This window comes from Lacerta agilis, chromosome 3 (assembly GCF_009819535.1).
Source record: "Lacerta agilis isolate rLacAgi1 chromosome 3, rLacAgi1.pri, whole genome shotgun sequence".
In the NCBI taxonomy this organism is placed as follows: Eukaryota; Metazoa; Chordata; class Lepidosauria; order Squamata; family Lacertidae; genus Lacerta; species Lacerta agilis.
Genome location: NC_046314.1, coordinates 53,412,230 through 54,565,662, shown reverse-complemented (window position 1 = coordinate 54,565,662; position 1,153,433 = coordinate 53,412,230). Strand labels below are relative to the sequence as shown.

The 1,153,433-nt window shown below is 41.3% G+C and overlaps 11 protein-coding genes, 1 long non-coding RNA gene, 2 other non-coding genes and 1 pseudogene across 22 annotated transcripts in view; 6 read left to right on the top strand and 9 right to left on the bottom strand.

Moving 5' to 3' along the window:
- Nucleotides 1-120,578: 120,578 nt before the first annotated feature.
- CENPW (centromere protein W) lies at nucleotides 120,579-125,602 on the bottom strand. Its single transcript, XM_033143739.1, has 3 exons — nucleotides 125,390-125,602; nucleotides 124,368-124,481; nucleotides 120,579-121,215 (listed from the first exon to the last, which is right to left on the bottom strand). The coding sequence occupies exons 1-3, from the start codon at nucleotides 125,477-125,479 to the stop codon at nucleotides 121,189-121,191; spliced, it is 231 nt and encodes a 76-aa protein (XP_032999630.1). The 5' UTR covers nucleotides 125,480-125,602; the 3' UTR covers nucleotides 120,579-121,188.
- An 81,350-nt stretch (nucleotides 125,603-206,952) lies between these two features.
- Nucleotides 206,953-229,991, bottom strand: TRMT11 (tRNA methyltransferase 11 homolog). Its single transcript, XM_033143738.1, is given in 16 exon segments — nucleotides 206,953-207,029; nucleotides 207,076-207,217; nucleotides 212,538-212,658; nucleotides 214,377-214,508; nucleotides 216,341-216,413; nucleotides 218,296-218,386; nucleotides 218,388-218,428; nucleotides 218,431-218,460; nucleotides 219,172-219,252; nucleotides 220,572-220,728; nucleotides 221,735-221,868; nucleotides 223,136-223,232; nucleotides 223,351-223,432; nucleotides 224,290-224,363; nucleotides 226,944-227,009; nucleotides 229,867-229,991. Coding segments are annotated over 15 exon segments (1,419 nt in total). The 5' UTR covers nucleotides 229,975-229,991; the 3' UTR covers nucleotides 206,953-207,029; nucleotides 207,076-207,085.
- Nucleotides 229,992-235,155: 5,164 nt separating this feature from the next.
- HINT3 (histidine triad nucleotide binding protein 3) lies at nucleotides 235,156-239,877 on the bottom strand. Its single transcript, XM_033143737.1, has 5 exons — nucleotides 239,575-239,877; nucleotides 237,890-238,007; nucleotides 236,447-236,510; nucleotides 236,080-236,206; nucleotides 235,156-235,501 (listed from the first exon to the last, which is right to left on the bottom strand). The coding sequence occupies exons 1-5, from the start codon at nucleotides 239,764-239,766 to the stop codon at nucleotides 235,478-235,480; spliced, it is 525 nt and encodes a 174-aa protein (XP_032999628.1). The 5' UTR covers nucleotides 239,767-239,877; the 3' UTR covers nucleotides 235,156-235,477.
- A 1,411-nt stretch (nucleotides 239,878-241,288) lies between these two features.
- Nucleotides 241,289-299,648, bottom strand: NCOA7 (nuclear receptor coactivator 7). 3 transcript variants are annotated; one of them, XM_033143734.1, is made up of 16 exons: nucleotides 299,543-299,648; nucleotides 286,881-287,024; nucleotides 279,197-279,441; nucleotides 271,609-271,688; nucleotides 267,771-267,878; nucleotides 266,675-266,788; nucleotides 266,021-266,146; nucleotides 264,850-265,034; nucleotides 262,068-263,080; nucleotides 261,215-261,383; nucleotides 254,721-254,868; nucleotides 246,904-247,047; nucleotides 246,493-246,645; nucleotides 245,441-245,536; nucleotides 244,361-244,434; nucleotides 242,320-243,577 (listed from the first exon to the last, which is right to left on the bottom strand). In XM_033143734.1, the coding sequence occupies exons 2-16, from the start codon at nucleotides 286,928-286,930 to the stop codon at nucleotides 243,442-243,444; spliced, it is 2,841 nt and encodes a 946-aa protein (XP_032999625.1). In that variant the 5' UTR covers nucleotides 286,931-287,024; nucleotides 299,543-299,648; the 3' UTR covers nucleotides 242,320-243,441. The 3 variants fall into 3 exon arrangements, with proteins under 3 accessions (XP_032999627.1, XP_032999625.1, XP_032999626.1); XM_033143735.1 differs by having other exon boundaries at nucleotides 243,442-243,577; nucleotides 262,068-263,047; XM_033143736.1 differs by lacking the exons at nucleotides 254,721-254,868; nucleotides 261,215-261,383; nucleotides 262,068-263,080; ... (6 more) ...; nucleotides 286,881-287,024; nucleotides 299,543-299,648 and adding an exon at nucleotides 249,297-249,517 and having other exon boundaries at nucleotides 241,289-243,577.
- Nucleotides 299,649-303,357: 3,709 nt separating this feature from the next.
- On the top strand, nucleotides 303,358-303,429 carry TRNAE-CUC. The gene has a single exon. It is a non-coding gene; the product is annotated as a tRNA-Glu (tRNA).
- A 2,109-nt stretch (nucleotides 303,430-305,538) lies between these two features.
- TRNAE-CUC lies at nucleotides 305,539-305,610 on the top strand. The gene has a single exon. It is a non-coding gene; the product is annotated as a tRNA-Glu (tRNA).
- Nucleotides 305,611-310,727: 5,117 nt separating this feature from the next.
- HEY2 (hes related family bHLH transcription factor with YRPW motif 2) lies at nucleotides 310,728-330,208 on the bottom strand. Its single transcript, XM_033143732.1, has 5 exons — nucleotides 329,927-330,208; nucleotides 325,393-325,471; nucleotides 325,195-325,278; nucleotides 316,679-316,760; nucleotides 310,728-312,801 (listed from the first exon to the last, which is right to left on the bottom strand). The coding sequence occupies exons 1-5, from the start codon at nucleotides 330,007-330,009 to the stop codon at nucleotides 312,128-312,130; spliced, it is 1,002 nt and encodes a 333-aa protein (XP_032999623.1). The 5' UTR covers nucleotides 330,010-330,208; the 3' UTR covers nucleotides 310,728-312,127.
- A 105,261-nt stretch (nucleotides 330,209-435,469) lies between these two features.
- HDDC2 (HD domain containing 2) lies at nucleotides 435,470-444,326 on the top strand. 2 transcript variants are annotated; one of them, XM_033143730.1, is made up of 6 exons: nucleotides 435,470-435,572; nucleotides 436,792-436,913; nucleotides 438,327-438,429; nucleotides 441,044-441,112; nucleotides 441,971-442,109; nucleotides 444,176-444,326. In XM_033143730.1, exons 1-6 carry the CDS (start codon nucleotides 435,528-435,530, stop codon nucleotides 444,271-444,273), a joined length of 576 nt encoding a protein of 191 aa, XP_032999621.1. In that variant the 5' UTR covers nucleotides 435,470-435,527; the 3' UTR covers nucleotides 444,274-444,326. The 2 variants fall into 2 exon arrangements, with proteins under 2 accessions (XP_032999621.1, XP_032999622.1); XM_033143731.1 differs by lacking the exon at nucleotides 444,176-444,326 and adding an exon at nucleotides 443,788-443,833.
- A 1,402-nt stretch (nucleotides 444,327-445,728) lies between these two features.
- Nucleotides 445,729-472,952, bottom strand: TPD52L1 (TPD52 like 1). Of its 3 annotated transcripts, XM_033143727.1 has the most exons (8): nucleotides 472,828-472,952; nucleotides 459,712-459,827; nucleotides 456,493-456,641; nucleotides 454,018-454,119; nucleotides 450,214-450,228; nucleotides 448,975-449,013; nucleotides 447,954-448,014; nucleotides 445,729-446,335 (listed from the first exon to the last, which is right to left on the bottom strand). In XM_033143727.1, the coding sequence occupies exons 1-8, from the start codon at nucleotides 472,847-472,849 to the stop codon at nucleotides 446,204-446,206; spliced, it is 636 nt and encodes a 211-aa protein (XP_032999618.1). In that variant the 5' UTR covers nucleotides 472,850-472,952; the 3' UTR covers nucleotides 445,729-446,203. The 3 variants fall into 3 exon arrangements, with proteins under 3 accessions (XP_032999618.1, XP_032999619.1, XP_032999620.1); XM_033143728.1 differs by lacking the exon at nucleotides 450,214-450,228; XM_033143729.1 differs by lacking the exons at nucleotides 445,729-446,335; nucleotides 447,954-448,014; nucleotides 450,214-450,228 and having other exon boundaries at nucleotides 448,971-449,013.
- A 2,971-nt stretch (nucleotides 472,953-475,923) lies between these two features.
- On the bottom strand, nucleotides 475,924-489,648 carry LOC117043737 (thyroid receptor-interacting protein 11-like). Its single transcript, XM_033143726.1, has 11 exons — nucleotides 489,586-489,648; nucleotides 488,235-488,368; nucleotides 486,354-486,444; nucleotides 485,349-485,427; nucleotides 485,105-485,219; nucleotides 481,398-481,582; nucleotides 480,619-480,773; nucleotides 479,876-480,038; nucleotides 478,746-478,904; nucleotides 477,829-477,996; nucleotides 475,924-476,198 (listed from the first exon to the last, which is right to left on the bottom strand). Exons 3-11 carry the CDS (start codon nucleotides 486,440-486,442, stop codon nucleotides 476,001-476,003), a joined length of 1,311 nt encoding a protein of 436 aa, XP_032999617.1. The 5' UTR covers nucleotides 486,443-486,444; nucleotides 488,235-488,368; nucleotides 489,586-489,648; the 3' UTR covers nucleotides 475,924-476,000.
- A 9,395-nt stretch (nucleotides 489,649-499,043) lies between these two features.
- On the bottom strand, nucleotides 499,044-539,007 carry RNF217 (ring finger protein 217). Its single transcript, XM_033143725.1, has 6 exons — nucleotides 538,397-539,007; nucleotides 522,182-522,415; nucleotides 515,521-515,685; nucleotides 507,678-507,879; nucleotides 501,983-502,054; nucleotides 499,044-499,614 (listed from the first exon to the last, which is right to left on the bottom strand). The coding sequence occupies exons 1-6, from the start codon at nucleotides 538,994-538,996 to the stop codon at nucleotides 499,535-499,537; spliced, it is 1,353 nt and encodes a 450-aa protein (XP_032999616.1). The 5' UTR covers nucleotides 538,997-539,007; the 3' UTR covers nucleotides 499,044-499,534.
- LOC117043736 lies at nucleotides 538,451-573,084 on the top strand. Its single transcript, XR_004426228.1, has 4 exons — nucleotides 538,451-538,555; nucleotides 547,395-547,563; nucleotides 568,966-569,070; nucleotides 572,935-573,084. It is a non-coding gene; the product is annotated as an uncharacterized LOC117043736 (long non-coding RNA).
- Nucleotides 573,085-578,694: 5,610 nt separating this feature from the next.
- On the bottom strand, nucleotides 578,695-1,037,602 carry NKAIN2 (sodium/potassium transporting ATPase interacting 2). Of its 4 annotated transcripts, XM_033143720.1 has the most exons (8): nucleotides 1,037,117-1,037,600; nucleotides 826,871-827,008; nucleotides 795,329-795,409; nucleotides 681,815-682,015; nucleotides 616,415-616,475; nucleotides 597,591-597,647; nucleotides 584,516-584,597; nucleotides 578,695-579,948 (listed from the first exon to the last, which is right to left on the bottom strand). In XM_033143720.1, the coding sequence occupies exons 1-8, from the start codon at nucleotides 1,037,168-1,037,170 to the stop codon at nucleotides 579,939-579,941; spliced, it is 684 nt and encodes a 227-aa protein (XP_032999611.1). In that variant the 5' UTR covers nucleotides 1,037,171-1,037,600; the 3' UTR covers nucleotides 578,695-579,938. The 4 variants fall into 4 exon arrangements, with proteins under 4 accessions (XP_032999611.1, XP_032999614.1, XP_032999615.1 ...); XM_033143723.1 differs by lacking the exon at nucleotides 795,329-795,409 and having other exon boundaries at nucleotides 1,037,117-1,037,602; XM_033143724.1 differs by lacking the exon at nucleotides 826,871-827,008 and having other exon boundaries at nucleotides 1,037,117-1,037,602.
- On the top strand, nucleotides 653,969-656,425 carry LOC117043733 (annotated as a pseudogene).
- A 58,413-nt stretch (nucleotides 1,037,603-1,096,015) lies between the features above and the next one.
- TRDN (triadin) overlaps nucleotides 1,096,016-1,153,433 on the top strand; it is a 151,671-nt gene continuing 94,253 nt past the window's right edge. Inside the window, exons 1-10 of the mRNA XM_033145391.1 lie at nucleotides 1,096,016-1,096,475; nucleotides 1,118,086-1,118,289; nucleotides 1,123,376-1,123,429; nucleotides 1,128,171-1,128,308; nucleotides 1,130,383-1,130,412; nucleotides 1,133,187-1,133,216; nucleotides 1,144,266-1,144,325; nucleotides 1,144,998-1,145,057; nucleotides 1,148,081-1,148,203; nucleotides 1,150,501-1,150,605. Coding sequence (XP_033001282.1) covers nucleotides 1,096,454-1,096,475; nucleotides 1,118,086-1,118,289; nucleotides 1,123,376-1,123,429; nucleotides 1,128,171-1,128,308; nucleotides 1,130,383-1,130,412; nucleotides 1,133,187-1,133,216; nucleotides 1,144,266-1,144,325; nucleotides 1,144,998-1,145,057; nucleotides 1,148,081-1,148,203; nucleotides 1,150,501-1,150,605 — 826 coding nt within the window. The 5' untranslated portion in view covers nucleotides 1,096,016-1,096,453. The remainder of the gene's footprint in view (nucleotides 1,096,476-1,118,085; nucleotides 1,118,290-1,123,375; nucleotides 1,123,430-1,128,170; nucleotides 1,128,309-1,130,382; nucleotides 1,130,413-1,133,186; nucleotides 1,133,217-1,144,265; nucleotides 1,144,326-1,144,997; nucleotides 1,145,058-1,148,080; nucleotides 1,148,204-1,150,500; nucleotides 1,150,606-1,153,433) is intronic.

Here is a 1,153,433-nt window from a genome sequence, read left to right as displayed (position 1 = left end):
AGCACAAGATCTGATTTATCTAGTGTACATGGGTATCTATGTGAAAGAGGAGTGCAGCCTATTATCAACCGCAGTATCCCCATTACAGCACCATGGCTGAAAGTGATCGTGGTCTCTGTCAACAGCAAAGTGATCTAGAGAATATGAATGGCTGCAAAGTATGGCCGTGCTATTGCATCAGTTAAAAAAATGCACAATCCTCCTTTGTGCTTCTCCAAGTATGAAACAGAAATGTTGAAACTGGACCAAATGCTTATGTTGACATTGGTGGCGTAACTGGTAACTGGGGGATATGGATTGCAGGAATTCCTGATCCTAAAGCATTAGAGGAATTTGGAGGTTACTTGTGCGGTCTTTCTTCAAAAGTGAGGCATGCCTGTGCAATGCTTGTTGAGCTCCCCAGAGCTTATGCAATTTTATTTAACTTAAACAAGAGAATTCTCTCAGCTACATAGTCCTAAATGGAGCAGGGCGGGGGCAGCACATAACCCAACCGCTGACTTTAATACGCTTTGGATGAGATTGTACATGTTTTCGTTTCTGGACCGCAGATGTCAGGACAGCAGATTTGCATAGTCAGTGGAAATTCTCACACTATCTGTGCTCACGTTCGGTTAAGATTGGAAAGACAAAGTAAGATATTATGGTCTTAGGAAATTTAGAAATTGGTGGGGTGTGTGTGATGTACTTACTGGCATAAGAAAATAAGTTAGTCCACCAAACAGGAAAAATGTTCACCAATCACAGCCCTCTTAAAATAACATTTGAAGTTTATATATAAGAATATATTCCAGTTTGGACTTCATGATGTATCTTAAAGAAATGCAGCCTGAATAAGATTTGAATGAGAACAGGTGGGCTAAATGAATGAGCATGGGTTGATCAGCATCTGGAGGACAACAGGTTCCCTTGCCATGCCATAAAGCAAGTCACCAGCTATTCATTTCTAATAGGCAAAATATGCCTATGTAATTAACAGGCCAATCCCAAGCATGTTTACTCAGAAGAGCACCCATTTGATTCAATGGAACTTACTCTTTAGTAAACATGTTTAGGATTGTAGACCAACAGTGTAATCTCATGCATGTTTTCTCAGCAATAAGTCCTGTTGATTTGCAGTGGAGGTCATTTCCAGGGAAACGGGCACAGGATTTCTGCTTTAGCCAATTTATTAAACCTGTCAACTGTATCTATCCTAATTCTGTCCAGCCCTTGATGAATAAAGATAAGCTTGTCTAATTTTATCACATTTCCACATTGGATTAGAAATCTGGGGCAAGCATTTAAGAAAGATAGGATACGAAGGTTTGGGGAACAAATATCACAACTGGAGAGAGATCTGTTGGAATGTAATTTAAAAGTGTTGTCTAAAATGTATATTATTGGAATGGGAGACAAAGGATGAGCAAGTAAAATCTTCAGTGATACAATGGCCAATAGATATTGGTCATAATATAGATATGGAAGCATGGGAACAATTGTGGAATATGGATATAAAATTTATAGCATGTTATGGTCTAAGAGAAAAGTATATGAAAATGATATATCGATGGTACCTAACATCGAGTAAATTGGCAATAATGTATAAATCTGAATCAAATAAGTGTTGGAAATGTAAAGAGAAAGAAGGTTCTTTTTATCTTATATGGAGGTCTTTTAGTAAGGTTAAAGCTTACTGGGAAAGATATATAATGATTGAAAAAGATGTTTAAAATAATGTTGGGGGGGGGGGACCCCAGAAGCCTTCCTTTTGGGAATTATAGGGACAGAACTACCCAAACTGTATAGAAATTAATTCATGTATGTGACTACAGCGGCAAGAATGTTTCCCAAAAATGGAAAGAAGAAGAAGTCCCAGCGAAAGAAGAATGGATACAAAAATTTATGAGGCTGCAAAAGAAATGTTGGAGAAATGTGTAGCAAAATTCAGAGAAGTGCAAATTTTAAATGATGGCTGTGTTTGGTCCACATATGGATTTGGAAAGTGCAGATTAGGTAGTTTTGCCTTTAAATAAGAACTGAATTGAATTTCCCCCCATCCTTAGTGGAGGTCCAATGCAACACAGTTCTTTCCCCCAAATTTAAGTATGTGTTTGTGGAGAAACATGAATCAAGCCTGGGCCTGCACAAAGAAGACTAAATGTCTTATATGTGTGCATTCTCCCTTCACCACAGAACACCAGTCCTCAGCTGAGTGAGTGCATGAACCAGCCCATATATCAACCTGCGGATGATAAGGCAAACCAATCTGAGAACATGGTACCATAAATAATACGTTTGTATGGCCAAGCTTGAATAAGACTGTGGTCATCAAGCAGTCATTCTGGGCATAATTATTTTTATGCATGGGGCAACAAAAAATTTTTACTCTCTCTTTGCTCTTGATAATGGACAATGTCTTATTTATGCAGGTGCAAAGGGGTATGAACGTGTATGCTGACTTACATAAACGCAAGTCTCTTACTTGGAAATCATACGAGAAACTCCTCTGTTTTTTCTAACTAGCCTGCAAGGCCCGGTCATAGGGTCAACATATGGAATTGATTTGAAACATTATTCAAATGAGAGTGCAGTGCCACTGGTTTCTTACTTTCTCCCAGCTAAGTAGTAAAACATTACTGGCACAATCCTCCAGGAACTTCTCCATTTCAGGTCCCATTGAAGCAAACGGAGCTACAATAACATAAGTCAGCAAATTATGCCTTCCTTGTTATATCTGGATAATCAGGGTTGCTTTTCTCTTAAAATCACCTTAGTTACACACACACACATACACACACACACACACATGTTACAATATGCATTTCTGAAATCTCTCTTCAGTTATATTCAGTTTTACGGTTTCAGCTGTTATTTGCAATTGCAAAGTGATAAAAATAGGCTCATGGTCTGACAAAGTTCCATGGGGAGCAGAAAATGGCCTGGAGGATACAGAAATTGCATTATTAACTCATTTAAAACCCAGAATTCTAATATGAAATCCAACTATTTGCAAGCCTTGCAGAGCCGTCTCACCCATAGGGGCTAGTGGCGCGGCGCGCCAGGGCGCCGGGCCCCCCAGGGGCGCCCCCGTGAGCCCGCTGGCATACCGGGCGCCCCCCTCCCCAACCCGCCCCCGCCCCCACGGGCGGGCTGGCGGCCGGGCGCTCGCGCGCCGGCAGCACAGCCTCTGCCGCCCATGGCACTACCGGGCGGGCTGCGAGCTGGCCGCCCTCACATCCTGTCCCGGGAGCACTGGAAGGGCGCGCAGAGCCCCGCAGCTCTCTGCCCCTGCCGCTCTGGAAAGCCAGGGGTGGAGGCAGGGGGAGGGAGCAGATGAGCAGCCAAGGGGTCTTTTGGGAAGGACGGATATTGTTTTTGGCCCCTCTCCAAAAGCGGCCCCAGCGCTGGGTGAGCGCACCCGACCGTGCGCCGTGCGCGCAACCTCCCCAGCAGCACCTCGGCAACCCAGCGGCCTCGATCCGCTCCTCAACCCCTCTCTCGCCCCCGCGTCGTCCGCTCCTGCAGCGGATCCTCCCACTCGGGCGCTGGGCTCCAGCCCCTTCCTGCCGTGCTGTCCATTCCCGATTGCAACCTGGCCAGCTCCTCGGCTTCCCGAGACGGGAGAAAGAGGAGGAGGGCACCTTGGCTCGCGCGCCCCAAAGACGGCGCACCAACTTTGGGCACACGTTCGCCTTTAAGAAAACACCCCCCCCCAGCCTGCATTAATGCACAAAGCCAGGCTCTCCCCCCCCCCCACCAGCAAATGACGCAGGGAGCCGTGTAGGAAAAGCTTTCCACGTTAGGATAATTCTCTCTCTCTCTCTCTCTCTCTCTCTCTCTCTCTCTCTCTCTCTCAGACTGAGGTGAGTGAGATGCTCCTAATCTGAGAGCCTCTGAAAAGAGGTGGTGTTTTCTAACTTTGCCTATTGTTGCTGATACTCTGTTTCTGGTTAATTGTTCCTTCTGCACGTTTCCCTAAGGAACCAAAAGACAAACTGGGAGTTTCTCGGCTTGCTTTAAACCGTTTTGAGTATTGCGTTTCAATTGTTGTGATAATAATAGTAGCTTATATTAATGCATTCTCCTCTGTGTTCTAGTTACAGTAGGTAGCCATGTTGGTCTGCTGTAGTCAAAACAAAATTTTAAAAAATTCCTTCCAGTAGCACCTTAGAGACCAACTAAGTTTGTTCTTGGTATGAGCTATTGTGTGCATGCACATAAAATAACACACACTACTTCAGATACACTGAAATTGGTCCTGTAAGACCAATTGCTGTCCTTAAGTTGTCAACAGGTTTACCACACCTATCAGCCAATCACCCATTCCCACCACCCTTCTGAGTAATACCCCTCCCCACCCTCTCACTATACCTAAGGGTCTGGTGATTTCTATTTCAGTGTATCTGAAGAAGTGTGCATGCACACAAAAGCGGCCTCGATCCGCTCCTCAATTGGTCATCCAAGGTTTGTCTTAAAGGGCTAGTGGCCTCCTACATGACAAAATGACTGCTCTCTGCTCCTCACTTGCCCCTGCTCATGCAGAGAATATTTCCCATTCTGGTTCAAAGGGGTTCCTGTGCTTTAAGCAGCTTGGCCTCAATAGCAGAAATGCTTCCTGCAATCCACAGAAGGGGAGGGTGATGTTATGCTTTGATCCTGCTTGCAGATTTCCCTTAGGCATCTGGTTGGGTTAGGGGGCGCAAATTACTTGCCTTGCCCCGGGTGCTGACAACCCACGCTACGCCACTTGCCGCCGCTCCTTTGAGCGCTTCTCCAGCCTGCCGCTGCGCAGGACTGGAGTAGGGCGCGGGGCGGGGGAAGGAACACGAGGGGTCCCGAGCGGGCGCTGTTTGCCAAAGGATGGGGGGCGTGGGGGCGCCGGAGAGATCCCTGCACCACGGCGCAGGATAGGCTTAAGACGGCCCTGAAGCCTTGACAATCAGCTGATCATTGGTGGTTGCAAAGTGCTTAGAAACCCCAACAATCAGCTGATTGTCACATTGTCCCTCCGGCTAAATCCAGTTCCCTATACCTGGCTCAACTGGTCAGTCTATTTTTAGTGTTTATTTATTATTGCATTTATGACCTATATTTCATACACGGGGCTGAAATGGCATGCAGAAGTTTCCAAACCATCTTCAGAGGCTGCCCCATGTACAACATATTGCTATAGCTGTCAACCTTCCCATTTTTGTGGGAAATTCCCCTATCAGTACTATAGTCTATAGTATAGTACTGATAGGGGAATTTCCCGCAAAAAAGGGAAGGTTGACAGCTATGCATATTGCTGTAATCTAACCTAGAGGTTACCAGAGCACAGATGATAGAAGTTAGGCTATCCCAGATAGAGATGCAGCTGGGCTGCCAGCCAAAGCTGATGGAAGGCACTCCGCACCACTGAGGCCACCTCAAGCAACAACAAAGATTTCAGAAGTACGCCCCAAGCTACATATCAGCTCTTTCAGTGGGAGTGTAACTGTAACCTGATCAAGAGCAGGCCACCCCCCCATCCATCAGTTTAGGGAACTACCCGCTCAGTGCCTCAGTCTTATCAGGAGAGAGCTTTGGTTAATTGGCTCTCATCCAGTCCATTACCAAGGCAAGACAACGGTCCAGATTTCTAAAGGAAAAGTAGTGTCACCGGCATATTGCTGACAATGTACTCCAAAATTGAAGGTGGCAGTGGCCATGGCACTGAAGTCTGTTGGAGGTCCCAAGCCCAGAGAAGCATTGGCTGGGCTAGATGAAATACCAGTTTTGATAAAATAGCTTAAAAATGGAATATGAACAGAAGCCACAGTGATTTCATAAGAGCCACACACTTATGTCCTGGCTGGTGGAATGTTTACATCACCCCAGGGAATGCTGGGATCTTAAGATTCTTTGACGAATGCTGGGAATGTTTGACTCATAAAATATCCATAGTGTTCTTAGCACATAATAGGCACCACTGCTTTTACAGAATTGTTTTTTTCTTTTGAAAAATGCCATTTCCTGCATTTTATACACAAATGAGCTGAAAGAGGGAAAGCCATCCAGAAAATGCATGGCGGAACAAAATATTTTCTCCTCCAGACCTCTCTCCCACCTCATCCCAAGCACTGCAGTTTGCCAACAGGATTTTAAACTGGAAAGGAGAGATAATCAGATCAAGCTTTCAGAAAAATCAGGATCCAGAGATGTCATATAGCTTAGTGGACATTGTCTTACATACCAGAGATATGAGTTGTGTACATCACAATAAGTTGTTTGGCACCTACTGGTTATGCTATGGCTGAATAGCGAAAGTCCCTTTCTCCTTTCTTTGGCCAGCATTTCTGTGGTTTTGCTGAATTAAGCTGAAGATGTAGCCTTCATTATAACATTATTTTACTATGCATGATTAAATAAAATAAAAAATTCCTCGGTTCCCAGTGTAATTATGCTATGAACTATGGAGTGCTTGAGTTGTTCTCCTGAAGATAAACAGACCAAGGAAGTGGTTGCAATGATATCCTTCCACAGTTGCTGCAACCATGTGAAAGGTTTCCAAATAAATCCTCTCCATATACTCAATTATCCCATTCACTGATTTCTGAAGTCATGAAGTTCCCACTGCACTGGGCTCATTTATCAGGTGAAATGAGGCAAAGAAATCAGGTCACTGAATGTCCACACTGCCTTGAGAGCTACTCAACCATTTAACCCACAGCCCCAGATTACTTTAGACTTTCTCTGCACACAAATCACCTTTCATCAGTTGTCACTCATTGACAATGAGCAATACTATGCATACTTGTGTTTAGCATCAGTTTGGCATCATCATCAGAACAAGGACAGTATAAGTTTAGCCTTGGTTATAAAAAAACAAGTAACGAAGCCCCACCACCTCACTGGAACATATTGGGACTAAGGACTTATACACACTTCCATTTGTCCTGTGGTGATTTCTAAGCACGGTACTGTGAGGTTTTTTCTTTTGTCCAGTCACTTTCCCAGGGAAAACCCACTGTTTACTGCTGAATCAGAACAAATGTCAGTCTCCTGGAAACTTTATTGACGTTTGTTCTGATTAAGCAGTAAACAGTAGGTTTTCTCGGGGGAAATGGTGGGACAAAGGAAAAATCTCTCAGACCTGTGCCTAGAAATCATGGGCCAAGCAGAAATGTGGTTGAGCCGTAAGTCCTGGGAGTGCCTCTGGGCACATGCAAAGTGCACTTCCCACATCAATGAGAAGGTAAGCATAGTCAGTTTCTACACATCTGAGACTGAGGAACGGGTGCTTATAGGTGAAAGGTTGTTGATGATGATGATGCAGTACAGTGCAGTACCTATCATTTGCTTTGTGGCAATAATAATAATAATGATAATAATAATAATGATAATAATAATAATAATAAATACCCTGCCCATCTGGTTGGGTTTCCCCAGCAACTCTGGACAGCTTCCAACAAAATATTAAAAATACAATCAAACATCAAACATTAAAAACTTCCCTAAACAGGGCTGCCTTCAGATGTCTTCTAAAAGTTGTGTAGTTCTTTATCTCCTTGACATCTGATGGAAGAGCGTTCTACAGGGTGGATGCCGCTACCAAGAAGGCCCTCTGCCTGGTTCCCTGTAACTTCGCTTCTCTCAGTGAGGGAACCGCCAGAAGGCCCTCGGAGCTGGACCTCAGTGTCTGGGCTGAACGATGGGGGTGGAGACACTCCTTCAGGTATACTTGGGGGGGGGGAACCTAGCCTTTTGTTTCTCAGTAACTACTGAATACCTGCAGCATCTCTCATTCCAGATCTGGATATTATCATTTTACTTTTCTATTTTTTAAAAAAGGAAATGTGCTTTCAAAGTTTACTTTGATTGTATAATTTGAATACTACTTTTTCTGTCACAAAAATTCCAACTGCCCATTCTACTTTTGCCGTCCATTGATGTTCTTAGAAACACCTGCCTACTACCAGCAGTTCAGAGAAAAGATTAAAATATTTTTAATAAAATAAGTGTGCACGGGACTCTTAATCTCAGAGTCATGGGTTCAAGCCCCACGTTGAGCAAAGATTCATGCATTGCAGGAGGTTGGACTAGATGATCCTCATGGTCCCTTCCAACTCTACAATTCTATGATTCTAAAACAAATCTACCCATAATATTATTGAGCACCATCACTAGTATGCCACTTTAATGGGTGATCGGCATGTTGGGAGAGAAGAGATGATGATCATGTTAGCAGCTGTGATATTTTTGCACGCTAACCAAAAATGCCAAAAACAGTCACAAATTACATGGTAGATGATTTGAAAATTGCCATCCAACTGCCAAGTATTAATGATATGTCAAACAAACATCAGATCATCTTTCATGAGAGACTTCTTGCCTGGATGAAGACATATGCATGCTTTTCATTAAAAAGGATTTCCTTATATAAAAAAAAAGTTCTGTCCCACCCACTGCTTTGCAATTATGCAAAGCGTAGCTGATGGATTAGACTATGATCCTGAAGGTATTTAATCCCACTGGTTTTTATGGTGAATGCTTTATTTACATTAGTAGTGTTACGATTACTACTCTTACAGCATCTATCCTTAACAACAATCCTGTAAGGTAGAGGAGATCGTTGTTACTATTTCTACATGTATAGAACTAATGCCTGAAGCACAAGAGCAAACTGTGGCATGTCATGCAGTTAAAATGTCATGGAGTGCAAATGGCAATCCTAAAATTAAACCTGCTGGCTTAAAGAATAAATACCGGTATATACTGTAGCTACATGCCTGAGGCCCAACCTTAAATGACCAGTTTGCAAGCTCAGAGAACAGGACTCGGTCCTAATTACCAACTATCACAACTCAGCTAAGCTATCGGGATCTTTACACATTTGGACCTCTTGTAAATCACTGGAAGTTGCCTTCTACAGAGTCAGCCAATGGGCCCATCTAGCTCAGTTGTGTATGCACTGGATGGCAGAGGGTCTCCAGGGTTACAGCTAGAGTTCTCTCCCAGTCCTACCTGGAGATGCCATAGGTTGAATCTGGCTTTCTGGATACAAAGAAGATACTCTGATCACAATAAATGAGGCATCTATAAAGAAAAAAGATATGCAAAACACTAGATGGGAACATCAATGAGGTAAGATCCCTAAGATTGCAACCCCTGGGGTAGGGTGTCCGTCCTGGGGAAGAGCCATAGCTCAGTGGTCCCAGGGATGGAGACCAGCTGATAATGTAGTGTAGGCCAAGGGGGGGGGAGGCTGGACCCAGAAGTGACCACATTGGGTGGGACTGCCCATTTGTCAATCACCTGCTGTCATACAGCGACAGGTGACTGAAAATTCAAGTCATGACTGCCCCCCCCCCCAGCTTCCTTTGCAGCTGTGGCTTAAACTGAATACATTTTTAATTCAGTGCCTTTTTCTGTTGCCGTTCAGGACAACACACAAAAAGGCACCAAATTCAAAAAATGCTGAAATCAAGACATGTCTGCACAGGAAAAAATTAGGACTGCACTTAGATTCTTCCTCTGCAGACAGGTCTTGAATTCCTTTTTGAATCATAAAGTTGGAAGTACTACGAGTGCCATCTAGTCCAACCCCCTGCAATGCAGGAATCTTTTGCCTTGAACCCACGACCCTGAGATTAAGCGTCTCATGCTCTACCGACTGAGCTATCCCATGACCCACAGGTTGGGAAATGTTGCTCTGCATTGACTAGCCATGGCTCTCTAGGAATTTAGTCAGGAGTCTTTTCTAGCCCTACCTGGAGTGGCTGGGAATTGAACCTGACAGACACCTTTTCCATGCACAGCCTGTGCTCTACCACTGAGCTCGATAACGGGCCTTTCCCAGCTAAAGGCAAGTGCCACTGATGCATATGTAAAGCCTTCTGTGTGGTCACAGCACGACTGAGTGATTTTATTCCAGTGAGTGGAGAGTATTTGTAGTGTCTTTGGCTTCTCAGCGAATTCAAATATCTTGCTTGAGCAGCTATCTGTTTATTTAATCGTTTGCCACACAGCATGCTCTGACATCACACGTGACAATTCATCCATCTCAACCCCCAAAGTTGCAAATAGCCGTTCCTTTTCAGACATCATCTCTGTGGAATTAACTACCCTTGACATAAAATCCATTTTTTTTCCTGCCGTCAGCTTTAAAGAGTAAACATGCTGCATTTTCAAAGCCATGTTTGTTTTTATCCCCCCACATTAAAATAAAGATCAGCTTCTGTCCTTAGTTACACTCACCAAACCGCGTATGCCTCAGTGGTGTTAGGTGGCTGCAACCAAGAACGGAATTTTAGCCACTATGTTTGCTTTTTATTGGAATATACATGAGATAACACTGCCTTCTCGTTTCTTATAATCCCACAGGGAACTCTGCAAAAATCAGATGCTGAATATTAAGAGGCTCTTCCCTTGTGAAATATTCTAAAAATGTAAGATTATAATATTTTGTTTTTCAGACCCAGTTAGCTGATGAACTTCACTTAGCTGCCTTAGATGGGCTGATGCTTTGTGAATGCTACTATTGCCACTGACTCTCATTCCAGGAAAGATTGGTGCTTCGCTCCTGTGACACATGCACTGGTAACCTTGTGTCTAAACTACTGTCATGTGCTGTCTGTGGGGCTTCCCTTATGGTCAGTGTAGAGACTGCAGTGGATGCTGAATCAGTGTGGTGTAGTGGTTAAGAGTGGTAGACTCGTTATCTGGGGAACCGGGTTCGTGTCTCCACTCCTCCACATGCAGCTGCTGGGTGACCTTGGGCTAGTCACACTTCTCTGAAGTCTCTCAGCCCCACTCACCTCACGGAGTGTTTGTTGTGGGGGAGGAAGGGAAAGGAGAATGTTAGCCGCTTTGAGACTCCTTCGGGTAGTGAAAAGCGGGATATCAAATCCAAACTCTTCTTCTTCTTCTTCTTCTTCTTCTTCTTCTTCTTCTTCTTCTTCTTCTTCTTCTGAGTCCCACGGCAGTGGTTTTGAATGGTGCCTTTTACGGGGTGCATATCACGGCCATGCTAAGGGATTTGCACTGGCAGCCTATTAGCCTCTGATTCAGTTTTAATGTATTGTTACTTACTAAGCTCTTAGCAACTCTGAAGCAGGTTGCGTGAAATACCAGCTACCCCTGCATTGCCTGGTAAGAACAATAAGATCAATAAATAGAACCTAGCTAGTTTGGAAATGTGGACAACTGAATTTAAGAGTGCAAAAAGGAGAAACCACGGGAGCCTGAAATGAACAGATTCATTTGTTCCTAGTGGTAGAGCATCTGTGTGTGTTTTTTTTATGCAGAAGGTCTCAGGTTCAATCTCTAGTGTGTCTACATAGGGCTGAGTAAAAAGCTAGAGAGCTGTTGATTCAAGGCAATACTGAGCTTCATGGGCCCATGATGTGACTTGGTATAAGACAGTTCCCATGTTCCTTGGGTAGCTAGAGAGAGAGTTGTTACTGTTGCATGTTACTGAGTACTATATGCTCAGCCCTTCAGTTCAGTTCTGTTCCAGCCTGAGAATAAAGAGAGCTGCTTGGAGAATCACTGTGTCGTCTGCTATGTCCACCCACTATTTAATAAATATCATGGGATCTTTCCATGTGGGAGGTGGCATGGGGGTGCCTCAGAGGCATTGGTGAAAATGGCCTCCTCCCTTCCACCAGTGGTAGCACCCGCTGGATCAGAGCCTTTGAATTTGCAGGAGGGCAATTCAGAATCCAAGCCATTGCTATCAACAATATGGAGATAGAAATGTTTCTCCTCCTCTTCTGCTTTTGGATCCTGTGCCAGATTTACGTATAAGCTAAACAAGCTATAGCTTAGGGCCCCACTCTCTTGGGGGGCCCCAAAGAATTAAAGGAAAAACCCTGGATGTACATTTCCAAAATATAAGATAAAAAACAAATTACTTTGATAAAATACATATTTTGTTACAGTGGTGCCTTGCAAGACGAAATTAATTCGTTCTGCGAGTGCTGTCGTCTTGCGAAAATTTCGTCTTGCGAAGCACCAACGGGGGAAGAGCGGTTTGACAAGAAAAAAAAATTGCAAAAAAAAATTCGTCTTGCGAGGCAAGCCCATAGGGAAATTCGTCTTGCGAGTCAGCCTTTCGTTAGCGAATGCCTTTCGTCCAGCGAGTTTTTCGTCTAGCGAGGCATTCATCTAGCGAGGTACCACTGTATTTGCAAATGCCTTTAGATACCTATTAGGTCCATAAATTACCATATAGCATATATTCAACACAAAAACAGTGACAATTTGTTGTTGACAAAGGACAGCTGGACATATAAAGGGACCCTTTATCTTCAGTAACTTAGGGCCTCATCAAACCTAAATCCGGCCCTGACTGGATCTGTGGGTCACCAATGATGCTGACAGGCGGTAGATGCAAGTCAGACAAAACTGAGTGCAGCGTCACCAAGGGCATAAAGCCTAAGACATGGTGATGGCCCTTGGCTTTAAAAAATGGACAGCGGAGATATGTCCATCAGAAGTTGCAGCACATGGGGTCAGATCGGAGAATAAGCAAATGAGGAGAGTTTACTGACTTCACACTTAGTCTTGTAGATCAGGCTTCCCAAATTCATATAAGAAATGTGTGTAGTTCAGAGTGTACACAGAGCTCAAGCTCTGGATTTGAGAAGATGACTTGCCCAGGGCCACCCAATATGCCCCATTGCTGGGTTATTATTTGAATCCATGTCTCCCATGGGTAAATCCAGCCTTCAGCCCAGTAGACCACACTGGCTATCAAAACATCCTCCATCTTATGAAAAAGCCCATTTGCTTCCTGCCTCAAACACTTCTAAAACATTAACTTGAAGTGTAAACTTCCCTGCCTTTCATTTCCTTGGGGGTGACAGGAGAGAGGCAGACTAATTGCAAAATCTGTAGAGCTTGTCTGAAGTTTTTAGCCTAACTCTGGTCAGGCCCCAGCTGTGAAGCTAATGAAAATAATTCAAATTGTACCCAAACAAGAGCAATTTATAACATGGAAATTCTAGACAGACAGCTTTATAAAGCCTTGGGAATTAGTTTGGTGATAAATCTCCATGAGAGGGAACAAAAAACTCCCAATGGCTTCCGAGAAGGTAAATTCTAACTCTTAAGCAACATTGTGAGCTTTGCTGCCTTTCTGTGTGTTTATATACATGTGTACATATAAAGCAATTACACACACACACACACACACACACACACAGCACAAAATGAAGGTAAAATATTGATTTAAAGAAATCCATATTTTTCTGTGTATTCCCCTAATGCCAAGTTAGGCTTGGCCTTTTTTGTTAGGCTAAAAATATTTGACAAAGTGCTCTCTTTCCACATGCATGCACAAAGAGAGCGAGAGAGAGCCAGCTGCAGCATTAACAGTGGGCTCCTTGTTTTTCATAGCTGTTCTGAGCATATGGAGATCTCATTTGGTCCTTATCTGTTCCTACGAAAGAAACAAAATGCCAACCAAATGTGTTGCAAGACCCTATAGCAGAGAGATTAACACCCCAGGCCTAGCCATTTTTACCTGGACACTGGAATGGGATGCTGATTGGATTGATCGGTCAATTCAAATCCACTGATCGCCAGGGTTTGCAAAGTGTTGTGCCCCCAGACTTCACAAGCACAGTTGATCATCCGGGCTTGCAAAAGGCAGGTCTGTGCATACGCCCACACGGTTTGATTTCAAACCGCACCAGCCAATGCAGGTCACCTAATGTCATTGTGTTGTCAGGTGACTGGCAGGTGGGCAGCCCCACACACCTGTCAGTCATGGCCTACAGGTGATGAGAGGTAAGCTTCCATTACCCCACCCCCTGCTCTAAACATTCAAGGCTCACATTAGCATGGTGCATGTTTGAAATTTGAATTTGAAATTTGATATAATTTATTGTCACTTGTACAGCTTGTATACAGTGCGATTACATGAGCATCCCCACTCAGCTCTCTTAGTCTTAATTCCCCTCATTTACTGACACACACACACCTAACCCGAAAGTCAGTTGCCTTGTTGTTATCTTTTCATTCAGTAGCCTAACAGCCCATGGATAGAAGCTGTTCTTTACCCTGTTGGTGCGACTAATCGTGCTTCTATATCTTCTCCCGAGGGCAGGAGATCAAGAAAGTGCCGTCCATGGTGTGAATCATCCCTGAAGATTTTCCTCACTCTCCTGCGATGTCATTCAGCGGATTCACGGGACAGCCCATAATATCTTGTGCCATGTTTATCACCTTTTGTAGGCACTTCCTACCTGCGGCTGTCAAACCGGCAAACCACACCGTGATGAAGTATGAAAGGACACTTTCTATTGTGGACCAGTAGAAGGAGATCATCAAATGCTGGTTGTGTGCAACTTAATGTACAGAGGATCCTGAATCCCCTTCACCCCAAAAAGGGAAGTTCCAGATTGCACATACAGGAGCCAATTTGCATGCGCGCGCACGCGCACGCGCACGCACACACACACGTCTGAGATGGGCAACCTGTGGCCCTTCGGATGTTGCCAAACTGCAGCTCCCACCACCCCTAACCATTGGCTATTCTGGATGAGGCTGATAGGAGTCAAATCTAATTACGTTTGGAGGACCAGAGGCAGAGATAGATGAATCTGCCCATTTTGGTTTTTCACTTTTCCAATCTAAATTTAGCTTGCCACATTTCTGCATCGGTTCACGTTGTTTGTGTGTGTGTGTGTTTAATGTACTTGGGGAAATGTGTCAGCAAGTGTTAGTGTGCTTTTCTCCTAACATGCTAGTTTGTGTTTGCAACTTTGCCTAATATACATGTTTTTGCAAACTGGTTTCTATCCAACAGAATGCATTTTTTGGTGGTTCTCCACACACGTTAATCTACAGCTTTTTAGATGCATACTTCACCCTAATACACATGCTTTTGAACACACTTTTGAGTTGGAGTACAGCACTGGGAAATTCAGAAAAGTGCAAATTTCAAAGGATAGTTGTGGTAAAGTCTGTGTGCGAATTACTTAGGTGCGTATTAAAATGGAAACTGAATTTCTCTCACATCCCTGGCCACAGGTTCCCACCCCTGATATATCAGTTTTTTGCAGACATGACTCTTTAATACAGTGGTACCTCGGGTTACATACGCTTCAGGTTACATACGCTTCAGGTTACATACGCTTCAGGTTACAGACTCCACTAACCTATTAATAATGCTTCAGGTTAAGAACTTTGCTTCAGGATAAGAACAGAAATCGTGCTCTGGCGGCGCAGCGGCAGCGGGAGGTCCCATTAGCTAATGTGGTGCTTCAGGTTAAGAACAGTTTCAGGTTAAGAACGGACCTCCTGAACGAATTAAGTATGTTACCAGAGGTACCACTGTATATTGAGGTCAGAGGTGGGGCTAAGCATGAATGGATAAATGGGCTTTACTCTCAACAGAACAACCCTACAGTACCCTTTTATTTCGTTTCATTACTATTTTTTTTTAAAAAAGGTTGATTTGGCAGGCCTGCCCTTCCTGCAATATTTCAGCCACATACACACAGAACACTGCCACAAAATTCATCTTGGAATTGTTTCTAGTAGAAAAAACAACCCACAAAATGCCTTTTCTGTGTGGTATTTAGACTATGAAATTCTGACAAATTACATGTATCAACAACATACCTCAATCTGGCACTGCATTTTTTCAAATAATAATAATAAAAAAATCCCTCACATTACTCGTGGTTTGTGGTATGTGTTGTTTCTCAGCTATGAGAAGACATCATCAGAGAGGATTTGATTCTGGGAAATAGTATTACATTGGAAACTGCCGTTAAACAAACTTCACTTTTAAAATAAATAAATAAAACCTCACGGAAACAAGTAATATTGAACCCACTTGGTGCTAAATTTAAAAGATTAAACTTCCTCACCTCTTTTGATTCTTCTCTCTCTTTCTCTCCCCCTTAGAATCTGTCATCCAGTATAAAATCATTGTTATATAGAAACAGAAATGATCACACTTTAACAACAACAGTAACAAAAACAACTCTCCAGACTTACTGAAGGGGGGGCGGGGGAAAAGAGAGAGAGAGAGAGAAAGAGAGAGAGAGAGAGAGAGAGAGAGAGAGAGAGAGAGAGAGAGAGAGAGACTACGTGCCTTGCTTTACACAAGGCAGTCTTCTGTTTGAAGGGCTGCATAGTCCAAGTCTGCTTTAAAGATAAAGAGACATAAGAAGTGGGAGCAGGAAGGGTCTTCAAGATCCCCATCGACAAGGTGCCATTGGGCAGCTGACTGGACAGGCCCCCAGGGCACCTGGTCTGTCTGTTCCTCACAGGGTGAGAAGGATGGCACTTCTTTCTTTCTTTCTTTCTTTCTTTCTTTCTTTCTAAGAATTATGCTTTTCAGATATATAAATTTCACTGATTTTACAATCATTTTGACATTTTAAAACTTGACTTCCTTCCCCCTCTTTCTGCGGTTCCTTAAATTTATTTTTAATATCTTTTGCATATCCAAATTAACTTAACTTACTCATTTATTTATCTTCTTTTTATATATACTCTTATGTAGCTGCAGGTTATTAAAATAATCCTGCTAGTGTTTTTATCTTTTTACAACTTATCTGTAGATATTCAATAAACCATTTCCATTCTTTTATTTAAAAAAAGGTTGTTATCTTGATTTCTTATTCTTCCAGTAAGTTTCGCCATTTCTGCATATTCCATAAGTTTTTGTATCCATTCTTCCTTTGCTGGGACTTATTCTTCTTTCTATTTTTTGGCCAAGTAACATTCTTGCCGCTGTAGTCGCATACATGAATAAATTTCTATACAATTTAGGTAGTTAAAACCAGAAGCCCTTTTCTTGGGAATTATAGGGATAGAATTCCCAAGAAAAAGGCTTCTGGTTTTAAGGAGGATGGCACTTCTATTCAAATTACACTAATCACTGCTATACTTGCACCCGCCCTGTGGAACGCCCTCCCACCAGATGTCAAAGAGGAAAAACAACTACCAGAACTGAAGGCAGCCCTGTTTAGGGAAGCTTTTAATGTTTAATAGATTATTGCATTTTAATGTTCTGTTGGAAGCTGCCCAGAGTGGCTGGGGAAACCCAGCCAGATGGGCGGGGTATTAATAATAATAATAATAATAATAATAATAATAATAACAACAACAACAATAACAATTATACATATCAGCAAATTAGAGAAATTTTACGCAGTTCTATGGGCAGGATTCAACTTAGTCATTGCATGCATGGAACAAGGTCTGCTGATGCAATGGGACTTCTCCCCTCCCCCCTGTGTCCCCCCCCCATGAACCCCAAATCATGGTTAGGAGATGCACAGGGGCAAGGGGGGATTCCCATTACATGAGCAGACCTCATTCCCTGAGAGCCTGCACCCCACATAGCACTATATTGAGTTTCACCCTCTTGTTTGTTGATGTACCAGTGACTTCCTTAGTGGTAGCACCTCAGTTGTGGAAGCATCTTAAAACCCCTTTTGAGAGCTAAGTGTACAGTTTTTGTTTAAAAAATAAATATATTTATGAAAATATGGACATACACACATTACACAGATGGCCAATGCCGACGTCTTTATTGTGAAACTGTTTTAAATTAAAACGTGTGTATGTGTTGGGGCGGAAATTAAATGTGCAATACCACCAAACCTGAGTACTTCTAACACCCACTGACTGAAGATGTAGCCCATAGTTGCTTCTAAAGCAAAGAAAGAAAAATAAGAACAAGACTGTCTGTTGTAAAGGAGATTCAGGCGGAGCAATGTTAACTGAGAAAATGCTGACACGCCACTCCATATACCATTGGGAAAACCATCAGAACAGAAAATCTTCAAAAAACACAATTTGGTCCAAAGGGCTTGCTGTGTCCTGTTAACAGCTGTTCCTCCAACACACCTGCAGCTTGTAGGAGGTCAGATGGGATTGCTGTGTCCAACACAAAGGCAAGGAACAGCTACAGTCAAATTATAGTAATTACAGGAGATGCTCAAAGGGTTCAGCAATAATTTTGGATAAAGGCAACATTTGAGAGATTAAAAGCCTCTTTCCAAAGCAAACTTCCTTTTCATCAAGTGAGCGAGATCGTTCACACTAGGTGAATTCAGAACTGTGAAAACAGGACTGTGTGCGTGAATGAAACAGGAATTCTGGTGCAGATCCGGGATAATTTTCCTGGCAAAACCAAGGAAACTACTGCTCTAGCTGAGTAATGGCCAGTATATTGGCTCCTTGGGAATGTTCTCTTCTGCCAAACCACTTCACTTAAATATCGCAGTCAAGAGGCCAGTGGTTTTCATGCTCATAGGAGTGCAGGATCCGTTTAGGATCAAAGGAGTGAACAGGGATGGGGAACCTGTGGCCTTCCAGATGCTGGAGTCCAGCTTCCATAAAACAGAGTCTCCTGACTACCAGTACTCAGAAACAAAAGGAAAGTCAGGATCCTGACTTTCCTTTTGCTTCAAACTACAGCTCCCACCACCCCTGACCACTGGCCATGCTGGTTGGGGAAGATGGAAGTTGGAATCCAACAACAACTTGAGGGCCACAGGTTCCCAACCCCTGCTCTGAATAGTCTGCAAGCATCCACTCCTCCTGTATTATTTCATGCAAGTTGCATACTGTGGCCCAGAGTATATTTATCTAGCCATAACAAGTCCTTGGGAAACTCTCTCCTGCAGGAAGAATTGTGAGTCGTGCTGTTATTTCTAAAGGTCTCTCGCCTAACATTTGGCTAAGATGGCACCCGTTCGACAAATGGGTGCTCATTCACGACTGAAAGAAATGGTTTTCTTTGGCACAAGGGTTTTCCAAAGTACGTAAGAGAAATATGTAAGCCACTTGCTGTGTTGGCTCAGCATCCTCCTCTGTGCCCAATCCACAAAGCATGCCTGATTTGATTAATAGCTATACAGGCAGAGTCACAGCTTGAGCAGCAGGCTCAGATGTTTCAGTCTAGAAGCTCTGCTCCGATCTCTGATGTGTGTCTTCCAGTGTGGTGGCCATTACAGATGCAGATCCCCAGCAGAGCAGGAATAATCCGTGCCAGACTTTGTGGTTACTTCTCCCCGCCAGCCATTATCACCACTGTCTTTTGTGGATAAAATGCTAATCTGTTTAGCTGGAAGACACAGGAGCGCAAAGCTGGTTGCTGCTGGATGTTATGTACTGCCTTAGTTACGGTGCGCAAAACGTTCTCAGAAAAAATATAACCTATTTATTCAGCTGGTGTTAGGCAGTAGGAACTAAGCTGAGTGTGGGCCTTCTGGATCCAAGAGAGCTGTGACTATCTTATGATTTCCTTGCTTTGCTTGCTGTTACACCTAGCATCAGAAAAAGGGCAAAAGAAGCATTGCCAAACTGAAAGGAAGCTATGAAGATGTCTTAGTGGTTGCCACACCCCTTCTGCCCAGCTTTTTTTTTTTTTAAAAGACATAGTGGTTTGAGGTCACTCGCTAGACTCTCTCACCTGACAAAGCTTCCCTGAATGCAAACACACACTCCATCTGGGCTGGTGCATCTGATCCCATCTACAGATGTGGTGCCTGGCTCTCTATGGCAACACTGGGTCCTGCCAATCAGACTCCAGCCCTGCCACCGCATCCTCCTGCTCACCTGCCTCTCACTGGCTGGTTGAAGTATAGCACTGAGGGTGGCAGAGGGAGCACCTTCGTCCTTGATCCCTGGGTGCCAGACTTCAAGCCCCGCTTTCCGTTATTATCCCTCTTGGGCTGCCAAGCCATGAGAGATCCTGACGGAACAGAAGGACTTGGCAGGGTTGGTGTTGCAGGGAGGAAGGCTTTTCAGATCAGTACTATAGAACGGGGGTGGCCAACTCCCAAGAGACTGCGATCAGGACAAAGTTGTTGAGATTTTCTTAGGAAGGAAAGCCCTGTTTTGGGGGGGGGTTGAGTCAAAGTTGTTGAGCTTTTTTAGGGAGGAGAAAAGCCCAATTTTGGGGGGGTGCAGGGCTTTTTGGGGGGGAGCCAAAGTTGTTTAACTTCTTTGGGGGGAGCCAGTGATCTACCAGTAATCTACCACAACATTCTTCACATTCATTAGCCTTGTTCAGGTATTCCCTCTTGCATGTACAGGTACACCATGATGTGAGAGGGAAGAGCAAGGATAGATTTCTTGGCTCCTCTCCATCTGCCATATTCCTGGTGGCCTGGCCCTTCTGCCTTCAATGCCTTTGGGCTGAAATTTTGCAGGGGGGAAACAGGCTCCATGTATGCAGTCCCACCACACACCCGCTTCCCTACATTTGCCCTCCAGCATGTAGAGCAGGCATTGCCATTGTGGTACCCTCCAGGTGTTGTTCTGGACTGCAAATCCCATCAGCCCCAGTCAGCAAGGCCAGTTGTCAGGGATGATGAGAGCTGTAGTCCACCAACGTCTGAAGGGCACCATGTGGGCTATCCCTGATGAAGAGGGTGGTAGGGCTGTGGCCATAATGGAGGCAGAGGCAGCAGCATATCTCTGCCCCCACCCTCGCCATGCTGCTTCATGTGATTGGTTTCCTCAGGGGAAACAACAAAATAAGGCCATCAGGGCACACGGTAACAGCATTTGACCAGGAAACACCAGAAATTACCTGAATACCGAGTCAGACTATTTATCCTGGTAGCCCCCGTTGTCTGGGTTGACTGGCCATAGCAATCCAGGCTCTGGGGCAAAAGTGTTTCTTCCCACACCATTTTAACTAGAGATGCCAAGAACTGAATCTGGGACCTGTTGCATGCTCTCTGCCTCTGAGCTAAGACTCCTCCCTTAACTGGTGTGTCCCTGCTACAGACAGCAGCCTTCCCATGTTTCTCGGCAAACTCCATCCCACTTTTAAGCAGAAGTCTTAGAATACAAAACTCAAAGGAGGCCACATTGCAGCTGAGCACTTGCTGGACAAATCTTCTACAACGTACAGAGAGGGTAAAGAGCAAAATTCTAAGCAGACAGTGTGTTTTCACTATACTGTTGGAGAGTATGGGAGCATCTCGGGTGAGGGTGTGCTTTCCCCCTTCTTTTCTTTCTTTCTTTCTTTTTTTTTTTTTAAAAAAAAAACCTCCCAACATTTATTTTAGAGCTTTTAACAAAAACACAGTTGTTGTTAGATAACTTAGCACGTACAAATGTCAAAGAAGAACTTATAATACACCACTGGAAAGATAAACTGAGGCTCTGATTCTACATGCTGGAACACCACTTTTCCGGTTTTGCCAGATAACGTCGGGGAGATATGTGTCGTCGTAACACCATGCCAAACTGTTACATGATCTGCAGAAACGGCGCCCTCTTAAGAAGTGAAGTTTAATTAGCGAAAAAGGAAGTGTACAAAGGAGTGATAACTGAGAGTTGGTCACTGTGTCTCTCTGATGAGATTATCCTCTGTACTTCTGAACTTTATTATCCAAACAACAAACCCATAGCGTGACTTGGAGTCTCCAACTATCATGGGTTCATTTTTATTTTACTCACAAAAGCTGTCAGGAGGAGGCCCTCAGCTATTAATTGAAGCAGCTCCAGACAATTGAATATGCTGCATGTGCAAAAATATTAGCAGATATATGTGTAAAGATTCTAGACGCTCAGGGAACAGATCCAGAGGCCTCTGAAGTCAATGGCAGTTTTTCCATTGACTTTCTGACGACGCCCTGGTTACTTGTACTAAATGCTGTCAAGAGTTGCATTTGCCTTTTGAACTTAAATGACTCATTCTTCTGATTGTTTGGCTCTTCTTAAGATGACAGATGACATGAAGCCCAGGTGACATGTTCATGGAAGCAAATGAGGATGTCCTAACACAGATTTCTCAAATTTTACATTGGGCGATGCAGCACAGCAGGATTTACTGGGCATTTCTTAAAAGCTAAGGTTTATTAAATTAAAAATGGGGGATGATTGGAAGGAGATGTTATATCTGTCCACAGACAGGAAAAAGATCCAGGAAAACTGACATCCAAGGTCACAAACTGCATTCAGGGAGAATGCAAAATGCTGGTCCTAGTCACATATGTAGATTATTAGTATATCCCATAGAATGTGAATATTCTCTTCCATCTGTGTATGCAACAACTGCTTCCACTTAGACAATTTCCTTTTATCTCACACATTAGTACATGTGACTGAAGAATGGAAGATTGGCCCCATGGACACAGATCAGATCGCTGACCAATACAACTAGCTCTGGCTTTGCCATGGGAATCACCTCTGAAGCAAATTTGGAAGTTGAACATCCCTCTTGTGAAAGATGAGGCCTTTGAAGCACAAATGGCAAATAAAACTGGGGAGTTTTTTTGATATTAACTCATGCATGGCCCTTTCCAATCCAAGGTCACCTTATGGGACTCTTAAAGCAAATGCAGGAGGGAGAACAATTGCATAAAAAGGAAAGCAGAACCTAAATTTTCATTACATTCAAACACATTAAGAGGAGCTGCAGAAAGGCCAAAGCTTTTCCACACACAGACATGAAGATCATGGGGTGACTTTGGGTCAGTCGTTGTGTCTCAGTCTAGCCTACCTCACAGGGTTTTTGTGAGGATACAATAGGGTAGGGAAGAGAACCACTTATGTGACCTTGAGCAAACAACTCTAACTCAAAGTTGTATAATTTCTAATGATTAATTCCAGGTTCTAGATGACCAAGAACTTGGGAAGGTAGTTTTTTGAGGGGTGGGTCCAAGGAGGCACCAGCAGGAATTGTCAGGAGGCAGTGACATCAATCCCTTCCTTTTCCCACTCCAGCAGAGGACAATATGTGGGCAGCAGAGGAATATTTCTTATTTGTCTGCAACTGACATGAAAGAGAAGGAGCGGGCAAGAGAAAGGAATCTGTAATTGGAAGTAGCTAAGGGGAGGAATTGTTGCTTCATTCCACACCATCATGCAAAAGGCCCCTTGGCTATTTGACATAGAGTTGAGATATATTGCATTCAGATATCGGGGAATCTATTCTATACATCTAATGTCTTCATAGCAAAGGGAAAAACTGTACATTTACCAAGAATATTTTGCTGAAATGGGTCACAGGGACAATGACTGTGGTACAATCAGTGACAGATGTTGACAGATGTAGGCAGTGATCCTTTTCCCCCCAGGAAAACAGGCTGTATAAGTGTTTTTGACTGTTATTTTGTTTCCCTTTCACTTGATTCTTGAAGCAAACAGGGCTGATACTGTATTACAGAATACACCCTTTTAAAACACACATGCAGAAACCAGTCCCCCCCCCATGCGAAAACAAGGTATGTTGCTAACCCTTACGATGGTTCAGAATGTGAAGTAAAATTGCAGCCACATGGGTTAGAATGTAAAGAGGAACTGGTTGGGACTTCCATAAATCAGGGTTTGGAATACTGTATCTTCTTTGAGCTTAAGTATCACTCCCTCTATCTAGTGCATATCCTGACCCTCCAAGGAAGCCTCTGGATTTCATTGGCTGTCAGAGGCACCATCTCCTCAAGAAGATTGAGGGGACCTAACACAATGTCCTGACGTTGCACATGTGACATCACGAGGAGCCATGGGCGGAGACAAATGCCCTCTAAGCATTGAGGGGCCCTGGGTTCCTCAAAAAAAAAAAGGGAGGGGAGCAAAAGTGCTTTGGCCCCCAGGAGCTGATGCCTATGGTGGCTGGGGAAGTACAATGGGAGAGAGATATTGCACTCATGTCCTGCTTTGGTAGCAGAGGGCAAACTTCAAGGTTGTTGAATTTACTTTGTTTTTTACTGGAACCCCATAATCTAGCAAGCCAGGTGCAAAAGACATAGAACTGAAATAAGCTTGCAGTCCTTTCACATAATATTCATTTCTTGGTTAGCTTTCTTCATTTCAGCAGCTTAATTTAGGTTGCAAGAGTCATTTTGTTGCCCTTGTTCATACATTTGGGAGTCAGAAATCCTCCCTGATCTTCTGCAAACCACCTGAGACCTACCATTGGAAACAGGGGCTCTTATTGTATTCTACTGCTTTCCAGAAAATTAATTGTTTAAAATTGGGGGAACAATATTAAAAGACTTCAAAATAAAAACACCCCCCCATAAAACCTTATCCACTCCAAAACCAAATTGAAGGATGGAATTAATCATTTTCTCCAATTTGTAGAGTTTTGTATCACCTGGGGGGAAATCAAGCACAAGACTTCCCTGATTTCCCTCCTGTCTAGTAAAAGGTAGCATCAGACTTGAGAAACACAGCTGTAGAGAAATCATGTCTTTCTGCCAGCATGTAAAACAGCAGAGGCTCACGAATGAGCTTAATTGATCATGGCAGCCAGTCTAACTCAATCATATGTGAAATTCTCTCTCCTCTCAGATGTCGCTGGATGAGTGTTGGCATGGATTTCCTCTCTCGCAAACACTTCAGATACTGTTTCTTGCTTTTGGGCAGGACCGCTCACTAGTACTTGGATAGAGTCCAATATACATCATGGGTTTGCCTTGTTTTAAACACACACACCCAGCAAAACAAAACTCTGTCTTCTTTCAAACTGCACGCTGCTTGATTCATGTGAAAATCCCTGTTGTCACAGCCAGTTCCCATTGTGGCTTAAGAGTTATTGTCAAAAACACTAGTAAGTGGCACCCATAGAAGTGACACATTGCAGAAGGATCACTTTCACTAATGGACTTTTTACTGATTCTCTGTACAATATATACATCCTCCATAATTCTCAACCCTCTGCAGGATTCCTGCACAATTCTCCTTGATGTACTAGGTCATGTGATTCTTTTTTTAAAAAGTGGCACTGGTTTGTGAATGATATAAATGCTGAGATAAAATAAGAGCAATGGAAACAGCGTATATCCCTCTGCATATGAAATATACAAAAAGTGGGTCTGAATGTGATTAATAAGCAGAGCTGAGGAAACTTTGAAGTCTTCACTTACGAAGTGGAATGAGGAAAATAGTGAGTGAGTACATATTCTGGCAAATATTAGCTGAAGTTGTATTTTTTGGTTATGTAAAAGCAGGAATTCCCACAGGAAATCATTACTTATCCTTTAATGTCTGCTACAATGTCCATGGGGTGTAACTGGAAAAAGGATATAGCAACATACTTTCAGTGGCTACTGAGAATTTGGGATAGTTTGTGCATGATTTTGTTAAGCGTCAGGGAAGGAAGATTTGGGTTATTTACTGAAGAAATGGGCTTTAAAATTATATATTAGAAGTTAAAGGCAGAGGACCAAATCTCCAGTCCAGAGGGGTGTGTGTGTGTGTGTGTGTGTGTGTGAGAGAGAGAGAGAGAGAGAGAGAGAGAGAGAGAGAGATTAGTGGGTAACAATCTTGGGATGCAGTTTCTTTCATGTGTCCCAGATGTTGCACTAGATTAGGAATAGGCAACCTGTTTCCCACTCCACACACATTGCTAGACACTAAATTCCATCTGCCCCAGTCAACATGGCTAACAGTAAGGGATGATGGGTGCTGTAATACAGAAACATCTGAAGGGCCAAAGGTTCCCATCCCCTGCAGTAGATGGAATGAGGGTTCTTATATTATTCTTAAATTTTATATAAAAATTGTACTCTTAGTAGAACAGCAATGAAAGTAATATTCCCCCGAACACACACCAAAGTAGCCTTCACTTTGGCAATCATAAACTGCAACATAATCTACAACAGGAATGTGGAACCCATAGCTGAACTACAAGTCCGATCAGCCCCAGACAATCCCCCCAATAGTCAGAGATGAGAGGAGGCACGGGCACCAGATCCTGCCCCACTTTGTGGGTGCCCAGCACAGGCTTGTGATGCAGGAGGTCCACTGTGGCCGCAAGAAGGCCTAGCGGGGCCTGCGGAAGTCCTGACATGGCCCGTTGTGGCTTCCAGTGTGGTGTAGTGGTTAAGAGCGGTAGACTCGTTATCTGGGGAACCGGGTTCGCGTCTCCACTCCTCCACATGCAGCTGCTGGGTGACCTTGGGCTAGTCACACTTCTCTGAAGTCTCTCAGCCCCACTCACCTCACAGAGTGTTTGTTGAGGGGAGGAAGGGAAAGGAGAATGTTAGCCGCTTTGAGACTCCTTCGGGTAGTGAAAAGCGGGATATCAAATCCAAACTCTTCTTCTTCTTCTTCTTCTTCTTCTTCTTCTTCTTCTTCTTCTTCTTCTTCTTCTTCCAGAAGGCCCAATAAGGCCTGTCACGGCCTGCAGAAGGCCCGACGAGGGCCTTCCCATGGCCACAATGGGCCCCTTTGGACCTTCCAGAGGCCACTCTCCTCAGCTGGTCTGCACACCTGGCTGGTCTGTGTGCAGTGGGCTTCCTAGGGGGCACTCGGGGGGAGCATACACTCCACCGCTGGACGTGCTGACGTGTGTGGCTCGGCCCAAAAAATTGTAGATGCCCTGCCCCCTCACGAGGAATGTTGTGAGAGCTGGAGCACCCACAGCCCCACACACTTCGTGCCTATGATGAGAGGTGTAGTTCAGCTACATATGGAGCACCACCGCTTCACCATTGATCCACCATATTATTTCTTAGCTCATCATATTTTGCTGTCCTTCTGATCCATTTGAAAACCCACTCTCTATCTTGGAAAGCAATTGTTGAGTCACAATATTATTAAGCTCTTAAATCATTTTGAAGCTTGTAATGAAGCACAGGAGAGAGCACTGTGTGAAGAAGACTCCATAATTATTTGAATAGAAATCATTCCCTCACTTAGGACAGCCATTTTCTTAATGGTTTTGTGGAAAAGAGCCAACTATCTGTTTCCTCCTGCTGAAAGATCGGGTTAATCAAAATTATGGAAGAGAGGCAGTAAGAAAGCAGGGTCCCTCTCTACATCCTTGCCTTAACTCCACATGGAATTTAAAAGTTAGAGCGAGAGCACTGAGACTCATATGATCAGCCCTCGTGTGACAGGCAGTTTCCAAAAAATGTTACTGTTAATTTATCGTGCCTATCAATCAATTGCATACCTTAATTATGAAACATGGGTTTGCTCAGGATCCTCTTCATCCCCATTTCCCATGCCTCAAACACCAGAGAATTGTGGAATGTGGTCTTGATTAATAAAGGCTACAGCACAGCTGACTCAATGACACATTATATCATGTAATGAGTTATGTCAAGGCTAAAGGAAACAATTCCGAATCCTTCTTATGCTATAGAAACTGGGTGAATGTCCATCATTAACTTTCAGTTCTGAGCACTTTGAAACAGATCTCTCACAACGGTGTTTTTGGACCACAGAACGTTCCATAAGGGTTGTGATCTTCTGGTCATACAAAATAAAGTAAGATTTGGGAAATGCTGACTGTTGTCAAAACATTCTCAGAGGGAGACATTGAATGCCTTGTCACTTGATAGAAGTTTAAAATTAAGCAGAAGATCAAAAAGAACAATAGATGCAGTATACAGTAGATATCACCCCTGGCCTGAGGAGGATTTTGGTGACACTTTGTGACAAACTGGTGTTTTATATAAGCTCTCTAGAGGGGGAAAAACTATACTCCTAAACTTCCTTTAGTCTTCAAAACAAACATAGGATCTTCCTCGGAAATCTTCCCCATGTTTCCCTTGAAGAGGAGTCCTAAAATTTTGTTTTGGATTTTACTGCAGGTGAATTTCACTAGAAAATCTATTTATATAGCTGCCCTTACAGCAAGGAGCTGATGATAAAACATAGAGAAACAATATAATTTGTTGGCGGGGGCAGGAGGGGGAAACAAGATGTTTCTGGAAACCCCCAGTTGCTTCTATGTTGAGGAATGGTGTCCTTGTATAAGAATTGGGTCAATGGCCGCCTGGGTCTATTTCATGGTTAACTAAAGAAATATTTCTCGGGGAGGCCAGGGCTGCCTTGCACTCATAACTGCAGTTTATTGGTCCATTGGCTCAAGCAAGCCTAAACACAAGGGAAAGTCGATACTGTATCACAGCACTCCGTAGCTAACACCTGGAATATATTCTCTAGAGTGAAAACAGCAGGGAAGTGACCAGAAATAACCTCGCTCGTATTATTGCTTCAATTAGACCAAAACAACTTTCCCTTTGAAAACTTAATAATAAACACTGCAGGTCATTCACTTGTTTGGAGTCCCATTGGGAGAGCACAGCAGATGGAGGCCCTTAGCCGGACCTTTTGCTGTCATACAGACAAGAGGCACAAATCAGGAGAGAGATTGATTTTAATTGGAACCAACAGCACCTACATGCTGCTTTAATATCCATGTCATCTTATAAAAGTAAAATAAAAATCCTCCCCACCCCCACGCCGTCTGCCAGGGTGAATGAAAGACGGTTCCTTTGCCAATAATAAGTGTGTCTTTTTCAGGTTCATTGCCTGCTCTGGCAATTCCAACCAGGTGTGGGCAAATTTCACAGGTTCCATATGTAGCAAATGAAGTAAAGCAAACACTGTCTAAATGCTGTTTGCAATGTTTTCTTAGTGGCCAGCGGACATGCACAGCGAGGGTTCATCTAATGGTGTCCAGATAAGCATTTGGAGTTCACAATTTCCATTCTCTCAATAGGAAGAGGAATGGTAGCAAAAATGGAATCAACTTAAATCAAATTACCTGGCACATTCTTTTTCCACCCTTTGGTTGAACTCTGCTGCTCAGAAATACATTAGAATCCCTTTTTCTTAGCTAAGCAAAAGGGCAGTGCCATTTCCTTTTTGTTGTTGCCGTTTAGTCGTGTCCGACTCTTCATGACCCCATGGACCAGAGCACGCCAGGCACTCCTGTCTTCCACTGCCTCCCACAGTTTGGTCAGACTCATTTTGGTAGCTTCGAGAACACTGTCCAACCATCTCGTCCTCTGTCGTCCCCTTTTCCACCTGTCCTGTCCCCACACCTTCACACTGCCTATTATTTGCTATTGAAAATAAATAAACGAGTTCTTGAATTTACTGATGTGAGAAGAAAGTACCAAAAACTGAGCTTTATGCTAAAAGTAACTAAAATAAGAAAATTCCGTAGGCTTATTTATAGGCCTCTGGAAATTAGCTTGAGCTATTTCTTTCTTCGCAAACACGGAAGTGCTTTTGAACAACAAATCAACATGCTGTGCAACAAATGCCAAAATGTAGCTGTTTGATTTGCTTTGGACAATGCCTGCAGAAAACATCATAAAGGGTGGCATTCGAGTCACTTTTTATAGTGGTGCAAGGGGATTTCCCCTCCCCCTCCTCTACCTGTGCACACCCCATGCCATTCCCAAATCTGATCTGGCAGGTTGAAGACAATTCCAGAACAGATTTAGGGCATGGAGGTGGGTGGGGGGGAAAGGGCAGAGTGTTCCATAATGCAATGAGAAATCCTTCCACTAATGGAACGTTCACCTTAATGCTATGCTGAATAAAAACCAAAGTGATTAGCTAGGGCCTAATAAGTACTGGTTATAATAAGTAACAAAGTAAGCTCTTTTGGGTGTAATGAGATCTGATCAGGACAGTTCCAAATTGGAGATGTCTGAGTGCAGCTTCTCATGATAAATTTTCCACTCTAAGATTCAAAACATGAGTGCAATAAGAGAGAGGGAGGGGGAGGGAGGAGTGCAAAAGCCCCATTATTTCTTAGCTACTCTGTCCTCTTTCTCAGACCCTTAAAAGAAGCCACTTCTGCCTTACAGGTATTGCTACAGGGGAACCACTGTGGAACAATGAAGGGCCAGCTTTCCCACCTGCTTTGTCCCTAGCTACACACCTGGGAGCCTTATGAGGAGGAACTGTTGCTTAAGCATTTTCTATTGCTCTTTCTCCACATTTTTGTGAGGCATGCTCTTTGTCTTTTTGGCAGGAACACGAATGTATTTGGTTTTAATACTTTTGAGATGTTAACATAACATATATTTTAATGTAGAATCCAAATGTGAACTATACTTATGTCACAGAATTATAACCACAGTATTTTATATGCACATTGTACTCGTGTATCTGCGATACCTGTACTTGGTAAAGGTTTATGTTCAGAGAGCAAGAGAGAGGGGGGGAGAAAGAAAGAAAGAAAGAAAGAAAGAAAGAAAGAAAGAAAGAAAGAAAGAAAGAAAGAAACTGTACTAATCGAGTTAGGGTTACTAACTGCCCATAATTCTATAAGTATGCTAGTTGGGAATCATTTCAGTTCCCAATCATGGAAGAGGGAAGTTGGGGTTTTGGTCAGCCATATGTAAAGATTCTTGGGTGGGTGATTAGATGTCTAGAAAACATCCTCCAAACTAGTTAGTAGGTAAGCCTTGCAGTATGAGCTAGTCTGCTGAATTTTTATGAACTTTAACCTTTCCAGCCCCTGCTGTATTCTTTTCCCTATTAACTTTTTAAAGCAACAACAACATGGGCTTACTCAAAAAGACCAGTACTGTATTCACCCAAGCACTTTTGTCTCTAGCTTCTCCAGATACAAGAAGCCATGGAAATAAAAGAATATTGCCTGTATGGGTCCCTTCCAACTCTATGATTCTATGTATGCATTGCTGCAACAATTTATGACTGTGTCTTTCATCAGTCCACTCAGCTGCGCCCTGCTCCTGTCTCCAGAAGTGTTAGATGTAATTACATAAGCAATTAACACAACAGATTGCACATGACAAAAACTGAGTTGTAAAGGGTTCTGATGATCAATTAAGAACGAGTCAGCTTTATCACTTTCCAACCAATGCAAATGAGGCTAAGTACTGCCAGTTATGCCACTAAATATCATGTTACAATGGCATTAAAATATTTCTCTAATCAAAACAGCTGCTAGGATTTTAACAATTATTGGAAAGTGCTATGTGGGAGGTTGATAAGTTTATATTTCTCTTATATTCCCTGCTTCTAAGGCAGGGCACCAGAAATCCATTTCTGAGCAGAATAGGGGCCTCCTAACAGCTTTCAGCACCCTTAAGAAACTACAGTTCCCAGGCTTCTTTCAGGGAAGCTAAGCCTTGTAACCTAAGATCAGGTGACAAAGGTATTGAATTGCAAATCGCCAGTTTGAAGGGAGTTGCCTGTTAGTGTTTCTCTGGCATGTAAATGGCTCCCTAAGAGATGCATGGCCTTAGGCACTTTAAGCAAGCTGGAATGGGGGAGAGAAACAGTTTTGATTTCTGGAAGAACTAAAGTTATGCTTATAAGTTGCTGAGTTTCTTTCTCTCCAGCTGTCTGAGAGTGAGCATATAAACGAAACCCTCCAAGAAGCTGCATAGCCTTAGGCAGGCTGCAATGGGAGAGAGACATAGTCTGGATTTTTGGAATTATCTTTCATGCTCAGCCTATACTAGACATTGCACAAGATCTTAGGGATATATTTGATGTATTATTTTGCTATGTTTTTGCAGAAAGTTCTGCAAGTAAACTTCTGAACTAAGCTTAAGGATCTTGTCAGTGATTTCTTCCAAAATAGTTCTTATGCTTCCAGTTGCTTCAAACTGCACAATATTAATCTCTGCAATAATCAGATGGTGTTCATGCCTTGTATATGTGTTTCTCCCATGAAAATGCTATCCCGTAGGAAACTGGTGAGATCTGAAGTGGGTTACTGTCACAACCACTCCATTTGAGCAATTATTTCATAGTTGTGCTGTTAATTTCGACAGCAATTAAATCCTCTTGCATCTGTAATTTATTTATTTTTAACATGGGGATATTTAATAAAGATACAATTGAGGAGGATGGCAATAGTAAGCAATATGTAATTGTTTCCTGACCCTTTCCAGTCTCCCATTCAATAAGCTGAAACTAATGGTAAGCTTTGCTTTGCTTGATACCAAGCTGCCTTGTCTTAAAACATTAACTCAGGATTTAGTATGGTTGATATCCCCAAGTAATGTACATAAAACGGGTTGAGTGCATCAGAGAAAGTTAGTTTTTATTACCAATTCTTCAGTCACAGAGCAATTTTTTAACAAAGCATGAACAGGATTCCTGAACAAGATGAGCACATAACCAGCTCTGAAACCATTACAGCAAACAGGATATTTTTAAACACTTGCTAGATAAATTCAGAGCTGATTGGCCAATTTAGATGACTCGTTTTTAAAACTCTTAAACGGATCTACATAAAATTATTATGTGGATCAAAATTATAAGTGTCTGAAATACAAATGAAAAAGATAACCATTCAAGGAAGAAATTATCTTTGGAATTAGTTGTGTTCTGAATTTGGAGTTATGCCTGGAAAAAGAAAATAGATTTGTCTGTGGCTATGTCTCGAAGCTGGACCATCAAGAAGGCTCATCGCCGAAGAATTGATGTGTGGGAATACACTCTGTGGGTGCCCTTGCACCTGCAATTATTTGTACCTGGTTAAATGTCAATTATGTGCACTATTTAATGTATACTTCCGAGTTAAAGCGAAAGTGAAAGCAGGATTCAGTAGGCGTCTTGCCACTGAGATCCCTCCGCTTAGACTTCTTGGCTCCAAAGGTTTAAACTTGTTAATGGTCAGTTAATCTGCTTCCCGCCCTTTTCAAGGGCGGCAACAGTGTTCTGATTGGTAGAAGTATTGATCATGACGTTGTCTTTTCATTGTCAATAAAAGGCTGCGGCTCCCTGTGTTGGGCGGTTAGTCGGAAGATTGTTGGGTGTTTAGATGGAGTAAGGGACGGGTAGGTTAGAACGAGGGTTGGTTGGGTTGGTTGGGTTGGAAGAACGTGCAGTAGGTAGAAAGGTTAGATTGCGGAAGAATTGGCAGTAAAGGTTTAGCTAGCTTAAGAGAGGGATAGATTGCGGAAGAATTGGCGGTAAAGGGTCAGCTAGCTTAGATAGTCTTAGAACGGACAAGGTACAGAGAGAAGTAAAAGCCCATGCGGGTCAGCCAAAGCCATAAAAAGAAACCATGGTTGTCTGTCTTCATTTCATCTTAGTTTAATTTTTTGCAGTTTATTAGCGCTTTTGTTTGGCCGCAGTTTTGGCCACCTTTTATTTGGGTACTTTGCTTTAGGGAACAACTTAGGAGGTCGCAAGTGCTTGCAGGTACATCTACGAGGCACTCATTTATCCGAACTACTCACGCACCCTTCAGATTCAGCCTGGCGGACAACCTTCTTCACGGCGCGGTGTGAGTTAAGCTCCAGAATTACCAGCCGTCCTGTCCGCAGGCTTGGCCGGTGCCCGTGCAAGGACGCACGTGAGACGCTGGCCACAGATCCCCCAGCAACTGGTATCCCGTGTGCAGTTGACCTTGTCCTGCACGCGGGAGGCTCCAGCGAAGAATCCCCGCATTGATGCTTTTGAATTATGGTGCTGGAGGAGACTCTTGAGAGTCCCATGGACTGCAAGAAGATCAAACCTATCCATTCTCAAAGAAATCAGCCCTGAGTGTTCACTAGAAGGACAGATCCTGAAGTTGAGGCTCCAGTACTTTGGCCACCTCATGAGAAGAGAAGACTCCCTAGAAAAGACCCTGATGTTGGGAAAGATGGAGGGCACAAGGAGAAGGGGACGACAGAGGATGAGATGGTTGGACAGTGTTCTCGAAGCTACTAACATGAGTTTGGCCAAACTACGAGAGGCAGTGAAGGATAGGCGTGCCTGGCGTGCTCTGGTCCATGGGGTCACGAAGAGTTGGACACGACTGAACGACTGAACAACAACAACTACAATGTCTCGAAGCTCCTGCCCACCTAGCAGTTCGAAAGCACGTCAAAGTGCAAGTAGATAAATAGGTACCACTCCGGTGGGAAGGTAAACGGCGTTTCCGTGAACTGCTCTGGTTCACCACAAGTGGCTTAGTCATGCTGGCCACATGACCCGGAAGCTGTATGCCGGCTCCCTCGGCCAGTAGCGTGAGATGAGCACTGCAACCCCAGAGTCGGACACGACTGGACCTAATGGTCAGGGGTCCCTTTACCTTTACCTATGTCTAGAAATAAAGCTAGCAAAGGCCTATTTAATAACCTACAATATATGGTAGATTGTTTGTGTGTATATGTACACACACACACACACGTATATGTAATATACACCTCCTACTCATATGCAAAAAAAATCACAGGGGCCTACAATAAAAATCAATCGAAGAACCTGGAATTGTACAATCATAAAAGTAGCATAAAATCAGTATTGTGTTTTTTATTCCATTTACTAATTCATGTAGTTAGCAGATAGACAAAACCAGAGATGACTGTTAGAATCTGAACAATGTGAACTGTGTTTAAGGAGGAAGAGAGCAGTTGAGGGAGAAGGCTAGCTGGGAAGTAGGAAGCAGGCAATTGTATTTAGGGGCTGGTGGGGAGGCCTTGCAGAAGTGGCTTTTAACAAGGAATTTAAAAGGCAGACGTGGTGAACCAACGGGAGTTGTTGTCTTATTTGACCAACAAAGCTGTTTGGAGTCCTGGTATATCAAGGAGCTTTTTATTTAAAGGTTAGGGCTAGGATTTCAGCTCTCCATGAATACTAATTTGGTCTCTTGCATGATGAATGACTGCCGAGCTGGGCAATTCATCATCAGATGTGACTGGCTCACCACGATCATCGAACTGGACATGTCCCTCGACCATTTTAGGGTTCAGTGGGATTGTGAGTCATGCATTTGGCATGCCACAGGAGGTGGCTGGCTAATTTGAGGTTCGTTGGGTTTAAACAAATGGCTTGCAAACTCTCTACATCGAAGATAAAACCCTCCTGGGAAGACCTTCTGAGCAAAGCCAATACAGAAACAGAAATTGTGCCATGGCTAGGAAATTGTGCTCTTATTATACAATTCTCATGCATTTCAACAGGATTTGTGGAAAGGGCATAATTTCCCTGTGGATTGTGCCCGGAATCTTCTGGAGGAAAATATTTGCCATAATTTTAAATTGTAACAGTCTGAATTTTAAATCGTTAACAGTCTGAAAATGAATTATGGTGTCGATTTCCTAGTATTAAACAATGGGTAATAAAATAGTATTAGAGTTCCCATCACTATTCAGATTTACTTTTCGGGAAGAACTGCATGCTCTGAGAGCTGTGCGGCCTCTGTAGCTCCATGTCCTCCTCTTCCCTCAAATCTAGTAATTTTTAAAGGGTGCTATGATTGCCACTATCATTGTGACCATCTCTGTGGTTAGGGTTTACTTGTGCCCACAAATGGCTTGCCAATGAAGTGGACTAGGGAAGAAGAATGAGCAGGGTTAGGGGGTTGAATGTGGTGGAGGTCTCCTTGTGGTCATCTCTGACAGCTGATCCAGCCTCCCACCAGCTGCTGAACCAGCTGCTAGGAGGCTCACTGGCACTTTCACTGCTGAATGGGGCCAGGAGAAATATCAGAAACAAGAGTGTTTGAATGGCAAGGAAAGAACAGGGATGAGCTGTCCTGGAATCCACTGGATCCTGAGCTGTCATGCAACAGCATTGGGGCCCATCTGGACCCAATTGCAGCACCAGCCTGGAGGTGGCACAGGAATGAAGCCTGTGTCATCCATCTCCACCACCCTGCCTTCCACTGTGGCCACCATAAACGGTAGGGTTGCGGGTGCAACAGTGGCAGAAGTTTCGAATGCTGTCGTGTCATGTCATACATTTTACTTACTAGACATTACTTTTATCACCAAGAGGCACAGAGTGCTCTTTTAAATAGGCACCCATCCATCTCTTGCAAATATTTAGTACTAGTCTTCATCAGCCAATAAACGATATCTAGGTGTTTGTGTTTTTTTTTACAAGGCTCTACTGCTACACCTCTTTGGATGTTATACTGGAATAAAGCATAAACAGAGAAGTGTGGAAGGCTCAAGCTTGCCTGTAGCCATTCTCTCCCTTTCTCCAATTCCAGATATGTGAAAATAGATTGTGCACTCTGCACATGTTGTTGGCACCCTTGTCTTTATTGTGATGCCCTCACTTCCAGGGCTGAGCCCTGACGTTACAAAAAAGAGACACCTAGTAGAGTTGAGGATAACATTTTCTGGCCCTAACTTAAATATTCTTGCAGACATGTGGGCATATAATATCTGAGTTCCGATACAGTACTGTGCTGTTATTTCCCCCAGCATGTCTTAAGTATTCCAGGAGAAAGGAAAAAATGTAAACACATTCTGCGGGGATTCTTCGCTGGAGCTTCCCGTGTGCAGGACAAGGTCAACTGCACACGGGATACCAGTTGCAGGGGGATCTGTGGCCAGCGCCTCATGTGCGTCCTTGCATGGGCACCGGCCAAACCTGCGGACGGGACGGCCGGTAATTCCGGAGCCTAGCTCACACCGCGCCGTGAAGAAAGTTGTCCGCCAGGCTGAATCTGAAGGATGCGTGAGTCGTTCGGATGAATAAGTGCCTCGAAGATGTACCTGCAAGCACTTGCGACCTCCTAAGTTGTTCCCAAAAGTAAAGTACTTAAATAAAGGGCGGCCAAAACTGCGGCCAAATAAAAAGCTAATAAACGGTAAAAAATTAAACCTAAATGAAATGAAGACAGACAACCATGGTTTCTTTGGATGGCTTTGGCTAACCCGCATGGGCTATTTCTTCTCTCTGTACCTTGCCACGCAACTTTCTCTCTGGGCTTCTCCGCTCTAAAACCATCTAAGCTAGCTAACCCTTTACCGAAATATCTTCCGTGATCTATCCCTCTCTACCTCCTGTGCGCGCTTCTAACCTGCCTAACCTGCGTTCTAACCTACACGTTCTTTTACCCCGACTATCTTTCCAACACGGGGAGCCGCAGCCTTTTATTGACAACGAACAGACAACGTCATGATCAATACTTTTACCAATCAGAAGACTGTTGCTGCCCTTGAAAAGGGTGGGAAGCAGATTAACTGACCATTAACAAGTTTAAACCTTTGGAGCCAAAAAGTCTTAGCGGAGGGATCTCAGTGGCAAGACGCCTACTGGATCCTGCTTTCACTTTCGCTTTAACTCGGAAGTATACATTAAATAGTGCACATAATTGACATTTAAACAGATACAAAAGATTGCAGGTACAAGCGCACCCACGGAGTGTATTCCCACAACATTCAGCAGTTTTTTGCTAACTAATCTCGCTAACGGAAGCCTGTGGATAAACTTTTGTTAGCACAATGGGGCTTACTCCCTCTCCCCCCCCCATTCTCCCAAATTGGCTGGTGGGGTTGGGGGACCCCCAAAACAGCACACTGCAGGGAGGAGAGGGGGGAATTGTTCTGTCTGGCAAGTTGAAAAGGTTGCACTGAAGAAGCCACTGACATAGTGCTACACTGAATTTCTCCCATTAAATATGGCAAGCTGTTGCCAGAATCTGACAATCTAGATTCCTCTCACTTTCTCATTTTTCCAGTATCAAATTCAGTTTTCCACATTTCTGCATGAGTATGGAATTATTTAAAAAGGCATTGTAAGTCCTAATAAACACATTTTTCCCTGATATTTTTGCCAATTATATACATTTTGCAAGCTATTGTCCCGAACATGTTAGAGCTTTCTTTTCCTCATTGTTATGCATTTTCCTAAAATCTATGCATTTTGTACCTTTTTAGTTGTAAAATTATGAGAATTTCAAAGGATAGGTCTGTTTCAGTTTATATACTGCTTTAGGAAGTGCAAATGAGTTAGCTTTGCATAAAACATGAACTGAACCAAATTTCTCCCTGAAACTTAATTTTATTGGTTTAAATTTTTACTAACGGGATGTAGTTGTTGTTGTTTTTTAAACTATTCCCAAGCTTACACTTCAAAAGCAGCATTTGAACATTCTGAACATCAAATTCCATTAAACCTCCCAATTGTTTCACTTCATGTGACTTTGCAGTTGCCTGCCAGCCTCTGGCTCCAAGCCTCAGCAAAGCTCATGTTCTTTTTGAAATGACGAGCAAAACCTATTTGCATCTGATTTTGATTTTGTGGAATATCAATAAACCAGCTGGCACAAGTAAACCAACACACTACCTGCCATTGCTACCAGAATCCTACTTCTAAAGAAAATTGGCTTTAAAATGAAAATGTCACATTTTGGGAATGGTACTTGCTCTGGATGCAGACATGTTCGCATGGCCACATCTAAATCTATTTTGCTCTTCCCTTCTGCTGAACATGAATAGATCAGCTTCCTAGATGCCAATATAAATGTGCACGTCTGATGAGAGGAAGTTTAGGGTCAAACAAAAACAAAAAGGACACATTGTATGTGACAGAAAAATTTAGGAGTCTAATTGTCCCTGGTAAGAAGGCTACACCACTCTATTATTAAATATAAAAATTCAAGTTCTAAAGGTCCTGGTTTTGGGGGCGGGGGAATCCTGCGTACTTAAAGAACGGCACCAAGTATATATGGGCTTTCATTAAAAACATGTCCTTCATTCTTCTGTTCCTGGAAATGTGAAAGGTTAGCCTTTTCAGAAATGCCACCTGTGAGACACTAGGGTGACTAGCCCACCTTCTTTCTCCTGGGAACCCGAAACGTTCATTCTTGCTGTAATGAACCAGTTGATTGATGGATGTCACCCGTCATCCTCCAACATCTTTATCTCACTCTGCATCTCACTAAGAGGCCTGACCTCCCCTTTCCAGTGGCTTCGTGAGTGATCTATCCATCATTCCATTCCACAACCCTTCGACGCCCTTACCTTCAGTACATAAGGCCCACTGGCAGCAGCCAATATGTCTGTCTGTCACTAACTCTGTAATGAAGCCAGTTTACCAAATTACACGATTCTGTCTCTTTGGGAAGAAGGGGCAGGGAGGGAAACTGTGCTAGGCACTCAGGGAAGTCAGCTGGGCCTGCGAATGACTGTGGGAGGTCAGGTATTACTGAAGAACCATGCTAGCTTAAGATCTTACAACATTTTATTTTTATTTGTTTAAGACATTGCTATACCACTTAATTATTTCCACGTGCTGTGCATGAAAACAATCCAAAACTGAACAATATAACGAATTAAAAATCATCGTAAAACCAAATGCTGCCTTTAAATGCCTGCTGGAACAACAACAACAACAAAAATGTCATGTGGCTGCAGTTCAGCAAGGAGGATGCCTATCTAATCTCAATTGGGAAGGAGTTCCACAGGCTTCGACCCATTGTTGTTGTTATTATTGTTATTTATTAATTTTGTATATCACCCTTCATCTGCAGATCTCACAACATAAAAATACAACATAAGAGCACAAAATACATAATAAAAATAAGAACAGAAAACCCCCCACAAACCCCCCCTTCCCACTGAATGCATGGCTTCTAGCAGTTATGAGCCGTGCAAAAATCTCCAAAGGAAGCTTGCTGCAGTGAAAAGACTTTAAGGTTAAATTAAAACCCCACTTACCTTTGGTTAAAAGAGAGCGGGGAACATACTGGTATATTACAATCCCATACTAGTAGGTCATAAAGGTTATGCTGTACTTATAGCTGTGATCTGTGTGATTAAAAAAGGTATTAAACTGGTCCTGTACCCAGTTTAGCAATATTCCAGGATTCATCTTTGTCACTAGAGGTCCAAGTGACAAAACAGCTTGAAGCACATTTTGCCAGCTTCAGCTTCTGCAACAGCTACTTCCATCTCTGGATTAGGTTTAGTTTAGCCATGGTAGTCCAGGCATTGGTCCAGGCAGGTCTCATAATAACACTCAGGACCCTTAACAAACTACAGCTCCCAGAATTCTTGGTGGGGAAGCCATGACTGTTTAAAGTGCTATCATGTTGCTTTAAATGTATGGTGCGAATGTGTATTTTCATTTGTATTTTTTACCATGTTGTAAGATGCTTGGAGCCTTTCAGGTAACAAGTGAGTGAAGCAACTAACAAATCTAATAAATAAATGATACAGACACTTGCTCCCATGTAAACATTCCTAGAGAGAAGTCACAAAGGAGTTTAGATACAGCCAGGTGGTGGAGGATGCAAGCTGGTTGTTCAAAGAGTAGTTCGCTGTTCTGTGATAAGTACATGTTATTTGCTTAACAGACATTCTTGCATTAGTTTGGTAGGAACAAGATATGGGAGTGTGGAAGGACAGAGAATCCAGCTTTCTTGCAAGCAATGATGCTGTGCCTCAAGGCTCATACCCAGCAACTGTCCCACTTTAAGCAGGACATCCCAGAATTACAGAAGCAGCCCTGGCTTCTGATTGCATCCCAGGATGTCCCATTTTGACTTCCGTGAGACTAGGCTCCCCAAAGATGTCCATCTGGGGCGGCCATGCTCTCGTGCAAGTCATGAGTTTTGCATGGCCCTGAAATATGTGTGCCCCGATTTTCCTCTGTAGGATGTTGGAGGGTCTATAATGCTAGTGCTTTTGTCCTGTTTTCTAACATTCCTTTCATTCTGCAGTACCTGTTGGATTATAAACTGTGGCTTTATGGCCACTATACTGGCATGTAACACTCAAGTTCATTTACACCAGTGGGTATGGTGCAGCACAGTGACAACCATTGCTGGACAACATTGGTACTCTCCCATGCTTTCTGCATAGGCATGCCTTCTGTATTGTGTTATACCTCCCCAAATATCATCACTTTACTCCCACAATTTTCTGGGTTAATGGGGTTGCTTGTACATTATTTCTGAAACCAAGTGAGATGGAAATGAGTGCTAAACATCCCATATATTCTGCTAGATTTCCAAAATTGACTTTTACATCCTATGAAAGCTCAAATATAATATGGGAAACAGGAGGAATGTCAGAGAAATGGAATAAGCTGTCATGACTGCAGCCTAACTCCCTGTATTAAGGCATCTTTTAAAAAGAAAAGAAAAGGAAGGTGACATTTGTCACAAAACAAGGATGGAATAGCATTGCTGGAAGAGACCTGGAGGAAGAATTTGCAGGAGACGGCTTCCAGTTTATCAGATTAGAAAACTGAGACACAACATAGCCACCAAAAAATAGAAAACAAGGCAAAATGTAGCTAATACACACTGATTGTATTGTTATAATGTAAATTACATACAGATGCAAACTTCTAAGTGCCAAAAATCAGTAAGGGCTGAACACAAAGAGGAGGGGGGAGACATCTGGTACTGGATGCCCCACCAGACATGACTAATACTATTGGTATTGTGCAGCCTAATGTAATATTGAAATGCAAAGATTAGGGCTCCAGACTGGTTTAGGATATCATGAGATACAGACTAAACCATGTAAAAGCTTCTATAATCTGTAAAATGGGTTGGTGCTGGATTCGCAGCAGCCTTAATGTGTGCATGATATATGAAGAAGCAAGCTTTGTTAACTTCACCCATACCTTTCTAAACCGCCTTTCCGAGCACCATCAAATCTGTGGTGCATGCAACCACTGTTTTTATTAACTCTATCTAGACCCTTATGATAACTGCTTTCTCATCCAGGCTTCTTATGCCGCTGGCCGCAATCCAACTAAAGTTAAGCACCCATTTTATTTTAATAGGAAATGTCAGCATAATTTAACCGAAGCCCTGCTTGTATGTTCAAGTGAACATGTGTATCTTTAAAGTGGAGATGGGCACATACACACATGCCCTGTCCCCAACATCCTTCCGTGTGTCAGCTCCACTTCTAACCTTTGCATGTTGAGCACAAAGGTCTGAAAGGAGATTGTAACCACAATCAGCTGAATGGTCTTATAACTCTCTCCACAAGTGACTATCCTGCATTATCATAGGGTTCCCAGTTGCAGAAAGACTTCTAAGCAAATATGCTAACAACCTCCACCCTCTTCAGATCTTCACGCAGAAAATGGGAATGGTGGCAGGGTTTGTGCCTATACCCTGGTGCATGCAGCCTTCCCATTTTAAGTCCCAAACCATGAATATGGCTTTATTCCACTTGAAATCCATGGGAGATACAACCCAAACCTGTCCTTGAGTTAAACCTGCTGTTGTTGACTCGCTGCTACATCCGTTTACATTGGTAATGCCCAAAAATATGCCAGTGTAGTGGATCTGTGCTGGCAATGCACACCACAGTTGTCTTGGTATATTGTTGCACTGGCAGAACAGCAATGTCACGATACCCACCAAGACTGCCACCGGGGGGGGGGGATGGAATAGCTGGGTGTGCTGGAGAAAGAGCAAGGCTTAGTCAAAATCCTATGCTTACTCGCAAATTGGTCCCACCCCTAGCAATGTTGTAACATTGCAATGCAAAAGAGGTGGCGTTAGTCAAAAACACCTACTGAAGCCAATGGAGAACCCCCAGTTCACTGTCACTATACCTCCTGCCTCTCTGCCTGCACAGCATCAGCTGGGGATAGGATTCCCACTAACTCTGCCGTCAATCAAGAAATACCACCAGTAGTATAAAAGGGCCAACCACATGACAACAGAAATGGCACAGGGCTATATGACCTTGTATGAGAGTACAGTACACAAGAGGAAACTTTAGTGGTTTTGATGAAAGGGTATTTGCACGTTTGGCAAAAATAGCAGAGACAGAACTTACAGGCTTGGAAGTGAATCTTATAGGTCTCTCTTTATATGGCAGAAGTTTCACAACTTTAAAAGAGAAATGATCATTTACAGTGTTTTCCATGTTTACTTGGGGTTTATGAGGAGAACTGAATCATGGTCATTGGTTGATGGGTAAATTAGCATACATGACCATAAAGGTTTAAATTGGGTGGTTGGCCTTCTGAAATCCACATATATGTATGTGTTTTGTTGTGTGGAAAACTACAGGATGGGAGAGTGCTCTTGCGCTTGAATCCTGCCTGAGAGCTTCCCACAAGCATCTGGGTGGTCACTAGATGGGCCAATAGCCTGATCCTGAAGAATCTTTCTATGTTCTTATGTTGAACCAAATACTTCTCTGTTATTTTCTGCCAAGGATTAACTGAAAATTGACAATTGTACTGCCACAATCCTCACCCCCACCCCCAGCAAGAAAATATTTGTACATTTCCCAAGACTTTAAATCCCCCTTAGATTTGTTTGATTGACTATAAAAACAGACTATTCATTAATAAGAGCATCAGAAACCATGGCTACAAAAATATTTAGGATGACATTCTATGCACACTTAAATGGGAGTAAATCCCATTTAACTCACCTATTGAATATCTTATTGAATAAACCTATTGAATATCTTTCTGTCTGAGAAAAGATAGGATTAATCTTCTGGATTAAGAATAGCATATAATATCAGCGTATACATTTGAATATTGATGCTGATAAATAGTTTTCAAATCAGTTTTGTAATTCATTCTGAAGAATAATAGGTTGGATCCAAACTTTGTCATGCTTAGAGTAGACTCATTGAAATCAACTGGACCTAAGTGGGTAATGATAAATTGAAGTCCTGTTGATTTCTAAGGGTCTGTTCTGAGCATGAATAACTGTGGTCCCACAGAAGTTAAGTCCATATTTTGTTTTACATAGATTAAATTCAATTCTTCCAGTTAGGTGAACACTTGTTCGCTTGTGGGATCAGGTCATTGGCCCATCTACTCCGGCCTCCTGGTCTCACTGAAGTTGTTTTCCTTCTGTTTTGTGCTGTTTTCTACTAGCTCTATCACAATGGAGAATAATGGGCACATTTGAATTTTCACAAAGAAGCATAGATATAGGCAAAAGAATCTTGGTTGGGTTTCTCTCTCTCTCTCTCTTTCTCTCATGAAAAAGTGACAACCACATTCTGTACATTTCTACTGATTTTCTGCTGTATTATCCTGTTTCACCCTTTGAGCTCAGGTTGTCATGAAAACCATGAACACCATCATCAGGTCCATGCCCCCAAGGTCTGCACATCAAGCTGCTGTAAATGGTGCAGCAGTCAGAGGAAGGGCCCTATACATGCATGCGTGATGTATGCAAAAATTCCCCATTTCTTTCTCCAGCATCTCCATGTATGACTGGGAACGTTCTTGCAGAGCCACTGCCACTCACTGCAAACAGTCCTGTGTTAATTGGTTCAGTATTCTGTCTCAGTACCAGGTAGCTTCCTATGAGGCAACCCAAAAGCTGACAAGCCTTTGTACAGTTACCTTTATGTAAGCATCATCGAGCAAGTGGAAGTATTTTCAAGAGGCTCATGTAACCTGTCTTTGCAATGGTGATAACTCTCTGCTTTTCGGCTTAAACAGTTTTGAAACAGTTGTCGCAACACAAAATACTAGCTGCGCCAAAAACTTGTTGAGGGAGATCATGTGAATAGCTGCCTTGCAAAGCCAGTCCAGTTCAACCTTATTATTGATATTTGAGGCTAAGAAAAGAGGGACAAGACTCTTTGGAGTCAGAGTTTCGGTCTGGTTTGGCGAAACACCCAGTATCTGAATGTTTGTTCTAAGCTCACTCGAATAGCTTAAGCATTTTTGATGTGCAACATTGGGCTGCAGATCTTACAGTGTGAAATTTCTGGTTCTTGATTTTCTCATTGGATTTAGAATAACATCAAGGATAGCATTTCTCCTGTTATTTCTATGCCAAGCACATTCCCAGTTCTGACAGTAGCTGCCAGATCTTGGAGTCAAGAGACCCTATTCCTTCTGGAGCACTTAGCCAAGGGCCTTTGCTCTGTTACAAATGATGAGAGAAACTGCAACCAGCACACACATACTCACACACCATTAAAGTTACAGGGGCTCTTCCTGAATTTGGGATCAGGCAACCTATCACAGAGCATGCTGGACTACAATTCCCATCATCCATTACCATTGGCATGCTGGCCAGATTTGAATAGAGTTGGGAGTCCAACAGCATCTGAAGGGCACATGCTGGCTATTCTTGAAATAAATAAGGCATCAATACTTTCTTATTTATTCTCTTCTGTTGGCAACAGCTGGATAACGGAAAAGCAACACAAATTTTAGGCCTGTGTTCAGAAGCTAACATTTTTAGAGCAAAAGGAGACTTCAGGAGGGCAATCTTTCTCACCTGAACATGCCTGTTTGGGGTGTTAGCTGCTACTTCAGACCCTCCCACCCAACACTGATCTTATTTCTAGGGACAGTGATAACTTTAGTGGATTTGAACTATTAGCCAGTGGGAGATACTAGCAGCATCACTTTGGAACGCCACAGTTTTTTGCTTATTGAATGCCTGGGACTAGGAAGGGAAGTGCTACCTAAATGTGTGTCAGGAAAACATGGCCACCAACATTTGTCACTCCTTTTCAAGCCTCCCTGATAAGTGAAAACATGGAAGCACTTTTTCACAGAAGCATGAAAGGATTCGTGAAAAGTTCAAACTGCTTCAACTCAATCCTGGTTAATTAAAATAAACCCAATCTCCACACACACACACACACACACACACACACTCACTTCAAATTATCAGATAGGTCCATTAGCTTTGGTGATAATTTATGGATATTGGTACAGTAGTGGAATTTATTTTTTCCTTTATCTGGTCAAACAGGTTTTTGTACAACATAGCATATGTGTAGATGAATCCCAGAAATCCAAAGTCCTACACTGCTGATGTATGGTATCCAGGCAGAAGATGTGTGGTTTTTAGCTTGCTCATTTCTTGCCATAAAGGAACATGCTTTGAGAAAGAGGAAGGACACACTCAATCGCCACAAAGACCTTCTCCCAAATCCATTATGTGTAGAAGCTGACTGGTCCTTTATTTACGAGGGGGGGAAATTTCTGCACCTGCTTAGGCGTATTCTTGATTATTACTAACAGGACTCGTGATTAACACTGCACTCCTATGCCTGCCTATCGAGAAGTAAGCATCACTGAATTGAATAAGGCTTATTTCCCAAGTTATAGGTTTGCAACCTATGTGTTGGTGATGACAACAGTCTTGAGACTGAGATCTGGCACATTTTTAGGCCTTCACTATTCAAATTGCAGCTTTCCCTATTCTTAAATTGATAGTAATATAAGCATTCTGCAATCATTTGCTTTGTATTTGCTTCTGAAATGTAAAGCAAAAGTCAGGTGGAAAGAAATTGTGTATTTTGCTCATACCATGTAGGAATAGCTGGTCTCAGAAATCCTGCCTGCTTTTCTTCTCTGGGACAGCGAGCGCAGCAAAGCATACTTGGGAGAGATGTGGCAAGCTTATGTGTCCTTCTGACCCTGCTTCTACTGCTCCAAGAATACAGACGGCACCTGCTCTTCAGATATGTGAAAGCAGAAATTCCGAGAATGAGGGGGCGAGCTCCTTGTTTTTGAAGGCAAATTCCTTAATCTTGCATTGTTTCTAGCAGGAAAGCCAATTCTTGAGGAGATCTTCACAATTGTGGCTCAGTATCCATCAGTATGATTGTTTGAGGCACTTGACATACTTCATTGGTTTATATTTGTGATTAGCATTTAGACCTGTTTTTCCCTAATGAAAAGTATAGTTTCTCAGTCATGTTGAGCAGTGTTTACTGTGATAGGACAGTGCAGGTAAGAAAAGGAGGGTGGGGGAATACCATGGCACTTTGGGTGCATGCTTACATGCATAATGCATTGGTATCAAAGTGCACTGGAACATAGGAACATACTTACACTTAAGTCAGAACATTGTTCCATGTAGCTCACTGCCGACTACACCGACTAGTTGTAATCCTCCAGGGTTCCAGGAAGGTCTCTCCTAAGCCTATCTGGAGATGCAAGGAACTCAGCCAGGATCCTTTGCATGCAAAGAAGAACCTCTACCACTAAGTCATGGATTTCAGTCAGGCTGTTAACTGAGAGATACAGAGACAGAGAGAGATAGAACCTGAAAAATTCAGGAGGCATTTAAAAAAAAAATCCCAAATTAATCCCAAACAGGGGTGTTAATTTTCCAGTTGCAGGCACAAGAAATTTTGGATTGTCCCTAGAAAATAGGGAAAGATGGAAAAGGCGACATTTTTCTTATTCCTTATTCTTTTTTTCTTTTTGGTCAGCACAAGCTGGCTGGTGATGGGTGTGGGCTTGTTCTTTTTAGCACTAGTTGATTATATAATAAGGAACATATGAGGCAATTTTAGTTTATTAGTCCTCCAATTGCCAATCTTGCTTTCTTGCAGCTAATAAAATAAAAAAGTAATACTCATATGCCCTTTATTATAGAATAAAATTTAAAAGTACCCTTGGTGTGTAAAAAGTAAAATCAAACGAACTATTTACTAGCCAAAATGGCACACATCAAGTTTATCTTCCTGCTTCTGAACTTAATAGAAAGAGCAAGAAGCACATTTGCTTTCATAATGGTTTGATTGCCATACAGGCTGACACGGATTGTGCAGTGACTAACATTAAACTTTTGTCATGCTTATTTAGGGGGAACCAATTACCTTGCAAGACTCATCCTATGGCAATATCAAATCTAGTGATAACCGGAAATGTGTTGCAGATGAATGGGTGTGACTAAGGCAGCTTCAGTGTAGCAAGTGAAGTACTCTGGTCCAGGACCTGCAGGCAACCATGACTGAGGTTTTCCTTTCCGAGGAGAGAGATTTGTTTCAGTGCAAAAGAACGTGACCAACAATGCTCCCTCTGTTTTTTGTTTTTTAAAATATTTTTATTAAAGATTTTCTTGATTTACAGAGGTAATGCAATGTCTCTCTCGTATTTTTCCATATAACATTTTGACAAATTGGTTGTTGTTGTTGAGACATTAGGGAGAGAAGGGGGAGAGAGGTGGGTGGGATGGGGAGATGGGTGGGGTAGGGTGACGATGTTTCTGTTTCACTTAATATGTGTAGGGTTTGGTGTCAGCGTTGTCTGTGCAGGTTCTCTGTTGTTCGCTTGTGCTCCTTTGGTGGTGAGAGAGACTGGGGTTGGCATGGGGCGTGATTGTTCTATTGTGGTTGGCTGTGGTGATCTTTGGTTTCCTGTGTGAGAGGGGTGGGTGGGTGTTTTTGGTCAGGTTAGCCATATTGATTTGTATGCTGTTGGTAGATTTTTGTCATTATCTTGTTGGGCTGTGTGTGTGATGAAGGGGGACCATACCGGGGTGAAGATGTCTTCTTCCATTTGTCCCCGTGTCAGTGCTCCCTCTATTGAAAAGAAAGGGGAAGACCGTATAGCTGAAGCATGTCTCCTCCGTGAGGGTCGGCTCTGAAAGAGGGATAGCCCATATGGCAGCATCCAGATACTGTTGAGCTCCAGCTCCCATCATCTCCAGCCAGCATGACCGATGGCAATCTAGCAACATCTGGAGGGCATCTCATTGGCTACCTCATTCCAAGATCTTTGTGTGTATGTTCCTTTTTTTGCTGCAATGTGCATTAGCACTGCAAAATGCTACCACCACTACAAGCCAAGTATGGAGAATGTGGGGGGGGGGGGAAGGAAAGACCTATAAGAGCTGTCTTTTCACAGACTCCAAAATGGCAATAGCAACTAGTGGGCTTTGGTAGGATGGCAGGAAGTGTCCCAGAAAAGCCTTGAATGCACCTGTGTATTTTCTTCAAGTTTGGCCACCCTGATTGGAGCGTTTTCTCTTTACAATGTTGAAAGTCTTAGCGAAGGTGCCCTGTTTTCCATCTAACACAAAACATACACATTGCTGCTTTTCATGGCACTTCCAGTATTGTTCGTGCCCCAGATGACTATGGGGTCTGCTTGTTCATTAACAACAAGCTACTTGTTTCTGTCAGTTGGGATTTCTTGGCACCAAATATTCCATGTGGAAGTGCCAGTGTTGAACGCTGTCTTTAGAAGATTAATATTGCCCAGTCAGCCTTGGAAGTTTCATTTTAGTGTAGTCCTATAATTACTAAATTTTCCATTCCCTATAAAAATTTCCACCATCACAGGTGTCCGCCACAGAGGCTCCTGCCCATCAGGAGAAGGATAATTTTTGCCTTCTCTCGGTTGGTTTTGCGGCAATATTTGAACATAAAATTGCAGCACATCTGGTGACATTCCTAAAAGGGAAGGAAACTCCGTAGACAAAAACAATGACTTTTCTACTGTTAGTATGGGCGGAAATACTTAAATAACCTAAATCAACTGATTTCAATGAGTTTACTCTGAGCATGACTAATATGACTATCACACATTGAACAGCAGTGGGGCCAAATATATAATTCTCCCTTAAAACATCACATATGAAGAGATAAAATACACTCATGGATTAAGGCTGGGATAGCTCAGCCAGAGCATGAGGATTTTAATCTCAGAGTTGTGGGTTCAAGCCCCACATTGGGCAAAAGATACCTGCATTGCAGTTGGTTGGACTAGATGATCCTCATGGTCCTTTCCAACTCTACAATTCTATGATTCTATTATCTCAAGTGCTGATCATTTTAGTCTATGTAATTAACCAGAATTTTGCAGCAATTCTGCCAATATTTAAAAGCTTATTTAATTTTATTTTCTTTCTTTCCTCGAAAAAAGAGATATTTTATTGACTATTGAACTCTTTCATTTGCCAGAAAATAATGTCAGAGTACTATACCATAGCACTCAGGCTGAAATGCAAAACAACCATTCCTTTCAACAACTATCCAATGTTATTTTTTAATGTGGTTGATTTTAAATGGGTTTTGTGAAGCAACGACTAACTTGACAATAATGTAAGCAAGTAATCTGGAAGAATAAAAGGTGAATACTGTATATTCAATCTGTAGCTGCACTGGGTAACATCCAGTGCTGCCAATATGATTTTTATTAGAGCGTATAACTCAGGTTTCATTTGTCCACAGAGGCATTTGAGGGCTTGTCAGCTAGCAGCATACTAGAAATTGCCGAGCAAAGGAGAAATTTCACCCTATTAAGGTTGCTGCCTGTATCTTTACGACAGATGAAGCAAAATTAAATGAAACACAGACACTATGCTCTAATTTAAATTCACAATGTGCCTCGGGGTTTTTGTTTTTATCTTGCGTGGCAGGCAGCTCTGTTACATTTTTAAAGAAAGCAGTTATGCATTTTCTGCCTCAGACTACAGAATTATACTGGTGCATCTCTGTACTTTTGCAGCTCTGCTGTTTCATTTTTTGAGCTGTATCCCGTATTCTAAATGAGGCTATGTCATAACTATTTGTATTGCCATTACGATGCCCTTTTATTTTCAGCATCTTTACTAATAACCCCTAGCATGGAATCTGCCTTCTTCACTGCAACTACACTGCGGCCTTGTTCCAGTAGTAGCCACATGTGGACCTAACATGTCCACATGTTAGGGAAGACAGGACTGTGTCACACATTCACCACTGCATGCAGCTCCCTGTCTTTGTCTCTTGGGTGCCCGTGTCTTCCGCAAAGGTCTCAAGAGGAGCTGGCTGCACACATGTAGCTCTTCTAGATGACTCCAAATGCTCCCTGGAGTCTCCTTGAAGCCTCCCTAGATAGCACTAAGATGTTAAAATAAACCGAGACCACAAAGTGTTTATGAAAGAAGAAATGAATGTACTAAGTGGGTTTTTTAAGGGTGTATACGACATGCAAATGTTATAGAGAAAGATATGTGATGCCCCAATATTACAGAAACCCAAAATATTCCCTTTGGAGCAAAAACAAACCAAAATTGGATCAAAGCGATCAACTATCCATGATCTACATAGACCCCAAAATTCAGCAGGAGATTAATTGAATCCCTACTCATGAGTAGCTCTTTGTTCCTTGAACTAGGCTTCGAAACTTCTGCTATCACACTGAGATCCCCTTGATCTAAAAAGCTTCCGGGACAGTCACCTGCTGAGATAGACTCTACTTGTCAATCATATGCTCCTGCTCGAGGAAGTTTAGAGCTTTTAGATTTCCTACCCTTGGCGATAGATGTGCCATCCTATGCAGATGCAATGGTGGATGCCTTAGGGCATAGCTAGTTAACCCTATTTTCCTCAAAATTTGCAACTTCATACATGTAAGACATACATTCCCATAATATATACAACCCATCCAGGACAGTAAAGTCATATTCCTTCATGAGAACTGATAAAAAATATCAATGAGAATTCTGGGTCTACATCCCCGGTGATGAGAAGCAGGCACATAACCTCTAGTCCAATGAAATCTGAGTGCCAAGGCTAACACCATTGTCTTGGGTGCCAATGATCACTGTTTTGAGCTGTTTTTATCAGTGTTGCAGCAATTTCCTAAAGTGTTGGTGGTAGTTGAAGCAATCTTCCACTGCCTGAAACCAAATCTGCCTGGAGATCTGGGTCACTGAAATGTCTTTCTTTCAGCACAGGATTCACCTTTGAAGCTCGGGAACTTTCACTGACCATGACGCCGAAGTGTGCTCTGGCTGAAATAAGTTCAGACTCATCTGCCAGTAGTTTTGTATGGGAAGGTCTCTAGTTTCTCTTTGTTTACAGTACGGGTTGAAGGGCCTTTCCAGTTCACGGAGCATATGTCCAATGGATATATGAATATAGGCCACTTTCACAATTTCCCTTTGTTATTTTGAAAAACTCTTATCTCCGCCATTTACTAAACATGCCCACTGACTTCAGCATGCTAAAGGCACTCATCATCTCAGACAATAGCATGCCTATCTTTAAAAAACAACAGTACCTTCCCCCATCCTTTAGAATGCCATTTTCCTAAGACTAGACCTAGTATTCAAACATATGCACCATTTCTAACACCTACCCATCACAGTGCTATCTTCTTGTATGTGTTCATTTTTCAGCACACACAGTAGAAAACTGGGCCTTGTGTTGCTTCTTTTGGTGGACTATAAATATGATTCTTTCTGACAAGGATTTTCTGACAATTCAATTATGGAGACAGGCTAGATTGCTTGGGGAAGACCTCAAATCAAATTTTGTAGAGGAGGGGAAAGCATGACAATTTGACTTTGCTGCACCCCACTGTAATCAATGGGACTTTGCCGTTATTATATCATGGAAATGGCCCCATCCAAGATTAGCATCAACACATCAGCGTTCTAACTATTAGTTCAAACACTTTCCATAAACTAATATTAATGAAGAATGACTAGCTCTCTCAGAACAATTACAAGAAAAATGTTCTAGAGTGGAAGTAATTCCAAGTGAGTGGAACATAGATTTGGATAATATGATCATTATCTTCCTGACCTCAAATGCCAGGAATGGAGTCTGCTAAAGGGCATACAGTATTCAAAACACATAATGGAGGTTGAATTTTTCTATCACACCTAACAATTATGTTTAAAGTATATTGCTATATGTGTGGGGTGGAGGGTGTTTGACAATGAAACTAAATATGATGCAAAAGCCATTTCAGTTAAAAATAGGGCATGGCAGCAAGCTGATCCTAAACCAACTAAATACAACTGATCTCAGTGGAATTTGCTTCCATTTGTTTAGGATTGTAGCCTAGAATTCTGGACTCAAATGTATTTAACTTAGAATTTACAGTATGAGGGGTTCCCCCCCCATCTGCGACTTCTTTCCTCAAATCTTGCTATAACTCTAGAGATGTGTATGCACGCCAACTCAGATCCTTAGTGTTTTTTTAAAAACAAAAACAAAAATTCTCTAATGCAGCATTGGGTACATATTTATCACTGTAAGCCATAACACAGGTGGTTTAATACTGGCAGTGAGGGGAAAAGATCAAAGCAGGTAGAAGATAGGTAGAACACCCTTCACCAACGCTATGCTTTCCAGATGTTTTGGACTGTTAATGCTGCAGCGGATGGAAGTTGTGGTCCAAAACATCTGGAGGGCACCAGGTGGGCAGAAGCTGGGCTAGAACATGTGGCGCTCTCCTGCTCTCAAGGATCCCCTCGTTTCTTTCAATGGAAAAAGTCAACACAACATGTGTTTCAATTTAATTTTCAGTAAGAACGTGCAACGTTGGGAATTGGGAATAGCAATATCAATAGTGAAGACAGTGAAGGTTTTTAATTTGACTGAGGGCATTTAACTTCATATTAATAATGCACACATCTAAAGTATATTTCAGTGCTTAATTATTGCAGAACCCCAGCATATTGCAGAAAATTATGGAGCAAATTATAAGGTAGACCTTGAGATCTGCTCCATTAGGGCTCACCACTGCCTTGGGTAAGTCGAGTGTGACCTGGGAATGCAAGATGCTGTTATTTACCACGTCATACTATTTTTCTAGCCTAGGATTTTTGGCACTGAATGGAAGCAGCTTTCCAGGATCTCCTACCTGATTTATTTTTTTTAAGTGAAGATGCCAGATTTTGTACCTCAGAACTTCTGCATGCAAAGTGTCCACACACACACACACACACACACACACACACACCAATAAACCTAGAGGACACTCTCATGTGTTGGTGGGCAAGCTGTCCTTCAAGGAAGCTTTCTTTCCCTACTAATCTTCTAACTGAGGAATCTCTGATAAGCTTCCAAGACAACCCATGGCTCCTTAAGGCACAGCTGATTTATTGATTTATTTTCTTCAAAAGCTGAATTTGTGCTGACACGTGCCTTCACTGGAGGAGCTTTGAAACTCTGATCCCGAATAGGCTTGCTACTTTTTGTAGAATCCAAGCCAAGGTGATTGGAGGCCCAGGGTTTTCAGGAGGGAGGCCTGCCACTCTACATAACTGACAATATAAGGGCTGGTTAAGGATCACATCAAACATCAGATAGAACTAGCCAGGGAAACCATGTTTGACCATAAGGAAATATAGGGCAATACTTGCCCATAGGGAAAGCACTGTCACGGGCTTCTTTACAAGCAAGCATGGACAAGAAGTGTGTGGTGGAGTCTCCTTCTTTGGAGGTCTTTAAGCAGAGGCTTGACAGCCATCTGTCAGGAATGCTTTGATGGTATTTCCTGCTTGGCAGGGGGTTGGACTGCATGGCCCTTGTGGTCTCTTCCAACTCTATTATTCTATGATTCTACGTTTTGGTTTTTGCCATATATGGTTTGTCTTTTTAAAAGCTTTTAAAAAAATATAATCTCCCCAACCCTCAGTTAACCAGCCACCAATAACTGACATAGGAAGTGCAGGTCACGATCCTGGTTTAACAGTGTTGAGGAAGGTTTGTTATCTAAGATCTGCTACCAACACAGTCCCTCACACAGTGTGAAAACAGGATTGATGTTGTTTGCCAAGAGGGAAAGATGGTATATTTCCCGATGAAGCATGTGCCCAGTGGCAAGCAATTTCTAAAGTGTCTCTCAGTTCCCACATGGGAGTGATTTAAGATGTTCAGTGGCTGCACATCTTTGCCAGCTGTTGCCCATGTTTTTGGCATGGTACAAAGACATTTGGAAGCAATCACAACTCTCTCATTCACCACACTCTGGTGAAATGCAGACCTCTGGTTACCTTACCACTTCAACAGCCATAGAAAAACCTGGGAATTCCCAGCACCCACTGAAACGTTTGGGTCCCTCTTCATAATCTTATACAGTGGTACCTCGGGTTACATACGCTTCAGGTTACATACTCCGCTAACCCAGAAATAATGCTTCAGGTTAAGAGCTTTGCTTCAGGATAAGAAGAGAAATCGTGCTCTGGCGGTGCAGCAGGAGGAGGAGGCCCCATTAGCTAAATTGATGCTTCAGGTTAAGAACAGTTTCAGGTTAAGAACGGACCTCCAGAACAAATTAAGTATGTAACCAGAGGTACCACTGTAATCTTAAACTTCCTCCATCCTTTCTTTCTTCTGTTGATAGGTCACTCTCCCATTACTCAAGAGCACCCACTGTGGTTTTCATCTTTGAGGCCTAATTATTTCTCCACCCACTGCTAAAATCCAGAGCTTTCTTACTAGATCACAGTTTAAGCATTATTTGTGTATCTATCAATGAAAGTTTCATCTCACAGGGATTCCTTGTTCCCATCTTGATTCAGTTATCTCTGTCCATACCTTGCCGTCAGAATTATCCATCTTGCAAGCAATTTTGATCTGTCCTACCACTCCTTACTTCCCTTTCCTGGCTGCTTGCACAGTTTTCCATCCAGCATAAATTTATTATCCTTAGTTCTAAAGCATGTCAAAGTCTCTCATTCATGCTTTGCCTTGCTCTTGGTGGGGTAAGGGAAGTGAAATCCTGGGCAAAAAGAAATAAAAGTGAAGAAGGGAGTTTCAGCAGATGTCAATAAAAGTGTTTTGAGGTCAAGTGAGAATCGATAGGACTAGTTGAAAAATAGGAAATCAGAAAGTTAAGCAAAAGATACTACAGCAGGCATCTTCTTAAAGGTTGAGGTAATGTTAGTCATACTTGGAGCAGACCTATTGAAATTAGTGGACATGACTGACTTTCCATTAATTTCAATGGATTTACTCTGAGTAAAACTTAGGGAAGATTCACGTCATACTTTTAAAGCACATCCGATGTATATTTAAAGCACATGACATCTCCCAAAGAATCCTGGGAATTGCCATTTGTTAAGGAGGCTGGGAATAGTAACTCCATGAGGATGAAACTACCATTCCCAAGCTTCTTTAGGGGAGATCATGTGCTTGAAAGTGTAGTGAGGAATTGCCTTTTGTTGACTATAACCCAAGAGGTCTACTTTTATAAAAGCAGGTGTGGAGGAAACTGGTAGAAAGAGCAAGCTTGTTGATTGATAAAGTGACAAGGAAGATGGGCGAAGTCAAAACAAGAGGAGAACAAAACTGAAGATGGAAATGGGCAAGGTAAGGCAATGAGTGTATGAAACAGGAACAAAGAAATAGGAGAGGTCAATGGGTTAGGTTGCAGAAGCTGGAAGAAGTCAGATGAGGTCAATGAAACATGCAATTGTTCATCTAATTCAAGTGTCTCCAGGCTGATAGAAACTCTCCAGGGTTTCAAGCAGGATTCGTCCTCAGCCCACGCTAGATGTACCAGGCAACAAACCTAGAACCTTTGGCATGCAAACTATGCATTCTGCCACTGAACAAAGGCCTTTCCCCATCCAATGACGAGTGAGGCGATGGTCGAGAAAAAGACACTAAGCTTCAGTGCAATGCCTCATAACATCAAGCCGTTAGATGATGATAAACTGTGGCAAGGAATGAAAAGAAACCCCAAAGAGTTATTTAGTTATCTGTGAATTCTTAAAACAAATACTTCGTTGGAAAAACCTAGATGCTAAAGCGTTGACAGCTATGCTTGCATGCTTTTTAAATATTTATCCTTCCCTTTTCATATACAGCTAATTTCCTATCCCTCTTTTTCTCACACACAGCCAGCCGGAGCTGTGCCTCTTTCAACTCATGCATGTTTTGTATAGAGGGAGAGAGTGTAAACTGCACCACAGCCTTCTATCTTGCTCACCCAATGCAGCTTGCCTTAATGTGGACAGTAATACCAAGTATTGGCCCAGGGAGCTAGGCTTTGTGTCTCCTGCTGATATTATTCATCGTGGACTCTTGTGCCAGTTGTAGACTCCACAGCCTTTTCAGTTTACATTCCTTGTCCAAGGAGATGCCAAGAACCAGAAGAAAGCATTTATTAAACCGGACAAGGAGACATTACAAAAGGAGAAGGGGAGCTGAAGGAATGAGTATCTATCTTCCACCCCTACCCCAAAGAATAGTCTGAAGCCTGCTGAATTGTGTTAGATTTTGTTGTATATTCAGGGGTCTTGCTTCATTTCTCTTGCTGGAAGAAGAAGAAGAAGAAGAAGAAGAAGAAGAAGAAGAAGAAGAAGAAGAAGAAGAAGAAGAAGAAGAAGAAGAAGAAGAAGAAGAAATGTGGCCAAATGTGTAGTTAGGAGCACATATGGTTGTATGATATGTAAGCAGTGCTTTTTTCGGGGAGGACGCAGGGGTACGCATACCCCTAAACATTTTGTGAATCTAAGTTTGGCCTCATTGAGGGGCAGTATTTCAATATGAGTAGGAAAATGAAAGTACCCCTAAACATTTTTAAAGAAAAAAAAACACCGTATGTAAGGGAGGGCAGGGCTTGACTTCTCCACAGCTCCACCAGCAAATCACCAGGCAAACCAAATGATTAACCTCGCATTTCCACTTAAATCACTGTTCATACCAATTAACGAAAACTTGATTAAAAAGTGAATGAAGCATGCTGTACATTCTGTACTTGAGTCGAATTAGATGCTTGCTGCACGTGGGATCTCTAATGAAACACTGCCTTTCCTTCAACTATTTTGTGGGTTGGTAAATGTTCCGCTGTGGGCTTCTGTGTTTTAACTACCACTGAGCCAAAGTGTTAACCTAGAGCCAACCATTTACACACCACACCCTTGAGGATCAGGCTCAATAGCCAAGTATATCTACTTAAAGTTGCAGTAAACTCATGATTCCACACAAACAAAAATCTATATTGAAATAAAAAGTCAGAGTGAAGATATAGTGGCAAATTACATTACACCCAATCCAAGAATGTGAAAATATTCAAAACAACCTTGGGAAGTTGAACTGAGTATAACTAATCTATTAAGGTGTATAAGAGGACGTTTGAGGCAGTCGGGAACATTTAACCTTTTCCTGTGACTCTGCAATTCTATAATAATTGGAATTCATGTACTTACGGTTTAGGTCAAGGTTGCAATAATATGGAATTTGATTTGGATATTTTCCCAGGAGAAATAAGAGGGAGGTATATGTTACAGTATTCTCCTCAGCATTCTAAATGCATTATGATAATGCTGAAACAATTCTACAGAATTGGTACAAATCTGTTGAACATATGAAGCGGCCATAAATAGAATTAGACTTTTGATCCATCCAGTTTAGTGTTGTCAATACACTCACTGGCAGCAGCATCCAGGATTTCAGATTGTATGGCACCATGCATACAATCTGAAATGGGTACCTGAAATTATTACATTCAATTAATTCCAGTAACATCTTTGGCTTAGGCTACAAAGTGGGAGGAAACCTCATTTAATGTATATTAATTAAACAGATATACATTAAAATGTACAGTATGCTAATGTTTGATGTTTGTATTTTCTTGGAAGCCACCCAGAGTGGCTCAGGCAACCCAGTCAGATGGACAGAGTAAAAAAAGGTAAAAGTAAAGGACCCCTGGATGGTTAGGTCCAGTCAAAGGTGATTGTGGGGTGCGGTGCTCATCTCACTTCAGGCCAAGGGAGCCGGCATTTGTTCACAGGCAGCTTTCTGGGTCATGTGGTCAGCATGACTAAACTGCTTCTGGTGTAACGGGACACTGTGATGGAAGTTAGAGCGCGCGGAAACACTGTTTACCTTTCCGCCACAGCGGTACCTATTTATCTACTTGCACTGGTGTGCTTTCAAACTGCTAGGTTGACAGAGCTCACCCTGTCATGCGGATTCAAACCATCAACCTTCCAACTGGCAAGCCCAAGAGGCTCAGTGATTTAGACCACCACCACTTCTTCTACTACTACTACTACTAATACTACTACTACTACTACTACTACTAATAATAATAATAATAATAGCATTGAATTGTTAATGTAACACTAAATGATCAGCCCACCAAGCATCATGAATGTGCTTTCCTCTAGCTTTAAAAGGAGTTTAAAATCGGCCATTATTTTTGTCTCAGTATGATGTACTTTGAAAACCCAGTCAGGCACCTGAATTGTTTGTAGAAACAGAGCAATTTTGATGTGCTCATGTGTGCCGTTCACTGACACAGAACAGACAACATCCACCTGATTCTGCACCTATTCATTTTGAAAGGGTGGCCAAATATTTACCTGCTATGAAGTAAGTGTAACTATCCTTTGAAAAACAAACTACTTTGAGAACTTTCCCATCCCAGATTTCATCCCTACCCTTTTTCGTTTGCTTTGTATGTCTCATAAAAAAGTCATTACTTCTCATAGCATGAAAATATTTCCCATTAAAACAGTGGCCTGTTTTTAATAAATCCCAAAGTTATTGTTGGCACCAAATTGCCTATGTCTAACCAAATGGATTTTTTTAAAAAAATAAATAAATTATTTTTTGCGCATGCATTTAACTCATGTAACTTAATACACTCTGCAAAACTGTTCAAAGCCTTCAGCAACACTTTTAGTCCAGGCAGATGTCAGGAGAGCAGCTGTATTTGAAACCACGGTGTTGTCATTATTGACCTTTCTTCTGTTGCTGTTATCTCAATAACAGAGGTTGCTGTGGGAAAGGAAAATTTGCCTTCTGTTCGGCAGAAAGGAGATCCTGCTTCGAAGCTTTGCTGCTAGGTGCAAATGCAGCACCTTTGATAATTCATGCTATTAAAGAGCTTGCAGATAAATTTTGCCTCAGGAAATACTCCCTATTACAGGTAGGTAGCCGTCTTGGTCTGCCATAGTCAAAACAAAATAAAATAAAAAATTCCTTGCAGTGTGCATGCACAACTCATACCAAGAACAAACTTAGTTGGTCTCTAAGGTGCTACTGCAAGAAATACTTCCCAGTTAGGCAAATTTCAGGGCACCTATGGAAAGGCTAGTGCCTATGTGCATGATTTAATTTCACTGGTCTTTACTTCTGATGCTAATGAGAAGCATCAAATTTGAGCTGAACAGGCAAACAGGCGTGCTCTGGTCCATGGGGTCACGAAGAGTCGGACACGACTGAACGACTGAACAACAAGGCAAATATCACAGATCTACCGGTATTTCCTATGGTAGGGATGGGCAAATATGCCAGTTTTGGTTTCTTTGAGTTTCTAATTTTTCCAGTCCTAAATTCATTTCTTCTTATTTCCACATCAGTTAGCTATTTTTAAAAAGTCGCTAATAAAAATTCATCAGTAAGGTATTTTAGTACTAATTTCTCATAAGATGCACATTTTGGTTTGCCTAATATACACATTTTTACAATGCAGCTTTCCCTAACGTAATGTTGCTTTCACTAATATATGTCATTATACAAACATTTTACACAAGCATTTTTGTTCACATTACCTGGCTGGAGAACTGCATTACCAAATTTAGAGAAATGCAAATTTCAAAGGGCGGCTGGGTTTCAGTTCATGTGTTGTTGCAGAAAGTGAGGATTAGATAATTTTGCCTTTCAGTGCAAACTCAATCAAGTTATAATGGTGAGGAACATTTCACACCCCAAGTTCGGCATTCCATTCTGGGCAATCTTCTGGGGGCCGCATGCCAGTTGTGGGCAGGACCACCAACAAAAGTGGGTGGCACAACAAATGTGAATTCTGTTTTTGCACAGTAGGCTGGTTTTTTTACAAATACTCAAACAGCGCTCTCTGTCCTCCATGCAGTCAAGCAAGAAATCTGACCCAAGTTCAAAGACATATTCCAGCAAGGCAAAACTCACTCAAAAGGAGGGTGCAAAGCAGGGGGGGGGGGTCAGGAGAAGTATAGTCTGGGGTAAGTTCTGAGGACCAGCTAGAGAGGCCTTGGGGGTCATATCTGGCTCCCAGACCTGAGGCTCCCCATCCATGATGTAGATCATGGGTAGGCAAAGTAAGGCTCGGCCCAATCGCCTTCTTAATCTGGCCCGTGGATGGTCCGGGAATCAGCGTGTTTTTACATGAGTAGAAGGTGTCCTTTTATTTAAAATAAATCTCTGGGTTATTTGTGGGGCATAGGAATTTGTTCATCCCCCCCCAAAAAAATATAGTCCGCACCCCCCCAAAGTCTGAGGGACAGTGGACCGGCCCCCTGCTGAAAAAGTTTGCTGACCCCTGATGTAGACAATGCTGAGTTTGATGGACCAATGGTCTGACTTGGTATTCAGTAGCTTCCTCTGCTCTTAAATGAGGGCATCTATCACAGTCAAAAGCATGTGCACCAACATTCTAGGTTGCACTTAGCCTGCTAGTAGGCTTCCTATAGACATCTGGTCAGTCACTAATAATAATAATAATCCTAACCCTAACCCAGCCACTCTGAGAACAAGGTGCTAGACTAGATGGGTTTTTAGTCTGACCCAGTAGGGTTCTTCTTGTCTCCTTATACTTTAATATAAAGCTACTAGCAGGCCAACTGAAAACACTTTCAGATGTTATTTTGTATAGTCCAAGCACTTCTACTTTGGAACTGCTTGTGCACCAAATGCATTATGTTTCTCGTTGATTTCAATTCCCTAAATTCTTTAGACTCCTTTTCTAAAGTAGCAGATAGCCTCGCCAGATTCAACAGGTTTCCTGTGACTTTAACAGTTTCATAATATGTAGAATTTGACAGGTGTAGCCTTTGTTCTCAGACCTTTGTTGTAGTCAGGGGCGTGTAGCACTCCAGTTGACATTCTCCTTCTGGCACAAACTCTTCACCATGCATAAAATAAACTGACCAATAAGATGAGTCCCTCATCTGCATCTAGTCTGGCAATCCTGCTCCACTTTGCCAGTTTGTTACATGGCCAGCCTCACACATTGGTATCGTCCAAGTTTCATGCTGGGGAAGGCTGGGCTAGCCAAAGGGAGTGATAATAGAATACAGATTTCCTGATCTCACATCTGAAGAAATGCATTTCAGAAATAGTCTTTTAGTAATATAATTAGGCAAAGCACCACAGCATTTGTTTTTAATCATTGCTTGCATTGCAGTAGCATCCACTCTGGATCTAGAGCTTTTGAAAAGGCCAATATTTTCCAAGCTGATGCTTAAAGCTGCACCACTAGATCTACTTTTTTAAAAATAGGGAATAACAGTATATACTGGGGACGTGTTTTGTCCCAATTAATGACACACTCACAGGCCCATAAGCAGTGAAGCTCTCATAAGAATCCTGTCTTGGCTTAGCAAAGATTCCACAAATGTGTGGGTTCCTGGAGAAGACTTAGACTAGACAGCCCTTATAATAACCATCTTCAATCAGAGGCCGTCTTCTTAGAGGATAACACACACACACCCATCTAATAGTGTGATTGAGTCTTTCTTGCCTCTGGGGCCAGATCACCCCTTCCAGACTCCTCCCCTTCCTTGCAGAGTTAAAGGCAGGCATGGGCAAACTTGGCCCTCCAGATGTTTTGGGACTACAACTCCCATCATCCCTAGCTAACAGGACCAGTGGTCAGGGATGATGGGAATTGTAGTCTCAAAACATCTGGAGGGCTGAGTTTGCCCGTGCCTGGTTAAAGGACTTGAGGGCTCTGGTTTGTAGCCTAGCACTTTTCATCCTTTCCTCCAAGTACGTTGTATGTGCTGAGAGGGTTATGCAGAAATGTGGATCTCTCGACTAGGAGGCAGCAGTTTCTTGGTGTGCAGGATGTGAGGTAGAGACTATGCATGTTCCAATTCAGGGCTCCCTGGCTCAAGAGCCCAAGATCCAATGGGCTAATGTTCTGAGACAATCCTTTTCACGCTACTGTGGCTTGGATTAAAACGACTCCTTTCTCCACAAAAAGGTGTTCTGTTTGTCTCTTGTAAGAGACTTACTAGTCTTCCACAGTTGTTTTAACACGAGTCCAGCAGCAACTCAGATTAGTCTAATCAAGTCTTTAAATAGGGATCTTTGTAATAGTTTTGAGGATGGAACTGAAACAACTGGAAGAGTGTATACATACAATAATGTTTGACGTTGGCAAGATATGTGAGAATGGATTCTTTTTCTGTGAAGTTGACAAAATCATTTTCTTTGCATGCATAACCGAGTTGTGAATGAAAAAACCCCAAACCCTCACAATTTCTCAAATGTTTTAAATACACACTCATTTTGCATCTGAGACATTGAAGATGGATTTCTCCTCTCATCTCAAACAGTGTTTTGTACCAGTTTCAGTTCTATGATTTAACAAATATTCTGGGAGCACTCTTTTTATGAGGTAGAACAAAGGAACATTTTACAGGCTTCAGTCTTAAGTTTGTAATAACTCTGATATGGCAGTAAATTAAGTGATTGTCTCTAATGAAAGCAGCATAAAAATGGCAGCCAAGTGGCTACTCTGAATAAAGAGTAGAAAGTGTGTGAGAGACTTTATTGATGGATTGCCAAAATAACTGGGTGGTTAAAAAAAACTTCTGCTGCAATAACCAGGTCAGATCTATTATTAAACTAATTCTTTCCATTTCCATTCTGCGCAGAGTAATAAATATACAGGAGTGCCAAACAGTGGCGTAGGAAGGGGCGCCCTGCATTCCAGGGGAGGGGGGTGACACTCGGCGGCCCCTCCCCAAACCGGGCCCCGCTGCCCTGCACCCGTCCGTACTGCTTTATGGACAGCCAGGGCAGCCCCACGACCCGCCGCTTGCTCGGCAGCTCACCCAGTCACCACGGGAGCAGCAGCGCCGACCCGGATGGACTGGGTATGTGCGGCATTTTCGTGCATGTGCAGTCCGTCCGCCGTCGTGACGTCATGATGCCCCTGCCCCCAGGGGGTGCCTCTGCGCTGCCGCCCCGGGCAGCCAAAAGGCTTCCTCCGCCGCTGGTGCCAAAGACATATTAGATATTTCTAGTCTCCATGTTGTATCACACAGTCCTTGATAGACAGTAGATTGCTTTGTGGGGGTTCGATCCCACCGACTATCCACACGATCTGAGAAAGTGAAGAACTACAATTAGAGAGAGACCAAGAGCATGACATTGCACAAGAAATGAAATGTGAAATGCTTATATATTGCTCCCCCTGCTAAGGTTCAATACCAGTAAAATTTGAACAAGGTGATACATGAAACAAAACAGGCTTCTTGGATTACAAAGAAATACCCAACTTTGCTTAGGATAACATCTTTCCCACGTGTAAGATCTGCATCTAATACGCATAAACTGAAACTCCTGTTATGCCTTTGAGCATCAAATGTTATACAATAAGCTGAACTTAACTTCAACTGCACTAGAATAAGAGGACAAACACCCAGGTCTACTTGATCAATATTCTTCACATATGTCTGCTCATGGTTTATTTATCAATAGATTGCTATGTAATATTATGTTATGTTATTATACCTGCATTTTCCAGTCCAATAGGACCCTCAGATCAGTTAACAAAACTTGCATAAAAATCAATATAAGGAAATAAAATGATCAAACAATAAAAAAAAATTGAATGGCAATAGTTTCATCTTAAAAGAGCATAAGGTTCCATAAGCCAAGAAATAATAAGAGGTCAGAAACAAGTCCAGAAAAGACACACCTGGAGAAGATGTTTTCATCTACTGTCGAGGTACTGTGAGGTAGATTGCCTGATCTTCCCAGTGCGATGTGTTTCACAGTCTAGGTGCCGCAGTGCAAAATGCTGGATCCAGTGTCCCTGCTCTCTGCACCTCACAAGACCGTAGGACGCATAATAATTAAGATATCCCAGATGCCACAAGTGCATGTTTGGTTCATGTGGCAGAATGTCATCTTTCAGATATCCTGATCCCTAACCATTTATTGTTTTTAAAGTGGGTGATCAGCACCTTGAACTGGGAACAGAAAGAGAACTAAGTCAAAAGGGGTGGACTTTTTTTCTTTTTACTAGCCAATCAGATCTGCCACACCTCATCTGGTTTGGCCCAGAATCAACTCTGTTTTCTGACTTTCACTATAGTTTATTTGATGGTGGTTAGTCATTTCCTTTGCAGTGATTAAAACACACTCTTGATAGGCAAGAAAAACTCAGCAATGAGATTATTTCCCCCTAAAATCAGCCATGTTTGAGTTCTGAAGTAATGTACTTTGCAATCCTATATATGTCTACACAGAAGTGGGCTTCGATTTCATCCTTTGACCTGATTAATCATCTAAAGCTTCAGAGATAGCCCACATCACCTTGCGTCCTAGAGATTTTTTTTTAAGGAAGCACTCTATGATTTACTTACTTACTTACTTACAATAACTGGATACTATTTATAAGTATTTGGTAGCCCTTTTTGAGGTGATGAATACTATCCAATTTCAAAAGGACATGTGGGTTTTTTCTGCGAGTGCAGCCTTTACAGTTTTCGAGAGGTTAAAAAGGGTTTTCCCTTGGCTCACTACTGAGTCAGTATATATGGGCCATGCTTTGAAAATACTGAAGTGACAGAAAAGAGAATCATAGATTAATTGATAAGGCATTGGGATTATTTCCATTCATAGACGGAAGAACAAAGAAAAGAGGTTGTCCTTCAAGCTTGTTAAGAAGTACCTGGAGTATAAGACAAGGCAACTGAAGCCTTATAATTTTATTAATTGATTTGTGTGATTGATTGAATTTATAACCTGCCTTCCGTCCCCAAAGAACGCGGGGTGGCAAAGAGATATACCAATTTAAAAACCAAAAGAAAGCAAAACCAAAAACAATTACAATTAAAGAACACCCGTCCACTGGATCTCAAGGCTTCCAGGAATAGTATTCTCCAGCCACCAGTTAGTTCTTCAGAAATAACAAAATATTGCTCCATCAACAATTCCCTCCGCCTAGGATGGAGGCCAGGAGGTCATTTCCACTGGGATAATATCCATTCTTGTTTTCCTTACAGTTGTCATTTTATGTTGCATTCTTCTAAGCGCCACCTCCACGCTTCATATGCAAGTATGTCTATAAGGACATCTGTTTGTAGTTCCTAGTAGCTCTGATAGAGTTTCCTAGTAATCAAAGAGGAGAACCACAATCACGATTGTGCGGCTGCAACAATTCCTTCTGCTGGCCATCTTTTTGGCAGCCTTTTTAGCCAGTTTGCCACAATTTTACCTCAAGTAGTTAGTCTGTGGAAAACTCTAGAACCTGTATATATTTCCATTGGCGTGCTAAAGTGAACTGTTTAGTTAATAGATTGAGCACAGGGCTCAAACAATGGATTTCATCCAAAACCATCTGTTTAACATTCAGAGGGTGCTTTTAATGTAAAAGCTCTTACAACAAATCATCTCTCAAGTCTTTTCAAATTTATCCCCTGCTATATTCAAGACCTAAAACATGATTGATGTTTGATTTCCAGATACTGATATGGACCACTTTCCCCAAGAACAAGCAGCACATGTACGTAAATTGGCCAATAATCAAGTACATGTTGTTCTGTTAATATTATTTAAGTTGCCACCCCATGCATGTTTACCTGTGAGTAAGGCTGCAATCTTATACCAGTTTACCTGGGGAGTAAGCCCTCTTTAACTTCATGTGATTATATGATTAAGTGTATTCCTAAACCACTTAAACCAGGCATGTCCAAAGTCTATTTCGGGGGCCTAATCTGGCCCACCAGTCGCTTTAATCCAGCCCCAGTGTCAGTATATGTCCTGGGGTAAAATCCTAAAAAAAGCCCAGCAACCTCGGGGTAAAATTGTAAAAAAAGAAAAAGAAAAAGCTCAATAACATGGGTCAGCCCTCATGCATGTTCACTTCATCCAATGTGGCCCTCTTTGAAAAAAGTTTAGGAACCCCTGTTTATACATTAAAATGCTACAGAAAGCCCCATAAAAATGTACTGAAGCAGCTTTTTTAACATCTCTGACTGATAGTTGTACATGTGCCCATATGCATATATGTGAGAAACAGAGTATGTGCGTTATCGTGTGTGTGTGTGTGTGTGTGTGTGTGTGTGAGAGAGAGAGAGAGAGAGAGAGAGAGAGAGAGAGAGAGAGAATTTACATATGCCTATATGGGAGGGTGCTTATGAGTGGTTTAAAAACAATACATTGGTATACGATTAGTTTAAAAACTTACCCGAGTGGCCTGATAAGCCTAAAATGATTTTTTGCTGGATAATGAAAAAAAAAGTCATGATCCCAGAGAAGACCCGTGGATGGCAGGCAGGGAGTGGGGGGAACCCCACTTGAAAACACTTGTGCACAAAATATTACATATCACAGTCAAGCAAGAGAGCACGCTTGGCATATGGAAAATCTTATCCCGGTTATAGTGAAAGGTTAAGTCTTTTCCTCCTCATTTTTCCATCCCTTTATATAATTATCTTCAGTAAACCATATTTTCTAAAAGACCTGCCCCTTTGAAAAGTTATATACCGTCAAAGAAGCCATTTCACAATCATTAATCTACAGTATAGTTAACTGAGCTTGCAAAATGAGGCAGTGCTGCATGGAACAGCTGGGGCCTAAAACTACCCAAAAACACTTTTATGGTTTCTCTTAAAAGCCATTAAATCAACCTGATGAGAGCACAGCTGGACCGGGTCCATTAATAATCTATCAGATCCCACTGAATACATAAAGAGGGCCTTTGGCACTTTTCTTGTTCCCTCCAGCATAAGGCTGCAGGTGGAATCTAAGTTCTAACAACAACAACAACAAAAGCAAAGTCAGGATCGGATTTGGGGTCAGTGTGCTCATGTGTATATGGACATCGCTAATTCATAGGACTGCTAAGAGTCTTGTTTGAAACAAGTGGATGGACTGCTGGGCTGCAGAGACAGTTTGTTGGCAATCATCACACGGCCACGTAAGATTTTCAACATGGAACTGATTAATAGGTTGCGCATGACAAATGGACAAAGAGTCTCCAGATACCCTGGGAACAAATATTGTAACATTGATACTGGCCAGAAATTTTTTACCTACTTCATGCTGCAAACAAAACCCAACCCAGCTCTGTTAGACAGCCAGGGTTTGAAAGGGAATACTTCAAACATCTGCTAGTTAAGACAGAGGTGAAGGTGAGCATCTGTGGAGCAGGGGGAAAGGATCTTTGGAAGAGGAGGGGGGAACATTGTGTGCAACCCAAGTGTATTAAAAGCAAGAGGAGCTTTGTGTTGACTACGTTCTCCATGCTTCTTTTACTTATTGTTTGTTATTAATGTCTATGGCGCTTCCCCAATTCTCATCCCAATAATCCTCTTAACGATGCTGAGAGCCACACCAATTTTAGAGCGGGAAATGGAGAAATGGTGACTCATCTGAGATCACTTCTTTATGGACTTCCCATACCATCATCTCAAATGCACATTTGTTACTCATTTGGTGCATACAAGCTATATGTATTTCCCCTCGTGGTTGTATTCTCTCACCAGCAGCTTAGTGGAACTGCCAGTCGCCATATGTGGGTTGATGAAGAAGGGGAGTGAAACTACTGACCTTACCAGTAGACATCGGGTATAGCAGCAGTGTGCTACAGCAAGAAGCACCACGTAAGGTCATGGCTAGCTGTAGACTACATGAGGAGTTCCTAGCTGCCAACAACTATACTCTTGCATGGTGCTAACTGAAATGCCCCAGGTTCCTACACTTAAGAGAAAGGCTGAAAATAAAACTACCGATATCAGAATGCTGTTGTGCAAATCTGTTGTGTGACTGTACTCAGAACACTGTGTACAGTAAGGGTCACTTTACCTCAAAAAGATATTGTGGAGCTGGAAAAAGGGCAACTTCAATGATGCATATATACAGTTCCATGTATTGAACCTCCGTTGACGTTAAGGCTTCAAGTGCAGTTCCCGACATAAATTGGAAAAGTGAGCTCAGAGCACTGAGCAACAGCCAAGCTGTCATTGGTATTTGGAAGTGGGAAAGTGACCAGAGCAGCTGTTTTCTGTGGAAATAGAGGCTTGGATTTTGGGTTGATTACTTCTGCCCAACAGATAGCGACCATAGGTACATGTATCAGTGTGTGGGCAACCCACTTCTGCGAGCACACAGGTTTGGACTGGAGCTATTGGGAGCAAGAGCATAGAGGGAGAGAGAGCGCGAGAGAGCGAGACAGCGAGCGAGAGAGAGAGCGACAGAGAGCGAGAGGGGCTGGGATTCACCTACCCAACCCTGTCAGCAGAGCTTTGTGAAAGGACTTCTGTTTGGGCAGCATTATTCCCACCCCCTCTCCCTATGTGCCCCACACTTTCCCCCTCCTAAAATTGACTGGCGGGGGTCGGGAGAACCCCCAGAACAGCACATGACAGAGGGGGGGGGGGAGTTTCTTCCATCTGGCAAGCAGCAATGCTTGCCCAGACAGAATGATTGGAAGAGTGTGACGTTGAATTCCACCCATAGACATTAAGCACAAACTAGAAAGTGGCCAGAATCTTGCAAGTCTGACAAACGTGTGTATTTTAGAGATGTCCTGCTTCCTAACAGACCAATGACTTTTTCCTAACAGACCAATGACTTGGGCTGGATAATAATAGCATATTGGGGCTTCCTCATAAAAGAGTAATAAGTTAAAGCTGCTTAGCACAAAGATAGACTGTCTGAAGGTAACAAATTTTGCTGCCAAGCAGCAGACATTTTTTAACTACACGAGGCTCAGATAACACTTCACTGTTTATTTCTTTAAGGGAGAATGGGCCCTAAACTCCATGTGCCAGCAGAGACTAACAATACGACATTATGTTTAAGAAAGGAGTATTTTCATAAGATCAGAACAAGGTAGCAAATTTATCCCTAAGTGAAAAAGTGTTTATTTATTGTTAGTGATTTGTATTGCGTGATATACGAGGCCTTCAGCAGAAGAGGTATGAGTTGCAACTCATTAGAGGCTTAATTCTTTGAAAGACTTTTACTTCAGCTGCAAAGAGACATGGAACACATGCAAAGCATATGAAAGGCCGAGCAACTCCAGCCAAGCAAACAGTATAGCCTCTTGTGTCATTCGTTATGCAGTGAATGCTGCAGTTTCTGCTCAATCACTCTGTGTCTTTCTGGGTTAGCCTTCTACGAAGTTTAAATAAAAATCTAAAATTTGCACTTTAAATGACGCAATGTATGCCACCATTTCAAAAGGCTTTCCATGCAAATTGTCAGCTAGGAGGTCCACTTGGTATATGCATGGGACATTTCTGAGCCTTATGAATGGGGCGGGCTCCGTCAGCAAAGAATGTCATGGTATGTGATGTTCTAGGTCACATCCACAGAAGAATTTGTGGATGCACAGCAGACTGAGTCAGCACAATTGCCACATGCCGGTCGCATAGGAACTGGGCCAATTGCCATACTGATCTCTGCCAGTTGAAATAGATTAAAGGGGTCCATTTCCTAGGAGGCACAGAGGATACGGTCCAATTCTGGCAGGAATACTTAAACCCATCGGATTCATTTATCATAAACGTGCATAGCTTTGTTTTGGGTTCTGGCCAGCATCTGTGACACAATTGCAGTGATAGTAGCATGCCCACCCACACAGACACACCCACACACCAAGACCAGTGAATACTCCATTGTCCACTTCCTGTTTGGGTGTTGATGTCACTGCACTAGATAGAACAACACTCTTCCCACACAGATCAGCTTCCCAGTATGAGCCCAGTAGATTGTATGTACCCTACTGTTTTCTTTTCTTTTAGGTCAACTTAAACTTTCACGTATTGTTTTTGAAAATGTTAGTTAGGATGGGTTGTACAGTGGAACTTCGGGTTATGTACCATCTTACGAACGCTTTGGGTAATGAGCTCCACTAACCTGGAAGTAGATGCTCCTGGTTGCGAACTTCGTCCCAGGATGTGAGCGGAAGTTGTGCAGCGGCAGCGGGAGGCCCCATTAGCGAAAGCACGCCTCATGTTAAAAACGGTTTCGGGTTAAGAACAGATCTCCGGAGCAAATTGAGTTCGTAACCCGAGGTACCACTGTATCTAACTTCATCATGCATGCAAAACAGCTTCCGCAAGTGCTGTGGGACTTCCAATCCCTTGTTTCTTCCTGCACCACCAACAAATTTTCTCCAGAGGTTTGGGTAAACTCCAAGTGCAGATTTGGAGCATGTGTCCAGGGAGTAAGAAGTATGGGCCATTCTGTTGCACTCATGGAAATTGTTCCATGTCTGCAATGATTTAGCTAGATGCAACCCAAAATGCTTTTATTCTATACATTAAACTCTCAATTTCACTTATGCTGAACTCCATAGAAATGCTATTTAATTAAGCCAAATTTAGTTTACTGTACAGCTTCTACTGGAAAGTAGACATGTTGGCCTTGTGTAAGAGACCTGCAGTCCTAAAACTGTTGCTTCACTTTTTCTTGTGGTGGTGAAGCACTCTGATGAGCTAACATATGGGAAGGCTGCTATATACCAAAACTGTCTATAACCACATGTATACATTAGTCATGTCAACAAGACCAGAACAGAACCCTGGAGAGCTACTGCTACTGAGGTAGATTGACCAATAGTCTGGCAGCCTACTGTATTAGAGAAATCTGAAGATGAAGAATAAGGTTGATAAGACAAATCTAGATGATTTGCGAACCATATCACCCATTCCAAGGGAAACCACACAAATCCCTGGACAAGCCTTTAATCCAACTGGAGTAAAAACTCCAAAACCCATAGTTGAGCAATTCCTTTATCAAAACCAACCAAAATGTCATGAAATAGTGTGTAAGCTTTTGAGTTCTCTGAACTCTTCATTAGGCTAAATGTTGGGGAATCAGAAAACACTTTTTTAAAAGCAGAACAATTTGGCTGAGCATTTAAGCTTTGTGGTCTGTTAAACTCAATGCAGACCGATTTAGTCTTTGCCATAGGAGACAACACCTGGGGTGCCGAGGGGTCCCTAAAATATTTGAGGGGGCCTCCCCCCATGTTGATAGGCATTGCCATTCAAATGGTGTGTGTGCACTGCATCATGTGATAAATTATGTGGGGCGGGGCTTACCTCCCCCCAATATTTTATTCAAGTTGGTACCCCCAGTCTTGACTATGTTCTTGCAGGTATCAGGTTTTGTCTAGTATTCTGGGATGAAGAAGTAGTGACTGGTCCTCATTTCTGAAAACATCACATCTGGATGATACCCAGACAATTGATCTCTTTACCTACTTCACCACCCAAAATTAATCTACAATTCTGCTACTATCAAGATAGCTTTCTCTCTTTACATCTGCTTTCTGCCTAACCAGGAACTTTTTAGTTTCACTTAAGGTGTGAGACAGATCAGAGTAACATCCAAGGCCGACATCCATCACCAGTCGTATCAGGAGACTCTTGAAAGACTGTAGGACAGTGGTGAGGAACTTCAGACATGGGGGCCAAATTCAGTCCACTAGGCCTCTCTGTCTAATCAGTGGTCCTCTCCTCAGGCCGCCACCCCCCTTACTGGCCCTGTTCTGCATCCTTCCTGAATGCTTCTAACGGCCTAGAATGTGTTCTTGAACTGCTTGCCTGCATAAAGAGATATGGGTGCCAGTGGGTATGTAGAAACCTTTGGCTTTTGCATGTCAGCAATGTAGCCTACTGTACAAAGGAAATAATAGCACGCATAACTCTGTGTGAATTTGCCTCTAGATTGCAGTGTACAGAATTGTCTGATCTATTTCACTACCGGGGGGAGGGGAAGGAGCAGTCTTCCTAGGAGTGCACCCCCACTCAAGAATTCAGGTGGAAGTCACATGTTTGAATGCCATCTCATATTTAAACATAAATTTAAAAAAAATCCCCACACAAAGGAAAATGACATCTAGGAGAGAAGCTAGGCCTCTCCTTCATTGGCTGCAAGGTTTTGATGTGAGCAAGCATTCAATGAAGCCATTTGAAAGCTGAGATGGTACAGTCCTTCTAGGACTCCTAGTTCAGATATGGTTGTCGCTGTTTCTTTCAGTCAGCAGATTGGTCACAGAATATAGCAAAATGCGTCTCTTCTAAAGCAGAGACCCCTCTGGCTGCCTACTTGCCACACTTAACTTTCCCAAGCAATTGCTGGTGGAACAGCTGCAGTCGGTCTTGTGCATTTATTTGGAAGGAAAGAATCCTTGTTTGCCAGTAAAGTCCTTGGTAAATAATTTGTTTAGACAGGGTTAAGAGGTGTTAAACAGGCAAACCAGGCAATTGTCTAATATGCTGGTGTCAGTTACATCGAGCTGTATATTCACTGTGAACGAGCGTGAAAAATCTAGGCTGTCAGAATGACTCACAGAGCATTATCTGCACATACCAGCAGTGCTCCTAATTCTCTTGACCTGCAGGAACCAGTGAGTGTTTTTTTCGATGTGGAGGCAAACAAGACAAACCAGGCATTTCCAATAATTAGTGTTAAGAGAACAACTGTCTGGGGGAAATACGCAAACAGTAACTGGTAGCAATTTCAGGCCATGGCTGTACTAAAGTCTAAACTGCTGGTTTCAAGAGATTTACATGTAATGTGACTAATGGGGGAAGCCTGGAGCTCAGTGGTAAAGGATCTGCTTCAACATGTAGAAGATCCCAAGTTCAGTCCCCAGGATCTCCAGGTGGGGCTGGAAGGAACCCCTTTATGAAATCCTGCTGAGCCACTACCAGTCAGTGCAGACAGTACTGAGTGAGGTGGACAAATGATCAGAGTTCATATAAGGCAGCTTCCTGTGTTCCTAATTGTTTCTTAAGTTCAACTATCCCCAGGTACCTAGATCCTGCTGCATGCATCACACACAAATAAAAGAGGAAATTAGACCAGCTAAATTATGCATTAACAAATTCTTCCCACAGGCTCCCTCAGTTATGTCCAGTCAAAGGTGACTATGGGGTTGCGGCGCTCATCTCACTTTCAGGCTGAGGGAGCCGGTGTTTGTCCACAGACAGCTTTCCAGGTCATGTGGCCAGCATGACTAAACCGCTTCTGGCGCAACAGAACACTGTGACGGAAACCAGAGAGCACAGAAATGCCGTTTACCTTCCCACCACAGCAGTACCTATTTATCTACTTGCACTGGCATGCTTTCAAACTGCGAGGTTGGCAGGAGCTGGGACAGAGCAACGGGAGCTCACCCCGTCACAGGGATTTGATCCGCTGACCTTCTGATGGTTTAGACCACAGTGCCACCTGCATCCCTTCCCACAGTAATCTGTATAGAGAGGACTGGGGATTAAGAAGTCACGCCTGGACAGAGTAACAACAATATATAGCTACATACAGAAAGTCAGCATATAAATTAAATTAATTTCTACCATTTATGCAATGCTTTAGAGGGGCCACAGTGTTTTACTTTGTTCCCTCATATATCCTTGCAACAGCTTGCAAGGTAGGTCAACATCATTATTAGTGATGCTTCCAAAAGTTGGCCTATCTCAAGTTTATCCCTGGATTTTGATTAAAAACAAATAAACCTTTCCTGTCTTTCTTTCTGGATTTGGCATTGTGTGTTCAAAATCTGCAATTCTTCTGGATTTGATTTCCAAATTTTGCATAGAATACGTGGAGCAAAGTGTTATGAGCAGCACTTATGCCAAATCTGAAATTATATGAGGAATTCTGGAGAGTGTAAAAAATGCAAAGGGCAACACAGACTGGAACCAAAGAGCAACAGAAGATCAGAGGAGATTTCATCTTCAGTTACGAGCTTAACCTCTGTAACTTATGAGACCTCCTGAGTCAGGCCAATGGCTCCTCTAGTCCAGCAACTCACAGCAGACAACCAGACATCCGTGGGAATCCTGCAAGCTGGACATGAGCATAGCAGCATTCTGCCTACCTGCAATTCCCAGCAACTGCCTCTGCCGATGGATGTAGAACACAACCACCGTGGCTAGTAGCCATTGATAGCCTTGTCCTCCAGGAATCTGTCTAATCACCTTCTAAAGCCATCCAAATCGGTGACCATCACAGTCTCCTGTGGGAATGAGTTCCATAGCTTAACTATGTGCTGCACCAGGTACCTTCTTTTATCTGTCCTGAATCTTCCAGCATTCAATTGGATATCCTCAAGGTCTATCCAATATCTCTATGCCATGAATAATTTTATAAATTTCTATCATGTCATTTCTTACTTGCCATTTCTCCAAACTAAAAAAGTCCCAAATGCTGGAACTTTTGCCTCATATGTGAATTGCTCCATCCCCTTTATCATTCTGGTAGCCTTTTTCTCTACAGAACCCAACTCTTGGCATGAATGTACCACAATAAGCCGTAAGTAGGCTGAGCTATGAAGCATGAACTCCCCAGTTCTAAGATACAGAGCCACTAAAACTTAAATACTTAGGTGAAATAGCTATGCAAGCACTACTTTACAAAACATGATGTTGCACTGCCTTTGTAACATAGGCACAATTGTTTATAATAAGGCTGACGGCAAGCCAGACAAAGATTTTGTTTAAAATAAGTTGGCCAGGTTCCATACATCAGCTAAACTGAAGGACTTGGATGGAAGCCAGGCTAGCCCCATTGAAGAGCCATTAACAGGAATGTTGCATTAAACATGTTCAATTGAGATTGAAAGAAAAAGCTGACAAAACAGACTACATCTTGGGAAAGGTAATTTCCTGAAATTGTACCAACCCCAGACATGATACAAATAACTATCTTCTCATCTTTCGGATCAAGATCTACCAGTGCTTCTTTTTAAAAGCTGTATTTAGTCTCGGTTACAGAGATATAGCACCTATAAGGCACTTATTTCCAACCGGAAAAGAGAAATGCATAAGAACAAAGCCAGAGGCCGGTTATTTCATATTTCTTTCTGCCTCCAAATTGTTTTAGAAACACCAAGCCATAACTATAACGGTGTAGTTGAAAATAATGTTTAATATTTATACTTTTATTCCAAGAATTTTGGATGAAAAAATAAATAAATTTTAAACCACAAGTGTTGCGGAAATCACATTGTTTAGAAAGGGAGGTGTTTTTTTTAAAAAAAAAGGCTGTAAAATAAACAAAAGGTTTAAATAAGTAAAAACAATGATGAGAAAACTGATAATTCAGTGGTATTGCAGCGGAAACTTCTCCCAGATGCTCAGCAGGAGCTGCCCTTGAAGAGAATACAAAGGCTGCAGCTAGTGTAGAATGCGGCTTCTAGCCTGGCTAAGTGCGGAGTCATATGGGAACATGCACCACCAGTCCTGAAAGTCCTGCATTGAATGGCAGAGAGCTACTGTGCCCAGTTCAAGGTCCTAGTACGAGTATACAAAGCCCAAAGTGACTTGGGACCCAAGTATTTAAAACCATTGTGGACCCTACAGTCAGAAGGAGAGGTCTGGTTGGTGGTGGCACTTTTGGCTGCTGCCCAATTGGTGCTGACCTGTGATTGGATCTTTTATCTTATCTTTTCTTTTCTTTTCTTTGACAAATAGAAAGCACTAGCAGTCTGTCTTTGGGTGGCTGTTAGGTTTCCATTCTTGTGCTGGATAGGTGGTGGAGGACTTAAAAAAAAAAAGATTTTGGAATATTTTGGGATAAATAACGGATAATATTTGTTCTGGGTCATAGTGCTGTATTCACAGTCTAGTTAGATTGTATTTTCTGTAATTTAATCCTTTTGTGGCAAGGGGTTAACAAATTTAGTAAACTAAACTTACCAGGGGGAGGTCTACAGCATGCAACATGTGTAGGCAAACTAAGGCCCGGGGGCTGGATCTAGCCCAATCGCCTTCTAAACCCGGCCCGCGGACAGTCCAGGAATCAGCGTGTTTTTACATGAGTAGAAGGTGCCCTTTTATTTAAAATGCATCTCCAGGTTATTTGTGGGGCCTGCCTTGTGTTTTTTTTACATGAGTAGAATGTGTGCTTTTATTTAAAATGCATCTGTGGGTTATTTGTGGGGCATAGGAATTCGTTCATTTTCTCCCCAAAATATATTCCAGCCCCCCACAAAGTCTGAGGGACAGTGGACCGGCCCCCTGCTGAAAAAGTTTGCTGACTCCTGCCATATAATTAAAGTTTTCAACAATTTTTAAGCATTTTTAAGCATATTAAGGCAAGGCAAGGAACCTTGCTAAGAGGTCAAGTAGCCCCACCATCATTGCATCATTGATTTTGTTGACAGTATAGAACTGGTAGAGTTTTGTTACATATTTGTTATATGGCTATGTGTAAAGACCTTAACGTTCTTGTACAAAATAAGAACAAATGATTTGACACTCCAGAGTAAGAAAATGCTTAGATCACCCCTAATGAATTAAATAGTAGATGAAGTCAAGAACATTTGTCTTCTTGGCTCCTGGTACAGCAAGACCGAGACTGCTGCTTCCTACAGAGTTCACCAATTTAACAGAAGTAATAACTAAGGAAATCCTAGAGAATCACCTAAAGGCAAATGATTCCATTCTACTGCTGTAGTTAAGTAAGCTTTGCCTATAAACTGCCAATATACAGGCCACCTGGGAACTATGTTATTGTAGGATGCTCTGGTATTCTTAGAGGACGAGCCAAAGTATACATGGAATGATGGCTCAAATGTTAAACAACATCTCCCTACACCTTTGCTGTTGTTCAGTCGTTCAGTCATGTCCAACTCTTCATGACCCCATGGACCAGAGCTCGCCAGGCATGCCTGTCTTTCACTGCCTCCTGCAGTTTGGCCAAACTCATGCCAGTCGCTTCGAGAACACCGTCCAACCATCTCATCCTCTGTCGTCCCCTTCTCCTTGTGCCCTCCATCTTTCCCAGCATCAGGGTCTTTTCCAGGGAGTCTTCTCTTCTCATGAGGTGGCCAAAGTATTGGAGCCTCAGCTTCAGGATTTGTCCTTCCAGTGAGCATGAAATCTCACCCAACCCTCCCAAAAATGCTTTTTGGGAGCAGCAATCTAGTGTGACTGCCCAAAATGCAAATTTTTGGGTGCTGGAAGAGCATAGGCCCCAAGAAAGCATTCTTTGGGGCTCCATGATTTTGTGCAAGTCACGTGACTCTTGCGGGACCATGGATGGAAAGACGCGAGCCCCAGTTTGGTCACTCAATATGTTGGAGCGTATGAGAGCATACGCTCACTGCTTCTCGCGGTTCCCTCACTGCGAGAAGCAAAACTACAGGGAACCAGGCAGAGGGCCTTCTCGGTAGTGGCGCCCACCCTGTGGAACACCCTCCCATCAGAGGTCAAAGAGATAAGCAACTACTTGACATTCAGAAAATACCTGAAGGCAGCCCTGTTTAGGGAAGTTTTTAATCTGTGGTATTTTAGTGTATTTTAATATTTGTTGGAAGCCGCCCAGAGTGGCTGGGGGGACCTGGCCAGATGGGCGAGGTACAATTATTATTATTATTATTATTATTATTATTATTATTATTATACATTTCTTACAAAATGAACTAATCAAGTATATTTAGCAGTCCTTTAGAAACAGTGAAACTGCACTGCAGCAACCGCAAGGGGAAATATTTAAAATAATTATATCCTACCTTTTCAACCTGCTTCCTCTGATAGTTAAGTGTATTTCAATGTCCACTCCTATGACAATGCAGCACAATCAGTAGCTATGTAAGGGTGCTGTCAGACAGGTCCAATCACTGCTACACCTATCCATCATCTCTCTTCCCGAAATGTTGCAGGGCTCAAATATTATTCAGTGCACAGCTTAAGGAAAATCCCTTTTCCTTAAGTTACACTGCTGGGGTCATCCAGATGTGTTCCCCATACATCATGACTGCTGTATTATAGGCAGAGAGATAGCCTCTTATGACTCATTAGATATTTTCTAAATTCTACTAAGAGCTGGATATTCAGAAGGGGAAAATGTTCTGGCTATAAATTATTATCACCAGTGTCCTTATTTATTAATTTATGAATCGTCTTTTATATGCAGCTCAGGGTGATTTAAAAGCATACCATGAAAACAGTTAAAAGCAGCTTTAAAAACAAAACAAAACAAAACCAAGAACTGAAGAAAGGCTAAAAAAAAGAAAAGAAATTTAATCTAAGGCTGGAATCCGGCAGGAAAAGCTTCTTGAAATAAAGAAATCTTCAGCTGTTTCTGTTGTGAACCACCCTGGTATCTTCGGACGAAGGGTGATATACAAATGTAAGAAATAATAATAATAGTAACTGTTTCTGGAAAGTACAGGTGGTGGACACCAGCCATATCTCAACAGGGATGCTGTTTCGCAAAACAGGGGTGCCCACACTGAAAGCCCAGTGCAAAATTACTGTGGATTGCAGCTCTAAAGTGTTATCAAGACTTTTGTTTGTTTCCAAAACTAATGGTATTTTTATTCAAAGTGCAGCTATAGTTATTTCTGACCATAGCACTGGTGCGACCTTAGCTACAATTGCTTTAATTGGCCTGGCCTACATATGGTGGTGCAATCCTAAGGTGCTATAGTAGACTGCCATTTTGAACATATAATATAATGGCTGGCATTCTAAATCTTAGACGCAACCCAGTCACTGTTAAACACGGTTCAGTCCAATTGTTTTCAACATGAATTTTAAGTATAGGTTTAAACCTGGCTGCCTCATGTTCCTGCCACAAGAAAAAGCTAGGTCATTTCAAAAAGGAAAGTATGGATGGAGATTCAGGAAGAACTTGGTGGTGTTCAGCAGGAACAAGTCAATCCATCAGTTTTGGGTTCTCTCAGTTCCTCACTTCCCCAGTCTTCAGCTCTTCCACAATTCCACAACAGTTTGTGAATTTTCTATAAAAAAGTGCTCATGAACATTCATCCAATTTTTAGTGTGAATTTCTCCAACTATGCATATATTTGTAGGCAATTTTGTCCAATATGGACATTTTTTGCAGAGCAATTTCCCCTGATATAATGCATTTAGTGTTATTTTCATTGGCATGTGCATTTTAATGCACACTTTACCCTAGTTTTTTTGCATTTTTCTACACATTGTTTGGTTAGAGAACTGCACTGCAAAATTAAGAGAAATGTGAATTTTGAAGGGTGGCTGTTTCTTGGTCCTCATATTGTTTAAGGAAGTGCAATTTAGATAAGTTCACCTTTAAAACCTTACCAGATCCAATTTCTAGTGCTAAGAGGTCAAATATGCATGGAATACTTTATTCGGTACCAAGAATAAGGTTGTAGACACAGAGTAACCAAAAGTCTACAGTGAGCATTATATGCAAGTATCTTTTTGGATCTCGTTTCGCAAAGTAGCTACAAAGCCACAGGTTAGGAATTTTGCCATGAATTAAAGAGGAATTGGACGTAGTTTGTTTAGTACAGCAATTCAAGTTGCATTCCAAATGCTAAAAAAAAAAAAAAACCACCCTTGAAAGTAATGGGCAGTCAGCAAATCAAAGTATTCCACTCTTGAATCTATAACTTATGAGACTTTCTTAATTGGCCTTCTTAAACTTATGAATATTTATACATTATACATTTATACATTATTTATACATTAAAAATAGAATATAACAACACCCTAATTATGCCTTGTGACACTTCATTAGTTAACAATGGCATGTCAACAATATGAAGCTGGGTTTGAGAAAAAGTGTGTAAAAAGTTAAATGGATGAACTTTATATATGCCATCAACATTAACTTCTCTCCTCCCTTTACTTAATATTCAATCTAACTGCATAAATTTGAGATCGTTTTGGCTTATCTTTCACATTAAAGGGAAAGGGACCCCTGACTGTTAAGTCAAGTCACGAACGACTCTGCGGTTGCGGTGCTCATCTCGCTTTACTGGCCGAGGGAGCCAGTGTTTGTCCACCGGGTCATGTGGCCAGCATGGCTAAGCCGCTTCTGGTGAACCACAGCAGTGCACGGAAACGCCGTTTACCTTCCCGTTGGAGCGGTACCTATTTATCTACTTGCACTTTGACGTGCTTTCGAACTGCTAGGTTGGCAGGGGCTGGGACCGAGCAACGGGAGCTCACCCCGTTGCGGGTATTCGAACCACCCACTTTCTGATCAGCAAGCCCAAGAGGCTCAGTGGTTCAGACCACAGCACCACCTGCGTCCCGTATCTTTCACATTAGCAATACCTTATTTGCAATGCTATTTTTCTAGAAAAAGAGGTACTGGAACTCACCTCCCTCATTCTCTTAGAATGGCAATGTCGTCCACTGGAGATGTGCTGGAACTGAGTTCCATTGTGTTCTGGCTGGAAAAAATACCCTTCTTATTTGGAGCAATAGTAAGGCACAAATGATTTAGAAGAGAACTCTAGGGATAATAGAGGTTTTAAAAAAATCAACAAAATGAAGGATGACTGAGAAATTCCATACACTCTGCCTAGAGTAAAAAAGTGTTTTTATATATGTAAAATGATGTCAGAAGGAAAATGAAAAGCAATTATTCATTCTGTTTACTGAGGGCAGGCTGGGGTGGTTTAAAATTATAGGACTATAGACAGAAAAAAATCTTATTTCCAATTATAATTATACAAATGGGTGCCTATAAAAACCACAATCAGGTTTATTTATCTTAATTCTGACCCCTTCACCTCTCTGCATCCTTTCCTACTAATAGCACACAGCTGCTTCTCATCTTAAGTCCTTTATGCTGACAGATTACTTATGAACAATTAAAATGTTCATGAACACAGTGGTGGAGCTTCATGCTCCAGCACCGGGGGGCAGAGAGCAGGCAGGGGCAGGGCTGGCGCGCGTCCTGGAGCATGGCGCCCAGTGCAGGCGGGAAGCAGCCACAATGGCACCCCACCAGGATTGCGCCGCCGGGGTGGTGCGCTCCCCCCACACTCCTCTTCCTCCGCCAGTGCATGAACATTCCATGTATCAAAGAGGCTCATCCATGGATATGCGTTTATTTCATAAAGCCAAGCCAGAACTTTCATTTACACCTCCAGTCTTCTATGGAAGCATAGCAGTTCAGCTATTATCTGGAGGAGAAAGTGTAATTTCAATATATTGCGTTTTGACGTCCTTTTCATACGAATGTCAATGGCATCAGAGGAATTTAGACAATGCTCCGAGTGCCAATTACAATAAACTTCCAACAAGCAACTTGTATGTGCTTAGGGTCTGTGCAGATGAGATGGCAAATGCATGAAAATTTGAGGTGGAGGCTGCTGTGATTATGCTGCTTCCCCTCTCCATTGGTTACATGAAACTGTCCCAAAGTTGTATGCTATTTTCCAAAGCCAGAACTAGATTGGTTATATATATTGTCCAGTGATTGTTTAACCCTAGGTGGAGGGAAGCCCTAGAAAGAATTATGCTTGTTTAAAAAAGACAAGGGCAAACAAACACTGGAAGGGATGGGAAGTCACTGGATAAGGATTTCAACAAACATGTAAAAAAAAAAATCTGAGAAATACCCACTTCTAGTAGCCTGAGGCTGCCTCAAGATAAGGCAACTCAGTGTTAATCTCTTGGCGACATAGGATAATTTCAGCTATGTACATACAATAGAAATTGTCATTGTTGGGTAGCATGGATAAGATTGTTCTTTGTGACCGACTGACTGACTGAGTGAGTGACTAAGATAGATTGTTCTGAGGTATGTTTAAATTTGGTTTCCTAAGGTGTATCTGGAAAAAACTGTGATCTGCTCGCCTCTGAGGAAGATAGATATATAAGCTGTTATTTGATTTCATAAGTCATTCAAAAACACACTCCTACTGTTAACCTGTGACAGAGTAGTTTCATAGGATATCATGGATAATGTCACAATAGGAAGACAGGTTGCATCCAGTACAATTTAATACTTCTCAACTTCTATTTAACATCTGGCCTGTCATTTATCTTTCTGGTTATGTGGTTAAGCTCTTCAACTTTCATGAGCAACAAAACGGTTTGAGGGTTTAGTTCTTTCAGATGAGAAAGAACTGGAGAGTTACGTTGTCTTTGAAATATTTGCTTTATTTTCAAACCTATGAAAGAGTACACAATAGAAATAAACACATTCCAAGAAGCAGATAGCATGTTCTCTCATCCTAAATCAAGGACCCCAGTGCATGCACCCACACTCCAATTTCCTTTGACTCAACTAATTCTCATTCCTTTCCAAACCATAACAGCTAATCCTACCTTTCCAATGAAATATTCAAAGTGCTCACAAAATACAACAAAAGAGATCAAATAAGTAACAGTAGTTGTTACAACAAAACATTTTGCTCCACTGGCACATAGCTCCACTGTGCTCTCTAAAAAGAGAGTTTCTTCACAAAGTGGTGGAACAGCATCAAAGAGAATGTAAGGCAGATCAGCCTAGATAGGGAGCTCCAGAACCAAGGTGTTACCACAGAAAAGACCCTGTCTGATATTCCAACCCACTATACACCAAATATTGGTGGAATGCAAAGGAGGAGCTCTGTATTAGAAGATCTTAATAGATGGGTAGCTTTGTATGAAAGAAATCAGCCATATAAGTATCCTAGTCTCCGGTCATGTAGAGTTTTAAAAGTCACACTCGACACTTTGAGTTGGGGCTGGAAACAAATTGAAAGCCATTGTAGGTATAGTAACAACAGGGTCACATGTTCTTCATAGCCAGCTCCAGTCAACAATCTGAGTACTGCCTTGTGGACCAATGGAAATTTCCAGATCTTGTTCAAAATTGTTTTGTTTTTTTTTAGCTTGGGTTGGGAGGTTCTCACTTTCTACAAGTTCTGTTGGATATTAAGTTTCAACATTAGATTCCAGTGATGAAACTTCAACCAATTATGTAAGGTGGACACTTACACATCGCCAAAAAGGAAGACAAAGGCTTGTGTACATTTGCATATAATTTGTATATACGGTATGCACATTTAGAAATAATGACTATACTTTAAATTGGTGAAATGTTGGTGTCAGTGATTTGTACTTAGCTCTTTATATATGTTTCATTCTTTTTTCCTAAGGAGCACAGTTAAGAATATGCCAGTGAGAAAATAGCTGGTCTACATTTGATATCTCTCCCACATTGTTCCTGATTCAATAATGTTCATTTATACAATAACAGATTGTTGCTGTAATCACAGGTATTCCTGTAAAGGTGGACTTGCTGTTTATTGTACATTTGTTTTAACCACTGACTTACTGGCTAGTAACTAACATTCATGTGAGGGAATGTGAGTGGTCATTAGAGGGAAAAACTAATGTGTGTCAAGTATAAATTGAATACCTACAAAAGTTCACATAGAGGATGGACTTTATGTAGAGTAATAAACTGCAGTTTTTTGTCCTGTCCCAATAATGAACTATTTATTTATCCAAATGGAGCCATGTTAGAAGGGCGGGAAGGAATCCAGTATCTGTTTATACCATGAACGTTTCCATATAAAATTTTAGAAGGGTTTCAGAAACCTGAAAAATGCTCACTGTTCCCCCCCCCATTAACCCAATAGCAGTCCTTTGCTTTTAAATCTATCATCAAGTACAATATATGAAATTTGAAGCAATTGCAACATATGAGCAATAGTGTAAGTAGTACAGAAGAACAGATTGAAGCAGTTAGGCTCTAATGGAAGACCTGATACAATCTTTATAAGAAACAGATCCAAATTCTATAGTTACTTAGTTGCCACTCGTGATAACCTAAATTGCTGAGATTACCTGTAATCTAGATCAAACAGGGAGTTCTCAGCTAGGATTGGACTGTGTACACTTCTTTGAATTCTGAATTCTGAATTGGTAACACATATCATATTTCATACAATGATACAACCTTGATGGCAGAAAGTGAGGAGGAATTAAAGAACCTTTTAATGAGGGTGAAAGAGGAGAGCGCAAAATATGGTCTGAAGCTCAACATCAAAAAAACTAAGATCATGGCCATTGGTCCCATCACCTCCTGGCAAATAGAAGGGGAAGAAATGGAGGCAGTGAGAGATTTGACTTTCTTGGGTTCCATGATCACTGCAGATGGTGACAGCAGTCACGAAATTAGAAGACGCCTGCTTCTTGGGAGAAAAGCAATGACAAACCTAGACAGCATCTTAAAAAGCAAAGACATCACCTTGCCGACAAAGGTCCGTATAGTTAAAGCTATGGTTTTCCCAGTAGTAATGTACGGAAGTGAGAGCTGGACCATCAAGAGGGCTGATCGCCGAAGAATTGATGCTTTTGAATTATGGTGCTGGAGGAGACTCTTGAGAGTCCCATAGACTGCAAGAAGATCAAACCTATCCATTCTTAAAGAAATCAGCCCTGAGTGCTCACTAGAAGGACAGATCCTGAAGTTGAGGCTCCAGTACTTTGGCCACCTCATGAGAAGAGAAGACTCCCTAGAAAAGACCCTGATGTTGGGAAAGATGGAGGGCACAAGGAGAAGGGGACGACAGAGGATGAGATGGTTGGACAGTGTTCTTGAAGCTACTAACATGAGTTTGGCCAAACTGCGAGAGGCAGTGAAGGATAGGGGTGCCTGGCGTGCTCTGGTCCATGGGGTCACGAAGAGTCGGACACGACTGAACGACTGAACAACAACAACATCATATTTCAGGCTGAAATATGCCTGAGACTCATGTGAGCACTTACCAGTAGATACATACTGGAATATCTTGGTCATGGCTGCTGCCCACATTCTCCTGTTGTGAATGGGAAAGCTGTTGATGCCAGAAGTAGCTCCAGGAGCCTAGAAGAGATCGTTAGAATGAACCAAACCCAATTTTGACACACACACACACACACACAGCAGCAGCAGCAGCATCTGTACACCTGTTATCAACCAGTGCTGTGCCAAAACTTGCCCTCCAATTTATTAAAAGTTTTCTTCCCCTGCAAAAGGGGTTTGTGCTTTTTCTGCCTCAGGAGGTGCTTTAGAATTTCTTTAGAATTTCGGTGAGTGCAATGTTGAGCTTATCTTATGGTTGTGATGTGGCTGGGGGCTGTATGGGTGTTCTTTTTTTAAAAAAAAATGTTTAAACAGAGTCTCTAGCACTCCGTGGCTTCCCTGGCTCTTTGCACATCCTGATCTGAAAAAGGCCCTCAGGTAGAGTTACTTCATGATATCTTTCCCTGCCCTGAGATTTTATTTGATTGGGGAATTTGAGTACCAAACCCCTGATATCAATGTGCTCACTGATTCTGTTAAGGGAAGTCCTTCCTTTTGGCTTAAAAAACAACAACACACCTTTTCCACACTGATTTCTTTGAAAGTAAAAATATTTCACTTACAAAAAGTAACAGTGACTACCTAACAGGAGCATGGTAGGCAGCCTCCCTGGGTTCTCATGCTTGCTGAAAAGCCCAGCCCAGTGTTTTGGGGTTTTCAGGAAGTGCAAGCACCCAGGAAGGCTGCAGAATGAAGAAGGTTACAATAGTAGTGGTGTGTTTCAGGGAAGCTTGTCTGCCAGTATTGATTATCTCACTGAGGAGCCCCTTAGTAAAATTCTCTCAAACCTCTGGATTTCTCAGAAGATCGGAATATAATTTATTCTTTTTTAAAGCTGCAAGAGCACAAATACATTCATCCCCAAAATTACAGAGGAAAAGCAAGGGTTCTCAACAGGCACACTACTAATAAAATAATCAGGTCATTCACAAGTTTGCAAAGCATGGTCCCAAGTCTGCAGATTGGCATTTAGGCAGGCCTGCCTAAGAAGGGGGAACCATAATGTGGAAGCCATGATGCATTAGGATCTCATATTGATTTTGAATTTTGAATCCAGTGCTCTTGGGAGTTCCATCCCCCACTCCCACTTTTAAAACATACAAGAGCTTACACAGCCAGAGAAATTCCCGGAGGTATTCTGTATCTAGATAGGATGTGAAAGCTTGCCGGTAATAGGGACATGTCCATATCTACACGTAGTTCACAGGTCTTCCCCAAGGCATATTTGCATAAGGAATTTCCAGTCACAGCTGGCTACATAGACAGACTGGCAGACCTTGGTTTTTCCAGACAACAAAGGTTCATTAATTTAGATAGGAGTTTAAAACCTAGGATATCACTGAACTTCACAGTTGCTGGACCATATGCCTGGATTACTGTGAAATGCTGATTATGCAGCTGCTTGATTAGCCTGGATTTCTCCAGTGCCAGGAGAAAAGCTGGCTAGAGGCAGTCTCCCAATTGCCACACACACATTGTGTACTCAGCTTTATCTGTGCCTCTGAGCAACTGTAAACTGGAGCCTTGCAAGATAAGCATTGACTGATCACCTCCACAAATGTGTAGCATCTTTTGTTACCACTTCAGTTCCTTCAGAAGGGCTTAACCAGCTCCTACCACTGCCACCAAATTTACCGTTATGTGTTGATCACATCATAATCCCTTCCACAACATCTGCCACTGTGTACAAAGACTTACACATGAACTGTCATCTCTCAAGTAGTGATTTCAGTGAACAATTAAGAGGAAAGATAGGGAACTCTTATTATTTATTTATTTATTTAGCATTTACACGCCCAAAGGTAGAAATTTACCTATGATGATGATGATGATGATGTAGCCTCACATAGAGTCCAGAAGGATTTGATCCTACTTCTCTTGGTGTGCCAATGTGTTCCTAAAGTTATCTAAGGTACAGACTCATGTAAAAATTGTCATTGTCGATTTATTTATTTCCCACATTTCCCACAAATACATCTGTGCTCAATGTGGTTCACAGGCAAGATAAGCAGCCTAAATGCTGTAGGACAACAACAATATATAATAAAAAGTATTATATCACTATTGTATCACACACACAAAAAAAAAACACAAGTAGAAGGAACATTTTATCGTATGTGGTGGTCATTAAGGATTATTGGGAAATGATTTATAATGAAATGAAAAACATGTTTAAAAGAACATTCCCCCCAAACCAGAGGCATTTCTTTTGCGAATGGTACAGACAGAGGTGGAAACAGCCATTCCTTGATGGCAAACACAGTCTTTCTCTCCCCACCCCCACCCCCCATTACTAAACAATCCACTAATATGATCATTCTGTCAACACCAACATTTCTGCTTTAGAGATGGAATGATGTTCCCTCTCTTCCCTCTGTGTGTTGTTCTTGTGAGGATTCTCCCAACCCTCCAAAGTGGATTTGAGGAAAGTGCATGGGAAGAAGAAGGGGGAAAGCCCATTTGCATTAGTGAGAGTCCTTACACCGGCTTCCAGTTTAGTTAAATTCAGCCCACAGCCACACTGCCACCCCATGCTTTGCAACTGCTTCTACTTTCCCAACATGTAAGAACAACAAACAAATGAAATAGGAAATAGGAAATACTAAGCCAATTTCCACCTCATAAAGTGGACAGTTAGGTCCTCCCTTGGACACAACCACTGCACTTTCCACATCCTATCTCTAGGCTGGCAACTGGGGGACAACTGGTAATTCTCAAAGGACAGGATTTTAGTTGCTATTCTACTTTATGGCAATTAAAACATTTCCCAAGGTTTTCTTTCAAATATGAGTCACACATTTGGCAATCTGTTTCCACTTCACCAAAAAATCTATCCAAATTCATGAAGCAGGTAAAACGATCTATTCTATGGGGCCAGTTTACGCTGGTGTAGCTTTTGAGTCCATCTCAATCCTGATGTAAATCCATTGACCCCAACAATCCTGCAGTTGCAGCAGATTTTCACTTATATATATTTTTAGAGCACAAAGCAATTCTAGGAACCACACAGGGAGTAAGCATTGTAAATATTGTTAGCTGAATCTCCAGTGGAGATCATATTTCATTAATTCTCAAAATGGCAACGGTCATGCACATCTGCGTGCCAATTTTATTTTTTAGTCTGTAATATAAAAACAAAACATGCAGCAATATTTAATCACATACAAACTAAGAATGAATTTTTTTAATGACTTGGGCTGTACTCCTAACCCCGTTTACCTGGCAGAAAGCCCCCACTGAATTAAATCAGGCTAACATAATAATAACAACAATAAACGGTCCAGCATCTCTGAGATCCACTTCTCCCTTTCCCATCTACATCATTGGAGTCTTCCTGTTTTTTACGTGCTTCCTTTTAGAAATGGTTAGGATTGCACTGTTAATCTCTCCAAATGAAAACTTGAACATGGCCATTCTGATTTAAATAAACATCCCTATGGTTTAAAATAAAATAAGGGGAAATTCTGTAAACTGAAAGCAAAACAAAGCATCTAATTCAAAACAGCTTTCTAATATGTTGTAGTAGTGTCTCAAACCTTACCCCCCTGAGCAAATTTTATTTTGTTTGGAAATATTTTAGTGCCCCTTTTGACCAGGCACTGGCTGCAATCCAGAGTCATTTGTGGAAACAGCTGCATGTACAGTATAGTGAGGACTGGAAACTTGCAAAATAAAAAGCAGCTATCTTACTTTCACTGACAGCTGCTCCAGGGTTGCCACAGAACTTTGTCGAAAGAAAGAAAGAAAATCACTTGTCACTTTTTGAAATATGGTAACCCTCGTTATTCCATTTCTTTTTGTTGCCACATAAGCACCTGCTTTGGAAGTTAATATTCCATTACACACATAGTTGGCCTTGTAAGATCAGGGTCATTGTGTATTTTGAAGTATATCTATACATAAGCATCTGTCCAGGGCCAGTACAACCAGACTCAAATTCATGGGATTCTAAACCAAAAGGAAATTCAGGTCAAACCTCTTTCCAGTTACAGGGTCTCATGCCATAGATTCAGTAGTTCTCTGGCTGCACCTTGTTCCTGGCTACCTTGATTCTAATTAGTGGAAGATAGGCATAGGTAACAAGTTTGAACTCCTGGCCAAATGTATAAGTTGATTACATGCATGGTGCAATCTTATGCAGGACTACTAAAAAATAAGCTCCACCAACATTTTCCTTTCTGCCACTGAAAATATTTCATGACGTTAAGGACTGAAAATCTGATACCACCCCTAGCTGGTAAAGTCTCTAAATAATGGTGGTTTGCCAAGAAGAGTTATCCTAAGAAAGAACATGGATTCTTGTTAATGCCTGCGTGCCAATGATGAGGGCTTTTCCAATTGTAATCTGAGTATACAGCAAAAGCCAATTAGTATTTTATATATCTGTTTTGGTTTACTCAATTTACTTTCTACTGGAAAGATGTGACAGCATAGGGGTTTTTTTTCCCTCCTGCAGCTTATGCAACAGAACAGTTGCCTGCTACACTTTCAGCACAGCCTTCTATATATATACATTTACTCAGAAGCAACTCCCATTATACTTGGTAGGACTTACTCCAAGATAAGTGTGCATAAGATTAAGGCCAAGATTAAGGAGCTTACTTAATATTACTTAATAAGCATGCAAAAGAGTTTTGCCTCTGCAGTGGTTGCCTCAACTATTTGTCATGTTTCTCACAAAATTTGACTTAGCAATGGGGGAACTTGCCACAGAAATATTGAATATGTTTGAATGGTGTCTTTAAAATGCATTTTTCAAATGTATGTTGAAATATATAGATGCACTTCCTCTAAGCAGAGTTATAAGGAATGCAATAGAAATCACAACCATCAGTCTTTACTAGAATACCCAGACCAACCTGCATAAATGAATCAATGGATTGTGGGGGGAGGTGGATAACTAAGGCAAAAGATTGCTATAATGCCAGTAGGAATGATATATAATGACACAGATGCAGAGCTATAGATTTAATATAACACAGCTCTTGAGTTTTGTTTCCTTTTCACAGTTTCATCTCCTTAAAACAGCTTCTAAACATCTCCAAGCATGTTGTGCATATTTGTGTGTATGCTACTCATGCAAATCCAATAGGCATCCCCTGAGTTATGTTTATGCAAATTAGCTTCCACCTTTGCAAGATACAGTTTGAAATACAAAAATGGTTTGGCATTTGTTTTCCTTTTGGGGTGGGGACAGCTGAGAGCAGTGGCAGGCCAATTCCTCCCCACAACCCTGGTCTGCGGCTACACAGCTAAAGGGAAGGTTGGCTCTAGCAAACAGAAAAAATGGAAGTTCAACATCTCACAGGAATGAAAGCTTCAGCCTCTCAGTGGGCCTTTAAGTAAAATTTAAAAATATGGCCTGAATGAATGGGAGTGGGCAGAAGAAAGCATAGCTCAGGGATGAGGAATTTCCAAATGCTGCTGAACAACAACTCCTATCAGCCCTGCCCATTGAGCAAATTGGTTGAGGCTGATGGCATCCAACAACATCTGGAGGGCATAAGGTTACCCATCCTTGCCATAGTAGTAGAATGTATGCTTACATATACTGTAGAAGGCCCCAGCTCTGACTCTTGGCATCAGGTAACAAATGATGAGAAAGGCCTTTCTGCCTGAGACCCTGCTGCCCATTAGAATTAATGACACAGGTCTAGATGGACATGTTATAGAGCAGCTTCCAGTGTGGCCTGAGCATGAAAGTACTCAATCATCATTCACACCCATGATCTCAAATGGGCATAGGCTGAGCCTCTCTATAGTGCTCCTATTATACCATCCCATGCACAACTTTTTGTGATAGATTTGCCCGCTGCTTGTCTGTGAACACCATCCTCCATTTGCTTATTTTATACGAACCCTTGCTTTATACTTGTTGTGTTTACATACTTTGGAGGGCTTTTATGCTGCAGGCCACAAAGCTGCTTATCCCCAAGAGTGGTTTTTCCTCAGTTTGTTTAAAAATTGTTGAGTGCCTTCTTGCGTTTATGGGGAAACCTATCCACAGTTCAACCAGAACACTAAAGTTTATTGCATGTTCTGTTTATTGCTCATACTCTGGAGAATTTTATGGAGCAGGTTGACGACTCTTCCTATGCCTCTTTCTCTGCACACCACCCCTTCACCCAGCACCCCAGCACCAAGAGTTACAAGGCAGAAAAGTCCTGCACAAAAGCTGAGCCTTCAAAGACAGAGACGTATCTGTTTCTCTGGGGCTACCTCACAGACTGGAAGACACTCAGCTGCAAAACTTATCAGCCATGAGGTCATGACTAAAGCTGGTCAGTCTCAGTAGTCACTTTACATGATAGGGCTTTCTGATAAAGCCAACTAATAGGAGATAGTTTTGTTTCTTATGAGTGAAAGACTTATGCTGTTTGAGCTGAAATGATTTGCCAGTGCTTCCTTTGAAATCTCTACCCTCTTTGCAACTCAAGGACCAGGTCATATATTCTGTTTTTCCATAAAGGAATGGAAAGGAATATGGTTCAAAAACACTCTTAAAATAATTCACAAGTCTAGGCTGCCACTGCTGCCCAATTAATCCATATTTAGGGCAGCTGATGGCTGGTTAGTGGTCAGCAAGGAAAGGTAGGCAAGGATTCAATAGGCTTGGCCAAAATGGCCAAGGATCGCATATGGTCTATGGGCCACAGGTTGCCTGCTTGTGATTTTGAGAATTTTAAGCGGGGAAGATAATCAAGAGTTTGGAAAATGATACATACCTTTACTTCACATCCAATTAAGTGTAGGGGGCTGGTGTATGTGGATGTAAAAACAAAAGGGGCAGTTTGGGAAATGCAGGGTAAAATAAGGAGAGAAAGAGGCAGAGACTTATCTGAAGGCTTGAAAGCAACTTGGAGGGTCTTCTCCCCAACTAGATCTCCAGTCTGAAGTGGGGTGGTGGATCCACTGCCTGATCAGAGTGCTCCGCTGTTTGTCTCCACCTGTGCTCTACTTGTACATTTGTAGATACACCAAATAATACAAAAACCTCATAGGCCTCCAGTATCCTTTGTCTGAAACAAAATGAAACCAAATCCAGAAAGCCCCGCCATCCACTATAAGATTTCAGCACTGCGTAATTGAGAAAGGTGATACCGTGGTCTGAGACAGCTTGGGAATAAACAATAACTAATTATTCCACACACCCCACTTTTCATTGTCCATTTCACACGAGTGAGCAGCCAAAGTGATTATAGGACCATGGCATCAGATTACAGTCCAAAGACTGCAATCCTGCACATGGTCAGACAGTTTCAGTCCTATTGATCTGAACGGCATATAAGCAGCCTAATTGTTTGCTGGACTGCAGCCAAAATAATTTGACTCCCATGTCCTCTTTCACACCTCCAGTGTTTCAGTGTGTGCTACAACCCTTTAAGCAGGTAATAAATTGTAAGCACTCCCCAAGCCGCTGCACTCGTATTGGCTCTGCCTTCAAAAGTAAGCCATGTGTGGAAGGGAAAGGTTGATTTAAAATCTTTCATGTCTTCAGAAAATCCATGGACAACTTGAAGGGCTTGTGTGACTTTTTCCCAAATCTTTTGACATGCCTGTGATTCACGAGTTGTTGTTTTTTATTGATATATTTTCATAAAATTGAAAGATCACACTTATGGTCTCCATTTTGACCAAGGTCTTAAATTAAGACAGATAATGTTCAGGGAGGGAGAGAACAAGCACTGGACATTTGGTGATTCCTGGGAAAGAATGTCAATAAATCTGTGAAAAAGAGGGAAGGAGGGAGGCAGAGAGAGAGGAGAAGGAAAAAAGTATATCCTAAAGACTCAGAGGTCCACCAGGTGTCTAGCCAGCTTCCATACCCTTTGTATCCACATTGTCCCTCTATTAAAGGAGCTAAAAGACAGAAGAATGACAGTCTGGAGGAGAAAGAAAGAAAGACAGTAATTAGACATATGTGATTAGCACGGTAGCCAGAGAAATTAAGCCACTAGTCCCAGGAATCCTCCCCATTTGAAGGTACCTGCAGAGGAAGAGAAAAGCCATTCTCCACGGCGTTCTCTTGGAATCCACTCCCTGCTAGTTTAGCTTGATTGCTTTTTTGGAGACCTACTGTGGGAGGATCAGCTCCTTGACCTTCCTTTCTATAGAATTATATTGTCTTACCATGAAGAAAGGGAGATTAAGAATTTACAGGGGCTCCTTCCATCACTGGACTCTGACAGAATTACTCGGGGAGTTAATTTTTCATGGCTTAAATTGCCTCTGGCCAAGATTTCCAAATGGTTTGGTTTAATGTAAGTAACAAGCTTTAAAAAAAAAAAAGTTCCTATAAAGCCTCTGCAAATGTTCTCCTTGAGCAATAAATTCTTGAGCCCCTTCCCCTTTTGAGCAGTGTATACATCCAGGTTCTGGTTCATGCATCTGAGCAGATCACTTCAGTTAATAAGTATATAATTATTTAGTGGAGGAGGTAACATGTTGTATTACAGCTGAAGCAGTCTAAACAAACTCCCATCAGTAATTCATTGATTTGTACATTCACTGTTTAACGAGTATTCAGGCTAGACCATTCTAAGCTTCTCATTCTGTGCTCCTCATGGTCCTGTAAGATCTTGACAAAAGAGTAAACAATAAAGGGAAATCATCTTTTGCAGGCTTCAACCTATGGTGTGTTCTCATCATAATATCACTTTCCCTTAGTTAAACTATTTGTTCATACTTAAATAACCTAGATACTATTCATTGGCTAAATCAGTTATTTATAAGCCCCATATTGTTGCCTGAGGTGGTGCAGCAAATGTCCTACAAGTCAAGAGGCATAGTGTCCAAGATTGGTACACAAGGCACAAAATCCCTCAAATGCCCCTCTCCCTTCCAAAACACAACAATATTAATCGACAGGTTACATTTTCAACCATTTTGTTTGGTTGCTAAATACATTTTTTTCCTTTGAACCTTAAAGCTTCAAAATCTGACAGTGAAATCACATAAAAGGTCAGAACTTGGTAGGAAGCATATTGTGTTGAGAATTGAAGCTGCTACAGTTTCCAGTGTGGTGCAGTTCTGGCCGACCCATAGCCTGTCCCTTTGAGATTAGACTGTTTCTTTTATCCTCCCTCATTTATATGTGGAGAGGTTATGTCTCCCCATCAATACCCAAGGTTGTCATTTGGCATGGAAGTTGGGCAACTCTAGCAGTAATTAACACTTTGATTGAGAACATTTCACAAATGTAATGTGCCCTGCAATGTCCAGTGGGTCTTCCCACTGTAGCCAGTGGTACCCTTCCATGAAAGTTATGCCACTGCATGATCCCATGGTTGTCTCTGTTAACTGTAGTGAGGAAGCTATTTTTATTTTTCCCCAAGCAACCTGGGGCCTCCTTAAAATCTCTTTGGATGGTTTGGGGAACCCTCAAACTAATCCAGAATGCGGCAGCTAGACTTTGGCCCAGTTTATCTGAAGGAGAGTCTCCACCCCCAGTGTTCAACCTGAACACCAAGGGCCTTCTGGCAGTTCTCTCACTGCCAGAAGTGAAGTTACAGGGAACCAGGCAGAGGGCCTTCTCAGTAGTGGCCCCCACCCAGTGGAATGCCTCCCAACAGATATCAAGGAGATAAAGAACTTTCTGACTTTTAGAAAATATCTGAAGGCAACCCTGTATTGGGAATTTTTAAATCTGTAATGTTTTACCATTTTTTTACATGTTGTAAGCCACCCAGAGTGGCTGGGGAAACCTAGCCAGATGGGCAAGGTATAAATAATAAAATTAGTAGTAGTAGTAGTAGTAGTAGTAGTAGTAAAAACATTAGAAGCTGGGTTGGGACCTCAGTCAGTAGTAAAAATTATTCACCCCCTTCCATTGGCGGAGGCCTCCAATGGATTAAGAGGTCTTTCATGAGAAGTTCATTGGATGCCACCAATTATTTACAGTTGTCGTCCCTGTGACATTTCTTATTTTATAATTCAACTCATGCTTTGTTTTCTAGAAAACAAATTACATTTTTTGTGTTTGTGTTTTGTTTGCCAATAAGTTCCATAGATATGGGTAGTGTAGGAAACAATTAGGTCATTCACATTTCTACCACTTTCATGGCTGAAAGCCTCCAGAAATCAGATGTGTGATTTGCCAGCTCAGTGTTGTATATTAATAGTTAACATGCTAGTGTTCTCTCATTTGGGAATGAAAATCACTTGAGGCTTCAGGCTTGATGGATTTGCGTAGGGATTTTGCTTGCATATGGAAATCATTTTGTTTCCACACTAAAAACAAGCTTGATAATTTGACATCAACCATGACTAGCAAAAGTAGCTAAAATGCTCCTTGTTTTGTAGCATAGAGACTAAACCAAACACAGTCCAAAAGCAGCTGTGCCATGTGCCAGATCAATTCGCAGCACACAAATGGCTAACAGGCTGATAGGGAAAAGAGTGCCAGAGAAAATTACAGCTGTCCAGTTAGGCTTGTATGCCAACAGTCATAGTGCTGGCTTAAGACATTTTAAAAGCGTTGCTGCACAGTTCTTCGTCCTACAAATTCCAGTCCCCTGGTGCTGTCTGAAGCTGAGCAGCCACCTTTACATCAGGGTATCTTGGAGGTACTTCTAGGTTCTTAGTAGACTTGGGGTGCAGGCCCATGAGACAAATTTGCATAAAATATGCATACACAGTGGTACCTCTGGTTACAAACTTAATTCGTTCCGGAGGTCCGTTCTTAAACTGAAACCGTTCTTAACCTGAGGTACCACTTTAGCAAATGAGGTCTCCTGCTGCCACCGCACCGCCAGTGCACGATTTCTATTCTCATCCTGAGGTAAAGTTCTTAACCCAAGGTACTACTTCCGGGTTAGCAGAGTCTGTAACCTGAAGTGTTTGTAACCCGAGGTACCACTGTACTAATTTAGATGTAAAGTTGCCAATTAAGGAGAATTTAGTTTTTCAGAAAGAAAAATAAATTCTAACTCTTTCTGCCAGGGCATAATTTGCCTCTGTCTGGGTGGCTGGGGTTTCACTGGTACTGTGCTTTGGTGCATGCCCAGTTGCTCTGTAAGCAAGATTTAAAAAATAAATTAATTAAAACAGCATTGTTCTTTTAAAAGGGGGAGGGGGTCCAAGCCCTAGCACAAATAACCCTTGGCCAACCCCTAACAACTCCCTCTGTAGTATGTCATTGGCTCCTAGGCACGCCCACTAAAAAACAACCCTGGAAATAAGAATTCTGATAGGCAGTCTTCTCAGTATCCATGGCAACACCAATCATGGACCATCATGCCAAAGATGCCCCACCCCATCAGTCAGGCATAGTGGTAGAAAACATACCTATGACATCATCCCACCACACCCAACATACAAGGAAACCACAGTACCCTCAGGAGCGTCAGTGATGAGCAAGTGTTCCCAGGCATATCAGATCAGATCAGATCAGGAATAAGCTACTGGAGTGGGGATGAAATAGAAGACTATATCCTGGAGTCTTGGCTGGCTGGCTGGCTGATGGACTGACTGGAATGCTAAACAGCAGCACTCCACACTACAATATTTTCTTGCAGGGCTCAATTGTGTGCTTATAATGCTGATCTTCTAAATGACTACATTATTTAAATGCCTTGGCTTATCTTGACATTAGATAAGCCTTAATTGTATTTAGCTTGGTGCTGCATTTAATTATGTTTATGTCCTTATTTTAAAATCATCTTAAAATCATAAAGATGTGAAATGCTGCAAAATGATTTCTGAGCTTTGTGAATAAATAATTAAATTAGACACATCTATAATTGGATTTTCTTTGACACATTGGAGGTGCATCTTTGGCTCTGATGTTTTTCCGTCTAAGAGTCTGCTGTAATAAAAGCTGGCTTATTGTCAGAAACATTTCAAACTACCTTTTCAGAGAACATTGTAAAATAAAAATAAAAAAACCTCAATGTTTCCCCTCATCCTTGTTAATGAAAAAGGGGGTAATGGTGGATTGGAAAGCAAATGATGGGGTCTGGGATGCCATCCAAATTCTGGGCCTCAGGTGTTACATGTTGGAGATTATATGTCATACGAGGAACTGTTATGAAAGATTAACTGGACAAATAAAACTCCTTCCCTGTAAACATATGCCAGGAAATTAAGTTTAGAGGTAGTTTGAAAAATAATATTTTTTCAAACGTTTTTAGAAAGGGGGTGGGTGGGCAAGTGGAATTCATGTGATGTGCTTTTCCTTTGTGAGAAAGTAAATTCCACCTCTCTGCCTACTCCACAAGGACTCTGTGAACCTAAAGTGACAGCAATTCTACAGACAGACATTTTTCATATACCTTATAGTGCAGGTAAGAAATTTGACCCATCTATGCAACTTACCTTGGAATACAGCAATTATCCAAGAACAGAATAAGTTGCTCTATCCACCTGATCATTTTGGCTTTTCTTTTCTGAACCTTTTCCAGCTGTTTGATATCCTTTTAGAGGTGTGGTGATCAGAATTGTGCACCATGTTCCAAATGTGGCTGCACTATTTGTGTTATGATATGAATTTTATTTTCCATAATGGTGTTATGATATGAATTTTATTTTCCATTTGCTTTCCTAATGATCCCTAGAATGGTCTTCACCTTTTCCCAGCTACCAGTCTCTCTGTGGAATCACCAGTGAAATTGGCTACCTCACTGCTCACCCCTAACTCTAAATCATTTATGAACAAGTTAAAAAGCAGAAGTCACAATACTGATCCTGGGGTGAACTCCACTTTTACATCAATGCTGTTTCTTAACCAGTTACTGATCCACAAGAGGAACTCTTTTCTTATTCCATGACTTCTAAGTTTACTCAGGAGTCATTTGTCAAAAGCTTTTTGAAAGTCCAAGTACAGTGGAACCTTGGGTTACGTACTGTCCTCCTCCTCCTTACGAATGCTTCGGGTAACGAGCTCCGCTAACCTGGAAGTAGATGCTCCTGGTAGCAAACTTTTCCCCGGGATGCGAGTGGAAGTTGTTTAGCATTCGCGCTTCATCAGCGGGAGGCCCCATTAGCTAAAGTGGTACCTCAGGTTAAGAATGGTTTCAGGTTAAGAACGGACCTCCGGAACAAATTAAGTTTGCAACCGGAGGTACCACTGTACACTATCTCCATCAGATCACCTATAGCTACATGCTTGCAGACACTTGAGGAACTCTGATAGGATCGTGAGATAGGACTTATCCTTGCAGAAGTCATGCTGGTTCTGCTTCAGCAAGACTTCTTCTTCTATAGGATTGGTAATTTTATCTTTGGATATGATTTCCACCAGTTTTCCTGGAAGAGACATTAAGTTAACCAGCCTGTAGTTTCCAGGATATCCACCGGATCATCTTTTTTAAAAATAGTATTACATTGGCCACTTTCCAGTTGTCAGGTGTAGAGGCTGATTTTGCAGACAAGTGACTTATTTTTGTTAGCAGGTCAGCAATTTCATATGTGAGTTCATTAAGAACTTTTGGGTGGGTGCCATTGAGACCCAGGGATTTGGCATTTTTTTGGGGGGTCTATAAGACCTAGAACCTCTTCTTTTGCCGCCACTATTTTTCTCAGTTCCTTAGACACCCTTCCTCTGAAAGTTCAAACACAGGGATATGCCCTATATCTTCCACTGTGAAGACAGATGCAAAGAATTCATTCAGCTTCTCTGCAACCCCCTTATCCTCCTTTAATGTTGGGAGGGCAAGCAGCAGGTAGCTCCCACCCAAAAGAACTGATAATTGCTATTCGAATTTTCTTTACTTAGAAGATTAAAAGATTAAAACAAATCATGCAGCGCCAACTCTTGAGCTCACACATTACTGTATTGGAAGCAAAGATCATTGCTCTTAAATAAACACAATTCCAAGCAGCTCAGTTAAAAAGGGGTTGGGTAGTTCAGAACTGCACTCCTTAGTAAAGGGACATTGTGTTGGGTATCTGCAGCCTTGCACCTATGCCTTCACAGTTAGGAACACCGACCCACTTGCTAGAAGCTCCACCCCATCAGGTGACCCACTTCTGCATATCAATAGAATGTAAGGCAGCACCATCCAAGTAATTCAAAGGAAATATGGCAATGTACAATCTGAACACTGGCCCTCCACGTCTGTTTTATGTCCAAGGGCTTCCTCATCCTTGTCTTTCAAATTGCTTCATTATTTATATTAATATAAACTAAGCTTTAAAGGCGATTAATCTTTATAGCATGCAAACAAACAAATATGTAAGAAGCCCATGGGCAACTGAAGTACCAAATAATAGTAGGTAAATTTATTGCAATAATAAAGATGAAAGTAAATAAAATTAATCACCTTGTAAATATTTATAGTGGAAATTTGTTGCATGTTTGCAAAAGGGGCGCCTTAAATCTTACCAAGTTCAGCTACTTGAATTGCACCTTTTTACATTACAGTTTGATTTGCATTATAAATATTTAATTTTAGTGCTCTGGATGCAAATGACTTTTTTATATAACCAGTACAAATCCCCTGCAAATGTTTAAAAGGTCATTCTCTCGCTTTCGCTTTCTCTCTCTCTCCAGCACACATTGTACTTAGTACAATAACCCACTTCTAATATCCTTTATAAGACAAGACTCCCAACTGATTTATAAGGAGTTTTGCATGTAAAAACTGTTCAGGGCTGGGCCTGTAAGTGTATGGCAACTGGGTAATATGTATCTTCACAATTATAGGTGCTGCTTAAGCATACCATAAAGTTAAAACAACTACATGTGTTTCACTAAGAGTCACTGAGTGTATTAAAACAAAACAGCTGCCATTGTTTTCATTGTAGATCCAAAGTTCTATATTTTAGATTGCAGAAGGGCACATTTCTGCCTTGAATTGAGCAGTCTGACAATGACTTTAATTGGATTGTTTTTATTATTAGAAGGATATAGCTGAGTTTGGCATCTTTTGATTTTATTCATCAAGCAAAATCATTTCTTTCTTTCTTTTCTTTAGAAAAATCGCTGTGTGGAGTCCATTGGGTATCAATCTGCTGACAGAAGACTTAAATGAAACAAGGAAAGAGGCAATCTTCAGCTATTCCTCCTATCCCTTGCAGCTGCCTCAATTTGCTCCAGAAGGTGTGCTTACCTTTAAGAGTAAATTTGTGGGAGAGGGTTGCATGGGAGGAGAAATGGCCAGAAGTAGTCTTTCTCAGTTTCATCCATGAGTTTCTAAGAGGACTTCTGTACCCAAGAAGGAGCTTTATCTGTCTATCCCTCAGTTGTAAGACCTCCATAAGACCTTCTTGCCAACACTGATCAGGGATTATTTTATGTTCATTAGTCAGGCTGAATGTCCTTATGCTTCAGAAGAAAAGAAGGAAATTAGCAGCCCATAGACGTATGGTGCACTGCAATACAGCCAAGGAACTTTGCCCTTTGTCCTCTATGTGGGCTAACTTATCCAATATCTGTAATAGTCTTAGTCTTGTATATTTATACTAGCCACCAGTGAAATGATATCTCACATTGACCTGGACTGTGGAACTGCATGCTATATACAACATTGGGTTGCTGCCAAAAACGTTTTCACGTTGAGCTCGCCCACTCTTTTCTAGCACATGAAGGATCACATACCTTCTGTTGTGAACATGTCATCATGTTATGTCCTCCACCAGCTGGAGCCAGTTCTGCAGAGATGATGATGTGGAAAGGTTGGGTAACTGATCCTATCTGAGAAGGCATTCCAGTGCCAGTTTCAAGAACATTATGTGGAAAGTGTCCTTCCCCACTTAGCGCTGAGCCAGGATTATACACGGAATATATAAAGCCAAGTATGAGGACAGGTGTGTTTTGGGTTTGCTGTTCTTGGATTTTAATTTCCCACTTCCTGATACTCATAGTTGTTTTTATTAAGTCCAGACTTTGTGTTTGAAAACCTCTCTATTTAAAACGAAATCCCATCAAAACTGTTTAGGGGAAAATATAATCATAAGTTATTTAAATTTAAATAAAGGGGGGGAGTACTAGGAGAGTACTGAAACAAGGAAGACTATGATGCAATATTCTATAGCCTTTGAGATAGTTCTGAGCAGCTCATACCGACTCGTAGGCTCAATTAAGTTAAAAGCGTTTCTGGTTTCTTTCAACTTGAAAGTGATTTGATATGAGGCCCACAGAGAAAATCTGTTTCAGTTATCAAATTATAACAAGCAAGGATTAAAAGTATTAAAACATTTAATCAGCCTTTTAATTGCCCTGTGTTCCTGAGGTCATTTGATGTTGCCAGTGGGGTTAGCTGTAGTAAAATAACAAGGCAGGAAAAGTCAAAAGTGTTGCAGGAGAAAATTAAAGAATAATCTCTATGATTAAGCTATTATGTAAGCAAAATCCCATGGAACGTAGAACATTTCCCAAAATTCGTAAGGGGGTACTCCTATCCTCCCTTGAAGAACAGCTGAGATGCTGTAGGTTGTTGTGGATCCCCCTCTCTGTAGTTGGAGGTCCATGGTAGGAGGCCACCACTTTGTGATGGTGTAAATCTTTTCCACCATTGCTGACCCATCCTTTATGTTCCAAGAGAAGCAGTAGTCAAAGGGAGGCATTCTGGGTAAATGCCAGGGACAGACTGCCTGAGGCTTCTGACCCAGTGGGAAACGATCCAACCTCTGGACAATAGGAAGGAGAATCAGAAAGAAACAAAAAGCAATGAGAAGAAAAGAAGAAGAAAGAAGTAAAAGGGAAAAGCAACACACACTGAGGTTCTGCTCTGGCCAGTATGAACATGTCACATGGAAGATGGACGAGAAGCTTGCAAGGAGAGTAAAAGGAAGATTGTTCTGTCAGGCAAGCAGAACTTGCTTGCACTGATGGAGCAATCATGTTAGTGCAACTTTGAATTCCACCCATAGTTTTAAAAGAATGTTGTGGGTCATCTTGCAAGGCGGTACTGCTAGAAAGATATATACAATGTGCTTAGCCACCCAGAGTGGTTGGGTCAAACCAGTCAGATGGATGGAGTACAAATTATTATTATTATTATTATTATTATTATTATTATTATTATTATTACAATGTACATGCTTGTACATTGCAACCTACATTACAACCTACACATAGGAATCACACACACGTTCATCTAATCCATCATTGTGTGTGAAGTGGCCTTTAACATAAATATCCACGCATATCTGTAGTTTCTTCTGCCTCGTGGATTACTGTGATAGGATGATTGGGTGTGTGCAGAAGGCTTCTTGAAGCACAAATTAGTGGTAAAAAGAGTATATTGTACTGACAGTGTCAGCCTTTTGGTAAAATCAAGGCAGGCAAGTCAGAATGTTTCTGTTAAACTTGTGATGATAAATATGCAACTTAAGGAAAACTGGAAAGTAATGAAAGCCTTCTCATGCCACAAGTATGTATCTCATATCTTGTTACTGAGCAACTGAAAACTGATGAAAGAAATGTCAGATGCTTTATTTGGCGCCACTGTTAAGAGCTAAACTACATGTTACATGGGATATCTATGATTGGATCTCTTCTTTTTCTTATGAAGCATAGCCATGGGAAGCACATTGCCAATTTGATCAGAACAATAGTGCTGCAGGCAAGGGCTTTAACCCCCTCACCATGTCAGTTTCCTAATCAAAGCAATCTCCTCGCCAGCTAGAGGAGACACTTAAGATCTGCATAGGCCTCTTTCGCTCCCAGTATAGATCAGTTGTGTGCAGAAGGGAACAGGATCCGGCAGGATCAGATCAGCTGCCCACTGATGCCACCACTGGCCATGTTCTGTCAGCAATCTTGTGCTCACTTTCTGTGAGAGTCTCAAAAGGAATACTTGTTCTCATTCGACGAAGAGATAAAACATTGAATCTGGGCATACACATCTAGGAATAACCAAAGGCAGTTGCCCTTTCGAACACCCCTTGAAGATTTGGTGGTAATAAAACTAATTTTGGTCATGGAAAGGTGAGGAAGGAGAATGGAGAAATGCCCAGGAAATCCTTTGGAACATGGGATGCAATAGTGTTACTTTTAATTTCAGTTGGGAGTCCCCAAGTGATGTACTAGCATTTGTCTGCAGTCTTTGAGTGACTAACTAACTTTAGACTCAGCTTGGGAGCCCTAATCATGGTTACGAAAGGCCATTTAGTTTGCAATGCGAGATATTTTTAAAGTGTTACACAGTTACATAATACAAATCGTATTTGCCTTTTCTCCTCATCTTTATTTTTAGTTATTGTGATGTTATGTTCCCAGATGGGAAACGAAGCTCACCACAGGCTCCTACTAATTATTATTAAGTAAATACGAACATGAATTCCAGATGTGAAAGTGTGATTACGTTCTCTGTTAGCAATACATATGTTTCCACGTTGCCTAGGTTTTGCCTATATACGACTATGTAAGGCTTCTTATGTGTCACTTGGTTTTCTCAGAATAAGACTTGCCTTCTTCCTGTTGTCAAGTACCCTGCTAGGATTCAGGGAAGGTGGCATCTCTGTCTCGAGAGACAATGGAGTAACAAACCCTCCAAGTGTCCCTATTTTCCAGGGACATCCCTGATTTAGAGAAGTCATCCTGGTTTCTGATTTAATCCCAGAATGTCCCACTTTTCCTTAGGATGTCCCTATTTTCACTGCAGAAATGTTGAAAGATATGGAGTATGCATCTGGGGGTGAAGTCAAACTGCTGTATTAGCAGCACTGATGTGACCTCCCTGGACAGTGCATATGGAGGTCCTGGACTGCCCAGATGACAAAACCCTACTCTAGGCCTTTCTGATATGGTCCAAAGGAAAGCAGAGCAATACATTTGGCACCAGCTGGGCTGACACAAGTTTCTTGGGAGGTTTTGGTCCAGATTGCCCCCCTCCCTACAGCTGATATTTGCATTGAGAGGAAAGCTCAATTATTGTCACATCCAGTGTCACATCCCTTAATATGGATACAGAATTTCAGTTTCCAGTTTCTGTCTATGTATCTATCACCTATCTGGATTTTTAGATCTCAGACAAATTTGCTCTGGATCCTGGTAGACTGCAGTTAATTACAGTGACTTACAAAACTAAGATAACTGAATTCTTACAGCAAAAGGTCTGCCTTCTTCAGCTTCTCTGAGGTGAATCAAAGGATGCTGTGGGCATGGAACACTTAGGATGGAATATTCAGAAGTGCCGCATTTGCTCAGCTACAGAAAATGCAACACTTCTGAATATTACAGCCTCAGTGCTTTGTAACCGACACTTTGCATGAAGCATCCTTTGATTCACATCAAAGCAACTGAAGAAGGCAGAAGCCCAAACATTAGCATGTAAACATTTAACATCTCTGTTTTGTAAGTCACTGTTATAGATAAACACGAGACCACATATTATCACCAATGCATTTATTGTATTCCATTTTTTTTTTAAAAAAAGCTTTACATATAATTAAACAAAACTCATGGGACTTATTAAAGGTAGGAGACCATGTTACATTGCAGTCCTGACCAGGTCTACCCAGAAGTAAGTCCTATTGGATCTTATTCCCAGGTAAATAGGATTAGGATTGTAACCCTAGTCTAAAGAGTCATGCGCCCCCTTAAAAACTAATACCTTTACTGTGGCATTAAACTTTCATCGGCCAGAGTCTACTTCATTAGATGAAGTGTTATCCTATTCTGCCAACAGAGAATAAGCATCTGACAATGGTCTGGATCATGAAAGCTTATGCTACAGTAAACACATTCACGGAACTAACAGGTTTCTGTTTACTAGGATGGCCTTATTCCAAAGTAACAAGGCTGGTGTCTTTCTAAGAACTTGGAGGAAGAAAGACATTGAAAAAGTGGTTTGTTCTATTGATGGGGAAAATGGAACTGCTGAATGTTGCCGTGTGTCAGAAGCTGCTGGTTCAAACTGGGACTATTCAGATCTTTGTGACAACTATCCTGCACAGTTAGCCATAGAGTGGCAAGTTGAAACATTGGCCTAGGCAATAACATACCCTCAAGTCCTGGGCCTGCCCTGCTCACCCAACCTGGCCATTTGACCCTCCTCTCAAATGATGTATCTACTCATGGTTTGGTTAAGTTGCTTAATGTTACAGCTTGACCTGACCCCCAAAGGCACACTCCTCCATTGACTCCCGAGACAGACCAATGCCAACCAACTTGTTGTTTTAATATGTTTCTTACAGATGGTCAGATGCCAGGGAAAAATAGGGAATAAGTAAAATTGTAATAAGTGAGGGGGGCAGTCTTGGCATCTGTTGGCATCTGCTAATGGGAGCCTCTCCTCAGGTTCTTGAAGCGGTTGCAGTAATCTATTCTGCAAATATAGTTATACCGTCTGCAAAGACACTGCTCCAGAAGCAAGCACACAATCAGGCAATTTACCCCCAAACCTTAAACCAGATTCACAATCAGATATGAATTGCTGCTTATTCTTTGTGTCACCACAGGCTATTTTACCTGACTGACTATCCCACAAGTGGATGAGAACCAAAGAGCAGTCCATTAGCCAGAATTGTCCATCACACCTGAGCAATGACTATGCCATATGAAAGCCTAAAGGAAGTTGCACTTTTTTGCTTAGCAGACTGGTATTGTTCACCCTCACATGATGCCCGATGTTCTCTATGTCAGAAAGAATGGGAACATGCTCCCTTCTCTTGAGATTTTTTAGCAGCCCATAAAACGGCCAACTTTTAGTTCCCATTTCAAGAAGAACAAAGGGGCCAGAACAGGGGAGAATATCTGACCCAATTAACTTTTGGCATATTACTCACTTTTTTAACTCATTAGTTGAGGAAAGGCTTGAATAGATCCTATGCTACTGTTCTGTAATAATCCCTCCAAGTTATGTTCTGCTATGTGCTGCGTGATATAACCGAATGTCACTGACACATCCCAAAGAGAAAGGTCACATCAAGAAAAGCATCAGCCAAGAAATCTGACAAGAAACAGCTTTCTCAGTGGTAATGGAGCCAAGTTTGACAAAAAAGCACTGCTTTGGAACATAAAGGCTACAAATGACCAACAAACATTGCACAATGACTGTGGCATAGTCACAGAAAACCCTGCATAGAAAGAACTGCTGTACATGGCAACGTAACATGTTCGAAGGACCTCTCCTCCCCAGTTCCATTCCAGATTCAATAACTTTCAGCAAGCTTTGGGGAAATCTGTATTTGTCTTCTGAATGAATTGTCCTGTTGAAATTGGTTTCATGGGAGGTGAAAACAGGAAGGAAGTACTGCCAAAGCCACCACAAGCCTCTTTATTTGCACAGAGCTGTGGCTGTCATTTTCATCTTTAACTCTTTCCAGGGGTGTTTCCGATTCTGTTATTGAAGGTACGTTATTGGTATGTGAATGGGCTTAGAATAACCTGAGCTATTTCCCCATTTCCTTTAGAAGAATTGGCGCAGCAGGCCAACTTATTACGAATCAAATGAGATGGTGGTGAGTTTGCCAGTCACCCGATTAAAAATGTGCTATAAGCAGCCAAAAGCATGAGTGTGTGCCAGCCAGAAGTGAGTTAGTTTGCTTTGCAGACAGGTCACGATCCATGAGATGCACATGTTCTGCATCTCATGGACCAAAGCGGACTTTGGTCTTCACATGCTGAAATCCTACACCCACTTGAGGTCATCATAGTTTTATTAAATGGGACTTGCCTCTGAGTAGACATAAATAGGATTACACTGTCAGGCAGCAGCAGCAGCAGCAGCAGCAGCAGCAGCAGCAGCACACCTAAATCAATTACTGTTATGCCTGGTGCTGATTTTGGAGTGGAAGAAAATCCCGGGGATTACTTCTGTCCAGAAGCACTGTGATCTGGATGCTCTTTCCTATTATCCCAGATATGCTGGCATCCTCTGCTCTTACTGAGCGCTCTGCATTTCATCAGTCTCACTTTCTTCTATCCATATTTCATGGTTAAGCCAGTGAAAATAGATGGACTGGTGGGGTTGAGCTCTAACATAAATTAAGCCTTGTGTGTTTCTTAGGTTTACTGATTCCCTCCCCAAAATCACAACTAACACGCCTCAAAGTATATCACAGTACTCTGGAGTCTTTTTCTGTATTCAGAATGAATTATTTTCCACAACCTCTTGCATAGTTAAATGGGAATGTGCCCAAATCAAATTATTTGACAGACTCTACTAAAGTTCGCTTGAGCAAGTGCAAGAATTATGTAACCTCTCAGCACAGATATTTAGACAGCTTTGTGATTGCACTGTACACATATGTTGGGACTGTACCCAACACTTATCCTGCTGGTTTTCCCATAATTTTTGTTGGGGGGGGACTGCAGTGATGACTATAGATGCATAAGATTTGGGTGGAAAACTTGAGCAAGAAGAAATAACCACCATCTGGAAGAACTCCCAAAATGGGTTGTTTCCCCCCCAGTAACATCACTTCTCTTAAAATACAGTGTAGCAAAGTTAATGATTCTATTAAATATTTGGCTCCATCTTGACTAAGTATCTCTCCAAGATTATAAAACTGCAGGGTAAATTCATTTATCAGAATGGACACTGGAGTTTGGAGTTTCATTGGAAAATTAAACAGTCTCTCAATGAGAAATTTAGATAAGCAAATATGTTTGTACCCATATGATGCTATCCCAGTTGTGACAGTCTGCTTGTGCAACTGCCATGGCACTAGCAGGAGACTTGTTCTTAAGGTAGTGCAACAGTCAGATCCAAGTGGGGGTCTTGAGCTTGCTAAAGATGTTGCTAAAGCTCTCACACTACTGCTGCTATTGTTGTTGTTATATCAGTGACATTTAAGCTTGCACAACAGCAACCCTCAAATGTTGAATTCAACTCATTGGATTCAGATGATAATATTTACTGTGGCCTTGAAGACTGAAGAGTTCGGGTGCAATCCAAAGGCCTGTGACTTGCGTAATAGTGAAAAATTGAATACTATTTGTAATTTGTATGAAAACTTTAGCATTACATTCTAGCTATATATTTTGAAACTTCATAGGGTTGGAAAGAACCCAGAAAACTAGCCCCGTCCGTATAGCTGCCAAATTCACACATATCCCCCATGTGGGGTAGCATCAGGGGGGGGGGAGGCAACACTTCAAAGTAGATCATATTCGCAAGTAAATGTGAACAAGGTTAGGACACCAATCTCAGCTCTGAAGAAGAAAAGGGCTTCCTATGAAAACTCAAATATATTTTTTTCCCTTCCAAAACAGCATTTGTAGTGGAAATAAGTTTGTTGTATATTGGCTTAGGATGTTTTAATTTCCTTATTTCTTAGAAACTGAAAATGTCTAATTCTTATTTTTGTTTGCTTAATAAAAGATTTTTTTAAAGCTTAAACCAAGTCTTTTAACCTTTCTGCAGGGGAAAAAGATGAAGTGTAAAATAAACATGGCCATGGCCAAAACCAAAACTTGAATAATATTTTTGTTGTTCTTGGAAATGTGTTGTATAGATTCTAACAGTGTCCCCTTTTCCAGGTTCTGGATTTAAGAATGCCATAAAACCAGACCAGTTTGAAAATTTAACGAAATGTTACTGAATATTCAAAGCATAACAACCAACAGTCTCAAATTGGAATAAAAGTGTAAAGCTGTCCCACTCTGTGGCACCAGCCAGGTGGCCCTACTTCTGTATTTGAAAGCATCTCCAAATGGCCCACCTGGTTCTGCTTTCTGGGTACAGTATTTGGTATTATTATGACTGGGGTGAACTATTTTTTCCTCCAAGTTGATCATGAAGCTGTCAGTCCCAAAGGAAAACGTCAGTACCCCTGACTCGTCTTCCATCCCCATTCCCAGAGAATGACCTAGAGGAGAAAACTGAGAAACTAGAGCGGTGCTGTGCATTAGTTGAAAGTGAGCGTAGAACCTGCAATTGCTCTCGGAGAGACGAGAGCAGCCCTGTTTGCAAGTCCAGCCAACCTGCCAATTCACAGGTTGACCCTGTCTTCTGAACAGACATTGTTCCATGTTAAGGCTGCCCTTTGCACTACTCCTGGGAAAGGAAAGAAAGTTTCCCTGTTGTCAGAAAATTGACTACATATCTTAATGTTACAGCTCTTCAGTTTTGTATGTATCTACGTGGCATATGCACTTAATTTATTTCAAAGTTCTTGCTGCTAGGTGGTGCCTTGTTATTCTGCCCAACTTCCTGCAAGGTGGTCAGTTTGTGGGACACAATATATTTCCACTCTCTGGTTCAGCATTTATTTATTTTTTATTTTACGTATTCAACTTCTACACAGCCTTTCATCCAAGGATCAGAGGGCGGGTTACGATATAAAATCACAAAAATACATACCACAGTAACAAACAAAAACAATACCCCACCGCACCCTCACCATTTAAATGTCGTAGACTGTTTAATTAGCCAAAGGCCTGGGAGAAGAGGAATGTTTTTGCCTGGCTTCTAAAGTTATTTAACGAAGGTGCCAGGGGAGGCTCCCTGAGGAAAGCAATCCACAAGCAAGGAGCCACCACAGAATAGGCCTGTTCTCTTCTAGTTATCTCATGGAGGAGGTACACTTAGAATGATCACCAAGCCTGTGAAAGTTTTGCCACCTCAGCTTTTCCACAATACAATCTATAAATATTATGTTTACTTAGAAATTGTATGCATTTTTTCTTCTTCCTAAGAACTTAGTGATCAGAAAGTTGCCCAATAATCCAGCTGTTATACAGATTATATATATATACGTGTGTGTGTGTGTGTGTGTGTGTGTGTGCAGGGCAGTCGGTGGAAAACAGCTGCAAACTTTCCAGACATAAGTAATATTTATTTTCAAAATGAAGTTTCTCCTTTGAGATCACAAAACCCTTGACAGGCAGAATTTCTCAGCCCGCTTTGGTCCAAATAGAATCAGCCTATTCAAATTTTATTGCACAGTAAACTGAATCTCAAGTTTGTTTGCTCAGTGGGGAGAAGCTATTATTTTACCTTCCTGGACTAGAAGGTGGGTGGGTGGAGAAAATGCAGTTAAATACCAACTTGTCGATGAAAATGATATCATAGGGATTAAGTTATTATACGGTCTTTCACTGAATAGGTGTGCGCCCAGCCACTAGGATTCCTGCCATTTCCTTAAATTGACCCAACAGACTCTCGCTATTACGTCTGTGCTAATTGGCATCATCCTCTTATTTGCTGACTATGCACTCAGGGCCATATTCCTGCAATCAGCTGAAATGTGTCTTTTGAAAATGTGGTTATTCAATACAGGGTTTTAAATGAAGTATTACATTTTAGGTCTGGGCTATGTGTACTTTCCCTAAAGACGAGGGATAGAGGGATAAATGTACTCCAGATGAAAAGGATCATCTAGTTCAAGATGGCTGGAGGGGAATTTTATTCCTTACTCAGCCTGAACTAAGTCTAACATGATATGTTGTAGTTTTGCTACATGCCATAGTGTCACATCACACAGCTTATACTCAGCTTCTGATTAAATAGCTTAAACGCCGGGCAAAGGAGCTTTGCACACCAATTTAAGATTTAAATCAGAAAATTGTGAAAATGAGTAATAGATAGGGCTGGTGGGTCTTTCCACATGAGCTCCTCACATACTGTGCAATGGAACAGTTAGCGCAACAAAAGTATCACAAGTAAAGAAATTAGTTCATTACTGGCACAGTATTTCTAGATATACCTTGCTTTCATGCACAAAAGAAAGCAGCATGCCTTAATAAAGTAATAAGGCAACATGGATCATTTTCTGAGCATATTAAGTACAAGTGGCTGGTTTTGTTGTTGTTTAGTCGTGTCCTACTCCTCGTGACCCCATGGACCAGAGTACAGCCTGGGTTTTTTTTTAAAAAAACCACAAAATAAATATGTTTTTTAAAAAATGATTAGTGTAGTTTGTGAAATTTAGGGCTGTGTACACACACACACACACACACACACACACACCCCAAAGGCACCAACCTGATCCAGGGAGCACTTGAGCGACAGTCAAATGAATTTTAGGGAAAGCTAATGTTTAATTGGGACGCAGGTGGCGCTGTGGGTTACACCACAGAGCCTAGGGCTTGCCGATCAGAACGTCGGTGGTTCGAATCCCCATGACGGGGTGAGCTCCCATTGTTCGGTCCCAGCTCCTGCCCACCTAGCAGTTCAAAAGCACGTCAAAGTGTAAGTAGATAAATAGGTACCGCTCCGGCAGGAAGGTAAATGGCGTTTCTGTGCTCTGCTCTGGTTTGCCAGAAGCAGCTTAGTCATGGCCACCCGGAAGCTGTACGCCGGCTCCCTCGGCCAGTAAAGCGAGATGAGCGCCGCAACCCCAGAGTCATCCACGACTGTACCTAATGGTCAGGGGTCCCTTTACCTTTAATGTTTAATTAGGGTTAATTTGGCCCATCATCTTGATCCAAAATGGCCCCTGGTGTCCAAATGTAGATGAAGCTTGCCACCTTTGCCTCCATAATTTAGCAACAATATCTCGAGATTGGAACCATCGTGGAAAACTGCGCAAAAGTCCTGCTTCATGGGGGTGATATCTTCAGAGGTAGCCATATGGCAGGTGAGGTCCAGCCAAAGTTATGTTTCAGTCTGCCATCTGGATTCAAAGTGACACCCAGGCTCCAAACATTAACAAAGACTGCCTCCCCCACCTCAGGAGCCCTTGTGCCAAGTTTGGCAATGATACCTATCACAAGAGGCCTAAAACTGGGCAGTAATTCAAAATGCCTGTGGCCAAATGTCAACAAAGACTCCTGCCCCCACCTTGGGAAGCTTTGTTCTGAGTTTGAGGACGATATCTCAATGGGTGGCCAAGTCTATATAGAATAGATAGACAAACCAATGCTGTTTCTCTAATATCATAAAGCACTTGCTCTTTGGTAACCAAGGACCACTTCATTGAACCTTAGCAGACATTTCATATTTTTTGCATACAAGATTCCATGTTTAGTTTTACATTTAACAACTAACACGCTTCACAGTATCACAAACCAGGCTAATAAAATTGTGTTTACTAACAGAGCAGTTTTCTCCATCTTTCGAAGGGAAATGGCCTATTTTACACAAATATGCGTTCATTTATCCTTGAATGTTACTTTCCAGTTTTCTGCTTATTCTCATTGCTCACTACTTTTGCATTGCTGACTTCTTCTTTTTTAAGAGAGACCATCATTTTCTCTTCTAGATGTTTGTCTGCTTTTGTCCAATTTTTCCATATCTGTGACCACACCACAGAATTTGCCTTAAGTTGAACTTTCATTATTATAAATGGTTCTCCACTGTTGGCAACCATCGGTTCTTTTCCTTTCAAATTCTGTGTTGTGTTCCACTGACCAATATAGACATCAGAGGTTGAAAGGATCAGCACAGGGTGACTTAGACCCCTTTCTACCTAATGCTGCTGCCGCCACTGCTGTAAAACCCAAGATCAGCCACTTCTTCAGTGTGTTTTCTTCATCCTTGTCCCTCTCTTGGCACTGTTGCTGCTGTGCAACCAAAGGCTGGCCACTGCTTCAAAGTGCCTTTCTCCTTTGCTTAGTATCAAAATTTCCAGGATTGCTACTAATAGATTTAGCACACTGGATGCTGCATCATAATTGTTGAATGCTTTATATATTTAACATTAAAGATGCAGTGTTTTGGAAATATGCAGGCCTGATTTGTATTCTTAGTAATGATATGTTTCATTCCTATGCTGTTTTTTTTTTTGTTTGTTTAAAGAGCCACTCTCTGTGACCAGCACTATTGCATCACAATTTAGAACAATTCCAAAAATCATGGCAACCTAGAAATTAAACATGGAATATAAATCTGCAAAAGGTGGCAAACTAATCCCAACACATGTTACAGCATGTGGCATTTAGATACGCTCCAGACAGTTAAGAGACACAATCTGGTTAAGGAAGGACCCTGCAACTATTGAATTCGCTTCCAGCAACTATATGAATGCAGCTGTGCTGGCTAAATCTAATATGTTTTGCTACAGTAGCTATGAAAATCTCAGGAAGGGTGTGATGTTGCACAGCTTCAGCAGATTATAGCTTTAGCAGTTGTAAGGAATGATGAGAGATAGCTAAAACCAGCCACTTAATGTTTATACTGTTGTATAAAGCTGTTAGCGCTTAACAGTGGAAAATTCATACGCTGCAACAGATCCTTATAGTTTATTGGAATTTTTCAATCTAGAAAAAGTGAGGAGAAGCAGTTGTAGCATGTTGTCTCTATGCTTTTGGGTTGAAAGCAAGTTGTGTTATCTGCACATTTAAGTACAGCTTCTATGAGAAAGGTTTGACATGTGTGTCATCAAACTGATCACTACTACAAAGCAGAAGGGTACCATCCTATTATACTAATTGTCAGCGCAGGGTGGAGAGACAGGTTAGTCTTAAGGCCATGGTGAATTAGCCTCAAATTCCTGTTCCTCTAATCCATTCACTCTCTCAGCTTAACCTATCTCACAGTTCTTACGAGAATAAAATGTGATTAAATCTTTATATGCAACTGAGATCCATTGGACAAAGCCCATGATACAAATGTAAAATTTACCATACTTTAAGGCCATTTTACTTTAAGGCATGGTGATTTTAAAGTGTTACAGGATGAAATGGCCACAACCAATTAGTTTTGATGATGAAAGAGAGTTTGGACCTTGAATCCTGTAAATGTCAGTTTTCAGTTTACTCTACTGTGACCTCTAAGGTGTAAGACTACAATTGTCTGTTAGTTAGTGATGCTTGACTTTGGAAAAAAATAGGTCTAGCCCACTCAGCACTTCTTATAGAACACAAATTTGCCTGACATCATGAGAGCATTGTTAGGATGTCAGAACTGAAGTATCCTCCAGGAGAAGATACTACTGTGGTCACATTGGCTCTGAAATATTTTGCCTCCATTAGGAATGCATTTTTGGAATGCATGTTCCATTTCCTCCACTTACAATATTGATTTTACTTTGTTCATATTTTAAATACTGCAATTTTTATTGTTTTACGAGTCAGCTTGAGAGCCCTTTGGGACAAGGTGAGACAGAAATGGGAAACAAGCGATATATATAAAAATGTAAAAGGTGGATGTTTGTGACCGATAGATCTTCTCCGTAACCACTTGACCAATTCCATTGAAATTTGGACACAACGTTCCATGGCCATATGGGAGTGTTTGTACGTGCTTACATTGTACAGATGGCACACCTTTCACAAGTAAAAACGTGGTTTTGTGCAAATAAAATATAGCGCCCTCCAGTGGACGTCAAAGACCACACATCTCATTTTACCTCCGCAACCCGAGTCGTCTGCGACTGGACTTTACTTTTATACAGGCACCAGACTTGGAGTGGAGAACAAACAAGCATCTACCAAGTCCTATAGAGATTCATTTGCTTGTGGGCGCTGTGGCCTTGCAGAGTGCAACACTGCGAGTTACATTTAACAAGCTTTCTAAAAAGTTAACTGCAAAGCAGGATTCTTTAAGGATAAGACAACTATTAAAAATTCAAATATTATTCATACTGACAAGCAGCAAGGTAATATTTCCCCCTTTATTAAATGTCCTTCAAATAAAGCTGAGGAGAAAAGCCAGAGTTCACAGGATTTTTAAAAGGAGCTGAATTTCATTTCACTCTTCATCAGTAAAGAGGTCATTTACAGGGCCTCAATCTAAATAGGAAGCTGGCAGACACTAATGTACATAATATGGAATTTAAATAACTGAGAAAGTGTTTTGGCTATTATTATCTTTTAGTTATTTTTGGTAGTTACTACCCTTTGGGGGAGACTCTTGAAATATTTATTTTGTCATAGTTTGTAAATTATGTAGAATAATTTTGACATAAGGTGAACTCTTAACTATGCTGCGGTCAATGTAGGGCCTGCAGCTCTATTCCACAATATTTTTACTCTGAAGACACTCCAAAGTTCTGATTGCCTTGAATTTGGAATAAAGATTTGCCATTATCTGCTTTGAGACGAGGAAGACTGGTAAATGTCTGAACTTTGGAACTGCCTTTGTGATGTTTGGATAGCACTTACACATTGTGTGATGAATTATCATGTGGTGCTCTTAAGCAAACAATAGAAAACCCCCAAAATACATCGAAAGTGCCTTTAAGAAAAGAGCATTGGCATATGAATAAACTAATCCTATCATAGCAATCAGTTTGTGGTCTGGGTATGCAAATGCCAAGTATATCTGCCAAGGTATAGAAAACCTGCAGCTAAAAGACTCATTTATATTCTACTGCAGACCCCCCCCCCCAAACAACCACAAGTTCACCATCTATTATTTGATCACGGTGAAAAGATTACAAGTATTGCAGATCAAATATAGCCTATACTTATACTGCAACATTTTTAATCCGAAGACGATATCAGTACTTTATTTGTGAAAGAGACACTTCTGTTTGCCACCTCGTTTGCAAAAGTGAGATCTACCAAATTTTTCCGTCTATAAGACACCCCCATGTATAAGACGCGCCTTAATTTATGACATTAATTTTTAGGGGGGGGGGAACCTAGTCTTATACACGGAAAAATACGGTATTTCCAATGCCAATACAAATTCCCAAAGGGAATTAAATGAAGATGTGAAGTCTGCTGAAGATATTGAATAAAGGTGGCAAGAGCCATCTTTTTGGCTTTGCGTATCAACCAGGCACAAACACCTGAAGCAAGGAGAACCTCAACAGACCCAGTCACCACAAGAACTGTAGTGGGGTAGTGGAACTAACTACTCAGCCAAACAAGTTAAATTTTCAACCACCTTCCCAAATTCAGTCCAAATAAAAAGCAGTGCCTTCAAGCACCTGCTATGACTGACTTCTGCAGAGATGGGGAACCATTTTCAGCCCAAGAGTTGCATTCCCTTCTGGGTAACTTTCTAAGGGCTGCATACCAGTGGTGAGCAGTACCAGAGGTAAAAGTGGGCTATGATGAATATTTTACCTTTGTGCAGTAGACTTGTTATGTCATGGACTGAATGGGAACTGGTGGGAGGCACCAGCTGTGCAACCCGCAAGCGAAGAAAGTTCAGAGCCCAGGGATTGGTGGTGGGATGGAGATGATGTCAGAAGCTGAAGAGATAGCAGGGTTTATTGAGCTGGGAGGGGCGGTGGCAGAGGGCCTTCCAGACTCAAGAGGCAGAAGTGGAGGCTGGGGTGGAGGCCAAGAGGCAGAGATGAATCAGGAAGGTGAAGTAGCAGGGGTGTTCCCCCCCTTCTGCTGTGACAAGCTCCCTTACTGCCTGGTTTCCCAGAACCAGGAGATGTATGAAGCGGGAGGAGCAAAGGCAGCCACCCCATTGTAGTCTCAGATTGCTTGGGAAAGACCTGGGAGATCTTAGGCAGCTGTGGGAAGGTGGGGACCTTCAGTCTCCACAACTGCCTCACAGGGACAAGAAGCAGAGTTGCTGTGCTCATTAGGCCTGGCATTCCTCAGCAAATCCTGTTTCTTCTAATAAAGTTAAATTCACTTACTCACTGTGATTTATTGCTGGCTCACTCCTGACAAGTTACGACACATACCTCTCTGTATCCTCCATTCAGGGAAGCAAGCAGCACTACCAAAGTTCAATGATATATTCCATTCAGCCAAAATATTCAAGGAGGGTACAAAGCAGGGCCTATGGGAGATGTGGTCTGTGGAGAAGGGCTGCAGCTGGTGAGTGGGTGAGGATGAGGAAAGTCCCATGGGCAAGATGGGAATGTCAGAACTGCTGCATTTGGCCTCTAGGCCTATCTCTGGGGGGTTGAAGCTGCAAGATTCTCAGTGTCAGCCTAATTTGTGACATAAACATAGAACTAAGATGGAAAATCGGAAGTATGGCTCAGCAAAAGATTCTGGCCTCTTGATTTATATGGCTGCTTCCTAATTTGAGAAATTTTATTGCTTGAGTTGTAGATGTTAAGAATAAAAGACTAAAAAGGCCTCTTACCGGTAATTTCAGTGTTGAGAGTGCTTATTATTCTGCTGTCTCATAACAGAAGTCACTATTAAGTACAGACTTTTCATTCTCTTCCAACATTATTAATAACTAATTAAAATAGAGAAGGAAACAAAAGGGGCCATACCCAAAGGCATACTGTCTTCAAAATAAAAAAGAAGGGAGGGGAATGGGAGGGATACATTCGGGGTAATTTTATTACCTTAAAAACTAGGTTTGTTTTTCAAACTTTTAATTTCTTTTGGAACTAATAAATGAACTACAATTTAAGGAAAATAACTTATCGAAAGCACTCAGAGAAGGGTTTGCTAATAAAAGGGGCATTTAGAAAAAAAAACCCCAAAAGCTATGATGCATTGCTTTATGTCCTGTGTAGACTGCAGGGTTCCAATAGCTCACTCTTCTCTGGTGTTCATTAGCTATTGACCTTTCAAGCTGGTGAGGTAATTCCCTTAACACTATAAACCATAGGATATCCTCCCCTCTGTTTCATGTTTTGACACTGCAAAAGGTCATAAAAGTGTTCTGAGCAGTTCTAGTCACTGCTTAAAACAGAGATAAGAAAAAAAATAACCTCTTGCCTTGGCTTTCCAGGTCCAGTATTTGAAGTCCATACAACGCCCTTATCTGTCTTGCCAAAAGCAAAATAACAAATGTATCCCAAGATTAGAATTTTGTTCAAAGCAATTGACACTAACTACTAACATGTCAAGAAAGGTCAAATATCCAACACAACGCCAGCAATATACTTCCTGACACAGGATCATGCAAAATAGTCTATAAAATTGTGCCTCAAATACAATATTCAAGAGGATTTTAGTAAAGTGTTAGTGTCTACATACGCTAATCACAATCTCAATTGCTGCAATATTCTTGAGCTCCCAGGGAATTAAAGATTTCTTGTTATTAGATATACTTTTGTTTACATTAAAAGCTAACAGAAATGGTAGTTTTAAGGTGGGAAATATATGTCACATTAGACCCATGACACAATCCTTAAGAGCTGGGACTCTAACAAAAAGCCAGCACGGCAATGTGGGGCTTTAACTCTGGCTGCTGCTGTGGGCCCAGCTCCGAACAGGTTGTGGGCAACTGTTACCTGTGTTTTTGCAAAAAGAGGTCCAATTGAGGGGGGAAATTATCTCTTTATTTTGCAATGCAGATCAGGCCCACAGCGGGTGGGGTAAAGGATTGAAGCCTAGTAACAGCATGCAAGAGTTCCAACCTGGTCTGTGGGCCTAGTACTGGCTATTTGTAATCACACACAAACATACACACTGCTATGCGACTAACATCACATGTAATTTGGCAGCACATGTGCCGCTTGATCTCTCATTTCTACAAGAAAATAGTGGGAAGAATTTGGAAATTCCTTTTGTAACTGTTAACAGCTCTTCCAAAAGAACAGATACTTAGGAATTTGGCTAACCATAGACAGACCATTGTTGTGGCATGCCAGTTTATACTTTTATATACTGTCCTGACCAACTGGCAGAAAAGTTACATACCAGCTTCCTGCTAATTTATTCAACCACTTTATCTGGAACCCATTTGTAAATGTAAATTTCTATGAGGAGCTGAAGTTCTAGAAATCGAAACACTAGTAAAATCCTCATGCAGGGCCATTTTTAAGAGCGGTTCCTTTTAGAAGTAGTGTCAATGAGTCTTACCACCTAGTGACCGTCCTTAACATTGCATGCTGAACATGGAAAAATGCCTGTGTTTTGACAGCATCCACAGCGTTGTTGTGCAGTCAAGTATCACTTAGATAAAGGTAAAGGGAACCCTGACCATTTGGTTCAGTTGCAGACTACTCTAGGGTTGTGGCACTCATCTCGCTTTATTGGCTGATGGAGCTGGCATACAGCTTCCGGGTCATGTGGCCAGCCTGACTAAGCTGTTTCTGGCGAACCAGAGCAGCCCATGGAAACACCATTTACCTTCCCACTGGAGCGGTACCTATTTATCTACTTGCACTTTGACGTGCTTTCAAACTGCTAGGTTGGCAGGAGCTGGGACTGAGCAATGGGAGCTCACCCCATTGCGGGGATTCAAACTGCCGACCTTCGGATCAGCAAGCCCTAGGCTCTGTGGTTTAACCCACAGCACCACCTGCGTCCCTTTTATCACTTAGATAGTTCTCATTATTTAAACCCTTCCTACTGTACTGGTGTGAATCCTTCACATACTGCTTTTGCAATAATAAAACTGAAAAAACCCACAGGCTGGACTCCTCCAACATGGTCAAGGTTTTCTTACATTAACCTCAAGACACAACAAAGAGCCAAGCATCTCTCACACTGCCAAAGTAACGTTAAAGGGGTGTAATTTGCCTGAGAAATGGCCAACAAATTTGAGGATTATTTTGGCACAGGAAGCACTCAGCAGAGGATCCTTTTTCTGACATGAAAATTGAAAAAAAAAAAAAACCTTTGGAAACAATATATAAAAGTTATTTGTACGTAAACCAAAGTGTTACATACATACCACCAAGATACCAAGGCACATGAAATTTTCGCATGGTGCAAATCTAGCAAATGAAGATACAGGCTATCTTCAGAAACTGAGATATAAAAGACTCAGAGTAAAGGCAGCTCAGATAAATGAAGGAGTAAGACAGGCACAATTCACATGAGAGCTCCATACAAGCAACTAAGTTTCTTCTAAAAAGATATAAGGCAGTACTTCTTGATGCATCATGGTTAAACTATGGAATTCGCTCTAAGATATGCTGAGGGCTATGCACTTGGCTTTAAAACAGGTTTTGACAAGTTCATGGAGGACAACTACTACTTGTGATGGCTGTATACTACTTCCCAAAACAGAGGCAGCATAACTCTGAATAACAGTCTCTGGGAAACAACACTGAGAGAGGGCTATTGCCTTTATGTCCTGATCTTTAGCTTCCGAAAGGTATTTAGTTGGCCACTGAGAAATAAGATGCTGGACTAGATAGGCCTTTGGTTGGATTAACCAGGGCTCTTTTTAATGTTATGTTAAGAATGTTACCCCAGCAGTTCTCCAATAATGTATTTGCCTGGATTTGGCTTTCCCAAGGGATATTTATTACATCCCAATGGCTGAGTAGCTATTTAAAACATTTGCCTTCTACCTTCATTGCAAAATTACTACACAGAAAAGTGTGTAGTAATAGCACATTTCCACTAGAACACCAGGAATTTACAGGGCCAGGCAACTTAACAATTTAGTAACAGTTTCTCCCCTCCAATATTGAGGGGGAGGTAAATTTTCATTCAACACCACATGCAATGTTATAGATGCAATACTAAAATTATTCTCAAACAGATACAAAAACACATCAGCATTAATTAAAATATAAATTCAGTTTTTAAGTCAACCATAACCTCTGAAGTGTTAATCACCCATTGTTGATTAATTACTCTGGATGATTGGATGACACTTGTTAGTGTAGAAAATGAAATGTCTTCAGGATGCTGTCAAAACACAGAACGTTTAGCTTCTCTCTACTCAGACTTCATTAACAAGATACATGAAAGCTCAAAAGTAGTTTCCTTCCTTTACATGAACAACTTTAAAATGAAACCCTTAATTGCCCCACATCTGTCAGCAATAAAAACTTGGGACGCATCATGACTGCCAGTAGCATAATGCAAAATGCTAATTCTAGAAAAAGAACAGATTTAATAAAATAGAAGCCTGCACAAGAAGAAAAATAAATGGGACACTTAACTCTATCCCCATCTTATGGTTACAAAAGGAACATTCACTGAGGCAAGAAATTTCCATAAGATGCAATGTCTATGTCACAGTTTATTTCACTCAAACATAAACACTAAGCACTAATATGCAAAAAGAATAATTTTAAAACTTTGCTTTCACCAAGACAATGCAAAAAAATGCTTTTGTGTATTCCCTATTCAATTAAAAGGGACTTAACCATGTACTTAATCATATTTCTAAGTAGCATGCATGAAACAATCCACAAGTTTTGCAACTGAATGGCTTTCATTTTGCAAAGCACTGGTAATAAGTGGGAGTTTTAAATGTTTGCAATTTTTCTATCCCTTTGAAGGATTTATACTTAGTAGTTTAGACCCGCATTCCAAATATGAATGACGAGACCGAAGGTAGAAGTCTGTGGTTAGTATTCTTGGGTACAGTTAGCTGTGGAAAGGAAAGATACAGGCATAGGGTCCAAGGATTCCAGTTACACTTTTTCTATCTTTCCTGTATAAAAAAGAAAGATGACAGACTTGCTACTTCTTCCAAAAATGAATACAGGAGGGTGAGGGGAACACTTCAGGGTTTTCCATTCCTTTAGCCATCTCCAACACCAGGACCCATTTCAGTAAAGGAAGAGAAAGAATGTATCAGTGTCTGTCCTTTCCTAGGAACTGCTGCTGCAACCGGCCCCAACAGGATTTACCATGTCTAAAACACCTCTCCTTTTACTGTTATACAGTGAAAAGCATGTGAAATGAACAAGTGAGGGAAGATGTGCAGAGCTTTATTGCTATAAACCGTTCTGAAACATTTGTTTTCATATTCTGTTTACAAACTGTTTTGTAATTGTTCTGCTTCCCAATTCGAATCCCCTACATCGAACATTTGCTTAACTGTAATATTTTATTTGCGATGTTACTTAAAATTATCTCAAAAACCAAAAAGTTTTATAAACAAGTGAAAAGATGCATATTTACAGCAACCCTGTTGATAAATATTCATTGAGAGAAAGAAAGAGAAATATTTTGTTTTTCTAGAAGTAACTTTATAGAGAATTAAAAGTGGCTTCTAACATTTGCAATAGTTCTCATAGAAGGCATCTTGCTTTATCATTATAAAAAGCGAACACTTTACAAGGTTAAAACTTGCATTTGTCTATTGTATTAACTATACACATCAGTTCTATTACATTGCCCTAATTAAAAAGTAAGTAGTAAGCTCCTGCAAGTAACAATGGCATTGACTTTGGCTGAAAATATGAAAAAATATGAATATGAAAAATAGAAATACAAAATTCAGATATTTTAACTTCAGCACATGTACGTTAGTAATTACACAGAATCAACCAGGGGATGAAGGAATACTTCTTGACTTTAGCCTCGGCTCTTCTTTAAAACAATCTGAGGGGAAAACAAAATACTTTCAGATATATAAAGCTGTTATTTCAAATAAAGATAGACCAATACTTAACATGAGATGCATTAGCTCAAAGGGCTTTTTTTATAAAACAGGAATATCACATTTTTCTAAACTGCTACAAAGTCAACTTAACTGATTTGCATCAATAAACTAAATGGTTGATAGGGCTTCCCTGTGATGACACCCTGTCTAAAACTCCCTTTTGGGGAAGAGCACTTAATGAGCCTCCTTGTGAGTTTTCATCTGCCATCACAAAGTTGATCCCCTCTCCACTGCCTGCAAATATTCCCTGCCCCGAAACAAAAAAGAAGGGGTGGGTACACAACTAGAAAAATTAAATGATTTTACTACAGCTGCTGCAAGCCAGAGTTTTGTCTGTCAGATTCAGAGGCAGCCAGTGTTCTCTGCTTTGTTCCTTTTCTTAACATGGTGCTTATTTCAGATAGGACGGCTATAACTTTGCATATGGATACATAGATATGGGTTTTCCAAGACTTTTTCACAGTATTATTCAATGACTTGGGAGCAATTCAATCAAAATTATATGTTGCACAACTGCCCAATAGATTTTGAAAACTTCAGCTTTCTAAAACAAGCTCTCTGAACAAGACACAAACAGCAATAATAATATATATAAGCCTCCCAAGACATGATCAGGCTAACCCTTCTCAGATGACAAGAGAAAAGTAACTTATTCAGAAGGTCAGTGGACAGTGCTTTTGCTCTCCTGCTCAGGCAGTTACTGGAAATCTTTCAGCAGGTAAAATAGCATTGTGTCACACCCTTTCAGGAGGTTTTTCTTGAAATAAAAATAGCAGCTTCAGAGATCATGCAAGTAGCAGCTTTTTGTCAGGAATCCCTCCCACAGTCCTGAGGCTGTAGACATTTTTACCTTTCTGGAGATGTGCAGCCGGTAGTCCTCACTAGAAGCTATCTGGTACTGCTAACAATTAAAAAAAATAACCTGGAGGGTGAAACTTAGAAGTCTGAAGCAGAGAAAGCCTTCAGTCTGTGCTGCTAGCTGCCTCATGCCTATGTCCTTGCAGAGTAACTCAATTTGCAGGAACCTGCACCCTTCTAATGCTCCAGGCACGGCCACTGCAAAGGACAGAGCCTGGCTGCTGCCGACTCTTGCTTCTTTAGCATCTCCTTCCTTTCCAGCCTAGCCATATCCCATTAGCAGTATCATTATCTCCAATTTATCAGAGCTAGAGTTGTCACTTAAACTTCACTCAGCACCAACTTGTGCTATGCAATAGAGAAAGCTACATCAGGACAACATCCAAGGTAACTTGACACTGGAGCACCACTATAGCAGGTTATCAGGTTGGTCTATGTGCATTCCAACTTATGCCCGCAGAGTCCTTTCCTCCAACTAGTGAGTAATTACAACCAGCCAACCACAGATCTTAAAAGACTGCAGGCAAGGGCTTCCAAACCAGAAGGTATTTCAAGGCTGTCTGGGTAGAAACTAAGCAAAAAGTATTGGGAATGGAGAGAAAAACTGTTGAAAAATAGGTATACCGATAAAGATCCCCTCTTTTACTAGTATGCTTACTCCCTCTTAGCAGACTCCTAGAAAATCTTTTATGTAAAACTTTGAGAAAAGATTATGTGTTAATTTAAGAAACAGTCAGTGCAGTCCGATCTGTAATGACAGCCTCTGCTCCTCTAGTGAAACTCATAACTATCTCCCCTCTCTAATAATAAAAGTTTATGGTGTGAATATTTGAAGTTATGAGTAATAATAATAATAATAATAATAATGTGTATGCTCCTTCTGGGGTACTTTGTCCACCTTTGGACCCCACCCTGCACTCAGCTTCACCTGTGACTCCTAGAAGCTGTCAGCATGCGACAGCAGCCACACAGCTTCAAATGGCCGGCTGAACCAGATGAGGGTAGCCAATGGGTCTCAAACCCTCAGTAAGTGAGGGAATTCCCCTGCATGCGAAGACAGACTCTGACAGATTGAGCAGACAAGACTACTCATGTGTCAAATGGTCAGGAAGGCAGTTTCTGCATGTGTTGTAGAGGGTAGCAAGGGACAGATGGGGCTTGTCAACCTGGGAAGGTAGCCCATCTATGAGAAGGAAAACTCTGAACCTAACCCTCCCCTGCCTTGTGGAATATCTTAAGGAGAAGAAAAGGCTAAGGAGTAAAACCTACACAAATTCAGTGGAGTCCCTAAGACAGTTGGATGGCGCGTTGTAAGCCTCCTTCTGGCAGCTCATGCAGCCAAGCTGGTACCAAACGTATTGCTCTGCTTTCCATTTGATTACACCAGTGAGGCTCAGAGTGGAGTCTTCTAGGCCCTCCATACACACCCAGGCTTGTGCCCCAGAGAAGTCACTTTGATGCTGCTAACATAGCAGTTTGACTTCACTCCTGGAGGCACACTCCATTGTCTCTCAAGATAATATGGTAGGTTTTTTTTCTGAGTTTGTACTTGAAGGGAATTGTGGAACCAAATGTGGTTGGTTGTAATTAACCGAGTTGTCACAATGTCTTTTGTTTAAGTACCCCAGTAATGAGCACTGATTTTATTCTATCAATTTTATTATGATTTGTCATGTAGTATTATATAACAGCTTGTTCAGAAAGTGCAAGCCTAACTATGAGGGTTCAGAAATAAGTCGTGTTGAATTCAACAGCGCTTACTACCAGAAAAGTGGGGTTAGGATTGCAGCCATAAAAAATATTCTTTTTTATCCAAGTTGCTGTTTTATGGTTATTGTGCTATTGCTGCCTTTAATGCTGTTTTGTGTGTGTGTGTGTTTTGGTGTTCTATGGTTGTTCTATTTTTTATTAAAGTTTGGGATCCTATATTTATATGATGGGATTTGCCCGATTAGAGCCTCGCTCTAGAAGGCAGCCAAAAATATTTTAGATAGATATCCAAATATGATTTGGCACCACATATTTTAAACACATTGGAAACATCATTATATAAGCTTGATCCTCCACCAACCCATTTAATAAACACAGTACAACAAATGCTATATTGGTAACATAAAGTGTAATCTAATGAACAGACCTTAACATTCCCCCTGATATTTAGTATTAATGTGTGAGGTGTTTACAGTGTTTAAATACTTTCAATAAAGAATTTCAGCTGTTAAATTTCAATTACCTTTGCTGAAGAGCGAACGTGTTGAGGTTTAATTGTTTTGCTCTTTTCCGCAATAGCATTGGTCCTGGTTTCTACAGCTAGTCGATGGATAAACAGTAAGAAATTCAAATGTACCTTTAAAAGAAGAATGCAGAGTTATTTCCGAAAGAAATGCTTAAAAGCCACTACCTGTTGATTAATGAAGCACTCCACACAAACTAATGTTCCTTAAATCTTACACTAAGGATGCAAATATATTACTTGACTTCTCTACTGTCAACATCCACATATCTCACACTGAAACCGTGATGGCTATTTCACACAACTTTTGAGAAACTGGTGTAGGCTGGTTGCTGCAAACAGGGGAGTGGAGGAAACAACGAAGACTTTATGGGCGTGAGTTCTGACAGCTTGGGTGGCACCCTAAACACCCCTTCCTGCGCCATGGGGGGTTGGACTAGATGACCCTTGGCGTCCCTTCCAACTCTTACTATTTTATGACTCTAGTTACAGGTAGGTAGCCGTGTTGGCCTGCCATAGTCAAAACAAAAACAAATTAAAAAAAATCCTTCCAGTAGCACCTTAGAGACCAACTAAGTTAGTTCTTGGTATGAGCTTTCGTGTGCATGCACACTTCTTCAGATACACTGAAGAAGACATTTTATGACTCTGTACAGCAGTAGCAAAAGCGCCATAACATACGGCGATGGGTGGGGGAACCCGACACGAAATCCGCAACACTAGCGGCGGATAACCGGAGTCCCTAGACACAGCCGCTTCCTTTCACGGGGCGCCGGGATTTCCCAAGGCCTGTCCCTGATCCTGGAGAGCGACCGGCGAGGCACTTAAAGACCCTTCAGGTATAAGCAAGCTAGTGGGCGGCGTGGGGGTGGGGGAAGGAGGGCAAGCGGTTTGGGCAAGCGCCTGTAGAGGCTTCCCCGGAAGTATCCGACCGACCTCCGTTGGAGACAGGCCACTGGGCCTCTTCCGGCCTCCCCTTCCCCACACACCGCCTTCGCTCCCTGCCGCCCACCCCCCCTCACCAGCAGGTCGGTGTTGGCACGCATGCGCAAGTGCGGCTTGTGCTTGCTCAGCAGCCTCTTCAAGGTGCTCCGCGGAACGGTGCGCTTCATCCCGGCGGCGGCGGCGGCTCCCTCTCTTTTTCCCTCAAGCAGAGCGGCCTTCCTGCTCCATTCGCGCCTGCGCCCGAGGAGTTTCGAATCTGCCGCCGCGCGCAGGGTGACGTCACGGCCGCCGCCGCTTATTCCGCCCCCTTCTTCTCGCTCCCCTAACGAGAGGAAGCGCCTCCCTCGCGCGCGCGGCGGATGCAGCCCGAGCAGAGTCCCCTCCCGGTTAGAGGGTCGGCGTCCCGAGACCACGCCCCCTGCCCCCTAGCGCTCTTGCTGCCTCGCAGTTGGAAGGGCTTGGTGGCTTGGCCTGCCCTTTGGAGACGGCATACAGGTATATTTGTCTATGCACAGATATATGCCGCAATAGGCTTCAGGGAGCCCCTCGTGCGAGGCACTTTTTCTCCGCTTGCTTGTGGACTTGACTCGCCTACCTCACAGGGTGGCTGTTGTGGGGATTATATGAGCAAGGGGTGCGCGGAGGGAAGAACTGAGCTCTTTATGCTCCTTTGTGCTCCTTGGAGAAAAAGCTGAGATATAAATGCAAACAAAAGTGCTCTTGATTCAGCTGCCCTGTCATCAGGTTTATACTTGCTGCTTTCCAGTTCTTAATGTAGGTGCTTCCACTAGGCGAGAATCCTGGCAGTGCCAGATTTACATAAGCTAAACAAGCTATAGCTCCCCACCCCCTATTTCACTATTAATATACTTCTTAATAATTGTATTTCAGTTCAACAATTACTTTGATAAAATACATATTTTGTTATGTGCAAATGGCTTTAGATGCCTATTAGGTCCATAAATTACCATATAACATATATTCAGCAAAAAACAGCAACAATTTGTTGTTGACAACAGACAGCTGGACATATAAAGGGCCCCATTACCTTCAGTAGCTTAGGGCCTCATCAAACCTAAATCCAACCCTGATCCTTTGCCTCAGGGATGATGGTAAGCCTGCAAACCTTCCAGATGTTGGTGGATGTGGCCAGTTGAGGCTGGTCCGAGTTGGGAGTCCAGTAACAGAGAGCTGCCTCATTATACAGAGTCCGATTATTAGTCCACCTAGCACAATACTATCTTCACTGACTTGACAGCAGCTGTCTCAGGTTTTAAATGAAAAGTGCCACCAGAACCACAGGGGTGCCACAAAATGATGGTCAGGTGTGTCGCGGGCAACACTGGCCTCTGTCCCTCTTTCCTTCCCTCCCTCCTCTGATGCCATCTCCTGTCTCCGCCTCCCAAAGGCTTGCCCAGCTGTTGCAGCAGCCCTGGCTACAAGCTACCCAGGCGAATGGTACCTTTGGGGCTGGCCAGGGGGTGCTGGTTGCCAGGAACTGAGGTGGCCTTGGAGTAAGCAAGCAAGCAAGCAGGTGAGGGAGCCCAGCCCTTGCTGTTGGGAATGGACAGACAAGTCCCAGGCCCCTGTGGACAGTGTGAAGAGGCACCTCTCTCTGGGGCAGGAGGAACAGTGGCTGCCTACAGGACTCCCAAGGAGAGGGGAGAGGCGCCTGAGGGAACGCTCCACAAGGGAGTTGGGAAAAGGGTGAGAGGCTGCCAGCTCTGCAGTGTTATAAGAAAAAATCTGCCCTTATTCCCTTATGGGGTACACAAGAGCCCTTGTAAAGTCCTTTGCAGGTTCTCCATCGGTAGGAGTAAAAAGCAGAGGCCAACCAGAGAATAATTAGAAGTAAAGCAGCTAGTAAGCTTGATCTTTATTGTTCTGTTGCAACAGGGTACCTTCCTCACACACAGGTGAGCAGGGAAGAACCCCAAACAAAGGGCTGCCTGTCCTTAACTAGACATTTCAAAAAAAAAAAAAAATCCCCCCTTGGAGTCCACCCCACCCCCAGAAACCTCACACATACATCAGAGCTGCAGCCCAAAGCCCATCCCCCAGATACATCACACCTACATCACACAAAAAGGCGTTATCTGGTTGCCTTTTCTCAGTAGCCTGGCCATTCCTTTGAGATGGTAATCTTTAATTCCTGGGACAATGGAAAAATTCCCTCACCCCTCCTTCCTTGCAGAAACCCATTTGGTAAACATTTGGTCAGTTTTGAGAGTCAAAATGGTGTCAAACCTGTCTTCCTGTGCTGCTTCAAAAATGTGGCCTAACAGCAGGCAAGGGGTGACATAACTGGGCTCCTGAGCCCCACAGGGGAGCCACAGAAAGCATGTAGTTGGTCAAGGGAGCCATGGAGACAAAAACCTCTGGCTCAAGCGGAATTTAGGATACAAGTACTGTATAGAAGCTACTGGTGAACTGAAGATTGCTGGGTTTATCTCTTTTGCAAGGGCTGTTCTGTGCAAATTACCGTAGCTAGCAGTTTCTTGGTTTTTTGTTGCTAGCAGCTCTGCTGGCAGCTTCCCCAGTGCCTGGGAGCTTGGCCAGGGGCTCTTGCTTGCTGGCTTACAGCAGGCCTGTGGAAGAACCACAGACAAATCCCAGCAGCAGATTTTTGTCTGGGAGTTTCAGAGCAGTAGGGCCTGATTGTTATTGCACTGATTTTGCTGGGATCTTTTTCAAAAGTCTAGGGGGAATAGTGCTGCATCTCTCTGCATATTTCTTCATCCATTGGAGGAAGCAATTTTGCTAATGGATGCCTATTGGCACACCAGGGCTTGGTGCTGCTGTGAAAAAGTATATTATTACATAGTCCTGTGGGCTGTTGTCGGTGGAGGTTCTTGTGGTCTTGTACCTTCCCCATATATTGTTTGTATTGTTGCCTTATCAATGCAGGAATGTTCTCTGGAACCATGGAAGTCATTAGACCAAATCTTGGCCACATTGTTTTAAAATCTATACTATGTGGGTTCTTAAGTGGGTGTCAGGTTTGGTAGCCAATCAATGAAAGTGTTTTTTAAAAAATAAAAAACCGAAAGATGTCTCAGCTGTCTATTAAAATATACTTTCACTCAGGCTGCATAAAGCAGCTGCTGGCTTTAAATTTGCTCCTGAAGCAGTGCAGTAAAACACACACGTTTGCCACACAGTTATGTTGCTAGATTCTTGCAAAGCTGAAGTTGTTCATGTTAATTAACATGCAAACAAGCTCTTGCCAGAAGCTTTGCTTTGATCTAACAGCTTGGTACTTGAAAGGTTTATATTCCCCTTCTTAAAGATTATCTTCTTGTTGTTTTACAAAACCACAAAGAAATAAACATTTGATAGCACTTAAGATTAAATGAACCTGCCGAAAGCAAATAAACAGGAGACCAAGTAATTTTCTAAGGGGAGAGCAATGAGGCGCCCTCTGTAACTTTTCACTCTGACTTGAGAAAATAGAAGTTCCAAGATCATACTTTCCAAACTTAGGTTCATTCTGTTTGATTTTTTTGTACAGTACTATCTAAAAAAAACCCTCCAGAGTTGCATTGTTCATGCCCAAAGAGCCATTTTGGAGAAGCAGCATTAGTGGGTTCAACCACTCTGATGGGGGAGCCAAAAATTGTTGGATTGGGCTGAAGATGTCAAGTTGTCTCAGATGAGCTTCATGAGGAGGCTAGGGAGCTTCCGCATGCAGCTTTACCTATCCATCGTAGTTTGCCATTGGTCTGCCATGGAGCTGCATGAGCATCCTGTGCAGTCCTAGCCGCCTCCCTCACATGAGTATCAGAATAGAGAGATTGTGTCACGCACTTATCCAACAAGTTGCCTGCATGAAAAGTGTGCGTAGGCTTGCCATATGCTCTACTTACTTTTTCTAAATTGCTTGCCATAAAAGGCATTTAATGTATCTCTCTTTTGGGGGGGGGGGGGTTTATGGCCTATGGACACCACATTGCCTATATTTTAGATCTTAACATGTGTTAAGCCCAGCCCATTTGGATCTTTACAGGGAACATTACTGCTGACAATCTGGAAGACATTGTTACATGTTTAGTAATCTGAAATGCATATCCACATTTCATGCTCAGTGAATACATGTTTGGTGCTTCTATTGGCCATAAAGTAAGTGTAAAATGAGTTGTTGGTGCTAATCCAGTTTTAATAGTTGATGAAAGATCTTGGAAGTCTGTCCTGAACAATAACCCCAAAGCCTTAAGGCCCTTTGATCTTTTCCAGTGATGAAAAGATGTCTCTCAAACAGTACAGAACAATCCAGCAAAATTCAGTTCTAGGAAGATACAGATGATAGGTTTGATTATACCAGTTTCATAATTAAGTGGTGCGTAGCCCAGTTTTCTTTTTCTTTTTTTCTTTTTTTGCATGAAGAACAATTTCTGTGTAGCTGTGGACCTTGTGTAGAACAGGATGAAAAAATAATAATCTGAAGGCTGACATGTGACACACTCCTGATTATATGGCTAGATTAGTAGGGGAGTCACTTTGATTTTGCTAAAAAGCAAAATAATTGTTGATAAAATAAATTATATTAAGGAAACACTGTTCTCTTAAATAAATATTATTACTAATTATTTGTTCCTAATGATGCTGTTGTAGTAGCTATCACGTAAGTGTCCCTCACAGTGTGCCTCTGGCTGTGCTAACTTAGTACAGAACAATCATCTGAAAAGTTGTGTTAGCACTAAGCTGAAGCAGACCAGCTCAGATCTTTAAAAATCCACATTCCAGACAGCTGATGCAATTTATTAATCTAAGCAGTGATTATTTTTGTAGACCCCGCAAGAAGCGAAAACCATTTAACAACTGTTGGATGAAAGCCACTCACTGAGAGATCGGCTATACAGTATACATTGCAGCTTTTTCAGAACATGTCCCTGTGATGATGAGTGCTATGTGCCATATTCAAGTGCTGCAATACTCATCTAAATTATAACTAACTTGGAGAGTGTAGCAATAGCAACCTTTTGTGACTGAGGGGGGGAAAGCTGTAGAGCAGAAGTGAAGAAGATGTTACCTTCCAAATATTGCTGGACTACAACTCCCATCATCCCTGACCAATGACCAAGCAGACAGGCTAATGGGAGTGGGAGTCCCAACAAAACTGGAGGAACACAGACAGGTTCCCCGTTAATGCTGTAAGTACCAGCAGAAGATTACAGTGGGTCTGTAGCAAAATGGTAGAGCACATGCTTTGCATTCAGAATGTCCCAGATTCAAAATGAGCAGCTTACATAAAACAATATAAAATATTCATTATAAATACTAATAAAATCAAACTTTAAAGGAAAATTTTACATGACAATTATCAAAATATAAATAAAGTCAAGAGTTTTGTTTTGTTTTTTAAACAGCTTTACAAATACATGTTAAAGTTACATGTCTGGGTAGACATTTTGTTGATGCAGGCATTGAAAACAATACGCTAAGGTGCCTGCTTAATATCAATGAGCAGGGAGTTCCAAGAAGTAGGTGAATAGTAGATATCTCGCAAATGCAGAACAGACATTATATCCTCAGATCAAAGTGGGTGAATGAAGACATCTGGGGTAAGTTCCTTAAAGTACGAGAAACAAATACTGTACAAATAAGCCTAACCCTAAGCCATAATTCATACCAAAGTACAGTTTGTTACCATTGTTAAACCAGTAACTTTCACAGTTCCTCAGTCTGTTTTTGCTGGCCACTGTTGTTGAGTTTCTTTTTTCTCGCTGACTGAAGGTTGCTTTGTCTGCCTCAGCTTTTCCCTCTGCTTCGCATTTGACTTCTCCACTCTGCTGATCTTCCTTGTCTTTCTCTTCAGCTGTTCTTCTTTTATGCTGTAGTGATGGCCCCAGAAACACAAATGTCATGGCATGCCACCAGTCTTCCCACCAGTCTTCCCAATGAACTTATCCCAAGAGTTGCTTTGTAACTTCACATAACCTTTTTGTCAACTCTTACAGTGACTTTTTGCACTCAACAGTGGATGTAAAACATGACCATTTTGTGAATAGTTCAACACATGTTCAGACTGCGGGCCAGCACAAGTTTGGCAGGCGTGATTTTCAGTTTTCCAGACTTATAAGACATTTTCTACATGCGTCAAATCACAAAATTAGGATACACATGAATGAAAACTGAAATGCTTATCTAGCACCTATAACCAGTAGACATTGATTTGCCACTTCCTGCTTTCTTGCTATTCCGTTGTGGTAGTTCCTTTTTACCAAAGCAGGTTAACCTACATTCTAGAATCCAGATGATGCTCCCTGCTGCTGAGGATTCTGCTCAATTGCTGATACACTACTCTGGGCAGCTTCAAATGAATTATAAAGCCACAGTAAAACACCAAACATTAAAAACTTCCTTAAACAGGGCTGCCTTCAGATGTCTTCTAAAAGTCAGGTAGTTGTTTATTTCCTTGACATCTGACAGGAGGGAGTTCCACAGGGCAGGCACCACTACAGAGAAGGCCCTCTGCCTGGTTCCCTGTAACCTCACTTCTCACAGTGATGGAACTGCCTTGGAGCTGGACCTCAGTGCCCAGGCTTAATGATGGGGGTGGCGCTGCTTAGTGAAATGAGAAGATTATCCAGAGGAATGTGATACATCCCCTCAGAAGCTGGGCCTAGCCAGCACTGCTCGATGGCTGGATCTACACTGAGCTTTTTAACGTTATTAGAACTATAATAGATATCACAGGACATACTGGTAAATTTAAAAATGTTCCTTACCATGTTTTGTCGGTAACAACGCAGTTTCCCTATTGCCGGTTCCTGGTTGCTCTGCAGTGCCCTCTGGTGTCACATTTTAATACCGCATTATTAACATTATATGCAAAACATAATGTGTCCATATATGTCATGAAAATCATTCCTTAACCCTTCGTAAACATCAACTCTGTGTCGTAAGTTGCTCAGAGAGTCATGCTTATCAGACCAGCTGCTTCTAAATGAGAGAGAGAGGCTGAAAAACCATAGGGAAAGGCCCCCTTTAGTCACATCAGGGTCCTGAAATACAATTCAGCTATGCTTCCTGTTCTTCATGTTAATGCCATTTAGAAAAGAATGCTTCAAAAGATAACATGTAAGAACCCTAATATTTACTCATGGTGTCTTAAGCTTCTTGCTAAACAAGCACTAGCCAACATGGTGCCCTCTAGATGTTCTTGGACTACAACTACCATCAACCCCAGTTAGCATAGCCAGCAGTAATGGAAGTTGTAGTCCAGCAAAAATCTAGAAGGTGCCACATTGTCTACCTTTCTGCTAGACTAAATCCAGATGTCTTAAGGAAAAAATGTTTTATGTGTTGTAGAGGAAAGGTTAAAAAGAATTGGATCATCACTCAGTCTAATCTTAGAATTGTATGACGATGTGTTATTTTAAATAATGTTCATTTGGATTTAACACATTTGAAATACAAATGCATTCATGGCTACAGTATAATACTTTTCAGTTAATATATTCAAGCCACACATTTATCTGTATGGGAAGATTGCCTGCAAAGTGACTAGCTATTATCCTTTCATATGCTTCTCATGATAGATTATGGCTCCCTCAATGTAAAGTCCAACAAAATGACATACTTGGTTAGGCTTCAGATAAAATTTTGGAAGAAAAGAAATTGTTGATTACTTAAATCCCACGCTTCATGAAAGACACTGAACCACAATGTTTTATTTATATATGAACATGATGAAAGCAAGCAAGAAGCCAGCAATGGTGTAGCAAAATTTTAAATAATTGATATGGCAGTCAAGTGTAGACTACACTAACACTAAGGAATAAGCAAACCATAAATTGTGGTTCTCTCAGTAAGGAAGAAAGGAGCTTATGGGTGCAATCTCAGAGTCTCTGTCTATAATGAATTATTGGAGAACAAGTGAGCTCCCTACAGAATGGAGGCAGGCAAATGTCCCTGTCTTCAAAAAGCGAGGGAGAAAGTGAGTGTGATATCAATACCAGGAAAGGTCCTAGAACAGATAATTAAACAGTTGGTCTGTGAGCACTGTGAGAAGGATGTTGTGATAACTAAGACCCAGCATAGGTTTCTCAAAAACAAGTCATACCAGATAAATCTCATTTCTTTTCGGTAGAGCTTGGTGGATCAGGGGAATGTTGTGGACAGTGTATCTTGATGTCATTAAAGCTTTTGACAAAGTCCCCCATGATATTCTTGCTGGTAAAATGTGGGCTGGACAAGGTAACTGTTAGGTGGATTTGTAGTAGGTTGACTGACTGAACCCAAAAGTTCCTCATCATCCTAGAAAAAAGTGACAAGTAGAGTGCCACAGGGTTCCCTCAGAAGGAAGCAGACTTTCCTTCACTGGAGATTTTTTTAGCAGAGGTTGTATGGTCATCTGCCATGGATGCTTTAGTTGAGATTCATGCATTGCCAGGGGTTGGACTAAATGACCCTCAGGGTTCCTTCCAACTCTACAGTTCTGTGATCAGAGCAGATGTTAGCACTGGATACTCTGCATCTCATAGGACTCTTATTTACTTCTTACAATTTCTGAGAAACTGATGATGATCAGAAAATTGACCCAAAGCTTGAGCTGGTGATAACAGTAGCCTGTCTGTATTAACAAATGTGCAAGCACTGCAGAACTTCACTTATATTGCATATTTGAATTATTTGAATTTATATGCTACACAAGGTTGATCTACAAAGTAGCTAAAGGATCTGAATTACTACAATCAATTTTTAGTTTTTAATGAAGCCAAAATTGTCCAGATGGAGGAATTTTGCTATGTGTAGTACTATGAAAGTTGCCATACATGGACCTGTTTGCATGATCATTTGCCCAAGGGATAACACTTAGTTTGCTTACTTCAGCCTTTGAATTTGTGTATGCATTCAAGGGGCTAATCAGAAGCTGAGTAGTTATTACAAAAAGAACTGAATCTGGCTAGCATTCATCACAAACCTGTTGGTTAATCAACAGCAGAATTAAAATGTTGTGGGTGGGTGTTGAAAGCCCAACTAATTATATGCAAAACTATGCACAAAATTATATGCAAACATTTTGTATAAAGGAGTCCAGCTCCCCACTGTACTACCGGTATATTTCTGACACACATCATTATGAGTATATTAATATATATTTTACACCATTATATGCATTGGTTTATGTATCTATTTATGCATCTGATTACTTTATGAAAGTTGGAGCATATGCCTATAATGTATGTGTTATAATGTACATAATAGTATAATTTTATATGCGTTGAATAATACATGAAAATGGTATCCGTAATCGGGAGTAAGGGAACTTGCTTACCATCAGCATTAAGATGCAGGACAGGAAATGAAAATAGTCTTTGTAGATAAGCTTGGCATCACAATTTTCAGGCAATTCTATCCACCATCCCTCCCTCCCTCCATTTTAAGTTCAGAAGGTTTTGGACAGTTGACCTGATGCCTATTATGTGGGCCATAATGTATGTTATCATTGTACTGGTACCATCTCCACTAAATTTCCATGGGGCTTCAAACACTCACTCTGCCATAAATTGTATGAATAATATCATTGAATAATATTCTGACTTATTTCATTTCTTTAAAAAGGTGATTCCAAGGTCATCAGCCTACCCAAAACATTTTATCAGTAAGAAGTTACTTTTCCCAGTGGTTAGACTAAGAGAAGGAAAAATGTACTCTGAGAAGCAGGACAATAAAAAATGGCCACTTTCATTCTGCATTGAGATAACGTCTACATTTTACTGGTATTCTGTTTCTCACTTCAGCTAAAACGCTTTTCATTTGCTTGTGGTGGGCCTAGTGGTAGAAGAAAACATATACATTTGCGTAGCTATCTACTGAAGGCTCATATTATTCCCTGTCACCATAATATAAGTCTTTCGGAGACCAAACAAGATATGCTTACTGCTAATAAATCAGAACGTTCTGCTTTAGGTTCTACTAAATGCAGATGCATAAATCAAGACCAGACGTAGAAAACCTATGTCTGATTGATTAATTGCCTTTTTCTATACTAGGCCAAGAAAAAGTGATAAAGTCGTGAATTGTGCATTGAGAAGCTAATGCACTCAGTATGACTGTTGTTTCCATTTTGAAGCACAAATGTTACATAGATAGAGGCCTTTTACAGTAACTAAAATGACAATTCCAAACATTTGCCTAGGTGAAAAATCTAAATCCCTTTGAATGCCCAAATGCTTGTTTTTGTTTCAGAAGGCAAAAAAATTAAATTATTGCTACCAACAATAATTTGTGTGCAACTGATCTGTTGTAACATTACCCGCATTTCTTTACCATAAGCAGGAAGTTTGGAGATCAGCATGATCCTCAACATGTATAATATAGTAGCTGCCATGGAGTTCTAAACATCTGAGTTCACATTTTATTTTGCAAAATAACAAATTTCTTAATTGTCCCAGTTGCTAAATTCTAGAGAGATGTACACAAGGTATTTGTAATCCCAAATGGGAAAAGGCTATTAAATCCTTGGGAATAAAATGCTTCAAATTTTGTAGAAGGCAACCTAGCTCAGTTTTTACATCAGACTGTCATGACTCCAGCCTCAGGAAGCACCCAAAATTTGAAGTGGGAAGTGATGTTCAGAACCAGCTCTCTGGCATCATCTGCAGAGGTGTGGGACCCAGCAGAGAGCCTGAAGCTGGCAACCAGGAAGAAGCTTAAGACCGTAAGCTCAAGACCCTCAGAAATCATTTCTCTTGACTGATCTTCTTCCAATAGGCTTCATGTCATTGCACCAGGCACCTCTCATCCCCAGTGCCTACTCATCAGTGCAGGGAGTTTACCAAGCAGGAAGTAACGGAGATTGTATGGTTGCAGGCCTGAGGATCCCCTTTAAGGGCCTTTGCTTTCAGCAAGGGGCTGGAACCTGAGAGGGGTAATGTGGGCCAATATATTTCAGAGGGATTGACTGGTGCTGGCACTACATTGGAGTAAGTTGCTTTCTCTCAGTGAACTGTCCATGGTCCTGCAAGACTTGTGTCCTACCATCCTTCTCCTCCAGAGATTTGTCAATATCCTGTCTTCCTTCCATGTGTGTGTCTGAAACCTCCATAGGAATATAGGAAGCCACCTCATACTGGGTCAGACCATTAGTCCATCTAGCTCAGTAGTGTTCCCAGTGAGTGATAATGGCTCTCTAGGGTTTCAGACAAGGAGATGCCAGGGATGGAACCTGGGACTATGTGCGTTGTTTTTGGGAGGGTCATGCTAACCCTGGTCTACTCTGATGGGGGGACAATTATGAAACCCTTTAGGGAGGATGTATCCATAGAAGTTGCTGGTTGACAAGGAAGCATGCCCAAGGGTGGATGAACTTACTTTGTACCATGCTTTCTTGTTGGCCACAAGGTTGGACTGGGAAGATTCATTTATTGAATTTATTGAATTTGTGTACTGCTTCCTACAACAAAAAGAAAATACAGTAATAAAATAATGAACATATTTAAAAATATAACCAAAAGTAAAAGCAGCTAATCATTGGTGCTGCCCAAGTGCCCGGGAAAACAGAAATATTATTGCCTGGCATGAAAAGGATGGCAAAGTTGGTGCCAGGTGGGCTCCCTAAGGAGAGTATTCCATAGATGGGGAATTGCTACAGAAAAGGCTTGTTTTCATTGCCACCCTCTATATCTTCCTTGGAGATGACATGCGGAGAAAGGCCTCTGGTGTAAACCTCAAGGTCCAGGCAGCTTCTTCTGATATTTTCCTTTCATAAAATGTTTTGAGAATTTCTGAAAAATGTAGAGTTTCCAGATACTTTCCCCCTCGGTTTTTAAAACTAATGATATTCCCCCCAAAAAATTCTGTATGTCGGCATTTTTAAAACCAGGTGTTAATTTTTAGAGGGACTGGAAATTTCCACTTAACTGCCAGGACTAATCTAGCAGCCGGCAGTAAGTGCTGAATGAGCTTAGGTACAAAATTCATACCATCTGTTTCAAGAAGTTCAAAGTCCAAAATGCTGTAGCTACTTTCTCTCAGTTCCCAAAAAATAGATTCTTACTATTAAAAAATAAACTGAACTTTAGTCTACCTTGTTAATCACATTCAAAGACCTATGAACTTGTGGAATAAGCTTTCCAGAAAAGGAGCACAAAATGGTTTCATTGTATCTAAAATGCTCTTTGGATGGTTTTGAACAAAAACAGCCTAAAAGTATAATCCACCAGAAACAGCTGATGTACAACTTCCATTTATTTCAGTGCAGCATTTTTCAAATCCCCCTCAAGTTCCCTTTAAATCATTGTAGCTCAGCGACAATGATGACTGGTGAATTGCATCATAAAATGTTGAGATCAAGATCCTTCCTCAGCCCTTTCATGGCCAAATTTTCGGAAGTACAAAGCATTCTCACACATAGCATTGAAAATGAATGGAAATCACAGGTATTTGGCATTTCTGAGCAGACTATCCTTCTGTGAAATATTTATTAAGGGTGTGCATTGGACTTGGAGGAATCCCAAGGTGAAACAGAATATCTCAGGAGTATTTTTGACTTGTCACAGGTGATGCAATATCTCCACAAGCTGCCACAAGTGGATTCAAGGTCCCCTGAAGTGCTTTGCCTCAGTGATCCAAACATCAAAATAATTCTTTAGACAAGCATCTGCTGCAATGGAAACAATGCCTCTAATATTTCACACACACCCAAAAACTCTTTGAGAAATGTTCAAATGCCATTTCTTTTAACTGATGGAGAAAATTCATAAGAAATATTTGCCACAACACTAGTCTAGCCCTGTTTACGGAAGTGTTTAATGTTTGATGGACTATTGTATTTTAATATTTTGTTGGAAGCCGCCCAGAGTGGCTGAGGAAACCCAGCCAGATGGGTGGGGTATAAATAAATAGTTGTTGTTGTGGTTGTTGTTACTATCTTTTTAAAAAATATATGTTAATTAAATTTTCTTTTTTCCTTTATAACAACCAAATAAAATTTCTTCATCACATATATCTTTGCTCAAATTGAGCTTTGACTTCCTTCCGTCCCCCTCCCTGACTTCCGTATGTAATCACTTTTCTCTTCACATTTCTAAATCGCCGTATTTACCTTACTTCTAATATTTATAAACAGGTATCAAATCATAACCTAACAAAATATTTTAAATCAATCCTGCAAATGTTTTCAAATGTTTACAACGTTCCTTCATATATTGTACAAATTTACTCCAGTCCTTTTCAAACAGTTCGTCGCACTGGTTTTGGATTTTCCCCATCAGTCTCGCCAGTTCGGCATATGCAATCATCTTTGTCTGCCATTCTTCCAACGCTGGAAGTTCCTACTGCTTCCATTTCTGGGCTAAAAGTATCCTTGCTGCCGTGGTAGCATACATAAATATATTTATGTCTTTTTTGTGAATTTATTCACCTATTATCCCTAATAAAAAAAGCCTCTGGTTTTTTTTTTTTTTACTAAAGGTATTTTTGAAAATCTTTTTCAGTTCATTACATGTCATATCCCAGTATGCTTTAATCTTAGACTAGTGTTGTGTGGATGTGTCCTATCTTGACTGGCATCAGCCCTCCAGGGTTCCCCCCAGTGCTATCTAAAGATGCTGGGGACTGACGATGGGACTCTTTGTAGGCAAGGCATGTGCTCTACCACTAATCTATAGCCTTTCACCCCTTTCCAATTTCCTCTCTCCAATAATTTTTTTGTTTTGTTTACTTATTTTAAAATCTATTTTTATCAGGAAATTTGGGGCTAGGGGGCTGGAGGTATTATTTCAGGGCCATGGCATTCCTACCTCCTCACCCATCTACTACACTTTGAACTATGGCCCTATAGCTCCCTCCACAACAAAATGTATTCCAAGAAATAAACAGAGGGACTTGCTTGTTTTTCTCCTCATTTTGTTATTCTGCTAGGCTGCCTAGCTGGACAAAGTTCAAATGACTTGTATAATACTCATGTGTTGTTGTTCTAGCCTTCTCTAATTTTCTCCCACACTTGTTGTTTTAGTACAGCTGAAAGTTCATCTTTCTGGCTAAACTTCAGTGCCTCTTAATGAAGGGCCTGTAACAAAAACTTGTCTCGCCATACAGCAATCAGAGTTTCACTGTTCTGAACAGCTTGATTTATGTCAGCATGGTTAAAAATCACCTAACTATTCAACCTCCCCTCTCTACTCCTATGTCGAACAGTGATTATGTGACCTTGCTCTGGTTTTTCTTCCTTGAAATTATATGTGTGTGATAAAATGACTTAACCACATCAGTTGGAAGATTTTAGGGACCTGAACATTGTGTTGTATTGCATTGCGTTGCGTTGCATTGCATTGCATTGTATTGTATTGTATTGTATTATGGCATTTTTTCAGCCAGAGAACAAGGGAGGCATTCATTGTGAGTTCTGGCACCTCTTTTCCTAAAAAAAATAACACTGTAATACAGGCACATGCAAACTTGGCCCTCCAGATGTTTTGGGACTACAGCTCCCATCATCCCTAGCTAACAGGACCAGTGGTCAGGGATGATTGGAATTGTAGTATCAAAACATCTGGAAGGCCAAGTTTGCTTATGCCTGCTGTAATACGCACACACACCATAAGTTTGTAAAGAAGCATACATTTAGGAATCTGAGTTGGAAAAAGGAATATAGCCTACACATGAAAAACATGATTTGATGGTATAAGGACAGAGAAAACTGCATCAAAATCAGATACTATCAATGGCAAATAAGCTTTGCAATAGCAGCATACAAGAGGAAGAAAGAAAACTGAAGTAAAGATGTGGATTGGGTATAATCTAACACCAGTCTCAATGCACTCTCAGGCTGCTGGCAAGAGAAGACATGTAATGACATTTGAATGTGAATTGAGAGAGTGTTCAGTTTCCACTATGTACGCAAGTATTTCATAGGTCTGGGAGGTTTTTGAAATAAGATAAACCCTAAAAGTCCCATTTACCAGAGGCAAAAATAAGATGTGTACCACCAGCAGCTTTTCTTCCCTGTCAAAAATGGTACCTCCAGAAAAAGCGATGAGTAGGAAACTTCTATACACACACAAACCATGCTCAATGCTCATGATATTAGAATCTTAACACCAGCTTGTTTTTGTCTGTGTCGTCCCTATCAACAGACATGAAGGATTCACCCACTTCAATACACAGGAACATAGGGAAGCTGCCTTATACCGAGTCAGACCATTGGTCCATGACAGCTTAGTATTGCCTACACTGATTGGTAGTGACTCTCCAAGGTTTCAGGCAAGAGATCCTCCTAACTCTCCCTGGCAATGCCAGGGGTCGAACCTGGGACCTTCCACTGAGATGCAGTCCTTACCCAATGCAGACCCATTTTACAGCCCTTTAACTGTAAGGTGAAGGGCAGTATATAAATACAAACCTTGACTCATCTGAGCATCAGAGAGGAGGCCAATGCAGCCAGCCAAGTGGAAGTGGGGCAGAACAGAATATTCTGCCATGCCTATGAGAGCACATGCCTATGAGATCACCCAATGACGACTCAGTTTTGCTGTGTACTGAATAGTTGAAATAAGGGGGAAGCTGTCCTGCCCAGATGCTCACAATCTCTGCATTAGACAAGATCCATTCAAATCATGCGCAAACATCTGAGTGCTAAAATTGCAGCCAGCAGCAATAAAAGATCTGGCTCTAAATCGTTTTTAAAGGTCAAAATCCTAATTCTTCTGTCCCTTGTCTGAGATGAGGATCTTCAGTCCAGCGCGTTATCAGAACTATTGCCAAAGAGTGAAGAGAACTCTGAGAGGGTACAATGATCTTCCAAAAGCAAGAGAACTTTATGGATGGGAGTACATCACTGCTCAGTGAAAACACTGTAATTTACAGGTATTCCATCAACAAACACAAGGACTTTGTGACATGTTCAGATTCTTGAGACAGTATATAGTATGTGATAATGATCATTGCAAGTTAGGTTTCTTCATACCTTTTGAAAGTATTTTCCATTTGCTCTTCACGGTTAAGGATGAAGAAGACTGATTTTATGTAAAGAATAAGGCAAATAAACATAAAGTGGTTCTAATAAAACTTTGGGGGTTCAATAAGCACTCCTAGTTGTTAGACCCTGCAGTCTTACTGTGCCACTTAGAGTTGTACATTGGATTGTTAGATGGGCTACAGTTCCCAGGTCTACTTGCTACTCTGACTGACGTACTTCTTTGTCAAGGGCTCCTTGTTTATTACATCGGCACTTGAAACAACTGCTTACTTTTTTTTTTTTTACCTAGTAGGGAATCTACATCATAGACTAACGAATCATGAATACCAGCTCATGAACAGCTTCCAGTCAGTTCAACACTACTGTAAGGCTGTCCAGAAGTATTCAGGAACTGAGAATCATTTTGGTCCAGCCTTATGGAAATCCGATTCTGGTTTTGCAATTTGCATAACGGGAATAGCTGCAAATCTAGCTCATTATAGCTAGTTTTATGAGCATGTTCGCTTGGAAGGAAGCCTGACTAAAACCAGTGAAATTGAGGCTGCAATGATATGGGATACAGTGATTTCTGTGTATAAACATATATAGGATTTTGCTGTATATAGGCATACTTCTGTATGAAAGGTGGCTTGGGTTTTCCTTCCTACAGGACAAGCTCTACAATCCTCCCCCCACACCTCTTTGGAATATCTGCCTGGATCCAAATTGATCTTTGGGAAGGCTTTGGGCATTAAAAGAAAGAAAGAAACCAAGCACCCATCCCTGTCTATCTTGTTAAATATTTATTTGGCAGCTGCTTCTTAGTTTAAGCCAATGCATTAAAGAAAGCCTGAATCACTCCAGGGGAGGCAAGGGAATTGGCTTCATGATTGGCCAACAACACAAGAACCATCAATTAGCACTCTGCACAGCCAGCTAGGGGAGGAGATAGTTTTAGGCCAACTAATCCGCACTCTACACAGAGTGCATCCAAGCTTGATTCTCTTGGGATGGTTATATATCTGTCCCAAACAAGGATGAGTTACATATTTGATCCACAGTGGGCTCAGTGTCAAAGATGTGTTTCTTCACAGCCTTACTTATAAATAAGGAGACAACGGAGTGCACATTCGGGGATGAAGTCAAACTGCTGGAGAATCACGGTGCCTGCTGTGGCTGCAGAGCCCAGTAACTTTAGCTTAATCACAAGGAGCCCTTGACAAAGGAGTTTGTCAATCAGAGTAGCAAGTAGACCTGTGGCCTTCCAGCTCCCATCAGCCCCAGCTAGCATGGCCAGTGGTCAGAGATGATGGGAAGTGCAGTTGGTCCAACATAGGATGGACATAGGATGATTAGGACTGGACTATAAGGTGTGTATATAACAACAACAAAAAATCTTCAAGCCATAACAGTAAACTTGTGAAGTCTACGTATTTGTGGTAAAGTCACATATGTGTGTACACACACACACCCTTTTTCCTCACTCCACAAAGGATTTGCTCAAAGCAACTTACAAATATAAAAACAAACTTTTAAAAATGGGATCCATCCATTAAAACAAATTCTAAAACTAACAATTTCAGCAAAAAAAACCAGAACACAGCAGTATTCATAATCAATACATTAAACAGCAGATTAGTCACATTGACCTCAATGAATAATGGCTGGACTCCTATGGAGCCAAGAAAGCTTTGCCAGAGATTCATTTGGTTGTAGATTATTATTTTATGCAATTCTGAAGCATGTTAAAATGTTTGCCTTCACTCTGTTTGTCTTCCTTAGGGCATCGGCAGCCTATGTATCTTACATAACATGTCTCAAGTAAAGAAATGAGAAGAGCATAGCTCTTGGCACTGCAGCATTTTGATTTTTGCAAGAGAGGCCTTACTTGAACAACAAGGACGTCTTAAATTGGACTTGTGCTTAAGAAATGTTGTTACTCCTGTCGCTGAGCCAGGTTGCCCTGATAAGATCTTTGATGAGAAGAAGCAGTTAGAGCTCTCCACAGCTCCCCTGCCCCCCCCAAAAAAACCTCAGCCAATTTGTTCACATAAATTGTTTACTTATGTACGTTTAAACAACTACTGACACAGCTTTCTTTGGGAAAATCTTCTCTAAGCCTGTCTCCAAATGAAAATGGGCTTCAGCTGAGTCTAACAAGGGTCTTTATGCTGTCTTGCTCCGTTGCTGCCCTGCAGGGACCTGATTGATAGTGGCACCACAGAGACATGCATGAGCATCACGTAAAAAATGCAACAGTTAAGGCTTAAGTTTCTCTTTTGTTTATCTGTAGGATTACACACTCTGAATAAAAATAATGGCTCTGCTCCTTAAACCAAATATTTTCAGGCCACCCAATCTGGCCACTTAAGGACGTTTTCAGTTTATTCTCACTTGGGGGGGGGGTCAGTCATCCTCAGCTGCCGTAAAAACTGCAATGAGAGCTGGTGTAGCAACAGTGGCTTAAAGACGGGGCGGAAAGGCGCGTAATTCCAGGCTGAGCCCCTAAGGCCTGGTTCACACAAACCGCAGACCATCTGCTAAAGCTGTTCATAACTGTACGATTGGACTGCAGGGGAAGATAACTGCACATGCAAATTAGCAGGTCAGGGCAAGGCTAGACATTTCCCCATTGATGTTTATCTTCTCTCCCACCCTACCCCCTCCGCCTCCTTAGGGGAAGGATCATAGCTTCTGGGTAGAGTATTGGCTTTGCATGCAGAAGGTCACAGGTAAAATCTTGGCATCTCCAGGGAGGACTGGAAGGGAAAGGCTGCCTAAACCCCTGGACAGCTACTGCCAGTCTATGTAGACAATACTAGGCTAGATGGACCAATGGCCTGACTCTGTATAAGGCAGGTTCCAGGTCAGTTCATTTGAGGAGAGGGAGTCCTTGAGACATTGCGGTCCTTTAAGTTAACAAATAAAAGCTGAAGAAATCTGGGCAATCCTACCTCCAGAAAAGCTCAACAACTCTGGGTCAACAACTCTGGGCAATCCACCCTCCCCATGCATGCTCCTCCTCTCTCCAATGACAATGGGTAGATCACTGCCAGTTTTTTTAGGGGAGTAGATTCCAGTCTCTTGGGAGTTGGACGTGCCTGGTATAAGGCATTGTAGTAATCTAACTTAGAGGTTACCAGAGTATAGACAACAGAAGTTAGGCTACCCCTGTCCAGATAGTGGCACAGCTGGGCCACCATCCTAAGCTGATGGAAAGCACTCTAAGAGGCCACCACAGCCACCTGAGCCTCAAGTGACAACAAAGAATCCAGAAGTACCCACAAGCAATGTACCAGCTCCATCAGAGGGAGTGTGATCCCATCAAAAGCTGGCTCCCATCCATTCACTCAAGGGAACCACCCACTAACAGTGCACCAGTCTTATCTAGATTGAGCCATACCATATCAATAGCCACAATAAAAACAGCTCAGCACCAGCCCTTTCATTAAAAACAGTCAGTTCCCCAAAGCCTGCTGGAAGAAGAATGTCTTCACCTGCCGGCAGAAGGACAAAGAGCCTAACTTCTCTAGGGAAGAAGTTGAGGCAAGGGAATTGGCTTCATGATTGGCCAACAACACAAGAACCAGCTAATTAGCTCTCTGCACAGCCAGCTAGGGGAGGAGATAGTTCTTGGGCCAACTAATCCACACTCTACACAGAGTGCATCCAAGCTTGATTCTCTTGGGATGGTTATATATCTGTCCCAAACAAGGATGAGTTACACATTTGATCCACAGTGAGCTCAGTGTCAAAGATATGTTTCTTTACAGCCTTACTTATAAATAAGGAGACAATGGAGTGCACATTCGGGGGTGAAGTCAAACCGGTGGAGAATCACGGTGCCTGCTGTGGCTGCAGAGCCCAGTAACTTTAGCTTAATCACAAGGAGCCCTTGACAGAAGTTCCAAAGTCTGGGAGCGGTAGATCCTGCAAACTTGAAATCTGCTATGCCCTTTCTCTAAAACACTACAGAAGCATTTTTACTTCTAACATTTTTGCACATGTGCTAATTGAGACTGCAATCCTCTGCATGCTTACCTCTGAGTAGAGAGGCAAAGGATTGCACTGTGAAAGAAGCTAAGAATACAGACTCTTCAGGGCAGCCGACAGCAACTTCCAAGACATGGCACTGTTCTAGAAATTGTTTTGCTTCATTTCTTTTTTCCAAACAAACTCTTGATATAATCCCTGTTTTCAATAAGCAGTTTAGATGTGTGAGGCAAGGCAGTAAAATGAGGCAGGCATTGCAGCCAGCATAAATCTAGTGTTATCATAGGGATATAAAGATACAAATAATGAAAATCTCATTGCTGCAGGGTAAATGTATACCACTGTAACAAAGGCTGACAGATCTTTTTGGTCAGCCCATAAAAATCCTAAAAATAGAGACTTCGCAGCTTGATTTTCTCCAGCAGAAACTATTTGGGTGGACACTATTCTTGGGCTTTAATTCTGCAGTCTCGTTTTTGTGCCATTGAGGCTCTTGTGACTGTACTGGGATTGCACTGGCTGCAGTAACGAGGATTTGTGCAATTTCCACTGCCGGGATGATAGCTGAGGTCAGTCATCCTTAGTCTGAGAGCAGCCTCACAGAAATCAATGCACTTACGTAGCAAGTCAGTTTATTTTAATGGATCTACTCAGTTTGCTAGATATAAAAAAAAATGATTTTAAAAACAAGATCAAAACAAGCCTATTTTGTTCAAGATACTATAATTCAATTTTTGAAGAATTTGGAGAAGAGACTGAGAGATTGAAAGGAAAGTGCAGAGTATGTCCCCAAGAGTACTGCCAGCCGGCAAGTGGCACGGATGGCTGCATAAGTGTGAGGTTCTGAATGCAGGGCTTAGGCTTGCTGCCATTGCAAAGATCCATTTTTTTCTGCTGCAGTTTTCTGTGTGATCTGGTTTTCGCATCGGAACCACCCATTAAAAAAAAGAGGCTATGCAATACCTCAAAAAGTCCAGAAGGGCAATAACACAGACTGTGACAAAATATTGCTCCCCTGTCTCTCACAGTGACCTATTACCTCAAGCTGTGGTCATTAAAGCAGCCTTATTAGGCTATGTATAGGTGATCCTTTCTGAAGAGCAAGAGAAACTACCTATTTTTTTTTAAAGTAGCTGAGAAGGACAGCGCACAACCCACAAGGTCGATGGCTCACTTGCGTAAGTCACAGCGACCGCCAATTATTGGCAAGAGATTTGCAAGCCTGATCCCCGGCCTATGAAGGAGAAGATTTGCACTTGAGAAACAGATTGCCTTATAACACTGTAATCTTTCCCACATGTAGACCTGAAGAGTATCACAAGTGACAGCTGTTTAAATTTCTGGGGGAATTAATGATGCCTAAAGAGGCAAGGCTTAGCTGGGTGGGGAAGGAGAGCTTTGTCCAGTACTGATAGCGTATCACCACCCAGGGGAGAGCTGTTTATAATAGCTTGTGAGTGTTTCATTATATGGGTTCACCCCAAAGAATTTTATTATCCCTGCTCTACTTTTTTATCTAGCAAATGTTTGAATAGGAAACTCCTCTTCCATTAGCTTGCCAGGGTTACCAAGGTGGGTCACTAATAAAGTACCTCGTGTCCTTTAGGTTCACACTGACGGGGTTGCAGGCAGGTTGCTGCCTCTTTGAGCAACTCGTGTTTTATTTATTTTTTGTTCTGTGTAAAGTTTCTAAGACTTGTTGGCACTTAAGGGTTAGCTTATGGAGGATATTCCAGCCTTATCCTGGAAGGAGAGTTGGGGGAAGGGGCGAGCAGTAATCAAGAGCAGATTTGCCATACAACTCTACCCTTAATAGAGTGCATATGGCGAAAACTGCCATACTCCCATTTCCCTCCACCCTGCGCAGTTCCCCTTTTATTGAATGACTATACCTTTACGACAGGACAAAGAAACTTGGTGTCAGCTGTACAGGCATTCCACATCCCCCGTGAACCACTGGGCAGGAAATGTTCTCATTTCCAAAGGGGCTTTTCAGAGTCTGGTTCTATTTCAAAAACAGCACTGTGAGGAGAATTCCCGCTGGCTTGGTGAATGCGATGAAGTGGGGAGATCACAAAGCCAGGCTGTGGGTAAGGGAATCATGGCTCATGATTTGCTGCTCTTCGGCTGAAGACATCTTTGCCATCTTAACCGGTGTCAGGGTTGGGGTTCCAATTCTGAACCACTAAACCCGCCTGGAAAATTGTTTAGCCAAGGACTGGGTTCAAAGAAATGAGTTTGCTTGTGGGCAACCTTCCACAGAACTGTGGTGAGAGTTCTAGCACAGGGTAGCCAACCCAGAGGTTAGTGGACTACAGCTTCTATAACCTCTGACCGCTGGGCCTGATGATAGGGGGTGACAAGAACTGAAATCCATGACACCTGGAGCCTTCTATGCTGGCTGCTGCAGTGTAACAGAGATCTGTGCTCCCATGTGCCAAACACGATCCATGCTGTAGGTGTGATACATTTAGACATGGCTGAGTTATACAGAGATGGAGCCCATGTCGGTTTAGAAATGCTTGCCATCGCAGTGCAAACCCTCTCATGGCTGAGACATAAGCAGCTTAACACAGCAAAGAAATGGAAAACTATTTGTGTACAACTCCTTAGGACTTGCTTTGTCAATATTCAGGGGTGCAAGCTTGGTTCACTTTCCACATGCAATGTTCTTTGCTGTCAGAAGCAGCCCGCCTGGAAATATTGCTGCAATATACATATTTATTACGGTATGTTATTATTTTTTAAAAAATAATAATGGATTGCTGCTCTTCGGCAGAGAAGCTCCTAGAACAGCACACAATACTGCAGTAAAATACAAATATTAAAATTAGGCAGAGAGCAACCAAACAACAGAAACATTAAAAAACTTGGTAAATGAATGGAAAGGCAAAAAAGGCAACAGTTAAAACCAGCTAATTGACATGCCTAAAGGTCTGAGCAAATAAAATATCAGATCAATAGTAGTCTGTGCTTTTGTTTTAAAACAAGTTACAGTAATCTTCCCTAACAGATATTCTAAGATAGTAGTTGGGGATTAAAGAATCAAAGAAAGGGGGTCCATCTATAGAGAAAAGAAATGAAAGGTGACATTTCTTATAAGTTCCTTATTACTAGTTAGCTTTATTGTCTGCTGTGGGATAAAGGGGGGCCCTTCTCCCTCTCCATAGCATTTAAACAAGGATGGGGAATCTCTGGGAAATTTAAGGCAGGGCACATGATGGCTGGTTGCTTGGCAGTGCTCTCTTCTTCCAAGCCTGCCATGGTTCCACATGGTTTCAGGATTTCAGATTGGTTCTATGGATGGTCTTTGCTGTGTAACATATTCCGCTAGTGTCAACGATTATAGCCACAACAGACCACCTATGCTCTGTTATTCTTGATAATCAAAAGCTATTTCTGGGTTTTCCTCCCTTCCACATCCATCTTTTAAAAAATGGAACTGTCAGAACTTGGAAGTGTATCTGCATAGCTTTTGTTTTTGTTTTGAGTGGATACAAAGAAGAATAAATCTCTCTTCTTGTGAATACTCATAGCAGATGCTTCAGAATGCAACATTTGTACAGAATGATATATATGCCAATAGGGCAAACACATTAATGCACTTTTTCAGCTTCTGCTTCAGTCTTTTCTTTTTTTTCTTTCTTTTTTTCTTTTTTTTTTTTTTTTTGGTCTCAAATACTAGAAGTTGGGTAAATGTTCTGCCAATACAAATCAAGCTACTATATAAGGCAATGTATTTGCGTGTTTAGACCTTTTAACCTGACCCTAGAAATAAATTCAGACATAACTTAAATTTTGGTTTGCTTTTTGGAAGAATTTAGGCAACAACATTATTGATTACAATCAAGTGAGTGGTTGCATAGGCTCTGGTTCGACTAGCTCCCTACACCCTTGCAGGCAGTGCTGACCCAGAGCTCTATCGTAGGTCAGCCATGGGTAAACACCAGGGACAACAGAAGGGGTGTGCCTCCTGCCTGCCACCCTGATGTCCCCCGGACTCGGGCATGGGCACAACCCCTCTCAGGGATGACCAAACCATTGAGTCCCTGGATTCCTTTACCGGAATACCCATCGCATAGGGGGTGGGAGACCGTTCTGCCACCCCTATCTGAACTATCTATCTGCAACCTTACAAGTTGTGACGATTTGCTATGCGGCAGGCGAAAACCAAGTGGCAACAGTCAATCAGCCAAGTGGGGAAAATTCCTGTCGTGCCCCTCCCAACGGCAGGTGACACACGACGGCATAGCAAGGTCAAGCGCAAGCCCTAAATATAGGGAGAGGTGGGCGGGTGTTCCATGCACTAGCCCCAAGAGGAAGCTCAGGTGTACATGCATGGCCATAAATAGGTCCCTCGATGTCCTTTCTCTTGCATCCCATTGGTCAGATTGCTCCCAACATCGAGGGACCCACCAATAGGGTGTTGTGGCTATCCAGACAATCCCCACCCACAACACTGGGTCTGGTTGCCAAGTGCACCGCAACACGTGCCCTCTTTGAGGGAGGACCCGATCCTTGCCCAATATTTGGGTTTTTTCACTATTTGTAATCCATCTTGCTTTATTCATTACATGGGCAAAATTTTGAAGAAAGTTTCGTCTAAACAAAGGAGATAACATTTGGCATTCAAGATGACCACTGTGGTTGCAGTAAGCATTAACCTGATTCTGCAGTGATGAATACAACAGTCTATGGGAAAACGCAGATGAAAGACAGCATTCCTATTGGGTAACATAACTTGTGATGTTATTTGCTCCAACCTACTAATCTAGATTCAATTACATGCTCTCAAATAATGAACACGCTCACTTAAGACTATATGAGAAGTTCTGCCAGCAGAGAGGGAGGCCTGAAGAATCTAGGAACCCTCAGCTATCCTCCCATGTAAAATAAGGTTGCCCTCTAGCTTGTACACACACACCCCATGCCAAAAAGCCAATCTTTAGTCACTCCTCTGGCTCTCTGATCTTTCGCCTCCATGACCATTTCTCCACAAAGGAACAAGAAATCAACATTGGAATTCTTAATAGCTGGAAAGATGTCGTCATCTGACATCTTTACTACAAAACTGTCTATTCTGTCTGCTGTTTAGCATATAGTTTTAAATGGGTACTCTTTAGCAATAATAAAATGACTTAATAAATATTAATGATGGATACTTTATCATGATTTTTATTTTGTGGCTAGCTGGAGATGTTAGAATTAAATGGCTCAATTTCCATGGTTATTTCTATTCTGAGGAGGCGGCTGTCAGATAACACAAAGTCAAATTATAACCTGACTTGCAACTGCAGAAATAATGGACTTGGAAGAACTTATGCCATAATAAATGTGTTAGTATTTAAGGTCTTACAATAATTTTTGGCTGCAACCGTTTGGAAACCGTATTGCATTTAATCTTGCTCACCACCACCACCATCTTGAAATCTGCTCATGTCACTGCTATCTGCATCCATTTCAAGAGAATCCCTTTGTTCTATTGACTTTTGCCATACATTTGGGATGGAGGAAGATCGATACATAAACGTTTGTGTGTGTGCGTGGTGTGTGTGCGTGCTGCAGTATATGTACATGTACACCTGTGGAAAAATAACAGCAGAACTTTACCCCCCCCCCCAATATACTTATCCCTAACCTGTTCTTGCCTTCATAGGCCGATCTAGAATATTTTCCCCATCAGAAGTTAAAAACCCTTGTCCCTTTTTGCAGCGGATGATTAGGTGTCCTCCATGCAATCAAGCCACTGTGCCTCATTTCCTAATGAGACTTATTGGGAGCAAGCTGAGGCCATGTTAGTCATGATAAGTACATAGCATGTTCCTAATCCCTTTTGGTTTGTGTTATTCACACTTTGCTCTTGGATTAACAGTGCTAGTCCATGCAAAGAGAGACAAAGATTCCCAATGGATAAAAGAACTTTCTGTCCCAGGGATCAAGTTTGGAGATGCTGTTGGAGAACCTTGAGAAAGACTGATCTAGCTTATGAATGAAACGTGTGTATACAAAAGGCAAAGGAACTGGATTAAGGCAAAGTGCTATTGTATCTAAAAGACAGAGGGTGGTGGCCCGAAACTGGAACTCTGAACTCCAATTGGGCAAAACTGTCTTGAAAGTGCTGGACAACTTCAGCAATATCAGATTCTCAGTAGACCTGACTTAACCCCAATGGCAGAACTTATACCACTTGTGAGCGGTCAAGATAAATGAAGCCCCGCGCCCCTCCCACCTTATGTTTGAAAATCACCCTGGTTTTGCTTTCTCAATATAGGCAACCAATACATGTGATCCATCAAGGCCTGGAATGGCCTGCATTGGACAAGATTAGGCTACATATCGAAAGGTTATCTGAGCACTTTCCCAGCCTGCTCCTATTTCTCCAACGCTGCTCCGCTGCCACTTTCAGCCTCCGTCCACTTGCCTTCGACAGCGTATGAAACCTGGTAATGCTACTCACTATCCCATCAAGCCTCATGTTGAAAAGCTAGCAGCAAATGACAGAAGGGCAAGGACTGAGAAGCAAGGTTAGGAAGAGAAGAGAATGCAAGCTATGCCTAAAATTTCCCACCAGGTCCCCCCTGTCCTTATTAAGTTGCTTCAAAGACTGCTTTTATTCTCCAGATCAATCTGACTGATAAAGGAGCTTTTATAAAAAAAATAAAAAAAAGAATTCTCACCTGATGAAGAAAGAGGATCTACTTACTTTGAGAGGCTCTTTGTTCAAGGAGGACAGGCCTTTTCTCTCTTCCCTCCCCATGTTTCCTCGTTTCTTTAACAGACTGTAACCTTGAAAGAACTGAAGGGTATAGTTTTAGCTTTGTCATGGATCCTCAAGACGGGGAATTGAGGGGGGATGACGGGAGGAAAGCAGAGGAGGCCATAAACAAGAGTGGATGTGTTGACATCCTTCCTCTGCTTCTCCGGGGAAGTGATCTTGCCAGTGATGGATCCAGTCTGACTTACTGCCACAGAAGGAGAAAGAGAAGTGCGAATGGAAGGAAAACATTAAAGGGAGGGGGTATAATGAAGCTCACATAGGAGTAGAAGTGTCATTAAATATTACACAGAGATGATTACAGTCACGATCTGTGTGTTAGTGTGCCTTCGGACAGGGTGCTTAATACTGCAAATGGATCATTCAGATATTGCAAACATGCTGTTGGCAACAGGTGTCGTTGGATTTTTTAAAAAAAACCAAAAAAAATGGGTAGGACTTTCCAGGGAAAGGGTAAATCCTGATTAAATGGGGAGGGGGGAAATGAGAGAGTCTGAATTAATTTTAAGATGTGTTTTAATTAATTGGTGTCTGTTTTTATGCATATTGTGTTGTTTTTATGATGTTAGCTGCTCTGAGCCCGGCCTTGGCCAGGGAGGGTGGGATACAAATAAAAATTTATTATTATTATTATTATTATTATTATTATTATTATTATTATTATGTCAATTATGTAGCATGGATATTTGGGGGGGACCATATATGAGCAGCACCGTCCCCATTGTAAACAGCATTCTGGAGACAGGCTTAGAGAAATAAACTGGGTATCTGTACTTTAATCAAAGCCAAGGAGAAGGCATCTTGGGGTTATTCTTTCCATGAGACTTTTTTTCAAATTAGGAAGCACAGGCTGTCAGGGAGGCTGCAAAATGCTAGAAGAACATTTTCTGGAAAGAAACAGAGGCACATCACCTTTGGCCACCTCACAAGGATATGCTAAGCTCCACACCAACTGACATTCTCGGGGGAAATTTCAAGAGGCCTCACAGAGCGAGGAAGTGTTCAAGAACAGAAAGACAGATTTCTGCACAGCACTAATACTTGTGAATACAATTCATTGCAACCAGTTCCAAACAAACGAATGGTCCTGCTCAAGTTTAGCATCGGCTTCCATAGAAAATTAAGGGTGTGTTTAACTGTCGGCAACTGAAATGAATAGGGCTTTAAAGCCCTTACCTCTGACTCCATCACACCCCAGTGTGGTGTGTGTGTGTGTGTGTGAGGAGAGGGATAGTTGCCTTCCAAATGTTGTGTTTTGGCTTTCCACAAGGAACAAGTGTACGGCACTGCAAAGTCATCAATGCTGAATCACGAAAACGTCCTTTGGCTCAGCAGCTGCCTGTTTACAGGAGGAGAGTTTACTTTCAGCACTTTCAACTTGGGAGTGCTATTTGGAAACATTAGCTCATAAAAAGGCTTACAGTTCATGCATTGACCTTGTCGTGACCTGAACATTTTGTTAACAAAGTGCTCTGCTAATGTTTTGACCAAAAGAATGAATGTGCTTCAGGTTGGTTGCTTTGCCAAAGTGGTGCTTGCTCCTTAAAAGGGAAAGTTTTAAATGCCATTTTCAGAAAGGGAGTCTCACTCCTAACTATATATGAAATGTCACCAATCAGTGTTGGGGAAATTGTGTTTGTTTGTTTGCGTGTGTGTTTGTGTGTGTGTGTGTTGTGTGTTTGTGTTTGTGCATGCACATGCATGTGGAGGTTGCAGCAGAGAAGTATGTCTTTATTTCCCTTTTTGTTTCCCGTGTTCCTAACAATAGCTCACAATGGAAATCTTTGGCTGAATCTAATTTCTCATCATCAATCCTCAATAGATCTGAATGTAAAATGACATTTATTACCGGCAGTGTAAGATCCTTTTCTTTCACTGAGAAGATAATAAAGTGTGCAGCACCATGCCTCCCAGATGTGGAAAAAGTTATACGTGCCTGACCCCCGCAATAAAAACTCCTGCTAGTCCAAAAGTGAAAGTTAATTTGTAACACATACCTAAAATATGTTTCATATGGTAATAAAAAAATGTTCTAACCCAGATAGGTCATACACACCCACCACCCCAAGGGGAAATGGCAACGGAGCTGTATTTCTTATTCTTCTTTCAATTTTTAACATAGCCTTTTCAGTTCTTGCTGAAACCACATGATATACTTCAGTGCAAATACTCCACAAATACTTATAGTGTACTAAAGTTAATTCATGCTTAGTTCTCTGTGTGCCATCTGCTTTCACACAACTCCTAGTATACATGGCAAGGTGCAACTCAGTGCACATAGTAGCTTGGTTGGTTAAAACAGAGGCCAAAAGCAGCCAAATGCATGCAACACCTTTCCACTATTATAGAGGGTTAGACAAATGACATAAATGAAGTGAAATGATCTCTTCCAAGAATCTTTTTATCCACAGCAAACTTTAAACTATTATTTTCCATCTGGAAAAGGAATACTTAGCAAGAACTATTGTAGCTTTTATCGTCTAGACAAAACACACTATCTCCCTCAAGTGGTCAGTGACGTTAGTTTTTCTATTTCTAGATTGTACTGCTATATTAGAATAAGGGCAATATTGCACATTAAAAAAAACATTTTATACATAAAAAACGGGCTTCACATTCAAACAGCTCCCTAACGAAATGAATCATGAACTAGATGAAAAGAAATAACACTAAAGAAAATATACAAATGTGGTTGAAGGTCTGTGTTAGTGGAAGAAATGATAGCTTAAACAACCACGTACTTGTAAGTTGCTTCAGAAATGGTTCCATAGAAAATAATAGACCAGTGAATACTCTGAAACTCTCAAAGATCAATCAGTTCAGGGGTGAGGGAGCCTATGACCCTCTGGATGGTGTCAGACTACAACTCCCATCATTGCTGACCATTGAATATGCTGGCTGGGACTGAAGGGAGCTGGAGTCCAACAACACAGGCTAGCCACCTCTGCACTAAACTTTGCATTATAACACAGCAGCTGTCCTTACATGCCTCAGGTTTCCTCTGTAGATGATTTTGGATATTCAGAAATCACTGTTTCTATCTATTATTAAGATGAAGTACCGGTACTTTGAAATATATATTTAAGCCCTCTGAGCAAATCACCTCAGTGGTCTGTACAGAAGTACACAGTACATTAGTAGGATTATATAAATTATTAGTGGGCTAGACCAGCTGGACAGAAGTAAGGATGGAACAGTGCTTTTGTGTTCTTCCACCCTCTTCTAGGTTTATTTTTTTTAAAAATTCTTAAACTACCTTCCTCCCTGGGATACCCTCCCATGGACCATATCATTGCAGAATTAATACAACTGCCACCATGACATGTGATTTGACAAATACCAAGAGATCCCAAACTTGGCTAGTATTCTCTAACCTGTAGGTTTTCAATGGGGAGGACAGTTACCAATTTTTCGATGGAACCCACCATGAATGCCTCCCTTGTTCTCTTATAACAGCAATGGCGCCCACCTGAGAGGTGCCAGAACTGAGTTCCTGTTAGTTCCTACTGGAAAAGCCCACCCCCAGTTTGAGAAGTGAAGTTACAGGGAACCAGGCAGAGGGCTTTCTCAGTAGCGCTGCCTGCCCTGTGGAGTGCCCTCCCATCAAATGTTAAACAACTACCGGTACTGTATATGACTTTCAGAAGAGATCTGAAGGCAACCCTGTACAGGGAATTTTTTAAAGTTTGAGGTTTTAGTGTGCTTTTAATACTTTGTTGGGAGCTGCCCAGGGTGGCTGGGACAACCTAGTCAGATGGGTGGCAGATAAATAATAAAATTGTTGTTGTTGTTGTTGTTGATGACGATGAGGATGCCACTGTCCCTTTTTAGCACCTGCAATGACCTCACTGGACCAGGTCCCAATGCTGATGCAATATCGTTGCCACCATCATATCCTACAGAAGTTTTCCATGCCAGAGGCAGTAGCAGTAGTGGTGGTTGGTCCTTGTTAAATGAAAGCCGATCCTTTTCCATCCTAAAGGCAATTTTCTTTCAGACAATAACTTTAAAAGTAACCTTTTTATTTCTACTCAGAATAGGAAATGTGCTGATGGCTATGAGTCAATGTAACATTTTCTTTTTTTGTGACCTGGAATACAAATGAAAATCTAGATTCCTCTGCAAGAATGGCTATGCCAAGTTAAACCTGACATTTTAAAATGAAATTGCTGTGCATAAAGTGTTGGAACCTGAGGTTCCTCTTTTATACCATCATTTCATCTTTTTAAAATCTTGCTACTGCCTGGCAACTGAGAACAGTGTGAGCTCACATGTATTATTATTTTTCCCCTGCACACTGAAAACCAGCATGCAGTCCAGGAGAAGACTAGGCTAAAATTCTTCTGCCTGAAATTATGTTCCCAAGAGGATGGCACAATGTGCTTTTTTCCAAACTCGTAGTTTGGTGATAATGTGAAGCATCAATGGTTAACTTCATTTCCACTCTCTAAGGACAGTTTGCCAAAGCACTTTGTACTATGTCATTTGGAATATGTGCCTCTTCTCCTGGTGGATTATCACAACGGAAGATATTTATTTATTAAACACTGGACTGAGATCACCAAATTCTTTTCACATGATATGCCAAGGAATAGGCATCAGGTACTAATAACATTTGCTCACCACTAACCAGGATTACAGTATGACAAGGGATTTCAAAAATCCCTAAACTTTTTTCAACCACATATTTCCAGTTAGACATATCCTTCAGCCATTCCCTTGTAATTTTTTCCTAGTATGATTTGATCTTCTAATACCAGAAGAATTTTTACCAACATATCATTTAAAAGGACTGGCTACAATTATGATATGTGCCTTGCAAATCTGATAGGAAATGCGTGTTTTCTGCTTTCCATCTCTCTGACCTAGTGCTCCTGAGCGTTTTCAGAAATATATTTTGAAACTGTGTTGTCTGCATGTCAGTTTGCTTTACAGTACATCACACAAGTACCGGGTGCCCAAAGAGTCTGATCCTATTCACATTAAAATATTCAATGGTGGTTCTGCGAGACTTTATTAGTGAAGACTTCTTCAGGAAGTTGGAGATTAGTGAGAACTTTTTTGGCATTGTGGCAACAAGGAATAAAATACTGAAAGACAGACAGTTGGCACCCAAATAAGTCTTCCCTACCACGAACCATTATGTATGTGTAGGGAATACCCTGTTCTTATTCCACCAAATGCCTGATCTTCGACTCTTCCATAAGATGGCCACATAGAAACTGCTCCTTATTGCCAGTAGGAATGAAGGAAAAATTCAATGCACATTTAAAAGGCGAATCTGCCAAATTCATACTTTTCAATACAAGACAGCCATCCTTCAAAATTCACACTTCTCTGAATTTTGCAACGCAGTTCTCCAACCAAGAAAAGTGTACAAAAATACATATATTGGGGTAACATTTGCATTAAAATACATTTGTGAAAATAAGATGCAAAAAAATGCATTCTGTTAGGCAGAATTGCTTTGCAAAAATGTGTATATGGGGAGGGGGGTGCACTAAAATGCCAGTGAAATTTCACGAGGCCTTTTAAAAAACAAAAGCAAACTGCGGTGGAAATGTGGAGAACTGAATATAGGTCAGAAAAATGAGAACCTGAGAGATAACAAAAATGACAGAATTTCCCATCCCTAACTGCCAGTGAAACACATTATTGTAGTTTTAATATCAGGTCAGATAGGAGCTGCTTTCAGAAAAGCATGAGGACAGCTCTTTCTGGAAATGTTAACATGTAGTCGATTATATCAATCTGCACCAATGAAGATTTCTTTTTGTTCCATGATCTTTAAATTTCTTCCTACATTGTTTACTCTTTTCCTCAGTCTGGTGGTTCCTGTTCACGCATTAGTCACATGCAGGGAAACCATACATAGAAGGAGGAATGCAACTGCCTTCTTCCAATTAATTCCTGCTTCTGGTTTAATCCCTACATCTGGCTTACCCATCTGTATTCTTCTACTGCTGAGCATCTTAAAAGAAATCTTGATATTTGTACAATTGTTCTTTCTTATCCATTTTGCTGTTTCATTCTCCTAGAAACATAGGCCAAAATCATCCCTGTTGTTCCATCCTTGCTATGTTACTGATTCCTCCTTGTCATTTCTACCTATTAATTTCTACTAGTTTTAAAACAAATTATTCTTTTCGGTACCCTTTTACTATTACTTTGGAAATTAATATTATTAAAGGCTATAATCTTTTCCTACATAGACTTTCTTTATCACACTGTACTTCACTGATGCCACCACTGCCATGCCTCATTCCCACACTGTAATGGGTCATGGAAGCAATGCTGGTGCTGAGAGGCCATGTCTGTGTCACAACCAGCTCCCTGCCAGCCAGTCTTGTGTTGTACAAAATTCTTCTGTTAGTCCTATCTGCAGGGGCGTCGCTGGGGAGGGGCGGTGGGGGCGGGACGCCCCCAGTGACAGGGTGAGCAGCGGCGGGTGGGGGTGTCAAGCGGCGGCCCCTCCCGCCACTCCCACGCGCCGCCGCTCCCTCCGTCACCCCCGGAGCAGCAGCACATGGATGGGGTGCTTCTGCCGCTTTTTTTCGGCGGGGGGGGGGCGACCCGCGAGGGGGGTTGTCACCCCCTCCTCGCTGGTCACCCCCCCCCGCGCCGAAAAAAACCGCGGGAGGGCGGGCGGGGAAAGCCTGGAAAGGAAGCAGAGCAGGCGCGTTTAAGCGCCGCTCTGCTTCTTTTTCCGCTTTCCACCGCTTTTTTCGGCGGGGGGGCGACCAGCGAGGTGGGGGTCACCCTTGTCACCCCCTCCTCGCTGGTCACCACCACCCCCCCGCCGAAAAAACCGTGGGGGGGGCGGGGAAAGCCTGGAAAGGAAGCAGAGCAGGCGCATTTAAGCGCCGCTCTGCTTCTTTTTCCGCTTTCCGCCGCTTTTTTCGGCGGGGGGGGCCCCGACCAGCGAGGTGGGGGTCACCCGTCACTCCCTCCTCGCTGGTCACCACCCCCCCGCCGAAAAAAACCGCGGGGGGGGCGGGGAAAGCCTGGAAAGGAAGCAGAGCAGGCGCGTTTAAGCGCCGCTCTGCTTCTTTTTCCGCTTTCCGCCGCTTTTTTTCGGCGGGGGGGCGACCAGCGAGGTGGGGGTCACCCGTCACTCCCTCCTCGCTGGTCACCACCCCCCCGCCGAAAAAACCGCGGGGGGGGCGGGGAAAGCCTGGAAAGGAAGCAGAGCAGGCGCGTTTAAGCGCCGCTCTGCTTCTTTTTCCGCTTTCCGCCGCTTTTTTTCGGCGGGGGGGGCGACCAGCGAGGTGGGGGTCACCCGTCACCCCCTCCTCGCTGGTCACCACCACCCCCGCCGAAAAAGCCGCGGGGGGGGGGGCCGGGGAAAGCCTGGAAAGGAAGCAGAGCAGGCGCGTTTAAGCGCCGCTCTGCTTCTTTTTCCGCTTTCCACCGCTTTTTTTCGGCGGGGGGGGCGACCAGCGAGGTGGGGGTCACCCGTCACTCCCTCCTCGCTGGTCACCACCCCCCCCCCGCCGCCGAAAAAAAAGCCTCGGAAAGGGGGAAATCCCCCCTTTCTGTATACACGTGCGTCGTGACGTCATGATGACGTCACGGCGCGCGCGTCGTGCCCCTCCCCCAGGGGGTGCCTCTGCGCTGCCGCCGCCCCCAGCAGCGCAGAGGCTAGCGACGCCACTGCCTATCTGCCTTACCATTTTGTCTTGCAACAGGCTGATTATTTATCGTTGTATAAATATTAGGTGTAAATGCAAAAGCTTGACATAAATTATCAGTAAAAACAGTTTAACAATTTAAACTATTTGAAGACAATTAAAATCAACAAAAAGCCAAAAAAACACATTAAAACACATTGTAATTTAAAGTAAGGGACACGGGTGGTGCTGTGGGTTAAACCACAGAGCCTAGGGCTTGCCGATCAGAAGGTCGGCAGTTCGAATCCCCACGACGGGGTGAGCTCCTGTTGCTTGGTCCCTGCTCCTGCCAACCTAGCAGTTCAAAAGCACGCCAAAGTGCAAGTAGATAAATAGGTACCACTCCGGCGGGAAGGTAAACGGCGTTTCCGTGCGCTGCTCTGGTTCGCCAGAAGCGGCTTAGTCATGCTGGCCACATGACCTGGAAGTTGTCCCTCGGGCAATAAAGTGAGATGAGCGCCGCAACCCCAGAGTCGTCTGCGACTGGACCTAATGATCAGGGGTCCCTTTACCTTTTAATTTAAAGTAATATATATTCTATGTCTGTTCCTCCAAAAGCCATCTTCTGTCTAATATATTGGGTCATAGGGATCCATTTGTGTAAGTTTCCCCCCCCCCCTGAAATTTGGAGCACCTTTTAATATATCTGTCCATTCAATAATTTTAATCAGCTCCCATAATTTTTGCAACAATTCCTTCCTAGAGAGAGTCTGATTGCTTTCCCATGTTTTTCCATATAAACATTTTGCAAGAGTGAGGATCAATAGAACTGATATTTGCTTTTAAGCTGGAATGTCTCCTTTAATATGGTTTAATAAGCACATCACTGGATTTGACTATAGCTTTATTCCACGTTTCCCCAATTAATCACAACACCATCCTCCAATATTTAACTGCCTTTTTGCGCGCACACACCACAGAGGAAAGAAATTGGATTTTTGTTCCTGACATATCCAGCACTTTCTCTGCATGCCTTATATATTTTCCTTATTTTTCCCCATAAGGTTAGATACAGCTGTTTGCTCATTTTTATAACATTCCTTTTGTACTATGTGGCTGGCTATGAAAAATGATGGATACTTTTGTGTAACAAAAAATCCCACAATTCTTTTGAAACTACTTTTTAAAAAGAACTTTATTGCATTTATTCCATGTTCTTTCCCATCTGCCTTATGACTGTCCATCTTTTAGATGTCTTCCTCTCATTTACTTCTATCAGTTATTTGTTTTCTCTCTATTTAATACATATATCTGTTTCTCCTTCCTCAAGATAGATGTCTCCAAGGATATTTCTTCCCATTAGCTCAGTCACCTGCATGTAAGAGATTACAGAAGCATAGAATTGTGAAGTTGGAAGGGACCTTGAGGATCATCTAGTCCAACCCCCTGCAATGCAGGAATATGCAGCTGTCCCATACAGGGTTTGAACCTGCAACCTTGGCATTATCAGCACCGTGATCCAACCAGTACTGCTACATTGCATTATATTATTAATTACTACATTATATTAATATTATATATACTCAGATGCATTTATAATATATTTTCCAACAGATAGAGAAATTTAATTCTTGTTAACCCACCTGGAAATACCAATGAAACACCAAAGGGTGTGGTACAAATTTAAGAAAACAAACAATGCATTGAATCAGTCATGTCAAAAGTAGAGATGGGTGTAATTAGGCAAAAAATAAAAATAAAATAGGACTTTCCCCTAGAAATATGTTGCTATTGCACCTGCTTTTGATAAATCCTCTTGAGGTACATGATTAAATATTATATTGCATTGTGCTTTGCCTCACTTTAACCAACAAACTATGTAGTGAGGCAGAGGAGGTGATAATAATAAACTCCGTTCACAATTTACTTGTACAGTGATAAACACATTTTTTTTTTATAAATTGAGGTGGAGATTTGTGCAAAGGCTGCATCATGCTCAGTGCAAATGAGGTCCTTCCCTCTGCCCTGCCACCGTTGAGGAGGTTAACATAATAAGATGGGACAGTAAGTAAAGAACTGATTTCTACCCTGCATGGTATACAACCTTCACCTAAGCTGCCCAATCTTCCAGCCATGCACAGAGTCAATGGGCAGCATTGTAGGTGCTGCGGTTCCCATTGAACAGGACAATCTGAAGACACTGAGAAGAAAGCTTCGTTGAGCACACTGAGACTTACCGGTAATTCCTGGATAAATATTCTTAGAGTTGCACTGTAATTAGCATATATGAATCTGTAAACTCCATCATTGTTGATTTCAGTTGGCCTTCCCCTCCAAGCAAAACAGTTTAGGATCAGAAGGTTATAGGATGTGGAGGAGATCTAGTTGCTACTGTTAGTATTTTTCTGTGGAATTTTACAACAGGATACAGGTTCTTGCTTTTGATTCCATGACTCTTATGATACCCATGCAAGGATCCAGGAGACCACCCTTCCTTTATGTCTAGACAGGAAAAGGCCATGGAGTCTCTAAACTATAGAAGTGAATGCCAGAATCTTGTTACTGCTGTAACATGTGGTCATGGCGCAGCAAAGGTTGAGAGCCTCTGTAGCAGAGACGGTGTCTGCAGTACTAATCAATCCAACATGAGTGATAAAATCATTTTAAAGGTGATAAGCTAATAATACTGTCCATGGATCACTGATAATGCTGACAAGCTCATAGCTCAGCTAGGCTCCTGAAAAATATCCAGAAGAAATCAAAATAATTGACTCCAGCTGTAGACTATGAATCTCTACCCAAGCTGAAGCACAAATCTTTTGAATCGACTTTCAATCAACATTGTAAAGCTCTGCTATGCAGGCATGGTCTAAGTAGTGGCTTCTTTCTCCAAGAAATCTCCAAAGCTCTGGAAAACCCAGTCAGGAGAGGAGTGTGTGTCTCCTCCATCTTCAGGCCTTTAGGTCTTCTGTTCCCCATTTTCAAAACCTATCAAGATACTGGCAAGAGGGGAAGGAAGAAAGGCAAGACTAAAGCATTTCCTGAGTTTATAGTTCTCTGTGATGTAGGCCTCTCAAGCATACTCAGATATTCCAACTCTGGAAGCTTTAAGTGGCAGGAAGGAGAGCTATATAGCTGTTCAGTTTCTGAGGAACAATCAACCTGTTGCTGCCACACAGATATTAATGAGCAGTGACTCCATACCTGGTGAACTAGCCTAGTTCAGATAGCATAGCTCAGAGCTACCCAATGTGATATCCCTCAGATATTGTTGGACTCCAACTCCCATCAACCCCAGCCAATAGTCAGATATGGTGGGAGTTTGTCCAACAGCATCTAACTGTTTTAATTATGAGCATAGAATGAAAAGAGAACGAAATTGGCAGAGATGCAACAAATAGTCTGCAGACACATAGAATGGGTCTAGAGAGGAAGCTAAGTAGATCCAGCCCTGTTAGCTGCAAAGATGAAAAACTACTCTGCATTCTCTGTTCTGGGTTCTTTGAATGAACATTGGTGTATAATACAAGTGTAATAAATTTTAAGTGAGGTACAGTTTGAAGTCTAACCCATTCACAAATAAATTACATCATTAAAATATAGAATAATCCACCCAGCAGGCCTGGCTGGGAGAAAGCCAGCTTAGTTAACGAATCATGCCAAACTCAAGTAAAACTGAAGGCATACAGTCAACAGATCAGTTCATTCAGCCAAGAAATCAGGTATATTAATGGCGAAAGGGATATGACCACATTCTGTTAGTTTGGACATCCCTTTGGTGACACCATTGTGCTGTATTTGCAGTAGGAGGCTGTAAAACTGAGATGCTATAAGTAGCGAGATGTTGCAACTGGGATCTGAGACATTCAGAAAGTTCCTTGCAGTGGCAACAGAGCTGGCCTTCCTTATTGTAAACTGAAATTTGGAAGAAGAAGAAAAGGTCTTCTGGAAAAAGAAGGCATGCCAGCATAATCTGAGTTTAAGATAAGATTTATAGGCAACTCAGCCTTTCAGAGTGGCTGGGGCAACCCAGTCAGATGGATGGGGTGCAAATAAATAATAATAATAATAATAATAATAATAATAATTATTATTATTATTATTATCTTCAAGGGACACAGTTTCTGCTTTGAAGGCCTAACTACCAGGGGCATGACTTAGGGCCCAGATCCCTGAGCAGAATATAGTGCAGCACTAGTCTTAGGGAGTTGTTTGATCAGTTGAGATAAAGGGTTAAATTTTGGGTTAAAGGTTGTTGGAAAGGTTTGTTGGCAAATCAGGCTAGAGAAAAGCAAAACAATTCTGGGATATGGAGATGAGTTCCAGAGTTCATTGACAATATTACATTTGCCACCGTCTTGACAAAATAAAGCACAAGGAAGTTGTTTGTGTCTGTCTGTCTCTGAGCCAAGCTTAACTCCCTATTGAAGTCAATGACAGAATTCCCATCCACTTTCGACAGAAGCTACGGTTATATGTTCTGACTGTGTGCAACAGACATTTCAATTAAAGAGAATATGAATCACATCATTCTGTCCTTGGCAACTGAAAGCTCAAGACAGCAGGGTAGGAAAAGCATAACACAACTGCAAATGGAAATAATTTTCCTATTAACTTTTTTTTTTTTAAGAAACGTTCAAAGGAACATACAAACTAAGCCACCAGTGACTGTTATTTCTCTTCAGTCTATTTTTTAGTCCTTGATGTCTAGAAACTGGGTGCATATTGTGGAGAGTTGGGTTCAAATTCTATTTCAGCTGTGGGCCCCAATTTCCCATCAGCAAGTAAGAATAATAGTGTCCACTTGTTTTTTTATGAAGGCAGATAATATTTTAAAGCACACAGGAATGGTGCGTAAATTAAGAATTATATTACTACTACGAATAATAGCAGTAGTGACTCATTAAGATGGAAAAATATTTGTGTTTAATATTGAAGTGAAATTCAGTTCACATGTGATTTCTGTTTGCTTTATGACTATGCACTTAAGCCCTATTCTGAATATCTGTTTACTCACTCATAAACTAACATGCAGGAGACATGGGCCATCTCCTCTAGCACATACACCATTTATAGCATTTCCTTCTGTACACATGGAGGCTCCCTGTATGATTCAGAAGCTTGGCATTTCCCTGCCACTTCTTGCTACCTCCCTCACCCATTGTTGACCTTGCCAGTGTTGGAGCAATGACCTTGGGCCTGGGCACTGGAGGATTCAGTAGCAATGAGGGGGCAATGCAAAGGAGGAATCAGACATCAGACCTCCATCTCTGATACTGGAGCTCTGTCTTCAGCATTGGCAAGGGATATCTGATAGATCCTTTGGCCCTGGAACGCCCTCTCAGGGTCCAAACAATTACAGCCTAAGCTTTCAATTAAATTCCATGGAAATTACCACCCAATGCCATGGTGGCAGCGACAGCTGTGGTGCGCTCCTTGAAGGCCAGATCTGCCACCACTTTGGGAGCCCACCCCCCAGCGTCCTCTCAGCAAATATACTGTATAGTGAGGGAGAGTAAAAAAATGAGACGTATATATTATCATATAATGATAGACATGTTGTGGGTGCCACCACAAAAATGGCTACCACACGCAGGGAGATGCTAGTTCCAGTGAGTACTGCCCCGCCCAAAAAGCCTATATATTGCCTGTAAATACATTTCAGTGTACAGGCTCTTTTGCTCCACAGAATGACACACAAAATAGAAAAAAGAAAAACTTGAACTGGGGCTTGTTTTAGGTAAGATTATACATGCTTTCAAGTTAGAGAGAAGAGAGTACAGTGGTACCTTGGTTTTACAAACTTAATCTGTTCCGGAAGTCTGTTCTTAAACCAAAGCGTTCTTAAACCAAGGTGTGCTTTCCCATAGCAGCAGGGGGACTCAATTTACAAATGGAACATACTCAACAGGAAGTGGAACATGTTCTTATTCCAAGGCAAAGTTCACAAACCAAAACACCTGCTTCCGGGTTTGCAGCGTTCTTAATCCAAATTGCTCATAAACTAAGCTGTTCTTAAACCAAGATACCATTGTAATTAAACTGTGAGTCAGCCTCAAAATATTTATCAATATATTTATATTCTGCTGTCTCATAATAATATCAGGGCAGCGTACAACAATGTGTATACAATAAAACATAAAAACCATTAAAAACAGAAAAAGTAATCATTAACGATGAACAGCAAGTCAAAAGGCTTTAAACAGCTGCATAGTGCTGTCAGCATAGGTTAGGTTGTTTTCAGTCAAACAGTACTGAGAGATTGCTGTTGGTTTCTTTCCCCTCCCTGCTTCCTCAAAGATAAGACCCTCAAATAAACATTCAGCTTTCCTCACAGTGTCTGTGTCATGGTACACCAGTAACCTTGTCAAACGACAGCAAATTGATGAGGATATTGAGTGTAGCTCTCCCTCCTTGTCAGAATGAAAGCCACCTTCTATCCTCCATTCCAAGAGAAACTCACTGACCCAAAGCTGAACTAATAGAAGGTGAATGAAGGTGTTGCTACCTGAATACCTAGTTTTGTCAGGAACGACTTGTTTTTCGTTGCTTTGTGAAAACAGCCAGCCACGAAGAAAAAACTAAAATGGTACTTACTCATGGTAAAGCTTTTAATCTTTAAGGTCCTCCTAATGTCTGCGGCATGTGTCTCTAAGTAATCTTTACATTTAAACCCAATAATCCTTAATCTTTCCCTATGATGCCCATAATCCTTTGATACTACATGGAGCAGAGTTCAGGAACCAGCCCAAGAAGACTGTTCCTTTTAAATAAATAAAAAACACATGAAGTTGAACATATTTTCCTTTGCCCACCCACAAAAGTTTAATCTTTTCTGTGACTGAAGTTGGCTTTCAAAGTTTCCATTCCTGCAGGTTTCCTTATTAAAAGGAAGAAGACAATTGCCTAGTGTTCTGATTAAAGGAAAGGATGTCTCAGTAAAAAATCTTTAAGCGGCTCCTCAAACTGATGGAAGACATTTGAAAAGGAATCCATTCACATTTTGAACAGTCCTTTTTATTGTTTCTGTTATCATTAACTTTCCCTGACAATATTCAAACAGGAACATGGGAAGCTGCCTTATATTGAGTAAGACCATTCAGGGCCGACCCACCCATTAGGCAAGGTGAGGCAACTACCTCAAGTGGCAGAATTCACAAGACCCTCAGGGGCAGCAGTTCCACTTTCCATGGAAATCACCACCCAATGCCATGGTGGCAGCGACAGCTGTGGTGCGCTCCTTGAAGGCCAGATCTGCCACCACTTTGGGAGCCCACCCCCCAGCATCTTCTCAGCAAATAAGAGGCTATACTGGTCTCCCTGGACCCCCAGAGAGGAAATGACGAGGACTGTCCCCAGAGGTCTCCTGGGCTCTTCACCCACCCAGCATGATTTAGAACAGCCCCCTCCCTGATGGCAGCCTTTGATTTCCACTTCAACTGACAGGTAAGGTTGATTTGACACACACACATTTGTTTCCAGTGTAGAGCTTCACTCATCCCCTGTTCCCTGGTGCAGAGCTAACTTTCTGTGGCTTGCTTCAGGCACCAAAATGTCTTGAGCTGGTCCTGAGACCACTGGTCCATCTAACTCAGTAATGACTTGCTGCAGCTCCCCAGGGTTTCAGACAATGGTCCCTTTCCAGCTCCACCTGGAGATTGAATCTGAAACTTTCTGCATGCAAAACAGATGCTTTACCACTGACCTACAACTCTTCCCCTTAAATAATGTTATGCTATCATACATTTGCACTCCTCCATTATTCTAGGGATGATCACAGGGTTTATCTGCACACAGTTGATACTCTTGAAAACCCATGCTCACCCCTAAAATCCATGCTCACGATTCCTAACATACTACATACAGCTATTTTTGTAATTACTTAATGTGGAATACAGGCATTACCAGTGGACATTCACAGCTATCATTACATAATATCTATAGATGATACTTGATTATGTCGATAGTCTTCTTTAGGAACCAGGGAATCTCCACATCTTATTAATTAAGACTTCTAACAGTTGTGCATGGAAAGATATTAATACATAATATCTCTGCCTGGAAAATAATCTACCAAGAAATAAACTGAACATTTGTATAATAGGTTGAAGGTATAACTGTTCTTTTTATGTAAATTGTTAGCACTAGACCTCAAAGTGAGGAAACTGAGTTCAAATTCTCAGTTATGAAGCTTACGTGGGATTTAAGGCTTTCCTCACAGGGTAGCTGTGATAATAAAAAGGTTGAGGGGGATATATTATGTTACTTTGTGATCCTTGGAGAAAGGCTGGTTTTAAAATAGCATAAGTAAAATAGAATGGAGCAGGATGCTGTAAAGATTAATGCTTGGGATCTGTGTAAGCAAATATACTTTTAATGAATTTGAATGCATGGAAATCCAAAGAAGACAAAATTTGCCATTTTGTATTTGGTTTTTACTTATCTAAGAACAGGGTTGTGTGCTGTGTGATATTGATGCTGCTTTGAAGGTAAGAGTGCAAAGAGGTTGGAGAATGAGATGGAGAATTCCAAATTTTAAAATTTGGTTGCCTAGTTTCCAGAGTCTCTGCCACAAAAGATGCCACAATCATTTCTGTTTCATTTTCTGATGGCTTCCAGTTATTATGGGTGTCTTCATTTTAAGAGATTTTGCTTATCTGCTTTGCCTGCTGGAAGGGGTCCATGGAGGAAATAGGGCACATATCAGATCTTTTACTAGCTAGCAAACACACAGAAATCAGAAATTATTTGAAACTAATATCTGCAAAGATTCATGACACATGTTAATTATACAGTGCAGATTTGTCACAGACCATGAGTGGGATTCAATTTACTAGTCCAGGGGTCGGCAAACTTTTTCAGCAGGGGGCCGGTCCACCGTCCCTCAGACCTTGTGGGGGCCGGAGTATATTTTTTTGGGGGGGGAAATATATGAACAAATTCCTATGCCCCACAAATAACCCAGAGGTGCATTTTAAATAAAAGCACATATTCTACTCATGTAAAAACACCAGGCAGGTCCCACAAATAACCCAGAGATGCATTTTAAATAAAAGGACACATTCTACTCATGTAAAAACACGCTGATTCCCGGACCATCCGCGGGCCAGTTTTAGAAGGCAATTGGGCCGCATCCGGCCCCCGGGCCTTAGTTTGGGGACCCCTGTACTAGTCACTCCAGCAAAAGCCCATGCAGGGTCTTTCGCTAGTGCAATAGGGCTTCCCCACCCCTCCTTATGCATGTTGGGTGAAGACATCTCCACCCCTACTCTGATGTGAACAATGTTGTGCAAATGTAGCTTGAAACACAGCAGGGGAAAATGACATTACTGCATTTTAAGCCACTAATGTGAACATGCCACTAGAGAAACTGAAATTGACATGCTTGTCCACTCCTACATGAGAATATTGCCAATGAGTTTATAGAACCAAGTCTTGCGTATAACAAGCCTGTGGCAGATGATACAATTTTATTAGAAAGAGGAAAGCATCACTCGTTTGTTTTTAAAGCTACCTGATATTATCTACCATGTTTGTATGCAAAGCCTGAAGATAAAAAAAAATATTTTTGAAAAAAAATGAGCTTCTTCTTCTTCTTCTTTGGAAAAAAACCTTTAAAGGGGCTTTATGGAAAATTAGAATTGATTAGTACAATCCTGTTGTCTTAAACTCAATGGGAGCTTTGCCATTGATCTTAATAGGATGTGGTTTCCATCCCATGCCTTTCCTTTTATAATAATTAATGAGCAGAACTAGTTGTAACTGCAACCAGGCAGGAAAAATTATTACAGGGTAAATAAATGCTAGTTTAGATGAATATTGTGGCCTTCATCCACCTTGGAATGTTGTTGGGTTACTAAATGGAAGCAGTAAAAGATCAGAGAACTGCTAAGCAGTATGAGACCAGGAGGTGGAGGAAGGGGTGGGTGGGAGTCAGCCAAGAACAGCAAGATGTGGATATAGTTTTAATGGTGAATAATAGCTTTTCATCTTCTGGCCAAACTGGGTATCTGTTATGAATAGTCACCACACCATACAGACACTCTGTTTCCACAAGACCATGTACCATGGATTGCATACCCCTGTAAGACTCCTAGCCTGAGGGGTTGTGTGTGGTTGTATAATTTCCAAGTTCTTAGCCGCTTTGGATATGGAGTAAACATTTGAAAGCTTTTGCTTCAAGTTCCAACGGGTCATGATCAAACAGAACTTCTGAAGGTCAGAGCTAGAACAGCAGAGAAGTTGCAATGAGTCCAACTATGTCCATTTGCGGTCTTTCGTTATATTGACAAGTAGACAATTTGCAGGTTATAGCTATCCTTTCTGCTCTTAACAAGCAGGCTCCTGTTTTCATATTTCAGTTACTGCTATCTCATGAGCAGCCTGTATGCATCCAAATAATGAATACATTGGAATTGATTAATCTCCACCATAGCATCAAGTTTTGCCTGAGAGAAAGGAGGTTCACACACTAAATTCATTTCCCTTTCTAAAAATATCGTAGCTTCAACATTTTTAATGTTCTGCTTTTGAGATCAACTTTACTAAGGTTATCTAGATTTACAACAGGTGATGCCGTTTTAGATGTTTAAGACAATGCAATGAAAGAGATTTAAGAAGAAAGCTCATTTTTATTTTTATTTTATTTAGAAATGACTGGCAATAAATTCAGCTTGGATAAAGGAACAGGTTATACAATGATAGGGGAAATATGGGTTATTACTGACTAAGTACAAAATGACTTCATAAAAGTGCAAGTGGTCTTATACAGGACAAGCTACTATATCATCCAGTTAAGCTTTTTGAGGGGAGGAGGGCAATGGGAGGGGTCACCTTTTATCTCTCCAAGATGCTGAACATCTGGTAACCAGCTTTCATGTTGCTCATTTTGTTGGCCCCCTAAAAGTTTAGTTGTAAAGGAAAAGCCATTACACAAATTCAGCCTGGCCTCTTACAATAAATATCTTGAGAGAGCCATTGATATGTTTGATGATAATCTGCTTATTTATGGACATGTTAGTAACTTTATAGGTCATATGGGTTCCGCCTGAACCTTCTGCTTTAGACAAGATACTTGTTCTTCCAAGTTATGGAGCAGAGATGCAGCTATCTGTTCTCAAAACGGAATGCATTGTAGAAATAAATGGCATAATGCAATCCAACTGTACGATTTAGGCAGCACTGAAATTGACCTGAATTGGTACACCATGCTAAGTAACTTACCAGTAGTTGTTTGAACACCCGTCACCCTGATATACTGCCAGCTTTGGAGGAGGACTTCAAGGCTCAATAACAATATAAAACAACCTATTTGATATTCAGCCCATCATAGTTGCAGCTCACATGGTGAATTATAGACTAGAGACCCAAAATAATGTCAAGCATCCATCATTTTCAAAGAATGTTCCAATCTTGCCCTGACAAAAGTTACAGTACACACAAGGAAAGTTATGGATATAATGAAGGTGGAAGCAAGGAATTTGGTTCACAGGAGTTCAGAGAAATATTGGAAAACAATTTTTGGGCCCACAGTATACAGACCTATTCCAACTCTACTAGACTGGGCAAGAAAATGGGACAGTGATTGATACGTATTACAAACTTTCCATAGAATGGGAAATGTAATGCTTCTCTTGTCTGGGGATGAATGGCAATTGCTAATGTATGCGCTAGAACATCTGATGATTCCCATGCTAGGAATTATATTTTTGTCCTGTACAATCCTTATCTTGTTTATTTTATTTATTTAAAATCTCTTTAGGCCACATTTAAGGACAAGAGCTCTCTCAATGCGGTTTATATGGTAAAATAATATACAAAATAAAACTTTATATAACTGCCTTTCGCCTTTCCAGAAAACATTCAAGGTCCACAACCCATACAGAAATAGTATGCCTAACTCTGTTGGATTGTGACCACAGAAACTTACTATTTAGAAATTTAGACAACACCGTACTAATGTCAAAAATCACACTAAAAACAACAAAGCAATAAAAGCAACAATGAAATAATAATAAATTTCAATCTATTGTTTAAAAAGTTCTGACTGCAACAGATGCTTCCTTGTTAGCTGAAAAGTATGGTCAATTCTTGCCAACCATTGCTAAATTCAGAACTATAACAGGCAAACACAACAGTATTCTTTGTCATAGCCACAGTCTAACAATAATATCACATGGAAAGGTTGTTCTGCATCCAGGATGAATGCCTTATTAAGAAGTACCTGTCTTTCTTGAAACTGTACAGGTATGTATTAACTTTGGATTTGTGGGAACCTACCATAAAAATAGATTTTTGGTGAGAAAATACATGATATAAAGGGTTTGGGACAAAAGGAAAGCAGGAATGGAGAAAATTTATATTTAATGTCTGGAAAATTTCAAATGTATGCAAAACCACATTTTAGTTTAACTTGAAGGCAATTCTGTGTTTCTCTTTTTGTAAGACTAACAGGATCTCAGTAGAAGATGCATCTGTTCAAAAGTAAATATGCCCAGAGGCATTAAACTTTATCATAATCTGATGGCAGGTTTTGGATTGTTAGCCTGCAGCTCACTGCACACTGACCTGAGAAGAATCTTCTCAGAAGAGAATGGGACTTATTTCAGAGTAAACATGCATAGGATGGCACAGTAAGTGTTTCATCCCCAACATCCTGAACTTGCTGAGACAGAACCAGAAGAAAACATATTATAGTTTTGGTTTGGAGGCCTACAGCAGTCAGGTTGCGATTTGAAAAAAAAAAAAAAACCATTATCAGGCAAGGTTTCCCTCCAGTTTCCAACCACAAATGTCCAGCAGAGGATGGAGGCCTGAGATAAAAGGCTTGGGGCTCAGTTACATCATTTTAATAGACACAGTTAATGGAGCTGTTTGAGGTTTCAGATCTGCCAAACCTCATCATTCAGGTTTGGCTCTGGAAAAGCAAAAACATGTTCAGAACGGTTTGGATCTTGTTCCATTTTATTCAGATCAATAAACTGAGGAGGTGGGATTTGGGAAGGAAGAGAATGGTTGGATAAGACATCTAGTCAGGCCCCCATAGCATTACATTTCTTTACAATGAAAGAAACCAGATTTTAAAAGCACCAGAACTCACGATTTAATTTAGGGCTCTATCCAGCATGGCAGCAAAACCTTTATATGACCACAGCAACCAAGAACAACTATGGAGGCAGGACTGATCATTTAGGCAATTCTGGACAGGAAGAGATAAATCTCAGTCCAAGAGTAGATCTGCATGTAAGCCTTCTGTGTATAACAGCAGTGTAGGAATGTATCTGACATTATATAGTTTCCACATAGCAAGGTTCTACTCAATTAATAATAATGATGATAATATTTATTATTTGTACCCCGCCCATCTGGCTGGATTTCCCCAGCCACTCTGGGTGGCTTCCAACAGAAATCAAATACAAAAATATCACACATTAAAAACTTCCCTAAAAAGGGCTGCCTTCAGGTATTTTCTGAATGTCAGGTAGTTGTTTATTTCCTTGACCTGTGATGGGAGGGCGTTCCACAGGGCGGGCGCCACTATTAAAATTTCTGCAAATTCCATTTGAATAGACTTCCATTAATAGAAGCTAGGCAAAGTAGCATCTGGTCTATTTTGTATTTCTCAAGTGCTTGCACCAATATGCCAACGCGTTTTTCTGCTAAGGCATCCATGAACACATGCAGAAATGATTGTATAAACTGGGTGATATATGGACAGCAAGACGGTGGCTGCTGGTAGACAATATATCCAAAATCTTTTCTTCTAGTGGTTTTCAGTAAGACAGAGAAAGCATGCTACCAAATTAATATTGATGATTCTGAATGGTCTCATAAGTTTATACAAGTCATGTCTACAATAGTAATAAATTGTACCACATTGCATTTTTGGCTCACTCAAAGCTGGAGTCCTGAGCAAACTATCTTCAAAATCAATTATAACATTCTGAAGTTTTCTCTTGCTAGACTTTTAGCAAATTATTGAATTACAGAGTAAAGTATTTCCTCCTAAATACACAGAAATTAAGTTAATTTATTTTTGTGCTCTATATATTCCATGAACTATACTGTTATTCCTCAGAGATTCCACCCTATATCCCTACTCTGGTTTCCTTTCGCATTTCCATTCTGCAATATGGTTCTATTTAGACACAGCTTGATAACTTCATAACCCAATTTATATTTTCTTCCACTATAAAGAATGGCTTTAGTTTCCTTTTATACACCCAGCATGTAACAAATGGGGAAATGAACAAACACAATATACAGTGCCATTATGATTTTATGACTCTATATGAAATTAATTGTAAAAATCATTTTGCTTCAGTAACTGTGGGGATAACCAACGTCTGGGACGACCAGTAATTCCCGGAGTTCCTGCTCTCACTGGCCGTGAAAGGGTCCGCTGGTTATGATCTGAAGGTTGTGAGATTGTTGTTGGGAGTTCTGAAGGTTTCCGAAGGTTCCGGAGGTTTCCGGATAGGAAAGATAGGCAGAGCAAAAGGTGCGGCCAAAACTAAGAAGGCCAAATAAACTTTTAGAAATAAAAGAAATAAAGGCTAAGAGACTGCAGTCAATGGTGAAGTTGCGCTCTACTGCTCTGTGCGGCTTGGTTTCTCTTTCGCTTTCTCTCTTGCTTGTCTCGCACGGATGTTCTCTCTTGGCTTGTCTCGCGCATTCTCCACACCGCTACAGAGAGCAAGGGCCTTTTATTAGTAAACTGAACATCGTCACAACGTTAACAATAACCAATCACAACGCTGTATCTGGGTGAGTTTCTGGGCGGGAAACTCCTAACTGACCGTTACTGAGGCCGATTTTAGCGCGCTTTGCTACCAGCGCGGAGGGATCCAGGCAGCAAACCTCTGCCGGATCTCTTTGCCTTCCGTGCAATGCGCGGAAGGTTACCTTAAAGTGGACAGGTGCAGGAGCACCTTAAAACGTATTCCCACAAGTAACAAAAAGGAGGCTTATATTTCCAGCATTAATGCCTGGATTTGTTTTCTAGACTCAACTAGTTCAAATAGGAAGAAATCTGATTCAAATTATAATACTGGCTATATATTTTAATTGCACAATTGAATAGTACTTCATAGCTCATGAATAGTTCTTCCTGGCTCATCTCCTTGACACTGACTAAGCCTTCTAGTATATTTCTGAGCAACATGTTCCCTGGTATTCTCTTCTCAGGTACTTCTTTGTTATCTTCTCTGTGAAATGAGAGGTGAGGATTAACTTGGAAGATCACTCTAGCTGCAGGCAACAGCATTTCACTTATGATTATATGCCTGCCCCCAGCACAGTACCCAATTATTACTCAGCTAAAAGGAGATTAAGTTATCTAATTCTGCATAGCAGCTTCTTCTTTTTAAGAATAACAAGAGTGCAACAATACCCTTCACAACTACTTTATCCCCATCCCTAACCCCTGCCGTGACAGAAAATTAAAAACAAAGTAGTGGCCCAGTGATAACAATTTTTAAAAAAACAACTCACCAAAATTAAGGGGAGTAAGAATTAGAAAAACTCAGGAGATACCATAAGATATGCAACAGCAGAGAGAAACTTTTTGGAGTCATGTAGATTGAGCAACCTCATGATGAAAACAGTAATTTGCGCAAATAAGGTAGAGGCTGCATACACACTAACCCATTTGTAACACAAAAGTGTAGTTTTTGTCAATCCAGAATCTTAATGCTCACTCTCAACATGCTGACTTCAATCAAAATTGATTTGAGAATTAGCTTTTATGTTTTGAATAAATTCAGTTTCTCAAGAAGCACTTCTCAGGGGCAAAACATATGAAATGGAACTGGATTGTGCATGAACTACCGGTACATAGAAAGTACATAGAAAGAGCAAGTCCCCAGTCCCCATGGATTCTGGGATAAAATGCCATGTTACGCAACCTGTGCTTCTGAGGACCAGAGATCACACATTTGAGGGAAGGGGAAACTGTAGATTTTAGAGTTTCTTTCTGTTAAATGGTGGGTGGACACAGCAGACGACACAGTGATTTCCAAACAGCTCTTGTTTATTCTCAGGCTGGAACAGGACTGAGCTGAAGGGCTCAGCAACCTGCTTATATAGAACTCAGCTACAAAGCAACAGTAACAACTTTCTGTAGCTACCCAATCCCTGAGCGTCAGTTTACAATCCTTCATTACCATATGCTGACCTGAGTGAAAACTGCAGCAGAATGAACTATATACACACACCCCTAGTGGCCTAGGGTGAGAACTTCAATACATAACACTTTCCCTGCATATTACACTCCCAACACCAACATTTTTGTGGGAAATTTTGTCACAAGGCAGCCCACAAATATATAACAATATATAAAACACGTCATTTTAAACTAAAGGAAAAACACTAAAAGTAACAGGATTAATATACAGCCAGCACCTACAATAGAACAACAATCAACCTCAGCAGAACTTTAAAATTATGATACAACCACAATGAAACAGCACCACAGATGTCAGGTCCAGTTAAAATCAATACAGAAAAGGCCCATATTGAAATCAATGGGACATAATTTTGAATACACATAGTTTAGACTGGTCTACCTTCTATTGCAATGAGATAATCCTTCAGATAAGGAAGAGATAAGGAACCTATGACCCTCTGGATACTGTTGGACCACAGTTCCCATCATCCCTGTTCATTGTCCATACTGGCTGGAGCTGATAGGAACTGGAGTTCAACGACATCTGGAAGGTCACATAGCTTCAAGCTTATCACATCTGCAGTCTTGGGCAAAGCCATAATTTTACTCCCTGAAGATTCCATAAACTTTAGAAGGGAGTGAAGAGAGAAGGACAGAGTCTGCAATAGTAGGAACATAGGAAGCATCTTATAACGAGTCAGAACACTGGTGCATCTAGCTCAGTATTGTCTACACTGACTGGCAGCAGGGATTGAACCTGGGACCTTCTGCTAGCAAGGCCTCAAACAGGGAAAAGTATTCAGGCAAGCCTGAGCCAGTTTCAAGTTCAAAGAGCAAGCAATTGCCCTTAGGAGAAAATGCAAACTATTTATATTTGGCTAGAATTATGGCCAGCCATAATCAAATTTCTTTATACTACATAGCAAGTGGCAGAGCCAAAGTACAACAAGATGTAGCATATTCTACGGAATCTCCAGAAATGTCCACTATTGCCATGCTGAACTAAATAAATACTAGTGGGATTACAGAAATTACATTCAACCAGCAAATGAAATATAGTAAACATAAGACAAATTCCAAAGGGATTTAACATGCTTTCCCCCTCTCCATCTTTGTTCAAGCTGTAGTTCACTGAGGAACTGTTTACATTCTGGAGAACTGTGAATATTACCACCCTTGATATATGAAAATACACAACACTGTGAAAAACTTCATAGTTACAATTCTCAGTGAATTTCTTTTCGGGAAGAAAGACTACAAACCAGCCTCTTGGTGAACAGCTGGTAGATCACCATTGCTGGGAGTTCCTACCTGGTGGATCTCTTAAAGAGAAGTTCATTTTCAAAAATTTCTTTATTTCAAAATAGGTAGTTGGTTTAGTCTGTTGCAGGAAAAAACAGCAAAGAGTCTTGAGATACCTTAAAGACTAACACATTTCCCTGGGAACTTTTACCTGCTAGAGACTACTTCATCAGATGCAACAAATCCTTTACACCAGGACTGGGCAGATTTCAGGCTTATAGGACCTAATTTTTCTTTTACCTTGGGCAAAACAGTATCTAAACCAGGTGGGCATAAACTAAGGGTTAAGGACTTCTCTGAGCACATGAAGAGTCCAGGAATATGTAATCAACAAGTTTACAAGTGCTCTCACATAAAAAGATGCACTCATAGTTTCCCCCAAGCATTATTTTTGTAGCAGAAACACCGAATTTATGGTGTGTTAGGAAAAGCTTTCGTTAGACAGTTAGGAGTCAGAACTCCTTGCCAACCCACTGCAAGTAAGGTAGATCTCAATCCACCTTAAGAACATACGAAGAGATCAGTCCAAAGTCCCATCTAATCCAACATTCTGTTGTCACAGTGGCCAATCAGGGGAGAAGCCTGCAAGAACCTTAGCACAACAGCACTCTCCTAACTTGCAATTCCCAGCATTTAGTAGGCAACATAGGATGTACATGAACATGGATTTATTACGGTCAGAGACCAGCTTGTGAAACACAAATGGAACTACAATCCCAAAAGCAAAACAAACATTTAAAACATTATACAAGAATGGAATAGAGCCATCATGGCTAGCAGTAGCCTTCAATACCTTCTGCTAATCCCTGTTTTATTGTGAGCTCTCAAGACCAGACCTACGGAGGGAGTCTCTTCTTAGATGCTATAAAGCCTACTTCTTCCTTCTTTTCTCTCCACTTCTTTTCAGTCCCAAACCTATTCAAGAGATGATGTGTGCACACTCCTAGAGTCCATCTAATTACGATAATTTGGATAGCACAGATTATAAAGGGGCAGGGAGATGGAACTCTTGAAATAAGGGAGACGAAGTGGTCAGTTGAACTTGCACTGTGGAAAGGCTATAGAGAAGAAGAAGAAAAGCATACTTTTAATTATATGCTGTTCAGCAGTCCCTCTTTAATTGTGTTGTGATGGTAGGTGATGCCCTTCTGCTATGGACCTTTATTTTTCACAGTTCAGATGTTATTGCCATGAACGTTTTCCTCAGAGCTAAAATTTGGCACAAGATCTCAGAAAAGGGGTGTTGTTAAATTTGAATGTCAGCATATTTCATGCTTATGAAATGTTCTTTTATATTACCGTTTTTTTTCTACCCACTCTCAAAAACGATGGTGTCTCTTTACAAAATGGGTGCATTATTAGTCCTTAATGGAGCATGGTAGCTTTAGATCAAAATTGTTATGTGGTTTTCAAGGAGACGTTATTGTTCCCATGTGTGATGACTTTTTTATATGGCCAATGGATTTTGTTGTGATGTTTTCAGCATATGGCATGAGTATCACACTTGACAGTTGGCTTTAATTTTAGTCCAAACCAGTCAATCGGCATGACTTAAACAAAAGGACTTTAATCCGGGAATAAGAAACTCCTAAATTTAATGTGACTTGCTACAAAGCTTTAAGCAAGTCTTTTGACCGCTAACATGGCTCCACCAATTTGGATTGCTGGAATAATTGAATTGCCCAATTTATGATGCCTTAAGTTTTGTAAAATCTAATCAAACACAAGGCCAACTGATTCAGTAAAAATACTTCTCATTTCCACAAGATTATGGAGAGGTAGCGTATGAAGGACCATGTGAAAGTCCAACCCCTCTCTAGAAGCAGGGGATCTATCTACATATTCCATTTTCAAAAATCTGTAAATCCTTATTTCTATTATGACTGTTCACATGTAAGACTGGAATTAGACTTTAAGGCAGGTGTGGGGAATCACTTTCAAAAACCTAAGCTCTGATGAACACACAGAAATGCTCCCCTCCCTGGACAGCTTTCCCTGTAATTTCAGTGGTAAGCTACAAGCCACACATTCATTTATTTGAGGATGTCTAAATGCACAAGAGATATGCCTGCTTACAGTTGCATACACACATTTTTAAAACACTGTATGTTGTTTGAAAAGACTATTATGTCTCTTTAAAGTGGCCAACAATGGCAATACCCTCAAATAAGCAGCACATATTTGACAAATAATAAGCACATATTTGACAAATAATACTTCAAACTAACTGTTCAGCCCCAATTCTATGGCTACAGTTCTAGAAATATTATCTGTTAGTACTGAAAATGATAATTTGTCATTCATACTTTTAGAACTATAATTTAAAACATTTCTATACTGCCCTTTGTCAATATTACGAGGGTGGTTCATAGCAACACAATTAAAAGACAATAAAATGCATTGCAATCCACATTAGACCAGCCAGATGCCACCCAGACTCAGTATTAACAACACACAAATGCCTGGGTGAGCAGATGGGTCTTTTAGCAAGCATTGAAAGCACATCAAAGTCAGTGCTTGCTTTATTTCAGAGAGGAGGCGGTTCCATATGAGTTGAGATGTCCACATATTCCACTTGCAGAAATTATCAAAAGAACAAAGCAACAGTACAAAAACAACCCTGCTATTTGTGGGCCTGCTGGCAATGATTTAGTCCAAAAAGCTTTCACAATGGAACTAAGTATGCACAATTTAGAGACTTGTGTAATTAAACAAAATATTGTAGTCTGCTCTGCAAGCCAAACTAGATGCAGTATTTTTAATGTAGTTTGGCTTTGTATAGCTGATTTTTGTTTAGTAAATTATGCCAGGAGAGGGTGCAAGCCAGATTATGCCCATGGCTTGGAGGTGGGCTACAATAACCCTTTGACCTCTGCCATGGTCCCACTTGGAATTCCTCCTCCATGCTTCTTAATTGAAAGGGGATAAAAAATTCCATTGGTGCCAGTGGCAGCTTTCCTGCACTGGTACTGTAAGGGGAAATAGCTAAAATACAATGGTCTTGCTCATTGGGCGTAATGGGACAGAACGCCTGAGGCCAACAGTAGGTGATATCTCAGCCAATGATAGGCAGCACCAACTGACTGTAGTTTTGTCTCCATCCTCCTCTGTTGAGTTGTAAAATGGCAGCACAGAAACTAAGTTGAGGGAGAAAGCTGGCAGGCAGTGCCATCCCCTGGGCAGGTTGTTAGAAAAAAGGCAGGCAGGTGGAGACTGGCTAAGGGCAGACTGGGGTCAATGCAGCAGTGCTCCATTTATCCTTCTCTCCACAAATTGGTCCTGCTACGCCAACTATCTGTTGAATAAATATAAGCAACACAAAACAGAACAGTGTCAAGCCTACCGGTAGTTTGTCCCTGAAGCTACATTTAGCAGCAGCAGCAGCAGCAGCAGCAGCAACAACAACAACAACGGAAAGTCTCTCATTGGAGAGATTAAATACTGATGATTGACGCCAGACAAGAATTTGGAGATGACGTGGCTTCTAGAGAAAGCAGTATCCAATCTGTCATTGTCTTCTATTCCTTGGAATGATCAGTAGTGTGACAAGTGTGCCATGTCAACATGTGATGTGGAGTTCCTCCACCCTCCCATCGTTGCCAATCACTTGCAAGAATGAAGAGAACTCACAATGTGAATATGCTTCCAGCAGAAGTTCCATTTCAGATGCATTGTCTACTGCTGGTCTAACACTAATGGAACGAAAGCTAAGACAGAATGGGTCATCCCTTCCCAAAGCATTCATAACCATTTCTATATCTTAAGCATACCAATATGTCAGAGCTCAGATTCAAAGAAATGGGTTAGACTGTTGGGATAGCAATTAGACAGGAAATAAGGTGGCCAACAGTATTGCAAAGAGAAAAGTACCGGTACCTAGGAAAAATTATGAAATGGACCTAAGAAAGGCTGTCCCGAGGTTGGCAGCTTTTTAACCAGCTTTGAAGACTTGTTTGTTCCAAGCTGCTTTTGACTGATAATCTAATGTCCTCTAATTTAATTGCCAATATTGTTGATTTTATATTCCTGTCTGTCCTTGGGAGTGTAAGCCCTAAAAGGTGGCAGCCAAAAGCTGAGAACAAATAAAAGCAAACTGTAGCAGTGATGGATGCTAATGAATATAATAATTAAAAATAATTGTTTATAGCCCCTGGTTGTCTGATTCAGCTCTTATCTATAGCATGCTAATTTGAGTGAATGTCCATGTACAGAGCTTAAAGAAAGCATTAGAGCCTGCATGCACATGTGTCCTATATATCCCATTGTTGCGCTTTCTACTAAGTAGGAAAGGTGTTGACCTACCATATCAATGTTTTGGGGAAGAAGTGGGTGGGAATCGGGTAGCTATCATGTGGTCTGATTCTACGTTAAGGATTTATGCAAGAAAAAATAAGTAGAAATTGCAAGCATGAATTTAAAATAAATAAATAACGCCATCCAACCTTAAACAGTCTTAGAAAATAAAGTTTGATCAATTGACAAAGCATGCAAGAGACAACCTTTTAATTTCCTGTTCATGATGAAGACATAATTTGCATTATTTAAGCTGTATTTGGGACATATAATGAGAAGCTGAGCAGATATAAATGTTCTTTGACATATTATTTGTGGGTCCTTGGTACTTATCTGCCAGGGCCAAACACCAGTAAGGTTTATGAGAAGCCAGTGGTGTTCACATTCCTTACACTGACCCAACTTTTGCAGATAAATCTGATGAAGCTCTCCAACCTGGAGGGAGATTTGTTTTGTGTCAGTGGGATTCTGACTCCAAAGAAAAAGAGAGGATTTGCTGGGAAGGTGGGTGGAGGGGGAAGACCACCAAGAATAATATTCTGCATTTGAACCCTTGTTGGTGGTATTTAATATAATGCTCATGTGGTTATTTACATGACTACAGAAAGTTTTTATTTGTAGTCACCTCCATTTCAGCAGGAAAACAAAGAGCCAGGAAGGAAAATTCATTAAGAAAGTAATATTTCACAATTACAGGCTCACTGAGCACCACTCATATTGCAAATGGTCAATGGGGTGGATGGGGATCCATACAGAATAGCTTAATAACATACAACAGAATCAAAAAGCTGGCTGCAAGCCAATCAGAAAGATTAATATTAATGCTCCCAGTGCATCCTAAAACAATCTTTTCTACGGTTGTTGAAAGAAGCATATTGACCTTAAGTCTGAATTTCCTTTTGATACAGCCACTTAAAATAATAGGCCTTTAATATAAAAATTATCCTGGCAAAGTCTCAGTGTTTCTTCTTGGTGCCAGGGCTGGTTAGGTACAAGAGATACTTAGTAAGAACATAAATATTTGCTTGGTAGATCACACCAAAGATTCATTTACTCCAACATTCTGTTTCCAACAGCCATAAGCCAGATGTTTCTTAGATGCTCAGAAACACAACCAAAGCAGACATCTCTCACTGTTTGTCCCTAGTGTTTCAGTATTGTGTGTCCAATTGTCAATAGCTTGAGAGGTCCATCTTACACTCATGCTGTTACTGTTTTTCAACATATAGAGTATTTCACAGTGTTGTGCTTGTTCATCACCAGTTCATCAATTCAGTGAAAACAAAGCCACCAAGACTCCCAAGAAGACCTATTTTGGGAATGAATGATGGCTCAGACATCCAGGCCAAGACACTTTTCTTGTTCTCTGATTCATTAGAAAAGAGGCTATCACTGAGGATGGATGAATCAATCTATTTTGGTGCCATGACAGTTTCACATGTATTCATTCATCTATCTGTTCCAGCCTCCTTCCGTTATTTAAAAATACACCTAAAGGATAATATTCTAATCCATGAATTAATCCAGGGAGTGCAAATCAAGTTGTTTCGCTTAAAAATATGGAGCAAACGTTATCCTGAGCTTCCCAAAATACCATCTTGCATACTGTACTCTGAGAATTGGTCTTCGGGAGGCTGGTTACTATCCTAGCCAAGCTAAACTGTAGTTTTAGGTGATCTAATGATCCGACTCAGAATAACCTGTGTTTTCTGCTTTATATATGCCTGGCTTCAGTATGCTGATGACACCCAGCTCTATTTCTCTCTAACATAAGAATCAGGAGATTCTTGCTGTGCAATTTGTGAACCAGTGCCTGAACTCAGTAATAATCTGGATGAGAGTCAATAAACTGAGGTCCATCTTACACTCATGCTGAAGATGAATCTCAGCATGATGGTGGTCCTGTGGGTTAATGTTGTCTGTTCTTGATGATCTTGCACTCCCTCCAACAAAACAGGTGCAGAGTTTGGGTCATACTTTTTATCAAGCATTTTCACTGGAGACCCAAGTGTCTTCAGTGTCTAGGAGTGCCTTTTGTCAGCTTCAGCTGATATGCCAAATACAACCAACCCTAGACAAGGAAAGCTTGGCAAAAGTGGTCCATGCATTGGTAATCTCTAAACTTGATCCCTGTAATGCACTTTAACTGGGGCTGCCCTTGGCTTTCATCTGGAAGCTGTAGCCAGGGCAAAGCACTATTGTATGGTTGCTCCCTGGGACAGCTTAGCAACAAGATGGGTCGACCAAGAGCCAGCCTCAACTGTGACCCAAGCACATGCTTTTAGCTTTGTGGCACCAATTCTCTGAAATTCTCTTCACTGTAAAAGTGAAGCAAGCACCAACACTCATATGTTTTCTATGTTTGCTGGAAACTTCTCTTTTTCACCAAGCCTTCATGAATTAGGGCACAATTCAAACTCCCTTTGCATGGCTGTTGGTGGATTGGATGGAGATGTTCCTCCACCCAGCCCTGCTGGTCTCTTCCATCCTCCACTCATGGAGTGATGCTAGTACATATTTAAACTCGTTGTCGCCAACTTAAATGGATGCCCCAAGAGCCAGCCTAAACTGTAGTTACTGGCCCTTTGAAAAGAGGATAATCATAACCAAGCCTGCAGTTATTTTCCAGTATGGCACATATTTTTAATACTTTATACTTATATCATTTCTCCATTGGTGTTCTTGCTGAATGCAGATGGAATGTGTTTCCTCCTAGGAAATTAGACTCCAAATTTAGAATAAGCTCTTGTTTCCTCTACTTAACAAAAGAAAATTGAAACATAAAGCCTCATCAACTTTACTACTCATAATTGCACTGAAAATGAAATGTATTTGGCTCATATAAATTTGCTAGCAAATTGTACTTGCTAAAACCCTGGTGAGCAGTTTAGAGTCATAAATCCTCCCCATGCCGAAAATGTTCATAAATTATGCCATTTCATTGAAGAGCCAAGCTCTGTCCATGGAATGTTTCAATTGTATTGAATTTACAGCTTTCAAGGAGCCTTTTTATTATCCTTAATTCTGTGCAATAAAAAGATCAGCGGGGATTCTTCGAATGGAATATCATTTGAAAAAGGAAAGAAGTAAGAGATACAAGTGAGAGTCAATTCAGACAGAACCATAGTAACTCCAAAGCCTATCACTATGAATTCCTGTTCCAAAACTAATCATGGAAGATCTGAATACTAACCTTACACCTTGCTGAGAAAATGCCCATTACCGTTTTAAATTCATTCATCTTGCACTTAGAAAGTATGTTTTGCAGCTATCCTTACATATGTCTTTGAATCTTTTCTTTTATATAAAAATACCACAATCATAATAAATGTATTGACGAGAAACCTGAATTCATACCGAAGCACAAAATAAAAGGACTGCTCCATTTTTTCAGAAGACAGGCAGAAATAGCTTTTTGTGAACGGCAGGCACCTCTGCATTGGCAGAAGAGAAAATACTTCGTTAGCACACGATGCAGAAATTTTGCATTCTTACAGTGCTATCTTACGTATACATTTTGCACCTTCTTCCAGTTTTATGATAGCATTCTTGAGATGATGATGATGATGATGATGATGATGATTAAATTTATATACCACCCTATACCTGGAGGTTTCAGGCCACATAAAAAGATCACAGTATATGGAACCAGTACTGTACACCATATTCCAGCTGTGGTTGTAATAAAAGTGGTGGATAATTTTGATTCAGTTCACATTTAAAGGCGGACCTGCTTAAGCTGCGCTTTCTGAAACAATATGCAGTCATCTATTTTACACATAGTTCTTTGAAGGATGTGTACTGTCCATTTCTAACTGAAGGATCCCTCGTTTGTTGTCATGGTTTTTTTTTTAACAAATCAAATCAAATGATTCCCAACACAGCAAGTCTAACAACTCTGTAGGAGTTCTTTGTTGTTGTTCAGTCATGTCCGACTCTTCGTGACCCCATGGACCAGAACACGCCAGGCACTCCTGTCTTCCACTGCCTCCCGTGGTTTGGTCAGACTCATGTTGGTAGGAGCTCTACTACCATCCAAAAACCAGCAAAAAATTAGACATACTTAAGCACATTAGTTTTATTGGGCATGACCACGGATGTGTTGCCTTTGAAAGAAGACTTGTAGGACTATCCTTCACATATATTACACCATAGTTGATACAAGTTGATACTACTGATACAAGTTAAAGTTTTTGTTGTTAACATTTAAAAGCCCTAAACAGCTTGGGACCAGGATACCTAACAGATTGTCTCCCCCAGTACAGACTGAGTTGATCTCTAAGACCATCTGAGAAGACCTTTGGCTATTACATGGTCAGCAAATTTTCACCTGGTGACAACACAGAAGCAGGCCTTCCCAGTGATAGCACTCACTCTCATGAATTCCTTTCCTTGGGTAATTTGCAAGGCACAAACAAGAAAGACCTTTAAACATCTCTTTAAAATGTACTGTATATGGTTACCCAAGTTTGCCTAGATTCCGGTTCCTAATTTTTAATTCTTCGTACTTTGATTAGTTTTATTTGTGATATATAGTTCTGTTTTGCTTTTATTTTGTTTGTTTTATGTAGTTTTAATGAAATGTTTTAACTGAATGTCATTCTTGTATTCTTTATTGTTTCTACATAATCCACTTAGAGAATTTTATTATATTAAGTACAAATACTAAAATGCAATAGAAGGATGTGTTGGCTGATCATTTGTTCAAGCACTAATTGAACTTAGGACAAAGAGCAAGCATTATTAGAAGAATACTCTCAAACTCTTTAATTAATGAGCTTATTACAGGCAGACAAGATGTACAAGACCAAATGAGAACTGTGTGTGCTTTTTGGAATGTTTGTGGTTATTAAAGATAAATTCTGTACTTTATGAGTTCTGAGCCTTCAAACATTCTTCAGTGTTATCACTGCCACAGAAATTATAGCCTATAAAAGAGGAGTAGGATCATACATTAATTCTCTGCCTTGGACCACTCCTCTCTTTCCTACAAAGAAAATAGTCAGCCCCTCCAACTTACGCTGACTGCTATTCTCAGAGGCAGAGCCCTTTGCCACGAGATCTTGATGTGATGACAGCAGCAACTGAAAAGGAGTTAAGAGTTCAGCCCAACTCCTTCAGAATTTGTTTTTCGTGGTCTCTCCTGGCTCTCTGGTGTACCAGGAAGCCAGGCAAATTCAGGCATATTTCTGTAGTATATATAGCCAAAGTGCTGACATCTATATTCTCATTCATTGCTTACACCCCAATGGAGACCTATGCATAATCATGCCATGATATATTCAGTATTCAGTGCATGTTGTAATTCAGGCATAGGCAAACTCCGGCCCTCCAGATGTTTTGGAACTACAGTTCACATGATTCCTAACAGGACCAGTGGTCAGGGATGATGGTAACTGTAGTATCAAAACATCTGGAGGGCCGGAGTTTGCCTATGCCTGTTGTATTTGGTAGGTTAATCTCCACTTTTACTCAATAGGCCCACTTTGCTCAATGGTTTTATCCCTCATATAAGGGTGCATAGGATCATAAGCATGAAGCCCAATCCTACTGTTATGTACTAAGCTTGGATCCTAGAACAATAGGCAGGTAGGATCCTAGAATGCAACAACCTGCAGGAGCAGCCCAATCAGGCTCCAGGAGGGAAGCAGAATCAGCCAATCAGATGGGACTCATTGTGTAAATAATGTATATAAAGTCTGAGGTTTGGGGGGGGGGATTCATTCACTGTTTTATGAGCTGCAATAAAGAGCAAGAAATCACTACGCGACTCTGAGTATATTTCACTTATGAATGTTTACTTGAAAATCTTGGCACTGGGCAGAAATCACATCATATCAACATCCACTGCAGACCTTAGCGGTGCTTTGTTTTTAATGCATCAGTCAGATTCCCCTGATCTGCATCAGGTCTAAGCCAGCTGCCAGGTGTCGGCCGAGGAAGAATGCTGCCTCACCCATTCCCATGAGGGAGGAGTCCCACTGTGTTCAACCTCAGGCCACTGTAGCCAGGCAAATACTTAACTGGGAGTAAGTCCCATTGAACTCAGGATTGCACCTACATTATGCTGCTGAAATGAAGAAAACTAACCAGAAATGGAAGCTAACCAGATTAAGCTAACCAGAAGTGAACTTTTAGCAAAAGGACTGTAAACTTGTAATTGTTCAGTTCCCAGTACCTCCTGGTAAGGCTGGAAAGGACTCCTGCCTGAAACTCTGGGGAGAAACTGCATGTCTGGGGATGACTAACTTCATCTGCAGCTCTTCCATACTTATATACCATGGAATAGACTTCCACATCAGACATCTTCCTATATTCCTATCTTCCATTCCCTTCTGATGTAGCAGGCAACGGAAAAGATACTGAACCTAATCTCAGCTGCTCTTGCTGCTGATTACGAGTGCAGAACCTTACAATCCAATCCAAAACTGTGATCATAATGTCTTTCCAGAACACTAGAAGGCATAATTTGGAGATAAAGTGCTGTGCAAGCTGTCCTCAAGCTAAATGAGTCATAAGGGGAAATAATTTTTCAAATTGTAAGACGTTTTAAAATGACAAAGCCACCTGAAAAAAAAGACATTTGCTTAATTGTAACCAGATCAAAATGAATTTCAGTGTCATGGGTTTAATTTGAAGCAATCTTGATGTCAGCTATGCTCAAGGCAGGCCAATTCAACCCTGGAGTGGGGAAAAAGGCATTTTAACATATAGCTGTCACTGCTTTTCAAACATAGGGCCCACCAATTTAAATAAGTTTTTGGAACCTCTGCTTCTGTATAATTTTATGTGGTTTCCTGGTATTCTATAAACAATTCTTTTTATTCTCCCATGCAGTAACAGGAGCCCATGAAGCTGACTACCTTTGTTGTTGCTGCTGGCTTCCGTCTGTCTCGAAATACAAAGGAGTGAGCCTCTGGGGGTGAAGTTAAACCACTGAGTTAACAGCACTGAAGTGACCTCCTCAGGGTGCAAGCCTGGGCAGTGTGTATGGAGGTTCTGGGCTGCCCAGACAACAAGACCCTGTTCTCAGCCTCAGTGATGCAATACATTTGGTATCAGCTTGGCTGCAGGAGTTGCCATTTTCAAGGATCATTTCATTCAGGAGTTGCTAAAGACCAGTTACCATGGATCATGGGAGCTGTAGTTTAACAACATATGTTGGGCTGTAGGTTAATCAACCTTGATTTAGTTCAACACATGCTTTAACCTAATGGTTTTTGTTGTTTTTGCTGCATTTTTTACTTACCAAAAATGATTCGCCTCCCCCCCCCCCATCTTAGTAAAAGGACTTAGGACTATATAGTTGCATGTCAATATCCCGATCCCTTCCGTGGTAAAATAAAGACACAGGACACCAATATAAGGTTAATGGGCATGAAAAGGCCACAACTTTATTGGTTACGGATGTTGAGCGGTATTGGCTTAGGCATTGGAACTAACCGACTATATCCGACTCCAGCACGCCGTGCTGGCAGTCCGGGAAGGGTTAACCACTGATGGGAGAGCCCTGCTGCTGCACATCAGCTAGGGACTCACACTGTGATCACCGATATGGGACGTGCCTTTGTCTCTCACCTACCACGGCTTCGGACAGGGACACACACCCCAGACTCCTTTAATGAAGTACCCTTCAGCATTTTGGGGGAGGTGATGGCCCAACCTCCCCCCCACACACACCTTCAGCCTTTCTGAGATAATCCAATGCCTAACCGCCAAGACCAAAGTTGTGACGAATTGCTACGAGGTAGGTGAAAACCACCAGGCTAGAGCCAATTTGCCAAGTGGGAAAATTCCTACCAGGCCCCTCAACGGCGACCAACTGTGGTCCATAGCAAGGTCAGGAAGAGATGCTGCCTAAAGGGAGGGTGGGTGGGTGGGGAAAGCATGCAGGCTGGGAGCAGGAAGCAGGAGGCTGAGCCCTGGCCGTGCGCTGGTTTAAATGCAGCCAGCCACACCTGTCGGCTGCACCGATTGGTCGGCCAGCCAGACGCTGCGCCCAGGGCTCAGCCAATGGTGTCAGGGGATGGAGCCATACCCTGCACACGTGCAGGGCTCGTGATGCCTGCAACCCCCCCTCCTTTCTATGGACGGAAGGGGCTTTGTTAAAGGCAAGCTGATGCTTTGATTACTTTAAAGAATACCTCGCAAGCCCAGTCTAGGGAGCTGCTCACGATTAACTGCTTCTGCCAATCCATCAGTTTAATTGAGAACAGTTTATCTGTAACATTTACCTCAACTTGTGGGCTCCATTTATGTTTTTGCTGGCCTCCGCTCTCAAAAAACATTACTGAGGTTGTAATTACATCTGTTTGGATGGCATCCAGAGATATGAAACAGAAGGTTGTGGTCACACTCTGCTAAAAACGCTACTAATAAGACCTCAGAGCCAGTTGACATGGCGGTCTTGTGCAATCTATAACACTCTTCCTCTAAGTGGGCTTCCTGTAAAGGTCCCTTGCACCATTATAATTCAGTAAGTCAATGTGAGAGCCAGTGTGGTGCAGTGGTTAAGAGCGATAGACTCGTAATCTGGGGGACTGGGTTCGTGTCTCCGCTCCTCCACATGCAGCTGCTGGGTGACCTTGGGCTAGTCACACTTCTTTGAAGTCTCTCAGCGCCACTCACCTCACAGAGTGTTTGTTGTGGGGGGGGGGAAGGAGAATGGTAGCTGCTTTGAGACTCCTTCGGGGATATCAAATCCAAACTCTTCTTCTACTCTTCTTCTTCTATGTGGCTCAGATCCCAACTATAATATGATGGGACATTTGTGTACACATTTGCCTCTTTCACATATACAGTAGGGACATATAGAGTTTCACATATAGAGTTCTATTTTGTTATTTGGGTTATATGGTTAAAATATAATTAAAACATTTTTATTTTTAAAAAATCATGCAGAGTGGAGATGTGGTAGAGTGTCTTTTCTTTACATGACAGGGAGCATGTGGGGGAAGGTAATGTGTGTGTCCCCCCCCCACACCTCATAGTGGCCTACTAATTTAAATAGTGTTTTTTGTAGCTTATGTTGGATACCAAGTGTTAGCTGACAAGTGACAAATCTGCTTTAAAACAGGGCTGGGGAATATTCAGTGAAAATGAGTTTTCAAGTAACAAAGCAGTGAATACTTGAGGGGCTGGTGCCAGATCAAACTAGACTAGACCAAACTAAACTCCTATAATACTCAATGTATTGTATTAGGATATCTCTAACCCACTCTTAATCACAATGAATCTCAAGGCAGGGTACAACACATCATTATACAACACATTTTTTTTAAAAAAATGGACCTACCTCTTGTTAAGTCAACCTATCATCCTTGTACACTCCATTCATTCAAAAGGTAAAACTTGAAAATTGTGCTCAAGCATGGATTCTATCAAACGTATAGCAATGATGGGTTCCAGGTATTTTGAGAAGGGTGAACATGCTTTCAAAGTTGGCTCCAAGCACTTACCATACTTTTCCATGTAGAAGAGTGTTGTTGTTTTTTACTCTAAAATAATGTTCAAAATCTGGGCTCATATACAGATAGTATATCCCCCATTTTCTTAAATTGGAGTCCCCCAAAATAGGGTGTATCTTATACATGGATGGTCTTATAGATGGAAAAATACGGTATCTATTTCATAACTCATCATAAAAATTTAGTAGGAGAGGAGATTTTAGATACATGCACAGGCAGGGCCAGCCCAAAACATTTTGCTGCCTGAAAGATGGTGCTTCTACACACACCAGCCAGACTGGCAATTGAGTCTTGCTTCAACAGGACCTTCCACTGCACCTGAGGCAACCTGACTAGTTTAAGGGACCCTTTAGCCACAGACAGCTCTGTCCTCCAAAAGGAGAGAGAAATAACTGTGGGGCTCAGAAATAATTGTGGGATTTGGGGCTACAGCTACTGCCTCACTCTGGCTAACGGTAGGACCCACCCTGTATACTGGAAATTTCTGTTCCAGTACCACCCTTTTGTAACATGGTCTTAGCTGAGCACCCTTAACCAGGAATCATGGTGAAGTTTTACACAAGGCTCCCCCACCTTACCATAAAGATTTTCTGTCTCTCTCCTCAAAAAACAAATGAAAACACAAAAGAAAACAGGAAACCAGCTTTCTCTTTGCAATGCTTGGCTTCCTAAACCTTAGCAAAGCAGTCTGTAGGATTTTGACTGGGTGTGCCTACATGCTAATAATGATCTGACAGCAGAACACTTGCTTGATTTATTATGCTTTGTGTGAAAGAAAGCAATGCTCACCCTTTTCCACCATGGGAATAAACCAGCTCAGTAGAAAATGAAAACAAGAACAAATGAAACACCAGCCAGAAATATTCAAACATGCAAACTTTCTAATAAAAAATTTGAACCAGATGTTGCAAAAAAGAGTGATAATTAAAGAAGATAAATTAAAGACATGTTTTCCAGTGGATGACTCTGTTGTACTCCAAATTGCTTTTGCATGAGAAAGAAATTAACAAATTACTACTGCTGTCTGTTTCGAAGAATTTCCATTAATAAGAGGCAGAGCAGGTTCTCTCTCAAATCTACATCCCACTGGGCTTCAGCTAATTGAATCCCAGTGTGGTTTAGCAGAATGAATATCGCCATTGGGAGCCAGACTTTCTTGGGTTCCAACATTGACTCACTGTGTGGGCTAGAGAGCAAGGAAAGTGTATTTTTGAACCTTAGAAAATGACTGCATACTGTACCAAATAGAACTGTAGCACTCCATAAGTTACCCATGTCCCATTTGTTTCTTTATCAGGTATTTCTGGTTTAAGACTAACTGCATTGGCTTTGATCCAACTGTAGCTGCAGGCAGGTAATTGGAGGTAATAAACTGGTAGATTCAGATGTACAGCAAAATATGCCTCCAGTCGCTTCGATGGGGTTCAGATGAACATTATGATGTGGATGAGGACTGATAATTTTAAAATATTTATGTGTCATTCTTCTGTTTTGAAAATAAACGTACATAAACCTGACTAATAATAATAATAATAATAATAATAATAATAATAATAATAATAATAATAAACAACCTACATGGCCAGCAGGGATTTTTTTTGGGGGGGGGGGCGCAGATTAAAACCAATAGGTCAAACATGAAGATCAGTTAAAGGCAGAAAGGACAGATCACTCAGCAACAAATTGCACATTGCTTTAAAATGCTAGATCGCATTTAATGTGTTTTTAAACACATTTGCATCTGGAAGAATTAGAACTAGGGCCATTGTGCACAGGGACAGGTTTATTTATTTATTTTAAATTATTTTTTTATTAGTTTTAACCAAATATAACATATACATCAGCAAAAACATAAACAAACAAACAATAAAAACAATAATACAAAATAAACACTTAAATCTTAATACGACTATCTTGTTTTCTTATCATTGTGGGTTGACTTCCTCACGTCCTCTCTTCCTGTGTTCCTTGAATATCATCTTTAGTAATTTCTTTACATTATTAAAATCATCTTTTTGTTAATTAACCTTAACATCTCTTATCTAATATCCTTATCATTTATTCAAACAGTTATTAACCTTAAATCTATCTTCTAAATCTACAGCCTAACATATCTTTCAGTTTACATCCAATCTTTAATCTTACAATAATCTTTTAAATACATTTTGAATTTCTTCCAATCTTCTTCCACCGCGTTGTCCCTCTGGTCACGAAGTTTCGCAGTCAGTTCAGCAAGCTCCATATAGTCCATCATTTTAATCTGCCATTCTTCTATCGTTGGTAACTCCTCTGTCTTCCAATTCTTAGCTATCAAAATTCTAGCTGCTATCGTGGAATACATAAAGAAAGTCCTATCACACTTTGGGATTTCTTGATTTACGATACCAAGTAAAAAGGCTTCTGGTTTTTTATTAAATGTGTTTTTCAACACCTTCTTCATTATAAATCCTTTCCCAGAAGTCTTTTACCTTTGGACACGTCCACCACATATGGAAAAATGTTCCTTCTACTTGCTTACATTTCCAGCATTTATTACTCTGTCCATGATACATTTTTGCTAATTTAACCGGTGTTAAATACCACCTGTACATCATCTTCATAACATTTTCTCTAAGAATATTGCATGCTGAAAATTTTATACCTGTTCTCCACAGTTTTTCCCAATCCTCCATCATGATGTTGGTGCACGGGGACAGGTTTAAACTGTTCCTAGAGTCATGGTCCCAGTGAGAATCCCTCTCCTCACACTGCTATTATACTTTGGCCATAATTTAAAAGCATGCAAAAATGAAATGTGCTCACCTAATGGTTAAAAGTAGGGGTTTACATCAGACTCAGATGACTCCTAACCAAACTTGGCATTTTGGGGCAGATTTGTGGCTTTCTCAAACTGAAGTGGGGCATCTCCAAAGCATCCTGAAACAAATTTGAGGACTTCTGAAACTTTTCAGTTGCTCTGGAGATTCATACAATAAAAACCCCTGCAAGTAGTGTTTCTGCATAAACTTGCTATTCTTCCTCTGGCTGGTAGGGTATTCCAACAGGCCTTTAGAAACTGACAGCAGAAAGCTGGGAGCAGACTATCTCTGCCACCCAAATATCCCCCTGGACTCATGCACGGGCACAACCCCCTCTCATGGGTTGACCAAACCATCGAGTCCCTGGATTCCTTTAACGGAATACCCTTCACATAGGGATGGCGAGAGCGTTCTCCCATCCCTATCACCTGAACCAGAGCCTATCCACAACCTTACAAGTTGTGATGGTTTGCTGCACGGCAGGCGAAACCCAAATGGCAACAGCCAATTAGCCAAGTGGGGAAAATTCCTGCCGTGCCCCTGTCCCAACGACACACAACGGCATAGCAAGGTCAAGTGCTACAGCCCTAAAAGTAGGGAGAGGTGGGAGGGTGTTCCGATGCATGCACAGAAAGAGGAAGCTCTGGGACACGTGCATGGGCATATATAGGTCCCTCGATACACCTAGACTGTGCCCCATTGGCCCGATTGAACCCCGCATCAAGGGACCTTCCAATCGGGTGTTGTGGCTGACCAATCGAACCCACCCACAACACAGGGCGTCAATTTCCAGGTCTCACCGCAATACGTGCCCTCTTTAAGGGAGGACCTGATTTATCTGTAAGCTGCCTTGAGAAACATTTCTGGGGGGAAAGTGGGATATAAATATAACAATGACAAACTGTTCTTCTTTCTCACCAATTCCTTTCCTTTTAGTAACTACTTGCTGCTGGTAAAGCAGGTCACTTCCTTTCAGGCTTTTATTTCCTTCCTGCTTCTTCTGCAAGTGGGTTAGTTCAAGCCAGTTGTAGTATGAGCTAGTGTTAACTGCTTGGCTTCACTTGGCCATACATAAAACCTATCCTTGGAATGGCTGTGTTTGCCATAAGCTGTAAACCTTGTTTTCTTTATCCCTTCAACCAGCAGTCCCACCATACTTTTTCTTTCTGCTCACTGCTGCAATATATTCACTGAACTCCAACAGAAGTGGGGGGGGGGGAGGGTTTGTTGATAGCAACAAAAGAATATATAGTGATACAGAACATGCTGTGCATGTTGATGTCCTTAAAAATGATCCAGAAGCTCCATCATGGGCCAGCAAACTGTCAGCTCCACAAGACCAAGTTGTTCAAAAGGCTTATTTTATTACTAATGGCAGCATTCAAGAAACATGAACCTTGTGTGTTGTAAACAGCTTGATCCAAAGGAACATCAGGTCTTTTTATGCAGTGAATTCATCACAATTAGTTCCAAATCACATACATTACAGTAACTGAAATGGCTTTACTTTTTGTTGGCCGACTGTAATGCTGTTAGTCAAGCTTACTAAGCTACAGTGCAGAGTCTGGGGTCATCGATCAGTATGGATTTTCTTTAAACTAGGATAGAATCTTTGTGCTTTATAGAAGGTAAGGATTACAGTTTGGGGCTAGATTGAACAACGGTCAATTAACTTAGCATTTGGTCTTCAGTAATGACCAGAAAGAAGTTCAGAAGCAGGTTATGCCCTTTCCTATAATTCCTATTTTTATTATTATTATTATTATTATTATTATTATTATGTATTCAAAGCAGTTTGCATGCAGTATCTTGGCATAATAAGCTTGTATGGTAGGTTAGTTCATCATCTTCAACAACCATTCATCTCTAATCAGGACTTTATCTTCTTTCTATCTCTGGGCCAGTAGTATCCGCGCCGCTGCAGTCGTATTCATAAATAGTCGTTTCTGTTCCTTCATAATTTCTGCACCTAAAATACCTAGTAAAAAAGCCTCTGGTTTTTTCCACAAATGTTATTTTAATCATTTTTTTCAACTCATTATAAATCATTTCCCAGAATGCATTTGTTATCTTGCACGTCCACCGCGTATGGTAAAATGTGCCTTCTTTCTCCTTGCATTTCCAGCAAACATTGGAAGCAGTTCTATACATATTTGCTCATTTTACAGGTGCTAAATACCACCGATACATCATTTTTATACAGTTCTCCTTCAACACACAGCACGCTGTAAATTTTAAATCTTCCCTCCATAGTTTTCCCCAAGATGAAAATTGGATATTGTGACATGGCAGACCTTTCTAGCCACTTTCTTTGTTGGCATGCGTCTGTCTCATGGGACAATGGAGGAGTTTGCCTTTGTGGTGAAGTCAAACCATTGGGAAGTTACAGAGCCTGCTGTGCCTATGGAGACCGATACAACTGGTTGCAGTGATGCAGGCACACCATAGCGTTTCTACTCTCTGTGCTCCTCCCAACAGTCATTCTACTTTCCATCCCTCATAATTTGCTGTCTGAGGCCAGCCCTGCCCTCTGTTCCCTCATTATTATTTTATTATTTTTAGGATAGGAATTTCAAACACGAAAAAGAGAAACATAAAGGATTTTGCATCAGAAACTTTCATAGTACGAAAACAATAGAAGAGAAAGTAGTAAGCCCTTGCTGAAGCATTTTGGTTGCTTTAGTTCCAACGTTCTTTGAAAAATATGCTTTATTATAATTCCAGTGAAACTTTTACTACCACGATTAACAGCCTGATGATGCTTTTAAAGAAAGGTTGCTGATCTTTCTATGAGAGCTCACAACCACTTGTTTCAGTCCAGTCTCAGGAGAATAGCCGTGTTAAGCTGTTGCAGAAACAACCAACATGTATGTTGGCATTTATATGAGCCACACAGGTCATTTACTTTGGGGGGGGGGAGGGAAATGAAAAAAGGACACAGAACATTAAAAATAGTACATAGGCATAAATTACTTTATACTGCAGTAATGAAGTCCCATTACAATTTTCTTTACTTTTTCCAAAACCTAAAGCTGTGGGGCAGATTACATCTGAATAAAAGGACAATGGAAAGTGGTCCCTCTGGTCCTTCTTACCTCAATGGCCTTTTGACTTCTCCACATTGCTTTTTCTTTGTGAGGGAAGCAATAACAAAAAGGGGGCACTGGTTGTTTTTTCCTGGCCAAAAGTATACCATTGGAGGGCACAAAATCAATCCACAAGATTATTATATGCCATTAATGGTCCCAGTTCATAAATTTAGGAAACAGGAAGACATATAATCAGAAAACAGTTGGTCAATCAAATAATTAGTTCAGGATAGCACAAACCATGCCAAACTTGCAAAATTCTTAAGCATGACAAATAAAACTTTAAAAGAAACCCAGAACCATTTTTATGCATTATTAATCTAGGCTACTATTATTCTAAATACAGTATTGTCCCCCTACATACTTGTCTGTGTAGATGCAGTGAAAGAGCAGGTGTTTTCCCATCTTCTACTGTATCTCTCCAAAATGTGACTTCTGGGATTAGAATCGGAACAAGGGGGGTGCATCTTAAAGATATTTAGAAAAGTTAACCACAAAAGAGCTAAACCAAGATGGGGATTTGGCATTTCAAAATCTCTTCCTATTCCTATAAAGTCACAACGCATAAAAGTGTCTCTTCCTGCAGCTTTCAGAAATATGCTACGAATATAAATGATGTTTTTCTTATCAATATGGTACTTGCATTTCTGAAATTAGTGATGGACACATGATGGAAAATAAAGTTTCTGGATCTGAAACATACAGAAATTACCTGGCTAAGCAGCCAGCTAAAATTAAGTAGTTTTATGCCACAAGAGATCCAGCAACTGTGAAAACACATTAAAGTATAAATCAAGTCAGATGGACTCCCCTCTCATCTCCCCACATAGTCTTCATGCTGTTATAATCATGAATCTAGTTCTTCTGAAGAGGGGAAACACACATCCATGCAGATTCAGAACAACTGTGTAATTAAACACTTACCCAAATCCTGACAAGTCCAGAAATAGCGCTATAGGGCTTGGCCTGCAATCCAATACTGACTTATATGAGAGCAAGACCCATTAAACTTCCCAATGTGCAATTTGCGCTGTTTCCTTTGGACAAGAGAACAGCAATATCTGTTTTATTGACAACTTTACATAGTGGGAGGAGATAGACTCCAAGATCAGGCAGAACTACTGCTAATCCTACTTCAGATACCTCAGACTGGGAATCTGAATCTCCTATCTAAACTCACAAGTTCTCTCTGTCTCAGTCAGTGTCTAAATCAAAATTGCCAAATGTTTTCTTTTCTTTTTTCAATAAAAATATTTGAAATAAAATATACTAATATAATATAATAAAATATTTAATATAATATATTATCTATATATATAAAAATGTAAAAGGTGGATGTTTGTGACCAATCTTCTCTGTAACCGCTTGACTGATTCCATTGAAACTTGGACACAACATTCCATGGCCATATGGGAGTGTTTGTACGTGCTTACATTGTACAGACGGCACACCTTTCACAGGTAAAAACGTGATTTTGTGCAAAAAATATAGCGCCCTCCAGTGGACGTCAAAGACCACACATCTCATTTTACCGCCCTGCCAGGTAAGCACCACGGGACAGGCCCCAGCTAGCCCCTTACTCCACGCGGGACCATGCTTCGACGCCCGCCGACATACAGCCCTCAAGAAGGCCGAATGAGGCCCTACTCCGGGGCCTAGGCGGCCGCAGCTCACCTTCCATGAAGGGAAGGGAAGAGGTGGCAGGCCAGGCGTGCGGGGAGTAGGTCTAAGGTGCGGGGCTGAGGGGACAAGTGGGGCCGGGGCCGAGTCGGAGGGAGATGGTCTGCAAGGAGATAAGATGCCGGCAGCAAGGAAGCCTGAAGGAGAGTGCTGGGCGCCATCTTGAATTACTTACAATTGTACAGATACCACACTTTTAACAGGTAAAAATGTGATTTTATGCGCATATACACACACACACACACACACACACACACACATATATATATATATATATATATATATATATATATATATATCGCCCTCTTTGCCATTTTTCCATGTCTTTTCTCTTTTTTAAAACTTTCCTTCTCCTTTCTCAGCTTCATCAACCTCCTTTAATACCTGAAACATAGGTCGTCGTACTTGCGCAACAAAAGCAACACAACGTGTAATTACAAAATAAATTCAGGAACAACATTCATCACGAAATGAACAACAAAGACAAAGAATGACTCAAATGCGTACTGAGGAAACACCAGATCAACCTGAAACCACACGTCAGGATGCACGCTTACAAACACAAGAAACGCATTTCCAACTTCCACACAATAAGCCACAGCAATGCGTGGCCAGGTCAGCTAGTATTATATATTATATTATATTATATTATATTATATTATATTATATTATATTATATTATATTATATTATATTATATTATATTATATTATATTATATTATTTATAAAATATAAATATGCATTTTTAAATCAACGATTAAAAAACTAATCTAAATACAAACACAAACCAAAAGGAGGAAAAGAAAAAAGAAAAGAATAAAAAGTAAAGAGAAAAAATCCCAGTCTTCGTCTGCCAGCTATATATAGAATATTCAAAACATCTACTCCAAGATAACACCCAACATTTCCACTTTCTATAAACCCAGTGGAATTCAGTCCTCAAACCCAGATATCATAAATTCATTTTCTCTTTCACATAAATTCTATAAGGAGTTTCCATTCTTTAGTAAATATTGACAATGATTTTTCTTAAACATGTCAACTTTGCCATCTCAGCTAAGTCCAATAATTTTAACAACCATTCCTCCATCATAGCTAATGATGAATCTTTCTGTGCATATAAATGTCTCACAAATGTTTTCATTTTTCACACACAATCCAGCAGGACATTAGTCTTACTCTATCCAGAATATTGGTAATTCCTTCAGAGAAAAATTGCCATACCAGTAGCACTTAAGGAAATATTAGGCATTGATTCCTCTGAATTAACTATCAGCTTAACCAATGATCGACTCCCAGAAGCCCTAATAATACTTTGCTTTTATAGACTGTAGCATCATATTTGTTAACAAATGTGGATATCCAGCAACACATTGCAAAACTATTTTAGTGTAATGCATATTAGTGGGCTGCTGCAGGATTCTATCCTGGGCCCACTGTTGTTCAATGTCTTTATAAACAACTTGGATGAAGGAATTGAGGGGTGCTCATCAAATTTGCAGATGACACGAAACTGGGAATGGTGGCTAATGCTGCAGAAGACAGATTCAAAATTCAAAATGAGCTTAACAGATTGGAGAACTGGGCACAAGCTAACAAAATGAATTTCAATAGGGACAAATGTAAGGTTCTATACTTAGGCAGGAAGAACCAGCTGCACGCATATAAGATGGGGGACATCTGGCTTACTAGCAGTCCTACATGTGAAAATGATCTAGGGGTCTTGATGGACCACAAACTAACATGAGTCAACAGTGTGATGCAACAGCAAAAGAAGGAGAATGCTATTCTAGACTGCCTCAATAGAAGTATAGTGTTCAGATCAAGGTAAGTAATAGTACCACTCTATTCTGCCTTGGTCAGACTACACCTGGAATACTGTGTCCAGTTCTGGGCGCCACAATTTAAGAAGGATGTTGACAAGCTGGAAAGTGTGCAGAGGAGGGCAATCAAGATGATCAAGGGTCTGGAAACTAAGCCTTATAAGGAATGGTTGAAGGAGCTGCGTATGTTTAGCCTGGAAAAAAGGAGACTGAGAGGCGATATGATAGCCATCTTCAAATATCTAAAGGTCTGTCACATGGAAGATGAAGCAAGCTTGTTTTCTCCTGCCCTGGAAGGTCGGACTTGAACCAATGGCTTCAAGTTAAAAGAAAGGAGATTCCAACTAAACTGTAGAAAAACTTTCTGGCAGTAACAGCTGTTTGACAGTGGAACAGTCTCCCTCAGGAGGCTGTGGACTCTCCTTCCTTGGAGGTTTTTAAGTAGAGGTTGAATGGCCATCTGCCATGGATGCATTAGCTGAGATTCATGCATTGCAGGGGTTTGGACTAGATGGCCCCTTGGATCCCTTCCAACTCTATGATTCCTTCCATTCTACATATCAGCCTCCCTTTGTCCCCCCCCCCCAAAAAAAAAATCTGGTAAAAAGTGAAGCAACAAACTAGGAAGCCAAAATATCAATTGTCCTGTTCCCTATGCATCCTTTGTCATGGGGTGGGAGCAGGTTGTAATACGTTTGTAATAAATTACGTATTTAATTTTTACTTGGGTTATTTCAGTATAAATTAACAAGTGCAATAGAAATACATTTTCCATATCAATCTTTATTTCAAGTATTTGTTGTGGGTATAGGGGAACAGTAGTCTAGAAATTCTACTCCATCCTGAAAACAAAAATGCAGGCTGTCATGACAGCTAACAGGATAGGTCAGAGACATGGTGTTGTCTTACCTCTCACCTTTAACAAACAGAGTGTCACTCATCATAGAGGGAATTATTTTCTAGGAGAACAAATAAAGAGAGAAACTTTGAAAAATAATCTGCTCTGTGTATGCTGCAGTGACTCTATCCCCACCCCGCCACCCCCGCCCATCTCATGCTGATGTGCTGCACCCTCTGAAGAAGACTAACTCAGACCCACTGAGATGTTGTGGCACTTTTTTCCACACCTTGTCACCGTTTTGCTGAGTGACAGAACTGGTTCTGAAGGGCCCTCTCTTCCATAAAGGAAGTATCATCACTGCTCTAGATTTCAGATTTGGTCAAGTATAGCTGAAAGCAATGCGGAAGAGAATTAAAGTCCAATTCTTGGGTCACTCACCAAGTAAACCCTATCAAAAAAGCAAACAAGCAATGTAAAATCTCTCAGAATATCATTATGCTTAATAATTTGAACTGCTGCAAAGGCAGGTAAAAAGAACCTATGTTAAGAAGTTCACTATCATGGCGTAAACTATTTTATTTTTATTTATTGTGACACTTAAATCCCACCTTTCCTCCAAGGAGCTCAATGAGGCATTTATGGTTTATCCTCAAAACAACCCTGTCAGGTAGGCTAGACTGAGAGACAGCGACTGGCTTAAGATCTAAAAAGCTTGTTTCTCTCAAAATATACATTTTAAAGAGCTGAAACACTGGGGAAGTGTGGCATCTGGTGAAATGTGCAGATCAGGTTAGTTAGATTGATCAGAATTCACAAAGACTGAGTGTCGTAACGTTAACAAGTGTCGTAGGATGGTGCTGTACTTAAGCAAAGGTCACACTGAGACTACAACTGTATATCCATTTACCTGAGAGCAAGCCCCAATGGACTCAATGGGACTTCATTCTGAGCAGATTTCTCATGCTGGCCATATGACCCAGACGCTGTACGCCGGCTCCCTCGGCCAATAAAGCGAGATGAGCGCCGCAACCCCAGAGTCGTCCGCGACTGCACCTAATGGTCAGGGGTCCCTTTACCTTTATGTATGTAACATTTACGTATGTAACATTTACCTACCTACCTATATCCTCTTCAATTATTATGGTGTGCATGTTTTAATTTTTTTTAAAACAGAGCCTCCCGAAAACAGGATTTTTGAATATTAAAAATGGAGTATTCTTTCATACAGTTAGAATTCCAAAGCCCAAGGAAGAGATATAGCTAACAACTGAGATTACCAAATTATCCTGTGTTTATTTATATTGCCTCAGCAGATAAGAACTGTAAGAATACTAGATGCTGTGGGGCCTCAGCATTTCTTTTGCCAGGATTTTCAGTTTGAGGCTTCCAAACATATACTTTAATCCAAATTAGTAGGAGCTTCAGAAAAGCACTTTGGCAAGGTTGCAGCTGGAAGGATTTTTGTCATTGATTTTGCCAAATGTAAGAAAAACAGGCATTAAAAAGGAGGCAGAAAGGAAACTCTTGGCACTGGCATTCCTTTTAGTTTTTAATATAATTTAAAAATCAGGTTCAATTATGAAACATTCCATAATTTTGTTCACTCCATAATTTTCATGCATTGCTGAAGAGGCTATTAAGAATGCTTCTCTCTTTTTAGAATTAGGAATAGTTATCTTTGTATTATGTAATAGCAATTCATAAATCCAACCTCTTTCACACACCTTTTCATTTTTGAAAGGTCGTTCCCTGGACAAAACTTAGTTAACTTAATTTTCCACCCTCACTGTGTCAAACCTGGAATTCAATTTGATGGGCAGACATGTACTTTCATGTGAAACCATTGGTAAAACTGTAGGGCAATCCAAATGCATTACACAGCATTACCTGCAAATAATCTCAGTTAATAGCAGGTACTGATGAAAATTTGTGAGATCCAGCACAATTAACAAAGTAGGCCTTCGCTTCCTATACAGTACTGTTTAAGATTCCCTTCCTCCACCAGCGGTTAGTGTCAGATCCTCTTGAGGTGGTTTTGGGTCCATCACAAGCTACGTAATGCAGTTCCCTGACTTTACCTCAGTGGAATGAGCTCTTTCCCATTCTATTCCAGTCACATCAAAAGAGCAAAATCACACGAGGAAGCAAGCGAAGTTGCCACTACGCTTAGGACCACACTCCACAGTTATGAACCAAACTCTTTGTCATTATAGACCTGTCATAACTTGAATAGTTTCCCCAACTCTTCATTTTCATGGGCGGCCCCCTATGTCAAGCAATTGTCTCCCCACAGAGGTGTGTCTAACACCTTCCATGTGTACTTTCTGTGGTGTGCTGAAGAAGAACCTCTTTACCCTCACTTTTGGCATGTGTGGGTAGGTAAAAAAGGTAAAAGGTAAAGGACCCATGACAATTAGGTCCAGTCAAAGACGACTATGGGGTTGCGGCGCTCATCTCGCTTTCAGGCCGAGGGAGCCGGCGTTTGTCTAGATAGCTTTCTGGGTCATGTGACCAGCATGACTATACACCTTCTGGTGCAATAGAACAATGTGACGGAAACCAGAGCGCACAGAAACACCGTTTACCTTCCCGTCACAGCGATACCTATTTATCTACTTGCGCTGGTGTGCTTTCAAACTGCTAGGTTGGCAGTAGACCCAGGTGTGTCTCAGAAGAGATGGCGAGCAAGGCATTTGGACTTGCAGCATACCATGGCTCTCTGTGGCCATGTCAATAGCAACACACTGCAGCTTTGATTGGATTGGAAACCTGAAGAGGGGTTGGCATCCACAGTCTCAAATCTATTGCCGCTTTAGCAGTTAGGAAAGAACACTCCCTGTATTGTCTTACACTCCCTTGTCCATGTCAAAACAGGATTTTCAGTGGGAAACTTAAAAGTTCCATTTGCCCTGGTTAGCTATGGCAAAATAGAACCTCTTGAGCCAAGACACCATTAACAGGACACACAAAATGGTGGGACTGCAGCACCATGCTTTGTAGACTTTTCAGACACACACCCCCAAAGCTCAATCTTGGAAAAGTAAGAGTCCAGTGAACAGAACGTGGACTCTTGGAAGAGTGGCCTCGTCAACCTAAAAATGTTAGTTCTTCATCCCTAGTGGCTAGAGATGAGGAAGGGATTGAAGTCTCAAAGCAACTACAAACTAATGGTTTTACCAGATAAGATTTTTTAAAAAGCTTGACAGAAATTGGACATACCTTGCTCTTTTGATAAGAGGGCAAAAAAACCTTACTAATATTTGTCGTTCTCTGCAACAAGAGGGCCAAATTTCTTTCCTTTCCTTTCATACTGCAGCAATAAAAGAACAGTAAGAAAAGAAAAAAAAAAGTGGTCCAAAAACAATATTTTTAAAACACTGGAAAAATCTTCAAAGCACCCCAAAGAACTGTCAAAGACAATGATTTCAGAGCAGGCTTCTGAACAGAGCGTCTCCGCCAGGGGTAAGAGGCTGGAATTTAACACAGGCTGGAGTCAGTTTGGCTAGGAGGCTGCTGCAATTGACCAGTTTCTGGCAAGGGAAAGAATCTATCCATCTCTCGTGGAGGCAAGAGGTCACAGAGAACTTGCAAGGATATGAAGAAGAGAGGCCCTGATTCAGCCACTTTATTTTTGAGCAAAATAAATAAATAAATCTACCACTGCCCAAGGCAATGCTTTCTCTGCAGTGGCCCTGCTGTTTTGGAAAAGCCTCTCAAGGGAGTCCACCTTATTGCTTTGTTTTAAGAGTGCCACTAAAACCTTATTAATCTGTGATTCTAATATCTTCTCTCTCTCCATCACTGCTGATGGCTGCCTTCAGATATGTTTACTGTATGGGGGATCTTATTTTGGTTACACCAACACCATGCTTTGCACATGGCTTTCCCTGCCCCAAAGACTCCTGGGAAATGTAGTTGCTAAGGGTGAAGGGATTGTAGCTGTCATGGGGGAAGCTATGATTTTAGAAGTGGTATAAATGTGACATATCTATTATGTCCTGTTTAAGAGAAGCAAACGATAAACTAAAAGGAGGCAGAGCCAGCAACCCTACCTTCCATTCCTCTCATGCCAACTTATTCTTCCTTCCCTGAAAAGTCCGCCACATATTAGCACTAGGAGACAAACACATCGTTCATTCCATTGTCCACCTTACCTCAAAAAATCCCAAGTTAAAATATTAATTGTATTGCCAAAATACTTACTTATTATTTGATATCAGTGCTATGCCTTGGGGGTTACTCTGCAACAGTGGAAATGGATCTTCTGCCTAGTATCCTTAGTACTGATTATATTACGTTAATTTATCCTTTTCTCAAGTCAGAAATTAAGGTTATAACTCCCCACGGCCATGAAAACCACATTACAGCTGCCCCTAAACGAACATAGCCCAGGTGGTGGTAGCTTTTCCAGTTGCCAGACAGCATTTTCTACAAAAGGCGGTGATGATTAAGTTATGCATAAGCAAGTTACAATCGGAAATGGGATTTTCAAACTGTGATAACATAAAAGGTACAGCTAGCACCTAGTGAGACATGGAAAATGGTTAGAAACAAGAGTAAATATTTATAATGCAGGCTGGAGCCAATTCAGCTAGAAGACATAAACTCTTATACAAGTAACTAGTTTCTGGCAGGCAGAGGAGACTCTGTACATCTGTAATGAATGATACAGAGACCAAATATCTATGTTCTCTGTATTGTGCATAACTTCTTGTCTTACAGCCAAAACTGTAAAAAAAAAGAGAGAGAGTCCAGAGAGTCATAGGTACCCAGCATTGATATAATACTGTAAAAGCTCGGATGAAGTGGTATATAAATTTAAAGTGAAATAATAATGTGTGGCTTAAATTTTCATCAGTGCCAGAACTTATTCTTATCTGATCGCATCACCGCTGCCTGAGAATCTTATTCCATGTTTGGCAACTAAGGGCAACTGGCTTGCACTAAGGTTAGATTGAGTGTTGAATACATAAAAAGTCGCTAACACAATGTTTAATGCTTTCCAGACACCATAAATTGTGAGTATCAGATGATTTCCACTGAAAAGCAAAATCTTGCCGTTTTGTTGACCATCATGACGCTGAATGAAGCCAGCGAACTCACATGAATGTGCACTGACCTATATAGCAATAAACTTGCATGGGGCCCTGCAATACATAGAACAATACAGAATTGTTATGAGCCACTAAATTTAAATGACAGTGATGTAAAGGAAACTGGAAATATTGTATTTTTCCAATATCCCATGGGGAGATAGGCACAAAAAGCAGAACACAGGTTTCATGGTTTTCAAAAGTAAGATGTTGTTATGGATTCCTTATTCCAGATTTGAGGAGCCATTAGTAAGCATCCATTGGGCGCATATATACTTACTAATTTATCAGCTTCCGATTCCAAATGCAAAAGTAGACAGATGAGCTTCAGATGCATAATGGATTGAAAAGGTTTAATAGTCTCTGGATCCTAGATCTGGGTGCAGGGAGGGAGCAGGTTTATGGTCCCAGAAATGTTGATAAGAAATGATAAACTGCTGCTGTATGCAACACAATTTTTAAAATGCACAACAATTCTTACTGACTTTATTGCATATCAAATACAAAAAAGAATACAAATAAAAATCAATCTTCCTAATAATAATAAAAAATCTTAAACATTGTATTATGTCTATTTAAGACTTCCAGATTTTCACAGTTTAAGAAGCCAAACAAAACTAGTTTTTTTCTGGAGGTAATGGGTTAAAAAAATTGTGATAAAAAATGTAGTCAATTATCATTTGAACTTTAAGTACAAAAATAAATTAAATAAGGGTCAAAAAACCTTGTGCAATAATTTGGTATAAACAAAGTTAATGAAAAAGAACTGTTCTTAACTTATGTTGTGGTTTTTGCTTTGAGTTTTTTAAAAATTCAAAACAGTATTTGTTCTCTGAAGTATCCATATAATGTTGAGGTCCAGATGTGCGTTCTTTGCTTTAGTCTCATTCATATATATATATATATATATATATATATATATATATATATATATATATAATTATTTTTGGCTGTCTTTTTCTTCCTTGGCAATCCTCTTTGTCACTCCACTGAAATATTTCTCACGAAAGCTATTGTGGCTTTTGTATGGCAGGTACTGGCTGTCCAATATGTGAGAATCACGGTCTTCATCCTGGTGTTAAAATACATTGTTTAGACATACAGTATATATTGCATCAGTGTGACTCAACAATTTTCTTCAGAATTTATCTACAAGATCTCAAAGGAACTATTAAAAACAAGCTTGTAGCTTGGTCCTAGGAACTGCTGTAACGGCAAACAATAATTTTGAATGGAATGTGTGCCATTATATTATCAAGCACTGTCACAAGTTTTGCAAAAGTCTCCAGCCCATGCTGTAGTCAAACACACCTGTAATTGGATCAGGCACAAAATCTGTTGTTGTAAAGGCACAATGACAGCTTTGCCATGCATTTTCTGTGAATCCGTGGGATACTTTAGTCATCAGATATGGGAATCATCATCAACATCCTTTTGCTCTTTTGGGTGGTTCAAATGTTTCACATATATTATCTCAGCAATCCTTGCAAAAATCATGCAGGTAGCTCAGCATTATATACCATATATTGCATGTGATGTAGCCTGCTAATAATGCTCGCCTAAAGCCACCTAATGAGTTCACAACAGAGACTACCGTAGATTCAAACCCAGCCCAGTCGCTCAGACACTATGCTATCATCAGGTTATTTTAGACTGAGATTTTGAAGGTTTGAATCTTATTCCACTCCCATCCTCCTTGATTAGTCTAGCTATGTGACTTCTTCCTGCAACACGTCTGGGTCTTCAACTGTATTCTGTTCATCATGGCAAATTAAGCCTCGGGTCCTTTTAAGCCCACCAGTTTACCTCCCTGACCAAAAAACTAGGAATGTTATTTGTTTATGTGCAGTTTGGAAAGACTGCAGTGATCCACCACTCATCTTGTTCAGTGGCATTACCTTACCTTTAGAAAGCTCAAGTGCCAAGTTATGTTCCAGTCTTTCAACTTTATCAGTAGGCAAGGGCTTCCAACATACATACTCTTGAATAAATCAATTTACTCTTGAGCATGGTAGATTTACAATCCTTTCGACAACGTCTGGAGAACACCACACAGACTACCCTGGTTTACTGAAACAAGCCAACTTCAAACCATGGCTTATTAACCTGGTGTATTTCAATGAACTATAAAGATTAACGGCAATTCATTGCTGTGTCCAAATGTAGCCATTAATTTTAGTTCTGGTCGAAAAATGTTGCTGGATTTTGATGAAACACACTCCATAACTAGTTACAATCTGCATAAACAGAACTGCTTTGTTTATTTATTGCCTTTATATTCCAACTCTTCTCCAAGGAGCTCATTGTAATAGTGTATATGGTTCTTCCCCAACCTCATTTAATGCCCACAAGAACCTTGTGAGGTAGGTTAGGCTGAGAGGCAGTAGCAGGCTCAAGGTCTGCCACTCAGTGGACTGGGGATTTGAACCCTGGTCTCTGAGGTCCTAGTACAACAGTCTTACCAACACTGTAGTTTTATGTCTATGCACTAAAACTTAACATACGTGGGTTTTATACTCAAGGGCTACAGCGGACTGGGGAGTTAATGGGGAAAGCCCAGTAGTGTTTGCCTCTTTATCCTTTGTTTTTTGCTCTTCAGCAAACTCGAAGATTAAAACAAAATGCCTTGAAAAGAGCAGTTTAGAACCTAGCTTTGTTTTTGTTTTTTTTAAAAAAAAAAACCTGTTGCTTTTTTAAAAAAAATATGAAGAATTTGGCAATGATTTCTATTTATTTAATTTTACCAGAATTTTGGATACATATATGTACCTCTAAAAGATGTACTGTTGCAGTTACACAGGTTTATTTGCTCAAAGCAATGCAAAGTGGGTTTTTTTTAAAGACAGACTGAATAGTGAAACGCAAATCTATTAAAACAAAACAGAAGAAAAAAAAACATACAAAAAGCCAGTTTTTCACCATCTATCTCAGTTTTCATGTTTTTCCCAGTATGTATATTCAAATACAAGTGCTTAGAATAGGTTATTGATGTGAAAAATAAAGGTTCGTATTTACCGGTAAATAAATATTTACAGTGCGCTAGTCAGGTGTGTATGCACATTGCATTCATTTCATGAGTTATAGTAGTAATAAATCAGTTTTATTCCTTTAAATTTTTAAATGTTTCCTTCTTTAATTATTCCTGAGCTTAAACTGCAGACAAACACAAATTTCACTTAAGGGAATAAAATCTGCAAACGCTCACATCATTCCAGGCACTACATCCCACATGCTTCTGAGTCTGATTTCTGAAACAACTCATATGTTGAGAGAGGTTAGAGTCAGCAGAAAAAAGATTATGTGGGTAAATCCTTGAGAGAATGCAGAGTATAAAGGAAACTCAACCTGCCAGTCAAACATTCTCAAGGGAAATTATGTGTTTGCTGCCCTAATAGCAGGCTCTCTTGTGCTGAGCTGTGCTGAGATCTCAGAATTTGATCAATCATCACAGATACAATTTTCAAGTGAAATAAGGAACCAGTCTGCTTTTTAAAACAATCTCTTTCAAAATTGTATTCACAGCCCAAGATGAAACTAGCTGGTGCAGTGGTGTAATACCTCCTCAGTAACCTTAGCATTGCGTTCACCAAGTACTACACTAGGACAAAGTCACAGGGAGCCTGCTCAGTTCAGAAGTGCATAATCGGGATAGGTATGTGTGCATAAATATATGGAAACTGTTTCCGTGGTATCATAGTTTTCATATAAGCAGTAAGTTAAGACAGCAATACTCATTCCTTATGCTCAGTGTGCTAGGAGTTTGTCTGCTGAGTTCAGTGCAATTTCTGACCGTGGGAAAGCGAGGAATATTAATCTCTGCACTATGTTCAGCAAGGACTGGGAATGGCCCATAAAACGAAGCAAAGGCAGAAGTCATTCCACTAACAGTATAGGTAAATAGTTTACTGCTAAATATGCCATGCTTTGGCCATCGTCAAACAGACCCCTGTGCATTTGTTGCAATATTTTCCCTTCCAAATACAGCTTCTCGTGATCTGGCAGAGGACCATCTAAAAAGTCCTTTGGGGGTTTTTTTTTTTTGGTTTTTTTTTACTGCTACTGTGCTAGAATGAGAAAGTTTTGGAGTGTGAGTTTTAGGATTCTGTTCTTGTTGTCCCTACCATGGTATAGTGGCATTTCCACGTATAAAAACCAGATATTTCCATGTATAAAAGTTGGATAAAGAAGGCAAAAAAGATAATGCATGGTTTTATCTTTCCATTTTAAAAAAAAAATCATCACATCATCTGCAACTGAACATGCATACATCTCAGAGTGCACAAATCTCTTAATAAAAACTCTTAACTGCATTAGGAATTTATGTGCTGGCGAAGGTAAGAACTGATGGTCAACTACCAGGTAAAATCTCAGTCACAAACAGAACACAGCAAGGATGCATTTTTACTTGATATCTGAGCAGTGTGGTAGTTTATTTAGAGGGAGGCTACTTATTTCCAGAAAAAGTTGGAAACAGCTGATGCTCCATCATATAATTCGCGTTCTGTTAAATGTGCTTCTTTAAGGCAGACAACACTGGACATATAGGGAACTTTTCTTGAAGTATTACTATGGGTTTGTGTAATTTAATAGTGGTGTAGAAGCTGGCATATCTCTTCACAGGGTGTGAATCACATATGAGACTGCAAGGCAATTCTTTGTTAAAGTTTAGAAGGAATGCCAGCCGTGAGAAATTAATGCATTTACTGACTAAACGGGTAAGACATGTTCAGAACTGCAAAATCAATTGCAATAGCTCTAGAAAAAAGCATTCAAATCTTAACAGATCTAGAAAAGAATGTGCAAGTGAAATTTCCGATTAGGGTTTTCCGTTTGTACTTTATGAACACAGCCACAGAAAGTATCTATTTGTTCATTGTGTTCATTTGTATTTTATTTCTCTTTCAGTATGCATGATTTTAATTTTTTGGGTTAATGATCAATATGAAAGTAAATGGTTGTAAGATCTTTTTTTTCCCTCCCAGGGAAATTGAATAACGGCTTGTTGCTAAAAATGTAATAAAATACTGATCTAAATCTAAATAATATTTTCGTCAATGGGGCCCAATGTATCTGGGATGTGGACCAATCATTGGGTGTCTAGCAGCAGAGGGAGGAGATGTGGCGTTTTGGGAATGCAAATACATCTGGCATGGACCAGGTAGTGGATGCATCATCTTCTGGGAGCTGCTGTCAGAGGAAGAGTCTACCTCCGAGGATTCCTACTGATAAACTTATATTCTTCTCCATTTGTGTTTACTGAGGTCATTATTATTATTATTATTATTATTATTATTATTATCCTGATAAATTTTTGTCACTTTTTAAGAGGTCTATTATTATTATTTATTTGTTTTAAAAGGGAACTTCAAAGCTGATAATCAGACCCTTTACCATGTACAAAGCCCTATCTTAATGCTGCATTTAGACAACCCCAAAAGATAGTAAAAGTTGTTGAGGGGAGAACGGAGGCTCCAAGGAATGTAGGGCTAAAATCCAGACGAAATGCAGGAATATCCTCCTAACTGAACTTTAAAAATCCAGCTAGGAATGTACTGGAAGCTGTTGTTCACCTTTGACAAAAAAATGCTTGAAAACTGTGCTCCTTTTAGAAGAAGACAACATTTATATCCTTATGCTGCATTGCAAAGTAATGCTCAGATATATATATATATATATTTCTTTTAAACTGGGCTTGCTGCCTTCAAGGTGAGGGGAACAGAAAAATACATAGCCTTAGCAGTTATGCATATTGACTAAACAGCAGGTCCTTTTTGGGAACTTAGAGCCAAGTAACACACATGCAAATGGTTTTCTGCATATGATAATGATGATGATTGATTACCTGCTCTGACCCTAAGGTTCCAGGGCGGGTTACAACAATGAAAACACAATGTTAAAAACAACGTACACAGAATAAGGTGTGTCACTCTCTTCTACACCCCTAGCAGGTATTTATAAAAATATTTCTATACACAAGTTTTACCGATTCCAGTGGGGCTTGCAACTACATCCTGCAACATGATATTAATAGAAAGAGCAAAATTAACCGTTCTCGTTACTTCAGTCCTAACTGGGCAGCACCTCAAAACCAAAATAATAAAAATGGAACAAGAAATACCCCTGCCTCTGTATTAACAAGTTTACTTAACGTACACATACAAGTAAGAAAAGTGCCCTTCAGTCACTGCCGCCCATGTGCATCAACGCAACAAGTACTTTGGCTTCCTGTTTTGACATTTATGACTCTTTCACAAACCTTCTAAAACCAACTTATAAAAGCGCTTTACGGCACACTGAGTCTGGCACGGTGAATTCCCTCCGTTTCTACAGTAGAAAAACCTGTTCCGAATCTGACAACTGCTATTTTGCGAGAAAGCCATCAAAACAATTACCTCAAAATCTTTCACTTTTTCCATGGTTATCAGGTGTCTCGACGTGTGGCTGGAAAGCGTCTGTTCACAGTTGCTAATAAGTTTCAGGCATGGGTGTCGGGGTATAATCTCTTCTGTATATCTGGAAGAAATAAACAGACAAAGGGCTACAAGAGCTTAGGAGCTGTAATAAGTGAATCTGAAACAGAACAGCCAGAGGGCTGATTCAAACTGAGTTAGACTGTACACTTCCACATGGTTCACGGCCTTATTAAATTCCCCAGAAACAATGTTTGCTAATTGCTTTCAGAATCCACAACCACATGTGTAGCACAAAGAGAGAACAAAACAAAAGACAGGATGCAGGTGAAAGTTTGGCTGCAAACAGGAAAAGGACGTTTCATGTGGGTTTCTCTTGCGCTTCAGCACCCAAACCGTTTTTAAAGAGATTATGAAAAGATGTCTGCCAGCAAGCATTCCAATAAGAACTGTCCTTTATACAATGCTTAGCTGCTTTTCAGCTCTACATCCAGCAAATATACTACTGCCATCCTGAGCTCTTTGGAGGAAAGGCAGGATACAAATGAGATAAAAGGCAGACTGCTTGGTCAGTAAATTCCTTACCAAACTACCCCCACCCCCAAAAAATGATCACCAGAAATTATTTCATCTGCAATTAAATCTAGCCACACCTAAATTCCTTAGCAGTCACCAATATATCCTCAATTCAAGAGCAATCACTACAGTAATATGCAGTACAAATGTTTGTCACTCGTTCTGATGCTAGCTAGTATACAGTGCAGCAGTAAAGCTGCTAGCACCTTTGCAAAGCTAAGCAGGGTCCAGAATGGTTTATAATTGAATGGGGAACCATGTGTTGCGATTCCTGCATTTGCAGGGGTTGGACTAGATGACTCTTGGGATCCCATCCAATGCGATCATTCTATAATTCCATGTTGTCAACAGAGTTAATTTAGAATGACCCCATTCTTACTGCTTCCCAACCACTGTCTAGGACACCCTTTCCTAACCTGGGGCCCTCCAGATGTTGGATCGTAACTCCATGATAACTGGTCATGCTGGCTGGAGCTAATGGGAGATAAATGCTACATGCTAAACTAGCTTATGCATTTACCATGTATTATTTTTAGAAATGTTATGGTACCCTGCAGACACTATTTGTTTGTTTGTTTGTTTGTTTGTTTGTTTGATGTCTTTAAATCCCACCTTTCTCCCACATTGGGACTCAAGGAGGCTCACAACATGTTTAAAACATTCTTACAAAATTCAACGTAATGAAAACAAACTAGTTAAAAGCAAAGGTCAAAATAAAAACAAAATGTATCTAAAGCCAGCATTAAGATAGTAATTGCCCTGATAGCAGTTCAGTGGCCAATATCATCTACACCTGGTTTTCAGAGGGCTGTCAGAATAGGAAGGTCTTAGCCTGCTGGTGGAAAGATAACAAGGAGCGAGCCAAGCTCACCTCTCCTGGGAAGGAATTCCACAGTATGGCAGCAGCCACTGAAAAGGCCCTCGGCGCTCTCTCATGTCACCAACAGCCATGCCTCTGGTGCTGATGGGACCGAGGGAAGGTGCTCACTTAGGGCTAAGTCTGCCCCAGGGTTCCCCTAGACCAGGCATAGGGAACCTTCGGCTCTCCAGATGTTTCGGACTACAATTCCCATCATCCCTGACCACTGGTCCTGTTAGCTAGGGATCATGGGAGTTGTAGGCCAAAACATCTGGAGAGCCGAAGGTTCCCTATGCCTGCCCTAGACCATCCTCATCCTTAAAGTCTGCAGAAGTTACCATGTAACGTATTAAAGACATTCAGTGGATCTGAATATATATACATACTCTGGTTTATACACAGGAAGCCAGTAGACCAATCTTCCTCCAAGTACCAAGTATTCAGCTGCAAATTTTAACAGGTCGAAAAGGATGTCACTCAGATGATAATTGGAAGAAATTGAGATGTGATTTTCTGCGCTGGGTAAAATTTTGAAAAAAAAATAACTAATTGGTAGCACCTTCGTTGTTATTTTGTATTATTTAAACACAGCATGCCGATTTCACAATAAGAACAGAACCTAGCATATAGCATCCGTCACAAGTATGTCAGGTCTGTCTCCCACTTTTGTTAAGGTTAAAAAAACAGCAACATTGAAATATGACCTAGATTTACGGCTGGCCACAGAAAGAAACCAGGATTGCACCAGAACTTCATATAAAATTATTACTGTGGGTAAAACAGACAGCGGTTCTGGAGGGAAAAAACAAAATATAGTGAAAGCAGGGATGGGGAACATGTCCCAGAAATCAGGGATTATCAGAGCTGAAGCCTGACAAATTCCCACAGGTTCAAACTGAGTCAAAAGTAAGCTAAAGGCAACATAGCTGTATGTGTGGGTGGCTGCATGGTGGAAAGGGAAGAGGCAGTGCATATTAAAATTAAGGCTGTGTTGAGAAATGACAATACAGTACCACTTTGTTTCAATTTCAGGAAACTGCCTTTCTGTCCAAGTTTTAATGCAACGCACTATCATAGTAGGATGCAGATTATAATGTGAAATATAGAAATGGACCGTGGCAAACCCTGATTTGGCAGCAGGCACTGTCCTCATAACTTACTGAACGTTGTATTGGTTTAGTTAATTAATTATATTTATCGCTTCACACAGCCCGAAGGAGTCCTAAAGCAGGGGTCAGCAAACTTTTTCAGCAGGGGGCCCGTCCACTGTCCCTCAGACCTTGTGGGGGGCCGAACTCTATTTTTTTGGGAGGGAAATGAATGAATTCCTATGCCCCACAAATAAACCCTAGATGCATTTTAAATAAAAGCACACATTATACAGTCGTGCCTCGTGTTGCGTTCGCTGTGGGTTGCGAACGGCACGGGTTACGAACAGGCTGAACCCGGAAGTAACGGAACTGATTACTTCTGGGTTCGGCTGGTCGCGCATGCGCAGACGCATCAAATGACGTCATGCGCATGTGCAGATGCGCCGAATCGCAACCCACGCGTGCACAGAAGCAGCGCTGCAGGTTGTGGACTGCTCAGGATGCGAACAGGGCTCTGGAACAGATCCCATTCGCATCTAGAGGTACCACTGTAATCATGTAAAAAATACCATACAGGCCCCACAAATAACCTAGACATGCATTTTAAATAAAAGGACACATTCCACTCATGTAAAAACACGCTGATTCCCGGACCGTCCGCGGGCTGGATTGAGAAGGCGATTGGGCCGGATCCGGCCCCTGGGCCTTAGTTTGCCTACCCATGCCCTAAAGCAACGTACAAAAATAATGGAATATAATGAAGTACCCATCACAACAATAAAGACAGACTAAAATATTTGGGATTTCATGCACTAAAAAGGTTGCTACCTGCTATCCCAAGTCCTAAAAGCTACCACGTCATAGTGGCGAGGCATGGGGTTAAGATTCAGAAGGAAACCTCCGCTGACATTACTGAACAACTTTTCCCCACCAGTTTTCCTACCGGCTACTGTGTAACTGCATCAAGATGCACACTAGGTGCCAGACTCCGATGTCAAAATCAGGATGAAAGAGGCTCCCCATTTTCCATATGGAAACATGTAGTAGTCAGATTCCTAATCCCAGTGTTTTAAAAGCATGAGAGACACAGTGACAGAGTGGTTGCTACGTACATAGAAGCAACGTAATTAAAACAGCCCTGTCGGATTTGTCGCTGGTTTGGCAGAAGGCTGGAATGTTTAGCAAAATGCAAAAATGCTTCTGAAGCCACAGCTGTTTTTCTATTCGGACATCTGCATTCTCAACCCACCATCTACCTCCCTCTTTCTGCCATCTTTGCCATTTCCTTCTGCGAACCGGTTCTTCTGGTGGCTTCTCGTATGCCGTACGGAGCTGCACAGATCAAGAATGTACGACACGTATGCATCAATACAACCTGTTCAGAAACTCTAGCTGGGGCTGAAGGCAACAGTGAGCATTCAAGACAAAGCCTGATCCCTGGAGCCTGAAACTATGCTAACTATAGAGGTTTCAGATTCATTTCAGCCCAATTCAAGACACTTTTTAAAGCCCTCCATGCCTCCTCCACACACGAATAGGCGCATCCACTCAGGAATAGGCGAATCTCCACATCTTGCAGCCATCAGAGACACAGCTGATGGTGATAGGAGAGAGGCAGCTTTCTCTATACAGTCGTACCTCGTGTTGCGTTCGCTGCGCGTTATGAACGGCGCGGGTTGCGAACGCGGCAAACCCAGAAGTGTTTACTTCCGGGTTTCGTCGCGCATTCTGCGCAGGTTGCGCATGCACAGAAGCGCAGTATTGCACTTCCGCACATGTGCGATATTGCCGCTCGGGTTGTGGACTTTTCGGGGTGCAAATGGTACCCCGGAACGGATCGTGTCCGCAACCCGAGGTACCACTGTAGTAGCATGGAAGTCTGTCCCAGAAAATCTGCTTGGCTTCTAGATAGGCAATGCACCAACACCACCCAGTAGCCTTTTTATTTCTTTTCAATTTTTTCAGCAGACTATAGTCGTCTTTATCTCACTGTTGGTACTTGGTTTCTTTCTTTGTTTTTCAGACTGTTGTATGTGATATATTGCTTGCCATTCATATTTCATCATTGTGTTTGAGCTTCGGGCAGCTCAAATGATCTGGCAAACTAAGATACAAATAAAATAATTATCATAATTTATTCACCCTCATTAGATGTATAGCATAAATTTGATGCTTTTTCTTTCTTTTAGTAAATCTTAATAAGTTGTGCTTATTAAGAAATTATAAAATTGATTATTAGATTGATTTTACATCAAATTAATTATAACACTTCAGCAGCTGTAGCCAATGGCTCTTTAACTTACTCTTGATGCAATGATTAAAATGTGTATTTTTAACAGATCACTACAGTTGGAAAACCATCCATGCATTTTCTAAGCTATTAGTATGTTTTTCTCTATCCATAGCCAGTGCATTGTTTTATTAAGAAAATAAAGGCCTTTCGTACTTGAACGTGGAAACTGTAAAATTTAGAAACTTTGTACATATTTTCTTAGTAATAAGCTTCAGATATTATATATTCCATGTTCAGATATAACTGCATGGTGTCAAAGTGCTAGCTGAACATTAGTCACAGTCTTAAAAGCTGCTTAAGGCTTTCCAAAGAACACTTGGGGAATATTTTCGTAGTCACTAATTAGAGAGGGGTGTTTTAATTCACACTGACTTGCAATTAACATTATGGAGTTAATTTCAGTTCTGCATCTGAAGAACATTTCTCTGCTTCCCAAATATTTCCAACACCTACAAGCATTGCCTTGTAAAGGCTGTGTATTCAAAAGTAGGAGATCGAAGAGTGGAGTCTTGAAAGTTCCCTGCTTCAATATACAAGGACTAGATGCCAGCATGAGATTTGCATTTAAGGCTACACAGAAGCATGTTTATATCTATTATGAGGTTGAGATGCAATCAGGGGAAACTGCAATATGCTTACTCTCAGGAAAGAAAGCTATTTTAGCACTACTAGTCCCAAGTTACCGGGAACTGCTCCTGCAAGACTTCATTTTTCATAAAATAAAAGATGCATGAACTGAGGGGCAATTGGCTCACACTACCTCCCTTGCAAACAGTCAGCAAATTTCATTCAGTCTGGATGTTACTGCTCTAGCATTTCACTTTGGAAGAGCAAACTGTATGACAAGCTTGGAGATGTTTTCATTATCACTACAGACTGCATTTATGAATCATGCGTATTTTAGGCTATGCAATAACTTACGGTCTGTAATTACTGCATCAAACTTCACCCCCTTCCTCCATATGGCTTTTGATGCATCAGAAACTAATATGTCAAGGTAGTGTTTCTCCAAAGCCATACTGACGGAGGTTCGCTCTGATATTTTCGTCAGGTCTCTCCACTTCTGGTTCTTCCTGCTAGCTTTGCCTGGGAGCAGTGGGGAGTAAATAACGCCAGCTCAATTTCATGCCATATCGGATTCAAATGATTATCCTGTGGCCTTAGATTCCTGCCACAATTTATTTCACATCCGCACACATAAGGTATCTCTGGCAAACACTTCCAATTTTAAATCTATAACAAGCACAGCTACTGAACACATCCCGCATCATCCATAGTAAAGTCCAAGAAACTTAAAAAGTTATTCTAATAGTGTAAGAAAAGGAAGTAAATGTCATGGACATAGTTTGGATGCCATTAACCCCTTAGAGCCTGCAGCTGTATTTATCAAGTGGCTTTGGAACTTCAAACAAACATTGGCAAAGGTAGAAGTGATCTTCCTTCTTTGAATGCGGCAACATGAAAAACTGGAACTCATCCATCCATCCCTTTCTCTGCGGTACCTGACATAAACATGAATCAAAGCAATCCCTAAGAAACTTGCACTCTCATTTGCATCATCCATTGCAGTTCCATTAAAAAAATCCTTTCTGCAGTCAACTTGCCTATTGCCCTTGATCCACTATGCCCAGGAGCGCCATAGGTGGAGGTGCAGAGGGTAGGTTAAGTGAATGTGCCTCTCTCTGACCAAGATTGAACAGGAAGATCTCTGATTCTTTTCCAAGATCAAGCAGTTGCTAAACTTGTGTAATAAACCACATCATTATATTTTGCTGCTAAGAACTGAAAGCAACATACCCAGTCCATGTACGGTGTTATAATCTATATCTGTCCCACATACATATGCTCCAAAGTGTGCTGAAGCGATAAGAAGTCCACCTGCAAAACAAAGAAAATACCACTTGGTGCTGACAATGCAACTATTTGGGAATACAACAGCAAAAGGTATTTGATACATGTATATTATATTGCAGAAATACAGCAGAAAAGCAAATAGATGTGTGCCAAAACAAATATCGCCCCTCAATGCCATATGTTGCCTGGCATACACAACTGTTTCACACACATATTATTTAAGAAGGGTGTGAAGCATTGCCGGCAATAAGGACAAAGGCAAGAGCCTATTTCTGAACCTACCGGTAAATAAAATCTCATAATTGACATCAGCCCCAAACTTGATACAGCACCATTCGCCTTCAATTCCTTGAACTTCAGGTGTCTTCTGCCAGAAAGCGTTCTCTTCTCATATTAATGCAACTGCTTTTAAACTCCCTTTATGTGAAACTTAGCTCATTACTACTTGTGGTTGATCTTGTCTTGATGATTGATATATACACACACACACACACACACACATATATATATATAATATTTAATTCCACATTAAGACATTTCACAGAGCTGCTTCTAAACCAGGAGTCAGCAACCTTTTTCAGCCGTGGGCAGGTCCACCGTCCCTCAGACCATGCGGTGGACCATACTATATTTTTTTGGGGGGGGGGGGGATGAACGAATTCCTATGCCCCACAAATAACCCAGAGATGCATTTTAAATAAAAGCACACATTCTACTCATGTAAAAACACACGGATTCCCGGACCATCCGCGGGCCAGATTGAGAAGGCGATTGGTTGCCTACCCCTGTTCTAAACGAAGAATATAAATGGGATAAACTCGCCACCTACTGGTATATCAGAAAAAGGTAATCAAAAGAAGAAAACATGTTCTCTATCAAGCCTACAGAATGTAAAGGAGTATTTCCTACCTAAAACCTGGAAACATGATTGCAGTGTTTATTCCTATATGTGCTACCGAGTATTAGCCTGGACACTCCCAGTCTCCAGAGAAAGCTCTGTTGAACATTCACTCTCTGCTCCTTGACTTCCAACGCACCACTTCTTAGAACCGAAGTAGATGTATTAAGAGTACCACTCCCTAAGCAGGCAACTGAGGGTAACAAAGGGCTCTATTGTTCCTTCAACATCAGAGATTGCTCACATGAACTGTCACAGGATAAGGACAGACCACAAACAGTAATATGGAACCAGTGTTGTCATGGATGAGGTACACTTAAGAAAAACAAGAGAAAAGATATAACCCAGGGAGATAACTTAACAGATACAAATTTGACAAGCAACTTTACACATGGTGTGGGCTGCATACAAATTAATTTTTTCCCACTGGAGGAGGAAAAAATACCTGTTCCCACAAATGGATCAAAAACAACATCATTTGGTTTCACCCTCCCGTGGTTTGCCATAAGAAAAGCCAAGCAGGCATCCATGCTTGTGTTCCCAATAAAATGTCTCCTTTTAACACTGTATGATTCAATAAGGTCCCTTTGTCCATCGGCAATCTGTGGCAAGGTGGAGATAGAAGAGAAACTTTGGTTACAAATAACTACTCAAAATACTCAGACTGTACTGTTAATTGTGCTTTCTAAAGGACAAACACATCTGCTATGCCAGCTCATAAAACACTGACGTGACTAGCACTCTAATAGCCTTTCCTTGTCCAAACTAACTTTAAAAAAACAAAACAATAGCCTAGAATCCTAGAGTTCAGTCAATAGGTCTAAATTTCCAAAGCATGCCAGCATCTCTTAACCTGGGGCAGGTGGCTGTGACTCTCCAGATGCTCGCTGGATCCCACCTCCCACCAGCCCCAGCCCAGTATGGCCACCTATGTCTTAACTGATGAGCTAGAGCAACTGTTTAAAAACGTAAGAACTGACTATTGGATGAGGCAAAGTCACATAGTTCAACCTTTATTTGCAAGACAGCTGATTAAGTTGGACATCTGCCCATCACTGCTATTAGTTGCCGTAAATGAAAAATATGTGTCAGAAGTATTAATATGTCATCAAAGATGCTGATAACTGGGATGGCAGATTTCAGGTGGGATCTCTTTGGATTCCGCCACTCCCCCCCCCCCCGCCCGCCAAAGAACCCTAAGATCCACTGACAGGAACTAGGTACAAATAATTATGAAAGCCTAGGAATTTGTTTTGTGTTATCTGAACTGAGCTTGCAGTCCTTCCACACAAAAATACACTCCTATTTAAGCTTGCCCCACAATCAGCTTATATTTGGTAGTATAATTTGCAGGGGGGGGGGGAGACTCATTTGTTGCTGCCATGGTTAAAACAATTGGGAGTTAGAAATCCTTGCTGATCTACTTCATATCATTCAGATCTTTGAGTAAGTCCCAGTCTGACTTTGCCTACCACCTGCTTATGGTATTAAAAAGACCCATGATCAAAATATGAAGAAATCATGCCCCACTATCAACTTATTCTCAGTTATCATGTCTCTTTCATGCTGTAACAATTCTTTAATTATTAATAAAATGACTCTACTCACCCATCTCCCAAAATATAAATCAAGGGGCTGTTCTGGGATATTGTTTGGATCCATTCCGTAATCTTCCAGAAGCCAAAATATATGATTTGGTTTCTTTAAATTTACTTTTCCTTCAAATGGTAAAATTCTAAAGACTGTATTAAGGAGGGGGGAGAGGGAGGGAGAGAAGCACATAAATATACGGTAAGTAACTATTACTGAAACATAAAATGAGTACTGGCTTACTAAACCCGAATAATTACTAAAAGTATTCAGATTATAGTTTTAAATACATATATGGTGCTGTAAGGTGGTTCAGTGGTTGCCCATGAGAAATCAGCCAAACGCAGAACTTCTAAACACTAAGTTCTTTATTGTGCAGATATTTACAGTGGAGCTAAAATAAAGACGTCCAGCTCATCCCTCTGCAGAGTCCGGGAATGTCCGTTTCCGGTTCTTTGTCAGCATAAAAGGCGCGGGATCTGAAACCCCTCCTCCCCCCTCTACGTCCTTCCTCCCTGCAAAAACGGGGTGACAGAAAGGGTTCTTCTCTCCTCTATCCGCTTGGTGCAGAGGCTCTCCATCCCTGCCACAGCCCTGCTCCAACTTCCTGTCCCATCTCCCCTCCCCGCTGGAAGAGCGGTCGCTTCCCCCATTGGAGGAGGATGACGAACTGCTCAAAGGAGATGGGGGTTCCCTGTACTGCAACCACCCCGGGATCGTTTCCCCCTGCAGCGAGGGCGGTTTCCTGACAGGTGCCCTTCCAGCAAGTTACCAAAGAAGGTGTGAAAATCAAAAGCATGATATTTACAATTCTTAAAATCACATCATATATAACAGAAAAAAACTGCAGCCAAGAGGAAAGCCACCCACTTAATAAAAGCCAATGGTTGACTTTGCACTAGTGGAAGCACTAGTGGAACTGCACCTGATTTTCACCAATTCCAATGCATGTGTGCCTCCTGACCAAAACTTCTGAGGGCTGGAGTAGAAGCTGGTAACACCATGGGATCTGGCTTCAGTTAGTAGGGTGGGACTGACAAAAAGGAGGTGCCTTGCTTTGAGCTAATGGAAGCACTTCTGCTAGCACATATTTATCACTATTTGTTTAAGAACAGCAAGAAGTGAAGAATGATGGTGGTTGACTTTTCTGCAGAGGCTACTCCATAGACATCTCTACTGACCAAGCTCTATTCTCTGACCTAAGATAAACTTATTTCTGAAAAAGATGAGAGATGGGGCCAACCAGGCCTCCCTTGATGACTTGAAGAGCGGAAAAGGCTGTTCCTTGAACTGGAAGCCCATATGTAGTCAGCATTCCAGAATGGAATTAACATGACCTCTCTGTATTGCTCACTATCACTACTCATTATTAAGGAAGAGCACAAATATAAGAAATGATTTCAAGGAATTACAGTCTACTTACATCTATCTTCTGAATCTTCTCTTCTTGTGTTAGTGTTTTGTTAAAAGTGTGAACCTGTATTTTGTAAGTTAGATTGGACTGTAAAAATGGGGCCTAAAAGAAAGCAAAACAAGATTTGTTTAGAACAAGCAGCAATGCACTATTGGGTACAACTGTGTAAACAGGTGCCAAAAGACAGAACAAAATCCAAACCAGCTTCTCTTATACAAACCATTTTCTCTGCTGGATAGTTCTTCAGTGAAGAGTACAGTTCTTCTGCAGATTTCCCATGTCCCCACAGTTCAAATATAGATCTGAAAGTATTGTAATAGGTTACATTCAGCTAAGGGGGAAAATATCCATAAATACTTTTCCTAGTTCACTTATAAATCTTCTGATTCAACATGCTCATGAACTCCACAATTTTACTTTCATGATTTACTTTCGAGTTCTACTGAAAACATTTCAATGGGACATATGCATAGTACCGTATTTTTCGCTCCATAGGGCGCACCGAACCCAGGGCACACCTCGTTTTTAGAGGAGGAAAACAATTTTCCCCCTGGTTTTTCCGCCTCTAAAAGGCTGGAGGGGCGCTGGAGGTGGAGCGGAAGAGGCAGCGGCAGTGGAGGGACCAGTCCGGCGAAGGGGGGTGGTGGAGGCAGGGGGAGCCCGGTAGCACCACTACAGCATCGCTACCAGGCTGATCTTCCTCCTCCCCCTGCTCGCTACCAGCGCACGGGGTTGGCGGGGAAGAACCAGCAGCATCCCTCCGCCACCCCCCGCTTCTCACTGAACGCGGCGGAGGAAGAGGAGATGCTTCATGGAGCAGGGAAGGGGCGGCTTGCTTGACAGGGAGCCTTCGCACCATAAGACGCACAGAGATTTTCCCTTACTTTTTAGGAGGGAAAAAGTGCATCTTATGGTGCAAAAAATATGATAACTGAACAAAATGTTGCCACACACCAAAAAAAAACAAACCATAGTCCTTATATTTGGTCTCTTAGCTTGCACAGCAAATTGGCTTTTCAACAGTTAAAGCTCCAGAAACAATTTCTGCTTCAGCACAGAACCAGAGCTACATCCCAAATAACAGAAGAATGAGATGGCAAAACTTAGATGGAAACTTAGCACGCAGGCGGTTTCTTTTTTCTAAAAGCATAGCCCTTACTTTGCACACACTGTTCGCTTCATCAGTCCTCTTGCCATCTCTTCTGAAGGCATGCTAAGAATCCAAAATGGAGACTGCAAAGAAAGAAAGAGAAAATATCAATAGGGAGCAGACAAATGGACTACAAGAGGAAAGCTAAAAACGTGTGTTCTTCAGCTGTCACGGAATTGACAGACAAGCATGCCAACTAATCCAATGTTCTTTTGAACCTCTCTCCAGCTTCTGCCTCCCTTATTGTTGCCATCACTCCTACCACTTTCTCCTGCAGAAAGGTAACAAAGTGCAATAATCATTCCATCTCAGATATCTGTGTCCAGCCCAAGTAGAAAGTGGCCTTCGGGGAAAGGGGGAGCTAAGACTGACAGCTTTGAATACTTGGCTTTCATTTCAGTTTGTGAAAAGGGGTTCAGTATTGCGTGAACGCACTAAAAGTCTCTACATTTTATGTCTGGCTTCTTACACATAAGGTTCTATCACCACCTAGACCTTGTTTGTGGTTGTGCGCCTTCTGGTTGTTAATTTAACTCTGTCACTTCAGGCCTGAATCAGTGTTACAAAAAAGCAGGACCCTAGAATAGAATTCAAGTCATCCCTTATATAGAAGGTCCTTTGATGTATGTATCAATGCCCACAGTGCATTGGGTAATCTGTGATCCTTCACGAGATGATTCTGCTCTGACACCATTGCAAGGTATGCTGGCAGCACTCAGCAAAAGTTGAGTTTAGGAAATTTGGTTTCCCCTAACAAACCTTGACTATAGATCGTGGTTAAGGAGGGGAGAGTGATCCCACATCTAGACAACACATTAAGTCAAACTTTAGTTTGGCTCCTATGCAACACGGAGCTAAAAAGAGCAGGGAGGAGCATAGTGCAAGTTCAGGATATGGAGCCTGCAAGTTCACACTAAACCATGGTTTGGCTAAGTGTTATGTGGAAACGCAGCCAATGAAAAATGAATCATCTATACAGCACAACAATAGCAAGGTAACAAAATATTGTGCAAGGTACTAGATCCTTCAGCAGACTCACGGCGTGTGAACAAGCCCTTTGATGCACATCTGAAAATTATTATTCATATTTGTTAGTTGCCTTCCTCATGTAAGTACTGGTAACCCATAACAACTTGCAAACCCAATATAAACAGTAGAACCAATTACAACAAACGCAACCAATAAAAACCTAAAAACGTATCTTTACAAATAAAAACCCCACTAAAAGAGGCCACTAGCGCTTCTGAAACAAAAATCGGTGTAAATGGTGGGTCACTGTAGATTTACTGTTTGGCTTTGCAACCCATCCTTGCTTGGCTGCAAAATAAATAGTAAATCTATAGTGGCCTATTATTTACACAGATTGCCAAGTGCTAAAAGAGATAAAATAACACATTGATTCCTTCATTGGCTCTTATATAGCCTAACCATAAAGGGATTAAGAATTTTGCAGAGGTCCACGAATAGAGAGGCATAATCCTTGCATCCTAGGGAGCACAGTGGGAATGAACAGGCAGCAGCGATATTCTAACAAGAGTACCCTAGTAAAAACTACAGTTAGGGCACAGAATTGCACTTGGTGGAATGATACTCAAGCTCATTCTATGGGTTGCATGAACTTGGCTGCTGCATGTGCTTTGTTTGATTTCACTGTTGGGTCAGGAAGCGAGTTTTCCAGCAGATGGCACTATGAATTTTAAAACCTGAATACAACCCACTAAGCAAAGATCATATCGCACACCAGAGAAGGCACTGTCCACTGATCCATGCTTATTCCTGACAGGTCTCTCCAGTGTCTGACAGCCAATCACAAACAAACAACCACACCCTAGGCCAAACCCAACCTCTCTCACCACCAAATGAACACAAGCAAATAGTAAAGAGAACCCACACAAGCGACGCTGACACAACCCCCCCACACACACATTAAATAGAATAGACCAGTGTTTTTCAACCACTGTTCCGCGGCACACTAGTGTGCCACGAGATGTTGCCTGGTGTGCCGTGGGGAAAATTGAAAAATTCAAGAGAATTACTTTATATATAGTCAATATAGGCACAGAGTTAATTTTTTTAACATTTTCTAATGGTGGTGTGCCTCGTGATTTTTTTCATGAAACAAGTGTGCCTTTGCCCAAAAAAGGTTGAAAAAACACTGGAATAGACATATTGCCACCTGACCCCACCCCTACTCACCATGGCCCCCTCCACCTCTTTCCCCCTTTTCTTCCTAATGTAACACTAATGTCTCAACAAATGAAACTGATCTGCAGAAAATGTAACATTGCACATACTTTTGTAACCAAGAAATCCTTAATAAGAAATATTTTTTTAAAAAAAGAAAGCACTGTCCACAAAGCAGTGCAATTTTCAGCATTTCTAATAATAATAATAATAATTGGTTTCTGTATTCCACTTTTCAGATAATTTTATGCAAAAGACTACACCCTAATATTAATAATGAAGCCAATGTAGCCACATTCAGTTCTAGAACAATATCTCTTCCAGGTCTGTTTCTATCTAAAGAACTTAAATATTAATGCAACGAAGATTCAAGCTTAGCTCTAAAATACATATTTCACTAAAGTTTTTTTGGGAAATAATAAACCACACAGAAGCTGAAGATTCACAGACTTGTTCACAATCTAATACCGGGTACTTACATTTAATCTCAATTCCTGTTGATTGCTGAATCGTCCACCACAGAGGGAAACCAGAGACTTTATTTCCTGGGAGAAAAGATTACAAAACAAATATTTTTAAAGACCACAGGAAGGTCATCAGGCAGCCCTTTCTGAGGAGAGCATTCCACATAGACTCTGACCACTGAGAGCGCTCTCTCCCTAGCAGCCCACCTACGTAAACTCAGTGGGACTTAGTGGCACTTACTCCAAGGTTTGCAGGTACGAGAGTACAGCTCTGAGAAACAGAGAACTGCATACAACAGAAAGCATCCAAAAATCAAGTGTCCATATACACTTGGTATATATAAACACTCAGCACACAATCTAGATAAAGTGAGAGCATGCAATTTCAATGAGGTGGGCAATCCTATGCAATTTTTACTTGGAAGTAAGCTCATTCTGTTCAATAGGTTTTCTCTTAGGTGAATGTAAATAGGATTGCAGTAAGAAAGATGCTCAGCTTTGGCTGGAATAAAAGCCTCACATTTTCAGTATGTACATAAAAGGTACCTCCTAAAAATCAAACCTATGAAAAAACCAGAGACACCCTACTGATGAGGCTATCTTTACACAAAACAGTGAAAGGTAAAGCTGGGGGAGTTGATCTTTTTAGTCCGGTAAAGACCACTAGAAAACATTCCTCTGCGCTCTTTCTTACAGGCATCTAGGGAGTTTTCTTTGTTGAATTTATTCACTGCAGCACATCTTGTCAAGAGGATGCAGTTCCAAATCCTGTCATATCATGTTTCAATGTGCAGGTGTCAGTGGGATATGCCTTCTCCCTTTCTAAGCTATCAGGCATGAGTTCTTCTGTTTCCCTCAAGCTCAAATGGGCTATCAGATCTGCGGATTGTGAACCAATGGGCGCACATACCTCAAGTACCGCCTCTCCTCGTCTTAACTGACCCAGATCCTGCAGTCCTCATCCAAGGCCCTTCTTCGTGTGCCTCCTCCATGAAAGATCCAGAGGGTGGCAACATGAGAACGGGCCTTTTCTGTGGTGGCTCCCCATTTGTGGAATGTTCTCCCCAGAGAGGCTCGCCGGGAGCCTTACTTACATATTTTTAGGGGAAAACATTTCTCTTCTCTCAGGCCTTTGACTAATTAAACAATTTACGCTCCCACACAATCTACCGTATTGGCTCGAATATAAGCCGCACCCAAATATAAGCTGCACCTTTAAAATTGGATGGGGGGGGGAATACCCGAATATAAGCCGCTCCCTTCCTCGCTGCTCCTGGCTGCATACTGGGGCGGGAAGAGAGAACCTTGCTGCGTTGCTTGTGGCCTTTCCCCTACCTTGCTGTCTCCCTTCACAGCCTTGAGGAAGAGGACGGACGGCACCACTTTGCCATGCTCCTGGCGCTGTTTGCCCCACGCTCCTGGCTGCATACTGTAAGGTCGCGAATATAAGCCGCACTTAAACTTTTCACGGTCAGAATTGGGGGGGGGGGAGTGATGCTTATATTCAGGCCAATACAGTATGTGTGGTGGGTGTAATGTCTCTGAGAAAACCCTAGACCTCGGCAATGAGGAAACAATGCTGCCAAAGCAGTCCTTACTAAGCTGCAGCCATTGTTTATTAAGGAATCATACACAGCAACAACATCCCCCACGAGGAGGGAGTAAAACACTAAAATGAATGAATGGGAGGGGAACAGATTACAACTAAAATACCTGTATCCCAGCTAATAGGATTCAGGTGCACACAATGAGATTCCACACTTAAAGACACATACATCACAGTGGGGATATTGCTTTTGGTTGTTACTGTGGCACAGGGCCAGATTTAGGTTTGATGAGGCCCTAAGCTACTAAAGGTAATAGCAGTGGCGTAGGAAGGTGGGGACGTTGACAGCGGCACGCCCCCAGTTCCAGCCGGTTCCAGCCTGGAGGGGGGGGTGACACTCGGCGCCACCACCTGCGACTCCCAAGCCGGTGCCCGGCACCACTTCCGTGCGGCGGCTTTCTCGTGCAGCAACTCTCTGCTTGCACGCTGCAGCCTTACAAGTTGCCGCATGGAAGGGGTGCCGCTCACGCCCAGCATCCGGGACAGACTGTGCAAGTGCGGAATCCCGCACAGACTGCGCATGTGCGCAGTCCGTCCTGGATGCTGGGCGTGAGCAACCGCCGCTCGGACGGGCTGAGGCAGCCCATCCGTGTGGCTGCTTGCACCCATCAGCCCAGATGGACTGCGCTCCGTAGCGCGCATGCATCGTGACATCATGACGCACATGTGCTACAGAGCGGCACCCTGCCCCCGGGGGGTGCCCCCACATTTGCCGCTCTTGGCGGCAAAGTGGCTCTGTACACCACTGGGTAATGGGGCCATTTACTGTATATGTCCAGCTGTCCTTTGTCAACAACAAATTGTCACTGTTTTTTGTGTTGAATATATGCTATGGTAATTTATGGACCTAATGGGTATCTAAAGCCATTTGCACATAACAAAATATGATTTTTTTTTTCAAAGTACAGCCAGTTTTTTCCCCCTTTAAATTTTTTGGGAGCCGCCAAGAGAGTGGGGCCCTAAACTATAGCTTCTTCAGTTTATACAGTACGCAAATCCGGCACTGCTGTAGCACACGCATCTGTTTCTATACAGTACATAGAAATCCAATGTATGAATCAACATTTCATTGGCACACCGCTACCAGAATGAAACTAACGGGCTCTTCTGCCATGTCAAGGAAACGGGGGTTTGCAGCAGCCCTCGGGTGTGATTTGTACACGGAAGGAAAAGCCCGGGGCTCGTTCGTAAACAATGCATTTTGTCAACAGCTCCTTCCTTCCTTCCTTCTTTCGCTTGTCTAGTGCTCGGGTTGGGGAGAAAAAAAGGAGCGGCTCCGCGCGCGCGCTCTGCTTTCCTAGCGTCGCTGGGGCTCCCGCGCTCGGGACTCACCGGCAGCTGGAATTCCAGGTTCTCTTGCGCCAGCAGCAGCAGGTAGCGCGGAAGACCCGCGTTGGGCAGCGCCATCGCACCGCCGCCTCCTCCTCCCGAAGCCCGCATGCGCGTGGAGGAAGAAGAGCAGCATCACGGCGAGAAGGCGGTGCATGAGTGCGGGGGGAGGAGACGAGGAGAAGAAGGGAACCCCGGGAAGGAATGGCTGGCGGGAGGAGGGAGCCCGGGACTGGGGGCAGCAGCGCTTAGAGACCCCCCCCCCGGAAGTGTCTCCTTCCTTTCTTCTCCTTAAGGAGATCCCGTCAACTATATATATACAGTATATATGTACGTGCTAGGAAAGCGACCGCAGCCTGCGCCACGGGATTAAGGTGAGGATGTTTGCAATAAAAATCCTTTCTAAAATTGAGCGGGGGACTCAATTTACAAATAGAGTCAACAGGAAGCGGAATATGTTCTGCTCCCAAGGCAAAGTTCACAAACCAAAACACCTACTTCCGGGTTTGCAGCATTCTTAATCCAAGTTAATAATAATAATAATAATAATAATAATAATAATGTATTATTTATACCCCAGCCACTCTGGGCGGCTTCCAACAGAACATTAAAATACAACAATTTATTAAACATTAAAAGCCTCCCTAAACAGGGCTGCCTTCAGATGTCTTCTAAAAGTCTGGTAGCTGTTTTTCTGTGACAGCTGGTGGGAGAGCATTCCACTACTGAGAAGATCCTCTGCCTGGTTCCCTGTAACTTGGCTTCTGGTAGTGAGGGAACCACCAGAAGGCCCTCAGCACTGGACCTCAGTTTCTGGGCAGAACGATGGGCTTGGAGACGCTCCTTCAGGTATACTGGACCGAGGCCGTTTAGGGCTTTAAAGGTCAGCACCAACACTTTGAATTGTGCTCGGAAACGTACTGGGAGCCAATGTAGGTCTTTCAAGACTGGTGTTGTTCATAAACTAAGCTGTTCTTAAACCAAGGTATGACTGTATACGAATTGGCTAAAATAAATGTGTGTGTTTTTTGGTCTCCACAGCTGCAATTTCAGAGCTCTGCTTTTTGTTATGTCACAGCCTCAGTACATGGAAGCAAAATGCAGAGTACTAAAGCTGTAAGAACTGATCTTAGCTCTGTGGGAGAACTGACAAGAGGCTGGCAGAGCTGGTCAGAGGTTCATGCTGATTATCAGAGACGGAACCCCTTCAGCAGCAACAAGCCAGTAACTCGGCGTACTGAGAGAGGAGATCCCACCTATGGGAGGCCCCCCGAAGGCTCCAAAACAGAACAAAGAGGAAAGGATGCTCACACACACATAGGCAAGGAAGTGGAAGAATTATGCTTGGTCATAAGTAGTGTTGGAGAGAGAGGGCAAGATGGACAAGTTAGAATAACATTTAAACAGCTCTTTGACAGATATGTAACTATATCCAACAAAGTAGTAGGTGTCCTACTGAGGGCAAGGAAGCACGGCCTTGTTGATTTTGAAGGCGAAATGCTTTGGCAAGGAAGAAATGATGATGTAGTTATCACCTTACTTGAATGAGATGGTTGGATAAGCACGGTTGCATTGGGCAACTCCTTTAAAAACCTTAATCAACAATGTTGACTGGCCAGGATGTGATGAAGATGCTATCTGGTGGAAACAGGTTAAAAACAAAAATGAAGTAGAAGTTATGCATATTTAACTTGTGTCCATTCACTTTTACATGTGTGGGGGAAAAAATTTAAAGCAAGAAAATGGAAAGGAGGTGGGGTTATGGGAGAAATGTCTTCAGCAATTCCACCCACCATTGAATCCAGTGTTTTGAATATACACAATTTTGGCTTTAGGTGCGATGCCTGTGCAAGTTGTAGGCTTATGGGATGATACCCATCATGTTTTCCCCCTCCATGGTCATTGCCTATACATTGTAAGTGATAAGGGCTTATTATAAGAGTGTTACCGTGTTTCTCCTAAAATAAGACATGGCCATAAAATAAGCCATAGCAGGATTTCTATGCATTTGCGAAATATAAGCCTTTCCCCGAAAATAAGCCATACCCCGAAAATAAGCCATAGTGACGCGGCACCTCCCATTAAAACAGCCTGGAGAGGCGTGGCTATGCAGCGTACTGATGCAATGCGGTTAAAATAAGACATCCCTGAAAATAAGCCATACTGTGTTTGTTGAGGGGGAAAAAATATAAGACGGTGTCTTATTTTATGAGAAAACACGGTAACTCTTCTGAGTGTACATGAACTGGAATCTGTTGGCTGCAAGTGGCTGTATTTCACATGAGTCATGGCACTGGAAATGTAGATGCTAAAAAATGAAAGCGATGTGAACACATTAAAATATTTAGCATTTTCTTGGGGTTAAGTGTTGTTGTACCAGCATGATATTCTAAAAGTACCGTGTTTCTCATAATATAAGGACGTGCCTATAATATAAGCCCATGGCAGGATTTTGAAGCAATCCAAAATATAAGACATACCCGAAAATAAGCCGCCTGGAGCCCCGTGCCAGCGGGACGCAGCACGAGCCGCCTCCTCCTCCTGCTGGCTTCCGGAGGCTCGGGGCGCTCAGTGCAGCGCTGCTGGGCGCCGACCCGGCAAGCCGCCTCCTCCCCCTCCTGCCGCCGCGGCTCGGGGCGCTCCGTGGCGGCGCTGCTGGGCGCCGACCCGGCAAGCCGCCTCCTCCCCCTCCTGCTGGCGCGTCTCGGGGCGCTCCGTGCGGCGCTGCTGGGCGCCGACCCGGCAAGCCGCCTCCTCCCCCTCCTGCCGCCGCGTCTCGGGGCGCTCCGTGCGGCGCTGCTGGGCGCCGACCCGGCAAGCCGCCTCCTCCCCCTCCTGCCGCCGCGGCTCTGGGCGCTCCGTGCGGCGCTGCTGGGCGCAGACCCGGCAAGCCGCCTCCTCGCCTCCTGCCGCCGCGTCTTGGGGCGCTCCGTGCGGCGCTGCTGGGCGCCGACCCGGCAAGCCGCCTCCTCGCCCTCCTGCCGCCGCGTCTCGGGGCGCTCCGTGCGGCGCTGCTGGGCGCCGACCCGGCAAGCCGCTCCTCGCCCTCCTGCCGCCGCGTCTCGGGGCGCTCCGTGCGGCGCTGCTGGGCGCCGACCCGGCAAGCCGCCTCCTCGCCCTCCTGCCGCCGGTCTTGGGGCGCTCCGTGCGGCGCTGCTGGGCGCCAACCCGGCAAGCCGCTTCCTCCTCCTCCTGTCGCGGCTCAGGGTGCTCGCATGGCGCTGCTGGGCCTTTTGCCAGTACTTCAGCAGCAGCACCAACAGCCAGTTCCGGGCGCCAAGCGCAGCAGGAAGAGGAGGAGGCTTGCCAGGTCGGCGCCCACCGCCCCGAGCCTCCGGGAGTCAGCAGGAGGAGGAGGTGGCCTGCCGGGTCGGCCGCCAAGCAGGGCGTGTGCCCGCCCCAAGACAGCTGGACCAAGCAGCAGCAACACCGGCCGCGGCAAGAGGAGGCAGGTGCCCAGAACTATACAGTACTTAATTAAAAAAAATAAGACACCCCCGAAATAAGCCATAAGCTTATTTTCTTAAGTAAAATAAATATAAGACGGTGTCTTATTTTATGAGAAACACGGTATTTCTTACTTTGCAGTTAGCAACATTTTCCACTCCAAAATGGATGTTTTAACATTACCTGTACAATGTAATGTTCTGTTTACAATTGTAATGTTTTTAACATTACAACTTTGGGGAAATATTTTAAGAGTAGCTAGTTTCAAATTCATGCAGAAAAGCTATATTCTTAAAAGTTTGATTTTAGAATAGTCTATAAACATTCAAATGAGTTTGGCAAAATGTTTTCAGATTATAACTAACGTTTACGTTGTTTGACTAGATGGCAGGCTTATCATACATAGAGTTCCTGAGATGCTGAAATATAAAGGGACCAGTTCACAACAATATTCTCAAATTCAGATACAATAACATTCAGGGGGTTCATCTTCTACACGTTGGTTTTTATTAGCTTCTTTTCAAATAGTATTAAGGTTGCTTTTATGTTTCTAGTGGTACATAAACTCACAATCACAACTGCTTTTCATACATAACACATTTCAACATAGTATAAATACAACTATTACTCCCACTAAAGGAAGACGTTTGCTGATTATTTTAACCCACAGTAGTTAGAATCCAGGACTGAAGTATCAAAACGAATACATGCCATCGCCAATAAATACGAGGATTAAAATGCTAAGCCATAAAGGAAACACAAAGGATTGTTGTATTATGGCATACTTTGAACACTACCATGATGTAAAACTGCTAAATAACTGAAGGCTGCTTAGTAATGCAGTTGGTGATGGAATGCACAATCTCAGCAAGTGCTTGTTCAAGTAATTTTTCAGTAAGAAATCAGTAGATTTGAAATGTGCTCTAGAAGCCATTTTATGCCAAGTCTTAAAAGCATCTTCAGTCTTGACATTAGGCTGTGGAGGTAGACTTAAGAACAAGATAATTTTTGTTGGAAGAGAGGACTTAGCTAATTGTTGTGGCCATGTAAGGTGGACAAGCAGTATGCTATATAAACAACTCTAATGCCTCTGCTGATGAGCACTTGGATGAAGGCTTTAGGTAGTCGCCATGGGACATTTGTGCATAATGCATATCCCTCTAAATTTGATAAACAGATTTGATAATTTACCCTTAAGAATGGGTTTATAGTGTTTATGTTTGATTTTAAAGAAAACAGAGCCAGGTGACATTCATGAATTCACATACTAACAAACTCTTTGTTGTAAGATGTTCTGGGTACTTAACTATGTATAAATACTAAATAACCATTCCAAGGTTCTGTCTGCATAGTGGCAGTTTCCACAGTAGGCAATGCCTCCCAACATGCTTAAGATTTCCCAAATATCCAAGCTATAGTTACGGTTACAAGTTTAGTTCCAGCATAAGCCTCTTATACTTCGTACATACCTTTCACTAGTAACAAAGTAAAAAGAAAACCATTCCTTTATGTAAACTTGCACTGTAATTCACCTTCTAGCTATTCTTAATTACATGCATTTAACTGGTTACAATTGTTTACAGTAGTACCACATTCAAACAATCTTATCCTAGACCAACATATAATGGTGTGATGACTCACATATAAGTATAGATGGAAGACATACTCTGGTCACAATGGCTTGTTAAGAGCTCTTGCTGTGCATACAGTCATGTACATGTGTGCGATAAGTGATTTAGCACCAAGACATCATAGCTATCACTAGCATTGCAATGCCAAAAATGTCACTAATGTGTTGTGTAGGCACAAACCTCTTGCATTGTTTAGACAAAGAACAGTCAAACCCAGAGGCATATTAAACTTTAATTATATCCTTTTTTTTACAAGATCAGTATTTTCTTTCAGAGAAGGATAGGTATTTTTACTTTCCGATTGGTAGATATGGATGTTCTCGAAAGTGCTCAGTTTTTTCAGGTATTTGCCTGAGACATGTATTGTACAATGTTCTTAACGATGAGTTCAACCATTGTATAGCAGCAGATTCAAGTGCTATTTTTCAAACACCTGGCATATTAACAATTACATCCAACCCTATAATCAGTGGTCACAGTTCACAGAGATGTGTGATCTGGAACAAGTGCTTTTCAGATAGTAGCACTTTCAGCCTTCAGCGTTCCAAGAGTTGCTCAGCCTGTTAAGAGATGTTTTATGTTGCATGTTAATATTTCCCAGAGATACTTGCTGCCCCCCTTGAAACTGAGAGATAAGTAACAGAACCACTGAGCAATAGTACTATTCCCTCACTGCCATCCTAGATGCAAAAGCATCTGTGGCGACAACTTTCAGGAAGGCCATGCAAGACCATTTTCCTGTGGTGTCTTCTATTACAATGAAGAAATATGAGAGATGGCATCTAACACTTTAAATGCGTTAGATAAAATCTAGATATTGTTAACAGTTATTAATAAGTTGACAGGACTCTTCAACAGACCAATTCAATATCAGACAGTAAACAGTAAGGCTGAGAGTTACAAAAAGAGGAGAAGTGCAAGTTTTTCAAAAGGAGTAGTCAGGGGTCAGGCACAGTTGCCTTGGAAATGGAATAATGGCAGCACCTCAATGCCTTTTGACTGCAAAATGGTAACATCTCTAGAATTCACTGGCACAAGAAATAGAAAAGGGAGCCTCAAAGTTTTGTACTGGTGGTGTCCAGTTCTTTCTTTGCAGCGGAAGGGAAATGGGGATCACCAAACTAACTGAAATACTTACTGTTATAAACCAGTAGGAATTGATTCTGTAAACCATTCGGGACAAGAATCCCAACTGACTAGCTGGAGCTAGGACATGAAGATGTAAATGGGCTATTGAGCAGAACGGAGGCCAGTGAAAACCCATCCTTGAGAAATGGAGGAGAAAAAGAATCAGTTATCAACTACCTAGTATTCTTCTGAGCGAAGCGTGTGAAAGCTCTTAAGACTTTAAAACAGTAAGAGGTCTGTGCATCACACTAATGCAAATTCTAAGACCTCCAGCTATTATTTCATACAACATAACCAAATTACATGCACTTTCCTTGTGTATTTTGCAACTCTGTTATAATGAACATTACCATATACTTCCCTTTCTGGAAACATACCTTATATCATTCAAGTCATTAAATTTATTCCGCTGAAGGACAGTCTTTCCAGCTGCCATCATTCCTTTCCACTGTCAGATTGGGAAGAAAAGAATAAAATCAGATTTTAAAGCTCATTAGATTTTCGATGCATTTATAGTCTTACCAGCTTAGTCCTAAACTGAAACTAATGCAAACTCAGTTGATTTCAGTAGAATTTATTCCAAAGTAAGCCTGGCTAACTTAATAATGGGCCTCTCTTTTTAGCTGTAAAGAAGCATACATATTATTATGTACAAATGTTAACATTTATTTTTAGTGATAATGTAACCTACAAAAACATAGGCCAAAGCAGGCTGAACCACAAGGGATCTGTAAAGGGTAGATAATCACATGGTGAAAATATCCACAACAGGTTATGCAAGTTGAAGTAGCTCCTCTTTCCCTTCCCAACCTTCACCTTTGCTTGCTTTTCTACGCAGGTCTAACCTGACTGACAATGAAGACTGCTCCCCACAAATTTGCCCAATGCGGCTTTAAGGACTGGGTAATTTTCTGTGAACCACTTGGTTCACTACTGGTGCTATGCAACACACAGCAAGTGTGATGGACAGCCAGTCTTCAGACAACCTTTCTGACTAGTTCCAATATACTATGCCTAGGATTTGCTTATACCAAGAAAACAGTTTTGAAGAACATATTCATGGAAAAAACAGGAGGCTTCGGCTCCACATAGCCATATGCCACTGGCATGTAAGGAAGAGTAATGGCTCCTAGATTAAGTTCAATCCAAGTGGAGCTGCAAATATTCTGGATCCCCAGTACCAAACCATGCAAGTTGAGTAAGTATTCAGACAGAACTTAGCATCCAAAAAAGATCTCAGCTTCCATTAAAAACCACACGTGGTCATTTTATACCCTGCAAGGCTTAAATGGGGGTGGTCCGTGTCCTGTGAAATCTCCACAGCAATGGGTGTGGGTGAGTGGTACATGGTATCAGTCAGGAGTCATCAGGGAGTGGGACATCAAATATATAGAGTTGAAATGGCACATGGGCGGGTCACGGCTACCCAGAGAATCTAGGACAGAAACTGGTTAAGACCCATATCTGACAGGATCCAGTCCAGTGCTTTGTCAATGGCCATTCTACAACAAGAGACACTTTGAAATGGGATGAAAGATGGTGGACATGTCTCCTCGTTAATTCCCCAAAGTGATTGCTAGCAAGTTGCCACAGCTACTGCCTTCTGCCTCTTCGTAAGCAACAGGATGGGGCAGGTGTATGTGTGTGCCATCGGTACTTATGGCATCCAAGGGCTCCAGTTCTTGAGATCCACTATAACTGCTAATTATATAGACTCTGGTTTTGCTGCTAATTGCATCCAACAATAACGCACTGTTGTTGTCATGTTTTATTCATTTACTTTCAGTTCCAGTATTCTTGAGTGCTCGGTCCAGACTTACCTAATGGTATATGCTCACTCTTTAGAGTCTTGCAATTTCCTATATGGTTTTTTGGCACCACTAAATAATGATGTGGAGCTCCAGGCCTGATATCTCTAAAGCACACCAGGTCTTCATGCTAAAAAATAAAAAGAAGAAAAGCTTGATGATAGCAGGTCGTGTAAGAAACAATTTTGCAGGTACCCATCTGAGATAGCCATGCATGTCAGCAAGTAATGATAACAAGCTAGTACCAACCGACAATATTAATTGTGCAAGTGGCTTCAGCCTTTCAGATGATCAGTCTGAACTACGAGATAACAGAAGAATTCAGACATATCATCTCCTTAAGCATACAAAGGATGTTTGTCCCAATCCCCAATTTCCGACACCTATGTAATATTAATGAGTTCTCATACAGACTGGTGGATATAACTTAAGTAACACTGGAGCCCTCATTTGTTAGACCACTTTGTAGGCCAATATTTGTAAACCATGCAGCAACACCTAACATTTTGAAGGTTATGTTTTTAGTCCCATCAGAGCCATGTTCCAGCAGTATCAGCCAATCCCACTCATTTATTTTTCTTTCCATAAAATGCCACTATCCATTAACCCTGGTTAAGTAGGCAGGGAGAAAAGTGAGGAGGGGAGGGAGACCTGACTAGCATACAGCTGTAGCAAGAGATGTATGTATGAGGGAAACACAATTAGGATGATGTGTGAAAAGCAAAGGGTGAAAGGATGAGGTAATGGGAGAGAAGCAGAAGTGTGTTAGCACTTAAAGGACTGAGATAAATGAATCATGTTTTCACCCCCCAAATTTCTAGCACATCGGGGGTTAGAATGCTCTTTTTGCTTAAGAAGCAAAAATATATTCTATTGATGTCATTATATAAACAATAATTCATGTTATCTTAAGGTTACTGATCCTGGTATTTATGATGATTAGTGATGTGCAAACATTAAGAATAAATCCACAATTGAATGTGGGCTGGGGCTGAAAACCAGAGGCCAAGCTTCTTTTCACTATCACATTTTATTTATTTGTGTATTTAATAAGCTTTTGTAGAAAAAGCTTCCTGGGCAGTTTCCCAAGAGAAATCATGCAGCCATAAAACCTAGCACAATATAAAACGAGGAACAGCCTAAAACCCATAGAACAAACAGCACCAGAAATGGTGCAACCTTAAAAGCTTCAAATCCATAACTCTTTTATTTTATTTTTAATCAAAGAGTAAGCACACAACAAGACCTGGTGATGGGCACCGGCTTTAAAGGTTTCTCGCCTAAGTCTATCAATGACTATTAGCCATAAAACCTCAATGGAACCTCCAGCTCCAGTGGCAGTTGCCAAGAAAGAGGAGGGCAAGGAGCGAGTGGGGGGCTCCTGTTTTCCATGCCCTGCAGGGGAAAACAGGGCCAGGGGTTGGTTGCCCACCGTGGGAAAGGCTGAGCGGGGCTAGAATTTGAAGGGAGGGCGGGCGAGCAAGCGGCCTTGCAGCTGTTGCCGGACTACAACTCCCATCGTCCCTGGCTACTGGCCACGCTGGCAGGGGCTGATGGGAGTTGGAGTCCATTCGCCCATCCCTAGCACAGGATGAGCCTCCAGCCCGAGCTGAGCTCTACTTCGTGGCTGGACTGCAGCCTTTGGACGTGAGGATGTGAAGCGCCCGCCCGACTCCCTTTTGGTCGCTGCGCCTCACCTCGCAAGGCAGCAGCTCCGTGCCCGCCTCCTCTCCGTGCGTGATCCGGCAGAAAACGCACTTGCCGTCGTAGGCAGCGCCGCCGCCGCCCCCTCCAGCGCCCTCTCCGCCAGCCGCGCCAGCCTCTCCGCCGCCGGGACTGGGCTCCGCCGCCGGAGACGAGCCCGAGCTGCCTCCTTCCTCGCCGGCCATCGGGATCCTTCTCTCGGGCGGCCTTTGGCCGGGGAAACGGGGCGTAGCGGTCTCGGGTGAAGGGCCCGCCCAGCGGCACAGGCGCTCCGGCGACTCCGCCCTTTGCCGACCCCGGGTGCGCGCAGGCGGAGCGCAGGCTGCGGCGCGGAGGGCGGTCCGCTCGCCTTGGCTCCGCCCCAGGCTCCGGGTCCGGGACGCCGCCGCCGCCGCCGCCGCGGCGCAGAGATGATAACCGGGGAGGGCTTGGAAGGCGAGGAGGGCAAGGAGTTTGCGCCCGTTCGAGGAGCGCGCGAGAAACCAGGTGCAGCAGTGGAAGGAGTGGTGTCGCACGATCAGAGCAACAAGAGAGGTGGATGATTTGGGCATCAGCTGATTGGCTAGACGTGAAGCAACAGAAGACCAGAGAACGGAATATTTCAGTAGTCTAAGCAAGAGATAGGGGGTGTGGTGGACCAGAGTTTTTGCCTAGTGCACAGAGAGGAAGGGCCATAATCCTGCAGTACTGTAAAGGGGAAAGTATTATGTCTAGGGCCTGGGCGCGAGAGGCAAAAGGGCGAAACCCTGTGCCTGCCCAACAGAATGAGCAGGTAACATTGCCATGGATTGGGCAAATGAGCAAAAAGAGATCGAACAAAAGACAAGCTCTCTTTGTTTACTGTTGCATTTCTACCCCCCCCCCCCGCCGCCAAGGGTTCTCTTTCTTCTTCACCAAAATTAAACCAAAATTGCTATGAGTGGGAAAAGTGATTAAGACCCCAGTTCGCCTGCCTACTTGGAAATAAATCCCATTAAACTCAGTTGAATTCGTTTCTTAATGAATGGGTCATAGGACTGCACTGCACAATGTGCAAGGGCTGCTTACCTTGCAAGATGTTGAATACGAATCCTGTGTGTGGAGGGTATACAGGATTCCTTCGATTCCAATGGCTTTTGATTCATTAAGCACCCCCACTAGTGAGTAGGGCAGATACACAGGGGGGCAAACAATCATATATGCAGATGGGTTGTATGTGATATGGAGCACTGCCACTTGGACACACAGTTTCCAAGCTACAATATTTTTCCGAATAGAGTTTCAAAGTGGTTCAGAATTCAGCTACAGGTAGGTAGCCGTGTTGGTCTGCCATAGTCAAAACAAAAACAAAAAAAATCCTTCCAGTAGCACCTTAGAGACCAACTAAGTTTGTTCTTGGTATGAGCTTTCGTGTGCATGCACACTTCTTCAGAAGTCAGCGTGAGGCATGTGTAATCCCTTTGTTATTTGTACCAGCTACACTCTCGCCTACTATTGCACATTACAAAATTCCAGAACTAGTGCCTTCTTGTTCCAGATGTAGCAAATCCCCACTGTGTGTCACTAGCAGTTTGATAAAGACAATTTCTGGGAAAACCCAACATTTAGAAGTTTGAGTGGAAACGTCCAGAATTATCCCTCTGAAGTATTAAAGATCAAATATGGCAAGCTAGCCTTTAGTGCTCCTATTACGTCTGTGGTGGGGAGAGAAATTTCACATCAAACATATGAATGCATAAATTCCTTTATTGAAAATGTTGCGATAGCACTGCATTACATATATTAAATATCCATAGTTTTCTGAAGGGTCACAGAATCTTGAGAGGACAACACTGTTTTGAATATAGAACACAAACTTTAGATATGCTCTGACAAGTACAATATAATGAAATGAACTGTGTATAACAGTAGTGAAATACGTCCATTATTTTTTTTAAAAAACCCTTTTGCTTACAACCTGCAAGTGTCTCATCCTTGTTAAAACTGTCTTTTAAGGTTCCCTGGAGTGTCTCCAAAGTATTATGCTAATAGATAATGGTGAAAATCTGTCAGAGTACAACTGATGGTAAGAAGAGTGGAAAATGTAGGCTGCAGGTGTTAACAAAATGCCTTAAAGCGGCTTTGTACACGGAAGGCTATTACTTCTGTGTAGGGAATTATGTCACATGTGATGGATTCATATGTTTTCTATCTGCAGCAAACCCAAATTGTTAGTGTGCAGCACTACACACTCCAAAGCAGACGTGTGTCTGCCCCATGTCACTGTGTACAGAGTTTCCTAAACAGAAGCGATATATATGCGAAGGAAATTACTCTTTGTAATCTGGATCGGGGTGAACAGGTCATATAGCACAAGACTGCATGGTCCCAGTTATTTCCAAGTCATTTGGAAGCAATGTCATCATGAACAGGAGAAGACCTGGTTAATATGTAAGGATGCAGCCTAGGTTGACACAGGTGGCCTTGTAAAGGCATCCTAAAGGGTGATAAGCATAGTGTATTGACCAATACTTTTTCAGGAGCATAGGAAGTGTTGTTGTTGTTGTTGTTGTTGTTAAAAATACCCCTTCTCTCGTGTTGACTTTATTTGCTTTTTTTTTAAAGGCTTACCAAGGGCTCCCAAAAGTTAGGAGAATGTCAGCATTTCAGGAAGGGTAGCACTATCTTTTCCTATCTTCCTCTTCCTAACAAAATATTTTTTAGAAGTGGCAAATAACCAAAAATGGTTTCCAGTTTCAATTAACCTGCAGCACTTAGTCTTTCTTACTGAATTTGGACCCAGTGCTCTCAAGTACTGCTTCGTTATGTCATAAAAAAGCAGAAAGAAAAGTGACTGTTTAAAAAGCAGAATGCAACCACAGGGTTCAACTCTTATTCAAGAAAGAGAACGTTTTCCAAGAAAAAAAAGAAGGGCAAAGCTAGTCTGGTATGACACTAATAGTTTTCTCTGACAAAGAGTTTCAAATAATTTATAGGGCACAGTTTAAGAATCTGGTTTTTTTGCCCCATAACAATGCCACTGTTTCAAAAAGTATTTCTTTATTGTTAAGCCTGTTAAAAAGAGGATCTGTCTCCAGCACACAACCAGACAGCTGTGTTTGATAATGGAAACTGACAATTCACTGCTTTCCAACAATCCAAAGTAATGTGTTCTGCCCAAAAACAAGATTCCTAAAATAATAAGAACAAAGGAACAAAGAAGTCTTTTACAAAAATTAAAAAAACTAGCAAAGTATAAAAATACCTAAGAAATGAAATGATTCATCACCACCGCTTAAGACATTTACTTCAGTCAATAAATCTTCCTAGCAAATTTTGAAATAAAAATATTAAAAGAAAAAAACATGCCTACTACATTTCATAAAAATGTACTATACAAACAATAAATACGTTCCTTTAAAAATGCTCCCTTTAAGTGCTGTATACTCATTTGAAAGACTAAACCCCTTTCTCATGGAAACCATCGCTATACGCTGTAGAATTTGCTAACCCAACTTTTACTTCTTTTTGGTTTTCATGTAAGCAGAATAAAAATACACATGGAATGTACTATACAGGTCTATGTTTTTCCACCAGTATTCTTTCACAGTTACAAAAAATAACGAGACTGCTTTAAACAAACTTGTATATCGCAAATGCCTTCCATAAACATCTTGCATCCATGCTGTAAGATCACCGGCAGGGCGGAAATACGACATTAACAAGGTCGTTTTTAAAAATGCAATTAAGTCTTTCCACTTTTTGACCTAAAATCTTCTTGTGCAGCCAGGCTGTGATCAGATTTCATGGGCAGGAGAAGCATGTTCTATTGTGAGGCAGTCTACATTCCAATATTCAACATCCATTGAGTGCTCAGTAAACTTTTTAAGGCAGCGTGTACATCACTCAAATGTCCATACTTCCACATCTTGTATGACAAAGTCTTCTTTTTTGGATAAGATATCATTATTGAATGTGCTGCAACAATTGCTCCGACCATGATATAAATCAGCATCTAGCCATAAACCAAACCTGCCACTGCAAGGAGAAGAAAATTAGCTGAAAACTTAGATTTATTCAGTTCTTATTTATTCAAAATGACGACACAACAAGTTGCCCATTTTAACTTTCTGTTTCATTCAGCTGGAGGGTTAAACATTTGCTTAGCCTTCTTCCCATGAAGTCAACAGGACTTAAAAACCTTTGGTTGAATCCTGTCTGTTGGGTTTTGCCCCGAAGCAGACAGGAGAGGATTGTTGTTGCTTTTTTAAAAAAAAGGAACATGTCAACATGGTCTTTTCCCAGATATATGGAACCTGGATATAGGCTTCTGCACATGTTGTGTGCATGGTTCTTCTGACCTCAATGGACTGGGGCAAAAACTCATGTGGTTCTTTTATTTACTGTCCTAAATTATTTAACTGAAATAAATAATTAAAGGCTGCAATTCAGTGACAGAGCACTTGCTTTGGATGCAGAAAGTTCTGGGTTCAACCCCCAGCATCTCTAGGTGAAGCTGGAAGAGACCCATCTGAAACCCGAGAGAGCTGCTGGCAATCTGTGCAGACAATACTGAACCAGATGAACCAAGTGTCTTATCTATGCATAAGGCAGCTTCCTATATTCCTTTGCCCACAAGCCAGTGCAGCTATATGTGCAAGAGCCATGCACGCATTCAGAGATTTTGTTCACGTCAAGTTCTGATGGTTGAAGAGATTAACCCCATTCTTAAACGAAATAGGAGTTTTTGCCCTTTCAGCAAAGGAAGAGATTGCCCACAGAGAGTTTTCAATGATTAATAAAGAAACTTATTCAACTTACTCTCCACCACCAAGTTCTAAGGAAGTTACATCTCCGTTGATAAAGTAGGTGTTTTCTCCACTCCACTTAAAGACCTAAGGGAGAAGAGTATAATATCATAGTTATTCAACACAGTTGCTTGCAGCTGTGGCAGAATGACAGTAAGCACTTGTCAGGGGGAAGAAGTGCAAAAGAGAGTTACATGGTTTGTGTCAAAAATTCACCATCTTTGCCTTTGATGGAATAAGGGCCTGCTCCTGCTCAGAATAAGAGAACAAGGGAGGCGTTCATGGTGAGTTCTGGCACCTCTTTTTCTAGAAAAACAGCACTGCTCAAGACTTTTTAGGTAGAAACATTTTCATTCCTTGAGAAGCATTCAACTTTCCCTTACAATGGCCCCCCTGAGTGGTGCCAGAACTAAGTTCTGGTGAGCTCTGGCTGGGGGGGGGGGGGAGCCCTGGTCTTAAGTTAAAAAAAAAAGTTGTCCCAAGCAGGTTTTAACAAGAAGCATTAAACATTCCCTATGGTGATTCTGATATGGTCTTCTTTTTTCTTGGGTTGTTTTTGATCCTCTCTATTTGTGTGTCAATTCATGCTCCTAGATGTGATTCTTACTAAAAGCAGAATATTTTGCAATGTTACAATGTGGCTGCTTTTGCCTTCCTCATTTTTCTGTTTTCCTATTGCAAAAATTAAGTCAGCTATTCTCAGTATTGACAAGTCACTGTAGCTCCTACAGTCTTGTATGTCCTCTTTTACATTCTATACAACCCACAGAAGATTTGTACAATTTCCACCCAAACAGGCATGTTAAAAAAAGTGGTCTCTGTCAGAAAAAGCAACCTTTCCTATTTATTTTATGCAGTTCTTCCTTCAAGAAGCCCAGAGACTTACATAGGATCCGCTCACATCCAGACACCAACAAAGCTGAAGCTTGTTCAGCTGTGCCAACACAACAGCATCAGTATATTTAAGCCCTTTCATTGGTGTGCTTAATAATGTATTCAGAAATACACCTTTGAGCTTTTGTAGAAGTCTCATTTCACATAAACAAACATGTGGCGTAAGTAAAGAGTTAGGACTATCCTCAGTGCACCTTACCTTGAAAAGAGGATCAAATGTGTATAGGAAAGTTTCTCCAGTGCCATAATAGTGATCACTGAAGTGGAAGGGATGCGTTGCATAAGCCCCAAAAACCTGCCGAAACAAAACTACGATTATATTGGAAGATACTTCCACATTTAAAGGCATAAACATTCAAAAACATTTCAAACAAGGTTACTGTTGTTTTCACTTGCATAACTAACCTATGAAAAACAAACTGATGAAATTTTTCATATCTCTAAAGCGTTGGTCATTTATTCTGCATTTTTTTATTTTAAAATTTTTACAATATGTTTTAATGATTTCATTGCACGCACAATGGTTTGTAATGAGTTGGTAGTTTATAAATATTCGTAAATAAGTATGACTGCAGTTCAGAAATGGATAAGGAGACACAAGATGCCTTAATTCTGCTGAATTATCAGGAGCTGAAAGCCCAAACATCTGCAACATGCACACATGGAAATAGCTCCAATAAAAGGCACAGAGAGGTTCTATCAGTCCCTTGCACCTATCTTATAATCAGTTTTCAATACACAGATGGCATTTCTCCTCTTGTGCAAAAGTTACCAATATTCTAAGTTGCTCCTCCACCTAAACCCCTGGCAGAATCCAATGGAGCATGAACAGATGTCCACTAGGGCAACAGGGCTTCCATTCCAGCCCCTGCGTACCCCAAAATTGCTCTTGGGAGCTGGAAAACCTTCCAGAGCAGTTTTTGAGATGCAGGCTGGAGGATAAGAAACCAGAAGTCCCATTGAAAAGTGGGGCACAAGTAGGCAGACATAATCAGATCTCAACCATTTTAAGACAAAAGAACAATGGCATCAATAAACTTGTGCTTTTTATGCTAAGGCAATCTAAAAATGAACATGAAGCAGAAGTACTTTTCACACTATGAAGCACTCAAATAACTTCAAGCCACAAGACAGAGATCAATTGCGCTTTTTGTTAACACAAGATTTATTTTAAGCTACACTCCTAACTGAAATACTTGGAAACAAGAGGGAAAACAAAACAATTAAACAGGATTTGTTGTGGTGCCTAACCTGATTGTCCATGTCTTTGATGACAAGCAGGACAGGGCTATCAAGAGATGCCGATTTACGATACAGTGTTTTCAAGCTGGTTCCATGTTCTTGTGTGCTGTAGACTAGCCTCCAGGGATATCCCTGAACCCTTGCTGGCAGGCACTGGGCGAGCTAGAAGATAAAAGAAAGCATTGTAGTTAGTGCAAAATGCAACTAATATGGCACTAGAAATTTCATTCCATCCTGTATGAGAACTGAACAGTTCAACCTATAATCAGAGCTGTACAATGAGGTGCATGAACAAGCTCCATAGGATGGGGCTCCCTGATTGCGATTTATAAAGCACCAAAAATTACTATGCATTGCACACAAATTAAAACAAAAGACTCACTCTCTCTCTCACTCTCTCTTTCCCTTTATAAACTTTACCTGTTCTATATGCATATTTTCTAAGAGCACACTCTGGTTTTTTAAGACAGGCAAAGCATCTTCATCTTCTTCACTGCATCGATCATCTTCTTCACAATAGCTGCAAATGCTCTTTCGCCGTTTTGCCTCTTCTACAGTAATAATCTAAAAAGGGGTTTTAAAAAGAGAGACTTTAAAAAATTGTCTGACAATAGTTTTATTCCATAATGCTAGATCAGTGGTACTCAATGTTTTTATAAGAGAGAAAGTGACCCAGCACAGGGAAGGCTAGGAAAGCAGAAGAACCATCTAGTCATACCTTTGCAGGGGTATGTGCTAGTCATACATAGTCTAGTCATACCTTTGCGGGGGTACTATGTGCATCTTGAAATTTACTTATTTGACTGATGCAGTACACAGTGTGTGAAAAAAGTGTTCTATAAAAGAGCAAACTAATGCCCAGGTAACAATGGCATAGCTCTATCTCATCCAGAACAGGTTTACCTAGTCACAGGCAAAAATTAGTCAAACGAAATTGTGGGGGAAACACAGCAAAGGGCTGCTTTTAGCATCAGCTATTCCCCCCTCCCTTTCTTTGGAGCAACTGAGTTTGTAAACAGTACCACAAACTAAATCTCTCTCACTAAAATCTGCAAGAATTAAAATACTTAACTTTGGCTGGGATTGTGCTTTTAGTTTTTAAAATGGGAGGATAAAGGGGGAGGCCTAAAACAAGAATGTGTGGCTGTTATTCCACTAATAGTGCTAGGGGAAATGCGATTTTTCAAATCTGTTCCACAGCATTCAGGGAACCTGCAGAGGGGGAGAATATTCTGCTGCACGAGGAGAAATCCTTGTGCTGATGGAACAAGTGATTTATCCCTATATTGAATACAACCCTATGCCCCCACAATCCAGGCACCCTGAAGGGCTCACAAACCAAGGAACAATTCTCTTGCGTTTTTTCTGTGATCTGTACAAGGGGACTCCTTTCTTCCGGATTATCTAGCCAACAATGGTCAAATATTGTCAATTGGATGGCAACTGACTGGCCTTTTAACCAAGCCTAGAGGACTCTTTTGACCCTAACCTGTAAGATTCATTCAGCAATGGTAGAAGTTGCCTTATTTAACATGTATGCTAAAGAACTGTTCTGTAATGGGCAGACAGTTCTTAGAGAGGATGATACTGTATTATAATGTGGAGGAGTCTGCTCTCTGGATTTTATCCATGCCACCACATTATTCCAACCACATGGCCTCTCATAGAATCACATCAGATAATCTAATAGCTAAAGGGGTTGTTTTATGGTAATGGACATCCGTACATATTGATCATAATTTGTTCGCTACATTATATTTGACTGTCAAAGGAAGAGGACAGTGTAAAATAAACATGGACATTTATTGGCTTATGGTCAAATTAGGTCATCGTATTTGAAATGTTTTCCATTACAGCTATCCTATGCTGTGACCCTCCAACTTCTACTACCACTATAAAAATAAGGGAAATATTTTTTAAAGGATTTACTATTTAGATTGCTTTTTGATTGATGGAAACCTGTAATATACTTTTATTTATTTCATTTCATCAAATTTTTTGCCATGTTTCAGAATAAAAGCCTGCTCACGGTAGTTCAGTCATAAAAGCATTAAACTTTAACTTAAAACAACTCCAGAACACATACCCCAATCCAAATAAAACCTAATAAACAACTTAATGTGATTTAACAGCTCATATATGCTACTTGTCCTTCAGAGGAGCGTGTCTGCCTTTTTCAAGTCCAGGAAGGAAGTGCTCAGGGACAGCTTATGGAAATACTCGAACTGATTAATTAAAATCTCAAGGTACAATAATGAAAACAAGATAAAAACAATGAACAGAAAAACAGAAGATAGAAGAGCCAGTGTGTTTACCAAGCTGGGAACAAAATGTTGACTATGTGCACCTGCAATTGAGATGCAAAATACGTATTTTATTTGCATGTGAAGAGGCAGTTGCATGCACATTGAAGGACAGGATTAAAAACAAACAGCAACAGCAGGAACTCCTTTTACAACTCTTAATGCCGTAATCCTATACACAGAGAATAAGTGCAACTCAATAGTACGTACTTCAGAGTAGGCGTATGTACCAAGATTATCAAGAGCCAAGATGAGAAATCACAATTTCAACAGAAATGCATTCTACAACAAGGGCAACAACATGATCTCACACCACGTGCAGCACTGCATGTGCCATGCATATCAAAAATGATATGCAACGTATCTTAATTACAACTACATTTCAATATGACCTATGATGAACAGTTTTATTAACCAAGAAACAGCACTCCCATTCTGAATGTGCTATGTTCTGTGTTGACAATTGGCAAACAAAAGAACTAAAAGACGACAACTTTCATTTTAACCTACCTTCACGAAGGGCTCCTGATCGGGCTTGGCACAGAATATTATTTGAAAATTCACAGCCATTTCCTTTCGTCTGTCTCTTATGATTTTCATTTTTTCTTAACCTTGCTGTCAATTCTGATTTTCACCACAAGTGAAGCTCCTGTCTCTACAGCTAACTCTGAAACAGGCTGCTTTCTAAACTGCCTTATATACCAAACTTACTTTCGTTTTCTCTAGAACGAGCCCAAGGGCAGCCTGGCAACAGATTCAACACAGAAATACTTTATTGTAAATAGGGTAAGAGTCAGATGGCAGCAGCAGTCCATTTTCAGATTAGATTTTGCAACAAGCAAAAAACCCTTTACTTTTATTGCCATTTCCATGCACTACCTAAACATGAATTTACAGTGGCTCCAAGATTTCACAAGAGCAGGGTCTCTTACCTATTCCCAAAAAATTGCAGGAATCCCAGGATTCTCTTGTACACTCTTTATCACCTGTCAATGCACTTTTTCTCTAAACCAAAATGATCAAACATCCACTGATCAGCATTAGATAAGGGACATCACTTCCTAATAGCTGCAGTGTCCTTTCTTGATTTCACTTATCTCCAGCCATCTCAAGGAACTCTGCTCTCTTGAGTAAGGCTTTCATAATAACGTTAAAAAAGGTAAAGGACCCCTGACAGTAAAGTCCAGTTGCAGACGACTCTGGGGTTGCAGCGCTCATCTCGCTTTACAGGCCGAGCGAGCCAGCATTTGTCCGTAGACAGTTTTCCCGGGTCATGTGGCCAGCATGGCTAAGCCGCTTCTGGCGCAACAGAACACCCAAACTAGAGCAGTGCATGGAAACGCCATTTACCTTCCTGCCGGAGCGGTACCTATTTATCTACTTGCACTTTTTTGCCGTGCTTTCAAACTGCTAAGGTCAGCAGGAGCTGGGACCGAGAAACGGGAGCTCACCCTGTTGTGGAGATTCGAACCACCAACCTTCTGATTGGCAAGCCCAAGAGGCTCAGTGGTTTAGACCACAGCGCCACCCACGCTCAATACCAGCTCCTATTGGTCAACTGGGTTCAGGAAACTACTGGTATATGTCTAACAAGGGACCATGCTAATAATGGCCAGAATATGTAGAAAATAATAAGGGACTCTTCCCAAAATAAGCTTCAGACCACTCCAGATCATACACCCACATATCTAGGATCCTGTCTTCTGTGTGATGGCAAATAATTGCTTCAACTGATTTCTCTGTTTGGTCTCAATATACAGTCGAGCCTTCCTCTACCATGCCACCACAGGTCATATGCATCCACAACCTGAGAAAAGTAGGTGGCATTCAATTAAATAGTTCCACTAGTGCACTAGTGATTACCACTAGCGTGATGGAATTTCTTCCCTCTCTTCCTCCCACATGTTTTCTGCACTATCCCCAAATCTGCTCTGAAGGGATGGGGGAAATCCTCAGAATAGATTTCATGGGGGAGGGAAGGGGGCAAATGTTCTATTGTGCAAGGAAGAATCCTTGCCCTAACAGACTGTTCCACTTAGTGCTACGCTGAACACGTCCTTATGTCACTTGCAGTTTCTTTAACTAGTTTGTTCTCTTTTTTATCAGAGAGATTTTTTTAAAAAAATGCAAGTGAATAATTGTTATTTTTTTTAAAAAACACCCTGATTTTAAAGTTCTAAACTGATTTAAGATGAATGAAATCAAATCCAATTAAAACAAATTAAAACAGGTTAAACCCATCTTTCTTTAAACCTATCACTGTGCAACTGATATTAAATCAGTATATATAATGTAATCATTTAGGCTCTCTGTCCTGGGTCACAATTTGGAGTAGCCCAAATTTTCCATTACCTCATTTAGGAGTATTGCAGTGATTTAGAAAACTACTGTGCATCTCAAAAGAGACAGTCTTCTAGTCATAGAGGCGTGATACTTATAAGAATATAAACTGCCAACTCAAAAAAAAATCAAGGTGGTATACAGTAAAATCATTAAAACCTATTTTATGTGGTAGACCAAGCTTATTTTAGAGTTCAGGAGTATATAACTCTTGTTCCTTTTTATGCTTTCTGACTGAGTTGTGAACTTTCAACACAAGGAAGAACTTGAAATTGGTAAGCAACGTCAGCACTGAGCTCAGAAAGTGGAAGGGCACATGGTAAACATGTTTGTGAACATGTCACTGCTAGTCTCTATATTCTTTGCATACATCAACTTGAATGGCCCAACCAATACATCATGCATTGCTGCCTTTCACAGTTTCCAGTGCTTAATTTCCTGTAACAATTAACACTCTTCCAGGTATGCCCAGACAAAGCTAGCCTCTCCCATTTTTTTTTTAAACGTCAGAGGAGCACACACCCTGGATAAACGGATAGCTTACTGTAGATTTTACTTATTTTAAACTAATGTTTATGGGTGTTATCTTATAGTTTTGTAACATCCAAATCAGTTTAATTTTCTGCTCTAAGTCAGAGGAAAGGAAGGACGTGCCCCGCTGGCAGGAAATTAGCAGCAGGATGGATACCTGCCTACCTGTGGCAACTTGATTGGCTTTTATCCTGCCTTTTGCTTTCTAGCGCTTGATTCATATCCTGAAACAATTAACACTTTTCTAGGTATTCCTAGACAAAGCTTGTCCCTCCCATTATTTGGGAACAGCTAAGCCGCTTCCGACAGTTTAGGCTAAAACAGCAAGTCTGAACCTATTGACTGTTGTTTTTTTAATGTAAAAGTTTACAATTATCACACAGCTTTATATCATTAGCCACCCTCAGCTTCCAGTCAGAGGAATATAAAAACATTTACCGGTATATAAATGAAATTAAAGTAAATATTAAGGTTCTTTGAATTTTTTTTAAGCAGCCCTGTAAAGAGTGTGTGAGTGTGTGTGTGTGTCTATATATATATCTTACCAAATAAAATAACTGAATGATTGAGATAGCAATAGGGCCAACTTTAGGCTTTTGTGGGGAAAACAGGAACGACTCCTAATGGTACCTTCCTGCTCATCTCATATGTATACTCATATTCATTCTCTCTCTCTCTCTCTCTCTCTCTCTCTCTCACACACACACACACACAGGTCGTCTAGGGACAGGACACCTTCTCACTGCCACCACATGCAAACAATGTAGTAGAACCAGTAGTTCTCTTGCCTCAAAGAGCATTTCCCATTCCTTCCATCCATAGTGTAGTGAGTAGATGCATGATCAGTGAAGCTTAGACTACAAACAGGGCTAATTTGTCTCCCCAAAGACAATTTTATTTAAAAAATCATTTTTTAAAAAATTTACAAAACGCCCCAGTCTGGATCAGGATCCCCCTTCATGTCATTTTCCTGCCAAAAAAAATCCCCAACTTCACCACAAAAATCAGGGCACACAGCATTTTTGGGAAGTGATGTTTTAGGCAGGGCTGCTGTGAGATTGGCCACCTCAGGGATTCCTGCCTGAGCTGAGAGTTGAACAGGAATTTTCTGCCCATAGGTCATACTCCTAACTGGTACAATCCACTAGCTTTCTAACTCTGCTTTTTGGTACATTTAGTGTAAGAGCCACACATTTATTGAGAACATAGGAGCCACTGTCCAGAAGAGTTATTTGGGTTAGCAGGGATTATGTTCCTCAAGCTACATGTGATTTCTTTCTGAATGTTTTGATTTGCTTTAATGTAACAATGCTTTAATTGTTTTTATCAATCAAATATATAAGTACTACCAGGAAAAAATAAACGGGAAAAGGGTCGTTAGTTTTTATCAAGTGTCCAAACCAGTTGTTCCAAAATATTTTTCCACCATATCCCTCCAAAATCTTTGCATTAAAAATTGTTTTGGTAGAGCTACATCTCCCCCACACATTTTTTTTTTTATTCTTGCAATATCTGCCTGTAAGATAAATTGTAAGTTAACATCTGAGCCTCAACTACATAATTTGTATTTTATTTTTTTTATCCTGTTGATGACACAAATCTTTAACTCACCCTACAAATCCTTTGATTTGTGTGAATATAAAGTATCTGTCTACAAAAGTTAATGGCAGTAATAAAGCATGTATCTGATCTAGACAAATTTGTTTAACACAAGAAACTTTGCTTCAAGATTAAATAATAAATATTTAACCATATAATTATGTAAATGTTGCTCTGGGCTCCTTTGGGAGAAAGGGAAAGATATAAATTTAATAAACAAACAAAATGAAGAGTTTTGCACGGATGCCAACAAGAACAAGAAGAAATTACCGGTATACTAATCAAGTAATGCAGACAAACAGAAAACTTGTGCCTTTTTAACAACTCATAGAAAGATTGTGCTGTAGTGGACGAATTATTTGACCATGAATGAGCCTCACAAGGTTGCTGTAAAGATGAAACTGCATGCCCTGAGCTCCTAGGAATAGGGATAAGATAGACATGGGACTGATGAAATGTTTGGGATTTATTTTCCACAACTGAACCTGAATATATTTGACTGAAATATATAGAATTCATAGTCTTTGTGTTGTATCCAGTTGCATCTCTTTCCCTTGTAGCATATTTTATATAAGTATATAGTTTTAAATCTATCAATGTTTAATTGTATTTTTCAGTTTTTAGCCATTCTTTTTTTTTTTTTTTGTCTGTAAACTGCCTTCAGTCCCGTTAGGGGGAAATGCGGGGTATAAATTATTAATAATAGTAATAACAGGGAATTTATGTCTGGCTTCTGGAGCATTTACTTACCAGGAAATATGAGAGGAAACAGGCCTTAAAATGGCTACTGAAAAATCAGAGTGGAGTGTATATGTATATAATGAATTTATTAGTACTACAAAAGAAAAACATTTTATAGAAAAACGGAGTATTTTCATATTATACAGGAACCCAAACGTACAATATACAGTAATTCATTTTATTATGTTTGGAGTACTGGTAATTTAAAAAAAATTGTAATAATACATTTACGTATTCGTTGATATATTTATTTGTTGATTTTGGAATTATGAAGTTGAATAAATAATATTTATGTGACAATATTTCTTGTCACAAATGCATATAGTTCTTAATTTGAACTCTACACTTAACCTGCAATATTCAGTATAAAACTAACGTAAGACTGTATCATCCATTTACCGGTATTCATTGTAGCCAAGTCCATGAAAAGCAGAATGCTTTACGGAAGTGATTTAAAAGCCGGTGGTCAAACAGCAATGGAGTGGTGTGAAGGGTGAGGATGCAAAAGTGATTTTGAACTTTCAAAAAAAATATTATTGGTACTTTATAACACATGGTACATCCATGCATGCAACCATGACGACTATGAACTTACTTTAGAAGAGGCCAACGACAGGTTACAATCAGTAGGAATAAATCTCGTTGGCAGCCAGATGTGTAGTTATATATCAATCCTGCCATGGAGTTTCAAATACTTCTGATTTGAAAACAGATACCACTCACCTCCCAGCTTTTTGTTGAGGGTTCACTGAAGAAGTTGTCTATCATGTCAAGCTCCTCCTTTTCCACCACAACAAAGCCCTGTTCTTTAGCATCTTTGCCATACACATCTGGTGACCACTGTACAAAGAAGGTATACAGGTGATCTACCCTGTGAAGTGAAAGCAAAAAGATAGGGGCTGAGCATTCCAAAACCCTTCGTGGGAGGCAGATTCACTAACAGTAAAACTCTGTACACATCTTCTCAAAGGTAAGCCCAAATCAGTTATGTAGAAGTTACTCCTGGGCAAGTGCAAAATACTAACACCACTTGCCAACTACCTAAATGAAGCTTTTTTTGAACATGTTCAGTGAATGTGGCAGCAGCTTTTGTTTTTGACCAAATATTTGGTGAAGGCTGCACTGAACCTCAGGCTTACACTTTCTCCCTACTCCTACCTCACAGAACACCCAAACTGCAAAATACTGTAGTTATTCAACATTGAATCTCTCTTATCCCTCTATTTTGAAGCAGCTTTGCATTCAGTATACAGATTCAAGGGTATTCCTGCATTCAGAGAGAGCACACAGGAAACAAACCATCCTTTGATGCTGCAATTATCAAGTGATAAACTGATAAACTTATATACTAACATGAGTTTGGCCAAACTGCGGGAGGCAGTGAAGGATAGGCGTGCCTGGCGTGCTCTGGTCCATGGGGTCACGAAGAGTCGGACACGACTGAACGACTGAACAACAACAAACTTAAAATAAAAACTCATAAAGAGATAATGGGCCACTCTGGCTGAGACCAAAGGCCCAGCTCATCCAGTATTTTGTTCTTCCAATGGCCAACCAGATGCATAACAGCTTGTGATCCGCAGCCTGAGTTTTGGTTTTCCATGAGAAACAGAGGGAAGGCAGGTGCTATTTTATCTAATCTTTCTGCAACCACTTCCTACCAATCCACAGTGCACTACCCATGATTGAGTTATTCCACTTGGGTGGGGGGAATCCCCCTAGAAATGCAAGTGACTCACTTAATGTCTTTCCACATGAAGTTTCACTGTTTCATTTTGTGTCACTGCAGCCTTTCCCAGCCTGGTGAGCGCCAAACATTTTGGACTACAGTTTCCATCAGTCCCAGCCAACATTGCCAATGGTCAGTGATTCATGGAACCTGTAGCCCCAAACAACTGGAGGGCAGCAGACTGGGGAACTCTTCACAAAATGTATATATCACTTGATTTTTGGGGGGGCGGACACCCCCCAAAAATCTCAAAGCGGTTTACAAATAGGCTAAAACAAGAAAATCAAGCAAAAACTACAAAAGTACTTTAAAACATACAAAAGTTAAAATACTAAAACAGATTAGAATTACCTCAACTTCCTAAGTACCTGTTTCCATAACAGATCAACTTGCCTATTCCGAAAGTGATATATCAAGTAACTAATTTCTAGAACCAGACAGAAACATGAACCTGCTGAGGGAAAGGCAATCACTTAGTTAAAGACTATCAAATTGTAAACATTTTACTGTGTGTGAATTCTGGTAGCCCAACTATTAATCTCGTCACAGTTCTTAGATAAGATGATAAACCATACAAATCACTCTCATATACACATTTAAGGCAAGAGTCTCAAGCCCTTGGAAGCAAATCCTTTTGGCATATTTTCAAGCAATCATTTTGGGAATCAAGCATAAGACAATTTCAAGAAACACATATACAGCATTGATATATTTCTGCAAGATACCAGTTTGAAGCAAACAGTATATTACCATTATTCTATCCCACCCTTCTTCTCAAAGGAACCCAGGACAGCAAACAAAAACAAGAAAAATGATACAGTTATTATTGTTTCCTCAAATATCCTCACAACTAAATAATTTCCAGGTTCCAGGAACCAACATACAGTACTACTTCTGCCACCAAGTGGCTGAGTAAACAAAGATTTTTAAATTCCTCCTGAATGATAAGAATAAGACACACATATACTGTGTACCAGGGAAGGCATTCCATAAACAGGGAATTACTGCACAGAAGGCCCTATGATGGGTCTGAGGCAGCCAGGTAGCACTCGGTTGCAGCACACCACCAACAGGACCTCCCCTGCTGATAAGCCACTGAAAACATCACTGCTGTCTTAATTTCAGGGATTCTCAGCACACTTTCTTTGAGTCAAGCTTGTCAACTGATTAAAGCAACCATGAATAAGTTCCAGCCTAATAAGTGGGTCTAATTAGTCATTTGGTGCCAGGTGACTGACAGATAGGTGGACCCAGCCACCTGTCAATGTAGCCTGCAGTAGATTGGCTGGTTTTGGATCTGGCCCTGCCCTCACAAGTAGTTCCCCACCCACAGCTTAAAGCATTTTTATTTGTAGACAAATGCTAGCTGCCAAATTTGCAGACAGGGAATACAAAAATAAACTAATGGAGAACCTGACAATGCTGAGTCTCTGGAACAGGGTGGGAAGAAGGTAGGGACTGGTCGAGAATATGTTTTATACAGAAAATTCTCTACCTGTAGTGCTTCCACCTACAGCTGTGCTAAGTGGACACTTAAATGCACAGTTCTCCTCATTCCAAAGCATCTCACTGAATGGCATTGTTCTACAAGTCACACCAGCATGCGTGAGATGTAGCTCTTACTCTTTATTACCAAAGCTTAACTTAATCATGTTATCTTGATCAAAGGCTTTAAGGCCTGAAATGCTAAACACGTCAAAACAAGCGAGTGACCTTGTTTGCCAGCCTTTCAGTGTCACTCCAACTCTTCTAAAACAGAGCTTTATTTGTACACAAATAAGTTTGACCAGGTGTTCTTATGGGTAACTTACAAAGGACGCTGTCCCTGCTCAGAGAAACAAAAACTCTGTTTTGGCCACCACTGCACCTAGAAGGTGGTTGTTGGAAATGCAGCATAACAGTTGCAGGGAGCAATGTCAGGACTGGGGGACTGACCCACAATTAACTAGCAATAATTAGCATGATTTATAGTTACTGGCTGCAGAAGGGTAGGTGCAGGGCCAGATTTATGTTTGATGAGGCCCTAAACTACTGAAGGTTGTGGGGCCCTTTGTATGTCCAGCTGTCCTTTGTCAATAACAAATTGTCACTGTTTTTGTGTTGAAGATATGCTATATGATAATTTATGGACCTAATAGGTATCTAAAGTCATTTGCACATAACAAATAGGAGCCTACACAACACAAAACACTGTTGCTGTATGTAGGTTTTATTTTATTTGTTTTCTGTCTTATATTTTGGAAACGTACATCCAGGTTTTTTTCCTTTAATTTTTTTGGGGGTCCCCAAGAGAGTGGGGCCCTAAGCTATAGCATATACGTAAATCTGGCACTGGATAGGTGCGAGAAGAGCTAACAATTAACATACTGCTTTATCTTTCAAGGAAAAAGTTGTTTTGTTCTTCTCTGCATTATACTACCACTCCCGCACTGCCAAAATATCAGAAATAACTTTAAGGTCCCTCCTTTCTTCAAAACCAAAGCTGGTAATATTCAAATGTTGTTGGAGTTGAATTGCCATCATTCCCATCCAGCATTGCCAGTGATCAGGATGAAAGATGGCACATTTGTAATCGGAACCATGTACTCTTCCTGACTTTGTTTCATTCCAATATTGTGCTGGTTGGGGGGGGGGGGTTCTCTCTCCGGTGGGAGTGGGCAACTTTAATCAGGAAGTGGCTGGAGAGAGAAGAATTCAATCTCTCCTTCCTTCATGCTGCAGTCCTGATCCAGATCAGGGCCCATCCTTACTCCTGAGTAAATGAAACACATATGCAGACTTGCATAATTACTGCAATGTATTCTTCGACTCAAATCACTCACTACGTTATTGGCTCAGTGTTGTGGTGCACAAGCAGATGCAAGCAAAGGACTCTAGTGGAAGGTTGCTTTGTTTTCAGAGCATCTTTTCACAGATGTATTAAATGCATAGGACAGGATACAGACGGAGGGGATTAGATGTGCTTCACCACTGATATTTTAAAGGATGTAAAAGTGAGTAATTTAAATTGTAAAACAGAAAATTGTGTGTGTGTGTATAAAGATGCATTTCACCAAGTCAACTGATCTCTGAAGCAAGTGCTATGTCATTAAGACCATGTACTACCCCCTCTCTAATATTACCTGAACCATAAAATTCTGCAGCAGGGGCTGCTTTGCAATTTGCCAGTGCTTTTTAAGCGCGGATAACTCTCTCTAGTCATCACTGCTTATAAAGCACTGGCAAATGGAAAGCAGCCCCTGCTGCAGAGTTTTATAGATACAAACTACTAGCCTATTATTCTTCTTCAAGCATAACAAGCACATACAAAAGTAACACAGCTTATTTATACTTATATATCCTATGCCCTTTTAAAATGGGGGGGGGGGCTTATTGGGTTGTTTTTAATCTGATTATGTATTTTGTGGTTTTATATTTTGATTTTATTCTGTGAGCCGCCCTGAGACCTGAGGGAGGTATATAAATTCAATAAATAAATAAATAAATAAAATACTTACCCTCTAGAACTGTTGAAATTCCCCATTGCAAGATACACAATGAAGAACTTTCAGTAAGCTGACTAGATGCAGTGGTACAACTGGGTCAACATAAAGATTCAAGCAGAGCAAAGAAGGACCCTTATAAAGCATACCTCCCTAATGATTATTGCTCCTAGAGTTTCGTGCCAAAGATAAGGGCTCCTCCTATTTCACAATCACAAGGCAATAGTGGCCAGAGTCACTGATTAACCGGTTTCATTGTCTACGCTGAAAAAGTAAGATGTGCTTTGGGAGAGAGCGCTTGGTGCATGTCCAAAGTCACATAGAAGACAGACGTGTCCGGCAGAAGACGCCAAGAGCTGCAGCTGTGGCACATTGTACCTTATTGCAAAGTCAGTCGTGCAGGTGGGCTGCATGATCCATCAGCAAGCTTATCAGCTACATGACCTCATTTCCAGGATGGATGGCCTTGCTAGTCTGTTGCGGTAAAAACAGCCAAGAGCCTTGTAGTACAGTGGTACCTCGGTTTACGAACTTAATCTGTCCCGGAAGTCCGTTCTTAAACTGAAACCGTTCTTAAACCGAGGCGCGCTTTCCCTAATGAGGCATCCCGCCACCGGTGCCCTTCCACCGTTCGGATTCCGTTCTTAGAGCAAGGTAAAGTTCTCAAACCAATACATTATTTCCAGTTTTGCCGAGTTTGTAAACTGAATCGTTCTTAAACCGGACTGTTCTTAAACAGAGGAACCACTGTACTTTAAACACATCTGTATATAAACTGGTAAGGAACTGAATCCATCATTTCGTCAAATGGTTTCATTTTGTTCTTGGAACTTTTAAGAATGTTGTTATGGGCCATGTTTCAATATCAAGAGATGTGCTGCAATATAAATAAAATGCAACACAGCTCTTAATAATAAAACATCGCCTTGCAGCAATTCTAAGAACTCAAATGAAATATCTCACACACACACACACACACACACGAGCTGCAGCTGTGTTTCATTTTAAATACTCTTGCTACTGCTTTCTTCAGTCACTCCTTTAGTTCACTCTTCCGCTTAGCAAAGAATCTAGAGAGCTTCCTTCCTCAGACTCAATCTGCTTTCCGCCAAGTCTTTTCTGGACTATTATTCCCCTTACACTATTTTTGCCACCCATTTATTTTAAGCTTTCCCCCATTCACTCTTTGATGAAGCTGTTTGAAGGTCAAACTAGATGTGAGACGAAACATGCAAAGGCAGGGGAGAAAAGGGGAGTTTTATATTTTTGTAGTGGCTGTGAGGGAGGGGATTTTTTATCAGGACCACTGCACAAAGAGACAGGAAATACAATCATTTCCTCTACCATGACTGTTGTGATAAAAACCACCCTTCTCCCCCACTAGCCCACAAAGCTGTCCTGGAGAGAAACTTCCATTAGGTCTTCTCCATATGTACCTTGGGGCTTTCTTATTTTTTTTTAAAAAAAGTTCAGCTGATATCATCGCAAGTGCCACATATAGCTTCTAATCTAGTTTGGCCTCTGTTACTTGAAATTCTGTGAACATCAGTTGTTGTTTTTAACTCAATTTTTAAGCAAGAAATCCAAACCCCAGATCTGCCAGGATAGGCGGAATTATGCTGGCAAACCTCTTTTAAAGGTTTGTTTTCCCTCTGTCAGGCTTACACCGGGTCAGCCAGCAAGAGCTACGCTCCTGAACAGTTTGTAATGGGGGTTGTGATACTTATCACTAATCACATCACACAGTTACCAGCCAGGCTGTGTTGTCACATTCCACAAAGCAAATAAGAATAAGCTGAACGTGCCTTGGACAGAAGGAAACACCACGTATCTGCAGGGACAAGCCACCCTCTTCGGTTCCATTTACATGATGTTGACAACAAAACAATAACAAGAATATCTGGAAAATGAAAGGCTTCTCTAACAGAAGCACATATCACACAGCCGGTGGACAAGAAATGTAGTTCTTATAAACTCCAGAATGGTCCTAAAAAGTGACAGCTTACCTTTCTCGTGGAACAGCAAACCAGTACTCTGGTTGCTTTCTTCTTTTACTATATTGCTGAGCCATTGTGGAGCTTTGAGAAGTAAAGGACTTCCTCATAGGTTTGCCCACTTTGATGCACAGAAACATCGGAGGGGACTTGCTTTTCTCTTCCTTTGAAGGAAGCATATCTGAATCCAAAAGACCACAGAGTTATAACATAGCAAACGGAGCATAGTGGCCAGGCCTGCAGCACAATTTAGCGACTTAAGAAATGTAGAATATGGTTTTGAATTTAGTATATTTAAATGTATATTCTGTGAACATTCTGTACTAACAGCCCTTCAGTGTATTTTAACTGCTTTTAATACTATATTTTAAAATTATTGCAACCCACACTGCAACATCATGGTGAAAGTCTGGTAGGAAATTATTATGCTTATTATTCTCAGCTTCCTCCAAGACTAATTTAAGGTAATCAACAAAAATATTTTGCAGAAAGAAAAGGGGAAAAAAACAACTTATGAAATAACTTCAATACTTTGACCTGCAGAAAAAGAAGCTCAAGTGGGTTTTAATGTAGCCCCTACAATCAGGAAAATTCAATTGTTCGACATATTCCCATATCTCAACTATATTCAAGTCATAAGAAAGAAAGAAAAAACCCAAGAGTATTCCACGTCTCTAGAAGCTACTACAGAAAGCGATTAGAATCAAGGTCAGACTCGTTAAATTTTTGTAGGACATAACTGTACTGCCAAACAATCTGTAAAAAAACAACAACAAGGTTGAAAAGAACTATTGGAAACTGAAAGAGAATTTCTGTCCTTCATTAACATAGGGTGCTACAGTAACACTATGGCAAGCAGGCCTACCTTCAATGGGCACTTGGATTCTCTGCAGCAGCCAGAGTCTGATTTCAGACTTATTATCTAGCTGAGATGGCAATGAAGAGGCTATTGATCCTTCATGGTCATTTTTCTCTGCTGTTGCGCCAACTTCTGACGATGCCTCTTTCCTTCCATTAGAACACAAATCGGGCCCTGCTCTTTTGCCTTTCACAAATTTATTGGCTTGGGAATGTGAAGAGCTAAGGGTGAGGTCTATGCCTCCTGGTATACTGTTCCCCTCTTCCTTGATGTTGGCCTTACATAAGTCATCAGTAGTCTGTGGCTCATCCTTATCTTTACTGAGGTAAAATTCAATAAGTTTGTCTTTATTCAGCTCCTTATTTGCATCCAGAGTTGTTTCCACCTTATTTGTTGGCGAACTACCCCCCTTGTTTATTTCAGGCACCACATCTAGCTTCTCACAGGACTCTAAATCAAGGACATCTTTAAGAACTTCATGCTTTGTCCCTGATGAATCCAACACCGATTGGTCACAATTTTCTTTATTTGTTGCTTGCAACCAAACTTCCTTTCTCATTTTAGAGTCATTGGGAACACCAACTGTTCCGACATCTCTGCTCTTTACTTTGCTATCAGTCTGTGATGAAGTCTCTTCCAGTTCAATAAAACCATCTTCTTCCAGAAGGGAATTATCTTTGGATAGGTCCAGACTAACACTCTCTACAGAATGTTCCGTGGTACATTCCAAAGCCACCCTTTTTGAAGGCTCAGGAGTGTTGGAGTCCCTTTGTTTTTCCTCCGACTTGGAGGTCACCAAGGAAGAACTTTCAGGAGGTTTAAGTTCAAGATCTGTAGATTTCTCCTTCTCCATGGGCTTTATTGGTGTGGAATTCAGGGTGACAAAGTTGTCCGCTTTGGGCTTCTTCTTCTCCTTGTTTATGGATTTAAATTTGCTGAAAGGGTTGATATCCTTCTCAGAAGCAAGGTCTTCCCACTCACCAGGCCTGTACAAAGGACAAAGATCCTTTGGAATGTCGCTGTCAGGAAAGATGGTGGATGCATATGGAATGTTAAAAATGGAGAACAAAATGAAAACAAAATGAAAACTCAATAAATACTAAAATAAATAAACAAATCAAATGGCAAAAAGGAACTTTCAACTAAAATACACCAAAGCAACATTGAAATAATTTAAAATAAACCAATTCTGCTTCTCGCAAAATAAAATGCAAGCCAACTGAAATAAGTAATTATGGAGTTGAAAGAATTGGTATAACAAAATATTTGTATTTTGAAGTTCATGTTGTGAAAGTGGAGAAATGGATGTATTATTAGGTACTCTGCAGGTATTTTTAAGGCCAAGGGGACAAAAGACAAGACCCAGCCTGAGTCTTCAAGTTACTACAAAAGGAGCAACAGAATAACCATAAACTGTATAATTTCTTTTCTGTGATGAGGCCACTGATAGCAAACAAATCCCATCTTATCAGCTAAGACTGATACAAAAGACTAGAAGCAGACTAAAGAGATCCAAGCTCAAAAACATGAGGAGGCCTCAGAAATCATAAGTTCTACAATTCTATTATTTTCAAGGCTCCTGAAATTTTCCTTCTCTCGGCTGACAGCATAAGCCTTTGAATGAGCCAAGATTCATGCCCTCAAGCTTTTCTCAGCAATCACAAATACATTTTTTTAAAAGAGAAAATTTTATACAGTTCAGCAAGCTGCCCAACCTTGCTTCAAATAAATAAACTTAAGCCTGTACATACGTATAAGCTCACATTTTCTCATACAGTATACAGAGATTAATAACAAATAACTTCAGGCCACTGGAAGAATCCCTGTATTTGCAAAGTGATTTCACAACTCCAGCGCTTCTCACTACTGGAGTAAATGTTCAGTTAAGACATGAAGATCCCTCTCATTACCTATGCGGTCATTATATGTGATGATACAAATTATGCAATTGCAGCTGTACCTGTAAAGTAGCTGTACTGTACAGCATTATTACCATTCATACAATCATAGGAAGAGATTCAAGAACATTAGTACTAACAGTCTGTCTTCAGAGGAAGATCCTACATATATCTACTCCTATACAGATCAGTCTACATCATTTAATATGCCAATAATTTGGAGCTCACAGCAGTGAAATATCGAAGCATTATCCTTTGATTAATGTTGTGGGACATTCTGCTGAAAAACCCATTCAAATAAAGAAACTAGCCTTACTAGATCCGTGACACTTTATTTCATTTCCCAGCTCCTTTCCCTGCTGCTCTTTTCGCTGAATCTGTGCTTCTTAATTCAAAAATTAAGATTTAAGCCCAGTTTACGTGGCATTTTCGTGAGGTGATAAAAGTGCTCACACAAGAATTTTTGCCTACTCGTAGTCATGTGGTGAGATGAATTAAGCAGCAGTTTTATGCAGCTGGTGCCAAATCTATTGTTTTGCTCCCTTTGGACTACATCACTGAGGACAAGAAGGAGGACCTCAATACACACTACCCATGCTTGCTTGCATGTAGTATTTTATGGGCAGCAATATATAAACAAGTTGTGGAGGGCTTTCCATACAAAGAGGGTAACTGTATACAACCTCACCACTTGGAAAAAACAACAACGTGTGACCTGGGCCTAGCCTGTATCACCATTCCTAATGAATACAGAACTATTCTGCATCTCCCTTCCCTCCCACCCTCATTAGCTTTTTTGCTCCTCATGTTCTTCAAAGTTCTCCTTTCACTTCCCACTAGTTGTCCTCCACATCCCACTGGTTACATGGTTAACAAAGAATACTTCTTACGATGGCAGGGCATCTTTAATCTTCATGTGAGAGATATCGTTGTAGAGTGCAATCGAAACAACCTCATCCATGGGGCAAATGAGCCCGTACTCTTCGCAGCCATTCTCAATTACCAGAGGGTCTGATTTGTGAGGATCAAACATGATGGTGTTGGGAGTGACTATCATGACCCCTCCTACCACACCCTTAAAATAAAAATAAATGAATTAGCACATCAGATTTTCGAGACATGTTCGCAGTACTGTCTGTTGTCCCTTATGTTCCCTTTCCCAAATTCTTTATACACCCCTCATTGTCGTTCCCGCACCCCGCCCTTGCAATCATGTTTTCCACCAAAGTGCTCACTCTGAACAGACAACAGGTCAATACCCTACACTGATACCAAGCAGTGATAAGGATTCCAAGTGCTCAAAACACATCTATCTTCAGCAGACAAGGCCAGGGTTATAAAGGGGGATCAAGGTATTTAAATTTTATCCTTAGCTGCAATGAAATGGGAGTGACAGCTTGTTAATTAACTAGAGTCAAAATATTAGAATCCACCAGTCAAGCAAAAAACATTCTTCTCTGATCTTGACTGCTTCCATGACACCTATCAAAGCTAGCAGGCCTCCTTTCTCAGGTTAGCATGACTTCATTTCTTATGCTGATAATTCCCAGCAGGAGACTCGGATGGCTACAGCACACTGAAGTCAAAATGGCAAATGGCTCTGCTTTAGAGCTTAGGTACATGTAATATGCATACTCATGAAATAAAAGATTTGGAACACTGCAGGAGGAAGGGAGTGAATTTGGTAGGGAGACAGTTTAGTACTTCCCTTCCTATGAGGCTTCTCTGTTCCAAATTACCTCCTCTTGCAGCTGCTGTCACCTAGTAAAAGCTGCTGCTAGACCCTGGCTATGTTTCTATGTGCATAATGTGTGGTTCGCTATTGAATCTTATGCGCCCACAACCCCAAGCACACACACAGGAACCATCTACAAAACAGCCCATTTTAGACTATGGTCAGCCTACTTAGTAAAGCTAATTTTCAAAGGCAAATAGATTTGTAGACAATAAAGATTAACAGTTCCAACATCTGCACACCTTATGATACTCTAATTGTTATTTTCCTATCACACACACACACACACCTGTTGCAAAATAAATCATCATCAAAGCGTTCTCTACCTTGCCATCTGTGAAGTATCGACAGTTCATTTTCAAAAACTTGACAACAACTGGCTCATCTTCCTCTGAGGTGGAAGACAGGACTCTTTGGATTGGTCTGCAAACCCTTCTTGCTAAGTCAGCATCCTTGAATGATAAGTGTTTTTTAAAAAATAAAAAACCAGCAGACATTTGTGTGCCACAGTTCCTTGTGAAGGTGGGAGAGGCCTCCACAGATTTCCCATTTTTGCTCATTTGTAGTGGCATGAAGAAAACCAGCAGTTCAAGCAGAGAGCCACGGCAAGCAAACAATGGAATATGTGGCAAATAGCCGTGGAACTACTATCAAGTGACCCTTATGGCATGCAGAGCGTTCCCATGTCTATTGCAAATATGAAAAGCAATTTTACACTTTTCAAGAGCCGTAATATCAAAATATAGTTTATACGCTTATCTGATTTGGCAGTACTTTCTAAACAACAGAGTTTGTATAACATCTTACTGAAAAAATAACACAAAAACCCTTGTGCAACCTTAAACTCTAACCAGTTTATTGTGGCATAAGCTTTTGTGGACCAGAGCCCACTCCCTGAAAGGCTATGCCAGAAAAAAAAGTCTTAATATGCTTCTTTGCTTTTTGGCTAAAACTGACTCTGACTAACACGAAAGTCTTACCGGAAGTTTATCATACTCAGCATCTGATGAGGAAGGTGAAACAGTAGCGCCAGGGCTTGAAGAAGCTAGTTTCGCAGCAGCAGAAAGAGGCTCACTATCTGGCACATACAGAACCTAGGCCAACCCCCCCCCCCCAAAAAAGAAACAAGATTATTACAATAACACACACACACACACACACACACACACACACACATATATATATATATATACACACACACACACACACACACACACACACACACATACAACTATTAGCTTCTTGCATTTTGTCCCTCTCTCATTGCAGGATAGTGACAATCCTGGCTTTCATTCCTGACTTAACACAACCAACTAGCAATGTGACTATGCACCTATAAATGTGTTTAAAATCACCTTAAAAGCAACAATATTTACAGTGCCATCCGATACATATCCACTCAGAAGTAAACGCTATTAATTCAATGCAGTTTACTCCCAGGTAAAGAGGTATAGGATTGCAGCCTTAAGCACATATAATTGGTGCAGGATTTCAGCCCAGTGCAGAATTGATCACAGGGCTGCCTGCACCGATACATGCAAAGGGTTCCAGGTTCAGTTCCAGGCATCTCCAGATGTGTCTGGGAAACACTCTTATCTGAAACCATAGACAGCTGCTGCCAAGCAGTATAGGAAATACTCTGCTAGTTGGATGCATATAAAGTTGTGTTCTTATAAAACCAGTGTTATTTTTGCATGCAGACAACAGGGAGGGGCTGTGCCACTCACCTGCCTTCTCACTGGCTGCAAAACGGCTGCATACCAGGAGGCAGCAGCAAGGTTGCTGTGGTGCAAACTCGCCAGCAGGTGCAACAGATTGGCTCCACCAGCGTGTCTGCACTGTGCTAACTTTATTACTGCGTCACCCCTTCCTTTATTGCTGCATCACTTTATGTAGCAGCAGCACAGCTCCACCATGTACATGTGGATCTGAAGCCACTGCATGCCTACAATCACTTATTAGGGCATGGTGTCATTTCCATTGTTCTGGTTATTTCAAAATGATATTAGAAGAGCCCTCTTTAACTAGTACAGATCACATCTTTTCGAAAATTAGATTTAATCACAACCCGGTTACCTGGCCCGGAACAATTGTGTGTGTGAAGAGCCTGTTGAGTTCCACAAGTTTATTTGGAGTGATGTTAAACTTCAGAGCTATGCTGTTTAGAGTATCTTGGCTTCCAGCCTGAGGGAGGGAAGATAGAAAGATTAAAATGTTATTGCACTGTCCTCGATCATGCCTGTTTAAAAACAACAAATGTAAAACCTAAATTTAAGAAGACCATTTCCTCGATGCAGGGGGAAATAACCAAGGCATGTAGCACCTCAAAAACCACCACACATTTCTAAGTAGGCTCTAGTCACAAAACAAAGTAGATTCTGGGGCACCAAAGCTTCTGCCGTAATAAATTATTAGCCTTTAAAATGCAATGGGACATAGTTATTTTTTGCTGCAAGAATTACCAGCGGGAGAGGAATGGCAGGTAAAGATGATGAACTATGCAGAATTAGCAAAGCTGACGGGAAAAATCCGAAAGCAGAGTGAACAAGCATTCCAGAGAGTGTGGAGTAAATTTATTCAATATATAGGCAATCATTGTAAATACATAAAGACACTAGACGGACTGCGTTAAATCTTGCAACGTTTATTAAGAGGAACTTTTCTACAAATATGCTTAAAGACTAATATAATATTAAGAAAAATGTAGAACTGTGATGGTATAAATGTGTGGAAATAAGAGGTAGTTATATAAAAACCAGATGACGGGATGGAGGGAAGTCGATTAGCTCAGTGGAGCTTAAATTTTGTAAAAGGAAATAAGATGTTATATCAATGTTAAAAATGAAAAATCAATAAAAAATTTATTTAAAAAAAATAGTTATTTTTTGCTGCAACTGATTAACATGGCAACACCTCTGGAAATGTATTTTGGCAGAATGTGTGAAACACTACAGAATAAAGTGGATTTATTAGCTACAAATTACCCAGTCTCTCTTACATGAGAATGTTCATGGCTTAAAGTTGATTCAAAGTTGTTGTTTTTAATCTTAACTCTCATTCAAACCCAGAGCCCTAACTTTTCTTGTATGCATTCTCTGGTGCTTGCATTTGACCTCTGGGAGCAGCCAGGATCAATCAAGCCTGCCAACACATAAAAGTATCTTATCTTTGCAATACACGTGAGGGCTTGTGGAAAATATTCCCATCTTTTGATTCTGGACTGGAGGGAGGATTTAATTGAAGGAATCTGAGTGAAAACAAACAGTCATACACAACAGATCAATAGGATTGACCCACTTGGGTCTCTGTTTATAGCTAGTTAAGTCAATCCTTTATCAGCTTTACAAGATAAGAGGAAGTTGTATCCAGAGCAAACTTGTTTTCTAACCATTGTACATAATCCACTGAACCACTGCATGTGTACTAGAGCTTGAGCATATAACAGCGTCTTGTACTTTTCTCCCCATTCCTTCTTCTTGCTAATCTATTAATTTAGAAGCTTCTTGCCTTTAATGAACAGACCCTGGAGCTTTGTGGGCAATGAAAACATCAATTCTAGGTGCAGTGGTGATTTAAGACAAATCTGACTGCTAGAGATCAGAAAGGCTCCGACAGCCACCACCTACTTATACAATCAAGGCTAGACCTACCCCACAAGGAGGCCAGGAGGCACAATTCCAACCTTCCCTATGCTCCGTGAGTCTGTAGCCAAGATTGTATGTGTAGAAATCCTTGACATGAAGGGAGATCCTCAAAGGCCAAAGTACTCATGCGGAAGGATGGTACACACACAGAACTGCTTTGAGCATGTGATGAATGTGCAGGCAGATGGGTGTGAGACCATCAAGCACATGGGATGTCGGATTAGCCTGAATAGTTCCACAACGCCTTCACAGGCTCCTTTAACATGTTTGGGGTGAGGACTGTCAGAACTCTTCTATCATTAGGAAAGAGACTGAAAATAAAACCAGCCAGGATCCTAACAAATGTATATGTAAGCCATACAGTATTTGAAATACTGGCCATCACAGCTCGAAAAAGAAAAGAAAAAGAAAAAGCAAACATGGAAAATGGCAACCAAAAAAGATCAAGACTAAAATGAAGCACATGGAACTAGTTTAGCATGGTGCACAAACCAGGCCACTTTCTCCTCCACTAGCCCACTTCGTAGAAGGAATCTCTCTCTCCCTCCCCCCCTTTTTTTTACTGGACCGCAAAGGGAAAGGATTCCATACTGGGCACAGATAAGGGACTTCCCCTCTTCCACAGGCAACATGGAAACTACTTGAAGCAGGGTAGGAAAAAAAAATGTTTGCAGGCTAGTAACTTTTTGCAAGGCTATTAAACTGCCTTAAATTCAAGGCAGAAGAAAAATGTTCCTGCATAATTAAGTTATTAAGGCTGCAATCCCAGACACAATTATCTGGGAGTAACCCATATTGTACTTAATGCAGCTTACTTCTGAGTAGACACACATAGTATTGCACTGTGAATCTGCTGTTGTAAGATTTGTTGATAGCTATGGTCAAGGATAGCTAAAATAGTAGGCTATACCAATTACCAGGGAGGGGAGGGGAGGCTGCTGAGTTCAAGATATGCATTATTATTATTATTATTATTATTATTATTATTATTATTACTACTACTACTACTACTGTATTACAATTTTATTATTATTCTTGACTATGTATGCGAATCAGACACAGGATATATTAAAAGTTGTTTATACTATGCAGCATCTGTGCAGCAGTGTCTGGGGCGAAAACCGGTAAAATGTCCAAACTCTGCCAAAAAAAGCTCAACAACTTTTCTGTCTGGATTTTCACTGTTTGAAATATGGCAACCCTACTATAATTTTTCCCTTCTCCCACCGAAGAGAACTAACTTCACTCTGCTTAAGATGCAGCACACAACAGCAGCTTTCAAAGCTACAGACAAGGCCAAAGTACGGTATGTAAGGAACACTTTACTGAGGCATGGAAAACTAATGCAGCCCAGTCCAGGCTGCAACTGCATTATCATGAGTGGGGAAACTGAGGCTAGGCTACAGATTTTGGTTCAAGTATATTTATGAAACTTATTTCCCTGTATTTATATACCTATTGTACAGATCTAGTGAGATTTCCATGAGCCAATCAGGAACATTGGAGCAGAACAAGCAACTTTACAAAAATTGGGTTTCTGGTTCACATCTAGGAAAAGACATGTGCCATGTTGTAAGCAAAACTCAGTCCTCTATTTCAGGGGTCACCAAACTTTTTGGACCAGTGAGCACATCGGGAATTCTGAGAATGTGCAGCTTTGCTCTTCTTATTGCAAAAACTCCTATTGCATATCACTTTGAAATTAAATGGTGCCTGCTAACTGTTGCTTGCACACTCAGTGAGGTGGGTGGCTGCAGCAGCGAGGACAACCCTGTGTTGGGCAGGTGGCTTCAGGGATTGGCACTGGGCCCCCTAATTGGGTATGGGCCTTGGAAGATGCCCAGTGATTCTAACCCGTCCTGCTGGGCCTGGATCCATCCCCTGCCCTATTGCTTGATTGAGAGGCACTCCTCTCACATTTTGTTCTTGAGAACAGTTACAGTACTTGAAATGCGGTTATGTTTAAGAGGGGGAACTTAGTATAGGTAAGACTGAGCTAGTGCATGCAGGAACCAGGCAGGAAGATGAAACAACCTCTTGCATATTGTGGATATTTACTGAGACCTTTAGTAGATAGATACCATTGGTGGTACTAGTGGAGACACAGGTGGCTGCTGCCTGGTTATACTCAGGAAAAGGATCACTTCCCCTTGTGAATAGGATAAAAACAACAAACTAGGATGTAGAGGAATTGCATAGCATGGGGGAATAGAATGGGCATACCACTTCCAAAAATATTCATGCAATAGATTCTGTGCAGCTACTCTTACCGTGTATTCTATTGTACCATGTGGCTTCTGAGAGATCATTTTCTTTTCTTTCTTCTCATTGGTTTTGGTTCGATTGTCCTCTGAAAGAGAAACCCCAAGACCCATTACCTAAAATGTGAACAACTTTCAAATCACTAATCGGTAAACATAAGCAAAATTTACTGTAATAAAAGAATATTAAACCAGGTTGTCTCGGCCAAACATGAAAACTGGTGATTAATGAATCATAAATAATAATTTTATTATTTATACCACACCCATCTGTCTGGGTTTTCCCAGCCACTCTGGCTGGCTTACAACATATATAAAAACACTATAAAACCTCAAATATTAAAAACTTTTCGATACAGGGCTGCCTCTCACAGAAAAGCTATTCTTGCATATAATTGTTTGTTGACAATATATTTAACAGTAATGCTTGAGTGTTGCATTAAGGAAAGTGTCAATTATCATTTATTGGTAGACTGGTAGCCACAAGTGAGTTATGCCCTAAGCTAAGGTGGGTCACCAACGTTTTCTTATCTGTTTGTGTTTTTAGCAAGGAGAAAGAGGAAGAAAAACAGGCATGCTGTATATGGTAAAGAATTAAAAGTGGGTCAACGGTTGCAAGTTGAGGCTAAATGTGGGTGTTACGTCAGGAAAAGTTGAAATACACTGTGACAAATGTTAATGATAAAAAAACCCACCACTATCTACCTGAGGTGTACACAGCGTGCCTAAGCGCCTGGACAAAGCTGAGATCATGACAGGACAAATCACTCAGGCATTTGCAGTATCAACAAGAATTGTGCGTTCTGCTCTCTGCTGATGTCACAACTGCCTATGTGCGCTCTTTCCAGTCATCCAAGATTTTTATGGTCTTGGTTGGGGCTACTGGGTTCAGCAGGACTCCGCAGAAGACCTTGTATGGGCATTAGTCTTTTGCAAGATCAGAAACCAAAATTTATGTCGAAAGGATATCCTTTGTGTTCTGCTAGATGCTTTTGTTGAGGACACACATAAGCGGTTCATTCTACAATACTGCAGCTTCAAACTGTCAGGCCATATTCACACATAAGCAGTAAATTAGTTATGCTAACATAACTAAAACAATTCTAACAACATTGCCAGCATTAAGCAAAGTTGTACATCGGAATAGCCTTATTCTTATTTTTATTTCTAGAACCAGCCTTCAGCTGACGATTGCGGGGCAGCACGACAATACATAAAATCTTCCATTAAAAGAAACACAAATGAAATCAAATGCAGCCTTGAAACATCATAAAATATATTAATATCACCTCCAAAGTTCTAAGTATCAGATAGACCCTTGTTATCTCTGCTTCTTCCAAATGCTGAATGATTGAATCAGTGCATATTTAGATGGGAGGCAAAAAGAAAATACTGAGGGAGTCAGGAAAACAAAATGGGGAATAAAATAAAAAATTCCTTCCAGTAGCACCTTAGAGACCAACTAAGTTTGTTCTTGGTATGAGCTTTCGTGTGCATGAACACTTCTTCAGATAACCATGCACACGAAAGCTCATACCAAGAACAAACTTAGTTGGTCTCTAAGGTGCTACTGGAAAGAATTTCTTTTTATTATTTTGTTTTGACTATGGCAGACCAACACGGCTACCCACCTGTAACTGGAAAAATGGGGAATGATAGCAAGTCAGACCACTGGTCCATCTAGCCTACAACTCCTCTGAATGGCAGCAGCTTTCAAGAGTCTTCTTGGGCCTTTCCCGGACATCCAGCATCTCTTTTAACTGGAAATGCCAAGGATTGAACACACAAAACTATGGCTGCTTCTCCCACTTTGAATACCCCACACAGGATCTGGTATATCTGCTACGAGAACCTACCTAACAAATTAAAAATGTCTATCCCAGGATAAACATTATGAAGGGTGGTTATAAATGTCTTAAGCAAAGAAGCAAGCATTTCTCTTTCTTTCTTTCTTTCTTTCTTTCTTTCTTTCTTTCTTTCTTTCTAACCAACACCAGCCTCTGAGGGTAGACATTTCAGTTGAAGAGGAAGCAGATAAAAGGGGGCCAGGCAGGAAGAAAGCAGCTGTTTAACTCTTTCCCTTCCAATCATTTTGAAGCTCAGATTCTTCCTGCCCAACTTGCTTTTTACTTTGTAGAGGGGAAATACAGGGCTGTATATTTTCTTCCTTGGTGGAAACAAACAAACAAGCAAGCATGAGATGGGAGATTTGAAGTGAAAAACCTGCTAGAAGGGAAAGGTATGAGGCCAATTTATCTTTCTTTCACCACGGACATACACCTCAAACTAAAATGAACTTCAGAGACAATTTTTTTCTATTTTTTAAAAAAAGAAAACATCAGAGAAGATGCATGTGCCTGTGTTTAATGTGCAATCCATCGGAATTACCATATGAATTTTTAACAATAAAGCATTGAGGTCCCATTTTCTTCAATAAGATTTGCTTCAGCATCATATTTACCATGGGAGGCGAAACACAAGCTAGCTGCCCAATGATCGTTGCTTAATATCTTAAAACACTTTAAAAAAATAAACACACATTAAATGTACATTTCTAGGTGATTGTCATTATCACATGTGCACACACAGTAGTGGATGTGTCATGTTTTCAGTGGGAGAGCTGTAGATGTAAAAAGCTGTAATGAAAAATATGGTTAGGTATCCTCAGAGAGCTCTGAAAGTCCATTCACCTTGTCTAGTTTCCCAAGATCTATTCTCCCTGAGCCCCCCCTCCTCATCCATGTGTGATAACCATCAGCAGACAGGAATCAGAGGTTTGCATACCTAACAACAGGTAAGGCTGCCTGTAATCCACACACCAGGAAAAATGCTTTGGGGCTGAAAAACTGTGCATAACCTTTAGGAATTTCTTCTTTGCCATCTCGCTGTGATCAATGGCCACAGCTTCTGGCAGAGATTCACAGCTGTCCCCGGTTGCAGAACTGTAGCCTGAAGACGGCAAACCCTCCTCCCATTCCACGTTGATTACTCTCCCCGGGCGTTTACAGGCAGCAGCAGCGGCAGCAGCTTGGCAGACCTTTCTGGGCACATCCGGCAAACAGCTCTTGCAGAATCCTCCAGGATTGTGGGCACAGCAACACTCAACCGCAAACATCTTCAAGCGCAGGAATGCCAACCTAAATCATGTGTCCAAAAGTCCTGAGTTTCCCCTTTCACAACTTTCTTTAAAAAGGGGGGGGGGGAGAGAAGGGAAAGGCTCTTTGGCATGCCTCTGCTAAATCAGCCTCGCTGGACTTGAAAGCAAGCAAGGCTGACAGAGAACGGAAAATAAGCCACAGCAAAATCACTCAGGATACAAATTGGCTAATTTCCCCCCCCACTCGGAGAAAATTAGAATAGAATAGTGTCATTACTTGTGTGTGTCTGCGCGTGCGCGCACACACACAAACACACACAAAATCCCCATCTTTTTCAAAGCCTCTGCTACGGAAGTGACTGAGGAAGGGGCTTGTCCAAGTCTGTGGAATCCAGCTCTGAGGAAAGTGAAGGAGATTAGTGTAATTCTGCATACTCCACCCCTCAGCTGAAATATGAGCACAGTCCCCTTGTAGCAAAGGGAACAGGAGGATCCCAAGGCACAGAGATGGCACGTAGTGTGCTGAGTTTTCAAAAGCAAGGCTTACGCTAATTTTGGTATCACTCACAACTCAATTGTAATGAGATTTATATAGACATTTCCACAGCTGGCAACTTCACAAGCGCTTTTGCATTCCCACCGTATGAAATATGTGAATGTAAAACATGTGCAGAGAAGAAGAAGAAGAGTTTGGATTTGATATCCCGCTTTTCACTACCCGAAGGAGTCTCAAAGCGGTTAACATTCTCCTTTCCCTTCCTCCCCCACAACAAACACTCTGTGAGGTGAGTGGGGCTGAGAGACTTCAAAGTAGTGTGACTAGCCCAAGGTCACCCAGCAGCTGCATGTGGAGGAGTGGAGACACGACCCCGGTTCCCCAGATTACGAGTCTACCTCTCTTAACCACTACACCACACTGGCTCTCGAGGACTAGCTAGAGGACTAGCTTACACAATGGGAGGATGGGCATGGAATGTTGGGGAATTGTTTAACACAGGGGTGGCAAATCTCCAGTTTGAAGGCCTGATCCAGTGCCCTCCCCACCCAGCAAATTTTCCTGGCCTCTCGTTAAGATCCCATCAATTTTGACAGTGGTGGTGAAAATGAAGTGAAGTGAAGTGAAGTGAAGCAGGCACAGCACTGGGTGTTGCTGGGTAGTGTCCAATGCTCTGTTGATGATGCAAATCACCCCCTCCCCAGAAATCATATCCATCATCTGATGAGTGTAGAGGTAGAAATATCCTCTCCAACATGATCTGCAAGGATCAGCTGACTAAGGTGTATACATGTACAAGCCACATCCACCACTTTGGCCAAAAAAAGTCTAGCCCCCACCCCCAGTTTAGTGTTATGAAGATAAGCCACAGTGAGTCTCAAACTCACACACTTTTCCTTTCTCCTCCTCCAGGATGATCTTGAGATCATCTTTATATCCACACACAACATATAACAAGTTAGACCAATAGCCAATCAAATCCAGAACTCTCTTCATTGCCCTGGTGAGCACTAGCTCTTCAGGATTCTCAGGCAAAAATCATCACAAGATCTATTAATTGAAATGTTTTGGGACTGAATTATGACCTCATATCATCAAAACTTTGGGCTCCACCACAGAGCTACAGCTTCTCCTAAGCATCAGTTACCAGCTTTCTGATTTTTACAAAAAATCTAACATATTTGTTAACAAATATTGAATAGACAAGTGTTATTTAGTCTGATAGTCATGAAGCGTATTTACAACTTGGAAATAGGTTGAAAATTCTGATCTCATCCCAATCACCACAGGGATGACTAGAGGGGAAAAGATTTGAATGCCACTACAATGCTAGCTTTGGATTTATTTGTTTTTACTTGTTAAGAGCAGCAGGTTTCTGGTTACTGATTTACAAGGTTACGCCTTTAAACTTTGCCCCTTCAGTGGATAGATACCGTGTGAGGAAACAAGGCAAAACCTTGTAAAGATGACCATTGAAGGAATCTACAACATAATTGTTAACTAGAAAAGCTGAATCCAACTTAGGTTTTTGGTTTGCCAGCCCAGCCATTTAAGGTTCTAAAATGGACCATCATAAAAAATAATAGCAAAGGAATAAACCCACCAGTGCGCCCTCAGGAGATGGCCACACACCAGACATTTCAGCCAAGTTCAAATCGTGGTGCACTTGTTCTGTACCCAGTGTTTGAAGCGATTGGTTCCTAATGAGAAGCAATATAACCAGACCTTCTGTATCCAGCTAAGTCACTGGCAATTGGAACAACTTCCGTAAACACAACAGAACTGTGCCTCTGTCTCCTCCCACTGCACATGACCCAAATCTGCTTCAGGGAGCAAATTTCAGGTTGCAGGGCACAATAGGAATATTGTGTTTTAAAACCTGGCATCATACTACCATTTGATGGAAGCCTTAACTCTTACCAGGTATGTCTGTAAGTCTACATAGATGTGTAGGTAAAAGTAAACACACTATGTTTTTCACATACCTTCCCCCATCCCCAACACAAGCCTTCAGTCCTGTATTACCTATTGCCCCAGAGGGCTCCCCAACTCTGAGAAGCATCTTTGGGACAACCATGGAGTGCCACAGTGCATAATGGAGAATTGAGAAAAATGTGGTGTTGGCACCCCCTTGTGAAAAAAGAAACGGTTTCTGCTTGCATAAAGCCACTAGAGGATGCAACTCTGAGACTGGTTAAAACCCGTATCAACCAGCACCAAATCTGGAGCAGGGACAAATTACATTGCGCCCATCAAATGTTATGGACTAAAGCTCCATCAGCCCCACCCACAGGTTGGGGAGAATGGGAGTTGCAATTCAACATTTCTGGAGGGCACCGTATTAGCTACCCCTGCTCTGGGGTACACCATCAAACAGTATTTGTTTTTTTTCTATTTCAGCAGGTATTTTGTGTTGCTTAGTTGCAAAACGAAATAAGTGATTTTGTAAAAATGCACACCCAGAGATCTATTATTTCTCTGATGCTCCAATTCAAATTTAAATTGGCATCAGAACCTTCATTATCAGACTGCTGGAGAAAGGCACAACCATGGGATCTCTAGCAATGGAAGAAGCTAATGGTCCCTTTTCAAGGTTGCTAAGGCGGCTGAAATTGTACTGTTGCCATATAAATACTAAACAGATTCTTATGCTAGCAAAATGTTTTATGGCTCTCCTGGATAGCTGTCTTACACGCTCTACTCTAGTTATTTGGAATCTTTCCAAACTTCATAGGCAGCCATTATCCTTGTAGTGTCCTGCCAAATGATGGAGTCATTTTTGCAGATTCTGTTTACTCTTTAGGCGGTTAATGGGCCATCATAAAAGTTACTTGGGTTGGGCAACACGTGCCGTTCTTCATATTCTTCCCAACAAGGAAAAGCTAGAGCAGTGGGGCATTTTTACCTTAGGGGGAAAAGAGGAGTAATAAACTGTATAATGAAGATTGAGACAGATACTTGCTACTCAAGAGTCTACCACTAAAACTGATTAGCAGTAGATTGGGGATAGACAAAAGTGTTTTTCCCCAGAATGCATAGTTAAAACATGGAATTCACAGCCGCAGGATTTGGCAACTGCTATCAACTTTAAATGCTTCAGAGAGGAATTAGACAAGATTATGGTCCATCAATGGTTAATTAGTCATGGTGGCTATAGGATCTTATGTGTTCAGAGACAGTACAGTATAGAACTGAATACAACTGGTTAAAGAGGCAACAGCAGAAGAAAGACATTTCTCCATGACCTGCTTAGTTATCTTCCCAGGGTATCTGGTTGACCATTGTAGGAAGAAGGATAAGATGGACCCGTGATATGATCTTAGTGGGATTATTATTATGTTCTTAAGTCTTAAAAGACGTGTGTGTGTGTGTGTGTGTGTGTGTGTGTGTGTGTGTACATTCAAAAACCTACACACTGCTAACCATCTCTTTCAATAGTGTTATGTTTCACTGAGTATTTTATACTCAGAATGTTTTTAACAAAATGAAAAATTGCTAAGAAGCAGAGAGATTAGGTGAATATAAGAAATCTGGTCCCAGAGCCTTGTGGCTAGGAATCCTTTCAAACAGTTACACTCATTCCACTACGCTTTACCTTCCCCAGTGTAGCTGGATCCAACCTCCACTTACAAGGTGCCAGGTTGGAGACAGGTGCCCATTCTGAAGGTAAAAGCCAACCCATTCATCCACTACATTCAAATACATAAAAAGGTATTTTATTTGATGCTAAGAAACTTCTGTCATTTCTAATACATAGAATCTGTGCTTGCAAATGGACTTCACACACTTTAACCAGTCCTGGCAAGATTCAGCAATATTACAGAATCCAAATGGGAGCTTATAAAACTAAAACGTGTTTATATATTCCATACTGACTTACAGAAGGTTACTGAAAGTATAGCAGCAATATAATGAGAAGAAAAAACACAACACCACAGATTGTTACACTTTAAAAGTACTTAAAAGATTTCAAAGAGGTAATACTGTATTTGGTTTAAACTCACCAATACTATAGTATCGCTTAAGATCTGTGCGCCTAATATCCTTTGGCTGACTGCTTTTTTTCTTTTTTTTCTCCAAGTCCTCCTTTTCCCCAGACTTTTTGCTGTTTTCTTGGGAGCCATTGGTCTGCACCAGAACAGCTTTACTTCCATCATCTCTTCCAGTCTGAGTTCTACCTGTGGGGATCCCACAAGCATTTGAGGAGGCTGCCTCTGAATTTTGCTTAGCTAGCCTCTTTTTCTTCAAACTAGAAAAAAAGAAACACAAGAAAGCAATATAGACAATATGCTAATTTGCAGAAATCTCATTGGCTAACCATTGATCATTATAATTTTATGTACCTTGATCCTGCTAAATTGCAATGATCAGAATAACAATTTTTTAAATCTAACTTAGCATACCCTCCAACATTTCTCTGATGAAATTCCATAATGATAATTTTACTATTTATACCCCACACATCTTACTGGGTTGCCCCAGCCACTCTGGGCAGCTTCCACATATTTAAAAATATAATAAAACATTAAACATTAAAAAAAAAAACCTTCCCTATACAGGAGTGCCTTCAGACAGCTCAGGGATCAGATAACTCCATACCCTCCAACATTTCTCCAATGAAAATAGGGATATCCCAAGGAAAAGCGGAACATTCCGGGATCAAATAAAAAAACCGGGACGGCTTCTCTAAATCAGGGGTATCTTGGACACTTGGAGGGTCTGACTTTGTGGTGGGCTACTGAATCCAGCTACCGAGCCAGTTCTTTGCCTCCACCACCACACATAGATCAACTTTTGCAGGTGAGTGGAGCAGCCTACCTCATGATGTAGATGTCATGAAGTCAGGTGATGACTTCAAAAGCGATCCCTCTTAGGGCCTATCAGGTAACTGGAGCTGAGAGTAGTCCCACTGGCTACAGCAGTGCAGCCAATCCAAACCAAACCTTCATCTGCTCCACACCTGTTGTCACACTTGACAACTTATTTTTTATTAAAGACCTATAAGCATCCAAAATGACACAAAAAATGAGACAGATAGATTCTTAAGATGGCACAAATTTTATTTGTAAAAAAACCCAACACATTTTCGCCTGTGGTTATATTAGGCCTTCACCAGGAGCTGTAAAAGGAACAATACATATAACACTCTCAATTTTGTCTACTGCTTCTGCCCCTTGGTGCTGATGTAGTTGTGAGTGTTATTATTGTTATTTCTGTTGTCTGGTCTTTGACCATAACAGAGATTGATTGATTGATCGATAGAATACATCACATAAATATTCAGTGAAAGTGACAGTGATTTTATTAACCTAGATTTCTGCAAACTGCTTCTACATTTTACATTGAGTAAATATATATTAGCAAATAAATAACGTAGATATACTTTAACTGGTTTTAATTGAGAAAAATGCAAGTGGTGCCTTGTTCCTAAAATAACGAAGGCCTAAAATAATCATGGGCCAAAACATATTGGGCTTTTCCTTTTTACAAATAAAATACCAATTGTGGCTAAACTTGAGGTTTTATCTCTCTCATTTTTTGGAACTTACTTTACATGGCAAAGTAGTCTTTATTTCAGCAGGTTATGTGCTGCTGCAACATGTCATCTTATCATGCTGCTCATGTAACATCAGGAGTTTGCGTGCAAGTGTGAGGATCTGGCATGTCCTTCCCATCACTTGACCAAGAAACTGAGAAACTGCTGGGATAGAAGGAGCAGTGGCAGGTGACTCCTCCTACGTGAGCTTGGATGTCTGACGTTACTGGAGCAACACGGGACCAGTTTCTGATGGAAGCAAAGCCGGCTCCAGCCCATGAGCCTAAATAAGGTTCTATGTTAATCCCCATCTCAAACAATACTACACTGATTAATATATTTGGCCAGCATCTATTCATTATGTCATCGTCTAAACTTATAATTTCACAGTCAGCTGCCCAGGCTTTATGATTAGCTTTGTTTTCACATAAACATGTCATTCATTCAAGGTTATCTAAATCAGTGCCCTCTAATACATGTTTGTTCTGAGGCTCTTATAAACATCTACAAAAAGAGAGAGATCTTAACGACTCCATTGATATATGAAGAATAACCTTTTCTTTCAAAAGTGAGATTTAATATTTCCCCCTATTTCTGTACTACATCTTCATTAATTATGTTATTGTTTTTAATTATAGTGGTAAGTCACCTTGAGCCAAAGAGAAAGTAGGAAATGGAAGGGCTGTAGTGGAATGACACATTACATGCTTTGAATGCCCAAAGGACCCAACCCCAAGTATCTCTAGAAAGGGCTGGAAAAGGGTCTTGTTTTGAGTTTCTGGATAGCTACTCTGCTGGTCAGTGTAGTAGATAGACTATATTGGGTAGAGGAAGGGAAGAAGAAATTTGGAGACTAAAGTCAGGCCAGCAATGAGTAGAGCCAACTAATTCTACTTCGTAGAACTGTAGAGCTGGAAGGACCCAAAGGTATATATGCTTCTGTAATGGCCTATCACCAGGAAAAGAGGCTAAGGATGCAGAGTGAAATTTTTCTCTGGACCAGCCGCAGATGACACTACTATCAGCAAAAGAGGAACATGGTGTGCTGGGACCTCTACAATCCAAGAATGCTGCCTTGCCCCTCCATCCATGCACAATACAGAGGTTTCAGTAGGCTTGGTGGAACCCCAAGTTTAGAAGCACACAAAAAACTTTGAGGAAAGGTTGGGGCCCTCAGAGTAATTGAATAGAGCTGTCCATGGTCCTGCAACTTCTGAACAGACCACCCTTGCCGCTTTCTGTGTGGGATCCAGCATCAGACCCAGACACAACATGTGGTACAACTTTGGGAATACAGACACACCTTCAGGAACCCTGCCATTACTAGGCACTGTCAGGAGCTAGTAATCCTTAACAGGATGAAGAAATGAGGCAACCTACTCCAACTGCAGCTCAGCAGTACAGTATCTGCTATCCATACAGATGGTCTCAGGCTTAATCCCTGTCATCTCCAAATAGGGCTGGGTAAGAGCCCTGTCTGAAGAGTTGGAGAACCACTGCCAATAATTGCTGAGCTAGACAGATGTATGTCTCACTCAGTTTAAGGTAGGCTCCTATGCTCCAAATATGTATAACTCCTTCCTAGGTTATTCAACCTGGCGACAAAACATTGTAAAGTGGTTTTTACTTTGCAAAAAGTGCAAAAGCTGGCCCACAAATATGCCAGATGTTCTATAAAATTTATTAGGAAGTAAGCTTGAAGGGGAGAAAACAGTTTTATAGTACAAAACTAAGAGGAACTACCTTGCTATTCTCATCCATAATTGCCCACTGAAGTCCCTTGTCCCAAAATAGGGCACCTTGCAGAATGAGAACAGGTAAGTCAAACCCGTTTCATGCACACAAAAAAGGAACAAATGTTTTTTTGTTTTTGTTATTTGTTTTAAAGTCAGGCAGTGCCCGCAGGTGTCAAACAGCTGGAAGCAATTAGGGGATCTAAGCAATGCTTTGGTCAATGGAACCGCTGGGCTAAGCTGGTTCAGGAACAAATGTTTTTAAACCATATGCTTAGCATCCTACTTTTGAAAGCCAGAGCCAGTGGATCCTTGCTATGCATCATGTTTTCAAAGTGTTTTTTTCCCTTCCCCTTTCATTTTAACACAACATCTCTACCAAGAAACTGGCTTTCCCCTACAAGAGAAAATCCAACACTATCAGAGTCTAAAGCTACACAGAAAGAGAGCACAGCCAAAAACAGACAGGGTTTCCCTCCCATTTATGAAACTGTTTGTTTGAAATACCTATTAGAGATTATCCTATTATTTGTTGACTGAACTCAAAGGGAGCAACTGGAATAATCATTGTTGTGGTTTAGGTTTCGGGATCTGCCCCACTTTTCCTTACAAAACTCAGAGCAGATTTGGTGGGGGGGGGAGGCGCTGGGGGGGGAGGAGAAGTTCCTCTGTACAAGTGGAAGTGCTTGCACTAGTGGGACAACTTCATTGGATAGTCTGTAGTTTCCAAGTCAGGAGAAGTAATAGTTCTCCTTTATTCATTCGTAAAACAATGTCCAGTTCTAAATGCCACACATTAAGAAGGAAATACAAACTGGAACAAGTTCAAAGGAGGGCAATTAAGATGGTCAGGGGTCTGAAAACGAAGAAGGAAAAGTTGCAGGAACTGGGCATGCTTAGCCTGGATAAGAGAAGATTGAAGGGACTTGACAGCACTCTTCAAATACCTGAGGGACACAGAAGAGGGCAAATAATACGGTACTTGTTATCTACTGCCTCCGAACACAGCTAGATCTAAGTTGCAGAAGAGCAGAGATTTTGACTGAGCATTAGAAGAAACTTCTTGGTGCTAAAGAGTAACTTGACAATGGAACCAATAATTCAATAAGGGTGGGAGGCTCTCCCTTGCTGGAGATCTTCAAGCAGAAGCTGGACTGCTATATCTTGGTTGTGATCTTTATCTCTGAATATCCTGCAGTGAGCTAGGGCCTGGCTTAATGGCCTACAACATCCCCCCCCCATGACAACAGTTCTGAGTATACACATTGCCTGTGCTTGCTCACTAGACTAGGCCACAGCCTCAGAATCCTTGCCACAGGCTCTTTCGAAACAGATCAATTATCCCACAGTTTTAACCATGATCTGAAATTTCAACAGGAGGGGGAAAACAAGAGTGTCTGGCAGATAAAACTATTTACAGTATGCAGGCATTGTGCTTACAAAACCAATTATTATTTCAGTCTACAGCAAAGGCAAAAAAGAAAACAGGGGAAAGGGAGGGGACACCCAATTATGAGCAAAACTAAAGCACACAAATACCTTGCGGGGGCAACAAGAAAAACATTCCAGAGAGAGAAGGGTTCTGTTTGTCTAGAAAAGATACTCTATTTCTAAACAAAAAGTGACTCCATATTTTTAAATTAAAATTAGATACATATAATGTCAAAAGATATATTCTCAAACACAAGAAACACATAATAATACATTTTAGACCTAGAGCAGCTTTGTGTGTACATTTTTCACATCAAAATATGTGGTGCGCTTGTACCGACTGGTGACTTTTTCTGAACCATGCCTAAGGTTGTTACAGGAAATGGTAAGAATCAAAAATTTTGGGTGTGCTTTTGTGTAGGGAAGTGTGGTGTTATTGGGCAGCTTCCCATGCACACTTCATTTAAAAAAAAAAAAACTAGCTGTTTTGAAACCAAGGTTTCCTAAATAGGAAACAGCTTCCATGAGCAGGGAGCAAAAAATCTGTCACTGGGGCATAAAAATAAGTCTCAAACTAGCTTAGAGGGGAAAAACTAATACAACTCACCTACACCTAAACAAAACATGGGGGTGGGATGCAGTGAGCCACAGAGAGAAAGGAAAGCTGCTGCTGATTTGGCCAAGGGGATTGTTTACTCACAAAATGTACTGCACAGCAACTCTCAACTATAAGGGTCTATTTGGTGGCAGTTCCCAGTTTGTGGAATTTGAAATTATTAGCTGTGATTAATTTTAGATGTCTTTATTTTACTTTAATTACATTATTTCAACACTGTTGTGTTTGCCACCCTGGACTCCCCTGGGAGAAAGGGTAGGGTGTAAATTGAATAAATAAAACAAACAAAAACATGGCAAGCCACATTCGGTGCTGGGCGTTGCCACTTGTTCTGCCTTCCCAGGATTACAGGATCGTAACAAGATTAGGCTCACCATGCTGACTGAGCCAATAATAACCAAACCTGCTCAGAGTTGCCCCAGAGCAATATTAAGCACTCAAGGCACCCAAACTGGCAGCCTTTTTTCTAAATAAATAAATAAATTTTATTTATACCCTGCCCATCTGGCTGGGCTTCCCTAGCCACTCTTGGCAGCTCCCAACAGAATATTAATAATAACAACCAAAAAGTGATAAAACATCAAACATTAAAAACTTCCCTAAACAGGGCTGCCTTCAGATGCCTTCTAAAAGTTGTTTATTTCATTGACATCTGCTGGGGGGGGGGGTATTTCAAAGGGCAGGCACCACTACCAAGAAGACCCTCTGCCTGATTCCCTGTAGCTTCACTTCTCGCAGTGAGGGAACTGCCAGAAGGTCCTTGGAGCTGGACCTCAGTGTCCAGGTTGAACGATGGGAGTGGAGACGCTAGTTTCACCCTAGTGCCTTGCCTTACTGCACCGCAGGAATCAGTAGTATTATGGAGCAGGGTGTTGAGAGGGATGGCCTGGGAGAGGATTGGCCAGAGAGGCCTGTAGGAGGCCCCTAAGTCTGAGTTTGCTCACCTTTTATAGAGTGTCTATCACTGGCAGCTTGCTAAATATTTCTCTAGGAATATGGTTTCTTCAGAATGAGTTTTTCGCAGTTCACAGCATTTGATCACATCTGTGCATAATTTTAAAAAAATAATGGGCGGGAACAACCCAAAAATCTTAACAACTTTGCTGCCTTTCGATTCACAAATTATTTCATGACCTTGAGATGCACTTCTTTTTCTTCCAAAAAGGTGTCATAACAGCACGTTTGCAGTTAAATAATCCTTAAAAGATCTACCGCACTTTTAACTACAGTTTACATTCCACTGTGGCAATCTGGTTTTGTTACATCAAGGAGTGTGTTTATAATTCGCCTACAATAAACACAGAATGAAGAGCAGAGATGGCACAGAACCACCACGGCAGCTCTTTTTTGCTGATGCTACAGCAGATTTAAAACAAAAACAAAACAGTATGTTTAAAGGAATAAAAACAGATTTCCCCCCTTTCATTTTTCAAACCAGAAAGCTGTACAATTCGATCATAGCAAGTTAAATAAACTGATTATTTAAAATGAAGGTCAACTTCCTAACAAAAGACTTTAGGCTTTGATGGCAAGTAAAATTCAAAAGCCATGGCTCAAGTATAACAAACCTGTGTTCAAGTTAATAAAAATGTTTATTTTTATATACCATCATAAAAAAATGAAATGTTGCCATCCACACATGCAGCACAATCCTAAACATATTTACTAAGAAAACTACATTGACTGCAATGAAACTTATTCCCAAGTACTGGATAGTACCCAGTAGGCTGTAGGTAACTAAGTCTAATTACTAATTTTATTTCCTAGATATTTTATTTTAGTAGTCTGCAGAGGTACATGAAATATCAGAGTTATTAGTCATTTCTGTTTCAAATTAATATTCTTTCTTTTATTAACACTGATGTGTGCTGTACTCAGAAACCTTCCTTACAGCATTAGGGGTTAAGGACCCCCAGGCTTTCAGATGCTGTGGTACTACAAGTCCCATCAGCTCCAGCCAGGGATGATGGGAGTAGTAATCCAGCAACCTCTGGAGGGCCACAGATCCCCCACCCTTGCACTACATTCTTGGTGGAAGACTTGTGACTTGCAGCTTGGTTCCATCAGGGTTAAACAGGTTAGACAGGAAGCAGGTCCCTAACATCCAGATTCAACATACAGTAGCAATACTGTAAAATAAAAAGATTCCAAGCAGTTCGAAATTAGTTGCACTCTGGGGGCTCTAACCTGTACGTGTCACAGAAGGGTGGATACTCAGAGACAACAAAGAAAAAGAAAGCAAAGTGTAACTCACATAGCAAGCAGAGAAATGCAGTCAAGAGTATTTGCCCTAGATTAAAACGTTACCACCGAAAGAGGGGAAAGTCCACAGCTGCATTTTGAAACAACGGAAAGAGCAGTAAGTAGCTTACCGGGCAAAATAGCCTTGTCTTCGTTCTTTTTTCTCTTCCTTGATCTCCATTGTAAACAAATAGTAAAAAGTGTAAGGTGAAGTGGCTGAGCTTCTGAACTTCCAGTTAGAGTCTCATGTTCACACGCAATCCATGCAGTTATCACTGAGGAAGGGGGGAAAGAGGAAGCTCAGAAATTAACATGTCGACAACACCTGATTTGCTGCTGCTGCTTTTTTTTTTTTTTGGAGAGTTACAGTGCATAGTCACACAGCATGGTAAATTAAACCAGCGAAAGCACTGTCACATGACAAAGCTTATTGTGCCAAAAACAAAAGAAAAGAAAAGCAATAGTCATGGCTCAAGTCACTACGTGGGGAACACAAGGTTCCTTAAAATAGAAACACAAATATGGAAACACAAGTTGCACATGGGATTTTATGTGTGTGTGTATATATGTGTCAAATAAAAACAGAAGTCTGACATCAATGTTAATGAACTGCCTTTAAAACCACTTTACAAAGAATTCATTCACCATCTAACTGCAATTATTTTAATGCACTGTGCCGCAGTTCTATCAACAGGTTAAACATCTCTGTCCATATATCCACAAAAGACAAGAAACCTGGAAAGAATGAACAACCTTAGTGCTGTTTGTTTGCTTCTGTGTTTTTTTTTTAATGCTCAGAAAGAAAGAAACACACACATACACACAAAAGACAGAACATTCAAGGCATCTGAACTAAAACAAATCACAAATTTGAGGAGGGTAGAAAATAGATCTGGCATTTTGCATCTTCGTTTCACAGAACGTGCAGTTTTCCCACTAGGTCACATACAATGAAAATACAGATAGCATTGTTAGTGCAAATAATTTTAAATCACAGGGGTCCAACACACAACCCCAAGGCTACATTTGGCCCTTGATGCCATTTGCGTGGCCCTGGACCCAGCCAAACCACGGTTGTGCAATCCAATCACTACATTGCTTTTTTAAAAAAAAAAATCCAGAAAGCATTTTACAATTGAGCCTTCTATTTTTATCGTGGGCCACATAATATATATTTCTTAAATTTCACTAAGAATAGTAGCCAGTATGATTATAACTGTGGATATTCCAATACTCTCCTCAATATTCTTACACTGTGTATAAAAAGGTAGAAGGCAAAGGACCCCTGGACGGTTACCGGTAACTCCAGTCAAAGGCGATGGTAGGTAAGAAAGAGAGCTTTAAAAAGTGGAACTGAGTATTAAAGGTTTGAGAAACACTGTTTAATTCTGCACATATCTTCACTGATTGTCCTCGGACCTACTGTAATGTTGTTTTAAAAACACATTTGCGCATTATGTTTATTATACACATACAAGCCGGAAAAGAAGAGGTGCGCTATTCAAATAGAAACTCATAAGATACTAATATGAAACTCAGAAGATACAGGCAGCAAGTATTTCCAAGACTGGTTTTGTAGCCTTCTAATCAACTTAAGAGACTGAGCAGCACCCTCTTGTGGATCCACTGCAAGTCCACATGATGGTTTTAAAAAAGAAAGTAAAACATAAGGGATGTTGTAAATGTTTCTAAAAAGTTCACCCTGATTTTGGTGAAGTTGCTAGATCCAGTGGGTGTAGGAGTCCCTTTCAAGTCATGTTTCTGTCATGTTTCTCCCATACACAAAGGATAGCTAAGAATGTGGACATCCCAGATTACTGTCAAAAATAAGTACAAGATTCTACTGCAAGGAAAACCCAAATATATCTAATACTGTACCTCATTTTCTTAAAACAAGAAGATTTGATCCCCTGTACTCAGTGGAATTTTTGCACATGATGCTAGGATTTAAATGGTATTTCCTTGCAACAAACCCCTATTCAACTGAGCAAAACTTACTTCTGAGTAAGCACATATATGATGGATGGAGAAGAAAACGTTTTAAGAGGAGATGCATCACTGCATGACTTGTAAATGCCATTAATGTGGACAGAAAACAGAAGAGAGCTATTTTCCAGATCAAACACACATTTTAGCCATTGTAGTCTTCAAAATTACGGATGCCTGAAAAGTAATTTAAAAACATTTGAGAGAAAGCCGGGGAGGGGAGGGGGGAGTCAAAAAAGGTAGCCACCATATGTTGCAATGTATTATTACATGTGCCAAAAAGAGGGGGAAGAGAACCTGGAAACAACTACTATGGTAACTTAGCAATGCAGAGAATGCTATTTTTTGTACAGAGGCAGGCAGCTAAACCCTCCACAGATTATCCACATTATAAAGCCAAAGTTAAGGTTTCTATAGCAACTTTAATTCCAACACACTGCGCACAGTGTACTAATGCACAGCATGAAGGGTGATTATATATATATATATATGCAACTTGAGAAAATTCAAGATCTCTACATCAACATTCAGTTTTCATTTTCTAATGAGTTCATGCAGAATCACTGTACTAATTGGAGGCTTCTGACGATTATTTTCCTTCTGTTCCATGAGTGCACCCTCAATATTATTTAATATGCATTGGTTACTTCTGGTAATCCCTTAACCGTCATGATATATTTCACAATCAAAGTGATTCCACAATGATAAAAGGGTAGAATTTTTCACTCTTCTAATACATATTAGAGTATATGTAAATTTGAGATTCTAATCCCCTTAGAAGTTTTTGAGTACAGAAGTACTCATTTATTAGAGAAAGCACGGTTTTATGCATGCTGCATATACTCCCACATCTCGGAGTTTGTTCCTTATATTAGTTGCAAACACAGGAATTAACTTTTTTTCAGACCACAAGCAATTTGACCGGACATACGTATTTCCCCTTCCCTCTTTCTCTTTCATGCACAAGGAAGGTTACAAGTTTCTGTTTTCACATGAAATCGGGGTGGTGAGCCTGCTGCTGGATTGCAACTCCCTTCAGCCCCATCTAGCATGGCCAGTGGTCAGGGATGATGGGAATTGTCGTCCAGCAATATCTGGAAGGCCATAGGTTCCCTATCCCTGCCAATCTCACCAGGATATCAAACCATGGTTTGTTCCAGATTTTACCTAAGCAATTATAACACACTATGGTTCACCAAGTTTGCCTATAACATGGAACTTTACTTTGTTATAAAGTGAAAGGTGACATGTTCACTCTCCTCTTTATGTGCGTGATGGAAGAGAGAAGGGAGAAGCAGAGCCCCTTGATCAACGCAACTCGTTTCCAAACATCTAAGCCATGGTTAAGTTTACTGTCCAAATTAGGTCCCTGTGCACTCCTTTCAGTCCACTGATCCTATGGATCCCATAAATGATTCTGTTATCAGTCCAAAAGACACATTTTTCATGAGCAGAAGGAATACATAGGTAAACTTCCAAAGCAAAAGGAGGGGACATTTCAACTTGTGGAGGATTTGTATGCAATTCCATGATTCAAGTAAATATTATAAATCAAACTGGCAAAGGATCAGTTAATTAAGGAGATTCAACATAAACCAGAAGAGTAGCACTCATTTCTTATTAAATAATCCTAAGTGAGGAACACAAGTTTATAACGCACTAGCTGTACCCGGCCACGCGTTGCTGTGGCTTAGTGTGTGAAATTGAAAAGAAAGGAAAGAGAAGGTGACGTTTTGAAGTTGCAGAATATTATAATATTGAGGGTAGACTATATTTTTTGTTGTTCCATTGTTTGTGAAGATATATAGGTTTTCTGGTTTACCGACTCTAGAATATGCAACATACAACTGAGATTGATTAAGCTGAGAAAAAAAAAAGCAAAGACATCACCTTGCCGACAAAGGTCCGTATAGTTAAAGCTATGGTTTTCCCAGTAGTAATGTACGGAAGTGAGAGCTGGACCATCAAGAAGGCTGATCGCCGAAGAATTGATGCTTTTGAATTATGGTGCTGGAGGAGACTCTTGAGAGTCCCATGGACTGCAAGAAGATCAAACCTATCCATTCTCAAAGAAATCAGCCCTGAGTGCTCACTAGAAGGACAGATCCTGAAGTTGAGGCTCCAGTACTTTGGCCACCTCATGAGAAGAGAAGACTCCCTAGAAAAGACCCTGATGTTGGGAAAGATGGAGGGCACAAGGAGAAGGGAACGACAGAGGATGAGATGGTTGGACAGTGTTCTCGAAGCTACTAACATGAGTTTGGCCAAACTGCGAGAGGCAGTGAAGGATAGGCGTGCCTGGCGTGCTCTGGTCCATGGGGTCACAAAGAGTCGGACACAACTGAACGACTGAACAACAACAACAAGCTGAGAAAGAAGAAGGAAAGTAAATAAATAAATAAATTATAAAACATAGTAAAACAGGAAAAAAGTTTAGGTAGTTGCAGAATAAAAGTAGGGGTTCGTTAGGTATAGAGGGTATTGTGGCAAGGCGGGATGGTGCATGGTTTTGGAGAATGGGTGATGTTGGAGGGTGAGTGTAAGATGGAGGCGGTCAGCAGTACTGTAGACTTATGTATGGGGGGGTACTGGGGAAGTTTGTATGGTGTGAAGTTGTGGAGGACGCGTCTGACACCTTCCGTCTTACCTTGAAATTTCTGCGTGCAATAGAAGTGGTGGTGGGGATCGTGGTGTCTGGGTGGTGGGAGGTGAGGAGAGGTGAGGTCCAGCGGGGGATGTGGGGTTCGGCCCATCTGTTGTGGTGTTGTTGGGAGTTGTTGTGATCGGGTGCGGGGCCTGGCCTACCTCTCTTACTGTCTGAGGCAGTAGGTTCTGGACGTGGCCTGTCTCAGTGTTGGAGGTGGCTTTTTGGCCTGGCCTGGGTCCCGAGGCAGTGGCGGAGTCGGCTTTTACACCTGCCCTGGATCTGGAGGAGGTGGTGGGGGCGTTGACTACGGTGGTTTGTAGGAGGAGGAGGAGTAGGGGGAGGGTGGTGGTGACGTAGGAGGAGGAGGGGCAGGGGTGGGTGGGGTGGGGTGGGGAAATGAGATGATGTCTGCGGTTTTGACGTCCACTGGAGGATGCTATATTGTTTTGCATAATATCACGTTTTTACCGGTGAAAGGTGTGCTATCTGTACAACGTAAGTATGCACAAACACTCCCATATGGACATAGAATGTTGTGTCCAAATTTCAATGGAATCGGTCAAGCAGTTACAGAGAAAGGTGACCGATCACAAACATCCACCTTTTACATTTTTATATATATAAGTGTGGGAAGAAACTCCCCACGTACTGCCACATTTATTAAAATCTATCAGCTGTCTGGTAGTCACAAATGCCCTTGGCCTTCAGCACCTACTATCATTCTAGCACATGGGAATTCCATAAATCTGGAATTGTTCATATAGAATAAAGAGAAGGTCTTGAAAAAACTTGCTCCTTTGCCACCTGTTGTAACAAATGGATATCACAAAATTCTTTGAGTTCCTTGTTGTAGCAACAGCACCTTGCAGACCATGAGTCTATATCTTCAGCATGTAAACAAGGCCTTGGTTACCTTCCAGATTAATCAAAGTACAATTGAATTCCACAACAGATAGCATTGTAAACTAACCTTGTTTCCTACAGCGGGAACAACTTTATTGACCAGTTAAATGAACTCCATTTGACTCATCACCAGTCTTTCTTCATTGAACTCACCAGCAAGCATGTAGTCACTGAGCACCAAGCCTAGACACATCCCCAAAATCCCCCCCCCCAAAAAAACAGACAAAAACTCACATATCACACACACCAAGCTATTAAATAGTTGGAAAGGAAGAGGTGTTTTTCTTGTTATGCTTTTAAAACCTCAGCTTTTGAAAATAGTAAGAAAAAAATACTTCCAATGTGCTTTTTGCCCCTAGCCCATGGGATTTCAAAGAGAAGCCTGCAAGATGTGACTCTAGTAAGTTAGTGTTTTAGTTCTCAAGAAGCTGTAATGATCACACTCACTTTAATCATCTGCACTTCTGAAATCAACAGCCAAGGAGAGTAATGGAAAAGGGGGCCCAATTGACATTTGTACAGTAGCTAGTACTTTAGCTTCCAGGCACTCAAGCCATTAGTATGATTCATTTCAACTACAGAAAGCACTTTAAAAAACTGCCCACAGTAATGAAGCATCAAGCAAGCAGTTGCCAACAATAGATGCCAACATTTCCAACTTAAATCACATTGGCTTTAAGCCAGAGATAGCCGTACCCAATGAGATGTTATACGCGACTAGTAATATGTGAGTAACAGCAACGTGCAAGTGGTCTCAGTCCTATCAGAAGGCATGCCATCTATACACAGAATTGGTTCACACGTTACAACAGACAATGTCTTACTGTGGGAAGACCCATACCATACATTTAAAGCACATGAATCCCCCCTCACCCCCACCCCAAATCATGGTAACTGTAGCTTCCCCCTCACATTACAATTCTCAATACTCTTAACAAACTACAGTTCCTTGCATTCTTTATGAGAAGGCATGCACTTTATATGTGCAAGATGCTAATAATACACACTCCTGTCTGAAACCAGGAGCAACAAACCACAAGCCTGGGCTTAGTGCTATTGCACCCCTTCCTGGATGAGTTGGCCACATTCAATTACTAGAATTACAGTCTTCTTGAAGCTGCCTTTAAAAAAAAGGCATCATAAATGTCAGCTGGTGGCTTGACCTCTGGCGCCCCTAAGTTTCCAGGTGATCGTCAGTTGCAAATGCACATTCTGGTCTCTAAAGACCTAAGTGGTATACGGCCAGGATATCCAAAATATGGGTTTCTCCCATATGATTCTCCAGCAGATGCATTCGGCATCTGCAACCCACCTCCTTCAGAGATAAGGCTGGTTGGTACACAGTAGCATCCAATCACTTGTGTGTTTGTTAGGGCAACTTTACCAGCACATGCAGGGAATACACAAGGCCTATTTTGGCATTAATTGGGTCCCAAGAGGGAGAATGCTGTTTTGTTCCGCTTATTCCGTCCATGAAGGCAATTATTGTGAAGGACAGACACAACTTGATCTTGCTGTTCCTTGCACCACACATTGCTGTTGCAATGCAGCTTGTTTGGCAGAAATCCATCTTGGCCCAATTTTCCATCAGGACAAGCCAGAAACAAGTAAGTACAAACCAAGGACTTGGTGACAGTGTACGCCTCACGCTCACCACGTAAGGATCATTTGAAAGCACCACCGTACCACAATAGCTCCACACTGCAGCAGAAGGGTCTAGGCAGCTTATTCTCACGAATGCCGGCATTGCATAGCATCTCTACACTACTTCTGCATGTCATCAAAGGACATTGGACAAGCATGGAGGCAAGAGACTCGTATGATGACAGCATGGAGGCTCATGCAATGACCCTCTTATGATAGCCATGTGGGAAGCCAGTCCTTCATTACAATCTCAACAAGGACCCTGGGAATGGCAGTTTACTCCTCAAAGGGCTGCAATTCCCAGCACCCTTAACAAACTACACTTCCCAGGGTGAGGTGAGAGGGAATGCGCTTCAAATGTATGAGGTGAATTCTTTTCAAGAAAAACAAACCAGGATATTAGTTTGCCCACCATACTACCATTTTTGAAGATTGCAACACAAACATAAAATACAACAGATGATGTGTGGGACAGAAGCAGAATGTCGGTGACTACAAAAAATTAAATGGCACAGCTTTAAAAACATCAAAACATTGTTGTCTAATGAGTCAAGGACGGGCAGCACTGTATATGTGAAGTAAGGTTTATGCAGCACAAACATGCATTACATTATTCTTATTTACACTGTACTCTATACGCCCATTGAGCTAGTAAGCCAAGATCCTTCTGAAACTGCACAATCTGCTTGGTTTTCACTACCTACACTAATTTGGTGTCATGTACAAACCTGGCCACCACACTCCTCACCCTAACCATAAATGAACAAGGTTAAAATCACAGATCTTTTGAGATTAGATCTTTTTCCACCCTCCTTCTTACTCTTCTTCTTCCTACTGTGTCATTCCTAGTCCTTTTATTATTTTTATTTATTAAATTTGTTGGTCAGTTTATCTTGCCCTAGGCAACTCAATAAGACTTAAAAGCAAACAAACAAACCCCATATGGTGGTACCTTGGTTTACAAAATTAATCCGTTCCAGAAGTCCGTTCTTAAACCAAAGCGTTCTCAAACCAAGGTGTGCTTTCCCATAGCAGCAAAGGACTCAATTTACAAATGGAAGACACTCAACAGAAAGTGAAACATGTTCTGCTTCCAAGGCAAAGTTCACAAACCAAAACACATACTTCCGGGTTTGCAGCGTTCTTAATCCAAGTTGTTCATAAACTAAGCTGTTCTTAAACCAAGGTACCACAGTATAGACATTAAAATCAGTGGGGGAAATACATTTAAAACATAATATACTGTTATTTATTAACCCCTTAATCGTGGTTAAGTATTGACCAGACTGCAGACCAGGGTGTGAAATCAAAGTTTCAACTGAGTTTGCAAAACATGTTTAAGCAACCCATATGCACCAAGCAAACCACAGTGAGGGTTATTCTCTGGCCTCTTTAGCCTGTCTGGTGGAAGGTGCTAAATTTGTCTCTCTCCTGCCACTTTATAAAGCACCCTTTGGTGTTTATATGCCACCCAGCAAATTAAAATGTTGCTTCACTGTATTTTGGACCTTAACTGGGATTATCAAACTATGGTTAAAACTAACTGGGATTGCTTTTACTTACTTATTTATAAAAGTATTTCCATACTGCCATTATCATAAAATAGCAGAGCGGTGTACAACATCAAAACATAAAACACCCTGAAAAACAATACAGATAAGCATTAAAATGACATGCTAATTAAAAAAAAATTAATCTGCTACAGAGGCCTGTTGGCATAAAAAGGTCTTCAAGAGATGCTTCAAAGTCAAAAGTGAGGATGCAATCCTGTAAAAGCCTGTTTAGAAATAAGTGATGGCATTCAATGGGTCTTACTCCCAGGTAAGCGGGTATAGAATTTACCATGGCAAACACACTTAATTCTTTGCTACGTCTTTACGGAAATCTTCCACATTCAAAGCTTTGGGTAAAGTTTCCGTTTTGACTTCTATGCTCACATTTGTGTGCTTCCTTAAATGACTTTTGACAGTTCAGTTTGTAACCTGACCTGGTGTCATCCTTTCTACAAACATTGATTTAGAAAGCTGCAAATATTTACTCATGCATTACACCAGGAAGACCCTCTTCAAAAAACGGCTGCTAGAGTTTGTTCAAACATACACACATTCTATTTCAAGCACTATTTCACAATGAATTAGCTGTCAGATATTTACCATTTTAAATTAAAATTCCAGTTGTTCATTACAAAAACTAGTGTAACAAAGACACAGTAAATGCAGTACAAAAATAACACCCACAACATACATACATAATTGTGTATGTTTACTCAAAACGTAATGGTTGTCAAAATCAAATGAAGTTCAATTTAAATAACAAAATGCTATGCCAAAGGGTACCAGAGAATCTATTTTCTTTTTCAATTCTAGTAGGCCATCATGACAAACCCTGTAACTCTGGTGCTGGATATCAAACTTTACTGTCATAACATATTTTTACAACTAATGAAAGCAAATGTATGTTTTACTTTACTTTAAAAAACAAACAAGAACTTGAGCACTCTTTACTAGATCAGACCAACTAAACTGTATGTCAATTAACTTCCATTGAGTTCATTTTCTCTTGCTTATCTATTAACATATATCATGATAAAGGTTATGCAACAACTCATACCATCCTGTTTTCAAATTCAGGTAACAAGAAGGTATTATCCTAGCCTAAACATTACATGTGTTATCAACAAAGCAGTTCTTATGCACCTTTACCACAGAGTAAGTCCTGACTATCAAGCAAGCAAACATACACAGACAGCTGCATAGATCAACCTGCAAACAGGGTTTACCAGTTCTGAAATAGCTGGGATAAAGAAAGAAAGGATCAACAATTGTAATTAGTATTGGGCATTTCTTATTCTCCATTCCTCTATTTTCCTCTTCCACTTAAAGATAAAGGTATCTTAAACAACTCCTCACCCACAATAATACAACAACAGGGCTTAACATGGACACTGGTACCAAAGCCTGCAATAAACCCAGATGCCAACTTTGCTGCCACATAAACCCAGACAACAACATTACTGGCCCCAACAACATCAAACATACCATCTCAGGACTATTTAATTGCTCATCTTCTAACATTGTGTATGCCATCAAATGCCAACAGTGCCCTTCAGCTCTCTATATTTGACAAAGAGGCCAAACCAAAGGATAAATGGACATAAATCTGATATCAGGAATCACAAGACAGAGAAACCAGTAGGAGAACACTTCAGTCTCCCAGGACATACAAGATCTCAAAGTAGCTGTCTTACTACAAAGGAATTTCAAAAATAGACTGGAAAGAGAAGTTTCTGAATTGCAACTAATTACCAAACTTAAAACCATGGAGACCTGGTCTGAACAAAGACAATGGATTCTTATCTCATTATACATGACAAAGCTATCTGTAGCCATCTCACCCCTTGCTTTTTCCTGTAAGACCAATTGCAGTCGTTAACAGTCGTCAACATGTTTATCACACCTATCAGCCAATCACCCATTCTCACCACTCTTCTGAGTAATACCCCTCCCCACACTCTCACTATATATTAAAGGTCTGGTGACTTCTGTTTCAGTGTATCTGAAGAAGTGTGCGTGCACATGAAAGCTCATACCAAGAACAAACTTAGTTGGTCTCTAAGGTGCTACTGGAAGGAATTTTTTATTTTTTATTTTGTTTTGTACCCCTAACCGTTAGGTCCAGTCACAGATGACTCTGGGGTTGCGTGCTCATCTCGCTCTATAGGCTGAGGGAGCCGGCGTTTGTCCGCAAACAGCTTCCAGGTCATGTGGCCAGCATGACTAAGCCGCTTCTGGTGAACCAGAGCAGCGCACGGAAACGCCGTTTACCTTCCCACCGGAGCGGTACCTATTTATCTACTTGCACTTGACGTGCTGTTGAACTGCTAGGTGGGCAGGAGCTGGGACCAAAGAACGGGAGCTCACTCCATCGCGGGGATTTGTACTGCCGACCTTCCGACTGGCAAGCCCTAGGCTCTGTATGCTACCAACAAGGGCATAGCTAGCTGCTCCGGCACACAGAGTGGCGGGGGTGCGGCAAGCTGCCCACAGGGGTGCTAAGGCGATCCGCGCATGGGGGTGCTGCACAGGGGTGCCGCAGCGATCCGCCCAGGCGTGCGGGGCAGTGAGCTGCCCACAGAGTCCACCTGGCAGATGCAAGCCCCATGCTGCCTGCCATTTCAGGCAGTGCGGGGCCCCAAGCCACCACGTCACTCCCAGGAGAGACGTGTGGCTCAGGCGCGCTGCAGGTCCGGCCCCACGGTAAGTGCCGCCCCCCACTGTGTGCCGTTTTTTCAACCCCTCAGGGATGACACCCGGGATGAACCGCACCCCCCTTCCTACGCCCCTTGCTACCAATAAAGTTAGAAGAATATTTAAAAATTCCTTCCTTTCCTGTTCTGAAGTGTGTCTACTCATAGATTTTAAGTGTCTACCCCTGAGGTAGAGACCTGTCATATCTGTTTTGTGTAAAGCGCCATGGGCATAGTTGGTGCTATTTAAATGAACAAAGCGAAACACAAACTTTTTTCTATTTACATGCTTAATGTCTCTTTACACAACACTTAGCAAATCTCAAAGCTGCACCTTGTTTTTGTCCAGTCTGTGTCCAAGGCCTATGATGCACTGTATGCTAATATCCACTCCCATTTTTTAATATAGCTTTGGAAGTCAGGAAATCATAAACAACCTGATTATGAAAACTCCAAATATAGTCCATTTCCTTCTTTCAAAGTATGTTTTATCTGTAAGTGGCTAACTAAGAGAATAATTTGTTTCCCCTTGTAAATTATAGATGATTTGACGTTCTGCTGAACAGGCTTAAATATTAGCTATATAGCTCTCTCTGTACCTTCAGGCATGAACGCATCACTGCAGTAGATTCGTACCCACATTGCTGAGCATTTTTTTAAAGGCCATTTTCATAAACAATTCCTCCAAGTGTATGTGAAGGAACCAGGGTCACAAACATCACTCCTAGACCTCCACCTTTCCCTCGATTCACCAAGAAAGAGACATTCTGGATGCCTGTGTAGCTAAAGAAACATACTCTTCCATGTGATAAACCGTAATAAAGTCGGGAGGGGCGGCAACCGCGTGATATATTTAAGAGATCACCGACTTGCAGCAACAACAACAGCAGCAGCAACGTGGGTGGGCGCCTGCAACCAACCTTTTCGGCTGCGCGTTAACTTCGCACGTTGCTGTTTGAGGCAGGCACTACTGGGAAGCAAAGGGATCCATCATCCTAACCCTTTCAACGTCCCCGTGGAGGCAGGATTCGTCGCTTGACAGGCGATTTCGGGAGGGAAAAGGCGAGGAAGTGAGCTCGGGCCACACCCACCTCTGGACCTGCATCTCGGAGCTGGGCAGCCCCGAAGCTCCCTCTCCGGGCAAGGCGGAGAAAAACAAGCTTTTGCAGCGGGAGGCAGCCAAGCGCAGGCGTTTCCTTCCCCCATCGCCTCATCCGCCCGCCTCCTCAAATGCTGATCAGAAAGCTGGTGGGAGGTTCAAAAACACACACACACACACACAATTTCTTGCAAAGAGGGAGTCTGTTTCTCTCCTTCCTCCCCCCCCCCCCCCGCCCTTGAAACATCCCCATCCCCTTGATGCGCACCAGCATTTGATGTTTTCCAAAAGGCGCACAGCTGGGGGCGGCGGCGGCGGCTGTCGCTCCTCCGATGTCCACCCCCGGAAGGTGCGCGGCAGTCTCCTCGGGCTCCCTAGGCAGGTTCTCCCCCGAGGATGCCCAGCTGAAGCCCCCTCATTCTTCTCCCTAGGAAGGGGCGCGTAGTAAACGAAAGCATCAGGGGACTGGCTGGCTGGCGGAGGAAAGGAGCTGCAGCAGCTGCTGCTGCAGCGACAGCCGCCGAAAGAGAAAACCCGCGCTTGCCAAGATCCACCCCCGCGCGCCGCTGCGGCTCAGCCGGCCGTCCGGGGCGCGCAGCTGCCTGAGGCGGCCCGCCGGCCTTGCAAGGGCTGCAGCAGCAGTCGCCGCAACGGCGGTAGCGGCAACAGCAGCAGCATGGTTCCCCCGCCGGCAGAAACAGGCACAAGCCGCCGCCCCTCTGCGCCCTGCGCGCACCCGCACGGCGACGCACTCCCCCCCCCTCTCTCTCCCTCCCTTCCTTCCCCACCGCGAGCTGAGCCCGGCAAATCTCCTCAGAGGAGCCCGCCTCGCCAGAGCGGCTCCCTCGGCCTCTCCCGTCCTCCCTCGCAGCCGGGCCCCGGCTCCGCCCACGTCGGAGCGGGGCGACCCCGCGGGGAAATGCGTAGAAGAATCCCACAAGAAGCGGGGAAAGGGAAGGCAGAGGGTGCAGTCATTTCCTCGCCTCGACCCGTGACGTGCTCCACTCTTGCCTCTCGCCCAGAATCATTTCCTCCTCCCCAGTACTGTATCTGGCAAAAACACGTCCATTCCTAATGGTATTTACTGTATTAATCTGTCATTCTCTGGACGGTGGCGTGTACACACAATCGAAGTCTGTGAGCATGCGTGGTGCGTCCACATGTTATTAAATCAGGTTTGGGGTCGTTTACCCTCCAGCGCTGCTCCAAGCAAAAAGTTCTAGAATCACGACCTGTCCCCCAGTTGCCCGGCAACATAGCCTTGTTTGAAACGTGTGTGTGCTTTTTCAAGTCCAAGGCCTTTTGCTGCCTGAGGGCAGGCTGGGGGGAAATACCTTCTCCCAGAGGCAAGGTGTATAATACCCAAATTATGTTGGCATTTGAGATAGAATATGCCACAAATGCCTCTCCTTGCGAGTAAAAATACCACAATAATCAAGTAGTTTTAACACCTAAAAGCAGCCACTTTTTTAGACAGCTTCCTCAGTCTGTCAAATGGTAGAGCCAACTCATATGCTGCCATTTACCTGCCTTCAACAACTTTTGTTTCTGAGCACCAGGAGCAAGGAAGCAGTGCCCCTACCCTACCCACCCAGAAAATGCTCATGACTATTGTCCATGCTGGCTGGGCTTGATGGCTGTTGGACTTGGGCAACATCTGGAGGACCTTTGTTTCCCCACCCTTAGTTTAAACAAATAAGAGAGGAAGAGGGCTATCCTTCAGACTCTTTGCTTCAAGGGCTAGGCAAAAACCCACCAAAATGTAATATCCCAAAACTAAGAAGCCCTTTGCCCCTCCTTGCGAATATTCCATAATATGGTTGTGCTTGCTCAGTTGTGCATAAGAAGGGTGTTATCTGGGTTTCTTCTGACAAAGACTCCATACATTTCGTTCCAGTACAAGAGTTCAGTGTGTAGCTTTTTGCATAACTGCATCATTAGCTTTGCACTTCTACCTGTTCAGCTATTGAAAGCACAAGAGCTTCAGGCAGAAAAAATGTAAGGGAAATCACTTCTAATCATTTGGGGGGGGGACTGAGATTTGGCCCTGAAAAGTGGATTTAACCATAATGGGTTGTGACTTAGCATTTTCTTCCTGACAATGCAGTTTGGGTTCTGTTGCAACTGCAGCACACAACTCCCCCTGCTTCACAACTCAGCCCAGATGATGGTTAGTGTTTCAGTAGTCAGAAGGGGCATGGTGTTAGCCTGTTTAAGAGAGATTTTGAGAAGGCAGGCAGGGAAAACAGGAAGATTTCCCAGAACTTGCCTCCTATCTCCCCATATCATCTCAGCCATTTATTACGCACCTCATGTTAGATCATATCTCAAAAAAAGGACAAACTACAAAGCAGGCACTGGTAGAAGAACAAGGTGATCAGATGCAAACAGTGTTCCTGTACCTTTAACAGTAGAGAACATTTTAAATTTGAGCAGGTTCAGTTTGTCATTCAAGGGTGAAAAGGCTGCGCCTGCCAATATTGTGCTTTCTGCATACCTGTGATAAGTCCAGAAGTCTTGTGCACCTCAACCCTGGGCCTCCTTATGGAATCATTGTTGGTACCTTACAAGCCTTAAGTGTGTTGCATGTCAGAGATCCACATTTCTCAGTTGGATGTAAGCTTTTCCTATTCCTCCTGTGGTCACAGTGCCTTACCACTTATCTCCAGCAGCCAGAAGAAACTTTATCAATTCAATTTCTATTTTCCAGGCTCCCCTTAAAGGCACGAGAACAAGAGACATTAATGATATGGCAAACCAAACCCAGAGGAGCAAGGCCTCAAACTGTTATTAAGAAAACCCAAGGAGACATGCATATCTGCATTTGCTTTAGAATAAGCCCTTTTGAATTCAATGGGAGTAAACATGCATATGGGATTAGGCCATGATACTATTTTGCTACGTTTTTCTTCCAGTTTGGGGTACCTAAAAGAAGCATACCTTAACGTGGGTTGTCAAAGTGTATGCAACTGTTCAGTAGCAGTAACTCAAAGATTCACGTCAATAACCCAAAGAGGAGCTACAATTTGGCTTTGGATCATTTTTGCTTCTTTATGAACCCGTGAATACCTTGCTGACTTGTTACAGAGTTACTGCAATTCTAATCATGTCTACACTGATATATATTCAAGGGGACCTACTCCCAGGTAAGTGGATAATTCTTTGGACTAACAACCCATTCCTAACCATGTAAGTTCTACTGAGTCCAGTCAGGTTTCTAGTTAAGTAAGGTTAGGATTGCATTTTATATAGTTTTGAAAATTTGCACTGTAACTTTAATGAAGGAATTCTGTGGTTAGGGGTAAAGCAGTGAGCTGGGCACACTAGTACAAAGGATGTTCTTTCAGAACTAGAAATGCTAGTAGAGGTGATGCTTGCATGTTTACATTTAATTGATTCATAGTTTAGTTTTTGTTTGCTAAATGCCACAAATAAATTCTAATCTAAAATGCACTTTGCTATGTTATTGCTTTGATATTGTAAACCAACAACTGATATTAGTACTGTAAAAGCAATCATGTATTTACATTTAATTTCATTTCCTGAAGTGTTTATGTCACAGATTTTATAGTGATCCTTCTGTTATTAGGTATAATCATTTGTCTGATTCACAAGTAGGTCAGCATGGCTGTTATTAACAGTGCCATTACCTCCCCATTATATAGGATACTTACATCATCAGAATTCAGTAAATAAACTGGAAAACTGAATTTGTACAACTTCATAAATGAGATAAGAGTGGACATGTTACAGTAGCTGCAGATAGATAAACGTGAAATAAGTTCCAATAAGAGATTTCATTGGTATGAAAGAGCCACTCTTGTTTGGTATAAATTGCATTTACCATGCTCATTATTTCTATGGAATGTATAATTTAGCTATTGACTCTGGTCCAAGATCTAGTGGTTAGGATTTGGTGTTCTCACTGCTGCAGCCTGGGTTTGATTCCTAGTCAGGGAACAATTGACTTGGTCTAGAATAGATTTAAATTCCTTTTTTATAATAATAATTTAAAAAATGTCGTGCAGCACCAAAAATAATAAAGTGTCTTACATAAATCAGACGAAGAAGCAGTTTTTCAGTTCCCTGGTGGTCTAGTGGTTAGGATTCGGCGCTCTCACCGCCGCGGCCCGGGTTCGATTCCCGGTCAGGGAAGTTGTGTTTTTTCAAAAGTTGTCATTTCGCTACCCGTATTACTCGGAGGTTTGCCTCTTATTATTAGTTGTCGGAGTGGTTTCACTCACTTTGAGCAGAACTCACCCCTGGGTACTGTGATTTCAGTATTTTAGGGTTTTATGATTTGGTGCTTTACTGCTTTAATTTCAGGCTGCTATGCTATCCATGCTTTTTCATAAATGCTATTGATGTCATTCGAGCATATTCCCAGGTGAACGGGGTTAAGATTGCAGTCTCAATTGGTTCCGTTATGACCTATCATTGCAAACTGCTTTGAGAACACGGTTCTGCTAAAACTCAACGTGCAATTTTAACGACCACAACAAACCCTCAGAAAACTTTTATAGGTTATAATGTGCGCATGAATTCTCCTCCTTGGGACCTGTTAATAATTTTAAGAATAGTTAATTCTCGTCCCATCCCGAAATCTAGTTGTGTACTAACAAGAAAATAGAAGTGTGTGAAAGTGAACCTTCGTGCACAGGGCTTGGTAATCGCCTGCTTTATCAAATGAGTGATACATAGAGGTGTCGGTGAGAACAAAGCTGGGCTGTGACAAAACGTTGACCTGTCACTCAGGTAGTACAGGTTGATCTGTTGTGGATTTTCTGGGTTCAGATGCCATTGATCGGGTGCATGAGAAACTATCTTTAGTCGTAACTACCTTCCTGCGCGCATTAAACCTCTATAATCCTATAGTTGGGATCCTACATTCTCATATAGCTGCATGATAGGCAGATATCGAGCAGGTTAACTGCACTCCTGGCACGTGCCCACATCCTTCACACCCAAATAGGGGTGCTTAGATGAAGGCAAGCTACATCTGCTCGGTTCGTCTGTCAGAAGTACTGCTAGGACGGTGATAGTGACTTTCTTTTAAAGCAGCTGTAAAACTGCAGTGCAAAGGAAACTCAGAGACCCCTTGGACCCTGCTCTGTTACGCTACAGCAATAACGCATTCAGCTTCTCACCTTTATGATTTATAGTTCGAGATCCTTGTCTCGAAGGTTCAACGACACGGCGATACGAGCATTCAGACAGTGCTGGGCAATACGTGTCCCAGCCCCAGTCTGCAGCGCCGCAGCTCTTCATAAAAGCAAAAAAAAGAGGAGAGGACTTTGTGTAATTATTCTCTCCACCCCCAAATCAATTGCATGGAAATCAAGCAGATCGGCCTGAATAGAGGAATAGAACTGGTAAAGAAAGATGCCCTGATGATCTACTGTGATGCAAAGAAACAAGCAAAGGAAACGCGAAGGGGGGAAAAAATTCTCAAAATATATTTCGCATATATGTTTTGCTGATCGTGGTGGTAACGACAAAGATAGAGGAGGTATTTGTTTATTGCAGCCTTCTCTTCAATTCTGTCCTTTGATTCCTTTATTTCAGACAAAGATCGAGGTTCAGGAGCCGGTTGCTAAAGAACTTAACGCAACTGCAGCAACGCGCCTGATTCCTAAAATTGGACGTGCAAGTTTTTCAATAGATGCAAGGAAGAAACAGCAGTTTCAAACTCATGCTGGAGTTGTGTACGTTTGACACGTGTTGAGAATTTTAAAAAAGTAAACAAAAAAATTGGGGGGGCGAGGGGTGAACAGTCACTGATCTTTGAAATTCTCCTTATTCTATAAGCTGTCGCTCTGCCCCGTAGGATATTTTGAAAAATGTATTCCATGGTGAATCCGGAAGTATACCGCGCGGACAACGAATACGTTACTCTACACTTTTATCTCTCTGTTTGAGACTTCAACAAAACATGGGCTGGACAAAGAAAACGCATTTACGCCCATTCTCGCGATAGCCGAGAACTTGGCAGACTGTCTAGAAGAGCGACTTATTCTTTGTTAGATGCTGACAAAAGCAGCCTAGCCTGCTGCGATGAGGAGGCGGAGCCGGTGTCAACGTTCGGTTGCAAAGCAGGATACTAAATAGGAACGGTTTTAAGGTGCGGGAGCAGAAAGTCATGCTAATAGGTCATTTAACGTCAAGAGACGGGATAACATTTATGGGCGGGATTTATGCGGATTAAGGGAAGGTAAACCAATGGAATACTTTCTCATAAAGAAGCAGACAATCTCACAGCACAGCTCCCTGGTGGTCTAGTGGTTAGGATTCGGCGCTCTCACCGCCGCGGCCCGGGTTCGATTCCCGGTCAGGGAAGTTGCTTTTATTATAGTCACGGCAGTTTCGATGTCATTTTGTTCAACCAGGACCCGAGATGGAAACAAATGTTCTTTTTCACTCCGTATATTTGCAATCTTTTTGCATTCAATCTGTGGATGAACTTTCCACTTAATCAAAGTACTATTCAGCTTCGTAGTTTACATCCCTATTTCTGCGTGGTAACAGAAATGCAGTACTCAAAAGCCTCAACAACGTGTTTTTACTAGTAGTTGTAATTATTATGTTTTGATTTTTTAAAATAGTTTTTATTAAAGATTTTCATATTTTTACAAAAGTACAAGCATTATCTCTTTTTTCAGGTTATGCTTCTACAGATCGGTTGCCTTTGTTGTGACATTTGTTGTGAGACATTAGTGTTACATGCAGTAAAAAGTTGGGAAGAAAAAGTGGGGTGGTAAAGCTTATATTCTTTTATTTACTTAGTGTCAATGTGGGGTTTAGTATCAGCGTCACTTGGGTAGGTTCTCTTTCTATTCGCTTGTTATAGTTCCTGACCTGAGCTCTTTAAAGGAAGGGTAGGATGCAAATGTAGTAGTAGTATTAATTGTAGTAGTAGTAGTAATAGTAATAAATAATGATAATAATAATAATAATAATAATAATAATAATAATAATAATAATAATAATAATAATAATAATAATAATAATACTGTCTACTCTGACTGTTAGTGGTTCTCCAGGCCTTGGAAAAAGTAGCTTCTTTCCCATTCTTCAAAGTATTTTGCAGCATTCCAAAAGCAATTTGCTCTACCGTTGCTTAGAATAAATACAAAAGTATCCCACAAGGGGGCATGCTAGTCCCATGACCAAACTTTCATTTGGGCCTAAAAGAAATTTCTGTGTTTGTTTTAAATGTAGTGATGCGACTTACAGTAGTAACTAAAACCTGTGTGCACAAATGAAAAAGCAGCTTTCCAAGCTATTTCTTTGTAGGAAATGGTGAAACTCCTACACGTCGTGTGTGTGCACGCTTTTGGTTAATAATTCTTCCGTACCAAGAATGCTTTTCGTTGAATGAAGTGGCCCTGAGGTGCCTTCCTCCTAGCTGACAACAAGCCTCCTTTTTTGAAAGAGAAGCGAAACCACACTTTTAAAAAAATATAAATAATAGACAAGAGGACTCGTAGCTCCATTGTGTGGTCCGTGCGTTACATGAAGACCCCCAATTAAAATGATCTTGTGTAGAAGCCTTAGCAAGTGGCTCGGACTCACGCTTTCTGAGCACAGGACAAGCGGAAATTTCACACTTGCCCAAATGTTGAGATGCTGTTCTCTAACCAAAGAAATACATATATTAGGCAAAAGTATTCATGTTAATGAAAATAATGTGCAAAATTTCCAAAAATATTCAACAACTTTGTACAAAAATGCATGTATTGACCAGAAATTGCCTGAAAATTTGTACACGTGGGAAAATTGAACTTAAGACTGTAAAAAATGAGAAACTGAATGTTCATCTATCCCTTGCAGAAACTCAAGACTTTTGTGTTGTTGCTTTGTTAACAGAATTCTGAATCAAAGAATGTTTTCCTCCAGCTCCCACTGAAACAGTTTGGAGTTCTAATAGCTTGTAGCCACCTGCAGGAAAAATATTAGATAACTCTTTTACACATTTCATATATTGTAAATCACTTTGGGGTGCCCCAGGGAAAGCAATTCATCAATGCACGAAGAAAACAAAATGTTCTGTACAGCTAATATATTCACTTAGATCTGTATGAACACTCTCATGTGTTAATTCAGTGTCTTAGAGGGCCCTCGCCCACAAACAAGCACAACTGTGAAAAGGGGCTTGTGTGTGTATGTGTATATTTGCCCCATATAACCTGTCCCTCCTTGGTCTATGAAGGAGTGATGGCTACATGCATCGGCCTCTTTCTGCACTGGTACTGAATGCACATCTGCTGAGGGCAATTCCAATAGATGCATGACTTGCACATGTAACCTTGCTATTTCCCCATTGTGTGAGGGCACTGCAGTATATAAAACATGTGTCATACAGGAGAGTGCCTATGTGAAAGGCTAGCTGGCAAGACTTTGCCTCCTGAACTTCTACGGAGTCACTATCTCCCATGTTTCCAAAACATCTGGCAAGGAATATGAGATCTCAGCGTGATAGCTATACTACAGCCCTGTATAAGGGTTGCTTTGTGTGCTAGGCTTTTCCCTCTGGTTGTGTGTACACATGAAAGGTGGAGCTGAAAATCCATAATACTGTAGTCTGTCTATATTATGGGCAAACATTGGTCAAGTTCCAGCTGGCATTAAGTTTCGCAAGTCCCATTGTGTGTTTTTGTTTTTCCCCACTTAGGTTTAAATCTCTCCTCCTAGAATCAATGAGACATAACAACGCTTAACTTCTGGTTGGATCATACTCACTATTAGTAAATATTATGTGCACAAATACGGCAACATTTTCATTCTCTTTACATCTCTGAAGTCTTTGGCACAAAGCAGAATGCTCCACACAGTGAGAAAGACTTCCTGGGAAGCAGGCTTTACATATCTCTGCTAAATTATTTCTATTTGTGTGCGTGCATGTGGCTTTTGCTTATAATTCTGCTACTGCTTTTGGGCATCCTTGTCTTTTGACGGTCACATCAAAAGAGTTGTTGTGGCGTGAGAACTGGTCAGTATTGAGCCAGATAATGCCTGGATTTATTACTGAGGTCGGTTCCCATGATTGTCAGTGGGCAGCAGGCACTGACTGTCGTAATCCTCATTCTCTTAGAAAAGCACATTGTGGTTGAATAGTGATTTACTAACGTGACTCATTCTTGCAGGTTTACCAGGTCCTGAAGGAAGACAAAGTGGCACTTAAAGAAGTAGCCTAATATGTTTTTTCCTTCTTTATTACTGGCCACAATATTTTATCTGTGCAGATCAGTGTTTGTGGCTTAGTCCAATAAATATATTTGCATCTGATTTGCTCGAGAGCCTTGTAATTTCTTTGCCCCTCCTTCTTAAAAGCAGCTAGGTAAAGGGAGTATTGTGCAAGTATTTTTAAAAGCATAATGAAGCTGAATTGTTTCTCAGTTCTTAAGCTTAGTATTTTAAGTTAATTATTTGCAAAACATTACATGGTTAAAATGGGATTTTAAAGGTTTAGAACATTTCTAGATTTTTATCCCTCTTTCTCTTTTGTTATGATAGTGCTGTACAGAAAAAAATATATAGTTTTGACCACTTTTTTCTACACAGCACATCACTACAGCCAAACCAGTTCTGTAATGACAGAGCACTACACTGGAGTAACACTTATGTCCCTTTGAGCTACTAGATTGTCATTCCCATGCAAACCCCATTGCTTTGCTCCCTGGCAGCAACATGGGCACAAGCTCTAAAAAGCAGGTTTTATTTGAAAGGGCTCAACTCATTCCTGCTTTGTTAATTCAGCATCTTATTACAGTACAAGTCCTATCCATCCCTAGCATGCAAGCAAAGCTTTTCACTAGCATTTTCTGGCTGACATGCACACACTTCATTCTCTGCTGACATACACTCAAGCAATATCCTCTAGATATTGGACCACAACTCCCATAATTCTTGCCCATTGGCCATGCTGGCTGGGGCTGATGGGAACTGAAATCCAATGACATCAGCAGGGCCACAGGTTCCTTGTCTACAGGCTTCGACCGGAGCACCTTTGAATGGGGAAGAACCTGAGCCATAGTTCAGAAGTGTATATGTGAAGTTACAGCTTAAACTTTATTGCTGTATTCAAAGTAAAATGTAAGAGATGGAATCAATGAAATGCTGTGTGATATAAACACAAAATATAGTGCCTAGTTTTACTTTTTTTAAAAACCAAAAAACCCTGTTCTGTTATGTGAAGGCCATCTAGGAGAAATGCAGAGGTGATGTTCTTGGCCCCTCCCAGATAATTTATTAACTGAGCTAAGAAGCAGAGTGCCAATCCAAGACAGGAACTGTGTGCTCACTTCGTTGTGGATTGTTCATGTTGGGGCCAATGGTGTAACCATTTTTGTTTTCTGTGTCTTTGCAAACTGCCAATGAGATGGCAGGGACGCTCTAAGGAGTGTCCTTAGAACTGCAACACAGACAATACCTTTTAATCTGCCTGTTCCCGTGCTAATATAAAATATGAATATTTCAGGTAGGGATTGGGAGGTGGGAAGCAGAGAGAAAATGGATTTAAAGTTTTCATTTAAAGACAAGCAGTTCTCCAACCAAATATTGTGCACAAAAATGCATGCATTGATGAAAATAATGTATGAAAATGCATCATACTGGGGAAAACAGCTTTTCAGAAATCCATACAAAAATGTGTATAGTAGGACAAATTTGCACTGAGGCACTGATGAATTTTCATGAGGACTTAAAAAAAAAACCAAGCTGATGTGGAATTGTATGTAAAAAACTTAAGACAGGGAAAATGAGAAAGGCCATCCCTAACTGCTAGCCATTTTTTTTGTTTTATCCTACCCCTTTTGGAAACAGAAACCATGGTTTGGATGAGGACTGGGGAGAATGACTGCAGTTGTCTATCTATCTTATTTATCATGTATCACAAAACACTTTGAACAATATAAGGCCAGCCTAGATGTTATGTGTGGGTTGTACCTCATGTGCTTGGTTTATGTTAATTAAATAGCAGCCATGGGGGTAGAGCATGAAGGGGAGGAGATTTGTCCCTGGAGGAAAACTAACATTAGTACTATTGGTAGCTTTTGTCCTGGGGGCAAGTAGAAGTCATTGGGGAAGCATGGGACACAGTCAGCACTGTAGCAGGATTAACTGGCTTGATGCTCTCTCCATCCTGTAGCCCCCAATCTAGATCAGCTCCCCTGAAACTGCTATTTAACCAACAAAGGCTAAGCAGTCATGTGCAGAACACTGTGTCTAGCTTAGCCTTCCAAAGTCACTCTTAAGTTTGGACATTCAACTGTAGACCTTTTCAGTAGCATGATTTTCCCAAACATGGGGCACACTCAAGTTATGCAGAAACTGAGAGAACACACTGCACACTCAGACCAGCAAGTGCAGGAAGTTTCTCCATCTGGGCTGATCTGAACTTCTACCTCACATTCAGACCTTTCATTTCCAGCTGGCATACCAAAACAAACCAGAAGTCAGTCAAAAAAAGACTTCATTTAATTAGTGATACTTAAAGACTTTTGCATAGGGGAAAAAAAGGTTAACAAAATAATGCACAATTTTCCCACCCCACCCCTGACTAGGAACAGTATTTTTAAAACAAATATTTTAAAAGTATATTTTGCATAATGTTTAACATTCTCACTGCTTATTGCTTTCTCCACACAGCAGAGAAATGAAGTGCATAATAATACATGCTGTGCTTTTATTTAATTTGCTTCCCCGACCCACCCCCAACAACAAACTTTCTAGCTCTTGAGTCAATGAATTAAAATACTTGTTATTTCATGTTGCTGCAATAAAATAAAAAAGCAAAGCATTCTTGTAGCACTGCTTGTCTGGGTAGTAAGAACATAACTTAAACTCCCAACACTTTTGTTTGGGTTGAGAACTGAACCGATACAAAAACACTGGCAATGGAGAAAGACAACCCAAAGGATCCTGTTGCCTGCATTACAGCTACTCATTCATGCCAATTCCCAACAGCTGACTATGAAGAGGACTTGCATCACATCTGGAGGATGCGGTATTTTCGCTTGCAAAGGGAATCAAATAAGTCAGATTTATCCTGGTGTTCACAAATGTACATGTAAACACACTTGGCTATAATTTTATGCCACCTAGTGCCAGGATGCTTGAATTCTTGTAAGACTAAGCACCGGAAAGATCAGTGCTTCTGTCAATATCATGCATGTCACCATCTGACAAGTCTGCACAAAGAAAGTGAATTAGATTAGATTAAATTTAGCGTATACATCCTCAATTATCTGCTTGGCTATTCCATAGTTTGTAATCCTGCACAGTTAGGTTGCATATATCCCGCTCATGTCAAGGGAATACAGCCTTAGGGTATACATTTTCTTCAAGAATGGTATCTGTCAGGTTTTCTGGGCATCTGTGCTGGATCTCTGTACTCTTCTCTCCAGTATTATTTGCCTTGTAAAGGAAAACACATACACGTGCTCGCACACACGCACACACACCCCACACACATTTGAAAGAGGTCAGGCACTTGCGCATTTTAAACAGCGTTCATCTTTCAGGTAGGCTTCTTTAGCTATAAATCCAGCGCCCCTTTAACAAATAAAAATGCATGGCAAGAGGATTAATTCTACACTCTATACATTTCTCAGGAAATGCCTACAGGGGAGTCATCATTCTTGAAGATCACTGTGGTCCAGTCTGGTGAACAAGAAACACCTCCTGTTCATTTTGACCAATATTAAGGCAGAATACGTCTTACTATTTTCCCACCCGTCTTTTGAGAATCCAAAGGGCTACTTGACCTGTTAACAGTCTTTGTGTGAAAGACTTTCTATTGCAACTGCAAAATGCCCCAGGAAGGCTTGCGTAGATTTTTTAAAATTTTTATTTTTTAGAAAGCTCCAACTTCAGTCCCCCAAGGTCGGTAGGGTTTATTGCTTCCGTTCCCACTGGCTTGCTGCGGGCTGGCAGATGCTGATACGGACAACGGTGGGCTGATTGCTGTTGCAGCTGCCACTGCTGCCGCTGCACTAGGTGGCAGCATTGGGAATGCCCCAGCAAAAGAGAGCGGAAAGCTCTGAGCTGCCGCTGCCGCTGCGGCATGTACGGTGGCCGAGAGTGAGAGAAGAGAGGTAGAAAGTGGTGGGACGCAGGGGGCAACACTGCCGGCAGAGGGCACTCTAAGCGTAGAATCGGCATGCGCAAAAGTGGCCGTGAGAAGAGCAGATCCATGGGGAGGCACTTCTGATGCTGTCGAGAGTCTGCAAGGGGAGATGTCAGAAGTGTGGAGTCCATTCTGTTGCAGTAAAGCTGCAGGGAGATGGTGGAAAGCTGCTGCCCAGTGGTGAGGATGCAAAGGGTGGTGGTGATGTGCCATGGTTGAGGTCATTGCTGCAGCTTCCCTCTGAGAAGCACATGAACTGAGATGAGAGACTAGTCTAACTCTTAGAGGGTCAGATGTGTCCAGACCTTCCACTGAACTCAAGTATCTCGCAACTTCAGTTAAGCATTCTCGAAACCCAATGCTAATGAAATCCATGGCGAGAGCATGAGCGTCAAAGTAACCTGGAACACAGAAAGCAAGAAACGAATTTAGTGATCCAATGGGATTTCTTTGTTTGTTTGTTTTTCTTTTCTTTTGGTCTTTCTTGAAATTGTGGTTCTAATAATATTCTAGCTCTTTCCCTTTAAGGCTCCCAGGACATTTTTTTTCAAACGGCTTTTGTATTATGCATGTGCTCACTGATGGAACTGAAATGTGCTAAAGTCAACTTGCAACCAGACATTACAGTGAGAAAGAATTACCGGTACGACTATCAATGTCTGAGACTCTTCAAACACACACACACACACACACACACATTTTGAACAATAGGAAAAGGATTAAAAAGACTAAACTTCCAATGCAAGATTTTCCACTGTATTGCTGAACAATGCCTGTGTATGTCACATACATAGGCACATAATAATTAGCCTTTGAAATCCTGTTCCTTTTACAGTAACATTTAAATACAATATTTGCAATATTTCAATATTGTGGATTTGCTCCTCCATACAACTGGTGCTTGCTATTATTATTATTATTTTAACAAAAACAACTGGGTGGGTGAAACAAAGAGGATCTCATTCTACTAAAGCTGTCGAGCACTCAGAATGCAGCAGCTGTATAAAGGGGTGAATCCTGCATTAGGAATCATTAGGAAAGGGACAGATAAGAAAACTGCCCATATTATAATGCCTTTATACCAAATTATTTTGCAAGACCAAATTTGAAATAAAATGTACAACTCTGGTCAGAGAATCTCAAAAAGGATATTGTAAAGCTTTTGAGGCCCATGACACAATTGCTTTGTATTTTAGAGGAGTGCAGCTTGGAAATGTCAATCATGGTGAAGGACTACTAGTAATGTGAATATTTAAGACCATGTGTGTATTAGTAGGAACAGGAAGACACATTACCAGTAGTTAATCAAAGATAACCATTTATCTTTCCAAAGGAAAAAGTGGCTGTTGTCCACACTGATTAAATTCACAAATATTTCCCCCTTCAAACAAACATTCCCAGCATCATTTTTGAAAATACCAGTTCTTAAGGTTCAGTAACCTGCCAAATTCTTTTTAAAATCAAGTATAGCACAGAATGAGTTTGTTTTGCACACATATTAAGTTGTGCAAATTATTACAGAGATACTAAGAATGCATCTTTTATCTGATGTGCAGTACCTTGGTCTCCAGAGACAATCTGAAATAGCGTAGCAGGGGGAACAGGCAAGAAAGGAGGTGGATAGTTCTTAATGTTCCAACAACCTCCCTGTGAAATACAGTTGTACCTTGGTTCTCAAATTTAATCCATTCCAGAAGTCCGTTTGACTCCCGAAAAGGTTCTAGAACCAAAGCGTGGCTTCCTGCAGCCAATTGGAAGCCATGCTAGACGTTCAGCTTCCAAAAAACGCTCGAAAACCGGAACAATCGCTTCCAGTTTTCAATCGTTTGGGAGCCGAAACGTTCAAGTTTAAAGGTGTTTGACTTCTGAGGTATGACTGTAGGTTGGTGGGTGGGTGGGTGGGGCATGCAAATGGTGCCTCAATCGGGAGGGTGTGACTTCTGCCTGGCCCATTCCCCTAATAAAGAATTGTGTGGACAGGCAGAGACCCCCCCCCAACCCCAGACGACTCCCTAGTGGAATAATGACTCATGACAACGTGTTATGGGATTAAAACTGGCCACAACTTTATTAAAGATTCAGATTTAGGGAGACCTTGGCTTAGGCATTGGGCGTTTATCCCTCCCAGTCCCCAGCCAGGGATCTGGGGAAAATCAGGGTTATCCAAAATGTGTGGGGATTGGGCTGACTCTGGAAAACGTATGTTTAAGCAGAGAGCCTGCCCCACCCCCACCCACCCCCCATTTCGCCGCAACACAGGGGAGACCACTGAAAACTATTGGTGTATGGCCAATGATTCCCCTCAAAACAACCCCTTTAATGGGGAACCCTGGGATTGCTGCCGCAGGGAAGGCATAGGTAACCGCCTCCACACACACCCCTCCCCACTTAGGGAAGATAGACTAAAGGATTCCGCCCAGGCCTAAAACTGTCAAAGTTGTGACGTTTTGCTACGGGGAAGGCAAAACCTGCCAATGCAGGGAAATTCCTTCCCGGTCCTTTAACAGCAACCAATGACGTAGCAGCGCCCGCATACCTGTGGAGAAGAGGTTAACCTGCAAAAGAAAGCATAACTGAGGGAGGGCAGGGTGGGAGAAGCTCTGGAGCCAACTGAGGATTCCAAGGTAAGTTCCGCCCTCTATTGTGTGGGCAGGGCGGTCTCTCCCCTTGCCTGGCCAACTCCCCTGGGAATGCCCTCCCTCGCCGGGATTGGTTAACTGTCTGAGGTTAGGTGGGAACCTCCAGGTATCCAGCGTGGGGGGCAAATCCAGGTTGTATTTTAGGGAGCCACATAGGATGGGGGGGCTGTGCACGATCATGCAAAAAACTCCCACTGATGTGGGGAGCGGTCATTCCCATCTTAATACTAATACAGTACTAATGCTAATGTTAATGGGGAACTGGTGGCCCTCCAGATGTTGGACTCCCAACCCTTATCAGCACCAGCCAGTATGGCTAATTGTCAGGGATAATGGGGTTCCCTAACCTTGATTTATTACAGGAATGGGGAATAAATAAAACAACAACTGCTACTAAGAAGAAGAAGAAGAAGAAGAAGAAGAAGAAGAAGAAGAAGAAGAAGATGATGACGGTGGCCTTCCAGATGTGGATGTACTGCAACTCCTATCACCCCGGCCATGAACCACACTGAACTGAGCTGATATCCAACAATATCTAGAGGGCTGCCAAGTTATTCATCTCCAATTTATACAGAGCTTGAGGATGCTCAAAACCCTTCACATACATTTGCACAAGAATTCAGACAGTCATAATGTGATGTATACAGTACTTCCAACTGGAGAATGGGACTGAATATGAGATACAGTGGCTTGGGTAAGGCCACCGGTGAATGGGTAATACTGTGGAAAGATCTGAGCTACACAATTTCCAGCACTAAAGTCCTAATGATTACATATTTACCAGTGTTCAAAACTTCCTATTCACTTTATCAATTTCCATTTACAAAACAACAAAAATAAAGCAACCCACTAAAATATTTTAAATTAACTTCCCAGGCTTCCAGATGTTTGGCTTCCGAATTTCTAGTGTGCAGTGCAACTAGATTTTCAAAAATTCTCTAAACCAAAGCAGCTTGCTTTTCTTTTTTTTCAAAAAACGAGATAAGAAAAGAGACATTATTCTCTTCGAAAGCCACATTCCCAATTCCACATCGCAAACATGCAGGCACACAAAATAAGCACTGATTGTGGATAGCTCTTTTTCTAGTGGTATTGGGTTTCCTCTTAACAATCCAACAGAAGATCCAAGCTTAGATGCTGTCCTGGTGAATGAATGGCACAGCCTAATTTTGCATGGAAAACATTCTTTCTAGAACAAAGGGCAATACATAAACAATAAGGAAAGTTTCCTCTGGATCCACTTCCCGTGGTATAGCAGCTGCATAATGAATTTTAACTTTGGTTTTTCATGCAGCACAATTGTTGCCGCAGCGCTCCTTGTTTATGTTTGGATGTTTGGGGTATTTGTTTTGTCTCCCTTGTGCCGATTTCAGTGCTCTTTGGAAACCCCAAACAAATCTCTGACTGGGCTGCCTGTGAATGAAGCCTTTACTCTCCCACAGTGTTATGAAAGCAAACACAAGCCCAGGGTCAAGTGGTTCTTTTGTCCCCGTAGTTCTTTCCCACGAGTTCAACCCTGCCTTTAGCATTGATTTCCAGTCCTTTAATCTAGAACTGCCTATCCCAGCTTGTCAAAGGGAGCGTTTGCTGAGATTTCCCCCAGCTAATATTAGAAACAGTACAAAAATCAATTCCTTACCTTTCCCGCCTGTCGCCTGGAGCATCTTCAAATGATCCACTGTCATTTGCAGGATTTCTGCTTTTTCTAATTTGGCAGATCCCTTTGAGATAAGAGGCACAAACAATAAAGGCTTAAAAGTATTGCATGCTTTGATTTGGTATACCCGCTTTTGAGCTCCATCTTATGGTTTCAATTTTCCCAACCATTAGAGCATTCAGTTTAATTCTTCTACCCAGCATCTGTATCCCACACTTTATTTTTGCACACAAGTACTGTATCAACAGTTTCTAGCGTGGCATAAACTGAGCACACATTTTCTATGAAGCATAGAATAGTGCAAACAAGGAAAACATGTACAGTAGATATACACATTCACAACTTTCAAAGCAGCATTTTAAAAATCAATATTTATTTATTTTACGCATTGCCTTTCCCCACCAGAACCGGGATTCAAGTCAGCTTACACAAAGCCTGAATAAAACACAGAAAGATAAAAGCTAAAAAAAGTTTAAAAAATAATTGAATTTTAATAATCAAATTAAAACAATGTAAAAAAAAATACCTATTAAAATACAGATACTAAAAACAGTGCAGCACTATTAAAAACCCTTTCCTTAAAAGCAGTCAGTTCCCAAAGGGCTACTGGAATAAAATAGTCTTCACCTGCTGACAGGTCTAGTCCCAGCTTAAGCCAGTCCAGTCCCACTAGAGATGGAGTGTCAAAGTCTGGGAACCACCACCAAGAAGGCCCTCTCCTATGTCCCCATAGATGTGCCTGTGAGGGTGGTAGGACTGAGAGAAGGGCCTACTCTGAAGATCTTACAGCCGGGACAGGTTCGTATGGGAAAATATAGTCCTTCAGGTAGCCTGGGAATAAGACACATAGGGCTTATAACCAGCACTTTGAATTGTGTCTGGAACAGACCAGTGGAGCTGTTGGAACAAGGAAGTTGTATGCTTCCTATAAGCAGCTCTGGCCAACAGCCTGGCTGCAGTCAGGGCTGAATCCAGGAACACACCCAAACTGTGAAACGGCATCTTCACGGGGAGTGTTACTCATTTAGCACAGGCTGAAACCCAGTTCCCTGTTCTGCCTTCCAAATAGCCAAGAGCACCTCTGTGTTGTCTGGATTGCATTTAAATTTGTTCATCTCTATCCATCCAGTCCATTAGTGATGGCAGACACTGGTTTAGAGCTGATACAGCTTCCTTGGATTTAGATGGAAAGGAGGAACAGAACTAGGTTTCATCAGCACACTGGTGACACAACCCCCCAAAAAACTCTGGATGACCTGTCCCAGAGGTTTCATTGTAAATGTTGAATAGCATGGGGGACAGAACAGAACCCTGAGGCACCCCACAGGCCAACGGGCAAGGCATCAAACAAGAGCCCTCCAGCACCACCTTCTGGGGCTGGATCTAGACATGTGAAAGAAGCAATTCATTTAAACACGTTGTAAACTCATACAGGGAAATCTGGTAGGGAAAAACGGGTCTCCACAGCACCACCTGGTGTCACAATGTTATATTGCATATACAACACATATAAAACACTTTTTCTTTACCAAACTAGTTAAGTCCTGGGTTTGCCCCCCACCCCAATCAGGAAGGAATGGAGCCCCTGTAAAACAGTGCTTCCAAGTCCCATCCCAGCAAGGTGGCCCAGAAGGATACCATAGTTAAGCTGCTGAAAGGTCCAGCAAAACCAACAGGGACACACTCCCCCTGTCCAATTCCCAGCATAAGCCATCCGCCAAGATGACAAAGACGGTATCTGTCCTACAACCAGACCTGAAACCAGATTGAAATGGACCTGAATAATCTGTCTCAGCAAGAAAAGGTGCAAAGATCCACACCAAGTCTGAAAGGCAAAGAAAACCTCAAAGTTGCACAATCTTATTTGCAAGCCCCAATAAAATAAACAGGAGTTATAGGACAGCAAGGTATTTCTTTCTGCAATGAGTTTTGTGCAGGAAAATGTCCCAGTGAATTGTGCCTAATGAATGGTACAGTAGTAAGGCCCTAACAAGTTTGTGCTCTGTAGCTAAGGAAAAATATACTTTGTTTTATTACAAATTTTGTTTAGTTAATTATATATTTTTATTTATAAAAAGCATTTGTTTACAAATCAGGAATTCAGGAGAGAGATTGTGTCCTTATCCCTGTACTTACTAAAAGGCTACTCACATTGACTCATAACTTAGTGAAAGTTTGAAACTAGACATTCTTGTTCAAACTTACTCCTAGTCTTCACTTGCATAAAGAAGAGTATAGCTTCTCATTGAAAATTTAAACCCAATTCTGTGGAATGGATTTCCAAAAACAACCTATGAGACTTGGTTCATCTTTAAAATGGAAAAGTGAAACACACATGGTCCACAAGAACAGTTAGCTCCTATGCATCCCACAAAGTGTCCATCATTAAAGCTCATTGGAGCATGTTAGTCTTTAAATGTGCCACAAGACTCTTTGATAATATTTAAATCAAAGGGGAGGAAGAACATGTTTTAGCAATATATATACTTCAATATTCATCATGGGGGGGGGGAAATCAAAACTTTTTCTTTAATGCCAAGCTGCTCTAAGGGTTAAGTTGCAGCAGGCATGTTGATGACGTCATGTTATGAATGATGCCAGATAAGATGCCCATCTTCTGGGGTCATAAAATCATTTTTTTAATTTTACTCTCATGGAAGAAAAACCCTTTCTCCATTTCAACAGGAACCACACCAAAAACCTTCAGAACTGCCCTTATCTGCCCTTTTCCTTTCGGAAGCTTTGGGTGGGATTTAAGTAAGTTGTTGCATGTGTGAAACAAAATCCACTCCCATGGTGGAACTTCCTCCCATCTCCTCTTTCCTGTACCCCTCAAATCTTGGGAAAATTCCAGAATCGGTTTAGGGCCACATATGGGGGGGGGGGGAAGAGTCCCATTGCATGAGCTTGTTCTCATGCTCATTCCCCACATTGAATTCCACCTGTTATTTTCCAGTGCCACCAAAATGAAACACTTGAAACAAACCACCAAGATACATCCAATGCTGGCAGAGGTCAGCTTATTTAGACTCCAGTCTGCCTCAATCACATAGAAACCAAAGGAGCTGGGCAGCCAAATTTATATAGTAAAAGGGGTGAGTCAATCAGTGGAAGGGACTTGAACTATTCCAGGGCTTGCTGCTTATCTCCCCACAGCCTGACCCCCCCTTCAAGTCACTTTATCCATCTTGCACTCATTTCCTACATATGAAGCCAGCTGGCAGGAAAGTAACCCTGGAAAGGGGGGATAATTGTGGGAGGGATGGGGGTTCAGCACCCTCTACTCATATGTCCCTTTTTCTCTCCCATGTGATTAGGTGTAAAATCATCGGTCTACCCCTACAGTGCACAGTTATGTTCAGAGCTCCATCCAAGACTTGCTATGGCCATCCCATTTCTAACAAGGCAAAGACAACCTACGTTTCATCTTGCATTACCTCAAAGCACATTGCTTTTCAATAGCACCTATTCACACATTCAGCTGCGAGTCAAGCCATCATGTGCTGTGCTTGAACATGAGAAGTCCAAGTCTGTGCATCTTACTGAGCAACCAACTTCTAAAAGTCACTTTCTCTCTCAGCCTAACTAACTCCCAGGATAGTCCTCAAAATAAATGAACAAATAACTGTGAAACAATTTGTGCACTCAAAATTGCTCTAGACATATTCAGGCTCTGTAACACTGTGATCCCTAAACGTCCATTTTCTTTATTGCTGGAACTCCATACACAATTTAAATATTCTTTAATACATTTCTAAGACTGCTGTAAGTCTTCAAATGAAAAGCTTGTGATTTCTGCTTAGCGACTCAATGATTTATTTATTTTTGTTGGAAGCACCCTCTGGTTTCTGCCATCAGCCAAGGGACCAAGTGCCAATGGAAGACAGCACTCTTGGCCTCCCAGGAAGAGCATCATGGCAAAGGTAAGAGCAGCACAGTCCAATCCATTCTCCATTGAAGGAGAAATTGCAAAGAGCTTGCTTCCCTATGAGGAAGAACCCTCTGATCCAACAGGGGAACCAAAGAGAAACATGCGCTGGCCCAGGGTACAAGTTTGTGTGTGCGCAAGTGTTGTATTGTAAGACACTTTGAGAATCAGTCAATTGGGGTAAGTGACTGGGGTAAGTGTGCATGCACACGAAAGCTCATACCAAGAACAAACTTACTGGTAGTTGGTCTCTAAGGTGCTACTGGAAGGATTTTTTTAAAAAAAGTTTAAGCAGAAATGACCACCTTTCTCTTTGAACAGCCAACTGAATGTGTGTGTGTGTGTGTGTGTGTGTGTGTGTGTATCTCAGTCATAGAAGTCTGCTGAAGAATATTCAACGGTATCTTCAGTTGCACCAATAAAGAGAATGGATTTGTAGCTTTTCTCAGGATGACTTGGATTACAACAAACCTGAATACTAATACTATTTTCTTTTTAAAAAGCCATTTGATCAAGACCACACAGCAATGGTAACACGTGCCCTGGCGGACTGTATGGAAGTTTATTCCGATGGTCCTTTCCTCATATTATTTATTATTTTTATACACGTAATATGCACAGTAAGCCTTGGCATTTTTAGATTTTATATGACCCGGGTTATCTTAGATTGCTTGGCTTTGCTTTGCTTTTCCTTCCTCCGTCCTTATCTTTCCCCTGTATTACAACTTGTACTTTCCTCAGTGCTAATCTTTTCCATAGACCCAATACAAACATTTTTAGCAAGAGCTGAGTAATAGCTGCCCGATGTTGGGTAATTTCCAGGAGCTTTAGAAGCCTTTATAATGTTTGTGGTTTTCAAGAAGTAAACAATGCAATGAGACAAGCAACTGTTGTCCCCTGTCCCACTTTCTCTGACTAGGCTCAGGACACCTCCATGCTCCCATGCTGCCAAAGTCTGCTGAATACGTCGTTTTGCAAGATGCTGAAGGTATAGTGTGGGTAGCAGGAATGGTGTTTTGCCTGCTCGTAGTCATTTTTTTTTCATTTGCTTGTATCTGCATTAAAGGCATAGTCTGTGCATAGTACAGTATATATACCACCTACTCCACTATATATAAAAGACATCAACTTTCCCTACCCTGAGATATGAGGAGTTGCAAGAATAAGGAGATCTACATATGGCCTAAAATAAAAGTGCTTGTTTTCTTCCAATGTGGGATAGCTCCCTTAATAGAACATTTCATGACCGGGGGGGGGGGGGGGTAGTGTAAGGAATCAAAATTGGAGATGTAAAATTTCCAAAATTTCCAGAAAATTTGAAGCCACTGGGAAAAGGTTTCCCCCCCTGTTTGGGTAAATATATATACAGTACATGTGTGGGATATTTTAGGAATATATATAGATGTTTGTGTGTACTTTCAACCATTTACAGTTTGAAAGTCACTTTGTTACTTTAGGAACATAAAACGTATTATGGTTTGCCATAAAATTATCATGTCTGGTTTATTATAAAGTACAGTTTATTTAGACAAGAATTGATTTTTTTAAAAAAAATGTTTACAAACTGAGCTGCAAGCTGCTGAACTGTAAGGAACCTGACCTGCAAGAAACTTCTTTGGTTATGCCAGTTTATGAGGAGCAGGCAAAAAACAATAAAAACAAAAGAAATCAACAACATTAGTAAAACAAAGAAAAATATTACATCTCCTCCAGTCCTCCTGTGTCAAGCAGACATAAAGCACTAATTTCCATAAAAAGAATGAGGAAAAAAGCAGGGGGGAAACCAAGACTCAATGCACATGTACATGAATGTTCTGTACATGAAATTCAATCAGCTCTGTTTTCTCAGCTATTGCTGTCAGTTTCCACTTCTTCCACTTCTTCATATTTTTCATCACTATAGTTATCATGGCCCTAAGGGTTGCCCAGTTTGAAGTGACCTTCTCTATCCTTCCCCAAAGAAGGCTCTGGAACCTTCTTCCTTCCCTAGTGCCAATGGCAGCGCCCCCAAGAGGCAGAAATACACCTTCCTCTTTCATTTGAGAGCTGCACTAAGGACTCTCTTGTCCTCTTGTGTACAGGAATTGTAACGATCTGACACTGTTACATAGTCTCACATGAAAGACTTCCTGTTAACAATAGTATTTAGAAATCATTTTTGTTTAGTCCATTTTTTTGTTTTTGTTTATTCCAAAAATAAAACACAGTCAGATGGGTGGAGTGCAAATAACAAAATTATTTTAATATTATTGTCAGGTTACTCCAGACTAAGTGGTATGAACCTGAAACATGTAGTTTCAGTGTTTAATATTATGTATTTCCAGCCATTCTAGAAACTTGATGGACAGAGAATAATTCCTCAAATACATACCGTAAACAAACATTCTCTCAGAGTTTCAAAGTTAACTCATGTAAGTTGATTTCGTACAGGTTTCATTGTGTTATATAACATGATACTCATCTCATGCTTTCTTCCGTGCAAGCAACCTATTCCAGAGCCTACGTTCAAAATACTTACCCCATAGAAAATGCATTGCATTCCCTTAGATTTCAATGACTCTGCTCCACACTGAGGTCATAATTCTATGAGCACTCATCAGGGAATAAATCCCATTTAACTCAGTGGGACCTACTTCCAAGTAGATATTTATGTACAGGTAAAGGTAAAGGTAAAGGTAAAGGGAAAGGGAAAGGGAAAGGGAAAGGGAAAGGGAAAGGTACCCCTGACCATTAGGTCCAGTCGTGGACGACTCTGGGGTTGCAGCGCTCATCTCGCTTTACAGGCCGAGGGAGCTGGCGTTTGTCCGCAGACAGCTTCCGGGTCATGTGGCCAGCATGACTAAGCCGCTTCTGGCAAACCAGAACAGCGCACGGAAATGGTGTTTACCTTCCCGCCAGAGTGGTACCCATTTATCTACTTGCACTTGACGTGCTTTTGAACTGCTAGGTGGGCAGGAGCTGGGACCGAACAATGGGAACTCTCACCCCGTCACAGGGATTCGAACCGCCAACCTTCTGATTAGCAAGCCCCAGGCTCTGGGGTTTAGACCACAGCACCACCTGCACCCACATTTATGTACAGGACTCCACTGTAAATCATAATGATTGCAATTTTGAGGTTGCAATTACATTTCTCAATTTTGGACCTATTGCATCTACAGCGCCAAGAGAAGCACCTTTCTGCAGACTTCTCTCCCAAAGTCAAGGCATCACAACTGGTTACGAGTCAGTAAGGAGATACTAAAAACCCTCCAAACTTTTGTTATTGTTGAAGGGGCTTAATCGAGATGTTCTGTTTTCATATTTAGAAATGATCCAATTACAACACTTGTGTTCATCCAACTCTTATAAGCTGGTGACTGAAGTGATTTAATTTTTCTCCTGTACATGCAACACAACTTCACATCACCTTGAATAATTCCACAGAAGACTAAGGTTCCTTTCATTCCGTATAGTTATATGATTCTACAAAGTCAGTGGAAATCTTTTGAGGTACGTTACGCTTAGCAATATTAACAAAACCTATTTGTGCTGCTCTCATGAATCACAAATTTACATTTAAGAATGGGGTTCTGCACAACACGTTTCACTTTTTTTGCGAAAGCAGAATAAAAATATCCAAAATAAATAAAAAACTCTCTCTCTCTCTCTCTCTCTCTATATATATATATATATATGGTGTTTTATTTATTTTATATATATATAAAATATATATAAAGTTACGTAATTATAATTAGTGTGCTGACACATTACATCAGAACATGTCCAACACAAAGTTTTGGCTGGGACAATTCTGCAAGAAGAATGCTAATTTTATTTGTTAAAAGATTTATTGTATAAACCAACCTGGGATCTTCATAGATGTTGGGCAGCTTAAGAATGGAATAAATAATATATATGTGTGTGTGTGTGTGTGTGTGTGTGTGTGTGTGTATATAATAATTTTTATTCACCCCTCCTTATGTGATCACCAAGCAAAAACTTACATTTAAAAGATTGTATTACAACTTGGACCGCTTCAAAGAGCTGCAGCACTAGCAACAACTGTTACCGGTATATCTGAACAGCTTCTTTTTCGGAATTTAAATATATATTTGAAAGAGTTTATTAAATAGCCAGCAATTTAAGGATCTGAAACAATCAGATTGTTTTACTAATTAAATTTAGAATTAAATAAAAAAAGGATCAGAAAGGACAGGGATGAGAATACAATGCTGTTAAAAGATTTATGCAGGAGGGTATTTGACATGTGTGGTTTTTTTTAAAAAAAAACAAAACTGTAAGGAATAAAGCACTTTTAAAAACAGCAAAACAAAACCACTACTGGAATGCATAGAAAGAACAGAGACAACACGAACACTATTGCCCTTAAGGGAACAGCAAACCAGAGAATGGAAATGTTTTTCAGCCTTGTGGAGAATTTTGCTTTTAATAGTTTTGCCACAACAAAGCATTTTATTGAAGTGCCTGCTCTGTGCCAGATCAGAACACATCCAGCCTTATTTTTAATGAGCTTTATGAAAGACCCAACATGACCAGATGAGTTGAGATACAGAATATTTATGCTTACTTGTTTTTCAAATGCTGTTGGCACAAGCCGCCTCAGTTCGGATAAACTGTTATTTATACGATCACGGCGCCTTTTTTCTATGATCTATTGCCAAAACAAAGCAATAAATTGATATAAAAGTTAAGGTGCACAGAAGGTTAAAAACAGCAGAAACAAATGCAATTGTTACATTTTTTAAAAAATAAGGGAAACCCTTACCCCTCTTCGCTTTTTCCTGGCCATGATCTGAGATGTTGTCGTAGGCGAATTTGATCGGATCACTGAACTGGCACTGTGCCTGAGGAACAGTTGAAAAGGCATGTCAGGTACAGCATCCTATTGTGTTGTTTGTTGCAGAGGTCTAAACAGAGCCAGCTCAAGACATTTTTCCGCCCGAGGCGAAGGAAAAGGTGGTGTCCTCTGCCAACACACACACAGAAGCCAATTCGACTAGAAGTTGAATCTTACTCCAATTAAAAAATCTTACTTTACAAATGCTGAAAATGAAGGACGATTATTCCTAAGCAAGTATTATTTTACTCTGTCCTATTTTAAACAACTTTTTTGTTTTCAGCTGTACTGGCAAAAGGACAGTCTCTTCCACTACACTTGAGGGCAGCAGGCTAGCGTGGGGGTGTCAGGGCAAGCCACATGGAACTCACGGCTGTCTCCTCCCCATACCTCAGCACCTGTCACCTGAGGCAGCTGCTTCACTTTGCCTCACCACAGGGCCAGCCCTGGGTCTAATCCCTCCCTCCTCCCACCAACACGAGGGCTATGTAATTTATATCGTAAACCACCCTGTGATCCTCAGATGACGGACAGTATAGAAAATTTTAAAATAGTAATTACTATAACTTGATGTTCTCTATATACTGTTGGACACCCAACTCTCATTGGCCCCATCAGGATGGCCAATGGTTAAGGGATGGTGGGTCCAACAACATTTAAAAAGGCACAGGTTCCCCATTCCTGTTTCAAGTGCTCAGTAAAACACGGAAGTAGCCAGAATAAAACTTTCACTACCACTCTTCAGCCCCATCGCACCATCCCCTTTAGTTTTGCTCACCAAGAAGTTCATTTAAAAAAATAAAAGAGTCCTCCCAAAATATTCCACAGTCTTGAGTTCAACCAGACTGGGTGACCTCAGTACCGGCAAATATGTAAAATATTCATTATATATGAGTTAAAATGTATTAACCATGTACGCAAAAGAACTGCTGATTAATTGTCTCATATTGAGCACATTCAAGCCTACTGCTTCCAATACAGCAGAAATAGATACAGTACTTAATACAAAAAGGATGTGCCTCTGACTTGCCTATGTTTGGCAGAAATTACTTTATCAAGCAAAGGATATAGAAGAAGCAGTCTGAAAAGGGTTAGGGCTCATGTCCATGTGTTTTGCCGAGCACACACACAAGAAATATTCACAGCTGATGCAAGGCACATGTATTTTGACTAAACTCACATCTGTGTACAAAAAACAATATTAACCAAAAAAATTGTCATCACTTGGAAATACAAATATTCCACCAAGATCAATGAGATTTCCCAACTACACATGTTGGATTGTAAAATGCTTCATATTCTAACAAACTTGATTAGGATGCTTGGGTTTTTCTTTGTTTGAAAAGCAGAGTGCCCATCCTTCAACAAAACTATCAGGCACTTCTGTTGTACAATCTCCATTCATCTCAGAAGGATAACCTCAATTACAGCCCCTTTTAGTTGACAGTCGCTTGAACCACTAGACTGCTTTGAATCTAAATCCATCAATGATCCACATCTGTCAATCACATTGCTTTAGTGAACTCCAGATTAAATATTTTAAAATTCTTGAGACAATCCAATCAAGAGTTAAATAGTTGTATGTCCCACTGAATACTATGTAAGCAATTTTTTACTTCATTTTGAATAGATTATTTCCTTTTCTTTTATAACAACCAACTCTAATTGCATATGACAAATATATCATCTGGACCTCAACGAAAAGGAAACTTTTTTAAATTGACACCTCATATAGTTGCCGGTAAAGCTCATTTCTGACATACTACAGGCCCTAGAACCTAAATTTATCATGCAAACACCTGTTAGTATTTCCTCCTCTGCATTTATCCAGCTACATTTTTTGGCTTTACTCAGTTATTGATATTAATTGGAATTAAATTTTCTCTGTTTACTTTTACGATACTACTCTAGAGTAAGTGACTTGTGGCATAACACTAATTGGGTTTAAGGTTTAAAACTTACACAATATTTCCATGAAATTCAGATTTAATTGTTCTAGCTAATCTACACTAACCATCTTGATTGGGATTGGGACTGAACTACTACAGCCAGGGCGTTGTTGTTTTTTTCAGCTGAAGCTCACAGGAGCTCAGTTCTAGCATTTCTCAGGTGAACACGGTGGAAGTTCATGGTGAGCTGCAGCATCTCTTTTTCTAGAAAAAATAGCACCGTGTAGAGCCTATATAAATCTAACCGGCTAACATTAAATACTACTACTGTGTAGATACCCTGAAACAGGTTAATTTAAAGCAGATTATAAAAGGCAATTGGATTTATTGCATCATGTGGATAATGCCTCTTTAAACTCCCAAATCATGACATGTCTCAGCAAACCCAGGAGAACAGCATTTTAAAAGACAATGGGAATCACTGACTGAAACAGTAATTTTATTGCTATCTTTTTTACAGCATCTCTGTTAACGAAATTCTGTCAAAAATCAATCAATTCTTTTCCCTTTTTTTTAGTCCCACTGGGCAATATCCAAGGAAGTCATATTCAGAGGGAACCCATTAAAATAAATGGACATGTTACTGAGTAAGAATAGGACTGGATACTACCCAGGTTTCAACGAGAGATTTAAGCATGCACATAATCATGCCACTGATATAATTGGGAGTTAAATATGTCTAACTTTGGCTGAACTTTGTTTTAGCTTTGGCTCTGCATTGTTTCATGAAATTAAATATTAAGGGCAGCCTAAAAATTAGGTAGAATTTTTGTTTATTAACAGTGCAAGCCAAGCCATGTTTACTTAGAAGTAAGTCCCCTACTGAGTAGGTGCTACTTACTCCTAGGTAAGCAGAGCTAGAATTGCAGACAGTGTTACTTATTCAGTTGTTTTCTACTTTCTTCAGAATCACAAACAAACCCCATGACTCTATATTGAGACTTGGTAAAATTCAAATTTCTTTAGCTTATTAATCAACTAAAATAATTCAGTTGGTTGACAGCCCTCTTGTGAAAATATCTTGTTTTGTTTTGATAGCAAGCATCCTTTCTTCAAACACTCTCACCACAAACATCTCAAGGCCTTGAGGATTGTTACACAAGCAGACGAAATGAAGCATACCTTGCTCGCTCTACTTATCTCAACAATGCTCCAGCTCCACCTATTATTCTGAAGCAACTGTGCCCTCCATTTAATTTCTATAGAATTCTAATCAATCTCTCTTCTTTTCTAGGGTTCATCCATACTGTTGTTTAATGTGGATAGCCCTGTATCTCCCATTAATTATTCCTTGTCCATAACAAATTCTCTTCTAAATCAATGCCTCCCACACTTTCTCCTCTCTCAATCCAGATGTTTGGAGTATCCCTTGCTATGAGAAAATCCAGATTGATGGGGAAGAAAGTGTGGGAAGGCAGTGATCTGCAGAACTGAAGAATTTATGGAGGTATAGGAAACTTAGTGTCCATATTAACAACAGTAGCTGCGGCTGAGACCTTAACTCCTTCCCACCCCATCCTTCCTAGCAGGCAAACCCAGGTCATTTGCTGGCAGGTGAGTTATACTGCATTTGCCTTCTTGTCTGACAATGACCTACAACAGTACACACCTAGAAAGATTCTAGCAACACAGGATTAGTATTATAAGACTATTTCAAGGGATGCCTCCCACCCCAATTCTAGTTTTGCAAGCGGCTGCAGCTCCACTTTACATAGAATCTACTAGTTCAGTACTGCTACTACCCAACACACGTTGATTGTCAACAGCCTACAGGACACAAAATGTGATACTCCAACCCCCACTCCTCTTTTTGCTTAACATCTAGCACTAAAGAACAGTTCCAAAAGATGTATATTGACCAAGACTATATGGCTGACTGTGATAAAAGTACAGTACTGTACTCTGCTACTGTTACTATGGGGTTTTTTTCTGTCCAGACAAACTTATACTCTTACACATATCCCCAAGAGAATTTTTTACAACTGAGGATGCCAGTTAGTGAAGGGAAAAGTAGATAGCTGGGTGAAAGAAGTGTGACGTGGGAGTAGGGTAGAAAATAGACCCCCTACTTTCTATTAGAACCTAACAAAATGGGGTGCCATTCATCAGGGCAGGACTTCAGAAGCCCAAGGTCCCCGTCAGCAAAATGAGTAAGTAGCAGGGCCACAAAGCTTAATAGGGCTGCCTTGCCACGTTTTTGAAGCAAATTGTCTAATACTATTGTCTAATATTAACAGTGAAATAGCACCCCTACCCCGCTCCCTTCCACAAAACCATCAAGTCCAGATCTAAAATTGCTTAACTGCTCCTCTGATGCCAGAATATCCAACACTGCACAGAGGTCAAAAAGGGGGCGCCAAGAAACAATTGTCCAACACGGGTGGGGGTGCCTTTGATCTGGCTCCCCATCCTCCTCTTGCACCCCAACCCAAAGAAAAAGAGGAGGCACGGTCCAGATTTTTTGTTCTTGTTGCAAATAAAAAAACCCCGGAACAAACAAACTTCGTCCTTACCCAGAATAATTATTTTCACTCCCTACGTCTATAGTCTCGTCCATATCGCTGTCTGAGGTAGTTTCCTCACAAGGCCGCTTCATTGTGGCCCAAGGAAAGAGTCCAGCTTCCAAATCAGGAGATAAACAACAAGAACTCAGGTCTGCGGTTTCCCTTTTTGGACAGTGACTCCGGATTAAAGCCCGCCTATCCCTCCCCAGCCGGCGCCAGCGAACTGAATGGATTTCTGAAGCTCTTTCCCACGCTGCAGCTCAGCCTCGAGCACAAGAGCCCGCCCACAGGAGGGGCGAAGCCACGCCCCTCCTCCTCCCGGCTGAGCCCTCTGGATTGGGGCAGCGGAAGAGTGAGTGACAGGCCTCCTTCCCCGGCGCTTCTGCCCGCTTCTTCATTGGCTGAAGCGCGGCAGCGGTCCCGGCGCCAAACACTCCTGGGCGTCTTGGAAGCGTGGGAAAGCCCGGAGCACCTCGAGCGCGCAAGGGAGACGGGGAGGAAAGAGGGCGGGAGGGTGGCTGGAGCTGGCCGGCAGACACCTTCAGCTCTGCGGAGCTGGGCTGCACGGGGATAGCTCGAGTCGGGCAGGAACTGATGAGAGCGTGTGTTTCTGCTAGGTGGCCACAGACTGCAAAAGGGATTCATAAAACCCCACATAAACAAGTGCAGATGCATGCGTGAATAATGTCAGTCCGGGCACGCAGCGTTTACACTTCTCAAATCTGACCCAATACTGGAAAAAGTTCCAGAGGAGAAAAAAGTTTGACGCGTGGAAATAATTTGCTCCGACGACGTATATAGGCCTACTGGAGGGGAACACAAGAGAGCTTTAGGGAAAGATTCCGGGTAGAGGGGGCGAGCTTTGTCCTATTTATAAAAACAAAGGGAGAAACTATGAGGAAGGACTGCTTGCAGGAGAGACAACTCTTTGGTCGTCTTTGGGTACCGTCTACGGATGAGGAAGAAGGATTTTTGTCAACAGCCGTAGGATTTCCCCCTTAGGTATCACTCTCTTCCCGCGCGTCTTCCCACGTGCAATGAGAACCAAGCACACCGACGCCTCTTTCTCCTTTGCAGACAGAAAGCGGAGAGTGGGAAGAGAGGTCACTTTATTTAACAGCGACACTTATAGGGTTCTTTAAAAAATGTTTCAAATATGCTTTAGGATGTCTTTATAGTTTTATCACTTGTTTTCCATCCTGGGCTCTTTGAATGGTTCTAGAAGATACCGGTAGGAATCAAAAGTGGTTGAGCGGATTGAACGTCTGGAAATTTTCTTGCAGCTTGAGATATAACAGTAACACCATAAAGACACAGTAACAGTAACACCATAAAGACACAGTAACAGTAACACCATAAAGACACACTTTAGAAGAAAAGTCCTTGCACAGCATGAGAAGCCGTGTTCTGCTTACAAACATGCTTGTGACCTATTTAAAAGGAGGGAGCCACAACAGAGCGTTTGCTTTAGTTTGACAAGAGTATTTAAACCAGGGCTCCCCCTCCTATTTGTTGGCGTACGTCACATTGAGAGTGTCCTCTCGCCATGAAGGTCTGCAGCCTGAAGGTATTTTTCAGAGGAAAGGAAAAGTTGGTTTCTTACCTCCCTCCACAATAATAAATAAATAAATAAATAAATAAATAAATAAGTGACTGTACTCTTGGCTTCCTACCTCACGTTCTACGAATGCTCAAACCTTCCTTTTAAAAAGGAAAGAAAAAGCTGGGATCCTCGGGATTAAGGTTAATAGGAGTGGGGGTTTCCTTGCCTTTCACTGTATCTCTGTTGGCAGTGTTTCCTATGGGTGCCTGTTCTGCCTTCCAGTTCACAAGACAACCGAGTGAAATGTGGTTGGAGCAGGGCCAGCGCAAGACGTTTTGGCACCTGAGGCAACCACAAAATGGCACCACCCATCCCCGCCATGGAAGAAGTGGAGGACTGAAGATCGTTACCAGGAACAAAGGCACTGGCAGAATGAAGATCTACATTGGGATCCATTGGCCTTGCTGATTCTGCCGCCTGAGGCAGTCACCTCACCTTGTCTCATGATTGGGCCGCCAAGGATTGGAGGCAGGATTGGAATGGTAGAGGGTGGGAAATATTGGATTACTACTGTATTTACATCTTGTTGTGTTTACAGCTTCAAATAATAGCAACATCAATACAGGTCAACTAACACTGTAGTTCTATGCATGATGGAATTCAGTGGGCCTTATTTCAGACTCAAATAAATAAACCCAAAGGGATTTATTCCAGTACATTGAGGCTTCAGTGCACTCTCAACTCTTCACATAGACATTATAGGAGCATTTCGTGGATTAGAGATTTTTAGACTTCTGGCTCCTTTGTGCCTAACTCATTGACATGGCGTGATAGAATATACATTAATAAGATGACATAAGAGAGGGAAGCGGGGGAAGGCAAACGTTAAAGGAAAAGGTGAAGTGGGGAGTGTGAAAAAGAACCGAGGCAGAAAAGTGCAAGAAGAGGCGAGAACGACGGGAGAAGGGAGAAAGGGAAAAGGCCGGGCGATCGACACAGAGTGGAGGGGGGACGGCCGGGACTTTACAATGAATGTCAAACGCAGAGACTCGAGGAGAAAGGAGGAGGCAGGCGGGCACAGACGCGAAAGAAGAGCGGGTGGAGGGCAAGGGCTGCCTTTGGTCGCCCGCCCGTGCTGCTGGCGGCGGCGGGGCGGCCTCCCCGTGTGAACAGAAACCTGACCCGTTTCAGCTTTTGAAATGCAACCTGCCTCGCGCTGTCCCCCGGCCTGTCTGTCATCCGCCAAGCCTCTCCCCACAAGGGCGGTGCCCTTTCCCCCACGGTCTCCTGCGCGCCCGACAAGGCCCCGTCCACCCCCAGCAGAGGCCGCTTCGTTGCCTCCACCCGCCCCGGGAAAGAGACGCTGGATGCTCTTGGAGGCGCTGCGCGGCCACGCGGTGGGGGCATAATAAGAAGCCCGCAGACCTGAACAACAACAGGGTGTTGTTATACTTGGGAGCGTGAAAGCCGAGGAGGAACAGTAGCAACTGGATTTTGGCGACCATCCTAAATGGAAATGCGTCCCGCGACGACAAACGAGTGCTTGCAGGCGAGCATTTGTATTTAGGAGCGGACATAAAACCAACCCGCTGTTCGTGCCCTTCACTTTCGGAACACCTAGTCCTAGACAGTAGCCACTTGGGAGAGGGAAAGGGTCGGGCCTCCTTTTCTTTTATTTTCTTTTGCTCCTTCACTATTTTTCTCTCTTCCCTGCCCCTTCAGTGCCAAGATAATTCTTTGCCCCCCTTCATAAGTCCCCAGAATTAAATACGGATAAAACGTTTCTTACCGTTCCTTTTAGAAGGAAATTAGGAAACATCCCCGTTTTTTCGCAGGAATATGAAATACCTAGTCAAAACAATATATAAAAAAATAAAATAAATAAAAAAATCCTTCCAGTAGAACCTTAGAGACCAACTAAGTTTGTTCTTGGTATGCAAACGAAAGCTCATACCAAGAGCAAACTTAGTTGGTCGCCAAGGTACTACTGGAAGGATGAAACAGCTAGGTTAGTAGTGAACTCAAGTTTGTGTTTCTTCCCGACAAAAGTATAGCAATGACAACTTTTTGCGAAGGCACTTTCAGGCTCAAGGCTGAGGTTCATGTTTTCTAAGTAAGCATCTGGGGGCAGCTTGTTTATTTATTTCCCTGCATTTATCGTCTCTCCTCCCTTCCAACACGGGACCCAACCAAGGCAGCGTATTGGGGGCTCCCAATCTCAGACCCACTCATCTCCAGCAGGGCAGCCCCCTGAGCCTAGCGTGCCTTTAGGCCGCACCACGAGACGCCGTTCAAATCAGTCTCGCGAAGCTTTATTGGGCTCTGCTTTGGCCTTTCAGGGATGTGAAAGAATGCGAGTCAACCGCACACGCGCCTTCCCAGGCCCCTTGGAGGATGCGGGGGGGGGGGGGCGGATACAAAATTTTTGCAACCGATAATGGTACTATACCATATATGTTCGGCTTTAGAAAAAGGGACGCTAATTCCGCCTCTCCTCCATATTTGCGTGCTCTTAAAATGCTGGGACTTATAAAGACTCGTAATGGCGGGTTTTGGGCGTAGCGTAGTCGAAGTTGCAATACCTCCAAGCGATGAAAGAACGTAAGAAGAGCCTGCTGGATCAGGCCACTGACCCATCTCCAGCATCCTGTTGTCACAGTGGCCAACCTGATGCCAGTGGGAAGCCCGGGAAGCGGGATGTGAGGCGCGCAACAGCACTCTGGCTCCTGCGGGTCTACTTAGAAGTAAGCCCTACGTTCACTGGCCCTCTCAAGCAAGCGTGCAGAGAATTGCTGCAGGCTTGAGACGCTTCACCTTGGGGGCCCCGGGGTGTGTGTGTCGTGTCCTGTATGTTAGGTGCAGTGCAGACCTTTAAAACCACAGGGGCGACTTTTCGAAGGGCTTTTCGGATAGGTTAGCGGTGGCTATTTCCTGCCAATCAACAGAGAGCGCCGGGCAGGCGGAGCGAGCGCGCGCCGGGCGCCTGCTCTTTTGGCGCCCGCTGAGGCAAAACAAGCGCCTCGGTTGATTATACGTTCGGCCCCTTTGCAAGGCGGCGCGCGCCTTTGCAGAGCTTTTCTGTCGGGTTCTGGTTTCTCTTACTAGAGGTGCTGGCGTGGAGGCGCGAGAACTTAACATGTGCCATAGGTTTAAAAGGAAACAAATGCCCCCCCCCAGCTTTATGTGTGTTTCTGTGTGTGTACACGCGCGCGCCAAAAGGTAGGCCTACCAAGCAAGGAACCCCGCAGGGGAGAAAAGAGGGGGGATGTGTTGAACATGAAAAGCGAGGCATTGCGTTGTCAAAGGTATACTGTATAGCGAGTGTGGGAATTGGGGGGGGGGCGTTGCAAAGCTGTGTGAGAATGAGTTGGCGTGTGCTGGCAATGGATATATTCACACCATGCTCTATCGTGTGTACACATATGTGAAATTTGTAAAAGGAGAACCGCCCCACGGCAAATGTGTGTGTTAAACGCCAGGCACTGTGGTGTGTGATTAGGGAAAGTGGAGGAGGATTGGACGTGCAAATAAGAAACTGGTGTGTGGATGCGCGGTTGGTCGCGCGTGCAAGTTGTTGTTACTGGAAAAATACAGTGTGTGAAATGAATTAAAAGTTCCCAAAAATTGAGTGCAATAAATTAAAAGCGAGAGACGGGTGGGTATGTGCATCAAATAGGTTACAAAACACAGCCTTACCAGTCCCTTTTTTTCACCAACGCCCGGGGGCTGTGTAATTATATATAGTGACATGTTGCATGTTGCTCTTTCATGTGGCTGTTGTTACTGCGTAAAGGAACTGGGGGATTTCATGCCTCATTGCCTCTACAGGGACATCCTTCTCATGCCCATGTTTGCAGAGTTACTAAAAACTGCACGGCTGCTCAGACACAACAAAAGCAACAGCTCTCCTTCCCCCCTCAGGAAAAACAAGCAGGAGTTCTCAGGGATTTGTGTTTTTTGTTTTTAAAAAAACATTCCCCACAATGGACTGATTTAAGAACTAGACACACGCACACACACAACCCCCCCCCCTCTCTCCTGAAGGGAGTATGTGGTAGGAGCTGTACTTTAGTTAGAAAGCAGTCCAGAATTCTAGATTATTATTTTTTAAAAAACAAAAACAAAATATAAATAGTCACCATTTCACTTTTGTTTTTCAGTATATTTATTAAAATGGCTTGGTTTTTTTTAAAAAGAAAGTAACATTAGGCATGATTCTAATGGTTATTTAAATGAGTATTAAATCTTAACTATATAAGATTTTATTATTTCCATATTGCGTCATCTGTTGCTTTTAGATTAATAAATATGATACAATCGCATGTATCCTAACTCCAGCAGATGAAGTCTACTGTTAGTTGCCTCTTTTAAATCTAAAGACACCCATGGGGGAGGGGGAAATTGGAATTTGCATTACACTTTTTATGTAGCTCTAAGAAGACATGTATAGGATTGTGGTATGTAACAGTAATGTCCCTGAATATTTGATTGCATTTGTTGAGAAGCAAACTGTCTTAAATTTACAAACTCCACCAAACATTTCAGCACTAGATTTTATCAATTTGTTTATGATTCAAGGGTTCCTCACTTTTTTCTAGCGCAGTCTAATGAGTTCAGGAGTTATGCACAGTTAATCTAAGGCTGAAATCCTAAACATTCTTACTTTGAATAAAGTACTTGGAACTTGGAACTGAAATAAATGGGGGTTGCTTATGAACAAATATTGCTAGGACTGAGTTATGACCCATGTGAGATTGTTGTAGCCTAAACATATCTGCTTGGAAGCTGGGATAAACAGCAACTGCTTCCAAATAGCTATATTTGGCTTTAGATTCCAAGAACATTAATGGAAACTACGTGTGCATAGGATTACAATGGCCGCCAAATTTCATAACTTGTCCAGAAACCAAAATACGTGGATTTAAGCCACATTACATCCATATTTTAAACACTTACATGGGTAGAATTCAAGGTGGGAGGTGATGTGGGGTGGGGAGGGGTAATGGCAAGCTTTTGAAGGGGTAAGCCAGTTTGACATGTGTGAGCTTTCTTTAAACAGGGAGTCAAACCATTACATTTTCTTGTTTGACCACAGTTCATATTCAGTTATAAATGTGACTGAACTATTGTACTAAATTCCAGATAAAGCCAAAAAATGTTCATGGCAGGCCTAATTTCTGAAACTTACACAATTAATGGGAGATAGTACTGTTACCGTCATTAATTTGCATTAATTTCTCATGCAATATTTTATTAAATAATTGAAGGAGCTAACTTCTTTAAAATGTATATTTTTGGGTATATGTTATACCACTGAGTTATGCCATCTAAAGTTATACTTCAGCTGTTGTTGAAGTAGTAAACTTTGAGGGCAAGTCCAGAATCCTTAGGGATTATCTATTATTACGTAATTTATTTATTTCATCCATTTATATACTGCCTAATCTCCAGAGTTTCTGAGCAATGTGTAGTTAGTTGTGTAGAGAAATTATTATTATTATTTATGGAAAAGTCAGTCTGAAGTGATACCGTACATAGAGCCCAAATGCAAGTTTAGTACCTCAGTTGGAACAAAACCTGAGTTTTGTTTAATTGCTTGACTACGAAGCTACGCACAAAATTAGTAAATAAGAAAAAGGCAGTTCATAACCGTGTATTACACATATATGCATATCCTGAGTTGATAAAGGATCTAGCACTAGGGGTTCCAACAAGGGGTAGTGGAGTCTTCACTTGGGACAGGTGTCGTCTGAATAAGAAGTGTCAGGCTGTGCCTCAGGAGATAGGGAGACTCCAAGGATCCTACTTCTCCTTGAGGATTTAGTTGGGTCTGATTGAGAGATGAGTACTGGTAGAGCCTGACATTTTGTCTGTACAGTGAATATTGGCATGTGGTATCTACAGTTGATCTGCGGCTTAAAGGAGATAAGAACCAGCACAATACTGGGAATAACCGACATTCCATTTTGCAAACAGAATTTTAAAAACCTTCATTGTCTGCTTCCACAACCAAGTCAGTGGCCAGCATGATATCAAAAAGCCCATGGTTGTATCCAGTGTTAGTCCTACTCAAAAGCAGGCCCATGGAAATTGATAGGCATTAGGTCTGTCCATTTCAATGGGTCAATGAGTATAACTTAGTTTGATATAGCCCTCAGAAAGTAAAACAAACCTCCATGCATATATGGGTGATAGTATTACTATTATTATTAGAATTTGTATACTGCCCTATACCTGGGAGGTCTCAAATTTCAGCAACACATTTCACCATTCCAGTATGAACAATTTCCCTTTCAAATCTTTATACTGTATTACATTGCAGAAAAGCATTAAAAAGTATGAATGTATGAAAGCTGGAAGAAAACTGTTCTGTGAGTGGGTGCATAGATAAAAAGAAGCAGTGAATTCTGGGAAGCAGCAACAGAAAAACGAAACATAGGACAGCAGCCATTTTGAAATGAGGTGTAATGAAGAACCGCGTAGAATTTAAGTTTTTGTTTTTTAAAAATCATTCCACACTCAGATCTCTCTAGCATCATTTCTGCAGTTTTCGGGTGGGGGGTGACCTTAAATTCTTCTTTAGAACTCCAAAGTGAGGATTAGGTGACTGAACACAAACTTCTGAATTTGGAGAGCTGTAATTTACTATAGGCCACATAGTGTGTGGCATCAAGTGAAATAACCTCAAGTCCAAATTACTGAGAAAAAAATTATTGACCCTGGAAGCATGCAATGGATATGTGTAGATGGAGAGTTCTGAAAAGCAATTGTGATGACTTGGGAGCAACATTAAAGAAAAACATTAAAGCTTTACAGTGGGGAAAAAACATTCTAAAAATCTGTAATTGACGAGGAAGCCTTAGATTAACAAAAAACCCCAAGTGCCAGGGAGATGAGCTGAAGATGATAGGCCTAGTCATGTGAAGAACCCATAAAGTAGCAATTGGCATTATGCTTAACTGACCAATATCAAACACTATCAGATGAAGATATGACTACAATGGTGCTTAAAGAGTTTACCTGCTGTCTACTTAACACAACTGCCTTTAAAAATCGACTTTTTAAAAAGCTTTTTTCTTGTCCCGTGACAAATAGCAGCTTAGAGATTCTCATGGGGGGGGTGCAGTTTGGGTATGCAAAGTGTTGCAAAATCTCTTCTTGCACAGCATATTCCTATTTCTTATCACACATATGTGCCTGCTATTTAGTAAAGGAAAAATAAAGCATTCGATAACACATAATCGCAGTTACCAAGCCTAGTTTGTCCCCGAGTTGGCAGGTTTTTTAAAGTATGTCCCTTTCCATTTATGGCTCTGAAATCGACCACTAAAGGGAATGGGAAAATATTTAACAGATACTGGAGGATTGTGTGCATTGGAACTACAGGATAGACAGAAATATGGCGAGGATTCAGGTACCAGTTGGCTTTTTAAAAAATCCAGTATGATTATGTCTTAGCTCAGTTTTGAATTAGGCTTTAAATATGTACTGGGGGTAGTGTTTTGAATTGCAGCTGTTGCAATAGTTAATTGTATTTATTTAGTATACGAAGTCCCCCTGGTTAGGCAAAAATGGAAATCCCTTTCTTCTTTGATTACTTTGTATAGTCACATTGGATACTTCACTTAAGTATGTTGAATGAGGATGGAAAGCTAGTGGGGAGATGACAGCATTGATTTAGAATGTGTCCTTCATACTTAATTATTTCAAATACCAACACAGCAGTGGTTATATTAGTATCTGTACCACTGACTATTCCCAAACAAGCAAATAAACAAAACTCCGGTGAAATAATTAGGATGAAAAACAAACTTTTGTGGAGTTCTGCCAGAAAAATGAACCAATTCCCCCCCCCTCTCTAAGCCTTTCCTTCTTTAAATATAATAAAACAAAACAGCATGGAAATGAAGAGTGTCACAGTTCTGAATCAAAATCAGATCCCTAAACTGAAGTTTAAATACTGCTCTCCCAAGTCACTTTTAATACATTTTTCTGTCTATCTCTTCTCCCCACAGCCCAGACTCACTAAAACTATGTTTGTTTGATAGCTAAAAGTATTGCCTTTGCTTTTGGGGGTGGGCGGTGGGTGGGATGCATATGTCTTTTATATCAAAATTATATTGGCAATTCTTATTCTTAAGTAGGAATTCATCGCTATAAGCTCCATAATCTGTGTGTAGTTCATATCAATGAATTACATCACCTTTTCTGAAAATACTATTAGAACATTCACAATAGTTGTCGGTCAGGTCCTATAATGTAAATACAGACAAACTAAACAAAGTATCAAAGTGGTGATAATAATGTAACAGTAAACCAAAACAAACCACCACAAACTGGCTAATAAATGTAAAAAGGAATTTACTAGGATAATAAATGAATAAAGGTTAACTAATGACCATTCACACAACCAAAAACATGTTACAATGCCATGTGCAGATCAATACTGGTTCTGCCAAACACATGGAATAGATTATATGCTCGGTGAACATTCCAATGTCTGAATAACTGAGCCATTCAACAAGTGGCTGAAGGTCCAAGCATAGAACAGTATTCTGATGCCAACAGAAAAATGTAAAGAAGGTTCATTTGTACCAAAGGACTGACTATCTGAGGATTCAGTTGCATCATAAACAAATAGCCTTTAATGCCCTTTCATAATATCCAGTATTTTTTTTTAAAAAAAGTTGGGTATTTAAAAAATCTAAAATGGGGGATATATTCCAAATGACATAGCTTTTCCAACTTTGATGGAAACAGCATTTGAGTCCGTTGTGCTCCAGTCCTGGTGAAGCTAACTAAGGAATAGCTCCTCATCATTTCAACATGGCATTTTTCTTTTCATGAGACATTCTGTTGGCTTGATCTATTCTAAAATGATGTTATTCTTTTCCTCCTAAGCCTGATCTGAGCAACGTGTGACCTGCCAGTCCAAATGCAGTCCACCAACCCCACTGCGAGAAGTGAAGTTACAGGGAACCAGGCAGGGGGCTTTCTTGGTAGTCACACCCATCAGATTTCAAACAGATAAACAGCTACACAACTTTCTGAAGACATTTGAAGGCAGCCCTGTATTGGGAAGTTTTTAATGTTTGGTCTTGCTGCGTTTTTATTATGTTGGAAGCCATCGAGAGTGGCTGCGGCAGCCCAGTCAGATGGGCTGGGTATAGGTTGTTAATAATAATAATAATAATAATAATAATAATAATAATAATAATATGCCAAACACTTGACCGCTTCTGGTTTCTGCTGTCCCAGGCAGGCAGCAAAACCAAGGAGTTTATCAAGTCCCCAAAGTGTTGCTACAGATAGATATTTGGTAGTTTGCATTTCACTTGACAGGTCAATGGTTCCACAGTCCCTTTTAATTACTGACTTATCTCTGCTATGATGTTCCCAGGAAGTAACACAAACATTGACAGGCTGAGATAGTTGTAGTGTTTATGGCAGATCAATTTATTGATCCAGGCCATGATTCCAGAATGCTCTGGGCTAAGTGTCCCCTTCAGGAGATACAGTAGGGTGGCAGATAGGAAAACAGGGAATTATGAATGGAAGAACAAAAGTCTTTATGTAACTCAGCAAGGAAGGGGCTGTAAAATGAGCGTGTTCATCTTATAAGCAATGCCTAAGTCCAGATTCTAATTTCTAAGAGTTCCAGGCATCTGAACACAACAATAGGATTCATGAAGGAATGGAGCAGAACAACATTTGGCACATAGAAAGGCTATGTATAGAGTAATCTGCTGTTTCTATGTTTTGTTTTGTTTTAAATCCGCACCATTACATTGTATTCTGTGACTGGAAATGCATAATTCTGTTACATACAAATTTTGCAAACCGAGCACATGTCTATGCATTTCCTTAGACTGTATACTTTTTTCTACTTCTGCTCACTGTAGAAAGAAGGAAGGGGCTATGAAATCTTGTTCACCAAATGATTCACCAGTCATTTCCAACACACTTTTAAAGTGGTTCTGCTTCCTAGAGCTAGATACACTTTTTTTTTGGTTGTATACTGTTTTTAAACGAAGTTGCCAGGATGTTGACATTTGCAGCCAAAACTAAATTCTGTGGCATTTGCATGGATTTGCAGAAGTAGTGTCCAGCTTACAATTTAGGCTAGTTCACCCACTTAGTAGTCCAGTCCTCCTAAAGCAGAGCTTTCCAATATTTTCGTGTTGGTGGCACACTTTTTAGACATGCATCATTTCACGACACAGCAATTCTGTTTTACTAGCAAACTGGAGGTTAAACTGACCCCTTCTCATCCCTTGGAGGAGCCCAGGGAGAGTTTGTGCGACACACCTACACACTGCAGCCGACACAGTTTGGAAAGCTCTGTCCTAAAGCAAAATATCTAATTACAGAGTTTTGCATGCAGCGCAATCCAGAATGCTCCGAGCTTCATTAATAAACGAGCTCATGAGTGTTTCCTCACTGACCTTTCGCCTCAGAGTCACCTTTAAAAAAAAATCTCCACCAACCCCACACAGGCATGCAACATTTCAGTCTGCGAGTGTGCAACAGAGTTAATGCAGGGTGCCAGATTGGGGGTGTGACATTTTATTGAAGTGCTTCTTAGTCAATCGGCTTCTTGCCGGTGAGTTAAAAAAAAACCCAAACAACCACATACACACAATCAGTGGGGATTTTGTTTTCTTGATAGGTGGATTCCAAGCATTAGACAAAGCTCTTTTGATTTTGACACCCAAAGGGTGAGAGGAACAGTTTACAGTAGCTTGGCTGTTACTATCATTTAACAGTAGTCCTTCTGTTGCTGATAGGAGGAGAGGTTAGGCCAGTTCTAGTATTCTTGTTTCTGCTTTTTTAATTGGCACATAAAGATGGTTCATGGGCTGAAGGAGTGAAGCTTTGATGATAATACTGGAGGTTTTACAAAATGCTTTCTTGTCCTTCCAAGAACAAAACAAAAAAGCTTGTTTAATGAATGTATACAACAACAGCAAAGAACATTGGCAGGGAGGAATAACCAGCTGCACACATATAAGATGGGGAACACCTGGTTTGCCAGTAGTACATGTGAAAAGGATCTAGGGGTCTTGGCAGACCACAAGCTTAGTATGAATCAACAGTGTGGTGCAGCTACTCTAGGCTGCATCATCAGAAGTAGGACATCCAGATCAAGGGATGTCATAAAAAGGTAAAGGTACCCCTGACTGTTAGCTCTAGTCTCAGACAACTCTGGGGTTGCGGTGCTCATCTCGCTCTATAGGCTGAGGGAGCTGGCATTTGTCCGCAGACAGCTTACGGGTCATGTGGCCAGCATGACTAAGTCGCTTCTGGTGAACCAGGGCAGCACACGGAAATGCCGTTTACCTTCCCACCGGAGTGGTACCTATTTATCTACTTGCACTTTGATGTGCTTTCGAACTGCTAGGTGGGCATCAAGGGATGTCATAGTACCACTCTAATCTGCCTTGGTCAGACCACACCTGGAGTAGCTGGGAACCGCAATTTAAGAAGGATATTGACAAGCTGGAATGGTTGCAGAGGAAGGCAACCAAAATGATCAAGGGTCTGGAAACCAAGCCTTATGAGGAATGGTTGAAGGAGCTGGGTATGTTTAGATTTGATAGGAGGAGACTTAGAGGAAATATGATAACCATCTTCTAATATCTAAAGGGCTGTCACATGGAAGATAAAGCAAGCTTGTTTTCTCCTGCTTTGTAGGGTAGGACCCGAACCAATAGCTTAAAGTTACAAGAAAGGAGATTCTAACTAAACATAAGAAAGAACTCTTTGATGGTAAGAGCTGTTCAGCTGTGCAAAGGACTCCCTTGGAAGTTTTAGACAGACAGATGGCCATCTGTCAAGTATGACCTAGTTGAGATTCCTGCATTGTAGGAGGTTGGACTAGATGAGCCTCAGGTTCCTTCCAGCTCTATTGTTATAGGATTCTGTTATCAGATTTCAGCACACATTTTTAAATAAAGCTATGTGCTCAAACTTTTAAAGAGACAGCTGTATCTATCAATGCTGAAATCAGCTTTCTGTTCGGCTGTGATATATATTTCTCAATGAATGTGTTTTCTCAATTGTTTCATGTAGTGGTTGTTATTATCTTCTCAGCCGTTTGACTGCAGTAGCTTCCAATATATTTCAGACAATGTTTGTCATCAAAGATGCCTATACCTTATATAAAAGCTTTATACAGTGATAGTAACATACAGGTAAGATGCGGTCTGCTGGGGCAACTTTCTGACCAAATCACAATGTCAAGAGGGGTCAGACAGGGTTGTATTCTTGCCCCCCTATTGTTTAATCTTTTTAAAACTGAGGAAGTCCTAATGGGCCCAGATGGACACCACCCTACGCTGGGGGAAAGAAGCACCCTGCTTCTATTGTATGCAGATGACGCTGCTATCCTCTTACACTCCAAATTTGGGTATGCTTGTCATTGTTGCTGCCATTGAAATATTTTAAAAACCACTTCAGTACCATGGTGAAAACTCAATCTACAATGCAAACCACTATTTACAAACAATGTGATGGTGCCACATTATAAGAGTTAATCCTGGCTGCAACATTAACCTATTTTCTTTCCTTTTTTTAAGGCTCTGCATATCCATTGAATATGATTAATTTATACCTGGAGAGAAAAATGCAACCCAACACAGAGAGGTGAGAGTGTAAAATGAACAAATTAATTACTGAGCACAATTGGTGGGAAATGGGGAAAAAATAAGGTGGCTAGCAGAATATAAGGAGAACTTTTTGTGTTTGGAGTGACCATGCACTTTACACTTTACACATTCTGTTTCATTAGTGTGTATATTTCTGCTTGTTTTAGACTGGAGCGTTTATGCTACTTTCTATTAAGATGGAAATTTCATGACCTGAATTTTGACTGCCATATGTAATAAATAAATAAATAAATAAATAAATAAATAAATAAATAAATAAATATTTTAAAAAATCATTCTCAGAGTTTTCTAGCAATTAGGCTGTCTTAGGCTACCCAAATACAAAAAATACAACTTTCCAAGTTGTGTAGAAGTACCTTTCCCATACTGGAATACCCTTTGAAAAACCCACTTAAGAGACTGGCGTTAGGTAAAAATCTTACCATTTGTAGCTTTTCTTGTCATCAGTTTGCAAGTCACAATAAATATTTGCAACTGTTTTTTTTTTTTAAAAGGCTAACAACCTATACAATGTGTTCAGAGTCCTGGGGCTGTTCTTCAAGTGCCCTCACTGTATTCAGTCCAAATGTATCTGCCACCTCTTCAGGGTCAGATCCTGAAGAAAACAGTTTGTTGTGGGAGCCATCCCCACACCATCATGGCACAAAAAAAAACTGCTTTACCTTGATGCCAGAGTAGCTTTGCTCTTAAAAAGTTGTTGTCATTTAATTAATGAAGTAATGAATTAATGGATAGATACACAGAACTCTCATGCAGTGCTTACATAAATAAGAATAAAAAGGCAAACAGTCCACCAAAAACATTGAGGAGGATAGGATTGACAGTGTGTACCTACTTATCTGTCCATTAATATCTGTGCATGTATCTATGTACCTATCAGTGGTTGCTCATGACTTAGGGAGGGGTGAGTGGAGACTGGCATCCTCTTAGCATTGCTGAAACTCTGCTTGTTGGGATGTGGCAAGGGGGCAACAGCAAGGTTGGGGGGCACCAGGTTAGCTGGGGCAATCCCACAGGTGCCCACAGGTATCTGTGAGACTGCTAAGACCGTGTTCATGGAAGACAATCTTACTCGGCTATGAGTGATCGCCGAAAAAGAAAAAGACCGCTTGGAAATCCACCAAACTCGCCAACAACTCACCATGCTCCATGCTGACAAGCACAGTATTGCTGCTGCCAGGAGAACACCATAGCGCCCCCCCCCCCCATTTACAAGCTACCACTGGTGCACATTTGTCACCAGGGTTGCCAGCAGCTCAATTGCTGCTCCCCTTGCAAGTGACCACCCAGAGAGCAGCAGGTTATTGAGGCAGCAGCAAACAGGCCCAACATCAGCTCTTAGGCTGGAATGGGCATTCCAAGGCCCACCAAGCTTCGCTCTGGTCACCACATCACCACATCCTTTCTTCTTCTTCTTCTTCTTCTTCTTCTTCTTCTTCTTCTTCTTCTTCTTCTTCTTCTTCTTCTTCTTCTTCAATGTAGGGGGAGCCAGCCAGGCATGTAAATGGTTACAGATGGTCTTTTTGTTATTTTTACACACACACTCTCTATATATAATTCTATGACTAAATGTTGCTTATTTCCAAGTAAATGTGTTTAGCAGCAGGAGCAAACTCATTTTTATTCTCATAGTTATGATGGAGTTGTGGTGTCAGCGTGTTTAAAATGGGAAGCTGAACATGCCTAGAGCATTTCTTTCTTTGTTTTAATCGGGGTTTAACACCTTTTTGTGCATAACTTTTTTTTACTGGCGCTTTGTGTGTGTACTTTTGCTTGAACATATCCGAATTGTAGAAGCAGTTGCACAGCATGCAGTGGTGCTTAATTGTGGGTGCTCCACAGATGAAGCAATATACATGGCCTTCTAGACAGTGTGTGTGTGTGTGTGTGTGTGTGTGTGTGTGTGTGTAAGACTACTGTACTAACTCCAGAGTCTAAATCTACCCCAATGCTGATACACCACTGTTTGGCATTTTAGTTGCAAAGCTGGGAGAAAGCCAGGTTCACTCCATGGCTGAAGAATGTGCTTGGAATTCTTTCCTTTCAAATGCATTCATGTAGAAGTGCGTACCTCAGGAATGAGGGAAGCCTAAGTGCATTTCTATAATTATTTAAAAGAAATCTTGCTCCCAGGAGTGTACAATCACCCAATAAGATATATAGAGATGTGAAGTTGCAGATATAAGGGACTATCTACAAGGACATATCTGCAAAAGCCATTTCATATGAATTTTGTGGACTTGTGCCTATTATGTTCCATCAATACAGCTCAGATTGCAGTTGTGTGATTTATGTAGAAACCTATTGAATACTAATATGGCGATGTCAGCAATTGCAATAAATATCACCATGTTCACATCTGTTTGGCCTCTTTAAAAGGTGTAATTTGCATTCATTTATACATGTGTGAGTGTATTATATACAGCACACACACACACGCATAAAAAGCAGTGAAACCAAATAAGGCTGTCCCTTCTCTCCAGCAGCAATACCCTGTGATTTCAGAACATCAGATTTCAGAAGATGAGGCCAGCTGATCTTTCTTTGCTGATTGTCGTCCTTGGCTGCAGCTGCAGCTGCTGCAACTGACCCAGCAGGCCTTGTTCCTAAGGCAGTATCTTTTTAGTGCCACATTCAAATCGGCAGCAGGATGATGTCATCAGAATGGGACGTCTTTTTTTGTTTGTTTTTCTTTAAATTCATTGGTTGCAAAAGTCAGTCCTGTTTCAAGTCTGTTAATAATACAGTCTGTATATTACAAAGAATGCAGAAAAGAATGAAGGGTAATTTTTTTAAAAAAGAATATGGCTGCCTTTAAAAGTCCACTAAGGCTGCAGTCCTGACTACACTCATTAGGAAGTAAGTCCCATTGAACTGAATTGGGCTTAACGTCTTAGTATGTGAGTAAGCATGCTTAAGACTGTGTAATGCTGCAAAATAATAAAAATTATAAAGAGTCTGCTTGCTGCAGAGGGAAACACATATAGGCCCTTGGGTGCTTGCTTAAGTGTCCTGAAAGAGAGAGTTTGGCACTGCTTCTTTTGTGACCTCCTTCATTATTCAGTGTAATAAAGAATGAGTGATGCCTGTCTTCACCTCCTACAATGCAGTGATGTGTGTTAAACAGTCTGAGGGCCTGGGTCAAAGAGCGAGTGAAGGAGTGAGGGGAAGGGTCACTGGCATATATGGAGGTGCCTTTGTATGTAGGACCCAACCTGCTGTTTGATTGCCAAGACTCGGCTGGAGACGAAAAACAAAAGATGTTCTCACAGTGGTTGAAGTGTGGATACACCAACAATTAACTGAAACAAGAGGAGACCAGGAATCCACTATAAACTTCTTCATAGCACAATTTAAAAGAGCTACATGTCAATTAACTGCTAACAATGAGTGTGTTCAGATGTAATAGCAAACAACAGTTTAGTGCCACAAGAAGGAGCCTAGCCTCTCCACAGGCTTGTATGCTCTTTCCCTCCCCTGCGGCATGGCTGTAAGGAGATCATAAACTGTCATATGAGTTTTAGATGGACCATAGTCTACTGAGCTTAAAACAAGTAGATCTTAAACACCATTAGTGAAAACAAGCCAGCTTCATGAATTAAGGGTTGAGGATGGCTTGCTTTGGAGGGTGGCTGTGCTTAGATTCAGAAAGCTTCAATTAAGTAGGGTCACATTTAAATGCAAGCTGAATCAAATTTCTCCCTAATCCCTATTCTAAGCTGGAACTGTATGTAGTCACACAGTCTAGGAAAGGAAGTAGTGAAGTGCAAGTAAGACCTATGTTTGGTTGACCACATTTCGGCAAGAACAGGTCTTTGGTAAGAGGCAGAGCGCAAAAGAAACACAAGTTTCACACACAGTGCAGTTTCTCCATAGTGGGCTCTTCCACACTTCTGCTTGTGTCATGCCTAGAAGGTTTCCCCCTTGCCCCACCCTTTTCCACAGGAAAACCTGCTCCTTAGCGATAGATTGGAACAAACAGCAATCTGCAGAAAACCTGAATTGCTGTTTGCTCCGATTGAGTGCTAAAGAGCAGTTTCCCGGGGTGGGGAGCAGCTGGACAAGAGGAAGTATGGATAAGCCTAGTGTTACAGTGACAGGGAAAAGAATGCAAAGGCTATTGCTTGTCCTGCTTCCAACTTTCATTAGGACACAAAGAGCTTGCTCTTGAGCAGGGATGGGCAAATCTGATAGTTTCAGTTCTCCTAGTTTCTTGTTTTTTCCAGTCTTGAATAAAGTTCTCCACATTTCTGCAGCAATGTGCGAAGTTTGCTTTTAAAAATCTTCAGGGAAGTTCATCAACATTTCAGTGTGAATTTCACCCATAAAAGAGCATATATATGAAAATGATACAATTTCCCCCTCTTTATTTCTGGAAAACAGAATGTGGATTATTAATTATCGCACAGTGTTATTCTAAGGCAGGAATGCATTAAAAACAACAACAGTCAATGGCACCAACATGATGAATTCCACATCGAAAATCAATAAGGGTAATTAGTTAGTCAAAAAAGGCACTTGGGCCAGTCACTTTCTGTGGGTAGAATCTGTGATCTTTGTTCAACTGAATGATTGAGAAGTAGGGCTCAGGCCCAAGTAAAGTTATCATGAGCAGCAGAATCCAATAAGGAGTAATTTATGGACTGAACTGTGCTGCATAGATAATCCCCTGGAATTTTCCTTTGATTCGTGTAACTTCCATCAGAACAAATCTCTCAGCAACACAAACCACATGAACTGGATATCACTTAGAATTAAGGATGAAAAAAGAATCATGTTGGCTGAGAGACATCAGCTAATTCAACAAATTCTACACAAGGGCTGTTTTCCTACTTTAGAAAGGAAGATCTAGGCATCTTAGATCTTGGGGGGGGGGAACCCCTAACATAATTGCTGTGAGTCGTACTATGCCATTGGTGGCACACCTCTCCATTTGTAACAACTATGGCCAATTAAATAGCACTAATGGAGCATTTTGTTTGTGTGTCAGCAAGGCAGAGCTGAACAGCTCCAACCCACTTGCCTCTATAGCTCTCAGCAGTTACTAGGCTGCTCCTGTGCTAGAAGCCACAAGCTCTTCAGACACTTAAGATGAGGTCCAAGAGACTAGTAGTGGTTTTGCTTCCTCCCTGGTTCTTCAAACGTGTACCCCTGTGTTGCACAAGAGCTTCCTATCACTTCAGTAAGGGTACAGGGTCAGAGAACACTTTTTTCTTACATGGAAGTTCAGGCTCTTAGTAGATGGGACACTGCAAGATCACTTCCAGATGACCTGCTTATTGTGCATTCATCCTGATCTGTTGGCACAAAGTTTGTGGGGAGGTTAAGCAATGTGGGCTGTTGAGCATTATTTTGGGTATATTTGTCGTTGCATTAAGCAATCATTATCCAACACTTCCCAGTGTGTTTCCTTGCCACTTTCCTCATCTCAAAAGCCCAGTTTGGGGAGAAGAAGTAGATTTGTTGTACATGAATACCAAATAAACTCAAACTGTGCAACTTGAATTTGCTGGTAAGTAACTGGATTACATCTGAAAATGGTGACAGTCTGGAAGCACCCTAACAGGGCCTTTTCAGTGGCCAAACCTAGATTGCCTTGCCCTTTGAAGTTCAAGTGTCAGCTTCTGTTGCCATTTTCAATTAGTCATTGAAGAACTTTCTAAATTGGTGGACTTTTGCTGCATTGCCTTAAATAAGATTGTTGAAGATGGAGTGGGTTTTTTAAAAATAATAATAATAAAAAACTCTGCCACACCTGCCTTTATTGTTGTACCCTCTACCTAAGTAGGGTGTAACCTATTCAGTGCATTCAGCATTGAAAATAAATGCTTTGGATTTAAAATTTATTTTTGACAGAACTTCACATTAAATTCCCTTCTCTCCATTTGAGTAGTTGAGCTCAGACTTCTTCTGCAACTGCCAAAACTTTTACAGGAAAAATAAGCAACAAAATAATGTACTGAATTTCCACTATATGGGGAAACTGTTTCTTTTCTATTCTCATATTAAACGCCAGACGGCTAACAAAGAAGGAGACATGTCTAGTAAAAGAAAATGTGCAGAAATAAGTCAAGTTAATTAAGGAGCTCCCACTGCCTCTCTTTGTCTTCTTCATGAAAGTAGTAATGCTTTTGAAACATTGGAGATGGTTTCGCTGTGAATTTGTGAGGTTAGGAATACAGCTGGGATGCTGAGTCTGTGGCTTCAGTGGTATGAGCAGAATGTGTTTGATCAGTCTCCCCACTTGTATTAGACAGAAATGACATGAAAGGAATATGGTGGAAATAGGCAAGAAGGATGAGCAGGTTCTGTGGGACAATTCTGAAGGATCTGGTTTTCAGAGACCTTTCTCTCCCCCTCCCTCTTCATCCACAGGCTCTTCGCTTCAAGCATTTCAAATAAAAGGCTTCTGCTTTTATTTTTGCATTTGCCTACATATTTCTGTGTTTTCTCTAATCTAGTGACCAACTCGGACAATATTTCAGCACGTATTTTCAGCAGTTTATCCTTTGAGATCAGGAACATATACAGTATCTTTATCACATATAATAAGAATATAAGAGCGTTGGTGCTCCATTTTAATTGGCTGTTTTCAAAGGTTCTAAAAGCAGGGGTGGCATGAAGCTGCTCTAAAGAAACCATTTGATAATGGGGTTGCGGAGAGAAACAAGCGTGGGCAGGTTAATGTGACAGTTTTAGTCCTTCGGTGAGAAGGAAAGAGGGAAAGAGAATGAATTGGGGACGGGCAGGGTGGAACTGGCTTGGAGTAAAGGGGAGGAATTAGAGGGAGGGAAGCATGTGGGTGTGGCAGTTTTAGGCCTACAGTGATGGTGGGGGTCAGGAGAGGAGGTGGAAGGGGCTGAGGTTAAAGGGCATTTGCAGTACTGTGAAGAAGCGCAAAGGGCGTTAGGAAGAAGGAAGGGGAAACTGGGTCAGAGGGAGGGAGGTTCAGGTGGTGGGTCACATCTGGCTAATTGGCTGACAGAAGGTTAAAGAAAGGCAGACCCTCCAAGTGTCCCTATTTTCCAGGGACAGTTCCAGATTTACAGAAGCTATCCTAGTTTATGATTTGATCCTGGAATGTCCCACTTTTCCTTAGGATGTGCCTATTTTCATTGGAGAAATGTTGGAGGGTATTGAGTTAAATGCGACTCACCGAGCCAAGGAGATATGTAACTATAAAGCCTTTAGAAGACATCTGAATGCAGTCCTGTTAAGGGAAGTTTTTTTTAAAAAAAAAAGTTTGATGTTTTATTATGTTTTTATATATGTTGGAAGCTGCCCAGAGTGGCTCGGGAAACCCAGTCAGAAGGGTGGGGTATAAATAAAACTACTACTACTACTACTACTACTACTACTACTACTACTACTACTGAATAGGACATCCCTATTTTCATCGGAGACATTTTGGAGGGTAAGGGAAGGACTGTGGAAGAGGAGTGTGTTTGTGTGTGTGAAACTTTTATGCTCCTTCAGTGGAGATTTCTCACTTAGGCTGACTGTTGTACTGCCCTAGAATAACTCCTTTTGGATTCAATAGGGCTTATTCCCAGGTAAATTACAGTAGCATTGCAGCCTTTTGTGATGAGCTGTTGGATGGGAGTTGGGTCCAGAAACAATCAATATTGCCCAGGCATCCTTACTCTAGATTTGATTTTACTTCTGAATGCTTAGTTTTAAAGTCTTTAGTTACCATGTTTATATTCCTCCCACTCTTATATACTGTATTAATCATTATCATTGTACTGCTACCAGCAATATGAAAACTCCACATATCTGGAAAATACGTTTCTGACAGCACTTATGACTGTCAACTTTGGGAAATAACACTTTCATACTGGTTTCCAAATGTCTTCAACATGCTATAAACAACAACCCCGTTTTTATGTGTTATGGTACTTTTATGCAGAGATATGCATATAAACAGCAAACATCCACATTGGTTGCTTAAGAACCTGGGGTTTTACTTGGGTTTTGACTGCCAGAAATATGTTTGTTTTAACTACTTTTGTGTAAAATAACAACAATACCAAGAGCTTTGCTAAATCAACCACAGGACCAGTATGGATTTCCTATGGCTTTTTTTAGGGAAGTCCCAGCAGCCCTGTTCCTGCCAAAATTTAGCACTAAAATATTGCAGGCCTACAGTACCTGCAGTGTACAATCCATATGTTTTGAAACCACCAGCAGACTCCTAAAATCTGATGTGGATGACTGTAATGAAGGATTAATGTAACAATTCTGGAATGTATGTTGAGTGTAATACCAACCCTCTCCATTAGCCCTCAAGGGATGTTGCTGACATTTTAATATATTGACCAGAAGAATACCATTTTAATGTGGTTTGCTGCTGGGGTGATTCTGGAGGGCCGAGCAAATTTGATTTGTTTGAAAGGGTTTTTAGAGTTGTTAGATTTTTGTATCCATATATTTAATCTGGATGTTTTGGTTCAATACAGTATTTGTGTATGGAACATTTTTATTGGTCCATTTTATGTATTTCACACCTTTCTTTTCTTTCTTTTTTGGAATGGCTTATTTGCTTAGGACTTAGGTCAATAAAGACCAATAAGGATTTGACCCGAATACTTTCCTTGCATGACATTGTAATAATTTATGTTTTCTTAACAGTTTTAGTCATATGTTATGAAAAGCAGCCAGCATAGAAACACATATATTATTCTGCTTTAATTTGCTCCAGTGATGCTTGAGTGAGTTGTATTTGCACAACACACAACACAAATTGTAAACATGGTTAGAGTGAACCCAGGTTTTTTTTCCAGCTGGAACTCACCGGAACTCAGTTCCAGAACCTCTCAGGTGGGCACCATTGCCATTCTAAAAGAATGAGGGAGAATGAGTTGCGGCACCTCTTTTTCCAGAAAAATAGCACTGGGTGGACGTGTACTGAATTCAGTATGTGATAACACAGTCACATTATCGTTTCATTCTTGAAACAATTGTCCTGGAATCAAGCCACATGCAACTCTCTACGTGTCAGTCAGAACTTCTTCACACAAGGTGACTTGTGATCTAATGTGGTATGAATGCTTTCCTTAAATTTACCGGTATAAGCATTTGTAGTTTACCCCTTATCATGCAGTCCCAGGGTGGGTTATATACAGCTCAATACAATTGAGCTATGTAATGCATTAACATTAAATGGGAGAAATATGCTAATACAGTATCATCCTACAGCCCCCCAAGGCCTGAGTAAAAGGTGAATCTTGACCTGACATCAGGCTTGTACACATTTAGATGTCAGGTCAAGATGCACCTTTTACACAGGCCTTGGGGGTGTATAGGGTGATCTCAGAATATCCTTCCAATTTAATGCTTACATAATAGTTTAATTGTATTGAGCTGTATGTAACCAATTTTCTTTTAAATGAACACATTGCATTGGGCCCTGCCCTCTGGAGCAACATAAAATACTATGTGTCAAATGTACAACCCATATGTAGCATATTATACTTTTGATATATCATCCCTCACTGTGGAACGCCCTCCCATCACAGGTCAAGGAGATAAATAACTACCTGACATTCAGAAAATACCTGAAGGCAGCCCTTTTCAGGGAAGTTTTTAATGTGTAATATTTTTGTATCTGATTTTTGTTGGAAGCCGCCCAGAGTGGCTGGGGAAATCCAGCCAGATGGGCGGGGTACAAATAATAATAATAATAATGAATCTGAATCTAACAACATTTCCCCTTAAACCTATGAAGAAAAGAAACATTTAAAAAGTACATTTGACAGAATATAAGAATGATGATCCACAAGATCCACAACAGGACACTGGGTTTGTGCTCACATAGTTCCTCCTTCCATATTTGTCTCTTGCATCTGCTAAGGCAACTATCATTGGGGGTTTGTACATTTCAGGGAGTAAGATTTGGCCTGGGGACTCCAGTAGCAATTTTCTAATCTCAGGGAAGCCCTGATGTAGATTATCAATTGTGACTCTGGAGATGGTTTGTGCCTGTGAGGCTCAGTGGAATGAGAAGAGTAAAGCACTGTGAAGGGTAAAAAATGATAGGGAAACCTGAATTACTCAAAACAGCCTGTAGGCATCTTGCTTGAACATGCATGACCGGTGTGTACTCAGCAGATGACCCTAGGTCACTATGGCCTTGTCAACATCAGAAGCTGAAAATGAGCAATACTGTAGTGACATTGTTAAGAGGCACTTAGTTATGGCCCATAAGAACAATGGCTTTTTCATGCATTTTCAACAAAGTTAACATTTTCATGAACAGTTTCTTCTGTGTTTCTAAGGGGAGGCCTAACTTCTTCACTGTAAAGTGATAGGAATAATCACTGCATTGAAAGAAATGTTGCAGTCCAGTCTTCCAAAATGGCTATTCAGCCCCCAACCCCTTAATAACTTTAAAACCACTTCAAATTCCCCCTCTTTTGGGGTTTTCAGAGAAAGCCTGCAGTCCTTGCTTACTGTACTGCCGCTCCTAAGGGCACAATTTGAGAACTTTTTCCATTCCTTCTTACATGTCTCTTTCCCCTCAAACTCCTCACAGGTTAACCAGCTTCTAGCAGAAAGTTGAAACCTCCATTGATTTAACAGAAAGCTCTTTTAAGGGGCATTGGATGAGTTAGACAACCAGTCACAAAATTAGAAGACGCCTGCTTCTTGGGAGGAAAGCAATGACAAACCTAGACAGCATCTTAAAAAGCAAAGACATCACCTTGCCGACAAAGGTCCGTATAGTTAAAGCTATGGTTTTCCCAGTAGTAATGTACGGAAGTGAGAGCTGGACCATAAAGAAGGCTATCGCCAAAGAATTGATGCTTTTGAATTATGGTGCTGGAGGAGACTCTTGAGAGTCCCATGGACTGCAAGAAGATCAAACCTATCCATTCTTAAAGAAATCAGCCCTGAGTGCTCACTAGAAGGACAGATCCTGAAGTTGAGGCTCCAGTACTTTGGCCACCACATGAGAAGAGAAGACTCCCTAGAAAAGACCCTGATGTTGGGAAAGATGGAGGGCACAAGGAGAAGGGGACGACAGAGGATGAGATGGTTGGACAGTGTTCTCGAAGCTACTAACATGAGTTTGGCCAAACTGCGGGAGGCAGTGAAGGATAGGCGTGCCTGGCGTGCTCTGGTTCATGGGGTCACGAAGAGTCGGACATGACTGAATGACTGAACAACAACAACAACAACATCTTGTGTCTGTCTCTTTGGATTTGACTGTTTGTTTGTTTTTAAAATGCCACACTACCCTTAATACGTTGCCTGAAATTGTATGATGAAGTCCATAGACAAGAAGCATGTTTGATCTGGCCACCATATGTGGCCATCTTATCTTCAATTCCAGGGAAGAGAAGAGACAGGGGAAATATGAGAAGGGCACAGATGAGGAAAAATGGAATTTGAGTGGGATCATTATAGCTTTCAAAAATAAGTAAAAGGTTTGATGAGCTAAGAAAAGGGGCAAATCTGGAATAAAGACACTTCATATTACAGAGAAAGTACATTTTATATTCCAAAACATCATCTGTACTGCCTGAGAAAGGTAAACATCATTGAAACCTGTTTAATTGTCATGGCATCTCTTACAATCCTGGCAAACTGTACTGTACTTTTGTTTGTGAATGTAGTGAGAATTGTTAATAGGAGATCTGCAGCCTTTCACAGGAGCTGTGAAGTCAAACACATTTAGAACTGGTTTGAATCCATAATGTTTAAACAGTCTTAAAAGACTGGAGTGTTGGAAGGCAAAGTGCAAATAGAAGCAGAGTGAAACGAAGGTACAGTAGGACCACATATTTACTAGTGCTTTATATATGAAGCTGCTATAACTCTTATCAACCTTTAAGCTTTCATCGCTCTGGTTTTTTTTCCTTCCTTGGCCTGATCTATACATTACTAAAGGTGCATGTGGAGTGCTTTTCCTGTGTCATCCTCCCATGTTGTTTTTTCTGGTAATGTATAGATAAAGTAATGGGTGAGTTTAGGAGATTATCTGTGGAGGAATACTTATGAATAATGTTCTTTACAAGGAAAAAAAAACCAGCTCCTCGTCCAGCTTAAAGACGCTACCTATAAATGTCTGGTGAATTTTGTAGTCGGCAATGTTGCTGTGGTAGTTTCCTGTGAAAGACAAGTCTAGCGAGCTTTCCTTGTTATGCTGCATGTCACTTGCAACACAACTGTAAATATTGGAAACACATGTGGTATACATATGATTGCATCAGTGTACCTGTGAATGTTGTTCACTTTTAGGGCACGAATGAGTTGTTCCATTCCTGCTCCATCTCAGCAAAGCCTGCCCATGCCATTTAGATGTGATGCCTATCCAAATGTTAAGGAATGGTGGCTACATTTGGGGCTTTTCAGCTTAGGGGAAAAGGCAAGAAAGGGAAGGAACATACTACAGGGTTATAAAATTATACACAGCATGAAGAAAGTAGGCAGGAAGATATTTTTCTCCCTTTTCATGATCCTAGAACCTGGGGTCATTCAAGGAAGCTGAAAGGTGTGAGATTTGGCACAAACAAAGGGAAGCAGTTGTTCATATAGTGCATATTTAAACTATGGAATTTGCTTCCATAAGAGCAGAATACTAGGTTAGATAGAACTTTGATCTGCTGCAACATGTATCTTCCTATAAACTTATGTCATGATGGTAGAATCTATTCCCGGTGCTGTTGCCCAGCCCATGAAGAGTTCAGCAGAGCTGCCTCACAACATCTTGGATTAATTTCTGACAAAGGCACAATACAACAGGTTGTGATGTTGAGCTGGGGCACTGTCCATTGTGCTTCATCATTCAGTTGTTAGCTTTCTGCAGGTTGCAGGTCAGGCCTCAAATGATCTTATGAATGCCCCTTTTGTGTTTATTGCAGTAAAGCTTTAGTCTCCAAAAACCCAAGAGCCTGCTATATTTGAGGGACTGGTTTCTTTGTTAGCTTTGGTGTTCCTAATACCACTAATGTAAAATTCTTATTTTACGGACAGGAAGTTAACCTGTGTGTGTGTGTGTGTGTGTGTGTGTGTATTTTGAAATAAGCTCCCTTTAAACACTACGGATGAAATGCCACAAACCATGATATGACCAAAAATATTTATATTTGAAGCAGTGCATTCTTGAGGCAAAAAGAAGACACAATCTGTTCTTAATGTTTGCCTTTTCCTCCTTTCTTCTGTTGAATATGAGGCAGTTGGATAATTGTTTCCCTGTGCCTCTTACTGAAGTGGAGCATTTTCAAAAGTCTAGCTCCGATGAATATGACTCTGGTAAGGGTATGGTTTTCTTCAGTCTTCCTTTCTGTATTGTGAAACGTACTGGTTTAATCCTGCAGCCCACAAACACAGTCCACCAACCACCCCTTTAGCACAGTCCCCATTCTTGTCAAGGGAGCTTGCCTGGAAACGATGCATGCTCCATCAAAATTAACAAAGATTGCACAGAAGCAGTGGTTGAGGAATAGCAGCATGTACATACATACATGCATACATACATATACTAGAATCCAACTCTTAGAATATTTTCTAAACACATCTGTCAAAAAGTACTTTTAACAGTTAGTAGCCCTAAGAAAGTAAGCTTGAACTACAGTTGTCACTGAAAGGTCTCTATTCAAGCAAAGTCTGTCTGTCTATCTACTTGTCCACCTTCCCAATTCAGGCTTGATCACAATCATATGAGGAAAAGCAGGGATATGCTGGCAAGCCTTGCCCCTCTGGTGTGTCAGAGATTTAGTCAAAGGCAGTTCTGCTGAAGTGGGCAGCCTTGTCTACTCATAGAGATGCCCTCCCTGCACCTTGGGATTTAGAATGCTGCATAATCATGGTTCTAAATCATGAGTAGAGGTTCAGAACAACGCCCTTCAGTCTGTGGACAGCTGTGAAAATGGGACTGTGATGTGCTGGAGGAGGGCAGAGCTTGTCAGCAGCAGCCCCCCCTCACCCCAGTTCTTAAAATGCAAGGGAAACGAATGCCTGGATAGGGCTAGTATGCAGATATTTTACAATAGAAGTCCAAAACTACCTTTATTATGTTGACAATTTATCATACATCCAGTCAATTGAGTAGTGGTGGTGAACGTTGGTGGTGGCCAGCACTGGTGAGAAATGATTTCTTGTGGACAATCTCTGTATTGTTGCATATCTACCTCAACATTTGAAGATTTGCTGTAACAGAAGCTTCTGTTTGAAAAGATTTCCCCCCACCCACCCACAACTTGGTTTACACCTGCTAGCCACAGAATATATGATGACAAAACACAAGGCTGGTTTCTCGCCCCCCCCCTTGTGTGTGTTTGCAGTCATCCCAACTTGGTGACGGTGGTAAGTGACATGGGTGGTGGTGGTGGAGGAGGCTGCCGGGATCACTTTCTCATGTACTGGAGGCAACATGCTCTTGTTTTTGAAAATGAGCTTTGTGTTTGTTTTCCAAATGCTTTGTAAATGATTTGTTGCATTAAGCATCTTGTGCAGGCATCTGGTATTCAGCATTCCCCATAACGTCATGGTTTGCTCACACACAACTAACCACTCATCAACACATGACTATCCTAAAATGTTAGCAGTGAAAGTTAACAGGTCTGGAATAAATTCTCTGAGCATGGATATGACGAATACTGTTCCGTAATACAATTTTGATGTTTCTCTTGACAAAATGTTGTTGTTGTTGTTGCTGTCGTTGTGTGTTTACTTAGTTTCAAGCCTGCTACAGCCAAAACTTAAACTTTCAGAATGTCAAACTAGGCAATTTTGCCCTGTCCCTGTGTGTGTATCATATAGTTCTGGGCAATCTCTGACAAAAGTGTAGAGGGTTGGGGCAGTCAAAAGAACAAGTGTATGTAGAATGACCCTCCTCTTCCCTTGAACAATTTCCAACCAATGCCGATCTGTCATTCTTGGGCTAAACACCTTTAACGAAGTAGTACAGTACATTAATAATATTGAGAAATATTTATTGATTCTGGAAGGGGCTGTGTGCACCTCTGCCTTGTCATTGCAACTACATATGCTGCGGGAAAATTGCCATGCTTCTTCTGACAGCAGACTGCTTGGGAGCCTAATACCAGGCTCCATATAATAGAGGGTTTTCATATTTTGTAGTGGTGACCACCATAGGCATTTTCAAAGGCAAGACCCCCACCATGGACTAGATTCCTCTAGGAGGGGGCCAGCCTTGCCATGTAATTAGGCTTGAAAAGGGGAAGGGAGAACCCTCCCTCCCTGTCCTTCTCTCTCTCTCTCTCTCTCTCTCTCTCTCTGTCTCTCTTTCTCTTTCTCTCTTATAAGCCCTAGCTTATGAGCACCAAAGAGGCACCAGGGCCTCCCAGCACTGCTCTCATTAAAAGAAAATAGCAACGGTACAGAGCTTGTTTACTTATTTGTAGTATCTCAGTGACGATGGTTCTCTGGCATCTGTTTTTGCTTTTGTGCTTTTTATGAAGAATTGAAAATATGCTGTCATATTCATATATATATATATATATATATATATATATATATATATATATATATATATATATAAAACTGTAGAGCAAAGCGTACCCTTGCATGCCAAAGACTGATGTCAAAGTAGTGCCTCTTTCATTTCGCTTCTCTGTTTCCCTTTGAAACAGGATGGTACAGAAGGACCACGAAATGTTTGATCTTAATCCCGCTACGTTTTATTAAGTAAAGCTGGATGTTGTAGAACTGGTAAGACTGAGGTTGCAACCCTCTGCATGCTTACCTGGAAGTAAGCCCCATTTAATACAGTGGGGCTTACTTTTGAGTATGCATGTGATTGGGGTGCGAGGAGTTGAATGTGAGACACCAGAAAGTGACAGGCCAGGAGAGGAATATGTTCCCTGAAGATTAGACCAGGGTGGTTGGGAGAGACATAGGAGAGCTGCTATAGCAAGATGATGACTCCTGGCCACACGAAACTACCATCTATGAAACCACCATCTTCTGCTATTCTTCTGAGAGTAACCTGCAGGAATTACATCATTTCCAGTCACTTTCACATTGTGCAAAATAATGTTACTCTATAAGGTTTGATGTCACTGACCTTCTCTTCTTTGGATTCCTTTTTCTCAGTTCCCACTCTGTCTACTGCAACTACAATCTTTTTGAACTGGGATTGGGTGCCATCTTGTCCTTTGATTCAGGCAGTAAAATGTCTTGGACCAGCCTTGTACTAATTTTGTTTCTCTCCAAACAAAGCACGAATGGAAGGCAAGGCTTAATTTTGGTTTACCACTCATGGTTTTGCTAAACCATGGTATGTATGTATGTATGTATACACACACACACACACACACACACAGTGGTACCTCTGGTTACAAACACCTCGAGTTACAAACACTTCGGGTTACAGACTCCACTAACGCGGAAGTAGGACCTCGGGTTAAGAACTTTACCTCAGGATGAGAACAGAAATTGCACAGCGGCGGCAGGGCGGCAGCAGGAGGTCCTATTGGCTAAAGTGGTACCTCAGGTTAAGAACAGTTTCAGGTTAAGAACGGACCTCCGGGACGAATTAAGTTTGTAACCAGAGGTACCACTGTATGGTTTAACATAGTAACACCATAACTAAGCCGGTATTTGCATATACTGCTGCCATAAGTAGCAACCAGGCTAAAAGTCCTGATTTTGGTGTCAAAAGCCTTATACAGCTCGAGACCAGGGTACCTGAAAGATTGTCTCACCCCTTATATTCCTCACTGTGCTCTGCAGGTGCGGGCCTCCTACTAGGTTATCAGGAGATTTGTTCCATGCAATATAGGAATTAGGCTTTGGGTGTTGTAGCACCTACACTTTGGAATTTCCTCCCCTTGAATATTGGGCAGGCTCCATTGTCCTTTCATCACCTACTGAACACCTTTCACTTCCAACAAATCCTTTTAAGTTGAGATCTTTCCCAGTCTAATCTGCATTGGAATTGTGTTATTGTTCCGTCACTTGTTTGGTGCCTTGGTGGAGAAAAGAGAGGATGTATATTTAATAAATAAAATAATTAACAAATATTCCCAGAGACTCAAATGTTTTAATCTCCAGCATGGCATGTGTATTGGAACATTCAGGATCAGACCTTTGCACAACTCTTGTCTCCTGTTCCTTGCTGCCCCTCTCCATACTCCCTACCACCTCTGTTGCCGTAAATTGGTGTGCCACATATTTTTATCTCAAAGCAACTGCACTGGGAATTGTACTCAATATCTGTGGTCCTGAATCCCACTATCTGGAGTTCACAAAACTGCTTAATGAAGCACTAAAGCTGTACATACATTCTAGATGGCTGATTGGGTACACAGAACAGAAGTACATAATATCAACCTATCCTGTGAAAATTAGGGTGGACATTAGGGTTTCATCCAGCTATGTCGTTGAAAACAAATGTGTATAAAATACCCCCCCCCCCAAAGTGTGCAGGTGAAGCCACAGGGAAGACTTTCCCACTTGATTGGTGGCAAAATGGCTATGGATTCTACCACCTCAAGACTTTCTGCAAGCAGAAAACTAAATGTCAGAGATGAGGATTCTAGCCTAGCCTCATTTTGAAAAACTCTGTGCTCTTTTGCCTTCTTCTTTTTAGTCTTTGTTAAAAGAATTTCCTTTTGGGGTGGGGTGTGTTTGTAAGGGGCCACCTGTAGTTTGCCAACCTATGTGCTGGTTTTGTCCACCAGGCTTGTATATGTGAACTGAGCCCCTATCAAACTCTTGAAATATACTTCCTGTATCTCCAACCTGAGAAAAGTGAGTTTTCTGCTGATTGCATAAACTGGCAGTACATTCACAGCAAGAAGACAAAACGTGTCATGGCACCTTGGAGACCAACTGGTTTACTGGGGCATGAGCAATCTCCTACACAAAGGTTGGAGCACTTGACAGAGAATGCCGAACTGAAATCCAGTAAAGACAACCATTGTCAATTTACCAGGCCTTTTTTGTTTTTTTGTTTTGGTGAATTAATATTTTCCAGGACTTTATAGCTCAACAGGAATGGTTGTAATTATGTCTTACTGTGTTTGCTTGTGACTGAGGACATATGGAAAGATTAGCCTTAAGAATCTTACTCATGATTCTCCCTGGAGGATTACACCACAGTTGTTGCTGGTCTCCCCCCTCACCCAACCATCCACCCCCACTGTGGCCGCTGTCTTTCTTTTCATTACATCAAAGTTAAGCAGAAGAACATTTTCCTCTGAAAGTATGTGCACCAACAGCACTAATCAGATTCTCGCAAATGTGCTTTGTTTAAGAAAAACCAGGAAATGTGGAGGAGGTGTTTTATTCATTCATTCTTCTATTTGTTTTTAAAGGCTCGTTCCAAAAGGCAGCATCATGTGAAGGGATGTTGTAGGCCAAACATGCAACCCCTTGTCATTTACTTCTGCTACTGCAAGCTAACAGGCACATGGTCAATCTGGTATGAATTCTTGGTAGCAGTGAGAGAGTTCAGTTGAGAAAGAGTAAGCATGAAGAGGAGAGAGACACAAATACAATACATGGTAGGTGAAAAGTAGAAATGGTGAGAGGGAGCTTTTAGTTCACATTAAACTGAAACAAATGAGACCATAGGAAGTTGCTTTTTCAGTTGCTGGGGCTCAGGTGTTGGAACAAGAAGCAAATACGTTGTCTATATATGGATATACTTTTCTTTATTGAAGACCAAACTTTATTTTAAAAAAAGCAGTGCATTAGCTGTGGCTACCACGGCTGACCTGTTGCTGCATGGTTTTGAGTGCTCAAGTCAAGGTGAGTCATTTTGCAGTTTCCACTTTAATAACTGTACCTACTGCTTAGGGTTGCTACATTTGGTTCTAGGCTTCCCTGGATATCCACCCCAACCCAGATTTCTTGTGGGGAGTAATAAGATATGCATCTGGAAGAATCCAGAAGGGCATGTCATCTGTTCATACTGTATTGCTTTTAGTGGGATGTGCCTCTTTTAACCATCCACATTTTTGCACAACTTAATTTCACATATTTTCTAAGTGCAACTAGAACTTCATCAAGGCAATCAACCTTTTAAAAAGAAGTATGAGCACAGTTTAGCTTTCATGCATTTCCCCTTCACTGGGGAACGCTGTAGAATGAGTGCAGGAAGGAATTGGCTTCATTTGAAACTTTTTTCCTTCCTTCCTTCCTTCCCTCCTTTCCAGTTTTTTGCTCTCCTCAAATTTTTAACACAGGCAAAAGAAAAGAAAAGCCAAGAACAGAGAATAAAATTATCCACCCAATAATTTCTATGACATTGAGGGTCAAAAAACCATCTTTCAGCCCTTCCACTCACACATTACAACATGAATCCTTCAGAAGTTGTTATGGTCCTCCAGGCATAATTTTAGGTTCCTAGTTTTGTTTTGTAAGCCTACATGTCTTGGGTCCTCAGGGAATGCCTTGCCCATTCCACCCAAGTTTATGACCTCTTGGAGAAGGCCTCTTTTTAATCATCTTGTTTATCCTTCAGTAAAATCTACATAAACAAATAGATTCATTTGCATTCTCAGCACACCAAGGAGAAGTCAGATAACTGAGTTCACATACCCGCTTCTGCCCAGAAAGAAAGGATCTATATATCTCTTCCATCTGATCTTCAGCATGTCAAAGTAGTGTGCCCGTATGTCTTCAAACTGTGCATACTTAAACTATAGAATTTGTTACCACAAGAAGAAGTAGTTTTCCCCCCCTTTCTTTTTTCACAAGAAGTAGGCCTAGTCATGGCCACCAACTTGGACAGTGGACAGCTGGAAAAAGGGATTAGATAAATTCATGGAGGATAAATTGCTGTGAAGGATCATGAATTGTCTTGAATATAATTCAGCTGCCTGTGGGCTCAATTAAGCCAAGGTTTTCCTCTTTTAAATCCAACTGATTTCAAACGGAAATGAAGAAACCGTTAAATCAATGAGGTGTAATTGCTTTTAGATTCTCTTCCCTCTTTTAGCATTTCCATTGCCTTTTTATGGTGATTTTATAGTCAGTTTCTTACTGATTTTTTTAAAATATTTTGTACCTGTTCTCAGTTTATAGATTTAGAAATATAAGTATTTGACACTGAAGCTCCTGTAGAGGCTGCTGCTAAGATGGTTTCCTGTTTGGCAGATTCATTCCCACAGCCTCTTTCACTGAACTGTAACTCAATCACCGTGTGATAGCCTGAGATGAAGGGAGTGATAGAAACACACAGTTAGGCAAACCTCTTTTCTTTTTAACTGCAGCCTTTCAGCCAATCATTTCTGTACGTCAGCTATACTTACAAGCAACCTAACCAGAGACAAACACAAATCAATAAATTAGCAATGAAGGAATGATCCATAATCTGTTCATGCTATGCATGTTGCAAAAACAGCTATCAAATCTATACAGTACTAGCAACAGTAACAATGCAACCATCTCTCACAAGCAAACACACCAGACCAGAGTCATTTTTCATTTTTCATTCATTCTTCTTGTTGTTTACAAGAGGGTTAGCCCGCTGCAAAATGTTGAGAAATACCATTGGAAAAGAAAGCTTTAGTTTTTTACCCCCATCTAAAAATAGAAAAGTGATGTTGAATTTTTCTGAGCTTGAAAAGGAGCTACTCAAGTTTGGAGAGGGAACATAGCAGAAGATGGAAGTTTCAGAGAACACATGTGATGTGATGCTGAAACATTTCACTGCGTATAAAAGTGGGATTTGGCAAAGTGATCAGATCCAGTAGACGAGGAATTCCTAGGTCGCAGGTCCATATTTAGGCACAGGCCGGAGGATACAGTACTGAGTTTATGCCACTTGAAAGATTTTGTACTCCAGGTTTTTTAAAGAGCTAAACTGGACGAAATACTCAAACCTACCAGTTCCGGCTGGTAAGATAGCTGCAACCATTCCTGGACTGCAATCGCCTGGCCACCGTGGTCCATGCACTGGTACCCTCAAGGCTTGATTCCCACAATGCAGTGTATATGGGGCTTCCCTTTTATCTGGTTCAGAAACTGCAGCTAGTGCACAATTAAGTGGTCAGACTGGTTCATATCCACAATATGCTGCTCCTCTGCTGAGAGAATTGCACTGGGTGCCAGCTTCCTTTTACGTCAGGTTTAAAGACCTTGCATTAATTTACAGAGCCCTAAACAAGTTTGGCTCAATGTACCTTAAGGTCCATCATCTGATCCCTTTTCCCCCAACTTGATAACTGAGATCCTGTGATGGGGCACTTCCTGTGGTTTCCCATGCCCCTTTCAAAGGACTTAGCCTTTAGTATGGCCTGCCGCTGCCCATGGAGTTTTCTTGGCAGGGATACTGGAGTGGCTTGCCAGTTCCTACTCCAGGTGATGCTTTTGAATTATGGTGCTGGAGGAGACTCTTGAGAGTCCCATGGACTGCAAGAAGATCAAACCTATCCATTCTCAAAGAAATCTGCCCTGAGTGCTCACTAGAAGGACAGATCCTGAAGTTGAGGCTCCAGTACTTTGGCCACCTCATGAGAAGAGAAGACTCCCTGGAAAAGACCCTGATGTTGGGAAAGATGGAGGGCACAAGGAGAAGGGGACGGCAGACGATGAGATGGTTGGACAGTGTTCTCGAAGCTACTAACATGAGTTTGGCCAAACTACGAGAGGCAGTGAAGGATAGGCGTGCCTGGCGTGCTCTGGTCCATGGGGTCACGAAGAGTCGGACACGACTGAACGACTGAACAACAACAACAAGCCGCTGCCCAGGGAACTCCCTGCCAATAGAAGTTCAGCAAGAATAATCACTGCCTTCTATTAGATATTGCCTTAGAACTGTATTATTTAGACAGGTCTTTGAAATGAGAACTTTCTTTCACCAATCAGTATTTATGGATGTTTTTACTGAGGTTATGACTGAGGGTTTTGGTTTTTTTTTTTGGCCGATGTTTTATTGTTGTTGTGTTTTTTTATGGTGTACACCAGCTTGTAGTTTTGCGAAAGTGTGGTTTATAAATATTTTCATATAAATAAATACAGTATAGCATCACTGACCATTTTACTTGGTTACGAAAGAAGCAAATGTTACAAACTACAGCACTGCAAAAAGGGCTTAAGAGGGTCCTCGTAGTCATAATGGGGCTGGCTGGTGGACTCTGCCTCCCCACAGTACTGCCTTTAGCCCTTGCAGGACCAGGCATCGGGTTCCCATACCCCAACCCATGCAAGTAAGAGACCAATGAGGCTGGTTTTGGGGTCAAAACAGGTCACAACTTTATTGAATACAGATGAAAGAGGTTTGGCTTGGGCATGGGGCAATCAAAATACTTCTGGCCCGCCCTCCAGAAGTGACACGTGGTCAATCCAGATGGGGGTTCCTAAGACTTACATCACATAGGGTGACCCCTGCAGGGACTTTTGCCTGGGGGAGTGCCTTCAGCCCTGGCCCTGCCTGGGCACACGGACATGGCCACTTCCCCCGGATCCCTTTAACGGGATACCCCAGCGTATGGAGGGACAGGCGGAGACTACAACCTCCCCTCCATCCAAAACAAAGGATTTCCTCAATGCCCAACCAGTTGTGATGATTGCTATGAGGTAGGCAAAACCACCAGGTCACTGCCAATTAGTCTGGTGGGCAAATTCCTACCCGGCCCCTTAAAGAACGGCGACCACCATAGCCACAGCAAAGTCACTGACATCAGCTTAAACCGAGGCCCCCACCGCCTATCAGGAAGGGCACCGCTGTTCCAGTTCCCTTGTCGGGGGGCCTGTGAAGCCTCTGCCATCCTACAACCAAAAGGGGTGAGTGGACTTGTTTGACATTACCACCAGTGCCAGCTAGAACTCCGCCCTGCAGAAACGACAGTCTTGCTTTTCATCTCTGCAGATGTTCTCATCCAAAAGCACTAGCACATCTGCTAGGATAGAGTGAAGGGATGGCGGCTTCATGGTTGTAGCACCCCTGGAGGGTCCAAATGATGGCAGACACTGACAGCAATGCTGAGTGGGCACCTAATGGCAGTGGGACTGAAGGCTGCCACAAGTAGAACATCAGTCACCTCCATGATCAGAAATAATAATACTAATATAGTCTATAGAACAGGGCAGGTGCAGTCATTTCCCAGAAAGTATAGCTGTTGCACTCTCATGCTATGCTTATTTTCGTTTTCTTGATTATACTTTGCACAAATTTAGGTCTTGCCGAGCAGCGGGATACACTACAAAAATAAGCAAGTAAAATCAGGGCTTGGAATGCGTTGCTGCAAAATTCCCATGGGAGATTTAAAAAGTAAATTGGGGACCTAGGCAGATAATAAAAACCAGAAACTCTGGCTGTGCATCCCGCGGGACAGTTTAGTTGACCCAGAATAAACTAACTGTGTTTGGAAACAGGAAGAGATTAGGATATAGGAGCCTAGTTAAGGAACAGATGAGCAGATTAATGTGTTCAGCATGCTATCCTAAAGTGTGAATCAGCACCACACATCAAATAGCAATGTGGTAACTTGCAGTGCAGACATATTTTAAAAGGTGAAAGAACAGATCTTTGCATTTTCAGATAGGATAAGTCTCTAAAATTAATGGACAAGCCATAATGCAGGGAATAGTGTTATAAGATATGAATGCATGTCTATGCATTTTCTATTATCTTTTATAATAAATTTTATCAAGATGAATTTGGGGAAATGGTGGCATTTAGTCAACAAGTGTGTTCTGGATTGTAGCTTACAGTACCTATTTTAAATTATATACTGTAAGCCTGCAGTCCTAAACACACTTACTAGCGAGTAAATACAGTTGTACTTACTTCTGAGTAAACAGAAGTACCCACCTGCTTACTTCTGAGTAAACAGGCATAGGATCGCACTGCACACATTCATTTGCATCTTTCCCACAAACAGTGTAATAATTATAATAATTTATTATTATTTATACCCCGCCTATCTGGCTGGGTTTCCCCAGCCACTCTGGGAGGCTTTCAACCGAATATTAAAAACAATACAGCATCAAGCATTAAAAACTTCCCTAAACAGGGCCGCCTTCAGTTGTCTTTTAAAAGTAAAATAGCTGCTTATTGCTTTGACATCTGCTGGGAGGGCGTTCCACAGGACAGGCGCCACTACCGAGAAGGCCCTCTGCCTGGTTCCCTGTAACCTAACTTCTCTCAAGAAGGCCCTTGGCGCTGGGGGTGGAGACGCTCCTTCAGGTATACAGTGTGTGAGTATAGTGACCAGAGTTGGATTAGAATCCCAAATTTCAATCTGTTCTCAGGCATAAAGTTCACTTTGGGGCAATCACTATCGCTTAGAGCTAAGACTACTTCCCACCAGGGTGGTTGTGAGAATAAAATGGAGTAGCACAGTTTATGCTGCCCTGAGGAAGCAAGGAAGGAAGAACTCTCCACATTTCCACATCAGTTTGCAAAATTTATCAACATTTTATTGTGATTTTCTCCTACTATACACACTGTTGTATGCAATTTTGCTGAGTTTGCTCATTTTTGCAAAGCAATTCCCGCTAATGCAAAGCATTTTTGTATGCTATTTTCATTAATATGCATTTTTGAACACTTTCTTTGGCTGGCGATCTGCCTTGCAAAATTCAAAGGAGCAGGAATTTTCAGACGATGGCTGTGTTTCAGCCTGAGTATTGGTTTAGAATACATATTATGTAGTTTAGCCTTTAAATGCAAACTGATCTCTACCTGTACCTTACTCTCTATCTTCCTTCCAGATAAGCAACAGGCATTATCACGGACCACAAGGACACAATCCAGAGAGGAAAAGAGAACTCAAAGAGGGTGTGGAGCAGGGCTAGGCAAAGGTATGGCTCGGGAAGAGTCCTAAGGGCCACATAAAGGCTTCAAGGGCAACATGTGCCCCCCAAATCTGAGATCCTGCATACATAGCTCAGTTGGCCAGAGCATGGGGCTGATAATGCCAAGGTTGCAGGTTCGATTCCCATATGGGACAGCTGCATATTCCTGCATTGCAGCGGTTTGGACTAGATGATCCATAGAGTCCCTTCCAACTCTACAATTTTGTGATTCCCCACTCCTGCATTGCAGCTTCTGTCAGATTTCATCATAATCTTTTGTGACAGGTTTTCCTGTTTTATAAATCATGAAAACCTCCCCATCAGCTACCACTTCATGGGAGGACCCCACATCTTAGCTACCCGTAAGCCCTCTGTCCTTGAAAACAAAAGCTTTGAAAAATTAGGAACATGTTTCATCCCTGGCTATTTATACAATACGTTTCCCAGTGGAGAGTAATGCACTGGGGTGTGCATGTGCGTGTGTATGTTTAGCTGACTAACTCCTTTTTTGTGTTGTTGCTGTTTCCTCCCTCCCTTAGGAGAAAAATATGGCATCTTAAACTAAAGCACACTTCAGTCAGGCTCCCCCCACCCCACCCCGCACTGCTCTCTCTGCCAGCAACAGCCACAAGGGCCCTTTCATCTTGCCTTCAAAGTGTGGAGGGGGAGGGGACAGGGCATATAAGAAAGGGAAGCAAACAAACAAATGAAAAAGAGGGGGGGGGAGAGAAAAAGAGAGGGAGGGAAGTCCAGTAAATAAATATTTCCCACCCTGTCAGGAATTGTTGGCCGGTGGAAAATTACGCAGGCGAACACAAAACTCTGCTTGGTTCTAACTTGACTGTTGGGTTTATTTTTGCCTCCTTCTGTGTAGGAAAATGGTGTGTTGTGCACATAGTGTTTTTCTCCTCCTCGTTGGCAGTGGATTACACCTATGATATCACCCCCTGCCCATGCACAGGAGAGCTGGTGGGTCCCCCAGAACGTGCGCATGCAGCTGTAAACATGTGTGATGGTCACATGCTGCTGTGTGCTGCTTCTAAAGTTTAAGAACTCCATGTAGGGAAAAGGTCAGGTTTAAAGTGTCCTGCAGTTTCGCACTGTTCTCAGCTTTTTTTCTATCTCTCTCTCTCTTTTTAAAATCATTTTTCGACATCCTCGCCACTTCCCATGGTGGGAAGATTCTTGTCATCCCTCACATATTTTATCCACAGAAAAGGCTGCCCTGCCCTGTGCTTGGTGGTGAAGGCTGTGCCCCTGGTGTGCCACACTATCAGTGGTTCCCAAGGCTGTCTAGCCTGGGAAAAGCTGCATGGACCCGTTCCAAAATCAGCATTACATGCACTATTGTTCTTACTCTCCCTGATTAGAGTGCACACAATGAAAACAACAGCAACAGCCTCGTTTTCTAACCCTCCTCCCAATGCAAGGCTGTTCTTAGGCTGTCTGTTTTTCTTTCTATGAGTCTTCATAAAAACTAACCCTTTCCGTGCTATGCAAATCCCAGGCATTTCGACCGGTGTGATGATATTTTCAGTCTTGCTGCCAATTTTATTAGCAACTGGGGACTAGAACAGTGACAGAAATCCCAAATTAGGGCAGACTTACAAAGGCCCGCTGAAAATGGCAGAGACCAGATATACCTGCATTAAACAAAAACAAGGCTCTTATCCCAGCCACATCATTGCTAATTGCAACAGGGTCTTTTATGTACAAAGTACTCTGGGGTCTTTATCTCATTCACTCACAAGGCAACTCTTCATTTCCATTCATTTTCTGCATTTCTCCTTGTAAACATATTAACAGTTATTTGGATGAATAACCTTTGAAGCTTGTTTTATATCACTGGAGGAAAGCGGGGCGGTACAAGTGATTTGCCCAAAAATATGCACTTGGGCAACACTAGGAGAATTAAAATTCCATCTTTCCTGATCCGAGTCTTAACAACATTCATTGAGCCACATTGAAATGTTTACAAAAGACAAAGTCTGCCATGGAGCAAATCTCTAGGTCTGTTGGGCATCTGTTGGATACTGGTGTAGCTGTGTTCTTCTTTGCAGACAAAGCCCATGAATCAAATTGTAAACCAATCTCAGAGATTGGCTAAAATTTGCACATGGTATGGAGCTTTGCGGAGAATAGATTTCAAGTGGTGCTATTCTGCTAGTAAGGACCAGAGCATGTCCCTACATCAATCACATATAGCTTTGAGTTCACACAGGGATGGGTTAAGAAATACGGAGGCCTTAAGTGATGTCAAGTTCATAGTGTTAACAAACAGGAAAAGTGTACTATTCTGTAACTATGTAAAACGTGAAATGTAGTCGTTTTTCCTTTTGTAGTTAAAGAGACCCCCATAACTCGAGGCCCTAAACTATCTTACTCTGCTTGTATGTAAATCTAACACTGAGTTCAGGATTAATTGGTGTACTGTGTTCACAGTACCTAGTTCAGTTCTGAGCTGTCTGCACACTGCATTAACTTTTAGGGAAAAAATCATTCGAATTATCCTTCACTTTCGCCTAACAGAGCTACAGTTCTCAGAGTTTCTGGGGAAGGGGGATGTGCTGTGAAACCACCCTGAACACCGTAGCTCCGTGAGGGGAACAGGGGACTCCTGACAAGTTTGAGCACCCTTAACAAACCACAGCTCCCAGGATTCTTTGGAGGAAGCCATGACTGTTTACGGAGGGTGTAAATGTGGTCTTAATCTTCTCTTCTGCATGCTGGACATACCCAACAGCTCCTTCAGCCATTTCTCATAGGACTCAAGTGTCCAAAATCCCTCTGGCCACCCTCCTCTGGACATGCCTTCATTGATCACCTTCTTAAAATGCAGCACCCAGAACTGGACACACGACTGCAGCTTGACCAGCCCAGAACAGAGTAGAACTTCTTCTTTTTTTACAATAACTTTTTCTTTAATGTAGAGTCCTCATTTCTGATGTGCTTATTTTATATTGTAGTTGAGGAATATAGATGAATTAACAGGAAGGGATTTCCTAGCTGAAAAGTGCACAATGTCTTGTTATGAAAGGCATTTTTAAAAGCCATTCCTAATTCCCCTAGCATGCATAGGAGAAGAGACCAAGAACCAGTTTGCTTTGACCAAACACTTGCCACTATTTCTTTGCGTTTGCTTTGTTCAGTCCCCTAATGTTCTACGGTTAGCTATTGCTATCGGCAGAAGAGCTGTTCCAAATGTGTTTTGAAATCTCTTGCCCACAGTAATAAAAAGATCACAGTATCAAGGCTCCTGGACAAATTTAGGCAACTGAATACTTCCGCCAACCTCCCCTCCCCACCCCTTCAATGCCATCAATCACTCACATTACAATTGGCTTTCAAGGCCTGTCTAGGTCATATTATGACTCCTTTATTAGTGTTTAAGGTCACTGGGATACATGCAAGTGCATCCTATATCAGGAAGTGTAGCACGTCTCCAGAGTGAAATATCTGGCGTTGAGCAGGAGCTGTGGCTATGACTCGGAAATCCAGGGAAGCGAGTTAAAGGCAGACAGGCTCCAGGCGCCGCATGGCCTCACAGCAGATAGAATGAAGCAGAATAATAGAGGCTTTTCCTGCCATTCTCAGGACTATGTTTTATTTCTGTCAGACTTTCCCATTCAGCTCCCTACAAGCTATTCTCCATTATGTCCGACTGACCACAGGTTGTAATTCAAGAGAAAGTGCTCCCAGAAAGGCTGCTACGTAGCCTTGGAACGTGACACAGTATGATTTCATATTGGCACCAGGGGACTGTTCCTGCAGGAAGGCAGATTAGAAGTGTGCAGTGTACCCGTTCAGTAGGTGAGTGCTAGACTGTGTGTCTCTGGGTGGCCGTGGAGGAGATTTATTGGCTTTCTTGCTGCCGTTGGACTGTGGCTAGACTTGGCAAGCTCGTATGATTTTTATTCATATACTTAGGCATTCGGTCACAGAATAGCAGACCCCACCCCTGCAGTGCCACTAAATGACTTAATATTTTCTTTAAAAAAAAATTTTTTTTAAGAAAATAATGGAGAAGACATATCAAAGCCTATACATCCCAATACAAAAGAGTATCTTCGTTTGGATGGCTCATTGTTGTACATGGATAACCTTAATGATATGATTTCATCACATTCATTCATGAATCTGGATCACAACTCCACCCAATCTGAAGGACTAGTGCAACGGCACTTAAAAATAAAACCTAGTAAAATTACCGTTGAAATCTACATTGCTGTAGATACTAAAATTGCTGCAAGGCACCTTAATTTCACCAGTGGAAACTGGGCCAAAGAAGAAGTGCCTTGTTAAGTGTCCTGAAAATGTTCTAAGGGGATTGGAAAGTCTGCAGCAGAAAATAGTTGTTCATTTCTGCAGCAGTCACTGTGAGCTGTTGGCAACTGGGTCTTGCTCAAAATGGTGCTCTTGTGATTCTGGCTTTAACATACAGAATTTACACTACGTGTGTTGTGATTTTTCACACGCTCGCCAGAATTTGAGCTAAAATGCAAAGTGCCATTGTTCAGCTGACTGAGCAAACGACCTGAACAGATAGCCTGAAATGGGAGAAGGGAATAGTATGCGAAAACAGGAAGGAAGGAAATGGAAGGAAGGCAACCTGAGGCATTAGGAACTTGGCAACTGCACAGAGAGACCTGCAAATGGATCCCCAGCAAGGAACTTTCACCAAACCCAGCCTTTTCCAGGTTGTAGGGAGAGGAATCAGGATGATGTCCCTCCTGTCACTTCCGGGGATCCCAGATGCTGCTATGACAGCAAATGATCTGCCACACTGCAGCTGCCGCTTCTGCGTTCTAGTCCCCAGCATATTTCCATTTCGGGAGAAATCTAGAAAGCCAAAGCGTGAACCAGGTGTCCCTGGAATGTTATTTCTTTCCATTTATCTGTTGAAGGTGTTGTACACGATCCCTTCCCTCGCACATATTTTTTTCTTTACAACAATCCTGTGAGGTAGGTAAGGTTGAGAGGTTGTAATTGGCTCACGGGGACTGATGTAGATGTGTATATGACATCTATGTGTGCAGTGAGATTAAATGTGGGAGAAGCTTCTTGATATAGAATAATACATCCCTATTTTCACCTGGAAAATGTTGGAGCGTATGATATTGTAAGCCCCTGGATCAGAAGACATGGAATCGCTTTTACTACCACGGCCTATCAATCTCAAATTTGTCCACTAATGGCTGACGGCAGCCTGCCATTTCTGTCCGCCTCTGTGTCTACCCCCAAAGCCCAGGAAAGCTGTTCAAGCCCTATCTCTGTCGGTTGCTGACATTTGCACTTGCCCACAGGAACTGGGCAAAGGCTGTTTAGCTGAAAGATGTGAGCAAGATACTTTATCAAAGGAAACAAATGGCACGGCGCAGACTTTTAATGATTCACATTAACTTCATGGTTGTGTGGAAGTTGAATGTTAGCAAAAAAACAAAAACAAAACCCACCTCTTACAACAATGAGAATTTGATAAATAGCAAGGTTGGATGTAGGTTTGGGTGTTTTGACCTTTAAAGTTGGGTTCCTTTTTGCTTTGCAATAAAGCTTTCTGGTGATGCAACATACTTTCAGGAAAGCCAAATAACTTGGGGCGTACATACTATAAATTTCAGTAGCAAAATTCTGCTGTTTTGATTTTTCTCCCCTTACCTCTACACTTTGTTTCTTTTACTCTCCTCAAAGCATGCTGTCCAAGAACACAATAAAAATAATGCGGGTTCAGAACCGGTCCACATTTCAGCACATCACTTCATGTTCTCTCTCTTTCCTGGCAAAAACATCTAATGGTTGCTTGAATGTTACAACACTAGTGACATTTTACTTCTCTCCCGTTTGCCCTCTAAGGAAGTCCAGACAAGAAGCCTTTCTCTATACTTCAGTGATCAGTGGCCTTGGCTGCTTTGGAGTCACCTTATGTCAAGTTCTTTACATCTGTAAAGCGGGTGTCACTAAACCCAGCGGGTAAAAACTATTCTGTGCTTCAAGTTCACATACCACTGGGCTAAATTTAAACTTGGCTTCTTTTAAAGAGTTTGCTGGGGTAGATTCAATATTTCGTTCTGCGGTTCAGTGAATAATTATAAAAGTTATTTCATTATAACTTTAAAATGTCATACAATTTTCTTTGTGAACAAAATGTGACAAGCATTTCTCGTGTTACAAAGAACCCATCTCCGATTACCCTCCGCCTACATCTGTGTCCTTCTATAAGAGTGATAGGAAACCCAAGGTCCAACAGATGTTTCTGAACTCCCATTTGCCACCCGAGTGAATGGTCATGAATGATGGGAGTTGTAGTTCAGCAACATCCGGAAGGTCATAGGCTCCCCAAGCCTGTTCTATAACATCATTGAAAAATTGTACATAGGCCTTGCATTGTATAAGCTTTCGAAACACAAAGTGTTGTGGGTGGGGCAGATATTTTGGTGTCTTTTATTCATTTAGGAACCTGTTCCCCCTTTTAACTTATTTCATACAAAGGAGGCTCTGGCATCCTGCTTGTTCCTCTCACTTCTCAGCCCTTCCCTCCATGGTAGCCCCTTGGACCTTCCCGTTCCCACCCCATGCAGCTACTAAGCTCCATTTTGACTTGATGGTTTATAAAGCCCTACATGGTTCTGGACCACGGTATCTGAGAATCTTTCTCTTGCTCCTACATCCCATCCATCTACTCACTTAGATCAGTAGATGAAGACCTGTTGATGGTGCCACATACACCTATGGTAAAGTATGCTGTGACTCATGCATGTGTACTGGGTGTTGTTGCACCAGTTCTCTGGGAGTCTCTTCCCATAGGAATGAGGAAACATACCCTTGTCATCAGTATGTTTTCATTGTTTGTTGAAAACTTTTCTCACAAGCCATCCAAAATCAGCCTTTTTTATACCTGCTATTTTTAATTATTGTTGATTTTTATTTTTAATACTGTTTTATGATTGGTTTTGTTTATGTTTCATTTCTGTCCATAATTCAGGAATGTAGAGTCATTTTAAAATTCTGAAATATTGAAATAAATAAATAAATAAACTCTCCAGTCCCTTTCAATCAACCATCTGATGCCATTTCATGCATTGTGTGCTTGAAATGACTTAATTTAAAGAAAAATATGAAATACTTGGGAAACTGAGAGAACTGCAAGTTTCAAAGATATTCCAGCATCAGCCCGGTAGCGGTGGGTGGGTGTGGAATGAAACAGTAAGAACGGTTTTGACAGAACCTTTTATAATTTCACCCGCCATCTCTTTGTTTTCACCCGCAAACATTTTCTCTTTCTTCTATGGAAAATATGGGTCCTGTGTGGCTACAAGTGCCAAGCTGAGTCTAGATGCCAAGCTGATTTTCTATCTTTCTTTCTTTTTTTTTCATTTGCAATTTTAGAGATGTTAATCTAACAGTATTTTTAATATGTCCAGCACCTTTAACATGGTTTTGAGAAACCTTGAAGTAATTACTGAAAACAAGTAAACTTAAGCTATTTTAAATGCCAGTTGGCCCTAATATAATTTCTTTGGCATAGTTAAGTGGTGTTTGTGGTAGTTTTGCCGCCGTTCAGGCCAGAACACTAACTCGAGTCATCTGGGTATGGTGAGCTTTAGTCTCTCCAAAAAAATGTGGGTGGAGGGACAAGAAGATGGATCTGATTCTCCTCATAAATGCTTTGAGTAACACTCAAGGATGCTAAGGCTATAAGGATGTCAATGTAAAAAGAAGTGTCAAAAAAAACCCCCACATCTTATATCTGATTAACCTTTCCCACTTTTTCTTCTATTGGCCTCTAGGGAAACAACAGTGACTTTGCTGGCATCAACTCGCATGCATCATTACTGCTGAGGAAATTATTCATTGTGATGATGTTGTGAAGACCTTCATCAAACAATGTTTGGTGGGCGGGGGGTGGAATTAGGCTTCATTGACTAGACCTTGCTTTCCCCTTGATTAGGGGATATAGCTTTTGAGCATCAGGCTTGTGCCATAATTGTACCAGATTGGAAGATAAAAGACCCACTGCCCTATCCACAACCAGGGCTTACTTAACTTCCAGGTAATAAGTTGCTTTTGCTTCCAGCTTCTTCCTGGTCCAAATTATAGCTTGTTTTTGACCATGTGCCAGGCATACACAAAACAAGCAGATGGCTTTTATTTACAATGTAGGTCCAACCCACCTCCTTCCTAAAGCTGCATGCTGGAAGAATAAGAATAATAGACACATGTCTCCGACAGTAAGCCTGTCATTAGAGAACATGATATTAGCACATTGCTATACATTTCCTCCTGTAAGCTTAATTGAATGTTACAAAAGTAGTAAACCTAGTTAACTATTAACTTAATACCGTATATACTCGAGTATAAGTCGACCCAAATATAAGCCGAGGCACCTAATTTCCCTACAAAAATGTGGGAAAGCTTATTGACTCAAGTATAAGCCGGTTCACCTTTGCCACTGTGGTAGAGGAGGAATGAGCAGCCCAAAGCAGCCCTTTGGGCTGCTCCTTCCTCTTCCTCCTTTGCTGCTGTGGAGCTCACCCCGTCGCGGGGATTCGAACCGCCATTCTTCTGATCAGCAAGCCCTAGGGCTCTGTGGTTTAACCCACAGCGCAATGTTCCCTTGTGTTATACAGAGAAGGCTGGGATCCTGTCCTGTTTAAGCAGGAGCCAGGGAAAGTGAGCACCTGTGGGGTTTTAATACTTCCTTAACTGGGGTCTAAAGTTTGCATTTATGTGAGCAGTTCAGGAATGGAACAAGCTGCCTGGGGAGAGTAAAGAACCACTGTTCTTGTACACTTCTTAAGGAATGGTTGACTTGAGTATAAGCCGAGGGCAGCTTTTAAAGCACAAAAAGTGTGCTGAAAAACTAGGCTTATACTCAAGTATATACGGTAAATATGTGCCGGCATTGAAATTGCAAGCACGACTACATTTGAAAGCATATCTAGAACTACTTTTCTGCTTCATCTTAGCTTGCCTTCACTTAGGGTGCAGTTCTGTGGTCCCTGTTGGGAGTCCATAGGATATTGTGGACTCCCTCCTTTCATAGGCTGAGAGGAAGATCCACCTTAGAAATGGAGGTCTGCTGCTGGAAGTCTTCCCTGGATGCTGGTAGAATTGTCTACTTTCGGTGTCCCTTTGCCATCAATGGTAGGAGTGTCTTGGATCCACAGGAATCCTCCGATCTCTTCAGGCCCATGACAAGGGTGGCAAACTATACCAGCACTGGAAGTATTTCCCCTCTCATTTAAAAAAATGGGAGGTTTTTTAAAAAACAAAAACAAAACAAAACAACAAGTTTTATGGAAGGTATACAAGGGGGGAATCGACCCCCACCTTCCATCCTGGCTGGAACAAGTATAGCCGATTTTAGGGACTTAGGGGGAAGCTCATAGCTCAGTGGCAGAGCAACTGCATTGCATGCAGAAGTTCCCAGGTTCAATCCTCAGCATCTCCATGTAGGACTGTCCCCTGCCAGAAACCCTGCTGCCAGGCAGTATAGACAGCCCTGAGCTAAACGGACCAGGGATCTGACATGCTATAAGGCAACTTCCTGTGTTGCTCCTCAATGGACTCTTCTTCCAGCTTCCATAGGCATGCCAAAATCAGCACCTGCATCAGCTTAGGCAGGCCAGGACACAATGGGGCTCATGGTGATCACTGCAGCATCTTTCCTTCCTTATTCCTTTTTAAAGTATTATTGTTAGGAGATAGCCATCTACACAGGCAGTTTGTTTCAGGTGCTCATTTTTTATTCTTAATTAAAAATACATTATCATTACTCATTCTCAAGGTAAATGTGTTCAGAAATGGCAGCAGAAGCAAGCTTCAAAAACATGGGTTGTTTTTAGTAAATTTACATATGCACATGAGCTTGATTTGGGTATTGCTTTTCCTTCTATTCTGATTTAATTGCTATCATAATGTTACCACAATTGAAATGCTATGTACATTTTATTACCACCATTGTGCTATTTTACATAAAATATATCAGGTTGGTTCAGGGTGTGTGTGGGGGTGTGGGGGTTATGTTTTGTGTTGTGTTTGCTGGTGCCCTAAGACACCTAGTTCTGGCTCTGCATTGTATGGGGAAACCAATGGCTGCCAAGGAGTCCATACAGGCAGTCATTTCTTTTTCCATGCGACATCCCTGGAAAGGGAAATGATGGTAAACCCAATGCTGCAAATCCTCTTTTTTTAGTGATACATAAGTGGCCACCCAAGGTGGTTTGCAAATATGTGCTAATTTCAGATGATGCAGATGACCATTCACCGCAAGGATAATGAAATCCATGTAGGGAAGAAGTTGCCCACTACAAGAGTAATGTGCTGGGGCAGCTCAACCCCTAACTTTGAACCCCTTTCATTCTTCTTTACATTGAGCAGACCGTACTGAGACAGCTGCAGTCTTTGTTTGAGCTTTATTCTTGAGCCACAACAAGGCCCAGTGGTTGTGCAAACTTCTATTGCCAATTCAAACCAGATATTTTTGAGTGAAGAAAAAAAAAGTCATGCTGGAATCTATTCTGAATGGAGTGCAGGGATGAGGAAAAGTGGGAGCAGGGCACGTATCTGGCACGAGTTCTTCTCAAATGTTTGTGTTTTGAATTGAAAACAAACAATTCCAAATGGCTACTGGGGCTTGTTTTTCGAAGAATTCCAGAACATCAGTCTCTTGTGGCTTTTGCTACTGAGGATCTGAAAGAACTCAAGTCTCCCAAAGTACTATTAAAATTAATGGGTCTTCACACCACACCAGCATACATTCCGTTTCTGTGAGCCATCCCGAGCTGCCATTTTTAAAGCAAATCAGGTGGGCAAGGCAATCTTATGGTCCTGGTACTCTGAGTGGCTGCTATACATGGGTAAACATATCAGTGCAAGCATATTGGCTGGATTGCAGAAGAATGGTGGGAGGAACCAGCTGGGGAACCTGCAAGGGAAGAAGATTCAGAGCTAGGGGATAGGCGGTGGGATGACCATGAGTGGTCAGAAGGAGAAGAGGGAGAAAATAAGGAGAAGGTGTTGGAAGCTGAAGAAGTAACAGTGAGCAGAGAGAGTCTGCGCCAGAGTAGTCCAGACTCGGAGGCAGAAGCAGAAGCAGGAGAGGAGGGAAGCCAAAAGGCAGAGATGAGTCTAGCTGGTGAAGAGGCACATGTGTCTCCCCCTCCTGCTGCAACAAGCTCCCCCCTGGTCTCCCAGAACCAGGAGAGGCATGAAGAGGGCAAAGGAGAAGTTAGTTTCATGCAGGCACAGTCTCAGATTGCTTGGGGGGAAACCCTAGAGAGGAAGGCAGCTGTAGGGAGGTGGAGACCTTCAGTGTCAGCAGCTGCTTCATGTGGGGAAGACCTGCCAGATTTGAGGAGTTGTGCTCATTAGGCTAGACACTCTTGTGCAAATCCTGTTTTTGCTCAGTGTTATATATTGCTGGCTCTCTTCTGTCACATATTTACAATCCCGTGCTCATGCAGCCACAGAGTCAACAACACAAATATAGATGAGGAAACGAAAAAGCTAACATAGCAATGCTAATATGCAAAATCACAACATCCCTGAAAGATGAACTTCTGCCTCCAAAGCAGCATTGCACACTGATCATGCTCCCACATAGCTGTGCATGGAAGTAGCAGTCAATGCATGGCTGTGTCTGAATGACTCCATAACAGGCTTTTTCACTTTCCTCCATCTATTTATATTTGGATACTGCTTTTATAGAGTTTGTGGTTTTAGCTGAATTTAATGTGCTAATTATTTTATGGTGCTCTCAATATTTTTTGTATGATGCCGTGGTAATGTATTTGAAAGGTGGGGGTAGTAGTAAATCTAAAAAAATAAAAAAATGTTTTAGAGTGTGGGGTCATCAGTATGCGAACGCCACCTAGCTATCCTCAGCAAATTCTGTTTTGTCTGAATTGGCTTCAGTTCATTATCCCTCATCCAGACTCTGCTGACACTGAGCACATTGAACTTGAGTTTGATGGAGACAAAATGAGTTAGGTAACCCCCCCCCCCATGCTATCCATTTTGATACATGAGACCTGTGTTCTCTTGCTGAGTCTTCTGGTGGCATGCCATGAGTGGCTGCAGTATTCATTGGGATCCTGTTCTCCAGTGTACATGTGGTGGTAGAGAAGGAGGTGAAGGAAGTCATCTCCAGTGACTCTGCTGCAATTGTTTTAACTTGTAATACCTCATTTGCAGGCATCAAATTATGCTGCTGTCAGGGACTAAACCCCGAGTCAGCAAAGCATTCTAACTTCCAATCTTCACCTGCTGCATCCTCAGGTACTTTGGGATCTGCTGGCCCAAAGGTATTCCTTCCTCAGTGTAATGTCTTCCCACTGGCATACAGTTGCCTTGTTACCAGTGTGCAAGGAAGTTTTATAACGTTCCCGTCTCACTCAGAAAGCATAATTCAAGGACAGAAATCATTCTGCTAGGGCATTCAAGGATTTTGTTTAGTCTGCATGTCAAAGTGAACCAAATGACATACACACCCTAAACTAACGTGCAGAACCTAGCGCAAACATCAGCCACTGAATTTTGCAATGCAGTTTTTGCTGATGTACAAAAATATGTGGGAAATGCCTTAAAATGTGCATATTTCAAGAAATATGGTCAAGCACCTTAAAAAGGTCAGAAATATGAAAAATAAGGTAAAAGTCTAGATTTTATAGATATTTATAGGGCAAATGTCCAAGTTTGTTCATTTTTTTTAAAACCCCTTATGAATAAAAAAATTAAAAGTCAACAGAATGGAAGTAGATAAAATTGTATTTGAATGAATAAGTATAGATAATGGGTTGCATCCAGTGCTAGTCCCATTCAAATGAATAAACATGACCAATTTAGGACCAATTTCAATAGGTCTACTCTGAGTAGGGCTAGCACCAGATCCAGTGACAGGTTGTAGTTCAGTGGCAGAACACATGCTTCGCATGCAGTAGGTACAAAGTACAATCACTGGCTAGAAATCCAACCCTCCACCCACCAATCTGAAACCTGGGAGAGCTGTTGCTAGTGTATCCTAACCTGGGATTTTGGACCACAACATCCATTATCCCTAAGCATTGGCCGTGTTGGCTGGAGCTAATGGGTCCAAAACATCTAGAAGACACCAGGTTGGGGAAGTATTAATGCAGGCAATACCGAGCTCGATGAAACAATGGTCTGGTGGTATATGGCAGCTTCTTCTGTTTACCGTTAATATGTGTGAGTTCAGTTTTTCAGCATCCTGGTTTACATTATATTGTTGCTGCAGGAAAAATGGTAAGCATTAGGCTACCTCAAAAACAATGTTAGAATACTGATATTTCCAGACATAGGCAAGAACAAGAAAACAAGGCATTTCCATTGTCATTCCAGAATTAAGATACAAGTGTTGCATTTGCCATGAAGATCTTATAGCCAAAGACACTTCAACATAAATTATGTATGTTGATTACTTCTCAGCTGTGGATGAAGCCCATCAATGTGTTGTAAAGATCTTAGGACTTTGATCAGACTTCTGGCAGTGAGCTTTAGGCTGTAGAAAGTATGGAACAGTGAGCTAGAAAGGAAAATGTATAATATTTTATGGCTCAAGTGCAGCAACAATGAAGAGATAATATTTTTTTTAAAGATGGGGAAAGGTGTTTATTCGAGCCACTGGTAATTTCCAATAGCTTTTCCATAATGATATCGTGTTTTCCCTCTCATTACTTAGGGGTTGTTGGGTTTTTTTTTGCATGCACTTCACTACACTATTTGAAAGCAGCATATCAAATCAAATAAATTAAGTTCCTGTTCTTTCCTACCTAGCTGTGTCCTTCTTGGGAAACTGGAGAACATCCCTAAAATAAAAGTACAGGAAAAATACTCAATATACTAATAACTCTCCTCATCCCTGGTCCCCAAAGCATGGTAAAAGTTGAACTTGGCACAGAATAAAAATTCAATGTTTTCTATACTGTAACTATATATTGTGTTATTATGGGAGAAGTTGATTTTTCCAGTACTGCTTATCGTTATTGTTGTTGTTTTCCAGATTTAATAGACAATGTATTCATCCACTGACACCCATCCAAGAGTGAGAATGCTCTTTTGGATTTCATTTTGGCAAATAACAATAACTTTTTTAAAAAATTAGATGCATCATAAACAGTTATAGGCCACAATTCAGATTGCTCTGTACTGCCCTGGGAAACAAGGGTTGAAGGATGGAATACAAATTAAATTTATCATCAGCATCATCATATTGAATAAGACATAAAAACACAAAACAATGTGTTCCAGATATAGCTATATTAATTTTGTTCAGGACTCCCAGACACCCTATACAACCTTATTAAAGAGCAATGTAATGTTCTAATTGGCTACACTGGTGAATTCATGGTACAATGTGAAGGGGATTCCCCCCCCTCCCCGCTTTTTCTATTTTACAGACAAACAAACAAAAACCCATTATCTACAGCAGTACGTAAATGGAGATGTCTGTCAGGGTGGGTTTGTTGGCGAATGTGAGAGACAATGTTATCTGGAGTCCTTGGCTTGTGGGTTTTAACTACCGTTGGACTGAATGATCATCACAAAATGGAAAGGAAAAAAGAAGGCTATTTTCTGCTTTATTTTTTTTACTGGGGATTGGAACCGACTGTTGTATCCCTCATAAGTACAGAATTGATCCACTTGCACGAATTATCTATACAGAGCAACCTTCCCCAAACCGTTGCCCTCCAAATGGTTTGAACTACAACTCCCAACAGCTCCAGGCGGCAGATACAGATCTCCATAAAGCTACTTACTGTTTTCAGACTTTTTTTGCATTTGTGCTGACAGTGACCTATGGTCAATTTGGGCTTATGCACTGAATGCATTAACCTGTCAGTGGTTTGGGGTGTTTGATGAATCTTTGGGATCCCTTTGTGCCTCACAGTTCTGAGAATGCTGGGGTCTAGGAGATGAAAAATCTGCAAAACGTGGATACATTTTATGGCACTTGTAGATCTCAATAATACTATACGTTTTGTTTTTTAATTGAGCTAAGATTCCGGCAATGAAGATATGAAGGACTCAGAAAGGATGAGGGAAAACAATGAAGACATATGGTGATATTATTCAACATAGCACTAAGCAGAATGTTCCATAACACAAGGATTTCTCATTGCATAACAGAATTATCCCCCTCTCTCTTTCCTCTGCATGCCCAATGTCTACTAGGCCCAACGACTATGTTCCACCTCCATTGTCAGTGGGTGAACATTCTGGTCTCTCTGGTGGGAATTTTGTCTGTGCCTTTGGCATTTCTTTTTACAAAGTGTATATGGCAATACTTTACATAAACCATGGGCAATTGTGCATTGCATTAGTGGGGCTGCAGATGACACCGTCTTTGAGGCTGTTGCCAAATGACAATTACCTTTGTGTGCCCATGCTTGAAGGCTGTTTCCTAGCATTGAATTTCACTTTTTGTCAAGGGATAGTTTATTTTTTGCATTGCTAACAGCATGCCTCCTGTGAGCTGGCCAGAGGCAAAATGCCTGCTGAGGTCCTTACCTAGTTTGTTCTTCTTGACCTCCCACTTGACTCTGCTGCACCTCGCCTGAGATGGAGACACTGAACTCCTTTCAGGTTCTCCACTTGGGAGTGTTGAAGTGTTAGCCTTGCAGTCCGGTGTGCAAGTGGCTGGTAAAATGGGTGCATGTGAGGCAGAGGGCAAATTCCTACCATGACAGATAACTTTCCAGCAATCGCAGGCATGCCGATCCAAAGGTGAAGAACAGGGTCAAGATTTGAGATAAAGAGAGTGAGCGCTTCGGAGTGCCCGCTTATGAGTCTAATACAAAATGCTAGAGTTTAATCATCTCTGTTTCACCCTTGTGTCAGCAGCAAAAAGCTCCCTTTGGATTTCAACTTGAGCATTCGGAACATCAGATAGCAGGGATGAGCAAGTGCTGTATTTAGGCTTCAATTCTATGAAATAAATTCAGTGGAACTTAGAAATGCCTCCCTACTATGGCCCCAGACTAAGGTGGAATCCACACACATATAAAAATAATTTTAAAGTGTTTTTAAAAATACAATGAATTTTCTATAAGGTTCATCATTGCCAAATAGTGTCACATTGTTGTATATTGCACTTAAAACACACTTAAAACGTTTTATTTGCAGCTGTATAGCTGAGTCCTAAGTTTGTCCAACCAGTTGGACCTATCGAGCAAACAACCAGGGTTTAAGGGTGATCCTTGAGAGACATGGGCTTGGCCAGGATTTATTTTAGGGGGTGCAAGCTTTATGTTAGGGGGGGCAGAAGTGAGTTATCTGTGACACAATTGGTCAGTTAGTTAAGTATTTTTATTTATTTACTTGGTGTGTGGATGTGGGTGTGTGGGTGGGTGTGAAATGCTCCCCCTGAACCCCCTTGGCTATGCCCATGTTGAGAGATCATTTATAGTATCATTTATGAAACTGATTTTACCATCTTTATACTATCATATGAAACTGATTCGACCAGTTATCCATGCTTTCACAATATCAACATTAGACTGGGGGCACCATAGGAGATGCCGCAACTATGATTTGGAATAGAGTGCAAAAGGCAAGAGACACAGGGTGCTGCTGAAATGTAAGACCCGCAAGGTCCACCACTATCCAAAGAGCTGGAAGACAATGGATAATCTTTTCCATTCAGAGTCAAACTGTGGGATGGTCTGGCCATTTAATTTACTTACTTCATCTTTCTGTTTCCTTTTATACTGCAATTAAGTGGAATAAGCAAAGGGGTGAGTAGGACGGAAGTGTCCTGTCTTATCTCTTGTGCCTTTCAAACTTTTCAATTACTATTTTCTTGGGAACACAAGCTGATTTCCTTTATTAACAGCAAAAAAAAAAAAAAAGTTCTCCCTTCCCACCACAGGCCTCAACTCCCAACACCTGACGGCAAGCTTTATCCAGACAGCGTGCTGCTGAACAATGTGCTGTCCTGCACAGGACACAATATCAGACAGATTCTCCTTCCTACTCATTGTTGCATACCTTGTTGGTGGTTCCATTTTTTAGTTACAAGAATACAGGGTGGGAAGCGGGGAGCCACGAGCCCACAGATGTTGCACCGTATAGATTGGTGGTGAGAGAGGAAACAGGAGGAAATGGGAGAGACAGAGGAAATGGGAAAGGACAATTATATGCGTGCACAAACTGGAAGGTGGTCAAATAAGGCAAACAAATAAACTGACTGAACAAACAACAAACAAAGCTAGAAAAAATAGAGGGCCGAGTCTGGAATTTCCTATATGAAAGTATTTCAGGTTAGGAACCTAGAAAGCTGCTTTACTTACACCAGCTACCTTCTACTATGCATCCACCAAGCCATTATTGTCCATTGTGAGAGTCAGCAGCTCTCTTAGCTACCCTGTGGCTCTCCAAATAGTGTTGGACTACAACTCCCATCAATTGGCTGGGATATGTGTGGTGGGATTTGTAGTCTGGAGTGCCACATGTTAACCAGCCCTGACCTATGAGTCAGACTGTTAGTCCATCTCAGTCAGTACTGCCTACACAGACTGGCAATGCCTCTCCAAGGGTTCTCTCCCAGCCCTTCTTAGAGATGCTGGTGATTGAACCTTATATATGCAAAGCTATGGTCCTTCCTTAGGCTACAATTCCCTAGTACTTTAATATATAGTTGGATGGCCCTTCTGTAGGATGCCCACACAGATGCCCCCATGTGAATTCCCCATCAATGGACTACACAGCTGACCGTACCAACTATGCATACTCTGTGTGATGGATGTCCAACTTCATCAACTTCCAGGGGCACCTTGTATTTCTGTTTTGCATAACATATGAGGTCCTCGTGTCCAATAAAGGAGGAAATATATAGAAGGGAGAGGCATCAAGCAGGCCTGCACACTACTGGTGACCCTCCCAGCCAAATGCAGCCCAACAAGTAAGGCAGTCAACAAGAAGCTTAAAAAACCTCTCACTTTGCTGCCTGCATAGGAATGGAAAAATGGGGAAATGTTCAAACAGTATATGACTGGTGAGCTGCACTTACTTTGGATGGTGCTAAGACAGATGGTGGACTATCATTCGTCAGAGGTCTTTATGTGGAGGCTGGATAGCTACCTACCAGGGATGTCATTAGCAGGCAACTGGGCTAAGGTCCCTTCCAGTTCTATGATTCTGACCTATGCAGGAAATTCTACACCAAATTTTACTAAGATATCGGGAGTGACTTTTTACTGTGTCAGACTAATAGGCCATTTCAGTCAGTACTGTATCTAGCATGGCCTTCAAGAAGAGGTCTTTCCTAGATTGGCTCCATGAGATCTTTTAACCTGGGATGGAATCTGGGCCATTGCATGCAGCCATTCAGCTCTGTCCCCACACCCTCCTCTGATACAACGAGGCCACAAGAAAATCTCCATTTGCAGTAGATAATGATTGTGTGCCTCTGATGTGCTATGGATTCATAGCGATGTAGAAACTCTGCAGGTTAAATATGTACCAGAACATTCTGGTGGTTAACCAGCAGAAAACCACAGTCTTCCTTTAAGGGAGATCTTATGCTGGTAAAAATGGTGTATAATTTGTTTGTTTGTTCATTAATTTGTTTAATTTCTCTCTTGCCTTTCGTCAACAAACCACAGACAGTTTACAACTTTAAATCAACAGCAATAAAAAAATTAGGCTAGAGTTAAAACATAATATACAACAAACAACTCTTTAATTTTACAGCATTCTGATGTCCGGCATGGCTCTCAGAAGCCTGGATGTATAAAAATGACTTCAGCTGATAACGAAAGTGAGGGGTGGAGGATCAGACTTCCAAAGGGACCATCTTCCATAGTTGGTCCACTGCTGAGAAGGCTCCATCCCATGCCACCACCAAATGTATCTCCTTCCATAGGTGAGACCAGCACGAGGACCAGTGCTACTCTTCGGAAATGGAAACAGGAGCAGAACCAGAAGCTGCAGAGTCCCCACGAGCTGCCGAGCTGCCCCAGGATGCTACCACAGCCAATTGTAAAATATGCTTTGAAATCAACAGGGTTGGACTACCGTCACCTTTCTCCCAACGGAGATTATAAATCAAGTCATTTCCATGCCAAAGCTAGGACTGAACCAGTTTGAAATGGATTCAGATAATCAGTATACTCCATGCCTGCTGTAACTTGAGTAATAAGCAAAAACCCAGTCTTTGTAAAAATGGCATAGGATTTATAACAAACCTGTGATATTTGAAGTTTACTTTACAGCAGTGTAATTGAGATCGTAACCTTTTGCATTTTCAAGACCCAGAAAGGGAAAAAGCCTTTTTCTCTAAGTAAGCTTTTGATATGTTCAAATATCAGCCCTATTTTCAGAATATGCGTGTAACAAAATATACCCACTCCAGAGCCTTATCTTAACAAGCAGCAAAGAAGTGTCTAGCCTACTATCTGCACCTTGCGAAAAGAAACAATGAGCAGCCGGGGCAGACAGCAAGGCAAGCGCTAGTACAACTCCTTCCCCAGAGAATGGAGGGAATGGAGGAGTGCTAATCATCACTCTGCTGGGAACATAATAGGCCAGAGGTAAAGCCACTACAAGAAGCAGGAAGGGTGTGGACAGGATCTGAGTGCAGCTGCAGTTTGGCTAACAGGGACTGCTCCCACAGGCTTTGATCTGTATGAGATTATGGGACTCTGTGCCATTAGATTAACAGTGCACTGAACTGGGGGTTGTTTGTGTTCTATGGAAATCTTCAATGAATTGTATCCTCACTACAGATTCAGGCACCAAAATGGACCATGCCATTCCTTCTGCAATACACCAGATGCTTGAAGAGTCTGCATAAGTCGTGTCCTCCCCAAAAGAGGACACGTGTTGCGGTGAGACCAGGAGACCTCCTGGATGTGGGTGGGTCTATTGGATAGCCACAACACCCAATTGGTAGGTCCCTCATTGCTGGATTTAATCTGGCCAATGGGGTGCAGTGTAAACGGATCAAGGGACCTATATATGCCCATGCACGTGACCCAGAGCTTCCTCTTTCGACTCGTGCATCGGAACACCCACCCACCTCTCCCTCCTTTTAGGGCATTTTGCAATTAACCTTGCTATGCTGTCGTGTGTCGTCTGTTGTTGGGACAGGGGCACGGCAGGAATTATCCCCATTTGGCTGATTGGCTGTTGCCATTTGGGTTTCACCTGGCCCTGTAGCAAATCGTCACAACTTGTAAGGTTGCGGATAGGCACTGGTTCAGGTGATAGGGATGGGAGAACGGTCTTGCCATCCCTATGTGAAGGGTATTCCGTTAAAGGAATCCAGGGACTCAACTTGGTTTGGTCAAACCCCAAGAGGGGGTTGTGTCTGTGCCTGAGTCCAGGGGAGCATCTGGGGAGTGAACAGAGACTGTTCCCGGGCTTTTCACCTACCTCAGGTGTTCACCCTTGGCTGACCTATGATGGAACTCTGGGTCAGCGCTACCTGCAAGGGTGCAGGGAGCTAGTCGAACCAGAGCCTATGCAACCACTCACTTTTCTGTAATCAATAAAGTTGTGGCCTAAATTCTGCCAAAAACCAAAACTAAAATTTGAGTCAAATGTGTGTTTATTTAGGGAAGAGGTCTCTGGGTCTGAACACGCAATTATCCACAAATGGCATTGTCTGTCAACAGCCAAATTTGGAGATCTCCTAGCTCCAAAGGTTACGTTCAACACCTCCAACAGCTTCCCATAAGTCAGAGGTAATAATTTTCAGGAGAGCCATTGACTCCTCTTCCCAACCTGGCTTCTCTCATTTAGAATATTTATGATGTCAATGTATCAGGAAGGGGTGCAGTTCAGTGACAGAGGACATGTGCTGCATGCAAAATGATCAACCGTGGCATTCTCAGGTAAGGTTGGAAAAGACTGCAGGCTGCAATCCTGGAGAGTAGCTGCCAAACAGTGTTGACAACATAGAGCTAGATGGACCTTAGTTTATTGCTGCAAAGAGATAGCGCTAAACTTATAATTGGTTGGGAAGTATATGCTATTCATTGGTTTCTCTGGTTTACTCTATTTGCTCCTTGGCCTAGGAAATTTCCTGAAGCCTAACATGGAAGAAGTGCAGAGAAGGCTCATTATGAGGTCTATGTTGGACTTCTTTTTGGCACTAGAGTTGCTGCTGCTGCTGCCTAAGATGTAGACTCAACTCTGCTTTTTCTCAAAATATGGACTTCTTATCTCTTTGTCACCACAGTATGTGAATCCTTCAAAGCATAGCATTCAATCCAGTATAATCAACCCCAGCACACAAATAACTATAACGCTGCTAATTGGTTTGGTGACAGGCCCCTGCAATGCTGTTCTGAGCTTTGGGGGGGGGGGAATGAATGGGAAGAAGTTCAAGGCTGAAGCCAATGAAAGATTTAAGACAATATGAATCACCATGTCAGCTTCAATCCAACTTCTGAGAATGGGAAAATAAAAACAAACTCTTTCCTTTCCAAAAAATGAGCATCATTATTCTTTCCCTTAGATCTCCCTGGGAAAAAAAGATTCAGGTGGCAGTTTGGGAGTCTTCCTTTGTTTGAACGGAACAATAGTTTTGTGTATGCAAAATAAATCTATGTTTACTGTTTTCAAAATGTGAGCACAAGCTCAATTCATCACTGAATTCATTCTGATACAATACTTTATATATGTATCTGATGAAATACTTACTTGGCTCTCGTAAAAAAAAACTTCATTGTATACAGGAAGTGAAGGTAATTGTTAATAAAAATGGCTTTAATAAACACGATACTTGGAATCATTTCTGGTTTCCAGAAAATCCCATCACATGCTGATTCCTTCTGATGAGATATTAAAACCCAGCCCTCTTGGTGAGGATTGAAGGTTAGACCTTTAAAAACAATGATAAAGAATATTATATGGAAGACCCCATGTGTCTTCTCTGCGATTAAGCTGAGCTAGAAATTTCACTCTTCTATCAACATCACCAAAGATATAGATGTAAAATATTATGTAGCATTGTTCATACTTTAGAGAAATAACAACAGGAACATGGTGCACAGTGAAAATAAATTAAGTATGTGAGAGATACAGAATGCATTCGTACATCTCTTCCCAGCATATGCTTCAGCCTACATTAAGCTATGGCTTTGGTTGCCTGATTGATATAAACTTTATGTTCAATCTTTACACTGCACTTACTAACTCTGTGGGGTGTGGGGGTAGTACCTTTGGTGAGGAACACATTGTGCTCCTTCTAGGGTAGTTTATCCACCTTTGGTCCCCACCCTGAACTTAGGTCTCATCTGTGGCTGCTAGAAGCAGGGGTGAAACTAAGCTTTATTTCACCCGCGTCAAAGACCCAGTTTGGCATTTGAAGACAAACACACACAGGCTGGGAGCCTCAATGGCGCCCCTCTGGAGGCTTCACCTGGGGCAAAAACCCGGCTAGCCTCCCCACAGCTATGGCTCTGCTAGAAGCTGTCATCATGTGATAACGGCCACACCCCTGGAACGGCTTCAACTGGCTGGCTAAACCAGGCGAGGGTAGCCGATGGATCTCAAGCCCTCCATGTGTTAGAGACTTCCCCTACATGCGAAGACAGGCTCTGGCGGATTGAGTGGATGAGACCCATAGTGGGTCCAATGGTCAAGAACGCAGTTTCTGCACATACTGTAGAGGGAAGTGAGGGACAGATGGGACTTGCCAACCTGGGAAGATAGCCCATCTAGGAGAAGGAAAACTCTGATCCTAAACCTCCACTGCCTTGTGGGATATCTTCAGGGGAAGAAAGGGTTAAGGAGTAAACCTTACACAAATCCAGAGTGGCTTTCCTAAGATGGTTGGGTAGCACCTTGTATGCCTCCTTCTGGCAACTCCTGTAGACTGCTTTCTTTTGGCCCACATCAGCAAGGCCAAGAGGGGGGTTCTGTTATCTGGACAGCCCAGGACCTCCACACACACTGCCCAGGCTTGCAGCCCAGAGAGGTCACTTTGGTGCTGCTAACACAGTGGTTTTACCTTACCCCCAGAGGTGCACTCCATTATCTCTCAAGAAATTCAGATACCAACACCTGTTCATCTGCCTTCCTCTCTCCCCCTGTGGCCACAATGGTGTAAAGGAGAAAGTGGAGATAAAAATGTTGGTCACACTGCCTCCAGCATATACTTCCACCTCCCTCCACAAGTTGGGGGCTGAATTTCTACAAATATGGAAAAGGCATCCTTGTGTATTTTATAACCCTGAAATAACTCCCTTTCCTCCACCTGCATTCCAATCTGTTCTAGTCTGTCCTAGTGGTTCCCACAACCCTCGGGAGTAGATTTGGGAGGCATGCAGAGCACAGGTGCAGGAACAAGAGAAAAGAGAGTCTTGACGCATGCGCAGAAACCCTTACACTGAAGCTGAGACTGCCCTTAGTATTATTATTAAATTTGAGTAATAAAATGGGATAATACGTCACAATCTTAATATGGATTTCTAAAACATTAAAGGGTGATTCACTAAAAAGGGAAGAAACACCAATTCAGAGATTCAGTCCCTTCCCATATGATACATTTTAGGATATAAAGTACATTTTATAAATTAGAAAATGCAAAAATGCATTTAGGTGTGTTTAACACTAAAGAAAGACAGTGGCTGCACATACCCTTTGTGCGTCCGAAAGACAATGAATATAAATGATCCATAAACTTTTTGACTAATTATATTGAGATGGATAACATTTTATTATTTTTTTTGGCTAACCTAATATATTACCGCCTTCATTCTTATCTTTATCCGCTATATGTCTGAAAATGCATGTGTATGTTTAATTGCATGCACACACACACTCAATTAGCGCTTGGTTCAGCTCCCAGTGAAGCCAATGGAAAAGCACACAGTGATTTCAATAAACACTGACACAGGGCATTATGCTTTATAGGGGATAATGGAAATGTTATGGCAAGGAATCAAGCCCACTGCAAACGAACAGCTTTGGTGGGATTGTTTCTCACGCATCCCAATTGCTTTCAAAGGCATGTGACCAGTTTGCTCTCTTCCCAGACAGTCAGGCATGCTGTAAAAAGTAACACCAGCCATGAGAATTATAAAAGGGGGGAAAGGACACGTCCATAAACAGGGATAAACATCTTTCTCTGAGCAGAGCTGTCAGATCCATTTAAGCGGAGACCTGCATGCTCTTTTCCTCCGGGGCTGCTTTTTCCTGTCTGGGAGTCATTGTGGCATTGCATGTCTTCTCCCAAGTGGCCACCACTGAAAGGTTTAGATAAGGCAAAAGGTTGCACTCAATAGGCACAGAATCCCAGGCTCTAGATCAAAATGGAAAGCTATACTTTAACGACTCTTACAAAGAAGGTGGTACTGGTGGGGTAATGGAGAGGAACAGGAGTGGTAAGAAAGAAGGATATATATTTGCAGCCTCAGACTTGCATTGTCTTCTAAGAAACATCAATCCCTTCAGATAGTCCAATTATGTTCCTGTATGGAATTTGATTTTTTCACAACACTGAATAATAGGGCACCACCTAGCAACTAAAGAGTAAGACTCTCTAGAATCTAAACTGTGGACTTTAAAAATAAAAATACAAGATTAATATTTTTAGCTGTCTCTGATTTGACTATGATGTCCTGGAGGTGAATACCAGTGGCAGAATGCATAGATTGGAGAGCACACAGTCGCAGGAAGTTGCTTTATGCTGACTCAGATATTGGTCCATTTCTCAGCCATTTCACCCCATTTTAGGAGTGTTTTGTTTTCGGCTATACTTCAGAAGTAAGGTGAAATTGCTTTGGGGGACCTTTTTTCTGTCAAGGGTGGTCAGCGGTGGAGCTAAACATGGGTACAGCTAGAACCAATGGTGAGCAGGACCAACCACTGTCTATTTCTCGTTCTATCATTCCCCTTTCCTCTCTCTTTCTACTACCGTCTTTCATCCCATTCTCCCCACCTACATGAAATGAGGCTGAAGGCAGCTTGTGGCTCCAGGGCTCCGTGGCCCACCCCTGGACTGTGGGGTTAGTAATAGGGGGAAAGCCTACCGAATGGATTAGCATAGCCTAGACACTTCTTAAAGAAGATTTGGACCAAAGATGCAAATTTGGAGCTGTTCAAAAATACCCAGAGAAATGTCTTACTGAATTTCATTGGCATAGTAAATAATTTGCAAAGCACAGGATTAGGCTAACATTAAAGGATGAATAGGGGCTACATTGTCAAGTCATCGGATATGTAATATATAATTGGGAATGGAGAAATCAAGGAAACAATTCTACACGGTGTGTTTATAATTAGCAAAACATTCTTTCCTGTTGTCAAGATGGGCATTCTTCTATCAAACCTCCTTCTCCTAATTGATGGTTTGAAGCTTCACTGTACCAAACAGTGACAAATCTGTGGATTTCATGTTTACATACCTGAGACAAAAGACCTTGGGCTCTTTTTGAAGTTAATTAAAGATTCAGTAGCGTTCAAAAAATTTCCGGATAAGACCATCTAGATAGGGGGTGGAAGTAATCTCTAGTGTTTCTCTCTGTGATCTTTCTCAGACAAATCTGGAAGGTCCTTGTCCAAATAGGACTGATATCAGTAACGATGGTACTAAAGAAGACAGAAAGCTTATTGGACTTAGCATACCTTCTTGGGTAAATGCTGTCAACTGCACTTGTTTAAGGGAAAGGGATTTCCAGCTTCCTGCAGATCAAAGAGGAAGGCAGCCCCCTTGAACCTAAAAAGAGGCCTGACCATTTTAGATTCATTGCAAGAATATTTAATTATGAGCTCTTGACAACTATATATGAATATGGAGAATGCTATGGCTGTTACAAACAGAAAACCTAGGATGCAGTTTTCAGTTCCCCATACAGTATAAGTAGTTCAATGCTTAAAAGTGTTGGAAAAGGGGGGGGACACTTTCCCCAGACAAGTATCTCAGTCCCGCCACCACCAATTGATGGGTCCTTGTGTTTACTTGATTGAAAGGAATTGTTTTCTGAATACAAATGGTAATTGAATCATAAACTGGAAATGAAAAGTAAGGCTGCCACCTTAAACAAGCTTACTCAACACCATCAAAATGTTCAGACAAAATATGTTTCAGGTGGGAGCATTATTGCAAAATACACAAATATTTCTCTTTCAGAAGCAGATCATGTGGGACAAAGCTTCCCACTCCCAGGAAGTTCACTTTGGCCTTTCTGTGCCATCCCCAGTATTATTATTATTTTTTAAATGTTGGCCCTACTGAGTTCAGACACCTATTGGACTCCACTTCAGAAAGCAAAAGATGTTTGGCTGGAATCCCAACCAATTTCCCTTCTTCTTTCCCTACATTTGCTGGGAAGAATCAGCAGGCTAGAGGTTGGTGCTTAACCTTTCCCTTGCCCATTATGCACCCCAGGCATTTTTTATTCTCCCTCCACCAGTCAGGCTCTGGAACTGGAGATCCATCTGGGAATTAACCTTTAGGAGGAGAATTTGGAGAAGTAATTAAGCCCTCTTCAGATGTTTCCAAGAAGCAGATCTACTCATTCTAGCTCTATCCTGTTGAGAGCACCCCAATTCACAGTGGATGACCTTGTGAAGACAGAAGTTTTCTATACTTGTGGAAGTTCCCCATATATTTTCCTGGGGTCCACCCTCAAGCAATATATTTCAAGCCACTCTGGGTGCCTTACAGAACATATAAAACATAATAAATATGTCTACGGCTATTACAGTCTCTGCTGTGTCTCAATTTTCCAAAGGAGCACATACCCTGGGTGAGTGCCTGGAACACCCAGGAATCTTGCAACTGCTTGGCAGAGACAGGGGGTGGCACCATCTTTTGGCACAGTATGCAATATCATTACTGGTGAGAAGAATGGCAAATTCAGATTGCTTGCAAAACAGCTGACCTTTGTGTGTAGTTCCAGTTAATCCTTTGCAATTCTGGAAATGTTATTCTAACCAAAATTTGGAATTGTGATTTGTACAGATTCATGGGTTACAATGCTTTTTTCTTGTTTCTTAAGTACTCCTTCATGAAAGAAGCCCACAAGTCACTGTGACTGAACTTCATCAAAGTGTCCAGCAATTTAAAGAAAGAAATTCATTATTTAGTGTCTTTCAGGCTGTTCAAGGATAGGGCCATTATGCATGGTTCTTATTGGCAGCAGATGACTGGTATGTATTTATCGATGATAACAAACATGCACAAATGAAGGAAGAAAAAGGCATTGAAATTATCTGTACCAGGGATGGAGAATGTGTGGCTCTCTAGATTTTTTGGGCTTCAACTCTCATCAGCCTCAGAAAGCATGACTAGTGGTTAGAGAGGGCCTTCTCAGTAGTGGCGCCCACCCTGTGGAACACCCTCCCATCAGATGTCAAGGAAATAAACAACTACCTGACTTTTAGTAAACACCTGAAGGCAGCCCTTTTTAGGGAAGTTTATAATGTTTGATGTTTTATCGTGTTTTTAATATTCTACTGGGAGCTGCCCAGAGTGGCTGGGGAGACCCAGCCAGATGGGTGGGGTATAAGTAATAAATAATAATAATAATAATAATAATAATAATAATTAAGATTATGATGATGGGAGTTGCAGTTCAGCAACATCTGGACTCAAGGTCCACAGGCTCCCCCATCTCTAATCTACAGAATGAACAGCATTGAGAGAAAAGGGTGAAAAATGGTCATCAGCTGCCTGGTCCTAACATTCCTACACCAGGAAAGAAATATTGGAGCAATCCTTGCACTAGAAAATATTTTTTTTTAATGTGAGTTGGTCAGAACTCTGTCATCCCTAAATGTTTTCTTTGATGCTCTGCACAAGAATGGGTGTGCTAGTCCCTGCCATCCAGTGTGATGACAGGAACAAACCAGATGTGAGGCAGCGACATTTTTTTATGAATGCTGAAGGAGGAGCATGAGACCCATGTTCAAATCAAGAGGCTCAGCTTCTTGAGGGCAGCGTCATGTTGGATTGGCCCTTGATCCGCATGGCAAGTTGCCTAACCAATTCTGTAATGGCTGGATGGTCCATCTACTAGGCAAGTGCATTTTAGGCAACAGCCACATCACTAGTGCAATATAGGAAGTATGCACAGAAACACAAGATACCTTGGAGCAATGCTACTGTAATGCTATTGCAATCCTATTGCACACCAGCTCTGCATCTTGCAAACGGGTGTTTTTTGTTGCATACAGCAGTGAAAGGCAATGCAGTCCATTCCTTTAATAATTAAAAGGAAGCTTCCAGTACTGCCTTTTCCATATCCAAAACAGCACTAAGTAGATATCAGATAAGTCAAACTGGGAGGGAGGGGAGGGAATTTTTTTAAAGAAAAAGAAAAAAGCCCTGCATTGATTGCTATAATTGCCAACACATTCCTGTGGTAAACTTGATCATTAGGCCAGCTTGCTTGAAACAATGTTTATTTTGTGGAGAGGAAGTTAGCAATCGAGTTGTTACGCTTCTTTGACTTGCACCACCAGCCCTACAATTCTGTTGGCATACAGAGCATGGCTGCTGCTTTATCTTCCTATATAGATAAAAATCTAAGTCTGTCATTGTGCAGCCTCCACTGGAGGATTTGTAGTGGATTTGCATGAAGTCAGCTTGCGGCAGGGGAGCAGATGAGAAGGCAGGTGCCACAACCACAGTGGAAGATGGCATAGGAGCAAGAAACGAGAGACCCCGAGAGTGGCTTAAAACAACAACAGAAAGGGGGGAAGAACTGAGAGGGAAATGGCAGAAAGGTAAGGAGAGGGCTGGAGGGAAAAGGTAGCAGCGAAGGTGAAGTGGGTGTGCAAACGGGGTTGCAAAAATGGAGGGAGAAAAAGGCATGGGAATAGGGCTCAGGATGAAAGCAGAGGCATGAAGGGGTCTGTAGAATAGAAGGGGATGGTGGCTTCATAACCAGGCAGAAGGTGAAATGGGTGCCTAGTTGTTGCAGTATGTGGGAAGAAGGAAATGTAGAAGTTTACCATGGGGGTGGTGTGTACAGGAAAGGAAGGGGGAGGCATGGACATGGGGGTGAAGGTGAAAACAGGGGTGCAAAGAAAGGCTGTGGAATTGAAAGGGTTAATTCAGGCTTAGGCAAACTTGGCCTTCCAGATGTTTTGGGACTCCAACTCCCATCATCCCTGACCACTGGTCCTGTTAGCTAGGGATGATGGGAGTTCCAGTCCCAAAACATCTGGAAGGCCGAGTTTGCCTATGCCTGGGTTAATGAAAGGCTGCTCTAGGGGGTTAATGTGTGTGCTGGGGGGGGCGGGGATGCCAGGGAGGTTGGTGATTGGAGTGAGCAGCCCTTAGTCAAGAGGATATGCACTGGCATTACTATTACCCAGAAAGCAAGCCATTCAACTTGTGAATGACATCTGTTTTGAGTGCAAGAACCTATGTAGCTTTAACTCATGCCAAACAATTTAACCTGATGGAATATCTAAATGTTACGCTGTGCTGCCTATGTATTTTGAGCTCCAGACATAATTTTCCTCCAGGTTCATGCCAGTATGTTTCGAACTGTGTGAGCCAAGTGGATTTGGTTTATTAAAAGTATTTTTATGAGCTCTTCAGTCCTTGTCACTTTAGTATCTTCTGTTTGTGGCACACTATAATATGACATTCATAGGCAGCTGTCTTCTACAGCCTAATAACAAAGCTCTTGGGACTGCTGACCTCATGTTGACACATGGTCCCAATTCTAGCTTTACTTCCCCCATAACTCAGTTCCACATTCAACTCCACAGTAAGGTAAATGCAAAATTGAATTGTTGCTTTAAAAGAAAGTCCTCTCAACCAAATCTACTTAAATCAAGCAATGGCCAGTTCAAAACGATGTTATTTTACCTTTATGTGCACCAGTAATGGCAAGCAGCATCTAACTCCTCCTAACATGCAGATCTGATTGTTTTGCATTTGTATGTTAAATAAACTGCAGGACATTCTTTTTCAAACACTGAAGTATCTAAATTCCTTTCTAAAAATGATAATAATGGCAGTGCATTGCTGGCTTAAGCATTTGATTCTCTCTAGCTGCATTCAAAGGAAACTATTGATCTGATCCAAGCATGTTTTAATACCTACACAAGAAAGCTATCATAAGACAAAGAAAACACTTTAATTCTGTGGTCTGATCCTATATTGTCTAGGGATCTGAAAATATCTTTCTAACATTTCCCCTGAAAAGGATTCATTCATAGAGAAACCAAATGGAAAGGAAGTGGGAAGTTTGTTTGGCTCTGATTTTTTTTTTTTTTTTTAAAGCATACAAGCACAAGTTAATGGCTTATTGGGTTGGATGATTCTGCATCATATGAAAGAACATCTTTAAGAAATTATGAACATTTTGATGGCTTAGCATGAGCATTCCATTTCTATCTGAATGAATTAAAGGCTGCATTTTTGAGAGGCAAAAGGAAAGGGTTTGGGGGGTGCGGGGGTGGGCAGGCATTTATTTATTTATTTCAATCCCACCTTCTGATGTTTGCTTTCAAACTCAACCAGTCGCGTATTATCTACTTTACCGGGAGGGGGAAAGGACTAAAGTGCAATAATTTAGCACCTTCTGCCTTTTATGGCTCTTCGTTCAAAGTAGAAGACTGGCAGGATGGTGCAAAACTATGAGGGATTCCACTGGCATTGACCAGCAATCCAGGATGCTGCGTTGGAGCTGAAGCCCCCTGTGGTAGAGGTCAAATAGCTGACAACACAACTCCAAGGCTACATACAGATGGCACTTTAGTTCATTTCCCCATCGTTTCCTTATCTGATAATTTTCATGTTTTGTGTGATCTTTCACATGAGATAAAAGTCCCTTCTGGAAATCTAGTGGAATCTGGCAGAAGTTTTAACACTCATTTAATCCACGGTATGGGAACAATTGCCATCGTGACGCTCCAGAATTGTTGCAAAGTTTACTGGGGAAACAGGTATGTGAACATTGTAAGTCAGGCGTGAAGAACTGTTTTCAGTCTACGGGCCACATTTCATTATGGAAAGCCTTCAAGGGACCCTATTCCAGTGCGTGGGCGGGGCCAGCAGCAAAATTGGGAGGGGCAGCAAATGTGAACTTGACCTTTGTCTAGTAGGCTATCCTACCCTCCATCCAGGCAGCCAAGAGACATTGCCAGAGTTGAAGGATGTATTGCATTGATTTTGATATTTAAAGTATATTTGGATAGCTCTAACCATATTCTGTTTCTTTGTTTCACAGAAAAATGGAAGCAGCTCCAACAATATTTACTTACTTACTTACTTACTTGTAAGCTGCATATACTGCTTATCATGGGTCCCCAGCTACACCCTGATCCATGAGAGGAAGGCAGACCAAAGAGAGTTTGTCTCTTGTTTGCCCTTCCCTTCCTGGGTATTTTCCACACCCACCAGGTGGAAAGCCCTATTTTACCCAGTCCTCCATCAAACAACCTAAACTTCCCAGGTCTCCTTTAGGTAGTGTGGGGTTTGGCTCTTAAGATCATGGCAGGTAAAACTACAGAAAACAAGACTTTCAATACAACTTGAATTGAAAAATTTGCCCCTCCAAAGGTAGAGAGATTATTCTTAGGGGAAATGGTTTGAACATCTTAATGCAGCAAAACAATCCCCAAAGAGGTAATGAAAATAAAGCAGGATAAACTCATCCCACTGGTCCTATCTAGATTCTTCCCTACTTGCTAAAATTCTCTGAAGCAAGGCTCTTTCTCTTAGAGTTCTTAGGGTTTTATGACAGGAAGCAGCCCTCCTTTCTTCCTCCTGCACCAACCTTGAATTCTTCAGATCTTCCACTGTGTGTCTCTGTAAACAGCTCCCTATCTATATCCTAGGGCTGCCTTTCTGAAATAAATATCAACCCACAAACAAAACAAACACCAAAAAAAACCACATTTGCTACTGTCCTAATCCCTTCTACAGACCAGACTGCCTGCAATCCACATTGTACCTCATTATTTTCAACACCTCCTGAAGTGTTTATCTGCCAGAAAAGGAAGCAAATGAGTCCCATTAATTGCAACTCCTGTATAGGATTTTTATTTCTTTGTAAACAGTTCAGTTCCTACACACTGCTTAATATATATATATATATACAGTAAATCAAAGCAAGGATACAATAATAAAAACACATATCTAAAAGTCTAAGAGATACAATCATATTCAGTGATGCAAATTATTGCATTCCATAAGTCTGGACATCTAAAATATATCATACATTTACCCTCACAACAACCCTGTGAGGTGGGTAAGGGAGATAGAGACAGGACCACAGTCATCTACTGAGCTCATGGCTAAATAGGAATTTCAGCATTAGCCACTACACCACAATTTAATCCATTTTAGATTCATTCCATGTGTATCCGAGTCGTTGACTGGATTATGGTGGTCCCAGGCCTAAGGAAATGTGCATATTGTGTCAGCACTTCCAGTTGACATGAACAGAGCACCATATGAGAAGATAGCCAAGCAGTTTAGAGTCAAATTACACCTGGGAATAATTTGACCTTATTGTAGCCATAGGTGTGAAAACACCCCAAATAAATAATTGCCCCTTTGATGTAGGCACATTTTCATCTTCTGTCATTCAACAATGTCTCCCCACATCATTCCCATTTTAATATGTGCCCTGCAAGATGCAATAGCTGGAATATATTTACTCTAATCCATACTCTCACGTGTATTATATCCCCAAACCACTTTCAACTCTTCTAGAATTATTTCCATCAACCCAGATGGAAACTGTAAACACTGATGTTTTAGCCCCTTAAGTATTCTTCAGAGATCCCATGCTTCCAGCATCAGAGAATTTCAGCAGCCATACTGGCACCTCACATCATATTATGTCTTATGTGGAATGATAAATATCTGCAGAGACCCAAAAATGGCGATGAGTTTAGATACTTTTTTTAAAAAAAGTATGTCTAAAACAATCTAACATGTTTTAAACATTGATTAACTGCACAGACGCTTTTAAATTATCAAATTTGGGGAAGGGATCAGTTTAACTTTTTAAAGACTGCATATTTAGCTTAGAAGTATATCACAAATGTTATTTATACCTGCCCTGCTGGTAAGGGTTGGATGTGTATAGGATGAGAGATCACCACTTAAAAAACAACCACCACCTTTTCATTGTGAACCAAAATACATACCTTTTGAAACAGCAAAAATCTGAGTCTAACAAAACATCCAGCAACACTGGCTATCAAAGATGGGGCACCATCCAGCCAGAGTTAATGTTCATTCCCATACATTCCAATGGGGGCTATTTTAAGCTCATGCTCAGTACTCCTAGTGAGATTCATGTAATTTTAATGTGCTTACTTTTCCCTGGATCATGCTCATTACTTTAATATAAAACCTATAAAATACAATTAAAAATAGAGCTTGTTGCAATCCTAGCTGGGAGGCAGAGTGTAAGAGCTTGCTTTAGCTTACTATGAAGTTCCAAAAAAGTGTGGCAACATTTGCAGGACAAAATACAGGACTCGTGAGATGTCAGCATCCTTATCACGGTTTCCTGTAATATGCACCTCTTGAATATATTTGGGGCCCGTTCAGCAGATTTTCACTGTTTTCCCCATCTGGATTATAATGTCAGACAGAGAGTGAGAACAGCATCCGGTTTGCTCAGAGCTAGTTTTTCAGTAAAGAGTTGATGAGGAAGGGGGGAACTTGGCTTGCGGAGACACTTGATGCAAATTTCGTGCATCAGCAGCAATTAAGCAGTAACTGTGCAGCTTGCCCCAAAGCCCCACCAGAACAACATCACGGAATAAGGATTTGTGTTGGTATTCTAGAAATGTCATGCAGCATCACTGGTGCTTTACACTAGTGCAGATGTTTCGGATTAAGGCTCCAGTTGTGCTGGGGTGTTTTGTTGTTTTCTTATTACAGCAGTTGTACAGATTACTGTAGAGATACTGAAACAGATATAATGTCAGGATAGACCGGGGCGGGGGGGGGGGCTGTCCTAATCTAGAGCCCTCTGCGCATTCAGTAGAAGCACCAGATCTCTGCTCGCACTGGGTAACAAGATTAGGAGAGAGCTTTTGTCTTCATGTCCAGCTTGTGGACTCGCCAAAAAGGCTTCTGACTGGCCACTGTGGGAACAAGATGCTGGACGAGGTCAGCCTTTGGTGTGGCTCAACAGGGCTCCTCTTATGTTCTTACATATGAACATAATCACACGGAAAAAAACAAGGCAGGACAGCACTTGCAGTGGGGATGCTCCATAAGTGTGTCAGAACTCCTGTGCCCATAGGAAATCCCAGGATTGCGTGACACAGGCATGCAAAAATTGCTTTCCACTAGTGAGTCAGTATACTGTACCAGCTTTTCATTCATAAAATGCCGGTGCTCTAAAAGACTCCAGAGGTAGGACTAAGGAAGGAGGAACCAGTGTGTTCTCATGGGAGGACATAGCTGTTGTGTGATGATGGGAGAAAAAACTGGCTTGACTGACTGTTCCAGTGTGGATATTAATTGGCTTTTCAGATCCAAATTCCCTTTTCTGTACTAGAATACAGAGCTGGGTCCCAGTTACCTGTTACCTGTTGCTAATTCAGAGTGCTGTTGCCCATCATCACTATGGCACAACGGAACACCGTGACAGAAGCCAGAGCACACAGAAATCCTGTTTACCTTCCTGCCGCAGCGGTACCTATTTATCTACTTGCACTGGTGTGTTTTCAAACTGCTAGGTTGACAGGAGCTGGGAAAGAGCAACGGGAGCTCACTCTATTGGACAGATTCAAACTGCTGACCTTCTGATCAGCAAGCCCAAGAGGCTTAGTGGTTTAGACCACAGTGCCACCTGCGTCCCTTTACCTTAGGGATTTTGTCACATCAATTAACTTAGTGTTACACTGCATTAAGTGCTGGAGGAGAGAAAAACCAAGATATCTGTTTTCATGGGTGCAACAAAGATATACAGACCCACTGAACAGAAGCACAGATATATAGTGTCTGCTGGATTTTTTTTTATATAAATTAAGAAAACAGCCTCTACTGCTTCCCACAGTCATAAACATATGTTGCCCACAGCCTGACCTTTCCTGATTATTTTTCATATGCTACGCTTTTCAGCACACCCATTCGTTTGGTTGGTTGGATGGTCATACATTCGCTGCAACGGAAGGCTTTTCGTGGGAACTGGAAAAGGGAGAGCAATGCTTCTTCTGTCAGATAGAGATCTATCGCTCTCTCACCCACGCGGACACACACACACACACACACATTTAAAAAGTTAATATGAAGGTTAACCGAAATGTGATGCAAACAGTTTTCCTTAAAAAGCAAGGGAGGGAGGGAGGGAGGAGAGAGTGAGTTACAGGAAGAAGGCGACGTGTGACAAAATGTCAGTTTTTCATCTTGCCTGTCTGTGAGGGTCTTGTGCATTTCCTGTCCTGGATTCTCACTATTTTAGCCTGCAAAGAGACAGCTGCTTTGGCACAGGCATGCAATGTGGTGAGCAGACAACTCTGGGGGAGGTAGGAGTTGCAGTGGGGGGGGGGGTTAGGTGGATCGGACGAAAGCCTGGAAGGCAGCACAGAAGACGAATTTGCAGCTGAAGCTGCCTGTGGGTTAGCTGTGGCAGCTAAAGGTCCTGTGAAAAAAGCCTGGGCGTCCTTCGGTTGGTTGGCCAGCCTCCAAACAAGAACCGTTCACAGGCCTTTTCTCATACTTGCCTGCTCCAAAGGGTCTAAACGGGAACAGGGGGGGGGGATGAATTGCTTTTTTATTGACCTCAAAGAGGTCCTTTTATGGGCAAGGCCTACGCCTGTCATTTTTTGTTTGATCCCACTTGAGAAGCTGACCTCTGCTGCCTGCGGGGTCTGCCCTTCTCCAGGCAGCAGGTGACATTCCCAGCCAGTGTGAGGCTTTCAGGGCTGTTCCTGCCCCTTCGTGCTTCCAGCTAACCATAGGCCATCTCAAGACAAATGGGCATTCAGTTACTGCACAGGCTAGAATGGGCACCAGAAGATTCAGGAGCATGATAAACTAGGCCCAGAGATACATAGATGTGTGTTGAATTATTGCTTCCTTCCTAAGGAAAGTACTACATGAGCAAAGGCAAGTGGTGTTTTTCTGCTTGCACAGAGGACTGTTCAAAGCTTATGTAATACTGATATGCGGGGCTGTGGAGGTGTGGAACATGATCTCACCAGTGACCCTGCTCTCGGAGTTCATGTGTCTGACAGGACATCAAAAGGGGTGTTCAGATATACACACACATTCCCCTAATGTGCAAGGCAGGAGTAGGTTCACACTGGTGGACCTCAGTCCTAAATGCCAGTGTACCTAATTCTCCATCCCTCACACAGCCAGAATGCATTCATGTGCAGGGGTACTCCATCTACACGTTTGTACATGAGCCCATGTGTGCAAAATAAAAAAATAAATAAAAAGGAAAATCACTGCATGGTGACATCAAACGACAGTTCTGTGAATCAGCACTCATTATAGCCACTTTGAACATTAATTTAATTAATTAGTTTTATATATAGTAACAACAACAAAATCATTTGAGATCAAACAGTGCAAGATATAATTATTACATGATATAGATGTCTGCTGTACAAAAAGCCTACCAAACCTAAGCATTGTGATTTGAATAAATTGTGGTAGATTCAGTCACATAAATACATGCTCTGGTCTGATTGAATCGTTTGGTAGGGGTCTCCACGGGAAGCCCTTCACTGAGTGAAGGAACAAACCCCTATAACCTGGCAGCCTGAAACTCAGGCCAGACTTCTTTCTGATTTCTAAGCTTTTGGTATGACTGTCCAGACTTCCATGAATTTGTTTTCACCCATGAGGGCTAGGAACGTGTTGATGGTATTACCTGGGCTTCCAAGCTTCTGCATTTGAAGCTAACCTGTGGCTCTCAGGCTAATTGCAAAACCCCTCTGCAAGCCATCAATTAAAGCTTCTGGCAAGAGTGATCTGTCCTTCTCTTGGCAGCCTGTTGAGTGGGAAGAGACAGACAGAGAGACAGGATGGCCATGTTGCTTTTTGCTTTGAGTCCATCCACCACTGGCTTCAGCTTCCCTGCCCCCTGCCACTCAGATTATGTAGCCCATATTATCCCTGAGCCCTTCAGAGAAAAAGGCTTGATCACCCCCTGCCTTCAGGCAGGCCACAAAAAGATACACAATATTCCACTGCATCCCTGAAATCATGTTACCTCTCATTACTTCACCATTATTAATAAGCATCACTGAGTCATTTCAAAGATTTTCTCTGGCGTTGTTTCTCTGAGAAAATTGCCCCTGCATTCCAGAACAATGCAGCTTCTCATCACAAGCATTCAACTACAATTATTATTATTATTTAAATACATCTTGAAAAGTAAAAAAGAAAAAGAAAAGAATAATGCTGACTAGGATTTCCCCACATTCGTTAGAGTAACAATGCAGGAAAATTTTAACCTTTCCTTTTTTTTACATTTTGGATAATTCTTTTACACACACACACACACACACACACACACAATTATTGTAACTTGCTTTATAATATGAGCTCACCAAAAAAACTAAACAACACAATGATGTCGAAAATAGCAATATATCAAACAACAAATAGAAAATAATTCAATAGCCATTCCAGATTCATGTGCAAACAATAGTTCAAGGATGCAGCACAATGCCAGTGGGGGCAGCAAAGCTCAGTGCAGTGGCTCATTTTATAGTGAAGATCGATCACCTCCCCTTAGAATGTCTTATATGTTGGGATCACTCCCAGACATCCCAGGGGAAAAACAGGGGCCACCAGTGGGAGCTGCCACTCTTTGCAGCACCTTGGGACATTGCAACATGCAGAGTATCCTAGAAAAAATAAATAAAGCAGTGACCACTGGAAATGGCTACTGAAATCAGCTTTGCAGTGGTAAAAAGGGGGGGGGGAGTAGGGAAAATGAGAAATAACAGTGAAGCAAATGAAACTAAACAAATGTGATGAATGAACGAAAGAAAAGCATTTTTTTTCTCAATGAATCATGCAGTTTTTAATAAGGTGAGCAAATTGAGGAATGAAATGTAAAACACTTAGCGCACACCCCTAGGGCAGACTGCTGCCACCGACCTGGAACATATGCGCACAGATGCCCAATGCGCTTTTATGGTTCTGAGCTCCTAAGTCCAGAACCAATTACATCCAAGCTCAATGAGTGACCTGGGCAATGACTTTCCTTCCCGCCACTCTGCCCAGCCACTTTCTTTCCTGGACAATTACATTGACATTTCCTGTTTTCTCATCCCTCTTGCCTTCAGCCGCAGCTTAGCGTGCCACATGAGGAGTCCAGGAAAGGGAGAGATCTCATGCTGAGGCTGTGCATTGTATCTGAACTGGTGACTGGGCTCTTTCGTTATACTGGCAGGTTGTGGGGCGGGGGTAGGGAGAGAGCTGTTGAGTCAGAAGGTCTGCGGTATCAATGGAGCTGGGGAATTGTCTATGAGGAAACTGCCGAGAGACGGGCCCCAGTGGCTGCATCTGGCCTCTAATAGCTTTCTGGTGGCAGCCCCATTCTCACCAGCCCCATTTGTTTTTACAGGCTGCCCTTTGTTGACTTTAAGCCTGGGTGGCTCTTTTTAATTTTTTTTCCTTGCCACACAGTACAAACATTCTCAGGCGTTAAGCTTTCCTTGCCCTGACTGCCTCCTGTTCATCTGGGACTGCGTGGGAGCTAAATTTAAACTTGATTGATAGCTTTTAACCTAGGGAAGGTCAGGATGATATTTTCCTGTAAAAATGTTCAGCTGTCTGTGCATGCTCCTCCCCCCCCCCGACTTTTCCATTTTGTTTATTTGTTTACTGGAGTTTCCTTAAAGCACTATAGATTGCCTTAAAAAAAAGTTCTTCCCCAGCTTTTCTACTAAATATTTTGTTTTTAAATGTTGCAAAACTTCATGGGTGATGCCTCTTCTGTCTGAATACATACAGACTAGGAAACAGAGTGACCAGTCAGGCTCCTTAAATAAGATGATTCATTAGAACATTTCTAGAACTTTTCCCCCCATACTGCACAACAAACTCCACAATCCTGAAAGAACCAGAAAGATCTTTTTGCTATGCTTTTCTGTGCTCCACTAGCCCTTGTGAAATGTCTCCCTCTTATGACCAGTTGGAGTCCTATTCCAATTGCCTGACTCAACAACATTTAAATTACACAGTGAGAGGAGAAGGAGCAAGACAACACCAACTTGAAGAGAGCTTATCTTAGTCAACAATAGCACTGAATTTGCTAGGACTTTTTCAAGCTCTTTCCTTTCACAGTGGAAAAAATGTCAATCAGATACCCACACCTAACCTGGTTTTTCAGGGAGGACTTTCAAAGAACTAAGTTGAACACATGCATTGCTAAATTGCAAAATTGCAATGCAATACATGCATTGTACCAGAGAATTGGACGGAAGCCAGTGTCGTGTCAATTTTTAAAAGGTATCCACATGGAGACAAAAATGTTACAGACTCATTAGCCTAACTTCTGCCCCAGGTTATTCAAGCTAGAATGATTAACATTTAGAAGAATAAGCGTTTCTGTGGAAGAATCAGCATGGCTTCTGCAAAGAAATCACAATATCACCGGCCCTTTATGAACACTTTAAGCGAGTCAACAAACACATGAGTGATCTGGTAGACATTATTTAGTTCGTCTTCAAGAAAGGGTACTGGAACAATGGTAAATGGTGATGTAGCCCTGCATTATGTCATTGCTAGATATAGTATATTATTGTGGGGAAAAAGGTATCTGCTGCCAGTGAAATAAAGGAAAGAAAGAAAACCCATCCACCTCTTTATAAGGTGTGCAGGGGGAATGGAACATTTAAGAAATCATTCACCACAAAATTATTGATTTTCCTCCTCCCACTTTCATGGGGGACATACAGTCGCATGACAGTGGGATAATAGATATTTGTAACAGGTCTAGCTAAAGAACAGGAAGGCAAGGGTTTGAATAAATTGAAAATTTTCATAATGGAGAGAAACACCATGGGTTGTATTAGACGAAGTCATATTCAGAGTTGATCCATTGAAATCAATGGACTTCAATTAGTAATGATTTAATGAAGTCTACTGATTTCAATGGCTCTACTTTGAGTATGACTTAATCAGATACAATCCAGTGTGTAAAAAAAAAGGCTTTATTGGGGCTAACACTACCATAGCTCTGTGCCCAAAGTGGGTCCTCCCTGTGTAGGTGCAGATTGAATGGGAAAATAAGAGGGAAAACCAAACTCAGGGGTTTTGCACACCAAGTGGACTTCTGAGATGTGCAGGAAAAAAATATTGTTTCAGCTGCTGTTTTAAATGGCACCAGAAAGCAGCACACAGTTGCAAACTTTCAGTCAGTCAGGGCTGGCAGACTGAAGCATGTGTCCTAGTTACTTTCTAAAATCCAATTTGTAACTGGTTTCAGATGATCACTTACTGCATAGGCACATTTTAAAATATCATGCATGGTAGCTTTAGTGCTTATTGTCCAGAAAGAACAACAAAATAATATTTACAACTAAATTGGAGGTATCTTTAATTGCACATGCATTCTAACTAATCTCCACCAACTCTTTTATCACTTGCATAGATATCTGTAAACTGGAAATAATAAGGACTCATCCCATAGGATTATTTGTCTTGCATATTTTTATCTCACCCTCCTTCCAAGGAGCTCATTGTGATATACACAGCTCCCTCACACTCTTCATAACAACTCTGTGAGGCAGACTAAGCTAAAACATTTAAACCAATCCAAAGTCAGACTTCATGCCTGAGTTTTAAGCTACTAATGTGTACATAGCCCAGCGCTGCACCTGAAGACAGCAAACTAGCTTTAAAGGCTCAGCGTGTGACACACAAATCTCTGGCCTTCATTACCTTGATGCTGCTTCCCCTCTCTCCACCCCACCAGCATCTGCTGTCTTTGGCAACTGCCTCACTTTGCCTAATGGCAGGACTGGCCCTTGATCAAGATAATATTCTCACTGAGGGAAGGGCAGATCTCTCACTGGGGATTTAAAGATTCATTACAAGAGTTAGGAGGAACCAAACCCAAAACTAGACCTGGCTAGGATTCCTAGCAAGATCATCATATTCCTTCTTGATAAAGCCTATTATTTTCCTGTAGCCTGGAGAATGCAATCTCACCCCTGATTTAAATTAGAATAAAATACAAATATTCTGCCAGGCATTCCCCCTCCCCCTTGAGCTCTAAGTAAAGTACCTTGGTCTTGTCATCTCTTCACTTGTCACCCTTGATTCCACACACAATACCCACTTACAAATACCCACAATACCCACTTACAAATTACTTGCTTTCGTTTTGAAGTTCTTCAAGGGCTGCTCCCTGCTCATATCATCTCTCACATACCATTGTGTTGTCAACTCCCACCTCCGCCCCAACAACTATGCCAAAATTTGTTGTCTGTTTTCAATTTTCACTCAAGTACCTTCCTTCAAGGTTGCTTCCAAAGTATTTGCGGGGAGCGGGAGGGAGATACCTTCCCTGCCCTGCCTGCAACATTTCTTCTGCTTTGAAAAGGGAGCGCTGCTTATTGACGGCCTTTGCCTTGTACATTTGGGCTACAGTCTTGCTCACCATAACAACACAAGAAGAACCCTCAAGTCAGGGCTTGAAGGAAACAGTCTATTCCACCTGCATTCAGTGGCCTACACTGTCTGCAAACATTGTCATTACCAATAAGTAGGATGGCCATGTATCCTACTATACAGCCTTCTGTTTGAAGGCACCCTCTATTTGAAGGGCTGTCCAGTCCCAAGTCTGGTAGATGAAGAACCATAAGAACGGAGAGCAGGGGCCTTGCAGATGACCATCAACAGTTGGCTCCTGGTCAGCAGACTAAGCAGGCCCATCATTCACCTGGTCAAAGTCTTCCACTCCATGATTGAATGTACTATATTTCTGTTTAAACTGAAGGCGTCTCTACATACAGATGCACATGCTGCTAATATACAAACCTTGCTGTACTTCGATGTTTGATGATATCCTCAATTTGCTTTTTCCAATCCCAGAGGTAAAATCTAGCATGTGCCTATCAAAAACTTCAATAGGAAGAAGGGAAGGAGAAGAATCATCATCCCACAACACTAGGGAGAGATGTTTCATTCTAATGTATAAATTTTGTATTGGATTTTGAAGGATAGATGTTATCTGTCCCTGCTTAACTACTGTGCCATTATTGATTAAGTATGGAAATCATTTTGCCCAGGTGGCATTAATTAGAGCAGAAATTTATCTAGACTAAATTTGGTTTAATATGTCCTTCGCTCTCTAAACTCTTCCAATAAATGACTGTGATTTACCGCATAACAAGATGCTCATGTGAGAGGGGGATCTGTGATTTGCTCAAATGTGTACATAACATAGCAATAGATCTAATTGCAGCCATATGGCTTTTGTTTCTATGTGTGCATGTGTAAATGCTGCTTTATCCTTGAACACACTCGCTTTTTGTCAGTTGTATAATAAAAAGTGAACAGTTCACCCCAAGAGAAGGAGATGAAAGTGAAAAGACAACTTGTTCAAGGGATTAATTTTTATCATCCTGCCATTAATGGCTTGCAGAGCTGGCCAGCTTCTGTTTTATTGAAAGCTGTTCTATTGTCCATGCAGTATTCTTGAGCTAGATGTGCATTTTGTTGTGCAACCTGGCTTTGATGTTCTGAGTCACTGTTTCCAGCACACATTTTGCACCTTCATTTACACATGAGAGCATTCAATATTAAGGCCCTGAAATCTATCTCAACGTTACCCATCTATGCTGGTGGCTGGTGTTTGATGGGATATAGCCATATGGTGGGTTGGGGTCCCCCCCTCAAACACTACTTCCCCGCCCACCATAAGTTCTGGAATCTTGTGGTCTGCTTTGTGCATGCATGTGGGTATTTATTAATTTTTTAAAGTGTTTAAATATGCAAGCTTTTCATTATGTTTAGGGAAGTTTTTAAACTGTGATATTTTAAATGTATTTTAATATTTGATGGAAGCCGCCCAGAGTGGCTGGGGAGACAAATAAATTATTATTATTATTATTATTATTATTATTATATCAGATTTGCATAAAAGAGCAGTCAAAAATAACAATAAAATATGTGTCTCTGTGTTGTTCCAAACCAAGTAACCTGAAATCTGTTGCAGGCATGCAAAGAGGTATTTGTTTACCTAAGTGCATGCCCCTTTAATTATTATTTTAAAATGGAAACACACTATATATATGATTTGAAAATAAGAGTGGTAAAATCATCATTTCTGTATGTTGCTTTGAGCCAGGAAAGCTAAAATCCATTTTTTAATTAGTTTTTTTTTCATATACCAGATTTGCACAAAAGAGCAGTCAATTAGAGAGGGGGGGGGGGCTAAGCCAGGCAAGGATTTGAAGTTGCTGGTATAAAAGGCTGCTGGTTCCCTTTTCCTTTGCCACTTCCTGTATCTGAAAGGGCAAAATTTATTTTTATTTTGAAACACAGCTGTTTTGTTAAAGAGAGAAATACTTCAGCAACAACCAGTAGGAAAAGTCGGGGTGCATCCTTTCCTTTGGCCTGATTGAAACACAGTGAATGTAGAGGATGTGGCAATAGACAGCGCCCACCAAAACATCACCACACATATACAGTGGTACCTCGGGTTAAGAACTTAATTTGTTCTGGATGTCCATTCTTAACCTGAAACTGTTCTTAACCTGAGGTACCGCTTTAGCTAATGGGGCCTCCCGCTGCCACCATGCCACCGCCACACCATTTCTGTTCTCATCCTGAAGCAAAGTTCTTAACCCAAGGTACTATTTCTGGGTTAGCGGAGTCTGTAACCTGAAGCGTCTGTAACCCAAGGTACCATTGTACTAAAACCTCTGTACTGTACACTGTACTGTAATATTTCTGCACTAACAGTTATGCAGAGTACATTTGCTTGATTTATTCTAAAATTTGTACAGCACTTTCCACTCCCCTACAGAAGGCCCAGAGGCCCAAAATGTTCAGGAGTCCAGTCAGGCTGTACATCGTACTAAATCATTGTGGCTGAAGAGAAACCACACCAATCAAACCACTTCTTTCTAGACAGACTCCAGGCTCAGTTGCCATAAGTTTCGCCTTTCTCTTATTTCAGAAGAGAGTACAAACAAATGCGGAGGCCGGGGCTGGACTGTTTTCTCCTTTTACTCAGCTTTCCCTGGCTCTTTCTTGCTTTTCTCCTTGATGACTGCTTAAACTGTGCGTGCCGCAAAAATCAAAAGCAAAAACAAAGGAACACTGGAAACAGACAGCACTTGTTTCAGACAGTTGAAGGTGGAATGAAAGAGGCATCATTGTCCATGGTAGGCCTACACACACTCATCTCACTATCGCCTCCGTTAACAGGTTTTTGTTGTGCTTCAAACACTTGAAGACCCTGTTCAACTGAAGATTACAGAGGGGCCAAAAAAAAAAGTGTGTAGCCTACAGAACACGAAATTATGCTGCTGTCATCACAACTCCAACTTCCATAACACCTATCATTTTTCTTCAGTCATCAGTCATTATTTTTTACTTTTATAAATCAAACTGGTGGTTTGTTGATGTGTGAACCTAGGAAATTGTTGTACTTGTCTTTTTTTTTTTTTTTAAAGTGGCTGGGTTTGAATATCTTGGCTAATCATTACCCAATAAGACTTTTGTCCATCATGTCCACTATATATTTGTATAAGTAGAAACTTGGATGCAGGATATCCTGAGAGAAGAACAAATTGCTTCCAGGAAAACATCATTTTGCAACCCCATTAACCTGGAAAGTTGTGTGAGTCTTGTGCTGCAATTTTCTTGCCATTTTCATGGATCACGCCATGTGACGAAATTGGGGGCAGTATTCTGACATATAGCTATGCTGCTGTGTCCTACCCTGCCCACTGGTGCGAATGAAATTTAGCACAACATGACAGTATATTGATCAAAAGATCACAGTTCCATAACAATACAGGAAATGCAATATAAAATGAACATTAGGAAGTGGGACAAATTAGAATCAGACAAACTAATACAATATCTGCATCTGAATCCACCTCTTATTCACCCTGGAAACCAGTGGAGAGGGCAGATGGATGGGTAAGGAATACACAGAAGTTGTGTGCTCTTTGCAGTGAAGGGCTAGTCCTCAGATTAACAAAATAGAATTACAGCTGACAGCAATTCAGCATATAGCCTTACTACTAGAATGCAAAACACAACAGGAAAAAATAGTAATTTAATTTTGATGATATAAGAATAAGGGAATTTCAATCCCTTAAAAAGAAAATCATTTAGTTTTGTTAACAAGTTCCAACTCTTCAAGTAATTACATTTTGCCTGGGTCTGTAGGTGGGACATCAGAATGTATCAATTTGTATTGATTTATTCCATTTGTATTTTGCTCATGCTTCCCCTATTTTATCTTCACAACCACCTTGTAAAGTACGTTGGCGTTACTGTCCAAAGATCTTCCATTTGCTTCGTTGATTGAAGTGGTATTTAAAGCCAGAGATTTCAGCCTGGACACCCAAGTGAACTATGATGAACTACGAATGACTTCTAAAATCCCACCAAAACACAATCTACTTCCTTTCGTCTATTTTGGTAAAAGAAAACGACCACTATAAATGCATTCTCTTTCCTGAACGGATAATGTTGTCACTCTTCCTGTTCAGCCTTGTCGTCTCATCATTGGTGGAGGAAGTCATTTATCTCAAGTCATGTTGTTCAACCGTGATTCAGCTACTGAGTTTTTTTCCTAGCTCGGCCTTTGCCTCATTCATCTGTCACGTTTGCTAGTACCAGCCTTCCTCCATTCATTGAACAAACAGGAAAGGGGGACTCCTCTGTCTGAAAGGCAAGCCTCACACAATGGGTTGACATGGGAGCAAAGGCAGAACCTTTTTGTGTGTGTGGCACCATTTCCCCACCACTGAGGCTGACGGACAGCCTCCCACCAGTTCCCTCAGGCTAGCAGCATGCAACTACAACCAAGCACAGAAAGCTGGGAAGATGCCAGCACTTGATATCCCTTACCTGTTGCCATAGAAACCAAAGTGCAATATGTGCTGTATTTACTGGGTAGAGAGCTGTGTCGTTTTCTAAACCCTTTAAGAAGATGTAGGTCTTTTATTTTATTTTAAATAGAATATCAACAACTAAGCAACGAATTCAAAAATTAAGTGTCGCTTCTGGGTTAAATTACTGGCTGTCAACTCCGAACTGCAAATATTGGGCAACGACTGTCATGTTCCAAGCAGCATGTGTTCCACAAGCGAAGATGTATCTGTTTTCTCTTATTTGAGGCAGGGCAGAGCTTGAGTTTAAAAGAAAAAGAAAGGACAGCTCCTAGTTGAGATTCCATGGGAATGTTACACAGGACAGAGGTCTGCATAAGAGATGGATAATTTATGGATACAAAAATGAAGGAATTTAGGCAGCAGAATGGGAGATAATTTTGTACAGCAGTTCTCCAGCTGTGGGTAAACTATAGAAGTGTGGCACTTCTCTATGTGATGCATGATCGTTATGGGATCTTCAACAGATCTGGCTTTATTTCAAGTCAGACAGAAGACAATGCCTTCAGGATAACCCAAAAATGACCAGTGATGGCTGCTGCCATGTAGAATTATACAGGATTCAATTTAGGAAGGCCCTTCTAGCACCCCACATGTGCAGTAGTGACAATTTTAATCTGCTGAATATTATATGAAGGGTTATACAATTCAAAGTTTTTGGTTTGGTTTTCATTATTTCCATGATGTTATGATGCATCAAGTACCACATACATACACACCATACATTTAAAGCACATGATCCCAAATAATCTTGTATGTTGAGTGCAGGAACTGCAAACTACAGTTACTGGGATTCTTTGGAGGGAGCCATGTGCTTAAAATGGGCTTTAAATGTATGGTGTGTATGTTGGTTCTCACAATACCCTGAAGTCCTAGGGTGAAGCTGCTAGAGCTCTGATCTCCTTCACTTGAATAATAATAATAATGACTTGAGGACTCATCCAATGACCATGTAATATTCTTGCCTATCTTCCGATCACTGAATTTATCACAGGTAGTACTGGACGGAATGATGCTTCAAATAATGCACAGGTGGAGAACCTCAGCTCTGGATTCCTCAATCCTTTTTGGTGCCACATCACACGAAGCCAAGCAAAGCCGACTTGTGTTTAAGCTCTCTTAATATTAACCATTAATGTTAAATAGTATTTATTTACCAGAGGTCTACCCTGCAAACGTATTCCACTGAGATCCCAAGAAGGTAGCTTAGATGTTTAGTTGCTAGCCTCCTTGAGCCCCAATAAGAAACATCTATACACAAAACCAGTTTAGAAGGCTGCAGTACTAAATCCTGTGTTTGTATTGTCTTGTGTTTGCCCATAATTTCTTAGCAGCCTGCACTTTTCAGTTACGTAACCAGTTCATACCACTGCAAGTTGCTTATACTGCACAGGCTTGCCCTACCATGATGCCCAGTAGTCGTGGTTAGCAGATGCCCAGATCTTCTCACTTTCTTCAGTTGCTGCTCAGTGATGGTATCTGGACATAGTTGGATAGTGCGTTTTTTAAGTGCCTGGTGCTTTCTTTCAGGGCTTTTCATCCTGAGGGCCACATTCCCTCACAAACAACATTCTGAGGGGCACATGCCAGTGATGTGCAGAGCCAGAGGCAAATGTAGGCAGGTCAACAAACGTGATTCATGCCTTTGCACAGTAGGCGACATGCCTGCCGCCCGAAAGTCAGAAGTTACTACCCACACACCTCCAAAAGGACTGTGGAAGAGCAAAGCAGCTGCAAGCTCCTCTAAAGGAGCCCACACGTTTGTGTGGTCTTGCTAAGCCAAGGTCTGGCTTAAAGTGTGGTGCAAACAGTTATTGGAAGCACAAACTGAATCATACCCATTATTCATATCCGTAGCTAAAGGAAAGTACAGTAAGCTTTTTAATAACCAGACATTGCATAGTACCCTTAATGTAAGGGGGGTTTCTTGGTTTTATTTCTAAACACATCTTCCAATATTTTGAAATAAAAGGAGAGGCATTATTCTCTCGCAAAGAGATGCACATTAAATGGGTTTAAGAAACTCAAGACATTTCATAGACTTTTGGAAAATTCTTAATACACTGAAGTATCATAAGAAAAATGGTTCTCATGATGCTCCTGTTACAAACAGAGCAGGAGTTTCCTTCCATGATTCTCGGTATGTTGAGCAGAAAGGTTTTTTAATGCCCTTGGGTATGGGCGTTTCCAGCAGATGCTGTCTCCAAACAATATGTTCACAGTTTTTTCTTTTTCTTTATTTCTTTTTTTTTATTATTAAAAAAAAAGAATAATACTGAAAAGCACAAATAAAATTCAAACAGTAACCTCTTTGCAGTGATGCTTTATTCAAGAACCAAGACCAGCAGTGGAAGGAAGATCTATACGAACAACATATTACTCGAAAAATTATTTTAAATATATTTCTTTTTTTAATTTAATCAAGAACATGTAATGCAATACCACGCAAAATGAAGAAAAACAAGTAAACATACACACACCAAATGAATGAATGAATGAGTAAGTAAGTAAGTAAGTAAATATTTGGGTCATTTAATTCACCGTCTCTGTTTCTAAACACAGGTGTGGAACTTGTGGCCTTCCAGATGTTGCCTGTTGCCATGGTGACTGGGACTGATGGGAAAACATCTGGAGTGGCACAGGTTTCCCAACAGCTGAAGTTGCCAGACAGCAATCTAAATGTACTTAACAGGGAGTATGCCGCATTAAACACAGGTACTTACTTCTGAATAAACCTGCATAGAACTGCATTAGTCAGCTTAAGTTTGAGGAAATAAATTTAAAAGGGCACTGGAAAACAATATTCAAATATTGTAATTGTTCCCACAGCGAACAAGGAAGGCAACCACCCTAGATTACTACAGGAGTTGTTCAAGATCCAAAGAATGGCATAGCCATTTTTTCAAAAGCAGGGAAGGTTTGGGCATCTGTTTTAACACCAGCTACTTCCCACCTGCCTTGCAGCAAACTACTTCTGAAAATGAGATGAGTTTCAAAAACGGTTTGTGACAAGAGATGACATTTTGTGCTGCCATTTGAAGAGAACATAATCTTAACATGAAAGAGGGGCTGCTGGCAACCCCCCCAAAAAACAAATAGCACCCCCTGTTTTTTCAAATGCACACACTTGGTGAATTTTTTGTGCAAATTCTGATTAAAGTGGGGCATTGTATGGAATGGCATTTTGAAACTAATGCAAAAATCTTACATATGGAAGCAGTCTTAAAATAATCCACATTGAAGCATGCTATTGTTTATCCAGCTCAGCATCTTCTCTGATAGTTGCCACGTTCTTCAGAAATGTTGCATTTCATAGAGGGCATAATGGTAAAGGGCTTCTTTCTTTGCAATCCATTCTCAGCCTCTCCCATTATGTTAGAATGTTTTGTTTGGTCTTTAAACAAATGTGTAATCAAGATTTGTTTGCCCACAGATATACTAGTGGCATGGGGAGTTTTACATTACATTACATTACTACAAACACACACACAAACATATATACAAATAGAAAATTACCACTAAAAAAAAAATTGCTTTTCAAACATTTTAATACTGCAGACAGCAGAACCTTTCCTTTGAATATCAGTGCTACACCATTTGGACCCAACAGCATTTAGAGAAAGAGCCTGCCAATTTAGAAGTGTAAAAAGTGGTGAGACGAAATGGAAGAACTGCAGCTTTTCACATGCTCATGATATAGCTGTCAACTTTTCCCTTTTCTTGTGAGGAATCCTATTCGGAATAAGGGAATTTTCCTTTAAAAAGGGGGAAAGTTGACAGCTATGGCTCATGACCAAGGAGCATCTTGATGCCAGCCAGTCTTGGACTGTTCAGGTGCAAAGATATTTGATTTTAAAGATGTCAGCAGGGCAGTGTTTTTTTATTAGGAGGGTCAGTGTGGTTTGCATTATTGAGGACAAATAAATGCACACACATTAAGGTACTACAAGCAATTGTTGGGGTATCCCTGGGTTCCCATGAGAAACTGCAAATTTTGTTATCTGCGTCACAGCAGTGTTCAAACCGGAGGCCAAGACAGTTTAAAAATACCAACAGTGCCACAGATTTCCCAGGCCATATATAGTTCACACGTCTCACAGGAGCAGGAAAGAGTTGCAAACAAACACACACAAAATCCAGGCAAGAGAGAATGTGGCAGGATATGAAGAGACACTATAACACAAGCTAACAAAAGAATATCAGCTTTCTAGTAGCATATTGTCTGTATTCCAGAAAGAGACAGAAAGAGGGCAGGAAGGAAGACCTTGTTTTCTGTAAATACAGAAAGAGAAAATTACAACCAGTCTTGTTTTGACAACATAAAGGCTTGCTGATGTTTCACCAATGATTTGCTCTTGACGAAGGCTGGGATTGAGCTCCTGCCTCTCTCAAGAAACCCAGCTAGGAATCCTTTTGGAAAGAGAAAAGGAATGACAGCTTGATATCAGTTGTGCAAGATGCAATCCTGAGTTCTCCAGTGTGAAGTATGAAGGGTATAAAATGCTTTCTGTGAGGCTTATTTCCCCCACTCCTCATCATTACTAAAAACAAATAAATTGAATGCAGATCTCAAGGCAAAATTATCTCACTCCACAAAAGCCTTCAGTTAAGCAGGGCTGCCTTGATAGGACTTTGTTCAGAAATGTGGCCTATAAATATTTGAAATAAATGAAAATTGAGCAGGTACATAAAAATATTTGTTTAGCAGAATAAAGGTAAGCTTTCCTGCAAGTAGTAAAGATGGAGAGAGATAGGGGAAGGCGGGTGGAATTTAATGGCTTGTGCAGCCTCAATATCATGAGCAAATATTTTGATTATATTTTGGTCATACTGAGTCTTGATATAAAATTTAACTAAAAAATCGGGGGATGGAGAACTCTACTGCCATCTGTCCATGTTTGTCCTGGAGAGTCTTGCAGCTTTCATTATATTTTTGAAAAAGCTGTTTTTAAGGCTTAAGAACATTAGAAGGACAAAGTATTTGACTCTCATACCCAGAGCGAGTTTCCACTCTCAAAATGACCATGCCCCTTTGTTTAATCATAGGCTTGGGTCTAAATACATATAAACTCAACGGCTAAAGGAAAGCCATACTGATCCAATGAGTAGACTGAAGTGAGATCTGGACATCCCTGTTTCTAATGCCATGTATGACCAGGAGTCTTAACTCAGATCACATTTGCAAAATTCCATTGGTTCTGCTAGAGCAGCTAATATAAAATGTGAGAATAATTTGGTTACCAAAAAGAGACATTTTTGGCCTGTTATGTGTTCTTCTAAATATTTGCTGTAGGCATGTATGTGCAAGGCACATTGCCTTTGATTTCCAGCTTCCTTTTCGTGGTGGCTCTTTATGTGGTTGGTTTTCTCTCTCCTTCTTTTGCCACTCTAGGACACTGTTCAGTTTAGCAAACAGTAATGGATAGCTTCCTGGCTCACACTCCCTTGTTTAATGAATAGCACGAATAATTAACTGATGGTAACAGTGGAGCTGTTCTTGGCTGCCCATGGATCTTACTGAGGTCATAATGGCTGTTGGTAATGTAATTTATTGCTCTGTAAAGTACTTTGAGATACAGTGCAAGGAGACCACTCAGAAGGTGCCAAAGTAGTGACAAGTCGGGATTTTCCTTAGGACTCTAATATGTTCCATACTTACAAGTCGAAGTAATAAAGAGCTGGAGACATACACTGGCTCCAAAAGAAGGATGAAACGATTTCCAAATATATCCATTATTGTGTTAAGGAGGTTGGGCTTTCTTTTCTCTTCCCCTCCCCCCCCTGCTTTTTATTTTTATATTAAAAAGCCATTCTTAGCAGTAATTTTGTGCCGAAGAGAGGAACACAGGAGGAATATGAACAGCTCCAGTCCATCCCTCTCACATGGCCTACAGGATTATGTGCCCCCATTTTAGGACTTCTAAGTTGTACTCTAGTTGAACTCTACTAAATTAGCTGAACACGATGCCACATTCCCTCTTTTCTACAGGGATAAAAGATGCTGGATTGCATCCCAGTCTCCCGCAGATAGCAAGGTCACAGGATATGTTTGCACCTCTGTGCCACTTCTAATGCAATCAGGTTACATATTCCAATGCATTTCCTAGTTTACATTCACATACACCGGGGGAGGACGACAACTTTGATCACATTCCCCCCCCCTTCAGTCATACGAGCAAACCTAGTTACCTGAGTACACGTCTGTGGACTCTGCTGCTTTTTTTCCCTCACCTGGCATTGTGCAATGTTTTGTCTTTTTTAAAATAACACTCCCAACACTTAAATGTCTGGGGAAAATAAATAGTAATCACCTTATTCTAACACACACAGAGAGAGTGCTGTATTCACATTAGCAGCTACACTGAACGATCCTCCCAAGTAAATCATTAGGCAGCTTCATCTAAAAAGCAGAACATTTTTATCTTATCATTTATGTCGATATTATTTTTTCACCACTGAAAACTGGCGTGAAAAGAATCAAACTGATCCACACAAGCCACTTAACTGCTTTGTGGATCATTCCTGTGATCAAAATAATAAAATGTGCAGCATTTGTTCTCTTCACTCGTTCTTCCAAGGACTTCAAAGAAAGCTTTTTTCCTTTACAGCAATGGTATGAGGTTGGTAAGAAACACAAACACCGGAGGCTGTTTTTAGACAGACCATTGGTCTATCTAGCTCAGTATTGTCAACGCTGACTGGCAGAGAGTCCCTAAGGTTTCAGGAAGTTTGCGAATCACTTGTCCAAGGCTGCTCACTGTGCTTCATGGTGGAAGAGGGATCTGAATCTTGGATTCTTCTACCCTTTCCATATACAACAGTACAATCATTTCATGTTACTGTTAATTTGATGGAGGAAGTTTTGCAAGTAATGCTATATGCTAAAGTAAAAGGTAAAGGACCCCTGGATGGTTAAGTCCAGTCAAAGGTGACTAGGGGTTGTGGTGCTCATCTTGCTTTCAGGCCGAGGGAACCAGCATTTGTTGACAGACCACTTTCCGGGTCATGTGGCCAGCATGACTAAACCACTTCTGGTGCAACAGGACACCGTGTCAGAAGCTGGAGCACACGGAAACACTGTTTACCTTCCCGCCACAGTGGTACCTATTTTTCTACTTGCACTGGTGTGCTTTCGAACTGCTAGGTTGGCAAGAGCTGGGACAGAGCAACGGGAGCTCACCCTGTCATGGGGATTCAAACCAGAGAATCATAGAGTTGGAAGAGACCACAAGGGCCATCCAGTCCAACCCCCTGCCAACCCCCAGTCCAAACCGCTGACCTTCTGATCAGCAGTGCCACCCATGTCCCCTCAAGTAAAGTAAAGTAAAACAGAAAGGAACAAGAGGGTGAAATCTTGCTGTAAAGGTAAGAATAAGTGGTTGTAAATATAACTAAGTAATAGTCAGACTGCTAAGGAAGAATGCGGATACCTGCCTGTCCTCCCTCTTGGGATGAGTCCCAGCTTGGGGGCCTGGTTTGGAGTGCTTCCAGATAGGGGTTATGTCACAAAAGGGGGGGGGTTCAAATCTGTAACTTTGGTGCACAACCACCCTTGTTGGGGGTGGTTTCTTAGTCTTAGATTTTTCATATGTATCCTACTGTTTCCTGTCCACACCTTGATGGAATATTTATGGGCTGTGTTCTCTGGCCCTTTGCTCAATCCCAGCTCCCCCACTCTTCACTACCCCTTTCTTGTTCTGGGTATGCATGCAGCCATTTATGTAGCCATGCATAATGCACAGGAAGTGTACAAGAGATACCATTAGCAGCCCCTGGTTTCTATGGGGAAAATGGAGGCGTGCTTTTTGGTGGTGGCTGAGGCAGCATCCATTTTCATTGGGGGGGGGGTTCTTTTGCTTAATTCATAGGTCTCGCAAAAGACTGATATCTAGCTATAAACAACTACAGTGGACGCTCGGGTTGCGAACGCGATTCGTGCAGGAGGCACGTTCGCAGCCCGCAGCACTGTGTCTGAGCACGCGCAGGTTGCGATTCGGCGCTTCTGTGCATGCGTGAAGCGCCGAACCCGGAAGTAGCCCATTCTGGTATTTCCGGGTTCAGCGCGGTGCGCAACCCAAAAACACACAACCTGAAGCGGCCGTAACTTGAGGTATGACTGTATCCAGAAGCACAGTAAATTGGGTAAATGGTACAAGTGGCTGAAGTTGGACCCTCCTTCCCGAGCACTTCTTTGATCAAATGAACATCCCCTCCACAGTTGCTCTGAAGCAAAGTAAAGGACACTGGGAGATCTGATCACATCTAGTTTGGCAGTCAGTAAAATAGAATTAACACATTTGTTAACCTAAATTACGGAGTATTACCAGTATGAAACGCTGATAGAACTCCATTAGGATTGTTGTTGTAATAGGCCATTTCTTTACAAAGGAACAAGTAAAGCAAGTTAGAAGGGGACCATAGAGTCAGAAGATACACTTTCCCCAGAAATTATTTTAATTTAAGATAATCTAACCAACATGCTCATCATCTCTCATCAGCCTCTTGTCATTAAGCTGTCAGGTCTGGTTTGGCAATTTTTACAAAAGTTCCAGAAGATGCTTTGAGGAAGGAGGAATCGTACTGACATGATTTGTAGAAAGCCAGCCCTGCTTAAAAACAGGCTGGGTTACTCAAAGTCAGATGAAGAAGATTTTATAATGTCTTGGATTGCTGGTCACTAGTTAGCCTAAAGGTCAGCCAATTCCTATTATCTTAAACAATTATGAATGCCACCAAATGCTTTTCAGCTTGAGCTTTGTGTCACTGTTTGCATTTGCCTGGTTAAGTTAAGTGCAAGCAATGGATATGATTCATGTTGAATCATTCTTAAAGCATTGCCATAATCTTCTGAATGTCACCACTGTGACTTGTCAGTACATGAGGTACGCTGTAATGCAAGACATCTACGTGCCAGTTTATCAAAATATAAATTCCTTTTGGCGGAATCATTTGTCTGCCAAGAGCCTTGAAATATATTCTGGGATCTTTGTGTATAGGAAGAAAAATTTGGTACACTGAGGAAACTTTTTTTTTAATGACCACTTACCAAATGTGTTATGCCCACCAGTTGGAGTAGTTGGGAAGAGAGGAGAGATGGCAGGCAGAGCTAGGCGAAAACAGGGCACAACTCTCTTGAAATGCTTGAAAACAGTCTAGCCATTCAAAAGCTAAGCATTCACTGCTTGCTGATTGATAATTGGAAGGTGGTTTCTTCAAACCATGGCAAGCACAGTCAACTGCTGCTGCTATCCTTTGTGTATATGTGTGTGTGCCACAGCTGTTTACCATTCTTGGGATTGCTTTGAACACCCAAGGACTCTAAAGTAGAGGCAGCTAATGTGATACACTTCACAAACAGTAGACTGCAATTCCCACCAGCGCCAACCACCATGGTCAACAGTGAGAGATGATGGGAGTTGTAGCTCACAACATCTGGAGACTGGAGTGAACCATGTTGGCTACCACCGCTCTGAAGTTTCATAAGAGGGTTATCTGGAGGTTAATGGGTGCTTAATACCCAACCTAATACTGTCCTCATTTGAAGGCTGTTCCAACCAAACTTTGACAAGGATTGCTAAATAAGCGTAAAACAGCCAGGACCTAGGGCCCAAGTTTGAAGGTTAGGATTATATATATGTTATATGCAACAATGTTCAAAGTCATCCATATATTCATATTTAATAACCAGCCTTTAATACATTCTGTTTGATCATTGTGAATATACTTGACAAAAATCTGATTAAGTCTTCCTGTTAGGTTGCTCTAAAGAATATTGTAGGAGTTAAGTGTTTTTTTTAAGGGTTACTATGATAAGTTTGGCATGAGATATTCTTCACTTTCTGGAACGAGAGGGTTTTCCTTCACAAAAGTGACAGCCAAAAATCTCAAATCTAGAAAAGCAGAAGAGCAGCTCATGACCAAAGGTGCCCATTCACATATCCCTGATTGCTTTCCATTATACTGTATTTAGTTTGATATTTAGTTAGAAGGGATTTTTACACATTCATGAGGTACATTTCCGGGCAATTCACTGCTGGCTGCTGGGAGCACATATCATAACACCATGTACTTGACTGTAAGCCACATAAGCATTGCTGTTTTATTGCTGATGAATGCTGATAAAAGTGTTGTTCTGAATTATTCTCACATGAAATAAAAGCAGATATGCTTTCTGTGCACGGGGTATTACAGTACGTTCTGCAGTGCTCTCTACAAACTGGACACAATGTTTTGTTTTTATAAGTAACAGATGCTCACAAAACACTGTCTGGCAATCTGGGCTCCCCCCTCCCCTCCCCTGCCACATCTCACAGAGATAACACATCTCCTGAGCATCAAATGCTTTACTATGGGGCTTGCTTCATGGAATGGGAATGTGTAAGTGCCATGGGCATCTATCACAGTAGTACTGTAATGTGTGGCACAACTGCCTCTTTCCCAAATGCAATTAATTCTCCAGATATGGATTTAGGCCCATGTAGTTGATTCTTTATGATGTCCCTGACAGTTCCCTTTGCTCGTCAGTTGCAGACCCTTCAAGTGTCTCTGTTTTCCAGGAACAGCCCCGGATTTACAGAAGCTGTTCTGGTTTCTGATTTGATCCCAGAATGTCCCACTTTTCCTTAGGACATCCCTATTTTCATCAGAGAAATGTTGCAGAGTACGCATTTGCCAAGGTAGGACCCAGCTGGTGTCTGTGAACTCCCAACAGGGCCTTTGGTCCACTGGAAACCCCCACTAACTGAAAAGGAGGAGGAACCCATTTTTCCCTATTCTCTCTTCTCCATGCCACCTTTCAGATTGCTCTGGAGGGCCCCCCAAACCTTTGAAGCCAATTTTCAGGGTGTGTGCTGGGAGCTGCAACGGAAGGGTGAATAGAATTGCCAGGTGCCAATGTTCGGGGAATTTTACATTTTAAAGCAAATGTCCTAGATTTTGGGGTTTAAAAAAATTGTGAACGGGCAGCTCTGGCATGGACGAAGAAGAAGAAGAAGAAGAGGAGGAGGAGGAGGAGGAGGAGGAGTTTGGATGTGATATCCCGCTTTTCACTACCCGAAGGAGTCTCAAAGCGGCTAACATTCTCCTTTCCCTTCCTCCCCCACAACAAACACTCTGTGAGGTGAGTGGGGCTGAGAGACTTCAAAGAAGTGTGACTACTAGCCCAAGGTCACCCAGCAGCTGCATGTGGAGGAGTGGAGACACGAACCCGGTTCCCCAGATTACGAGTCTACCACTCTTAACCACTACACCACACTGGCTCTCAACCCAGGCTCTGGCTCTGGCGTGGGTGACCTGGGCTTGGGCTCTAGCTCAGCAGTGACAGAGGGGCTATTGGGCAATTCTCAACAACTTTTCGTGTCCAGATTTTTACTTCTTGAAATATGGCAACTCTAGAATACACAGAAAGAGCCTCCCCTCTTCTTCCAGTAGTGGAGGCATCCACTGCATAAAAACCCTTCCTTGAACAGAAGGGCAGAGCAGATTACACAAGGAATATTTTAAAAACCTTGATTCTAGCGTCCACATATCTTACTGAGGTATCTGAAGAAAGTGTGCATGCACACGAAAGCTCATACCAAGAACAAACCTAGTTGGTCTCTAAGGTGCTACTGGAAGGAATTTTTTTATTTTGTTTTGTTTTGAGGGTGAGATATTGTCTGGATCTGTGTATATCCTCAGCTTTTCATTTATCATTAAAAGGAAAAAATCAGCACAGAAAGAAATCTTCATGTTGACATATTCACATTGGTGGGTGGCTTAAAAAAAAAAATCTAATCAGGGAAGGAAATGACCTTACAAGTACAATTTACAAGGTTAGGTCAACAGCCTCCGCTAGGCAGCAGCCAGGCACGATTGCCTCCTCATTCAGGAATTTTCACATCTTTCTAGGATTTTCATCTAGTCACCCACTTGCAACCAAACAGTTCCAACAAACATTGTCCTTATCAAGCCAACACTCATTTTGGTTTAGAGCTTATATTTATTTTACTCCCCACCCCCATCTTCAGATGATCCAATATGACCCTCTGGCCACACCATTTTAAAATGGTACTAAAAGGTAAAGGTAAAGGTACCCTGGCCCTGACCATTAGGTCCAGTCATGGACGACTCTGGGGTTGTGGAGTTCATCTTGCTTTACTAGCCGAGGGAGCCGACGTTTGTCTGCAGACAGTTTTTCCAGGTCATGTGGCCAGCATGACTAAGCCGCTTCTGGCAAAACCAGAGCAGCACACGGAAACACTGTTTACCTTCCCACTGGAGTGGTACCTATTTATCTACTTGCACTTTGACGTGCTTTGGAACTGCTAGGTGGGCAGGAGCAAGGACTGAACAATGGGAGCTCACCCTGTCGCGGGGATTCGAACCACCGACCTTCTGATCGGCAAAGCCCTAGGCTCAGTGGTTTAGACCACAGTGCCACCTGTGTCCCAAATGGTACTATTTGCTTTCAAAATGTACTTTTAAAATTAGAATTGGGGAAAGACGCAGAGAAAAAAAACCATCTATTGTTTTAAAAGTTTTTATCTCACTATGGGCATTTCCAGACTGTCAATATTTTTGGATGGGATTCAATCACATACTGGTAAATTCAAGTTGTGCACCTATAGTTGGTTTGAAGCTCTTGCACAACAAACTTGCTTCCCCCAAAGTCCAGGCTTTTTGTAATATGGAAAGTGATGGGAAAATCTCCTGGAAAGTGTGGGATATGACCTGCTTTGATCCACCATCTTCTAACCTCCCCACAGACAAATAAGAATGAATGCTCAATAAACAGACGACATTGTCTAATCTCCCTGCAAACAAATGAGGATCAAGAAGTAGAATTGTGCCTCTTGAGATTATGTCAGTGGAAAGCCTTTTTTGGACAGAAAAGCCAAGGCCCATTTCTCGCTCAGGGCGATGCCAGCATTGCCCCAAAACGCTATGACAGTTCTACTTGTTCCTATAGCAACTTCGTGAGAAAGGCAAGTATTGACATAAGTGCAGAGTCCATTTTCACGAGCTTCAGGGTTCATGTTGAATTGTGCTGAGCCAATTACCCAAAGGATAATCACACTCCAGAGAGATCTGTGCAAAAGCCTCCAAAAGCTGGTTTTTAAGGAACTGCCCAGTTCCTTAACTATTCCAGAGGGCATAGGCAAGAAAACTTCCCGAGCTTTGGAAGCAAGGAAGCACTACAGTCCCTGTGCTGAGCCACAGAGAAGTTGCTCCAAGTGACTGCTTGCTGATAAAAGCCCTGGAACAAGGCCAATAAAAAAAAATATGATGGCAACCCTACTCTTTTAAAGTAAGCCATCAAAGTGAAAATTGTCCCATTTCTTGTGGCTGAAAGTTTGCGCTACCCTAACAAGTTTCAGGTTTGTGTAAAGATGCTATCAGTCTGTATGTTGCATGGGATCATTAGTAACCCTCACATTGCCAATGAAAAATATACTGCTGGTGGAGAATGCTGTAGAATTAAGGTTAAAAGCTCAAAGAGGCTGAGGAAAGGAAGAATTCCAAACCGTCACTGTGTGGCAATATTGGGGAAGGAGCAAAGGGTCTCTAGAAATGTGTTACAGCTGCAATTTTCCAGCAAGTCCTGGAAGAATGAAATCCAAAACGGCTGCTATTCCACAGAGAGTGACATCTAGTCCTTCAAGCAAGAAGCAAAACACTTGAATGTTGTTGTTTTTAATTTTTTTTGTACTCTAGGGACTAGGTGGAGTTTACATTGTTTCATTATACAAAGAGGGTGCAATTTGTAATGACCAGCAGAAGGAAGAAAATGTACCCTCCTCTTTATACAATTTCTAGGTGAGATGGGAAGGGACCTGATGCAGTTTTAAGAAAAGACAGCTTAAAATCCAGGGAATCCTGCATGAGAAGGACCTTCCAAATGAGAAGAGACAAGTTGAATAGATGGATTATAGCACTGCCTGCTTAGCATTATTTGATCTTCTGCTATGAAAAAGAGGTTCTTTGCATTTCAAAACATCCAGACTTCTGAAAGGATAGAAGTACTATAAACCATAAGCAAAACCACCTTTTAAAGAAACTGCTGTGCATTCATGTGGCTATACTTGAGTATTTATGATGAACTGGTCAAGAGATTTTTATTTAAGTCAGAACAGAGGTTGTCAAATATCAGGCCCAGTTTGAACCAGTGGATAACAGACTTGTTTTGCTAAAAACTGCTCTTGCAGAGAAGCAGGATCATTAAGTTCCCCTTCCCCCCCCACTGACCTTGAAAAGTGTTTGAAAATACAAAAACATTTTAGAAATTATGCACATACATTTGAGATTCTAATGATTTGTCACCTGAGTTCTGGATCTCATTGTCCAGTCCCCCCCCCCCCATCAACCAAAGAAATAGAACAAATGTATTCTTTAAATTATAAAACAACATTCTGTGGAGTGTTATTTCGGTTTTACTTATCACTGAAAAATCAGCTTCTGTTGAGGGTTTTGGTTTTGGTTTTCAATTTGGGGCACAAGGAACATTAACAGGAAAAAATATTGACTAGTTGTTCCAGTAGTGTACTGTACTAGATTATGTGAACTTAAAATGTTTCAGTGGCTTGCTCACCACAAAATCTTTTTCTCTTGCTCTGCAAACCTAAGACATAGATATCATATTTGAGGATCCATATTAGAAACAATTATTCAGCAGATCACTGTAATTAAATTAAATTTATCCTGCAGAAATCCAGTGCTTAATAGCATATCCATTTTGAAAGCAATGCCAGCATGGTATGCAAAGCAGACCAGAATGTGTTTGTGTGCGTTTGTTATATATATGTATTCATTGTATTTTATATTGCCAATGGTGTGGGTTTTTTTTTTTTTTTTACAAAAAAAGCAGGCATAAAGCAGGCACAAACTGTTCCTATCTCCATAATAGGTAATCTAATGTAAAATGAAATGACATATACTAGAATCTAGCTGATGCTCCAATGAGACCAGACAGAAAAATCATATTCCCTCTGTCTGACAGCGGAAGGTCGTGATACTTTTTAAGCAGGTGGCAATCCATGGCAGAATTCATCATGATAATGAATAGTTCTGTTGGCAAATAGAAAAGAGAGTTTTGTGGCACCTTACAGACTATCAAATTTATTGTGGCTTAAGATTTTGTGGACAACGTCAGATGCATAAAATGCTATCCTCTGCTGAAGGCACATCTATTTATTCATCTAAAATATTTATACACCGCCTTTCCTTTAAATTCAGAAGGCTTTGACCACAAAACAAATGACAGTAAAAATGCAAAATAAAATATCAGCCAAGAAGCCAGGGCAAAGTAGCGAATACAATCAACTGTGACTAAAGGCCACAGCAAAACCCTCAGAAATACAAGCACGGTTGGCGGAAGAAAGAATTGTAAACACAGTGAGGTCGGAAGGAAATAAAACATAGAAAATTACAGGCGGTGATAATTATGTTTTTAACATTGTCGATTTACAAAAAAAAGAAAGAGAAAAAGACAGAGGTGCCACTGCTGACATGCAGCTGTGCCAATTCGGTCCGCAAGGGACAGCGCCGAACCCCTTGGGCTTCTCGAGCTCCAGCGGCTTCGAGGCAGCAGCCTGTGAGCAAAGAGCGCCACCTGCCGTCGCGAAGGAGAATGGCCCGAACCCATAAATACCCAGTAGAAACTCTGTTCCGCACATCAGATGAGCAGTATTAAAAGACCACAATCCCCTTTTGTTTTGGTTTTTTTGCTGAATGGTTGAACGGTTGAGGGGAGTAAGCCTCCTCCTCATCCACAACATTCATGCACCGTCCAGGCCAATGCCCGATGAGCAAAATGTATTATTACTGGGCTTCATTTGCACTGTCCACCCCCCCCCCCTTTAGTGCTCCCAGGGGGCGGGCCGGGGTGGCGGACCTCTGGCTTCCTTGGGGACGGGTGCACAGGATCTGGGGGAAAGGGGGGGGGCTAACATCTGAGTCGGTGTGCCTGGGGATCAAGGTGATCACACTAGCAAACAAGGCTCGTTAATTAAATCGAATGGAAACTCACGCTGCCATTCAATGAAACGGACTCGGCTGGCGGCAGAGTGGCTGGGTATTATTATTATTTCAGTATTGTTTTCGCAACTTTGCAGACAGAAGGCAACCTATTATACAGAAAAAAGCAATCAAATACACGATATGACAATCCCAGCGCGGGGTAACATGTATAGCTCTGGTGGCAGTGACCCAGTAGTACTTTATTCAGCTAAGCAGAATCAACAACGGCAAAAAAGTTGGATGGGAGACTACATGGCAATCACTGACTCCTGCCGGCTATATATGTCATTTCATCGCTTTTGTCTCCACCGCAAGGAGAACTTCAGCCCTCCAAAGTGCAAAGAGTAGCCCCCTTTTGGATTCGCAGAAGCAAAGTTTCATTTATTTACACCTGTGTTCCAGCCGTGAAGAACTTACTCTTCCTCACCCACAATTCAGCGTCTTGGGTGCAGAGCGCTTGTGTACAAGGCCCATAAGACACTGGACAGGGCTTAGATGCAACAGCTGTATGGTATAGCCAGGACTGCATTTCCTTTTTACTGACCCGCACTGGTCTCATCTTGCTGATTTCAACCCTGCTGCTTTGTGGTCCCAGGCTTTGACTCCTTTTCACGACCGCTGTGAGAGAGAACTGCTTTCTTACCTATGAGTGTCTGTCATAGCAGGCGGTTAACTTATTTATTATAATTTATTAAATTTCTATACAGCTCTTTACCCGAGGATCACAGGGTAGTTTACATTGTTTAAAATAAAAAACCCCATAGTAACAAACAAAAGCAATACCCCTTCAAAGTTTGAAAGGGCATTTGTTGTTGTTGTTGTTCAGTTGTGTCCGACTCTTCGTGACCCCATGGACCAGAGCATGCCAGGCACGCCTATCCTTCACTGCCTCTCGCAGTTTGGCCAAACTCATGTTAGTAGCTTCAAGAACACTTTCCAACCATCTCATCCTCTGTCGCCCCCTTCTCCTTGTGCCCTCCATCTTTCCCAACATCAGGGTCTTTTCCAGGGAGTCTTCTCTTCTCATGAGGTGGCCAAAGTACTGGAGCCTCAACTTCAGGATCTGTCCTTCTAGTGAGCACTCATCAGGATCTGTCCTTCTAGTGAGCACTCATGAAAGGGCATAGATTACTTAATTAGGCAAAGGCCTAGGTAGGAGAAGAGGAATGTTTTTGCCTGGCACGTAAAGATATGTAACAAAGGTCCCAGGCCAGCTTCCCTGGGGAGAACGTTCCACAAATGGGGAGCCACCACAGAAAAGGCCCATTCTCTTATTGCCCCCCCCCACGTCTTACAGAGAGCCAGTTTGGTGTAGTGGTTAAGAGCGGCAGACTCGTAATCTGGGGAACCGGGTTCGTGTCTGCACTCCTCCACATGCAGCTGCTGGGTGACCTTGGGCTAGTCACACTTCTCTGAAGTCTCTCAGCCCCACTCACCTCACAGAGTGTTTGTTGTGGGGGAGGAAGGGAAAGGAGAATGTTAGCCGCTTTGAGACTCCTTCGGGTAGTAAAAAGCGGGATATCAAATCCAAACTCTTCTTCTTCTTCTTCTACAGAGGAGGCACACAAAGAAGGGCATCTCTGAGAGAAAGCAGGATCTAGTGCAGTGTCATAGATGGGGCTGGTCCACCTGTAAGGCAAGGTAAGGTGATTGCTTCCTACAACAGCATCCACAGGGGCAGCAAATCCCGATATAGGTCTTTATGGGATGTTGCTCTTATAGTTGTGCAGACAGTAGAGATCCACCTCAGACATCTTGATCAGCAGGCAACCCCCCCCCCCCCCGTTCTTGATGTTGATCTTAATCCACCCCTTCTTCCCTGGCGGGGAGGCGAAGCTTCATTTTGTGGTACACCTCATGTGCCAAAATGTCTGGGGCTGGCTCTGGTCATAGGCATACACTTGTTCCCTGTTTCCCGCCTACTGCTGGGCAGCTGTCCCTGTTCCCCTTCTGCTCAGCGCCACTGTCCTCTGCCTCCTTGTGGGCATCTGCGCCAGCGGCAAACGGGAGAAGGAGGAAGAGCAACAGCAACTGCCCCAGGGTGTGTGAGAGGAGGAGGCTGAGCCACTTTTACTTCATCACCTCCTGCCTCTAGGTGAGGTTTGGGCCCAGGTGGTTGAGAGAACAAAACAGGGAAAGACACAACAGTGTGATGTAGTGGTTAGAGTATGGGTATCCAGGGCAGGAGAGAGAGACCAGGGTTCAAATCCCCTCTGGGCTATGAAGCTCACCGGGGTGACCTTGGGCCAGGAACTGCCTCTCAGCCTACGCCTACCTCACAGGGCTGTTGTGGCGATTGAGCGAGGAGAGGATCATGATGGAGCCACCTTGAGCTCCTTGAGATGAAGGTGGGATATGAATGCAATAAATTATAAGGAGAAGGGGAGGGGGAAATAACACAAAAATAATAATTCTCTGGGAAAGTTAAGCAACACCTAACTTTTGTGGCTGCCTGCCGCCACCCCCCTCTCCGCACCCCCCAGTGCAAGGCCCTGCCTTGGCTCTGCTGCTGACTAGCAGCAGGAGAGACAGATGGGAACAGGCAGCAGAGGCAGCCCAGTAGGGCCTCCATGGAGGTGTTTTTTTGGGGGGCGGGGCGGGAGGCTCCAGTGAACGAAACGGGAGAAAACGGGGCTCCAAGCACAGCACAGCTGACTGGCCCCCTGTGGACGTCGGTGAAAAAAAGCCACAGAGTGAAAAATGACTCAGTTGCTCCACTAGGCGGCTGGGCGATGGGTGGGTTAATGAGCTTTCCTGCTTTTCAGCCAGGCTTGCACAGGTTTGGAGGGGATCCCAATTTTGGGGGGGGAGGCGGGCGGGTGTTCGTAGTTAATAATCCTTTTCAGCAACCGATGTCGGTTGCATGGTAGTCCGGTTTTGCTGTAAGAACCGCAAACTTCTGGGCAGGTCAGGTCAGGAGCCCTACACGGACAAGTACTAAGGACATCCTCCACCTCTGCCTTTGCTGCAATTATTGATTGCTGTTTTTGCAGTTTGCTATCTTGTAAAAATGCAATGGTGTTTTAAATACATCCTAACTCTTTGCATATTCGATTTTGTTTGTCAGGCTAAAATAAAATAAAATAAAATAAAATACTAAGAGTGTTGCGCGCTCAGGTAATTCCTAATTCACGCAATTCATTATTTGTATGGGTATTTTAATGCACATTAAGATTATGTTCTACCATGTTACTGTTATTTGTTTGTAAGCCGCTTTGGGATCTTTTGAATGAAAAGTGGCATGGAAATAAAATCCATCTATCCAAACCCTTTCCATATTTTATATGGTCTTCCAAGCGTGCATTGAATTACAACACGGGTGGGTTGTTGTTTTTTAAGGGGCTTGTTTCCTTATACTTGGCGTGCTATAAAAACATTACTTTGCAAGAAGTTGGTGGGGAAACTCGCTAAAGACAAAAGTACTTAAATACGCCACAGAACAACCTTCTCTCGCGTAATACTTTGTGGCTTCGTTGCTGTGCGCATGTAGCTGTCCGTTTGCTAAGCAGGAACTGCCCTGGTCTGTATCCGGATGGGTGCCTACATGGGAGTGCAATGTGCCGCATAAAAATTCTCCCTTTTGCGGCAACTTTTTCTTCCTCTTCTGGCTATTGTATACAATGCAGTGGCACTTTAAATTCAGCGCTGGCAATCCAATATTTATATCAGGCTAAAATGCAAAAATTAAAAAAAAATACTTTTCTCTCTTTTTACCGAGTGGTGCGTTGGGGCAGTTCCTTTTTTATCACAGTAGGAGGCGCTGTGCCGATGTAAGAAATCATGAGTATTTAACGGTAAAACAGATACCCTGCTACGGTCCTTATTTGTGTGTGGTTATGTTGAAGCCTCCCTTCCCAGCTGAGGGATCCCCACCCCCTCCTGCTTGCATGCAAGTAGGAATGGGATTGCGGCTGCTCCGAAGGCATCAGGCTGCCCCTCCTTCTCCGCCTTCCATGCCTGACCCACTGCCCAGGCTCATGGAGAAAGGAGATAAAGAAGCATCAGAGGAAGGAGAAATACGGCCCTTCTGCCACCGCCGCAGAATCAACGTCCCGAATATGTGGTAAAGTGTTCCCAGATTCATTGAAAAAAATAATCTGGTAACTTTAGTGCCAAGAACCTTGGCTGAAACAACACGATTCTTTCCCTTCCCGAGCAGCTTCACTTCAATGGGTGTTTTTGCTGTGGACTCGCAAGGGTTTAACCGCGTGCTACGAAACCAGGATCAGGAGGAGGAAGGAAAGTGGGGGCGGCTGCGTCGGACTCCGCTTTGCTTCCCACCCTCGAGAGGGAGGAGGGCAAGCGAAGCTTCTGCTTTTGAAAAGAAACATCCTGTATCCTTAGAGAGAAGAAGCCAAAGAGACCTCCGAATGGCTCGAGCTGCCAGAACCGGTGCAGAGGACGCCTCAAGCGCATCTCCGCGCGGCGTCACTTCCCCACGACCAAGGCTTTCACGCGTGTCCATAGGCTAGCCGGCGTTCGGGGGCGGGGCCGGAATGCATCGCCGACCTGCCTGCGCCGCTGGCCAATGAGCAGCCGAGCGGCGCAGGAACCTGGAAGCCGAGCCTGTGGTGACGTCACTTCCTCCCCACCCACCCACCCTTGGGCACGCTGCCAGGCGGGAGGCCGCAGCTCCTGCCAACTCGAGACTCCTGCGCTTGTAGCCACCACCATGGGAAGCTTGCTGCAGTTTCTGAAGTTGGTGGGGCAGCTGAAGGTGAGCAGGGACCTCGACTGGGTGGTCGGGAGCAAATGCGGGGATGGGGTGTGGGGGGTCAATGCAGCAGTTTTGCCCATCTTCGCGGTATCGTTCACCAGAGGTGCTGCTGCACAAAACCCCCATGCATCTCCTCACTGCACCCCCCCCCCCCATTTAGCACCGATTAAGACTGCAGTCTAAATCTCACACCTGGGAGTGAGCACCATTGAATGCTGCTGGGCTTACCTCTGAGTAAGCATTATTATTATTATTATTATTATTATTATTATTAATACCCCGCCCATCAAGCTGGGTTTCCCCAGCCACTCTGGGCTGCTTCCAACAAAATATAAAAAATACAGTAAAATATCAAACATTAAAAACTTCCCTAAACAGGGCTGCCTTCCGATGACTTCTAAAAGTCAGATATTTGTTTATTTCCTTGACATCTGATGGGAGAGTGTTCCACAGGGAGGGCGCCATTGCTGAGAAGGCCCTCTGCATGGCTCCCTGTAGCTTCACTTCTTGCAGTGAGGGAACTGCCAGAAGGCCCTCAGAGCTGGACCTCAGTGTCCAGGCTGAATGATGGGGGTGGAGACGCTCCTTCAGGTATACTGGGCCGAGACAGTGTTAGGACTGCAGTTTGCAGATTTTTCCTACAGCAAATCCTGTTGAGATCCGTGGGATGTACAATTACACCTGCGTAGGATAAGGCTGCATAAAAATCTGTTGCGAAAGGGGGGGGGTGGTAAAGCCAAGGGACACTGGAGGAAAAGATGGCCGGCAATGAAAGTGAGGTAGTTTACAAGTAATAGAAGGCAGAAGAGCAGAGAGGGCTTATTAAAGAAGCAAGGGGAAATGGCAGTTTGTGGATTGCCTAATAAATTGCCTAATAAATTGCCTCTGTTGCCTTGAAGAACCTAAAGACTGCAGTTAGTAGTTCAGCTTTGCACTAAGCTTAGTAAGATAGTCGTAATAGGAAACAGGCAGGATCTCTCAAAGTTCAACATTTCACACCCAGTATACAAAACTATCCACCTGGGGAACTAGGAAGTAAATATTTTATTTCTGGGGCACAGGTGCTTATAGGAACACTGTCTTGGAATGTTTTTTTCTTTTCTTTTGGCTTTTAACAATATTTGTAATCAGTAAGCATGACTAACAGTCTGTTAAATATGGCAGCTTGCCTTTCTACATGGCAGCTTTTCACAGTATTGCTTAAACTCTTTTTGATTAGAGAGTCCCACGGACTGGCTGGGTATACAGAAATGTGGCAAATCCAGAGAGCGTTTCAGACCATATGTACAGGATGGCAATCATGGCTATGGTAACTGAAGATAAAGCACTGAATAAAGACAGGTATGTATACTGAGAGCAGTGGGCATCTTTAATGGATATGGGGGACTGCACATTGTGGCTTCAGTTTAGTGAAAAGTAGCTGCACTGAAGTTCCATTCCTGATGGGATCAAGTTAGTTGCAATTTTCTTACCGGTATTTTACTTTTCATTGGATCCAGGTTTCTTTATTTGCAAAACTGAACCATCAGTATTGTACACTGCCAAACCATACAATTAATAGAAAAATAGAAGTGCTGTTTTAATACTGCTTGATTGCATCAACTCCTGTAACTATTATTTAGGTGGGTCAAAAAGGGTTGACAATATTTGATAATCTTGGCTTAATAGGAGGAATTCAGTGTTGCGCTGTTAAAAACACTCTATCATCACAAGTATATCTCCTTGCTTGATGGAACAATCTCTTCTCCCTGACACCCCCCTCCCCGGTTCTGGGATTTCTACAGATACACACTGTGAGCCAATCTGAGGGCAGCACAGGGAGAAGAGGGAAGAAAAGCCCTTTTGCATTACCAGAAGTCCCTGTGTGGGCTTCTGCTAGCTGGGTCAGTTAGCTGAATTCAGGCCAATGTTAAACTAACATAATGGGAAATTTAGGCCATTATTTAATTTTCAAAAATGAGTCTGTGTGAATTTGAGAGAGTGCCTTGCCCAAGATAAAGGAGAGCTATAGCCCAGGTCTAAGACCAAGGGTGTATTCCTCTCCCCTCTCATTGCCAACTTTCCAATATGTGTTTCTTTCTTGGTGGAATGTGGAATTCACATTCACCAATATGATAGAAGAACTTCTGCTGGGTAAATTAATATGTAGTGTAAAGCTGTGCAATATTGTGACTGTAACATCAAAGAAGTAAATCCAGGCAGATTTAAAAATAGAATAAATTCAAAAGTTAAATCTCAATTTAACTGGTGATAGCAATTATTTTGCCAGGCTTAGTACTGAAATTGTCAGGTTGGTATACCTTTTTATCATGACCTATTAAAACATCAGAAAGTAGTGAGCAAGCTTTTGATTCAGAGAACTCTTCTTCAGGCTAGACATTTTATTATTGTTGCTGTTGAAGGAAGTCAAGAAAAATGTTTCAGAGCCTGATGAAAAGATTTGTGGCTCTGAAACATCTTTTTCTCTCTACTTTTAATTACATCTAGCTTGAAGAGAGTTTGGGGGAATTCGGAAGATTTGTCTGAAAGTGACATTTTAATTGATGTTTGGTCCTAATAGGATGTTACCTGTTATTTTGGATTTTCATTGGAACCAAACTTAAGGTTAACGTAGATATTTAAGGAAATAAAAATAATTGCACTAACCAAAATGAATTGCAGAATAAGTTGACAGAATGCAAAGATTGTTATACAATACTATCTTTTATAGTAGCCTTTTAATAATCACGTATTTAAATATTTTCTGTTTCCCAGATGCATCCGGTTAGCTCTGGTTCACGATATGGCTGAATGCATAGTTGGTGACATTGCTCCTGCTGACAATGTTTCCAAAGAGGAGAAACACAGACGAGAGGAGGTCAGTATGGTGGCACATGTAGCTTGATGGTCTACTCTATGGTACTTCTAAAAAAGAACAGACCAAGATTAGTCTGTAAAGTCTGAAAGACAAAAGAGTCTTGCGGAAACTTAAAGACGTAACAAAAATACTTCGTCAGATGTATGAAGTGTTCTCCTGCATTGCAGGCAAGAGATTGTTAGCAGTGAGATCAGAAGGAAAGGAAATACAGAAAAGTACAGATGTCAGTTATTATTAACAGAAGCTAGTCACAAAAAACACACATCACTGGTAATGTCAGCACACAGAATGTTGTAAAAATCTATCATCCCAGTTCAGTCCACAAGTGATAACACTGAACTGCTTCATAATGGTAATTTGGCAGTTTCAGTTTGCTGTTTCCTTTTGAAGTTCCTTTGTTCCAATATGACCACCTTATGGTCAGTGATGGCACTGTCCCCCACTAACGCTTAGATACTGCCATTTCTGTCATCTGATTTGTGGCATTTGTTCTCTTGAAAAGAGGCTGGCTTGTTTTTCCTGTGTAGAATGCAGTTGGAAAGACAACACGGCTCAGCCTCATGATACAAAGCTTCCATGGGATTTCTTATTATTTGAACTTGCACCTTTTAAAACTTCATTGATGTTTTCTGTCAACCCAGTTGAAGATAAAATTGTTTTTGTGAAGTGGCTCTAATAACGAAATTGAACAGATACAGGGTGAGTAGTGTAGAATAGCAGTCACTAGAGGGCACAGTCTTGTATTTTGCAAGAAAAGATTTACCGGTACAGGAAAAGCAGTCTAGTTTGTGGGATTCCATAGTGCCTTTCTTTCTAGAAGGGAAGATTCAAACATATAGGCTCTGTCATCAGCTGACATTCAGCTGTCTTTTCTATCAGGAGAAAAGTAGATGGAAGGTGACTTATTTGAAAACTTCCTACCTCTCATGAAAATTGATCAGCATTCTGTGCCAGTAGCTGACGTGTCAAAGGACAGTAAAGACTAGAAGGCTCTGTTATGTGTGAAATATTTAAAGGGGCACCACACACAATCTGTGGCAGTGCAATTCTGTGAAAATGGCAGGCGTTTCCTATGTTCAATCATTTGCATAGTGGACCCCTGTCATTCATATCCATTGGTGCTTTTTGATGATCTCTAGAGGTCATCCTTTGCCCCTTTATAAATTATAACCAGGCTGAAAACAAGCTGTCTGCTGGGCTATATTGTTTGCTATAGTGAGCAATGAGCATTGGAGAATCGACAAGGAGGCTTGTAGTGGCTGCCTCCTCTCCCACTGCTTCAGGGCTTTTAAAGTAGGGGTGGGGGATTTCAGGCTGGGAAGGGGGCAAATGCAGTTCTTCAGGCCTCCCTGACTGGCCCTCTCCCCAGGGCACCCCTACCTGGCCTTGCTCCCTCTCCCCCCAAACACCTGAGTGTTTTTGCCTGGCTGCAATATGCCCTTCAATTCTGAACATGTCTATTGTTTGCCTGGATGGTGCGTAGGGGGTGTGTGTGAATGGGTGTAGAAACCAGCCTACTGTGCAAAAATAAAATTCACATTTGGCTTTGGCCCTACACACCACTGGCATGTGGCTTTCATAAGAGTGTCCAGCCTGGGCTGAAAAGGGGACAGTCAGGATGTCCAGGTTAGCAACCAACAACCTTATGGACTCTTTCCCAGGGGCAGTCTTTGGGAATACTTGGTAATATGGCTCCCTGAGTGAGGCCAGAATTTGGCACCTATAAATGGATCTTCTCAGTTTTGCACCATCTCGACTTGGCTCTCTGTACAGGGGAACTGCCTGCACTGCCCTAAATCTCACGTTATTCTTCCCATATCACTTTTGTTGCATAGCAGCTGCTGCAGCATCCCATCCCAAATTGCCAAGAAAACTTTGAATCTATGTGGGAAGGGAGGGTTCCATTGTGTAGTTTATGCATCTACCAGTGTTACACCAGTTTCCAGAAAAGGCAGTGCGCACATGGGAACTTCTTCCACAGGACTGAAGCTTTTGAGGTTCCCTTAGTTGCACAGGAAGCTGACAAGAGGCTACTGGTAGTGCTTGGATTTCCAAATCCAAGCATGGTGCTTGGAATCTCCAAATCCAAGCGTAGTGCTTGGATTTCCAGATTATTGCTCTGAAACACATCTCACTTGCTTTGTTGTGGGAAGCACGTGATTGCTTAATAGCAGGTTCCGGACTATATTTTGAAGGGGGGAAAAGAATGAATTCCTATGCCTCACAAATAACCCAGAGATGCATTTTAAAAGGACAAATTCTACTCATGTAAAAACACGCTGATTCCTGGACTGTCCACGGGCCGGATTGAGAAGGTGATTGGGCCGCATTGGCCCCTGGGCCTTAGGTTGCCTACCCCGGCTTAATAACTTGCATAATTTTCTTCTTTTGGTTAGTACAGTACTTAAGATGATGAGGGATGAACTGTGTTATGGAGGGAGGTGTGTGTGCGTGTGCTTACATTCTTTTTCCATTCGCCAAGACCATTGGCCAATCCTTGCAGGTTTTCACTGCCAAGGTGTGCGAGAGCAAGAGAGTGCAGCTCACCTCTGCCAAAAGCAGGGAAACAATATTGGAGTGACACCAAATAAAATGCAGGATTCTGTTTTTCTAGGAAGCTATGAAACATATGACCCAGGTGCTGTCCGAGGAGCTGAGAAAAGAAATTTATGAACTCTGGGAAGTAAGTTTTAAACATCTAAAATTGCGTAAATATTAAAATTCATTTCCCCCCTAAATAGGTATTTATCTCTACTAAACATAAACTATAGATCTATATAATGACTGTTTTTTGGAAGCATTCTTGGTGTAAAGCAGGCTACCAAGCTATATATGGATATGTTGCTGGGGGCACTAGGGAGACAATAAGCTTTCTGAGTTTGCTGCCTGTCTGTTTTTATAAAACCAAGTGGGGCTGTCATGCAACTGAACACCATGGTGAGCTGTATTGGACTTGGGAGTGGTTTGGAGTAAGGTTTGACTGAGGAGACTTAACATATTTTGTTCTATTGCAATGACTTCTGCCATAGGATAAACTCTTAACCAACTGAGCTATCCAGGGTGTCAGTTGTTAGGAAAAAAAATGGTTGTAACCATGTAGTTTTGATTTCAAAGTAGAAGCGGGTGTGTGCTTAACAGTAAAAACTCAAAAGTGGAAGCTGGTGGATCACCACAGGAAACTGGCATATTAGAAAGCAAGAACCGGTTGGAAAAAGAAAGTATTTGACAGGGCATGTCTAACCAGTGGGAAACTCCTGTGTTCTCCAGTGAATGCATTTCATTATTCAGGTGTTACGAGAAACCTGTTGGCAAGGTATTGGTTTGGCTGATGCTCTCTTCAGCAGCAACTGATGAGAATTGCTTCTGGACTCATGAACATGTAGTGCTGGTTCTCAATATTTGGCTAGAAATCCTTTACATGGGTTAGACCAGTGGGCTCAGAAATGAACTGCTTCCCTTGTACAGCAGTGCATACAGTTGCAGTTTATGTGATTTTTTCCTTCTCAGTAAAGTGGGTTACCACCTTGCACACCCCAATTAGGAATATGAACACCAGTCGACTGCAGAAGCAAAATTTGTAAAAGAGCTGGACCAGTGTGAGATGATACTTCAAGCCTTGGAGTATGAAGAGTTAGAGAAAAAACCTGGAAGACTTCAAGACTTCTATGATACAACGGCAGGTAAGACACCCCCCTCCTTTTTGCAGAGTAAATGGAAAATGGTGTTCCAGACAGCCAGACATGCCACCTTAAGCGCGCCCCCCCCGCTAATCTTTTCAACCTTGGTGCTTTTTTTCTAGTAGCACTGTTTTGGCTACATAGCTGCCTGAAGTCAGCACCTGAGTTTGCTATTAATATATATTAGGGGTGTGCAGTGACTCTGTATCAAGGGCTGAATAATGAGGCAAAGTGGGTGATTTGGGATGCTTTCCCCCTCCCTGCACTAAAGCACAATCCTAGTAACTGCTCCCCCCCAAGTTGGATCACAGTCCCCTGAAGGGGATCCTTGTTTTTGAGTATTGCAGCTGTGTTTTCCTGCATCTGTTTCTCTCAGCCAAAATGTTGCCTGTAGAGCACTGAAAAACGCTGCATTTTACTTTATTTCTGTTAAAGCACAGCCATGGAGGATTCTTAGAAACAAGTTAGAAGCTTTGTTTTTTTAATCCTACATTGCTCTGCTTTAGTGGGGAAATAAACACAGCTCTTCAGATCTCTGCAGGGAACAAAACTGCCTCATATTGCAGGGCCTTATTGGAGGACATAAACAAGCACCAGAAAGGAAGGTGTGGAGGTTTTTTTTTTTTTTAAAAAAAAACAGAATGTACAAGGAAGAAAAAATGCCAGTTGCCCTCCTCTTACTTCTCCTCTCAAAAATGTTCTACTTATGAATTTTGGACCTTTATCTGGCCTAATAAAGGTTTTCTTTAATTTTGATGAGCACCTCTGGGTTCTGTTTTTTGTGGGGAGAATTGCAGTTCAGTGGAGGAAATAAAAACCTTTTTGCTTCCCCAGTGAAAAGCCTCTATACCTGTTTGTCTGCAATGTAGCAGACATAGTCTACCCTGGAGGCTTGCCTGTTGTCTGTACATTTCAACTGCTTTTTTCGAGATGGGAGTTAAGAGTCTTTTTTAGAGCATAGAGTGACTGAGTAACAGATTGGAATTTTTAAAAAGATAGAGATGCAGTGCCAAATTTTAGAGGCCAGTGCATACTCCTAGTGTATATATATATATATAATTATAATGGTAGAAAGAGAGATCCAGTATAAAACAATACTAATCCCTTGGTCTCAAACACCTTTTCATTTGCCACTTGCTTTGAAGATCACAGTCGTGCAAAGCACCCCAATATAATATGGTTTTGACTAGTATTGGCTTCACCAGCTTATTCACATGCTGGGCACGTATACTTCAGCTATGGTTGAATTACACCTTGTCCTTCTGGGAACGGTCGAATTCCTCCATGTGATGGGAACTGGGAGGTGCCACTTCTATGATGGCAGTTGGATGCATTCCATTGTTTTATTTGAGCTGCTTCGAGACTTGTGTTACAGGAGAAGCAGGAATAATTTGAGCATCTGAACCACCTTGGGAGCTTAACTCAGAAAGTGTCTGTGAGCCAGAAAAATGACTAGAAGTTCCATTATTTCCCCCCAGTTACGACTCCCGGGGAAGTCCGCCATCAAAAATCAGACTAGATAGAAATTGATATAGAATGAAACTTGGGGTGAGCTCGCCCCTTCTCCCTTGAAGTGCAGGTCCACATTAGAATCACTAACTGCTTTTGATATTTCCCTAGTTTAAAAACACATGCCCGTCTTGTTGATCATGCATTGTCCATACCACCTCATGTCTCCAGTGTTTTTGGTAATGCTCAGCCTACCTAATGCTTTTGCATGACCCCCCCCCCCCCAAGCTTCATGAACCATTGATGGGTCCAACATCCTGCTTTGAAAGGCTGGCAAGAATGTCACCACACTGCTGCTTCATGCTCCCACCTGGTGATGCCCTGATGCAAGGATTAAGGAAATCACAGGACATGAACATCAGGAATTTTCCATACTTTGAAATGTCCCTTCCTAAAACTAATAGTGTAAGAGCAGCTCAGTATAAAACATGAGAGGCTATCCAACATAACAAGAACAAGCATTTCCTGTTGAGGAAGGTGCTTTTATCTTACTGCTATATTCTTGTTACATAGCAGAATGGGGGGAAAAAACATGTTAATGGTGATCTCTTGATCTACAGGAAAATTTAGTCACCCTGAAATAGTCCAGCTTGTGTCTTCCATAAATACAGAAAGAAATACAAATATAGAGGCAGCAAACCAAGATCGTCCATCTTGAGTCACATTTCAAATGTTTTCAGCTGTAACTATAATAAATTATTTTATAATTTCTACTGTGTGTTTGGTTTTGCAGTATACTACCACCAGAATACTATTCATTTACTAAATACATTATAGAAAAATAATAAAAAGTAAGGCTACATGATGTAGAAAGTAGTTTTATAGGAGTCAGCTGGGCCCTTCAGAGTAACATATATGTAAATAGGATACAAAAAAGTTTGTGTTTGCTTCTGAGATAGGCTCAGTGTACATGCTAAAAGAGAGCTCCTTGTGACAAGACAGTGGTGCCTTGCTAGATATTCACTGCACCTCCTAAAAAGTCAAGCAAGCTTGGACATGAAAACCCAAAATATCAAGATTTGATGTAGCTGTTCATAGGATCTACTTTATTGAAACATGTACAACAAATAAAAAAGCCTACAGCAATGCCCACCCTCCATTGAATCAATCAAAGCAAATCTAGAATAAAAGTAGCTTTTAGTAAATGAGGCAAGCCAATACAAGACGTCGTGTCCCCCCCCCATGTCCAGTTCATGGGTGTGAAATCCAGTAAAAGCCCCAAGAGTTCAGACCAGAAATCACTGAATTTGGTTTGAGCCTTACCTTTCGCTATTCTGCGAACTGCCCTGAGATCTTTGGATGAAGTGTGGTATACAAATTTAAATAATACTAGAGGCTTAGCTATTGTGGCAGTTTGAAGAATATCTAGTTTACATGCTATTCTAGAATTAGGATAAGAAAAAATTTGAAAGTTGTCAGAAATTTGAAAGTCAAGAACAAAGTTAACTTATGCTGTAGTTCAAAGAAACCAGTAGATTTGGCTTAATTTTTCTTGGGCTCTTGTTTGTGCATGGGCCTGAGGTGCAGGCAAGGTTTCCTGTATCAAGTAGTGGGGAGATTTCCAGCACCACCTCCCACTGTGCTCCAGAAAGTCTCCCAATCCCATATAAGAGCAGAAAAAGGGTAATTTTTGCCTCTTCATCCCTTCCTCCAAGAGGGGTATCCTGTGAATGGCATTCCACTCACAGCCACTTTTTTTTTTACATACACAATCCTCAAGGATGCAGCTGTCCTGTTATTGTGGAAGTTAGCAAAAAGTGTCATTGTACTTTTTGTAGACAGTAGCTAAGAGCTGCTTACTATATAAATCCTCCCAACTCTTTCACACCCATATATGCTTTTCGATGCTGAAAAATCAAGTTTACAGACTCCTGAACTAGAGGAAAAGCAAACCGTTTATTAGAAACATAAGTACTTTTGCTGTGGCAGTGAGAACAGATAGAAAAGGAAGAGCAGTCTTTGTGGAACAGTGGTGGGTGGGAAGGCTGGTGCCTCAGGACAAAATGGCATGTCTCATGAAATAGCTGACCTTTAAAATAAAGCTAGCTGAAGACAGAAGCAGGTAGGAGAAGGAAGAACAACCTGATCATCTACGTTTAGAGAAACCATAAGATTTGAAAAGTGAATATTTAAGCAATATATTATTTGAACAGAATGTTCAAAAGTTCAGTATATAACATATATACACATATAGACAAATCTCTAAGAGTACAACATTGGTAGAAGCCATTTTCAAAAGTGACGCAACTTTCTTATAGAAGCTGGATGTGTAAAAGCATTTATGAAGTTGAGACTCCAAGCTTGTTCCCCCAGAATAGGACTCACTCCCCCCACCCCATGCAATCATGTATGTAGGCAAGTGGCCACATAAAAAAGTACTTAGAGTTAACTGGATAGTATATGGCAACAAATAGCGATCATTTCTGGCATATCACAAGAATCACTGTGGTTCACTCTGGGTACTGCCTGCTTTACGCTAATGTTTCAGCATACAGTCATACTCAATCCTGAAGCAAAAATAAACAGGGCTCCACGTATGAATTGGACCCGAAACATGGGATGGAGAGAATAATTAGCATCCCTGCAGTCTAGCATTGAAGCTCTTCTTCTGTTTCTGGGAGTCGAGTGCTCACAGTGGAACTCTGAGCACTGGCATGGGCAGCAGAATTGAGAACCTCCTCAAAACTTCCTCCAGTATGGCTCGCACCTCCAACTTTTGTCTGAAAGGAATGAGCAAGGGCAGTCAGTAACTAACATTCTGCTAAACAATTTGCCTCAATTTTCTTTTGCATTCTCAAGCCAAATAAACGCTTAGGACTATTATAACTCAAGGTGCTCTGTAACCTCAGTTGCAAAGAATGGTAATTCCATGTTGTCTTTTGTTTCCTTAGCTCTCAAGGTAGATTATAACTATAGTGTTAACTAAAAGCAAAGGTGGTAATGAATGTTTAAAATGGTTCCCTTTGTACTAGATGCTAGAAGTCAGTGCCAGATTGAGAATAATGTATTGATATGTACTGACTTCCACAAAAAAGGTAAGAGGCAAGCTTAAAATTAAATGTTGAATATGAAACAGCAGCAATTTGCCCAAGGTTAACTTCCAAATATAAATTCTGTTCTGTGTAATTTGACTCAAACCATAATAAATCTATATTGTTCTTTATACAGTATGTGGGAAATCGCTCAGCTGATGAGTACCTGTAAACTAAATGCCATTGCCAGTTTGGAATTCAGTTGGTATCAGTAACATGGGAGAAGACAGCAAAGCTAGTTGGTTAGGTGCTCAGATAAAATAAAAGTTGGTATATGACGCTGTGGTGCTTTGCACTATTTAAGCATTTGATTATGATAAAGGCTGGATGAACTCTTCACAGCTTGACAAGTACTGAAAAAGCAAGGGGATTTCAGAGCATGAACTTAGTGCAGTCCATCTTGCCTTTGGCACAAGTGCTAGCGGTGACCAAGTTGGCAATTTTTAAAATTCTCTTAGGCTGTATTTGCACCATATCTGTCACATTTAATCAGATTTAATCTTGTCCCCCTATCTCCCAGACAACATTTCATGATCACAGACATTTACTTACTCTTAAATATGTTTAACTTCCCAACTCAGGTCAGTATATTTTATGAGTCTGCTTAATTTTTAAAAGTTATTTTGTTTAAAATAATCTTTTCAATTAGGAAAAATATTTCCTGAGTAGAATCTTTATTTTCAGTAAGCATAAAATGTGGGTTATTCTTCCTTGGTGGTCTTATCATTGTTTGGTTTTACATCTTTTTACAGATAATTAACCACAACTAATAAAGAACAAACATGCACTACCAAGCCAATGCTCATATTATATGTGAACAAGCTATTTTGAGAAGTGTGGGAGGCCCAAGTATCTATACTCATAGAAATCAGATTAATCCATGCTTCCTTAGCCTTGACTGATAAACATGAGCCCAAACAGGAAAGTCTTAGTGCTTCTGGAATGAGTTTTGGCTTGACCCTTCAGGAGACGAGGTCTTCACAATGTGACACAGCTACCAATAATAGCTTTTGACCGTGTTGCTGTGGCACAATCATGAAGCTGCTCTACTGATCTACTGATCTTAAAGCTCATGATGGAACAGAGAATAGGAAGTTATTTCTCAGGTAAGCAGGGCTTAAAGGGAACTCTGGTTTCTGCTGCATTGGTATACAAATGTGCACAGATAATTCCCTGGAAGGGTAGGAACAATCAAGGGTTCATTTTAGGATAAGGTTTGGACTACTCTGGCTTCAGTTATTTTCAGTGACACACCACAAAAATTAGCTAGTACAGTCATAACCTTTCCCTCAATTCTAATCCATACCTTAAGGCTTGTGACAGTGGTCTCAACCTTTTCTTCAAAGGATTTGAATGTAGGAGAATTCCTAGGAGAAGGTATAACACAGAAAAACATGATAGTCTTACACTTGTTCATGTCCTTAAATGCTTCTGGATAATGTTTGCAGGATTGGGTTCCGATGACAATGGCTTGTGTCGCCATCTCTGGCTTTAATCACCACCAAGCTAAGGGTCAAACCAGCTGCAAAATTATTTGGTCATGTGTGTGTTTAATGAATAGCCAGTGTGTGGATACCCGAGCCATATTGGGATCACAGTTGCTTCAAGTCTTAGATCATGATCCATTGGAAATCAGGCACAAGAAGGCTTGATCCTGATTAGGATGCCTTGGGGAAAAGGGTTAAAGCAACCCATGGTCTTAATCTGGTTAAAAAACAGCCAGCATGGGAGGCCTTAAACAGCCACCATACAAGGCCATGTGACATTTGGCCCTAAGGAGGTGTTCTTTAAAACTACAGACATGTGGGAATGGATCATATGCCCTTCATATTAACTAATGTGACACCTGTTTACCTTTCTGATAAGCTACAAAGTCCTTTCTATGACAGGGCTTTCTAGGGAACACAACAATTACTCCAATTTGCCTCCCAGCCAAGGAGAAAGGACTCTGGTTAGGAAGAAGGTAGACCTGGCCCTCCATTTCCTACCATCCAAGCAAAGTGGCTCACAGCCATAACTGTCTGCCAGCTGGGGCAATTCACAAATGAAAATGGTGGCAAAGCTTATTTGGAAATATATTTCAGTGAAATCTATGAGAATGGATTGGGAATCTTGACTACTCACACGTGAACAACAGAATGGTCAATGGTGCCACATTTGAATTTCCTACTTTCTGTATGAAGAACACTTGAACTAGAAGGCTGATCACAAAGGGTTACAACAATTTAAAATTCAGTACTAAAAGCAAATTACTGTCACAGGAATAGTGTGAAGCCTGAAAACACACATTCAAAGGTCAGGATAAGAAGGTGATGTGGAACTTTTACCTCATAGCAGGCATACTTATGGAATGGCGAATAGAGTAACTGCAATTGAAAAACATGGAAGAGAGTAAACATAAAACTTTATAATATGACCAATACAAATCAAATCACAGTTGCAGACTAATTTAGTTTTTAAGTAAGAATTTCTGGCACTCTTATGTCCTGGAAAAAAACAATCCCGAAACTCACTAAATTAAGATGTGCATCTGTTAAAAAGCCTGAATCAAAACTCAAACGAACAATCATCCTGCTTTGTACATGGGTGGCATAGTTGCAACTGAAAATTGTTTCCATCTGATGGCTATAACTTGCGTAGCTCACCAACTCACCTAATGGACTGTTCCTAACATGAGATTTCTAGACATCACCAGTCAACAAACTGAGAATGCAAGTGTGGGTGGGTGAGAAGGGAGGGCACAGATGGCAATATTTCCAGTAGTGGAAGAGAGTGGGTGCTTGCAGATCAGTATTTATTGTGGAACTTGTACTTCTCAGTGATTAAACCTGGGAGTCTTCAATTAACCATAGTTTCCTCTTTTGTTTGGAACAAACTAGAATCTTTAACCACACTTTGAAGTTTTAAAAATCTTGGCTTGTTCTGTTCCAGTTTGGATGTAATGGGATTAATTGAAGATTTTCAGATTTAATCACAGTGCACTTAGAAAGAAGATGGCAAGGGGTTGATGTGTAGGCACAAGAATCTTCCATAGGATAAATAATAAAAGACTGTGGATATTATTATTTATTATTATATTTATTTATTTATTTATTTATTGAATTTATATACCGCCCTATACCCAGGGGTCTCGGGGGCGGTTCACAGATAAAACTTTGGGATTCAAACAATTGATGAAATTAATTATTGTTCTACGAAAATGCCCACTCTTGGAGAAACAATAAAAAAACAATTTTACTGAATGCTTAGTCCTTATGTTTCAATCTTGGGTGGTGAAGGGAGCATTGTTTTGTAGAAATTCATTTTGAAAGCCTCCATTATGGGTCTAATCTCCATTTTGGTCTAATCTAATCAGGAGCGCATTAGTAACGTTCTGAATTCTATCCAAGGTTTTCTTCAGGGTCTTCAGCAATTTCTGCACTGCCTAATTAAACTATAAAATTAAGATGTCCCAGTTGAAATAATACAAGTTTCTAATCTTGGACCACAAATAGAGGAAATCATGTTGTGTCCTTTTCCATAAAACAGACTCTGCCAAATGCAGCAGCAACATGCATTTATCTTACCCAAGTGAATGTGACCTGGAACAGCAGCATAAGGAAAAAATTAAGAAGAGTTAAGCACTGGTATAATTACAGATCTCACCCCCACCCCCAAAATCCTGAACATGGAATATTCAACATCAAGCGCATTTAAAATGTTTAAATTTAGCTAAGTTGCTAACTGTTCATGCTCTCTTTGGAAACCTGTGAAGTTTGTAAATGTTGAGCTTGCTTCCACAAGTCACCAGCTGCAATTTCAAATTGGTTTGAAGATAAGCACATAATCCAGTTTGAAAACTAGCCCACCAAAGAGCTGTGTCACTTAAGCATGAGATTCTAAGTAATCTGTGTTTGTTACTGAAGCCTTCATTTCAGGCACAATGGCATTCAGGCAGAACATAACATGAATAGCCCTGACTCACAACTGCCTTAAGAGAACTGGATAGAACATCATATGTATTATCCATGAAAACTAAGTTAATACCAAAAGAAGAGTGGTCAGAAGGCCAAATAATCATCATTTCTTTTAAATAAATAACGCAAGTGGGAAGAGGGAGTAGAAGCTTCAAATAATTACAACCCCTGGACTTCTGTGTTTCAGCTCTATCAAATCAATTGCAACAGATGCAACTTAATGGTAGTGGGACCAGTTACTTGCAGATGATAAGATCAGATTACAGAGCAAAATTAAACACAAGGATCAGTTAGAAACACTGGGAATTGTTTACTGTATGAAGAGCAATTAATCAAGTACTGCTGCTGTGAAACAGATAAGAGAATCTCTCTTTTCTGTAAATAATTCTTACTAATTTTCAATAAAATCCTCCAATTAAGGTATGAGAATCTCAAGCAAACTCCATTTTAATGAACGAAAGTTCAGTAGCAGCCCTTGGTGGACCACAAGCCTGGCAAATGTAATACAACTGAATGTGCTAACTGGAGAAACACAACCCAAAATGCAAAACCTTGCTAATTTAAATTAGATCAACTGAATTCTCTGATGATGCAAGCTTGGTCAAGTCCAGAACTTGGTTGCTACGTAAATATCGTGCCATAAAATCTTATAAATTGTCTTCCACTTTTACTGTTGATTTTTTATGTCACAAAAAGCATATTCCTTATCTAGACAGACTACAATTTTATAGGGATGTTGTCTTGATACCTTTATTCAGTACTGTAATGAAACAAAGAGACATGGAAGGTACAGATGACATTTGACAAGTGGCAGCTTACCATGGCGAGCATAAAACCAGTTGGTCTTCATTAACCTGCCTAGTGATTAGAGTTCTACCACACATCAGGTGCATAGTAAAATATAAACTATAACCACCCAATGAATTCTGCACTCCCATTGTTCAGCTGGAATGGGAATTACACATGCAAAGAGGGACTGTGCAATTCTCAGTGCTGGAGCTCCGCATCTAGCACTCATAGTTGTATATGCAATTCCAGATACTGATTTTATAAAATTCTAGATACAGTACTGATTATTGTGAAGAGAAGGTGGCTGTTTTGGTTTTAATAATATATGTCCTTCTTGAGCATTCAGATCTATGAGTTGTCCTGTCCCAGGCCTGATTAGCACTCTTCATCAGGTTTTATAACAAGATGCTCCAATGGATGAAGACCCCAGCCTGAGGGCTTGGCATGAAATAAAATGTATACCCTGTATAATTCACATAACTGGAATTCTGTGCACATTTATTTGGCAGTAAGCCCCAATGAACTGAGTTAACATGCAGAGCCCTGCACTACAGAATATTAAACAATTGTTTGCTTATACATTTTAAGTACTATAGATAGTATGTAGCACCTCTTTTTACTTCAAATATTAGTGAGCAATTTTCTCAATGTTTGTACATCCCAAATTTAAAGACGGAGCATTGCTCTGTAGGACCATAGCACCTAAACACTTAAGAAAGTTAAGAAACACTAATCAATTCAACATAATAAGAAATAGCTTCTGCCCTGAATTTATCTTTTAATTCCCAGGCTGATAACCAAGCTACAATCAGCCCTCCACCTTTCCCGCAGAATGAGGCTGGGACACAAATTCCTTCCAAACTACTGTGGACATTTCCCTTACAGGAAACAGAAAATAATCCCCTTTAAAAAGCAAGTGTTATGCTTAAAATCAGTAACTGTTATTGTAAAGAAGGTCTTCTGTGATCAAGCAACTTATTAATGCAGTATGCTAGACAATACAACTTTTCTGATCTAGCCCTGTTTGCAATTTCTTCCTATTTTATTACTGCAAGGGGTATTCAAACATGAAATAAGCATTTTAAACTATTCATACAAGAGAAAAATTCATATAAAAATGTTACACTCTACCTTTTAGTCTATATGGAAAAATAAATATCTTAACGTCACATTCCTGGGTTTTTTGCTTATGTGCATGGGTGTGTGTTTGTGGTGGTATTGAATAGACAAAAGATTCTCTGTAGTACCAAGTACCATAGATTTGTGCTAACCAAAGTAAAACTTAAAATGACATGGAAGCAAAGGGTAATTCGTCAATGTACACACTGAAATCCAAACAGCATCTCAGCATCTTATTCACTCATTATTTATTTGGCACCATCAGTACACATTATTACGCATTACAGCAGTATTTTTCAATCTTGGGTCCTGAAATGAGTTTGTACTACAACCCCCATCATCTCCGACCACGGGCTAAGCTGCTCTATTGGGGATGATGGGAGTAAGTCCAATAACATGTAGGGACCCTATGTTCAAGCAGAGTATACACAGATAAATTGTCTATACCCCAAAGAGCAAGCAGTCGGAAGAGAAAGAAGGAAAAGGGGGGACAAGGCTAGGACAAGGTCAGCAAGGGACAACACGAGCAAATGTAGTTCATAACTGGCTTTCCTTCAGTTGAGGATGAAGGTATTAGAAATGGCAACACACTATTCAATTAAATAGCACACTCAGTCACTTGCACCTGTAATTACAGAAACCCTAGGAACGCTCTCCCAATTTCTTTAAAGTCACAATGAGGCTTTCCAATGAAGTCAATGAAAAGAGGCCAAACTACTGGTAGGTGTAACTTAAATCAGGATTAGAATTTGCTATTTTTTCTTTTCTTAGCTAGTGACCCCAAGGAATTCTGAAGATTGGTGGTTCTGTGGAAGAATGTGTTTAACCTTTTATCCTGTACCCTCCTAACCTCTTTCCCAATGTAAATCCCTCTATACCACAAATTTGCAGTTAGTTCCAGCAAGTGAGGAAGCAGACAGAGTTGCCTTGCTCCCTTGAAAGCAGGGAGAACCTTGCTCCCCTACAAAGGGAATAATCAGCAATTGCTTCTTCCTCCAGATTACATTTTGGGAGTGAATACTTTGAATCTCTGAACTAATCTACCTTTCCTTGTGTAGAGTATTCTGTTGAGTCAATGAAGGGAGATATGGATGGTTTTACAAAAGTCTTTATTAACGTTCCTTGGGAAATTGATAAAACAGTAAAGTTGCTGTATTTGTGTTTCAAGAATAGCTTTGAGGCACGCTTCACTCTTCAAAACATTTCTCCAAGATCCCCGTTCATGAAAAGAATTAGGGGGATGCAATTGTTGTATCCCCGCTGATGTATTTTATGGCATTATTTAGAAGATGGAATTCCAACATGTAATCTCCCTGGTTTCTCTGGTAATGTGCCAGAATTTAAATCAGGAATACATCTTAATAAGCTATCGTTTAGTTCCTCTGTGATAAACGAAAAAGTCGCCTTAGCCAGGATTCAACATAAATCTTGCAATGCTGGGAATTAAAGAACTGTGGGAGGGTGGGATTTAATTTTCTCCCAGAAATTAAATCAAAACGTCTGTACCTCATATCTCCAAACTTCTTGCTGATGACTGTTCCGACGTTGCTGAAAGCTGCTGTTGCCTTTTGACCTGCTTGACTCAGAGTCTCTTGTGTCTTCTTGTATCTAAGAATTAACAGTTACTACAGTGTAAGCAAGTACTCTTTAAGTTCAAGGCATTTTCTTCTCATGCTGTTTAAATCAGAAAGCCATCAGAACTGTGACTGCTGTGCATTAAACTCATTTGCAGAAACAGCACAAGAGAAGGGGGTGGTTTTAAAACAGCTTACCAAATGCTAATATTCATATATGGGAGTTAACTGTATTTTATGGCCCAAACATAAACAACTTTACCCAAAGCAGAGAAATTGGTAGAAATAAAATAATAATGTCAGGATGTACCCAGATTTGCCAGGGCATATACAACAGGAAAAGACTAGCCTCCAATATTAAAAGTAAAGGGACCCCTGACCATTAGGTCCAGTCGTGGACGACTCTGGGGTTGCGGCGCTCATCTCACGTTACTGGCCGAGGGAGCCGGCGTACAGCTTCTGCGTCATGTGGCCAGCATGACAAAGCCACTTCTGGCGAACCAGAGCAGCACACGGAAACGCCGTTTACCTTCCCGCCGGAGTGATACTTATTTATCTACTTGCACTTTTGACGTGCTTTCGAACTGCTAGGTGGAGAGGAGCTGGGACCGAGCAAAGGGAGCTCACCCCATCGCAGGGATTTGAACCGCCGACCTTCTGATCAGCAAGCCCTAGGCTCTGTGGTTTAACCTACAGCGCCACCCGCGTCCCTTACATTAAAAGTACTTTGCTGCATATTTCTCTCTAAAGTTTGTTCCTATTCTAGTTAATACATTTTTATACTGTAAGCCACTCTGGGACCTTATGGCAAAGGGCATGCAATAAATAATAATAATAATAATAATAATAATAATAATAATAATAATAATAATAATAATAATTGCTACCACTGCTATTAAACCTGTATGTGAAGAAGCATTCAAAATATTTTTACCCTTCTACAGTCTGATGAGCGAGAATGTTGAGAACAAATTCTACTACTGCATTTTGCATAATATTTAGGATGGCTCCAAGATACACAAAACAGAAATGAACAGCAAGGTGCATAACTGGGACAGAGTCCTTGGTCACCAAACTTCATGTTTTTTCTTCCTGCTTAGCACTGCAAAGCACACCCCCACAGGCATTGCCAAGCCAATGGTAGACTACCATCGCTGGCTGGTGGGAGGCATTGAGCCTGATGGATCACAAGTTGTGCAGACTGTTGGAATTTTGATCAAGGAAACCCGGTTCAAATCCTCACAAAGCCATTGCACCCAATGGATGGTCACTGGCAAACTGCTATCTCACAGCCTTACCCACTTCAGAGAGTTGCAGGGATAAAATGTACCAGAGCTCCTTGGAGGAAGGTGGGGGACACAACTGTAATAAGCAGGCAAGTAATGATAAGCCATTTCAGTAATTTTGCAACACTGCAATTATTATTCTAGGGTTCCTTGATGGTCTCTAGAGTCTAGACCACAGGTGCGTATCCAAAACAGTTTTGCTGCTTCTCCTAACAGTCAAATAATGCAAAGAATGCTTCAGCCACAATCCTCTTAAATATGCACATGGCTGATTTATGCAACATGCTTTGACTTGCTCTGCTTGCATTCTTCATCAGGGTTGCTAAGCTTTTTAAAATTCACAGGCTACCTATTCAGCTACTAATCTATTTGCTGAGTGTGCATTTTCACAGTTCACCTTCTCTTCTGCCTGGAGATATATATTTAAGGTACTAGTCTTTAAAAAAAATGCCATTAATAATATATTGTTCATATTTTCATTACTACTATAAATGAACAGAATGGCATTCAAAAAATAACTATTCAAATTTGCACATGCAGCTGGTACAACCATCACAGTAGAAACCAATGAACAAACGTTATTGCTTATTTTCTTTAAGCCAGTTCAGGAAATTTTTCTATTATTAGAATGAAGACAACTGCAACTAAAATTCTCTCTGTTGAGTTCTTTTCTATCTTGTGCAAAATAGTCAGCTGAATTTTATTCAGGTTAGATGCAATGAAATCAATGGACATAATTGTGTTCTTTAATTCCAAGGGGTCCACACTGCATAAAACGTAGTTGAATATTGTACCATGCATAGTTTCCATCATCAGCACTGCAACCCCAGAGTCGTCCATGACTGGACCTAATGGTCAGGGGTCCCTTTACCTTTACTGAATTATTTGCCACATGTGTATTCCATATAATCTCCAAAGAGTTCAGCGTGGCACATTAACTGCTTTCATTTTTATCTTCAGCAAGGATGGGGACCAAGGCAATGCACTGAGCTTCAAAGCCCAATGGGAGTTGGAACCTAGGTCACTTTAAACAAAGTCCAACACATTAGCCATTGCACCATGCTGCCTTCATAATGAGAGGAGTACAAAGGAAAAGGATGTGCAGAAGGTTTTTTACTCACGCAGTTGTAGTTTGCACATCATGCCAGCCCTTGCTGAAGTTCTGTTTCAGTTCATTCATCAGATTAATGCCAAGCTTTTGTTTTATTTCCACAAGATGCTTCTCTTTTGCTGCCAACACTTGTCGCAAAGTTGCAATTTCATCTTCAAGCTGAATAGAATTAACAGAAGCAAAGTTTGCATTATTCCTCTTCGTGATAAACGTAAAATGGTTTTAGGTGACACAACTTCTTCAAGTACAAAAATCCCATGGTATTTGAATCTTTAAACCTAATAAAGTGGCGTCAAAATAATCTCATATGTATTTAATTGCTTTTCTCATTGACATATGGACTACCAAAATCCACAAATATAATAAAAGACAGAAATGGCTTGGCTAGCAAACAAGTTAGGAGCAATGTGTTTGCCTGCTCATCTATGGGTTTATTAGCCATAATGGCTCAAACTGAAAGTTTGTCAGGCAATGAGCTGCACAACGTCATGCGCAAGGATCTGTTGTACTGAACAGATGGTTAGGAAGTAATTTGCACCTTTAAGGAGAGGCAGTGTATGTAAAATAAAAATGGCTCCCATCAGTATAACCCAGAAGAGACAGAAAAAGCAGCCTAGAAAAAACAACAACATGCTGGTAAAGAGAAAGCTATTTTCTTTGTGTCATTATAATAAAACCAATTAAGTTAAATATAGCCTTAAATTTCATCTGATTATGTAAAGCAGAATAGTCAGGTTGTGAAGGGGGGGGGGAGTAGAACAGAGAAGGGCTTGGGTGGGTGCAACAGTCACTTCACTTTTTTTTTTTCCTGGACTTGAAAAAACTGATTAGTCCCAGTTTAAAGAAATAAACATCTTCAGCTGCTTTTCTATTACTGCAAATGTATTGTTAAATGAAACATTGTGGTGGATTATACAACATTTAGTTTCATTTTCAAATTGTCATTCTTCAAGGTAGTCTCTTCAGAGACATATTTATCTTATGATGTGAAAAATGTTAATTCCATACACAGATTGCCCTTTCTGAACCGGGCTATTTTTAACAGATTTAAGCTGAGCAACTTCACTGTCATTTGGGCACTGAGTGCATTTTATACATATGAATATTAAGTTGCAGAACCTAAGTTTTCATGGAACTGCACAGATGGTATCAGCTATATACACAGCAGTATGTTACAAATAAATCATCTGCTCTCAGAAGCTATTACATTTTGAATTATATGAATTATATGTTGAATTATATGTTCCTTAGCATCCATGAAAATCTTCACATTCACTGTACACTTTGTGGATTATTCAAGAAAAATACAACTGGGAAAATGCAGTACAATTGGGAAGTGGGAAATCAGGGCTTTGGGGAAAATCTTAAGATGGGAATGTGACAGTTCTAAGGCTTTTAAGGCAATGATACAGGGAAATATTTTCAAAGGCACTGAAAACCAGTAGGCAAACTACCGGTACTCCCATTGGAGTACAGCAGCCACTTCAAATAGAATGAATTCATTAGAGCTCCAGAAACTTAGTAAATTCTGAAAAATTCCAAGCATTTCAAAATGCAAATCCCCCATGCATTTTCTTTGAACAATGTAATTATATACCATTTGAATGCTGTGAACAATTTAGGACAGTCTTATGATCTGAGCTGACCTAGATTTCATTAACTGCTGTGACTACAAACAATACGTATTGCGTATCGAGGACCTCAATCCACCCCCCATTGACTTGACACAGGAGACAGATTTTTGGTTTGGGTTTTTGGCAAATAATTTAGGGCCACAACTTTATTTAAATACAAATTCGGTGAGTGGTTGCGTAGGCATTGGTTCAGACTACTGTCACACCGGGACAGAGGCTGGCCTAGAACCAGCGATTGGGAGAATGCGACTGAGGAGAGTTAAGGACGGGGGGGCTGCAACGCGTCCCTCTTCCTCAATGGTCCCGGGGACTCGGCTTATGGCCCTAACCCCTACCGGGGGCATCGGACAAAGCATAAGAGTCGCCGGATTCCTTTAACGGAATTCCCAGCATCAACCTGATTCTGGATGGGCAGCGCCCAATCCAGCAATCCACACAGGAACCAATGCCTAACCGCCAACCTTACAAGTTGTGACAAGTTGCTACTGCAGTAGGCAAAACCAAAAGGCACAGCCAATCGGCCAGATGGACAAATTCCTACTGGGCCCCTGCAAAGCAGACGACCCCATGACAGGCAGAGCAAAGTCAACGCAGAGGCCTAAGAAAAAAGGGGGGGCGGGATGGGTGATCAGCAGCCGAAGCCAAGAGAAGGAACGCCCTACGTGCTGAGGCTTAAATAGGACGCTAAGCTGTCCATCACAAGTTGCAACATTAACTTTTGCCCAGCAACTCCTAACTGACCATTAGCTACTAAGGCCGGCTACCGGCCCCACCCCCACAGGAAGGGAATGTGTCTTGCCAGGTCCCGATCGCAACACGTGCTCTTACTCATGGTAGAACCCGATTTGTGGGATGTGCCTGGAGGATGAAGGCCTTAACCTCTGCTCACATCACTGAAAATGAAAGACCGGAGGACAAAGACTTATACATGTGAAACACAAAATAATTTATGCCTGCTTTCATGACTCAAAAACGGGTGGTGGAGACATAAAAATGAAAGAACAAATACATTAGTTTCAAAGTATTACTGTATATTAATCAAAGAAACCTCATTTGTATATTTTGAACTGATGGGTTTAATGTTATTTTATTGATCACATTTATATCCAAGCTCTTTCTCCAAATAACTCAAGAGCGACATACATGGAAACACGGAATCACTCCATTTTATCCTATTAAATAAATTGTATGGCAGAAAAAAACTGATACATGAAAGTTGCCCAAAGCACTTCATGGCTGGACAGGTCAGCCCAAATTTTGGCACACTATCCATTCTAGAGCATTGGTTACATTCTCAATGAACCCATATGCAAGAATGCTCTGTTTAAGGAAAGGGACTACCTGGCTAGTTATTGCCCTGTCACCAATTACATTTTATTAGAAAAAGGTTGAACTCTGCTCAATCCATGCAGGAACCACCACTTCACACATATGGTGGCAAGGCATACAGTCATGGTATTGGTAAGAAATTAATGCAATTGCTTTTACAGGAATGTGCCCAAGGAAAATTGCATGGGAAAAGATTGGCATCAGCAGTGATTTCCTAAACCAGCCCTTAGTTTAAGATGACATATTCAGGAGACAAAGAACATTACCTTGACAAGTTCAGCTTTTAATTCTTCTTGCTCTTCTTCAGAAATCATGTTGGTAAAATCAACATCAGTGACCATGTCTTCATCTACTTCATGTAATACTTGCTTTTCCAACAGACCTTTGAAAGTAAGATGACAAGTTTCAGGGATTTTTTCCCCCTAGATAGGAAATGCAAACTTGGTAAAACAAAACAAAATGCCTTGTTCAAATCTCTTTTAAGTTTTTTTCTGAATTAGTAAGGATCTTAACAAGGAGGAACCATCATGTAGAAGAATAGCAAATGCTTTGCGTGCAGAATGAGTCAGATTTTATATCTAATTAACAGGTGATTAGGTTTCAGAGGTGGAAAAGACCTCTGCTTGACAATTTGGAAATCCATTGCTAGCTTCAGCACTGCTACTGCCATTTTCAGCAAGAGCACCAAATCATAAAATAAAGCAAAAGAACAGAAGCAAAACAAACAAAAAATCCAGAGCAGCCAATGTCTAAATATTTAACAAGCTGACATAATGTATATGAGATACACACACACAAACAAACAAACAGCAACAATAACATCAATTTTTGTCAATTGTACACTAGAAAGATGTAAAATTAGGTCTGATTATCAAAATATGTTTGGGGACTTCTTTATCTGATCCACAATAACTCTTTATTCCCACTTTAGAATATGTACAAGGGAAAACAGTTATGTACATCAGATGACATATTAATACCAAATCCCAACTTGCAGAATATGAGAGTGCAATTGCCCTCCTGTCCCACTTGCAGGCTTCTGTTAGGCATCTGTTTGGGCACTGTAAGAACAGAATGCTGGACTAGATGGGCCTAGATCCAGCAGGGCTCTTCTTTTGAGCCGAGTGGATTTTCACACATAGCTCATGGCATGTGCACACCAGTCTTTTGTTTCCAGAAAGGCCATTTCAAGTCACAACACATACAATCAAGTTGTACAGGAGAAAACCCATATGAAAGAGCTACCAAAGCGCCAGTGTACAGTCTACATTCTACAGTGTACAGTCACCCAGAATATAACCACAATGTTACCTTGCTGGAAAATGTGGTGATTTGAAAAATGAAATATATACCTTTTAATTACCACTTATATGGATGGAAAAGAGAAACACATTGTTGAAAAGAAAATTCTTTTATTGAGAGCACCCATTCATCTGCTAGGAGATGTTATCACACAGATTTTCTGACAGCAAAAGATAATGGGAACCAGGGTGGATAAAAATCAATGATTTTTTTTTAATTTACCGGTAAATTGGATTTTTAAAATAAAACCCTTTTGGAGGAAAAATCTTTCTAAAGTTAGTTTTCTATTTAAATTACATTATAGTCCAAAGGCTATTAACATCAGGAAATAAGGATTTGTTTAAGTTTTTCATGTGTGCTAAAACTTTTTTTAAAAATTGTTTAACTGCACCAGTTAACAAACATGGATACATATGCTATAATGTTATTGTTTTAGTTAAGTAAATTGTTTAAATTGTTATTAAGGAAATGATTATTTTTCTCCTTCCAATAAAGCACAGCAGAAAAGTTGTCCAAATATAAACAGTTAAATTATGAAACCTCACCATAATTTCATAATTATCAGTCTATGTATTTCTAATAGTATAACCAAATCAGTAAATTTTTATATAACAGTAAAAACTGCTCTGAAAATGTATTATTCCAAAAATGAAACCTTTATCTGGTTGTAAATGAGTCTTTCTGTAAAAAAATGATTACGCAACACAATAACTGAATATGGGATGTTTTTACATGCACAAAAATCGTCTGCACCCTGTCCTCCATGTTCCATGGACAAGACCTAAAATTTGCAAACTAGTTTCTTCTGTACATAAAATATACTTGAATGATGTACCTAGCCTCTTAGCTTCACTTGACATTTCCATTTACAACTTGTCAAAAGAAGGAATATTCTCTTTAAACAGACCTGTGTAAACAGAACACAGAATTTGTTCTATACTCATATTCTTACTCTCCCTTCAAAATATGCTGCTAAGCAACAAGCAGCCCAGTTCCCAAATGTTGCCATCTGTGTGTATATTTATTGTCTTGACCTAACAGAAATAAGAATGTCATAAGGACACCATAGCACCAATTTAGATGTATTGGTATTCCTAATATCAATAAAATGCAGTCCTAACACACAAAATATGATTCTGTTATCTTTGTAGCAATCTATGCCTTCCGTTTCCATTTAAGATTTCTGCAATTTCACCACCGTGAAAGTAAATACAGCCACTTTTTCCTGTTGTTATTCTATCAGTACCAGCAAGCTGAAATCCATATTTCTGTCAAATGGACCAATGATCATGTCCAGCTGGAAACTGAGCCAAATATTTTTAGTTATTTGTTCCTTGTAAAAATGAACCAGTAAGACAGATGAGGCGGGTCCCCAACTGATTCACTCCTACAAATAAATAATCTCTAGACATTCCTATATAAACCCTTGAAAACTGCAGATGACATTTGTTCAAACCCAATAAATGTGTATTATTATTATTATTATTATTATTATTATGTACCTCCATTCCTCCATAAATCTTAGGGCGGTTCACAACATAAAAATACAAGATAAAACATACAAAATACATAATAAAAAACCAATAATCACCTTCCCACAAACACATTTAAAAGGCCATAGAATGCAAATTAGTTGAAGGCCTGGTTATAGAGAAACATTTTTGCCTGGTACCAAAATGCATGTAATGAAGAAACCAGGTAAGTCTCCTTGGGGGCATTCCGCAAATGGGGAGCTACTGCAGAAAACTCTCATTCTCATGTTGCCACCACCGGATCTCTCGTAGGAGAGGCACACGAGGATGATCGCAGGGTCCGAATCAATTCATATGAGGAAAGACAGTCCTTGAGGTATTGTGGCCCTGAGTCGTTTAGGGCTTTATAGGTCAAAACTAGCACTTTGAACTGGGCCCAGAAACTAATTGGTAGCCAGTGCAGTTGGGTCAGGATTGGTGAAACTGTCTTGCCCCAATGAGCAACCTAGCCACCAAATGCTGCACCAGCTGAAGTTTCCGAAATGGCTTCAAAGGGAGCCCCAAGTACAGTGCATTACAGTAATCTAACCTAGAGGTTACCAGAGCCTAGATGATGGAAGTTATGCTGTCCCTGTCCAGATATGAGCAAAGCTGATGGAAGGCCATGGAGCCTTCTCTGTGGCTTTATACCAAGGCAGCTCTTCTGTTGTTCAGTTTCAGAAGACTTAATAATAAAAGCCATTCATATGTCACATTGCAAACCTTTCTAACCTTCCTCTTGCAAGCAACAGATCAGAATACTATTCAAGCATTCTTTGAAATGTATGACATTATGCCTAAATAGCTTTTTATGCAACTATTTATTTCATTATGATTAGATTCCAGTAGGAAGTATAATATGTAAATGGATGGCAATCAGGAAGCCCTTAGTACAAAACACTACATTCAGCTCACACTTAACTAAGACATATGGTATTTACTCGAATCTAATGCTCTCCTTTTTTGGCCAAATTATGTTGCGAAAATTAAGGTGTGCATTAGATTCGATGGCAAATTTACATTCAGCAGCAAATACTTTTTTTGGTTTCAAGGTTCTGAAAATTGAGGTGTGCATTAGATTTGATGGTGCATTAGACTCGAGTAAATACAGTATTTCTAGGATCTAGGACTGGCAACATGTTTCAAAGCCTAGATGCTAGGCCCAGATATCTATACACCTGATCACTCGAGGGCTCGAGATTTTTCAAGTTCTACTGTTATGATATTGCTTTATTAATGTATTTTAATACAATGATGACATATGGATAACCAAATTGTCACTTCTCAAAGCCAGCCACTTTCAGTCAGACTGCCACTAGCCTTTTCCCCACTCCACACATCCACTTTTAAGACATCTAGCCACCAGGAAACCTGAACAGAAATTCCAAAGAGGTGGAGTTGAAATCAGCACATCCAAGTCACTTGAACTATTTGTTCCTATTGCACTAAACTGATCTGCACTGTGACTGTGTCAATAGCCTAGACCCTCTAGATCTGCTGCAGTGTTGATTCTAAATAACAAAGAGAGGAAAGGAGATGCCTGGACTGAGTATAACAGATCATCATCAACATCATCATCCCTATGATGACAACACTCCTTCTAAAGACAACAACACTGTAAGGGGCAAAATAGAATCAATACCCTTGCTGATCCCAGCAGATAGTGCCACAGTACTTCTAAAGCCAACATGTCTCCCATCAGGTGGAATGGATTTCTGAGTGGCACAATCCTTCTAAGAGGGTATCAGTACAGTTACAACATTGTTCCAATGGTGCTGCTAATATTCCCCTTAACAGATGACCATGTTCTAAATGGCGCAGGACTTCAATCCTTTTAAATACCTTGGAGTAGGAAAATAGAGTTTACCCATCACTGTGATAATGTGATTGGGGAAAAAAATCTATCCAGAGCTCCAAAAAGGCCAGCAAGAAAATATGACAAGCACAAGTACTGTGCTGCCACTTTTCATTACAGTATCCAGTATTTTCAAGCCCATAAATAATTCTGTCTCTCCCAATAATCATGGCTGCACCAGCCGCAACTTGCAAGACGTTATACTTGACCCCAATCTGAAGAAACTCAATTCATACCACCACATGTCAGTCTTTTTATCTGGACTATTTGGGAAGGTAAACAAAGCAACAAAACAGGCAGGCTCTTCCTTTCTCAGCGGGAAGCTAACTTCTGGAGAGTGTAGAGATGTAGAAAAGATCCTCCTATCCCCCCTTAATCACATATACTGGAAAATAAGCAAGTGGAATAGATTCCTTCTTTGGTATGCCTTTTCGTTAACCACCATCATAACTGGAATATGTGATAAGCAAAAATAGAAAATAAATTTCAGTGCATCAGCCTTGGAAGCACCAACAAGAGTGCAAGCCCACCTCCCAGGAAAAGAAATTGCACATGTGTGGAATCAGTGACTTATGGATTGTGACCCTCCTGATTACAGAAAAGTAACTGTTTGCTAGGAAATCCTTTATCTTTGAACTTATTTCTTGCTTTCCTATTTAGTTGTAAGTGAGGGAAAAAGGACTGCCATCTAGTCTTTTACCATGACATTTGTACTCTGTCCTTCTCCAAAGAGTTAAAGGTTGCATAGATCTAATTTTTATCTTCACACCAACCCTGTGAGACAGGTATGGCTGAGTGCATATTTAGTCCTAGGATTTCCACAGCCAAGCACTGCACTGGCTTTCAACTCACAGTAACTCATATTACTATATACTGATGAAACTATGGAAATATATTTGCACAATTAATTAGTTATGGTGAAAATTTCCTCCTCTTGAATGTAGTCATAAAAAAAAAATTGGTCCAATGATCTTAACGGGGGCTTACAGGCATTGCCCAACTATGTCACAAACATAAAGGATTTTAATAGACATGTTGTATATATTTTAGAAAATACAGTGAGAAGTTCTGGGTGCATTGGGTAGTTCAATTAGAGACATACTGTAAAATGTCAGGTTCAAATTATCCATGAAGTACAGCACATGCTGACCCAGCTAACATATGTTTCTCTGTTGCTGCCTGATCTACATTTCTATTTCTCTCCATCACATGTACAACCTTCTTTATCATCAGCTTGTGCACCTAATTAATTCAGACCTTATGACAACTTAAATGGCACATCAAGGACATTCAAAAGAAAACACAGAAAGAAACTTTGGAAATTACAGGAGTTCTCTGCTTCCTCCCAAACAGCTGCTTGACTATGGGTAGTTGCTCTCACATTTGCTTAATTATTTTAGTTAAAATGCCACCCTTCAGCAATATGTACTCAAGCCAACTGCACATTTCATTTCCTTACAGGCAGTGCATAGATTTATTATAATTCTTTCCTGCTGCTTAAACTAATATTTGAAGTCAATAGATATTTAAAAGCAAATTGCCACTGCTTTGTTGATTAACTGCTACTGTGGTGTTGTACAAACTGGGGGAAATAATGCTACTGAAAATATTATATTTCAGGACAACGCCATTAATTCAGGGCCCTGAATGATACAGAGATTCTAGTCTAAACAATGGTTCAATTAGGCCTAGAGATTTTAACTGTACCATAGTTAACATAAGTTAAGAGGAACAGATGAACTCAGAAAGGAATACTGGACTCATTGTCATAATTCACACTTTTTCAGAGATTTAGGACACTTTGTATTAGACTGCTTCTGCTCTCACTTCTAGGATAGGGCCAATAAAATGTTAGCAAATGTGACTTTCTCCCTGACAGTGGAAGAACTCTTACCCAAACCCACAGATAAGAGGAAACAAGAAAGTTATTCATAAAACACAGATACTGGAACCTTCACATCAACTTTATAAAAAGAGGAAAGAAAAGCTGATGGCAGAGAATGACAATTTTTATGATTCTCAATAAAGTAAAACAATCTTCTCCTTTTGGACTTGTCAGAACACTTGTTCAATTCTGGTCCTTTCCCTTTTTGGTTGCAGGATTAACTGGCATTCCTAATACTTATCCAGTGTGCTTGATTCATATTTTGTGGTTTTGCTATTCTATATTGTTTTGGTTGAGTTACTGTGTTTTATTATACCTTTTTATATTATTCTTTGTATTAGGAAGTGCTGTTTGTATTTGTTAATACTTAATTGTTGAGCTACTTTGAGCTGAACCTGGCCGCTGGAAAAGCAGCATACAAATATTAACAACAATTACAATTAACTCTACTCTAAAAATTAAAAAATAGCAGCTAGTCATAGACTACCCTGTCAAGCAAGGGAAAAGTAAGATCTCCAAGTTGAAAAAAGGAATGGAGATAGAGGGAAAGCTCCAGCTAAAACCTTACTACTTGATAAATGAGGCTCACAAAGTGCTTTAAATATAAGCTGCATAACAACAAATACAAGAAAGCAAATATTTGAACCCTCAAGGTTTTGTCCTACATTTGCTGGCATGTCAGAATGCCTGGAAAATATTTCTATTCTGTATGTTATAGAAAATGTGGAACAAAGAACAAAACTCTTGGTTCAAACTGATTTTTAAGTAAAGTATATGCTGACATAATTAATAATGTACAAAGTGGTTCAACATTTCTTCGGCAAAATGACTGTTTGCAATCAAATTTTGGCTTAATAAACTAGGAAGTGCCCAAGCCACATGCACCCACACCACTTCACTATGCATGCTCCTTTATCCTTCACTTCTTTTTTCATGCAAGTGACAAAATAAACTTGCAAGTACCGGTACCAATTAACCAGAGCTTCCTGTTCATGTCCAAACTGTGAACTACAATTAACAGCTTCCAAACAAGCCTTAAAGTTGGCTTCTGATTTTAGCTTGTTTGGATGCAATTAATCATGATTCCTGGTTTCTTTTGCCACTCAGTTTCTGCACATCCTTGCATATTAAGTCAGAATCTAACCGCCTGAACACACCCAATGGTATTCCTATTGAAAACAAATTAATGTATCTTATCAAGATTTAGATCTGAGCAAACTTCCAGTTATGTAAATATTTACAGATCCCAGATCAGGTTTATTAGATACCACATCACTCACAATATGAGCTACAATAAATTGATTGTAAGCTTAAAAAGAGGCTACCCTGTGAAAGGGAGGTGCATGTAAATACCTTGTAAATACTCAGTCTCACCCAAGCTGCATTCTTCTGTTCTTTTCACACACCCAGATAACTTCCCCACTGCACATTTAAGTGCATGTCTACTCTTGCCCTCTACTGACCATCACCTAGTCTTCTTAGCTCCCATGGAGGTACATCAGTGGAACATCATAGAATATTAGTGCTCCTTTGTCAAGTAAGTATTGACTCAGGGCAATCCACACTAATAACTCCACTCTGATCGAAAACCTATAACAGTATTTTAGCAGTGAGACACTATAAACATTGGACTCATTATGGAAGAGATTCTGTATTAATATGTTTATAATAAAAGGTCAGAACGTGACAAAATTCACACAAATCTCGTAACAGCTCAACAAGACAGACATGGGACTGAAGAATCAGTATCAAACCTATTTATTATTGCTGCTGCTAAAGAATGACTATTTGCTTTGCAGGTACAAACACACAAAAATAACCATAACAAAAATCAAGAGAGTCAACATTACACAAGCAATAGAGTCATCTGTAGCTGTGCAAGGTAATTATCCACAGTCTCCGATGTGTTAAGTGTGGATTACAATTCTGTTTAATTTTTGCAGCGTAAGCAGTGAGATTGCTTCATATAGCATGCAAATCATCTTTGGTTATCCCCTTGCACAAGGCTCTTTCTGAATTCACTTCTCCATAAGTGCCATTCTCCATGGCACCTGATACCATGTCTCCAACCATTATTAATTATAAAAAATATTATACAGTAACAACTAACAGAAGCATTCTCAGCACTGTAAAAACATGTAAGCTTACAAATTGAGCACCAGTTCTTCCAAAAGTTATAAAAATGGTTAATGACCATGTTAAAAATAATCATTGGGGATATAGTATTAGGGGGGGGGGGGCAAATGGCAGTTAGTCCAGCCAAGTCAATGGAGGGAGCCTCCCTCAGACTAGGCAGCTAGGCAGTATGGCCACAGATGCAGATTGTTCTAGTTTGGCTCCAAGTACAACAGGCCTATCAAATCTGACTAGGATATTTGTGAGATTGAGATATGAACGAATTCAAATTACATGCTGCAGCTCATCAGCTCTTAATATATTCCCAGTTGTCTTTTGTGGTAAAGAATTTAATTCTTCAGAATATTATTGATGAATTCCATTTACAAAATGGGAAGCAAGCCAAAAATTGGGGGAAACCCATTATGCTGCAATCCAAGCTAGAATTATTAGACAAGCCAAGAACTGCAGTTCAAAACCCTTTCATTTTGTTTAATCACCTTCTTTAAACCACTAAACAAAGGGTTCAAGGAGCATGCCTGTTACTTGAAAAGGTTTGTTCCCTGTGTGGGTACCAAACAATACACCTTTCCTCCCCTCATAACCTTTTCACAACAACAACAAAATTAAATACCCCTTTACAGGCCCCACAGAATAAATAACAATATGTAGAAAGCATGTAAGCAGCCCAGGCACTACATGTATTCTGGGTAATCCTTCAAAATAAGGTTTAACTGCTAAGTCATTTTGCCGACACTATAAGGGAGGTGAACAGAGAGTGCTCTGGCCTTTGATGCCCATTTAGATCTACAATTAATAATTAAATGCCACACACTGAGTAAAACCGCAGATAAGTGTGCTGTGCGGTCAGTCAAAAGCTTCTCCCAGGCTCACATCTGTTAAATAGGAAAGCAAGTTACAGCAGAGCATTTATACACTAATCTGACAATATTTGAGGGAATGCTATGCATGAAGCTATCACAGGGCAGGGATGTAGGAAAATGGCTCTTTGGGCTAGGGCGGGGGTAGGCAACCTAAGGCCCGTGGGCCGGATGTGGCACAATCGCCTTCTCAATCCGGCCCACGGATGGTCCGGGAGTAAGTGTGTTTTTACATGAGTAGAATGTGTCCTTTTATTTAAAATGCATCTCTGAGTTATTTGTGGGGCCTGCCTGGTGTTTTTACATGAGCAAAATGTGTGCTTTTATTTAAAATGCATCTCTGGTTTATTTGTGGGGCATAGGAATTTGTTCTCCCCCCCCCCTTCAAAATATAGTCCGGCCCACCACATGGTCTGAGGGACGGTGGACCAGCTCACGGCTGAAAAAGGTTGCTGAACCCTGGGCTAGGGGCTAAAGGGTTTGAACTGGTGCATGCAGTTACGTTTTTGTAGCAATCATCCGTAAGTTGCTGCCCATCTGCCACTTTTGTTACGTTTGAATTCCATCTTATGGTATGAAAGTGTGCGTGCTTAAGCTACAATCATATGTACATAAAACTCACTTACTTCTGAGTAAATACACACAGGAAGGTGCTGGGGGAACATTGTGCTTGTGTAGATGCACATAACTAGGATTTACAATTGACAGTGGCTCTACATGCTGACAATTTCTTCAACTATACATACATCTATACACCATGTACAGTTTATTGCTCAATTCATTGTACTCAGCTGAGTGCAATAATGCTTAAGGGAGCAATCCTAACCAGTGAAGATATGACGGGACAACTCACCTGTTTAAGACAAGTTGCAGCCTAACTGCATCTAGGGGGTGGGGGGGGGGTGGGGGAGTGGCAATATAATTCATTTGCTGCCTGTCCTATGAGATGAATTTCGTTACACCTGCATTTTTGATATTGTAAGTTTATTTTATTTATTTGTTGATGTATTACTTAACACCTTAGTCTCTAAGTGGTGCACAGTAACTTTGAAATGACAACAACAAAATGCCTGCTGAAATAAAAAAAAGTATTCCTTAGGCATTACACCAAGATCTGTGGATGAAACTCACGAATGAACAGAGTTAGGATACAGTTTGCCCTCTACACCAGCATATGTTGCACTGGAGAGTTGCCCCATTATAGCCAGCAGGAATAAATATGTCAGGGTGGCAAGGCAAACCAGACTTCTTTGACATGATCTGGCAGGGGTGTGTGTTAGAATGGCCAAAGCTGTACTGATGCTCAGCCCTACTGGCCCCCCACTGCCTACAGAATGATGCAAGCATCACCCTGCTGGCACACACCCTTACTCTTCTGCCCACAAGCAGAGCCCAAAAATAGGCAGGGCCGTGAAGGGACAGGGCTAAGCTAGCCTGATATCTGAGCCAGGCCTGTTGGCTGAACCAGCTGCAAGCTAGTGCAACCATCTGCCTGTCCCTCCCCTTCTGCCTAGGCTGCTGTGAGCACAGGGCTAGAGATGCCAAGGCAGCCCCACCTCCACACTGTTTTAAAGTCATTTATACTGGGTTCAGGCCAGCTCAGCTGTGGGGCAGTGGAGATTTGTCACATCCTGACCTAACCTATCCCAACTGGCCTATCTGGGAGTTAAGATTCCATTAATACTCCTAGATAAATAAACATAGGATTGAGGTGTGAAACAGAGCCCAATTACATTCAGATCAGTGTTTGAAACTCCCATTGTTCTAGGCGCATTTTGTGATGGGGAACGTCATTCACACGAGCAGTTTCTGAGTTCTGAGCGCAGTACTTTAATTTCAGATTAAAACTGCAGAGTGGAAGGAAAGGAGGACCTTTTTCTGCCACCCCATTTCCAGCTACTCTCTGAAGACTGGAGAAGAGCCCTTCTTAAGAATATTAGGGGAAGGACTAGACCCTGTGAAAAATAAACATAATATTTTAGTTGAAGTTCATTCATTTCCAGCTTTGTATTCTTTTTATAAAAATGTGCACCTAGACATTCCGTTGTTGCACCTATAACCTAGGCTTAAGGTGCCATTTAGCTCCTAGCTTTCATATCTCAGTTTCTAACACTGATTAACAAAGACAAGTAATGGTGAATTAAGAACACCACTTGCACTGTTCTTGAGACTAATTACTAGCATGCATATTTAATCAACAAGGAGGCTCTAAAATTTTATTCCTTTCATAAGGCAGGTGGAAGAGGTTTATGCACATTTCTCCCTCAAGAAAAAGAAATCAAACATTTTCAGATACATTAATGAGATGGAAGAGTGCTTCTTTTCACTTAAAAATACAAGGTGGAGAACATTCTGCAGTGATTACTAGGCCTAGAAACAACTCAGCAGTGTGCATGCGATTGACCGAGTCATAAGAAGAGGATTATACTTTCCACTGTGAGGACAGAGGTCATTAAGAAGCAAATGCTGCATAGAAAAGCTCTAATTTTACTAGATATTCCTCTACTAATAGCAGACATTTTAATGCTACCCATATTGAGCTGAAATGCATGAAATCTGCCATAAATAAATGTGTACAGAGACACAGCAAACAGAGAAAACTATTGGTCAATAAAGCAAAAGCTATGATCAGGAATAAGGTTTATGGAGCAGTAGATTTTTAGGTGGTATTACAAGAGTTTGTTTGCTTTGAATTGCCAAACTTGTTATGCAGCAATCCAAGCAAAGCCCTAGAGAGATAATACTGCAATAGCCCTCATGGAAAGATGGTTTATATATCAACCAGATGATCATTAGCAAAATAAAACTTCAGAAGGTATTGTGAAAGCTGTTTCATCCCCAAAGCCCATGAGAGCCTTTAATTAAACAAAATATTTATTGCTTTCCCTACATTCCGAGTCAACAAAGGAACTTTCGTTCTGTGAGTGACAGGTAACCAGCACTCCTATCCCAGTAAGAGGACAAAAAATGTTAGTGGAAAATACAAGTGTGTTGTTGTTGCTGTTGTTGCTGCTGCTGCTGTTTTAGTGTACTAAAAGGGGGCGTTTTAAAAACACATTACTGAAACGTTATACACTGAGTGCAAGGAGGAGGAGAAAGAACGACAATAGAATTATTACTGGCTGAGGGTGGTGGTGAATGGATCTTGCTTGGAAAGTAACTGGGATGGCAGCTTAAACAATGCATGCTTACATGGGAATGTATTCTACTGAACACAATGGGACTCAACTTCAGGATTGTGCTCCACAGCTGTTACCCTATGCACACATGCAAGCATGTCACACACTAAAACAGTCCAGTTATTTGGCTTATCAGATTGCACTTTGTGAGAAATTAGTGGAGTGGAGGGGGGCGGGCGATTTTACTGGTTTCTCTTCAGGTTCAAAAGTGGCAGTTTGTTAAGGGACAAGAAGAGACCCGGCCATTCAAGGTGGTCAGCTGTGTTTTGATTCTCAGGAAACAGCTCCGACTTCAGCTAATCACAGCAGAGCACTCAAAAATGTACCTTGAGAATATATATATATATAGCACCCATAACTCTACCGATCCACAGGAAAGAAATAACAGTGGACCTCACACTTTCCATAGAAACAACCGATTATTCATCAAATTTTGCCATGCGGATCTCTTCAAAACTTTTTCTACCTCCTATCATGCAGAATGAGGGCGGGGTGTGGATTCCAAAACATTACCAGCCCCACTCCAATATATAGATATAGATATAATCACCGAGCGCGAAACTGAGAGGGGAAAGGAGAGCGGAGAGACACCCCTTCCAGAAAGGAACCGGCGTGCGCGCCTTTCCGAACCGCTTGGCCGCCGAAGGAACTGACCTTCCTCCGCCTGCGCTTCCATCTCCCCCTTCAGGGCCCTCCGGGATCCGCTTCTTCGGCTGGGGAGAGACTCGCTGCGGCCCCCGGGCGACTCGAGCGCTGCCCCGCTTCCCGACTGTTACTCCCGGTAATCGCCAGCCGCTACCGGCTCGGGCTCGCTCGGCTCCTTCCCTCTCGCTCGTGCGCGGGGAGGCGCTTCGCTATAGCGCCACCTGCAGGCCCGCTTCCCGCCCAGCACCCACGCGCCCGGCCGGCCGCCCTCGGGGCCGCTTTTTTATACACGTGACAAGCTGCGCGGTGGTCAACACATTTCTCTTCGCCACGGTGGGCAGGTGGCGTGGAGGCGCGCGCGACCTCTGCAGCTGGAAAACGCACATTTAAAATGCCTCAGATGTACTATCGCCTAATGGTTTTGCATATATAATACCTATTACTGAATTGTGAAAAATGACTCAACAGCCTGGCTCATAGGTTCCCCATTTTTCTAGTTACAACTGAAAGCACCGCGCTGTTTTTCCAAGAATGACTTCTTAAAACCCACACCTATCAGCTGATCACCCATTCCCACCACCCTTCTGAGTAATACCCCTCCCCACTCCCTCACTATATTTAAGGGTCTGGTGACTTCCGTTTCAGTGTATCTGAAGAAGTGTGCATGCACACGAAAGCTCTTACCAAGAACAAACTTAGTTGGTCTCTAAGGTGCTACTGGAAGGAATTTATTTTATTTTATTTTGTTTTTAAAACCCAGCTTAAGTGAAAGGATCTTTTTGTCCCTGCGTGTCCTGCATATCCCCCAGCCGACCTCAAGTTCTCGGAGGGAGTCCATGCTGGCAAGGAGCTGCAAATCCTTTTCTGAAGAGGCACACCAAATCCCCTCAGTTTTTACTTTTAGAAAGTTAGTGAAAGCAATTTTGCTCCAGTAGCTATTCCTTCTTGATTAGTTCTGAGAGTCATTGTTGCTGCTTATTTCTGGAATCGCCTCGGCAGTTTCTTCTGTTTTCTGCTGCTGCTTCAGTATGTTTTTATAACGATGTTGTTACTGATATAAGACTGCAAGGTGCACAGATGAGAAAACTTCAGTGACTGGCCTGTTTAGGGAAGTTTTTAATGTTTAACATGTTTTTAATATTCTATTGTGAGCCACCTAGAGTGGCTGGGGAAACCTAGGCAGATGGGCGGGGTACAAATAAATTATTATTATTATTATTATTATTATTAGTGTAGTGGCCAGAGAGCAGGGTTTGAATCTGGGACAGGTTCAGATCCATGCTCAGCTGTGATGCAACCTGAATCCCTTTAACCCTTTAACCACTCTGTCTCATTGCAAGGATAACTACTGCTTTGTGTTCCTTGTATTTTTATGCTGTGAAGTGCCCTGAGATCTACAGATGAAGGACAGTACCCAAATTTAATAAATAATAGTAATAATAATCCATGTATTAAATCACAACTTTTCTCATTCTCAGATTATTTCTGTAAATTTTCCAAGGACAAGCCTATCCTTATCCATGTGTAAAACAAACATATGAACATACATGTTATATCCATTTTTCGCTATCTGTTAAAGGACTCAACCAAATCCTAAATCAGCTTCAGGCAAACTGAGTAACTTCAAGCAAGCACATTCCAACTGAAATTTCTCATATATGATGAAATGGGAAAAATAACAATGAAGCTCAGAACATAAATAGCAATGAACCTGCTATGAAGAAAAGCAGAGAAAACTGGTATTGTATCCCCAAAGGCTCACAACTAGTTTCACATGTAAAGCTGGGTTCTCCACTTGTGATAGTGGCATTAAAAAAAAATCGTTTTGTATTGTGTATGTCTGTTTTATTCAAGGGAAAAAAAGCCGTATGTCCCACTTAGGTTCATGTCAAGTCACTGTCTGGATTGTGGCATTTACATGGTCATACACTTAAGAGGATGAATATCAATATAGCATAACTGTGCACATTCCTCTTGGAACAAATAGTTAAGACCTTTTCCTTGAAAGGGTTTAGAGTGACATGAGTCTTCTTGATTTAAGGAGAAAAAAGGCATACAGTTACTTAGGTGGGGAGGGAAGCGTCTAAAATGAGCAACTGCCTAAAGCAGTCTGTAACACTGCACATTGCAAACTTTATATTGCATCTTAATTTTATTTCTTACAGATAAAAGTGTGAAAGATGATATAGCTGCCTAAGGCATCCTTCAATTTATACATGTGTAATGATCTTCCTGAAATCTGCCTGTGAACTGGTTTTGAATCAGAATTATTGTGGAATATAAATTATTAATTGCTTTCTTGGGCAAGTTGGCTCCTTCACAATTTGCATTTCTACTTGGGATAAATAAGAGATTTGTTATTTATGTGGGAATAGGAAGATGCATTTGAGAACCATAGATGTGGGGTTTTGGGTTTTTTACGTATTTTTAAAACAGACACATTTAAACATAAACATAGAAGGATCATAGAAGCCAGTGGATTTTCATCTACAGATAACCAGAACTTTTTGCTGGCAAGGTATCAGTGCTTAAACTTTATATATAAATTATAAAGATCAATGTATTACCAAATAAAACAACCAGCCAAGGAAATGCTTAAGTTGGACCATATCAACTAAGAGATGCTAAGACTACCATCGGAAGGTGCTCTAATATGATGCACTGAAGAGCAAGTCACACACAACCACTAAAGTAACTCTCTCTCTCTCTCCATATATATATATAAGAGGACATATAAAATGTTCAATTTATGATGGTCTACAAAAACAGATTAAAAACCCTAAACATTGTAGGTGAAACCCAAGTGTGCCACTTTGCTTGTAGAAAGGATTTTTGATCCAGCAGACACCTCTAATACAGTGGTGCCCCGCTAGACGAAAATAATTCGTTCTACGAGTGTCTTCGTAGAGCAAATTTTTCGTCTAGCGAAGCGGCAATGCAGCGCGGAGGTTTTCGCGCCAAAAAAAAATATTTTTTCCCCGTCTTGCGAGGCAGCCTTCCGCTAGCGAATGCCGTTCGTCTAGCGAGGCATTCGTCTAGCGGGGCACCACTGTAGTAGAAACGTAGGCAAGTCAATTTCTATTATTAATTGTCTAGGTCACATTACACCATATAAATGTTGTTTAAAATTCATCAGTGTTCAAAATTCTAAGACATCAAAACCCATCTGCAGTACCAGATTCCTATTTTCCCATTTTGACTACATTTGTCATTGACTTGTTGAGTTTCTTCATGGAATCTGCCATTTTAGAGATTGTATCCCATTTTTCTGAATCAAGAGACTGATGTAACACATGCCTTGTTTTTAACGCTGATATTGCTTCATCCAGCTGCAGCAACTTATTGGAAGTCTGTAGAAGACTGCTTTCTTTATCAATGAGCTAAAGAAAGAAAATTGTGAAAGAAAATATGTTCCTTAGGAACAAATATTAAGCAAACATTTTTTAAAAAATATACTGAATACCTGTTTCTTCTCTCCTGGTATGCCCTGCAGAGGACCTTAAGGTCCACAAATAAAAACACTTTGGAGGTCCCGAGCCCCAAGGTGGTTAGATTGGTCTCAACTAGGGCCACAGCCTTTTCAGTACTGGCCCTGACTTGGTGGAACACTGTCACAAGAGACCAGGGCCCTGCAGGATTTGACATCTTTCCGCAGGGCCTGCAAGACGGAGCTCTTCCACCTGGCCTTTGGGTTGGACTCAGTCTGACCCTTATGTTTCCCTCCCCTTATGGTTTTGATTTATGGGCTACTACTAAAATGAGGCTGCATTTTAAATTGTATTTTAACCTGTATTTTAATTAACTGATTTTTCTTTCTTTTACGTTTTATTGTAATTTTATTGGTGTTAGCCGCCCTGATCCCGGTTCTGGCCAGGGAGGGCGGGGTATAAATAAAAAATTATTATTATTATTTATTATTTCCTAACAAGAAAAAGCAAGTGCTTAGGAAATGGTACAGTGGATCTGGGCTGCAGCAACTGTAGGGTGCTTAACCCATTCCTCTTTCCTGAAAACCTCTCAAGCAACCTTTTGCCCCAAAGGTGCTGCAAACAGACATACTGTATCAAGTGGTGAATAGCTGCAGTTGTTTTTCGAATGGATGGTGTGACTGATATTGTGGGAAAGGCTTATGAATAGTGTGCTTTACGTTGATTGGGAATTTGCTGCCTAGAATTTTTCTCCAATTTTAGTTATATAGATATAGTTATTATAGATATGGATATTGTGTCTTTATATATATTTATATATTTGGATTTTTCAATGTAAATCATCTGAAACTGTGCTTATGGTACATCTGTATATTTTAATCATGCATCTGGGTTTACCTTATTGTAAAATGCTTAAAGGTAAAGGTAAATTGACCCCTGACCATTAGGTCCAGTCGCGGACGACTCTGGAGTTGTGGCACTCATCTCGCTCTATAGGCCAAGGGAGTCGGTGTACAGCTTCCGGGTCATGAGGCCAGCATGACTAAGCCGCTTCTGGCGAACCAGAGCAGCGCACGGAAACACCATTTACCTTCCCACCAGAGCGGTACCTATTTATCTACTTCCACTTTGATGTGCTTTTGAACTGCTATTTTGGCAGGAGCAGGGACCGAACAACGGTAGCTCACCCCGTTGCGGGGATTCGAATGGCCGACCTTTTGATCGGCCCTAGGCTCTGTGGTTTAGACCACAGCACCACCCGCATCTGTTGTAAACTGCTTAGAAGTTCATTGATAGTAAGAGGCCTACTTAGAAAGAAAAAAATAAGAGGTCTACAAATGGATGAAACTAATGGATAGCAAGGTCAGTTGAGTACACTGGGAAAATGTTAATTCCCTCACGTTGTGGTCGCAATCCACAATGTTACCGGTAATTCCCTCACATTGTGGTTGCAAATTTAGCAAGGGATCAAATACTTCCCCCCCCCCTCACTGTAGCAATTATCTATTTGGGTTCCAACTGAGCCCAAAATGGTTTTGTTTGCAGACCCGCAATTCATTATAGACTGGATAAAAGAGTTTACCTGGTTCTGTAGATTAGATGCAAGATCGACCAGCAGAACTTTGTCTCTTTTTAGTTCAACATTGTCCTGCTCCTCTCTGTCCAACAAGGCTCTAGCTTCAGTTACTTGACTGCTCATTGTTGCAATGCTTAACTTAAAAGATGTGTTTCTTTTTTCAAAAATTCTAATCTGTTAGAAACCACAAACAATAAATAAACCAGAAAGAGAGATAATAAAAGACTAAAGTATCAAAATAAAAATGTTTCAGAAATGTTTTGTCTCCGGAACTAATGTCAGTGTACTGGAAAAAGAAAATATCACCAGTGTTGAAGCAATGATTCTTCAACATCTACTTGGTTGGACTGGTCATGTGGTTTGGATGTCTGCCAAAGCAACTACTCTATTCCCAACTTAAGAATTGAAAGCGAAATACTGGTGGACAATAAAAGAGGTTTAAAGATGCTCTTGAGGCAAATCTTTAAAAATGCAGTATAAGCACAGATAATTGGGAAACACTGGCCTGCAAGCACTCCAATTGGATAATAGCCTTTACCAAAGGCGTAATAGAATTTGAAGAAGCATGAACATGGGACAAAATGAGCTAAGAGAAAGGCACATTTGGCAAATCCTCACCGTCATCAACTCCTGCCCAGAAACCTATATCTGCACTGTGAAAGAACGTGTGGATCCAGAATTGGCCACCACAGTCACTTAAGTACACACCATTAAGACCATGTTTATGGAAGACAATCTTACTTGGCTACAAGTGGTTGCCAAAGAAAGAAAGAAAGAACACAGTTTGACCCAGTCAAGAAAAATCATTCAGTATCCCTTTATGCCTAGATTAGTGTTCTGATCTATGAACCTGCTAAGAAATGAGTCCTATTGCTCATTTTCAGAATTATAAAGCACTGAGAGAATCTCTAGCATCATACAACCTTATCCTCAAGATCCTGGAAGATGTTATTTTCCTGCTTCAGGAGTTCTTGGTGCCTCTTGATCTCTTGTTGCAGATGTTCTTCACGATCTTTCAAAGTAAGAAACTGAGCAATGCTGGCAGAGTGTGATGTATAACTCTCCTCCTTGAGTGCTTTCTCCTGTAGCAAGTTATACAAGCAAGGGTGGACTAAGCATGAAATTACATATCTCGTACAGTTCTTGAAAGCACAGCAGTTGATCAATGGCATTTTGAGTAATAACCTTCAAATAATTTAGTCGTGTAGCTGGCACTTTTCTATGTCTGCCTACACAGGCTTTAACTTACTACAGCTCCTAGTTAATTGGCCTCCTTAATTAAAGCTCTCAGCAAAAGGTTTGAAAAAGCATGCACTTATAACGAAGGACAACTCAGGAGGCACATGCTTTTAGTGCCTAACAAGTTGTACAAATGAAAATGGTTAAAACAGGTAATAGGAAAAATATAGAGCACAAGTCTGCTACATGACTGTTTTTTGGCCAGCATAACTCACAATGTATACACATCCATATTTGTCTACTATGAAGATAAATGAAGAATCAGTTTCAAATCCAAACAAGTTCTGTGTGTCTTTAATCTGTTTGGAATCAGGGGAGAATCAGGTGCAGTGAATAAATGTATCCAGCTCTTTCTATGTAATACCCTTGAAAACACACACTCAGGTCACTCAGATTTTCTTTTCCTTGTTTCTTGGTGTCTGAATTGTCCTAACCTTATGCTTTTGCTCAACACTCAAGGGATATTATATAATTATTATTATTTTCCCAGAGTGTTATTTAAACACTGAAGGAAATTATTTATACCCAGATCTCACAATCTAATTTACATGACATAGATGTATTTAAAAGTAGTAACATTTTCACCCCTTGAGAGATAGAGGAAGAATGAATATTCAGTTGGCCTACTTCTATCAGTGGCTTTCAGGAATTTACAGATTGTTTATTTGTCAACTATTTACTGGTTTATGCAAATGAACTATAAAAAATTATTTGGCAACTTCCAAGCACAAATCTGTTGAAAAACAGGACCTCTCCTATGTACAATCTTCTGCAAATAGTTTATATCAGTTGGTTAGATTGCTTCTTTCCTTACAATGCTTGTTTGCCTGGTAAGTTCCAAAAGCCTGGACCGCAGTGCAGAATTTTCCTTGTTCAAAGCTCTATAATCATCCACCATTTTACTTCTTAAGAAACGATCCTGTTCTGCTAGTAGCTCTTTCTCACGCATTTGTTGATGAAGGAGAGATATCTCATTCCTAACCAGAAAATGTATGCACATTTTATTTATCCAGTCATTTATATCCTGCTTTTTGATTCAAGGAACACCTAACTTCCTAAGGCAGCTTCACAACTATTAAAACCCACAATAAAATAAGTCGCCACAGTAAAAAAAAAAAAAAATCAAATCAAAGAAAAACTTGAACAAATAAAGGAATGGGTTATAATAGAAGAGCAATAATCAACTGATAAGCATACTCTCCAAACACATGGATGAAGCCTGGTCCCTTGTGTGCTGGGGTACCCAAATCTAGGCTGCGAAATGAAGTTCTGCAAGGACACAACTTTCTCTTTCCTGCAGGAGAAATTGTATTACTAAATCGCAGCAGTTTTCAAAACTGTAAGACAAGTCCTCCATATGGGAGACAATGTTTCATGACTGGGGCAAGAGCTGGAAGTGAATTGGCTCTTATTTTGTTCAGGCTACTTGGATGCAACCAATTACAAATAAAGGCATGAGTGGGCAGGTGGTCTTGTAACTTCTGTGGATATTTGATGAGTTTAAAACAATGCAACCACAACTAGCCTTCACCATCTGCCAGATTCATTTGTTGATACCGTAGTCTGTGAGTGATTTGTTCTTGCATCGCTGCTGTTTTCTTAAAGATCTTATCTTCCATTTCATTCACAGCAGATTGAACTTTCAATAACTCCTGCCTCTTTTCAGAAAGCTGCAGCTCCACCGCCTTCTGCTGTTCTGACCGTTGCTTAACCTTGATTTAATTTCAAGAGGTGAAAGAAGGTAAGTATCACAGCTCAAACCTGGTTGCATGAATATGTGTCAATATTTGGGGCTTACAAATGGTTGCCATTCTGCAGTTTCCCAGATAACAACATCATGTATGCAGATGAAGTTTCTGGATCTGGTCCCTTTCACCAAAAAGAGTCCAAAGATAAGTAAAATACACACACAAGCAACTGAAGGCTTTATACAAAGGGCTTCTTACTTTATTGAGTTTGTATGAACACAGCCAAACAGATGGCTTGCTCTATCTACACTGGTCACCTGTTTTTATATGGTGATGACTAGTTCCAGGCACCAACCACATCATGAGATGCCTACACTGGCCTTCTTTTCAGCAAGGAGACTGAAATAGTATTTCCATAACTGTGGTGTAATATCCTCCAAACCAGACTGGGTAACAGTCTTGAGGCTTTGAGCTCAAGGTTGCTTGGTTGCCTCATTTAAGACATTTTGGGTCACTTTTCCTAAACTTGTTTGAATCATATAGGCATATCTAGTGTGAGATATCTAACTGCTGTCCTCCTCTGCCAGACTACAATGATAATCATATCAGTATTTGCAGTAATTGCTAGAAACAAAGCAATTAGATCACCTTTGCTTGTAGTACAAGGATAGTATGTTCTGTGTTACTCAGGTTCATCTGTTGCTGCTCCAGTTCCTGTTGAGCACGCAGTATCTCTACCTCTTTTGCAGAGATCTCTCTGTCATTTTGTTCCTTCTTTCTCTTTGGTGCTATGATTTCTTCTACCAAAGCCTGTTTCTCTTTTAAATGACGCTCTAAAGGAGGAAGGGAGGAGAATGTAAAATTCCAACTACATCAAAGTTATTGGTAGCATAAATAGGAATTTATTTCTAAAGCCTAAAATAGAACACTTCAAAAAAGATGTCCAACTATTGTTCCTTAGTCAAATTAATTGACACACCATTTGAGGAAACACTAACTGAAATAAAACCAAATCCAGAAGTTTCTTTGCTGCTTTCTTTTAAGCATATCATTAGAGCTGGATTTAGAAGAGCTCAGAATGAGAAGCGGGGACCCTCAATTTCTTTCCCATGTGTTGTTTTTTTATTTTTGTGAATAGTCTGCCTGATCTACTCATGGCAAATGTTCATTAAATGTATTGTATGTTACCATATGTGCTCCTTAGGGAGACCTTAAAAGCTTCTCTTTCTGTCACAGAATGCAGATCTACACAGAATGTCCAGGGTGGAGATGGTTATGAAATTCATTAAAAGTGAGCAAAAAAGTGACATCTGTCAAAGCTTGCATGCTTGCACAAATTGAAGTTCTAAGCTTGATACAAAGCTTGCAGTCAAGTAACTATATTTTCATGAATCATAACTTGTATAATTCTCGAGATACTGTTCCCAAAGCCCACATCATTGAAAAAAATCACACTACTCTATTCCTCCTCCCCTTTTTATTGGCCTACTTCTCAGAAAAGTCTTCATTACTGAACCATTATCATACAGATATTCCTTGTTAAAGAAAGGCTGAATGCATACAGGTGTGATTAGTATTACAAAAAAAACAGAAGAGTAAAGGCTGCCAGCTAAAGCCAGCCACTGATACAGTTTAATAAAATATATTTTATAGAAATGATCCAAACTCAGTTAAGAGAGTAAGTGAAGGGTGTATCAGCAATGCATGGGGCTAGTAGTTCTGTCAAAGGAGAAAAAGCTAAGCTGGGGGGGGGGGGAACTAAAGTTGTTTGTTTAGGTGTCTCTGTCCTGGAGGCAAAGAAAGAAAACAGTGCCAACAAGGGGGCTGCTTGGAAGAAGGAGACCAGTGGTGGAGAATTGTAAATAATAATACAGAATGTCAACTGCATATAATATTATAGATTGTAGAAAGAAGTTAAAAAACCACACCATTCTTCTGTGTTACTCTTGTGTTTCCAGGGGGACGATAATTTGCATTAGAGTCAACATCAGTCATGACATTTTCGAGCTAGAGACCTACCTTTTCAGCTCAAAGATCTAAATTTCAAAAGCAGAGGAATTTCAAGGTTGATATTCAAACTAAGGGCTGAACTGAATTTTGCATTCATATCCTAAATGTTAGGCTTCAGAAAAAAAGCCATTTATCCAAAACTGCCTTTGGATAGAGATGATTTCAATAAAGGAGATACAATGAAGAAATGTATACATCACCAAAACAGTGCGACACTTAAAATCATACAAACTGATGTGCTCAACTGGGTAATGGATGTAAAGTGAAAAGGTCAAAAGATGTGCCTTAGGCAACTCTGTAAGAGGATAGAAGGCAGGGGGAGATGCAGGAACCACTCAAACATGTATCAAAGTTAATAGTGCAGAAGGTGGGGAGAAGGGAATGTAAACCTAAAGGAAAACGTAATAAATAAAACTATGGTTTCCAGCAGTGCTTTTTTCTGGGGGGACGCAGGGGTACACATACCCCTAAACATTTTGTGAATCTAAGTTTGGCCTCATTGAGGGGCAGTATTTCAATATGAGTAGGAAAATGAGAGTACCCCTAACCATTTTTAAGAGGAAAAAGCACACTGGTTTTGAGTGTGGAAAAAGATCTTTGAACAAGCAGTAAGACGATATTAAAAATAGAATATTAAACAGTAGTATTAAAAATGCAAAACAAGAAGAAATCCTCAGACTTCTTGAACAAAAGTAAAGATACATGCTGCTTTTTAGAAAGAGAAATAAAAAACAAAGATAGTATTTAAAAGGCAGATAAATTCTGAATCACACATTAAATTCAAGAATGCAAACATCTCCTAGTTCATGAAATTCTTGTGTTTGTGGAGACTGCTTGTTTTTCAATCAAGGCTTGATATATGATAGTTTAACAGTAGTCAAAGCATGCTTCTCATTATAAGTCATGATGCTGCATGCTTATGGAGTGGCCTACAGCACTTCTCCAGGGACCAATGTTGTGCTTTTCTATGCTGCAAAGCTTAGGCTGACAATTAAGAAAACACTCTTCTGTAATAGGTGATCTCTGATTTTGGAAATTTATGCATTTTTTTTTACTGTATGATTTCATGTATAATTGTCGTAAACCACTCTGATTACACACACTCTGTATAGCCATATATAAATATGTTTTATAAATAAATAAACTTTACTATCTCAGTGAACTTGAAAAAGAGACAACTTTTAAAGCAAAATTGTCAAAGGGAAGGTAATTTTGGAAATTGTAGCTAGGGAAGGAAAGGCTAACTCTTCCCTCTCCAGCTGCATTCTTTACAAAGATCCCCTCCCCCAAGCTACAATTAGGCATGAAAACAGCCTTACATTGGCAGCAATACAGAATTAAAGAATGTAAAAATACAACTACATTACAGAAGGGATAATCAATAAACTCCATCACTGGAAACAAGCTGCACTTATCCTGAAGGCATAATTTGAAGTAGTAATACACACTTTCACCACGTGGTGGTGCTATTCTTTTTTAAAAGAATGGCTCGGGATGGGAGGGAGTGAATCCTGAACCTCACTTTTAAAAAATGCAGCATTTCTATCTATATTTACACATGCTACCTATTAAACATCTTGCTTCTTTCACCTGTGAAATGATTTATCAATATCAAGTACCACTTGGCTCTTCAGAACTAGTAAAGGTCCAGTGGTTTAAAAAGGTTTGGTTTAACAAGGAAATGATGTATCCAGCATAGTTCCAGATTACCCGAAACCCAATCAGTTTTGTGTTTATATCTGAGATGCCCATAAATGACCATCCAAAGTGATATTAAGTCTGTTCTCATACGCTAAAATTCTTCCATTCAACTGACTGCATGAAGAAATTGAATGACCTATACCATCATGAGAAAGATCTCTCCTAATACAGAAGCTGAAAAAGCTGATCACACAAGTACACAAACCTTTCTTTACAAGCATGTATGTAGTCTAGGTGTTGACTTCTCCATACTAGATGCACTACTGTTTATAGAATATGTATCTTGGTGTTATGTCTACCAACAGTCCTTTCTCCCACAACTGCCAACTCATTAAGCCAAGGGCTTTCCTTACTCATAGTGTTCAGAAGCTAAAAGCCTCCAGAATTTCCCACTGTTTACTGTATAAAAAAATAAAAATTTTGAGGGACGTGGTGAAAGAAGACACCAATACTGCATGTCAGTCACAGGCAGTGCTTTTTTTCTAGATAAAAGGGTGGCATTACTCACCATGAAGTTCTTACAGTAAGTGCCATACTTTTAACCAGTGCTTTTTTCTAGGAAAAAGGGGTGCTGGTACTGTGTACCCTTGAGTAACCCCCCCCCCAAGCTCTGGTCACAGGAATAACACCAAATGAAATATTACCATCAGCCATGTTGATCTGGTTACTAAGTTGTTCCCTCTCTGTTTTCAGTATGTTCAAACCACTTTCTTTTCTCTTTAGCTCCAGCTGAAGGCCATCAGAATAAGACTGTAATTCCTGTGAAAGATATTTATTATTATTACTACTACTACTACTACATTGATAGCCTAACTAAGGGAGCAAGATTTACATGTTCAACTGGAAAATATTAGTTATGCCATTAGAAAGATAACAAAGGAAAAACACCTGTAGCTTATGCAGCATTTGTTCTGTTTCAGATGCAATGAGAGGTTGCAGTTTGGTGTGTTTTTTAGCTTGTTCACGAGTGATGACAGCAAGTTAAGGACAAAATGCAATTTGAAATTAATGTTAAAAAAGAATACTGTCAAATTTTAAAACAGAAAATTGTCAAGCTGCTTTCATTCAGCTACCATAAAAATAAAATAATTTATTCAAATGTTCCTTTTCAAGTATTTCTTTTCAATACAGGCACCCCACGACTTATATGAATTCTATTCACGCACAACTGGGTTTGTGTGTGTCAGCACAAAATAAACAATTAAATGATTTGAAGCAGGAAATAGGCAAAAATGGCACAGAAAAAGCGAGCGAGCTGAAGAGTGGGCAAATACAGTTTGCATGGCCACTTCGAGTGCCCCAACTCACGTACCCTCCTTAGCTTTCTTCCTCTGGGCCAGCACAACTCTGCACCTCTAGCCACCTGTCCTTCCCTCCCTCCCTTGTTTGTGTCAGTTTTGTTCCTTGGGCAGGATCCAAGAGTTTCCTGCCTTCCAATCATCATCGCCATCTCCCTCACCGCCCCACAAGCAGGCAGCAACATTATTTCTTGGGGATGGGGGAGAAACTAGATTTTAAAAAAACCATCTCCAGCAACTTTCAAGACTAACAGGGAGAGCACCGACAGGCCCCACAGTGGCTCTGGGCACTTGGAGCCACCCAGCCACTGATCTCTAGCTCAACTTTCTGGTCACTGGAAGCTGGCAGGGCATGCATGCACAAAGGCACATCGCTGCCTGGGGAAGGCATGTGGGATGGATGGGAAATGCCGAGGGAGAGCCACTTTCCAGCCTCTCTTAACAGAGCCCTCCCCATTTTACGTGATTTAACATATTCATGCAGAGTCCAGGAACACTTGTGTATGTGGTTGGGGGGTGGGGGTGGGGGACGAATCCTGTATTCCATTTCTGTGATTATTTAATAGATTGGCTTTTAGTTAATGGTACAGGATATAGAAAATTAGCTTCCAGTTCAAGGAAGTAAATTTGCTGTTGGAGGTTCTTGATGTATTCAGATTCTATGCTTGAAGATGAATTCTCCATTTCTAAAACCAAAGAAAATAATTTTCATTTAGTGGAACATTTAATTATCAAGCAGAATAAAATCATTATTTATTATGCTTTATTTAAAAAATATTATTATGAAACAATCTGCTTTCAACAGTCATATTTAACATTTTGTGTCTAACTTCTCCAACAGCTACTTTGATGAAATGACGCACATGACCTATGATGCCTGGCTGTGAGTTCTGCATTCTGCTAAGTTTCCCTTTCATTCCCTTTGACCTCTGATCAATGGGGAAATTCTCACAAAGAGGAGAACTTTGTGCACATCAGAGCACACACTGCCTCAAGAAATTAACTGATCCACTTTTCCAACTCTTTCATCTCATACTATTGCTGTTCAAGTTATCAAGACTGGGAGAAATGCCCTTATTGTTCAGAAACACTGTGCACTGTATGTAAAGGAAATGATACCTGACAGATTAACTAGACAGGTTCCAGTGGCAGTATTTCAAGAAAATATTTGAACAATTCTCCAAATATCCTGTAGTGTACTACATTGAACATACTAACAAAGCCCAGCTAAATTAAGTTCAAGTATTTGGATGTAATCTGATTTTATTGCTTTGAATATAAATCATCAAAATATTTCACAAACAGGTTTTAAAGGAACCTAGCTACAAACAGAATGTGCACTACTGCATATCTAGACATATGACCTTGAGTGATCTAAAAGTGCATGATAATCCTCCTTATATTTCACTTCTACATGAAAAAATAATATCATAAATAATCAATAAGCTTTACACCAATGTAGTGTTTATAGGCTCAAAGACACCGGCATATGTGCATAAATATGTATGCTGATGGATATCCTTCCATAGTTCTTTTTACCTCAAAGCTGGAAATGAAGCAGAATAGCACATTAGGGGTTAAGTCAGAATAAAGTCAATGCAGAGTATTAAACAACAAAGTGTTACAGAGGGAGTCTATAAAAGCATAGCTGTTCTATGGGCATATAAGGTACTCTTTGTTCAGGTTATTACAGAATTGGAGGGGGGGGGAGGGAAAGGCAACAACAGAAATACTTTAATACATTAGACAGTTGGCCTTATTGGAAAGCTGCACTGAATTAGTGGTTGTTTCAGAAAGCAGTTTCCAGCACCACCTGGCCTCTTTATTACTACAGATCCTCTCACCTCATAAAAGCAAGCTGAAATTTGTGTGAAGCCAACCACCCCCCCCCCAAATCATTTTAATAATAATAATAAACTGAAGAAAGAGTGAAACCCCCTTCCACATTATTTCAAATTATCTTAAAGTACAGGTAGAAGGGAAGTACTCTCTGGCTTCTGCCACCAGTGAATGGACATAGAGCCACTGGAAAGTTGCACCAAGGCAAGGGAAGACCAACCTAGTCCCATCTATTTGCCAGAGAAGGAGCAGCTGCAGGAAGATTGCTCTTTCAGGAAGGAAAGAAGGAAGGAAGGAAGGAAGGACTTTGCATCAGCTGACAGTTGCCCTGGGATTGCAGAAGCAAGGGAAATGACACTTTGGCTCCAACCATTGGCCAAGCAACAAGAGTCAATGGGCCAGATTCACCTAAGTTGTTGAGCTAGTGAAAGCCAGTCCCCCAAATGCAACCTGACTCCCACACCTTACCAGGTATTCCCTGCGTCTTCCCCAAATATGCACAGGAGAACCCCCAGAATAGCACAAGGGGGAAGGAGAAATGCTTGCATGAAGATGAATTTCACCAGCTATTCAGGCAAGTACACCAGCAAGGGGAGATCAGCCTGGCATGAACTGGATATAACTGATTGTAGCTCACCGCTTTGTCCCTTGTCTTCCTTTTTTTACCACTCCTCTTTCCTTGTGTGTCTTGACTTTTTACATTCTAAGTCCAATGACAAGGCCTGTTTCTCCTTTGTATTGATGTAAGCCACTATGGGAGGCAATAATGGTCTGAAAAGCAGGATAAAAATTCAGCAAATAATAAAATAAAAATTGCAACCCCAAAAGCTTTAGATTCCCCAAAAATGTGTCTACATTAGCTGCAAAGGTATTAGGGAAAATAGCATTTATTATGCCATCCTGGCCTCTTCTGAGCAGACTGGCAGGATATAAAATTACAATAATAATAATAATAATAATAATAATAATTACATTTATATCCCATCTTTCCACAAAGGAGCTAAAGGCAGTGTACATAACCCTTCTCAATTTTTATTCTCACTCCAGCTCAATGACCATGGCTAAGTGGGGTTTTGAATCTGTCTCCCAGGTTCTATTCAGTCACTCCTGGCAACTACGTTACATTAGCACAATGGTGTCATTTCTCAATGGAAAACAGAAAATACTAAGATACCTTTAAACAAGGTGGTAGAAATGAATCCATGCTAGCTAGCAAGGTACACTAAAAGACTTACAAGTGCAATCCTGTACAAGACTACTGAGCAAGTTCCACTGGCTTACACCCAGGAAACTGATAACAAAATTGTGCAGTACATAGTTTTCCAATGGTCAAATCTGGGGTGGGGAAACGACTCAACCTAGAGGCCACATTTCTTCATAGGCAACTTTCTGGGGGGGGGGGCATGCTAGTGATAAAACTGTGCCCTTGTGGGGTTTAGCCTGGGGATAGGAGCTGTGGTCTGAGAAGGGGTGTGGCTTGGGAAGAATCCCAGGGACCAGATAAAGAGGTCTGGAAGGCTGTATTAGATCCCAGGTCCCAAAGTGCTGCCGATTGGATAAAAGCCTTCCTTCCTTCCTTCCTCCCTCCCTCTATCGGTGTGTCTCTGAGTGTTCCGGTCACAGCAAATCTTCCATTAGTGGAGTAGGAAAGGCAGCGATTTTTTTGAGAGTCACCCATCGAAGTCCTCATCTTGTCTAGAGGGTTAAGGTTCCCTCCAGAGCTAAGTGGGGCGGGGATGCAGACGGAGGTACAGTGGGGACGGATAATCACTGAAAATTGCTTCCTTTCCCATTCTACATTTTAAAAACTATATATATATGCATGCGCAAATGCTTTTTAAAAACACTTTTATATTTCAATCATAATTACATCAAGGATAATCACAAGGATGTATTTGGGAGCTGTAATAAAAAAAACAAGGAAAATATTAAGATTGCTAATATAACCGGGCAGTTTTATAACCGTTAGAAGCACGGTTGTATTTTACCATGGCGATTCATGTCCTAAAAATCCGTTACGCTTTTCAGGCGGGTGGCAAGAGGGAGTTGGCAGCTGCTTATTCCTGCACTGCAAGAACAGTAACTAGCGAGTTTCTGCAAAAGCGGTTTGCAAAGGTTGCAATGTGAAACAAAGAACTAAACAAAAAACAACACTCCCCTCGGCGCACCAAATCCGAGAGCAGAATCTGCCGCCGCCTCCACCGGCTACCTATCAAACAGTGAAGGTCTTTTTCATCCCTTCAGCCGAGGGCTCCCCAAATAGGAAAGCGCCCCGTCGGGTCCCAGGGAGGAAGCGCCTCACCTCACATCGGCGGTCCCGGTTGCTATGGCGACCCAAGCTCCGGAAACAGCTCCGCCAAGCGGCACTTCCTAGGGGCGGGCACGCATTTGGGAAGCAGCGGCGCGGATTGGAGGAAGGCGACGCACCTGATTGGCGCGTCTTGCTCTGAGCAGCTGCGTTCCATGGTAACGCCAGCTACGAGGCTTTTCCCTTTCGCTTCTTGAAGGCGAAAGGGGAGCCGCTGGGTTCGCTCCTAGCCTGCCTGGAAACCGCTCCCTTCCCTGGCTTAAGTGAAGTCCTGTTCCGAGTCCCAAGATTTCACTTTTCAGAGCGAATGTGGAAATTCTCCCAACGAAAAGATTTCTTAGGAAAAGTTAAAAGCTCTCCCGGCAAATTCTTGTATGGGAAGCTAGCCGCGGAAAAGCGAGTGCTGCACATCTCACCTAGTCATTCCTTCTATAGGTGGGCAAGTGCAGATTGCAACGTGCCCTGGGGGGGGGGCGTCTCCTGGCGGGATGGAAAATAACTAAGAATAACCTGTGATTATTAACCAGTAGGCGATGCTTGCTAGGCTCTATAGAAAAAAGGATCAGAACAGTGCTTGGTTTACGGCAGGAGATCTAAGCAGACCTGGGAATATTTACACCTGCCTCAGAGTACTATGAATTATGGTGCTGGAGGAGACTCTTGAGAGTCCCATGGACTGCAAGAAGATCAAACTTATCCATTCTCAAGGAAATCGGCCCTGAGTGCTCACTAGAAGGACAGATCCTGAAGTTGAGGCTCCAGTACTTTGGCCACCTCATGAGAAGAGAAGACTCCCTGGAAAAGACCTTGATGTTGGGAAAGATGGAGGGCACAAGGAGAAGGGGACGACAGAGGATGAGATGGTTGGACAGTGTTCTCGAAGCTACTAACATGAGTTTGGCCAAACTGCGAGAGGCAGTGAAGGATAGGCATGCCTGGCGTGCTCTGGTCCATGGGGTCACGAAGAGTCGGACACGACTGAACGACTGAACAACAACAACAACAGAGTACTACTTATAGCTATAAGGACATTATAATTCTACAGCTAGTCTCATATTTATATCTGCTGTTTTTTCTAGGCAAGTCCATCAGGTGGCTTACAATATATAGAATAATACTGCTATAATAAAATTAACCCAATGAAAAATCAAGGCAATATGTTTTTTTTCTTCAAAACTTTATTAGCTCAACATTTTCTAGGAGATACCTTAATCCAATAGCGTGCCAAAACAAAAAACAACCCCCCCCCCACTATAAATACATTTGCAAACTCTAGACACTAAACACCAGGAAGATTACAGTTTTTGGGTCAAATTCTTTTTCTTTCTTTCTTTTTTTTTACACAATTTCTAGTGTCATTATGGTCCCATTTCCTTTCATCTTTATCACAAACCACCGTTAATAAAAAACAGTAAATGGAATGCATTCTCAAGCATTGGATTATCAATTTTACCAGCAGCTTCTGATCTTCATGTGGCAACACTTTATTCTGAAACTGCTTATCATAAAGAGGTTTTCAGAGTGGAAATGTAGTACATTACAATCATAAATTATCAGCAGCAAGGTAACCAATTCTCAAAACAGTTTAAACTTCATTTAATTTCAAAAGGTCCTGTCCAGCAGGACATACAGCAAGAGAATACTATTCCTTGTGTTCTAAGTTTTGTATACATGTGCACATACAACCCGTGTATTATCTAATCACGATATTAGGTCCATTTGCCAGGACATATTTAAACAGTACTAATACATTCTACACCAACAAAGACAACAAAAGACAGTGTTTAGGCCATTTCGAAACAAAAGGCACTCTGTTAACAAGGCCAGGCATATGTTACAAAGTGTTTTTGATGCAAGTTAAAGCCAACATGATGTACAAAATGAACATTAGCAGCCTAGATGTTTAGGAAGGTGCTGGGAAAATATTGCCTTGAGTATGCTACTGGATTTATTGTTGTTGTTTGCTAAGCTCCTACACAGATATAACGTGTATAAGAAAAGTATTGCTACTTAAGTACTTTGAAACTTTAATCTAAAACACCACAAACAAAACATTGTTTTCAAGATCAAATGGCTATTATCCACTGATATTGACCATAAATAGGTAAATGGAACCTCCATTTACAAATGTGGTATTACCTGGGACAACCAACAAGAAATGGCCATGATGTTCAAGCCTTGCCTGTGAGCTTGCAAAGCTAAATGCTGTTGGAGACCAGACTAGATGGATCTATCATGTGCTCCAAAAAGGTATTTCTTATGAACATGGAGAGGAACTGAGTATTTTTAAAAAAACTGAGCAGTGTATTATATAGGAAGAACACCATTGCTACAAGGAACAGTTTGTGTTTTGTAATGCCAGAATCCTCACTTTGGATTGTATGAACAATTGCCTCAGTGAAAGAAGCTTGGTGAGAGAATTGGGGTATATTTTGAACTTTAAAAAATTAGATATCACATACTAAGTTGTAGATCTGTTTGCTTGAAGTCTCATACAGAAAGGTAAAAAAATAGTTTGAAATATTGAAATGGTTATTTAGGTAGAGGGAATGACTTTGCATAACAGCTTTATGTTATGAAGTGTCATAGTGCTACAAGAATTACAGATCAATTGTATAAAAGTAAAAAGATAACAAGACTAAAGCAATGAAGTAAAAAGCAGTTTTAAATCCATTCAATTGACTTTAATCCGAGAATGTACCGGTACTTTTCACTTATTTGGCTTTTTCTGGAGTGTTTTCAAGTAACAGTGACGGGCAGAATCATATAAGCAACTTCTCTTTTTACTATATGGCTGGCTCACATCTCCTCTACATTGAAAACTGTCCCTGCCCACTATTCTTGAAAACCAAAATGCTAATGTGTGTGGAACTGCTATAATTCTTGGGAAAGTGCCCAGCAATGGCAAACCTGACATTCACATACAATGTTTCCACATATTAATCAGTTCACATATGCCATTTACATACATAAACACAGGCATATGCATGTCAGAAGATGACTACTCACATGTAAGAGAAAAATATTTTTCAGCGGGCTTAAATTTTGAATTCTAATCAATTTGATTATTTAACTCAGTGTTTTTCAACCTTTTTTGGGCAAAGGCACACTTGTTTCATGAAAAAAATCACGAGGCACACCACCATTAGAAAATGTTAAAAAAATTAACTCTGTGCCTATATTGACTATATATAAAGTAATTCTCTTGAATTTTTCAATTTTTCCCACGGCACACCAGGCAACATCTTGCGGCACACTAGTGTGCCGCGGAACAGTGGTTGAAAAACACCGATTTAACTAACATGATCCTTTATATGCATTCTAGCAGAGTTCTGCATTTGTGGATGGCTTTTCTGCAAATCTAAATCCAAGTTTTGTGTTTATTTTAAGAATATTTACATTATGCCCCCCCCATGTCACTAGCTGAAGTGCATCATACCTCAGAATAAGCTGCTCCTGAGTTTGGGGACACTGCAGGAGAGCTTTTAAGGTAGTACAGGGTGCTGCACTGGGGCAGGGAAAGAACAGGCTACAGTCAGCCTCCACTGGTTTCTGTGCACTGAGCACTTTGGATCCAAGTCACTGAAATTAATTCTGTAACACAAGCATTTCCAAACTGGTCTGCCACCCTCAGCTTCATTCAGGTGGTCCATGGCATGTCTGTGAATTTGTGGTTGAATATGGGAGATGGCACATTAAATATTCCTATTGATTTCTAACTGCATTTTATTGCTTATTTTGTTTTGTATACTGTATTTCATTGTATTACAATTCTGTGGAATTCAAATTGTAAATACAATACATAAGGAATAAAAATAATGGGAATACAAATAAAAACCATACAGCATCTAGCACAGTGCACATTCGGGAAAATTAAATTTTCAAATGGTGGAAAATGTTTGGGAACCGCAGCTGTAACACAAGCTGATTTAGATGACAGAACAAGAAAAAGGAAGGCATTGATGCCCAACCAAAGAAAAGAAAGTGTTTTTTTATTTAGCTTTTACTTCATTTAGCTTTTACTTCATTTTGCATAAATCAGTCTACCAAACTGAAAGACCAGTCTCTCAGAAGTAACTTCTATTGTCCTTATTCTATTATATAATCCAATACATCCCATGGAAAACTCAAAAGTACAACAGTTGCAGATGAAGTTTTACTATGTCCCAATATATTTCAATTTTTAAAAAAATCCTTCACACACAGTCAAGGGTTATGTACAATTTCTTTAGAAACTTTACAGAAACAGAAAACTGAAATTGTGAGTACACCACATACAATTGGCAATACATTAAATCATTTTATTAAGGATGGCACACAAAATAACACACAAGTTCACTTCTTTGTTCTTGAAACTTCTGGCTATGACTGCAATTGCAGGTGAACATTCAAGATTTTCAGTAAATATTAAGTATCCTACACTTTATGAAACTCTAGCCCTAGCTCTAGCCCTGACCCAAAGATTTCACTGCAACACAAAAAGATGTCCTTAAAGATCTTCCCAGAGACATATGGTTAGCAATGGCAACTTCTAATCACCTGTTAAGAAAGGGTGTCTAGAATTAAATAAATACAAAAACCTAAACAGTACTGAATGACCACCTGCCAGAGTGCACATGTGTGGTTTAATCCATTTTTTGACAGTATGTGGCCCCATCCAGACATAAATAGAAGCATTATTTCAGGCATGAATCTTCCTTGCTAGACTGGAGTGTCTGGGAAGTAAGGAAAAGTGGCCGGCATAAAAGTATTTTATTTAAAACAGAAAGTCACCTCACTTATTAAAACAGAAAGTCACCTCAATTACTTTAACAATTCTGGGGCAGCTTTCTGTAAAAATTATTTTTTTAGAAAAGAAGATGAGAAATACTGGTTCAGCTAAGATGAGTTTTCTTTTGCCCTGGGATAGATATTATATTTATGTTTCTTATAATTCATGTCATGTCTTGGCAACGATTTTACCACAGTGAGAAACAGCATTCTTACAGTGATTACTGCTACCCATTATTAAAGCAGCCAATGCATAAAAACTATTACCCTGAATAGATTTAGAAAAATTGCGCTAATAATAAGAATCAATATCTAAGCATTTTTCCTGTGCCCATTTCCAAAAGCATTGCACGAATTTCTTACAATCAGAGAACAGCTTCCTATTTACTGAAATTAAATCCAGGCTGAATGTCAGTAGTCAAGACCAAAATGGCAATTTATTGCAACCTATAGTTTACACCTACTTGCATTGCAAATACAACTATCTTTATTTGGCAATGTCTGAATACATTGAAAAATTTTCAACCTTCTGAAACTGGAATATGCAGTGTGTAGCAATCAGGATAATAAAATACTTTATAGATGCTCTGCTTTAGAACAAATCATCCAGTCTTGTATTTACTGTTAAACTAATAAAAGCAATGGAGGTTCTGAGCCCCAAATAGACAATTTCAATTCTTTTTTATTCTGATAAGGTATATTATACTTTTTTTTTCTTTTAAAGCATTGGAGAGAAAAAATAGGCAACATTCCCTTACTGTGAGTGAGGTATGGTCAGAGCCATGGGGACATATTTCATTGTAACTGAGATAAAGTTACTCCACTTTAAAAGCAACAGATAATAATCACAGAACAGGATACAAATTGCATAAAACAAATCAAAGAATGGCTTGAATAGTTTTACCACAGAACAGTCTTTCTGAAACTGTTTAACAAAACAGATTTTTAAACAATATGTTTTCACCCAAGTTTTGCGACATCAGCAGTAATTCCAATGGTTGCTAAATGAGCACGTTTGTTTATGTATTGTTAAAGGAAATTAAAAAATAACCCTTTGGGATAATTATTTAAGAAAATAGCCTTACAAAATGGGTCAGCAAACCAGTATTCTAATGCACCTCTTCCTTTTTTATATAACTGCTAATGCTCAATTTTTGGAAAAGGCAAGTTAATTTAAAACTGAATATAAAATCTACATCTTGAGGTTACACTTAAATACTCAGTGAACTAAATCTGCATAACCATAGGGTTTTATTGATACACATTCATCTAAGTATTAAAATGTCATGCCTTTGTGTCAGTGAAGCTATTTTTGTATCTTTGTGGGAAAGAGTTGCTTCTATAAATAACTGTAAATTACCCTTATGTAGATAACATATACACATGCCTTTTACTTTCACTTTTCTTAGTATTATAAACCATTTCAAGACAAGAGATATCTGCCAATGTTGTGTTAAGTGTGCCTCCCTCCCCATTCTGCTAAAGGGTGCCTTCTGTCAATGGAGCAACACCTATGGGATTACACCGATTTACAAAAGTAAACTTACATGAGCAAGAGTGCTTCAGAATGTGGTCCCATGTGGACACAAAAGTATTGTCCAGACAAGAAAATCTGCACCCACCCTGAAATATCATGTGGCATTCCTGCATCCTTCACAAACTACTGAAATAATAGTTGGCCATGATGGTTCAAATCCCCTGCTGATCCCGTGTGTGTGTGTGTGCGAGAGAGAGAGAGAGAGAGAGAGAGAGAGATTCATTTCCTAGCAAGTGACCATCTCTGTCAAGACTCGACAGCACTTCCTGTCTCTAGAGACAACGGTTGTAGCAGAAAGATTCTTGCACAGAACTTGCTGCTGCACATGAAAATTCTGGATCATGTAAGGGCTATATTTCAAATGTGTAGAGAACAAAAATCAAACATAGAAGAAAGCTCAAGTAGTACATGAATTATGTTAAAATCAAACAGAGGCCTCAAGATTGCTTTAATGCATCCTGTACTACAAACACCAAATCTCATTATATAATTATGTCTGAATGTTTTCTAAATATTAGAAAAGCCTTTTTCATAAGAGTATTTGACATTTTAATGAAGGACTAGAATCCCTGAGTAAACCAAAGAAAATACACAAGTTTGGCCTGAGAAAATGCAATTTGGGACTAGGTAAACATATACAATCTTTAAAAAAGTTTAAGGCAGCAGTCAACTTTGAGACAACACAAAAAAGGAGAAACATTAAGCAAGCTCAAAATATCTGAAACAGCATAGTGTATATTAATTTACCAAAAATAATTTCTCTTTGAAATGTTTGCATTCTAATTAATTTCTCTAGTAAGCCAGGTTTCATAATCCACTGAAATCAATCTAATTTCAGTGGATGAAAAGGTGGTAAATTTGGGTATTATTAAAGACTTTCAGTTGCAAGATGACTGATGGTAGCACATGAAAATGAAACATAAGGCAGACATATTGCCAGATAAACAGCATCTACTATCAATTTCAGATGAGGCTTTATGGTCCAGCAATTAATACCTATTCATTAGGATGCATTTTGTACTATCACCAAACTCCTACAGCAATGAAGTGCTGTAATATTTTAATGTACTATGTACTCCAAATAACTGTATGTTGCCTTTTTATATATTTTGTGGAGTCTATTGCCCTTACAACAGAACATAGGACTTTCAAATACTTCTCTGTTGAATAACAGAACCTTGAAGATAACAAGAAAGTTCAGCAGATAATAATTTTGTGTGTAGGTTGGATCCTCGGATTCTATAAGCGGCCTCCAGAACAGCATGGCAGATAGTGAGAGGGACTGCAAAGGCAGGAAGGTAAAAGCAAAATTCACTATCTCCCTCCTGTTAATAGGAACCTTTGCTGGATCAAAGGGCCCTTTCATTCCCCGAAGGACTTCTTCTGAGTTTAGAAAGGCACCTTACGATACAACCCATCATTATATAATGGATTGTTTGCATGGTTTTCCTTTCTCTGATATTCTCTTTTGTTAACGCAACAGGACAGTATAATTTCTTTAAGCCCTTCCTTAATTATCCTTATTCTTAACTTTAAAATCAATGGGCTAAATGTCCCTCACATGTTGAGTTCAACAAAAAGTATCAAGTTAAAAAAAAAAAGAACATATAAATAAGACTGCCAGGTACCTGATCTAGCACTAGTTTTTACTGAATTTATTCATTGTTTAAAACGCACAACACTTTACAGGTGACATTTTAATTTAACTGCTAATGTGCAATACAAATGGGACAATTCATAAATTCAGTAATGTCCTTTCTCTTAGTAGGCAAGAAGGCCTGGGCATTGGGAAATACACATCAAACTCCACACAAATGATTTAATGTGTGGGTTAGATTAATACACCTACAAATTTGTGTGTGATTCACCTAATATTGATAACACTTCCAAACCTTTGGGGAAGAACTATGGAAATCAGGCAAACCAGGACACACATATAATTTACATGATGCGCAGACCTGAGCCTAACGGTAAGAAGGACACTAACAGATCCTGTGTCTTAAGTGACCTTGTGATATGAAGCTGTCCTGAATGTATCTTCCTAGGAAAAACCTAGAAACGCCTACTCACTTTAGGCATGTATTGGTGCAGGCTAGAAAAAAAAACAGTGCACTTCTGGACTGCTTCAGAACAAATTGCTATTTCCCCAGCTAGATAGTGCCAAACATTCTGAAATATGCTCCAATAGTTACATTTTCTTTTCTTTTCTTGCATTTGCCTTGGTTTTAGCCACATTATTAGTTGTTACTGCATATTCAGATACGAACATGCTTCTGGTCTGTAGTGTGTATATGTGCCACAACGCCTTAAGTCAGACTCCAGAAACAACCATAAAAGGCAGGCTTTTACACCTAACTTACTTCAGTGTATTTGATGGAAGTTAATGGCGTGAACATTTTAAACCTTGCTAAACAGCTTGCACAGGTCAAAAACACTGAAAATGACACAATGCTCTCCCAAATAACCAAGACAAATCTCTCTGTCACTTTAATTGGAATAGATACTGTTTCAATCATTCCCCACCAAAATCCCTATAAGGTTCTGGGAATTTGTCTACAGTAGCTATTAGCACAAACATGATTCAGTATTTAGAGCAAAGTTGCATACAGTGGTAACTCGGGTTAAGAACTGAATTCATTCTGGAGGTCCGTTCTTAACCTGAAACTGTTCTTAACATGAGGTACCACTTTAGCTAATCGGGCCTCCTGCTGTTGCCACGCCGCTGCCACACAATTTCTGTTCTCATCCTAAAGCAAAGTTCTTAACCCGAGGTACTATTTCTGGGTTAGCGGAGTCTGCAACCTGAAGCATCTGTAACCTGAAGTGTCTGTAACCCGAGGTACCACTGTATACAAAATAAGGAGCTACTGAATTTAGCACCTGTCATTATGCCAATGATGTTAGACAGAATAACCACTTCTACGTATGAAGCCAGCCTCTGAAACAAAAAAGTCCACTGAAAACTCCATCTGGAAGGCCACCTGAGAGTTACACCAGTGACTTGGGGTGGGGAAGAGGTTGCCAAATTAAATACTCTTTTCGTGGGCCAATCAGTAGGTGTGTAGCTACAGTGCAGATGTAGGCTGTCCAACAAAGTAAACTTGATTTTTGGGGAGGGGGATTAAAAAAAAACCTTTAAAAATTGAGAGGCCTCCATTGTGTCTAGCAGGAAAGCAATCTGGCCTGTCTTTAGTAGTGTACAGTGTGGACAAAATATGGCAGTTGCCCCTGAATTTTCTGCCAGGATAGTTAACTAGCACAGCGTGCTGCACATATTTTCCACAATTCTTGCAGGACTGGCTCCATTCAGATATATAATGGCTCACTCATACCAGGGCATTTCTGTTCGTGGCCTTTTCCTCTTCTTTTTACAAAGGCAATAGATAGGGAACACAAATAAACCTGCCAAAACCAAAGGGAAATATAGAATGTTAATATATATATATGTATATCAACTGCACACAGTTCACTGAATAGAAACAAATGCACCCTGGGTTTCTATCAGCCAAGTGAAGAGAAGAAGCCTACTGTAAGGTGGCAAACATATAATTGTCTTATTTCCAATGATATTCTTAGTGCTAACTTTTTTTTCCCAGAATGCCCACTCAAATTGGACATAAAAGCAGTCATTCTGCATCAAAAGCAGCCAAAGAATTTGAAGTAGTTGAGATTTTAGTTGGTTTATCAATAATAACAAAAATCAGTTGACTTCAATTAACTTTGTGATACAAAAAATTGTAAAAAATGCAGTTCTGAAAAGTATTTCAAAACAAAAGAGTTCGTGAATGTAAGCTAGAACTTTAATGTTCTAAGCTGTCTGGATGTTCCTGCATTTCACATAGTACTTGCCCTTTTCTTGCAAGCCTAACTCAATGCAATTAAAAAAACCTAGCTGATCTTTTAATCCCAGCATATATGAAACTCTACAAACACAAAACATAAGGAAACAGGAAGCTACCTTATGCTGACTCAGACTATTTGGCTCACTAGTATCTACATTTATTGGCCGCAGCTCTCCAGACTCTCTCTCAAAGAAGTTTTTTCCACCCCTATCTCGAGATGCTAGAGATTGAATCTGGGATGTTTTACATGAAAAACAGAACAAAATAGAAAATTCTTTCCAGTAGCACCTTAGAGACCAGCTGAGTTTGTTCTTGGTATGAGCTTTCGTGTGCATGCACACTTCTTCAGATGCACACGAAAGCTCATACCAAGAACAAACTCAGCTGGTCTCTAAGGTGCTACTGGAAAGAATTTTCTATTTTGTTTCGACTATGGCAGACCAGCACGGCTACCCACCTGTAAATGAAAAACAGATGCTCTATGACTAGATAACTTGTCCTAAAGCACTACTTCCCTCTGACTGGGAATCGAACATGGGCTGCGAGTGTGAGAGCAATGAATTCTTTTCACTAAACCACCAGGAAATCAAGAGGCTTAATGTAATTTTATGCTTTCAGAGGCATATCACCAGAGGCGTGTTTAGGGCAGCACAACCAGTTCTGCCACACTGGGTCACAACTATGATGGAGTGAATTGAGCAGAACCAAAAATGAGAGGCAGGGAGGCTGCTGAATTTCAGCCTCACACAGGCCAAAATTTGAAGGACCAAATCTGCCTCTGATATTACACATGTCTGTTATGTAACGCCAACCACTGGCAAAGGTACCTGGAAGGAAGTAGGACTGGATGTTTTGGGGCACATCTACACCACAGTTATTTAGGGAATTCCACTTTTGAACTGGATTGTTGTAGCCATAATTGTAAGGCGTTGACTAGAGAGGTGGGAGCAGTGTACACATTTAAGGCATATTAAGGTATCTAATCAGCAAAACCTCGCCCATTTGTTTATACTCAGTACAGAAACATGCAGCACAAACCATTTGTTCTCATATAAACCTGCCCAGCTGACCCTTCAGGGCCTGCTTACTGTTCTATCCATACATGAGGCAGGCAAGCACAAAACAGGGCCTTTGGCAGATCAGCCAGATGTCTTCTGGTTTTCAGGTGCTTAGTAAATAATAATAATGCTTGTTTTTGTTTGTTATTATGGTATGCATTTTTTATATTGTAAACTGCTCTGTTATCTTTGGATGGAGGGTGCTATGGAAATTTAATAAATAATAATAAATATCTTCTAAAATTCCTACCAGCTTTTAAAACTCTGTTATCTGTGGTATGGAAATTTATTTTAAACATTATGCTCTTCTGAAATTTTTAGTTTGGATTGTTGTTTAATTGCTTTAACTGATGCTGCTTTCATTATGCATAACGTGATCAACTCCCGCCCGGGAATCAATGTCCCCACAGTGGAAGGACGTGTGGGTCCAGAATTGGCCTCCATGGTCACTTACGGACTCTTTGTTAAAACCGTGTTTATGGAAGACAATCTTACTCAGCTATGAGTGATCGCCAAAGAAGAAGAATGTATTAATTGTGATGGAACCAGAGATCTGCCTGCAGAAGGTCTTGGGTGGAGGGTGACTTCCTCACCCTCTTGTCTCCCTGGTCTTGTCTCTCCAAAAAGGACCAGAGGTTTAGAGGACCCTATTTAATGAGGTGGGCTATGGTGGGGACGCTGAGGTAAGGAGAAGAATAGAAAATTGAATTCTACAAGCAGGAGCTCCACTCACACAAGTTACCTCCAAACAATTTCCCATAAATTGCCCCATTTCTGCTCATTGCCCCTCTGACAACACTTATCACTGAAATGGCTATGTTCCTTACTTCAAAATACAACCTCATACTGTTTATAGCATTTTGTTCTTACCTATGATAACAGCTATGGCTCCTATTACCAGTCCCAAAACCAGTATCAGTGGTGCAATAAGCAACTTCCCACCTAAAAAGGAAAGGAAAAATATGTTAACATGAGATTTCAAGTAATATCATTCTGTCCCTATAGGCACAAAACCAATGTATACAGCCTCTGATAGCATATTACGAGAACATTAGTTGGTTGGTTGGTTGGATAGATACTTACTTACATTGGTTACTAATGCTAAACATTTGATTTTGGTTATCCATAAGTTAAAGTGTCCCCAACTCCCCCCCCCCCCCAAGTGATAGAGAACAATTTAAAATATCAATTTATGGCAATATGCTGTTGTTTAAAACTGCTTCCAGTTTAGGAACAAGGATATTGGTTCTTTAGAGGGGTTTACTTAGCCACTTACATGTGTTGAATCACTGACCCATCTCATGAATGCCATGAAGTCCCAAACTGGCCCATTTGAGGCAGCCTCAGCATGGATATTGAAGGCATCTCTTTGCTCACTAAATATATAGTGATATACAGACACCTATGAATCAGTCGCTCCAGGAAGACTCACCTGGTGCCTTCTTTATGATCTTTTTGGTGCCCTGTTAAAACCTTTATATCCATCCAATCTTTATAGCTGGGTGTTGTTGTTTTAAAAAATCTGGATTGCTGCTTCTATGCAATTGTCTATTTTTAATTATTATTGTATATTGTGTTTTCAATTTTTTTTTGTAAGCCACCCAGGAAATCTTTTATCCATGGGCACCTATGTGAATCTAATAAATAATAATACATTACAACTCTAGCCATGCTAAATCTCTTAGCAGTGAAAGCAACAGTTAAATTAGTTATATGCCAAGGGAGAAAAAAATCCCTGTAAATATGGGGGAAATGTATTTCATGGCTTGTATGCAGTGCACAATTAGTAATGCACCATGTGAGTGATTACTTAATTCACTTAATTGGATTCAGATGCTGCTTTAACAACTTAATACATTTAAAAGAGCTGTATTTTGCCTGTTTCCAGGGAATATGGTATTTACAATCCCTGACAAAATGTCCAAATTTGGAACAGCCCCTACCTCCGCAAGCAGCTGGGTAGATGCTGGCTAAATTAAGAATTTCCCCCCACTATTTGTCTGATGCCTTTTGAAAACACTGTTTTCCTGTGTTGTGTTCACTGGTGACAAGGGATCATGGTTTACAGAAGAGGGACCACACGGTAGAAATATTTTTTTTGTTTGATAACCTTCCAATAAACTCCTCTATTTCTACAATTTTCAAAAAGGAGTAGTGTTGTGTCCATGAATGCTAGCATCCATCAGTAATTTTGTTAACCTATCAGTAATTGTGTAATGTAGCAGTCAGTACACTCATTATATATTTTATTGAGTTAACAGTTCCAAGAGCTGCTGTGTCAGCTTATTGAAAAGCTAACGTAATTACCATTGCTGCAGCTACTAGTATTGTTATTTGCAAAGATAATCCAAACTCTACACACTGTGCCCTAAAAAGCTTGCCAACCACATACAATGATGCTCTTGCTGTCTCATAATGACAGGGAGCATTCCCCAGTACCAGGAAAGACATACATGGTGGCCACAACACAACATACGCTTTTTATTTTAAAGAAGTCATTATAACATTTTCACAATACACAACCCACTTACCTTTCCTGTGCACATGTACACACTTCATGGCACACACCTTCTTCTGGTAAGCCCTTTACACAGGGCAGCCTCTTAGCCTAATGCAGCCACAAACTCCCTTCTTATGATCTGCACCAGCAAAGTTAACATGCCGGAGTGAATAAATTAATATTCAGGCCTCAACTGTTCATTTGTCTTCAGCTTTTTCTGGTCTTTGCCTTACACCTTCCTCATCCAACTACTTTTAACTGCCCATTCTTCACTGACTTAGAACTCAAGTCAATCAGTCTTTTTCTGTCTGTGACCAATCAGAATTAATTTACCTGATCCACACCCTGTTTACAAATACCGTATATACTTGAGTATAAGCCTAGTTTTTCAGCACACTTTTTGTGCTTTAAAAGCTGCCCTCGGCTTATACTCAAGTCAACCATTCCTTAAGAAGTGTACAAGAACGGTGGTTCTTTACTCTCCCCAGGCAGCTTGTTCCATTCCTGAACTGCTTACATAAATGCAAACTTTAGACCCCAGAAGGCAGAAAGCCTATCAGTTAAGGAAGTATTAAAACCCCACAGGTGCTCACTTTCCCTGGCTCCTGCTTAAACAGGACAGGATCCCAGCCTTCTCTGTATAACACAAGGGAACATTGCGCTGTGAGTTAAACCACAGAGCCCTAGGGCTTGCTGATCAGAAGAATGGTGGTTCGAAACCCTGCGACGGGGTGAGCTCCACAGCAGCAAAGGAGGAAGAGGAAGGAGCAGCCCAAAGGGCTGCTTTGGGCTGCTCGTTCCTCCTCTACCACAGTGGCAAAGGTGAACCGGCTTATACTTGAGTCAATAAGCTTTCCCACATTTTTGTAGGGAAATTAGGTGCCTCGGCTTATATTTGGGTCGACTTATACTCGAGTATATACGGTATTAAACTCAGTAGTTTCTCCCTCCCTTTTCTGCACCTCTCACCAAGCAGCGACAGTCGGCGACTATTTTGTGCACATCCAATGGACGTGCGACTGCTTATGGGTCCTTTTGGATCTGGAAGAGGGCAGAATGGGGGTGGAAGAGGGTGGGGCAGGAACACGCGTGGGGGCCAGGAACGTAAACCTCATGCAAGATGGTTGCCGTCTGTACAAGCCTGCAACACAAGGCCTTTGAATCTTGACCGTTACACTCTGACATCAGCAGAGGTTACATAAAAGTTTTCAAAGCAAAAATACAGACGGAAATATACACAGCATTTCTCCACACCTGAGTTATCCAGAGCAAGGATGGCATCCATCTGAATTTTTTTAGGTGGGGTGGAGGGAGAAGGAAGTAAAGCAATGAAAGGAAAGTTTGTCACCCCCCATCTACCTCGAAGAACAGCACCTGCACATTTTGCTTCATATCTCAGGATCTACAAATTCTAGAAACTTACTATTTTTTAAAAAATGAAAGCTTGGAATATGTGGATTGTAGTGCATGCGGAGGGAGAACTTCCCCCACAGCAGACACCCATGATGACACCTATTAAATTGTTTTCTAGCATCCAGAAGGGGAAAAGGTTGTTTTGTAATATGGCTTCAAACAGCTGAGATTACTGTGAAAGTGTAACGCAAAAAACCCAACCTGGAATTTAAGGCTGTTTAAAGAAAGCTTTTAATCTCAGAATTTTAGCAACCACAAACATATTTTTTTTCCTGGCAATATTTAGGACTGACAAGAGAAAAAATATTTTGTTAATAGTATCAAAGGAGCAGTGCCTTCTTCTTCCCTCCCCCACCCGAATTGGTTTTCCTCCCCCATCACTTACAACAAACTAACCCCTATTTACAGTAAGTGTTGAAAGTAAGGTTTTATAGAACTGACATTTCCAGGTAACCATATCCTCTTATCTTGCAGAGATTGAAATCAGTATTTAGTATCAAGTAACAGAGTGACTTTGACATGGCTTAAATTGCAGACAAATGAAGATACAAATAATCCTTAACACAAAACTTAGTCACCCAAAAACATCGTCTAGGAAAATGTGTAGTGTGTTTTTAAAAAGGTACAGAATTTTTATTACAGTAAATTAACTATCACATAAATACTTCAACAATAAATCCCTAGTAAGTCAAATAACTGCAACATATTGCAACATAAGCCAAACACATTTTGACACAGAGCTTATTCATGCTTACCCTAAGCTTTGGTTCTGTAGAAAGAAGGTTATATTTCTTGGCCTGGAAACACTGATGACTATTTTGATGAATACAGGTAATTGTTTGTCCAGGTTGATTGCTGAAAAACTCAATTTGAAGTTACCGGTAATTATCTCTGTCCTCCTCCTTTGAAGTCTCATATGCAAGAGCCAAGGTCTATTGGACAGTTATGCTTAGTTTTTTCCTGTTGTATTATGCCACTGTTAAAGATATCTGTGTCAAAATGCATTTAGGATGTGTTGTAATATATTGCAATTTTGTTTATCTGATAATATTTGTAATATAATTAAACATTCTATTCTTTTCCAAATATTTTTCCATAACTGTGTTTTTGGTTGAGGACTTAATTTGTGCCAGGGTGCAGTCTGTTTTCAGTACTAGAACTATGTAAAGAAAGGTATTTTAGAACTTGTGCAGCGAGCACTGCCAACAGAACAGAGTTAAGGATCGGAGTTAGCAGGACAGATGGCAGCCAGTCAGGTTAGCAACTTTTAGGAACTAAGCACAAGTCCCTGAGCATATGCAGGAAACTCTTCACACGTCACAAAGTAAGACTAACCAATCCACATAATTCTGCAAATCAGTGGGAGGTTTTGCTTATTTTAAAAATCACTTTCTAAATATTGAGAGTTTAACTCAAAAACAATGACACAGCCTTATCCAGATAAGAAATGCAGTCAAGAGATACAAGAAGTGACAAAGCTCAAAGGGTTGAAAGCCAGCTAGCTTGTGATTCCATTTAGATTAGGCACAATTCGAATTTGAGAAACTATATAGAGATTTTCCCACTCAATAAGTAAACTATGTAGTGCTCACGGTGGTCTTAACGAAGCATGCTCAGTTCTGATGTTTCTTTTTTGGTGTAATATACTTGCACATAAAAACCAGATCCAAAACAGACTTGACTGCAGTTATTAGCAAATCACATTTCCTTGAAATCATTCCATGCACACTGCCTATTATGTATGAACACACTATATCGAATCAGTCCATTTGCATGTAGAGTTAGCATGCCAGCAGTGCACCCACTGCAGCACCAGTCACTGGGCTGCTAATGCTACGCATAAAACAATAAACAGGGTGGTGATACAGTGGCTACTGCAATCAAAACAAGATAGTATCACCAAGGTAAACTATCTGTAAAAAAAATAAACTTCCATAAAAATGGCAAAAGTAGTTTCGCCCCCAAATAAGTTTTATCTTAAACAACTGCAAACACAGTAAACAAATAGTCCACTTATGTTATACCAGTGGTTCAGTGCTCGGACATCGTTCTGGTAATCTGACGTTTCGTCGCTAAAGAGCTTAGTCATCGAGCTTTGTAGTAAGTAATATACAAGAGAAGACAATCTGTAAACGACTTAAATCAGCGGTATATCTGTCCCCATCTGCATGTTTCCATCGGGAGGAGCACAGAAAGAGGATGGTGTCCTTCAGTTTGTTAAACCTCCTGCTACACATAAGCAGGCCTACTCAATGTAATAGTCTACTTCAATAATAATGGACACCTGGTTTGTTCCCATTTGCTCTGAATTGTAAGCTAAGAGGCTTTGAAGCAAATTATAGATACAAAGTACAAATAATTGTTACACAATTGACTGTGTGTTCTCTAGGTACAGAAAATTATGAAGTTTGTGAACAACAAATACATTTTGGTATATAATTTTCACTGTTACAGATTTCACATGTTGTCTGCCACAATATACAATATTGTTTTCTGTTTTGTTTTCTTTAACAACTCAATTTCATCCCAAGAAGCTACACCACTCACTAGACTTCATTTGTTACGTGTTTATTTTTTAAAAAGGGATTTCTTACTGGTTTAGCCATATGTGTTCATCAAGCATTTCTTTGCAAAGTATCATCATCCACTCACCACAGACAGAGCCTCTCACTAATCTCCTTAAATGTGGTCGCTCGGGGAGGTAGCGGTATTTGCATCCAAATATACTGAGGTTTGATGTATGATCTCCAAAGAAACGGAGTTGGCGGTATCTCTCCCCGCAGCGGTAACAGAAATTAGTGTTACACTGTGAGCAAGTCATATGGTCACACCCTTCTGTTCTCTGGATATGGATCTTTACAGGCAAAACAGAAAAAGAAGAAGAGAATAGGTTATTTAAAAAAAAACAAGTTGGTTCTTAGTCAATTCGATTGTCTTACAAAGAAGCAAACAAGGTGGATCTCTGAAAAAACGTTTACTGCCTTATTGTTAAGGGACCTCTTCAAATTGCAAAACAGCCTGATTTTCAGAAACTGAGACCGTGGCATTTAAGAAGCCCGAGTAATCTGCTTTTAATACAGAAACAAATACAACAATTTCAAAGAAACTAAATAACTTGAGACTACTCTTGGTACTGTTAATGTTTGCTTCCATAATTTAAGAGTTGTTGGGATTCTTCAGCATCCTGGGGAGCCAGTTTGGTGTAGTGGTTAAGAGCGGCAGACTTGTAATCTGGGGAACCGGGTTCGTGTCTGCACTCCTCCACATGCAGCTGCTGGGTGACCTTGGGCTAGTCACACTTCTTTGAAGTCTCTCAGCCCCACTCACCTCACAGAGTGTTTGTTGTGGGGGAGGAAGGGAAAGGAGAATGTTAGCCGCTTTGAGACTCCTTCGGGTAGTAAAAAGCGGGATATCAAATCCAAACTCTTCTTCTTCTTCTTCTTCTTCTTCTTCTTCTTCTTCTTCTTCTTCTTCTTCTTCTTCTTCTTCAGCAGTTCTATTATTTCCCAGACAAACCCTACCCAAGTGAACAGGGTAGCTGCACCATTTTTCAAGAAAGGGACACAGCTCACTGGAGAGCCTGGTTCAGTCCAAAGCATCTCCAATTAAGAAGATCTGGTAGCAGATCTGATAGCATGTGCCTACTTCCTTGGAGAGCCACTGCCAGTAAGCATAGACAAGACTGCACAAGATGGACCATTTCTAGCCCATTTAGAAAATTGTTACTCTAGAGGAAAGCCTCAGAAGAACTGCCTCAGGTTTAGGGCAGGAGAACAGAAGATCACTTAAGTATTTATACAGGCAGTGATTGTTAGTCACATCCGATATGCACATGATCATGACAGTGCACATCGCACCAAACCCAGAAGTGACCCAAAAACATCACAAAAAGGGGCAGAATGGGGCAGGGGTGGAATGGGGTGTTTGCAGGCTTTTTCAATGGTGTTTCAAATATATGCTATATCACTGAAACGTGTGGCGCCTTAGAATGTAACCGCCATGTAAATTGGGAGTGGCCTGTATAAGCTTCGATTTGCATAATAAAATGAAAACTTGGGTACTGTTTTCCCCCCTCCTTAATGTAAAAGAGCTGGACGTGACATAGAAGTGGGGGAAAGATGGTTAAAAATATGCCAAAAAAAATTAAAGATAAGAGCACGAAGAGAGCAACTGTCAGTTCCTAGGCCAAATCCAATGCTTAGGCATATTATCTGCAGCCTACCTCCAGTTGCTACTAAGAGATAAAAGCTGCATGTGGAAAGAACAGATTTGGACAACAAGGAACTTGCTGGAAATTTGAGTAAGGGGAGGCAGCCGCCACTTATCTCAGCTTTTCACACTGGCCTAATAAAGTTAATTGGCAACCCGAAACCATGACTCCAAAGAAGCAAGTAATCATAGTCCGTTTAGATCATACAATTGACAGCCTGATCCAGGAATATAACAACCATCTCTTTCTGCTCATGTTAACAGATCCTTCATTCCCTTGGGAAAGCCACAAAATCTTAAGATGTCAAAAGTGCTTTGTCAGAATCTGGTATTAAAATCTGAAGCAGAGTTGAGCAATCCACTGAACAGCAGGGTGTAGTAAAGATGCTTATTTGTCAGATCTCAAATGAAGAAACCACATAAAAACATACACGGAATTCATTTCCCCCCCTGCACTGCTTTGCATGGTGTGTGTTATGGTAGAAGTGTATCTTGGTAATAAAAAGGTAAAATTGCACTTGAGACTCACAGAACTGTATGAGCGGAATAAACAGTAAAAAGCAAATCAGCCAAGGCTAATATAATGAGGACAAGATTTACAGTTTGTATTAACGAACTAGATAATCGTCTATCATAAATCATCCTGAACTTCCTTTGCCTCCCATTTAATACCCCACAATTCAGAAGTACGAAGCCAGGATCTGAGGGGGGGGGAGCACAAAGGTTGCCTTGCAAATAAATTTTTTTGTTCCCTTGGTATTATACAAGCACTAGGCAAGTAGTTAGCTAAGTAAATAGAAGTGGTATAGTAATTTAGGACAGCTGTTCCCAAAGAGGGATTTATAATCTCTCATCTTTGGGAATCACAATAGCCTTGAAGATTTGCATACTCACAGTAAACACAAGGAATGTACATGAAAGCAATGCTGCAAAACCAAAACGTCAGTTTCATATCAGAACAAAGTGTTCCAAAACATACCCTGCTTCCTTTTTGAACAGTGAGAATGCAGTTTTGTGAAAACAAGCAGAACCAGTTGGTATAAATATTCACCATTCCTCGCTACCCTAGCATTTTATAACCCTTAGTGTACAAGTCTGATATAAATTCATGTACTGCACATAAAGCTCATTTATTTAATGCAATTTATAGTGTTATTATATAAAATATTCCTCATTCCTCCAGAGGGATTCTGGACTCCATTCAAAGTAACTATCAACAGCCGTTTGACTCCTTTGCTTGCTTCTTCAGAGTGCTCAACAATCAGGTGCTCTCCATTTTAGTGCTATTATTTGATTGAACAGACATGTAAATCTATTCTCTCAATTAGCTGCTCCAAATACTATTCACATAGCTACCTCCTTTTCAACATTATCTACCCTAACTTTTAAAAACATTAATTTAATAAACCTCTTAGCTTCAAGGATTTGCACAAATTCCTCAAAACAAACTGGAAGTGCAGCAATAAAACTACTAGCACATTTGCAAAGCTACACAGGGAGTGGTATGAGTATTAACTTTATTTATTTATTTATTTATTTATTTATTTATTTATTTATTTATTTATGTAAAGTGTCCAGTGTGAGATTTTACTTTTTTGGGCTCCATGATCACTACAGATAGTGACAGCATTCACGAAATTAAAAGACGCCTGCTTCTTGGGAGGAAAGCAATGACAAACCTAGACAGCATCTTAAAAAGCAGAGACATCACCTTGCCGACAAAGGTCCATATAGTTAAAGCTATGGTTTTCCCAGTAGTAATGTATGGAAATGAGAGCTGGACCATAAAGAAGACTGATCGCCGAAGAATTGATGCTTTTGAATTATGGTGCTGGAGGAGACTCTTGAGAGTCCCATGGACTGCAAAAAGATCAAACTCATCCATCCTTAAAGAAATCAGCCCTGAGTGCTCACTGGAAGGACAGATCCTGAAGTTGAGGCTCCATTTCTTTGGCCACCTCATGAGAAGAGAAGACTCCCTGGAAAAGACCCTGATGTTGGGAAAGATGGAGGGCACAAGGAGAAGGGGACGACAGAGGATGAGATGGTTGGACAGTGTTCTCGAAGCGACTAGCATGAGTTTGGCCAAACTGCGGGAGACAGTGGAGGATAGGGGTGCCTGGCATGCTCTGGTCCATGGGGTCACGATGAGTCGGACACGACTGAATGACTGAACAACAACAACAAAGTATCCAGAAACAAAAATGTGGAGTGGTTGATCTATCAGCATGAAAATAATACAATTGTTTCAGTTGACTAGTTTTGAAACATAGTTAATGAGATGCAACACAATTCCTCTTGTGGAAATAGGGCGTGATCCTGCTTTCTTTCCCATGCAGCCTCTGCACCTGCTCTTTAGGGTTGGATGGCCCTCTGGAGAAGACTGGGACAAACAGGAGGCTGCAGAGCAGAGCAGAGGAGATGAAGGGAGAATTCCTATTACATCTGCTGGCATGATGTTGGATCTCATCCAAAGAGAATTTGACAGCAAAGTAGACAAAGCTGTGATCAAACAAAAATTCCATTGACCATTATTGACTAACACTTTGAAAGTCCTCAGTGCAGATTTTTCTCAGGCTTGCTATCAAGCTCTCTTAATCAGATATTTGCCACAAGATTTTAAAAACAAGAAATGAACTGGAAAATGTCTCACTTTAAACCATTATTGTTTTCTGTGTAAGTCGTCACAAGTTTACTATTTACTAAGTGTCAGAAAAAAATAAAGTTGTAAAATCAACATGCAGGCATCAGCACATGAAAGAGATTTGTGAACATCGATATGAAAAAGGTACTTCAAGATCTTTGCAGGCTATCCTTTTAGAGAAATACAATAATACTGTTTCAGCTGTTATGTCACATCATTTGCCATAATGCCACTGCTGAGCTATGCAACCTCTCTAATAAGAACCACATAGTACAAAGGAAGAGTTAATGCTGTAGCATTAACATAAAACAAAAGTTGGCATTTGTCCACAGCAGCTGTCATTCCTTTCTCTGCATATTCCACATTGTTCATATAGCTTCTTCTACCACAGAATCAGAACTGCAAGGGACCAAAAGCCTTTCTATCTACCTGTACTACAGGCATAATCCATCCAAGCACCCTTGTGCAGTTTCCATTCATTTCAACAGGGCTTACACAAGACAACTTCTAGATATCATCCTGCCCCCATACCTTCAAGGGACAAGCTAATTTGGTCTTTTTGCTTTCTTCTATATATAGAAAAGTTCAGCCAAGTAAGGGCAAGGAGGGAAAAGAAATCCATATTACTTAAAAACATGCGCAACAAGAGAAACAAACAAACAAACAAAACCAAAACCAGTTACATCCTGTATGTCAATCTGTCAAATAAATTCTTATTTGAAATGTGTCAAAGGTAAATGAGATCTGGTTTAGAGTAATGACTAAGAGAAAGGTTTGATCAATCTTACACACCATGCATGCCATCAAAAGTGTAGCATTCCCCTCTGGCAGGCATCTTAAGCTTTTCTCCAAACTTTAAAGCTGAAGAGATGTGTGGGAATCAAACTGGCAGTTATCCCTGACCCTTACCCAACTCCAAAATTGGGATGAAGGCTGCGGTCACAACCATTCAGCACCAGCTGAAGCCCATAGTAACACAAGGGCAGTCCTACTGGATCAAACTAAAGGCCTAGCTAGTTCAGTATTTGGTTCCCACACTGGCCAGCTAGATGCCTATGGAAAAACCACCAACAGGACACAGGTCTAAGTGTACTCTAGGCTGTGCTCCCCAGTAACTGGAACACAGAGACATATTGCCTCCAATACCCGAGGCAATATAACCATCATGAGTACCGTAGTAGCCACTGACAGCCTTTTTATTGTCTTGCCCTCTTTTAAAGTGGCCTGAATGATTGGACATCACTACATCCTGTGGTAATGAATTCTGTAGTTGCTACTTGAAGAAGTACCGGTACTTCCTTTTGTGTATCCTATCATTCACCTTCATTGGATGAGCCATTAAGGTAAAATTAGAGTTAAGAGTTGTACTATGATTAAATACTTCAGCCTGAAATGAAACATGAGGTAAAGCTGTATCTGATCAGGCCTGGCTTAAACCTCTGCAAAGACTATGACATATGGAGGCCTGGCAGCTAACAAAAGCCTTAGTTACATTTGCTAAGGGTAGGTGCATATTTGGCAGTTAGCAGAACTAGAAGTAATTGGTATCTATACTGACCAGGAGCATTAGAATGGTAATCTGAGGGTCACTCTAAAAACATACTCAATAGAAGGGAGTATCTGTGATCAGAAGAACAAAACACCAGGCAAAGAACTACCAAGAGGGTCAGCTGGAGCTCAATTCAGGCAGAAAAGAGCCTGAGAAAGGAAGCGCAAACTAAAGAATGCAGGGAGAACAGGCAGAGAAGAATCAGTGTTGAAAGGGAAAGGTTAAGCCTGAGAGGAAGATTCATAGCCTCAAGAAACTCTTGAAGGGGAAGTAACAGAAGACAGCAGCTGGTGATAGACAGTTTGAGAAGTTTTGTGCTTAACGAATGTGAAAGACTTCAGCAAGCAAGCAAGCAACAGGGAACCTAAAGCCACAGTGGTGTTCCTGGCCCATAAATAAATCCTTATTGCAGCTGAAAATCCATCAAGTCAATAAGCAGAAGAGTGAGGGCTGGATCTGTGTAAAGACTTCAATCCAAAAAAAAAAAAAAAAACCACTTTTAAATGACAGAGATAACTAGACCCTGGATTTAAGCAGGGGTTTATTTTGACCCAGGTGGCGCTGTGGGTTAAACCACAGAGTCTAGGGCTTGCTGATCAGAAGGTCGGTGGTTCGAATCCCTGCCACGGGGTGAGCTCCCGTTGCTCGGCCCCAGCTCCTGCCCACCTAGCAGTTCGAAAGCACATCAAAGTGCAAGTAGATAAATAGGGACCGCTCCAGCGGGAAGGTAAACGGTGTTTCCGTGCGCTGCTCTGGTTCGCCAGAAGCGGCTTTGTCATGCTGGCCACATGACCCGGAAGCTGTCTGCGGACAAACGCCGGCTCCCTTGGCCTATAAAGCGAGATGAGCGCCGCAACCCCAGAGTCGGACACGACTGGACCTGATGGTCAGGGGTCCCTTTACCTTTACCTTTTATTTTGACCAAAGTGAATCCTGCATTCCTTAGTAACAATATCAACAATATCAATTTTATGGCAGAAATAACATTCATAGTTGTAACCTCACATTATATTGTGATGTTTAAATTAATCCCATTTGTACACATATTAATTCCTATAATAAATGTTATGATGTTACTTTTTAAAGTGTTGTCTCAATTATAGGTCAATCTCACACCTGCGCTATATCAAACAGGCTACTATGAAAGAAAGATACAAACTTTATTGATTTCATATTTTTAATGTGTATATATATAGGCATTATATATTAAACTAGGTTTGATGTTAGAGATGGGATTTAAGAGTCTACTCACAATACTCCAGGTTCCAGTGTTATATAGAAGAGATTTCACCCTTTCTCCACACTGCATGTGACACACCTCTATCATGTCTCCCCTTACTTACATGCCTACCCATTGACTCATTAAAAAGCCTCATTCAGTGTAATCTTTTCTCAAAGAAGAGCTGTTCCTTGATCACTTTGGTTGTCCTTTCCTGCACCTTTTGCAGCTGAAAAATATTCTTTCTTTCTTTCTTTCTTTCTTTCTTTTTCTTTTTTGATGCAGTGACCAAAACTACAAATGTATTATTATTCTGGCAGTTTTCTTTTTAATTCCTTTCCTAATAATCCCAATAACAGCTTCATACCAGGTTGACATTTTCATTGAGCTATCCACCCACACCCCCAGGATCCCTTTCCAGGTCAGTCATTGCCAGGTTAACCCACATCAGCATCTTGTTCATTTGTTCCTTTTCTCCAACTCTGCACTATTAGTTCCTCGTGCAGAATGGTGCAACAAGATCCCTCAGAATCTTGCTTCTTGTGAAAGTGCTATTCCATAAATATCAAACACATTCATTAACTTGTATTGAAAGGCTTGAGTTCTCTCTCTATTTTTCTGTAGACCAGCAATGTTAAGCGCTTCGAAACTCGGCAGTTCAGCTACCACAAACATAAATAGGGTGACAGATAAGCACTTCTGTAAAAGAGCAGCAATGTCAGCAGATGACAGGGATCAAGTTTATTCTGAATCTAACAGAACTGATGACACTTAACTTGGTGAACATGAATTTCACTAAGGCATCTCAGTTTGGAAAACTTCACAGAATATTCGTGCACCAAACAGAAACGTAACTTATTATGCACTCTCTTACCTTGCACTTTGGACACTTCTGAGCATTTCTTTGCCCATGTTCAATTTCATTGGCCCAGTGACGTAATAGCTTGTCTCCCTTTTTATACTCTTTGCAGTTGACACCTTCATGCCAGGGAGAGTGGCACTTAAAACACCACACCAATTGGCAGGTTGGGCACTGTATCTGTATAAGTAAGAGCACAAAACAACAAAACAATTTTGAAGATTGCCCAATAAATGTGATTAGGAAGCCACAGTTCAGATTGCATGAGCATTTCCCCCAAATAACCCATGGCGGATGACTAAGTAATGGGGGGTGGCGAAGAATGCCACACTAATGGCTTTGATAATTTTGCAGCTTCTTAGCCAAACCAGCAGTTCATTCATAAAGAAATGCAGCATGAGAGGCCTCAACTGTTAGCAAACAGTTTGCTGGTTACTGAACTTACTGGCAGGCCAGTCTGCAGAAAAGGTTTTGAAACTAGGGTGTGGGCATTGCATGCTAATTTTCCAATATGGATGATTCAGGCCCCCCCCCCTCAAATAATCCTGCTACATCCCTTTTACTTTCTTTGAAATGACTCTAAACAACAGTAAGGCAACTGTAAGGCACTTAGCTCAGGAAAGGTGGCCTAATACAAACATAAGATGGAAGTTGTGTTTAACTAACAGTGCCACATAAATAAATAAAAAAACTAAAATCCCCAGCTGCTTATTGGGAAGGCCAGCATTTTCAACATTCCTTACACTAGCCATTATAATGTAGCTCTGTATTTAATATTAAGGGCAATAACAAGACATTGCAGATTCTCCCCACCTCATGAGAGGAAATATATCATTTTCAAGGCTCCATCCTGAAACAGAAGTCTTGTAGTTCTGTTGAGGCTTCATGGATGGAGAGAAGAGTTTTAGGAGCAGCGGAAGGACAAGAGGAACATTTTTTCCCACCTGAATGAGTCCTTCCCATGCTGTGCTATATGGTACTATATTGCACATTAAAAGCTGTAAAATGGGGAAAGGGACACTACTGAGATGTAGCTCTATTTCTCCATTATAAATGAATTGGGAGAGGCTGTACTGCTCCTGGACTAGAGCCTGGATACAGTCTTGGGCTAAATGAGGGGAAACGCTATGAGCTTGAAACTTGTCAAAACAGAGGCTCTGTGGGTGAATGGTTCTCATGTCTGAGAAACTGAATGATTGCCTACTGTAGATGTGGTTGTGCTCCCTCTTGAAGGAGCAGCTATGCCAACTGGGATGTTCCTGGATTCAGCTTTGTCACTGAAGGTCCAAGTGGCTTTTGGTAGCAAGGATCACCTTTCACCGGCTTTGGTTGGTGCAACAGCTGTGACTGTTCCTGGATGAGAATAGCATGAGCCCAGAACTCGCAAGCATTTGTAACCTGAAGACTGAATTACTTCAACACACTTTTTTCTGGGGCTTCCCTTGCACTTGGTCCAGAAACTCCAGGTAGTGCAGAATGCTACAACGTGATTGCTAATAGGAACAGAAGTCTGTCGGCATATTACATCTGTGCTCATGAATGTGCACTGGCTGCTGATTCATTACCGGGCAAAGCACAAGCTGTTACTATTGGTATATAAAGTCCTTAATGACTTAGGATCAGTTTGCTTATGGAACTACCTCATCCTGTATGTGCCTATTCAACCACCTCTGTCTGTGGAGCTTGCATTCTTATAAGTGCTATATTTGTTGAACATTTGCGAGGAATCGCTCCTTTAGCGTGGCAGCCCCTGGGCTCTGGAACTCTTGCCTATTGACATCAGCTGAGGCACCTTCACAACACTGTCTTAGACAGTGTTTCTGTTTGAGTGGACTTATCAAGACACATGATTTAGTTACATTTGTTGCAAATGTTTTATTGACGTTTACATATGTTTTCAAATTATATTTATGCATATTTGTTTTTAACCGATTTGTGCATTTTAGTCTACTTTTAAATATAACTGGAGGAGGACTTTTTTGACTAACGATTTGCCAACCTCTAAAAGTATTATAAAAGTACGGAATGTATCTGATTCCATACATCTCCTTCCCACTAATATTATTTATTTGTGCCTCTGTAGCTAATGAGAAGCAGATAAATTTTTCATTTCTCATCTACAGGATATACTTCCTACAATAATTCAGTGGCAGGCTTCAAGAAAAGAAGGAATCTGAGCTTCCATTGTTCAGCATCTACCAAGTACAATGAGAAAGTTCTCCCTGCCCTTCTATATTGACTTTTCCTCTGATGAAAGAGAATCCCACATAGTTAACATAACAGAGTCTGTCTGCTGGATACTTCAGTAGGCATCCTTGGTGTTCTATTTCTAAAAGCATGCAATCACACCAAGTCTTCACTTCATCTGTCACCTGCCTAAATGCTATAGGTTGCAAAAAGGCAGAAATGTACAAAGATAGAGTACAAATGAGAAATGAAAATGAAACAAACTTCTGGGCTAGGCAGAAACTGAATACATCCCCCTCCCCCCCCCCCAAATTGCCTGCACAAGAAATTCCCACAACACAAGTCCATTTTTAGTTTGTGCAGTATAATAAAATATGGAAGGTGATTGTTGTTTAGACTCCCACTGTTGTTCTGCTGGTTTTATATATGGCAGGTAAAGGGTACATGCAACCAGCATGACCAGTGGCCAGGGATGATGGGCACATGTTCTACACTCCTGCTGTCGGGGGATTATTATTTTTTTGTCTTCTAGTTGCTACCAGCAGCTCTCATGTACTGTGGGACAAAGGGGGTTTCACTTGAGTTATGACTAAGAAAAGTGCTCACCATAGTAAACACAGGGAATTCTCCAAGGCAAAACTGGATCAAAAGCAAGCCAGGACATTTACAACTTCTGATTCTTATTTTAGAAATAAATATAAACAGTGATCTTACTACAGCAGACATTTATTCTAACTTTCTCATCACACCTCATCACAGCTTACCCGGGGACATGGGAGTCACAAAAAGCATTAAATTCTGATTGTGAATGGAGAGCAATTTGAAAAAGCATTATCTAGATTCTGACACAGCACTTCCACTGTCTTCCGAAGGATACAGATAGTGCATACCTTATTTAATGTTACAATTATATTTATATATAACGAAAAAGAAAAAGAAAACCATAGCATATATCCTACCTAAAGACAGTTGCCTAGTTCAGACTTCATAAAACAATCCTCTGAAAGATGGTTTCAAGGCTCAGGTACATAATGTGGCTCCATGTGCTTCCACTTCCACTTTTGTTTGAGTGTTCCGTTCTCTACTTCCTGGTTTTCTTAAAACACAGTTCGTCATAATGTCCAAATTGGCAAACTCTAGCTTGTAAATTTGCATGTCATGACAATCTGTGGCTAGAGAAAGTCAGGATATGGAGAAGGGAACTGTAAGATGGGAGGGGGAGGAGAAAGCACACAAATCTTTGGCACACTTCCAAGTTCCTAAATTTAATTAACTCTCCAGGTTTGAGGGAAGACCTGCTACTTTATATTTAATTACTTTATTCAGATCCCCCTTTTCAATTTGCACAGCAGTCTCCAGATAATAAATTACAGTAATAAAGCACAAAGATAGACAGAACATGAAACAATTATAAAACACAGCAACCTTAAAAGCAGTCTTTTGAAATGGCACAAAATTGTCATAAAATCCCTTCAGGAGTCAAAAAGTGTATGCAACACCCCCATGAGAAATGGAAAGAGAGCTCCCTGGGGAGAAAATTCCACAGCTGTACTGTCTCTCACTAGAAGTCCAGTGCCTGGCAATCACCCAATCAAATATTTGTAAATGATAGGCCTATCATTTTTAAAGCTATAAATAGTTCTAACACAGCAACTGACTTCATTAATATCCACACAGAGATATGAACCCAAGACCCACACACAACCTGCAAGGTTGGGCAGCAATGTTTCCTACCAGTCACACCTGAAAGCTCCAGACACACAGGCACATTGCTGCTATGCAAGATCTGGCAGGGGTAAGTACACTCCATTTCTAGTTGATCAAGCATTCTAGGTATTTATTCTATGTGCAGGTGTGTACAGGATGCAGATTCTGACTTTTAAAATTATGTATGCCATCTCCAGTCCATGCTTGAAAGGGTGGAGAGTAAGTCATATAAATAAATGGAAAGAAGGACTCACACATTGTTTCTGGTTTAAACCATTCAAAAGTAAAGAAAGGGCTGGATCCAGGCTTAGTTATGTTTTCCACTGAAATCAACTGGAGTTAAAATCAATGGGACACACGTTAAACAGTACTAACCTAAGTCACATTGGTATCAATGGCTCTGCTCTAATCATGATCAAATCTGGATTCAACCCATGGAAGATGGCAGCAATACACTGGAATGCATTTAGATACCTTTAAGCTATTCAGTTATATAATGCACTTTAATCTTATAACATCAGTCCCGAATCTCGCATTACGCTGCTCCTTACATTGACATAACTTAATGGAACAAGTAAAGCAGCAGAATGTAATTTGAAAAAGGGACCAGGAGCAAAAATTCAAAAGGAGTTAAAATAGAATCACTGTCATTCACCAAATCAATATGAAAATGCAGCACTCAAATCTGCTCAGCCATGAATTTGTGGGGTGACCGACTGAAGCCTCAGTTCCCTATCTGCAAATGATAAGGAGACAACTTACCTTTCATTAATGAATAATGAACACAAAGTGTTTTGTAGCTTATGAGCACCATACAACAACAACAAAAAGAAAGGTAAAGGACCCCTGGACGGCTAAGTCCAGTCAAAAGCGACTATGGGGTTGTGGAGCTCATCTCACTTTCAGGCCAAGGGAGCCGGTGTTTGTCCACAGACAGTTTTCCGGGTCATGTGGCTAGCATGACTAAACCGCTTCTGGCATGACGGAACACTGTGACAAGTGCCAGAGTGCATAGAAACATCATTTACCTTCCTGCCACAGCAGTACCTATTTATCTACTTGCACTGGCGTGCTTTCGAACTGCTAGGCTGACAGGTGCTGGGACAGAGCAACAGGAGCTCACCCTGTCACAGGTCTTTAAACTGCCGACCTTCTGATCAGTAATCCCAAGAAACTAAGTGGTTTAGACCACAGCATCCCATGCAAATAAAAACATTCCATATAATTGGAAAACCTTGGCAAAGAGCTTATATATATTCTTCTTAGCTTTATGGTACTTGTGCCACCAAGATTTTCTTACCAACTGCTTTCAAAGTCAAGCATTGTAATACACTTTGGTAGGTGCAGTATGGTTTTTAATTGCATTTTAATTGCTTCTTTCATTTCTTTTATATTATATTATATTATAATATTACAATTGGAATTCATAGCAATAAAAATACAATCGATAATCAATATGAATCTTTAATGTGATGGATGTGCCATCTCCCATCTTCAAACACAAATCGACAGACATGCCACCTACCACCTAATGAAGCTCACCAACCACTGGTGGTCTACAGACCACAATTTGAACTCAGCTATACAGCTGCAAATAAAAAAAATGTCCAGTAGCACCTTAGAGACTAACTAAGTGTACATGAAAGCTTATACCCAGAACAAACTTAGTTGATCTCTAAGGTGCTACTGGACATTTTTAATATATTTTTTGTTTATTTCAACTGTGTCAGACCAACACGCCTACCTGCCTGAATCTGCAAATAAAACGTTATAAATGTGTCGTAAAGTGCAATATAGATATGTGAGACTACATGGCGACAGTGAGCTATGCCAAATTCAATGTATTTTTCAAAACTTTTTTTAAAAAAGCATCTTCACAACATTTTTTATATGTGTGTAGATTCCACCTTTGATAACCGCTGCTCTACACCAATGTCTAGATATTAATGGGAGAAAGATGGGAATACAGATTATCTATGTAAACAGTAATAATAGGTAATATTCCATTGTGGAACCTGCACAATAGACTTTCACTTGCACGAATGGGACTTATCCTTCCAGTGCCCCCAAATTTTCTCTGAAGGCGTGAGGAACCCTCTGGAAAAGATGAGGGCCTAGGGAACTACAGCAAGAAGTAGATGAAGGGTGAGACCTCTTGTGTTCATTGGCATGACAATACAACTGACTTTTGGTCAGTCTACAAAATAGTTTTACAAGTTTTGAACACTGTATTCACCCAGACAGGCCCCCTCAATACAGACCTATTTCAGTACTCCTATTTAATTACTGAGAATCAGAGCACATAAGAGAAGGTGGCCCATAATTAAGAGTCAATCAACAAGTGTTTGGCCTTAAGAATTTCTAAGTTAGCTTCCACTGCAGTTATCAAACAGCATAGCTAAAACCTACAGAAAGCTCAACCATGGATACATGCAACTTACTGTAATACTTACTGAAAAGTATGGTGGTATTCACCTAATGTTTAGTGGGATGTAGGAACTTGCAGACTGTGAAATATTTCAGGCTGCATGGTTAATTCAAAATAAACAACAACGCGGTACAATAAAGAAAGGAACTAGTAAGTTAACTGGCCAGCTACTCTGGAAAGCTGACATTAATTAGCTAGTAGAGGGTATGAAACTATAGATTTGTATTCTAAAAGCACATCTTACATTAGGTTCCAGTAAGAGAAGAAAGCCCATTTAATGCCCACCATATCCTGGCCTACTTTTGCAGCTCACAGCTGTGCCATCTAATCCATAGCTTTGGTGAGCATGCTCACTTTGTACTTGTTCTCCATTTTGGTAGGGGTTGGAATGTGGCCTCTCCTCCTGAAGGTTGTAAAGTGCTTGCATTGAGGGCATGGCTTGGTGCTCGAGCCAATACGGCCAAGTTCCAGGAAGTACTTATATTTGATGATGTCATCATGTGGCAAGTTGTAGAGGACAGTTGTTTCATCCAGGTGTTCGCTACACTCTGTTATGGGACATTGGATGTCTGCTTGCCCCACCTGCACCTGCAAATAAACAGAAAAGCTGTGATCAAACAGGTGTGGACACACAAATAATAACTGGACACCCAATTCCATATCTAGTTCCAATACTTAACTTGTAAATATCTAACAAAAATGAATATAGCATGGCTTTACACTTAACTGCACACAATGCAGTTGTGAAATTACTTATTTTTTAACTTTTACAGGAAATATGTAAGCCCAAATAACAAACTATTTTTATTTTGAAGAAACTGATCTTCTTATAATTAATCTGTTTTCAAGGGATTTTAAGTTAATACTGGTTCAGAGCAAATGTTCTCTCATCAATGCATACCAGCATTTTCAACCTATAACAGCACATCTTCAGAAACACCTTTCAGGTTATCAGCTGATTAAGATCCAAGAGAAGGACGCCTCTCTGTAGTTCAAGCGCTTTATCTTAAATGATCTCAGAATGAACTTTTTAGCTCCCCTAGTCCCCTAATTCTTAATCATACACAGCTTCAAAGTATATAAAATCTAGAGTTTGATGTAATTTTCTTTTCTTTGGTGCTCTGTGGTGGATCCGCAGCTTAGCATTTCTCATTTGTCACAATCAGTAATAGTAATTTCCATAGCCTATAATGCCTCTTAGCAGTGCAACTGTGATTCTGTACTGCAGAACATCAAAGATACACCCCTGATACTGCTTGTTATGCTGCAGTTACACTGAACAAAGTTGCAAATCTAAAGTAAATCCAGGAATTCAAAGTTTGTGAAATAGGGCTAATCTTCCATCCTCTGTACATGCAAATCTTACTCTAACTGTAGTAGAACGAAGGCACAATGTGAATGAAGGTACAATCATCTTATGCAAAAACTGTTCATATACAAGTTGTTTAAATACATGAATTTAATTTCTGAAATGTGTATCTAAAATTAAACACAGCTTTAGCACCAGTATGATTGGGAATTCTCCAAAAAGCAAGCATTCATCCAACCAACCAACCACTTCAAGCAACTGCAGATTGCTTTGCAAGCACAATATTTAAATCCTAAATGTTTATGCCAAGGGAAATTGTCTTCTACAGCCAATACTTAACACAGGCACAGTCCCTCTTGCTAGTACTGCAATTTCCCTTTCAGTTGTCTTTCCATTTTAATGACATATTTCCACAACAACATTTGCTTCCCAGGACTTACTTCCAAGTTCTTTCCACCTATAATCCAACTATACAGCCAGTCACTAACTTTGGGAAAGTGCCAAAAACTAGTGGGAAACAATAAGACAACCAAATACAAAACCATGCCAAATTCAAGCTGCATTACAAAGGAACATTCCTTTGCAGCTATGGCTTGAATTCAGTGCAATTTGAAGCTTTTCCTGTCTTATGCCTGATGTCACATGGATGGATAGGTGAGCAGGGTTGGGTAAAATGAGCAAGCAGAACAAAGGGAGAGGCCTGGTAACCATAATTAGGCAGTGGGCCAGAGGTTCCCCACTGCTGCAATTGAGGATCCAGTCCCCCCACTGTATTAACGTCACAAGTTTAAAGCTCTATATAGACATCTAACTATAACTACTGCACAAAACCTTCCCCTGTGTATCAATGTACACCTTGAGTGTTGGGCTTAGTAAGCTAGTTGCCAAGGAGTTGCTATCCTGCCCAAATAAATGACTAACTTCAATCCTGAAATAGTTTGCTCCTGTTATTCTTTTATACTCAAAGCCAGTGATTTTGAACACGAATCCTTGAATATGGCACTCAGTGCCAGTGGGAACTAGCACCCAACCTCTCTCAAACATGGAAAGCAAGACCAACATGAAAAAACAGCTTATTTAAGGCAGCAGTCACATAATGCCCCAGAAGTGTTTCTAAATTTAGCAGTGTACCAATACACCAAACTGCACAGCACTTTGTTAGCACCTACGACTGTCATGGTCTCAGAACTTCATGAAATTTAAAAGTAGCTTATTTTCTATTATAACATTAGACATTATCTTTGAATTAGACAGTCACTGAAAGTTCTTTTTCAGCTAGACTGCAAAGGCACATTACCAGATGTCTAGCTCATAAATTGACATGATTTAGCCAAAATATTCCAACACAAAAGAATAACATATGAAACATGGATCTCTGGTTATATCTGGGGAGTCTGTATGGAGATGTTGGAAGACTAACCTGTTAAGGAAAGAAAGCAGATGACAGTGGGGGAGAGCAACAGGGGAAAATAGCATAATAACTAAGGATGATTTAACATTAATGTGTATTAGATGGGCACAACCATAAATTAATTGTAAATACTATTTACACCGCAGGTTTTCCCCCTAGCTAGCATGAAATCATATGGTAGAAATTAAAGTGACTATTAAGCAATGACAGGACCTTGACCCTCGTGGTCAGATGAGCTCTACTATTTTTTCTCTTGTGGTGCCTATCTATTGTTCTACCAGCTGATATTCACTAGACCAGGGGTCAGCAACCTTCGGCTCTCCAGATGTTTCGGACTACAATTCCCATCATCCCTGACCACTGGTCCTGTTAGCTAGGGATCATGGGAGTTGTAGGCCAAAACATCTGGAGAGCCGAAGGTTGCCTATGCCTGCACTAGACCCTCTAAGTGTGATTGAGTTGGCTACTTCCTTGGTTACTTAAGAAGGCCTCTGGCTGAGCATCTGTGATCTGAAAGCTTTTCAGGTTTTTGTTATTGCTGTCACTAGTTGCTACTGTTGTTAACACCAGCAAGCTAATAGGATGGTTTTTATTATAGCTTTTAGCTTTTCTTGATTTGTCAGCACCATGGAGTCTTTTAAAAGAAAGATAGAATATTTATATAAAGATAGAATATATATATATATATATATATATATATATATATATATATATATATATATAAACTAAGATCCTTAATGTGTAGCTGTTTATGGAAGACTGCTACCAAGAAAAATTGAAATCATACGAGCACAGGATGCTAACTTTTACAGAGTCAGGCTATTGGCCCATCTAGATCAGTATTTCCGACATAGACTGGTAGTGGCTCACCAGGATTTTGGGATGGGTTGTCTCCCAGTCCTACCCGGAGATGACAGGGATTGAACCTGGAAACTTCTGAATGCAAAGCAGATGCTATACCACTGAGCTATTGCCCTTCCCCAAAAGGAAAAGGGGGGTGAACGCCTTTCATCAAACTACTTTCATAGGGAAATCAGACACCATTTTCTGTGGAAGGAGTTCTCTCTAGTGAGGTAGGAATGCCATCACCAAGGTAAAGAAACCATATACATGGTCATCTGTTGAGATTCCTGCATTGCTGAGAGTTGGATGAGATGACCCTCAGGTCCCCTTCCAAATCTAAAATTCTATGATTCCACCTAAATCCTCATACTTGTCGAAACCCCTTGTCACTACACGGTACCTTCCTTCCTGCAAAGTTTCTAAGGTAACTTTGCTCCCTAGTTCTGAAATGAACATGGCTGCTAACAGCATAGAAGCAGACAAGATAATGCAATACTATTCCAGGATACATCCTTGGGCTATTTCGGTCATCAAACTCCACATTATTAAAATATTCTGAGAATTGGTTATGCATGTAGCAAGAAAACCCCAGCAAGATTATTAACAGTAATCCTTGAAAAGTACACATTGCAAATACCACCTGGATGTGACTAAGGCATATGGAATAGTATTTGGATCTACTCTCTACAGGAACAAGTGAAGTTAGTGCACTAGACTGAGCTCTGGAAAAACAATCCTGAATCCAGTAAAGTCCCAAGCTGTGAGCCTGCATTAAAAAAACAAAACAACCCCACACACTTCCAAAACTGCACTTATGCCTTATTTTGTTTAAGTAATTGCCCAAGAACGTGTAAAAAATAAGAGGTGTGGGGGAGGAAATAGAATATCCAGACTAGAGTCAATGTTCAATTTTTTGTTATTGGAAAAACAATATACTGGTACTCTATAGGCACATAAAACCATATTGCTAAGTGCACTCTTTACACAATGATATTTTAGGCATTTGTTCGTATACACAGAGGCAACTATTTTTGACAACTTGAGATGACATACTGAAGTTTTGTCCGGAGAGGCTGATAAGATTATTTGTTTTCCATCCCCAGTCACATGGATTCTAGACCTGAAGATTCCTGGGCAAGAAACAATTCCTCCAGATGTTCAATTGGAAAACAGTTCTTTCTGTATGCCAAAACAATGTATCTGATGTTGGAGAAATGTTTCCTGTAGTTTGGTTGTTCTGGTAAATAGGATTTGTCTGTGTTCATTGACATTTCCTAGGCCACTATCAGGATGACACATATGAACATTACAAAACATTCTGTTGATGGAATTGTTGGAATGCTGTACCATCCAGGAAAGGAAAGCTGTTGTCTTAAAATAATATCTGTGTCCTCCACACAGTTTTTCTTTCCAACACTTGCCTGAGATGAAAGATACTATATCACATCCTGCAAAGGCATGGAGGAAGAGAAGCAGGCCAGCCATATTGACTGGAAAGGGTGAATGTACAAAGAGGATAGGCAGATATTAAATCAGAGGTGGGCAACTTCTGGTATGGCATGGCCAATGGTCAGGGACGATGAGAGTTATAGACCAGCAAAATCTGGAAGGCCACAGGTTCCCCAACCCTGTACTAAAGTATCTCCCAGCTCCACATTCAACCACAGCTGAAACACAATTGGTTGAGTTTACTAACAACTTCCTTGTGGTCATCAGTCAATCTGTAAGAAAAACCTTACATCAGATTCCTCATGCAATGAGAATGAGATGGGGAGTAGGAATTACTTCACATGACATATAACTGACATGAAATTCACTTGCATAATCTGCATGAACACAAATGTAGTTTAAGAAGACTTTCCTATGGTACCATGAGGCTTGCTATCAAACTGTGCCTTTCATGAAGCTTTAGTTTTGAGTTTTGGGTTTTTCTCTTCTTATATTAATGTGGCGGGAGACAGACTTCCCATTGTGAGCAACAGAGAACATTTGAGGTTTTGGAGGCAAGCAGGATGCCACATGCATTCATTTCCTGACCCAAGAGCCCTCAGCAATTGCACAATCCGCACTACACACCCACTGTCAAAATGAAGCAATGTCTGAAGTTCTCGGGGATGGCATCTGAATTGTCTCCTGCAATTACTGTATCTGTCTGGGTATCTATAGAAAGTCTGGTAGCTCTGCTGTTATTAGTTTACATTAAAGCAATTATCTTCTCAGCCACAAATTAAAAATAAAAAATAAACAAAAATAATCCACACAATTTTATAAAGGAAAAATCTGTCAGTGTAATACTGCTACCAAGTTTTAGTTTTCCTTAGAAAGCTAGCACTGAGATTTCAATGAATTAAAGCAAGGCCTGGATCATGTGAAAACCAGGCAAAGCTAACAGGAAAACTATTAAAAAGATCTTTAGAAACCAAAGATTTCTTACTGGGTTGGATCAAGACATTAATTATTCTTAGAACAGACCCACGAAAATCAGTGGGACTTGACTAACTTAAGCTCCACTGATTTCAGTGCATCTATGCCAAGCATAGCCAAGTACTGTACAGAGTCAGCCCACTGCATGTCTCCACACACTCAAATGTGTAGCATTCATATTCAGTGCTAGTGGCCCTCAGGAAAATGGACTGATGCATAGTAAAAAGGTTCAGATTTTGGACAGTTTTTGAGTGGAAATGTCACTGTTAGAACCACTCTTAGCAGAAGGCAACACTTGAGTTTTTTTATACACCTTTGTGCAAATTAATTGAAACAAACAATGTAGTTTATTGTACAAAGCTCACATATACATGTACAAAACTCACATATACATACATTGGTAACAGATATGACCTCCACTATTTTTAAGCAGTATTTGAACACGGTTTCGCATGGAGTCTACTAGTTTCAAACAGTCACTGTTGATTTTTGGATCCCTGCACTACACTTGAATCAGTGCCTGAATGAGCTTATCCATAGTTGTACAGTCTACAGCACAGAGGCGACTTTTGCATATAGCCCACAAATTCTCAATGGGATTTATGTCCGGTGAATTCCCTGGCCAATCAACTACCTGTATTTGCTGCTCTGTCATGAATTTCTTCACCACTTTCGATGTTTGACAGGAGGCTAGGTCCTGCTGCAATATCCAAGTGCCATCAGGACACCTCTTTTCCAGCTCTAGAATAACTCTCTTTCGTAGAACATCAATATATTGTGGCGAGCACATCATTCCTTCTATTGGCTGCAGGCTTCCGACACCATAATGATCAAATGACTTTACGTACAGGATTACGAGTAAGATGGAAAACATGCTTTGCTTCAATTAATTTGCACATGTACTTTTGAATTCTGATGCCTGAGAAACTTTTCCTGTTCTACAAGATCCCTTAAAAACACTTTATGTTGTTGCTGCTGCATTATGCATGTTTATGTAATTAATTATAAACTAGATGGTATAATTAATAAGAGCTGGTTTAGTGTAGTGGCGGGAGTGCACAGGGAAGGCCTAGGTTTAAATTCACTCAGCCATGAACTCCTTAAAGAAGTGTGGGGTAATAACTGTGTCAATTATTAGACAGCCCTAGGGAAATAAACTCTAACATGTCCTGTGTCTAGCCTTGGAGTGGCACTGGCACAAGTTTCAATACGGAAGCAATTGGAGATAATAGTAAAATACTATGCTATGTCACAGAACAGCATTACATCAAGGTGGTCAAACCAGAGTCAATTCAGTTATGTTACCTATGGGGTTCTAGTTTTGATAAGGGACAGGAAGCTAAAAGCAGCAAGATGGCACAGTAGCAAAGCTTCTTATCTGCAGATGAAAAGTGCAAAAGCCTTCCACTAATTAGCTTCTGGGGATGTTCTCTTCCACCTACTGAGCCCAATGTGCATGCCGGTAGGAAAACATGTCTGGCTAAAGAGGCTCTGCTGAAGCAGTGACTCAACTTGTTATTTGCTCAGTGCTCAGAATCATGCCCAGCTGTACTTGATGAAGACGTGTACTTCTATCCCCAGCCCATGTCTGTATTTCTCTATGATGCTGCCTGTCTCTCTCTGCACCATGAATCAAGTATCACCTAGTAGCATTTTAGTATGTCAACAAATATGCCCAGATTCAACTAGCAAGTTGCAATAGTGGAAGGCAATGCAAGGCCTTCCTCTAATAAAACAGGTTTCTTTTTCCACCCCCTCCTTTCCCTCTGGGAATCCCCAAATTGGCTCTGATGTATGTGTGTTGGGGGAACCCCAGAACAGCTCATGTAGCAGGGGGTGCGGAGAGGGGAGACTTAATGTCTGGCAAGCTGAAATGCTTGCACTGATGGAACAATCTGCTTAGCACTACATTGAATTCCTCCCTGCAGACTATTTATTTCAAATGTTGATATACTGCATCTCATTAAAATCATACCAAGGCAGAGGATACTGTCAATATACCGGTAAAACAGGAATTCAGAAACTATCCTATATGCAATAATAACAATCAAATTCAACAAAATTCAATCCAGCACAGCCAACTCAGCTCTCCTGAGGAAGAGAGATGGAGGGAGGAAGTAGAGGAGCAACTTGGCACTGGGAAAAGGCAGCTCCAAAGAGGCGCCCAAACATTAAGCCCTAGCCTCTGCCAACACTATATGCCACCGCCGGGAGCACAGTCTACAGCCTGAGAGCCATGCGCACATATCAACAACAATCTTTATTACGGTCCATAGACTCATCAATTCGTTACAAAGCAATACCCAATTAGGACAGCCTGCCTTCAGGTTACACAAGCATTTTGTTCAGACTTAAAGTAGGGATCATTGGTTCTTGCAACCACCGATAGAAACTTCAGCACTGATAATGTTCTGGCATTTGCCCAGCCTACATATCAATAAAAATAAGGGGGGGGGGGTGTTCTGGTGTATTATAAAAATGTATTTTGTATTGGGTAAGAGCTTTTTGTTTATCTTTGGACAGATATGGGAGCGGGGAAAGAAAAGTGGGAGGCATCTAAAGAAACTGGTGAGGCTGCATAGGGAGCTTACTTTCCATTATGAAATGGAAGGCAGAAAAAATCATGAAGAAAAAGTATACACGAGTAGCCAACAGTTGCAGGGAGAAGGTCAGGTGAGCCAAAGCTCAGAATGAACTCAGGCTTCCAAGAAAGTTTATAAACAATGAAAAAGGGTTCTTTGGCTATGTTCAAAGCAGGAGGAAGAAGAAGCAAGTAGTGGGTCCCTTGCATGGAGAAGATGGAGAAATGTTACTGAGGACAGAGAGAAGGCGGAACTGCTGGACACCTACTTGGCCTGTGTTTTCACCCAAAAGGAAAGCAGTGCCCAACCGGGTGATAACAGAATAAATGATGCAAGAAGGAAACTGCAGCCCAAGATAGGAAACAAGGTAGTAAAGGAACACAAGCTTAACCTGAGTCCACAGTGTGATGCAGCAGCAAAAAAAGCTAATGCTATTCTATGTTTCAACTACAAAAGTATAGTGTCCCAATCAAGGGAAGTAAAAGTACCACTCTATTCTGCATTGGTCAGACCACACCTGCAATGGCGTGTCCAGTTCTGGGCACCACAATTTAAGATATTAGGATATTGACAAACTGGAATGCATTCAGAGGAGCGTGACCAAGATTATAAAGGATCTGGAAGCCAAGTCTTACGAGGAACAGTTGAAGCAGTTGGTTATGTTTCGTCTGGTAAAGAGGAGAAGGAGAGGAAAAATGATAGCCATCTTCAAACGTCTCAAAGGCTGTCACATGAAAGGTGGAACAAACCTGTTTTCTCCTGCTCCGGAGGCTAGAACCCAAACCAATGGCTTCAAGTTACAAGAAGGCATTCCAACTAAGCATCAGTAAGAACTTTGACAATGGAACAGACTCCTTTGAGAGGTGGTGAACTGTCCTTCCTTGGCTGTTTTTAAGCCAAGGTTGGATGGCCATCTGTCATGTATGATTTGGTTGAAATTCCTGCAGCTCAGAAATGTCTGAACAACAACTCTGGGAGATACAATTTGAATTAAAGAGTGGAGCAAAGTTACTTTGTGACAATGTTTTGGCTTGCATGTATCAAGGAAAAGGTGACATTCTGGAAGAGGAAGGGAACTGTATTGTTGTGGGAGAAGGAAAATCTGGACTGGGAAAATGTTGGGGGGAAGCCTGGTGGGGGATTGGAATGGGAGGGGGGAAGATGGTGAGGAGGGGGGTGGGTTAAAGGGATTTTTGAGTTTGAATAGGAAGGCTAACCATGGTACTCCGATGTCAGAGAGCAAAAGGATTTGGAGAATGGAATAAATATTTAGTTTTAAGGAAAATGAATTGATTATAATATTTTTGAAGTTAGAATTAGAAGTAATAAGAGCAACAGTTTTACTGAGTTAAGAGAAGAAAGGACATAAGAAGTTAAGATTTGAAATGTGATGTATTATTGGATAAGAATAAGTTTTATGATATAAGATTTGATGATTATAATTGTAAGATTAAGATTAGTTATAAGGATTTAGATTTTACAATGTTATAAAGTTACTAAAGAAGATTTGAAATAAACGCACAGGGGAGGGCGAGAGGAAGTCCCAAGTAAGATTTGGAAGAAGTGAAGGATTTTTAAGTAATTGTGTTGTTTTTGTGTGTTGGTGTTGTTGTATTGTGTTGTTTTGTGTGGGATGTGGGTATTTGTAATTGGTTTAATTTGGAAAATCCAATAAATTTTTATTTAAAAATTTTTTTAAAAAAAGAAATTCCTGCATGGCAGGAGGTTGGACTAGATAATCCTCAGGGTTCCTTTCCACTTTACAATTCTAATATTCTATTATATGAAAAAACAATGTATTATATATTTATTTATCAACCAGGGACATGAAACAATTTCAGGTTATGTTAATGCATGAATAAACTTGCAGTAAAGACTGGGTCTTTATTTTTATTCATTTAACAACATTTATATACCACTTACTCAAACAAAAAGACCTCTAAAACAGTATCTTGCTAATCTTTTTATCTATTTTGGGTTGTAAGCTCTTCAAGAAGGGATCCGTCTCATACTCTGTAAAGCTTTGTGCTGCATACAGATGGCATTATATAAATAATAATAAAAATAATGTACAGCACCCTGATATATAAAGGTTTGCAGTGTAAATATTTACACTTGTGCTTAGCACTGCAGAACATCATGATAAAGGATACTGAAGAATATGCATCGTCAAAATAAATTGTGTCTATTTTAGAGTGAAAGCAGCTTCCCTCAGGCATTCAGTCTGAAAGTGGAAAGGGGCAATCAGTAATGCACGGGCAAGTCCCACTCCTGCATTGCTGCTGCCTGCACCAGCCACAATCCCTAGCACACTGTGTGATCAGCATTCATCTGAAGGGAGCTGTTAACCATGCACTGGTTAGGTAGTGCTCTGATGGCCGAAGGATCAACTCACAAATTCCTGCTTGTGTTCAAACTACAGAGAGCGAGGGTATAAATTTAAGAGAGTTGTACATTCTGGGATATGAAACTAAAGAGAGAACACAGAAATCCTGTTTGTTTGCCTATCAATTCATTCTATACATACATCCATGAAGTTTCTAGTCTTAATACTGTAACTACATTCGTGATCTTGATTCAACAAGCTTACAACTCTGTTTTTCAGTCCTGCGAGAAGCTTTTCTTCTTTTCTCCAGTGCTGAACTTGAGTGGCACAAACATGACTGTTTTTCAAGCAACTGTGAAGCCTTATAAGTAAGTGACTAAAATTACACCTATTCTATCTCAGTAATCCATACTGAAGAATAACCTTAGTATAAATAACACCATTTATATAAAATAAAGCATTAGGCACAAATACCTATGTGGCTGGTTGTTGTTTTTAAATCGCAACACCAAATTAAAATACATTTAACTTATTATAATAATAATATTTATTTATTTATTCATACCCCGCCCATCTGGCTGGGTTTCCCCACCCACTCTGGGCAGCTCCCAACAGAATATTGAAAACACAATAAAACATCAAACATTTAAAAATTCCCTAAAAATGAATTTTAAAAGCAACTTTTAAATGAACTTAACAATCAATTAAAATTTGGTTTGAAGCAATTTATCATAGTACTCGGATCCACTTTTTATTGTGCAACTGCCCTCTCCCTGTCCCTTAAACATTACCTTGCCATTTCAAGTTGCTGTAAATGTCACTCCTGATTTGGATCTTGAATTCATTATGCAAACTATTTAGGCCTGAAAGGCAGAATGTAAAGGAAGGAGCTGGCACACAAGCCCCCCGCCCCCCAGGCATGCTGTAACTGTGTGTGGTAACCACACAATGGCAGGCAGTGGGGATGAGCATGCTAGTTCCATCTACCTCATCAACATTTTCATTGGCCCTCATGCAAGGCTCACCAAATACATTTTGCTGCCTCAGGGGAAGGACAATACTGTACTCCCCCATTTTGCAAATGAAAGCTGACCAGATTGGTTGGCGAATCTTACTTTGACACTGGCGATGAGACCTCCACTGCACTCAAAGGCTGCAATTGTGGGGTGCAGGGAAGATCATATGGCACACCCATCTCTGTCCGCTCCTTGCTCTTCTGCATTTGCCACCCGAGGTGGTTGCCTCACTCTGACTCATGGTAGAGCTGGCCCCGATTCTATGAGTTTAATGGCGACGGTCTGAAGCTGGGAGCCTCCTGTACTCAAGAGTCCTGAATTTCTAAGGTTCTAAAATATACAGAAACCCTGCCTGAGTACATAAGGCTCCCAACTTCAGACAGCCTCAGGGAGTTGGAAGGTGACAAGAACAAATAGGTGGAGCTAGCATGCTTATCTCACTTCCCCCTTGTATGTTTACTAAATGAAGTTACAGAACATCCAAAAAGAGCTAGAGTGAATCCAAGTATGCTCCCTCCATGAGGAATACCAGGCATTTATCCTTATTCAAACTTTATATCTTGGTGATGATGTGCCAAGCTCTACAGTAAACAAATGAACAGTTTCTAATTTTCAAGTCCCCAGAATGTACTAGTCCTTTACTAGCGCTGTAAAAACAATCCCGTTGCCATTCCTGGCCTGAACAACCAGTCTTTTCCTACCACCTGCTTCAAGCCAGCACATGACCAATGACACTTATAGAATGATATCATGTCGAATATTTTCCCTGCTTCCTCACCAAGCAATTCTGCTTAGTGAGCACATGGTTGTGTAGTGAAGCTGCCACAATTCTGTGCTTTTGGTATGAATCGAAAGGGCACGCAGTTGCTTCATTCCTGCAAGCTCATCTCATCTCGTAAAGTGATATTACTCCTGCCTTTCACCAGCCACACAAAGCACATGCCACATCCTATGGAATAACACTAACTGAAATAGGGTTTATGAAAAATGAAGCAGGTGCTCTTAACAAATACTCACCTTTCCAACCAACTACCCCCGCCCCTGCCTTCATTTAGATGCACAGCATATTCTCTGCTAAATATTTGCTCAAGTCTTTACAAGACTTGGACATATGGACTTAGCTGTGCAAAAGATTCTGTGCTGATGTGGGTCACTTTGACCTCCATACATCAGCCCTGCTTGCCAGCACCAGTCTACAGAGTACAAGTTCTCCAGCAGGCCAAACATATGAAATACCATTCAGTTCATTTCCATGCATTAGGGGAATAAGATGCAACACTGATTCATTAGAGCAGAGGTGAAGAACCTTGGGATGAGGGACCAAATGTGGACTGCCAGGCCTTTCTATCTGGCTCTTGGGATTCTCACTAGACCACATCTATTTCCAGGCCACACTTCTTTACCAGGACTGCTCTGTGTCTCAAGGGCTTCTGCCTGGCTGACACATGTCCATGAACTGTGACCTCTAGCTTGTCTGGATGGAGATGTGTGTGTGCATGCAGAGACCTCATCTTTTGCATGGCTGAAATGTGGTCTCTGGTACAAAGGAAACCATCAAATCTATGCCCACCTTTGCCTCTTACCCCACCTGCCACTGGTATGTGGTCCATGGAAGGTTTCCCCATTTGAGTATGTGGTCCTTGGGCTATAAAGGATTCCTTACTCACTTTGAGCCTTACACTGCGAAAAAATATGTTTGGCTCTAATCAGCATTTTGTTCCATGCACACACACTGGTGCTGACTTCCACCAGACCCTCTGACAATAAAATGTTTCTAGAGCAGTGAAAATCAGAAATCCAGAAGTTCCTATTCTGTTCAGTTAAGTTCCTTCTTCCTCAGTAAAGGTGGAAAGGGGAAATGACCTCTCCACAATTAAACAAGGAATAGAAACAAAGAGGTATTTTGGTTATTTGGAAGAAATGAACTGTGGATCAGGTAAAAAAAAAAAAGACACCCATTTTAGGACAGAGGCATAAAGTTGAAGATTCAGAACTTTCAATCCTGGAAAAGTCTTACAACAGCAGAAAGAGTTTTGCTGGGCCCTGGGCCTATACTGCTAAATTTAAATTTAACTAAAACATCACCGCCTATCCTCCCTGGCACCATGTACAGGTATAGATGTGAAACTTTGTGGAAGAAAAAAACAGGTTTGTGGGATGTGTGTGTGTTTTTTTTAAAAACCTACTTTTCCCTTCAAATAAACTCATTTGGACAAGTTGCTTAAACCCTCTTCAGCTGTACAAAAGACTCCCCACTGCAGAGGTTCAGCTCCCAACACATGGGCGGCTGTGGGAACAATAGTGATGCTCCAGAGAGCCTGGGAGAGCACCTCCTACTTTTTCTTTCATTTGATGGTAACCGTGTTTCATGAAGGTGGGCTTTGAAAGATAGAATCAGCTTCCTATGCAGACTCTTCCTCCCTCACCTTGACACTTCCTCTAAAAATTGCCACAAATGCCCAGAGAACTATTTATACTGCGCCCTCCCTTGGACAAATAAAGCATGGAACGCTCAAAGCTGCAAGTGGTGTGCAGTGCAACACTGATCTAACACATCATCACTGCAGGCCGGGATTATTGAGAGATCAAATATGAAATACTTCTGAAATTGCAATATACTCAGTACTATTATTGCTTATGACATACAACTTGAACAAATTAAATACCAGTACCTTAGCTGTTCGAAAGCACGTCAAAGTGCAAGTAGATAAATAGGTACCACTCCGGCGGGAAGGTAAATAGCATTTCCGTGCACTGCTCTGGTTCACCAGAAGCGGCTTAGTCATGCTGGCCACATGACCCAGAAGCTGTACGCCGGCTCCCTCGGCCAGTAACGTGAGATGAGTGCCGCAACCCCAGAGTCGGACACGACTGGACCTAATAGTCAGGGGTCCCTTTACCTTTACCTTACAATTAAATAACCAGCTTGCTTATATAGGTATGTGATCACTTGCTCCTTTTGTTTTGCTGTCATCAGTCAGAAATACCACTAAGAAGTTGCAGCAACACATTTAACAAATCTGTTGAGAACCTGCCATTTTAAACAGGAAGACAGATGCACAGTTGGATTAAAAAAAAAAAACAACCTACAGATAAAAGTACTCCTTCCTTCTGATTAAATACTTGGAAAAGTGACACAAGTCTCTCAAAGCTGTACAGGCCTCTCTAAATTGTACCTTTGCCTCTGTGACACTTAGAAAGGGTGAAATCCCTGCAAGGACTGGGAAATTTTATACAACACAATGAGGAAGTGCACATATCAGTAGACACTATCAGCAAGCCCACATTCCGACAGTCTTGAAAGACCTGAATTTGTTATGAAGCTGAAAATTTACAAGATCAAGCTCAAAGGGGTGGGGTTCAAACAGAAATAATTTAGCCCCAGAACTGAGCATGGGAATTTCCTATGGATGCTGCTCAACTAATTCTATTCTAGTCAGAGAAGACCCACTGAAAATTACGAAAACACTCTAACCACACACACACACCACACCACATTGGTGGTTTATCAGTATAGACAAGATGAAGACTCCAAATTCACTCCATTCATTAAACATTCTGTATGACTAACATAAAAATCATCAACAGCATATTGGAAACAGCTGTTCTTTTTGAAATACATCTCATTACTTTGGAGAAATGCAGTTGACCTTCGTAAGGTATTACCCTACTGTGATTTTTAATCCCCCCCCTTAATGATCAGTATGGTAATCCATGTCTTGTATTTTTTTTTTTTTTGCACAAAAACAAATGCAAACAGCAGCTCTGGCATGGAAATATGTACAGAGTTTGTGTACATGTACAAAAACACAAACGCCAGCTAAGATTTCCTACAGCAGTGAGCAAAGTTGCAATAGACAGAAGGCAGTTAACCTCCTGAATAACAGATGCATTATCTAGTCTTCGTACTGCCTTCAATGGCCCATATGACCTTCCTCAGCGATAAGAAATCAGCTGATATTAAATCAACACACTCCCCCACAAAGAGACATTAGGATCTGAGGCCAGGCTATTGTGTTTGTATCTCCTGGGGTGGGTGAAGGGAACAAACCTACCGTACACAGTGGATGGCTTTTTCCTCCTCACAGGGAAATGGGAGAGGGGTTTGTGCTCACAACTGAACAGGCCAAACACTGGCATATGGGAAAGCAGCAGATTTACCCTCCCCCCCCCCAAAAAAACAAATTTGAATAGTGATTTACAGCATCATCTTAACCATGTCTACTCATGAGACCTACTCAATGGGGCTGGGTCCCACCAGGGCAAGTGTGTGGGGTTAAGATTTGCAGCCTCCACGGGAAAAGCCATTCACGCAATCCTGGAAGTGGCAACATAGTTTTTGGGCGGCCTTGTCCCGTCCCCCCCCCTCACCTGCCTCAGACTAGTGTGGGGAATGGCGAACAGGCAAGGCTTAGGAAAGGCACTCTGCACATGTTCAGAGCCCTAACAGCTGTTCTAGAGCTGAGCTCGCTTGCTCCTGATCTGAGGTGGGGAGAGGCCAGACTAGGGCATAACCTTGCAAAGTTGCAACGGCAGAAGAGCAGTGGCGTTGACCTAGTATCCTTGGAGCAAGGCGGGAAGACCGTAGGCCTGCAGGCGAAAGGAGCTGAGGGGGGAAAAGGCAGAAAGCGGGCGAGGTGGGAGCGCGCCATGCTTACTTGCGAGCTGAGATAGAACTTGAGGCACTCCTCGCAGACGGGCTTCTTGCAGCAGGGCAAGGGCTTGAGGGGCTTCTCCTCCAGACACACGCGGCAAGTCAGCACCAGCAAGGGCCCGAAGTCCCCGGAGATGAGCCCGGAGAACGGCTCGGGCAGCAGGTACAAGTCCACCTCGAGGCTGCCGTCCCCGCCGCCTTTTCCTCCTCCTCCTCCTCCTGGCAGGGAAGGCGGCGGCGGCGGCGAGACGCCGGGGCCAGGGTCCCCTCCTGGGCGCGGAGACGCCGGCGGGGCGCTGGGCCGCCGGTCGCTCTCCACGCAGTAGACGGTGCAGTAGACGGGCCTCAGAGGAAGCCGGCGGCTGGGGCTGCTTCCCGCTTCCGAGCCGGAGCCCTCCTCCAGGCGAGCGACGGCGCTACCGTCCTCCGCCTCCACCTCCCGGCCCAGCGGTTCACCAGGAGGAGGAGGCGGCCCCGGGTCGCCCTCTGGACGGGACGCCGCTGCCCTCGCGCTCCCAGCGGCCGAGAGAGGCGGCCCGGGGGCGCTGGCTGTGGCGGCGGCTGACTCCCGCGGGGCGCTCGGCGTGCTCAGCTGCTCCCCCATGCCCGCCGCCGCCGGCGCTGCTGCAGCCGCCCTCGCCGCCGCGGCCGCCGCTTCCCATCCAGCCGCCTCCCCGGACGTGTGGCGCCCCAGCCGGATCCGCACGGCGTACAGCGCCGCCGCCGCCGCCGCCTGGCTCCGTCCCCCCGCGGGGATCCCTCCTGCGCCCGCCGGAGCCAGCTAAGGGAGCGCCCGCTCGCCGCCTCGCCAGCCCAGCGCACGTAGGGCCCGCCGCCCCGACAGGGACCGCCTCATCCTGCCAGGCGAGCCGAGTTCAAAGAGGAGGACGAGCCCCTCCCGGAGCCGCGCACACCTCTCGGCGCTACCTAGCGCCTCCGGCACGCGCGCGCCTCCCTCTGCCACCGACGGGCTCCATGCTCGTCGCTCCCCCCCCCCGCCCGCCCTTTATATTATTATTACATTTTATGATAATTATATCTCTCATATAGATTCCCCACCCCCACCTTCTTCTAAAGCGTTACGATTTTTATTTTTAAAATATTAACATAGGGTGTCTCCCCTTCTCCTTGACGCGTAATGCGATCTGATCTGAGGGTGGTTATGGAGTTCAGAGAGGTTCGATCTTAACTTACTTTGTTTAGGATTAAAGCCTTAATGTCCCTTCTCGCATACCCAAGGTCACGCCCAGTTACTCATTTCATAAATCTGAAATAACTGTTAGCGTCTTCCTTTTACAGATTTTTAACTAGAGCATGAATCTGAAATCCGAAGCTGTGATATTTGTAAGTTATATAATCCTCTTAATTCTAGAGCTGATGTTCGTTTAAAAACAATAGGTGTGGGTTTGTGGAATGAGTTCATTCACTTCACTTCTTCCTTTTCTCTTTTACTTACAACCCCCATCACAAACATCCAGATGTTGCTGGACTACAACTCCTATCATCCCCGACCATTGACCATGGCATCTGGGACTAATGACAGGTTCCCCACAGCTGACAGCATTAATGCTCCCCCCTGACATTCTCTGCAGAAATAAAATTGATTTCCTTTGTGTGTGCGCAGACAAGTACCACACTGTTGTGTTTGCTTATCAGAAAAATAAAAACTCGGAAAAGAGCTCATTTTAAGTCGCAACCAATTCATGATAATTGGTTAATTGATTTTTTAATATTTATATCTTTGTATCCCACCCTTCAAATGTAAAGCATTCCCAGGCCACATTGCTGGACAATGGCAATATATAGATGGGTGGAGAATTTGGACATTGATTAAATAATAGATCAGTGTTTCCCAAACATTTCCCATACTGGCCACTCGAAAATTACGAGGGGCTTGGTGGACCACTTAATGATTTTTCTGCCTATTGTAATTGACATAACGTTGGATCAGGCCAATGGTCCATCTAGTCTAGCATCCTGTTCTCACAGTAGTTAACCAGATGCCTATGGGAAACCAGAGAGTAGAACAAGAGCACTCTCTCCTCCCTTGGTTTCCAGCAACTGGCATTCAGAAATATTGCTGTCTCCAGTTGTAGAGGTAGAGCATGGCCATAATGGTTAGTAGCTGCTAATAGCCCTCTCCTCCATGAACAAGTGTAATGCACTGTGCTGGATGCAGTATGATCATTATTTTTTATTGCTTTTATTTCTTTATATTGTATTTTATTCTCTTACAATTTGTATTCAATAGAATTGAAACTGCAACAAAATTGTTGGTACCCTTCTGTCTTGGGAGACAATGGAGGAGTGTGCCATTGGGAGTGAAGTCAAACTGTTGAATTGCAGTGCCTGCTGTGGCTGTAGACACCAATGTGGGAGAGACATGTTTTGTTGCAGCTGGGGCAGATGAAGGCATCCAGTTGTGCTGCTGCAGATGCACTATGGCGTTTATTTTCTCTGTGCTCCTCCCAGCAGTCATTCCTCCTCTGGACACACGACTTGTCTGTCTCCAGACACTGTGGTCATCTGCAAGGGATTCCTTCCCTCATGGCGGGGTTGATGTTGCCAACCTTCATGTATCATTTGCAGACATCTTTGTAACTCACGAGTAATAAAATGCAGTGTAAGAAATAAAAGCAATTAAAATACAGTTAAAATCCATGTGAGCATTAATGCAAGGGATATGCTGTCTACCGTCTTCAAGCACAAACCTACAGACACACCACGGATCACCTGAAGGAAGCACGTGGACCACAGGTAGTCCACAGACCAGAGTGTAGGAACCTTTATAATAGATGAACTCATCCATCTTGCTTGTCGTCAGCACCAACTCATAACTGCAAGCTATGTTTTCAGGTAACATTTATATCTCCTTTGGCATGCAGCAATGTTCCAAAGTCTCAAGTGGAGGTCTGCCCCAACCCTGCTGCTTGACCACTTTTCACCTGGACGGAGCCTAGGACTTTCTACATATAAAGCATTTGCTCCAGCACTGATCTGCGATTCCTTCCCAAGTAATACAGATAATAGCTAGCATATGATGTGGTATTCTATATATGTATTCATTTCTATGTTTACCATAATTTTTCAAGAGATGAATTTTATTCAGTTGTACATATATCTTGCCCCTAAGGCACATTTTAATTTGAAATTAATTGAGTGAAACGATGCCATCTGTGCAGCACCTTTGTGTTCTCCTCCCCTTCATTTTTCCAGTAGCTGGTGGTAATGGCTATACCAATTGTTCCAAGCAGCAGCAAAATGTGGGGATGTTTGCCAGTCATTAGGTAGCCTTAGCTGCCATGAAGAAGAGGAGGAAGGTATTGTGCTGTGCTCGAGAGAAACATGATGTCTGCAGAAGCAAAGAAAAATATTGAGAAAGTCAACTCTTGGGGAGCAAAAACTATTCAAGACAAGAAAACAACAAGACTGTGGATGTGTGTGACTGCACAGAATTAAAAGGGGTGGGAGTAGGGGGTGTGAAGAGCAGATTTGGAAGTTTTGATGAATGAAGCCACCTTTCCAGAGCATGAGCAAGATTTGAACTAAATGAGAGGAAATGCTTGTGTTGCTTGGTGGAAGAAGAGAAAAAAGGAAGGAGAAGGGAGAAAGCAGAAAATGGAGTGTGAATTGGCAAGGGGGGAGAGGTGGAAGCACAGGTGACGATAGAGGACATGAAGAAATGAGAGGTTTGGGACACAAATTAATTAAACAACACCCCTAAGTCAGGGGTAGGGTGCATGTTTTCTTTTCCCCGTGACTGCCTGCCTGTCTCTCTCTCTGCCTTCCCTCATTTCCCCCTTCTTGCTATCAAGAGCCATCAGAATTAAGCAAAGAACTGCATGTGGCCCAAAGGCTGTAAGATTCCCACCTGTGCTGTAAGAGGGCAAGCAAACAAAAACTGCATGGCCAAATGAGACCTGATTATGCTCAATAGCCTCAAGAGTGTTACCAGCCAGTTGAAAATGAGAAATGGGAAACTATGATGTGTGTGGAATGGAGTATCCTGTCTAATCTGAATGTGGGGGGTGGATTAACAACTAAATAATGCTCAAATATGGACAAACTCTAACTGTGGGGGTTGTCAGCTTTTTATCTGGTCTCTCTTCTGTGTCTCCAACAGCAGCCAAACATGCAGGAATTTTGGCATGCACAGCTTCCCTGGCATTAGGATGAAGCAAGGGTTGCAGGCAGAAGCTTTGCTCTCTTAAATTCTGCAGTTGTCAGACTACTGATAAACTACCTAAAAAGGTTGGCAGTTTTATGCAGGCATCACTCTTCAGGAAATTTGTTATTATATATCACCCATCGATGAAGAAACCACTCTTTCATTATCATGTATTCTGTGCATATGGCCATATAGATGGGGAATTTGTTGTCAATTAACAGGGCAAATTATCGATAGAGCCCCAATGGTACAGACTTGGCAATACAGAACGCTTGTGAATTACTTGTGAAATTCAAATGTATAATAGATGCAAGTTAATTATGTATGAACTGCACTTCAGCATTCTGTTACGGATGTAGACTGTGTATGGAAGGCCCTACTACTTTGGTATGTTAAGATGCCTTCCATTTATGATCCTACTATAAAATATAACTCTTTATGATCTATGGCTGCTAGCCATGATGGCTGTGTGCTGCCTCTACTTTCTTGAATGCCAGCTGCTTCACAAGTGTGGAAAGTGTTGCTGTATTTAGGTCCTGCTTGTAGGCTTCCCATAGCCATCTAGTTGGCCACAGGATGTTGGATGAAGATGATACTTTGGTGTGATCCAGCAGGTCTGCTCTTATGATCCACCAGGGCAATATGTACTAAAGTACCCAAGGATAGGCTTGGGACACGAAGTGATGGCAAAGCTGCCTCTCTTTCTTCCCCTTCCCCTTCTCCAAAGCCCCCCTAGCTGAAGCAGCAGATCACAATAAGCAGAGGGGAGAAGGAAAGCTGCACACTCTTCCAGTTTTTGATTTTATATATTGTGATCATTTTTTGTGAACCATTCTGAGACCTCCGGGTATAGGGTGGTATATAAATTCAATAATAGCAAGTGGTGGATAGGCCTGCTTTTGACTCCAGGGCACCCTCTTCATCCACAGTCTACTTCAGCATGGAGTTCCTGCCAAAGAGAATGGAAAGTGTTTACTTCACAGCCACTCAGAGTGGAAGGGGCTGGGCCTTATACCAAGCTATTAACATTTTAATTCTTTAATATGGCTAACTATCAACAAACATTTTTTCTTTTTAACCAAAGAACATCTTTCATTTGCTTAAAAGTGCCGATAATGTGTGTCACATTTCAGCCTGATGTGCATAAGAAGAAGTTGCAAAACTTTCCAAACACCAAAAAATTCAAGGGGCTAAATGTCGGGAGTCGGACTATGAGCCAAATGGACCTCCTGTTCCCCCACCCACCATAGGATGTAGAATAATAGAATTGTGGAGTTGGAAGGAAGCCTTAGGATTATCTAGTCCAACCCCCTACAATGCAGGAATATGCAACTGTCCCATACAGGGATTGAACCTGCAACCTTAGCATTATAAGCACCATGCCCTAACTAACTGAGCTATGCTTGAACCTGAATGGTTTACTCCAGGGGTTGGCAAAAAATTTTTAGCAGCAGACCGGTCCACTGTCCCTCAGAACTTGTGGTGGGCCGGAGAAGCGGCACTTCCCAGGGGCTGCTGCCGCCACCGCCGCGGGCCCGCGGCTTCTGCTTCTCATGGGTAGGCAGAGGGAGCTCGTCTGCTCTGTTCTCTGGCCCACAGGAGCACCAGGGCAGCGGGGGGGGGAGGGGGGGAGAGATGAGCGGTGTGAAAGGGCTGGCTCCAGAGAGGGGCTGTTTAAAATGGTGCTCGGCCAGCTCAGCCCAGCCCCCTTTCTCCTGTAGGCAGGGCGGCAAGAAGCCGGGAGGAGGGAGGGAGGAGGCGCCACCGCGGTGTGTGAGAAGGAGGGGGGGGGGAAATGGAATGGTGCAAGGGGGGGAATGGTGTAGCCCGAACGAACAGAATCCCCACACTGATCCATGGACAGTCCGTGGGCTGGATCCTGACGGCAATTGGGCCTGGTCTGTCCCCTGGGCCTTAGCTGGCCAACCCCTGGTTTACTGGCTAATCTAAACCACCCAACCCAGGAGGGTAAGCGTGATCCCAATCCTGGGATCCTGGGAAAACATTTGAGGTTCCCAAGCACTGGTTTTGATTAAGAGCACCTGTAAAATATATTTACCACAGCCCTGCACACAGTTAGGCTGCTTAAATCCCCAGAAATTTTACTGTAGTGGGATTTTTGCAGTCTGTCTCAAACGTGTTTACTGCTACAGTATTTGTTTAAAATTGAAATGTATGGATAGTTGATGGGAGATGCAGTTTTATCACATCACTAAAAATGCAATTGGGTCTGTAAAAAGCAATATAAATAATTAAAATCAGACAGGTTAATCAATAAGGCCAGCGTTTGTCTGGTTCTTTAGGCCACTTGCAAATAAGCGGATTATTAGAGAAACATTTTCCCTCCCAGATTTAAGCTGCTTAGCCTTACACAGCCTGACAAAAGAGCCAGATGTTGTTTCAGAGTGAAAAATGTTTTTCAGAGTGTTTTGTTTCATATTAGATAGATAAGAAAAATGTCAGGTATCAATAATAGGCCATTATAGGGACAAAACATTTCTCTCTTTATGAGAAATCATGGCCCTGCTTTCACTTGCATAATCTGATTTCCAGTCAACCAGCTTGGTGAAACTTCCCTTATCCAAAAGTCTCTCTTGTTATCCAGACTTTATTTATATCCACGGTGTTGGTTAGCTTCTGTATGTGTTTCCCTTTATCCTCGCCCATCTCTGACCCAAATCCGGCTGACAAATGACATTTTCTCCAGAAAGTTTGCCAGATACTGCAATTTCTACTGTTTCTGACAACAATTAAGTAAAGATAGAAGTATTATGTTGAAATGTTTCAAGCACTGGAAAAAAACAACACGTTACAACTTTAAAACCCAATATTCTCAGCTCTGCCTCAGGCTTCAGAAGCATCATTGTAACCCTTGTTACAGCTTTCATCAAGGAGCAACTTAAGGCACAGAGGGGACAAAATGTCTTTAGGCTGTATTAATTTCCCCTTCATACACTTGAATAATCTCCACACACACACCCTTAGAGGAGGGGGCTCCGCAGTAGCAACCAGGAAAATAAATCTAAACATAAATAAACCTAGTTGTTTTTTTTTTATTGGTGCACAGATTGCATTGCTGCATTTTTCCAAATCTATTCTTTGTTTTTTAGATCATACAACACCACTACATACATACATACTGTTCTGAGTTTGCAGGGAAGGAAGTAGGCTGTATGTGAAATCTTCCTAACCCCTGGATCCTGCAATGCTAAAATATAAGCCAGGCTAGCTTCCTGTGTTGTGGTGATCACCTGGGTGAGGGATCATTAAGAGAACAAAGGAAAGGGGAGAAAGTCAGAAAGACAAAGCCCAAGTTTAGAGTTGAAAAGTGGTAGTGATGTGACCTAAAGGTAAATCAGCAAGATGGAGAGGGAGGGAGGCGGGGAGAGAGAGAGAGACAGAGCAACATTTGAGAGCTATATTTTATTTCTGTTTGAATCCCAAGGCTATGGGAGAAACAAGACTCTTTTGGGGTGTTAATGCTGTGAACCCCTCCATCATAGGCTCAGGTTGTATATACATGTGAATAAACCATATATCATAAAGACACAACCACAGTCCAAAAGGAAATACGACCCCTGGCCTACCTGGCAGCAAGTCAGTATGCCAAGTCCAAAGTCTGAGGTTTAATCCACACAAGCAAAGTCCAAAGACACAGTCCAGGGTCAATACAAGTAGCCAGGTCTGAAGTCCAGCAGTCAGGATACAATCCAGAGTCAAACCCAAAGCACAATTCTGTGGAGGTGCAGGAGCATCCCAATCAAGGTCCATCAACATGGGCAGTTGAGCAGACCCAGCACCCTCAGCTCTGCTTCCCTTCTGTACTTTGCATGCTGATTGCAGCATCTGGGCTTGATGAGGCATGTGACCCTCACCTGCTCCAAGCCCACTGAGGAATCACACACTTCCTCCCAGAGCTAGCAAGCCCCACCTGGCCAGCCAGGGAGCTGGCCTATCCCTTGCCTTGCCTGCCTCAGCCTCCTAAAGCACCACTCCTGCTGCCTCAGAGCCTGCTGTGTTTGTGGAGACAGGGGCCCCTCTGGCTCTGGGTCCTGCTGCCCTGGTTTCTGTGCACTGACCCCATCCCTTGCCATCCTCCATTACCCTTGCCTCTATGTGCCCCAGTCCCAGCTACACCCCTCACCAGGATTCTCTTCCTTGTCCCCGTCATCATGCCAGTTCATGACAGGTAAGTGCCTGGAACTCCAGGAATCTCATAGTACTTGGACGTTGGGGTGGTATGCAACAATATTACATTTATAGCCCACCTTTTCTCCAAAGAGCTCAAGGTGGCATGCACAGTTCTCCCTGTGTGCCCCCCGTCGCCATTTTATGCTCACAAACAACCCTGTGTGTTAGCTGAGAGCTGAGAGGTGGTGGCTGGCCCAGGGTCATCCAGTGAGCTTCATGGCTGAGTAGGGAGTTTGAACCCTGGTCTCTCAGGTCTCAGTCCAGCGCTGTAATCTCCACAGTGCCCCACACTGGCTCTAGCATAAGTGGTTTGGGGAATATTATGTGTTTTATCAATAAGTAAATGGGTATATTCCATCTGGCAAAATGAGATGCATGAATTCTGAATGTGACATAGGGAACCTGTGGCCCCTTTGGAAATGACCACAATTGTCTCGACTAGTATAGGTTCAGACATAACTATAATAAGGAATTGCAGATGCAGATGTAATTCTGGAAGCTATGTTCTCTAATACTATTTGTAGATAAAAGAGGAGTGCAAATAAATAACAGCAGCTTGTCATTAGTAATCTTCCTCCTCTTCCTGACTAAAGTGCTGTCTCTGTCCCAAGCTCCTGATTTCTGTTTTGGTTTCTCTTTCAAGTAAGAAAGAGGAAATTATTCCTGCTACTGAACCAAAGAGTTCCTCGTGATGGAAGAAGGAAATCCTGTTGAGAAGCATGAAGAAGGGAAACAAGAATGTGGCTATTTACTCATTTTTCTAGATGCCCACCCCTAACAAGCCCATTTCCTGAAATGCTATTTCTCTTGAGGTAGGTGTCAATACAGATGTATTTGGCTGCGGGATTTCCTCTTGAAACCAGAGATTCTCTATTATTCTCACTCCTGAACCCATTCAATACATTAGTTCACTAAGTTGTGGTCTGCTGCACATTCCTCGTTTCCTGAATTTACTTGTGGTGGCCCACACATTAAGCTTACCCTGCTGCTGATCTTATTTAATCTGTGTATCAACAGAAAGAATTGACATAGTCTCTTTGATCCCCGTTCAGAAAAGAAAGCTTTGCTGTAGACAGGAGGGCATTGTTATTGTGGAGTCTAGAGAAATTTGAGCAGATTCAGCTGCTGCCTTAAGGAAACCAAATCTAGGAGAGTATAGGGTTTACTTGCTTGGAATGCACAGGACTGTTGACAGTGTTTAGATTTTGTTGCTACATTATCTAAAGAGCCAGTTTTGAAGTAAGCAGTATGCTGACTCTCAGGACCGCCCTGTTTGGCGAAGGGCCCTATTCAGGCAATGGAAGTTGAGTTAATTTCAATTTGGCTCTGGATTAACCACTTATGGTTCAGAATACTTAATCGGCGGTTTAAAAACTCATCTGGGGAGTTCTAAGAGCATTGGAAAACCAGCAGAGATTGCTCAAGGAGATGATCAAAAATAGCAGATAAGCTTCCCTGATAGACAACCTAACCACCTACACTAATCAGTGCACAAACCCATGATAGTTTTGGGTATGTTTTAGGTTGCACTTGTTTACATGTGGCTTCAGTGAGTTGTCAGACAGGACCTACATCCTGAGACTCATCCGGGAGTTAAGGTATAGGTGGCAGCTGGGCTTAGGGGAGGCAGCAGTGGCAGATGGGTGTGGAGATGGTGGCTGCACTGGTGGGTAGCCATGGAGGAGGCCAGATCTGATGCCTGAGGTGGCTGCCTCATCTCCTCGCCTCATGGGAGGGCAGGACCTGTTCATAGGTTAGATAGTGGAGTCAGATGAGAAAGGGAACATAGCCTGACTGCTAAGGTAAATCTTGATGCAGAAAGGACACAAATTAAAAGCAATATGCCCTCAAGTCCATTCCCTTGATTCTGTGCACTCATCCTGAGATTTTTGGTCCTTCCCCAGAAGAACCTGAGAAGGCAGCTACACTGCTAACACTTCAGGTTGAGGACAGACTTGGCAACCCTAGAACATGATGTTAGAGTCCTCTGAATATGCGGAGTGGTGGTTCCTCAGCAGAAAAGTCAGTATGAAAAATTTGAAAGCTTTAGCCATTGGGCTGTCCCTACAATTATGCAATAACTTTAGCCAGTACGGGCGTATCCCCACTTATGTGGGAGGTTATGCTCCGCTCCCTGCTCATAGGTGAAATTGTTTAACGTGGGGATCAAACTCTAAGCACCCCATTAAACACCCTTTCTGCTGCTGTACTACTTAGTCAAAATAATATTACACAAAGTATGAGATAGGCAGAAACCACAGCATTTACTCTTGCAGCAAGTCTAGTTCCATCACCTCCGTCATGATGCTCCAGGCTGTTCAGATTCTTTCACTGATTAAAGGGAACACTTCTTCTGAGGAATTAAATAGTCACTTTCCTCTAAATGTGTTTTGGTTGGCGAGCTGCATGGAATGTAGTTACTTGGTGACATCAGTCGCAGACCCTGCAGGTGCAGGTTGGGGTGGGGTGGGACACTAGAAGCTGCCTTTAAAGTGAGTCAGAACATTGTTTCATCTGGCTCAGTATTGCTTGCACTGACTGGCAGCAGCTCTTCAGAACTTCAGGCAGGGATTTCCCCCAGCCCTACCTGAAGAGGTCAGTAACTGACCTGAAACCTTCTGAATGCCAAGTATGTGTTCTGCAGCCCTTCCCTCAAGGAAGTTGCTAGTTTTGATTCAACCTGAGGCCTCAGGTTGTGGCAGTGCATGCTTGACATAGCACCTTGCTTCACTCTGACCTTGTGTTCTGGGCTAGGGGCTCATCCTGATGCCACCTTGGGGCTGGTACTGCCTGTTGCAATAACTGACCCCATTTCTTCCTTCTCAGACTAGACGTTTACAAACCGCTCGCCACACAGATTGTAACAAACACACAATCTTGCACAACAGCTTATAAACCTATGTGGCTTTTAAAATTTTATTTTAAAATCATTTTTATTAATTTTCCAGTAAAAACAGCCAATTAACATATCCATCAAATCATAGTAATCCAATTAAAAACAATAAACTAAAATAAAAAATAGCCAAATTACAATCAAATTATTAATTTTTTTTCCTGGGCTTCCCATAGTCTGGACCTTGAAGTATATCTCCAATATCTTTGTCCTGCTTTGTTCTTGTTATTCTCATATTTTCCACATTCCGATCTTAATACTTTATAGTTCTCCGTCCCTGGCTATACGATTCTCAATCATGTCAGAAATCATAAATCCTTTCATCCATCAAGTACAGCTTTATTTGTAACCTATGTGGCTTTTTAAAGCTCTCAGATAAGTCTTTTTCAGTTTGGGAGGGTCACTAATCTATGCTGTTTGGATAGAATTGCCTAGGGCAGTGGTTCCCAATTAGCTAAGTAATCCGGACCCCATGCCTTTCAAAAGCCAAGCCATGGACCCCCTACTTTTGAAAATTTTGATTTCTCCATGGTAGTTTTTGTTATGTGAATGGTGCCACGTATCCCCTGGGTGGGTTTTGTGGACTCTCAGTTGGGAACCACTGGCCTAGGGGAAGCCTTTTACTGGCTTTTCCAAGACCATCTAAATTGGACGCCCTGAGCCAACAACCACACAGAGTGAAAAAGCAACTGAAGGGGGATGAGTGAATGTAGACAGCACCAGCAAAGAGCCTGAATTGTTGGGCAGCTGCCAAGGACCACCCCCTGACAGGGGTCCTGTCCTTGCTTTTCCTTCTCCTTGCAGCCACTGCATCTTCACTTGTCCCCTCTACCTAAGTGACGAGTGAGTATTGATAGGAGCAAGAAGGAAGAGAATCTTCTGTCCACCTTTCCCTCTGAGCAGAGGGGTGCACTGATGGCAAGTGACTGGGCAGCAGTGATTGCAGCAAGGAAGTTCCTCTGAACAAACAGAAGTTCAGAGGAATTTCTATTTTCACAGAAACTTTGTACGCATAGGCTTCTATTTGTGGGATACACACCACATGGATAAAGGCTCCATGGACAGCTTGCGCATGTGTAGAGCTTCCATAAGTTCTGTACAGAGTTCAGCTGAATTTACAGAGGTTGGAGATGGGGCCAGTGGGGGTGAGGAGAATCCCATCACTACTACTTTCATGAGCCCTGACCTACAGGCCATGCTGCCTGGCATTGATGGGAGTTGCAGCCCACGACTTCTGGAAGGCACCACCCTGAAGCAGGCTACCCTAGTGTCAACCACACCAGGCTACGAGCGACTCTTTTTAACCACACAGAGTGGTGTTTGCTATAGTGTAAGAACAGAGTGGGAAGTAGCAAAGGGAAGGGAAACCCAAAATCTAAGAAGTTCAGTGAACCCTTAAAATGAAAGGGTGCTGAAGGTGCTTTCTGGTTTTGATTTGCAAATTCAGGTTAGCACTGGAACTTTCATGGCACGCAATGTGCCACTTATTTCTCCTTCATCTCCTCTGCTTATCTCATAAAGAAATGTCCGCTAGTGGGGCGGGGGGTGGGGGGGAAGCATTGCAACACACTACTGTAAACCTTTAAAAGTTCCATTAATGTTATGGAATCTCCTGGGGAGTGTGTGTGTGCAGCAAGATATATTTTAATAGCAAGCAAAGGTCATATCAATTTATGATTCTAGCTAGTCACAGCATGCAATGAGAAAACTGCAGGGTACACAGGAGAAAATAGCCCACATGAAGCTGCTTCAAGATCTGCACTCTGTTTCTGAGAACCTTCTCATTGTCTCTTCATCATCAGAAATTTAGCTCAAGGGAACAAGAGTGAGGTCTGACAATCTAAACTATTAAATAACCTTCAAATAGTTGGTTTTGTTCCTGCAAGGATGTGTTAGTTTAATCTTTGACATTTGCTTACACATATAAATTTATTTGCATACCACAACACCACAATAATGTCCACATGGTTATTATAATGATACTTTATTTGCAAGTTTGGTTTATGTGTAAGTTTGTGGCATACATGGCCCTTCCCATCTTTTTACCCTTACAAAAACAACAACAACCCTGTGAGGTAGCTTAGACTAGGAGGTGGCAACTGGCCCAAAGTCACTCAGTGAGATTCATGGCTGAGCAGAGATTTGAACTTTGATCTCCAAGGTCCTAGCCTGACACTCTAACCACTAAGCCACACTTACAAACAATCTTAAATTTGTTAGAAGCCAGAATCATCATGACATTGCTGGGCTAACCAAAATCAACTTAAATCCAGTTAGCCTAATATGCCCTCCACAGACCTCCTTTGTTCTCAGAGCAACCAAACCAGGTGGCCAGCCTGGGAGCATGAATAGGTGAAAATAAAGATCGCTTTGATCTGAATGCCCATGCTTGGTGAAGATTCTTGTATGGTTCAGAAGCTTATGAAGCATTTATAAAGAACCCCTTTCTTTATTCTCTGTGGCAAACAACACATAGGTTTTTACATAAAGGGCATACTCAGACATACCATTTGGGTGGGTGCTTAATTCCTCCCCCCCCCATCCCATGTGACCTCATCTGTTAAGACATAAATATGCTTATATCTGCATAGACGTGTGTGGACATGGTCATGCTGGAGTGTGATGGAATGTTGGGATCTGGCTTTTGGTTATGTAGGTATATGGCTGCAGAAAGCCAGAATGTAAGCAGAGTATATGTTTTCTAAGTTTCTGTAACAGAACATGAACTTGCTTATAGCCAATGAGAACTGCTGGCACAAGAAGTCCTGGGTGGAAAGGGGAAAAAAGGAACCCAGAAATATGTCAATATTTGTTTTCTGATAAGTCTGTTAAATGTTCCTGGATGCAAAACGAGGAAAAAAGATGACTAAAAAAAGATGAGAAACCTGGCTAAAATATAGCTGTACGTTTTTGGAAAGCATCTAGACAAGAGCATCCAAGTCAAAAATAATCTTGCGTGTCATTTTACCGACTAAATCTGTGTTGTTTTCCCGAGTTACCTTTCTGTAGTGTTCCCATGGTGATAACAAAATAATGAAATAACAAAATAATAATAATAATAATGAAATAACAAAACAAAAATGTTTTGATAACAAAAAAGAATGAAATAACAAGGATGTATCATCACCTGGAAACCCTGTTAATGCAACTCTGTACCACTTTAGAATCACAACAACTAAGTTGAAAATATGTGCCCTTGCCCTTATGAAATGTATTATTTCCTGCACCTAAGAGATGCACCCAAATGTGCTTTTTATTTCCTGATTCAAGCCATCAACTAAACAATTTACCTAAATAGTTAGGCTTGGAATAAACACAGTTGCTTTCTCTTATAATTTCTTTAAACAAAGGCTAGTTAATTAGCATTTTTATTATCAGTTTTACTCCAGCTTACTTCAACCACGTAGGCTCTTCAAACAAAGAAACAGTTATAAGAAAGTTACAAATAGGTTTCAAAGACAGCTGCATAGGTTGTCCTTTCATCAAACCAATCAGTGATATAATCCTCAACCTGCCTTTCCCTACCCACTTCATTCCATATATTTTGTATTGCCCGTATTGTTTTCCAGGTGGGGAAAAATGAAGTGCCGGTTATTTTGTTCAGATTCAAAATCGTTTGATTCAGTGAAGTTCTCATTGGTCCTAGAGCTCCCTCTTGTGTATGCCTGTTAGTATAAGAAATGCTACAATAATGAAGTCTCCTCTGTAACATTAACCTATTTCATAAATGCACCTGCTTGGTTCTTTTTTTGATCACATTAACTGTCTCTCTAACAGTGAACTCAAGAGCACCAACAGAAATGGGACTGAAATGGGACCACTGAAAACAAAGAGGGAAGTAGCAGCATGTTGCAGGGAGCCTGAGTTCTGTGGAAGTATGAACCTAAGCAGAGCTTGCTGGATGCAGCCAATGGCCCACCTAGGCTAGCATCCTGTTCTCACAGTGGCCAACAAAACAACAATGATAAAAAAATCCAGATGTGCCAATCCACTGCTCTCACTCCCAATGAGACATGCTTGGACAATCCTTTTAAATCATGACTCAAGAGATAATTAGGCGATACCCTAATGGATTTTTTTTTTTTATAAATTTATGAATAGGGGGTGATGTTTTATGTTGTAAATTTACTGCGTAGTCTGTTACTTTAAAGTTCTCTAGAAGTTTTAAGTTGAAAGGCTAAGTATATATATGTTGTTTGAAAAATTGTGCGCGATGGGCCAATGGCCGTAATAAAATCTATCTATCTATCTATCCCAATGAGACATGAGCATATTTAGTAAGTACATAAGAAAGCCTTGTTGGATCAGACCAAAAGTTCATCCTGTTCCCACAGTGGCCAAGCCCATGAGCAGGACCCAAACACAACCACACACTCTCCCCGCCTGCGATTCTCAGTAACTGGCATACTGCCTCCAATAGTGAAGGCAGAACATAGTCATCGTGGCTAGGAGACTTACCCTCCAGGAATTTCCTGAATCCCTTTCTAAAGCTATCCAAGTTTGGAGTGAATTCCATAGTCTAACTCTGTAGAAGAAGAAGAAGAGTTTGGATTTTATATCCCGCTTTATCACTACCCGAAGGAGTCTCAAAGCGGCTAACATTCTCCTTTCCCTTCCTCCCCCACAACAAACACTTTGTGAGGTGAGTGGGGCTGAGAGACTTCAGAGAAGTGTGACTAGCCCAAGGTCACCCAGCAGCTGCATGTGGAGAAGCGGAGACACGAACCCAGTTCCCCAGATTACGAGTCTACCGCTCTTAACCACTATACCACACTGGCTCTGTGTGAGAGAAAAAAACCCACTTTGTTTTGTCTGTCCTGGGTGTTCTAACTCTCATCTTCATGGGTGGCCCAAGTTCTAATATAAGAAGAGAATGAGAAAAATGACTTTCATTCACTTTCTCCCCACCATGAGTAATTTATACACCTCTATCATGTCCCATCCCCCGCTACTCATCATTCTGGCTGTGGTCATCCTCACCCCATTTTTTTTTAATTTTAAAAATACTTTAAATATTCTTGTTTTATTATTAACATATGTATAGAAATTATATTACAGAATGCCATCAGACTGGCTCTGTACAAGAGTACAAGAGGACGAGTCCCCTGTTCGGAGGCACTCATAATCTATAGTTTGACACAGACAAGTGATAGAAAGGGAGAAGGAAGGGGAGGGAGGCTGCCCTAAAGAGGCAAGCAAAGTGTGGTTGATTCAAAGCAATGGCTTTCAAATACATTTCAAAGGCCTCTTGGAGAGTGGGGAGGTTTTCGGGGCCATTCTAAAAGGACTGGCTGAACAGATCTGGTATAGAACAAGGACCAACATTGTGAATCTGGATAAAATCTGTAACCTGTACAGATATACTTTGGTAAGGAAACTCTTAAGAGGAACTCCCTTCTTAATGTTATATTTTGCCAATAGGTGGTGCTGGTAAATCACAAAGAGTTATGTGCTCCATTTTATTTATCTCAAAAGGTACTGAGCTACCTCAGTAGCATCCAGGTGATTTGAATTCTACTAAAAGTAATAGTGTTGATGCCTTCTAGCATGTTTCCTTGTTTGCAGCTATACTTTGTAGCTGACTATCACTAATAAAAAGGCTTGTGTGCCTTCTCTTAAAGGGGATATGTGTATATGAAATTAGTAATCCATCAAAATTGCAGTTGTTAATATGCACACTCTTTTACCCAGTCCTGACTGTGTATTTTGTAATTTATTAAAATGTATATACAATTTTTCAGCAATAATGCTCTCAGGGTAGGTAGAGAAGAGCCAATAAAAACAACAACAATTAGAACAACACCTCCCAAAAATAGCAAAATATATAAAAGCAGAAGCAAGAGCATAAAAACACCACAGCAGAAGAATAAAACCAATTATATGACATTCAAAAAGGCATGGGAACATAATAATGCATTCAGCTGATACTGAAAGGACATTTGTTTCTAAAATGTGGGTCCCACTCTTCAGATTAGCTTTGGCACCTGATGAACAGTTGGTCTGTGAGCGTTTAGAAAAGGATGCTGTGGTCCAGCATGGGTTTCTTAAAAACAAGTCATGCCAGATGAATCTCATTTCTTTTTTTGATAGAGTTACAAGCTTGGTGGATCAGGGGAATGCTGTGGATGTAGTGTATATTGATTTCAGTAAGGCTTTTGACAAAGTTCCCCGTGATATTCTTGTGGAGAAGCTGGTTAAAAAGTGGGAGGGGTGAGATAATGGCTAGGTGGATTTGTAGCTGGTTGGCTGACCAAACCCAGAGTGCTTACTAACAGTTCCTTGTCATCCTGGAAAAAAGTGACAAGTGGAGTGCTACAGGGTTCTGTCCTGAGCCCATTGTTGTTCATCGTCTTTATAAATGACTTGTATGAAGGAATTGAGGGGGTGCTCATCAGATTTGCAAATGACACCAGACAGGGAGGGGTAGTCAATGCCACTGGAGGCATAATCAGAATTCAATATGACCTTAACATATTATAGAACTAGGCTCAAACTAACAGAATGAATTTCAATAGGGCCAAATGTAAGGTTGTTGACCTAGGCAGGAAAAACAAGCTGCACAAATATAAGACGGGACATGTGGTTTGCCAGTAGTATATGTGAAAAGGATCTTGGAGTCTTAGTAAATGACAAGCTTAACATGAGTCAACAGTGTGATGCAGCAGTAAAAAAGCTAATGCTATTCTGGGCTGCATCAACAGTATAGTGTCCAGATCAAGGGAAATCATAGTCTTCCTCTAGTCTGCCTTGATCAAATCACACCTAGAGTACCGAGTCCAATTCTGGGCACCACAATTTAAGAAGGATATTGATAACCTGGAACACATGCCGAAGAGTGTGAACAAGATGACCATGGGTCTGGAAACCAAACCTTACGAGAAATGGTTGAGGGAATTGGGTATGTTTAGCCTGGAAAAGAGGAGACTGAGAGGAGATATGACAGCCATCTTCAAATATCTAAAGGGTTGTCACGTGGAGGATGGAGCAAGCTTGTTTTCCCCTGCTCTGTAGGCTAGGGTCTGAACCAATGGCTTCAAGTTACAAGAAAGGACATTCTGACTAAACATTAGTAAGAACTTTCTGGCAATAAGATCTGTTTGACAGTGGAATGGATTCCCTTGAGAGTTGGTGGACTTTACTTCCTTGGTTGTTTCTAAGCAGAGTTAGATGGCCATCTGTTATAGAATGATAGAGTTGGAAGGGACCCTGAGGATCATCTAGGAATATGCAGTTTTCCCATATGGGGATCGAACCTGCAACCTTGGTATTATTAGCACCACACTCTAACTAACTGAGCTACCCAAACTGTCATGTACGATTTGGTTGAAATTCCTGTATGTCAGGAGTTTGGTCTAGATGACCCTTGGAGCTCCTTCCAACTCTATGATTCTATGATCCTCTTTGAAGAGACAGTGCTTTGCAAATGTGGCATCACAGTCAAGAACACCCTTGCTCTGTTGCTACCAGTCTAACCTCTAAAACTGAGAGCATCTCCAGAGAGCCAGTGTGGTGTAGTGGTTAAGAGTGGTAGACTCGTAATCTGGGGAACCGGGTTTGTGTCTCCACTCCACATGCAGCTGCTGGGTGACCTTGGGCTAGTAGTCACACTTCTTTGAAGTCTCTCAGCCCCACTCACCTCACAGAGTGTTTGTTGTGGGGGAGGAAGGGAAAGGAGAATGTTAGCCTCTTTGAGACTCCTTCAGGTAGTGAAAAGTGGGATATCAAATCCAAACTCTTCTTCTTCTTCTTCTTCTTCTTCTTCTTCTTCTTCTTCTTCTTCTTCTTCTTCTTCTTCTTCTTCCAGAAAGGCTTCCAATGTGAGGCAGTTAATGGTAGCCTGTGAAGTTGCTCCAAGACTAGGAAGAGGTGTTCCATTGAACTGCTCCCAGATAGTTAGCTTGCTGCTGTATTTTGGATTAACTGAAGCTTTGGAGTAGTCTTCAAAGACAGTCCTGCCTATAACACACAGCAGTAACCTAAGCTGGAGGCTACCCAAACATGGATGCCTAGACACTCTCTTCCCAGGAAAGCATCACCATGGGGCACCAGTCTCAGTTCAAACTGTGCTCTAATTCAATTTTTTGGGAAAAGGCTAATGACCATTGACCATTTTGTCTGGGGCTGATGAGAGGTGTGTTCCAACCACATCTGGTTGGCTACTCCTGCTTTACATGGATAATCATGAATGTATAAAGTCTTGATCAGCAACTAGTTTTCCTGAGAGGAAATTTTGGGCAATGTAGGGTGATGGGCCACCACCCTTGCTTTAATCCGATAAATGGGTGTGGTCATAGGCTCCCATTTGAATGGCATTTGTTTGGGAAAAAAATCTGCTGAACAGATTATGAAATAGTTCAAGCAGGGCTTGAGATCTGTGTCACAAGATTTGAAGAATCCAGAGGTGTTCTTTGGTGGTGGGGATGCTTCATTTATGAGTTAAAATGTTTCATCATCTGATATCCAGTACTGTGGCAAAGCAATCCTTTATTGCTTTTCCACAGTGTGTGTTTTTCACTCTTCTGCTACCTGTGTGTGCTGAAGAAAGGCAGAAGGAAGACAGATAAGGTACTTCTAGCTTTTATGCAAACCCTCTGTAGACCAGGATTAAGGTCTTTTGATGGGATCAAGATAGGAATTCATCAAAAAATTCAGACAGTGTACACAGGTACTGATAGAAACAGATATTCAGTCTTCTGTGATATAAAGTGAAGTATATCTCTTAAGTGTGGACACAATTGTTGATGTTGACACAATAAAGCATAGTATTATCATTTCCCGGTGCTTGAAAGAGCCCACTGGTGACATAGGCAGCCTATAGTTATGGGCAAGACAACTTTTAAATTACTTATTCTAGCATCTTGCAGTCTTTTCAGGGTTTTTCTTGAACGCTAGTGGCAAATATGTTTCCTTCTTGCTCAGGCTAGAACACCTGCTTCTTGCTTCAAGACAGGCATGGGGAACCTTTTTGGCTCCATGGGATTGTGGCCTTGGAGGACAAATTTGACAAGCAGGTGGGGCTGTCAATTACATGGTGTCACTATGGTGTCACATGATTGGCAGGTGGGTAGGGTCGCTCACTTGTCAAGATCCCTTGCATGGCTTTGCAAGTCTCCCCTTCTCCCTTTACTATCTTGGTGGATTAAAAGGGGAGACTTGCAAAGGCTTCAAGGCAGTCCCCTTGCTCCTCTTTGGGCCTCTGGCAAGCTGTTTTAAGGCACTTTGCAAAACTTCTATTTGAAGCAGCCACCCCCTTTATTTTTTAAACTTTGTGGAGAAAGAGAAAGCAGGGGGCAAGAGGATGGGCGAGTCCCCTCTACCCCCCCCTGGCACCATCTGTCTGCTTGCCCTGGTGTTTAAAGGAGAAGCGGGGTGGCTGATTCAAAGAATGCTTCTGCAAAGCGCTTGTAGTATTTCAAGGGGATTCTAATCCCCACCAAAGGCAGCTACATAGGCCAAATACACTGTCACATGCATAGAATTTCCACAGCAAGCCAGGAGGTGGAAGGCAGAGGAGGGAATTCATTTATATATCTTTATATCATATCCTCCCCCCTTTTTTTGAAGAACTCAAGGCAACAGACACAGTCCTATTCCACATTTTATCCTCAGAATAACCTTGTGAGGTAGGTTAGGCTGAAAGCTGGTTCCTGACCTACGGTCATGGAGTGAGCTTCATGGCTAACACTCCCCTGTCCTAGTTCAACACTCTGACCACTACGCCACATAGACACCAAACAGTATACCACATACGGAAACATTTGCCAAATAAATGATACTGGAATAACAGCAGGAGAGGCTCGCCAGTGGAGCAGAGCTGCTATGCTAGCTCACTGGAAGGTGGGTCGCCGGGAAGAGGAGGGGTAAGGTGGCAGGAGGGAGGCTGGCACACTAGAAACACACTGGCAGCAGTGCCAGATTGGCTCTCCTGGTGCCATCTCCCCCACCATCTTGTCTCTTTCCATCCTGATAGGCCATAGAGGCCCACCTGTGAGGAAGCTGGTGATGAAGCTCCACCCTATTAGGCAAGTAAAATGTGCAGCTGCTGCAGGTGCAAATGATTTTCTTGATGGGGAGTAACCTTAATGCTCCACATGCAGAAGGTCCCAGATACAATCCTTGTAATCTCTTGTGGCAAGACTAGGAAACATTGCATCCTGAAACTTGGAGAACTGCAGTAGACTGTACTTGGCTTGATGGACCAGTGTCAGTGCACCTGTTCCTCATGGACGCTGAGAGGTCTGTACATATTTTCCTTAACCTGTCGAAGCTTCTGCATTATGATCAGTCAAGGAACATGAACTCTGAGTGGCAGCTCATTGAATAGATGGAGCAAGCTAGGTGCAAATATTAGCAGTGTGTGCTTGGCACCCACACTGTTTAAGGGCATAGTCCTGGTCCAGTGTCTGCATACAATGGCTGGAGAGGATGTGGAAAATGAACCCTTTACACCCTATGAGGATTCCTTCCCATACAGAATTCTTAGTGCTTCTGTTTTCCCCTTTATAGAACCTAAGAAATAACCATTGAGGCTGCAGGAAAGTGTTTGAGCAGAATAGATACTTTGGGTTATTTGTAGCTAAAACTGCTTTTGCTGAGGACAACTATAGAAAATAAAATCTAATGTTTACACAAGGATCAAGCTCCACACAGCTGAATAATAAAGACACAATAAAAACTAAAATAATGTGACTGTATTGTGTCTCTGGGGAATTAATGGCATTTACCTGAGATGCAGGTTTTAAAGTGGTTATTTACAGGGCTTTGAGTAGGGTAGTAAAAATTGTGTTAAGATTTATATTGCAAATAGCAACGTAATAAGACTTTGCACATACTCTGAATTATAATTCCCCAATTAGATTGCTTCAGCTGTAGGAAAACATTTAGCTTTCTGATGTAACTACACTTCCCAAGGATCAGTCTGAATATTTAAAACTCAGCAATGTGGGTCCCCCCCCTTCTGAACAAATGACATTAATCAGGTCATTCTTGTATTTCCATCCTTTCCTGCAGTTCTCTAAGAAATTGGCTACCGACTCTAGCGCAGCAAATTCAAGGTGGAATAGGAACGCATATCAGTTATAGAAGCTCTGAATCTGTGCATGCAAACTGTAGTAACAGAGAAAGCCCTAGCTGTTGGTTCTGGTGCAACAGCAACACCATGAGGCTGCCATTTTCTTTGCTTGTTTATACCCCAACATTTTTTGTAGGGTTTGTGAAAAGTGTGTTGTGGATGCATACTTTGCATCTGCATTTTGGTAGTAGAAATATATTTGTGTCACCACTTATTTCTCCTCTCAGGAGCTACCAAACACATTTTTAAAACATAGGGGGAAAAGTGAAATGATCATTTGAAAGGGCAAAAATGGCACCTCGTATGCAGCCTTCATCTTGCAGATTGAATGATGCCTGAAGGCAGCCAGTTGGCTGTTCCTGCACTAGACCAATGTGCATTTGTCTCTTTCTGTAGCATTTCTCCTGTGGGATTCTTAAACATGCAAGCAGCATATGTGACCTTGCTCCCTTGCTTCTTTGATCTGTTCCTCCTGGGACTGAGATGAGACAAGCACCATCAAATAAAGTGTCTGTCATTGTTTTGCTTGGGCACATGCAGGCAACTGTAGCATGAATTGGGAGCATGGGAAGCCAGCTTATGGGCAAGGATCACATCTAGGCTTGCAAACTGAATAAAACAGCAGGAGGCAGACCAGCAGGAAACCACTGGGGGCTGTGAGACACACGCCACATACCTAAACTACAGGAAGCTGATGTGCCTGAGCTCAGAATTGTCCGGACAAGCCCTTAATTACAATTAGGGAGGCCCAAACAGAACTGATATATTAGTTTGAGAACCCCTGAGGTGTGGAGAATAACTCTCACTTTTAGCAAACAGGATTCTACCATAATTAAAGCACAATTTGCTCTCACAAAAGCACCATCGTTTCCCTTTAAAAACAAGAGATGTAATTATGCCAGTTAATTGGCATTCCTGCACTTAACTCCTCTAATCAGCCATTTGTGCCGGAAATACCTTCATGGCATCACAGATGGGTTTAATTTAGATTTTGTTTTTCATTTTTAACCGCAAGTCATAGCCGACACTGGTATCGTCTAATTTTTACATTTGAAGGTCTGCAAAATGTTTGCTGAAGCCCACTTTATGCATTACAAGGAGTGGTGAAACATGTACAAATTGGCAGGGCACAAATTCCTCATTTCCACTTTATACTAGAAGAATGGAAGTAAAAGCAGAAGTCATTTGCACGTCTCGTTTTCACCACCTTCTAATGTGCACATTCAAAGTAATGTCAAATATTCCCACATGTGAGCAAGACCTCTTCTTTGGATGGGGCAGGAGGGACACCCTGAGAGCGTTTGTGGCTGCTTCTGTTTCACATTGTAATCATGGCTTGGAGTAGTTCATGCATCCATTTTGCCCCCAGAGAGAGAATAATGGAGGCAGAAAGACAATTTACAAATTGGGACATGAGACCATAAAGAGAATACATTACAGAATTGTTTTTTACTGCCATTGTAGCTCTAAATTATAGCATAATGAACACTACTTAAATGGCTTCTTTTTCCTTTTCTCTTTTCATTAATTTAATTTATTTTTGTGTTGCAGTTCTCCCCCCACCCCATTTCCCCCACTTCCTCTCTCCTCATTAGTCTTTTTCTTTTTGTAATGCTCTTGTTAGGTACTTACAATCCAGTTGTAATCAGTTGCTGCAGCATTTGTAGAGCTGAAAGGAAAACATTACTGAGTTGTCAGCATGTTTTCAACTTCATTTAAAATGACAACGTGGTAATCAGCCATACATGCTGCATGAGAGCAGTTACGATGGTGAGAGGGGAAGAAGAATCAGTGTTCGTTCTTTGCCATTAAATCTTCCCAACAGCGACCCACATATTTGTTTTCTAAGCAGTTTGAGGGCTCTGATTGTCATTAACTGGTTCTCTCTCTCTCTTTATCATTATGTTTGTGGAATGATCCATTCATTCCAGACTTGGCAAAGGATATTCACCGGGAATCTTTTAAGTTGGAGGTGGCCCAAAAGTAATAATGAAAAATGCAATTGCCTGTACTTCCATGTGCTGTTATTAGTTGTGGTACATTGGCTTCACTTTCTCTTCACTTTTTTATGGTCAAAGTGGCTGCGAGTCAGTAGGGAAGGTTTGATAAAGATACAGCCTTAATTGAGGAACATGAACCTTAAGTGTTCTATTGATGAAATTGGCACCACATACGAGTCTCCTGCTTGGCATCTTTTGAACATTACCATGATATGCAGTCCTAGTATATTGTCATTTTGTTCTATAATCTCCTTTTTACACTTGGAGAGGAGCTGTAGCTCAGTTTGTAGAGCACATGGTTTGCATGGAAAATTTACCTGCCCTGCCCAAACCAGCTGCTCCTGTAGCTTTTAATGAGTGAATGCAGGGAAGTGGTTAATATAGTACAGTACAGTACAGAGTTTGTTGCAACACATATGCAAGCTCCACCATTTCTCTTCCTAATTCCCCAATTCAGAAAAAAATAAAGGCAAAATGATTAAATAAAAGGAGATATTTATTATAGAAAGAGATTCACACAGTGTCCATTGCTGCTTGTGTGCAATCTCTCTTTTTCTCAGTCACAAAACAAATACAACAAAACAACAAAAGCTCCTCAAAGGAAGAAACATGCCCTGTTGCTCCTCTGATTACCAGAACATGAGATGTGGACTTCAAGGAAAGAACTCTGAGCATGCTCAGAACAGATGTATGATTAGGATGACCCTATTAGAGACCAGGAGGGCTATTCTTCAGGCAGTCCTACCTAGTCTGATGTTGTGGCTGGCAGGTCTGTGCAGAGCTTGTCTGAGGACCAGGTCGGGAGTCTTTTTGAAATAAAACTATGCACTCAAACAAACCAAAAAACAGCTGGTCCCTGGCAGGTCCCCCAGCCAGTTTAGCCCTCTGTGACCCAGGGCAAGTGTACTTGGCTGCCCCATCTCCTGCATGGGCCTGGTGGCTGGATGGCTGTTATAACAACAGGGAGAAGTGGGAAACTGCAGAACATGGGCTGAATAGGCAGCCATCCTAATATTCAAATTTCACATGGCTTTTCTGCCCAGAGAGACACATGGGAAGGACGGACCTTGTTACCATAGTAATACTTTTGGATTAGGATCAGCTGACTGGTGCATGTAGCTGATTACTCAGAGAACAGACGATTGGGATAAATGTATCCAGGAGTTTTTCCTCTCGATTCAAAAGGAGGTATTAAATGGGGAGGAGGGGAGAGGGACAGGAAAGAGTAGGCAGCTTTTAGATTTTTGGGGATTTTAAAATTATTTTTTATTTTTTAATTTTTTAAAAAAAACACTCCTGGCACTTTCCTTGGGAGCACTGTGTCCCTGTAGCCTCAGTGCATAAGCATCAACTAACAGTAAAGTACATTCAGCTGTTGAACACTGTTGGCAGGGAAGGAGACAAACATGCCAGCTGGTGTGCATATATGTGTGTTTGCAGGAGCTATGAGCTGAATGACCTGAGAATTTAGGATCTCAGCAGGAATATTTCCACAGGCATTCTCAAATGGCCACACAATGCTGGTTCCCAGATGGGAGCAGAACAGGAGGGCAGTTGAATTATGAGCCAATATAGGTGTGAAGAAGTGGCTAGTGATGGCACTGCACAAACATTAAAATACAACTGTTAGCTTCTTCTCAGTTTCTTTACTTTTGTGGAATAGGCTTGCTTTTTTTTGTTGCTTCCCTTCCCATTAATCTTAGTTACCTTTGCTTCTGTGGTAAGGTTGCCTTTTCCCCAAGTGGTAGAAAGATTTAGGAGCCTTCTGAAGACTCAGTTCGCTTTTGTGGGACAAGAATTGGACACTTGGGCTTTTCCATAAAGCTGTTTATGCATCAATTTACAGGTTAAATAGAAGAACTTGCCAGCTAAGGCAGGTTGCAATTCCTCTGATATATAGTCATTACTGTTGAAGATGCCATGAATGTCTGTAAAGAAATAATTTCAACTGAAGCTGATCAACATTTTGCAGCTTGTTCAATTAACTCTGTTGGCACCAGTTAAGGCTTGGGGAGATGTAGTGATATGCAAGATTATTTCATTCCTTTTTATTATTAAAAACTTCATTCATTTCACTGCTAATTTGTAAGGGGGCTTCATTTTGGTTCCTTATACATTAAAGTTACCGTACATTCATTTCACTACATACATTCACTTTTGTTACATTTGTTTCTTTTTTCTTTCCTAGTTTTATTTTTCTAGTTTTAATGTACCAGAGCAAGTGCAATATCTAGGGCATCTGGAAAAATAACATGGCTGCTGTCAGGGGGCCACCACAACTAAAACAAAGCAGAGACCCCAGCTTGAAATAAGCACTCCACGGTGTAACAAAAACAAAGAGCATTGGTGCCCATTTGTTACTGATACAATTAATTGAGTAATGAATAGAAAATGAACTGAATGGGGCCCATTGGTTTCAAGTTTTAATTCATTATGAAATAAATACACAAGCTACCCACCTGATTTAAACACCCCTTGCTAACCCACATTTTCAATCTATTGTTTAAGTAAAATGAACATCGATTCAGCTAGTTTGTAAATTTCATTATTGCTTTATGCTTCTCCTTTGCTTTGCTTCTCCCAGTTATTAAGGAGCTAAAACAGTGCAGGGACAAAAGGAATGGGATATATTTTATTTATCTTATAAAAGTACTGTATACCCGGTTTTCTTTATAAATGTGGTATACTCAACATAGTATAAAAAGAAGTTTAAAATAATTTGCTAAAATCGATTTCTTAAATTAAAACCAAGGACAAGGTAAAACAAGTAAGCATAAAAACAAGGAGACAAAAGGTTAAATGCCACTAAAGGTGGGTGGGAACAATAGTATTAGCCGCTCAAACATTAAAACGATGAGGGTCAACCAAACCTTTCTAGGGAGTGAGTTCCATAGCACTGATGCTGCAGTTGGGTAAGCTGCAATATAGGGCCAGTTTGGGATGGGTAGGCAACCTAAGGCCATTGGGCTGGATCCGGCCCAATCGCCTTCTAAATCCATCCCATGGACGGTCCGGGAATCAGCATGTTTTTACATGAGTAGAATGTGTCCTTTTATTTAAAATGCATCTCTGGGTTATTTGTGGGGCATAGGAATTCATTCATCCCCCCCCCCCCAAAATATAGTCAGGCCCCCCACAAGGTCTGAGGGACAGTGGACCGTCCCGCTGCTGAAAATGTTTGCTGACCCCTTACTTGATTCCAAAAGATGCTGCCAGGGGACTTCTGGTGATCTAGAGTGATGCTCAGTATACTACCTTGTTCCTCATGCTGTTTAACATATAAACACACTGCTAGGAGTTTATCCTCAGATTTGGGGGTTAGCTGTCTTCAAAATATGGATGGTATGCAGTCCTAACTTTCCCATTTAACTGATGCCAAGGAAGTAGTGGAAGTTTTGAGCCAGTGTGTGAATGCGTAATACCTTGGATGAAGGCTAACAAGCTCACTGGTAAGTTCTCTTGCAAATAACAGAGTAGCACATCAGTCTCTCCCTTAGGTAGACTAGTCTGGATGTAAAAAGGAAAGAGAGAAAAAAAGGAAATGAAAGGTGTGTGTAGGGGGGAAGCAGAAAGAACTTGGAATTGTTTGGGATTTTCATGGGATCTAACTGACATTAAAACACTTTCCCATTGCATATGATGAGGGAATTGTTTTATACTCTTTCCCCAAGCGAAAGAACCCAAATGAATAGAGATCAGTTTCTTCTCCCATTGTCTAAAACCTTTCACTTGCTCCAAATATGTCAAAAAATCTGTCAGCAGTAGCATTATTATCCTGATGCGAATGTGCCTGCAACTAGACAGCCGCTGGTCTGTGACATATTTCCCATGTGGAGGCTCCCCCCCCCCCCATTTTCTGGCATTTCAGCAATACACTCATGTGTTTTGATACAACGCTATAGATAACATAAGCTTGCAGTTGATGGTGGTGTGCTTGAAAGGGAATTTTTAATTTCTTGCTGATGGCAACTGCCTTATTGATGTATTTGCTCTGTGTTCTTTAAGCTTCACAAATTAATGGCTATTAATTCAGGAGGAAAACAAAAAAACCTCCCAAAGAAGTTCAGAGTTACCTCCAGTCTTGGAGGCCCACCAGGAAAAAAAATGGTTGGAGATAACAGGAGGGAGGAATATATGCGTGTTTTAGTACCCTCTCCTGCTATGCCTATGTTATGCTTTAAACTGCCTCATTCCCTCACTTTATTAGAATTCAATGACAACTCAGTTCTAACACAGGGGTAGGCTAATCTATATATGGAAGATCCATTTATAGTTCAAAACAGTTGCAGGGCTGCTAATCTGTTTGGGCTCAACTCTAAGTCATTTCCCTAATCAAAATTATTCTACAATGCTGCTATGAGCTGCTGTACTGGGAAAATGTGATATAAATTGTATTGATTGTACTCCAGATGTATTTTGTCTGGCCCAAGAGGTCCGACTTCAGATACTCTGAATCACATTATTCCAGTTTACTCCTCATAGAACCATTTCTGCCTTGTAATAACAATTTCTTCATGTATCAGCCTACATGTTAACAGTCTAACATTTTGCTACTCAAATGAGGAACACACAACTAGCAGAGTCCTTCTACTACTTCTCATCTGTATCATATATTTTTAAAATAATTATTAAGTAAGGAACAAGTTCATATATCAGTTACAGATCCTGAGAAATGAGGCTTTAAAAATAGCTATAGTATTTAAATTCAATTTGATCCTCTCCCCGCCCCCCAAGCTGGGCTTGTTTGTATGACACTTCAGTTGAATTTTATGGTTTTAATATATTTTGTTTATGTTTCTATTTTGTTTTCAACTTGTTTGGAATTTTTTGTAAACTGCAAATTTTATTGAAAGTGAATCCAACCCCTTAAAACAAAAGAATAAAGAAATAATTTGCTAGGCCTGGACCAGAAAGGGAGCCGGTGATCCAGTTTTAAAGTCCTCCTGACATTTATCTGTTTAATGCAAGATCCTGACCCTAGTACAGGGGTCAGCAACCTTTTTCAGCCGTGAGCTGTCCCTCAGACCCTGTGTGGGGCCGGACTATATTTTGGAAAAAAAATGAACGAATTCCTATGCCCCACAGAGATGCATTCAGGACCGGTGCTAGGGTTTCTTGCGCCCTAGGCGAGACCACCTTCTGGCACCCCCCGCCGCCCACCCCCCACCAAAGCCTGCTTTATCGGGAGGTGGGGGGTGGTGGAGAGGCAAGCAGCAGTTTCTCTGCTGTAGCGGAGAAGCTGCTGCTCGCCTGTCCCACCCCTGTCCCCTGCCAAAGCCTGCTTTAGCGGGAGCCGGGTGGTGGTGTAGGGTAGGGGGTAAGCAGCACCTCTCCGCTACAGCGGAGAAGCTGCTGCTAGCCCCCCTGCCCCCCCGCCCAAGCCTGGCCAGTGCCCCCTCCATTTTGGCGCCCTAGGCAATTGCCTAGTTCGCATTAATGGATGTGCTGGCCCTGGATGCATTTTAAATAAAAGGACACATTCTACTCATGTAAAAACATGCTGATTCCTGGACCGTCCGTGGGCCTGATGCGGCACAATTGCCTTCTCAATCCGGCCCACGGTCCTTAGGTTGCCTACCCCTGCCCTAGTACAACAAGAATGCCATCTATTGTTTTGCTAACTTTGATGCAGAAAAATCCTGGTGTTTATGGCCCCTATATTTAGCTGTTGGCATGCAGCTCCTTTAGCAGGAAGATGGTGCCTGAGCCTTCCTTTCCCAGGCAGCCAGGGAGAAAATGCTGGATGAGCAGCGCTCCGCTTGCCTTGTAATGAAGACCTTATAATTTAGAGATATTCCCTTAAACTACATTCTCACCATACGATACCACTTTAAACAGCCGTGGCTTCCCTCAAAGAATTCTGGGAGCTGTAGTTTTTGATAAGCTTTAGAGCGCCTTATTCTCCTTCCAGAGCCACAATTCCCAATTTGCTTTTCAAAAGGGATTTATTGTTAAACCACTCTGGGAACGGGGAGGGGAACGGTGTGTGTGTGTGTCTCCAAATGACTCTCACAGTGCAAACTACAGCTCCTAGAATACTTTGGAGGAAGCCGTGGCTGTTCAAAGTTGTACCATTGTGTTTTAAATGCATGGTGTGAATGTGGCCTTAGTATTAAGAAGCTGGTAATTTGAGGACTTGCCCTAAGGTCACAAGACCAGGACCTAGAAACTGAAGCACAAGTTTGTCTTGGAGGCTCTGGAGAGCACAGCTGTTTCAAGCCCTTCCTCTTGTTTTGTCTTGTGTACCCAGAGCCATTACATGGGTCAGAAGTGCACTGAATCCACTGGAAGCAGTTTTCTGAACATGCAACTAGAAGCTGTCGGAGGCACGCCCAGAGAAAGCAATAAGGCTTTTGTAAGTGCTGCTTGTTATATTCTTATAAACATGGGCATGTTACAACCACCATCAAGCCTGTAGACTCCAGGGGATTTTGCAGATAACTTGAAAATGTTTATTTAGACTTCCTTGGGAGGAAGGGTGGGGTATAACATTAATAGATATATAAAATAAATAATAATAATCAGAGGGGCTGGCTGAAAGATAGGGAACTATTTGCGAGGTAGCCCAGATTGTGCAGTCATCCTGCAGAGAGGAGAGAAATGCCCAAAACAGCTTCTGATATGTTCCTTTTACATCCCTCCTAAAAGCAGTGTTATTGAGAGTAAAATAGAGAGTCTGGTAAGGGCATTCCCTAGAGTTGTCAATCATGAAGCAGCATCTTCTCCCTGTGGGCTCTTTCTCTTCCTCCTTTTGCCTGAAATGCATAACCTTTAGCATATGTATGAAGGAGTAATCCCCCCCAATTAATTTTTATTAAGTTTTCAATTTTTAAAAAAAACAAATGAACAAATTTCCAATTTAATACATCCTTAGAGATTGACTTCCCATCCGTACCTCCATGGTGTTTAAATCTCCCACTCTTTTCTACTGCGTTATACAAAGAGATCTTACCTATTAGTATGAAGGAATAAATGTACAGTGGTGCCTCGCAAGACGAAATTAATTCGTTCCGCAAGACTCTTCGTCTTGCGGAAATTTCGTCTTGCGAGGCACCTTTTCCCATAGGAACGCATTAAAATTTAATTAATGCGTTCCTATGGGAAAAAAGGTCCGGGGGCCCCTCCCGACCGGCACCGGAGCCAAGCCAAGCCGCGTTTTAAGACTGCAGTGAGCGAACAGCAGCGCTGCTGTTCGCTCGCTTCAGTCTTAAAACACGGCGCCGCGGCTCCGGGAGGGAGGGAGGGGGCTGTGGGATGATGCCCGACATCGGGCATGATGCCACGGCCCCCTCCCGACCGGCACCGGAGCTCCGCGGTGCTGCGTTTTAAGACTGCAGCGATCGCTGCAGTCTTAAAACGCAGCTCCGCGGCTCCGGGAGGGAGGGAGGGGGCCGTGGCATCATGCCCGACATCGGGCATGATCCCACGGCCCCCTCCCGACCGGCACCGGAGCTCCGCGGTGCTGTGTTTTAAGACTGCAGCGATCGCTGCAGTCTTAAAACGCAGCTCCGCGGCTCCGGGAGGGAGGGAGGGGGCCGTGGCATCATGCCCGACATCGGGCATGATCCCACGGCCCCCTCCCGACCGGCACCGGAGCTCCGCGGTGCTGTGTTTTAAGACTGCAGCGATCGCTGCAGTCTTAAAACGCAGCTCCGCGGCTCCGGGAGGGAGGGAGGGGGCCGTGGCATCATGCCCGACATCGGGCATGATGCCACGGCCCCCTCCCGACCGGCACCGGAGCTCCGCGGTGCTGTGTTTTAAGACTGCAGCGATCGTTGCAGTCTTAAAACGCAGCGGCGGGGCTCCAGGAAGGAGGGAGAGGGCCGTGGGATGATGCCCGACATTGGGCACGATCCCACGGCCCCCTCCCAACCGGCACCGGAGCTCCGCGCCGCCGAGTTTTAAGACTGCAACGATTGTTGCAGTCTTAAAACGCAGCGGCGGGGCTCCGGGAAGGAGGGAGAGGGCCGTGGGATGATGCCCGACATTGGGCACGATCCCACGGCCCCCTCCCAACCGGCACCGGAGCTCCGCACCGCCGAGTTTTAAGACTGCAACGATCGTTGCAGTCTTAAAACGCAGCGGCGGGGCTCCGGGAAGGAGGGAGAGGGCCGTGGGATCATGCCCGACATCGGGCACGATCCCACGGCCCCCTCCCGACCGGCAGCGGAGCTTACCTTTTCGCTGCGGTCGGGAGGGATGTTGTCCACGTCTGCCATTTTGGATCGACTGCGCATGCACAGTCGATCCAAAATGGCGGACGCGGACATCACCCCTCCCGACCAGAGCGAAAAGGTAAGCCAGCTTACAGTGGTACCTCGCCAGACGAATTCGTCTTGCGAAAAACAGGCATAGACGAATTCGTCTTGCGAGTCAACTAAAAACTCGCAAAACCCTTTCGTTTTGCGAGTTTTTCGTCTAGCGAGGCATTCGTCTTGCGGGGTACCACTGTAACCGCATAGAGAGCTTGAGGGAGGTACAAAAATATATGCAAATGGGTCATTAAAAAAAAAACCCTTCTGAGGCAGTTCTGGAGTTGAGGAACTAGCTTGTTTTGCCTTGGATTCAAATTGCTTCAGATTCTGAGGAAGTTTTCAGAAGTGGGCATATTCTTCTTGAACCTCTGCTTCGTGCAATGTAAATGCTCAGGCCTACAAAGCAGCACTGTAGCAAATGTGAAGCAGATTTGCACAGACTCTGCTATCCTCTGAGAAGAGGATGTTTTCCAAAGGTTTATTAATGAAACTGTAAGAATAACGAAGCAGAGTGACAGAATGCAAACTCTTGAAGTGAGACTAAGCTGTGTATGGGCTTAGTAAGTAACTCCCAGCAGCACTCTTAAAATGACTTATTGGTTAATTGAATCAGTCTATCATCTTTTGGTGACAGCATCAATTTGCAGACTTTTTGGTGTGTGCGGCACCGTCAGAGTTACCAATATAAAAGCACATCAGGGTAAAATGAAGTATGGAACACATTAATCCAAAAGTACACATGTGTATAATTTCTTTTATGTCAGACAGTGTGGGATTCAATTATGTAACTAAAAAGCACTGTTGGCTGTATTGCCGTTTCCCCTGGTTTTTAGTGTTTAGGATTCTGAAGTGAGCTGACAGAAGGAAGTGCACTCCTGGGTTAAGAGTCAGAAATCAGGCTGCCAACATTTTTTTCTGGCCCCTAATAAGCTGGAATTTAGCAAGAGCGTCCAGACAGAATGATGTAGAAAGCTTATTGTTTTCCTATCCTACAGAAGGAGCCTAGCAGCCAAGTCTGAGGTTTACCGTATTTTTCTTCCCATGATTATGAATTGTGTTGTTCAGTTTGGGAAATTGATCTCCTTGCTTCTTTCCTTTTTGATATAAATGTTTCTTTATGGCAGGATTCGCCCAGATGCCCACAGGTTCCCTTCTGCCTGCTGTAATAAGGCTCAATAGAAGCCTTGTGTTGTAGCCAATGACATTGGTTATACCCATGACAGTTTCTCCAGTTAGCAAATGTGCCCACAGCCCCCAAAAGGTTGTCAACCCATATGCTATTATAAAGATTATACTTTCTCAAAACAGACCTTGATGCCTAGTTTTCACTAAGGCCATAAATGTGGTTTTTATGAACACCACTTTGGGCTGAGAAGGGTCCACATGGTTAAATGCTCTGTCATGCCACAACAAAATTATAAACATGGAAGACTAGTTATCAAAGAAATGTCTAGGCTAGCATCCTTCATTACCCAGGACTCTAGTTATCTGCCACATTCCTCTGCCTGCCTAAAAAGTACCACTTCTCCTGACCTTAGATCTCTTGTGAGTTTTTTGTACACTTTCCCCTGATTGGCCCTTCTTTCCTCAACTCACCGTCTTTTTCATACCTGTCTTTATTTTATTTATAAGAGTATTTGAAATCTGTCAACTCATAAAGAAACAAATGCCACGATAGTGTTTTCTTAGGTCTCAACCTCTTCCACCTTGCTCTCTCAAATGGCCCAACTGCGTGTGGTGTTGCTCATGTTTCTAGAATAGCGTGCTTAAGCTGCCTACTTTGCCTCCAAAAGGTACTGTTTACAGCAGATAGCAGCCAGATAGGCGTGAAGTTTAGCCCTCAGATTCCTGTTTCTTAGCAACAGGAACCTGAAGTTCATCACTGCCTTGGCTCACTTCCTGAGACACCCTGCCTCCAGGCTTCCTGTTAATTTCTCTGTTACCTGGATCCTTTTTCAACTCAGTATTTCAGGTCTGCTGCCCCACAGCTCCTCCTGTCTTTAAGCTTCGTGTGGGCTTCAGTCCAAGACCAAGTGCTTTACAACTGCCATATTTTGGCAATCCTTAGAGCCAAGAAAAGCTGCTTTCTCAAGCACCTTGAAAGCCCCCAAACATGGCAGGTGAGTACCATTCAATTGGAAAAGTCACAAGCGGTGTAGTTTTGCTTGAAATTCAGTTTAGTCAACTGGCGCTGAAGGCTTTTATTGCAGCTATGATAAATTCTGTAGTGTTAAATCTACATTTGCTCTCTCTTTTTTCATGCTGTACTGAAAGTCAGCATTGTTTAGTTTTATTGGAAAAATTAGGTGGAGGTTTGCTTGATTGTAGAGGTTAGGATTTAGAATAATTTTTATAATTTGAATTAAACTATTAAAATCATGGAATCATAGAGTTGGAAGGGGTGCTGAGACTCATTTAGTCCAACCTCCTGCCATGCAGGAAGCTCAATAAAAGCATCCATGACAGCCATCCAACCTCTGCTTAGAAACCTCCAGTGAAGGGAGTCCATCACTGTCAAACAGGTCTTACCATCAGAAAGTTGTTACTGATGTTTAGTTGGCATCTCCTTTCTTGTAGCATAAAGCCATTGGTTTAGGTCCTACCCTCTGGAGCAGGAGAAAACAAGCTGGCTGCATCTTCCATAAAATAGCCCTTTAGATATTTGAAGATGGCTAGCCAATCATATAACTTTTCAGTCTCCTCTTTACCAGACAAAACAACCCAATTCCCTCCCTCGTAAGGCTTGGTTTCCAGACCCTTGAATATCTTTGTTGCCCCCCTCTGCACATATTCCAGCTTGGACACAGTACTCTTGAGTGCGGTCTGACAGAAGTAGAATAGAGCTGTACTATGACTTCCCATGACACTATACTTTTGTTGATGCAGCCTAGAATAACATTAGCTTTTTTGCTGCTGCATCACACTCATGTTAAGTTTGTGGTCTCTCAAAACCTCTACATCCTTTTCACCTGTACTACTAGCCAACCATCTTATATTTGTGCAGTTGGTTCTTCCCACCTAAGTGCAGAATCTTACATTTGTCCCTATTGAAAATAATTTTGTTAGTTTTGGCCCACAATCAGTTAAGGTCGTCATGAATCCCGATTCTGTCTTCTGCATTGACTCTCCTAGGTTTGCAAGACTCGTTAACACATTCTTGCCAACCACTATAGCCAAATCTTTCCTGACAACAACACCTGCACAGCCAGTGGTTTACTTCCAGTATTTTCCTCTCTCTTCTGGGGCCATGACCTTCAACAGGAAAGAGCGATGAAAAAAACCACCTGTGCACCAGCTTCCTACTCGGAGTCTCATGGTCCCTTGCTGTACTTTCAAGGCAGTGTCTGGCAGTATTGTTGGTACCCACATGAATAAGAAGGAAGGGGCTTTGGTTTGTAATAAGATTTAAAAACAGGAGTTTTAGATTAAGTGATGAGATGCAGTTTGGAAGTCTTAGGACAGAGGTTTTCAACATTTTTGAGTCCACTGCTCCCTTGACCAACTACATTATTTCTGTGGCACCACTGTGGGGCTCAGGCAGCCCCTCACCCTTTTTTGAACACCCTCAGCCTCCTCTTCCCTCTCATCTCTCCTTGGGAGTCCTCTGGGTAGCTGCTGCTGCTGCCCCTGGTCTCTGAGCTGCCTCTCTCCCTGCCCCAAAGAGAAGTGCTCCCTCACTGCCTCACAGTGAGGATGCCCCCAGCCTTAGTGGCCCAAGGTGAATGTGAGGCCAGCAGCTTACCTTGGGAGGCAGCAGTGGCAACAGCGGATGGTGCTGGGCCTGCATGGCAGAAAGGCTCCCCTTCAGCACTGGGCACTCAGCTCCCAAGTACAAGAAAGGACATCACAGTGCCTGCCTGCCTGGCCTCCCACTTGTCTGTCCATTCCCAACAGCAAGGACTGGCTGGCTGGGCTCCATTGCCTGCCTGCCTGCCTGCTCTGAGGCTGTCAACAGGCAGCCAAGATGAGAGAACCACCTGTGTGGACAGAGTGTGTATGGAACAGTTTGTGGATGGAGACAGGAAATTGTTTTTTAGCATCCTTGTTATCACATTGAGGCCTGAGATCCCTCCATTATATATTGCTTTATATTCCACCTGTAGCACACAATATTTATTTATTTTGCACAGTGTCTGATTTAAAAATCAGGAGGGTGGTCATCCTTGGTATTAAATATATACTAGGAAAACAGAAAAGTCCTACAATATATCATCAGTGGTTCAAAATTGATCCCAACAGGTGCGGTGTGTAAAATGGGAGGCTGTGCACTTCATGGTGCCTTATTGTTCGCAGACATGCATATGGATATTTGCTAGGGACAAGAAGCATCCATTCCTTCACAATTTACCTTCTGGAGACCTTGGGAAGAATGACAACGATAGCAACGCACAAAAAGATAAAACATAGGGACAAAATAGATTTTCCATAGAAAGGAACTAGAACATATAGATTGCCTATGGTAAACAGGGGCAGTTGGAAGATATGGTATATTTGGCAGTTTTTCCTACTGTCTGCCCATGTATGGATATATTTAGGCCGTAAGTACTTACCTGGGTAGCTTTGTATTACTATGCTGGCAGCAGCAAGCAGGGTGTGTGTGCTGAGCTTATCAGGGTGCACTGCTACTTTGTCAAGAGATCAAGGATGTCCATCTGACCACGCCTCGCCTCCTTCTGGACCTCAGCCTTACTGGCATAAATTGGGATATTAGTCCAAGGGTAGTTTGTGGTCCCATCAGCAAACTTCCTAGGTTAGGTTTTGGCCTGTCTCTTACCTACTTTCTACTATCTCCCCCCCTTGGACTGTGCAATGAATGAGTATTTTAAAACCTGAATGAGGATTCATTACTAAAATAGAATATTACTCCCTCTTAACAGGGATTACTTAATGCAGTAGTTAACAATGTTGGCTGCTGTAAACCTATCACATGCTTACATTCACTGATGAGAGAACAAAATAAAAAGGCGTATTCTAAATGACAGAGAGTCTATTACAGTCAGCCTTGTAAAAGTAGCCTTTTAGTGTCAGTAGATAATGAAAATACCAGTTACCTATGACTGAGTTAAAATGATGTCATGACCTGGCAATTTCTGCTCAGTGCTGACACATCTGTGTGGAGCACAGCTCAAAATTGGCTTCATGTAAATATAATAGGATTGTTCCTTTTTGTATTTTTGCTCTTCTGAGAATCTACTGCAATCTATGAAACTTGTGAAAAGCAGCAGGAGTCCATGAAACACTTGGAAACCTATATTTTTCCATTTATTTTTTAAAATGCAAATTACACTAGTTAGTCAAAAAAAATCCACCTTCTGTTAAAAATACATTCAGAATTAACAAATGACTATAAGAAAAAAGGACATTTGGATTGTTAACACTTGCCTTCTAAATATTTGGATTTATAACAACAACAAAAAGCCCAGTCTAGAAAAATAACATTCTTCACTGGATTTTTGAGGAGGATACAGCTGTACAATTCAACAACAGTATTTCAGATATTCTCACACTACTGTGCTCTAAAACTCTTTCCATAGCAGATGTGTCCATTAATTTATCCACTGTAGTAGTCAACAGTCTTGAAATTGTTTTGGTGGTAGTGATTTAGCTGCAATGTAAGCAAGTATGAAGGCCTATGAGTGTTGTGTGTTGTGTGTTTGTATGGCAGCATAGAAAGTGTAGAATTTTCATTGCAATGCCTCAACATTCTCTGTTTTTGCTTACTCTTGCAGTAGGAGAAGAGGCACTCTAACCTCTTACAGTCATAGCAGAACCATCTCACTTCTTGATGACCATGGTCTTCAGCGACTTTCTCTTCTTACCTCCAGGCAGTAGCAACCCCAGGCGTCTCTGCTCTCCACATGCCAACCCATTTTAAATGTGAGCAGCTTTCTCCTATCTCTGATCTCTTGCAAAACAAAACAAAACAAAACAAAATGCCTCACTGTCATTTTTCAACTCCATTTCCCCAGGGGCATTGCTAGAGGGAAGAAGCCTGCAACACACCTAGACAAATCCAGGGAAAGAAGTTCTAGCCAAATGGATTCCTATTGGAGGAGAACTCAGTTGGGAGTCCCTTTTATAGTGAAACCACCTCTCATTGGGACAGTGCCCACACTAAAGCAGAGAAAGTGGTTCCCTTACCCGACATCCCCTCTCCTACGAGCACTTCTCCTTTCTGGACATTCACTGGTCACACTGAGAATTGCTATTGCGCTACAGTCTGAAAAGCAGCTGTCACTCGGTGTTAGTGCTGCTATAAGAGCAAGGCTGGATCCTTGTAAACCTGCACATGAGCTTGAGAAACTCTATATCTTTCATGGAGGCTTTTGCACTAGGGGTGATACAACCCACGGGAAATAAGGGAACATACTTCCCTCTTCTCATTCAGCTTTGTTCCACAGTGGATGCAGTTGTTTTTTTTAAAACATACAGCAATATTTGGCAGCAGGTGTAGTGGGATACATTCTAGGAAACCTTTTATTTGCAGCAAGATGGCTGTTTCCTAGTAGATACCGGTGCAGGCATGGGATGCAAAGGTAGAGAAGTGCCTTCATCCTATAGGCTGATGAAATAGGACTGGCTGGCTAGTTTGCTCATATTTGCTAACACTGAACTGAACCACAAACTTCACAAACATTTCCTGATAGGGAATCTGAGGAAGCTTGGTGTTGGTACACTCCCATATATATATGATTATAAAAACAGTAAAAATAAATGCAATTATTTTTTAAAGTAATTAGGCCTTTATGGTGTTTAGCAAGATTGAACCTATATAAAGCAATGGATTCTCCAAAATTGTGTAGTTAAGTATAGTCACCATTATTTAATAGACCAGGAGTCTGAGCTATGGATATGCCATTCAGGAGATCAAAACTCTACTCCAGAGCCAAAATACATATTTACGTATGCTGTGTCTATCCCCATAAGTGGAGATAGAATGTCAGTGAGTTGCTGCTTGGTCAGTCCTGCTGCTTCGCTATGTAATATGGTCCATGCTCCTTAACACACCCATGTGAAAAGTAAGGTTAAGGATGCAATACTTCATGCATCATATCCTAGACTAATTCCACTGATAGTGAGTGTATGATAGGTTTACAGTGACTTCTGGTCCTAGCCTAAAATGGCAAACAAGCCAACAAGAATTATGGAGCACCTTGAAAATCTGCAACAGTGCGGTGTAGATACAATTATGCAACTGCTTAAGAGTAGGATGCTTGATCTTGCAGGATTACAGTTTTGAAATTTACATGTATTATCCACTATACTGTGTAGATTTCCTCATAGTACAGTTTGGTTACACCCATTCCACTTTAGTTGCTGGAATCTTATTATGTTTATAGTGCATGTCTGTCCTGTACGCATCCATTGAAAGATACAAAAATGTGAGGTGGAGGCAGGGGAGTGAGTTGGATTGGTGTTTCTATAGGAACAGGCATTGAAAGTTGTCATGGGGAATGATGGTTTTTATAGGCCACACAGAATGCAGACATTTGGCAAGCGTAGAAAAAAGTTGCCTGAAGACGACTTGATGGGCAATTTGCTAATTTGTAGAAGAACCTCTCCCCATCAAGTGCCTACGGCTGGAATACCCATGTAAGTTTTAAATAAAGAAATGAGGGCAATTCCGGTTCCAAAAAATCCTGAGCAAAATATCTCTTCCCATTGAAAAGCCAATGAAGTGGCTGAATATACAGCTCAAATTCAGAACAAACAGACGTTTCTAGGACTCCAAGAGTATTTCATAAAGACATTGATCTACTAGCAAAGTTTCCAAAGGCATCTTGTTGCCAACTACATAACAGCACAGCTTTTTTTTTCAGCCACGATAATACAGAAAGTTATGATACACATTCTAACACGCAACAGATCCCCCAAATATCACAAAAAGGTCTTCAAAAATGTTACCAACGCAACTACTCCCACCCCAACTAAAAAAACAAAACAAAACAAAACCCAGAAAGAAATATCTTATATGCTGCAGGTTTTTCTTTTTTTAAAAAAGCTCACCTACATAGGATTTTCAACTGGAATTAAGTTATAAAAGAGTAAACATAGTTAATACATATTCAGTTGGCCTCTGCTGATAGAAATAATGCAGACGTCTCTGTCATTAGTAAAAGACATATTCAGAGTCATTTATAAAAGCACCTAGAGTGCAGTAAATAAAAACAGTGGGTTAAGGAGCACTGTTTTTGTTGTTTCTTTACAGTTATTACTTTAGTAAATGTTCCTCCCCCCCCCCCAGCATTTTCCAGCTCCCCAAAGAGCCCAGTTCTGTTAGAAGTATTTTAAAGTGTATTTGCACCCCAGCCCTTCTGGAGACTTAAAGCACCTCTTCTGTCTGCCAGCGGGTGGTTTTCTTACGCAGCCAACTATGGAACTACTGGGGAGCAGAGTCTATTACCTGACACAGCCTTAGAAATCTTTAACAATTAATGAACAGCATGGTTGAGCCTAAAGGAAGTTACTTCAGAAAGTCCACACCGAATTTCTCTGATGTGCAACTTAGGATAGGTTAAGGCAAGTATGTATTATACAGCCTTTAGGGCAAACAACTTGCTGTCTATTGACTTCTGTTTCAAGGTCATCATGGTATCGTTAGTGTTTATTGACTAAGAGAGGACACGGCTCCGGACAGAACCAAAATGGATGAGCTATGTTTCATAATTCAGAGGCAGGAGCAAAGGGAAGAGAAGGTAGGCAGTGACCAGAAGATGGGGCCACCGCTTCTCCTCCTTCTGAACTTTCTGTATAAGAATTCGGAAAATCCAGGATGGGAAAGAAATGATCTTGTGCATTGAAGTCTGTACTTGTGAGATAGTGAGGCCTCCGTGTCCCAGCATTCTTCTAGTATTATATTTTGAAACAGAAAAGTTAAGACTTCTTCCTTCTTTTGCACCCACAGGAGGCCGTACTGGAATGAGTTCTTTGACTACTCCTTCGACTCCAGCCACAGACTTTGTTTTGTCTACTTTGACCTAAAAGAAAGAGATGGAAATATATATATATTATCAGCACAAAGGTTTGTATACCCATCAAACACATTTTTGAGGGAATTATTTTTTGTTGAATTTTCAAAATAATATACTGTACATAAAGGAGAGATTTAGATGTCATTGCCCATTAACATATATGGTTCACAACTCATCAAACACTTTTAAGGCGATGTTCGTGGAAATCATGTGTACAGGTGAAACTCGAAAAATTAAAATATCGTGGAAAAGTCCATTTATGTAAGCATTTGTTTTCATTAGCTACTGGAGTTTGATATATGAGATAGACTCATGACATGCAAAGCTAGATATATCAAGCCTTTAATTGTTATAATTGTGATGATTTAGGCTCTCAACCCCAAAGTTGAGATTGTTAATTTGGGGTTCTCATCAGTTGTACGCCATAATCATCACAATTATAACAAATAAAGGCTTGGCATGTCATGAGTCTATCTCATATATTAGTTTCACCTTTTAAGTTGAATTACTGAAAGAAATGAACCTTTCCATGATATTCTAATTTTGTATACTCTAAGAAGCACCTAATCTCCTTCAGACAATGCTATCAACAATCACAGGTTAGAGGAGCAGAGAGAGAATGCCAAGTATGAGTCGGTCCCACCTTTCCTCACCACACTCCTATCTTAATAGGTGACTAGCCATTAATAATAATAATAATAATAATATACTGGCCTTCATCCGAAGATCACAGGGAGGTTGACAGCCTCACACATCTGTCAAGTGTGAGGAGAGAAGAGCTGGGCTGTAGCAGCCCCCCCCCGGCCACTCACTATAGCATTTTTCTCCCTCACAGGTGATCAGTGTGAGTGTTGCTTCAGGTCTACCTTCTCCCTGCCACCCCATCATATAAGCCCTGTTCATTGCCTGGATCAGAATGGCTATCCATTTAAATGGAGCTATGTGGCCCACCTCATACATTTTCGAAGGTAAATATGACAGCATTGGGCTTGCGCAAAGGATTTTGTGTACTATAAATGAAACAACAGCATAGCACCCTGGCATTTCTCCTCTGGAAGAAGAGAAAAATGCAAATGACATAATTAAGGAAGGCTGTCATGGCCTGCAGCAGGCCTCAGATGTATAGGAGTTCTTTTGTTTGGGAAACAAAAACACCAAGAGAAACATTGGATTTAATGTAAATGTCTGAATTATAGCAATGACATGAAGGGGGGAAGTGACCCTAATGAGTAAATCCTAATGAGTTTTAATCAGGCCATAAGATCTGAGAATCTCACTAGTCTCAGGAATTCTGCTTCATAAAGCAAACTGCATGCCTTCATCACACTGGCTCTGTATAGAAGGCAGATCATTTCATGGCTGAAAGTCCTCAGAGAATGACAGGAAAATTCTCATGTAATGGCGAGCTGTTCTTGAGCAATTTTTCCAAAACATTATGCATTTGATATTACATACTGTCATCGCCTCCCCCTCTTTAAACCAACTTTTCTATAGTGAAAAACTGAAGGAGTTTGGCTTTCTATTGTCTATTTGAGCGCCTCTCTCCTTCAAATTATTTCCTAGACTACCAAAAACATTAACGTCATGTACTTGCTTATTCTACAATTCAAATATTTGGTGGCATGCATTTTTCATAATCCAACGTTGAAAAGTTTCTACGGGGGGGTTCAGTTATCTTTTGCACTAGTGGTTCCATATTTTCGCTCTCGTTGACAAGTCAAGAGTATTTCAGTGCACGTAAATGAAAGCAGGCTCTATCATCATGGTAGAATGCCATGGAGCAATGTATTGGGCATAAGCAAGAATGTTATTTGATCATGCATCAACACATACATAATTTTGCTTGAAATTTGGCTGATTATGACAGCTGGTACAGAATCCTGAAAATCCCCAAGAAGGGTAGAAAACAACTCCCAAGCCCTTCAGAAATCATCTTTAAAATGCTTACTGCTTTCCTGCTATATCCCCTACCAGGAGAACTTTGTTTGCTTTGCATTTTAAAGCAAAGTGACCTAATTTGCACCTCTCAGGGTAGCACATAAATAGGTCTATTCTACTTTTAATTTAGTACTTTTTAAAGTTTTGCTATATGGCCTTTGGCTCAAAAAAATTAATAATGTACCAAAATGCATAAAATGTGCTTTAGGATAAAATATGTGTAGAACTGCATACCTTGAGCTGGAATAAAATGCATTTAAATAAATATTTCAACACAAAACATTTAATTAGTATTTTATATATTTAAATACAAATATGTGTATGGATTTGCTTCTTTAAATCACAAATCACTGAGGAAATGGTGCAGAACAGACTTATGCATGACTACATGCGAAATGGACACAGACCAGAAACAGGCTGATCTGTCCATTTCTATTTACCATTCAATGGAAGAAGCTAGATGCGGGATTGGGACCTAAGTGTCCCAGGAAGTGGTAATGGGACTTCATGAGTGCAAAGGGGACAGCTTGTGCTATACTTGTGGCTCTCTGGATGAGGAAAGCCATCTGGGTCATTCCCCGGTAGCCTGCGCTGGGGAGTTTATAGGGTCTGCACAGCTTGCCTGCATAGTTCATATATACAAAACCATGTAAAATATGCTACTCTCTTCCCCTGCCCCCTCCAAGTCCTGTTTCTTGCACAAAAATGCCAAGCTCTGTGCAGCCCTCCCTCCCCTGGGCGCATCTGATAAACTACAGGAATGGACAAGTGTAAAGGTTATATAGATTCTCGGTCAGAAAATGTATAGCAAGAAGGATGCTTTGGTGCTGATGCTCTTCAAACAGAAAAAAGCTCACTTAGCTAAAGCTATTCTCACTCATTCCATGCTAGCTTTCTGCTTTCATATATATGAGACTGTTCTGTTGTACAACCTCCCCCCCGCCCCCATTTACTTTCTTAAATACACAGCATCAGGAGGTCAGCACTGGGTGTTGCTTCTCTGTATAAATTTGGTCTTAAGGGTTTTATTGGATTATGACAATGGCTGACTATTGTGAGTCTAGGTGAACCTTGGGCTTACATGCTCGCCGACATGGCCATGAGGAGGAGATTGGAAACTTTAGCATGACACCCAAGCCGAAACTGAGGTTAATCTCAGCCAGGCATAGGCAAACTCGGCCCTCCAGATGTTTTGGGACTGCAACTCCCATCATCCCTGACCACTGGTCCTGTTAGCTAGGGATGATGGGAGTTGTAGTCCCAAAACATCTGGAGGGCCGAGTTTGCCTATGCCTGATCTTAGCTGTAGCTTGTTGAAAAAAAGTCAGCTTCATAAACCATGGTTTGATGTTGGCTTGTTTCAAAAGACATAGATACAGTTAACCACAGTTTGTTGGGTTCGGATGATGTGACAAGCTGCACTTAATAATAAAAAAGAAGCAGCAGCAAAAGCTTATGAGTGTAAGAAAGGTTCTTCTGGACTCTAGTCCAGTATCCCGTTCTCACATTTGCCAGCCAGATCCCTATGGGAACCCTGCAAGCAGGACATAAGCACAACAGTTCTCTCCAACAGCTTCTGAACTCCTTGCAGTTTTACTGAAGTAGGTGAGGGGAAAGGATAGCAAGCAAACGCAAGTCTCTCCTATTCTCTTTCCCAACATGGATAATTCTCATACCTAACACGATAAATTTGGATAAATTTATCATGACATGCAAATGCAGCCATTGTGTCCTTTGTCGCTTTACTAGAAATATCAACAGCTCTGTTGTCTTCTGCATATAGCCAGTATCTCCTACATGTCAGTGAGCAGTACTGGAGCAAAATAGCAACAAACCTGCACTGAGTTTAAGATGTTCCTCCTGTGTTTCCTTGTTCTCAACTACAAGCTTCAAAATTTATATTGACTTCTTTGCCCTACAGCTTTAGCTTTCTTCCCAGCCAGTGTTTGTAAACTCTGTAAATGCAATCAGCTACTCTCAAAGCAGAGGACATAAAGAGAATGGGATAATATCTCAGCTAGAAGGCTCCATATGTTGATGGCAAGGTATACTATATGAAGGAAGAAATGGGATTTGAATTGTTCTGAGTACCTGGAAGCCACAAACAGTGACAGGAAGAAATAACATTTTGTAAGTGTAGAACGCTGTGACAAAAGTGAAAAAGCATTTCTTTGGGCACACACAGATGAGAAACTGTATTTTGAGAAAGCCGCCATGTTTCACAAATAGTCTGGCAGCTGAGCATAATAACAGGATCAATATTTGTGGCATTCACCCGGAGGTAAATTAGGGCTAATGTGCATTCACCAACAAAGAAGCTGCTGGGAGAGAAAGATCCACAGGAATAGTTGTTTGAAAGATGATGTAGATGGTAAAATTTCATGGACTCCCCATGCAAGCGGTGAATATGCTTGGCTGTTTCTGGAAATGGCATTCAGTGCATTCAGACCAATCCATGTAGTAAAAATGCAAACCTGAGATTCCCTACTCATACAACAGCATTGTAATGCAAGTAATGCATATCAAACAAATGTATTTTTAAAGGAGTTATTGGACATTCCCTAAAAAGTGCTACTTTTTAATCATTAATACACATTTAGTATTTGATAGAGTAACTTGAAAATTGGGTACTCACATATACATGGGCTGTAGCTGTAAATGAGATGTCTTCTGTGGGCCTTGATAGCCGTAAGAGTCAAATCCACCTATGAAGTCAACTGAAAAGGAGGAAATTGCTTTGGTTGCTGACATTCTCAGAAGTGATAGGCATTTTCCTTTTAAAACAAGTTTTCGTGCATATTACATTGGCTAACACCCCCCCCCCTTAATAGTTTATTAAAATGGAAGTGATTGATTCTGGAGAATGCAAACAAAGTACAGAATCTACAAGGTAATGACTATATAGAGAGCAAGTTTTCATCAGCGTGCCAGTCACAGATGATAACAATTTATCTATATACCAATGCTCTTCTTGTTTATGAGCAGCTCACCTGACTGGAATGTATAAATTACACATTTGTTGGAGGCTGTAAACCAATAATTTGCAGCCTCCATGTTTTAACTGGTTGTGATTATTGTGTCACATCTGCTGCCACACTGGTTCTGTGAGCAACAGATGAAAGGAAACAGATCTATGCTCTTTGAAAAATTATCCCAGGCTTTACAAGGAACCTGTGAATTCCAGTTAAGTGCTAAAGACAGCCTAGATGGACATGGTCAGACTTTATATTTTCCAAGGGAGCAACTGCATTGTTTCTTTGTTCTAGTAGACTGCTTTGGAACCAGTGAATTTATATGCCATCTTCCTGATTTCTTCTGTCAGGTATTCAAGGAAGCCATCACTACTAACCACTTGTTAGTTTTAATGTTGTGTGGCAATGAATTTCATAGCATAAAGCGATTCTTTTTTTTTGCTTCTAGTCAGTTGCTTTGGATGGCACAAGTACTAGAATTCTGGGAGATTCTGCAGCAGAATGGTTAGGTTACTGAATTTGTGAATTACTCGCCACAAGATCCCCAAAAGATTTACAAGATGAATAAAATACAGCAACATAGCAATAATATAAAAGCATAAACATATGAAAAAGTAGTGAGAATAAAAGCATCCCATCAAGGGCCCAGGAAAACAAGCAAACAAAAAAATGTCTGGCAGTGAAACAATAACCAAGTTGGGACCTGGTGGGCCTCCCTTGGGAGAGCATTTCATAATTAGGGAGTTACCACTGAAAATATACGTGTTCTCTCACCGCCACCCTCCAAACCCCCCTTTTGGAAAGCAGCATGCAGAGAAGGGCGTCAAAATTCAATCTTTGGGTCCAGGCAGGTTCATATGGGGAAAGGGGTATGCAATGATTTTGGGGGGGAGGGGGGTGTAAAAAATGGCATGATGGTTCTTGTATATTGACAAACATTCCATGGGTGCCAGCATAAAATAGATGCTATGGGCAGCAAGAAAAGTGGTGTTGGTACTCTGTATAGGTGAGTACCATCACAAAAGAAGCCTAGGGGTGGGCATCTGTTTTAGGATGTTGTAAGTCTGTAAAGACTTGAGCACAGAAGAGAGGTTCCAGAAGGACAGTTCCCAATGTATGCAAACTAGTAGTACAATGCAATCTTGTCCCCCTTATTCATGGCACACTCCTACGTAGCTTTGCTGAATCTGGCAGTGACCAGATTGATCTAAAAGTTGCTCGTGGCTTTATTTTAGTCTCCAAACCCCATGCCAATTGCTGTCCTTTCTGTTGGGCATTTTATTTTGGCAGAACCTAAAAGGTCACTAAAAGTGTCGTGCAGCTTCTAATGTCTGGCATGGGATTGAATAAATAAACCTTATTGACTGAATGACCACAGAAGTTCTAATCCTAAACTGATTCATCAAACACACTGAAAAGTTGCTTTTGATCTTTTAAGAACGTTGCCACCAGTTAGGGTTAACTATGTTTCTTCAGGAGCAAATCTGAAAGTGCAGAGGCATAATCCCATTGATGTGAAACATCAAAAGCTTACAGTCACTTCTTTCGTGGAGGCATGATCTTAAAATTTCTTATAGACCTGTCATATGCAAGATTATCTGGAATTCACTCTGATAGTTTCCAATGTGATTTACTCCTCTATTTACAAGATTGCACAATTAGTTTATCAGAAAACATGTAGATTATTCAGGCATGCTAATGCCTAAATAAGTTGCCTCTGTATTTATTCCTTCTCTGGAGATGGCAGCAGTGGTCAAAGTGCCTGTTCTGACATCACATTAGTATCTTTTGCAGACGGCAGATAAAGCAGAATGGGCTGGCAAGTGTCCAGTGCAACCTTCTAGTTGGGGGATAAATAATTCACATCTGTTCCTTCAAGTCCAGTAGAAAGGGATAAAATATTATTAGATTGCAATGGTAATTTATTTTTGTAATAAATATTAATGCATCCACAGTGTCTTTAGAGAAATCATAATCCTGCCCCCTCAAAAGCCTGGGAAAACAGATTCATTTCTTTACAAGGCTGCGTATTTGCCACCCAGTCCTGAGATAGATCGTGACAGTGGTGAAAACATGAGTGAAATTGAGTTAATTGTTGAGGAGGCTTGCTTTTGAGATGTACTCACACATGCTATAAATGACTGTGTCACGGGTCTTATTTTGGATATTTGCCAAATGGGCCTTAGTTAATGTACTTCACCACTAAAGAAAGACAAAATGAATCTTGGTGGTCTTTACCTGTACTTTGCAATGGGCAACACGTTCTTATGTTGGGAATAGGATTTCTTTCATATCCTGATGGAGACAAGGGTAGATTTGCACAACCATCATGTAGCACCTATGATTTATCTTGTGACAAATACTGCCTGGGTCTGATGAAAAGGCTTTGTCAGCTGAGCCTTGATGTAAATATCAGATAATCAACCATTATCTCATGGTTGGGACTGTTGCATTAAAAAACATTGTTGCAAAAATCTACCATAGTATTTTGTTGGCTCTAAATTCAGTGCTAAAATAGGGCTCTAGATCATAATTCTTCAACTGATGCTTTTAAAGCTGAGATCACCAATGTGGTGCCTGTAAGCACAATACATCAGCTGTGAAAGTTAGTGCTGCTCCCACTCACTGTGCCCTTATTTCCTGCCCCCCCAAAGTACATAGTGCTAAGGGAGGGACACTGGAAGTGAAAGGCTACTTCCCACTTCCTCTTTCAGCTCTGAGATGATGATTAGAAAGTGGAATGACCAAGGTTGTAGGAGGAAAAGGTAACTGATCTGGTAAACTGTGGGAAGGCAGGTAGTGGCAGGGGGATAAAGTGAGATGCTGCAGGAGTCAGGGAAGAGAGATTGGCAGGCAAAAGTGATCAGGCATGGTCTCTCTCTCTCTCTCTCTCTCTCTCTCTCACACACACACACACACCAGATTCATCAAAACAGATTCCCTCCTCTTGGGGTCCCCACCATGTAAAGCACCATCAAATCACTTATCTCTTGTTGGCTGAACCATAAAAATCATGCATCTGGTGCTTTCCAACACTGCCATGGTAAAATAAACATGGATCCAAAGCAAAAAAATCCATGCAGATCACCATAATTTTTATGACTGATCCCCTCAGAACCATCTTTAAATCTGTGTCCATTCATGTGTCCTGTCATTTAGTGGCAGTTTTGTTGTCATCCTATGTAAGAACCCTGGATAATTAAGGAGAATCTATGCCTTGGATAGATCCAAGGGACCCAGGTGGCGCTGTGGGTTAAACCACAGAGTCTAGGGCTTGCTCATCAGAAGGTTGGCGGTTCAAATCCCTGCCACAGGGTGAGCTCCTGTTGCTCGGCCCCAGCTCCTGCCTACATAGCAGTTCGAAAGCACATCAAAGTGCAAGTAGATAAATAGGGACCGCCAGAAGCGGCTTTGTCATGCTGGCCACATGATCCGGAAGCTGACTGCGGACAAACGCCGGCTCCCTCGGCCTATAGAGCAAGATGAGCGCCGCAACCCCAGAGTCGGACACGACTGGACATAATGGTCAGGGGTCCCTTTACCTTTACCTTATGCCTTGGATAGATGCATTTGTGCCATGGCAACCCTGGAAAGCCATGATTTTTACTGTGCAGTCTACTAATTTAAGCATTTATTTGATGGTGTTAGGGTGGGGAGGTGGACTCAATGTAAAATCATGCAAAACCAAGAGGATCTATTTTAATTCCACTGGATCGGTCTTTTTACTCAAACCCTTTTCAAAAGCAAATGATGTAGGGTGTGTGCGTGTGCGCGCTTTCCCTTTTTATGTCTGCCTGGGGGAGAGTGACCCAGGAAAGGAAGAGAGAGAGAGAGAAGTAACCAGAGGAGATGGTGTACATGGAACCAGTGGCACGCAGTCAGTGGACTAGGGGGGACTAGGCTAGCCCCCTAAATGTTCCTGGTAAATTAGAGTATTAAATTATTAAAGCCTGGTGCCTTCCTCCCAAAGCCTGGGAAGCTTCTGCCTGGCTTAGAAAGGGAGGCACGATGCTCACACACACAACATCACCCTTCCCAATCGCCCCCATAAGCTGATACCTTTGGCCCTAACTGTTCGCCTACAAAAAACTTTACTGCATGCCACTGCATGGCACACTCCCAAATGCCCCCACATGTCTCAAAAGGTTGGCAACTCCAATACAAATGTCATGAAGTCACCTAATGCAATTGGCACTGCTCACTTTCAAAACCACTGCACATACTGAGCAAACCCCCAACAAATGGTTTGCATTCATGCAAATGGGAACACACACACACACTGAGGTTTGCTAAGCTGTTCCCTCCCCCCTGGTAGTAGCTTTCTCGGAGCAAACCAAAACTACCTTCTAATCTTTGCAAATTTTTAGAAATAGTGTGCAGTGGCAGCAGCTGCTCAGCAATTCCTCCACTAAAGACATGGACCAGACCTATGCAACTTCACTAAAACATACTCTAAATTGGGTTTTGCTATCTGTAGGAATGTTTGCAAAAGCTTTTTTTCACAAGGAATAGCAGTTCCCCAGAAAAGAAGGGCTTTCATTAGCACAGGTTTTAGACGTGGGGTTTTTAGAGGCCTCATAAAGGGCAGGAGTGAGTCAGCTAGAAAAAAGCAGATGGGCACACAGAAGGAAAGCAATATGGTGTAAAACAACACAATCATCCATCTCATTTTCAACCAAGTAGCAAATGTTAACAGAACTGAAAGAAATCAGATGACTTACATCATACATCACCCATTCAGTGTGGAGGCTGCTAATCATTGCTTCCTCGTGACAGTACTGTGCATAGTGGAATACGACATTTATGTGTTGAGTTTAGTGTGGGAGTCCCACCAACACAGATATGTAGCATTTCTGTGCTTGGCCACCAGACGGAAGCATATTTATGAACCTCTGCATGGGGGAAAGTAACGTATGACTTGGCCTAAAATATCCAGCTCTACAAAATAATCTGGTTGTGGTGGCAATCCCATATCCAGTAACCTGGGAGAAAACCCACTTGAATGCAATGGGACTTACTTCTGATTAGACATGCATAGGCGTGTATTCGAAAATGATTAAAATGTTGCAGGGATGAGGGCAAGGATGTATGATAAAGATTATCATACATCATGGGAATAGTCATATAAATGATTTTCTAGTAAAACTTTGATATGTTTAACAGACTGTGACTGAGGGCAGTTTCATTAATTTTCCTTCAGAAACTCTGGATCAATAAAATGTAAATAAAAGAACATCTGTATCATAAAGGCCCTCCCCTACTCCAAGATTTCCCTGAGCTTTGGACTGTTTCCATCCAAACTGGTGATATATTCAACACTTACAGCCCTGCAGAATAAAGTGAGGATTGTCCTGCCCATTTCTGCCTTTAAAAAGCTACTATTAAAAAGCTTAGATCAGAGAAGAGGGACAATGGAAGACTTGTTTCATAGATGTAGATTCAATTCTTGAGTCTTCCTTCTCTAGTCATATAGTGGCCCAGAAGTCACACTTCAGACATAGTGGCACCATGGGCTGTAGTGGTCTACACTATGAGAGGGAAGGGAAGCAAGCAAAAATAGCCAAACCAATCCCATTCCACAAATTCGATGTATTCACCCTCTTTACATCCACTAAGCAGACTCTGTCTATCAATACTGCGTGGAGTAATATGGTATAGATACACAGGTGTGAAGGTTTCAGGGACCCCTCCCTAAAATAAGCTATGCTTTTACTTAGTGTCTTAGTGAGGCAACACTTAGAGGCAGTTTCAGAAAACATGCTTTTAGAATATAACAACAACAGCAGCATAAATAGAGAAACACATACAAAACTGTTCTACACTGTTTCTTATGGGTTCAGCTTCTGGGTCCCTTTGTAGTCTTTTCCTGGCTCCTTTCTGCTATCATGTCCCAATTGGGTTCTCTGATCCTTTGTCTTACTGTTTTGGTCCTTTCTCTCTCCTGCAACTCTTCCATTCTTTAACTTACTAGCTTCACAGTATTTTTGCTCTCAACCTTTTAGCCAACAGGAGGAGAGTCAAATCTTGATTATGTTTCTATTTCTCCTTAATTGCCAGGTTTGTAGGCTGAAACTCTGACCCTCCTGTGCACATTAGTCTGTTTTGAACTTTCATTTTTTGTTTCTATTAAAACTACACAACAATACTTATAATTAGAATTTTAAAAAAGAAAAAGGAAAGTCTTAAATGTTTAGATTGAACATTTGCCAAATCAGAGTCATGAAGTGTCTGCAAAATTAGTGTACAAATTTTAACTGAAAAGGAGTTAATGAAAACAACCCCAAAAAACCAATAATCTATCAGTATATAGTAACCTTTTAACAACAGATGAAATAGTAATTTAACCATCTTCACTGAACCTGATTTCAGAACAGTTTTTCCTTTCTCCTGTGAACTTTTGACTCTCCTATGTAGAAGAATGTCTACAGCAAAAAGCAACCATTTCACAATCTAAAACCAAACCAAGCCTTTATTCACACACACATCTTTGGAATAGTTGCCCCCCAGCACACTTACTTGGGAGTAAATCCCATTGAACCCTGGGACCCATTTCCAAATAAACATGCACAGGAATGGGCTGCACATCATGTAAACTTTCCTTTCTTGCACACTTACTCTAACTTTTGACTTAATAAATATGTTGATCTTGTTGAAGTTTCACTTGACATCAAGAGAGAGAAAAATCCCACAAATATTTAAAATAAACTGGGCTCTAGTGGGTCTCAAAAGACCAGGGAAACAAATCTTTCCAGTAGTATACATTGGCCTATAACTCAGAAGTTACAGTAATTTCCTGACCAAAGAAATGTTACATGGGGGAAAAAAATATTTACAGCAACTAATAAGCAACTGCACATTTGGTTTGGAAAGTCTGTTGGTTGCTTTTTGCCTTAGAGCTCATCGACATAGCACCTATTTTGGTGATTATCATCAGCATGCCCAGAAACCCACAGCAAACAAGGCCTTTGGGGTCTCTTTTTTTCCCTTGCTACAGGTATGTTCAGCGCTGCAAAAATCTACACAAACTTTCCCCAACACACAACTGCATGCAGAATCTACTGGTCTATGAACATGGAACTTTTTATAAATGTGAAGTATTGTTAACAGCCTATAATAAAGACCTCCCTGAGGAAATATGATACATGCAAATATATATATTCTTCCTGAATCAAGTTTCAGTTGAACAAGGATATTTCTAGGACAATTTCCACTATAATGCACCATTTTACACATGGGGCATTCTAAAACTGCCCCTGAAGGACTTTCAAACTGCCAAGATGCTTCAAATAGCCTGGAAAAATCTGCAGGTTGTTCCCAATCAGTGTCATCTAGAGGAAATGCAAGCATGGTAGGGTCATTGTGTCCCTAATGGAACAAATGGTTAGCAGGAGATTGCTGTAGGCTAGCTTATTACCGGACAAGTAAAGAGACAAAGAAGGGGGATGGAGGAAAGAGAGCTGCAATGGCTATAAATGGAGAAAACTCCAGCAGCAGAAGGAGAATTCTGAGGACCAAAAGTGACTCAGAATCTAAAGCAATTTCCCTATTGACTTGGCTGTAGAGGAGTCCTTGACAATCTCCCATGAAGCTGTTGTGTGCCACAGAGAACCCTGGGCTTTGTCTTAGGGTACACAATCATAGCTGCCAAGTTTCGGATTTGAAAATAAGGGATCAGCACCCTCACCTGTCCCGGGGACAGTCTACAGTTGTCAGGGACAGTCCACGCCACGGTAATCCCCCCAGGCTACAAATTAATTTACACCAGGCTACACACCATCACAGAGCCGTCTCACCCATAGGGGCTAGTGGCGCGGCGCGCCAGGGCGCTGGGCCCCCCAGGGGCGCCCCCGTGAGCCCGCTGGCATACCGGGCGCCCCCCTCCCCAACCCGCCCCCGCCCCCACGGGCGGCCTGGCGGCCGGCGCTCGCGCGCCGGCAGCACAGCCTCTGCCGCCCATGCCACTCCCGGGCGGGCTGCGAGCTGGCCGCCCTCGCATCCCGTCCCGGGAGCACTGGAAGGGCGCGCAGAGCCCCGCAGCTCTCTGCCCCTGCCGCTCTGGAAAGCCAGGGGTGGAGGTGGGGGGGAGCAGATGAGCAGATGAGGAGCCAAGGGGTCTTTTGGGAAGGACGGATATTGTTTTTGGCCCCTCTCCAAAAGCGGCCCCAGCGCTGGGTGAGCGCACCCGACCGTGCGCCGTGCGCGCAACCTCCCCAGCAGCACCTCGGCAACCCAGCGGCCTCGATCCGCTCCTCAACCCCTCTCTCGCCCCCGCGTCGTCCGCTCCTGCAGCGGATCCTCCCACTCGGGCGCTGGGCTCCAGCCCCTTCCTGCCGGCTGTCCATTCCCGATTGCAACCCGGCCAGCTCCTCGGCTTCCCGAGACGGGAGAAAGAGGAGGAGGGCACCTTGGCTCGCGCGCCCCAAAGACGGCGCACCAACTTTGGGCACACGTGCGCCTTTAAGAAAACAACCCCCCACCAGCCTGCATTAATGCACAAAGCCAGGCTCTCCCCCCCCCACCAGCAAATGATGCAGGGAGCCGTGTAGGAAAAGCTTTCCACGTTACGATAATTTTTTCTCTCTCTCTCTCTCTCTCTCTCTCTCAGACTGAGGTGAGTGAGATGCTCCTAATCTGAGAGCCTCTGAAAAGAGGTGGTGTTTTCTAACATTGCCTATTGTTGCTGATACTCTGTTTCTGGTTAATTGTTCCTTCTGCACTTTTCCCTAAGGAACCAAAAGACAAACTGGGAGTTTCTCTGCTTGCTTTAAACTGTTTTGAGTATTGCGTTTCAATTGTTGTGATAATAATAGTAGCTTATATTAATGCATTCTCCTCTGTGTTCTAGTTACAGTAGGTAGCCATGTTGGTCTGCTGTAGTCAAAACAAAATTTAAAAAAAATCCTTCCAGTAGCACCTTAGAGACCAACTAAGTTTGTTCTTGGTATGAGCTATTGTGTGCATGCACATAAAATAACACACACTACTTCAGATACACTGAAATTGGTCCTGTAAGACCAATTGCTGTCCTTAAGTTGTCAACAGGTTTACCACACCTATCAGCCAATCACCCATTCCCACCACCCTTCTGAGTAATACCCCTCCCCACCCTCTCGCTATACCTAAGGGTCTGGTGATTTCTATTTCAGTGTATCTGAAGAAGTGTGCATGCACACAAAAGCGGCCTCGATCCGCTCCTCAATTGGTCATCCAAGGTTTGTCTTAAAGGGCTAGTGGCCTCCTACATGACAAAATGACTGCTCTCTGCTCCTCACTTGCCCCTGCTCATGCAGAGAATATTTCCCATTCTGGTTCAAAGGGGTTCCTGTGCTTTAAGCAGCTTGGCCTCAATAGCAGAAATGCTTCCTGCAATCCACAGAAGGGGAGGGTGATGTTATGCTTTGATCCTGCTTGCAGATTTCCCTTAGGCATCTGGTTGGGTTAGGGGGCGCAAATTACTTGCCTTGCCCCGGGTGCTGACAACCCACGCTACGCCACTTGCCGCTGCTCCTTTGAGCGCTTCTCCAGCCTGCCGCTGCGCAGGACTGGAGTAGGGCGCGGGGCGACGGGAAGGAACCCAAGGGGTCCCGAGCCGGGCACGATCCCTGGCGGCTGCTGCTCCTCTGAACGCTTCTCCAGCCTGCCGCTGCGCAGGACTGGAGTAGGGCGCAGGGCGGGGGAAGGAACACGAGGGGTCCCGAGCGGGCGCTGTTTGCCAAAGGATGGGGGGCGTGGGGGCGCCGGAGAGATCCCTGCACCACGGCGCAGGATAGGCTTAAGACGGCCCTGCACCATCATCTTTCCCCACATTCATATGTGGGATTTGACTGGAGTAACACATGACTGGAAAGGTTTGCAGTTCTACAAACATAGGTGTGCACTGCCTCGAAATAAAAAGAAGTGAACAAAAGAAGGCTCACTAGGGGGGCATTGCTGAAAAAATGTCAACTTTGTAAGCAGAGGTTCAACTGGATAGAATCTGAATCACATGCACCACAAGGCCTATGCAGCCTCAACTTAAGGTGGCTCCCGGCCTGGCTTTTTACAGGCCCCAGCTGACTGGACAACCTGGCCTTTGGAAAGGCCATATAGACAGATACCTTTAGCTTCTGCACCCTTCCTTTGCACAACCACATAGGCATTTTCCACAACAGCTCCACAGCACAAATCCCTTCTGCAGGCAGGCACCCGCACGCAAGAAATGCGCTCTGCTCCCCAAAGCGGACCCATGCTCCCTCGCCCTCTCAAATTTCCCCTCTGCAAGCTGCATCCATGGATAGAACATCGCACCTAAATATTTCCATTCTGCACAACGCGCAGCATTTGCACGACCCCCTCCTGACAGCACCACACACGGAGGGATAATTCCCACACACAGCTTGATGGGCACATGTGCAAATCTACCCCACCCCCCCAATATATATATATCAGATCTGCATCAGAGGGAATGGCACCTGAAGGTTTATATATATATATCAACCTTCATGTGCCATTCCCTCTGATGCAGATCTGATCTCGCCCCCCCTTCCCCAACTCCACCAAACGCCCACCTTGCGCCCAGCTACACAGGCGGACCCGATCCCAGCCTGATCATTCCCCACCAGCAGCATCCTTTATTAAGAGACCCTTCTTCAAAGACATCTCTGCCACTCTCAACTTGGCTGCGACTGTGTGTGTGTGTGTCTGTTGGTTGTGGAGGTGTGGTGGGGGTGGGGGGTTAGAGACCCACTGTAGGAGGGAGAGAAAGCTCTCTATGTCACCCCCACCAAAAAAGCCTCCCTCGCTGTCTCCTGTCTCTGCCTGCTTTGCCCCCCCTTCCCCAGATGAGCCGTGTGGCTCTTGCTGTCCCTGCGAAGATGATGGGGGGCGATGGAGCAAGAAAGAGGTGTGTGCAGGTGGGGTGGGGTGGGAGTTAAAGGGGCAGGCGGCTTCACAGGCAACCCACGAAGTCTACCTCTCGGTGTTTTTCTCCTGCGCTGCACGATATCTCACTTTCAGATCCAGGAGGACTTTTAAGGGTCTCTGATGTGGCTCTCTCCTCGCTCCTCACACTTGGCGCGCGCTCGGCAGCTGGATGTTGAGGAACGTGGGGCAGAAAGTTTGGGAAGTGTGGCCTCTTTCCCTAGCATGGTCCTCCAGCTGCGTGGGCGGGGAGATGGGTGGGTGGTGGACTCTCCTCCGGCTCCTCCTCCTCCTCCCTCAGCGGCGCTCTAGGATTGCGGAGGGGGAGAAGCTCTGCTCTCCCCAGACTCCAACTCTCCTTCCCGGACACAGCTTGCCGCCCCACTTAGCTTGCCCCACGCCACTGGCACCACAGGGTAGAGACATGCCTGGGGAGAGGAATATTCCCTTTGAAATAGGGGAAATTTAAGGGATATAAAAATCAGGGATAGCAGCGGGAAACGGCTTGGAATAAGGGAGTTTCCCGCAAAAATGGGAGACTTGACGGCTATGGACTCAATTCATGCAGGGCACTGGTGAGCTCTGTTGAACTTCAGTGTTGCCCATATAAACTGCAAGTGCACACCAAACATCCCCCCAACTTCTCAGATTACAGATAAGTTGTGAACAGAGCCAGCTGTCCTTCAGGGAGGCTTGTCTACTACACTATTACTGATTTCACTGAGGAACCCTAGATACACTTTCAAGAAGCTCCAGAGTCTCATGAACACAGTTCAAAAAGCAAACAAAAATAAATCAGTCCATCAAATAAAAGCAAAATTAAAATCAAATGTATGAAAAAGTTGGAGATATTATGGTCAAAGGGACAGTTATTTTCATAATTACAACTGCTGCAGTAAAATTAAGCGATCGATCAATGTTTTAGCACAAATCAAATCACTGTAGGAATACAGGAATAGAGTTTTGTAACTGATTGGAGAACTGCATTACACAATTCAGGTAAGTGCACATTTCAAAGGGTAGCAGAGAGAGAGAGAGGCTGGTCACTTTGGGGCATAGACCAGTTACTTAATACCTCTGTGCAGTATTTTGGTAATGGCTCCAAGTACGAGTCTTTGTGCTGGAGGGCAAATGGATGGGCTCCTTCCCTCACCTGGCTGGTAGTGAGAATGACAATAGCCAGAGTCTAGTGTTTGTGAGAGCTGGAAAGAAGCAGGCTGCAGGCAGAAGCCTGAGAGGGAGAGTCTTGCTGGATTTCTGCTGTGATGATGGGAGAAGCAAGAACCTCTGGGTTGTTAATGCTGTGAGGCCCTCTATTAGCCTCAGGTTGTATATATTGTAAATAAGCCATGTATTATAAAGACATAACAGTCTCCACTGCCCCTCATTACAAGGACACTGAACCCTGGTGTAAGCACCTGGAACCCCTGGAATTGCACACCACTTGGAGATTGGGGTGGCAGACAACAATATATACATGCAAACATGTAGTCTATGCAAACATTTTATCCTGTTCTGTCTACCAAAGAATCAGCTTATATAAAGGCAACAGAACAACATCAAAGACAATAAAAATACACATACAAGTCAAACATTTAACAATTTCCCGCAAACAGAAGACATAAAATTCCTTCAAAAACACTCCAGACAAGCATGTCTCCTAGCGCCTGTGAAGTACTAGAAGGGTCAAACTAAGGCAAATATCAGAGGTGAGTTGATTCCACAGGGTAAGAAGCACTAGAGAAAAGGCCCTGCAAGGGTTTCCCCCCAAACCAAACCTCCTGAACAAAGGAGACTCTTAAAAAAAAAAAACATTCAAATTTTTAAAGGAATACATACTCTGGTTTGCTCCAGGGAGCCAGTAGGCCATTCTTCCTCCCATCATCGGGTATTCAGCTGTAAATTTTAGCAGGCCAAAACTCAGATGAGAGTTTGAGAGAAATAGAATTCTGCTAGGCAGTGCATTTTTAAAGAAATATTTATTAAAGAACTGGATGCTACTTTAGCTCATTAGCCCATTAAGTTTTCAAAAGTTATTTTTAGGGGGTGGATGAAGGGTATGAGAAATAAAGCATTATGTAGTGGGAGATGCATAACTTTTTGTGGCCATGGGGATGTGGGCTTATATCACCCAGAAGATTGGAATCCTAGATTTGCTGCTTAGGGCTGCTGCAATGTAATGCTACCCAAAGGTTAGCCATGGTTTAGCAATCAGGAACGGGGTCATGGTACTGTGCACCCCCCCCCATCTCTCTTCTTTTAGACCATATGAATTCTTTTTGCCTGCCTAATCCCTGGTTTGGCATTACATCTGACCTTTGCTGGCCATGGCTAAGGTTTCTTTTAAACCCTGGTTTGGAATCCCCAATACACTTCCAATCTTTACATCACGGTTTGCATTTGGTTATTGTTATGACGGTACCAGCTAGGAACAATATGAGGAATAGCAGCAGAAATGAATGAGGCAAATTAATCAGGTTAATGAAATCTCCCAGTTACTACCACCCTAAAACAATTATTCTGTTATTAGCCGAATCTACAATTTTTAATTTTAAAGAGTTAGCTTGTAACATTTATTTATTTCTAAAAGGCTTGTAACATTTATTTATTTCTAACTGCTTGTGACATTTGCCAACCATTCAAGGCTCCTGTTTATTTCTAGTGAAGATTCCCCTGCCATTAAAAAAAATAGTCATTTTAAAAATTATTTCATGTAATAAGACTATATGACGGATGAAGAAGAAAAACATAAAACATAATAAAATTCATGGTGATCACAATCCCTCTTCGCTTATAGTGATCAGGAATTGATTTTTATTAAACAGTATTCTGTTATGATGATGAGACACCAATGCAAACGTTTCTTCCATCAAAGCACCACTATTATTTAGACATATTTGAAACACAGGCTTGGCAGCTCCCTTAGGAGATGGTGATGGATGTTTGGGGAGGGATGGGCCAGGTAATAAGGGGAAAGGAAAATTAACATATAGGAAGGTAGTGACAGCACCACTTTCAGTGTGTGACTCTATTTATTAATATTTTTTCATAGCACAACTATGTCTCTCAGGGATTTCCTTAACATCAACTTCATTAGTTAGGAAGGCAGCAATCCATAACCAATTTTCTTTTCATGTTGTGCTTGTTCACGTATTAAACCAGCCCCTTTGTTAAAAACATTTGCAATTAATCCCTCAAACAAAAGAAATGCAAATCTTACAGTCTCCCTAACCAAAACCCACCAACTCAAGGCCCTGATCGCCACCTATTATACACTAAAATGAACGAAATTCCCACTTTGAGCCTAACCTAATTTTCTACTGATAATAGGCATGGATTCCCAGAAGCACTCCATGCATCTTAATAGTAACATCCTAATTTCCTTTCCTGGTAAATGTTTTAAATAAGATTTTAGCACCAAAGGAAATTAACCTTTAAATTAATTGTAATTATAAAATGCCACCGCTGATTTTGTCTTCAGCCTAATTGCTTGCTATTATTTAAACCAGCTACACCTCAGCTGAGCTTTAAGTTTAGGTTTCTCACAGTTACACCATGCCAACAAATCAAGGTGTCTGCTTATGTCTGTGACCAGGCTGGTCTATTTGTGGCTCTGCAAACATTAGGATGGGCAGAGCAATCTTAATTCACAGGATAGCTGGGTGCCTCTGCTGGCAGAAAGGCCTGCAGGTGAAACACCCATGCTTGTTAAGGAAGCCTCTGCTGTGACCATGGAAAGCTCCACAGGCAAATATCTACCACTGACAGCAGTTGGCATTCAGCGCTCCTGAAACGAAGCACTCAGAGGTGAGGCAGGGGGATGAGGTAGAGGTAGCCCTGGATCCACTAGATCTCTGCTTCCCTCACAAACATCTATTGTGTACCATAGCTGTCAAGTTTCGGATTTGAAAATAAGGGATCAGCAGCCTCACCTATCCCGGGGACAGTCACATGGCAGTGGTGGGCGGAGCCAGAAGCATAAGTGGGCGGCACTGGTGTGAACGCGCGCAGTAGGCTTACTGTATTTTGGAAACTCTGCCCGTGCGCTACGACGCCTGTAAGCACAGGAAATTGCTCCCGCTTGCTTTGAGGCTGCAAGGAGGCGAGGTCTTCCCAGTCCCTGGCCAGCAGGGGGAGGGGGAGGAGCTACTTCCTTTGAAAAAGCGGGAAATTAAAGGGATATAAAAAATAAGGGATAGCAGCGGGAAACTGCTTGAAATAAGGGAGATTCCCGGGGAAAACGGGATACTTGACAGCACTGTTGTGTACTCAGGTTCAGGGACCATGTGGTCCAACTGCTTCCTGCTTCTCCTTGCTCTCCTGGCACTTCCAGACAGTCACCATTTTCAAGTGGCATGCAAACACATGCCAGTGAATTCAGGCTGCACAACTTGAGCTGATTGGGAGGTCTTGTGCAATGAACCCACTTACCCAAATGACTGGGCTTTTTGCAATAAGGAAAGTGATATACTGGACAGTGGTGGCACAACAGTTGCTTTCATGCAATGTCATCTAATCCGCCCTGCAAATATTTATGAGCATTCATGAACAGCAGAAGCCATCTAATCTACCTGCAAGCAAATCAGAGCAAATGCTCGATAAATAGCTTGTCTGGAAGCCCCCTTTATTCCTCTTACTCCCAACCCCATTCCGTGCAGATGAGACCTACCCCATAACTAGTAGCAGTGACTGGGATGCTCCTTGATGTTTCTCCATGGGGTTGTTAATCTACTTGTTTTAGTCAGGTTCCTGTATTCTTGTAGATGTCATAGGGGACATTGCACTTGCTACCCTTGCTGTTTGTTGAGGCACTGTCCAAGACACAGGGGCCTTGCGGGAGTGCTAACTCCACATATGTTTTCCCCTTTCTGGATCCTCCATCTGAGTGCAATGAAGTTGCTACTCCCCCCTCCCCCCGTTACTAGGCACCCCATGCCAGACTGGTATGGGACTGTAAGGCTGGATCTAGAGCTTGATGGGCTAGGGGCAATGATTCTCTTCCCTCTTTGCTCAGTCAGACACATGGACAGCGAGGGAGCAGGCATATCAGGGAGCACAAATGGAATGAAGGCTGCTGCGAGGGTGCTATGAGTTGAGGATGTGGGAGAAAATGGAGATGGGTAATGTTACCTGCTGGGATCCTACCTAGTAGTGTCAGCCTATTAGGCAAGATATCAGGGCAGGGTTCCATTGGTCACATGGGCTACCAGGAAAGGACCAAAAGGGGTGGGCATTTGTCCATATGGTGTTTCAATTGGCTCAGGTGTGTCTGTGGTTTGGTGTTATACCTTGGCTTTGAACCATGTATCCCCTGCATTGAAACCATGGCCTGTTCTATCCAACGAGGACTCATCTTGCAGCTTCTGCACTCCTAGGGTTGAGGCTGAGGGCAGCAGAAAGATAGGATACTCCAGTCTAGGAGGTGTTTGATGCCTGATGCTGTGGCTGAGTTGTTAGGGAGCTGCGCTGTGGAGCCTTCAGTGTAAATTAGAGGCGCCATGACATTTTTAAAAAGCCAGGCATGCAAGAGAAGAATTGAGCCATATTTCTCCTGTTCCGTTGCTGGGGCTTGAACTCTCCTGCTTCCCAACCCTGGGACCTATAGAGTGAGCCACTGGAGGCAGTGTGTGTTGTGCTCATAAAAAGAGTAAAAGAGAGGAACTTAAGTGGATTTGAACTCCATCTATAGAGATGGAGATTCTCTAGCAGTAGCAGAGTCACTGCTGGCTAAGCCACTGGGGCTGATGGTCGGGTTGCTTCAGCATCATCTTGTATGCTGTATAGTGATGCAATGAATTGCAGTGTGTTTTTCCCCATTGCCAACAGTTTGATTGCTCCTTCCATGTATGGGCACTGACGGAGGAAGTTGGGTGCGGGGGGGGGGCACCGCTCCGGGTGTCACCCCTAAGCAGGGGTGACATTCGGTGCTCCGCCCATGACTCAGACTCCCACCCCTACCACGAGCCGTCGGGGGAAGGGGCAGGGGGAGCTGCTGCGCTGCTTTTCTGTTTCCTTCCTCTCCCCTTCCTGCTCGCCTGCCTCCTTACCGTCCTCTCCCCTGCCTGCCTGCCTCCTCCAGCCGGGAGCACGGTGCAGCAGCTCCCCCCTTCCCCTGACGGTAGGTGTGGGAGTCACGGGCGGGCGGTGCGTCATTGCCCCATGCTCCCAGCTGGAGGAGACAGGCAGGCAGGGGAGAGGAGGGAAGGAGGCAGGCGAGCAGGAAGGGGAGAGGAAGGAAGTGGGATCGGTGGGTGCACGCGCAGTTATCCCACGCCTAGGAGGGCACCCTCTGTGCCCCTCGGGAACACGCCCGCCCTGGGCAGCATGGGCATAATTTTTGCCACTGCATATGGGTAGCATGTTAGTGCCACAGGTGATGCCATTTATGACTGGAGGGCGTTCATTTGGACACGGGGGTTATATCTGTCATTTTTATGCTGTTTTGAATTTTCCAGTTGTGTGTTTCTTACCCTCCCCTCCCCACTTGGACTTAGTAAACATTAGATATGTTGGCTGCAGCAGCAGTATATCTCCAGACCTGAGGTTATGTGAGTATAGGATTGCTCCGATAACCTTTCTCATTCCCCCCCCCCCCAACATCATGATTTCTTATTAAAGGCTTGCTGAACTGCTGGGGAAAATATTCAAGCTTTTGAAATTGTGTTAGAGCTTCAAATACATGCATACATTTGGTTTGGTTTTTCTGTGCCTCAAGGAACCATTTATAGGACCAAAACAATGTAAGCGATAGTAATCTCAGAGCATTCTAGTTTGTTAGGCTGCAAATTCTGCATGATCTTGAATTATTCTGGCCACATAAAAGGATCCCTGAGGAGGAAAGGAGGGAGGAAATGAATACAAAACAGGAACATGGATCCATATAACAAACTACTCCCCTGACAATGCAATGTTTGCTGTCTATTTTTGTATCTCTCTTTTGCATCCTAGTTTTACAGCTTTTAAAGAAAGAGTCCAGTGTTCAACTGTTTATTTTTCAGCTATGTCCTACTGGCTGACTGACTGCGTGGGGCATTTAGCACTGACATTGTATAAAAGTCTGGAATACCAACTATGGAGTAGATCAAAGACTCAAAAGAAGTGTGAAGGGAAAAGCCTAAGTAAATGTATATAAACCATTGTATAAACACAAGCAGCCCTATAGAGACAACTGATCCAGAGACTGGGAGAAAGGAGCAGGCTCAAAGCAGCAAGCTCAATCTCTTACTTTACTTGGGTTCAGAAGAATGTGAGAACACACAGGCAGTGTACAGAAGAATGTGAGAACACACAGGCAGTGTACAGACAAACCAATTGCGCATGAGCTTGTCTCTTGTCACTGGGAATCCTACTATATGCCCAATCTCTCATATAATTTGTGTGGGCGTATTATTATTATTATTATTATTATTATTATTATTATTATTATTATTATTATTTTCATGTACTCCCCTTCAACCAGCTTTCAGGGCAGCATACAAAAAGGTTAAATCACAATCAAACAAATTAAAACAAGAACGTAAAAATCCCACAACATTAAACCAGTATGCAAAAAAACAAAAAACAAAAAAACCGAACAGCATAAAAACAAAGGATAGAAATTAAGGCTGCTTTTCAGAAAGGTGCTCCTCACACATGCAATTTATTTCATCTACATGGTGTCATTGTCATTAAAATGTCATCCTGTATTTTCCCCTGTTTAATCAAGATGAAACCTCTCCAGGAAAAATCCTGTAATAATAAAGCCTGTTGTCAAAGACTAGTTTGTGATAGCTCAATGTTTATATTCCTAAACTGCCACCCGGAAGCTCTTTAAAAGCCTGGAAAAAATACAAAGGTTTTAGGTGCCATAATGCCATCATTCCACAGCTGGAGTGCCACTACTGAGAAGACCCTTTCCCCTGGAGCCACAGTCGTGCCCTATCAAGGGCTTTAAATATCAAACTCAGCATTTTAAATAGGTGAGTGTTCCTGTTCCACTGAACATGCATAAGTTGAGAACAGAGCCTGCTGCCACATGCAATCACTGTCCCTGGATCAGTTGTCTGAAGGGTGTGTGATGTACAGCTATCAGTTACTGAAATTTAAAGACAGAAAATACAACCTTGCATCTTTAGTGCAACATTAGAACGCACTGTTTTAAGAACATGAATAGCACAATATTTCAGTCTTCAGTAAGTTAAAAAAGATACTTGATAAATTCTGATGTCACGTGTGCAACATGCATTAATGTGGAATAAACGACATTCCTAGGTCTGCACTAAAAGTCACTGACATGGATTACGTAAAATGCTTGCTTCACTATAAGGTGTGGCTGAAATGGCTGGAAGAAATCCACATTCTAACAGCACTTTAACCCAGTCTAGTATGGATTCCCAAGAAATATTGAGCATTCACATTAACAGATATTGGTATTTAGTGTCCTGGAACATGTTCAGCAAGAAATCAGCAAGGCATGGATCAGTAAGTATGAACTAAACAAATCAGAAGATTTAATGTTATATACCTTTCTGTCTGATTTACTACATCTGAAGTAAGTCCCACTGATTTTCATGGGACTTCCTCTCCAGTAAGTGAATTTAGGCTGGCAGTGTTCAACCAGCTCCTAATCATGTTACTCTGAAATACTACTACTACTTTTATTATTTATACCACACCCATCTGGCTGGGTTTCCCCAGCCACTCTGGGCGGTTCACAGCAGAATAGTAAAAAGATGATAAAACATCAAACGTTAAAAACTTCCCTAAACAGGGCCGCCTTCAGATGTCTTCTAAAAGTCAGATAGTTGTTTATTTCCTTGACATCTGATGGGAGGGTGTTCCACAGGGCGGGCGTCACTACCAAGAAGGACCTTTGCCTGGTTCTAATATACCTCTTCAATAAGATTTATTTCCAAGAAAGTATATGTAGGATTGCAGCATTAAAGTATACGCCTACAAACACTTACCTGGTAATAACCACAACTGAACTCAGTAGATAGACCTTTCTTTATAGATATATTAATTTGTTAATAATATTTGATTATTGACTACTTTTTATTAAGGTCCTTCACCGTAACAGTCATAGGGCAGTGTGCATAGGGTGGAGGTGTTAGTGAAGTATTCCTCAAGATCTGATTTCATAGTAGAAAAGGAGGATAGAAGCCACACGAAGCACAGATCATGTTTTCTAATAGTAATTGTTGCATTAATAGTTCAGCCATTTTTGGTGTTTGCTTCAAATAAAAGAAGGGGAAGAAAGCAAGGGAGGTGATGCAGAGTAAACAAGCAGTAATGCAAAATACTGAAGTGCAACAAAAACTGCATTGGATTCTCTCTTCCTGCCCCCTGCTTTAAGCCATATATTGCTGCTGGGGGGAAGCCAGTGTGTACATCCAGAGATGGAGTCATGAACATTGAAAGAAGACATTGCTCTTATGAGCTAAGATGGCGTTTCCATGGCCAATCCCACTGTGCTTCTCTAGACAGTCATGGCAGTGTTTTCTGAATGCCCAGTTTGCATCAGCCCTTCTTCCTCAGGCAGAGTAGAGCCCGGAGGGAAAGAATTCAGGGAAATAGCAAGTCTCTTCTTTTAATTTCATGTAACCTACAAATCCCACAAGGCTGCTGTTTTATTGATGACCCTCTAGAGCTTTTCACTAAGTAACTAAATATTTAATGATGTTTTCAAAAAAACATATTGAATTGTTGGAAATTCCTGACATAAAGCTTGTACTAGAGGAGTCAAATTGCTAGAGAGTTTAAACTGATTAAATGAATATTTCAAAGTAATAGAATTACTGTGCAATTTTAAGAAAATGTAGCTCTAATAAGATTTCTAAAAACACACACAAACAAGATGCTTGGGAAAGATTATATCCCACCCAGGAAAGATAGGTGTTGACATTTTAGTGGTTTTAAATTGCTGCAGCTAATAATGCCAATGATTTTAGGAAGACAAATGCTTTATGATATCAATATCAGCAGAGAGTGATGCAGAGAGAAAGGAACTAGGGTAACACAGACCTTGGGTTTCCCATTCCCTTAATGGGTCTCTTATTTCTACCTCAATATTCAGGAGCGTACCCAGGATCAAAACTAGGGGGAGGGGCAAGCCATGGTCACTCAGGTTGTGACATTTCAGCACGGAAAAGCTGCCTCAACCGATCCTCATGAGGCTTGGTTTCCAGACCGTTCATCATCCTGGTCACCCTCCTCTGCTCACCTTCCAGCTGCTCAATATCCTTCTTCAACTAGCCTGCACTGACTGGCAGCAGCTCTCCCAGGTTTCAGATGGGGGGGGACACACATTCCCAGCCCCCCCTGAAGATGCCGCCCAGGACAGAAGACCTGCATGCAAAGCAGACGGTCCAATCCTGTGCTATGGAGACCCCTAGGCTGCCTTGAAGGATGTGGGGATGGTCTCCCTTTGGAAATGGGGCTGCAGGAAGAAGGATGTGAAATGCCGACGTGAATCTGCCGAGAGAAGATGCAGTCCAGTTGCAGGTGGAACAGAAGGTGCCTCCAAGTTCTGACAGAGAAGCATCATCTCTCAGGAGGGGCCAGGTCCAGGTGGGGGGGGGGGTTGCCACGGTGACAAGAACCTGCCTTCCTTTGTGACATCTCTTGCTTTTCCCTTAAAAGCCACTGACCTGCAGGCAGCCATTGTGGGTTAGTGAGGAGAGGAGAGAGGAGAGAGGTGGTGGTGGTGGTGGTTGTAGACGAGGAGAGGTGTTGATTTGCTTGGTACTTTTTTTTATTTTTATTTTATTTATTACTTTTATTTGATTCATTTTATTTATTTATTTATTCACTTTTTTATTTTAACGCTTTTATTTTACTTTTTATTTTATTTTTTGTTCTTTATTTTACATTTTATTTTATTTTTTGTTCTTTATTTTACATTTTATTTTATTTTTTGTTCTTTTTACTTTTTCATTTTACTTTTTGTTCTTTATTTTCATATTTTTTATTTTTATTCTGTGCGCATTTGTGCACATTTTGTATATATTTTGTTTATAGAGGTTTAGTTAGGGGTAAGTGTAGGGTTAGGGTGGGGTGTTAGTCTTACGCTTAGGGCTGGGTTTGGGGGTGGTGGTGGTGGTTGGGTCAGAATTAGGCTTGGGTGGGGATTTTAGATAGTTAGATAGTTTATAAGAGGGTGGGAATTTTCCGTAAAGAAGATGTGCAGGCTGTAAGTAGCATTACTTTGCTTTCTCTTGGTCTCCTGGGGGCGGGCGAGTCCTGGGGTCCCATGCACAGCTTTAGCTCTCTAGTCCACCAGGGACCTTCATGGCTGAGTGGGGATTCGAACCCTGCTCTCCCATGTCCTCCTAGTCCAGCCCTCCAACCACTACACCTCTGCCTGGCTCGATTGTGCATCTCTCCAGCTGCCCTACAACATCGGCCTTCTGCCCCTTCCTGGGGGTCTCTCTGGCTCCAAGGAAGACTCCACCACCTTCCTCATGTTCTGCTCCTCTTCTGGGACACCTTGATGCTTGGAGGACACTCCTAGGGTTCTCTTCCCTCTCCAGGAAGGGCAGGGCTGTCCTAAGAAGATGAGGCATAGCAGCCCTTTAACAGCGGGCAATGCTTGTCTTTCCTTAGGCTACAGCTCTTGAACCCATAGCACTTGGGACCTCCTTTCTCTCTCTGCCATCCCTTCGTGCTCTGGGCTGCCTCTTTCCATCTCTGGTGATGCCCTTTCAGGTCACACAACTGCAGAGATATGGCAGGAATTGGTCCAGTTGCCCCTCCTCACACACAACCCCCCCCCCCCAAGAATTGGGGCTGATGGCTTCTGAGACGCTCTCTCTGCTCGTCTCTTCTAGGCTCAGGTGCTTAAGACGCCTGATGGGTCGCAGCAACAGGGTGGCCCCCCTGCAAGGCCCAGAGCAGCCTGTGCCATCAGGTGAGCAAGTAGCCCTCCTTTTGGGGACAAAGGAGGGCAGGAATGGGCTAGGGGGGCTGCTAGTAAAAAGATGCACAGAGCCAGATGGCTGGATCCGACCCAAGGTCCATTAGGGCCAACGTCTGGAAACCCAACCCCCCCACCCAGCAACCACCCCAGAAGGGGGCTGGGCTGCGGGGCAAGGCAGGGGGCAGTTGTCAGCGGGAGGGGCACCTTCCCTAGGGAGCCATGTTCTGGGGGCAGGAGGTCAGGATTGGTGTCCCTCCCCTGTGGTAGGACTTGGAATCCAGGAGAAAACCCTTGGAAAAGCCTTGCCAGGGGCTCAGGGATGAACTCACCTGTCCCCATGTCCTTCTCTTTGCAGATGTGCTGGGATTCTCCATCCCTTCCCTAGAGGTGAGTATTGGATAAAACGAGAGCAGGGAGTGGATCCCTCAGACCTGCCCCCCCCACTGCCCGGGCTCTTTGCCCCCCACTCTGCACTCTCAGCTGCAGAGGAGCCCTCCCCCCACAAGGAACTGACAGCCTGGCTTTTAAATTTCAGCTGCTGGACGAAGACCAGATCTATCTGCTGGAGATCATCCAGGATTGCCAGGCAGCTCGGCTCAGGGGGCTCCGAACCCTGAAGTACTCCAAGGAGGAGACAGCCAAAGCCATTCTGGTGAGTGATGGGTGGTGTGAGGGACCCCCATGGGGAGGGAGGGGCAGAGAGGGGCTGGCGTTTGGGGTTGGAGCTGTCCTCTGGAGACTCCCGGAAGGAGCTGACTTTCCTCCTCTGCTCTCTTCCAGAAGATCCTTGGCCACTTGGAGTGCTTCAGGGATCGCCCCCTGAGCCTGGCCCTGGCCTTCGAGGCGCTCCTCCAGCTAAGGTGAGTGGGGTCTTTGGGGTGGGCAGGATTGCAGGGGGTGGGGGGCAGAACTCCAGGGGGAGCTCTGGGTGGGCAAGAGCAAGCAGGAGGGAGAAGGGGGCAAGGGAGGAGGCAGCGTCTAACCCCTTCCCTTTCTCTCTCCAGTTTTATGAGACCCCATTTCAGCTACGCTACTATCAGTGCTATCCTGCACAAGACAATTGAAGCTGTACTGGGGGGACAGGAGGAGGACAAAGAGGTATGTCCTCTGCACTGACTTCCCTTTGCTCATCTCTCTCTTCTTCTCACACCCTTACAAGATTTAACCCAGCACTCAACCTCTCTTCTCTCTTTTCCCGCAGGAACTGAAGAGGCCATTCGAGAGTCTGCTGGGGGGTCTGCTCCTAGAAGCCCCTAATCCTGGCACCCTCCTCCAGCTTCTTACTGTAAGTGTCCTGATGGCATCAGGAGTGGTTTTAGGGTTGCCCCCCGTCCCTTACCCAACTGACTGTCCCATTTCTTTCCTCCTGCAGGACCTCAGATATTACGCCTTTTGGGGAAGCGAGGACGAAAGGAAGTTAGCGGGCAGCAGCATATCCCTGCTGCTGGCCGTTTCACGAAGATTTCCCAAGCTCCGAGTAAGTATCTTGCCTTCCTGTATTCATTTCTTTGGTTGCTTCCATCCCCCCAAGAGTACACCCCCAGCAACTTTTAATCCAGAAGATGCAGTGTGTATTCCTGGGTGCCAGGATGAGGCCAGAGGCTTTTTCTGCCCCCTTTCCTGGTGCTGCCCTTCCCCATCTGCCCAGGAGGCTGCAGGGCCCAGGGAGGTCCTCTGGGGCAAGGGATTGGGCCCAAACCATAGGGAGACCTGTCCTTCCTGGTGTGGAGTGAGGTTCGTGGTGTCATCTGACTCAGATTTTTCTTTCCTCTGCAGCATACAATAATTCGACCGGACCTAGCATGTTTCCGAAAGAATCTAAAAGAAGGTAAGCCCCACACCTTGGGGACAGTGAACCTCCTTGTCCCTTGTTTGCCCAAGACACACCTCCCATGTCTTCTTGCTGGGAATCCTGCAGGTCCTGCTCCCTGCCTGGCAGGCCTTTCCCACCTGGCCTTGGAGGGCAGTGCCCAGACTGACTCCAGCTACAAAAAGCAGACAGGACTGAACAGAGTTTCTCTCTCTTTTTCATTTTCTTCCATCCAGATGACATAATCATCGAAGACATATGATTCTTCTCCCTGAAGGAATTGCTGCTGCATTTGGATGACCCCATTGGCTGAAGACTGGCAGAAGAAGAGGCGCTGAGAATCAGGAGGGGGACAGATGATTTAACCAGCCATGAAATATGGACTGAGATTGGGCATAACAAGAAAGGAAGGAAGGAAGAAAAAAGAAAGAAAGAAAGAAATCTAATCCCTGCTTTAAAACCTGCAAGGAAGGAGAGTCCATCACCTGACAGGGGAGTCCATTCCTCTGTTGAACAATGTTCAGTCGGAATCTCCTTTGCTGTATCCTGAAGCCATTGGTTCGAGTCCTACCGTCCAGAGCACGAGGAAAAAAGCTTGCTGCATTTTCCATGGAACAGCCCTTGAGTTATTAGAAAATGGCTCTCTCTGGTGTCACTGGATCAAGCTGATCAATTTTCTTGCATCACTTAAACAAAATAGTTTTTAATGGATTTTGAATAAACGTGCAATAAATTGTTACTGTTTTGAATTTCATTGTGTTCTTCAGGGGCGTACCCAGGATCAAAACTGGGGGGGGGGGGCAAGCCATGGTCGCTCAGGTTGTGACATTTCAGCATGGAAAAGGTGAATGAAACCAAAATTTTAAGAAAATTATGTATAATTATAGCAGTGCTTTATTACGATAGTTATTACAATGATTTGCTTGAAATTTTTTTTTATTCTAGTTACATGTCTTATACTAATATCATTTTTCTTGGGTTTGAAGAAAACTTGTTCAAAACTTTTGTTTCAATCCAGTCCTGAGGGTAAAATCCCAACTTTACACAGTATAGAAGCATTTAAATTGGTTTATTCCTACAGCCTTGACTGCAAAGCATGCTTAAATTCAAGTGTGCCAATTTACATGGAATATTTCTCCTTTATATAGAATTGCATTCTTCTATTTATACTGATCCAACCCCAGTGGATCAACCTCAAAATCTGATTACAAGTGACTTTAAGCCATGTGAAGGGGGGGGGGGAAGAGATGTAAACAACATTAAGGATAGCATTGTGGCGGGTTGGACTAGATGACCCTTGGGGGGTCCCTTTCAACTCTATGATTACATTCCTTCAGTCTCTGCACTTTAAGCCTATCTGCTACCCTTCTCCTTTCAACTTACTTTAGAAACAGGAGTTGTCTCCTTCAGAGAAATTCTTTACATGCAAAGTGGAGATCTCTCTTCTCTCAAATAGCAAATTTAAAAACTGGAAGGTATGACGACATGGCTGCGATGTGAGCAGCCAGCTGCTCTCAGGACAGCATGAAATAAGAAAAAAAAAGTGTGCGAGGATCAATTATACGAGAGAATCTCCAAAATGGAAAGGTGGCGGCTTGCAGTGTTGGGGGGGGGGGAGATTCCTTGCCGGCCTCGCAGTGTTAAGGAAGCGGTTTTGAAAAATAAAGGCGGGAGAGGAGGGCACTGATTTTGACACCGAAGAGGACTCTTTAAAAATATTTTTAAAAATAGGGTGGGAGGGGACGCAGTTCAACTGGGGTGGGGAAGCCTGTGCCTGTGTCTGCAAAACGGGGAGCCCCATGGCAAGGACTTGGGGGGTGTCAAGGACAAAAAGGTGCCGGGGGAAGGGTTCCCCCCCCCCCGGGTTGCCGTGTGAGAGATCTCAAACTCTCTTAGAAACCAAGGCTGAGGGAGGGAAAGAGGCGGCAGCCGGCATGGCCAGGAAGCCAGCGCGGGGGGGGGGGGCCTTCTTCCTCCAAGGCTGAGGTGAGTGGGTGAGACCTCCAGCAGCAGGTCCGCCGCTCTCCACCGACTCTGGTGGGCCTGAGGACCCCCTGCGCCCCCAGTGGCAGCTTCAGGAACTGCAGGGCTATTTCCCAGCTCTGTTCAGCTGTCGGCTCTACCCTGGAGTCCCGGTCTACTCCAAACGGACGCTGATCATTTTTGCTTCGGGGGGGGGGGAGCTTGCTTCTGGGGGGGCATCTGCCCCCCCTTCCCCCATGGGTACGCCCATGCCAATATTACTTCCACAGAATTTCTCATAAAGATTTATATCCTATTTTGATACCTTGGCTCCCCTTTGCTATTTTCCATCCACTTTCCATGACCCTCCCTTCTGTGCAACTACTCAGTTGAATCCTAACCCTAACCCTTAAAATAGTACTGGGGAACCTGTGTCCTGTGGCCACCAGGCCTCCACATTTGACCCATGGCATGTTTTGGCCTAAAACATGCCTGCCTGTCCATCTCATGACATCATCTGACATCAGGCATAGGATTGGGATGGGTCAGCCCACAGGACCATGCAAAAAGGAATAATTGGGGGTGTGCTTTCAGTCCACTCCTGAGTATTTCCAGTTGATCCAGCACTTTTTGAATTTGGCAGCCTTTTCCATGGTCCTGTCAAAGTGGGCCATGGAGGGTGGGGCAGTTATGGAGCCAGCCCACTGGCTGGATCAAATTTCCCACTGCTGCCTTAAAACTTATAGTTGCTGTTGCATTTTTTAGTTTTGGCTCATGTAGCTTTTGTTCTACCCAAGTGTTCACCCAAGAATCTCAGGTTTCCACAAACACTTCCTAGTGAGATTCGGGGGATTGATTGGAAAGAGGAGCCCTTAAAATGATAATTTATGTGCTAGACCAGTAGATTAATGTTGCAGAATTTGTGATTACCTGGTAAGAATAGGAATTTCCCTAATCTGCTATGTAATTTAAATAAAAAGTTCCCTTAGAAGTTGTATAGCAGGTGTGGGTAACCGGTAATCCTGTTGTTGGATTCTAATTCTCACCAGACCCAGACAAGGTGGTCAGTGATGATGTGAGCTGTAGCCCAACAATAACTGGAGGGCCACAACTTTTTGAACAAGCGCAGACCACTGTATTTAGTGTACTGTTTGGGTATGTTCTGGACACCAGGAGCTCCACATCATCTAATTTTTATAGGAAAATGAAGGTAACCAAGAGATTGAAACTAACAAACATCATTCTCATGGCAGACATGCAGGATGGTGCCCAGACAAGTCATACCCCTGATCAGTAGATCTACTGAAATATTATCCATATGGATAGAAATAACTGAAAGCATGTTGATTACTTGCCCTACACCTTTAAGACAGGTCAGGATGTAAACAACTGAACAGACAGACAAATCAATTCAGACTGCACACACTGGCACATTCTCTGATCATTAAAACATGATGTTTTATGTCAGACCCTGAACTACTGTTGAGAGTGAATTTCCTCACAGCAAACCCTAGGCTGCATGTAAAATGTGAGAGAGGAAAAGAGCAGCCTTAAGCAGTGGTGTAGTGATAAATTTTGAAGTTCAGGAATACATCATGAAAGCTTCTCCTCATAGCCATATTCCAAGGAAAGTCTAAAAATGAAGTTGGATGTGTTATTCCCTTATCACACACACAGAGAGAGAGCAGCTACAGTACATGACATAACATCTAATTTATTGGGATGAGCATGTCTGCAATCCTATGCACTGGGTTTTTTTTTTTTAAATAAGCTCAACTGAATCCAGTGATGCTTACTTCTGACTGCATGGGTTCAACTTGCACAATGCATTAAACTTCAACAAAACATCTTCAGCCAGCTAAAATGCAACCTTTTAAACTTTAATTTCAAATGCAAACAACCTTGTAAAGAAGTGCCGCTGTTTTAACTGCTAGCATGAAGTAGGGATCCCATCAAAAAGAAAGAAGCACCCAGACTTGGCTTGCCTATTTTCTTTGTTCTCTGGCTTCTTCTACTCTAATTTGTCACAAACAAACTTGAAAGCCCCATTATTACCTCACCGACTCCAGAGCAAGTAGGACCCATGGATTACCATGGTGCTCTGGCAGATGATGCCAACACATCTAGACATCCTCCTGCATTGCTTTTCTATCACCCCTCTGGCCATAAGATATGCATGTATTCTGTTCCCAAATTTCATGCATTTTCCTTTAATCTTCTCACATTTTATTTTATTTTAATGACAACAGGGAAAGAATTTTGGTTTGATAACGAGAAAACCACATGTGGTTAAATCCAGCTAGTTTCTTAAATTTCTCCTGCTCAAATTAGTGCAATTTCAGAGTGTTGAACTACGCATGTGGTTACTGAAATATTCTAAACTGAATTTTTATGTATTCAGGATCCTCTTCAGCAGACTGCTGCTGAAAATGGCAGTTCCATGGCAGTTCCACCCCTGTGCTTTCCTACAACATTTAGGAATACTTATCTGTATCGTGACATCATTACATTGTGCTCCACATAAATGGCTGTTTCTGGCAGAGGTTGGGAAGCAACACAGGTAAAGGCGTGTGTAAATATTGAGGAGGGGGAGAGAACATGGAGCTTCCTCTTTCTTGACCCCTGTGTGAGAAATATTGGCCACATTTGGAGATCACAGTACAGTAAACCAGTTCATGAAGTTGCTGAACTACAACTCCCATCATCCATGATCATTGGGCATGCTTACTAGGGCTGACAGGAGTTGTAGTTCAGGAGCATCTAGAGGGCCAAAGGTTCTCCACTCTTGGTATATCATACACAAGCCAACTGTACCCTCTTCACTGCACCTGATTTGTGCTGAAGAGAAACAAACCATAACCACTGGCTTGGTGTTGTGTCTTAGAATCATAGAGTTGGAAGAGACCACAAGGGCCATCCAGTCCAACCCCCTGCCAAGCAGGAAACACCATCAAAGCATCCCTGACAGATGGCTGTCAAGCCTCCGCTTAAAGACCTCCAAAGAAGGAGACTCCACCACACTCCTTGGCAGCAAATTCCACTGTCGAACAGCTCTTACTGTCAGGAAGTTCTTCCTAATGTTTAGGTGGAATCTTCTTTCTTGTAGTTTGAATCCATTGCCCCATGTCCACTTCTCTGGAGCAGCAGAAAACAACCTTTCTCCCTCCTCTATTATCATATCACCCCTTAACCTTCTCTTCTCCAGGCTAAACATACCCAGCTCCCTAAGCCATTCCTCATAAGGCATTGTTTCCAGGCCTTTGACTATTTTGGTTGCCCTCCTCTGGACACGTTCCAGCTTGTCAGTATCCTTCTTGAACTGTGGTGCCCAGAACTGGGCACAGTATTCCAGGTGAGGTCTGACCAGAGCGGAATACAGTGGTACTATTACTTCCCTTGATCTAGATGCTATACTCCTATTGATGCAGCCCAGAATTGCATTGGCTTTTTTAGCTGCTGCATCACACTGTTGACTCATGTCAAGTTTATGGTCTACCAAGACTCCTAGATCCTTTTCACATGTACTGCTCTCAAGCCAGGTGTCACCCATCTTGTATTTGTGCCTTTCATTTTTTTTTGCCCAAGTGTAGTACTTTACATTTCTCCCTGTTAAAATTCATCTTGTTTGCTTTGGCCCAGTTCTCTAATCTGTTAAGGTCATTTGAAGTGTGATCCTGTCTTCTGGGGTATTAGCCACCCCTCCCAATTTGGTGTCATCTGCAAACTTGATCAGGATGCCCTCAAGCCCATCATCCAAGTCATTGATAAAGATGTTGAATAAGACTGGGCCCAAGACAAAACCCTGTGGCACCCCACTAGTCACTTCTCTCCAGGATGAAAAGGAGTCGTTAATGAGTACCCTTTGGGTTCGGTCAGTCAGCCAATTACAAATCCACTGAAGGGTAGCATTGTCTAGCCCGCATTTTACCAGCTTCTTTACAAGAATATCATGGGGCACCTTGTCAAAGGCCTCGCTGAAATCAAGATAGGCTACATCCACAGCGTTCCCTTCATCTGAAATCACCTCTGCCAGTTCTTGAAAGAGGGGATTTGCTTTGTTTCACTCTACAGGTTTGTTTGGGAGTTACTGATCATCACATGTTTGAGCTAAATGAATCACAATCTCTGGTTCAGACATAAGCCAGGGGTTGCAGTTTGTTCCTCCCCAGCATGCATTTGCTAGACTGACACAAATATAATCAGAAAGAAGTAAGTAAATGGTTCTTAATAGGAGGTGTATTTTTTTATTTCTATGGTGGCTATGTTTTTGTCTGGCTATGATATTTACATTTATTTATAAAGTTTGTCTACTGATATATGCTCATATATACAGGAGAAACTGGTCAGTGAAAATGCTGGTCAGTGAAAATGCAAATAAAGATTAATTGATTGATAGTGATAGCAAACTGAACCAAAACAATAGAAGTGATTAGGTAAAAAGCAAGATTATAGGAAGATATGCTAAAGTCACTGCATTATGTTTATGTACTTCATTCCACTCAACAGGGCTTTTCAGACGCAACAAACCAGGATAAACTCCAAGCATTTAACCCCTTTCCTTGACTATTTTTGATTGGAAGAAACATGAACTAACAAGTTTGAAATGAAACTGTTGCATTCTATTCTTGCCAAAACTGCTACAACAAATCTGAATGGTCACCTTACAAGAACTTTACCCACACATTAGTAGGGCAAGAATTAAGATGGGTGAGAAGCAAGAAGCATGGTCTTTGTGAAGTATTTTTAGAGGAAGTTTTGTTTTGTAGTGTTTCATTTCAGAAAGTAATTATTTTCTGTAGGTGCATTTTACCATTTCCACCATTTGCTCCGAACCGTCATGGCCTAAGTTCAAATATTCTACCCCCTGCCCCCAACCCATTTCTCATTTTACAGTATGACAAAGTATTCAGAATGATATTGGAGTGGGATGGATGAGTGAGATGGATGATATAAAAAATAGTTTCAACTGGCATGTAATAAACCTTTATTACTTACAGCTGTCCTCTTCTTCGGTGATACATTTCACAACATAACAGGCGTAGATGAATCCTGCCAGCTTAAACAAAAAGGAACAGAATTAGATATACAGCAAAAGTGGCTGGAATTCTCAATAATGGTGTGCGCTTATAAGACAAAAACAATCTTCCTTGCATTTATTTATTTTTGCTATGAAAATCGCAATACTTTAACACAATTATACATTTGCTGCAGTGATAAATATCCATAATGGCTGCATTGGTGTACTGTGATGATGGAAAATTCTTTTAAAAATTCACTCATTTTTCCCTTTTCACTCAGAAATGAAATTCATATAGAAAATTAGTATACAATAATACCTCCCACTTGGCCAGTGAAGGCTTTTCCACATTGTAAAAAAATGCACCCTAACATTATTATAGTATCCACAGCACTCCTGCAAGCCTGAATCCAGAGGCAATAGCATCATATCCATGTGCATATAATGAATGAGTGGATGGCCTTGTTGTGTTGAGATCTGCCCCATCTCTTTATAAATATCTGCATGGTTGCATATTCAGAAAAGAAGAGGGGTGGAGGAAATGCCAAGCTGCCAAAGAATCTTAAAAAAACCCCACAACAAAACATTAAAGTGGCAAAGGAAAAACAATACTGCCGAATGAGCAAAGTCTTGGGCCAGCCACCCAACTCATCAGTGTTATCCCCTCTGCCGTTTGTAAAATGCTGATAATAGGGTTACCGAAATGAAGCGTGTGAATTGCTTTGAATACTTTAAAATGTTTAAGAAAGAACTATAAACCACTTAAATAAAAGAACCCTCTTAAGAAGTATACATACAACAATTATCAACAGTAAACATAAAATCGGCAAACACTAAAAACAAGTAAACATAACTAAATTTTGTGCATGAATAGGCTAGCTGAAACAAAGAAGATGCTGCCACAATAAATTACCAACAGATGCAGAACAAAAATTATATGGCACTTCACCAAGTGCAAGATCCATAGGTAGAAACAGTTGGCTAGGCATGTATGGGGCAAGTAAAGCTTGTCCTAAGCTGGATATACTAACAGTAAAACTGAAACTGCCCAGAAACAAATTAGCAGTCATTGCTAATTTGAGCAGAGGTCTAACATACATAATATTCATTAGGTTCTATAGCGGAGGAATATATGTTCACTGAAGAATAAAAAAGCAAGATGTAAAATCTTGAAGTTCTCCAAATGGTGAAGAAATTGGGCTGTGTGGCTCATCATTAGTAGTATCACAAGGAATTTCCAATAGAAACCTGTGACAGTTGCTCCAGCACATTCCCTGTGAGGATCTGAAAGGGTTACACACAGATCTAGCTACGCCGTCACACAGGAACTGATGTCATGTTATGCTTTGTAATATGAGACTGCTGTAATTCTCAGAGAGCGAGTCTGAAGTCTGTGTGAGAAGGTTGCTTTCGTTTTTGCTTGTACCGGAGAGGAGCCATGAACGCCTCATCTCCGGGCTTTTGAGTTATGCTACGCTGCAATAAATCTGCTTTGCTGACAGTGGAGGAGTCAGTGTACGTTTGTTAAAGACTGCTGATTAACAAAGACGATATTGCAGGGGGTTTCGCTTCAAGAACGCTGTGCATTTGAACTCTGCTATGAAGGTGAAAGTGTTTTGGAACTGCGCGATCGGGAAGCCTGCCGGACCCATTTTGGTGATTTATGGCTTCTGAACGCGGGGGTTTTATTGCTCCTGACCCCTCGCAACACAAAAGGTTATGGGCAAAAGGTTATGGCTTTGCTAATTGCCTGCCTGCTATCGTCTTAAAAGGGAGGAATGGACAGCGTGCCACGGCAGTGAAACCCAGCTGGAGTGCAGCCAGGGCTGGCAAGCATTCGCTGGTGGGACGACGCCATTAATCCGGAGCCGGGAGTTTGAGTTCTACAGCAGTAAGTAGAAAAGCCCCGGGGGGAGAGAATGGCTGCCGCTGCTGAAGGAAATGAATCCTTTTCCTGCCCCTTTCCTCCACTGAATGGAGAAAATTATTTGGAATGGAGAGTGAAAGCCCAAGCTTGGATTCTTGCCAGAGGGCTTAGTGACTGCCTGAGAAACCCCCCTGTCCAAGCTGCTGCTGGCGCTGGAGCTGCAGCGGTCGCAGCTGCACAAGCTGAGCAACGCAGGGATGAGAGAGCCAGGGGAATGCTCATAATGGCCCTGGAAGGTTCCCAATTGCCCCTGATAGCTGGACTTGAGAGTGCCCACGCTATCTGGGCCGGGCTGGAAGGAATTTATATGAGACCTACAGCTGGTGCAAAAATCCATTTGACCAGGCAGCTGTATGGCTTAAAACTGGCTCATGGACAGAGCGTCCAAGAACATGTGCAAAAAGTGATAGCCACGTTGGAAAAGCTGAGGCTTTTGGGCATCACGTATACGGAGGAGCAGAAGTCGTATATCTTGCTCACTTCTGTTTTTGATGAGTATGAGAGCCTTTGTCTCACTCTGGAAGCCATGCCTGCTGCAGATCTTAATCTCCGGTTGATTGCGGGACGCTTACAGGAGGAGGAGAGTAGGAGGCACAGTGACTCCGGCAATGGATATGCTGGAGGCTGCCCTGTTCCCAGCAGGAGAGGGGGGGCAGCTAGAAACAAAAGCCATGATTTTAATGTGCAGGCCTTTGCTGCTACACGTCACTGTTATCTCTGTAATTCGAGTAGCCACCTGCAACGAGACTGCAAGGCCAGAGGCGCTGCTAATGTAAACACACAGATAAGAGGTTTCGGCAAGCCTGGAAACGCACGTAGGAGAGGCACAGGTGGGGGCTCATCGTCTGGAGGAAACCCACGTCATCTTGCTGCTGCTATGGCTACCGTCAAGGACGTTCCTGTTGCTAAGTTACAGTTCATGATTGACACAGCAGCATCTCACCATTTTGTGCCATCTGGTGACCATGCTCGGGACTGCAAGGACATTGTTGGAGGCAAACAAGTTTCCCTTGCTGATGGTTCAAAGAAAAAGCTACAGACTGAAGCTACTGTCTTTGTTGATTTTTTACAGGCTGATCTTCAATGCTTTGTTCTTCCAGGCATGAAGCGCTGTTTATTGTCTGTGTCTTCTCTTTTAAGGGATGGGTATGTGGTTCATTTGGAGAATGATGTCTGTACCATCTCTAAAGGGGGTAAACTGTTGGTCAGTGTGCCTTGTAATGATGATGGAGTTTTTGTTTTGGAAACAGGTAACAGTACCTCTGACACAGCACAGGCGCTGTGCGCGAATACGCCGATGCATCGTGATTGTTTACACTTATGGCATCGACGCTTTTCTCATAGGAATTGGCAGTACGTAAAGAAGGCCCCAGGTAACACGCAAGGGTGCGAGTTTTCACCATGCTCACGGTTTCTTGACTGTGCTGCATGCAAACAGGCCAAGGTAAAAACGTGCCATTTTCCTAGATCAGATAGAGTCACCACGGAGTGTTTTGCCCTAGTTCACAGATCTCTGTGGTCCGTTCCCGACGCCCAGCATGGGCGGAGCCAAATTCATTCTAACTCTCACGGACGACCACTCGAGAGCAGGATGGTCGATTCCGCTCAAACACAAGGGGGAGGCGGCCAGCATGATCAAGGAGTGGGTCGTTGCGGTTGAGCTTGAGTTTTCCTGCAAAGTTCGCAGTTTTCAGTCGGACCGAGGAATGGAATTCTTAGGGTCCACACTGCAAGGGTTTTTCCGCCAGAAAGGTATCAAGCACAGGTTGTCAGCTCCATATGCTCCTCCCCAGAACGGAGTTGCCGAGAGGAGGAACAGGACGCTGCAAGAGGCGGTGTCAGCCATGCTTTTCGATGCTAAGTTGCCTCAGAAGTTCTGGGCTGAAGCATGGAAGTGTGCTTCTTTCTGTTTGAACCGCACCTACAATTCGGTGGTAGGTGACACGCCCTATGCTCTGTTGTATGGCAAGAAGCCAAAGGTTCACTTCATGAGAGTGTTCGGCTGCCAGGCTTATGTGCTGCTGCCTAAAGCCAAGCGCCGCAAAGGTGGACCTAGGTCCCAAAAGATGATCTTCGTCGGGTACGAGCCAGCCTCCAAGGCCTGGAGGTTCATCTACCCTGAGGGGAAGGATCAGTCTCGGGTAGTGCTCAGCTGCAGTGCTGAGTTCTGCGAGCAGGAGGGGTGGAAACGCATTCACGGCAATCCAGAAGTTCTCACTGACATTCTGGAAGGTCCTGAAGATGTGGGACAAGCAGGTGCACCACCGGCTGGTGGTAGTGGTCCGGGTGGTGGTCCGGCTGGTGGACCAGGTCCAGCTGGCGGACCAGCCCCGGCCGTTGGTCCAGCTCCGAGAGGTGGTGGTGCTGCCACTCCTGGCACTTCTGGTGGTTCGGGCCGAGCACCCAACCAAGGCCAGGTTGCACCACGTCCAGTAGCTACTCCGAAGCAAGAGCCGCGGAGTGCACCAGTTTCTCCAAAGGCTAGATCTGGAAGACAGTTCAAGCGCAGTAGAACATCTCCAGAGGCTGGTCCAGGGGAACCATTCAAGAGGAGCAGGTCAGTAGGAGAGTCACCAGACGCCAGGGACTCACAGGCAGAGTCCAGCTCGTCTGGGTCAGAGGGGGACTCCGATGACACACTGAGGAGGTCCCAGAGGACCACGAAAGGAATCCCTCCTGAAAGATACACAGCCACTAGTGTGTGGGCTTGTATGGCTCTGTGTGAGCCAGAGAGCTTTGAGGAAGTGCAGAAATTGCCTGAGCCGGAAGCCAAGAAGTGGCACCAGGCAATGCAGAAGGAGATGGACTCTATGAAGGCACTGAAGGTGTTCTCCACAGTGACGCTGCCCAAGGGCGAGCGTGCTGTGAGCAGTCGCTGGGTGTTTAGGCTTAAACCCACAGCAACTGGAGAACCTCAGTACAAAGCTAGGCTAGTAGCCAGAGGCTTCACGCAGAAGAAGGGCTTGCATTACACGGAGGTGTATGCGCCGACTTCTAGGAGTGAAACTCTTCGGTTTTTGTTAGCTGTAGCTGCTCAGAGAGGCTTTGTAGTGCACCACTTTGATGTGGACGTCGCTTATCTGAACTCGTCTTTGGAGGAGGTTCTGTACATGCTACCTCCACCAGGGTTCGAGGGCAATAAGCCGAATGTCGTGTGGAAGCTACACAAATCCATTTATGGCTTACGGCAGTCCGCCAGGAACTGGAATTTGTGTCTCCATCAAGCGCTGGAAAGCATGGGTTTCCAGCGGAGTCTTGCTGACAGTTGTCTTTACCTGGCAGGTTCCGGCCAGGAGCAAACTCTGGTGCTCTGTTATGTCGATGACATCATTTGCCTTGCCAAGTCAGAGAGTCAGGTGCAGGAGTTTGCACAGGAGCTTAGTAAGCACTTCAAGCTCAAAGAACTAGGTCCAGTGAGTGTTTACCTAGGAGTCAAAATTGAAAGGACTGAGGATGGCAGTTTCTTGCTAAGTCAGGAGAGCAAGATCGAACAGCTATTGGAGAAGTTCAGGATGTCTGACTGTGCCAGTGTCAGAACACCAATGGAGACTTGTTACGTAAAGGACAGTCAGTCCGGGGAACACTCTGCGTTCCAGAGCCCCGAGGTGTTCCAGTCAGCACTTGGAAGTCTGTTGTATCTCTCCCAGTGGAGCAGACCGGATATAGCCTTTGCTGTAAATCTGCTCAGCCGGGAGGCAGCACAACCCAGTGTGCATGCCTGGAATGGCATCAAGAGGGTACTGAGGTACCTACAAGGTTCCAGAGATTGGCGCCTCAAGCTGTCAGCAGAAGGTGGAGCACAGCTCTCTTGCTGGTCTGACAGCAGCTGGGCCAATCTGGACGACAGGAAATCAGTGTCTGGACTCGTTGTCAAGTACGGGGAGGCTCTGGTCGGGTGGAGATCCAGAAAGCAGAGTCTTCTAGCTCTCTCCTCTACAGAGGCTGAATTCAGTGCGTTATCTGAAGCCTGTAGGGAGATGGAGTTCTACAAGTGCTTGGTCCAGGAAGTCAACGGGGAGTGTTGTTTACCCATCACAGTTTGGGAGGACAACCAGCCCTGTATGAAACTGGCAGAGACTGGACAGTTCAAGTCCAGAACCAAACACTTGGACATCCGGTTTAGAAATGTTTGTCAGAGTATCCAGACAGGCTTGGTGAAGCTGAAGTATTGTCCAAGCCAAGAGAACCTAGCGGATGGGTTCACCAAACCTTTGGGGTTCCAACTGCATTGGGAATTCTGTAATGGTTTGTATCTGGTGTAGGCCACAACCTGCACCGTGCCCTGTGTGTCCGGCGAGAGGGGGTGTGAGGATCTGAAAGGGTTACACACAGATCTAGCTACGCCGTCACACAGGAACTGATGTCATGTTATGCTTTGTAATATGAGACTGCTGTAATTCTCAGAGAGCGAGTCTGAAGTCTGTGTGAGAAGGTTGCTTTCGTTTTTGCTTGTACCGGAGAGGAGCCATGAACGCCTCATCTCCGGGCTTTTGAGTTATGCTACGCTGCAATAAATCTGCTTTGCTGACAGTGGAGGAGTCAGTGTACGTTTGTTAAAGACTGCTGATTAACAAAGACGATATTGCAGGGGGTTTCGCTTCAAGAACGCTGTGCATTTGAACTCTGCTATGAAGGTGAAAGTGTTTTGGAACTGCGCGATCGGGAAGCCTGCCGGACCCATTTTGGTGATTTATGGCTTCTGAACGCGGGGGTTTTATTGCTCCTGACCCCTCGCAACACAAAATTCCCCTTGGGAATCGTGCCAAAGGGAGGTAAGTCAACCTGGTGTCTTCCAGTTGTTGGGGACTACAGTCCCCATCATTCCTGACTATTGGCTGGAGATGATGGGAGCTGGAGTCCAAAGCTTCTGGAGAGCACCATGTTGGCTGTTTTGCACATGATCTGACCCAGCCAGATGGGCGAGGTATATTATTATATACAATCTCCTCCCCAGTGTATATAGCGTCATGATACTAGGCCTACATGCACAGGCCCTGTTTGCAGTGTCACATAACCTCCCCTTGTTCTTACAGGGTATACACAGAGTGGGAGATGCACTACTGCAGGTTCACTCCTAGGTTCCTTGTGTAGATGGACAACCAAGGCTATGTGCAAACATTTCCCAAGTGCTGGTAAAAAATAAGGGGTGAAATTAAAAGCTGCTGTTTTCTCACCCAACAAAATTTGGTAGAATTATATGATTCTGCTTCCCATATTGCATCAGGGGAAATTGTTCCTTATAAATCAATGGCCTTTTTTAATCTTTCCTTTGATATTACTGAGATCAGAAGAACTTCCTATCACTTGATTCTCTGCACCTGCATTTATTTCTACTAAAACTAGTAATACAGGATATGTTTTCTTCAACACTTTATAATGCTGACAACGATTCAAAGCTCAATAGGGCCTAAATGTTAAAATGGAGTGCTCCACAAGCAGAGCTTCTATTCTCTTTGATGCTTGGAAAACTTCATATGAGCAAGGTGGATGTGCAGACCAAGCTGTTCCTCACATCAGGATGGGACATCCCTGTTCTTTTGGAGCCCTGCATGGATATCGCAGCTACTAGATAGGGCTGATCATTTTAATGGTGTGTGATAGCAGAGTCACATTTCGAACATAGTCACCAGCTGAGTTCTGTAGAACAGTACTTCCCAACCAGCATAAGGAGACTCACTGCTGTGGCTCAGCACAGCTTGTCAAGCATGCCTCAAAATAGATCCAATTATAATTGCTCACTGAAGCATCCTCTTCATTGCCATTTCTCAGCTGGTGATCAGCCCTAGATGGGTGTATAGAGGCTGGTCGGCAAAGCAATGGCACTTTCTGACCTTTTGGCCATTGTGCAGAAAATGTTCACATCTTTCTAACATAGCCATTGGCAAGAGTGCTAAATTAGCACAGTTGTGCAGTGAAAAGTGGTGGGAGACATCCCCAAGCTCACTAGGCTGAAAAATGTGAGAAATTCTGCTGTAGGAATCATTTATTTATTATATTACATGGCTTCAGCTAATACAGTGTGCACTTAGCCGACCTGAAATTTACCACAATTCCCACGCTAAACACTATGTGAATAAAGGTGTGTTAAAAGGTGTATGATCACATCTGACAGGTAAAGATATCAGGCAATAGTAAAGAAAAGAATAGGAAGGAAATATACCGTAGTAAAAAAACTAAAATGACGAGTCACATTTTCACAAACTCTGTATATGTTAGTTCATTCATAGCCAAAGAGTACACAACTTTAACATAATACGCATCTAAACAAGGATCAGGATTACACAAGGTCTCCACCTGCCTTGTATGTTAATATACAAAATGGCTAGCATGAATAATTTATTCCAGTTCTTGGATGATGTAATTATTGATTCAATCACTGCTGAGGCATGAAATGCAATAGTACATTTGTGTTACAGTAGGCTGTCTTGCTAAGATAAAACCTACTTTCAGAGATCTCTTCATGCCAATCTGACACAACATTGCCATTAAGTAATTATTGTTCACTATCAATATGCCCACCAGATGGTGGGAACAGGTATGGAAATGTGTTTTTTAAAATAGGTCAAAACTGAGGGCCAGTTTAGATGCGAAGACAGCAAACCCCTTTGTTTATGCCCGGCTCTGTCCAATCATGTATACGCCAGGGGACAATTTTTAGAACAAAAGGGGCACATGGGTGGGAATCCCAAACCCTTCCTGCCTGCAGCTTTTCTCACAATGCTCCTTAGATGAGCTTCAGTAGCAGAAGTGGCTTCACCTTGTGGGAGTTGCAACTGAGGTGCTCTGCTTCACTGTTGTAGTAAGTTGCTCCACCCCCTTGAACATTTTGGTTACTCTTGTCTAAACTTTTTACAACTCTATAATATGAGGCGAGGCAACCAGAACTGTACGCAGTATTCCTAATGTGGTTGCACCATGGATTCGTATAACAGCATGATGATATTGGCAGGGTGGCTTAAAGGGAGTGCACAAGCCTTTGTGATCTGTTTGGATTCCCGACGTTGAAAGTAAATAACAAACATGGATAGCAGGCAAGGGTACAGTATTTTTTAAAAAGACACATCCCCCCCCCATTCTGTTTCCCACCACACTCACCCTCTCCCAAGGCATATGGCCAGAGTTTTGATGTCCCTGGCCGCAATCCAAATCTTTCCACAGGCGCTACTATTTAAAAAGACCCAAATGACTCTCTCAAAAAAGAAAACAGCACTACTTCCCATGAAAAAAGGAACCTTTTTATTTATTTTTTGCTGGGGTGGTGGTGCTAGTGGTGGTTAGCTTTCAGGTGAAAAGCTGCAGGTTCCTCAGATATAATCTTCCCTTTCAGGTAGTGCCCATCTTATGTACACGAGTCCAAAAACACATGGGAGACAAAGTTAGACCTGCTGATATGTTCTTAAAAAATAGCATTTATAGTCTTGGTTGTATCTTACTGTCAGGGTACACCACGGTGTTGTTCATGAGTAACGACAGAGTCCTCTTATACTAAAGATTACTTTATTGTGCATAACTATTCAGTGCAGAGCTAGCTAAAAACATGACTGCCCAGTCACTTGCAGAATCCGGAAGTGCCCCTCTCCTGTTTCCCGCCCAGCACCAAAGCCTCGGCACCCTGAAATGACATCTTCTGTGTCCCCTGACACCCCCCCCATGCTGCGCTGGTGCCGGAAGTTGCAACTCCCCCTCTGATTGCCTCTGGCTGGCATTGCTGGGTCCCTGCCCAGCATCCCTGACCCCCGACGATGACTCCTCCTCCGCGGGAGAGAGCTCTGACGATGGGCTTTGAGAGGAGTCAGATGACAGCAGTGGCAGGTGCTCCCTGTACCTGAGGAAGACCTCCTCTCGAGGAGGTTCCCTACCCTGATCCTCCCCACTAGTAGGATCACCTTTCCCGCTCTCCCCATGAGGAGTACTCTCATCCGGGCTCTCCTCATGAGTAGGACCCCCCCCCCGGGCTCTCCTCGCGAGGAGAAGGCAAATCCCTGACACTTACCTACAATTCTATGTTACATCAGAGCTAAGTCCCACATTTATTTCACATCTGTCATGAGGCTCTGCTGGGAGGCTTTCACACTAGCAGGGATGAGAATTCACTGCAGGAGCTAACATGCACTGTAGCAAAGAACAGTGAAACCTTTTGTGATTGCCAGCAGGCTGTCTTTGCCTTATTGAGCTATTATAGCCTTTACTTACGTGACCAAAAGTTGAAGGGCTGTTTAACCCACACATGTGCAAGCCCTGGCTCTTTGATTTATTTTTGCAAATCATTGAATCACACTTACAGCTCAACAGTCCCCAAAGTGGTCTAAAATTACAGGGATGAGGATGTTCTTATTAACAGAGCTTGCCACACGCCTGTTGCTAAAATGTCAAAAGTTAATATCTTCTTAACTAACCTTCGCCCACATACTGCACAGCAAATGTACTGTAGCACAAATTGTACATACCACTGATCTTTTAATTGTTTCCAGTTGCATCCCCTTAAGTATTGCAAAAACTCATTAAATAAATTTCAGGAGGCAATCTTACTGATTAACGACATACCTTTTTCAGCTAGAATGTGTTCTCTTCTCTAAATATTAGGGCTAATGTAAGATGGGAGGTTTTGTTTTTTTTAAAACAAAACTAAAACTAAAAATGAAGCCTAATAACAATTTTGAGGGTTGCAACTGGGGAATAAGGCTTGACTTTTATCTTTCTGGCTGTGACCCCACCCCTCTCTGGAAAGTTCTCTAATGATGTAATTGTTGCATAGGCTGTGTGTGATCTTCCTTGCAGTTGCTGAGCGCAGGTTAACTCTTGCCTCCCCAGCTGCAGTCTCCAAGAAGATCAACCTGGGGGCAGGGAGCAAACACACATTTTTCAAGCAGAAGGGGGAAAGTGTATGTGTGGTTGTCATATGTACATGCATGTGTGTGTGGCTACAGTGTGTCTAGGTTCTGCCCCACCCAGCATACCACTTCTGTACAGGTGTCCCCAGTATTTTAACTTGATGCTTAAATCAAGTTTTGGTTAAAGTTCACACCTGCAACTCTGTTTTCTCTAATACTGTAATTGGTTATTAGTTCACATATACTGATAGGCATTCAGTTGCTTCCCAATAGTGTTTATGCATAGAAAGGAGAAGCAATGACAGGTCAGCTGTGTGTGTGTGTGAATCTGATACAACCAGATTTATAGTGTTTCCAATGAGGAAGTGTATTTCAGGAAAACAGACCTCAACTTTTGAGTTACCTTTTAGGTTCTGAGTCTGATTTTTTTTAAAAAGTCGCCATTAGAAAGGAGATAATGAGTCTTTAGGGGATGGTGGAGAGAAGGATCCTATCTCTGCCTTAAGAGAATTACCCTAAAGATAGAAATGCTGCCATGGAAACACTTTGTCCCTTTGAGAACTTTCCTGAAACCTCTGCTCCTTTTGTGGAGAATGCAATGATTAGAAGAGCTGGAAGAAGGCATACTGCCTAGAGTCAATCCATAGCTCCCCAGCTTTCAGAGAATTCAGATGTTATGGAGATCAAGTAAAATAAAAACCTAACCATGTGTACTCAAATACAAGTCTTATTGAATCCAGTGGGGCTTTCTTCCAGATGAGTTGGGGTTAGGATTGCAGCCTGGTCCAGAGATATCACAAACCATTAAGAGGCACTGAACAATTTCTCATTTTCTAATACAAACAAACAAACAAACAAACAAACACACTTTACAAATTTTTTTAGCTAACCTTAGCTACTTGATGGGGGTACTTATATGATATATTATGATGTAGGATACATCTCTTTGCAAACACATGATTGTTGCCCCATTTGTGGATCATTTATAGGTTTATACTTGTATACTGACTGGATGCACACCTTAAATGTGTGAAAAGTCTCCCAGAAACAGTTCAAGAAGTGCCTATGGCATCCATTCCCTTAAAACAACTCAGACTATGAGCCAGAGTGCTTATGCCACTGATAGTCCTAATGGTTAAACATCTCTTCTACTGTTACTTCTCAAACTACTCAACAGAAACTCGGGAGGATAGCATGTTTAGGCTGTGTAAACACCCTACCTTTAAAACACATTTGAAGCAGCTCCCCCCACTCCAAAAAACCCCACAATTCTGGATACTGTTGTTTATTAAGGGTTACTGGGAATTGTAATTCCGTGAGGGGTAAACTACAGTGTCTAGAGTTCTTTGAGGGAAAGAATGTGTGCAGCTTTAGTCAATGGTAGAAAAAACAACAGTTTTGTGACACTAATGTGTAACACATTTATTGTGGAATAAGCCAGCAGTTGCCAATGTGGTGTCTGTGGGTGCAATGGTGCCCTTAAGGTTTTCCTTGGTGTCCACAAAGCCTCTGAGCTCCTTCTCCCAATTTTTGCCGCTTCCCCATACAAGGTGATAAGGGTGATTATCTTTTACGCCCTTTGAAAGTACATTGATAAGGATACAAGGATAAAATTGGAAGAATGAGACTCCTTTCCCCTTCCCCTTTACAACCGATCTGCTTTTCAAGGCTCATCTGACTTAATTCTGCTGGATTCAACTCCTATCCAGATCCTCAGGAAAAACGAACTTTGTGTGTGGTATAAACTTTAATGGACTAGAGCCCACTTTGCAATTAACACATTGACCCACTGTGAGTATGCATGCTCTCCCCACCCTATATATATGGACAGTGTTCAGTATTCAAATTGCAAGGGTTTGATGGAGATGGACCATTTTCACGAAAACCCTCTTCAGGCACTCATTCCACATAATTGTAGAGTTCTAGACCATAAAGTGGGGGATCCTATGTATATTCAAGAGGCTCCTCTTCAGACATCCCCCCTCAAACACATGAAGAGTGAGACACACTGGGATGTGACAGTACAGGTGGGGCCAGTTGTCACAGCTCCTTCCTCTCCATATGATTACAATTGTGTGGAGGGAACACCCAAAGAAAAAAGCAAATGCAATAACTAGATATTGATATTCAGTCCCACTTAGATTTCTGTCATAGAAAGATTACACAATAAACTAATAGAGGATTATGAAAATCTGAAATAATGTTTCTTAAGCCAACTAATCTTACAGTGTTTTGGAAGCTAAAAGTTTTCTTGACTCTAGTCTGAGTATACTTCTGGAGTTCCCAAGGTCATCAAGTGCTGTGATCATACTAAAGCAAAATCAATATTTATCAAAATACTGTCTCACTACTTCCCTTGACCCTCTTTATGGAGACAAATTGTTTTCATACACTGAGAACACCGTCGGATTTAGGGAGAGACTCTCTATGAAAGCACATAATTCTTATATATGCTCTTATTTCCTTTTAATACTCAAACAGTAGATTGATCATCAAAAGAAAGTAACTTTATTAAGCCAGACAGTCAAGCCCAAAGTATTGGGGCAAGGAAGAAAAGAGAAGCTGAACAGACCACGGAGGTTAGATGAAGGGGGTGAGGAAGAGGAAGCTGTGAAAATGAAGATGAATGACTTGGAGAATCTGGAAGCAGAAACAGGCTTTTGCTTTCTGTGAAGATGAATAATGTTTATCTCCTTTAATAACCATTATTTGATGCCACTTCAGGAAAAAAGAAGCCCAACCAAAAATAAAACACCAAACTAAAAAGCACCACAAAACTATTCTATGGCTTTGTATTGAAGTGTACAGTAAGGCAGGGCATAGTGATAGTTTGTTTTCTGTTTTTCATAATCTGCTTGTTAGTCTAGCAAAAGCATAGTGATGCTGCTTCTTTTGAAAACTCACATAATGATATGCTTGAGAAGACATGGAAGAGTACAAGAGTACAAGCAGTCACCTAAGCACTACTCCACCATCTTTATAAAATGTGTGGTTTTCAGTCATGTTTATACCCTGCCTCGAAGGGCCCACAAGCGAGCTTACAACAATGCAAGACACAATAAAACCTAAATCAACCCATCCTTAAAACCATTAAATATATAGAATCAAAAAATTGTAGAGTTGGAATTGATCACCTAGTCTAACGGCCTGTAGTGCTCAACACTACAACCAGCTCAAACCAATGACCCGGAGATTAAGAGTTCCATGCTCTTACCATCTGAGGTATTCCTCAGGACACTCCCTGTTCTATGAGAAATCAGAATTGAAATGAGTCCTCTAAAAATGTTGGCAGGCAGTCTCCAAATATTCCCTGAACATTTGTTGTTCTGTATCTGTATTTGCAACAGAATATAGAGCTTCCCATGTGCCCACCTGGTTTGCAACTGTGAGAACAGGAAGCTGGACTAGATGGGCCATTGTGGCTTGACCCAGCAGGCCTCTTACGTTCTTATGCCAACATGTTACAGTGTCTAATACACAGCTACTGTTGGTACTCTGACACGGAGCAATGAACATTTAACAGTATTGGACAACCAGCATGAAGCAGTAGTTTCGACAGTATCTGCCAGGTAGCAGTCAGTGCTTTACTGTATTTGACATGCAGAGTAATTATTTGACAGCTGACATGTAGTACATGACAATACCTGATAAACGAGTTTCAATAAAATTTAGCAAACTTTAAATCAACTTCATTCATACATACATAAATTTTATCAAATAAAAAAAAGGCAAGCTTTGTCATGTAGGGGTAAGGTCAAATCCTTTACTCAAAAGCAGAGTTTATAATGATGGAAATATGCTGAATTCTGAGTTATGCAAAATTAAAATTTTTGGGACCGAAGCGTTACTATGGAGAAGACGCAGTATACTGATTTTTTTCAGGACTAGAACAAAAGAGACAAGATATTATTCTATTAATATGAGTAGAATTAGATCAGTGTTAAGGGGATTTGGAAGTCACAATGCAGTAATGATTGTTTTCTGTCATTATCCTAGAGCTTCAAGCCCACTCTCAGCACATGGATGGGTGAGGGGGATTGCGTCTAGTGACACTGTCCCCTGAATGTTAAGTGGAAGTTATGAAATACAGTAGAGGGTGTGGCACAAGGTCAGAGATCCCAAGCATGCATACAACAACATTCTCAGCTGAATGAATGGAGGTCAGGGACAATAGCCCTGCTTCCTCCTCAACATTTTCAAGGTGACTTTCAAATATGAGAACAGAGTTAATGTCACAGATCACTGTTAGACGAGGTAATGATACTCAGTCTACAGGATGGTAGAGGTATCCTCTGCTGACACATTTTCATTTATGTTTGTATTTAAAACCTACAGAGGAGTCTGCACTTGCCCTCTTCCCTGAAGTCACTGGCAATACTACAGCTGGCCCTGTCATTCTATTTGGATTTTGCCTTCAGCATCCAATCTTAGGTCTAAACCACAGGTCTTGGTCCTACACCTGATGCTCATGGGTTGATGCAGATATCTGCAAATGGAAAGGCTTTGTGTGTATAGCTGTCTGCATGAATGATTCAATGCAACCAGGACCAACCCTGAACAAAAGCAGCTTTTTTGAAGATATCCATATCAACACATTGATATTTGGGGAGTGGCATCGGCTTCAATCTCAGAATAAGCTGATCAGGTCTGGGGCTGCTGTACTACTGGCTGAGAAATTGGAACAGACTCTGGATACTGTGGAACCTGAGCCAGGGCCTTTGGGGATTCCTTAATTGAGACACGAGGAATCAAATACCACCCACTCCCTGCCCAACCATGGCAGCAGGTTAGGTGGGAGGTCACAGAATAAAGGAGAAGCACTCATGTTAGGGCCAGGGAGTTGATCATTTAATGATTCACACTCTTCAGGTGCGACTGTGTGTGGAGCTTGAGAGAGGTAGACTGTGTGAAGGGAATCAAATGGCCTTCATTCACATCCAGGCTTTACTGGAGCTTTCCATGGTGCTGAAACCACTGACTTGCCTGGCTTGGTAAGTGTTGCTGTATCAAAACAGGGCAGCTGGAAATGTGTGAAGTCAGGGGTAGAGCCAGGAGGGCTTACATCCTGCCCCTACACTTGTCCCTACATGTGGACAGCAACATCTTTCCCTCTTATTTTGGTGCCTGTACTGGTAAAAGGGATGCTGCTTGAAAGGGGAAGTTGCTGAAACTGCTCCCATTCCTTCTCTTCCTTTCTCATCTCTCTCTTCCTCTCCCTACCCAGCACTGGCTGAGTGTAAGAGCTGCCAGTGCTTAATACTGACACATTCCCAGCTTAGCTAAATAGAGCAGGTAGGCGCTGTGTGCCCTTTAGTTCTCCAAACACATTACAGAGAAGTGTGGTGGTTCTTCCCCACCCACCCGGCTCCACTTTCTATGTATGGAAGAATATGAAGGCAAGGAGGACAGCGTCTGTCTCTGTCCGTTCTTCTCTGGTGGTTTTGGAAAAGTAACCATTCACATCTTCCCTCCCCCACCCTGGGACTCTGGGAATGTTACAGAATAGTTTAATCATCCGGCTTTGGTATCTGACCGCCTTGGGCAGCTTGAGCTTTTCTTATCATTATGTCTCACTGTGTGTCACCTTTTCCCAGACAGCTATAGGATTAGGATAAGAAAAATTGGTTCTTTATGCTACTGCAGATCTGACAAAACCACCTACTGCTCACAGCCCTCCAAATAAATGCCTAGCGTTAGAAGGAAAAAACACCCAGCAACCACCTGGATTAGATGAAATTGATGATTATAATTGCTAGGTACTTATTTGAGGGCCTGTGGATATAGAAGATCTGCATATTCTGAGGACAGTGGTGATTGTTTGCAGAGATGTATTTCTGATGGCAGCAAAAAAACAACAACACCCCAAAGCTTTCTGGTAAACAAAGACAAGCTCTGACAAGCTCCTCTCTGCTGAGTACAAACTCCTTCACTTGCAGGAAGCCCATATGGTGAGAGATTTGCATATGAATGATGGGTGCCTAGATATGAGCATTCTTTCATCTTAAAATCACAACAGCCTGGCATTGTGGCCACAAGAGTAGGGAAAGAAAGAATTGTTTGCACATTGTTACCTACAAGCTCTTCTCCTGATTCAAGTTTCAGTGGTATATTTTTTAAAGATGTCTTTAAAAAAAAACCCAAAAAGCATTACTGAAAATGGCAACACCTTAATGGTCTACATTAAAAAAAAAATCCATTGTACTCTTGTCATTATTTTCATTTTTTTTTAAATCAACATAAATTGACTTTTGAATCAGTGAATTAACATATGCTGAGATGACTCAGTAGTGTTGTGACTGTGACTTCATGTGTCCTGAAATTGCTTCAGTAAAGTTTTTTGAAGTATGATATGCTAAGCTGTGATTTTCAGTTATTCAAAAGACCAATTTAACCCATACCAACCATACATACAAATCCATCCAAATTCATTACATGCCTTTAATATGGTGTTGTGTGCACTGTATGCCTGTTATTTTGTAATAATAATTTTTATGAGAAAGATGTTAATGAGGGAATAATGCTAATTAGGGTTTGATAAATTTGTTAACACGTGGACAGCAGGGATGGGATGAGCACCAAATATGTGTACATACAGCCCCCTTTGACTTAATTTGCTGCTTTCTGAGAGTAACACAAAAATGGGGCTATTTTTGAAGCAAGGTAACTGTCACACACTGGGCTTCAGCCATTGCCACTGACTGTGATACTTGCCACCCTAGAGTATGGTTACTTCTCTAGTTTTCCACTTGTCCAAAATGCATCCTTTATATGTTACCTGTTACCTCACCAAATGGTTTCAGGTGATTGCCTCTTCTAGGTACAGGATGCTTTAAAGTGCTTGAAAGGGAGTGGTGGCTGGGTTGTTCCTCTACAATTTCTGTTAACTAGACAGTCTCTACCAATGGTAGCCTGACCCACAGAAGGCTCAAAAAGCACTCTTGGCTGTCCACATGGTTGTGGTTGAACTCATGATCAGCTGAACAAATGTGATCAAATAAGCACTATAAATCCTAACATATGAAATGAAATGAAGAAGACTTTTTGGCAATGATTGATTCCTTTACTGATTCCCTTTTAGTATGATGAAAAGCAGTGCACTTCAAAGCTCTGGTGACAGTTAATAGTTTTAGAAACCTAGAGCTGCATGACAGACTTACCATTACACTACCTCCATGGTGGATGGCTTTAGTCTAAGATCCTGATGTGATTCTAATAAGAGTACTACTGTGATTGCCTTGTGATGGTGGTATGACAAGGGCAACAGACACACTGCATATGAAAAGTTCAGGGAGAAGGAGCAAAGAACATAGAACATTTTAGTCTGAAGCAAAATTAAGTCAGCAACAAGGCAAGGCACATTTAGAGGCTATCCTACAAGAATTGCCACCAAAACCAGCATGACATCCCCAGCATTCTTCAAAACCTGAAGAATAAATGGGAGAAACCAATTCTCAGGTAGGTTTATATGTAGGTAAGGATATTCCTAAAATATCCTGGGCGTTATTCTGAAGAGTGGGTAAAGAAGGATTAAGCTCCCCTCCCTGTCACTCTCTGTCCACCATGTACCTCTCTCCAAGTTGCTTTTCATTTAAAAAAGCAAAACCCAATGGGGACTGTTTTCTGTGCAATGTGTAGTTAGCCCTTTTCAGAAAGGGCTATTTTAGAAATCTACAGCCTCTGACACTTATAAAGATGTAATGGAGAATCACATTGGTACTTACTATACCTGACAAGACAGTAATTTGTTTGTCAGGAAGTATAATGTGGAATTGTTCTGTTGGAGGGCATCACCCTCAGAGTCTGGTGTGAGAGGACACCCTAAGGGTAAATGGTCAAAAGAGGCCATAGTCTCCTGAGAAATTAATGTGGCAAAGACTTTTAGCTGAGGAATCCAGCAACACTATATTACTGGCTGTGGAGATGACAAATTATAAAGACAGACAATTCTCGGAAAGGCCATGTCCTTAAAATCTGCATCATTCCAGCCAGTTAAGTGGACGAGTTATTTCTGACAGTTTATGAGCCTTGTTAATATAATGTGATGTCTGGGAAGGTGCCAGCTAGGAGGATCCAGGGAAGTCAAAATTAGACCCCAGCCTGTCAGACATCAGAGACCTATTTAACACCAACTGCTTCAGCTGAGACAGTCTCTTCTGCTGCTGACTAAATCAGTAATATGCAGTCTGAAACCCTTGGGCTTGTAGGCGTAATAATTTGTGGGTCTCAATTTTCTGAAAAAAACAATAATCCAGGCACATTTAGAGAATCTACTCTTAACTTCCCCTAGGGTCTTATTTTAATTGAAAATATTGGCTTCAAATTATTTTAAATATATTGTTGTGCAAGGTCAATAATGAAAAAGTTGGTTTGCAGTGGACATGGTCACTATGTATCATATTTATTTTAGACAGCCTTCCCCAACTTGATGTCCTACAGATGTTCTGGACTGAAACTTCCTTCAGCAACAGTCAGAATGACCAAGGCCAGGAATGATGGGAGCTGTCCAACCCCCTGCAGTTGATTTTCTCTTGTGAAACTGCAGGTAGATAGGAATTGTTTGTTTACACATTCCTGACTCAGAAATGCAATTAATTAAACATAAATATGGATCAAGGAACAGTCTGCAACATAAACATGTATTTGGTATGGGCTTACATTAAAATTAACACAGGAAGAGTTGTTATATTGAAAGGTATATTTTGAATACTGAATATGGGAGTTCTGCGGAATCAGGCTAGCATTTGTGTTCTGAAGTTAAGGTTCTGTAAATCCAATCCTATAGTTGTTACCAGCCATGCTCTGCTGAGACTTATTCAGCCTTACTGCTTTTGGCCATTCTTTTGCTTCATTTTAAAAGGAAATAATTGCACAACACAAAGTTAATATGTGGAGTTTGTGTTGGTGACTATGTGACCCCCAAATACACTCTTTTCCTGACACAGACAGATGCCAACAACAAGAGAAACATGGTTTGAGTTCTACATGCAGCTCCCTCCCTGTACACATATGTGGTTCCCCCCCCTTCTCTCACCTTAGCACACTTTCTTCTATTTTTCCCACAACCCCTTACTTTTCATTTCTAGTAAAATGATATGGGAGGTGGGGTAAAGGAGATATTCCATGGGATTGGCAAGAAACATAATCAGATGTCAGTTTGTTGCTCTTTTCCATTGATTGCCTTGACCCTGTGGAATTATTGCTGACTTATTGAGGCAACTGAGCATGTTCGGTGTTCGTTGAACTCTAACGCCCCTCCCCTTTGAGTTTTTGTTTTAAAAAGTCTTGTATACCTTGGGGGGGGGGTGTTACTTGAGCATGCTGATACTTCCCCCTTGTTTCATGGGTGTGGTTGTGTGCTGTTTTGGTTACAGTCCTGTTGGGCACTCTACCATCTGAGTTTGATATTAGGGAACTATGATAACAGAATATATTAGGAAAGTGGTTGATACTGTTCTCTTATCCTGAACGATCTCAGGAGGGGAGGAACTTGCACTAATGGAACCCACATTAAAGCAACTCAGAATAACTTCTAACAACCTCAAATACCTTTACATATTAATTACTCTGCAATTATCTTCTAAATAATTGCTAACAGGCTTGCATGCAAAAAAAAAAAAGGTCTTAGAACGGCTGACTGCGCTGAGCTATAATGAGATTTTATGAGAGCTACAGAATGCACCTCAGAACATAGGATGCTGCCTTACTTCATGCCAGACAAATGGCTCATGTTGCTCAGGAGTGCCTACCGTGATTGGCACTGTCTCTTTCAGAAAGGGAGATTTTAAGATGCATATTTTTTAATGGAAAATGTTTCTTTAAAGAGGGTGGGTGGGCAACAGCAAGCATTATTTGCTGGCGCTGATTACATAGATCCATTCCAATCTCAGTTTAGGCCTGGTGATGGGAAATGTTGGCCTTGGTTGGGGAGTGTGACCTTGCTTCTGCTTCTTGATCTCTTGTTGGTTTTTGATATCACTGACCATGGTATCCTCCAGGACCATCTCCAGGGAATGGGAATTGGGGGCCCTGGGTTACAATGGTTACAATCTTATGTCTCGGAGTAAGTCTGGAAAGTAGCTTTAGGCGTTTTGGCCCTCTGGTGGTTATATCCAAAAAGGTAGGTGTCTACAAAAGGGGGAGTAATGTAACACCCTCCCTTCCTTATCATTGGATTGCTATTGGATCTAATCCAATTCATTATCTCAATTCTCTTCCTCCAAATTTACTGGCGTCTTCCTCTCTTTTAATAAAAAAAAATTAATCTACCCAGACATCCACTTAGGTTTCTGTGTTCACTTTGTTCCCTCCCTTACTTTTATAGTGATGTTTCTGCCCTTATTTATGTTTTAAATGTAGAAAGCCCAGCAAGGTTAATAATGTTACATATAGCTGAGCCAAAGCCATTCCATTTTTACTGAGCATTTTTAGCAGTGTTGAAAAAATGCTTCTCCTTCAGTACTCCTTGTGAAAGTGTTAGCCTAGGCTGTAATCGTAAGCACTGCTACAAAGGAGTAAGGCAGCATGCATTGCACACAATACATTCCAAGCATGTGGATCCCCCCCCACAATTGTTACAATTGCCAGCCCCCTTAGCAAACTACAGTTCCCAGGATTCTTTGAGAAAAGTTCAGACACGACGAAACAACTAAACAACAACAACACAACAACACGTGGCTTAAATGGACCTTAAATGTGTGGCGTGCATGCAGCCCATGTCTCATTCAATCACAGCTAGCCCAAGATATTTTGGCGCCTAAGGTAGAGCCAGCTAATGTCCAAATCCCACCAAGTCAAGGTACAGGGTACCTAAGGCCAGCCTAGTTGTTTTAGTATCTGAGAAAGGGCACCTCTATGCTCTTCTTGGGACTGAAAATACAATAACATTTTTTTTTTTAAAAAAACCCAGCTACTTGATGCTTTCATATGACACAAAATCTGTTACCTGAGGCTGCCACTGCATAATTTCCTTGCATCCAGCTGATTCAGTTGGTTTTACTTCTGAGTAAACATCCTTAAGTTTGCCCTAACTCTCGTTTCTTTCAGTAATATAGACCAGAAAAGCACGACACAATATTATCTTGTTTACTGAATAACTCTGTTTGCATGCAATTATGCACATTACTAATCCAGGGAGGAACTAGGAGCCAGGAATATGTAGTAAAATAAGGGGTGGTATGTGGTGTGGTGTGGTGTGGAATCTCAGAAGAGGCAGCAGACATAATCGAAAAAAGTGAAAATTCACAAAATACGCTTTTTAAAAACAAACTCTACTCCAAACTCTTAGTTTCTGTTTTTAAAAAAACCACAACAAAATATTCTGTGCAGCTAGAATTTTACTATTTACTGCTTTCTTTGTTCACTTGGGTCTTTTACAAAACAAAGGAAAACTGTTCAATCATAGACCCAAGATTCCACCACCGTGCACCCTTCATTCCTCCCTGTCTGAAACAAATAATAATAATAACAACACCTACCATCTCTAAATGGCCTATCAATCATTAGACTGAGAATATGCTAGACACTGTAGACAATAAGTCATAGATGGAAAACAAAGTGGCAAGAAAGAAATGATAAAGAAATGTTATGGCCAGAGAAGGTGCTACCATAGGTGCATTCTAAGACTGAGTAAACGGAAGATGGCTCAGCTGAGCACTGCCTTATGTATGTGTGTGAATATATTTAAAAATGTCTAAGCTAAAGTGAAAGTATGACCTTATTACAGGGATTCATTGCCTTAGCGGAATCAAAGGAGAAACAGGATAATCTAATTGGCAGAACATAAGAGAACGGAATAGGACATACCACAGTAGTGTCCAAGTCATGTAACCATCTTTGAGGACAGATGATCTGTGCAGCTGCATGATAAGACTAAAATGCCAAGCCAAGCCAAGCCATAAAGCTACTCAAGAGACTCGGTCCTCAACCTTTTTATTTTATAAGGACAGTGTGGAAAAGATCTATGCATCAGTTTCTAAAAGGTAGCAGGAAGAGATTTTAATGCAGCTATTGAATTCATTCTCATGCAAAGAGAGAGAGAGGAAAAGTTATGATTACCAGTCATTGTGATATTGCTTAGTCTTGAGAGCATTACGTATAAAAAAGTACATTATGGATTCATCTGAAGCTGATATCTGTCCAAAAATTCATTTCTCAGCTGTATCTACTGAAAAGCTTTAGAAGACAGCCTGCAATATCCTCCCTTTCTAATATTCATTCTTAACACGACTTGCTTAGACCGAACAAATTTCTCTAGCCATTTGGTATATCTGGATTCATCTCAAAGGGAGAACTTCCATGGTAGCTGAAGGTGTGGCCTCTAGCCAAGAGTTTTTAGCCCTAAATACAAAGGGTTGTGGGTTTTTATCTTCTTGGGATGTATGGGAATACTGCAATAATAGCAATATACAGTTAGAATGATGACTACTACTAAAGGCTACAGAAAATACTCATTCTAGAAGAGAACAATAATCTGTCACCATTAACTAGCCTTTCATCAGCCATCTATGATGAGGACTTGTGGGCAGTTCAAACACAACAAAGGTTTTGCATAACTCTGCGGTACATTTTTAATATGAGCTTTATTTGCAAGAAGATGCACTTTTCTGACATTTGAATTAGATCCGATATGCACTACTCACAGGTATTCTGTGCATAAACTAGCAACCAGATTCCTCCCAATCTTTGTTTAAAATCACATATCTGCTTCCTGTATATGCAAAAGCCATCCTCTCCCCATCTACACCACATCACCAGCTCATTTGAAATACTTGTCATGGGCATAAATCACTATTTGGCAAGCTGCCTCGCAAGTTACACCCATCTGTTCTGCTGTTACATGCTAAACAACACTTTGTGTGTTCAACAAGCCATTTGCACACTTACTTGCCTCCATGTATCCTGTGAATCCAAGCTGAAACAAAAGGAATCTAGCACCCTAACTTCAAGGATCGTGCTAGCCAGATGCCTCTGAGAAGCTCTGACATAGGGCATGTTGTCCCCCCCCCCAGCACCTGCAGCATTGGGAAGCAACCCAAATTGTTTCCAGTCCACTCAGGCTCTTTCTGATTCCACATATTAAAAGGTAAAGGAACCCCTGGCTGTTAGGTCCAGTCGCAGACGACTCTGGGGTTGTGGCGCTCATCTCGGTTTACTAGCCGAGGGAGCCGGTGTTTGTCTGCAGACAGCTTCCGGGTCATGTGGCCAGCATAACTAATCCACTTCTGGTGAACCAGAGCAGTGCACAGAAATGCCGTTTACCTTCTCGCCGGAGCGGTATCTATTTATCTACTTGCACTGCATGCTTTCAAACTGCTAGGTTGGCAGGAGCAGGGACCAAGCAACAGCAGCTCACCCCATTGTGGGGATTCAAACCGCCGACCTTCTGATTGGCAAGCCCTATGTCCCACATGTTAATTATCCCACATGTTAGTCTGCTCCAAATCAGGTATGTTGAACCTGAAGCTCTGTTTTCCCTCATTGACTGTAATGGGGAATCTGAAAACAGCTATAACCTTAAGAATTGTTTGCCCCCTACAGAAGTAGATGGAAGTTTAAGCCAAAAGAGCTCCTTTAGTATGTACTAAGCCTGCCAAATTGCAGATCCAATCAGGAGAGTTTGCACGGGAAACCTTTATGTTATTTTTTTAAAGAAAAAAGTCTCTAGCTTTCATTTTCCTGCCAGAATTGGATGTAATTTGCATGCATTGGTCACCCCTTCTGGGGATGGAGCCTGCCAAATTTGGAATGATAGGTGCAGTGGTTCTCTCACAAGGGCAAACTTCACCATTTTGGGGTGGGTAGAAGTGAACTCAATTAACCTTTGCTAGTGTTTTCTGGACAATCAGTCTAAAAACTGGTGACATGGAGCCCCTGGGCACTAACTTAAGGGGCAAGCAGGTTCAGTTGAGTGGTGGGAAAGTACCAGGCCCAGAGGTGGAAGGGAGAAAACTGTAATAAAAATTATTATTGGAGAGCAAAAACAAAATTCACTGAAATCACAGGTACTCTAAAACTGAAAGGAAGAGAATGAAACTTCTAGCAAGCGAACTAAAACTGGGAAGAAAAATTAATCACAGGCAAAGCCCAAAAATGGATCTGAGGGACAGGAAAATAGAATTACCCTACAATGAGCTCTCAAAAAGTCTGAAAACTAGTAGACAAACCAACACAAACCAGGATCTGGGGTGGGAGGAGAAATAAATAGAGTGGAATGAACACAAATCAATTGAAGTATTGTAATTACTTGTTAGGAACCAGGTGATTGGGAAGGACACTAATAATCTGCTGCCTTTCTAAACACTCTACTGTCCCAGGCAAAACAACAGCCAAATGAAAAGCACACTTTTGTTTTCTTCAACTTTTCTCCCCTAAATCAATGTGATTGGAGCATCCTGGGAAAATAATTCACTGTGATTAAAACCTACTATAGGCCTGTCCATCAAATGAAAGATCCAACCCAACCCTTCTACCTCTCCCTGTTCAAATTCAGGTCATTTCCCTAGTCAGTTTTGTTTCATTTAAAAAAGGAAATGCAGTGTTTTTGGACACCTGAGTCCATAGAGTAACTTGGGACTTTAGGGAGTTGTTGATTTGACTTGTTAATGACACAGTCTGACTTGGGTATTTTAAAACCTTACCCAGATTGTTTCTACTTGCTTTGTAATTTGAGCTGCACACAGAACCAATGTACACCTCTACATTTTGATTCTGGTCATTTTACTTTCAATCCTCCTCCTTAATAATTCCTAATATGGAATTTGCACTTTCCACTGCCACTACTCATTCAGTTGGTGATTTCATTGATCATTACCACAACTCCAATATCTCTTTCCTGGAGAGCATCAGCCAGCTCAGATCCCATCAGTGCATCTATGAATTTGGGGTGTTTTGCTCCAATACACATCACTTTATATTGAATTTCATTTGCCTTCTCACCATTACTCTTTCAAATGGATCAAGGCAGTTTGGAGATTAACATTTGGAGTGAAAATTCCCAGGTGCTTGCACCTATAAACTTGTGCATTTTGTTTTGCAAACCCAAAAGAAAGATCAGTTGTGCTTCAGCTTTATACCTGACCTCCTATAGTTCACATTTCATGTAGCTCAGTACTAAACTCACCCTCAATACAGTCTCCTGCATTTATTTGCTGGTATTGTGAATTTTAAGATTGCGCTGTTAGGCTGTCATGCACAGTATTTTGAGAAATGTAGCATATACACCAGGCATCCCCAAACTTGGCCCTCCAGATGTTTTGGACTACAATTCCCATCATCCCTGACCACTGGTCCTGTTAGCTGGGGATGATGGGAGTTGTAGTCCCAAACCATCTGGAGGGCTGAGTATAGGGATGCCTGCTGTACATAATTGAGAATTCTCACAAGGTTCATGCCATTCTTAAAATGAGCACAAGGTCTGGTTCTTCACCTAGTTGAGCTTGCAGGAACAGTCTTATTGATACAATGCAATAATAACATAAGTTCATGTCATGCTTTCGCAACGTTCATAAATCATGTCATTGATCTATTCAGAGCCTAGTTGAACAGGGTTGTAATTGAACCAAGTTGCATACTGATCACACGCTTTTGGTGCATTCCAGAAGACAAGCACTAGTCAATGCACCGCAGAAATATCATAAATGTGACGTTTGACACTGCACACATGATTCTTTGACATTACAGGCAGTTTTATCAACACAATTACTGCCTTGTAAACTTTAATATGTACCAGGGAACATCAGATCTTTGCCCAAGTGCCTGTCTTGATTGCCAGAGTTTAGCCCTGGGTGCATTTTGTGCAGCAAGGAGGCACTATGGAGCCTCCACAAATAAAATGGGGCCATGGTTCTTTCCTGCAGAATGTGGATCAAATTCCATAGTCCTAGGGTTTAATGCTGATCATTTTCCTTTTATAATATACAACATGAATTGCTTCATATGTTTCCTTGGGCTCCTTTGCCATCTCTTCTATTTCATTATATACTATTTTGAGAACAAAAAATGAAATTAAAAATGTTAGCCTCATGAAAATCTGTTCCGTCCTGAGCCACTTCCTGGTAAATGGGTGAATGTGGCAAAATCACAGACTATGGTGTGTGAGGAGGCAGCGTGGCCGGCACAACTCCTGATGCTTTTGTCCGTATGGGAGCCTTTGTCCAAATATTTCCTTGGCACAATCCCACATGGTGGTTTATCTCTCTCTCTCTCAGTCCCTGATATCTGTAACAAAGAGGCAATAATACCACACTCCCTTGTGGAGATGTTGTAAGGCGGGCTGCACAGCTTGTAAGACACCAAGCTAAAGGATGCCTTTGTTTGGTATTGTGGCCTACCAAGCATTTGACAGCCCACTGCTGCTTTTACTGTCCAAAACAGGCAGGAACATTAGGTCATAACTGTCAACTTTTCCCTTTTCTTGCGAGGAACCCTATCCGGAATAAGGGAATTTCCCTTAAAAAAGGGGGAAAGTTGACAGCTATGCATCAGGTGGATCCTTGAGCACTATGTGAGCAGCCATGTATGGTAGTGAGCTGTATCTGGCCTGGAATGCCACACATCAGCAGGCCTGTTGTAAGAACTGCTGAGGTAATTCTTGTGAAATGTTCTGAACACTCTCATGCATGTGATTCTACCTAGCAGATCTTGTTGCTTATAGTCGAGAAGACCACTAATGTATGTTCTGTCAGTACAGACCATGTTAATCCTAGCAACAACAATTAAATCCTATGATCATAAATCCTTGCCAGTAATGATGGTGAAATTTATTCCACCATGAACACAAATCTCTATGGGGCTAGCAAGTGCCCTACTGCGCCAGGTGTTTGATGTGTCTGATTCAATTTTCCTCTATTGTAAAACAGCTATCATTGGTTTAAGTGTTGATGTGATTAGTTGATTTGCTTCCTTGCTTGGCAGCTGTGTTCACAGGCTGTTGTCCAGCTTTATTTCCTCCTAAACCATTTTTCCCAGCAACAAAAAATGGCACTATTATTAGATAAACGTTAAATATAACAGTGTTATTGTGCTTTTAAGTTCCTACAATTCATGTGCTTTATAGTTTGAGCAATTTGAATGACAGGAGAAATTATAGCTGGGTGGTTAAAAATAAGCCTTCTGTAGGTCATGATTTGAACTGCATCTGAACTGTGGTGGATGCTCTTGCTAGGCTTCACTTTTGCCAATGAGAATGAGACAGAAGTCCATTTATAGTTGGACTGAATGATAATTGACCTCTGCCCTAACTAAAGGAAAAGAAAGAAAATAACCTTGTATTAGAGGGGAAAGGAGACAGTGTTGGAAACTGATGATATGTTTCAACCCATCCAGAGATTAAATAATGTCAAAGGATTTGCAGAAAGTTACAAACTAGGATATTTTACAATAATTATCTTTGGATGAATCTCAGTCAAATGTATCATTTTGAACACAAAAAGGACACTGATGAGGCTCAAAACAGAAGAGATCTGTCACTTTGGGGATGATGGGGAACATGTCTCTGGGCAGGGATGAAAAACTTGTGGCTGTCCAGATGTTGGTCACTTCCAGATGACCTGTTCAAATAGCATCCAGCCTGATTTGTTTGCAGGGGGATTAGACAGCACTGACTATTTAATGAACATTCACTATTATATAACTTCCGCTTTGGGTGGGAGGAAGATGGCCGAAAATTCCAACTCTCCCGAGTCTCATGGGGTAATTAGGGGCTGAGATGGGAGTAAATCAGCCTCCCGAAATCTTCCCAGGATCGGTGGGAAGAGCTGCCTCGTCCGCGATGCCCATTAACCCTGTCCCGACCTCTGAGGAGGGAGGGAAAGGGGGGTTTGGACGCATAGCCCCCGAGAGAACTTCGGCTCTCCCTGACGCCACTCTTCCTGCCCTGGGTTCCAGGACTTAAGTGAATAATTCGGTAATGTTTTGGACTTGCTTCAGACAAGGAGAAGAGATATTTTGCTTAAAAATCCAGCCACCGAGAAGATAAGAAGAAAAGAGGACTGTAACATTCTATCGGTATGTGGGAATTGAATGAAGGGGGGGGGGAGCCTTGCTTCATGCTATGGAGTTTGGATATTTCTGTGGGCAAAACCCCCCTTGAAGAAACGCTCTTAGTATTTACAAGTGAGATTGGAGATAAACTGTGTGGAAAGGAATTCACGATATAATTACACCCCTGGCTGTTTGGTTGCCTCTTTACCTCTGTTAGAGACTTAGCCGACTTCTTGGAGTGTCTGGAGTGATTTATGACGCAGATTAATTAGAGGTCGACTGCAGCAGATCGGGCTGTGAAAGTCATAGAGAGTGGAAATGCCATAAACTTTTTTTTAAAATGTACGGACTTATATATGGAAAGGCTCCCACTCTTGGAAAGACTTTGAAGCAGCCAGAATGATTTAAGCAAGCGCAAAATATGGAATTCATCGAAGTTAAGTTAAGATGGCGACCGTTGAGATGGGACTTTTGGATAAGAATGAGAGGCGCCGCGCCAGGGGGGTGGAAAAGAGTATGGACATAAAATCCACACAGTCAGGATGGATTTTGGTTGTTTTATCTCACTTGTGAAAGCACTCAGTGGCATGAAAAAAAAAATGAAAAGAAGGACAACATCAGAAAAGAGATGGAAGACACCGGACTACGGAAGGCAATGAAATTAAGAGGATGATCGAGATCCTGATTGTCTGAAGCAAGGGAAGTCTTAAAAGAAAAATCTAATAATTCGGCAATTTATTTGGACTTATTTGGACTAATTGGGTTATATGGATTAATTGATATTTATAAATATATGATGTGATTTTTATGATTGGAAAAGTTAATAAAAATGATATAAAAAAAAGAACATTCACTATTATTTGTTTGCAAAGAGATCAGGTGTCATTGCATCAAGCAGGTGTTATCACACCCTTTCCAGTGCATTTCCCCGTTACTTTCCATATCACAAAAGTCTGATCGTTTGGGAAAGCAATTTTGTTTCACAAGAGCTCCAAATCAGCTTTAATCGTTCAGTCTGAATTTCCTGGTATGCTACTGAATCCTCCTTGAAAACAGTGATATTCTGGAAGCATCTGTTGTTAGACTCCTGACTGCTATAATCCCTGACCTAATTGTTGACCATGCAGGCTGGGGTTGTTGGGAGTTGGAGGTATATTTAATTTTTAAAATATTTCTCTCTTCACCAAAATGGTTATAGGACAGTTTATGAATAAAACAAAATAAAATAAAGTTATAAGCAAAATCATTAGAAATCACTGTCATAATTTACACACATAACAGTTAGAGCATAATAAAAATGACTTAAGCCACCAGCCTGAAAATGGAAAGTGGCATCCAAAACTATTTAAAGTCAGGACTTTTGATGCTTTAAGTCAGTGATGGCTAAACGTGGCCCTCCAGCCATTTTGGGACTACAATTCCCATCATCCCTGACCACTGGTCCTGTTAGCTAGGGATGATGGGAGTTGTAGTCCAAAAAATATCTGGAGGGCCAAGTTTGGCCATCACTGCTTTAAGTGAACCCCATGGTTGCCATGGAGGCCATGAAGTCCTGAGCCGCCACAGCACTACTTGAAACTGTTTTTGTTGCTGGAGGTTATCAGTAGGAGTGGTAGGTGAGGACAGCTACCTCCACACACCTAGCTTCTCAGAAGTAGAGTTGCTGAGAGGTACCAAGAGGTAGAGAAATGAGGAGGCAGGGAGGTTAGTTCTATGCAGGTACATTAGAAAGAATGATGGATTAGTTTCCCCAATATGCCAACACAGGAACAACCTCCTTGCCACCTTTCTCGCTCTCTTCTGGTAAACCATGAGGCCACATGGGTGGCGCCAACCCTCCTCACTGACTACTACTGATTACTAGCACTACAGCTCAGAAACCAAGTAATCTGAAGGGATTGCCACAGCATCTGAAAAAGGAGCTTATTAGATCTGCAGAGCAGGAGGAGGGAAAGCAGGCTAGTAAAAATTGCCACTCATTAGCAAAGCTTTCTTAAAGATATGTAGATAATATGGGAAGGAAATCTTGACCTGTGCATTTTTATGCATGGATTTTGCTATCCTTGTCATAGCATTCACAAATCAGACATCCTCTTATTTTTTCCCATGAGAAAAATCTTATAATGAGACATTTAAAAATCAGCTGCAGCACTTGCCTCAATGACCTCTTGCCATAGCAGAACACATAAGGAAAGCAAAGTATATTAAACAGAAACAAAAGGAAGGCACTCTCTGTGGCTCACTTGATATCTGCCTAGTTCCATGGTTCAGTAACTTCTACCAATGCAGTGAAAAAACTTCATCACAAAGGGGGTTTATGCCATTTTCAGGGCTACAAATGAAAAGTAATTGAGTTCATATGCTGTAGCAATGCAAATCAAAAACCATAACATCTGTATTAATTGCAGGCAGCCAGCAAGGCTTGGGCTAAAGAGAGGAGGGTGAAAATACAATAAATCTTAAAGTTGCAATTTGGAAAAAAGCCCAGTTCCCTGCCTGTTAAAAGTCTGATCATACACACTTTTAAAAGTAATTTCATTGAAGCAAAATCAGCCTGAGCCATGCATTTTAGATCTTAACTTGAAGTGGTTATTTCCCAGATCTTGTTAATTGAAGCTCTGACACTAAGTACAGCTTCACTTACTCATAAAATGAACTCTCTCTCTCTCTCTCTCTCTCTCTCTCTCTCTCTCCCTCTCTCTCTCCCTCTGCCCCCCCCCCCGGCATGTGACTTTTCCCACACTGTTACTTTAAACCTGGTAAAATATAATAATGGTTCACTTCCATAGAGTTTGTAATTTAGGACAAAAAGTTCCAAAATTAAACAGTAAAAAGACTGCTTGTATGCTTTTGGGATACCTTAATTTCTTCCTAGACTTTTTTCATTGAGAATAAACCTGAAAATATGCCATCCTTTTTCATTCCCTCCTGCTTTGCCATTAATCTGTAGTACCAACTGCACCAATGATTCCGAAAGAACCATTAAATAAACATAAAGGAATTAAAATGCAATCTCTCTTTTTAATTGCTTAATGGAGATAAAAGAGAAAAAATATTACAATGTTGAAGCATTTAGTGGAATGTGTAAGGCATACTATCTTTATTATGTGTGACATATTCAGAGATACTATGAATATGTGCTTAATTAGCTGGTGACTATTCTGTACTTTAATTTAGTTATAAAATACACATTTGCATTGCACTGTTGTCATGCAGTAGTTTGCATAGTTGCCAATAGGTGGTGCTGTGAACTACAGCATGATGAGAGGTAGCAGCCCAGGCATGCTGCAGGGGAACAGTCAGAATGAACTGTGGCCAGCTCCTCTGGCTCTTCTGCCTGCCAGACTTGGAGCCCTTGACTGTCAGATCCAGATCTTTAAGCCAGCTGGCGCTACTGTTGCTCACTTTCCTCCTCTATAGCTATAACTACCGATCATCATGAAGAACAGCAGGAGGAGGAAGGCACCCTGAAGTGCCAGCTGGCCAGCCTCATGATCTGCAGCAGTGGCAGTGGCATGAGATGGAAAGAAGAAGGCCTAAGCCCCCCTGTGCTGTTCCTTTCAGCCTTCATTATTGAAAAGACTGCTGTGGGACGGGCTTTGCAAGCCTTCCTGCACTCCCCACGCTGCTATTTTCCTCATTGTGTTACGTCACCCTCCTTGCTGCTGCCCCAACTGTTGCTGTAGCGCAGGCATCCCCAAACTCGGCCCTCCAGCTGTTTTGGGACTACAACTTGCATCATCCCTAGCTAACAGGACTAGTGGTCAGGGATGATGGGAGTTGTAGTCCCAAAACAGCTGTAGGGCCAAGTTTGGGGGTGCCTGCTGTAGGGAGAGAAAAAGCCTGCATGTTAAAAGTTTCTTGTCTCCCTTCCTGCAGCAGTGATGGTTGTGGGGAAAACAAATGGGAGAAAGAAGCTTATTTTCCTCTTTCCTCTCTCACCCTGCTGCTGAGGGAAGCATGAGCTAGAAGCCTGCATTTAAAATTTTAGCGGCAGTGGACGCTGGGAAGCCTGCAAGGAGGGAAGGAGGATTGGCCGGTACAGCAAGCAGGGACACAGCCCTTGCATTGTTATACTTTACTCATGGTGAGCTGGTATGGAGATGCAGGCATAATAGATGCTTCAGGTACATTGCTGGGATGGTGGCATCGTAATATGCAAACATCCTAATGAGAAAGGAGGCTTCTTTGTGATGGTGCTCAAACAAATCCAGTAAGAAGCCATACTCCGTGGGATGCTAAGCATCCACCACTGTGCCAGACTAATGGTGCAAGCCATTGTCCGTTCCAATGCTTTGCTGTGAGTGGCCTTCCAAATTCACGTCAACATAGACCACCGAGTATTGATTGAGCACTGACTTTCATCCACCCCATCTCTGAAATCTGTAGTCAGCCTACAGAAACCTTCAAGGGACAAACTTGCATTCCAAACAGGAACAGAAACTCGGAGTTAATCTGATGCATTTAAGTCAGCCTCTGACCAATATTTAGCATCACATTAGTTTCTTATTGAGAAAATGAGGGCCAGGCAAAGGTTCATGCCATGAAACAATCATAAGCAATCATCATTACATGTACTTACCATTCTCTTTCTCTTTCTTTGTGCTTCATCTGTGTCAAGTGGAATGACTCCATAAATTATCTGATCTTAATTCAAGCAACGCTAGTGATTTTATCCATTTGGTAATAGAAATATTGTATGTGAGCAGAACTTCAGCACCAGAGTTTTATAATGAAACTTCAGCTGTGTGGTTGCCCATGAGAAATCTCCCTATTCATACATGCAGAACTAAGGCCACAGTATCACATTCTTCTGTTTATTTATTTTTCAAAGTGATATTTTCCGGAAAAGTTAGCATTTCCTTTGATCTTCCTTGGGAAGCAATGCACACAATCACAGACTAGACAGACAGACTGGCAGATCATTCCCTGTCTTTTGAAATCCTCTCTGACACGCAGCTTGGAAATATGCAAGAGGAAACAATTCAAACATTTTGAGGGGGCTTTGAAGGAAGCAGCTCTCCGGGATATCTAACAGGAGATATGTGTGTGCTTTCAGCCTAATTCACTTTCATCACTTTGGCTACAGCTAAATTTGAATGGCTCTCTCGCCTTATCAAGAAAGGAAAAGAAGACCAACAGACTGTCACTCTCTATATAAAAAGAGATACTAACTTGTCAAATGCAAGATCAGGTAAGATCTCCCTGATGAGCTTAATGCATCAGAGTTAGAAAGACATTCACCCAAGCACTCATTTTGGTGTTTTCCACAGAGCAAAGGCAAAGGTTTCCTTTTGCTGTCTTGTTTTATGGCAGCATCTGACATATGGTGCTGGTGTTGCTCAATTACACATTTCTCTTCCACCTCACTTAGCTTTTTTCATTTCTTTGCCATCTGTAGGCTTTTAGCTCAAATTATGCTTTATTCATCTTCCCACAATCTCTTGTATTATTAATATTTATCTTGAGGGCTTGGAGGGGAATAAAGGGGTGGTGGTGGAAGGAGTGTTTATTCTATTATTTGCAAGGCACGAATATTTAAACAGCACAAATCCAAGATATAGCTGTGGCTTGCTGCTGAAGGCAGACTGGCTGCCTTCATAACCCTACTGAAAAAAGTTACTTGAGTTTCGCAGGAGTTTCATTCATCTGTCAGGCTGGCAAATTCAATTGTACATTCAAATTACGACACTAAATTGGTGTGTGTGTGTGTGTGTGTGTGTGTGTGTGAGATAAATGGAGCACACATTAAGGAACAAACCCCGAAGAACTTGATACCAGGCATCCAAAGAGTGATTTGGTAAAGGACATACTAATTAGAACTGAATGCACACAAGCATATATTTCTTTTTCACATGATCAGTGTTACTGCAGTGAAATAGCACATTGCCTGCCTTGTCAGTATCTAAGGAAGAACATGAGAAAATCCTTGTCCACAGAATTTCAATCTGGTAGTTAGTGACCTGCTTCTGGCCTACAGCTTACCTAAACCACCATGGTCTTGATAACGAAAAGGAACTAGACATCTGAACATATGTTCCTCACATTACAATATATAATACTTGCCTTTTTGGATCCGCACTGCTTTCATATTCCTTGACAAATCTAACTGCCTGTAAGTTCTACATAGGTTAATTAAGACCTAAAATATCAGTATAAATCTGGTGAGTCATTGGGTTGCTAAAAGTGGCTCTGGGAAGGCAGCAAATGGGATAAAGGATTCACTTCAGCTTCACCTCTTCAACCCAACAGGCAAATTCTCAACATTAAAAGTATACCAATTGATGGGCCTACTGAAGTGCATATAAAATTGGGGACAAGGGAGAGTTAAATGATTTGATCAAGATGACAAGATCATTTGGCAAAAGATGCTGTGATTCATAAGGCCATGTCTGGGTTTCTTTTTCTTACTGCATTCTTCTTTCGAGATGATGTAGTTGCATCTCTACAGGCAGCTACTTGGACAGGAAGGATATCTGACTCAATTTTTAAATCACCAACTTTAATTCATATTTTTCATTTTTATACCCTGCCCTTTTTGAAAGAAAAACTGAAGTTGGCTAACATGGTATAATAAAATTGGTTTCAGCTGGCCGACAGAATGTGTCTCACCCTCCCTGGCAGTGAAATGGTGCTGGCTGATTATGGACCCTGGGAGGAGACAGGCTGTGACTGGCTCCTCTTTCATATTTTTTACACGATTAATTTTCTTCTGAAAGCCTTAGAGCACTATAGAAATGCAGGTGGGTTGTTTTTTATATGAAGATATGGGCTAGTTCTCTGGAGAGCCATCTGAATCTGAAGATGTGAAAAAATTATTTAAGCATTACAACACAAAACTTTAGAGTTGGTTTCCATATAAGGCAAGACTTTGAGCAGTGTTGGAATGAGTGCGTGGTGTGTGTGTTAGCAATGGGTGAATATGTCAAACTTAGTTTCTCTCAGTTTGTAATTTTTTTCCAAACTTAAATTTAGCCCTCCAAATTTTCAGATCAGTTTGTCATTTTTTTTTTAAAAAAAGTCCTCATGAAACTCTATCAGCATTTTAATGTGAATTTAATGAATGCTTGCATACAATTTTGCCCAATATACAGCTTTTTGCAAAGCAATTCTCCATGAAATAATATATTTTTGTGTTATTTTATTCTCATGTTGCCACCCTCCGAAACTCTCTGAGTAGGGACGTAGAAAAGGGCCTCAGGTGACAAGTGCAGGGTCCAGGTTGCTTTGTATGGAGGGAGGTGGTCCTTAAGGTATTGAGGTCCTGAGCTGTGTAAGGCTTTATAGGTCAACACCAACACTTTGAATTGCGCCCGGAAACTTAATGGCAGCCAGTACAGTTGGGCCAGGATTGGTTTTATATGCTCAAATCATTTTGTTTTGGTGAGCAATCTGGCCAGCTGAAGTTTCCAAACCATCTTCAGAGGCAGCCACATGTATAATGAATTGCAGAAATCCAACCTAGGTGTTACCAGAGTGCAGACCACAGAAGTTACACTATCCCTGTCCAGATAGGGGCATAGCTGGGCCACCAACCAAAGCTGACAAAAGACACCCAGAGCCACTGAGGCCACCTGGGCCTGAAGTGACAGTAATGGATCCAAGAGCACCCCCTTAAAAGGCAGTGTAACTCCCTCAAGAGCAGGCAGTGTCCCATCCATCCAGTCTAGGGAACCACCCACTAACAGTGCAACTGGCTGGTAATTACTTAGGTTCTCAGAATGTAGGGGTGGTTTCTTCAGAAGCAATCTTATTACTGCCACCTTCAAACAGGCAGGAACCACCCCAACTTGTAAAGAGGCACTGACCACCACCCTGGCCCAGACAGCTGTCTCTTCCTTGCTGGATTTTATGAGTCAAGGAGGGACAAGGGTCCAAGCACCTTGTCCACACCCCTGAGCATCATCAGCTGAAATCCATCCAACAAAACAGAATTAGACAGTGCTCTGTACATCTCTCAAGATTCAACTGCTATAGCAACAGTGTCAAGGTCCCATGTATGCAAGCGATTTTATCTTCAAAATGCTTAGCAAACAAGTCACAGCAAACTTCTGTCTGTTCTACCACCTCTTTCAGGCCAATATGCAAAAGGCCCTGCTACCCAGTAAAGTTGTGCAGGATGGCATACTGAGGATGCAATGGGGGCAGCAAAGTATGCCTTCTTTGCTGCCTTCACTGCCACTAATTATGCTTGAAAATGCACACTCACCAGTGTTTGGCTATAGTCATTTGGAGTTTTTCTCCACTTATGTTCCAGCAGTCTTCCACCTTGCTCTTTTGCCCTATGATTGTGAGTATAACACAGAGCCAAATTTAAGGGATTAAGTGTTAAGGGATTAAGATTTGCTTAATGTAGGAAAAGGAAAATTTCTTGCCAGAAAAGCACATTAAAAAGTCTTGATTTAGAACCTTACACTAGCTTCATGGCTGATATGTCTAGCTTGGTTACAATCACTTGTTTCAGAGGTTTGAAAACTTTGTGCTAGTGAGCATGTCTAAATCAAGAGCCAGTTGTACAAGCCACTCTAAGACTAATGAAGACGAAATAAAGATGGGCAGCTGAAGTGAGAAAAAAAGATGCGATGAAAAATAGCAAGTTGGTTCAATTGCTTCCAGCCTATCAATCAATGTTACAAGCAAAGGTCAAACAGTTTGTGCTCTCCACTCTCAAGAAGCTGCCCACACATTTTTCTTATTTATTACATTCCAGCAGCTTCTTACCCAGGTAATAACAGAAATGAGAGGACAATAATAAAAGAAGTAGTACAAGACACTTGGAAACGTAAAATACCAGATTGCAAAGTTTTGGTAACTGCAGGGATGCACACTGAAAATTCCACATGCAGAAAGAAAGATCTTGGATTTATTCCAGTTTAAGGCTAGTTGCAGAAGAAGGTGGATTTGACTTGGTGTGTGAGGACAGAAAATGGACTAAAATAGCTACCAAGATGGGGTTTGTTTCTGGCAAAGCTGTGGGCTCATGTATTTGTGCTCATTATGAGCACATTCTTTACCCTTACAACTTATATCAGACTGGAGCTAGGCTGCTGGCGCCAGACATTTGTTCCAAATTGATGTGTTTAGTGCATGATGCAGTTCTGGAAAAAGTGTCTTCAGAAGCCAGATATCACCAGTGGCACAGAGGACAAGGAATATAAACCTCATTATATATAGAGCCAGTGTGGTGTAGTGGTTAAGAGTGGGAACCGGGTTCGCATCTCCGCTCCTCCACATGCAGCTGCTGGGTGACCTTGGGCTAGTCACACTTCTTTGAAGTCTCTCAGCCCCACTCACCTCACAGAGTGTTTGTTGTGGGGGAGGAAGGGAAAGGAGAATGTTAGCCGCTTTGAGACTCCTTCGGGTAGTGAAAAGCGGGATATCAAATCCAAACTCTTCTTCTTATTCTCAAAGACAAGCCTGTTCAGCTGTCTGGAACTTGTCCACCTGCTCATCGAGCAAAACACACAAGAGCAGAGGCTACTAATATTAAAACTGATTTGGAGAAAGCTACAGAAACAAAAAGGGGGCATGGGTGGTGTTGTGGTCTAAACCACAGAGCCTAGGCCTTGCCGATCAGAAGGTCAGTGGTTCGAATCCCCGTGACAGGGTTAGCTCCCGTTGCTCGGTCCCTGCTCCTGCCAACCTAGCAGTTTGAAAGCTCGTCATAGTGCAAGTAGATAAATAGGTACTGCTCCGGCGGGAAGGTAAACGGCATTTCCATTTGCTGCTCTGGTTTGCCAGAAGCGGCTTAGTCATGCTGGCCACATGACCTGGAAGCTGTACACTGGCTCCCTCAGCCAATAAAGCGAGATGAGCGCTGCAACCCCAGAGTGGTCTGCAACTGGAGCTAATGGTCAGGGGTCCCTTTACAGAAACAAAAACTCACAATTTGAGACATAGAATGGGAATCACCCCTCCAAAGCTTGAGCCTGACAGTGATAAAGAATCTCATGGCTTAGTGAAATGGGAAATGGTTGAAAAAAAGGCAAGCCATCTGGGAAACAAAAAGCGAACAACCAAAGGGACGCTCTAAGAAAACCTTTAATGCCATGGATTTGTATCTTTGTCTGTTGTGCGGCAGTGGTAATGATGAGGATAGTCTGCTCCTATGGGATGGCTGTGATGACAGTTACCATACCTTTTGCTTAATACCACCTCTTCATGATGTTCCCCAAGGGGGACTGGAGGTGCCCCCGAGGCCTAGCACAGGAGTGTAATAAACAACAAGCAGCATTCGGTTTTGAACAGGCAGCATGAGACTGCACACTTTGCACATTTGGAGAAATGGCAGATGCCTGCAAGTCAGATTATTTTAATATGCCAGTGCATATGGTTCCTACAGAATTGGTTGAGAAAGAGTTTTGGCGTCTTGTTAGCACAATTGAAGAGGATGTTACAGTAGAATATGGTGCTGATATTGCTTCGAAGGAGTTTGGCAGTGAGTTTCCTGTGAGAGGTGGGAAAATCAAATTAAAACTAGAAGAAGAGGAGTATATTGATAGTGGATGGAATTTGAATATGCATGTGATGGAATAATCTGTACTTGCTCACATCACTGCAGATATATGTGGAATGAAGTTGCCTGCCTACATGTAGGGATTTGTTTTTCCTCATTTCACTGGCATATTGAGGATCACTGGAACTATTTCACCATCTATCTACATTTGGGGGAGCCTAAAACATGGTATGGAGCCCCAGGATATGCAGCTGAACAACTGGAAGATGTAATAAAGAAGTTGGCTCCTGAGCTATTTGAATCTCAGCCGGACCTTTTACACCAGCTGGTTACAATTATGAATCCCAATACATTAATGTCTCATGGTATGCCTGTTTACCGTACTTACCAGTGTGCTGGTAAATTTGTGATTACATTTCCAAGAGTCTATCATAGTGGCTTTAACCAAGGTTTCAACTCTGCTGAAGCTGTTAATTCCTGCCCTGTTGACTGGTTGCCATTGGGACGTCAATGTGTGGAGCACTATCACTTATTACACCGCTAATGTTTGTTTTCTCCTGATATGATATGCAGAACGGCTGCCAAAGCAGAGACTCTTGATGTAGTGGTAGCATCTACTGTTGAGAAAGACATGACTGTTATGATTGAAGATGAAAAGGCTTTACGGGAGGATGTGTGTAAACTGGGGGTTACTGATTCAGAGAGAGTGAATTCGGAAATATTGCCCGATGATGAACAACAGTGCATAAAGTGTAAAACTGCAGTGTCTGCAGTCTACTGTTCTTGTAATCCATAAAATACTGTATATGAGCAGTACCAAACAAGAAGGCCCTGCAGAGCTACTGAAATTGTACAGGCTCAGATATCATTAGGGGAATGGAGTTCCACAGTTTTGGGTCAGCTATCAAATTGTGATCTTGCTATGTAGTGTTAGTCTAGGGGACAATCTCTGTTAAAAAACTTACCACAAGAAAAAGGTGGTTCCCAAAGGATGTCAACCAAAAGAGGGGCACAGGTGGCGTTGTGGTCTAAACCACTGAGCCTTTTGGGCTTGGAAATCAGAAGGTTGGTGGTTCAAATCTGCGCAAAGTAGTGAGCTCCCATTGCTCTGCCCCAGCTCCTGTCAACCTAGCAGTTCAAAAGCACACCAGTGCAAGTAGATAAATAGATACCGCTGTGGCGGGAAGGTAAATGGCGTTTCCGTGTGCTCTGATTTCTGTCACGGTGTTCCGTTGCACCAGAAGTGATTTAGTCATGCTGGCTACATGACCTGGAAAGCTGTCTGTGGACAAGCACCTGCTTTCTCAGCCTGAAGCGAGATGAGTGCTGCACCTCATAGTCACCTTTGACTGGACTTAACTGTCATGGGGTCCTTTATCTTTACCTTTTACAGCCAAAACTGGATCCTACTTAGAAGATGACTGGGAAGTGGAGTACCCAGTCTCTCATGATATCAGATTCTGAAATGGTTGGAAAGTTTCTGTGCATGTATGTGATGGGAAACTGGTAATCACTTAAAAGTGAGTGACCCAATCCTGCCCCTCCCTCACCACTTAGACTTAATCACAGCCAAGAATTTGCTTATCAGTTTCCTTAGATGCAGCAGCAGCAACAGCAGCAGCAGCTCATAATCAACATTATAAAGGGCTGAGATCCAGTATCTTCACAACTGGGCCTAATTTTTTTCTCATTCGTCTCTAGGAGAAGATAACTGAGCAACCTTGGGCCAAGTGGACTCTAAACAGCTTGTTGAGAGCTAATGGTAGTTATGTACAAAATTCCAAACTTATTTCAAAATACAAACTTTAACTGTAGATAAATTGGTTTCACTGCACAAATCTTGCCAGCGGATGATTTTCATGATTGGCTCAGGAAAGTTGACGACATATGACTTTGAAGAGGAAAATAAAACCTGATTTCAAATACCAAAGAGGAAGTGTTTGCTTCAGAAGGATTTAGAGAGCAGGGGAAACTGCTGCCTAATATTATTTTCTCTCAGAATGTAGCTGGACTCTGAATACAGAATTCACCCCAGTGATCTTATCCTTGCATGTTCTTTCATTGGAAAGAGATAGGGAAGGATAGGAAATCAGAGATATAATTTTAGTATAGAAATACCTGAAGGTTCTATGCCTACATAGTGCAGCCTCAAATTCTGGAAAACTGCAAAAACGAACAAATAAAAAATATTCACAGTGTACACCCTGTTATACAGGGTTAAACAATATAGCACTCACAAGACAATCTGCAAATTATATATTAGGAAGGGGGTGGGGAGTGTAAATGTTGATGGGACAGGTGGAAGCCTGACAATGCATGCTGCCTGCTGTCATCTCATCAGAGTCCTTGACTCTCCCAGTTTAAAAGCAAGGGCCTCCCAGTAGTCACTCAGGCATTGCTGCTTCCTGCTTCAGAGACTCCATCTCCTGGAAATAGCCTGTCAGGTCCCATCTGTTTTTTCTTTTGTGAAGTTGCCAGCCTCCTGAGAATGGGTCCTCTATTCCCATCTCCTCGCTGATGCTGGAAAACCAAAGGGGAATAACCCCTCCAATCTGCCAGAAATTGGTTTTTCTGATATCAAGGACTTTGCCTCAGGGAGCTGCAATCTACAGTACTTAGATGAAAATTAGATTTGTAAGTACAGCGCTTTCCTTTGTTGTCTGCTTGCAAAAACCTCCGTGTTTGCCTGCTTCTTGCTGCGTAGGTTGAAAGAGCTTAAAGTGAAATAAGCCATTAATAAGCAAAATCCAGAAAATAAATATGTATTATGACAGCTGGTGTGGCTTGAAGAAAAGAAGATAAGTAAACTTTCTCAACACCTCCACCCTTCCTCAACTCGAACGAAAACTTTTGTTTAGGCCTCGAGGACTGAATAATTCTTAGGCACCACTATTAGTTGCTATTTTACTTGTCAGAACCTTGGAGACTATTAAACATGTGCCCCATTAGATATGGCATAGTCATTAATCACACAAAGCATTCCTTCTGATTGGTTTATCAATCAAGCAACTATGTCTTTACCCCAAGTTTAATACATTTATCCAACGGCATAAACCTGCACTGTGCTTTAAAAATAGAGGAGCAGAACTTTAATTTGTTGATTCAAGCTTGCAGTTGTCTAGGCTTTTCTTTTGGTCCATGAACCTTTATCCTGTGCAAGGCAGTGCCAGTTATGCTGGCTGACTGTCCGTGGCTTCCTCCAGCCACTTCTTGCTGGGCTCTTACATTGTTTCAGCATGGCACAATTCCTAGACTCTTGATTTATTATCAGGTGAGTAACAGGATTTAGCACAGAATAAAAAAAATGGCAAATTCTACGAATAGCCCTACTGGATCATACCAAATCCCATCTAGTCCAGCACCCCTTCTCACAATGGCCAATCAGATACCCCCGGGAAGCCGAAAGTGGAGATGAGGGAACAGTGGAATCATAGGACTTTAGGATAATATTTTTTATGATTACCAGTGTATCTTGTAGTTTTATGTCTATACATCTTTTGGTTGTATGGAATGGATTTCTAAATCCATATACCATTTTTTATGGTGGGGGTGCCCCTTTATAAGACTTCCACTGATTGGGAAGCAGGATGAACATTTTTGAAATACAGTGGTACCTCCGGTTGCGGGTGGGATCCGTTCCGGAGCTCCGGTCAGATCCCAAGGTTTTTGCAACCGGAGGTGCTTGTTCTGCGCATGCACAGGGCGTGGTAGAGCGCTTCTGCACATGTGCACAGAGCAAAACCCGGAAAAATACTTGTTATTACTACATTTGGAACATCTCAGGTGAAATAACATTTACCAAAGAATAGGGTTGCCATATTTCAGAAAGTGAAAATCCAGACACAAAAGTTATTTATTGAGATTTTAAGGGAAAGTTGTTGAGCTTTTGTTGTTGTTGAAAAATCTCAAAAAAATAATGAAGTTGTTGAGCTATTCTTGTGGAGTTCAGGACTGCTGACAGGGCTTGCCATCCGGATTCAATTCCCGACAGCCAAATCTCAGGCATATGGCAACCCTACCAAAGAAAGAAGCCTCCAAAATAATCTGCACTGGCTGCCTTCAGAGTCAGAGTATTGGGGAAAGACTGACCCCTGGATGTATCTGAAATATCAGAGCCTTACCCTTAAAGGAAGGCAGCTGTAGGATGTTGACAGAAGCACACAAAGTGCATGATAAATATTCACACAACCCATTAAAATGACATAAGCAATTAGAATGGCTTCTGATATGGTTGCATTCCATTCCAGATCAGCTACTGGAGCTGCAACTGAAGTAGCTTTTCTTTCCTTATCTGTTGTTAAATGTAATACATGTGAAGCAGTAGAGCAGATCAAGTCTTATACAATCATTTATATTTTAAAAGTAAAGGGAACCATTTGGAGAACTGCCACAACAGCCCTGAGTAAAATTCCATTTTATATCTTCAGTGCTGTGCTATTTAAATTAATGCAAGGGGCACTGGTTTCCTTCAGAGCTCAAGGACATCACAGGCAGTGTCTGGAGTACTTGTACAATTTGAATTAACTAATTCAGATCATCTCACCTCCAGAAGGATAAAATAAAACAGGGGTAAAAATACTAAGGAGGGCACTAAAATAACATAGGGACTGTCCATCTGGAAAGAAGAAAGTCTAAGGAGACTAGAAGCGCAAACCCAAGTTCTGCATAGTTTTGATGGGCACATGTTCAGAATATGTTTCTTCCCATGCTAGTCTACCTTCACAGTAGGAAACCTTCGTTATACATGGAGAGCATTTCCTGACTCACAGAAGAGAGCTAGGCTGACTCCGGAGTCTAAAACTATTGCATCATAGCACAGGAAAGAAGAAACCTTTGTGGCACACTTCATAAGATGCAAGCTACCAGCCATGTGGTGGACCACCAGGGGTTCAATAAAACTCATGATTCTGCTGCCTGCTTTTGGGTTTGCTGGGTCACAAATTGTACATGCCTCTTAAGGACTCTTAATGTGTTGGATACAGGTTTAGTTACTCAATGAAATCAGTGGGACTTAGTGAAAACAGTTGGTCATTACAGTGGTACCTCAGGTTAAGAACTTTGCTACAGGATAAGAACAGAAATCGTGCTCTGGCAGTGCAGTGGCAGTGGGAGGTCCCATTAGCTAAAGTGGTGCTTCAGGTTAAGAATAGTTTCAGGTTAAGAACGGACCTCTAGAACGAATTAAGTTCTTAACCCGAGGTACCACTGTACTAACTTATGCTCCATTCATTTCAATGCATTTGCCCCGAACATGACTAAGTCTGGATCCAACCTATTGTTATGAATGTACTAGGAAAACACAGGAGACATATATACACTGCAGCTAGGCTATCCCCTGTTGAACCCTAAAGTCACTACAAAGCCCTGATGAGAGGGAATCAGGGTCTGCCCTGACCAGCATGGATGGAAGTGGCCAATCTATCCCTGAGCTGCTGCCCAAAATTTAAACTAGGAGGCTTTCAGAACAAAAAGATTTCTGCCTGAGCAGAGGGGTTGTCCAGGTTGAAGCTCCAAGGGCCAGAAGTTTCTATGAGGGAAGACTTGAAGACACCAGGAGAGACACTTCAACACTTGGAAAACCTCAGTGATGCAGCATCAATCAACCTGTTTAGCTTAACTTTGTGAATGGAAGCTCCTCTACTGCTGCAGGTTCCTTTGTGCTCTCCAACCGAGGAGAGTGTGTGTGTGCTTTTAAGCTGGACTGAGCAGAACTATTGTCCACCTGCCCACCCCACCCCAATGAGCTTTGCAACAGTTTTCTCTAGTGTGGCTTTTAACTAGTTGTTTACCAAGTTCTTGTCCTCAATAATGTAGACCCAAACTGTAAGAAATTTTGAAGGTTACTTCCAAAATGCTGCCCAAGCTGTTTGCTATCATGTCTGTTGTCTACATCACTGAACAAGACTACAAATAGGTCAGTTTTTTTGTTTGCTCTGCCTGATGCAGTACATTTAAAGTATTTCTGACATTGTCCATTAATTGTCTTGTAAGGTCAAAACTACATTGATCTTTCACTGTGGCATGATTAATTAATGTATTCAAGTTCCTCGCTAAAGAAGCTGTGAATATTTAGGTATCTTAGCAAGTTAAATAGAACTTTCTAAATATATGATTTCCCCTCCATTTGGTTTAGGTATCACAATCATTTTCCAGGAAGGTGGAAGAGCACTTGAGGTAAGTACTTCATTAAAGACACTGGGCAGGGAAATTAATAACGTCTTTATGGAGTTATTTAAAATTCAGCTTATAATACATCTACTTATAATACATGGGATGAGTCCAGAACACTATTCCTGGTCCAGTTAGGTAAAGCTTAGACCTCCATGCAGCCCTGTCCAAGCAAAATGTCTACCAATGGAGTCCATACAATATATTTTTTGTTTCTGCTGCTTGGGGAAATCATGAAAATACTGAGGGGAGGGGAGAGATCAGGCCTGTGCACCAGTTTCTCCAGTACTGAACTAGAGTATTGTTTCTCAGTTCTGCTAGCGAACTGCAGCATTCCATGGCTAACACCTTACATCTGGACATTTCAGCGACACTTTACTCCATTCTTATCCTGCCAATATCCAATAATGCCTTTAATATTTGTGTGATACAGCCGAGTCTTTGAGACTTTAAGGGAATCTCCTCTTCATTTAGGCTTGAAAATCATACAGGCTTCCCAAACTGAGCAACAGTGCTGTTGTTTTCTCTCTTCTGCTCTCAGTGCTCCTTGCTCTCTTGCTTCCAGGAGTATTTCATGGGTCCTGGCTTTCTGTCAGAGGTTCTGGTCTTCTTTTGTGTCCAGAATATGATCCAGGTCAAGCTCTTTCTCTGCTGCTGCTGCTTCTTCTGCTTGGAAACTGAGTTTTATAAGCATCTTACATCCCTCTGTTTGATTCTTCCTTGCCATGCCTTTGAAACTCCAGTGGGAGCACTTACAGTGTACCTTGGCTTTTTGAAAGTGCTTTTGGTTTATGGCTTATGTTTCCTCAAAGGAAGATCCTGGTCTATTTTTTATTCCTACACTCCACGACAGAGTGATGTTCACACTTCCAATTCTCACTGTCCTCCTGGCTCTGCTCCATGCCTAGGGTATAACTAGTGAGAACAAGCCTTTAATCTTGTTCACATTTATTGAATGCTGGCTTACACGTGACTCCTCTTTTGCTTTTAATGTAACTGCATAAACTATTGTTTGGATTTTAAGCAATTAATCACCAGAGTAGGAATATAACTGTTGCACACAGTTATATTGATTTTAATCATGCTAGATTTGAACTGGTGGCCTAGATTAAAAAAAAATAAAAATCCACGTGGTCATTTTTATGTCATGGAGATATTTATGCCACCATTTTCCTTCTCATATATTAAGGTGCTCTGCTAAACAGTTTCTAAGGTTTTCAGCTGCAACAATATTATAAATGGAACACACACATCCACCACATAATAAAGTATGATTCTTTATTATGGTCCCCTCCTTCCCATCTGTTCACCACTAGCTCAGAGAAGTGAAAAGAAATATCACCTTCATTTGAGAGTGAGAATAGTCAAATATTACTGCTACCTGATACCATCACACCAACCTAAATCTTGTCTTGAAGTTTGCAGCTAAAGCAATTGAGCTGGGAAAATTAAAATGGCTGCAGATAGGCTGGCCATATACAAAAGGAACATAGAGCTCTACTACCTTTAATTAATCTATAAAAGACAGAACTCAGGCAGGTGCAGTCTGTCTTACAGAGGAAGTGAAAAAATGCTTCTCCTGAAATTCTCTTCTACATAAAGCTTTCACTTCCTTTATTTGCATTTGATACCCCTAGTCATAGCAAACATGGTGAAAGTGTGACTCTTTCCCAAATTCTGTTCTGCTTTTATATCATTTCAACCAACTCAGGGTCTCTGGAGGGACTTACAACGAAGGACTGATGCAAAGCCAAACATGATGTAACCAGTGCTTTTTTCTGGGGGGATGCAGGGGTATGCATACCCCTAAACATTTTGTGAATCTAAGTTTGGCCTTATTAAGGGGCAGTATTTCAATATGAGTAGGAAAATGAGAGTACCCCTAAACATTTTTTTTTAAAGAAAAAAAGCACTGGATGTAAATCAAGCAATAGCCTATACTGCCTTGATCAAATATGCATGTCTGGATTATACGTAAATGCCACAATAAAACATGCATTAGGTGACTTAAAGTTCTCTCTTCCAGAATAATGCCACGTAATCTCTTTTATTAGGTTCTCCAACAGTTCCAAAAGTTTTCTTTTGCAGCTTAGTCCAGCTGTTCACAAAGAGGAAACCTTTATGCTTCACTCTCTGCTGTTCCAAAGCAGGCTTCTTAAAACAAGCTCTGTACAGTAAAGGAAAATGAAACTTCCAGGCCCTGCTCCTGTGGGCTTTACAGTAAGGAGGTGGCCAACTGTTCCTTATCTAACCACCAGCTCCTAACTGCATGGCAGATGAAATCCTGTTTGTTTATCCCTGTGACCCAAGGGGACCCAGATAGAGAAAAGTAGGGTATAATTCTAAAAAGAAAAAGGTAGATGCTCTATACTTCAGCTTCCTATTGAACATGTGCAGAAATATAATACTGCCATACTTCTTAAAGCAACATGTACACAAATGTGCTACAAAAGCAGCTAACTTAAACATATGCATTCTGCAAGAAGGTGGCTGCTCCAGGTTGATGACTCTGTAGCCCTTCTAACAGCCAATCCACTTCCACACTAGGCACCCTCTGATTAAGGGATACTTCACATGCCACATGGCAGAAAACAGGTGTTTCTTCTGGATCAACTGAATGTTATGTAGCAACAAGCCCAAACCAATCCTGGGGTTTCTGACATGTTGTAACCCACTGTGGTTGAAAAACTGCATTTGTTGAATGCATACATTACCAGTGCCACCTTAAAAATGCCCTGTGTGAAACCACCTTCAAATTCAAGCTCAGCCCTCATAAGTGTTTGATATATGAAATGGGAGGGATACTATTTTAAGACATTTGAAAAAAGCCACCTGGGATTGCGAGCATTCGCAGCTGAATGTCTAGTGGTGTGAAAGCACATCAGGGGCAATCCACATAGCAACCCTCTTAAATAGGTCCTGCCAAACATAAAATGCTTGTAGTGTGTATTGGTCCTACTGGGTTGCCATGACAACAGCAGTGGATACATCCATTTGGCAAAGACATTTACATACAAAGTGTGTCCTCCATAACAGAGGGCACGTGTTCCGGTGCGACCTGGCCACCTGACCCGGTGTTGTGGGTGGTAATCTGGAAATCAAGGCCACAACCCCTGATAGGTCAGTCCCATGTTGCTGGGGTGCAATCTGACCAATAGGGTGTTTCAAAAAGCAGCAACGTGGGACCTGTTTAAGCCCATGCAAGGCTACTGAGCTTCCTCTTTGGGGCTTTCTCATCGGAACACCCGCCCACTTTTCCCTACATTTAGGGCTTGCGCTTGACCTTGCTATGCTGTCGTGTGTTGTCTGCCGTTGGGGCAGAGGCACGGCAGGAATTTTCCCCACTTGGCTGATTGGCTGGTGCCATTTGGGTTTCACCTGCTGCGTAGCAATTAGTCACAACTTGTAAGTTGCGGATAGGCTCTGGTTCAGGTGATAGGTGTGGCACATGAGGTGGCCACGCCTATGTAAATGAAGGATATTCCGGTAGAGGAATCCAGGGACTCATTGGTTTGGCGTTCCCCGAAAGGGGTCTGGCCTACACCCAAGTCCAGGGGACATCAGGGCGGCTGATTGGTGCTCCAATCCTTGGCTGTCCTATGAATGTGGCTCTGGGACAGCACTGCCTGCACGGCTGCAGGGAGATAGTTGAACCAGAACCTATGCAACCACTCACTTGGTTGTAATCAATAAAGTTGTGGCCTAAATTTCTGCCAAAAACCAAGCCTAATATCTGACTCTGGTGTGAATTAATTTGGGGAAAGGTCTAAACATGCAACACAGCACACCTCGCCTCCCCTGCACATGCTGTTCATGCCACATAGAAGGATATCTCAGCACCAGCCACACGACTGTGGCAATATAGAGCAGTTCTTAGAGGACATCATTCAATGACACAAAACAGATTGTGTGTGTGTGTGTATGATGATGGTGGTGGTGGTGTAATGAGGATGGTGGTGGTGGTGTAATGAGGTGGTGTAATTACTGAGCCACGTGTAAAAAAAGTACTGTTAACTCCCTTGAGCATAGCTTGAATTTGTTATCTGTCTGTCTGTCTATCTATCTCTATAATGGGTGTCATTATGTTACTTAAAACAAAATATTTCCCCCCCTTCCAGTAGCACCTTAGAGACCAACTAAGTTTGTTATTGGTATGAGCTTTCGTGTGCATGCACACGAAAGCTCATACCAATAACAAACTTAGTTGGTCTCTAAGGTGCTACTGGAAGGAATTTTTTTATATATTTTGTTTCAACTACGGCAGACCAACATGGCTACCTACCTGTAACTAGAATTATGTTACTTAATTACATCAGTTATTTAAACATTAAGGCTGCAATACCATATGCTTGGTATTCATAGTAATGGGGAGAAAGCTGCAGCAGTACTTTAGGACTAGACTTCTTTTAATAAATTCTATATGTGCAACCAGTTCTTTTTCCTCCCCTCTAGGCTCTATCATATATATTCATTCATATATATATGGAGAATCTTAGACATGAAAAATTTAAAAGGTCAATTTTATGATGAAGCGCACAGACCTGGATGTTCTAAATGGCACCCTAGACTAAAGCAGCTAATTGCTTTTTTCACAGCACAACTCTCTTAAGTGCTCACAATGCAAATGGGTTGATATGGGGGGGGGGGTGTCCAAATGCATCTATCTTCTCTTTCCAAGCCTGCCGGGACTTATTTGAGATGAGTGATGCTACAAAGAAATAGAAATCACCTGGAGCCTGTTAAAATTATAATCCGGGAAAGGGGGGGGGAGGAAACCCCACAATTATGACAGTTTTAATCCATCTGCCTCTGTGCATCCACTCCAGTTCCAATCAGCTGCCATGGTCACAGGTGCATTATTCTGCGACCGGAGATGAAAAATTCTTTATTGAACAAACATTCCAAATAGCAAGATACCACTGCATCTCAGCTGGCTTATCTCTACAGCTTTAGAGGCATTTATTTGTCATTAAACAAAATAAATTAAGGTCATATATTGCCTTGTAGCACATCTCTAGTTCTGCATTGTGTAGGGAACTTGCTGAATGATATCTACGTTTGCTTCCAGGAGCCAATTTTGCATTATGCATCACATTTTAAATAAAGGTAATGCAACAATGCAAGCCTGCAGTTTGTTAATTAACTTCTAGGGAAAGCATTAGTTCACAATGAATAGCACAACACATCAATATACAAGCAGCATATTTCCCTGCCTGAATAAGTGATTTTACCATTGCTAATAAAGCAATTTGCATTTTTTAAATACATGCACACATTAATTTCACTTTACTTTATATTTCAAGTTTTGATTTGCCAAAGTGAGATATGTCATTTAATGTTATGTGATAAAAATTATACAGATTGCAAATAAAATATTTAAATTGTGCCTACATGTGTTTGCCATATTGAATAGTAGTAACTGATGGAAACTGATAAAACTGCCTGATAATGAGAGCAGGGACAATTTATTTATTTTATTTATAAAACTTTACTAGTTACCTTTTTAAACAAAAGTAATTCAAAGCAACTTAGAACAATAAGCAAACAAACAAGTCATTCTTCACAAATACAAAGGCTAGTCTCCATAATGATGTTATGTGAAATTGGCCTGTAAATACCTTCAGACCAAACCAGACACTTTGCAGGGGGCAGAATGAAAAATAACTTTGGGAATGGATTTTTCTCAGAAAACACACACACACCAGGAGGTAAAAGGTTAAGCATCACCTCTACTGGCTGGTCTATACTTCTCTCACACACATGGAGATAATGAGTTTTGATTTTGACTTTCCTCTTCCCCCCTTGCCCTCTTTCCCTTGTGTGTCATAGATTGTAAGGATGTGAGCCTGTAGGTAGGGACTGTCTTGTTTTTGATTATATGTAAGGCACTCTGAGGGACCCAGGTGTCGCTGTGGGTTAAACCACAGAGTCTAGGGCTTGCTGATCAGAAGGTCGGCGGTTCGAATCCCTGCCACGGGGTGAGCTCCCATTACTTGGTCCCAGCTCCTGCCTACCTAGCAGTTTGAAAGCACATCAAAGTTAAATAGGGACAAAGATAAATAGGGACCGCTCCAGTGGGAAGGTAAACGGCATTTCCGTGCGCTGCTCTGGTTCTCCAGAATTGGCTTTGTCATGCTGGCCACATGACCTGGAAGCTGTATGTGGACAAACGCCGGCTCCCTCGGCCTATACAGTGAGATGAGCGCCGCAACCCCAGAGTCAGACACGACTGGACCTGATGGTCAGGGGTCCCTTTACCTTTTAAGCCACTCTGGGAGCCTTTTGGCTGAAGAGCACAACACAAATGCTCTAAATAAATAAATAATACATAAATATAATGCTTCTTAAACCAGTGGTTCCCAACCTGTGTGTGGGGCTGTGGAGTCATCCCAAGGGGTCCACGAATAATGCACCTTCAGCCAGTGCTTGATTGGTTTCTTCCTCTACCCTCTTCTTTGTCCCAGCAGTATCTCCAGGAGTGCTGCCTTATCACTGAGGAGCTTTTGAATGCACAGGACTGCTGCTCATTGGCTTTGGCCTGTGCCTTCCCCACTTTCCTTTTTCTGTACTCGGTGTGAGGTGTACTTAGAACAACCTGGCAGCTTGGTACAGGAAAACCCTTTTTTGTGGAGCGTGATTTAACGAGGGCCATATCCACTGAAGTCACTTAGAGCAGACAGGATCTAGAGTTGCCAGCTTTCTTCAGGGCTGCAGTCCTATGTGCACTTAATCCAGGAGTGAACCCCACTAGCAAAGTAAAATTTACCTGCAAGTATAACAGTCATAGGCCTGGGATGTAAAACCACTCCACGCTTTCTAATTCCAATTTGTTTTTTCTGCGTGCCTGTATCTCATAATATTACTATTGTAATATTTTTTCTATTATGACAGAGACCCGAGAATAATGCATCTCAAATAAATTGTTAGCATCGTCTGCTGATGTCTAATAAATTAACACTTACTGATTTATTAGATCAAATAGATCAAAATACTACTGCTTGCTTAACTGGTGCAATTTGCATACAGTTATTCTGCTTGTGATGAACTTGCAGCATTGGACTTTCCAGGGATTCATAATGTTGGTTTTGCATGATTTGCCACAGCACATCTTTTGATCCCTGGTGGTGATTCCTAAATAAGACTATTTTCCTGCTTATGTTTGCAGAACTTGGTAATTAATCCAGCGCATGTGTAACTGCATTTACTTAGTGCAACATCATTCATCCTGGTATTCCCCTTTCTGCCCTGCTATTTGTTGTTGCTCACTCTAGAAGACTGATTTCTCTCGTCCATCTTCTACTGTCATGTCATGCTGGATACATTAGCTTCCTCATTAAGATGAAAAAGTTGCTCCGTAGTGTGTCCTTTCGGTTTAACACAGCTTGTCACATGGTAGTACAATGCATGCCAGCGGTGCCTTTGGTTTCAATAAGCATGGTTCAAACCTTTGATATAGCTGCTTCTTAGCTCAAGTAGGAATTACAAAACTTTTGAAAGGGTGATTTCTCCGACTGTATAACCTGACTTCAAAAGTTCTCTTCAATCATCGTAAGATACAGATAAAAGTTGAAATTGCTTCTAACCCGCCCCCCAAAGGAAAACTCATCTTAATCCACTCCTACACCTGTTCTTATTATGCAAGCACAAAGGACATTGAGATCAAATGTGGACTTTTGTTCTCAAGCATTCTGGACCTGGTGGTGGACCTTTCGGTTAGCAAAGTGCCCAGGAAAAAACAGAACTTAAGTTGCAACTTTGTACTTCAATGATATTGGTGGGTTTAGTTCCACTAATCCTGGTAACTTCCTTCTAGAACTGCAGTATATGGATTGAATAGGCTAAAGTGCTGCTTTTCAGGTTACACTTATAGACACAGGATGACACCTGCATTCACTGGTTTACAGATAATGGAGTGAACTCTGTGCCTTTAAAATGTCATGTCAGATTCAGTTTCGGAATTTATTTCATTTCATCAGGATGAAAGCATAGGAATAATTGTGTTAAGCCAAAACACTTTTTCTTGTGAGAATAATTAATGTGCTGTCACAGACAACTGGGAGAGACAGCTATGCCCAGCTTTTCAGGAAATGATTATTCAAGGAAATCTGAAACATGAATTTTAAGAAAGCAAAAAGATTGGCAAAGAAGAATGGGAGTAGGAAATCTAAGATGCACTAAGCTTGTAGGATCATAGGCTCATGTAGCATTTAGGATTTATACTACCCAACAGCAAGTCTAGCATCTTGGTTTTAAATAAGAAAAATATATTCACATTGTGATGGTTCAGTATAACGAATACGTATGCATTTCAGACTAGCATGGTTCTAAAAATTCTGGAATAAGGGAAAAGAGAAGAAATGATGTTGCCTCTTAATTTAGGGCAGCTCTTTATCAAATATAAACTCTCCAACTAAATACAACACTGATTCTTGAAAACTGAAGTTTGTAAACCTTTGGGGTCACTGAACTTTAGCTGGCTGATCTATGATTTGTTACCACTTAGGTCCACTGCCAGCTTCTTTCTAATGGACATTAGGCTGTTTATCTTCTGAAAAACAGGGTAGTCTAACCAGCTAATACTGAAAATATCAATTGGCTTTTAAGCTGTTCCACCCATATTTAAAAACAAAAGAACAAAATACCATCCTGTTTAAATCTTCAGAAGACTAAGTTATTTCCTGAAGCAGGCAGGGAGAGTGCAGTTTATTAATCTTTGACGGACCACAAGCTATTGCATATATTGACAAGTGCTTTGTATGTAGGAGCATTAAATGCTGTTAACCTACTCAAAGTCAAACAAAGACATTGAAAAAATAACAACAGTGAAACATCTATTATATGTATTGTTAGAAGGACATTGAATTGGCATTTTGTAACCTGGGTCGTACAATGTATAAAGCATGGGTGACCAACCAGTGAACTGAGGGCAACATGTAGCCCTTGACCTAATTTCACGCAGGGAGATGGGAGGCTTGGAGAGTGAAGGAGGGAAAGAAAGAGGGAAAATAGGAAATCTGAAATAGATGAAGGAAAAAGTAACAGCCCTCTGGATGTGGTGAGTCAGACCTCTGGGAAGAACATTCCCCCGCCCGCAGCATGCCAGGTAGGAAGAAGAGTGACAGAGTGAGAGAGAATGGGGTGGCAGTAAGAGACCGAAAAGAGGGGGTCCCTACCCACTTTTGGTTCCACTTCCTGCTGGCATGCAGCCCCCCCCCACCTTGAAGCATCCAGTGGAAATGATAAAAATGGAGAATGAACCCCAAAGATGCTGAACAGTAATGCCCTTTTAAAATTAATGCCTCCAATAGCATACTGCCCCAAACAAATTACCTCAGAGGGAATGTGGCTTTTGGCAAGAAAAAAAAAGTTTTCCTACTCTGGTATAGAAGATCCAAATGCCCCTTCAATTAGGAATTCACTGGATGGCTTTGAGCAGGTTCCACAACTTAGAATATAGGGTGGTTCTCCCCCAAAGTAGGCACAAATTCCTTGTTTCGTCCCAATCCAGTTTTTGTATGTGAAGAACCTTCACAGTTTCCTGTCAATAAAGGATGCTTTCTACCCAATGAATTCGTGCTGCAAAAGTTGTTGCATGCCTGAAAATTTTGAGCTTTTCTGTGACAAAAGCATTTGCAACACAGTGGCATTAAAGATAGTACTGTGGACTCGGACCAGGGTGAACTAGCTTCAAATTCTGATAAAGTATTTTGAGTCACTCTCACACACAGTGTTGATGAGAATAAAGTGGGCCCAATTTGTGCTGCCTTTTGGAGTAAATGTACCACATGCAAATAAAAACAAGAACTGAGAGTATCTGGGTGAGTGATAATAAGTTCTTAATCTGTGAAATAAAAATGCCAGTGATAAAGAATTGTTCCCATAACTGTTGTTATAGCATAGTGGCATAACCTCATGAAAGGATATTACAAAAGTACCAGAAAAATGATTACTTATGAGTGCTCGGAAGGGTTAAATTGATGATCTGTACAGGACAATATTTATTATGTCTGTCAATCATTTCCTGTTGTCCTTTTATGCCCTTCAGCCTTAAAAAAATCATTATTAAAATTTTACCTACAGCTTACTTAACTGATTTGTTCTCTCATCACATATATGCTACTTTCCTGGATTAAAAAAAAAATCAATTCAGCACTACCAGGAATATTGTTAAAAGATGCTTACATTCCACTATAATACACACACTGGCACATCTCCTCTTCTGAAAACATATGGCATTATGTGGATAAAGATCACTCTGGAGATTTACTGTAATTATGTCATGATGTGCTTATTGTTATGGATTCGACAGCCTTTCCTCCATTTCTACCTTCTTTGTTTGAGGACAGCTGCTCACTTCAGGCTGCCTGCCACTGCCTCTTTCTAGCAGCAGAGGCAGAATGAAGGAATGCCTGCTTGAGAAGGCACAGTGAGTGACATGAGAAAAGGCAGACTCCAATGCTACAGTGCAGACCAGATGAAAATCTAGTAACTAGCTGATGATAATTCACTGAAGCCTGCAAAACACTTTTTTTTTTAAAGACAGGTCCCGAGAGCCTATAACAAAAACGATGAAGGTTCTCATAGATGTTAGTCAAACTTACCCCTTTTGTAGAAATGAGACATGACCCTCATGCAAGGCCATCAGCAACCCCATGAATTTACTGCCATCCTGCCGTAACATTCAGGATCATGCACTTAACTGATCAGCAATGCACTGTGAGTTTATTCTCACCACCACCCATTGCAGTCATGGGTGTACCGCAATTCATGGTACTGTTTTATTATAGAATCATAGAATCATAGAGTTGGAAGAGACCACAAGGGCCATCCAGTCCAACCCCCTGCCAAGCAGGAAACACCATCAAAGCATTCCTGACAGATGGCTGTCAAGCCTCTGCTTAAAGACCTCCAAAGAAGGAGACTCCACCACACTCCTTGGCAGCAAATTCCACTGTCGAACAGCTCTCACTCTCAGGAAGTTCCTAATATTTAGGTGGAATCTTCTTTCTTGTAGTTTGAATCCATTGCCCCGTGTCCGCTTCTCTGGAGCAGCAGAAAACAACCTTTCTCCCTCCTCTATATGACATCCTTTTATATATTTGAAAATGGCTATCATATCACCCCTTAACCTTCTCTTCTCCAGGCTAAACATACCCAGATCCCTAAGCCGTTCCTCATAAGGCATCGTTTCCAGGCCTTTGACCATTTTGGTTGCCCTCCTCTGGACACGTTTCAGCTTGTCAGTATCCTTCTTGAACTGTGGTGCCCAGAACTGGACACAGCACTCCAGGTGAGGTCTGACCAGAGTGGAATACAGTGGTACTATTACTTCCCTTGATCTAGATGCTATACTCCTATTGATGCAGCCCAGAATTGCATTGGCTTTTTTTAGCTGCTGCATCACACTGTTGACTCATGTCAAGTTTGTGGTCTACCAAGACTCCTAGATCCTTTTCACATGTACTGCTCTCAAGCCAGGTGTCACCCATCCTGTATTTGTGCCTTTCATTTTTTTGCCCAAGTGTAGTACTTTACATTTCTCCCTGTTAAAATTCATCTTGTTTGCTTTGGCCCAGTTCTCTAATCTGTTAAGGTCATTTTGAAGTGTGATCCTGTCCTCTGGGGTATTAGCCACCCCTCCCAATTTGGTGTCCTCCCAAATTGTTACATGGTTTCATGTTATGATTGCTTCTACGTGTCAGAGCAAATCACACCATGCCCCCCCTTTCAGCAGCATATTCTGGTGACTGTAAGGTACAGCTCTCTCTGTTATTAATTAAATAATTCGTATTTATATCCTGCCTCCCCCCGCCAAGGGCCTCAAGGTGGCCCTGGGAGGTAGATTAGGCTGAAAGAGTGACTTGCCTAAGGTCACCAGTGGCTTTGTTGCAGTATGAGTATTTGATCTTGGTCTCCCTGGTCTTTGTCTAGCACTCTAATCACTACATTCAGAAATGACTAACCTGGTACAGCAGAGGGGCAAGACTAGCTTCCTGGCAGCAATGGAACTGCCACTTCCTGGGAGAGGGTTGAGGAAGCAGGAAGGGTGACGTGGTGCAGTGCAAGATTGTTTCTGCTGTTGTGCCCATAGTGTCCCAACTTCTTCACCTAGTAAGCTGCAGAAACGCTTATATTATAAAATGCCCTGTGATCTTTGGATGAAGGGAGGTATAGAGATTTAATAATAACCCTGATGCTGGGAAGCTAGTGTTGCAGTTCCGTCCCCCCAGGCTAGTTACTCTCTGACTGCACCACTAAGTTATTATTTTTCTTACTTATCAGAGAGAGAGAAATCAAAATCATGTCCAAAGGGCACGCCATACTCTATGCCCCATAAAGTTTGCATCCCAAGTAGTGCAACTGGAAGGAAGATCATGCAAGGAGACTTTATCACCCACTGCTGCCTTTAGCTACATGTATCCTCTAAAAAAGCTCTCTGGACATTTGGGGGACTCTCTTGAGAAAAGGGGAGACTGCTGGAGAAGAGGCAAGTTCTGCCTGTGCATGGTATTTATGTACCATTTGGGGCAATTTCCTTTTCCCTCAGCAGCTTTCCTACCTAATCCTTCAGTATTGACCCCCTTGAGATTTTTCCCCCCCAGGGGAACTAGATTGGGAAAGAATAAAAAAAGCATGAGCTTCCTTGCCCCCGTGCTTCTTTTACTATAGCACTGGCCCTGTGAAGCAGGTAGGGCTGAGAGACAGTGAAATGGCCCAAAGTTATCGAGTGAACTTCATGGCTGAGTTGGGATTTGAACCCTTGTCCAACACCCTATCTTTTATACTACACTGGTTCATTGTGCCTCTTTCTAATACACCTATCTACAATGGAGTGGCCCAAATTATTTGGTAAGAAGCCAAAAGGGAAAGAAATGACTGTGCATCTTTTGTGGTTAATACTTCCACAAGGTATTTCATTATGCTAGAGGCTCCAGCTTTGCAATTCTTATTCCCACTTACACTGCAGTCCTGAAACCACATACTCAGTCAGGAGCTGATTATTTACTCTCACCATTACCAAAACTACTTATTGTGGAATGCCTTTGGGGCTGCTCCATAGCAAGTGGTTTTCTAATTGCATCTTAAAACTTCCACAATTTTTAATCCATTAGCTGCTATCCACAGAATCTACACTTGGGCTTAATAAAGTCATCTCTCAGAGAAAGTAATATGAGAACCATAATTATTTTTGCTCTCTACCATTCACTCTACCCCCAAACCCACCTCTATATAATACATGCAGCATTTTCATTCATCAACACGCACGGCAAGGGACAGCTTTGCACATTACACCGGAAGTATGCAAAATTGATATCCTAGTGATTTGTGCACCCACATTTGGGGACATTCATAGTAATGAGTGGATGGGGAACTGGCACATCTCAATAAGAGTGATTTCACTATTCATATATTTTCCAAGAAGCACAAAAAGCAGGTTTGCTTGCACAATTATTATTATTATTATTATTATTATTATTATTATTATTATACTTTTCTTGAACTGTGTAAAGATGCCAGGTTCCTTCTCTGGTTGCTGGAGGTAGTGGGAAGTACATGGGAGCCACAACTAAGTGAAGTGAAGCCCTCACTGAATTTCTATAGGGGGGTGCAAAGCACCATTCTGTACTTTCCCAAGGGCCCTTGCAATATAAAAGCCCTCCTTCCTAATACAACCAATCCATCATCATGAAAGTCATTTCGCAAGTACATTATAGTAATGATGAACTGCAAGATAAAATGATAACAGTCCAGGATTAGTCTCCCTGAGCCCAAGGCATGGAATTCATTGCAAAGCTGACAAAAGTGTTGAATTATTCCATATAGTTCCCATCAAACCCAATTTAAAATAAAAATTCTTTGTAAAAAGATCAAGGGCAGGTTTTGTATATGAAATTCCCTTTAAAAAGGAAGGGCTTGTGGTTACTAGGTAAATCAGACCTGATAAACAATACATTAATGCGGCTAGGTAAAAAAGAAGCTTCTTTTTCAGTACTTCCACCCCTAATGAGGTGTTCCTTAATATTACTGTGAAGCAGACTCTCAGGAATATACCATGCTCTGAGGCAATGTCACAGCAGCCGAAAGCTGGTCACTTCTTTGCTAATAAGACATGACGGTGTTATTACATTATCAGTGGGGGGTGGCTCAAACCCTTCTTCCCTTTTACTAATTTCACTCGTTCGTGACTTAAGGACTAGTGTTTCTATGGCACCTATCTATATCAGTTAGAATCAATAGTTTTGCTTCTTTTAAAAAATAATAATAAAAGAATTGTATTGACCTAGCTAAGAGCTCCATCTTAATCAAATAAGGTTCTTTTTCTCCACCATGCCCAGTGAGCCCAAACTTGATTACAAAAGATCTTGGTTCATTTAACATGACAAATTATTGCCAGTCTGTTGATTCACAGAAAGCCTTGGTGGGTTCTCTTCAATACATTGTAAGAAAATTCTTCAAGATGAACGTTCACTTGTAAGCTGCAGATATGTAATATGTACATGTTTCTTATAAAAGTTGGCATGAAAGCCACTCATTTCAGCAGGATGTGAGCCAAGGCTATATAGATGCCACCTGCTGTTTGAAAACCTCTTGCAGTGTTTGATTGACAAAAGTATAATGAAAATTTCTTCTAGCGAAAGAGAAATCTACAATTGTCACACCCACCCTGCCCCCACTCTCACCATCTGGATGCTAGAGGTCTTTGGCTGTTCTGAGAAGGGTTAACAGAAAATAATCATAATGACATTCATAATAAACTTGATTTTACGTGGTTCAGGCACTGGAGCTGAAGTTCTGACAAATCTGACTTTTTTTCTCATTTGCATACAGCAAAAGTCAGAGCAAAAGACACAATGCAATGCAGTGAATATCTAGCAATATCTAGTCAAACAGGGTTGCGAAAACAAAACAAAACCTAGGCACTGTTCACAACTAACAACATGCCCTTGGTGGCTGGGACACTAAAGAAGGGAAGAAAGCAGCTTTATCTTCCAGCCAACCATATGTGGCCATCTTCACTTCTACTTTAGTGCCTAATCCCAACCAGAGATTGGAGGAAAGGTCCCAAATTTAGGGACTAATAAATCTGAGCCTTGGAACTTCTTGTTTAGACCTGAGAAAAAAAGAACAGAATATCTCTCATTTTACTGGCAAGCTGCATTTGACTTCAGGTCACATTTCTTCTTCTTTCCCCACTGGCTCTAGAAAATTGAATTGGCTCCTTAGTTTGTGGGGGAAATTGCGCCCTTGCTTAAAACTGTAGCCATAGCTTTTTGTTCTGATCTGAACCAGTGCTCAGAATTGCCAGCAGTGCTCAAAGTCCTAGAATCAAAGAGCTGGAAGGGACCTAGATCTAAATATGATCCCACCACTACAAGGAAACACTGACCACTCCACCATTTAGCCTATAACGAATTGATCCATATGACAATGTCCATAACATCTGCCACAGTCAGTAAACAGCTGTTTGTTAAAGTACATTCAGTGTCACATTGCTTGCCCTGTTTTATTTCACTGATCTATCCTGCTGATCTTAGAGCTGCATAACCTGCATTTTAAAAGCTACTTGATTTGAAACTAGGATTCTTAAAAATCACCAGGTCTTCTAGAAATTTCTCTGCACGTGTGAACATAAGGTAATGATTCTGAACTGAGAACCTGTGTGCTTCTGAAGATATTACTTGGATCCACTGCAGTCTGCCTTTGGGCCTGGTCATGGCACTGCTTACTGCCTCACAGACCTACAATTCCCAGCAGCTTTAACACGCCATGCTTCCCAGAATTCTTGGGGCGAAGTCATGTGCTTCAAATGTGCCATAAATGCACCTTAAATGCATAGTGTGGGTATGTTTGAGTGAATTTTCAGGAGGAGAAGTAGAAAAGGTGGTAAAAAAGTGTATCCTCAGCACATAACCTATGCAACCCACACTGCTGCAACTCTTGCATTCAACCAATAGCATCCCAATGGCTGACCTCTTTGCAGCTCCATTCAGCTGCTGCTTTTTCTTTGAAAACAGTCCATCTAGTTACAGTAATGTCATCACAATAAAATTTTGCTTGGTGGTAGTATTCAAAGGCAAACAAAGGTAATTCAGAATAAGGGCAAAAATGACCCTGAGGTTGCAGATGCTTGAATTTTTGCAGGACTTTGGAGAAACATATTACCGTAGGCCCTCTTTGCATGCCGAAAATACAAGGTCCCAAATACTCATCTCAGCCCTAAAATTAATTATGCTGTCCTGAAAGGCAAGCACTTACTGTAAAGCTCTAGAATAGCTAACTTGATAACGGGATTTGTTTTTTAAACAGAAAGGAAAGTTAGTAATGGTACCATGATAATTCTTGCAGTGTATTACATTAGTTTCAGTGCAAGCAAAGAGAAATTGTGGTCAATACATAGCATGTTATATAGGAAGGCACTCAGCAGGATCAATATGGAAATGGCCAGCCTTTATATAAATTATTGTAGTTGGTTGTATTTAAGTTGTTAGTGATGATGTATTTACAGTATATGAAGGAAGGACGTTTGCTCATTTTTTCTGTTATAGTACTGTTCAATTATGCTTAGTAGCATATGTAGCACATTTATTTACATTTGCATTTAGAGAAGAGGGAGCACCTGAAGGGGAGCTGATAAATAATTTTTCTTTGGTTCAATTAGTGCAGCTTAGGACTGTTGTTCGCAAATAGAATCATAGAACTGGAAGGGACCACAAGGGTCCAACCTCCTGCATTGCAGGAATCTTTCCCCCAATGTGGGGATTAAAAGTCTCATGCTCTACTGACTGAATTATCTTTTGCTTATTTTATCCCCTGTAGGGAGTGTGTGTACGGAATGGATGCCTACTATGACTGAGACCTGTAGCACAAAAAGGGAGTCAGCAGAGTTCAGTACACAAGTTACACATAAGATCACGCTCCCTGAAACAATACACAAACAGAAATGCAGCCATCTTTCAAAATTCACATTCTCTGAATTTTGTGATGCAGTTCTCAAACCAAACAATGTGTACAAAAGTACACATATTAGGACAAGGTTTCCAACACAGTGCCCATAGGTGCCAGTGTGCCCAGGAGAACCTACTATGGCACCCATGAAAGGTCTCAATAAATATCCCCTCCAAAATGCACAGTGCACGAGAGAATGTTCACTCTTCCTGCTCAGTTCCTATTTGCAGTGGCCCAGTGTTTCCTACATTAAACACACACCTTTATAAATGCCCACATTTCATTGGATGACAGGACTGGACACCAAGAACTGAACAGAGGTGCAAAGTGCTTTTCAACTGTGAGCAACAGTGGCAGTGGCTGATATAAGTGGCCTTCCCCACAACTGATGGTGGGATAGGGTTGATGAGGGGCATATCTGCTCCATTTTGTGGTCCTATTTCCTTTTCTGCCCTTTTAGATCTGGCAGCCACTTTGTGTTATGCCACGTCTCCAAGGCAGCCATGTGGCAAACTAAAATCAAGGCAGGAACAATGAGAGAAACTGGAATTGACAAATCCATCCATCCCTACACACAGCCACTGGGCCCTTTGCAGTTTTCATTCACCTTCATCCCTTTAGTCTGGTAGAACTGAACAGTAAACTGGAAATAATTCCCATAAAAATGATTTTTGTTTTCCTACAAAAGGATAATGTTGAAACATATACAAAATACAGAAACACACGCACACACTGTAAGCTGCCCTGTGATCCTCAGATGAAGGACAGTAAAAAATAACAATAACAATAACAATGATAATAATAATAATTTCTGTGTAAAAACAGTTTGTAGTTGTGATTTTCTTCCTACTAGAGTCAATGATAAATCTCCTATTTATAACCACAATAGATTGTGCTTTGCAAATATTAGGTGGCTTGTCTTATTTTAACATAAAATAAATCACTTGGAGTGAAGGATACAAAATTATATATGTTTGTGACCTATGCCCATCTGCCATATATTTGTGTAATCCACCCAGCCAAAACACTACTGTTGCAGTGTAGGAGAGTGGTAACTCAACAGTGGATGAAAATTCCTGCTGTTTGGTCCATAAATTATTGATAAGAATGTGAAAAATGGCACAAATCACACGACAGGCAAACAAACAAGGACAAAGTGAGTAAATGTTTTAATCCTCTACTTGCTCATCCTACAACTGCTGCATGATATTGTAAGGATATAGATAGTAGTGTTAGGGGGCAAATTCAATTTGGTTTACATCTGCAGACAAACCTAACTAATTTGCAGTTTAAGAAACAATATGCAAACCAAAACAAGGCATTCTTTGAAATGCACACTTCAAAAAGAAAGATGTCTGCAAACATGACATGAAGGCTGGCAACATCAACTGCTTGCAGATGACCGCAGTGCCTGGAGACAGACAGGTCATGAACCCATAATAGTGACCAGAGGAGGAATGACCACTGGGAGGGGCACAGAGAGAAGAAATGCCATGGTGCATCTGCAGCACCACAACCGGATGCCTTCATCTGCCCCAGCTGCAACAAAACATGTCTCTCCTGCATCAAGTCTCTACAGTCACAGCAGGTGCTGTAACCTTCCAACAGCTTGACTTAACCCCCCAAAAGCACACTCCTTCATTGTCTCCCAAGACAGGTAGATGCCAACAAGAAAATGTCATACAATGATGGTTTTTAAAATATTTTTTTTGCTTTGTCTACATTTTATAAGGCTATTGTTCAGGACTTGAAATGTGTAGTGAAGATAGCTCAACTAAGATTATTTTATTTTGATGGAATTATATTTGTTAACTCAAGGGATTTGAAAATGAAATGGTGACTTTGAAACAGGCGGGCAAAATCAATAGCCATTAAGTGAATGAGGACATTTTAATGTATAGAACAACATGAGTTAATATACTTTTATCACCAGACCAGCTCATACATCAGACATTTGTTTTGGTCAAACAGAGGAGCCAAAGAAAGAAAGAAGAATCCATCATTTTGAACCAAGTGAAGTGTACCACAAAACCGAGAATGATTTGTGGTCAATCTAAACCAAAGAAAGTAACTAGGGGAAATTTGGCATGTTAGAACTGAAGGACATATATGCGGATTACTTCATTTAGGTATCTCCTATCTGCAGAAACAGAGATGATAGAAACACTAGATGCAAATAAAAAAGACAGCAGGAAATCTTTCCAACACACTATGTTGACTGATTCTACTTGGTCCACATATGGATAGCAAGGCAGAGATAAGCTCCTCATTGGATTCCAGTGTAACCCCTCCCTCAGTTGCTATTTGCTATCATTGTTGGGCACACAACTGCTATGCCATCCATGCTACATTATATACACATTTACTAGGCACCAAGTCCACGAGCTCAAGTAAAACTGAATAAACCAACATAGGATTGCACAGATAGACCACAAAGCTTGGCAGGAGAGAGCTTCTCACATACTTGCCAGGTGTCAATTAACTGTCTAGCGGGTTGCATTCATTTTGGTGATAATTTTGTAGTAATACACAAATGTTGTGTGGAATGTGTACCTGGCACTGTCAGGCTTGCATTCCAGACCTATAGTTTACAGTTATTCTGAAGTACACTGCTTAACTTTTCACCCTATATTAATATTAGAATGCAGTGCCTGGAGACAGGAAGTAAGGTTGTGCATCCATAGCAGTGACCAGAGGACAAATGACCGCTGGGAGGAGCGCAGAGAGAAGAAACGCCTTGGTGCATCCGCAGCAGCACAACCAGATGCCTTCATCTGCCCCAGCTGCAACAAAACATGTCTTTCCTATATCAGCCTCTACAGTCACAGCAAGCACTGTAACTTTCCAACAATTTTACTCCACCCCTAAAGGCACACTCCTCCATTGTCTCCTGAGACAGTTGGATGCCAACTAACCAGTAATCCTTTAAGAATGCAATTCATGCTGAAAACAGATGCTTAAAATTTAATGATTGCTTAAACCATGCCTATCTAGCTATATAGCTACATTGTACTCTGTTGGGATATACTACACAAAAGGGTGCTGAAAGAGGAGATAATTGGATACTTACTGCAAGAAAGATCTGTAGGGAACTGTGAGCCACTTCTATATATTGGTATTCAAGAACACAACCTGAGACAGTGATGTAGCGATGGTCCTCCGGTGCCCAGTCTGGGGCTGGGGTCACAGATGTCACTGTGCAGCCTGGCCCATTCTCCATCCACCAAGAACGGTGCATTGAGATATTGAAGGTCAGTATAAGATCTGTTTCCTGTCAAGAGGATAAAAAAGTAGGATTATGGACGAATGTCCAATTTTCTCTTATCAATAGAAAGAACAGACATCTAGATCCATTAAGAAGCATGAGAGCTGAATGAAGTATGGAATTCAAAGTCTCATTCACTCATGACACTCAAATAAAAATTGAATCTGAATTTGGAGTTGAATCATTTCCATTCCATTTATGTTCCAAAGATGATGGCACATTGATAAATGTGTCCACTGGCAGGTGTGCCTCTGAATGTCAGTTTCTGGAAATTACAAGTGGGAAGAGTGCTGTTGTGCTCATGTCCTGCTTGTAGGCATCTCATAGGTATCTCTTTGGCCACTGTGAGAACATGAAGCTGGACTAGGTTTTTGGCCTGATCCAACAGGGTTCTTAAAATGTATGTTTAATACATGTGACATTGTAATCACACCAAGCTCTTGTCTTTTTCCCTCCTGCTTCCATAAAAATGTTTATACACAGCTCTGTTTTATTATTTTCCTAACTCTTCACAAGGCAACACTTATTGCCGAAAGCTATTTCCCAAGGCACCGTGGCTGTCTCATGTATTTGCAGTGAAAACAAAGTCTGCCACCACCTGGCACATTCAGTAGAAAGGAATATCCAGAGAAAGAGAAGCAGCACATGTGCTCAGTCATGCAGAGGAAAAGCAAAGCTTCATGTCACAAATGCCCTCTCTGAACCCAATCAATCCCACATATAATGCAGACAATCCCACTACTTTTATCATTAACATTTTGTAAATTAAGTTAAGATTTTTGGGGGTGGGGGGGGAGCATTGATCAAGGGAACTTCAATGCAGCAGAAGGCAGCATCTCTGCTGCTGCCCTTCACAGCCCCAAGAGATCAGTGCTGTCTCCTCAGATTCCACTGATCACTGAAACCAGCTTTCACTCCCTGCAACACCCAGCAAGCAATTGATGCTGTCAATTCTAACAGTGCAGATCGCTTTTAGGTAGTACAAGTATGCTGAGAGCACAGCTTAGGCTCAATTTATTAGTAACTAAAGAAAACAACTGGTACTAAAGCACAAAAACCAGTGGATTAATTTATTATTGTTCACATCTATTATTTTGGAGCATCAAAATTTAAGATGAAACACCACTATTACAACTGTGCTGTGTATGCCACTGTTGTACACACTATTGGTATAGGTGTTGCTTAAAACACGGCTGTGCATACCACAGGCTGAATGAATTTTTAGTGGACTCTAAAAATGTCTGCAATAATAGCAAGGGACCTCTCCCACCCTGCCTTGAGTAGTTGCCGTATGTTTTCTGTTTAACATCTGTGTTTCAAAGACTGCCAGGGAAACAGCTGCCTTGAAGCTGTAGAACTTAACAGGAAGTGTTGATACACATTTGGCATGTCAATATTGTATTCTTACTAGCATTCATGTTGAGGATGAATTTATAATCCCAGTTCAACAAACAGTTGCTTCCTCTTCAGGACACGGAGCTACATCTGTGCAAGTTTTATTTATTGCCTATGAACATAGTCAATCTTTTGTAAATCCTGATGATATTTGAAAGCCCAGCTAATGAATATGAGTGTATTAAAGTAGATTTAGCATTCTGTCCAAGTGAGAAACAGGAGTGGGGGTGATGTACAAAAATGTGTCTTGCTTGGCATTCTTGAGGTGGCAAAAGATGATTCTAAATGAGTTAGGTATGGGTTTATTCCAATGGAAAGGCACAAGTTGGATTCTTAGAAACATAGTTTGCTTAGACAACTTCACAAGTGGCCTGCCTGTGAGAATGAAACATATTTTTTTTAAAGAAAGAATTTATCTAGGCATGCCTCCTCTCATGAATTCTAGCTTAGAAACTATAATTTTAAACACCTGTGATCTGATTCCCCACCCACCCACCCTCTGGAAGTAGACATGGTCAAATCTGTCAGTTTTGGTTTCACTCAGTTTCCAGTCTCAGGGTCTGTTTTCCAAATTTCCTCATTAGTTTGTGATTTTTAAAAAAGTATTCAGGAAAATGAACCAGCATTTTAGTGCAAATTTATCTTAATACCCACATTTTTAGCCTACTACACAAGTTTTGCTAATTAATTTCCCCACATATAATGCATTATTGTATGCTATTTTCACGAACAAATGCACGTAACTTTACCCAAGTATATGATTCTTAAAAATAAGTTACTTGGCTGGAGAAGTGCTTTGCAACAGATGGAAAAGTGTGCCTTTCAATGGATGGCTCTGTTTTGATTCACATGTTGTTTTGGAAGGTTCGAATTAGGTAGGCTAGCCTTTCAGTGCAACCTGAACCGACTTTCTTCCCCAGCCCAGTTGGAAAGCAATCCATATAGAAATAGTGTCCTTGGTTTTCCGTAAGAGATACTGGTAGAGCAGCATAGGGTGTTTGCTAATCATCCTGTTGAAAAATCATCCTGCAGAGATGACTGCTGGTTACACACACACACACACACACACCTCAGGCTCAAACAAAGTCACAACCAAGAAGAATCACATATTAGATGAAGCAAGTTCATGTCAGATGAACAGTTGATGCTGAAACAGTTGAGACTAGATAGTAACTCTTAAGAAATCTTTGATAGTGTCAACAGGCAAGTGGGTAAGTTGATCCAGTTAACACTATATTTCCCTCACACTATAAGTCCCTCACCAAAACAATTTGTTCCTGCCCTTAGTGATTCCAACTTGTATCTAACACAAAAATGCATGTCTAGTAGAGCTGAACTGAATTGTTTGCTGAGTTCCAAGATGGAATTTGCTTAGTCAATGATGGGAAGTAGTTTTGAACAGCTAAGCAAATATTAAGAAAATGGAACTGTTTCTCCGATTTTTGTAAGAGTCATTCACAAAAGCCCTGGAAAAAAGCCACAAAAGCTTATTTTTAAAGCTCCCAAGTACTGTTCTGTTTCTAATTTTGCCCACAATTCAGGAAAGCTCGTGGATCTTTGGAGTAAGGGAACTGTACAATTCCTGAGTATGTCTGGCCAAACCTGATGAAGTTCCCTGACCTAAATGAATACACCCGTTATATTGATTGTGAAATTGTTGTTAGGACTGGGGGCAGTGGCTGTTCAGCATGTATGCTGGGGAGAGAAGGCGATACAGGGAGCATAAAAAAGGATTTTGCTTAAGTACCTTAGAACTGTGCTTCCTTAGGCTTGGTCTGGCAGCCTAAGAGATTGTACAACTTCCCTGTGAGCTAGTTCAAGGACAGCACGATTCTTAAAAACAGTATTGAGGAGTTTTTGTACATTTTCTTCTAGTATCCACAAATTAAATAAAAACTAGATTTAATTTCTGGGAACTGCTGAAAACACCCTGGAAAATGGATGTGCTTCTCAACAATAAAAGCAAACGTGAAACTAAGAAAACTATATCAACTATATCTAATTTTCTGCCATGATATGTCATCTCATTTCGCTCTACATGCCACTATAAATTTAACAACGTGAATTTTGCTCTTTCATTCAAGACTAGATTAACCACTGGGCAATTGAATACTAGCTGAGCCCGACTAGGGCATGAATTGACATGTTGCTATCAGGAACATTTCTTAGTGGAGAGAATATCTCTTGATATGTTGCATTGAACTCCCTTAAAATCTCTAGCAGCATGGAACATGGCAGCTGGTCCCTTATCATATGAAAGGAGAACAGCTTTCATACTCTACTTAAAATGAAAATGTAAAATGCTAGTTAACTGCCTAGCATATGGAACTCTACCACCACATTTCCTACATTAAAACAGGGGTGGGGAGCATCTTTCAACATGAGGGCTGCATTTCTTTCTAGGCAACCTTCTGAAGCCAGTATCCCAGTGGTGGACAGGACCAGAAGCAACAAGTGTTAATGTCACCTTTTGCCATGAACTTGCAGGACAATGGAGAGGAGGAAGAGCATCCTGGTGATGGCTATAGCTGGGACTGGAACACACTGGGGCAAGTAGGGGATGGGGAAGGAAGTGCTCACGGGGTGACAGAGGATGACAAGGCAATGGGGGTCAGTGCACAGGATCCAGAGCCACAGGACCCAGAGCCAGAGAGGCCCCTGTCCCCACAAACACAGTGGCCTCTGAGGCATAGGGATTAGCAGAATGGGCGCTCTAGGAGGCTGAGGCAAGGCAAGGGCCCACAGCCCAGCTCCCTAGCTAGCCAGGTGGGGTTCGCTAGCCCTGGGAGGAATTGTGTGATTCCTCAGCTGGAGTAGACTTGGAACAGGTGAGGGTCAAACCCCGATGCTGCAATCAGCATGCAAAGTACAGAAAGGAAGCAGAGATGAAGCGCTGCTTCTGCTCAACTGCCCATGTTGATGGACTTTGACTTGGATGTTCCTGGATCTCTACAGAAACTGTGCTTTGGGTCTGACTCTTGATTGTTAGTATTATTAAATCAGTTCCTATGAAACATCTCGAAGTGATTTCAAAATACTATAAAACAGCAAGCGAAAAGTATTTCCTAGCCCAGTAATAACACTCAAGGAGTGTTCAAAGCAGGGCCAGTGCGGGGTGTGGCCTGGTCCAGGGATCCAGAGTGATGCCTTTGTCCCCTGGGCCATACTATGACAAGTGTCTGCTAGAGGGGAGTGGCAGAACACTGCTCTTGCCACTGCTCATATCTTTAGAAATAGACACAAGAAAGTGGTTGTTGTTTATAGCTAGGGAAAAGGTGATGTACCCTAGAATACAGTTCATTATAAGGTTCATCCACAGCCTGTTTAATCCAACTCAGGTACTAATCTCTGCTTTTGTGCACTTTTAAAGGCCTTAGTTTTGTTATAAGCAATGTGGTTAGCCAACAGATGAGCGGAGAAGGATAAAATACAAATAAACTAATCTACAGCTAGTTGTTAAGTGAATTTAAAATAAAAAAGTGTCTGCAGTGGTTGCTTGGCTCCCTGCACTTGACATTTGCCTCAGTTAATATGTGAAATATCTTAACAAGAGCCAAGATGGCAAATTGCTTTGTGGCAAGGCTCCATTTCATCAATATTTTATAAAGAGTTAATAAATAATTGAAAGAGGTTACAACTGTATTAAAGATAAAAATGTGTGCTATAGAATACTCAAGCATGTGAGTTCTCCAACTCTGACTTAAAGTGCATTCTGGGTGGGCAAGAAGCAACTGTACAAAAAAAGAAGAGTGTCAGGAAACCTCCATAAAAATAGCTTGGTGGGTTCACTGGTCACTGAAACATCCACTATGGCAAGAGGCCAGGGAGAAAACCAGTGCAGGAATATAGCCCATGGTGAGAACAGTGGGGCTTCAGCACATTATTTTCATCCTATTTAAAGGCTGAAGCTACATTAATCTAAAGGAGAGGGATTGTATGCTTCACAGTGAGTCACAGCATATACCTTTCTAGGAAAATCTTACCATCTTCAGAATGGCAGGTGAAACAAAGTCATTATATGCTGGCCATGACTGAGAGCGAACTTTGCAAGCACAATATTCAAATTTTGTATTTACTGATGTATAAACGGAGAGATTCTAGGCATTGCCTGCCCAGCAGGCAAGTCTCAAAGACCTTTATTCTTAGTTGATGCGATAAAACTAATCTGCAAATACTCTCTCAAGGCACTCACTTCAATTATTAACACACAGTTTATTAGTTATGTTACTAAATGCCTTAGAGTTGAGCTTTTTGCACTGAGAGAAGAGGGACTTGACTCCTGACTTCTGGTTTCAAAACTGCATGTACCTTGACATTCTTTGTGCCAAGACATGTTGGTAAGTATTTGATCTCTCCTTTCATAAAGGAGTGTCATTTCTATTGAAACTGAACCAGCACCCCAACATATTGCTGAGTAGCAAGGATTTGCTTCATGGGACTGGAAGGGATTTGTTGACCCAGTTCCTGCTTTCAAATACTGTGGGGCTGAAGGCAGATTGTGGCTGGGACCCAGGTGACATTAGGTCCTTGACTCCAATGTCTGGAGGCCCACAAAAAAGAAGAAACCAGTTCCCCTAAGGGAAATCAGGGAGTGGTAGGAATAAAACCCCATCTTCATGGCAGTTTAATAGGAGAACTTTAGAGTTAGCAAGGTTGTGAGGCAATTGAGATTTTTTTCAGGGCATCAAGGAACTTATTTCTCCTTGTTGGTGCTTGCTAAGAGGGGCAGGGGCTTCACACTGCCACCCCCACCCTCAACCTGCTTTAGGACGGGATGCAGGTTATGGAAGAGGGGGAGGAGGAGTTTGGATTTGATATCCCGCTTTATCACTACCCGAAGGAGTCTCAAAGCGGCTAACATTCTCCTTTCCCTTCCTCCCCCACAACCAACACTCTGTGAGGTGAGTGGGGCTGAGAGACTTCAAAGAAGTGTGACTAGCTCAAGGTCACCCAGCAGCTGCATGTGGAGAAGCATAGACGCGAACCCGGTTCACCAGATTATGAGTCTACCACTCTTAACCACTACACCACACTGGTGTATTAAGAGTGTAGCAGGAGGCACTTTGATCCAGACAGCCTCCCTCAGCTCCAGCCTCCTGCTTGAAAGACAAAGGCTGCTGCTACTTTGGTCCCAAAGGAAGTCAGGTTTTCCCTTCCTTTAGGTCTTCAGAGTTGAGCCATAAAACCTGTAAGAGCAGAGCCTCAGTTTATTTGAGGTGGGTGCTCCAATTGATGCTTTCTCTTCATGCTCCCACCCCCTCTGAGCCATCTGAATGCCTATGGCCAGCTCTGTCTCCACTGTAACCACATTAAGCCAGAATGGCATGGCACTACGAGTTGTTGTGGGGTCTCCTATCTGGATAGGTGGAGTTTTAGGTAGAAATAATTGGCATTCCTAAATACTGTGCATGTTGCAGAAAGTAGTAAACAATTAAGTGGATTTTTTTTTTAAGATGCGCGCTCTCTCTCTCTCTCCATGACTTGCTAATTATAAACAGAAACTTTGCAAGCCTATCCACCCACTCTTCCAAAAAACCCTGGATCTGTGATTCTTCCTATCCTCTGGGCATTGTCCAAACAGTCTGGAAAAATATTGCAATTACTGTAGAAAATGAAAGGTCAATGGAGGCTTAAAAATGCAGCACCAAAAAGCTAACATTGCGAACATGTCACAATCATGCTCTGTGCTGCTGCTGAAGAATGGCAAAAGCCACCTAAATATTTATGGCCATTTAAGAAAATAACAATAATCTTGAGCTTCTACCTGAATGTGATAAATTCAAGGGCAGAGACAAAGAATGTAACTATTTAAATTTTTAATGTGTCATTAAAATTAAAAAGACAAATTCAAATGTGCCACATTTCCAAGCACAGGTCTGGATGCTGTATATTTTCATTTGTGCGATTGCACAAAATGTAGATTCTAAACATTCAGAAAAGCAGATGTTTGGATAAATTTTGTTACAGGGTATGGTATTGTTGAACCCACATAACTGGCCTTGATCCACAAATCCTCATTTGTGTATAGCCTGCTGGCAGCTTTGGTCGTGAACAAAATAGGAGGGGGAGGACATGGCCTGGAATGAACACGTGAACTGGCTTCAGTCTTTTATGGTCCCCATTTTTTTTTTCTTTTTTATTAGGATCAATGTGATTTGCCAATGTGTTTTAAATTCACAAACTAAGAATGCATACAGTCAATCACTTAAAAGTTAAGGCATAAGCGCCCATGAGAAGTATATTGGTGAATAGATCAAGGCCCACCTAATATTTTAGTATTCTTTGCATGTATAACAGCAGGCAGTAGGGGCTCCACCAGGGGATCACAATTTATGTGCTATTCACCTCTTCTCCTACACAACTGAAATCTAATCATCACTGTATGATATAAACTCTAGCTCTGTTGAAGGTCCATTAATTTAAACAATTCTGAACACATGACTCTGAGACTGAGGTCTTTCAAGGTTACAAACCATTTGTTCGATCCAGTGATAAGTCTTATCAATGACTACTAGCCATGATGGAAGTTATGCTCTGTCTCCATGGTCAGAGGCAGTATGCTTCTGAATGTCAGTTGCTGGAAACCACAGGAAATGACAGCGCCCTTGTGCTCAGAAGAGTTCCAACAGGCATCTGGTTGGCCACTGTAGGAACAGGATGCTGGACTAGATGGGCTATCGACCTGGTCTAACAGGCTGTATGTTCTTATGATTTAGTACTGACACAGATGGCCAATTTTCAAATGTGTGGCCCTATGAACTTCAATAGAGGATGTTGATGCATAGGCACAAAGGAGCAGTCAATGTGCAGAAGTACTCCACTGTAGACTGCATTAGAGAAAAGATAGTCTTGGTCAGCAGTGTGATCCCAGCAAAGAACTTGACAGGACTTTCCAGCACAACTACAGCTCTGAGGCCCTGCTGGTGAGCACTCAGAAGCCTCTTGATATGTCCTGATGTTTCAAGTCTCGCTGAAAACAGTGGATCTTTGACTGTGGTGGTTTTTACCTACCCATGGTCTGTCACTACTCTGCAAATTTCTTGGTGCACACATGCATGTTGATCACTCAAGGCCTTCTACAGCCATTAGAGACCCAAATCCACTGGGAATTTGCTATATTTTTGAAGACTCTATCACCACAGACAGATTTTTCATATTTTCATATTTCATATTTTCCTGTAGCCATAAGCCAAGGCCTTTTCAGTGGATCAAGTTCACACATTCTGCTTCCACTTGGTCAAGAGTACAGCTATCAAATATAGATAAATCAAGCAATATAGCACAAACATGAATGATGCAGAACCATGATTCATTGCTTAGTTCTGTTAGTTGTTATAAAACAGAGACATGCCCCCCAAATCCGGTAGTACTGGGAAATACAGAAGGCTGCCAAGTACATTCAGTCATCCTGAGATGTGAGAAGAAATTTGCTCTCTGACCTGTCCAGTTGTAGATACAGCCCTTTCAGCTGCTCTGTAGGCAGTGAAAATGTAGCTCAACTAGAATGAAGCCACAAACCTGGACTGTTTCAGCTCTTTATGTGTTCCTGCTTGGAAACTCTCTTAGATGAATACTTAGAAGTCCACTCACACTTGCAGCTATGTAAGCAAAGGGTAAGGTTGGGAGAATATGTCAATTTTGCTTCTTTTCAGTTTCTCATTTTCCATTCTTAAATTCATTTCTACATACATTTATTTTTTTTGTAAAAAAACCCATCTGTTCTTATGAAAATTTATCAGCATTTTGGTGCATATTACTTTTAATATACACTTTTTGTGTACCGTATTTTTTGCTCCATAAGACGCACTTTTTTCCTCCTAAAAAGTAAGGGGAAATACCTGTGCGTCTTATGGAGCGAATGGTGGTCCCTGGAGCTGAATTGCCCAGGGGCCAAAAGCAGATTGTGCTTTTTATTTTACAAAGAGAAAAGGGAGTGTTGAAAGGACCCGCTCAGCAGCTGATCAGCAAGAGATCGGGAGAGAGATAAGAGTCCCTGCTCCCTTTCAGCCCCGCCCTCCTTTGTTGAATGTGCTGCAGAGGAAGGTTGTTTGTTTCCCCAGGACATGTGACTGGCTGATTAGATTATCTGTCTGGAAACAGTAGAAATGGCTCCCTTTCCTCAAGATTTTTCAGAAATGTGAGTTAAACCCCATAAAAATGGGGCTTTTCCCCCTTTGCAAAAGGAGCTTTGCTTTTCCCCCTTTGCAAAAAAAGCTGCAAAACCTTTAGCTGATCCTCAAAAAAGGCCTTTTGCCTTTGCAAAAACAGCAGCAAAACCTTTAGCTGATCCTCCAAAAAAAAAAAACCCCAAACCCCAGGGCTTTTCCCTTTGCAAAAAAGCTGCAAAACTTTTAGCTGATTCTCAAAAAAGGCCTTTTGCCTTTGCAAAAACAGCAGCAAAACCTTTAGCTGATCCTCCAAAAAAAAAAACCCCAAACCCCAGGGCTTTTCCCTTTGCAAAAAAGCTGCAAAACTTTTAGCTGATCCTCAAAAACAAAACAAAAAACAAAAGAAAACAGGGCTTTTAGAGGAGGAAAACCAGAAAAATATTTTTTTTCTAGTTTCCTCCTCTAAAAATGAGGTGCGCCCTATGGTCTGGAGCGTCCTATGGAGCGAAAAATACGGTAATTTTGCCTAATACACACATTTTTCTTTGCAAATCAGTTCTCCCTAATATTTTTGTATATTTTCACTATGTGTGTTCTTACAGACACTTTACTCTAATGTATACATTTTTGTACATATTACTTGGCTGGAGAACTGCATTGCAAAAGTTCATATTTTGAATAATTGCTGTATTTCCGTTCATGCATTGTTTCGAAAAGTGCCAGTTAAGTAAGATCACTTTTAAATGCAAATTGAATTGAATTTCTGCCCCATTCCTAGGAAAGGGAGAAGGTCAATGAACTTTGCTTCCGTCCTCTCTATCCATAAAATGTAACATCCAGAAACAAGTATGCAAAAGGCATCTTGATAGGTCACACAGCTTGTGGAACGAGTTTTGGAAGTCCTCTCAACTTCCTTGCTATGGCGGCCCAGCAGCCTCCTTCTACACAGCTTCTCCCCACTAAGTGGCACACCCCATGGTGCAGAAGGGCTTCCATTATCTTTACAATTAAGCTTCTAAAGCAGCGTTTTCTGCATTCCAAGTTTTTTAATCAACTGAGTCCTTGAAAGAAAAAGCTGTTCAGCCACCAGCCCTCACTCCCCAAAGCCCTTCCAGCACTAAAAGCAATGAACTTTAATAAGAATGACTTCCTGGAGAGAAAGCTAGAAACCAAACTCCCTATTTCTGAAGGCTGAATCAGTGATTGAAAACTTTATTTAGGTATCTGGCAGACAGCAGATTTACCATTCTAACTGTGGTGTCTGTGTCAGTTTCTTAAATTAAGTTTTCCATAGCTGATTTGGCCTTGGGAAACACAGAAATGTGGTTGAAGTGTCTCCTGGGGCTTCTTATACTAATTTTTTTGTTTGTGTTTAGTGCTAATGCAGAATTAGAGGGACTACTGTGTCAGAGAGCTAGAAGATCAATGCTTTTATTACTCTGAATTGGAAAGCTGGTCTTATTCAATAGGGCTCTGGCTGGGGAAAATGATACTGAGAGCTTCCTTCCTCCCTTTCTTCAGAGAATTCAGAATCTTGTAAAACATTAGGAAATGTGAACTCAAAGTAGCAGAATTAATAGTATACTGCTGGTAGTTTAACAGAATGTGGTGAAATATAGATTTCATGAAAAGAATATACATTTATCCAATAAAGGAAATGCAACATTCCAACAAACAATGCACAAGCACCAAAACTATTAAATTACTGAGAATAAGTGAAGGAATGTTAATTTCCTTGCACTGAATTGTATATTATATTGCTAATGAATTGGCTCCTGCAGTGAGCCTTGTTTGGATTCAGTCCAGTCCAGTCCAGGCTAATTTCAAACCTGGTTTCAGGAAGGAACTAGCTTTGGTTGCCCTGGTGGATGCCTTATACCAAGGAATGGAAGGGGCAAGGGTAAATGACACTGGAATACTATTGGTTCTCTGGACCTCTCAGCAGCTTCTCATAGCAGACTGGACTGCTATAACATGCTCTGCACAGGCTCCTTTAAAGATGATTTATAATTCAGCCTAGGTGGTTGAAACATGTGACACCTGTCTTGCACCAGTTGCGCTGGTTGCGAGTGTGTTTCGGGGTCCAAGTTATAGTTACCAAAGGACTGTCTTCACTCATATCAGCACACCCACTTTAGAAGCCCGATTTGTATGTTCACCAATGACAGCAATTAGGTTGGTGGGTCTTCTTAGCAGCAGTGGAAGCTGGTGACATTTTGACTTGGTAGGGCTGCAATTTTTAACCTTGCTAAAAAGCCAATTATTCCCTGGATAGAGGAAGAGCTTTCATGTAAGAGGACCCAAGTATGATTTTCAGATAAAATTGACTCCATACCTTATATTTAAAAATTAAGCCATGCCACAGGACATACATTTTTGAATTCATATATTAGTTATACTTGCATATCCATTGCAAAAAAACTATTAAAAACCACTGTGTGCTATGAAACACTGCCTAATAAAGGTGCCTAACTATGTAAGGGACCTTTGGCTCTGTAGGAAAAACAACAAGAAGGATTGCCAGACAGCCTCCTAGCAAAGATCAGGTGATTTGAAGGGAGATGAAGGTACAGATATTGCCCATACATTGTCAAGAGGAAGGAGGCAAGGCTAATAATAATAATAATAATAATAATAATAATAATAATAATAATAATAACAACATGTTTATTTATACCCCTTCCATCTGACTGGGTTTTCCCAGCCACTCTGGGAGGCTTACAGCATATATAAAAGATTGGAAAACATCAGACATTAAAATTTTCCCAATACAGGGCTGAAGATGTGTAATTAGAAGTGTGAAGCTAGTTCACTGCCTTCAAGTGGATTCCTGATCCAAGAAAGAATGAGAGTAGCCAAAATGTTACCTCAGAAAGGCAGCTGGAGAGGTCACAACTACAAGGATCTCCATCACACTTTGATGAAGACGGTTAAGGGGATGAGGAGTCATCTCTGAGGGGTCCCCAGGGTGAGATAACGGGAAGATTAAGATACACAGCTGGGATCCCTTTTTGGACCTTAGAATACCTGGAGGGGAATTTGTGCTCAGTAGACAGCTCCAGGGAACCTCTGATTTGAAGGCCAGACCCAATAAAACGCACAAGCAGATGCTGATGACCTTACAGGGGTCTGCTTTTCCAAAGGCATGAGAAATAAAATCCTTAGAATCCTTTTTGCTGTAATTGTCATTGTAAGTCACTTTGAATTACTATTTGTAAAATGAAGTGACTAATAATGTTTATCATCATCATCATCATCATCATCAATCCTTTTATGTAGGAAAAATAAGATAAAGCTCACCAAAGATTATTCTTAATGGACAATCATGTACATCAGGTGATCATTTACATATAAATGTATGTAAATTGTCTAACCCTAACGGATATAACAGGCTTCCTCAAACTCGGCCCTCCAGATGTTTTGAGACTACAGTTCCCATCATCCCTGACCACTGTTCCTGCTAGCTGGGGATCATGGGAGTTGTAGGCCAAAAACATCTGGAGGAAGCCTGGGACCTTACAGTGTCCTTAATTGCTGGAAATGTTATACATTACTCTATGCACAATTCTTGCACCTATTGTGCAAATGTATAACTGACTGATGACACAACTGTACATGAAATTACCTGAAACTCCCACCATCCATGGTTCTTATGGGACCACTGTGGGAGACTACACAAACTGTTGATAAATATTCTTTGTTACAATACCATCAAGTTCATCTCTACTATGTTTAAACTGGGTGCCTATGAACCTTTGATCTCACTGCCAGACTGCTTCGAGAAGATTTTATTCTTCAAGATTTTAAACTGAAGCTTTCCAGCTTTGAGAGTTTACACTTTTATTCAGTACTTAAAGCTTTCCAAGCTTCTGAGCCAGTTATTTCATTAGATATGAATAAATTTGAATTGTCCGTACACAATGCTAAAAGGCTTAGCGTGCTCCGACCTGGCCTAACTAACCTTGCCATCCAAACCATTAAGCTCTTATTTGGAAAGGCTGATAATGCCCCATCAGTATTCTGCTCAGAATTTAATGGAATAGTTGGGTTTGGGTTTTTTTTTTTTTTTGAGACTCAGTTTTATAAAACATGTGAAATTAATCAGAGATAATGGATCTCCTGGAGAAGAGAGAGAAAGATCTGTTCCCCTTTGTTACGGAATATTATTCAAAAACAGGAGGTGGCCAATAAGGCACCAAATGGGTTTTCTCTCTATTTACCCTTTAATGTTTCTCACTGTTTGCTCTTCTTATTCATAAGAAGTCAGCTCAAAAGGTGGATGCAGTATGAGGAACTGTGACTCCTTTATACCATTAATCATTCCTTTTTGTGATTCATATAGCATTATCACTTCTGATGTCACCATGCTGATTTCATCTCAAATGCGCTTTGTTCTAATGATTTTTTTTAAGAGACTGCCTTTAATGGATATACAATTCAACAATATCTCTGGCATTCTCAGCATTTTGTCTTGTCCTTGCAGAGTTATGTTCTTTCAAAAAACAGAGAACATATTTAGTTATATTTGATCATTTATCTCTTACAAAAAAATGTAAATCTTAGGATCTAGCAGATGTGTACACAAAAGTGAAAGGCAAATTATAGGGAAAGGAATTATTAACAAACACAGCATATGTAGTGGAACAGTGCCTATTACTTTTCTGTAAGGAGAGTGCAAGTGTAACTCTAGATATCGTTGGCCTAGTTTGCACATTCTAGAAATGCAAAGATGCCTATTGTGGGCCCAGGCATGGTAGAGGCAGTGGCGGAGTGAGGGGACATATTATTGCACAACAAAACAGACAGGACAACAGTACAGTATTGGAATAAAATAAGACCAAATCTTTATTGATTACAGATGTCAGATGGTGTGGCTCAGGCATTGAGTGTGTATCCAATGGGTGTTTATCCAACCATTGGCTGGTTGATGGTTAAACAGGGTTGACCAAGGTTAAGGGTCACCTTGCAAAATACATCACATCCCAATGACCAGCCATGATCACTGCAAGTGGAGGGGATAGGGTCCATCAACACCCAAGCAGGGAATTTGGACATGAAGCACCTCTTCAGGCTCCCATAAGGGGATACCCCAAGACAGAAGAGCAGGGACTAAGGATTCAACCCAAAGCCCCAGCACGGCTGGCTTTATATGGCTGGAGAGTGGAGCAGAGAGAAGAGGTTCTCCTCAGGTCCACTCCCAAGCCACATCTCCTTGCATGTCCGTGATTGGTCAGAGGGCCAGGCAGGTGCATCCTCTTCAGTTGGTGCAGCTAGAAGAGGCAGGAGTGCCTACTCTTGCTACACCAAAGCCAAGAGGGGCTGAACCAGAACAACAGTAGGAACAGGCATTGCCAACAAGGTCATCGTTTGTCTATAGCTCTCTGAATAAGTAGATTTCTTCGAATGTTGTAGTAAGCCGAGGTAAATAATCCTATCTGTATTCAAATAAATATCTATCTATCTTTATTCTAATAATCTGTATTCTAATAAGGTTTCTTTTTACATTATTTTAATCCTATTAGAGTTTCATTACTTTAAAACAATTGTCTTTTATCTGTTCTTAGCTTTTTGTATTTTATCTGTGTTGTTTTAATTTGTGTTGGCCGCCGTGAGTCCTGGTCTGGGGAAAAGGCAGGGTATAAAAATAAAAATAATTGTAATAATAAACCAATGTTTGCCATGAATGCTGTTAAGTTGCTGCTGCTTTGCTGTTTGTTGCCTGGCTCCAGTAAACCAAAAACAAAACTTTCCTTGCAGTTATGGCTTTTTTTTGGGGGGGGGGTGGAGAAGCAAAGCCTGAGTTCACATGCAGTGCTAAGCCATGCCTCATGGTTTATTTCTCCCAGGCCAGGCAGGACAGAGCAATTGACCAGCATGAAATTAGCACACTGCTCCTTGGTAGTAAGCCTTGATTCATGGCTTATTATGATGCACACATGATCCCATTATAGGATGTAGCCACTGTATTTAGGCCTTTCTGCACTTATCTTTTATAATGGTATGGCAGCTTTTAAGAGTGAATTTGGCACTGATTCTTTGCACTATTGGTCACATATCACTGTTAATAGAGAGTGAGTGTGGTTTTCCCCTTCCACATTAATAGAGCATTGTGCTTGAATTGGGAAGAGTTCCATTTCTGTAGTCACACCCCTTGCGTAAGCTTGTGTTCCTCCAACCAGTAAATGTCAGAATTTTGAGTGTGTGCACAGGAATATATATATAATGGGGGTATATTCTAGAATTCTAATGCTGTGGGTGTATAGGAAATAGAAGAGTCTAGATGAGAGGAACTACCTGTGGCTGCCTGAGGTATGGCTGGTCCTGGAACCCTCATTGTTTTCTGCCATTTCCTCATCAAACTGACAGCTTGCACAGGTCAGAGGGAAGTGGTTGAAATGATGACTCCCAAGCCATGCCCACCAACACACATAGTTCAGAATGCCAGTGTTTTGTTGGGACCAGTATGCTCACAAGTGTTTGTTGTATGTATGTGCGCATGTTTTCACATATGCGTGCATATACCCAAAAGTCAGTGGGAGGGTTACAGTGACAGAATGAAAGCTAGAAAGTAGGAATGTGGAGAATATTTTTCAGAGGCTAATTGGTCTCGTTTACCTGGTGTGGCTTTAGATGATGAAATATTCCAAATCCACTTCTGTTTGAGGAAGCCTAAGTGTATCATGCCCCTCTCTCCTTTATCCTAGAGAACATATGTGATTTTTAGCTTTACTCCTCTACTCTATCACTTAATATAAAGAGAAACAAGTGAGTTGTGAACCACTAATTATTCAGGGACTCTTTTCTCTTACACGCTACTGTTTTGAACTTTAGATGAACTCTTTGATCATAAAACCATTAGGAAAGTTATTAGGTGAAACTTCCTTTGGAAGGCTGTTGCTAGTCACCACACTTTTTAAGACAGTGATTACTTTTAGAAGTTCACACTTTACAAAGCTGGGAAAGGGATACATACTTCTTAAAAGACAGAAATGGTTCCCCCCCAAAAAAAATATCTAATGAAAATCCCAAATGACATTGCTTTTAAAAATGCATAATTGGAAAATGAAATAGCACATAGATTTTCCTTATAGCTTTTACATTGTCACTAATTTCCATTTATAATTATTAGTTTAAATACAGTTTTCCTTAGGAAATCACACCTCCATTTTTTTATTTTCTCAATTTTGTCTGGAAATCACATCTTCTGGCAATCTTTGTGACTGTTCATCAGTGGAAATCCCACTAGCTTCTTAGTTTTCTTTAAGTGAACAATATTTTATTTTAGAACATTCCTTCATTTATAGTCCAATGTTTTAATATATAAAGGGCACCTGCAGAAAAACAAAACAATGCAAAAAGGACCAAAAAGGAAATAGATAGCATTCCAATTATCTTTTCACATTTATTGTGACTTTCTGTGTTGAGCCCTAGTATTGAAAACAGGACTGGTGTTTAAGCGTGGTAAGAAATTAAGCCCTTCAGACAAGGGCAACAGTAGATATTAATTCCATTATTTAGGTGAATGGATGATCATTGAAAAATGAGCTGTCTCTCTGTTTTAAGCAACAGATATGGAAATATGGCTCAAACTTTTATGGAAATCAGTCACCATTCCTGCTTACTGTTGTATTCAAATAGAATTCTCTGGTTCTTAATCTCATCACATGGCAAAGACCGCGTCCTGCTTAACTGCTAATTATTCTTTTAAAATTTATTTAGACAGATTATTTTGCTTAGTGATTTAATAACAGCACTTAGCTTTTAGAATTAATTGCTGCCCTGAGGTATGAATTGCTATTCATAAACATAGCAAATTCCATTTCTACAGAAGGGGAAAACTAAGAGAACCTTATGAGATGTCTTGATGGCCACCTCCAAATATACACAGTGGAAGGACAATATGAGACATTCAACACCATCATTTTCTGCTGATAATTCAATTTTATTTCCTCTGATTCATCCTGGTTTCTGAAAACTATGCACCACACTCTGCATTATTTTGCCATAAATAGGTACTATTTTGCAATAGACACTATAAATCACACCATTAAATTCTGCGTGACAAGAATGAAAGAACGATAGCAGACAATATACTGAATGTGTGCATGCATTAAATATGCCTTATTTTCAACTTACAAAAACAGCTGCTGGGTGTGTGTGGCGGTGTCCGATCAGGATTGTGGCTGCAGTGTATGGACAGCAACCATTTCCGTATGTGCCACAGTCCTACTGAAAACTATTTTCCCTGAAGCTACTATTTTCAGTGGGGGAGAAGCTACAACTAGAACATATAACAGCTTAGCTTCTAGGGTCAAACAGCAACTTGGAGGGAAAATTTCACTGAAACGGAAGGAAAGAGTTTTAAAAAACCCTCCTTGTGTGGCATGGTCCGAATGCTGATGGAACAGCATTAACAATATTATCTTTAAAACATGTTAACAATCTACCTTATGACCTAATGTCATGAGCATTAATCTGAAGCAGCCTACAGGTAGGCAGATGTATGTGCAAAGGACTTCCTCTAAAGAAATGGTAACCCGTCAACCCAAGTTACACATCCCTATGTGAATAGGCCCCCTTCAGACTGATTCTGAATGCCCATTGCCGGGGGGGGGCATGACTGTTGCATGCATCAGTATGTAGGGGGAGAGGCTCATTATTGAGAACCTCTTTATGCAACTTAATCCGTTTACGAACTTAATCCGTTCCGGAAGTCTGTTCTTAAACTGAAACCGTTCTTAAACTGAGGTGTGCTTTGGCTAATGAGGCCTTCTGCCGCCGGTGCCCTTCCACTGTTAGGCTTCCGTTCTTAGACTGAGGTAAAGTTCACAAACTGGGATACTACTTCTGGTTTTGCAGAGTTCTTAAACCGAATAGTTTGTAAACCTGACTGATCTTAAACTGAGGTACCACTGTAGTATTCATGAATATTGAATGCATGAATAGATCTAATGACACGCAATGCACACAGTCTATGAATTTCAGAACTGTAGACTAGTCCGGAATTCTACAGTCACTGCAATACAGCAACATAGTACTTACACAAATGGGTTTCCCTGCTCAGTTCAGCAGAGGAAACATATCTCCATGTTTACAGAAATATGTGGTAATAGATCTCTGCATAGTTATCACTGGATCATGTCTAAAAGGGCAATTCAAAGTATGCTAACAATCCCCCCTGAATTGCTGCACTCTTCAAATATATTTTTAAACAAATCATTCATAATTGCTTTTAAACAAACAAACTTAGTTGGTCTCTAAGTTGCTACTGGAAGGAATTTTTTATTTTGTTTTGCTATTAAATTGTTACTAAGGGGGAAAGGACATGATAAAAAAGTTACATGGGTTTAAACATGATTTTCACTAAAGACTATACATTTAATTGGGGATCACTGAATATGAACCATATATATATATATATATATATAGAGAGAGAGAGAGAGAGAGAGAGAGAGAAGTTTCTATGTGTGTTCAGTGGTTTCACACTAAACTATGCACCATACTGTTCTCAACATGTCCTACTCTTTGTAGACTGACAAGACGCTCTGGTTTCTACAGTATGTTAATAAACTGCTCTCTCTGTCTCCCTTGATCAGATTGACAATTATATTAAATTTCATGAGACTCTTCTCAAAGGCAAGGCATTGTTCTCAAGGAAGCTAGAACATCAAATTCAATTCATTGACAGCTACATTTTGGCTTCAAAGCAGGTTTTTGGAGTTTAAAGCTATTGCCAAACTCCTCTTAAGCCAATCAATGAATGCAACAAATTTCATGAATTGCAGCTTAAAGCTTCAAAGGAAAAAAAGTGTGCCCCATGACAGATGCAGATGGTGTGTTTTTATTATCAGGATTGCTATTAGTAATTACTGTACCTAATTTTCCCCCTGTGACTAGCAGGGCTTTTCTTTTTAAAAATTCACTTCCAATTAGAACACAATCGTTGAAAGAATGTCAAGCAAAAGGAGAATGTAGAGGGGGGGATATGTTTTGCAAGTATCAAGGATACAAACATGACCATGAATACATTGAGGCTAGAAATCAGATTATTTCCTACTCATCAGAAAAGTAAAACTCTGTAAGAAAGAATGCTAAAATCATTTTCCAGGACAAAGGCAATGATTAGGCTAATGAAAAAGTCGCAGAAGGAGGCAATTTAATTTAATTTAATTTGAGATGTAGTATTCAATGCCTTTTAATCTGATACTTCAATAATCCCATGTTAAAATCTTGAAGGATTTGGTTTTCTAGGATAGATGTTTAAGGATTCCCCTGATTCTTAATGTCTGTTTCATAATATCAGAGATGGGGCATAACTTGGAAAGAAAGAAAGAAAGAAAGAAAGAAAGAAAGAAAGAAAGAAAAAGAAAAAAGAAAACAGTAAAAATAGCACAGGTCCCCTAGCATACTAGACAGATGTCCCTTGACATCACATGCCAGGCAACCATCTCTTCTGCACCCAGGTTGCAAAAGTGTCCCATAACTCTTCAGCAGGACTGCCCCACCCCACCCATGAGGCAATCTGAGGCAGCCACCTCAGGTGGTAGAATCCTGTGATGCAACACCCCCATGGCACCCCATCTACCCCTGCCACTGCTGTAAAAGTGTTGGTGGCGGAGAGATCTCCAGACCCTTTAAATGTGCATATTTTCCAGACACATCCCTGATTTAGAGAAGCCATTCCAGTTTCTGATTTGATCCCAGAATGTCCCACTTTTCCTTAGGATGTCCCTATTTTCATTGGAGAAACGTTGGAGGGTATAGAATTATTCATGCCCCCTAAGCTGCCTGAAAGCAATACTGTTTAGGGAAGGTTTTTTAATGTTTAATGTTTTATTATGTTTTTATATATGTTGGAAACTGGCTAGAGTGGCTGGGGCAACACAGTAAGATGTGTGGGGTATAAATAGTAAAATTATCATTATGGAATGGGACGTCCCTATTTTCATCTGAGAAATGTTGGAGGGTATAGATCTCTCCAGAAGCCACTGTTGTGTGACACCCAGCTTTCGCCGGGATGGGGTGGGGGCAGCAGGTGTGAAGCACATCCCTGTTTCACCTCAGGTGTAAAAATGGGCCAAGCCGCCCCTCATCTTTAGGATAGATGCCAGAATGTGTATCTGTGCTGAAGCAATACAGTAAACCTTTCAGTGACTGAAAAGAAGTCTCACACTGTTAACATCTGCCTGCTATATGTGTACAACAAATTAGAGATGGATATATCTCTGTGTTTCCCCCCATTTTATTACCTTCCACTCTGCCATAAAAAGTCACAAATATGTTGCCTTGCTATTTTGTCAATTCTTAGCTGTATTTTGTAATTTATGTAGGTCATCTACCCTAGTAAAACCTCTGTTTCTAATATGTGCAGCTCCCCAAAGTTCCCACCAACTGATGCTGATAAAGCATATTCCACAAAAACCTCTCAACTCAAAACATTTTTAAGTTTAGGGAAATGTGGCTACCTTGATTTCATAATATAAATATGAATCCTTTCATGTCCTCTACTTCTAAGTAATACCTGGTAGCAAAATATTGTCATAACTTAAAGCCCCTGAAGCAGTCAAAAGGCCTTATTAGACTGCTGAACCCCCACTTCTTTCTCCAACTAGCTGACATTATGAGGTGGGAAGGTGTATTCCAACATATGATTGTGAAATCTTGGAAATGCACAGGATCTATAAATCAATGAACCTACATGTCTTCAAAGCTCATCATTTCCAAAGCCATTTTATGATTTTGGATGCTTATGGTTAGTAGTCCTAGGGTGGGATCCTATGACGAATATGGGATGGGAGTGGTGGGTGGTATGTTGATGAGTTATGCGATTCATAAAAGTGCCTATTACTTGATTAAGACAAGGCACAATCACGTAGGTGTGACTGATAAGTAAAATCACAACTGCTTGCTGAAAGATCGGAGAGAGACAAAACTATTAATATTCATGACCCCACACAGATATGCCTAAACTTCTCTCTCTCTATCATCATCTCTCTACCTAGTCTGCCTTTCAATTTACCACAATCTAAACTCATGAAATGAGTTAATCACATGCACAACTCAATCATTAGCATATTTAAGGGCATGCTTGAACTTTCAGGCATGTGCTTAAATCTTCTTTAATGCTTAGGTGCCTTTCTGAACTGAGGTGACCCTAATTACTAGATTTGCCAGGGAAGTTAACTTTGGTGGAATAAGGGTCTGCAATTCCAGCAAACCCTCTTTCTACTACTGTGCTTAAGGTTAGACTAGCCCTTCTTGCCTATGCAATAGAATAGAATAGCAGCTTGCTTCTGTCCCATCAGTCCCTTACATAAACAAGGGGGATTTGCCATTCTGTTACAGAAGGAAAAATAAATCCACGTCGCATCTAATTGTGTGTCTCTGTGCCAAACCTAGGGCATATTCTTGTGCAATGGCTGTACAATGGTACACTAAAGCTGTTCTGGATCCAAATGTTTAGTCTCTCTGCTAGCATGTGCACTGCAGGAGAACTGAATTTCCTTGCCTACACCACCCTAAAGAGATTTTATTGAACATGCTTTTTGCTGCCATGTGGAATTTGGTTGCCTGGTGTGTGTTTCCAGACAATAAAAATAAAAAGGTTTGCTTGAATTGCTAACACTAGCTCTTCAGCTGCACGTCAGATGATAACAATGTAGTTTTTTAAACTTCCTTTGTAGAAGATGAAGAACAGCTACTGCCTTAGTGTCCCAAAGAAATACCTAAAGTAGGTTAGAGGACAAAATGTATGCATCCTGGTTAAAATGCTGAAAGGGAGGATTCTTCCCTTTAGGCATGTAAACAGATAAGAAGCAACTGGCCGGGGTTGGAGGTGGGAAGAGAATTGCATAATGCACCATCCACCTCTTTCCTGCATTGTTGGTTAAATTATCCTAGGAGATGATTGCTAGGAGTGTTCACCAGCATTGTTGTGCATATATTCACTACGCACAAACAAGAATAAGCTGGTTTCACTTATGGAGAGCTGTCCCATCTGCTCTTCTCAAATGAAACTGGCATGTCCTTGTCAATAGATAAATATAAATGAGCACAAAATAGGCATTGATTGGAAGTGTCTAGCAGTAGGTTGAGGTTACTTTTTCCAAAAGCAAAGCAAAGCATCCATTTGGAAGGGCTAAGAAAGAACTGACCCTTCTCTTGGGAACAGTTCATAGTTTCCTATGAAAGGCTGCCAAGCACGACGTGAACCCACTGCTCTATGATATAGTTCACAATGGGTTAATATTCCACTTTTTCTAGGCCAATAGCACAACCTTTCTGTTTCCTTGCTCAAAAACGAATCAAAACGTTGAAGCCTTCAGCCTTGACGAACAAAGAAACGAGTTATACAACTTATAACAAGGAGACGTTTTAGAAGGTACTTAATTTGCAATGTTAGTATTAACATAACAGTAAAAAAATATTTAATAAGGAACCCATTTACTGTGGCAGAAGAACCCCCCCCCCCCCCGAGGTTGATAAGCTCTGTTAGATGCTTCTGTCAAGAAAGGAAATATTTTTCCAGTGGTTGCACAAACAGAATAAACCAGAGAAATAACATTATTTCAGATAAATGATCAATCTCTCCATAGTCCTTGACGCTCATTTCAAAGAAGATTTCTGCTGGGCTACACCAGGAAGCCTGTCATGCATGTAATAGAATCAAAGAGGTCCATTATAGTCCCAAATTGGTATGATCTCTGTTTATCCCTGAACTCACTTTCTCTAGCAGCAGGTCCATGTCCAGAGTCCCTGGTAGCTTTTTAAACCTGACAAACTGGTTTAAGAAACTACTGAGAGATTCTCTTCTTCTTCTTCCCAGGAAACTTTTATTCCATGTGGTCTTTTACTCTTTAAAACTTGCAAATATTAATGTGTTACACTAGGCACAAGAATGCTGAAGATTAAATCAATTTTGATTTTGACCTTGATGACATTTCTGATCCCTCCACCCGGATCTACCAATACCTATGAGTTGCTATTTTGAATTAGAGACTATTTTATAATGGACTCATTTGAGCCGAAGATGTGTAGATTTGTGTAGATTTGGGGATGTCATATAGTACAGTTAAAATAAAACACTTTGCATAATGATGAACTATGCTGTGAAGTCCGGAATCAAACAGCTTTAGAAAGAATGCTAGTGTGTGTGTGTGTGTGTGTGTGTGTGTGTGTGTGTTTATGTAACTGACCACCTGAATCATGCCAGAGCATTCACAAAACCACCACAATGCATAATATAGTATAATAATGAATGTGTATCAGCTTCATAATCTCAACTGTTCATCAGAACCTGCTAAAATAATTTATATAGAGCACTGGTAGCCAAAATGGTATTCTCCAGATGTCTTTTGTCTCCAACTCCCATCCCCCACAGCCAGCAGGACCAATGGTTGAGTTGATTTGGAGGGTACTACTCTGTCTACCCCTGCTGTAGAGTGATAATGTTCACAATTACAAAAGGGGGGGGGGGTTCAGGGCCAGTTTCTGATATAGCAGGGGAATAAGAGTGCCAACATCTGGCTCTTCAAAAGCAAAAACAAGTCTTGCTGTGCATGCACAAGGCTTTGGGTGCACCTAAAGTCAGACCCTCTCTCAAACTAAGAACTTGAAAGCTTGCACGCTTTTATTACATTTACTTGGCCTAATAAACGTAACACTATGATGCGGATTTGAGAAGTTCTCCAGATTATGGCCCTAGGATTTTATGATTCTACAAAACCAGGGAGTCACAAGGAAGAACAAAAGCCTTGTGCAAACTTCAAGTGGGATTACAACCATCATGACATTTTCATAAATATTTGTTTCAGAGCAACCTGCAGTTCATGTTTTTTTGTTTACCAGCTTCCCCATCAAACCTATGTTTGAGTAAGCTCAGTCTACCTGTTTGTTGTGGCAGATATTTCTTAGTGAGTGAAATTTTCATATATGGGCTTATTCAAAGTCCCCATGTGAGAACTGTACCACATAAATGAAACACTTTTTAATCTACTCTCCTTATACAAAGGCAAGGGGAAACTGAGTGTAGTCAGACATGTACTCTCTGGACTTTAAGAAGGCCAATTTCAAAAAGCTTAAGGAACTACTGGGTGAAATCCCATGGTCACAAATACTTAAAGAGAAGGGAGTACAGGGTGGATGGGAGTTTCTTACAGGTAAAATATTGAAGGCACAAAGACAGACAATTCCAACAACAAAGACAAGTGGGGGGAACCTAAAGAAACCAGTGTGGCTGCATAAGGAGCTTGCAGATAAGCTGAGGTTTAAGAATGACATGTATAAGAAATGGAAGAAAGAAGAAATCATGAAGGAAGAGCATACACAGGTAGCCAACACTTTCAAGGAGGCCAGGTGAGCCAAAGTTCTGAATAAACTCAGGCTTGCAAGAGAGGTTAAATGTAACAATAAAGGTTTCTTTGGTTATGTTCAAAGCAAGAGGAACAAGCAAGGAGTAGGTCCCTAGCATGGAGAAATGCTATTGGGTGATAGGGGTAAGGCAAAATTGCTCAACATCCACTTAGCCTCTTCACGCAAAAGGAAAGCAGTGCCCAACCTAATAACAGAATAAATGATGCAGGGAGGGAGCCACAGTCCAAGATAGGAAAGGAGGTGGTAAGGGAACACCTAGCTACTTTAAATGAATTTAGATTTCCAGGGCCTGATGAGCTGCACCAAAGGGTACTAAAGGAGCTTGTGAATGTAATATTAGAGACTTTGTCTATAATCTTCGAGAATTCCTGGAGAACAGGTGAGGTCCCTGTGGACTGGAGAGAAGCAAATGTTGTCTCCATCTTCAAAGGGGGGGGGCAGAATATCCAGGTAACTACTGGCCGGTCAGCTTGACATCAATACCAAAAAAGGTTCTAGGACAGATAATTCAACAGTCAGTCTACCAGCACTTTGAAAAAGATGCTGTGATTACTAAGACCCAGTTTGTGTTTCTCAGAAACAACTCAGCCTGGACATATCTCATTTCTTTTTCTCTCTCGCTCTTTTTGATAGTTACAAGCTTTGTGGATCAGGGGAATGCTGTGGTCATAGTGTATCTTGATTTCAGCAAGGCTCCTGAAAATGTCCCCTATATTTTTGTGGAGAAGATGGTAAGATGTGGGCTGGACAAGGTTATTTTTAGGTGGATTTGTAGCTGGCTGATTGAATGCAAAGAGTGCTCACTAATGGTTCCTCGTCATCCTGGAAAAAAGTGACAAGTGCGGTGCCGCAGGGTTCTGTCCTGGGCCCTTTGTTGTTCAACATCTTTATAAATGACTTGGATGAAGGTATTGGGATGCTCATCAAATTTGCAGATGACACCAAACTGGAAGGGGTAGTCAATGCTGCTGAAAACAGAATAAGGATTCAATATGATTTTATAAGTACTATGCCTTTTTCTATTGTATGTTGCATCTAAATCATTGAGACAATTATGGCCTCAAAGCTTTTAGCAATCACAGAAGGTCTTAAAAAATTAAATACCAGGCACTCTGTGTGCATATGTGTGTATTGTTCTCAGAAATGCAGTGCCTTGGGAGGGTAGATCTAGACCTACAGCTGCAATATTTGGTGTGGGGGCGGGTGGCCTTCTCCCATGTGGCAGTTAGAAATAGGGAAAAAACCTCCAGTTGGTACCAATGAAAGTTTCCCATCAAATATTGCAGCAGAGGGAGGGCTATTTTTAATGATATTAAAGATGGGGATGCAAGGTGTACCCTCTCTTGGATTCCTGAGGGTTCCTGAGCATCATCCTCCATCCTTGTGCCAGGTATTTATTTATATTTTAAGAAAACCTATGCCGTGGTTGCCAGTCATAGCCACAAAACAGAAACCGGGAAGCAAAACCCTTTTAGTTTTCAGCCAAATCAACAACCTTTCAAGATACCCAGTACAAAACTCCTGGACTGATTTGTCTTCAATTTGGCAGGTTTTTCACACAGGAGCACATGTCTAATGCATGCTACTTTCATACAAATTGCCTATAAAACAACAGGAGAGATTAAGTGAATCTTTTCTTGACCACTCTAAACTGCAAAGGTTATTCCTGCACATAAACTGCTGCATACATCCTTCTGAAATCTGACAATATTCATCCCCTCAGAATGGACTTGCAAATTTAATCATATTCTGCCAAAAACAATCCTCTACAAAATTACAGATGGCTCCTTTTAAAAAAGGAGAAATATGTTTGCAAATTACATTCAGTTCTGTCAAAAGGGGAAAAGGCTATAGCCATTTTTTTATTTCCCCATAATAGTGAATAGGAGCAGCACAAAGCTTTCTTATTCCATGCTGGGAGTCAGAATCAGACATTGAGTCAAACTGAAACAGCTTTGGATTGAATCTTACTCTTTCCCAAAGCAATGAAATGGGAAATCTTGTGGTTTGTGCACATTCCTAATATATATGCAATCCTGTACCCACTTACTTGCTATTGAACTCGGTTACACATATGTTTGAGTAAACATACATAGGATTGCACTGTAAATTGATTTTTTTCCCCCAATAGAGGAAACTTCTATAAAATTTTGCGATGACAGAAGGCTGACATGGGGAGGAGTGCTTCCTATCTCCTGGCTGTGCTCTAAGGAACATGATCAAGGACTCAATTTTACAAATTGCAAGGATGCCTGAAAGTGGTGATGGAAACCAATATTAATCCAATTTCAGAAACAGGCTTTCATCTACAACTCTGCCAATTCACTACCTAGCCATCAACAAGGCACTAGATAAATAAACACAACAGCAGAAGCGGCAAGGCAGGTTTGATAGTGGAGGCAACCAGGTTTTTACTGAATGGGGTGCAGAAATGAACTGGAAACGAGGCAGTTGGTGAAACATAGGAGGGATGTGTTCATAGCACCCAGGCTTTAATATTGTAAGCAGGGGTGGGGAATCCCAGATGTGAGGGCCAAATGTGACTCTCTAGACCTCTTTACCTGGCCCTTAGCATTCTCCCAAAGCCGCATCCCTTCCTCTCCAGTTCACACTCGTCTCTACCCCTATTTCTCACCTTCCTTGAGTGTTTGCTTGGTTGCAATGTGTCTATGAACTCTGAAGATGCCTCCTGGTGGCCTGGATGGCAGACAGAGAAGGGTGTGTATACGCAGAAACAGGCTTACTATACAAAGTCAAACAGGCTTACTATACAAAGCAATTGTTCTTTTGCTACTAGACCAACCCACCACTGACATATGGTCCTGGAAGATTGCCCAGATTGGAATGTAAACCTCTGTTTGAAAAATGTTCCTTGCCGCTGATGCAAAGCAGTGCAGTTCTCTTGCAAATAGTGTTTTCTCTAAACCTGCAATAAAAACCTTAGTCGTGGATGAATCCTGTTGTGCACCCCACCACTCTTGAATGGTATTATTAATGTTTCTCTACTTCATACAGTAAGTTATTCTCCCTTCATCATGAAAGAGAAGCATACATCAGATTCCTGCCTCACACTTTTTGATTTCTGCAGACACCCAATGGGGACACGGAGTAATCAGAACCTTTATAATAGTAGGGAAGAGTTAAAGAGCATCTCTTTGAACTGAACTTCTGCAGTTACATGCATTAAGGAAAACATTTCCAGGAGTCAGTTTAATAAAATAAAAGCAATATAAACTCTTCCTCAGAGTATAGGAGAAGAAAGGGGGAAATAAGCCAATATTTGGCAGTACAGAATATGGAGGGTTTAGGTCTTAATCTTGGAGACATGGGTTCAAATCCCACAACTTCCCTGCAATAAATTGGGAAGGACTTGGCATAGCATTAGCTTTCAAAGCTCTTGGACTCATGGCCTACTTGCAGGCTTTCTGTAGACATCTGGTTGGCTATTGTGAGAACAGAATGCTAAAGGAGATAAGCCTTTGAACTCTGAAAGCTGTAAGTGATTATTCTAATCGAATTCAACTAAGTTCCAAGGTCTGCTAACATGCATTCCATATTGCATTCTGTATACTGTCTACACCAGAGGTGTCTAACCAGATGTCTACAGAAAGCTAAGAGCTGGCACCTGTGCCATCAGCTGTTAACACAGGAAATCCAACCATTATTAAGGATCACCCCCCGCCCCGCATGGGACATGGATGCTTGCAAAGGATTCTGTGGTGCTTATGTTGGCAGGGGAATCCCTCCTTGCACACACTACAATTCCTTCCAAGCACACCAAATCCACCGTGGGTCATATTCTTTTCATAACCTGGCTTATTTTGTGAAGACATAACCTGGCTTATTTTGTGAAGACATGTGCAATGTGTTGCAGTACAATCCCATGCATACCTACTCAGCCATTGCATTACCTGGAAACCTTGTATCCAGGTAAGTGGATACAAGACTGCAGCTTTCGATTCAGAATATCCCAGTGTTTTACAGTAGAGCAGGCACAAACAGAGGGGGGGCAGGGTCATATGGACCACTTGGGCCGGGCTTCTGATTCCAAAGGGGGCCTCGGTCAGCATATTCAAAATCGCTCACCATTATTTAAATGTAAATACTTAAAATAATCCTTTTCCCTATGTATTTTTAAAAAGCACTATTGTATATGAAAATGTGAAAATTATTTATATACTTATTTATAAGACTTCGGAGATCCCCAGGGTAAAAAAGGGGGGGTACATTATCTACCTGGCCCGGGCCTCTGCCTGGCTCTGCAAGGGCCTGCAGTAGAGTAGGTTCTTCCCATACTAGATAGTAAAAATAAAATAAAATAGTCCTCTCATCAGGAGAGCTCTTCCAGTGTATTGTTAAATCTTCAGTTTATCCAAGCATTGTCAGAGGTCTTTCTGTACTTGTCAGTGTATCTTGTTAGGGCAGAGGAGCATGTTTCTTGAATAGCACTAGGGAGCTCAGCGTTCTGTTTTGCAAAATTCAATGCAGTCTTATTGATGGCTGCCACATTATTTTGAAAATATTGGGAGATGTTAGCATTGATACGCCAATACCCTTTTTGTGTGTCAACTTTTATTTTTATGGGGTGGGGAGAAATCATTTCATCCTTAAATGGAAGAAGAAGGGTACACGGATTGACTAACATTTCACTGCAGCTTTCATTAGTCTAACAGATTGGACACAATGAATTCTTCTTAGCTTTTTTTTTACTATGTCTGCAACACTCAGAACAGCTTACATCATTTTTACTAAAAACAAACAAACCCACAATCAAGTCCAATGAAAATCAAGCAATAAACAATAATAAAACAGAAGTAAATCTAGCAGGTCAAAAGCCTGGCAGAATACGAATGATAATAGTAATAGCAATAAATGACTTGGCCAGGAAGCAAATAATAAGGAAAGAGGCCCAAAAGACCTGTGAGGCAGGAAGTCCCACAGTTTAGGCATGGCCACAGGGAAGGCCCCTATTATTTCCCAAGCAGCCTTGCCTCAGCCATTACTGGGACACAAAAAAGAATCCCACCCTCACAGATCTTAGGGAGTGGATAGGCCGGTTTGGGAAAAGATGGACTTTAAGTATCCTAAGTAGGCTCAAACCATTATTTTTTTTGCTTCGAAAGTAATCTCCAGTCCTTTCAGTTGTGCCCAGAAACAAACCAGCAACCAGTGCAGCTACTGCAAAATAGTCTCCCACAGGTGCACACCCACTAACATCATCGCTGCTGCATACTGGGATCAACCAAAGTTTGCAGAGACATTTCAAAGGCAGCCAAATGCAGAACTCATTAAAATCATCCAGTTTGGAAGTAATTAAGGTTGTAGGGTTGGCAACTGGCTACACTATGCTCCTCAGAAAAGGGTGCCCTGGAAAGAAAAGGGTTTTGTTTGGCTTCCGGTTTGGTGCCGGATAATGGCGGAGCGGAGCTGAGTCAGTTCCAGTCCCCGGGGGGTTTTAGGGGTCTCCTTGTCTGCGCCAAGGGCCCCTTAAAGCCACGGGAAGAGCGTCCCGTGGACCGCGGCCTCGTGGGTCCCAGACGTGCCGTCTCTGCTCTTGATTGACCCTCGTAAGGGGGGAAAATCAAGCGAGCGGAGCTACCGACACGGGACTGGAGAGGCGGATGCACCCCCCCGGGAGATCAAAGCAGCAATTCTGCCAGACCTGAGCACCAAGCTTTTCCTGCTAACTTCAAAGAAAAAAGAAGAACCCCGGCTGCTGTAAGTGTGGGACTAATTGGATTTACATTTGAATAATTGGCAACCGGGAGGGATGTTAAAAGGAAGCCCGTCCCTCTCCTTTGTTGTGCAGAGGAGGTAATTAAGCTTCAAGCGGCTGCAGCTGCATTACTAGACACAATGTTGCTACGAAGCACTTTGACAGAGAAGATGGATTAAATCCCAATTTGAGGGATTGAAGATTTTGGAAATATCTCTTCTGTGGCTTTTGGAATTAATTTTGGCACCCTGTCTCAGGGAAAATGGCGCTGGAAAACTAATACGCAGGATGGAAAATTACTGACATTTGACACCCTTTGTTTTCTCCAACCATGCTTGCTTTCGCTTTTAAAATGATTCTAGACCCGGGTATTACCCAGGAACAAAGAACAATCCTTCTGCAATTGGAGTTTGTGAATCGGAAAATGGACTGGTTAGGTCGTAATTTCAAAGAAATTTGTTGTGGAGCAGGAGAGACCAGCCAGATCTGGGAAAATTTTGATAATTTGGAAGTAGACTTCTTCAGGGAACTGGGGCAGATGCTGGAGAAATGGGACGAATTGATTCAGCAACCCCAGGTAAATGGACGGCCCTGGTGTAGTGAGAAACACAGGGCTGATGTTTTGACTGGAGTTACGAGATTCAGTCTCTGGAGTGGGAGTCCAGAGATGAAGCTGAGAAGATTTTTGAAGACACAAGTGGAAGGAAACCAAAATTGCGAAATGGAGTTGCTGGGAGAGGAGAGCTGGTGCCTCTTGAGGCGCCCAAGGAGGAGATTTATAAATTTTAAGATGATACTGAACAAGGACAACAGAGGGAAATGTAAAGATGAATGGTGGGGGGGCATGGGAGAGAGCAGAAAAATGGTGAGAAGGGGAATAGGGTGAAAATGATAAAAATTGAATTAGGATGGATTTATGGTACCCTGAAGATAGTGTGTTAAGATTTTAGGATTTTGATGTTAAGTTTTAAGATTTTGATGTTACGATTTTGGGAATTTTGAATTAGTGAAGAGATATGTAACTGATTAATAGCAGCAGCTTAAGTGAAAAGAAGTATAAGATTGATTTAAGAATTATTTCATGATACTATAAGATGTTAAGTTTTTATGATATTATAAAAGGTTGGATAATGAATTGTAATGTTAAAAATGGATGTTACCAAAGTATATTAGTATTGAAGGCAGAGGAGGGAAAGCGGGGGAGGTCCCTTTAGAAGATCAGAAACTAGATTTTGTTAAGTAGTAAGAGAAAGATTGGTGTTCCAGTTTAGGTATGTATTGGTTTTGGTTTTGTTTTAATTGTTTTCTTTGTTGGTTGTATTTATGTAATGTGTTTTTTATTGTGTTAATGTTGGTGTTTATGTTATGCTATGTGTTTCTCTTGTTTTATTGGAAAATAATAAAAATCTTATAAAAAAAAAAAGAAAAGGGTTTTGTTTTTTGTTTAACTCACACAGTAAACTTCTCACATGCAGCAAATTGGCACACATACCACATTGATGCATTAAGCATCAGCACCTGTGTTGTTATCACCTAGGAAGTTACCTTCCACTTGTGGCAGCTTTATATAAGTCAAAGGGGGGGAACCCTCTCATTTAAATGGCTTATAAAACTATGTAGCAAGTTGTGATATATTTATTTACAAAAAACGAATATCCAGATTCTTTATCATATTTCTCTGAAAAAATAAATAGTCTTAAAACTTAATTATTACAATTATTTTCAGTGCTACATTTTTATATGTGTTTGAATACACACACACACACACACGTGTGTGTGTGTGTAGTTTATAAAACAATGCAAGCTGGTATTAGAAGTTACATTTATTATTTTGATGAATATTCACACTTAATTTATTCATAAGAAAGTTCTACAGCCCTTTCTCAGGCTATTTACAGCTAATCCCTTGCTCGCTAAAGTGAAAAAAATTAATACCACTGACATCCATCATGAAATACTAATTGTGAAAAATATTACTGAACATACATCATTAGAATATTAACCCCCTAGATATTATTACTGTTATATTTTCCCAAGATCAATGCAGCATTTGCGCAGCATAATTTTCTAAGAAGAATTACAATTCGCCATGAGACAAACAGTTTTTGTAGTTCCTCATAGGTAAGCCATAATATCATTAGTCAGTTGGAATTTGTGTGGGGGCGTTATGTGATTAATGTTGTGGTGGAATCCACATTAGCAGACCTAATAGCAGATCCCCAACAAAGCATTATTATTTTTTTGCAGCTACTAACAACAGTGCCTTCTGAGAGTAACCGAGTATATGCTAAATGATAAATGAATAAATGACAGAGATGGTGCAGTATAGGTTAGCAGTATGCATTTTGAACAAGAGCAATAATGAACTGGATGAGGGCCAATATACTGAGTTTGAATCCCCAACAAAGTGGAAGTGCTGTATTGGTGGGTCTTGGGTCTGTGAATTAGAAGGTCTCCTGTTCTGGACAGAGTTTCAACTTTGTCCCTGGAAGCCCATGTGGTGTCATTGGAATTGCCTATTCCCAGCTTTGGCTGATTTGCCACCTGTAGTCATTCCTGGCCACAGAGGGCCTGGCCACTGCCCCATGCTTTGGTAAACTTGGGTAGATAATTTTAATTTGCTCCACATGGGGCTGTTTTTGAAAATAGTCTGGGAACTGCAACTGGTACAGACTTCTGGTTGCTTGGAGGATGGAGCTATGTATATGGATCTCTGTGTGTAGAAATCTCTGACATTTTGTGGCTGGAAGCCACATTCTATACAAAGGCAACAGCTACATCTATTGCTTCGCCCACGTTTGCCCCTGGCCTCACTGCCATACATGCACTAGTTACAGCTCAGCTGGACATACATTAACACACACTGTGAGGAGTGGTCCTTGAAAACCACTTGGACATTTCAGTCGGCGCCAAATGCTGCTGAAATCTTGACCAGCTGAGATAATGTAACCTCATTATGGCATCAATTTCATTGGCGGCCAGCTCATGACGGAGTGCAATTCAAAGTGCTGGTTATTACTGTTAAAGCCCTAAACAGTTTGGAACCAAGATCTTTGAAAAAAACACCTCTCCCTGAGTGCATCATTTGATATCTGCTGATGTGGCCTTGCAGGCCACTGACATCTGAGGTGTGTTTGGTGGCAATGTGTTGAGAGGACCTTTTCAGTGGCAGCACCTGGTATGTGGAACTCACTTTCACAAGAAGCTAGAACATCTGTGTCTTTGTTTCTGTTGCCAGCATCAGAAGGCCTGTCCCCCCCCCCCGCCCCCCTTCATTAAACACTGTTAGTATTTCAGATAATAATTGTGAGTTCTGGTTCTCTTGGTTCCTTAAAAAAAATAAAGATAAAATGCTGCTTCTAGTATTGAGATATATTGTGTTTACATTTCATTTGTGTGAATAGCTGGATTATTGGCCAGATTATATAAACTGCTTAGAGGCTTTGATGATTAAGCAGTATTTAGATTCTGTTAATGAACTGGATACAATTATTGTTGTTTTTATTCTTTGCTTCTTAATCTTCTGTTAGCCACTTTGAGTGACTCCGGTGGAGGGAAAAGATGGACAGAATTTCTAAAAATCGTAAATAAAAAAATTAATGATAAATAAGGAAACAAAGTTGCTGGAGAGTTAATGGGGTAGATTTTTATGTGTTTGTTTGCTTGCTTGTTGGTTAAAACAGCATGCAGCACTCCTAAGACACCATCTACTAGCAGAAAAGCTTAAGTAAAGCTTCCAGATCATAAGTATATCAAAAGCAAGCAGAATCCTATTTGTCATGGCAGCCCCTCAGTAACCTAATTGCATGACAGATCCATCCAGGGGGAACTTAAAAGAGGTTAACACAAGTGTGATCAAGTCTCCTAGGAAACAGATGACACTATTGGAAAAATAGCTTTTATGTGCAGAAACTGGAGTCTTTTCTTTCCAAACAAAGATGGTTCAAAATACATTTGTGTGTGGGGAACTCAGAACATTCCTGTATTATTTTGAAGAAAATTTATTTTAGCAAAACAACACTATAGAAATTGATACCTTCAATATTGTGTCAAGAAATTAAAAAAAAACCAAAACAAAACACTACCCCATTCATTTGAAGGAAAGTGTTTAATTTTTACAGTTACAGGTGGGTAGCCGTGTTGGTCTGCCATAGTCAAAACAAAATCGAAAATTCTTTCTAGTAGCACCTTAGAGACCAACTGAGTTTGTTCCTGGTATGCACACGAAAGCTCATACCAGGAACAAACTCAGTTGGTCTCTAAGGTGCTACTAGAAAGAATTTTCGATTTAATTTTTACCTCTTTCTATAGAAGGGATTATTTCATATTTACACAGGAGGACTCTGGAAATTATATTCTAGGTATAGCATCCAAACCAAAGCTTGGGGTAGGCATTGAAACCACTACTGATTCCAGATGTGTTATATACACAACTGGGTGCTAATGTGTTAAAAAAAGTAATGTGGTGAGGGCACGACCAGTAAAATAGTGGTTGTTCCTGGCATAGCAGTGTCAACCTTAAGGCAGTTTGTGAATGCCCAAGGTTATCCCATAATGCTGCTGTAACCCTGCATTTCATGACATTGCAGGAGTTATCAACTGATCAAGAATGGCTTGTCTGCAGGGAAGAAGGAAGCTGTTTCCTCCCAATATGAGCTATAAGAACTGCAGTGATTGTGGGCTGGTGCAGCAACGACAAGGGTGGGGTGGGGAATGCCAGTTTCCTCACTTCCTCCAACGGAGGAAGTGAGCAGGGGCTTATAGTGGCTCGCCCATGGTTTTGACCAATAATGAGTGGGTCTGTGGGGGTGGGACTTTGGAGCAGACCTGAGTGGGAACCTTACCCTTCAGGTCTTCTCCCTGGCTGTAAAGTGAGGTTGCACCTGCTGCCCAAGGTCCAGTTGGCACTTGACTTCCAAAGAAGAGGATGAGGAAATAAGACAAAGGGGGTTGGGACCCCCCTCTCACTCAAAGGGATTGGTGTACTCCATTGGTGTACTCCATTTAATGTAGGGGTGTGTGTTTCCATTCTGATGCCCAGATGGGGGCTGATGAGCCATGATGAGCCAGCCCCACTGTGATCTTAGAGAAATCCAACCCTGCTCAGAAATCAACCAGTAGCAGGGGTAGGTGCTATGCCAAGGTGCTGAGCCTATGCCAAGATCTATGTACATGTGTAATCAATAAAGTTGTAGTCTATTTTATCCCAAAGTGATTGTCCTGTGATTTTTTCATCTTCCCATGTTAGCTGCAGGCTGTCCACAGCCTCGCTGTACCTGGGCCCGCATTCCCGATGCCCAGCTTTCTTTCTTTTAAAAACAAGTTCTTAGCATCTCTACAACTGAAGATAGGAGGGGAAAGGTACTGCTGCTATCCTCTTATTATCCTGTTTTGTGAGAAATAAGTCTGCTCCTGCCTTTCTGTGTTTTTATCCAATGAATAAAATCATAACAAAAACAGATTTAAGAAAGCAGATTTTGCCATTTAGACAAAGAGAAGGCTAGAGTGAAACACTCATTGTTTAGACCAGAGGCATGCAAACTTTGCCACCTAAGGGTCACATTTACACTTGCCCTTGGGTGTGGTCAAAAGTGGGTTTCTACTTTCTCAATTGTGCACCCAGGACTACCTTCTCAGCTGATTTGTACATGATCAGTCTGATGATCAGGGAAGGAAACTGCATCATGATGCTGGAGAGAGGATATGCTTGGGCCCCCGAAAAGCAGTTAGTCACTTCCAATCTAGAATCTAGAGAAGGATATTTATTGGTTTTCTGCTTGTGATTGCTGCTCCAGAGCAAACAATTCAAGTATTCAGAATTTTAGTGTATTTGTCATTGGGGGAAATACTGTCAAATTAAAAACAAAAACTAGCAGCAAATACAGGATCTCACGATCTCCTCTCTATCAGTTCTTCCTCTGCAGAGGGAAGGTCTTTTTCTGGCAAATGGGGCTAGATGAGAGGAGGCTGTGCAAAACTCCTTTTGAACCCCCCCCCCATTTCAAAGGAGCATGTGAAAACCACAAATGGTTTTTGAGGCATGATTAGCATTGTTTCACACATCACTGGCTGAGGTCTGTGCCGCTATAGGAGAGAACTCCCTTATCTGAGGTCAGATCCAGAGAACTGGGCTGGCTTAGTAGCAGAATGGAGATAAGTTGCTCAGTGAAGCACATTCTAAGTAGTTCCCAATAGATTTTGGCAAAAATCTCTTGCTATCTTCCAAAAGACAGTAGGAAACAGACACCAGGTACTGGGAGCGACTGACAAGCAGCATGCTAAAGCAAACTTGCCATGCTTACCAAGCACAAGATTCAACCAGGTCAAGCCACTCCTTGAACCGTCACAGCTGCATTTTAGTAATCACAAATCATATGCTTTAATTATGCAGTGTGGCTTTCCTTTGGGCTGTTTTGGAGAGGTTTTTGCAAGCCAGGAGCACTTAAGCTTGACAATTGATTGTTGCGGTTCTAGTACTGCCTCATCTTTAAATGACCTGTTTACTGTCTACAAATAAAGTAGCAACCCTTGCACATGTAGTACTATCACTATTCTTCCAGAACAAAGCAAGCAAGAAAATATAACTGGAACATGTGTGGATTTAGAAAACATGAATCCAAAACAAAACAATACAAAAAACAATACAAAAAACAAAACAAAACAAAACAAAACAAAACAAAACAAAACAGGAGCATTAGGTAAAAAAGCACAACCCTCATCATATTGGTGATAAAGAACACAAGTGCTAAATTATAGACCCAGTTTTGAGGTATTCTGCTGTATATCACTCATCGTCCTCTGCCTGCATTCAAATAAATACATGCAAGGAATCGGAGCAGCTAATAATTTAAAATACATTACACTAAATGTCAAAAGTAACAGGTAGGAAAGAAGAAAATAAGCAAATTAATGTACCAACTCTTATGTACAGAGCTTTTCCTTCTCAGTTATTGTATGGAATGCAAGAATGATGCTTCATTCTTGCAGACATTATCCACATGCCATGAAATCAACTTTCTATCCATGTTTCAAAAGATTAGGATTGCTTCTAATTTTATATTTGCCTTCACAAAGAAAATGAAGATACCTCAGCAAAACCAATCAGGGAAAGATATATTAAGCTCTTTTAAGTATGTGTAGTCTTTGTTTCCTGGAAGTTATCTGAAATGTGTCTCACAAAATGTTTAAGCACCAGTACAAATTGCCTCAGTGGGTTTCCACAGAAGCCCTGTACTGTAATATTCTATACTTTTTAAAAGGCTGTTTCCTCAGAAATCAAAAGTTGCAATTCATACTGCTTTTGCAAAATGCTGTGCATATTTAATGAAGCAACATTTTAAAGCTTCATAGTGTAAACAGAATCCTTAAGGTTGATTAAAATATGATTTAAGTGCATTTTATGGTCATTCAGCTTAATTTCTTCTCTAGAAGCAGTGTAATAATTAAACAGGTTTGTGTGAAATTTCATAAAAACTAATTCCTGCCTCCCAATTGCAGTGCATAGACAGGAATTTCCCCCTTTCTTCCAAAATGAAGCCTGAAAACACTGTGTGCCATCTTATAATAAGGACCTGTTTCTGGTGCCAGATTCCAGATGTTCTGGTCTATTATATTGACAGCCTGAAGGAAAGCCAAACAAAGGTGGGTAATATTTACTTAGCATCTTTGGTGCAACTTAGCATCTTTCTGCAACCATCATCCATAAAAGATTAGAAGTGGGCAGCACCTCTTCCTTCTGCCCAGTTTGCATTTGGTTGGAAATAAGCTGAGCTAGTTCCAAACAAATCAGGATGCAGCTTTGCTAATTTCTGAGCCAATGTGATGCTCCCATATTCACTCCCTGCCTGGCTCTTTCACTTTCAGGCCCAGATCCACCTTTTCCTCAAACTCCACTTACTGGCTGCTGTTGCTGGCAGCACTTCTTGGATTGTGAGCAGCCACAGGAGGTGGAAAAAGAGAGGATCCCTCCCTTCTCTCTTGGGTTCCTGGAATGATGCATAGCAGACACAAGGCATTGATGCCCCTTGGATGTATCATTTTCTCAATGACTATGGCATGGTTCCCAAGGGGCATACTGGGGCCTTAACTCTTGGTGTGCTGTTGTGCAATGTGCCAGGCACCAGAGATGGCAAAGAGAAAACTACCTTCTTCTTCCCTCTCCCTGTGGCTACTTGGCTCTGCCAGCAATGGGATTTAAAGGAAAGAGGCTGGGCAGGAAGGGAAATCAAAGGCATCTGTACTGTGTTGACCTCCCCACAACCTTGCCCCTCTCTTCCTCCCATACAGTAAGCAGTAGCAACTCAGCCATTAGGAGGGCAGGTCAGAACCACTGCTTCACCACGACACCATTGCTACAATTGGAGAGGAATATACAAAATGGACCTGGGAAAGTGATACGAGTTAATACTTATTCGGTAACTAAAGCAAGTATCATGAGCCCAGATTTTATTTGCCAGGCATGGGAGCTCAGGAACACCATGGAAAATGTCTTTAGATTTCCTACAATACCACATATAGAGACATTTTTATATTTAATATGCAGACAACCAAGGCTCAGAAAAAAATGTTCTGCTCTAGGTACAGGAAGATGAGCATTTATTTTTTATTTCTTGTAGTCATGCAGGGACTTAATGAGTCTTCTGATGCATTAATGGATTCCAGTAACAGTCCCCAATTTCCAGGAAGCACTCATAAGTTCAATGAGTCATTAGCACAAAATAAAATCAGGTTATTTACGAGCCATATATAACCACAAGCCTGAATGTCGCAGTCAGAAGCTGAATTTGTATCTTGCATCCCAGTCATGAGGCAGAAGTTCCCATGAACAAGCGTAAGGTCTCCCAGCACCAGCATGAGAGGATAGCTTGTCAGTTCAGACAACCACTGGGACCCAAGCAAGGTCATCATAACATGGCAGCACATTTCAGTCCTCCTGGCAAACCTACTTCTTTCAGGGCTTACAATAGCTGTTTGTGATTGGGTCATTAAACCCACCTAATACAATGATTGCAGTTACAGGTGGGTAGCCGTGTTGGTCTGCCATAGTCAAAACAAAATCGAAAATTCTTTCCAGTAGCACCTTAGAGACCAACTGAGTTTGTTCTTGGTATGAGCTTTCGTGTGCATGCACACTTCTTCAGATACACATCTGAAGAAGTGTATCTGAAGAAGTGTGCATGCACACGAAAGCTCATACCAAGAACAAACTCAGTTGGTCTCTAAGGTGCTACTGGAAAGAATTTTCGATTTTGTTTTGACTAATACAATGAGCTGGTGATTCACATATTTGCCTCACTATGAGCCCTGGCTGCATCATAGCACAGAGAAGTGGGCACACCACTATTAATACTGCACCATCTTTCCCTTCTTCTTTAAAGAGGAATCATGGAAACTGGTCCAGTTCACTCTAAGAAGCCCCCATTTTGATGGAGACTTCAACAACTGGGTGTCCCCTGGGAGGACAATAACCTTACTTAATGCTCAAAAGCACAGAAAATATGTTAGTGCAAGTAAAAAGCTGCTCCCACACTTCAAAAAAAAACAAGTGAATATAAACCTTTTTTTTAAAAAAAAAAAATCACCATGTCCCTGTTAATTGTTTAAGTTAATGTTTGATATTGAAAATAGGAAACATCCAACTGTGGCACTGGTACTTGTCCTGGTATACAGCATCCTAAATATTTATAAATGGATTGTGACCCTGAAAATAAAGGTATGCTAGTGTCTGGGCTCTAAATATGTGGCGATCTATTCAACTAAGAGAAAGACTTTTGGCATTGGCTTTTTAAATACATGTACTCTGATGAGAATGTACTGTTTATTTCACCCAAGATTTCTTTTTAAAATATGCAAAGTAGATATGGGGAAAGAGCCATTTGTCTGAGTGATTCTTTATTATTTTTGCAAAGTATCTATTGAGATGTCTGGCCTGCCCACGAGAAACATTTCCCACTAATTGTTCCTGCAGAGCCAATGCAATGCTTTTAAAAAGCTAAAGTAACATCATGGTTTGTGGTGTTGCACAGGCACATTTCTTGGCACGCTACCGTGTAAGGATTTTTTTTTTTGGGGGGGTGCATCAAGTATTAGAGGAAGTTCATATGCCCTTCTTGCCCACTATTATTGCTTTAGAAAAACTGTTCGATTTCACAATAATCAACTTACTACATATTCTTAAGAACAAACTCTGAAGTATTTCTAAAGTTTTTGAAAATGCTCATATGAAGAATGAAGATTTGTCCCCAAGTAAGTTTCTGATGTGTTTAGAAGATCCATGTAACCTAACTCAAGGTCTGATTCATCAGTGTATGAAAGGTGGGAAGTTTGATGAGGTGGTCAGTCTGTCTACTCCAGACAGGAGTTATGTCAAAATAATCCACTGGGAACGGTGCAGTAGTTGAATGATAACAGGAATTTTGCATATTCTGTTACCAAGAGCACAGACTAGTATTATATAAACCAGCTGAAGGGGAATGGACAAATAGGCTTATGTGAGTATAAGGCATCAGCATATGTTCCTAGATGATATTCAGACATTTCCATCCCACCATCTGTATAGCAGTACTCCTTTGGAATACTAAGAACTTCTGTCCATCAGCAATTGAAACAGCTGATGGGGAACTGTACTGACCAGTTGCCTTACATTTTCTTGAGGATGAAGGAGTGACATCACCACTGCTTACCCCATCATTATGCTGTCCCTGGCAATTGCTTTGTAGAAAACCTGTTCATCATGCCTTCTGACAGTACCTAATTGTGGTGGTCCAAATGACAAATAGTTTCAACTAGTGATGATGGTTTGGAAGAGAGGAAGGACCCTCTCCAAGCCTGGCAAGAGTAAACCAGTAAGCACCTCTTGCTTTGCTTTTTTAGAACACTGGTAGATAAGACTACATTTCCTATCCATGTTCATTATTTATTTAAAATATGTATAGATTGCTGTATCATAAACATATATTACAGTGGGTTACAACCATATGAAAACATAAAACCAAACAATAACACCAGAAAAACTTAAAAACAAGCTAAAAGCTAAAAGAAATTAAAAATGTTGTGAAATGAAAATCTTGGCCAGAGAATGCTTTGGAGTAATCTTGAAGAAGGAAGTTTACTGCATTGAGCAATTTCTAGCTCAAGAGGAAGCTTTTCAGTTGGTACTTTAGGAGTTCCAGTGTTACATTACAGCACTCCACTATAAGATAAAATCCCCCAGGGCTTGTTCATTGACGCAGCACAGCAAGTGGGCACAAATAGGTTCTAGCCTTTCCAGCCTAACAGATTTCTAGCACGGCATTGTTCCTTTTACTGTATGCACAAACAGTGATAAATAATCTCCTTCACATATAGATTGCCCATTTGCTTTGAGGAATCAAAGCCACACTAGGAGGGTGAAAGTCACAAGATTTGCTACAGGGCATCTGCTGTATTGCCCCCATTGTGCCTCAGATTAAAATACTTTTGAGGCAGTTACGGTTGAAACCTCAGAACCATCTGTTGGGAAGAAAATGTACTTCAGCCAAAGCACTTCTGTAAAGCACAAGGTACAAAATTGCAAGGAAACATTTAACTGGCTCCTAGCAGCAGTAGGATGAGCTCACAAGTATGCTTGCTTATGAAACGTATATCATTGAGCTAGCCAAGAGCTTCTTTTGTCTCTTAAACAAGAACAGAGCAGCAGCAGGAAACTCCTGATTCCACCCAGATAAACCCAATACTGACCAGTGACTATAGAGTGTACAAGCAGGCTATGGGGTTCCCTCCATCACTTCCCCCTTATTATTGTGGTGCTTATGACTATATTACACAGGCCACTCTGATCTCTCTCTCTCTGCTTGCATCTGATTTATTTCTCCAATAATGCATTGATTCTTATTTTATTTTGATTTTCTGCTCCTGTAATGAGATAAAACCTGAAGCGGTGAAGTGAAAGTAGGTATTATTTTGTGAAAAGCATTTCCCTTCCATGTTGTATGCATAAATAAAAGGCTGCAATATGGAAAAGGCTATAGAAGACATGCTTTCCAACTGCCTGATGGGCAAAAATAGCTAAAAGGCCCAAATGGCATGTGCTTGATACATTCATAGCTAAGGGTTAAAAAGTCTTGCATCTGTAACAGTTGCCAAATATTGTAAATCTGTAACAGTTGCCAAATATTGTCCAAATGCAGCTTTTTCTTATTAACTGAGCTCTGCGACATAAAAGGTGATCTGGCCATATCTAGCAAGTATTAAAAGGTGAATGCTTCAATGAAAGGCCCCAGATTCAATCTCTTGCACCTCCTGGTTAGGAATGGAAAAAGATCCTGTCTGAAGCCCTGGAGATCCCCAGCCAGCTGGTGCAGACAGTGGTCCAACTTGGTATGGAAAGGCTTCCTTTCTTCCTAATTCCTAAAATAAAGTTTGCCAGCATATCTTTTAAATGCTGGGGCTCAGTCTCCGAACCCTTGAAGTGGGATGCTAATGCAATCACACTGGTAGTGCATACATTAAGCAAGGATAAATGCTGGCTCAGATGCTGCTTCTCCTGTTATACAATGATTATCCATGCCAGGGGAATGAAACATAGTCCCTTCAGTCCCTTTGGTCTATCCACTGTCCCAACCGGACCCATATGCAAAGCAGTTTTGGTCCAATAAGACAAAGTTGTCATACTCCCAGGCTCTTCCCAAAAGAAAAGAAAACTGATAGTTTTCATTAAAAAAATAACCAATCTTCCCTCTTCTATTCTGCAAGCAGCAACGACAAAATACCACAATCAAGACTGTATCTTCTTGGCCAACGCATGTTACAATGCTCTTTAACCTGAGAATTATTTATGAAACTGAAAGTACATAGCAAAATGATTTACTCTCTTCCGAAATACAGTTGTTACCAAATATATTATAGCAGCTAGAAATTTCTCAGATCTATAAATGCTCCTAGGTTTCAGTATCTACTTTCTTGGTACATATCCCCCCACCCCCTGCTTTTCTACCCCACCTGATCTCAGCTACTTGTCTCCACATATTGCCATATATCTCATTCTACTTTTAGGAACGATTGGCAAATGGACATGGATTGGAATGAACATATAGCTGTGAAGCTATTACCTTGCTTTCAATGGGATATATTGACACAATGCTTTATAAACCTACATGCCACTATTTTCCTCCCCAGACAAACTTTCATAAGCATGCAGCCTTCAATGTCCCCTGCCCCATTGTAAAATTATTTCAGCTCAATGGGTCTGTTCTGAGTGTGACTTAGTTGGATACATCCCAAAGACTTCCCTTTTCTTTGTTGTTGTTGTTTAGTCGTTTAGTCGTGTCCGACTCTTCGTGACCCCATGGACCAGGGCACGCCAGGCATGCCTGTCTTTCACTGCCTCCCGCAGTTTGGTCAGACTCATGTTAGTAGCTTTGAGAACACGGTCCAACCATCTTGTCCTCTGCCGTCCCCTTCTCCTGGTGCCCTCCATCTTTCCCAACATCAGGGTCTTTTCCAAGGAGTCTTCTCTTCTCATGAGGTGGCCCTTTCCTTAGGACCATGCAAAAATGCATGTTGTTTTGCCTTTCCTGCTTCCTGTTTTAGCTCTATGTACTTTCCAAGGCAGCAGTCACGAAATTAGAAGACACCTGCTTCTTGGGAGAAAAGCAATGACAAACCTAGACAGCATCTTAAAAAGCACAGACATCACCTTGCCGACAAAGGTCCGTATAGTTAAAGCTATGGTTTTCCCAGTAGTAATGTACGGAAGTGAGAGCTGGACCATAAAGAAGGCTGATCGCCGAAGAATTGATGCTTTTGAATTATGGTGCTGGAGGAGACTCTTGAGAGTCCCATGGACTGCAATAAGATCAAACCTATCCATTCTCAAAGAAATCAGCCCTGAGTGCTCACTGGAAGGACAGATCCTGAAGTTGAGGCTCCAGTACTTTGGCCACCTCATGAGAAGAGAAGACTCCCTAGAAAAGACCCTGATGTTGGGAAAGATGGAGGGCACAAGGAGAAGGGGATGACAGAGGATGAGATGGTTGGACAGTGTTCTCGAAGCTACTAACATGAGTTTGGCCAAACTGCGAGAGGCAGTGAAGGATAGGCGTGCCTGGCGTGCTCTGGTCGATGGGGTCACGAAGAGTCGGACACGACTGAACAACTGAACAACAACAACAACAACTTTCCAAGGCTCACATTCCATAGTGCCCAGCACAATAATTCAAAAATTGAAATGTGTGCATAGGCCTGAAAAAGTTGGTGACCCCTGCTCTAGCCCACATTGATGACTTTCTGGAAGTCTCCACATTGCTTGCATTGTTTGTGTTTCTATGTTTACAAAGCAAATCCTAACTGTTAGAGACTATACTTCATTCAGTAGCATCTGGCAGGGCAGGGCCGTGGCTGCAGCTACTTACCAGGCTTCCCAATGCTGGAGTCACTGTTGGTTAGCTGTGGTGTTATCACACAAGTCAATCCTATGCTCCTTCCACTGTGCCCGCACTGTGCCAACCTTTGCTGCCTTGCTGCTCCCTTCTCAGTAGCCGGCAGCAAAAGCTGGTATTGTGAAGCTAGGTAAGCAGTTCAGCCGCTCTGCCTTTCTGCATGAGCTGCTATTGACTTCAACACAGCACCTGTGAGAAAATGGCAATTGTCTAATAAAAAACCCCAAACAAAAACCCAAAACAAATTGGGAGGCAGGAGAGGGCTTCTGCTGTCTGCCAATGATGACGGTAATTTAAATCTTCCAGGGCCTGGGGTGGGGTGGGGGGGGACAGCAATTAAAAATGACTAGTACAGCTTGGGAGAAGGCCAGCAGCAGTGACAGGGTGAAAGATGAAGATAGCAAAAAACAGGTTGTGTCTTGTGACTTTAGGCTCAGAACTATGTCTGGGAAGAATGAAGCAAGTAACTTTGAATTATGAAGCTATAATTTTATTTTGGTATTCTGGATGTAGCATAAATCAAGTGTGCTGAATTCTCATCGTTTATTTTATCACCTGAACCCCTAGATAGAAATGCAGTTCCATAAATCAGTTACCTGCTGTTTATTTTGCACCATATTTATATTACTAGGGAGCGTTTGTTCACGTCTTCTGTGACTTATATTAAGTCACATTTGAACTCCATGCCTCTGAAGATGAAAAGCTTGAAGCAATAACCTACAGTTCTGCCAAGCCTATCAAAGTGTAGGGGGTTTTTTTCTCTCTGAAAGAGGTGAAGTTTATTAATGTAGGAGGCAATGCAAATGCACTTTCAAAGACATGCGAACACACCACCTCCATTAAAATCAGTAGGAGATGTTTGGCGACATTCCATGTAGCACTCTGAAATTTGGGGGAGAAGGCCTTTAGCCATTATCTGCAATGAAATTTAGTTTGAAACCTTAATGTGAGATGGAAAATAGCATTTGGGACATTGCATTTGCATAGCCCACTTCTACTGCAGGTGTCTAATTGGTAGCGATACAGGTTTCATTAGAATACACAGCAGGCTGTGAAACTATCTAAAATGCCATAGAAGATAAATGCATTTTGTTATCACCAAAGGTAATGGTATGCTTTGGGAACTTCAGCTGTACCATGTTGCAGAGAACCCAACCTTCTTCATGAATTTCCCCCAGCTATGAGAACACAGCAAAAGACAGAAAGAAACGAGGCAGGGGAAAGTTACAGCAATATAAAGTAACATAATAGGTGAAATATGGTGGCTTGTTTTTAGTGATGAAATCAATGTACATGTACATACTGACACATAAAAATAACACAAGGGAGAGAAAGAGAGATGTTAATTATTAACTCTGGATTTCATTTCTTTGTTTTCCTGATCAGAATATTCACTCCGTCTTGCTAACAAAACCTGTTTCAAAGGACTATAGGCTTGCAGATATTTTGCCTCTCACAATGTGATTTCTCCCACAATAGACAAGATGACATCGATGGATGCCCATCAGGTGCTCTCTAGGTATTTTATGTATCTGCTGGCAGACATTTCCATTTGTCAGAAACAACCTCTTTCCATACCGCAAGGGAGTTCACTTACATTTCTAATCAACTAGTGTGCCTGATGCTTTGCAGGAACTGTCCAGCCATTTACAAAGGTGAGACAAGGAGACTTTTCAATGATATTTCAGAAAAGGGAATGAAGAAACTGACAAAGACCCAATTTGAGCCAATTTGTTTCCAAATACTGTGATTGCTTGGATCCATCTTGTGTTTCTGAATATTTGATAAAGAGCGGGGAATCATCTAAACCCAAACATTTAATCAATTATGGCTAGCTATCAGTTTAGGATTATAAAACAAATTTCTGCAGTGCAAACCTTTCCTTCCCTCACTCATAAACACAATCTTCTTGCCTACTGAATAGAGCCATTCAACACATTTCCATTTTGTTGGGAGAACGGGACTTTGTATAAAGAGTTGGCCAGGTATGGGTTATTTGTTGCCATAGTAGTTAATGGTCAGAGATGTCATTTGACAGTTATAACATATTATGGGTGAAGTGCTACAATGAGGCTGAGCCTGCTGAAAGTTGTGAACCCCCCATTAAAAAATAAATAAAACACCACCATCCAGCCCTGTGATTTGTTAGCTGTAAGACTTGAATCCTCAGACAAGGAGGATTGCAAAACATGTTCAGAGCAGTTCCTTTTGTTAAGTAGATAGCCTGGCACATTTTCTTTTGATGGGGAAATGGGTCTTAGCAGAACTAAAGAGATGACCAACACCAGGCAATTTGTTGTCATAGTAGCTAATGCTTAGATAATTGTTTGGAAGCAGTAAACTTAGCAAAATATAAACTATGGGCACTTCCATACAGTATATTTTATTGAGCATTATTCTCGATTTGTCTGCGGGGAAATTACATGATGCTGGCTCTTTAATAAATCCTCAATCTGATTTGTTTGCAGGGAGGCTAGATGCACTGGTGGAGGAAGAGGAGTGCGGGGGGAGTGCACCGCCCCCGACAGCACGATCCTGGTGGGGTGCCATCGCTGCTGCCTCCCAACCCATGCTGGGTGCCCTGCCCCTGCAGGTGGCATGCCATGCCCCCAGGACATGTGCCAGCCCCGCCCCTGCCTGCTCTCTGCCCCCCGGTGCCGGAGCATGAAGCTCCGCCACTGGCTAGATGATGTTTTATCAAAGCAAGTGTTATTTCATACTTTCCAGTGTGTTTTCTGCCATTGCAAAAAATTCCGACGGGGGGTGGGGTGTTGTTGTGCAAGAGCTCCCAATCACCTACCACTGCACAACCAGAATTTCCCAGCATGTGACTGAATCCTATCCCAATATAGTGACAGTCTGGAGTCTTTTTCTGCAGAATGAAAAATGACAAAGCATTTGAGATGAATGGGAAATAGTTCCAGGGTAAAGTTCAAGGTACTACAGCACCCCAAATTTGTGCATAGATTAGGATTGCCATATGTCTGGAATTTCCTGGACATAACCAGAATACTGTTGTCACTAGCAGTATCTGGGTGGAAATCAGCCAAATGTCTGGGAAAATCCAGACGTATAGCAAGCCATTTTTTGAGGTTTTGCTAAAAAAGTTCAACAACTTTGGGGAAAACTAAAACTAGGGCCCAGAAACTCGTAGCCGTGCTAGTTAAATACAAGTTTCCTTGTGACTTTGTCGAGCAATGACCGTGTTAGTCTGCTGCAGCAATAGCAACAGATTCTTTTGTCACCTTAGTATAAGCTCTCATGGACTAAGGTTCACTTCATCAGATGTAACCTTGAGACTCAATTGCAATCTTCAGTGTTTGAAGGCTGATTGGCATCTGGAGCAGCAGCAGACCATAGGAGATTAGTTCTATGGTAGGGAGTATCTAAAACAGAATAAAGTCTTGCTTCTAAAGCCTTCCAATGTAAGATGCTGTTTTTGATCTACAAACTTGTGAATCTACATTTTGTGATGACTTGATGGCAATTTAAGACAGATTCCTTATGCACCTGGTAGTTCATGGAGGATCTTGGGGAAGAAGAGACTACTGAAATGTATAAATGGGATCCTCCTAAATCGAGGGTCCGGGTTGTACTTGGGACCCTTAAGCCACCCCCACGGGGTGTGTTGTTGCTAGGCGCGGCCCAAGCCTTGTCTGTTGGGCCCTGGGATCACGCTTGGCTGTTTGGGCCAATTGGGGTGAGTGGTGTGATCATGGGGACCTGTAAATGTGGCAGCACAACGGGGGTGGGGCACTTGTTTCACGCTGCTAAAACCCTCCCTCCTTCCCTATTTTAGGTGCTGCTGCTTTGGCCTTGCTTTGGATTGGGTCACCTGCTTTGGAGCAGGGGCTGGGTAGGATTTTTTCCCCCATTTGGCAGATTGGCTTAGCCACTTGGTTTTTGCCTAACCCCTTAGCAATGGTCACAACTTTGTAAGGTTTGGGGTTAGGCATTTGTTTATAGAAATGTGCAGGAGGGGAGCTGTGGCCATCACCTGCCCCTCCAGAAATAGGGTAAAGGAATCTGGGGGTCCTGGATCTTATCCGAAGTCTGTTTGAGGGGCTAGGGCCATGCCAGGACCACAGGAACCCCGGGGTGAGCTTCAATCGATCTTCACCGATGTTGCTCCCTTGTTTGGTGTTTACACTTTCAGACTGCCAGCCAGAGAGGCTGGAGTCAGTTATTGTCTCTGACCAATGCCTAGGCCAGTACCGCTCAATTTGTTTTGCAATCAATAAAGCTGTGGCCAAATTTTGCCCAAAAATTTAAACTAAAATTGTGTGTCCGTTTGAAGTTATTTACTGGAAAAGGGATTGGGGGGCCTCGGGGCGCAACAGCAGCTTACAATTATCCTATCCTATCTTTAATCATATCAGAAGAGCAGTAAGAAGTAGAAGTAGAAGTAGAAGTAAGATCAGTGGAAAAAATGCACACACATCTGAAAATGCACAATTAGCATGCTTGGAATTGAAAAGGCAAAGGATGCAAATATCTATGCTGTATAAAATGTCAAGTTCAACACCTTGCTGTGAACCAGATTGCTTAAAGTAGTAGGCCTTTTAGTGCTAAGAAAATCCTTAAAGGCATAAAGAACAGCATAATTGAAAACTGTATAATATTTATTAGAACCAAGCTCTTAACATTTGTGATGAAATGCATATCTGACGTTTTATACCACTTCTTTTATCAATTAAATGCGGTGGGAAATGTCACAAAGCAGAAATGTCTGCTGTGCTAAAGGTCTCAGATCAAAGATTAAGATTCAATATTCTTTATACTCAAAGGGATCAAAACAAACTTTAATGAAAAGACAAATAAGTCTTATTAATATATGCATTCTCCCCCTCTGCTTGTTTTCCCCTTCTCAAGCCCAATAAGCTCTACTCTCTAGTAAACAGAAAGCCAACTCTCCACTCTACAGTCATTTCCCAGCTTCACCAGTTAGCTGTTTAAAGCAACAGTACATTGTGCTTCAGACCTCTAGATATATAACTCTGGAGAAAAAGCCTGAGATTTTGGCCCTGAATCTGAATTAAGGTAGGGTTGCAGGCATTCAGCTCCTCAGGACTAGAGGAAGGTGCACATGGTGCTGTAGGGTGTGCTTTAGTGGGCTCCAGCCTCAGAATCAGGGGGCTCCTGGTCACTAACAAAACGGTCTCTGAGCTTCTAACTCAGTGTCCTGATCACTGCTGGACTCTGAGCTCATGACACCCTCTACTTCAGTGCTGTCTCCAGTTTCTTGCTGGACAAGTGTTGTACAAATGTAAAAACAAACACATAGGTTCATTGAAATTACGGGCCTAACTTGGTCATGGAATCATAGAATTGTAGAGCTGGAAGGGACCCTGAGGATCATCTAGTCCAGCTCCCTGCAATGCAGGAATATACAGCTGTCCCATACAGGGAGAGAACCTGCAACCTCGTGTTCATGTCCATTAATGTCCGTGGGTGTACTGAGCATGACCAAAACTGGATATAACACTAAAACTTTCATTTCTATTTTTCTTGTCTCATAAATCTGCCACATTCATTGAGTTGTCCCATGGAAATAAAAACATTTGATCAGAACTCAGCTTCCCTTCAAGGCAATTATAATTTTACACTAAAGGTTGCCACAAAGGCCAATGACACCTTCAGTAGTCTGTCCTTTCATTTGTGCTAAGGATAGCTTTATAAACAATTATTACTATGAAACAACCTTGCTTCCAAAGTCCTAGGTTACTGGAGATGATTGGGTTTGCATATGTAAATGCAATTATTTCCTGTATGAGTAGAAATATGGCCACAAACCGGAACCTAGCATACATGTGCAGAGCATTTTATTTGCAACTCTACTATAGTGCTGTATTTCTAAAAATATCAGCAAGATTCAAAGAAGCAATAATAGTTTAAGGGTTTTATAGGACAAGGGCATCTAGACTATGAAGAGCAAGCTGCCAGTCAAGTGCCCTGCCCTGCAAATGTTTCTGTTAGTCTAGCTAGAAATTTTCACACATTTAATGCCCTTTGTGTATCATTCAAAAAAACAAGAGCCTGGTTTCTAAATACTCAGGGGATGTTTTTTAGGTATGCAGAAATGCAAGTTTGTAAATTAAAAGAAAAATAACATGAAAAATCCCAAAGCCACAAGGCCCAAGACTATGAGTTTCAAAGGCTGAGAGCATACAGATACTATTACTGGTATTATTTATTCAATTGTTAGACTGCCCTTTATCCAAAGATCCCAGGATGGTGTACAACATTAAGTACATATTTTACATAGCATAATAATAAAAACACAATACACAGCATAATCACACACAGGATAACAACAACAACAACAATTTAACAAGCCATATAATATTTAAATACAAAAGGCCTGGATAAAGAGGAATGTTTTCGCCTGGTGCCTAAAGACACGTAATGATGGTATGAGGTGAGCCTCTCTAGGAAGAGCATTCCACAGATGAGAATCCACCACAGAAAAGGCCTGTTCTCATGTTGGTACCCTCTGAACCTCTCTGGGATGGAAGACACAGAAAAGGGCGTTGGATGACAAGCACAGGATCAGGGCTAGTTGGTATGAAGAGAGGCAATCCTTAAGGTATTGAGGTCCTGAGCCCTGTAAGGCTTTTTGGTCAGCACCAGCACTTTGAATTGGGACTGGATACTAATCGGGAGCCAGTGCAGTCAGGCCAGGGTCAGCATTATATGCTCAAACTGTCTTGTACAGGTGAGCAGTCTGGATGCAAAATTTTGCACCAGTTACTGAACTGTCTTCAGATGCAGCCCCACATATAATGCATTCCACTGATCCAACCTAGAGGTTACCAGAATGTAGGTTACAGAAGTTAGGCTATCCCTGTCCAGATAGAGGTGTAGCTGGGCCACCAGCCAAAATTAACAGTAAAACAATGCAATGCAATGCAATGCAATCTATCTGAATAAAATAAATATACAATTTAAAATCAATATGAATAGTCAGTGCAATGGATATGCTTTCTCCCATCTACAACCATAAATCCACAGACACATGGTGGATATCTGATTGAAGCTCACAGCCCACTGGTGGTCAATGGACCTACATAAGTTTGGGAACTCCTGGTCTAGACACAAAAAGACATAGGGACATCATCACCAATATTACCATGGCAGTGGTTTTCAAACCTGCCTTCAGAGAAATCTTTCCATACTGACTTGTATCATTGATTTAGGTGTTTCTGTAGCATCACCTACATACATAACACTTTACAAACTATTCTATGGGGCATATTCGTTTCAGTGGGGCTACTGTTCAGGCCTAGCTGTCATTCCAAGTCTAGAATGTGGCCAGCTCTCTGCAGTTGCACATCTGACAGGAAAGGTTGGGTGGTGGCCCACTAACTGTCTTTCACTTAAATGTGTCAGCCACTACTGACCTTGTTCAGGAATCCAAGGGCTCCTTTGGAAACCAGTCTTATAAAAGTTATGGTCAAAAAATCCTTTGATTTCTCATACTTTTTTTTCAAATACCATGAGAATATGCTGCATTTTAAATGAATTGCACACACTGGTATGCTTGGACACCATAAATGTGAAAAGCTTTGCCCAAAGGTACACGTCTTTTATTTTTAATGTGAACCAATAGCTGATAGAAGCACGTTATCTTAAAAGGGTGAAGCGCTACCTCTCGCTGAATCCAGTTGCATAAATATTTTAAGAACATCATAAAAGTTTTGCTAGCATGCTTCTGTGCATGATGGCTTAAGTTGCTAAGCACATACGTATAATTTATATTTGAGCTATGGGAAAGAATTTATGTGCCCAATGGGGAGCCAAGCATAGGGGAGATTCAGCAGTGTAAGTAAATGATAATTATTTAACAAGTGACCAACTCAGTGCTCCAGCTAATTTTGAACTCCCTTGTTTAAGTCCCTCAAGGGCATGCTTTGGCATTCGGTCTTAAGAAGCATTAGTAGAGCCTCTTATTATTTCTGTCGGCAAGCATGTCCTGTCCAGAGTCACTTAGATAATCAATGTCAATTTATACTAGAGAGAAGTTGCACAAGTGTGAGAAGCTGTTAGGAAGGCTGCTTTCAGAGAACAAAATTACACTTAATTCAAAGCAAGGTATATAAGCAACCTCTTTATGTACTAAAGTACTTGTGTTTTCCCCAAAAAAGAAAGAAATCAAAGATAGTATTTACAGGTTGCTAGAATGTTTTAGTAAGGTAGCACTTATGTGCAGGAGAGAAATATAGTACAAATAATGATGCCTTAATTTTAGAAATATTTAAATCAGATTTCTTTTATTAGATGGTAAGGCACAATTTGCCTGGAGAGCTTGTAGCTAGGGCCGCTGCAACAAACAGCTGGGCAAGCCTTTGGGAGGTAGATACACAAGAGGGCACCAGAGGAAGGGAGAGAAGGAAAGAGGGACAGAGGCCAGTGTTGCCTGCGGCATTCCTTACCATCATTCAAGGTACCCCAAGGTGCCACGGCACACTGGTTGAAAACCACTGCCCTAAAACAATAGGCTCATTAAACAGTTTAAAACATTCGGTGGATTCAGATTTAGTTGTGTTTAGAGCAGATCCAGTGAAATCAATCAGATTTAAAAGTTTGTTAAAAGCTTGAGAGAGCAAAGAAATGAAAAAAGTCAGAATTCTAACATGATTGAAAGCCAGGCAAAATAAATGAAAGTCACCCAAAGACATATAATTTGGCATGAATTTGCCTTTTTTGGTTGTATTATAATTTGAAATGTTTTAATGTGGTGTTCATTGGCTTGTTAAATTGGAAAACTTAATAAATATTATTTAAAAAAAAATAAAGCCAGGCAAAATAAAAAAGGGGTTTATTTCTGCCTACAAACCACCATGGTTAGGGCTAACTTAACTTCTTTCTGGAGGGAATTCTGTGACTGAGGTAATGCTCACTTTGGGGGGGGGGTTCTCAGCAGATGGTGATTTGATTTCTTGAGACTGTGTTCCATCTCTTAGAATCACACTGTGACTTTAATCTTTCTAGCATTTGGCCTTCTGTTGAACATTTGCCCCCAGAAGCTTCATTAGCTACTTGGCTTCACAGCAACCTAAAAACATATTTCCTGTTCTTGCTGGCTGAGGAAGCAGATTTTTTTTTATTTGGCTTCCTACATCTTCATTAGTTACCACTAGAGCCCACAGCAGTCCCTCTTGGCTTTCTTAAATTAGTGCTAGCTGCTTTTCCTCTGTCCCTAGACAATGCTACTTTCAGATAAACAAAGCCTCCATCCACCAAGGCAAAAATGAGACAAACGACACACACACTGTGCTCTGCACAGTACAAATAGCCAATGCTCCATTAAACAGTGCCCTGCAAATCACTCAGCCAGACGATGCGGCAGCACAGACCAAAGATAGACAACAAGGACATTTGACTCTTACTCAATCACATCAGAGGAAGAAGAACCTAACAGTTCTAACTCATGTCTACCTAGGGGAATGAAAGAGTTGGGGACAAAAGACCTTCTCACCGAGCTCTTCTGAGTCAATGGTCAGCAGCTGGCATTGAAGTAAGGCTGTGTGCCAAGGATTGAAAAGGTACAAAAATACATAGATACCAAAACAGGGGAACAATACTTTCTCAGAAATGATACTCTGTCGGGGATTAAGTTTTTTATATATGTCACATTGATCAATCAGGAACAAGTAATGCTAGCCCATCAGGAAGTGTCACTTAAAGAATATGGACATCACAAACATCTACAGCACCAGTACTGGGCCCGTGGATACTTTTTAGGGGTGGTGGGAGTGGGGTTGGGAACTTATTTTGCACTTTGCCACCACTTTCAGCAGGACTCTCATCTTAGATCAGTATGGCTTGTAACTAGGCTTTGACACAGTCAAGAAGTATTAGATAGTTTAAAAAGCGTCACTGAAAGTTCAGACTGTGAAACTTTTTGACTGAAAAATAGAAGAATTATGAAATTCCCTCAAGTGGAATAGGTGCAGTGTTGTGGATAATGGCATTTAAAAAAAAATAAACATAATTAAGAATGTAATTAAAATAATTTAATGTATTCGGATCAGAAAGCCAGTTGCTGACATTCTTTTGCTATGCAACTTTAAAAAGAAAAAGGGAAAAGAAAAAATAAGCTCATTAATTCAATGGTTGTGGTTACTTTTCCATTGAATTAAAAAAATTACAAACTTCAAGAGCAGCAAGCAAGCAAACTATTTTCTTAACCCTGAAAAGGGGACATCATAAGAAAAAGAGCCTCTTGTAAATTCAAGTTTACACAAGTTTAGACAGTACAATCTTCAAAGTATAGAATCAGTGTAATGTAAGCATGTTTAATATTGATCAGGACATGCACATAGATGGTTAGGTTGGGCCATTATGCTACTCAGGCAACAAACGTAGTAATCACACCAGGATTGTTCCTTCCTATGGCACTTGGGTAACAGGAGAAGCTCAGGAACACATATATGGCAGGAGTCCATTTGATGTAAGAGTTAAAGCTAGTTGCCCAGGGCTAAATGATAGTGTGGAGACAAGCCACAAACTGAACGCTTCCTGCTTATATGGGGCATTTCACACTATTCTGGTAGCTGCCACACTGCCAGGGCAACATGAATACCAGGCCTTGGAACTAGAAGACAGCACAAGCTTGATCTTAGTTGTGAAATGCGTCCTAAGGCAGGGCAGGGATATATCACTCTCCATTCCTCTAGTGCTAACTATTTTTCAAGGTTATTTACCGGTATGAAATAGTCAAGTGACACAGCCATAGGAGGCACCCCTTCAGTCCACTTGCCCTCTTAAGCCCTTCCCCCCTGAAAAGAAGCTCCACCTGTCACTATTTTCGCTAAAAAGAATACTTTGTAAATGAACATATATACAATTAGAGAGATTTCCCCCCCTCGAGCATTCATTTCTGTGGAACTGTTCCAACAGTTCCAGAAAACTTCTGTAAGAAAGCATATCTAATTATATTTAAATGAGTCTACTGAGAGTGCTAAGCATATCAATCCCCAGACTGTTTGCAAATCTATGGCAAAAAGATTAGCTATTACTGCAGATTAGAATGATGGAACAGTCTAACCACCCTTAAAATGCACCAGGAAAGATATGGGAAGGACCCTGGCAGGGTCATCATGCTATGTTCTTCACTTTAGCACTCACACTTTTGGATAGCCTGTGTCTACAAAGCTAAGACTTCAATTCTAAGCATACTCAGCTAAATGTTCAGGATTGCTCTATGCAATAAGATGCACAAAAACCTTTGTATGCGCACATGTAGAACTAGGTAAGGAAGGGTATGTATACATGTGTGAAGTTAGCATGCTGTGCGGAAGAAAAAGCTCTCTATCCCTTTTCCAGTTCCACCCCCCCTCCCCACACACAACATATGTGTTTGTGCAGTGGAAGGCATAATAATGAGGTCCATCTCTGAGGGCTTTCTGTCATTTCCCTTTTTGTGCAAAGTGAAGTTACAGGGAACCAGGCAGAGGGCCTTCTCGGTAGTGGCGCCCGCCCTGTGGAACACCCTCCCTTCAGATGTCAAAGAGAAAAACGATTATACGACCTTCCATAGACTTCTGAAGGCAGGGCTGTATTGTGAAGCTTTCAATGTATGATGTATAATGTGCTCTTTATATACAGTTGGAAACTGTCCAGAATGGCTGGAGGAACCCTGTCAGATGGGCGGGGTACAAGTAAAATATTATTACCCAAGTCCTAGAATAACACACATAAAGCCCTTTCTTTCACCTAAGACTTTACCTTAGGTTGTATCTTAGGCACAACCAAAGTATAATGAGATAGTTACAGTTATATAAAAAAACGTCATCCTAGGAACTGGCCCTGAAACTTTGTTTTGCTGAGGAGGAAAACAACGCCATCTCACTGATTTTGATATTCCTCGAGACTAGCTGTCTTGAGCCCTGAATTATAGCCAGTATATAAGATATTTTCGTTCAAGACCTTCCAACAGCAATTCTACATCTGCTCCAGTGAAGAGCAATCTTCTTTTTTTCCATTTTCAGTATCACCAAATGGCCAATATCAATCTGTGATGATGACATAAAAAACAACTGAAAGGCGAAATCTCGAGGTTATTAGGAACGTTTATGTCAACAACATCGTTAATGTAGTACCAAAATAAATACAAAATAAAATTGAAAGCTGGAACTTCAACCTTCACTCTGCATATGTGTCTCTAGAGACAGATTTAAATGTATAGGTGTGACAGTAATAGCTTCACATAGAGAAAGAGAGGAAAAGTTCAGGATGGTAAAAAAATATATATGATATTTTTATTGGCCCACAGTTCCCATATTAGTACAAGATAGCTGAGGCAAAAATGAGAAGAATCTTTCATTCTTTTCCCAACTTAAAAATTGCTCAAAGTATAACTCATGGCCAAAACATATAAACTATTGGTGCAGTTAACTCATCCCAGTCAAAATGCCAGCTGGTTTACCAAAAATTTGACTGTTAACAGTGGATGGGAAATGTTAACAACAATGCCTGTTAAATGACTTCGAACAATTCTAAAATGCGGGTATTTTTATACAGTGGATCTCCAGGGGTCCACAAATTTTGTCTAACTTCATACCCAACTAAGTGATTCAACATATATGTTGTTTCCTTTCTTCCTTTTACTAACAGATGGACATGTAAATTATGTGCATCCACCACAAGATTTGCCTTTCATCTTTATTTGCAACATTTGAAAAGAAGCCTGATCTGTTTTGAATCTGTTCTGTGCCATCCCAATTACATTAGCTATTGGGTCCAGATCTCATCTGTTAAATCTAAAACTGTAACTTTATTCCTTTCCGTGCAAGTGGATGAAATTTCCAGGCAAATGTACACCCCTGAGGATTAAGTCTGCCACATTTCAGTCAGACCCAGACAGGAGTTTTCTTGTACAAATCCTTTACTTTTTTTGTAAGAAAAAGTACCCAACTTTTAAAATTAGTATTATCTGCCAGAATTAGATGCAAATTGCAGGCATTCTTGCCCCTTTGAGGATATTAAACCTGCCAAATTAGGTGGTTCTCTTTGCAAGGGTGGGCACTGGACACATTTCATCCCATAATTTTTGATGGTACACTTTCCAAAAGTGGGAACATCAGGGAGGTGCCCCAAGTAAGAAACCTGCTAACGTTCAGACCAATGGGCTCAGCGACTATTTTGCTAGGCGAATTTTAGCTTTGTTTTTAAAGGGGGGGGAAAGGCACCTCTTTTTTTTTTACCACCCCTTGTTCCTGGAGCCCTTCATGACGAAAAGAAAAGAAAGAGCTTTTTTCTTGTTGTTTGTCAGTAAAAAGAACAAATGGAAAAAAGCAGGCCACCTCAATAGTCTAACGCCACTGCTTATGCTCTCACAGCCAAAACACAAAGGAGAATGACAACCCACACGAGGAACAACTTTGTTTCTTCATTCTCTCTCCCTCAATATCTCTCCTTCAGATCACTCTGATTGGAGTGATACTGAAAAATAATTTGCTTTGATGAAAAGTAGTCCAGTCTGTCCAAATGTAATATACCTCCATCTCTCTCTCTCTTCTCCTTTCCTATCCACCTTTCCCCTCTCAAGCTCTGGGTGTTTCCCCAGACAGCTTAATTTCTCAGAAAAGACAATGGTTGAAGGCAGGGAGTTCATGCATTTTAACAATTTTGGAAAAATTGATCCACCTCAAGGCATCTTGGTACTGTACTGTCTGACTTAGGAATGGCTCAAATCAATTGGACACATTATTTGGGGAATACATAGCCAACAAGCACAATGAGTATCTATAACTGTTTACAGTATATTACTAACATGTGTTAGTATCTTGAATGTTAGACAGTGGAAGGTCACTAATAGAACTATCAGAGCCTATGGATGAATAAAAGGCACCCTATATTTGACGATGAACAGCCCTCACTTTTTAACTATATACTTCCAAGTCTGTAGGTTTCGGTCTGTGTTTGTTGTTTTACCACCCAATTTCATGATATAGACAATAACTAGGTGACTGTTTTCACAACTTACCATTTCCCTGTAAAATAGTGAACATAACTATGGCAGAAAAGTCAAAAGACCCATATTGCCCAGTTAAGGTTATTTTCAAACTGAACTATGCTAATGTATGGATTTGTTGCATATGCTTGCTAAACAAGAGAGAAGTAGAAACAAGGAGACACTGCTGGAGTCTTTCGGCTGACAGACTGGCAGTGAACATTTTAACTAAATTAAATCTATTTTTTTTATCATTGAATCATTAAATTTTAGGAGTATGTTATTGCAGCCTCACATCTTTCTCCCTCAAGCTTTGGAATCAGGAGAGAGTTTATTTTTATGTGTATGGCACTACTCATAATTTTATATAAACATAAATGATAAACAACATAAGCTCTGTGGCAGCAATTTAATTTTAGGAAAATACTTTACCATTGCTTCTTGTAAGTAACCCAGGAATACAAATGTGCACCACCACTACACGGGATGGCTCTCACAATTCAAAATAATTGGGGGAGGCATGATAAAGGTTTCGATGTGAATAACCTTTTTTTTTTAAATTTTCCTTTTAAAAATCTACAGCAGATAATTCACCACTTAAAATGTTTCAAATCTGTGCAGAAAAAGGTCACTGTATTTTTTTCTTACTGCAATGTTTTCTCAACAGATAATGTATTTCCTAATATGTAGTGACTACATTTCAGAGAACCTTAGACCAATCAGCTGAGAACACAGAGAGGGCTAATCTATGTAAGACTAGACATCCTAACAAAGGACTCTCCCAGCACTGAAAACATCTGTTTCCTGAAGAAGACAGACAGATTTGTTGCATTCCAAATAATGAAATCATCACCAGAATAAATATTTGTAGAGATAAAAACTACAGGTTATGCTCAAGAAAATTAATATTATGATCTTTGTTCAAGGCCGTATTTAGGTTTGATGAGGCCCTAAGCTATTGAAGGTAATGGGGCCCTTTATATGTCCAGCTGTCCTTTGTCAACAACAAATTGTCACTGTTTTTTGTGTTGAATATAAGCTATATGGTAATTTATGGACTTAATAGGTATCTAAAGCCATTTGCACATAACAAAATAGGAGCCTACACAACACAAAACACTTTTGCTGTATGTAGATTTTATTTTATTTGTTTTTTATCTTAAATTTTGGAAATGTTCATCCAATTTTTCCAACTTTAATTTTTTTGTGGGGCCCCAAGACTGGGGGGGGGGGCTAAGCTATAGCTTGTTTAGCTTGTACGTAAATCCGGCACTGTCTTTGTTAAAGGCATGACCCATCATCCCACAGAAGGAACTGTTTAGGAAAGAGCAATTTGAGATGGATGTGTTCATTGGCAGAGCAATCTAAAAGATGGCCACGGGCTACATGAGAAGCAGTTGGAAGCAGTGTCAAACCTGCTCTTCCAGTCGAGAGGAATGACAAGCAGCCGGAGGAGTGAATGGTATGCTGGTGGAAAGTCCTGCTGCGCTACCTCTACCACTGGTGATACTGCCCAAAACAGGGTACACCACTCCACTATAGGATTGTACTCTTATTCTGTATTGAAAAAAGTATTTTATCAAGTGGCCACAAATGCCCCTGGAAGTAATGGGACAAGATGATATGCTTTTCTTCCCAGGGACATTGTATTTGGGTGGAAGAGATAGTAACAGGAGGACAATTATTTTCTCCCCACAGCACATTATGCCTAACAATGCATACCCTCTCAGAGGTAGGCAAGATGTCTGGAAGTTGGGCTTGAGTGGCTCATAACTAAGAGAGAAGATGTTTTCTGTTTATATCTGTTATTAGGTAAAAGAGAACAGTCAATAACTGAAAGAAAATTCTGTCCCATACTACCTTTTCAAAGCAATCCAGCTTAGTCTTACTTATTTCAAGCCCTTTCTCTCCCCCCCCCCTTTTTCAACACATCTTTACATCCAAGTTATGCTGTAATCACCATCTAATCACAGTCTTAGAACTCATAGGCTTTCACGTTCCCCACCACAACCCCACTGTCCAAATATTCTCAAGGCCTTGAACTTCATTTACAATTTGTCTTCATCTATTGTTCAACCAAGACCAAAAAAAAAAAAAGAGCTGTTCCCCTGTAGTTCTCTGTTGCTGTCAGGAACAGCTGCCCCACATAGGCAGGGTTCTACCGATGCTATTATGATCCTGTGGTTTTAAAATATATCATTTCTGTACAGTTGCTTTGCTTATCCCTCTTTTTAGCTTCCCTGCACCCCAGATTGGGCGAAGGACATTGAAATAAAAATGTGGTGAATTCCTGAACTGAGGCTACCAGCCTTCTCAAATAAAACCTCTGGGCTGACTCAACCCATTCAGTCTGGCCTGGAGAGCATTTGGGACTTCCTGTGTCCAGCTGGTGCTTCCTTGAACAACTAGATCCTCCTTTGTTCTGGCTATTCTTGGTTATTCTTTTGTCCCAACTTCTGCTTTGCTCCTTTGTCCTGCCTCCTGCCTTACACTTTGGCCCTGATCTAGCTTGCTCCTTGATTCTGCCTTTGGTTCTGACAGATCCTATGGCCCTTGCTTGTCCCATGGCTGCTGGGCTGCTTGCTCACCTTAGACTGCTGGCCACAGCCAGATCTGATAGTTGAATTCAAACACACCCTTTTTATTGTACTCAGTACAACATATCCCAAATATATCCAATATAAACCCTATTTCCTCCATAATGTAACACTGGCCCAGAATAATACTCAAGTCCCAGATTCTTGATGGCTGGGTAGCTTACAAGCTCCAACAACGGACCCCTTTTTACTCTACATTCACAATGAGCCAACTTTATGCTTGCTTCAAGACAGGAATATTATTCCTCTCCCTTTCTCATTTTACTTTTAGTGTGTTGGTACCATGGAAAATGATCGTGCTCTCTCTAGGCTTTTGACAGGGATCCCTTTTTACTCTTGAGTTCAAGGTGTGCATGCACTGGCGTAGGAAGGGCGGGGCGTAGGGGGCGGGGCGCCCTGGGCAGTGGGATCCCGATAGGGTTCCATCTTGGCGCACCCCGCCCCCAGAACGCACGCCCTGCCCCCAGAATGTGCGCCACGCCCCTGCGGGCGGTGCGCCCCACCCCCAGAACGCATGCCACCCCCACTCCCGCCTGGTTCCCGCCCCCAGTGCCAGAGCATGAAGCTCAGCCACTGTGTGCATGCTGTGTGATTTGCTGCTTGCCTATATTGCAACTTTTTTGTCTGAAAGTAGCATGCATATACTTTGCCACATTTATTTCAAACCATACATCATTCTTCATTCCTCTGGTGTTTGAACTTCTGGGCTTAAGGCTAAGGGTAAACACATATGAATAACAGATACACATTTTAACTTCAGTCTAAGATCCTAACCCTCTTGGGAGTGTGCATTGGGTGAACACGCATGTAGGTCCAAATGTACAGCTTGTAATGAAGGCATTTAAAACCTAATACACCCAACCAATGACCATCTTGTGAGTTTGATTCCAGAGCTTTAGTAGCTGGCATAGTTACTGGTACATGCAAGTGCTGATCTAGTTAAGAGGTCTTGCACTTGATATTTGGTCACAGATAGTTGTTCATGGGGCAGCTTCCTGGTAGCTGCAAAGAGAAAGGTTACTACAATGGCAACTTTAGTAACTCCCTTACAACCAGCAGCTGCTCAGTGAACAGGAATCAAATATAAGTAGATGGGTGTAAGGGGCATTCATTTATAGGGGCTTACATCTATTCAAACTCAGCTTCTGAAATAAGCAGTTAACAAGCTGATTAGTTTAAACAGGATTATCCCTTGGCTCTGCATGGCAGCACAACCAATAGCCAGTTACTCAGAGGTGAAAAGTGGTAGTTGGCCTGATAAAAGCCTACAGGCCTTAAGCTAACAGAAACAGCTGTAGGATGAGTTTACAAAAATAAATTTCATTTTTCTGTTAAATCCAGTATCCATTCTTTTGATAACGTTGGAAGAAATCTGTTGTACGGAGATATATTGTGGTTGATTATCTTAAGGTATCAGATTTGTGAAATTCCTACACTCTTATTTCTATTAGCCTCAGAAAACCAGCTGGTGAAAGCACCTTGCACTTCTTTTGGGCTGGTAATGACTGCATTCTACAGTCTTATTTAAAGTGTTAAGCCAAGTGTTCAGTCCAAGTTAGAGCAACCGTTTTCACAGTATCATCAGTATAAATTCTGCTCCTCACTACAGCAAATTAAACCAAATTAACAATGGTTGAAATTATGGCTCTCACCTGATTAAAGCAATCTAGTCAATTAATTGTACATGTTTTAGGCTGAAATCCAGTACCACTTACCTTAAAGTAAGTCCAATTGAATGCAGCGGGACTTCCTACTGAGTAGTTATGCACAGAATTGTGCTTAGCGGTGCAATCCACACTCCACCTGTGAAGCAGTAGGGTTCAACAGAGCAGCCAAACAAAGGCTGCATCTGCAGCCCTGCTGTTTATGCTGACCTGGGCAGAAGCTGGGGGACAAGTAAATTACCACTCCAGCCTGGAGATGGTGCATTGATTGGGCCTGAATTGGAACCAGTGCTGACAAGCGACAGCAGTGGACCCAGGCTGGCTCACCCCTTCTCTGTCCCCCCAGAATACCAGTGTCAAAGTTCAAAGGGGCTTGTTGTACCTGACAGTCAGCTGATCAACCATTACATCAAACCTCTTTTGAACATGCACTGTCAATGCCAGTCAGCTGTTACAGGGAGCCCTTTTAAAGTCTGTATGCAGGCAATTTGGAATCAAGACATGCCTGCAAATGGACACCTTTCTTTTGCAGACATGACATTGGGTGTGGGGCAATGGGTGTGTGAGTGTTTGGGGAAAGCAGGCTTGTGGGCCAAACTGGGACTCATATTAAGCCTAATTAGGCCTGCAGACTGGATCATCCCTTCCTTTGATTTGACTGATTAATCAATTAAGTGTTGTAGCCTTACATGGAACATCTGCACATTGCTTGTCCAGCATAATGAACAGCTTTTACAGAGGCTTTTGCTCTGCAAAATGTGTATGTGGTAAATTGTGGTTGGCAGTTATCCACTTGGACACTAAATATTGTAAATTGCAAAATGCAATGCCTCTCAATACAAAAGCAGCATGAAAATATCTCACTTAGAGTTGATAGGTATATAACTAGGTATGAACAAGTTCTATGCATGATAATGAAGTAGGGCAAGTGACCTTAGAAGATGATTTGAATTGTGTCCAAAATAAGGATATCTGTTTTCCTCTGCAATCTGCTTAATGCAGACTGTATTAGTAGCACAACTCCACACAGCTGTGTTTCTCTAGCAAAGGAGGATAAAGCTGGCTTTCAGATTTTTTCAAAATGTACTTCCTAATTGGGTTTGCTACCTTTATCTGTATTCATGCTGCTACTTATTTATTTTTAAATAAGCCCATTCTGGCAACACTTTATATACCCCAGTAGCACAACTAAGGTAAGAGCAGATCAAATTCTACATTAACTACCAGCTGTAGTATTGCCCATTCAAAAATACAGATTGAGAGGAAAAAATAATGCATTCCCCCCCCCCTAGTTTTCACTTACTTGCACAAACCCTTCAGGATAAGTTACAGGTAGGTAGCCGTGTTGGTCTGCCATAGTCAAAACAAAATAAAATAAAAAATTCCTTCCAGTAGCACCTTAGAGACCAACTAAGTTTGTTCTTGGTATGTACTATAAAGGATCTCAAAGTAACTGTCTTAATAGAGCCTACTCCATCCAAAGCATTTCCTGAAATCTTATGAGCTTACAGTACTAGGTTTTATTATTATTATTTCATTTATGGATCACTTTGCATTAAACATCCTAAAGTATTATTAAACAATAAAAACTATCAATAATAAAATATATAAATACAATTTCTAATGCAGATAAAGATTGTGATTTAAAAATGCACTTATAAGGCTTGCTGGAAGTGGAAGGTCCTCAATATAACAGAAGTCAGTTCCATTACACCCCATAAGTCTAATTCCTACATTGTCTGCAGATGGACCTCTTCTGTAGAGTACAGTGATCAAATGAGGATATAAGAGATCAGATGAACTTTTAGGTACCCTGGTCCTGAGCTTTATAAGGCTTTGAAAGTAGCATGGTAGCTAACTGGTGGTAGTCACTGTAATCCTTTCAGTAGGAGCAATGTTTTGCATTAGATGCAAGTTCTAGGCCAATCTCAGGGGCAGCTCTACAAAGAGCACATTGCACCAATTCAACCTGTAGAGCTCACTCATCCATGACTAAAAAAGGAATGATCTGGCATGTATTCAGCTGCACCCAGCTCGGGTACCTGGTGCAGCATCAACATAGGCTTTAGGGATGGATGGAGGGGGTTGTGGTACCCAAGACCCGTCTCCACCACCAGGAAACCCCTCCAACTTAGAACTAGCTGTGAGGGTCTATACCCAATATTGAGCCAAAGAGCCAGCAAATGAGGGCTGTGGCTGGTTTACCCGGTTGCTCAGTGGCTTCTTTGATCAAACTGGCATTGTCAGTCTCAGATGTGGTGACAGAGGAACCAATAACGATAGCTCTGGGTGACTGCATGAGCCTTGCTGAGGTTGTCTCCAGTATTCTGGCTCAGGACTTGCAGAACCAAAATTCCACTGCCAACTCTTGCTTTGAATTGATTTCTATAACACTTCATTTTCAGTCTCTGGGAAGTGTTTAATATGTGTTTGTTTGCTTGCCTGCATACAGTATTTGTATTCCACCTTTCAGCATTTGCCTCCCAGGGCAGCTTAAAACATGTAACAATAAAACCAAATAATAAATACAGTTTACAAAATCACATAACAGCAAACAGTAATAGCAGCAAAGTCAGGCAGCACAAGAAACGACAGAAGCAGCAGATGAAAATATTAACAGATGCCCAGAAAAAAAAACAATATAATAAATTATTCTTTAATACCCAGGCAAAATGGATGGTTCAGATTTGAAGCCTGAAAATTGACAATGATTGTGCCTGGGAAACATGTATGGGGAGGACGGTCCACAATGAGACATCACCATAAAAATATTTTCCCCCTTATTTCCACTGGCTTAAACTCCAAAGGATGGGATAAGCAGCGTCATATAACCAAAATGCTTGTCTAATTAATGCATGAAGGGGTTAAGACCATAGAGTAAGCTGTTCTGCAAGGTGGGAGGAAGGGTTATCAAGCCTATGCTTTTCCACTTCCACTATGTGAACCCTGCCAGTCTGGGCTGGTTGCTCCATGCTCAGCCTGCATAGCTTAAGCAAGCCATCTTTCTGTTTCTATACAGAAACATTTATCACTTTGGCACCTAAGTTCTACTGTCTGTGTTTTCTTACTGCTGTATGAAAAAGCACCAGAATCTGACCTTTGAAAACTTTGTAAGTAAACCATTTTAACTTATCAAACTTGTGGTCTCTTTCTGTGCTAAGGGAACAAGAAAAAGATATTTTAAAGGTGTAACAGCCTATGTTTCTATGCTTTACTTTGCTGCATGTTTTGTGATTTTAAATCTCTGCGGGGGTTCTCTCACCAAAGGGTAGTTGTTCCAAACCTGGATCTTAGTCAGACAGGCAATTCTCCATTTATTATACCTAGCATTTTTCCTTTTAACAACAACAATAACAATACTAATAATAAAATGAACACAAAGATGGAAGCAATTGAAGGAGGATATCAGAAGAAGCAATTAAAATTAAATATGTGAGGTTTTTTCACTCTAAGTTGCAGGCCGCTAATAATGTTATTAGGCCAGAATGAGCCTTTTGAATAGTGCCCAGAGATAGTGCCATGTTATTCTGTACCACCTGAAGTTTCCAAACGATCTTCAAGGCAGCCCCATCCCTAATACATTGCAGTGATCCAATTTAAGTCATAAAGCTTTGGTAAGGGTACCGGTAACACACTCTTTATGATCACTGTTGCTGTTTGTTTGCCTTTTGACACACACTTCTAGTGACTTATGTCCTTGCCATCACCTAGACTGATAAATCACAGTGTCAACATCCATTTACTATCTGCCAGTCATAGATTGGTATTCCTTACTTTCTAGGATTTGTTGCTATTTTTCTGCAACAGGCTAAAACCAATACATTTAACATGATAGATGTTGACATATTTGAAACAAAAAGCATTAGACATGGTAAATTCATTAAAAGGTGGGTTAAGGTTTAATTGTACAAATTGTGTACATGGAGTATTTAGGGGGGGCATGAATGCAATGTTTGCACGGTTCATTTTTATAGATGCGTGATCTGCTGAACAATGATGTGTTCGTTTAAATCTTTATAAGGAACAGAGACCAGTATTTACTAGCAAAATAATATCAACAAAGTATTCAGTACTTTGAGCTCAACAGAACTCTACCTCTTGTGTTTGTGTATCTAGCTGGATGACAATGTTAATGTCCTGTCTACATTGTTCATTCAAACATGGGTGGGGTTTTTAACTCTGAAGAAAAGAACCTATAAATTTGCAGTCTTTGAAGAAACCTTGGCAATACATCTGAGGTAAATAAATTCACATCTACATAGGTTCTCTCCCTCTCTCTCTCTCTGTGTATCAATACTCTATAATTACTAGAAATTGTTATAAAATGAAAATAAATTACAAAACCATCCTCCTCTCAAGATAACCCAAAAGTGAATGCTGGTGGTGATACATATTCTCGAAACTGACAAGCATTTTCATATAAAAACAGACACTTCCACATTCAACAAGATTTGGAGAACTTTCTTTCATGATCACACACACACACACACACACACACACACACACAGAGAGAGAGAGAGCCATACTATTGGCTTATACATGCTGTTGCATTTCTTTTTAAGAACTGTGCTTGTGTTCAGTCCCTTACTATAAGATTAAACTTAAAAAAAAAAAAGCTTTGAGTTGTAACTGCAGTTTGCCCTAATCTGGTTAAAATGATCTTTAACCTAATTTCTCATTATTAATGCTGGAACAGGAGAAAGAAATGTCTTCAGTCTATCTACACAGCTGAAAAAGGTGTTATGCTTCAAGAACTGCATGCAATTAGAAGCTACCGGTATATAGAAGCTTGTATTTGAAAGAGGCAAATTGCAGATTTATTAGCATTGCTAAGTGTGTGAGAGAAAACCCCTCAACTTTACTTTGATTTCTTATGTTTCCACCCTGCCTCTTAAAGCAGCTCAGAATGGCACATAGGGAATTACTAGCCAATCTTTTCCTTTGACATTCCCCAAAGGCCAATGGAAAATAACATGTGAGTGGTTCACAAAAGTTACTAGCACAATATCCAGTTCTACCATGATCGGGGTGCAGGTGGGGACACAAGAAAACCTCTACTGGTGCAACAGAACTAAAGTCAGGACCTTTTATGATAGTACTAAATGGAACAGAGTATTGGCATAGTGCTGGCATCTATTTTGGTGCTGGCATCGCCACACTTTTAATTGATATATGAGTTTCAGGACTTCACTGTTTTCTTTTTACCAAAAAAGCACTGCCTAAAGGGAAGGATTTTGACACTTGAGGTGTTTTGATTGCAGAATGGATTTGATAGCTGGGGTAGAAAAACAAGGGGGATAAATTAGAAATCCCCCTATGCAGGAATGCAGAGGAAAACCCTGTCCAAAATTTAAATAGCAATTTACAAAGGCATCTCCCTCAAGGGTCGGCGTCATGTTACATGCAATAACTGCGGTAGTAGAAAGTCTTCGTAAGATGGACTTTCCCAGGGCTACAGCAGGGTGCAGCAACCAGCTTCAGATGGCAGAAGAGCAGGAAATACATGAAGGCAGGAAGTAGGGAGCAAAATGTTTTGGGCTGGCACCGTCTTTATCATCTGATTTTTTCATAGGGAGCCAAATGTGTGAAGTAGCTCTCTCCCAAAGTTACTATGTCAGAGAGAATGCTTTGAATTCATTATCTGAAAAAAGTCTACAGCCATGTTGATCTACCAAGGGGTTGGCCCAGAATCCTTTCGCGCTAGGTGAATTACAATACTGTGGCCATGAGGTTATGTTTGTTCTCAGATTTCAAGGAACGAACTTTATTTCCCATGAGTCACCTTCTAACCATCTCTTCTGGTACTCTCATAAAGTCTTATCTTTGGCTCAGTCTTCCACCATGAGAAAAGAATACTACTTTATTGACCACAGCTCAGAACTTCACAGGACTCTGATGTGTGTGTAGTGAGCAACTGCTGGAGAACTTGATGTCATGGGATGCTTTATGCATACTGAGAGACGGTGCATGTGGAGTAATACTCATCACTGAACAGTGGAGTTCTAAATTCACATTGGATTGCATACCTAATGAAGCCATGGAAACAGAGTGGTTCTCTGCTAATATATGAAGAAGAAATCCAATAAAATTCAAAGGCTACTTGAATGATGAGATTTCACCATGGCACAAGAAATTAGCTGCTTAATTCAGGGCTTCACAATTATTCTTGGATGGACAGTTTTTAAAATTGTGCATTTCCAACCTATCATGGTTTCAATAAAGGTTTTCATCCAGTTGAATAATAAATGCAGTGAAGGCAGCAAATTCAGTTTTGCTATCTGTGGATCCATATAATCACTCTTTGGGCATTTCTTTCCCTATCAGACAGGCTTCAGTCACCTTCATTTTCTCACATTTCTGGCTCAAAGCTTCAGGAGGAAGCTGTGCATGCCACTGTTAAAGGAATTGTTCAAGACTTCATCCATAAATTTCTCTTACAGAGCAGATCTCATCCTTGGAGGCAACAGGGTTTTTTGGTGTGTTTTTTTTAAAGGAAGAAACTAGGCATACAGCCATTTAATGCTGATGCTTGAAGTTATTCATATTTAAAAGTAACTGCTACAATACCAGGAGAACAAATTTTCCCCATGAAATAAAAACCAAATCAAAGCTAGAAAGCTGTATCAAGCACAGGTGAATAAATCTCTGGGAGGAAACTGAACTAAAAGAAAAGGAGTCTGGTAGTCCCACAGAAAAAATTATAATAATGCAGATCAACCATTTCAGAAAAAAAGCTTACTTAAAAAAAAAAAAAAAGGCATGACAGTGCATGCACTGACCACAGTTAGAATAAATTGCTTAAAAATGGGGACACTTCCAGGCATGAGAGCTTGAGGTTCAGTGCAGTCTGGTGGACAGATGGAGTCTGGTGGGGTTACCCTAATCTAGACTCAAATGTGCAATGTGCAATGAAACATGCGGTAGGTTACATGGCAAGTACACTATGTTGTATTTATGCCATGCTGTTCAGATGGTGAATCTGGGTCCAATATACAAGTCCATTGTTTTCAACATAATTTGCAGCAGTGGAAAACTTCAACCACTGTCCTTAGTTTATTCCTGTAGCATAGGCTGTACACCAGCATGCTTATTTAATCTTCCGCCATTCCCATCATAAGAACTGAGGTAAACAGTGGTGATGAGAGATGAAGTTCTACGCCTAATAGACAAAATAAAAACTGACAATTCACTGGACCCAGATGGCATCCACCAGAGAGTTCTCAAAGAACTCTGTGTGAAATTACTGATCTTCTAACAAAATAATAATAATGTAACATATCCCTAAGACATATGCTTTTTAACTTGTTCATAAATGGTTTAGAGTTTGGGGTAAGCCGTAAGGTAGCCAAGTTTGCTGATGATACTAAATTGTTCAGGGTTATTAAACCAAAAAAGGATTGCGAAGAGCTCCAGAAGGACCTGTTCAACTCAATGTAAACAAGTATAAAGTGGTGCATGCCATGGCAATAAATAAATTTCAGATACATGCTCACATGGTCTGAGCTGGCAGTGATTGACCAGGGACAATACCTAGGGGTCACAGTGGATGAAGAAAATTTATTTCATAAGAGGGAGCACTCAGCACAGCGACACACAGGATCTTCTTAGTTTTGTTCCAGTATAAATTATTTGTGTGTTTGTGTGTGTGTATAGTTAAGACAGAATCTGAAATATTGAAAGGATCATTTTTATAGTCAGTCTGTTTTGCTTTCTATTGACATGAAGAAAACATACAGAAAACCAGAAAACCAATCCAAAGAACTATGTAAGTGCTGGTCCCAAAACTGGATATTGGGAGAACTGTCCATTTCTTCCTACTCTGGTTCCTGTTAGGTAACCAGTTCCTGGTCCACAAAGGGGCCTCTCCTCTTGTCATTGCTAAGTTTACATAAAACTATGTGCATTTCAGATTGGCTTTAGCACCACAACAATCACTTTGATGCTGGATTAGCAGGAATGGTCAATATTAGAAGCCATCATTTCTGAAGACAATGGTCTGAATTCAACCAAATAGTGTGCACTATTGGGAGCCAGTGCAATAGGACTTTCTATTCTCCACTCCCCCCTGCATGTCCCAGTGTCCCCTGATTGCCTGGGTGTGGGTAGAGAGAACCCATAGAACAATGTGCTGAGGGAGAACAGATTATTCCGCCACAGAAATGCTTGTGGTGACAGAGCGATTGCCTTAGCACTACTTTGAATGAAAGCAGTTCATAATACGCTAATTTATTTACATCTAATGTGTTCAACATGCTAAAACCACCTATGCTTTTATTTTTAATGTATCCACAACTAAATCTGTGTCATGTTCCACATGAAGGCATTCATTGGCAACGTCCATGTTCCTAGAGCCATTCAACACTCTCCATGTCTATTATTCAGGAACCTCCACAAAGCAACTGCATGAATTGTAGCCAGGTGCTTTAACAAATACCTTATAAACATGCCGCATAACCTATTACTATACTTGCGGATGTTGGAAATTTCAGAGGCCAGCTCTAATGATCATCCTATACAGGTTCCATCAGGTGCAACTGCTCAAGGGGGGGGGTATAAAGATGGTGTTGCACAAACAGCTTTTGTTAATCCCATATATTTACCAGGGCTCCATTGATATGTATTGAGAATTAATTGCAACGTAATTTTGAAAAGCATTAAAGAGTAAACCTTAGAATTTCAGACGTCTAGATTAAAAGCCTACATTCCTTAGCAATTGATTCTTACAATATCTTTCACTGATCTTGGCAGTGGCCAAAGGGGAAAAACCACCTTTTAAGATTTTGAAATGATTGTCATTGTTGAACAGAGACTGAGAAGGCCAATTAAGCCTAATTGTAATAGATTATGAGCTGCTTGTTAATTCTAATAGGCCCCTGCTGCCTATCAGGTAATAACCCCAAAGTGCTGAGCTAATTGTGGTTAAAACTTCAGGTGAAATTTAAAGTGACCCTACATATGACAGGCTGGTTTTCCTTCCATTGCACCTTTATTAAATCATTCACATTTACATACACAATTAATTTTGTGGCAGAGTATGAAAGTATTAATATTAATATGGCTAACAAGTCTTGTCATTTTGCCGTATTATCAATTTTAACTCTGTATTTTGTTCAGTATAGGGATGTTGTTGTTGTAGGAGCTTGGCAAATAACCAGCTTATGTAAACATTGTCCCTCTGTATAAAATTGACGATGGTCAGCAATATTTATTTCTTTATTTGGAATAATGATATTCCACTTTATAGTCCTGAGCAGCTATAAAACTGTCTTACACAAAATAAATAAATCTCATAATAAAGATAACCAACTTGCATCCATCCTAACAAATGCAGACAGAGACTCTTAAGTGCAAGTAAGAAAGAAATATTGATTCATGCAAATAATGGTATAAGCAACAGACACAGAATCAAGAGTCACAATTCAGAAGTTCTGGAATCAGGCTTGGATGGAAGCAACTAAGATGTCTCAACAGTTACCACACCTGCCCACCAAGCTCCTAAAGACAAGGCCCACTAGGGACAGTCCCCCTCCTCTGGCCCTTGTTTCCACCTATCAGTCTCCCCCACCCCAGTTTCCTCCTCCTCCTCCTCTCCCTCTGCCAACTTCAGCTCAATCAACCCTGAAAGTGCTGCAGGGTTTATGACAACTGCATTATATTTCATTCTTCTTCTGTTGTATTCTATGCTGTTTTTAACTATTTTTAATTATATTCTGTACATCACATTGAGACATATACAGTGGTACCTCAGGTTACGTACTTAATTGGTTCTGGGTTGCTGTTCGTAACCCGAAAAGTACGTAACCCGAAAATCATGCTTTGCGCATGCGCGAACTGCGCAGAACGCTTCTGCGCATGTGCGGATCACACACGTGCACACCGAAAAACACTTCTGGGTTACGGGAGTACGTAACCTGAAAAGTACGTAACCCGAAGCGGACGTATGACTGTACGTGGAAGGCAATTAAATCATCACTATCTTCCAAATCTGCTATTAGGAACTGAAAAAGCATGAGGATTAATCAGGAACCATTTCCTGCCCTCATCCCTGGTCCTCCTTAGCGTTGCCCTTTGGCTTCTGCCTATGAGGCAGCAGAGTCTACTGATGCTGCTAAGGCATTGATTGGAGATGAGCAGTGGAACTCACTCAACCCATAAAGGAGGTAAAACGTCTCTTTCTGGTAGTTGTCAATTGCCTGGCAACTGTTCTCACTGATGTTCTCTGAGGCAACAGAGTGTGGTGGAGAAGCTGAACCTTGTATAACCAAAGATGGAGGTAGTCTCTGTTAAGCGCCTGCCACACTTGAAAATTATAATGCTTATAACAGGCCTTTTGACAATTTGGCACATGCTCTTATACAACTAGGCTTTATTTTGATCCCATCTCAGCAGCTTATTATACTGACTGCAGTTTTCTTCTCAATAGCCATGAGAGACAGGACAAACCAATTCTGTCTGGGGAAACAGGCACTGAAAAATGTCAGAATTCACATAGATGTTTTATGGAGCATGGAAGTGGATACCAGATAACATGAAACAGGAGGTACTTCTTTCATCTTTGAACAGAGCCATTTTAAAGCTCAAAATCAGCTTTATATCCTATGGAATTTCATGCACACTCCAAAAGACCAGCTGCTGATTCAAGGGCTAGTCACCCTGGAACTTTTACTTGTAGCTAGCTGTCACATGCTGCTTCCCCCATTCCTAAATCTTGAATATAATAACTAGAGGCCAATGGTTCTAATAATAATAAAAAAGATATCTTTCTGATCCTGTGACTCCAGCCTTGCTTTCAAACAGAGTCTAGGAAAGCCGTTGTAAAAGAATTCTGTTCTTCCAGGTTGCCTGTTAGGACCTATGCACAGTGAGGAGGCAAAAAGAGAGGCATGGAAGCCCAAGAATCACCCACACTCTGTGCAAGGACAGGCTCTGGAAGCAAAATTACACATTGTATTGGGTTGCACTACTAAAACATAGTTCAGCATTATGCAAGTGATGCTGTTCAAGCTTCCCCCTTTCTTCTTGTGCGAGAGGAGGAGATCTGAAGTTTTCATTCCCGGTTTAGACTAATCAGTTTGTCATGTCCTGTGCTGAGTTAAAAGTTAGTTGCAGTTACCAGCTTGTTCCAATAAACCATATATTAACATTTAAACTAACTCACACCCAGTCTGAACTTAACAGCAAAGTGTGGCTATTCTAAAACAGGAAGCAGATGCTTCCAGTTTCCCTCTCTAGTGTCTCATAAAGAAAAGGGAAGGTGGCCAGAGACTTGAGAAGCTCATTCAGAGAACACCAAGCTCAGTGTTGCAACCAAACCATTCTGAACAGAGTGCAGCTCAGACTTCATCAGCTAGGAAACTGTGGTAAGAACCTACTTTTATTTACTGTACATACATTTAGGATTGTGACCGAAGACTATATAAAAAAAGGATCAGAATGTTTGTGGTTGATGCATTAAAGAAATGGTCTCTGGCAACACTTAAGCACAAATGATAATCATAGTGCTTATATTGACAGGCAAAACATGGATTTTGAAATCATCTGAAAACTTTACAAACTTTAAAACAGAGACAATGTAAACCCAATGAGGCTATTCTGTTAATCAATGGGAAGTCTAAAGATAGATTCTAGCTCTCCACGGCCAATTACCTTTGTGTTGAATATGTGTTAATAAAAAGGTTTTCTGAAATATTAGATCCAAGATTTTAAACCACCTGGGTGCTACTTATGGGCTCCTGGATCACCTGTCTGTGAATACAGATAAGTGATTCATAGAGAGGGGCCTTGTGCATTCATGCTTAAATTGCTACAGAGAGAGTTGCATAGAGAAAGGCCATTATTTTATGTCAGTTCTCCCCCCACCTCCGGTGATGCATATTATTTTACCTAACTTCTATTCTGCTGCACAGTTGGGCAAAGTCTATATTTTATGCATCATTACTGACTCTTCCATTGTCTTCCTAGGCGGCAGATTTACAAGCTTTGAGCAATCTGAAACATGTATGGCTGAAATTCTCCAACTCTGAGAAGCAGAAGAGCAATATAATGCAGATATAAAGGGACATTGGGAGTGTGCATAGATTTTGATTAAAACTCTAGGCTAAAACTGAAATTCTCTGTACTCTTACTTGGGAGTGAGGCGTGCTGAACTCAGTGGCACTTCGGAGAAAGCACAGAGAAAATTAAGCTGATAATGAACGAAAGCAAGCCAAACCCCTTTAACGTGCATGAGAATAAAAAACGTTTCACAGAGCTGACACTGGCCTACTTCACACATTGTGACCTGATGACTGAATAAAGAGACACACAGAGGTTGGGTTGAAAAAGGGCCACTTTATTTAAGATTAAACTGGTAACAAAAAAAACCCTGCAGAAGGAACACTATTGGTGTGAGAGGAAACTTCAAATGGAGGAAACTGCAGCCTCTAGGGCAGTGGTCCTCAAAGGGTGTGGCAGGAGAGGATGGCAAATGTGGCAGGAAGATTCAAGGACAATGAAAGAAACATTTTCTCTGGTTTGCCAGAAGCGGCTTAGTCATGCTGGCCACATGACCTGGAAACTGTACACCGGCTCCCTTGGCCAGTAAAGCAAGATGAGCACCACAACCCTAGAGTCGTCCACGACTGGACCTAATGGTCAGGGTCCCTTTACCTTTATAGCAGGCATAGGCAAACTTGGCCCTCCATATGTTTTGGGACTACAACTCCCTTCACCCCTGACCACTGGTCCTGTTAGCTAGGAATGTTGGGAGTTGTAGTCCCAAAACCTCTGGAAGGCCGAGTTTTTCTATGCCTACAGTATAGCATAGTAATATATATATATATATATATATATATATATATATATATATATGTATGTAAAAATTTTATTTGCAGAATGTGGATAAATATATTTTCAAAGTGAGAGCCAGAGTATCAAGTGATACTGAGGGCAATCCTAGTTGTGATCCAGAATCGCAGTTTGAATAGAATGCTGGGAAGGATTCATGTTATTACTGTATGTAGCTGCATTGTTTTAGGCCAGGCATCCCCAAACTCGGTCCTCCAGATGTTTTTGGACTACAACTCCCATCATCCCTAGTTAATAGGACCAGTGGTCAGGGATGATGGGAATTGTAGTCCCAAAACATCAGGAGGACTGAGTTTGGGGATGCCTGTTTTAGGCTTTCTATATGTCCCATGATCATCATATAATCTTCTATTGAGTTGTTTCTTTTTGTTCTCCAATGTATTTCTTAGCAAAAAAATTTTTGGTGTGCGAGCAAATTTTTATTCTGAAAGTGTGGCTCAGAGAAAAAGTTTGGGAACCATTGCTCTAGTGGACTGAAGCCCACTGCCTACTGGAACTGGAGGCTTACACCCCAATTTCCAGGTCACACCATGAAGGTGGTAGGAAGGCCTATGTTGCTCCCCCTTCAAGGCCCCATCACTCCAGGCTGATAAAGTAGTTTATCCTCAAGGACAGCCCCACTCCAGAGCCCAGAGTAAGTCATGGGCCAGTTGCCAAAAGGGGTCACCAGGCTGAAACACATGGGTGTGACAGGCCCATGCAGAGCTTGTCTGAGGCCCAGGGTGGAGTCTTGTTCTTGACATGACAGCAGAAGTCTGGGAGCCCCCTGCCAGCCCCTCCCCCGGCTAGCTTGGCAACCCCACTACCCTTATGCTAACAGGAATACCTGTTTAACTGATTTTCTATCACAACATCCCATCTTACTGATACAGGAAACCTGGACCAGGGATGACATATCATTAAATGGATACCTCTCCTTTACATTGTGCCAGGGAAGAGGCATGGCAGAGCAAAGGGGGGATTGGGGATCCTTATTTCTACCAAAATTGGCTCCACACCAAGGACCCTCCCTTCACTTAAGACATACACCATGGCTACTCTGCTCCACCTTGAGAAGGCTCTGTTAATTATAAATGCCTACATGCACCCAATGCATCAGAAATCGGAGATCAGAGCCCAGTGGGGTGAGCTGAAAATATATGTTGCAGACCTTATACTGCAAAATTCAAACACAATGGTGATACTGGGAGGGGACCTAAATGCCAGACTAGGGCCAAACAACCAGACCTTATACACACAGTTTGGCCATACCACACCAGATTTAGAGGTTGAAGGCCCACTTACAACTTGAGCCTCAAAAGACCAAATGTTGAGCTTTGTGGGTCTCTGCCCAGTGCAAATGTCTTTCAAACTAAGCCTCTACATTATAAATGGTACTCTTGGAAAGGACCATCCAGGTGAGTTCACCTTTCTGTCTGGAATCAGGATGTGTGCTATTGATTACATCATTGCCTCTGAAGACATTCTTCCACATGTAAAGAATATAGAGATACCCAGATTTTAGAGTGACCATTTCCCAGTTTCACTCCACCTAATGGAAATCACATGCAGGACAATTCTCAGTCCATCATAATGTCTGCAGGTGAAACACATTGCCGAGCCAAATGGACCCCTCTACTAAATCAAAAGGTAACCAAGATGCTGAACTCAGAAAGTTTACAGTCCATCTGAGATACCCTGATATCAGCTGAATCCCCAAGGCCCTCCTGCTGGCCTACAAAGACCTGACCCAAGAATTATACCAGCATCTTAGCAATAGTAACAGATTATAACAGAGACACCATTAACACCATTCAAAACCATGGTTTGACAAGGACTGCATCGGCGCTAAAAAAAGCTCTTATAAATACTGGTATATATTACTAATGGTGAATGATAAGACTCAGTTTCCATCCTTTGTCATTTTAAATACACTAGCCATCATGTGGGGAAGGCGGGGGTAGCTCATTGGTACAGTGCATGCTTTGCATACAAAAAAGTATCCAATTCTACCCCTGGCGTTTCTAGATAGGGCAGGAAAAAAAGACTCCTGTCTAAAACCTGTAAAACTGTTGCCTGTCAGTGCTGACAGTACTGAGTTAGTTAGGTCAATGATCTGACTTTGTGTTTAGCAGCTTCTTGTGTTCTTGTGATTGTACACTATTTTGCTCTAGCTTGCAGTGGCCTGAAACGTATGCCATATTATTCATTGTTGCTGGGGGGGAAGCAGAATACATTGATACAAAGTTTTATAAGGCTGAAGTCTATAAACTGACTGTGGGCTCTCTTTTTAAAAATGAAAATGATGAACATAAGCACTCAGGAAAAAACGTGATTTGAAGACTAGTTATACAGATATAATTTAATAAGCAACTTGATTGGAAAATATTTGGGTTATTAAAAACCTATAAAAGACCTGGGTGATTTTCTTTCCCCTTAAGGTATGCTGAGTGATAATTTGAAAGCTTTTTACGATCTCTTGAATTGTGTTATACTCTGACCATATCAAAAGTACTTGCATATGAACCTATAAAGATGTTGTGATTTTTCACTGAGCTCCTGCTTCTCTGGTGCAGCATACATTAGTGATGTTGGTAACCTGCTAAATACAGATGCTGTAAATATTCATTTCAGTTCACAGCAGAACTTGGCGATAGGAAGGAATCACCAACCAGTGTTAAGAGAACAAGATTTACACGTGGAAGGTCTCAGGTCCACTCCCTAGTAACTCTATAATTTTTTTTAAGGATCAAGTATTATGTAAAGTTTCCTGCAAACCTAGCAGTTCAAAAGCACGAAGTGCAAGTAGATAAATAGGTACCACTCTGGCAGGAAGGTAAACGGCGTTTCTGTGCACTGCTCTGGTTCCCCAGAAGCAGCTTAGTCATGCTGGCCACATGACCCGGAAGCTGTATGCTGGCTCCCTTGGCCAATAAAATGAGATGAGCGGCGCAAACCCAGAGTCGTCTGTGACTGGACCTAATGGTCAGGGGTCCCTTTACCTATTATGTAAAGTTAAAGACCTTGGTCAATGACTCTGAAGAGCTTAAAGTTAAACTAGACAGAGTAGAGAAATACAACTAAAGTAGGACTAATGTAAGTTATACAGTGGTACCTGTACAAACGCTTCAGGTTACAGACTCTGCTAAACTGGAAGTAGTACCTCAGGTTAAGAACTTTACTTCAGGATGAGAACAGAAATCATGCGGCGGCAGCAGGAAGCCCCATTAGCTAAAGTGGTACCTCAGGTTAAGAACGGACCTCCGGAATGAATTAAGTTTGTAACCAGAGGTACCACTGTACATTAAACAAAATATATACATAAAACTTCATTCAACTTCAAAACATAAATCACACCTTGGGTGATGGACATACGGATTTCAGTTAAGAAACCCCAATAATGTAGAGCTTTTCAATAAGAGCCTACAGTTTATCTCCAACAGGAGACTTTGATCACCATCAGTTGTAAGTGGAAAGTAAACTGAAAGTTATTACTTAAAGCTTACCTTTAGTAAGAAGATAAAAATACCATGCTTTATTTTTATCCACAGCCTTATTTTTCTGCTTGAGAAAGCAGCACATTTTAAACACAAGTATTAAGCATGGCAAAGTCTATTTTATTTGGGAACACAGGTGGCTGCGTTGCAATATGCATAATGCTACCATGTGAGAAGGATAATGACAAATACATTGGATAAAAGAAAAAAGAGAAAAATCTAGCAGGCTGAGGATTCTTTTGTTTCATTCCACTACAGCTATAAATAAGAAGCATGCCACAAATGCACTGCCAAACAATCCAAGCAAAAAGTGAAAACACCAGAGAAAGCTTTGTGGTTTACAAATGGCCTTTTTTCAAAGAGATTCAAGCTGACACAAAGGAAACATTTCTCAGCAAATGAGAGAACACTTTCACTGTGTTCTTTCTGGGAAGAAGGTTATATCAAATATTCATTGTAGGCTCTTGTCTATACAAGTCTGGTTTGATGGAGTAATAGTGTCGGACTCACCTGGCACCAAAACCTAGCCGTTTTTCGCTTTCCCCCAGACAATAAATTTGTGACTGTCAGGGGATGGGAGCTGATGGGAAATGATAGCCTTATTGAGCTGCCTTACGAACTGTGACTCATTTGTTCTAAAGACCCAGACTGACAGCCCTCGCATTTTTCCCTTCCAGCAAAATTGAGCATAAACCCCTTTATCATTTTTCTTTGTGACAGTTTATCAGAATTCTGGAATTTTATATGAAGTCATAGAGGGTGTCGACGCAGAAGATGACTTACATGCAATCCCATATTCCAGGAGTGCGGCCCCTGCCCATAAAACCTTGAGAGACCTCATAAAAACTGTTCTCTGTGCCATGTGTTTATATGTGCCTGCATGAGCAAAGCTTCAGAAAGCACACTTCAAAACCCTCTAAGTACTGGTAGCCAGAATTTTCCTCATGGCTCTTTTATTCCCTTCCCACCTATAGTTTATTATATATTTATATATTATTGCATTTATATTCCACCTTTGATCCAAAGAACTCAAAGTAGCCTACACACTTCTCACCCTCTGCATTTTATCATCACAAGAACCCTGTGAGGTGGTTAGGGCTGAGAGACAGTGACTGGCCCAAAGTCACCCTGTGCACTTCATGACCGAGTGGGGATTTGAACCCTGGTCTCCCAGGTCCTAATCCAACACTCTAACAACTATTCCACACTGGCTCTCATATGTTGTGGCATATGCCTTGCATTATGATGTAATAATTCATTTCTAGTACTAGCCATCTACAGAATAGTATACAGTGAGGAAAAATAAAGCCTTTCTATTTCTAGGAGTTAGGGCAGAAGCATGTTACAAATCCTACATAATCCTGTCACCTTAGTTTGTGATTTTTTTGTGGTTATGGTAATTTATAGGAATACTATCAAGCTGCTAGAGCACCTGTATGTGCACCTGAGCGTATGTGCATCTGTATATGTGAAGTCTATCCTCTTTCAGACAATAGCTAGTGCCGAGCCAGTGTTTACAGGTATCCACAAGAAGATGTTTAATTAAAAACACTACCAAGGAAAACATTTGAAGTACTCGAGTAAAGACGGAATCTGCAGACACAACAACAATACTAGCAAGAAATGACTTGGAAAGAGAAGGCACAGCACATGAAAAGGTGACTCTGTAATGCCATCCCTGTGCAACGCATGAAAAATGAATCACATGCCATGGGAAGCTTCCAATACAGAATGTCATCATGCAAGAGATTCAGGGCTCAATTAAGTATCAAACCTGATTCAAAGCTGGGACCCAAATGCTGAGTAATTATCCAAGAGAGCCTGGGGTGAAGACACTGTCTCTTTGGCATCAAAGCACTCATGAAGCGCTGAGAAGTAGCATAAAACACAGAAGTTGACACAGTTCTTGCCTACAGGGCATACAATCTGAGATTGGCAGAACAAAGGTGAAGTGAGGGTATAGGGCTTAACAAGGGAGTACTGAAGATTCGGTAGAGAAGGGTTAAATTGTGAGGCTCTGGAAGTCCAGGGAAGGCTTTGAACAACACTTCGCAGCCCATGCTAAAGCCATAGCTGAAAATGGATTGCATGATATTTACAATTTGATATTAGAAAATTAAAGGAGATGGAGCTGTGTTCCCAAAGAGTTTGTAATCTAATTGTAAGGTTTATAATATAATTGTGAAACTTCATATTATAATAATCCATTTGTGGGTTTCAGAATCTTATTTTGGGGGGCAGAAATCTGGGCAATACTGTAGCTGTTATAAATAGATGATTGTGTGGTCCCTTTTGATCCTGAGCTCTGTAAAATCTCTGGTGGAAACTTTTTTGGTAACAGAAGATGAAGGGGATAATCAACGAATGAAATAATAGGCGCTAAATCTGACAAAAGACGTGGGTGGCGCTGTGGGTTAAACCACAGAGCCTAGGGCTTGCCGATCAGAAGTTCAGTGGTTTGAATCCCCGCGATGGGGTGAGCTCCTGTTGCTTGGTCCCTGCTCCAGCCAACCTAGCAGTTCAAAAGCAGTTCAAAGTGCAAGTAGATAAATAGGTGCCGCTCTGGCGGGAAGGTAAACAGCGTTTCCGTGCACTGCTCTGGTTCGCCAGGAGCGGCTTAATCATGCTGGCCACATGACCTGGAAGATGTACGCCGGCTCCCTCGGCCAATAAAGCAAGATGAGCGCCTCAACCCCAGAGTCGCTCGCGACTGGGCCTAATGGTCCCTTTATCTTTACCTTTACCTAAATCTGACAAAATCATGGTGGCATTTCTCTGAATAGATAGTGTTTCATATATGATAGAGGCTGACTTAGCATCAACAAAAAGAAACAGCTTGGGAAGAGAGGCTACACTACCCACATAAAGGAAATAATAGTGTGGGTTATAGCTGTTACGGATAAAGATACTTGATTTACTTTACTCTTTTACTACATGTCATGTATTCTTAAGAGTTCACAATATTGTTAAAGCAAAATAATATGCCTATGCTGATTTTACACACAAGCATAAAAATAATAACCTGCTTTAACCGATTGGCATTAAAAAGCCAACTCTGATAGAATGTCAGAAGTATTTTCAAAGATATATTTGTTTTTTATGTTTCTGTAGATATGCTCGAATTGCACAATACCCTTAGGTATTTTGGGGAAGGGTGGCAGATCAGTGGGTAGAGCATATTCTTTGCAGGCATAAGGTCCCATGTGCAATCCCTGGCATCTCCCAGTAGGGCTAATAAGAGACCCCCACCATAAAATGAAAAAGCTGCTGCCAGACAGTGTAGACTGTATTGAACTAGATGGATCAATGCTCTTAGTCAGTATAAGGCAGCTTCCTATGTTCTGTGTTCACGAGACAAAATAATGTCTAAAGAACCAATGGCCATAAAGACACTGTCCCGAAGCTTATTGGTGTTTGAAGAATTGTTGAAGCCACCAGAAATCCCAGCCTAATAAGCTTACATGCTATGCATTTTCTTCTGTGCTTCGGGAGTTTTTAGGAGCCTATGTAGCTTTGTAATAGTGTATCCAGAAGCAATGCATTATCAAAGTGGATTTTCATAAAATAAAAATTGGGACAAATTAGAACCAAAAGTTCAGTTGTAAACTAGGTCCATTTAGAGAAGCTAATTGATGAATCTCTGTAAACTAAAATGGAACAATGATTGCAGTGGGAGACACTGGGTAGCTGCATTTTGGCTATGAGAGAAAACATGTTTTTAGAAAGGTGGGAACAGACACAGTAAAAAAACAACAACAACAACAACCCAAGACAAAAACCCACAACACTCCCATCAACCAATAGTGATAAACAGTACACCTGTAAAGGGAACTTACTGCAGCTATGCCAGTTTTGGTGACATTCCTATGGATACCATGCGATACCATATAGTCCCACAAATATTATTCCATGATGCATAGCAGGAGTGGGGAAATTTTGGTCTCAGTAGGCCAGATCCTTCTACCCTCCCCCACTTTGGGGCCAACCTTGACAGGTCACAATGAGATAATGATCATAATGACATCAGGTAATTTACATCTGCCAAAGTCCCTTGTGCAGTGCTTCCCAAACACCTGGCAACCAACTTCAGAAGTGCTTCCCAAACATCTTAAACCAGTTGGCTGTTGGGCCCTTGGGGAGCAATGTGCAATGGGGTCCTGCAGGCACTCCAGATAAGTGTACACAACAATCCAGAAAAATGTGCAGCGACTGGCTAAGATAGAATTCTAAATAAAATGATAAAGATGTGCACCTGTGCCACATGCTGTGTTCAAACAGCCCTGCCTTTGAAGTTGTGGATGCTGTCAAGGAGCTTCCCACAGAAAAGATAAATATATGTTGCTAAATGTATTTATGGGATACAAAATACCTAAAGTGTCTTCTTTCTCTCTCTGTATCTTCCTTGTGCAGGGTTCACCCTGCAGTGCACATTGAGGCAAGCAGAATTATATTTCCAGTCATAACTTAAACAACCTGATTTTCTACTGTGTCTTTTATCTCTGTTTTTGATAGAAGTGTGAGAGCAGTTAGTGTAGTTCCACTGCTTGTGAAAGAGAGACCCCAAAGGCCGAAAAAGATATCATAAAGCAGATGACAGCTGAATGGGATCAAGGCAGAGTTGTTTTTGCAGCTTGTAGATGTACTGTTGATGCTTTGTGACTATCACAGATTGGGATCAATGAAGCTGAATATAAAGTATCTGTACCAAAGTACTGAAATTCTATTGCAGGTAGAAGGCAATCTGAGGAGGGGGAAAATTAGACTGGGATACGTGAAAAGGAAAATAATATATTTCAGAGAAAGAAAGGCTTCTGAAGTATTTTGAACTTTTGTGATAAAATTGAGGATCCTGGTGTCTGGGATGCTACTGTTGCAGCATTCTAGGTGCCAAGGAGCCTGGGAACTGTAGTTTCCCAGGATTCTTAGTACTTGTGATATGGAGGAGGAAAGGGTGGTGAGGCAGAGTTTAAGAGTTCATGGGGAGGAGAAGTGTTCAGAGGCCCCTTTGCACACCCAATTTTATCATCAAGAGTGTGACAGGATCACTGAACTCAGAATTGGGTATTGGATAGTTTAGCTAAAGTCTTTAAATCAAAGTCTTTACATCCAGTTGTTGTTGTTGTTGTTGTTGTTGGCGGCATCCATCTGTTTCGAAATACAATGGAGTGCACCTCTGGGGGTGAAATTAAACCACTGTGTTAGCTGCACCGAAGTGACCTCCTTGGGGTGCAACCCTGGGCAGTGTGTATGGAGGTCTTGGGCTGCCCAGACAACAAGACCCCCTTCTCAGCCTCGCTGATGTGGTCCAAAAAAAAAAAAAAAAAAAAAAAAAAAAAGCAGAGCAATACATTTGGCACCAGCTTGGCATTTGGATGTTCTGCCCCCTCTCCACTAACGAAGTGCTAGTGCTAATTTCCCCATAACACTAGAAATCATAGACATCCAAAGAAACGGAATGCTGGAAGATTTAGGACTGATAAAAGAAATTTGTTCATCATGCAGCACATAAATTATGGAACTTGCTCCCCCAGGAGCCAATCTGGATGCGTTTTAAAGAAGGATTGGAAAAATTCATTCACGAAGGACAAGGCTGTCAATGACTGTTGGCTACAATGGCTATTCTCCACTTCCACTGTCCAAAGGCAATATGCCTCTGAATACCAGTTACTGCGGATCCCAGGTGGGCAGAATGCATTTGTGCTCACGTAATCCTGCTTGCCACTGACATCTGGTTGGCCACTGAGAGAACAGGATATTGGACTAAATGGGCCATTGGCCCACTATTGTGTTTGTTTGTTTGTTTGTTTAAAACCCAATGTTAACGGGGTTCATCTTTGCCACTCTGCTGTGTGCATATTACGTATCTGATAAAATTTAAATTGACAAAGAACCCAAATAAAAATGAATGCTACTGCTACTACTAATAAATGACACCAATATAAACCCATTTCCAAAACAGTAAAAAATAATAATATCAGCAGCAGAATGTCCAAACGACAATCTAAACTGGCGTTGTTTTAGTAGCTGTTTTCAATACTCCAACTGAAGGGGTCAACCATACATTCCCTTTGCAGGAATTTTATAACATAGGTGACACTGCAGAGATAGCCCTGTCACTTGTAGTTGTCAGTCTAAATTATCTTAAAGGTGGGTCAATAAAAAGAACCTCTGACACCTTGAAGCATGGATAGATTCATATGACCACCAACAGTCCTGCAAATAGCCTATCCCCAACAACTTTAATAATATCTGGGTACTATTCAAATTTATTATGTAATTGATTAACAGGTAAAAAACCCAGATAGCTTTGGAAAACCTCAAGATCACCCTTGAATGAATGAGTTTGGGACAATAATTTTTTTTAAAAAAACAACAACTTGAAAATTACAAGAAAGCTACTTTATTGAAAAATGGAGCTTATTTACAAATCATTGGAATATGAAACATAAATATAATATTCAACTATAGATATTATCTTCACTGGTATAGTCTGCCTTACACTGACTTTGTTTATTTTAGTCAAAAATTAATATTATATTTTGATTTAATTAAAGGATCATTATATGTTAGGATGACTTTTTGTACTTGCCTTTTTGCATTTTCCTAATAAAATAAAAAGGCAATTAGTCATCTAAACTGCTTTAATTCATTGAAACCCTAATGGGGACAGAGATTATATATAAAGGTTGTCTTTATTTTCTCAGTTCTATGTAACAGAAAAGAGTTAATATCTGTGCTTATCTTGCCATTTCAAAATAATGCTTGAGACAGAAGCGGAAAGGGCACCGTGCCTGCATCTTTCCTTCCCTACACAATTAACAGTATGCAAATCAGATTACTGAAAAAGGTCAACAGCACTGGGGCAGTAATCTAGACTAGTCATTCTGTGCCAATGGAATATAAATATGCAAATAATAATAAAGTAGGGGCAACATTGGGGCACATTTACGAAGCCACGGACAAGAAGGAAAAAGTGAAAAAGGCAAACAAAAAGTAATTTGAAAAGGAATGGCTCTATCACTTTTTTAAAACTTTTTTAAAGTCACAGGTTGAATATCTAAATAATAGGGAGAAAATGAAGCCCTAACAACGCTGAACCGTACATGAAAATTTAAACGATTAACCCATTTTCAAAATGTTTTAAATCTGTTTCCGAATAAACTATAATTTTGGGGGCTTGGGTTCTCTATTCATTTAAGTATAATCAGATAACCTGCCTCTTGCCCTACAGGAAAAGAGTCGGTGTGCTGCTGGCAGAAGACACAGGTAGAGGACTGAAAGAAGGGTCCTCTGAAACTGAGGATGCTGGGGTAAGCTGAATAGGAAGAGGGCCCAGGAGATAACGAAGAATGAAAAGGAGAAAGGAGAACACATATGCAGTGACCTGAGAAGCAGGCAGAAGGAGGGCAGAAGGGCCCATAGGATTTGCAGTGGGAAATACTAAAGAAGAGGCAGGGAGTTGAAGGAATTGGGATTTTAGTGGTACAAAAGGCTAAGTATAAAAGAGGAAGAGAAACTTGAGTACCCGGTATATCAGAGGGGCAAGGGGGGAAGGGACTAAATATCACATATTGATTTGAGATAAGTAGACACAGTCAGTCGCTCGCCAAGACAGTCTGTGGAGTCTCCTAGAAAACGTACATCTTGCCACAGCAGTCTGGGGAAATGAGCTACATGCGCCCTATGCTGGTACATCAGTCAAGCAGCAAAGGGTAAAGAGGGGGTTTCTTCCCCCCTTTTTTCTTCCCTGCCGCTAACCAGCATGTCCAGTGTCTTGCCCAGTTTGGTTCCCAGACAGTTAGGGGGACCAAGGTGTGTAGACTTTACCTACTAAAGACTCTTTGAGGTACTTTATATGGAAATGTGTAAATGTGTTTCTTCTGTGTATTTTAAATAATGCAGTAAGATATATTTGACAATTACAAGAAGAGATGGACTGAAAGGTCACTATAGCTGAGTGAGGGTTTTAGAAATTCTCAGGGTCTTAAGTTCTTAACAATAGCTGCTTCTCAAATCATTTTAGGATTTCGGCCAATAGCTGTAACAGAAGGCAAATTATATAGATCATTTTTTAAAAAGTGTTCGTTGTGAATCTACTCATAGAAATTCAACATGTTGCTTTATCATGCAGTTCAAAAGACTTGAAAAATGTAACATCAATTGGATTTGGCCTCTAAAGAATGAACAATTCTACCTCTTACTGTCAAGGTTTCCCATATAAGTAACAAAGAACTACACTATGCCCCTAATCCTTACTAATTCATTCAGTAAACAAATATTGTAATCATATCCCATGTGTCCCTGCAACAATAATTTTCCATAATAGTCTATGGTCTCTGATTTTAAATTATGTTTTTTTTTAATTATATGGATACTATTGCAAACTGCTTTGATTTTTTTTGTTATGATGTAGTGGTATATAAATTGTAGTTCAACAGACAGACAGGGGTGGAGGTTCCCCAAACCTGATATACAAAGTTCCCTATTCATGGAAGTTGTGGAAGCCGATTTGAATGCACAGAGTTACATACATATGGATCAGCTATTTCAGTTTAAATGAATGAGAAAACTGTTCTGTTTATGAGACGGACCAGGACAGGAGTGCTAAAAAAAACATCATTGGATGGATGTAATAGTTGGCAGAATTTATGGATATTTGGTATAGCGCCAGTAAAAGCTGGTGGGTCATGGATACCTTGCTATTTTGGCTTCCCAATGCTGTGCGTCATTGCTGGTATTTGAGAGGGAGATGGTGAGCTCAGCACAGTGCAGCTTTGGGAACACTGGATTGGCTCTACCACTGTGCTTGCAATGCACAAAGCTCCCAACTTCCTTGCCCCTGCAGCCCACTTGATAACTGGCAATGACATGCAACAGCCAGAAGCCAGAAGACCAAAGCTATAGCACCCTGCTGGCTACTACTTTCTGGTGTGATACTCCCCCCCCCACCAAATCCAGCATTTTTTAATGTTCTGCACCAGTTAATTGGAAAAGAAATTGCTTTTTAAAACCATCAAAGTGAAGAGGAAAACTCAGTGAAGTTCTGATGGATGGGTTGCAGTGGTTTATTGTGCTTGTGCTTGGCCAAGAGGTGTTTGTGAGTGTTCTTTCATTCAACAAATAAGCTCTCCAGTGGCCTGCATTTTGCAGCCTTCCTGGGTGCTCATCTTCTCTGAAAACCCCATGACATCTTTAGCTGGGCTTTCCTGTCAGCATGGTAAGGTGGGGAGGCAAGGCTGCCTACTGTGTGTCTGGTAGCTGTTAATAGTTATTTTTCTAAAGTGAAGCCTTTAGACTTTTAAAGAGATCAGCGTGGAAAGAATTTTTTCAAAGCTGAAAGGAAGAAGTTCCCTTAAAAACAAAAACATAAACAGTACCAGTCTTCGACATTCAGTAGTCTGCCTCCAAAATTCAGAAAAAAATGCTAAGGAAATTTAAAGTATGCTGAAAACAAGGAAGAAAAATAGAAGCCTATTTTGCAGGGGGAAGAAATCCTTTGAGAAATTGGAGGACAGGTTTTGGCCCAATATTAATCTGAGCCTCTTGTTTGTCCTTTGCTCCATCATGAAGGGCTCATCCACACTTCCAATTGTCCAGCTACTTTCCCCCAGGAAAACCTGTTGTTTCCCCCTGAATCGGAACAAACATAAATCAGCTTTTCTGTGGTTTCACATTTGTCCCAATTCAGCAGTAATCAGTAGGTTTTCCCAGAGAAAGCAGCAGGACAAGCAGAAAACCTCTTGGATCCATGCTTTCTAGACATGGGACAAGTGAAAGTGTTGGTAAACCCTAAATGCAGGATATAGTCTAGAAGAAATCCCCTACTGTAATCAATGTAGGGTTTGCATTCATGTTCCAGGATGAAACTAAGTCAAAGCTTATTTACAGTGCAATACTATGCATGTCTACTTAGATTTAAGTCCCACTATATTCAATGAGCCTCACTCCCTACTAAAACTGTAGGTATAAGCCTCAAAAATGGAAACGAATGCCCTACTTTTATGGCATTCCTGCCCATGAAACACATTTGGTTACTATTAAACTATTACTTTGACTCAGTCCTTCCACAGAGAGGATCTTCTAAGTAATAGTTCATTTTGCTAATGCATTTCTCCATCATCCATTTCAGTCACAAATTAATTCACACTCCCTTTCACTAGTTTAACAACAGACCATTTCTTAAAACCCAAGGGATTCTGCTGTCTCTTTCCATTCTAGATACTTAATATTTTATCTATGGTCTGTTTCTATGTACTGGCTCTGAGCACTGCTTAAGCCAAAGCTGCTAACCGTAGAATAATTTATGGTGGTAAGAGGTTAGGTGACAATTTCCCCATTTGAACATGAAGCATGTTTGCTATGAAATATTTTTAGCATCCTCTATGTTCCAAAAACCATACACATCAGCATACAGTATATTAAAATTCCTAAGAGCATATGCTAGTATTTAGGAACATAGGAAGCTGCTTTATACCACACCACACTAATTGGTTAGTCTAGCTCAGTACTGTCTACACTGACTGGCAGTAGCTGTCCAGGGTTTCAGGCAGGGGTCTTTGCTTGCCCTACCTGGAGATGCTGGGATTTGAACCTGGGAATATCTCACGGCCATCCTATTCCAGAACTGATGCAAGTCCACCTGATCTTTTCTCTCCTGCATCTAGGCTAAACTGTATCCAAAACATTAGGTTTTCCCGAGTACCTTCTGCTCTATATGACCACGCTTTCTCCATTTTCACATTCTTAACAAGATCTATAAAGCAAATCACTTTATCAGGGGTTGCCAAAACTGAGATAGTAACTTATTATGAATTAGACATTTATAATTTGTACTGACTGAAAGGGGGAAACCAAAATGAGATACCCTTTTTATCTCTCCACCGTTCACCACATGAAAGACAGCTAAATTAATGACTTCAAGGAATGCATTCTTGAAGGTGCTGCTGATAGGATAAGCATGACATTTTGGTTGTTGATTTTCCTTGCATTTCCCCTTCCAGGCATTTGGTACAGGGCACACTTCTTGATACATTCATCTGCAGTAAGTTGGAAGCTCTCCAGGCCTAGAGCAAACACTAAACTTTAAGATAGCAGAAACATTTGGGAGGGTGCCATGCAATTACTGTAGCGCTTTCTGCTGCATTAAAATTAGACACCTTAATGTAATCTTTAACAGGGAGGGAATTATCGCTAACTAAGTGAGCAGTGGTAATAAATTTCTCACTTACAACAGAAACAATTTTTGATAGCATATTGAGAGTTCTCTGGAAGAATGGATAATTTATTTGCATGGGAAGCAATAATGTCAAAGTATTTGCTACACTAGCGTGTAGGTTTCGTTTCAGAAATTCGTAGTTCTAAATTCCAGTTCAGGAAAGACACCCCACCATGCTAGCGATGCCCCCAACTATCAGGTTATATGCATAACTGACACAGAAAACAGGTATTTCCCCCAAAGTTATAAAAGTGGGCCTATTCAGATATACACACCATAATAAAATTTTGATTCAATGGGTGATTATGGAAATACATAAGTTCAGGGTATCATGGGATGTAATGGCTAATACCACCATAAAGGCAAATGAAAGCCCCAAAGTGAGTATCATATGCAAGCCATATCCAACTGAAATTACAGGCAAGACTTTCAGTGATTTTACTGGAATAGGATCACAACCTCATTATAAGCAAGCAGTATCCTAAAACACAATGTATTATATGTTCATCAGCCTTCCCATAATAATACTGGACTACATAGGTCTTTGGCTTAATTCAGCAGGCCTCTTCTTACATTCTTATGATCAGGAGAGACCCTGGATCCACAGACTCTGGATCCACAGCTCTCATGTTACCCTGGCACATTTCCTGGACAAGAGGGAAAAGTATGCCAGCTCCGGAGTTAATGTACTGATTCCCTATCTGATTATCTCCACCTGCTTTCAGCTAGCGTTAGCCCAGCAGGACTGGATTCGGTGATTCATTCACTTCAGCCCCTTCTCATAGGATTGCTCTGCCCAGGCAGCTAAAAGGCAGTACATTTGAGATTTAAATAGTGGGTGCAATCTTCATTTTCTCTACATTTCATATGGTTCACACTGACTTACTAAATACCTGCTAAATATTTAGCAGATCCCCTGCCCCCTTTTTCCAATGAGGACTGAATATTTCTTATAAATATTATGTGAACTGTTAGGGAACCTGTCTCTAGCAACTATGAGGGGGGGGGGAATCTTTCCCTATTAGAGATATATTCTATGAAATGACTGAATACAATTATTCTGGAGGCCCTGGAGGTATTCAAAAGTTGTTGATTAGAGTACACGCTCAACTATGGCACATTATTATCCATGGTAGAAGTTTCACTGCACTTTTCGAAGTGCTAATCTATGAGTGAAAAGTCACATAACCTTTGATCTACATGGAAATGTATTCAGGAACTGAGCAGTAATGGACTTTTGAACTGCTGTGCATTTCCTAGTGCCGTGTGCATTATTTCTCATACAAAGGGACTTCCATGCCACAAGAAAAAAAGAGAGAGATTCAGTGCAGATGCTTTATTCTTCTTTTGCATGTGTCAACTAGATTTCAAGCCTTCCAACAAATTACCAACAATTATAGCCAAGAAGCTGGCATTTTCTTCCAAGCGCAGCAGCCTTTAAATGTTGTAAATCAGCAGAGAAGGTGCCATTTTATTCCTACCATCATTAAACATCTTTTGTTCTGTCCAGCTAGAGCAAAAACATGGAACAATCTATACCAAGAAAAAGTGTAGCCCCTGTGCTGTGTTGCACACTAGAATGCCACTCACCCTTAGGACTGTTTAGTAGTCCACAGACTATTTGTATGTGTGTGCATTTCCAACATGACTTCTTCCCTGAAGATCAGAAATGTCATTGAGAAAATATGAATTGCCCCTAAATTAATTTTCCTCACTAGCTTTTTGATTATTTTAAGTGCCAATATAAAAGAACTAGACAGCAAACGCTTTCCACGGCATTTGGAAAATCACATATTGATTTGGGACAGAACTGCTTGACATTTACTTTTCCTAGACTTGAGTGGCCTGGGAAAGAGTTAGACATACTACATTAGGTTGATCATAAAACTAGTGAGTTGGAAGGAGATGGAGAGCAAATTATAAATAATTAAAGTGGTCTGCAATCACCCATGATTGCTTCTAATTGCATGCATGTCATTTTAATCACATTATGTTGAGTCAGGTAAATAAAAAGGTGGAATGACTAAGTAGTCAAAATCATACTGCTATTTTGGACACATTACATATAGATGTTTCCTTTGTTCAGTGTGGCTGTTCAGATCTTTGGCAGCAAAACTATCTGGCATGGAATGACAAAGTTATTTACATCCTGTTTAATCTATGTACCTCTCCCTCTCCCTTTCTTTGCAGTACAGTGCTGGTCTATATACTCTACATTTATTTGAATGTGTGTTCATTGCATTCAAGACCTTTGATACTAAATATTCTTCATTGCTTAATAAAGTACAGTATGGTACAGCATGTAATCATTTGTATGCCTTTACGTAGCCATATTGCATTTGTCGCATGTGATTTACGAAAGAATAATTGCAACATTTAAGCAAATATGTATCAAATTATATAGATCACAACACAGCTGATCTATCAAGCAGGCCAGACATTGGCAAGTGTGCAGGTAGTGCAAGTCCCACAAACCTGACCAATAGAGGGATGAGTACACGGCTGTTCCTACCACATGGCAGCGGCGGCAGTATATCTCTCAGCACCCTCAAGACTCCTCCAGAGCAATTGGTGAGCAAAAGGCTCACCTTTGAATTGAATGACAATATTTCTATCTGCCAAAGCCCTTCAAAGGATACTGGATATGTGGGCATCAATCCAAACCCACCTTGTACAAGGCACTTCGTCTTATGCAAGGCAGCCACCCGAAATTTCATTGAATCTTCCCTGTTGCTGCAGTCCCAATGCCCCATTCCAGAGAGTCCCTTGACCCTCAGGGGTGCTTCCCCTCCCTCTCTGAGATTGTGGCAGGCAAAAGAGGAGGATCAAGGAGAGCTCCGCAGTATGAGTTAAGTCTGCAGTGATACGTAGCATTTCTGCTAAGAAAAAATATAGCTAAGGAAGGTGTGAGTTAGTTAAATATTTGGGGGGGGGGGAACCCACTGCACTCCTTCTGAGAAATGTTCTCTAAACTGTTATGTAGCCTCTAGCAGCCAAAATAAAACCATAGGCGGCCTTCTAAGTGCAAGGGATGAGCACCCAAATAATATATCATAACACGTTCCATTGAAAGTTTTGTGGGTAGAAACTAATAATGGGATAAAGGGCACAAAAGCAAACCAATCTTAATCTGGAGATTAATTAAAGTAAGAAAAATCGAGCATACTTAAATAGGATTTAAACCTCACAATTTGTTAATGAGTGCAGACATTTGAACACTTTGATTGAATTGATTTTTTTTATCCTAATCTTATTACAACATATCTAAAGATGTAAAAAAGTACAAATGCATTTAAGTTCAAATACAGCAAGTTTTTGCTTCATAAATGCTTTCGCCCTGCCACTTCTTCTGAAGGATATATTTCATAGCACTATCGTTATCCATTCCACAAGCATCTCGGCATTTAATTCCACTGCAGTAGCAAGTGCAGTTACTTACGCCAGAACATTTGTCTTCAGAAATCTGGAGTTATTATACACAGTTTTAAATCAGTGATAGATAGCTTACATAAGCCCATTAAATGGAACATGAATAACATTTAAAAAGTAGCCATTGACAACCAAAATGGCATATATTTTTAAAAGTGCCAGTGACTAACATTTACTATCTCAGCCTTATGTGGTAGGCATTTTATTCTTCTTCATTTTACAATCCTTGAACCATTTATAGGGGAGCATTACAAATGCCAGGAAGGTCAGATACAAGTTGCAGACAAAAGCCATTGAGGGGAGTAGAGATTATACACATCCCACAAGGCGCTATTTACAACTGATATTTCTGTATTTCATGTTACCATTTTAAGGCTATATAAATTTTCAAAACAATGCTGACTTGAGGCACATATATGGTGTGTGTGTGTGTGTGTGTGCAAGTGAGAGAAAGAGAGAGAAGGAAGTTTGTGCAGGTATACTGTTGAAATACATTTGCATCTCCTTTAAAAGGACAACCTTTCAAATTGCATCTTATGATGCAATAAAAATATAGCCCATTTGTGCAGATGGAAGCCTCTACCCATGCCCCATCCCATTCTGGAGAGTCCCTTAGGAATCGTTTTTTGGGGGTACTGAAAGTGGGAAAATGCTTTTATTTAACTTCCATTTGCATAAAATAATATTTTGTTGATGCTACTTATTGTCAATTGTCAACTTTCTTTTCTTTAGATGAAGTATTATAAGTTTCTACAATTCTTTTTTTTTTAAAAAAGGTATCACTTCTTTAAGCCTGCAATGAAAACTATGAAAACAAGATTAAATGCATTTCTAATATGCACTTGAAAATGTTAGAAACACTGCTAAGTGATACAGAAACAAGATAATCTGCAGTGAAGAAATTGCCAAAAATCACAATACCCTGGGCTGCACTGCAGTGCCCTGGCCAACCTAACCAAATTCCCTCTTGGGCAATTCATCTTAATCAGGTGGAAAAGTGTATAATATTCCTATGCTTTATACAGTACTGTAAAATGCATTCCAGCTAGCTTCCTATGTTCAGTATTAGATAATACTCTGCTTCAAATCTTTTGTTCTGTTTGTAAAATATTGGTTAGGGGCCACAGCATTTGTTTAGAAGAGGTAGAAAATCATAGCTCATATCAGACCAATAAGCAGACTGGTTTGATTGTTTCCCATGAATTGAAAAACTTAGATTTAAAAAACAAAACAAAACCTGGTTTGCTGTCCAATACAAGAGCATAGATTATGTCAGAAAAGGCATTCTGTTGACTATGTTGCACTGCCTGCACAACTGAATAGAAAACCATAAACATAGCTAAAGCCATACATGAGAGTAAGAAAATTAAATCAACACCTAGACAGCTCCCTTCACAGAAGTCAGTGTGTAAGGCAGGTGTTTTGGGCAGTCAGCATGGTCCAATGGTTCAAGGATGAAGGGAGTTGGAGAAGGATGGGAGGTATCTGTTCTCATTTACAGATAATTAATTTTCTGAGTATGTCACGAGTCTCCCTAAGATGATATTGTTGGGAATCTGAGGTGTAGTTGCCCTCAGTTCCAGTCACCACACAGGCTGCATAAGGTCCAAAGTAGTTTACTGCTACAGAGGATAAGGCTTCAGTAATACAGTTCTGGACATTGATATATACATACAACTTGCAGGCTTTGCAGATACAGATGCAGATATATACAAATAGGAAGTATTTCTATTGCTCCAGCAATTCAGGATGTAACAGATTCCAACTCATTACTCTGACTGACACAACAGCACAAGACCCTGGACACTGAGCTGACATGCACTGGGCCATTACCATAGCAACTGGCTTGGATGACCATGCACTTGTTAGCTTATCCCATCCATGAGGTGATTTACAACCATGAAGGAAAGTAACCCTTTCCCCCATGCCAAATTTCTCCAACAGATAAAAACTGTGGCAAAAAAGGGTGCTGAAATGTTAGCAACTCATGTTCAGTTTTTGAGGATGGAATTGTATGAGAGATGGTGACTTTAAAATTCCATGCACAATACTTCTGACCTATGTTTAATTACATCAGCATACAACTATGCATACTGTTTTAAAACAAACATAATCAAAACAACCTCATAAAATCTCAAGTAATGAACTGAGGTACCAGGTAGACTGGGGACTGGTCAAACACAAAGCTAGATTAAAAGATAAAGGGACCCCTGACTGTTAAGTCCAGTCGTGAATAACTCTGGGGTTGCGGCACTCATCTCGCTCTATAGGCTGAGGGAGCCGGCGTTTGTCCACAGACAGTTTTTCTAGGTCATGTGGCCAGCATGACTAAGCTGCTTCTGGCGAAACCTAACCTTCCTGCGGGAGCGGTACCTATTTAACTACTTGTACTTTGACATGCTTTCGAACTGCTAGGTTGGCAGGAGCTGGGACTGAGCAATGGGAGCTCACCCCGTCACAGGGATTCGAACCGCTGACCTTCTGATCGGCAAAGCCCTAGCTCTGTGGTTTAGACAACAGTGCCACCTTGGTCCAATTAAGTCTCCTTCTCCTTTTCAGCCTAACCCACCTCTCAAAGCTCTTGTAAGAATAAAACATTTTTTAAATTCAAAGCGGCTACCATCCAACAAGTGGCTGTGTGATTCCATTGTAAATCTGTTTTCCCTGAGCAAGGTATGAACATGGAATAGTTGTTGGTAAACTTATTCATTAGTGTTTTACTTTGTGTTTATGTTACAAAGCTCACATGGTTAGTATTTTTTCATACAAACTGTAATATTATGAAATCCTGAAGTTATTCAAAACTGAAGAAAAGACTGTATACACAAGATACTCATGTGCATAAAACTAGAACACAGTGCCAGATGCTTATTTTCCCTCACTCAAATCCACAGGGCACAGCTTTCAGAATATTACAGAAGCACATGAACTTTGCTGGCAAAGTTAGAAAAGCTTTTATATCAGTATCCCTGGAAACATAATGTTCATCACAAGCAGCCCAATCCACTACCCAGCACAGCCAAAATTATAGGCTTTAAGGAGATTCATAGCCTGACCCTCAAGGCTGCTGAAGCAGTGCTAGCATAATTGCCAATGCTATATCCTATTTACACATATATTTCAGGACTGCAATAATGTCACAGGTATAGATACTGGAGCAAACATTCAGTGTTAACATCTTAAGGTAGTAAGCCATTTAACACTCCAATTCTAAATACATGATTTAGGTGAAAAAACCAGTTTCCAAATGGGTTAAATTCAATATATTTTGGACATCTAATATTTCTCAAGATTTATTCCTGCTTTGCCAAGCAATATTCAAATGTTCCAGAAAGAGACAGCTATGATTAAATATCCAAATATGAACAAAGTCAATCTCACAATCAGGCTTTTTAATAACAGTTTAGCAAGAATCCAAACACAGGTGCAAAAACTGTATGAGAGTTTGAACTATTAGCTATAGTCCCAATTATTTGTCAATGACATATGAATATGTAACTGGCTTGTAAACACTTCTAAAGCCCTAATTAAAGCTGACTGAAATTGTCTGCTGAAACTAGCACCATGTTGTTTTATGCCTCTGGAAGCACAGAAGGATGTACTTCTCAACAATTGCAACATTTTACTTTAAATGCCAAGCAAAACACAATTGTCCAAATCCTTACATTCCCCCAATCCTACTTTTAAAAAAATCTAGAAGAAGAGAACTAAAATAAATTTCTGCAGAAATAAGCATAGTATATGGTGAATGAACATTTATGCAGTTGTGGGAACACTGAGTGGAAAGAAACAAAGATCTGGCAGAGTGAAGTCAGATTAGGATTCACTTTTGTGCTGTGTGGCCCCAGTCAAATCCGGGAGCTCTGTTGCAGTATACAGTCGTACCTCGGGTTACGTACGCTTCAGGTTATGTACTTTTCAGGTTACGTACTCCCGTAACCCGGAAGTGTAACCTGCCGCACACGCGATCCGTGCATGTGCAGAAGCATTCTGCACACTTCGCGCATGCGCAAAACACGTATTTCGGGTTACGTACAGCGACCCGGAACCAATTAAGTACGTAACCCGAGGTACGACTGTAATTGAGAAGATCTCTGTGCTGGAATCTTTTTTTTTAAAAAAAGAATCGCCATAGTTCAAAGCACAAGTCAATGAAGCAGTGGCTTCCTTTTCTGTTGACCAGTTAACGCTGTGTACATATTACTGTTTACTCTGCATCCAGTAACCTTCATTACATATCTTTAGGCACCAGGTGAAAACGTTCCTCTTCAACCAAGCCTTTGGCTGATTAACATTATATTGCCTTTTAAATGTGTTTATGGGGGGGTGACACTCTGGGGGCAGGCCCCACCCCCGCGATCGACACTGGTGGTGCGGCAACTTTTCAAAGGCTGCAACGCGCCAACAGCAGCACAGCGTCTGTGCTGCTGTTCGCGCGCTGCAGCCTTAAAGGTTGCTGCACCGCACAGAAGGGGTGCCGGCCGATCGCACCCGCCATCTTGGGTGAACTGTGCATGTCCACCCAAGATGGTGGGCGCGATTGGCCGGCACCCCTTCCTACCGGCGCCGCGCCACATTTTAAGGCTGCAGCAGGCGAACAGCAGCGCTGCTGTTCACCTGCTGCAGCCTTAAAACGTGGTGCGGTGCCTTTCGGAAGGGGGACCGGCCAATCACCCCGCCATCTTGGGTGGACTGCGCATGTCCACACATGTGCAGTCCACCCAGGAGGCTGCGCACGCTCTATGGAGCGGCACCCTGCCCCCCAGGGAGGGGTGCCTTCAAGTTTGCCGCCCCAGGCAGCAAAGCGGCTCGCTACGCCTCTGTTTATGGGAGGAGGATTATTGGTTTGTTTTTGTATTTTGTGTTCTCATTTTGTATTTTTATGTTGTGAACTGCCCTGTGATCTTTGGATGAAGGGTGGTATGGTATACAAATTTCACACACACAGACACACACACACACACACACACACACACACACACACTGTGTGTGTGTATATATATATATAAACCTATTGTGCTCGTGTGCAACTCCCATGTATTTCAGAAGGGTTTGCAGAGGACAATTTCCCAGTGGATTGTGTTCTTGATTCTTAAAAGTCAATACAAAATGAAAGAGATATTTCAGTAGCCTGAGAAGCAAGCCTACTTTAAATATGTGAGAAGGAAACATTTCTTGTAACAGTTCCCAATTACTCCAGTTTCATTCCTTATGGTATTTCAGAGAGCAAAACCCAAGAGTCGTGCAATTATCATTATGTTCTTATTCCTGTAACAGGTTATATGTGCTAATGAAGAAAAACTAATTACATAGTAGTTGTAATCAGTTACCTAGCAAGCCTTTTCCCAAGCCACCCTTCCAAACAAATGCTTGATTACATCAGAGCCCATCATATTTCCCCTTTATTAAAAATGAAAAAAAGCATACACATAATGACCCAGGAAGTAGCTAAAAGAACAATAGTTGGGTTTTGCCTGCTATTAGAACTTTGATCTTCTTTGATCAATGCTCAGCAGTTTCACTCAACTCTCTATCTTTAATTTCATGAAACTACTTTCAATGAACTTTCCATGTGCTCTTACTGGGTTAAAAGAGATCAGCACGAATTTAGCACACTGAGAAAGTGAAGCATGCACACGCACATACCCATAATGTTTACTTTGAGAAGGGGAATCAGCGGAGCATCCAGAAGTTTTCAGCTGTGTCCCTGCATGGATTTGTGGAAGGCCAAATGGTAGAGACTGTTGATAGTACGTAAGTAGTAGAGCTAAGCCAAAAAAATGATCAGAAGCCATTTGTCTGAGGAAATTTCTGAGTTCCTCCCACTTGCTAACTTCACATCAACTACTAAAAGAAGGTCACTTTGCAGAATTATCTCGAAATATTCCCATCATTTTCTTCCCATAATATGGAACAACTCTAGTTTGTGGTGGATACAAAATTATGACCAAGTTGCCAATACAGTTTCTGTTGTTAGCTAAAGTAGCAGAATCAGGGGGGGGGGAACCCTTAGGAAAAAGATAAGATATGCTATTGCCAAGGTCAATGCTGGCCCACCCATGAGGCAAAGTGGTGGCAGAATCAATAGGGGCAATATTGTCCACTTCTGTTGCTATGCTGTCCCTCAATGCTGCCCCTGTTTGCCCTCAATGCTGCCTCTGCAGTGTCCTCTTGGCAAATGGGAGGCACCACTGATCTCCTCCCACCTTTGTTCCTGATGTAGATATTCACTCATTCCTTCTTCCCTGGCCGGTGGAGGTCACAAAATATCTTGGGCTTGTCCTAGCAAACGGTGAGTCCCAGTTGTAGCTGGTGCTCACTGGGGCTGGTAGGGCAAAAGGCAGAGAGACCAACAGCAGAATTAATGGCAGGTAAAAGGTAAAGGTACCCCTGACCATTAGGTCCAGTTGTGGACAACTCTGGGGTTACAGCCCTCATCTTGCTTTACTGGCTGAGGGAGCTGGCATTTGTCTGCAGACAGCTTCCAGGTCATGTGGCCAGCATGACTAAGCCACTTCTGGCGAACCAGAGCAGCGCACGGAAACACCGTTTACCTTCCCGCCGGAGCGGTACCTATTTATCTACTTGCCCTTTGCCATGCTTTCGAACTGCTAGGTTGGCAGGAGCAGGGACTGAACAACGGGAACTCACCCCGTCACGGGGATTTGAACCGCCAACCTTTAATGGCAGGTAGTGCCAGCAAATTCTATTATTGTTCCTATCCTTTTCCCTCTGGAGTTGCACCAGGGCAGCACTGATACTAAGGAAGAAGTTGACAAACATTGCCACCCCCTGGAATAGTTGCAAGTAAGAAGGCAGGCAGATAGGGGCAGACAGAGCACAAAGTGAGGTTGGGGGAGCAGTGCCCCATTTGCCCTGATGACCTAGCTTCCATTGTTAATGCCCATCCAAATGGTTGGGGGGATTCCTTTTCCCACTAGAGAAATGTCTTGCTTTACATCAATGCCATGTTGACCAGCATCAAGTAGTTATTAACATTGGGGGGGGGGGGCTTTGTCTGTACACTTAGGGAAGGAACTAAGATACAGGAATGATACAGGAAACAGGAACCGCCAATGATAGCTTGGCTGTTTGCAAATTCTTCCACTTTTGCATTTTCAGTTATTGCTTTTCTAACTTATTGAAACTATACAGTACTTGTCAATTGGTCTGAAAGCTTCTTTAATGGATCATCTGGAGGAATTACAGCTAGGGACTAATTAGACACCTCTGTCCCACAGCCTGTGCCATATGGCATCAGCAGCATGTGAGACCAAATTTACCACAAAGAAAAATCAGATTAATAAAGTTCTGATCACCTCAGAATTGCTGGATTAGTCAGCTATTTTGGGAGAAAGGGGCTTTGTTATTCTGTTGCTTGTTGAAGAGCACGCTCTTAGTATGAAACCAACAATCAAGTGCACTTCTGTTCAGTTCATAAGGTTACTTAATCAATGAAGTCCTACCCTCAAAACACAGAATCCAATTTCTTTCCAAATAGGTGTTTGCAGTAGCTTGATAAGTGGAATATAATGCTATACTACTGCAATCGACTCCTGAATAGATAGCATACACCTTAAATTAATCCCATTGAAATTGTTGCTGCAGATGTTGAAAGGAGATGCATTAAGCTCGACCTGGACTGAATTCACAAATGTATGACATTATATGACAAAATGGAATAAGGTGTATTTTACCTGACTTTCCATTATAAAATAGCATAGTAAGGAACATTTGAGGAAAAGAGCATTTGAGTATGATTTTGTCCGTTTCCTACCCCACCTTCATTGGGCAGCAAAACATATCTTAAAGTTCTTGGTAATTCTGGAAGTTTAAAGAAATGTAAAGTACAATCCTCTACATGCCTTCTCAAATGAAAGTCTTGTTGAGTTCAACAATGAGGCAAATGGGTGTTGGACTGCATCTTAAGCCCATCACAATTTTTCCATAGGTTTGCATAAAAAACACATTACAATAAATTGGGATATTGTGCAGATAAAGAATTTTAAATTCACAGGTTGAGCTGAGCAAGCTGTGGCATGTTTATGAAACACTTTACCCTGAGTGGTGAAAGTCACTGGTTTCTGCCAGGCAGCTGCTCTACAATATACCACAAAGATAGTGATGCTGATTAATTGCACATGAACTTTATCAGAATGGCACCTCTTTAATAATAGGTTAGGTAATTATTTTAATGTATTAAGCACTTGTTTTTATTTAAAGTAATCATACATCTTAATGTATTAAGTAACTGCTTTATTATTTTCCAAATATTAAAGTAGAGTTCCGTTTTTCTATTATAAGGTGCATTAACTTGTCCTTCTGCTGTGTCTCCTAAAAGCCCAGAAGTTTGTTCTGGATGAGTCATATGCTTCTTATTCTCAAAATCTCTCTCTCTCTCCCCCCCATCTCTGCTTTTTTCTGTTTTTAAGCTAAGTTCAAGTTATCAAATACTGATGCCATTTTTTAAATACCAAGGCTGATGGGAGCTCTTAAAGATGTAACAACCAGGAGTGAAGTTCATGTGCTTAATGAATTGAGATGGGCAATCTCTCCCAAGATCACAGAATCATAGAATTGTAGAGCTGGAAACTCAGAAATTATTAGGGGAGACCCGATATAGTTCATGCAGGTCTCCCAAATATCTATTTTCTGCCCCCCCCTACTACACACAGTGCTAAATATCAGATTTAGTCAAGAACTGCCAAATAACCTTGGCAAAACAAATAATAATCACAATTAAGATTTATTTAGAAAAAAAACCCAGAAGGGTAATTCGGGCATATAAAAATAAATTTAAAGGCATGCTGTGTACTAGGTAGCCTTATTAGATTTAGCTGACGTTCAGTGCACTCCAAACTCCTATATGGATGATGTGTGTGGCAGTGGGGGTGGGGGTGGTTGCTAGGACATTATCCTGGCCTCCACCATGCTGCTGGTTGTTAGAGCTCCACCACAGTGGGCACCTGAGCTTCACCAAATTGAGTAGGAAGCTACTGCCAGCAGAAAATATCAAAATGGAGCTTCTCACATAGTATTGGTGGCTTTGGATCCTATGTATGCTGTAGTGTTAGACCAAAAATCCTTGGTTCTGAAGCAGGGGCTTTTGGGAATAAAAGAATCATGGGAAACTGACCGAAGGTTGCCCTGCTGGGGGAATGTAAGGGGTTATCTTTGAAGAGTTTTATGGCCGGCAGATCCGCTGGGAGTGTGAAGATCTCAGCTACAAGGAGACACTCTGAATCCTGATAAGAACTTAGAGAGGGCCAGCTGGCGTTTGTCCCTAGTTTGAAAACTAGGGAGGATCACATCAAAAAGGTTGCAGCTGCCTTTCATCCTTGGCAGGTGAGAGTGATGACCAAGAGGCGCTGATTGGCTAATGGGATTAAGAACTTGATTCCCATTTGTGGGCCATCGGAACTCCATGTGGGGGGGGGGGAGCCCTTTATCTGCCCAGTCTTTTGTAATGGAAGGGGTCTTTTACACCTGACTTAGACTGCTGTGGCGTCTGGGAACATCCAGAGAGATGGGGACCTAAGAGGAACTTAAGGATGGCGGCCCTTTGTCAGCTGGGCGCCTGCCCAAAGAACTGCTTTTCTTTCTGATGCAGATGCAGCTAAGTATTAGTCCTTGCCGGTTAAATGGAGAGGGAATTAAAGGAAGTCTTTAGGCTAGTCTATTAAGAATGTTTTTTGTTTTTTCTGCATGTAACTTGTATTTGGGAACTATATCTTATGTACTCTTTTAGTAATTTTTGAATAAAAGGTTAAAGGAACTGTTGTTCTGGTTTTCTGTTCATTTCTATGTTTGCTTGGCTAAATCCAGGTCTACCGCTCGCCATGCTACTGATTCTTTAAAGTGACAGTTATTTGTGGCTCTGTTTGAGCTGGGAAGGCTGTAAGCCGGTGCACAGGTGGGGCTGCCCTCGGGCCCTATTCTGGGGCTACAGCTGGGTTACAAATCTACAGAGGGTGGTGGCAGCAGAAAAGGTCGGTCTTGACTCAGCTGGAGAGCTGGGCCAAGACAAAAGAGAGTAATTCGTGCGCCCGGGACGCCGGCAGCGGGAAACGCTGAGAGGCAAGGGGCGCGCGAATACTACATATGCAAAGCTCCATTAAGCCTCTGTGTAATATGAGGATTGGGACCCTCAGCTACACAAGTCTCAGACTGTCCAACTGCCCCTATTTTCCAGGAACATCCCAAATTTACAGAAGCAACCCCAGTTTTTTATTTGACCCTAGAAGGTTCCACTTTTCCTTAGGATGCCCCTATTTTCATTGGAGAATTGTTGGAGGGTATGGAGTTATGTGACCCCCAGAGCCAAGGAGATAAGTAACTATGCAACCTTTAGAAGATATCCGAAGGCAGCACTATATAGTTTTATGTTTTATATGTGTTGGAAGCCGCCCAGAGTATTATTAATAATATCATCATCATCATCATTATGGAATAGGATGTCCCTATTTTCTTCGGAGAAATGTTGGAGGGTATGCAGTCTGCAGCAATTTATTGTCTCTGCACCAATTCTAACAAGGTTTATTCTACATAGATGTATGCCACACGGACAGCAAAATCAATCAGGTATACCAAACAGATAGCAACCTGATCTCTTATTCAGAGGAGGGGCTCTACTGATGTGGAGTAAGATAGGCTGTCAGGCCTGATGTTTCATGGATTTTCTTTTACTTTTTAACGAAGCACTAGCAATCTGTTTAAAGTTTTCCATTGACAAATGAATTAGCATGCAGATTATAGAAAGGGAAGGCAGGATGACAACTAACGAACAGAGTCTGGCACATTATTAGGTCATATAGAAAAGCATTTTCAACAGCTGTTTTACAAGGTGTGTAACTCCTTCTCATGTTGTTGTTGTTGTTGTTGTTGTTCAGTCGTGTCCGACTCTTCGTGACCCCATGGACCAGAGCACACCAGGCACGCCTATCCTTCACTGCCTCTTGCAGTTTGGCTAAACTCATGTTAGTAGCTTCGAGAACACTGTCCAACCATCTCATCCCCTGTCATCCCCTTCTCCTTGTGCCCTCCACCTTTCCTAACATCAGGGTCTTTTCTAGGGAGTCTTCTCTTCTCATGAGGTGGCCAAAGTACTGGAGCCTCAACTTCAGGATCTGTCATTCTAGTGAGCACTCAGGGCTGATTGCTTTAAGAATGGATAGGTTTGATCTTCTTGCAGTCCATGGGACTCTCAAGAGTCTCCTCCAGCACCATAATTCAAAAGCATCAATTCTTCGGCGATCAGCCTTCTTTATGGTCCAGCTCTCACTTCCGTACATTACTACTGGGAAAACCATAGCTTTAACTATACGGACCTTTGTCGGCAAGGTGATGTCTTTGCTTTTTAACATGCTATCTAGGTTTGTCATTGCTTTTCTCCCAAGAAGCAGGCGTCTTCTAATTTTGTGACTGCTGTCACCATCTGCAGTGATCATGGAACCCAAGAAGGTGAAATCTCTCACTGCCTTCATTTCTTCCCCTTCTATTTGCCAGGAGGTGATGGGACCAGTGGCCATGATCTTAGTTTTTTTGATGTTGAGCTTCAGACCACATTTTGCGCTCTCCTCTTTCACCCTCATTAAAAGGTTCTTTAATTCCTCCTCACTTTCTGCCATCAAGGTTGTATCATCAGCATATCTGAGGTTGTTGATATTTTTTCCAGCAATCTTAATTCCGGTTTAACTCCTTCTCATAGAAACTACTTAAACTATTACTGGTGTAACCCCCTTTTTTGAAGTGTTCCAAAACCTTTTGTGATATCTGGGCTGAAGTTTGGGAACTGTGGTTAAATATATGTTTTTGGCTGTTTTAATAATAGTATTTCAAATGTGAAATTCAAGAAGGGCCAGTTTCCTATTTTTTATCTTATTGTTATCCACCCAATGATTTCAAGGTTGGGCATTTAAATAATAATAATAATAATAAAACTAGCCCAAAACCTCCAATGCAGGCTGCTGTGTATCCAACCATTTCTAACAGACCATGAATACCATTTCCCCTCTATTCTATCACCTTTAACTTCTCATTACCATATGAATTATTAGTTGAGAGTACAAAAATGGAAGTGTTCATGAAAGCTTGCCCAAATGTGCTGTATCTACAGTAATGGGGAATTTAATTTTGTAATCAGTTCGATTCTAACTGGTAGAGATGCTGAGGTTAAAAAAAATGCTGCAAACCAATTTATCTGGAACCACAAGCATGCTTAATAGTATCTGCCCATGAAACTACCTTCAATATAACCTACGCTGTTGGATCCCAGCACTATTTTCAATTTTCATTTGTTAGATATATGATCAACCATGTCAAATCTGCCCTGAGTAATAGAAGTTGGAAAAATAAAATGAAGTCATTTACTTAAAACATTTTGATAGCTATTTGTCCAAAAAAATCCTGGTCAGATTTCGTGCTCAAAGGCATTTACCTACAAAGTTAACCAGATGCTTTGAGAAGAAAACTAATTTAATTTCACCGTTATCTTAACAGAACATCTGTTAAACCAATATCCAAAGAAGGTAATGTGTTCAAAATTAAATATCCTGCAGGTAGCCTTATTAGAATACACACAACACTGAAATTTAACTGCTAACCACTTCATTATAAATGTGAACCACAACCATTTAATTATTTCTTTGACGGTTATAAACTAATAAGGCACCAATACATCTCTAGTGCCAAATCACTCTTGTAGCTAATATGGAAGGATTAATACAATGAACAAATCACCACAATGTCATGTTAAAAAATTAATTTCCTACCTTTTAAACATTACGAAACACTTAGTATTTTTAACTGGTGTGTTAAACATCCTTTTGAAATGTCACATTTAACTGACTCATTACTGAAAATTTAATACCAGGAAGCTGGAAGTGCTACCTTAGGTATTTGTATGGACCTCAATGCATGCTGTGTATGAGAACCTCAACAGTCCATTTCATTATGTTCTTACTGCTACGCTACAGGGCTCTCTAGTGTGAGAGACATTAGTAAAGAAAGAGAGTTTTATATGCGTTACAACACTGTGACACCAGATGGCGATGTGGAGTCCCATCTTTTGCCAATGTGATTTCTCATTATGAAGTTTACAACGTGTTTTCCTGAAACGCTTTTTTAAGAATGTGTCTAGAGATCCAGCCCCTGTCGCTGATCTAGCCTTACAGGTAGTCTTCTGTACTCCAGAAATCCCAGCAGCTGCAGCAGCAGCAGCAGCAGCATGTCAAGATAGACTGCTGCTGCTGCTGCTGCAGGTGTCTCTGGATCAATACGGCTGAATCACAGCTAGGGAAGGCAATCTTTTGCTCTGTTGGGCACTCCACCAGTGATTTTCCCATGCATGTTGGTATCTCAGTGAACTTGTCGTTTTATGCTACAGCCAGGAACATGCTTCATCACCATCTCACAAAACCTTTCCAATTATAGATGTGTGGCATATTTTTTTTTCATATATTCTGGAGCTTTGCCCTAGCACACATAGGGTGGCCATGTGTCTTACTTTACAGAGGACAATTCTCTATTTGAAGGGCTGTCCTTACTGCAGAGGTTTTCAATCTTTTGGAGTCCACGGCTCCCTTGACCAACTACAGTGGACGCTCGGGTTGCGAACGTGATCTGTGTGAGAGGCATGTTTGCAACTCGCAGTGTTCGCAACCTGCAGTGCTGCTTCTGCACACGCGCGGGTCACAATTTGGTGCTTTTGTGCATGCGCGAGCGCCGAAACCCAGAAGTAACCCGTTCCCTATACCTATTCAAAAAGATTTGGAAAGGGGAAACAAGCAAGGGGAATGTCTCTGTTTATAACTCCCTTTTCAACAAATGTAAGTATTCTCTGCTACTATAATCTGTGCCTTGATATTTAGTATCTCCAATTATTTGTCTCCTTGGAGTAATTGTTTATTTTAATGTGCCACAGTTTATCCTCAGTGACATGCTGCTAGTGCTTCAGACAATCGTTCTGTCTACATATATTTAACACAGGGACAGTGAGAGATAAATATGTACAATAAAATTAAGGCAATGTAAAATATCGTTGAAAGAAGCTAATATCTTTAAATCCAAACTATACCTTTGAAGCTAGTTAGGAAGCTTCACCTACCGGTAATTCAGCCGGTGTTTGCATGACTGCTATCTGGGGTAGGAGGAAGGATGTTGTTTGCAAACCATGCATATTATGTATATATTAAGCCTCCTTCACTGGCTACCAGTTTGTTTCTAGGCTGAGCTCAAAATCACCTGGTGATGAAAGCAGTCTTTAAAGCAGTCTAGGAATAAAGTCCTTTTCAGAAGCTAGCTCACATGTTAAAATCAACATATGAGCTGGGCAGATCTAGGTAGCCCCATCCCAATAGCCCCCCTTGATGTCCATGAGTTGAACATGTGTGAAAAGGTAAAAACCTACATGTGTAGGGTGCTGACATCAAGGGACTGATATCAAAACATTTAAACAATAAAATTAATTCATTGCTGATGCTCTATTTGAATTACTGAACTCTATGCAGGGCTACCATGAGAATGGTCTGGAAGCTGCAGCTGGTGCAGAATTCATGTAGTAAAATCCCATCTGGTTGCTTGGGTTTTCTCTGACCAGTTGAACTAGAAACTTCTGCACTATTATCTGTTTCTTGGTTTTTAACAAAATAGGAAACAAAATAGGAAATTCTTTCCAGTAGCACCTTAGAGACCAACTGAGTTTGTTCGTGTGCATGCACACTTCTTCAGATACACACCATTTGGTTTTTAGTTTTTTAGTTCTTAGTTTTAAATTGTTTCAACATGTGTTTTTACTGTTGTATACCACTTTGAGTTTTCTTTAAGTCTAAGTAATTTAGAAATATTACAAAAAAAGATAAAAACACAGAAAAATAATACCATAGTAAAAAAAAATTATATACCAAAACTACAGTGTAGCAGAAACTCATAAAACAAAACAGGACCAAAAACAAACCATTGGAAACTAAATATTGTATATATAATCAATTAGCCACGAAAGTCTTCCTAAAGAGTCAGTTTTTAAAGGAAGGCTGAGCAAAAGTAGTCTGCCCAAACTGTTCACCCCCATTTGATGGGGATGAAAGTAGTAGGGCATTAAGCTGAATATCATCAAAGAGGATGGTGGAGACTTTCTACAATAGTCAGTGTTGAGAAGGAAGAGAAAATTCATAGCAAAGTCTGTTCTGAGAAACTTGAACTCAGTTAATACTGAATGAAACTATATTGTTGCAGTTCACATAAAAGAAGAAATGGGCTTACAGAGGAGGAAGTAGGAGGGCAGTAGGATGAATGTGTGATGTCTGTGCCGTATTAACAGTCAATACTGGCCCTGTAGGAATAGTGGATGGTGTAGTGGGGAATCACTCATCTGACCAACCATCGGTCATGTCACTGCTAAGTGAGAGGTAGGGGTGGCAGTAAAGTCTGTATGGTGCAAACCCATTGGCAGATCCAATCTGGTGCTCTTGCCAGTGTGCTTGCACCATGCTGGCCTTGCCATCGCTGGATTGCCCCTCCATCTCCTGGAAAGCAGCAACAACATGACAAATATGAGGTGTGGTAAGTAGGGACACGGGTGGCGCTGTGGGTTAAACCACATAGCCTAGGGCTTGCCGATCAGAAGGTTGGCGGTTCAAATCCCCGCGATGGGGTGAGCTCCCATTGTTCAGTCCCAGCTCATGCCAACCTAGCAGTTTGAAAGCACGTCAAAGTGCAAATAGATAAATAGGTACCACTCTGGCAGGAAGGTAAACAGCGTTTCCGTGCACTGCTCTGGTTTCGCCAAAAGCGGCTTAGTCATGCTGGCCACATGACCCAGAAAAACTGTCTGTGGACTAACGCCGGCTCCCTCGGCCAGTAAAGCGAGATGAGCGCCGCAACCTCAGAGTTGTTCATGTCTGGACTTAATTGTCAGGGGTCCCTTTACCTTTACCTTTAAGTACTACCACCCCACTATGCCATCAATTACTGCCTCACTGAACTCAATGGGACTTGCTTTGGGGTGGACCTGTATAGTACTGTGCTGTCTCCAGACTTAGAAGATTTTGGAGTGTCACTAGATGTATCTTTCTTAATGCCAAGTTAGGCTTGATACCATGGCAAGTTTGATTCCGCAAGTAGAAATGAAGAAATATTTTCAGTTAATTCTGTGTTCAGTATAACATTGCAAACTCTTTCCGTGCCAATACTTTCAAGTTGCCTTCTTTAAAGGTAATAAGAGGAAAATGAAAATGTGATGCAAACACCCAGTGTTGCTTTGTAGTTCTTCGAAGGGCACCAGCTGCACCTCCATTGAATCCAGTTTGTGAATTAGAAATAAATTCTGCCTTAAAAAAATTACATAAAAATAGTAAATTAGTATGTTTCTACTAAGTAAGGCAGATATATGACTGAGGTGGTGGCAACATGGTGACTAGTGACTTAACAGTACTTTGTGTAACAGGATATGCTCTGGGTGATATGAATTCCTGACAGCAAATTGTATGTGTATAGAGCAGCTTTCTAAAACATATCTTTTGTCCTTCGTTTTGTCACCAGGCTACATGATCATAATAATTTTGACAGGCTGTGAAAGCCATGCTGTCATAGGGAAGGCATTAACAGTGACACAATGACATGAAGTGTTCTGAGTCCACTGCCAAACTTCAAACTATGTATCTGTCCCAGGCTATAATGTGATGTGAACAGCTCTGCTAGGCTCCTCACTGGCAGTTCTTTAACTGCTTCAATCTTATGAGGAGGTGGTAATCTCATCGTTCTGAATAGCCCATTATCGTTATCAGGGCTCTTTTCACTTCAATAAAGAGCAGCTGTAAAAAATGACATGACCTCTGTGACAAGGGGAAGGGGGGCAAAGGAAGCAGCCATTAGTAAACTTCTCCACAGGAGATATGCCAGTAGCTTGAAATGTGTTGTTGGCATCTTGATATTACTGAGTAATGACAGAAAACCAGTTGTACATAGGCAAGAGAAGTAAGCCTCAAAGCTAACCTCTCCCCACCCCCACAAATATTTTATGTGGCAGAGAGCCATAAATCATACCCATATACAACAAAGTATACCCAGCTGGGCAATTATTAGACTGTAATTTTTACTTAGCAATTCCTAAAACCATCTTGTGCAAGATTATTTCTCATGGTTTACAACCTCAGCCATGTCCCTTGCGTAAGATAATGCTTAGCCTTATGCTTCCCTAAAGGTTACTTTTTATTCTCTATTTAGAGCTAATTCAGTGCAATATCTTTCTTTTTTAAAGATTCAATCTTCCTTTCCCAGCAGGAGGAAATGCTCAGGAGTGCCATTACACATTTGATGTCATATTTATTCTCAGCTGCAAATTCAAGTAATGCAAAGAATTCAATGAGATATCTATGAGACAATCTAACAGATGCTCTTCTAGACGAAATTCACAGTTTACCTCATTACTAGCCTGAGTATTTTCTGCAACGTGCACACTAGAGTTTCATAGCCAAGATGGTTGCTGCTTTACAGCTAGGTCAAATCATTTTCTACATTTTTAGATTATTTCTATCACCATCTTATACTGTACTGACATTTTATATTAACATTCTAATCTCTGCAGGCCTGTGATGGATTGGTGATTGAGGACATCAGGAATAGGTCAGCATCAAGTGATACAGCTGTTACCAGGGAGTTTCAGAAATACGTATAAATATGTGACAAAGGAGAAGTCATTGAACTCAACAACCTAGGCCCCATCTGCAATTTATATTTATGGCAATATCAAACCATTTTAAACAGCTATATAATCATACCTCTGGTTGCGTTTGCGGCAGGTTGCGTTTGGCACAGGTTATGAACGTGCCGAACCTGGAAGTACCGGAACGGGTTACTTCCAGGTTCGGCACATCATGCATGCGCAGAAGTGCAAAATCGCACTTTGTGCATGCGCAAAGGTGCAGAAACGCATCACACACATGTGCAGACGTGGCAATTCAGGTTGCACGCTGCTCAAGTTGTGGATGGGGCTCCGGAATGGATCCCATTCGCAACCAGAGGTACCACTGTAGCTTCCTCCAAAGAATCCTGGAAACTGTAGTTTGCTAAGGGCATTGAGGGTTGTCAGGAGACACCTATCCCCTCGCAGAGCAACAATTCCCAGAGTTCCTTGGGAAGAAGGTTTGATTGCTAAACCAATCTTGAAATTAGTCCAGGACATGCGGAAAGTAGTCCAGGACATGTGATAATGGTAACAGAATGCAGTAAGCCACCAGCATTCAGATTCAGATCCAATTGTTTTCTGTAGCTAAGAACAAACCTTAACTTTTTCTAGTAGCTTGTTTGGAGAGGAAGAAGCCATGGGTTCAGACTACACAAGCCAGATCATGGCTTATTTTCCTACAGCGTGGAAATGATGAAGCATCAAGTAAATTGAGATGCAGTAGAATATATACCGGTACTTAAGGAGGCAGGTGTTTATGTTCTCTAATAAAACTCAAGGCAGAAGAGCACTAAAGAGAAACAGTACTTCTTGCTCAGCCACAGGTGTGTTCTACATTTCTGAAAGGAAGTCCACTGAAATCACATACAATATAAGATACAACCAAAACTCTTGCTCCTTTATATATCCTTTATATCACAGACTAATCAACCTATCACAATAATCTTAACAAGGGGTCAAGGAGTAGAGAACATAACACTCCAATGCTTTGGCCCACTATCATGCCTCAGTTCTTGCATTTAATTAGATAAACCATTTTATGTTTTCACATTTGGTTCACAACTCTATAAAGGAACCAGAAAGCAGTAAGCTACATAATACAAATGCATTTATCCTTTGATTAACTATCAGCTTTGATAACTACAGATATGAAGTTCTCATTAAATGAAAGTATGAGATCTCCTGAAATTTCTCACATCAGAAGTCACACACAAACACACGCACACCCTAAATTGCACAAAATCATGTAGGTAGCTTGTAGACCTACATGATTTCTGCAACAATTTAGGACATGCGCAGCAAAAGGCATGCAGTTTATTCTTTGTTCCCAAGGTGATTCCTTCATTTTTTTAAAAATGGAAGGAGTTTAAATAGATACAAAGCAACATCCTCAGAATTCGGAGGCTGTTAACATTAGTTGGCTTAGATATATCAGATGGCAAATTACCTTTGATAGGTCCCCAGCCTCCAAGTAGAAGCAGATAACAAATACATTCCATGTAACCCAGAGGACTAACCAGACAGCGTACTGTAAAAAAAAGGGAAAAGGGAATAATGCATCATGAATCCCAAAATCAGCGGTGTTTAAATTAAGCTTAAACCACAAATCTCAAATGACAACAACACCCTGGCATTGTTGGTGCATTAAGGCTATGTGGAGTTTCATTCACAAAAGAAAATATTTCCATTCCACTTGGAACACACTAGTTATAGCTGCTGGTTTTAGAAAACTTGCAGGGGTATTAATCTGTCTTGTTACACAGAACTGCAGCTTGTGGCAAGACTTTAGTGTAATATAAAGCTAAGGATCTCAGTATTTATGACAAAGAGGTTCTATATTTCTAAGTGCCATGGCTGCAGATGAATATTTGAAATTCTAAAACTGCCTGATGCAGGTGTAGAAATTCAGAAACTAGGTCAATGGAGAGTTTCTAACAGTGTAAGGAGGACAGGGGCAGGACTTCCATATTTAGCACAGCTTTTTGTTACTCTTCGTAATCTTCCTTCTTCTCTCCATTGCATCTACTGTACATTCATGGACCAACCTTCTATGCACCCCTTTTTATTTCTTTGCTAGAGTCTTTGCCAAAACAAACAAACAAAAATTCCAAAACAACCTCTGATATTTCTACAAGACTAAATTAAGGGGGGGGGGGAGAGACCTTTATGCTAATGTGCCTCATTTTCACAATAATTAAATTGATTATACAGGCCCATTATATCACTTATGTGGAAAATTGTTTACCAAGCTACTATAAACACAGCCATAAGGCTATGCATCCTCATTTTGTTATTTAGTAAATGTTCTTTGTTGTTCTATCCATGTTAAACACTGTGTCTGTGTTTTAGTTATTCAGTGCTATTATATTCCATTTTGTTTAATTTTACACACTGTCATCATTAAATTCTTTTTATTTGTTTGATAGCTCATATTTCTGTGGTCATTACAGTGCTTTTGTTTTTGACCACCTTCCACATTTTGACATCCTTTTTCATTATAATAAATTGCTGTGTGTAGCATATGTTATATTTCAAATGCAATCTTTGCATAAAAGTATGTTTGTGTGTGGGGTGGGGGGATAATTGGATTCAGACTAGCATAGGAGCTTCACTGTGGAGGAAGGGGAAAGTTATTTTGCATTCTGCCTGTGCCTCCTCACCACTAAAATGATGCTCCAGAGGGCTCCAAAGTTGGAACAACTTGGTGTGTGTGTGTATATGTGTGTGAAGCTGTAGGATATAGGAGAAGGTTGGTATTTGTAAAGATAACCTCCCTCTTCCTGCAGTGGAAGTTTCCATTGGATCTCAGGCAAGTCCGAACCCAACCCATTGTGTTTTGATAAGAATAGTTTTTCTTTTTCTACAATTCAATGAAAATCATTTCGTTCCACTTTGGTCACAGTTTTGGATTTACCATACATGTAGGTAGCCGTGTTGGTCTGCCATAGTCAAAAAAAAATTAAAAATTAAAAAATCAAAAAAAAAAAATCTTCCAGTAGCACCTTAGAGACCAACTAAGTTTGTTCTTGGTATGAGCTTTTGTGTGCATGCACACTTCTTCAGAGACCAACTTAGAGACCAACTAAGTGTACATGCACACGAAAGCTCATACCAAGAACAAACTTAGTTGGTCTCTAAGGTGCTACTGGAAGGAAATTTTTAATTTTTAATTTTGTTTTGATTTACCATAGTTTGCTATTTTGTTTGAACCAAACAAATTGTGGCTAGTCTTAACTATGGTTTGTTGAAACAAGCCAACATGTAGCAGGCTTGTTCAACAAAGCACAGTTAATATCAGAATTATGTCCAGACCTCAAACTGTTATTAAAGTGGAGCTAATCAAAAACCAAAGCAAAAGCTTCAAATCTCCTCAGTGTAGAGACATCGGAGAAAATAGGGGATAATGCCTGATTCCAAAACTCATTCCCAGCATGATAAAACATGGTGGCCCCATGTTACACAAAAGCATGGCATTTAAATCAATTGCACATATAGCTGTAACCAGAGGAACATAGTTGATGCTGGGGCACCAACCCAGAATGTATGATGACTGTAACATTTTATTAGCTATAGCTTCACAGAGGAAAATGGCATGGCGTAAGGCCAAGATCCTATTTCTGTGTGATCCAGCAGAACTGTTATGTTCTTATGAAGGAGAGGATGAAAAGGAAGCAGTTCAATGGATATTCATTCTTAGGCCCATGCACTAGAATTCAAACATCTCTGACACACCTGAATGGCTGTGTGTGAGATAGCTGAAATGTGGATAATTGTCGTGCATATGTGTAAACAATAAGTAACATTTCTAAAGGCAAAAATAGGAGCAGCGTTCTACTATGGAACAGAAAACACAGACTGCCATGGTTATTAAAGATATTTGGAGTGTGTGATACTCATCATGTGATAGGTAATAGCCTAGCTCGGAAAAGCTTACAGTGTATTGTCCCCTAGTGTGGCTTGTGTTCTTGGGCAAATTGTTTAATACAAAGCAACAATCCATCAGTGACTGATTGTGTCATAATGGATAATAGCTTGTTGCACATCCAAGTTATCATGAGATAACTGCAATTATATCAACAATGTCTCCATCAAATACTCTTTGTATTTGTGTCTGTATTTTTAAAATGCTCAGGCTAGGACCATTATGCTTAAGTGAAAGTTAGCAACATTAGACAGGAGTGCTTTAGGTACCCCAAAATGTTGTTTTCTTAGAAGTAAACACTTACAAATCCCTTCAGTCTGGAAGAAAACATGCAACAGTGGTTGCAGTATTGTATCACTGCGTGATAAGTGAGTGCTATACAGTAATACAAGACATCTTTTTGTCTCAGATCTTTTTACTGTTTTAATCACTATAGCTCAGCTACTGTGTTGGATCCTCATAAACAGAATTCTCAAGCCAAATGCTCAAGAGCGCAAGGCAGGGAATGATACAAGAGCTACGGCACCAATTTTGAGGGGGGGGGTAACCACAATACTATCTAATTCATCATGTACACATGTGGGCAGTGGCTGAGAAAACCCAACACTGTCATTTTCCAAATGAAACGAGAAACTGTCTCAGAAATGAGAGGTTGAAAGTAAGCTTTGAAGTCTCAAGACTAGAGACTGCAGAGGGTCCTGAACTTCGGGAAAGTCAGGCAGGGATTCAGCAGGCTTGCCAGCACTCAGCATGATGAGATAAAATATGACCAGCAAGACTTAGAAAAGACTGCTTGAACCTCTGTAGAGTTCATGGAATCTTTTGCAGGATTCAGCTTGCTGCTGTTCCCTTCCTTAGGCTCCTCTCTCTCTCTCTCTCTCTCTCTCTCTCTCCTCTCTCTCTCTCTCTCTCTCTCTCATTTCCTGTTTATTTGTTAAGGGACCAGAAGTCTCAAACTACTGACTCTGGCAGCTCTGGAAAATAGTTATCCCTGAGCCACCTTGGCAGATCATAGCAAGGATCAGGTGACAGGAGGAGTCAACAGGCTCCCACCCAGCTGTTATACTGCCTGATGAACCGTCTGTTTGCCTCCCAGTCACCAGCTCATTGAACATTCCTGTCTTTGCCATCACCAGCTCAGTCTTCTCTTGTGTTTTACAGGACCCTGCTTCCAACTCACTTAGTAGGAGACGTGGGGTTATTATAAAATAAAAGCAAGGGTATGCCACAGATTATAAAAGGCATGAGCAACACTGGGGGGGGGGGGGAAATGATGCAAGTCTACCCAGTGGGATGAAAAGGGAAGAGGGTATAAAAGTAATGAGGGTACAAATTGTGGGCATTATTGCAATAATGAAATGGGAAACTAGAAAGTACTGTAGTTTGAAGAACTAAATAGACAGAAATGATACATGAATGAATGAATGAAACCAGGACTTAGACTGTCAACTGAGAGAGACAATCTTGAGCCAGCAATATGAGCTAGCAATGCAGCTCTTATGCTATTTCTGCAAAGGACAGAAATATAAGCTAATTATTCATTAAAAAGAGATTGTGCAAATATAAAGTATTGAGTATGTCAGTCTTATGCTGCACCACTATGCTTTAAAAAGATCCACAGGAACAAGCACTCATAAGGAGAAAACTAGTTTTTAACATTCCCAGTCCAAAGTAAAATGTTTGAAAATCCACAATTTCTGTAAACAATAGGAGTTGGCCAGGCAATTTTTTTTCCTAGATATTACTTTTTAGGGTTCACTGCTTTTAAAGAAACAGTTTCAAAGCCTGGGCTGGCAACCCTGATATGAGAGGAAGCCAGCCCGTTTGAAAATAACATGTTTGAAATGATGCCTGCATTCTATCCCCCATGACAATGGAGAGAAAGTCTACCTGTGGTTTTGCAAAATGTGAATGTCTATCATTAAAAGGGCTCTGCATTGAAAAATACTTTAAACCCAACAGTCTGCAAAAGCCAGCCAGAAAAATCTTCACTGTGCTATGAAGATGAGGCCACCAGACCCAATGAGCTTCTATACTAGGGATTTGGCATATCAACACAGCTCAGCAGGAAGCTTAAAAAGATTTTAAGACTAGGCTCAGTCAATTATTCAGTCAATTTACTATTGATTGAATAATATCCAGTCAATAGTAATTTTGGTTGTGGCTCAACCTGTGGAAGTGTCTCTGGGAGAATTTAGCAGATAAGATCCCCAACATTAAACCTTCTCTATTTTCACTTTTCTACCCAGGCCTGCTTTAAAAAACATTTCCTCCCCTGCTCCCATTCCTTTTAATTGTTTGAAAATTTAATCCAGAACAAGCCTGGCATTTCTGTAACTACAGATGCATAAGCTTAGACACTGGCTGGGAAACCTGCCATCAACATTTACACTTGATGCACATACATTGTCTTTTGGCTCTGCACACTCATGTCCATCTGCTTTGATGGCCTGTTGCCCACTCATCAGTCAGCTGGAGTGTTTGACTGGGTCTTAGCGCCAAGTAATGGCCTTTGACAGGCAGCATCCATAACCTTGCCAGTTCTTTTGCACAAAGTAGGTTCCCCCCCCCCTGACAAGCTCGAAACACTGGTGTACAATGTTCCTTTGCATTTCTCAACCACTTTTGTGACAACTGCATGCACTAATTTATTATAGCACCATAAAATGAAGATGCTATTGAACAGAAGAATAATAGAATGCTGCTGAAGCACCTATATACAAAAGACAAAAGAACTGAAGGCAGAACAAACCAAAGACAAATAACAGAACAAAAACTTATGAATAAGGTGCTGAAATGGGAAAGGAAGCTTTGTTTTGGAAGGGGTTAATTAGCTAACCTATATATTTACCTGAATGTATTGTTAGTCCAGTGAATGTATTAAGTATAAAAGTGCCCCTGTTAAGCTTTTCTGTATGAAACTGCTCTGTAAAGCTGTGAACTTTGATCTGCATTGTACTTCTCTCTGGCAAGCTTTGCCTTACTAAGTGTCTGGAGATAAGAACAGTAGACCTTACGCAGAGAGTACTGTAGCTGTCCTTCATTGAGAGGAACTGTTGTCTAGGTCAAGAGATAGGATGGCCTTGCTGGAGTGCGCATGAACCAACTCTGGCTAAATGTCATTTGCCTTATATGTACAACAGGAAATGTTCCTTATATGGACAAGAGGAAGTTTTCCGAAGGTGGGGGGAATGAGTTGGAAAACTGTATAAGAACTGCTGGTAAACTGACTAACTTTTGTACTTGCTTGGCTATCTAAACACCCAGGTACCTCTGCATGCAGAAATTAAATCTTTCTCTCTCTCTGAAGCCAGAAGCCTCAGGTTTTTTTTTACTTCCATGTTCTCTCACCGGGCGCAACAATGGGAACCCGTAGGGGCAAATAAGGCTCCATAACGTGGTGCGTTGGCCGGGAACCCTTCGCTGTTCCCCGGGATTGAGAAAACAGGGAGTCCGAGGCGTCGCTGCACAGCAGAAAAGGCTCTCCTGGTCTGGCGTTTGCTGGCCCCAAGCGCGCTTCCTGCCTGTTTGTGGGAAGGGACTGGCTCACCCCAGAGGGAGATCCAAACTGCACCGTGGCGACGGGAGAAAGAGACAAGCGGCCGCAGGGGGGAAGGGAAGTAAGATCTGCAGAGGACAGGTAAGCTCCACAGGGGGAGCAGCTTCCCAGGGAAGGGGAAGCGCAGGATGCGATCGATCCTGCAGCGGCCGTGTGCCGTAGAGGGCCGCCGCTAAAATCCGGTAGTGTGCAAGTGGATTTGCCACCGGAGCCTGGCCGTGAGCCATAGAGGGCCGCCAGGAGCCTGGCCGTGAGCCATAGAGGGCCGCCAGGAAGGAGCCAGCAGAGAGCAAAAGAGTGCCGTTGGCTGTGGGGAAAAGAAGGGGGGTGCCCTCTCTGAAGAGAGAGAAGGGGGTTAAGAATTTTTCAGAGAGAGAAGGGGGTTAAGAATTTTTTGTGATTTTACTCTGTGTATGGGAATGGTGTATGGGGACGCTCCAGTGGATGTATTGAGTGAATGAGACGCAGGAACTCAGTGTCCCTAGCGAAGCGGAGAGTGTGTGCATGAAAAAAGTCTGGTTAGGTGGAAGGAGTGTCCCACTGTCCCAGGTTGAACCTGAGCTTGCTGAGATGGGGAATTGGAATTTTTGTTGCTGTGTAAAAATTTATGACTTGTAATAATTTTATGATTTTTCCTTCACTATGTGTGTGTTGTATGAGATCTGTGTTTGCAGTGATTGTGCAGTGTGATTTTTGTGAGTTTGTCTGTATCTGTAGTGCCTGTGTGTGTGTGTGTGTGTTGGTCCCTGCTTGAGGCTTGCATTCATTCTGGAAAGGTGGGGCAGAAAGCAGCCCTAAAATGTGTGTTCCCAAACTCTGTGTTCCCAAAATTGTTTCATTTCTTGCTGCATTGCCAATGAAGTCTGGGAAGTCTGTTTTTTCCGTGTATATGTGGCTGCACAATTTGTATTTGTTGTTTTGTTTTGCTGTCCCTTCAAGGAATCTGTTTGAATCCCAGGGTTTGGTGAGTGTGTTTTGGAAATTGTTTGTGTGCCAAGGCATGTGTCTTTAATAGAATGGGCTGTAAAAGTATTTCTCTGCAATGTTAAGGTGAATGTAAAAGTGTGTCTGAAGCATTGAAAGGAGGGCTGCTCTTGCAATCAGGAATGTTTGTTTTTAAAGTTGGTACAGTCTTATTTTGTTTCTTAATTGACCTTTGGTAAAGCAATGAGAGTGGGGAGATGGACAGAAATGGAGAGAAGCCTTAGTTTAAACAGCAAGGATTTTTCTCTTTGCAGCAGTGAATCTTGCAAAGGAAGGGAATTTGCCTCCCACAAGGGGGGGAAAGAAGATTATGTCTTCTGAGCAGTTTGATTGTTTCCAGCAGAAGTTGATTAGAGGGAAAAAGTATTATTTTATACCCCAGGTTTTAAGTTTTTCAGGGAAGGTTTTGAAACAGAAGAAATGGCTTCTTAGCAGAATGTATTTTGGAATGTAGATGTAGGTTTGTGGAATGTGTAATGAAGGAGAAGGGAATGTTGAAGTAGAATGGGAAGGGGCTCATGGTTAGCAACTGACAGTGTAGCCCTGACAGTGTAAGTTAGGATTTGGAGTAAGTTTGAACCTCAGGAGGAAAAGGGGGCAGAAATTTTGGAATGATTGGAAGAAAAATTGATGATAAAGTGAAGGTATACATATCACAGAATCATAGAATCATAGAGTTGGAAGGGACCCCAAGGGTCATCTAATCCAACCCCCTGCCCAGCAGGAAACAATATTGAAGGCAATACACCACCCTCCATGCCAAGGTTGCAGAGCACATCTAGGGGGGTGAATCCATTGTCCAAACCATGGAGAGGACCGCCAGGTTGTTGCCATGGAAGCATGAGACAATGAGAGAGGCCTGAAGATGGCTCTGCTTCAGAGGTGGTAGATATATAGTAAGCCCTTCAAAGATTGTTTTAAAAAGACAGGAGTTTTTCCTATTGCCCTGTCCATAATTCGTTGTTACCTAAAAGAAGCCTGAAAATTGTCACTATTTGAATGAGCACATCAAGGGTTCAACTCCATTGTCCTAATGAAACACCGTTGTGAGGAGTTAGCAATTTTGCTAAGCTGGCCGCCATGTGTGAGATGATGAGAGTGACCTACCGATGGCTCTGAAGCGAGATAGGCCAAGTTCTATTCTGTCTGACAACCCAACTCTGTCAGAATTTGTTCCCTACTGCCCTGTTTCCACCTTAAGTCCTCCTGAGGGTCAAAAATAGGTTGGTGGTGGTGAGTTATTCTTGGACACTAGGTCCTGATAGGCTTGGTGAGGTGGTAAGTAGAAAATTAGGTACTGAGGATCAATGGCTGGTGCTTGTTTGCAGGAAACAGAAGAGGAGGGAAAGTTAGTCTCTGATATGGCTGTTGGAACTGGTAATATAATTGGGATGGAGAAATGGAACATTAGGAAAGAGAAGACAGTAAGGAGAAAATAGCTATACCCAAACACCCTAGATCACTTGTACAATGTTATATTGGAAAAGATTAGTTGCTATGTAAAAGTTTTGTTTTTTTTAAAAAAGGAGAATGTTCTGAAGGATGTCAAGATAGTAAGAATTGCAATAGCTCTAGTAGTGTGTTTGAAAGTGATGTTGGAGAAATGGATTTTATTTGGGGGGGGAAATTGTATCTTTCTGTTCCCTGACATTAGCAGAGTTTTATGTTAAATTGGTCTGAAATTGTGGTGATAGTATGATTGTATTGTGTATTTGTTTATATTTGTGTGTATTCTAAGTTTAGAGTGTTTGCATGGATTGGAAAAATGAACTAAATTATTATTCTGGGCCAAAGAAGTAGACCAAAGAACCAAAGAGCTATGGGATAATTATTGCGGAAGAATATTGTATTTCGAGGAGATAGTGATCCGGCATGGTCAGTAATATCTTGTGAGTGTATGGGAGGCTGTCCTTATTTGATTGGGTTATTCTAGCTTGCCTCCAACAGGGAGGAGGACTGAGGTGTGATCAATATCGATACCTGTGAGGTTAATCTGTGAGGCAAAAGAAAGGCAGGAGGGGCCCAAGACACCACCCTCCAAGGGCAGATATAATCTCTGTAACTATCTCCTATTCTTTTAGCAGGTGCCCTAATGCCATGTAGCTTTGCTATGCTAGTTTTATCCCTATGCAGAGACTCTGAAACCTAAGTGGCATAGATCCTACAGTCTTTATGACAACACTGCCAGTGGTGAAAGTGGCTGGTGTCCGCCTCCTCATGTAGAGACAGGACCTGCCACAATGTGCTGAAACATCCCTTGAAGCTGAAGATCCAGGGAAGCAACAAAGGCCAAGAAGCAACAAACCTGCTGCCAATGCACAGGGGAGGGGCCATTGGCCCTGTGCACGCCAATAGAAGAAAGGGAAGGAAAAGAACACTGAATGGGAGGACTGAATGATCATATTGCCTTAATTTGTGTTGACCAGTTACCAGATAATGTGACCAGTTGAACAGTTTCTGTAATTAGTGTTAGGAATATTCGAAGTAAAAGATCCTTAGTTGTATTTGTTGTATCTGTTGGTATTGTATCCCCCATTGTTATTTTGCTACTATGCCTTTGTATTTTCTGTTTAATGCAATGCATGCATATGGTGATTTATAAAGTTGTGTCATGGATTCTTCAGCTCATTGCCCTTGCTAGAGAATATCAGTCATTTCCCAGGGACGCGCTGGAGAAAGAATTCCAGCGGTCCGAAGAAGAGGAGGGAATGGAAGGGGTTAATTAGCTAACCTATATATTTACCTGAATGTATTGTTAGTCCAGTGAATGTATTAAGTATAAAAGTGCCCCTGTTAAGCTTTTCTGTATGAAACTGCTCTGTAAAGCTGTGAACTTTGATCTGCATTGTACTTCTCTCTGGCAAGCTTTGCCTTACTAAGTGTCTGGAGATAAGAACAGTAGACCTTACGCAGAGAGTACTGTAGCTGTCCTTCATTGAGAGGAACTGTTGTCTAGGTCAAGAGATAGGATGGCCTTGCTGGAGTGCGCATGAACCAACTCTGGCTAAATGTCATTTGCCTTATATGTACAACAGGAAATGTTCCTTATATGGACAAGAGGAAGTTTTCCGAAGGTGGGGGGAATGAGTTGGAAAACTGTATAAGAACTGCTGGTAAACTGACTAACTTTTGTACTTGCTTGGCTATCTAAACACCCAGGTACCTCTGCATGCAGAAATTAAATCTTTCTCTCTCTCTGAAGCCAGAAGCCTCAGGTTTTTTTTTACTTCCATGTTCTCTCACCGGGCGCAACAATGGGAACCCGTAGGGGCAAATAAGGCTCCAGTTTGGCACTGCAATAGGTTGCAGAATGAGTTTGGCTGCAAACCTATGTTCACTTATTTTGGGATAACCTCCACTCCATGAGACTTATGCATAAGTAAAAAACAACAACATTGGGATACATGTTACAGCATATTCCACATCTGTGCATCATACTATCAGTTAATTGTCTGAGTCTTTTACAGGTGTGCAAGACTACTGGTAACAAAGGTTCTCATGGGGAGTTCAACAGCAATAGGAAAACTGGTGATGGGTAAAGGCTTATGCAAATCCTGAAGCACTGGGTGGAAAAATTACTGCCATGATCTATTTTATGGTGGTTTTATTGGTATTTGGTTTATCCTTTTAATTGATGGATTGTTTTATTGAATCTGTAAACTGCATTTGGGACGTAATAATAAATAATGCTGGCTGTTTAAACAGCCCGCTGTTTCAACCAGCCAGACCACTGATAATTAGATTACTACTTGGATTTGCATATTATTGTAGAAATGAATTTCAAACAATTAATGATGAAAATCAAAGGTTATGAATTTTTCAAAAAGAAAGCCCAAGGAAAGCATTCCTGGACCACTGATGGCCATAGACTAGAACATGCTGACTCTTTTAAGTATCTGAGGATCTGGTTTCATGGTTCTACTATTTCAACCAATCACACTTATCTGTTCCTGCAGGGGGAATTGCTGAAAACTTCATTCCTGTCCATTGTGCTTTACTGTCTGCTGAACTGGAAAAAGTAAATTTGTATAAAAATATTAGTGGAAGCTACAACTTGGTGAGCTAAGCTCCAGGTGCTGGTACTTACAACCGCTAGGATAACTACACAAAATCTCATGCCTTTAACAATATACCCAACCGATCCCTGTGCTCAGCAGGAGAGGAGATCCTGCAGATACCATCCATGACACACAATGTCAGAATCAAGCTTTCATTGTGGCATCAGCTATCTTTTGGAATTCTGTCCTGTAACATTTCAGACAGGCACCATACCTTACAAGGGGCCGCTCGGGACTTCGTGGAAAGCATGGCCTCCATGGGGCTGTCCCTGAATAAGTTTGGCCCAACTCATAGCCGCGGACATGCCTTAGACCTGGTGTTTACCTCTATGGGTGTTGGTGATCTGACACTAAGTAAAAGCGAAGCAAAAGAAGTGCCTTGGACAGATCACTTCCTGGTGCAACTGAACTTCTCCGCGACCCTTTCCCTCTGCTGGGAGGTGGGACCGATTCGGATGGTCCGCCCCTGCTACTTAATGGATCCAATTGGCTTCCAGAGAGTGGTAGGGGATGTTTTATCCCATGTTGATGGAGTTAACCAGGGCTATTGACTGTCTGGCTCCGAAGCGCCCTCTCCGATTGCATGGAGACTGGACAGCCCCGTGGTTTTCCCTGGAGCTGAGGGCAAAGAAACAGTCGCTGAGACTGCTAGAGTGCCGGTGGTGGAAAACGCATTCTGAATCAGACCAGACATGGGCTAGAGCTCAACTTCAAGCCTACCAAGTGGCGATGGCGATGGCGAAGAGGACCTTCTTCACTGTTTCTATTGCATCTGCAGAAAACAGCAGCAGGAGACTCTTCCAGGTGGTACACAATCTAGCAGAACCACCTTCATCACCGGGGCCTGGTAGGGACCCAAAGATCTCCTGCAATGCTTTTGCAAAGTTTTTTTTTTTTTTGCAGATAAAGTCGCTCAGATTCGGAAGGAGGTAGACTCCACCGTGGGAGCAGGGCCAGGGCGGGAGAGTGCTAGAGCTCTGTCTAGTCATGTTTCATGGGATCAGTTCCAATCTGTTACCTCCGAGGATGTGGACAGGCTGCTTGGACAAGTGAAACTGACCACCTGTCTCCTTGATCCTTGCCGATCCTGGCTAATAAAAGTGAGCTGGGAAGGGCTGGTTGATGGGCTCCGCGGGGTGGTGAATGCTTCCCTCTGCGAGGGAGTCTTCCCAGACCTGCTGAAAAAGGCGGTCATTAAACCGCTTCTTTAAAAAAAATCTTTAGACCCGGCCAATATGGTCAACTATCGCCCAGTCTCAAATCTAGCATTCTTGGTTGAGGGGGTGGTTGCTGAACAACTCCAAGCACACCTGGAGGATGCGGACCATTTGGATCCCTTCAAATCGGGATTCAGGCCTCATCATGGGACTGAAACTACCTTGGTCGCGCTGGTCGATGATCTCCAGCAGGCTAGGGATAAAGGTGAGAGCTGTTTCCTAGTTCTGCTGGATCTCTCAGCAGCCTTTGATACCACTGACCATAACATCCTTCTGGACCGTCTAGAGGGGCTGGGAACTGGGGGCACTGTTATACAGTGGTTCCGCTCCTTTCTCTGGGGCCCTGTCCAGAAAGTGGTGTTGGGGGATGAGTGTTCAGACCCCTGGGCTCTCACATCTGGGGTGCATCAGGGTTCCGTCCTCTCCCCCATGCTTTTTAATATCTATATGAAGCCACTGGGAGAGATCATCAGGGGGTTTGGGCTGGGTGTTCATCAGTATGCGGTTGGCACCCAGCTCTACCTCTCTTTTAAATCAGAACCAGTGAAGGCAGTGAATATCCTGTGTGAGTGCCTGGAGGCGGATGGAGGATGGATGGTGGCTAACAGATTGAGGTTGAATCCTGACAAGACAGAAGTATTGTTTTGGGGGGACAGGGGGTGGGCGGGGGTGGGGGACTGCCTGGTCCTGAATGGGGTAACTGTGCCCCTGAAGGACCAGGTGCACAGCCTGGGAGTCATTTTGGACTCACAGCTGTCCATGGAGGCGCAGGTTAATTCTGTGTCCAGGGCAGCTGTCTACCAGCTCCATCTTGTACACAGGCTGAGACCCTTCCTGCCCCCATACTGTCTTGCCAGAGTGGTGCATGCTCTAGTTATCTCCTGCTTGGACTACTGCAATGCGCTCGACGTGGGGCTACCTTTGAAAGTGACCCAGAAATTGCAATTAATTCAGAATGCGACAGCTAAACTGGTGACTGGGAGTGGCCACCAGAACCACATAACACCAGTCCTGATAGATCTACATTGGCTCCCAGTACGTTTCTGAGCACAATTCAAAGTGTTGGTGCTGACCTTTAAAGCCCTAAACGGCCTCGGTCCTGTATACCTGAAGGAGCGTCTCCACCCCCAGCGTTCAGCCCGGACACTGAGATCCAGTGCCAAGGGCCTTCTGGCGGTTCCCTCATGGCAAGAAGCAAAGCTACAGGGAACCAGGCAGAGGGCCTTCTCGGTAGTGGCACCCGCCCTGTGGAACGCCCTCCCATCACAGGTCAAGGAGATAAACAACTACCTGACATTCAGAAAATACCTGAAGACAGCCCTTTTTAGGGAAGTTTTTAATGTGTGATATTGTTGTATCTGATTTTTGTTGGAAGCCGCCCAGAGTGGCTGGGGAAATCCAGCCAGATGGGTGGGGTACAAATAATAAATATTATTATTATTAGGTCCAGTTGCAGACAACTCTGGGGTTGCGGCACTCATCTTGCTCTATAGGCTGAGGGAGCCAGTGTACAGCTTCTGGGTCATATGGGCAGCATGATTAAGCCACTTCTGGTGAACCAGAGCAGCGCACGGAAACGCTGTTTACCTTCCCCCCCTGGAGTGGTACCTATTTATCTACTTGCACTTGATGTACCTTTGAATTGCTAGGTGGGCAGGAGCTGGGACCCAGCATTGGGAGCTCACCCCGTTGCGGGGATTCGAACCGCCGACCTTCTGATCGGTAAGCCCTAGCCTCTGTGGTTTAGACCACAGTGCCACCCAGTATGAAATGTATGACAAAACCGTACATTATACATATGAAAATTTAAGATACAATTTTCACAGTAGTTTTGAATGTACCCATATTTTAAACATCAAACATGTGTAAAATTCAAATGGAAGGGGTCACTTCTTCAAGCATCTTGATAGAATTAAAGGCTCATGTTGAAGCAAAAATGGATTGGCTGTCTGTCACTGACTTCAATGGCAAAAATTTGCTTTTTAAAAATGACCCATTTCCAGCTTTTGTTCTGATGGGTAATACTGGTCTGCAAACTACTTTATACCAAATCGTGCTAAGGTTGCTAGGACAGACTGCTAGATCTTCTCCCTTCTAAAAATGGATCTCCTGATTCCTACAGGTAAGAAGCTGACTCTCCGCTTAATGAAAGAGATTCTTCCCTGACAACTGAGTGCATACATCAGAGCCATTGGTGGTGATGGCTTTGTATACTAGTGCCTGCACCTTGAACCTTTTTATACAAACTGTGTTGTATTCAGTGGTGTAATTCTGCTGAGGGTAAGGCTTCCATCAGCAAAATGGGGCGAAAGCAGTTTTCAACAACTTTCCCTCCCCCTGCAGTTTCTGTGCCCCTTTAAATCTGGGAGGTCCCCCTGCATCATATTTGATTCCCTTCCTGTTCCACTGATGGAAGCCTTAGCATCAGCTGAGCAACTGTTGGATACAACCCTATTTGTGTATGGCAATGGCAGCAAATGCTTACACTTGAGGACAAGGGGCTGGAAGAGAGAAATCAGCTATGTATCCTTTATTTTCTCTTGCTGATACTGTAAACTCATTTTTCATTTTATTTTTTTTAAAAAACCTTCTTATATTCTTGTAATGTCCTTTTGAAAGAAAATCTATAGCCTTATCTTTAAACTCCTGTCGCTTTGTGGCCAAATGCCTGAGCAGTTTTGATGGCTTTATTGATTCATTTGCAAGCACCACAATCATACAAACAGGGCAGTTTTTTCCCCACAGCAATTTAGCAGCACAAATTAGTGTGGCTGCCTTCCCTTGTCAGAATTCCTGACAAAGGTTGTAAGGAATTCCCTTGTGACTTAATAGTCAACCCATTTTGAGTCGAAGGCTGATTTTTGCATTTGTTTTGGGGGCAAATATTAATTGCTCTTCTAATGGACCCTATTGGTTTAATGATATCAATAAGCAAAGTGTTTCAACATGTATTTGTCTCTTCTTTGTCAAACAAAACAGCCAAAAGCTCAGACTCAGTTTAGGAAAAATAACATTATTTCACACTTAAACATGCTTAAGTGCTATAGATCTCAAAGAGAAAAATGTGACTTAAAAAAAAAAAGATTCCACAAGAAATCCATAAATTCAAAGCCCTGACTCAAGCTTCCTTACTACTTCAGTAAAATGCAACTCACCTGATTTACCCACATTTCTTTCAATAATTAAAAAGGAAAGATGGAAAGCATTTTAGTACTGTATTTTCCATGTCAATATTAGAAATATATTTAGGAATTATATACACACACACACGAAATTAACCAAACTGGCCACAGGTTTGCATATCTATAATATGTCTGGTAAGAACCTGAGAATTGTTTCCCATGATTAATAAGAGTCAAGCTTACTTTTTAAAATGTGACTTTTGTATATAATTTTGTATATAATTTTCTGTTGTATAGCTGCTTTTACTTTAGCTGGCATGGGAAGCCCTGGCATGAGAGGGGTAAGGGATCTTTATTTATTTGCTCCTCACTGTGGCCCTGATCTGGATCAGGACACCTGCACCTGCTTTTTGCTCTTGGAGAAAAGCTCACAATGGAGTATTGATAAAAAGCTGGAAAAAAATTAAAGCTATGTGTGGTTATACAGGTTGTTTGGCACAATATATTCTTTAACAGTATGATTCCACAATTATTGTGCTTTAGGCTGAACCTGAAACAATAGGCTCTTTTACTCTACTATAGTGAAAGGCCACAATTAGAACATCTTATGGCAAACAAATATGGTCTGAAGCTCAACATCAAAAAAAACTAAGATCATGGCCACTGGTCCCATCACATCCTGGCAAATAGAAGGGGAAGAAATGGAGGCAGTGAGAGATTTCACTTTCTTGGGTTCCATGATCACTGCAGATGGTGGCAGCAGTCACGAAATTAGAAGACGCCTGCTGCTTGGGAGAAAAGCAATGACAAACCTAGACAGCATCTTAAAAAGCAAAGACATCACCTTGCCGACAAAGGTCCGTATAGTTAAAGGTATGGTTTTCCCAGTAGTAATGTACGGAAGTGAGAGCTGGACCATAAAGAAGGCTGATTGCCGAAGAATTGATGCTTTTGAATTATGGTGCTGGAGGAGACTCTTGAGAGTCCCATGGACTGCAAGAAGATCAAACTTATCCATTCTTAAAGAAATCAGCCCTGAGTGCTCACTAGAAGGACAGATCCTGAAGTTGAGGCTCCAGTACTTTGGTCACCTCATGAGAAGAAAAGACTCCCTAGAAAAGACCCTGATGTTGGGAAAGATGGAGGGCACAAGGAGAAGGGGACGACAGAGGATGAGATGGTTAGACAGTGTTCTTGAAGCTACTAACACGAGTTTGGCCAAACTGCGAGAGGCAGTGAAGGATAGGCGTGCCTGGCGTGCTCTGATCCATGGGGTCACGAAGAGTTGGACACGACTGAACAACAACAACAATTGCAAACAAAGTAAATATTGTGTTTTGTTATTAAATCAACAACCATCACATTGAGAAAAAAAATGTTTGGGTGGTTTTAGATGATTATCAGCTGTCCACAAGGGAAGGTATAGGAAATGAAAAGGGCAACAAGAGGAAACAGAGGTAACAGAAAAGCAAATATGTAAATAAATTACAATTGGCAATATAATGGATGCAGTTGAAAATAAGGAAGATGTTGTTTTAAGCCAGGGTTAGGCAACATAAGGATGCAGCCCAATCGCCTTCTCAATCCGGCCCACGGACGGTCTGGGAATCAGCATGTTTTTACATGAATGTTTTTACATGAATACAATGTGCCCTTTTCTTTAAAGGCATCTCTGGGTTATTTGTGGGGCCTGCCTGGTGTTTTTACATGAGTAGAATGTGTGCTTTTATTTAAAATGCATCTCTGGGTTATTTGTGGGGCATAGGAATTTGTTCATCCCCCCCCAAAAAAAATATAGTCCGGTCCACCACATGGTCTGACTTATAATTTTATAAAGCACTTGCACCAATGTAATGAGTTCTGTAGCAGAAACTGCTGTGATTAGATTGGATGTGGCAGACAGGCCGAAGATTGAAATATTTGGTCATGGCGAATTTGCATAAATGAACACTGGGAAGGAAGGCTGAACTGGTGTGCCTCCTCCCTTGCCAAGGTTTTGATACATATCCTGGATAGCAAGGGAGGCGGGGACATGTTGTGCTAATATTCAGGAGATAAAACCATGATTCATTTTCTAATGCCCCCAAACTGGCTTCTTTTATGAAAACTAATTTCACTTGAATGAAGCAGCAAATGCATTCATCACATCAGTTCTGCACTCACAGGGTCACACAGTCCTAGGGCACCAGTAATTTGATGCTGGATAAACAAAACATTAGCTGTACTTTAGCCACCATTTATTCATACATGATATGAGAGATTCATATTACTGTGGCCTACTTTAGAACCAAGATGAACTTGACTAGGTAACAACAAAATCTTAAATGCTTCCTATTATAATGTGCAAATCTAAAGCCGGAATCCTAGGATGAGGCATACATTGAACAGGACTGTAGTAAATGCATGTGTGGACTTACAGGGCTGTGAGCATTTAAAGTGGTCTGTGTTGTACTTTCTATTGTTGCAGGAAAAGGCAGTTGCATTCATCATTATGATTAGCATACATTTGTATTCCTGGAGTGTTCAGCAAGATTCCTGCCATTTAGGAATTGGATTGGTGTCAGTCACTGCATAAATTTATAAACACAACACAGACCTAAAAAGCCTTACAGTAAAGATCCACTGGGAGATGGGGAGACAAAATGCATTTGTAAAGCCACAAATGCATTGCCCGCAATGGAATCTCTGCCAGCAGGAGTCAGATGTCCAGTGTCAGTGGAGATAGGAGAGGTTTGGATACCTCTGAAATAGTGTCCCAGGAGCAAATTGTAGCCATTCACTTATATGGGGGGAGGGGTATGCTCAGAAGCATTAAAGTGATCCCTCCTACACACAAGAGGCTGGAACAATCAAGTGCAATGCTAGGGAAGCCTCACTCCCCTACTTCCTTTAGCCATAGCAAAGAATGGTTGCTCCTCTTCAGACGGAGATTCAATGGATGTTCCTGAATACACATCTTAAGGATTTTCCCTGTAATTAACTCACTCTTTGCAATATTTCTTGGAGTACTAATAAAACATCATATCCTTCTACCAATGCAAGCAGCTTGTGGATACAATAGATAGAAATCTGATTGTGTATTGATACTTGAAAGCTAGAGCCATACTGGTAATGTGTGTACTGATTAGTAGAAAGAAGGGGGTGGGGGAAGAAAAGCAATTATAAAAGGCGAGAAATAAATACAGCTGGAAGTGAGAAAATCATCGAAGCTTTGGTGGATAGAAGAGAATCCACGCAGGTAGAGATAATTTAGGGGTAAAATGGGTTCATAATAGAATGTTGCTTTTAAACTTTCAGACTCAGTTTAACAAGTAATTTTTAAAAATGCAATAGATAGATGTAATGATCTGGGTACACAGGAACTGCAATCTCTCTGCTTAGGAGTGGAAAATAAATTAATTGTAACCATTTCTGAATATGTCAGATAACAATTTTCTAAAATTGAAACAGGACAATCTTATCATTATCTGACCAAGCTCTCCAAAGAGCCAATGTTTCTGCTCTGCTGGACCTTATGGGCAAGAAACAAGTCAAGTCTGGCAAGGCAAGGAGTTTGAAGAATGGCTTTCTTAATAGGCCAGGACCCTGGGCAGCTCCCAGTGGGCCCTGGTGCTTGAGCTTTGGAGTTTTCAAAGGTGGTGTCTAAATCAAGAGCTGGACCCATTTGTAGCCTTATGGAGGTTGACATGGCCAGTACTGCAGTTGCCCTGCCTCCTTAAGGAGCTGGTTCTAGGTTGACTTCTAGGTTGTGCAAGGCATGGGAATGCTATTTCAGCTTCATTCTATGAGTCCTAGGAAGGTTCAAGTGTTATGTCCTCTCCAACTCAGAGGGCCCCAAGGAAGGTGTTGTTGAGGATGCAGGCTGCAAGTAGAGCAGTCTATGTGTCCTCCTTACTGGTATCTTCCTCAGCGCACTGTAAGAGGCCAGGTTTGGAAGCCATGATAAATGGACTCCCTTTATACAAGTGTATGTCAGAACATTGCCCCCCCCCCCCAGCAGCTATGGGGCTGTATACAGATCTCTTGTTTCCTAGGTTCAGAGCTTCTCTGAGCTATGCCCCATTGTGATAACTCGGTGATAATAATCACTGTACAGTTCACTGTAGCCTTAAGCTGTGGTTAATGTTTTAATGTTGTAATCCACCCTGGAACCTTAGGGCGAGGGTGGGAAAACAATTATATTATTATTATTATTATTATTATTATTATTATTATTATTATTATTCCAGGCTGGAATACCCAGAATCACATTTTTTTAAAGGCAATTTTCTTGGCAGTTTTATAAAAGTTTCTTCCTCATCCGTTATGAAAGTGTTAAAACAAATGCTGAATCTCACAAACATTTGAGTCAGCTCTACACAGTTCTTTACCATGTTGTATTTAAAAAAAGGAAGTCTTGTGTGGGATTTTGTTCTGGCAAGAAGTAAATATATGCTCTGCAAAATTGTTCTGAGATTAAACCTGGACCAACTAATCATGAGTTATCCCAATTAGATTTAATTGGAAGGGCAGCTGGAATAAGAACTGCAACTCAGGCAATTTATATAATACAGAGAGCCTATAGGGTGCCAATGCTGGAAAGATCTTGCCACAGGGCAGGGCACTTGATTATGCAGACCTTGTAGTGCTTCCCAGAATTAAGATCTTATTTTTAACATAACTGGTGGACTGTCCCACTATAGTGTCAGCCAACAGCCTTTAAAATATGAATTGCTATCAGGAAGATATTTCCGTTTTCAGCATGCTGGAAGCAAGCACTTAATTGCAGTTAAAAGGTGTGAAATTAGTCGGCAATCCTCCAAATGGTGTCTGTATGTGTAATTTATCACCTACTTGTAGAGGTGACTGTGTTTAAAAAAATTCACATGCAAATTATAAAAATACAGGGACCAAGATTTTAAAACTAGGCCTTCATCCTCAAATGTGAACATACATTTAAACATTGTTAACATGCAAGAAAGGATCTCAGGACCTGTAATTTAGGTCATCTCCAGATTGTCAGTATTCTGTTCACCATGCATGCACAGCTAGGTATAATCCAAGGGAGTAATGATTGGGCACAGAAAGGCCATTATGGGTAAAACAAGGCCACATACGCTGATCTGGCATAGGGCAAAAATTATCTGGCAGCTTGCCTTCTGGCTGATTAGTCACCCAACCTGCCTGATGGGGACACAATGTGGGATTTGCCAAGCTCTTAAGGCCCACCATGGTGCAAGCTGCTCTTGTGGGTTCTGCCAGCCAGCTCAGTTATGTGGCAGGTGCCCCCAGGCCCTTCAAGACCTTGAGGCACCACTCCCAACTCCCCTATGGATCTTGACCAATGTCCTTCTCCACCAAAGTTGCATCAATAAGAAATAGAAAAAATTACTAACAGATATAAAAATGTTCAGTAACAGGGCTTAAATCTAAAGGGATTTCTTCATTAACCTGCTAATTGGTACCTTACTTTGGGACTCAGTCAAGGAAAGTTAAACAGATTTACGAACTTGACTGTAGTCATGTGACTAGACTCTGAAACCTGGTAATTTAAAAATAATAAACTGATAACCATAGCCAAACTTTTCTTATTTGGTGAAGAATTATGCAAAACTTTTCACCAGCACTCATTATTTCCTGATGGAATGTGGCATCAGATAAACCAACAAGACATAAAACTGAAATCTGGTGAATGTTGTTAAGCTGATCATAAGCTGTCTCTGTTATTTGCACATATATTGGTTTAATTATACTTTCCTTGAGTATCACAAAGAACAGAATTTCAATTCCAAATGTTAACATTTCTAGATAGTTATGACTTCTACTTTCCTCACTGACAGCCCCAAAACTTACATAGCTGTCAGGAGCAGGCTATTTTGGGCAGATAGAATAATAGAGGTTTCTACTGTATATATGAATATTTCATCTATACCTCATTAACAGTTAAAATATGATCAATATCCTGGTGAACTCTCATTTCATCCTCCTGTTTCTTGTGCCAGGGTAAGAGGCTTGCAGAAATGAGAAAATATGAGTTTCAATATAAAATGCTGCCTCACACATTGTTTTCCATAGTTTAGAAGTTGTGTGTTTTCATCTGGTCTTAACTTATTGCATGTTTCAAATACTTGTTTTTAAACAGGGTTTGGTTTTTTTAAATTACCAAATGTTATTGTTTTATTCTTTTTGTAAAGTGCTTTGGGCATTTTATTACAAACAAGTGGTATAAAAATGTAGAGAAATAAAAGTAAGTGACGTTCCAGCACAATGTAACCATCATATAGGTAGACTAATAAGTGAGCCACAATTTTTGCAGGCCCCTGTCAAACAGACTCTTGTAGCAAAGCCAGTTTGCTGACAAGCGATGTGTGGAAATAGTCCTCTGACACAGGGAGGAACCATCACTCAGTGGCAGAGTACATGCATTGCATGCAAAAGATCTCTCCAATATCCAATCTCTGGCAAGATTAGATAGCAAGAGATTTGACAAACTTCTGCCTGAAGCAGTGCTGAGTCCATCCTAGTTAGGGCAGATAATATTAGGGTAGAATGGCAAATAATTTGACCTGGTTAAGGCAGCTTACTATATCCTTTCTATATCCTTTCAATGTAGTGAAACAAGGGAAGGGAGAGACTACTTTGATTATCATTCAGTGTTACCCTGGGTATAAGTGGGACTCACTGAAGCTGAGAATCAAAATATGGTTCTCCCAGATTTCATTAAGTATCCCTGCCATGCCAGGCAGAGCCAAGTTAGAAGTTCCATTAAGCCTTCTGTAAAATTGATATATTTTATTGCCCAGACAGAAACAATTTTCTGGGAAGAAAACTAAGTGTTTGTTGCTTGTTGCTGTTGCCTGGAAGAAAGCAAGTGAATGGGAGCATATGGGGAAGAGGCTACAGGAGGCCTTGGGCTTCTGTATGTCACATGGAGAATATTCCAGTTCATTGCATTAGCCATGGGAGTGGGAATAGAACAAGTAACAGTTGCCCATCCTACTAGATGATAAACAATATTGCAATGGTCCTCTCGGGGTGCAATGGGGGAAGCATCTAGGGCATGAAACTATGGAATAGTAATCAAAATTGGACAGCAAGCAATAGGGCTATTTATGTGACCAATACATGATATGATACATACTATAGAAGCTCCCTAGTGAGAAAAGTCAAATCTCAGAACTTGCTTTGGATTAAATATAGCAGGCACTGAAGTATTGATGTAACAGAAAATTACTTGTACAGATTATGTCTTGTATTTGTAACCTCATGAGACCTATTCAGGCCCTCTCTTCTTTCTTTAACTTCATTTAATCTCCATTTATGTTATTTCTTATATTATTATAGTCTAGTAATAATAGCAGTCACAGTAGCAACAGCAATAGCATTATTAACAGTAATGAAATGTTTGCCCAGTAGCCAAAGGCCTTCCAGGCACATGCACATAATTACAATATTGATAATGTTCAATTAATTCACAACTAAAGAAATAAAAGAGATTAAAACCAGGGAAAAGCTCAGATGCAGAGTCCCGGCTGCACACATTAGCACAAATTTGTACCAGTAATTCTGATGGACCACAGCAAGCTACAATTTTCAATGACTGCTGGTAATTTAGTTCCAGAAAGTCTTTTTATGGACTTTAATGAAGCCTGAGAATGAAGTCCAAACCACAGTACAAGCCATAGCATGGAGCCTTTACAATTTTCACAGAAGGTCACAGTATTTCAATATTGAAGACCTCGCTCTGTCCTGATACTATTCAGCTAAGCTATTATATGCAATGACAGGTATGGAGTTCATTGTTCATTGAGACTAGTAGCTATGGAAGCCCCAGACTTGATCCAGCAGGACTCAGACATTTCTTAGGACATGTTCCATGTATAGTACGGTATTCAAAGGAATATGCTACAGTTAGCTATGCTATGGTAACCTCAAGAGTGGACTATTGCGATGCACTTCACATGGGGTCGCTTTTCAGAATCTTCAGTTAGTACAGAATGCAGATCCCCAACTCTTCAAGGAGAACAGATCTTATAACACCAATTCAAAATGCTGATTTTGACCTATAAGACTCTTTACGGCTCAGGTCCCAATAGCTTCTGGGATGCCTCTTCTGATATGAACCTACCTAGACACACATATCTTCTTCTGAAGCCCTTCTCTGGAAACCCCCCCCCCCGAGATAGGCTAAAAGGGTGATGACAAAAAAGAGGGCCTTTTCAGTTGTGCCTCCCTATCTGTGGAATGCTCTCCCTGGTGAGGTCTGTCTTATGCTTTTGTTGACACTTTCATCTCCTTGCACCCCTGACTATTGTGCTACCAAAGCTTCCTGTTGCTCTCATGGGAGGTTGTGAGTATGGGGAAATATGCATACATGACACACACTTTTGTGATCATCAGTTCTTTTGAGAGCCGATGTGGTAGTTGTGTTTCCATCCCAGTGAAACTTATTTCTGAGTAAATATGTAAAGGAATGCATTGTGAAACATTATGTAATTCACTGGTAGCATGGGATATAATGCAACTACAGGAGAGAGTTAAATAATTCAATAATATATAGCAATTATTACTGTAGAATGTTGGCATGCCGGGGGGGTTGACCAAAAGAACATGGATGAGAAGGCAGGGTTTTATTAGGTCTGTTATAAATTTTCTTAGTAATATTTACAGATGACAAAACTTGAATTCCTTTACTGTCAAATTTTGATGGCGGCTCTAATATAAATGGAAAATTAAATCATAGCTGAAATGTTGGCACTCCTGTATCTCATTTTGTATGTATGCATTCTGTACCTTAACAAAAGTGTTCTTGAGCATCATCTTATATAATCTAATGCTACACATTAGCAGCACATGTCAATCCCTGCCGCTTCAGAGAAAGGAAAGAAAAATTACTGAAAATTAAAGGAAGTTGCTGAGGAACCTTCTTGACCTCAGCTGGTATCTACAGCAACAACAGGTTTTGCAGTTGCACATTGCTTAAGGATGAATCTTTTTGAAATGTGAGGCTAAATTAAAGCTATTTGATATGTAGCCACACAGAGGAAAGGTTTCTCATTCTACAGTCGCTGGTGATGATATCCTTGCAAATGAGAAACAAACTACCAGATAGCTAGAAAGTATTATTCCCTGTGATCGCTGCTGGAAATGAGTTACTCGGTTCTTATCATAGAAACATTTGGGCTTTGGCATAGCATACTGAACCTTTCTTACATTTCATGGCCTTTTGACTCTACTGTTGAATTCTTTTTTCCCTCCATACTTATGTGTGTATATATATCTGCCAAGAGAAGACAACACTTGGTGCATCTGACAGTGTGCTGTGGACCATGAAAACTTATGACACAATAAATCTATTAGTCTTTATGGTGCCACAAGACTATTTGCTGGTTTGACTTCTGAAATATGTTTTCAAGTATCTGTTCTAGTGCAAGAAATCACATTTTCATACTTATCAGCAGTATTGTTGAAAATGTGAAATATGAAAAAATGCTTAATTCCTAAAGGAGGGCAATTATTCTATATTTATCTCTCTCTCTCTCTCTCTCTCTCTCTCTCTCTCTCACACACACACACACACACATCTGTATGTCACTTTTCCTTTTGAAAAATGATCACAAAGCAGTTTCTAGAAAAAGAACTAACAATAGAGTTCACTCAGTAGGTCAGAGAGCTGATTTAAAACTGCCTTGCCACATGACATTCACATTCCCTGAGAGCAAGTTATTGCAGCTGCAGATCTAAAGGGCATCTAGCACATTGGCGGTGATATCAAACCAAGTCATAGGCAATGTAAGTCCATTGATTCCAATAGGTCTGTTTTGAGTATGACTAATATTTGATATCATATCATAATTTTCCTACAATAATATCATCAAAGGTTGAAGTTAGCTTTCTGGCCTTCTCATTATTGATAATAACACTGCAGATGTTATTAACAAAATGTAACCCTAGTTTGAAACAACACTTGTGTTTCACCTCTTTATGCTTGGGTCTGGTTGCAAAAGCTGTTGTAGCACTCAGAGCAGCACTTTATTTGATATGACTTCTTGTAGGTAACAGGTTACTTTATCAGATGCATGAAGAGCACCAAGAATGCATTAAGAATAAATGTTATGAAGAATGTTGACATTTACCAATATATTTTTTAGCAAAATAGAAAACCGGTGCTACATTCTGATTACCAGTAAATTTCAGTGTCAGCCAAGTGCCTTTGGCTAATAACCAAATTTCATTCTCATTTCCCTCATTTAGCACTGAAGGATGACATATACAATGGCTGATTGGTAAGTGTTCAAAATAGACCTGACATTTGTCTTCAACAAGTGATCCAATTTCCTCCTGATTTCCATCATGCCTCTGTAAATTTACCAGGATATGCTGAGAAATGTCCAGAATTATGAAAACAACAAATGATTTTTGTTCAAATTTTTCTTGCACCTAAGTAAGTTTCTCAAATTTACTTTTATATACTAATTAAAATATACATTCCAGCAAACCGAAACAAATAAACAATTACTGGGAAAGAAAACATGTTATTTCCATATGCAAACTTTGGCCAGAATGAACTGACTAAATCTAAATATATCCTTTCCTTTGACTAACGTTAAGATTATACCCAAAGTAATCTCTGTTGTTAACTCATCACACTGATGAGCTATGCAATTCATGTCATGCACTGAACCTTACAGATAAACAAATGGTGCTCTAATTTGGTTACAGAGCAGATATTAATTTCTTAAATAATATATGAAGAGGATTTTCAAGCTTGAAATTGTTTAGCTCTGTGTTCAAACAAAGAAACACTAAATACTGCAATGGATGCAAAATGTTATAAAGAGTTTTGAGATATATAATTGGCTGACTTTTCACTGAATTTGAACAAAGGAGTGACAAGAACCTATTTTAGTAGTAGCTCCTCTTTATCTCTTCACAATGTTTTTCTTTTTAAAAAAATCATGGAACTTACAAAGTAAAAACTATGCTACAGTAGAAATGTTTAGGGGTGGAATTATTTCTGTGTCAAACACTGTATAAAGTGCCTCCTTGTTAGGCATTTATAATGCACACAGTATCTGCTGAATTCACATAACAGGAGATGCTTCTTCACTGAGATCCTTATTACTTTAAGTTTCAAATTTATTTATTATCTGCAGTTGAGCTTATCTGACAAGAATATGTGTAGGCTTATCGTTTGGGCCTGTGCATAGACAATAAAGCAAATCTCAAAATAAATAGCACAATTGACAGGCAAACTATAGAAATGGTGAGGAATTGAAATTTTGAAACCTCTTTACTGCTGCATTTTACAACCATGCATTTTGTTTATCTTGCTTTTCAGTGTCAGCTGTAAAATGTTTCTTTCTTGGTAATAGCACTCATGACAACAGGGATGGTTTGAAAAAGTAATTCGCTATTTTCCTGCAGACCACCAGGAAAGTGAAGAACATGTTGAAACAATAAGCACTGAAAGTGATCATAACAAGATTTACAGGGGGCTCAGTGCATAAGTTCATGGAAGAAAGGCAAACAGCATGAAACAGCTTTTAGAACAAAGCTAAAGCCAGCCAGTGTGTTACTACACAAAGCATTGTGGCTAAAAGGTAAAAGGTACAGTGAGTGTCTCACAGTATGACCTCAGGGCAACAATGGAGCATCCCCTTCCCCACCTGCCTTAGCCACTCAGCAGATACAGTCACATTGTGAAGAAAATGTCTGCTCACACAGAAAAGATCAGGGAAGGATTGTAATGCATATACTAGGGATAGGTGGGCAATTTTATTTTGGATTCATGTGACGTTCTCATGTACTGCCACAGTTTTGCTCAAAAATTATATGTTCCTCTAGAAACACACATTCCTAAATGAATTTGATCTCAAACTATGCACTCTCTCACTAAGTTATGTCCCTTTGCTAATAGCTCTGCACTGTCATAACAGCTCTATGGAACTGGCCAAAATAGTGGATCCAAATAGTAGCCATGCTCTTGGAGCTCAAGCATAGCTCCCAACCCACATAATCCCATCTTTCTTAACAGCTCTGCTAAGTTGGTGTACAAGTGGACCCATGTGGTAGTGATACCCCAATATCTTGGTTGCAGCTGTCACCCCAGTGCCATGGTTCTAAATCCAGAGTCCTCAGACCTTGAGGTCTGGAGAAGCAATAGCTCCAGGGAAGAAATGGACCTACTCCCCAGCTCATTCTGAGTAGACCCACCAGCATCGGATTCCACACCTAGCTACCCAAACACCAAAGATGTATATTTGCCTCGGGACTCTGAAGAATCAACAAATGATTCCTTTAAGGATCATGGAAGTGCTGTAGCGAATACATGAACGAAGGTCCCACATCCCAAAGCACTACCACCTAGAGGGGGCTGCACTAATGATCACGGACCCTTTAACAAGCAGACAGCAGCAACCTGGGAGTAGAGTTTTAGTCTATATCCTCCAGATATGGCTATAAAGCTTGGATAGTTGTAACAAGTCAGTGTTCGGGAAATTTGTTCCCTTCTGCTCTCAGTTACAGGACTGCTAACCATGGTCCTGAAACTATTGTTATTGCACTGTGGTCTAGCACTCAGGTCCAGGGTCCTGTCCAAGGTCCTGACCTTCCTCTAGCACAAGGATGGCTTGGGCAGCTCAGAGAATGATTCTGCCATCTCATTTGCACTGTTGCCTCCTCATAGTGACAGGACATTAGAATAACTTACCTAGAAAAAACTACAAAACTAGGAAGCAAGACAAGTTTGAGATACAGCTGTTAGCTGCCTGGTAAATCTGTGAATCCAGTGGGAAAGAAGTCCCAGCAAATCAAAACAACTCCTACTCCCCATCTTTAAATGATCAGATGGCAGTCCACCTCACAGCTTAAAGGATTTTGTCACAGGGGAATGTGCACCCAGTGGTAAGCATCCTCCCAGCCATTTCCCCACCATCACATGTCCTCTCATCAACACACCTAATCCATAAAACTGAAAAATGAAAGAAACAAAAAAAAATCCCAATTTACTTGGAAGAAAATCTCACTGATGTCACCAAAATTAATTCCAAATATCTGTGTTTAGGATTGCAGCTTAAGGCTAATAAATGACAGTTTGCAACCTTATCCTATAAATCCATATTAGCTCTTGAAACTCAAGCAGAGGATTACATAGAAGTAGTTAAAGCACCATCTTGCACTGTAAAAATAGAAAGGTGGACTAGTTTTAACTGCTAATCTCCAGTTTAAGACTGAGGATTTGTTTACTTACTTTTCCCATCCGAGAGGCTTGAAAGATCCATTACTTAAATGTTACCTGCTGTAATAATGCTCTTGGAGTCTTTACTAACATTAACAGGAAACAATGTTTTTACACAATGGAACACATTGCTATTTTAAAAGGGGAGGGAAGTTTCCTCAGTAAAGGAAGTCTGGAACCTTAAATGGCACTACAGGTGCTCCAAAAGTGCCATTCAAGTGTCATTCCAAATGAAGGATCCATCCTTATACCAAGGATAGGAGTCAGTGAGATAGACTGCTGTCCTTAAGAGTACCATGACTTGTAGGACCAGACTGCAAATAAACTGAAGTTCTGTTCTCATAGGTGAGTTCCATAACCCCTAATATCTATCAAATAGTTTGAGATTGTGTTTTACCCACTTCAAACTGGTGATAGTGAACTGTTTTACCAGGTAAAAGACTTTGAATTGTTTTTTTTATCATATTATCAATGCATAGTATGTTACAGTGAAACACATGATAGTAAGAGGGGAAAATAATAGCAGTATAAGACATATATCTGTAAATAATAATAGTAACATAGCTTATTCCTCCAATTTAATTGACTCCTATGAGCCTTAATTTTAACCCCCTTCCGCTCTTTCTCTGGTTTCCTATCTGTTGTGTTTTTGACTGCTTTTTCTTATTCTACTAAATTATTTTCATTACCTTACACTGTCCCACTTTGTCACATCTACTGCTTAGTATTTTTTTTCAGTCTGTTACACTTCATTTCTTGTTATACTATTTTTTCCCATATATTCTCTATATATAATGTCCAGTCCTCTTTTAAATTCTTATCATCTTCATTTCTTAATCTGTTTGTCATGCTGGCAAGTTCTATGTATTCTAATATTTTAAGGTGCCATTCTTCTCTTGATGGTCCTGCATCTGTTCTCCACTTTTGTGCTACTTTGAATGGAATTTGTGCCATTGACAGGAAAAGCTTCTGGCAGAAAATGTGAACTGCCAATTTGTCCTACTAAGTGTGGCCATGCATACACCAACACAACAGTGTTCATATCCATTGTGTGCTCTCTACAGATGCATTCTAATGAATGTATGTAGGTCAGGTATGGAAGCTACTTACACAGTGCCACTTCCCTGGCATGTATTCATTTGATTTCACATGAAAATATGAAATGGGCTGCTGTATGAAAGACTTGGGTATAAGAAACCTGAAGATGCAAACAGAGACTCCACATTTTCAAGGTTCATTACCAAAAATTAAGGGGACTTGACTTGCTGTGCAAAATAAAATAAAATAGGAACTTCCTTTTCATTATATTGGTTACAGGAAGACCACCAAAGTGAGCCATTCCAAGCCAGAAGAAAGATTTCTTTATCCCTGAGTGACAATGCTTGTAATCTGTGAAGCACCCACATAGTTCATTGATCTGTGCTTTATCCAGTACAAAGTGCTATATATTTAGTACAGAAGGAGATTGCTTGTAAAAATGTCAAGAACCCACAAGTCACTCTGATGTTATTTCACAGGACTTATTCTAAAGAAATAAGGAAAGAAGGATCTTCATAAAGGTTAGGAGGTAGGGGTATCATGAACAGTGTGTTTTATTAATGTTTCTGAGCAATAAAAGTTCTAAGATCATAAAGAAAGGAATAAGAGGTGGGTTTTTTTTAAGGAATAGGGTTTTATTATGCTTTTAAAAATTGCTAATATTTTAATCTGCACTAAGTAAGCTAGTTTGGACAAACATACCAGCCATATGTAACAGGGGCAATGGGATTATACTGTTCTGCCTTGTCCTTGGGCAGCATCCATGCCTATGGGCCTAAGGACATCCACAAATGGCATAATATGTGAATACAGCTGATGCACCAAGGTCTGAATCATTTGGCCAATTTCCAAAATGTGTGTGGGTTGTTGATTACATCAATTGAGCCTACGTTGGATTTTTCACATGTAGCCTCTGTGCTAACAAGGATATCTACAAGTATGCCTGGTATGCCATGGGAGAACAGGCACCCCCAGACTAGTGGGCAGGATACCACATCCCCTTCACCTGTAGCTGGTAAATACATGCAAACCAAGCCTAAGGGCAGTCCTTGACTTGAGGGCTTGCAAATTGATATTAAAAGGGCATGTCTTAAATTGGGGAAGAGGTCAGAGGTTGATAATAAGTTTGTAACGTAGGAAAGTGGGAATGAGTTTGCTGCTGTAGTTTCCAGACATGTTCATAGGACCAGAAAGGTTGGAGACCACTGATCTAAGCTCTAACTGTATTGCATTGCATCCCCTTTTAATAGCCTAATCGCCATGTAGTATTGTTTAGGGGTTGCTAACAGATTTCTTTTTACTACAGCTCATCAGTTTCGTCTTCTTTGGATCACCCTTCAGCTTTAACTCCTACCTGACTTTCAACTCACACTTAGATTTGTTACTAGCCTACTGTTCTAAGGCTGTGATCTAATTTGAAACCCATCAAACATGTGCAGGATCAGGCTGCAAATCTTCTTTTCTCTCCATCTGTTCCTTGGCTTTCAGTATTTACTATGGCCATTTTCTGCAGGATTCCTCTGCTGTTTGATGGTTTTCAAGTTTAATCCATTTTGGAAGCAAGGAGAAAAGAGCCAGATTGTGTTCCTGCTTTCTCTATAGAAACAATAGCAGAAATAATTTAAGTTTTCATATGTATCGCAATAAATAATGTAGCAATATATTTCTGTAGAATTCTTTTAAAAATATATTCCCACCCCCTTTAAAAAAAGAACACTGTACATTTAAATGTGTTGAAAACAATTACCTAGATATACAGGGAATATTACTTCAAATCTCCAAATAAAATTTATTCCCAACTCCAGGTTTGTTTGTTTTGTACCATACATGGCAAATACAGAGTTAAGGATACAAGGTGAATGGTACTTACTCCTGTTATGTAGCGAGGTCTATACTGGATGGTTCCAAATAAGCCAAGTATGACTATAATAATGTGTACAAAATTTGCCAGGATTGGTGCCCACTGATAACCAAGGAAATCAAATATCTGTCTCTCCAGCACACATACCTAGGATTAAAAAGCAACAATGATTTGATTAGAATAGCTCATGAGGAAAAAAAATAGAGGCGTTGGAAAGCATTTCCTTCTTCACTTACCACCACTAGAAACATTGCCTCACTAGATATATGATTCAAGAAGGGGAGGGGAGAGTTGGGCTGACGTTGCAACAATTCGCTCCTTTTGTTTTACTGAAAACAGCATTTCTGTGACAGTCCATTGAGTTATAATCCGATAGCAAAAATATTCACAAGGACAACTTTGCCAAGATATTATTCCCATTCAAGGAGATGCTTTAGCTGAAGCAGCTACAGCACAACTACACCTGTCATTTATTACTCTTATTACTGAAAGGCTCTCAATCACCAGCTGGTTTGGAAGTCCAAGCCAAGTTAAAGACACAGCTACCCCATCTTTCCCCTCTGTTTGCACCAACTCATCCTTTCTCTTAGCCTTTACTTCAGATGCATTCCTGAGAAAATTTCTCATAACCAAGAGATATGTGCGTATTTTTTAATCATGCATTTCTGACATAATAAAATGTAACAGATAATCCCAGAGAGGGGCAGAAAAAGGTGTGTGTGTGTGTATTACTCACATACAAATCTACCCTATCATAGCTACTTTCCATCACACTTTTTCACCTACTTGGGTTATTGAAGACTAGGTATAGAACCAGGAAATAAATCAATGTCATCATGGGACAGGACAAAATTCCATTCCATCCTGTTTCCATGTGGGTTGTTCAGGACAGGTTTTTAAAGTATATGTCCTTAACAATCTGCACAGAAGTTTTTTAAATGAAAAAACAAACAGGGGAAAACATTTGTTTTATAAAATTTATACACTGCTTGGTTGTAAAACAATAACTTATGAGGTGGTCTAAGTTGTGAGCTCTCACAAGGTGATCTGAGGGCTGTCTGCCTAATCATGTTGTTTTTAAAAAGCGATTTCATCCAGCTATGTACAGCTAGCCTAAAAAGTGGCTTGTTGCCATGCACATTGAAATCACTGTAGTAAGGCCTGTTGGAAGAATTTGATCACCTGCCATCGCTCTCAGGGAGAATCGTAAAATGCTTAAAATGTGTGTAAATTACATACATCTTTTTCACATCTTTTACTATTTTACATTGAATTCTCCCCTTGAGTCTTGGGGAGCATTAATTTTTTTTTTTTTTTTAAAAAAATTAACGTATGTCCAGTTCCCCTTAAGAGCAATGGTGCATCAATAAGACAAAAAGAAATGCTCTTTTTAAATATGCTGCCAGATTTAACACTTTTCTTGTGCAGATCGAATCAGAGCTGGTGTAACTGCTGAAAAGGTGATTGGGGAGAAATTCTATTCAGTTGATATTTAAAGGTGAACCTCCTTCGTTTGCACTTTCTGAAACTATAGGCAAACAATAGACAGTCATCCCTTGAAATTCACACTTTTCTGAATTTTGCAATGGATTTCTCCAACCAAACAGTGTATACAAAAATGTATCTATTAAGGCAGGGGTGCACAATCTGTAGCCCTCTAGATGTTTCTGTACTAAAACTCCCAGCCAGCATAGCCAGTGATGACGGATGATGGGAGTTGTAATCCAACAACCATCTGGAGGTCCGCAGGTTGTGCCCCCCTGTAGTAAGGTAAAACTATGCATATAATAGTGAAAATAATTAGCGAACATTGCTTTGCAATACTGTGTATTAGACAAAAGTGAAGAAAAACATGTGCTTATTAGGAGAAATTTGCACTAAAATGCACAGACTCTTTTAAAAAAATTAATTGCAGACTGATGGAAATGTGGAGAACTCAAGGTTGGGGGGAAATGAGAACCTGAGAAAATCAAAACCGACAAATTTGCCCATCTCTAATTTCAAAAAGTATGCTTAATACATTCATCCTTGAAATGGCAGCAAGCTCTGGAAGAATCCAGAAACTGCTTTTCTGCAGAATGTCAAGCAATGCTCAATGCACTGATTTTGACCAATCAAACACTGTCATACATCTGGATGGAGAAATCAAGTCCCAACTCCATAACAGGCAGCATCAATCCATCAGTGGGAGCTACAGTTCAGCTATGAGTGGACATCACAATGGACTAAATTCACCAACATTCTACCTTCTGTCTTATTTTTAGCTGCTCTGTATGGAAGGAACCTCTTATCCATACTGAGTAGGAGGGTGCTTGAAATGAAATTTACTCCAGGTCCAACACAAATTGGAACAAATCATTCATTGAGGCCCTGTTTTTAGCAGCAATTATCACCAAATACCTGTACATGGGGCACTGTAGTGATTTCTGCAGATTCTCTGAGCTGATAAGAGGTGGTGATTTCCTAATAATCTTGAGAAAATGTAGTGGTGGGGTGCTCCTAAAGAGGGGCTCTTGCTTCAGAAAGTATAAAAACATCTTCATGTGGTACTTTTGGACCCAATTCCAGAGTGCAGAATAAACACAAACATCACCATTTCTGAATGGATTACATGAGGATCATTTTTCGCTTTTAAGGGCAAATATGCAGCAGCAGACTGATAAGAATTAGTTCCCTCCAGAGAGTTTGATTGGTTATGTCCTTGAATGCTTTTCTAAATTAAAATAAAATCAGTAAACAAAATAAATTATTCTGCTGATACTTAATCTCAGGCCCCAATATTAACTTTTAAATTAACTAAGGTACCCGCATGACATAAATGCCTAATTCAATTGATCCATTGTCTCTTATGAGCAAGGTAGATATATTCACAGCGTATTTCTGGACTTTTTTTTTTTTTGCTTTTTAGAAGGAACATCTTCCCTTTCCCCATCTTCTTTCTTTGAAGTGTCTTTGTGCTCTGAATTTATAGTCAAATGACATGATCAACAATTCCACTTGATGTCTGTTGCTTGACTATGGCTACATTCCTATACATGGTTACCTGAAGTAATAGGGCTTACTTCTGAGTAGACATGAATAGATCTGCGCTGTATATAACTTCAGAGGTTTGAGAGAAAACTTACAGCATATACAAAAATCCAGTATATCAATGAGAGGAGCTTTAGCCTAGTCTTCTCCAAAACACAGTAGTTATGTGAAAGGATGTTTGTTATTACTATTTTGTATCAGGGAGCAACCAAGTCTTCAGTTCCCCATCTACAGTCTGATGTGGTGTTGTCTAACAGCTGATCATCATGTGAACTTGCTGATCACGTGTTTCACTTCTTAAACACAATGCAGAATAAAATTACAGTGACCATTGATCAAAATATTTACATTTGTGGTTCACATTCCCATCCCAGAGATGTACTTTACTGAAGACATTTATTACAAGATTTATAATAATGAACTTAGAAATAACTGCTTATTTCAAAAGTGTGTTATGACAGGGTGGAGAGATAAGCCTGTCACAACTGGTGTGGAGAAAGAGAGCAGGTAATAGTACCTTATTCACTTTTCCCACACTACTTATGACACATCTATTTTTCCACCCTCCTGCTCTCAGAGATGCCTTTTCTTCTAAGCTGAAGGCTCTGAACATGCTAGAATTTCTTTCCAATTTTTTTTTTCATGCTTCCAATTATTTTGATGGTCCTTCTCTGTATCTTTTATGGTTCAGTCATATCTTTCTATAGTAGATATACAGCTTTCGTGGCATTCTTGAATGAGACAGCACATTTCCCCACTCCCTTTCACAGTCAAGTAGAAAATTATTGGGTGGGGTTGGTGGGGGTTAAGCCTGGGCCTTTTTGTGATGACTTTTAAACACATTTTCCCAGAACAACATATTGTTCAAATCTCTGTATTTCATTCTGGTTGTTCAGTTTGCTCTCCTAATTTTTCTTGCATTCCCCACCCCCACACAGTATTTTATAGACCAGTAATGTACATACTGTATCTATTTTATTACCAAGGTTGTGAGGTAGAAACCTAATAGGAAAACAACATGGGTAAGTAAATAATGCCTTGAGTTATTAAATTAAAAATGTATCCACCATCTTAAGTTTTCAAGATGACAATTCCATAAGATTAAACTGGCTTGATGGTATGTTAAAGTATGTGTGCTGAGAGGAAAGTGGTTTTCCTAGTGGCTGCCAATTATTGCCCAAAACACACTTTCCTTTTTAAAATATAATACAATAAATGTGGGTATTAAGGATTTCTGAAGGTAAGGTTTATCTGGTCACAATGTGCAGTGTTGTCATTGATGGAAACTTCACATGCTGAACTTTTCTGTATCTTGCATCACTTGTTGATCTCTCTTTGGACTGCTGTGTTTGGACTATCATTTACCATTGGAATTGTTCTTAAGCTGCTATTTGTGTTTATCCCATCTTTCTGGTGAATCTAGCAGAGTATGATTAGCCATGATTGTGGGAATGGGTTGTATGTTTAGGTATGAGGCAACGTTTTTAAAAGTACTATTCCAAGGAGGACTAATCTATGTAATCACATGACCCTTAAAGGCAAAACAACAGTTTTCACTTCAGAAATGGATAGTACTAAAATGGTCCTCAACAGAAAATTATAGATGCAATCCTATACCTTTCTACCTGGCAGTAAATCCCATTCAACTCAACGGGATTTATTTCTAAGGAGACATGCATAGAATCACACTAAGTTATTTTTCAGTTGCACTGTTGGAGGAATATAAAACAACTTTGCCAAAGGAATGGAATAATGGGACATCTGTATAATGCATGCATAGCTGTCAACCCTCCCTGCTGTCCCCACTGCTATAATAAGGGAATTTCCTGCAAAAAAAGGAAAAGGTTGACAGCTATGGTGGGTTGTGACAACTTATTGAGAGTTATAAAGTCTAGGGCAGGAAGTTAAGAAGCAGGTAACAATGGGCTGTATTCAACTAAATAATTGTGGAAACAGGATGACTTCCTCTTGTGCAACAGGATTTCCACATGTGCCTTGCACCAATCCCAAATTGCTCTAGAAGGTTGGGGGGGACCCAAACTGTTAACTGAGATGCAATGCAAAGGGATGAAAAGTTGATCACAGCAAGGACAAGAGGTTGCTTCAAGAAACTGAGAACTGCTTCAAGAAAATGGAAAATACATTGTATGGCTAGGCAGGAAAGATCTGTTTCAGGAACAAAGTATTCAAGTCCAATCAGAATTCACTATATGAAGACAAAAATCAAATATAAGCAAATGTGCTATATTGAACAAGAAAGAAAGAAATGCTGAGAGATATAGGTGTAAATACAAGGAAAGGGAACAATCACTACAGATGGTTTTAACACTGAAACATTGCCAATAATCTTTATTTGTATAATTAGCTCATTGGCAGTGGGAAAGACTGGCACCAATCAGATATCAGCAACTGTAACTACAGAACAGCTTGTTCAGTACTAGAGATGCTTAGTGAAGTTTATGAACAGCTCCTCAGTAGCACCTACAGCAAAAACCACTCACTAGGTGCCACCAGAAACTTGAATGCATATGAAATGCGGTTCTTTCTGAAAGAAATTCTAGCAAGGGCTAGATTTATCAGCTGATTGGAATCAATATGGGTTCCCTTCAGGCACTAAAAGAATGTTGGAAATAATGCTTTAGCTTTCAACTCAAGGTAGATGCTTGACAAAAAATAAATAAATCTTGGCCACTAAAGCCATGCATTCAATTTCAGCATTAGGTAAGGAAACAAACCTTAACATTGTTTTTTGGATGGCACTTGACACCTGTCACATCTCAAAAGCAACTTATTTACACATGTGGTAAATTTACACAAGGTGGAAAGATTCTGGTGCCAGGTGCTTGATTTCTCACCTAAATGTTCTTGTGATTCCATCCGTTGCACTTTTAACTATCAGAGATGGGCAAAATCTTGATTGTAAGAATAAAGATGTAATCCACTTCCTCTTACTGGTGCCTAGATTAACCATTACAAGATTCTGGAAATATTAGGGAAATGCTTCTTTAGAATATTGGCATAATAGAGTCTGGTTTGGGGCTTTATCTGAAAAGCTAGCCCAAAATATACATTTACATAAAGGAATAACAAAAAGGGTACTTTTTGATGCAGTGTGATTTTATCAAATTTATTAATGAAAAATTGAGGTTCCAGTAACCCTCACTTAGTATGTGGGTACCGGTATATTGAATGATTTATGGCTGAAATAGAGTTTCTATGCCTTAACTGCATTTGCTAAACCCTGTAAAGATGATGAAACAGTTAAAAAGGACTCTGGTGCTTAGTCTGTAATTTGTCTTTCTTTCCTTTCCTTCTTTTCTTTTTCTTGTTTGGACTGTAAAGTATTGAGTGGCTTATTTGTTTTGAATATTTTGTAATGCCAGTTCACACACACACATTTTCAAAATCAATACAAATTATATGAGAGAGAGAGAGAGAGAGAGAGAGAGAGAGAAGGCAGGAAAGACTTTGATATAGAAAAGTTTTTTGGAGGCCCAGGGAGGCTGCATTAAAGCTGCTAAATTAGGCTGTCAGATGAACCTGGGGTAGATTTTTGGGAGACTTGCGATCTTTGATTCTGAATGGTAGAATGTGACATACTGATGTTCCACAGGTGTGAAAAGTGTAAGACCACCATTGTCTGAGAATTCTTTAAAACTTCACCCACACCCTGAAAGTTTCTGAATACCCCTTTAGTGAGGGACAAGTTGCCCTGCAGACGAAGAGAGGATATCCAGGCTACATTTAGTATGTATGGATACTTGAGTTACCAACTTGATATACAGGGACAAGATTAATATCAATGTATTTTAGAAGACAGTCTGAACTGCATACCATCTAGCATTCGCTGACACAGAGTAACAAGATTTATATCAATCTATTATAAAAATAGCATCTTGAGAAAGCTAGCCATGTGAAAACTGTTCTCAGTGTTAGATGTTCAATACTGCTTATTTGCAATTTCCATGCTACAAACTTGCAATGCACAATATAATCTTTGAGATGCAGTGAACTAGTAGTCTCCATACCATGTTTGATTTCCTGTTCATTAACAACTGCAATAACAAGCCAAGCACAAATCTAATGAGACACTGTTGCATTCTACACATCCTAGGAAACAGGTTGAATCTTTAAAGTTACTGCAAGTGACAAATATAAAAAATATGAAATTCTATCAAGATATGATGTTACTTATTATTTCTATAATATGAAATGTCTTGCTCACACCTCTAGTATTTATTTTTGGCAAAATATTTTTCATTCATACGAAAATTAAATGGAGGTAAATTTAACCCTAAAGGAAAGAGATTATATCAAAACTAACAGATATAAGTGCTGTATATGTCAAACAGCATGCCCTTTAACCAAATTAAATGTAGAGATTTGTATGGGGGAAAGTATATTGTTGTATATATTAAACATTTATTATAAATTTGACCATGGGTGAGATTCACCTAACCTGCTGCATAAGTGAAAGTCCTGTATAAGGACTCCTGCTAGCATGGTGGGATGTATTTGCTGGGTTTTGTCATGCATTTAACAAAGGATGCTGTATGGGTAAAGGGTAAAAACCTGACACAGGGCTTCATATGCAGTGATCTGTGCTGGACTGATTTTGCGCAGGATTCTCCTAAACAATGGTATGAATAGCCAGCTCTGACAATGATGATCACCTGGTGTGTGTATGAGAGAGAAAAGTTAGACAGCCCCATAGGTCATCTGGAGAGTCTAGCCAGACTATGTGCAATCATCTGTTCAGTTGATATTATATATCCTGCTTGCTGCTGCACTTTTTAAAAACCAGTGTCCATTGGATAAGGCTAGAAGAACAGCATTAAATTTATACACTGTCAATCATTTTTCAACCACACCCTGCTAAACTATAAGAGAAAATAGAGGAGAATATAATTCCTCTTTAGCTTATACCATGGACTTTGTTCCTTGACAGAAAATGCAAGCAAGTCCACTGAAACAAGAGCTTGTAACACTGTCACAAATCAGAGTTTTCCATACTACATTTGCCTTCTAATCCTCACTTTACCCACCCTCCAATTTGGTTTCTTTGCTTCAGTGCTCACAGCAATTCCCCTTGGAAGCAACAAATGCTGTAATCTAGTGTTGCTGCAAGCTAGTCTCCAGAACAGTCCTGCCCCTGCCAAACAACTGCCATAATTCAAGTGGCACTTGCCAGGGTTCTAACACAGAGATGTTGCCATTTCAGTACTCTGTCCTTTTTTCTTTTGGCCATATCTCATATCCAATATCTGTTCCAATAGGGTTATCACCTTGCTGACTTGATGAGGTCCAAAAACTCAGCAGTAATTATTATGCTGGCAATGTGGGATGCAGCCAACAATTCAGTGGCAGGATTTTAAATGCTGCCTGTCCAAAACAGTGGAATCTGCTAATTTGTTGCACTGAATATTTTGTTGTATGTAATAATCATGAGCCTTGTCACAGGCTATGAAAGGCAAATTAAACTGTCTGCGTCTGACTATTCTGCAGTGCCTATCAGGAAAAAAGTGAGCTGAAAATTTCAGGTTAGCCACTTAAATTTGTCCATTTTCAGTACTCCAGCTTGTTAGCTAATGACCCTCTTTGAATGGTAAGAAGCAATTATCTATGCAATCATGACCTGCAAAAAGCTAGGTGTTTACAATTGTTTTTGACCCATTTAACATGGATTAGTCTAGGAGTAGAAAGCTATGAGGGAAATCTAATGTTCCATTTAAGTTCATAAGCAACAGAAATTCTCAGCAGTTGGTAGCAATATAAAAATACACTGAATGCCATTGAGTTGCTGCTTTTTTGCTTAAATGACCATATCAATGAAAACGCTAAATTAGGTGTGCTAGCCAATTTGAACATATTTCTAACATACATTCCTCATGACAATATTGCTAATTAAAAACAAAATGTACCAATAAAAAGGTAATTCTTCAGCCTTTAATGACCTAAATGAGAAAATATGCAATTCAGTATTCTGTGCCAGATTTCAATAAACCAGATTCCACATACCCTTGGATAAATGATGACTATTCTGTAATAGCTCAAAGATCCAAATATCATGTATCAGAGACAACCAGAACTAGAACCAGATGGCTTCAAATTGGAGCAGAACTTTAAAGGTTGCAGAATGGTATTATACCTGTAGCATAGCTTCATCTACCCAAGCATTGCCTGCTTCCACCTGGCCTTGACATAACTGGTTCCAGGTAACTCTGATTCTTTGCACAGGGAAAATAATCATCAGCCACAATTTATGATTCTATAGATGCTTTCTAAGTTGCTACCTTTCCCAGTTTTCCCAGCCTGGTGCAGAGTGGCATGATCTTCTGGCTTCAGCACAGCTGGGGGAGGTTGTCACTTGCTCTTCCGCTGGCTGTGCTGGCTCCTGAGGCTCACCTGTGGTTGCAGCCAAATGTGGATGAGCTTGATGGTGCAGTTTAAGGAGTGGACCAGAGGAGAAATGTCTTCCTTCTGGTCTACTCCCTGGCCATAAAAGCCAGCCATGCATAGCCTTTGGCCTCAGTTGGCGCTGGAGGCATTGGGTTAGATTCTTAATCTAGGTGGATTGGGGGGGGGAGTCAGGATACCCCCTCAGTCCAAGTAATCAAGGTATCTCATTAAAGGGATCCACAGGGAGGTGCTGTCCAGACACCCAGACAGGGACCGATGGCCCCCTCAATGGTCTTCCCAATTTGTCGTACATCATAGGGCTATCCTGAACCTTGGTTAATCCTACCAAATGTTCTACCAGCAGACAAGATGGTTGATTCAGGATACACACCCAATGCTTGTGCCAAAATCTGCTGACATCCGTAATCAATAAAGTTGTGCTTTGTTTAAACCCCAAGTGGTTGTCCTGTGTTTATTGCACTTCACTGTGCCCACTCCCTGCAGCTTCCCACAACTTTACCTTCCTGGCTGCTCATGTCCCAACACTGACAAAATGTTTGAGGCTATAATGGTTATGAACAGTAATTAAACCATTTGCACTACAGCAGTATACTTGGATTTGCCCATTTCAGGGTTGCCCCCTAATACTCAGGGCTTTGCTATTTGTCCAGTTCTTAAATTGTGTGGAATACATTCATGCATGGATTGAGAGTATTCGGCTTCCTAGCAGGTCTAGTTATCCCTATTGATTTTTAATAGGTTTTAGGCACTGAAGCACTGTGTGTTTGCCATTGACAATCTAACCAAGAATCAATTAAGTTAATTGAGTCAGGTCACCCAAGTAACTGAGTGGTAGAGCCTGGGGAAAAACCTATTTCTAAGGCTTATCTGTAAAAAAAAAAAGAAAAAAAGATGCAATGGCATGGCTTTCTGTGAAATAAAACCCAGTTTATTCACCTGTGAAAGTACTGCATTATTTTCTAAGTCAAAGTGTCATTCAAGCTCTCCTGGACACAGTTTTCTCAGTGTATTTATCTCATTTTTTGCATGTTTGCAGAAAGTCTAAGATAGCATGCCATCACAAATTATTGACTTGTAAGCAGCATAGGAGTGAAACCACACACAGGGTCAGTGCAGACATGTTGAACTGCTTCACACATAACATTAAGCCAAACCATAACTTAGCGTCAATGTGTGAGTGAGAGGGTTACTTTCTAGAGGATATCATAGCCGCTGTGCTTCTCTCCTAGTCCTCCTCCTGCTGTGCTGTAGTGAGCTAAACCATGGTTTGGCTTAGTATGTCATCTGTACCTGGGCTCATGGTTTGTCTTGAGAAGCCAAATAATAAATTTGTATACCTGAAAACAAACCTTGGCTACAGCTCTACAAACCCTGAGCCTGGATTTGGAGGACATGCTAAGCCAAACCAACCACACATTTGTGCTAAACCATAGTTTGACTTAGTGTCCAGTACAAAGCAGTTCAATGCCTCCTCCTTCACCATGGTTAAAAGATTGAGAGCCTGTCATGATAACTTCCCCCACTCCTTTCACTCCCTCTCCCAGAGTTATTGGAAATATCAGCACCAATTTTTATCATGGTTACTGCTAACCATTCCCATTTCCTATCAAAGTTCCTGTTTCCTATTATGATTTAAAGATCATTTCAAAAATCCTTTAGATATCACAGATGATTCTGTGGACTCATTTTATGGTTTTATTTCACAGTGCTGGTGACACATCGATGAATCAAGCTTTGCGGGCCTTTCAAACCTTATCATTACTAGGCTGTTGTGGGGAGGGGGGAATGCTGCTTTTCTTATATTTTAGGGAACCACGGAGTACAGTTAAATGGGGAACCTTGGTTAGCACTAACTATGGCAAAGGTTGATTGCTGAATTTCCTGTACAACATCGAAATTAATATGATTTTTATGTGTGTTTTTAAAATGCCCCAAGTGTGAATTTATTCTGTTTTAATAGGGCTTTTCAGCTGCTGAGCACTAAATGCCAAAGCACCATGAAGAGTGTATACATAGGATACAATGTCACTCTAGAAAATAAATCAAAAATGTGTGTCATCACAAAGTCATGTCAGATTGATGAAGCATTATGGAAGTCAGAGCACCAGAAGAGAAATGATTTTTGGCATTTTGAAGTGTGCGGTTTGAGGAGAAAGGGTATCTTTTAGCAAATCCTGGATAGGAACAAACGTGGAAAGCCAGATGGAAAATTCCATGGAGTGCTTTATCGGCCACCTGCCACCCTCTAAAAGTGGTCAGTAATGAAACCACTGCTTATTAAGTTTCAGGGTGAAAGACTGGTGGGTGATCAGGCTGCTTTAGGGTAATGATGCATATACAGTGGGTGTGATACAGTAGAGTCACAGAGAACATTTTAGAAAGCTGCTTCATACTGTACTAAATCAACTCATCATCAGTCAGCTTTTATGTTAAGAATGCTGCAGCATAGCAACTGAGCAAAAGCATCCATATATTAACTATTCTGTAGTCTACATTTCCACATGGTTGCAGATCCTTTATAACACCACACTGGCCAACAATGTTTCCAAGTTGCAAGGGCATCTGAAATTACAGCAGCCTTCAAGCAATCTGTGATTCCCTGCTCCCAAGCCTTTAACTGTCAGTTTGTTTACTCCTGAGGTTTTGTATTTGGGGAACACACTAGGCCTAAGGAAATGGGGGTGGGGGAGGAGTACATGCTGAAATTAAAACAAAGCAGAATGGAATATTAGAACTAAGTTATATATTCTTATAGAGGCACCTCAAATTCCATACTGCACATGTGACACACAAAGTATGGAATTATAAAATTGCCATAGAAATGTAATACTAATTCTGGGAAACACCACAAATACATTATTGTCAGAGAACACCTCACCCATATATCCTTTATCTGTGAAGTGTTGCTATGGTAGCCCAGTCCACAATGGATGTACAGGGCTTTAACAGCTTAGCACTATGTGCTATTATTAATGCATATTTTATCCTTGCCTTTGAAATTTGTAGAATTGATTTTGGTGTCCTCCCTGTAATAAGTTGTGTGGAATTATTGTTTTGGGGTTATGTGTGAGTTGTTGTTTTTCATTGTTTTCATTGTATTGTGTTTTATATGCTCTAATCTCTCCCAGGGCCTTTTGGTGGATTAAGAAACAGCCTAAAGAATAAAACTAATAATATAGGAGTCTGCTGCCCTATACAATTTAAACATCTCAAAAGAGATAGTATGTACTCCCATATAAAGAAGTAATGTTCTCTATTATCTACACTTAAAAATATTATCCCCAAATAACTGCCAAATTCAATTATTCATTATCATGGAGGGTGAAATGACATCCTGAAACTGAACAAATTCTAATTCATTCTGGAATTGAAACATGTGAAGTAGTAAATTAACTCCTAAACATTTTTCTCCCCCTCTTGCTCGTCCATGAGTAAACATGGCCAGTCCTTCTGCCCCCCTCACTTGTGACATTAGGATGTAGAGTGGCAAGGAATGGCTGAGACCTGTCACTTCTTCCTCACTCACTTCACTAATTAACTATGCACTAAAGGCAAAAAAATGTTTGGTCTTTGGACATTATAGTTGCTCAAGTTCCAGAATAGTTGATGCAACCAGTAAGTAAATATGGGGGAGGGGGAGGAGCACTATAGAGATTATTCAGGTGATATAAACTTATTGGATAGGGCCCAGATGTGCACAAGGGCAATTCAGATGCTCCTTTCCTTATTCACCCATAAATGTCACCCTTGAAAGTCTGGGAACCTCTAAAGTGGTATCTTAAAGTATACAAGGAATTTCAATGGGGGTGGAATGGGGGGAGCACACATTCTAGATAAAGTACTTTAGGCATGCAGCAAGGGCTTTTTGAACACTGGCTGTTGGTTCTAAAGACCCATTCGCCTTTCTATATTCATCAATGAAAAATGAAGAAACAAAAAACCTTTTCATTCTTTTGAGTTTCTTCAACATTCTTCACAAACACAAACATAAAGATTAAAATGCTTTGCTTTACTGGGAACCAAACAAAGACTTGAAGGTTTAGTAAAGCTGCTCTCTCCTGACATACCTGACTTATTCTATGATGCCTTCAATTATTCTGGCTGTGATTCCTGGCCTTTGTAGAAAACGGAAGGCACAAAAGATAACTGATGTCTCTCCATCTGTTTCCTTAATAAATGCCCTCTGCAACAAAGAACCGGTGTTCAGGCAACAAAATAGAACTCACTTATCAAGCCTTGCACCCCAGGCCACCAGAGAACCAAGCTGTGTTTTGATAAGGATTTCCTGGACAATGTGACAGAATTCTACCTCCTTCTCACAGGTATCATGGGTATCTGGAAAACAATGCCCCAACCTGATAATGAAACCAAGTAACATTTAATTGGTTGTTGTACTTCATTTTTTAAAATCCTGTTTTTGTATTTTAATAAATCATTTTTGATACATTTGAAAACAAGATGCTGTGCTATTTCCTAAAGCTTCAAATCAGAGCTAAACGAGAAAGGAAAAATACCCTTCTGGATATCAGGTAAATGTAAAGCAGCCTTCAATTTGCAATCAGAAAATCCACCAGTGATTACTGTGACGCAATACCTAAGGTCTGCTATTAGGTGTGCCACTCAGTCCCGTCACGCCCCCCCCCCCAAAGTATAAAACCAACAGCTGTAGGAAATTTTGAAATGTACTCACATTTCAGAGAGGCCAACAGATCCATAACTAACTGCACATTTGTTCTGGTAAGATTAGAAAAGATGTTCTGCTATAGATAAAGGCTTATTTCTTAAAATGCTTTCCTAAGAAAATTGATCGTTTTCCTCCCTTTACTTGCACACCCAAAGGGTGACTTTTAATATTTGAAAATGTTCTGGTTGCTTCTGGAGAAAATCCTTTTCTAAAGCTTCTCCATATGTAGAAATGTAAAAATGCAAGTGGTGCAAGTCATATTAGATTATACCTAGCTTTAAAAAAAATTGAACAGAATAAATAGAAATAAGGCTGGCAGCTATGTTACAGCAGATAAACAAGGTCACAGGGCTCACCTATAAACTCCTTCTACTTATTTTTTGCGTTGATGTTGCATCATCTGGAAATGTTTGATCACACTTGGACGATCAAGCCAGAATTCATCATGGAATCTGGTGAGGCAGTCTTAAATTTCACTGCTGGGTTATGGAATTTGGCAGAAAAACTATTTATCCCTGGTAACTATGCAATCTACAATGTTGGAGACTAAGAATGTGGAAGTAACTACAGCTCAGTGGAAACCATATTGTTTCACGTAAGTGGGGCCTCAGTTACTGTTAATGAATATGCTCATACACTTACATGGCTGTGACTTCTTACTGCAGCCCAGCATAGCTGTCACAATCCGTTTTAATTGAAGAAACATTATCAATTTTATTCATTTATTCACTATAAACTTTCCTTTGTATGTTTTTTAGACTAAGCTACACTCTTGTATTCTAAGGATAGTTCCCAAGGCTCTGGAAGATTGCCCAGGACACCTCCCTTCAATACTTTGGGGTGGGGGTAGTAGGGGGGAGAGAGGGAGACAATGGATCTACTATCCCAAAGCCCCAAACTCCAAACATGTTATGTAGAACAATCCACTCTCGCCTCTTCCACTTGCCATGCTCTTGCCCACCTGGAGGTAATTTTGAGGGTGCTTGAGGTGAAAGAGAGGGAGGAAAGTCCCATTGAGGAATATCGTCATTGGTCCAAATTGAAGTTCCTTTCAGGAAAACACATTCAAACAGACAAAGACACAATTCTACAATGAAGCTCTTGTGATCCAAACAACTTTATCCTCCTGTTATTTACTGTCTTAATTGAAGTTTTTTGCAAGATAAACTGTATGTGTTTGAATTGGTTACATTTATATCTGAGAAAGATACCTACTGCTACCTTATATATACACTGATGATAGTAATTTTAGACTAAACTCGTCGGCTGCCTAAGAAAATGTATGACTATAGAGGGAGGAGCTCTCAAAAATAAGTGGTGGTTTTCCAGAAAACACTGCCCCAGAGGTATATTTGCAGATATTCAAGCAAAGTGCAACTTAGGTCTTTGTAGGAATGATGGAATAAATGGCACTGCAGTGAGCCAGAATGAATAATATTACCCAGCTATTATTTTTTAGCTACCGATATCTATGCCGAGAGGGCCAACATTAATTCAGTACAAAGGCTAAGATACCAAGCAGGTTTCATCAATCAAAGAGTAATGAAAGCTAAAGAATATGCCACATGGTAAGTGCATCAGTGGTACACATATTTATGATATTTTATCTTACTAGAAAGTAATTTTATTAGATACATATTTCACAAAGAAAATGAGAGTTTAAAATAGATGTACAAAAGATTCATACCGTCGAAGATAAATATTCTCTCATAACTATTACATTAAGACAGCTTGGCAAAGGACAGAATCTTTTTCTATGGAGAAGAAAGGAAGATTTAAATACAGACTAACACAGAGACTACAATTGCTACTGCTGCCCAATTTGCTACACATAATTCTAAAACAATCCCATTGACTTTGGCAGTGCTACTCTAGGGTAAATGTTAAGACTGGTAAGGGTTTGAGATTTATGGCAGTGACTGAAGGTCAGAGTTTTGATTCACTGTACTAATACTAATACTAATAAAAATTACCCAGCCTTCATCCTAAGATCCCAGGGCAAGGATTAAAATACAATATTAAAGATTGTTTTAAAACAGCTTAGAACAGTTTACAATCAAAGAACTAAAGTGGGTTCTAAAAAGCCACATATCAAGTGTCAAAACCCAGGGTACAAAGGTGTGTCATCAACATTCACTATATAATGAAGGTGCCAAACGCACCTCTGTGGGGAAGGAATTCCACAACTTAAGGGCTACCACAGAAAATGCCCCTACTAAGCCACCAAATGGGTATAATGTTTGTTTTATTATAGCATCAAGATTTTCAACTCTCAGCCTTGCCTCATGCACCCAGCCATCTCTATTCTCCACAAACTGCCTGTAGATCTCGGTACACAATGCTTTCATGAATGTTGGAAGTTCATATGTTTTTTACATGTTATATGTGAAAAACTAGCACATAATTTGTGTGGCACTTGTCCTGTTTAACTACCCTATATAATAAAATCCAAGTGTCTCTGCGTCCAGTCCCTGTGTCTGTGGGTTTGCGCTACTGCGCATGTGCCCCACGGACAGCCGTTAGGACTTGGAACGCAGAGACTGTCAGTAAGCGAAAGAGCGAGAGAAGGCGCCTGCGCGGATAGAGGAGCGAGCAGTGCGCCTGCACGCCGCGGCACCTGAGTGCAGTGAAATTCCGTGAAGAGGGGAGGGGGGGCTGGGAAAGAGAGAGAGAGAGAGAGAGAAAGGAAAGATTTTTTTCCCTTTTTTAAAAAAAGGAAGAGGGAAAGAAGAGAAAAAGCGGCAGAAGCTGAGGGGAAGGTTTCCAGGAGAGAGAGAGAGAGAGAGAGAGAGAGAGAGAGAGAGAGAGAGAGATGCGGGGCTGGCCGGACCCCTCCTCTTCCACCACGCGTCGCCCGCCACCGCCTCAGAATCTCCTCTGGAGCGGCGGCAGCTGCTTCCCCTCCCCCTCGCAGTACTATTTTTCTAGAAAAAGAGGTGCAGGGTTTCACCCTTGTTCTCTTAGAGAACACCCAGCCAATTACAGCCCACGAACTGCCATTCCCCTCAACTGTATTTTACAGACCCAGTCATGCAACAAATCTTAGAGATGCATCTGTAAGTTGCTGCATTCACTATATTACTTTGTACTCCTTCAGGTTTTGCCACCTGAAATGAAGTATTTAAAACAGCAACAACTCACATTTATCAGTGTTGCAAAAGAAGGGAAAATAGTATTATGAATAAGAGTTAATTGTGTCTACTTTTTACATATAACTTTGCCAATTGGATCATTATCTTTTAAAAACATGTTTTTCTAGAGCTTCTCTTTTCCAACCGTAATTTTAAAACTATTCCTATTAGTTTCCAGGATTACTTATTTTCTTGGAGGCAAATATTCAATCAAAATGAATATTCAACAAAATGTTCAACCAGAAAATTAAATCCAACCTTAACAATCCAAGGGCACTTGTAATTTATGGACCACTGGCTGTTATAATTAAAATTTTAAAAAAATGAACTAGAAAATTACTTAACTGTGAGAACAGCAACTGAATGTGTTTCCTAGCTACTTCCCTAATCTATCTAAATTAAAAACATCAGCAACACTATTGATGGGACTGCAGACCCAAGACAGTGAATAAAATCTGCTACTCTTGTTAGAACATTTTCTCCTTGGCATTTAAAGCCCACCCATCTACACAAAAACTGGATTTTATTTTTTCAAAAGTGGGGGATCAAATATTGCCTGTTTCCTCATCCCATCACCCGTAGGTTCAAACTGAAACCTGCAGAGCACTTCAAAGTGCCGCCTTGGAATGTCTGTTGCCTCATCCCACATTCCATCTTGAAACTGACTCCATGTATATTTGATCCATGCCTCCAGCATCACCCATCCAGCCTGGTGAAGAGTTCTAGAGCACCTGAAAGCCTATTGTGTACTGAGCTGAATCCTAGAACAATAGGATCCAGAATGCAGCAGTCTGATTGGTCCGCAGGAGCCACCCAATCCAGCTCCAGGTGAAAGTGAATCAGCTACCTGATTGGCCTACAGGAGTACCCCAGAGTTTGCCAATCACATGGGGCCCATTGTGTAAATAATGTATATATAGCAGACGTTTTGGGGAAACAGAAATTCTTCTTCTTCTTCTTCTTCTTTTGTTACTACAAGCTGAATAAAGAGCATGAAATTCACACTCGACTCTGAGTATATTTCACCTATACATTGCACACTCTTCTGCACCATTTTGGTTGGCCTATTAAACATATTGCCTTAATGTGTATTTTGGTGCTGAAATTTTGCATCTCCAAAACACTGGGTGGCAAAATGTTGAATCACTTCAAATCTCCCACCAGCAAAGGCTGGTTGGGTAAAGGAGAAAAGCCTGGCAGGTCAAGTGATGAAGTCTGATGGGTCAAGAGTTGCAGCCTATAGAAAACACTTTGGTCATCTATCTACAGCTGTTGTGTATACTGTTGTGTATATACAACAGTCCACTGTTGAAACACAATGTCAGTGATACAAGGTATCACCACCCCCATACATCAATACAATCCAGACTGAAACTACAGTGAATTCAGAAAGAATGATATAACCTACACGCAGAGCAGATACCTTAAGAAATTATAAGTGTTCACAATTAGTTGATCAGCAGGGCTTGCATAGAGTTGTGCATGAAGTTTTGCCAACTATGATGATCAGCTGATCACTGGAGGCAGCCCCATAGCGGTGCTGGCAGGCGGACCCCGCACGAGCCGTGGGGCAGAGCGGCCTCGCTCCGCAGCTTGCTCGGGTGGCGCCGGCGGGGCGGGGTGGCCCAAGTGTCACCCCCCTCCTCTGGAACCTGGGGCGGCCCGCCCCCCTGCCCCCCTAGCGATGCCCCTGGCTTGCACAACTATCTTAGCTATGCATGTTAACATGTTTGCTTGAAATACTGGCGTAATGATATTATACTGGTGTAATACCCTTCCTAACAGCATACCAACCTGGTCTTGTTTATTCTACAAATGTCTTTCCTAGCTCCGTTAATCTTGGGACCAGTGTCATTTTTCTAGAAAAAGAGGTGCCAGAACTCACCATGACATGAATGCCTCCCTTGTTCCCTTAGAATGGCAATGGCGCCCACCTGAGAGGTGCCAGAACTGAGATCCAGTGAGTTCTGGCTGAAAAAAGCCCTGCTTAGGACCAAGCTATAGAGGGCTAATTACAAGGCAGAAATAATAGATACTTAAAGCCAGGGCCACTGGAAACTTTTTTTTAAACAACAACAACACAGATTTCACATGTCTACATCTATTTCCAGTATGCATTTGTTGAACAATATTAAATTACTGACAAATTCACAAATAGTAGCAAAGCTGTGCATGGATAACTTAAAAATGAAGCTGAATTCATTGAAAAATTTTCTCATTGCAGCAAATAGTTTCCTAAGGAGTTATTATGAATAGCAACACTTTCATTATGCATTACATGAAAGGAATGAAAACAATGCTAATGAAAAGGTATTTTACTATGATGCAGCTTATTGGTATTTAGTACAAAAAAGCGCAGTCCTGTTGTACTGGATATTCTTTCTGTTTGCTTCTGGGATAGATGTCATTTGCTAACCCATGTGGAGTTTACTTTCCATAAAGGTTTGTATGTGTTAACTATGGTGTCACGGTTCAGACATTGTGCTCAGCTATTGCTAACCTTTAGACTGGCAATTGGCAGTGCCCTGGTGGCTCACAGACGTCTTTTCTCCACTCTCCCATTTCTTGTTAGCAATCATATGGTTTGCCATGATATCTGAACAGTGTAACTATGGTTACCATTAACTCTGGTTTCCTGTCAAATCAGAGAAGAAAATGAGTGCAAACTATGATCAGCGGTAACTGTGCTTATGCCTGCAACAATTATGACAAACCATAATTATTGCCAAGGAGGAGTGGTGAGGGAAATTATGCAATCCAAACAAGGTGTGTGTAAAAAGAGGACTTCAAAACAAAATTTGCTAAATTCTTTGCTTGAATCACACAACTGACTCCAGGTGACCATTTCACCCTAATCTGTGCACTGTAGGGAGAACTCATAACCTAAAACATATTTAGCAGAAATGCTCTGAACACTCTCCCTGAAAGTCTTCTAGTAAGATGTCGCTGTTTAATTGGGGAATTTGCCTTTCAGCCTTCTTCATGTTTACTTCAGATTTACTTTCTCATAGCTTAAAACACTTTCTTTCTTTCTTGTCTATCTATTCTATATAGGATAATTTTTCATGCTACACTTGGCAAAGGGCATGGGAATGAGGGACTCCTATTTCTTTGACAGTTGTGTGCCTGAATGCCTTACAACCATATAGCTATCCCTGGCCTCGGACAGAGAATTGAGAATAGTTCTGTGGACACATGCACAGCCGGAGTGGCTAGACTGTGGCTCTCCAGGTGTTTCTGGATTACACCTCCCATTATCATTGACCATTGGCCATACTGCTGGGACTGGAGTTTAACAACAGCTGGAGAGCCATGTGTTAGCCATGACTGGTCTAAAGCACATGCAGACCTTTGGGACAGAGAAAGCATATCTGAGGACAGTTTCAGTATCCAGTGCCTTTTACTATAATGTAGCAAGGCAGGGTCTGACTGATACGATTGTAAAACACTGAAAATCAAGACACTTGGGAAAGGCTACTTTCTGTAGAATTTTGCCTCACTGCTAGCATCTGGCTTAGTTCTAATTACTATAACAAGTTCTACTTTGTGTATTTCTTGCAACAGGAGTTACTGCCCACTTCAAACCCCAGCAAAACAGGCTGTGTTCACACATGAAGGCTCTCCTCCACGTTTTCAATATATGTGTGCAGAGTGAGGGCTGCAGGCTCTGACCCCCAATATATGCACATTGGCGTGCACACAGGCACATTGCAGACATGCAGATAAACATGCATATTACAGGGGCAGCCACCCCCGACCTATGGGCACTTGTTTTGCAAAAGAGTCTAAACATTTGAGAAACACTTGCAGATCAAGATAGTTCGCCAGTTCTAGACAAACAGGAGCAATAATACAGGCCACAAACTTTATGGAAATGAGCTCAAAGAATTCTGCTAGATTCCAACACATAAAAAGGCTTTAAAGAATAAATGTGTTCAAGACAATATATTTAATTACACTTTGTTAAGTATTTGGAAAGTATTTTGTTATTGAGCAATCTAAATAAATTGCCCATGCAGCACTAAGTAAAAAGTTCAAAGGTTGAGCAAGTGTTTCCGCCAAGCAAGAGCTAAGTATAGAAATGAAGTTGATGGTGTAACAAATAGAATCACTTTGTTCATTTACATGAACTTTCACTTGTGTTACTGATTTCTAGAAACCAACTAGAGAAGGTTTTCCCTGCTCTATTCTCAGTCCCATAAATCCCTCCACCTGTTAAAATAAATATTAACATCAACAAATGCAATTCTTTAATCAAAGATTATCAGACAGGCAGTGGAAAACTGGTGCCTGGGAGAATTTTAAAGAATAAGCATTGAAAGCCTTTTCAGAAACCTCTTGTAGAATGTCCCCTACAATGATGCTGCATGCAGTGTATAGTGCATAGAGAAAAATGAATGTGCTTTAACTTTGTGTGCATTTACTATTCTTGCCTCTTGGTCAAAAGGGAACTGAACCTCAAAGAGTGAACATGTCTAAACATGTTATGCTTTTTCACAAATGCTTCTGTTTGCTCTCATTCTAACTTTTCAAGAGCTTTGCTGGCTAACAAGTAGCACTTATTGGAACAGTGGCCAGTACTTATCTGTGAGGTGCTTGATCTACACTTTACAGAAGTCTAGAAGAGCACCTCCTTTAGCTCTATGCACTTCATGTTTGTATGCATGCACTTTCTTTTCATTACATTGAATGGAAAACAGCAGCCCTAGTAAAACAATTATGAATGGAGAAGCAAGACAAATATAAGAGGCAAAAATAATATTGTATCACATACAATCTGCAATATAAAGCCAGTATTTTAAAACTCTGATAAAAACATTAGTTGTATTAAGAGGATGAACTCACATCCTCCTTTGAAGCTGTATTACTAGCTGCTTTGCAGGAGAGTGTTTCTTGGCAGATGCAGCTTGACATGCATAGGTGACAAAAGCCACAGACATTTGATTCATGGTACAGTGGTACCTTGGGTTACAGACGCTTCCGGTTACAGATGCTTCAGGTTACAGACTCCGCTAACCCAGAAATAGTACCTCGGGTTAAGACCTTTGCTTCAGGATGAGAACAGAAATTGTGCGGCAGTGGGAGGCCCCATTAGCTAAAGTGGTACCTCAGGTTAAGAATGGACCTTCAGAATGAATTAAGTTCTTAACCCAAGGTACCACTGTACAGGAATGCTCTTCTGGTTTCACCCAGAAGTTGCAATGTGATCTGGGGCATTATACATTATACAACCGTCACACCAGCGGTTGTACAATGTCACATTATTTTGACAAGCAGGCCCCCATAATAAAAAGTTGCAGGGTATCCTTGTACATGCACGTGTATTTATGTGTTTAAAATACATGTAATAGGATTGAAAACACTATCAAAAACAGTTGTCCCTGATGTAGCATGGGTCTTTTCTCATGCTTATTTATTTATTTAGCTAGCTTTTGAACATTGAAAATCGCAACAAGTCTGCATGCAAACAAATGGAGCATGAAGCTTCTGCATGCAACTGCATGTTTGATTTGGCCTGGGTGGGAGGTCTGAGGAGGCAATTTAAGTAGACTGACCTTTGGTGCAACCTAAAGGCTATGGAGGGTTTTTGACTGGAAATCCTAACTGATCTGAGACCTAATATTGATAATGGACTACACTGCAGTGCTTCCTCTCCCACTTCCCCTTTCTCAAGCCCAAACTGCAATGTGGTATAGCCATAACATGACCTACAGGATTGTTGTAAAACCCTCAGAACTTGATATGTGATATTGTAAACTACATTGCAGGACTGTTCTGAATCATTCTCTCTTAAAACCACAAGCCTTTCCAACCTGAGACAGTTAATTGCATTTGCTTTGGAATTTGCATTAGCAGGGCTATTTATTTTTCTAAAACATTTTACACCAAGAGCTTTATTTTGTGCTAGCTTGATGATGGGAGTGTGGGAGGGGGTATGGAGCATACCTACTTGTTCCTATTCATGGCTTCATTAAAATCTTGGATTTCTCAACCAAATTCTATAGGAAGCTCTCATTTAACAATAGCTTCTCAATGTGAACCACAGGCTGACCTGTCCAATGAGATGGCTGTATCTATCATTATATCTACCGGTATGTCTGTTTTCCAACCACTCCATTCTATTCCTCCTCCCAACCTGTTTTCTGACTTCTCACCCCACCCCACAATAGTCAATAAGTATTCCATGCTCACCAAGCATGCTCAGTCCTTACTGGGCTGTTTCTTCCTATAATTGTTTTGTACTTCTTGGAAACCTTGTTGTTTTCCGAAGCTTCCAAGTATATCCTGTTTGTGTGTGGCTATTGCTGTTTTGGCACTCTTCTCTGAAAGTTGGAAATAGAATATAAAATAAAAATGTTATTCATTTATAGTCACCTCTCTCTCTCTCTCTCTCTCTCTCTCTCTCTCTCTCTCTCTCTCTGTGTGTATGTGTATACAATGTGTCACAAGCAAACCTCAGAGACTTCTTGTCCCTGTTAAAAAAAAGGCTGGCAATTATTATTGCAGCTCAAATTATATAAAATGTTGTGGAGGAGTGAGAAAGTTGAACTTTAAGACCTACTAATAGCCTATTTTATTTACTGCAGAGTCACTTTTGCTTAATCTGTATTGACTGATGTACTAAAAAGACACATTATTAAAACTACTATATTTTTAAAAGCACTGTCAGTTATGATAACATATCCAGCAAGACACATGTGGCCAGCATTTCAGTGATGCCTTAAATTTCAGTTACTTTTGTAATATCAGTAAGCTTCCTGCAAAAGGTCACTTCCCTGGCAGAAGTGCCTGGATCAAGGCTGTCTTTAGTATGCCAAGCCTCAGTCGGCTTGGGGAACTGTGCCATTTCCCCCATACACTGTATGCCTAAGTTACTGATACCTCCACCTTCCTTCAGTCGACTGTATACAGTAGATGGACCCCACCTCCTCTCAATAGACTGCATACAGTACCATAGGCTTTTCCTGCCTTGCAATATATTCTGCCTCAAGTATGTGGTTTAAAAATGTCCTCAGTCTAACACTGAGTTGGGGTGATGAAGGGTCCTGAAATTGCCATTGCCCATGAATCTAAATCAGAATCTACCTCCACACAAAATTCTAAATGTATAAATGTGGAGTTCTCTGTTATTTGCCTGCTGGTTGCAATCACTTGTGAGCACAGTGCCCTCCAGTCTTCAGGCTTATCTCCAAAGCTGTGAGCAACAGAAATAAATTTAACTTTTATTTTTTGAGAGAGTTAAAAAGAAGGTTGAAACTATCCTTATCTAGCATAAGTACCTTGAATGTAGCCCACCTCTGTTGGCAGGTGAAGACTTTCTTGTTTCACAAACTTTTGGGAACTGACTGTATTGTTTAATAGATTATAGACAGAATTAATCTATCATTGTTTGATAGTTTTTTAATGATTGGGGTTTTCCACTTATGTTTTATTTTTTATCAGTAAGCTGCCTTGAGTTCCTGTCAGGGAAAAGGCATGGTATATATATTTAATGATGATAATTATAATAATAATAATAATAATAATAATAATAATAATAATAATAAACTTCTGTATTGCAGTGATCATTCCTTTCAGAGGTAGTACAGAAAGGGACTTAAACTCTGGCATGCAAAACCCTAAGATGAGCAGAGGTGGATACACATCTCCTGTATCCTGATTTGGCCTTCGCGTTTTTTTTACCTATTTATGTTCTTTTACTTTTATTGCATTTTCAATGTATCATTAGCTGCCTTGAGTGCTATGGGCACAAAGGCCAGATATACATTGCAATAACAATGTTAGCTGCTTTGAGACTCCTTCGGGTAGTGAAAAGCGGGATATCAAATCCAAACTCTTCTTCTCTTCTTCTTCTTCTTATTAAATAATAAACTCAATAGCATACATTTCCCTTATATTGCTTGAACTGCAAGGGTGGAAATGAAAACAAAAGAAAAGTTGATGTGCTACTATATAGGTTCAGTAGATTGTCAATTTTATGGGAAAAAAATGCCATTTTAGAAATTAATCGCCCCGCACAGAAAGTATATCCCACTGTCATTAAACAAGCTGAAATTCCCTTGATTTCAATTCTCATCAGTTAGGTTTGGCAAAGAATATTCCATTATAACCAGAGACCTGGTTTGTGTTTTGTGATTATGACTATTATGATCCCAAATAGATCCATTTGTAAGAAATGGAGAGAGATAATATTTATATAGCGGGGTGTAGGTGTGGGGGTGTGTGGGGGTGTATTCTTCAAGCGCAATATAAAAGTGAGCGAATATGGACGCAACAATTATATTATCAAACAGCAGAATTCACTGTGGTTCCTTGTAATGAGAGGGCAAGTATATCATTTGCCACATTCTTATCACTATCATTATTTCTCTATATTCTCTGTATCATTAATATTCTGCAAATTTAATGCAAGTCCAACTGCAGTCATATAACTATAATGGTGATGTACTGTAGATGAGTACCTTTCTGAAGGGACATGCTTCAGAGTTGTTCCACTAAACAATAAGAAATCACAACTGGCCACCAGAGAATGGGTTTCAGGACTGTCACTTAAGGAATTTCTCAAATCTACAGCAGCACTATCAATCACAGAACCACAGGAACAAATAGCAACAAACAAGGTCAGTGCCTGAAGCAGCATTTATTATTTGTTCAGAATAAGGGTCCAGATGTATGTGGAGTGGATGCTGAGTGACAGGAAAGCAGTGAGGAGTGAAAGGAATGGATGAGTGGAGTGGCCCATATAGCACTGGATTACTTACCTTTACAATGGAACAACACTTAGAATGGGCTATAGGGTCCAGCAATTTCAACTGAAAATCAAAGCATTTGATTTGCTCCAGGATGATTAATGTCAATTTGTTTGTTTATTTAAAATATTCAAATACTTTACTACCCATTCATACAGAATATCTGCTTGGTGTTGATATATGTCCGCGTAAAGCATGGGGAGAAGAGTTTTTAAGAACTTGATTCTGTTAATGTCCTTGACCTGGGGCGAGGAACATTTGGCCCTCCAGATGTTGCTGTAGAACTAAAAATCCACATCTGGGTGGCCAATGCTTTCTCACTTCTGCTCTTAGGGATAAACAAATCTGACATTTTTTATTTCTCTGAGGTTCCCATGTTTCCAACCCATGACCCTGAAATTAAGAGTCCCATGCTCTAACGACTGAGCATTGCTTCATAGGTATTTTCAAGACATGTATTTTCAATTATTCCCCCCCCCCCCACTCTCTCTCACACACACCATTCAAGAAACTCCATTTAAATACAGAGACACAAATAAAATAGCTTATTAATTCACGCCAACATACTTCAGTGCTCGGTTAATTCATAAAATATTGTTAAAGGAACAGACCTTCTATCTTAAACCTATGAAATTAACTAAGATATTACTGCCGCTTTGCTTTTAATAGCTTCTCAGCTCTCTATTTTCTACCACCATTCTGAATTCTTTAAAATTGAGACAGAGAGGGAAAGAGTGAATAGTACTTGTAAACAAAATGTATGGTTAGAATCACAGAATTGTAGAGCTGGAAGGGACCCATAGGGTCATCTAGTCCAACTCCCTACAATGCAGGAATATCAACTAAAGCATCCATGACAGATGGCCATCCAACCTCTGCTTAAAAACCATGCAAGGAAGGAGAGTCCACAACCTCTTGAGGGAGACTGTTCCATTGTCCAACAGCTCTTACTGTCAGAAAGGTCTTCATAATTTTTTGTTGGAATCTCCTTTCTTGTAACTTGAAGCCATTGGTTCAGGTCCTACCCTCTGGAACAGGAGAAAACAAGTTTGCTTCATCTTCTATGTGACAGCCCTTGAGATATTTGAAGATGACAATCATATCTCCCTCTCAGACTCCTCTTTTCCAGGCTACACATATCCAACTCGCTCAACAGTTCCTCATAAGACTTAGTTTCCAGAGCCATGATCATCTTTGTTGCCCTCCTCTGCACAGCACACATGTCAGCTTTTTATATCCTTCTTAAATTGTGGTGCACAGAATTGGGCACAGTACTTCAGGTGTGCAAGGTACTGTTAAAAGGAAGTACTGTTACATCCCTTGATCAGGACACTATACTTTTGTTGATGCAACCTAGAATAGCATTAGCATTTTTGCTGCTGCACCACACTGTTAACTCATGTTAAGCTTGTGGTCTACTAAGACCCCAAGATCCTTTTCACATTTACTATTGGCAATACAGGTGTCTTGTATTTGTGGAACTGGCTCTTCCTGCCTGTAGAATCTTACATTTTTCCCTACTGGAATTCATTTTGTTAATTTTGGCCCAATTCCCCAATCTCTTAAGGTCATTCTGAATCCCGATTCTGCCTTCAGCGGCATTGGTTACCTTTCCGGTTTGGTGTCATCTGCAAATTTAATTAGCACCCCCTCAATACCTTCATCAAAGTCACTTATGAAGATGTTGAACAACAACAGGCACAGGCAGAACCCTGCAGCATCCACTTACCACTTTTTTCTACGATGGTGACGAACCATTAGTGAGTACCCTTTGGGTTCCGTCAACCAAACAACTACAAATCCACCTAACAGTTACCTTATCCTGTCCACATTTTACCAGCTTCTGCACAAGAATATAATGGTGAAATCAAGATACACTATGTCCACAGCATTCCATTGATCCAACAAGCATGTAACTCTAACAAAAAAAGAAATGTGATTCATCTGGCATTTCTTGCTTTTGAGAAAACCGTGCTGGGTCTTGGTAATCACAGCATCCTTTTCTAAGTGGTCACAGATTGACTGCTTAATTATCTGTTCTAGAACCATAAAATGGAGATGGATGAGATAGCAGACAGTGTTTGAAACTCCCATTGTTCTAGGCACATTTTGCAACTGGGAATTTCATTAGCACGAGCAGTTTCTGAGTTCTGGGTACAGTACTGCACCTAAGATTTCAGATTAAAACTGCATAGTGGAAGGAAAGGAGGACCTTTTTCTGCCACTTCCAGCTACTCTCTGAAGACTGGAGAAGAAACCCTTTTAAGAATATTAGGTGGTTGGGCAAGGGAAGGACTAGATCATGTGAAAAATGAACATAGTGTTTTAGCTGCAGTTAGTTCATTTTCAGCTTTGATTTCATGTTATTAAAAAAAAAAGCATGCCTAGGCATTCCGTTGTTGTGCCCATAACCTAGGTTTAAGGTGCCATTTAGCTCCTAGCTTTCATATCTCAGTTTCTAACGCTGATAGCAGAGCAATGAAGATAAGAATGAGCATTCAAGTACTTGATTTGATGAACACAGGAGAAGACTGAAATACATCAAAATAACCATTTCTTCTGAAAGCAAAAAAATTATTTTGAAGGGTAAATATCTACTATAAGCAAAAAATAAATCTACAAAATCCTAAATCAAACGCTAAATGGTGAACATTAAATTGTTTTAATATATTATTTTAATATTCTAATACTTTTCAATCTTAACTCGTTTTGAATACAAGTAATTTTATTTCTTAAGTGCTTCAAAGTTATGTTACCTTGAATGTTCACCCTTAAAGGGATTAGAGCCTTCACACAGAAACAAATTTTGAAGACCCAAATACTGGCAAACTAGCCTGACAGTTTTGAGGGAAAATGCAAGTACAGCAAGTACAACTGCATTTGCTTGCTCTTTCAATGTTTAAAGAGAACAGGAGCAAAGCAGTGAGCAAAGTAAGAGCATACACATATGGGAAGATCTAGCTAGTTTCAATGATTTGCTCCAAGGGAAGAATTTTAATCTTTAGGGCAGCAGTATATCCTGTACTGATCTTTTAAGCAGAATTAAATGTCTTCCAGGGCTCACCAGGTTTGGTTCTGGAGCCAGGTTCAAGACCTGTTCGACGTATTTGATGTAGTAATACAGAAGGGGAGACATAGTATCATAAAAAAGGAAGGTTATAGGACACATCATATTGCTTCCAGGGAGAATTTACTGCCAGGGCTGTTAAGTTTAGAAATCAAGTGCTGTTTCTCAAACACAATGATAAATATAACTGAAATCCTTATATTTTGTAACTGTTCATTTTCAGGACTACCCAATAAACAAAACTAATAAACACTACTCTTATAGTGGAGGCACACACAAACATCAAGTAATTTTGATTTTTTAAAAATACTGCTAATGATCACTTATGTCACCAACAAGTAGGAGTCAATTAGCTTTGTACAATTACATGCCACACAATAATCATAGCAGCATAACAATCAACACTCCATTATTTTCAGGTATAATATATTGTGGTCTGGAAAAGAAATATGGGGTTTTTATCCAATGACAAAACCTGGTTGCACTGGAATTTCTTGATTTTTAAAGCCTCCTGGGCTTTTTACAATGGGACTAGCAACCTAAACCTACTAATGGTTTTAGCTGTGGTTTTCTCTATCGTAGCTATGCCCATCGTTTAGTTTTCTCATATCTGCCAGATAACCCTGGATGGCTTGAATCCTGAATAGCAACGTATTTCTTGCTAGTGCCACTTCCCTCCCATAAATTATTATTTTTATTAGTATACCATCCTTCATAAAAAGGGTTTAACAAGTGCTATTTGGCCCCATTTCATTAAAAAAACAACCCTGTGAATAGTGTCTTGAGTTTTCAGAGAAGATAGATATTGTCTTGATCTCCAGAGAAAAAGCTACATACGCCTCTGAGGTCAACAAAACAAATACATATATATAATAGCCCTTTCTTGAGATAACTGTTCTTATTACAGTTGAGTTAATTAGCTACTTTTCTCAGTTTTCATTATATCCCAGACCAGAATGGGTGTTACTTGACTTCAGAGTTCGCTAGAGGTCTGCAGCCTAATTAGCTCAGCATATATTTCCTCCCTACCTGCAGACAAATGGCTTAATTTAATGGTTTTGCTCTTTTTTCCTTGCTCAGCCTAATTGGATGAGTTCTTGCTGCTCAACTTACTGTCAGAACTGGGAATAACTGTTTTATTTGCGCTTTATTGATAGCGGTCTTCACCAACATGGTACAGTACTGCAAAATATGTGATGTGATGTGATGTGTGTGTGTTTTGTGTGTGTGTAATCATATATATATGATGCTGTACTGGACCAAATTAATCTATATAATAGTAATAATTTATTATTTATACCCCGCCCATCTGGCTGGGTTTCCCCAGCCATTCTGGGCAGCTTCCAACAGAATATTAAAAACACGATAAAACATCAAACATTGAAAACATTGTCACCCCACCCATCTCCCCATCCCGCCCACCTCTTTCCCCCTTTTCTTCCTAACGAAACTGATTTGTAAAAATGTTACATGGAAAAAATATGAGAGGCATTGCACATGCCTTTGTAAATCAAGAAAATATTTAATAAAAAATATTTAAAAACAAACAAACAAACAAACATTGAAAACTTCCCTAAACATAATTTAGATGTATTCAGTTGTATTGTTTGACTGCCTATATGTTTGCTGCCCTGGATACATGACCTGACTATCTCCAGGTACAGCAGTTGTCTGCAAGGAATTCCCACAAGACAGGTTTGATCCTGGCAGCCTTCATGTCACATTTGCAGGCATCTTTGTAATGCAGAGTTGGTCTGCCAACGGGCCTGGTGCCTGAAGCCAGATCCCCGTAGAGCACATCCTTGGGGATGTTGTAATATTCCATTCTGTGGACATGACCAAGTCAGCACAGATGCCATTGAACAGGAGTGTGAACATGCGCTCTCCCAACCCACATTCCTAGCATCTGTTCTGCCACTCAAAATCTTCTTGATGCAACCCATGTGGAAAGTGTTGAGGTGCTGCCCAGGGTAGTTGTAAGTTGCCCACAACACACTTCCATAAAGCAGCATGCTCAACTCACAAGCCAATACAAGCACCCTGATTAAGGAATTCCTTCCCATATAAAATAAGGTTGACATTATTATCTGTTTTTGGCAGAAACTTCCAGAACTTTGGAGGAGTTATTGCTGCTAATTTGTTGTTATGAAGCTTTACTGATTTTACTGATGTTTATTTTTTATGTTATTTTATGTTTGTACTAGTGGTTTAAGCCCGTTAAAATAACGGGCGCTAGAACATATGTGGTTTGGGGTGAGGAACCTACAGCCCTCCAGATATTGTTGGGACTCCAACTGCCATAAGTCATAAGTACAGTATAAAAGCCTCTAAGCAGAGTCCTCTCACATCAATGGTGATTTAATATGAAGCTACCAAAAGAGCCTTCTCTTTGGACAATCCACAAATTGTCACATGAAATAATTTATGCAGCATGATGACACTGGGGAAGTGAGCTTCCTAAATGTTTAGGACCGCTTGAAGGCTTTTAAAGGGAACTTTATTATGGCTTCTGCCTCTGCAAAAAAATAAAGTTGTAATTACAGTTTCATTCATTTTTTCCTTTTATTATTCTTGCTGACCGTCCAGGGCTGGATTTAGGGAAGCCTCAGCAGTTCCCCTCCACAGGATACTGAGCTGAGAGGGTGCAAAGCCCATTTAAAAAGCAATTTGTGTGGAAAATAAGAAATATAGGAGGTCTCTTGGGACTTGTTTTACTGCTTGGGAAAATTTCGACACTTCCCACGGTTTTTGTTTTTTTACACTTTTGTGAGCCGCACTGCAACTGGCCAATATCAATACCGCTTTGGGGGGGGGCAGTTAATATGCCACAAACTACTGTAATATTCCTACTGAGAGGAATAGACGCTTTAAAAAGGGGGTAGGGAGAAAAGCATTTAGGAAGCAGCCTCATTTATTTACATGAGGAGTCTTTAATTATGGCGCCTCAGCTGAGCAGCCTGTTGAAGTCATGGGTCTGCTTAGGAAGTCAATTTTTACTGTTTTCTTCTAGCAGGGGAGACACTTTAGGAGGATCTCATCAACATGCAATCAACAGCCATAAACTGCTGTTGATGAGGCGCTCCCTTTAGCCTCCTCGTGGCGAGTGTGGCGGCGGCGGCGGAATTGCGGGCGCGGTGCATGCGGTCCTGAGGCGGATTGCACCCGCCGCCTCGTCACTTGCACTCGCGCGCTCTCTTTCCCTCGGCGGCTAGTCCGCCGCCATGTTGCTTTGGGCCCTGGCTGCTCCCGCCCGCCCTTAGTCTATTGTCGCCCGCCCCTCGCCCTCGCGCTGGCCGGGCCCTGGCAGGAGGCGGATAAAGAGAACCGCAGCCGGGGCGAGTAGAGACGCTGAGGGACACGCCGCCGCCGCCGCTACTCTCGCCGCCCGCGCCATGTCCGTCAAGGAGGGGAGGAGGTGAGACACCTGTCAGGGGCTCTTGGCCCGGACAGGCCGCCGAGGGCCGCCCGAGCTGGCCGGCGTGCTCCCTCCCTAGGGCTGCCCGGGACCTGTCGGCCTGCCTGCCTGGGCGTCCCCTGGAGGCTGAGCGGGCGGCGGGAAGCCCGGCTGGTGGTGGAGCCGAGCGCGGGAACCTTCCTCCCCCGCCCACCCCGCGCAGCGTCTCAGGCGCCACCGCCGCCTGCAATGGCGTGCAAGAGGCGAGTTGGAGGAGGTTGCTGCTGCCGGGCAGGCTTCGGGCGGCGGCAGCAGCACCATTGCCGGGAGGTGGCGGGCCGGTGGACAGCACGGCGGCAATAGTAGCCTGAGCAGCAGGAAGAGAAGTGGAGGGAGATCGAGAGGCGGCGGGGCTTTTGGAACTCGACTCTTCTGGGTAAGGTGCCGCGGTGAGCCCCCCCTCCCGCTCTTTGCAAGGCCTCGGGGCTCGGTTTTCAGCGGCGAGAGCAGCAGCGTGACCTGCCTTCTCGGCCTCCCCTTGTCCTCTGGAGCGGGCGTTCGGATTCAACCGCCCCGCATGAACTGCCGACGCTGCTTGCGCCCATCTCTCTCCATCCAATCCCTGTGTCCGTGGGGCACATGCGCAGTAGCGCAAACCCAGAGACACACGGACTGGATGCAGAGACACTTGCATTTTATATATATAGATTTTAAGAATTTGTCCATGTTGGGATGCATGTTTGGTAAAGGAAAAGCAGGCTATACATATTTTAAATAAACAAAGTAAAATAAAAGAAACACGACAACCATTTTTCTGTGGAATAATGCCTGTTTTCACCTAGGGAAATCTCTATTGTAAATTATAGAGAGGCATGGGTAAATAAAGGTTTATAGAACATGAACTGTATTCACAAATTGCTTCATTAATTCAATTTAGTTTCTAAACGCATACTGTATCAATGCAATGCAATCACTAAATAAATGTCAGGAAACTAAGGTTGACAATCAATTAAAACATTTTAGTTGATTAATCATCTGCCTTTTAACCAGTTACTCAATTCAGTTTAAATAATGGTGCACACCACCTAAAAACTCAATATATAAGGCTGTTCACACAAAATAAAATGAGGTAGAAGGAAACAGCTAAAACATTGTTGTTTTCATTCCTGACTACAGTAACATGGGGTAAAAAAAAACACACAGAAGAAAATGTCTATTCTCAGCCTCAATGATATATATGTTTGCAGATTTATTTATTTAAAGTGTAGTCATATTTGTCTACTCAGAAGTAAGCTCCATTGAGCTGAATGGACCTTACCTCCAGAAAGATTTGTGTAGGATTCCAGACTTTAATTAACTAATTAAATTGGGGGAATGTTAGAATCTGACTACTTATGCTGAAGTTAATTCACTATCACCCTTAATTTGCCACACATCTGCCCAAACATCTTCATAAATAAATCCCATTTTAATTTCTCAATGTATGCATTCTGGGGTTGTAATTTGTACACTGTCATGAACTTCCAAGTACTTCCCTCCAGTTTATTGCATTTGTTCAAGTGTCCAGTGCGATAACATTCTCATTTGTCAGTCATGGTGTAGTAGTGTACCCTTCCCTTCCCTCTTGTATACAAATTTACCCCACACTACTCTTCTTGAAAGATAGCCACCATAGTTCAGAGTTATAATTCAGCAACATTAAGGATAACCTATTTCTAACTCTAATTGTAAAAACTGGTTCTTACCTAGACATGGTTAACAGTGGATGGGAGATTGGGGACACTGATTTGGACTAGGCCATAATGTGTCAATCACAATTGCTCCCACAGTTCACCCTCTTTCACCAACAATATGTCCTGAACCCTTGGCCTACCTGGCAGCAAATCAGTATGCCAAGTCCCCCATCCAGGGTCAATCCATATGTCCAAACTGAAGCACAGTTCCGCAGAGATCCTGGAGCATCCAAGCTATGGTCCTTCAACATGAGCAGACACAGCACCTGAGCTCTGCTGTCCTCTGCTGATTGCAGCATCTGGGCTTGATGAGGCATGTGGCCCTCACCTGCTCCAAGCCTACTTCAGTTGAAGAATCACATGCTTCCTTCCAGAGCTAGCAAGCCTCACCTGGCCTGCTAGTGAAGCGGGCTGTGGGCCCTTGCCTGCCTCTGCCTCTTGGAGCACTCCACCCATTGCTCCCTACACCTCAGCACCCACCGTGTTCGTGGAGACTGGGGCCCCTCTGGCTATGGTGATAGGTCCTGCTGCTCTGTTTCCTGTGCACTGACCTCCATCACATCATCCTCTGTCACCCTGTAAGTACTTCCTACACCAACCTGTCCTTCCTCATCCCCAGCTTGTCCCAGTATGTTCCTGTCCCAGCTACACCCCTCACTGGGATCCCCCCTCTCCCCATAGGCCTGCCAGTTCATGACAAATTGCTGAATAGTTTAACTCTAATGCTTGGGTACCTAATGTGTCCTTGTTCAGAATCATTCTATGCACCAACCACAGAAAGGAGGGCACTCCTGGGTTTGTTGCTTACAGCAAAATAGAGAGATTCTTCACTGAAAACCTATTTTACAAATTTGTGCAAAGCTCAAGACGAACAGCGGTACCTTCAATGAATGTGCTACATTTTTCTTTTTCTCAGAAATTAGCAGCTGCCATGAATAGAACCAGAAGATATAGATGCCATTAGGTAGGCTGCAAGTTAAGTAAAGTGTCTGTAGTTCCTAAATTACACCCCCAACAAAAGATACCTAATTTCCTTTAACTGCTTTTCACTGCAATGATCCTTATTAAGAGTTATTATTATTATACTAACATTTTTTTGGCCTGAGGTTTAAAATGTGCCTTGCAACAGTACACCTTCAATATCAGTTAACTTAGAACTGCAGTTCTTCACAATACAAAAGCATGTATTATTTATCTTTAAAAGAGCAGTTCACAAAGGGGGGTGGGGGAGAAAAGAGACAGAGCAGTTCACAAAGGAGGGAGAGGGAGAGAGATTTTGCTGTAACAAAAGCCAGACATTCATTTGGTTTTTAGGTGCAGGGCTTCAGCTAAAGGACAACACCAAACCCAGATTCACCAACAGGTAGTCATACATTTTAAGTTCCACTGTGTCTAGTTGGGTTTACTCCATAGTAAGAACATTTAGGATTGTAGCAATAGCTTCATCAGTGATAATTTAATTTTTATGCTTTTTTCTCCATAGTAACAGATTTCACACAGCCAAATTCTTTTTTAAACAAATCATTATTTGAGCATGTGTATTGTTTCAAGGCTGTTTGGTGTCCTTCCTTTTGTTTTCTCCTACGATGTTCTTATTCTTTGCCCTCACTGACCTTAGGCTAATTTGCTCACCTTGTTGCAGCAACCCATATGATTTTTCTTTACTATGCACACCCATGCTGTTATAATATCAGATGCACTGAAACAGCAACAAAAACCATGTGGGTTGCTACAGCCTATCAGATTAAAAAGTGATGAAGAAGTAAAAATGTGCAGAAAAAATAATGCTGTTTTGTTTTCAATAAGTAAGAAAACGGGGTGTGCTGTTTTGAGACTGATGAAAACAAACACAGAATAAGCTTAGTAGTTTTACTGATTGAAGCTATATATTTCAATTAAGGGCAATTCTGTCTCTATCTTTCTCAAGGTACAACATGTCTTAGAAACAGAAATCCTTTTCTAGTTCCAGATGGGTAAGAAGCCATCGTATTCTGCTGCAAAAACAACAAATTTTGTGGTACCTTAGACTAACACATATAGTATGGCATATATTTTCATGGACTACAGTTGACTTCACCAGATGCATGAAGCATTATCCTGAGTTGAAAGTAGGAATAAAGAAGAAATTTATTCAGAACACTTTTCACAGTGGACCAATGCAATTTAGCATTATCAACCTTGCTTGCAGAGCAAATTCCAGTTGGATTATGCCCTTCTCCAGATTTTGCTATTTCACTACCAACAAGTGTGTACATAAATATGCATTTTAAGTGAGAACTGCATTAAAAATGCATACCTCAGATGAAAATGCATTGAAAAGCACTGAAATACACCATAAATTAAACGTTAGGGGGAGACTGTGTACAAAATATGTACAATTTACATGCAGATTTTGTGTGTGTTATTTTGAAAACTTCAGAAAAACCAAGCATGCATCAACACACGTACACACCAGAATGGATCTATGATTGAGCATCAGTGAAAATTACACTGAATGGACCTAAGTTGCTCTGTCCATGTAGTTGCAAGTACACACACGCACACACACACACACACACACACACGGTTTCAGAAGGAGGGGATTGTAACAATGAGGTCAGAGGGGAAAGAAGAAAGGGACTGCAATACAGTGATACCTCTGGTTAGGTACTTAATTCGTTCCGGAGGTCCGTTCTTAACCTGAAACTATTCTTAACCTGAAGCACCACTTTAGCTAATGGGACCTCCTGCTGCCACTGAGCTGCCAGAGCACGATTTCTGTTCTTATCCTGAAGCAAAGTTCTTAACCTGAAGCATTATTTCTGGGTTAGCGGAGTATGTAACCTGAAGCGTATGCAACCTGAGGCACCATTGTAATTAGGTAATTAACAGCTCTTGTTTGTGTCTATTAAGTTGTCCTCACTGTTCCATTTCAGGCTGGATTCATATAGCTAGTGTACTGTATGTATGCGGTTGCAACCCATCTTAATGTGGATTATGGTGAAATGAAAAACAAACAAACAATGGCTGTGTACACACTAATCTGTACACACACAACCCTCCTAGGTCTGAATGCACCCTGAGAAAAGTTAATCTTGTCTTCCATGCCAGATGCCCTCATAAGATCAGAAGCTGGGGGAAATGGGTGGTAGCTACCCTTTCTTGTTTGTTTTTAACACCTGGAAATCAGAGCTTGGAGATCAGCAGATAAACAATCCACAGCACTTCTCTGTGTTGTGCAACATTCTGAGTCTCACCCAGAGTTTGAGAATGCATATGAAATAATTCTAAGAAGAAAAAGGTGACTTGTTTTGTAAAGTATCAGAAGCATTAAATAATATGTTAGGCTAGCAGGACAGTAGAAAATTGATTGTCTATAATGAAACCAGCAGAGCTTGGCAGCATTGTTTGCTTAAGTTCTTTTATTATTTCCCTCTTTATCACTGCTCATTAGTTAAAGTATGTCAAAATCAGAGGTTAATATTGTTACAATTTCACTCCTTCAGATGCAGTGGAGAAAATACTTATGTGAATCTAAAACTCTTCCCTGAACCTTTTAATCATTATCTCCTCCTCATCCAAGTTGTTTCTACTTCATTTTCTGTTTTGTCCTAAACCCTTTGGTCTAACATCACAATAATTATGGTTATTTTTAAGCACATAAATGTGCTTTATCAGTCTTATCCCATTTGTTCTCAGCATATGAGATTTATGATAGCATGACAGATAATAGAATCTGGATATGCAATGAACTGAATTTCCAACCAACAATGTTCGCTTTTCACAGTTATTTCATAAACAATTCAGTTCAATTCATTTTACATATTGCTTTTGTTAAGTTCTTAGATACTGGGGTATGTGTGTGTTTTCCCTGCCAGCTCCATTCACCAGCCCTCTGCCATTTCCCCACATTAACCCCCTAGAGTTTCCCTTTCCCACCCCATAGAGCAGTGTTTTTCAACCTTTTTTGGGCAAAGGCACACTTGTTTCATGAAAAAAATCACAAGGCACACCACCATTAGAAAATGTTAAAAAAATTAACTCTGTGCCTATATTGACTATATATAAAGTAATTCTCTTGAATTTTTCAATTTTTCCCACGGCACACCAGGCAACATCTCGCGGCACACTAGTGTGCCGCGGAACAGTGGTTGAAAAACACTGCCATAGAGCTACTAAAATCCCCCTTTCACCTTCCCAACCCTATTTTTGAAGCCACATTTCTCTTCTGTTCTGCAGCCCTGCTGTGCACCTGTTTTCATGTTCTTCCCACATCCATGCCTTCCCTCCCCCTCCTTTTCTGCAACCCCCTCTTACATACAGACCATCCCATGGCAACCGCCTGCATTTTCCTCCTTCCACACATTGCATCTACTAAACACCCTTTTCACCTTTGGCTGAATAATGAAATCACCATCCCCTCCTATTCTGCAGCCCCTTTTCTACTCCTGCTTTCACTCCCATTACTCATCCCTCCTACTCCCTTTTTGGCATCCACCTTTGCAACCCCTTTTTTCCTCCCTCCTCTTTTCTCTCAATTCCATCTTGCACATCGTGTGGTATCTGTTCCAAATTAGCACACTGAGTCTGGAACTTCATGTTGAAGACAACCCGTGGTACCAGTGGTGAAATACACTATGTGAAGTCCTATGGAATATTTGAGGGCTCTACATCATTTCTCTTTCTTGCACGACACAGCTGAGGAATGGAAGAGAGAGAAGTTCGAGTCTACCAAAAAGGGATCCCCTTCATTTCTCTCAATGCACCCTCTTGCTTTTCCAGAGCACTGCAAGTGCCCCCGTTAACTCCATCCACTTCAATCTTCCCCTTCCCTCTCTTTTTCTTTACATTTGTCACCAAAGCTCTAAAGCTCCCTCCCTCCCTCTCTACCTCCTATATACCCCTTCAGTCCTCCAAATGCTACCTTTACCCCCACTCAATTCCACCACCCCCTTCCCTAATTCATCCTTATCCTCTGTCTCCCTCTGTCACTGGAGGACTAGGACTGCCAGACAGATCCTTCCTTTCCCCACCAAGACCTTCCCTTGCCCTCCTAGTCATTTACTACAGAGATGGACTCCCATCTTTCACTGCCCCCTCCTCCCCCTTCTTGCTTTTAGAACCCTGGAAAACAGTAAATGAAAACAGTGCAATGATGGACTACTGCAAATATACAGGTAATATAGAGAGATACAGCAGGGTTGCTCACTTTGTAGGCCCAGAAAAAGAGGCTGTTAACCTGTTCATCAATAAACACCCATCTGCATAGGAAAATGAAAGTACCTACAAGAATAAGCTAAAAGGATGAAGTCTTAACTCCAACCTATAATAACCGGAGACAAAGTTTAGCACTATAATTTCCCATTACTACAGCTTCATGCTGCCAGAAGGACTCCTGGAGTGCTTTTCAAGGACAATAGACAAAATATACAATAAAAATCCTTCAGAATGAAGCAAATACACTAAAAGCATTTATCCACAAAATTCACACAACAACAAAAAATAACCATGCCATTCACGTAACGATGAACACACAAATAAATTGCTGAAAGTCGGATCATCATTCATGGGGAGTGAGTTTTGCTTAGTTCAAACCCTTTATTTTGGGAATATATAACAGATTTTGTATATGGCCCTATGCTTTTGCTGCAGTGACCATGGATTGAAGCCTAGCTGTCACTGAGTTAGTAAGCTTGGGTCCTGATGTGCCACTTCAGCCTGCAAATGAAAACTGAGATAAAGGAATGCTCCTTTGCAGAAATCTAGCATGCTAGGAAGAAGGCTTAGCAATCATCCTTCTCCTTGAAATCTAATTTTCTATGTGTAGGGTGTTTATATATTTGTGGGTGTTTTCCATATAGAGGAGAATCGGTTATCTGTGCAATCAACTGCAGTCTGAAATTGTAGAGCTGAAATAGAAGTTTACCATCTCAGTGACAGGTAAGCATCTGTGTTTTCGATTCTTGCTTACCATGACTGAATAGATAGGAGAGACTAGAGGAATTTAATACCCACCTTGAGTGAAGGAGTGATGTTGAAGGACACGAAACGTCACCAACTATTGAAAAAGTATTTACTCAATGTGTGTTACATGGGCGATTTTGGCCCATTTTCAATATACAATTTTTGAAAAGGGTTGTTTCTGGAGAGTGTAGAAGTTCTAAACTTAAGACTGAGACTCTACCATACTCTATATTCTATATAGCCATGGACTAGGAAGGAAGCCATAGCATGTCGCATTTCTAACAAAGCTCTGAAAGGACTATATATCTTCCTAGTATTTATATACCAGGTTGGGGGGGGGGGAAACACATCTTTTGTTTCTTCTCCACTTTCAGAAATCCATACTCCATTTAGTTTTGTCCAAATGTAATTCTAGAAGCTTCCCCAGATGGTTAATCTTTATAGCAATACTTTGATTGAAAAACTTCATTCATTGATGTAGGTCAATTACAACTTTCTCAGGGATCATATGAATGATATGGCTGCCAAGCAAGCTTGATGCAGCTCCTATCGATTCTTAGGCATCTTTTATTTCTTAGAAATTATTGCTCTAGCCACCATTTTTCTTCTAAAGTTCTATCTATTTCTATTCACAGAAGGAAACATTAAATATCTGATTTTTAATGTCTGATATTCTGCAATTCAGAATATTTGGAGAAGTCAATAAAGATGCAGATGTTATGTCAACAAATTTTCTCTCTCTCTCTCTCTCTCTCTCTTTCACACACACACACACACACACACAAATCTATATGCTCACAGCAGGTTCCATATTATAAGAGTGGATGTCATGTTATATTCTCAGTAGACTCAGTCTAGGCGGTTTTCTTTAATATAGTGCCCTCAAAATGTTTTGGACTATAATTCCCACCAACCCCAACTAGCACAACTTGATGGCATTAATGAGAAGAGAATGAAAGATATTTTAAAACTATAAAAATATGTAAGAAATTGTCTGAAACCATGGCAAACTCCAGCTAGTCATTGACAGCAATATTGAACTCTATGAACCAATTGCCTGACTCAGTACTGTATATGCTAAATGATGCTAAATGATAAAAACCACAAAATCTCCTTGTTTGCATAGTCCCAATTGCTGAAAGCAGTCGTTGTGTTACTAAGGAGAACTAAAGCCATAATAGATACAGCCAGTCCTTTTTTGCAATCTGGAGGCTGTGCTGAAATATAGTATGGACAGGCCAGACAGTGTTGTGACAGAAAAGACGTGGGAAAATGGTGCCTTCATATTCACAAAGCATAAGTGATGAAGATGCATAAGCCTAAGTCTAATTGCTTTAAAAGTCCATGCACTGGTTTCAGAAGACAATCATGTATTGGCCAAAATGTTTCTTTAAAGGTGTTTGGTGAGGAAACAAATTAGACTATAAAACTGCACCTGTCACTGGAAGTCTGACTAGGTTTTGCAAACACAAGTGCCATCTTTTAAATAGCACAATTATATTCTAAACTCATTTTATATACTTTTTAATAAGAATAATGGCATACATGGCAGGAGTTAGGACCACATTCCCTTGTAGGGAAGCTTCCACAGGTTATATGCTGATGGTGGCAGGAGATAGAAGGAAAAAGTGGATGGAACCAAGGGCAAAATATTGGTGAGGCAACAGATCAGACTCTTACCTTCAGTCCAAGTAAAAGCACATGAGGATGCATAAGAAGACTGGTTAGGGGTATGGACTAGAAAGAAGTGATACAGCCTTCAGGACAATCCTTAGAGCTCAATAGAGAAGTATTTGGTTCTTGGTCTCAGGGTGCTAAACTCCTGATACATGCAAATGTAAAGTCATTTTCGTATATATGAATGAAAAAGATTTCACACTGGCATATGTTGTATGACTACAGACTAACTGAAGGTAGTCTGTAGTAATTCAGTGGTAGTTACTGGTGCATCTCTGCGTTTTTGGACAATGTTTATTTGACAACATTCAACAAAACTATTTGAGGGTTATGAGACTATGCAGAGGAGCAAAAACATTTCTAAGCTCTGATGGCACTACAGTAATACTTCCGCGAATGTCTGCCTTGTCTAGCGTCCATTCCGACGAACGTCCATGGCAAACCCAGAAGTACCAGAACGGGTTACTTCTGGGTTTGCCACTCGCACATGCGCAGAAGCGCAAACCGCTCCACACGTGTGCAGAAGTGGTGCTTTGCCCTGTGTCCTTTTCGGCTAGCAGCCGGGACTCCAGAACGGATCATGGCTGCAAAAAAGAGGTACGACTGTAATGGGATTGGGTGTGTGTGGCTTAATGGGTTAAGTTACATACTCATTTTTTGTTGTGTGGCACAAGGCACACTGCTTCCATCTTGGAACTTAAGAAAGAGCAAAAACTGAATTACTTCAAAATGATCCCATCTTTATAAGATTTATTTTTGAGCTTTTCTTCAGCCAATTAGGTCCCTGAAATAGACTGAATTTTCAATAGCTCCTTGAGTGGATTGATTGCCCACATCATTCACTACATAAATACATACATAATTTTATTTGTATGCCGCCTTTCCACAGTTCAAACCATGCTCAAGGCGGCTTACAACATGAAAATTTCAAAGTGTGGTTTGCTGTGCATTTCCTGACTATGTAGCCCATATGGGATTTGGTTCCTAAGAAATTTCACATTGGGATTGATCTGGACCTGATGTTGGTAGCTCAGAGGTACCCTTTGCCCCTTTTCAAATAAATCAAGTCGAGGACTTTCCTCAGGATCAAGGACGTTGAATAATAGACTGCTCTGCGACCTTTCTATACAAGAAAGTACAAGTACAGCAGTGTTTCACCTTTGCTAGCCGGTGGGGATGACAATATTAATAGCACCATTAGCCAGGACCTGCATACCAGTTGCCTCAAAAGAAGCTAATACTTACTGGCATCATCATTCAAGGAGAACAAAGCAAACAGAAGAAAAATAAGGACAAAGGGAAGATCAATGAGAGTGGTCCCTTACTACCCAAGGAGACATGGAAAGAAAGAGGCCACCGCTCACTTGGAGACAGATTGATTCAAATGTGTTGCAAGACATCTGTGACTTAGATCCCAAAGGATAGATGCAATCATGGAGGAAGTACCTGTGCGACTATTATTGTAGGGGAACAGCTATAGAGCCCTACCTGGGAAGACGCAAGTAGCAGAGACGTCACGGCTGCAGCATCTCTCCTGATTAACATGAAAGGAAAGGGCACTTCAAAACAAAAGTGAAAAATAAGGGCTGGGAGCCCTGCATTTTTCTTTCAGTGCAGGGTCTTTTGTCCCTTAGGGCTGTGGGCCATGGAAGCTTTACTATATACACTTTCCATTCCTACCCTAGACTTATGATGAAAGGCTGTATAATGCTGAATTTTAGGAGTATGGAGTCTTTCCTCTCCTAGCCTTGGAAATCAGCCTGGCTTTCACACTGGGTGTAGTGGGTCCTCTCAACTGGATGGCAACAGCTGAGAAATCCCAGATGTCACGATGGATGCTTTGTGGAAAGGTATCAGTTCCCAAGATCATACTTCCTCACTACATTTTGAGAGCCAGTGTGGTACAGTGGTTGGATCTGGGAGAAACCAGGGTTCAATTCCCCACTGAGCTATGAAGCTCACTCAGTGCCCCTGGCCAGTCATTGCCTCTTAGTCAAACCTACCTCACAGAGTTGTTGTGGGATTTAAATGAGGGGAGGGAGAACCATGTGGACAACCTTGAGCTTCTTGGAGTAGAAGGTGGGAAATAAATTAAATAAATACCCCCAGATACCATACTAATTATGTTTATGTTTATTTTACTTTTTGCTCCTGCTATCTTAATTCAAAACATAGTGACAATCTGCTTTTAATTGTTGTCTTCCATAGCTTTAATGTGAGAAGATCGCTATGTCTCCAGCAGGACTGAAAGAGAACTGTAGCCATAGCATTTGCTGTAACTCAACTGTGGGAGAAGGCAGTGGGGAGCTGGCTCATTGCCTTATATTCCCTCCTCCATTTGGCTTCAGTAAGTCAGATGCAGGCCAAGACTTAATTGCAAGAAAAAGACTGCTAAGTGACACCAGTGGAGTTGCCAGATGCTCCATTACCAAGAGAAGCATCCTATGCCAAACAGATATACCCCAGCTTAAGTAGATATATCCCCAACAATATATGGATTTGCAGAAAATAAAAGCATGGGGAGAGCAATGTGTTGTTGCCATGGAATTCAAGGGGCTCCTGCTTGTCCTGGCACTCTGCAAAAGTGTTCAGCTAGCACGTGGCCAGCTCTAGACTCCACATGTTAACTTGATTCTCTACCTTGTGACTGATCAGTCATGTAGGGAGCATCACAGCAACCTTCCTGTTACTCCTTTAATCTTGTATCCTAACTGGGAGCTGGCCAGGATAGACCAGAAATGGAGATGTGGGCCAGTAACACAGCAGGAGCCAAATGGCCACACAGAGCTAGGGGATACAAAAGTCACTGGCTGCACATCCTCTGCAGGTCCTGAGAATGAAAAGGTAGCATTTAGGGATATATAAACAAAGAGTGCAGGAAAGGAGAACTGAAGAGAAGGAGAAAGTTAAGAGAGAAGAGAATTTAGAGAATTTAGAGATGTGGAGGAACAGCTGGCAACCATTGCCACAGGGCTACATTAGGAAGGAAGGAAGGAAGGAAGGAAGGAAGGAAGGAAGGAAGGAAGGAAGGAAGGAAGGAAGGAAGATCAGGGGACCAGGAAACATCCAGTGGCAAGCTTAAGGGAGTTGAGAAGGAATTCTGTGAGACAGGGAGCCTACCCTGTGGGACTGTAATCAGGACTATTAACTGAGGAAATAAAATGTAAAACAAACAGTATTAATGATGGCAAGAGCATCCAGGTTTGTGAGAACAATGGGCTCACCAGGCGGTCTGAAAATAAGAGACACTGTGGGGTTCTGAAGATCCTTGGGACGTTAAGGGAGGACTGGAGCAATCTTGACTTGCAAATTTTCATATTTAAGGAAAAGCTATATTCAAACAATTTTTAATTTTAGTTGTATTGTGTGCCGCTATCATAGTTTGCTTGTTCTTTCGATCCCTTGTCATCTCATGACATTTATATAAGAGACAGCTTGAAATGCTGAATGAAAATTTCTTTTGCACTCCCACAAGTTTTCCCATGAATTTTGACTGAATTTACTTTCTATTTCAGACATGAACAGTAGCAGCTGATTTGATCATTTATGGCTGTATTTTTCATTCATGGCATAGGAGCACAGAAAGCTTTTCATGTATTATAAATCAAAATAAATAATAAATATGGGGAAAAAATAATAACAGCTAATGAGGCACTTGCTGCTTTCCATGTTTTCATTTCAAAGGCACAGTGAAAGTATTAAGGATTAAACACACACACACATAGACTCACACAAAATCATTACCAGTACTCTTTTCACGACTATTGTGAAACCACATGCAATTATTGAAGAGCTCCTTAAAGGTTCATATGGTGAAGCAGCAGGATTAAAAATAAAGATTTCAATGAGCTGAGAAGCGATACTGTATTTATATACTTACTGGTTAAATATTACTGATATGTTGGATGCAGGTACTGAGCATCACTTCTCAAGCCATACTTAAATGTGATTAACTTGCATAAGTTGTATGTGCATAGTGCTCACCATGACCAATACAGAGAAATGTATAAAATGATCCTCACATGCAGCAGCTAGCATTTACTTTACTTTCTTGACTTTCTGATTCTCCATTCATGTACCATATACAGGTATTTTGGAAAGTTGTTTGTTTGTTTCTTTGCATTTGGACACTCTTTAAGGTATCATAACCAAATATGAATGACAGTTCCTGAGATCAAGGAGCATGTATTCATCTATGTATAGATAAAACTGGACGTCATTTTGAATAAAGATGCCAGATGGAAACTTTCAAAACTGCACTGGTTTTATTTTTCTTAGATTTCCCAACCCAAGTGATGCCAGGTGCAAGACTGCTAGTTCCAAATAAAGGAAAGTCACTAGATTATGTTCTGGCTACCACAGTGCTTACTGGAATGAGATGGGAACATCTGTCAAAGAAAGAGGAACCAGAGGTTGAGCAGTGAATTGGGAGAGGGTTCTGCCACATTGTTGCTGAACAACACAGAGGGGAGGGGGAGCCACCTGAGAAAGTCATCACTCTGCCCCCTGAATGCAAGGTTCCCATGGCAACCGAGGAGATGGGTGGTGAACTGTCAACATTTGCCGACGTAGTGGTGATGAGAGAGTCAAGAGGATAGGATTCTGGTCCTATCACCAAGGAGCCTCCAGCATCTGGGCTGATACTTTCACTGTGTGCTGACTTCTTGACTAATGTTTCCGGGTTTCCTTGAGTGGAAAGTCTGAGTATTGTGTTTGAGTGAGAGTCAGTATTGTATCAGAAATAATTCATCAGTATTACTAACCCAAATAATGTTATTAGAAGTTCAGTATGCTGTTGTAGTCCTTGTGTTGTGCCAGGCCCAGTTCATATCAGGGCTAGGATGGAAGAGACAGAGGCAATGGCAAGGCAGGGAAAGGACCAAGTGTAGCCAGCACAAGCAACTACAGGAGCAGATCATTCTAAGTCAGGGATGGACAGACTTCAGGTTTGTCATAATTAATCTAAAAGTGCACATTCTTTAGAGCCTTGGGATTACTTTCAACATCAGGGCTAAACATTCTTTTCACACAAAATCCACTAACGTTTTGTTTTCTTCATTTTAGCATCCTAATTTAAGTGGAACAAGTTGTTTTGCTGCTATTTTTAAACAAATTGGGAGTCAGAAACCCTTGTTGATCTACTGCAAATCACTCAGAGACCTGTCCGTAGACTCCAAGCTGCTTTCTGCAAATCCCTGCCCTAGTTGCTGATACTAATGAGCAAAGCTCACCTGGATACTTTTAACAGGTGACCAGCCTATAGGTGTTCTGGCATGTTACTGCTGGCCTAGGTTATCTCCTTTTACTTTCCCTCTTTAGCCATATCTAGAGACTGCCAATTAGTCTGACTCCCTGCTCCTGGCATCTCTCAGGTCCCAGACTCAGGATTTGTAGTAGACCACACATCTGGCAGCCCAGCACTACAAACAGCAGCTCAGAAGAATCCTTCAAAAAGTTTCAGTAAATCAGTTGCTCAAAGGCTATATCCACTGTTGGTTTCTCTTAGAGCCGTAACAGTGGTGGTGTTTTAGATTATTTCCATGGGGTAATAAAATACATGATTATGAGGAAATCTGTTCCTCCTAGGATCCCAATATCAAAATCTGACCTCAAATTATGGAAATGTTAGGAGGGTGGCTTTTGTGCATATCTCCCACCTCAAATTTATTCTTTTTATTGTTTGGATTTGCAAGACCTAACATTTCAAGCCTCGCAAGGATCAATAGACCTTGTGCTTCAGTTTAGTGTTCCCAGCGACTTGCCAACCGGAGTAATAGTTATAGTGAGTTCAAGCTGCCTATTGAAAAATGCCACTCTTGAAGGATTTACAATAATTCAGGGAAACCGTTTAACTGAAAATCAAAACTCCTGCTGGATCATTGATTTTGCACGAGTCTACATCATTATTGTTTCTGACAAGCCTGGTCTGCGTGTTCCCTTATTGAATTTGTGGTACTGCTCGATAATTCTGCATTATTATGCTGAAGTTCTAACATATATAATAGACATATTAAACACTTTTTTAAAGCCTTAGATGACTCAATAGGGAAACTTGCATTTATTTAGGCAGATAAATATTCTATCATGTGGTGAAAATGTGTCAGGTTTTTTTTTTCTTTTTAAGTTGTGGAATTCCAGAGTTTTCTATATGTGTTCATGTTGCTACATGCAAAATATATGCTTGCCACAGAACATCCTCATCTTATCCCTCTGTATTAGGGGTGTGGGGGTTCCCGGTAGCAGATTCAGCAAAAGAGGTAGATCCCACAAAACAAAATACTGTAACTGTCAAGGACTACCTTCCAGATACTTTTGGCCTCCAGTTACCATCAGCCTCACCCAACATGGCTGATAGTCATAAATGATGGGACCTGTAGTTCAATAATATCTAGAAACCACAGGTTCTCCATCCCTAACCTAAAATAAAAATGAAAATGAAACCAGTCTGTTTATGTCCTCATGAAGTTACTCACAAATCAGGTTCTGAACTTGGTGCATACAATGCTGCTATATCTCTAGCAGCCAGAGTGTTCTTAAGTGAAAGGCTAGTTGGGATCTTCCCAGGTGAATTTTGGCCATGGCTGAAGACTGTCAGAAGACCTGTAAGATTAATATCACATTAGGGAAGCTGAGAGAGAGATGAATTGATCTCCAAGCCACAGCTTTCTTTGATGTTGCAGATTGTTTTATTTATTATTGTTATTATTATTATTAATTAAGTTTATATACTACCCTTCATCATAAGATATCAGGGCAGCTAATAGCACATCTAAAGACAAATGTTACAAATTAGTGCAGGGGTTGGGAATCTGTGGCCCTCATTTCTAACCTTTGGCCATACTGGCCAGAGCTGATGGGAGTTGGAGTCTTCAAAATATACGAAGGACCACAGGTTAGACACCCATGTCTTAAAGATATCTAGGAAAAACAATAGCTTTCAAACTGGCTTTTGTCTGATAATGTGAGATCAGATTGACCCACGACAGAAAAATATTACTAACTTCTGACAACAAAATCCATTTTCTCTTCATGTTATGTTCATAAGGGCAGTTAAGAGTCAATGTTCAAAAGATTAAGGCACAGCTCTGTTCAGTTCCCTCAGCCATTCAAAATGTACAAAGTGCAGCAGACCTTTATCTGACACGTTTCAGGTTCTTTGAATATCAGAACCTCTCTTTCCTCTCTCAGTAAAGTGCTTAACAGTTAGGAATGTCTAAGTGAATTGTGTATTTTCCATTTTAGAGTAATTGTTTTTATAACTTCCCTGACAGAGATATTGTGATTTAAGAGGCTCAAACATTTGGCACCAATATCTAGCTAGGAAATGAGATGTAAGCAATTGAGGAAAAGCTGTAAGTGATCAATATCTAAGGCTGGAAATACAGAACATATGCACTGTTTGTCTACCTCATCTCTCCCTCAGTGATGGCCATGCCACTGCTAGACTACTGTCTGGGATGGGCTAGAGGCTTTGGATTTGCACTGCTTACCTGTTTGTTTATTGGCTTAACTAAAGTGGGGTCACGAAGAGTCGGACACAACTAAACGACTAAACAACAACAAAAGTTGTTCATTACATAAAACAGGGATGGGGAGTCTGGACCCTCTCTGATGTTGTTGGACTACAACTCCCATCCTCCCTGAACACTAGCCATGCTGGCTGGGGCTGCTGAGAAATTGTAGTGCAAAATCTGGAGGGTCACAGGTACTGCACCCCTGCTTTCAAGAAACTAACATAGGGAAAAAAAACCTATATCCAGACTATTGGTCCATCTACCTCAGTATTGTCTGCAGTGCACTGATGGGCATCAGCTCCCCAGGGTTTCAGAAAAGGGCCTGCCAAAGCCCTACTTGAAGAAGCATGGGAATGTAACTTCTTGCAAAATGCAAAATGTAACATTTTGCAAGCAAAGCACATTCACTACCCCTGATTCATAGCCCTTCTCCAGACCAAAGAAAGGAAATGTCAAAGGCATACAAACAAAACTTATTTCTACACCATTTCAAAATATTCAGGTTCTATTTTTGCCCAATATTTCTATTTTTGCCTAATATTTTTCTTCTACTATCTCTTATTTTAAAGCATGCTGTCCCTGAAAAGCCCCTATTTTGAGGTCATTGTACTGCACCTGGAGCTATTGCTGAAAGGGAACAAAATGCTCTTGATCAAATGAATCCCAAATCAACCAATCAACTGTTTGAAAAGGAAAAAGGAACAGCATTGACTGCATTAATCTCCCAATTCCATGCACAGAAGAATGAATCTTTTAATGGGCTATGCATGTGCAGCCACAGGTATATGTTAGCATCCGTCTGTCTCAGGAGATAATGCAAGCCTTTGGGGTAAAGTCTTAACTGTTGGAGAGTTACAGTGCCTGCTGTGGCTGCAGACCAATATGGGTGAGACATGTTTTATTGCAGATTCCCACACGGTGGGGTTAGTGTCGCCAGCCTTCATTTCGTGTTTGCAGATATCTTTGTAATACAGAGTTGGTCTGCCAACAGGCCTAGTGCCTGGAGCAAGCTTCCCATAGAGCAGGCATGTCCAACTGGGCTTCCCCAAAAAAGCTCAACAACTTTGGTCAATCCAATGGGTAGATCACTGCCAGTTGTTGTTTTTTTATAGTGGGAGTAGATCACAGCCTCTTGGGAGTTGGATATGCCTGCCATAGAGCATGTCCTTGGGGACCCTGCCACCTTCCATTCTGTGTACGTGACCAAGCCAGCATAGACGTCACCGAGACTGTGAACATGCTGGGAATGTGGGTTTAGGAGAGCACATCTTTGTTTGCTGGACTGGCTGTGGAATTAGGAGCCAACACCCATTGTTATGCTCCATCCACTAGGAAGATGCATGGAGAACCTTGCTTCCATGTATGTATCATCCCAAGATGGATCAGTTCATTTAGAATGGTTTTAGTCAACATTAATAAATAGTTTAAAAGATCTTACGATTGCCAGAATAACTTTCTTTTAAAAACAATGACAGCAACAACAGTCACCATTATTATTATTATTATTATTATTATTATTATTATTATTATTAATAATAATAATAACTTTTCATGTAATTCATCTGCTTTTAAACACCCCGAAATTAATTTGGACTTTTAACAATCAAATTAGCCCAAGTACAAATAATAGTAAGAAGCCTAAGATCTCCTGACAATGATGAGTAGTCTGATGTTTTCCATCTTAAAATAAATAAATAAACTGCATGGAAAGCTAATATTTTTTTCGCCTCCTTTTTAACAGCTGCTTCACAAAAGCAAATATGCTTATTTGAATAATTATAGAGATTGTACTCCATTGTTTAGCTATAACTGCAATTAGTGCAACCAGCATGAAAAAAGAGGCATTAAGCTGCAAAACATTTTATCAGTCCTTCTATAAAGTGTTTCCTTTGCTAAGCATATGAACTGGAAAATCATGACTCAGCACTTGGTTTTATATCTTGGCTTGCTACTGGCACATATTTGCTTTTACCATCCATTACCTCAGTTTTATTCATTTGAATCAACACTGTGGTCTAAGCTGAGTGCATAGAATTGAGCAGGACATGTCTAGAAGTCTCCAGTAGCTGGCCTGAGTGGGCAGTGCCAGGCCTGAGGGAACTTAACTGCCTAGGCAGATGCTATCAGCAGCTACAACATGCAGCTGGCACACACGCCTGGATGTTTCCAGATCAGGAGCTGCTGGTGGCTCCTTACTCTATTATGTAACCCTAGTTCTGCCTTCACCAATCTGGTGCCTTCCTGGATATGTGCAAACTAGAGCAATACTTTAATCTGCATAGGACTGACCCAGGGGTGTTGCTTAGTATGTGAAAGACTCTGGACACAGGCCCATGATACAAATTTCCATACAATTAAAGTGATCAGTAGGCTTGCCCAGCAGCCCAGCATGCTGTTGTACTATCTATCATCTATCTATCTATCTATCTATCTATCTATCTATCTATCTATCTATCTATCATCCATCATCTATCTATCATCTAACCCTCCTTACTTCTTCTGCTTTTATCTCCATGCCTCCACTACCCTGCTCAATGAGATACTTCAATGCAGAGAACTCACAGAGAGATCCTATAGCAGCTGATATAACTGTGTCAATACAATCAACCCTGGAACTTCCCAAGCTATGGCAGCAAGATCAATGATATGCAGTGCAGAGGAAAAGACAGGGAGAAAGCAGGGACAGAAACGAAAGCGACTTCTCTAGCCGATATTGTGATATTTTGGATGAGAGGTGTTGGTAATGAGAATGAGCTCTCCAGCCAATGCAGGCTTTATATTTGCACCATAAATCTGGCTGAAGCAAACATTACTTTAAGCATAACGTGTGACAATGTGGTAAGAGATTAGTGCTTGGCATATTCTGCATAAGTCAGCCTATTTTAGAACTTTGGTTTGGTATGATCTGGTTTAATTTGGTTCAGTTTGTGGAGTAGGTATGGACATCAGGCACCATTTGAATGATAATATGAAATATGTAAAGAAACATAACTTGCCTATCAGTTTGTGGAAAGAACTTTTCCAAATCCTCTGTAAAATAAGGAAGGTGGTGAGTGCAGGGCCTATAGCAGCATACATTAGTTAAAACCACCAATGCACAGGCTGATAGGTCTCTGTGTTGGTGCATCCACCATGCAAATGGAACCTTTTTCATTCTTGGATAATGTTTGTAAGAGGTGGTTGGAAAATGCAAAACAAACAAACAAACAAATCCACCCTTCTGTCTCCCTCTGCCACTACATAGCAATGGCGAATAAAACTGAAAGACATAAGGTACTGTTGATCTTCTTGTGGGAGATACTGTTTTGCTCCTGATTCCCCAGTGAAAGTGAATTTAAAAGAACATTTCATGGCTATTTTCTTCTCCATGGGAGAGCATACTGGGCTTTCACAGCTTCTGTGTGAAAACATCTTCTTATACTTTCAGCAGTTATGGTTGAACTGATAGCAAGTAGCCATCAGAACAGAAAATATGATGCATAGTTTAGGAACCCCCCTTCATGGATCACTGCCTTGTCGTGGCGAAGGGGCTTGAATTACTCAGGGAAGCTATGAGCTATGCCGTGCAGGGCCACCCAAGATGGACAGGTCATAGTGGAGAGTTTGGACCAAACGTGATCCACCTGGAGGAGGAACTGGCAACCCACTCCAGTATCCCTGCCAAGAAAACTCCATGGACAAAGACAACAGGCATATAAAAGATATGACGCTGGAAGATGAGCCCCTCAGGTCGGAAGGCGTCCAACATGCTACTGGGGAAGAGCGGAGGACAAGTACAAGTAGATCCAAAGCTGATGAAGCGGCTGGGCCAAAGCCGAAAGGACACTCAGTTGCGGATATGCCTGGAAGCGAAAGGAAAGTCCAATGCTGTAAAGAAAAGTATTGCATAGGAACCTGGAATGTAAGAACCATGAACCTTGGTAAGCTGGATGTGGTCAAAAATGAGATGGCAAGAATAAACATTGACATCCTAGGCATCAGTGAACTAAAATGGACGGGAATGGGCGAATTCAGTTCAGATGACTATCATATCTACTACTGCGGGCAGGAATCCCGTAAAAGAAATGGAGTGGCCCTCATAGTCAACAAAAGAGTGGCGAAAGCTGTACTGGGATGCAATTTCAAAAATGATAGATTGATCTCGATACGAATCCAAGGCAGTCCTTTTAACATCACAGTAATCCAAGTTTATGCACCAACTTCCAGTGCTGAAGAAACTGAAATTGACCAATTCTATGAAGACTTACAACACCTTATAGAAATGACACCAAAGAAGGATGTTCTTCTCATTATAGGGGATTGGAATGCTAAAGTAGGGAGTCAAGAGATAAAAGGAACAACTGGCAAGTTTGGCCTTGGAGTTCAAAATGAAGCAGGGCAAAGGCTAATAGAGTTCTGTCAGGAGAACAAGCTGGTCATCACAAACACTCTTTTCCAACAACACAAGAGACGACTCTACACATGGACATCACCAGATGGGCGACATCGAAATCAGATTGATTATATTCTCTGCAGCCAAAGATGGAGAAGCTCTATACACTCAGCAAAAACAAGACCTGGAGCTGACTGTGGCTCTGATCATCAGCTTCTTATAGCAAAATTCCAGCTTAAACTGAAGAAAGCAGGAAAAACCACTGGGCCAGTAAGATACAATCTAAATCAAATTCCTTATGAATACACAGTTGAAGTGAAAAACAGGTTTAAGGACTTAGATTTGGTGGATAGAGTGCCTGAAGAACTGTGGATGGAGGCTCGTAACATTATACAGGAGGCAGCAACGAAAACCATCCCAATGAAAAAGAAATGCAAGAAAGCAAAGTGGCTGTCCAATGAGGCCTTAAAAATAGCGGGGGAGAGAAGGCAAGCAAAATGCGAGGGAGATAGTGAAAGATACAGGAAATTGAATGCAGATTTCCAAAGAAGAGCAAGGAGAGACAAGAGGGCCTTTCTAAACGAGCAATGCAAAGAAATAGAGGAAAATAACAGAATGGGAAAAACCAGAGATCTGTTCAAGAAAATTGGAGACATGAAAGGAACATTTCGTACAAAGATTACCACAATTAAGGACAAAAGTGGAAAGGACCTAACAGAAGCAGAAGACATCAAGAAGAGGTGGCAAGAATACACAGAGGAACTATACCAGAAAGATATAGAGGTCTCATCCACCCCAGGTAGTGTGGTTGCTGACCTTGAGCCAGACATCCTGGAGAGTGAAGTCAAATGGGCCTTAGAAAGCCTTGCTAACAACAAGGCCAGTGGAAGTGATGATATTCCAGCTGAACTATTTAAAATCCTAAAAGATGATGCTGTTAAGGTGCTACACTCAATATGCCAACAAGTTTGGAAAACTCAGCAGTGGCCAGAGGATTGGAGAAGATCAGTTTACATCCCAATCCCAAAGAAGGGCAGTGCCAAAGAATGCTCTAACTACCGCACAATTGCACTCATTTCACACGCTAGCAAGGTTATGCTTAAAATTCTACAAGGCAGGCTTAAGCAGTACGTGGACCGAGAACTCCCAGAAGTGCAAGCTGGATTTCGAAGGGGCAGAGGAACCAGAGACCAAATTGCAAACATGCGCTGGATTATGGAGAAAGCTAGAGAGTTCCAGAAAAACATCTACTTCTGCTTCATTGACTACGCAAAAGCATTTGACTGTGTCGACCACAGCAAACTATGGAAAGTTCTTAAAGAAATGGGAGTGCCGGATCACCTCATCTGTCTCCTGAGAAATCTCTATTTGGGACAAGAAGCTACAGTTAGAACTGGATATGGAATAACTGATTGGTTCAAAATTGGGAAAGGAGTACGACAAGGCTGTATATTGTCTCCCTGCTTATTTAACTTATATGCAGAATTCATCATGCGAAAGGCTGGGCTGGATGAATCCCAAACCGGAATTAAGATTGCCGGAAAAAATATCAACAACCTCAGATATGCTGATGATACAACCTTGATGGCAGAAAGTGAGGAGGAATTGAAGAACCTTTTAATGAGGGTGAAAGAGGAAAGCGCAAAATATGGTCTGAAGCTCAACATCAAAAAAACTAAGATCATGGCCACTGGTCCCATCACCTCCTGGCAAATAGAAGGGGAAGAAATGGAGGCAGTGAGAGATTTTATTTTCTTGGGTTCCATGATCACTGCAGATGGTGACAGCAGTCACGAAATTAGAAGACGCCTGCTTCTTGGGAGAAAAGCAATGACAAACCTAGACAGCATCTTAAAAAGCAAAGACATCACCTTGCCAACAAAGGTCCGTATTGTTAAAGCTATGGTTTTCCCAGTAGTAATGTACGGAAGTGAGAGCTGGACCATCAAGAAGGCTGATCGCCGAAGAATTGATGCTTTTGAATTATGGTGCTGGAGGAGACTCTTGAGAGTCCCATGGACTGCAAGAAGATCAAACCTATCCATTCTCAAGGAAATTGGCCCTGAGTGCTCACTAGAAGGACAGATCCTGAAGTTGAGGCTCCAGTACTTTGGCCACCTCATGAGAAGAGAAGACTCCCTGGAAAAGACCCTGATGTTGGGAAAGATGGAGGGCACAAGGAGAAGGGGACGACAAAGGATGAGATGGTTGGACAGTATTCTTGAAGCTACTAACATGAGTTTGGCCAAACTGCGGGAGGCAGTGAAGGATAGGCGTGCCTGGCGTGCTCTGGTCCATGGGGTCACGAAGAGTCGGACACGACTGAACGACTGAACAACAACAACAAAGTTTAGGAACCAAACTCATAGCCCTGGAGTTTCACTGGCCTTTATTTCTGGCTCTCAAGGCAGTCAGATCAGAAACCTTCCCCGGGATTATGTAACATCCTTATTTCTTTTCTCAAACACAATATTCATCTTTTTCTTTGTCAATCATTTTCCTCTGCTCGTGGGGGGCGGAGGCAGGGTGGGTATCAAAATGAATTAATTAATCAGTGAACTTATTCCTAAGCAGCTTGCTGCTACCCCCCCCCCCAAGAGATGGTGCTCCACTGTTCCAGTCTAATTGATACACTTTTGGTCTTACCATAGAAATATATATGTAGCTTTCAACACACATCTATAAACAGTCCAGGGAACAGGTGACATCAACTTTGCAACATAATGCTTCCCTCAAGGCTAATATCAGTGGGGAGAGGGGACACTGAGGACACCTGCAGAAGCCTCTGGCAACCCCCATCAGAGAAGCATAAAAACTCATCCAAAGAGTTCCAAGATGAGGAGGTCTTAATATGCATTTTTGATCAACTGCACTTTCCTAGCTTGGGATGGAGTGGGGGGGGGAGGAGGGAAGAGATTATTTCTGATTAATGAGGTGTATCTGCAATATTTTTCTGAATTGTAAAGTTGAAATAGGGAGGAAGTGCTGATTTGAGACAGATGAGAATTTATACTTCACAACTCATCCAATACAATCAGTTTACCAAAAGGCATACAAATCGTATAAATGAAAGTTCATAAGGGGATAAGAAAGGGGAAGTGAAGGAGAAACCGTGTATACTATGGAAAATTAGTGTGTGCTGAGGAAGCAATATTCATATGATAATTATTTTCCCTGTTATTTATGCATCATTCCATGGGATATGTACAGCAAATACTTTAAAAGAGAATTAGTGCTGTACCTGTATTAAACCTGAATGAAAAGAATTTATATTCCATGCATTTAATGTCCCTTTAAATGCCCACTGTTCATACCAGCATATCATTGAGTTTTTCTTACAAATCAGTTCAGTATTTGTTTATGTAGAAACAGGACAAGACACATGCACTTTAGGCAACTTGTTCTTAAACCTTTTTTTAAAACTCATGGGCCCCTTTGAGCATTTGATGAAAGCTATGGATCTCCTCACCAGTCCCCCCCCCCCAACACACAAATACAATTTTCAGGAAGTAACAGGAAGGAATCTGGAAAAATGTGTGTGTGTGTGTGTGTGTGTTTGTGTGTGTACCTAGTGCACAGACCTGAAGCCCATCATGGATCCCCTAGGGTCAGTGGATCATAGGTTAAGAACCACTTCTCTACACAAAGAAATGTATATTTTTTTATCTAGTTAAATTCCAGTTGGACAAACAGAAGCTTTTGACAGTCCGCTTACACAGAAGAAACAAAATTATTTAAGATTAGTAGTAGCTAAGGTGGTGGGACAGAGCTACAGAGTTGCCCTCCAACCACTATTACATCTTCCCAAATGGGAATTGGGTGGGGAAAGATGGTGGCAAGATTAGGGCTGCCCAGATGCACTGGTAAAACCAGTCTGGCACACCTGCTAATGCATCCACATTGCTCCTGACATTGCCAACACTCTGTCCCACCCAGGTAATCTGTAGTGATGGCAGTGTCAGGAGGGTGTCTCTGCAGCTCTGTCCCACCACACCAATGGCTAATGTTGAAGTTCTAATGTGCATCAATGAATATTTGTGTGATGGTAAGAAACAATAGCTGAGGATTAAGGCTAACAGAAAAGTCCCTTTCAGGAACTGCAGAAATCACCTGCAAGATACAGACAGTATATCATAACTATTTCTCTCATGTCTGACAAATAATCACTCTACAGCAGTATAATATCCACTCTATCTACTGGTCTTGCCCTGCTGTGTGGTACCAAACTTCCTTCTACTGGCGGTATGGGTGAGATAAACTCTGGTCAGTTTCTGTCAGCAAGTGAAGACATTTTTATTCTCCCAGGCATTTGGGGCAAGTATGGAAGTGAGAGCTGGACCATAAAGAAGGCTGATCGCCGAAGAATTGATGCTTTTGAATTATGGTGCTGGAGGAGACTCTTGAGAGTCCCATGGACTGCAAAAAGACCAAACTTATCCATCCTTAAAGAAATCAGCCCTGAGTGCTCACTGGAAGGACAGATCCTGAAGTTGAGGCTCCAGTACTTTGGCCACCTCATAAGAAGAGAAGACTCCCTGGAAAAGAACCTGATGTTAGGAAAGATGGAGGGCACAAGGAGAAGGGGACGACAGAGGATGAGATGGATGGACAGTGTTCTCGAAGCGACTGGCATGAGTTTGGTCAAACTGTGGGAGGCAGTGGAGGATAGGGGTGCCTGGTGTGCTCTGGTCCATGGGGTCACGAAGAGTCGGACTGAATGACTGAACAACAACAAATATATTTGTGCTGGTGTGTTTTACTGAATGATTTTTTTTTTAGTAACCTGTTTTAAACAAATGTATATGTGACTGTACCTTTCGTAGCGTGATGAAAACCAGCCTGGGATGACTATGATGTGAATCCACAAATTTGGCAATAACAACAACAAATTATTTTGTGGAGAACTGCAGTTCTGGGAATGGTGAGGGAGGCTATTCCTTTGGAATAAAGGTCTTTTAGACACAGGAGTGTATTGTTCTTTAAACATAATCTGAAACAATTGTGAAGTGGAAGAAGAGTCCCTTCAGAATTCAAGAAGGCATGTATATTACTCAAGCCTAATTCTAGGCATGTTCAAGCACCTTGAGGACATATATTAAAGAATCAACAAATGATTCTTTATGATACCTACTATTTAACTCAAACCACAGTGTAAAAGGAGGTCAACAGGGTTAATACCATCCAGCACCTACACTGCAGTAAACTGGTGTCATGTGTCACTGCTAAAAACACTTTCTATCGATTGATTCTACTGAGAAAAGGGCATGAAAGTAATAAGACAGATTTGAGTGCCTGAAAGCTGAGAAAAGCAACATGCTATGAAAAAGTAATTCAGGTTGGGACAACAACTGAAATAAAAGCAACCCAATTTATGTTACAGGTCAGCGGCCCAGAAATGTGTAATAAAACTACATATCACTTTAAGAAAAAACCACAATTCCCTTTTTCTGTATTTAATTAGAAAAGAATAAACTCTGCATTCCACAAAGAACAGAATCAAGAAAATTAGTCAAGAAATTGACTAGAGGGTTTTATTTCTGTTGCCCGCACATGACAATGCTTGAAATAAGCCTCAGAAGCTTTGAAAAGGTGCTAGACAAACAACAAAACAGAATAATCTACATCCCAGTATTTATTTATAGAACAGGTCTAATCTATTTGCACATCTCTGGATTTGGTGAGAACACACACTGACATTGTTTCCACTGCTTCAGCTTCTGTGCTAATTCAGTCTTCTCCATAAGCAAACAGTGCTGGGTTGGTATAGAATGGTGGCTAACAGTGTAAGCAATAGAGATGGACATTGGTTCAAATCTCAGCACAGCCAATAGCTCCCTGGACATGGACGACTTTATGGAAAGGGCTGTCTTTCAGCCACACATCTGTGATATGGAAATAATACTGGTAATATTATTGTAAGCGCTAGCTTTTCACATTTAGGAAAAGGATGGTGATTATTACTATTACTAGTCCTACTACTATTAATAGTGATAGTGCTGCAGGGTTGCTATGATACTAAACATATGCAGCACTGGTGAAATGTGAAGCAAATGGCAGAAGGAATCACAACATAATATTGCTCAAGTAAATGGTTTTGCACATCCATTTTGAGACAACGAGGTGCAGTTTCTGGGGCTTAGGTTTTTGTTCTTTTTTCCTCTGAAAATATAATGCTTTTTGAGTTGCATGCCACCAAAGCCCTTTAAAAAAATTGTTTGATGATGCACTACAATGTGGTTATATTATGGGTGGGGCACATGCTGAAACAATATAAAAGAATTCAATCCTTGGACTTGCAGAAAGATGCTAGCAGGATACATCACACACAAGTGCACTAGGCATCTGTGACACAATAAACCACATCAGTCCACCAACAGGAAACATCTGAAATTGGAGGGCAAAGAGTTTCATTAGGTGATTTCAGTCAATAGTCCACACTGACCCCAGATATTTGTACTGGGTACCAACAGGCATGCTTTCATAAGTTGTCACTGGGAATGGACTAAAGCCATAAATCAGCCGTTAGAAAGTGATAAGATCTTGTTGCTTCTATCTTGGATTATATTTGGACCAGCAAGCTAGAGAAGTAAACCTTTAAATGCAACATCTTGCGTCCGTGGGTCCCTTAGTCCCTTAGGCTCTGTCTTTTGTAATAAAGAAGAAATTGCCACTATTGACTTCTTTAGCCTCACATAAAATTCAGTGTGTCCAGAGTCACTTCTAGGAACTAAAAGGAAATACTGCCAACATTTTTAAGTAGTAGCTTTTGGAGAGTACAAATCTGAAACTGAATATGACATAACTCTCACTCTAACCATTAATAGTTAAAACATTTTGAGGGACGCTTCTCTCATTTTCAATTTAATGATAATGTTCCAAGTAAACTCAGCTCATTAATATTAATGGACAGCAAAAGCCTGGTAGAAGTTGCAAGTTTTTAGGAAGTACCAAAACCCACAAACAGTAGGCATTTGTCTGATCTCTTAGGGGAGGTTGTTCATGGGGTGAAAACCATAACAAAAATCCCCTCATCCTGATTCTTGAAAGATGGACCTGTGTGCTGCGGAATGACCAGGGCTTTGTTTGAAGATGTAAACGACTCTGCAACAAAACTTTAAACCTGAATTGGTAGCATACTGGCAGCCAGGGCAATTCTTGTAAAAGTGGCTCATGGTAAACTGCCCCAGTCAGCAGATCTAGTCACTGTGTTCTTCACTAGCTGCAGCTTCAAGACCTGCCTTCTAGGCAGCCCCACATAGAGTGCTTTACAGTAGCCCATAATTTTTCAAAATAAATTTAGGCTAGGATTCTGGTAAATCCTCAAGTGAAGCAAACTAAATTCAGGTCAGCTAATGAGAAATTTTTTTTTATGTTCTTGATATTTAAACTAGTTGCATAGGTACTGAAACTAAAACAATATGGACCTTGGACACAAATGGAAATCTAAGAAAATGTAGTGTGCACAGAAAAATACCTATTTTACAGATTTTGTGATCCCTAGAAACACCCTCAAAACAACAGACACCCCCTCCCCCCTTTTAAATCAAACAACACAGAGCAAAAAGCAGGAAACACCCCTCCCTAAACTAACCTCCACTCAACCAAACAAAAGAAAAAGCAGGCAAAACACACTGCATACAACCAAAACAGTAAAGCAAGCAAAGGTCTCTCCCCAGCATTCAGGGTAAAGGGAGTTTGCTGAGTGGATGCCTGCACTTTACTTTCTGCTGACCCATTGTCACCCATGGTAAGAATTTCGAAGAATTAAAATTGGAAGTGGCAGTAGGCCTAAGGGTGCATGTGCCTGAGCATGTCGTGATGCCCATGGGCAGCAAGGTGCCAGGTTCAGCAAATGGTGTTTTTTAAAAATTACAAAATTTAAAAATCTTAATGATTGCAATGGGGGAGGGGGTATGATTGAAACAGGCAATCTTCAAGGGCATCTGGGGCTCAAGTAACTTAGGCCGTAAATCACTGAGCCTTGGGCTTGCCGATCGGAAGGTCGGCGGTTCGAATCCCCACAACGGGGTGAGCTCCCGTTGTTCTTTCCCAGCTCCTGCCAACCTAGCAGTTCGAAAGCATGTCAAAGTGCAAGTAGATAAATAGGTAACGCTCCGGCAGGAAGGTAAACAGTGTTTCTGTGCGCTGCTCTGGTGAAACCAGAAGCAGCTTAGTCATGCTGGCCACACGATCCGGAAAAAATGTCTGCGGAAGCGGACAAATGCCGGCTTCCTCGGCCAGTAAAGCAAGATGAGCGCCACAATGCCAGAATCATTTGTGACTGGACTTAACTGTCAGGGGTCCTTTACCTTTACCTTTCATCCTGCCTTTAAAATTATAGGAACCTTTCTGATAATTAATAAAAAGGGTTGTTTTTTTTTTACCACTCTAGAACAAACTATTGTAGCTGTCATCATTAAAAGCAGTGCTGTCACAATCTAGGGACGTTCTGTGTAAACAGTGTACCTGTGACTTTCCGCTCAAGGCCAGCTCACTTCAGTGTTTGCTGGAAAGGTGAAGCAAGTAACATGCACCATCTTTCCTCATTTTGTTTAAGTGCACAGTCCAGGGACATCCTCTGTCAGAATTAGGATGGTTCCTTTACCTGATTGTACAGTAAAGAGTTAATTTATTAAGGCTGATATTTTTTTCCATTAGAATTCATGATTTCTGGAATTTAATGTTCAATACTTTAAGATACAGGAAATGCACCCTTATTGTGGCCATTTTTTCCACTGACAAAAAAGGGACCATAGATCACATCTGCAAGCAGCAGCCTATTTGCATAGTTAGAAGAGAGCTGTAATGCTTTATTTTTAGAGGCAGAGAAGCTCCCATTCTGGAAGGCAATAATCATTTACCAATGAAGTCAATTTAGCTCTACAAAAGATTTACGGGTGCAGAGATAGAGTGACTGGATGAGAAGCAAAACCTTTCCATGATACCATTACATGGTACTATTTGAATACGATGCTAATGCACTCACACTGCACTTCAATTATACCGTCCAAATCTAATTTCAAGGGACAACCTGTGCTTTTAAGGTCCTTAAGTGTGTGTGATATATTGCTCATCTGCTGGATATTTTTCAGTGGTTCTTTTGTACTATCCTAATACATAGTTGGCATTAAGGGGATTTTATAGAATTTACATTTAATACAGTACACATCTTGTGAATAAATAATCAAATCAGCATGCCTTGAACTTTCACAATGTGAAAGTTGTCAGGAAGCCAAATCTTGCTTCTCAGCTACTGTTGGTGAGGGAAATGTAAAAAGATGAATCATAATACTATTGTGAAAGGATGTTTGTTATTTCATGCACTTCAATGTCTTCCATTTTCCCTATCATATATTCCTTTCTTTTTTAGATAGCTGGATAGCAGTAGTCTCTCAGCCTTGTCGCACAAAAGGTCTAAACAGAAACTGTCACAATACTTTCAAGGAATTACCGCTACATGCTTACACACTGCATTTCATGACAGTAGTACCAACAAGCTTAAAGAGAGACAATTGGCATTCACACCAGTATTGTGGACTGTTTGGGGCATAGCGGGTTGAATCCTTGCTTGCTTTGAGAGAGTCACTTTGTGCTGTACACCAGGGTGGGGAAGGGGCAGGCTGGGTAATGGATACATAGCAAGGCAGTTCGTGACTGTGCCAAATGCCAGCCCTTCCTCCAACCTGTGGGACTGTGGTTGTCCTATTAGCCAGCCTTCGGGATTGTGGCTGCTGCTGTTGAATGCCAAGTCAGCTCTGATTAAGATATCCCTCACCCATGATCTGATTGTGAATGAGGAGGCTGGTCTGTATCACTGAGACCTGGGTGAGTGAGCATGTGGAGGAAAACTCCAGTTGAATGCAATGGAACAGTGGTGAGGGTTCATTACCGAGCCTATCAAGTGGCAGTGAAGGCAGCTGCACCCCTACCTGGACAAGGATAGCTTAACTTCTGTTGTCTATGCTCTGTTCCATTTTTTTTTAAAAAAATAAATATTGTTTTTATATACATGCACACATAAATTCAGACACAAACACTAAATTCTGCTCATCAAGTCCTTTGCAAACCTCATGTGAAAATGCAAACCATATACTAAATGCCACTCAAAAAGTGGCTTCTGCTATTAATAAATAATGAAAATAATAAATTAGATTTTACAATGCACCTTAAGTCCAGAGGCACATATACATATTTAAAATATTTACAATGAATAATTAATTTAAATAAATAAATAAATGAAAAGATCAAAACCTCAAGGAGAACACATGTTATGGTTGATCAGAGCTGAGGTTATACTGAAATATATCTATCTGCATACTGCTGCTGCTGCTATTTTTTTTTTTTTACTAAGCACTCGTTCCATCTAGCTGCTCTGTTAAAACCAAATAACTGAGATAGAAAATGGGTTTTCAGATGGCATTTTATAATTGAAAAGGATATATGAATAGCATTCCAAAAACCAAGGTCCAGAGAGAAAACCCATATAGGTGAGAAACACAAAGGATAACCTAAGTTTTGAAGAGTATGAGAGAATATTGAAAGAGTGCCCTGAAAAGCCAGGAAAGAGTGTAACAGAGTACAGATGCTTAAATGCATCTCAAAGGGAATATAAAAGAAAGCCAAAGTCACACAGCAAACAAAAAAAGGGAGCATGGTCAAAAAGTAACGAGCATAAGAAAGATAAGCAACTGGATTCAAAAGCAAGAGAGAGAGGTTTCAAGTGAGAAACAGATAAACATGAAAAAGGTATATTTGAAAATATTCAAAGAAATTACAGTATTCCAAGTGAGAGTGACTAAAGATTTTTCTATTTATCATAAGAGAAAGAGGCACATTTTAGAGATCTTAAGCAGCAGGAATCAACAATATTCTGCAACAAAAAGAAAAACACTGCCTGTTGAAAAACTGAAATCAAATTTGTAACTCTGCTGTGTTTAATTCTTGAAAAATGTTCACTAGGGTGCTGTGCTAGAGCCCCACCCCAAATTCAGCACAAAGAACAATAACAAATGTCTCAGTGGCCAAACAAGATTTATGGATAGACTGTCTCAGTCCATGGAGGCCCTAATCTTTGCTAGGCATGTTAACAGCTGCTGATCCCAAAAATGAATTTGTTGTCTTGCCATGTGTCCCAATGCACTGCACAATCCACCAGGATGGGGAACGTATAGCCATCCAGGTGTCAGTAGACTCCAAATCCCATCAGCCCCTTGCCAACACAACCAATTGCTGAAGATCCAGTTTGGTATTGTGGTTACAATGGGAGGAGGGACTAGGGACTAGGAGACCGGAGTTCAAATCCCCACACAGCCATGAAGCTCACGGAAGACAGTGGGACATATGTCTATCTGTCTCCTCCAGTTAGGATTCCTGCACAGACTGAGTTAGTAAATCCTTTTCCATTCCAGATCCTTGTGCTAATAGTCAATAAAGCTGTGGCACTTAACCTCATTTGTCGCCTCATATCTTTATTTCACATATTCAGCCTAACAAATATATACTTTGGTCTTCTGCATTGTTATTAAAAATGTAGATGTTCAATTTGTACAAAGAGTCTAAGCGGCACAAGATGATTATTGGATTTCTGCCTTACACTGTTCACCTTTTATTCAAATGTAATGACAGTTAATTTGGCATCAATGCAGCATAAATGCTTCCCATTTTGGAGTGCACCATATGAGTTTTGTATTCTCAAAAGACAGGGAAAAGCAATGGCTATGCGTCTGTCTCCAAGGTCACATGCACTTCCATAAACATTAGACTGCAGTGTTTGAGGGGGATGACTACTAGAGCCCTGCTAATTAAATAAAACATAAATGAATCTATAATGAAGCACTAAGCAAATACAAGAAGAACAGCTTTGCCAGTTGCTGAAATCATTTTGACCAAATTGCAACATCACATGGAAGGCTAAAACATAAAAAAGTGCCCGCTTCTGATCTTTTTATTTTATTTTAGAGAAGATAATTTTTATAGAACAATAGTCTTAACTGAAATGTGGAGCATGAAGACACCCGGGTCTATCTTTCATGAATACACACCCGCTGCACTAGCATCATACAAACCAACAAATGCAGATATTCAAGCCACATACCTGATTCTCATACTGTACTATACAAAAAAAAACCTTGTTCACACTTAATGCATAAAGGAAGAAAAAGTGTATATTGATGCATATCAAGAGATCTTGTAGAACTGTTAACACTATATTTTAAGGCGAGTTCCCTGCCTCCACACCTTAAAATAAGGCCGGCTGTGCAAGTACCAGTAATACTTGACTCCACTCTTCCATTCTGAAAGCAACTGGAGAAAACAACAAGAAGTACAGCCTGCACTTCTAAAGGGAAGCTTGTCGAAACAAGCATGGAAGCCTTTGCTTTACAAACATCACTGAGGGCAAATGAAGCCAACGCTTGGTCCTTATTTTAACCTGGTGTGGAGAGAATGGGGAATGCCTTGCATATGTGTTGATGATCCTTTCCATGCAAACATTTTCATGCTTTTTGAGCCCTTCCCCACAAAGCAATTGCCTCCAATGGGTGGTTTTTTTTTCCAATGAAGGTTAGAAAAGATACAAAATTTCCTACCCCTTGTAACTTCATCTCAAATTCTGAAGCTAAAGTTAAGCACAACGTTGCCTCATACCTATTTTAGATAACAGTAGAGAAAGGGGAGCTAAGTGAATGATGGTATTTACTTTAGGTCACCGACTTAGCAAAAAAATAAAAATATTTCTATGAATACAATAATCCAGAACAAAGGGGGGGGTGTAAGGTCGTGCAAGTGAAGCAGCAAAAAATGGCTAAGTATGCAACCCTGCATTCTCTCTACAAAATGCTGCAGAGTTATGAAAGATGCAAACTACCTTGCACAGCTGTGCACCTGGCAATTTGCAGACTGTGAACAGGTTGTCTAATGCGTAGGAGGACATCACTGCTTTGAAAATGAGGGGGACTATATTACCCTCACCCCAGTTTTACAAAATTCCTTGCTGTGCCAGGTAGAGTTACTATATTTAACCTCTCCACACCATTTCCCTGAGAGCTAGAATACTGAGGCAGTGTTGTGTCTTTTTAAAAAATAAAAATAAACACACCCTTTAAAGCAACTTAAATTTACAAAGCTTTTGAAACCATAAGACAGTCTCTGCTCCCTCTGTTCTTCCTTGTCTGACTGAAGAAAGAGAAAGCATTAAAGGGCACTGTGTACTGTATTTTTCCGTGTATAAAAAATAATGTCAAAAATTAGGAGGCGTCTTATACATGGATAGTGTCTTGCCCCCATTTTCTTAAATCTGAGTCCCCCCAAATAGCAGGTATGGAATAAAGCTGGGCCAATCATCTGTCCTTGCAAAAGTTCAGTGACTTTTCATGAAATGGTAAGGATAAACTGTAACAATTTTTGAAAGAGAGAGTGGGCTTACTAGTTCAGACAAGGTGTTTGTGGGTCTCCCTTTAAGCAGTGACTTTCAAAATGCCCCAGTGGAATTGACTCTAGGGGAAGGAAGATGGCTGTTCCACTGATCAACGATCATGCTGATAGAGAATTCCAAATAATTTTGGACTGAGAACAATTCAATTTTGCCTTGTTTGTTCCCATTGTGGATATTTCCTCTAAACCTGTTCCCATACACTTAAATCAGTATTGATATCCATGGGAAAAGACATAAGGCTGTTTGCTGGTTCTGCTAGAGTTGCTTGCTTGGAAAATGCTGCTGGGTGGGGGCCAAAGTTGGAGGGACTACCTCAGAAGGAGCATGATGCCCACCCCACCCCACCCTGCCAACACAGATACTGCTGCTCCCAGAGACTGGGTAACAACACTGGACTACTGTACACCAGTCTTTCTTAGACACCCCTCAGGACACCCCTCAGCAATATTTGTACAACCAACACTACTTTACAGGGCTAGTGTAACCCATCCTTTCTCAACCAAAATCCTGCGCTTCCTGCAATATGACTATACTATAGGTGAATTCTATTTGAATTAGCTTAGTAATATTTTTAATTTTTATATACCTATGGGAGAAAGAGAGAGAGAGAGAGATTATAACAGAGTAATAGAGAACATATTTTGGATGGACCTGCTACTACTGCCCAGTGAGAGCTACACTAAAAATCTGGATTTTTCAACTACTGGTATTTTTTTTTTTCTGGGCAACAGTAACTTCTCTACCATGGAAGATGAAAAGAACAAGGCAGTCCCTTCAAAATTAACCAGGCAGTCTTCTGTTTCCTGAACCTGGAGTGAAAAATCAACGCCAAGAAAGATGTCAAAACAGCTTCAAAATGGGCAAGGAAGTCCCTTCTCTGTGACTCTACTCATCAATCAGCCCCTGACTTCACTCATTTGCCAAAAACAATGACAAATGACAGGCTCATTTCTCACAAAGTAATTACTCTGAATGATACCTGCAAATTTTGGTTAAAAACATTTGTGTTCAAGAGGCTAGAAGCTTACTTAAAATATAATAAAAAATAAAACCCAGAGTCCGGGCCCCTTGCTTGCTGTAGGCCCAATACATTAGTAGCCCTCTGTCCCACCCTCAGTGGCCCATACATCCATTCATGTCAAGTCAACTTTGCACTTGGTTACTGTGGATTTTATTGGCAATTTAACAGAACACAAGTCTGAAACTCTCTTCCCACCCCATTTATCATAACTGTTTAGCCCCTACATAGAAATTTTGCAGGGTAATTACCATGGGGTGCCTCTTTGATATGTGCTGTTTTCCTAATAAAGTTATTACCCACAAAGCCACTGGGAAGAAAGTGAACACCTTTTAATTATGCCCCACCAATAGTGTCTAGTGAAACAAACCTGAACCTGTTTGTCTACAGTTTGGCTTGTTCCTTTCCTAGAGGCACCATACAAATGACTCATAAATTAATGTTGTTGTTTTTTTAAAGGAATGTTTTAAGGCACGATTCATTTTTTAATAACCACAAAACTGTAAAGGCTGCATTTACAGGAAAACAGCTATCCTTTCTAAATTTGCCAAGATTCATCCCCTCAAAGGGGGCTACAATACCTAGAAATGTTATACATTATATATATATATATATATAGAGAGAGAGAGAGAGAGAGAGAGAGAGAGAGAGAGAGAGAGAGTGTATTCCTTTTTGGAAAACAATATTACGGTAAACCTTAAAAGGTATCCAACACACACATAGAACCTATATACTTGTAATTTGGCAGTCTTTATTCAGTCTGGAGGGGCTTATAGGCATGCATATTTTATTTTATTCAATTTCATTAAAAACTATAGCACTCTCTCTCTCTCTCTCTCTCTATATATATATATATATATAATTTGTATTGGTTGTGGTTCTTACCTTTTCTCCTCTTCATTGGGTAGATGTTGCCCTTACTGTTTCTTGAAAAGCTTGCACCTTTCATTTTGTCCATTTGTATTGCTCCTAGGGAATTTCTATTTAACCTATTAATCCTTATCCCTTACTAAGAATATTGTTGTTATCTGTTAGTCACTTTATCCCGCCCAAGGGAACCAAAGCAACTTACAAACAAACAGACAAAACACACCAAGATACATTAAAACAAAGGGGGGGGGGAGAGAGAAATAACTAAAACACCCCACCTACTTCTCAAAGGCCACAGATAGTTAAAGGCCAGAGGAATGGTTATAGAGGAAAGTTTTTTGCATAGTGCCTAAAGATACGCACACACACACTGAAAAAAGAAGTCTTATTCAACTGCATGTGGCTTACCCCCAAGTAGCAGAGTTAAGACTGCAGCCTTATTCTGTATTGTTACAAAGTTCTCATAGGTTTCATGTCTAAATATGAAATAAATAATTGACAAAACCACTTTAGACTACTCCATTCTTTTGTTTCGTTCTTTTCAGAAATTATTTTGGGTGGTATAGTTATTTAAATTCTACTTTTATCTTTAATTTTCTCAACACTTTCAAGGCTGGATGAAGGTAATAAAAATAATAGCTTAAAAATAATCCCTCCTACATACTCAGGACTCCCTCATCCCAAAGTAACATTGTGCCAAATCATGTTTAAAATAAATAGTTTGAAAGGTAAATACCCATCAAGGCTTACAAAGGGGTAGCCTCTTCAAAAGTATCCAGGTATTCCCGGACACCATAGCAACTAGAAATATAAATCACAGGTAGCAAAAGAAAACTCATTTCCACCTATCTTCTTTGCACAGATAAATTTAACAGCTATTCTGGCTAAAATATGTAATTAGCGCAGCAGGAGGCTAGCCATATTATGGAAAAATGTAACAAAGTCAGTCATTTGCAGACTATAGCCTTTGTACTTCCCTAAACAGTTATGGTTTCAGCAGACTCAATTCCAACCAAAAAATCAGAAACCAGTTTGAATATTGAGCTCTGAACTAATTTTCCTGAGTACTTCACTTCAGGTAAAAAATAAATAAATATCTGACCAATATCATCACCTTTGGATGGTTGTCTAAGCTATTCCTCAAAGAAGGATTCAGACAACCTTCTTTTCAACAACTTGCTTATTCTGCACTGTACAAATAAAGAACATCAAATCTAAGGGAGTGCCAGGTGTCCACTGTTTCCATTTGTAATGGGCTGCTAGAGAGCAAGGAACAGGGTTGAAACTAGTGACCATTAGTAGGGTTTTCAGATAAACTTATATTTTTAGCCAAGAAACTACATTCATTGGTGCCCTGACAGTTTTTACACTGTTGTGGGTCATGACCGAATTATCTCTGCTCCTACAGGTTGGTTTTTTTTAAAAAACACCTTATGTTTTATCTCTAATTTCTTTAATTTGTTGAAGCCTCCATTTAGCTAATTAAAAAAGTAGATTAATAATGATTCCTCAAATTACAGTGTTTTAGAAGTGATGTGGAAAGGTTTAAAGCTGAATAGAGAAATACTGTACAAGGAGTTTAATGATGGGATTAGCTCTGCATTTTTAAGGGTATATGAATACTACACTAACTAATGTGGACTTTATTAGTTAAGCATATTGTAATTCAATGACTTTCTACTGAACTCATTTGAAAGAGCTGCTCATCAGCTGCAAAACCTGACTGTATAATTTGCCTGCCTAAGGCAGAACACTCTGTGTTACTTTCAGGTCAAGAAGGTGCACTGCCAATTAATGCACTATGGATGCAGCACAAACTGTGAGAATTGCATTTTCATTTAAATACTAAGTATGCTGGATGGAAGCAAACAGCTATGAAACAAATCCTGTGCGCAAATTTAGCCTGCAATCCTAACTACACTTGCTTACCTGGGAGTAAGTCTGACTGAACTAAATGCACCTTATTTCTGATTATTATTATTATTATTATTATTATTATTATTATTATTATTATTATTTTATTTATTTGCATCCCATCCTTCAGCCTGAAGCAGCCTTTCTCAACCTTGGGGACCGCAACTCCCATCACCCCTGACCACTGGTCCTGTGAGCTAGGGATGATGGGAGTTGCAGTCCAGCAACATCCGGGGACCCAAGGTTGAGAAAGGCTTGCCTAAAGGTACCCAGTATGGTGGGTAGATAACATACAATATTGCCATATAGAAAAAAATCACAAAACTAATAACTAATAATCATAAAATTAATAACTATCATAAAGAACAATCCAGCAACAGCAAAAACAGTTCTTTACTTCAGCCATTTTAAAAGTCTAAATAAATAATAAAAACCACAATCTTTACTTGATATAGGAAATGTGGAAACAGCTATATCTGTAATGAGGAGGAGCCACAGCAGAGAAGGCCCTGATCCACATCACCACACAATGAATCACCTCATTGACGGAGCCACAAGCAGGGGCCCTCCACAGATATTAAGACCCAGAACAGTTGATAATGGGAAAAACAATCCTTCAAATATTTGGGACCTAAACCATAGAGAGCTTTATACATCAAGGTCAGCACTTTAAAGGGGGCCTCTTAACAAACAGGAATGTGGTTTGGCTCCTTAGGAGTTATGGAAATGCAACCCTATTTTGTGGCACCAGTCAGTAACTTGACATCCTCAATCTGTACTAGCTGCAGCTTCCAGTCTGGCTTCAAGTGGAGTCCCACAGAGAGCACATTACAACGCTCTAAGCATGAGGTTACCAGAGCATGTACTAGTGTACCTCAACTATCCTGGTTCATGAACAGCTGAAGCTGGGATAGGTATTCCTTGCCACCTGTTCATTCAGGAGGAGTGTAACTCCATCAAGAACAGGCAATCTTTCCAACTCTTGGAAATGTATGGAATGCTGCCGTTAATCTGCATTCACGTCTGTCTTTAATCTGCATTACCTGGGAGTGGGTTCCATTACTCAGCCGATTCTGTGTATGAAGCACTGTCATAAATAAATGGTTATATTTGGTTGCAAATACACCCATTGGAAGGGAAATAATTGATTCCTAGAAAACAAGTGACAAGTGCATGCCGGTGGTTTAACAGCAATCATACTCAATGGGGTTGGATTTATGTGTAAAGTAAACAAGTGCTCTGAGACCAGAAATAAATAAAAAAGAGGCAGGTGATGTGTAGACAACTTCGTGACAGAATACTGAGCAAACTGTTACTAAGGTTAATGGAGCTTCAGTGAGTCTAGCAACTAGCAACAAGAAAGGTAGTTCAAATCAATATGACCATTTAAAATAAAAGGATGGGATCACCCGATAACTAGCTGACAGTCAAGTGACCATGGAACAGATGATGGTCCATGCCAGAGGTGGGGAATCTGTGCCCCCTCTAGAGTTCTTCAAATCAATATGACAATTGAAAATAAAGGGAAGTCTTTACTTTAAACTTTACCAAGGAAAGTGGACAATCCTCCCCACCCTTCTATCGCGCTGTAATTCTTGAGATCCATTTTACAGGAAGTACAGATTTGGGCAAGAAATAGAAATGCATTCAGGGAAAGTTATTTCATATATCTCTGGTGAAGATGAGTCATGGCTTCACTTCACCCTCGGTGTCAACAAGGTTTTTGATGTCATTTCTGAGAGGCTAATACGTGATTTTTTTTCTAGCTGCACTCCTCTCTTGTAATATAATTTCCCAGACTTGCTCAAGAGAGGCCTCTGGCTGGCATATCAGGGTTATTGTGGGTCAGAAATGAGGAGGATTGTGCTTGCTGACCCAGCTGAGCGAGACTGAATAGTGCCATCCCTTTTCTGTACCTGCCTCTAGTCAGTGCTGTTAATCTTTCATTCCCATGAATATTTAATTCCTATCACAGATTGCTAGCCATAAGCCTCTGTAATATACCTGCTTGAACATAAATGGAAGTCGGGATGGAGGGAACATTCCACAAAACGATCAGAGCAGAATGGAAGAAAACAAAACAGGTTGTAAATCAAATTCAGTTTTCCCCAAGTGAAAGAAAGCATCATGAAAACTTTCAATGTGCCAAGCCACTAGCTGATTCTATCCATCTACTGCTTTGTTAGGAGCAAGAATGGGAATAAACCATTACACAGATTTTCGTCTGCTTGTGGGCATTTTGCTAATAAATCCTCAACAACTGGGTAAAGCAAGCATACTTTTCATTTCAGAAGGAAATTAAGACACAGAGAATTTGAGTCTGGATGTTCACCTAAATGATGGATGGATGTGGCTTGGGGTAAGACAGAGGTATATCTATACTGGTTATTTTTTCAAGTAACTGGAAGCACTCATTTAGTACCACCCAATCCCCACAGTATACAAAGCAGATGGTACTTGGCCTGCAAGAACACTGCTACCTGTAGCTTGCCAACAGGTTGGTCCCAGCCATTATTGTATTAGCCACAGATTTCTGGTTTTCTCTTCTCCTCCTGAATTTGGGGTTTACCTTTGACATGCAAAAATGGGAGCATGGCAAACTCACATTTTCATCATATTGGTATGTTGCCTGTACACACACACACACACACACACTTGAACTCAGAACATCTTACAACAAAGCACTATTATAACAAAATTAACAATTTAAAGAACAATTTCCTAATAAGAGATATTATAAAAACAATTAATAACAACATACAAAATGGCATTTCAATATTTCAAGTGTAAGAACATCTCCAGTCAATGGTAAAAAATAACAAAGGAGTATGAGAGTTTCACCTTGGTCTTAGAAACATCCCCTTCTTTGATGTTCCTCGTTGTCTCTCCCCTGTAACAATTTCTTATTGTGTTTCTAAAGGTAGTGGGTGGGGTAATTCCCCACCAATGATGTTTTGTGCTCTACACCTCATGTGCACTGGGGAAGATGGGAAGTGTGGATATTCCATAGTTTCACTCTCCATGGGACACGGCTATAAGCAAACTGAAGCCCAAGGCCCCATCTGCACTACACATTTAATGGAGTATTCCACCACTTTAATAGCCATGAAGAAAGCCATACGACTTGGTACAGAGGCTGAGCAACAACTTATAGCTGATCAGTCAAAGGGGAAATGGCAGGAGTGGGATAACCCAGTAACGTTCTGAATAACTGGCCACAATGCAAGATGACATCCTGTGCCAGAGATGGGAAGCCTGTGGGCTTCCAGACGTTGTTGGATTATAGCTCCTATCATCCCTGACAACTGGCCATGCCAGCTGGGGCTGGTGGAAGTCCAGCAACATCCAGAGGAGCAAAGGTTCCTCATCCCTGTACTGTGATGAAGCTTATTGTGTTGGAGTGCTACACACACACACACACACACACACACACACACACACTACAATCAGTGCAAGCTAACAACCAGAAATGGCTCGAAACCCCTTACATAATTGCATGAACAGCAGCTATAGCACGCATCTCACAGAACACTATGGTCTAAATGCTAGCCAGATGGATTAGAGCTAAGAAATTATAATTAGCTTGATAGCTTCCTGGGGTTTATGATGCTAAATGCTTGTTCCCATCTCCAAGGGTGTTTAAATTCTGAGTGGTATTTTTATTTTTTTGATAAAGCAATCCATCTTATTAAAAAAAAAAAGATGTTCCAACAGACCTTCCTACTCAACATCCTTAACAATGCTGATGGACATCCTATCTGCTCCACTAGGATTAGACTCACTGTGTGCAAATACCATTTGGTTCCACTAGAATATATCTGATGAAGACATTGCATTTATGCCAATCAATTCGTTTTACAGAAATCACACTGAGAAAGTGTTATCACTAGATCAGTGCTGTTCATTCCAAAATGTCTCATGCTTCAACTTGTGGCTTCAGCATTTATTCACCCGCAAAAAAAAAAAAAAAAAAAAAAAACAATTTTCTGCTCTACTTTAGTGGCATTTATGCTTTTTCTTTGTCTGTACAGCACTCTGACCAGATGGAACTATAGTTCATATTCCTTTTACCCTCCCAGAGGAAGTAACTCTAATACTTCTGCCAACTGAGCTCTCAGAGTAGGAGGGTATTTCTTTTCCCAGAGACCTGGCACAGTTAAAATGTATTATTATGAGTTTCTGTGTGCCAGATCTTTCTTATTCTGGATTCAGCAAGTGTTAGAATTCAAGCAAGCTTCTTGAATCCCTGGATCCTGCAAGTGTTAAAATATAAGCCAGACCAGCTGCCTGATGAGGTAATGCTTGGGTGTGGGCCATTAAGGTAATCAAGGAAAAGGGTCTTTGGGCCAGATGGCAAATGGGTAGGGCCCCTCTTAGATACTGTAGTTAGAAGGACAAAGTCAGAGTTTGAAGGTTGAGCTTGGCTGTGATGTAACCTAGAAGTAAAGCAGCAAAGCTGGAAAGCCAGGAAGGCAGAGCACAATGTTTGATTTCTGTTTGAATCGAAGGCTGCAGCAGTGGGAGAAACAAGAACATTTTGGGGTGTTGATGCTATGGATCTCTCTAGTATGAAGAAAAGACAGCTCAGTAGCCATATGTGCCAACTCCCTGGGGCCCTGGGGCCTGAACGCCCACAAAATTCCCCATGAATGGGCCAGGCACCCACAATCAGTGCTAGGGCCAGGCATGCTGCAGGGCACCCACGTCCCCAGGCACCTACAGTCACGGGGCCAAGTTGGCACTCCTGTCAGTAGCACAGTCTGATTAATAGGCTCCTCCACAATAATCAATGGTAGTTGAAAACCAGTGTGGTATAGTGGCCCTAAACTAGGACCTGGGAGACCAGGGTTCAAATCCCTACTTGGTCATCAAGCTCATTGGGTGACCCTGGGCTAGTCACCCTCTAGTTACCTCACATGGTTCTTGTGAGGATAAAAATGGAGAGGGCAGAAATTTGTATGTGACCTTGAAGAAAAGCTGGGATATAAATGTAATAAATAAGGTAATGAATATATATTACTGTTGAGGGCAGATGTGAAATTGAGAGGAGAGGGAACTTTGAATATACACGTTTTGGCCATATTGACAATTGCTGTCACAAACTGTGAATGCTAAATTTAGAGTTCTGGCATTGCTATAAGTAATCCTATGCTTATTGTTTGAAATCAAGGTATTGTTTCCTCTAGCAGACACTGAAATATTAGTGGCCATTGGCTGCATTTTATAATATGAATTTATTTGAATTTTAATTATTTATTAATATAGAAAACTGAACCATTATGAAAACTTGAGGAGGGGGAGGGACACACACATAACCAGCTGGAGGAAAACAGGCTGCACTCTTCTCAGTGGAATTAAAAAATGCCAGGTGCCGGAATCAGGCAAATTAGACTTACAGATTGTGAGAGCATCTTCCATGCTACAACGGGGTTTCAATCAGCACAAATTCCTCCACCTTCAGAGGAGATGACAGGAGCAGCAGTGCTGGGAACCAAAAATGAGCAAGGGATGCTTTCACAGCCTGTTTACCAGCTTTCCCTGCCAAAACATTTCCTCCTTCCAGTAAATCCAGAATTTACAGATAAAAGCATCCCTTCAGTTATGCAGTATGTTTTTGTGATAGCAAACTGTTTTAGAGAAGTGGCAATAATGAGGGATTATGTGTGTTTTATCAACAGCAGCCCTAAGTATGCTAATGCTATACAGTATATTCAAAGAAGGCTCTGTCCATTGTGGACAAAGTGTATTTATTCCATGAATAAAGTCATGCGAAACCAGTCAGATAATAATGAAGTTTCCATGTTTTGATTTTAGCTTTCCTCCATAGGAGGATGAGACACAAGATTGCTGAATCTGAATTTGAAAAATCTGAAGAAGTGTGCATGCACACGAAAGATCATACCAAGAACAAACTCAGTTGGTCTCTAAGGTGCTACTGGAAAGAATTTTCTATTTTGTTTCGACTATGGCAGACCAGCACGGCTACCCACCTGTACTTGAAAAATCTGGGTTCAGATTTCTGCTCGGCTATGAACAGCTGATCCTTGAACCAAACACAGTCAGCATTATTTTATTTTATTTATTAAATTTGTCAGTCACTTTATCTTGTCATGGGCAAGGGCAACCCAAAGCGACTTACAACCAAACAAAAAGAAAATAAACCCTACCTAGCAAAGAATATTAAAATTACAATCACAAAACATACCAAGATATAAGCAAACAAATGCAAATAAAATGGCAACAAGATCTAGAAACTGAAGATAACCAGGAAAATCAATCAACATTCAAATCAAAGGCCTGTCTGGACAAAGAAGATTTCAAGAGACACCAAAATGCCACCAGAGGAACAGTGGTCAAACATGTTTCTCTCATGTTGCAAGGAGTTCCAAAGAGTGGATAACAAAACTGAAAAAAGCCATCTTCTGATCTTGCCAACAGCACTTTAAGCAATATGTAGACCAAACAACACCTTTAAACACACAACAATCAAGCAAATTATGCTTGCAGATTTTATTGTTTTTGCATGGTCTCTCTCTCTCTTTTCGTTGTTATTTGTTTTATAATTGTACATGTTATTGTTGCTACCTGCCCTAGGATTTCATGGTGAAGGGCAGGTAAGAAATCAAATCTATCAATAAATAAATATTATTGCAATTCAAAAGATCAACGCTTGCTAAGAATGAGCAAATTACCATTACTTTGAAACACACATATCAGTTTGCCGTGTACAAATAAAAAATAGGATGCAATTTAAAAGTTACTGTTGTCTCTGAAGTTTGAAAGTACAAAGCACGCATTCCCCAGGGCCAACACTCTTTTGCAGATCCATCACTACTGGGGTCCTAAACATATAATTCTTGTCTTCAATCTGAAGGGCAGTTCCTATGGGATGCCTTCCTTTGCACAAAAATAAGCAGCTGCAAAGTTTTGAGACAATGAAGTTAATACTTTTCCAAACTCACCTTTTTACAGACTGTTGGAATTTCCCCTGATACCTATGTGAAATATCTACAGTACAGTATTTACTTTTAGAAACTACTGAGTAGAAACCCTGGTTTAATGTGCAGTATCCTAATGACATTCATTCATTCATTTTCAGCCTGAATGGGAAGTATGTTCTGTGCTTCTTCATCATATCTGTGACTCAGAAGGTGTGGTATTTTTCCTACATAGTTATGCTTCATTACAATTATATGGAGCCTTACTGTTATGAAGGTGGGTTTTTGGGGAGGGGGAGTTATGGGAGTAGGCTGCATGTGAAATCCTTCTAACCCCTGGATCCAACTAATATTAAAATATAAGCTAGACTAGTTTCCTTTGTTGAGGTGATAGCCTGCCAGAGTTCCTTACCATTGTGTAAGAGATAGTGATGCAGCACCATGCAAGACTTCGCTTTTTATGTATTTAGCAGTAGGATCCAAAGTGGCCAGTTTATGATTGGTCATTGAGTTGACAATCCATTCAAACCTACTGGACCATAATTATGGGTCACATTCCAGCAGAAATATGTTGACTGACTAGAGAATCCTGCTGAACAGAGAATATAAGGTCAGCCTCAGAGGGACTATGACCTTTGTGGGACTATGAAGAGGGTCAGTAAGGGGTTTAGGAAGCGACTCCTTAGATGCTGAGGAAACCTGCACAAAAGGAGCCTGGAATATTTATTTATTTAAATTTATATCCTACCCTTCCTCCCGAAGATGCCCACACCAACAGACACCAAACTGATTAGAATACTATTAACTATAAAGCAAAACTTTAAAACTAAATAAATAAATAAAACCTTTGAAAACATTAGGAATTCATAAAACTATGTAAAACAGTCACATACCCTAACAATAATTTCAAGGTTGCCAGGAACGGTGTCTTTCAGTCATCAGATGCCCAGGTAAACAGAGATTTTTTTAGTTCTTCATAAACGTTAATAATGTGGAAGACAGATAACACTTCATCCGGGAGAGCATTCCACAAACAGGACACTACCAAGAGGGTCCTGTTATGGTTTAACACCATCCACCTGCCAATCACATGGTGACAGTATGACATCATGTAAAGTGTTTCCTTTTGCAGGTTGGCCTGAATTCAAGTCAGTTTTTAAAAGGAAAAAAAAACCCCCAAAACATCTGTTGTACAGTTTGGCTCCACTCGGGACCTCTAATCATTTCTTCTGAGTGGAGCTGTTCACAGGTATGCTTCTGTTTGGCATCAGATTTTAAAAGTGCCAAGTGCAAACTCTATTTGCAGGTGAATAGCTGGAAGAATCAGGCCTCCATCAATCCTTTACCTGCCCCACTCCACACTTTATATCAGGGGTAGGCAACTTAAGGACTGGGGGCCAAATATGGCCCAATCACCTTCTCAATCCGGCCTGCAGACGGTCTGGGAATCAGTGTGTTCTTACATGAGTAGAATATGTCCTTTTATTTAAAATGCATCTCTGGGTTATTTGTGGGGCCTGCCTGGTGTTTTTACATGAGTAGAATGTGTCCTTTTATTTAAAATGCATCTCTGGATTATTTGTGGGGCCTGCCTGGTGTTTTTACATGAGTAGAATGTGTGCTTTTATTTAAAATGCATCTCTGGATTATTTGTGGGGCACAGAAATTTGTTCATTTTTTTCCCTTCAAAATATAGTCCGGCCCACCACATGGTCTGAGGGACGGTGGACCAGCCCACGGCTGAAAAACGTTGCTGACCCCTGCTTTATATAGTCTACATGTGATATTGGTGGCTCAGGGAAAACAGCCTCACAGCCAAGGCCAAATTAGGACCCTCCACAAAGGCTATTTTGGCCTGAAGGCTGCAAGTTCCCCATCCCTGTCTTTGGGGAAATTAACTGAGTCAATTATTTTAAAACACATTCTAATGAGATCCAGCTAGCCTTTGATCTTGTCCAGTATTCCAATAAATATTTAAGGTAACTGACCACAAAGTCTGAAAGAAATTGTTTGCCAAAAAGACCACAAAAATTGACCACAAAGGTGTGAGGGGGAAATGCTTGCCAAATACATTGTGGTAAAGGAATTGAAAACACATCTGAACAGATCTCAGACCCTCATACTTCTTGCCATAGATAAACTGAATGAAATTTTAGATTCCATTGTTCATTTCTCTAATGAAGCTTTTGGTTAAAAAGTAAATAAATCGAAAGTCTCCACCCGGGGTTATACATCACTTTCTATAAGCACCTGTGTTCAATTAAATTATTACAGCCTTTCATACAAATTTACTAGTGACCGTAAGAGAAATGAAGTTATCAGAAAATACTGTGTCAAACGTTTCTGATCTGATACAAAGGAGATTAGTACATGACATTAAAACAGAAGGAGAACTACAGCACTAATACATCACCTTGGTTTCCTGCTGTCAAACAGATTAACAAGGAGACAGAGCAATAACTTATTCATGCAAACACGCTTATTTACTTCATTAGATAAATGCTTCGTGTATTCAAGGTTTTATTTTCTTTTGGCATTCAGCACTAAGTGCTGCTGATTCTTTTTAAATGACCTTGCTGCTGGGTCCATCAACTATCCCATGAAAGCAATTGCATCCAAGGAGCCTTGGACATATGAAATGCATTTTACCATAACTACATGTAACCACATGCCAATATATAGACACACTAATTTTGGAAACTGGTTTTTCAACCTCTAAACCAGCCATAATGGAAACACATTCAACAGTTCCCCAAAGGGACTGCTGAACTTGATGCTTAATACAGTGCCGCTTGGTGGAAAAGATTATCGCTTCCTATTATTTTCCAAAGGAGGAAAATAAAAATGAAGTCCCCAGAGAGCTGTTAACAATATTACTGATAAATTCCTTCAAAGAGGGAGAGAGCACTTAGACATAAATGTGATATCCCTGTAAAATGCTACAATCTGCAAGTCTGAAATAGCATAATATAACTCTATGTAGCGCTGCTAAGAAAAGACTGGTTTACAACATGTATGTAGAATGTATGAGAGTATCTTGATTGTTGGAACATTAGTACCTCAGTCCTTAACTTGTAGACAATGATGACACCAGAAACTGTAATTACCTAGCTTAGTGTATGAATGTGTGCAGTTCATAATGCTCTGCTGGAATACAAACTTAGTGCTATTTCCTCTAGAAGTTGTTTCTAGTTCAAAATGCCAAATGAGACTATGCAGGATTTCAGGTCCTGTAAAGCAGGGAAAGCAACATCCTGCCCTCCAGATGTTGGATTACAAGTCCCACCAGTCTCAGTCAGCATGGCTAATGGTCAGGGGTGATGAGAGTTGTAGTCTATCAAAAGGCTACCCCCGCTGTAGAGGATCTGTGAATTTTGTGTTCCTTTTACAGATGTTCATGCTTAGTGCTTGGATGTTTGGGGTGGGTTTATGCAACATCTGGCAGGATCAGCAGTACAATACCAGAGTGTGGACAGTAGTTGTCAAACACTTCTGAGTGACAGGGAGGTCTTCTTGAGAAGATGTACCACTCTCCCTTTCAAGGCAGACAGCACAAGTGCCTGCCACATGGAAGCATCTGTACCACTAACTGGGCCATCCATTGATCTTATAAGCCAAGATGGGAAAGGGTTGAGAGTACTTTTTTCTTTCTTTCATACAGTCTATGCCATCTTAAAGTAAAATAAAAATAAAATAAATGCATTTTTGCAACACTGTTACTTGCCACTTCCATATTACATTACTTTAATATATTGAGTGCTCACTGGAAGGACAGGTCCTGAAGCTGAGGCTCCAATACTTTGGCCACCTCATGAGACTCCCTGGAAAAGACCCTGATGCTGGGAAAGATGGAGGGCACAAGGAGGAGGGGACGACAGAGGATGAGATGGTTGGACGGTGTTCTCGAAGCTACCAACATGAGTTTGGCCAAACTGCAGAAGGCAGTGGAAAACAGGAGTGCCTGGCGTGCTCTGGTCCATGGGGTCATGGAGAGCCGAACATGACTAAATGACTAAACACAACAACAACATGCCATATTATACAAAGCTAAATATTTAAACCCCAAATAACCAGAATTTACAATAGAAATTTGAGGGAAGCAGTGTTATCCAAATTTCTTAAGTAACATGCAACCCTTTATACCCACCTGTGGGCTTCAGAGAGGACATGTTTCAATTCCAGTTCAAATCCTGAAGCATTAATCACTGAAGGTCCTGGTAGCTACCAGGAGGGGCTTGCTGATTGAGGGGGAGCTGCTACAATAGCCTCCTATAATCAGAGGTACTACAACTTACTGGGAGGGGGAGATATTGGGGGAGGTCAGGGTTGTGTGAATGCACTGGCAGGAGGGCTGGTTTGGCTCTGCCAATGTGTGATAACTGGATGAACAAGTTCTCATGCCATAGTGAAATTTTCTGTGCTTGTTTCTTTCTCAACTGGACATGCTGAAATATTAACCACATCCAGTTGCTACAAAGAATTCTCCATAAAGCATGTATGTACAATAATGATTCAGATATGCACACAGATTTAAACTTTGGCAGAGCTTAATTGCGATAGTTACTCCATCAACATGTGGGGAACTGGAAATAAATCTATTAAAGTGAAAGTTTTGCATATCCCTATGATGTGTCCAAGTTTAAGCTCTGTCTGTTAACAACTAAATTTGCAACTTTTCAAAAGGTGTTGATGTTGGGAAAACTTTATTTTACAATTTGGGGACAATGACATTTATTTGCATTTTAAATTAAAACAGCATTTTAAAACTATTTTTAAAATGTTGTCAGTATTCCTACCCAATGAATAAGGCATGCTAATCTCACCATGCTACTTTGTGTCAAGCGCTGGCTAGGAATTTTGAAACTGACAGCAGGCTGTGCTACCATCTGGTGTCTGATGATGTGTCTTGAATGTTTCCTCTAAACAATAGGCTTTATCACCCCCAAATTTAGAATGAATTGATTTTGGCAGATTTTGTGCTATTAAAAAGTACATACACATGCGCACACACAATTATGCTCAACAGGTGCATTCACATGACCTTTTAACTCATTGTGCCTTGCAAAGATAGCCAAGCTTCACTGCCCAGAGAAGTAGAGGCAGGAAATATGTTTAAAAGGTTGTATGAATGTAATCTAAGGCTACAGAAAATTATGTTTCTACCTAGACAAAAAAAGCTAAGAGTTTATGTCATTTAACTTACTTATTCAATCTATTTGATGTATATAGTGTTACAAAGAGTTTAAGGGGAGCCATATTTAATGTAATAATGGATGTATTTATTGAGATAGGAATGTGACAGAAGCAAAGGTTGTAGACATCACCCCATGTAAACTTACTCTGTAAGTGGCCAAATGCTGGCAGGCTATAAAAACCATGATTTAGAAAGAATAAGAGCTTGCGTTTATTGCTTCCTTTATACTTTCTATAAATCCTGGCAAGTGAAATGACCTAGACAACTGTGTATTTTTCATATTTAGTTTATAGTTTCAGCTTGACCAACAACACAAAGCTACAAGGGCTGTAAACTTTGCAGGTTTAACAGTGAGTGTGTTTTGAAACATATGACCTTGCTTTTTGTGTGAATGAAATGATCTGTTTCCTATATAATTTGTTTGTTTGCTTGCTTGCTTGCTTACAAAATTATGTTTATTTTTTCTGATGGAATGAATTTTAAATTATTATTATTATTATTGTGGTTCATACCATCTTTAAATGTATTGGCATTTGTGATTTCTCCTGTGAACAAAAGTCAATTTGAGGAATGTCGTGAGAGGAAAGATGCTGACATTTACAGCAATCCTTGAACACTCCTTTACTATTTCAATAGAATTATTTATCAGGCAGCACAGGCCTTGATGTTTACAAACATTATCTTCTTATATGTGTTAAGTATTATCTACAGTAACAGAGAATCCAATCCTTTAAACCTGGAAGGAGCTTTTCAAAATCCTTCCACAGACACCAGCCAGCAGGCAGTACTAAAGGTAGATTACTTGGCGATGAAGAAAGGGGATTCTTCCTGGACTTAGGTTAATTGGCTGATGGGAAGCTATTACAATGATTCCTTAAAGCCAGCTGTGAAGATCAAGAGTTTGACCTCACAAATGTTTGAGACAGACCCCTTTCACCCAAGGCTGTTCTTACACACGGCTACTATTTTCAAGCTTCTTACCCTACCACACACACACACACACACACACCCTCACTGACAATTTTGCCTCAAATCTTGCCAACATATATTAAACTGATCTCTGAAAAGCGAAGTTCTATCTATCTGTTTATACATGCATATTTCACACAAAACTTTATACTAGGGTTGTGCATGAATCAAACAAATTGGTTTAATCCCCAGTTTTGCACTTTGAAAAACAGACCACCTGAATCCAAAGTGCTTAATGGACTACCCTATTCAACTTTGGATCTGTGCATTACTGGGAAATCAAAAGCATGGTTTTAGCTCCTACCAGCACCAGCACATTTTGACATAAACTGATGGAATTACCCTGCATGCAAATTACAAAAAGTAGATAAAACATGCCAAATTTCAGACTAATAGGTTCACAGTGGGTATGTGGTCTACTGGTGGCCAATTTTTATGTTACTATAGTACTTTAAAGTAATTTTTAATGTTACTGTAGTACTTAAAAGTAAAATCCACCAGGTGGTTCAACCGGAAAGTTGCTGAAGATGCGTAACTTTGTAAGAGATCACTGGCGGAGGAAGAGGAGTGCAGGGGGAACGCAGCACCCCCGGCAGTGCAATCCGAGCAGGGTGCCATTGCGGCTGCCCCGCTCCAGCGATGGGTGCCACGCCCCCGCAGGTGGCACGCCCCGCTCCCAGGATGCACACCACACCCCTGCGGGCAGCGTGCCCCACCCTCCAGGATGCGCGCCAGCCCTGCCCCCGCCTGCTCTCCACACACACACACACACACACACACCGGTGCTGGAGCATGAAGCTCCACCACTGTAAGAGATGAGTGGCTTCTTTACCAGTTTTCTGTCAAATATTGAAATCAGTCTAGATTTGGTTTGCTCACTGCTAGTGGCAAATGAATCCATCAGACGTATTTATTGAAAAGAGAACCTTTAGCTTTTCTACTGCAATCCAATGTTGACTGAAAGCTGGCATACAAAACTGCAGCCTTTTCTCATTGTGAAAGTCACACAAACCTATTTATCACAATCAAGTAGTCAAAGCAGGCAAAAATGTACCGGTAATCACTGTAAGGAGGAGTTGTGTATCAACTCTAAGAGGCAAGAACAACAGGCAGACATCTGGAGGTTTGTCCAAAATCGGTTTCAGAGATTTGTCCACTTTTAATAGCATTTTAATACCACACAGTAGATCTGCATTACCCCAGCTCCACAACCACCGAAGCACCTAAATATTGCCAAAATATTAAGCAGGGTTTGTGAACCAACCATCTACACAACTCAGAAGAGCAATAATCATGGCCAATATGGGGCCTGTGAGAGGAAAATAGATAAACTAGCATGGGAAGTGCCTACAGCAATCCAACAAATGTGTGATCCATCTGTACTGAGCATTAACTGAGATTTATTATTGTGTTGTAGGGATAAATGTGTGTCTCGTTCAAAAATGACCCTGCATCAATCGGTAGTTATTAGCATAACGTGGATTCAATCTACGTCAGCTGCCTGGAAGGTTTGTTCTTGAACAGAGCTCATTCTTCTCTGATTTCCTGTGCCATTTAATTAATTAATTAATAGCAGAAGACACTCGCTCTGCATTTCCCCCCTCACAAAATACTTCCCAGCATTTGAGCTTTTTAAGAAAAAAAAATCAGCAATTGATCACAACAGATTATATTGCTTTAAACTTAATATGAGTGATGCAGGGTTTGTGGTCTTTTCCTATGAAATCTTATTCTTGCCTTCTAAGAATTCCTCTAGGGCCAATAGCTGATACTGTTAAAACAATCTGGAACAAAAGAAGTTACATTGAATCTCTTCTGCCATTTTGTTTCCCTTCAGACAGTTTGGAGAGTTCATTTCGGAGCTCTTGGCACACCCACCCACCCCGCTCCCCACCCAAAAGACTGTCCCAATGCTTGTGTGAACTGCTGCTGCCATTATGGGCAATCCATATTAACCTTTGTAATTCCAGACATGGCAGCAACAGAAAATGTGTGCCCACCAACAAAGGCAGGAGGATTAATATACTTATGCCTCACACATACATTAAATGATTAGAATCCAGTAATGTGAATTTTGACAAGCGGAAGCTATTGTTTATAATGCATATTTAAATAAAGAGAAAAGCACACATGCACAGAACCTGCAAATAAAGACAGAATATTTTTACTGCTGATTATTGTCAAAATTCCATTAGGCTTGAACACCATTAGCTACACTTGCAATAGAGGGGGAACTGTTCAGTGAAGCCAATATTGGACAGTTTCATTTTTCAAAAAGATGGATCTAGATGTCTTCTCAGGTCATACATCTGCCCCATTAATTAACTAACTTACACTGTGCTGACCTCTCTCTGACTTTTTCTGCAAGTGCATTTCTGTCAACAACAACAAAATCAGTAACATAATAGTTTTCAAACCATTGCAAACTCTTACAAAAAATAAAGCAACAACCAAATATGCAATACTCTCTTTACAACAATACATCTATGCCAAGATTTGGCTATATGAGGGAAATGAACTGTGCTTTTCAGCTGGATGCATGTATGTGATACTTAAATATTACAGCTTTGTGTGGTTGTCTGGCGTGTGAAATATCAATCTTTCTCATTCACCACATGTGGGAAGAATAATTAATCCAGAATGCGGCAGCTAGACTGGTGACTGGGAGGGGCCGCTGGGACCACATAACACCGGTCCTGAGAGATCTACATTGGCTCCCAGTACGTTTCCGAGCACAATTCAAAGTGTTGGTGCTGACCTTTAAAGCCCTAAATGGCCTCGGTCCTGTATACCTGAAGGAGCGTCTCCAGCCCCATCATTCAGCCCGGACACTGAGATCCAGCGCCGAGGGCCTTCTGTCGGTTCCCTCACTGCAAGAAGCAAAACTACAGGGAACCAGGCAGAGGGCCTTCTCGGTAGTGGCGCCCGCCCTGTGGAACGCCCTCCCGTCAGAAGTCAAGGGAATAAACAACTACCTGACATTCAGAAAATACCTGAAGGCAGCCCTGTTTAGGGAAGTTTTTAAACTGTGATATTTTAAATGTATTTTAATGTTTGGTGGAAGCTGCCCAGAGTGGCTGGGGAGACCCAGCCAGAGGGGTGGGGTACAAATAATAATAATAATAATAATAATAATAATAATAATAATAATTATTATTATTTAGAAGTCCAGGAGGAACGCAGGAGATTTTCTTCAGAGCAGGAGTGGTGACATCATCTGCCAGAGAGCACTTGGCAACTGATAGAGCTTCCTTGCTCCAGCAAGTGAACAAGGTGATAATGAGGCTTTCAATGCTATTTCTGACATATTAGCACATAGGAAGCAAAGTCTAGATACTTTTCCTTTGATGGCATTCTTACTACATGCTATGCTTAAATAGTAATACTTTGCAATATTAATTGAATGTCAAATTAAATGGAAAAGAGAACCTGCCCAAACAAAGCGGACACCAAACCCTACATATATTAAGTAAAATAGAAACATAGTCACCCCACCCCACCCACCCACCCCTTTCCCCCTTTTCTTCCTAATGTCTCAACAAACGAAATTGATTTGTAAAAGTGTTACATGGAAAAAATACGAGAGAGACATTGCACTACCTTTGTAAATCAATAAAAACTTTAATAAAAAATACTTTTTTAAAAAATTAATGGAAAAGGATGCATTTCAGGTCTTTTGTTAAAATGCAGTATGTTTTATGTATGCAGATGAACCTGTGCAGTCAGAAGTAAGCACCAGTGAGCACAGTGAAGCTTACTCCCAGGAAGCTATGTGCCGAATTGCACTGAGGCATTATAGTAAGTCAGGTTGTTCTTTGGTATGTATTTCACATATTGCATCAGCACAGTCACCTGAAATCTCTTTGTGGGCTTGTCTCACCTTGAGGACATGGCTTATAGGAGCTATCACCATGATACTGTGTACTTCAGATTTACCACTGCATCTCAAGAGAATACATTTCCAATCTTACTCACAATGAAAAATGAACCAAGGGCACAATCCAATGCTCTGATCCCCGGAACAAATTTTTGGGGGTGAGAGCTACAGGAAGGAGGAAGTAAAGGTGCAATTCCATTGTGTGAGCAGAAGTCTGTTCTACTCATGCATGGACAACACTCACTCTCATACATGATTGTAAAAATTCCAGAATACTGTTAGATGTTATGTCCTCCTTCCCTTTGTTACTGTTGTATACTGTGATAAGCTGCATCTGCCATCGTTCATACCACTGTCTGGGTTCCAAAGAACTGCACACTTAGGCTTGAGTTTCGCAAATAGCAGCTCCTCCCTTATCCCAATGGCATGGCAAACCTTTTACTATATATGGAATATGTAAATAAAAATAATTCACTATATATTTTGTAGGGGATATGGCATACCTACAATACCATGGTGTACCTACAATAAGTTTTCTGATCTGGGTAATTATGTTCAACAGTACCTCTGTTGATTGCCTTATTTCATAATGCCTCCCCCCAAAATCTAATGACAAAATCTAAGCAGCCCCATTTAGGTGGAACAGATATCATGTATATTTCAGCTTCTGCTACTCTGTCAATATTTGTTTGGTGTACAGTGCTCTATATGCTATAGTGGATGCAGAATAGGAGGGCTTGCAATGTGCAACAGACAGAGAAGATGGGTGTGTGGGGACCATTGGGGTTTTCTATGTGAGGAATGTTCATCAGTGTTCAAGGCCACCAAGGAAATTTTTAGCTGTTTATTTGTATTTTTCAAGGTGCAAGTCATAAATTTTGACCTTGTGGAGGTGTAGCAGCTGCTACTTAGGCTAAGGACTTATTTGTTGGCATGAGTATCTTAGGAATGAAGAGTAAATCAAGCATTCTACCAGGCCACAATCAAACACTTGCACCAGCTGCCCGCAACATGATGCTGTCTTTTGCAATGTTGCACAGGTGGCTTGCACACTACCTTCCAAGAACTTATTGCTGGCATGTAAAGTCTATTAGGACTTAAAGAGGTGGTAGCAAAAGTAAACTGAAAAGGCACTTTGAATCCGAGGAAAAAAACTTGCTTGCACTTTTACGTGCTTTCGAACTGCTAGGTTGGCAGGAGCAGGGACCGAGCAACGGGAGCTCACCCCATCGCCAGTGGCGTAGCAAGGTGGGTGCGATGTGTGCTTGCTGCTCCCAGTGCCACCCTGGAGGGGGTGACACTCTGGGAGCCCCTCCACCCTGCTGCCAGCGCTCTCCGCTTGCCAAAGTGGAGCACACTGGCGACATCTTTGGCAGCAGTGTGTGTGGGGGGGAGGAAGAGCGGCGAGCAGGTTTGTGAGCAAGCTGCGGAGTGAGGCTGCCTCGCTTTGCGGCTTGCTCGTGGGGTTTGCCAGCGGCATGGGGGTGTGTGACAAAAACAATTCCACACCAGGTACCACCTGGGCTTGCTACGCCTCTGCCTGTCACGGGGATTTGAACTGCCGACCTTCTTATCAGCAAGCCCTAGGCTCTGTGGTTTAGACCACAGAGCCATCTGCGTCCCTCAGATCTGTGTGTACCAACCCCCAAATGCCCCCATTGCTAGTATTAGCATCATCCAAAGGTGTCATTGTACAAGAGAAGAATAGGGAGTAGGTATTATTTACTCATCTAGCACGTGTTGCATTTTAAAACCAACGTTCACTGAAAATAAAGACCTGGCCACCCTATGGGTTTGATTGAGACCATTTCAGCATGCTTCACCAGGCACTTTATATGGTTAAGTTGCTGCCTCTCTAAAATGACTGATTTTGTCAAATACCCTCTTTAGCTGGAGGGCATTCAGATATATTTGCTAGCAAGGGGGTTAATGGATTCAGCCTTTGAAAAATGTACTTCTTTAAATGCTTATAATATGATGGATAGTTAACTGCATGCACATTGGTAAACAGAGGTGAAAAAAACAAATTAATTGGAAGGTATAGAGTTTATTGTTTGCTTGCCATTTGATAGATGGGTCTCATTATTTTCCCTGGGTAGACAAAGCCATAACAGTTTCCTGAGAAAGGAGAAGTGGCAGCTCCAGGAAACTGCTTACAGATGGACAGCCAGCAGGCTAAAAATATTACTTCTGTCCACCTCATCAATAAACCGACTCCATGCAGAATGGCAATTATTCTTTTCCTGCTTGGGCTGCCCTTTATGAGGCATAAAGAATGTTATTGATAATAGAGGGATGTACAACAAAATATATACAGTAACGCAAACTCATTTGCTATGGTAAATCTATATTGGGTAGCTGTGCAGCCTTTTTATGCCATTATTTAAGGTGGCAGCATGCACTTGTCAATGTCCAAAGGGATTATGCTGAGCCTGTATTTTGTTACTAACCCATTAATGATTAATGATACAGATTTATTATTTGCCTATATTTAGATACCGTGTGTTCCACATGGAAAAAGCACTGCTGCCTTTCCAACACCCTCCTTAACGTCAACATATTTAAGTGGTACAAGGACAAAACTTTATAGCCTTTGTTGTTGATGCAAACAGAGTGTAGTTGCACAAAGAACTTGAGTGACTGCACAGGACAGAAAGTTTAGAATACTGAATGAGGATACTCCCTAGTTTAAGTGCAATGTCATTAACTGCCCCCTAAATCAGATTGTACATCTCTACAAAAGCATGGTTTCTGAGCATATACAGCTCTATGATTTCCCACACTGCATCTCTGTTTCTTTAGAATCATGGGCTTTGCAAGAAGTGACACTGTTGAAAATGTTCCCTGTGGAGCACCAAGGAGCTCCTGATTTTTGTTGTTTTGTTGTTGTAGCACAGCATTGGAAGGTTTTTATAAAGTTGAAATTAGAAGTTTCATCTAACTTTTTAAAGAATCCTGCACTGTTCTGCTTTAACAGGAACAACAAAGAGAGTTCTTCAGATCTCTGCAGGCAGCATTCTGGAAAGTTTCACATTGCAAGGCCTATCAAAGAGCTGCAAAGCCTATTGGAGGGCACAAAGAAACCACTAGAAAATAGGCCAATATGAAGCTTCAACATTTTTTTTAATTTACAAGCAGGAATGCACACACCTTCACCAACTCTTAATTATTTTAAAAGAATAAATAGATAACCCACTTCCCTGCATAAGGGATTATCCCTTGACCTATTTTTATTCAAATTGGCAAGCAAATCTGGAGGAGTACCAGTACATGTAAATTTCATCCACTTTGGTCAAAAGGGGGAAAGGTATCAACCCCATTATAATGAAGGGGGAAACACGGCCTTGTTTTATACAATGTGGCTCACAAGACAAAACACAGGTTAAGGCAGGAGTAGTCAACCTTTTTATACCTACCGCCCAATAATGCATCTTTCTCAATGGTAAACTTTCCTTACCGCCCACCAATGCTCGATGGAAGGAGGATTCAGCTTGTGCTGTAGAACCCCCTACCACCCACCTTGAATCCCGAAACACCCATTAATGGGCGGTAGGGACCAGATTGACAACCCCTGGGTTAAGGGGGGAAGTGTGCAGAGCGATTGCACACACACACATGCACATGCACGAATTATATTTTATTATTATATCTAGATATATTTTTAGTTGAACTTAAGAGTGCAGAACAAAACATTCTACATTCAAGTTGTCATTTGACTACCTTTGATATACCCCCTCCCTGAATATTAACTGAGTAAAGATTCAGGTTACCTCATAAAAGTAAAAGATCACACAGGTCTACTAGAACAACACAGCATAACAATTTGGGCTGTGCACACTTACCTAGAGGTCACCTCCATTAAATGAAGTGGGATTTATTTCTGAGTAAACACAAATGGGATTGAGCTGTACGAGTAACTGCCTTATATGTAAGACTTGTTTTCATCTCCAATATTCGGAGAATAACGGTGTGGCAGTGAAACAATAGATAGGCAAAACTCAAAACTTGATTTGCTGTGTAGCATAGGAATTTGGGGGAGAGGATAATCATGAGACTTTGGTTTGCAAATTGCTCTTTAAACATAGGAAACCTTCAAACCCCCTCCTCAAAAGTCACCACAGCCAAGAGAAGGGTCACAGTTCATCAAGGGCCTTTAGAATATAAAAGAGATTCTGGGGATGTCAGTTCTGGGGATCCTGAACTAGTAGTATGTTTGCATGAAAAAGTTAAGTAATATACAATAAATCTCTTATAGCTTTTTTTATTAAAAAAATTGTGGTGGTCATAAAACCACTTGAAGAACTCTGTCATATGTGGTTAGCTGTGTGGAAGAGGATCAAGCTCCTGGTTCCCCTAGTGTTGGTCACTAGTGCATTTGTACTGTTATTTTTTGACAGAATTCCCTTCCCAGGCCAACTCAGCTTCCATAATGATCCACAATATATTTCCCTCATTGCAAGAAATGAGGTTACAGGGAACATATTACAGGAAACCAGGTAGAGGGTAGTCCTGCCCTGTGGAACACCCTCCTGTCAAGGAAATAACTACCTGACTTTTAGAAGACATCTGAAGGCAGCTCTGCATAGGTAAGTTTTCAATGTGTGACGTGTTAATGTGGTTTTATAATTTGTTGGAAGCTGGGGCAACCCAGTTCAATTGATAGAAATAATAATAATAATAATAATAATAATAATAATAATAATAACAATTCCATTTCCATCATCAGGAAAGTATATTATTATTTAGCCCAATGTTCATATGGCAAATATGTGCCTGCCCAAGAACCAACCTGGATGTGATGGAGACAGATTTATAATAGGTTAACAATGAGGCTCAAATTCAGAATGGGACTGCAGGACTGGAATGGTTAATGCTTTCCTTCCATGATAATTTCCAAATTACTTATGGAGCTGCTAGATGCCTCACAGGGCAAAAAATACATACATGCAGATGCCTTGTTCCATGGGGTCATTAGCAGCCTGGAATGGACTGAGAAAATGCATGCTCCCCTGCAATTAAAAGATGTGGGGGATCTCATTACAGATCTCCCATCACCTCATCCACACCCTGAAGAGTTATCTATCCATTCCCTCCTAAACTTTGTAGATCCAAGTATTATCTTTCCCAATACTGCAATTAATTTGAATGGAAATAGGACAATTCACAGGCTTTTAGATAAACAAAGATTTGTTCAGTTAATCTATTGCTAGATTTGTTCTAAAATAGGTTATGCAGTTTTTGCCAGTTATCATGACTATATTTCACTATCAATGATTGCTGTTTGTATTATGTGTCCTAAAATTTCACATTATGATTATGCCAGCAAGTATTGGTATTTGGGCAACACAGTTTAATTTCAGATAAAACTAATAATATAATTGGTATTGCTCTGAAACTGTAGTCAAGATACTGGATATAAAATGAGAACCGGGTTCACTTTTGAGGGAAACAAAGTTGGTGACAGGTCTGAAGACCAAGTTCTGTGCAGAAAGGTTGAAGTAGTTGAGTTTGTTTAGCCTGGAGAAGAGATGATTAAAAAGCAATAGAATAGCCATTTTCAAATATTTGAAGGGCTGTCACATTGCTGGTAGAGCAAGTTTGTTTACTGAACCAATGGGTTCAAACTACAAGAAAAGGGACTAAAAATTAGGACGTACTTTCTGGTGGTATAAGCTGTTTAACAGTGGAGCAGTCTGTCTTAGAAAGTAGTGGGCTCTCCTTTGAATGTTGGTGTAAGTGGAATCATAGAATCATAGAGTTGGAAGAGACCACAAGGGCCATCCAGTCCAACCCCCTGCCAAGCAGGAAACACCATGACATGCTTGGCTTATCTACAGAAAAGTTATTGTCTTTTTGTGCTTCAAGTTAAGGAAGCTGTTTGTAAACATACATGACATTTTTGCTGAGAGCAGACTGGAATGCAGAACCTATTGGAGCATGGAAACCTGAGTAAGTTCACCCATGGCATCCATAGGGGGAGAGGCATTTTGAATTAAGTCTGAGTGTACACAGTAGGTCCTCCATCGGGGGTGGGGGTACAGGTATGCAATTGTTTTATTAATAATGTTTTATAGACTGTTTAATTGTTTCACTGATGATTTGTTAATTATTCTATGTGATTTATGTTGTATTTGTGATGTTCTACTATGTTATTGTTACGTTATTGTTATTTGTTGTTCGTAAGCAGCTTTGTGATTCATTTGACTGAAAAGCAGCATAGAAATATACTGTGGTACCTCGACTTACGAATTACTCGACATACAAATTTTTCGACTTACGAATGGACACCCGTTGGCGGTTTTAGATGGGGTTTACTCAACATACAAATTTTAGATGCGGTTTACTTGACTTACGGATTTTTTCGAATTTTTCGTTTCCAATGCATTCCTATGGGGTTATCATTTTTTTCGACTTACAAATTTTTTGACCTATGAATGTGCATTCGGAACGGATTAAATTTGTGAGTCGAGGTACCACTGTAATAAATCAATCAAATCACTGTAAATCCTATGCACTCTTACATGGCAGCCAGCTTCATTAAACTCAGCAGTCTTACTTCCAAGTAAATATGCAGAGTATTGAGTGACATGGATGTTTTATTATTCAATGAAAATTAGACAAAAATAGACACTGGTTTCAATTACTTGTGGCCAGAGGTAAAAAGTATATGAAAGTAGAAAGGTGATTGATCTGGCAGGAAATCTGCATCAACAACATGTGGTTTAACACAATGCATTATAATACTTCTGCATTATAACATCATGTTTTAAAGATAAAGATATACTAGGTATCTTTCAGAGAAGATAAACTAATATTAAAAACTGTTTTGAGGTGATGAGAAAATAAAATAACATTTTGCCAGAGAAAGGCAAAAGTTGTGGCAAGACAGTAGTTTTCAATTTAGCAGTGACAAAAACACCTAGTTGCTCTGTGAAATTATTTATTTTTAAATTGTCTGTATACTCCATAATTACATATCTTTAAGCAGCAGGCCAAAACCAGGCCTTGGGCTGACTGAACATTCCATGGCCTTTTAAATTTTTTTGTGGGAGGGGATTTTTTGTTTGTTTTTATTTTTGTCCTTGTCCTTGTCTTATTATGTATGTATTTATTATTTATTTTGTGTTCTCATTTTGTATTTTTATGTTGTGAACCACCCTGTGATCTTGTATACTGAAGGGCAGTATACAAATGATGATGATGATAGGTATATAGGGGATGTTTATTGCATTGTATGGTAAACAACAACAACCCACAATGTGGGTTGGGTCAACATTTTAAGTGTGTGTTTAATCAAACGTAAGACTATATGGCATGGGATAATTCTCTGTTAAATAGTTAGAGAGTAGAGGGAGATGCCCTTCCCTTAACCATGTGACAAGGCAGGGGTGTTTTTCTTTCATTTTAAAAAGTGTCCCATGTTGCTCACAGTGGTGAGGGGCCCTCTTTGTCTCATCTCACTACCTGCACTTCCTAGAGTAGCTCAATGAAATGTCATAATGTATTGCTTCCATACCATTCCATACCATTCCAGTAAGTGGATTGGTTGCTTCCTGCTAGCTGAACTTCCTAGAGTGGCTTTGGAGCAATGCAACTTGTCACATTGATCCCAAGCTACTCCAAGAAGTGTGTGTGACGGCAACGCTGCCTGGCTGGAGTGAGGGTTTATAACTGAAATACTCTGGCGTGAAAGTTCTTGTTATCCTTCTGCTGCGGGGATAAGTTACTTCTGGAAATTGAAAGGGAAGTACTTGCATCAGAAAGGCACAGCTGGCTTTCACATTGAAATAAATGGTAACAAAAATAAACGGGAATGCAGAGGGGGAGCAAATGTCTGCGACAAAACCAAAGCTTTTGTAATATAATGGAAACAAATGGAGAAACAAAGCAATTTGAAAGGGCATTGCCCTTACCTATTAAAAGTTAACACAGATCACTGTTTATCATCAATCTCATTTATAATATATTGCAGAAGAAAGTTTTGTCCTACTCAAATAAAATGATTTATTGATGACTACCAAATATAAAAAAAATAAAAAATAAAAAAAATTCCTTCCAGTAGCACCTTAGAGACCAACTAAGAAAGCTCATACCAAGAACAAACTTAGTTGGTCTCTAAGGTGCTACCTACCTGTAACTGCCAAATATCAGTTTTCTATTCCAAAAATTCAGTGACCTATGGCTCCCCCCACACACTTTTCTAATTCACAAAAAGTAAGAATTGCTCTACAAAATACACATTTTACTAAACAAGATAAAAATTGACACACAGATAAATTCTAATTCATCAAACCAAGATACCAATCCCTTCCTATTGAATGCTTCAGATAAAGTTTTTCAGCAATACTGCTTTATTTTCATTCCACAATCCTTAAAAAAATAAATAAATGAGAAAACCAGCAAGGTCTGTCTCAAGTAACTTGTATTACCCATAAATTAGGTGACACCATTTTTGCCTGAACACTCCTCATGTCTCCCCACGTCCTTGTCCTTAAGGATGGCTGGATTTTACAAGACAACTTGTCTGCCTGCAAATGAAATCTAGCATCCCTACTATTCTCCGTGACTGGACCGAATGGCCAGGGGTCCCTTTACCTTTACCTTTACTATTCTCTACCACTACTTTTGTATACTGCATGGTGGGGATGAATTGTTCGTGCTCAGTGGCTGAAATATGGTAGCAAACTGCATTTAATTTTATGCACTTCCTTAGCAGCTTCCATTATTCTTTCCAGCTGAAGGTGAATTATTTAGATGAGAGCAAAGACTCCTTCCTTCAAGTTTATTTGCATACATGTGATCAAGAGTTAGTGTTCTGAGCCTGTGAGGAAATTTCCTTGGAGATCCCTAATCACAGTTAGAAATATATTCTAATGAAAATCTATTCATCTCATGGTCTTTCCAACATTAAAAATGTATCACTTTTTACCTTAGGAAGTAATAAAACCATAAACTTTTCTAAATAAGATGGATTCTGTAGAAGAGACCCAAAATCTGTCTTATAAAAAACAGATTATATTCAATTTATGATGTGATTATTCTGTATAATCACCTATTTGCTTTACTTATGGTTCCTTCCCTCATAAATACAACTCTTAAGTAAAGACGACCTACTGTTATACCTCAGCACATTCATTTCATTGCTTATGTTCTTTAATTCATTATTTGGGTGGCAGTAAATCATTTTGACTGTGCCACTGACTGCACAGCAAGAGGTCTGAGAGGAACACACTGCTCATAATTCGAAAGGTTATGTTAAAAATCATCATCTCATTTTGCAGCCACCTACTTTATGTGCTATGGGTGAGCACTGGAACATAAGAAGCAAAAATGAAAGGCAACTTTTCTCATTCAAAATTTCCAGGCTTGTTTCCTGGTAGACTTATTCCAGACAATGGCCTGGTAGACTTATTCCAGACAATGGTTGTGTCATGGTTAAGATATGGTTGTTTTTTTTTAAAAAAAAAAAAACCATAGTTTATTCAACAAACCACAATCTGTCTCTAAAGCTCGGCTTCTTTTCCAGATGCTCTTGCCTCTCTGGAGCTTGTCTGGGATGGCATGGCCAAATAAACCATGATTAAACAAGGCAATGGGTTCAGACACAACACCCAAACTATCATTAAAAACAAGCCATGGTTTATAAGCTAACAACAACCGTAAGTCAGAAAATGAACCATGGAATCTTCCGAACACAACACACCCTGGCTAAACAAACCATGGCAGAGCTGTGTCTAGCATCTTGGCCCTGTCTTTGAGGCTGCAAATCTCCCTGGCCCCACCCTCTAATGTTCATGGGCAATTTGAGCTGAAGAAACTTAATACATAGACTGTGCAAAGGTGGAACCACGATTGCACAGGATTCCCATTTCCATACAAACTGCCTATGCTTGCAGCCTACTCAACTCAGCTGTCCAGAGTTAGTAAATGGATGCCAGAGGGCAAGGGGCTATGCAATATCAGGAGTAGGACCGATGGCAAGTTCTGTTAGCACTGCAGACCTTGCAGCTTGGGTTAAATTAGACTGAAATAACCACTCACAGTTTATGGAATTCAAAAACTTTATTCATGCAGAAACTATTTACAGTATGAGCAGAGATAAGAGAGAATAAATAGCAGATATCTTATCTGGAGAGATGAACAAACAAATCCAGCTTTTTAGAGGTGGGGTTAACATAAACACAGAGGCTTACAAACAAATGCTGGCTATATTGCTACACAAACAATGTCCTTGTGTGATTTAAACTAGCACATGCAATAACTAGAAGCTCAAAAGGAAATTTATTTGCTTTTCTCCAACAAGTTCCATTGTCCCTAGGAACACTGACCCCTTCGTGTGAAAGGTACCCATCAGACACTTCCATTTAGGTTGTTCCAGGAAAGGGAAGGAGGCAAGTGAAGAAGAGACTATTGGATACCCAATCCTGCTTTGGATGGACTGGGTTTTGGCATTGTTTGTTTAACAAGTATAATTTCTTCTGATTAATAATATACCATATTTTTCCATGTATAAGACAATGTTTTTTTCCTTAAAAAATTAGTCAAAAATTAGGGGTCATCTTATACACGGATAAGATGGGATGCGGGTGGCGCTGTGGGTTAAACCACAGAGCCTAGGGCTTGCTGATCAGAAGGTCTGTGGTTCGAATCCCCGTGACGGGGTGAGCTCCCGTTGCTCGGTCCCTGCTCCTGCCAACCTAGCAGTTTGAAAGCATGTCAAAGTGCAAGTAGATAAATAGGTACTGCTCCGGTGGGAAGGTAAACGGCGTTTTCGTGCGCTGCTCTGGTTCACCAGAAGTGGCTTTGTCATGTTGGCCACATGACCAGGAAGCTGTACACCGGCTCCCTCTGCCAGTAACGCAAAATGAGCGCCACAACCCCAGAGTCGGACACAACTGGCCCTAATGGTCAGGGGTCCCTTTACCTTTACCTTTATACATAGATAGTGAATGCACAGGTGTTCAGGTTCGGGCTCTGGTGTGGGCGGCCTGGGCTGGGGTTCGGGCTCTGGCCTGATTTCTTAATTTGGGGTTCAAAAAATAGGGTGCATCATATACAGAAAAATACAGTATTATTAGTGGTTGAGGATGTCACAGGCAAATCAAAGTAGCCATCCACATAGTAACCTCAGCCCTTTTTATGTTAAGTAATATTGTAACTTTACTAATACAGTAAGTTATACTAGTGAATTAGGTTCTGAAAACCATGTATCAACTTTGTTTAAAAATGTGGATAAAATGCAATACACAGTGAAATAAGCTGCAACACTATAATCACTCTTGCCATGAAAGAACCACTTAGCCTCATTTTTAAGCCTTCAACTACACAAAGGTTACTAGGTTACCATCCCTGCCCCCCCTTAAGTATTAAGCTGTTATTCATGATGCTTGCAGTGATTGTTCAGACAAGGGCAGACATGAATAAAATCTGCTGAAAATGTGAGTATTATGCATAGCAGCTGCTAGTCCCTACATTTTCATGGAAATAAAAGTGTCGGCACAATAACTGTTTGTGCCAAAACACATCTTTTAGATGAGCCACTAGTCTCTTGCTTGCTCCCTATGGTAATTATAGTTAGCAACTCATGTACATACCTTTTGGCCAAAATCTTTGCAACATGCTGCTTTTAAGCAACAGTCCTACTATGAGCATTTGCCTGGGAGGAAACCCAAGGAAAAACAGTGGGGCTTGCTTCTGAGTAAGCATGCATGGGATCGGCACTATTAAGTAATTATGCCTGAAGCCTATAGGTAGAATTACATTTCTAATTCCCTTTTCCTGGCCCTGAGCAGGCCTCTTCTGCAAGGAAAAATAAAATAAAATTAAAAGCTGCCTATTTCAATTTCATGTGGTTTCTATTTAAGTTTTTCCTTCTTCACTTAATATATTGGATGCGTTTGAGCTCATACACTTCATTCATGGTTGCATCACATCAAGGCTTTGTAACCCTAAGGCAGCATGCTTTGCAACTGTCACAGGTGAAGATGGTTGTCATCAAGACTTATGAGAATATGAATGATTTACTGTTGAAATAATGTGAGAGTGCATATATCCCTGGAATACATAAAGCTTCTTTGTGCCAGCCAGTCTTCTAGGCAGATTTGTTGAAAGCATAACTAACAGCAGCATGGCTACTATAAGTTTGAAACCAGAGGTGAATACCCTGCAAGTGTCCCAGAAAAAACAGGACACCCCATATTTTATCGTCAGAGAACAGCATTTTGGTTGTCGAGACCAGATGCGATTTCAAGGCGCATTTTTCCCCTGTGGGGGGAAAAAACCCATTTCCCATGTTGAGATCTTCTATGGTGCCCCAAAAGTGCTTTCTGGGGAGGCGGGGACCACAGTGTGAAATTGTGCAAGATCACAGCAACCCAAATGGCTGCCGGGATCTCACGATAAAAAAATGAGAAGATGGAGTCCAGGAAGATGGCGTCCAAGAAGATGGCATCCTAGATTTGGACTTCACAGTGTTGGGGGGGGTATGGAGGTGCTGCGATTATAATATTTGGCCTGTTGTCTTTCACCTTTCCCTTTCTTCCTCCTATCCCTAAATTTCAGCAGCATGTCTTGCTTTAGTAGCTAAAAAACAATAACCAAACAAAGGGGAAGGTGAGCAGCAGAAGGGATGGATGAATCTGTCAATTTTGTTCTCTTTCAGTTTCATTGTTAAATACAGTTTTCCACATTTCCACATCAGCTTGTGATTTTGCTGTAAAGGTGCTTCACAACATTATTTCACATACATCAGCACTAGTGCAAAGCAAGTTTCCCCGGAGACAGAATTCCACATACAAGTTGGCACTACTGAAAATGTCCTCTATCTTATAATTGCATATCAATCAGATTGAAGGAAGGGGCGTGAAGAAAGTCTTCTACTGATAAGTGTACCATTTGGGCAAGCTCACATGGCAACCCCCCTCTTAATAACAATGGGTAAGCAGATGAAACATAATTTACATCTCATAATTCATAGGTTGCTATCCTACACATAGAGAGCGAGAAAACTTTTCTCTAACCACTTTCTTTATGCCATGCATAATTTAATAAAGTTCTATCATGTCGAATCTTCTTTGCCTTTACTCTAAACTAAAAAGACCCAAATGCTTCAACCTGTTCCATGTCCTTGATCATTTTGGTTGCCATTATCTGAACCTTTTCGAGCTCTATTGTATTGTTTCTGTGGTGAGGCAACCACAAACGTACACAGCATTCCAAATGCAGTCGTATTCTAAATTTGTATAATGGCCTTATCTCAGTTTTATTTTCAATTCCTTTCTTCATGATCCCAGCATGGAATTTGCCTTTTTCACAGCTGCCATGCACTGGGTCAACATCTTCATTGATCTATCAACTATGATCCCAAGGTCTCATTCTGGTCAGTCACCACCAGTTCAGGTTCCATAAACGTATATATGAAATTAAGATGCCCCCCTCACCCCCACCATGCATCACTTTACACTTGTTCACAATGAACTGCATTTGCCAGCCCCCATCATCAAAGAGGGTGGCTTGTCAGACAGAACTGGGGGTATCGACTGCTTATGCTTAAGGCAAGATTAGCCTAGTCAGGCTTAGCATTCCTCACAAAAAGCAGGTAAGGAGGAGGCAGCAAGGTGACCAATGTCTTAGCCAATTACTGCTCAGGTAGTCATGCCCTTGCTGCAGATTTACATTGTGAAAGTTAAATAAAGTTGTGTGCTTTAGTTCACCCATCACTCACATTCTGGCTTTTTATTCCAGGTTTGGGGCTCATTGAGCTTTCACTGTGTGAGGAATGTCAGCTAGGCCCCATGACCATGGGTGCCTGGAGCTGTGGGTGCCATGCACCATGCATGGCCCTAGCACCAAAATTTGTATGTGCCTGGCTCCTTCATGGGGAATTTTGTGGATGCTCTGGCACCCAGGGCCCCAGTGAGTTGGCATTTATGGACCGTGTTATTGACTGTCTTCTTTATTTCCATTTTCAATTTAGTAATGTCTTATAAAGTCCATGCACCTACTACTTTAATGAGATACTAAGATAAATCCACTTTTGTGATGGAGTTAACTTAAGAGGCTACAAATTGAAATATGCACTATGGAAAGAAAGCAGATGAAAAGCATGTGAACAAAGGCCTAAAAATTTATCTGCTTATGTAACTTATTAGTACCCTCTATGACATAATGCAGAAGGATTATATAAACTGATTCATACATCTGAAGTTATACATAATATCAACCAATAGTCACATTTCATAATATAATTCCATGCAGACGTAATATTAAATAGTAAGCACTGCCAGTTTACTAATTAGTCAAATATCTTAAAATATGTGAAATATATGGTGTGTGAACATTTTTCAACACTATGTAACTGGAATAAATTACCATAGATGGCTAAACTGTATAATTGTTCAGCTTAATTAATAAATATGCAAATTAATATTTTATAAAACTCTTACATAAATTTCCATTTCCATTCTGAATTGTGAAAGAATAAGAAAAGTGTGTTTTAACAGCTTTTGTAGATGCCCAAGAAACCAATGAAAGTAAATGAAACACCTTTCTGCTGTTAAGTCTTTCAAGTTAACACAAAATCTATCACCCACCTGAAGGTGCCCAGTCTTTTTGGATCTCTCGTGTATTCAGTCCTTTTAATGTACAAACTTCTGTGTTATATTCAGCATGTAAATTATGACACTAATACTTTAATTCACTCAGCAGCACTCCTTCCATGCAGTCCCAATTGAAAAAAAAAATATTGTTTTTCTCAGGGACAGTCCTACTTTCCCCATGTTGATTTTTAGCCTGCTTTTTCAAAAGGGCACAATTTTTTCTTAATATGCAAAACCTTTTCAAAACATCTTCTTTTATTATAATACTATGTTACTGAACTTTTGAGTGCAGTATTCCCCATACTTAACTTTTCAATTACACAGTATCAGTTTTACTAATAATTTAAGTCATTTTTCCTCCTACAACATGCTGCTGGCTTACTTTCAGAATGGATCATATCAATCTACGTAGTCCACTTGGAAATGACATAACATTACATGACTATTCCTATGTCAGTGTAATACAGAAGTCGTGTATACCGAAAGAACTAAATGGCATACCACACAAACATACATGTAGCAGTGTTATACAATTTGTCAATGAAAAGGAAATGTGTGCACTTCAAAATACAGAAAAATGTAGGCAAACATTTCAAAAAGAGTAACAAATAAATGTAAAGAATGAGTGGGGAGCCATTTGGAGAAACTATTATTATTAGCATCAATTTCAGGTCAGTCCTAGTCAATACTTGCTGAATTGTTCTTTATCTACCTCAGGTCTTCAGAAATTACAGTCAGTCAGCCTTTTTTAACTCTGAAAGTTGAGTGTGCCTTAAGTTCCTTCCCTGAACCATACTGGCAAAGTGGGACAAGATTAGCTGCAGTTAGATGTTTTCAGGAAATAAAAAAATATGGTATAGTCATTGGGAGATGCCTAAGATCTAAAGCAATGGGCGCGGGTGGCGCTGTGGTCTAAAACACAGAGCCTAGGGCTTGCTGATCAGAAGGTCAGTGGTTTGAATCCCTGCGATGGGGTGAGCTCCTGTTGTTCGGTCCCAGCTTCTGCCCACCTAGCAGTTCAAAAGCACGTCAAAGTGCAAGTAGATAAATAGGTACAGCTCTGGCAGGAAGGTAAACGGTGTTTCCGTGCACTGGTCTGGTTCGCCAGAAGTGGCTTTATCATGCTGGCCACATGACCCGGAAGCTGTACTCTGGCTCCCTCGGCCAGTAACACGAGATGAGCGCCGCAACCCCAGAGTTGGACACAACTGGACCTAATGGTCAGGGGTCCCTTTACCTTTACCTTTACCTTTTAAGATCTAAAGCAGGGGTGGGGATCGCAGGCCTGAGAGATGAATGTGGCTCTCTGTGTGGCCTACAGGACTTTCCAACAGGCAACAATGACTTCCCAGCTACAATTTTACTTTTGAGGTATAGCAACCAGGACTGTACACAGTGTTCCAAGTGAGGTCTCACCATAGATTTGTATAAATGGCATTATGATATTGGCAGTTTTCAATTCCTTTCCTTGCCAGTTTCATTGCCAGTTCAGACCTCAACAATAAATCTAGGCATCACTTTACATTTGCTTAAAACAGATCACACTCTCTTATTCATCCAACCTGGAGATATCATTTTGGATCCTACTGAACGGAGATCACTTGGCCGTGCCATGGTAATGTCCAGATTGTATTATTGCAACATGCTCTACATACAGTTGCCCCTGAAGACGACTCAGAAACTTTACTGGTCCAAAATGTAGTTTGTGGATTTAGAACTCCTATAACTCCTGTGTTAAAGCAGCTGCCCTGATTGCCAGTTTGTTTCTGGACCCAATTAAAGGTGTTCATTTGGTGTTTAAAGTTCTAGGTTGCCAAACACCTAGAAGAATGCTTCCTTCCCTAAAGGGACTCTTGGATGTTAGATGTGACCAGGGGGTGGTGTTCTTAGTAACCATGAGTGTTGGGGCCAATTACTATTTTAGAAATATAAAAGGGGAGGCAGCTCCTCAAAGCATTGTACCGGGAAACTAAAACATTTATTTATTACTTGTCTTCTTTGAACCTGCTAGGTTTTGTAAATGAAATGCCATCAATGCCATAAAAAGCACAATGAACATTACTTATAATGCAAGTTTTATTCACTGTGATTGTTTACATGAAAATTACATGGAGAAGCATGACTCTCTGACCAGTGAATTCCATTCCATTCGCCAGTGGAAACAGGGAAACTATTCTTCAGTGCCTATGCATATGAAAGTTTCCACAACTATAACTAATTTTAGTTGTGTTATTGACTGCTATAGCCTTTGACTCTTATACTGAAACTGGCTATCTACGAGATCTGGGCTGACCAGTTTCCGCCTGGGAATGCCATTTGATAACAGCAGAAATGAAACTTTGATCACCAAGATACCCTTTGATAGTGCATCAGTTGAATTTAATACTGAGTAGCAAAATGGTTTATAAAATTTAGCTGATGGCAAAAGGGGAATACAAGAAGAAATATAAATGAAAGTTTCTCTCCTCTTCAAAAGCTAATCTTTCCAAAGCTTTCATTAGCCATTAAAGAAGCTCCTTTGAAACAGATAAGAAATGGGCTTGATGATACTGATTGCTATGGGGCACAGATTGTATCCCAGTTTTTATGAACAGGCAACACAGGGAATTAAATTTGCTGTTGTTATAGTAGTAAAAAGGTTTGCTTGTAAAGAACTAAACAGTATATGGTAATGTAGAACAGATTATCAGAGAAATTGATAATATAGCTTGTCAAATGAAAGTACAAGGATCTTTCAGATGTAGACACAAAATGAGATAAAAGGGTTGGTTTCTAAAAGATGACATTTTCTTAGTTTTTGGTGCAATTGAATTGTTGAGATGAAAACAGCATTACTTAAGGGTAACACACATCTCAAAAACACAGGTTGGGGTGTGAAATCACTGCCAGATGTACAGAAGTCTGATGTACAAAAGCTACAATTCACACAGGAATTAAATGGAAGAACTGGGGCATTGAAAAGTGAACATAAGAATGGGGATGCTGGAGTGATTTTCATTGCAAAACCTGCCAGTGAAAAGCAATATTACCCTGGACTTAAGACCGTTTATTCTTCTTATAATACAGGGCCATCAACATAATTGGCACTTTATAAAGTAACAACAAAAACAGATTCCTGATCCAACAGTTACAATCCTGAATCACAGATGGGAGGAGAGAAGTGTAGAAGGCAAAGGGATGACTATATTTAAATGGACTCAAGAGTTTATTTCATTTAGGGAAGAAGATTAAGGGGATAAGCCAAAGCCTTCCTGGAAAGAGTTTTAAGAAGTTTGACAGAAGGGAGAGGAGGTCCCTTGTTCTGTGGGGGAGTTCCAAGCATAGAATTAGTATTTTTATTATTATTAACAGCAGCACAATCTGTTATCTCAGTGATAAGCTGTTGCGCCACTGATTTTATGACAGCAACACCAGCCACATCACATGACAGCTACAATGGTCTACAAATTGAGATTTCTGCCCACACATATTTTATTGTGCAATAAATAGAGGTGATATATGTTAACCTTGTTTCAACCAGTTCACAGCAAAGGAAATTCAGTCCATGCCTTGACAACACAGCACAAATGTTGACGTCAATAGTACAGGACCACCAGATACACATAGATGGCGGTGTCTGTGAAAGGTCTCAGTAAATAACCTTTCAAAAATCCACAACACATGAGGGACTGCTTGCTCCTCCTGCTTGGTGCTTCTTTGCAACAACTCAGTCTCTCCTGTATCAAGCACAAACTCTTAAGCATACCTGTATTTCTTTGGGTGCCAGGACTAGACACCCTCCCTCTCTCCCCTGTGTTCTGATCACAGGAGATGTGCCACAAAAAAAAAAAAAATTCTGTGAAGGACCATGGCAGTGGCTGGTGCTGGTGCTTTTTCCCATTGATGGAGGGGTTTCTGGGAGGGGAACATGTGCATACCAATGTGGTCCTTTCTGTTTTTCTGCTCTTTTAGATGCCATAGTCATTTTGTGTAATGACAAGTGTTGCTGAACCGCAACTTGCATCTGCCTTAAAGAGCATGACCCAATGTCAGGAATGATAGGGACCATAACATCTGTAGGAGCCACAGGTTCCTTGCACCTGTGTTATGCCATGCCTCATGGCAGCCATTTTGTGTTGAACCATGCCTTCAAGACAGATGCTTTTTGATTCACACCCACAGCACTTTCTCTAAATCCCAAATGAGCCCACTGGCCCCCAAAGTTGGCGACCCTTTCAAATAGTACCTGCAATTTATAAGGCATTTCTGCTTCATCGGCACTACCTCTGGTGTTTTAGTAACAAATTCACACTCTGCTGCACTTGATACTAAACACTGTAATTAAATGTCATACATTTCTTAAAATTCCTTTTTATCTTCATCTAAGCACATTTCCCCCTTCTGTTTTCCCTTAAACAAAAACTGAGCATCAAATGTGATCCCTTTCCTTTAAAGGACAATTTTTCTCTGCTATAAAATCTATTACTGATACTACAGGATAGCTGTCTTGAGTGGATGTCTTGAATGAATTGGTGTTCCAAGGCTGGATCTAGACTTGTCAAAGAAACAATTTGGTTAAATGGGTTTTAAACTCATACAGAAAAATCTGATAGGGAAAGACGGGACTTCACAGTGCCATCTGGTGTCACAGTGTTATATCACATACTGTATACAATGCATATAAAGCACTTTTTTTCTTTGCCAATGTAGCTGAGTCTTAATATTGTGCAAGGCAAAAATAATAATAATGGGAGGGCTTAACGTTGTGCTAAGGGAATCATTGTGTCAGAGCAAGCATATTAACTTGCCAAATGGAATTATCTCCCCTCTCTTCCCCATGTGCACTCTTCTGGGGGAATCTCCCAACTTCCCAAGCCAATTTTGGGTGGCATAGGGGGGACATGTAGGAAGAAGAGAAAAAGCTCAATGATGCAATAAGTCCTTGTGCAGGACTTCCACTGATGGGACTAATTTGTGGAATCCTGCCCCAAATCTGCAGGATTTCATTTAATTCATTACACCACCATTAAAATACAGGAGAATATTAGCCATTCAGAGCCACATTAAAATAAAGTATTTAGTAAAATTTTAAGAAAGCAAACAGAAAAAAGCCCTAGAATGCTATTGCATAGCAGGTGTTGATAGCAAATGAAAAGCACATTAGTTTTATTTTCTTGCCATTAACTGAGCTCGTCTAGCAGGCAGTATTAGTAATCAAAAGCAAAAAATGAAAGATGAAGCCATTTCACAATAAACCTAAGCATGTAGTTGCATTATTCCCGTTTCCTTGACAACCTGCCAACATTCATGACCCAAGAAAATTCCCAACTGAGCTGCTGATCCAGATGTTTAATAATTCAGAGGTCTGTTTCCCTCTTTGGGTGGAATGGCATTTGTCACTAACGAGTGAACCACCAGCAAACAGCTCTCTGTCCTCTGTCTTAATGTGCCAAGTGTGATGTGATGTCAGCTTTGTTAAATTAACTAAATCACCTCAGATGCCTTTCAATCAAATAACACTGAGAACAGAGGATAAAACACATCACTTACACAAAGAGCTATTTCTTTCCCGCAGTATCTTGGCTATTATTTCTCATGCTTTTTAAAACAACCAAAAAACACACACCCTGAAACTGTTTTTCAGAAATGAGTTCTGAAAGAAAAATGATATAAGTTACCAATATAATGCTTTATTAGTAGGTACACATGGAATGGTTTATTATATGCAGAAGCCAGTTAGATTCTGTAAGTTATTTAAAATTGTATCATGCCATGCTAAAGCTGCAAATACCTAACCAAGGCACAGATGTATAGCTTATTCCATTAGTCTGCCAGTGCTACTTTAGGAATGTTCCAGAGGTCACATACTATCATACTGCTGCATAGGAATTTTCTGCTTACTAGCACTCTGCCTATCTCTCATCTCATTGCATACTACCTCATTTAAAAAATGCACGAGTCTGCACAATACCTATCAAAATCCTTAAGAGCTAAAATGAATGAAGTTAGTCAGTCAGTCAGTCAGTTAGTTAGTTAGTTAGTTAGTTAGTATCCTATAAAAATATTATGTGAACAGTTTATACTGGAAAAAAGTATTTTACCATAGAATAATGCATTTTAGATTTATCATATCTGGAGCGTAGGGCAAATTTTGCCACTTCTCCAGTTCCTACTGGATCTTCATCCAGAATGGATACACACCACCTTTTTTCTGTGTCTGTGTCTGATGTTTAGTGAAATTGTCATCAACACTTGCAGGATAATACAGACAGCTAACGAAACCTGGATCAAGGAAGCTCAGCTCAGGATAGGAGAAGAAACTACCACAGAACCTCCAGGATCCTGGCATTTCAAACAGAGCCTGTGTTTTCCCTGTGCCACTTCCCCCCCAAAAAAATTTCAACGGGGAGAGGACTTGACTATTCCCATACTCCCAGGAGGATGCTTTTATGCCAATGGCCTTTGTGTGTCCCACTTCATGTGTCAAGGCAACCCTGCCAATAGGTACTTCTAATCACCTAAGCAGTTTATGACTTTCTAAGGCTAAACAGGATGAAGAGTCCAACAGGAGAGTGACAGCCACAGAGTCTAAGGTTCCCACCCCCTGCTTTTCAGTTTGTTTTGGTCTAGCTGGAATGAAAGTGGATTTCGCCAAGTTAATAGGTTAGTGTTAACCAGTGGACCCTAACATTTCAGAAATCTAATGGACAAAATCCTTAGACAACAAGAACTGTAAAGCCATTCCTATTTCTGCTATGTATGTAAAGTCCTATGTTCTGCTCTTTTCAGTGAATGTGCTTGGGTCTGATTCACAAATGCAGATAGGATACAGGCATGTTATGTGAGGATCTTTTGGATCTAGATGGCTTTTAAGGAACCATAGTATCAGCAATGATATTCACACTGCTTTAATTCTCACGATTCTGGATTTAGCAACAAACCCAAACTCCTATAACAGATCAATGAAGTCCCCTTGCTTTCATATACTACTCCATTGTTTAGAAGGGGGGGAAAGTCCCTCAAATTTAAAGATTATCGCAAAGAGGAATTCGCTAATGTATCCTCCTTATGAGTACCTACAGAAGAAGATGTGTAGAGAGAAAGTGGGAAATAGGAGACACTCCAAATAAGATTCCACACTGGCGCTCCAGTGTTTCCACAAAATCTGGGAACCTGGAGAAAATGTGAATCATATAAAATATTATGCAGTGGGCAGTCATTTTTTTCTTTGTCTTGTTGTTGTTGTTGTTCAGTCGTTCAGTCGTGTCCGACTCTTCGTGACCCCATGGACCAGAGCACGCCAGGCACGCCTATCCTCCACCGCCTCCCGCAGTCTGGCCAAACCCATGCCAGTAGCTTCGAGAATACTGTCCAACCATCTCATCCTTTGTCGTCCCCTTCTCCTTGTGCCCTCCATCTTTCCCAACATCAGGGTCTTTTCCAGGGAGTCTTTTCTTCTCATGAGGTGGCCAAAGTACTGGAGCCAGATATTAGTGGGGGTCATTTTACAAATTCGGTAGGGGAGATATTTGCTCTGAAATTTGATAGGTTCTTGTTGATGAATGAGAATCAGCTTGCACCACTGAGCTGGAGGCAGAAATTAAATTATTTTTAAATAGGAGGTGTGGCTCGACTCCAGGGAAAAAACTTTAATAAGAAAAATTGTGGTACTAAAAGAAGGGGAAACAACTAAGCTTAAAGCACAATGAAATAAGCCGTGGTGATCATATTCGTTTTGAAGTTAGCTTTGATCCTAAGAAGAGGTGTTTTATCTCTTTTAGGCAGGTATATGGCCCACAGAATGACATAAAAATAGTTCTTGAAGAACTCTAAAGCACAGGCGAGTTACACTCCCACCAGGCTACAGAATAACCACAGTTTCATTGGGTATTCTTTCAAGAAGTTGTTATTTTCTGTGCGCTATATATCTTGTAGACAACTTGAAACTAACTGAGATTTATTTAAAAACCATTAAATTTTAAATCTGTTTTCCATTTAAATTACTCTTTTATCAGTAGGAAAAAGTACCAAGCCTAGAGTGGAAACATAGCCAAATATGTAAAAATGCTGCTAATTATAATTTTCCTTTTGACAGCTACCATTTACTTGTTGTATTCCTTCAGTTGCACAGCTGGTGCTAGATATGCGTAAAAGAGTAGGAATACCAAACTCTTTGTCTGAGACTTCAACAACATGGAGTTGCAAAATGGAGACTCTTGTGAAGGGAATACTTCACGAGACATTCTTAACACCTAGGCCAGAGAGAGAGAGAGAGAGAGAGAGAGCACCCTCCTTTGCCACATCTTTCAGTCATATTATCTAAGTCAACTAGATTTATGGTATTCCCTCAAGTTCCAGATAAATTCATAATCACATAGTATTACAATCCTGCAGAAGCAATGGCATACGTTCAAGTACAAAATACTATTCTTAACACTTATAACACAAATATCTAACTGATGGCAGTTGGTCTGGCATTTTGCCATGCTGAGTATGCCCTGCTCTTTTTCTAAATCATGTAACTGCTCCCTATTCTTTCATTTTGCTTTGAAGAAAATCTGCTGCAGTTTCTTTAGACTGTGCAGTTTTTTCTCATTCTAATTTTAAAATAAATTGCTTCCATAAACCACTTATTGGCACCAGTCAACCTTTTATATTGATTCCAAATCATTACTCATGTCCAATTCTGCAGGTCAACGTTTTAACCAGTCTCTGCTCCCTAAGCCCCATCTCATCACTTTTGGTTTTTTTACACCTGAAACAATTGCAAACATTTTATTTATTTATTTTTTTTGCTGTTTTTATCCTCTCCTTTCAACCTAGAAGAATATGTGTGTAGCAAAAGGGATTGAGGAGAAATATGGTTTGGTTCATAGTGTTTTGAATCTGTGGGTGCAGGGCACCCTATACTCCGGATCAACTTAGTGTAAGGATATCATTAAGGCTGGTGTGAGAAAACTGGTTGCTGGACCTGTGTGTGTTAAGATGTGTGTTAGATTTAGTTGAACACATTCCATCCATGCAAAAGTCAGAGGTACATACATATACATATACCCATACAGATTCACATGCACACATATACCCAGTGCTTTTTTTCTTTAAAAAAAAAACGTTTAGGGGTACTCTCATTTTCCTACTCATATTGAAATACTGCCCCTCAATGAGGCCAAACTTAGATTCACAAAATGTTTAGGGGTGTGCGTACCCCCAGAAAAAAAGCACTGCATACACCCCTCCATCCTCCATTCAGGTCCATTGAGGGATGCGGCCTACAGAAAGTGCTGAGGGCCATGTAGAGAAGCCTGGAGGGCCACACTTGGTTTGGGGACCTGAGGCTCCTATTTGTGTCCAATATGGCAGGTGCCATAGTTGTGGTACCTGTACAACACAATAATGGCCAGAAAACATATGCTAAGCAAAAACAGCTGACTGGGACCACAGTCCCTGAACCTGATTTGTAAAAAGGCTTCGTGAACCGGGTCTTTCCAGAACCTATGTGCATAGCGCTATTTGCCCTTGTGCCCATTACTAAATTTCTTGTCAACTTCAACCCAACCCTTTTCATTTTATTTTAACACTGACTTATCACCTCACTCTGTTTTTCTGACCTTGCGGATGAAACTGGTGTGTAGCATATCAATAGCAAATATAGTTCTAACACAGAGATAAATTACTGTGATAAATTATAGATATTGCTTCCTTCCTGTCTAGCAGCTTCCTAATGGGCTTTAAATAGCAAACCACTAGATTCAGATAAGCCTGTAATGTTGTCCATTTCCTTCTACCCCTTTCAAGTTTTTTCAGAAGTGTGGTAGCCAAGGACACTTGTTTACTTGCACACTGATGCAGGAAATGTGGGGAACTAAACTTAAGACCAGAATAATGAAAAAACTGAAAGAAACTGAAATTTACAGATCAACCCATTCCTAGACAAGCAAAGCACTTTTTACTTGCTATGCTATCAAGTAAGTGTTTGGGATGGGATGAATTAATGCTTATCTGACATAATTTAGGGAATATAACATTCACCCAATGCTTCTGGACCAATCATTTGACACAGTGGACCAGTTAGAACATAACATGGCTAAGTACAAATACACAAGTGTGTGGGTACTCATGGCAAAAATCATGGTTCCTTCACTCCTCATCTATTTCTCTTGCTGCCAGAGTTAAAACCTGGTATGGCTTAGTGTTACATTTGAAGCCAGATTTGTAGTTTATCTCCCCTAGACAAACTATAAGTGGTAAGCCAAAAACAAACTTTGGTTACAGCTTGTGCTTGTCTGGAGTGAGACAAAATATGAGCCTGGGTTCAGATATAATTCAAAGCCAAACCAGGGCTTAGCTCTGGATAGCACAGTGATAGCAGAAAGTTTAGGGAGGAAATTACGGTAAGTGACCACAATTTTTGCTGAGAGTACCTGTAGTCTTGTGTGTTCACATATAACTGGGGTTTGGCTTAGCATTATGTGCAAACTAGGCCAGTGTGAAACAGCATAGATTAAATACTAGATCTTATTTCCTTTTTAAAAAACAATCCCCCCACGTGCATTCTATTTGCGAAGTTTACTCTGATTTCCCAAATTGTAAGACTTATATGGGCAGACTGGTTTAAAAACTCTACGGCTGTTCAGGTCTGGAAAACATCTTAAAATATTTGAGAGACTCCAGACTTCTTCAGTCATTTTTTATTATTCTTGAAAGAGAACCTCAGGGATACAAGTATACTGTGGGTTGTCCACAGCTCACTTAATGATATCAAAAGAACATCATGTAGGGAAAAGCAAGGAAGGGTTAGCAGGTTTCACACTCTAGCTGAAACGGCTGCTGAGTACCCTCCCCAAGGCAGTGGTTGGTGACATTGACTTCCTGCAGGGAACAGAATGTTGAGTGATCCCAGCAGTGACTGGAAAGTCAAATTAAAGAAAGCCTCTCATCAGGATTCTGCAAGGGGCCTCTACTAGCTACATGGAAAGAGAACATAACAGAACGCAAGACAGAGTTCTTATGCTCATTTAAAGAGGCTGTTTTCCAATTGCTATGAAAAACTGGATGAGGCTCTTGGGTAATTCTCCTGTGATCCTTTTCATGGTGCTAGCTTGCTTGTAATACTGACATTTAAGAGTGTCAAACCCCTCTTTTGGGAGACAGCAAAACAAGTTTGTCTAACTTGAGATGTATATTTTTGTCATCTGTCCGTCATCAACTCTTGTCCCTCATTCTTTGTCCTGCCTTCTTCTTGTTGTTGTTGTTGTTCAGTCGTTCAGTCGTGTCCGACTCTTCGTGACCCCATGGACCAGAGCACGCCAGGCACGCCTATCCTTCACTGCCTCTCGCAGTTTGTCCTGCCTTGTAACTGGCTATTCATAACAAGTATAAATAAATAAAATAACAATGTACCCACATGGAATAGTGTCAATCAGTTAATACCAATTTCTGATTTATTTACTTTTTTATAAAAATTTTTTAGCAGGGAACCATCTGAGGATGCAGACCTAAAGGATTGGTTGTTGTTTGAAACAGCTTAATCCTAAGATTTTCACAACCCTAGCCACACCAAGAATGGTTCCCAAACAATTATCTGCTACTGTCCTCAGAAAAGATTTCTTATTTTGAAAAGTCTAAAGTATCTGCCATGAGTTCAATCTCTCTGTGCTTTGTTTTGTGTAACTGAAATCATTAACACACTTTTCTAGCACAAGTTCTATTCACAGTGGATGGAACATTTATCTAGCTTTATGTCTCTGTTCCATCTGAAACAGGAGAGGCAGCTGAAGTGTGAAATCATGCATGGTGGTGATGATGTGGGCCAATACATTTAAGCTGAATCCTAAAAAGATAGAGGTGTTTTGTGTTCCAAGTTCTAGAATCCAGGAGATGGACAGATAACCTGATGGATATTCTGGACAGGGTTGCACTCCCCTGGAAGGAAAAGGCCCTTTTGGCAGGTCCACTGCCCTCAGAAATTTGGGTGTTGGGGCAATGCACCAAAGGGCATTTTCAATGGCAGTCCCAAAGCTGTGGAATTTTCTCCCCTAAGAAGTTCACCTGGCATTTTCATTATGCCACTTTTATTATGTGTTTAAGATGCACCTCTCTCTCTCACACACACATACACGTCTTAGGACTACCCTATTCTATTGACCATATATATATATTTAATATTGCATTTTTAAATTATTGTAATCCACCCTGATGACCTCACAGTGAAGAGGAGGTATGGAAATTCATCACCATCTGCTCTGAGTCTTTTCACTTTCCATTTAAACCAGGTCTTAAGAAATGAGAGAAAGAGAGAGAGAGTGCAACACTAAGCACCTTGTTCACACAAATGCATACAGAAGGCTTATTATCCCACAAAGTCATCTATATGGTACCGTGAAAGGGACTATGTAAGGAACATATTTTATAATGGTATAGCTACAACACACTTCTGTTTGTGCTGTTCAGGGTAATTTTGAGAAGGAAGATCTAGGAATGTTGCAAAATAGGATTTTGGATTTTTGAGAGACTTCTGAATTAGATGGCACTTCAAAGTGGTATTGAGAAACTATTCTTAGTTTCTCTAGGGCTCTCATATTGAGAGACTTTGAATTGTCTCAGTGGGAATCTCCTTGAAATTCACAGCTGTAAATTAGTATATATTATATTTTAAACTTTATATAAAATACTAGAGAGGTTTGGAACTGTAAAGCAAATCTTTTATACACACCCAACCTCTCCACAGGAACAACAGAGAAGATGGCTGCAGCCATGTCCCCTTAGTATCATCCTACAACAGTCACCGGGGCATCTGAGAATAATTTTAAATAAAACGAAATGGGCTTCAAGTCTGCTTGAAAGCCTCATTCCCTTGCTGTGAAGTTGTTACTCTTAGTGTCTTAGAATTCTATCATTATCGGGTTTGTATGTTTAGTATTACTTTCCTGATAAGAGCCAATTGGATCTAATATCAATAAAGAGATATTACCATTTTGCATCCTCTGGTTCACTCCCAAGCCACACACCCTTGCTAACCTGTGACTGGCTTCAACAAGAAGCAAGTCCTGGCAAGCATACAAGGGCTCATTATCCTGGGGAAATTTGCTGATAAAATATGTTATATTAGGAGAAATGCAGGCTACACGCTCTCAATTTTGCAAAAGAATGTTTTAAAAAATTCAGAAACTGATGTGGAAATGTGATGAACTCAGGGCCGTCTTACCCATAGGTGCTAGGGGTGCGGGGCAGTCGGGCACCGGGCTCTCAGGGATGCCAGGCCAAGAGTCTGGGGCCTAAAAGTTGAGTCCGGGGAAGAGCCCACCCATTGGTTGGAGCGCCACGGCAGGCTCTTCTGCTGCAGGCGGCTCTGAGCCGTGAGTTCAGGGGCGACCGAGCCAGCGAGATGCTGAGGTGGCCGACCAGCTTTGCCCTCCTGCACGCCTGGGACTGGGCAACCTGGGGGGGGGGGTGCTGGGTGGATCTTTGCACCCTGGCGCCGCATATGCTTAAGACAGCCCTGGGTTAACTGAACCTAAGCATGGAAAAATGAGAAACAGAAAAATAAAAACTGGCAGATTCATCCATCCCTAGTTCAGGCACCCTGAATGAACTGTGCACCATCCCCTTAAGTCAAAACTAGATGTATCCCTCCCCACCCCCCACCTCTGCACTCTTTACATGAACTAAGAGGAATACTGCTATACATCTGTAGTGAGATCATGGATAGGACACTGTTTAACAACTTGTTTACTTGCCAACACCTGTGTGGAGCCCAAATTCAATAGTCAAGTGCCAGTGGACAACATGCCTAATACAGTCTGATCACAAATATCCCACTCTATTCCTTGAAGTAGTGCTGTAAAGTTCACTAACACTAGTGTTATAATGTCTGCTAACACTTTTGTAAACCAACTGCTTTAAAATTTAGGAGCTGTAGTACACTTATAGGTTGAACGGGACAAAGACAGAGATACCTGTGTAAGAAGCAAATATATACATAGAAATACCTGTGTAAAAAACAACTATATATTTACTTCTTTTCAGTTTCAGGAAAAGACTGCACAAGAATGAGCACCTTGACGCTTCATATCGGAAGTTGGTTTTGTTGCTTCAGACAAAGACAGAGCAAAGGGGCCTTTAAAAGGCCATTCCCTCTGAAGCTTCCTTGCTGCTTTCTCTGATGGCATAAGGGAAACAATGTTTCTCTGCTTAGAAATTGATGAGGATTTGTTCTGACTCTACTATTTGCAATAGATCCTAGCTGGGGAAAGCTTTTCTAGATGTGTGACAAACAGTGATTAGTGTTAACTGATGTAAAAGGTCGGTGCAGAAACAAGCATTGAAAGGTTATACAGTACTGTATTCCTCTATAGCTTCAATTATTAACACAATGCAAGACTGTAATAAAACAGGAGGAGGAGGGAATACTAAGGATCTGGTTGCCAACCTTTTTGAGCCCAGGCACACATTTGGATATGTGAGAGAATACCGTGGACACGACCCTCACAATGGCTGTTACAAGAAGTGACCTATCATAACTTGGCTATGATGTGGAGATCCACTGAGCACATAGCAGGCTAGGATAATGGGAAACAGCCCAACCTGTTGCCAGTTGCCACCGAAATCAGTCAGACAATGCCAGCTGCCTCCATCAGTCTCTTTCATCAACTACTACCACCATCAAAGGAAATGAAGCTATTCACCCACCACAGCACTCAAAAGTTCTGAACATACAGGAGGAAGGGAGTCCAATCCTACCATCCAATCATATTTAAAAGTGTGTGCTCAACCTGGGAGGAAATCTAGCCAGAACAGGCAAACAGTAATACAGTGTCTTATGAATTTATTTGATTGGGGGGGGTGGATTTTCCTGAAAACTTTTTTTAAAAACCCATACAAGTCTTCAGCAGGTACAATGGTACTCATGGGTCCTGCGTTGGCAACTTGTGTACTAAGAGTTGTAGTTAACAATGTCCTTCCACTTGTGGAAGGACTTTTGATCAAGTGGAGAGCGATGCTAACAGATTCCTCCCCTCCCATCTCTAGCTCCTCTTCTGCTGTGGATGGTTGGCAGAACAAGCAGTACAATGTGAGAGGCAGTACCATAATAATTTGTGAAAATCATCTTCCCTCTTCCGTTACTGGAGATTTCTGCTGGATCAAATGCCCTGGAAGAGCAATACAAGATGCAACCTGGTGCTAATTAATTTTTTCCTTTTCTGAATGTCTTCTTAACCGAACAAATAGCACCAAGTAAAAACAAAACAAAACAAAACAATGAATAGAAATATATTACCTGGGGAACAGGATTGGGGAAAAAAAAGATTTTCTATGTTTTACTTCTTATACAGGACAGAATGAGGACTTTGTTTGAGCTAAGTATGCTTCCAGTGTAATCCTTCACTTTCAGCAGAACAAAGTGTTGTTCTCTCTCCCTCTCTTAGCTTCAAATAGAACTACTATAATTTGATTACCTTAACCCACTTTAAAGCTCTCAGCTGGGACCTCAAATCTCCTCTTATTGCTGGAAACTTGGAGTAGAATGCAATCAGTCCAAAGCTCACTAATGGCCTGGTCATAATATAAGTGTACTCAGTTTTCACCTATGGTGTGCTTATAAATGCATAGCACAAGGCTTCTTGGGTTCTCAGTTCATGCTGATGGTTATGTCAATTATTCACATAGGTTAATTCTATTCTGGTGGCATAACTCCCCCCAACACTCCCCCCCCCCGCAAAAAAACCACCAAAACATCATTAATACATGTCTAGTTCAGGAGGCATCAGAGTAATTACATACACAGCCATGTTTATATTTACCCAAGGGAGTGTAACTTTCTGAAAACCTTTACCAAGATTGAGGACCTTCCTAAAGATTGGGAGGGATGCTGGGCTAGAAAAGAATCACCCAAATTGGCTAGAGACCCTCTGAACCTCTGGAGAGGCTTTTGAGGTAGTGAATATGGTTACTGGTGAAGGAGGGAGTGAGGAGAGAAGCTTTCATACCATAAACTTTCTTAAGTTTTCTTAGTAGATGTGCATGAAGTCATTGAGAGTGGTCCTTGGGGTTTTGCAGCACAGTATCATCAGTATGCTGCTGGCATGTATCTCTGTTTCTCGATAATATCTGAATCAGCAAAGGCTCTTCAAGGCTTGGGCAAGTGCCAGAATACAGTGGTGGACTGGATTAAGGCCAATAAAGTGAGTTGAATCTTGAGAAGCTCCAGCAGTAGGTGGTTCCCATGTCTGGAAGACAGGTCAACTGCCTATTCTGGGTGGGGGTACACACCCTCCAAAAGACCATGTATGTAGGGTACTACTAGAAACATATTCGCCTTCAGATGCCCCAGCTTTATCTGGTATGTGTTATGGCTGCATTTAGCTTAGAATAGCCTGGCCACTGGAGTCCATGCATTAGTACTGAAGACCAGAGTACTGCAGTGCCTTGGGCCTGGCCCAGATGTTCCAGCTAGTGCAGAATGCAGCAGCTAAAGTGTTGATGGGGGCAGACAGCTGACAGCATGTGACACCTATGCTAAAACATCAAAATTGGCTGTCCATATGGTATCAGGCCAGGTTCAAGCTTCTGGTATTGTAAGGTCCTCAGTTAGTTGCTCATGAGTAAGCAGGCAAAACTCTGAGTTTTCCTTTAATAATTTTATTGTGCATACTATGTACAGTACAGAGCTAACAAGTTCATGTCTGTATCAACGGCAGAATCCGGGAATGGCCCCTTCTGGTTCTGACCCCAACAAAAGAGTTTTGCTATATGTAAACCCTGCCTTCCATCTTTTCGTTTCACCCCTCGACGCCATTGGGGCGACAGAAATTGCGTGCCTCCTTCATCACCCCTTGGGCGAGGGGAGTGCAGGGTCTCTCTGGCATCCCCAGAGCCTCAACCCTCCATCTCCTGAAACCCATGCCCCTCCCCGTATGAAGCCTTGCTGCTCCCTCCGCTGCCAGAGGAGGTGCTGCTGGTCAGGTGGGGCCGGGACTCTCTGTAGCATCCCGAGAGCCCTTCCACCACCTTGCGCTGCGCCAGGGACAGTTCTCTGACAGGTATCAATACACAAAGCCCTGAAAAACTTGAGACCAGCATACCTTAAGGAATGCCTGAGCCCTTATACCCCAGCTTTATCACTGAGATCATCCAGAAGAGTGCTGTTAGTTGTCTACTGTGTTTCACATGACCAACTGAGCTTAAACTAGAAATTGGGCATCCCATGCTGTGAGTTACTCTACTAGCAAATATTTGACAGGCATTCTCACTGCTAATTTTCAGGCATCTCTTGATCACCTTTTTTTGTGCCAGGAGGCCTATTCAGTTCCTTAACTTTTCTTAAGAGGAGCCCATTATAATTCTATTATTTTGTACTGTTTTCATGCTTACCTTGCTGTACAGCACCTTGATATTTTATACATGGTCAGTTTATAAATATTTGTATACATTAGAAATCTTATCGAAAGATCCATGCCTATATATATTCTCTGCCACTGTCCCTGCTATATATATTATCTGCCATTGCCATTTTCCAACAGTCTTGATTAACTACGAATCAAGATGCTGATTGGGAAAGTCATCTTTCCTAGTAGAACAGACTTTTAATCTTCTGAGTTTCAGAGGACAAAGGTAGCAATGTTAATTAAAACTGATGTTGAGCACTACATGTTGTTGATGATTCTTATCATACAATTGCAAATTCTAGCTCATGGACAAATCCCTGGTTCCACTCCCTCCTCCTCCTCCTCAACTAATCAGTCCTCACAGTCATATTCAAATGATATGCCCTTTGGGTCAGATATTCGAAGGTGTACAGCATCCAGAATAAGCAATGGTGAAATCCCAAAATAATTCTGCTGCAAATTCTTCTCCTGAATTTCTGGCTTTGGTCAGAGCTACATGCAATTTGGTGCTCTGGATCTACAGTGGTGCCTCGCAAGACGAAATTAATTCGTTCCGCGAGTCGTTTCGTATTGTGAAAATTTCGTCTTGCGAAGCACGACCATAGAAAAATTCGTCTTGTGAGTCACCTAAAAAATCGCAAAACCTTTTCATCTAGCGAGTTTTTCGTTGCGCGAGGCATTCGTCTTGCGAGGTACCACTGTATTTAAATTATTGTCCTGCCCCAGTCCTAGCCTTAGTTCCAATCAATTCCCAAAATAAAAAGATTTATTCATTTCTATAAGCATCCTCTTTGTGGCATTTCCTATCTGCTTCAGAGTTTGACAGGTCACTGAAGCTCAGGTTTACCTTGATAAGGGTACAATTTTGTCCATGGCATATTGTTCTCCTATGAATGAAACACAATTTCCCTGAAAATTTCTGCTCCTTCTGTGAATGTAAACTGAGATACAGAGTATATACGAGTCAACAAGGAATCTGAAAATGTGTAGCTTTCCAGTATTTAGTAGGGATTTAGGCACCTTGCATGGCACACAGCTCCTTATCCTTTTGTTGTGAGTTTCTTAGCAGAACACCAGGAACAAGGAACAAGGAGATCTGGGAAGCATGGCTGCATTAGACAGGCACTGCTCAGAATGGTACCACCATGACCAAATAACATTTTGATGAAAGCATGACCAAATAAGATTTGGGCAAGCTTCATTTGGGAAATATTCACTTCTAGCACATTCCTATTTATGTAATCAAGATCATGAACACAGTTTTCAAATTATAGAACTGTGTTAGGAAAAATAAACACATAGAAAATAGCTCAATATCAGCCAATATGACTACCACAATTTTCAGTAAGCGCCTCTATTGGTCTTGATAAGCTTCTACAGCTCAACCATCCAGCCTCTACACCAAAACTGAACCCACGTAACATATATCTTCCAAAAAGGGCCTTTCCCTGTGGTCTGATCTCTCATTGAGTCTGCATTAAGACCATAGTAAGCTTTCTGCATAGTTATCTTACACAGAAGTGGACAAGATAAAGAATAGGGCTCTAGTCCTCTTCCTATGCAGCTACAACAAAAAAGGTGGCCTCTATCTGCTGATGGAGCATAAATCCCCCCCCCCCAAAAAACCTATCACCACAGATAACTACATTGAGTTGCCTACCATTAAGCCTATTCAAATACTGATGAATAACAATTAGTACAAAATAAGCCTATGCCCCTATGGAGATTGTGAGTGCCCCCAAAAGTGGCTAAAAATGGGGCAAGTTGTTTTAAAGCTAAACGTGAGTTGTACTCAAAATCTTTATCTGTGGAAAGGATATTACTCGGCAGAAACACACATACCACACAGTGAAAGCTTTGGACAGGTTGGCTCCTTAAAACATCCCTCGTCTGAGCACTCGAAGAATTCATTATTTTTATTCCCTTTAGTTTCCACAACCTTTTCAGGTTTTAAGGGCTTATCTAAATGGAAAGCCTCCCTTTTGCATGAAAAGGTCACTGGAGTTTTATTTGCACCAAAACAGACTTCTACGTTTCTTAAAAGCAGCATGGAATCTTCAAGGAATTAGAGATTATATCCATGCTGTGGAGAGTCCCATAATGGAACAGTAAAAATTCATACAGTTTGTCCTGAGGTAGTAACACAGTTTTCATTTTAAGGCACTGCATGCTCCAGTATTCAAACCCAGTGGTCAACCCTATTAAATCCATTAGCAGCTGTTGTTGCTAGCTGTTTTGGCAACTGTATTATATGGAAAGGTGGAGGGGGGGGACTCCATTAATGAATTCTAGGCTTTCTGTAGGGTTTTCTTCACAAGTTGATATACTCTATACAGCAGCATAATGCTGTCATTTATCATTCTTCAGGCTTTCCTGAAGAACTTCACAGACATGAAATCAAATCTAATCCAGTTACCAAATATAGACTAGCAGAATCTAATTTAATTAATACTGCTAATGTTACAGAAGTTTTTAATTTGTAAAGTGGGGTTGCTTTTAAATTACTATATTATATATTTAACCCCCCAAACCCCAAAAATACTACTACTAAACATTTGAAAAGAGACATAAGGTAAAGGTAAAGGGACCCCTGACCATTAGGTCCAGTCGTGTCCGACTCTGGGGTTGCGGCGCTCATCTCGCTCTATAGGCCAAGGGAGCCGGCGTTTATCTGCAGACAGCTTCCGGGTCATGTGGCCAGCATGACAAAGCCGCTTTCTGGCAAACCAGAGCAGCGCACGGAAACGCCGTTTACCTTCCCGCCGGAGCGCTCCCTATTTATCTACTTGCACTTTGATGTGCTTTCGAACTGCTAGGTGGGCAGGAGCTGGGACTGAAGAACAGGAGCTCACCCCGTCGCAGGGATTCGAACCGCCGAACTTCTGATCGGCAAGCCCTAGACTCTGTGGTTTAACCCACAGCGCCACCTGGGTCCCTAATAATTATTAAGGCTGCCATTCTATGCACAGCTGGAAGTAACTACTATCAAACACCATGGAACTTAGTAAACATAAGTAAACATTGAGAGCCTTCAGCTGCACAAAAACAAGCATCACTAACCAAGTTTGTGTATATGTACACACACACACACACACACACACATACACACACACACACACACACACACACACACACACACAACACCAATAATGGAAACCATTATATTTGCATAATATTTCAAAATATTTATTGGGTATTCCAGTTCATTTTGCTAAAAGTGTCACTATCTCCCAAGGTAAGAATCTATTTCAGACAGATTCTTGTTCTCCTTCTTCGTCTATATTGCTAGGGACAGTCTAGTAGGGGCCTGTCCACACCTGAGCATTATTTAACTGTTAGTTCACTTTCTCCTCATTTGAAATAGACTGCAATAGTCCACACACATGAACATGCATGCATGGATAGATAGTTGCACATGCACTTTGTTTTTTCCAGATTGCATCAGAAATAGTTATGAGTATGCCAGAAAAGAAATGGAAACCCTGAGGAACTAGTGGATGTGGAATGAAAAATAGCAGAAAGTGATGAATAATCCACCATCCTAAAACACATCATCTGCAACACTTAGCTGAAAAGTTTGGAGCTTGATGTCCACCCCACCCCTTTATTATTATCACCATATCGTGTAAACCTACATTTAAACTGGTATTTGCATCACGTGGACTGTGCAAATTAAATGGAAATGCAAACAGCTGCAAAAAAACACAGTAAACCCTGGCGTGGGCAAGCACTAACACTGATAAGTGTTTGGCAAGTTGAGCCAAGTGCAGTCTACCAGAATAGCAACAGACTGACACCCATTCTGACAGACTGCAACTTATTGGAGACCAGAGGCCAGGACCCCCCTTTCTGCTTGAAACCTGAAGTCAAGATCAAATATATGCACAAGTACCTTCACATGAGGGACGTGGGTGGCACTGTGGGTTAAACCACAGAGCCTAGGGCTTGCCGATCAGAAGGTCGGTGGTTCAAATCCCCATGACGGGGTGAGCGCCCGTTGCTCGGTCCCAGCTCCTGCCCACCTAGCAGTTGGAAAGCACCTCAAAGTACAAGTAGATAAATAGGTACCGCTCTGGTGGGAAGGTAAATGGCGTTTCCGTGTGCTGCTCTGGTTCACCAGAAGCGGATTAGGCTGGCCACATGACCCGGAAGTTGTACGCTGGCTCCCTCAGCCAATAAAGTGAGATGAACGCCACAACCCCAGACTTGTCCGCGACTGGACCTAATAGTCAGGGGTCCCTTTACCTTTACCTTTACCTTCACATGCTTACTGGGCAAAGGCCCCCACTGTGGCCCCACCTACCACTGGCCATGCTGTTCACTCATAGGCTTCTATGTGAGCAGGACTCTGAATTATGCTAGGGTTCATGTCCAATGCATAAGCACCTACTTTTGTCAATTCACAAAAGGTATGGTTGTCTGAGTAAAGCCATCAACACTGCCTCATTCCCAGTATGATGCCCCATGAATGCATCTTGCATGTTAAAAGAGCTGCAGTGTTAGTTTACTAGGTTTGGATAAAGCCTAGGATCATGAGGCTTCTGGTCCAAAATCTGGTTTATTAAATAGCCAGGACACTGCTCTTACAAAGAGATATTGGTATGGGTCCTATATATATATATATATATATATATATATATATATATATATATAGGAAGTTTGGAGACCCATGAAAATGGTACAGGATATGGAATGGGGGGTTACAACTGAAAGGTGGGGTGCAAATTACAAGCCCCTTACAGTGAGTGATTTAGGATCCAGACTATTGTATGTGCTACGCTGCTGCACAAGTGGCTAGAAATTTTCATTTAGAACAGTTTTCCTCTTCTTTTTTCAGGCAACAGAAAGTTCACTATAAAAGGGAAAACTTGAGGGTGGGGTGGGGTGTATGTCATTCGCATTCTTCTAAGGTGGTTGCAAAGGTGGTTACACCAGGTGAACAGCAACCTGCATGTGTACTTTCATTTGTATAAGAAAATGGTATAGCTATGTAAATAGTATACTTCTCTGCTATCTAATATACAGATGGCATCTCGCTTAAACTGACACATGTCATATGCAAAGAGATTATGAGGGCCATAGAGAACCCCCACAGGGATGGCCATATGCTCTGTTTCATGTTTAGAACTTATCTGAATATCTTGGATAATTGGATCACTCTAAAGAATGCTTCAGCCATTTTAAAGCAACAGATAATCTGCATCTCCAGTATGGTAGCCAATTAATTTCAGATGCCTTAAAGGCTAATGAATCCTATGGATTTATATCCTCTTTCTATTAGAATTGAAGCATCGCTGACTGCCGTTCTTCTAAGCAGGACTTTGATCCTAATTACAAATGGCCCCTTGACTGTATGAAGTATGGATGGCTTCCTTCTTAGTTGAAGCACACTGCTGTGATACAGAAAGACAAGCTGACATATGTGAGAGTAAGTGAGAAATAAGTAAAAAGTAATATAACTGGACCAGCATTAGGGGAAAGTGGAGGAATTGAATGCATATATTATTCAATGCATGTGAACCAATAACTTCATTGAGTGGACTAACATCCAAAATGCTGAAAGCAGGCTACCTAATAACATGAAAACTTGCTCTTTACTGCTAAACTGGAGCAAATGGCAAGCAGCAGAAAACCCCAATTGCAGTTTGTTGCACTTCAGCTTTAAAGAGTGGGCTTTTGATGGGAAAGCTCCAGGGGTGGGGTATGGTAGAGAGTGCACTAAGCTTGAAAGTGTGGACCAGTTCCTGGAAAGTGAGGATAAATCCTAAATTAGATAGCCTGTGTGAATAATCTGGATTGATAAACACTTTAAGCAAACATAACACTGGTCGAGTAGAATTACATCATGGTCCTACTTATGCATTCAGAAAAAGGAGTAAGGGTTTAAACACATGAATGGTATCTGAGGAACCTACTCCATCCCTGAGCTTCCCATGTTGAGTTGAAAGGTCTGAGAAGGGGTTGTATGTTTGATTGTGCATATAAGCTTTTCTGCGATCTGTAATCCTGTGTTGCCAAGGTTCCTGCTCCACAGTGTAATGCTCCTTGCCAATTTTTTGAATGTATGAAATGGGTGCCATCATTCTGTGCAACTTTATAGACACATCTGCTTTTTAAAAGTAAAGAACTGTGCACGAGCTAACTCCATCTAAGCCCCAGGATGCCTTGCTAACAACCTTCCAAGACCAAGCATGACCACAGAATCATAAGACTCATTACTGAAGTTGCTTTTAACTAGGCATCCTACAGTGCTATTCCATCACTTGCAGCCAAGTTAGGATTCAGCAGCATGTTCCTATGCTAATTTGAGGCATCAGGTTATCAGTTGCGGCCTGCTCTCTGTCTCTGTCTTCTTAACCCCCAGTGAATAACATTTCAACATGAGGACATTTAAAAACTATTTCCTGATATTCTCAAGCACAAAGGAAAAGTCTGGGATTTCAGACAAAGACTTTTATTATATTATTGTTTCTACTTTGAGGGGGGTGCCAGGATAACAAAAACAAGATATATTCACATATGCAGTGATGAGAGAGAGAGTGTGTGTGTGTGTGTAATATATTAGGTCCAGTCGTGGATGATTCTGGGGTTGCGGTGCTCATCTCGCTTTACTGGCCGAGGGAGCCGGCGTTTGTCCAAAGACAGCTTCCGGGCCATGTGGCCAGCATGACTAAGCTGCTTCTGGCAAACCAGAGCAGCGCACAAAAATGCCTTCCCACCGGAGCAGTACCTATTTATCTACTTGCACTTTGACGTGCTTTCGAACTGCTAGGTTGGCAGGAGCAGGGACCGAGCAATGGGAACTCACCCCATCGCGGGGATTCGAACCGCCAACCTTCTGATCAGCAAGCCCTAGGCTCTGTGGTTTAGACCACAGCGCCACCCGCGTCCCATATATAAAAACATATACATAAAACACCTCACATTACATAGCTTCCATACTACTATGTGTTGACTGAAAGTAGAATAAGCCTATAGAGTGTGGCGCCCAGTTTGCAATTAAACTCACATTTACCATGCCACCACTTAATAACTCATGAACATTCACAACCTTTTCTTGTGCATTAACCTCTGTACACTATAAAATGACAAATTCCATCCTCAAAAAATAATACAGGGAAAGATTTTGAAAGTTCCCCAGTTCTTTAGAAAAGAGATACAGCTGTCCCTCTCTTCTGATCCCTGTTGCCACCCAAAGCCAACATTACAGGCAAAGGTACTGTTCACATTCATTTATCATATTTACGCTTTCATTTTAAAAAATGCAATACTGTATCCAGTATACTCATATCTTTTTTTATAAACCAATGTGACCTATGCCTGACTTTCTTCAATATGGGCATTCATTTCTAGTTCTCAATACTTTAACTAGGCTTCATTTTGTAAACTGGATTACATTCCTCAGAGCCAAAAATATCTTGATTCAATTTCCTTTCCAAGAGGGGAGAAAAACCCTAGATAAAGGAAGGAAAGGAATAAAATTGGAAAGACCCTGCCAGTTTTCACTTGAGTGAACTATAACAGGTAGGGGGTGGCCTAGATTAAAGCATCAACAAAGGAGACTATAGAATGGAACATCCACAATCTTTCTTAAGTAATGATAAGAATCAGTGCATCAGTTTTTGGAGGCAACAGTTTGCCATCTTATACTTTATCATCTTTCTTTACAGCCACCAAGCATGATGCTGACCTCACTTCAAATCTTAGAGGGATGTGAATAGATGGATTCTCAATGCTAATGAACCTGTGAATTTTAGTCATGTTTTAGTTTCCCACTTCTCTCTTCTGTCCTCAAAAACCAATTCAGGCAACTGCCAAAAAGCAACTGCTGGGAGAAGGGGTGGAGAGCTCACAAAACACTTTTAGCCCTCTTAGCCATCCTTAAGCCAGTTTTGTGTTGCCTGTAATTATTTTATTCTTATGTATTTGATTTTGTATTGTAACTGGAATTTGGGGGTTTATTTAAAGGGAAGGATATAAATAGAGCTGTGCATGAATAGCATCTCAGTGTTCTCCACTCTGTTTGCTGGCAGAGAAACTGAGGCAGCAGAGGTGGGGAATCATTTCACTAAATTTATCCAGGGAATGAGAAATTCTTCAACATTTGAGGGTGGGGCTCAGCTTTTGCAGCAGCAATTGCACAGCTTCATTCTTTCCCCACGACCACCACAAGTGAACTGGTGGCTTAGCCATCATTTTGTATCCCCACAATGCACCTGGCCTAGAGTTGTTCCAGATCACCATGAGAAGTAAATGAGACTGCCACATGCTGGATAAAGCAACTGGCTTCTGCTTCACAATCAAAAGTGTGTAAGCTATTATGGAACAGAATATCCCATCATGCAAAGTGAGGAAATGACTTTCTTTTGGATTTTGTATAGCTTGATCAAGCTGTACAAAATCCAAAATAAAGCCATTTCCTTACTTTGCACGATAGCTTAATTTGCATGATTTGCTTAATAGGCTTAATTAGCTATTTCAAGTCCTAGAATTTGTATCCTCTCCATGGGTAGGGACTAAGAAAATAATTCCAGTGTTCAAACCTGAACTTTTAATGACTTTTCAGATGATTGATAAGAAGCAGCCTTTGGGGCTCCTGTTGCTTCTGGGGACAGATGCAGTTGGGGAAATGTAAATACTAGGGCCACTAGTATGGCTTCCCCCAAAGAATCCTGGGTACTGTAGCTTGATGCAATTCTCAATACCTTAACAAATTGCAGTTCCCATGAGTCTTTGGGGGGAAGTCATGTGCTTTAAATGCACACTCAATGTGCTTTAAGTGTATAGTGGGGATGTGACCCATTCAACATGTATAAAAGACATGAACAAATAATACGGAGAGCAACATAAAGTCGTTGGAACATAAAGGAACTTGACTCCAAGGGGGCTGCCTTGAAACTTCAAGCCATTCATCTCTGGTGTGGGTGGGTAGGTAGTCATTTCCATGTTGCATATTTAATACTTGCTTGTCTCTATGAACTTTAGCAATGGACAAAATTTTCTATTAATTTAAAATTTGATGGCAATACTTTTTATTATTTATTGACATCACAGCTTCAGCAAAATCACTTCTACAAACATCTCCAGACAAATTTATTTTCTATTAGTAATGTACGCTGAAAACTAATTCCCAAAGATTGAGGTTAAGTCAAGCTAATATCGAAAACAATAATGTTATCTGACATGCATGACCTTTTTGATTAAAACAACTTGTCTCCTTTTCAAAAGGAAGCTATTACGTCTCATTAACTGCTCGGCACACTCACTGTCCTCCGAAATGCCGTGCTGTACAATTCCTTTTCTTTTTTCAACTGGTAGTATTTTGGCTTTTATGTTGAAGTTGATCTGGTAGGAATGGCACATTATAAATCATTAATGGCAGTTCAGTATTAAAGAGACCCTTCTTCACTGAATCACCATCCCATTAATCCTATATTCCTTCAGCCTTTCCTCACAGGACTTGTCATTCTCTGGACATGTTTGAGTATCTATATATCCTTCTTGAACTGCACTGCATACCCCTTTAAACTTTTGAAACCATATTGAACACCCTGTTTGTTTCTGCACCTGCAATGCAAGCAAATAGTAGCATTTGGGAGGTGGGATTTTCAGCAGGAAAGCAGTAGGGAGAAGTTAAGCTCCGTTCTTTCCACACCATGGTCCCAGTGTATATCAGTGACCCCCCCCCCCATTACTGTGCATGGTTCTAACTGAAATGTATACCTCACTCCCTAGGAAAAAAACACACAGCAAAATCCCAATCTGATTTAAAAACAAAACAAAAAACAAAACATAAATGGCTTAATCATACACTATCAAGTCATTGCTTTTTCTGGAGAGAAACATTTTGCAAACCTGTTGCTTTTCCAGGACAGCTAATCATGAGCAACGCCAAACGAAGCGGCAGTTTATTTTTACTTTAACAGTGACAATGGGAAAGAGTCCTTCACTGCATCCAGGGGTGCAGGGCAGTTCTGCATGGTTCACACAAATCTGTCTGCTCTCCAGCCCTCAGCGCCTGCCACCTGAGGCAGTTGCTCATGGCAGGGCCAGCACTGACAGCATCCCTAGCACTGTCAAAGCTGATGGAGTTTATCAGTTATTCCATGAGTTTGATTGGGTGGGAAAGTCCTCAAGAGCAGGCCAGCACTTGAAGCTTTTCCTGGACTTGAAATCAGAAGCAGCCTGGCAAGGTCCTTGCATGGTCAATTGCAGTGAATAAAAAAAGTAAAGCAACTGCTCTACATTAGCTCTTTTCTCTTCCTCATCTGCCAGCAGAGGAAGGCCTCACATGTAGCACAGACAGCAATCTGTTGTTCCTGAGTTCAATATATATACAGTCAGAATGGAATGAAATGGGTTGTTTTAGTAGATAAACTCTGTTGGCTTTACCCAGGTATGATGCAGCTATTAATATTTTTAATGCTTTAGATCGGGGTTCCTAAACTGTGATACACAAACCACAAGGCTTGGAAACTTTATTCAGGTGGTCTGCACATTGTCAGTGAATTTGTAGTTGAAGGTGGGAGTTGGCACACCTATCAAATTAAATATTTATTTTGGTGTTTTTTTATTGCTTCTGTTATTTCTTATGTTGTTTATTTTTGTATTACAATTTGGATTCTATGGAATTCAAGCTGCAACTTAAGAAAATGCAATAGATAAGAAATAGAAGAAGCAATAAAAATACAATTAAAAAACATACAGCATCTAACAACAGTGCATTGCAATTGTTACAAAAGGCAGAAAAATCACAGTGTCATCTGCTAAGACCCTCAGCAATTTTCGCGTGGTCCGTGGAGAGGGGGTGAGTTGAGGAGCTACTGCTTGAAATGTTGTGTACTTCTTTTCCCCCCTGGGCCAGAAAATCTTCTAAGCAGCTTGCTTTCTGGTATTTGGTGGCACCACAATATTTTCATTTCACAATAGCACATTTCCATCAACAGTATGTGCTGAAACACTTTGTGAAATAGTTTTATTTTGAGAAGCACTAACAACGAGGTTCCGATTGTCTTTTCATAGCACAGCTGTAGCGTTCTGCTAACAGATGTCGCCAGTATTCTGAAAACTTACAATTTTCTGTTGTTCTCACCAATCATGCTTCTTTCATATGATCAAGGGAAACTTTCCTAAGACGGGGTAACTAAGTAAATCCATTGCCCAGATATTTAAATAGCATTAGAATTAAAATGATCAGTGAAGTGCATTTATAACTAAATATTTTCCAGAACATAATAGCACTTTAATTAAAACATTATTATTATTGTTTTGAATACAGCTAGTGTTCGGTTTCATGGTTGCATAATATAAAGCTGTTTTCTGGCACTGATGAGAAATGACAGAAACAGTCACCCTGTGTTATCCAAGTGTTGCATGATAATGTATGTGAAACACTGTACACAAGATCCAGAATAAAAAGTGTAGGTTGCCTTTATTATATTTTACTGACGCACAAAACTGCATTTCTATGATTTCTGTCACTCATCATTTTCTGAAGCAGTCATCTTTCATTGTGACATTTCCCAAGCTTGGTCTCTGCCTGAGGTGAGGTTTGCACTAAGATAAGAAAGTTCATCCATTTTCAAGCACTTGAAGAGTGGGGGGGCACACACCCCAACAGTTATTTTGAATTGGATCTGATATGCAGCAAGAAATGAATGAAGTACATACTAGCAAAATATAGTTTGCATTGTTGACTATCTTTTGGTGTAATGTGAAGAAATGCAACCACCTGGCTTTGTTGCATAGCACAAGTGGACAGCATCATAGCACATCGTGTTGAAATGTAGGTAGCAATGAAAAGCAGGTGCCAGTCCTGAAGCAGAAGTGAAGTGAATGTTTAAAGAACTATTTTTTTGTATCATGTTTGGGGTGGGTTGTTTTGTTGTTGTTTTTGTTGTCTTTGCTGTTCAGAGGTTGAATTTGCACTCCAACTTTAGCTCTAAAGAGGACGACGAGAATGAAGAGCTGTCACTTTGTATTAATCACTGCTTTATAAAATCCCTGGCTGAATATTTGTCTTCACATCCTTGGAAATAACCTGTGCCCACTCCCCATAGTCTCTAAGAACTAACTTAATATTATTGCAAGTAGGCATTTAAAAAACAACAACAATGAATGTTTGATGACTGCTAGGGTATGTTAGTAAAAAGAAAAGAACAATGGGGAAATCCCTTCTTAATGCTGTTGTCACACGTCAAATACTTTTTAAAGGTGTGCTTATACAGATAATTGAAGAACACATTACTGCATTTGTGCATTAACTATGGTTTGTGATGTTCAGATGGCTTCTGCTTAGCCGGTCCTGTTTAGTCCCCCCACCCCAGCATAAGCAAGAGCAACAAACCATGATGCCTGGGCTTAGTGTTATCTCTGAACCTGGAACCAATGACAATGGGTAGATCACTGCCAGTTTTTTTTTAAATACTGGGAATAGATCACAGTTTCTTGGGACAGGTGGGTAGCCGTGTTGGTCTGCCATAGTCGAAACGAAATAGAAAATTCTTTCCAGTAAGGTGCTACTGGAAAGAATTTTCTATTTTGTTTAGTCTCTTGGGAGTTTGACATGCCTGAGCTATAGGGTTAACAGATTTGCTGCCTGCCGCAGCAGTGCCTACTTGTTTCCAAAGAAAGTTCTTTGCTGAATGTTCATGTATTTGTAAATAAAGCAAATATTGCAGAAACTGTGTAACCCAAGTAGGTTCATCCAGTGAAAATATGCCCTCTAATTATGCTTTTGAAACTTCTTACCATGTGGGTAAGTGGCGACCATATAAAATTATATACGGTTCTCACCACATGAACTGCATGTGACCATATCCAATCTAGTGCAAGATATTTAAAATATATGGTATTGGCATGGAAATGTTCAGCATGTTAATTATTATGGAATATAAATGGTAAAGTAGGCTTAGAATATTCTGACCAATAAACATTCTAGTCTCTGCACAAGCATATTTCTGTTTGTGTCCACTGATGAAAAATAACTTGCATACAGAGGAAAATGAAATGTTTCTATTCACATTCTTCATTACAGAATCCCAGGCAAATGACATTACTGACAAATAGTTCTTCCTTGCTCTCAGAATATTGTAGATGTAAAAATATGAAGTGACAATTTTATCTTCATTTTTTCTTTTGATCTGCCTATTCCTCTTCTAATAAACCATTACAGTATAGCTAAATAAAGATATGTACTTTCAGATATACTTCTGTGCTTTGAGATTCTTTTGGCCTTCCCTTGGATTGAATGAACAGCCTTACATCTATTCTGGGATTCATTCATTCCGTTTCTAAACTTTGCAATTATTTCAAGTGGACCTTGAGAACAAGAGGATTTGTAAATTTCCAACTGATATAATGAATAGAAATGGTTCCTGGAAATGGCCTAGCCACCCTATTTCCTTGATCTACTGACTTCTGAATGTTCTCTTTCCAGTAGAGTGGCTGTCTATTTAAAGATCACATTTGGTATTCCCTAATGTTCACAATGCTATGTATTGGTGCTTCAACACTTACATATTCAGAATGGTTTTACACACAATTCTTGGTAGCAGAGATTAATATGTTACCTACATACATCAAATCTGAATAAAGACATGAATGAGGATATCGAAAAAGTTAACTTCGAAGGAACAAATATATACAGTGGTACCTCGGGTTACAGACACTTCAGGTTACAGACTCCGCTAACCCAGAAATAGTACCTCGGGTTAAGAACTTTGCTTCAGGGTGAGAACAGAAATTGTGCGGTGGCGGCGCAGCGGCAGCAGCGAGAGACCCCAGTAGCTAAAGTGGTACCTTAGGTTAAGAACAGTTGCAGGTTAAGAACAGACCTCCAGAATGAATTAAGTTCTTAACCTGAGGTACCACTGTACTGCATATGCTACATCTTCATAGTAAATGATGGGAGGGTGATACCCTGATTCCCATTGGAAGCTTATGATTCCTTCAACATTTCTAAAATTGGAATCAAACTCTAAGGATAAGTATTAGGCCCAATGTTGTTTTTTTTAATTTGTTCACAGATTATCTGCAGTTGGGATAAACAGCAAGGTAGCCAAACACTGATGGCACACACAAAATTGGGGTAGTAAAACAAAAAACAAAAAAATTCTCCAAACTGGGTTTAATGGCATTAAAACAGCAAATATGGTTCAAGTGCAAGTGTAAAATGATGAGCACAGGGGCAAGTAAATATTAACTTCCCTACAGACCCTTTGGGTGTTAAGATTACCATGGGGGAGGGGGAGCTCTTGGTAGTTCCACCACCGTCAGAAGTTGGGCACGTGTAACCTAGAACATTTTCTGTGGCATCCCCCACAAAGATGCGCCTGGAACCTTCACTGTACAGTTTTTAATATATGCTAAAGATGTACCTCTTTATCCTGGACTTCAACACTTGAAATATGTGTGTTCGGGGTGCTCCCTGTTCCTGTGGCTGCAGTTTATTTCAACTTTTTATAATTCTGAATTTTAAATTGTCGTACCCTTCCCTGACCCCTGCTGCTGAAAGGTAGGTAGGTAGGTAGAAATAAATAAATAAATAAATCTGAATTGACAGTGACCAGGAAGGAGATAATGGGGCTGTCATGAATAGCTTGATGAACATGTTGACCTACTGTGTGGTAGCTGTGGAATAAGTGAACTCTGTGTCAGGAATAATTAGGAGAGGAAACCATTATACAGTATACTTCTGGTCATCACATCTCAAAAAGGTATGATAGGGATGGTAAAGGTGCAGAAAGGGCAACCAAAGTGATCAAAACACTGAAGCAACTGCCTTCTGAGCAGGGAAGTTGAATGATGGGTCTGTGCACAGCATTACACATAATGTTAAAAAAAAATGGAGAGAGAAAATTTTCTCTTTCAAAATATCAGAACCTGGGACCATTAATGAAAATGGATGTTGGAATACTTAAAGACAGGCAAAAGGAAACATTTTTCACACAGCACATATTCAAGTATGTAATTCCACTTCTCCCACAAGATGCAATCATGGCCACCCAGTTTAAAAAGGGATTAGACAAATTCCTGGAGAATAAGGCTATCAGTGCCTACTAGTCATAATGGCTGTGTACTCCCTCTGGTATTGGAAGTGGTATCAGTGGTGGAGCTTCATGCTCCAGCACCGGGGGGCAGAGAGCAGGTGGGGGCGGGGCTGGTGCACGTCCTGGGGGCATGGCACGCCGCCTGCAAGGGCGTGGCACCCAGCGTGGGCGGGGGGCAGCTGCGATGGTGCCCCACTGGGATCACACTGCCGGGGGTGGTGCGCTTCCCCTGCACCCCTCTTCCTCCACCAGTGGGTGGTATAAGCCTGAATAACAGTTGCTGGAGAGCACAAATAGAGAAAGCCCTGTTTTTGTTCATTTTCTGCTTGTGGGCTTCCTATATATGTTAAGTTGGCCACTGTGAGAACAGGATGTTCGACTAGATGGGCCATTGGCCTGATCCAGCAAGTCACCCCACCCCCATCCTAAAAATAAGAGCATATTCCAGATAAAGTTAAGGCAAACCCCAAATACGCTGGGATTTGTAAGATTAAAGAATTTAAGTTCCATTGATTCAAATAAGAAAGATTTACCCTTTCCCCCTGTCTTAACTATAACCAAATCATTTAGTATACTGAAAACAAAATCTGATCGTTATATCTATACTAGAATGATATTTCAATGGCAGAGCATTTAATTTTTGCCCATTTGTCCTTCCTTTTCTTCCTGAGTTCAAAGAACATGTTATTTCCAGTCTCTCTCTCTCTCTGATTTTTCTGTCACTCTCTTTTCAATTCTTTTCAATCAGAGTTTTGCTCTGTGTATTCAACTAAAAAGCAGTCTGCTTGAATTTCAAATAATCTTCTTCAGGCCGAATTTCAAGACATCTCGGTTCTGCTCCTCCTCAAAATGTCTTCTGCTTTTGACATTGTCAGTCAAATTCTTCAAAAGTTCAGTTTTCTCATGGCTTCAAGCTTAACTTACCTGCCACTCTATTACTACTATACTACTAATACTACATATTATTTATAAGAACCTAATGCAGGCACTTCTATAGATTATTTTACTTGGCCTCTTCCTACTTCTTTTCCTTATATGAGCCTCAATACTCAATTTGGGGTCTTCTTCTACCATGGTTTTGTTATGAGACTTCCCGCGGGGGCAAGTTGTGAGACTGACCCCCAGGGCGGGACGAAGCCTCTGTGCACTCCTGGCTACTGGAGTCCAGGGGCACATCAGTAATATGTGATTGTTCCCCAGCTTGAAGAACAACACACACGAGCCATTTACGCTAAAACCTACTTTATTGTAGATAAAGTGCAGAGTATGTCTCTGCGTGCCAGCTCAGATACCGTGTTTCTCCTAAAATAAGACATGGCCATAAAATAAGCCATAGCAGGATTTCTATGCATTTGCGAAATATAAGCCGTTCCCCGAAAATAAGCCATACCCCGAAAATAAGCCATAGTGACGCGGCACCTCCCATTAAAACAGCCTGGAGAGGCGTGGCTATGCAGCGTACCGATGCAACGCGGTTAAAATAAGTCATCCCCTGAAAATAAGCCATACTGTGTTTTGTTGAGGGGAAAAAAATATAAGACGGTGTCTTATTTTATGAGAAACACGGTAGTCAGAGCTGTGCAAAATACGTCCAGCATCTCTTGATGCAAAATACGTCCAGCATCTCTTGATGCAGAACTGAAAGTAAGAATACAACAGTACATTACAATAACATCACGTGTGTGGGAAAGCTATTGGGGCTGGTAGCTTTCCCACAGGATGAAAACATGACTCATAGTCAAGTGACCTCGCTGCTGAGGCTTTTCACAGCTCGGCTTGTAATAATATCACAACAGGTTTTTCCTCAGCTGTACCATTTCATGGAATCATAGAACTGTAGAGTTCGAAGGGACCACAGGGGTCATCTAGAAGAAGATCCCGCTTTATCACTACCCGAAGGAATCTCAAAGCGGCTAACATTCTCCTTTCCCTTCCTCCCCCACAACAAACACACTGTGAGGTGAGTGGGGCTGAGAGACTTCAAATAAGTGTGACAAGCCCAAGGTTACCCAGCAGCTGCATGTGGAGGAGCGGAGACGTGAACCCAGTTCACCAGATTACAAGTCTACCACTCTTAACCACCACACCACGATGGCTCTCAGTTTATCCCTCTGCAATGCAGGGATATTTTGCCCAAGGTGGGGCTCAAACCCATGACCCTGAGATTAAGAGCCTCATACTCTACCAACGGAGCTATTCTGCATTACCTTTATGCTAACAACTTTCAGCCACAATGTTTTAATCCTACCTTCCCTTCGGTTTAACTTTTCTAAAATCATGCTGTCTCCCCCCCTTTAACATATCTTTCCCTTCTTATTTTCTCAGTATCACTATTGCCTTTTTCATTTTACAAACTGCCAACATTGATGTTGGCACTTGTTTATTTCTTTATTTTCCCCTCTCAGCACCTCCATCTTCATATTTTCAAAATCTATTATTTTTCCTATCCTCAGATTGCTATTATTTCTTGCATTGTTTTGCCATTTTTCTTTCTTAGTCCACACACTTCAATTCACTTCAAAATGCTTCCATGCACCTAATTCATACTGCTCATCCTGAATATTATGATCACATAACATGATTGATAAACATTATAAATAAGTTTAATCCATTTAATCAAAATTCCAATGTTTTAAATTATAATGAACAGTTAATATTCAATTAATTGGAAACCAAATAATATTATATCCAGTCTTCCAAAACTATTTATAATAGGTTGTCTAAATTCATAAAGTAATTCATATATTAATAAAATAAAAAGAATAACAAACATTAAAGTAGAGTTAGTTTAATTATTTATGGGGCACAGAGGTGGAAATTTTAAAAGGAACTGTTAGATATTAAAATAATATAATATAAAATAATCTGCTGTTCCAGATCTCTGTCTGACAATTTCACTTAATTTATTTTCACTTAATTTATTTCACTTAATTTATTTAGCTGCATTGTTGACCAAACTTTAGTTGCCCACTCTCTATGTTTATGATTAATCTCATTGGCTTCCACATTCTCTTCATATAATCTTCAAAGCTATTGAAACTTAGTATATTAATTCTCTTGTGTGTCTCTCCATTCATGGGTTATGTATAGCCTCAGAAGATGCATGTTTATATACTGAGGGGAACATTTTCTGGTTTGTTTGTTTTTTAAGATCTAAAATCTATCATGTTCAATTAGAAACTAAGCTGAGGGTCAGTATAATTGCTATGATACAAACTTAGCCACAATCATTCCAACTAAAAAATTACAAATACAAGTACTCTGAATTAACATAAGCATGAGATGACATGGCCAGACCTAAAGACATTCTGTTATCCTTATTTGGTTCAGGAATTTCTTGCGATAAACCCTCAACTACAGAGTGCAACTTAGTGAAAAAAGAGGATATTATTTATATCACACTCAATTATTCCTGGAAAAGAGTAAAGAGAATCCATAGCTCATAACTAGGATACTGGAGAATTCTGAAGAAAACAGAAATGGAAGCAGAGATTGCCTATGTTTGTTTATTCATCCATCCCATGTCTGGAATGAAAATCATTCCACTGAATACAGTTGGGGTATTTCCTGTTGTGCTTTCAGTTCACATAATCAAATTTTATTATGCCCCCCCCCAACATTTGTATTGCACTTCCTCTTCATTGACCTGAATGGGGTGGAAGAATATTATGGCAACATAACTTAGGTAATTTATACCTAATTTCTACACAGTGAACATTGAGACAAATCGGGTTCTACCCTGAGTAAGAGCACGTGTTGCGGTCGGGGCCTGGCAAGACACTAAATTGACCTGTAGGGAGTGGCTGGACGCTGGCCTTAGTCAGGATTGGTCAGGCAGAGTTACTGGGCAAAGTGAGATGTAGCAATTTGTGATGGACAGGTCAGCGTCCTTTATAATCCTCTGCACGCAGGGTGATCCCTCTCTTGGCTTCGAGCTTCGGATCAGATCACCAGGCTGTGAACACGGTTGTATTAACCTTATTTATCCCTTATTTATCCCTTGAACCTTTGGCCTTGTACCTTTTGTTCTTAATTTACCTCGGTTAACTTTAAGACCCACCACCCTCGTTTTAAGAATTCCCTTGTGATAATGCCCCAATTTTGCAGGCCCATGCCGCTTCCTCACGAAGAGGCCCCCTGATTGCCTTTCCACGCACACATCTCCCGCCATTTGGGTGGCCTGTCGGGGTCCTTTTGTACAGTAGTTGGATAAATTACATTTATTTCTGGCATAGGGCATCTTTATTGCCAGCTATTCTGTGTCCACGCAGCCTAAGAGGGTGGCAAATCACTCTGTAGCCCCAGAGCTTTGGTGTGTATTTCTCAAATATTTGATAATAATAATAGCAGATACCAGTAATAATAATAACAGCAGGGGGTTGCTTTTTCCTGTTTGATTTCCCACCCCACCCCTGGCGGGGGCTTCGCCACACCAGAGGCCTGTTTGGGCTCTTCCCCCTGCTCCTTGGGAAGATTCTCCCTGTGCCCATGAGCTCTGCCCGTGCATAATCCTCCTGGCTTGCCTTTCCCAATAGTGAGAGCCCCCATTAGGGGCTTTCCTCACACAAAAGGTTTTCCCCCATTTCTCCCTTTTATAATAGTGGGGTTAGTCAGGGCCGTTCCTAGATTGAGGAATCACTTTCATTAGTATTCCTGCAGGCTGCCTTTAATTTGGGGGTGTGCAGCACTGTTGGCCGTTTTTTAATCTAGCCATGGGCAGGAGCACTATTGTGAGGTTCTTTTAATTCTGCAGCTGTTGCTATTGTGAGCGTGCTTTCCTAGCTGTTGATGTGAGCACTGTTTTGGGCTGCTTCTTTTTTTTTTTCATTTTGTGTGGGCCTCATCATGACAAAGATCCCTAAGAGCAGAATCATTGAGGCCCATACGGCCTGCTCAAACCATTGAGGCCTAAGCCTCCTACTGTTAACAGAAAATGGCTGAGTCTGTGACATGTGACTCTTTCTCCCTATACAATTGTATCAGTCTCCTTGCAGGCTTAGCAGCTCTGTGTGGGTGTGACTGCCTGAATGTCTGTACTGTTATTGCTGATGCATCTCTGAGGCAGACAGGGTGGAGCCGGTTGCTCCTGGGGTCTCTAATACTGGGGCACTCTGTGTATGCTCTTTAGCTTTGCTGTTTCCTGAATAAGCCTATTTTTCTTCAAGTATATTCTGCCCTGTTAGGTTAGTCACCATTTTAGATGTCTATCTTTTAGGATTCTTTTTGGGGATTACTCTATTGCTGGGCAGGTAGAAAAAAAAATGGAAATAATTTATTGTCACTATATCACATGTTTACAGTGTGATTGAATGAGCCCCGCTCCCCCCAATTTCACAGTACTTGTCACATTTCGAGCTGCCGTATTACCACCAACCTCTAACATCAGCTGTGATGTTGCTGTATTTCATTCAGCAGCCGCACGGCCCATGGGTAATAAACTCTTCCTTAACCCGTTGTTGGAATTGCTCCAAAGTAGGCTTCTATGCAGCTTGCTCCCTATCCCAGCAAAGGGGGCTATTAAGGGGCCGTCCCAGTCACATGTTCACCCAATCTTAGTTGTGCTATGGGCCATATTAAATCCCTCATAGCTTGCTTAGCCGGTGATCCAGAAGCGTCGGGCCCGCTTCGCATCCGGAATGGATAGTCTTCTTCCATGCTCCACCTGTCAATTCAGTGCTCAAGCAGGGCCATTGCCCCTGATGGGGTTTCGTCTCCTGCCACCTCGGCATCCAGCGAGGAGGGAGAGGAGCTCCCGGCATCAGGGTTTTTAATTTCTGATTCCCAATTTCACAGAGTCCGGTTCCTTCCTCTCCGCAGGCCCCGGTGCGGGTGGTGGGAGCATCAGCTCGGTGGGCAGCTAGGAGGAGGGGGCTGCTAATGGCCCCCTCCCGGGCTGGGAGGTCTTCCCAGTCCTTACCTGGGCCTTCTTCTGGGGTTGGTATCTCACCCGTTTCCTTTCCTCAGTCTCTCCCAGGTACTTTGCTGCAGGATCCTGCGCCTGAGTCCTCTGCTGAGGTCAGCCTGCCAGTGCCATTACAAGTATCTTTGGGCGGATGTGCCGCCACAAAGACATTCCAGAAAGCCGGCAATATAGGAGACGGGGAGTCTCTCCTTTTGTCAACGGCCTCTTCCAGGTACCTCGGCCCAAGGGGCGATTCGCCATGATGGAAGCACCTCTTGGCGGGGCAGCAACATAGGTGCTGGCATGCTTGCAATGCTAAGCAGGCCCTTACGCAGTTTAAATTGGTTGGGATTCACCTGTTGTGATCCATGGAAGTTGGCCAATATGACCCTTAGGGCCACACTCACTTTGTCAGTTACTTGATTCCACGACACCTCTCGCTATTGGGTGCACAACTTTTCGCTACTTGCTGCCAGACAGTCGCACCCCCCTGTTGGGGGGGAAGGGGCTCAGCAGCAGCTCATCAGGCCCACTGCCAAGTGGGAATGGGTTCGACAAGCAATAAAACCTTACCATTTGCACTTACTCCTGTAAGTTTATCTCTATCAAAATCTGGCAAGAAGTTTTTACCGTTTAATTAGCTGCTTTGTACTTGTGGGAAGGGTCTCCCCACTATTTCTAGGATTCCTAGGGCTTTCAGCCTTGGGTCAGTAACACAGCAATTTAAATTTGGTAGCAAGCTACCTGCAGTAGCCTGGGGGAGGGGCGAGCTAGGACACTGCACTGAGTTGCACGGCGGGTCCCATTCCGATTCTCCTTGTGTACCTGACTTGCATTCACCCACATTGGGGTTTCGTCCTTAAGCAAGTCTCATGTGATTTCTGTCTGATCCATATCCTGGCATCTACATGCCCCCAGTGAACGACGCTATCCCGTCGGTACCTTATTCCAGTGTTTTTCAACCTTTTTTGGGCAAAGGCACACTTGTTCCATGAAAAAAAATCACGCGGCACACCACCATTAGAAAATGTTAAAAAAAAAAACAAAAACAAAAACACCTCTGTGCCTATATTGACTATAATATAAAGTAATTCTCTTGAATAGGAATCAAATAAACAATTTTCCCACGGCACACTAGGCAACATCTCGCAGCACACTAGGGTGCCGCGGAACAGTGGTTGAAAAGCACTGCCTTATTCCATATAATACGTGTCTTGGATCAGGCAGTTAAGTTTATCAAAGCTTACCAACGACCAATTAAGCAAACGGGCAAAATGGCCCTTGTGGTCAAAATCCGCCTTGAGGTTATTGCCAGTTCGCCCACAACTTTTAAGGAATATTAATGTTGTTAATTAATAATAATAATCATTATTGTTTATACTCTGCCCATCTGGCTGAGTCTCCCGGCCATTGTGGGCGCTTCCGTCAGCACTTTAAGATCCAATAACCCTTTCATCACAGAAGTAGTTGGGCTCTCTTGCGGAAGGAGCCTATCTTATTGATAAGGAGTCGCCTTGGGCCGCAAATAGCCTGTGCAGCATTTGAGACCTTTAGTACCTTCTTTGATTGGTCTTGGAGAGTGAGTCTGGTTAACCTTGTGCACCCGGGTAACCTGTTAATATGATTATTATTCTCGCAGGATCATGGGACAACACGGCTTAGTTATTGGGCACCTTTATTCCTTCATTGAGGAGCCGTGTGTCCTGTTGACAGGTCATCTAATTACTTTTGCAGGCAAAGCAGTTGCATAGGTGTTTCCCCGTCTCGCTTCCAAGTAAGCCGCAGACGGAGCTTAGTCGGAGGTTACAACCTCCAGGCGACTGCATGAGTGTTCAACATGGCAGGATTCATGAACCTGCACATTGTCTCAGGCGCATTCTGACACTACCGGAATTGCTTAGGGTTTTAATTCAGGGGCGGTAGCTGTTCAATGCCATGGCCCCGAGTCCAGTAGCTAGGCTTGGTATGGCGACCAGGCAGTGGGGACCCTTGGCAAATGGCCCTCACATTCCAGTAGAGTTTTGCCCACCTTTTTACACATTGTCAGCTGCACTGCTTAAGGTTTAAATGGTGTTTGCTGTTCATGTTCTCACGGGTTCATCTGAGGTGTCGATGTTGCCCTCTCCCATATTTCAGATGGGGACCTTCAGGTCCCGGGCTCTGGTTGCCTAGTTGGAGCCAGAATTTTCTGGAACTCTTGATGGAATTTAGCGGCAATTATTTATTATGAGAAGTAGCTCCCATTCCCTCTGCCACTTTGGGCTTTGAGCAGGTCCAGAGTGACTTCTTAACCTTTTGCTGGCAGTTTTGCCTAGTTGGAGGGACTTGCTCCTATCCTCCGAGCGGGCGTTGCAGTCCTTGGATCGCCTGCTCCGGTTCGGACAGGCCCTAATATCATCCAGACTCAGTCCACTGCAATTCCCATTATAGTTCCAGGCCCTATCGTCTGGTGCGTTGAGGGTAGGTGAAGTTGTCTCGGAAGCCACACCAGCTGGTCATAGGGGTTTGGCACTGCTTGACGTATCTCTTTCGCCAACCGAGGTAGTCATTTCCATCAGATATTCTATGACTGACCAGCTGCATAGGGGGGACCCTCGTTCGCTTGCCTGCAATGGGGGCACCCAGGCCCCTGCCCAGTCTGTGAGACGTGTAAGTACCTGGCGTTTTGGCCGTTGGGGGATGGCCCATTCTTGGTGCATGCCAATTCCCTTCCTCTCACCAGACATCAGTTCGCTGGGGTCATGCGCAAGGCCGTTGCTGCCTGCGGCATCCCGGCCAACAATTACACCCCTCATTCGTTTCGAATTGGTGCAACGACCACGGCAGCTCATTGGGGTTTGTCGGCAGACAGAATTAAAGAAATCGGAAGGTGGAGGTCCGCAGCCTTTAAGGGGTATGCGAGACCTCGGCCCTGATGTTGAATTGATACTGCTTGTATTCTGTTTCCAGGTCCCGTTCCCATCCGTGTCTGGATTGTTGGATGCAGCATCGTGCACTGGGCCAGCACCAGGGCATGGGAGTCGGGGCTTTTTCATCATCTTGGACTCTTTCCCCAGGTCCGGGTAACTTGGTTGGGCAAGCGGGGTATGCTATGGAATGAGCTCATTCCCCTGGTTGAGAATAGGGTGTTTTGGTTGGGTCCCCCCGATGTTCTGCTCTTGCAATTGGGAGGGAATGATTTGCCCAGGATGGATTGCCGCACCTTGCGCTGGCTCATCCACAACAACTTGTGGACCCTGGGGGCTTGCCTGCCCGACACTATTTTGGTGTGGTCGCACCTTTTGCAACGTTTTTTCTGGTGGGGAGCTCGATCCCCGGCAGCGGTTGAGAGGGCACGCAAGCGGGTCAATGGTTTAGCGGTCCAAATGGTCCGTGCCCTGGGAAGTTGGGACATTCTGCACCCTGGTATCACCATTCAGTCTGCCTCCCTGTTTCGGAGGGATGGCGTCCACCTTTCCCCTGAGGGGAACGATTTGTGGTTGGCGGCAATAGTTGAGGGCCTTAAGGTTGGGCTTGGTTTGTGAGTGGTTTTGGCGGGAGCCGGTGGCTCTGTGGCGGTTAGGCATTGGTTATGTTTTGGATTGCTCGGATGGTGAGGCCCCACCTCCACAATCATGTTTATGTTGGTACAGGGAATTCCGTTAAAGGAATCCGGCGGCTCTTTTGCTTTGTCCGAACCCCAGGTCTGGGGCTAGGGCCATAGGCAGAGCCCCCGGGACCGCTGGTGAGGGGGAGGTTTCGTCCCCAGCCTCCTTAACTCTCCCCAGCTGCATTCTCCCGACGCTGACTGAAGTCAGCAGCTGTCCCGTTTGGACAGATAGTCTGAACCAATGCCTACGCAACCACTCACCAAATTTGTATTTTAATAAAGTTGTGGCCCTAAATTATTTGCCAAAAACCCAAACAAAAATTATGTCTCTGTGTTTAATTCTTGGGGGGTGGCTTGAGGACCTCGACGCGCAACAAAGTTTTTGGTGAAAGATGAATTGCAGCAGAATGAAAACAGTCCTGCATGTGACAAATACAAGGTGAAATGAGAAAAAATGATGCCTTCTCATGTCCTTACTCACAAGACTGTATTTATTTTATTTTCCTGTATACTATACTTCTAGGAGTAACATTATCTTATACAAAATTTATGTCATTACAGATGAGATTTCTGGCTAACCTAAGAAACAAAGAAACTAAAAATAATTTTCTTTTTTTAATGTTAACACAAATCTAAGCCACACTATAAATCAATAGGAAATTAGAATTAACTTCAAATCTGTGTGTAGAGCTGAATAGTAGAAAATGTATAGTAAGGCAGAAACACAGAAGATTAGCTAGCTGCAAGGAAACCAGCAGCTGCTGAACAACTAACTGTGTTATCAAACTGAAAGAAATACTGTGAATTCACTTAAATCCAACATAAAATAATTGACTGGGAATTAACTCCTAGGATACGTATTAGCTCTCTTGCTATGGAAGAATAAGGATTTGGTTTGGTTTGGTTTGATGTTGAGGCACACACAAAAGAAATGATACCGGTAGAACATGACATTGTCATTTGACTTTCCATGCCACTTTCTTCTAAATGAATCACAGCTTCTGGAATAAAGTATTCACACATTTCTGTTTTTTACAGGTGTCAAGAGGCATGTACTAACTAAGAAACTAATTCCTACTACTCCAAGACATTAGCATGATGAAGCTGACTTAACATTCCGTACATTCCTCCTATACTACATTGGTGGAAATTCATGACTTGATAACTGATCTAAATGAACCTGAACAAGAAGGAAGTTCTAGCATTAGAAACAATCTCCTAATTAATTAGTGATCATTTGTTCAGAAATGAAATCTAATAACCAAATGGAGTCTTAAATAAGACTATACAATTCCATTTTCTTTAAGACTTCAGTACATATTATCATCATTAAAAAGACTCCAGTGAATCTGCCTTTGAAGAAATCTAAAGTAATGTAGTAGTCAGAAATATATTGTCTATAGGGCCAAACAAAACTGTTAATTGGGCTGATTTGTTACCATACCCATTAGCGTGATGGATATGGCAAGTAGTCTGGATTAGAAAGAGTTTGATTTGGGTTTTCCGTCTGATGTCATATCCAGTATAGCGTAACCTATTTCTGAAGGGATTTAGTTTTCATAATCCTCCGGATACTTTAGAATGCAATACAAATGGTTTATTTCAAAAGAATGATAAAATTGCATGGCTACATACTCAAAATATAGGAAATTCAGCAGTTAAGTTTTCATACCTAGGCATGACTCCATTTTTTGATTATATACATCCCTATACAATATATAATTATATTCAATAATACAATAAAAAATATTCAGCTGTGGTTAGATTGAAAATATTTTATGTTTTCCCATCACTTTTACTGGCTAAAATACATTGTTGTTAAATAAATTAATACCAGCAATTTCAAGCTTTTCTGAATGTTCTGTGACAATATTCCTTCCAACCACTAAAGCATACAGGCCCAAATTTCATTGAGTAAAATTTGTGAGCATAATTTCATATTATTTGCAGCACAGTAGAATGCTGATACACCAAGTAAGCATGGGTCATTTTAAAATGTCTTAAGCAGAAATGAATATAAGATGTCATCATTTCATGCTTTTGGAATCAACACCAGTTATACATAGATGCAAAAATAAGAAATTCCAGGTCAAGTTTTAAAAGCTTATATTAGAGAAGAGAAGAGAAGAGAAGAGAAGAGAAGAGGAGGACAGCACATATCACTCAACAAGCATCATTGTTGGCATCCACCTGTCTTGAGAGACAATGGAATGTATCTCCAGGGATGAAGTCAAATCGCTGCGTTAGCAGCACCGAAGCGACCTCTCTGGGGTACAAGCCTGAGCAGTGTATATGGGAGTCTGGGCTGCCTATGGCACCCTCTTGGCCCCACTAATGTGGCCCAAAGGAAAGCGGAACAATGCATTTGGCACCATCTTGGCTGCAGGAGTTGCCAGAACGAGGCATACAGGCGCCATCCAACCAGCTTAGGGACTCCACTCTGGATCTGTGTAGGATTTACTGCTTAGCCTTTTATTCTCCTGAAGATATCCTGTAAGGCCGCAGAGGCTTAGGATCAGAGTTTTCCTTCTCCTAGATGGGCTACATTTCCAGGCTGAGGAGCCTCATTTGCCCCTCACTTCCCTCTACAACACGTGCAGAATCCATCTTCTTGACTGCTGAACCCACTGCTAGTCTCAACCACTCAATCCATGGAGACTGGCTTCACATGCAGGGGGAGTCCTTGGCTCAACAAGGGTTTGAGACCCATCAGCTACCCTCACCTGGTTTAGTTGATCAGTTGAAGCAGCTCCCTGTGTGTGGTGGCTGCTGCATGCTGACAGCTTCTAGGAACTGACTGCAAGGTGGGGATCAAAGATGAACAAACTACCCTAGAAGGAGCATGTTGTATCCCACAGCAGAGGTACTTCCCCTACTCTAACACCCCATACGTCCCCAACAAGCATCACTTTTACAGATATAGTATGTCTATATTATGTACTTACAAATATGCAACAGGAAACAATCTAGCTTTTGTGGTTAACTATTTTCTTGCCTCAGTCATATATAACTTTATTCCCAAACACATCAAATACCTTAAGGACCACCTAAGAAGAAGTGTGCATGCACACGAAAGCTCATACCAAGAACAAACTTAGTTGGTCTCTAAGGTGCTACTGGAAGGATTTTTTTATTTTTTATTTTTTATTTTGTTTTGACTATGGCAGACCAACACAGCTACCTACTTGTATCCCAGCTTAGTGACTGAGATCATTAGGAGTGTTGTTGGTTATCCCCCATGTTGCATCGGTCTGACTGGCCTCATCAAGAGTTTGGACACTTAGTGTTGCCAATTTCATGCTGTGGAGATTCCCTTTTGAACTTCATGCATCTCTGAAAGAGTTTTTTATTTTTATGCCAACAGGCTTATTGCTTTTTTTTAAATATATTATTTTATTAGTCAGTCACTTTAATACTTACTTATATTGTTTTTAATCGTGTTTTGTGTCTTATCATTACACACAATCTCCTTAAGTACCTTAGTTTATATTCGGGGGGGGGGATGTGCTCTTCACACTGGATTAAGGAGCCCTTTGGATCCACAAAGTAGAGGAGCATGTTAAGAGAAGGATTCTGCCAAAGATCTCATTGATGGTTCACAGTGAGGAGGGGTTAGAGAATTTGTTACTTGACCTACTACACATGATAGGGATGTGTGAACATTTTAATCAGGGGAGCTTGGGTGATTGAGGCTATATTGGGAGCCATATGCAGAAACCATGGTTACCAGCATGAGTCCCTAGGCTGCCAGCTGTTTATCCTAGATAACTACAATAAGTTTAAATGTGTAATGCACACACCAGAGATGAGCATATAGTTAGATATATTCCCAAACATTATGGAGTTCAGACTCAAGGGGAATGTAGGAAAAACATCATAAGATAAACCTTACCAAACCTTGCTGCTGAGACTGTTATAAAGTTTCAGTGCAATAGAACTTTTAAATATACAAAACTTTTAATAGAACTTTTAAATATACAGAAATATACAGTCACTGAGGGCATCCTTTTTTTTGAGAACAAACAGGGGTGAAAATGTTCCCCTCATCTGCAGTGTGATGTGTAGCAGCATCCACTCTCCTCTCTTGACAAGACTGGGAAGAATCCAGCCCTTTATATTACTACAGATCAGTTTCTTTAAAGTAGTTGTTGTAGCCACTTGAGAAGCTATCTCCTGTGTAATGCTCAGAAGAACCCCCTTGGCAAGTGTTTTGCAAAGAGTGTGGGCGGGATCCCAAGCTTGCACTGAAAGGCAAATTCCTTCTAGGAAAGTGTTGCTCTTTGGGGGGGAGGGCACCTTTTTTCTATTCTGAAAATCCCATGAAAAGTTGTCTCAGGCCAATTATTATAAATAAAACTATATGTTTCATTCAACACAAGGTGGCATTAGAGATTCCTTGCTATTGTCCCTATGAAAACTGCAGTCAAATGTTTACAATATGATTATTATCGAAACTGAATCATAAACATAGGAAGCAGTCTTATAATGAGCCATGTCATTGGTACTTGCACTAGCTCAGTGTTGCCTACAGTACACTATCCGGCAGTGGCTCTCCAGGATTTCAGGGAGGGTTGTCTCTCAGACCTACCTGGAAGTGCTAAGGATTGAACCTTGGAACTTTTCCTCAACCTCTGAGCTCGTCATTCAAGAACATTATGCTATATCAGAGATAGCCAGCATACGGCCCTTCAGATGTTGGAATTCAGCTCCCATAATCCCCAACTATTGCCCGTGTTGACTGTAGAAGATGGGAGGTGGAATTCAACACCAGCTGAAGGACACCAGGTTGGCTTTCCTTGGGCTACACAGTGGGTTAAAACAGAATGACTTCTTCAGCGCAGAGTTTTCCATGGCTATGTTACTTTCCTGTTACTGAGATACAAGGGCAGAAATATAATAAATTATGCAAAGTGTAATTCATTAGCGAGGTGAGAACTGCTAGCAATGCAATAAGGGATACTGAACTTTGAGTTGCTGTGTTCACATTTTCTAAGATTTATAATTTCTTTGGTCTCACTTTTTCAACCTGTGTAGCTTAAGGATGAACCAAATGCGCCCTCAGCATGCTCTGTGAATCAGGCTACTGATCCTGTTAATCCACAATGCTTTGTCAAGTGGATTTAGTTCTTCAAAATACCATTTGCTACTTTGTTCTATGACTAATTTATTACAGTATCAGAACTCTCTATCTAATTTAAATACCTATTTAAAATGGGATTTTAAAAGAAAAGTTTTTGGAAATTCCAGATGACATTTAATGCTGTGGGTGGACTGAGGTTACAAGGAATGTGATAATCCAGATATGTGGGCAATATAACCTCTGTGTGCATATTATTGATTATTCTATTTTAAACAGATGAGCAAGAACTTTGAATTGCAAACGTGTAATATGACTTCATAATAATTATGTAGGAAACCCATGAAACAGATTGATAGAATTAAAATGCACACACAATTCTTTGCCTTTATTCTATTGCCATTTCTCAACAAATATTATTCCATACCTGGAAGTATTTAATCATTCACAAGCTGAAATAGTAAAACATGACAGAGAAAGAGGTTGTGTGTGTTTCTAATATATGTTTCCCTTTGAAGCCAAAATTTGGGCACTGGAGAGAAACAGGAATGATTATGGCTTTACGTTTTTACTGCTCCATCTCACTTGAAAGTAGATTCCATATTTACAACCACGGGCATGCATTTCTGAGTGCTGAGAGTGATAGCTGCAATCTCAAGCTATAGAACTCAGAGAAAAGAAATTCCAGTACATCTAGGATTTACACTTCTTCTGGTATAAGTCCCTGAGCCTTTAAATGCAATTGTGCAGTGGAGAAAAGGTGTCTCCATCATGTTATGGTTCTCCATTCACTTTTCTACATACCCTTTTTTAAAGGAAGAAAAATATGAACCATCATTTCTCACTCAGTTCCAAATGAACTTGACATTATGTTCCTGTGGAAGCAGGTACTGCAAATGAACTGTCAGTTTCTAAGAGCTCTAGATCCAAGTCCTACTTTACAGCTCAGCCTCTCTCTTGGAATTAGCTGTGTTTCTGCAAGAAGGTACTTATGATCTACTTCTTAAGTTAACAAACCTCTCTGTGGTCCATCTTATAAAACAGTGTTTTTCAACCTTTTTTGGGCAAAGGCACACTTGTTTCATGAAAAAAATCACGAGGCACACCACCATTAGAAAATGTTAAAAAATTTAACTCTGTGCCTATATTGACTATATATAAAGTAATTTTTCAATTTTTCCCACGGCACACCAGGCAACGTCTCGCGGCACACTAGTGTGCCGCGGAACAGTGGTTGAAAAACACTGTTATAAAACTTAGTTTCACTGCACATTAACGTGATACAAAATTTTTGTTTGACATGTGTCCAATTTGGCTAGTCATATCTTACTCATGGAATGGAAAGCTGCTATGGGTTTGAAGATGGTGTCATTCACCATCAAGCAGAGGTGAGGTCTCTGGCTGGAACAGAAGCTATTGTCTGTCTAATTATATTTAACTTAACGCTTAAAAAAAAAATCTTGGTTCCTCATTGTACATTCACAGCCAATGTAACCTATGCAGGGAAGACAGACATAAATTTCTTCACCAGACTTCTGCAAATGCTTCTTTAACCACCGAGGCACTATTAATAATTTTATTTTTTTATTCAAATCAGTTCTACACCACCTTACATTTCCTGATTAAAACATCAACTGGATGGGTAGTTGGAGTTTACTTCCATATTGGCAACAGGACAGCTTCCTCCACTGTACCTAAAGAAGCAAACTAGCTTAGAAGGCACATGGCAGAACCATACCACTTTGTCCTCCAACACATTGCTGCTGTTCCCTCCCACCCTGCCCTCCACATCTGCTGCCTGAGATTGTTGCCTCATGCCCAGGGGCAGGACTAGCTCTCATCCTAAGAGAGCTAATCATAACCAAGCGCTTGCAGGAGAGGGTAAAGGATTGTGTTGTACATGTTTCAGAAATAGTAGAAATATTTTGTGTGTGCGAGAGAGAGGAGTCATCTTTGTTACTTCTCAGATGGCAGCTTTCATCAAACTATGTGAAAAATGTAGTTCAAAATTTGTCTAAAACATCTTTTGGTTTGCTGAGGTAGGGTGGGACACAGGGTAGAATAAGCTCAGAAGGTGGACCCTGGTTCAAAAAGTGAGGAATACTTGTTTTAACATACTGCTATGCCACAGTATTTGGTTACAAGGTACATTATATGTTAAAGATGGGGGTGGGGGGAACAGTGTGTTTGTGTGAATACAACAATCTGTACCTGTTGGTTAAATAAGTAATATATAGACCATAGACTATTGTCATTAGGCACACTAGCACAGTCTGAATAATTTTCTGCTGTGCCGTTGTTATCCTGCTGGTATTGACTTTCACTGGAGTATAGAATTAATAAAGGCTTTGCATCTATTGTAATGTATCTTTTTATACCTATTATTTAAACTTGCAACTTAAAAAAGGAAAACACTGATCTTGCCACTGCAGGCAACTATACCTAGAGACAGAGCAATTCACAGCATGAACAGAAATGGTTCGCAGCAATCTGACTTTGTGATAAAGTTTTCAGGGTTGCTTCTATTCTGACAGAAAATAAAAGTTTAGGAATTTATGTTGTGCAGCCCTGCAGCGGAGATAGATGGGTTCATAGAACCCCAGGCAATATTGCAACAGCAGCACAGAAGTTGCAGTAGTCCAGGGGCAGCTCCCACAGAGTGAAGAGCAGAGGCTCAGAAAATGCCCTGGAAGGGCATCAAGCTACCATACTATCTAGTTTGGCCTTTAACTTGTCACACACACACACACACACAAAATGTTTAAACCACTGAGCAGCAGCAGCAGCAGCACATGTATCACTAAAACACCTCACAAAAGGACCTTGTTGTAGTCACGCATACATGTAAGCATGCCAAGAATAACAAAACAGGAGCATTGCTTTATGAATGCACCTATACACATAATAGAGAAAACTGGTACAATTTCTTCAATCAAATTCTGGGATTGATTTTCACAAATCCACATATATTAACTAATTTTTACAAAATGTCAGATGCAGATCCTACCAATCCAAAAGAATAATAAAGGAAAACAGAAAATCTGCTCACTCCTGAATATGTGTGTGTGTGTGTGTGTGTGTGTGTGTGTGTCCCCGCATGCTTTAATAGCTACTGTATAAGGCAGAACATATAGACAGAGCTGTCATTTACTCAGGGTTTCCCATATTTATAATTTTTTATCTTATTTTATGTTGATTTTATTATGCACATAACCTAGAGATTTTTTTAATAAATATGCAATGTATACAGTTATAAGATAACAAATAAAAGGTTTGGCTTGGACTACTACTGGTCACAAGCAACTCAATGCCATCCACTCAATGACACAGCATTAGGTTAAATAGCAAAATTATAAAACTTCTACCCTCACATGGAAATAGACTTTTTTGATAATGGATACAAGTGATTTTATCTTAAGAGTTACCATTCTATTTTAAGTTGACAGAGAACTGGGCATTAGGTCCAATGACTTATAAAGTAACCTACTATCCAGACACCAGCTTGAGTGGAGAGAAATTCAGTTTGTTGCACAGTGGCTGTAAAGCATGCAAGTACAAGGAAAAGAAAGCTGCAACTTCAATCTAAACCAAGGCTGGTCTCATTATATACCATTTTCACTGGGCAGATGACAACTTGTAGCCGAAGGATGGAAAGCAAAACACAACTTTATGTCACTTTTATAGCCTATTCATTCCAACTTGCTTCAGAGGTTTAAAAGATCCACAAGCATTTCTTGACAACTAAATTCACAGTATTTATAGTGCTACATGTGCTAGTTTTGCTCCAGGGATATTTTTACATGAGCACTTATAGGGGGGCAGGGAAGCATGTAGGAAGTTTAGGCAGTATGCCATAACCAGTGCCTGAACGTTTGGATTTCAACTCTAGATTAACATGAACTTTAAGACGTGTGTTTGGTACATACAGTACTTACATGGAAATAAGCCTTGTTGCATACTTCCGGGTAAACATCTCAAGTTATGAATTACCACTGTTAGCTATGTAATTCACCCTCTGTGCTATTCGGCATTTAAGTTCCCTTCCGCCACCATCACCGCATGTATATGCACATGTAACTCAGGGTAATACTTTAGGTATTTTATGGAGTCTGCTCCACGAAAGCTTAGGCCATAATAAAATTGTTAGCATTTAAGGTGCCACATCAAAACTCTTCATTCTTTTAACCTTTCAGAGCATGTGGATAGGGATGATCCAGTACACCAGCCTTCCTCAAAGCTAACCTCAAGCAACCTATCAGCCCCAGCCAGCATGGGACTTAAAGTCTGAAGCCTCTGGAGTCCACAACACTGGGGCAGGCTGCAGTAGATATTCTATATTTGGAATTTCAAATACCTCATGATAAACTTCCACATGAAACACTTCTAAATAAAGCTAATAGCCATGGGATAAGAGGACAGGTCTCCGTATGGTTCAGTAACAGGCTAAAAATAAAGGAAGCAAACAGCAGGAATATATAGACATTTCTCACAATGGAGAAATGTAAGAGGTAAATGGTGTTTTTTAACTTGTTCATAACTGAAAGGGGTTGCGAGGGACTCCCCAAACTGGGAGAATGGGCAGTAAAATGGGAAATCGCTCAATACCAGCAAGTGTAAAGTGATGCACATTAGGGCAAAAAAAAAAAATTCCGAACTTCACTTATATATTAATGGGATATAAACTCACAGTGACCAATCAGGAAAGAGATTTTTGGGCCATAGTTCAATTAAAATGTTGACCCACCGTGCAGCTGCTGTGAAAAAGGTGAAGTCCATGTTGGGGGTTATCAGGAAGAGAGACTGAAAGCAAAGCTGCCCATTTCATAATGCTATTATACAAATTTATATTCAGACCATGCTTGGAAAACTATGTATAGTTCTGGTCACCAGTTCTGGTCACCACACCTCAAAAAAAAAAAAACCTGAACCAAAAAAGCTCTTATATTCTTCTCTTAATAGAACTTTGGAAGTGGTCTCTAGTGTGGTATAAGGAGCTATAATTGTAAGGAAAACACATTCCAGCACAGAGGAAATGCAAGTTCTTTAGATCCTGATCCATTACGTTATGTCAGTATTGTAGGACAAAAACTTAACTGCTGGCCCCACTAATGCCAATGTCAAAAATTCACATAAACCCAAGCAGTTTGGCTAAATCAAGATATGGATTAGGCCGTAAGCCCTTAAAACAGATCATACATACTGCAATGTGTTTTCCACACAAGCTTTCACTCTTTTTTTTTTTTTAAAAAGAAACATCTTGAAAAACCCATGACTCAGACCATCATAACATAACATGTATTTTAATATTTGTTGGAAGCCGCCCAGAGTGGCTTGGGTGAACTAGCCAGATGGGCGGGGTACAAATAATAAACAAACAAACAAACAAACAAAACAAAACAATAAAAATAAGACAGCAGACAATGTATCCAAAATGGTGCTAGAAAGTGCAAAACATGATGTGGGTGGCTTAATAATAATTTTTGCAAACTCTTCCCAGTTAAAATGACTAAACATACAGAAACTAGAAAGTTCAGTAAGTAGGATTTGTTTTCAAAAGAATCTTAAAGGAGTTGAAAAAGCTCCCCCAAAACAAAAAAAAACATATTATAAAAATAAATAACCTATAACTGTACCACAGTGTATAGCAGGAATTTGTCGCTGATAGATGTAATGTGTTCTATTATTATGCTTGTTGATAAGCAAAGCTAGAACAGCAGTTACCCTAACAATATCATAGCAAGCTGCTTTATGCTCCTCAATTTGTACATCTAGCTCAGTACTGTCTAAACCAGGGGTCAGCAACCTTTTTCAGCCGTGGGCTGATCCACCGTCCCTCAGACCATGTGGTGGGCCAGACTATTTTTTTGGGGGGGGTGAACGAATTCCTATGCCCCACAAAAAACCCAGAGATGCATTTTAAATAAAAGGGCACATTCTACTCATGTAAAAACATGCTGATTCCCGGACCGTCCGCGGGCCAGACTGAGAAGGCGATTGGGCCACATTCGGCCCAAGGGCCTTAGGTTGCCTACCCCTGGTCTAAACCAAGGCTAGCCAGTGTGGTGCCTTCTACCAATTGCCCACTTCCTTGGCCACTGGCTATATTGGCTGGTGCTGAAGGGAGCCTGTGTCTAACAAGATCTGGAGATACCACACTGGACAAACCTGCCCCTAACATAATTAATCCTAATGTCTAGGGACCCATAGATGATTCTTGGAAGCACCTGGTTGCTGAAAATTATTGGTGATAACTGGGAGTTCCCGGCGTGCACAGCGGGAGGATGGCGGACTTTAACATCTTTGCTATCTATCACGAGTTAATTTGGCGGCTGCGATGGGAGTAAGCAGCCTCCCACCTCCCCGGGACGACGGGGAGGGCTGCCTTTGCCCGCGGTACTCCTTAACCCGCTTTGGGTCCTTCGGGACCGGTGGGGGAGTCTGGGCACATAGGGCTCGTTTTCAGATGCAGCTCCTGGAGCCGGCCCCGTTCGTGCACGCTCCCTTTAATTGGATATATAAATTTGTTTAAAGATTTTGGGCATGTCTCGGACAAAGGAGAGGGAAGAATGTTGCTAACTGCAGCCCTGAGTGATTAAGAATGAAGATTGGAAGAAGACGCGGACTTTACATTGGTATGTGAAGGAGGGAAAAGAAGGGGGGGTAAGCTCTGGAATCTCCGTTTGTTTTGCCTCAATATCTACTTAACACGGGCGAAACCTCCCCCTAGAAAATCCACTTTCACAGGCAAATGGCAAGTGGACTTTAAAGACAGAATGGAAATTAGAATGGAAATTACAAAAATAAACTGTGTGGAGGTGAAACTTGATCTGGACTTGACTCAACAGAAATGGAGGATCCTCGGCTGGCTGTGACGCAGCTAGAATTAACTGCCGAGTGCTGATGATAGCCTGTGGAGCTGTACACCACTTCAAAGGGAGAAGCCGGATTTGATGGACGATTGATAGTGGAATTTACGAGGGTCTGGCCCTCCCGGAAAGGAGTGGGGACGGCTCACAGGGGAAGAAATTGGTGTGTCGCAGTTTGATTTACAAGTTTGATTTATGAGAGACTTTCAAGATGGCGTCAGCCGAAATGCGATATTGGGAGAGGATGGCTTTTTCCACACAGAGACATTATTTACTATAAGAGTGTCTGCTTGCTGGCATTTATCAGAGGCTGTGAAAATATTGACTTTATGAAGCAACTGGAAAAGATCATAAGAAAGCGCTCCGGAGTCCGAGACATGGGGAATTCACAAGTTAAAAATTTGGCATAATTGGAATTGTTATAATTGGAATTGTATAATTAATTTGGCATTGTAATTTGTTTGGTAATTGGAAATATATGTTGGAAAATCAATAAATATGTTTAAAAAAAAAAAAAAAGAAAATTATTGGTGATAACTGCAGCAAACTGGTTTTCTTGTTGTGGATTTTTTTTTCTAAAATAGGAATTGTGGGAGCATTTTTAATACAGAAAATGAGGACAAAGCCTCTCTAAAATCACTATATTAGGCTGCCTAGGATGGTATCCAACCAAGTCATAGACTATGCTTGTGTATGAATTAACTCAATTGATTGAGATAGGACTTCTCCAAGTGTGACTTAGTCAAATACCACTGTAGTACTTCAAATATCAGAAGCTTGGTTTTGTTTTGGCAATATACCGGTAGTAATGCAAGTCACCTTCAGAATTATGAAAAGTAAAATCAATGAGGTTTGAAGTATGTTTTAAAAGAATTAAACACACACACTTCCTCCTTCTATGCAATTTTATAAATATTTTTTTACAGCAATAAATGTTTTAAGACTTACATAAGTGCTAAGGCAAGTAGGCAATGCACTTTTAAAAATCCAACCACTTGTGTAACACCTTTTAGAGCTTATCATTTTCAGATATCAACTCATCCATTAGCTGCTACTCACCAATATACAGCCACCCTCTCCACTGAGTCATCCTTGTATAATGGCAGAGAAGCTACATTTAAAACAAGACATGTTCTTATGCAGAGTTCTGTTGCTGCTGACTAGTAATTCCTATGCATGCAATTCTATTAAAACCATACGATTAGGGTGACAAAACTCACAGAAGACTAAATCAGAAAGCCTCCAAGGAATTTAGTATTAAAATGTATTAATAGTCTGCAGACCTTCAAATTTCCAAAATAAAGTTGATTCCATGTAGTGCTAAAAATTTAAAATTAGGGCAAAATCAAAGCCAGTACCCCTAACAATTCTTTAGATGTTGCTTACGAATCTTTATAGCATGGAATACAAATTTTGCAACTGATTTTGTTACATGAGATTGTGTATCCATGACCAGGAAGCCCATTCTATTTATTATTATTTTTTTAAGGAAAAAATGCCTTCCTGGGAAGAAAGCAACCTCTACATTAATAATCTATGTGCTAATTTATATGCATGGCAGAAAATTTAGAATTAATTACTATAATTTAAAAAAGAAAACAATCCTAACATAATTGGGAAGGCTATGAGTTGGTGACCTGTGTGCTTGCTTGCTCTAATGTCCATGTTCTAATTACTGACGGGCAGCTTCAGTATCCCTGCTTTCCCATCTAATGGTTATTGATATACCAACATTGGATTTAACAGCCCTTCAAACAGAGGACCATCTTTTTAACATGTGACACCAGGCCACCCTATCTGCATCTCAGGTATGTTGTGATGGGCCTTCCAATTACAGTACCTGTTGCTAATTTTAACAGAGCTAATAAACTGGTATGCCATTTTCTTTGAGCTATGGAGAAGCCATTTTGTTCCTGCTTGTGTGACATGGAAACTTGTTTCATGACCATTGGGTTCATCTAGCTTAGTATCATTCACACTGATCACAGAGTTTCAGATAGGGGTCTTTGGCTGGAGTTGCCAGGGACTCAATATTGTCTCCCTTTGTGTGTAAAACAGATGCCCTCTTATTGAGCAATGATCCTTGTCCAAAGGGAGAGAAGGGCTAACACTAGAGAATGATGATCTCCCAGCAAAATGTGATGCTCATATCCAGGAACATAAACACTTTTCTTATATCTGTGAGGCAGGTTATGGGGTGCCCAGCATGAGTAAGGTTACATATACATGCCATATAACTCTAGAGCAGGCTTCCTCGGCCCTCCAGATGTTTTGAGACTAGTTCCCAGCATCTTTGACCACTGCTAGCTGGAATCATGGGAGTGGTAGGCCAAAAACATATGGAGGGCCGAGGTTGAGGAAACCTGATCTAGAGCTTTTAACAAAGCATATTACAATTAATACAAATATGGCAACTAGTAAAATTACATAAGTGTTTTTATTCTCACTTAATTCCCCAACCTCCACTTTCCCTTCTTTTCAAGATTGTTTTTTAAATTTTATTAAAATAAAAATAATAATGACGGAAGGAACTTTTTTTACATACATACAAAACAACAAAAGAGCACTAAAAATCATATTTAACATAAGATACAGCAGAAAATGACAAAACAGTTCTTTTGTTTAACCATTTCAACCCTCTCTACAAGTTTGTTTGATTTCACATTTATATACCACTTAATTGTAATAAAACACGTCAAAGCAGTTTACAAAAAGTTGCATCCCATCAAAGAATTTTCTTGTTTGCTATAAACCTCTTACTTATTCAACCACACTAACCAATCCAGACTTCCAAAACATAACAGGAGGGGAACCTTCCCCATCTCTCATTATATCTTCTTCTATATCACAACATATAATAGTCATAGTATGAGTAATTAATGTTTCATTTTCATTTTAGGCAGAAACATGTCTGATGGTCAAAATCCTCCCAATGTCATCACTTATACTGAATTCTGCAGCTGAGTTTCCCCTCTTTCAATATAAAATAATGCCTAACCCTCCCCCTAGTGAATATCTGCATTGCTTTCTTTTTGAACCACATGACACACAAACTTCTATGTAAAGCCTGAAAATGAATGTGGTATATTATTTTATATTCAAGGCAAAAACAGAAAGGCTGTAGTTAGCTGTTAAAAAAAAAGCAGGCACCAATGATGCAGCTATATACAGATGCTGTAAAACAATCAACCTTATTGTCTGCTTTGTTGTCAGTGTCACACTCAACTTCCCAGATGTTCAGATTTGAAAATGTCATGAAATACCATGATGTTCACTCAGTTGCTATTTTTCATTTTCCAAAAGAGGAAGTATTGGGAATGTATGACTGACCAAACAATAGTTGACAAGTTTGCCAATGGGAGGGGGACAATCAATAATATATGCTTTTGGAAATAAGCAGATATCAGCACTTTGAAAACAAGAAAAAGAAGAAGAAGAAGAAGAAGAAGAAGAAGAAGAAGAAGAAGAAGAAGAAGAAAAGAAGAAGAAGAAGAAGAGCGCTTGTGCAAGTGAAGATTTAACTTTTAAATAAAATACCGAAGTATGAGTCTGTTCATCACCCTCTTTGCTTCTCAAAGTTCCTATTGTGCATGCCAGATAAGTTATTAACAGAGCCAGTACAAATTTGCTCCATGTTAATTTATCTTCTGGAATTTGATTTACTGCTCTGGCATTACGAAATGTAGACCCTCCAGTGAAATAAGCTTCTCCTCAGTGACATGCACCTAGAGCAAGGCTTCACTTTATTTATTTTTTATTTTTATTTCTAAATAGATTTTTATTAACTTTATTTTCTGTCATTACAAACATCTCATATCAATAACATACATATTACACATCTTCACCCCTTCCCTCCCGGGCTTCCCTCAGCTTCCATTTCTGGTTTGTTACCCCCTTATTGCATACTGCTGTTTCTTACAATCCACTGTTATCATTTGTTTATTATTTTAAGTGTTCTCTATCAAAGCTTCACTTTAAAACAATACTTTAAAAGGAAGGATTTTTGACTTTTGCCATGAAATTTTGAGCTCAAAGAACGCTGCAGTTGCTGGCTTGGGAGACTTGTTTTTATTTAAAGGGAGTTTACTCAGTGTATTCTCAAGCAATCACTATGTAAGCACACACACACACACTTTTTTCAGTACACTCATCCCAAGAAGTAAAGCAAGATGAGCTGGATACCCATACTTTACAAAGATTTCAGAGACAGAATTATGTATGTGGGGGGAGGAGCCTTCAGCTCCTGTCTATGACCAGCTGTTTTTACACTGAAAATATCGCACGGCATAAAAACCCATAATACTCAAGATTAGAATGCAGAAAACTCAAGCAATAAAAACATTCTGATCTCTGGTACTTAAAGAGATTAAATGAATTCATCCAATTCACACCCTAGTTTTGTTTGCCCTAGGCCTAAAAAGCAAGATGAGCACCACACCCCATAGTCGCCTTTGACTGGACTTAACCATCCAGGGGTCCTTTACCTTTCCCCCTACATTTACATTTGTTTCAGAACCAGAATGAAGAAATTAAATCAAAATAACTCTAGATCTTTTTATTGCTGGCAGCTCATTTTGCGAGGTACAAAGAAAGGTTACATGATATGTGAGGTTTTTGTCTGGCAAAATCAAACGTGACTCTTTTGTGTTAGGTGGGTGGGGCTATGCAAATGATGATCACATAAGACAATTCCTCTCACAAGCCTCATGGGAAGTATGGAAGCTATTCCTTAATGGAATTTCTGGCTCATTTCTTCACATTTCAGTCAGATATTCCTATTCAATGATGCCAAATGGTTGTGTAAACAAGCCTGGAGAAAAAAGCTAAATATATGTAGCCATCTTTCCAAAGCCGTTTCTTGTGTTGCCATTTTTATTCAACAAATTACTGTAACAGAGGAAGGTTTACTACTACTGTACATACTGACACTGTTTGCATAGTAGATAGAAGTGTGTCAAACTGAATCAGTTCCTAATTTGTGTATATCTGCAAATGGAAGTTTCTGAACAAAGGAATGGCTTTTGGGAAACACCTACTGTGTTATTTGAAATTCTGACCAGTGAGATAATCCTGACAAAACTACAGTCCTGAAATCTTAACGGGCACTTAGTTAAAGGGGAGCCACACAGAGAGTTAGTGTCAATGTCAAGCACAGATAAAGAAGATGGAAAGTTTTCCTTGGCACCTCTGCTTTACTGTCTTTTGGTGTCACATATATAGACAAAGTTTGGAAAGCGAGTTCTCCTTCATGGAGAGGACGTATTGCGGTAGGGGCCAACAAAACACCCCTCTGTTGCTGGGCAGGATCGTTTAGATGGCCAAGGACTATGAGTTGATTGGGTTCTGTGGGTTGTTGGGGAGAATTGAATGTTTCAAGTTTTGATGGACAGCCCAGAGGCTATATATCAAGGATCAGCAAACATTTTAAGCAGGGGGCTAGTCCACTGTCCCTCAGACCTTGTGAGGGGCTGGACTATATTTTGGGGAAAAAATCTGAACGAATTCCTATGCCCCACAAATAACCCAGAGATGCATTTTAAATAAAAGGACACATTCTACTCATGTAAAACACGCTGATTCCCGGACCTTCCACAGGCCGGATTGAGAAGGCGATTGGGCCGCATCTGGCCCCTGGGCCTTAGTTTGGGGACCCCTGCTATATATATTTCTGGCACGCAGTGTGAGCCCCTCTTTGCTGTGTGCATTGGAACACCCGCCCTCCCTCCCTTTAATTTAGGCTCCTGCGTTGACCTTGCTATGCCTTTCATGGGGTCATCTGCTTTTGGAGCAGGGGCCTGGTAAGAATGTTTCCATCTGGCTGATTGGCTGGTGTCATTTGGTTTTCGCCTACTGTGTAGCAATTAGTCACAACTTGTAAGGTTGCGGTTAGGCATTGGTTATTAAATTGGTTGGTGGAGGGGTAAGGATTGGCTGTGCCTGCCCCTCCAATGCTGCTGTTAAAGGAATCCAGGGGCTCACCATGCTTTTGTCCATACCCCCTGGTCAGGAGCTAAGGCCACACAAGAGCCCCTGGGAACATTAGGGGAGAGGCGAGGACTAGGCCCCCGGCCCCCCATTCTCTCCCCAAAGTTTTTTCCCTTTACTGACTTCCGCTAAGTGGGCGGATGTCAGTCTGTCTCCAGGCGGGTACAGATATTCAGAACCAATGCCTAAGCAACCACTCACATTTTATATTTTAATAAAGTTGTGGCCAAAATTATGCCAAAAACCTTAAACTTAAATTCCTGTGTGAAGTGTGTGTTATTTGAGGGGTGGCTTGGGGACCTCAACATGCAAGTGAGCATTCTCAAGGAAGATCCATACTCTGATATAAGTATGGATGGGACCAAGAGCAAATTCTAGATGGTCCTAGTTCCTCATGCGACTGGTGTAATGCCTGCCTTGTCCTGATTCCATGCAGATATTTAGATATTTTAAGAGGAATTTGCACAAATTCTTTATTTAAGAAACCCCCCACCAGAGAATGTTTTTTTAGTTTACGGAAATCTAGTAACATGCTTTTCAGCTGGTCTAAGAGCTGCCTCTGACTTCTCTCACTTGTGTTTAAAATGTTATTACAATTGTGTACAGATGTGGGGCTCTTGCCACTGTACACTTTGAAAGCAATGAAAACATAGCCGGAAGGCCCCACCCCTAGGACTTTATGACATGTTGTCACTCTCTTGAGAAATTGTATAGAAAACACATGGCAGTAATGATGTGTCACTCCCAGGCAAACTTGCTGCCATGCTTTCAGTATGTGACAGGATCCCTACGTGCTAGTTAGCCACTTGTGCTTAAAGAGCAATTATAGCAGGTGACAAGCAAGTCACCCCTTGGCCCACTTCATACAATATGTGCAACTAGGTGATCTGGAAGGCTGACATCCAACAGACATCTAATCCACACATTGGTTAGGATGGTGTAGTGAATTCACAAGCAAATTTGTGATTTTGTATAATTCCTTTGCCAATGCTAGTCTTTTATTTTTATTTGCATCTGAAATCCATGAGCACAATCTAAAGCAGGGCTGTCGAACTTCCAAGAGACTGCCATCTACTCCTACTATTAAAAAAAGACTGGCAGTTGAGCTTTTTTTTTAGGGAGCCAGAGTTGTTGAGCTTTTGGGGGGGGGGTTCGGGGTCCTGCGATTGACAAGGATCAACCATGTACATCCCACGCAATCGACCAGTATATTGTGACTGACCTGATGGACAGCCCTGATCTAGAGTTAGGAAAACCAATCTGGTCCCTTTCATATGTTGTCTCCCAGCTCCTATTGGTTGCAGCCAGCATAAGCCAACAACAACCAGGGGTGATGGGAGATCATCTGGGGGGGGCACTGCATTGGCAACAGCTAATCTAGAGAAAGGGAGGGGGGCTTAAATCCAATTGAAATGAGTGGTGCTTGCAGTGGAACTGTGCTTCAGTGGATTTCAATGGGACTCAAAAACACTCAATTGCCAGTGTTAACTCCACATTGTCTGCTTATGATGGCAGAAGTAATAATATCTTTGAGATACTTATTATCTGACTATGCTTTAAAAAAAATTAAAGCAGATGAACGCTATGCAGCACGACAATCCATGGTATGTTTTGCATCATTGTAGAACTCAACAAAAAAGCAACCTGGGAACTAGAACAGGCCAACATCTATGAATGCAGGACCTAACCTTCATTCACTATGTTGAGCATTATAAAATACAGCACACAGGTAACTTCTTGTTTCCATTCACATCCCCCCCCCAAAAAAAAACTTTTTAAAGAGGGTTATAAAAACACTGGCAGTAATCTGTTTGCTGTTGTTAATTCATTTAATTGTGGAACATACTTACCAGTAGATAGCAATGTTCAGTAAAGTTTTGTTCCCCCACAAACTCATCCTTAGGCCACCTATTCATTTATACAGGCTTCATTAGATTAGAGGATGTAGAACCTGTACAAGTGGTTTCAAACATCCATCATTTTAATTGGAGTAGAAACAAAACATGATTTATTCCTGCAAGCACTCAAGCCAGTGAACCAAAGAAGAGACACACTGATGATACATACTCTCATAATCCTAGTGGTTCAATGCTGGAATAATGCAGCAGTATACCACTCTTTTTGCCTCTGCCCTTAAATGCCCTTAAATGAGCTCAAGGCTAAGGTACTACAGTAGCACCATGAATCTAGAGCAAAATCTATACCTACCATAGAACACTCCAGTCGAAATAATGACTCAGTCTGTTTCAGATCATAAGATCACAAAAGTTAGAGAGAGAGAAATAACCTAAAGCACCACAGGAATGAATTTCTGGTATGTTAGTACGATTTGCTGGATCCAATAATCTGAGATAGGAATTCACTTTGCTTGTCTGTTAAACTTCACTAAGTACTATCAATCTTCAGACAGCTTGGCTCATTGTTTACACTAAAGGAACCTGGAAAGTTGCAGATAAGGAAAGTAATGCGACTCTAGATAAAAATGCACTCAACTACACGCAGAGGTGTACCTAAGCTCCCTTGCGCTTCTTGGTAAGGAGATGTATCAACACTCTCCCCACCATGTCCAGAAAAAAAATGTCATAATTCAATCATCTCAAATTACTCTTAAACAATCTACAAATGTCTACTCAAAAGTAAATCCCACCAAGCTCAATGGGGCATACTCCCAAAAAGGTGGGTACAGGACTGCAGCCTAAATCTAGCAAGCCGTAGGCAGGAACTTCTGACAATATATTGCTTGCCTTTCCTGTTACTTCCAACAAGGCACCCGCAGAAAAGAACTAAATGGGAGGATGTGCCACAGTGCACACTTTACTTGGAAGTAAGCCCTGCTTAAGTAAATGACCCTTGCTCTTTGAGATAAGCATGCAGTGGCATATGCAAGAAAAACACCAGGGAAAAGCAACTCAGCTGTGGTAAATTAAGAGCCTCACCTGATATTTATCATTCACCACATCACCACAGCGAGTCAAGCTGGGGGAGTGGAAGCAGGGCCAACTGGGAAGGGGACTCCACAGTGCTGCTGCAACGGCCCATGCCAGCATCCAGATTTCACCCTCACCTCCACCCCTGGGCTTGCTATGCTACTGGCTGTATCCACTGTCTCTCTTGGTACCCCAGCTGTACATAAATTAGGAACTGCTATGCTAGTTTCTGTGCTATGCACGTTTCTGTGTGTTGCTCTGGTTCGCAAGAAAGCGTCTTAAGTCATGCTGGCCACATGACCTGGAAGTTGTATGCCGGCTCCCTCGGCCAGTAAAGCAAGATGAGCGCCGCAACCCCAGAGTCGTCCGTGACTGGACCTAACGGTCAGGGGTCCCTTTAACTTTATGCTAGTTCTAACTCAATTATTATAATATCTCATTATATTATTCTACTCAAAAATGTTCAGCCTATTTACCCACTACATTTAACATATGAAGTGGGATTTCATGTGCTGTCTGTCTCCAGTGATTTTTTTCAGGGTACACAGTACAGGCACTTTTTTTCTAGGAGAAAAGCACTGGTATAAAGTGTGACACTTACTGTAAAAACTTCATGGTGAGTACTGGCAACTTTTTTTCTAGAAGAAAAGCACTGTCTGTCTCTTACTTCTGACTTTCGTATACTCAGCTTAACATCTGCATGATCTGCATGATATATGTACAGTACAGTTTATACAAATGCAGGTTCTTACAAACATTAAGATGAATGCTTAATACTATAGTATTGGGAGTCAGAACAGTGTATATGCGATTTCACACCTTCTGTGTGTTCAACAGAACATTTGAGTAGGGAAGAAGCTACTCAGAAAACTGAACTAGGACCAAAAGACAGAGTAAGTGCCTCACTGTGGATGCAAATATTGATTTCTGTGAGGCATAGAAATGCTTACTTTCTCAGGATTGAACTCACAATAGCTGTTTTTAGAGGCTTGAAAGGTCCCCTCCCCTTCCCGGAAGGCTCACTGAATTGCTAACTAATTACATTCACACTATTTGCCATATCATCAACAAGGAACTTTTTATGGCCGGATGCAAATAGATTAAAATCAATTAAAGAGATGAGTCCAAAAAAATCATGTATTTTTATTTTGTCTGACAGCTGTTTTCTAAATCCCACAAAGACTGCATATGAAGCAGATAATCCCCTCTGAATACACCAATTGTAGTATTTGTTACCTCTTTTATAGCAGACCCATTACATAAAAGTGAAGCAGTTCAAAGTGACAGCTAAAAAATTTCCCCTCATGCCTCAAGACATCTCTAGAAATTGCACAGTTTGCTATTTGCATTTACATTCCAAGACAAAACTGAGCTCATTAAAACTAAATTCTGGTACTAAATTAAAGGGTGGAAGACTTAGAGGACACACTAGTCAGAAAGCCAGACAAGAACCTTAGTGTGTCCATTAAACAAGAACACAACAGCAGCAGGAAACTCCTCACTCTACTCAGATACAACTAGGTCCAGTGCCACCCTGTAGCGAAAATCATAACACAATCCACAAACACACCAAGTATGTGCAAGAAGAGGAAATTAGAGCAGAGAACTATGAAAAATGTAGTTAGCATGAGAACTCTGTCCTCTTTTTTTGTTTGCTGGTCTGGTGTGTGTTTCTTTTCCAACAGAACCATAATGTTATTGATTATACAAAAGATACGTAAGGCATTTTTAGGTATTTCATACAACCAAACTAGCATTTGCATTACTTTTGATCCCCTGAGGCCTGAGAAGGCACCTCTATCACAATAGACTCGGATGGCTGGTTCCTTGGGGGATAAAGAGGGCCCCAATGAAAGATCTCAATAACTGGAAACCCCATTACCCAGAATGAGTCCACAGCTGCACTGGCCCTTTACCTAGCCAGAAGACGGGTAGAGTCTCAAGTCAATGGCTACTTGTCCTGGTACAAAAGTTGGCCGCTAAACTGGGAGTAAACAAGCAAGGAAAAGGCCAAAAGATCTTTCACATGCCTGCCAGCAGTTTCATAGCACTCTCCCCCTTTGCCTTACATAGTCCTGCTTCATTTTATCACTTCCTTCCATCAATCCATCTCAACATTTGAAGAAGTGCAGAAAACGTGGTCTGGCTAGCCTCCCTTTAGCTTTGGTGTGACCTGTGGAAAGTAATTATCACTCCCAGCCAACCATGCATAGATTTTGTTGTAAACTGGAAGATAATTGGCACTGCATTTTTCTTTCATCTTGTTAACATGCCACAACTTACTCCAACACTGTGTGCAGGTGGATGATTAAATTATTTTGCCATCTAGCAATGCATTTTCAAGGTTTTTATACCTTAAGAAAGTATTACTGTACAAGTTAAGACAATGGCAGCAAGCAAATAAAATAACAGCTGATCCATTTTCAATTAAACTCCAAGGTTGACCAACCCAAATCAGGTACAGGATAGCGGCTGACTAGCAGGAGGGTAGGGGAGTGGCAAAGTCACACCCCAGAAAGGTTAAGACCCTCAGCCACTTCATCTTTAAAAAGTTATCCCAACTCCAGCTGAAAGTTTTCAATCCACTCCTTACCCCCCAAATGCTAAAAACTGCTCTGGACTGAATAATATAGCCCAGGACTGAATAATATGGTATCTGATATACTTGCCAACTTACTGCAAATTACACAGAAATCTACTGGGCAAAATTCAAAGTGTTACTAATAGTATATAAAGCCCTTAACAACTTGGGACCAGTTTACTTATGAGATCACCTTACCGCACATGTGTCCACTTGGCTGCTCTGATCACCGGAATTGGCACTACTACATTTGTCACATAATATCCATTCTGCATTTGTAAGAACTTTGTTGTTTAGGGTGGCAGCACATGCACTTTGGAACTCCCTGCCTATTGAGATCAAGCACCTGCTAAGAACATTCTTGTTTAGACATGCCTATCCAGATGCTTAGAAAAGACCCAGATGCCTAGAAAGACCCTGATGTTGGGAAAGATGGAGGGCACAAGGAGAAAGGGACGACCAAGGATGAGATGGTTGGACAGTGTTCTCGAAGCAACTGGCATGAGTTTGGCCAAACTGCGGGAGGCAGTGAAGGATAGGCATGCCTGGCATGCTCTGGTCCATCTGGTCACGAAGATTCGGACACGACTGAACGACTGAACAACAACAATCCAGATGCTTAGAAAGTTGAGGTATTTTAAACCTGTTTTAGTATTTTAACTCTTGTATGTTTTAAAGTAGGGTTGTAAAATTTTATTGATTTTATTGTGTTAATCTTTTTGTAAACTACTTCAATATTTTCCCACTTTTATTAGTATAAGATTCCTTCATGCTGCTTCTTGTACAGTTGTGTTATAGCTTTTCTTAGTAAAATGATCTCTAGTTCCATATGCCTAATTGTAATGAGAGATGGGAATGCACAGCTCAAATTAAAAAAATATGGGTATACTTTTTGGGGTGGGGGACAGAGGTAGGGAAGAAAAGAATCAGCATTGGTAACAGATTGAAAACAAGCTCTGAATTTATATCTAGGATAACTTTCTTCCTCCCCAGATAAAGGGACTTAATGTGCACAAAAGGGGGGCGGGGAGGCAGGAAGAATAATAATGTATACTTCCAGCCAAAAAGCTCAATACCCTGGTGCCCAAATCTTTTCATTTTAGCAATCCACCAAGTGTGAATGCAATAATTTATTAAGCCTTCAAGAGGAAGTCCAGAAACTTTCCACTATTAACCTCCTGATCTCAACTTTTGGATAAGAGAAGCACCACATCAACCATCCTGCTGCTTCCCATTGTGTAACTCAAAGAGATTTAGTACCTATGCTCACTTGGAGGAGCCTTTAGTTTCACACATGAATCTGCAGAAAATCAATATAATCTGCATTACAATACATGGTCTCCCTGAAGTGACAGGGTACTTTTTAATGATCTCCTGCTAGGTATTTTGTTTGTTTCCTTGCTGAAACAGTTACACATCAGAGCCAGGCATCCTCCCACCTCCCAGAAAGGAAGCTTTGTTCCTGCCAGTTAAAGCGCACACTCTCTCCCTTTACTTGCAAGGGGTGACATTAAAACAAAATAAAAAATAAAAAAAATCCTTCCAGTAGCACCTTAGAGACCAACTAAGTTTGTTCTTGGTATGAGCTTTCGTGTGCATGCACACTTCTTCAGATTAAATTAAATTAGCTTCACTACTTCTTCAACTAAATTTTATTAGTAATAAATGAAGTAATAAATTAGTAATAAATGAAGAAAACATTTTCATTAATTACGTGTGGCCCAACTCAAATCTATTTGACATTTTATACCCATTCTCGCTTATTTATTAAATTTACATCACAGCCCATCAATAAATATTCACCAAGCAGCTGACAAACAAGACAGTATTAAAAATACAGCATATGCAATAATTAAAATCGTCAATAGGCAATATTGTGCAGCAAAAAATAATAATACTTGTAACGGAGACAACACAGTTTACTATTCAAATTAAAATCACATTAAGCTAAAGCAGCCCAAGGTTAGTTTTAAAATACAATATGAAAGCCTGGATGAATTAAAAGGTGCCAAACAAGGTTTTATCGAATCTTTGATTTAAAAAAATATGTTTTTTAAGTTTGATTTTGTTGGTATTGTTCTTATATATAGTTCACATTGTTTTACACACACACACACACACACACACACACACACACACACACACACACCACTTACATGTTCTTGCTGATTAAGTGGCATATAAATTATGTTAAATAAATAAAAATATAATAGAAAAGGTGTCAGGTGATCCTTTCTGTGGAAGTTATTCCACAGGCAGTGTGTGCCACCACCAAAAGGAACTTCTCTTTAGTAGTTACCTCCCTCGCTTCACTTGGCAGAGGCGGCCAGAATAGAGACTCCAAAGAGGATTTTCAGGTTTAGGAAGATAGATATGGAATGAGGCAGTCTTTCAGTTAACCAGGTCCAGAGCTGCAGGGCTTTAAAGCACTTTAAATTGGGCCAGAAAACAAACCTCTAATATTATCGAATATATTTCTGAAGTATTTGGGGAAGAAGGGCAGTACAGCACAAACATTATGATTTAAACTGTCACAGCTAAGGATTTCAAACATGCAGCCTGCAAATCCACTAGGATTTCAGAAAGGAATGAGGAGTTCATACTGCAGGCTCAGTTAATTGAGGAAAGTGATAAAGTGAGGTGGTAAAGGAATGTGAAGAGTGCTCAACCAAGAGGGAAGGAAGTGAGATGGTTCCATGTGAAACTAGGGAGACTCGGTTTAGGCTATGGTCCACTTACCATATTTATAATTGCATACCCTTTTCAGAACCAGCTTAAATAAATACACTCATGCTTTGAAATAGTTGTAGTCAATTGTTATTCCAAAGAATTAACATGGTTATTCCAAAGAATTAACAGAGTCACTATTTAAGAAGTCAAACACACTTAATGGATGTGTCCAAATATTAGGTACAACATGGCTTAAATAAAGTTTCCAGATAATCTCCTTTGGCAATATCCAGCAAAGTGCTGTTGTTAGCGCAAAGACCTCTGGCATCACAATGAAACTTCCCCGCCCTCTCCTCTCCCCCATGCTCCCTAAATCTGTTATGGGGCTTTCCTAATCCTCTAGATGATATTTTGGGTAGGCAATTCACCGGATAGCACCCATAGTGCTCACTCTCTCATTAAAGGGTCGGGAGTAGAGTCAGCATGATACTGTCCATTTTCCAAACATTTTACATAAGCTTCAGGGATAAAATGATTGTAGTGGAAGGCCAAGCTAATACACATAAGACTGAATGCTATTTTTAGAAATATGTTTTCTTATTAGAAACTTAATATAGTACTGAATGCACATTAAAAATGTGTCATTTACATGACTGAAGTATTAACAGCTGTTTTTAAGTGGTTGAAGGTCCTTTCAAATATTATCACATTTAGCATTCATCAGGTCCCACTTCCATCTTCTAGGTTTGCCTAGACTGCAGCTGCTTGTGGAGTCAGCAGGCAGGCACTTGGATAGACAGCTGATGTTTCAGCCAAAACCTAAGCCTGGACCTTGGGTCCTGATATTGTTTTACATCTATTAAAAAGAAATAGGATAGCACATCACACACCACTTCAAACTGTGAAGGTTGCAAGAATAAGTGATTATAGGACAGAGTGACTGATTTGGCCCAGGGGGCAGTTTTATGAGCTAGACAGATTTAACCAAAGAGATTTCTATATTTATGTAGGCAGTGAAGGATGAGGAAGATCTACTAAGTTTAAAGAGAGGTTGAACAAGCACTATTTGAGAAATAACTTGGACTTGCAAATGCAGCTTCCAATTGGCACAGGAAATTATTCTATGCAGTGAGGCATGCAATCTTATCCTACAATAGTAATATTGAAAGCAATTTCTATATCTTCTCTGTGAATGTCTTATCTGAACTTCTAAGATTTAGGTAAATAAATTTCTTTGCTCTCCATTCCCCTCAGTTATCCTACCAAACGTATGTCATTCATGTAGGTCTCACGAAAAGCAGATAATTTCTACTCCCAAATTAACACAATGAGCCTAAAGCTTCAGAACTACATAGCAGATGCTGTACACCTTATATTGCACATATGAATCAGCATTTCAAAACTCATCAGAATAAAAGAAAACAATATAGGTGTGATAATGAGAACCATATTTTAGGAAAAATAAATGGAAAATTGTGACAATGGGGTTGGGTGGGGATATTGAGCCATAAACTCTATGACTCATAGCCCTTGGAGACACTTTGAATTTAATGTGTATCCTTGAACATTTGCATTCTATGCATCATAACTGAACCACACATTTGTATTTTTAGCCATGTAAGTGATAAGTGAACCATATGTATTACAAAAAGACAAGCTGAAAATAAATACACAAGCAGTTCAGATTTAATGCACCATGTGTTTAGTTTTTTTACTTGGTATAATAACTGCACAAAAATATCTTGTTGCATTGCTGTTTTACTTATATGACATATACATTTTTTGGTGCAGCACGACCGGATGTTCGCCTGCAGAACAAAGGAAGTGTGATTCAGAATTCTATTGACCAAGCCATGCTGCCTACAAGACAAGACCAGGTCCAATAGGAAATATCAAATGAGGACAAATAATAAATATACAACTGATATTATTTTATGTAGCTCAAAGTGTTCAGATTTAGACTGCTCGGTTCTTTAACCTTAGGTGGGAAGGCATCTAGGATGCTATTTTTAGTGCTGGCTCTTAGCATTCTATTAAGAATGGATTAATAATAATGTCTTAATGAGGGGGAAGCAATAGAAATGTTATTTAAAAAATGAAAGGTGAATTTAAAAATGAAATATGCAAATCTCATTTACAGTCATTAAAGGTTTACAGTCATTAAAGTAGTTTTTACAGTCATTAAAGTAGTTTTCAGACCCTCCAGGCCTTCAGTTCAAAAGAGCACAATGTAGCTCCTCATAGAAAACAGAGCTGAAGAAATTATCAAAGTTAGGCAAAACAAAATGAAGCAGTAGACTGCATCCAGAACTGAACAAGTGCATGACCACTCATAAAATGGATTTTCTCTGCCTTTCCCTGAGCAGTCCTTTGCACCCCATGAAATGCTTCACCAGAACAGCACATGCAAACACACCTTGGGCAAGTGGACAATTTTCTACTCCCACTGCAGACCCTCACTCCAACGTCAGTGCTGTTCAATCCATTTCTCAGCGGAGGCACAGTGTGTGTGGAAAGGAGAAGGGAACAATCTACTGCGTAGCAGCCATCTGCCCACGTGACATTGGTTCCAACATTTTATCTTTCTTTCAAAATCATTACAGAATTTTAAACATAACAGAGCAAAAATGACAGACTTGTTGGAGCACAAGGTAACATTCTTGAAAGCTGACACCTTTATACCTAATTTGTTCTGACACTAGATAGTCACTGCTGGTGTCTAGGCATTTAGTTTACTGTAGAGAGGAAGTAAATAGGAAGTTGAACTGCAACACTCTATCATGTAGCAAAGGCCTCAACAGACCAGTTAGCGATTAAATCAGTTTGGGATTAAATTAACAAGGAAGCAACAGTTTTCCAGTGAGAAGAGAAATAAAACAATAGTTTTCAAAAGCAGCCAAGGAAGCTTTGCCAACACAACATGTAAGAAGATTTGAGAGACAGAGTAATGGTGGAAAATGTCGTATATGGTCATATATAACAACAGAAGATCTGCCAAACAATACCCAAATTACCTAGCATGGGCAGCTGGGTTTGAACTGACATAAATGACTGCAGCATCCCTCCACTCCACCAGGCATTCCATGGATCCCCAATAATGCATTGGGAGAAGATTCTCCCTGCTTGCTAAGTGAACCTATGTGAACCCAACATGTTCACGTTGTGAATGCCAGGCCTAAAGGGCAGTCCTAAGGGCTTGCCAAGCCCAAGGCTGTGGAAGCTGACTCAAGAGTGACCTTAAACTCCATAATGCCTCAGCGTGTCTGCCAATTAAATTCTTAAGTTCCCTTACCTGCCTGCCCTGAATGCAAAACAGACCAAATATGTGCACATATCAAGAGCAAATCAAAGAGCAGTACTGTTCAGTAGGCAACAGTAGGCAAAAAAACCCCAAAAGTCCCAAGGTCCAATCAGGGGCTACCATATTCGTACTCAGTCCCCAGAAAAGGCTACTAGGTAAAAAAAACAAAAACAAAAACAAAACACCCTCAAATTGTAGAGTGTAGGAGAACACTACAAAAAAGAAGAAGGGAGGGTTGAAGGCAGAGCAGTTTTACATGGGAGACTGATCATTCCCCACCTATTGGACACTGCTGCCATGTGATCCCTAAGAACCGCTCTACATTACATGGAGAGGCAAATTCAACCCTGGCCTTAAAGGGCAGAAGATGAAGATAGCTTCATATTAAGGTAGTAAGTGAAGTGAAAAAAAGGCAGAGGAGTGCAATATACTCTGAAGGAGAAATCTTCAAGCTATGGCATGTTAAAAATAAAATTTGCAGGATTAGTCATCACTGGAGGTGAGGGTGCTTTGGAAAATTATGCTTCTTTGAAGAAGCATATTCTAGGCCATGATTTAGCCGAAGTTAAGCATTTTTGTTTCTATGGGAAAGACGTGAGCATTTGCTTAACCCTACCAATGAAATAAACAGGTCTTAAAAGGGCTTGGCTCAATCCTGTCCCTGCCAAATTAAGAATGAACAAGGCAGGAGTTCAGCTGCACACACGGAGTACTGAATTCAAACTGGGATTAGTCCATGCCTTTAAACCCCCAAAGGCTCAGGACACTTTCTCAAGCCTTTTCCCACCCAACCTTACATAGCCATTTAGCAAGCTTATTGATTTTCACAATGCTCTGCTTATTATGTGTTTTTGTTCCATAATTCCAATTCCATTTTTTTATTAAAAGCAATCACTATTTCCATCTAAAGTTATAAAAGGTGAATTATTTTGTTGATGATAAGTGATTAAGACTAAAGAACTTTGAATATATCTTGGGACAAGTTATCATAATCAAATAATATTTTAATTGCATATAGAAAAAGGGGGCAGGAAAAAACTCAAATCAGGGATCAAATAAGTGAGCTGTTCACATAATCAAATACAGTCATAAACTCTTGGCACTTACAACATTTTAAAAGCCATCCAGATTCCACAATCTAAGTAGTTATCAACAAAAAGCCATTCAGATTGGAGTGACTGCCAAGTAGCCTCAAATATGGAAACTCACTATCATAACTTCCTGTGCCCCAAAGTTGTTAGTATACAACCCTTATTGTCCCTAGCCCAAGGCCACATTAGCTAGGACTAGATGGAGTTTGATTTCAACAATCTATGGAGGGCCACAAGTTCCCAATCTCTACTCTGGAGGTTGTGCTACAAACTGTAATCAAATTAACCCATGGACTGCAAGAAGATCAAACCTATCCATTCTGAAGGAAATCAGTCCTGAGTGCTCACTGGAACGACAGGTCCTGAAGTTGAGGCTCCAGTACTTTGGGCACCTCATGAGAAGAGAAGACTCTCTAGAAAAGACCCTGATGTTGGGAAAGATGGAGGGCACAAGGAGAAGGGGACAACAGAGGATGAGATGGTTGGACAGTGTTCTCGAAGCTACTAACATGAGTTTGGCCAAACTGCTGGAGGCAGTGAAAGGTAGGCGTGCCTGGCGTGCTCTGGTCCATGGGGTCACGAAGAGTCAGACACGACTGAATGACTGAACAACAACAAAAAACTTCTCAACTATACAGTCTTTGGCAGACTAGAAAAGTGATTTTCTTTTACACAACACACAGTTTGTAGACCACTTAATCAACATAGTTGTAGCTAACACAGTTCAACCTGATTTGAAAATCAAACTAACATGGAAGAAAGGAATTCAACTGGCATTTTCCAAGTTGATATCGGACCACAGGAGCAAGGAATGAACACTTAATTCTTAGCCTTCAGCTTCACACAGTAGGAAAAGGGCTGTGTGTGACATTGATATAAGCTAGCTAAATTGTCTTTTAACATTTTGAGAATTGAAAGGGAAATGAAAAACTCTTTTTCTAACTTATCTACCACCAAGTCAAATTAGTTCCAGCTTATTAGCATGAACCTGGAACAATCCTTAGGGCACCCTCATTCGAATGGCAGGACTTGACTCTTGTCCATTTAACCCTCTGACAGATATTAGTGATAAACTTTCTGGTTTGAAATTGCATTGGCCTGTCATCAAAAACCTCCTGTTTAAACACCATTAAGAAGGATTTCCAAAAATGAATTTTTCTAAGCTGGATCCCAAAGAAAGAAAAGTACGGGGGGGGGGGGGGAATGTAAACCTTTAAAGAACAAACTAACAGATTAATCACAATTGTACTAACAGTTTTTTTCCATCAAAATATAGTTGAACTCTGCCAGCTCAGGCTAAGGCTTCAGTATGTTGTCTGAAGATAAGCAAAGAGAAAATCCATAATTGGGCAAGAGAGCTTAGGACATTTACAATACTGCGAATGGTTGAACACAGACATAACACTAAAGTAACTCTCTGTAAATTCCTCAGTGCTCTCCAAACCAGCTTTGCCATTTAAATCACAGACGTGCATATCAGCAAAATCTAATGTTATTACCCTTTCTAATTAATTCTCAGGCAGGTTGTTCACCTTTAATTTGTAAACATACTGTAACTCATGCAATTAATTATTATTATTATTATTATTATTATTATTATTATTATATTAGCGAAGTTACAGGTAACCAGGCAGAGGGCCTTCTTGGTAGTGGCACCCGTCCTGTGGAACGCCCTCCCATCAGATGTCAAGGAAATAAACAACTATCTGACTTTTAAAAGACACCTGAAGGTAGCCCTGTTTAGGGAAGTTTTTAATGTTTCATGTTGCATTGCATTTTTAATATTTTGTTGGAAGCCGCCCAGAGTGGCTGGAGAAACCAAGCCAGATGGGCAGGGTATAAATAATAACAAAATTATTATTATTATTATTATTATTATTATTATTATTATTAGTGTTTGTGTTAGTAGCAATAGTGACCAGAAACCCAGCACGTCTGTATTTACCAGTATAATGTGTAGCATTTACCTTTCTCTTCCTGGACTGCTTTTGACTACTCACAGGACTCAAGAAGGAAGCAGTCCAAAGGATTGTGAGCAATTTCAGTTTCACTGTTTTTCTACTGTGCATCCTATAGTTGCACAGTATCCTACAGAGATAATGGGTTTGTTGTTTTAAAGCAGTGATGTGAGAACCTGTGCCCTCCAGATGTTGTACTCCAGCCCCCAACAGCCCAAGCCAGGATGGCTGGTAATTAGGAATGATGGGACCTGGAGTCCAACAACATCTGGACTACAACTCCAATAAGCCCCAGTCAGCTTCTGTATGGTACTAAGCAACATTCAATGCCAATAGCCTGGGCAGTATGTCAGAAATATTTAATGCAGCATTTATGTGAGGGATGTAGCAGGAATAACCATCACTTTAAACAAATGAGATTTACTTCCAAATAAATGTGCTTTGGATCCAGCTTCTTCCTACATGCAATTTAATCTAGACTAAGTAGCCCTCTTAAAATCATTACAAATTTTAAGTTGTTGGGTTGCCAAAGAATTACAACCTTTGGCACCACCCCAAGCATCTGCAAAATAGGTTTATTTTTTATTTTTAAAAAACCCCGAATGAATAAAAAGGCCATTACCTTTGTGACTGAAGGGAAGCCAAGCCAGTGGCTACCACAAAAAGGGGGGGGGGGTTCTCCTCAGATCTAACTGATGCAAGTGATGCATTTTTAGGGGTGTGTGTGTTTGTTTTGTATTTTTATTATGCTGTTTTAACTATTTTACTGTATATATATATATTTTTGATGTACAGTGACATAGAATTTGTTTGAAGGGTGGTATAAAATATATTGTTAACCACTATCTGAACCGAGCCATCAGCATTAGTCCATAGTGTCTAAAACGGGATTGGTCAGTACTATCTGGAAGGATTAAGTGCAGTAGCCTATGGCCGTAGAATTATTAGCCACAATAAGCAATAAGTAGTTTTCAGTGCAAATGCATGATAATTGTGGAGAGAGAGAGAGAGAGAGAGAGAGAGAGAGAACATATTCACCGAACAGAAAAGATTCACAATACAGTGGTACCTCGGTTTACAAACTTAATCCATTCTGGAAGTCCATTCTTAAACTGAAACCGTTCTTAAACCAAGGCACGCTTTCCCTAATGAGGCTTCCCACCACCTGTACCTTTCCACCATTCGGATTCCGTTCTTAGACTGAGATAAAGTTCGCAAACTGGGACACTACTTCTGGTTTTGCAGAGTTCGTAAACCGAATAGTTCATAAACAGGGCTGTTCTTAAACCGAGGTACCACTGTATACTGAAATAATTTAGAAGGTGGGGCATCACTGAAAATTTCAGGACAAAAATGCATAATCTGTAAATCATACATAGTACTGTATGCAATCTAGGTCTTTAGATTTTACCTTTGGATAAAATAGTTCTAAACCTTAAATGTTATTTGAATACAGCTGGCAATAAAATTTAGCTTTTACATCCTGTGACAATCAAATGGAATTAAAGTTGTAGGAAGAAAGCCTCTGTGGTCATCACTGGCAGCATAAGGGGATGAAAAAAATAAAATCATCAACATGGGGGGAAACTACTGCAGTAATCAAAGTGAAAGCAAACTATTTTGTTTCCATCCATTAAATATATGAATGTCTTCAAATAAGTAGGGTCAATTGAAGTCTATTTTAGAACAAATTCAGGTCAGTTTAATGGAACCTTCTTGTCATGCTTTATGACAGCAAAAACAGTTAAAAGGGTGTTTTTCCTCTGAGTAGTTTTGTCAAATTCTGAACCATTTTAAAGGGCTGGAGATCCAAGTCATGAAAGAACAAAAATGTTCAAATCATAGGCAACAATGGAAATTACTATCTGCCACTGGTATCAACAACTGTCAGGAGGTTTTGTTATCAGTTCGTTCAGCTGAAAATGCACATGCGGTGCGGAGTATGTAACCTGAAGCATATGTAACCCGAGGTACCACTGTACCAAACTGTGAGCTCAACTGAGTGACTTACATCTCATAATGCACACTGTGAACCATTTGTGATACAACATTCTCCAGAGGCATGAGAAGACTCCCAAGCAAAAAGTGTATGGTTTGCTAAAGGCCAGAGATGTATACAATAAAAGATAGCAGAATGAAAAAAAAGTGACTTTCTTTTTTAGTGGTTAAATTTATGGACAATTTCAATTTATAAAATCAATATTCTGGCTTATTTCCACAAAACAGTAAGCAAACACAGATTTTTTTGTCCCTCTAAACCAGTATGTTATCAGGTAGCAATAACTGAATGCTAGCCCCGTTCAAATTGTATACAGTGTAAAACCTCAACACAAAGTTATATATTTAATTATTTTTACTAATTTATTATAATCATGTAGTTAATATCTCAGGCACAGGACACCCCAAGCAATCTCTTAAAATACAGTTAAAACAATCTCTCTCAATTATTATATATTGTGCATTTTAATACAAATAAATTTCTTATTTTAATTCTGTACAGAACCATGTACATTGATGGTGCTATATAAATAGATGTTGAAAATAATAATAATAATAATAATAATAATAATAATAATAATAATAATAATATACCTAGGATCCTCCTTCATGTGAACCAAAATTAAAAGCTCAGAATTAATTTCTTTTCATAAAGCATGTTGTAAGGCTATCTGTCTGCCCTCATTTTCCAAACTTCCTCTTCCTAAATATTTGTCTCATGTGCTCATTATTACCTAGTGTGCATTAATGTACTATTTCTCTACGTTGAATCTCTTTTTTAATTCAGCTAATATCTCTATTTGTATTCATCATTGGTGTCCACAACACTTGCAGGTTTGTATGTTTCCCAGATTCCTTCTAGGAAAATTGTACCTGTTTAAGAGATCACATGATAAAAATCTACTTCCTTCCATTTTCCCTTCTGTTCAAGAGAGGGTTTAATTTCACTTCTCACAAGTGCAGTTCAGGCTTGTGTTTAAGGAAGCCTAGGTAAGTTTAGGCATGATGAACATATTGGCAGCACATATTCTTTGCAAACAGTCAACAAACCAGAACAACAACAACAACAACAACAACAACAACAACAACAACAACAACAACAACAACAACAACAACAACAACAACTGGTTTTAAAACACTTTTCACTGCAATTTTATTTTGGCATAATGTCCAAATTGGCAAATCACAGGCCTGACCCATGCTGAATCTGGCACCTTTCCAGGAAAAGCAGTACTTGTATACAGGCTTTTGCATAAATTCATTCTAAGCTCTCTCAATTTCCTTTACTGCTGTCCAAGAATTTGTCTTGACTACAGAAGAGTGCTTTTCAAACTACTGTGCTGCCTTAGCAATTTCTGTACTTTTTCACTGTATCAGGTTTTTATTTTATTTTATTCAATGTTGGTATCAAATGGTGTCTCACCTGTCACTGTGGTCTGCCAGGGAGACTGCAAATTTTTAAAGCCTAAAGGAAGAGTTTCCCAATTTGCTAAAAATGCAGCATTTCAAAATGACATCAAACTTTACAATTTAAGAAATTCAAAATGACTTATAGGGGAATAGAACTAACTAATACAAAGAGGCAAAAGTAAGTAGAATACAGAAAGAAGCATATGAAACATTGCTTGGAGTACCGGTACATTTTTTCATGCCTCAGTGGACATGGCTGAGGACACCAAGTCTTCAGTCAAATATCACATTAATAAGTATGATATCTGAAATCAGAAACAAGTTCTTGTTTTGTTCTTAAACCAAAAGTGATAAAGTAATTGTTATGCAAAAATATCTCAATCAGTTAGCATATTGTTATTTAATCATAGCAATTGTTTTATATAGGTTTTTTTCCTAAGCTAAACCCATATACAGGCGTCATTACTCTTTTGTGGCATTGAATAATGATTTACATTAAATATAATAATAATAATACTTTGTCATTCCAGAGACAGAGAGCAGCAGTGTTCATGAATCTCTTTTAATAGCCAAACCAAAGGATTAGAGAGAGTAGGACCAAAACTCACTTCACTAAACTAGGTTTTATTCATCTATATTTTTATATATTGTATATAGCATTATATGTTGCTACAGATAATTAATTATCCAGCGTTGTGGATTTCTCAAAGCCATTTTTTAAATTCCTAATTATAGCCTTTCTGAAGTGCGAGGTAGTCCACACATGCTCAGAAATACTTTCCTATAGAGTTACTTTATACGTTCCAGAAACACTTTCCAGAGATACTGGAAACAGAGTCCTATCAGAAATGAAATCATGCAGTTATTGATTCCAGACACAAACTGTGAAAAACAAGAGCAACTATTGTGCACCCACCACATCTGTGGAAGGGAGTGTGGCTCAAGTAGGAGACACTGAGGAGGTTCTAGAGGACTCAAGAGATTCCATAAAAACAGGGTTTTATATATATATTCTGCAAAAAATGGAACAATCCATTATTTATTCAACTCATGTGGAAAACATAGATTATAAATACTCTGGCAAAAAGAGAACCATTTTATCCTAAGAGACAAAAATAATATCATCCTAGCATTCATTTATCTCTGACAACAGCTATACCCCTGAAGTGGAACAATGTCAAAGTGATTGTCACTTACGCTATTTCCCTACTGACTGTTAGCCGATGCAGCTGTCTTGAGATTTCAGCTGCTCTGGAACATGAAGGTTAGGATTGTGGGTGGAAACCAAGTCAAACACCTGCACCATTATATTCTCCAACACTCCACTACAAGTAACTGAGGTCATGAACAGTACAAACCTGCTCATTATACATTGGGACACTCAAAATATTCATATCAGATTTCTGGGTTTAAAAATAAATCCTGCTTTGAGAGCACTGTATATGTAAAATAAAAGTTGGGACGGTTGTTTGTATAAGCAGAATTCATACGGTGGGATGTGCAGCATTCTAGAAAAAAAATGTAGAAAATGTATTTTGTAAATTGGTTTTGTGCTGCTGATTGAGCTGGGTAACAGTACTAACACATATATCCTATTCCAACATATTCAGCTGCAATGCCAGCAAAACGTAATAATATCCAATATTGCACTGGAATTTTTTGTCATTCATCTGCATAGCCTGTGCTATGCAATTATGTGCAGACACTTCAAGACTTATGACTAGATTGTAAAGTACTCAAATAATCCAGCCATACAAAAAGAATCAGGAGGATACAGATTCTGTAAATGGGGAAAACACATGCTCTGATTTGATACTGTCTCGGTAGAAAGTAACTAAGTAGATCAGTGCAAAAGCTATCTAAAAAAGATACAGTCACATTAGTTCTTTACTGACACAAGGAACTTCTGCTATTTAGCAGAGATAACAATTATAGAGATTGGAGTGAGGCCCTACACTTTCGACTCAGCGACACTTTTTTTTAAAAGAGCATAATTAATAGGGATGGTTTCTTTTATTGGTGATATTAATAGGTTATTTGCATCTTGGAGTAAATTGACAAATGAGCTAGCTAATGAAATATTACTTATACAACATCATAAAATTAAAGATGAAGAGCTACAGAACATGACACTGAATTGTTACTCCTAATTGATGCTTCAACAGCTAACTTTAGACGCACGCCATCAAAAGGCCAGAGCCACCATGGTGGTCCATCTGTGGATTTGAGCTCATGAGGGGAGGCAAGATGAGTCCTGGGTTCCTACTCACCTTGCCAGTCTACAACAAATAACATAATTTGTATCTCAAACAGCAAAACTATTGTCAGATACAGAGGGAATGAGCCAAACTAAGCCCGTCATGTTGGTTTCTCATACAGGTAAATGATGATAATACCATTGTCACGGCCCATCCCAGATAAGGTATTCCAGATATACATGCATACACACTTCTACCCTTTAGGCAGCTGTCCACAGCTCTGGGCCCTAATGGAACAGATGCAGCAACAGGGGAGTCCCACCCCTCTGCTAGCTTTTATATACCATCCCATGATGGGTTGCATGCCTGCAACCTGAGACTTCTACACATAAGGCACTGTCCTAGGAGATAGTGGGGTGGGAGAAGGTGGATAGTCTACTAACCCCTCTATCAGCTGGACAGCCTCTTCTTCTTCCACCACATCTGGCACACCTTCGTCCATCTCAGTCTGCTCTGACTTTCCCTGTATCCTGCCTTGCAGGCAGCATCTCACCCCATAAGTCACTAGTCCCCTCTTCTGCCTCTGCCACACACCCATTGGAGCCCTGGCAGTCCCTAACATACATTTTTCTTTCATCCATCCTCCTAGGAGCTCAGTGTAGGGTGACCATATATCCTAATTTACAGAGGGTCCTCTGTCTCCCAAGTGCTGGTCCAACAAGCTAACCACTATGCCCTTTACGTGCTCCTCAAACAGAGCCAGTCTGCAGGGCAAAGGCGTAGCCTGAACTAGAGCTCACCATGCCACCCTGACTTCCTCCCTCTGTAGACTAATGAAACTGTTAGTAAAAAATCAGTTTCCAGTTTTTATCTTACCTCCACACTGTCTCTATGAGCTTCTCTGTCCAAAATTTCACTGGTAAGAACTGCATAGAAGTGAAAATTATACCAGGTGTGGCTCTTTTGTGGATCAAAGCAGGTGAAGCTGCAGATGGTGGAATTTTACTTTCTGTATACCACTTAAAGACACAGATACCTTTTCCATTTAGTATATGATCTCCTGACACTTTTGTAACCTGTGGATCTCTGCTTTCTAAAACTGCCCAGCCTATGCAATTACCTACTATAATGTTTTGCCTATTTTTAAACATAAGAGGAGTGAAGCTTTCCCAATCACCTTATCTTATGCTAGGAAAAGCTTCACCTGCATGATTTCTTTATGTTAAGCTGATGTTAAAAGTTGGAGAAGTGGATATTGTCTTGGGGTGGGGTAGAAATAAAACAATTATTGTTTGTCCTGTGCTCAAATCCCCTGGTGTTTGTAGCTTCCCACTAATGCTACCTAATTTGCCCCTGGCAGGAATCCTATGCCTTTTTAAAAGCTGCATGCAACAGGTGGAACTTTTCCTAGCACAGAAAATGCTGAAGCTGCTACATTTCTCTCAGTTATGAAGGTATTGTAGGAGGCAAGCTGCTTGATAAGAAGAGTTGCTTTGCATATCCTCAGCACAGCACTGCAGCCACAAGAAGCAAACTGCAATGCATCCATCTCCAAGTCATCAGTTATACCAGATATGTATGCTTTTAACTACTTAGCATTGTCTGACCCATAATTTCTGTCAGGCCTTGGAGTTTTGAATTCATCTAGTAGCTAGGTGTTCCCTTACCATCTCTTTTCCTATTTTGTGCTGCAGCTCCCTCCTTGCATCATTCTGTTATCACCAAGTTGGGAATTGCTTTCCTTTTGGGTGAAGACAAAGGTAAAGTATGTGTTGAGCAGTTCTGCCTTTTCTCTGTCTTCTTCAGGCAGAAGACCTATTATTTGCTTGTTCTTCATCTTGTTTCAAACACAGCTGAATAAACCTTTATCATTATTTTTAACCTCTCTTGCAAGCCTGAGCTCATTCTGAGCTTTGGCCTACCTGATCATCTCCCAGCATCCTTTGACTACTCAAGTATATTCATGTATCATTCAGTGCTTCTAATAAGTTAATGTCTTAATTATTATATCCAGATAGAAAGGTAAGTGTCCAGTTTCATTCTGTGATTATACTTGTCTTAATCAAGTATAATCAAGGGCAGGCACTTCTTTAATCCAGCAATAGAATTTAAGAGAAGATTGAAGGCAGTAATGCTTCTGAATACTAGTTGCTGGAGATCACAGGAGGGGAGTGTGCTCTTGTAATCAGTTCCCACTTGTGAGTTTCTCAATGGCATCTGTTTGGCCACTGTGAGAACAGGACGCTGAACTAGATCGGCTCTATGTTCTATCAAGCAAGAGGCTATTTCCTATGTTAAATTTTAAAGCCTCCAAGACTGTAGTGGAAGTCTCTTGTAGCCATCAAAGCACACCCTAAGAAAGTGAAATTTTCCCCATTTAATGTTCAGGAAGCAGGTAGAAGTCAAAGTTTCAGGCACAGCTGTTTGAAGGTTAGTGAATTTTCCAAAATTATGTTCAGGCTCCTACATAGGACCTGTGTTTCCATCCATAGGGGCTGTGTTATTTGTCAGAACAAGATCATATGGGTTAAATGCCTTCCTCAAAGCTTCACAAGGAGCTGTTCTATGCATACCCCTTTGATGTAGTCTGAAGTCCAATAGCCTCTCCAAATTCATTTCTGCTGGATCAGTCTTCATCTAACATCAAGGCTAAATTGTTTGATGGCTAACAATATTATTTTCCATTTTTTATATGTATGACCTCAATTCTTCTTCCCAGTGTGCTCAGCATTTATTTCTGTCAAATTTAGAACATGCCATTAATTCTCATTAATATATATTGTAGACTTGGGAACGATGCCTTAAGTGCAGGAAACAAGAGAAAGGCCATGAGGTCCAAATGTAAGGGGGTTGTTTAAGTGGGATATACTGCTGTTGGGGTGTCCCAGTAAGCTCACACACTTGTAAGTGAAATCCAAAAAAAATCCAGGTCCAATTAGTTCACTGAAGATAGTAAGTTCTCAAGTGGTCTAATATTTTGCCACATATCAATAGGTCAGGACTGGTCTATTAAATTAGATTCTCAGAGTTAGAGATGAGATTTTAAGTGTCAGTCCTACACACCATAGGCTAGCATCAGCAATTGTGGAAATGACTTGGATGCTACTTAATCTAATGCTTGTGCCCTAATGCTTGTGTGTTCTGACCATACCTGTAGCTCAGTGGAAGAGCTTGAGATGCAATAGAACTTTACTTGGTCTGCATTTTTTAAGTGAAATGACCTAATTCAGCCTAATATATGGACGAGAACATCCTTGGATTTTGCACTTCTCTGTGATAGTCCTGGCCTCAAAAAAGAATAAAAACACATAGAGCAAATATTTGCATTTAAGTGCATATTTTTTATGATAAAATACATTTAATCACAAAATACATATTTAAATATGAATGTAAAAAGTAAAACCAAAGATTATTGTAGAAATAGGATGGAATGGATTTATGAATGAACACGTGTGAAATTGACATGGACCAAAAATAGACTGAGCTGTCCATCTGTAGACAGTTTCCACTTTGCATGCAATGAATCTTCAGGTTCAGCCTCCAATATTTTCTGGAATGGCTGGCACTGATCCCTGTCCAAAACCCCAAAGGCCCATTGCCAGTCAGTGTAGACAATACAGAGCCAGATGGTCTAGCTTGGTATAAGGTAGCATCCTATGTTCCCCAGGACAAGAAATATGGCTTATTCAAAAGAAATGACATACCAATATATTAGCTGTATTAAAATAAGCAACTGGGATAAGGATGAGAGGCATTTCTCATGTTAATTGTGTTAATCTTCACCAAAGTCTGACGCATAGCAATTGTCATTTCTCCATGTCTACATAAATGTCCCATAATTCTGTATTTGATTTTATGGAATAATAGAGGAAGAGTTATCACCTTTTGAAAGTATTATCTCTTCAGGTTGGAACCTGAAACAGATCACCAAGCTTTATGCAGGCTACCCAGTTTAAAAAACAGGCTTTATATATACTGTTTGGCTAAAGGACGTAACAACTCCTTTTCCTCTCAATATGTGGCTTTACTCAAATGATGCCAAAACTTTCTATAAATATTGTTAATTTAGGCATAGCTAAATTATGCCTAATTTCATTTCAAAATGAAAACAAAATAGTATATAATAGGATGCTGTGTCCTGCATCTTTATATTTTATGTCATGTATGCTACCTGTTTGTTCAACTGACCAGGCAAAAATGTTGGTTACAAGATAGGGGAGAGGAGGAACACATGCCTTGTACTACATTTAAGTAGAAAAGCCACATAATATAATCAATTTGATAATTCTTTAGCAAATTATAAATAATTTCAATCCAGTTAAAATTCAGAAAAGTGACATATTTTAGAAGAGCAAACAAAAAATATTAATTCCAATCTGAATTCAGATTGGCATGCGTCTAAATGCTTTATACACATCCAACTATAAAACAGCAGTTGGGTCTCACTTGTGTTTAGTGATAGCAATCAGATCAATCAACCGACAGATGTTATCAGATCCCTGTCATCCTCTAATGAATCCAGATTGATTGTTATGAATTATAGTCTTCATTACTCTTTGAATTGCTCCGCTAAAGTGGCAGTGAACATTTTAGAATCTTGATTTATCAGCCAATATTAATTTGTAATTGTCACAAAATATAATCTTTGTCAGTTTTGAAGATTGCTGGTATATAGGCTTCATACAACACCGGGGAAAACATTGTTTATTCATTAGACAGATAGATATAATAAATTGTATGTGCAATCAAATGGGGAATCAGCAACTCAATAAACCTTCATATCATCCAACCATGTGGCTGTGACCTCACCTGCCCTGCATTAAAGCCTCATTAGCTAAGTTACAGCCACACCAGTGTTGGGAAGATGACTATGCCCCCATCCTGGGAACTGCGGTTTACCCCTCACAGAGCTACAATTCCCAGAACCCTTAACAAACTGTAGTTCCCGGGATTATTTAAGGGAAACCATAACTGTTAAAGTGATGTCAATGTGAGTCAGTACTGCTCAGTCTATCTCAGGGCCAAAGCAGGGTTATAGCACCAGGTGGAAATTTAATCCCTCCAAAAACTCTGAACCAGAGAGGGACCCCATCCTTTGCCAATGACCTGGCAGTACCTTGCTGTCATCTGAATTCGGGACAATTCTAATTACAGTAATCCACTCTAACATAGTTTGCAAAGGGGTCAGACTATATCTCAGCTCTTTCTGTTAGCCAATCATCATTCTTTTCCACCCTTTGTTGTTTGTCTGGTGGGGGAATTTTTGTTTTGTTTTTGCATTGGGGCCACAGAGGAGATTCCATATGTTCAAAGTGGAATGCAAGTACTTAAGCACCCATTCTTTCAGATTTGTATCCTTACAGCTTTGTTAAGGCTTTCTTTTTTACATTTCAGTTTCCCATGGAAAACAGGGCCCAACTTATTCCAACCAGTCTGATAAAGATTGCCCAGGGCTCTTAAACTGCATGTCACAGCTGTACTATGTAGATTTCAATTTTATGAATTTCAAAATAAATAAATAAATTACAGAAACAGCGTTCTGATTCCACTGCTATGGAGAAGATGAACATTCCTACCAGTTTATTTTAAACCTGGAAGAGTGGGACCATCTGCATCTGACAAACATCCTATGCTGCATAGCTCTCATAAACTTTATCTTAGTATATAGCCTCTAGTTTTAGATGATCAGCAGCATAATAAAGATACCTTTTTGGAATGCAAGGGTTGGCTATTGATGTAAGGGCTCTCTTTCCTTGCAGGCATGCAAATATGTTGAATATCAAGACACCATTTATTAAGAAGGGCAAAATAACTTACTAAATTAACCTCCAATACTAAACCCATTTTTAAGGGGAAAGTATGTACTAAATACGTCGTGTAGATCTTTTAGAACTTAAGAGGATAAAAACTCCAATATAGCTATTAGAATCACACTATCATGTGAGGTTCAATTAATCAAAGATTAAAATGTGATAGGTGAGACAGGCTGGCAAATATTGGTTCCCTCTGGCTATGTTAGACTGTTTCATTTCAGTGAATACACTAGGGGCTTGAACCAGCTGAGAACTTTAAATGACCAGGCTGAGTTTCTGAAATTACTTTCACACTTATTAGTCTCAAGAAAAGGCAAAGTAGTGTGCTCCATTGCTTTCCTATATAATAATTTAAAATAATAAGAGTGCTTAGACTGCAAAAAGTTTCCATGAACAACCCCCACCCTCAAAGAATGCAATGTTCTCTTCTTTGGCATGTGCATTATCAGTCACTGCACATTCTCCTCACCATAAGACATGAAACGTGCAATTCTTCGCTCCTTAAATGTGCCATTGGTTACCCTGATTCAAATGACCCAGATGGAGTAGAGGGGAGAATAATGGCAGGAACAAATTTTGGTTACCAAAGCTTTAAGGGAGGAATTTTCTGGGGTTTTTTATTCTGTGGGGGGAAATATTTTAGCAGTCCGTTAGTAACAATGAATGGATACTAATTGTAAATAAATACGGTAGTAGGCAAGCTTGGCAGCTTCAAAGTTTTTAGCTTTGCTTGCGAAATACAAATAAAACAGGTATCCTAAACTAGACCATTTTCTAGGGCATCAGAAAATTTTCCAGTGCAAGCAGAATCCTTTTCTGATGGAAGCCCCCCACCCCCTGCAAATTACACTATGCAAATTATCCCAATTTGAAAACAACAACAACAACAACCCACCAATCCAAGATTTTTTTGAAAACTCACATCTCTGAGACCAGGGGTATTATGATTAGCAACTCTGCTCAGAAGTCAAGCTACCACCTTTTGCACTAGAAATAGCTTACAAGACATCTTCAAGAGCAACCCTACATAGATTAATCCAAATAGGAAATTATCTGATCATGGATTACTGTGGCCAGGCTGTCTCTGTCCAGGAACTGGAGAAAGGTACTCCATTGCTGTGTCTTCAGTGACAGGGTGGAAATTAGGTGTACATACCCACAGTACACAACTGCTCTTTCAAGAATAGACCATTCACCTTAATCCCTTTTCTGGGAGCCACCAGATCATGACATCTCTATCTTATGGTGATTCAGTTTCAATTTTTCATCTTCATTCCACTGGCCACCTGTTATAGGAGCCAGCTACTGGTCCAGAACCTGCACAGCTTCACTCGACTTGGGTGCATGAGCTGCTTACATGGGATATGGTAGAATACTTCTCTGGAAGTTCTCTTTCTATGGTTGGTTGTGTTTAAAATCTCATTAGGGGAAAATATATTTAATTGGCAAACATTCTATGATACACAAAGATCTTGTCAGAATGTTTATAACTAGAAATTCAGTGATATGAGTTTTTGTTCAGGGTTTCTCTTCCTGGTGAGATTTTATATGATGACACATCCAGTCCTCCACTTCATGGGCTTCAGTCATGAGCCATGATGTATAATGCTTTACTGGCACACCTCCGTTTTTGGTATAAAAGAGCTTATGACTACTACTAAGGAATTAGCATGCTGATGGTACATGATGAAATTCCACACACAAGAAAAAAATATGATTATTGCAAACTTACATGTTATTAGTATACTAATTTCAACATTTCTTAAATGAGTTTTTCTCAAATTGTATCGCACAATTTATAAAGGATATAAAAATAGCAGGAATCAATCTGCACTTATCTGGAGGCTGTCCAAAACTTAAACACTTCATTTCATTGTGCTTCACTTTATTGCACTTCACAGATATTGTTCCTTATGAGGACATTGGGGCAGGTACAGGCAGCCTGACCCCCAGCCACCACTGTCACCCCTCTTCTGGCCATGGGAATGGAGCTGGCTAGGGTTGGAGCCAGGTTTTTCTCCAGCAGCCCCTTCAGCCAGGTAGGATGGGTTTAACAGACAGCATATAAAGCATAACTTGGCACCGGGAAACTTATGCACTGGGAAACAAAAAAAAATTGTGTGACTTGCTTTATTGCAGTGGCCTGAATCCGAACTTGCAATATCTCTGAGCTATGTCTGTCTACTAAATAGTTTGATAAAACAAACAAATTCTTCTGATTATGCTGTTTTTTCCTATTAATTTCTGCTTTCTATCTTGTGTTTTTTCCCCTACTAACAGAACATCTAATACAGTCATTAGTTCAAGTATTTAGGCTGACCTCTTTCCCCGTTTTCTAATCTCATCACAAAGCAACCAAGTAACACGGTCTAACCTTAATCCCTAGTTTCAGCATGATTTGAATATTTTATTGCAAAAGTTACATAATTATCAGCTCCTGTTAATATAGAATAGTTACGCTCACAGTAGTCTACCAACATTCAGTTTTCTGATTTCTATCCAATACTGAGCACTACTGATTAGGTAGAAATTGACATCTGTATTCAGTCAAGCAGAAAAAATGCAGGTGGAAAAATGTTGCCTTTGTATTGTTGATTTATGCATTAAATATAAAACCAGCAATAAAACTTTATTGAACCTTGCCCATAAATCCACACAAGTAAAGTCAACCAGTTATGAGTCAATTAAAGATTTTGCTGTGAAATCATTACTAATATTTTTTATTGTATATTTAAGCCATAACAATTCATGACTGCACTGGGGAAAGTCATCTGTTTACAACTACGTAGGCCAGTGGGCTACCAGAGTATAAATTTAGCATCCCATCATTAATTACTGACAGTTCATTTTATAGAATTAGAGATATATTTACATATAACAGGTTCGTTTATACACCCTTTGGTTGGAACTTGATTGTGCTAAATAATTCAGGCACGGTAAGAACTGAGCAAAGCTTACAGCAACCTTCCCCAATCTGGTGCCCTTGAGATGTTGTGGGCTACAACTCACACCATCCCTAACCATGTTTGTTGGGACTGATGGGAGTCCATGTTCAAAATATCTGGAGGACACCAGATTCGGAAAGGCTGGCTTACAGGCTAACACCATCTACTATGAACCTGTTTGCCCTTTTTAATAATTTGCTGTTAGTTCATATTCATCCTGAACAAGCAAAGAGGTGGGAGAAAGCCCACATGTACCATTAAGATCTATAGCCAAATGGGAAAAAGTAAGGTCCACAAAACTATGCCAATATGCAGGGGAGAAACTGATGGGACTACTAACAGCACTACTAAGGGACTACTAAAATTTGCTTAAGTACCTATAATATTCATGCAACCACATCACACTTCAAGCGTAATGGCAATGGCAGTGTCATCTAGGAGGAATTTTGCTTTTAAGTAGAAAACACTGAGTAGCCAAGTGGCCAAAAAATAATATATATATTTTTCAGTAAGAAAAAAACTTTTTTAAAAAAAACTTGGACACCTCCAATTAAGGCCCCTCATGAAAGGTTATATCCACTCCAAACTAATTTCCCCTTCCCCCAAAAAAGACATGTTGAAATGTGGAAAATACACATGAAATGCCCACTTCCCACCTGTTAGAAAAGCCAGGTGCCTGCCCCTCTCTCTGCTGAGTGGGGTTGGGGGAGTTCTCTTGCATTGGCAATGATCCTCAATAGCCCTTTATTGTTCCCTTAATGGCCCTTCCCCTGCAGCTTATATTTCTCCCTTCCCACCCCAAATACTCGCAATCCTAGGTTGTATTAATTTCTAGGTTTTACCCTAAATCTGTAACACCCACTCACCCCCACCTTTTCTGTTACCATCCACCTAGAGCAGAAGCAGATTTTGCTCTTTTGAAGGTGCCATTACATGTAGTGTATTCGTTTTGCTTATGAGTGGGTGAGTAATCAACAAGGGAAGGGCAGGGAAGGAAGATGGTCAAAGACAAAAAAAGAGGGGGGGAAGGAACTATAACACTTCATTATAGCAAAATATATTACAACTGAGAAATATTTATGCAGCTCTGGACATTTGCTATTTCATTGCAAAGCAGCAGTGGCTCAACCATTTTTCAACTATTTGTCCTCAATCTGAAAAATATGAATGCATCTAACGTTTTAGATTTCTTTCTTCCTACACACGAGACTTGTTGAATTTCAATTGAATGAAATAAATCATCTTTACTTCTTGACCTTTCAAAGATGTTTGTGAACCATGCTTTATCTTGATCAACAAAAATATTCCAGGAATCAAAGAGGATGCATTCTTAACATAAAAAAATTATTTATTCTTTAGTTTTAATGTTGTCTCACTGCTGAATTGTAAGGCTCCAGGGGTGGGAAAGGGCTTGAAATAAGCATCCTGCAGTATACCACAGGCATTCTGGTCTCACAGCAAGATTGAGGTCTGAAGCCCATGGGCACCATCTAAACTGAAATACCAGCCTACCAGGGTATTATAAGCTGACCCCTTGGGCCTGTCATTATCAATCATTCCCACCTGAATCTTTGCCTCAGAGCTTTCTCCTCAATCTAAGCAACTTGTCTCCAGTGTGAGCTTGTAGTTAAACTATGGAAACTTAGATGACTTTAAAGGGGAGTTATACAAATACATGAAGGGCAAAGGTATCAATGGCTATTAGTCAGCTAAACTGAAGAATGGAAAATTGAGAAATCAAGGGAAACAGAAAGTGACAGACTCAACCATCCCTACCCCCAATTAGATTATTGCAATGTGCATGAGGGGCTGCCTTTGGAGAGTACAGCTGGTGTTGAACTCAGAAACCAGACCATTAATAGGGGACAGTTCTGGCCTTTTCAGTGGTAGTTACCCATTTGTAGAATGCTTTCCCCAAGATGTTCACCTGGTACCTACATTAACATACTTTCTGTGCCAAGCAAAGACCTTTCTCTTCTAGCAGGCATTTTACTGTTAACCTCTCTATTATCTCAGTGCGTGTTTTAACTGTCTACCTTCTTGGTGATGGAGAGAAGTGGGGTTTAGTTCATTATTATTTTATAATTAATCTCCAACTACTTATAGTGCTTTGCTATTTTTTTAACTTTCTGTATATTTTGTGTTGTAATGTATATTGTAAGCCATCTTCAGACTATTTTTGTAGTATCAGTAGGTACCTATAAATAAAATTAATAATAATATTTTTAAGAACCCATATTTCCTTCTAGCAAACACTATGGTGGTATTCAATGTAATTTTATTTAGAGTAGACCCACTGAAGTTAATGAACATAAGTTATGTCATTCATTTCATTGGCTCTTCTCTGAGTAAAACTTATTTTAACATTTCCCTATATCATGACATCACATTACAGGATCTATTCTGGAAAAAGCGTAGTCACTATTCAGGACCACTTAAATAACTGCTGCCATCATTGCTGCAATGGCACAACACACAAACCCCAAATTTTGCCCCTAAAAACCTACTGAAATCAGTAAAGAATCCACCATTGTTGCCAGCTGCAAATTCAAGACGAAAAACATGCCCCTGCCACAATTTACTTCAAGGTTTCTCCATGAATGTAGAGTAATCTGCTCCCGTGAATAAACTAACATCTCACACTTACAGTAGTACCTTACCAGGGCAGGGAGTAGGGAATATAGTCAATGCCATGCCTATTAAAAATGCAATTAACCTAACCCCACATACATGGTTGATTATAGCGGGAAGCAAGGATGCTAGAAGCTTCATTGAAATATTGATCACTCCATTATAGGAGTGACACTGTCCTACAGAACTATGGTAGTTTGACCAAACTGACTGTTTTGTGAATTTCTGAAATTACATAGGTGCTATGAATAATATAATCATGTTTTGGAAGGCATTATATAATTTAGTGGCAATATTTCAAGGGAGATTCTGATACACATACCGGTACTTCATTCTACAAAGGAAGCCTAAAGGTTCTGTCTTCTGTTCTTTCCTGTGATAAAGGAGTTGTTCTGTACAGTGGAGTGTTTGGTTGCAATTTCTACCAGCAACAGTGATTCAGGAATGGAAAAGGGAGTTAGCAGAACACCCAGAAGTAAGCTTTGCCTTGTTAACAATTACTGGAACGTCTTCCTGTGGTGGTACTCAACCCACAGCTCCCAGTTTCTACTGCAATGCTCTGAGTCATCAAGTAGCCTTCCATGTTTGTTGCTGTGAGTCTAGTGGTGTAGTTTCAGCTCTTAGTTGATGCACAGCTCTCTGCTGAAAAACAGAACTAGCTCCCTTCACATAGGCAGAAAATACAACTGAGTTGCATGCAATGTTCTGCTAGGTGTTCATCTGTGACTGCTTAGCAATGCTGCAACAATTCTCCTGGGGAAACACTCCATTTACTGTATGTCTCACACTTACTGGAGCTGGCTGGATGTTGCAACTGGAACGGCATGCCTTACTTCACTGGGTGACCTGTGGCCCTGGGTGTTTTTTTTTTCTAGCAAAAGGATGACTCTCTGCAAGCTGCTTATGTTTGGACTACTGTGTGATTCAATCTTGTATCTCCAAACAGCAGCAGGCTTCATGGATTCTTTCTAGCTGCCTGATTACACATTGTTTGTGGAAGCTATGTGCATACTGGATGAGGTCAGAGAGCCATCATCATGTGTTGATTGGTACCTTCCCTGCATGGCTAACGTAGGATGTTGTCAGTGAATGGACTCATTTTTGTGGTGGCAGCTGGGTTACCAAGACAATCTGTGAGAATGTATCTGCGCTGCTCAGTTGGCACTTGTTTCTGCAGATATTGTTGTGCTTCTGATTTCACTGCTGGCTGAGCATAAACTTTTTACTACATTATCTCAGCATTAGCCCTAGTGGAGCGACTGCGGTGGGTGGGAGAGAATCATGGGGTCACTCTGGCTATATCTACTCTGCAAATAGGAAGTATGCAATGCCAAATTTCAATGCAATTTCCCCCCTTAAGACTGTCCTAGAATAATATTGTGCTCAGTGTGTTGGCTTTAGTTCCTGCCTATTGATAGACTCTTAAGTACATCCACATTTAATTTTGGTGACGGTGACTGTAGTTTATACAATGTTACGATGCAGTATTCTAAAAAATAATAATGCTGGAATTTGTCATCCAAATATTGCATAAAGTGAAAGCAATGACAACTAAATGTAAAGAAAGTAAGTAAGTTAAAACAAACCAAAACATAAAACAGAAAGAATATAGAAATCCACTAACAGTAAATAAAACCATAATATGTATAATAAATAGAGAGCATTGGGGGGGGGGTCATGCCAGAAAAAACTGACAGATCCCTGAAAGACAGTAAATAGTTTAATAAGATATACCACATGCTAGTGCATTAACACATTTTTGTGCTTTAGCGATTCTCCATAGAAGAGTGACAGATGCAGTGCTACACAGAGCGAGAACTAGTGCATAAACAAAAGCTTATTGTCTACTGCAAGAAATAAGGGAATGCCCCCAAGGAAGAGTTTTATAACAAAGCTACTTCCTATAATGAAGTTTTATAGTAAACTATTTTATATACCACACTTGGGTAACAATAAGTAATGATAATATTTAACATTTTCCAAGTGCTTTCAAAATGAATGAAATCTTTATAAGGAATAAACAAACAAACAAACAAAAACACCTCCCTCTAGGCTGCCTGCCCCTGATTTTGATTTTTTGGGGGAGAGGGGAAAGTTTGGAATCATGGGGGGAAAGAGCCTTACCTAAAAAATAAAAGAAAAAAGAATCTGGGACACAATCAGAATATTCAGGCCCACAAATTTTGAACTTTATGCACAAGTCCCTGGCATAAAGGGAATGTTTGTTTGCTAGGACAAACTTTCCGGGGTAGAGTGCGCCAGCAAGGTGCAATCCATTTTATTTTTTTTACTACATATAGGCTCTACAAACTTTGTTCTCAATGAACCGTCCTCTGAACCATACTTTTTGTAACAGCATCTTATGTTTGCTAGTGTGTTTTATAGTATTTTTATCTCCACAACAACCCTCTAAAATAGACCATAGTGCAAGTTTAGCAAATACCTGTAACAAAAAGAACAGTACTAGTACATTAAACACTAACAAACACATAATGGCATGAGAAGAAGAAGAAGAAGAAGAAGAAGAAGAAGAAGAAGAAGAAGAGTTTGGATTTGATATCCCGCTTTTCACTACCCGAAGGAGTCTCAAAGCGGCTAACATTCTCCTTTCCCTTCCTCCCCCACAACAAACACTCTGTGAGGTGAGTGGGGCTGAGAGACTTCAGAGAAGTGTGACTAGCCCAAGGTCACCCAGCAGCTGCATGTGGAGGAGCGGAGACGCGAACCCGGTTCCCCAGATAACGAGTCTACCGCTCTTAACCACTACACCACACTGGTTTGGGGGGTTAAAGTCCACCAGATGCATCATTCTTGGTAATCCATGAAGGTTTATCAAACAATACTGTTGCACGCCAGCTCCATCTCTGAGCAGTGCAAAATTCTAGGAAGTTCCAAATGTGCTCACCCACAGTACATGTTGCCTTTTGGAAAATGAGGCAAAACGGAGCCTGTGGTGTCTTTGTGATATATGGTTTATTTACACATATATACAACCTGAGATAACCTCTAAAGTGTTGATTGACTATTGCTCAATTTCAGCCATGTCTAGTTGGCTACCCCTTTGATTGAAAAAATACCATGATAATGTTCCCAACACCACAGAATGAGCCAGCAACAGAGAGGGGTCATCTGAAGATCCTCTGTTGTGCTTCTTTCTTTTAAGTATGAAGACAAGGAGGCTCTTGACAATTGGTTTACTGAGAAGGAAAAAGTGTAGGCAATATTCTATCCAGTCAAAGTGTGATACAACCTCAGAGGTTTAACTATTGGTACCATCAAGTCCTAATTGCGAAGAACTACTGCCTATTACAGACTTCCAATGAGGAACTATGAACCTCAGAAAAAAGTGGCATGAGCATGCACAGAGCACATCTACCTCATTAGTGAGGAACCTCTGTCTGTATTTCATTAAGTGATTCTACAATGGGTCTCCTCTGCATAACAGAGATCCTGCTGGATCAGGCTAAAGATCCATATTGCCCAGTACCCTGTTATCATAGAAGCCAAACAAGCATACACAGCATTTTTAAACCTAAAGAAAACTCTGTATGAAGGAAAAATCTCTATACAGTGGTACCTCGGGTTACAAACGCTTCGGGTTACAAATGCTTCAGGTTACAGAATCTGCTAACCCGGAAGTAGTACCTTGGGTTAAGAACTTTACCTCAGGATGAGAACAGAAATCATGTGGCGGCGGCGCAGCAGCAGCGGGAGGCCCCATTAGCTAAAGTGGTACCTCAGGTTAAGAACAGTTTCAACTTAAGAACGGACCTCCAGAACTACCGGTAATTAAGTTCTTAACCAGAGGTACCACTGTACTTCTCTCAAGTACAGGGTGAGTCCTTTAAAAGAGGCCCCGTGTATAAAGAACCCTACCATTCTGAAAGTGTAGAAACTTGCAACATACACAGAAGCCACCCACAATTTCTCTTCACAGTCCTCCCCATTTACAATAATAAATGCAATTATTAATTAAGTAAAAAAAAATAGATATAACAGAATGATACACACCTCTGTCCACCATCATTCGGTTTTAACAAATAGTATTTTTTTAAAATAGAAAAGTAAGCTTGTCAAACTAACAACCACACTCTTCTCCTGGCTAGTTACAATCTCAGACTGCCCTTCAAGGCAGCCCTAGTAGACCAATACTGTGGGTACTGGTTAGCCTTCATAAGCAGAGATGGAATGGAAGACTTTATGGTGGGGCAACCTTGATGGGCAGTTCAATCACATCTTGCTGTTGTTGTTTTCCTGCTTAGAGCACATGGGAAGGATCTCTTTGCCAGAGTTATACTTTTGGATTAGGTTTGGCTGAGTGCTACTGATTGATAGAAATGTTTGCAGAGCTTCTTCAAGTTCAAATAGAAATATAGAATGTGTGTGGGACAGGAATTGGTGTTCAGCTTTGAGGGGGGTATGGGGGCATTTTTTATTGTTTGAAATTCTCCTTGGAAGCGCTGTGCCCCAATAGCCCTAGCAGACCACCTTCCACTGATAGGGAGGGACTGTTCAGAACAAAAATACATATCTCCTCCTTTTTTTCCACCTCAGAGACCCCAGTGAATGAACATGGATCTTCTGCAATGCAGACTGTGTTCTTTATCACTGGGCTATGGTCCGCTCCCCAATTATTTGCATTATGCCACAATTTATATGCAAGACAGGGATTGTGTGGTAATGGTAAATATGCTTTTAAAAGAAAGGACACTTGAGAGATACAGAAAATGTGTGCACATTTTACCTGGGACCTTCACAGAGTTGTAAACCGATAAACATTTCTCATAAGTTATGGATGAACTGAAATCAAGAAATTATTAAAAATGCATAAGTGGGATACATGTGGAAATAGAACTATTCACTATGCATGTTTACTTTTTAGCAAGTACAAAGACAGGCAATTTCATTCTCCCAGCATCATTTCCACCAGCAAAATGTCAAAGAATATATAATTTGTTCCAGTATTTCTATAGAATATATATACCCGGTGTGTATGTGTGTGTGTGTGTGTGTGTGTGTGTGTATGATTGTGAATAGAGAGTGCTCAAAACCAATTATAGAATACCTTTACTTCATCCAAATTGAGAACCAGCAAACTAATACTAAGAGCTGCCCAATCTATGTTTACTTGGAGTTAAACGCAGACAAAGTTAAATGGCTGGCTGTTTATGCTAGTGCCAATTAAATCCCCCCCCCCTCCCTAATAAAGCTATGGCGTTTAGTACAATAATCTGTTTTATTATTTGTTAGATTTAATATACATTGAACAGTAAGCCAGACGAACATGAGAAAAAGTGATTAATATTCTATCACTGATAACCTAGCTAAATACAAAAAGGCTTGCTTATTTTACTAAACACTGATATGTCAGGGACTGGCTGGAAGATAAGGAGTGGTGCGAGGCTTAAGCTGGAGAACCCATAGGGAAGCATCAGAAGGTTAAGGCTCAGAGGTAGGGAAGTAGTAGTGGGCAGTGGCATGAGGTCATTGGACTAAGAGGACTAGGCTAGTCCCCTAAATGTTCCCCTGGTGCCTCCTCTCCAAAGCCCAGGAAACTTCTGCCCTGATTAGGGAGGGAAGTGTGAGGCTCTGATGGGTCCAAGATCCACCCTGCCATCTTCCCAAAGCCCACCCAGCTTTTAGAAGGAGGCAGGAGGGCTCCAGCATCCTGTCAGAGCCCAGGCACCTCCTTCACAAAGCCCGGGAAACTTCTGACTAGCTTAGGGAGGGAGGCACGATGGTCATGTGCATGACATCAGGATGTCACAATGTCACATGCATGACATTCCCCCCCCCTCACAAGCTGGCACCTCTGACCCAAACTATTCCCCTATAAAAAAATTCACTCCACACCACTGGTGGTGGGACAATGAAGACGGGTCAGAGGCAGAATGGTTGGGTGCTCAACATGCAACAGGAAATAGTGACAGAGAGGAAGATGAGGCAGAAAACACTACAGACATACAACATGCAGCTGATGGGGGCGGGGAGCTGAGGCTGCAACAGATTCACAGGAAACTGCTAGTCTTACTGTATTCAGTTCTCCTTCCCCCTTGTCTCCAAGAGCTAGAAGAGTTTTGCATGTAGTGGAGCAACAAGCACAAAAAGCACAGGGGGGCGCTGCCTGATGGAGTTTAAGACTCTGGGGAAAACAGACAGACAGAGAGGAGACTTAGGGGGAAGTGGGATGCCCAGATTGTCATTCTGGCAACTGCTTTACCGGGGCCAGTCTCACCATAGGTTTTTGTGTTTGTATTTCAGTTTTCTTGAATTTTATTTCTTGAATCAACTTTACTGTTTGTCTCTGAATCTCCATGCTGACCTGCAGCTGAACCAGCCCTGACACATATAGGATTGGGCACATAGAAACAGCTGGCATGGTTCTTGGATCTTGGCCTAAATATTTCAGCAAAAAAATAGTTATAAAATTCCAAAAACTATGCAGCCTTATGAGCAGCCCAGTCATGGACTACAGATCCATAAAACCATTCTGCTGGTCTGCATTTTCTGGCCTTGTCAGTTCCATCAACTAGGTTACTTTGACTGCAGGTCCAAAATCTGAAACGAGCTTTATGAAACCTAATGGAAACACTCAATAATATGTTGTTGTTACATATAATAGCCTATTGAAATGAATGAGGGCTGACTGTACAGAAGCACTGCTTGGTAAAGTAATAATGGGTCTTATTATTATTATTATTTTATTTATACCCCGCCCATCTGGCTGGGTTTCCCCAGCCACTCTGGGCAGCTCCTAATCAAATATTAAAAACACAATACAGCATTAAACATTAAAAACTTCCCTAAACTGGGCTGCCTTCAGATGTCTTTTAAAAGTATCACTGCAACAATATTCTATAGAATTCAGTGAAATTATTACAAGGTAGCACAACCCTCCCCAATGTGGAACCTTCCAGATAGTGTTTGAGTCTAAAACCCATCATCCCTAGTCAGTGGTCAAGGTTTGTATGACTTGCATCCAAAGCACCTGGAGGGCACCAGGTGCCGGTAGGCTGTACTAGACAAATGTATGAATCTTTGAACACAAGGTGAAAGCCTCCATATTAAATAGGCAGGGTATATTGGAAAAACCAAAACACAAAAAATGTCACTTAGACTATAATCCCATGCACACTTATCTGGGATGAAGTTCCCTTGAACTGCAAATATTGCACTGTTAGACTTGCATTCTATCTATATACAAAAAAGAACTACTGTAATACCTGAATAGCTTATAAACTTTCTTTATTTGTAACTATGCACAACCTCCAAGTCTCATGAAGTAAATAATTATCAATGCATTGCATTTAATTTCAAGAAGGGAACAGAACACTGTCTTAATTTTATTCCTCTCCCTCCAAGGATTTACTTCATTACCAGATATTAATTCTTTGAATTTTCTCTTTTGCATTTCAGACAACTTGACATGCATGATTTGCCCTCTTACCCAAGAGATATCAAAAGCAAGTAAACTAAAATGTCCTTTCCCCAATAGTTTCCAGCACTGCTTCATAATACAAGGAAGAGCACACAGATGAGCCTTAAAATTGAATTTCTCAATTAAGATTAAGGCTGCAACCCTTGACTACCACAGAGTAAATGTCATTGAACAGAGTGGGACCTGTGTAAAGATGCATAGGGCTACATTGTCCATTTCAATGGTAAGTATGGCTGGTGTTGGCTCATAGGCTGCCAGTTCCCATCTCAGTCACATGAAGACAGAGTGACCCTCCCTTCAAACACTGCAGTAGTTGGCCATAGACAGGTGCTTTCTTAGTCATGACTCCCCAGTTGTGGAATTCCCTCCTACTGGAGTTCTCATTGGCATCTTCTGCTCACCTACTGTAAAATCTGTCCGCTTCATTCAGTATATGGGAGTTAATAAGATGAGCACACAGTTGTTTGTTGCTTTGTGACTATGTATTCCAATAATTGATCATTCTTATGCTTCGTTTTATTTAATGTCTCACAAAGCATAGCACTCAGAGATTCATTGTTTCTTGAGACATTTATGAAATTGTCACAGTTCGCATGAGAAACATTGAGACTGCCCGTGCCTCCCACCAGATGTCAAAGAGAAAAACAACTACCAGACTTTTAGAAGACATCTGAAATCAGCCCTGTTTAGGGAAGCTTTTAATGTTTAATAGATTATTGTATTTTAACATTCTGTTGGAAGCCACCCAGAGTAGCTGGAGAAACCCAGCCAGATGGATGGGGTATAAATAAATAAATAAATAAAGTTATATTGCTGGTGCATTATTTTTGTACTTTGTTGTCAAATGTTCACTCATTTGAAACTTCTTATTGAAGGCAGCTTACAAATATGTTAATAAAGAATAATGATAATATTTCATGGCAAATCTATAAAGATGTGGAGACAGTCAGGTTTGTTTTAATCTTGTAGAACATGCAGACATTATATGGGAAGTTGTTGTTGTTGTTTAATTGTTTAGTCATGTCCGACTCTTCGTGACACCATGAACCAGAGCACACCAGGTACTCCTGTCTTCCACTACCTCCCACAGTTTGGTTAGACTGATGTTGGTAGCTTTGAGAACACTGTCCAACCATCTCGTCCTCTGTCGTCCCCTTCTCCTTGTGCCCTCAATCTTTCCCAATCTGGGAAAAGTGCAAAAAGTGTCAGATATTGCTCCAGAAGCAACATCACCTGTGACATAGACAATTCCAACTCTCAAGAGTAGCTGATAAACTATTTGACTATGAGACATAGCCTTTTCTTGAACAGCCCCACTCATCTTACCAAACTGTGCCACTCTACATGAATATATGATATAGTATGAAGCTGGTTGAATCTATCATTGAGGCATGGGCAGTTTCAAAGTTTCTCATGCGAACTGTGACAATTTCATAGATGTCTCATATGAAAGAAACAATGAATCTCTGAGTGCTATGCTTTGTGATACATTAAATGAACAATGAGATTCTGTGCCCTTTAAGCCAAAAATGGGTTATGTCATAACCCTTGCACAAATGGTATCTAAGACATACTTGTTGTATAGAGAATTGAGTTCTGTTCTATGTGGTTAAATGTGTCGTTGTTTTACCATTTATGCAATACAGACAATTAAAAATGCTGTAAGACATGAATAATAGTACTGTCTCTTCTGAAGATTAGATGCCTCTGATGATATTGCTAGATTGCACAAACATAATATTATATATATGCCGTCCTTTATATGCAAGTTTATAATACCTTAGCAACCACAAATTATACATCTACTGCTAGTACTGTGCTCATATACATGATGGCTTTAGTTCAATGTAGAATTATTCCAATTAATCATGAGATAGGTAACTGTACTTGTATTGATGTATGAAGTACTTTAGAAACTCCATATGAAACAAAATTGATTACTGTTTTCACCACACAAATTACCAGTAACCAAGTATGTCCAATTTTGGTTTTACGAGCCTCAGCTCTGCTGCTTAACCCAAGAAAACTTCAACAATCATTGGTTTTCAAATTCTTTAGGACATTAGGAATTTAAAGCAAGTTAGTTGTCATGACTTCCCCAAGGAATCATGGGAATGAAAAAGGAAACTTGGCTCCATTGTAAAACCTGTTTCCGAGATGAAAGCTGTGGCAAGCCAAGCATAAGAACTTGTGTAAGGCAATGACAATTAAATAAAGTTTTAAAAGTAACTTTTAAGTTACTAAGGTAGAGAAATGTGCCTTAAAATATTTTCAGATGAAAGCATTTTCCAGATACGAAATGTTTTTCAGTGAATGTTCAAATTAGATGTCACCATAAAGAAAGACCGGGAAAGTGTGAGTTACATTTGCATTATTATTATTTTTTTAAAAAAAGGTTATACACTATAACTAATTTTATCTTTAAAAAAAATACATTGAAAATAAAATCTTGTGGTTACCATGAAAAAGATAAAAAGGGGGGAGGGGGAAAATGTTTCCTAGAACATTTTGTATGAGGTAAATTACCTATATGGTAGTTTCCAATGGTCTGGAGGAGACATGCTTGGTGTGGGAATAGTCAGGCACCCAAATAAACCAAAGTGCTATTAGCCAGAGACAGATTTACGTAATGCTATATGTGGGCCTCAAAATGAATTCTAGTAAACAGTGCTGCCACAGGAACACAGGAAGCTGCCTCATATTGTCAGTTGCATGGCTCTCATAGCTCAGTATTGCCTACATGAGCGATGGGCAATATTTTGCCCACCAGATGTTGCAGGATTTCCCATCAGCCCTAGCCAACCTGGCCAATGGCCAGGGATGATGGGAACTGGAGTCCAATGATAGCTGAAGAGCCCATCTCTTCAGTTTCCTCTTTCCTGGTCTACACCGACAGACAGGGTTTCAGATGGGATGTGTCCCAGCCTTGCCTGGAACCAGGGACTGAACCCAGGATCTTCTGCATGCAAAGCATGTGCTCTACCTCATAGAACCACACCCTTTTTTATTTCTGCCAATAGATCAAGAGAAGAAAAAAAGAAACTGGCCAGCCCTGTTGTTGTGCCTTTAACAGCACAGCGGTTGGAGAAATCAACAGTGGAAGATTTCCAGAGTATGTAGAGAAACAGTATCACCATTTCAGACTCTACAATAAGCAGGTGAGTCCTTGCTGGTGGTGCCTGAGGGTTGCCCAATTGGTGTTGACCCATAATATGGTATTTTCAGTGGCAGTTCCCCAAGTCCTACTCCAACACTTCAAGCACGGCACTACACTGGCATCCACTCGAGCTTTTTATGGCTAAAGGACACTGTTTCTGGCAAACGTGAGATCACTGGCTGAGAGAATGTTTAACTATTTTGGAATGTTTTTGACTGTTTTTAGAATTTTATTAAAAATATATAATCAATGCTGTGTTTGCTGCCTTAAGGTCCTTCAGAAGGAAGAGTGGGGTATAAATTGAATAAATAACAAAAATCAATTACTGTATTTGATGTCTACATAACAAGCTGCTGTGGCACAGGCACAGAAACTACTTGATAAAATGATAACCCTGCCAGAAAATAGGGGTTTCACAGATACAACTATAGGTGTGGATCTTTTAACTGCCTTTTAACTTTGTCAATGGACTCATGAAAGTGATGATATCACAAAGTTTCTACTGATCCACTTGCCCACATAATTTTGGTCCTCCCCTCCAAAACTGTAAGACATTTTCAACAATTGTAAAATATTTCCGAACCTAGTCATGTAGAGCTAAGTTTTCCTCTTCGAAGATGACAGAGCAAACAGCTACTTACATGCCTGACTCATAGTAATCACAGTCATTTTGTTAAAGGCTGTTACTTCCAAGAGTACTCTTACGTAAGAGCTTTCACAAAATTGCATTCAAAGAGGGATACACAAAGTAAACTGCAGAAAACCTCCAGTGTGCATAACGATTAAAAATACCACTCACCACCTACATAACATTTGGTCAGCAACAATGTCTTATTAGTAAACACTATCATATTATGTCTTTTACATTTATATTTTACTTGTATTTTCTTCATTAATATAAAATGGCCCAGCTAAATCCCTCTACTTTCCCTTAAACTTTTATCAGCCACAGAATTACTTTGGGGCAAAATAGGGGAGCAGATTATCATGTTTCAATTCCAGGTAGCTTTGGATGACACTGATTGTTTTGATACAGTCTGCTTCACCCTGACTATGGGGATAAAATTGTTGGGTCACCCTCTTGAATGACCTTCATCAGGAGATGGATGCAAGCAGGGGCACCAACTCCTAGGAGCCCAACCCTTTTGGGTCCCCCCAATATGGGTGGGAGCAATGTTAAAAAATAGTAAGGGCACAAGCACAGATCTGAGCATCACACAGCTTCAGTGACTGGCTCCTTCTCCTCCTCCTCCTCCTGCCACAAAAGGAAAGGAATGGGGAAGCCAGTGGTAGTGGTAGGAGAAAGCGCCACCTGCAATTGAAGCTGCAATGCTGCCACATTCAGCTCTGCCCCCAGGCTCATCCAGCATTGGAGGTGTCACAGAGTTTCACTCAAAGAGGTTATCCAGACGTTTAGACTGAGGTATCTCCAGTATGCAGATGGTACACAGATGTACTAAATACAGGGATGCAACAGAAACCAGGTGCCTGGCTGGTTTCTATTCTATTCCAGAATAGGCAGCCAAACTGAAATCTTAATCAAAATAAGATAGAAATACTGTGAATTGAACTAGATTGAGGTTTGCAATTGGTTTTGGATGCACTATTGTGCAGTTTAGAGGTAGTATAGGATCTAGTGCTATCTATGAAGGCACAGGCAATCTCAGTAGGTAGGTGTGTCTTTTACCGGGTTAGGTTGGTTCACTAACTGCAACCATATCTGGATAAAAAGAGCCTGGTCACAATGACAGATGCATTCAATGGTCTGACTATATCCTATATCCTAATTTTGTATCAGCAGCCTTCACTACTCATTTTGTTTGTTTGTTTCTGGATTCAATTTAAAGTTGCTCTGAATGAAAAAATAAACAACAGCTTTTCATATTCCACTCTGGTCCACATATCACCTCTCTTCAAGACAGCCTCTCACTTTAACAACTTTGTGAAATTAGGAGGAAATTTTAATGTGCTGATTCAATTAATAGCATTAGCTATCAGCAGGTTAAGCTTATTACCTTCCTATTATTTCTCATATAGGTTTCAGAAGAAAATGAGCTGTCAGAAATGGTTTTCCATGACACACATGAAAGCTGGTTGGCATGTGGGTATGTGTTAACAAGAAAATGGAAGAAAGAACAGAATGCAACTAAGACAAGCATGTGGGTTATTCTTCAAATTTTAAAGCATTATATAGTGCATAAAACTGTTCCTCATCCTACCATGAAAAGGAAAGAGAGAGAGAAAACCCACTTTATACATTATATTAGATGTTTATCTCCACAGTAATTATTTACATATTTTGAAAGGGTAAATTAACACATTGCCTCCAGACTGAACATAAATAAATAAATATTGACTGTAATCCTATATAAGGGTGGGGAACCTGTGATTATTCATATATTTATGGATTTTGAATCCCATAAGCCGAAGCCAGCATGATCAATGGTCAGGGAGGATGGGAGTTGGAATCCAGCAACATCTGGAAGGTGACAGGTTTCTCAAACCCACTAAATAGAGTTGCTCATAAGTTTGCTACACTGTCTTGAGTGAGTAATACTTCTGAGCATCCATGTGCATCGCTGCAGTGAATCAAACTTTAAAATGTATTTTAAAAACAACAATAAACTATTGCTTCAATTTTATATTTAAACCTGGTTTTGTTTTTGGCATGAACCTGTTTTCCCAACAAACTGAGTATGAAGTGAATGTACAACAATGATTAATAGTGGTAGGAACACAGAGATAATTTTGACAAGATCTCTGCTCCTGGACATAGACCTCCACATACAACCTCCACACAATAAGTCTCTTACAAATTAACACCTCTCATCAAGCTTTTCTTGTGCAAGTCCAGTACCTGATAAGCATACTAGACAAAGTAACCCATAAGGCTCACAAGATTACCGCTATCCAAACCCAAGCCAGTTAAGGGCTATTCCACAGATTATATGGCATCAATCTCAGGCTTGTCACCAAGTGTACATTCAACAGGAAGCTGCAGCCAGTCATGGTTTTCATATGAGAACAGCTGTATGCATGGCATTTGCCTTATTCATGCTTCCTCAACCCAATATGAACTCGCATGTGGCATCTTGCACACTGAAATCCATCATAGTACTGAGACTACTCATGAGTGAGCATTTGAAAGCCAATACATAATGAGAGGAATTGGGGAATAAAATTTGGTGGTCACTGAAAGCCAGTTGCAGTTCCTAACTCCATCAGATCCAACATTGCAATATTTAGTGTGAAAGGAACATCCCTCCATCATTGTTCCATGTTCATGAAATCTGCTTCAATACTTGAACATATCTGTAAGATATTTACTTATCCTGCATTATAAACAGTCTAACCATACAGGCTCATTGTGCCCTATAATTTAAAATACCAAATCTTTTTTTTCTCTCTCTATGGATGAGCGCCATGTAACATTTACATTTGATTCATTCCAGGGCCCAGCAGACCTAAAGTAATAACAGTAAGGCATATTTCATAAGCTCCAGTATTAGGATGGTTGTATTTTTTATTCACACACTCAGTCCTGTAATCTATGTTCCTTCATAGATCCCAAGAAAGGGTAAATGTATACTGTATCTATCTGCCTTTTGCCATCTCACTCCCAAGCTAATGTTGATGTATTTAAAGGTAGCCACAAGAGTATTCAATGTTTATAATCAACCTCTAGGATACATTGAATACTCTTGTGGCTACCTTTAAATACATTGTTGTTGCTATATTGGGTCAAGTCAACAAGGGGCACAAACCTTTCAATATCAGACACTGGGGACAGCAAGGAGGAGAAAGCTGTTGCCCTAATCATGCCCTGCATATGAAGTCCCTAGAAGCATTTATCTAGCCATTGCTGGAAACAGGATGCAGGACCAGGTGAATCTTTGGTTTGATCCAGCTGGGCAGTTTCTGTATTCTGACCTTTGGCATAGAAAGCATAAAACTATTGTTCCATTTAGCTTTGGGGGAGGAACTCCAGTGATAACATTAAACAGCTTGTGTTCCAACAATTTTGTTTACTGTAGACTTACATTTAACAGGGTTGGGGGGGTCTTTCAAATAACTTGCACAAGAATAATTCAAACACACAGGATCAGATACTTCTGTGAAGAACGGGATTTAGACAAGCAGAATGCTTCCTGCTACACACAAAGATGATAGATTCACTGAAACATCGCAGATGTGTAGGCTCTGCGACAGTCAGTGAATCTTTCCCATGTACCGATTTTGTTCCCAGAATGTTAGTTTTATTTTCCCATGCAGTCTTCTTAAGCACCTGTCTTTTGGGAAAACTGGTGGTACTGTGCCAGTTGGAAGGGTGTACCGTTTCCTCCCTTTTCAAGGTTAACTGTTTTAACACTGCAGTCCTGTGAATGCCTACTCAGAAGTAAGTCCCACTGAGCTCAATGGGATTTGCTCCCAGGTCAAGAGTGTATAGGATTGCACCCTTAAGGCCCCATTCCAAACCTGTTCTACTCATTCAAGGTACATTCAGAAATGTGGCATCTTCTGAGGCTATGTTATGAGTAAACTGCATAACACCAACATCCATTCAGGGTGTTCAGAAAAACTCCATCTGTGAAGTTAGAGAAGAAGAAGAAGAAGAAGAGTTTGGATTTGATATCCCGCTTTTCACTACCCGAAGGAGTCTCAAAGCGGCTAACATTCTCCTTTCCCTTCCTCCCCCACAACAAACACTCTGTGAGGTGAGTGGGGCTGAGAGACTTCAGAGAAGTGTGACTAGCCCAAGGTCACCCAGCAGCTGCATGTGGAGGAGTGCAGACACGAACCCGGTTCCCCAGATTACGAGTCTGCCGCTCCTAACCACTACACCAAACTGGCTCTCACCAAACTGTTGCAGTGCCCATGCATAAAAATGGGCACTGCAACAGATTTTCTAGTTAGCATCTCATCTTCAATATGTGGCCACCTTAGAGTTGGGCAGTTTACAGTTTTACTCTTTTTTGTTTGTTTGGAAACAACATAATTTTAGCACTGCTTGGAAACAATGAAAGCTTTTGCCACATACTTCAAAACAATCATCCTGCTGAATTCACATACATCTTTTGTCTCTTATCTGATTATCTTGGCTCAAGTTCATAACCATGCCTAAAATAGTGCTCATTCCATTTAATTAAGGAAACCTCTAGTCTCTACCTCATACCTTTCTTAAGATGAGTTAACTTTTCATCCCTCACTGCAAAGCTACATGCTTCTCACCAGCCACTCCATCCATTGTAATTACCTATGAAGTGCCTTCCTTTTTTTAAAAAACAACAACAACCATGCTCAGTCTTTCAAAGTTCCCAAACCTCTTTGAGATCTCTTGAGCCTTCAAGTAGAAAGGGCGGGTGTGTGTGTCAATTTTTAAGGTTAGCAGTTGCATCCTATGCATGTTCACTTAGAACTACGTCCCAATCACTCCCATTCTCAAATAAACCAGCACAGAACTGCAGCCTCAAACAAGTTTACCCCGTGCCCACGTGAATGTCACTTAGGGGAGTCCCTGTTACAACACAAGCCGCAATGCCTATACGCACATGCCAGGGAGCAAACTCCATTGAAAACAAGGATGCTTACTTCTGAGTAGGCATGCCCCGAGCTCACTCCTACAGTCTATTCCTCTCTAACCTCTTCTCCCCTCACGAACGACAAACAGCCATCGGTTTTGGCCTCTTGCTCCTTGGGGTTTGTTTATACTTTTGTTTTATTGGAGAGAGGATTCAGACAGAAAAAGAAAAAGAAAACCAAGGAGACCAGCGACTCACGTACCAGTTGCATGCCACAGATGAAGATCAGCGTGCACCTGCCGCTGCAATAACCCATGTTTTTTTCCTCTCTCTCTCTCTGTCTCTCGGAGGCCCCTCGCCACAGCTCCGCTGTCCCACGCAGAGCCCAGCCGTATCCAATCAGATGCCGGAAGAAGCCAAGCAAGCCGGAGCAGCACTCGGGTGGCTCCCGCCTGCAGCCGCCGCCGCTGCCACCAGCGCGTCCCGAGAAGTGACAGGCATTAGGACCGCGTGAGCAGCACCCCCTGCGCGGACAACAGCCGCCTTTGCAGCCTTCACTCCCCTTGTGCCAAGATGCCTCCGCCAAGAGCGGCGCGGGGGGCGGCGGCGGCGGCGGCGTCCCGGAAGCCGGCGGGAGCAGCGGCGCTCCCCGAAGGCATTCGGCGGGCCCTGCAAGTTTGCCAGCCGCCTGCGCTCAGCCCGCGAGCCATCCAGCCCACTCGGGCAGAGAGGCGGGCGAAAGTGGGCTCAGCTCATTCCTGCGGGCTTCGGCGGCCGGGAAGCCCCTTCTCCTCCCGCGGGCACTTCTCGCTGTTGTTGTTGTTTGTCCCCCCTCAGACAGGCGGCCGAGAAGCCTCCGAGGCTCAGCGCTCGGCCAGGTATTATTCCCCTCGCGAGGGCTCGAGTCCACCTCCAGTCAATGGCAGAGCGGTTATTCCCAATGCAGCACAGCAACAGAAGGAGGAGGAGGAGGCAGGGAGCTGGCGGCGGCTGCCGCTGCTCACAAGCATGACAGGCGCTGTCTCTCCATGTAAGCAAGGCAACGGCTGCCGCCGCTCCAGCCCAGCTTGGAGAACGCGGGGAGGGGGCGGCGGCGGCGGCGGCGGCGGGTGGGGTGGGGAGCGGGAAAGGAGCGGAGGAGGACCTCCCAATCCCCTTATGACTTTGGCTCTGCTCTAGACTTCGGGGTCGTCTCCCTTGTCATAGGCAGGCGCGCGCGCGCCAACACAGAGCCTCCGCTCAAGCTTTCGCGTTCTTCTCTCTGTCTCTCTCCACCCCGGGGTTTTTTTTTTCCCACCCCCGCCAGCGTCGCTGAGGAAACAACGAACTTGAGGGAGGTGTTCTGCTGCTTTTGAATGGTTTTTTCCCCCCCCTCACACAAGAGGTGGCGAGCAGCGGGAGGAGAGGACGTTTGAGAGACGACGACCCACACAGACAGCCGGGGGCTTCCTTTTTCTCGGCTCGCCAGCCCCGGCAACTGTATAATACCGGCGTCCTGTTGGCGGGAAGAGACTCTGCCCGCCCCCGCCCAGTGGTCACGCCTATGCGCGCCCGCGCGCTCCTGGTCTCCCGCGCGGTGCACGTGAGGACGCTGCTTTGGTTCTGAGCGTTCTTCTCTCGCTGTCTAGTGGAAATGGGGGCGGGGGGGGGGGGCGCCTCTGGAGGAAGGTGCGGAGAAACCGTTCGGGGCCCGGCTGAGCAGCGCGGAGTTCTCTGCTGCCGCCTGCTGGGCCTTGGGCGAGGAAGCAGCAGCAGCCGCAGTGGCCACAGCAAAACAAAACACGAAAGCAGTAGCAGCCGCAGAGGCTTCCAACTTTTCCATTTTCGGTTTTTTGGGGGGCTGAGCACGTTTTTTGGGCTGAAGGAGGGAAGCTGGCCTAAGTTTTGAGTAAGGAGGAGGGCTGTCCTAGCGTTCACCTGTGAAAGGCTCAAGAAAAAGGTAGGTCCCCATAGATGACAATGAGGCACCCAACACATCATTGCAAATTGTGGGGCTCCTGGACCCCAGGCTATAGGGTGAGCCAAACAGACATACAGGATCCCCAGAACGAGGCGTTCTGCAATGTGCTGTGGTCTATTTAATGAAGTGTGAGGGTGTATCCCTATGTATATGCCTCTGACTAAAATTAAGTTTTACAGAGTTGAGAACAGAACAGAATAGGTAGGTTGGACCTACCAAGGCCCCCTGAATTCCACCTCCCCACACCACACTGCAAAGGGGATACAGACACAGCTGTCATTTTTCTGAGGAAGAGAAAAGGAAGGCTAGCCTAGTTTATTTTTGTGGGGACTCTGAAAGTAGCCACTTCAAACATTGTTTTTAAAAACAAAACAATTAAATTTCAGAGATGGTATTCTTCCACCTACAAGATATTTTCTATCAAGTGCAAAGTTCAGTAATGGATTGCAATTGCTTTACGGGGAGATGAATGGAACATACTCTTGTGTATTTATATTTTGATTTATGAATTGGTTTCCATGAAACATCTTGACATGATAATAAAATCATCAACACCAAAAAAGGCTCCTACAGCTGCTTTTTTTGAAAAGGATCTTATAGCTGCTTATATAACACCAATAACCTCAGCTTTCAGGTGCAATATAAATACTGGCATGGTGAAGGGAACAGCATAGGGGAACTAGTTCTTTCTTGCCCTCCTTGCGGGCTGCTTGGAGGCACTTCATTTGCTACTGTGGGAAATAAGATGTTAGACTAGATCAGGGGAGGCCAACATGGTGCCCTGCAGAAGGTTTTGGACTTCAGCTCTGTTAATTCCTGATTGTTGGTCACATTGAGGTTTTTGGAAACTGGAATCTGACAGCTTCTGGAGAACACCCCTTTAGCTACACATGGACTAGATGTCCCTTTCTTATGTTCATATTAATGCATAGAGAAAAGCAACAAACAAAATCATAGGAACCCCCGCATCCGCCCCCCAAAAAACTGTGACTGTTTTTAAGGGTTTTTGAGAGTGCTGTGTTTAATCTGTACTTTAATAAATTTATTTTAATTGCTTTAATTCTATTAGAGTTTAATTACTTTTTATCTATTATCTTCTAAATGTTTTTAGCATTTTGTATTTTATCCATGCTATCATTTGTGTAAGCTGCCTGGAGTCCCATTCTCAGGAAAAGACAGGATACTACTACTACTACTACTACTACTAATAATAATAATAATAATAATATATTATAGTATTGTGAAACCTCTCTCTCCATTTTTTCCACACCACACAATATTATACAAATCTGCACACATTTTTTCTAAACTAAAAAGCCCTAAATGAGTAACCTTTCCCCAGAGGGGAGCTTCTCAAGCCTTTTGCCCACTCGGTTGCCCCTTTCTAGACCTTTTCCAGCTCACCAGTATCCTTTGTGAGTCACAACAACCAATAAAGCTGGCATAGGCCCAGGTATCCTTCTGTGGTGATTACTGGTTTTACATTGAATGCACCGATATACAACAGAGCAGATTACATGATTCACTTGCACATAAGTGCACATGTAGTGTCTTGAGAAAACTAACCCATAAAATAGTACCAGGAGTGAGTTGCATGAACTAGAGCTCTTTGGTGATTTATATGAATGGATAGGCATTTCTAGGAATCTTCCATTCTGTTCAGCCTTACCATCAAAAGTGGTGAATTTCGCAGTTTTCATTAACAGTAGCCACTATAGTTAGTGATGACTTACTGTTACATTTGTTAAACCTCCACTTGGTCAAAGGATGATGAAACCCAATAAAAGGGTGACAACCCCATATACTTATGGCTGTTGTCAGTGGGAGACAGAGTTCAATTCCAAATCAAAATGCTACTGGAAAATATATAGCATCTCCCTTTTGTATATACACATTCTCTTTTATATTTATACAAAAGGAGCCAGTACAATACTGCTTTTTAAGGACAGAGATAAAAGATGTCTGTTCATTCATTTAGCAGTCATCTTAGAGACTCCAGGTGGAAGATCCACCTCAGCAGCTGAGCAGGTCTCTGCAGATGGATCTATTTTAAGAAAAAGGATGCTCGAGTTATCAGAAAATTACTGAGGCAAAATCATCCTTTCGTATAGTAACATGTTAAAAATATCTACTTCACAATAATGTCCCCACTCACTCCATTAATATTATTATTTTATTAAAAATAAATGGATGAACAACAACCAATCAAATATGTTATGTAGCATGTATTGTTATACAAGTGTGAGTTTGTAGATGTTAAATTGTAAGCAAGCAAACACAATTGTGAGAGATTGCAGAATTGTGTTTCCTGCTTACATGGCATAATTTCCATGCTTTTGGCAGGTAAATGAATTTATAAGTGTCTTACAAAGCAACCCTAAGTGGGAGGGAAGTGGTTAATGATATTTCTTGTCCAAAGACCTGCCAGCTTACACCTGCATGGGTGAGAGGTGGGAAGCAATGTGCTTCTTTATTTTAGCCCTGATGGGGTTTTAAAGTAAACATTGAAATGGGTTGGTGAGGGGAGATTACCCTCACTAACAGCAGGCTGTCATCTCTCAGGGGAATAGAGGGGCTCTGGATCCACCCTGTCCCTGGAATGCTCCATTTGGGGGCCTAATGCCAGGTTTCTCTGGGTGTGGTGGGGGCCTCTACGGGACAAGTACTTCATTGCCTGTTGGCAGAGCTCCATCAGTAGAGAGCTACTGCAGCCACACCCTGAATCAATAAATTTGGAGGGGGTGGGGTCAGGATTGTCTTGTTAATTCAGCTTTAAACCAGGTTCTGTGTGTTTTAAATTGAATTGCCGGTAATTTTGAGCTGTCAAATGAACGCAAAGAAACATATATTTCCCCCTTTCCATCCTCAGGGTTAAATGTTCCCCAGTTTTTCCTGATCTAAGCACTCTGTGAAAGAAAATGCTTAAAAGCTTTACCATCTTGCTGTCAAAAATTGATGATCTATCTTGACCCTCTAGGGGAAGTTAGCCATCTTAAAAGGATGCCAATGGATATATTAGAAGCACTCTTCGGGATATAAAAGGCTAGCTATCTATTATTCTTGCCAATTATCAAATAAAATGTATGACATGGGAAAGTACATCATAGATTGAAGCATTGGCCACTGAAAGTTCTGATATTGCCAGCATCTTTAAGTGTCCTTTGGTTAAGTGTCTTTATATGTAGATTTTTTAAAAAGAAAATAAAAATATAATCACTTGCATTTATATGGATAAATGGAATTCAGTGTGGGAACTAAGCTACCAAATAGCACCAGATGGTCCATCTGGTTCCTTGCAACATTCTAGCTTCTGGCTCCTTGCAACATTCAAAATGTTGGGATACTACACCTGTCCCTGACAACAGCTTCTAGTAATCAAAACATCAAGGGCCTATTTTCCGATTAGCATGCAGTGGCTCCATAGCTCTGCTTGTGTCTGACTGTTCCTAATCCTTTGGAAAACCTGAAGGTCTCAAAGCAGAGACTGTGTTGGAAAACCAACTCTACAGTAATAAGGTTTGTCTGGTTCATTATTAGTTGCATACCAAGGTGCCTGCAATTTCTATTTTGTTTGCAGCAACCATGGATAACTTTCCCCATAAAATAACACATACTGGCCAACAAAATAAATAATAATAACTAAAAATGGCATAATCTAAAGGCAACATGTGAAATATCAATTCAGTTAAAAAGCAGTCTTTTGAAAATGAAAATAACATATCTTGCTGTTAGAAGGAAGCTAACAAATAGGCCTTATAGATGTCATTGGGAAGGCTGTTTTATGTTTAGATGTTGCTACTCAAACACCCCGAGTTGCTTTCAAGCAGATTTAACTTCACACAGAGAAGTTTTAGCTTGATTACCTGATGCCACAGCAGGTGGGGTGTCCAGACGATCTCCTCCCTCAGTAACAAGAAAATGCCTGAGTGGGAGACTGTGATGGCCTGGGACTCAGGCTTGCACTCAGAACCGGAGGAGGCTCAGTCCGGGTCGGATCCTCTGCCGCAGGCATCAGCTGAACCTAGTCTGGGGCCTGATCCTGAAGAGCCTCAGTCTGCTCAAGTTCCCCTGCAACAAGCACCAGCTGGGCTGAGTCAGGGGCCTGAGCCTGTCCTGGCTCCAGGTGCTGAGCATACCTCACTGCAGTCAGCTGGGCCATCAGAGGCTGAGGCAGCCCCTGCATCAAGTAACCCTCCACTGTCTCCTGAGCTGCAGAGACTAAGGGCTGAGAGAAGGAGGGACTTGAGTACTCGCAGGAGGAGTGCTCGCCTTCAGGCAAGGCAGGGTGGTGAGTCATCGGGGGATCGGCACTGGCCATTACCTTGGCAGGTATAAAAGGGCGGTCAGATCCCGCCCCAGGTTGCGGGAGCAAGATTGCTGCTTGCCAGATCCTGCCTGTGTTCCTGTTCCTGAACCTGCCTTGACTTCTTCGGACTGACCCCTCGTTGACTCTTTGGACTTCAGACTGGACTTGGACCTTGCCTCTTGCATTATCCTCAGGACCAGCACAGAGACTGACATGCACAGCTCGCTGCCCCCATGTTCAGCTGACTTGTGAAAGAGCTCTTGCACTTGAGCTGATGTGGAGCCTTTTCACATGCCAGCAAAATGCATGGGCAGTAGGAAAGCATAGTCACTGTGTACATCAGCTATTGGGGGGGCAGGGCTAGCCTGTGGGCCTCACAAACCCCTAGTACATTCTCCCCATATACGAGGGTGGTATGTGAAACCTCTAGGCTTGGTAACAGGATTCTCCAATTGCTTACCTTAGCACTACAGTCCCAGGACCATAACTCCATTCCTTTCTGGTTGTAGCAGTGCCACTCTAGCTGCAAGACAGTGCAGGGGAGGAATAGAAGCATTTCCCTACTCTCCTCTCTGCCATTAGGCTCCACCCCCCCACCCCCCGGTGAGATATAGATCCCCCAATCAATACTTGGGAAAAACTCCATTTCCCAAAGTCTACCAAGGGCTTTTATCCCCACTTGCTCCAGAGCACTGCTGCGCTAGCCCTGTAAAGACTTATCATTTCCCCCAGGTTTTCCCTCACCCACAAGTTTGGACCCCATTTTATGTGTTTCAATGGCCCAAGTCCACTGCCAGTTTGTTTTTATATGCTTTCATGCTGTTGTTTAATTGGTTTTAGGTTGCATTTCTTGTTTTAATGGCAGCGTTTGGTTTTAGACTGTGCACCACTTAAGAGATGTACAAAATGTTGAGCAGTTTAATACATGCTTGCAAACAATCAAATAAATGGGCTATGGAGGCATGAGGGAGGGGGTTGATGGGTGGAGTGGGACTCACTGGAGGACATGACTTGTTTCCAGAGTTCAGTTTGGCTCAAATATAAACCAAAGTATTGCAGAATGTTGAGGGGAGGAAGCCAGGGATAATTCACCTGTCTTCTAGTCTGGGAATGGGAAGGTCTATAGAGGAGTAGGCATTCCTGAGAGGTATATGACATTTTCCCCCTGCTGCAGCATGTTTTCTTTTCATTGTCCTTTGTTGAGAGCCAGTGCAATTGAATCTTATTGAATTTCCAGGCTTCAATACAAAAGGAAGCCTCAGAATCATGTTCTCTCTGCAAGCTGATGGATAAAATAAATTACTTTGTTGTGTGAATTCATCCTTGGATAGCAGAAGATGAGCGTGACACATTCTTAACATTTTAGATTGTGATGCTTCATTTATCTGTTTTCCTGTAACTGTGGGCATATTTTCTGAGATTCCTTTCTTTGGTGGATTTATTTCAGTACTATTTGCCACACAGGCACTGCTAGACTCCCCCCCCCCCATGGCAGAGGAAGTATAAAGTGGACAAAGACTGGATTTATTAGTCATAATCACACCCTTTCAACTACACACTAGTTAGAACAGCTAAGCAACCACAGATAGAAGAAGGAACCACAATTCAATATAGGTGGAGCCCAGCGGTAAAATACACTTTTTATTTCAGAAAAAGCAAAATGCAGATGGAAAGAATCAGTGTGACTCAAAAATGTTCAGAAGAAAAGAATGACCTCAGGCTTCATTGTTTACTCACCATTTATTGGGCTTTGGGCTATGCATTGAAACTTAATATCATACTTACACTTTCAATTGGTTCTGCATTCTTTCTTTTCATCTTTTAAGGAATATACCACATGGAGAACGAAGCTGTCAATTTTATATGAAAGGACTGTTTTGTAGCTTAACCATTTAATTCGCCTTTTGTGGGATATTTTTGCATAGTAGAATTGTATGCAAAAAGAGAGAGCATCTCACAGAGCTGTTGTCAGAACTATTGAGGTAGTGAATATGAAATGCTCCTCCATTCTTCAGGTGCTGGGTTGCTCTTTTGTTTTTCAGTCTGGTGGCACTGTTATTATTATTATTATTATTTTGCCAGATCAGTTTTCAGTAAGGTCTCAGTCATACAAGATTTGAGGTAGCTGACCTGGCATATATTATGGATACCTGGATGGCGAGCTGGGTGGACTTCATACAACACAGCTGTGCCTCCATGCAGCACCAATTAAGCTTGGGGAGGCTGGAGTAAATTGCAGTGGTCCATTTAGGTTGTATCTCCCTTAGCAGTGAACCTCTAGGCTCTGCAGCAGACTTCAAGGGGTGGCACCAGATGTTGGGTCAACAATACAGATTGGGGATGCTGCTGGTGGAATACCCACCCTGCTACCTAGCAGCCTCTGCAACTCAGTTGAAAGAAGTGGTTTTCAAGTGGGAGGGGCAGTGTTGGAGAAACATACACACTTCAACATACACACCAAAGCCACCTCAAATGGGCTGATTCAGGACTTAATGGCCTGTATGACAGCTATACACATAGAACAGGACATAACCTCAATTTATTACTTCCCTTAGAGTGCAAGAAGCATGGTATGGTGATAGTGAGTGGGTTGTCATGGTCAGAATATTTTCTGCTGAAGTTTGGTCTTACAGCAGTAATCTTCCCGGTAGAGTTGTGGGACCCACATTAAGATGATTAGCCCCCAGGACTTACTGGAATCCGAGGGATTCCTGAATGTGCTGGAGGCACATAGCTTGAGGCAAGCACCAAAGCTCCTGAGTTTTCAGCACCTCCTGAAAACATATTTGTTTGCTCAGGTCATTTCTAGTCATTGATAGAAATGCTATTGAGAACTGACCATGAACTGTGTCCAGCTGTTTTTACTGCATTTCTTGAAATCTAATTGTGTGTTTTTGTTGTGTGTTGTAAACCACCCTGGGTGGTATCAAAATATTTTAAGTACATAAATGATATTATGAAGTACTATGCAAATACCCAGCATCTGATATTATTATAAATATAACCGTGTTATAATTTTCTGTAGGTCTATTGGCATGCAGGTCTATTTTACTCTCCTCCTCCTGTTACTGAATGTAGATTGTACTCTTCTGACCTAAGCCAACAAAGACAATGAGAGAGAAGGGGGGATGTGGTTAGGTAACCTGAACATTTTAACCTGGAGAGAGCTCACAAATGTCCCTTAAACCTTGGGACTGTGGTATATTGTTGCTTCCTCTTTCTTTGAGACACCAGTGATATCCATCCCCTCTGATACATCTGTAATCGGACGACAAGATGGCGACGAAGGTAGTTGCTCAGTTAACTTCGTCTGCCCTCAAGTTAAATCTTATATAATTTTAACTTTAATTTTAAGTTCTAAGAAGCTTGTTAGCCCTTTTGGCCTTTTACCCCTTTTATTTTAATGATTTACGGGATGCAGTATCTCTACTGCCTCTGCTTTTTTAATTAGTGTTTACTGTTTTATCGTTTTACTACCCGTTTGAGCCTCAGCCTTGCCGTCTGGCCGTACTTCCCTCCCCCACTGAGTATCTGGACCTGCGGAGCTGTGGAGCTGTAAAATCGCTGGAGTGAGGGAAAAGGGAAGGGAAGAGGCCCTGGGCTGACCCATTTGCTGCCAAGAAGAAGGAAAGAGGAAAGAAGGAAAGAGTTAAACTTCACCTTCTCAGCGTGTCTCGGCTCGGCCCTAGCCGGCCCCAACTCTCCCCTACCTCTCGTACTAGATGATCGGATCAGAGAGAAGGGAGTGTCGCTGTGCAGAGAGCGGTGAGAGAATCGGCTAATGGTACTCGGAGAGGGAGGGTAAGGAGAGATACAAACGTGCAGCAAAGAAACCGAGTCTGGCTTTGAGCTGTGAGCTGCGTTTTGAGCCCCATGCTGGGACCACCCAATAGATCTTCAGCTTTAACGAGATTGGGCTCTCAGAGGGAAGGGCAGGCTGGAGAAGACCGGCCGAATATAGAGAAAGACAGAGAAATTAACAGGCTCTAGGGCTGCTTTTCTCCCTTCTTGCTGCTATCCTCCCTCCCTCCCTAGCGGTTGGAAACTGCACTACAAACTTTTCCACCACAAACTAACTCCCGAGGCTGATTAGTCCCCTGCTCGACTACCACCGTGTACGTGGTATGAATTAACTGGAAGCATTATTTTTGCCACAGTTGATGAGGAAGGAAGCTAATATTTTAATATCATGGTTCTAACTAGAAGGACATATAAGGAGCTGGGCATATTGCCTGATTTGGCAATCACTCCTCTGGGCCCAGGCAAAAGACAAAGTAAAATTACAAATTACTTCCCCAAGAGGGCTGAGCGCAAGAGTTTACCAAAAGAACAAATCCTGGATGAAACTATCCCCTTTTCCCGTACTGTTCTTGATTGGTCATCTCATACCGGTAACATAAACTCCCCATGTAGTCTAGCGCAAGAACTAGCTTTAGCAGAGGAAACCCAGAAAGGAAAATTTCCTACTACCAAAGAACAGTCACTCACGGAAGATCTCACACCAATTCATCAAAACCAGACACACACTTCCAAACACTCTCAAACAGAAGCGAGTGCCAGTCTACTTTTGGATTACTTCCTCGTGATAGGCACTGAGCTAGCCAACATAAAAAGCTATTTAACAATAACAAATGGATTGCTGCTGACCTTAGTAGAAAACTTTACATCTCAACTAAAAGAGACAAACTTAAATGACATGCCACAAGAGCAGGAAATAATTGAACCAGTGGAGATGAATAAACTAGAAAGAAAAAAGAACATCCAAAGACACAATTCAAAGGCAAAAGTGAAGAAAAGCAAAAATATTAAAACCACGAAGAAAGCCAAGTCCACCTGCAGAAATCGAAATATATACTGGCAGAAATTGTTTAAACTCCTTCCCCTGGACTCTAACAAATCGACCAAGCGGGGCAGTAAAAAGAAGGGTAAAAAGAGAGAAAAAAAGACAGCTATACAGCAGCTGGCCAAGGAGGTTCCATCAAGGCGGAGTCCAGATTCAGATGAGAAGGGAAACGTAACAACCCAGACCTCGGATAACAAAACATTCAACAAACCAGCAGCCGGGGAATCAGAGACCCATATTCAGGAGGGCAACAAAACACCCAGTGATTTGAACAGTGGGGGAGATGAGGTACCTAGTGGAAACGACACCTCCCACCAAATTGGGCAAGCCTCTAGACAGGAAAGAAGATGGAATTTAATGTTAAATCCCCAAAAATTGGTATTTACGAACTTCCCAAAACCAAAGGGATTTCTTACAAGGAACCACCGGATTATGAATTCTGTATCCATTCTAAACAACATACTACCAGGAAGGGTTAAACCCAACGATATTGCCTCGGTGGAATATCTATATTATGATGGCCACGCAGTGAGAGCTTTGATCACTTTTAGGGATCAAGACCTGGCTAAGCATATATATAGTCTAAGCACTGCATTCCTAAAGGCACGGATAATACCATGCAGGTACTTCGAAAACAAGGCACCGTTGAGCCCCATTTTAAAATTTAAAAAGGAATCCCATAATAAGGAGAAACAACCCCCAAAAGCCGGGCCTGAAAATCAGAATCCGAAAAATCTCAAGACCAATGATGAGGATATCCTCTCTTTGGAAGAAAATATCTTAATCGATCAATTCTGGACATTCCCTCCATCAATACAAGCTGATATTTTGGAAAGACTTGACAGGTTAAGAGATACGTTGGCCGAAAGGGCTGCGAATAATGAAGCCAAAAATGAAATTAAAAAAAAGAACATGAAGTGTAACTTCCAGGTCAAAGCCGAGATTAATCTCCCTCCCAAGGAAATTATCCCTCCCTCCAAGGAGATTATTTCATCACCCCCTCCAAGGAAAAAAACCCTTAAGGTGACCACACCAGATTCCTGGGATAAAATGAGGTACCTTGAGGAAGCGGAAATGGGCCAAAATCAAGCTCCGTTAGAACATCCACAGAAGGAAGTTAGCCTTAATAAAAGGCCAGTGTTCACAAATGTGAGTACTTTGCACTCATCCATCGAAATCATAGAAAGCCTGGACAGCCCGCTACCCAAAGATGACAGACGACTGACAAATTCCAAAAGTACACTAGCCAATAAATGACTGAGTTCTGACTGTGGTAACACCAACCTCAAATTCTTATCATGGAATATCGCTGGCTGGCGCAACAAGGCGACTGACCAATCATTTGTTAACTTCCTTCTAGAGCACGATATAGTCTTTCTGCAAGAAACATGGTTAACGGAGGCCTTAGATATAAATGGTTTTGTCTCATTCCCGCTTGCTGGCTCACCAAGCAACAAAGGGGGACGAGTTAAGGGCGGGCTCGGAATTTTAATATCTACAAGGCTGAGAGCATCTTTTGTCAAGCTGGAGCCCCTGAACAATGTAGCCATGGCACTATTAATGAAATGTAGCTATTGTACCCTCTTATTGATTAATATTTATGTCCCCCCCGAAAGAGAGAAGCAGCATATCAAAAACCTCTGGCATAGGCTAGAACTATATGTGGATGGGCTAACAAATCAAGTCCCTACAGCAGCAGTATTGCTGGCTGGGGATTTAAACGCCAGAATTGGCCAATCAGATGAAGCACTATATGCGTATTTCCATGACTCGCCTCCTAAACCTGAAGAAATCCACCCTATTCCCCCCAGGCTTTCAAAGGATAAGAGATGTAATTATGCAGGGCTATGCCTTCTACGTTTTTCCAACAAACTAGACCTGATTGTAATGAACGGGCGTGTCAACAGCGAACTTAGCGGGGAATTTACATTTCTATCAAATGTGGGAGCCTCCACCATTGATTACGTTCTAACATCACCTAATCTTTTAAATAGAGCCCGGGAATGTAAAGTGGTAGAGAGGACAGATAGCGATCACCTACCGCTCTGCTTAATTCTGGACGCAAAAAAAGATTTATTCTGCCTTGATAAACTTGCAGCACAAGGTGTTACAAACTTAGAGCTAAGATACTCACGTATCAAATGGTCCAGTAAACTGAGCGACGAAATATCGGAAAGACTCCACTCGGATACCTTTCTCGCTAAAAAAGACAACCTCGTTAATACTCCATCTTCCGAGGCCAGACTGGACATGTTCCGGGATCTGATATTGTCCCTACAACCCTATCTGACCCACAAGAAAACGCCACGTCAATTCCCAATCTGCAACAGGTCTAAACCATGGTTTGACCAAGAATGTGTGGCTATGAAACGTCTCCTGATTGATAAATATAGGAATTATAGAACAGCGAACTTGCCCGCACTGCCGATAGACTGGTTCGTGACAAAACGCAGCTATAAAGCCTTGATCAACAAGAAAAAGATCCAGGCCCAGAGGAAGGAATGGCAGTGCTTAATAGAGGCTTCCCAAAGGAAAGATTCTGCTACGTTCTGGAAAGTAATTGCAAAAAACTGGAAAGATGCCCCGATTGAAATTGAATACTGTATTTCCGCTGGAGCATGGGAGGCTTATTTTCATTCTTTATCCCCACCAACTCAACGGGCCCCGGCTGTGCTCCCTACCTTAGGTGAAGGCGGCGACGAATGGCCCCCCGTAACCATTGAAGAGGTTACTGGTCGCATTCAATCACTCAAATCTGGGAAAGCCCCGGGTGCAGATAACATCACACCAGAAATTCTTAAGGCAAACGTTGAATGGTGGGCTCCTGTGTTAGCCGCCCTGTTTACCAGCATAGACCAAGCAGCTACTATTCCTGAGGATTGGGGTTTAGCAATCATTATCCCTATATTTAAAAAAGGAAACAGAACTGAGCCTGCTAATTATAGACCAATTAGCCTATTAAGTATTGTTAGCAAACTGTACGCTGCCCATTTATGTGATAAACTGGTTGAGTGGATGAATCGAGAACGCATCCTGTCAGAAGCACAAGCTGGTTTTAGAGCAAACCGATCAACCATAGACCAGGCTCTGATACTCCAACATCTGGCGGACAAATACTCAAGAAAAGGAGGATCTTTATATGCAGCGTTCATAGATTTCAAATCTGCTTTTGACCTAATACCAAGGGAAAGACTCTGGGAAAAGCTTAACGCTACAAATATAGATAAAAAATTATTGCTTCTTATTCGTGGCCTATATGAAAACACAAGGGCCAGGGTAAGATGCAATAGATTAGGTCATCTAACCAAAGAAATTCATATTTGCAATGGAGTCAAACAAGGATGCGTTCTCGCGCCAACTTTATTTAATTTCTACATTAACTCTCTAGTAGAAAATATGGTGAAAGAAAATGCTCATCCACCTAAATTGGCAGATGTGTCCCTCCCGGTGCTTTTATATGCAGACGACGCCGTTCTACTCTCTTTCTCCTGCGTCGGCCTAAGGAAACTTTTGAGATCACTTTCCAATTACTGTCAAGCCGAACAACTAGTATTAAATCACAGCAAATCCAAAATCTTGGTGTTTTCAAAAAAGAGAAGAAAACACAAATGGAGACTTGACAACCAACCTATTGATCAAGTAACAACTTTCAAATATTTGGGAATAACTTTTCAGGAAAGGGGCTCATGGCTTCACCAGATGAATAATGCCATTGCCAACGCAGGTAGGACTAACAAAGCCCTAATAAGATTCTACTACGGGAAAGGGGGCCAATACGTTCCGGCAGCCTCTCAGGTTTTTGCCATAAAAATACTGCCACAACTTACTTATGGCTCCCAGATCTGCAGTTTCAAAAATCTCGCACCTATGGAGGCATTCCAAACAAAATTTTATCGTTCCTTATTGGGAGTCCCTCCCTGTGTATCTAACACAGCTGTCCGCCTTGAAGTCGGACAATTACCTATTGATGCGCGGGTGTGGATCATGAGGATACACTATTGGTTAAAACTCATCTTTTTCCCGGCTGGGTTGGCACCTTTAACACTAGTAGACACCTTTCATTCCAACTGGAAAGCTTCCCTTTCTGGCAAGATAAGAAGCCTGGGACTTTCCCCGCAGATTCTGATAGCAGCAGGTTATGAGAGAGCCAAAAGTCAAGTGCTCCAACGCATTAGGGACACAGAGCTGCAGTGTCACATGAGCAAAATGGAAAAACTTACCTCAATAAGAGACTTCGGGAGAGGGTTTTCACCCGCAGACTATCTGACCAAACTACAAATACCCAAGTATAGACATGCCTTCACTTTGGTCAGATTCAATGTGTTGCCCTCTGCCCTGTTGCTAGGTAGGTATGAAGGCAAACCGTATGAGTCACGTGTTTGCCCATGTGGCTCCTTGGAGGTGGAAACAAACCTGCATATACTGCTGCACTGCAGTTTCTACGAGGATCTACGACAGACTTTTATTACCCCAGTTCTTCACAAGTTTAAAAATGAATCAGAATCCCAACGCTTCAGAGCCCTAGTAGAAGACAGGGTCTCCGAGACTACGATCAATGTTGCCAAATTCTGCGTTTCTGCTATTAGACGCAGGAAATATAAGCTATCCATTGACAATGTGCAGGCAAAGGCAAACGTTTAATTTTATTAAGATCTTAATTTCAAAATGCTGTTTTTTCGTGTGTTTGTCTTGTGTGTGCTCCGTTGGACGATTTGGTCTGTGACCGTTTAATAAAATTTGATTGATTGATTGACATCTGCATGTCCAGTAACCAACACAGGGACCAAGGGAGCAAAGGAGCAAAGAATGAATTTGGGAACACAGAGGTACCTACATATGTATATTACATACACCGTATTACATATATGTACATATATATATATATTACATATGTTACATATACATCCCTGTAATTTGGTGATCATTTTGCTGATTTGTTATTGTTCTGACTGTGGGGATAGGGTTTAATCAAACCAAACAAGGCTAGATTGATCTCAAAATACGGACACAAGTCTTAGAAAGAAAAATTATATCAAAAATTTGGTAGTGTGATTATATCTTGAAATAACTTTTTTTTGTTTGTTTTTTTATAAACTGATACCGCAGCTTGCCACTTGCCAGGTATATTACAAATACTGTATATATTTATCTCATGGAGTATTTAAATTTGCAAAGTGTTGGGAGAAGAGACACAGAAACTTCCCTAGTAATGAGTATTCTAATATGTCTTCTCAAAGCTTTGTAAATAATGCAGTGGTATAATATTTTGTTGTTAGACATGATCATTATTTTCCAATAAAGCAGAACATTTTTTCAGCTGCCATAGAAAGTGCCTTTAGTCATTAGTTGTCTTCAAGCCCATTTCCTACAACACATGCATCATTTTAACATGATGTAAAAATCTAGAGTGTCTCACGAAAAGCAGAGAGAGATGCAACATTATTTCATCTCTGACATTTCAAAAAAGACAATGCACTTGCCAAATTAATAGCAAGCTTTCATATTCTTGTGACCTATTAACAATGCAATCCTATAAGTATCTTCTTAGTTCAATGGGACTTACACACAGGCCAGTGAGTATAGAATTACAGGCTCAGGCATACCACTCTCAGCTCTAGTTCTCAAATGAGGTGGTCTGCCCAGGTCTGAGCTGTTGCTCTTCATATTGTAAATGGGGGCTTGTGTGGTGGAATCCTTCCTCCTGATCTTTTGGGACTGATGAATTCTTTACTCCTAATTTAAGCTAGTCATAAGAACATACAAAGATCCTTGCATTGTGTTAATTATTTACATTTAATATGTTTGATGCTGTTGGTAAATTCATGAATAACTCATTGAGGGTGTTAGTTACAGGTGGGTAGCCGTGTTGGTCTGCCATAGTCAAAACAAAATCGAAAATTCTTTCTAGTAGCACCTTAGAGACCAACTGAGTTTGTTCCTGGTATGAGCTTTCGTGTGCATGCACACTTCTTCATTGAGGGTGGGGTTTAATGGTCCAAATCACACATTTCAATGTTTGGGGACAAAGACAGACATATTGTTATGTCCCATCAGTTTCATTTTATGTAAGAAATTTTGGGGGAACTATTTTAAAATCTTCATAAAGTCTCAAATCACTTTGAAATTTGCTAATGCTATAAATTAGAAGTTAATGCCTCAAACTAAGTGGAAATTATATTTTGAATTGTTTTTCCTCTATTTTAATATTTCAGATATGATGAGAGTTTTCATATCCAATCATTATTTATATATTCAGCTAGAAGTCTTCCACTACTTCCTCAAAAATACATTTAACTATCTGGATTTTTTTAAACCTTCTTTTCTCACCCTAAGCTCCATGAATGGGAAAGTGTGCCCTGTTTAATGTTCTTATGAGTCTATAGATTTTTCCACAAATGATCACATGTTTGTTTATAGTGTATGTTGTTTTTCAGACAACGTGATTTTAAAAGTGGCTCTCCTGAACAAACCTGATAATTACAAAAATATTGGGTGTAAGTAATGTGATAGATGCATATTTTGATTTATGTGATGCATTAGAGTAACCCTTTAACAAAATCTTGCCCAAGTTAATTCAAATTGGTGTAGATCTGAAAATAATGAATATGTCACATGGCTTGAAATCCAGCTTAATTACTGCAAACAAAGGGTAATGATAAATTAAAATGATGAAGTGGCACTGGAGTCAGTGATAGGTCAATCTTCTTTAACACCTTCATTAACAATATAGAAGTGAGGGCAGAAGATTGGTGTACTAATGAAACCACAATATTTGCTAAATTTAAGCCTGCGTACGCTAGTGAGGAGAGGGGAGAGACAAACACCAAGAAAACTAGAATATTGGCAAAATTGACATTTATCTTGGAGAACTGACCATTAATCAGAAATTCAGAATAATAACACAGGACAGCTTCCCCACTAACAGAATTAAATGGATGATGATTAAACGTAATAATCTCCTTCAATCAAAGAATTCCAGCTAATCATGTTGGAACCCCACAAGAATGTTAATGCCATCGCATCATAGGCACGAATGGCTGCCCTACCAGTTTGCATGTGGAAGAGGAAGTCAACAGGTGTAGGGGCTTCTCAACTCACTAGCAAATATATTTGTATTTAGCAAACCCTGACTGTGGGGTATAAACTGAATTTATAATATGATACTAAAATATGTCATTTATTTATTTTTGAAATTTGAAATCTTTGTTTCAGCCCACAGAGAGCCCCCAAGGCAGCTCCTGTAATAATACCATTGAAGAAGAATATGAATGGGGTTATAATTAAACAATAAAACTACAAATGACAACTGGAGGGCAAAAATTAATAAGCATCGAGAGTTAGCAGAAATAAAATGTTACTTAGCCAGTTCCCTCAAAGGCTATAATGAAATAAAAATAGCTTAGGCCTGATTTCAAGAAGACACTGTGTTGTGTATAAAGAAATTACTCATCCTAAACAGCCCAGTGCCACATTTAATTTTTGCACTCTCCAGTGTCATCGAGCAGTTTATTGGAGGGATTGTTTAACTGTACTTGTGGGAGGCAGTAAGATCAACTCCTGAGGTGGGCTGTTCCACAATTGGGTTGAATGGTGGTAATTCCCAAAGATAAAACCAATTTGTGCTCAGGGTGCTGGGGAAAGTAGCTGTGTGATGGCTAAACTACACTTCCCCGTATTTTTGTAGGCCAGGGACATCCAACTCCCAATAGACTTTGATCTGCTCACAGTATAAAAAACTGGCAGTGATCTACCCATTGTCGTTTGATGGTTCAAAGTTGTTGAGCTTTTTTTTTATAGGAAGCAAATGAATGAATGGAACTGAATACATGAATGAATGAAATTGAATGAGCATTACGATATACACGGAACATAATAAAAAGTCGATTATATAAAACACACAGTTGAGGGTCCTGAATCCGCAGTCACATAGTGGAGCTTAATCCGATGGTCCACTTTTTTTGCTAGGAAGCAAAAGTTGCTGAGCTTTTTTTGGGGGGAATGGAAAAGTTATTCAGCTTTTCTTAGGAAGCCAGAGTGGTTGAGCTTTTTAAATTCTTTTTTTATTTTTTTTATTTTGCGGGGAAGAAGATCCCCGAGGGGCCAGAGATCTACCAGGAACACCCCTGGTAGATTGCGATCTACCTGTTGGACGTGCCTGTTGTAGGCAAAGGAGTGCTTTTAAAGTGTGGTGTGCGTTCATACCCTGAATGTCAAGTTGCTCCTTGGTAAAAAACAACAACAATGGATTATATTAACAACGTTCATCAATGGGAGTGGGGGATGTCTAGAGAAAAGCCTTTATTGCAAGGCACTTATAAGAAAGGTACATTTTAATGGGGATTTGGAAAAGAAGGTGGAGCACCTTCAAACTTTCTCTACTTTAAAAAAAATACTTAAAACATTTAGAAAAAGTTGCATAGTATATAGTGCATAAGGTATATATATCTGACAAGGCATGACATACCACCTTCTGGCATTTCTCATTGCATATATGTTAGGGATAATGGGACTTGAGGAGTTCATGTGCTTAACAACTGGTCATTGTACATATTCACTATACTTCATGCAGAATGTGCACATAATGTATCTGTGTAGAAGGAAGTATGCACATTTTCTGGTCATTATGCATAATCTCCAATAAGCTTTGAGGAATGTGCATATCTCCTGCATGCAGTATATTTTTAGACAGTATGAATACTCTCTAAGAAACATGCCCTTTGTTTCTGTCACTCATTCAGAAGTGGGTAGCCTATTTTCCTGCAGGCAATGTGTAATTTTATGTGATGCGGTGGTCTTCTTCCCACCAACCAACAAAGCAGGGGGAAGATATCACTGCAGCCTTTTGTCACCTTTCTCCCACTGCCCAGTTGAGCAGCATGGGTAGAACTTTAACTCTTTGTTTCCCTGGTTTAACCATCTTTCCTCCTGCATCCCTGCTGCTCAACTGATTGGCAGGGAACACCTATGCAGTAGGAAAAAGGGGGCTGCAGCCACTAAAATGCACTGGGGATCTTCAGAATTATAGGAAGGTTTAACCTTACAATCATCTGCCCACCATGCATCTCAATGGATTGTTGAAGAATAGCTGGGCAGTGAGGGAAAAGAGACTAAAGCCATACCCTCTTTTCCCCACTGGTCAGCTGATTGACAGGAGAGGGCATCACAAGTCACAATAAATTAGAGAATGAGGTACCCTAGTCCTGAACTACAGGGTATGCTTTTTGGAGAGCAAGCACATTGCCCAGGGAATATACAAAATGCAGTCAGATATGCACTTGGTCCAAAGGCCGGTTAGAGATTATAATGTTCAGGGAATGTACAACTTGTTGAGGTATACACATTTGTCAAGATGCTGGAGAGTATGCATGTTGACCAGGAAATGTGCACAATTCACTCTTCATGCACTGTTCATGGCACGTGCAAATTCTACAGGAAGTATGGGGAATGTGAATAATGGCCAGTTATGTATATTAACCAGTCAGCCTTCATTACTCCTAACATATATATTCCATGTACTGTATACAGAAAGAAACCTCACAGAACTCTTACTGGCCAATCTGCATTCTCCATTCCTCTTGCTTTTTCTTGCTGAACAGCACCCATGAAGGATGACTGACAGATATTTATGGGAATAGGGTCAAACTAGCATGAGTAGGTTTGCAGCTGACTGTCAGGTTTGCACTGATGCAGAACTGTGTAGAGATTTTGATGGCAGGATTTTGCCAGAGAGTAACCACTGGCTAAATAGGGATTGCAGAACAGAATTACTTGTGTGCCTGCCTGTTCATATTTGCAGTGTTCAACTAGCCCTGATATCAAGCTAGGGTTAGGAGGTGTAATAAAAAGCAGGGTCCTTGTTCCTTGAAGAGCTCTTACGTAGCCCCTGGCAGTGGTAGCATATAGTGCTTGCAGTGATGTGCCACTGTTGCAAAGGTGAAAAAGCTGTATCTTCCCAGTTTCCCATCTTGGTCCCTCAGATGCATTATATCAAGGATGGGGAACTGCTGGCCTATGAGCCTGATCAGGCCAAGCATAATATATGATGTTAGCTGTGGGGCTGGTAAGGATGCGACTAGAAAGGAACTGTCAGGATCTTAAATTGAGCGCCTACAAATTGCTGTTTGTTCTGATTCAGCAGCAAACAGTGGGTTTCCAGAGAAAAGCACTGGGAACAAAAACAAACACAAACAAAAAACCCTCTCGTACATGGAAAGCATAGACCTTTGCCTGGAAAGTGTGGCACAGAAGGAAGGCTTGATAGCCCTTACACAAGCTTTCCAGGTGCCCAACTAAATTGCCCTAAGAAACATGTGAGATGAATATTCTGTTATACTCAGGATGTTGAATTAGTGCATTGCCTTGGGCTCAGCATTTTACAAAAGGGAATGCCTGCTGGATAGGACAGAGGGATATGATCATTAATGAAAGGATGTACACCTTCTGGTCAGCAGATCAGTCAAATCTTTGATTGCTGCTTTCAGTTTGATTTGCAGAAATGTATTTTTAATTCGACTTTTCCCCAAGCCTTATTATTTACGTAGGCTTCAGTCCTGTATGCACTTTTCTGGGACTAATTAAATTCTGATTAGCTATGCATATGAATTGTGCTGTTAGTAATAGTAGCAGAGCACTGGGAGTAGCAGGACTTCTACATAGACCCACCAGTGTAAATGGCACTTTACATCGGGGTTAGGGAACCTCTTGGTGCTGTGAGTTTTCTGAGCTGATAGCCACAACAGTAATGCCTTGAGAGTGGAAAATTATATTATCTAAATATATTACTAAAGACTGCATTATATGTGGGCTTTGCTAGCAAAGCTTTAGGGAGGTGAAAAACACACACGAAGAGTGACTTGGATTTGGATGTGGTTTTATGACACGTAAATTGCAAAAGCCTATGGGGCTTTTGTGTCCAAAACTGCTGAAATTGAATTTAAGCTTAAGCAGATAACTCTGTTAAGTAAATAAGTTATGCCATAATGGTCCATTAGCATAGAACAATATGTTGCCTTTTAGATAACTTTCATTTTCCTAATTAGAAAATTGCAGGCACATGAAATTATTCAGAATGACATCAGCATGCATTTGTTTATAGTCACTTCTTTGAATGCTGTTTGGATATGGCCCTATCAAGCTTTGCTGAAACTACAACAGTCACATCACAAATATTATCTGTCTGCCTGAATAGGAAGTGCAGACCACCACAATCCAACAGGAGTTTGTTTGGCTTCGCTACTTTGTTCTTTCCCCCCTTGCAACAGATAGCTACACCCTTGAAAACTTACCATTGAATGAAGTTACACCAGATGCTACCCCTGTAAATGACCAAACACAGACAGCTATACAGTGGTACCTCTGGTTATGTACTTAATTCGTTCTGGAGGTCCGTTCTTAACCTGAAACTGTTCTTAACCTGAAGCACCACTTTAGCTAATGGGGCCTCCTGCTGCCGCTGTGCCCCCAGAGCACGATTTTTGTTCTTATCCTGAAGCAAAGTTCTAAACCTGAAGTGTTATTTCTGGGTTAGTGGAGTCTGTAACCTGAAGCATCTGTAACCTGAAGCGTATGTAACCTGAGGCACCACTGTATATTTCTCAGATATAGGGAGCAGTGGATGTCAGTAGCTGCTCTCTAGAGACCCCAATTTTTACAACCTCATTAGCAGTGCCTTAATTAGATGTCAAGCAGGTTAGAATTGACTTCTTAAGCTGATGTGAAAGGCAGTGAAGGGCAACCGATGTGTTCTCAAAATGTCACGTTCCTAACTCATATGATATACCAGTTAGAAAGGAGTGGAATACTGGTGGGCAGGAAGGAGATAAGACAACAGACTTGGTGTATAATTAGCCAAAACATTTTTTTTTTTTTTACTTCTGCAGGTATATTGGTTCAAATCAATAAAGAAATAGTAGCAGCAGTGTTGGAGAGCCAGCCTGCTATCTTATTCACCCAAGGAGCTAGCCTAGCTTTCCATGCCACGATTGCCCTCGTGCTGCTGGCTCATTCTTTAGCCTCCTTTCCATGGTGCAACTGTGTTGACACATACAAATGACACAATAACACTAATGACTATGGCTATACAAACAGCCCCAAGGTGAAGGCAGCAATTTATGTAAATCCATTTTCTGCTTATTGGCTTGGTTCACACATGCAAGAGTGTGGGCTCCCAGAGATGAGCTCACAGTAACTTCACTCCTTCTCAGTAATTTTGCTTCTGCCCCACATTCAGCTAATCCATAGCTTGGCTCAGTGTGTCATCTAAACATGAGCTGGTAGTTTATCAGACCTGAACATATCCCAAGCTTTAAGCTAAGAACAAAACTTGGTTAGCTCAGCAAAATCACTGCATGGGGGGAGCAGAGAAACCCTCCTGGGAACCCCCACACTCATGCACTCATGCTAAGCCATGGTTTGGTTTAGCATGATGTGAACTGAAATTCAGAATTTGAATATAATACTTCTACAACATTTTCCTGAAATATATACAATAATTTCAAGACAGTTAAACTACACATTGTCATTTGTTTTCTAGTCCATTGGCTTCTTATTTTAATCCTTTGTAGATGCAAACCAGACTTTAAGCAGTGGAAATCTCTTCTATTGCTACATGGTCTACTTAACTTCATTAGTTTATTTCATACTGGTCACAGCCTGGGAAAAGTCAACTTGCCTATCAAGGTCTCAACTTGTAATTCTCATATGAACAACAGTGACCTCATGTGGCTATTGCTTTAGGGATGAATGCTTATCACATACAGGATCAAAAGGGAAAGCTCCATCTTTACAAGCTGTCCATAGAAGAATTTATAAGAGGATCATTGTGATAATAGTATTCACTCTGAAATAATGTTTGTTGTTGTTCAGTCGTTCAGTCGTGTCCGACTCTTCGTGACCCCATGGACCAGAGCACGCCAGGCACGCCTATCCTTCACTGCCTCTCGCAGTTTGGCCAAACTCATGTTAGTAGCTTCGAGAACACTGTCCAACCATCTCATCCTTTGTCGTCCCCTTCTCCTTGTGCCCTCCATCTTTCCCAACATCAGGGTCTTTTCTAGGGAGTCTTCTCTTCTCATGAGGTGGCCAAAGTACTGGAGCCTCAACTTCAGGATCTGTCCTTCTAGTGAGCACTCAGGGCTGATTTCTTTGAGAATGGATAGGTTTGATCTTCTTGCAGTCCATGGGACTCTCAAGAGTCTCCTCCAGCACCATAATTCAAAAGCATCAATTCTTCGGCGATCAGCCTTCTTTATGGTCCAGCTCTCATTTCCGTACATTACTACTGGGAAAACCATAGCTTTAACTATACGGGCCTTTGTCGGCAGGGTGATGTCTTTGCTTTTTAAGATGCTGTCTAGGTTTGTCATTGAAATAATGTTTACTGTGCCAGTATTGCTGCTGTTTGTATAAGGACTGTCTTAGATCTTAGAAGAATCTTGGTGACAGCGGATGGTCAACAAGAATCTCCAGCCTTCACAACCGTTGAGCCCTCCATGACATGCATTACATTTGTTTGGTATGATCATTAGTAGCCTTCTGAGATGTCCACTAGGGATACAAAGAGTGTTCACTTTATACAGTATTGTGATAACATAGCCTGATGCAGCTAAAATAAGTCATGGCCAAGCTCTATTGAAAACAATTCATTACTAATTTGCCCCATTGCTTTCTGCAAGACTTAGTCCTTAGTCATCATGATCTCTTAGTTGAAATGTCTTTAAATTTTAACTATTTTCCTCAACAGACTTTCCCCCTCTGTGTATATATCTTTGCTTCCATGGAGGCTCTTTCCTGGAGTATAAAATTGTAGAGCTGGAAGATCCTTGAAGGCCATTTAATTCATAGGAAGCTATAAAGTTGACAAGCATTGATACAGTGTGGTGTTGAATTCCACCCCAAATTTCTAACTACTGATTTTATTTATATTTTGAATGTTTTCAGGTCAACTTCCTTTTGACTTGACTTTTATTGATGACTTTAAAATATATATATTATATTTCGTGCAAACTGCTGAGAGGTTTTTATAATTATGTGTTATACAAATTCTGTTAAATAAAAATAAAATACACTTATAACAAAGTTTTTCCTTATGTTTCATGCTATTTAATACTTATCTACACTACACAGCACAGAAATACAAGGACACAGCTCTTTAAAAAGTTTTAGGCTGCCTGGAAGTACATCCCATTGAACTTAAAAGGACTTACTTCTGAGCAGAAATGCATAAGATTGCACTGCTAATCTCTGTGCAAGTAGGGTCTGATTTAGCCCATCTAAAAGCAAATGACAGGTGTTTCATTGGTATAAATGGAAGAGCAGAATGGGACCCTTCCGTTATACATTTATGGAGATATAATGTAGTCTGGGTAATGATTTGGAACTTACCCGATTGCTGCTAAAGCTCAGAAAACAACTGGTTTTCCTGAAGCTCATTGTAGCTGAACATGAAATTTCTTGTAATCCTGTAGCAAACTGACACCACACAAGCATCAGTAATGACTGGGCTATCAAAGAAATAACCACCTTCTGAACTTTTGTTCTGAGAATGAAGAAAGAATAGAGCTGGTGTACAGCGGAGGGAAGATAACAACTTTTCTTTTCTTTTCTGTTCTTTTCACTAATTCGGTGATCTATGAAATTACTAAAAGGAAATTGGCAAGTTCTTTTTTCTTCTCTTTAATAAGAAAGAAAAAAGCAACTGTATGCAATCATGATGCATCAGTTCTTTGGTTGTATAAAAATGTGCATGTGTGTGTGTGCATGCACACACCCCACTATTCCATGCCATTTCTAACTTTTGTCATGGGATGAGGCAGGGGAGGGGGAGAATTAACTAAATATTTTTATTAAATCTTCCAAGAGCAGCATACCCTTGATAAATGAATAAGAAGATAAGAGCATAATAACATACCCTCCAACATTTTCCCAATGAAAATAGGGGCAGCCTAAGGAAAAGTGGTACATTCTGGGATCAAATCAGAAACCAGGATGGCTTCTCTAAATCAGGAACGTCCCTGGAAAATAGGGACACTTGGAGGATCCATTGTCCATGTGGGTCAGTGGGGCCGCACTACATGCTCTGCCCTTGAAATCATGTGGTTTTGTCTTGCCTATACACCTACCCCCAATGTCCATGTATTAGCAATCCCAAATTTCAGCTCCCGTAAGTGCTTTCTGCCTGCAGGTGACCATGCCTATGTATGGACCTCAGAGGACCTTGGGAGAGGCTCAGTTCTAGCAGTGTGGCTCCACTGTTCCTTGATAATGTGGATCCCCCTTCACATGTATAACACATACATGGGGTTTTAGAAACACAAGACTGACTTGACCGAAAGTACTATCCCATGATGCAACTCAGTCCTTCTGGAAGCAGTGTCCTGCCAGCATCAGATAGCATTATGCTACCACAATAATATTGCTGTGCCACACCTACCCTGTGGGATGCCCTTCCATCAGATGTGAAAGAGATAAACAGATAAACAATTACACAACTCTCCAAAGACATCTGAAGGCAGCCCTTTATTGCCACGTTTTAAACGTTTGACATTTCGCTGTGCTTTTATTATGCTGGAAGCCATCCAGAATGGCTGGGGCAACCCAGTCAGATGGGTGGGGTATGTATGTATGTATAAATAAATAAATGTTATACATCTGTTTTCACAGGTGCACCTTTGAGTGATGCCAGTACAAGGGATTTATGATCCTATCTTCACCCAGTAGGTGTATCCTAAGGTCGGAATTGCATGGAGAACTTGTTCACAATCCCATTGGGAAGAGTGACTGGCCTTTGAGTAGCACAAATGGGAGGAGGCACACAAGACTTAAAAAAAAAGCTCATCCCACAAAGACTGATGCCATCAAAAGGCAAACATATGGAGATTATTTCCCTGTCTCATTTTTATTTTCTTGTACATAGATAGTATATTGCTATAATCAGCTGCTTTTATAGCCAGGAGTCATGGCAACCGGTCCCTTGCTGGGCTGTGAGCACATTCCACAGTCTACAAAGTACTAAGATTTTCTTCTTTCATATTTATCAAATAGTGTGAGCCATTGCTATGGTATAATGGTAAGCATGCTGAATGCACAAGGAGGTAAGTTGCATGAGACAGTAAATTAATGCTCCATCCGTTCACAGTGCTTCTCAGGATTCAGACAACTTGGTAACTGCAGATTTGTACATGCAGCTTTTCACCAAGGTTAGTACAAAGTGTGTAAACTAGTCCTTTTATTTACAGGTTGACCCTTGCCAATCAACCCTACTTCAAAGGTGGTGGTTGTACTTTGACACCAAATGTTATAAAGATGATGTAGAGCACAGTTTTCAGATTTATATTCCCAAAAGTCAAAGATATCAGATAATTCATATATCAAGTTTTAATTAAGAGAAAAACTCATTATCACTGATAATGGAGGAAGTTGCTAATAGCTGCTTTGGATTATCATATCTTGGTTTATTAAGCTGAAATGTGCATGATCCTTTTGCTTGTGCTCCGAGCTCCTTTGCTCTTCCTTTTGTATGAACCATGAATTAATCAGGAAGCTCTCATTCACTATCACTTTTGCCCAACTAGGAAATTGGTTACAAGCTTCAGAACAAGCCAGGATATTAAACTGGTTTTGAAGTTGGCTTAATATCCTAGCTTGTTCTGAAGTTGCTAACTATAGTTCCTGGTTTGGATGAAATGGGAAACTGTGGACAGACTTCAGCTAACCTATCCCACCAACAGTTCAAGGTCTCCCACTAGCAGAATGGGACTCCCCCCCTCTATTCTTCCATGCCCCCACCAGTACACACAGGGAAGGAGAAGGGAGATCAATTCATCTGGTTAGTCAAAACACATTGATAGGATCGTGCAGGCTTTGGTGATTATTTTCCCCTAAAATTTCTGGTTTCATTTTATAACCATAGAAGTCCATCGTTGCTTGGGGGGTATATGTAGCCAGAATTCACACTGTCTGGGGCATTCTGTGAAATAAAAACGGCAGCTGCAAGAAGGCAACTGCCAAAAGGACCTCTCTTGCCACTGAATAATGAAACCCTCCACTAATAAGTGACAAAATGGTGTGAATGAGGTAACGTGATGAACCTCATTCACATCTATTCACAAGATGTGGTATCTGTTTTGGTACAAAAGCAAACTGAACTGAATGGAGATATTCCACTCATTTTGAAACAAACACACACTCATAATAGGGGACACAGAGGACACTTGAATGAGTATCAAGGTGCTGGCATACCTTAACATGAAAGCAGTGGTTTTCAACCAGTGTGCCATGGCACCCTGGCACAGGGGTGCCGCAGGCAACTCTGGCCTCTGTCCCTCTTTCCTTCTCTCCCTCCTCTGATGCCCTCTCATGTCTCTGCCTCCCAAAGGCTTGCACAGCTGTTTGTTGCAGCAGTCCTGGCTAAAAGTTCCGCAAAGGAATAGTGCTCCTATGAGGCACCTCTCGGGGGGTGGGGGAGCTCAGAAACCAGGGGAGGTGGTGGCTGCCTGGGGGACTCCCAAGGAGAGGGGAGAGGAGGCTGAGGGAACACTCTACAAGGGAGGTGGTTCAAAAAGGGGTGAGTGGGTGCTGGCTCTGCAGGCAAGGAGTGACATAACTGGGTTTCCGAGGCCCAAAGCCTGTTTCCTCACAGCAGAAACACAGAAGGAATGTACTGGTAGTTGTTCAAGGGAGCCATGGACTCAAAAAGGTTGAAAACCTCTGACATGAAGGGGATAACAAAAAAGGCCCACCAAAATATTAAAATAAAGAAAATAAGGGGAGAAATTTGTCACTGTGCTAAAACAGAACAATCCCTACTCTTCTCCCCACACATGTTGTTCTGGGTTTTTTTCTTAACTCCCCACCCAAAGGCAATTTGAGGGGACATGGCAGTGTGCGAGGGGGGGGGGAAGGAGAGGAAGGGAAACCCCCATAGCACTAGTGCAAGTCCTTGCACAGGCTTCTGGCAGCAGTGCCAGTAAGTGGAATCTGCTCCAAAGTTTCATTTCACAGTAGAGAAAGTGATTCTAATATCTCCCTGCTTGCCAAAATTTGAATCTCTCCTAGTGTTGCAAGATCCTCATCTTTACAAATCTTATCTGGTGCCCCCCTTGTGATTATTCAACAGTATCATGCAATTATTTAATGCATTACGGTGGCTAAAAGTATAGGCTTTATTCAGATTCTTTTAATTTAAAATATATGCATCTCATTCTGTTTTAGCATTATGTTGATTTTAAAACATGCCAAAGATTTCTTAATGAAATTTCCATAGTTTGTGAGTCCTAGTGGCTGAAGAAATGGCAACTCTGTGTGCTTTTGAAAAGCTGAGACATGAAACTCTAAAAGCTAGAATTTACAATAATACCAGCTCAGGATAATTTAAGTAGGATTACTGGACTGTTGCAATACACACAGAAAGTTTGCATTTTTAAAAAATAAAAAGGATCAAAAGGTTTGCTGATCTGAAGCCACAATCCAAATAAAGTATAGCTTAAACAGAAGAATCGTTTTCAGAAAACATTAGCTATCTATCCTCCTTTCTGTGGCTTTCAACCCAGTTTTGGGAGAATTATTTATGCATTTTCAGGACTCGGTAAAAAAGGAACCAGTCATTCCAGTTTTGTCTCATTAGTCTTGTCTCATTTCTTACCTGTTTTTTTAGTTCTTGAGAATACACCATTTCTATTCTGTTGCTGGGAATGAAAGGAAGGATTTATTGTATGGTCAAAGAAATATTGCATATTGGTCAAATATTGATTTTGGTATTTTGGATAAAGACTTCACAAATGCCAACAAAATTATGGGTATTTCCCACTGTAACAGATCATTCTCTATATTATATTGGATGTGCTTTGTTGGCACTACCATGTCTCATTGTCAGTGTCCTTCCCTGGTTCCTTGTTACTTTGTTTGAAATATGTCCTTCAAGTGTCCCCAACTGACAGCATGTGTTAAACACTCCCTGGGCTCATCCAGTCAATGCCCTCCTGCTAGATTTTGTCAGTCATGGTGGACAGGGATTGAGAAGGCACATAGTCAGCATCAGTGCCTTACATGCAGTTCCCATTTTCAATGGATCTGTTGCAGCTCGCAATTCTAGTCTCAATATCGACTCTTCCAGGTGTCCAGAGGCCAGCAGAAGAAGCTACAAGAAAAATCTGTGTGGATAGCATTCACAATAATACCCTCAAAAATGAAGCTATGGTCGTAACACTGAGAACAATGGCTTTCTACTCCTGAACACAACACACTCCTGCCAGCAGCCATTCCACATTCAAAACTGGGTCCTAAAATGTTGCCTGATCTCCAGGGTCAATCCCCAGTATCACAGAAATTCAAAGTAATTCCTGAAGTTAGGTGCAGAATAAAATCACAAAAGAGTATTTTGTCCCCTTTTATAATTCTGTTTAATACACAGAATAAGTGCTTCTCCTTTATTAAATTAAAAACAAAGATTTTTTCAGGGATTAATATCATATCCTCTGAGCATTTTTTGTATTCAATTAAAATGCATTGAGTTATTTAAAAAAAATGCATGGCATATGCGGCAAATAATAGCTAAAAAGGCTAATTGGAAACCTGGCTGTTAGAATGACAAATTGCTCCTTCTCCTGCTTTTGATTCATATATCATTATATATCAATAAGGACTAATTTGTGAATGTCTTGTAGCTTTTGATTGACACCAACTGACTGGCTAGCTGTTGCCTCACTAATGATAAGACAATCACATCTGTCTCAAGGGTAAAAGAGTCAACAGTATGCAACGTCTAAGTACAGTTTCCTTTGATGTTTGGATCTACAGGGAAATATGATTTTGCCCTATAGAACTTAATTTAGATTACCAGTGCCTCTCAGAGAATATGTGTTAGTATGGCAATTCATGTTTTTGTTTTTTGTTTTTGTTTAAGCATTAATCTCTGTATACATAATTATTCTAAAACAAAAAGAAAACCCTTATTAGGAGCATAGATTGACAGTATAGCAATCCCAATTGGTTTGCTATGCAAATGTTCTCATATTAGGAACACTCAAACATCATGATGCTGCTACGCTTTACCTGTTATTTGGCTGATAATACTAAATGCTTAGCTAATAGTAATTTCAATTTTGACACCACTATATTTCACTGTAAAAGAACAGCAATGGTTCAAGATTTTTGTTGGGTGGCACGTGCCAGAGCATAAGTCCTTTGAAAAGATTGTTCTAAAGGTTCATGTGATGTAATGAAGTCTAGCTATTTAACTTGGGACCTGACTGGGTATGATTAAAAAGAATAACTAATGCATCTGTAGTTAGCATTGTTGGAACAGGTGTAGATTAGTCTACTCATAATTTCACTTTGAGTGGCAATGTTTAACAGTGCAAATGATCTAGAACATGGCTACTAATTATTGTTAGAAAGTTATCCACGTTGGATTGCAGGTAACTCCTAAAACTATCCTTTTCAGGACTTTGAACCTAACAATCCTGAATTCCTGCATAAAGACTTTCTTAAACAATTGTATACAGCAGCTAAGTCATGCGCTTGGAAGCTTCCCAAGCAAGTGCAACAAGCTGTAAATTTCTATGTCAACAATAGATGTTGTATTACTGTTTTTCTCCTATGTAGAAGTCTTTCAAGCTTCTGATCACTTTTCAACCATACACACACACACACACACACACACACACACACACACACACAAAAACTCTCTCAATAGTCTTTAGGTTATATTACCCCAGTTGTGGTACAAACTTAGTCAATGAGCCCCCCCCCCATTAGAAATATTTGGTATTATTAAATATCTTTCTCCTTTTCCGTGCCTGTATTTTTAACTTTATTTCAAATAAAGTTCTATGTTAAACAGAATCACACTCCTTCCTCTGAGTTCTTCCATTATTCTGCTTGGGCGAGTTCTCCACATCGCTGGACACATATGCATAGATACATATTTATGTGCATCTAAGTACATGAGCATATACATATATACAAAAGATTAAGAACACAGATTCAGATGTGTGCAGAATGAATGCTGCTAAATTTCATCCAACAATGGAAGCAAACAGACTTTCTTGCTAAGCCTCCAAAACTGTGACTGAAATAGCCACATAGACACCTCTGTGGGTGCACAGCTCCTGATAATGACACGAAAGACCATATTCAATACAAATTCAGTTCTTTCTATTTCCAGGTTTGCAATACTTTTTCCAAATAATGTTTTAGATGAGGAGGCCATTTGTTCTTGTCTTTATTAAAAAGTAAGAAATGTACATTTAGATTTAGCATAAAATTGGTAGATGGGAGGAAGAGACAACTGTCAGCCTTCCCAAAAGAAATGGAAGGGAAAAAATTAGCATAGTACACGAGTCTTCTGAATCTGAAATTCTGATTCAGATAAAGCTCCACTCCCCTCTGAAATCTGAATAAAGTATGAAGCAATTGGGGGCATTCACAATATTTATTTGTTTAGTTCCACTAGACATATGCAAAGGTTATTGGCCAAAAATGCAAGGCTGCAGTATCATACTTCTAAGAAACTGTTCAGTCATAAAACCTAAAATGCTTTAAAGTGTTTCCTGGTTGAATCCAACAAATACAGGTTTCCATGGTGATTAGCAAAAAAGAAAGAAAAACAAGAAAAAGTGCCAGGAACTTCATTTCATGGTAATTGCTACATATTTGCAGCTGAAGTGTGCCTTTCTGTCTCAACCTGAGTCTCTGAGATCATAATCAGACACAGATCTCAGTCTCCTGATGACACCTGCCATACAATACAATGCTTGGCTTCATTTTGAGGATCATACAGGAAGTGGTGTCAGGGTTGTTGTTTTTTTAAGTGCCTGTTTTGTTCGTTTTCTTTGGTAAAACTATTTATGCCATGTCTAAAGATGTAGACATGACATAAATAGTTTTACCAAAGAAAAATGTCTTAAAATGTAGAGTAGGGACACAGGTGGCGCTGTGGGTTAAACCACAGAGCCTAGGGCTTGCTGATCAGAAGGTCGGCGGTTCGAATCCCTGCGACGGGGTGAGCTCCTGTTGCTTGGTCCCTGCTCCTGCCCACCTAGCAGTTCGAAAGCACGTCAAAGTGCAAGTAGATAAATAGGTACCACGCTGGTGGGAAGGTAAATGGTGTTTCCATGCGCTGCTCTAGTTCGCCAGAAGTGTCTTTGTCATGCTGGCCACATGACCCAGAAGCTGTACGCCAGCTCCATAAGCCAGTAACGTGAGATGAGTGCCGCAACCCCAGAGTTGGACACGACTGGACCTAATGGTCAGGGGTCCCTTTACCTTTAAAGATGTAGAACACACAGTGTCCATCCCTATTCTGAAACTAACTTTTAAAACCACATATTTAATGCTGTGCTACCAGGCCATATAAGGCACCTATTCAGTTCCTCTGGTCACTTTTGGGCAAATAAGAATCTCCTTCAGGAGGGAAGTAAGTGCAAATTGAAGGACATTTCTTTCTTTCTTATTGCTGCTGTCATTTAGGTTGTTGGATAAATCGTTTTCATAGGTATGTGTGTGGACAGGCACTGTAAAGCAGTGCCTCCAAGTCCCATCCCAGCAAGGCAGCCCAGAAGGATACCATGGTTGATTGTATCAAAAGCCACCAAGAGGTCCAGCAGGTGGATTTTTTCGCCTGAAGCACATCTCTACTTTCAATTCTTTCAATGACCCAGAAGCTGTACACCGGCTCCCTTGGCCAGTAACGTGAGATCAGCGCCGCAACCCCAGAGTCAGACACGACTGGACCTAATGGTCAGGGGTCCCTTTACCTTAAGTTTCTCTATGGGACTATGAACAATACCTATCAGAGCAAATATGACTGTCACAGCTGGACAAGGCTTTGTTTTTAAGTAAAACCACTAGCAGCCATAGTTTAGCTAAATCATCCACTAATTAGATAATGGCTGTGTTAATCACTCAATTTCAGCAGGAGTAGGAATGCCTGAGGTTAGGGGGTTAAACCAATTAATTTTGTAGGTACAGGTAGCAGGTGTAATACCTGTATAATCCTTCTTTTCTAAATGCACAGAGATTATTTCATTCCTGCTTCACTTATTTAACTGTTTGTAGCCCTGTTTAGGGCTACATGTTACATGTGTAAAGGACTTGTGCTCTTGGCCCAACACCAATGTTGGCTAGCCCCACAATGAGCATGGATGTCTGAAAAGGAACCTTGATGTTGGTGTCCTGACTGCATAAGTAGGAAACCACTTCCTAACTGTGTAGGTGTTCCAAGCATGTGGGAACATGCTTATCAGCAGCTGCTCAAATGTTAGGTGACATGTGTAGACACCATTTCAATGTGTAGACATTGGGGGGGGGCAGGACTAGCCCACGGATGCCCTGCTCCTGTTTCAATACATGGGAGCGCTCCATCTGAAAAAGTCTTGGGCCAAACGCTGATTTGTTATGCAGGTATGGTGACAATCAAGAGTGGAGATTTCATAGCCATGGTCCCTAAACAGAACTTAGGAGCAAGCGACCATTACTCCAACCTGGTGATTATAAGAAAACTACATAGTGATTTTGTCCAGCTATATGAAGCAAGATTCTTATTACAGCTGCCACAAATACATCCAGAAAATATTAGCAGCAATCCTTTTAATCCTTAGTATCTATGTGGATAACCAGTGGCAAAATGGTGAAACTTTCTTAAATTCCCAAGAATGACAGAATTTGCAATAGTAAGGAAATACGCATGTGAAGGCCTTCTTATATACATATATTAAATCAAAACATACCCACTTACCTAGGAGTAAGCCCCATTGAATTCAATAGGTCACTTCTGAAGAGTCCTGCTGTAGAACAGGACTGAAAGGATACATACTCATTGAAAAGCAGTTTCAATGAAACCCATTGTGAGTTGTTTCCAATAAAAACATGCATACAGATAGACAGAAGTCTTGTGTATGTTTTGATCTAAAATGTAAGATAAACAATGGTAAAATTAAATATATTTTAAGAGTTTCAGTAAACCCAGATGAACCTTGTTACCTGCATTGCTGTTCATTTTGTAGACCATCCTAAACATTCACCATCTTGCATCCTTTTGCCTGCATCACAGAGTTATAAAACAGAAAGGGAATGCAAAACGAAAGCTTCAGTTATTTGTTTTTATGCTATTTATAGCTGGGATTAGAGACCACTGAAAACACCCTGGAGAATTATTATCATGTTGTAATAGCTGCCTTGCTTGTATTTTATTGCTTAATTATTTTTTCTCCTTTCTGATATTTAAATTGAGGGAGCTTCTTTGAAGCTTGTGTTTTAATGTTTTTTTAATGTTAAAATATGGGGCGGGAAGAACTTGCCAGGTTTCAATGTATTTTGTTCTATATTATACTAATCAATGGTGTATGTATGAGAATAAGATGGGAGGAAATGCAAATTTGATTGTGATTCATTAAAAAAAATAGGTTCACCTCTCCAATAGCCTGATTTACCATAAAGGTGAAAAAGCTGGTGGAGAAAGGCAATGCTTAAGCAATATGTAATCTCATTGACCATTGTTCCAGTAGAGTGAAAGAGGTGAAGCAGTTATTCAAAGTTATGAGATGATTCTTCCAATCCCATTCAGGTACTTGCCTCCCATCACCACCTTGGCAACAAGGAGTTTGAGATCTAACCTGCAAGAACCTAGCTCAAGTTAATCTGGGCTTGCAGTGCTAGGAATGCCAGGTTGTTGTTTTTTGCCTTCTCCAAGAATTTAAACTTTGTTCTCAATATGTGTGATAACTGCAGATGAGTCTAATTGCATGTTTAGACCTTTTACCTTTCCCCAAATAAATTCACACAAGAGTCAGATATTTGGTTTGGTTTTTGGCAGAAATTTAGGCCACAACTTTATTGATTACAATCAAGAGAGTGGTTGCATAGGTTCTGGTTCGACTATCTCCCTGCACCCTTGCAGGTAGTGCTGTCCCAGAGCCACGTTCTAAGGACAGCCAAGGATGAACACCAGGGACAGCTGTTGGAAGGAGCACTAATCAGTCAACCTGATGTCCCCTGGACTTGGGCGCGGGCCGGACTCCTTTTGGGGAATGCCAAAACAGTGAGTCCCTGGATTCCTCTAGCGGAATATCTTTCCTTTGCATAGGCATGGCCAGTGGCGGAGTAAGGCTCCGCGGTACCCGGGGCGGCAAAGGAAACGCCCCGGGGGCGGGGCGTCGTGACATCACGTCGTGACGTCATGACGCTCCGCCCCCAGGGCGTTTCCGGGGGTGCCGGCGCCGCTTCTGCAGCCCTCTTTTAAGCCGAAGAGCTCGCTTTTAAGCTCTCCGGCTCAAAAGGAGGCTGTGGAAGCGGCGATCCGATGACAGAGTGCGCCTGCGCGTGCAGGCGCACTCCGTCGTCGGGCCATGCGCTGCCGCTCCCAGGGTGACGGAGGGAGCGGCAGCGCGTGGGAATGGTGGGAGGGGCTGCCTCTTGTCACCCCCACGTGCCGCCGTTCGCTCCGTTGCCCCAGGAGCAGCAGCGCCGCACACACCGTGCACTGCTGCTCCCGGGGGGACGGAGCCAGCGGCAGCGCGTGGGGCTGACAAGCGCCGGCCCCTCCTGCCACTCCCCACGCTGCCGGTCACCCCGGGCGCAGCAGCGCTGCACGGACGGGGTGCTCCCTCGGCCGTGCGCTGTTGCTCCTGGGGTGACGGAGGGAGCGGCAGCGCTTGGGAATGGCGGGAGGGGCTGCCGCTTGTCACCCCCATGCGCCGCCGCTCGCTCCGGTCGCCCCGGGAGCAACAGCGCACGGCCGAGGGAGCACCCCATCCGTGCAGCGCTGCTGCTCCTGGGGTGACCGGCGTTGCCTGGGGAGTGGCGGGAGGGGCGCCGCTTGTCGCCCCCACCCGCCGCTTGTCGCCCCCACCCGCCGCTTGTGGCCCCTGTTGCCCGGGGGCGTACCGCCCCCACCGCACCCCCCTAGCGACGCCCCTGGGCATGGCGACATCACGTGCCACACCTATCACCTGAACCAGAGCCTATCCGCAACTTACAAGTTGTGACTATTTGCTACGTGGCAGGTGAAACCCAAATGGCACCAGCCAATCAGCCAAGTGGGGGAAATTCCTGCCGTGCCCCTGTCCCAACGGCAGATGACACACGACAGCATAGCAAGGTCAAGCGCAAGCCCTAAATATAGGGAGAGGTGGGCGGGTGTTCTGATGCGAAAGCCCCAAAGAGGAAGCCCAGTAGCCTCGCATGGGCTTAAATAGGTCCCACATTGCTGCTCTTTCGTGACACCCCATTGGTCAGATTGCACCCCAGCAACACGGGACCGACCTATCAGGGGTTGTGGCTGATTCCAGATTACCCCCCACAACACCGGGTCAGGTGGCCAGGTCGCACCGCAACACGTGCCCTTTTTTATGGAGGACACGCTTTGTGTGTACACATAACAGGAAACCACTATGGTTGGTGGTGTGCCACTCACATAGAAGTGAAACATATATGTCCATTTGTCAGGGTGATGTGCAAGTAGGATTCATTTCTACAAGGAATCAATTTTGGTATAGGAAACTGCATCTTCTGTGAAATGGCCACGAGTTATCATGTGTTTAGGGCTCATGTTTTTACACTTCAAAGTAAATCCTGCATTGTGTGCAGAAAATGTTTCTTGTATGTTTGTTGTTTCCAACTTGTGTATCTAGATCTTTGCAGCAAAATCTCTGGCGCCACCCCCAGCATTTGATACTCTTATGCTCTGCCTTCTTCTCTTCTCAACTCTATTCCCCTACCCTCAGAGAATGTAGGAAAAAATACAAATAAATAATGAATGCTAAGGGAGTTTCGAAACCCTGGAAACCAACAAGGCAAAGGTTTGTGACATTCTTCCTTATTCATGCCCCTACAGCTTCTTTCAGTTCCTGCAACTGAACATCTGGTAGCCACAAGAAAATGCAAAATTAATTGCTCACTGCATAAACAATAAACATACTTCTTATTACCAAAATGCTTCAGAATATTTTGAGTCAGAACATTATTTTGATCCGATTTGTGATATGTATGGATTCACCATCGTTGACGAACTATTCAGATATTCTCACCATCTGTCATGGGAAGAAGAAAAATCCTTTGCGGTTCAACCTATGGGATGTCTACCCCTTGCCCATATGTATTTTTTTTGAATTTCACAACTATGAGTTTCTCTTTGTCAACAGTCTTAAAATGGGTTTTCTTTAATAGAGGTGCAGATGGAGGATGCGGCAGCCCCTTCCAAATTGAATTCCCACCGCTATCCTGTTATCACATTCTCCACTGATACCGCCTACTGTTTTCTAAAAGTACACTCTCAACAACAATCTGCCTGCATTACAGTTTAAGAAATTTCCTTCATTAACCTCTCTCCAATGTTATTTCTAGCAACAACTGTCTTGACGTTCGTAATTGCTTCCCCCCTTCCTTCCTTCACAGTGCCTGTAGAGTGAAATGCCAATTTTGTAATTACCGATATGCTGAAATAATTATTTCTTAGCCCTCTTTACTCTTGTGTTGCTTCTAAACCCATAAGTGTCCACTTCTTAAACTCTTGAGGATTCATAAATAACTACATAACTTTAATTGTTAACCAAGGCTCAGGGGAAGTACACACATAATGGCCATTAGCACCGAATGGAGGCACTTGAGTGCTTAGTCATGCTTGCCCAAATGATTGCAAATCATTTCTCTAGCACTTTCCAGTGTACAAACCAAGTGCTTGGCATCTTTATTTCCTTTGTTCTCACAACAACCCTGTGAGGTAGATTGCATTCATACTGAGCTGCCCATGCCTATGATTTTAATCTGAGTCCTCTATGTTGCTTACAGTCTGCAGCACACCACACAAACCTCACTTACTCCTGTTTGTTATTCACTGGCAACTACAGAAATTTCTACTTTTCTGCCCAAGAACAAATTTCACTTAATTCTCATATATGGGGGGGGGGAGGAGCAAAGGGCTCCATTTAATGGCCCCTCATTTTGTATGACCAGTTTTTAATTTTAGTAATAATAAAACACAACAACAGTAAATACAACTACAGTATGTAATCAGTAGTTGATCAAGCACTGCATATTTTCCTAGGCTGCCAGTCCTCCATATCTCTCTACAGTGATGCATGAGCCCCTGTTGGTGTCTGTTGCACACTTTCTTTCCTAACCTAAGTCAGCTTCAGGCGTTGCCTCCTAGTATAGAGTAGGGATGGGTGAATCTGTTAGTTTTGGATTACCTCAGTTTCTCATTTGCCCTATCTTAAGCTCATTTCTCCACATTTACACATTAGTTTGCATTTTATAAAAGTCATTACAAAAATTCATCAGCAAATTTATCCTATATATGCACATTTGTATGGAATTTTGCCTAACAAACACATTTTTTGCAAAGCAAAATGCATTTTTAATTTTATTTTCGCTAATATATGCATTTTAAACACACTTTACCCTAGCTCACTCTCTCTCTCTCTCTCTCTCTCTGTCTGTGTGTGTACACATTTTTGTTACTTGGATGGAGAACTGCATTGCAAAATTCAAAGAAGTGGAAACATCAAAGGATGCTTATGTTTGGGTTCTCATGTTGTTTTGGAAAGTGCAAATCAGGTAGGCTCGTCTGGATTTTCTCCCTCATCCTTAGTGTAGAGGAAACACATGGGGGAGGCATCTGGGCAGAAGTGTGCTAGTTCTGCTCCCCTTTGCTGTCATTGTTACCAAATCTCCACAATTTGGAGTTCAACAGCCAGATGTGAGGAGACTTCTGTATTGGGGGACACTCCCTGTACATTTCACAGCTTCAAAAATGCTTTAAAGATGTGTGAGGAGTCTCTGCCAGTACAAGAGAGGCCTCTCTTCGGGCTGTTACACCTCTACAAGTTTCAGGGGAGCCGGTACAATAATGAGGAAGGCAGAGCCAGCACCTCTAGATGAGAAAGTTGGAGTGGGAAGCTTTCTATATGGCCACAGTTTTATCTCTTTTCCCTCCTTTCAGAACCCTTATGAACCTGTAAGAGTGTGCTGGGGAGGGACAAAATGAATGGTATTTTCCTGCACCCCTCCTCTTCCTATGCAATCCTAACCATGTCTACACAGAAATAAAGTCCCACTGAATTCAGGCAGTGGCAATCATGGGTACATCAGCTGCTGCTCTATAGCAAATATAGTTTTAGCAACTGTAGGGTTTTACCCCTGCTCTGCTGCAACATCAGCCAGCCCTTTCCATGCCCTCAGTGACACTGTTCTAGGAAACCACTGCTGAGGGAAGGGGGTGGAGTAGCTAACAGAGAGTAGAACCCCTCCCAAGGAGGTGGGCAAGGAGGTGGTGGAGGAGGAAAAAGTGGTGTGTGTGTAGGAAGGGAAGGGAAGGGAAGGGAAGGGGGAAGCAGAGAGGTTAGTTAGAAAATGGTTAGTCCTTAAGCAGGAAGAACTAAGGGACTAAAAAGCCCCACAAGGAAAGCTCACTCCCCTCAATAATTAGTGGTCTTGCCTCTTTCATGACTGGGAAGATCTCCACCTGGGGGAAGGAGTACAAATCTACTGGAAAATTAAGGCATTTCCTTAGCTTGTATTTCAGGGTGTGTGTTTTTTTTACTTTGGGGCTGAAGGAGGAGTTTCCCCCTCTAGATCGAAGAGGACTTCTCCATAAAAGTAAGACCCAGGGAGCTGATGAAGCATTATGGGAACTTTCCTCCGAGTCAACCAGCCTGTAAGGGTTGCACAACACCAACCCGCTCCATGGGATTTCTCTGTGGAACATATTTCCCCCCCCTTCAAATGTGTCTCCATCTAAGTGAATTTGGGGACAGAGGCTGAGTGAGTAATACAAGCCTTCAAAAGTTGCGACTGGCCAGGTAAAATTCTACTCGCTTGTCAGGAGGGTTTATTGTTAAAAACTGGTTTAAAAGCCCTGCTGATTGTAGTGCACCTGTGTACATAGTGCAGAGTGGGTAAGCCACACTTTGTTTGGAGGATCACAAATTGTGTAGGCTGGAAGTAGTCTGTTGGGCTTTCAGTGTTGTTGTGTGTTGCTTCATTTATCCCCGCTGCCCCCCCCGATATTAATGGAATTTGTTGCCTGTTTTAACTTCAGCATTCTCATCCCTTGGGAATGGGATGTGGCATAGTTTTGAATTGGGGAAACAGGAAATAAAATAAGAGAGGTGTGGTACTTAGTGTTTCACAACTTTTGTTTGCCCACAGTGTTGAATTTGTCAGCACATTTTAAACCAAGGTATTGCTCCACGACTCTTCGTGACCTAGGAGAGCTAGTCCCAAACCTCCCATTTCTTTTTATACTTCCCCCTAAGCTATCACTTGGTCTATCCAGTGGTTTTGCACAAGCCTTCTATACTGAATCTGTATGTTTAGACAACACTAACTTGGCTGCTTTGACAAAATAGTCAGAGGTGTCGTGACTTTGCATTTCACATGGTGTAAAATAAGTCTGTTCAGTTGCCTATATCAAGCTGTGATATGAAATAACTTTGTATCATCAGTTAATTATTCAATTGGCTTCAGGGCAATTTGAGACTAAACTAGGATTACTTGTGGTCCAAGAGCTGGAGGAAGAGCTGGGAGGAACCACTTACTTTCATCCTAGAAGGTTTGGTGGACCCAGGTTTATTGTCTAGAAATTTGATGAAGGCCTGTCACTTGTTTTGGAGTCAAATGCCTTGATTCCACTGGCAAACATACAAGAAGATTCTGGATACTTCTTCATCATATGTTCTGGACCTAAACTCAAGATAATATTAGGACTGACTTGTGATGCACTCTGTAATGTTTGTTAATCGTTTTACTTAATACATTCAAATGTGAGTACTATTTGAATGAATAAAAAGAAAGGCTTGCCACTTCTGGGAATGCAAGGGATGAGTATTGTTAGCTTGGTGCTATTGAAAAGCTTTTTTTTTACATATGTAATAAACCAGAAATGGAAGCTAAGGGAAGTCAATAGTGAGGGAGGGAAATGAAAAACTAATGATTAGTATTGATATTGGATATTTGTTTTGAAAATGGAAAATCAAAAAATTTAACAAAGGAAAAGCTGTTTTTACATGATTATGGGTACTATTTTGCTGAAATGCATGTGTTCAAGAGGTGATTCCAGGCACTGAAAACCAGATTTGGAGGCTGAACTACTACTAGTCCTGATTCATATTAGACTTTGCAGGAAGGTTTCCTGAAATAGTGGTTACTACATATCTTCTTTTGGTGATGGCAAAATCCATAACTTTAATGTAGATAATGTATAGAGCTGGAATAATATAAACTCTAAAGGGAATCTATATGGAAATGTATGACTAATAGTCAAAAGCTATTTATAGCTGCTGTTCTAGATATGAAGGATTTGCTTAACAAGATTGGCAACTGCATGTTATCTCCTAGAAACTGGCTATAGCACTGAGTTTGTTCCTAATTTCACACTGAGCCCTGAAATGCAAAATTGTGTGTGTAACCCAGTGCAAAGCTGTGGTGCTGGAAAAGGGACCTGTAATTACTTTCGTTCGCTGCTTTCCTTTTTCCATTAGCTTTTATATAAGTTGATTTTGCAACAAAGATTGGAAGCGTTAGGTCATATTTACATCACAGATTTCTACTTAACTTGTTTAATAGTCATTCATCTCACCAGAGTAACTCAAGAACTGCAGATCTGTGAGATGGGCTGCAGCTTATAACATAATTCTAAACACTTGCACCAAATTACAGTTTGCATTGAAAACATAGCAAATACATTTTTTGTTGCTTGGAAGCTGAAAATATCTCAAGTTATCAAAGTCAACTGGAAAACGCAAGAGATCATTCAAATAAAAAAAAAACAATCCAATTCCTGCTTCCTTATTAGTCATAAAAAATAAACTGTGTTACAGGGTGGTTGGGTTTTTTTTTTGAAGCAGAATGAAAATCTAGTGAGGGGCAACAAATATAAATGGCTGGGGAATAATTTTACTCACATATTTTCAATGACCCACACAGTATGTTCTTGGAAAAGTTATTGCTATTTCTTCCAGGAGAGTTCCCAGCGAGTCCAGATCCTGTTCTGCTTTCAAGGCTGGGGGGGGGGGAGTTTTTTCTGGATGAGTTGCTCTGCAAGACAGCAAGACTAACTGCACTTTGACTTCTTCCTTCACATTTTCATCCTCTTGTTCCTATTCAGTGATATTGCTGTATGCCACCCCAATCTCCACAGTGGTGCAAAGTTTCAGGGGTTCACTCAGGGGCCATGGGTTTTTTTGTTTGGGGGGGGGTTGGAAATGAGGCACTGTGGAGACTTTGGTGTCTTCATGATATATGGTTTTTTATACGTATCTACAACCTGAGCCTACAATGGAGGTTCACAGCATCAACAATCCAAGAGGATCTTACTTCTTCCATATGTGCAGCCCTAAATTCAAACAGCCAAACAGGGGGGGAACCAAAGTTTTTGAGCTTTTAGGGGGGAGGGCGAAGACAAAGTTGTTGAGCTTTAGGGGAGAAAGAAAAGCATGTTTTGATTTTTTGGGGGGGGGACATCATTCACCTATAACAACGATACAGCGTCAACAACTGCTTTCATTTTCTAACTCAGAAAATACCCATATGACACAATGGAGGAAAAGGGGGTGGGGGCAGGGGGCAGGGGTGGGGACTTTAACTCCATTGCTTATCTCTACCGCCGATCAATAGGGATCACGGTTGACTGGTTGGACATCCCTGATATATATCATCCAGACGAGTCAGTTGCCTCAGATGTATGCACTTAATCCTCTGCCTACTATTTGTGTGTTTTGTTTTAAGTTATATCTGTTTTCCTTTTTTATATTGTATTGCAATACTGAAAACCTTGATGAAATTTGTTACTAAAAAAAAACAAAACACCCTCACATACACGCTGGTCACAGAAGGGGAAAAAAGAGGTGCAGTTGGAAATACAGTGCTGATTAATACAAGGTTGAATAATTATCTTCAGAGGCTGCAAAGAGCAGTGGTGAAAATCCAAAGCTTTGTTCTCACCTTGGCATTTTTTTTCTAGAAAGCCCATTTTCATCACTGCAGTGAAGTGGCTTCAGACTCACTTCAAAGTTGCAGGGTAACTGATATATTCAATGCTAACTGAACATTATCTAACCATGGTGTGAACAATCGGTGATGGTGTGCATGCATTTTCGCATGTAAAATGCTGGCATGCATGGCTGGTCACTTGCTGTAACATGCCTGCAGCTCCCATCATCCCCCTGGACCATTAGCCATGATGACTGGGGCTGATGAGAGTTGGAGAGCCATGGTTTTCGCACCACCTACGCTATAATATACATTTGTTTGCAACTGATATTTTGTGATTACAAAATAGCAAGGATTGTTACATGCGCAGATGTTGTTCAAGAAAACGAGGATAACCAAGACATTGATAGGTTTTCTGTGGATATCTTAAAACATAGAGCTGGAATCTGGAAAGAAAGGGGTTGCTATAGCACACCCCTAGCTATCATCATTTGTTAGCTACAGCAAAGACGAGTTTAAAAGCAATTTACTTTAGAATGCAGCATGAGTAGGTTAATAGGGCCCTTTGGTGGGATGCAATCTAATTAGTATGCAAAAATTCTGCATACTGCAAAGGAGGAGATTCAGCCTCATAAATGAAACTGAAGAATCAGGCTGGAATAATTTGGAATTGAGCTATCCAAGAAATGTGTCATGAGCTGTTTTCACGCACACACACACACACCCTTTCCCCTCAATGTCCTAACATAGCTACATATGCAGACAATAGAATGTTATAGTACTGATGGCTGCTGTGCATGATGTTCCATCATGTAACAAGCCCCCTTTTACCATTTTAAGATTTCATACCGCTGGGCTGAGCCTAAATGTTCAACATTCTGTAACAGTTCTTCAAAACGGTGAATTGGACTTGGGAAATATTGGTGTGTTTGCTTTTGCTATTAACAGCATTTATATGCCACTCAGTAGCAAAGCTCTTTGGAAGGCTTACAATAACAACATATGAGAATGATCATTTCATAATTGCCTTATTTGCTTTTTGGTTTTTCAGACATCCAGACACTCTGCAATTGAGGGTTATTTTGACAATTATGAGTGCTAATTACTTAGAACAACAGCAGCAACAGCAAAGCTTATAACTCTAGATTTGTTTTTAAAGAAAACTGCAATTGAATAGAAGTGTTTAGGATATACACAATTCACCTGCAGCCCAGGATGTGGTAAACTTATTTACTTCATTTATTTCTCAAAACTGTATGTGTGGAGAAAGACACATAGTATGCGAGCCCATTTTAATCTCATATGCTTGTAGCAGTGAGAGAAACAGAGAGATTAGCTTTCATTTTTCTTTTTTTGACCATAAGGCATTGGTCAGGGGGACGACTATTCTCTGAGGAGGCAAGAAGGCAAAAACGTTTTCTTTCTTGTAAAGCCCTTTGCTTTTATTGTAAAACTAGGGTGGGTGAGAGAAATGGCAGCCATGAAGCAGCAAATATTTCCTCTTGTGCCAAGATGCGTTGTGAGAAAGAGACACTTGCTTGCATAGGGAAAGCATTGCTTGCCTTTTTGGCCTTTTCCTGAGGAGCTGAAAACAGCATTTAAAAACATGGAGAGGAAGATGGCTGCGGCAGAGAAATCTAGGGTCTCTGCTCAGCCAGCATGGCCATCTTTCTCTTAGTCTGAGCCTTTTAAAGAACCTAGTTTTCCCAATTGAGGGCAGGCCAGAACAGAGGCTTCTGGAGGCTTGAAATGCATGGGAAGTATATTGTTGATGCTAGATACTGTAGCCTATGCAGTTTTCTTTGCATTTAAGTATGGTGCTGCAGGCATTAAAATGTGCTCTCTCTCTCTCTCTCTTCTTGGTTCACCTGTATCCTGCAAGTCCTCTCCCCCTTTTCCCCAATCCAAGAGCATATCCAGGAAGGTACAGACAGTGGTGGAGGTTGCAGAGAGCACTCCCAGGATCCCAGTAGAGCATCCTTTTTTCTAGCAGGGACTAGGGCTGAGACTACTTATCCCAGAAATTCTGGCTGGAAGCTGATGCCATGCTACTTTTTGTCTACTTTTTCAAGAAAGGAGTATGGGGACCTCCTGGATGCTGCCCATATGTGACCTCCTAGGCACCCCACCCAGTCTAGGTTCCACCCAGTTAGTCTCTACCGACTGCATTTTAGGATATACCAGTATTTTTAATGTGCTAATTACAAACAAATGTCAACAACTGGTGTATATGAAATGTCCCAAAACATTTTGAGCACGAGAGCATATTTGGTGATATTGTAGATAGACAGAATGCAGAATAAGGTCAGACTCCCTGGAATCAGTCTTTTGTTGTTAAGGCTCACAAGAATGTGTAGCTCTGGAAGATAAGGAGAAAAAAAGATTAAACCTGAGGCTGGTAGGTCTTTCTGAAGTTGGAAAGAGAGGTGGTACGCTGCTATTTAAAAATAGATTTCTTTAGAAAGCCTTGGGATAAGGGAACTTTGAGCTTCCTTTGAATTACAAAAAGATAATTACAGACCTCCCCCCCAGTGGCAAACAGAGAGAGGAGTTTTTTTTTTTTTAAAAAAAGAAAGAAATTCTGGATATTACAAGTTATGGGGAAGATTTTGAACTCATCCCTCAAACTGGTCTATAGGGGCCTGTTTTTTAAAAACAAAAAAAGGAATCTGATGGTGGAGAGAAGTGGCTAAATTGCAGGGCCCCACAAAGATGCACAAGATTTGTCTTGGATGAATGAATGGTGCTTATGAGCACATGGGAGGGCTATGCTAGATGAAATTGCAGCACCCATAATGCCATACTGGGTGGAAAGTATCACTAGAGACTCCCGGCACATGGCAGAGAAAGAGAGAGAAAAACTTACTCTTTATTTATGTCATGCCATCCCTGACTGCCATTCAGAACCTTCTTGGCATTCAGTGTATCAGCCTGATGTTCTTTGTACCCGGCCATTGATTTTCAGTGCAGAGGTGAGTCTGAAAGCATAATACACAAACAGTTGTCTGAAACAGAAACCAAAAGCACAATACCCAAACAGTTGTTAATGCTTGTGCTCCTCAGTTGGAGACCAGTCTTACTTCAAGGAGCAAAGGGTTTCCCAGAGGGCATGGGGGATACTTAGATCAATATTGCTGGCCTGCTGGGAAGTGAATGCCTGCTAATTTCTGACTCTTGCAGGTACAGACAGCAGCAGCTAGGTCAACTGCCATGAATCCACATCAAGGGCAAGTCCTTTGTTGCTTGGCTCGTATGTGCTCCCATATTGCCCTGATTGCAGTGGCGCAGCCGACAGAGCAGCCTTGTCTCTGAGTATGCACAGATAAATAATTGCACTTTGGGCAGCTGCAGACAAAATATCCAAGTGGCAAAGTGCAACAGCATTTTTTGCCAGAGAGAGCAGGATTCTCCTAAGAAAGGAGTCTTCAACTAAACTCCATTTGCCTTCATTTTGTAGTTGGACCATCTACAGATCTAATCAGAAGACATAAAAGGTATAGGTAAAGGACTCCTGACAGTTAAGTCCAGTTGCGAATGACTCTGGGGTTTTGGCGCTCATCTCGCTTTACTGGCCGAGGGAGCCAACGTTTGTCCACAGACAATTTTTCTGGGTCATGTGGCCAGCATGACTAAGCCACTTCTGGTGAAACCAGAGCAGCGCACAGAATTTCCGCCCTCCCTTCCCAGGTGGGCGGTGTTTGCGGCACCGGGTGGGATCACCTGGCTGTGTTCCCCTCCCCCCCAGCTCAGGTCTGCCCTTGGCCTGCCTCCGGCCAGGATGGGACAAAAGGACAGTGGCTGGGGGCGGGGTCAAGGGCCAGGTAAAAGTGGCATAGCCGCCCAGATTTCTCCCGCAGTGCACAGAAATTTAAAAATCAAGGTCAGTAATGATGGGAAAGAGATGCAAATAACCAATTCTCATTTCACTATTCTATAGTCTCATCTTTTCTCTGCAGAGCACACAGGTATGTGTTTTCATTCAAGTATTTTATTCAGTCTTGTTTTCTAACCTTCGCTAGTTTGAGACAATTCATGGTATACTAAGAACAGAGTACTTAAGATTTCTGCATTTGTGGTCCAAAACAAGTGAAGACTTTAACTTTGGAGCTCTTATAATTTTTATCTGGTGTTTGGACACTGACTTAGTCTATCCACACAAGCAGCAGAATAAAGGGAAAAATCCTGAGGTGTTAGAAAAGGCTATTCCAAATAGGACTCTAGGTAAGGACTTAATTTTTAAATGTGCATGCAAGTAAAACTCTAGCATAGCAAGATAGAGGTGCCATCCCAGCCTGTTCCTTACTGTCTCTATTTTTCACATTTAGGACCTTTTTAAAAAGGACATTAATAAACATGATTCCACCACTTGCAGTTTGATGTGGTATAGTCCATTCTACCACCTTAGACCTTTACCAGCTCATTCCTACCTTATTCTGCTGCATTTGTAGCTCAGACCACTTTTGCTTTGCCAATATGGTATGTGCTCACCAGCATCCTGGCCACTGCATTCTGCACCAGTTGCCACTGCCAAACTGTGCACAAAGGCAGCATCTCATGGAGTGCCTTACAAATAGTCTAGTCTTGAAGTGACCAGAGAATGGAGCTCTGTAGCCAACCTGTCTCTGTCTCTGTAATTATTGAACCAGCTGGAATCTGAAGTCACCTTGGCCTTGAGCAACTGTGCTGTGTCGAGGAGTACCCCTAAACTGTGAACCTGATCTTTCCAGGGGAATGCTCCTCCTTCCAGAGCAAGTCATCTATTTACTCTCCAGACCCAAGAGCCCACAACACACACCACCACCACCACCATTTTTGGATTCATTTCATTGACTCACATCCAGCCCATTACCATCTCCCAAGTATCACTCCTGCACTTGAACTGCCTCTCCTGATTCAGATAGCTTGTGAGAGATAGAGTTGTTTATCATCAGCATGCTGATTGCATTGCAACCTGTGTAGGCTTGGTTGGGAATAACAGCTAACGGCTTCTTAGTGCTAATTTATTTTCGTTTTCCACTGTGTTATAAAAACAAAAAACCCCTACTTGATTTGAAAGGCTTTTTTAAAAAAGAAGAAGCTCTTTTAAAGCTGAAGTGTTCATACAAATCACTGGGTTATTTATATATTCAAAAATTATACATATAATCATTTTACCTGTGAAATCATCAACATTAATAACTTGAAAAGTAGTTTGTATGAGTTTGGTGTTTTTTCCTCTCACAAATCTGTCAAAGCATTTAGAATTCTTAAAATGTGCTTCCAGCTTAATATATTTTATAAAATAGCAGCAGAGGAATTTTCTGCATGTCATTCTGATGTTGAGCAACAGTCTTACTTAGTGGTGGTTTTACTACATCTGCTACTACTACTGCTACTACTAATTTATTTTTTGTACCCCGCCTATCTGACTGGGTTGCCCCAGCCACTCTGGGCTGCTTCCTACAGGGTATACAAAAACACAACTGCAACAACAGAACACAGCATCACACATTAAAAGTGTCCTGATACAGGGCCACCTTCAGATGTCTACAGAAGGTTGTATAATTATTTATCTTTTTGACATCTGATAGGACGGTGTTCCACCCAGTGCGTGCGACTACCGAGAAGGCCCTCTGCCTGGAAACACTTAAATAAAGAGTCTGAAATGCTTCAAAAGGGTTAACAGATGGGGGAAGGAACAGTGATACCTTTGCATTTAGTTGAGTTGCATTCTATGGATAATGATGGATACTTCATCACATATGTACTTGCTATACATCAGCTCATACCAGCAAAGCCATAGCTTTGTCCTTGCAGCAGTCACTGCAGGTTTGTGCATGCCAACTGCAATTATATTTGAACAAAGTGTCTGCCAAGGTAGCTAGTACTGGTTGTGATGGAATCCTAACCTAAGTGCCTGTTAGTACATCTTCACTTTGGTTGAAAGGCATGGATTTAGCAAGCTCAGATGTGAGTACACCTCATCAAGGCCTTCTCCAGTTTGTATGTTTTGGCATTGATTTAAAAGAAAGTAGAGGGAATTTGCTATTGGGTATACAATTTTGCCTTGGGTGATAGCTGTTTTACTTGAAACAGTCTTTCCTGGGCTTGGTTTATTGAGAAATGGCAGTGCAATCTCCTCTCATGATCAGAATTGTGGCAGGCAATTTTCCTGACAAAAATCCCCCCATTTGCTCTCGTAGATGCAGTGAAATTGTCTACTGAGAAGTGAGCCCCATTGAGTTCCATGAATCTTACATCCAGGTAAATGCCCCAGTTGCTGGAGGTAGTGGGGGTACTGTGTAAAAAGCTAGCCTGCCTTTTAAGGATTTCCCCAATTGAGGTGGCCATGCTTTTCACAGTTTGGTTCCTCTTAGTCCTTCCAACTTGTAGTACAAACATATATGCAATAATATTCCTTATGGTGATTATCAGACAGCACAATCAAACTTAATGTTTGAATATTATATGGTATATGCAGAAGGCAATATGTTTTTTGTTTTGTTATTGTGCCCATGTGCTAAGTGTCTTTAGGCAGTTCATGCATTTATAAAGAATAACAATAAACAGATCTAATAATATTATATCTAGTAAAGAGCAAAAAGCAAAACAAAAGAACCCTTGATTTGTGACCTCATGTTGTAAGATAATGTGTTAAATACTACTGCTCACCACATGAGGGCACTTTCTAATGAAATTCTCACCACAGGAAATTGACCTAGTGTCCTAGTAAAATCACCTTGCTCCAACTTAATCAAGTTGAATAGTAACAGGAGATAGTAACAGGAGAATGATGTCACATGATTAGACTCATAGCCCATGCAAACCGGAAAGAACAAAGGGTAAAGGAAAATAACTAGTTCTGATAAATGAGAAGGGAAGTTGGTGTGAAGGAAGAATAGGTTAGCTGGTCAATAAAATTGAATAATTGTTCAAAGACTTTATATAAACAGTAGAAATTATAATTGGTGCTTAGCTAAAAAAAATTGAAACAGTTATTTTGCTATAATTGTTTTTATTTTTATTTTCTCATACACAAAAAAGCAATAAACACAACAATAAAGAAGAAAGAGAAGAGAGCAAAGCAAGTAAGGAAAAGAAATGAAGGCTATGAGGAGAGAGGAGAGAGTGGCAATACTTTATAACCATCATTATAGTTTAATTTTCCTCCATAAGCATGTTATCTAAGCATGGTTTCCCAAAGGAATGAAAGGGTAGTTCCTTTTCCTGTTTCATTACCCTGCATCACCCAAACCATTTATTTCCAAGTTATAAATGCTATCACAGCATCGTGGGTCATAAAATGTCTCCTTTCCTCCATGTCCCCTATTTCTACCACACTTCTCCTGAACAGTGAGAGCACTGTCATACTGGAAGCATTGCCTTCCCTTCACAAAGGAACTTCATTTTTTCCTTGGTGGTGTTGCCATAGTAGCAAGTCCGTCTGGTTGCATGGCATTGAGGTACAGTGGTACCTCGTGTTACGGACTTCTGGAGGTCCGTTCGTAACAGGAAACCACTCATAACATGAGGCACGCTTTCGCTAATGGTGCCTCCCGCTGCTGCTGCACCGCCAGAGAGTGACTTCCACTTGCATCCCAGGGCAAAGGTCGCAACAAGGGGTACCTACTTCCAGGTTAGCGGAGCGCATAACCGCAACATTCGTAAGGGGGACAGTACATAACACGATCTACCACTGTAATTCATGTTCAGTAGGTGATCCCTAGCTTGATGATATTGTGTTTTGTGGATAATGTTATTATATAGTTTATTCACCAGGTGGCATTGGACTACATGGTTATATCAGTGACTCGGGGTTTCCTGTTGTGTTCATTTTGGGGAGAGATAATAGAGTCATTGTCGAGGTTTCTGGCAAGCTCCCTAAGCCTTACATGGCAGCGTAGTAAAGCAAAAAACAGTAAAAATAGGATTGAAGGAGAAGCCGAGAGGGAAAACAGTGACTGTAAACAGCCATGAATAGAAAACACCAATAAGTTTTGGGTGCAGATGTCCTCTGAAAGCATTATATTTGGTAGGCTACATCCTTATTTGTAGCAGTTAACCTGCAATGAAATGAAAATATTTACCTCAAAAATGTCTTTACACTTTCCAAATACAGTGGTACCTCGGGTTACAGATGCTTCAGGTTACAGACTCCGCTAACCCAGAAATAGTACCTCGGGTTAAGAACTTTCCTTCAGGATGAGAACAGAAATCGTGTTCTGGTGGTGCAGTGGCAGCGGGAGGTCCCATTAGCTAAAGTGCTGCTTCGGTTAAGAACAGTTTCAGGTTAAGAACCGACCTCCAGAACGAATTAAGTACTTAACTCAAGGTACCACTGTACCTGGCCACTCTAGACATTGTCACAAAAAGCACAACCATAACAACACTGAAACAATCTTGCCTGTGAACTTTCCCCTGAGCTCAAAGTATTGTTTCTCTGTTACACATTAATAACACAACTTTTATTTGTGAGATACTATGAAGTTTTGAACTAGTTTTGCTTCAGTTATCTGATACGTAGTTAAGGGGCTTCAGGTGGGTGTTTTGTTTTTTGTAGAATACATGCAAGTTGGTCCTCACCAGCAAGGCACATAGTGTGCCAACTCGGAGGCAATAATCTACATTACCGTATTTTGCATTTGTGTGGATGTTAATAATTTATGCAAGTTCAGATGAATAGGGAAGCCTGGCTCTTCCTTACACCTTAATAGGAGTTTAATGCTATTGTTTAATAGGGTTACTGTGACTGTAAGTAAGATACAGTATTAAACTACCCTGTCTTTTGGAACATTGCATAATTTTAATTTTCTGTGTTCCTAGATTAAGCTGGGTATTTTTAAAAAAGTTTTAATTGCTTCCTTCTGAAATCTTGGTATCACACTTCCAACTGGAATATTATGGGCATGAGGAACAGAAAAAGAAAGATTTGTTTCTTTGGACCACAATATTATAAAATACTCAAGTGCATTAGAGAGCTGACCATATTGGAGTGTGGTCAAGAATTTATGTTGATTGACAATCACAAGTGGTGACATATTGTTCAGGGACACTAATACACAAGCCAAACTGAATGACAGGGCCATTAAGGAACCAGCCCCTCCTTTCCCTCTTCCTCTCTTAAAATGCCCTTTATTCACTGTCCTCCTTCAGAACAGCTGCAGCTGCCTTGAGGATCTGCTAATTCACGACTCCCATTCACACTCTGCAAAGACCACAACTTGCCAAATAAAATAGGCTCTTCATTCAGGGTTTTCAATACAAAAGTGAGAGTGGACTCTTGACTTTGGCAATTTCAGCTTTGACCTTGAGCACCTCAAAATGGCTTTTAACAGATTCCTTCACCACTTAAATCTTGCTCTTTCTCCAGAGGGATGCAGATGGGTCCAAGGCCACTTTCAGGGCCAGGCCTGCTTAGTTTCAGTAGAACAAAACTGCATCTTCTGCCTTCAGACTATTGGCTGTTGGTTTCTGGGTGTCATCCAGTAGATTAAAAGAGAGGGCTGTGTTGCTCCATAAACACAGAATCTACAGGATTACTTCATTTTAATTTAAATACGTATTAACTGCCTTTCTGGACCAATTCCACTCAAGAAAATGAACAAAATATGAGCATATAAAAATACAATATTACAATAGCACTCCAAAAGCCAGAAAATACAAGGTACCAATAATATATTGAAATACAACTCAACTAATATTGTCAAAATAATACCTTTATCAATGCTTACAATGCACTCTGTGGGCATATATCTGCTGTGAGGAACAGTTCTGTGTATCCTGAAAGATGTCATATTTCAGTGAATGAACACTGGCTGGTCATAACAAAAGTCTGTCTTTATTGCTCTTCTGAATTTTGTCGTTCTGTCTTTCTTAAAAGCATAAATTTTCTCTGAAATTACATTTATGTTTATTTAAACATTCAGGTACCGTAAGTTACAAATCATTCCTGTGTTCTATATAATTGTGGATAGTGGTTTAATTTGAAGTTACAGAAATGTGATTAGCAGGTAATGGTTATAGAATCCTATGTGGCAAAAATGATCAGCTCTGATCACTTTAAAAATGATCAGATTACTGCACAAATAACTCCACCTAATGTAAGTAGATCTGTAGTGGAATTAAAATAGGATAACTCCATGTTCTTTCTAACTTACACTCCTTGAAGAAAGGTGTGTGTGTGTGTGTGTGTGTGTGTGTGTGTAGCCTGGGCGATATATCAATATATCTCCCAGGACTGGTATGAGGAGCAGACCACAATGTCGACTTCATACTGGAGAGCCAGTGTGGTGTAGTAGTTAAGAGCGGTAGACTCGTAATCTGGTGAACCGGGTTCACGTCTCCGCTCCTCCACATGCAGCTGCTGGTTGACCTTGGGCTAGTCACACTTCTCTGAAGTCTCTCAGCCCCACTCAACTCACAGAGTGTTTGTTGTGGGGGAGGAAGGGAAAGGAGAATGTTAGCCGCTTTGAGACTCCTTTGGGTGGTGATAAAGCAGGATATCAAATCCAAACTCCTCCTCCTCCTCCTCCTCCTCTTCTTCTTCTTCTTCTTCTTCTTCTTCTTCTTCTTCTTCTTCTTCTTCTTCTTCTTCTTCTTCTTCTTCTTCTTCTTCTTCTTCTCCTCCTCCTCCTCCTCCTCCTCCTCCTCCTCCTCCTCTCAGTGGTATATCGCTGGTAAAACTGCCACTGCTCCTCAGTCCCTCTGCTAGGGACTTTCTCTTGCAAACATTGCTAGCAGAGGGACTTGGGAGAAGTGGTGGTTTCACCAGCGATATATCGCTGAGTGAAACTGCCATTCTATTCTGCCCTCATACTGTGCAGAGGGAGAAAAAAGATGCATCGGCAAGACACCAATACAGCTTGTTCCACCCTCTGCATCTTTCAACTGCCCGGCTAAGAAGTGTGCGGTTGCCGCTCCCCTCAGCCGAGCAGTTAAAGGATACCGCAATCTGGTGCTGGCTCCTGTGCAAGTGGGGGGGGGGAGAGAATGGGGATGGCTCAGCTTGGGATCGGGAGCCCTCCCGTGCCCTAGCTGAACTGTACAAACAAGCTGCTTTGTCCCAGCCTGCTAGGCACTGGGGTGAAACTGCCTCAGCTCTGTGGTGAGAGCTGTGGCAATTTCACCCGGTGCTTCACAGGCTGAGGCCAATGCAACTTGTTTTGTCAACATTGTGGTATAGTGCCAGACCGCAATGTTTGGCTGGTGATATACCACAATGCTGAAAAGCTGATATTGCCTTGCCTATACAGTATATACACACACACAAACACAAATCCTTCATTTACTGATGGTTCTAATTGCAATATACAAATGTGGGGTGGTGAATCCTGGAGGCATTAATTGTATCTCAGAAACCAAATATAAGTATGTGACTAATTTTACACTATGTCAGCCCAACAGCCCATCTGAAAGTCAAATACTTTTACAAAACAAGTCTCAGATCCACATTGCAGTGTAATCCTTAGTTTTAATAAGGAGATGGTTAAAAATGTCCATATCTTCAGGGGTGTCAAGAATTCACCCAAGTGTTGAAATGCCTGTACTGGCAATAGCCACAGAGTTTGTCATCACCCATGCTGCATTCTGTATGTCAGTAGTAATTTAATTCCTGTACCATACTGTGACCTACAAGTGTAGGATTGTCTGGGCATGAGGATTCCAGTGGTGTACAGAGTATCTTTAGGATCCTGAGCCTCCCACCAGCTGTTCCGGCTCCAGGAGACCCAACGGGTAGAAAGGTTTCATCGGATATTTAAATAATACTCCATATCTGTGATTTGCAATAATTTAGTTTTATAGTAAGATGCTGCTTCTGTTACTGATGCTGTCAGGCATAAGACTCAGAACCAGTTCATGATGCTAGTGTAATGCAGCAGGTCATGAATGTGTATAACCACAGCACTCTGTGCATGTTATTTTATCAACCTATTTACTGGAGTACGGTATTTTTAGGACTGAATTGTTAGCTGTCTTCCACCAGCCACATAATCACCCCCCTCTATGATCTAACCTAATCTGATTTAAGGGTGGTTGAGGAATTTGGTTTTCTCAAACTCCTATATATATCAAATGACCTGATGTGTACCTCCTAGATCAGTGGTGGTGAACCTTTTAGAGACTGAGTGCACAAACTGCAAACCAAAACCCACTTATTCATGGCAAAGTGCCCAGAGTTGTTGAGCTTTATGTTGAGTTTTTTTGGGGGGGGCTCCCCAAAGTTGTTGAGCTTTTTTGGGGAGGTCAGACAAAAGTTGCTTGCTTTTGGAGGGTGTCCCAAAGCTGATGATATTTTTGGGGGGGAGAGAGAACAGAAATAAATGATGAATAATACCTTCGCTGGAACTAACGTGCAGCACCGACATCATCGTCTGCCAAAGCGCCAAAAAAAACCCCAGCACAATAAGGGTTAAAAAACTAACGCTGTTACGCCCAATCAGAAACAGCCACTAACACAGCAAATTGAAAAACAGACCGATTGCCAAACACAATGTCTGGCTAACAGCAAAGAAAGAAAGAAAGAAAGAAGGAAGGAAGGAAAGATTCCGGGTTTTAACAGCGGACGCAAGCTGTAGCGTGGTGGGGTGGGAGTGGGAGAACAAATGGGGGGAAAACAACAACAGCCGATGGTCCGATGGCGCATGTGCAAGCAGTGAGGGCTCTGCGTATCATGTCTGGCACGCGTGCCATAGGTTCACCACCGCTGTCCTAGACTAAAGCATGGAATTAAACTATCTACCAAGGTGCACACTTCTTCAGATGTTGCAAATTGGTTCTCAGCAGTATTTAATGTATCAGGGAACCAGGCAAAGGGCCTTCTCGGTAGTGGCACCCGCCCTGTGGAATGCCCTCCTACCAGATGTCATAGAGAAAAACAACTACCAGACGTTTAGAAGACATCTGAAGGCAGCCCTGTTCTGTTGGAAGCTGCCCAGAGTGGCTGGGGAAACCCAGCCAGATGGGTGAGATATAAATAAATTATTATGATTATGATTATTTGTTTAGATGCTTATTTTGAAACAGAGTGTTCATTTAACTGTGTACTTAAAATAAGAATTTAAATACATAATTAAATGCATATTTAAAATACATATTTAAATATGTATTTTTGTGTGGGGCCCTATCACTGAAAATGTTGGCTGCACAGCACGAAAGGTCAGCAAGCTACACTGCTAAAAGAGGAAGTAGGGTCCTTTGCAGTGAGGGGAATGCCTGCCCAGAGTTCCATTAAGCAGTCAGGTAGCGCCAGGGAGAAAGGATAGCATGGCCTTTAAAAAAAAACTCCTGGGTGTTTGCCCGTTTCTTGCTCTTAGCTAGCTGAACCCCTTCCCTCTGCCTCCTTCTGTGCATGAGTCCTCTCTCTGCCAGAAGAGAGGTGGGCGGGGAGGGGGGTAGAAGAGAGAGAGAGAGAGAGCTCATAGCAGCCAGAGCATATCACTATGATCTCCCTGCAAGGGTAATGATGCTGTAAGCCTGCTCTGCCACTGCAGCAGCGGCAGCAGCACTCCAACACTCCAGCCTGGGAAACAGGTGGCATTCTCTGTTGGTGCCCCTGATATGCGCTGCAACTCACGCTATTCCAGTTGAACAGAGACTGCAATGGTGCTGGTCCTCACAGGACTACTGAATTATTTGAGAAGTATTGTATTGGGTTGGAGGAGCCAGTTAACCCAGTTTCCAGAAGATGCACTCTCATTTATGCATTTGAGTTATTTTAAAGATTGACATGTTGCCCTTCAGCAAGGCAGTTTACAAAAATGAAATAAAATACAGAGAGAAAGATATGTTATAGTATGTGAGATCATGTAGTAGTAGTAGTAGTAGTAGTAGTAGTAATAATAATAATAATAATTAATAATAATAGTGATGCTGGAGCATGGGTTTCTTTTGTGTGGTCCAGGGCACAGGGTTCTTGATGGCTTGGAGGAAAAAGCTGTACCAGACAGGAGAACCACTTATACCACGTTAAAAAGAGAAGGTGCATTGACAGAAAAGAGGACGCACATTTGCACAAAAATACACATGCAATGTGTGCAAATTTAGAAATGATTGCTATTATTTGAATAGAAATATCTTCCCATAGAGTGGATAACTGTGATGAAGTTACCTGTGTGCCTCGACAGTCCACTGTCTAGGTGCTTACAGCTGATGGGCAACTCAAGACCCCTGCAAGCCTCCCTTTGTAGGGTTCTTTATTTTTACACTGAACTTGGATTGGACATTTGAGGGCTGCATGTTAAAAGCCCCTCAAACAGAGGACTGTTCTCTGCAAATATGGCCACCCTAGTGCTGCAGCAGATACTATGCTGCTGGGGTGATAATAGTATTGGGCCACCTCAGACTTCCTTGCCAGAAAGGAGATAGTGATAGAGGATCCAGCTAAAGTTTTCTAATTGTGCAAAACTCGTATGAAGTTGCAATATAATGAATCAGCCCATTTGTCCATACAGTCCAGCATGGTCATTGATCAGTGGCTCTCCAGAGTATCAGGACAATACCTTTGCAAATTCTTATTAGCTGCCTAGGATCCTTTTGTAAGCTTAAAATCTGAACACTAGACAGCCTGTATTTTAATAAGGAGTTGCATGCATCTATTAACACCCTTGAAATTCCATGTTTTTAATACAAAATACCTTAGGCATAAGTGTACTTGAATCCCAAAGAAGTCACTGCTTAATATTTTTTCTGACTGCTGAAACACTTGTTAAAATGCATACTAGAAGCTTATACGCTGTCATTCTTAATATGCAGGCTCACAGATTTAAGGATTAAGTTACTGGAATAGATGCACTCTTGGTCAGATCCAGCAGGATTCTTCTTATAAACTAATGCAACAGCCACAACTAAAAAAAGAAGAAGCAGAGGGTAAAATGGTGTACTTCGGTGGTTTTAAGTGTCAACGGGCGATTTAACAGGGTGAAATTTACCTAGGTTTGTTTTCTTCTTTAGTCATTGTGACTGCCTTCATAGCACCCTCCCCAACCCAAATAAGGCCCGGAAAGAATGTGCTAAGAGTGTGCTAAGAATACATTTGAGCTTGGTTGGATAAGATTACAGTCAAGTCTATATTTCATATTTTGTGACCCAGACCTCAAAAGAACTGTAATCATATTTAAGAAGCTGCAGGGGCTTAAAACAGTTCTTCTCAGTTCCTTTGTGTTGTTGTTGCTGCTGCTGCTGCTGCTTTTACCTGCTTTGCCGTCTTATTTGGGTCTGGACACTTACAGAAAACAAGGAAAGAGTTGGTCCCTGAATGTGGTGCCCAGGATGCCAAAAAAGCCGCGCTAGAGATTTGCTGAGAGCCACGGCTATTTTTGTAAGGAGCTGATACTTTAGTCTGGGCTGCAAGCATTGCCTCGGGAAAGGGGTTAGTGTCTTGGGAGGTGGGGAGGCAGGGCTTCACTAAGAAGATAGTTCAAAAGAAGAAGAAAAGACCCCCCAAAGAAAAACCAGAACTGTAGAGGACTTCCCACCCATCCTTCAATTTGCCGTCTCCTGCAAAAGTCAGCGCTGACCCTGGTCATATCCTCTCAGCTGCCAGTACAACTTAACCTTTTCCACCAGAGTGTTCCTTACCGTCACCATTATGACAGAGATTACAGCAGAAGGTACTGTAACAATCTTGATGTTCTAATTGCCTGGAAATAATAAAAAAGAGAGAGAGATTTCAGCCTTGACATTTTTTAATAGACTCAGCCTGTGAGCATGATCTCTGGCTTCTAGGGAATTGCAGTTTTTGCTGTAGGGTGAGTTTCAAGGCAAGAAGCTGCTCTTCTACGGCAGCTGGAATTTGTACTAGTTAGTAAAGCTTGATCATCATACACCTCTAAAAATAGCCTTGGTCACATAACCTCAGCAATGCTTGCTTAGGCAGAGAGCGAAGAGATTAAAGTAAGGAGAAATGAAGGATCTCAATACTGGACGTTGCAGATATGGATATATATAACTTGTTAGCTTCTTGTTACAGGGGGGTAGCCGTGTTGGTCTGCCATAGTCGAAACCATAGTCTGAAGAAGTGTGCATGCACACGAAAGCTCATACCAAGAACAAACTCAGTTGGTCTCTAAGGTGCTACTGGAAAGAATTGTTAGCTTCTTGTTTGGTGCTACACACACATTTGTGAATAAGATTTATTTTTCTTTGAATTTGCCTTTCACCTGCTGAAGAACTTTTTTTAAGGGACCACGTTACCTTGTCTTTCCTGTTTCATAAATTCCATTTTGCATCTATAAGTTGACAATGTGCCTTTGCACACATTGCTGAACATCAAAGCTGAGTTTGCCACAGAGCACACGCTCTGCTTTAGTTGAGATTCCTGCATTGCTTCCACTGGGAGATACTCTGATGAGTGGGCTCCTATATGATCACCTGTTTAGGTACTCTTTGCACTGCTCATAACTATGTTTAGGCTAGTGATTTTTTTAATAAAAAAACTGTTCCATAAAACATGATGTGTGCACCTTAAAAAAAAAGTAGAGTGTGAAGACAAGGGATGAGGTACAAATGGAATTCATTTTGCATTTAAAGGGGAACTTGCCTTATTTTCACTTTCAGAAACAATATGCAAACTGCATTGCCAAATTCAGAGATGTGTGAATCTCAAAGAATGGCTGTATTTCAGTTTGCATATCGCTTCTGAAAGTGCGAATAAGGCGAGTTCCCCTTTAAATGCAAACTGAAACGCAGCCATTCTTTGAGATTCACACATTTCTGAATTTGGCAATGCAGTTCTCTAGCCAAGTAATGTCTACCGGAATGCGTGGTGGGGTAAAGCGTGCACAGCAATACATATATTAGTGAAAGCAACATACAGAAATGCTCCCTATCAGGAGAAATTGCTTTGCAAAAATGTATATGTTGGGCAAAATTGCATACATTAGGGGGAAATCACACTAAAATGCACATGGAATTTCGTGTTTGTTTGTTTTTTAAGAATGTGATGTGGAAATGTAAGGCGCTGAACTGTAAAAACCTAGTGAAACCAAAATAGACAGATACGCCTATCCCTATCTCTGTTTCTCTCTAATCTGTGTTGGCTGACTCTTACTGTCTAGCAGTTATGGAATACTTTTACAGTGCCATCCTACTCATGTCTGCTGAGAAGTAAGTCCCATTGAGTTCAGTGGGATTTGCTGTCAGTTAATGTGCATAGGCTTGCAAACCTTAATTTTAAAATGACCCTTCCAGGGCAGAACTTGACAGGGCTGTCCCTCAAAACAGGAGCCCACCCACCCACCCTCCCACTGTCACATTTCTCCCCATCCCATTTCTCCATATTTAATCCAGTGCAGGGTGAAGCACCTGTAGATTGAGCAAAACACTGGGATCCTAACCACCGAGAGACAGTCACTTAAAGATATGATCAAGACTTAAAGATAGCAGACTGTGCCATAATGCGTCATATAAATTCAGTTCTTGATACAAGGCTACACAATATTAATCCTGGAAGCCTTAAGCAATTAATACACTTTTGGAGTCCCTTGAGAACTTTGCCTAAGCAACGGGTAAAAAGAATGAGATCTGATCCTATAAATAAAGAAACAGTTATCTGGGAAATATGAATAGTTCATGAATAATTTTAATATGTCCTGACCATTAATATATACAAATAACATTTTATCCACCTGAATAAAAAAGGGTAATCTTCCCCCCCCCTTAAAATGCAGGCTTTTAAAAATCAAATGTTCAATTTTACAATGGAATCTAACACTAGCCTTTTCCATTGTGGATCATTCCATTTTCTTTCCCCAAGCTTATTACTGTGCTCTTTTTTTCCTATAAAGAAAAGTCTCTCAGATAATATTCTGTGCACTTTTTATTCACGAAACCAAGGCACTGTGCCCCAAGTCACTGCCGTTATTAATTAAATATGAAAGCAAAATATGCTTCATGTAAGAGGATTTGTGTTAAGCATTATTAGGGACTGAATCTGTTTCTTTGTAAAGATTGCAAAATTAATGGAGCCCAGGAACTTTTGCTCATATTCATAGTCAATAGTACATTTCCTAATAGCATTCCATAATAATAATAAAGCTGATGCAGTTATATATTTTCATCAGAGGTCTCCTGGACCTACATAGTGTTTGTGGGAGAAAATGCATGTGAAAAGTAAGAGTGCGAGAAGAGGGCAGAGGGGCAGGTCATTTTCATAAAAAAAATACTTAAAGTTATTTCACTCTAATAGCTTATTTTTGCATTGCTGACTCAAGGAGGCTTAGCTTTACTGACATTTTGAAAGAAAGAGAGAAAGAAAGAAAGAAAGAAAGAGAGAAAGAAAGAAGGAAGGAAGGAAGGAAGGAAAGAAAGAAAGAGAAAATGTTGCTTTAAATTTTATTCATGAATAAATTTGGAAGAAAGTGGCAAGCACTTATTCAAGTGCCAACTTGAATTAAATATTGGGGGACAGATAAACCCTGCCCCCACATAAAAAATCACAAGACATGACACCCACCCACACAATTTGAATGGCAATGCCCATCAACTGGGGGTGGGTGGGCGGAGGTGGCCCCCTCAAATATTATAACAAAAATTATAACAAAAACTAATCCATTCAAATACATATATTCAGACAGAGATTACAAACTCAAACTCACAGGGATGTGTACAATACAATAATCCATTACAGTACTGGAAATGAGAGTAGAATGCTGGCAAGTCCCATTGTCAGAACATAGTCCTCTACTCACCAAATTCTAGCTTGTGGGTTGACAAGTACACACACACACACACAAACGAGTTGCTAAGCCAGAGGCAAGATAGCTTTGAGCAGAAAGGAGTCTGTGTGTCTGTTTGGCTCTAGGGACATCTTTTTGCTGATCCCTACTGTAAAGCATTCCCAATGTGCCAGCTTTGTAGACAGCTTGACTTTTGTAATTCCTATTCTATCTGCTTGTGGGCCAAGGGAGAAGCAGCAATTCAAAAATGTCTGGAAAAATGGGAGTGCTGTTTACGTTAGATAATACTGACATGGAGGGACACAAGTATTCAGTTGCTAAAATAAATAAATAAATAAAAATTCTGGAAAATGTAATAAAGTGTCGTATCTGAGTGATCTTTAATTAAGAGTAAAACAAAATGAAATTAAGTATTATTTCTTTTGTTAAAACAAATAAATTGGGCATTTCTACAAGGTGAGTTATTTTAGTATCTGCATTGTTAATTTGCTTTTGCTTGAATCTTGCAATTAGTACCAGTTAATTTAAAATCTAAAGCTGTGGTTGAATGTACTGGAAGATGGGCAAGATATAAATGATGGGAAATAAAGGTTTCTTTTCCGAGCCATACTTACAGACTACGGGGACCCAAGCATTGTCCACCCATGGTCCCTAGCCCACAACTGAGAAGTACTTATCTAGTTGCTGTCTGAGAAAGAATTGAGCAAGATATTATGCCTAGATGACAACCTCTGTGACATTACCACAAGAATGTTGGGACAAACATGTTACAACCTGTCTTCCTGATGAGGACCACTCTGGTTAGGGCCTTCTGGCAGTTCTCTCCCTGCGAGAAGTGAGGTTACAGGAAACCAGGCAGAGGGCCTTCTCGGTAGTGGGCGCCCACCCTGTGAAACGCCCTCCCATAAGATGCCAAGGAAATAAACAACTATCTGACATTTAGAAGACATCTGAAGGCAGCCCTGTTTGGGGAAGTTTTTAATGATTGATGTTTTAATGTACTTTTAATCTTTTGTTGGAAGCCGCCCATAGTGGCTGGGGAAACCGGGCCAGATGGGCGGGCTATAAATAATAATAAAATTGTTATTATTATTAATACTATTATTATTATTTCTACTATTTATTTTATACATTGTGGCGCATAAATGGAATATAATGTTTTTGTCATTGATACATGGAAGTAATTCATCATTCATTTTAATGCTGCTGCAATACCACAATAGTGTTGCCACAGGCATAAAACAGAACAAATCAAGAGACGGGTAAAGTCTTACACTAGATCTTGCCTATAGTCTCTGGGGTATTCAGAAATGTAACTGACATATGCTTAGACGTTTAATGCAATCTAATAGTTCTCACCCCTTCATGGATCACTGCCTTGTCGTGGCGAAGGGGCTTGAATTACTCAGGAAGCTATGGACAGGTCAAGATGGACAGGTCATAGTGGAGAGTTTGGACCAAACGTGATCCACCTGGAGTAGGAACTGGCAAGCCACTCCAGTATCCCTGCCAAGAAAACTCCATGGACAAAGACAACAGGCATATAAAAGATATGACGCTGGAAGATGAGCCCCTCAGGTCGGAAGGCGTCCAACATGCTACTGGGGAAGAGCGGAGGACAAGTACAAGTAGATCCAGAGCTGATGAAGCGGCTGGGCCAAAGCCGAAAGGACGCACAGTTGCTGATATGCCTGGAAGCGAAAGGAAAGTCCAATGCTGTAAAGAAAAGTATTGCATAGGAACCTGGAATGTAAGAACCATGAACCTTGGAAAGCTGGATGTGGTAAAAAATGAGATGGCAAGAATAAACATTGACATCCTAGGCATCAGTGAACTAAAATGGACAGGAATGGGCGAATTCAGTTCGGATGACTATCATATCTACTACTGTGGGCAGGAATCCCGTAAAAGAAATGGAGTGGCCCTCATAGTCAACAAAAGAGTGGCGAAAGCTGTACTGGGATGCAATTTCAAAAATGATAGAATGATCTCGATACGAATCCAAGGCAGACCTTTTAACATCACAGTAATCCAAGTTTATGCACCAACTACCAGTGCTGAAGAAACTGAAATTGATCAATTCTATGAAGACTTACAACACCTTATAGAAATGACACCAAAGAAGGATGTTCTTCTCATTATAGGGGATTGGAATGCTAAAGTAGGGAGTCAAGAGATAAAAGGAACAACTGGCAAGTTTGGCCTTGGAGTTCAAAATGAAGCAGGGCAAAGGCTAATAGAGTTCTGTCAAGAGAACAAGCTGGTCATCACAAACACTCTTTTCCAACAACACAAGAGACGACTCTACACATGGACATCACCAGATGGGCAACATCGAAATCAGATTGATTATATTCTCTGCAGCCAAAGATGGAGAAGCTCTATACACTCAGCAAAAACAAGACCTGGAGCTGACTGTGGCTCAGATCATCAGCTTCTTATAGCAAAATTCCAGCTTAAACTGAAGAAAGTAGGAAAAACCACTGGGCCAGTAAGATACAATCTAAATCAAATTCCTTATGAATACACAGTTGAAGTGAAGAACAGGTTTAAGGATTTAGATTTGGTGGATAGAGTGCCTGAAGAACTGTGGATGGAGGCTCGTAACATTATACAGGAGACAGCAACGAAAACCATCCCAATGAAAAAGAAATGCAAGAAAGCAAAGTGGCTGTCCAATGAGGCCTTACAAATAGCGGGGGAGAGAAGGCAAGCAAAATGCGAGGGAGATCGTGAAAGATACAGGAAATTGAATGCAGATTTCCAAAGAATAGCAAGGAGAGACAAGAGGGCCTTTCTAAACGAGCAATGCAAAGAAATAGAGGAAAATAACAGAATGGGAAAAACCAGAGATTTGTTCAAGAAAATTGGAGATATGAAAGGAAGATTTCGTACAAAGATTACCACAATTAAGGACAAAAGTGGAAAGGACCTAACAGAAGCAGAAGACATCAAGAAGAGGTGGCAAGAATACACAGAGGAATTATACCAGAAAGATATGGAGGTCTCATACACCCCAGGTAATGTGGTTGCTGACCTTGAGCCAGACATCCTGGAGAGTGAAGTCAAATGGGCCTTAGAAAGCCTCGCTAACAACAAGGCCAGTGGAAGTGATGATATTCCAGCTGAACTATTTAAAATTTTAAAAGATGATGCTGTTAAGGTGCTACACTCAATATGCCAGCAAATTTGGAAAACTCAGCAGTGGCCAGAGGATTGGAGAAGATCAGTCTACATCCCAATCCCAAAGAAGGGCAGTGCCAAAGAATGCTCCAACCACCGCACAATTGCACTCATTTCACACGCTAGCAAGGTAATGCTTAAAATTCTACAAGGCAGGCTTAAGCAGTATGTGGACCGAGAACTCCCAGAAGTGCAAGCTGGATTTCGAAGGGGCAGAGGAACCAGAGACCAAATTGCAAACATGCGCTGGATTATGGAGAAAGCTAGAGAGTTCCAGAAAAACATCTACTTCTGCTTCATTGACTACGCAAAAGCATTTGACTGTGTCGACCACAGCAAACTATGGCAAGTTCTTAAAGAAATGGGAGTGCCGGATCACCTCATTTGTCTCCTGAGAAATCTCTATGTGGGACAAGAAGCTACAGTTAGAACTGGATATGGAACAACTGGTTGGTTCAAAATTGGGAAAGGAGTACGACAAGGCTGTATATTGTCTCCCTGCTTATTTAACTTATATGCAGAATTCATCATGCGAAAGGCTGGACTGGATGAATCCCAAACCGGAATTAAGATTGCCGGAAAAAATATCAACAACCTCAGATATGCTGATGATACTACCCTGATGGCAGAAAGTGAGGAGGAATTAAAGAACCTTTTAATGAGGGTGAAAGAGGAGAGCGCTAAATATGGTCTGAAGCTCAACATCAAAAAAACTAAGATCATGGCCACTGGTCCCATCACCTCCTGGCAAATAGAAGGGGAAGAAATGGAGGCAGTGAGAGATTTCACTTTCTTGGGTTCCATGATCACTGCAGATGGTGACAGCAGTCACGAAATTAGAAGACGGCTGCTTCTTGGGAGGAAAGCAATGACAAACCTAGACAGCATCTTAAAAAGCAAAGACATCACCTTGCCGACAAAGGTCCGTATAGTTAAAGCTATGGTTTTCCCAGTAGTAATGTACGGAAGTGAGAGCTGGACCATAAAGAAGGCTGATCGCCGAAGAATTGATGCTTTTGAATTATGGTGCTGGAGGAGACTCTTGAGAGTCCCATGGACTGCAAGAAGATCAAACCTATCCATTCTCAAAGAAATCAGCCCTGAGTGCTCACTAGAAGGACAGATCCTGAAGTTGAGGCTCCAGTACTTTGGCCACCTCATGAGAAGAGAAGACTCCTTAGAAAAGACCCTGATGTTGGGAAAGATGGAGGGCACAAGGAGAAGGGGACGACAGAGGATGAGATGGTTGGACAGTGTTCTCGAAGCTACTAACATGAGTTTGGCCAAACTGCGGGAGGCAGTGAAGGATAGGCGTGCCTGGCGTGCTCTGGTCCATGGGGTCACGAAGAGTCGGACACGACTGAACGACTGAACAACAACAACAACAACAACAACAAATAGTTCTCAGCAATCTGGCTTGAAGTCACACGTTGAGTGGACGGAGTCATTAAAATAGACTTCTTAGTCCACCCAACTTCTAATTTGAGGTCTTTGGCTCATGGAAATTGTCACGATGAGGATGGGTCAGCACCCAGTTTTGTAAAATTGTGGACTGACACATTCTGTGGAGCTCCCCTCTCTCATGGGGCACATGCAGTTTTACATCAGCAGCAGCTGCAGTTGCCCCTGGAGGGAGAATACTGCAGAATGTATCTGTGATGGGAGTTAAGCTTTGGCTTGGTATAGATAGAGGATTAAGGCATAGGACAGATTGGTTTAGTTTGATTCAGTGGCGTACAGAGCCGCTTTGCCGTCCGGAGCGGCAAACACAGGGGCACTCCCCAGGGGCAGGGTGCCGCTCCATAGCGTGTGTGCATTGTGACGTTATGATGCATGCGTGCTACGGAGCACAGTCCGTCTGGGCTGCTGGGCACAAGCAGCTGCCATGAGGAGGGCTGTGGCAGCCTGTCTGTGTGGCGGCTGCTCGCATGGCAACTCACAAGGCTGCCGGGCGTGAGCAGCTGCCGCACAGAAGTGGTGCCGGGCGGCGGCTTGGGAGTCGTGGGGGGTGGTGGTGGTGCCAAGTGTCACCCCCGCCTCCAGGCTGGAACCGGCTGGAACAGGGGGCGTGCCGCTCTCAACACCCCCACCTTCCTACGCCACTGGTTTGATTCAAGCATTTATTTGTCTGTCTATATCCAGCCTTTCTGGTGGCCAATCTTCAAGACATCATAAAAGCATTATAGGACAAAGAAATTGAAAAATTAAAATCAATAGAATAGAAACAACAAGAAGAATCATACCAGCAGATAAAACTAAACAAGACATTTCTGTAGTGGTGTCGTAGCTCAGCAGTAGATCATCAGCCTTTTATGCAGAACATCCCAGGTTCGGTCCCCATCTTCTCCAGATATAGCTGGGAGAGAACCTTGTCTGAAATCTGGTGAGATGCTGCAAGTCAGTGTTGACAGTATTGAGCTGGGTAGACCCATGATCTGATTCAGTATAAGGTAACTTCATATGTCCTGCCAAAGGTTTGAGAGAGAAAAGAATTGTTTTCCTCTTCGTTATAGAAGAAATTAAAGTGGGTATCTGTGTGGAAGTGCTTGGATAGGGTGTCCTAGAGTCTGGGGGCCATCACAGGAAAGGCCCTGTTCTTGTAAGTGCCCATCTACTACTCCCAGAAGGTGGGAAAACCTACAGACATGCCCCAGTTGAAGGTCTTAGCAAATGAGCAAGTTCAGACTGGTGCAGGCTGCCTTTAAGATATTCTGGTCCCAGTGTGTTTAGAGCTCTTTAGGTTAAAACCATCTCTTTGAATTACTCCCAGGGTAGGCGAGGGGAACTGGCAGCGAATTAAGGTTTTTAACTATTGCCTACTGTATTTTGAACCAGTTCAATTCCCCCCCCCCCATAGGAAGCCCCATACAGAATCCATTATAACAGCATGTGAGAAAGTGTGTGTGGAGCAGTAGCAGCAGTGCCACCTGGACAGCCACGGTGCTGCACTTGCCCTGATGGGTTGGGTCAAAGTGGTGGGGGGGTCCAGATAGCTTTGCGTTGGGGCAATGCACACCTTTGAGGCTGCCACTGACATGTAGCTCTCCCAGCCTCACCACTGCTTTTCTTAGTGAGTACGGTGCTGGTGTTGGGAGATGGTTGCTGCTCCACTCTCTCTCAAGTGCCACCACTGCTGCATTCATTGTAATGGATCTGTCCTGGACATTGCCAAGGCATGGGCCAATTTCCCCCCTCCCACTCAACAGCAATTCATTACCAAAGTGCTGCTGCTGCTGCTGATTGTTTTTTCTCTTTGTCTTGTAAAGAGCAAAACAAAAAAAGTGTTACTTTATTTGATTTTTAAGAAGATATGCTGACAGTGACAACAATTTTATCAACTAAAAATTCTTTTGAAGTTTGAAAGGTGCCTTAAGGGAAAACACACACATAAACGCATGCAGGTTTGATTTCTAGGGGTTTACAAAATCATATTTAGTTAGCATAAATTTATTTAAGATAACTCTCTCTTTCTGTGATTATTCAAGGCAGTGATGTGTTGGGGTTTCTTTTCTCATTAAAGCTGATTAAAAAAAAATGTTCCTTGCGAAATTATATTTGCCATACCTTTGCTTGTCAGCTCGAACAAGCTAGTGCATTTGGCAGTGAGAGGTGATAAAAGCATGTGTATCTAAACCTATAAACAACTAAGTGATGGGGAAATTGTATTTTCTTGTTCCTACGTACTCAACTGTATTTTAAAGTATATATTTTTAGTTTTGTACAAGTGCCACAGAAGCACAATGTCATAAGGAAGAGGCAAGGCAGAGCAGAGCATAGGGTGTGGAGGAAAGGAGTCACATCACAGGGTCAAATTACTGTTTACAATAAAAAAAAATTATAGGGGAGGGGAAGTGGGGACATGCTTCTTTTGTTTTGAAGAAAAGGCCACAGGGTTCTAATCCAGAACATGCTCTTGATCTGGATCAGGGCCCACACCTTACAATTGCAATTTTTCCCATTGTTTGAAATCATTTGGGCTTGTTTTTCAAGACTGAGCAAACATTACTCATTCTTTTAAGATGGATATGCAACTAAACCTCTTAAATCTGATTTTTCTTCTGCCTACCTGCACAACCAGACTTTGTAATCCCCTCAGACATTATCTGCAAATCAAATTGGTAATGAATTGTTCATTATTATTTTGGTCTACTGATTGTGTGGTTTTCTTGAAATTGTTCAATCAAGGAACAACTAAATAATAAAAGCTATGAAATCTTGATATTCATTATGAACTGCTCTGAATTTTCTGAAGATCATACATTACAGAAATAGGTTTCTAAGAGGATATATAAGTCGTGCAATTTACAGTTACCCAATTTGTGATGAGAGCAGCATATAATTAAGTTGAAAGAGCTAATTACACCTGTGTTAAGTATGCAAGAGCTGGCATGACCTTTTGAGTGCAACGTATCATGGCTATTTTCAACATGAAATGTGTCTCCACCAATGTATGTATTTTATGTAAACATAAAATGTAAACTCGCTGCATAACATGTTACACATAGATGGCCTGGTCTTTATGAACAATTTCTTAAACAGAGATACATTCTTTTTGCAGACATTTCTCTTTGGCTTTTTATCCATTTATGTTCTTCAGATTGGCTGCACTTTATTTTACAATTTTCTCTTCTAAGAATAGGAGTAATGAATATTGTTATCATTAATTTCTTACTCGCCTTTCACTGTGAGGTCCCAGGGTACGTTACATCAATTAAAAAAGACATTTAAAGTGGGCAAAACAGATTACAATCAAGAAGATAAGGTTGGTCCAAAAATATATATCTCAGGTGTAAAAGGCCAGAGTAATGAGGTACGTCTTCAGCGTCTGACAAAACAAACGTTGTGAAGATGCTCTGTGGAGAAGGAATTCCACAGCTAAGGTGCTACCATAGAGAATGCTTTTTCTTGGCTTATACCCCCCAAATGTCTGAGAGTGGTAGAACTACTATAAGGGCCCCCACTGCTGATCTTAACACTCAAGGGGGTCTATAGGAAATATGCAATGATTCAGTCTTCTTACTTACCAGTAATCACACTCTCAAGTGGCCTTTCAATCCCTATATTTCTTCCATGTTTAATATGGAATCCAACTGTGGAAGTCCACATTCAATCTGCTACCCCTCTTCCTCTTCATTCCTGGGAGGAGCTAAGTGAGTCTATTTAAGTGCTCTAGCTCAAATGGCCAGAGAATCAAGGTTTCATTATTTTATACTTTATTTTGCATTGGATTCAGGTGACATTTCTGGAGAATATGCAGATAGTGAATGGTTTTCCATATCTTTAGAAGCTCATTGTAATTTCAGGACTATGGCTCATTAATTTTATGGCAAAATAGGAGTACTCTTGTGAACTGAATCTCTGATTATTTTGCTTTGCGGATATGATAGCCCATATTACTGTTAATTTATTTTATACCACACATAAGAAGCTCTTCATTTTGCTACAAAATTATCTGGGTTGGATATAGCCCATAATTATTTTACTTTTGAAGAAATAAGAAAGAAAAGAAAGAAGTAAACTGTATAATCTGTAATGTAACAGTAAGTTGTGAGAGGCTAAAACAGTATTGTGAACACCCAGTTTCAATAAAACTGGAAGTACACAATTTTTTATGATTATTGCTTATCTAATTAATGTCAAAGTCCAGCACTATTTATATAGCAGGAAAGGAAATGAATAAAGAAAGGTGACATGATGAATGACCACAATCCAGTAGGCTGTGAAATGCAGAGGTGTACGTTGAATAAATAAGTAGATTTTTGATTCTTATTATAAATATCAAACAGACTGATTAAGATCTGAATAATATTATCAGGCTGGTGAAGTTATTATTATGAAAGTTTTGTGCTAGTAATAAGGAAACTTTGGAAAACTATTTTCAACTTATCTAGGATAACAGCAGATTATTTTAAATTCAAAAAGGCAAAGTTTTGGAAACTTTCATCTTATCCACTCTAACTGAGTAGGCAAAATTGTTTTGGTAGATTCCAGAATGAATTAGTTCTGTTTAATCCCTGAAGAACAGAGTGAATGTTGGGGTGAGGGTGGCAGGGGAGGAATTCAGTTTCATTTGCTTTTTAATGAGGACCTGCTTACTTCTTAACCAATGCATGAAAGAAAACAGTTATTGCTCAGAATCTGCACTTTGCTGAATTTTGCAATACAGTCCTCCAACAAGAAACTGTTTATATCTGGATGTGCAGAAGTGCATATTTTAGTGAAAGTAACATACAAAAATGCATTCTGTTAGGAAAAGTTGCTTACAAATATGCATGTTGCTAAAAACTGCATACAAAAATGTATGTATTAGGAGAAATTATCACAAAAATGCTGACAAATTTTCATGAGTACTGTACTTAAAAAATAAACAAAAGCAAACCACAATTTCTGCGGAGATGTGAAGAACTGAAAAAATAGGAAATGGAGAGAAACCAAAACTGACAGATTCATCCATGTAGCTTAACTAGAATGCTGACTCTCCTTTTTCATTTCATAATCAACTATATAAAAGGTAAAAGTAAAGGGACCCCTGACCATCAGATCCAGTCGTGTCCGACTCTGGAGTTGCGACGCTCATCTTGCTCTATAGGCCGAGGTAGCCGGCGTTTGTCCGCAGACAGCTTTCGGGTCATGTGGCCAGTATGACAAAGCCGCTTCTGGCAAACCAGAGCAGCGCACGGAAACACCGTTTACCTTCCCGCTGGAGCGGTCCCTATTTATCTACTTGCACTTTGACGTGCTTTCAAACTGCTAGGTGGGCAGGAGCTGGGACCGAGCAATGGGAGCTCACCCCGTGGCAGGGATTCGAACCGCCGACCTTCTGATCAGCAAGCCCTAGGCTCTGTGGTTTAACCCACAGCACCACCTGGGTCCCTTAATCAACTATATACTGGCATCTAAACTGGAGATGGGGAATCTTCTCCCCTCCACTTTGACTGGACTGTAACTTCTGTTAAACCCCTACCATTGGCCCTGCTGGCTGGGTCTGTTGGAAGTTTGAATAATGTGGCTACTGCCATTTAACACTGATGTTTCTGGATTCATGAGTCTCTTTTCATTTTACCACATGCTTCTGGAATTTCTTTCTCTCTCTTTCTCTCCTTCTCCCCCCTGTATAGCCCTGCTTTCTATCCATCCCAAAGTTCAAAAATGCTTTGCTCTCTTAAACCTACACAGTAGTTCATGCTGCTGAAGAGAAAAGGTGCTATTAAGAATACTTGGACCAACTATGGTTAATCCTGCTGATCTCATGGTCTTTGGCAGAGATTACCTGCCAAAGGTGATGTAGCTACAGATGACATAGACTGTGCACACAGTATCCCACTAAAACCTGCTATTATGTTCTTTTAAGTATTTGAAACCTAGGCTTTAGGATTTTGCTCTCTTCACAGTCATTTAAAACAGAAATGATTGTGTGGGACTATACAATACACTCACAATTGTGTGAGAGTGTTTTGACAGGATCAACAATAGCGTCTGAAGACTTTTTGATGCTAATCCCCTTTCCCTAGTTGTAATGATTGAATAAAGCTGGAGCGCATAAAAAGCCCTTACATAAAATCCTACGGTTGCATAAAAAGAGGGGTCCAAATGTCTTCATAGGAACAGTATTCATCTTCATATACATTCACAATAAACTAAGCGTGCTTTTCAAAATTCTCCTTTGAATGGGCCATGAAATGACTACTCCATCTGGAAGTTATTGATGAGGTTTAGAAATATGTGACTGTGCTCTTATAGATTAGAGAGTTAATGCCAGTTATTTTTTTCTTAGCCTTATCAACCTCATAGGAATTTAAATTTTTTTTAGGCGGGGGAGAAGTACCATATATGTGGCCTTAAGCTCCTGGCAGAGATATTGGCTAAAATAAATTTCCAGGGAGGTGTTTGTGTTAAGTCTCTTGCAGCAAAAATGATCTAAAGGTGTTGTGGCACCTTAAAGTCTAGCACATTTATTAAGGCATAACCTTTTATGGACTCAAGCCCATGTATCTGGCAAAGTTGGCTTGAGTCCATGAAAGCTTGTGCCATACTAAGGATTGTGTGCAACATAGCACTAAGGAGAATGTTCCATCAGCGCAAGTGTTTCTCCTCTCTGGAAATTATCCTATTGCACTTCTGCTCTCTCTATACTCAGTGTTCTGGGTGTCCCCTTGACCATCTGCAGCTGATTATGGGGCACGTGTGGGGAGGAGTGGAGGGAAAGTCCCCTTGCACTAGCAAGAATTTTGCTGGCTATAAATAAATATATTTAGATATGGGATGCTTCTATTTCATGCCAGGAAACAGGTACACCAATTAGATATTTCCTATACTCTTCAGATCAGGGATGAGCAGATTTTAAGCTTTTGAAAACTACTTTGCTTTTTATTACAGTGATGATGTCCACCAACCAGAACCAGGTGTAAAATAGTGGTTGGGGGTGTTGGGTGGATGTGCAGTTAGCACTAAGATGGAGAATGCCTCTGAACACATGCAGAATTTATTTTTGGTACCAGAATCAGCACACAGTCATTTTATCACAAAAACCCATTATTGGTCTCCCCACTACTGCCTTTCTTCATCTTCAGACTAATTCGGAATAAAGCAAACAAACATTGTTTTGTAGTTACTATTCTTACATATTTGGGAGTCAGAAATCCTTGATGATCTACTGAGCATTATACTGAGATCTACCAGTACAGCCTGATCGGTTTTCTGCCTGCCCCCGCTATAATGTGGAGCTGGCTATCAAGTTTTGGAAATCTCTGGTTTTTGTTGCTTTTTAATTTGTAAGGATATGAATGCACTATGGAGCCATTGAAAAATATTCTGTTTAGGAGAAAAGAAAAGTACATTCACACATTTTACGTTTCTGTCTTTTTATTAAACATATTTGCATTAAAATAGTATACTGCTTTTAAACAAAAACAAAAACCAGATATCCCCACTGCTTCATTCTCAGTTAAAGTAACCATAATCCTCACAATATATTGATGTGAAAATGATTATGATATCACAAAGGCAGGATTATGACTCCAGGTGGATGTAAGCAGCGGGAGCTGATGAACTCTTTAGAAAGAGAGGTCTTGTTTTCATGCAAATGCCTTTTAAAAATAAAGAAGACAGAGGCAATAAGCAGATCAGAAACTGTTTCTAAAGAGTGTTGTCTGTAGTCCCCTGCCTTTAAAAACTCAGTTCTCAAATTTCTTCTGTGTAGGATTTTCCCATGCAAAGCCCTATTAGGCCTTTATGTAGGAAAGATGGCTTTGTGTATAATTTTACATGACAACTTGTACATTCAATTGTTAAGTGCAATTTTCTATTTAATCTTGCAGTAGATAAAACCATATTCTGAATTGCCCTTCATCTCGGAAGCATAATACATATTCCTCTGCAAGCATTAGTAAGACCATGTGAAGCTACCATATACAACATGCAACCTAGTGTTGTCTACTTTATTCTAATGGGCAATCGTTGCCAAAAGTTTTTCCCAACCACATTTCCTCAGGTCCTTTTAATTATAGGCAGTTGGAGCTTATGGCTCATCCCCTCATTTGCAAAGACCCTCATGCAGCATAGGTAAAGGTAAAGGTACCCCTGACCATTAGGTCCAGTCACAAACAACTCTGGAGTTGCGGCACTCATCTTGCGTTACTGGCCAAGGGAGCCAATGTACAGCTTCTGGGTCATGTGGCCAACATGACTAAGCTGCTTCTGGCAAACCAGAACAGCTCACGGAAATGCTGTTTACCTTCCCGCCGGAGCAGTACCTATTTATCTACTTGCACTTTGACGTGCTTTCGAACTGCTAGGTTGGCAGGAGCAGGGACCGAGCAACGGGAGCTCACCCCGCTGTGGGGATTCAAACCGCCAACCTTCTGATCGGCAAGCCACCAGCATAGGATCACACTAATGTTTTGTTGTACAGTGGGCAATGCACATTCAGGAACATGACATTTAAATTCACAGACATGAAACTTTGGCTGCGTCATGGTTCTCTGCTGATGGAAAACTTTTTGATCCAGCACAAACTTCCATCAATGAAAAAGGGAGGGAAGTAATTTTTGCCTGCCCAGAAGACATGAGCCTGCCGACCCGCTTTGTGCAATGTAACTGAATGAGTGTAAGGCATTTGGGCTTAGGCTTTGGGTGTAACCCGTATCAACCAGCCCACTTGCTGGATGATTCTCCGAGAGGTTGAACCAGTGGCGAGGAAATCCAAGACAAACATCAAATAGGTACTACCCCATGTGGTTTGCCTTTTGAAGGGATGCTATGACCCCAGCCCTCATCTGGGCATCCAGACAGGAACACTTATTCCAGGATCCCTTCAACAGAATACCTCATTCCATTGGAGATGCAGGCAGAGGTTTACAACCTCCCCTTCAACCATGACTAAGGCTTTACCCAATGCCTTACCCACCAAAGTTGTGGCAGTTGCTATGAGGTAGGCCAAAAACCGTTTATAATCTGTAGCAAGTTAATCAAAACAAAACCGCTAGTCCCAATGATGGGTAGGTGCAAGCCTGACTACAGGGAGGATGCATGGGAGATGTGATGTAAGGTGAGGTGAGTTTTCCCTTTTATTCCCTGGGAACGGACCTGAGTGGAGTCCTTGTGAGAACTCAAGTCAGCTCTGTCTCCAGATGGATGAGATTTACTTCCCCACCTGACAAAATGATATATGTTTTCCCAGTGATTATATCCTTATCACAGCAAGCTATCATCCTAATGAGTGGTATAACTTCCTCAGCATTAGGAAGTTACCATATTGGTAAATGGCCATCTGTATTTACTCTGAAAATCAAACCCTAGAGCACACCCCACATTTGAAGACCACAGGGGGAAACTTGCAGTATTGAGCAAGCCAGTACATTGCAAGCTCCAGACAAATACATAACACCTTTCATAATTCAACTGAGGTCTAGCACTATGCTATCAGCAGAACAATTAATCCAACCCTGCTTGTTAGTAACTAATAATAGCTTTTAGTGTGATGACTTCACAACAGTTGGTACCAATAAACAAGGATATGTGTTGTAGAAATCATTTGTAGCCCTGTGCACAAGGTTACATAATTTTATTTTATTTTTTAAAAAAATACTCATCTAAAGAAGCTGTTTGTTATGAGGGTAGCAGGAGTATACTACCATACCGAATAGCAGCTTCTATGAAGGAAGGTTTTTGTGGAGACTGAGGCACAGGAGGAAAGGGTTGAATTATCCTCAGTGCTCCCTGGTTTATGTTTAAAGAACAATAATGCAAGCAATGTAATTCAGACTTGATTCACCTCTCCGCCTAGCAAGCACCTTAGCTCTTCAACCTCTTGTGAAGCTGGAAAAAGCTGCACACCATATGGATATTCCATGGGAGAAATATGGGGAGTCAGGTGAGTTTACTTAGGAATGAAATGATCTGCCCCATTCTGTACCTTTATTTTCTATGGGCTTGAGACTCCAAAATTTGGTGGTGCTGTGAATCAGATCAGGAGAATTTCAGACACTAGATTTTCCTGCTTACCTTCCTAATGTTTAATATAAGATGTGGTTCCTGTAGATTTTTCAAACCTTAGTTATTTGGTTTAGGTAATGCTATATACTGGCAAAAGAACCTATATAACTGTTATATAGTAGAAGAAGAATGTGTTATGCACATTCACCTGTCATAATCACCAACATTCAACTTTTGAATGCGTAATGTTACTGATTTGTAATTTTGCATTGTGCAGTAGATCTTTATAACTGTTTGTTACTCGGCAGACTTTCCCTCCTGGTGCAATTTGACTGAACCAAAATTATGCTTAGGGACATGGAATAAGAGATGTATTTAAAATGGAAAAGAAAAAGAAATAAGCATATGGATTGTATCTTAAGTATATGAGACAGTATTCATGAACCAAATGCATCATTCATAAATAAGATCACATTTCATGTAAGTGGCAAAAGCTATGTAGCATGCCAATCTTGTTCGGCTTACGCGACATCACAAGTTAGAAATCTTGAGTGTAAAACAAATCACTTGATCAGCATTGGGATGTTTGAAAGGAATGTGAGATGAAAAGAGGACAAAGAACAAGGGAAATTGTGTACAAAAGCAAAATGGGTTAGAACTGCAAAGCTGACAAGGAGGCCAATTAGAATAGCTTTTGTCAGCTCTGAAAACCATTAGAATCTTCTGTGGCGAGACTGAGGGAGTCTGTGATCTTCACAAATGATTGTAAGGACACAGCTGAACAATAGCTCCAATTGTGAAGATTGACTTCCAGCCCATGACTGTGGGCCTTCAAGGTGTCTCAATCCTCCTGCATACCTGTCAGTCAAAACTGAATGCCTAGGCTTGGTGCAAGAGCAGCAGGCATCTGCTGCCAATAAAGGACATTGTAAGGATCCCTTGGGTATCCCAAGTAACCTTGCCTACCTTTCCCATAGACTCCATAGACTCCACTTATAGCACCTATTGGAAGCATGCACTGCTATTCTCCCAATATGTACCAAGTTGTACTCTCCCTGCCCCCTAGTATAGCAGGCATGTTGTAATACTGAGCTGAACAGAGAGCCTTGCTAGGGCTTCTTAACCCTAGGGTGCCTGCTAAATTCTTTTATTTACACAAAGAGGTCAAGATGCTTCCTTAGATGTAAAAATATGTTTCTATGACTGCAGCACCACTGCCTCTTCCTTCACTCCCAACCTGCCCCCCCCACTTAAAAAGTTCAGCCTAGAAGAGCCATGGATTCTAACAGTACTCATAGTAAACATTTCTAGAAAAGTAAATGCACATTTTATCCTGTAAAATTGTGGAGGGATTTGATAGTGAAGCATTCCATAAGCATCTCACCTTCTAATATAAGAAAGTCAAGTGCTTCCAAGATTTTAGCTCTGAGGGTAATAGGCAATCTGTGAAAATAGCACTTGAATTCTAATGGGACACCATCTTCAACATTTCCCCCTCTATACCCAACCTTACAATCTTTTGAATGGGGAATTTGTTTTAGTGCTAGATTTTTGCAGACTATTAAATGGTAGTGCATTAATCCGCATAATGTAAAAACATACAATTACTAGGACATTCCTAAAGTGGTTCACTAGGAAAGTGTGAATTCTTGGGCTTTCTGTAGCTTTGAAAACAAATGTTTGGTTGATTACTTATTTATCAATATGAAGATAGTTAATCTTCTTTGGCAGCTTTTAAAACCTGGAATAAAGGCTTTGGAGGAATCCGAAACATTTTTAGAAAGACCACAAAAGTGATCCTTTTTCACATCTCTTCTCTGGGGTTCACAGTCCAAATGTCTGCTGCTTTAAATCTTCTCCTTCTCCCAAAACAATTCTCTATCTGGGTAACATTAACATCATTGTGTAACCAGTCAGCCATACATTTAAAGCACTTATATACCACTTTATTAATAGCCATGGCTTCTTCCAAAGAATCCCAGAATTCTATGTGAATAAGATTGTTAAACTGCTCTGAGAATTGTAGCTCTGTGAGGGGGTGTCCTAAAACACCTCGCCATCCTTAACAAACTGCAGCTCCCATGATCTTTTAGGGGAAGGCATGATCTAAAGTGGTATAAGAGTGCCTTAAATATATGGCACAGCTGTGGCTCACAGAGGGCAAAAGAAATCATTTAGAGTGAGGACAATGCCTGTTTAAGAAGCTTTGCCATCAAGTCACATTGCTGGATCTGATTGGATGCAGCTTTGGTGCCTTATTGGTCTTCAAACTGGTCATTATCCTGGCAACAGCGAACAACATTTAGCCAATCATTGCTACACAGAGGCTCACAATGGATTGCTGGCATTGCCAACTGAATGGAGAACTGATGCAAACTAAGTGAATGTATGTAGGCATCACCACTCCCATTACAAAAAGCAAAAAGGTGGGGTTGGGGTAGTTAGAGAAAAACATGTGAAAGTACCCTTCTGCTTGTTGCTTTTAAGTATTTTAATTTTAGCAACATGGAATATTATATAATGAAACCAGAGACTATCGCTCTTTTGAACTGTGTGCAGAATATAGTGCTCTTAACTGCTAAAATGGAAGTATACTAAATACTAGTGTGTCATAAAGATGTAGCTATCACTTAGCCAGCTGACAGGTGGCAGTGACTTTTTTTGAAATTGGCATATGGCATTACCTTACTATATTTTGCTGAAGTCTAGCCTTGAGCTTCAGCTTAGCTAGCTCTCATATTTTGGAAGAAGTTAGGTGGTTACCAATTAGATGGAGGTGATTTTTAAAATTATTATTCCAAGGGTCTGGAGGTTCATTTGCATGTATAACTTTAGATTTGCATATATTTAGAGAAGTAGTGTGATGAGGGAAATAAAGCATTGGACTTGGACTAGGGAGACTTGGGTAGAGATTTCTGCCACGATGGTCGCTGGGTGACATTGAGCCAATCTTTCTCTTTCATACAAACCTTACTTCAAAGAATTGTTGTGAAGATACAAGTGCGCAATGCAGTCCACAATACACCGAGCTCCTTAGAGAAAAGGCAGGGTGCCAATTTTTAAAGGTCAAAAATAAAATAAATGTGTAGTCTTGATTTGGCATTATTTCACTTGCATCATGAGCATTTTATGACTTTTTTGGGAGGGGCATCAAACTCTGTTGAGGGTTAGTTAAGTACAAGGGTCAAGGGGCAATTGAGACATCTTCCCCATGTTAAATTTATTTTCTGTGGAAGTAATGTGATGGAACACAGCAGCTGTGTCAGCGTGTTATATGAATTCAGTTATCTTTGCACTTATTTACATAACAGCATGCTGTTAGATTGCCCATTTGTAAGTTAAATACTTACTGCTTCTGATCAGTGCTTAATTTCTTAAACTATAGTAGAATCTGGAGAAATGCCAGGACTTCAAAGGTGTCAGGCAATCATGCCCTACAGCTTATGAACCCTAGACTTCAGGCAGTGGCTCTGTTTTTTATATACAGTTATTTCTTTTCCTGACAGTGTGTGTAGGGTTTTGCCATGGCCTTTGGCTTGTACAATAAAGCTTATTTTGGTTTAATTTGAACCCTAGCCCCAATATTAATGGGGAGACTGGAGCAGATGTTGTTAATTTGTGGCAAGACAGAGAACATGTGTTCATGCTCAAAAGCCTTTCTACCTGTTTTGGAACCGAAGGCAGTTTCCAGAACTAAGCCATGGTGATCCAGTCCTTCAAGCAAGCCCTGCTATAGATACTGTATATGTAATTTGAATTTTCTTCTCATAATTCCATCCGCAGCTTTGTAATTGTTGAGCTCTGAGGGCAAAATCTCATTTTTGTATTGTGCCTTAAATTCTACAAATGTATAAATGTTTCCTTAAAGCTGGGAGGTACAACTGTCAAGACTTGTGCATTTATAACCTCTCTTTTACCTGTTTCTTAGGACCTGTGTCCACCACTACAGTGATAGACAGCAAGAATGGAACAGTCCCCATGCCACATGTGAAAGTGTCCAAGAAAGTTTCAGAAGACTTTGCCACCACGTTCAGCTCACCAGCAGCATGGCTACTTGTCGCTGCACTCATTGTTACCTGGTCAGCTGTGGCCATTGTCATGTTTGACTTGGTAGATTACAAAACCCTGGCAGGTGAGTCTTGTATATCTTACAAAATGTAAGGTAATCACTTTCAAAGTAGACACAGTTTGTAAGGTCCTTCTGTGAACCACAAAATGACTGCTACCTCCAAGCTAAGTGTGGGAGTGAACAATTGAAAATAGTATATTGTCTAATTTTTTTTAAAAAAAAACAGTACAGTCAGCTGGTATTTATATCCAGAGGTTGCCATTATATTGACATCACAAATGTTATTTTAGGTCTGCAAATATAGATGATTAGTGGTTAACATGGTGTCCTGGGGAAAGTGGGAGGTACAAGCTTTCCCCTGGAATATTCCCATCAGTTTATTGTATGATACTGTAGATGGTAGCTTCTGCATTCCCAGTGATGGGGTACTACAGTGTCAGGCAAGACAGAGAGATAAGAAATAAGTTATAAACAGTCTAGAGAAGAAAAAAATTATGCTATATATGTTTCTCTTAGGTTGTTTCAAAGAATTTGTGAATGTGTGTATGTACACACCCACACATGCACACACCTATGTGTTGAATTATTTTTCTTTGTGACATGATATCAGTGGATTATTCCCTTAAATGTTAATCTGATCAAACCCTCTGATTTTCTGGGGTTTTTCAAATGTAGAAGGTTTGTGTTCTTCTTGTACTTAAATGAAATTCAATAAGCAAGATATGGGATAGATCTAATGGTCTACTTAATTTAATAGGTTCATATAAGATACACTGGTCTTCTTTTAAATACCATTAATGATGTAAGTCTTTCAAAATATTAATTAGGTGAAACACTATATTCATTTCAGGCAGGCAGGCATGCTCTACTAAAATGCTTCTGAGTACTCACTCTATTGAAATGCTTTTAATATCTTTCATGTCTGACAGAAATTAGTCTAAAAGGATTCACACATACAATAGCTTGCCATTATTAGGGAATTAGATTGTATCTAATAAATAAATCTGTCTGCATAAAGTACCCTCATTTGTACAGTTATTTTAATTGCACTCAATATACTGATATCTTCACATATAATTGAAAAAAATCAATTATTAAACAAATCTTTGCAATCCATCCAAAGCCAGTTAAAATATGACTCTTCTAATTATTTAACAATCACAGAAATGAACTGAAGACCAAGGTTTAATCCACTGTGCTCTCATTAAAATTAGAAAATTAAGCAAAATAATTTGCACAGACCAATCTGTTAGTCACTTACATGCTTCCATATGAGCACTCATTAGGGTTGTACTGAACTATTGTGAATTTCTAGATTTGTTTTGAAATTTGCATACTCATCAAGGGGTGACCTTTCTTCAAACAGCTAAACAAATACCACCCAAGTCAAAAGTCATGGCCAAAGAACAAGATGGAAGAGGAGGGGGGGGGGAAGGTTCTGCCAAGTCTGCCATAGTAGATAGGAAGCTGCTGCCAGCAATTCTCCCATTGGTGGAGATAGATCTCCCTCGGCCAGATAGTTTGGAGTACCAGAGGCTGTGCATTCATGGGATCAAAACCGCCACAAATCTCACACAGGGCCCCCAAATTTGCCTTCACAACTTAGCAGTGGTTCAGATGCAGGGGTGGCTCTGCCATTCAGGTCGTCTATAGCCTCTCATGAGGATTGTTTTGTAAGCTTCACCCAACTGAATGAAATCCATTGTGTAAGAGGCCTGCCCCCCCATCCTGACATGGCCATGTGACTTCAGGTATGGCTGGATATGGAGCTTGCATCAGACTCTTACTTCCCCATAGCCAGAAGAGGACTTTCTTCTAGCTCTGGCTCAGTCTGGTTGGCAGCTTCTTCAGCCACTGTCAGGCCAGGATTGTACAGATCCCTTCATCCAAAAGTTTGGGAACATCTGTGAGCTGTATGCTGTAGTGGGCTAAATCAAGCCTGCACATTTCTCTAATTTCTCATTATAAACCAGATTTTATGGGCTTTTGTCTCTTGTTTCCAGGACTAGAAAGAGAAACAGAGAAAAGTATATTGAGAGGTGGCAGAAGCTGGCTTTTTTAAAAGCTTTGTATTAATACGATATAAATGGAGGATTCAGGCAAACTGTTTGACACATATGAGGTGCATCCTTGAGTGGAACAAAACTGACTAGACTTGGTGGTGATGTGGTAGAATCTAAAACAAAATTGCTTTGTGACAAAATGCAAAACAGCAATATGAAATGCTCATGTTAAGATCTTCTTATGGATTTCGAGCAACATGTGTGCTGTACTTCCAACTATGAAGCCCCAGTGTGTGGCTCTACCTCTTACCAGTTCATTAACTAAAAACATGTAAGAATTTATTTTAAAATAATTTGAGCAGCAATTCTAAGAACACCAGCTAGGGCAGGAAAAGCCAATGTGTTGCCCTCAAGATGTTTTGGGCTACAGCTCCAATCAGTCTCGGCCAACATAGCCAATGGTCAGGGATAATGGGAGTTGTAGTCCACAGCGTCTGGAGGTTATCATTTGGGCTGCCTGTTGACTAGGCCCACTAAATGCAGTGGAGTTTAATTCCAGGTAAACCTGCTCTGCTTAAGATTGGGCTACTTAGGAAGAAAAAGTGAGACAAATAATTCAGAGTTGGAGAAGTGTATTTTGTGTGGTTGTTTCCTTTGGGAATATACAATCATTTTTGCTGTCACGTTTTGGACCAAACCGCAGTCCTTGCAGCAACAATGATGGAGCACCACAGACAATGAAACAGATTAATCCAATTTGGATATAATAAGCATGAGAACTAGTTTTCAAATCCATCTGGGGTTTCATGAGATTCAGCACTGCTTAATCCTCACAGCAATTCCTAGAAGATAAAGAAAACCTTTGGCCATATTGAATGTGTTTATCAAAGAAAATCGAAACAAATCCCCAAATTTCTTGCAGCAAATGGGCAGCACCAGCTCTCTAAAGGCATAATTTTGAATTTTGCCTGATATGGCTCAAATATGATGTTAAACTTGCATTTGACTTGACTTACTGGAAGATTATTGAGTGGGTTTTTTTGGGTATCTACTTCTTTTTAAAACTTTTTTGAAGAAGTCTGATTTAAATTCGAAAAGAAAGAAAAAAAAGGCTAAACCTACTTTTTTCATTTCTGCAAAAATGGAACTTCTGGCAGATCTAATTCTGAATAAGGCCAGACATGGATAGCTCAGTTGGTTAGAGCGTAGTGCTGATAATGCCAAAGTTGCAGGTTCAATCCCATAATGGGACAACTGCATATTCCTGCATTACAGGGGGTTGTTTGTTTTAAAAGTGACTCTTTGTTGATTCTGCAGGCATTACAAACTTTGTGGTGTGACTTTCAAATGCATTTTGAAAGTGAATTTGTCTATTTGTGTTTGTTTCAGCCCTAATCTAGTAATCTAGTATAGATAATTGGAGGTGGCAAAGGGACAGATAAAACTTGCTTATATGCTGGACCATCAAGCTGTTTTGACAATTAAGAATGTTCAAGGTGCTGGAACTTCAGGTGGAATGATTCTCTTCCTTGGTTCTTTGCCTATTTTCAAAGGTGGCTGGATCCCATGTAGCTAATATGTAGAATGGAGAACTAGCCAGCCTTGAGAATCAGGCAAATAAACTTTTATCCTCAAAGCCCTGCATAGACCTGTATTTGCAGATCCAGCTATATAACCTGATCATCTTACCTTCTTTTATCATATTTTATTTTATTGTATATAACAAAGTTTATATGCAGCTTGATTGTAACAAAACCTCTAAGCGTTTTACAAGAACTGTAAAATGATCAATTAAAACAGTTTAAATTGACATTAATCATGTAGAGCAATTTTCAAAATTTAAAAGCTACTAAAATTAACAGTAAAATATTAATATGCATCAACATCTATGTGTCTGGATAGACTTGCCTCAGCAAAAATGTTTTAAGCATGTACTAGAAAGAGTACAGCAAAAGTCTTATGTCAGTAGGCATAGAGATCCAAAATGTAGTTTCTGCCACACTAAAATAATAATTTTCTGCAACTGTGGAAGAAGAAGAGTTTGGATTTGATATCCCGCTTTTTACTACCCGAAGGAGTCTCAAAGCGGCTAACATTCTCCTTTCCCTTCCTCCCCCACAACAAACACTCTGTGAGGTGAGTGGGGCTGAGAGACTTCAGAGAAGTGTGACTAGCCCAAGGTCACCCAGCAGCTGCATGTGGAGGAGTGCAGACACGAACCCGGTTCCCCAGATTACGAGTCTGCCGCTCCTAACCACTACACCAAACTGGCTGGATAGAGTATCATGGGGCACCTGTAGTAGTGCCAGTTCCACAGACTGAAGCTGTCAAGTAGACACATAGTGCGCAAGGCAGCCTTGTAAGTCAACTGCTCCCGACCTGTTAAGGACTTTGTATAGCCTTATATTGTAATATTTCATTCCATGGGAAAATTTGGAAGCATTGCCCTGGCACAAATCCAGAAGTTGGTCTGGTGAAATGTGCAAATATTGTGGAAGATGTTTCCATTGGTCTTCACTTATAACATGTAACAGCTCCAATTAGCTTGGCAACTGAAGTGAAATATGACCCTGCTTTCCTACGTGTAACAGGCCCTGTTTCTCACTTCCCCATTTCCTCAGTGTATCAAACTCCTCTTCAAAATTGACCTGGAATATTCTGTAGATTGGAAGTGTAGCATTCACCAGGAAAATTTAGGAGATTTAAAAAAAATGGCATATATAAAATATATACCCTGGGATTCCCAGTGCAGCAGCTGTTGCTGCCACAGCGCCTACAGATACCATCCTTGATGCCCAGCAAAACTCCTTTTGATTTTTTAGGTTTTTTCTCTCCCTCTGGGTAGCTGGGATCACTTCAGAGTGAAGCACTGGTCCCTATCCCCTATCATATTCATTTCCCAAAATGCCTTTGGGCCCCATAGGCATCCTTGGGATATAAAGATGGTAGATGGCTCCAGGCAGACACTCCTGGATGCTCATAAGAATAATAACAAGTGAGCCCATCATCCCCACTGCTCAGTAAGCCTGGGGGTTGGGGAAGGCAGTAGAAGGACTGAGTAGTGGGAAGCCAACAGGGGAGGGGCTTGGGAAGGCAGGTTTAACCTTTCCTCTTCTTATTCTTACTTCATGTGTATTTTCTCATAGGAATACATCAACTTGATATTGACAAAGATGTGGGGAAAGCTGAGATCCCTAGAGGCAAGGAACCCATTTTATTTTTTTTCCACGTTTCAAACATATCTGTCATGCTCTTTGATCGTATTGAGTTGCACAATTGCTGCAAAGGGTTTTTGTTTTGTTTTTCCAAATTCAGGAAATATATAGACACTCCATAATAAACCTGCAGTATACATTGTTGGGAACTAAATGCTCTGAGTTAAAAGCGAGTTAAACCGACACAAGTGCCGATCCACAAAGGAGTTAAGAAAGAACGGGAGGGAGATTTAAGACTTAAATATTAAGCCAATGTAGTCGGATTGAAGAGAATGGAGCTATTAGGACTGGGTCACACATCCATTTATTTATATTTGATAACTGTAAAATTAAGTAGGGGCTTGCATGCATGAATGAACCATAGCAAGTCAAGCAGCACAGAGCAAACTTTCATAGCACTTCAAACACAATGCTTGTAAATGAAGTCAATTTGCACACTCAGTGGGAAGTCGTGGAGAAAAAACAAATGTTATGTGTACATTTGCGAATTGGCATTAAATCACATTAAATACTTCAGCTTAAGTACACTGTAACTCAGCTCTGAGAATGGTTGAAAACATACAGTTCAAATGCTGAACCAAAGGGACACCTGGGAATTACACGTAAGCTGCTCTCAGCTCCTTGGGGGGAAGGGTGGTATAAATATAATTAACAGATAGCATTTACGTGCAAATAAACCCTGTCTTCTTCTTCTTTTAAAAAAAGAAAAGTCATTTTAATGCCCTTGAAAACAACATAGGGCCACTGGTCATGCTTGCTGGGGCTGATGGGAGTTGTAGTTCAGCAACAGCGGGGGGGGGGGGAACGCAAAGGTTCCCAACACCTGACATAGTGTGTTGATGATCTCTGCATTCTATCAAAGGTGATGTGTGTGTGTGTGTGTGTAGAACTGGGCAGGCTTTTGTGTATGTGTTTTTTCTTGTTGGATGAAGTACCATATACACAAAAGTGTGCTATGCACATGGTTTCTACAGTTGAATCATAGCTATTGAGATCATTTGCAAATGAAGCCTGACACTGGATTTGGAATTAGTGTGTCAGGTTTGCAACATCAGATACCTATCTTAGAAGGGGTGGGGACTGGCTCCCCTCCTGTTGCATCAGCCATTTTTTGGGTAGCAAAAAGACAATTTATTACTGTGCACCCACAGCAAACACTGTTCTCCAAACATTATTAAATTCATGATGCCATATTTTATTAGAGTACTTGTATGTCATTATCTCTCTCTCTCTCTCTCTCTCTCTCTCATCTATCTATCTATCTGTCCACTTCTTCTTTCAGCATTTTATTTTAACCTTCATTTTCTACCTCTTTCTGTGAAACTTTTATGGTCTTCTTCGAACAACTCACAAATTATGTGGTATAAATTTCAATTTATCTGGTATAATTTGTGACTGCCTTGGCAACCGTGAGGAGCTTATGGTGGTGAGGTGGTGGTACTAGTAGTTGTTGTGAACATTGGGTGTACAATTAACAGCAAAACAGATTTGTATGTGGTTTTCTGAATACTCAGATATCACAATTGTGAAAAAGAAAATGATAACAGAATGTGCATAATCACAGTGCTTAATATTGCTCCTCTGCTGGAAATAAAACCAGACTCTTGCATCTTTAATTTATTACTTGTTATTAAATAGTCTTAATACTAGTAGAAATAATATTTCCATATTGCCCAATATCTAACATTCTTTGGGTGGTGAACAAGAAAAACAATTAAACCATAACTATTAAAACAAGAATAAAACAAACAACACAAAACTAAAATGTGTAAAAATGGCAGCAGCAAGACCTGTGATGTGGAGAAGCCTATCTAGGGAAGGCATTCCAGAAACAACACCTTAAAACCGCCACAAAACAAGACCTTAAATGGTAGGGATAGTCTGAGAAGGACCTTTGCAGATGACCTAAGAGCCCAGGAAGGTGACAGTCTCTTTGAGGTACTCTAGACAAAGCTGTTTAGGAGTTTAAAGAGCAGCACGAGCACCTTGAAATGAGTCTGGAAATGGACTGGCAGGAAGTGTAGGTGGAAAAGCATTAGTTGAATGTTTTTCATCAGCCAGCTACAGTAGCCCAATTTTGATCCAGCTAGAAATTCTGAGCTGTTTTTTAAGGCAATCCCATGTGCAACATATTGCAGCAATAGCTATGCATATGGGGGCATTTTGGCAGGTGTCTCCCCAGAGTATGTCCATGGTGCTACAAATGTAAGAAGAGCCAGTGTGGTGTAGTGGTTAAGAGTGGTGGACTCATAATCTGGTGAACCGGGTTCGCTTCCCCTCTCCTCCACATGCAGCTGCTGGGTGACCTTGGGCTAGTCACACTTCTTTGAAGTCTCTCAGCCCCACTCACCTCACAGAGTGTTTGTTGTGGGGAAGGAAGGGAAAGGTGAATGTTAGCCGCTTTGAGACTCCTTTGGGTAGTGATAAAGCGGGATATCAAATCCAAACTCTAAGAAGAGCTGCAGTTGCTGAAGCCCTATTTTCTATTGCACTTGGTTACCTTGCTTGAGCAGAATAATAATAATAATAATAATAATAATAATAATAATAATAATAATAGGTAAGGCTAAAAACTAGAGGTGGGTATGAAAATTCAACACTCCTGCTTGAATTCTTGAATCAAGGCAGGCACACAACCAACAATGAGCTGCCTCCCCACTTCAGTTCTGCTTTTGCTCCAAGCACTGCATCATCTGCTACCTTGTTCTCCTAACCCAAGGACAAGGAGATGGGAAGAATAACCATGTTGAAATGGGATGAGGTAGCAAGTGATGCAGATACACCCCTCTCCTCCTTCTGATAAGTGATTTTGGCTGTGTCTTCGGCTGTTGGGGCATCATGGAGCTGAACTACAATCCCTGTGATCCCAACCTGTAAATGACTTTGCCTTTATAATTTGCTTGAAAGAGGAGAGGCCCTACAGACTTCACCTTCAAAATCCTTTCCCACCTGCTACCCCAACCCATCACCCCGTCACTTCTCTTCCCTTCAGTGAAACACCACCACCACTTTGGGCAAATAAATGCATAAATTGGGTGATATGAATGCTCCTTTCAAACACTCTGAACTTCCCTCAAAGGTTTTTGAGCACTCAGTGGGCTTGATTGATTTTCAGTGCAGCCCAAGGCTCCTTGTCTTTTCCTATTACAAGCACATTATTAAGAGGGATGAATAAGAGTCTGCATGTACACCTTGATTGCACTGCTTGTGTTAGCAGAAGACAGGTGACCCATTGTCATGGACTGTCTAGATGCAGAGCAGTGGTGAGAAGCACAAGCTGGGGAGCCCTTTAGGGAACCCCCAAGGGAAGAAGGCTCAGAGCCAGGGGATTTGTAGTGGGACGACTGTGAGTGGTCAGAGGGAGAAGAGTGAGCAGACTGGGAGGAGGAGGTTTCAGGAGCAGAAGAGGCAACAGGTTTTAATAAGCAGGAAGAGGTGGTGGCAGAGAGCAGTGCAGACTCAGAAGCTGAGTGTAGGCAGGCTGTGGAAGAAGAAGGGAGTCTTTTCATTCTGCTGCACCCAGCTCTCATCCCTTCTGGTATCCCAGCACACAGAGAGAAATGAAGAGGGTAGAGGAACAAGAGGCAAGAAGGCAAAGCCTAAGGCTGCTGGGGGGAAGGAACCAGGGGAAGAGCCTTAAGGAGCAGAGCGAAGGTGTGGACCTTCAGTCCTCGCAACTGCTTCATTGGGGCAAGACCTCCTGGCAAGAGTTGCTGAGACCATTAGGCCTGAGTTGTGATTTGTTCCCTTGAATGAAGAGTTAACTTCACTGGCCTTGGGTGATTTATTGTTTTATTGCTGACCTACCAACCTGGACACCCAGGATTGTGTATGTATGTATGTATATCTCACACACCATTCCTAGAGTTATTCCCCTTTTGTTTACCACAGTTCTGCCTTCTGCAGGCTCCTCCCTTTGCACAGTTGTATCACAGCTGACTTACAATTCTCTTAATCAGATTTTATTTTTCATTATATTTTATTTTTCATTCTATATGTTTTCTACAGTATTGTAGAAAATACTTGTTACACTGTATAAAATACTGTACATTGTTACACTGGAAGCGTAACAATGGTTTACTCCAGTCTATGCCAGATACATAGACAGGCTGCCTCTAGGCCAAAGCTTTGGTTCTCTGAAGAAGTGCAAATAGAATCCATGTGCCATTTTAATAAACAGCGAATTGGTTCGGGCTGTATCCATCTGTGGAATGGGAAGCAAGAAAGTTTGTTTCCTGGAGGACTGAAGAAGAATATCTGTTAGAAGTTGAGCTGCAATGGCAGAATCACTAATTCAGCAACAAACCAACTGGGTTTAGACTAACGTGACTTCTGATCTTAGCTATCCTGGGGTTATAGGGACTGAGCTGAGGCAGTAAAGTCATCATATGGACTATGGTAACTAAATCATTTGTTAGGGCACTCCACTTTTTAAAGATACTCTCTTCCTGATCCAAAACAGGCTCTGTGGTATCAGGTAGGTAACAATCTGCCTGTGTATTTAGCATATCTGGCCAGGGGCAAATTATTGGTGCCCTTAAATATGCTCACATTTTTGTGGATCACATCTGTTGTCTACAAAAGAAAAGGCACCCACACATTTAGGGTTGCTTCATCAAAGTCAACTATTTAGAGATGTCTTTTTTTTTTTAATTGGAAGGCTATCAGTCTGTCAAATTAATGTGTTTTATTTCCCAAACTTATCTTCTTTCTATTTTGCATTCAGGGCAATCCGTAAACAAGCTCACCACTGATCCACTGAGACTCGTACATGGTGCGGTGGAAGAGACAACAGACTGGGTGTATGGCTTTCTTTCATTATTGACCAACCTCATATTTGAAGATGAAGATGAGAGCGAAAGAGGTATTCTTTAACCAGAGGCATGTTCTGATGTTTTCAAGTGATTGGTTTTGTACAGCTGCATTCTTATCCTGCCGTCCAGTAGGGTCAAGCAAAATAGATAGCTAAGAGGCAAGAATTCATCAAGTGACCACTATAGCCTGACAGGTTGGCCTCTCATTTGAATAGCTCCTGTATGGTATTTAATACTCCAATTATGGGAAGAAGGCCAGAATATAGAATGTTGCCATTATTTTTTTAATTAAAACTCTAGTTGTGCTAGATTATACAAAAACTGGAAAAGTACAATGCAAGCATACAGCCAAAGAATTAACTTCAAAGAACAGTAGCAACTATTCCCAAGTCTTTCTACTTAATTTTGTATACCCTTTGAGCAATGAATGGGCTCTGAATGCATTAGAATTCGAAGACCAACCTCGTATTTGATATTGAGCAGTAGTTGGCATTGTGGCTGGAACTGACAATAGCGGTTGAGTTCTAATGTGCTGCCTGTGGTGTAGGCAATATATACACTGGCTGGAATCCAGGGAAACTGCACAACTAACTCTGCAAGCCCAAAGAGGCTTTTGATTATTTTGTTGCAATGTGACAGGGGCTACTTAAACAGAAGAAGTAAAAAGCTGGTATCTGCTGTCTCCTGTGCACCCCTAATGGAACTCCTTAGCACATAACTAGCACTTTTTAAAACCTTTTTAATTTCACTTTAAAAACTCCTGCAATGCAGGTGGTAAGCATAGCCAGCAACTTGGGCAAAACAATCAAAAGCCTCTGTAGGCTTGTGTTTCTGTTGCTTAGCCAGTAGAACATAAGATTCTTAATCTCAGGGTCATGGGTTCGAGCCCCACATTGGGCAAAAGATTCCTGCATAGCAGGGGGTTGGACTAAATGACCCTCATGGTCCCTTCCAACCCCAGAGTTCTGTGATTCTAGTCATCATTGCTTTGTAGCTTCAGAAAGTACTCTTCAAAAGAAATACAGTTAAAACCCAGCTGGAATTAAAAACCAGGTTCCTCCAAATAAGATTCGTCAGTTTGAAGTAGTACCCAGTTTTCCCCTCCACAAAGCTCTTAGATAAGAATAACATGTGAATACCAACCAGCAGGTCTTTCTGACACTAGAGCCTATTCTGTGGTGTACTTCTGCGGTTCCTCAGTATAATCCTTGACAAACTTGAAATACAATTTTTAATTTTTTGTTTTGTTTTGAATGGGGCTCTGGTCTAATCTCAGAAATTGCTTCTGGGGTAAAGCATACCTTGTGTAAATCATGAAATAAACACAAAGGTAATTCAATAATGCAAACATACTTGCAAAGGGAAACGTGAACATTATATAAAGCCTGTCATAATTTATCAAAACCAAGACAGATAAGAACAATAACTTCAGGGATACTTTTATGATTTTCAGAACTTGACATTATGAACCACTCCTCCTAGAAAATCTAGAATGGGAGATTAAGTTTATCAAGCCCTGAACCTGAAAGAGATCCTATACCTTTTAAGAGTTAGCATGGAATACATTTTTATTTTATTTTTGGTTTTGTTCTACATTCTAAAAAGGATATGGTCTTTTTGGATTATGGTAATTCAAAATTTAGGTGGAAATATGTGATGACTCAATACACGATGACTAGTTCTTGCAGTTTCACATTTCAAGTTATCAAGGCATTAATGTTCTCTTTGGGATTCAAAAATGTAGGGAATTTTGCAGTCCCTTCATCCAACTTCACCCCACCTGAGTTGGGGGAGTGGTACCTTTGGGGGAGCACAAAGAGTGCAATTGGAATAGGAAATTGTGGGAGGCAACTCCAGTGTATGTGACCCACATGGGTATAATGTTCAAACTCCCATTAAGCCTCTCATTATGTGAGAACCAAAAAAGCTACAAACTCCCTGATCTACATATGAAAATAGAAGCATCAGAATAAAAATCTCTCAATCTTTCTATTTTCATTGTCCAACTCATAATGCTTGAGTGCATTTAAATATGCAGATAATCCAGATGGAGTTATATATATATATTGCTAATATATGATTATTCATCTATTCATCTGGTTATTCTATTCTCTCTTGGTTTAGGTGAAGTGGCGCCTTCCTTGAAAATAAAAGGTTGGTTGTGCTCATCTTTATAAAAGGTCACATGCTTTGTTTGATTAGATGGGTATTAGGCAGGAACAATGCAGCTGTATGCTGCCAGCCAGTGCTTATTGCAAATTACATACATCTTTCTACTAATTGAGCATCCTCTCTGTAGATTAAAATCATTTGCATGGCATGCAGGATAGTTTGTTTCTGTGCTGTACACACGGAGTATCAAGCTGGACTGCTGAATGTGAGTGTCAAAGGGATACTGCTTAATGGAGACAATACATGCACACAAGCTACTAAGCTCCAAAGGGTTTGCTACTACTATAGAGTTCATTTTCAGAGCATCCTATGCAATGCTAACCTGCAATAACAACACCTGAATTAGATTGCTCTGTTTGTTTGTCTGTTTTTCTGGCAGAGTTCCCATATCTTTAGCAACCTGGCATTTATAAATTCAAGAGCAGATTCCCTCCACCCCCTTCACTGTATTAGGAAAAAGCATATTGAATTCTGCTGATTTTCCAGCTGTTATAGGCAATAAGCCCCAAAGAAGCAGGGGGGGGGGAAATGAGAGATTGTTTCCCTAAGTCCCTTGAACAAATACACAGACTGACAAGCAAAAGAGCATGGCAGAAATACTTGGGAACTCATTGCTCAAGTAGTCAGGACTTGTTATCTTAACAGAACAGAGGGGAAACTAGAATGAAATGAATACAAACCCACATTTGGATTTGGGAAAGTCTGCCCTTAAAGGTTCCTGATCAGTTTTCGATCAGATTGAACAGCCTCCTATTGGCACCAACAGCCTTGGTCCCTGATATTACAGAACACCTTACTGAGTGCTGAAGAGGGACAATTTAAATGGTACAAGCTTAGCACAAAAATGCCCCAGTGCTATCATTCAAAGCTTATACCTGGCCTTGAGACAGTGCAATATACCAGTGTTCTTCAACCTTGAGTTCCTAGATGTAGTTGGACTTGAGCGCCTACCACCCCTGACCACTGGCTAAACTGGCTGGGGATTATGTGAATTGCAGTAAAAGACCCAAGATAGGGGGATCCAAGATTGAAGAACACAATACAATATACTGAGCAGGTATGGAAAGGAAACATGGTTGCCAGAATCAACAGAGGACACACCTTCTGCTCCTCTTGTTGTTATACAGAAGGAAAATAAGTACAGTGGTACCTCAGGTTACAGACACTTCAGGTTACAAACTCCGCTAATCCAGAAATAACGCTTCAGGTTAAGAACTTTGCTTCAGGATAAGAACAGAAATTGTGCTCTGGCGGCACAGCAGCAGCGGGAGGTCCCATTAGCTAAAGTGGTGCTTCAGGTGAAGAACAGTTTCAGGTTAAGAATGGACCTCCAGAACGAATTAAGTTCTTAACCCGAGGTACCACTGTAGTATCAAGTATAGTTTGCTGTCAGTCCATCAGTCAGTCGGTTTTATTACAGCAAAAGCCAGCAGCACAGAAAATCATAAATCCAAACAGAGAAACAACATCACCAGAGATAAAACAATTACACAAAGGAACTTTACAATGTGTTCTTCAATAAAAGAGATAGTTTGCTGTATGTTTGAATTTTGAATATACACAACCCATTTTTTAGCTGAATGTTGGCAAAGAAATAAACTGTGGGCTTGATCCAGAACTCTACCCATGCTCTACTGGAAGAAAAGGAGGGAGGAATATTCACCAATTCCCCTCTTTCCTCTGCAGCCCACTGGAAACTCCAAACAAACAAACAAACAAAACTACTGTGGGGGTGGGAGACCCTCAAGAACAGCAGGAGCCTCTGCTGGATCTCAGTCCTTCTTCTGTGAATGGAAGGCGAGTCTGGATCTAACCCTATAACACATTGCATAACATAACAAGTGCACTTCTCCTGAAGTACTATGACAAGAAAATATCAGCTTCCTAAAGATCTCCCTCTTACCCAACTATTTAAGGCACAGAAGAGGAGTAATGTAATATATTGAATCTGTTGATCTAAGAGGAAGTGAGAATGAGGTAGGAAGAATCAGCCAACGATGAGAATTCACGTTCAAGTGACGCGTGAGGGTGTAGCAGAGCTAGGGTGGCTCAGCTCCTGCCATCATGAAAACTTCAGACAGGAGAGCTATGATCACAAGGGGAGCCATTCTGATTTCTGCATTTCCCCCTCTAGATGGGAATGTAGAGCTGAGATAGGTGGATAGGGTCTTCATTTATGGTGGGACAGTGGTGAACCTGTGCCCTTCCTCCAGATGTTGCTGGACTACAATTCCCATCCTTGACTGTTTTCCATGCTGACAGGGGCTGATGGGAATTGGAGTTGAACAACAGCTAGCAGGACACAGGTTTCCCATCCCTATTTTATTGTCTGGCCAACTCCTATTACATTTTTGTATATTTTTCTGTGCCCAGGTATTATATCTCTCTATTTCAGAGAGATATGCTTAATGGTAAAAGAGAAAGCATTGGCAATTAGTACCCTGACCCTACATAAGAAGATCCCTTCTAGGTGAAACCAAAGGCTCATCTAGTCTAACACACTGATCTCACAGTAGCCAAGCAAATGCCTGTGGAGAACAATAGCCATCTCCTGCTTGTGTTTCTCAGCTCAGTGTCTCAGATACACAAGGTAGCCACTAATAAATAGCCTCATCCTCTAACCATACAGAAATTGATCCAGTATAATTTATTTTTACATGAACAGCTTATGACTGGAACACAGAAGACCAGTTTATTGAAATATACCTAAACTGCAAACTAACCTTACTTTATGTTTTTCCTCTCTCTCTTTTTAGAAGGAATCCAACCACTGGTCAAAAAGAAAGGTAAGCAAATTTCAAAGCTAGTTTAGTTTCATCTTCTACCATAAAATTTCAGATGTTCACAAAGGAGAGGATCTGTTTCCCAGCCTTATCCCTGCTGAACTGCTTCACTGCCATTGGCAAGAGAGCTACCTTCAGAAAAATAACAGTGGTAGAGTGGATATAACATCTCTGGATAACATGTGAGATTTTGCCTGAGACAGACCAGTTAAAATCCTCCACCCTATTAGGAGCAGAGTTAAAGGGCAGTTGTGACATCATCAACCATTATATCCATTTTTGCATGACCAAGCATTTTAAATAGCAATTCCTAAATTGGCATATTCTGCAAATTTCAAAATGGCTTTATTTAATTTGGCCTATCAGGTGGCAAGGGCAGTAAAAGGGGGGAGGTGACAAGTTGCAGGATGTAGAGGCCAAGAAAATGGGCGAGGAGGCAAAGCCAAATTTTGATGGGCTACCTCTAACTCAGCTACAGTTCATCTCTATGCTTATATTTGAATATACAATGGTGGCTGACTTCAGATGGAAAGGCCACAGCTGGAATAGAGGTGGAGGTGGGAAAGGGCAAGAGAATGAGCTGATGAGGCAGAGAATGGAGCGCCAGTGTGGAGGGGGAGAGGAAGAAGAAGAGGAAGAAGAAGAAGAAGAAAAAGAAGAAGAAGAGTTTGGATTTGATATCCCGCTTTTCACTACCTGAAGGAGTCTCAAAGCGGCTAACATTCTCCTTTCCCTTCCTCCCCCACAACAAACACTCTGTGAGGTGAGTGGGGCTGAGAGACTTCAAAGAAGTGTGACTAGCCCAAGGTCACCCAGCAGCTGCATGTGTGGAGTGGAGACACGAACCCGGTTCCCCAGATTACGAGTCTACCGCTACACCACACTGGCATCCACAAACTCCATCATACAGCCATATTTTCCTACCTGTTCCCATCACTTGGTGTGTGGCTCACTCGTTATAACGTTTAGGAGATAAATGATGTTAGAAAGAACTAGATATAGATCTAGATAAAGTTATGGCCACATGCAGGCTTTGTCTACTGCTTAAAAGCTTGTTACAGTCGCAAGGTATTTATTGTAACTTCTTTTAAATATTGCAGTGTTCTAATACCTATTCTATCAGCCTGCCTAACTTCCTAGGAACTAAGATTCACCCAGCTCAGTGGGAATTGCTTCTGGGTAGCATGCATACTGTAGGGCTGTGCTATAAATAAGGAGATGCCATTTAGACCCTGACACTACTGTCCCAAAGTAAAAATAAATATTGACCAAAGACCTTTTTAAAAATTAAGTGCAATGGATTCATGAAATCCATTATCCATTGGAATCCATTACCCCATTACCATTACTCTTTGAAATCATTAAGATGTAAATGCATGAAGAATAGCAGTCTGTTTCACCGAATGTTAAGGTATAACACTCACCCCACCCCTGCCCACAGCTCTATAATGGTACATTTCCACATATTGTGACACATCAAAATGCTTGGAGGTGAATCTGGAGCTTCCTGCTTGAGCAAAATATCCAGCAATTTCAATAAAAAAGAACTTCAAGACCAGATAACTTTTTTTTTCCAGAGGGTGTTCTGTATCTCCAACATTTTTCATTTCCATAAACCAAGAAACCTAGGCAAAGGACTGGAAATTAACCCTTTCCCAAAACAAGTAGCAAATGTAATTCCTGGAGATGGTTAATGACTGCAAATATCCCTATCCTTGTGGGTCTTTGGACCAAATTGTTGTTGTTGATGATAGTCCTATCCCTAACTTTTGATCTTACTAATGAATGCTAACACCGCTACTTGCAACATCAAAATGCTGCCATTTTGTAGCAGTGCAATCTGGAGATTTGTGGGTTTGCAAGTGAATTTGCAATGTGTGCTGAATCCTGCAATGGGATGCAGGGCAGGGTGGTGAGGAAAAGGGAGTATCAGGGGATTTGTAATGTACTGCCAGTTAGTCTCTTGAGAATCTGTATTTGCTTTCTTGCTTAGAGAAGAGATGGGGAATCCCAGACCTAGAGGTTAAATGTGGTCTGCCAATCCTCTCTATCTGGCCTGTTCTGCTACCCCTCTCGTTAGGTCTGCTCTGTATCATCCTCTAGTGCAGGGGTAGGCAACCTAAGGCCCATGGGCCGGATGCGGCCCAATCGCCTTCTCAATTCAGTCCATGGATCAGTGTGTTTTTACATGAGTAGAATTAGTCCTTTTATTTAAAATGCATCTCTGGGTTATTTGTGGGGCCTGCCTGGTGTTTTTACATGAGTAGAATGTGTGTTTTTATTTAAAATGCATCTCTGGGTTATTTGTGGGGCATAGGAATTCGTTCATTCCCCCCCCCCCCAATATAGTCCAGCCCACCACATGGTCTGAGGGACGGTGGACTGGCCCATGGCTGAAAAAGGTTGCTAGTGATTTTACCTGGCTAGAATGTGTCCTGTGATAATACCCATTGCTTCCCTGGATGGAGAATGGAAAGCGCTGTGTGTCTGACCACACCCACTTTTGCCATCTGGGAGGTTGACCAAGAATAAATATGCCTCTTGAGTTCCCCATCCCTGGATCAGAGTCACACCTCCGGTCTTTTGCTCTGTGAAAAAGTGTCTTTCTCTGTGTGTAAGGCAGGAGATGTTAAATATAATTAATATGTCATTATGACTACTGAGAATGCTTTGCTTTCATAACAAAATCTAATGGTATATGGCCTCTGCACTGTCCCAGGGCCTATGTGTCACACACCTGTAAATCTTAACACCTTGTTGACATTCTGCTGTCCCCTTCCTATCCACCTGCTTAGGACTGAAAACTCTTATTCTCCTTTCACTTCAACAATCTTTAAATAATATTCAGGGGTGGCAGTAACATTTTGGTAATGTTCCTGTTTATGGAAATTGTTTAACTAGCCAACAAAAAATACCAATCCTTATCTAAATCCAAAATCCCTCTTTCAAGCTGCAGAGCCACTTAAAATACAAGCGCTAGAATAGCACAACGCTCTCCTGAAACCTGTGGGGTTTTATAGAGTTTGCCAGTATGGCTGGTGTTGGCACCATTTGGGTAATTAGTTATTCCATTCACTCGTCTCTAAAGAATATCCCAATTTGCATATTTAGTGCTTTCAGAGTTTAGCTGATTTTCTCTTTATATCTCCATATGGCACTGTGCTTCTTTTTGTATGTGAATTGCTTTTACCGTGGACTGCAATGGGGGCTTGCTGCCTCTTAACTACTACTCACCGGAAGGCAATTTTGTGAATCTTCCTGCAAAGCACTTTGTGTTAAAATATATACACTTTTATTTTGGAAGACTGCAGATTGCATAACTGTTTTTGTAGTGCATAACTGTGCATGGGGAGGCTTCCTGAAATCAGTGGCCACCTTTCAGGCATCATAAAAACAACAACACAAAATGAATGTCCTTCATAAATGAATCCAGCATGGATCCATCCGTACCATCGCAGCACATCTAGAGTAAAGGATCACACCTGAGCAAAGAAATTATCATGTTCAGTCAAAGAAAACAGTATGCTTAATTAAAACAGGAGGTGTAGCTTAAATTCCTGTTCTCTTTTTGCACCCTAGGCAAAAAGAGAGCAACATAATGAGATTATGTTACGCAGAATTATTAGATGGGAATTTAAGGAAGGTACAGGGAAGAGAGATGTGGCTGCTTGTGTGAGAACAGAAAGGAAACAGAAGAGCAAAAAGCTTTTACATTGTGTGGAAGCTCAACTATAATGTGGCAAACATCATGAAAATGGAATAAACTGCCCTGTGAATGCAGCCTTGGTAGCAGTCCGCATGGAAGGGTGGAGGTGCTTACCTGACCTTCTGCCACTAGCATCACTGTGCTGTACTGGGAGGGTAACAGGGAGGGATGAGGTGGCAGGGAGGTTGGTGCAGTGCAGATGCGCCAGCAGAGCCAATCCAGTACTTCTGCTGGTGCACTATGCTGACCTCCTTGATGTTTGACCATTCTCTCAGTTGGTAAGTATCCAATGGCAGTGACAGGTCAGGAAAACACCACCACCCTTCCACACTGACTGCTGCTACTGGTGAGACTAATTGCCACTATAACCCACTATTTTCAGCTCCAGTTGAAACATTTGTTTTATGTCACAACATGGTTTGGCTAGCTCTGAATTTAACCATCTCAAATCCATAGGATTTTCTGGGCAAGTAACATTATTGTCACTACACAGGTAGTAGCATACATGAATAAGTTTCTATATAGTTTAGGTAGTTCTGTCCCAATAATTCCCAAAAGAAAAGCTTCTGGGTTTTTTACAAACATTATTTTAAACATCCTTTTCATTTCATTATATATCATTTCCCAGTGAGCTTTAACCTTACTACAAGACCACCACATATGATAAAAAGAACCTTCTTTCTCTTTACATTTCCAACACTTATTTGATTTAGATGTATACATTTTTTGCCAATTTGCTTGGTGTTGGATACCACCGGTATATCATTTTCATATAATTTTCTCTTAGACCGTAACATGCTGTAAATTTTATATCCATGTTCCACAATCCTTCCCATGCTTCCCTGTCTGTATTATGACCAATATCTATTGCCCAGTGTATCAGTGAGGATTTTACTTGCTCATCCTTTGTCTCCCATTCCAATAATATTTTATGCATTTTAGACAGCACTTTTACATTACATTCCAACAGGTCTCTCTCTCCAGTTGTGATATTTGTTCCCCTTTGGGGGATCAAAAGTACTTTCATGCAGTTCTCCCATTTTTGCCTTATTGCCCAACAAAGAAATAATCAAAACTATTATCTCTCAAATCAAAACACCTGCTGCTGTGGAGAAGAAGGGATGTGTTTGACTTGCTGGCACTAATATTTTCATCACTGAGGGCTTCAATAGAGCTACACCCCAGTGGGGAAATCGCTTAAAATTCTCAGCAGTAAAGCCTTAATCCATGATAAATCTGTATTGCTCTCTTCCTGAAAACAAAATAGACTTGTATTTGAATGCATCATAAAATCAGACTATTTCAACTATCTCTTTGGTAAACACAGAGCTGCTGGGTTTTCTAAGACCTGAAAGTGGTTGTTTGCTTCTCAGTGGATCCAAGTAAAGTAATTCGGGGAGGGAAGGATGTACTGTATAATGGTTCCAGGACTGCAATGGAAATATTTTAGAACAGTTAAGATTCTCAGCCATAGTATTTTTGTTTACTGTGGCACACAGAGCAAACAGCTTGATCTTAGCACACTACGTCCAGCACAGCAGTAAGAAGGCATATACTGATCACAAACTAATCATCTGCATGTAAGGGTAACGGTAACGTACCCCTGGACGGTTAAGTCCAGTCAAAGGTGGAGCTCCTCTCACTTTCCCATCATGTCAGTGAGATCTTCTGGAAAGCCAAATGGCCTGATGCAATCCATCATACTGAGTCACATGGAGGATTGTAGCTTGTAGTGGGGACTCTGGATTAGCTGCATGTCAGGCGACCTTTCAAATATTTAGTGTGGCCTTGGGCCTGCCGATTGGAAGGTCGGCAATTCAAATCCCCGCAATGGGGTGAGCTCCTATTGTTCCATCCCAGCTCCTGCCAACCTAGCAGTTCGAAAGCACGTCAAAATGCAAGTAGATAAATAGGTACCGCTGTGACGGGAAGGTAAACGGCATTTCCGTGTGCTGCTCTGGTTTCACCAGAAGCGGCTTAGTCATGCTAGCCACATGACCTGGAAAAACTGTCCGTGGAAGCAAACAAATGCTGGCTCCCTTGCCCAATAAAGCGAGATGAGCACCACAACCCCAGAGTCGTTCACGACTGGACATAACTGTCAGGGGTCCTTTACCTTTAATTTTTTTTTTAAAAAAAAATAACTTATCTGCTTTTCGAATTCCTGTATTGAAATTGCATTGTGTGTTTCTACAGGAAGTTGAGGTGCTCTGTTATTTGTTATGGTTTAAGAGGAAGCTTAGAGTCATAAAAGGCATTTACGTGAATGTTTCATGAATGCAAATCTGCCCACTGTACATCACATTTGACAGGCTTCTTTTATATAGCTATAAACACAAAAAAGTAATTCTGTGTCTTCAAAAGACCAAAATGGCCGCTCACCCCTTTCTTGGGTGAGCAATGGTTGCGGTCCCTCACCCTCAGCTACCAGCTGGCAGCCAGAATACATGTGGTGTGCTGGCCACTTAGGAATTCCCTAGCCAGCCAACAGGGTCACAGGGCGGGACTTCCTGCCAAAAGCTTAAGTTCAAAACGGGCCAATCAGAGGCCCCCCAGTTGGGCCGTGCCAACGCATAAAAGCGATTGTGTGTGTCGCTTTTGGGTGAAGTGGTGCATCGCCCTGTCCTGAACCAGAAGCGTAATCTGGGTACCCTGTTAGAGGGGTCTTGGTGGAAGTCTCTGTCCAGAAGCCAAGTGTGGGGCAGACAGGCCATAGAGTTTCCAGTGGTGACCTTAGGACAGCCACCTCAGTAGATCAGCGTCTTGGGGAAACCATAATCCTTGACACAGCTCTGAAAAAGTATCAGGCCTCCAGCAAGGAGGCTGGGATGAATATACACCCAATGCCGGAGCCAAATTTCGCCTAAATTTTAATGGCCATTTTAATCCAGATCATCGTCTGATTGGGTTATTTTATTGCACCTTTTTTAGTCACTACCTAGGTGAGGGTGGCACCATGACTGGGACCACAAAATTAACCCTGCTTGCCTACACAAACACACTTTGTCTTCATTTTTAGCTATTTCTTTGTTTCTTAAAGATTTTCACCACCACCATTCTTCCACCCATTCTTTCTCAATCTCATCCTTTATTTTTCTTCATCTTCTAAACACATGCTTATTCATCCTCTAGATGCTCCATGCTTTTCATGTGCCCAGTCAACATGCATGTTCACATGCCCTCTATCTCCTGCTCTTTGCTTGCTCTGAATCCAGAATGTACATTGGCTGATTGCCAATGCTTTTTTCATACATAAGTCAGCAGAAGTTGACTTTTTATGCCAAGTACATGAGTGTTGCGTTGCAGCTTGTGTTCCTTCACTATCCATTTGTTAAACACCCCTGAAGATGTTGGAAAGACTAAACTGGAAGACCGAGGGGACAAGAACAGTGATGGCAACCAAGGTGGTTCAGAACCTTCACCCCCGTATGGTCCCCCTTCATCGCACACACTGCCCAACAAGACAATGACAAAAATCTACCGACAGCATACAAATCAATATGGCTAACCTGATCCAAAACACCCACCCACCCCACTCACACAGGAAACCAAAGACCACCACAGCCAACCACAAATGAACAATCAAACCCTACGCCAATTGTGACCTCTCACTGCCAAAGAAACACAAGCAAACAACAGAGAACCAACACAAGCGACGCTGATACCAAATCCTACATATATTAAGGAAAATAGAAACATCATCTCCCCACCCCACCCTCCCACCCATCCCACCCACTTCCTCCCCCCCTCTCTCCCTAATGTCTCAACAACTAAAATTGATCTGTAAAAATGTTTTATGGGAAAATACGAGAGACATTACACACACTTTGTAAACCAAGAAAATCTTAAAAAAAAGAAGAAGGCAGCAGCAAAATGTCTACAGGACAGGTGAATGGGGTCTTGGATGTCAGAGGCAATATCTGATGTCCTTTTCTAATTTGAATGGTTGGCAGACATCAGTATGGGACTGTTAGCATCCTGAATTGACAGAAAATAGGACTTCAAAGCAGCAAGCATAGAGATAAACCCTTGTTAATCTGTGGTTAAAACTACAAAAGGATCAAGCTAATTAGATTGCTAAAGATGTTATTTCCCACTCACTGAGCCCAACACTTTTGCAGTCAGAGGAGAGGAACAATGGTTAGCTAAAATTATTCTGATCACTGCTTGCCAAACTACTTCTATAATATAGGCTTTTTTCTTTCTGCCTTTTCCTGTATTGGTATATGCATTTGGCATGAAGGAATAAAGACAGACATATTGCTGTTGGAATTCACCCCCAAATGTTTAAATATGAGCTTTAAAATTAAATAGTTCATGTTATATTGGTGCAGGAGCTGATCAATGTAAGATTATATTTCATCATTTGAAATCAAACTCTAATCTTCCAGGATTTTGTATCGCAAAAACTGGAATAACCCAAGCAAAGTTTGTACTTTTGAGTCCCATTGATCTCAATACAAAATAAAATAAAAAATTCTTTCCAGTAGCACCTTAGAGACCAACTAAGTTTGTTCTTGGTATGAGCTTTTGTGTGCATGCACACTTCACGGCTACCCACCTGTAATTGATCTCAATGGGAGAGTTATTAATTAATTGATTGAATGACAGAATTTGCATGCTGCCCTATATCCATAGATCTCAGGTGCTTTTATGTAGTTGAAATTCAACTGTCACTTGGAGGAACTTTACTGTGGCTCAGTTCACGCAACACAGTGAAACATAATTAATGGTTTACCATGAATGCACCAAGCTGGGGAGAAGCAAACCATGCATTGTAACTAATTCTGTCCATGTGTGAGCAGAACAAACTTCTTGTGCAACAGAACTTCACCTTCCTCCCCTTCTGCCCCCTACAGCCACCACATGCTCTTAAAAGCTGTTCTGGAGCATTGGGTGGCACTTTGGAGAAGATCTGGTAGCACATGGGGTCTACAAGGGGAAGGAGAAGAATGTATGGTTTTGTTGCACAAGTGGAAGTTTGCCAGTGCAATTTTGGATCCTACATTATGTTCATATTACAACTGAATCTGAGATTATGTTTGGTTTGAGTCCAACAAATCATGATCAGAAAGCTAAAAAACAACAACAACAACCCAAACATTGGCCCAATAATTGTTTATTGGGAGTGAAACAAACCCAAGCCAGGAGAGCATTATGGAAAGAAGTAAGACCCATTTGCTCATGTACGGCAAGTCACAATTTATGTCTTGCTGTGGCATGTGGATGAGATTAGTGCTGAACTTTGGCTGAACCATACTTTTTGTGTGATTATACACGAAACATAATAATTAAGTAAAAACTATATCTATATATCTAGTTTGCACACAAGCATTTTCTTGCTATTGTGGTTTAAGCCTGGACAATAATGCAGGGAGAATAGTCAGTCTGAATAAATACCACAGTGTATATATGGAAAACAATTTCATATCATAATCTGTAAAATCTGTGCCGTGGCTTGGGAATTCCAAATGGAGCAGTGCAAGGCTATGCTGATCTGCTAAACTTTTATAGAAACATATCTCCTCAATATTTTAAAATTGTAGTTGAACAGGTTATTGACTTTTCATCTTAGAGAATATAAAATAATTATTTGCCTACAGGCGATGTGTATCTTTCTATTATCAGAAAAGGTGATATCCACAATCAAGGAAATAAAATACTAAACTGCTGTGAAACCAGCAGTGCAGAAAGAAAGCTGTGGATTCCCCCCCCTCCAGATTTCCTTGGTAGCTAATGAAAATTTAGCAATGAAATACTTCTTTAAAAATACATACTCTCTCACAATAATTTAATAAACTGTACTGTCATCTTATAGAGAATCAGGATGGTTGCCTTGGTGACTGAGATTATCGTTGCTGCTGCTGGATTCTGTCAGTTTTCTAAACATGAATTCATAATATTTAGGATTTATTAACAATATGCCTCTCTGATGGAGATAAATTGCATCCTTTCATCTGGCCATGCAAGTCTTCTATGAGACTACAACTGCTTTGGCAACTCAGCAAAAATGATATGATGTGATTAGCAGAAAATTAAAGCTATTTGTCATAGAGAATAAAGCAGATGCTGTTTAAAAAAGGCACTGAAATGCAGCTGATGGGGGGGTGTGTGATTTCTTTCCTCCCCTCTCTTAAATGTTACAAGTTCTTTAGGGATGCTGTTTTTCAGCTATAAAACTGACCCCACTGAGTAGCAGTCAGGTTGTATCAGGAACCCAAATGTGGTAGTGGGTTTAAATCAGTACCTCCCCAAGAACATCAGGACTCTTAGGAGTGGCGAAGGAATTTGTGAACATGGCCCCATAAAAATGGCAGTCACTTACAATGGAGTCTGTTCTACATGCATAGCCCTGGATATAAAAACAACAGGGATCTCCAAAGAGGCTGCACCTGAAAAATGTCTGGTGGGAAGCAAAGAGCAACTCGCTGCTAAAGACTCGTGAGGCAAGAGGTCTTGCTCAGTTGCACTAACACACAATTTCATCCTTGCACCATTTTGCAAATTTAAAGGAAGGAATGAAACAATGAATTCATTGAAAATATGTATTATATTATTTGTTTACTGGGTGTGTGAGAGAGATGGCAGTGTGCAGAGGCGGAGCTAGATAAATAGATACTTTATTGTCATTGTACATAGTACAACAGCTGGGGCGGGGCTAGCTGCATGCATCCCAGGGGGGCTAGCCGCATGTGTCCCAGGGGGGCTAGCCCAACTCTCCCCCAGCTCCCGAGCTGTCAAAACGAAGGGAAAAGACCACCAGCAAAGCGGTTTAGCTCCCCCCTTCCCCCGACAGCTCAGGACTCTAGCCTGAGCCATCGGGGGAAAGAGGGAGCTGTGCCGCTTTGCCGGAGGTCTTCCCCCTTGTTTTGACAGCTCGGGAGTCGAGATAGGCTTGGGAGTCGTGGGCGGGTGGTGCGTCAAATGTCACCCCCTCTCAGGATGACACTTGGGGCGCACCATCCCCACCGCACCCCCTTTCTCTGCTACTGGCAGTGTGGTGTGTGGATGCGCCAGTCAGAGCATTGGATTGGCTCTGAGAAACATCTGTGCATCCTCTACCTTTCCGCTGCCTTGCCCTTCCCTGTCCTAGTAAGTGGATTTGCCCCTTCCCCTTCCTTGTTAGCTCGACCCTACAGAGTGAGCCACTACTGCCGCCCCCATGGAATAAATACTGGATTTTGAAAACAGCAACACTATCAAGAACATATATATATTCTATTTCAATATTTCAAATGCTTCATTTCTAAGCTAGGTAACTTTGATGTGTTTTTGACGTATTTTCTCCACTGCCTTCCTGCGACAATAGTATCTCTTTCAATAACTAAGTGATGTTTTGCTTCCAGAAATCCACATAGATAAGTCTGAAAAACCAGAGAAAACTGAAAAGAAGCCACCACCCAAAGGTAATAATTTCTATTTAAATTATTGTGGGTATGTTCTGTATGTTTTCCTCCCTTTTTTCTGTTTCCAGTGCATTTCCGAGTGCAATTAAAGGTGCTGGATATTACCAATAAAGTTCTAAACTGGGCTTCAAGTAACCAGGCTACCTGGAGGACCACATCCTCTTCTGTGAATCTGCCCATCCTTAATGATAGGCAGTTGTTGAGCCCTTTGTGTGTGCAACCTGAGTCAAGACTATTTGCATCGTACAAAGGTTTTTTTTTTACGCTGGTGCTCTTTATGTGGAGTTCTCTGTCCATCCCCCTATTCGTTTTGTTGGGACATCCTCCTCCTTAATTATGTTCCGTCAACAGTTGAGAGCATTCCTTCTTGAGCAAGCTGTTGAATTATGCTGCTGCTTCGTGTAGTGGTTGTGTTTTTCTGTGTTTTACTTTTTGTTGCCATTTTCACTATCTTCATGAATTGTATTTTAATGATTGGATCATTGTTGCATTTATATTTGCAAACCTCTTTGAGGAGCATCTTTGTGTATGGGAAAAAAGTAGGGTATACTTTAAAAAAAAGAAAATAAGAATGGTAACAATTTCAAATATTCACTAGCTAGCTAGCACTGTTATTTTTCCAATGTACTTTTAAAATTGCTTTCCAGGAACTAACTGGTGTTTTGCTTCCAGAAATTCAGACAGACAAGCCTGTAAAGCATGAGAAAATTGAGAAGAAGCCTCCACCCAAAGGTGATGATTTCTATGTATTTTATTCCAAGTGTGTTCAGTTTATAAGAATGTGCAGAACTCCTCAGAAACAGTTGAAAACACACAGATATCTGCTCTGGGAGTGAAAAGCCTTGCCCATCAATCAATAGGTTATCCAGTTCAGTGGGGGCTCGGCCACATGAGCTGACCCTCGTGGATATTAGACTGCACTCTAAGCCCATTCAGCTCAGTCATATGACTTGCTAACCCAGCATTAAGTGCCTGTTAGCTTCATTGGCTGGCCAGGAATCTGTGCTTTCATTTTTATGCTTGAAAAGCAAGTCTCTAGCCCCTGTAGAACCAGATATATGAGGCAAAATGTGTAGGTGCTAATCTTCATGGCATACACTTGTGTTCATAAGGCACTGGAGAGCACTGCAAAATATCTTGCCTCTTTCACTCTCCCGTGAAGACAGAAGCAGCTGCAGTGAGAACACAGAGTGACCTTTCGCTGTGTTGCTGAGCAGCCTTTCAGAGGCTGAACTAAAAACTTGCCAGGGGCAAAAATAAATAAACAAATATCAGTCTGGCTTAAAATCAACCATGGTGCAAACCAAAATGGAAACATTTACTATGACGCAGAGGACCAATTCCAAAAGCATTCGTTTTGCACTTATCACTGACCAGTAACATCAACACAGTTTGGCATTAAAAATGTTTCAAAAAGAATTTCGCAGCATCAAGGTCTCCTTGGTGCAACCAATTAGCTGGGTAAACAGAGGGGGATGTGGATAAATGCAGAATGTATTGGCATGATGAGCAAGTCTCTTTTCCTGCCACCAAAATATAGGATAAGGGATTGTTCTAATTAGTTTGCCAGGCCTGCCTGGTGAGCCTTGGCAGCATCCTCACAGCACAATATGCTAATCTCGGATTGTAGGACAACAGTGACCACCACTTCCTCATAAGGTCGCTAAAAGAGCCGTGGCTAAAGGCTATGCGCTTATCTGAGACTGGCAGGTGCTGCCAAAATAGGAGACTTCAAATTCTAGGAATGATTAAACATTTTGACATCGCTTGGATTGGTGACATGGAATATTCTCCAGGGCAAGGCCATGGAAGTGCACCGGGGCTTCAGCATGACTTTCAAAATAAAGAAAGTCAGTGGTTCTACACCTTTCACCCACTACCACCCACTAGATTCAGTGTCCCTGAAGCCACAAGTAACAAAAATTAGAGCCCAGAACAGGCAATTGTTAAGGAGCGCTGGGAGTGGGAGAAGAAGTGCTATGGTGGTGGTTGTATTCAGGCTTGAAGGATGGAACCAGGAGGAGGAGTTCAGAAAGGGTCATGGGGGAGAATGTGTCATGCTAGGTTAGTGGTGGTGTAAATGCTCTTAGGTGGTGGCTTGAAGATACAGCAGAGGATGTAAATGATGGATTGTGACGGAGTGAGTTTTGGAAGCTCCTGCAGGCAAAGGAAGAAAGCTTCTCAAAAAAAGAAGCATCCATTTTTATTTAAGGACCTCTTTCTCCCTTTGTTGCCATTACATGCCCCCTCCATTGTTTTCTTTCTGGAAGCTCCATGCATGTTCTTATTGTCTCATTATAAATTGATGGTGCATTGTTATTATTCTCTGAGGAACTAAATCTAGGATCTGAGAGTTTATTCTCAGGGCAGGGTGAGAATAATGCAACAACTGTCCTCTGCTGTCTGCCAGAAGCTTTTGCAAGAACGGAGAAAGGGCTGCCTAAAATCCCAAATTCATCAGACTCCTCCCTCACCAGTCATTCTCTTGTGATAAGGAATATTGCTAAAGTTCAAGGGAAAGGTTATTTTTTTTTATCAGGAAAGTCTTACTTTCCCCCACGGAGGGAGCATTTCCCCAAGTAGTTTCTGAAGATTTTTAAATGTCTTTAATGAAGAAAAAGGTGTAGGGGTGTGTGTGTGTGTGTGTGTGTTTGTGTGTGTGTGTGTGGAACAGCAGCAATACCAGTCTAAGCTGGCATCTGTCTGTGGGTGTTAATTCTGTGTGCAGGCCATGAGCTAGCAGTGATTGAAAATGCAGATTTCCCTGAAGAGATACACTTACTAAAGAAACATCTTGAAGCTAAACTAATTTCTAATGACAACCACCACCACCAATGAAAAATAGGTTAGACTTATAAAACACACAAGGGCAAACTACTTCCTGTGGCCCTCACAGACCTTTCTTTGGGTCTGGGTGTGGGTTGCCCAGCTGTCCCACAACATGCACCTCAAGATGGCAATCACATTCTCCTCAGCCAGCCAAACAACTGTCAGTGTTCAGACACCAACTGGAGAACTCTTCAGCTCCTCCCAACACCAATTGGCTGAGGAGGCAAATGGTGGCATCACCATTCCTTTCAGTAGAAGCTCTGCACACAGATTTACACTTGTACAATAGTGCTTCCCCCACCCTCTTCTGACACCCGGCACCCTTGAAATTGGCTTGGGTGAGAGTTAGGAGAACCCCTGGAACAGCATGCATGGAAAGGAGAGGGGCAATTGTTCCGTCTGGCTGCAATGCTTGCACAGATGGAACAACTTGAAGAGCACGATGGTGAACTTCGCCCTCTTTGTTAACACTGTGCCATTCAACAGCTGATTGGGGAGCTTAATGGGAAAGCAAGTGAGGGAGTTGTTAATTAATTAATTAATTAATTAATTAATTAATTAATTCTGTATACCACCCTTCATCTGTGGAACTCAGGGCAGTTCACAACATTAAATTACAATATAAATTACAATATTGTAGTTAGCAAGTTGTGTCTGTTTGCACACCCATGACCCATGTGTCTGTCCATTTGTTTGTGTGTGTGCTTGTGTATGTGTAGGGCAGAGGGAGGGAGCAGGTGTACATGTGTTCATGTGTCTGGAATAAAAATGCTTACAATTGTACTGCAAGTCACTATTCCTCAATGTGTTAGAAATCACAGGACCTATGAGTGCGTGTTTTCAAGTTAGACACCATTCTTTGGTGTTCCCCTCCAGGATATATGTATATTTCAGATACATGAATATATTGGTGTTATTATTTATAGCAATTCCCAAAGAGAAACCTGAAAAGCCAGAGAAGCCTGAGAGACCTGAGAAGCCAGAGAAAGCTAAGAAACCTGAAAAGCCAGAGATAGTAGAAAAACCTGAAAAAAGAGAAATCTCTAAAGGTAAGTGGTTAGTTGAGGGACATAGCTGCAGTGCAGGAGAAATTATTGTGAGTGAGCAAAATGGTCCCTCTTCAGATGACAATGGGTGTGGCTTCAAAATGTGGTAAGCCAGTCCTGCTGTGCTTGGTGGTCCTCCTGTTCATTTTTGCTGAGTGGAGCCCTAGATGCGTGCGCCAGAGTCTTGCCCTGTGGGCACCAATGATGATAACATGATGACCTTAACCACAGCTGCTATAAATAACAGATTGCTGTGACCCAGATTCCAACACAGCGAGCTGGTTCACACAACACAATAAGCCAAACTATGACTTTCTGCGAACGTGCAGGCTCTTTGAGAAGGGCTCACAGTTGCTTTGCTCACTGGCGGAGGAAGAGGAGTGCAGGGGGAGTGCACCGCCCCCAGCAGAGTGATCCCGGTGGGATGCCATTGCGACTGCCCCACCCCACGCTGGGCACCACGCCCCCAGGACACATACCACACCCCTGGGACGCGCACCAGCCCTGCCCCCGCCTACTCTCTGTCCCCCGGTGCCAGAGCATGAAACTCCGTTACTGGCTTTGCTCCTTCCTGGTATTTATTACTCCCATGTTGAGCTAAGCTAAAGTTCACCGTAGTGTGTTTTCTGAATCTAAGCATGTGGTTACACTCTTTCCTTGCTAACCACATGCTGCACCCAAGATTCGTTCCTGACTACTACTTGTGGTTAGCAAGGAAAGAGCTCCGCATGTCAGCCGAACCTGCCGCCCCGCATTGCATTTGCTTTTCAAGCATCTACCCTAGGCTTCCAGTGCCCCACAGCAAGCAGGCAAAATAAACCTCTTATTCTGAAGGTGTGAGTAGGGAGGGATATAGAAATAAGCAATATATATATATAAATATTTACCTAAAGCTCCATCTCTTGCAGTTATTGGCTGCTGACCTTGATACCTAAATCCTAGTGATACATAAATCCTAGTGATGTCAGTGTGGTCAGCCCCATTCTAATCCACAAAGGTTGCTGGCCAACAAACCCCTTTTGCTTTCCTGCTTAGACAATTGAAAATGAAAACAGGAACAACTCTTGCGGACAGCTCAGTTGGTAGAGCATGAGACTCTCAATCTCAGGTTGTGGGTTTGAGCCCCACACTGGGTAAAAGATTCCTGCATTGCTGGGTGTTGGACTAGATGGCCCTCGTGGTCTTTTCCAACACTACAAGTCTATAATTCTTTTCAAGCTTATAAAATCTTCCCTGACTGGTCATTTGGACTAGATCTTTACTTGCTAAAGGTAGCCAGACTGGGAAATACATAAATGCCCATTCTCCCTGAAAGCACTGGACCAGGGTTTAGGACATTTCCGCCATTTTTAGAGATGATTTGTTATTGTTACTGCATAGTAGCAAAAGCTCAAATGACATTCTTAGGCAAGAGGTTCAGGGTTGAAATCGACATGATGCTAAATGTGCAAATGCATTTAATGTGCTTTTTATTTCAAGACAACAGCTGTGGTGGTGGGTTACAGGGCCATGAACATGGGATACAGGGAAGCGGGGTGATCTTCCACCCACAATATGGTCCTGATGAAAACCGCCTCCCCTGAAGGCCATAGGGACATAAGAAGAGCCAAAGTCCCATTTAGTCCAGCATCCTCTTCTCACAATGGTCAACCTGATGCTTATAGGGAGCCACATGCAGAACCTGAGCGCAGCACTTTCTCCTGATAATCCTGGGAGGGACGTTTATGTTGGTACGCGTGGGAGCTTTTCTCCTGTGCTTAAATAGTTGTGTGTGTGTGTGTGTGTGTGTGTGTGTGTTCATCAAGACCATGACGCTACATCTGTTTTGGCCCTCGGCCAGTTTTTCTTGGCACTCTTAGCACCCACACCTGCCAGTTTTATATTATGGGTTTTGTATGTGTGTGTTTCAATAGCTTAGCTTTAAAAAATAATAAAAATGCTATGGATATACTTTAAAAATTAAAACTAGCAGTCAGTAGTTAATTTTGTCAGGAAAATAGATACTAGAAGCCAGTGCGTTGTGAAAAATGGAAGTGATAATTAGCATTTCCCATATTAAACAAACAAACAGCAGGTCAACCAGTAATAGATAGGAACAAATTCCCCTATGCTTTGCTGCTGCGCTGTAGCCATTCATTTAAATGGGATTCCCTCAGCAAGCATGTCTGAGTTTCATTGAAATAAAGGGAAGGGATGCTATCTGTCCTCAGCTTAGTCTGAAAGCCCCATTGTGCTATGGTGCCATTTGGCCAAGATGCCGTTTTTATATCTTGTACCTAAATATGCTTGTCCTTTTGTAGCGATACACAAAGAAAAGCCCGAAAGACATGAAAAGCCCGAAAAGAAAGAAAAGCCTGACAGGAGCGGCAAACCTGAACGACCTGAAAAAGTGGGGAAAGCCAAAGGTAATCGCTGCTTTTCATGAATTCTATAAAGAGCAGCTCAAGAGTTCTGACTCATATAATAAACCACCAGGGAGAGATGATGTCCTACTTTGAGAAGAAGCTCTACGTTTGCTCGGGGGGGGGGGGGACCAAGTTATGATCCACCAGCCACTAAAGGGCCTGTCTCTTGAAATGGCAGGCAAACCTATCATGTTGTCCCATGGGAAGATAATGTGAGTTTGGAGGGTCGGGGAGTTAGGCTGTATGTCTGCCCGAGACCCACCTAATTTCTGGATCCTGCAAAGATTCAATTGTTGGAATAGCCAGGCCATACATAGGGGTAGGAGTCCCTTATGTATGGCTCATTAGGGTAGCAACAGAAGTGGCTTTGTGCCAGAGGGCAAATGGGTAGACCCCCTCCTCCCTCACCTGGCTGTTGGTGAGAAGGAAAAAGGCATGTGTGCGAACTAAAAGCTAGAAACAGGCTTCAGGCAGAAGCCAGAGAGTGAGAGCCATGCCTGGTTTCTGCTGGAACCCAAGGCTATGACTATGGGAGAAGCAAATTCTTGGGGTGTTAATGCTGCGAGCCCCTCCATCACAGGCTCAGGTTGTATATCTGTGTAAAAAAAAAACCGCATACCCTGACCACACCACAGTCTTTGCTGTCCCTCATTCTGAGGAAACCAGACCTTGGGTAAGCGCCTGGAATCCTTGCCATTGTGTGACACTCTAGCCAGGGCAAAACTGAAGACATTTTGCTGCCTGGTGAAAAGGGTACGGTAAGTTGGTGCCTCTTCCCATTCCATGAACAAAAGTCAACCGAACTATATTTATTTTTACATTTACATCTTACCTTTCCTCGAAGGAGCTCAATGTGGCATGCATGCTTCTTCCCCTTCCCAATTTTATCCTCACAACTATCCTTTGAGGTAGGTTAGACTGAGAGTTAGTGACTGGCCCAAGGTCACCCCATGAGCTTCTTGGCTGAATGAGGATTTGAAACCTGGTCTCCCAGATCCTATTACAGGTGGGTAGCCGTGTTGGTCTGCCATAGTCAAAACAAAATAAAAATTTCTTTCCAGTAGCACCTTAGAGACCAACTAAGTTTGTTCTTGGTATGAGCTTTCGTGTGCATGCACACTTCTTTTCGTGTGCATGCACACACTGTTTCAGTGTATCTGAAGAAGTGTGCATGCACACGAAAGCTCATACCAAGAACAAACTTAGTTGGTCTCTAAGGTGCTACTGGAAAGAAATTTTTATTTTGTCCCAGATCCTAGTCCAACATCCTAATCAATAAAATAATAACAATAACAATAACAATAATTTTATCATTTGTACCCCACCCATCTGACTGGATTGCTGACTGACATCTACTGAATGATCTATGATTTCCACCTCATTAGCTTTATGCAAACTTCCTTTCCTCCTGAGACCTCCCAACCCAGTATACTCCAGGGGTCAGCAGACTTTTTCAGCAGGGGGCCGGTTCACTGTCCCTCAGACCTTGTGCGGGGCTGGACTATATTTGGGGGGGGGGATGAAGGAATTCCTATGCCCCACAAATAACCCAGAGTTGCATTTTAAATAAAAGGACACATTCTACTCATGTAAAAACACCAGGCAGGCCCCACAAATAACCCAGAGATGCATTTTAAATAAAAGGACACATTCTACTCATGTAAAAACACGCTGATTCCCGGGCTGTCCGTGGACCGGATTGAGAAGGTGATTGGGCCGCATCCGGCCCCTGGGCCTTAGGTTGCCTACCCATGCTCCAGGGTGTGCTACAAGGCTGCTGAACAGAGACACTCCTCCTATCAGCTGGGAACAGGATTTGCTGTAGCTGTAAACCTCATTTGTATGAATGACTGATGATGGTGGCGAACCTTATCAGGTGGCTCCCTATTCCATATGGGGATCAAGCCACAATGCTGCTTTTTGTGGGAAGCTAACACTTTCAGCTGCAAGGGAGTAAAGACTTTTTTGCAGTTGTTTTCAGATTTAAAAAATCATATGTGCAAAGCCTAAAACTTTATCTGATTAGTTTCAAGCTTTCAAAATTAGGGGAAGGCCAGTGAGGTGAAAATATATATATGAAACACTGGTTTTAATTAAATAAGATAATGAGCCAGCCTGGTTGCAACAGTGGCAGTAGATGGGGAGGGGGGAAATGCTAATTAATTTAGTGATTGCCTGATTGTTTATAGATAAGTGTTATGTAAAATGTTAACTGCCTTATTCTTTAGGGACTTGAGTAACAAATTACAAGTTTTCAATGCATGTGCACACTGCCAATCATTTTTAGGTGCATGGCTTCACGGGCATACCTCACATTGGCTCAGAAAAGTAAAAGCACTTTTATCTACATATAGCTAGAAATGTATCTTATTGACCAAAGGCCCAATGCACCAAGAGTGCTTCCTGCACAAGTGCCATTCATTGGAATGAATGGGAATTATGGCAGAGAATGAACTGAGCTGATTCCTCAGCTTCAGATCTCCATCTGGAAAATGGAAATGATAATGAAGTTATTCCCAGGAGTATTTTCAAGATTCATGGGATAGGGAAATGATACCTGCTCTAACATTCAGGTGAGGTAACTTGTCCAGTGTTATGTTAACTGATTCCACAGAAATCGTGGGTTACCCGTTATATGACTATTCCATGAAATTGTCGTGAAAACACTGTGTTCTCCCAGGCACAGAATCCACTCGTGCTCTACTTCCAAGGTTGATGGATGATAATTAAAGAAAAACTAATTACGTTGTATTTGCCTGAAAAGGAAATGACTTGCTTAAGGCAAGTGGACATGTGGTATTTGCAGGAGCACTTACGGTCATTTTTCA

Bases quoted from the DNA above. Each gene is read 5' to 3' on its own strand.
- HDDC2 (XM_033143730.1), top strand. From the start codon at position 435,528: ATGGGAAGCTTGCTGCAGTTTCTGAAGTTGGTGGGGCAGCTGAAG. The intron at 436,914-438,326 runs GTATGTATACTG...TCTGTTTCCCAG, and splicing joins AAAGCACTGAATAAAGACAG to ATGCATCCGGTTAGCTCTGG. The intron at 441,113-441,970 runs GTAAGTTTTAAA...CACCCCAATTAG, and splicing joins AAATTTATGAACTCTGGGAA to GAATATGAACACCAGTCGAC.
- TPD52L1 (XM_033143727.1), bottom strand. From the start codon at position 472,849: ATGGAAGCGCAGGCGGAGGAAG. The intron at 456,642-459,711 runs GTAATGTTCTTT...AATTCTATTCAG, and splicing joins TAAAAGCTGAACTTGTCAAG to CTTGAAGATGAAATTGCAAC. The intron at 454,120-456,492 runs GTGAGTAAAAAA...GTTAATTCTTAG, and splicing joins GATGTGCAAACTACAACTGC to ATACAAGAAGACACAAGAGA.
- LOC117043737 (XM_033143726.1), bottom strand. From the start codon at position 486,442: ATGGAGAATTCATCTTCAAGCATAGAATCTGAATACATCAAGAACCTC. The intron at 485,428-486,353 runs ATATCCTGTACC...TGCTGTCATCAC, and splicing joins GAACTGGAAGCTAATTTTCT to TCGTGAACAAGCTAAAAAAC. The intron at 476,199-477,828 runs GTAAACTCTTTT...TTCTTTCTTTAG, and splicing joins CATCTAATCTACAGAACCAG to CTCATTGATAAAGAAAGCAG.
- NCOA7 (XM_033143734.1), bottom strand. From the start codon at position 286,930: ATGGAGATCAAGGAAGAGAAAAAAGAACGAAGACAAGGCTATTTTGCC. The intron at 266,147-266,674 runs GTAAGACTTTCG...TTATCATTCAAG, and splicing joins CTGAGTATGATAAACTTCCG to GATGCTGACTTAGCAAGAAG. The intron at 244,435-245,440 runs GTAAGGTGCACT...CTTCTCCCTTAG, and splicing joins CATTTGATCCTCTTTTCAAG to GTCTTTAAGTGGAGTGGAGA.
- RNF217 (XM_033143725.1), bottom strand. From the start codon at position 538,996: ATGGGGGAGCAGCTGAGCACGCCGAGCGCCCCGCGGGAGTCAGCCGCC. The intron at 515,686-522,181 runs GTGAGCATGCTC...TTACTTATACAG, and splicing joins AAATGGAGAACAAGTACAAA to ATACAGTGCCCAACCTGCCA. The intron at 499,615-501,982 runs GTAAGAACAAAA...TGGTTTTGGCAG, and splicing joins AGCCATAGCTGTTATCATAG to GTTTATTTGTGTTCCCTATC.
- CENPW (XM_033143739.1), bottom strand. From the start codon at position 125,479: ATGAAGCGCACCGTTCCGCGGAGCACCTTGAAGAGGCTGCTGAGCAAG. The intron at 124,482-125,389 runs GTGAGGGGGGGT...CTTCTTTTAAAG, and splicing joins GTGCCAACACCGACCTGCTG to GTACATTTGAATTTCTTACT. The intron at 121,216-124,367 runs GTAATTGAAATT...TTTTCCCCTCAG, and splicing joins ACGTTCGCTCTTCAGCAAAG to ATTGTTTTAAAGAAGAGCCG.
- HINT3 (XM_033143737.1), bottom strand. From the start codon at position 239,766: ATGGCCGGCGAGGAAGGAGGCAGCTCGGGCTCGTCTCCGGCGGCGGAG. The intron at 238,008-239,574 runs GTGAGGCGCAGC...TTTATTTTTTAG, and splicing joins CGGAGCTGCTGCCTTGCGAG to CATGAAGACCTGGTGTGCTT. The intron at 236,511-237,889 runs GTAAGTCTGGAC...GACAGTGGAAAG, and splicing joins GAGTGAGCATATACCATTAG to GAATGATGGCAGCTGGAAAG.
- HEY2 (XM_033143732.1), bottom strand. From the start codon at position 330,009: ATGAAGCGGCCTTGTGAGGAAACTACCTCAGACAGCGATATGGACGAG. The intron at 325,472-329,926 runs GTAAGGACGAAG...ACTGTTCCTCAG, and splicing joins AGTGAAAATAATTATTCTGG to GCACAGTGCCAGTTCAGTGA. The intron at 312,802-316,678 runs GTAAGGAATTGA...TCTGTGTTCCAG, and splicing joins CCAGGCGACAGGCGGGAAAG to GTTACTTTGACGCTCATGCT.
- NKAIN2 (XM_033143720.1), bottom strand. From the start codon at position 1,037,170: ATGGGTTATTGCAGCGGCAGGTGCACGCTGATCTTCATCTGTGGCATG. The intron at 682,016-795,328 runs GTAATTTGCCAT...TCCTCTTGACAG, and splicing joins AGGCTGGGGACCTATCAAAG to GAAACAGATCTTATACTGAC. The intron at 584,598-597,590 runs GTATGTATTCCT...CCTCCTTTTCAG, and splicing joins GCTCCCTGGAGCAAACCAGA to TTGACTTCATAGGTGGATTT.